General features: G+C 37.5%; 6 protein-coding genes and 2 long non-coding RNA genes across 22 annotated transcripts; 4 read left to right on the forward strand and 4 right to left on the reverse strand.

The window, feature by feature from the left end:
* Window positions 1-37389: 37389 nt before the first annotated feature.
* LOC134546368 (polyisoprenoid diphosphate/phosphate phosphohydrolase PLPP6) lies at window positions 37390-88878 on the reverse strand. 5 transcript variants are annotated; one of them, XM_063389165.1, is made up of 4 exons: window positions 88719-88878; window positions 77551-77691; window positions 67006-67105; window positions 37390-41400 (listed from the first exon to the last, which is right to left on the reverse strand). In XM_063389165.1, the coding sequence occupies exons 2-4, from the start codon at window positions 77686-77688 to the stop codon at window positions 41000-41002; spliced, it is 639 nt and encodes a 212-aa protein (XP_063245235.1). In that variant the 5' UTR covers window positions 77689-77691; window positions 88719-88878; the 3' UTR covers window positions 37390-40999. The 5 variants fall into 5 exon arrangements, with proteins under 5 accessions (XP_063245235.1, XP_063215479.1, XP_063215480.1 ...); XM_063359409.1 differs by lacking the exon at window positions 88719-88878 and adding an exon at window positions 88399-88707; XM_063359410.1 differs by lacking the exon at window positions 88719-88878 and adding an exon at window positions 88364-88707.
* LOC134527074 (uncharacterized) lies at window positions 46158-47722 on the forward strand. The gene is made up of 2 exons (XR_010074068.1): window positions 46158-46863; window positions 47597-47722. It is a non-coding gene; the product is annotated as an uncharacterized LOC134527074 (long non-coding RNA).
* A 53341-nt stretch (window positions 88879-142219) lies between the features above and the next one.
* On the forward strand, window positions 142220-444531 carry LOC134527076 (trehalase-like). Of its 6 annotated transcripts, XM_063359412.1 has the most exons (9): window positions 142261-142405; window positions 228778-229086; window positions 274598-274735; window positions 389157-389304; window positions 410806-411585; window positions 413066-413199; window positions 436827-437110; window positions 438386-438655; window positions 443962-444531. In XM_063359412.1, exons 4-9 carry the CDS (start codon window positions 389222-389224, stop codon window positions 444160-444162), a joined length of 1752 nt encoding a protein of 583 aa, XP_063215482.1. In that variant the 5' UTR covers window positions 142261-142405; window positions 228778-229086; window positions 274598-274735; window positions 389157-389221; the 3' UTR covers window positions 444163-444531. The 6 variants fall into 6 exon arrangements, with proteins under 6 accessions (XP_063215485.1, XP_063215482.1, XP_063215486.1 ...); XM_063359415.1 differs by lacking the exon at window positions 228778-229086 and having other exon boundaries at window positions 142220-142405; XM_063359416.1 differs by lacking the exons at window positions 228778-229086; window positions 389157-389304.
* Window positions 444532-452264: 7733 nt separating this feature from the next.
* LOC134527075 (piezo-type mechanosensitive ion channel component-like) lies at window positions 452265-704638 on the reverse strand. Its single transcript, XM_063359411.1, has 42 exons — window positions 704554-704638; window positions 698075-698161; window positions 682845-682937; window positions 681485-681604; window positions 676953-677165; window positions 671729-671978; window positions 664015-664171; window positions 656324-656390; window positions 640246-640448; window positions 639294-639566; window positions 637852-637933; window positions 632971-633158; window positions 606658-606806; window positions 605116-605274; window positions 600405-600550; window positions 597384-597526; window positions 596522-596698; window positions 594712-594826; window positions 594422-594624; window positions 590707-590908; window positions 582742-582837; window positions 580492-580657; window positions 575304-575656; window positions 562864-563014; window positions 562441-562604; window positions 554563-554669; window positions 547439-547513; window positions 543784-543841; window positions 541971-542116; window positions 539133-539221; window positions 535921-536182; window positions 535417-535580; window positions 529669-529740; window positions 519985-520111; window positions 514654-514868; window positions 501461-501619; window positions 497281-497655; window positions 491037-491221; window positions 488130-488375; window positions 480543-480771; window positions 464696-464816; window positions 452265-452600 (listed from the first exon to the last, which is right to left on the reverse strand). Exons 2-42 carry the CDS (start codon window positions 698130-698132, stop codon window positions 452439-452441), a joined length of 6720 nt encoding a protein of 2239 aa, XP_063215481.1. The 5' UTR covers window positions 698133-698161; window positions 704554-704638; the 3' UTR covers window positions 452265-452438.
* On the reverse strand, window positions 704512-746487 carry LOC134538668 (B9 domain-containing protein 1). Its single transcript, XM_063380127.1, has 6 exons — window positions 746431-746487; window positions 745885-746097; window positions 726137-726239; window positions 718728-718836; window positions 711856-711974; window positions 704512-704740 (listed from the first exon to the last, which is right to left on the reverse strand). The coding sequence occupies exons 1-6, from the start codon at window positions 746485-746487 to the stop codon at window positions 704640-704642; spliced, it is 702 nt and encodes a 233-aa protein (XP_063236197.1). The 3' UTR covers window positions 704512-704639.
* Window positions 746488-746506: 19 nt separating this feature from the next.
* LOC134527077 (zinc finger protein 26-like) lies at window positions 746507-871147 on the forward strand. 4 transcript variants are annotated; one of them, XM_063359418.1, is made up of 16 exons: window positions 746507-746696; window positions 751041-751154; window positions 768226-768413; window positions 789465-789578; window positions 791683-791894; window positions 792769-793105; window positions 795128-795391; window positions 804379-804534; window positions 807879-807977; window positions 815516-815590; window positions 817773-817898; window positions 818418-818617; window positions 819303-819564; window positions 848301-848427; window positions 851942-852090; window positions 852906-871147. In XM_063359418.1, the coding sequence occupies exons 1-16, from the start codon at window positions 746666-746668 to the stop codon at window positions 853236-853238; spliced, it is 2787 nt and encodes a 928-aa protein (XP_063215488.1). In that variant the 5' UTR covers window positions 746507-746665; the 3' UTR covers window positions 853239-871147. The 4 variants fall into 4 exon arrangements, with proteins under 4 accessions (XP_063215488.1, XP_063215490.1, XP_063215489.1 ...); XM_063359420.1 differs by having other exon boundaries at window positions 746516-746696; window positions 819306-819564; XM_063359419.1 differs by having other exon boundaries at window positions 746516-746696; window positions 815519-815590.
* Window positions 871148-873714: 2567 nt separating this feature from the next.
* Window positions 873715-874893, reverse strand: LOC134527080 (uncharacterized). The gene is made up of 2 exons (XR_010074069.1): window positions 874739-874893; window positions 873715-874067 (listed from the first exon to the last, which is right to left on the reverse strand). It is a non-coding gene; the product is annotated as an uncharacterized LOC134527080 (long non-coding RNA).
* On the forward strand, window positions 873882-1011222 carry LOC134527079 (endothelin-converting enzyme 2-like). Of its 3 annotated transcripts, none has more exons than XM_063359423.1 (18): window positions 873882-873988; window positions 884755-885016; window positions 911709-913104; window positions 918283-918456; window positions 918967-919092; window positions 919325-919433; window positions 920541-920727; window positions 924037-924159; window positions 930428-930520; window positions 947134-947252; window positions 963251-963623; window positions 973916-974022; window positions 974748-974812; window positions 978906-979028; window positions 1004309-1004451; window positions 1007608-1007775; window positions 1009553-1009629; window positions 1010758-1011222. In XM_063359423.1, exons 2-18 carry the CDS (start codon window positions 884861-884863, stop codon window positions 1010882-1010884), a joined length of 3666 nt encoding a protein of 1221 aa, XP_063215493.1. In that variant the 5' UTR covers window positions 873882-873988; window positions 884755-884860; the 3' UTR covers window positions 1010885-1011222. The 3 variants fall into 3 exon arrangements, with proteins under 3 accessions (XP_063215493.1, XP_063215495.1, XP_063215494.1); XM_063359425.1 differs by lacking the exon at window positions 978906-979028 and adding an exon at window positions 979075-979194; XM_063359424.1 differs by having other exon boundaries at window positions 873974-874057.
* Window positions 1011223-1153433: the final 142211 nt, after the last annotated feature.

Genomic DNA, 1153433 nt, shown 5'->3' on the forward strand with positions numbered 1-1153433 from the left:
CTGGACGACGAGGACGAGGAGGCCTCTACTCCAAACCCGCCCGGCACACCGGAACGGGAGAGGAGGCTGTACCCATCCACGCCGTACCAGGTGCCGAGGGACTACGTCAACAGGCCAGCACCCGGACAATCGACGTGGGACAACCTGGGACCAGGACGCTGGCCCTATCAGCCGCCGCCCCCACAGGCACCACGACGCCGCCCCTCGGCCCGCCTGCCACAGCAGCAGCCGGGGTGGCGAGCACATCAGATCCAGGGCGCTGACCCTATCAGCCGCTGGCCACCACAGGCGCCACGACGCCGCCCCCGGCCAGTCCACCACCGCGGCAGCCGGGGTGGCGTGCACAGCAGGTCCAGAGCGCCGACCCTACCAGCTGCCGACCCACGGGCGCGCACACCTGCTCCAGAACGCGGGGCCTATCAGCTGCAGAGCCGCGAACCGCAACTGGACAGGGCTGCCGGAGTTAGGGGTGCTACCACGTGGCGGGACCATAAGCGGCGCAAGGTCGGGCTTCTCGAGGGGGGGGCGTTTGACGTCGTCCGACCGACGACCATCCCTAAGCCCGACCTGCAACCGCCAGTATACTCTCCCGCTAACAGAACGCACCCCTGGTCGTGGCCCACCCGAGTCGAGCGAGCCACCGAGCCGAACGGCCAAACCAGACATTATTATTATAAAGCACACTAAATCCGAGTGGACTAGAGACGAACCACACCCATTCCCCCTCAAACAATTAATTACGAATTTTGCGACCTTAAAGTCTCTTCCAGACGCAGTCATTTAGTTTTTAACGTAATGAGGTCAAGCTTGGCGCGGCAGGGGCCGACGCGCCACCGGACGCCATGCCAGTTCCGCAGTTCAACTCGACTCGCGGACCGGGACGGACCTACGTCCCACGGAGAGAACACACCCATTGTCTTCATCGCAAGTAACGTCCGGTAAATATAGTCATTTAGCATAAACCAAACCTTTTTCTATTCACCTCTCTGTGCGTGCCCGGTCCGTTTTTTACGGTTCAGGACCTAATCCGACCGCGTAAACGTAAAGACGCCCCGTACCACACCTGGTGCGCAGGGTCGTTCTTCAGCATACGGCACGGGCCGTCTCCTGCAAACCACAGAACTTTCTTAAGGCCACGCGCCTTCGCGCGGACCACAAACCCGCAAGGGAAACTTCGCCAAGTTTAGTGGCGGTGCGTGTACCACCCAGTGGGCACGGCACCCGCGTAGAAACAATCGCTTACGGGACTGGCCGACTCCAGTCACCCACAAACTCTGTGTGCCACGTCAATTGTGCGCGCCTAATTTTCATTGTACTTTGTTAACGTAACTTTGCGCCACGTCATTTGTGCGCGCCTAATTTTCATTAAGTGTACTTTGTCAACATAACTTTGCGCCACGTCATTTGTGCGCGCCTAATTTTCATTAAGTGTACTTTGTCAACGTAACTTTGCGCCACGTCATCTGTGCGCGCCTAATTTTCATTAAGTGTACTTTGTTAACGTAACTTTGCGCCACGTCATTTGTGCGCGCCTAATTTTCATTAAGTGTACTTTGTCAACGTAACTTTGTGCCACGTCATCTGTGCGCGCCTAATTTTCATTAAGTGTACTTTGTTAATGTAACTTTGCGCCACGTCATCTGTGCGCGCCTCTCTTGCATCAAGTGTACTTGGCCTGCATACTGTTACCCGAGAAACCAGTGCCACGAAACATTGAACATGTACCGGCCTGCACCCCGCAACGGACATGTCTGTGCTCAGTAATTGTATGGTGTGACGTCAATCCCTTGAATAAAGGCACGTCGCTACTACGGCAATCCCACGCATTCTTCTTTAACGTAAATTCCCAGGCAAGACCGCCGACGGTTCTAGCGGACCACGCTGGGGCAACGAACCACGAACCCCCATTGGTTAGACACCTAGCTAGCCTGGCGCCCTCCCGGAACATAAAACGTTAGTCAGACCAGCCACCCCGCTAGAACTCGCGCCCGGACTCGAACACGAGACCGCGGACGACGGCAAGTAGTACTATGACAGCTTGACAGGTAGCAGCACATGCAGGAGCACGTGTTTTTAATATGCTGTATATGCGTAGTTTGTTTAATTCTTTATACTGAAACTGTATTAAATGCCAAAACATTGCAGAATATCGTACTCCATTGTAATTAATTCATGGCTTTTTTAAAAAAATATATATTGTCCTCCTTTTTAGTGAAATGTCCTCCTTTTGCGAGATGAATGTCGTCCTTTTTTATTATCAGTGTCTGGTAACCCTAACCTCGTGTCCAATCCAAACAAAATATTATTTTCAGCGGGAGAGCAAACAAAAGACAATCGAAATGAAATAGGGCGCTTTTCCACACACACTCCAAGTACTTGATCTAAGAAAATTTTTGTGCCATGTTGCCAGATCTTCACTGAAAGTGGATGGGAACAAGCTTTCAGCTGGCAGTCATTCGAAAGGCGTTTTTGAATTATGAGAGGTGGAGAGTCTGCCAGATGAATGAGAGTTGGATGCGCTTTCGAAGGTCATTTCTGAATTCGGGCCTTAGCTGTTGATGGTAGGCCTTTAATCCAGGCTAATGTTAATTATTGTACTGATGCCATCGAGTTCTCAAGAATTTCCAGACACTGGACTAATATGTAAGATGAGTCAAACAAGATGACGTCGTACCGACCATGGCCGTTAAGCCCGTGCTCCGCACCGCCGGTACCGTATCCCGTTTTCGGAGAGCGACCCTTGCCCAGCCGGATTGAGTCAGGCGAGCGCCTCGGGCGTGATCCCAATAGACGTAATGAAATTTAAAGGTACGGAACCCCGGAGGCTCGAACCCATAATTCAATTAAGGGAAAAGCCATTAGTACGAAATTACTAACTACCCGACATGTAATAAGTGCGTCGTAGCCACTCCGGGCGAGTACACCACGCACGGAGCAGACAACAAACCGCATTAACAGTCACCGCGGCCACTGGCCTTAATTAAAATGCCCGTGACTATGATCAAGTCAGAATAGGAGAAATCCCTCTAAAACAATTCGCAGTGGGACAATATGTTAGTAAATTTACAGTCGCCAACTTGATGTCACAATTTAAATAATTAAATACATTAAAACCATTGTTAAGCCTTAAGCACCCAATTACCAGGTGCTACATTTTAATTGGGCACCTGGAACATGTTTTAACTGGGTATAGAGTAAATTTAATTAATATAAGTTTTTTGACGCCGACTCACAAAGAAGAGAAAGTTTCTCTTCCTTGCGAGGCGGCCATGTTCGGCAGTCTCCAACCACTCCGCGCCGGGAACAGACGTGTCCGTGGGCAGCAGCCAAGTTTCTTTCATTGATTATTTTTATTCTGTACTAAATCTTTAAATTATAAGACTTTTATTAATTCATCGCTGCCCACGTCGACTCGGCGCGTATTTTTCGGAACCGGGCCTATCCCGACCGTCTTCATCGTGATACCGCGCTGCGTATCGTATCACTCACGTAAGTGTTTCGCCGAACTTAGGAGCCCGCTCATCGAGCCCCCCCCCCCCCCCCCCCCCTGCAATCATTTTCTTTCGGCACTGGCCGTCTCCAGCGGGACATCGACCCACGTCCCGCGAGACTGCCGCGGTAACCATTGTCACGTAGTGTTGTGTTTTTTTTCCTTGTTAACTGTGTAACCGCTAGAAGTCGCCAAGTGTTGGTGAGATTTTTTGTAGCGGGGCTGAACCGCGGAGCGGACTTGTAGAGCGTACCGTGTACCCACATGGACCCCCGGTGAAACTCCCAAATTAAATGTATTCTCGCCAACTCGTATACAATCATTTTCCTTAATCTCCCATCCTCCACACGGCCGAGCGGCCTTCACAACCAAGGTAGAACCATTCAGGTTACATTCAAGCCGTGTACCTGGCGGGGCACGCGGGGGCAGAGTACCCACGACCCAACATCAACGGCCTAGCAGCCCGCTAGCCTGGCGCCCCTCCGGACAACAAGAGCATCGCGACGCCCGTAGTGCCCGTCAGGTACCCCCGGACCTTTCACAAAGGTCGGGTGATGGCAAAGATGACCCACACCGCACCACAGCCAAAGGGGGACTGAGAATCGCATTGTCCAGTCTTCACATATTCGCAGTGACTGGCATGAGATGGGAGTCAAAACCACAGCCAGTTTAATTTTTACAAACAGGTTATTTCTTGCACGTAACTGACACAGTGAAGATTTCATAATACCGATGTAGACTGTTTATTCGTGAAATCAGTTTACTAAATTTGATGCACTGAAACAGTATTCTTTGTGTATTATTATGGCATCTGCCTCTTTTGTACCTGTGAGCATTTGCAGTAGTAGTGAATGGCGTATCACAGTATTTACATTGGTGTGATACCAGTCCATCGCACGTTGAAGTCTCCGAGGTCGCTGGCGAAACTTCAATCGATGGAACCGCACCTGGTGATTTCTCCTATGCAGCTGGTATCACAGATGCCATCAGGATCTGTGCCACCATTGGTGCCGCTGCTATCGAGGTCTACGTTGCCATCGAGATCTCCACTGCTGATGGTAAACTGTCCATCTTGCTTGACATTCGAACAGCAACTAAATTTCAGGTATGGCACTGAAGAGGGAATATCCATACTTCACTGCAGTCGGTGAAGGACTGAGAGCACTGTCATCTGGATATCATATAAATACTCGCAGCGACTGGTATAAAGCTACAATGCTACATGGCTCCAATTGCTTCAAGTGCTCCAACTGATCCAACTGCCCAAGTGCTCCACATGCTCCAGGTGCTCCAACTGCTCCAAGGACTCGAATGCTCTAAATATTGCTCCAATTTTCTAATGCTCCAAGTTCTCCAATGCCCCAATTGTTCCAACAGCTCCAATTGCTGTAAGTTCTCCGATTCTCCATTGTTCCAGGTATTCCAATGTATCGATTGCTGAAATGACCTAATTATATCTCTCCATTTTGTTAGTTTTGATGCCGATATTTACATCTTTAAGTTAGAAGTTGTATTACGAGAACTCAGTCTTAGTTGTGGAAGCGATAAAAGCATTATATATACTATGCAGACAGTTTCTAGTAATGTGTTTTATTTATTCTAATGTGTGCTGTGCGCTAGTCGTAGCTTCTACCATTTCCCCAGAGATGGTGCAGTGTTTCGTTGTGGGAAAAGTAGGCTGTTTATGTAGGCTGTATGTAGCCTATATTTCTTAGATCACCTAGTCTAGCAGCAGTATCAAACGATCGATCAATCTGTTAAGGGCCCTACAGACGATCGGACGGTGTCGACCCGACAGTCGACCTGACCAGATCAGGTATTGCATCCAGATGATCTAATGTGCGCCTGATGTGGTCAGTTGACTATGGTATCTGAATGAGAACACATGTACCATTGGCACCTGTTTTAACCAAGCATCAAAAGCAGTGGGGGATCCAGGATTTTGGTTTGGGAGGGGCTTGACCCAGCTGAGTCTAGGCTTTATCAAGGAAAACACTAAAACAATAGTGAACCCAGATGCTTTTGGGGGGGGGGGGGGCTTGAGCCCCTTAGCCCCCCCTCTGGATCCGCTACTGATCAAAAGGTTGGAATTGTGCTTGCAGCGACATTGACTATTCCGAGGAAGAAAAGGAAAACGTGGGCAAAGAAATGGTTAGTGAATCGAAACAAATTTAGTCATATTTTGTTACTAAATGAACTACATTCGGATGATTACCGGATTTTTCTGAGAATGGACAACGAAAGTTTCAATACATTTGATGCCACACATTAGTGCTCCTCGAATCCGCACAGACCGCTATGGCGCATCGCCGCCTCGCCCCGAGCGTGTGCGATGTGAACGCACCTGGGTGCAGGGTGGTGCAACGCCTCGAACGTAAGCCGCCCTGCCTAATCGACTGTCGCCCGCGCGAAAGTCGACCACGGGGGTACTGTTAGGTGACCTGATTACCTGGACTTTGAAATTAACATCCAGCACTCTAAAAAACAATATTAATTAAGTAATGACTATGCTTAAATATTAATTGTAATTCTGGACTTTAGCGCGATCAGGCGGCGTGCATGGCCCGGGATTACTTTTGCACACGACACGTTTTCGCGGGAGCGAGGCTGGGGAGTCGTGCGGACGTCACAGCCATCGCCAGTTAATCACCGCCCTCCAAGGAGACGAGTCGCGAGTCGCCCGCGGAGCTTCTCGACCTCCGCCCTTGCCATCTCTCCCGGAATTGCGTGAGTTTTCAGCACATCAGAAACGTGTCCTGTAGAGTGCAGCTCCCAGTAAGCGGGTCATGCACGATGCAGCGCATGAATAGCGTGCCTGACAATAAATCACTTTGAATTGAGCCCCGCGTATTTGTTACAACGCCCTTAGTATAGCGTCCCTGGTGGCTAAAACAGCCGGGGGTAACTCTGACGGAACGACCCTTACTGCCTGCCGGCCACGTGGCGACATCACGCCCTGAGCCAAGAGTCTGGGCTACGCACTAGCACGTAGCTATTATTGCTAGTTGGCGCCCAGAAGCAACTCCACACCCTCAACATCACCTTGGCAGAAGGCAGAAGGCGTCAAATGGCGCCCACCTAGTGTGGCAACATAACAACGCCGCAAACGCCATCCGAATCGTAGAAAATCCGGCAGAGTTACGCGTAGGGACAGCACAAAGGGGAGAGAAAGCGCGCGCAGACGTGCAGGCGCCGCGGAACGGGACGCGCCGGGGTATTCAGGCCACACCACCCCCCTCCCGCTCTAAGATCGTTCGCTCACACCCTCCCGCATTCCACGGTTCCACACCCCCCCCCCCCTTACGTTCAGATCGTTCGCTCACACCCTCCCGCCAAACCCCTCGCGAGAGAGTGTACTGCCCCGACCGATCACGCGCCGAGGACAAACGAGCACGCCCGAAGATCACCGAGACGCCAGAGTACGTCACCAGCCGCGGCCGCGTGAACAACCGCTTGGCGCGTGCGTGCGGGCAAGACCGCTCGGTCGTAATTGCAAGGGGGCGCACCCCCGGATCTGCCCGCGCCCGCCACCGACGCTTCATCCCGACGCTCGGGTCGGACAGCCGCGGATCGCGCATGGACAAGAGGCCGGACATAGCCATCACCATGGAGAGCTATTGCGCCGGGTGCGGCAAGCCGCACACCACCAGCCACAGCACCGGTGAGTACCCCCACCTGTACTGCACCTGCGAAACGGTACGCATCAAGATGGAGGGGCAACCCATAACCCAAGCGGGTCCCCTGTGCGCCGCTGTCCACTGTCCCGGTTACCGAGGCGAGATAGCGAGATGCCAGCAGTGCGGAACAATTAAACACCGCGCATGCGCAGACGCGCTGGAATTCGTAAATTTCTGCGACGGACTTTTTCTGTGTGGGGGGTGCGAGCGACGCGCACGAGGGCACCCAGGGGGTCAGCTAGCTACCATGTCCTGCCCCCCCACCGGGCCTATTATCCTCCCGGAGTTCGCGGGCCTCAACCACGAGGATCCGCGCGTGTTTTTGCGAGCCTGCGAGGCGAGGCTCGTGCGGCACCTGATACCGCGGGAAGATAGGGCGGAACGCGTGAGCGCGCAGCTGCGCGGTGAGGCGCGCGAGTGGTGGGCCCAGGTGGGCAGCTACGACGCAGACTGGGAGGACTTCGCCCGCCAGCTGGAGGCGCGCTTCAATGACACCCGAGCCCTGAACACATGTCGGAGTGAGATGTTCAGCCGGTGCCAAGGTGACGGGGAGGCGGTGGAGACATTTGTTTATAACAAGCACAGACTATACCGCCGCCTAACACCGGGGGGTCAAACTAGCGACATACTGCCCTTCATAGTGGAGCTAGTGTCCCCCGAACTTCGCCCATTCTTGCGCGAAGCAGTGACTCGCGGGCTAGATGTTTTTCTCGCACGAGCACGAGCCGTAGAGCATGACCTCCAATCAGCTCGCAGCGCAAAGGGCGTCGCGACGCCCCGGTCAGCCCCGTCCACCAAGGGAACGGCGCGCGCAGAGGACAAACGTGCCCTAGTGCCGTACACGGGCCCGCCGCTGCCGAGGGGCAACTACCGGCCCACCGACCCGTCCCCGATGGGGGAGGGGATGCCCCTACCGGGCCGTCCTCATCATGGCGCGGTAAAGACGCGTCGCGACGACCACCGCGGGGGAACACAGGGCGCCCAGGACATCCGGCCGCCCCGCTGCCGCTACTGCGCGACAGAGCAGTACCACTGGCACACTGTGTACCCGACCCGCGAGGCAGTCTGGCGAACGCGAGGAGGCGAGGTGAAGCTCTCGGGAAACTCCGTCTAGGGGGCGGTGACGCAGCTGGCCACCACCCCCCAATTAACATACCCAGCTCCGCCGAGAGACGCACCCTGGCGCCGCGGAACCACCCAACTGCCACCCTGCCCACCTATCACAGCTGGAGGGGGCCCGCCTCACCTGTTCGCGAAGTTCGCGGCCCGCCCCAGGTCGCCGGCGAGCGATGCCGTCCACCTGGCGTCGGCGCCGCCCCCTCACGCTGCTGCGGGGGCCACTCAGCTGCCGTCTCACCCAGCTGGCGCGGGTTGGGGCGGGACGCCTCACCCGTTCGCGGCCTGCCCCAGGTCGCCGGCGAGCGACGCCGTCCACCTGGAGTCGGCGCCGCCCCCACACGCGGCTGCGGGAGCCACTCAGCTGCCGTCTCACCCAGCTGGCGCGGGTTGGGGCGGGACGCCTCACCCGTTCGCGGCCTGCCCCAGGTCGCCGGCGAGCGACGCCGTCCACCTGGAGTCGGCGCCGCCCCCACACGCGGCTGCGGGAGCCACTCAGCTGCCGTCTCACCCACCTGTCGTGGGTGGGGGCGGCTCGCCTCACCCTTCACGGCCTGCCCCAGGTCGCCGGCGAGCGACGCCGTCCACCTGGAGTCGGCGCCGCCCCCACACGCGGCTGCGGGAGCCACTCAGCTGCCGTCTCACCCACCTGTCGTGGGTGGGGGCGGCTCGCCTCACCCTTCACGGCCTGCCCCAGGTCGCCGGCGAGCGACGCCGTCCATTTGGCGTCTGCGCCGCACCCGCACGCTGTTGCGGGAGCCACTCAGCTGCCGTCTCACCCACCTGGAGCGGGTGGGGGCGGCCCGCCTCACCTGTTCGCGATGTTCGCGTCCAGCCCCAGGTCGCCTGCGAGCGACGCCGTCCACCGTACGTCGGCGCCGCCCCCGAACGCTGCTGCGGGAGCCACTCAGCTGCCGTCTTACCCACCTGGCGTGGGTGGGGGCAACCCACCTCACCCGTTCGCGGCCTGCCCCAGGTCGCCGGTGAGCGTTTCCATCGACTTGGCGTGAGCGCCGCCCCCGCACGCTGCAGCGGAAGCCACTCAGCAGCCGACTCGCCTACCTGGCGCGGGTGGGGGCGGCTCGCCTCTCCCGTTCACGGCCTGCCCCAGGTCGCCGGCGAGCGACGCCGTCCACCTGGCTTCGGCGCCGCACCCGCACGCTGTTGCGGGAGCCACTCAGCTGCCATCTCACCCACCTGGTGCGGGTGGGGGCGGCCCACCTCACCTGTTCGCGATGTTCGCGTCCAGCCCGAGGTCGCCTGCGAGCGACGCCGTCCACCTTATGTCGGCGCCGCCCCCGCACGCTGCTGCGGGAGCCACTCAGCTGCCGTCTCACCCACCTGGCGTGGGTGGGGGCGGTCCACCTCACCCGTTCGCGGGCTGCCCCAGGTCGCCGGTGAGCGTTGCCATCGACCTGGCGTCAACGCCGCCCCCGCACGCTGCTGCGGAAGCCACTCAGCAGCCGACTCGCCCACCTGGCGCGGGTGGGGGCGGCTCGCCTCACCCGTTCACGGCCTGCCCCAGGTCGCCGGCGAGCGACGCCGTCCATTTGGCGTCTGCGCCGCACCCGCACGCTGTTGCGGGAGCCACTCAGCTGCCGTCTCACCCACCTGGTGCGGGTGGGGGCGGCCCGCCTCACCTGTTCGCGATGTTCGCGTCCAGCCCCAGGTCGCCTGCGAGCGACGCCGTCCACCTTACGTCGGCGCCGCCCCCGAACGCTGCTGCGGGAGCCACTCAGCTGCCGTCTTACACACCTGGCGTGGGTGGGGGCGGCCCACCTCACCCGTTCGCGGCCTGCCCCAGGTCGCCGGTGAGCCTTGCCATCGACCTGGCGTCAACGCCGCCCCCGCACGCTGCTGCGGGGGCCACTCAGCAGCCAACTCGCCCACCTGCCGCGGGTGGGGGCGGCTCGCCTCACCCGTTCACGACCTACCCCAGGTCGCCGGCGAGCGACGCCGTCCACCTGGCGTCGGCGCCGCCCCCGCATGCTGCGGCGGGGGCCTCTCAGCAGTCGACTCGCTTACCTGGCGCGGGTGGGAGCAGCTCGCCTCACCCGTTCACGGCCTTCTACAGGTCGCCGGCGAGCGACGCCGTAAACCTGGCGTCGGCGCCGCCCCCGCACGCTGCTGCGGGGGCCACTCAGCTGCCGTCTCACTCACCTGGCGCGGGCGGCCCGCCTCACCTGTTCACGGCCTGCCCCAAGTCGCCGGCGAGCGACGCCGTAAACCTGGCGTCGGCGCTACACCCGAATGCTGCTGCGGGAGCCACTCAGCTGCCATCTCACCCACCTGGCGCGGGTGGGGGCGGCCAGCCTCACCTGTTCGCGATTTCGCGTCCAGCCCCACTTCGCCTGCGAGCGACGCCGTCCACCTTACGTCGGCGCCGCCCCCGCACGCTGCTACGGTAGCCACTCAGCTGACGTCTCACCCACCTGGCGTGGGTGGGGGCGGCCACCTTACCCGTTCTAGATTTTGCGTCCAGCCCCACTTCGCCTGCGAGCGACGCCGTCCACCTGGAGTCGGCGCCGCCCCCGCACGCGGCTGCGGGGGCCTCTCAGTGGCCGTCTCACCCACCTGTCGTGGGTGGGGGCGGCTTGCCTCATCCGTTCACGGCCTGCCCCAGGTCGCCGGCGAGCGTCGCCGTCCACCTGGCGTCAGCGCCGCCCCCGCACGCTGCTGCGGGGTCACTCAGCTGCTGTCTCACCCACCTGGCGCGGGTGGGGGTGGCACACACCACCCGTTCGCCGCCTGCCCCAGGTCGCCGGCGAGCGACGCCGTCCACCTGGAGTCGGCGCCGCCCCCGCACGCGGCTGAGGGGGCCACAGCTGCCGTCTCACGCACCTGTCGTGGGTGGGGGCGGCTCGCCTCATCCGTTCACGGCCTACCCAGGTCGCCGGCGAGCGACGCCGTCTACCTGGCGTCAGTGCCGCCCCCGCACGCTGCTGCGGGGGCCACTCAGCTGCCGTCTCACCCACCTGGCGCGGGTGGGGGCGGCACGCCCCACCCGTTCGCGGCCCACCCAGGTCGCCGGAGAGCGACGCCGTCCACCTGGAGTCGGCGCCGCCCCCCCACGCGGCTGCGGGGTTCACTAAGCTGCCGTCTCACGCACCTGTCGTGGGTGGGGGCGGCTCGCCTCATCCGTTCACAGCCTGCCCCAGGTCGCCGGCGTGCGACGCCGTCCACCTGGCGTCGGCGCCGCCCCCGCACGCTGCTGCGGAGACCACTCAGCCGCCGTTTCACCCACCTAGCGGGTGGGGGCGGCTCGCCTCACCCGTTCACGGCCTGCCCCAGGTCACCGGCGAGCGACGCCGTCCACCTGGCGTCGGCACCGCACCCGCACACTGTTGCGGGTGCCATTCAGCTGCCATATCACCCACCTGGTGCGGGAGGGGGCGGCCCGCCTCACCTGTTCGTGATGTTCGCATCCAGCCCCAGGTCGCCTGCGAGCGACGCCGTCCACCTTATGTCGGCGCCGCCCCCGCACGCTGCTGCGGAAGCCATTCAGCTGCCGTCTTACCCACCTGGCATGGGTGGGGGCGGCTCACCTCCCCCGTTCGCGGCCTGCCCTAGGTCGCCTGTGAGCGTTGCCATCGACCTGGCGTCAGCGCCGCCCCCGCACGCTGCTGCGGGGGCCACTTAGCAGCCGACTCGCCCACCTGGCGAGGGTGGGGGCGGCTCGCCTCACCCGTTCACGGCCTGCCCCAGGTCGCCGGCGAGCGACGCCGTCCACCTGGCGTCGACGCCGCCCCCGCATGCTGCGGCGGGGGCCTCTCAGCAGTCGACTCGCCAACCTGGTGCAGGTGGGGGCGGCTCGCCTCACCCGTTCACGGCCTTTCCCAGGTCGCCGACGAGCGAAGCTGTCCACCTGGCGTCGGTGCCGCCCCCGTACGCTGCTGCGGGAGCCACTCAGCTGCTGTCTAACCACCTGGCGTGGGTGGAGGCGGCCCACCTCATTCGTTCGTGGCCTGCCCCATGTCGCCGGTGAGCGACGCCGTCGACCTGGCGTCAGCGCCGCCCCCGCACGCAGCTGCGGGAGCCACTCAATTGCCGTCTCGCCCACCTGGCGCGGGTGGGCGCGGCCCGCCCCACCCGTTCACGGCCTGCGCCAGGTCGCCGGCGAGCGACGCCGTCCACCTGGCGTCGGCACCGCCCCCGCACGCTGCTGCGGGGGCCACCCAGCTGCAGTCTCACCCACCTGGCGCGGGTGGGGGCGGCTCGCCTCACCCGTTCGCGGCCTTCCCCAGGTCGCCGGCGAGCGACGCCGTCCACCTGGCGTCGGCACCGCCCCCGCACGCTGCTGCGGGGGCCACCCAGCTGCATTCTCACCCACCTGGCGCGGGTGGGGGCGGCTCGCCTCACCCATTCGCGGCCATCCCCAGGTCGCCGGCGAGCGACGCCGTCCACCTGGTGTCGGCGCCGCCCCCGCACGCTGCTGCGGGGGCCACCCAGAAGCCGTCTCACCCACCTGGTGCGGGTGGGGGCGGCCCGCCTTGCCTCGCGGCCTGCCCCATGTCGCCGGAGAGCGACGCTGCCCACCTGGCGATGGCGCCGCCCCCGCACGCTGCTGCAGGGACCACCCAGGGGTGTCGGCCCAGGCTGGGCCGAGTGGGGCCCGAGGCTGTTGCGCTGATCCGCATCCCGGTGGAGCTGAACGGCCAGCCCATCACCGCGCTGGTGGACACAGCGGCCACGCATACCTACGTCGCAGCCCACCTCATCCCTGAGGCGGACCTGGTGCGGGAGGTCGACATCGTCCAGCTGGCCACCACTGGGGCCAGCACGTTTACGACGGGGCGTGCCCAGGTAAGGGTCGGCATAAGGGATTTTGTTAGTAGCACCAGTGCCCTAGTGGTGCACGACCTCCGCGACGACCTGATCCTGGGGCTGCCCTGGTTGGAGCAGGAGGACGTCACAGTCGAGGTCCGGGGGAAGCGGGTTCATGTGGGGACCAGAAACCGATGGACCGTATATGGACTCAACTACAGGACCCTACCACCGCGGGGCGAGCCCCTCCACCTGGTGGACCTCCGCCATGGTGTACCCCCCGTACATGTGCCCATGTTTGATGCGGTCTTGGTGCAGCAGCCTCAGGTGTTTGCCGCTGCGGACCTACTGCGCCGCACCACTATCACAGAACATTGCATACCAACCATACCACACCGGCCCCATTTCGAGAAGCCCTTTGGGTTTGGACCTCGTCAGCGGCTCGCTATCAGGGATCAAATCACAGAGATGTTAGAGGATGGCGTCATCGAGCCAACAGAATCCCCATACAACTGCCGGATCGTCATGGCTAGCAAAAAGGACGGATCTCTCCGTTTTTGCATTCACTTCAAGCCCGTCAACGACATCACCATCCCAGCACCACCACCCCTCATTAACATCACTGAGGCACTCACCAGGCTGGGGGATGCCCGCATATTTTCGTCTCTCGACCTCAAGTCGGGGTACTGGCAAGTCCCAGTACGTCCTGAGGACCGCCCCAAGACAGCATTCACGGCCCCCGATGGGCGGCGCTTCCAGTTCTGTGCGATGCCGTTCGGGCTGGACGCCCCCGCGACGTTCCAGACCATGATGGTCCGCGTCCTGGACGGGTACATCGGCGAGTTTGCCACCGCGTACCTGGACGACGTGATCATCTGGTCACGGACGTGGGAGGACCATGCCCACCATCTCGCGCTGGTCCTCGAACGGCTCGCCACACACGGACTCACGTGCTCGCCGCCCAAGTGTCTCATCGGTGCCGCTGAGCTGGAATTCTTGGGGCATATTGTCAGCGCCGAGGGATGCCGGCCCATTCCCGCCCAGCTCGACCTCATCGACAGCAAACAGGCACCCCGCACCAGGAAGCAGCTCCAGAAACTGATGGGGCTGCTCAACTGGTTGCGGTCGTTCATACCCCATTTCGCCACTATCACCGCACCCATGACCGACCTCCTATCGCCCAAGTCAAAGTTCCGGTGGACGACCGCCGCCGAGCAGGCCCTGACCGCGGTGAAGCAGCGATTCAGAGAGTGCCACACCCTATCGCGCCTGGACCCAGACGAACCCATCTTCGTCCAGACGGACGCCAGCCAAGAGGGCATGGGGGCGGTGCTCTACCAGGAAGGGGGAGACAGGGAGCGGCGAGTGGCCGAGTATGCCAGCGCCAAGTTTGGCCCTGCAGAACGCCGCTATCATGCAAACGAACAGGAGTGCCTTGCGGTGGTGTGGGCCCTAGGGCGCTATCGGCACCACCTCGAGGGGAGGCCGTTCACCCTGCGCACTGATAGCCAGTGTCTTCGGTGGCTGGACTCCGCCCAGGGGCGGAAGTCCAAATTTACCTGCTGGGCGCTCATGCTCCAGGGCTTCGCATTCCGCGTCGAACACGTCCCTGGGCGGGAGAACCAGCTGGCAGACGAGCTGTCCCGTCACCCTGACCCCACTACTGTCTTCCAGGACCCCCAGGGCTGGGAGGAACTCCTGCCACCACCTCACCCACCAGCCAGCGGCACCACGGCACCCGCACCAGCGGCCCTCTACGCCATCCAGCGGGCGAACCCTACCACCCAAGCAGACACACCAGCCACCCTACTCGCCCTAATGGAGCATGTGAGGCAGGCCCAGGTCGACGACCCCGACACGCAGCACGACCTGGCCGCATGTGGGGAAGGGGTTCAGCCCCATCAGCGTTGTCTGGACGGGGTTTTGCAGAATCGGGCCCCAGGTAATATGGACAGCTGGCAGATCCATGTGCCCCCTGCGGCGAGGCAAGGGGTCCTTCAATTTTTTCACGACCATGATCTGGCCGGCCACCCAGGGGCTGAACAGACCCAACATGCACTCCGAAAGCTGTTCCACTGGTCAGGGGTAGCGCGGGATGTCCGCGTGCATGTGCGCAGCTGCCAACAGTGTCAGCAACGCAAGGCGCGCCGTGCGGACGGGGTAGAACAGCAGCACCCCCGACGACCGGAGGAGCCCTTCCATACTGTGGCCCTCGACGTCATGGGGCCCTACCCCCGCACGACCCGGGGAAAGCGCTTCCTCGTTGTGACCACCGACGTGTTCACGCGATGGTCAGAGGCGTTCGCCGTGTCCAACGCACGCGCAGGGACGATAATGGCCCTCCTGGACAGCGAGGTGTTCCCTCGCTATGGGTACCCAAAGACGCTACTAACAGACAACGGTACCCAGTTCACAGGGAGACGTTGGGCGGCAGGTATTTTACCCCACCGACCAGCCTGAGGTCAGGCAGTCCCACCGAGCGTGCAGGGCGCCGACGAGAGGATGCTGCGAGGGCAGCAGCGAAGAGGTACCCATTGCTCCTCCCGGCAAGGGGGAGGGTGGTGACCAGACAGCTCCCGGAGTGGGAGGGGGGAACATTAGTGCCGAGGGACCACGACAGTCCACCCGGGTCCGCCAAAATCCGGGGCACCTCAGGGAGTTCATTTGGCGCCCACTACGACCACCAGTAGACCGGAAACCACACCCCGACGTACCCCGCCTCAGTGTTATGTCTCTGCTTCCCCCGTTCGCCCAAAACACAGCAGCCCCAGGACCAATTCCCCAAGACAGTGTTGGCCTCAGTGCAACGAGGCAATGCGTGTGATCGGGGCGTCGATGACCATAGCGGCCTCAGGAAAAGGGGGGCATTTGATGCCAAACATTAGTGCTCCTCGAATCCGCACAGACCGCTATGGCGCATCGCCGCCTCGCCCCGAGCGTGTGCGACGTGAACGCACCTGGGTGCAGGGTGGTGCAACGCCTCGAACGTAAGCCGCCCTGCCTAATCGACTGTCGCCCGCGCGAAAGTCGACCACGGGGGTACTGTTAGGTGACCTGATTACCTGGACTTTGAAATTAACATCCAGCACTCTAAAAAACAATATTAATTAAGTAACAGACTATGCTTAAATATTAATTGTAATTCTGGACTTTAGCGCGATCAGGCGGCGTGCATGGCCCGGGATTACTTTTGCACACGACACGTTTTCGCGGGAGCGAGGCTGGGGAGTCGTGCGGACGTCACAGCCATCGCCAGTTAATCACCGCCCTCCAAGGAGACGAGTCGCGAGTCGCCCCCGCAGCCTCTCGACCTCCGCCCTTGCCATCTCTCCCGGAATTGCGTGAGTTTTCAGCACATCAGAAACGTGTCCTGTAGAGCGCGGCTCCCAGTAAGCGGGTCATGCACGACGCAGCGCATGTATAGCGTGCCTGACAATAAATCACTTTGAATTGAGCCCCGCGTATTTGTTACAACGCCCTTAGTATAGCGTCCCTGGTGGCTAAAACAGCCAGGGGTAACTCTGACGGAACGACCCTTACTGCCTGCCGGCCACGTGGCGACGTCACGCCCTGAGCCAAGAGTCTCGGCTACGCACTAGCACGTAGCTATTATTGCTAGTTGGCGCCCAGAAGCAACTCCACACCCTCAACATCACCTTGGCAGAAGGCAGAAGGCGTCACATTGTTGGAGTTAGTGAGTCCATTTATAACAAAAGAAGATACCGTCATGCGAGAAGCTGTGACTGCTGAGGAGCGACTGGTTGCAACCTTACGATATTTGGCAACAGTCCGAGATTATGCAGATCTCAAGTACAGCACTGCAATTTCACCTCAGTTATTATCGTAAATCATTCCAGAAACGTGCGAGGTTATCTACAAGGTACTGGAAACGTACATACAGGTAAGAAAACGTTAGCATCAAATAGACATCTTTCATGACTTCTAATACATTACTTCAACAATCTCAGATATAAATTTGTATGTTGTTTTTTTTCTAATTGTTACATTTTACAAATTCTTGAATACCAGCATATCAGCCATGTTATTTGAACTGAACTCACTTTGGCCAGCTGATGGTTGCTGATACATACTTAACCCGTCAGATGCTGGTACAGTTTCCTTCGTTAGCGAACTTGTTGTACTGAGTATTGCTCTGTGTGAACACTGTGGAATACTCGGAAAATGGGATGTATAGGAATGGGATGTGGCAGATGAACAAGGAGATGGTGATGGTACAGGGTGGTTGTTCACTGCGATTGTTGACTGGGTATTGAGTTCACCTAATTTTCCATAAAATATCACATCAGAAATTAACTTTTCCGCAATACAAAATTGCATGTCCGTAATTTCCATCAACTGTAACCCTACTGTGCGGCCATATAACTCAGCTGGTGAATCAACTCTGCAAAGTAAATTTTTGGCACTGTCTATTAACTCCTCCTGTTTCTTCAATACAGTTGTCGCGACGTTTTCAGGCTCGTAGTCGATGTGCTTTTTGTGTTTGTGTTTCAGTTTCCTGCAACAGAAGAAAGGTGGTTGGAAATTGCACTTCAGTTCGAGTCTATGTGGCAGTTTACTCAGTATGTAGGCAGTATGGATGGGAAGCATGTGTTGGTGAAGAAACCACAAGGAAGTGGCTCGCTATTTTACAACTATGCTTTAGAGATCCGCCTCGACTGAGATGTTTCCCCTCCTTATTTACTTACCTCGTTTCCTCTCCTTATTCCCCCTTCCCCTGGTGGCATGGCAACGTTTCCCCTCCGTGCCTGTGCTGTTAGTTCGCCGAGCTGTAAACGTGAAGCTTGAGAGGTATGGGGGTCTTCTTGAGCGAGCAGAGAATGAACCAACATGTGGAGGTAGCAGCAGGGGATCACTTTTGGACTGTGGTCACGAGGACGGCATGCCATGTAAGTTGACTTAATAGATTGCGGCCTTATTCTAAATTTTCGTTTGGCACCGTCCTTCTAAATTTCATTTCGAATTAATGCCTGTCTGGGCTATGTTTCTTCAGTTTTCGGTTAGTCATGCAAAAACCTCCACCCGCTCAGTTGTCCGTTGCCGGAAAGGCTTTCATTTGGACTTAGTTGCTGCGAGATCTTAGAAGCCTGTTACTTTAAATTGTTCAGTGGGAATCGACATGCGCTGTCTAAAGGGGACACTCGTCGCTGATTGGTCCACGTGACCCTCTGACGTCATGTGTCAAGTGGGCGAAGGTCCGAACCTAACTGGTCCGAAGACATTCGTCAATTTGAACTTTTTGTCCCAACCTGTGTACTTAGGACACAGAAAAAGAACAGAACACTCACGATATTTGAATTTCCGGTTCCAGTTTGAAAACATGGTGTTTGTTTTTGTTATTGAAGGAAATGGAAGGTGTTGTTAGTCACTTATAACTTACATAACTTTCATAAGTTTAATCTCAAACTACAAAGCATCAAAACAATAAACAAAAACATTTGGTTTGGCACATTTACTGCGCTCTGGTAACAACTTCAGAAATCAATACATTCGGACATCGGACATCGCAATTGTGGACAGGGCAGTTTTCGGTGAGACAATGTGATGCCACATTCGGATGACACGGACCACGCACAGGTTCGGACTATTGTAGATGGGCTCTCAATGTCGCAAGACTCGCGCTTAGCGTGAATCATTAATGTTTGCATTATTTTTATTATATATTTATGATTTTTATTTCCTGTTATTAATGAGGCCTCATGGTTTAGTAATCATTACTATAATTTCTGCAACTCTTAATTTTTGCTTATTAATCATTTGGGATTGTAATGTCTGCAGCTCTAAATATTTTTTATTAGTCACGTTCGTAATATCCAGGGCTAAGATTTGAATTGTTCATACGATTTGCTTTGTCTGCTGTGCATATGTGCTCTAAGTATGTGCTGCAGCATGTGTTATGATCTGTTATTAGAAAATATAAAGCTATTTGCATGGAACCCTCTTTATTTCTTTACAAGCAACTATGGACTAGCTTGAGTCCCTTTAGGCTCATTACTATCATTGTATGTGAATCAGGAAGGGCGTAAGACCGTGTTTCGTTCTTGTCTTGGCCAGTAATCCCTTCGCTGGTTCAATCTGCGCAACTCTGCTTCGCTAGTTCTGCCTGTTGTTTGTTTTCTGTCTTATGAGTATACCTATCGAGCATGGCGCTGTCGTGGGTCTACACCGTGACGAAGGTCGAGCTCTTACGTTTCCTGGAGAACGCCGGTGTCGCGGCCGACGAACGAGACAACATGCAAGAGCTGCGGCGGAGAGCGGTGCAGTATCTCCGCTCGGAGCTCACTGCTGCGCCGGTGCCGGAAGCCTCATCTTCCCCTGACGTGAGTCCGAACCATAACGCCTTTGGTCAAAAACGTTTTTTCAAGTCTTTGCACTCCCTTCCCATGCTGCCAACCTTGGATCCGGCATCCATTCTTGATTTTATAGTAGCCGCCGGGAAAATGGCGGAGCTTAATTTGGTTTCGGAGATGATTTTATTCGGTCACTATTGACCAAATGTTCTGGGTATTTTTTGAAAATCTTAGCTAAGGTCATTAAATGCAATGGGACGTTCAAAGAATTTTCATGGGCAGTACTTGGGTACGCATTTCCTCCTCGTGTTCGGGAGAAATGCAAGTCGGATTGGGTATTCCGATTTCAGGCTCCTCACGAGTCTTTAGTGGATTTCATTCAGTCAGTTGTTGATTACGCTCGTGTCTTGGAGGTGGGATTGTCTGAGAAGGAACTTGTGGAATTTATTCTCGGAAATGTGTCTCCCGTGACTCGTCAACACTGCATTTTTGCGACCGTCCCTCAGACACTGGACGAGCTTAGATCTTTAGCGAGCGAGGTGGAAAATCGGCTGCTTGCCACACGTGAATACGCGATGCAGTTTCCAGCCGTCACTCCACGCTTGTGTCTGGTAGGCTTGGCGACGCAGCAGTCATGTAGGGCCCGGGCGGCCACGGGCGTGAGCCCGCAGGCCATGGCACACGTTGCGGAAGGCGCGCGGCCTTGGTTACAGGCTGCGGACGCGGGAGGGAGGGAATCCGCTGGTGGAGCGAACACACACCTGGGGGGACGAGGGTCGCGGTGCGCTAATTGCTGTCGCTTTGGACACCAGGCTTGGAAATGCTCGATGCAGAGGGTGCCGGCGGAAAGGCGTTTGTGCTTTCGGTGTAATTCTCCCGGTCATGAGCGAAGGACTTGTCCGGGAAACGCAATCGCTCCGCGCATGTGAATGGTGTGTGTGGAGTGAACTCAACAAAAGGTATAAAAAAGCCATTGTCGATGTGTAGGGTGCAGGTACAGTTGTATGGACTTCAGTTGCTGGCATTGGTTGACACCCGGGCTTCCCGCAGTGTAGTGAGCCAATCATGGTTTGGCGGTGTGTGTGCGGAATTTCCGCACCTTCTCCAGGCGTGTTCCCGTGACTCGCGCTTGCATGTATGTGTAGCCAATGGGGAAGTAGTGGAAGCGAAGGTTTCTGTGAAACTTCATTTGAAAATAGGTAGATTTTCTTGGAATTGTGTGTTCTGGGCAGTGCCTAATCTCACTTCTAAGATTATTTTGGGATTTGATTTCTTGAGCCATGTGCAATGCATGGTGGATGCATCGGAGCTGTGTTTGAGTTTTCGCTTCCCACCCCATGAAAGAGTTCATTTAGTAGTTAACTTTGCGCTCGTCAGTGCTGGTTCTCTGGCTACTGGCAAAATGACAAGGGACGGTAGGGATGACAAGGTTGGCAGTCTGGAACAGAGGTCGTTAGACGGTTTGAGGGCTCTGTATCCTGATGTTTTAACCAAGAAGCTTGGGAAATGTGATATCCTGCCGTATAGATTCCGTGTTAAGGATGACACCCTAGTGAGGGTGCTTCATCATCATCTTTCACGCCCGAAACTTAAAAACATGCGCGGCATTGTTGATCGCATGCTGCGTGAGGGTGTGATTTCGCCCTCAAGTCTGAATTTTGCACTCCCACATTCCTGGTGGCTAAAAGGGAACCTGGCGAATTCCGATTAGTGCATTCTTACATTCAAGTTAATAAACAGATTGCCGTTGACCTATTTCCTATGTCTACCATTGAAAGTGCTCTCCAACATCTGGGGAAGGCTAAATTATTTTCGGTTCTTGACTTGAATTCAAGTTTCCACCAGTGCCTAATCCATCCGGAATGCCGTAAATATTTAGTGTTTTCCACACCTTGGGGCCATTTCGAATACAATAGAGTGCCTCTTGGGGCCTCTTTTGGCTCTCAGGCATTGTCCCGTGTTCTGGACCAGGTATTAGGAGAACTGAAGTTTCAGGGTGTATATACAAAATAAAATTTATAAAATAAATAAGAAGCTAATCCCCCTTAATATTGATGACATCATTGTGTACAGTAACTCCTGGGAAGAACACATGGAACAGGTCTTGGATAGATTTAGGGCTGCGGGGATCACGCTGAACCCAGATAAGGTAACCCTGGGTAAAACTCGGGTGAGATTTCTGGGATATGTGATATTCCAAGGCAAGCTCAGTATGGATCCCGAAAAAATTCGGCCTGTTTTGAACTTTCCCAAACCAAAAAAATGTTAAGGGGGTCCAAAGGTTCATGGGAATGCTACGATATTATGCCCGGTTTATTGAGAACTTTGCGGGGCTGGCAGCTCCCTTGAATAAACTTAAAAGGAAGGGGCAGGCCTTCGAGTGGGTTGAGGAGCATGATGTCGACTTTCAGGAATTGAAGAATAGGTTGGCTACTCCTCCTATTTTGATACTTCCTGACTTTGAGAAGCATTTTGTCCTGCATGTTAATGCCTCCTCTACTGCGCTGGGCACAGTTCTTGGACACTTGGAGAAAGGGAGGATGAGACCCGTGGCTTATGCGAGCCGTGCCTTGACTCGGAGAGGAGATTAGGGGCATACGAGGAGGAGGCTCTTGCCTGCCTCTTCGGTATGGAGAAATTTCACTCATATCTTGATTGTGCAGAATTTGATCTGTATACGGATAATCAAGCACTAACATGGGTGCTTAATCATCCATACCAGTTCTGCACTGACGAGGAATCGGGGACTGCGAACGAACTGTCTGCCTTGCGTGTCATTCCAGAGTCCTTCCTGAATTTGAAGGAGGCTCAGGCATCAGATCCTCTATGAATAGAAATTAGAAACTCAAACAAGGGGAGGAAGTGCCTTATGCTATCTACAAGGAGCTCGTGTGTTACACGGAGAAAAGTGGGAAGGCTCAAAAGGTGTTCGTACCTTCCTCTCTGCAGGCCATGTGCTAAAGTATTTCCATTCTTCAGTATTCAGTGGACATCTGGGTGTGGCGAAAACACTCAAAAAGATAGCGGTGACAAAACCACTACAGATTAAAAAAAAATTAGACTGCAAACATTACTATGACCATAACTGCAAATGTTATCTGTGCGTTAAAGTATTCCTGTAAGATTTATTATGAACTTAATTAACTCAAAATATTTCCTGCTCATAGCTCGACAGATTTTTTGTTTTGTTGCCAACTGCATACCTGTTGTCGATCGTCCTATCAGAGTAAACCCAAGCATTAAATTTTTTTTTAAAAATTCAACCCTCCTTGTGCCCAGACCCCAGGGATTTTGCTTTCTCGGCCCTTCTCTCTCAAAGGATTCACATGCCTAAAACAGAGTATGTGTTTGTTTAACGTATCTCTGAATTCACGCTCCAAATGGAAGCAGTTTTATTTTTTTAGCATGATTAAAAAATTTCTTTTTAGTTTATACATATTTGTAAACAAAATATGTTGATACCAAACACTAGAACATTCTGGAGTTAAATTTAAAATAATTTGTACATCGTTTGTGCGGTACAGCAACAGTCAAAATTTAGTTATTTATTAATGTTAGCAAATATTTGTAACATATATATATACATATATATATATATATTTAGTGAAAACAGTTCTCGTTCACATATATTTTGCGAAGGATAAAGTAAATACGACACTGACGAGAATTTTAACACTATTATATTTGGTACACTCTTGTTTGGTTTTAGCTTTCATACAATTGTTTGCTAAGAGTATGTGACCTCTGAACAGGGATGTACTAACTAGAAGGGGGAAGATGGGACATGCAGTAGTATTAAGAAGCGGGGGTTAAGAAGCATGCCCCCCCCCCCCCCCCCCACCTATTAAAACGGGGGGTGCTATTTGAGTAGTTTTCGGTACCGTACTTAACTTTAAATATTGCAATGGTAAAAATATTAATTTTTAATAAAAAAATTGTTTCAGTGATGAAGTAAGAAATTAATTAGATATTTTAATCAATCCAAGTGCCTTGTCCACGTCCACTCAAAATCATAAATCATGCTCAAAGCTCGACAATACGAAAAAAAAAAAGAAAAAAAAAAGAATAAAAATGGTTGGGTTTCAGCAGAACTGGCCTATTCCTGGAAACAATTAGCTTGACGTGTCCCGGCAGCAGCGTCGGGTGATGGAGTGGCATGAGGTGGGGCGACAGGCCCCACTGGTAGGTTGGCAGCTGCTCCTTGACGCACAGATATTGATCTAACCTGCCCTCTTGCTTAGCATGAGCGAAGATAGGGGAGAAGGGGGTAGTAACAGGAGCCTAGAGCGAAATCCCCGAAGGGCCGCTCCACAGGGGGGAATGGAATCTAGAGCGTAATCCCGAAGGCCGCTCCAGGGGAAGAAGGATGCTAGAGCGTAATCCCGAAGGCCGCTCCAGCAAAGGATTCCAGAGCATAATCCCGAAGGCCGCTCCGGAGGAAGAGGAGAGAGAAAGAGAGAGAGTAGGGAAAGGAGAGGAGAGCAGTAAATAAACACCAATTCAATAATACTGCTATATTTCCCCAGATTTCTCTGGGGTAAGGATCTCTGGCTAGGCACATTTCGACCTAGCTTAAATACAGCTCCTTCAGACATTGGTCACTGACAAAGCGACAATCTTTCCCCAATACAGGAAAACAGGCCATCCTGTGCCCTCCCCAGTAATTCACACACTAGGATATTATTTACTTATAACATATATAGCACTGACACACATTTTATATTATACAGTCATTAATAAATCCATATGCACTGCTATAACCGTTCAAAAGATGCGTGCTGCCATCTATGATATGTAAACGGCACCACTCGTAGCCTATATCCCACGGCTGGTGTAGAGAAGCCTGTTGGGATACGGCTTTCTTGGCGAAGCAGCCATGTTGGTTGCAGAGAGAGGCCGAGGACAAATATAGGACACAACAATTCGCCCCCTCCCTCTGTGGTCTCGGCCTGGATCGTTGCACCTGCCAGAGGTCAGTAACCTGGGCTTCAGTCCCAGGGCTGACCTCCCTACACTGGCCACTGCACTATGCGGAGGCTAGTCGGTAGCGGGCCAGTCTGACCAGCCGGTCCCGTGGTCTGAGGATTCTGGAGGCACAATCTTGTCCCGGTGAGGAGGGACTAGCAGGTTCCTGGGGTTGCGGGGTATTGTTGACAGATCTGTTTTCTGTCTCCATGGCTGCAGGTGAATCTTGTTCTGGGGAATCCATAATCCTCGGTCTTGTAAGGACTCCCTATTCCAGTTGCACCCTGCTTTTAAGGAGGCATCGCTCAACGGCTGTCTCCACGACTGCATGGTTGATTTCCCCTTTGGGGTTCCTCCTTTCTGACGCCATTGAAAACCACTGTCTGAGTTATTTTGGCTCAGCTTGGTTGTGGCCGAGCGTGGGGAAGGAGTTTCTTGGGGTCGCTGGTCTCCTTGCGTCAACACAACCATAGGTTGGTCTCTGTGTTGTTCAGTGCAGATTCCAGGATTAGGGTTAACACCACTTTGATTAGGGGCGTTCGGATCACCCATTCCTTTGGTGCCCCAGTTAAGAGTTCGGCGGGACGTTCGTCCGAAGTGTATAGTTTTATCTTCGAAGTCCAATGTCGCCTGTTGCTGGGTGAGCCAATCTTGGCCCAACAAGAGTTCTTCTCGAAGGTCCTTCGCGACCAGACATGGGATCTCCATCTCCACATCGGCTATGCAGCATTGTACCACAGCATTGCCCAGTAAGGTCATGGTGGATCCCTGGGTGGCAAGCTGGGCCATTTGGGGTTGGGACTTAATAGGGGTCCCTGTTCTCTGCACAATACTCTCGTGCACAAAATTAGTGGTGGCGGCTGAGTCGATAAGAGCCTGAATGGGCTGTGAGTCCACTTGAACCTTGACTCTTGGCAGTTCTTGTTGTGGGTGGTGCTGTATGCACATAAGGCTCGGGGTCGGTCTACTTTCGAGCCGAGCTTGGGAGTTGAGGTTTTCTACCTTCGGTGTAGGGGTAGGGCTCGTTGGCACCACTCTTTCCCTCCAGGGGTCTACTGTGTTGAGGCTGTTCCTTTCAGACTGTTGGCAGCGGAGCACCGGGCAGTCTTGATGAAAGTGCTGTTCAGGACAGTGCCAACACTTAGGCAATCTTTTGTTGGGGGTAGCATATTCCTGTACCGGGGTTGGTGGTGACCACGGTTTGCTGGTTACAGTGCCCCTAGTTTCGAGACAGTCTCGCTGCACGGTAGGGGCTCGAACCATAAGTTCGGATAAATTCTCGGGAGGTGGATGCCGCAGAAATGCCCGAAGGTTGGGCCGCACCAGCTCCAACAAGGTAGGAAGAAATTCATTTGGGTCTCTCCCTGGGTGTAGCCTCTTATAAAGTTTTCTTTTCTGTAGTAAGAAACTTTCGACATCCTCTCCTTCCTTTTGTTTGGTACCATATAATTGGGCAGTAAGATTTGCCAATCTTGATTGGTTTCCAAACTGGTTCAGGAAGCTCCCTGTGAACTCTTCCCAGGTGTCATACAGCCCTTCATGGTTATTCCACCATCTAGAGGCTTCCCCAAGTAGTAATGGACCTATCTGGTCCACCCATTCGGTGGGGTGGATTGCATGTGCCCGTAGGGTTTGCTCCCATTGGTGTACAGCTTGCACAGGGTCCTCATGATCCTGACCTCTAAAGGGCCGAGGTACACTTGCAGATCTTGTACTTGAAGGTAAAGTGGGATTCACTCTACACTGGGCGCAGGTAAACGACATCCCAGCAAGGTCCAGTGGTGTATCTTTCCAGCCTAGACAGGCGAGATGGTAGTCGCGCTGACAGGCCTGGCAGGTGACGAGGACTAGGGCTGTCCCAGGGCAGTTCGGCGCAAAGCAGCGCCGGGGAGCTGGAACTGTTGGCTTCTTCTCTACCAGAAGTTGTCTGCAGGGCTGGCATATGTGGATATACGCCTGTTCAATGACTTGTTCCACGATACCAAGGCATTGTAGGTGAAACTGGGCATTGCAGCATACACAGGGAATGCTGGGTCCATCCGGTACACTGCAGCGGGGTGCTGCACAGGATCCAGAAGACATCCTTCAGTTGGGTTGGGCGCCACCAGGTGTTTTCTGCACTCCTGGAAGTGGGTGTTGCTCTGGCTGTGATGAGAAGCTCTAGCGGTGGTAGGTGGTCCTCAGCCTATCTAGACTGACACAGGCCCCACGTTGGGCGCCAAATTGACGTGTCCCGGCAGCAGCGTCGGGTGATGGAGTGGCATGAGGTGGGGCGACAGGCCCCACTGGTAGGTTGGCAGCTGCTCCTTGACGCACAGATATTGATCTAACCTGCCCTCTTGCTTGGCATGAGCGAAGATAGGGGAGAAGGGGGTAGTAACAGGAGCCTAGAGCGAAATCCCCGAAGGGCCGCTCCACAGGGGGGAATGGAATCTAGAGCGTAATCCCGAAGGCCGCTCCAGGGGAAGAAGGATGCTAGAGCGTAATCCCGAAGGCCGCTCCAGCAAAGGATTCCAGAGCGTAATCCCGAAGGCCGCTCCGGAGGAAGAGGAGAGAGAAAGAGAGAGAGTAGGGAAAGGAGAGGAGAGCAGTAAATAAACACCAATTCAATAATACTGCTATATTTCCCCAGATTTCTCTGGGGTAAGGATCTCTGGCTAGGCACATTCTCAAAGCTCGACAATACGAAAAAAAAAAAAGAAAAAAAAAAGAATAAAAATGGTTGGGTTTCAGCAGAACTGGCCTATTCCTGGAAACAATTAGCTTTAATTTGAAGAGTTACCCAGTCACCACCTGATTATAATTACAGGGTTCCCACCAACTTGTTTCAGTAAATTTCCCTGAGTTTTCCCTCTTTTCCCTGTCCTATAAATTATTTTCCCAGTGCTAAATTAAAAAAATAATGCCATAAACTAATCACAATAAGAACGATTTTACATAATATAAAGGCATACCTATGCTACTAACATAAAGGTATTATCAGCTATTTTATTACCTGCTAAATTGCTGTGAACATTTAGACATACATAGGCCTAATGTTATACCACTTCTGTTGCATAGGGAAAAAAAGTTTAGGTATCTTGCATATTCAATGTACATTCACAAAATATTACAAATATGTACCTACTGGTAATTCTTTAAGCACATTGCATATTTTTCTTAATTTTTTTAATTTTCATCTCTAAATGCTCTTTTTGTTTCTCTATTTCCAGTTTTTTATTTAGCAGCTCTTGAATTTCTACAATCTTGCACTTTTTTCTTCCTTACAATGTCTGTCCAACTTCTTGTCTTCTTCATTTTGACGTTTTTGCTCCAGGGCACCTTTGTACCTTGAAGCTGCTGCTCTGGCATATTTTATCATTTCCTGATCTACTTGAATACAATTTTCACCACCAGCATTACTAACTCCATCCCAAACTCGTCGCAGGCCAATCAAATATTCCTCATGGAGATTATCAACAAGCATATCCTTACTGATGGAGAATCCAGATTCCACAAAAGCATTACAATGTGAGAGAATTAATATAATTTTCACTACAAGCCACATATCTTTAAACTGTTCTTCTCCACTCAACATATCTGCAAAAACAGAGTCCAATCTGTTATTGTGTACATGAAATGATGCAAGTTTGTCAGAATTGATATTAGTAACAAATTTGGTAAACTGAACACTAGCTCTATCAGATTGAAGAGCAGTTAGGTGCTTGGCAGACATAAGAATTTGCAAACATGTATCCATGCTTGTCCTACACTCTTCCTGTTTGTCCAACAATTTTCTAGGGTCCAAACAAGAAGCAGCTTTAACCATTTTGTATTTTATTGGGCTACGTTCAACAAGTTTCTTGGCAATCTGGACCATGCATGTTTTGCATTCTGTTAGGAACCTTTGTTTCTGAAGTTCTTTTACATCAACCACACCTAACTCATGCTTTGCAGCAAATCCAATTTTCAACTTTGAGAGTGGAAGTCCCAGACTTAAATCATCCAAATTAATACTAATAAGCTGATATGCAGTTGCCTTAGCTTTCAAAGTTTTCATCTTAATGAAACGTCCCAGCAACTCTCTTAGCAAGTCCTCCAATTCCTTAAGCAGAAATGGTAACATTGGTTTCAATGTTTGGAACTTCTTTAAAAATGGTTCAAGTGAAGAAGCCATTGTCAGGAAAAAACTCAGCTTAGCTAGCAACAAAGGATCCCTCAAACAATCCTTCACTTTCTGAACAGAATATGTGGCAGGTAATTTACTGGTCTTAAAAAAAAATTTTCAATTGAGGTACAATTTGTATTGCTCTCTCACACACTGGGACATTTTCCAACCACCGGAAATCACAATATTTGATCGGAAGAATACTGCAACTTATAACTTGTCTGAAGTCTGATCGTCGAGCAGGTGAGTCTTTGAACACAGAATATATGGCCCTTAAAACTTGTACAACATCCCACCCGGTCTTTCTAAAACCCATTTGAAAGGCACCATGAACATGGAGACCACAAGATCCTAGGTCTAATATATATGAATCTTCTTCGCACACCTTAGTTTTTGCCTTCAATTTTTTCATGAACCAATTGACATTCGGCCCATCCATGGATACTTGTACAATTTTGGATAATTCCACATCCTTTAGTCCCTGTTGAAACCCTTCTAAGAGATCATTAGCTGTAGAATGGCCTAAAAATGAAGAATTCCAGTACCTGGTCATTACTTCATTTTTGTTGACGTCCCATATACGTACAGCTATTTCCATTTGTTGTACCTTTGATACCCTATTGAAGGATTCATCAAAGCACGCAAAAATGTATTTTGTGGATCTGATTTCATCTGTAAGTTTGTGAAAAAAATATGGGGCAAGTCCATAAGTAACTAAGTATGCAGTCTTGGTACTACTAAACTGCATTTCTTGTGCAATGGAACTATCTGGAAACATTTTAGCAAACAAATTGCTTATTCCTTGTTGGCTATTAAAACTGTCTTTTTCATAATATCTAATGCCCACAAGATTTCTGCCTTTCTGACATTACTGTCTCCCTGAAAATGTATTTTATTTACCATACCTGAAGATGCATCTTTGAGAGCACTGAATGATGATGATCCAGTTAACAATGAACAGGATGCTGGTGTGCTGGATGCTAATTCAGAATTTGGTGCTGTGGAAACACTTGAAATAATTGATCCCTTCGTTTCTTGGTGATTTAAAGGCTTTGTTAAGTATGCCGACATAGATGCAGAAATACTGCTCGCAGTAACCAACTGTTTGTGAAATTTCCCTTCTTGATGGCTCTTCACAGACTGCCTACCCATTCTACTAAAATAAAATACATTTTTACGCAAAATACACTTTGCACTATTGTCATCACCCTCAACACGACGTAGCCACTTTTTCCAGTCAGGAAACAGTGATCCATCTAGCCAAGCAGGATTGAATTTAGACATTGTGAATGTCACACAATTATCCACTCAGACTATCAAGAATAGGCCTAGGCCTAATGTAGAGTAGCAAAACATATTCGATACTGAATCGCTTAGTCTCACAAGTTTCACCATGTTTTCATTGCACAATTAAGGAAACTGTGCTAGCACACATCCGTGAACATAACCTATATTTCTAATGAGAAAATAATAAGAGGACCGCCGTTGATTTCTTCTGAAAAAAAAAAAAAAAAACCCTTCTCACAATTGACTAAAAAATTTCAAATATATTTAACTGCTTCTGTAGAACTCTTTGACTCAGAATAACACAATGTGTAACTATTTTCGCGGTGTTTTTGTTGTGTTTGATAGGCAAAAATCTTGTCATGAAACCATAATACTACCAACTACACCAATTACAGTGATACAAAAACACCACCACAGCTGCAACACTTTTGAAAAAATACATCTAAATAAATGAAAATACGTTCACTAAACAATCTTCAAAAAGTTTCCAGCGTACCGGATACTTCAAAGTTATGACACAAACGGCCAAACGTATACGAATTACGGTGCCGCCATTTTCTACAACTGGCTTGGCGCAGCTCGGCACGGTCCGGGGCCGCCTAGCATGAAATTTGGCACGTCACAGCTGTATGGTGAACCAAACTTTCCCGGGACACGTGGCTTATCTATTACTTTGATTTACATGTACGACCCGCACCCCAACTTTCCGATTTTGTTTTTAAGAAAAAATGTGCTAATGATACCTGTATTAATCAATATATATAAATATATATATAGACACACACACTGTAATTGCCACACAAAAAATTTCCCTGTGTTTTTGACCCATTTCAATTTCCCTGAATTTTCCCTGTTTTCCCGGTCGTTGGGAACCCTGAATTACCACGCTGGTTAAAAACAATAGGTGTAAGATATTTGAAAACTTGGGACCCGTCACGGCGTCACAACCTTATACGTAGCTTCTGCTTGCGACAGGGGTAGGGGAAGGGAAGGAGAATCGGTAGGGCTTGCTTACTCTTTCTTCCCCTCCAGTGCAGTGGCCAGTGATAGCATTAAGACACCCAGGCTTTTAGCTAACCTGCTTTCAGATAAGAAAAAAATGGGGGCTGGGGGGGGGGAGGGGTTTAGAACCCCTAAAAAAACCCTCCCTGGCGACATGTGCCTTGGGCACCACATTTGGGAAGGGGGACGACGATGACGCTAACTTGGCACAGTAATTTTTATTATAGATATGTACTTTAATATAATGTTAGAATTCAACAAATTTTGGAGGGCAGATGAATGTAATTGTTTGTATTAAAACACATACATGTTTAAGTCAAATATTTAAAAAATGGAATTTTTCCGCTTATCATCCAACTTGCGATGGTATGGTGGTACATACCACTGAATTATGGTACAAATACCATCTAGATTGTGTGTCTGGCAACACTGCCATGGGAACCATGGAGGTAACTCCCCACCCGACTTTGGAATGGCATGACAGTTCTCACCACCGCCATGCCCCTGCTGGGTGCCATGAGTCTCAACTCTTCAGCTAATCACAACCCAGGTATGGTAATTCGCCCAGGAATATCTTTTCAAGTTTGTAGCATTTCTGTTCTGTCATTTAAGTCATTTTTTTTCTGTAAAAAAAAAAACAGACTAGTGCAGGATTCAAAAGAAGAGCTACTGAATGAGAAAAAGAAGCTTACCAGTCTTCATCCTAGTTACAATGTTGGTTCAATGTCAAATACATGTAGAAAAACGGTAAATTATTTATTATTTTGAATACATAATGTAACAATGAATGGTTAAATATTACTTACTTATTTCATTTATTGTTACATTCAAGTATTGCACTAGAACTTAACTAGGGCCATATTTAGGTCTAATAATTTTAAATAAACATTTTTAGGGTCCGTAGGCAAACAAAGGACACTTATTGTTTTCTGTGAATGTCGATCAGTCCGTCTGTCAATAATATACCGAAGTAGTTTAAATTCAATGTTCTCTTATCCCATTTTGATGAGACAATTTTTTAATACATTTATTGTACTATTTATCATATTATCCATTGTGGGTATTTCCTAACAACATCCTTGGAGAAGTGATGCATTAACCATTCCTGCTTGTTTTTTTATTCATTTAGCAGACTTTATTTAGAGCGAGCAAGGTTTGCTATTAAAACCCAAAACTACTAGATAGATTCAGCAATTAATTTATAAATTTCAGTTAGGATATAATTTTTTTATGAAAATGGGAAATAGATTTAAATAATTATAACAGAAAAAATATATCTATAGAATAAAAAGGATTCACATTTATTTATCTCTTTAAAAAAAAATGTATAAAAAACCAACTCATATGTTTTTGCTGAACATACTATCTTACCACTATTCATATTTATACATTCATACAAGAAATCTGCTCAAATTTGAAATTTCAAAATGTATGGCAATATCCCACACAGAAATTGCATATCTAGACTTAATGATTTATTAAACATGTAAAATTACTTTGGTTTTTTTTTGTAGATGGCAGCAGTAGCAGTAAGGATTCTGAAGAACATTCAGTTCAAGAGATGTGTAACTGGAACAGAGATTGAGACGGCAAGGAAACAGCAGAAAGAACTTCAAATTCCGGCATGCATCCTTCCCCTTGTTTAGTAACCTGACACTATAAAGCACCTTTCTGCATCCGAAAAAGCTGCAGGCCACTTCCCCAGGTCTTCGAGATCAAAATGAATAGCAGACTCACCCTGGGCGACGTCCTTTGTCAGAAATATAAAATTCAACAAAAATGCCTTTGATTTTCCAACGATAGTCATAAAATGCTGTTCAGATACAGAAAATTTCTGGTGTGAACAAAGGAGTTCATCCTTGAATCAAAGAAGTAAATAGTTTGGCGTATTTTGTGAAATGTGCAGCACACTTCGCTAAACTTAGTTGGTGTGAATTCTGCTCGCTTGTCACTTGAGACAGAATCCTACTTCAGCCAACTTAACTGCCTGTACCAATAGATGGGAGGTTCTAGTAAAACATATTCCCCTAGCTCTTAAACTGCAAAGTAATACCAGAGGGAAGCTGCAATAGTAACATAAAAAGAAGACAGACAGGGACAAACTAGTTATAGAATTGTAAAGTTTTAAGTATTATGCCTTGGATTGAAGCCCTCACATGAAAATGGTTACAACAGCAGATCTGCTGTTAATATATAAGAATGAACTTGAAGACTTGTACCCCAATATACTATATTGAGAATTTTTGTCACAATACCAGTCTCAGTTGCCTCGAATGAAAGGAATTTTTACAAACTCAAGATCATAAAAAAATTACCACAGAAACTTAACAGGAAAACAACGACTAACCAACCTGAGCATCATATTAATAGAGCACAAGTTGGTTTCAAAACTGTCTTTTGAGGACATTGTATAAACGTTTGCAAATAAAAAAAAAAAATAGTTAAGATTTAGTTTTAGCTTTCTGTATGTAAATTAATTTATCTTTGACTTTCTCAATATATTAAGAGATTGTGAAAAATGTCTGAGAATAATATTCAAAAGAAGAACTACTCAAAATGAAAATATGAGTAAACTCTCTTATTCCAAATATTAGCATTATTTATCATAATTAATTATCCTGTTCTACCTGTTGATTCAGCACACACAACCCAATATCATTTGATAAACCTTTCCATTTCATTTGCAGCATTTATGATAAGTGTGAAAGAATATAACACAAATGCTACTGTAAGAATTTTGTCAAATATCTTAGAATTAATTTGGTATCTTATCTTGAAATGAAACTACTGCAAATATGTAAATAAATTTATCTACCACCTAAGTTGAATAAAAAAATATTGGAATAGTAAAATTAATATGAGGTGTTGTGGGGAAGTGTTTTGTTTGTTTGGTTGGTTGGTTTGGAAGAAAAAGGGAAGGGGGCACCAAGATGACTTCTTGCCCCGATTGGAAACTAGTCTAGTTACGTCCCTACCTCCAAAGAAAATATGTGAAAACAAATCAAATAATTTAACAGACCCTAACCAAATACCAACCACGAGCTTCAATGTATAAAATAATAATTTTTCTGAATCCAACACTGCAGTAAAATGATAATTTTTTCTACAAACAGGTGCTTACAGACAGCACATCAATCAAGCACTAGTCGGTAGTTTACAATTTAATTAACTAAATACAGTGGTGTTATTTTATGTTCAGCAAACATTTTGTGTAAAAATTCACCAATTCACATACAATCATATCTTGGTTCTTGTTATAGACCAGGGCTGAAGCCTTGGAAAATGGTAAAAAGTGAAGAAAAAAACAATAGTAGGATGATGCCCATTGGAAAAGGAAGAGAATATAACAAATATGAAAGGAAAAATAATATATGGGCCATCATAGGTCGGGAAGTGGAAGGGGAGCTGGTGAGTTTTTAAGGGTAAAAACGGTTTATCTCGATTTCCAGCAAAACTAAAAGTCCTATGGAAAAACGTTAAATGGCAAAGTTGTGGGTAATAAAAAGATCTACAACTTTTATATTTACACTTTTTTCACATAACCTCAAAATTTAAGTGAAAAATTAAAATAACCAAGTTTTTGGTTTTTTTATTTTTATCTTTTACAAAAAAAATTATTTTCATGAAATTTGGTGAAAACTTACCTTTTTTATGTCCCAAACACAATGTAATTTTTTTATTTAAAATATTTATTTTTTCACCTTATTTTGACTCAATATCGAAAAAGCACCCCAATTTTCAATCGAAAATTCCCCCATCAAAATATCAGCTTTTTTAAATAAGTCAGTGGGCTTTTTGGTGGTTGAAATCTCTACTTTCTGATGGTGTGAAAAAAATATACATTTCTATGGTAAATGTTCTCAGAAAATGCAAAGAAACGAAAAAAAACTCGAATCCGAAAAATGATTATTAATTATTATGTACAATTTTGAGCTATTTATTAAAATTTACACTTTAATTACTCCAAAAACGTAAGGGTAATTATTAGGGTTGTGCGAATGGTTGGTATACCGAACCGAAATCGAAATTTTGCTACTTTCATTTTCGATTTCGGTAAGAATTTCATCTGTCGAAGTTCGTTTTTTGCGAAATAATTCGAGCCAAATGAAAGTTCAATAGCTTACCGAAGTTCGTTTGTTCTAGTTGAAAAAGAACTCACAATTTAATAAAAATGTAATATCTTTATATGATTTGCATATGTTATTACTAATAACGTAATAACATATGAAAATCATATAAAGGCATTAATTAGCAAAAAAGATTTCCGTTAAGATTAATTTACGCGGTGATGAAAAAAACGCACTTTAATGAAAATACGGTAAAATCATTATGTGAACAAACATGGCCGATAAAGTAAACAAAATTCAAACGTGATTACAGTAGGCCTAGGTATCGAAACAAAATCATGCAATATTTGAAAAATTACCTGATTCATTTGCTTTCAAACAGTAGTGTAGGTACTATATTCGTAAAACATACATTCCAGAACTGTTAGTACACTATTTAGTATTTACCGTATACACATAAACAAAGGACGTACCTACTTTTATTCGTGTACGGCCAAACAAAAACATTGTCGTCGGATTTATTAAATTTTACATACTCTGTCCGGCATAATAAATCCTCATAATATACAGCCACTTAGACAAAAAGGTCAACAAGTCACGGCGTGTAATGACCACTCGGAGCAACCATTTGTTATGTTTTGTTTTGACGATGTCTCTTTGCCTGGTCTACAGCTTCCTTAGCTAGCCATGTGTGACAGTGGTGCAAGATGGCGGCCGTTCTGCAGTAGTCACGTGTTTTTTCGTCAGTACCATGCACGTGATTAAAAAAGCCTAATTTTAATTTGAAACAAGTTCATGTAGCTTTAGTGCATCTCTCAACCTTAAACTGGAGTAAAACAAGCATTTTATTGGTTCGTCATCTGTAGAAAATTTCAAATGACATTTGAGGTTATATTGTAACCTGCTAGCATGTCATCAAACATGAGTTTATGAACTTGTCATTTTTAGATACATCAAAAGGCACCAAAATAATTTATGTAATATAATTTTTTACTGAAGAGCAAATTTAGGGAACTTTTTTTCGTTAATTAAAAAATTTTGCTTAAATTTCGTTAAGAATAGATTCATCTCATAGAAAAATTCATTTTCGTTTCACTTTCGCGAAACTTGATAAATTTTCTTTCACTTTCATTTCGTGTGAATGAAGTCACTTTCGCACATCCCTAGTAATTATAAAGTCCGTGAAACATTTCATAAAATCGGTACAGCGAAATGGAAAAGAATAACGTAACAAATTATATACCGCGTGAAAGAACAACACTCAAAATTTTTTGAATGTAGCACCAAAAAGCTATTTTAAAAAACAACCGACAGGGGCGCTAGTGCATGTAGTTGCTGAAAATGGCTGCGAACCAGGCAGAGAAAGCCTTTTGTGTGCTTGAATACGCCCGTAGCGAATCAGTAGTGAGTGTCCAAAGAGCTTTCCGTGGCAAGTTTAACAAAACACCACCAGTATACAATAGCATAATGAAGTGGTACCAGAAATTCGAGTAAGACGGCTGTTTGTGCAACGCAAAACGGTCGGGTCGGCCAGGCGTGTCACAACAGAAAGTGGATTGTGTACGGGACGTGATGGTGCGGAGTCCCAAGAAGTCAACTTATCGGGCTAGTGCAGAATTGAACATCCCTCAGCCAACAGTGTGGAAAATTCTTCGTAAGCGATTAAGAGTGAAGCCGTACAAATTGCAGCTTCTGCAAGCCATCAGCCACAATGACAAATTGCTCCGACTGCAGTTCTGCATTGCCATGCAGAACCGTCTTGAAGACGATGACTATGCAAGCAAATTAATCTTCAGTGACGAAGCCACTTTTCATCTCTCAGGAAGAGACAACCGACACAACACACGCATATGGGGGACAGAGAATCCACATGCAACTCTCGAACATGTCCGAGACTCGCCAAAAGTTAACGTGTTCTGTGCCATGTCAAACAAGACAGTTTATGGCCCCTTCTTCTTCGCTGAGAGAACTGTCACTGGTATCACCTACCTCGACATGCTGCAATTGTGGCTTATGCCACAACTTGAAGCTGATAGCAGGGACTTCATCTTCCAAGAAGATGGTGCTCCACATCATTACCACAATGTGGTACGAGATTATCTGAATGAGACGTTGCCACATCGCTGGATGGGCCGTGGGGCGGCCGCTGACCAAGTGCTACTCCCGTGGCCACCACGATCACCGGACTTGACACCTTGCGATTTTTTCTTGTGGGAATACATCAAGGATAGTGTTTATGTTCCACCTCTACCACAGAACCTTGACGAATTGAGACACTGCATCGTAGCAGCTGCTCTTACCATCACTCCTGATATTCTGGGTCAGGTATGGGCAGAATTGGACTATCGATTAGATGTGTGTTGTGTGACACAAGGTGGACACATAGAACATTTATAACTAGTGGGGGAAAAAAAAAAAAAAAACTTTCAGAGTTTTTCTTTTACGTGGTATATAATTTGTTACCTAATTCTTAGCCATTTCACTGTACCGATTTTTTGAAATATTTCACGGAATTTATAATTATCCTGTATATTATTCAAGCAAATAATCTAAGAGGAGACTACAATTTCACAACTATACAATAGCTTTATTTGACCATGAAACTTACATAATAAAAATATGGAAGCTATGTACTAAACCACCTCATAATTTAGTAAATTTATATAAAGGCACTGTACTCTAGAACACACAAACACAACAAAAGTGCATCCATGAGAAAGTGAAAAATGTTGAAACTCTCTTAATAATTGTCTAACTAAAGCTGATTTAAAATCATTACATTTGTTCCTGAAAACAAAGGTAATTCGTAATGTGAGACCAGCACAGTAGGCCTACATAAATTTACCTAGACAAAAACTAACAAAAAGTTAAAGCCCTATCTTTGGTTCTGGGATTTACATACAAATCCTTCTCAGCTTGAAAATTATCTGAAGGCAATCATCATTCAAACTGATATATCTCCTTGAAATTCATTGTACAAAAAATCAATGGAAACAAAAAAATTAAACTCTCCAGTTGGTAAGGAAAAAAAATTAATTAACACTAAAGACAGAAAAAATCTTAAAATAGTTTTAACTTTTTAGTGATATATTAGTCTTGATCACAGCACAAAAAAGTCAATTAGTATTCAAGAATTCAACATTAGAAGCCCAATATAATGCAGCTATTAGAGCATGTAGATATTTACAACTTATCCACATATAAGTGAATGACTTGCATAAATCTTAAGTTGTCAATATAGTTGGTTCTTAAAAAACCCACATAGAATTTTTTTTTTTTTTTTTTAAAGAATTTTAGGTTTTATAAGAACTGGTGCTTAGTTCTTGTTGTAATTTTTACTTGAGTTTAAATTACTGTATTAAAGCTATGGCACATCAATACAAAAAACTCACTAAGGATGGCACTACATTTACTAAAAATAAAAATCAGCATAAAAATGGTGACATCTCTGTGGATAAATGAGGAGCTTTCGTGCAAAACTTGACATGTCAGTCACCAATAAAAATGTATGTTTCACATGTTTTGGGACCCTTTTTCTGAGGCGAAGAACACTACCATCTTACGATGATATAAAACCCAACATACCCAAGCCAATTACAAGTGTAAAGTATGTTTTTTTTTGTGAAAATCTCAATATGTCCCACTTATCGGATACATAACTTAAAGAACATGCTCTAAATGAAGTTGTGGTAGGCCATATTTGATTTACTCTTTCGTAGGAAGATTATATTATGACATGTAAGGAAATACATAGGAAGTCTAAAAGATACATAGTCACTACAAAATAACAAAATCCAGTCAAATATACCTGCCACGAGATGCGAACATAAACTAATTGCACAAAATGTATAACAATTCAGTTTAAAAACCACTCCAAAAAAAAAAAAAAGCTATGTGCTATGTTCCTCCGAAACATATTTTGCAATGACTTCAACATTGACTTCAGATCCCCACCGTCAGATGTATGCACTTGCTGCTTATGATTACAAAATGATATACTTAATGCAAAGATCCCCAAAAGAAACAGGCTTTGATAATTGGAAAAAGAATTCACAAACTATGGTATAATGCATTTTATAGTTTTGACACTGTGTTTTGATATGCAGCAAGTACAATCTCTGCTAGAAACACCTATTCAAAGAAGCATTCTTTGCACGCCAGGGGTTCAATGTTTTGTATGTTGTTGGATGGATTCAAAAAATCCAACTTTTTATACGTGGACGGAAGATTTGGCTAGATGTGGGGCAAGAGAAGTAGAATCAGCAGTGTTAAATAATTTGACCAGTCCTAATTTGTAAGGGATTGAAACTGTTTGCTTATTTTGTGATGGATGTGGAGCACAAAATTGAAATTCCCATGTTGTACACACATTAATGTATTGGCTTAAAAATTTAGCACCAGTGAATGTGAAGGGCATACTATTAGTGTTTCCAGTTTGGAGCCACAGCTTTCTGCCAGCCAATAGGGTGTTTGACAGAGTTGAAAAATTCTTCAGAAGATAAGCTTTGATTTTTTCTAAAGAGGAGTACCACCAACTATATTCAGAAGTAGGTGAGGGTTAAGGATTTTGGGAAGCTCTATGATATTAAACAATTGTTTGATGTTTATAAGAAACTATCTGGCATCAGCGAGATGATGAGAATTTAAATTAGAAAATTTCATACCAATGACAACTTACTGTGCAAAGTGAAAAGTCAAACTTATAAAATTGACTTGAACGAAACATACATATCACTGTTGAAAGAGGGAAAAGGGATGGTACTAAGTTACATATAAATCCTTTATGTAATCACATAAAACCAGAAGCAAAGAATATCACTTCCCTGCTAACGAAAAATTCAGGGTCAACTGGCCATCACAGGAAAAACTTATTTTTTTACAAAATGTTCCTTAAAACTGCTCCTCCAGTTGATACTTGTGATAATGATGTCACTGACATAGGTTTACATGTGTAATTTATAATGTAGTGGTTTATGATTTCATTTATCTGTTCGAATAAACATTGTGGTTGGTGCTGAACAAAACATGTTGAGTCAACTTCCAGCATGCCACCATAAGTAGGTAGTAGATTTAGTCATATTTTGTACGTCACATCAGCAGAAAGATGTGGCTTCAGTCGGTAAGGGACAAGGCATGCAAATCAGGTTTTATGAAGTGAGCCTCATGCCAGCTTGGACATGCTACAATGCTATTCAAATATAATGCTGCATTTTGTTTTTTAACTGCACATTTACAATCACACACATTCAGTAATTTATAGTTTCATATTGGTTTTACTAACAGAAAAAACTACTTCTATTAATACTACATTAACAAATGTTTTATCCCATTTTTGGAAATTTTCATTGATTCACCTGGTTTTTAAAATCTTACACTTGTAATGACACCTGATATACATGCAATTACTATCATCAGTTGTGTTACTAAAGCAGAGGTGGAAAAATAAACAAAAACAGGCACTACCTTTTCAGTGTAGTTGAAACCATCTTTGGGGGCTTTACCAGTGCTGAATACACTTATTCTTAACCATACAGAATTTTCAAAGTGGAAAATTGAGATGAAATGCTTCGTGTTATTATACTGAGGCTATATTATATTAGGCTTTTAGTGTAATTATTTACAGAGTGACTAACAAACTCGTGATCAAAAAAATTCCACTTTTCCCTGACTTAAACAGATTAGGAAAAAAATTATCTCCGACCACTAAAAATTAATTAATCACCAATAATATTCAAAAAGCCAAATTCAAAATCACGACTCGTAGGCATACCACACTTCACTACTGCAACAGCCCACTACAAATTATTTTATTGCACTACTATTAAAAGTGCTAAAGTCGATGCGTGTGGTCGAAGTGTTGATATAATTATAAGCAAAAAAGAAACGAGAAAAAAACTTTTTGCAACACTTCGATACGGGTTGGAAAACACAAAGATGAGTAGGGGAAATGGTTCAAATCAAAATAAGACTCTACTATAAATTAATTTTTTTTCAGTAATATCATTAAAAAAAATTCCTGATTACCTACCTAAGAAATGTTCTGATTTTCCCTGTTGCTGAAAATACTCTGGATTTTCCCAGCTTTACCTGTTGTTAGCCACCCTGATTTATCAGTCTATTAGAATGTTAAACAAAATACTGGCAATAAATACTCAGTACTTGTATTATACAATGCCTTAAACATGGTAACTGCCACCATCTAATTTTTCGTCCGACAGCCAGGATATGAGCCACGCCGACACCTCGTGCGACAGCCAGAGCCAGCCGACGAACATGCCCTCGAGGATGCCCAGGCCGATGCCCGCGCCCACGTCCAGCAGGTGATGCCTACGCAGCAAGACGCGCGTCAGACACACGCAGGTCGCCCACGCCAGCACCGGCATGGCCACCCACACCGGCACGGGCCACAGCTGCAAGAGGAAGTAGGCGACGAACGCGGCCCTAGAGGCGTGGCCCGACGGGAAGGAAAACTTGTCCGGACCCATCGTCGCAAACATGTCCCCGCGATTGGCCGCGGGCCGACGGCGCCTCGTCACTGCCTTTATGACGGCGACGAGGGCAATGTCCAGCCACAAACCTAGAGCCACAAGTCACAGTCTTAACTCTACTTGTGCTTTATCCCAGCAATGAGGGCACTGTCCAGTCACAAACCTAGAGCCACAAGTCACAGTCTTAACTCTACTTGTGCTTTATCCCAGCAATGAGGGCACTGTCCAGTCACAAACCTAGAGCCACAAGTCACAGTCTTAACTCTACTTGTGCTTTATCCCAGCAATGAGGCAACTGTCCAGTCACAAACCTAGAGCCACAAGTCACAGTCTTAACTCTACTTGTGCTTTATCCCAGCAATGAGGCAACTGTCCAGTCACAAACCTAGAGCCACAAGTCACAGTCTTAACTCTTCTTGTGCTTTATCCCAGCAATGAAGACAATTTCCAGCACCAAACCTAGAGCCACAAGTAACTTGTGCTTTATCCCAACAATAAGGGAATTGTCCAGTCGCAAACCTAGTCACAAGTCATAATCTTACCTAGAGTCAGAAGTCACATTCTTGTGGTTAAACTAGATACATTAGTAAAGTACAAAAGTAAAATTATATTATACTCTGTTCAAGCTACATTATATATATATATATATATATATATATATATATATATATATATAGAGAGAGAGAGAGAGAGAGAGAGAGAGCCAGGTTAGCATGGAGTTAATCAAAGTCTGTATGGGCAGTATTTCTAGTTGTTTACTACCCATGTACAAAACTCACTGAGAGTTTATGAGATTATGAGATTAATGAATTGTAGCAGACAATTAAGTTACCAAAATAAGACACAGTAATTCTAAAGGAGAGCTACTTTTCTGACAAAAATTATAATCAAAATTCCAAAATGCTTCTTTTTTTACTTCCCAAAATGTTTTCCAAGTATTATCTACTGTAGGGCCGCGACGTCTTGGCGTGTCGTTTTGCGGGGAAGCGGGGAAGAGTAAATGAGAGGGGAAGCATCTGCGCGCGCACATCAGCCGCTATGCGGTTCATAGCAAAAACATCAGGCGCCACACTCTCAGTCTGAAGTGAACTATAGAGCCCGACGCAGGACATTCAAGATACAATAAAGTAATACATTGTGGGGAAAGGGGAATTATAAGTAGTGTAATCCAGTGTTGTGATGAAGAAGCTGCCAACAAATGTTTGCTAGTACCTCTTGCAAAAGCAACCCAAAGAGCTGCGTGATACACAGGTATAAGCCAAAGATCAGTTTCGCGCATCCGAAAACACAACAGAGAGACGCCAAATAAAAAAAAAACAACACCAGGCAAAAAAAAAGTATTTATAACTTTAAATAATAATACATACATTATAAATTTTCCAACACATTCCCCATGATTTCACCCGCGGTTTGTTTGTTTTGCACTTGGCAATCTTCCAGACTTTCTGCACAGCTTGTTAGAATATTTGTTAGCTACAAGTGCAGCCGATATTGCTACACATTATATTACATATTATATAACATTATATTACATACATTATACATACATATACATTATATATTTTATGATATATATGATTTTAGGATATAAATACAGTACACTCCCTATTTAACGCGGTTGTCGGGGGACATAACTTTTACCCGCGTTGTTGCATAACCGCGATGTTTCGATGTGACCAAGGTCAAAAGGCATAAAACACCGCCTGTGTTCTAATAGGTCGGCAAGCACGCACAGTATAGACGGCCCGCCTTTGTGCGGACTTTGCATCCGCAGTTTTCACTAAACGCGGGTGAAAAAATAAAAATAATAAATTTTAAAGATAAATATTAAATGTTGAATTTTTTATTTTTTATTTTTCCGCATGCCGCGCACAGTTTGTCGCACGGCCTACGAGCGCGCCACACGCCGCCATACACACGTGCGGGCGTGCGGCACACAAGCTGCTGCCAGTCTCGTGGTGTCAGCCACAGTATCTGCTTCGTCTGAGTGTCCGTAACAAAGTAAGTGAAGTGTGTGCGGTTACACACGATTCTGTGGTCAAAATCTTCTAAATAGAAAGGCCATAGTAATACTTCAAACCGAATATGAATCGCAAAGTACCAAGTTTGATTGACAAAATAAAAAGTATGCAGCAGATACGTGAAAAACGATTCTAGCATTCGTACAATATAAAATAAAGAATCGTCTATCGTGTAAAGTGGTTAAACTTTGTTATCCATGCTTACAGTAAATTATAAATGGTCACATGTGGGATACAAAAATTGTGCCAAAATAATTTTAGCGCAATCAGTGGCGCCGTATTAAAAAGTCTGTTAAACGTTGTCTTTACTTATTCCATCAAACGCTGTGTCGAGTTGCTGAGTGTGTGTGGCTCGGATCGGCAAGTGTTATATTCCCCAGCCTCTGGTTAAAGGTCGGGAGACCGCTACACTTAAACATATCCGGGACTTGTTTACTACCTCACGGCAAAAGTGGTACAGTATGGTTCACGTAAGTATTGGACCACTGGGAATTCCTCGGCAAAGATTAAAAATACGCTAGCTGATTTACTTTACTATTTAATGTTAAAACATTATACCAAAGTAAAAAGATGAACGTGTATATTACAACGAATAATATTACGTCTGTAGGTTCAAGTTGTAACAAAACATTTATATGTCTCCGCTTGTCAACACACGTGACCACGAGAAGAGTGCAGACGGAAATGAGTGAACTACTCAAGGTCACTAGACTTCCCCCCTTTCGGCTTAATCGCCCCTCTCAACACTGGCGCTTATATTGCACTCCTCCCGTCTACCCGGGTGTCTTGGTCGCATATTCTCGGCTCGCCTCTCCCCTCCCAGCGCTTGCCGTCAACCAAACCTATCCAAAATCAATCCCCAGCCGAGTCACGCTGGATAATGTCGCTGGACGGTGGGCTTTATCGGGTCCCCTGTCCGATGCTTTATTTGTGGGTTAAAAAAATGTTAAGAACTAGTGTTTCAGAAAATAACACTGGGCTGGATTGGACCATAATTTGAAAACACTACAAGATAGAGGAATAATGTACGGAGATATCTTATTTAGAATTTCACTGCGGACATTTTCTACGCCTAGGCTTTTTTCTGCCCGATGCTTAGTTTGTGAGTTACAACGCAAAATTATCTTAATCGGCTGTCAACCATTTATTCCATTATTATTACAGTAGAACCTCGTTAATCCGTGACGCGCTAATTCGGGAATCGGATAATCCGGGACGATTTAAAAGTGCAGAAAAAAAAAGAGAAGTAAAAATTGTCAGCGCTTAAAATTCACGTCACGCGGGCCGGCGGCCGGCAAACACTGCAAGCCTTCGCATGGGCCGCCAAACTCTGCAACGCTGTTTGTACCGACCCTTTGTGTCGTCCCCCTTTCAGCTGTCACATTTGTCACTCTTTAAACTTGAGGGGGATGTCCTGACTTCTGCTTCCCGTCTCCCTTTGTTTGTTTCCACCCGCCAACGCACGGCAGGCGCCTGGCGAGTGACGTGTCTGGCTGGCATTCGGCTGGACGAAGTGGGATGAAGGGGGGAGGGGGGGGGGGGGGCTACCCAAAATTTATGTGTGCAAGTTCAGCACGATCTTATCTTTCTCTCTTCGGCTGTTGTAAATGACCGTGAACTAATAGCTAAGCAGTGCCGTATTTTTTTAAGCCGTGACTAATTCGAAGACGGCCCTTACCGTGAACGGATATCCGGGTTTATTACTTTTTTTTTTTACAGGATTTTAATTATCCGGGCATCGGCGTGTCCCAATTAACACGAATAATGGAGATTTTACTATTTTTTATCCATCTGCTGCCAAGGCGCAGTAAGCCTCGGTAGATGTTACGTCACATGACCTTGGCCTTAACCCAGCTGCACGCCGGTGTCTGAGAAGCTTGACAAGACCTTCCGGGCTTTTAATCGCTAGTCCGTGAAATTCGGTAATCCGTGATTATCTCGGTCCCGACCATCACGAATTAACGAGGTTCTACTGTGTTGTTATTATTATTATTATTATTATTCATATCTGATTGGGGGACATGGTTTGACCCGCGATATACCCGATTCCGCGATCTATCGGGGCGCGGTATACCGGGAGTTTACTGTATATTAATGTATATTATATTAAATATATTATTTATTTACAATTTATATGTATATATTTACATATATATCACTTCTTTATTTGACCGTGAAACAGCCTCTCATGTTTAATTATTCATTTCAGGCCAAAAAAAACTGGGTAACGTTTTTTGTCAGTAGATGACTTTGATAGAAGTGATCAGAGACACTATCCACGAATTTTATGCAGTAAAAAAAGTGGTTCCCACAACAAGGAAACTACTATGGGTCAATGTTTTATAAAATACCCGAGGATGGTTTGTTAGAAATATGGTTTTCGGCCCCCTCGAAAAGACTAAAATGGTTCTTTCAGAGTGCTGTTATGGAAAAAATACCAACCCGAGTGCATAAAAGTGGTAAGGTACTTGACGTGCGTAAAAGTGTCATGTCGATCGTCTTCACGTTCCAGCCAAACCAAATGGAAAAGAAAGCATCAGCGAGGGAGTTACCTGCAAGTCTTAATTAATTGTGTTTCCTACAGCAACCCACAATTACATATTTAGTTCTTAACTTTAAAGTATTGTATAGCTATGTTTAACTATGTTTAACTAAGCTGCCCAGTCGAGCAAATAGTGCAATACCTTTAAATAATAATTTTACCGTGAAGCATTATCACATCTTTGTATCATTAAGATCTGCGCTGTGTTGCACCGTACGTGAGATTGTTCTCGACCAATGTTTTCGGAACGGCATGAAGACTTCCAGGCCGTTGCTATCAGCGGAGCAGGCAAGGCGGGACGTGTCGATTACAAGGTCGCTGAGCTCTAGGGAGTCGACCCGTCAAGACGTCGTGGCCCTACAGTAAGAGGGCATTGTGATACTATAAGTAGTTTAACAGTAAGTGATCATTTTAAAGAGTGGTTATGTTAGGTACATTAAAAAAGAGTAAAATTGTGAGACTGGTTGGGTAGTGGTTAGGTTCATTAAAAAATACTTAACAGTGTGGACGGTTGTTTATGTTAGGTTTCTTACATTAGATTTACTTTTAAAGTGTGTTAAGTGTTTGTTAGCTTCATTAAAAAAAACAATAAAATAGTAAGGATGTAACGTGTGTACCTGCGTACACATGCAAAGGTTAGTGCCCCTGACTTGTCAATGAATACCACCCGCGCAACAGCGAGCGCGCGGCCGTTCAGACGCCGCGGCAGGAGGTCGGCCGTCGTCGGACGAGTTCGTGCGCCGTCGGCTGCGCGCGGATCTGGATGGAAACGGAAGTTGGGCTGGCTTCCTCCGAATAGACGAGACTGTTCTTCCCGCTCGTCAGGGAAGTCAGCGCGTATAAAGGGCATGCGCCAAGTCAACTGAGGAGCAGAACAACTGGGACATCAACGGGCAGGCTGCCACGCTGCTCCGACACCGCTCGCCGGCCTACACCGTCAAACTACCACGGAGTTGCTGCCGCCAGAGGACCAAGAAGAATTCGACTGGGTGAGACAGCTTCAAGTTGTAAACTGGAATTTAGACAGTTAAGATAAAGTGCCGCTGTATTTGGCATAAAATTCTTGAGAGTGGTTATTAACTAAATTCGAAGGTCCAACGACAAGGGCAAGAGGGCACCCGATAGCAACTTCCGTGAGGGCCGAGCGAGCTGGTGTAGTGACACTATTACGACCCGATCACGACACTTAAAAACTATATGGACTTTAATACTCCACATCCTGTAATGAAGAATCGTAGCCATAACGATCCGAAGATAGTACTTACGGCATGACTATTAGCGGATACAAGGGACGGCGCGCACGATAAGAATTACGTGTTACGGAAGCAACGTGTAGGGGGGTTCACGTGGTAGCGGTGGAATAGAAACATAAAACTGATTGTATAGACATAGTCTCGTGCTATGTTACGTTGTATTAATGTGAGTGTTGTTAATCTTAACCAAGGGTTGTGTGCTATAAGGTTAAAGAAATAAATGTAACCACCTGTAAAGTACAATGTACATGGACTAAGGACCTGGAGTTAATGATAAGAGAATTAGTCATTAAGGTTATGAATGTTCGTGGTGACTAACACTTTGTATTTTTCAAGCCTCTGCAGGTTAGATTGACGGCGTACTGGTCGTAGGCTGTGATGAGCTCACGCCTCGACAGAATTAAGGCTATTGTATTTACATGTTTCATAATTATTTACAGAGTGTTAATTCGTCTGTCTTGTGTTGTAGTGGGATCATGTATCAGCCGTTCGACATCACAAGGACCCGGCTTATTTACGACACATGTCAGTTTGAGATTCAATGAAATACGTGTTTGTGTTATTGGGCTTGTTAATAAATTATCCTTGGAATGAATTCTTGGCAGCTAATTTACGAACCACACGCAAACGTTCTTTTTCCTCGTTAGGGTTTTCCTTTGTTTATAGTAAAACCCGTGACAAGGATGTTTAATTATATTAAGTTAGCTACATTATATTAGTAATTCCTAACCATTTGCTCAAACAATATTTCAGGATTTTTAATGTAGCTAACCTAACTTAAATGATCTTCTTCACAATATCACAGTATTTGTAATATGTAACCTAGCCTCCCCACTTGTATCACAACACGCTCTTAAGGTTCGTATCTATACGCGTGAGAATTCGGTATGTGTCCGGATAACCTTGAACGGAGCGCCCTGGAGGCGGAGTTTGTAGCTGGGGGCGTCACCGTTCTTGGCTCGCCGCGTATCTACAGTGGGTAGGGAGGGGATGACGGCGCGTTACCCCCCCTCTCTCGCAGACAGTCGGCTGCACGCTGCAGGCGCCGTGGAGGAAGGAGGGCTGGTCTCCACCGTCAGTTCTGAGAATGTACCTGTGTTTGGCTTTCGTCCCAGCACATTCATATGCTACTACGTAGGCTATGCACATTAGACCTAGCCCAGGAATATAGGCAAATGACTATAATCTATGGCAAATTTGTCGAAAGCTTAACTTTTGCACAGCTGTACAATTTAATTTGTCTAACAACATATCAAAACTTTACCGTTTAAAACTGAGTATGTAATGTCAAAAACGTGCAATGAAGACATTGTTGAAATTTGTACGCAGTGTACTGAAAAATTATTTCTTGCTCACACAATTTCTGTCACAGAAATTGAACAACAATAATAATACAAACTGAAAACTTCATGCTAAGGACGTATACATGAATTGACCGTAATTTTTATCTAACGCTACTCTGTAAAGCGATAAATTCCTGAAATTAAAGTTTTTTGTTATGGTTACTGGAAATTAAATATTATTTGAAAATATTCGTACGTCCTTGCAAAATACATGCTATAGACACACTTCTAAGGGCCGGTTTCACCAACTTAGTTTAAGCAAATTAATCTCGATTAGTTTCAATATAAACGCGTTTTGTCGATTCTGCGTTTCACCACATGCGTAATCTCGATTTTCCAGAGTAAAGCGAGATTTTATATTAACTGGCCATGTTCATCCAGTTTGCGCAGCTAATCTCGCTTAACGTATGTAAACAAATGGCTCCAGCAGCTTACAATGTTATATTTGAAGAAGATTCGGATGGAGATGATTTTATTCCCTTGCGTCGACCTCGTACAATTCGCGAAAGGAGTAATTATTTTGAAATCTATGATGAAGTGGACTTCAGAACCCATTTCCGTCTGTCGAAACAGTCTGCACATAGACTGATCTAACAAAACTGTCTTCTCATTTGGCGAAAGATTTCGACTTCTTTGTCGCTTTTCTTTAATTACAGCTGAAAATGCACCATTGCCAATCATGTTTATATGCGATATGACAGTTTCCACGGTATTACTATTTTTTTTTTTTTTTTTTTTGGGTTGATGCGACCACCATAAATTACGCTGCATCTACAAGAGGAAAAACAAATACATATTCGGGTATCTCCGACAGATATTCGGGTATATTCGCTAGGAAATGGGTGTTTTTATGTGGAAGGCATTTATAAATCGAGTTTTAGAAATCTCGATTAATTTAAACTTGTGTAACGATGGTGAAACACACGTCGGAATTAAACTTACGATTATTCTTCATCTAGTTTTGTAAATCTCGTTTTGTAACAAAATCAAACCTGCTTGGTGAAACCGGCCCTAAAACTGTTTTTGAGATTTCCCTCTGCTTTACCTTTGTGTGACATGTAGCTGACCTTGTATTATATTAAAAATATTCATGTTTCTTATTTATAACGACAGAATTCATTTTATCATCGGAAAACGTCAGGTACTTCAGTTTTCCTTCGTTCGTGGTTTCTCTTAGATCCTTTTCGTATGCTGATGCTGGGCACTTTATTTCCACTATTGTATGACTTCCAATGAGGCCATCAGGTGCAGCACCGATGAAGGGGTGATTTTATTCTGCTTCAATTAACTAAAACTATTATGTGGAAACAGAAACAATCGGTGAATATTCACTAATTCATTTGTGAAATATTGACACTTTTAAACGAAATCTGTTAATATTCACTGTTTTAACATATATTATTTTCACAGATTCAAATTGTTGAAACTGCTTCATCCATCTTTGTGAATTAGTGAACTTTCAATAATTCAGATTTAGAGTGTATGCTGTCAAAATCATACTGGCGCAAAATTAGAACTGTCAAAAATTAGCTTTTTTTTGAAACTGATACAGAGGTAATACACATATTTTTGGATGTCTGTGTTCTGGCCGTCACATCTATATCCATGCTGATAAATTGAAACTGAGATAGACACAATTGGATATTTAGGTATGTTAACTTATACGAATAGATTACAATACGAAGAATAAAAACGGATATAGAACAAATGTTAGGCCTATATTTACTTAGCTACCTACTGAAAGTGAGGGAGGGTAAAAATGTCACAGTGCAAGTATGAAACGTGCTCAGGAGGAAAGACAAATAAAAAAGAAAGCAAGTTAATGATATGATTATCTGTGCCCCTGCGAAACTTACTTATTACGAGAGGTTACTTTTGCCTGTGCATACTCAGTCAAGTAAGATATATATAATTTAATTTGTATATGTAATTTGGTAAATTAGGAAGTTATTTTTTAATTTTATTAAATAGTTTCAGATATCCTAAATCTGTTACAAATAACCAAGGTAAAAAAAGATTTAGTTTATGATGAATTAATATTTTGGGATTTTTGTAAATTTCTGAGTTTTCTGCAATTACGTATTTTGCAGAAACTTGCTATTGTATGCCTTAATTAATTTTTATGTGTATATATTAATATATATTTATTTGTACGGTAGAATTACGCTAATCCGGACGCCGCTAGTCCGGACATCCGGTTAATCCAGACGAATCTTTAAAAAACGTTTTGTGACACAGAAAAATGAGAAATTACAATTCTAAGAGAGGGTCCGCTTGCCCTCAGTCGCCTGAAGTCTTATATACATATGTACTTTATGATGAATAAACGTTAGTTTCATCAATAATATATATATATATATATATTCCTTTTGGCTATAAAGCTTGTTTTTGAAACATTTTAAAGTGGTTTTCGTTTCATCCGTACATTCGGTGATCCAGACAGGGTCCGGTTCTGACAAGTCCGTATTAGCGAGACTCTACTGTATATACTAATATTTTTTTGTTATGGAAGTTGTATTACCTGCGATTAATCTGAGACTACATAGTTTTAAAACGTGGACACACGTTGATTTTTTTTTAATTTCAGAACAGAGCAGATTTGTTATCAGAACTAGAATTATATCATAGGTTATGAGCATGTTATAGATAACATCAATATTATGAAATACTTAATTTTTAATTATGTCCTGAAGTTTTTGACGAGTTACAAAAACACGTTTTAATGGATTTCTGGCATGCTGCAAACTTTAAGGTTTTGGTTACATCAGATTTCGGTAAACGTTTTAGGTGTACTAACGGTCCTGAGTAACAGAGAAGGTATATTACAAGTATTTACCAGTGATAATTCCTGTTGTATACAAAATAAAATAGCCGAACAAAAACATTGCATTTTTTTAGTGACTGAAATTAATTGCAGTAGGTTATTGCAAAACCACATTCTAACACAAATTATGTAGGAAGACGGTACCTATGCACAGAAGCTTATATTTTTGCAACTTCAGTTTTTATTTGGTTTGAGAAATACTTTATAATGTGTTTGAAAACAAATAAGAAAAAAAGGTTGGTAATGATATGTAATGTGCCAAGTTCAGCAGGCTGTGGTGGAATTCTACCATGCCATCACACGGGGAATAATCATTGAGAGAAAAATGTTTACAATAATTAATGGCAATCCTAAACAGAACAAACATGAGACGTAATATTTTCATCCTAAAATATCACGAGGAACATTTTCATAAGGCCTTGTTTTAAAAAATTCATAGGCCTACGTATCTACATAGTTCTCTTATTGTTGCTGATAATAACTATCACATCGCCACGAGCACTGTTCCATTAACTGCTCCTGTGCTGACCAAATAATTAGCCAAAACATTGAAATTGTTATTGCAACTACGGTAAAAGGATTATTTTATATGGTAGTTAATTTTTTAGATTCCCCATTTTTGCTTTTGAATAGCTATGGTAGGCCGAGAAGATGTTTAACAGATAATTATGTCCCATGGCCTCTTTAAATACTCATCCACATGTAAATAGTAGGTCTTACATACTCTACACGGTTGATGATCGAGGAGTTACACACCAGTTTCCATATTTTTTTCCCCTTATAAATTATCGTCATTTAAAACGCAACAAGTCAGTACAAAGATGTAGGCACGCAAAGTAAAACAACAAAAGGGTAATTTGGTGTTAATAAGTCAGCAATTATTAGGCCTGCAACTGCATAAAACTTCCACTTTATGTTTATACAGTAATTACATCGTCACTATTTCTGAAACTGTGTGACACAATAATTCCAATAAACAATACCTCATCTTTAATATGAGATGCAGACAAAGTTTTAGAATACACATTGTACTACTTATCACACAATATTACAATATGTTCGCAATAACAACACTAAATGTCTGCATAGTTACAGCACTATCACACATACATTGGCATACTATTGATAAATTACAATATTAACTTAGCCTCCTAATGCTAACGCTTTGTAACAGATTATTTTGCGTTCGGTTTCTCTCTTATCACAACACTTGAATACATGGTTATTTATTCATATTCGTAGGCCTATTCATATAGCAAATGTAGCCAAATTGAAGAATCATTTCTTTCTGGCCTGCATATTCAAGGAACATGATTCTTTTTCTCTGAGCGTTAATTTAACTTTAATGATTTGTTTGAAGTTAAATTCAGAGTAGTTTTAATTATATGCATACGCTTTTGCAGAGATATTATGCTGACTTATTGTGCCAACATATAATGCATACAGAATGTCCTGAAACGGCAGTATAATAAAGCACACCACGATATTCCTGGACAAAATTGGAGACGAAAATGTTAGTGGCAAAATGTTGTACGGCAACATTTTTCGCATGCAAAGTGACAGCACATCATGCCGGTTATTCCTCTCTTACGCTCAACAAATATAATACAACTACCGTTCTAGCGAATGATAATTTTTGGACTGACCATAATTTGAACCCGCGTACTCAGTTAGTATGAAACCTATTGAGCGCAAGAGGCGACTATCCGCATGCTGTGTTGCCACATTGTATGAAAAAAAAAAAATTGGTTGTCTGTAAAGTGGGTTTACGGATGATAGTTTAACGTGACGTCATAACAAAATATTGATGAAATGATTGATCCAGAAGAAAATGAAATATCATATTCGGCCTGAGACTGAGCCGTAATAGGTTTTTGCAACCAAACCATTTAGGCATTAAAAATATTATATCCTTTGAGGAAGAATTTTTTTCAAAATATGTCTATCTTTTGTATGATAAATTCTACCTCTGCATACTTTTATGAATAAAATTGAATCATTTTTATTGAATTATCACTATTTTGTATGGATACAAAGAAGGAGTGAAATGAAATCTACAATTTAATTAATAAATTTACTTTTATTTCTGAGACGCACTTAGGTCCCTCCCTAACCCGGACCCCTCCCAAACACACTTAGTTTTTAGTTAGGTTAGGAAAAAAATAATAAACAGGACACATCCGTAGTGGGACAATTTTTCGTGCGTGCAGCCAGCGTTCATCGATTTATTAGACGTTGTCACGTCAAAAATGTTGTCATTTTGCCCACCATTCACGTGCGGTGTGCTAAATTTACGGCCGTTTCAGGACATCCTGTACATAGTCTATAGTTTCTATATAGTCTATATATATTATTAATTCACACAAAATATAGCCTAGCCTACTCATTTATGAACATGTCATCATACAATTGATAGTTATAGCCACCTAATACTATAATCCAGTTTAGAATACTAATTAATGCATCACAGGATTTGCATCAAAATGCAAAATTAAAACACTAAGTGATATATTTGAAGGAAGGATAAATTACTCTTGTTACATGACATCGGTGAACAACATTCAAAATCCAACAATATTGATTAATAAACATTTACTCCTTAGAAACACAGTTCTGCTAAGGCAGTTGTTTGTGATCCACAAATAATGTACATAATATTATAAACTTAATCAGGTAAAATGACTTATATGTCAGTCTACTACTTTTCCTATGCGCAGCATGTTCTTGGAGTCCAGCAGACTGTTACGGACTTGTTTGCATAATTTATTTCTTGTTGAAAAATGGGTCCCTAATCTCCATAGTTCATGTATGTCTGGGGTCGACAAGTTCTGGGAGCAAACATTCTTCATAGAACTTGACCAATTTAGGTTCCATTTCATTCTTCCAGAATATATCGTCTCTTTCTATTCTTATAATAACCATTTCTTGTTCTTTGATGTCCATATACCGAAAAGGCATACATTTTGATCTGTTATGTGGAGCTGTCCTTGTATTTGGTAATAATATTCGTTACATTTTTTCAGTTGTAATTCGTTTCCAACAAGTGACAGATATTTTATTTTCCCTTCGGCAACTGATTCCGCAACGTTTCTACCAGCTGCTGAAGAAGGAAATTTAATTTCTACAAGCCCATCTTGTCCTTCTAGGGCGTCAGGTGTTGCTCCTAAAAAGATTCGTCTCAAGCCGAACGCTCCGCGCCCTCGCTTGCACGCTCGGCTCAGGCGGAACGTGACAATGAGTCATGCCTTTTCGTGCGTGCAGCCGGCGTTCATCGATTTATAAGACGTTATCACGTCAAAAACATGTAAGCCAATTTTTATTTTTTATTTTTAGGTTCAAAAGATAAGTTATATCAATATTTAAACCCAGTTTAGCACAGTTTAGTTAGTTATTCGGAGATAAAAGCATATTTTATTTATAAAAATTGGTTTGCGTTATAAAAAAAGGAACCTATGTCTTGACAATGCCCGTCTGTAACATCAAGTGTATCCCTAAAGTTACTCTTCTTTTTATGAGTGGGTACATTTATTTTCTTCACAAATTCAATACGTGAATTCATACCTTTCAGTGTTTCAACTGTGCTTTTATTTTAACTTTTTTTTTTTAACAGATTCCCGATGAAGAAGTTTTGACAAATTAAATGGGTGAAAAAATCAGTCAATCTCTGAATGTTCAATGGTTCCGATTTGGAGTGTAGCATCAAATAATTTTTTTAATAATACAGGTACTCACATACATGTAACAGTTTAGAAGTAAATGCCATACCTTGCTTTCCTTTCGAAAAGATATAGCTGCTGTTTCATCTACTGTATTTGAGCTGATATCAGTGCAATTTTCGTCTATTACTTCGTTGTCAGTAACACGTGCGGACCAGTACAAAGCGCCTTCCTCTGTCTCCAGTAGCTGCAGGGGTGACTGAAGTAACGCGAAGGATTTAGGAGACGTCATGTACACACATTAAATAGTGATCTGAACATGGAAATTTATTTCAGATTAAAAGGTTTGAGTAAAAACCAGTTTTAAGTTGATTTAACCAGTTAGAATGTCTAACATATGATGTAAAAAGTATTTGAAGAAGATACATGCTGAATTGTTTGTTTAAAACAGACAAAATTATTTTTAAAAATTTAAACAATATCAAACCTTACTTTCCATGCGACAGATTTTGTAAAATTTCGATTACAGCCAAAGTTGCTATTTGTTGCGAAAATAAAAATGCTGTAACTTCATTCAGTTCATAGGTGTCAAAGTTGCACGGTTTTTTTATTGGGAAAATTACTGATGATCAGATGAAAACCAAAAATAACAAAGGCGAAAAACAGCACCTCTATACAGTGTTAACTTATAGTTTATCAACTATTTTGAATTTCATTGCATATTAGATTTAAAGAAAGTTAAATTAAAAATGAACCTCGGTTTTTATTGTTCGCTCAACTCACCATTCAAGGCATAGTATATATCATTTAATGTCTGCATGCTATTGCTCCACATTTATAATAGTATTCATAAGTGAAATTAAATGTACTCTACAATTATTATGTACAGTTCAATTTGGTTGTTCATAATACGGGAAAATCTAATTACCTAGGTAGGTACTTGCTGATTTTGAATCGATTTTTTGTTTCTCGAATGTCTAAATAAACCCGAAGTTTAAACTTTCATTAAAAAATTTATAGTTGAACGAGTATTGGAGAATACATTTTTTTTAACAGGAAACTTGTTATCCGTTTTTTGTGCCTGTATTTCGTTCTTCGTATAACTTGTTCCTGGTCGTGAACCTAGCTGAATTTCTTCGTGCTCCTCAGTCAAACATTTTTCTGCATTCTGCCAAATATCCTCTGTTACTGTAAGATTTTCTGATATTTTTTTGCACTTCCTGTGCAGAGAAATATTATTTTTCACGTAACAAACCTATAATTACCATATATTACAAATTACATTTTTATTCAGACGTAGACGTACACACTAACCTTTGCTTTTGATATGCAATAAAAACAGTTGCTTTTCGTTTTCTTCGGTGTGCACTCAAATTCAATTGGCCCCATTTCCCCTTCCTTTTATCAGATTTCTGTTTCATAGTCGTTCTTCTACTTACATTCAAGGAACACCAATGCGAACTACTTGTATAACAGCAAGCATTTCAAAATTACTATTTTTTCGAGCTAAACCATAACCATTAGTCGGACACATCACGTCAATGGAATACATTCGCTCTAGCATAGGCAGACAGAAGCCTTGAGCACTGAAGATACCGGGGGTTTCCCGGAAAGCCATGCGCTACCCCCTTCCACCCTTCCCCCTGCCAGGCTCACAAACTCACTTCCCCTACAGCGGCTTCAGGCTTCCCCCACCAACCTTCTCCCGCACAGGCAGCACAAAGCAGGCCCTAGCAGCACGAAAAATGTCCATCTGCGATTAAGAATTTCTAAACTATTGTCGCGGTAACCATATACTTTTAATATACCATTTTATTCGCAATAATGCGAACTTTAGTCCTATAGTTTTACTTTTGTAAAAATACTAATAAGTTACTCGTAAGTTGAAGTTATTGTTTCTTACTTTTATTATTTTTTATATATTTTAAAAAGAACATATACACAATTTTAAAACTGTAGGTGGAATTTTATAAGTATCTTCTTGTGGCATAAAATTATTGAACTCTGTGTCTTGCATGGTTTACGAAAAAAGCTTTAGAAAAAAAAGATATGTTCTTCGAGTTATTATGGGGCGTAGATACAGCCCTTAAAGAATGATTGTAAAACACACCAGAAAGTAAAAATATGCTATTTGGAGTTTTTACTTAATATATTTTTTTTTTTTTTTTACAGAAAAGTGGCTCTCCTTTATAATTACCTAAGCTGCGCGATGGAATAAGCCTCACACACATGATATTTAGACCATAACCAAAAATTTTTGATTAGAATAAGCCTCACACCAAACTTATATATTGACCTTAGAACTCTATTTCAACTTTATTTTAATTTATTATTCCGGACTTACATAGGCATTAAGTTATAAAATGCCTTAAGGGGATTGGTGCAGGACAAAAAACAGTCATTCGTCAGAATTTGTTGGAAATGAGCTTAAGTGTTTCATAAATGCTTGTTTATTACTACTGTAAGGCCAGCCAGCACGTATATAAGCTAGCGGGTTAGATTTAGCAAGTTAGTGGCGAGTGAGCTTCTGTGAGGGGAGGTTGTCGAAGGTTGCAGCTCTGAGGCCTGCCATCTAGCGGGATTCTTTCGAAGGTCTTCCACAATATCGCCTTTCTCTCTCTCTCCCTCTCTCTCCAACACGGACGGAAAGCGAACCGCGATAACCAGCTCTTATCTTCGCTTCCCATCTCGCCCTATCCTTCATTCTCGGATCAGGTAGCCGCCCTTCCCCGTGTAGACTTTCGTGTTACTCCAGATTTTTGTACTCTGGTAGAGTTGACTGTGCTTAATAACATACCGAAAGTTTACCGCTGTAGACCTTGTGCGTTATAACCGAAAATTTGCATTTAAGTCCTAGGTGACAGCAAATTAAATATATTAAAATGCTACCCATTTATACAGTTTTTAATTTTGACTGTCCGTAAACTTACCAAAATAATCCAGAAACTGTAATTCACCCATTAATGTAAGAAAAAATTCAATTTTTAATATTTAAGATTAATTCACGACATATTTTTTTAATCTTTGCCACCCAGATAAAAATACGATTTACACCGATTTGAAGAGCCCAATGCGATAAAATGTCTAAATAAATGTTTATATTTATACTTTTAGCTTTAAGATAGTATATTTATGAAGAGTCTAGCATAATTAGCTGCCTCATTAAAGCTGCCCGAGCGTTGCAGTGTACTGCGGCCGTACTGATCTTTCACGGCCGGCGTGCTTTGAAACACGCTGCGTACTGCGACACTCAATAAACTTTGTCTTATTTAAGGATTACTTAAAATATATTTAAAGCATATGATAGGGTGTATTCATTTTACATCTATTGAGATATACATATTCTTTTTTCTTATATGAATGATTTTTGAGACAATAAAATTAACAATAGCTAAACAATTTCTGCTTGGAACTTGTAAATAAAAATTCTAGAGGACCTCTAGTTTCATATATGTGTGTTCGTATTTGTTACAAAAATTTTATTATTAAAAATTATTTTAATACCAAAAAATATAATTATTTTTTATTTCTAATACATTATATTATTTTCGATCAGAACTATGCAAAATTTTAATGTAGCCTATATTATAAAAAATATATATTTAATTGTATACAATTAGTTTACTACATAACAATTGAAGAAAACGATACACCATAAATTTACTTATTGAGTTTTGTCACTTTTATAACATAATTCGTATGATAATATTATTTTTTCCAGAAAATAAATAAAACATAAGTTGTGTTGTAAAATGTATTGATAGAATTACATATTTAGTATTTTTTTCTAAGTTAATTTATTGGAGTGCTGCGCCTAGCTAACTTCGTTAAATTGCTAGTGGCAAAGAGCGGTGGTGGATGTTTTTGCAAGAGTTTGACCGTATTTTATGACCCTAGCTGTGAGAGGGTGTTCGTCCCAGAAATCTTAACGGTCAAGGAAAAAAGCCTTTCTCTGTAGTCACGTACGGGTCTGCTACTCGCGCAATATCGTCAGTTTATCACAACTTTCTAGGAAGTTCTATTGTTGTGATTTATTTATAATTTAGAAATTAAAGAGTCGATCATACTAACATTTTTACCTAAGCAAATCGCATCCTGGAAGATTTTTATCTACGTTTGCAGAAAAAATCACTTGTAGTTAGGAAACGTTTATTCTTTCAGAGTAAAATTCAGTCTGGAATTACCATACATTAAAAACCTTAGTTTTCTGGAGCAAAAAACGTCCCAGCACAAGCGACTTTAACACTGCTGCACACACACTACGCAGCTTGAAATACATCAGTGGTCAGACTATTGTACCAGACACTCAAAATATACACATTTAAACCTTGGGAAAAAAAAGCAGACAATATTTATGAAGTAATTTTGACGCTACGCTCAACATATTTATGTAACATGTAGTGAAATTTCTATAAAAAAAAATATTTTTTTTCTTACCTTTTATGATTAAAATTACCAATTTAATAATAGGACGTTTCAACTTTGAGGTGTTTATCACAATTACCATGTAAGACATCATTTTATATTACTTTGGTACCATAATGAGAACCGACTTAAAAAAGTATTAAAGTTATTACATTTACGAAACATTTTTGTGGATCATTGTAGAAATTATCATTAAGGACTCAACTTCTCATTATTGGTGTGATCACAAGGTTTCATCGGTAAACTTATGACGTGTTACTAAGAAATGTTCATTCTACTAGTGTACAAAATTTTTGCTTTGGGATAATTTTCCATGTATTAAATTTTTTTGTTTCTTAACAGCGAAATTCGTCCCAACCCGAGCCTACTTCCACAAACTCGCAGTAGTATACACTACGCGGTTCGGATCGCTTTAGTGGTCAGACTAATTGTATGAGACACTTAAAAAATATACCAATTTAAAGATGAATAAATATGCAACAACGTTTACTTCAAGCGATTTCCACGTTGGGCTCTTTAAGTTTATGTAAGATGTATTTATATTTCCTTAAAATTGAATGAAACTGAATTCGTTAACTTTAATGATTTAAATGGTCTATTTTATAGAAACATGTTTAAACTTTGTGCTTTTTATCACTATCCTCAGATAGGGCAATGTTTCTAGATTATTTTGGGTTCCATACTGACTGTCTACTCCATAAACTGCATTTGCAATATCCATTATTGTGGATCGTTGCAAAAAATTGTCATTTTGGATTTAACTGCTCGTTTTTGGTGTGACGCACAAGGTTTGCGTGTTACTAAGAAATGTTCATTCTACCACTGTACAAATTTTCGGCTTTGGAATAATTTTCCATGTATTAAAAACCTTTGTTTCTTCACAGCGAAATTCGTCCCGACCCGAGCCTACTTTGGCAACCACGCAGTAGTATACACTACGCGGCTCGGATCGCTTTAGTGGTCAGACACATTGTACCAGGCTCTCAACAAATAAACTAATTTAAAATTTAAGAACTAAATCGTGATCGTAAAATGGCCGCCATGGTGATTTGCGATTTATGGAGAAATAACAGCAGTTAAAATCTTATGTAGTTTCCAAGAGACATTATTACATCACCAATCATCTAAAGTAACAGGTTTACAAAATTTCAACATATTCAGTAACTAGTCAATTTTTTCATATGTGTTAGTATTAACAATCTGGACCATATCTAGTCGGTGAGGTCTGTATTGTTACAGACTATCTGCATTCTGGTATTTGGATTTTGAAGCTACTTAATGATTCTCTTTCAATGTCTATTAAAATATACCTAATGCTAATTGCAGGAATATTTCTACTCGATTTCAAAATTATAATTCCTGAACATTTGTAGCGGACACATTTCAATGTAACACATACCGTAAACCGGGGTAAATTTGGGACACTTTTTCCAGTTTTTTACTACTCCTGTTAGCTGACATTAATATAGATTGATGAAGCTATGATATTATAAGTATTTAACCTTCCTCTTACAAAATATTGTCATAATTTTATTCTAGGACCAAAAATATTCTAATAAACAGCCTACATTGTTGTCCCAATCTTACCCCATTAATTGGGGTAAGATTGGGACAATACACTTTTTCGCTTACCTATAAACACTAGTAAAAATAATTTTGTCCCAATGTTACACTTAAGTTTCTTATTTCAGACATGAAGCTTGGTATTGAAATCATATTACAAAAGGTTTTAGCACATTAAATTGTAAATTAAAGTAATATTTACAAAATAATTAGTAAAAATAAGCGTAACAAATAGTTTACAATATATTCTTATATCATATTAGGAAAGTTCTTTGACTTTAAAAATTTCCAGTCGGCTTATTTGTACAGGTTGGTAATTTTTTGGACTATTTCATCCTTTGAATAGAAAACTTTGTCGGGCTTTGCTGGCCATTTACAGTTTAAGGCAGACTTCTTAATAGCTGATACAAGTATATCATCATTTTTAAATTCGACAATACGCCCCGGGTACAGTTCGTCTTCGTACCTCACCAAAATGTAGTCTCTCACCGCCAGGTTCTCAAGAAAACTTTAAGGTTGTAGGCTTGGCATTAATGGAGCACATTGCTCTTCCAAGTCACTGAAAGTTACGCTGTCTTCAGAGTCTCTTAGCGAAAACTTAGCATAACCATCATCACTGCTGCTCTCAGTGCTGCTCTCTCTTCTTCGTTTTTTCTGGTGTGGTACATGCAGTAGTGCTTCCGCACATTTGGAAGTAGATGGTTGGGGATCAGGTGCAGATTGGTGATGTTCAGATGGTGGTAACGAAACAGCTTTAAGTTCTTCTGCTGAAACACTTTTTCCTGGAAGAACATTCAGCTTCTTCTTTCTCAGGATTTTGCGGACTTTGGTAGTTTCTTCCTGTTTTTTGTAATTTTTTCTAGGAAGCTCTTCCAGACAAGGGAAGAAATAGATGAATCTAGGCTCCCTGAAGGCAATCTTTTTAGAACCACCTGTCTGTCAATAGGATAAATTCCTGACTTGCGGAATCCGGAAATCATGTTTTCTGGACCTGTAACCAAGCCATCGAAGAGGTTTTTCAAAAGTGTTGGAAATTGATCCTTCGGTACAGATGTACACCGACTTCCAGCTGCAGTTTTCTTCCAATTTTTTAGTACCTTTCGCCAGGCAACTTTCATTTGTCGAAAGTAAGCCACGTCCAGTGGCTGTAGGAGGTGGGGTAGCATTTGGAGGAAGTGCTATGAATTTTATGTTGTTTGTTTCACACAGCCTTATAACCTCCATATTGATGTGGGAGCTACGATTATCACCGATGATAGCTTTTGGTCCTTCCTGGTGGACCATTAAAGATGTAAACCAGTCTTCAAAAGCATGCCCATCAAACCAACCAGATTTAGTTATATTGTATCGAGTACCCGAGGGTCTGTTTTCAGTCCAAGTTGTCCAAATCTTCTCCGCCTTATAGTTTACATAAGGTGGTGCTACATCCCCTGCTGCATTTCCACAAACAATTATAGATGTGCACGCTTTAGACAAATTATTTATCCTCTCAGGCAGGGGCGCAACAACAGGGGGAGGCAAGGGTATTTGCCCCCCCCCCCCCCCCTTCTGAAACCTTGAAGTGGGGGCAAACGGGGGCAAAGAAAGTGCTGTGTAATCAATTTTTAGATAATAAAACTGCTTAAATAGTACAATTTTCCACCTTGAAATACAAATTTTCCCGGGGGATCGATGATTCTTTATAAAAAGTTATATTGCCCCCTCCTTTGGAAATTTAATTGTTGCACCCCTGCTCTCAGGGTACTTAATTCCCCTCTTCGTGATGATTTTTCTGGTTCCAGAATTGTCTACAAAGATTTGTTTCGTCGTAATTCCAAATATTCACTTTTGGAATTCCTATCAGCTCCTTTTACAAATTATCAAAAAACTTATTCACAACCTTTTCTTCTGTTGCTGCTCTAGAGTAAGAAATTTTTTTGCTGTTCTCTGAGTTAATATTGCTTTGTGCCGTCGCATGAACCCTTCCGCCCAATCATTTCCTGGTAAATTGTTTTAAAATCGTAGCTCCTTTCTTCCACAGCGGTCCAGGTAGGACTTGACAACACATCGAAGGTCAAACATATCCACAGGAAATCCATAGTTAGACACGGCTACAATGTGACTTACAAATTGCAACTACTCTTCATTTGTGAAAACAGGAGCTCGGTCGACAGCTTTAAATTGGTTTTCCTGGTTTTTTAGGTGCAAAGTGTTTTTTGGAATACCATATTTTGTTGAAGCTTTGCGAATCGACAATGTTTTGTTCCGTACAGCTTGCAAGGCTTCATTCAAGTTTTCCTCTGTGTAATTTTTATATGGCCGTGTACCAAGAACATGTTTGGGATTTATTGGCATGGTTGGTCGCTTTATTCTGAAAAATATGAAGAAAAAATGCAGTAAAACATATCACGCCAACTTTTGGGCAACTTTGGGACAGTCCCAAAGTTACCCCACCAAGTGATGAAAATTTACTATTTTGAGGTTATAAAATAAAATGCAAGTATCAAAAACATTAGCATCACATTAAATGGATGTCAAGGCTTGTACTTCTTCAAATAAATACCTGTCTTTCGTGAAGTATTTGCCGTTTTTAAAGTGCGTACAAAAGTTTACACAAAAACAAAAATATATACAACATGTGGTTGAAACCAAATCCACTGCCTCTATCCCACCAGTGCAACTACAGCTTCAAATAAATGCCATGAGATAGTAGCACATACCAGCGAATATAGAAGCGGTGATTGCGTACCACTTCTAAATACATGGCCTTGACAGGAAATCCTAAAGCCAGAAATTACTCACTGTCCCAAATTTACACCCCCAGTCCCAAAGTTACCCCGGTTTACGGTACTGATTTTCGAGTTGTGTTGAGGTTTCACATGCCACTTCGTGTACTCCTGCTCTGGTAACAATTACTCATCACAACCGGTGCTGTCTGTACGAGCGTCTTCACAAGTTATCCTGAAATATGTTCTTAAATATTAATTCAAGTGAATTCTTAAAATCCTAAACACCTTATCTTAAGTGTCGTAAATGAATAGTTATATTTTGTAAATCCATAATAATATAGGAGCCAACATGGCGCGAAGCGATGGACGCGATACGAATAATATTTTTTTTACCAACCACTACATCAGTAAATATTTGTGGTTTCCATTCGCTATGAATTCAAGCATGTAACATTTGTACTGCTTCTTCAATTCGGCCACAGTTAAATGGGAGGCTCTGAATCACTGAAAACTCCTCAACAAAATCAACGATGAATCACAGGCATTACAACAAACAGTTGTCACAAGTCAAGTAGCCAATGAGCAGGTGACATTTTTCGAGTCCGTAGAGGATTGTTGAGACTATCGTACAGGTCACTGGCAACGCGCCCTTACGCGCATGGTTAATACCCGCATGAGTAGAGTGTAAAGGCGTAAGCATGAGACACATCTAGGTCCTCATCTAACCGCGCACACTTAGATTTAACTCAGGATAGGGTGAAAAATGTTTACTAATTTTGCAGTCCTAACAGTCACCAACGAAACGCCAGCAAAATAAATAAATAAGGCCACGAATATTGTTCGTGAATGAAGGCGAAGCTGATACTTTGGAAACGTTACCAGCAGATATTAAATAATGTTTAACTATTATTTACGTAGCTTACTTCTTAAAACTGCATTCATGTAAACTGATTTTGTGTGAGACAATGTTGAGTGTTTTCTGCTACACTTATTTTTCTGAAAAAAAGTCTGTTGTGGCTTAATAAACTTGTTAACATTGATGCCTGTCATAAAAAAAATTCAAACGTAATTATACGGATACATGTTGAGTATAGTTTATGAATGGTTCACGCATTGCTAAAAAAAAAGCATGATTACAATTTTACACATCTTTTTGTTGTCGCATCGCGTCCATCGCGTTGTACATACGCAACTCTGAAAAATAAATGTATGTTAAAAAAGCTATAATAAAATAATCTCTTATCTTTCTTTATTCTTTTTTCTAAGCGCTCTAATGGCTTTCGATAGTTTTGTTCTTTTGTGTACTCTGCTTGGTGGAGGCTTCTTCGGCATTTTATTCCTGAATAAATCTCACGTTTACAACAAAAAACATCTAGCTAAATCACTGTGCTAAATAATAACAGAGAATAACCATTCAATTATACGCCGAGCTAGACCAAACACGTTCTCTTAACTACTGAAAATAAATACGTTGACCTTCATATCAGTTTCGCGCGAAATCCCGTCTCCCCTTCGTAAACAGGAGACAGCTGTGGCTGGGTGGGAACGAGAGAAAACACTGGCTGCAAACAGTTGGGGAAACTGTCGCAAGGTGTCACTACTGTCCAGCGCGCTCCATAATTTCTCGTATCCGAGCTTGCACGCTGCTCAAACTTCTACAGCTACATTTTTACTTTAGGTCCGACTGCAATAAGCTAAAGACTAAAATAAAGTCAATCATTCAGCCGACAGATATGTTGGCGTTTGAATTACAAATGAAAACGCGAATGTTATTAAATTCGCAAATGAATATCACGCAATTTCGTAGCAGCTCATTTATTATTATTCAAATTGTAAATACGTTAAATTAATAATGATTACAGATAAAATAATGGTCACAGTCATATCTCCCGTGTCTGAAAATGTATCTGCGAAAGTTTTACCACTGAATTCTTTATAGTTTATTAATAAAGCTTGAATTTAAAAAATTCCCGAAAATCAGCAATAACTTAATTAAAATAAAAATTAAAAAAATAAATTTTACACCAGAATGGTTCAAATCTTCTCTAGCAGCTGAATCATTAACAAATATATTGTTTTTTGTAATACGATGCTGGTGCACCAATCCCCTTAAAGGTTTTCTTAAAAAATAATATAGCATTTTCGGTACGTTGTAAACGTCTACAAGTTATTTTTTTCAGCACTATATTCTTCCCACAAGAATAATATTAAATGATTTAATAATTATATTAAAATTCTTAAAGTAAATTGTAAATAATTGTATCTACAGATATTAGGCAATAAAGGCAATAAATATTTTATTTATGGATTAACTGTGAATGATATCTTTACCCTTAAGTGAGTAAAAATGGTCATGAATGAAAGATAAGTTCCCTGCCGACCAAGGATGTTTTGTTTACTGCAGTAAAGTGACATTAAATTTTTTGCCACAATCTTAATTTTTCCCTCCAGACACGTATAGGTCAATTTTCTTCCCATAGCATGATTTCCCATTTCCTCATCATTTTTGGTCATTTTTGTGGTTTTCAGCCGGCATAAATAATCGCAACCACAAACCTTCGGTAATCACTGTGAGTTTTTCACAAAAATATGCACTTTCAAACCACATGCAAGATGTCTGTAGTCCATTAAGATTACTAAGATTAACCAACATTGGAGCTTGAAAGAACTTGGGATAGGCAGCATTGTCAAGTTTTGAATAAGACACGCACTATGCACACACGTCTTTAAGAAATATTCAGTGTGGATTATTCGGGAAATACAGTAATATGCAAAAACAATTTTGAAAATGATATAGCTAACTCACATTTTTATAACGAATGGCCATTGAACAAATTATTACAATGCAGAATCAAGGTTATCTCAAAATATTCCTTGGCCCATAAAATAAATCGATGACTTTTCCAGGTGTTCCCTGACTTGTTTCAAAATCCCTGCCTTTTCCAATTTTCCCCGGTCTTTGGCCACCCTGAAATGGTACCTAATGTAAACATACATACATACATACATACATATGTATAAAACATGGCATTAGGAATTAAACAATATGCAGTGATGTAATTGAAGTCACATTTTTACCTTACCATCGCCATATTGTCTGATGATATTTAGTAAGTATGAATTAAAATCACCGTTCCTGAACACAATCACTTCCCTAAAATTCAGTCATTTAACATTGTTTTCACATTGAAAACATTACACTTTAGCCAATATTTTGGGGGTTCAACCAACATGGCATAAGACAGGCATTAACTTCACCTGGTTACCACATAATCATGCATATGCTGGCCACCCCTTGTATTTAAATACTTGTTGAAACTTGTGTATTAGATGTTACCAATACCATTTGTACAACTCACCAATAAAGAAGTTCACCTGCATTTGATATAACCGAGGGTTATCGAACCACCAGATGAAGACCATCCACAGGCACAGCCAAGGAATGCCATGGCAGGTAATCTAAACACAAAAGGCATTCATGCTGAAATTCAATACAGAAACCACCATCTACAGAACACTGCATTTCAAATATTACAAAAATGAGTTTGTGAGTGTAATCTGAAACAATTAAATTATTTTATATGTCCTTCAAATTATATTTCATGCTTAGATATGTTTAAAATCTATAAATTTTTTCATTAATTTACAGCTGGATTTGCTTCGTGTCGAAGGTGAAGATATCACCAACATTTCGGTTGATGTTACAGTTGCCATCATCAGGGAACAGTTACCTACTGCTAAAGTTATCTACTGGCTTTAGTACAATCTATATTAGAATATGCTTAGGTTATCTGGAACAACCACAATAAAAATTATAATGACCAACTTGAAAACATACAAAACATATTTTTAATATTATTGAACAAAAAATATTCTAAAACCAAATTTAGTGTCTCTTGTAGAATGTAGAAAACATTTAGATTCTCTTTGTGTTCATACCTGCTACAATTATAAACTCAACTGGAAATATTTCTAGAAAAAACGATCTCTGAGACCTCAATTTAATAGTGGTCTAAATGATATCAATAATAGATTAATATCTAATATTAACAATCTTGATAAAATTATGCTTTTTTTTTTGTTAAATTAGTCAATTTATTACTAAAAAAACATGTAGTACCATTATTAACAATTCTATAAACAAACATACTTTATCCTCCCTTACATAGATACATAATTATTTTTGACATGAGTTATAATTTTTAGTTTTATATAATTTTTAATTTCACATGTAGCCCTAGCATATTTGCATTTATGTGTGTTCGTCTGGTCTTGTTCTTGTAGTATCTTGTTTTGTCTTGTAGTAAATGTCCTGTCTGGAGTGGTCACTGCAAGCTTGTGATTGGTGCCTGCTTGTGGTACGGGGCCTGCCTGCGGGTGGAGCTTTCCTTGCATGTAGTGCCTGCATACTGGGCTTTTCCTGCAGGTAGTGCCTGCCTCTGGGCTTTTCCTGCATGTGGTGCCTGCATGTGGTGCCTGCATGCTGGGCTTTTCCTGCAGGTGGTGCCTGCATACTGGGCTTTTCCTGCAGGTGGTGCCTGCATACTGGGCTTTTCCTGCATGTGGTGCCTGCATACTGGGCTTTTCCTGCAGGTGGTGCCTGCATGCTGGGCTTTTCCTGCAGGTGGTGCCTGCATGCTGGGCTTTTCCTGCAGGTGGTGCCTGCATGCTGGGCTTTTCCTGCATGTGGTGCCTGCATGCTGGGCTTTTCCTGCATGTGGTGCCTGCATACTGGGCTTTTCCTGCATGTGGTGCCTGCATGCTGGGCTTTACCTGCATGTGGTGCCTGCATGCTGGGCTTTTCCTGCAGGTGGTGCCTGCATGCTGGGCTTTTCCCGCAGGTGGTGCCTGTATGCTGGACTTTTCCTGCATGTGGTGCCTGCATGCTGGGCTTTTCCTGCAGGTGGTACCTGCCTCTGGGCGGTGCGTGTGTGCCTGCTTTGTCATTTGTGTAATTGTTTCTATTATTCTATAGTTTCTTGATTGTTTTATGTCATGCCCACCTCAAAAGTGACACAACTGTTGGTGGGCATGCCACAAATTTATAAATAAATAATTTTATAAAATCACTAAATCTTGCATGACCATGGTTGTTTTACTGTAATATATCTTAAAATATAGTTAATACAATTAATATTTCTCAGGGATAAGATACATACTTGAAAATAGTTTTATTCGAAAGAATTTTATGTTGCTCTGTCATATAGAGGTTTAAAGCAAAGGGACCTCCAATTGGAATTTCTAACCATTTGGGTACCAATTTGGTGCTCACAAATCTGAGTCTCATATTGGTGCTAGAATCAAACCCATACATATCCCCACTTCTTTAGTGATCACTACAAAGAGGACACTACTTCAAAATAACCCGTCGTGGTTTCATTTGCAGGAATATAATTCTGAAGTTCTAATTCTTTTTTACTGCAATATACTTACAAATGTACTTCTATTGATCCAGGAGAGGAGGGGGGGGGGGATAGATTATTTTTAGTAGAGTTTGTCTGCAGAGTATCAATATAAGATTGTAGTGTCCACTGTAACAGTCTCTAGGCAATTAAAAGATATTTTTCGCTACACAATTACTGCTGTTACCACTGGCCACGTCTCCCCACCTGCTGATCTATGAAAACATAAAAATTTGAGGCTTATGATTAGGGTGAGAGGATGGAAGAGAAAATTTAGAAAGTGGTGTCTGGCTGTCCTTGCTCACTGGTTTAGACCCATTGATTTGGGCTAATTTGATATATTGCCTGACTCTTAAGAAATAAACCGGTTTTTAAAGTCTTCCACACAGGTGAATTTCTTATTCAAAATTGAAATCAAATAGCCCAACTGGCCAAATGGCTTGAAACTAAAGAGTTAGGGCAACCTTACAACCTCATTAGAATTTTTCCTTCAACCCTCTCTCCCCAGTTATAAACCCCAAATTTTTATGCTATCTCACATCAGCAGATGCCCAATGTGGACAGTGCTAAGAGCATAACTAGAATATTGGAAAGAGGAAAAAAACTGAAAGGATTTTTTGTTTTTCAAATTTTATACCCATCAATTTGCCCAACTTGATCTGTATCACATTATGATTTTAGGTAAACCAAGGAATAGAAATAAACTAAGTTTGGAAGATAAATATAAAATTATTTATTTATTTATTTCATTTAGCCTTTGATTATGGTAGGTATAACAAGGCTATGAAACAAGTCATTTGTACATGAATCAGTGTAATATTTACAGTTTACATATAGCCTACAAAAGCATACACACTAAATTCAAAGTGAGATGTTGAGAAACTGAAACACGTAAACATTTTCAAAAAAAAAATATGTACATACCTTTAGCAGATAACAAATTTAAGATTTTTTTACATATAGTTTGAACAGATTAAAAATATTATTTTTAGTACATCAATACCTCACTTAGCATGAGTTATGCATTCCTAAAAATGTTCCTGTTATTCAAAATTGCATATTCAGCAGCATTAGTCTCCATTAGAGGAAGGTTAATTGTATTAATGTGTTTCAAAATGTGTAGGGAAATATTCTTTACGTAATATCAATGCATAGAATAATACTCAATGATAAATACATAACACCATTAATTCGCATACATATCACCACTTAGTTCACACCTATCCTGTAAGGCCGTGATTTTTTTTTATTACATTATTTTTTGACGTGACAACGTCTAATAAATCGATGAACGCTAGCTGCACGCACAAAAAATTGTCCCACTACGGATGTGTCCTGTTTACGCATGCGTGGCATCTCTCTGGTATGTTGCGGACGGTACAGAGAACTCGGCCGGCACGTGGCGGCGTACTGCTCAGGTTTCACCCCGCCATGCTGCAGGGATAGGCAGGTCGCGCCGGTTGGATCACGCCTGCGCATGTTGCCATACACGGCTTGGGGCAGACGACAACATAGCGGGGTTCGAGGTTATTGTTGTGCACCGCGCCACGGGAGTATATTCGCATGGAAATGGCGTTCTTACAAGTATGTATTATTTTAATTACTAGTGTAAATCAGTATATTTAAACAGTGTTGTATGAGTATTGTTTTAGCTGTGTAACTAAATATTTATTGCTAATATGATACTTTTCACACTTTAGTTTGAGTTTGACATTGGTAATAATTTGTCATGAGTTATTATTTCATCAAATAAATTACACACCGTATTATAGTTATGAGCCCACGAGCTTGTAAATACTTCGAGTCCAACAGAGAATATGCTAGTTAAAAGAAATTCAAACAAATATTGTGCGTGGAATGTTATTAATTTATAACATCTGAAACAAATGTTACTAATATGGCCTCGTGGCTGTGCGATTAGCAATGCTGACTACCAATCGATAGGTTGACAGATCAAATCCTGGCAGCTGAAATTTTTTTTTGTACTTGTAAAAATAATTACGGTGCGCACGATACTTCAAAAGTAATACAGTAGAACTTGGATAATTCGAACCTCAAGGGACCAGTCAAAAACTTCGAATTATCCAAAAATTCGAATTAAGGAAGTTCGTAATATAAATAGGGCCAAAACAATAAAAAATCATATTTTCTATTAAAACTCTTTATTGGTTGACATTTTTTGAATAAATACATCGATTAATGCCTAAACGATACATACATATTAAAATGACCTTAAAACTATTGAACTGAAACATAAAAACAACCTATTGTTTTTGAAAAAAGATGATATTTTGGCCTGTTTTCTCGAATTAAGGCTCTCGGCCATTACAAAAGATTCTAACTTATTCAAAGAGATGAAGTATGAATCACTTACATTAATTCGGCTCTCAAAAAAACGTCTAAGTTCTTTTATGTGATTCATGGCGTCAGCTGCACTCGGCACCGGTTCTTCTTCTACTCCAGCGATCTCTTCTTCCGAACCTTCCCCGTCATCGTCTTGCTTCTCACTGCCGAGCACCTCTGCGATGATTTCGGTGTCAGCGACGTCACCGCACACCGCAACATCTTCATCGACATTGAGAAAGTCTTCGTACGAGATGGTCGGGTCGGCTCCCACATTCTCCCAGCCGTCGACTGCTGCTGGAATGGCTTCCGCTTCAGTGGCTTCCACAGTTTCGTCCTCGGTTTTAACAAAACCTGCCTTTTTAAAACAGTTTTTGATTGTTTCTGGCTTCACTCTGTCCCACGCTTGCTTACACATTCTGGAAGCTTGCAGAATATCGAGCTTTATTTTCAGGGCGTTTCCATCTCCGGACAGTATGTTTTCTACCAGCAAGGTTCTGTAGAAATGTTTCAAATTTTTTATAATCCCTTGGTCCATTGGCTGGACAACAGATGTCATATTGGCTGGGAAAAAAACCACTTTAACACATTTCAACACTGGTATGGTGTTATGCGCAGTACAGTTGTCGATGAAGAGGACCACCTGACGCTTTTCTTTAATAAACTTCTTGTCCAACTTTATTAGCCACTTTGAAAACAGGTCGCCTGTCATCCAAGCGTTTGAGCTGTTAACGTAATCCACCGGTTTCGACTTGACATTCTTAAAACAACGGGAATTAGCCGATTTTCCAATCATCAACAAGGGCAGCTTTTCTGAGCCGTCCATGTTTGCTCCGACTAAAAGCGTCACTCTTTCTTTGCTTAGTTTTCCACCATGACATTTTTCGCTTTTAAATGCCAATGTTTTGTCCGGTGTGCATTTAAAAAAAAGGCCAGTCTCATCAACATTGAAAATATTGTTTGGGTCTCTATCTTGGATCATCTCTTCTAAATCTCGCTTCCACTGGCCGGCTTCTTGCTGGTTCACTGCCCCACTTTCGCCACAGACTGCTTTGAACGTAATTTTATTACGTTCTTTGAAACCATCCAGCCATCCAGTGCTAGCTTTGAAATTTTGTTTGCCCAATTCTTTAGCGAATTGCTCGGCCTTTACCCTTATTAGGGGACCACTCAACGGAATTTTTTTGTCTCTGGCTTGCTTGAACCACTTAAGAACACAATTGTCGACGTCTGGGTTATCTGGTTCTCGTAGTCGTTTTCGGTCTTTATCAAATTCCTCTGCACTGCTGAGAATTTTATCTCTATTCTTCAAGAAAGTGGATAGAGTGTTGGGTGGAATCCCAAAGTCCTTCGCGATTTCCAATTTCTTTTTTACGCCTTTGTCCACTTCCCTAATCGCCGCTACTTTTTCAGCTAGAGTCAAAGTTTTATAAGCACGGGATTTTGTAGACGAGGTCGACGCCATGGTTGCTACTCTCACAGTTCACTCACTAAACGTCACTGTACGTAAAAACTACACGTAATCACACATCAAAAGACAATTTTAAATAAGCTACAGTACACTGTATGTTACAAAACAGACGATACACAGAACGATGCACAGTTGTACAGTACGGAGTGGAGAGGGGTGAGTGTGGGGAGGGGTGACCTTGGAGACACTACTGCTGCGTGTTGTTGCTACGCGCAGGCGGTCGGCACTCGGCACAAGTGTGCGGGAGGGGAAGGGTGAGTCATCACACTACAAGCTACCGCGCATTTGGTCAAACGCTTAACTTTTGCCGAGTATTGTTTGTAAAACGTATTTCCCGATATATTTACAATTTTTTGAGCCGTAGTTTATAATTTATTCACTAAATTAGACGCACCAAAAATTCGAATTATCCAAAATAAAATTCGAATTATCCACGATTTTTAGCATTGTTTAGATACAAAATGCTAGGGACCAAGAGGAAAATTCGAATTAAAGAAGATTTCGAATTAAAGAAGTTCGAATTATCCAGGTTCCACTGTAAATATAATCGAATTAATGAATGCAAATAAAAGTAAGTTTATTAATTAAATTGTAGATTTCATTTCACTCCTTCTTTGTATCCATACAAAATAGTGATAATTCAATAAAAAATGATTCAATTTTATTCATAAAAGTATGCAGAGGTAGATTTCATCATACAAAAGATAGAAAAATTTAAAAAAAATTTCTTCCTCAAAGAATATAATATTTTTAATGCCTAAATGGTTTGGTTGCAAAAACCTATTACGGCCCAGTCTTAGGCCGAATATGATATTTCATTTTCTTCTGGATCAGTAATTTCATCAATGTTTTGTTATGACGTTGGTACGTTAAACTATCGTCCGTAAACCGACTTTACTGACAACCAATTTTTTAACAACCTTTTCAATGTGAAAAATCTATTCATTTCTGTTCTGGTATCTAATGTCAAATATATTCCTGCTAGTACAACCAACAACATCAGACTTGACTTATATAAACATTTGATAGAGTCCTTATTTACGACATGTACGATTGTGTGCACAGATAACTTGCTTAAAACTGTAGAGTTTCATCCATGAAAGTGTGAGTTTAACCCAAACAAATGAGAAGTAGCTGCATAAGTAAACTATGTCTCCGATTAAGTGATACCAGCAAAACACACAGAAAACTGTCAAACTCATCAGTGATTGAAAGTATTAGTCACGTTATCAGTAATTGGGTGCCATTACAGACCCTTGAAAATATTTAATATGAACAAAATTACTTTACACAGAAGTAAATGAAGTTTCACATTATTTGTTCAGTAAACAACTCAGCTTTATGATTTTCTGTCTCAATCTACACATAACTTAACATTATTGAACGCAAAATAAAATTTAGTTATAAAATACTTATTTCAAAATATGGGATTATGTACTAGTTAAAATAGCTAACATTCACATGCTATACTATTGTATTACTGCAACTGATGAGACAGTTACCAATACAAGAGTTTTGAAATCTTTACATTAAATATCAGTTAAGAGTCTAAAAAATCATCTACTTCAAACACTTAAATATCAACATTTAAAAAATTAAACTTATTAGTAAAGTTGATAAAGACGTTATTTAGTAATAATGTTACAAGAAAAGTTACCTCTGGTGCTCTATGAGGAATTAAAACAGAAGTTAAAATGATACTTCAATTTAATGTTAACTAATGAACTTATATCACTCCTCAAAATCATATACAACACATTATAATCCTACTGACATTGTTCGGGGCTGCGCCCTTTTGAGCCCGATGTGCCACCACCTCCCCCCTTACACGCTGCAAGCCCCCTCCTTCCACCACCACCCTCTACGACCGCCCGCCGGTGTGTGTGTGTATGTGTGTGTGTGTGCGTCTGTCGGCCCGTGCCCACCGATGTGACGTCAGTGCTCCGCTCCCGAAAGTTGCCGAGCGAGGACGAACGGGCTGTGAGTCGCGAGCGCTGCTAGAGGAAGGAGCTTCATGCACCTGTTGTCATTCTCGGAGGTTTTCAGTGATACAGGGGGAAACGGGCTTCGCCACATACGAACTACGTCACGGCCCTGAGAACAGAGTAGCCGGGTCCATATGCCCAATATACATGTGGTGGCGCCCTAGGATTCGACAAACTCTTCAACCCCCATTGCGGTAGCACTACACAAATAGCAATATAACAAAATGTACTTTATTTACATACGACATTTACAATCGAAGTTCATAGTATTTCCTACATTAGGAAACGATAGTTTTCGTCTACCTTTGATGACAGTGATATGGGTCCTTCTCCACACCACTACGGTGATGGTACTGGAATCCGCCGAAGTTTCGAAACAGAGTATGATGACTCTCGGAGTGCTGAAATCCTTCTATAGCAGTGGTAGACCACTCCGGCTCGGAAACTCTGTTTTGAGGTTGTCCACTATTCACCGTGTCCACTATTCACCGAAGTAACACTGTCCTCCAACTGTTCAATAGTCATTGTCAGTAGTTAAATCTTATAGCAAATCCGTAACAGCTGGGTTTCGATGAGGTCCATGTTAATCTTGATAATTAAAATATCAAACGAAACCAGTAAAGTCATATGTTTGTGCAAATATAGTTCATGTAACTGGTTTCCACTTCCAATGCAGTTAATGGTGAACACTCACCATGGTTCTGATTAACGTCAGTTAAAATAGTTCACTTATTGTGACTCGAAGTTAATTTCCCCACATATATTCTTGCACATACACAAAATAAATATATATTCCAGAAACACACAATGCTTAGTTATAATTTCTGTCATTTCATAGACAGCCTCTTAGTAGTCAGGGGTGCCCACAAGGGGGGGGTACCGACGCAAACTGCGTCATTAAAATTTCAGGGGGGGGGGATGGTTAAAAGACGAGAAAAATGTATATATTATTTACATAATTATAGCTTATAATGTGAAAATACATTTCTGGTGCTTTGATAATTGAAAGGGATCTTGTAAATCAAATTGGCAACCCCGCACTTTCCTCAACAAAAGCAGTTTAGTATCTGTCGGTTCAGGATGGAAATATTACCTGATATGACCAAAATTATTATTAGAAAATCAGTTTTAATTAATGCAAAATGTGATAAAATATAATACTAAAAAAGTATAATATTATAAAATCATTGAGTAAATCATTGAGAAAATGGCATAAAAAATTTCGGGGGGGGGGGGGGGCCATCATTAGGTTAGGGGGGGGGGGGTGAGTCATAGTGTTTGGAAGGGGGGGGGGGGGGGCACCTCTGTAGTAGTTCAATTGAATGTATTAATAGTGAAGCTCATTCCAAGAGAAAATATTTCAGCTTATGTCAAATGATAAAGCAAGACCTGTTCTAAATGACAATATTTCAGTCCATCATCTTTTTTTCAAGCTAATAAATTACGTACTAACATAACAATGCTCATACAGGAATACATTACACTACCAAGAATTATCATTTTGCAAAGACAAAATGGCTTATGAGTAAAGTCATTAAATCCTATGGTTATAGTTTAAAAAATATAAATTTATAATTTTTTTGTGTAGATATTTCTCCATAAAACTAAAATCTGACCAACATAACTATGGTCTTCATGACATTCTGCTCACCGTAATAATTTTAGTTTTGTCTTAAATACTTGAACACGATACATTACACTCTCACTTTGAAGCCATGATTCCAATATGATTTCAACCGCAGGTGCTTGCACACATACAGTTACCGGCAGATGAATGGGCAGATGTGTTTGTGCGTGCATGTTCCCTGCCACTGACTAGACTGAAGTTCATCACGGCCCAGTGTGTAGCCAGGCGACAAAGGTACCGCCTGGCAACATACGTGCGGACATAAAAATATTTGGTCCTTTACACCCAATAGCCGCAACTGAACTTGCCATAGCTGATGTTTGTACAACAGCGATAGCATAATCAGACTTGCGCACATATCTCTTCCCCTCGTATAGTAATGGTATGCCACTGTATCTGATGTTTACAGAGTTGATGCAGACTACGTGGCATCATGCCCGACTTTTTTTTTGCCTGTGGAAATTTCGTGCCAACTGAAATTTACAGACGTGCTATTTGAGACTGGGGCAGTAAAATTACATTGTGATAAATTAATTTGCACAATTTGAAGACATGCTAAGTCAGGGATTGGTGTGTAGGTACACACATCTATTACAAATTTCTGCTAGTTTAAAACTAACAGAATTTAAATATGTAGAATGAATTAAAAACAAGTATATTATTACACTGTACTTATATGCTAGGGAAATGAGCAGGACTTAATATTTTGATATTGCCCCTGTACACAAAGTAAACTACACAAAGTAAACCTAAAATATTCCCTTACCATCTTTACTATGTACCAATAATATTATTGATTTATTTTGACTAGTACAAATGACCAGCCATTTTAAATAATTATTAAAAACATAGACATATTGGTTTATTTTTCAAACTACAAACTTAGATGAAATAAGACACATCTACTGAAAATATAATTACCCTGGTCATAATAATAATAATAATAAAAATAACCCACACCCATAATATAATGTCATTTAAAGAAGGCATTTGAAAATAAAGCTCTAGCAGGTCTATTAGTAAAAACTTGTACTACATACCAAAATAAATATTGGTTTTACACAACACACACTCACCTCCAAGATTTTGTAATGAACCCGTAAAGAATGGAGTGGAAGGAAATTATTAGATAAGTTGCAGAACTTTTCAGTCAAATATGCATCAGCATTTAACAGCTGCTGTAATGGTACAGGAATATTGCGTCTACTTCTCATGTTCTGTAAACAAAGTGAATATCAGAGTAGGTTAAAACACTGATACAAAACATAGGGCCTATCTTTTAGAAATCTATAATCTATAATAGTGACTAAACACAAAAACATTTTCAAAATGATTTTTAAAGGATCAATACATATATTTTATGTTTCCCTGAGGTGAATTTTCAAAATTCTTTTTGATGGTTTAGTAATTTAAAGTATTTTACCTCTTACAAGCCAGTTACGAGGGTTATTTTTTTTTCAACCTCCGATCGGCTGTAATAAAAAAACGGGAATGAATTGGGAAATTATTTTAATGTCAAAAGAAACGTACATCTTTACTCTATTTTTCCACATAATCACCGTGCAGATTGAGGCATTTGTCGTACCGATGCACCAGCTTTCCAATACCCTCTGCATAAAATGATGCCTCCTGCCTATTCAGCCACGTTTTAACAGTGCTCTGCAGTTCATCATTGGTGTTGAAGCATCGTCCTCCAAGCCACTTTTTCAACGTGGGGAAAAGGTGATAGTCACTTGGTACCAAATCCGGACTGTAAGGAGGGTGATCAAACACAACTGAGGTGTGAGTTGGCCGCTCCACATGGTTGGTGGAAGGGGGTAAACACTACAAGACGTGTCGATTCGTGTACGAGCGATTAGGGTATCGATTAATGGGCATGCCATGGAGAAATGAAACTGTAATCACACTGCAGGGCACTGTCAAAACGTGGCTGAATAGGCAGGAGGCATCATTTTATGCAGAGGGTATTGGAAAGCTGGTGCCTCAATCTGCACGGTGATTATGTGGAAAAATAGAGTAAAGATGTACGTTTCTTTTGACATTAAAATAATTTCCCAATTCATTCCCTTTTTTTATTACAGCAGATCGGAGGTTGAAAAAAAAAACCTCGTATTAGAGTTTAGGCTAGCTGTAGCCCTTAGTGATTAACCTATAGTGTCTAGGTACAGTGATATTCACCCATTATGCTACTTTTCAAGCTATAAACATTGAAAATATTATGAATTTAAAAGACTACTTTTTTGTGTTCACAAATTTTCAATAATCAACTAATTAGGCCTATGCAATTTTCAAGACAACAGAACATTTTTGCAGTGTCCCACAAATCAGATGTGATTAGTAGATGGCCTGTACTTCATCCACTTGAGGCTAGGTGAATAGATTCCCTGTGGTTTACCCATTAGATTCTAGCCTAGTGATTCACCCGTTAGACTAGGTTAGCAGTGGTTCCCCGAGGTTCACTCACCAAGGGGAAAGATAAGTCAGGTGTTACACATAGAGATGAGCTTACACATTCATAACCATAATGAAAAGACTATTAAGCTAATTTAGTTATTATAAGTAGAAAGAGCATTGTAATAGGCCTACTGTTTCAAAAATTATCAGGAATTAAAATGTCAAAAAGGTTTTAGAATGCTTTAGAAAATCATTTCATTGTTTTCCTTTGAGGCACTGTGATACAAGAAGTTTTTAACCTGTAGGTAATATGTTTTTATTTTCAGTTGAATTTTTTATGTTAACATACCTGCACTCTGTACATGCAGAAATTTGGGTCAATTCTCCCAACATCTGTGGACATTTCCAAATAGTTCCAAAAGCATTTTTATTCGAATTTGAGATGTTTTAGAATTCATACAATAATCATTTCTATTTCATACCTATTTAAATTATTTAAAGGATTTGCTACATCATTTTTACTAAACTTCTCAAATATTCTGAATCTTTAAATGTAAAGCAAGACTTCCATGTTTATATGTTGAATAATGTTACAAAGTCACGACATTGTTTCTGAAAGTAGAATATGTAATGGTACCTACAATTTAAAGGTGCATCACATATTTCCCCAACAAATTTTAATGTGTGCACGAGTCTCATGCTCACTATTCATTATTCCGGAAAGTCAGATTTTGTGTTTTGTTTAAAATAATATTTGAGTGAATCTTATGTGGAGGTTAAGTTTCTTTGTTATGAGGAGGTTACCGCAAGAGGTTAGAATTTTCCACGAAGGCTAATTTTTCCCACAGTGGCAAAGCTTTACGACAGTGGCAAAGTTTTAAAAGATCTAAATGAAAATAACGGTGATTATACAGCAAGGGCCAAGACAGTTTTCCACCATATTTAGGCAAAATTAGGATGTAAAAAAAATAGGTTGGAAAACAGTCTTGGCCTCAGCTGTAACGTACTGACATTAAACATCACTGTATTTTAGAAAACAGCCTCAGCTATGCTGTACCCCTGGATCTCTGGAGAATCAAAGGATCAAGTTGCAGCTAGTATCAAGTAAACAGTACGACGGTGACAACAAACAGTCCAATCTCTAGTGGAAAACAATCAGGTTACGCTAAAATAGCACAAAATTAATTTACGTCACTGTAGAAAGCATAGGCGATTAAACTAATATCTCGTTGAAAACAGTCTTGGCTACGGTAACAAAATATACAGCACAATATGGTGATAGCTGTATTCTGGCTACGGTACCTCATAAAACCTATGAACTGTAATTTCTCAGAAACCATTAAGAATTTTGATATACTATTTTCAGGGTAAATAGAGGAACATCTGTAGTTTAAAAAAATAAACTATAATTTTATTATGGAAAATCCACTTTATTAGAAATTTACTCTATCTGTGATTTCATTTATATGTCTACAATTTAAATATTCAAATGTTTATGATTCTTAAAAAAAAAGGTCTGCAGGGTAAGTTCTAGAACGCGATACCGGCAATTGAAGAATCTTAATACGGCGAGGAGGGGGGAGGTAGGGGAATTTAATATTATCATAGGAGTAGGCGAATGAGAGAAAATAATTTAGGTTTTTTTTCATAAGTTGGAATCAGTGTAGTTCATGTATTGGTATCAATGTAAGAGAGGAAAGTGATGTTTGATTGTTTTCGAAGTTTGTGAGAGAAATAGAACAGCAGGCAACAAACTATTGAAAATTGTTTAAAAACAATGGTAAATTTAAATTGAAAAAGAAATGTTATTAAGGTAAGTTAAATACAAGCAAAGATGTATGTAGTCTCATGTGTATGCATTGGTGTGGATGAAATGTAAATAATTTAATGTGTATAACGTAATGTAAATAGTGTGTTATTGAAAATTGAAAATCGTAAGCAAGACAATTGGAAAGGGTGAGGGGGCGGGGGGTTAGGAGGAGATCAAGATGGCAATAGTAATACTATTTGGTGATACTGATACTCAAATTGTTAAATATGTGAAAAATTTTCACTTGGTATTGTTAAGTAGAGTAAATTTCAACCCGTATATTCTATTTGGTGATACCAGTAATGAAAAGTTTAAATGTGTATAAAAAGCAGAAACATTTTTCTTAGTATTGTAAAGTAGAGTCGAGTCCCACCCGGTGTATTCTATTTGGTGATACCGGTATTTAAATGTGTGAAAAATATATAAAAATCTTTTCTTGGTATCGTGCAACAGAGAACAGTCCCACCCGAGCCGATCAATTTCACGATACCCGTATTTAGTTGGTAAAAAATCCTCAATTTCAAGGAAATGTGTTATTAGTATCGTAATATAGAAATGAGCCAGTATGAGTGGGAAGAGGGGGAGGGAGAGAGATTATATTCCAGTTAACGATACCGGAAAACATACAATGATCCCCGCCCAAAAACCTTATATTCCCACACATCCCGAGGAAAAGTAGGAGTGATAATGACGTAAGTGAAGCCATCTTGGAGAAGTCATGAAAAATGGTATGTTATTGCATTCTAGAATATTTCAGGTCAGCTACATTAATAAAATGTATATTATAATTAATACAGCTAACCTAATGTAACCTTTGTAAGGTATTTTGATTGTAGCTAACCTAACCAATCATTTACACAAATTTATACTATTTTTAATGTAGCTAACAATTAAAATGGTACACCACAGGTAAACTACTCACAAATATAGAAATGCCATTTCACAGAGTGATCATAAAATAAATAGCGTAGAAAAATTAATTTTCAGATTTTTATTTGCTAATTTTAGGATGCACCTCTTTGCTAGATAATTATCAGATAATACTCTTATGACACAGCTTTTCCATGAAGTTATAATAAAATTATGAAAATACTTATTTTCAAACACTGAGCCATTCCACCTCAATTCAGGCAGTTAGCAAGATAATGTGTCAGGTCACCATCTCAGATTTGCTTTAAAAAATTACAGCAGTTACAACCAGTGCAGACAAGAAGTATGCCAAAAGGATTTTGTCCCAAAAAATTTTTTCCCCATGTTATAGCCTTTTGAAGTTGGTTCAAAATCAAAAAAGGTGGAAAAAGGGGTGTTTTTTAAATGAGCGGCATTTCAAAACTATTTTACTGATTTTGTTGATTTTTTTTTATTTTGTACCTATTATAGTGAACTACAGAGTGGAATAGTTCCAATGAGCCCAACGACAATATCTTCAAGGGGGGGAAACTAAAAAATTTGGCAAAAAATTTAGATTTTTTTGGATTTTCAAAAAAAAATTTTTATGTGGAATAATCAATTTTCATAAAAAGTAATTCTGGTAATATGTAGACCTATTACAGTAGTTTTACAGGAAAAATTGTTTTTAATTCTATGATGCATGGAATTATTAAAATTTAACTTTAAAATTTTCAAAATTTGACAAAAGTGCCATTTTTGATTGAAAATTACTGAAAAACCCCATATTTTAAAAATCTGAAAATTTGTAACTTTGTAGTCCTCACCTTTATTAATAGCATGCACTTTGTTGGATAGTGTTTTTTTGCCTGTAAACATTTCTAGAATTTTTTGAAAATGTAATGTCATTACCTTTTGTATGTTGTGCATGCTCAATTAATAAATGTTTTGTTGGTATCTAAACAGTATGTGATAATTTGTAACTGGTTTTGTATGAGGGGAAACCTTGGGAAATATGAAGGGGGAGTCCCTATCTGAATATTCCCAGGCGCTTGCTGTAAGGGGAATCCCTGGTAGCTTGAGGGAAATCCCTGGTGACCATAGGGGGAATCAACTACAAGACTACAAGGGAATTCCCAAACTTTTGCTGTTACAGTTGTGTTGTGTGTGTTCATGGGTGATGTTCAGCTAGTGAACTAAATCATGTCTGACTTTCATAGTACGGAGAGAATTAAATGTGTGGACTACATTAAAAGGCACAAAAAAAGTGTGTATAAAAGTAAATGTGTGAGGATGTGTAAGGTGAATGATTTAGCAGATGATATTCAAAAGATTGTGGGTGTATCTGTTTCAGTAAATAAAAATGATATTTTGTGTAGCAACTGTGTTACTTTTTATAAAAAGAAATTTCTGGAACTTGCTGAAGATGCAGAAGAAACATCCACATCAGAGAATTTTATTCCGGAGGATGAACTAGTAAGTGTTTTAAATAGCAGTCTCATTAAAACATTAAATGTAGAAGTATCACCATTGAAATCCCCTTCAGAGGTGAGATTGGATAGGAGAGAAGGTTATGCGAGGAAAAAGAAGATAAAATTAGTTGATGAGTTAAAAACTTCTGCTGTGAACAAATTACAAGACATATATCACATGCATCTTTCAAGTGAGTCTGATGATGAAATGCCTGTGTGTGTCAATTGTAGTCTATGGTTTTCGAATATTGACTCAGCTCTTCATACTTGTAACTACAATGGAAAAGTACAGCTACTAACATTGGTACCACAAACATTTAGTAAAACTGTATTGAAGGAAAAATTACCTTCAGTGTCAAAGTACCTCATTGATAAATGTCGCACAGTTATAAAAAATAAGGGAATTTATGCTCAACCTGACCCCTATAGTGGACATCCTTTACCTACACAGGTACAAGATCTAGCATTATCATATTACCTAGAAGATAGTAAAGACTGTTCAAGGGAAAGTCCAAACAAAAAAGATGTTATTTGCATTAAGGATGGTAATGGCGAGAAAGTAAAAAAGGTTAAAAGATTCATGACAAGGTCCATCAAAGAGGCATACAAAGCATTCAAAAAAGATAATCCTCTTATAGAAATTAGTCTTTCAAAGTTTTATGCCTTACGACCAAGATGGGTGAAAATTCAGCCAGAACAGACTGTGTGTTCTTGTATTTACTGCAGTAACATGCAACTTATCTGTGTAGCTCTTCGAAATGTAACAAATAACCAAATTGATGAAGACTATCTTCTACTGAAGTGTTTGTGTGACGAAACAAGGAATGAAGATTGCTGGCTCGAGGAGTGTGGTGACTGTCCTGGCACAGAAACATTAACTGTTGAAAACTTTGGCTTGGATGAAGGGGAAGAAGTTACATTTGCAATTTGGGAACATGGTGACCTCATAAAAAAAACTGTATCTGTAAATAATTTTCTGGAACATGTAAGGCATTGGGTTAAAAAAGCTATTCCTCACAGTTACATTAGGAAAATACAAAGGGAAGGAATAGCTGAAGCAAGAAGTTCTGTCCAACAAAATAATGCTCTTGTTTTACATTTTGATTTTGCTGAGAACTGGTCAGTTGTATTGCCTGATGAAATCCAAACTTACCACTGGCAAACTGATCAGCTTTCACTGTTTACCTGTGTTGCATACTTTGGTGCGGAAATAAGAAGTTTTGTTATAGTATCTGATGATATAGCTCACGACTCTGCTCACGTTCTCTGTGCTTTAGAGGTTATAAAACTGGAAATTTCAAAATTTTGTCAGTTAGAACTTTTGAGTTCAATAGTGTACATTACAGATGGGGCAGCTGGACATTTCAAAAATAGGTTTCAGCTGTATGAACTATGTAAAAATACTCAAACTGTTGAAAAAAAATGGATTTTTTCTGCTACAGGGCATGGCAAAAGTGCATGTGATGCAATAGGTGGTTTGTGTAAACACTTTGCAACTAAGTTCAATCTTCGGGCAGAGTGTGTTAATGCCATTAGAGATTCTGCTTCATTTGTTGCTGAAGTAGGTAACCTTGTACCAAAGATAACTCTATTGGCTCTTGAAAGTAAAACAATTCAAACGTATAGGTCATCTAAGGAAAAAGAATGGGCTACTGTAAAACCAGTTGTTGGAATACAATCTAAACATTACTGGCTGATTAAAAATGAGACATACATGGGACGCACAATTAAAGATAAAATAGAAATAGTTGTACAATCTAACCAGATTAAAACACATTATTCAATAAATGATTTCCAAGTAGGCCAGTTCGTTGCTTGTGTATACGATCAGAATTGGTGGATGGGACAGATCACTGGTATATCTAAAGAGTTGAACGACATGACAGTGTCTTTTATGCATCCCCATGGTCCAGCTAAAGGGTTTCAGTGGCCACAGGAATCTGGAAAGAAGAAGGATGAATGTCCGGTGCCACTACAAAATGTTTTGTTAGCAGTAAGCAAACCTACTCCACTTGGACAATCAGCAAGACTCCACACTTTCGACAAAGCTGAGTTGATGAAGATCCAGCAGATCTACTGTCTTTAATCAGCCAAATAATATTTTAGGAAGTTTGTCAATATATGTTACATATAGTTGAGGAAGGGTAAGCAGTCTACATATAATTAATTATAGGTACATATTGTTGGTTTCAATTTTACTTTGAAATTTTGGTTTTCATGCAAGTTAAAGAGTATGCATATGTATTATATGTGTGTATATGTATTGTGCATATTATGTTAATGTGATAATGTATACACAGACTCTCCTTTTGTAATTCCCAAGGTTTCCCCAATTTACAAATTACATCTCACTTTTTGGAAACTAACAAAACATTTGTTAGTTGAGTGTGCAGACCTTAGAAAATGTAAGAAAATTACATTTTCAAAAAATTCTAGAAATGTTTACAGGCAAAAACACACTATCCAACAAAGTGCATGCTATTAATAAAGGTGAGGACTACAAAGTTACAAATTTTCAGATTTTTAAAATATGGGGTTTTTCAGTAATTTTCAATCAAAAATGGCACTTTTGTCAAATTTTGAAAATTTTAAAGTTAAATTTTAATAATTCCATGCATCATAGAATTAAAAACAATTTTTCCTGTAAAACTACTGTAATAGGTCCACATATTACCAGAATTACTTTTTATGAAAATTGATTATTCCACATAAAAAATTTTTTTTGAAAATTCAAAAAAATTCAAATTTTTTGCCAAATTCTTTAGTTTCCCCCCCTTAAAGATATTGTCGTTGGGCTCATTGGAACTATTCCACTCTGTAGTTCACTATAATAGGTACAAAATAAAAAAAAATCAACAAAATCAGTATAATAGTTTTGAAATGCCGCTCATTTAAAAAACACCCCTTTTTCCACCTTTTTTGATTTCGAACCAATTTCAAAAGGCTATAACATGGGGAAAAAATTTTTTGGGACAAAATCCTTTTGGCATACTTCTTGTCTGCACTGGTGGTAACTGCTGTAATTTTTTAAAGCAAATCCGAGATGGTGACCTGACACGCTCCTGCCTGAATTGAAATGGAATGGCTCCACTATGGATGTTCCTGTATTTACCCTGAATTCCTACTGGTTTCTGAGAAATCACAGTTTATAACTTACCTTACAATGTGTTTGCATCGACACGGTCGCCGCCATTTTTTGCTTTCTCATGTTGGTCTCTGTATGTGATTTGGAGAACTTGAGTTGAGTCATGAGAATGGTCAATTACGTAAAGGTTAGCTACATTAAAAATACTGGTAAATCTGTATTGTACGGATTAGCGCCAAAAAAAATCGTACAAATATGAAATAAATTTCATTATATGCTCTTTTATGTCCTCTTTTCAAAACCGCCTGCGGAGATTAAAAATTCCAATTACTTTTGGAGATATCGCCGTTCTTATTTTGCAATACAAGCCCTATGTAATCATTCAACAGGCGCCATTTTATATTTTGCCGTGTGTGCGTGAATGCATAAATAACAGAAATTTTCCATTAGGTAAGGTTAGTTACATGATAAATACTTCAAAATAAACGGAAATTAAAAATAATATCAATTAATGTTACTTGTATAGTTTTAAGTATTTATAATGTAACTGACCTGACCTAACTAAACGGGACAAAGGTAGATTAGGTCAGGTCAGCTACAGTATAAATACTTTGAAACTGAACGGACATTAAAAATAATAAAAATTAATTTTAATGGTTGTTTAGTTTTAAAGTATTTATAATGTAGCTGACCTGACCTAACAAACCGGGAAAAAGGATGAACAGTAGGAACTCACGTAATTTTCTTTTTACGTGATGTAGTCGTTCAACTACGTCGCGAAAAAAAAAAAAATCATACTTGTAAACAAGCAACAATGGGAACGCGGGAAGCCTACGATTCACTCATCCTTCTGGACATACCCGAATACTCACGTTGGCAAGCCTTCTTTCAACAGACGAGAGGCGAACGCCCGATCGTGCATCTTCGGTTTTTTTTTTTTTTGTTTATTGTAAATAAATATGCAACTCATGAAAACTAATGGTCAATTAGGTATTGTTAGCTATATTATAAATACTTGAAAACATTGTGGATGGTTGATTTGGTTAGGATAGCTACATTAAAAATACTGTGAAATCATGTTAACGGTTTCCTAGCGCTGGATAGCTACATATTAAAAAGTTATTTGCTAAGCAACCATAAAATGATTTTACAGTTTTTTTAATGTAGCTATACTTACCTAATATAACCAACCATCCACAGTGTTTTAAAGTATTTTTAATTACTTCTTGCTAATTTTAAGAAAAGAAGTCTTGCCAACGTGAGTATTCGGGTATGTCCAGAAGGATGTGTGAATCGTAGGCTTCCCGCTGAACTCCGCATCAGTGCACATCACGAAAATTAAAAAATTCCATATCTCCTAAAGTATTTGGAATTTCTGATCTCCGCCGGGTTTAATGAAAAGAGGAAGTTAAAGAGCACAGAATAAAGGTATTTTCGGATTTTTTAAAAACATTTTTAAAAAAATCGCCAAAAAATGAATATTAAAAAATTCGATATCTCCAAAAGTAATTGGAATTTTTAATCTCCGCAGGCGGTTCTGAAAAGATGACGTAAGATAGCATATAATGAAAGTTATTTCATATTTTTACGATTTTTTTGGCGCTAATCCGTACAATACAGATTTACCAAAATACTTAAAAACATTGTGGATAGTTTGTTAGGTTAGTATAACAACATTAAAATTACTGCAAAATATTTTTAATGGCTGCTAAGGAATTACCAATTTAAGATGTAGCTATCCTGACCTAACCATCCATTTGCATGATTTCACAGTACTTTTTTATGTAGCTATTCTAATCCAATAAATTTTTATGTAACTATACTAATCCAACCAACCGTCCACAAAGTTTTCAAGTAATTTTAATGTAGCTAACCTAATGCAATAGACCTTCAAAATTTAACTAAGTTCTCCAAATCATCTTCACACCAGACCCACATGGGAAAGGAAAAAAATGGCAGTGGCTGTGTCAATGCACACGTATTGTAATGTAATTCATTAATGGTGATATTTCAGTAACCCGTAATATATAAACGCTGTTTTCAGGATAAATATGAGAACATCTCTACAGTCCGAAAAAAAAGTATTTTTAGAATCTTATTATTACTTCACGAAAAAGCCGTGCTATTCGACTATTACTAATTATCATTAAAATTTTGGTTAGCTAAATCAATAAAAGGTATTAAATAAATATTTATGTGATATATAAATTACACTGAACATAACCATAATTATTATTTGCCTTTTTTTCCACATGATTGTTTTCTGTTGATTTACCTCCAGAAACTTCGACACACCATAAATATGCTGTTATAAACGTTCACGCTATTTTTAAAAATTTTAAATGTAGGTAACATGACCCAACCGAACATTCTACAATATCACAGCATTTGTAATATATAAATATTATTGTTGCGTGGTAACGTTTGACTTTCGTGGTTTATAAACCACCATATTTTTTTTATTTTTTGCGTTGCATGTCGCATCCTTGTTTACGCCGCATGCATAAGAAAGATGCAACAGGAGTAACAGGACTAAGGTTATAGTCACACGATTCCACTTAAATGTAACAATGATAGAAAATACTATCCCCTTACATAAAATTTGTTTTGTTATTCTGTCTTGCACTTTAAACTACAGTAATAATTTAAATTGCAATAAGCATTTCGTTTCCTTTTCCAACACCCGAAACTTTTAACTTTCCTCAGTGCTGATCATAAACATTAAATACACAAAGCAACAAAGCAAGACAGAGAGGAGAGACCAATGTTGCCAGCCTTTTGAAACATATTTATGCTACAACTCAGAAAAAAATATGCCATTTTGAGAAAAATTATGCTACATTTAACCTATTTTCTTTTAAGTTATTTATTGAGGTAGAAAAACATTGCTTTTACGATGCAAAATATTAAAGCTGTAAAAATTTGCTTAAAACTTAATATTGTACATACAATATTATAATATGCATTATTATAAATTAATATCGATTTGCTTTTTAGTCCCAGCTGTTTTAATACTGGTCCTGGAATACAAAGATGTCTTCGTCATGCGGCCAACCATGCTTTTGGTTGGAGTGAAGCCTGTACAGCATCCAGACATCTTCACTGTTTGTTTTGCTAGAAGTGTTCCATTGATCGTGGAAGTAATCATCATTTCCCTACAAACGATACTGCTTTCAAGACGTCGCTGAAAGATAGCAGTGTGTGTGGCTGTGTAATCAGAGATTCCGTCCGTGCATGTACCACCGAAACTGTGTTATCTACTGTATTTAGTTACATTTGTAGCTTTTGAACTCAATTCTTTACAGTTCATGTTTTTCCTGAAATAAAGAAATTATGCTACTTTTGCGTAGCATAACTGGCTTCATATGCTACATGCTACAGCAACACCAAATTCTGCTACATGTAGCATAACTATGCTACGGTTGGCAACACTGGGAGAGACTACAATGCAAGCTAGAGACTATAGGGCTGGTATTTATAGTCGCATCTTGAGCAATGTCTTGAGACCGTCTTGACGAAAACGGTCTTGTTTCTCAATGCAGCGATTTCAATCTCCATGTTTCATAGTCCGCGAACAAGACGAGCTTTTGAAGACTGCATGCTCAAGAAAAGCTTGTTTGCCGTACTTACGGCTTGACGAAGCACTTACTTGAGACAACGGAAAAGACACGAGCATACACGAACTTTGCCGATTGAACTGTTTTCGTTAAATATTCTGGTACTATTCACACCAAGCACTGAAACCCCAGAATTCGAGGCTATTTATAGTAACAAGATTTAGTGAGTATATATCACTACATTCGAAGTGCGTTTGTACGTTGATGTGAGGAATTCGTTTATTGTTTTAATACTCTTGAATCACACATGGAAAAATTGATGTTTTGCGACCACAAATATGCACACCTTCTAGTACATCTCAACTTGTGTCACTTGAGATGAATGAAATTAAGAACTTTATAGACTTTTGTCTTTCCTGTGTAAGTTTAAGATTAAGAAATTATGTATCTAATGATTTAATATGACGTCGTCCGGCCGGAGGCCGATTCAAGTCCGACTTGCAACCGCCCGCCAGTAAACCCACCTCTTTCTGGAACAGACTCTTGTCTGAAAGACATTGTACATGTCTCCGACCTGGTGCTTCTATGGAATGTTAGTTCAGCCAGCGCCCATAGATGGCAACTATAATTTATACACATACAGACTAAACAATGATGTGTCTTGGCCTCTATTAAACTGTGGCACCAATTAGCATTCATGTGAAATATATTAATGTTGTAAAGTATTTGTTAAATTAGGGAAGTGTGCCGAGATCTTATGGGTAACTGTATTTTGCCACTGTATGTCACTGACCATTGTACCAGACTGGGGGATATATTACTCCAGTAATGTTGACCTGGCGAGATCCTTACCCCTACCCCAGAGAAATCTGGGGAAATACAGTAGGAATACTGGATTGGTGTTTTTTTTACTGCTCTCCTCTCTCTCTCCCTCTCTCCTCTTCCTCTGGAGTGGCCTTCCTCCCCTGGAGTGGCCTTCGGGATTATGCTCTAGGCTCCTGTTCTCCCCCCCCCCCTCTCCGGTATCTTCGCTCATGCCCAGCAAGAGGGCAGGGCAATCACCAGCTGGACAAGAAGGAACTCTTTGGTAGCACCTGAACCTGCTACACCTCAGGGGTTTTCAACCCTGGGACACGACAGTACTGGATAACTAGCTCTACGAAACCCCCCTCTTAAATTCAATCACAGCCGAAGGCCTAGTGGGCTACGCCGGGGCAGAAAGTATCCACGCCCAAAACCATTGGTTGGCGACTGTGCTAGCCTGGCGCCCACCGGAACATACCCACACACCACCACTTCCCACTAGGCCCCGCCCAGGTCTCGAAGCCAAGATCGCGGGTGACGGCAAATAATACCCTTTTAAAAATAATAAAATTAAGTTAGCATCTTCAGAACTGTAAATACTGAATTACTACTTGTTTAAAAGCTACTTGTCTTTACAGAATTATCAAAAAATATTTCAGGTAATGAAAAACTTTTTTTTTTTTTTTGAGAAAATGTCACTCTGCTTCAGCTTCAGGATAAGGTACAGTAAATGTTAGTTTAATAAAAATATCAGATTTAACTACACAGTAAAAGAAAATTTTTAATTAAAGTAATAAAAATGTATGTTTAGAATTATAACAATTAGTTTGAACGAATCTGATAAGGGTACATAGAAAGGAACGTAAAATTTTGTAAAACTCTTTATAAAGTGTTTGTTTGTTCATCAATAATATAAGACATTAATTTCCTCATATAATAGGTTAATTTTTCTCGTCCAAGTTACTTGTGATTCTATAATTTAATCGTATTAAAAGTAAAAGCCTACTGCGTATGAAATAACCAAATCAATAAACTGAGCTATGTATTTAAATATATTATAACAATTAGATTTTAAAAAATTAATCTAATAAAATTTTTCTTAAAGCTATATTTGCATTTTTCATTAACTGTAACTATAAAGTAAATACTGTCAGTGCCAGGATATGAACCTCATTCGTATTGTTTCCTATTTTCGTAGACTTGGAACCCAACTCCCTAACCATTACACTACCAAGCCTCTAACGAAAATTTGTGGAAAATTATTTTATATCAGCAGTGTAATGCCACTTTTTCTTAAATTATTTTTAATGTATTTTGGGTGTCACGAATGTACAATTAAATTTTCTGATTGTGATATGTACCATCAACCATCATTAAACGCATCATTTTCCACATCCATTGTCCTCGTTCTGTGATAGATATGTAAATAAACGTGTCTGTTTAGTACTTGAAAATGTAACCACTGGTCACAAACAAACACTAAACTTATTTAAAATACATATAAAATTGCTTCAGCACTTCAGACAGGAGTTATTTAAGTTTAAAAATACGAGGTTCACGGGAATCCGCCATTTTCTACATTGCGATCAGAACAAGCAATTGCTTGAGACATGTCTGCAGTGGTCTTGGCAAAAACGATCTTATTCGTGTTCTTAAGCATGGTCTCAGCGACTATGAAACATGCTTCTACGATGGTGTTCTCAAGCAACGACTATGAGACTGCCGTCGTCCGGGGCCTCAGGCTCGAGTCCCGGTGCGGTTCCTAGCGGGAGTGGCTGTTGCAAATGTAATGAGTCCGGGTGGGCGCCAGACTAGCTCTGGTGCTAGTCGGTAGTTGGGTCGTGTGGTCGATTGCCCTGCGTGGCCCACTAGGACCGTCGGCGGTGTTGCGTGGGTTTGAGGGTTTCCCTACTCGGCGGTGGTTGGGAATAGCAGGTTTAAAGAAGCATACGCTGAAGTGAGGTAATAAATGACGTGCGTCATTTATTCAGTCGACAGTGGCTCTGGTGTAACGTTGCTGGTTACACGCCACGTCGTACAATAGGTGACGTTACAAGATACAAATTACACAATTACACGCAACTGAGTCTGAGAGTTACTGAATTACCGTAGCACAAGTTTACAAAGGGGATGTTACATGAGGTTGCGTTGCACAAGTTTACGAATGTTACGTTACACGAGGTTGCGTTGCACAAGTTTACAAAAGAAAAGTTACACGAGGTTGCGTTGCACAAGTTTACAACGAAATGTTACACGAGGTTGCGTTGCACAAGTTTACAAAGAAAATGTTACACGAGGGTGCGTTGCACAAGGTTACAAAGAAATGTTACAAAGTCACTAATTATTGCGTATTATCGTGTCCCTAGACGTTTCTGAGCCTGGCTGCTCAACGAGGGATGAGGGTGATTGGAGGCGGCCAATCCCGTAAATCTGCGTATTGAGGCGGTGCTCGCGTCCACGGCAGTGGAGCGCGGACCGCAGCTAAATTCGCTCAAGAGTTCCCTTACGGGGAGTGTCAGCGCCGGAGCGACTGAGATTAACAAAAGTTCTGTCCTCGGGAGTCGGCCCGTACCGGATAATGCACCTGCCCCGCGGACCAAGTGTGGTGCAGGGGGGGGGGGGTGTGATATTTATGCGGCCGGATTAGGTCCTGGACCGAAAAGCTGGACCGGGTACACACAGAGAGATTATTAAAAAGGTTTTGAAGAATGACTATAGTTACCAGAAGTGAACTCGGCGTGGACAAAGGATGATGTCTCTCTGTGGGACGTGCGTCCGCCCCGGTCCACGAGTCGCGCTGTACTGGCGTCATGTCATGGCATCCGGCCGAGGCTCGGTGGCCCTCGCGCCAGGGTTGACCTCATTACGTTAATTTCTGATCTGATAAGTTAATAAGAGAATTTAATGATGTTAAATTCTTATATAAATTATAAAGGCTGAATTAAGGTCATTTGTCCCTTCTATGAATTGAAAGTTATTATATTTAAGAATTATTGTGTTTGAATTTTTTACGTCACACCAGCGACTGTTCGTTTCTTGTCAGATTGTTCTGGTGTGGTTAATGATGCAACACAAGGTTTGAATAATAATGTCATAAGGTCTGATTGATTGATTCAGGCAGAAGGCCGCCAGGGGAACACTCACACGCGTATTTATGTAGTTGCACACGTGAGTGCCCGGGCACTCCTACGTCGCACTTCTGTCAATCGACTTTAAATTACTACGTAATATAGTTTAATAATTAGTGTTTGTTTTTATACGTGGTTGATTGAAGTGACGGTCTGTTTATTTGGGGGAGGCCGGGTTCTACCTTAGTTGTTGGTGGCTCGCCTGACTCGGGTGGGCCATGGCTAGGGGCGCGTTCCGTTAGCGGGGTGAATGCTGGCGGTTGCAGGTCGGGCTTTAGGGTGGCCTTCGGTCGGACGACGTCAAACGCCCCCCCCCCTCGAGAAGTTCGACCTTGCGCCGCTAGTGACCCCGCTACGTGGGGGCGCCCCCAGCTTCGGCAGCAGCTCCAGCCAGGTGGTGCTCGCGGCGGCCGCAGCTGGTAGGGCCTGCGTACTGGATCCAGGTCGTCCCACGTCGAACAGCCGGGTGTTGGCTCGTCGGCGTGGTCCGGCAGCTGATAGGGCCCGCGCTCTGGACCTGGTGCGTCCCGCGTCGAGTGCCCGAGGTAGTCCGGCAGCTGGTAGGGCCCGCGCTCTGGACCTGGTGCGTCCCGCGTCGTGAGTCCAGGTGGTGGGACGTGGGCGGGGGCCCGTGGCGCCTTCCCCCGTACGTAGTCGTCCAGGTACCTGGGTGGCCGGCGGTTCCTCGGGGGGAGGTTCCCTGGTGCGTCTCCTGGGCCCGGGGGCTCCTGGGGCGATGTGGCGGCGTCTGGCAGTAGGTCGTCCGGGGCTGAACGCGGCGTAGTGTGGTACGGACGTCTCTCCCGTTCTGGGATGCCAGGCGGCCCCAGGTCGGTGGTCTCGTCGTCTGGCTCCGTCACCACGGGAATGGTCTCAGCCTCGTCGTCCTCTGTCGGGGTGCTGAGGGGGTCCGGAAGCTCGGTGATCGAGAGTGTCTCGACGCCGTCCTCTGGCGGTCTCGGTGTAGTCGTGGGATCGTCAGTGTCCGGAGGCCACTCGATGAGGGGTCCTTGGGGCTCGTCTTCGCGGGTAGGTGTCCCGCTAGGATCGTCGGCTACCTCTGGTGCCGGTGTGGCCGTCGTGTCCTCGTACACGAGCGTCCGTGGTCGGCTCTGACCAGTTGGGCTTCGTGCCAGGGTGGTCTCGGCGGGCGTGTCCCCATCAGGCGCTCCCTCGGTGTCCGGTGTGGGTGCTACCTCCTCGTCGGGGGGGTTTCTCCCCAGGTAGGTGGGCCAGCCGCAGATCGTCGCGGTGCACCTTCCTGTTCCGTCTCCCGCCGGTGCGTACTAGGAAAGTGGTCCTCCCGAGCCGTCGGCGTACGGGGTGGGGGCCGCTCCACCTTGGGGCGAGTCCAGCGCAATAGTTGCGGGGCGCGTTGGAGAGGGGGTGCACGCAGACAAACACCTGGTCGCCTACCCGCACCGCAGGCGGGGGGTGTTCGGTCGTGGGTGTTATTTCCTGTGCGTATCGCCTCTGACGTTGTCGAGCCTCGTCGTGTTCGGCGGTGCGCCGCCGATCGCGGTCGGCTGTGTCTTCCGCCGGGTGGGGTGGTCCATGTGTGGTCTATTCCCCTGGCAGTGGCAGGTTGTGCCCCTGCACCATCTCTGCCGGTGTGCGGCCGGTGGCGGCGTTGGTGCGTCTCCGGACGCTGAACAGTGCGTCTGGCACGTGGGTATCCCACTGAGTGTGGTCCGCCCCCAGTCGTATGCGCAGTTGTGCCTTCAGCTCCTGGTTCCGTCGTTCGGTGGGGTTTGCCCTCGGGTGGTAGGCTGGCGTCGAGTGGTGTTCGACCTCGTGGTCGGTGCACCAGGCCTTCCACTGACGGCCCAGGAACTGGCTGGCGTTGTCTGTTAATATGGACTGGGGGTAGCCCCAACGTGACATAAACTCGTTGGTCAGGATGTGAAGAAGAGTGGTGGTCCTGATGTTGCTGCACGGGTACGCTTCGGTCCACCGCGTGAACAAGTCCGTCACGACAAGCAGGAAGCGTTTCCCGCGAGGCGTGCGGGGGTAGGGGCCCATCACGTCCAGTGCAATGGTCTGGAAGGCGGTGGTGGGCTCCCTGGGCCGTTGTTGCTCCTCCCCGTCCCGTCGGCGTGCCTTTCGTCTCTGGCAGACATCGCACTCGCGTACGTACTCACGGACGTCGTGGGTCAGACCTGGCCAGTGGTAGTGTCGGCCCACTTCGCGGCGGGTCTGGTCCGTCCCGGGGTGCCCCGCGAGGTCGTGGTCGTGGTGGAACCGCAATGTGGCCTCTCGCGCCTCCGTGGGGACGTAGGTTCGCCAGTCGCCGTGGTTGCCTGGGGTCCGAGTTATGACTACGCCGTCCTGCACACGCCAGGTACCGTGCTCGGCCGCTGGGATCTGTCGACGTCGGCGGTCGGCGTCGGCTGACGTCTCCTGGGCCTGGCATACGCGCCGATACAGGTCGGCGGCGGTGTTGGGCGGTCCTTCCTCGTCCTGGGCGTCGGCCGTGAGGCGGCTACATGTAGTGTCACCGTGTTCGGGTGGGTTTGGCGTGACTGGGGGTAGCATGGCGTCCCAGTCGTCGTCGTCCCGCAGTTCGGTGTTCTGGTCGGGTTCTCGTGATAACAGGTCGGGCAGCTGATTTTCGGTGCCGGGGACATGCTCTACCTCAAAATCAAACGATTGGAGAAACAAGGCCCACCGAATCAGTTTGCCCTTCCTGCCCTGCATTGTGTGTAGCCACGTCAGGCATCGGTTATCTGTCCGAAGTGTAAAGGTCTTTCCCTCGAGGTGTGGCCGGTACTTTTTCATGGCCCAGACTACGGCTAGGCACTCCTGCTCGTTGCTGTGATATCGGCGCTCTGCCGAGCCGAGCTTTGCGCTAGCGTAGTCTGTGACCTCACGCTCGCCGTCCGGGCCTACGTGGTATAGTACCGCGCCCACCCCGAGGTTACTCGCGTCCGTCTGCAGGTAGAGGTGACGTTCTGGGTTTACACGCGTGAGCGTGTGACACTGTGTGAAGGCGAGTTTGACCTCTTCGAATGCGCGCTGGGCGTGGTCGTTCCACCGGTAACGTGCCTGGGGTGACAGGAGGTCCGTCAGGGGGGCTATTGTCCTCGAGAAGTTAGGGACGTAGCACCGGAGCCAGTTGATCAGGCCGATGAAGCGCTGTAATTGTTTCCGCGTTCGCGGTACCTCGGCTTCCGCGATCTTCGTGAGGTGGCTCGCTTGCGGCCGGTTACCCGCGGCGCTCACGACATGCCCCAGAAACTCGACTTCCTGCGTCCCGATGTGGCACTTGTGGTGCGCGACGGTCAAGTGGTGGGTAGCGAGGCGTTCTAGGACCAGTGTAAGGTGTCGGATGTGTTCCTCCCAGGTGTCCGAGAATACGATTACGTCGTCGAGGTACGCTAGTGCGAAGCGATCGACGTAGCCCTCAAGTACACGCGTCATCATCCCCTGGAACGTCGCAGAGGCGCATTTCAGTCCGAATGGCATCGCTCGAAATTGGAATTTGCGGCCGTCGGGGATGGTGAACGCGGTCTTCTCGCGGTCTTCGGTCCGGATGGGAACCTGCCAGTACCCTGATTTAAGGTCGAGGGTACTGAACACCGTTGCTCGTCCTAGTCCTGCTACCGCGTTCTCCACGCTGATCTGGGGTGGCGGGGTGCTAACTGTGATAGTGTTCAGTGGCCGGAAGTCTACGCAGAACCGCAGTGATCCGTCCTTCTTCGGCGCGAGTACTATGCAGGCGTTGTAGCGACTATTCGACGGTTCAATAACACCATCCCGGAGCATCTCCGCGACCTGTTCCCGTATGGCACGTTGCTCCCGGAAACCGTATCCTCTGGGGGGCTCGTACACCGGGTTGTTGTGGGTGGTCGGGATGTGGTGCTCGGTGACCGTGGTTCGTCTGAGGGGGTCGGACACTGTGAATATTTCCTGTCGCTCTGCTAGTACCTGGTCTACGGCGGCGCAGTACTCGGGTGGGACGTCGTGACGTACCTGGTGAAGTGTGACGGTTTCATGAGCCCGTGTATGTAGGGACCCGACGGCATAGACTACCAGCCGCTCTTGCATGCCGATGTGTACCCGAGTGGCCTTGGTCTCGATTACAGCGTCCTGCTCCGCTAGCCAGGGCTGCCCCAGGACTATCTCCTCGCGGAGGTCCTCGACGACGAGGGCGGTCACGGTGGTGGTGTAGCCCCTTATCCTAACCTGGAGTGTCGCTCGCCCTACGGTCAGGCCTGGTCGGGTGTTCGTGGCTAATTGCAATTCCTTCTGTTGAGGTTGGAGTTTCCCGGGCGGTACCAGGTGGGGGGCTACGAATACGTGACTCGCCCCTGTGTCGACTAGAGCAGCCGCGGCTCGCCCGTCAACCTCTACAGGGATGCGCAGGAGGCTGTCCCGCGGGTGGGTCAGCTGGTACAGTTGGGGGGGGTCTTTCCCTTCCCGTGTCAACCGGGAGCGGTGTACCTAATGCTCCGCCCCCGGGTTGGTGTTTCCCGGCGGTTTGTTCGCGCGAGGAAGTGGTAATGGGCAATCCTTGTGCCAGTGGCGTGTACCGTCTGGGCAACCTCGCTGGCACAGTGGTAGTCCCTGGACGTCCTGTGTTGCCGACCTGGTGGGTGTGGCGTTGGTTTGGGGCGTGTTTTCGATGGCTCGTCGTCGGGTCGGTGGCTGGTTGTCAGCCCCCCCCTGTGGTGAGGCTTGGCTGAGGCGTCCCCGACTCGTGTTCGGTGTGCCCCGTTGCCAGAGGTCGCGCAGGTTTTGTTCGATGGCCGCTGCTTGTTGCACGTATTCCTCTACCGACTCTGGGCGACAACAACGCATGAAAGGCTGGAGGCCGGTGTGGAGTAACGCTGTGACAGTGCGTAGCGCTGTCGTGGGTCGAGCGTGCGGGTTGACGCGCGCGAAGAGACGTAGTTTCCGTGCTACGAATTGTTCGGCCGTCTCGCCGTCCTTCTGCCGCTCGCCATAGAACTGTGAGGTGCAGTCGACTAATGCCTGTTCAGTGTCGAATCGGCGGGTTAGTGCGCCGGCGAACTCCGTCCATGGCATGCCGAACCGTCCCCATATGTCCCACCATTCGTGGGCTGTGCCTCGCAGTTGTCCGCTGGCCTGTCCCGACCACTCGTCTACTGGTATACCTGCTCGGGTCAATCGCAATTCACAGTTTTCTACGAAAGTCCGTGGGTCCTCATGTGTGAGGCCACCGAATTCAGGTAGTGTGAACTTGCCCTGATAACCTTGGGGGCGGTTGTACGTAACGAGGTTTGGGTCGGCGGGTGGCGTTGGCTGTTGCGCATGGTGTTCCTCTTTCGCGGCGTGTGTGCATGTCGTGCAGGTGGTCGGGCGGGTGCTCACCACGGTGGTGTTAGTTACTGTTTCCGTCTTTACGGTTGGTGCTTGGTTCTTCCCCGGGAACTGTCAGTCCCACGGCTGTACCCATGAGTGGTCGTGTGGGTCCTGACTGTGGGGGGTGCATTGGCAGGTCATGTACCATGGTCTCGATCCCGTCAGTAGAATTGTCCCCCTGGGCAGCAAGCACTGGGCGCATACAACGTCCGAGTTCCGGGTTTGCATGTTGCGCTAGTTATGGTGCGTGTTTAGCGGTGTTGGTCTGTGCTTCTCGCTCGCGGCTCTGTGCGCGCGGCGCAGGCTTGCGCGCGGGGTCGCGCTCGCCGGCTGGGCAGGTGCCCGGACAGCCGCACAAAACGGAGGCCGAGAATGGCCGCGGCGGAGGTGGTGCGCAGATCGTCGTGCGCAGCGGCGGCCGAGAGCGCCCGGACAGCCGCACAAAGCGGAGGTCGAGAACTGTCCGCGTTGGGGACGGGGTACGGATGAGCGTGCGAGGCAACGGGCGAGGGCGCCCGGACACTCGCACAAAGCGGAGGCCGATGATGGCCGCTGCGGAGAGGGGGGTCGGGCTGTGACGTAGGCTTCTGCGTCGTGGCTGGCGCTGGAATGCCGAGTGGGGTGGGGGGTGGTTGAAGCCACTTTGTCCGCTTGCTTCGTCGCGCCGGCCTGTCTTGACCCTAATTACTTTTGACTGTGCAAAATGGCCGTCCCGTGTCCGTGCTGTGGCTTGGCGTGGCCGGGAAAAAAATTTATGATTTAATAATGGCTCAAAATTTCCGTTTTTTCGTGAAAGTTCTTGCAATTTTGTGTGGGGAAAATCTTGATTTTTCTATCTTCGCCCCACGCAGCGGGCGCCAAATGCCGTCGTCCGGGGCCTCGGGCTCGAGTCCCGGTGCGGTTCCTAGCGGGAGTGGCTGTTGCAAATGTAATGAGTCCGGGTGGGCGCCAGACTAGCTCTGGTGCTAGTCGGTAGTTGGGTCGTGGGGTCGATTGCCCTGCGTGGCCCACTAGGACCATCGGCGGTGTTGCGTGGGTTTGAGGGTTTCCCTACTCGGCGGTGGTTGGGAATAGCAGGTTTAAAGAAGCGTACGCTGAAGTGAGGTAATAAATGACGTGCGTCATTTATTCAGTCGACAGTGGCTCTGGTGTAACGTTGCTGGTTACACGCCACGTCGTACAATAGGTGACGTTACAAGATACAAATTACACAATTACACGCAACTGAGTCTGAGAGTTACTGAATTACCGTAGCACAAGTTTACAAAGGGGTTGTTACACGAGGTTGCGTTGCACAAGTTTACGAATGTTACGTTACACGAGGTTGCGTTGCACAAGTTTACAAAAGAAAAGTTACACGAGGTTGCGTTGCACAAGTTTACAACGAAATGTTACACGAGGTTGCGTTGCACAAGTTTACAAAGAAAATGTTACACGAGGGTGCGTTGCACAAGGTTACAAAGAAATGTTACAAAGTCACTAATTATTGCGTATTATCGTGTCCCTAGACGTTTCTGAGCCTGGCTGCTCAACGAGGGATGAGGGTGATTGGAGGCGGCCAATCCCGTAAATCTGCATATTGAGGCGGTGCTCGCGTCCACGGCAGTGGAGCGCGGACCGCAGCTAAATTCGCTCAAGAGTTCCCTTACGGGGAGTGTCAGCGCCGGAGCGACTGAGATTAACAAAAGTTCTGTCCTCGGGAGTCGGCCCGTACCGGATAATGCACCTGCCCCGCGGACCAAGTGTGGTGCAGGGGGGGGGGGTGTGATATTTATGCGGCCGGATTAGGTCCTTTACCGAAAAGCTGGACCGGGTACACACAGAGAGATTATTAAAAAGGTTTTGAAGAATGACTATAGTTACCAGAAGTGAACTCGGCGTGGACAAAGGATGATGTCTCTCCGTGGGACGTGCGTCCGCCCCGGTCCACGAGTCGCGCTGTACTGGCGTCATGTCATGGCGTCCGGCCGAGGCTCGGTGGCCCTCGCGCCAGGGTTGACCTCATTACGTTAATTTCTGATCTGATAAGTTAATAAGAGAATTTAATGATGTTAAATTCTTATATAAATTATAAAGGCTGAATTAAGGTCATTTGTCCCTTCTATGAATTGAAAGTTATTATATTTAAGAATTATTGTGTTTGAATTTTTTACGTCACACCAGCGACTGTTCGTTTCTTGTCAGATTGTTCTGGTGTGGTTAATGACGCAACACAAGGTTTGAATAATTATGTCATAAGGTCTGATTGATTGATTCAGGCAGAAGGCCGCCAGGGGAACACTCACACGCGTATTTATGTAGTTGCACACGTGAGTGCCCGGGCACTCCTACGTCGCACTTCTGTCAATCGACTTTAAATTACTACGTAATATAGTTTAATAATTAGTGTTTGTTTTTATACGTGGTTGATTGAAGTGACGGTCTGTTTATTTGGGGGAGGCCGGGTTCTACCTTAGTTGTTGGTGGCTCGCCTGACTCGGGTGGGCCATGGCTAGGGGCGCGTTCCGTTAGCGGGGTGAATACTGGCGGTTGCAGGTCGGGCTTTAGGGTGGCCTTCGGTCGGACGACGTCAAGACAGGAGAATGCCCTCTCAGAAATAAGAAATATGGGACTATCATAAGATGGTCTTCATCAAGATTGTCTTGTTTGCGATCACGTGAGATCATCTCAAGCAACCTCTATGGCACAAAAATGTTAAATAAGAATGCATATAAGAATTTCTTGACGATTGGAATTGTTCAAGACGCGAATATAAATACCACTCTAGGTAAGTAAACGAGGAGGTAGGCCATTCCGGGCTCGCGCTCTTTATTTACTCCCGTCCACCTCACGCCGTGACGTCACATGGAGGACACGAGGCTTGCCGCTCTAGTGACCATAAAAAATAATACATATTTCACAGCATTTTGATTTTATTGCTGGTTATGACTTCTGGTCAGTGGCGTGGCCATTATTATGTTGTGAATGGTTTTCCGTAATGTTTTATAAAACAATTAACGTTATTTAATTTAATATCTGTCATCGTTTTAGTGTGCTTGTGTATTTATCCATGTATGTTTTGCAGCATTTTCGAACATGCTCGGCATGCTTTTAATGTAGTTTATAAATTTGGTGTGAGTTTCAGGTAATGTTTCCTGAACTTTTAACAGTATTTCCGAGAATAAATAATTTACTGCCTTTCCAGAAGGGATTTATTATTTCCATCAAATTACTCATGAGGCTGTACGAGGACATGATACAACACAATGCAACGTACATTATCACCTCTACATTAAATCAAAATTGTCTGAAATATTTATTTTTAAGCGTACATAGCTTTGGCAAACTCTGTGCCTTTTGAAGAGAGAAATAGAATTCGCCTATTAATTCAAACAGGAAACACAAGTGATGTATCTCTACCCAGGAAATGTCAGTAAGAAAAAAAAATATGTATTGGACATTTTGAACAGAGTGATTTAGTCAAAAAAGGCGCATTCATAAAGTTCATAACGAACGAAATTTACATTAGTGTTGTGGTAATTGGAAAATATGCCGAGTGACAGTAAAGGCGATCCTGAAGCAGAATTATGAAACTGAAATTGTGCAGCTTTGGTGGACGAAAATACTTATTGCCTTTCAAAAAAATGTTTTTATGTAGATGCTACACTAGATGCTGTTAAATATGTATCTGGATACATAGCATTCATTAGCCGATCTATCGACCAATCTTTAGGATTAACGAGTGAAAATTGTGTAATGAATGTGACCAATACACCCCGAGTTGGCTTTCAATAATATCAAGAGGAGGACTCATGATACATTTACCCGAGTGGTTGGATAAATTAAAGCATTTCAAAGTCGTGATCGCTGCAGTTCATGACTCAAACATAATATAAAAAATGACAATTTCTGCCAGAGAGATTTCCTGAAGAGAACAGAAAGATTTTTCACTTGTATGTGAAAATAAGAACATTAATATGAATTCAACATTTTAAACAATAACAAGAGAATAGAAGCCATGAAAAAACATACAGCGAAAAATAACAGCTTGACACCACTCCCGCTGCCTGTCTAAGTTTTTTAAGTGATTATTAATGTTGAAAGTGATCTCAGGGGTTTTAACGGGGGTTCGGCCTCGTGGCTGCAGGCAGGAACGCGTCGCGGTTCGAAACCTACCCGGGCTGTTCAGGCCACCCAGGACGCCTTATAAAAACCTGGTAAACGAATTGACACGACACTGCACTTTATTCAGAACCGATACACTTATTGGTCCAGGTACTGGCCGCGTCTGTTGTCTGACCGCTGCGACACGCATATCTTTAAGCATGAACGGTGCGCGCGACCAGGATAGGTTGCAAAGTGGTATATACGGACTGATACAGTGACCGACTGTCAACGTGAAAGATGCGGCGGATAGTCGCGGAGTTACTGTGCTGCAACAACTTATGCAGACATTTACGTTAACATGGAGAATTACACATATGTTCCAAAGTTATTTGCACTCTAACCTGTGGCAAAATATTAAAGTCCCGAAAAGTACTTACACCCGGTAAGCTGGAGGCATACATGTTACAGTCACATTCTAATTGGAAATTACTCGGTTAGATTGCTTATTACAAGTTACACATTTATAGACGATGAAAATTAAGAGGCGAAAGTTAGCGAGTAAGAACTCGACACACGTTGCTAAGAGTCTTCGATGATAACAATTAAGTGGCGGTGAAGCCGAAACTGCGTAACTCAATTATGCTGTCCTTAATCTCTGGACACGAAATTACATAGAAAATGTAAAGTTCCCTGTTGGGATAAAATTAATTAGTTACGAGTCGCACGAAATATCGTGCGACTGGGTGGGGTCGGCGCAGAGCTGGTAAAAGGATTTTAAATCTTACACTATTGCTGATATGTGGATGTAGCGCGAAAGTTGATGGCTCTGCGTTCGCAGAGCGTCCGACCCCTGCGAGCTCCCGACGGTAACTCCACTTGAGACCGCTCTGCGGCCTCGCGCCTAAACGAGTGGAGCGCGGGAAAACAGATCCGGCCATTTTTGGGCTTAAAAGACATGTTAACAAATATATGATTATAAAACAATTAGACATAATTTCCCTTGGACTAGTTATCTTTTAATTGTTATTATTTAGTTTTTTTTTTTAAAGAATAATTGCATATTTAATTTGGCGCATTGCCACACCCGGCCGGGCGCTTTCGTCGCTTTGGTATTCGTCGCGGCGCACTTTTATACACTCGGCGGACATCACGCTCGTGTGTGTTTGATGCACTTAAGAGTAAGTGTTGTTGTGACATAACGGCCTGTGCGATTCAGAGGGAGCACCGGCGGTCGGCGTCAAGCTTATGGTCATCATCATCATCTGTGCCTAAAGATTACATTGACGTCGTCCGACCGAAGGCCACCCTAAAGCCCGACCTGCAACTGCCATTATCCGACCCCGCTAACGGAACGCGCCCCTAGCCATGGCCCACCGCGGAACAAAGGTAGAATCAACGCCCATGACCTAATCCACCGGACAACACAATTCCAGTACATTGTAAATTCAACACACATTAATGATCACATCACTTTTAATTAACAACCCCTTGCAAAAGAAGTGCGACGTAGGAGTGCCCGGGTCACTCACGTGTGGTTATTTATTAATACATTTGTGAGTGCTCCCCTTGCGGCCTTCAGCCTAATTGAAATAAAGTAGTGTGTAACTTAATTATAACCGCCCCAAATTTTTATGTATCATTCGCCACTGGAGCAGTCATCAAGCGACGAACAGTCTCCAGTGTGACTCACATTATTCAAACTTAATTAATGTAAACTTGTTAAATCCAATTTCCAAAACGTATCTATGTATTAGGTTAATTGTTATTATTTTGACGTCCTTCTGCTTTTGGTCCCTGGTTCCCCGTTTGCGTAATTGCCCTGTCTTGCCCGTGCAGCTCTCGTCGGTGAGGTGTGGGTTCAGGCCAACGTGGCCGGGACCGGGAAATACGGGACCTGGAGGGACTTTTAGGTGAGAAGGAAGAATGGTAGGCAGCTCCAAGGATAACTCGGTGTTGTCCGTTCCACGAGCCCCTTTTATTGTCGCATAGAGAGCCTGCCGCAGCCTGGCGGACACGTCGTGGAATGAGCGCCCTCCCCGCTACGACCCGGACTCCCGGAAGAAAGTCTTGTCATTTTAATACGTCCCGACACAAACTGGGAAGATAATCCCGTAACTATCGTCCCGGCAACGATTGTTCTGTAATGATGCACAGCGCGTGCGCGGTCCATCACGTAAGAGATTCGTACTGACTGAGAAGTTCGGCGGTCCGTAGATGCGCGTACATGGCCTATGACGTTCGGCTGGTGACGTTCCGGAAAAACTCGTAAAACTCGATATGGCCAGCGATACAACGAATGCAGCTCAGCTGCAGAGACGACCCATGATGTTTCACTGTCGGCGGACTACGAGATGAGAAAACGCGCCTCACGAGCAGTGCGGAGCGGCGTGCACGTCTGCTCTCTATCGCGCCCAGAACACCACTGCGCTCTCCCGCCCGCCAGCGGACCAAGGCCTGCGGGCCGCGGGGGAGGGGAGGGGAGAAATCGGCCGGCGTGGGAGAGGCCTGCCCCGCGATGCGCCAGGCTGCGATTACATTACTAGCACGGCATAAGCACTTGAGAAAAATCACAGAATTATTAACACAACTTGGCGAGTAATTAATTAAAAAGCGAATTTACACATGAATTAATTAGTAGCGATTACATGACAAGCGAAGTATTTACACAGTGTTTCAGACGTGAGAGTTTTGTTACGTTACAAAATATACACAAGTGTTGGGGCTCATGACCATTTAAAAATACATAAAAAGCATAATTATTTATAACACAAAAAGAAGCCCACTGGCATGCTAGGGCGCACGTGGGTGCGTCCCTGACCGTAGCACTTCACAGATGGTGCACTGGGGGGACAAAACTTCCTTAGGACCACGTCGGTGGACAGGTACGGCCTCTGCATCTGGGAGGGTACGACGATTGTCGTCAATTTAATGTGTGAATTTAGAGCCACTTCCAATCTTTTATTAATATAATAATTTACGAATAATGGAACTTTAGAAACCTTGGCGCGAGAGAACGTGGAGCCCTCCCCTCGCACCAGGGCCAGACGCCAGTATGTACTAAGCGACTCGCGGACCGGGATGGACGTGCGTTCCACGGGGAGCCTTCAACCATTGTCTGCACCGATTTTTTTCCTGGTAATTATAGTCACTCTCCAAAACCTTTTTGTAATTAACTCCCCGTGTGCGCCCTGTCCTTTTACGGTGTAGGGCCTATCCCAGCCGCTTTAACGTAAACTCCTCGCACCACGCTTTACATGGGGCAGTGCAGCATATGGTGCGGGCCGACTCCCGCCATCACAGACATTTGGTTAATTGCCGAAGTGCACAGGCACCGGCCACATCTAGTTAAAGACTTTTAACTAATTTCATAGCGAGATGCGGTCCACACAGGTGGGCCCGAGCGTCGCCGTTCGCAATTTACAGGATAGGTTGACTCCAATCAAACTCTCCCCCTCAACCTCGACTGGCGTGAGGGCTTAATATTAGTGACTGCGCGTCAGAGTGCCCAGTGGAAACATAGTGTAATTTGTGTAGGAAAAAATAGTGTAACTGTAACTGCAAGTGTAACTGCCAACTTCAATTAAACGTCCACTCCGCACACTCCGTGCGCGACGTGTATACGACAGTGCAAACCAGACTCGTGTATGTTATTTGTGAATCTCCCCAATCCAGTTAGGGATCAGCGTGCTATGTTGTGTAGGGCCAGTAGTGCATCAGTAACCAGGGATCCCTAACACCACGACCACCGCCGCCATTCCTAGTGGGCCACGCAGGGGCTTTCGTACTCACCGACCCACCTCGCGGTTAACCACCGAGTTAGCCTGGCGTCCTCCCGGATATGTTTTTCCGTAAAGACTCAGCCTTCCCGCTAGGAACTACGCCGGGTCTCGAACACGAGAACCCGGGCGACGGCAACACCAACTGGAGCTTCAGATATGCCTGTATGAGAAAGGTAATGAAATGTCATGCCATTGTCATCTTTCGTCATCTCACCTCTGTAGCATGTTTAAAGTGACACATTAATGTTTTGTCTTAAAATGTAAATGAATGATGGCTGTACTGACGTCGTACTGACCGGAGGCCATTAAGCCCGGTCTCGACCCACCAGTATTGGCTCCCGCTGGTGGAACGCACCCCTCGCAAACTCAACCCGGGTCAAACACGGAGTAGATATGCAAGTACTCACAGTGTATAAATTTTGTCATGGAACTGTACCTGACGCAAACAACCGATAATAATTCACGGAGTAAGCTCATCAAGCCATCCCCTTAAATTAACACGTGATAAGAAATGTGCGTCATAGAGCAAGAGTGTTAGCCCCCTCCGGGCACAGTATTTAATGAACACCCTTTATTCTCATCGCGGCCTAGAGCCTTAATTTAAGTAAGAAACAAAGTGCTAAAGCAATATCCAGAACAAACCCAAAAACATAAACATAACCAGTAGTTTTTACCAACCAGTCAGTAGTCTTTAAGTTGACTCATATTTTTAAATAATATTTGTTCAATTTTTTAAACTAAAGCTTTAATCAATATTTCATAATACTGACACGAACCCCGCTATCTCCGTGTGAATTTAGTAGTATTATGTTCTGTCCGGAATCTCGGGGTAGGTTCGGCCTTGTGGCGGGAGGCAGAGGTTCGATACAGCAGGGCCCCCCGAGCTGTTTAAGCCACTCGGGACGCCTGATAAGTCCAAGAAAATGTGATAGTGCTGCTATCTGTAGAATATTTGGCATAGCAAATGTATCCATGGTTGCCAGATGTCCACTAGAATGCATTGTAATCAGTTTCTAACATTGTGCAGAGAAAAGCATGGTTTGTGTTTGGACATACTCTAGAATACGGTATGCGAGTTAGGTTACGGTTGTATTCCGACAAGGTAGTGCTTATTCGCTACCTTAACCGAATGGCTTGGAATACCGCCCTAGGTGTTGAATATGCTACACCTGTGCCCTAACCATATTCCTAGAGCGACGACCAAGCGAAGCTGAGACAGGCTGGAAAAAGCCAAGCTGGTTCATTCATCAACATCTCGCGGCTGCGCTTACTTCCGCGAGGTGAGAGGCATACTGATACAGGCCTCTAAGCTGGGAGCGAGGGAAGGTGGTCCTTCCTACCTTTCTGCACCTGCCACTCGCTGCCTGGGTCATACAGCCGCGAGCCATGACATTCAGTATAGGGCACACATAGCATTTGACATGGAGGAATTGTGCCAGGACTTTTTCAATCCATGTGTGACCAATCAAGCGTCTAACGAACATGTCGCCGAGTATGGTACCTGATCACGGCACGTCAAAGCCGAATGGCGGGAAGACATTGTGAGGGATGGGGCCAATGCATTGTCTCCATCGGCATGATGCCGAGGACAGTAAAGTAAAACCACATACTACCATCAGTGTGGCACCATAAAACATTGCATCATTGCACACGAGTATGTGAACTTTCGGGATGAACTTTTTATGTGTATAGAATTGGAAGATCGTGCTGGGGCACTTTCTGTAACAGTGCTGCTGGCTCCCTGCGCCGCGAGCGGGTCTATAGCTCTTCCAGAGTTTGCAGGCAAACACATGAAGACCTGTGCGCATTCACACAAATGTGTAGTGACAAGTTAGGACACTACTTTGTCCTAATAGATGAGTGGATGGAGCACATCATTAGACAGCTGCAGGGCAGCACTCGAACCTGGTGGACCCAGATGGGCGAGTACTACCTGGAATGGGGCAAGTTTGCCTGCTGACTCGAAGCAAGTTTCAATGGCATGAGTTTACGCGCGTGAAGCCAACGTTACTTGTTCTGCTGAGCCTAGAACAATGGAGACATTGTGGAAGCATTCATTCACAAAAAAGATCTGGCTTCACAGATGTCTTGCCACGGATGGTCCAGTGAGGGAAGTACTACCGACCATCATAGAGTTCCTGACTCTGGAGCTGTGCCCGTTTATATGTGGGGCCGCCGGTAGGGGTGTGGATGAGTTTTTGGTTGTTGCACGAGATGTGGAGCAGGACCTGTGGGCCGAATGCCAACCATGCAGTTGCCGAGCAAACGACAAGCGACCACGTCCACAACACCTATGCATCTTGAGGCCACATGGCAGTCGTCCCGTATGTCCACCCCCCTCACTGCGAGAAAGGCTGACCTCAGCAGGCTCGTCATGGGGAAGAGGCGCTGCACAACAGGGCCCACCTGGCCGATCTTGGTGCTAGTCATGCCAGGAGGAACATCGCAACGAGTCGCAGAGGATGCGCGACTAGCGTTTACCACACTGTCGATACTGTGTGACCGAAGAACATGACTAGCATGCTACATGTTCGACCTGGTCTGCACTGTGGACTATGTCCAGGGAGGAGGCTGTGTCATTGGAAAATGCCCAGTAGGGAATGACAACACAGCTGGCCACCACTTTCTGCCCTCCTGTCCAGCCCAACCATGTGGCGCATCATTCCGACCACCTGCAGGCCGCGCAGACTGACCACATAACCACGCACCACCATGACCAATGTCGCTGGCAAGCAGCACCAAGCATTTGGCACTGTTGGTTGCACCACCCCCAGCTGTGGACCCCGAGGATGCATTACCTCGACTGAGACGCCTGGGGCCCGAGGCTGGCAAACTGCTCTGGATTCCTATTGAGTTGAATGGGTGATGCTTGGAGGCCTTAGTCTACACTGCAGCGAGATATAAATACATCGTGGCTAACCTCATCGCCGAGGAAGAGATGACAATGGAGGCAGGTATATGCAGCTGACCACCAGAGGAATAACACACCCACGACTAGGTGTGTCCAGGTAAATATTGCCATCAGAGACAATGTTAGTTTTACAGAAGCCCATGCTGTGCGAGATCTCTGGGACGAACTGATCTTCGTGGTGCCCTGGCTCACACAGATAGATGCAGCAATTAAAGTCCGCATGGGACGTATGCACATTGGTATTTGTGGGTGCTAAACAGTGTGTGGGCTCAATCGCCATATCCCACATTCCACATACCACTTGAGACATAATTGAATTAACTGACATCCGCCATGATGTCCCCTAAGAGTATGCTACCCTCATAGAAGAGCCCTGAAATATCACCCAGAGGTGATATGTTTCGTGTGCTAGCCTTTAACTAACTGTGAACATAACTATAAGCACCCCAACTTCATCCTAGAAGGTCCATCATTATTATAGGAAAGTATGTCCGGGCACAGGCGCCAGGCGTTGGTGTGTGGTGAGGCAAATGACTGACCGACCGCTGATGTCACGGCGGCCATCTTGGACTCAAATAATCCTCAAATTCCTCAAAAATGACTCAAAAAGACTTAAAAATTCTCATTTTAAGGAAAACATTTTCGTTTTCCTCCTCAAAAATTCAAAAATTAGGATTTAGAAAAACCAGAAATACATACTTTTTTGCCTTAGAAACAACACAAAATCCTAAAAGAGGTTTAAGCATCCATGTCTACATCTTCTGATAAGCCTCTGACGTCATCTAGGATTATGTCGTCACTGTTGCAATTTCCGTTACATCCGCCATCTTGAAAATATTTATTATCCGATTATTATAAAAAAATAAAAAATTATAAAACAATTAATTAATTAAAATTTAATAAAATATTATTTGAAAACCACCATTGCACATATCATTATGGTCGACATCTTGGATTCTATAAATGTTGCATGTTTCATTACGTCCGCCCTCTTGGTTGAGTATGTTGTCTTCGTTACACTTTTCGTTACGCCCACCATATTGGATTCTATAAATGTTGCATGTTTCGTTACGGTCGCCAATTTGGAAAACGGTAATTTTTATGCTAAAAATTTGGAAAAACATTTAATATTTATAAAAAAAATATTAAACACATTTTAATATAATAGTATTCAAAAACGCACCTAGGACTTGAAGTCCTTGGTTCGAATCTAGTAAGAGCAAAAATAAAAAAAATGTCGTTAGATCCTTCTTCCATGGAAGCCACCTGTCGACTGGTATCATACCACCAATACCAAGGTATATATCAGCTGGTATGACATCACGTCGGCCATTTGGTTTTCGTCTGCTGGAGGCCACAATCTTGTTTTCAGCTACTAGAGTGTGCCGCCATCATATTAATTTTTAATTTACCTGCAAAAGTGCAGCAATCATTTATTATTTTGAGGTACCTGCCATCTTGAAATTTGGATGCTATCATGAAATGGTGTAATTATTTAGCTAAAAATTCGGGAAAAATTCCCAAATTCATAAAAAAAAAAAAAAAAATTTCAATAAATTTACCGATTGATTCCTGTCCTTGGTTGGATTCCTGGGCGATGTAAAGAATTTAATTTAATGTAAAAATACCAAAAAAGTGACAGGTTCAAGAAATAAACACCACAAGTTCTTTTACAAACGTAATATTTATTATGTAATTTCTATTCTACTACAGGATAACTTGCGAAAACCAGCAATCTTATAAACATTTAGGCCTGCATAGGCTTGAAATGACTAATTCTTAGCTCCAACTGGTTTATACAAGACAGAGACCAGCCAGAACCTTTATTGACATAGACCTCCTCTTCCTGGCAGAGTTTCTGGATACAGTGTTTAAAATTCTGCTTCACATCGTCAGAACTGTATATTACTGCAGCCGATGTCTTGAATGCACACTTCTTCACTTTTTCATCGAACGGATATGGCTTTCAATATATACAGTCCAACCAGAAGTTATATTTTAAAGGACAGTTTGTTGCTACGTCATCAGTAAGCTGATTGATTATGTCCTGTCTGATATCATCAAGAAAAGTACAAATGTCTTTCAACTCACTTAACGTATTTAGATAATAGTAGTCTTTCAATGTTCCACGAAATACAGACTGAGCCAAGTAGACGCCATTATCATTCACCTGTAATGTACAGAATACAGTCTTGGGTTTAGTTTCATGTCCAGACAACATAACAATCGGTTGATGCACATCCGTTTTTTTTTGCTTCTGAGCTCACGAGTCTCCAATCTAAACCGAGGAGTCGAAATTTCTGCAGGTAGTTCAACAGTAGGCACACGGACTTCACCTTTACAGATTTTCGCATGTCGACGCAAATTATCAATTTGAGTAAACCATTCATGGCACTCATCACAGCGAAACTTCAGGCAGGAAGGATTCTTCTTACATTTACTCCTCTCATGTCTCCGTACATCATGTGCAAATGCAAATGTCATATCGCAATAGCCACAAGGATGCCTATTTGATGAAGACGAACCCGAACCAGATGTCGATGTTACTGCAGTTGTAACATTTCCAGGCATACTCTATTGCACATCAATAATTCGCTGCTGTATAGAAACCTTTACTTTCTGCCATGCAACAGGTCCTTTGCATGTCTCCAAGTGTTGCTGCAAATAAGCATTTCTTGTAAATTGCTTGCGACACCTTTCACAGCCAAACATTTTTCGATAAAGGTTTTTAGTACATTCTCTCTTCTCGTGCCGTCGAACATTGCTGTTGTTTGAGATAATCTTGTCGCAATAACGGCATCGACGTTCGTTAGTTGTTGACGATTCACCATACGTTGAAGTCTCCATCGAGGGCGAAACAGCGTTCGTCGAGGTTTCCTGTGCAGCCAGTTCTGAAGTCATTAAGCTCTATTCTGTCGGTGGTACCACGACTGTTGAAGTCTCCTCCAGTGTTGGCTTCGTCGTTGCCAACGGGATCTGCTCCATCTTAGTCGTCGCAGATGTCAGGGTTCTCTTAGATGATGGTACAACCTCCATTGAGTTCGACGTTAAAGATGGTAAAGATGCCATCGAGTTCTCAAGAAAAGGTAATTACGCGACTTATGCACCAGATGAAACAAACTATGTGATCCTTACACCGTCGACGACAGTAACAAACTGAGTGACCTGCTGTCTAGGACTCGCTTATATACCCGCAACCGAAGGAACAATGTACTAGTCAAATCAAGATCCATGTACTATAATACACGAATCAAAACATCATCGAAAAGGAAGCACATTTGGAAGCACAATCACAAAAAGGCAGCACATTTGGAAGCACAATCAATTAAAACGAAGCACATTTGGAAGCACAACCATCGAAAAAGAATCACATATGGAAGCAAAATCACAAAAAGGAAGCATATTTGGAAGCACAATCACAAAAAGGAAGCACATTTAGAAGCACAATTATCGAAAATGAAGCACATTTGGAAGCACAGTCACAAAAAGGAAGCACATTTGGAAGCACAATCACAAAAAGGAAGCACATTTCGAAACACAATCAACGAAAGGAAGCACAATCGGAAGCACTTCAACAAAAAGTATACACATCTAACGAAAAGGATGTACATTTTCACGGATATTAATTAAAATAATTAATTAAAATAAAAAAATAAAATAATAAATTTTACACCAGAATGGTTCAAGTCTTCTCTAGCAGCTGAATCATTAACAAATATATTGTTTTTTTTTTTAATACGATGCTGGTGCACCAATCCCTTTAAGTAATCGCGAGGCTACTTGACACTGACTGTCTTGGACTCCATTCGGCTGCGAGAGTAGGTTGCGTTCGTTAATTTTACGTTAGGATACAATGTCTCCATCAGTCATTGGCTACAACAGTGTTTTGGCTCCAACAATCAACGACTTCAAGAATTCGAATCCAACTACTTATGCTATTGGACTTCAAGGCTATGAGGCTTCGAAGATACATGGCTCCAACTGCTCCAAAAGCATTATGTTAGAAGATTACAAGCCTACTTGATTACGAAGCTACAAGTGTACGAGGCTCCAAGGCATCATGGCTATGTGACTACGAGCCCGAGCCATGAGGTTACGTGATCGCAAGGCTATAGGACTACGAAGCATCCAGAATGCAAGTTTCCTTGATCGCGAGGCTACTGGACTATGAAGCATCCAGAATGCAAGGTTAAGGGGATTGGTGCAGGACAAAAAACAGTCATTCGTCAGAATTTGTTGGAAATGAGCTTAAGTGTTTTATAAATGCTTGTTTATTACTACTGTACGGCCAGCCAGCACGTATATAAGCTAGCGGGTGAGATTTGGCAAGTTAGTGGCGAGAGAGCTTCCGTGAGGGGAGGTTGTTGAAGATTGCAGCTCTGAGGCCTGCCATCTAGCGGGAATCTTTCGAAGGTCTTCCACAATATCGCCTTTCTCTCTCTCTCTCTCTCTCTCTCTCTCTCTCCAACACGGACACCCAACCAGCTCTTATCACCCTATCCTTCATTCTCGGATCAGGTAGCCGCCCTTCCCTGCGTAGACTTTCGTGTTACTGAAAAATTAGTCCAAAGCTGAATTTTTGTACTGTGGTAGAGTTGACTATGCTTAATAACATACTGAAAGTTTACCGCTGTAGACCTTGTGCGTTATCACCGAAAATTTGCATTAAGTCCTAGGTGACAGCAACTTGCAACAGTCCATTAAAATGCTACCCATTTATACAGTTTTTAATTTTGACTGTCCGTAAACTTACCAAAATAATCTAGAAACTGTAATACACCCATTAATGTTAGAAACAATTTAAATTTTTAATATTTAAGATATGATATAAAGCGATTAATTCACGACATATATTTTTTTTATCTTTGCCACCCAGATAAAAATACGATTTACACCGATTTGAAGAGCCCAATGCGAAAAAATGTCTAAATAAATGTTTTTAATTATACTTTTAGCTTTAAGATAGTATATTTATAAAGAGTCTAGCGTAATTAGTTGTCTCATTAAAGCTGCCCGAGCGTTGCAGTGTACTGCGGCCGTACTGATCTTTCACGGCCGGCGGGCTTTGAAACACGCTGCGTACTGCGACACTCAATAAACTTGGTCTTATTTAGGGATTACTTAAAATATATTTAATGCATATGATAGGGTGTATTCATGTTACATCTATTGAGGTATACATATTCTTTTATCTTATATGAATGATTTTTGATACAATAAAATTAACAATCAACAATTTCTGCTTGGAACTTGTAAATCAAAATTCTAGAGGACCTCTGGTTTTATATATGTGTGTTCGTATTTTGTTACAAAAATTTTATTATTAAAAATTATTTGAATACCAAAAAATATAATTATTTTTTATTTCTAATACATTAAGTATATTATTTTACATAAGAACTGTGCAAAATTTTAATGTAGCCTATATTATAAAATATATATATTTAATTGTATACAATTAGTTTACTACATAACAATTGAAGAAAACGATACACCATAAATTTACTTATTGAGTTTTGTCCTTTTTATAACATAATTCGTATGATAATATTATTTTTTTTCCAGAAAATAAATAAAACATAAGTTGTGTTGTAAAATGTATTGATAGAATTACATATTTAGTATTTTTTTTTCTAAGTTAATTCATTGGAGTGCTGCGCCTAGCTTACTTCGTTGAATTGCTAGTGGCAAAGAGCGGTGGTGGATGTTTTTGCAAGTGTTTGACCGTATTTTATGACCCTAGCTGTGAGAGGGTGTTCGTCCCAGAAATGCTAATGGTCAAGGAAAATAGCCTTTCTCTGTAGTCACGTACGGGTCTGCTACTCGCGTAATATCGTCAGTTTATCACAACTTTCCGGGAAGTTCTATTGTTGTTATTTATTTATAATTTAGAAATTAAAGAGTCGATCATACTAATATTTTTACCTAAGCAAATCGCATCCTGGAAGATTTTTATCTAAGTACGTTTGCAGCAAAAATCACTTGCAGTTAGGAAACTTTTATTCTTTCAGAGTAAAATTCAGTCTGGAATTACCATACATTAAAAACCTTAGTTTTCTGGAGCAAAAAACGTCCCAGCACGAACGACCTTAACACTGCTGCACACACACTACGCAGCTTGAAATACATCAGTGGTCAGACTATTGTACCAGACACTCAAAATATACACATTTAAACCTTACAAAAAAAAACACAGACAATATTTATGAAGTGATTTTGACGCTACGCTAAACATATTTATGTAACATGTAGTCAAATTTCTATAAAAAAAATATATTTCTTACCTTTTATGATTAAAATTACCAATTTAATAATAGGACGTTTAAACTTTGAGGTGTTTATCACAGTTACCATGTAGGACATTCTTTTATATTACTTTGGTGACATAATTATAACCGGCTTAAAAAAGTATTAAAGTTATTAAATTTACGAAACATTTTTGTGGATCATTGTAGAAATTATCATTAAGGACTCAACTGCTCATTATTGGTGTGATCACAAGGTTTCATCGGTAAACTTTTGACGTGTTACTAAGAAATGTTCATTCTACTACTGTACAAAATTTTTGCTTTGGGATGATTTTCCATGTATTAAAAATTTTTGTTTCTTAACAGCGAAATTCGTCCCGACCCGAGCCTACTTCGACAACCTCGCAGTAGTATACACTACGCGGCTCGGATCGCTTTAGTGGTCAGACTAATTGTATGAGACACTTAAAAAATATACCAATTTAAAGATGAATAAATATGCAACAACGTTTACTTTAAGCGATTTCCACGTTGGGCTCTTTAATTTTATGTAATATGTATTTATATTTCCTTAAAATTGAATGAAAGTGAATTCGTTAACTTTAATGATTTAAAAGATATATTTTATAGAAACATGTTTAAACTTTGTGCTTTTTATCACTATCCTCAGATGGGGCAATGTTTCTAGATTATTTTGGGTTCCATACTGATGGTCTACTCCATAAACTGCATTTGCAATATCCATTATTGTGGATCGTTGAAAAAAATTGTCATTTTGGACTTAACTGCTCGTTTTTGGTGAGACGCACAAGGTTTGCGGCAGTACTTAAACTTTTGACGTGTTACTAAGAAATTTTCATTCTACTACTATACAAATTTTCGGCTTTGGGATAATTTTCCATGTATTAAAAACCTTTGTTTCTTCACAGCAAAATTCGTCCCGACCCGAGCCTACTTCGGCAACCTCGCAGTAGTATACACTACGCGGCTCGGATCACTTTAGTGGTCAGACACATTGTACCAGGCTCTCAACAAATAAACTAATCTAAAATTTAAGAACTAAATCGTGTTCGTAAAATGGCCGCCATGGTGATTTGCGAATTTATGGAGAAATAAAAGCAGTTAAAATCTTATGTAGTTTCCAAGAGACATTATTACATCACCAATCATATAAAATAACAGGTTTACAAAATTTTCAACATATTCAGTAACTAGTCAGTTTTTTCAAATGTGTTAGTATTAACAATCTGGACCATATCTAGTCGGTGAGGTCTGTATTGTTACAGACTATCTGTATTCTGGTATTTGGATTTTGAAGCTACTTAATGATTCGCTTTCAATGTGTATTAAAATATACCTAATGCTAATTGCAGGAATATTTCTACTCGATTTCAAAATTATAATTCCTGAACATTTGTAGCGGACACATTTCAATGTAACACTTATTGATTTTCGAGTTATGTTGAAGTTTCACATGTCACTTCGTGTACACGAGATGGCCCCTGCTCTGTTAACAATGTGTCATCACAACCGGTGCCGTCTGTACGAGCGTCTTCACAAGTTATCCTGTAATATGTTCTTAAATAATAATTCAAGTCAATTCTTAAAATCCTACACACCTTATCTTAAGTGTCGTAAATGAATCGTTATATTTTGTAAATCCATATAATATAGGAGCCAACATGGCGCGAAGCGATGGACGCGATACGAATAATATATTTTTTTTTTTTACCAACCACTACATCAGTAAATATTTGTGGTTTCCATTCGCTATGAATTCAAGCATGTAACATGTGTACTGCTTCTTCAATTCAGCCACAGTTAAATGGGAGGCTCTGAATCACTGAAAACTCCTCAACCAAATCAACGATGAATCACAGGCATTACAACAAACAGTTGTCACAAGTCAAGTAGCCAATGAGCAGGTGACATTTTTCGAGTCCGTAGAGGATTGTTGAGACTATCCTACAGGTCAATGGCAACGCGCCCTTACGCGCATGGTTAATACCCAGCATGAGTAGAGTGTAAAGGCGTAAGCCTGAGACACATCTAGGTCCTCATCTAACCGCGCACACTTAGATTTAACTGAGGATAGGGTGAAAAATATTTACTAATTTTGCAGTCCTAACAGTCACCAACGAATAGCCAGCAAAATACATAAATAAGCTCACGAATATTGTTCGAGAATGAAGGCGAAGCTGATACTTTGGAAACGTTACCAGCAGATATTAAATAATGTTTAACTATTATTTACGTTGCTTTCTTCTTAAAACTGCATTCATGTAAACTGATTTTGTGTGAGACTATGTTGAGTGTTTTCTGCTACACTTAGTTTTCTGAAAAAAGTCTATTGTGGCTTAATAAACTTGTTAACATTGATGCCTGTCATAAAAAAAAAATCAAACGTAATTATACGGATACATGTTGAGTATAGTTCATGAATGGTTCACGCATTGCTGAAAAAAAAAAACATGTTTACAATTTTACACATCTTTTTGTTGTCGCATCGCGTCCATCGCGTTGTACATACGCAACTCTGAAAAATAAATATATGGTAAAAAAAGCTATAATAAAATAATCTCTTATCTTTTTTATTCTTTTTTCGAAGCGCTCTAATGGCTTTCGATAGTTTTGTTATTTTGTGTACTCTGCTTGGTGGAGGTTTCTTCTGCATTTTATTCCTGAATAAATCTTACGCTTGCAACAAAAACATCTAGCTAAATCACTGTGCTAAATAATAACAGAGAATAACCATTCAATTATACGCCGAGCTAAACCAAACACGTTCTCTTATCTACTGAAATTGAGTACGTTGACCTTCATATCCAGTGGCGTAGCGTGCCATCTCGGCGCCTGGGGCGGGAAACCCATTTTGCCGCCCCCATTCTATAGGTGCTTCATTAAAATTAAATTTCACATGCAATGAGGTACCTTTTATTGAAGTTAAAATAGGATGAGCGGTTTTACAAGCGGATTCTACGGGCCTTATGAGCAGCAAAGTCAGAAATAACTTTGTCAAAATCAATATTAGCAGCCAATTCTTGTTCAATCGACAATATAGTCAAGTTTGATAGTCTATCGGAGTTATGTTCTTATATATTTTTAACGCCTTTTTGGTAATTATATTTAATTTTCGGAGCTCCGAAGTATATGATCAAATTATAATTTTTCGGGGGAATTGTTAAAGTATTTTTTTTAGTATTATTATATAGCTATTTTTTATAAGTAGTAATAGGGTATGTATTATATGATGGATGCACCGATTTGTGATGAAACGATTTTATGATATATATATATATATTAAATGTTGTCATATAAATTTTGTGTCTTTTTAACTTGCTGCCTCCTCTCACTGTTCGCAACCTTATTAGTATTTTTTAAGCCTGCTATTAGTTTGGGTTTTAATTTTTTTTTTGGGTTTACCTGCGCTCGCGGTACGGGGCAATATATGAGTTTTACTGTGTCCCGGTTTGCGGAAGTTGTTTGGTTTGCCCTGGGTTAAGGTCAAACTTTACAGTACAATGCGTAGTACTAAATTCAATGAGTGCGAAAGAGAGGCATCGACACGGGCCGACGCGTGAAACAAAATATTTTGTATATGAGTAATGAACATAATAAGGAGTGCCGCTCAACTCGGCTCGCGCGCGCCGGGCGGCGCGGCGTGATGCGATGTTGCCGTTCGTATGTAAACAAACAAACGTTATAAAGAGCTCTGTCAGTGATTTCACAGTTTTTCTTTTAAATAAATATTAAAAAATAGTTGGTGCGCAAAATTCTAGATAAAAATGGAACATTATAGTGTGTCTGACACATGTAATGAATGAATCATAGATCAGATCTCAACCCGCTTCACCGGCGACCCGCCCCCGCGGGTTGCCGCCCGGGGCGGGCCGCCCCCTCCGCCCCACCCACGCTACGCCACTGTTCATATCAGTTTCCCGCGAAATCCCGTCTCCTCTTCGTAAACAGCCGACAGCTGTGGCAGAGTGGGAACGAGCTGCAAAAAGTTTGGAAAACTGTCGCAAGGTGTCACTACGGTCCAGCGCGCTCCATAATTCCTCGTATCCGAGCTTGCACGCGACTCAAATTTCTACAGCTACGTTTTTACTTTAGGTCCGACTGCAATAAGCTAAAGACTAAAATAAAGTCAATCATTCAGCCGACATATATGTAGGCGTTTGAATTACAAATGAAAACGCGAATGTTATTAAATTCGCAAATGAATATCACGCAATTTCGTAGCAGCTCAGTTATTAAAATTCAAATTGTAAATACGTTAAATTAATAATGATTACAGATAAAATAATGGTCACAGTCATATCTCCCGTGTCTGTAAATTTATCTGGGAAAGTTTTACCACTGAATTCTTTATAGTTTTTTTAATAAAGCTTGAATTTAAAAAAATTCCTGAAAATCAGCAATAACTTAATTAAAATAAAAAAATAAAATAATAAATTTTACACCAGAATGGTTCAAATCTTCTCTAGCAGCTGAATCATTAACAAATATATTGTTTTTTTTTTAATACGATGCTGGTGTACCAATCCCCTTAAGTAATCGCGAGGCTACTTGACACTGACTGTCTTGGACTCCATTCGGCTGCGAGAGTTAATTTATCTCATGCAAAGAAACTTGTTGCAAGTAGTCCCAATTCTTGTCAACAGATGACGCAACGTGTTGCTTGAAGGTTAATATTTAGTTCTCTTATGTGGTATGCGGGATGCTCACTAACGATCTCAAAAGAAGGATGGCTTCGCTAGACACCAAGGAGAAGGAAGTTCGTCCTTCCTGTTAGTGTTTCTCAGATGTCTCAGAGCTTATTATTTGACTGAGTAATGGACTTTTATATTTTGAATTCCACTTGGTAAATATATTGCAAGTGAGTAGTATGTAAATCGGGCTCCGGGCACAGGGTCCAGGGTGAGGATTGAAGATTGTTTACATTGTGATGTCACGGCGGCCATCTTGGATGAGTGTGACATTGACCTTTGACCTTGACCTTGAATTTGGCCTTCAAAATTTGTCAATATTTGCCAAAATTTGTCAAAATTTGCCAAAATTTTTCAAAATTTACCCAAAATTCCTCAAAATTCGCCAAAATTTCAATTTTTTGGAAAGAATTCCACCAAAAAATCTCAAACAAATACCACGATTCAAAAATTAGGATTTCGAAAAACCTCAAATTCGTTTTGCCTTAGAAAGAACTCAAAATCCATTTAGAGGCTTAAGCATCCCTGTCTACAGCCTCCGATAAGCCTCTGATGTCATTATGGATTATGTCATCATGGATTATGTCATAATGGTATATGACGTCACTGTTGCAATTTCCGTTACGGTCGCCATTTTTAAATTCTTTATTTATTATCAGATATAAATGATTTTTTTTTAAAATTGAAAAAAATTCAATAAATAAAATTTTAATAACTTTTTTTATAAAACAAACATTTACAGCACAGAGCTCGGAGTCCTCGGTTCGAACCCGGTGAGAGCAAAAGAAATAAAAATGATGTCCGAACCTCCTTCACGGTGGCTGCTGGCAGACTGACTCCCTCCACTATTTTCATAGCATATATATTATAAGGTAGTATTATGTCATGTCCGCCATCTTGAAAATCCATAATTTTGATGCTAGAGATTCGGGAAAAAATCCAAAATTCATTGAATAAATTGGTAATAAATGTACTGATTGATACGATCGAATCCCGTCCTTGGTTCAATCCTTGGGCAATGCAAAAAATCTAAATTTTATGTAAAAAATATCAATTTCAATAAATCATGTTCAAAATTCTAAAAGAAGCATAGTTTCAAAATCAACCATCATCTTATAAGCCATTACGACCACCATCTATGAAATATTTTTTTATTGACCTATAAATTCAGGAAAAATTCCAAAATTCACCGAAAAAATCACACAATACTTTACATATTGAATCGATACTTGGTTCGATCTCTGAACGAAGCTATAATTAAATTTAATTAAATTACCAGAAAAGTGTCAGGTTCGAGGAATTAAACACCGCAAGTTCTTTTACAAACATAATATTTATATTATATTTTCTATTCTACTACAAGATCACTTGCGAAAGATATCAATCTTATAAACATTTAGCCTTGCATAGGCGTAAAAAGACTAATACTTAGCTCCAATCGATTTATACTAGACAGAGACCAACCAGAACCTTTGCTTACATAGTCCTCCTCTTCTTGACAGAGTTTCTGGATACTGTGTTTAACAGTTTGCTTCACATCGTTAGAACTGTAAATTCCTGCAGCCGATGACTTGAATGCACACTTCTTCATTTTGTTATCCAACGGATATGGCTTTACATATATACAGTACAAACACAAGTTATATTTCAAAGGTCCGTTTGCTGCTACATCATCAGTAAGCTGATTGATTATGTTCTGTCTGATATCGTCAAGAAAATTACAAATGTCTTTCGACTCACTAAGCGTATTTAGATAATAGTAGTCTTTCAATGTTCCACGAAATGTAGACTGCGCCAAGTAGAAACCATTATCATTCACCTGTAGAGCTCCGATCACAGTCTTAGGTTTAGTTCCATGTCCAGATGCCATAGCAATCGGTTGCTGCGCATCAATTTTTTTGCTTGTACGCTTTCGAGACTCCAATCTAAAGCGAGGAGTCGTAATTTCTGCAGGTAGTTCAGCAGTAGGCGCACGGACTTCACCTTTACAGTTTTTCGCATGTTGACGCAAATTATCAATTTGAGTAAACCATTCATGACACTCATCACAGCGAAACTTCATGCGAGAAGGATTATTCGTACATTTACTCCTTTCATGTCTCCGTACTTCATGAGCAAATGCAAATGTCATATCGCATTAGCTGCAAGGATACCGCGGTGATGAAGACGAGCCTTTCAGACTCGATCCAGATACTGATGTTGCTGCAGTTGTACCATTTCCAGGCATATTCTATTGCACATCAATAATTCGCTGCTGTATAGAAACCTTTACTTTCTGCCATGCAACAGGTCCTTTGCATGTCTCCAAGTGTTGCTGCAAATAAGCATTTCTTGTAAATTGCTTGCGACACCTTTCACAGCCAAACATTTTTCGATAAAGGTTTTTAGTACATTCTCTCTTCTCGTGCCGTCGAACATTGCTGTTGTTTGAGATAATCTTGTCGCAATAACGGCATCGACGTTCGTTAGTTGTTGACGATTCACCACACATTGAAGTCTCCATCGAGGGCGAAACAGCGTTCGTCGAGGTTTCCTGTGCAGCCAGTTCTGAAGTCATTAAGCTCTATTCTGTCGGTGGTACCACGACTGTTGAAGTCTCCTCCAGTGTTGGCTTCGTCGTTGCCAACGGGATCTGCTCCATCTTAGTCGTCGCAGACGTCAGGGTTCTCTTAGATGATGGTACAACCTCCATTGAGTTCGACGTTAAAGATGGTAAAGATGCCATCGAGTTCTCAAGAAAAGGTAATTACGCGACTTATGCACCAGATGAAACAAACTATGTGATCCTTACACCGTCGACGACAGTAACAAACTGAGTGACCTGCTGTCTAGGACTCGCTTATATACCCGCAACCGAAGGAACAATGTACTAGTCAAATCAAGATCCATTTACTATAAAACTAGAGTTAAAACAACATAACAAATAGAAGCCCATTCAACGAAAAAGGCAGCAAATTTTGGAAAAACCATCATCAAAAAGGCAGCTCATTTGGAAGCACAATCATCAAAAAGGCAGCACATTTAGAAGCACAATCATCAAAAAGGCAGCACATTTTGGAAACACAATCAAAAAGGCAGCACATTTGGAAGCGCCATCAACAAAAAGCAGCACATTTTGGAAGCACTTTCATAAACAAGGCAGCACAATTTGGAAGCACCATCAACAAAACGGCAGCACATTTTGGAAGCACCATCATAAAAAGGCAGCTCATTTTGGAATAACCATCATCAAAAGGCAGCACATTTCGGAAGCACAATCAAAAAGGCAGCACATTTTGTAAGCACCATCAACAAAAAGGTAGCACATTTTGGAAGCACCATCATCAAAAAGGCAGCACATTTCGGAAGCACAATCATAATGACAGCACATTTTGGAAGCTCCATCAACAAAAAGGCTGCACATTTTAAAGCTCAATCATTAAAAAGGAAGCACATTTTGGACGCACTGTCAATCTAAAGGAAACACCTTCTACAAAACGAAAGCTTATTTAACGAAAAGGAGGTACATTCTCACGTACATTCAACTCGGTAGGATGTGATCGTCAATGTTAAGTTAGGATATGTCTCCATCAGTCTATGAATCCATCAGTTTTTAGTTCCATAAGTCAATGGCTCCAATAGTCATTAGCTCCATCAGTCATTGACTCCAACAGTCTTTTGGCTCAAAAAGTCATTGGCTACAACAGTCATTTGCTCCAATTGCCTTTTGCTTCAAAAGCTCCAATGATATTTGGCTAGAATGCTACGAGTCTAAGAGACTATGAGGCTACAAGGCTACGAGTCTTCAAGTTTTCGAAATTGCGTGGCTACAGAGCTGCGAAGCTTCTAGAACACAAGTTTACGAGACTGCGAGGATACAGGACTACAAGTCTACATGAGTACTTGACTACGAAGCTAAAAGTATACTTGGCTCCAATTGCGACATGTCTTCGGCTGAATTTTCTCTTTGGCTCCAACTGCTCCAGCAGCATTATGTTATAACATTACAAGGCTACTTGGTTACGTAGCTACAAGTCTACGAGGCTCCAAGGCATTATGACTACGCGACTACGAGTCATGTGGTTACGAGACTATGAGATTGCAAGTCTACATGGTTATGTGATCGCGAGGCTACAAGATTACGAAGCTTCCAGAACACAAGGTTACGTGATTACGAGGCTACAGGACTACAAAGCTTTTCCGAACACAAGGTTACGTGATTTCAAGACTACTTGGTTACGTAGCTACAAGTCTACGAGGTTCCAAGGCATCATGACTACGAAGCTTCCAGAACACAAGGTTACGAGACTGCGAGGTTACAGGACTACGAAGCTTCCAGGACACGAGGTTACGTGGCTACGAGATTACATGACTGTAACTGACTACAATAGCACCATTCAGTGGTGAGAGTTAATTTATCTCATGCAAAATAACCTGTTTAAAGTAGTGTCGATTATTGTCAACAGATGACACCACATGATGCTTACAGCTAAATATTATTTAGCTCTTTTGTGTGGGATGCGGGATGCTCACTAACGATCGCAAAATAATGATGGCTTCGCTAAGCACCAAGGAGAAGGAAGTTCGCCTTGCTTATTAGTGATTCTCAGATGTCTCAGAGCTTATTATTATATATGACTGAGTAATGGTATTTTCGTTAGAATTCTACCTGATAAAAATATTACACGTGTCAATTTATTAGCAGATTTTGACTAATTAAATGTAACTCTGAATAAAATTACATGACTCATTAAGTAAAAATTCATTCATGCAGAGATATATTCCTCACAAATAATCAGGAGCACTCGGAGAAAACCATCAGATGTCTAGCTAGGAATAATCAGAAGCACTTGGAGAAAACCATCAAAATATCAACAAGAATAATCAGGAGCACACGCAGAAAACCACCCTAAATTTGACAAGAAAATCAGAAGCACACGGAGAAAGCACCACACGTTTTCTTTGATATAAAATTACAAAAAAAGTAATTTAACAATAAAAATAAATTAATAAAAAATTTAAAATAAAAACAAAAAAATACATAAAATTCTGGCTTGTACTAGAACTCTATCTTTGCTCCACAATGAGAAGTTTACAAGCTAGCAGAACGTCATATACCTACCATTATGACATAATCCATGATGACATAATCCATGATGACATCAGAGGCTTATCGGAGGCTGTAGACATGGATGCTTAAGCCTCTATATGGATTTTAAGTTCTTTCTAAGGCAAAAGACTTTTGAGTTTTATCGTAATCCTAATTTTTGCATTGTGGAATTTTTTTTTAGTTTTTTTGCCTTTTTTCCCCAAAAAATGGAATTTTGAGGAAGTTTGGGTAAATTTTGGAAAATTTTGGAAAATGTTGACAAGTTTTGATGTTCAAATTCAAGGTCAAGGTCAAAGGTTAAGGTCACACCCATCCAAGATGGCCGCTGTGACGTCACAATGTAAACAATCTTCAATCCTCACCCTGGACCCTGTGCCCGGAGCCCCATTTACATACTACTCAAGTGCTGCTTTAATAGCGTAAGTTCACTTATTAAATGTAACTCGAAATAAAATGTCATGTCTCACTAGGTTAAGAATCCTTCATCTGTGTATGCTAGTAGATGACACATGGTGCGTAAAGTCAAGCTTCCAGCTCTTGTATGCGGTGAGCTACATTTGGGGACAGCACCTTGTAAAAGGATGTGTTTGAATTAAAACCAGTGAACCATAAAAATTATATTATTCATAAGTTAACAGGATCCTGAGGGGCCGACACCTCGGGGAATCTTTGTCTAGCCATTCACCCACTGCATCTGGCCATGTGGCCATGGACCTTCCCTTAAACTTATCGTGCACTAGCGCACGCTTGTAATCGCTAGTTGGCGCAGATTCATACTAGCTCCAACAGAGGCAGCCGAGGTACCGACAGAAGGTTACGGATTAGAACATTCAAGTTTTTTTTCCTCTTCATTTTATACCTACCTAACAACCTGGTTGAAATAAAAATAATTAGCAAGCTGCAATAACATGAAAATTTAGAGTTGAAATTTTTTCAAGGGGAGGGTCTGAGTCGGGCTTAAACTGTGTGTGTAGAAGCAGGTATGTACCCATTTAAACATCCTAAAATATCTCGCTTGAGTGGGCCCTAGGAAGCGGGAAAAAGCTCTTTAGAGATTTTTCATTTGAATTTTAGGGATATTTTTTCAATTATTTTCAATTCGATGGCATGATGCAGTGGTCGAATGCAAGGACTGGCCATTTGCCGGCTTGGTTTCTGTACCCACTGGTATGATTTTTTTTTTAAATTTTGATTTTTTTTATTCCTTACAATATTAAACTATTAATAATTATAAATATTATATATTTAAACAGTTAAATAACCATCAAAATTAATATATTAAAGGTTACTGTAATTTAGATATTTAATTTATTTATACAGGCATTAAAAAAATATATATTGTTGCGATTTTAATAATAATCGTTGAGTGGGAAGGACTAGGTTCGTGTAGGGATAGCCCAATAATTTTTATGGCACAGTTTTATTGAATGTTAATATTTACAACACTAATAAATAATTTTACTTAACATGCCTACTAATCAATTTCTTGCACCCAGTATCTCAATTCATTACACACCGCACACCTCGCTGGGCCGCACCCCTCACGTAACTCTCGCCTCAGCACTCCTCGTGGACCTCCGTCGCCGAACTCTCGTCGCACTCCGTCGCCTTCGCACTTCCCTCGCCGAGGAGCTCAATCCAACTAGCCGAGCAACTACTCCGGCGCCGCCGTCGCACTTCCCTTCGCCGAGCCACTCTCGCGGAGGCCTGCGTCCAGGCTTATATAGACAATGGCGCCCTTCTAGAAGTAACGAGCGTGGCTGGGGCCAGTCGCGTCATCCTGTGGCCCACCCGACACCCGAAGCGTCGAGAAAGGCATCGGCAGCTCACGTTATGGTCCGCGGAAATCCCACAGGCTGTCCGGCGCCGGGCAGGGCGTAGTCGTAGTCACGTAGACTCGTAGTCGCGTAGTCATGGTGAGATTGTGTGTGTCAATTACGTGTATTGCGTGTACAATGCGTGAACATTGCGTGTGTAATGCGTAAACATTGCGTTTTGGAGTTGGACAAATGGAGCTTGGAGCTCTTGGATCACTTGTAGCTGATGGGCTATTGGGGCATTGGAGTCAAATGTAGATGGAGCTGTTGGAGCTTTGGAGCTTTGGAGCTGTTGGAGTATTGGAGCTTTGGAGCTTTGGAGATTTTGAGCTGTTGGAACATTGGAGCATTTGGTGCTGTTGGAGCTTTGGAGCTGATGGAGCTATGGAGCTCTTGGAGCCTAGCATATATTGGCAAAATCGAATTCATGAGACGAGAACTTATCACACCGCATCGAATTTTTTCGATCACATTTGCTTATAATTTAAATGTTGTATTGACTCGTGTATTATAGTAAATGGTTCTTGATTTGACTATAAGATTATTCCGTCGGTTTCATGCATATAAGCGTGTCCTCAGACGGCGGGGCTTTCAGTTTGTTACTGTCGTCGACGGTGTAAGGATCACCTAGTTTGTCTCATCTGGTGCATAAGTCGCGTAATTACCTGTTCTTGTGAACTCGATGGCATCTTTACCGTCTTTAATGCCGAATTCGAGGGAGTTTGTACAATAGACTACGGGAACCCTAACTTCAACGTCGTCGATGATGGAGCAGACCCCGTTGGCGACGACGACGTTAACACTAGAGGAGACTTCAACAGCCGTGGTACCACCTGCAGAAGAGAGCTTAATGACTTCAGTGCTGGCTGCACAGGAAACCTCGATAAACGTTGTTTCGCCTTCGACGGAGACTTCAATGGCTGGTGATTCGACAACAAATAACGAGCAACGATGTCGTTACTGCTACAAGATTTTCTCAAACAGCAATGCTCGTCGACACGAGAAGAGATAATGTGCTAAGAACCTTCCTCGCTAAATGTTTGGCTGTGAGAAATGTCATATGTTGTTTGCCCGAAAAGATAATATAAAAACGCATATGAAGACATGCAAAGCTGTACGGCAGAAGGTACGGGTTACGCTGCAACAGCGATGCATTGATGTTCATAAGAGTATGTCGGGAATCGGCACAACTGCAGCAATGTCAGTATCTGGATTGGGTCTGAAAGGCTCATCTTCATCACCGCGGTATCCTTGCAGCTACTGCGATATGTCGTTCGCATTTTCCCATGTAGCACGAATACATGATCGGAGTAAATGCAAGAAGAATCCTTCTCGTATAAAGTTTCGCTGCGATGAGTGTCATGTTTGATTTACATGTATTGACAGTTTGCAACGACATGCGAAAAATTTTAAAGGTGAAGTCCGTGTGCCTACTGTTGAACTACCTGTAGAAATTTCGACTCCTCGCTTTAGATTGGAGTCAAGTGAACGTACAAGCAAAAAAAAACAAAAAAAAAACATATGTGCAGCAACCGATTGCTATAACGTCTGGACATGAAACTAAACCCGGCGCATTACAGGTGATTGATAATGGATCTACTTGGCTCAGTCTTCATTTCGTGGAACATTGAAAGACTACTATTATCTAAATATGTTCGGTGAGTCGAAGCACATTTGTACTTTTCTTGACGATATCAGGCAGAACATAATCAATCAGCTTACTGATGACGTAGCAACAAACGGACCTTTAAAATATAACTTGTGGTTGGACTGTACATATGGAAAGCCATATCCGTTGGATGACAAAGTGAAAAAGTGTGCAAGACATCGGCTGCAGTCTTTTACAGTTCTGAAGACGTGAAGCAAACTGTTAAACATGGTGTCCAGAAACTCTGTCAAGAAGAGGAAGACTATGTCGGTAAACGATATGGCTGGTCTCCGTCTAGTAAAAACCGATTGGAGCTATCAATTAGTAATTTCACGCCGATGCAGGACAAAATGTTTATTATATTGTGAACTTTCACAAGTGTACCTGTAGTTGAATAGAAATTATGTAATAAAACGTATTTTACAAAGAACTTGTGTTTAATTTCTCGAACCTGTCATTTTTGTGGTATTTTTAATTTAAGTTATGTTTGCTTCATCCAGGGATCGAACCAACGACCTTAATCAATCTAATTAATCAGTTATTTAATAAGTTATTTTTGATGAATTTTTAACTTTTTCCCGAATTTATAGATCAATTATTATGAATTTTCATGATAGCGGTCATAATGTCTTTTATGATGATGTTCGGCTTGGAAACTATGCATATTTTATGTATGACCACCTTTTTTATTGAAACTGATAATTTTTTTTACATAAAATTAAAAAGTATAGCTTCGCCCAGGTATCTAACCAAGGACAGGAACTGATCGAATCAATAAGTAAATTGATTACCAATTTATTTATTGAATTTTGGAATATTTCCCGAATTTATACCTAAGTAATTACATAATTCCAAGATGTCACCCAAATTTAAAGATGGCGCCCAAATTTCAAGCTGGCGGGCGCCTCAGTAACAATAAATGATTACTGCACTCTAGTGGGTAAGAATTAAACTAACATGTCAGCAGTGCACTCTAGTAGACGAAAACAATATGGCGGACATTACATCATACTAGCTGGTGATATATATACATATATATACCTTGGTATTGGTGGTGGGAGTTCAGTCTGCAGGCGGCTTCCGTGGAGGAAAGAACTTTTTTTTGTCCTTCTCCGGGATCGAACCAAAGACCTAAGTCCACGTTTTGAATAATGTTTTATTAAATTTGTATTAATTAATTTTTTTTATAATTTTTAAAATTTTTCTCGATTTTATAGCATTAAAATTACCGTTTTTCAAGATGGTGGCTATAGCAAAAAGTGCAACATTCTAAATCTAATATGGTGGATGTAACATAAAATGTAACGAAGACATCATAGTCATCCAAGATAGCAGGTATAACGAAACATTCAAAATTTCTAGAATTCAAAATGGTGGGTGTAAAGATATGTGCAACGATGTTTTTAAATATTTTTATTAAAATTTAATTTATTTATTTTTATGAATTTTAATTTTTTTCATTAAAATCGGATAATAAATAAAGATTTCAAGATGTCTGATGTAACAAAAATGGCAATGGTGACATAATTCAAAAAAGCTGCCATTGCATCCTTATTTTCAAGTTCACGACCTTGGTGGCTTAGAGCAGCTAGCTCTTAGAAATTTTAAGCGACTTTTAGGAATTTGTATTCGTTCTAAAGCAAAAAGTTTTTTTGAGGTTTTTCGAATTCCTGATTTTTGAATTATCAAATTATTTGAAAATTTTTGGCTGGAATTTTTTAAAAAAAAACTGGACATTTTAGCGAATTTTAATGAATTTTTTGGCAAATTTGGACAAATTTGGGCATTTTTTTTGGCAAATCTTGAAGGTCAAAGGTCAAAGTCAAGTTCTTCAAATATGGCCGCCGTGACGTCAGAATCCAAGATTGTGGTCGGCTCCAGGCTCCCCACCCAGTACCCAGTCCTCGGACATACATTTACATACTACTGGTTAGGGAAGGTGTAACTATTATTATTTTTTTAAAATTATGAGAATGGTCGATTGGGTTAGGTATTTTACTTAAAAATACTTTAAATTTTGTAGATCGTTGATAAGATTAGGTAAGCTACATCAAAACTAGTTAAAAAGAGAGTGATATGGTACTGCCCTTGGAAGTAAGCAAAGCCCGGGTCCCAGTATGGTCCGAAGCTGTTGGAGCGCACCATGTGACGTCACGGCCAGCCGCTGCTACTGTTGTGTTTAAAGATGTTGCTTTAAAACTTTAACCAGCAAAATGTACAACATTCTATATTTCAGTTTAATATATTTATTCTTTTGTAGCCACCCAGATACAGACTGGCAGCATCTAAGATTTAAATAGTGATATTGTTGACGTGAATTCAAATCTCAAGAGCCCAAGCCTCACCCTTGTAACCCTTGCGCTAGTCATGTGCGACCCAACAGCAGGGTCAGACCTAGTCTCACTGAGTTCTCATTTCTGTCTACCCTTAACTGATTAGTTATTTAAATATTGTTTTTAACCCATTTCTTAATTCTGGAGCTCTACGCTGTCTCTCTGTGTGCTTTTTGGAGTGGTGGACATAACTCCCTCCTTAGTTCTTCGCCTCGCACCATAGGGCATGCGAAAATGCACAATGCTTACAAGACCGACCAACATGGTGAGTGTTATCAAATAATTAACAAGCACGAACACATGCCGGCCACAATGTTTATGACTAGTAGCAAGTGCCAACATAACCATCCAAATTACAGTTTTATCTAAGAGCGAGGAGGTTTCTACAGTTGTACTTGTAAGTACATGTGGGTACTGCATTAAAGCTGGACATAACTACTACCTGACATATGAGTACTGTCTAACCCAGATCATTATACTGTACCATCGAGTGTCTACAGAGTGTATAGTCTTGCTAAGGACATACCCACGAGCCTGCAATATGTGGGTCATGCATGGGTGATATCCCTTCGGTGAGAAAAAGGTAGGATAAAATCGGACAGTAATAATGTAATGGCTGAAGCAATAGGGAGAATTATTGCTGCTCATCAAATGACGATGCCATGAAGTCATCCCTTCAACCCTTACTCATAATGACATATATGCTGATAACATGTTCACGAATCCCAGACATCTTAATTTTCATGCCATGCTGCTTCTCCTCCTCCACACATTCGCCAAATTCCATCTTCCCCTCTCGATGCTAATCTTCCCCCTTCTTTGTGCCATCATGCGGTATGGAGCACAGAGACCTCTTCCTCCACCAGGCTCAAGCTTCAGTGATCATCAGGTCAGTAAGTAGCAATCGGGCAGGCGGGTGAGAATGCAAATGGAGAGGCAGTGTGCGGCCGATGTGTTTGTATACAATGATCCAATGTGCCAGAGCTGTCACCTGTGTGATGTGTCACTTTCCATGAAGGATGGACTTGGCCAAGGGCAAACTTATGTGATAGGACACATGTGTTTGTGCAGTTTGTGCACTACAGGGGAATTGTGGAGGAGAGCCAAAAGTGACAAAGGAAGTATTGATATGATAATTTGGAGTGGTGAAGAGTAAGGCAAAGTGGCCCACGACACAAAATGTAACCGAACAAAACAGAATGGACTTCCCGAACATTACGAGTGGTGTGGGCCTATGGGAGAGGAAGTGTGAGTTGTGTGTATATATATATATATTTTGGACAACTACATGAACTGGGCTGCTGTATCGAAACCCACCATCACCGAACCTCATGAACAGTAACTGCCTCCAACAAGTGACATGTAAGTAATATATGTGGTGCAGGTTTCAGCCAGAACAGGATGTCTGGTGCTACCCGAGTTCCTTGGATTCGTACATTAGGACCCTTGAGAGTTAATGAAGTGGTGCGAAGCATATCTGACTCAGTAAGCAGTGTTAAATAAGGAATGGGCACAACGCACGAGCAACATGTTGCGTGGAAAGGTGTGAGGTGGTGGATTCTGTGGGGGAAGCACAATATGCAGTTGGTTGAGTTCACACAATAGCTCATACAATGCTTTGCCGACGACCAAGCTACCCTAATCTGCGAGGCCAGGTTCTACAACGAGGTGTAGTGAGACAACGAGATGGTTGAAAAGTCAGTGGTGGGTAAGCTACAGTTGTATTGACACATTACCCCTGGCGAACACACAGAGAGCACTCTACCAGATGGATGGTACTGGTGCGAGAAGAGCTGCAGCCCTTCTTGAGATCCTACTTTGCGGGCACATTGGAGGAGTATGTGCGGCAGGTGGTCGCGACAGAACGAAACTTGCATCACCTGTTATGGAGGCACACACAGATGGCCGCAGGCAGAATAGAGAGATGCAGCAGACCCAGGTATGGGCCCTGCCCTCTCCAGAGACACTAACTGACCCACCACAGTAGATGAGGATCAACAGTGCAGCAACGGCAAGCTGTCCCAGATTGCCGATGCATGCAAGACATACTAATGGAGGATTGCCAACTGCAGTAACAGGGATGTAGCTGAGACAGTTCGCCACTTCGGACGACCATCTCCTGCACATACCAGTCCACCTGGATGGACATCCAACTGCCACCCTCGTTGACAGAGGGCGAACCTTCTGTTCGTGGTCCAGCACCTGGTGTCAACCGCGGACATCAAGCTATGCATGACTGATCACAAACACCAGTAAGGGAACAGCCATCAGTGACCCTGAGGTGGAAGTGAGTGTTCGGGATATAGTATCCCACACATCTTCTGTTGTAGTGGAATGCCTGAGGGAGGAATTAGTTCTAGGGGGCCATGGGTGATACCACATAACTGATACTGGAGAGACGGGAGATGCATCTCCGGTCGGAAATGTCACACCGACCTGGGTGAAGTAGAATTTCTGGCCATATTGTGGACACATGCGTTAACTGTCCATACAACTGAAAAAGATCGCGGATGCAGAACCGCCCAACAAACAGAAACAACTACAAAAATTTATGGGACTGGCGAAATGGCTTCTAAATCCATACCTGATTTCTCAATGATAACCATGCCTCTGACAGACTTGCTGTCGCCGCAACAGATATACAGGAGGATTTGGAAGCACTGAAAATATTTTTCGCCCACTGTCACCCTTTGTCGCGCATTGATCCCGAATGAATTCTCTATGTGCAGATGAACGTGAACACCGAGGTAGTGGAAGCAGTGCTCTGCCAAGTGGGCTACGACGGGAGCCGCCTAATCATAGATTATGCCAAATCAAAATTTGTATAAGCATAAAATAACTATCATAGTAACAAGTAAGAATTCCTGGCATTAAACTGGGCATTAAAGAAGAGCTATAACACATTGGGTGCTGACCATTCGTGCTACGAAATTACTTGTAGGGTCTAATGTGGTTGCACACTCTCCAGGGGCGCAAGAGTAAGCTAGTCAGGTGGGCCCTGTTTCTTCAATCGTTTGACTTAATGGTTGAGTATGTCCTGAGTGTGGAGAATCAGTTTCCCGTTGCCCTTTCTCGAGAACTGGACGAAAACACAGACTTGTGAATGACGACGAGTGAGAGGAAATTGTGCGAATGAGCTGAGCACACCATCATACTCAACCAGCGGATCACACCTTCAGACTTCTCACAGAGGGCATGGACGACTACTCGCCCCCGAGGACCTCGTCGAATTTAAATAGGTATTAAAGACAAATAGGCATTGCTCCTGAAGTAACCAATCTTTCTCTATATCATGTGTGAAAACCTGTCCATCTCTTCCTCTCCGCACATGTAGTTTCTTAACTCTCTTATTAAACCTCATCACACAACTGTACAAGTCTGCCCAATCTCCCTTTGTCCCTTCCTATAGTAGTCTCTCCATTACACCTTTTTAGACACATTGTTTTCTTCAGCAGTTTCCTTCCCAGATCATTTACTTCCTCTTTCTCCAGTTTACTTTATTCCTTCTCTAAAAAAAACCCATTAGACATGGTGTTGTATCTCCTTAGAGGCCTAGAAGCCCAATCCCCATACCGTAAAAATCTGCCACCCCAACTAGCTGAACACATCTGCAAATCATTCGCGTGAGTAAATTGTGCCCTAAGTGGTAATTAAGTGTTTTCCCATGTCTTATTTATTTACCATGTGTCAAAGTGCCTAAAATCTGTGAACATATAGTACTAAGCGAATGAAAAAATAACAACAAAAGGAAAAAAATTAACTACTTGAAACATTATTTTAAATATTTTAATACAGTAGAACTTGGATAATTCGAACCTCAAGGGACCAGTCAAAAACTTCGAATTATCCAAAAATTCGAATTAAGGAAGTTCGTAATATAAATAGGGCCAAAACAATAAAAAATCATATTTTCTATTAAAACTCTTTATTGGTTGACATTTTTTGAATAAATACATCGATTAATGCCTAAACGATACATACATATTAAAATGACCTTAAAACTATTGAACTGAAACATAAAAACAACCTATTGTTTTTGAAAAAAGATGATATTTTGGCCTGTTTTCTCGAATTAAGGCTCTCGGCCATTACAAAAGATTCTAACTTATTCAAAGAGATGAAGTATGAATCACTTACATTAATTCGGCTCTCAAAAAAACGTCTAAGTTCTTTTATGTGATTCATGGCGTCAGCTGCACTCGGCACCGGTTCTTCTTCTACTCCAGCGATCTCTTCTTCCGAACCTTCCCCGTCATCGTCTTGCTTCTCACTGCCGAGCACCTCTGCGATGATTTCGGTGTCAGCGACGTCACCGCACACCGCAACATCTTCATCGACATTGAGAAAGTCTTCGTACGAGATGGTCGGGTCGGCTCCCACATTCTCCCAGCCGTCGACTGCTGCTGGAATGGCTTCCGCTTCAGTGGCTTCCACAGTTTCGTCCTCGGTTTTAACAAAACCTGCCTTTTTAAAACAGTTTTTGATTGTTTCTGGCTTCACTCTGTCCCACGCTTGCTTACACATTCTGGAAGCTTGCAGAATATCGAGCTTTATTTTCAGGGCGTTTCCATCTCCGGACAGTATGTTTTCTACCAGCAAGGTTCTGTAGAAATGTTTCAAATTTTTTATAATCCCTTGGTCCATTGGCTGGACAACAGATGTCATATTGGCTGGGAAAAAAACCACTTTAACACATTTCAACACTGGTATGGTGTTATGCGCAGTACAGTTGTCGATGAAGAGGACCACCTGACGCTTTTCTTTAATAAACTTCTTGTCCAACTTTATTAGCCACTTTGAAAACAGGTCGCCTGTCATCCAAGCGTTTGAGCTGTTAACGTAATCCACCGGTTTCGACTTGACATTCTTAAAACAACGGGAATTAGCCGATTTTCCAATCATCAACAAGGGCAGCTTTTCTGAGCCGTCCATGTTTGCTCCGACTAAAAGCGTCACTCTTTCTTTGCTTAGTTTTCCACCATGACATTTTTCGCTTTTAAATGCCAATGTTTTGTCCGGTGTGCATTTAAAAAAAAGGCCAGTCTCATCAACATTGAAAATATTGTTTGGGTCTCTATCTTGGATCATCTCTTCTAAATCTCGCTTCCACTGGCCGGCTTCTTGCTGGTTCACTGCCCCACTTTCGCCACAGACTGCTTTGAACGTAATTTTATTACGTTCTTTGAAACCATCCAGCCATCCAGTGCTAGCTTTGAAATTTTGTTTGCCCAATTCTTTAGCGAATTGCTCGGCCTTTACCCTTATTAGGGGACCACTCAACGGAATTTTTTTGTCTCTGGCTTGCTTGAACCACTTAAGAACACAATTGTCGACGTCTGGGTTATCTGGTTCTCGTAGTCGTTTTCGGTCTTTATCAAATTCCTCTGCACTGCTGAGAATTTTATCTCTATTCTTCAAGAAAGTGGATAGAGTGTTGGGTGGAATCCCAAAGTCCTTCGCGATTTCCAATTTCTTTTTTACGCCTTTGTCCACTTCCCTAATCGCCGCTACTTTTTCAGCTAGAGTCAAAGTTTTATAAGCACGGGATTTTGTAGACGAGGTCGACGCCATGGTTGCTACTCTCACAGTTCACTCACTAAACGTCACTGTACGTAAAAACTACACGTAATCACACATCAAAAGACAATTTTAAATAAGCTACAGTACACTGTATGTTACAAAACAGACGATACACAGAACGATGCACAGTTGTACAGTACGGAGTGGAGAGGGGTGAGTGTGGGGAGGGGTGACCTTGGAGACACTACTGCTGCGTGTTGTTGCTACGCGCAGGCGGTCGGCACTCGGCACAAGTGTGCGGGAGGGGAAGGGTGAGTCATCACACTACAAGCTACCGCGCATTTGGTCAAACGCTTAACTTTTGCCGAGTATTGTTTGTAAAACGTATTTCCCGATATATTTACAATTTTTTGAGCCGTAGTTTATAATTTATTCACTAAATTAGACGCACCAAAAATTCGAATTATCCAAAATAAAATTCGAATTATCCACGATTTTTAGCATTGTTTAGATACAAAATGCTAGGGACCAAGAGGAAAATTCGAATTAAAGAAGATTTCGAATTAAAGAAGTTCGAATTATCCAGGTTCCACTGTATTAATAAAATGTAGTAACTTTAGCAAATTTCTAAAGTTACTACATTTTATGTAGGGAATTGTGCCATTTAACATTGGACATGTAATAAATATAAAGTAAATATAGTTTACGCTTTCTTTTTCAAATTCAGTTTTGGTGCGAGGGCGGCATTGCCTCAATCGTTTTGCCATAACTACTGGCAGTCTAAGTCAGGTCACGACCCTGAGCGGACATACTGTCTTGGGAGCCTACATTTTTGAAGTTCACCGATCGTCATGCTGTTGATTATTATTCGTATTTAAACCTTTCTTTTTAATAACCCTATGTAACCCCGGGCCATTCACGATGCAGGGCTTAGCCCGACTGATTAAATTCCACTCCAACATGGGACAGCACCGCGGAGTCTTAATTTACGGCACTGGCCGACTCCAAGACGGAGAAGCTTCATTTAATCATAAACACAGAGCCATGACTTCGGACATCCAAGTCCAGCCCTCTAATTAAATTCATGAATATATGGAAATGGCCGAAACAAGAAACATAATCACTTTAAAGAGACTGCTGCTAGCACCTGCATGCTTAAATATAATTAACAACTGCATATTAAGTGTCCAATGTGTCCACGTATAATGCCATAGTAGAAGTGCGCCTGTTGTAATAAGTAACATGTCTTTCAAATTAGAGTGTGATTTTTCAAAGTCTTCCCATGTTAGTGTCACATAGAAATCAGTCGCCTTCACTGATTAGGGATAGTGCTTCAGTGTAACAGCCAGATTCGAGCCAGTTAGCTTCTTCAGCCATGTGTCTAGCACACCACACTGGGGCTGACAACCCACGATATCTCTTGGTTAGATGCCATGAACTAGCCTGGTACCCTCTACTTACTTTTCGTCTTAAAGGCATGCCAGTAAAGAACTAGGCTCACCCCGAGTCCATGTTGCCGGGTGATGGCATTCACTTGTGTGTAGCTATCAACCCATCACCATCATGATGGTACCTAATTTCCTCACACTCCTTGATGGCACACACTTTTCTTTCCTCTTCTATATATTACCTGTATATATCCACTAAGGCCATCCATTTTTCTTTCCAATTTTTTTCCAACCCCTTTATCTATTTCCATCTATCATACCTTGCCACTAAGTATTCTTCTGCTTATAGTTTATATTACTTCTCGAAAATTGTTACAAGCTTTTCATGCTTTTCTGACGGCAACCTTTCCATTATTAGCTTCACAACTGGGATGCTGTGGTCACCAGTACCCCTCATAACATCAAACCTTAACACTGCCTCTACTAGTCTCACCAGCATCTATATACCACTCATGTTCTTCCACCTGTTCCTCCAGCCTGTAAGTCCTTTCCTCAAGAATAACATCACCCCTACTCCATTCTCATGCCTGTCCCTCCTAAGTATATCATAATTTGCTTTATTTAGTTCGCAATTACTAACTCCCTCATTCACCCACTTTAAAACTACAAAATTCCATGCACTTCGGGTATATCATCAGTGGCCGTGAGCACTAAGGTATCATTCTCGCGTGGCGAGGGTCATGCATTCAATCCCAACCCATCAGCAGAACTCTTATTTGTGAGCTCAGTATCCGGGTGGTTCGGAGTCCACTATTCCCTTGGAGGTCTCATCGGCTTGAGCCTTTGTGCATAACCTTGTGACATAAAACCACATCAAACTAAAAATATGAGTCTTTCATTACTCGCCAGTGATGTGTAAACATCTAACCTCGGTAACGAGCAGAATTAATGTGTAGTCTATCATGTTGCAAATACACTTATAATACGAAACTCGGACAAAAAATTTAACATAGAATTATTATAATGCCGAGCGTGATAAATATACAAATAATTTTGTTTTAAACTACATTTCTGAACGCAAATCACACATAATTTTTCGCACCCGTCATTAAAATTCACTGCCGGAGCAGCTATATCGACTATTGAATCATTCGATTTGCAGAGCGAAAGGTATGTAAGAAAGAGCCCCCTAAAAGCAAAAAATATTGAAAAAAAAAAAATAACACCGACTTTAGACATATTTTCGACAAGGAATTATATTAAAACACTATCCATCTTGTTAAATTCATTTCCCATCGGCTCTGTGAACTTTGGTTCGCCCCATCCACCACAGATGGCAGCACCGTGGTAACATATTTCCGTTCCATGCGACTTGCGTTCCATTCACGAATTACTCCGAACAAATGCCGTATGCAGAGCGCTAAAATGTTTACACATTAAAACATACACTTTCAAGACCACCATAAAGTTGCCAAGTTTATGTAGCACATAGAGGCGTTAATAACAGAAACAGGTGACGAATATACATTGCTCTTCAAACTGTTCCCAGAGTTAGATCTGTTTTTTTGGCAATGTATTAAATTTCTATGTGACAAACATTTATGACTATACTGAGTGATTTTTTTATTTATTTAGTTTTTAGTTTTTGATGCAGATGGGACACCGCCACTAATATCACTTATTTATAACACTGCTGACTACATTTAGCTGCTTAGAGCACTGACTGTTCCTAAATGGTTTGCCATTGATCATCACACAGATAGCATGGCCAAATGAAAGTAGTCAAGTTATTTACCACTTCATCGGCTCAACTAGACGCCGGAATCTGGAAATACAACACCATGGCACATGTTTACTCATTCACAGAGCCAGACCCACCTTATACGTGGGATAATTATTTTCTTGCAAAAACAGACGAAAAATCATCATTATTACTATTAGAAAACGACCACAGTCCACTCTTTCCGATCCTTCTTCATCTGTGTTCGTCACTCCTGAAGCACAAGAGGATGGTTCCATTGACAGTCAGTTGGTCGTACTGCGGTAACAGAGTATGGGAGGCGAAAGTGTAACCCCAGGGTTTCTTACTGCCCGCGTTGCCTAGGATAAAGAAAACTTCCATATGTCCCAAAAAAAAAGTAAAATTATTTTTACCACAGAAAACATTATGCCACAAATAAGCAACCAGCAGCACTGACTTTAAACTTGGATAGATACAACACTGTAACCGAATTTTTACTATGGGTACAGCTCTTAAATGGCACATGCAAAAAAAAACAATGGATATTGATTTATATTCCTGAGAATTACATCGGTTAAATAGGTTATATGTTGAAATTTTTTTCATACAAACATTAAATACTAAGTTCGCAAGACCTATGGTCGCTCTATCGTCCTAACCCCGGTTGGTAATGGACACCACGAGTTAGCAATATTTGTTTTTAAAACTCTATGTAAATTATTATTGTAGTATTTAAAAGCTACAGGCTTTTTTATCAAAAGAAAAGCACTGTCATATGTAATACTCATCAATGGTCTGGAGCAACATTACATTATTTGTCGGACATCAAATGATGTGGACATGGACTGTTATTTCAAGTATCCTATGTAGACCACAAGAAGGCATGCGAAATATTTTCAAATGAAGGGTTGCCGATCTGCTGTTGTTAGAGCCAGGGCCCAAGAAACCTCTGTGAGTGTTTGATTGTCTCAAATTTGTGGATTCTCGTAAGTAGTATCACTGGTATACTGCACTGTTTTGTCAACGGTGTTTGCAAACAAGATGAGTGATTGCCAGTGTTCGTTAACAAACACCACGCGATGCTGTGCAAGTAAAATTTAGAAAATTGACACAACTGGTAATACTTTCGAGAACTGTCGAACTCGAGACAAGTTACTCAGACTATAGCTGCTCAACAGGCTTCAGCGCCGGCCTTCTATCCTCTCGCTCACTTCAACCTACATTTGACATTTATACTAGCAACGCGTGACTGTACATGTATATTCTTTACTGCGATTTTCTCAACTTGAGATCTGATGCAAAAGGCGAGACCGAATAACTATGTATCCTGGAAAAAAAAAATCCAAAAAGAATATCTGTGAAGATGGTTTTTTTGGGTAAATTATTTCTAAAGCTTCTTATGAACACTACTCAAATATAAAAATAGAAAATTTACCTAAAATATTACATCCATCCAAGAAAACTTAAAATGTGTTAAAATATGTCAGTTATTTTCCGCTAAGGTTGGGAATTTAAAATTACATAAATAAGAAATCAAATTAAACATTCTTTATTCACAACTTACAGAACAAATAAATTAATTTGTTTGGTCATTTACTTTTTAGTTAAACGTGTCTTGGACTGCGAGGTCATTTTATATGCACTCGCATCTTACAATTAAATAAAAAGCAGGGATATCTTAGCAAGGAACCGGTTAAAGTCTCGGCTGGAGTTCGCAATAAAGTAATAAATAGGACAGATTAGGCCAGTGTTAGATCAGTGGAAATTATTAGAATTATTTTGGAAAAAAAGGAGGGGGGGATGAGGGGACTCCGATGAAGAGGTGCTAGTGTTAAAGTTAATAAATTACGCCATTTAAGTTTTATTAGTTGAATGTTCTTCATTGTATTCCTCCGTCGTGAATGTATTCCATCACATTCCACTTGTGCCTAGCAGCGGCAGCGGTCGTGCGCCGGTGGAGGGGCTGCCCGCGAGCAGCGGACTTCCTGCGCCTGATCGATAAGCGCTGACGTCACGCCCGGCGCGGGGTGGACCTCTTGTTGTCGACTTGTTGCTCGCCGCGCGATTGAAGCTCTACGACGGGGTGACGTCATCCCGGGGCAGGGGCACTTGACCAGCATCAGCGGCTCGGCGGCCCCTCTCGCGCCAGTCGTAGTGCCGCCCAAGAACCAGCATGAGGCATGTCGGCATTACGATCAGGTATTACACTTTCTTCTGCTCTATAACATCTTTGCTGAGGGGGCTGCGATTTTCGAGCGTTACGAAAATTCCGATCCCACGAGGGGAATAGTTAGGTACGTGGTGGGGGAACCGGTAGAGCAGGAGAGTGCGTCAGTGGGACGCCACACCAACGTATGCACTTGCGGTTGAATGAAGAAACGGCCAAAAAAAAAAGGGAGGGGGGTGATACGTAGCGGAGCATGCTATAAGCTAGTTGTAACGGCCAGATGGGGAGCCGGCAGGGGAGAGGTAGAAATCACGCAGCAGTGATGCTACAAAATTCTTGTAGCGCTGCTTGTGTTTGTCTACTCCTCAGTTTTCGTAACGGCTAAGGATTGACGATACCATATTTCTTTTATTTTTAAAAGTATCTACAATTTATTTATTTGCGTAGAAAAGAGTTACTGATTTGGCAAATTAACTTATTACCCCAACTACCAGATCAGTTACAACAGTTGATGCTGTAGGAATTTAGAACGTGTTAAATCCCAAACATTTGTGTCATATTTTAGTTATCATAAACCAATTGTCACAATGTTAGACACTGATTATTCTGCGGATAGTGATTCATAAAAAATGAGAAATTAATTACCATAATTAATTCTCGTTTTTTCTTCAAATGCAATACCGAATACCTTATAAAATATATTTGAAAGCATTAACTTTTAATTGTTTTTTTTTTAATTTGAGATCATACACGCATCCTTAATCTTTTATCTCTTCTTCAATAAAAATATACTAATACCTAATTTATCTATATACCTAATAAACAAGTAGTTTCACTTTTGGCGCGCGTGAAATCCACTCACACACCTTTTTTTAAGTGAAACTTATTTACAGCTCATCAGAACGTAACCAAAAGTGCAAAGCTCAGGAATGGGGCGATCGATTGAGAAGGTATACGGGAGGAGGAATAGCAAATAAAATAGAGAATCAGACAACTCCAAGACTCTTTGCAGGGTTTTTCTTGACGCAATGTTTGTTCCAATTACGAACCTCCAGAGTGAACCTCCACTGTGCACTTTATTCTTTTTTTTTTTTCAAATGAATTTTTGAAATTTTTTTTCTATCCTTCAAGTGGATTCTTGAACCAGTAAAGTTTCCTTCTAACGCGCTTGGCGGATACGCACCCATTTGTTTTAAATATGTTACAGGTATGGTTTGTTTTATAGGGTATACTTCGCACAAAGCTGGCGCGCGTTCGATTCCCACCGGGGTCGAACCCATGAATTTTTCGCTAGTGGGAAACGTGGCGGACGTTGCCCCAATCAGATTGCTCCCACGTATTCATGCTTTATACTCATATCATCGGCTCTCATTGTCTCTAATAACGTTAATTCATTCATACACGTCACAGGTTATGCTTAGAGACTTGAGGCGACGGAACCTCCAAGATTTTATAGGACTCCAAACTACTTCGACACCGGCCCACTGCTCATAAATCTAAGTAATGTCATGGAGTTGGGATCGAACCCACAACCCTTGCTTCATGAGCGAGACGCCTTAGCGGACACGGTCAACATCGAGACAGCCTTAGTTAGGGCCTGGAAAATGTTTGCAGGCTCAGTTACTTCTAGGATGACCCTAACAATTCTACGCATACTCGGGTGAATTCCACTTCCACTTGCTAAACGTTTAAACCGCGTTGTCCGTGGTTCAATATTTCTTTGAGTGATGTTTTCTTATTAGCTTAGAATCCTCAAGATAAATTGTAGGAATATAGTATGATCAGTACAAAAATATCAGTGTTAAAATTTTAGACCGTCGTGAGATTTATCGGCGAATGATTCCTGTCTCTGATCATAAATTAAAAAAAACACATTCAGGAAATTCGAAGAAAAAATCGGACAACATTAAGCACTGAACTTCCCCAGAGTTGTTTTGGAGTGATTTCGGAAACTATGGAAATCACAAATGATGATTGAATTGGGATTCAAACCCTGTCTCTGAAATGCGAGTCCATTTAGTATTTTTAGTCAGTGTTTTGAGCGAAGTACTTAACGGTATTCAGTTCTGAAACAATCAGTCTCTTAGATCATGTGGTTGCACTTGCTTTTTATGGATATTCGTGTGAAATATTACTTTGTGATTCGTAAACAGGTTTGGACGGAATTCGGATGTAATCTAATTAAAATACTTAGTTTTTTAAGCGAAATTAATAATAGCACTGCTGCACTGGGGATTTTTTCAAATCAAATTAAGCAGGCGTAACACATGCATTTTAGATACGAGTGTTAGTGCACAAGAGTATTCTTTGAAGGACACTAACCAATCACAAAATAAACTACCTTATTGGCGAATTGGTCTCAGCTCATTGGACAGGACCTTCTCGACTTCCTTCAATTCTTTCCTTAATCTGCTTCTGACTTAAGTGATTGTATCAGTTGACTGACATTGGCTATTTTTAGTTTATTTCGGGGGCTCCTGGCCCAGGGGTAGGGGCTAGGTGTAGGTGGCGATATCTGCTGCCTTGGAACCTCCTTCACCGATGACGAAACGGTGGCCATATTAGATAACCTTGACCTTGACCTCAGTCGCCATATTGTTACACTTTTCGTTTCCGTTGCCATCTTGGATTCTGGTACGTTGCAATTTTTGTTACGGTCGCCAACTTGAATTCATCCATCCTGACAACAAGCACCCCAATCCCCGAACGTTAAGTTCGCCATCTTGAATTCTAATGTCACGTCCGCCATCTTGGATCTGATATCACATTAAACTTTTTGATCCTGACAGGAAGTTCGCCATCTTGTTGTCGTTTGCTTGAGGCCGCAATTTTGGATGACCTCACGACCACCCACTTGCTTTTGTTCTGCTGGAGTTCGTTTGAAGTAAGAACTTAGTTGCTTATGCCACTCGTCGTAGAACTTACTTTCTTTAAAACTAAATAAGTGCTCTTACTACTCAAGTTGACTAACTTCACTTTCTATGGAATAAAACTATTTCTATTTTCTTAAAATAGCTCTTCACACGTATTCCAATATCTTAAATTAGTTTTTTATTTAATTCAAAATCTCAAGAAATAGTGTCAATAATTTTTCAAAATATCAGGTTACTGATCAAAAGGAAACTGTTTGCAATGAGAAGTTTAGACTGTTTAGACTGGATGTCATAGAAAACTTGATAAGTAAACACTAAGCTCAAATGAAACTACTATTGGACTTTTAATTCAAAGATTCGATTAAGACCAATAGTAAATTGTAGTTTGGCTATATATTCTCCAAAACAATGAAAACTAGAAATCAGCATACGCAATTCCCAGTTCATTCAAATATAACTTAGTTTGAAAAACTCAACGATCAATTAAACAATCTGTGATCACATACACTTGCCAACAGTGTCACGAAGAAACTAGCATTCGAATTCGGATTAATAATTAAATCAGTTGGCTTCGTGTTTTTAAGTTAACTAAAGAACCAAAACTTTAACCAGTTATGTGTGATAGTGTTCAAATTACAGCAAGCTGGCAATCTTCGTTTGAGACCAGCGCGGCGAAACGTCACTATACCTCACCCCCTCCCCACTTCGACACCTGTTTACTAGCTCCTCAGTGACGTGTATGTTTATTCTAGGGTCATAGTTCGGTTCCCCTCTTGTGAGCTGCGCATGTGCCTAGGCGCTGGCGCAGGGTATTTAAGTATGAGAACGCGAAAGAATAGTCCTATTCTTTAGATTTCACTGACTTAACTTCGTTGGTTTAGGCGACGGGTGTAGGAGCAATTTATATGGCTTGGTAAGTGTTTGTTTGTTTGACACTGTGAAACGAGCGGTGGCCCCGTATTTAACGTAAATGTAAATTCATCTGTTAAAAATTAAAATTTGTCTGCTTTACTTTTCGTCCGCCACCTTGTGCAAATTATTTTGAGATTTAGTGACGGATGTTGTCCGTTTTAAAATCTATTTCTTTTAGGATGACTTGTCTTCAATGCCGCCATATAAATTCGTTTCCTCTCCCGTGCGCCGTATAATAGCACTAATCGCTAATTGAAATCTGTAATTGTAAATTCACTATGGTTGTAGTTCCCTTTAACTGTTGGGTTTTGTTTTACGATACATTAACCTGCGGAACAAATGTTTACGGCAAGGTATTTGATGCAAGCACTGTCTCTCACTTGATTGCACGCGATGAGGCTCGCTAACCCTGTTAGGCAAATCACGTGTTTTGCATTGACATGTTTGTGTGTTTTCCCTGAGGCGTACTAAGTTTAATTTATGCCCATTTAATTTTTTTGTTAACTGGTGAATTGACTTTTTAGTGACGCTACTGGGTATCCTGTGCTGCTGATTGTGATATCATAACCAAGATGGTATATGTGACATTAGAATTAAAGATGGCGACAATAACGAAAAATGCAACGTTCGGGGATTGGGGTGCTCGTTTTCAGGATGGATGAATTTAAGGTGGCGGCCGTAATAAAAATTGCAATGTTCCACAATCCAAGATGGTGACCGAAACGAAAAAGGTTCCTTTTAGTCATCTAACATACTTTTGGTTTCTGTACATCCTATCCAACATCCACTAGGATAGACTCCACAGACCCTTGGAAACTTGGGCCAGTAGTCATCTGTTCACTAGCTTCCGACTTGAGAGAAATATCAAACCAGGCAGCCTGTGATTGAATACTTGTTTTAATGAGGGGGTCTCATTGGCCCATAGTACTTCAGATAAATTGAAGGCCAATAACATGAACAGTAAAAAAGAAAAAATATATGATTTTTAGCCTATCACAATATGAAACCGCGAATTTTTCCGATGAGATACTTGTACACCTTGGAAAGAGACAACTTAAAACGCCTATCCCATGTCCACAAATGGTACTATACAACTTGAGCCTGAATCCAACCGTAAAACTTTGATTACAGGTTCATCTCGAAAATAATATGCTGTAAATGTATTTACGAACTTCCCAACACTGGTGTATGCTTTCGAAGTTGGAGATGAACAACTGATTTATCTCAAATAATAGAGAAGTTATTTCGTATGGAACAATAAGTGTCTGAACGATATTTCTGCCACAAAATGTTTTCGTTAAAATAATTGGGGGGAAGGGGGAGGGATGCCCATTTTCCCCACAAACTTTTGAGACGTATTATTTTCCCCAATTAATTTAATGCAATAAATTTACTACAGTGACAAGTTATGAGTTGATTGAAGTTATGAGGTGATTGAAGAACTTGGTTTTGTTAAAAACTATCTATACGCTTAATTTTACATCTTAAATACTTTATCTCTTATTTGCAATAAACTAGTTTATTAAGCTCCATATTCAAAGGCGTATGCCTGATAAGCTCTTTAGAACATAAGTCGTAGCATGTTTTCAACTTACTTTTTGGGCGATGAACCTACAACTGAAATTGAATGGTCGAATTCCGACGCATCCCATAATAATAAATTTTCATACTGAAGTTCTAATTTATATTTATTATTTTGCGTGCGCATTTTTTTTAACAGGGGAGGTTGAGATCGACGGCACACCTTATGACTTGTGCTTTGTCTAAATATATTTTTTCTTTAATATTTTCACTTCAAGGGCTACTAGTTTTGGCATGTTGTATTTTCAATTAATTAATTTATTTTTTTCTTATATTTATTGGACTCTGCTTATGTGCTTCTCAAAAATATTATCAGAAATTACTATAAGCACTCAGAGAACATCAGCTGAAGTCTAGCCAGGAATAACCAGGAGCACACTGAGAAACCATCAAAATATTGGCAGGAATAATCAGGAGCATACGGTGAAAAATAACACACGTTTTCATAAATAAAGATCAGTGAATTACAAAAAAAAAAAAATCACAAAAATTCTGGTTTATACTAGAACTCTAGCTGGCAGAAACTGTTTTTGTAATTTTTAAATTTTAAATCTTTAAAATTTTTTTTTGTAATTCACTGATTTTGATTCAGGAAAACGTGCATTAGTCTCCGTGTGTTCCTGATTATTCCTGCCAATATTTTAATGGTTTTCTCCGTGTGCTACTGGTTATTCCTGGCGAGAACTCAGCTGAAGTTCTCAATGTGCTTCTAGTTATTTTTGCGAAATCAATCACTTCCTGAAAAAAAAAACTTGATGTGACATGCAATTTTATTTAGAGTTACATTTAATTAGTGAATTTATGTTACTAATTAAGCACTCACAATATTTTTATCAGGTGGAATTCAAACATAAAAAAGCATTACTCAGTCAAATAATATGCCTTAAGATGGGTGAGAACCACTATCATGTAAGACGAACTTCCTTTTCTTGGTGTCTAGCGAAGCCCTCCTTCTCTTGTGATCATGAGTGTTGCATCCCGCATTCCACATGAAAGAGCGACTGCCTGTTCAACACAGCATGTGGCGCCAATTGTTGCAAGATTCGGAACTATTTGCATTAATCTCGCTGTTGATTGGAGCTACTGTAACCAGTTGGAGACTTGAAGACTCATAACCTTGTAGCCAAATGTCGTTGGAGCTGTTAGAGCCAAATATAGTTGGAGACTTGACTATTTGTAGACTTGTAGCCTCGTAGACCCGTAGCATTGTGACCTTGTAGCCTCGTAGACTTGCAGCTTCGTAGCCACGTAGCCTTGTAGCTTCGTAGTCAAAATTCGCTGGAGCTATTGGAGCATTGGAGCACTTGAGGTTTCGTAGCCAAGTAGGTTTGCAGCCTCGTAGCCAAGTAGCATTGTACCCATGCAGCCATGTAGCCAGTTAATGTATTTCAAACTTTTAGACTCGCGGTCTTGCAGTCTTGTAATCTTGTAGAATTATAGCTTCGTAGTTAAGTAGCCTTATAGCCAACAGCCCTGTAGTGTTGTAGCTAAATGTCGTTGAAGCAGTTGGTGCCAAACACAGTTGAAGCTAAAGACGGTTGGAGCAGTTGGAGCCTACCGTATATTGGTGATCGTATCCTTCTGATAGGATCGCATCCTTCTGACTTGAATATTTGTGTAATTGTACGCCCTTTCGTTAAATGCGCTAAGTCAAGTCTGTAGAATCGTATCCCTGTGATGGGATCGTATCACACCAAGTTGAATTTTCGACCAAATGTGGTTCCTCTTTGTCAAATGCTTGTCGTGTGTGTTTAATGCGTGTTAGTTGCGTTTCCTGTGTATGTACTGTGTGTCCATTGCGTGTGCATTGCATGTCCAGTGTATTTAATGTGTGTCCATTGCATGTACTGTGTGTACATTGCGTGTCAATTGCGTGTACTGTGTGTTCATTGCGTGTCCAGTGCGTGTATTGTGTGGCCATTGCATGTTCAGTGTTTGTACTGTGTGTCCATTGCGGGTCCAATGTGTGTACTGTGTGTACTGTGTGTACATTGCGTGTCCAGTTTGTGTAATGTTTGTCCATTGTGTGTCCAGTGTGGGTACTGTGTGTATATTGCATGTACAGTGTGTCTATTGTGTGTCCATTGTGTGTCCTGTGTGTGTATTACTTGTCCTGTGTGTGTATTGCGTGTCCATTTTTTTTGTCAAATGTGCATTCTTTTTTTAATGTGCCTCCTTTTTAACGAATATGCATCCTAATGTGCTTCCTCTTTTTGGGTGTTGCTTTGACTCGCGAATTAATGTAAATAGATCGTGTTTTGACTTGCATGTTATTGTGTCCCAGCCGACAGGTCCCTCAGTCCTCCTCTGACAGCTGTGTAGTGCAAATTGGCTCTCTCTTGAGTACGTTACCTGATATTTAGTTGATGTTCCAATGTCGAGATCGATGGAAGTTGTACCATCGACGAAGCAGAATTGATGGGAGCGGCGACAATGGCGATGCAGTTCTCATTGGCATTGACAACGACAACTACGCAGACCTTGATGGATTGTGTACCATCTACATCGGGGATCCTGATGGCAGTGACTTCGACGTCAACGCAGATTCCGATGGCATCGTCGACGACATCCACGGAGAACTCGATGGAAGAAGTATCATCGTCACCAACAACATTAAAGGAGACTTCAACAGATGTGGTTCTATCAGCAGAAGAGACTTTAATTTCTGCAGTGCTGGCTGCAGAGGAAACCTCGATGAATGACGTTTCGCCGGGGATGGAGACTTCAATGGTACAGTACAAATAGCATCAACGATGACCATTGAAGGTGCATCGGCTTCTTCCCAGCATCGATGTCGTTACTGTGACAAGATTATCTCGAACAACAGTAATGCTCATTGACCCCAGAAGAGAGAATGTGCTAATAATCCACGTCGTACAAAATTTAACTGTGAGAAATTTCGCAAGGATTTTGCAAGAAATGATATTTTAAAAATACATGCCATAAGCTGCAAACAAAATGCTTTTCCCATCAAACGGTCGAGGCTGTCATTGCAGAAGACCCGTGTTTGTGGTGCATTGCGGAGTAATGATGCATCGAGAAATACATACATACAATAGATATCCATCGCACATTTATGTTCTCTTGAGGTGCAGAAACCATGAAAAAAGAGAATTTGCGAAGAACCCATAACGCTTGGCGTTTTGCTGTGACGAGTGTCATGCATGGTTTACTTGTATTGACAATCTAAGACGACATGCGAAAAACTGCAGAAGTGAAGTTCTTTCACTTGCTGTGAACCAGATAGTGCTGCAGTCTGCTCCGCAAGTTAAGGTTGAGACTCGTACGCGCAATGCCTCTAACAGTAAAACCGATCCTCAGAAAGAAACTTCGGTATCAACTCAACATGCAAAACAACGTACGACTGTTCACGGTTCATTCAGACCGAATAAAAATTAATTCTACCTGGGTAATTCAGCATTCCGTGGAATGTGTAAAGACTTTTATTACCTGAACAGCTCTCATGAACCAAGATATTTTTATACCATCCTAACTGATGCCAAGAAGGATATTGTTAATAAACTTGATGAAGTATTGGAACACGATCGGTCACTGAACCATTTCAAGACGAGACTTACAAAAGAGCATCCAAGACAATGAATACTGCTCTTTACCCTTTCACACGACGTAGAATAATCTGCAAATTATGGTTTTGAAAAAATCTGTCGCGAAGAGGAAGAATATCAGGGAAAATGTACTGGATGGACACTTAGTCATATGGATCGATTGCAACTGACAACAATTAGACTCTTCTCATTGCAAAAATAACATTTATTATTTGCTCGTACCTGTGAACTTGTAGTTAATTAGAATTTATGTAATAACTTCTATGTAAAAAAAGGTGTATTTTATTTCTTGAGCCTGTCAATTTTTTTAGTAAATTGATGAGATATTTAATTAAATTTTATATTGATCAAGGATTGAACCAAGGACACATATCGTTCGAATTAATAATTATTTTTTAACTAATTATTTTATGCATTTTTCTAATTTTTCCTGAATTCCTAGGTTAATAATTACGAATTTCAAAAAAGGTGGTCTAGATTTCCAATATGGCAGAAGGCACAATAATAAATAATATTACACTAAAGCAGGTAAAAATTAAACTAATATGACGACTGCTTTCTCTAGCAGACGAAAACAATATGGTCGCCTCGAGGTCATAAGATTTTCGTAATATCTGCCTTGGTATTAGTATTGGGAGGTCAGACTGCCGGTGGCTTCCATTGTTCCATTTTGTTAGGATTTGTCGCCATTTTTTAATCGAATCATCTCGCCATGTTTGAAAGCAGTATTTTTTGTAACTTTTATTATCAAAATTTAGTTATATATTTTTATTAATTTTGAAAAATATCCCAATTTTGAAGCAAAAAAATTACGGATTTTCAAGAAGGCAGCCGTAACGAAAAGTGCAAAGTTATAGAATCCAAGATGGCGGGTTTGAAATAAGCAAGGAATGTTTCTTATTTTAATTTAATTGAAATTAAGAATTTTTAAATATTTTATTAATAAATTTCATGTTTTTTCTCGCCGGTAATCGAACCGAGGACCGCAATCGATTAAGTAACGTAATATTTGAAGTTATTTAAATTATTATATATTTTGAAATTTTTGCAGATTTCTTTTGTCGAAAAGTAAAGATTTCATGTTTTTGGTTAAGGTCAAGCTGATGGGCATTATGAGGAATTTCGCCTCTCTCCGAGGAATTTTATCCCTCTCTGAGGAAAATTGTATCTCTCCGAGGAATTTTTACCTCTCCAGATTTTTATAAAGAATAAACTGGAAATTTTCACACAAAACAGGAATTTTCCTCTTGAAAAAGGGATATTTATAGTAATTTTGAGTAATTTTGAGGGAATTTGACACCAAAATGGCCGCTGTGACGTCATAGGTCGGTCATTGACCCCACCTCACTTCTCACCCAGAACCCATGCGTCGGAGCCCTCAATATATACTACTACTCACTCTCATATTTTTTCATAGCGCACCTAAAAAGTATAACTTCAAAAAGATATGCAAAACGAGCTGGTAGTGGTGCAAGAAGACATGTGGAGTGAACTAGGGGCTGCTCAAGAAGAAATGAAGAATAATATTGACAAACCAGAATTAAGTTCTAAGGAGAGGTAAAATGTTTGAAGCAAAATATTGCCAAATATGAAGAATTGATGGCACAACAGCTAGCTCAGACTGAGCAGACCACCAAAGAGCTAGTAGCAGCTTTAATTGAAGAGTGCCGACGAATGACTAAGGAAGCTACAGCTGCTACAAACCGAAAGAGTGTCTCCGTGGAGGTCAGGTTGGAAGGCTCTACTAATGACCATCCCGAATTAAAATAACCCACTTTAATGGCCAGTAGTCGTTGGTAATATACAGGTGACAGTTCGAGGCAGCTGAGAAAGTGAATGGTCGGAGCGAGGAAATGAAGGCTGCAGTACTCGTCTTGGCCCTGCAAATATCTTCACTCCAGCTGCTGCAGATCATACCTGTTCTGGACCAGAAGGATTATGCTGTATTAGAAGAAGCTCTTGAGCTTAGGTTTGGCGACCGATACTTGGGTGAGGTTGTTCATAACTGCTTTGAAGACATGCCAACACCAAACCTCAAAAACCCTTCTGGAGTTCGAGTCTGACATCGAGAGGCTTTTTCATGTTGCCTACCCTGAGGCTCCTGCAGAATTCCGACAGCATCTAGATGCTAGTTAATTTATTGATGGTCTCAGGGATGTAAAGGTCCACCACAAAAAGAGTTGCGATTCCCTGGTTCATGCCCTAGAGAAGGAATCGGCGCACAATGCATCCAGGAAAACCAACATCAAGAAAAGAATAACAGGATTAGAACCATACCAAGAGGGAAACATTAATGACACCATCAATGAAGAAGATAACATCAGGGCTCTGAAGAAGCTGCTGAATAGTACTATCGTCTCCCAGTTCCGGAGGACAGGTGGTAGCCCACAGTGCTTTGCCTGCCAAGAATTAGGTCATATTCAGCAGGACCATTGCTCGACACACCAGAAAACCCCAAAGCAAGAGGAGCAACAGGGAAATGAGCAGTAGCTGGTGTGGTGGGCGCAAGCCAAATTTCGGAAAGCAATAGTCCCTAGGGTATTCCCTATATCTTAACTCCATAGAAGAAATGACGGTCTGTTACTAATAGGATGGGTCAAAAGCAGACAATGCTTACTTACCAGTGACACTGGAACATCAGCATCTATAGTTCGTACAGATATCGTTAATAAGGAACAGCTGAGGACACCACTCCCATACACACTGAAAACAGCAACTAGAGACACAAAACGTGTGCATGAACAGCTGGATTGGAAGATAAAGATGGGGTCTTACACATATTTGTGGACTTTTTTGTTGTTGATATTACTGATGAAGTTATCTTGGGAATAGACATCTTGAATCGATATGGAATTGTTCTTAACACGGCAGGTTAAGCATTTAGAATCAGAGGGGAAGAGGTAGCATTGTTTACTCCCAATTAATTATAATCGTCCATAGTGTAGTTAGTAGTCGATGAAACAGTTTTAATTCTGGTCAACCATGAACAGATAATATCAGCCTAAATACACAGATACCCTAGGAAACATGACCTACATCATCGAGCCAGATATGGCAATAGGCCTGGAGGGATGTCTGAACGCCTGCAGCTTTACCAAGGTTGAGATGATTGTGCCAGTAAGGATGGCCTCCTTGATTAAAAACTGAAGATTTGAAGCAGGGCGAACCAATAGTTGACTGTGAACCAGTCGTTTGGGTAACCCAGAGAGAAGTTGCTCCACTTTACGATCGCACTCTACCACCACTGAGCCCTGAACTAGGGCAATTATTAAAGCGATTTTAGGATAGCCTTGTCCCTGAAGAAGTAGAAGAATTCACTATTAAAATTATGTAATGTCCTTGTAAATTTGAAAGATTGATAAAACTTGTGTTACATGGTTTTACTTGGAAAACGTGCCATATGTACTTGGATGACATTATTGTGGTTGGAAATACAGTGAAGGCGAATCTACAAAATCTCCATTAATTTTTAATAGGCTTCGACATTCACAACTCGAGTTAAACCCTAAAAAGTGCTTCTTGTTCCAGCACGAAGTAAAATTTCTAGGTCATGTGGCATTGCAGGATGGAGTCCGAACAGAATCTGAAAAGATCCAGTTTGTCAAGGAGTGGCCTCAGCATAAAAATTATAAATAAACGTAAAGTGTAAATATTTTGTAATAAAAAACTGTTTTTAATTAATTGGGTTATCCTTTCTGGAATCGTTATTCCACTCGCAACATTAGTTTTGTCTTTCGGTACCAAATTACAAGAAATATTTTGGAAAAATAGTTTACAAAGAATTGGTTGAAAAAAAGGCGCAAACATTTTTTTCAATTATGATTAAGTTGGAAACAATTAAGACAAAATTGTATTGAAATTTATGTTGCTACTGAAATCTGCATTTAGTTTGTTAGGCCTATGCATACTAGAGACTATATTTTTCTTGCCATATCATTTTAAAAGTGCATGATCATCGACTGAAGTCCACTAGCCCTAGAGGGAAAAAAATATTTGACAAGAAAAAAATAAATGAAACTATACTTAAATATTACTCACTTTACCATGAAATACATTTACCATAGTTTTTGCATGCTTTGACTTTAAAATATCTCACTACACAACTCTGAATTGCATGTTTATGTGCAAAGGTAAAAGTGAATAAACCTATAGGATTAACTACGCACGGTTTTGCACAGAAGTTAAAAATGAGGAAACCTTTAAGATAAATCCGGGATCCGAAACATAGGGCTGCCGACTGAGTGCCTACTTGTTTAAGGGACGCTGAGAGGATGGATCTGTTAGCCGGACATCGCGAAATGAGTGTGACGTGTCAGAGATAAAGACATTCAATACCTTAAATGAGGAAAAGTAATTCATGCCATTAAACTTTAGCAAAATTATTTAATTGAATTTTTAAGGGTGACTTTCCAGAGATAAAGGCTTTCAATATCCTTACTGAGGAAAAAAAACTCATACCATTTAAATTAAAGCATAATTATTAAGTTGTATCTTTAAGAGTAAAATACTTTAAAGTTTGAGTTTATATTTTACCTTGTTATCAAATCATACAGGAATAATTTTCACCAATAAAAACTAATGAATTTCATTTTGTTTAGGTACGAAATTATCTTAAATATGTCATTTAAGTTTCACCACGAATGTTAGTCTACTATCTCAGCTTACAAATATTATTTATCTTCCAATTTTGTCGACATAAATTATTTAAATCTGTAAAATATATACAAACATCTTGGAATATTTACTATTTTAGAGGGTAAAGGAATGCATAAAGAAGTTGGTTATCGCTCGCCGAACACCACGGTTGTTTCAGGAGAGCAATTTGTCTCAAATTTTATAGCGAGATCAATTTGAAAATTTCTCTTGCAAGGATAAGTCATGGTTACCACACACCATTTTATCACAAATAAAATCGAATTTGAAACTTGAATCGGGTTGAACATAGGGTGATATATTGTCAGCGAGTTAAAGCAAAATGGATAGCGCTACATGACAGTGTGCTGGACATAGGGAAATAACACACAATTGCTGTTTGTATGTCTATGTCCTATGATTTTCTGTTTACCCATGGCGATCGGTTGAACGGTTTAGAAGTTTAGCGCCTTCTAGCAGCGAGTTACAAAAAAAATGGATAGCATAGAAACCTTCTCCATAAAAAAACACTTCAATGAGCCAACCTTCATGGCATTCGGTCAAACGGCGTCGGAATTTATTAACATCCTATTATATATATATATATACATATACATATATATATATTTCTATTTTTTTTTCAATCGTTGTTGGTTAAACTGACTCAGAGAAATTTTGTGAACTGTGTTCAGGTTTGTGTACGCCACATATTATCGAATATGTTTATAAAGATTATTTTTGGGTGTTATTAACGGTGACAATTATTCTCAGGTAAACAGTAGTGGTTCAGTAATTAACACTTTATAACACGGACACGACAAACAAGCGTGCTACGCGGTTTTAATATAGGACAAAACAGGACGAGTGCTATCAGTGAAACGTTAAAACAATACACGGTACTTTCAGGTTCGGGGTTAAGCGATAGCTCGTAAGATCTAGTTCTTTAACATTTAAGGTGGGCATTGTGATAACGAATTCTTCACAAACGTTCCTTTCATTCATTAAAATATGCAGGATTATTTTATTTGAAAAGCCACTGCGAGGTAGCGTTGAGATCATTAAGTGAGCATGCATGTATTAATAGTCACACACACAAACAACACACACCAACACACATAAACAACACACACAAAAACACAAACAACACACAGAACAACAAACACCACACAAAACACAACACAGAACACAAAACACCCTAGCCACACAACATAGCACACACAATCAACATACACACAAACAATTAACACAAAACACACACAAAAAAACTCACACAACACACACCACACAACACATTAAACAGAAAACATAACACACACAAAACACAACACACAGCGCACACACCACACAACACACTACACACACAAATAAAAAAAACAATAATTTAAAATACAAAAAAAAAAAAAAATTTGCAAACATTTTTGGCCCTTGCTAGAACTCTATTCTTGATGAACAAAGGATAAGTTCACCAGCTGGCAACAACTGTGTTTATATTTTTTTATTTTAAAAATTTTTGTATTTTGTATTTTTCATTATTTATTTTGTGATTCACTGATCTTGATTTAAGAAAATATGAGTTAGTTTTCTTTGTTTGCTTCTGATTGTTCAATATTTTGTTGGTTTTCTCCAAGTGCTCCTGATTATTTCTGCTAATATTTTGTTGGTTTCTCCAAGTTATTCTAGTCATTCATGGTGACGCTTCTATCGTTTTTCTCCGTGTGCTCCTGGTTATTCCTGGCAAGACTTTTGCTGATGTTCTCCGAGTGCTTCTAGTTATTTCTGAGAAATCGGTCTCTGCATGAAACATTTTTTAATTAATGAGACATGCAATCTTATTCTGAGTTTATTTAATTAGTGAATTCCTCTTACTAAATCAACACCTACAATAATTTTATCAGGTGAAATTAAAACAAAAAATAATCTTTACTCGGTGAAATAATATGCCTTAAGACGGGTGCGAATCACTGTCATGCTAGACGAACTTCCTTCTCCTTGGTGTTTCTCGAAGCCATCATTCTCTTGCGATCGTGAGTGAGCATCCCACATTCCACATAAAAACAGAGACTGTCCGTACAACACAGTATGTGGCGCCAACTGTTGCAAGAATCGAGACTACTTGCAACAAGTTATTTGCGTTCAGAAAAATTACTCTCGCTGCTATATGTAGCTATTGTAGCCAATTGCAGCCTTGTAGACTCGTAGTCTCATTCTTTGTTGCCATGTAGACTCGTTGCCTTGTTACCTCGAAGCCACGTTGCTTTGTAGACTCGTAACCTTGTAACCTTGTAGCCAGTTGGAACCTTGTAGACTCGTAGCTTCGTAGCCTCGTAGTCTCGTAGCTAGTTGGAGCATCGTAGACTCGTAGTCTCATAGTCCTGTTGCCTCATAGCCATGTAGCTTTGTAGTCTCGTAGCTTCGTAGCTTCGAAGTCTTGTAGTATGTAGCTTCGTAGTCAAATGACCTTTTAACCAAATGTTGCTTGAGCATTTACGCCTGTGACAGCTGGAGCCGATGACTTTTGGAGCCAATGACTTTTGGATCGAAAGACTGTTGGAGCCAATGACTGTTGGAGCCAAACACTTTTGGAGCCGATGACTTTGGGAGCCAAAGAATGTTGGAGTCAATGACTTTTGGATCCAATGACTTTGGGAGCCAAGACTGTTGGAGGCATTGTATCATACCGAATCTTGCGACCGATCGCATCCCTGTAACGAGAACGTATCCGTGCGACGATATCGTATCCCTGTGACCAGATCGTATCGCTGTGGCGAGAACGTATCCCTGTGGCGAGAACGTATCCCAGCGACGAGATTTTATCACTGCGACGAGAAAAAAAGTATAGGTTGGTTCCTCCGGGCACAGGCTTTAAGGCTGTGGAGCTGTGTGTACGCCCACCATCTTGGATTCTGACGTCACTGCGGCCATCTTGGATGACTGTGAATTTGACATTTGACCTTCAAAATTTGCAAAATTGGTCAAAATTTGCCGAAATTTGCCCAAAAATCGCCAAAAATCGCCAAAATTTCCATTTTTTTGGGAAAATAATTCCGCCAAAAATTAACAAAAGTTTGAAAAAAAAAAAAAAAAAATTCTTTAGAGGGAAAAATTCCCGTTTCGAGGGAAAATGTACCGTTTTTAGTCCTTAAAAATACCAGCGGCTAGAAATGTCCTTATAGAGGCTTAAGCATCCATGTCTACAGCCTCCGATAAGCCTCTGATGTCATCATGGAATATGTCATCATGGAATATGACGTCACCGTTGCAATTTCCGTTATGTCCGCCATCTTGAAAATCTTTATTTATTATCCGATTTTAATGAAACAAATTTAAAATTTATAAAAAAATAATTAATAAAATTTTAAGAAAACATATTTAATAAACATACACCTACGACATGAAACTCGGAGTCCTTGGTTCGAACCAGATGAGGGCAAAAAAATTGGCGACAGATCCTTTCTTCATGGTGGCTGCAGGCATACAGTCAAGGTATATATATATCGTCAGCTAATATGACGTAATGTCCACCATCTTGAAAATCCGTAATTTTAATTCTAGAAAATAGGGAAAAAATTTAAAATTAATAAAAAATTAATTAAATAAATTTTAATAACAATCTTTAAAAACTCCGTTGCACTTTTCGTTAAAGCCACCGTCTTGGAAAACCGTAATTTTTGAGGTAGAAATTTGGAAAAAATTTGAAAAATTATAATAAAATTTTAATAATCACATTTTAATAAAATACTATTTAAAAACGCAGTTACACCCTGAAGTCCTTGGTTCAAACAAGGTAATGAAAAAAAAAAGTGTCAATAGATCCTTCTTCCATGGAAGCCACATGTCGACTCACCTTCCACCGCCAATACCAAGGTATAAATTATCAGCTGGTATGATGTCACGTCAGCCATATTGTTTTCGTCTGCTGGAGACCACCATCTGGTTTTCGGCTCCTAATGTGCACTATCGTCATATTAGTAAATATTTAACCCGCTAGAGTGCAGCAATAATTTTTTTACTGTGGCACCCGCCATCTTGACATTTGGGCGCATTCTTGGAAATTCGTAATTATTTAGCTAGAAATTCGGGAAACAGTTCAAAATTCATCAAAAAAAACTTATTAATTTACTGATATTTCGATCATTTCCAGTCCTTGGTTCGATCCCTGGGCCAAACAAAAAAAAATAATGTAAAAATAGCACAATAGTGACAGGTTCGAGAAATAAAACACCACAGTTCTTTTACAAACGTAATATTTATTACTTAATTTCTATTCTACTACAGGAACACTTACGAAAGCCAGCAATATATAAACATTTAGGCCTGCATAGGCGTGAAATGACTAATTCTTAGCTCCAACTGGGTTTATACAAGACAGAGACCAGACAGAACTTTTACTGACATAGTTCTCGTCTTCCTGACAGAGTTTCTGGATACCGTGTTTAACATTCTGCTTCGCATCGTCAAAACTGTAAATTACTGCAGCCGATTTGTATACGGCTTTCCATATATACAGTCCAACCACAAGTTATATTTTGAAGGACTGTTTGTTGCTACGACATCAGTAAGCTGATTGATTATGACCTGTCTGATATCATCAAGAAAATTACAAATGTCTTTCGACTCAACGTATTTAGATAATAGTAGTCTTTTAATGTTCCTCAAAATGCAGACTGCGCCAAGTAGAAGCCATTATCATTCACCTGTAATGTACCAAACACAGTATTGGGTTTAGTTTCATGTCCAGACAACATAACAATCGGTTGCTGCACATCTGTTTTTTTTGCTTCTACACTCACGAGTCTCCAATCTAAACCGAGGAGTCGAAATTTCTGCAGGTAGTTCAACAGTAGGCACACGGACTTCACCTTTACAGTTTTTCGCATGTCGACGGAAATTATCAATTCGAGTAAACCATTCATAACACTCATAACAGCGAAACTTCTTCGTACATTTACTCCTCTCATGTCTCCGTACATTATGTGCAAATGCAAACGTCATATCGCAGTAGCCACAAGGATGCCTAGTTGATGAACCCGAACCCGAACCAGATGTCGATGTAACTGCATTTGTACCATTTCCAGACATACTCTTATGCACATCAACCATTCGCTGTTGTACCGAAACCTTTACTTTCTGCCGCGCAACAGGACGACCTTTGCATGTCTCCAAGTGTTGCTGCAAATTAGCATTTCTTGTTAATTGCTTGCGACACATTTTACAGCCAAAAATAATTCAATAAAGGTTCTTAAGTACATTCTCTTTACTCGTGCCTTCGAACATTGCTGTTGTTTGAGAAAATCTTGTCGCAGTAACGGCATCGATGTTCGTTAGATGTTGACGAATCACTATCCATTGAAGTCTACATAGAGGGCGAAACAGCATTCGTCGAGGTTTCCTGTGCAGCCAGTACTGAAGTCATTAAGCTCTCTTCTGTAGGTGGTACCAAGACTGTTGAAGTCTCCTCCAGTGTTGGCTTCGTCGTTGCCAACGGGATCTGCTCCATCTCAGTCGTCGCAGACGCCAGGGATCCCGTAGAAGATTGTACAACCTCCATCGAGTTCAACGTTAAAGACGGTAAATATGCCATCGAGTTCTCAAGAACAGGTAATTACGCGACTTATGCACCAGATGAAACAAACTAGCTGATCCTTACACCGTCGACGACAGTAACAAACTGAGTGACCTGATGTCTAGGACTCGCTTATATATACCCGCAACCGAAGGAACAATATACTAGTCAAATCAAGATCCATATACTATAATACACAAGTCAAAACATATTCGGAATTGAAGCTTATTCAACGAAAAAGGATGTACAATCGGAAGCACATTCGACAAAGAGGAAGCACAATCACAAAAAGGAAGCACATTTGGAAGCACAATCACAAAAAGGAAGCACATTTGGAAGCACAATCACAAAAAGGAAGCACAATCGGAAGCGCATTCAACAAAAAGGAAGCACATTTAACGAAAAGGACGCACATTTTCACTAACATGCAACTCAGTAGGTTGCGTTCGTTAATTTTACGTTAGGATACAATGCATCCATCAGTAATTTGCTCCAACTGTCTTAGGCTCCAACAATCAATGACGTCAAAACTATTTGATTCCAGATAGTCTTAAGCCTAGAGTTATTTGTCTACAAGACTAGGAGGCTACGAAGCTACGAGACTACATGTCTACATGAGTACTTGACTACGAAGCTGCAAGTAAACAGGACTCCAACTACCCTTTGCTTCAACAGCTCCAATGATATTTGACTAGAATGCTACGAGTATACGAGGCTATGAGGCTACAAGGCTACGAGTCTACAAGGCTCTAGCTGTTTACGAGTTATACATGGCTGCGAGACTGCATGGCTACGAAACTACATGGCTATGAAGCTACAAGGATACAAGTCTACTGGGCTCCAAATGATTGCGAGGCTACATGGTTACGAGGCCGCATTGCTACAAAGCTTCAATTTTACGAGTCTGCAAGGCTCCTCCAACTGTCTACGAGTCTACAATGCTCCAACTGCTCCAGCAGCGTTATGTTATAAGATTACAAGGCTACTTAGTTACGTAGCTACAAGTCTACGAGGCTACTTGGTTACGTAGCTACAAGTCTACGAGGCTCCAAGGCATCATGACTACACGACTACGAGCCATGAGGTTACGAGACTACGTGACTACGAGTCTACAATGATACAGGACTACGAAGCTTCCAGAACACAAGGTTACGTGATTACGAGGCTACAGGACTACAAAGCTTCTAGAACACAAGTTTACGTGATTTCAAAGCTACTTGGTTACGTAGCTACAAGTATACGAGGCTCCAAGGCATCATGACTACGAAGCTTCCAGAACACAAGGTTACGAGACTGCGAGGCTACAGGACTACGAAGCTTCCAGGACACGAGGCTATGTGGCTACGAGACTACATGGCTCTAACTGACTACAATAGCACCATTCAGTGGTGAGAGTTAATTTATCTCATGCAAAATAACCTGTTTAAAGTATTGTCGATTATTGTCAACAGATGACACCACATGTTGCTTACAGGTAAATATTATTTAGTTCTTTTATGTGGGATGCGGGATGGTCACTACGATCGCAAAAGAAGGATGGCTTCGCTAGACACTAAGGAGAAGGAAGTTCGTCTTGCATGTTAGTGCTTCACAGATGTCTCATGGTATGTTATTTGACTGAGTAATGGTTGTTTATTTTTTGAATTCCACCTGGTAAAAAAAATTGCAAGTGCTGATTTAGTAGCAGAAATTCACTAATTAAATTTAACTCCAAATAAAATGTCATGACTCATTAGGTAAAAAATCCTTCATGCAGAGAGCGGTTTCTCAGAATAGACAGAAGACGGCTTTACGCCCAGCACACGTGGAAGCGGCTCTACGGAGCAAGGTATTGCTGCACTGTTGCAAATTACAGTAAATCGACTGATTTTTAAACCAAGAACTGACCGCAAATAAACGAAGAGTTCTCTGTAATGTCAGGTAACTGTTTCTTCCGAGTTCTGTGTTCTGTTGTGAACAAGGCAAACACACACACGGAAGGAAAAAAAAAGAAGGATTTGGTTGTAGACTCAAGGAGTTTTCGAATGTTTTTATTAATATAATGATATTATTGTTTCATTCATGTTCAGAATTTGTAACCAGCGCTTTTCGTAAATTGTTCGTGAAAACTTCTAATAGTGTGGACTCCCACTAACTTAGAAGACTCGATTCATAACTATGCTACTTAAATATTTATCTTTATCTTCAGCAGAATGGTTTTTGTAGCTCCATAATAAGTATACAGGTTTAATCTAAACTACACATTATGATTCTCTGGGAACGTATGTAAAACAAGTAGAGGAAGCGGAAATGTCAATGAAAACAATTTTTTTTTATCTCCAGAGCCGTTAAAGTACAATTCTATACACTGTATCCCTGTTATATGTAATGCAATACAAGCGAACGTGTACACGCCACAAAACACACCATATAGCCTACATATACGTAGTGGGAGAACAATAGTGTGATGGCTGTAGCATGTATTCACGCTCATAGTGAATATTACTAGCATCTATAAATAGACATGCATCGGTACATTTTTCACTGTTTCTATGTTATGAATTCCGGCATCGTTAGTTCTGCGTTCTGAAGATATAGCCGTTATACTTCACTGTGGACGTTATGTGCATGTAAAAAATAACATGATCATGGTATTTTCTCAAAGACACTTCAACCCAAGGAGGCTGTATTGGAAGGGGAAAATGCTGCACATACGAAGATAACTTTAAGTAGGTAATTTTAATTTCATCCATCCATACAGTAATTTACATTTCGTCACGTAAGCTACGTAGTTATGTGTTTCCAAGCCAATTGTAATCTCGGAGTTGCCGCCTCGTCGAGCCTTTATTTCGCGCATAAACATGAGATGTAAAATTATTTTTGCTTTTTATTTTCCTTTATGCACTCAGCTTCTAAGACGTGATTGCAGCTCGCAAAATTGCATTATAGTTGCAGGTATTCCGACGTTTCGAGGTGATTGCAAAATAAGGTGTAAAAACGTGCTCTAAATCTACGATTTCGCAGGTATGCGTTTGGTATGCAGATTACAGCATCGTTATTGGAGGTAATTGCACAGCTGGGTTACTGATTGATTACGAAGGGAGATTACACTACATGCGTCCGTGAGATTACATGTCTTGACCGCGCATATACTATTTGTGTCTGCTTGTCCGCTGACTTCTCCAGTGTATCTTTTGGTTGTGAGTGGGTTTGTGGGTAGGCGAAGGTAAACTAAAGATTTTAAGTATAGACCAAGAAAATTTGCGATTTAAATATTCTTAACGTGGAAAATAAAATACTTTTACCTTTACGTTATTTGAATGATTCTTGCAGTGGAAATTATCGATTAAAAAAACTATGGACACACGCCATTGCTGGTTTTCAATGTGTGTTATTGAGAAGCAAAAAAAAAAGGCCGACGTCAAATGTTAAATTAATAGACAGCACATATAATTTCGTAGAAGGAATTAGTTAGAAAAAATATCACGGCACAGACAAACACAGTGGGCTGACAACGACGAGACAGTTGTAAAAGGAACAGAAAAAAACAGACACACAACAACCTTGGACAACACAGCGACAAACAGTCGAACCCAGCGATGACACTAAACCGATATTCTGGACAAAACGACGACGGCACAGATGAACACGGTTGACTTCATAAGTTTTCAGAGCTGACATCTGTTCCCGTCATCAAGCTCAAACCTTTGTAATTCTTCTAAAAATTGGGGCAGTGTAAACTGCGCAGTAAATTCCCGTTGACTATATAAAAACTATGGTATATCTGAAGAAGCAACATTATAGTCTCAGAAATATAACACGGACTTGCAGTATACAATTTGTAATGTAAAACAATTGCAAGAATCATTCAAAGAACATATACATTTTATAAGTCTTAAAGACATGTGTTAGAAAATGTACAATGGTAGTATATAAATGTTCCTCCGAGCTCAGATTCTAGGTGAGGAGAATGAGGAGCCGACCGCCACCTTGAATAAAGACGTCAAGGCGACCATCTTGGATGATCTTGACCTTTGACCTTTACCATTGACCTCAGACGCCATCTTCTATTCTACCCCTTTGAAATCGAACGTCCCACTCCCTGAACGTTACAATTTTCGGTACGGCTCCCATATTGACATTGAGCGCCCCGATCCCCGAATTTTGCATTTTAAGAAGCGGTCGCCATCTTGAAGTCTGATGTCACATCCGCCATTTGTAACTGACATCACAGGCACTGTTTTCGATTCTGATTACACAGCCGCCATCTTGTTGTCGTTTTCTGAAGGTCGCCATCTTGGATGAATTTACGACCGCCCTCTTGGTTTTTTAGGTTCTACCGGAGGCCACTATCTAGGATACCGACTTTTTAGTTTCTGCTGTTTGTTCCTAGACAGCACCAGCAAGGCTCTGTCTCATGCATGTAAGGTCGATGTTCCATTACCTGCAAATGTTGTTGCAGTTCTTATAGACATATCAAATGTAATATTTTTATACACAATACATTTGAACATAGGTGATTCGAACCATGGTAGCTCGGACTTCTGGGTTGGAAAACATACACCTTTGACCGCACGGCCATCAATACATTTACCAGACCGAGAATTAAATAAGGTATATAAAAAATACCATCATTTGGACTGGTATTTTGTTTTTAGTTTACAGGAATTATAGCATCTCCTGATAGACGGCGTTACCGCCATATTTATTTTCAATACTTGCTACTATGAGCAATAGTCAACACACATCTGATAGAGAGCGCTGCAGCGATCTTGTTTTCATTAATCGATACAAGGAACGCTATTGTCACGTAGTGCACGTGTCATATGCTACGGTGCGCTGCCGTCATATTGATTTAATTTTTACCCGCTAGAGTGCAGTACTATTTACTACCGTGGTGTCCGCCACCTTGTTGGCCATCTTGGCCGCCATATTAAAAATAAGTTATTATTAAGCTAGAAATTCGTAAAAAATTCCAAACAGATACAAAAAATCACCCATTAATTATATGATTGATTTAATTGATTCCTATCCTCAGTTAGATCCATGGACGGTGCAAAAAAGGCAATTTAAGGTAAAAAAAAAAACACTTAATAAACATGTTGAAAAACTTAAAAGACGTTTCTATTCATAATCTCTTTCCTACAGTAAGCCGATGACCTTTTGACTGCCATATTATAAATGTGTTCTTATTGACCTAGAATATAAAAAAGAACATTTAAAAATTATCAAAAATATCAGTTATTAAAATAATGATTGATTCGATGGAATCCTGTCCTTGCTCGATGCAAAAAATTATAATTTTTAGGTAAAAATATGTATTTATTATAATTTAATATTGAAGTGACAGGTTTAAAAACAACAAAATGTCAAATAAAAAATTACATCATTTCTACAAGAACAAATACAAGAACATTACAAGTGTTTCTCGATTCCTTCAGTATTCTTAGAAGTCAAAGCGAGTCCTTTACATGTGTTTTCATGTCAGTACCACATGACAGTCTATTAACCAGGCACGTCCAGCCAGCAAAAAGAAACGTCCAGTTAGATGACCAGACTCGACCAGCCGCTTGTTGAGGTTAACACAACCAGTTGGTAGCCAGCCACATCCAGTAGCCAAGATGTCTTATTTACGATATTAGCATACATTTAAAACAGATTACGTAAGACGTCAAACGTATAAACCAGGCGTCTACGATCCAAGAGGCCCATCATGACCAGACTACAGGCTTGACGATGCACAATAAACGAAAAGGACGAACATGCTCCAACTGCCAGTTGGAGCCATGAATCTTCGAAGCCTCGTAGCCTTGTTTTGTGTCTTACAATAATTTTATCATTTGAAATTAAAAATGAATAAAACCATTAATCATTCAAATAATATGTCCTGAAACATCTGAGAAGCACTAACATGCAAGGCGAACTTCCTTCTCCTTGTTGTCTAGCGAAGCCTTCCTTCTTTTGCGATCGTTAGTGAGCATCCCGCATCCCACATAAAATAAAAAATATTTACCTGCAAGCAAAATGTGGCGTCATCTGTTGTTGAAAAGCAGAACTACTTACAACAAGTTGCTTTGCATAAGATAATTAACTCTAGCTGATGAAATATTTAAAAAAATTATATTTAAATAATATTTTCCAATTGGAAAACTGTCAGTTTGCATCTAACATGAGTCACAGAAGCTACCATGGATCATGGTTTGTTATCTGCAGCTGAATCGGAAGGAAGCCGCTGTAGTTACTGTAGCAAGGATTTTGTCATGAGAAGAATGATTGTGTTAAAAACCCACTACGCAAAATGTTAAGCTGTAACCGGTGTAGCAGGTTGTTAACACGAATTGACAGCTTAAAAAGACATGGTAGAACATGTAAAGCCAAGCCCACTTACGGCATAGAGGACATCGATAAAGACACTACACAAAGGAAGAGTGTGCTGGTTGATGTAAATAATTTTCCTTGTCCTGAGCATGATGGTATTAGCTCACCCGATCGTGACGAATAACATAAATTAAGGATGCTGATGGCTTCGGGAAGACTGAAACTAATGGAAGTATCAACACCGTGAAAAGTGAGAATACATTCAAGCCTATATTCAGTAGATCCTCCATACTTTGTAAAAATGATAGACTCCTAAAAAGGAAGCATGAAGACTATGAAAACACTTCGACATCAACGATATCGAATTCTTACGGTAATCTGGGTGAAGACGATGCCTTCTACGGTGATTGCTACAGTGACTCTGAAGCAGGTGACGTGATCGAAGACTGTGTTGAAGCACCTAAAGAAGGCAAAATCGAAGACTGTGATGGTGTCCTGAGACCAAAACGAAGGATACGACGTAATAAATTATATTATCCTGATCAAGCTTGTGATTATCACTGGCTCGATGATGAAAGTGACCTTGTGATTGGTGTTAAAACGGAAGATACCAGAAATCATAATATTTATTATAAACGTGCAAGGAAGACGAACGTAGCAGAAGAGATTGATTACACATCATGGAAAGATCCAAATATATTGGTGGACCGGCTAAGACTTCTACATGTCTCTCTTTGTGCAGGAAACTATTCGTGCATCAAATAAATATCCTTCCTACTCAAAGAACTGAAGGAGGCTGGCTACATACAATAATGACTTGTTTTACCTGTATTTGTATAATGTTGAGAAATAAAATAAATAATTTAAATTACAAAAATTTAATATTCATTTAGTGTATTCTGATTTCCAACAAAGCCTGTGTTTCCGCTACTGTGTGTGTTCATTCCGTTTCTTGTGTGTACTGTGTGTTCATTCGGTTTCCTGTGTGAACTGGTGTACTGTGTGCTCATTCCGTTTCCTGTGTGTACTGTGTGTTCATTACGTTTCCTGTGTGTACTGTGTGTTCATTACGTTTCCTGGGTGTACTGTGTGTACTCTTTTTTCATTCCATTTCCTGTGTGTACTGTGTGTTCATTCCGTTTCCTGTGTGTACTGTGTGTTCATGGTCTATATGTATGACATTGTTCATGACCTGGTCTCGTGGTTCGAAGACGCTTGGTGTATATGTACGGATGGTTTTGTACATGAACATTTTAAAGGTTATTCTAAGTATCAAAAACTAGACTTTCATCTTAGGCTTATCGACAACATATTTAATTCGTTGGTCAAGTATATTGTCTTGAGTTGTTTTTCGTAGAGTGAATGGTTAATAAACTCCGCGAAAGGTAATGGTAACCAGAATATAAAATTTATTTAATATTTAGTTACACTTGTAACTTGTCAAGAATAAAACCAAGGACAGCAATCCATCGATTCAATATGTAAATTAATGAGTTTTTTTCGGTGAATTTTGGAATTTTTCCCAAATTTATAGGTCAATAAATACATATTTTCAAGATGGCGGCCATAATGGCTTTCTGGAGGCTGGTAGTATAGATATTTAAGCCTCTTTTAGGTTTTTGAACATGATTTATTAAAGTTAATATTTTTTGAATAAAATTAAATTTTTTTGTATCGAGCCGGGATCAGACCAAGTTTCGAACCAATCATTACTTTAATGAGTGAATGTTTTGATGAATTTTGGATTTTTTTTCCCGAATCTCTACCTAAATAATTACACGATTCCAAGATGACGTCCAAATTTCTGGATGGCAAGCACCTCAGTAATAATAAATGATTACTGCACTCTAGCGGGTTAGAATAAACTAGCATGATGGTAATGCACTCTATAAGACGAGTACACACGCGATGGTGTCCTCCAGCAGACGAAAACATGATGGTGGCAATGTCCTCTAGCAAGTGGTAGCTCCTGGCAGCATGTACTGAACACACAATGTCGGATCCAAGATGGTCGTCAAGGTCTAAGTCAAATTTGAAGGTCACTGTCAAATTTCAAGGTCAAGGTCAAATTTAAAGGTCAAGGTCAAAGTTAAATGCCAACAGTCGAGGTCAAAGGTATGGTGAACAGAAAATTATACTAACATGGCGTCAACACACTCTAGCAGACGAAAACAAGATGGTGGCCTCCACCGGACGAAGACAAGACGAAGACGTGACGTCATACCAGTTGACAATATATACCTTAGTATTGGTGGTGAGAGGTTGTGTAGGTGGCTTCCGTGGAGGAAGGATCTGTCGTTTTTTTATTTTTTGCTCTTACCGGTTTCGAACCAAGGACGGGAATCGATCCAATCCAAAAGTATTCTAATAAGTTAATTTTTTGATGGATTTTGAACTTTTATTTCATTAAAATCGGATATAAATAAAAAATTCAAGATGGCACCCAAATGACATGATGGTGGGTGCCTCTGTAATAATTTATTATGGCTGCACTCTAGCGGGTAAAAATTACACTAACATGGCATCAGTGTACCCTAGGAGCCGAAAACTAGATGTTGGCCTCCAGCAGATGAAAACAAGATGGCGGACATGACATCATACCTTTGGTATTGGTGGGTCAGTCAGCCGGTGGCTACCATGGAAGAAGGATCTATCGACTTGATGTAAGTTTTTGGACATACGCCATTGCTAAGAACTTTATTCTGTTGAAGAAAAACTAATAAATAAAATAAATAAATAAAAATAAAAATACTCAAAAAAAGATACAAAAAACACACAAAATTAAGCAAACAATTGCTGTTGTCAACAAGGATATGAACACCACAAAATATTCCGAAACAGGAATATGGTCAGCAAACAAAGAAAAAACAAAGAAAAATGTACTAAGAGAACGAAAAAATCCCCACAAATGATGACAACACAAAAATATTGAAACCCAAAATAATTCAGCACAACAGTTGAAGCGAGACAAAAAAACATGACAAAACGAAAAAACAAACAAATACAATAGTTTTACCTAAACAGAAACAAGCGACGTTTCGGGAACTGCTATCTGCTCCCGTCCTCAGGCAGAGACGCACATGGTACGGAAACACAGGTGCGACTGAGAAGGGGCTGCCGCCGTTTCCTCATATGCTCGGCCGGGAGCGTGTGACAGCGATACCGGGAACTATTACGTTCCCATAACTCGCTATGTGGTCGCCAATATAAATAGTGCAACCCCGTCACTTTGATCGAATCATTGGAAACGTCGGCGGGGCGCGATGTGTGTGATTTTAAGATTAAAGGTGGCTCACGGTCCAGAAGAAGTAAAATAGCTGTCGCATGTTGCTTGGCTCTATTTTTAATAGTGTAGGTGTCAGGCGGGGGGAGGTCACCCTTTCCCCTCAGTTAGTTGGCTAACTGATGCATGAGAGTGTCGTGATGTCTGTATTTAGAGGCGTGTGGAGTGTGCGCAAAAATGGCCTAATTAATTTCGTTGTGTGAGTGTAGTGTATAGCTCCAAGGCCGCACATACCCGGCTGACCAAGCAGGCATATCATCGTGTAAGTTTACCGATGTGTAGGAGAAATTACATAGATTAGTAAACACCTGGCCACCTTAAGGACCGAACTATTGCGTTCCAGTATAGTTCGGTCAAAGTTAGGCTAAACCAGTATTGCTGTAGTTAGCCCCCAGGCTGTTGTCGTCTAAACCTGAAAAATAGAGAGTGAAATTAGTAAATGAATGTCATCCTATTCTATTATTGTTCGAGCAGAGAGATGCCCTCGTCCAGTTTTTTTTTTTTTTTTTTGTCGCAATTCAAAAACCCATGCCTTCCGAAACGCGGCCGGCACTGGAGGTGAAGCCTGCCAGGCGGGTCTCGCCCTTCAGGCATACGGAGTCAGCCCTAACACACAGGCAGTGGACCGCTGCATGGGTCAAAACCTACACCTGCATGCTTCGGACTATTTCGAATTAGCAAGAAAATGAAAGTTACATTAATGAATTAATTAATAATGGCTGGGGAAAACAACTAGCAAGGACTAGTGGAGGAGGTGGGGGAAGGAAAGATTTGGTAATTAAAGGAATTTAGGCCGGCGGTCGAGTTGTCGCTGGTTTATAATTAAAGCCCCGCTGGGTCAAAGGTAGTGTTGACGCAATAAAATAGAGCCCCGCTGGGCCAAAAGTAGTGTTGACGCAATATTTACGAGTCCTGGGCATGTCAATCATTGGCTAGTCCAATGTTGATTATTTGCACCGCAGGACGTAGACAGGCACATCGGGGCCAGAGAGAAACGTCTGCTATGTTTGCTAAGTTGCCCTGCGTACATGGGATGTGTGGATTCTAGTATAACCTGGCTTAGGCAAGTCGCGGTTTTTTAAACTGTCGCTGTGCAGCTGGGTCGTAGTCCGGAAGTGAATTCATATAAGTATTGGCATGTTCAGGGAGCTGGCCATAAAAAGACCTGTTTTGCCGTTTTATATATTCCTCTACATATTCTACTTTGAGTAGCTGGTGTACTTCTAGTGTGCTGGTGTACCAGCCGCAATCTGCAATGGCTCTAAGAAATTTATTTTGAGTGACCTGTACTTTATCGATATGGCATTTTGCTGCATAGCCCCAGATTTCGCAAGCATATAATAATTGAGGGCGAACTATTTGTAAATACAGCTGTAATTTTTTCTTTCTAGGAAATTGGGGGGCCTTAAACATTGAGTATAGGCTGCGCAAAGTGCCTCGCGCAAACTGTGTCACCTTAGTGGTGTGAACTTTCCAGGTGAGCCTGGTATCTAGAGTTAAACCTAAATATCTAGCCGATTTAACAAATGGTATGGCTTGATTAAAAATTTTTAATTCGCGGTCGGGGGCGGTGTATTTTTTAGTTAAAATTAAAGTTGTGGACTTGGCTCCATTTATTTTAATGCGCCAGCGAGTGTACCATTGTTCGAGTGAGGTAAGCTGCCTCTGAACTTTGGTCAAAGCAAACTTCAAATTCGGGGATTGATATATTATTGCAGTGTCGTCTGCATATAATTGCACGTGGGCATGTTCCCGCGGGATGTCGGCTGTGTAAACATTATAGAAAAAGGGTGAGAGTGGGGACCCCTGCGGCACACCTGCTGTCAGCTCCCGAGTGGATGATTTCGCCCCCTCTATTGATACAAAAAATTTTCGACGCCATAAATAGTGGGCCACCAGATGAATATACGTGTCTGGAAAGTTAAATGTAATTAATTTTTGAATTAAGCCAGGTATCCAAACTTTGTCGAAAGCTTTTTCCGCGTCTAGCATCGTTGCGACAGTAAATTTCGCTCGTGAGTTAAAACCGTCAGTGGCCTCTTCAATGAGCTTAATTAGGGGGTGAGAGGTAGAGTGGCCCCTTCTAAAACCAAATTGGTTATCTGGAATGACTTCGTGTTCGTCCGAATGGTGTTGAAGTCGTTTGAGTAAAATTTTTTCGAAAATTTTACTCATGCTATTTAGGAGGCTAATAGGTCGCCTGTTTTGTGGTAGTGACGCATTTTTTCCCGGTTTCGGAATGGTGATAACTTTAGCTAGTTTCCATGACGCTGGGTAGGATTTAAGAATAAAAATAGCATTTATTATTTTAAGAAAGTATTGTATAGCCTGAAATGATAATTTCTTTAAAGTATCAAAATTTATTCCGTCAGGTCCGCCTGCTTTATTTTTTGGTCGCGAGTGAATAGCTTCTAAGAGCTCTTTAATTGTTACGAGTTCCGGCTCGGCTTGTGGAACGATTTGTAAATAGTTATTAACAGCTACTGTCGTGGTCCTAGTAAACTGAGGCTCGTTTATGTCCTCGTTTGGTGAAAATTGTTTTTCAAAAATGTCTGCTATAGCATTTGCTTTATCTATCGCGTCATATTTAATGCCCGCGTTTGTAACAATGGCCGGTGTGGAGATACATTTATTTTTCCCTCGTAAATTGCGTGTGAGCCGCCACATTTGCCGAGGTTGAGTTGCGCACTCTGTTATTAAGTTTCCGTATTTTTCTATTTTTAAATCTTTAAGTTTTCGCGAGACTTGAGCTTTAAGGCGATTGTATTCAGTCCTAGCTTGCGGTGTTCTCGTTCGTTGATAAGTGTTGCGCGCCTGACGTTTTAAAACGATTAGCATGTCTACATCTGGGTAATTTATTCGCGTAAATTCTCTTTTATTCACGATTTTCGTGTGTTTTTTGCGCACGTCTGTAATTGTGTCGGTGAAAAGTTTTACGTGAGTTTCGAGCTCATCTGCTGTGTCTATCGCTGGAGTTTCTGTAAATGTTAATTCCAGGTCTTCGCGAAATTTGTCCCAGTCGGGGATACCAAAAGTGCGGCTAAATATCGCTGCGCAAAATTGAGCATTAAAAGTTAATTGAATAAGTACCGGAAAATGGTCTGAGTCAAGCTCATCTAATTTTTCAGAAATAACCTGCGCACCTGGTATGTTTGTAAGAGCTATATCTAATATGTCAGGCATGCCGCCATTCGTTGGATAGCAAGTTGGCGAGCCAGGAGCAAAAATTTCGTAATTATTTGCTGCCGAATGATCTAATAATTTTCTGCCTGCTGGGTTAGTATTTTTGCATCCCCAGTCTTCGTTTTTGCTGTTTAAATCGCCTGCGATGAAAAAGTGTTGCTGTGGATTAATTAATTTATTTAAATCCCTAGAAAGTAGTGGCTTATCTGGGGGTTTATATACTGCCGACATGCAGACATGCGCATTTTTATTACGAATATTTATGCTGGTGGCCTCTAGGTGCTCTAAGCCAGTTATTTCTATCGGATGGTGATGAATCCCGTGTTTAATTAATATGGCTGTGCCGCCCCCACGAGTGGCGCGGTCAGTGCGGTAAGTGGTGTAACCACAAATATTAAATCGATGATGCGGTGATAGGTGAGTCTCGGTAATGAATGCCACATCAATCCCATATATTACAAGGCACTGTTCCAACTCGTACGACCGAAGGCGGAGACCACATGCATTAAAGTTTAGGAGTTGTAGTGTTTTCCCCATGTTTACTGCCATTTACTGGAGCACTGTCGCGAGTGCTTCCAATAGAATGGTTTGGCGGTATTTAATGCTCTCGGTGGAGCGGATGCGTGCGTAATACGGTTCGAGTGCCTTCACTAAATTCCAATAATCGCACATGCGCAAGATCTCTGCGAGTTCCGCGAGGCTAGTGATATTATTATTTGGCTGTGCTTCTGGCGCGGTTTCTGTTCTATGTTGCTGGCTCTTCTCGACGCGAGCCTGCACGATTTCCGTTGCCGTGCGCCGCGGTGCGCTTACGCCTGACGTAGCTGCCGCGTATGACGTGGAAGCTACTGCCTGTGTTTGATTTATGCCCGGTTGGCTGGCCTGCTCGCTGGGCCGTGCGTTTCGCGGACTGCGCTCTGTTGTTGTTGTTGTTGCCCGGTGCACGTGTTCCCTGGTTGGCGCGGGGGGAGGGGGGAAACTTTCCCGCGTCGGTGCGGCCGGCTGTGCTCGCGAGGCTGTGCGCGCAGCTTTCTGTGCTGCCTGTTCCGCGGCGGCCTGTCTCCGCGACTCTACGATCTTCAAAAACGCGGGGCACTGTCGCCAGGCCGCGGTGTGGCCTGTCTCTTTACAGTTCGAGCACACCTTTGGTGCCTCCTCTGGGACTGGGCATTCGCTGCGGGGATGCGAACCCGCGCACCTGATGCATTTAGGTACTTCTGAACAGTTTCCGGTGGTGTGTCCGAAGGAACTACACCTCTTACAGAGCGGGACGTCTTCCGCGCGAGTCGTGTACCGCTCAATCTTTATACCACTTGTGTAGTATAGTTGTTTGACAGCGTAGATGTCGTGCGCGCTAGGTGCCACGCACACCACGAATGACGGTGTTGGCTCGAAAAACTCTTGCCCTGAGTTGCGGTCTGTTAGCCGCCGACTGAGCTGTTTGATGAAATTTACTTTAAACCCGAGCGCGGTGAGCTCCTCAGAAATCGCATCAACCGGCGTGAATTTACTCAAATTCTTTATCACTACTTTTTCCCCTCGCTCGCTGGGCTGGGAGAAAGTGTGGAAAGGCACATCGTTTGCCTTAAACCAAGCGGTCGCTTTGTCTTGGTCCAATTTGCCATCAAAAGTTATGCGCACTTCTTGACGCTTCGTCAGCGTCATTCGGTTTTTGATGCCGAGTCGCGCGAAGGCAGGGCCCAAGCTGCCGATTGCCTGACTGTTGCGGATTACGAATGGTACGCGTTTGTAGCGCGGAGCCTCGTCAGTCGGTGTCCGTTGTTGCGGTGTCGGTACCGCTTGTGACGCATCGCTATTACGCCTGCGTTGTCTACGCTCAACAGTGGTGAAGCCACTGTTGTCGTCCTCGTTTGTGGTGGGCTGGAGCCCTGACGGTTTTTTAGACTGAACAGAGTGTTCAGTCTCTGAGTCGCTGCCCTCATGCGTGCGCTTCGTCGCGGTGCCGACCTCCATCTCCTCGTCGCTACTACTCATCGCAAGTAGGTGCCCCGCCTTGAAAAAAGCAGGGCACACAACAGGCGTATCGTCCGACCTAACTAGCGTGGTATTCCTATCTGTTCGCCGCGTCCTAGCTACCTATCGAACCTAGCACCTTACGCACTGGCCACTGACCTGAGCTTCCTTTTTAGGAACGCCAGGCTAGGCAAAGAGAGAGGCTGACCCTTCTCCGACCAGCACGCGGTAAAGGGGCTGGAAAATGAGGGTATTTATCAGAGAAAGGGCTACATCTTGCTCAGCCAATGACAGACGAGCTGTCTCCCCATTGGCTGTGCACCATGTAGTTAAAGCGGATTGGTTATAGTGGGTTGAGTATTGGCTATTGTTTTGTGCTGCAGGGATGTTTCTCTCTTTATCAAAGGGATCCACATATTTTTTAATTCAATGCTCTGTTGGCTGAAAATATTTTTATTGCTAATAATGAAGGCTGATTCTTTGATTTTCCTTTTTATTTTATCGGATTCCTGTATGAGTGGTGTGGAGTCTTCCCAGAGAATTTTGTGGCTATTTTCCCATGTATGTTCAGCAAGTCTGGATTTTAGGGTTTCACCCTTCTTGCAGTTGTTTTTGTGTTCTTTGATTCGGGTGGATAGAGCTCTGCCGGTTTCACCTATGTATATGTGGCCACATTCACAGGGGATTTGATACACACAGTTGTGAGTTTGTAATTTTTCTGTGGCTGGTTTCACCTTGGTAACAATACTTTTAATAGTAGATTTAGAACGGAATGCTGTTTGAAGTCCATATTTATTTCCTAGGCGTCTTATTTTTTCTGAAAGCCCTTGAACATATGGAATAACTAGGGTTCCTGCAGGTTTCTCAGTTTCTGTGGATTTGAGTGTTTTGTTGGATTTCAAATGCTGTTTGATGGTGTTGACAGGGTAACCATTGGCTATGAGTTCTTTTTTTATATGATTGTGTTCAACCGCAATAGATTTCTCATCAGAACAAATAATCTCAGCTCGGTTGGTTAGTGTGTGAATTATGCCAGTTTTTGTTGTTTTGGGATGGTTGGATGCAAAATTAAGGTATTGGCCTGTGTGCGTAGGTTTCCTGTATACTTTTGTTTCCAGGCTGTTGTTTTTTCTGCTGACTAGTACATCCAGGAAAGGAATGCTACCTTTGGTTTCTTTTTCATATGTGAATTTTATTGATGGCCTCAGAGAGTTGAGGTGGTTCACAAATTCCTCCAAAGTTTCAGGTCCATGTTGCCAGACAGTGAAGGTATCATCCACATAACGGAGCCAGATTTTTGGAGGGCTATTACTTTTGCTAAGTGCTTCTTGCTCAAAGTTTTCCATAAATATATTGGCCATAAATGGTGAAAGAGAAGAGCCCATTGCCATGCCATCGGTCTGTTTGTAGAAAATATCCTTGAACTGGAAATATGTTGTGGTGACACAGAGGGTAATCATTTCCATGATGGATGGGATTGGTATTATAGTTCTGTCCTTTAGGGTTGGATCAGCTTCCAATTTCGCCTTGACAATGCTGAGTGTTTCGGCTACTGGCACATTAGTGAAGAGGCTTTGGACATCAAAACTCACCAGGGTATCATTGTTTTCTATTTTCAGTGTTTTGACTATAGAAATAAAATGATTAGAATCTTTGACAAATGTATCTGTCTGTCCTGCTAGTGGCTCAACAATTTTCAGGAGATATTTTGATAGTTTCTGGCATGGGGAATTACAACAACTGATGATCGGGCGCAGAGGCATGTCGGGTTTATGAATCTTTGGAAGACCGTAAATGTGGGGTGCTTTACTGCTGTGTGGTGTCAGTTCTGATCTAGTTTTTTCTGGGATGTGATTCTGATGTTTTTTTTAGAGTTTGGTACACTTTTCTTTCAATGCTGGCTGTGGGGTCTTTTACCAGTTTTGTATATTGATCTGTGGTGATCAAATCAGTAATTTTTTGCTCATAGTCTGGTTTGTCAAGTATGACTGTAGCACGACCCTTTTAAAGATAACAAGGATCTATCGACATTTTTTTATTTTAATCAACATTTTTAATTTTGCTCTTACCGGGTTCGAATCGAGGACTTTGAGGCATAAGTGTGTTTTTAAATACTATTTTATTAATATGTGATTATTATGTTTTATTATAATTTTTGCAATTTTTCCAAATTTCTAGCATAAAAATGATGGAATTCTAATATGGCATCCGTAACGAAAAGTGCAACGGTGTTTTTTTAAAGATATTTTATTAAAATTTAGTTAATAAATATTTTTTATTATTTATAAAAAAATTCCCGATTTTTTAGCATTAAAATTACGGATTATCAAGACGGCGGACATGATGCCATACTAACTGATGATATATTTACCTTGCCATAAGTGGTGGGAGGTCAGTCTGCCAGCGGCTTCCATGTAGGAAGGATCGATCGTCATTTTTATTTTGTCCTCATCGGGATCGAACCAAGGACTCCGAGCGCCATGTCTTAGGTTTTTTTAAAAATATTTTTATTATTTTTTATTAGTTGCATTTTTTTATAAATGATTAATTTTTTCATTAAAATCGTATAATAAATAAAAAAATTTCAACATGGCGGCCGTAACGGAAATTGCAACGGTTACGTCATACTCCTAGATGACGTCAGCGGCTTATAGCGGCTATCTCTTAGGACTTTTAAGCAGCTTTTAGGATTACGAGTTCTTTCTAAGGCGAAATACTTTTGATTTTTTTTTAAAACGTAATTTTTTATTTTTTGTGGAAGAAAACGAGAAATTTTTCCTTAAAACGGGAAATTTGAGTCATTTTGAGTCATTTTGGAGGAATTTTGAGGAATGTTTGAGTCCAAGATGGCCACCGTGATGTCAGTTTGGTCGGTCATTGTCCGGTTCCACGCTCCACACCCTGAACCCTGCGCCAGATAATTCTTTTGTATACTATTTCTGAAGTCTATCGTTTTAACACCGGCCTCAAAGTCACTATCGTCATCGTCCCAATTACCCTCACAAGCTTGATCAGTATAATTTATTTTAACATGCTGTTTCCAAGGTTATGGTCTCAGCACTTAATTACAGTCTTCAGGTTGTTTTCTATTGTTCACAATTTTATGGTGGCGATTAGAATTTGGTGTAATATATTTTAATTTGCCATGAAGATGCTATTTTCTTAGTTAGTTTTCAGTTTTAAATCATATGCGAGCTCTGGGATAGCTTTGTTAACATTAGCATTTTCACATTCTTCGTGATCATTATATTAGTATAATATTTTTCCATCATTCCACTTCTTTGGTATTTAAGACCCATCAACACTATCTTAATTCAGTTTAGTTGTACAGATATTACGATGTTTATTCAAGAAATCTCTTCAACCAAAGAATTTCTGACACTGACTGCAACTAAATGGTTTTTGGCAAGGACCCAAATTACACTCGGGCCTAGCTTGACGTTTAGGCTTTTTTTTTTTCAATATATAATCCTTGCTACAGTATCTACCGCGGTGTACTTTCGATAAACTTACAGGCATCGAAAAGGGATTGATATTAGCTTCTGTGATCAATACCAGACGCATACTGAGAGTTTTAAATTGGAACAAATTACTTAAATATAATTTTGGTTATTTCGCCACCGAGAGTTAATTTATGTTATGCAACAGAACTTGATGAAAGTAGTCCCGATTCTTTCCAACAGATGTCGCCAAGTATTGTGGTGAGATAAATATTATTTATCTTTTATGTGGGATGCAGGATGCTCACTCACAATCGCAAGAGAAAGAGGGCTTCGCTAGACCTCAAGGGGAAGGGAAATCTTCTTGCATGATAGTGTTTCTCATTTTTTTAAGACAAAGTAATAATCTGAGTAATGAATCAATTTTGTTTGAATTTCATCTGAAAAAAAAATATTGTAAGTGCTGATTCGTTAACAGAAATTCACTAATTAAATGAAACTCTGAATAAAATTGCATATCTAATCTTGAAGATAAAAATACATACAGCGATTTTTTCTTAGAAATAAAATGAAGCACACGGAGAGCACCAGTAGTATTCTTGCCAGGAATAACTAGGAAGACAATATGGTGGCCGTACCGAAAATTGTAACTTTCGGGGAGTGGGACTTTCGATTTCAAGATGGCGGAACTCATATTGCGGCAGATGTAAAATGTCAAGGTCAAGGATTGAAGTCGAAGGTCACAGCCAAAGGTCAAGGTCAAAGGTCAATGTCATCCAAGATGGCCGCCTTGACTGCATTATTCAAGCTGTCATTCGGCTCCTCACGCTCCTTAATCTGGAACCTACGCTCGGAGGAACATTTATATACTACTTACAATGTTTTACATTTAGCACTACATAATATATTTTGGTGACTATTTAAAAATGATTTTTCTTGCAAAACGTAAAAAAATTGGTTAACAATGTATGATTGGTCAAATTTTAATACAGATGACTTTGAGCCAATGAGGGCATATTTAACTAAAAAGATATATCTATCCTGCGAGCAGCCAATGAAAAATGACGTTCGCCTTACTGTGTAGAGGCCTGTAGTGTCTTCTTGGAGGTTAAATAATCCTTTTCAGTCCCTAGTATAAAATTGCAAGTTTGTTTACAGGGCCAGAAACGGGACATTTTGTATTGTAGAGACCCAAGAGCAATTTCAGTGATAAGGGCGACGTTAACAGTTTCACCAGGTGCTCCATGAACTCTACACGCAAAACTCTTGGACATTACAAAGGTTGGAAATTTTTTTACAGCTAAAAATTACATTGGCGAATAATATTTGCTATGAATTTACGAGTGAAAAAACGACAGACAATACGTATCATCAACTTTGATAATTAAATAGGGGTGGCCACCCTTTTTTCGCATGTAATTTTACAACCTACTTTTAACAAATACATAAGAAAATCGACTGACCTTCTTCCCAAAATACTCTTAGGTAAGCCGTTTTCGTGTAGTGAGAACATAAGTGTCAGATGATAAATTTCATTGCCTGATGCGTAGGTTACACGCCTACTAGCATTTTAGGAAACATTATGTTTATTACTAAGGGAAAATTACTTCTGAGTGAGTTAAGTTGACGATGGTTTTGGGGTCTAGGGACCATGGAACGAAAAACTAGGTAAAACCTCTTTCGGAAGTCACGTAACGACAGCACTAGATAGCCTCTTTTCGAGATAGTACACCTAAAATTCAAAACCATTGAAATTTAAAAAAAGGCCAATTTTTAAGATAAAAAATGTGAGTGAGTCTTTCAGTCCTCGCCAGAGATGTGTAAACATCTAATCTCGGTAATGAACAAATTCATGTGTTCTCATGTTGCAAATAGACTTATACGAAACTCGAACACGAAATTTAACGTAGGAATATTAAAAATAATTCCGATGAATATACGAAAATAGTGTTTTAAATTGCATTTCTTGATGCGAATCACGCTTGGTTTCCGCACCCACATCTAGATTTCGCTGCCAGAGCAGCTATGTCGACTGTCGAAATCATTCCATTTGAAGACCGAAATGTTAAAATATATAATGAAACGGCTCCGATAAAAGCGAATAGGACTTGAAAAAGTACTAAACCCCGATATTGTACCTACCTGCTCTTCTAAAAGGAATTTTTATCAAAATACTCTCCATCTTGTTAAAATTCACTAAACAGTTAATACTACAACGTTTCCCTTTGTGCAATTTGGTTCACGCCATCCGCCACAGATGGCAGCACTGTGGTTACACATTTTCGTTCCATCAGACTTCCGTTACATTCATGAAATTACTCCTACCAAATGTCGTATACCGAGAGCTAAGATTTTGCACATCAAAATCCTTTATATATATATATATATATATATATATATATATAGATATAGATATAGATAGATGTGAGCTAGTAGGTTTTCGACAATTCCGTTGCCTAGTAGCGAGTGCAGTCATGCTCGGACTCACGCAATCCTGGGTCCAGAAGGGGATGAGAAAAGGTGGTGGTGGGGAGGGGGGGGGAGAAGGGAGAGAAGATGGAGAGCCAAACGCCGCGGTCACACGTCACTTCCCGCGCGCGTGCGGCGGCCGAATGCCGCACGCGCAATGAGCGCGTGACGGGAATACTCGCCGACGGCGGTAAAGGTCAGTCTTCCCGCGTGGCGGCCTTCGGGCGGGACCTAAAGGCCAGGAGTCCCTGCCACTGAATCCCAAGGGGGAGACATATGAACCGAAATACGCCGTATTTATGCCATAACAGAACAATTCTCCGACGTTTATTACTAAACATTTGCCTTCGTTAAGGCGTAGATCACACGTTAAGAGATTTTCAAAGAAAATGCCATAGCCTCTGTTGATAGTATTATTACCGCTGTACGTTATTTAAATGATTCATACAATCAGATATTTTGGTTTAATACAACCTTTTTGGAGATACACCATTGCAGTTTTGCACTGTTTGTCATGGAAATAATTCAAGAATGCTAAATAAGGAATAAAAATGAAAACTTAAACTATCAGAGAACAAGCCTATATCAGCTGATGTTGAATTGGTCCACTTGACGATGAAACGAAACAGGTATTATGACTGTTTGTGTCTGATGACCAGAACAGATGCCAGTTCCTGAAACGTCGCAAATATTTTGTCATAGGAATTCTACTGTGTTCTTCGGTGCTGTCATCGTTGTGTTGTTCATAATACCTGTTTAATTTAGTCGATTTTTTCGTGTGTTTTCTGCTTTTTCCATGTGTGTTGTCTGTCTGCATTTACTGTTATTGTTGAACTGTCTCATCATTGTTAGCCCACTGTGTTCTCCTGTACTGTTAATTCTTTCATGAATAAATTCCTTCCAGGGAATTCTTGTGCTGTCTGGTATTTAAAGTTTGAATGTGTTCATTTGCACTGTCGTAATTCTGTTGTTCATAATACCTGTTTAGTTGGGTCCATCTAAAAAATCAAGTTAAATCATTATCGCTGTAGTTTATTCCCAAAAATGAATTGAATACTAAACACTTAATACATCACTGGGTAATCTATTTGTTGCAGCAGGTCCCGTTAACTTATAGTTAATCATATAATACCATTTAAGGAAGCTAAATTTTGTAAATCAAATGATAGAAAACTTTTGTATTGAAACCAAGATGTGGTCGTTCAGTTTCGAACTCTCCTTCTTAAGACTTGGATCTACCCAACTCGTTGATTTTTTCTCTTTCTTCTTTATTCGTTTTACAAATAACAAATAAAATTTAGCATATGTCCGGTGAAAAAATTAGCTACAGAAAACAATAATTATTTATATAGCGGCATTCGTAGAAATGGTCCTAGAAAAAAAAACTGACGAAAAATGCAGAAACAGAAGGAGTGAGGAATCGTTACTTGAAACTGCCACCAGATGCGATGCGATCGGGACACCCATGTCTCGTTGCAACTGGACTTCCGGAATGAACGTAGCACGTCCCGTGTCGTCCACAGCGCTTCAATGCGATTCAGTTTAGTTTTTGGACACAGTTGCTATTATATTATATTGTTTATTGTTCCCGCTCTACACCTTCATTTCCAGGCAGGTGAATTCTTACAATAAAAAAAAGATTAAAATTTATACAAACGTTTCCTTGAAGTGAATATTGAAGTATATACTGATTAATGGTCATAAGACATTTAAAACAAAAATTCAGAACACATTCTGAAAATACGCACAACTAAGCAAAAAGTAAGTGAATAATATTTGTTATACTCGAGTTTTTACATCTGTGGATAAAATGGTTGACTGTATAATCCCTCCTAGAGTAATATTATCGGACGTGGCCACTATTTTCGTAAGCACAGAGTTTTACTAGAGTAGTATCATAATCAATTCAAAATTAACAATAAAAAAAGATCAGTTTGTCCGAATACTTCCCAGTGAGCAGATATCGCTATATTTAAGCCGCCTGATGATTATGCAACACGCATTACACGCTATATTTTTCTTGTGGAGATGAATGAAGGGAGCATAAAAGGAATGCGACGGCAAAGTGAAAATGTATCATTGTGTACTTGTGTTGAATAGTTTCAGTGAAGAATTACAAACATTACAGCAGTGCACTTCTTTCATTTATTAACAAGAACTGTTATACACAGGCACAACACCTTGCGACATTGACTGTCACACATGATAGGCATCGCTCGTATGATGTGTGCAGTGTCTTGTATCCACTCGACTAGATCCTGAAAGGCACCTTGTGACATATTCTCTACAAATTTAAGTTTTCTCTACACAAAAAAAATAAAGGTTTGTCTTATCGAGTCATGGTACCTCCTCCACTGATCCAGCGAGCAGGTGTGTTGCAGGTGTGGTGACAAATATTGAAGTAAACATCTCACAAACAAAATTGGGCATTTTGGTTGAGAAATAATTGCACATTTATGTAAGAAATATAACGCAAATAAATTATTGCCAACCTCAAGACACCACACATTTGTGTTTAAATGTTACCACTTCACTGGTAATGAGGGTAGTAAGTGTATTTAAATCGACCCAGAAGTGCTTGTTTCAAACTTTCAATAGAAATGAACACGTGAAACGTGAAAAAGGTTCATTTGTGTTGCTCTGATCCTACACTATGGCGCCGCCTTTTTGTAAAAACCACTGCCGCGTGTGTTGCTCACCACTTACCAGGCGTTGAAACTAAGCGTCTGACTTTTATTTGCGTACGCATTAAAAAAAAATCTTCACTGAGACGACTTTATTTTTAGTTACGACATATTTGTTTGTAGATTTCCACAAAAATGTATTACAGGTTTGTGTTTTAATATATACGCGAATAAAGTGTAACCAACGCCCATTTTATTTCTGAGGGGGAACGAAATCGTCAAATATACATGCTTTCACCGGTGTAACATTTCAGTCATAAGACATATTATTTGCCGAGCTGTTACTTAGCTCAAAGCAGAGGAGTTTTAAAAAACTGAATATTAGGGACAAATTACTACCTAAATGATCACTTTGGGGGAAAACAGTTGTATTGTACTTACTTGTCAATATAAGTTTATCAATCCTTAAAAATTAAAAAAAAAAACGCTTTTTTGTAAGATATCCAGCATAGTGTCGACTTATTTAATATAGTATATAGTTTACTCTCATAAGATGCAATGATTTAGCCGCGATTGAGTTTCATTCAATATTTATAAAAGTCCTCGAACTGAAAAAGGACAATCTGAATGTCGTATTTTGTGAACACTTCCAGACGTTCATTGTATTTAACTGACCTGCGGCACAACTATACTTCTTTGCATTTATGAGGGTGGGCGTAAGATCTGATTTATAAACTGCATAAGACACTCAAAAACACAAGAAACGCAAGAAGCTAAACGTTAAATAACGACCTTTTTATAATACCCGTGTACATTAAATTACGCAAGACGCAAATGCGCAACAAAAGCGTCAGACAACTTTCAACGTCTTGCGTTCTGACTTGCTTTTCCGCCTTCTATGTTTAAAGCAAAGAGGGGGAGAATGGGGGTGGGGAATTATTATGACATCCCAAAAATTATCGACAAATTTGAAAGAAAACAGCGGGAAGAGTGGTTCTAGCCCACATTCACCTGATATGAAATTCTGCGTACGCTTCTGGTGATGCTATGCATGTCTTTTGAAAACTTTTGTAAGCAGGTGTAATGTGTATAGTGTAACCCTTCTTCCTCCTCAATTGGAAGAGGGGTTGCGTCCCCGACTCACTCTGGGCGCGAAGGGAAAAAATAAATATTAAAACCAGGCATAAAAAGCTAAACAATATAAATTCCCCACACCACTGCCCAGGGGTCAGGCCAAAAAATTTAAAGGATATATTAGCAGAGTAACCATTAAACAAACAAGAGGCAAGACTTTGGACATATGTTATTAAAAAATAGAAATTTGCAAAAATAATTTTTACTATACATAACCATACAAGCTTAGTTACAAAAGCTGACGTTAATAATGACAGCATCTTATCCCCATTTGCGATACTAACAATAACCTTTAAAAAATCGTAAAAATATAAATACTGATAACAACAAGTATAAACATATATAAGGGCGTGAGGCGTGGCCACTATAAAATATCAAAATTTACTGACTGCCCTAATACCAAAAATCAAACAAGACAATCAATACAAATATATAAAAAATTCTACAAAAATAATACTGAAGTACAAACAAATTATTTAAATAAAGTTCTTAAACTCTCAATCAACGGTTTAGTCTTTCTTCAGATGTTCGTTGCTAAAGACTTGCCAAAAAAACAAAGTTAATATCCTAGGCGTGCGCTGGCTTCCTGACCTTCCTCACCAACTCCAGAGTCTAATGCCACGCCGGGCCATAGGTACGAATTCACAAAGGCGTGAACGGTGACCAAAAAAAAAATTATCTTATTTTTAAGGGAAATGTAGCAAAAACTCTTCACGTAACATAACCATGTTACCACAGAAGTATTTATCATCAGCTTCAAACAAAGTCTTACTTCTTTATTAACTTGCCAATGATTTTATTAAAACGTAGAATGACCGCACCAACCAACATCAGGCTGCGCATGTAGTCCAATACCGATCGCATACATTTAATAATACTGCACAAGCTGATATATTAGCTAAATGCCAACTTTACGTATGCAAATTCCGATGACAAAGTCTCAAAAACAAATTGCAAAATGTTCGTTTCTTCCAAACTTATACTTTTATTACAACTACAGGCAAACGGGCGACCTTATTAAAAAATCCCACACTGGAACAACGTGTGAAACAAATGGGCCTCTTCACCAAACAGGCTAATAAAAGTTCCGTCCAAATAAAATTTAGTATGGGAAAATACACAGTTCACTAGGTTTGCCAAAAACCAGTGCAGCACCACGAGGGTAAAAATCAAAATCGCGGCCTCTCTTTACCTTGATTTCTTCTGTACCACAGGGCAATCCATTTGCCCTGTCACCCATCGTGGAGCCTCCAACCCAATACTCTTCGTCGCCCGTTGCCGTCCGGCATACCAGTCCCGCGCCGTCACATGGCTCTGTCCTCGACGGTCGCTCGGCACACTCTCCCTCGCCGGCCCAGCTGATTTTTTCTTCCCGGCAAGCCGAATGTCTGACGTCATCAGCCAACCGCCGGGCGCTCACCAAGTGGTATTTACGTGAAACACAATCGATATTCTTAAACTCATAATCGATAGCTACCAAACGGCGTATAACTAATTAACAGAAACAAATATAATTAAAAAAATTTACAGATAAATTAACATTTATTAAAAAAGCGTAAAAATACGTGAAATAAAAAACCATATAAAACTAGAGACCAGAAACAAAAATAAATTACAAGTAAAAATGTGGCCCTGCCGGCCACAACCTCCGCCTTGAACAAAAAAAAAATTTAAACAGCAACCTTAAAAAACTAAAACGTCAAAAAAAAACCTTGGACTTGGAGACAAAGTATTCTCAAAAACTTCTAATCCAACAAACCAGCCCAAACTCAAACAAACAAACCTGCAACAAGGAAAACTTGCCTCCAAAGCCTCAGTCAAAATTTCAACGCTCAAAAAAAAAAAAACAAGAGAAGGATTTTCCAACAAGTAACGGAAAAGACAAACTAAACTCACAAACCGAACAAACGGGATCTAAGTATGCCAAAACAAACAAACAAGCTCCAAAGTCAAATCCGAAACGTATTAGACAAAACCTTCTCTCTCAAAATTATCAATAACTAAAGGTTGCAAACTAAAGCAAAGAACTATAAAAACTATAACCTCACAGGAAAAAAATCAAAACCATCACTGGAAATCTAAAAGACCACTAAAATTCCTGGTGCTGATCCTGCTCCCGCAGCTTGCAAATTAGCGTAAACCTGTTCTTTGGGAAGTTTATAAATCCAAGAAACTGCCATTATTAAAAAAATCAAAAAAGTCAGCAAAATCGCAAAAGTCCAAAGTCTCTGCCTAGCAGAGTGGCGCAGGTTGTAACCCTTCTTCCTCCTCAATTGGAAGAGGGGTTGCGTCCCCGACTCACTCTGGGCGCGAAGGGAAAAAATAAATATTAAAACCAGGCATAAAAAGCTAAACAATATAAATTCCCCACACCACTGCCCAGGGGTCAGGCCAAAAAATTTAAAGGATATATTAGCAGAGTAACCATTAAACAAACAAGAGGCAAGACTTTGGACATATGTTATTAAAAAATAGAAATTTGCAAAAATAATTTTTACTATACATAACCATACAAGCTTAGTTACAAAAGCTGACGTTAATAATGACAGCATCTTATCCCCATTTGCGATACTAACAATAACCTTTAAAAAATCGTAAAAATATAAATACTGATAACAACAAGTATAAACATATATAAGGGCGTGAGGCGTGGCCACTATAAAATATCAAAATTTACTGACTGCCCTAATACCAAAAATCAAACAAGACAATCAATACAAATATATAAAAAATTCTACAAAAATAATACTGAAGTACAAACAAATTATTTAAATAAAGTTCTTAAACTCTCAATCAACGGTTTAGTCTTTCTTCAGATGTTCGTTGCTAAAGACTTGCCAAAAAAACAAAGTTAATATCCTAGGCGTGCGCTGGCTTCCTGACCTTCCTCACCAACTCCAGAGTCTAATGCCACGCCGGGCCATAGGTACGAATTCACAAAGGCGTGAACGGTGACCAAAAAAAAAATTATCTTATTTTTAAGGGAAATGTAGCAAAAACTCTTCACGTAACATAACCATGTTACCACAGAAGTATTTATCATCAGCTTCAAACAAAGTCTTACTTCTTTATTAACTTGCCAATGATTTTATTAAAACGTAGAATGACCGCACCAACCAACATCAGGCTGCGCATGTAGTCCAATACCGATCGCATACATTTAATAATACTGCACAAGCTGATATATTAGCTAAATGCCAACTTTACGTATGCAAATTCCGATGACAAAGTCTCAAAAACAAATTGCAAAATGTTCGTTTCTTCCAAACTTATACTTTTATTACAACTACAGGCAAACGGGCGACCTTATTAAAAAATCCCACACTGGAACAACGTGTGAAACAAATGGGCCTCTTCACCAAACAGGCTAATAAAAGTTCCGTCCAAATAAAATTTAGTATGGGAAAATACACAGTTCACTAGGTTTGCCAAAAACCAGTGCAGCACCACGAGGGTAAAAATCAAAATCGCGGCCTCTCTTTACCTTGATTTCTTCTGTACCACAGGGCAATCCATTTGCCCTGTCACCCATCGTGGAGCCTCCAACCCAATACTCTTCGTCGCCCGTTGCCGTCCGGCATACCAGTCCCGCGCCGTCACATGGCTCTGTCCTCGACGGTCGCTCGGCACACTCTCCCTCGCCGGCCCAGCTGATTTTTTCTTCCCGGCAAGCCGAATGTCTGACGTCATCAGCCAACCGCCGGGCGCTCACCAAGTGGTATTTACGTGAAACACAATCGATATTCTTAAACTCATAATCGATAGCTACCAAACGGCGTATAACTAATTAACAGAAACAAATATAATTAAAAAAATTTACAGATAAATTAACATTTATTAAAAAAGCGTAAAAATACGTGAAATAAAAAACCATATAAAACTAGAGACCAGAAACAAAAATAAATTACAAGTAAAAATGTGGCCCTGCCGGCCACAATAGAAAGCTACGATTTTGACGTGACAACGTCTAATAAATCGATGAACGCCGGCTGCACGCACGAAAAAGTGTCCCGTAACGTATATTGTCCCACTACGATGTGTCCCGTTACGCTCATTGTACGCTTGCGCCGCATCTATCTATCTTCCACTCGATTTGACTTTTCAATCATGTTTTCGTCGTTTGAATTATTAATATTATGTAATTTAACGATCGTCCACCGATTTTCAGCACTATCGGTTCGGTTATTTAAAAGTAATGTTGAATTTTCAAATTCGTTTTTGTACGAACAATGGCGTTTTACAGTTACACATACTAATTCAAATTAAACCCGGGATCTTTTGCACAATGTTTTAAAAAATATTGTAACACATTATAAATAAGTTTGGTGTATTTGGGATCCGTGTTAGTTATAAAATCGTATTATAAAAACAAAATAATATTATTTCCCTACGGTGCTGCAAACCGGACGCCCCTACGGACGCAAACCGAACGAATCGTGCTATCTATCAGCTTCCACGGCAACCAGGCACTCGTTAATACATATTTTCCAGGCATTCGTTAATACATATTTTCCTTTGTTTATCATGAGGGGCGTTATTATTAATGAATTATAAATAAAATTTCGTGCCCGGAGCCACAATTGCATATCATTTTGAGCACTGGAAGACATTAAAACGTAAAATATTCTCGACGAATTTTAATCTCGGCCCCAGCGCACCACGAGCGTCTGGGGTGGAGATTAAAGCCGAAATTCTTTCTTAAACTTACTAATACTTATTTTACTAACTGCAAGGGCATTTTTATTAAATTCTACGTTTAATTTCTCGACGAACAAACTTCGTAGTTAAATGTGTAATTGCGAAAAAGCGTAAAACATTCTCGACGATCTTGAAGTTAAATAGCAAACATGTATAAAAGTTATAGTTAAAATAATCTGTTCGTTAAAGTAATAAACATATTTGATTTAATGGGTACAAATAAAAGTAAATTTATCAATTAAATTCTAAATTTCATTTCACTTCTTCTTTGTATCCATACAAAATAGTGATAATTCAATAAAAATTATTCAATTTTATTCATAAAAAGTATGCAATCATTTCATCAATGTTTTGTTATGTTTTGTTAAACTATCGTCCGTAAACCGACTTTACAGACAACCAATTTTTTGACGTGACAAAGTCTAATAAATCGATGAACGCCGGCTGCACGCACGAAAAAGTGTCCCGTTACGCACATTGTTCCGTTACGCTGTGTCCCGTTACGCTCATTGTACGCTTGCGCCGCACTGACAGAAGTGAAAATTTAAAACTATGTTTATAAATGTGTAATATGAAATAATTTTTGCGTCAAATGTACGTAAGAAAATGAATCTGATTACTAGTATAATTTCAAGTATTTATTATTTTATTATTAAAAAAAGTAGCATCTGTCGGCGAGTGCAGTAATAATAGGTTATGTTAAATATTTGATTACAATTAATTTATATGAAAACTTGTTCATAATTATATTTAAAAGAAAAGTTAATGTGGTTTTAATTGCTTATTACAACCACAATGTCGGCAATAAAGGTTAATTGTTCTTGCATTTTTAAAATCTGATTACTAGTATAATTTCAAGTATTTAATCTTTATTATAAAAAAAAGTAGCATCTGTCGGCGAGTGCAGTAATAATAGGTTTAATGTTACAATTGACTAAAAAATTATGGTGATTCATATAATTGATGATAGATATTTGATTACAGTTTATTTATATGCAAACTTGTTCATAATTATATTTAAACTTTATAGCTAAACACCAGTTTTTAAAATTAATTACGTCATCTGTAAGTGAACTGTTTCGTCGACTGTTTATAAAGTGAAGTGAAAAGTTAATGTGGTTTTCATTGTTAATTACAACAATTTCGGCAATAAAGGTTAATTATTCTTGCATTTTAAAAATCTGATTACTAGTATAATTTTAAGTATCTATTCTTTTATTATTAAAATAAAAATGGTTCAATTTTATTCATAAAATTATGCAATCATTTCATCAATGTTATGTTATGACTTTGTCACGTTAAACTATCGTCCGTAAACCGACTTTACCAACAACCAATTTTTTTTTATTCAATCGTTTATATCTTATACTTATGGTGAATCATGTTTAACTTTTGTGCTAATTATTTTTTACTTATTAATTTTTTTCATAGTGAATGCATGTAATGTGTTTAAAACAAATTACATTAATTTCACAATTTTTTGAAGAAAATTATTTTCTAAAAAATCCTGGTTGAAGAACATTTTTGAGTAGTATCTATTGGCCAGTGCTGGCATTGGAGCTGGAGCGAGGTGTGAGTTGGGATCAATGACCGACCATTTGGACGGCATGGCGGCCATATTGGATGACATTAACCTTCAAAATTCCACAAAAAGACTCAAAATTCCAATAAATTTCCTTATTATGAGGGAAACATTCCCGTTTTTAAAAGCAAATTTCCAATTTTTTCCTTTCAAAAAATAAAAAATTCGAAATTTTGAATGTTTAAATATAACCCAAATTCCTAAAAATAGCTTAAGACAGTAGTGTACAATAGCCGGTCCAAGCGCAAGCATTCGCAGGAGGTGCCGGGAGGTTCCAGGAGGTGCCAAGATTCAGTCTGTGGATCGTGACATCACGGCGGCCATTTTTGACTAAAAAACCTCAAAATGACTCAAAATTCCTAAAACATTTCCCGATTTCGCGGAAAAAATTCCCGTCTTTAGGGAAAATTTCCCGTTTTAGTATTCAAAAATAACAACGATTTCGAAATTCCTAAAACTGGCTCAAATTTCTTAACTAGCCGCTCTAAGCCGCACCTTTTCAATTAGGATGCAATGACCGCCATATTGTATTAAGATGTAACTGTTTCAATTTTCGTTACGGCCATCATCTTGAAAATCTGTAATTTTTATGCTAGAAAATCGGAAAAAATTTAAAATTTATAAAAAATTTAATATTAAAATAATTGAATAAAATATTATTTAAAACAGGCACTTACGTCCTTGGTTTGTACCCGGTGAGGACAAAAATAAAAAATGACAACAGATCCTAAGTTCATGTAAGCCACAGGCAGACTGACCTCCCACCACTAATACCAGGGTATATACATCGTCAGCTAGTATGAGGCCACGTCCGCCATCTAGTTTTCGTCTGCTTGAGTCCATCATCTTGTTTTCGTGTAATAGAATGCGCTACCATCATGTTAGTTTAATTTTTACCTGCTAGAGTTCAGTAATCATTTATCATTACTGTGGCATCGCCATCTTGAAATTTGGATGCCATCTTGGAAATTCGTAATTATTTAGCTATAATTTCGGGAAAAATTCCAAAATTCATTAAATTAATTTGAAATTAATATACTGCTTGATTCGATTAGTTCATGTCTTTGGTTCGATCCTTGATCAATGCAAAAATATAAGTTCAGTTAAAAGCATATTAATTTAATTAAAGTTATCATAAAGTTTACAGTTTCGAGAAATAAAGCATCACAAATTCAAATAAAAAATTATTACATAAATTCTACAAATACAAACAGGTAAATTACTAACGTTTCTCGATTACCACAGTCTTCTTAGAAGGCGAAGCGAGTCCTTTGCATGCCTTGACGTATGTTTTAGAGTTAGTTATGTATAACAGTTTTTTAACCAGGCATGTATATTCATTAGCCAGGCACGTAATTGACAACGAGCTGGCAGAATCGGTTTTGTAATTTCTTAAATTTTTTTTTTGTGATTTTCTTATATTAAAGAAAACGTGCGTTAGTTTTCTCTGTGTGCTCCTGGTTATTTCTGACAATATATTTATGGTTTTTTTCCATGTGCTTCTGATAATTCCTGTGGTTTCTCCACGTGCTTCTGGTTATTTCTAAGAAATCGAACTCTGAATGAAAAATCTTTTACTTAAGAGTCACGTAATTTATATTTTGAGTAACATTTAAAATTTGGATTTTCTGCTATCACTAAAAATATTTTTATCAGGTGTAATTCAAACAAAATACAATAATTTATCATTCAAATAATATGCTTTGAGACAGCTGAGAAGCACTATCATGAATGACGAACTTCCTTCTCGTTGGTGACTAGCGAAGCTTCCTTGCAATCGTAAGTGAGCATCCTGCATCCCACATAAAAGAAATAAATATTTTGACCTCAACACAATACGAGACGACATCTGTTGACAAGAATCGGTACTATTTGTAACAAGTTCTTTTGCATGAGATAAATTAACTCTCGCCACTGAATGGAGCCAAAGACATTTAAGATACATGTAGTCTCGTAGACTTGTAGCCTCTTAGACTTGTAGCTATATGGTCTCGTGGTCTCGTAGACTTGAAGCCTCGTAGCCAGTTTAAGCCATGTAGTCTCGTAGCTTCTTTACCGCCTAGTCCCCCTAGTCTATTAGCTAAATAGCAGCTAGGCCTAAGACATTTTGGAGCTAAATACTTTTGGCGCCATTGACTGTTGGAGCCAAAATTGTTGGAGCCAATTTCTGTTGGAGCCAATGACCGTTGGATCCAATTACATTTGGTGTCAATAACGGTTGGATCCAAATGACTGATGGAGCCAATAACTGTTGGAGTCAAAAGACTGTTGGTGCCAATGACCGTTGGAGGTAATACATTTTGTACCTAATGACTGTTGGAGATAATGAATTTTGTAGGGATTATATCCTAACGTGAAACTGGTGATCGCATCCTTTTAAGTTGGATGTTTGTGAAAATGCACATCATTTTCGTTAAACGTGCTTTATTTTTTGTTGAATTTACGTTCAAAATGTGCGTAATTTTTGTCGATGGTGCTTCCTTTTTGTCGAATGTGCTTCTTTTTTTCGAATATGTTTCTGGCCAAGTTCGATCAAAAAATACACATGAAATCAGTTGGAGCTGAATGTATATGGAGCAGTTGGATCATTTAGAGCAATTGGAGCACTTGTACCAATTTGAGCAGTTGGAGCAATTGGAGCAGATGGTGCAGAAATTGGTTCATTTGCCTTGAAGACTGTAGAAAACGAGAAATTATAGTAATTTCCTTGATTTTGTAGTTGTATAAATTATGTAATAAAATTTTTGTTGATACTTTATTGTTTTATTTCTCGAACCTGTCGTTTTTGGTAACTTTAATTAAATTATCTCTTTTGCATCAAGTAAGGATCTAATCAATCATTTCTTTATGGAATTTTCCCCAAATTTCTAGCTTAATAATTAAAATTTTCAATATGGCGGCCAAGACGGTTAAAAAGTTGAGGAATGCCAGGTTAATAAATATTACTGCACTCTATTGGCCAGAAATTAAAATTATATGGCCACAGCACCATATAGCAGACGAAAATGAGAAGGCAACCTCCACCAGACATCAACAAGATGGAGGATCCAATATGGATGCAATGTCGTCTTACTGAATGACGTAATATATACATTGGCATTAGTAGTGGGAGGTCAGTCTGCCGGTGGATTCCGTGGAGGAAGGATCTGTCACCATTTTTATTTTGTCCTCATCGGTTTCGAACCGAAGACTCTGCGTTGGAATTTTTTTATTAAGATTTAATCAAAATAAATTTTTTATTAATAAATTTTCCCCATTAAAATCTGTTCAAAATTACGGATTTTCAAGATGGCGGTTGGTTACCAAAATTGCGGGGGTTCGTTTCATTAAAATTTTATTAATTAAATATATTTATAATTCTGATTTTCTAGCATAAAAATACTATTTCAAGATGGCTTTCGTAACGAAAAATGCAACGTTCTAGAATACAATATTACGGCCATAATGAAGAGTGCAACGATGATGTCATACACATCGAAGATGGTGACTGTAACGAATAGTGCAGGATTCTAGAATCTAAGATGGTGGACGTAACGAAAAGATTCACTATCTAGAATTAAATATGGCGGCCGTAACTAAAAGTGGAACGTTTGAAGTAAACAATTTATTTTATATTTTTTAGAATTTTTTTCGTATTTTTTGATAAAAAATTAAAGAATTTCTTGTTTCCGGTCAAGGTCAAGACCTCGGTGGATTAGGGAGGCTTGCTTGTAGGAGTCTTAATCGTTCTGAGGAAATTTGAGTTCTTTTTAAAGGCAAAAGTGTTTTGAGTCATTCCGAATTTCAAATTGTTTAAGCTTTGGGGAGAAAAAACGGTAATCTGTTTCCTAAAAACGGGAAAATTTCCCTCTAAATAGGGAAAATTCTAGGAATTATGAGTCATTTTTTAAGAATTTTGAAAGTCAAGGTCATCCAAGATACGTCAGACCGATCGGTCATTGACCCCACATCACACCTTGCTCCAGCTCTAGTGCCACTATCGGCCAATACATACTACCTTTTTTTGCTTCAGATTTACAGTTTTAAATTGTAGGTGGGTGAAATATTATGACTCTCATTCCTTTTAAACTAACGTAGAATTCTTGTGTTTGTTGCTTGTTGCATTATTACACCCTAGCATTTTTTTTTTTTTTTTTGCGATTCCTATAAACATGTGTTCCCAAGGAACACCGCGTTACGTTCGTCACTTTTCTTCTGACATGTGAGTTAGTAGCCTTGAGCCAGGAGCGATCATTAAAATGTGGACGACTAAAGACGTGTTAAAATAAAATCAAAGGAAAATATAAGAGGGTTCTTTATAGTGGGCTACGTCAAAAAAAAACAGAACTGGTTCCTGACTTAGCTCATGGCCACCAACTTTTTTCCTTAATTTTTTTTCTAAACAGATATACTTAACCATCGAAGGTCATTAGCAGCGGAAACGTTAAACACGAATCAGTCATACCAGGGAGGAACTAGACCTTGGCCTCTGTAGTGAGAGGGATAATCAGCAGTGATGGGCGGAGCGATTTTTTTTTACCGAATCCTTTCATTTGAATCAGTTCCAAATAATGATTCGTTCACAAGATTAGTTCTTTTCGTTCTTCTACGGTATGTGGCTCTTATCAAGAATCATAACTCTTTACCCTTTGGAGTATTAGATACGTTTTTACGCTGGCTGTTTATCGTAATATGCTCGGCTTGGATAGCTGAAATTACAAACGTCTAGCTGTATACTGTTACTGATGACAATTTTAATATTCTAATTTTTTTTAATAAATAGCCCTGTCAAATAAACTTTTTTCACGTATAATTTTTCTTTTGATGAATTTATAAAAACCTAGTTTTAGGACCGCTCTAAAAAGCCAATACAAGCAATGTGAAGTAATTAACCCAAATATAGTAAATGTGGTGCATTTTTATTGTTACTTTCTTTATTACTTACAGTTCGCATGGTTTGTTAATTTTTTTATTTCTAAAGTTCGTGTTTGAGTATGTGAAAAATAAATTTTAAACGGGTACACGTCGTTTGTCCTAAAATCGTTTGTCCTAAAGCGTTTATCCTAATTTCGTTTGTCCTAAAGTCGTTTGTCCTAAAGTCGTTTGTCCTAATGTCGTTTGTCCCAAAGTCGTTTGTCCTAAAACTCAGAGTAAAATATTTTGAAGCTGTTCCGTCGTTTGTCATAAAATTCGTTTGTCCTAAAGTCGTTTGTCCTAAAGTCGTTTGTCCTAACGTCGTTTGTCCTCATTTTTAGGACAAACGAAATTAGGATAAACGCTTTAGGACAAACGATTTTAGGACAAACGCCGCACCCCCTTTTAAACTACTACTTAACCGTTGACATTGTCAAGTGTGGATACTTTTCATTTAACCTTATTTAATTTTATCATGTATCGTTTGCTCTTGTGCATACGCACGCTCACGCAGTGATTACTGATTACTCTGACTCCCGACCTCATGATTCATTTCACGAACGAATCCAAGGATCGAATCAGACTGGCCGTGTGGCCTGTTCTCATCTCGTTCTTTCACCGTTTCGTTCTTCTGACTTGTGTTCAGCTTTCAAGGAATCGACTCTTAAAGAACATGTTCTTTACATCGCGAACCAATCACATGATTTCGTTCGCGATGTAAAGAATTTGTTCGCTCAAATATTAGTTCGTTTTGAACACGAACGACACATCACTGGTGATCAGTGACCACGACGGAACACTAACATGTGACTCATGATTCCAATGTATGAGCACCAAGTTTGTACGTAAGTGGTTGGAAGCTCACTGTTATAATGGATGTTACCTCACTTTAAGTAACTTACCAGTGTTTTTCTGCAAAACTGAATATATTTCTTTGCTTTGACCATTCTTCTTTCTGGCATCAGTTTTTTTTTTTTTTAAACAAGGACCTGATTTTGTAAGATTTTCTTTTTCGTGTGGTTATTTACCAATTAACTTTGTTGGGTGTTTTGTACACTTAAAATAAAATATTTAGCCACACTGTAATAAAGAACTTTGGTTATTTACTTCTGCGAAGAAATATTACCACACAAATAAGGGACTGAAAGAGGAAAAAGACCGAAGTAATTTTGCCACTCCAGATTGGATAAGTATAAGTATGTTTTAGCTGGTCCGAAAAAAAGAGTTCGCCAGAAAGTGCTGGTGGTGTCAGCCACCATCTTGGATTGTAACATCACAGAGGCTATGTTAGATGGCCTTGACCGTGAACTTCGAACTTGACCCCGGACGCCATTTTGGATAACCTTAATCCCGGCCGTCATTCTGGATTCCATCATTTCGTTTTCTAGAACTTTGCGCCATTTTGAAATTCGCTATATTTTATTCTAGAACTTACAGACATTTTGATTTTGCCAACTTGTTGTCTAGAACTTTACTCCATTTTTAATTATGATGTCACGTCCACCATATTGAAAATCCGTATTTATTATAAAAGGTAAGAGTAATTTAATATGTGTAATAATTTCTCCATGGTGACTAGCAGCATTTTGAGCTCCACTACTAATGCCAATAAATATATTATTTCCGCCATTATGACGTTATAGCGCCCATTATGGAACTATCATATTGTTTTAGTCTTCTAGAGTGTGCTGCCACCATATTGGTTTATTAATTACCTGCTAGAGCGCACTAAAATCAATCACCAAACAGTCAACTGTTTTATCGTATGCCATCTTATTTTTGCGAAATAAATCGTGACGCTGGAAATTCCATTTGGCCGTTTAGCATGAAGGAATCGACTGTGACCGACTGTTGATCGAAACTGTTGGAAATGAAAAAAATTAAAAGAGAAATATATAAAGATTTGGTTGTACTCGGAACTCTTTGGGGTATCGTGGACGCTTCAAGCTTGCTTCCACGGTTCCAGTTGGTTCGTGTTTATTACCTAAAAGCTTGTAAAAAATTCCAAAAATACTGAAAAAATACAAAACTAATATATATTTATTGGTTAAATCGATTACTGTCCTTCTTTCAATCCTAGGCAGTACAGAGTAAATTAAATTGACTCGTTAAAAATGTATAGGCCTATGTGATATTAAAAATTAAAACAACACATTTTGACAAATTATATTCATCCTACTAATATTATAAACGCGAAAGTTTGTAAGTATGGCTGGATGGATGGATGGATGTTTGTTACTCTTTCAAGTATAAACTACTGAATGGATTTGAATGAAATTTGGCCTACAGCTAGCTTATAAACTGGATTAACACATAGACCCCATATTAATAAGAAATTCCATCCCTAAGGGAGTGAAAAAGTGATAATTTCATTTTATAACAGAACAAATCATAGGTCATAGACATACAAATAGTGAGTGAGTGTCATTTCTCTATGTCTGACACACGATCATACACATAGTAAGGTCTGTCAAATTCATATTTTTCTCCTTGGTGAGACCAGTCCGCTTAGTGGAGCTCGCAGCGGCTAGCAAAATAAAGGCACTAATAACAGTTTTGTTCTTAACTTCGTAAATATATAGAGTTGCCTTGAATTTTAAACGCACCATCGTTTGATGCGTTTGTCATGTCTTTAATTTTCGTTTGTTTGTGCCGTATGAGTTCCTATACCATTCATCCGATTGCGATGCAATTTTGGTGATTTGTTATGCGCATGCCCATTAAGGTTACTGAGACGGTATAACTATTTTTCAATAGTTGGAGCACGAAACGTGTCAAAAAATGTGTTTATTTAATTTTATATAGCGGCACTTCGTCTGTTTTTGTTGTATAAGTGCGCACGCATGACACAATTTATTTAAATATAAAAGAGAGACAGAGATAGAGTGATATATATATATATAAATATATATATAGTGAGATAGAGACAGAGAGATAAGTTGAGATGGAGCGAGATATAGAGAATGAAATGGGTTAGATAAAGAGATATACCTATTGATGTATAGAGCTATATAAAGACTTATATATATAAGATATAGAGATAGTTGGAAGTTAATATGTAGATATAAAGATATAAATAGAGATAGAGAGATACTTAGATGTATTTATATGTAGATAGAGATAAATAAATATAGAGAGATGGATAGATGATTTGTATATGTGGAACTACTTCAAACAATCAAACATATTTCAAAAGAAAACTGAATGAGGCATTTCAATGCAGGCCGAGCATTAGCTAGATAATGGATTCTTTTCAATATTAGTAATCTCTTATTTTTCAGCTTTTTTCTATATTGCTTTATAAAGTATAAATTACATACAGACCAGGTAAATAACTATAAACTGGCAGAAAAACGTCTGTCGGGATCTGAAAGTGATATAAATTAATTTTCACACTTGACATTCTAATTAAGAAGACAATTACCAACTACATCTGATTTCGAAAAAGGTCCCCTTCACCCTGTGTTCAGCCCGGGCAACGCCGGGTATTGCAGCTAGTTATTTAATACATTCTCTACTTCAAGTACATACAAGCAAGTTATTAAAGTTTCTACTGTTTCTCAATTTCAGCATCTGCTACCCACGAATTAAAGCAAAGCAGGAAGCCCCAGCACTTGACGTAGGTTAGTCCATTTATTCATTTAAGATTTTTCTCCACCTAATACTTGTCTGAAAACATCGTAGGCTGAATCCCTTCGGCACAGAAGCCAGCGCGAATAGGCACATAGACCAAATCTTCGAGGTAGTAGGTCAAAGGCTCCGATTAGAAAACGTGGGTCACATGGAAAAGTTCAGGACTCCAATTCGCAGTGAAACCTTTTCGAAGACGCCATTCTGCTTGGAGATCCGCACAATGCCACCGACGATAGCTTATCCTTTCGTGGAGCTTTCATCTTCGTTTTGGGGAACATGGTCCGAAGCGGGTGAACATACTTCACGTTTTTAGGCTTCATTTTCGTTGTAGAATGAACAGCGTAATTGTATTAGCTTATTAGTTTTGGAAATATATCCAGCCACTTTTAAGTTCTGTTAGCCGTGAACTGATGCCACATCTTTGTACACAAAGTCCTGTTAAACCTCTCAACAACGGGAGATTTAACAATGTTTGATGTCATGATTCTTTATCAAAGCCTTGACGGTCACATTGTAGAGTTCTTTGCCGCGATCTGATTACAGGTGTGACGGTAAGTGCCGGAGGCGGTGTCTGACATGGCCTTGGTTACGTCAGCAGCATTCTTTGATTTAACAGGTCTGGTCCGAGCAAACTTGCTGTACGCATCGATGACAGTCAACATGTTCTTGAAGCCTTTATTCATTCGGGCATATGGTAGCTTCTCAACAAGATCCGCCTGGAATTAATCATCAAGTCACCACGCACTACGACTTTGCGCGAAGATATTGCTATCTTGCAGGAACGTGAAGTTCGCGTGCGATTCCGACTCGAATCATATTATGTACCCCGCTTCACTCAGTTCTTCGAGTATGGAGACTTTCTCGTTGGTATGCGAATAGTTTCCTGCACTAAGCCAAGCAAGCAGCAGTCTCAAACGAGCGAACAATTCAATCGGGTCATCTCATTTAACAAGTTCTGATCACGTTCTAGCTTTTTTAAACTTTCACTATGAGCTGCTAGTTCACTGAAGAAACTAGCGAGAATGTAGTATTATTATTAATGATATTCGGCCTTATATATGCCACTTTATGTATTGTTATCACAGAAATGTGCATAAGTAAGCTTTTTCAGTTTTTTTGTGTTCTTGTAAAACAACTGAGAATAGCCTTTAGGTTCACTGCGAGAAAGCAATTCATACAGACCTGTAATCCCATGTGTTTTGTAATCTACACATAGGTTATTTTAAGGTGAATAGATTATTTATTTAGCACCAATGAATAATTCATTATATTTTCTGTACTCTCCATAAGTTATTTTATTATTCTGGCTCGTAAAAGATCTCAGGTATGGCCGAAGCTTTTTTAGTAACTTAGTATCCACGCAGGGCCGGCGCGTCCATATAGGCGAACTAGGCAACCGCCTAGGGCGCCAAGTAGCTGGGGGCGGCGCAGCACGACACATAACAGCTAATATAATATGTTTAACGATTATTGAAACTAGATGAAAATGGATTTTTGTAACAGTTTGGAATGTTTATATTGACATAAGTAATTATTTAAAGTCCACAGTGACCTGTTTATATTTGTAATAAGTAAAAAAGTAAAAAAAAAACACAAGCCTACTTACATTTGATTGTTGACAAAATCTTAGGCTTACGTGATGTATTTTGAGGCAAGGAAAAAATTTTTGGGGTGTCCGATCATGGGGGGGAAGGGGGAGGGGGGGCAATTAAGGTTTTTCGCCTAGGGCGCCAATTTACCTTGCACCTGTCCTGTGTCCACGTTTCCGTATTTTTTTATTGTTCATAATATTGGTACTTATAAATTCCTCTTCTTATCAAGCTAGTTCATATTTCCTCTTCATCAACTTTTGTTTTCATGGTGATGAACGGTTCCTCCTTATTTTTAAGTTTGTTAAGACCACTGTCAACGGGCAACTTTCTATATTTTGCCTTGGCGTGTCTCGTCCGCTTTGTGAAGCTCGCGGCGGCCTGCGAACTATCGGCGCTAGTAGTAGAGGGACCCATCATTAACATTGTGTTAAATGGGAGTTTCGAATAAATAAAAGTAAATTTTGAATACTAAGTTTTTCAGTATTTTATTAAGTAAGTGGTAGGTATAGTTGTTGAACGCATGGTCTGTTAATCTGCCAGGTTGGGTTCGTTACCAACTCTAACCAATTTTTCCATTTTCATTTTCTTTTATTTATGTTAAATAATTAATTACAGAAATTACCTATATTTAGACAGTTTACTTACACAGTTGGTTGAGGTTATAAACAAAATAAACATATACGAGAATTATTGCAAGTAATTATCTACTCTGGTTTTTATTTATAATCAGAAGTGACATTAATTTGTTTCCATTTTTTAATAAAATAATATGTTTTTATGACAAATCGCTGCATAAACGTAGCCAGACGCTGTTCAAAACTGTACAGACTGTTATAAACTGTAGGAAAAAAATGTATAGGCTAGTAATTGCCGACTATGGGGGATTTGAAGCTCCTGCCAGGCCCAAGGCACGAAAGAGATAAAGAAAAAGGATTAAATGGGGATATAACAACAACAAAACGTTTCTATTAAAGGACAAAACTTTAAATCACAAACCACGCTCGACAGTTAATACAATGCTAAAATGTATCATTTAAAACCTCTCCTATTTTAATATATTAATGAACTAAATTGAAGAAAACTTGACTAAATTAAATATATTCATTTAAAATATATACATTTAACTGTTTAAATATAGTTTATTTATGTAATTGTTTAATATGGTGAGAAATAAAAAAGAATAGTAAAAAAATTGATTCCTGAGCATTCAAATTAAAAGCCAATTCAATTCAATTACATATATTTTTATTGACATGTGTATACACTTTACAAGTTTTGTTTTTGATCACAGAGACATTACAGCACTCAGTGCTCTTTTTCCCCATTTTACGTATAATATAAATTCATTTTTCTTTTTGCAATAATTAAAACATAGTTTAAATAAAAGGAAAATTTCAAAAACCTTTTGTTTTATTTATGTAAGCCATTAGGCTATATGTATCTTGGGACGTTTTTTGGTTCCTGTACATCTGAAAATATGATTCATTATTTACAAACAGAGTTACACTAATACATATTACACTATTACAGTTTGTTGTTTCTTCTCTATTTACGCTGATGGCATTGTGGTGGGCGTCCATTAATATACACTAGAGTGGCACTATGGTTGGTATCCATCGTGGAACTGTTTGGCTGCCCAGTCAGGGTGGCCTGCTACCAGGGTGGTAATCAGTTATGAGTTGGTGTGGGTGTGGTCTGGTAATGGTGTGTTTACCGATGTATGAGTGCAGACGGGTGTTTGCTGCTTTTCTAAAAAAAATTGTCTGTGTATTGTGTGACAAGTGATCTGCGTGACTGCGTGTCTGCTAGGGCATGTAGGTGTATGTTTGTTACGTATTTGTGTTTCCCGAGTGTTGATCTGAGTAGATCTGAGTATATTTACTATTTATTTGGTAGAAGCGGGTGTCAGGTATATGGACCAAAATTACTGATACGTACAATAAGACAGGTACAATGTACGCCTTGAAGAGGCGCACTCCGTCCTCGGCTGGAAGGGGGCTGTGGGGGCGGAGAATGGTGGATAAAGAGTTAAAAGCGCGGTAGGCCCGGGCAGTAGCAGACGAGAAGTGCGGTGAGAAGTGCAGTGTGCAATCCAGTAACACACCGAGGTATTTCACTGAGTCGCGCTACTTGGTCACCGCGCCTCCCACAAGCAGTTCTGTTGGCAGATGAAAGCGTCGTCTGGTGGAAAAATGGCCTCTGTTTTGGTGGGGTTAGGGAGGATGCCCCAGGACATAAAATAATTGTTAACTATGTTGATGGCCGCGATCAGTCTGGCTTTAATTTGGATGGGGTCATGATGGCGTACCATCAGCGCGTATCGTCCGCGTACATTACTATCGTGCATTCTGGGGACTTAGGAATATCATATGTGTATAGGGAGGGTAAGAGAGGTGAGAGCGTAGACCATTGTGGGACTCCTGCCGTGATGTCTCTAGGAGATGAGGTGGACCCTTCCACCTGCACGTGGAATGTGCGGGCTTCCAAGAAAGAATGGAGGATGGAACGAAGAGACGGTTTAATCCCAGAGAGGCTAGCTTGAGCATTATGGCTTGATGATGGACTGTATCGAATGCACGACTCAGGTCTAGCAACACCATGCCGGTTTGGATCCGTTGGGTGAAATTGAAGGTGATTTGGTCGGTGACGTGAGCTAGTGCGTGCTGCGTTGAAGGTAGATGCCTGAAGCCAAACTGGAATTCCGGCAGCGATATTAGTCGAGTATATTAAAAGACGATGCGTCTAACCTCTACACCGCGCCACTAACTAGCTTAAACTGTGGAAATGTGTTGTTTTATATTATAATTTCGAATATTTAAAGAAATTTTTTTTATTAGTTTTCTAGAGCCCGCACAGGCGAGATACTTTTAACATTTAAGATATACTTTCTTATGGGAGATCCCAGTTTTTTGAGTTCCGCATTCTCAACACTCCAACTTTTAATTGACAATTGCGGCGAAGTTACAAGATAATGCTATGCATTAAACCGCTAAAAAGCTCCCAAATACATTTTAAAAACCTAAACTTTACCCAACGTTTAAAATGAAACAGAGTTTTAAAAAATATTTCAACTTTTATACTAAACTCTCATTTAACATGATGGGCTCCACTACTACTAGCGCCGTTAGTTCGCAGGCCACCGCGAGCTTCACTAAGCGAACAGAGAATAAAGGTAAGTTGCCAGACCTGTCATTATGATCGTGGTCAAGACGAAAAGTGATTGGTTTAAATATCTATCCATTTATATTCTATGTCACAGACTGGTTCTACTAGCAAGTAAATAATTTTGCACGGCCAGACTGTATTTCTCGATGTAGGTCTCTGGCCAAGTTCTAAATTGAACTGGTTGAAAATAGGTCTAATGACTTCCTTTACTTTTTATTCGTTCACAGTAATTTTATAACTTCCTTCCATACTTGAAGTACTCATATTTATGCAGTGTTTAATAGCAAGATAGGTTTTCGTTTTGAAGTAAGATAGGGATGCATTCAGGCAGTGGCGTAGCGTGCCATCTCGGCGCCTGGGGCGGGAGACCCATTTGCCGCCCCCATTCTATAGGTGCTTAATTAAAATTAAATTTCACATGCAATGAGGTACCTTTTATTGAAGTTAAAATAGGATGAGCGATTTTACAAGCGGATTCTACGGGCCTTATGAGCAGCGAAGTCAGAAATAACTTTGTCAAAATCAATATTAGCATCCAATTCTTGTTCAATCGACAATATAGCCAAGTTTGATAGTCTAGCGGAGCTCATAGTAGATCTGAGGTAATTTTTTATTAGCTCCAACTAAACGAAACTATAATTTGTGGATTTTTGGGATTTAAATTAACGGACTAATAAAACTGAAACTGGGATTTTACGTTCAGTGTGTTTCACCCAATCCCTGTTAGACCTAGAAGAAAAAAGGCGTCGACCGTTAGAAAATGACTTAACTTAGAAGGGCTTGTAAACCCATAATTTGTAATTTGCTAAATTTTTGGTAAATTTATTTGCATGTTAAGGTGTGTCAATTTTTTGCTAGATTTCGCCTATGCTAATTGGTATTTACAGCGGTGATACGCCCGGTGCGTATCTATATTTGTATTTGTATTTGTATTAATATGTTCTTATATATTTTTAATGCCTTTTTGGTAATTATATTTAATTTTCGGAGCTCCGAAGTATATGATCAAATTATAATTTTTTGGGGGAATTGTTAAAGTATTTTTTTAGTATTATTATATAGCTATTTTTATAAGTAGTAATAGGGTATGTATTTTATGATGGATGCGCCGATTTGTGATGAAACGATTTTATGATATATATATTTATTAAATGTTGTCATACAAATTTTGCGTCTTTTTAACTTGCTGCCTCCTCTCACTGTTCGCAACCTTATTAGTATTTTTTAAGCCTGCTATTAGTTTGGGTTTTAATATTTTTTTGGGTTTACCTGCGCTCGCGGTACGGGGCAATATAGGAGTTTTACTGTGTCCCGGTTTGCGGAAGTTGTTTGGTTTGCCCTGGGTTAAGGTCAAACTTTACAGTACAATGCGCAGTACTAAATTCAATGAGTGCGAAAGAGAGGCATCGACACGGGCCGACGCGTGAAACAAAAGATTTTGTATGAGTAATGAACATAATAAGGAGTGCCGCTCAACTCGGCTCGCGCGCGCCGGGCGGCGCGGCGTGATGCGATGTTGCCGTTCGTATGTAAACAAACAAACGTTATAAAGAGCTCTGTCAGTGATTTCGCAGTTTTTATTTTAAATAAATATTAAAAAATAGTTGGTGCGCAAAATTTTAGATAAAAATGGAACATTATAGTGTGTCTGACACATGTCATGAATGAATCATAGATCAGATCTCAACCCGCTTCACCGGCGACCCGCCCCCGCGAACTGCCGCCCGGGGCGGGCCGCCCCCTCCGCCCCACCCACGCTACGCCACTGCATTCAGGCTACCTTTGAAATGTATTCTATCGTCACGTCTCTGTGCAGTCGATACTTCGATCATGTTGCGAATTAGAGAATCCGAGGCATCTAAGCGCTGATCAATGGTAACAGGTACACTAGTAATTCGTTTTCCACTGTTTCTACTTTTTGGCCAAGAAGCGAAATGAATTTGCGAATTTCTTTGTCGTGAGCCTTGAGATCAGAAGACAGTTAGTTTTCAATACTGGAAGCATGACTGCTATGGCCGAATCCCGTCCCATGAAACAGAATTTCAGTACTTTTTGATGAAATTTTGCACACTCGATATTCAAAATAAGACGAAATGTCTACTAGAAAAAATAAATACCTCCAAGCTTCATCCATCATAAGTTAAAATTTCTTAAATAAAATATAACATTTATTTATTAGAATTACTCTCTCTCAAATAAGTCTCTTTACACTACATTAAGCTGGGGAAATACCGGGTACTTCATATTAGAGGTATATACAATAATCAACTCTACATCCATTGGGAACATATTTTTGTTAATTATTTTTGTAACTATGAATTTCAGAATTGTTTTGTGTAGAATAATAATAAAAAAGTAGCAATTCTAGCGGACATACAGAAGTACACGCACATTAAAATTTATTTTATATTTATGATTTTTCGAATTTTTATATTTTGACGTGACAACGTCTAATAAATCGATGAACGCTGGCTGCACGCACGAAATTGTCCCACTACGGATGTCCCACTACGGATGTCCCACTACGGATGTATTTTTTTTCCTAGCCTAAGTTAATTCTAAGTGTGTAGGGGAGGGTCCTGGTTAGGGGAGGACCTAGGTGTGTCTCACGCCGAAGCCTATACACTCTACCATGCGGGTTTTGAACCATGCAGGACAAGGGCGCGTGCAATCGTGTGCGTGTTGGGGTTTACTGGCCAGCCATGGCTGCAATTGGCGCCATGAAAGTAATAAATATATTTGAATTAATAAATGCAAATAAAAGTAAATTTATTAATTAAATTGTACATTTCATTTCATTCCTTATTTGTATACATACAAAATAGTGATAATTCAATAAAATTGATTCCATTTTATTCATAAAAGTATGCAGAGGTAGATTTTATCATACAAAAGATAGAAAATATTAAAAAAAAATCTTCCTCAATGAATATAATATTTTTAATGCCTAAATGGTTTGGTTGCAAAAACCTATTACGGCTCAGTCTCAGGCCGAATATGATATTTCCTTTTCTTCTGGATCAATCATTTCATCAATGGTTCGTTATGGCGTTGTCACGTTAAACTATCGTCCGTAAACCGACTTTACAGACAACCAAATTTTTTTAAAAAGAAATTTAATACGAATAAACAGTAAAACATAAATAAATGAAAAATAAAAAGTTCATAATATTCCAATAATGTAAAAAAAAACAATTAAAGTAATTGTTTTCATTTTGTAGTACCAATTTATTTTTCCTTTAGAAGTCATTAATTATTAGATACCTTCACTGTTAATGGTAAGACGGCCGTGCTTGATTTAAGCCTCAAAGCGCGAAAGGGAACTTTCACCGTGCATGTAAAAGCTTTACGTTCAAAGTACCTACGTCTTGTCCGTCTGAAAGTTGTATAGTTACCTGAATTCACTTGTTTTAATATATTGGTTTATTTGCAGTACAGGTTTGCGTAGTTTGATAGTTGCAGAAGGGCATAAGACAGGTGGTGATGATGCAACTGATCAGGCATAGACGTATCAAAAAGTGGACAGTGTTGTGAGGTTTTGTTGAGTAAAGAAGCCTACCAGCCTATAAAAAGCCACGGAAACCTCACAAACTCCCCCATAGCAGAGAAGTCTGATTGGAACTCTACTCGTGGGTTGATAGAGACTGGAGGTCCCATGTTATATAGTGTCTGGCAATGATTTTAGGTTGACTTAAAATTACGACTTCAGGAAAATTTCTACGTAGTTTTTCGTTCCATGGTCCCTATACCTCAAACATGATTAGCTCAAGTCTTTTTGCATAAAAAATGTTGGGAAAATACTGGGAATAGATTTAATGGATGACAAGGAAAATTCGTCCGAGAACGTAACACTTCAGAGTTACAGGCGTGAACTGTAGCGCACAATTTTGATTTTTGGTGCCCTCAGGGGACTAATCCACTGGCTGAGCAGACGCGCGATCGCAGCTCAGATGCGGTCAAACGCTCCGCAGATAGCAGGAGGCGAACCGGGTGCAGACGTGATATGAAACTCCCAGTTTCAGGCAGTCGCTGGTCATGTCGTACAGTGACCAAGATGGCGGACGTGACGTCATTCTAGCTGTTATAATATATTCTCTGGCATTAGTGCTAGGTGGAGGAAGGATCCGTCGCCATTTTTTGCCCTCACCAGGTTCGAACCAAGGACGCCGAACTCCATGACACATGTGCGGTTTGATTAAAATTTTTATCGCGCTTGTATTTAAATAATTTTTATTTTAAAAAATTTCTTAATTTTTTATCCTAACAATTACAGATTTTCAAGATGGCGGCCACAACGGAAATTGCAATGCTTACATCACAATTCAAAAGGGTAGAAAGGAGTTTTTCACAAATTGTTTTAAAAATTTTAAATTTTTTGCGATTTTATAACCAATTAATAATTGATTATAGATGGCAGACATAACGAAAATTGCAACGGTGACATTTTAATCAAATTTGAGGTATTAAAGATGGCCTCCGGGGTCAAGGTCATACAATGTGGCCACCGTAACGTCATAATCAAAGTTTTAGACCGTAACGAAAAATGTAACAGTAATGTCATAATTCAAGATGGCCGCCGTCCATAATCCACATTCCTACTCCTTCGCTAGGAGCCCCATTTATATACTACTGACGATACACTTCTGTTGTGAATGAATAATTGGCAAATACGCACTGCTCCTTCTGAAATTCCTCTCGCCTTTACGCACACCATTAAAATATCGGCTATTTTGCGATCGGAAAGTCTGCTGTGTTGTTTCTGTTTGTTAAATCTGTAATCGCGTCACCGTACTGTCTTACAGTCAAAACACTGAGGTAACCACCCAAAGCCAAACGTGTAGAAGTACCTACACCAACCGCCCACTATGCTGGTCACCAAATAGCGGGTTGCTATTTTTTTCAGCCAATGCCTATTGCACCCGAAATTCAAATAAGTGAACTTCTGTTCGCGCCTGTAACTTTTTAAGGTTATGAATTCATGTATATGTTCCTTATCAAAAATTGCTTGTTACTGCCACCCATTAATTTTTTCACAGCTATTTCCGAATATATTATGTATATTTTTTATGGACACGATAAATATTTGATTTTCGACTAATGAATTAAATAAAGCAGCGGATAATCTCAGTTCTTGATTGGGTAAATTGGATCAAAAGGTAGAAATGGTAAAGGTTTTTTTTAAAAAGACTGAAAAATCACTATAACTATCTTAATATGAAAAATATTACATCCGTTGAAGTTATTATATTATAAAAGTAGTAAACAAAATATTTGTTTGAAATTTTTTCATACGTGTAGTCATTAGATCATGGGGTAGTAGAAAAACATATGGTTTGAAGGACATGTAACATTCGTAACTTCCTTAGTAGCCGCAGTATCAACACTGTAAAAAAGTTATTGCAAAACTTTTAAATACTGTCTAATACTTTAGCTGAAAAAATTTTTGATACGACTAACCCTTATTCCAAGGCATGGTTCATTTATTGGATTAGAATATATTTGGCCTTTTTTGTTCTAACGTAAGTAAATTTGACCTTCCAAATCTACCTGCGCTTTTAAGCCGACCCGAATATAAGTTTTTTTTTTGCAGGGGTAGGTTTTTTTTTTTTTTTTTTTTGTGACAGGTTTTCGTTGTGTCCACTTTACTACGATTTTCGGACAAGGACTCCATTTGATACGCCATAAAATACGAAGTGTCTTTCGAGAGGAAAGAAAATAAACGAAAAAAACGTTATTTTTTCATGAAGCATCTTTAAATATAATAAAGCTATTCCGTACGGAAAAAGAAAATAGCAAAAGTCAAAGCAATGCTCGGAAATGCAATTCGGGGATCTGCAGGATAGACTCCACGATCCTCTGCATACTGGGGCAAACGTCGCTTGCGAGGCGTCTCTGCTGGGTGACATTTGATTCGGTACTTCTTCGGTTGAGTGTATCTAACTGGCTCAGAGTCCTCCACATTAACAACGAACCAATAAATATCAGAAGCAGCACCAAGGTATTGTTATTTGAATTTTACCATATCACGATATAAATCCGCGAATTTTTCCCGTCTCTAAAATATGAGCATTTCTTTCAGTACCACTTTTCGTGTCAGCACTTAAACGGATCAACTTGACGACATGGGCTAAATAAAATAAATGTCAAGGTCGTAGTTGACAGAACGAGCACACGAAGCATCGCCCGAAGACAAATGTGAGTGTGAAATCTTCGGAGCGGAAATTGAGGGCAGTTATCTCGACTCGCTGACTGGCCACTTGTGGCCCGACAGCCAACCACGGGTCGGTGCGACGCCCGGCTGACATCGCGGTTAGGAAGCGTGGACGTTCAACTGAATAACAAACAGTATGTATGAACACATTAGTAGGGTCTGGAAAAATTCGCGGTTCCAATGACTTCCAGGAGAGACTCCACAATCCCTCTCATACTCGGGCAAATTCCATCTGCTCATTGGCTACAGACTCGTGGCACCTATCAACTTGGATGCCTGGAATTCCTTACTTCTTTGGTTAGAGATTTTTTTCATTGGCTCAGAGTCTTTCGGAATCAAAGTGATCCTATCACAGGAGAAATATGAAGGGACATTAGTTTGCATTGTAGCATATTGTGAAATGAATTCGCGAATTTTTTCAGTCTCTACACATTAGTGAATACTAGGCACACCTGCATTTCGCGAATATATGTAATGTCAAGGTAGTTCACTAAACCCAGTAGCTTTTTTCTTAAAGTTTTGGCAAATTATGGGCGTGTACCAGTACGGTACCCATATTCTCATCATTGGTCCGTCAAGTGCGAGGAAACACCTCTCACCGACCACAGCCAATAAATAAAAGATAAAACTACAGTGTTTTGTAAAAAAAACCACAAAATGTATTCGCGAAATACAGGTGTACCTAGGTATTACTGGGGACTGAAACAATTCGCGGGTTCAATGACCTCTAGGATGGACTCCATAGTACTTACGTACACTCGGGTAGATGTAACCTTCTCTTTTCTGCTGTCTTGTGAGACGTTCCAACGTAGCAACCTGGGATTCGATACAGCATTGGTTGAGTGATTTCTCATTGGCCCAGAGTCCTCCGCGTGACTTGTGAGCCAATGGCAGAAGCAGCACTGAGGTAAAACTATTTGAATTTTAGCCTATCGCGAAATGAATCCACGAATTTTTCCGGTGTCTAGTGATTACATATGAATTACTACAATCTAGTGTTATGAACAACGTTTCAGTAAAATAAAACGAGGAGTAAACAACGTAAATTGGGACTAGGCCCCGCCATTGTACCGCGTTTTCAAATTGTTTGCTAAAATTTTAACATTTAAGTTGTTCATCCAAATTGTTGGCATGCCAGGGCACACGAAAATCTTCCTCACACCTTCATTTAGTTAGACATTCATCAACATATCCCTGACCGCAAAGAAAAAACAACTGATTATCTCTCGTGGGCAATTTAAACTGCCGTATTAATTACGCAAGTCCACGAAAGCCTGTGTTCGTTGATAACACTACTTACAGTTAAATTTACTGCGCGAAATTGATTGAGATTCCTTTGGCTTCGTTTTCAGGACACGATGGTTTGCAATCTTTCATGATGTGTTTTCATCAAAAATGTGACAAAAAATGTATCCAATACAGCGGATTAACATCAAATAAAATATTTTTGAACTAGATTCTCTATCAAATGAAACTGCGTGTGTAAAACCGAGGGACGTATAACAGTGATATAACATTTCAGTTTATGTTATCAATGTTTAACTGTTTAAATTTCTTACATTCTTCAGAGGACCCAGAATTTATTCAAAGCAATCATCCTGCAACAGTTCTAAACAAACCCAAAAGGAATTTCAATCACCTGGATCAATTTTGCTTGGTAAATCTAACTGTTAGGGAGTGTTATTGTCAATCATGACAGGCTGGTATTTTATGTGTGTGTGTGTGTGTGTGTGTATATATATATATATATATATATGTATATAATGTATTGGTTTTGGCTAACTGTATAAATATTTCCATTAATATACAACATATTAAACAATTATATTAATAAAATATATCTTTACAAAATACCACTTTTATTATACTAGCACATTTTATACAGTTTACTGTCCTTCATTTACAAGCGATTAAAAAGTAGTAAAATTTCTTTAAGATTGTTTTATAATTATAATTAGAGAGAGTAAAAGGGTTCAAAGAAACCGACAGTCCTTAATTAATAATTGCGTATGCTCACCCCTTAATAGGATTTATTTCTCAACAACCAACACGTAGCATTAGTTTCATGTCATGTGGCTGGATAACCAGGAGGATTGGCTCAACTGCTATCCAACTGCAATATAAATATACATCTAACTATTGACTTGTTAGTTGGCGTGTGAAACCAAGGACGGGCACTTGTCACCGGACAACATGACGAGAAACTTTTCCTCGTGTCAGATGAATAGTATCCGTGAGGTGACTTGAAACCAAACCAGCCTCGAGGCAGACTCAAGGTCATTCGATGATAATGAGTTTTCAAAGAGCAGACATAAAAGCATAAAGACGCCAACTTAGATTCATAAGACTTTAAGATAGCACAATTTACTTAATGCTCATTATTAATAAATGTTCACAGTAATATTTTTTTTAGATTCTTAAAGTACGAGTGTAACATCCATAATAGTTTTACACTTGATGTCAATGATATCACAGGGAAAACTATGTTTGTAACCAATCATTGTCAACTTCAGACATCCCATAAATTATATAATATGCCTCAACAAGATAAAAATTATAACTAACTACAAATAATTGTTATGTATAAAACATATTATAATCTATATTAATATTATAAAGCTGAAGAGTTTGTTTGTTTGAACGCGCTAATCTCAGGAACCACTGGTCCGATTTGAAAAATTCTTTCAGTGTTGGATAGTAAATTTATCGAGGAAGGCTATAGGCTATATTATATTATCAGTAACATTAGGGATCCTTACTAAAAGTCCAATTTAGAATCAAATGCGTTGGAGGGAGTTAGATACAACATGCAGTACACGTACAAAGTGTGTGTTGACAATGCCGCAGGCACTATTGCCTATTAACATTGTTGCCACACACTAGATGCCTTATCATTCTTAATTTTCCCATACAAGTAAAAAACACCCGTGTGATATTAACAACGAAGCAATCAGTACCCTCATAAGAGTTCAATTAGTATTTAAATACTTTTTATCACTTTAAATCGCAAACCTAAACTATTTTTTCCTCTCTCTGTATTTAATTTGTTTTTTTATTGCCCTTTTTTTCAAGTATATATATTTTACAGATTTGAAACTTCACATTAATGTTCCTTATGTTACGCAGGATGACATTTTCCGAAAATTAGATCCCATGGGTGGATAAAACCAGGCAACAGTGGGTACTTTGTCTGCATGATAACAGGATTTGGCATTGTTCATGCCTTCTGCGTCTCCATGGCAACGGGCATTGCGCGGCAGTGGCGTACCCACAAGGAGGGGCATGTATAATGAGCGGCGCAAGAGTGATCTGCCTGTAGACTACCGTAGCGATGTACGGGTACATCAGTTGTACGTTGCGTGCACGAGTCGGGAAAACATCGGTGGTATTCATTTTCTCTCCGGTACATTATACAGCATTGTAATAAATTTTCACTGAATTTTTTTAAATTTACCATTGCTGTAAATGGGAGATGTGGCTTAATTTTTTGCCATTAGTATATCTGTGCGAAGCCGGGTCGGGCAGCTAGTATATTATATGTTTCGTTTTCTCGCATCCCCCCTCCCCCCAGATAATTTACAGCATTTATAATATGGCGGACTAATTCATATGACGGCAGTCTGAAATTAAAAAAAAAATGTTGTCTGTGACTTCATGAAATTCAAAATCGCTGCCGGACCCAGGTATTTATAGCCCGAAACCTCTGTTCCGGACATAGGTATACTAACTTATACAAACTACTCTTGGTTTACTACATTACAAATATATTTCTGTGCAAAACGTTGCTTCACTTAAAATTTCAATTATTTTAATGTCTGCATGTATCTGTATCCTATCCTACTAATATATAAATGCAAAAGTTAATATTTTTGTAAGTTGGGATATTTGTAAATTTATGCTTAGTTTGTTACATTCTCCTTTAACATATTCAGTGATGAATGTTTCATTATAAAGCTCATTTAAGTGCGAAATTTCGTAACATGGTAAAATTAATTTGTAGTTTTTATATGTTTATTGTTTATTCCTTATCGTCTACTTTAGCTTTGGGGATAAAATTTCATATGATAAAAGTAAATACTTTTTTTTTAACATCTTATTGGTGGAAATTCACAAATAGCCTATGTGTAAACTATAAGTTAATCCAGTATATGTGCTGTTTTTTCTTCTAAAATTAGAGCAAAATCCATTAAACAGTTTTATGTGCGGTTATTGCATTAATTAACAAATAGAAAACCAAAAGAAATTGTTTTTTCGGTCTTTGTATAACTTATTATCACCAAATCTACCATTTAAAATAATTATATTTAATGTACATGCAAATATACATTAAAGATTTATTATAATTATAGATATCTTTAAAGATTCAATAAACATTCCGTTTACTATATTATTTAGTTACTATTTCATCAAAAATATTTTAAACAATCTAGTTCATTGCTAGCCTACCACTTTATGGTAATAATACTGCGTGTATAAGCTATTTTCGTATACTTATACGTAGCTAATAGTGCATCAGTACGCTTTGCGATGAAATGTAAATTTAACTCATGAATGTTGCGTTCCATAGCTATTTATTTACTTTATAATATTTGCTATTAAAAATAAAACACATTTTTGAGGCGTTCAATAATATGTATTCAGTCCTATTTTCCAAACATCAGTAAAAGCCAACGATTTCTCAAAGGAAAATTAAAGATATAACTTTAAGTAGCCAATAACATGCCAGCTTATGTTTCAACGCTTAAGTTTAAATTGTTTGGTGTTTATAATTTTCCTAAAAAAATATGAATTTATGATTCTGACTGGTGATAACGCAGAACTTACATAGGCTACAACAAAAGTATTAAAGATAATGAAAATAACACACCACTAATGCCTTTAATATGACCTGAGATTCATATCAATGCCGGACGACTCAAAAATTCATAGACAACTTAAAGGGCAGGAAAGGCATAAAGAAACAAGTCATTTTGACGAAAGAACACGCGGTCGCAAACGCAAAGGATGATAGCGCGCGAGGTGGAACTTGTAGGATTATTTGAGCTGCTGTCACGAGGTGGTAGAGACGCCGAACATTTGCGGGGAAGTGAAAGGAAAATGGACTGCGTAGCGCAGCGTTTGTCTCGACAACGCTACCTGAAGCGACGGTTGCCCAACCGTCAGACTTTCGCACTTGCGACCCCATGTCCTGTTGTGCAAACAACTTTTACTATACTCTTGTTTTAATCTTTAAGCTTGTCTAAGGACTTTGAATCACTGTACACAAAATGTTTCAAAACTCGTGGTAAACACGTTCGGGAGCGAGGAATAACTACACAAGCACAAATCACCATACAATAGGCCTATATACTCAACAAGATGAGAAATAAGACAGAAGAGAAAAGGGTTGGGACACATATGAGTTCAAAGAAAAAAATATATACATGTATATATTTCCAAAAGCTTCCAAGTACACGTATCCACAACACATCACAACTGCTGCTCAAAAATTACGGCAGCCAAAAGCGACGCAGGCTTCATACATTTCGAAATAGTGACCTTTACTTGGCTGTCGCTTGTAGAGGGGGGGGGGGGGGGGGGGGAGGGGCCTAGGTTGATAGGTGATATATTCTTCCCTTCCGAAGCTGGGAAAGAATTTTTAAAATAGTGTGAAGACAGTTAGTTGTTTTGGGTGAGAAATTTCAACCGTGTGAGAAGCTTACGGCTACTTCTGTAGCACGACGTGTCAGTGTGTTGGTGTCAATAGTAATGCAAGAATATTTTTTAATACACATGGTACAATTTTAGATTTTTTTAATCACTTACCCCCCCCCCCCCTCCCCAGAGTAAAAGTGATCGAGTCTTTCAGTCTCGCCAATGATGTGTGAACATTTAACCTCAGTAACGTCAAAATTAATGGATTCTTGTGTGGTTCATGTTGCAAATCTTATCCCTACTAATATTATAAATGTGAACGTAAGTTTGTTTGTTACGCTTTCACGCGAAAACTACTTAACCGATCATCATGAAACTTTGTACACATTTTCTTGGAGGTATTAGAAGTAACATAGGATACTTTTTATTGACAAAAAATTAATATTTTTTTCCCTACTACCTAATATTATGAATGTTAATGTTAATTTGTTTGTTACGCTTTCACGCGAAAACTACTTAACCGATCATCATGAAACTTTGTACACATTTTCTTAGAGGTATTAGAAGTAACATAGGATACTTTTTATTGAAAAAACAACAATATATTTCCCAAAAAAATTTATATTTGTATGTACGATCGTCTGACTGCGAGTTTGAGTAATTTGAATGACATTTAACGCCATCTGGTGATTCAATAAGTAAATTAAATAATTCGCTAATTTAATAATATAATACCGGCGGTCAATTTACTATTCAATTTTATTTTTCCGTCACCGCCAAGCAATACTTAAACTTTTTAAATTTTTGAGGTTAGGTGTCTATTTGCTTCGGTGATTGTTGTTTGGACATTGATGCTGAAGGTTATATTCTACTTTCAAGAGAATTTTGTAATTTAGTGAAAATGATGTGGATCTAATTACTGAATTTTTTTTAACTTTTTAAAAATGTTAGGATTAAAAATTATTTTTTGACGTGACAACGTCTAATAAATCGATGAACGCCGGCTGCACTCACAAAATGTGTCCCGTAACGCACATTGACCCACTACGATGTGTCCCGTTACGCTCATTGTACGCTTGCGCCGCATCTCTCGTCCACTCGATTGTAACAACCATCGATTTGACTTGTCAATCATGTTTTCGTTTTTTGAATCTATAGAAATATTATAAAGCTGAAGAGTTTGTTTGTTTGTTTGTTTGAACGCCCTAATCTCAGGAACCACTGGTCCGATTTGAAAAATTGTTTCAGTGTTGGATAGTAAATTTATCGAGGAAGGCTGTAGGCTATATTATATTATCAATAACATTAGGGATCCTTACTAAAAGTCCAATTTAGAATCAAATGCGTTGGAGAGGGTTAGATACAACATGCAGTACTACACGTACGAAGTGTGTGTTGACAATGCCGCAGGCGCTAGAAGTTTATTTCCTATTGCCTATTAACATTGTTGCCACGCACTAGATGCCTTATCATTCTTAATTTCCCCATACAAGTAAAAAACACCCGTGTGATATTAACCACGAAAATACCCTCATAAGAGTAGCACAATTAGTATTTAAATAGTACTTTTTATCACTTTAAATCGCAAACCAAAACAATTGTTTTTTTTCCTCTATCTGTGTTTAATTTGTTTTTTATTGCCCTTTTTTCAAGTTTATATATTTTACAAACTTGAAACTTCACAGTAATGTTCCTTATGTTACGCAGGATGACATTTTCCGAAAATTAGATCCCATGGGTGGTTAAAACCAGGCAACAGTGGGTACTTTGTCTGCATGATAACAGGATTTTGCATTGTTCATGCCTTCTGCGTCTCCATGGCAACGGGCATCGCGCGGCAGTGGCGTACCCACAAGGAGGGGCATGTATAATGAGCGGCGCAAGAGTGATCTGCCTGCAGACTGCCGTAGCGAAGTACGGGTACATCAGTTGTACGTTGCGTGCACGAGTCGGGAAACCATCGGTGCTATTCATTTTCTCTCGGGTACATTATACAGCATTGTAATACATTTTCACTGAATTTTTTTATTTACCATTACTGTAAATGGGAGATGTGGCTTAATTTTTTTCCATTAGTATAGCCGTGCGAAGCCGTGTCGGGCAGCTAGTTATTAATATTATGTAATTTAACGATCGTCCACCGATTTTCAGAACAATCGGTACGGTTATTTAAAAGTAATGTTGAATTTTCAAATACGTTTTTTGTACGTACAATGGTGTTTTACAGTTACACATACCTAATAATTCAAATTACACCCGGGATTTTTTGCACAATGTTTTAAAAAATATTTTAACACATTATAAATAAGTTTGGTGTATTTGGGAAGCGTATTTGTTATAAAATCGTTTTAAAAAAACGAAATAATATTATTGCCCTACGGTGCTGTCATCTACTGTGACGGACGCGAACCGAACGAATCGCGCTATCTATCGATTTCCGCGGCAACCAGGCACTCGTTAATACATATATTTTCCTTTGTTTATCGCGAGGGCCGTTATTATTAATGTATTATAAATAAAATTTTGTGCCCGGGGCCACAATTGCATATCATTTTGAGCACTGGAAGACATAAAAACGTAAAATATTCTCGACGAATTTTAATTTCGGCCCCAGCGCACCACGAGCATCTGGGTCGGAGATTAAAGCCAAAATTCTTTCTTTTACTTACTAATACTTATTTGCAAGGGCATTGTTATTAAATTCTACGTTTAATTTCACGACGAACAAACTCTGTCGTTAAATGTGTAATTGCGAAAAGGCGTAAAACATTCTCGACGATCTTGAAGTTAATATAAACATGGTGGTCGCCTAGCAGCCGACAATATATTTTAAATTTCCCACCTGGCACTATAAGAAATAAACATGGCGAAATAAATACTTTTTTTCACAACACAAAACAAAATTTTTATAATCATATATACAATATCTGATATTATTATTTTCAAGATGGCCTCGTGGCCGAGCAGTGAGCATCGCTGGGGATCGAATCCCCGCCGCCGCGATACCTTCCATTTTTGTACTTGTAAAAATAAATACAGCCCGCGCGACACTAGAAAAGTAATAAAATTATTTGAATTAATGAGTGCAAATAAAAGTAAATTTATCAATTAAATTGTAAATTTCATTTCACTCCTTCTTTGTATCCATACAAAATAGTGATAATTGAATAAAAATGATTCAATTTTATTCATAAATGTATGCAGAGGTAGATTTTATCATACAAAAGATAGAAAAAATAAAAAAATTACTTCCTCAAAGAATAACATATTTTTAATGGCTAAATTGTTTGCTTGCAAAAACCTATTACGGCTCAGTCTCAGGCCGAATTAGATATTTCATTTTCTTCTGGATCAATCATTTCATCAATGTTTTGTTATGACGTTGTCACGTTAAACTATCATCCGTAAACCGACTTTACAGACAACTAATTTATATTTTTCATTTTTGAGGATTAAAACAGGTAATTTTCTCTCATAACGGGAATTTTCCCCTCGAAATAAGGATTTTTTTTTTTTTTTTTTTTTTTTAAGATTTTTGGGCGGATTTTTTTAATTTTTAAATTGTACGTTTTGACGGTTTTGGGGGCAAATTTTGAGTCATTTTTAGGTAAAGGTCCAAGATGGCGGCCGTGACGTTACAATCCATAAACTGAATCCCTGCAATGGCACCTCCAGCCTGAAGCCTGGGCAAGGGGCCCCATTTATATACTACAAGTGTGTGTCATTGTCTACATTGCATGTCCATGTGTGTATTGTGTTTTTAGTGTGTGTATTGTGTGTACGTTTATTTTTGTTTATTGTGTATCGTTTCGTTAAAATTTCGTATTTAAGATTGTAGACAGAATTGAATATTTATTTACTCAAAACCTCTTGGTCTTAAATATTTTTTTGTAGGGATTTTTAGTTCTTTAGTAAGCATTAAAACGTGCTGTGTTAGAGTTTTGCTTGTAAATGATTTTATTAATACTGTAAGCTTCACATTTCTAAGACTTTGTCTTATCTGCTTGAAATATGTTATATTTGTTTAAAATATATAACAAGTATCGACAAAGAAGGCCTCTTGGTCTGAAGATACTTGGTGTATACATCTAACATTGTACGTTACCTGGCTTCTTGATTGGAGACACATAACCTATATGCTTGTAGTTAGAACTCTTTTTCTAAAGGGCATCGAGTACAGCCTCCATTGCAGGTGCAGGGATATAGAGTAACATATTTATTCAGCCCTTAGGTGACCTTGTTTGCAGTGAGAATAATTAATATAAAAAATATTAAAAGCATAAATTAATTTTTTTATGGATCATGGATAGAACCAAGGACATGAATAAAGCAAATAAACCAGTACATCAATGAGTGATTTATTCTATAAATTTTAGAATTTTTCTCATATTTATAGTTAAATAATTACGAATTTCCACGATTGCAGCCCAGACAGGCGACAATATGGCAGGCACCTTGGTTATAAATTTTATTGCACTCTAGCGGGTAAAAATTAAACCAATGTGGTGGTGGCGCACTCCGGCAGACGATGTGTGTACTACATGAAACTAGTGCTCTCTGCATCAAGTATTGAAAAAAATATGGTGGCAGTACTGTCTAGAAAACGGCGTGTGTACTACGTGACAGTTGAGCTTCTGGTAGCAAGTTCTAAAAATAGATATAGCTGCCTCCAGCTGATGAGTACAATATGGCGGCTATGATATCATAATCCAAGATGGTGGCCTCAGCAGACAAAACAAAATGGTGGTTTTTGTGTCAAAAGCCGAGATGTTGGCTTCTGGCAGACACAAACATGACTGAGGCTCCAGCAGGTGACGTTGTACTATGTTACATAGCGCTCCTAGTAGCAAAGACTAAAAATGGAGTTAGCACCTCCAGCAGACATAAACAAGGTGGTGAATCCAAGATGGCGGACGTGACATCGATTGGCTGGCGATATATCTACCGTGGCCTTAGTGGTGAAAGTTCAGTCTGTCGGTGGCTTCCATATTGGAAGGTTTTGACACCATATTTTTCTCTCACCGATTTCGAATGAGGAATCCATGAATAAGTGCGTTTTTGAATTAAAATTTTGTTAAATTATAATTAAAAAAATTTTAATTCAATTTTTTTCTGAATTTTTTGGTAAATTTATTGATTTTCAATATGGTGAAATTGATATTATAATTTAAGTTTGGCTGAATCATATTTTATTATAATTTTATTAATAATATTTTATTAATTAAAAAAAATCATTATGGCGAAATTCATAATGGCACCAGCACTCTCTAGCGTAAGATGTGTGTACTACATGACAGTGGCGCTCCTGGTATCGATTATTGAGAAAAAATGGTGGTTCTGTCTTGAACAGGTATTGCTATTATTTATTCTAATTAAAAAAATAATGAGTCTGACAATGTGCGTGGTATATTTTATATAACTTATTTAATTCTCAGTCTAATTAATGTCTCGATGACCGTGCGGATAAAGGCATATGTTTTCCAACCCTGAGGTCAGAGGTTCCATGGTTCGAATAACAGTGCTTCCAAAGTATTTTGCAAAATAAATAAATTTAATATGTTGTTAAGGACCATAACAGCTCTGTTAGGTAATGGAACATCGACTTTATGTACATGAAACAGCGATGCTGGCGCTCTCCAGGAACAAACACCAAAAACAAAGATAATGAAATAAAAAATGGCAGGCTTCAGAAGTCCAGAAAAAACTGAATGTATAGCCATGACGTCGTCCAATACGGCAGCATGCAGCAGACTAAAACAAGACGGCGTTCATGATATCAGAATATAAAAAACGTTTTGTGATGTTGGATCCAAGATGGCGGGTGTGGCATTAGAATTCAAGATGGTGGCAGTAACGAAAAGTGCAACTATGGTGAATTTCACTTTCAAGATAGTGTGTGTAATTACAAGTAAAATTTTAGTGATTGGGGCGCTCGATTTCAAGATGTTGGAATCTAAGATGGCGGCTCGGTCAAGGTCAAAGGCTGAGGTCATTGGCATCCAAGATGGCAACTGTGATGTAACAATTTAAGATGGCGGACAGCCTCGACACAGATAACCCAAGGCTAGAAAATACTATTTTAATCTACTGCCTATTTTTATTTCTAGCAAATTATTTTGCTGGTCTACTACTTCCTAACCAAGTTTTTGCATGTATCTTGTAATGCATGCAGGCCGTTGGTTTTGTTTGCCTAATATAACTGCTACACTCTAGCAATTAACTCATTACCACAAACGATCACTTTCTGCTCCACATATCTTCGTATTTCCTGGAAGTCTTTACACACCGAATGCATCTCAGTTACATTTTCCTCTCATGTTCATTCATGCTATCCGTCAAGCCGTTTAGGTCTGTTTTCATTGCTGCAATGCATTAGTTTTTTATTGTTATCTTTTTTTCCGCAGATATGCAATTCAGTCTTTACAACTCTCATTTCCTGTTGACTGGCATCTGTTTAAATTTACGCTATTTTGATTTGTATCTATTTTGGAAATTAAGTTACTTTTTTTCCACATGTATTATGGAATTTAGGATTTTTGATTCGCATCTATTTTTTTTTATTAATAATTGCATTCTTATTTTACATTTTCTCCATATTTTGTTGGAGTAACACACTAATCCTTTCGGGTGCTCATCACTTGATGGAGTACCCGTCGGTACCGCAGGTGGTATCCTGAGTACAGAACTAGGTCTAGCCTATTACTGCTCGCCGCTCCGGGTCCATCAATTATTCACTGGTTTTATGTGGTGATTCTTGACTACACGCTACCGTGTTTATTTCGTCATTCAGATTCAGCTGATATCGTTTCACTGTCGGATGACTCTGGGTCGCATGAGCAGTCATTGCCCATATCTACCCTTCCTCGCCAAATGAATTGTTGCTTGCCCTTGCTATTCAGTTTGCATGAGCACACTGAAAGTATTGTTGATCACGTAACTCAACTTAACATGGCACGTAGTATACGTTTCCTCAGGCCACCACATTGTTGGCGCCACTTCGTGTAGATACACTTTTATTACTTACTAGTACTATATAATGACTACATAACATTGTAACACTCTAACTACATTTACATCATACAACACACAACAATAAATTTATATTAAAAAAATTATCACGTAAAAACATAAATTTGTTGAAATTTTTTTCTTAAATTTGCTGACTATTCTATCTATATATATAAAAATGAAACCCGTTTTCCTTGGTCACGGCATCACGCGTGAACGGCTGGACCGATTTCACTATTTTTTTTTGTTGTGTTTGCTATGGTCAGGAGAAGGTTCTTATGAAAGAAAAAATTAAGAAAATTGTGCGGAAAATTAGAAAATTTAAGAATAATGAATTCCTATTTCCCTTGGTCACGCCATCACGCGTAAATGACTGAAACGATTTCACTAATTCTTTTTTTGTTGTGTTTGTTATTGTCACGAGAAGGTTCTTATGAAAGAAAAAATTTAACGGAAAATTAGAAAATTTAAGAATACTGAACCACCATATATAAAATTATTTCCAAACTAACCCAACACTTTGTACAATATAAATATTTTTAAAGTAACCTTATGACATTCAGCTTTAAGCGTTTACAGTTTCCAGTGCGGCTTGCATTTGCAATGTCAATAAATAAATCGCAAGGGCAGTCGCTAAGTGTATGTGGCATCAACCTAGAAAATCCATGTTTTTCACATGGCCAATTATATGTCGCCTTTTCCCGTGTCGGAAAACCATCAACATTATTTATTTACGCGCCAGAACATAAAACTAAAAATATAGTTTATCAAAAAGCATTAGAGTAGAGAGAAGCAGTGAGGGGTACAGAGACTATTAGTTGATTTATAGAGCGCGCGTGGTATTGAGCTCATTGTTTACTTAAAAATGCCAAGTTGTTCAATAGCAATTTGTAAAAACATTAGTGGAATTATTGAATCCTATGGAATAAACCCTATTTTGACAATATATATTTTGTTTTTTATTTAATTAAATTAGTAAGGTCCTTTTCAGTTATAGTGATACCAGGGAATTATGGATTCATTTTTATATGGAGGATATTATAGATTCCAGTTCAAATTGAATAGGTACTTATACCTAAGATAGGTCAGCTATACAAAATAAAGTAGTGCATCATTGCTACGCTAAGGCGGTACGAAGTTCGCCGGGTCAGCTAGTTAAAAATAATTATGCTGGACAAATTATTAACAATGGTTATTGTGATCTCTTTTAATGCATGTATATATAAACACTAGCTGCAATACCCGGCGTTGCCCGGGCTGAACACAGGGTGTAGTTAGTAATTGTCTTCTTAATTTGAATGTCAAGTGTGAAAATTAATTTATATCACTTTCAGATCCCGACAGACGTTGTTCTGTCAGTTTATAGTTATTTACCTGGTCTGTATGTAATTTAGACTTTATAAAGCAATATAGAAAAAAGCTGAAAATACTAATATTGAAAAGATTCCAATATCTGGCTAATGCTCGGCCTGCATTGAAATGCCTCTTTCAGTTTTGTTTTGTAATATGTAGAAAGTAGTTCCACATATACAAATCATCTATCAATTTCTCTATATATTTATCTCCATCTACATCTATATGCATCTATGTATCTCTCTATCTCTATTTATCTCTTTATATCTACTTCCCACTATCTCTATATATTCGATATATAAGTCTCTATATAGCTCTATACATCTATAGGTATATCTCTGTATCTAACCCATTTCATTCTCTATACCTCGCTCTATCTCAACTTATCTCTCCGTCTCTATCTCACAATATATATATATATATATATATATATAAAACTCTATCTCTGTCTCTCTTTTATATTTAAATAAATTGTGTCATGCGTGCGCACTTATACAACAAAAACAGACGAAGTGCCGCTATATAAAATTAAATAAACACATTTTTTGACACGATTCGTGCTCCAACTATTGAACATAGTTATACCGTCTCAGTAACCTTCATGGGCATGCGCGTAACAAATCACCAAAATTTCATCGCAATCGGATTAATGGTATAGGAACGCATACGGCACAAACAAACGAAAATTAAAGACATAACAAACGCATCAAACGATTGTGCCTTTAAAATTCAAGGCAACTCTATCTATTGACGAAGTTAAGAACAAAACTGTTATTAGTGCCTTTATTTTGCTAGCCGCTGCGAGCTCCACTAAGCGGACTGGTCTCACCAAGGAGAAAAATATGAATTTGCCAGACCTTACTATGTGTATGATCGTGTGTCAGACATAGAGAAATGACACTCACTCACTATTTGTATGTCTATGACCTATGATTTGTTCTGTTATAAAATGAAATTATCACTTTTTCACTCCCTTAGGGATGGAATTTCATATTAATATGGGGTCTATGTATTAATCCAGTTTATAAACTAGCTGTAGGCCAAATTTCATTCAAATCCATTTAGTAGTTTATACGTGAAAGAGTAACAAACATCCATCCATCCATACTTTCACATTACACATTCATACTACACATTCAGTCAGTGCGCGTTACAGAGAAAGATATATCAATATTACAACCTGAATGCGAATACATAACAATTATTGTAAATCTAGTGTCTGGACTTTACAAAGTTCTCAAATTTGACGGTTTCAGCTGCAAAATAATATGTTACAATAATAATTCCAAAAAACGTTACACTGAGTTAAAATTACAGGCGTAATCCAAAGAGAACTTAAAACTAGGAGTAAGTATACATGTTTCAGCAACACAACACAGTCATTCAAGCCTGTTGTAATGGTAAATAAAATTGGTGATAATAAAATTTAATAATTTACATTTTTCAATATGCTAATGTACAACATTAATAAAAATTAAAAAAATTAAATACATAATTTTAACAAAGGAGTTAAACCTACTTATATAATAAAATATGTTTCAGCTATTAAATTGTTTACCTTCTCGTGATAATCATTACATTTACACTGATTTTTATTGTTGACAATTAATGAGGCTAGTTGTATAATACAATCATTATTTTATTCCAACATTGACAATAAAATCTCACTACATAATATCCCAAAACTGATAACAAAACCCATTAGCAAGAGACAGAACGAAGTCGACACATGGCCAAAACCCAGTGGTTTTAATACTGATCTCTTCGTGGTAAGAGAAATGCTTTCGGCAGATCGCAGATCGTCCGCATACCATTTTATAAAGAAGCCACCTTCAACTAGACGTTCCAAATTACTATCTAACATCTTTTTTAAAGGTGACATTTCTGGGAATTGGTATATTTCCCTACAATTGAAAGGACATTCGGACATAATATGTAACAAGTTATATCCGTCTGACTTGAATTCATCTGAATACAAATACAATTTGACGATTCTGTCAGAATAGAACACAGAGCAATTTCTATGACGAGATACTTGCAACAAAGCTTCAGTACTGTTTGATATATGTTTACCAAAGAAAGCAAGCTTTTGTACGAGTGGATCATCCCAATCCATCATTGCACTAATGTCAGACTCGCCAATGCTGTCTATGGTCTCATAAAATATTGTAAGTCCCAACTTGGAAAATTCGTCCAAAGAGTCTATATCAGTGTAGAAGTGTGGTGTGGTTAAGTACCCTGCTAATCCACTGGTGTAAGCACTGGTTATTATCAAGCTAAATATCAAAGAACAACTGACAATAATTCTGTACTGCCACTTAAAAACTGACAACACAGTTCCACCACCTAAAAATATTCTAATTAGCTCTATGATTATTGTGGTGCCTGATAAAGATACATCACTCACTTTCACTAACTTCCAAACGACAAAAAGAACAGGATAAGTGAATAGATACAGAAACCAAGTATTCTTTTCGAATGGGAGAATTACGTTTAAATATTGCGGTATACGCAGTGCCTTGGGTAAAGTGATACCTATACATGACTGTCCATGGCCATACGTCGAAGAAAGTTGATTAAAAATGTGTTTGATATTCAATGAGCCATATATGTCTACAGATTGGTCTCCTATGCATGACATGTCGTTACATACTCTAAGTGTGCCATTAATTTTCGTTATAATTGTCTTGACAGGTTTTTCTTCATAGTTTAACAGAAGCCTCTTTTTTATATCACTGGATTTCCAATCATTTTTTGATGAATTTACAAAAACTAATATTTCGTACCCGTTAATGTCCACAAGTTTATTTCGAATTGGTTGTTCCTTAGATAAATCAACATCCAAAGTTCGCCCTAAACCATTTTCAGCAAATGGATCAAAAGTTACAACTTTTGTTTGGTCTATTTTGTTATTCTTATTGCTATGTGGTAAGATATATTTTTCAGAGTTGAATATAAACACAACATTTAGAATGTGAAAATAATTCCAAGTATTAGAAACTTCGACCTCGCTCAACATAGAACATCCGGTAGTTATGATGACAATAAAACAAGCTTCAGGATTCCACATCGATGACAACTTCACTGCATGCATGTGTTCCCAGAATCTGCTGTCCAATCCGGAGGCGAACCACAATATTACCTGGCTGATCGCAATCCTCCCAGAGAATATTAGTTGTTGGCCGCCGAAGACCTGTTGCCACTTGTGCGCCCCAGCGTGCAGCACCATCGTGGTCGCCCGGCTGGAAGTATGCACGCGAGCGACCAAGCTGTTAGCGAGTTGGCTGCTCCACTCATCTTGGATGATGGCAACCACCCTTGTGCTGCGTGGGCAGATACGACCCACGGCAACGGCAGATGTTTCCAATAGTTGGTCGCGCGTACCTATACTTCCTACACTTATCGTTTGCACGGTACTGCCTACGCACATTAGAATAATTAGTCCCAACAAGCAGTAGTCACCAGTGTATTTCTTCATGCTTGTTGTCACTCTAAGTCTGTAACTTTGATTGAAATATATTTTTATATTAAGTGAAATATTCTAGATTGTGAAAAGGAGCTGCTATATTTATAATGTCACTGTTAACAACAGGCTGTTTATAGGCTCTGTGCTTGTTAGTAGGCGAGTTCACACTACGTACTACGTAGTGGCTTTGGTCGCAAGTTTGGTTAAAGCTATCAAAGTCGAAGATCGTTTTTCAACAAATACATGAACAAACAGGGTGCCACTATACGGTTGCGTGAATGTTCATTCTGTGGCAAGCTTAAAATTACATGACTTGCACGGATATTATGACACACAGCGTACAAACAAATATAGCCACTACAAACTTGTGTTGAAACTCATTCGATATAATCAAAATGTTACGAAAGAAAATAATGTGTAATTACACATAAAGTTGTTAGCGACACCTAAAATAAACTTTTTTTTTTCAAAAACAAAGGTTTTACTGTCATAAAATAATTTTATGAGCGCAAACGTAATTTTAGACTTTGCGAATACAAAGTTTGCGGTTTTCAGTGTAAAATTCACGCACGACTTCGTGAAAAACCTCTTACATTTAAGGGTTTCAATGGTACTTTTCCTACGTCTGCAGTAGCGTATAACTGTGACACACATTAAAAAACCAGATAATTAATAATAGGCGCGAAAGTAGATGTGTAGAAAAACATAAGTGCATTTATGTGTTACAGAAAATTTTTAGCTATGTTTACTTGACACTGGGATATTTGACTGAGCCGGTGGCACTACGGTAAAACGTTTGAATCGCATCCGGGAGAACGCGTACTGATTTAGGTGTTTCGTGATTACCTAAAACAACTCCAAGCAAAAGCTAGGATGGTTCTTAACAATAAACAATGGTAGTTTTCTTTAATGAGTTTCCTTGAATAGTATAGTTATTTTCAATCTCGTATGACTTTTGTCAATAAAACGATAAAAAAAAGTCATTTACAATTACATTAGTTTCATTCCAGTGGATGTCATTGTAATGAGAACATTGTACCAATTTACAGCCACGAAAAATTTTGTTTCCGTTTGCACTTACATTTTCGTATTTATTGCACTAATGGGAATTTTTTTAACTTCGTCAACAAGAATAAAAATTATTTCGTATAGGCTATGAGTAAGTCATGTAGTTACACAAGTTGGTTAAGCCAATTTTTGACGTGACAACGTCTAATAAATCGATGAACGCCGGCTGCACGCACGAAAAAGGATGACTCATTGTCACGTTACGCTCATTGTCCAGTTACGCTCATTGTACGCTTGCGCCGCATCGATCTCTCTTCCACTCGATTGGAACAACCATCGATTTGACTTTTTCGAGGCACATTAAACTTGAAACACTCCCATTCGTTTCCTACTTTTCCTATCATCGTTCTATCCTTAACAGAATAACCCGTCTCACTTCTCACCCCGTAAACAGCACGGAGTAGGGATGAGACCGAAGCCGGTTTCCTGTTTCTCTCACACAATAAGCCTTCTCTCACTCCCTCCACAGTTTTCGGCCATTATTAATGTTTATGCATCAAGCGTAGTAGTAACGTTTACAATTATAATTTTTCTATCTCAGTGTAACTCTGATATTAACTATATTCTCAAGTAAATTTATTATTAATTTGCTGGACTATAATTATTTATTCATAATTTGTTAATAATTAATAAAATTACTAATTTTGAGTGTAGTTCGCACCATTAGTTAATTAAGTGATTTACATAACCTTAAAAGTACTCAACACGTGTCACGAGCTCCCGCCAACAATGGCTTTTGTGTTGTAAGTATAAATTATTCTTTTTATTTATATCGGAAATATATTGTTGGAAATGATCAAAAATAAATTCGGTGAAAGTTATATTTTTATTATAATTAGGTGATTTTTTTAAATTCATTTATAAAGCTGTAACTTCCACAGAATTTTTTTTTCACCATTTTTAACAATATATTTTCGATATAATTAAGAAAAAATAACATTTTTCCCTTTCGTAAAAAAGTCTAATATTTACATGTATATGTATATGAATGTGTGTACAAACAAAGATTAAATATTTATATCGAAAATGTTGTTGGAAATGGTCAAAAATAAATTCGGTGAAAGTTAGATTTTTGTTACAATTGGGCAATTTCTTTTATTCATTTATAAGAGCTGTAATTTCCACAGAATTTTTTTTTCACCATTTCTAACAATATATTTTCGATATAATTAAGAAAAATAACATTTTTCCCTTTCGTAAAACAGTCTAATATTTACATGTATATGTATATCTATGTGTGTACAATCAAAGATTTAATACATTATTAGATACTATAATGTTTTTCATCCTTAAGTAATTCAATTAGTTTTATTTATGTGTGTTTTGTACAGTGAACAATGCCAACAAAACGCAAAGGGGCTAATTTGAGCCGTAATACAAGTAGATCTAGATGCATGCGAAATAGAAGAGATCAAAGAACCGAAGAAGAAATCCAGCAACAAAATACTGATGCGCGTGTGAGCATGGCGCAATTGCGTCAAGAACAATCAGAAGATACTCTAGCTGAACGCAATGAAGTAAGAACAACGACAATCACGCCGTTTCACAGTCAATAGACGCAGAACAAATGACCAACAACGCCAACAGGTACATCGAGCATTTACATCTGATTCATTCCTGCGTCTAGCATTCCAGTATGAGCCCGATATTGAATATTATGCTCATTCAAAAGTGTTAATTGGTGCTATGGACAAGGAATGCCCGCATTGTCATGATCTGAAATTCAAAAATGAGCCAGCCGGGATGTGTTGTGCGTCAGGAAAGGTGTAACTACCTGAAATTGAAACACCACCTGAACCATTGAACGGTTTACTTATCGGCACGGATCCAGATTCTATCGTGTTCCTGAAGTCAATTCAATTTCAAATGACATCGTTTGGAGCAACAGAAATAGTTCGAAATACTAATGCAAATGGTCAACAATACAATTTTACATTCAAAATCAGAGGCCAAGTTTATCATAAAATGGGCTCATTGCTTCCAATGCCAAACGAACAACATACATTTTTACAGATCTACTTTATGGGTGGTGAGGATTCCGGAAGCGCACTTGCCAATCGCGTGAATGCACGTTGTGAATACAATAACCTCGATTCATTTTTTCCCAGACGCATCGTCAGCGAGCTGGACGCTCTATTGAATGAGCACAACGAATTGTTGAAAATATTCAAATCACACATGCACAAATTACAAAGCGATGATCACGCTATTGTCATTAATCCTGATAAAACACCAGCTGGAGAGCACATTCGTATATTCAATGCACCTGTTGTTGACGACGTTGCTGGAATCAAGGTTGGCGATCGTACAGGTGCAAGAGAAATTGTGATTCGTAGAAGAAATAATAATCTTCAGTTCATTGCTGATACACACCGTTCATATGACGCTCTCCAGTATCCGCTAATGTTCTGGAAGGGACAAGACGGATATTACATAAATATTAAACAACGAGATCCCGTATCAGGTACTTTATTCATTATTAATTTAATCATTACTCATTTAACTAAACAATAAATTATGAAATATGATTAATTTATATTAATATTTATGAATATATTATTACAGGAGCCGAAACAAACAAGAACGTTAGCTGCAAGGATTATTATGCGTATCGATTGATGATTAGACGCGGCCTGGACAACGTCATTCTACGATGTTGTGAGATTTGTCAACAATTCATGGTTGACATGTACGCGAAGATAGAGGGTGAACGACTACGATACTTACGATATAATCAACTCAAGCTGCGTGCGGAAGAGTAAATTCACTTGCGAGACGCTATTGTCAAACACCCCGACGCCGCCAAAATTGGTATCTCTGTCATTCTACCATCATCGTACGTAGGTAGTCCACGTCATACCCAAGAATATATACAGGATGCTCTAACTTCTGTGCGCGAATGTGGACGACCGTGTTTATTTATCACGTTCACATGTAATCCAAAATGGCCAGAGATTACATCTTTGCTATTGCCTGGCCAAAATGCAATACATCGTCATGACATTACAGCACGTGTGATGTTCAGACAAAAGTTGAAGTCTTTAATGAGTTTCATTACTAAATTACATGTATTCGGTCCCACACGTTTCTGGCTGTATTTGGTTGAGTGGCAAAAGCAAGGATTGAGTGGGCAAAAGCAAGGATTACCTCATGCACACATTTCGGTTTGGTTAATCGACAACATCCGTCCTGAAGAAATCGATAATATAATTTCTGCTGAAATTCCAGATCCGTCAACTGACCAATTACTGTTTGATATAGTTACAGCTAACATGATTCATGGGCCATGCAGTTCTCTTAATCGTTCATCGCCTTGCATGGCAGATGGGAAATGTACCAAAAATTTCCCTATATATTTTACTAACGATACGATTACAAATGTCGACGGATATCCAATATATCGTCTAAGAAATCCCGATAATGGTGGACGATCATTAATTAAAAACATCAGCAACACTGACATTGACATTGACAATCGTTGGGTGGTGCCATATTCGCTTCTGCTGAGCAAGACATACAATGCTCATGTTAATGTTGAGTTCTGCAGTTCTGTGAAGAGCATCAAATACATTTGAAAGTATGTCCATAAAGGCAGTGATATGACTGTGTTTAGAGTGGAAAATGCCAATGTGAATGCTCCTCCAGTGAATAAAAACGATGAAATAACGCTCTACCAAATTGGTCGGTACATCAGCTCCAATGAAGCTGCTTGGCGTATCTTTGGTTTTTCTATTCATGAACGAGATCCAGCAGTTGTTCAGTTAGCCGTCCATCTTGAAAATGGTCAGCGTGTATTTTTCACGACCGAGACAGCGATTGATCGTGCTATAAATCCACCAAAAACTAAACTCACTGAATTTTTTTTAATTGTGTAATCGTGAGGATGATTTTGGTGTCTATGCACGAACATTACTCTATTCACAAGTACCATGATATTTCACATGGGCTCAAAAAAAATTGGATGCCCCGCAAGCAAGGCTCACTAGTTGATGCATGTCTCAATTTATTTCAATCAAACACCTTGGGGCGAGTATTTACAGTCAATCTAAGGCAGACTGAGTGCTTTTATCTTCGACTGTTGTTAGTTAATGTTACTGGCCCATTGTCATTTCTAGATATACGTAAAGTTAATGGGCAACAGTATCCAACGTATAAAGATGCATGCCTTGCACTTGGCTTGCTGGAAGACGACAACCAGTGGGAATGTATGCTTGCTGAAGCAGGATTAAACTGTACAGCAATACAAATTCGTCTAATATTCGTTTTAGTGTTGACTACATGTTTCCCAACCCGAGCAGAGATATTGTGGGATAATCACAAAGATTCAATGACTGATGATATATTGCATCAACATCGTACGCGGTGCAACGATCAAACGATAACATTCAGCGACAATATGTACAATGAAGCATTGATTTCTATTGAGGATCTTTGCATTATCATTGCCAACTTACCACTCAGTCATTTCGGTATGAATTCGCCAAATCAAACTGCATCTGATTTAATGAACACTGAAATGAATCGTGAACTGCAGCACAACACTGTAGAAATGGCGGTGATTGTTACTCGCAATGTCCCACTAATGAATGAGGAACAAAGAACCATTGACGACCGCATTATGCTCGCAGTTTCAGCAGGACAAGGTGGATTATTCTTTTTGGATGCACCAGGTGGAACTGGCAAAACATTACTTATTTCGATAATTCTCGCCGAAATACGATCAAATTATGGCATCGCATTGGCCGTTGCATCATCGGGCATTGCGGCAACTTTATTGGATGGAGGCAGAACAGCTCATTCAGTATTTAAGCTGCCACTAAAAATTCAAAATAACCCTGACTCATTGTGCAACATAAAAAAAAAACAATCGTAAATGGCTACAGTGCTGAAACAGTGTAAAATTATCATCTGGGATGAATGTACTATGGTACACAAACATTCGCTTGAGGCGTTGAACAGGACATTGAAAGATATTAAAAACAACGACAAACTATTTGGCGACACTCTGTTAGTCCTTTCAGGTGATTTCAGACAAACACTTCCCGTCATTACACGTTCAACATACGCTGATGAGATCAACGCTTGCTTAAAATCATCACCATTGTGGCATAATGTTGAATAACTACAGCTGAAAGTAAATATGCGCGTTCAAATGCTTCAAGATCCATCCGCTGAAACATTCGCAAAACAACTCTTAGATATCGGCGATGGAAAAGTTACTATAGATTAAACTGGTTGCGTAAAATTACCGACCGATTTCTGCACAATTATTGATTCGCAAGATGCTCTCATTGAATAAATATTTCCTGATGTACACACACGGTACATAAATCATGAGTGGCTTGCAGAAAGAGCAATTTTAGCGGGGAAAAATGTGGACTTTGACGATTTAAATCTAAAGATACAACAGTTGTTGCCAGGTAACTTGGTATCATACAAATCTATTGATACAGTTTGCGATACCAATGAAGCTGTAAATTTTCCAACAGAGTTTTTGAACTCACTGGATTTGCCAGGCATGCCACCGCATAATTTACAATGGAAGGTTGGGTCTCCGATTATTTTACTTCGTAATTTGAACCCACCACGGCTGTGCAACGGTAGGTACACGATTAGTCATTAAATAATTAATGAAAAACCTTATCGAAGCCATAATTTTAAATGACAATTTCCGAGGTGAAAATATATTAATATCACGAATCCCTATTATACCTACAGATGTGCCAATTCAATTTAAACGTATTCAGTTTCCGATTAGATTGGCATTTGCAATGACTATCAATAAGTCCCAAGGCCAAACTATGTCTTTTTGTGGCTTAGATTTGAGCACACCATGTTTTTCTCACGGACAATTATACGTGGCGTGCTCTCGAGTGGGTAAACCATCCAGTTTGTTTGTGTTAGCTAAAGATGGGCTAACAAAAAATATTGTTCACGCTATAGCACCATCGTAATTAATTAATGATATAAATAATTTTAAATAATAAATTAAAATGAATTATAAAAATTAATATTTTGTGTTATGTTATTTTTATATTCCCTCATCGTTCACAGCGCTCAAGGCCTCTTTCACCACATCCTCATATACCAAATACTTACACACTTACAATAAGTTAGTTTTTTTTTCTACGCTAGAAATTCCCTAGAAATAATTTATATGGCAAAACAACGTTTGCCGGGTCAGCTAGTAAACTTATAATATGAAACTCGGACACGAATTTTTACGTAGAATTCTTTAAAATAATACCGAGCATGATAAATAAAAGGCTCAGTAAAATATTTGCTATTCAAGTACATACCAAAATTTCTAGACGCGAATCATACACTTTCTGCGCCAGCCACTAGAATTCGCTGCATGAATCGTAAACGTTGCTTACCACTATCACCACAGACGGCAGCACGAAACAAACGAAAATTTTAAACTATTATAAATGGCTCCGATAAAAGCGAAAAAGACTTTAAAAATCTTAAACCCCGGCTTTGGACCTGATTTTCGACAGGGGATTTTATGAAAATAATATACATCTTTTTAAAATATATCAAACCGTTAATATTTTTAAGTTTCTTCCCTCCTTGGAAGTTATTCTTCTATGGCATTACTAAAATATTAACCTGAAACATTTTAAAACACAAATTATACAACTAAGTATATGTTTATACATTTGGTTTTGCTTAAACTACTGATATAAGTCAGTAAATAATTACTGCAAACAAACATCAGCCTTATTGAGCTGATTGAACATTATTATATCATAATGTCTTTTAAAATGTCAAAAATTTCTGTGACGAGTTTCGAACCAAGTCCCTTGAGTTTAACAAGTCCATGCTCTACTTCAGTTCTACCGAGCCCATTGACATATTGCACGGAGAATGTGTTTTAATCAGTGTAATGCCAATTCTCTTAGATAGTTTAAAATTTAAGATTAGGTACTTCTTACTATGGCTATTTTAGTTTACCAGATATATTCCGGGATAGTTTCGCTATCATGAAGTTTCATTTGGCACACCAATACGTTTGGTATGTACCCTAAAGTGATTATATGCGTGTTTATTATGATACACGTGGGTCCACCATCTTCCTGCCACATTTCCGTTCATCGAATTCGTTTCATTTTCACGAAATTACTCCTACCAAATGCCGTACATCGAGAGCTAAGATGTTTACGCATACAACAATTCGAGTATCCGCCACGGAACGCCGCGCAAGGGCGGAAACACCAGGCATGTCCCGTGTGGTGCTCAAGCATCTGAATCGACAGGGTTATGTTGCATTGCACTGTAACCCGGTTGAGGGTCGTATGTCCGCAGAGGGAAAGTTGGGGCATGAGAGATCGGGCGAGCGCTCTGGATGAGCGCCCTCTAGCGCCTCGCGGTCGAGTTCCCAGAGGCATGTGCTTGGCTGCAGTTTTAAAACATTCACGAAATTTGTACACTTTCCAGCCTTTACACAGTTCGTGTAATATTTTGTAAATTTTTTTTACCCACCGTTGTTGCCATTAAAACAATTTTTTTTTATAAATTTAAATTATCGTTTTACTAGTCTAAAATTAATGAAATTTTACAAGTTTTAGAAATGAAGAACTTTAATACATTTTATTACGTGAAAAAATATGTAGCCTAGTCATTAAATTTTCTGATATCTTAGTGTTAGACACATTTTTAAGTTACCTGGATATTTTTTTAAGAAAAATATAATAAAGAAAATACAATGCATAAAAATTTGGAAAAAATTTAAAAAGTCTGCTTTAATTTTGCTCGAATTGTAGTTTCATATATATATATATATATATATATATATATATATATATATACACACACACAAAATGAACCAGTGAGACCAGATTTGATGCGTTTTCATGAGTCATAAATAAACTAACGAATACTGAAACCACGATCACAATGGCTTTGTTTAGTTGAAATACATTTATTTTACAATTTTAAAAAAAGTTAACGCAATAAGAAATTTAATAAAAATTAATTAAATTTATTAAAAAGCTTTATTAATTTTCCTCTAATATGTTTTAGTTCCTATTTAAAAAACACACTAAAAGATAATTTAAAAAAGTTTTTGTACATATACATTAAACTTCTATATCTATCTTCTATACTATTATAAACCTGCATCTGTCTGTTTGTTTGAGCATCACGCAAAAAATACCGAACCGAATTTAATGAAACATTTTGTGTTTAAACCTTAATTTTTTACTTAAAAACTGTTATATATTTTATCTCACTACGATGACGGGAGCTGGAGACATTACATAAAAAACATTTTTTTTTGCAGAGATAATTCCTATCCTTCTCCTTGGCGAGACCCGTCCGCTTAGTGAATCTTGTGGCGGCTAGCGAACTAACGGCGGTAGTATCAGTTTAGTTTTAAATTTTCTCAAAAGATGGCGTTGCGTGTAATTATAAACGCGTTATCGCTTTGTGCGTCTGCAACGTCTTTGTTTGTTCGAACATCACGCATAAACTACTGAATTTTTATGAAACCTTTTGGGTTTAAAAGCTTTAATTAGACTTAAAAACTTGTTCATATTTTATCTCTCTAGAACACGATAGCAGATTGAAAAAAATGAAAGAGTAGGTTGTGTTGAAACAAACATGGCGTCAAAGATATTTAAAGTTTTAGCTTCTATAAAAAATTACGAACGAGGCGATATCTTTATAACACACTTTTATTAGCTTCACTTGTAACTATGTAATTAAATCTTGAAAGACGATTTTAACCTACTTATAATTGTCGTATCGATTTGAAACGTTGCAAGTATACGAGTATGTAATCAGGATGACAACACAATAATTTTATGACTATAAAATGAAGAGAGGATGAAAGGGTCATGGGGCAAAAAACCACTACTTTCTATGTGCAATAACCATGCTTTTTGTGTATCCACAGGAGGTGGGGCATGGTGGTAAATTCGCCGGTGGTCTAATGCTCCTCCCCTACCCATGGAATAGAGGTCAACACACAAAATTTTGAAATTTTCAAAACCAGATTATCTTTCGATTTGGAGTGTTTCAGATCCAGACCGGGGCACGGTGTAAAATGTGCCTGGGGTTCGATTCCCCCACGCCCTCGCCCTGAGGGGAGGTCATGTGCCACCGACTTGTCGAAAGTCCGGAAAATTGGGGTACGTTGATTTTGACGTGCTCGGGCACCATCTGACCCCCGGGTGTGGCCACAGTAAAAGGGGGGGGGGGGGGGGCAGGAGTCTTGGGGGTCAATTGCCCTGGAAATTTTCGGGACTCCGAAAACTGGTTTTGCGAGGCACTTAGAGGTGTATTATGAAGTCGGACGTCGGTAGAACCACCTCACCTACCCCCCCCCCCCCCCACCCCCTCGGTGGAATCGGTCCTGACCCTTTTCAACGAAATGTTAATTTTGTCAACAAAAATTGCTTTTTTCTGGTTCACTCTTCAAGTCTAACATGTGCTTTCGTTCAATGGCATACACAAAATGATTTTCGGCAATTGTGTTGTGTTGACCGTTGATATACCATGTGTTTGCGTCACACGCTGTGTCTAACATGTGCTATGTGGTGTATTTTGGGCCTCTAAGAGAATTGTGAGCCCACCCACTATGAAGGTCTAATCCTTTTGTTTTAGAACCGAAGACATATAATAATTTCATGAGTATTAGTTGTACGATTGCGGGGGGAAGAGGGATCAATTGCAAAAAAAAAAAACTACTTTCGAGCTATGGACAGTGGCTATGCTTCTTGATTATCTATGAGGCCAGGGCATGGTGGGAAATTTACCCGAAGTCGATTGATCCCCCCCCCCCCCCCTCAGGAGGTAGGGAAAGGGGGGAAGGGAAATGTCAAAAAATTTCGAAAATTTCAAAAATAATTTCTCTTTCGATTTTTAATGTTTCCGAGCATTTCAGGAACCTACCCCCCTCCCCCGTCAGGGGAGAGGTCATTTTCCCCCGATTTTTTTAAAGTGCGGAAAATTGAATTACATTGATTTCAACGTGCTTCCGAGGCCTTCGGGTACCATCGGACCCCCTCGCGGGGTGTGGGTCAATTTCCCCAGAAATTTTCGGGACATTTAAAATTGATTTTGTTGTGTATTTCGAATTTATTTATAAAAAATTAGTTCAATGTGAACTAAAAATTAAACAAATAAAATTATATTTTAAAACTAAACAACACACATTCATTGTTTCATGAACAAAAAAGAAAAAAAAAATTTAATTTTAAATAATTTGTTAAATATTTATAGAATGAACTGTGACTCTGTATAACGTATTTTTATATGCTTAAAATGAGAATCACGTAACAAACAAAATAATTAATTTTAATGAAATAAAAGCGTTCATTTTCATAATGAGTCTGTTCTAAATAATAGCCATTAACGGTAGAAAATTTAAACAACTTGTATCAAGCATCTCACGCCTTTTTTATTAAAATTAATTGTTTTGTTTATTACTTGATTCTTATTTTAAGCTTATTAAATAAATTACGTTACACAGATTCATAGTGCACTATGTCGCTATTGAACAAATTACTTAAAAGATTATTATTATTTACTTTTTAGTTCATGAAACAACGAAAGCGTGTTTTTTTTAAAATATAATTTCATTCTATTTTTCAAAATACAAGTTGCACTTTAATAGATATCTCTTTAGTTTTTCACTAAGTTAGTAGCAATGGTTTTTACGGTACAGATCACTTAGAACTGAATCGTGAAAACTTTGCAAACAATTTACTATGTGACTACGAGATTTATTTCATGTTGACCATTGGCTCTCGATTGCTTTCATTTCAGCTGCCTTCAATTGGTTATTGTTGTAAGGTAAGACACGATTTTAAAATACAGCAAATAGATTATATATATATATGTGTAAGCGAGTGTGTTCCAGTACTCGCCAGTGATGTGTAGACATCTAACCTCAGTAACGAGCGGATGCATGTGTTCTCGTGTTGAAAATAAGTTGGTTTAATAATAAAAATCTACTTTCCGAAGCAAGTCAAGCGGAAGGTAATAAACCAAGGGCGAATAATGCAGAACTGAGAAAGACTTACCTTCAAAAGAGGGAGAAAAGTTAGTCAGCTTTGGTTTGTAAAAAAAAATCGTATAAACGAATCTAATCAAGTGGGAGGGTGAATTTATTTTTGGGAAATTTGATTTATTAGAACTTAGTATAGCTATTAATTTACTCACACGTACGATAAGAAAATTGATACCAGTATTATACATTTCAAATTAAGATGCGATTGTTTCAAAAATCTTCAAATAATGTTGGTGTCTGTAATGAATTGAAACAAGGGGGAAGTTTAATTTTAATCATTCTGGGCATATAATTAAATTTAATGAAAATGGAAATGAAAGAGACGAAAAAATATAAATTTAAGTTAAATAAATACGCGCGTGTTTCACAAATTTAATAATAGGCTATCTCAGAAAATAAAAACAAAAAAAAAAGTGATAAGTGTTATTTCATCAAGGTATACGAGAGTTATAAAATCGGAATATTTAAATTATATTAAAAAATTAATCAATATTACTTTTTACAACAGTAAGAGGCGCGGTGGTCGAGTGGTAAAAACATTCACACTCCTCCCCCGCCCCGCCTAACCGACCAGGGTTCGATTCCCTCATGCATTCTCCCTCAGATAGGTCAGCCGGCTCCTGCGAGTGTCAGCCCTATTCCATTCATTCAGACCCTGCCCCAGGCGGGACAATATATGTCGATTCTCAAGGTATTTTTTACAAAATTACAAATTTCAACCTTATATAGGTTTGCTATGAATGGAATCTTAAATATTGATACGAACGTGAGTAGGGCAGCGGCGGGCGCAGGTTTGGAGCTGGCTGGCGGCCCAGCACAGCCACTGACGTCACGTGGCCGCCGCAACGTGAGACGTGCCGCGCGCGCCTGGTGGATTACAAGGGTCACCGCTTCCCCTCCCTCCTTCCCGTCACTTCCCGCGCGACGCTCGGCCTCGGCGTCGATAACCGGACACCTGGCAGCTGCTGGTAGTTCCACGGGCCACCATGCGAGCTGCCGACGCCTTTCTCGATAATTCTGACGTCGAGTCGGCGCGGAATGACGCGACTGGCCACAGCCACGCTCGCGACTCCTATAAGTGGCGCCTGGGCCTATATAAGTCCGAGAGATCAGTTCCGGTGCGATAGTCTGGGTGATAGTGCCGCGGGTGCGGCGGAGTTCCGGGGCGAGTGTCTGAGCCAGAGTTCCGGGGCGAGAGAGTCTGCGTGATAGTGTCGCGGGTGCGGCGGAGTTCCTCGGTGAGAGGGTTCAGTTCCGGGGCGATAGTCTGTACGATAGTGCTGCGAGTTCGGCGAAGAATGCCGCGGGTTCGGCGGTTTTTTCGGGGCGATAGTTGGGTGGTGAGAGTGCCGCGGGTGCGGCGAGAGTCCTGAGCACGTCCTGAGCGAAGTTCCGAGCGAAGCGTCGAGTGGTACTTCGCCGAAGGGAAGTGCGACGGCGGTGGAGTGCGGCGGCGGAGTCCCGCGACGGAGACCCACGAGGGGTGCTGCGGTGAGAGTTGCGCCAGAGGTGCGGCCCAGCGAGGTGTGCGGTGTGTAAGAACCGAGTGACTGGAGAATTAACATTTTTTTTAATACTGTAATTGATTATAAGGAATTTTTAGAAGATTATTTGTAAGTGATGTAAATATTGGCAATCAATAAATCTGTGTAGTAAAATCTTTAAAAGGGCTATCCATTCACGAACCCAGTAATTTTCCTACGACGATTATTATTTATTGTTTTTAATAATTCGTAACAATATATATGGTAGTGTGCTTTTTTTAGTTAAAAGTATTGTTATTATTCATAAAAATTTCTGACAGTGGTGCAATATCAGCAGTATCCTAAAGTTGCAACGTGCGAAGCCGTGGATTATAAGATAGTATAATAAAATGTACCAAAACTCTACTTTTCTGAAACCTATAAATGTTTATAACTTGCAAACTAACAAACTGTTTTTTTCAAAATTTAAATGTATGAAAATGAGTGTTTGTGACTACAATGGTAAAAAAAAAAAACATTGTAGAAGATGCAGCAAATGTTTAAGGATAGGAAATTATTTGAACAAATTTCGTATTGGTCATAAACTTTTGACGGATATTGTAGATGCGTTTCATCATCCCCTAACTTATAAAACAGGAATCTGAAGAAGAAAAACAGCCTGTATATTTCCTTTGAATGGTTGTTGCAAAGGGGAATGCTGATTTACGAATTTTGTTTGGACATAAGCCATTGCTTGTTACACTGTATGCCATAATAAACCTCAATAACGGACAAAAAATTATGAATTTGCCAACACACACTATCAACGTTGGGTTCGTTGGTTTGTCGCTGTGTTGGCCAAGGTATTTTTTTGTTTTTATTTACTGTTCTTGTTGCTAGTGTCTCGTCACTGTCAGCCCGCTGTCAAAGGCTTATTTTTTTCCCTGAGTATTCATCTTTTTTTTTGTTCTGGAATTTTATTTTGACACAATGAAAAACAGCAGTGGAATATGTAAAAAAAAATCTTAAATCAGCCGGTATATTGTAATTGATATGAAAGGTACCCAACAACATGGGCGTCCATGGGGGGGGGGGGGAGGGTTAAGGGGGCCCGGGCCCCCTGGAATTAAGAAGTCCCTCACTGAGCTATACTGTGAAACGGGTTTGATGTCAAAACTATGCTTTATGGAAACAGTATGGGTATTTTCATAGTTTGCTGTTTATTGCATGCATAAAAGCCAAATCAAGGGCAGTATACAGCATACAAGCACCCTGTCAAAGATGACGTGTCAGCCCACGCGCAAAACTCTCGGGTCACGCGGGCCCCCTTGCGAATCTTACAGATTTGCGCCACTGCCCGAGACTGTAGCCAGGAGGGGGTCCAAAAGAACCTTTTCGTTCTATTTTTTTGAAATGTTAGGATTGAAGTTCACACTAAAATCTCACGGACTAGTAGACTTTTAGAACTCCAACGTTCACACATATGTATTTTAGTAATGTTTTTGCTTGAGTAAAGAAAACTGAATATTTTGTAAGTTTGTTTTTATTAAATTGGTTCTTTAGTCAATTGTTGGATGATTTCGTTAAAAATATATATATTAATGTTACTAAATACACGAATCACAAAATACAAGTTTGTACGAAAGACATGCTTGCTTTAAACTGTGTACAAACTACAAGTCTACTTGTAAACGCCATTCCTGCCGCTTCTGTGTATGAGGCTATAATTGGGAGGAAATGCATTGTTGTAGCCCACTGCGGATTGCAATAATGCTTCTAGAGCAAGCTCTCTGTAGCCTCGTGCGGCCAGGCTGCTAAGGGACCAGCGGGCTGCCGGCGCGAGAGAACGGCGAACTGACCATGTCCACCAGTCCAGGCAGCAGGTTCAGCTGTCTGTCCCCGGGCGCAAGCAGGTGTGGTGCGGACAGGTAGTAACCGGTTACGAAACACACCTGACGAACGACCAACAAAAAACCCGGCAATTTTTTTTCCCTTGTACCCCGCGGCGTGTGAAGTGACTGCTTGCACAAACGCTCCGGACTCCATGAGAACGAAACTTTTGAACGAAAGCAGCAGCGTTCTTTCAAACGAAGCTCGCTCAGTACTCTCAAACATCTACGCACATCGATGGATACGCCCTAAATGATCTGCAACCTCAAGGACAAGCTGTCGGTTAAATCATTGAACTCACTCGGTGAGTGAAGTGTGTAAAGTATAGAAAACCCAGTGGTCACACTCGTGAACTTCGCCTGTAAATATCATAAATAAACCCAAGAACTATAAAGAAATTGGGAAAAAATAATTTTTTTTTTTATATTTTGTGGTGCGTACAACGTGAATCTATGAACAAAAAAAATCTTCTGTACTTTCAGAAAAGTTTCCTTTGGTAACCAGTTGCCACGAAATAGTTTGGGTACCACAAAATATATATTGTAACTTTGTACACCATATGGCTAGGGTTATTTTTCCATACATGAAATTCGCTTTTTGAGATAATACAGATTATTAATAATGTTCGCAGGCATTTGCGGCCATTGTCTGAAGTAGCTTCACGTCGGTGAATTATTCGCGAAGGACACGGCTACAATCCAGAAGCCAAGCTACTTTAATACTGATTATTTACGAAAATGGGCGCATAATTTTATATTTTATTTGATATTTTATTCAAGCATAATTTTTTATAACCATGGAAAAGATAATAGAATATTCAACAATTTGACTTTATTTTGTTGTATCATGCGTAGTATGTGCGTAGTTAATACTTGAAAGCTATTAAGAGAATAGTTTTCAAATAACTTAACTATTAGAGGTATAGGGACAACACAAAGTTTAAATTCCCGGGTAAGAATCCGATCCCAATATTTCTGCGAACACAATTTTGTAGATAAACAGTTGTTTTCATGTACTTGTACAAATGTACAAATATCTGTAATTCTACATTAATATTTATCTTCCATTCACAAAAAAAGAATTCCAGTGAGAGACTTTCAATCCGAGGACGCGTGTGAGGTCGTCGGGTTGTTTTGAGGTTCTCGGAGCCCCGCTTGTCCTCGGACCCTGTGTGCACACACCTTCACACGCGCGCCCAAACTTTCTCACATGCTCTACAACTACGAGCAACTGTGCAGTATAATTACATCTACACGCCACGCTACCAGCCAGTGGTCAATGAATCGACTGCCACAGGCAAACATACGCGCCGGACATACAGCACGGTTTGAAACTGCTCACACAGGGACTCGGACCCGCACTCCCCGAATCTCATTCATTTGATTCCCAACCCGCTTCTGACAAGTCAAACTCTCTATAACGCACATAGCGATAAAAAAAAAATCTCATAAACCCCTGCTGTTTTTTTCGGTCTCCCCAATGGAATACCTAAATTTCTTGTGTTATTTAAAAGGATGCAGTATCCTAAAATAGTTTTCTTCTAATATTTATTATTTTTGAGCACGATTTTAAAAATAACAATATAGGCTTTTTTTATTTGTTTATTAAATAATTGTTATTAACTTGAAGGAAAATGTTTACACGTGTTTTGGCATCTATGTACTCAAAGAATGCAACTGCGTGGACTATTGTTTTGGAATAACCGTTCGTATGAAGTCTACTTAAACAAAGAGTTTAAAAATGAAAGCTAAAAACGAACGATTAATTCAAAATTGTATATACCGCCAAATCATGCTTTCAGTACATGCTAGGACTAACCTAAAAATTTTCAATTATGTTCATAGTAAAACATTAAATATGTACATACGCGTTTACTAGAAAAAAAATCCTTTTAAAACAATTGAATATGTTTACACTATGAATTTATTGAAAATAATTTGCAAAACCATTAAATATTATAAGAAAAATAAGGAAGGGTACCACCGCCTTGACTGCGCCATGGCTGGGACTCCGTCGCTGGGTCCGTGGTTCGGTGCCCACCCGGCCGACGAAACACCCCCGCTGGGGGTGTCTGCATGAGCGCTGTGAGCATTCCGCTTCTGCAGTCTGACCCAGACCACACACCTCCATGACAGCTGCATGCTAGTGTTTCCAACAGTCAAGTCTCTAACTCACGGAAATCATATCATTACATCTATACAAATAAAAATTTATATTTTCCTTCGTTAAAAATCTCATATCTTTGAAAGTTCTCCATCGATTGCTTTTAAATTTGGACACAACACTGCATTGGAATACGCGCGTGTTTTTTTATGTACCTATGCTGCGACAGGTAAAAAGATTGATCAAATATAGATAAGTTAAACTATATATATAAATTAAATTTTAAATGATCTGTTTTGTAAACATAAATATATAGTTAGGAAAATATAGACACAGAGATATAGATATAGAGAGGTATAGATAGATAAAGGGAATAATATAGAGAAATATAGAGAGAGCGAGGGATGTATAATATATATAGATGTAGATACATATAGAACATAGATAAATAGAGATATAGTGACATGGATAGTTATGGATATATATATATATATATATATAGAAAAAGAGAAAGTGCAGATAATTTTTTGTAATTTGTTTGAAGTAGGTACACATATACAAAACATCTCTCTCCCTCTCTCTATCACTTTATATACCTATGTCCGTTACAAAAAATTCTCTGCACTTTCTCTTTTTCTTTTTCATTTAACCAGACTGAGCCATTGCAACGCGTGGCGGGAAAGCTATTATAGTAGTAGTTTGTAATAGGGGCTCCTGCGCCAGGGTTCAGGGTTGAGGTGCTGGTGCCGGGTCAATGACCGATTTCTCTACGTTACAGTGGCCATCTTGGATGGTTGTGACCTTGACCTTTGACCTTGACCTTGACATTTGACCTTCAAAATGTGGCAAAATTCTCCAAAATTTGGCAAAAATTGCCCAAAATTCCTCAAATATCGGCAAAATGTCCATTTTTTTGAAAAAAAAATTCCGCCAAAAATTCTCAAAAAATTCCACAATTCAAAAATTATGATTTCGAAAATCCTCAAAAGTCGTTTTACCTTAGAAACCACGAAAATTCCTAAAAGAGGCTTAAGCATCCTTGTCCACATGTCTTCGCAAGATCTATTAACTGCTGCACGTCCGTGGTTCTGTGCCTGCACCTCAAAGGTAGTGATCAGAATAAATAGCCAGGGACGGATCTGTTTTACATGGCAGTGAAGCTGCCATGGGCCCCAATGGACCTGGAATATTTACGATATTCAGGCGCGGCACGGTTCTGGCGAACCCACAGCTACGCACAGTGGTTGAGGAGACCCATCTCAACATGCTACGCCACTGCAGGCCACCAGCCGCCGAATACCCCAGGACACCACCAGTGCAAGCCCCCCCACTGTGGGCCTGGTAAATACCGACACGGCCCGTACCTTTCACATCACTGGGACTCCTCGGTCACCCAGATGCTCGTGATCCAGCCGAGGATTACCCAACCTCTGCTAGCTTTGCAGGCTAGTGCCCGAGCATTAAAGTAGCTCACGACTGCCACTCGTCATTGGGGCGGGGACCCCTCCAAGTGTGCTCCAAGCGATCGGAGCACCACTGCCACCACGAGTCCATCTCCATAATCTGATCCAGGGCCGTTTAAGGAAACCTCAGCGGGGATCTGTATCATCAAAGGATCAGTCCCATGGTACCCTTCACTTTCAGGTATAGTGCGTTCCCGGCACTACCTCCAGTCCCAGCGACCGCCGCCCTCGGCCGCATAGATATCCTCGGTTACTCACCTCAGACTCTCCCCCGCCACCGGGTTACAGCCCCATAAGAAAAGGCCCGGGTTGCGCCCGACCACGGCGACCCTCAGGACTCTTAGCAGTCCTTCGCTATTCCATGCACACCATTTGGTTCATCACATTGAGCCAGGTGTCTTGAGACACCACCTAGGGTTTGGGGGTCCAAACCCCCCGATAGCTTTTCGGCAGGTCAGGGTGCAGCCACCCCTCCACAGCCTACTAGCCTACTAGAATTCCCGTTTCGACTTACCGAGGAAGTCAGAGGACCGGACAGTCCCGGCAGAGCCCTATTTGTATATCAACACTGGCGCCGCGTGAAGGCTATGGGTTGCCGTAAGCAGGAGAGGCTATATATTCGCGTCACTTGCCCGTTTCGGTAACCTGGCGAGAGCATCACTCAGATACTAGAGCCGGCTACAGCTCCGACACGTCGTAGGTCAGCAATCATTCCCCGAGCGGACCCAGGCACCTTGGCCAGCATCCTTGTCTACAGCCTCCGATAAGCCTCTGACGTCATCTAGGATTATGACCGCCATCTTGGATTATGTCGTCACCGTTGCAATTTCCTTTACGTCCGCCATCTTTAACTTTTTTATTTATTATCCGATTTTAATGAAAAAAAATTAAAATTTATAAAAAAAATTCATTTAATGAAATTTTAATAAAAAATATTAAAAAACATACATCTACTACACGGAGCTCGGAGTCCTCGGTTCGAACCTGGTGAGGTCAAAAAAAAATTAAAAATGGTGACAGGCTCCATTCCCCGTGGTGGGTGCAGGCTGACTGGCCCCCACCACTTTGTTAATAGCATATATATCATCCGGCAGTATGACGTCATGTCCGCCATCTTGTCTTCGATGCTGGCAGCCATCATCATTGTATCGTCGGCGAGAGTGCGCTGACGCCATGTTAGTTTAATTCTTATCCGCTAGAGTGCAGTAATCATTTATTACTGTGACATTCTCCATCTTGTCATTTGGCCGCCATCTTGAAAATCAGTAATTATTTAGCTAGAAATTCGTAAAAAGTTCAAAAATTCATTATATAAATTGGCAATAAATACACTGATTGATTCGATCGATTCCCGTCCTTGGTTCGATCCCGTGTGATGCAAAACATTTAATTGTATGGAAAAAATAATAATTTCAATAAACAATGTTCAAAATACATTAAACAAATGGTCAATAAATGTAATGATTGATTAGATCGAATAAGGTCCTTGGTTCGATCCCTGGCCGATACAAAACAACTTTAATTTTAAAAAAATACCACAAAAGCGACAGGTGTGAGAAATAAAAACACCGCAATTCTTTTTAAAAAAAATTTTATTACATAAATTCTACACTACTACAAGTAAAAAAAAAACACAGACAAATTACTAAAGTCTTGTGGATTTCTCTATTCAAACAGTCTTCTTATTGTACGGACTAAGCCTTTTACATGACTTTAAATGTCTATCCGATCCATTCATCACCACAGCCAGAGACGGACTGAAGTTCATATCACCAGGGTCCCACTTATATATTCTCATTTGCTGGTACAACACATGAGTCAAAACAATAACCATGCTCATTATACTTCTCGGAGCATTTTTTATAATAAAGATGTAAGCTATCAAGACGTGAAATTAGTTTATTGCACTTATTGCACTGAAATTGTATTCTTTTAACATTATTAGAACAACTGCTTCTTTCATGTCTGCGAGCATTTGAGGTGATAGTAAATGATGCGTCACAGTATTTGCACTGACGCAATGTACGCTCTTCATTAGTTGAAGTATCCATTGCTGATGATGAAACTTCGGATGATGGTGGTATCACATCTGTTGAAATCTCCTCCAATGTTGACATCGTCGTTGCCAACGGGATCTGCACCATATCCGTCGTAGCTGTCGTCAAGGTTCCCGTAGACGATGGTACAACCTCCGAGTTCGACGTTAAAGTCGGTAAAGATGCCATCGTGTTCGCAAGAACAGGTAATTACGCGATTTATGCACCAGATTAAACAAACTAGGTGATCCTTACACCGCAGACATCAGTAACAAACTGAGCGTCCTGCTGTCTAGGACTCTCTTATATACATGCACCGTATGGAATAATACGCTAGTCAAATCAAACACCATTTACAATAATACTAGAGTCAAAACAACTTTAAAAATAGAAGGACCATCAACGAAAAGGCAGCACATTCGGAAGCACCGACAACGAAAAGGCAGCACATTTGGAAGCACCGACAACGAAAAGGAAGCACAATTGGAAGCACCACAATCAAAAAGGCAGCACCATTAACAAAAAGGAAGCACATTTGGAAGCACCATCAACATAAAGGGAGCACATTTGGAAGCACCATTAACAAAAAGGAAGCACATTTGGAAGCACCACTGTCGCTTTTGTGGTATTTTTTAAAATTAAAGTTGTTTTGTATCGGCCAGGGATCGAACCAAGGATCTTATTCGATCTAATCAATCATTACATTTATTGACAATTTGTTAAATGTATTTTGATCATTGTTTATTGAAATTATTATTTTTTTCCCATACAATTAAATGTTTTGCATCATCCAGGGATCGAACCAAGAACGGGAATCGATCGAATCAATCAGTGTATTTATTGCCAATTTATTTAATGAATTTTGGAACTTTTTCTGAATTTCTAGCTAAATAATTACGTATTTTCAAGATGGCGGCCAAATGACAAGATGGTGGGTGTCACAGTAATAAATGATTACTGTACTCTAGCGGACAAGAATTAAACTAACATTGCGTCAGCGCACTCTCGCCGACGATACAATGATGATGGCTTCCAGCATCGAAGACAAGATGGCGGACATGACGTCATACTGCCGGATGATATATATGCTATTAACAAAGTGGTGGGGGCCAGTCAGCCTGCACCCACCACGGGGGAAGGAGCCTGTCGCCATTTTTAATTTTTTTTTGACAACCAGGTTCGAACCGAGGACTCCGAGCTCCGTGTCGTAAATGTATGTTTTTTTAATATTTTTTATTAAAATTTCATTAAATGAATTTTTTTATAAATTTTTAATTTTTTTTCATCAAAATCGGATAATAAAAAAAGTTAAAGATGGCGGACGTAACGGAAATTGCACGGTGACGACATAATCCAAGATGGCGGTCGTAATCCTAGATGACGTCAGAGGCTTATCGGAGGCTGTAGACAAGGATGCTTAAGCCTCTTTTAGGAATTTTCGTGGTTTCTAAGGTAAAACGACTTTTGAGGATTTTCGAAATCCTAATTTTTGAATTGTGGAATTTTTTGAGAATTTTTGGCGGAATTGTTTTCCAAAAAAATTGAAATTTTGCCGATTTTTGAGGAATTTTGGGCAATTTTTGCCAAATTTTGGAGAATTTTGCCACATTTTGAAGGTGAAATGTCAAGGTCAAAGGTCAAAGGTTAAGATTACAACCATCCAAGATGGCCGCCGTAACGTCAGAGCAATCGGTCACTGACCCGGCACCAGCACCTCAACACTGAACCCTGGCGCAGGAGCCCCTATTACATACTACTTATTATATTATAATATAATAAAAACTCAAATGTTTATCCCTGTGTAGCAAAAAAAATTGGTTGTATGTAAAGTCGGTTTACGGACGATAGTTTAACGTGACTACATCATAACAAAACATTGATGATATGATTGCATACATTTATGAAAAAAATTGAATTATTTTTATTTTAATAATAAAAGAATAAATATTTTAATTATACTAGTAACCTAATCCGTTTTTTAAAATGCAAGAATAATTAGGTACTTTATTGCCGAAATTGTTGTTGTAATAAGAAATGAAAACCACATTAACTTTTCACTTCACTTTATAAAGAGTCGACGAAACAGTTCACGTGTAGATGACTTGTAATTAATTTTCAAAACTGGCGTTTAGCTATAAAGTTTAAATATAATTATGAACAAGTTTTCATATAAATAAATGTAATCAAATATCTATCACCAATTATATGAATCCCCAAAATTTTTTAGTCAATTGTAACATAACCTATTATTACTGTACTCGCCGACAGATGCTACTTTTTTTAATAATAAAAGAATAAATACTTGAAATTATACTAGTAATCATATTTTTAAAATTCAAGAATAATTAACCTTTATTCCCGAAATTGTTTTTGTAATAAGCAATGAAAACCACATTAACTTTTCGTTTAAATATAATTATGAACAAATTTTCATATAAATAAACTGTAATCAAATATCTAACATAACCTATTATTACTGCATTCGCCGACAGATGCTACTTTTTTTAATAATAAAAGAATAAATACTTGAAATTATAATAGTAATCAGATTTTAAAATGCAAGAATAATTAACAGTTATTGCCGAAATTGTTGTAATAAGCAATCAAAACCACAGATTAAAATTCGTCGAGAATATTTTACGCTTTTATGTCTTCCAGTGCCCAAAATGATATGCAAATGTGGCCCCGGGTACGAAATTTTATTTATAATTCATTAATAATAACGTTCATCGCGATAAACAAAGGAAAACATGTATTAACGAATGCCTGGTTCCCACAGCAGCTGATAGAGAGCACGATTCGTTCGGTTCGCGTCCGTCACCGTAGATAGCAGCATCGTAAGGGAATAATATTTTTTCGTTTTTATAATACGATTTTATATCAAATACGCATCCCAAATACACCAAACTTATTTATAATGTGTTACAATATTTTTTAAAACATTGTGCAAAATATCCCGGGTGTAATTTGAATTATTATGTGTAACTGTAAAACACCATTGTTCGTTATAAACTTATTTGAAAATTCAGCATTACTTTTAAATAACCGTTCCGATTGTGCTGAAAATCGGTGGACGATCGTTAAATTATATAATATTAATAATTAAAACGACGAAAACATGATTGAAAAGTCAAATCGTTTGTTGTTCCAATCGAGTGGAAAAGAGATGCGGCACATGCGTACAATGAGCGTAACGGGACACATCCGTAGTAGGACAATGTGCGTAATGGTACACTTTTTCGTGCGTACAGCCGGCGTTCATAGATTTATTAGACGTCACGTCAAAAAGCAGTTAATTCATACAGTTTGGAGACTTTGTCATGTCTGCTTGAAAGATGACATATTTGTTTGAAATATGTAACAGGTATCGCCAAAGAAGAATTCGTGGTTCGGATACGCTTGGTCTATAGGTACGCCTGACATTTGACACGGCCTAGCCTCGTGGTTCGTAGATGCTTGGTCAATATGTTTGTCGTTGGACATGACTTGTTTGTAAGGTATACCTAAGCGCAGAAAAATAATTTCGCTTGGTTCGGATACACTTAGCCTTCATGCCTGACATTGTACATGACTTGTTTGAAAGGCATGCCGACTGCAGCAGCGCTGACGGTGACAGAGATCCCGATGGCAGCGAGTTTGACATCTAAAGAGATCTCAATTGAAAGTGTACCATCATAACCGACAGCACTAGAGGAGACTTTAAAGTGTGTAGTCGCATCAGCAGCAACTGATTGTGTTCCATTACCTAACTGTGTGACAGCACCAAACACTGGAAAATTTGCGGTTATGTAATACACGATTGTAATATAACCCTAAACTTGTCAAATATGTGTGCAACAGGTGTTGTGCTAGTTTATACGCTACAGAAAATTAAAAAGGCACATCACATATGCTGTCGGACTGAGTAGTAAAGATGAGCCGGTCTTGGGAATAGTTCCGGTTCAAGGAGCTGGAGCCGATCTCCGCCATCTTGGATTGTAACGTCACGGTGGAAATTTTTGGTGTCAACTTTCCGCAATATTTCTCAAAAATAACTCAAAATTTCTAGAAATTTCCCTTTTTGAGGGAAAAATTCCCCATTTTAGGGGAAATTTCCCATTTTATTACTCAAAAAATATAAAATAAGAAATTATAAATACGTTAGAAAAAATTAAAATTCCTCGTAGCATCTTGAATTCCCCGTTGTCTAGCCGCCATAAGTCATGCATGACTTTCACCCTGGCTGTAAACTTGAAAATCCTCAACTTTTGACCAAAAAGAAATATAAAGAAATTGTTTACTTCAAACGTTTGGTAATTGAATCCATCTCAGTCCTTGATTATATTCACGGCGAGGGTAAACATGTAATTTATGTAAAAAAATTAACAATTCTTCATTACAATCAACATAAAATTTTAAAAATCATGCTTACATCACATCCGACATAATTGATTCTAGAAAATTTGCATTTTTCGTTACGGTTGCCATCTTGAAAATCCGTAATTTTTAAGCTAGAAAATCAGGAAAAAAATTAAATAAAAAATCATCAATAAATTAAATTAAAAAGAACTTAAACCATTTTAAATATGACCACAATTTTTGAAATTCTATAATTTTTAACTAGAATTTCAGAAAAAAAATTAAAATTATTAAAAATTATTAATTACGATTTTATTAATTTGACAGGTGATCAATTATCTTGACCATTGACCTTGACACTTGATCTTGGTATTGAAAATTGATGTTGAACTATAACCTTGAACTTGACATTTGACATTGAACAATATATTTGACGACCATTACCTTGACGTCAGACGCCATCCTAAATTTAAACATCTGCTCCAATAAAATTTGGCTAAATACGACAGTAGTATGTGAATGACGGTCCGAGATCAGGCCTCAGGCGGTGGAGCCGAGAGCCGGCTCCGCCATCTTGGATTTGTGACGTCACGGCGGCAAAAATTCCTCAAAATTCCTCAAAAATGACTCAAAATGACTCAAAATTTCCCGTTTTAAGAAAAAATTTCCCATTTTCGAGGGAAAAATTCCCGTTTCGAGGGAAAATTTCCCGTTTTAGTCCTTAAAAATCCCAGCGGCTAGAAATGTCCTGATAGAGGCTTAAGCATCCTTAACTCAAGCCTCAGTTAAGCCTCTATCAGGATGTGACCTTGACCTTTGACTTTGACCCCGACGGCCATCTTGGATCCACCATCTTGGATGACGTCATTTCGTTTTCTCGAACATTCCGTCATTGTGTTATCGGCCATTTTGAATTATGACGTCACCGTTGCAATTTCCGTTACGGCCGCCATCTTTAAATTTATTATCCGATTTTAATGAAAAAATTTTAAAATTATAAAAAAAATTAAATAATAAAATTTTTAATAAAATATTTAAAAAACAAACATTTACAACACGGAGCTCGGAGTCCTCGGTTCAAACCCGACGAGTGCATTAAATAAAAATGGCGACCGATCCTTCCCCCGCGGTGACTGCAGGCATACTGACTCCCTCCACTTTTTTTTTCAAAGCATATATATATCGTCATCTAGTATGACGTCATGTCCGCCATCTTGTCCTCGTCTGCTGGAAGCCATCATCAGTGTATCGTCGACGAGAGTGCGCTGACGCCATGTTAGTTTAATTCTTATCAGCTAGAGTGCAGTAATCATTTATTATTGCTGTGACACCCGAAATATTGTCATTTGGCCGCCATCTTGAAAATCCATAATTATTTAGCTAGAAATTCGGGAAAAATTCCAAAATTCATTAAATAAATTTGTAATCTATATACTGATCGATTAGGTCGACTAAGGTCCTTGGTACGATCTAGGACGATGCAAAAAAAATTAAATATAACATCAATTTAACATAATAGTAACAGGTTCGAGGAATTAAACACCACAAGTTCTTTTACAAACATAATATTTATTACATAATTTATATTCTACTACAGGATCATTTGCGAAAGCCAGCAATCTTATAATCATTTAGTTCCGCAGCGGTGTGAAATGACTAATTCTTAGCTCCAATCGGTTTATACTAGACAGAGTCCAGCCAGAACCTTTACAGACATAGTCCACCTCTTCTTGACAGAGTTTCTGGATACCGTTTTTAACAGTTTGCTTCACGTCGTTAGAACTGTAAATTACTGCAGCCGATGTCTTGAATGCACACTTCTTCACTTTGTCATCGAACGGATATGGCTTTCCATATATACAGTCCAACCACAAGTTATATTTCGAAGGTCCGTTTGTTGCTACATCATCAGTAAGCTGATTGATTATGTACTCTCTGATATCATCAAGAAAATTACAAATGTCTTTCGACTCACCTAACGTATTTAAATAATAGTAGTCCTTCAATGTTCCACGAAATGCAGACTGCGCCAAGTAGAAGCCATTATCGTTCACTTGTAATGCGCCGAACACAGTCTTAGGTTTATTTTCCTGTTCAGACGTCATACCAATCGGTTGCTGCACATCGGTTTTCTTGCTTGTACGCTCACGAGCCTTCAACCTAAACCGAGGAGTCGAAATTTCTGCAGGTAGTTCAGCAGTAGGCACACGGACTTCACCTTTACAGTTTTTCGCATGCCATCGAAAATTATCAATTCGAGTAAACCATTCATGACACTCATCACATCGAAACTTCATGCGAGATGGATTCTTCGTGCATTTGCTCCGCTCATGTCTTCGTGCATCATGAGCAAATGCGAACGACGTATCACAGTAGCTGCAAGGATACCGTGGTGATGAAGACGAACCTTTCAGACCCGATCCAGATACTGACGTTGCCGCAGTTGCACCATCTCCAGGCATACTCTTATGAACATCAATGCATCGTTGTTGCGCTGAAACCTTTACTTTCTACCGAACAGAAGGACCTTTGCATGCCTTCATGTGCTTTTTCATATTATCTTTTCTGGCAAACTGCTTATGACATTTCTCACAATCAAACATTTTACGATATAGGTTCTTGGCACATTCTCTATTCTCATGTCGTCGAGCATTGCTGTTGTTTGAGAAAATCTTGTCGCAGTAACAGCACCGATGTTCGTTAGTTGTTGTCGATTCGGCATCCATTGAAGTCTCCATTGATGAAGAACCAGCGTTCGTCGAGTTTCCCTGTGCAGCCAGCACTAGTAGCATTAAAGTCTCTTCTGCTGGCGGTACCACGTCTGTTGAAGTCTCCTCCAGTGTTGACATCGACGTTGCCAACGGAATCTGCTCCACCATCGTCGACGCTGATGTCATGGTTCCCGCAGTCGATGGTACAACCTCCATTGAGTTCGTCGTTAAAGTCGGTAAAGATGCCATCGAGTTCGCAAGAACAGGTAATTACGTGATTAATGCACCAGATGAAACAAACTAGGTGATCCTTACACCGACGACGTCAGTAACAAACTGAGCGTCCTGTTGTCTAGGACTCGCTTATATACATGCACCGTATGGAATAATACGCTAGTCAAATCAAGAACCATTTACAATAATACTAGAGTCAAAACAACATTAAAAATAGAAGAACCATCAACGAAAATACAGCACATTTGGAAGCACCGACAACGAAACGGCAGTACATTTGGAAGCACCGACAACGAAACGGCAGCACATTTGGAAGCACCGACAACGAAAAGGCAGCACATTTGGAAGCACCGACAACGAAAAGGCAGCACATTTTGGACGCACCGACAACGAAAAGGCAGCACATTTGGAAGCACCGACAACGAAAAGGCAGCACATTTGGAAGCACCGACTACGAAAAGGCAGCACAGTTGAAAGCACCGACAACGAAAAGGCAGCACATTTGGAAGCACCGACAACGAAAAGGCAGCACATTTGGCAGCACCGACTACGAAAAGGCAGCACATTTGGAAGCACCGACAACGAAAAGGCAGCACATTTGGAAGCACCGACAACGAAAAGGCAGCACATTTGGAAGCTCCGACAACGAAAAGGCAGCACATTTGGAAGCACCGACAACGAAACGGCAGCACATTTGGAAGCACCGACAACGAAAAGGCAGCACATTTGGAAGCACCGACAACGAAAAGGCAGCACATTTGGAAGCACCGACAACGAAAAGGCAGCACATTTTGGACGCACCGACAACGAAAAGGCAGCACATTTGGAAGCACCGACAACGAAAAGGCAGCACATTTTGGACGCACCGACAACAAAAAGGCAGCACATTTGGAAGCACCGACAACGAAAAGGCAGCACATTTGGAAGCACCGACTACGAAAAGGCAGCACATTTGGAAGCACCGACAACGAAAAGGCAGCACATTTGGAAGCACCGACAACGAAAAGGCAGCACATTTGGCAGTACCGACTACGAAAGAAAACACATTTGGCAGCACCGACAACGAAAAGGCAGCACATTTGGAAGCACCGACAACGAAAAGGCAGCACATTTGGAAGCACCGACAACGAAAAGGCAGCACATTTGGAAGCACCGACAACGAAAAGGCAGCACATTTGGAAGCACCATCATCGAAAAGGCAGCACATTTGGAAGCTCCATCAACAAAAAAAGGCTAAAAGGAAGCACAAGTTACGAGATCTAAGTCTTAGTTAGAAATCAGAATACAAAAATAAAAACATTAAATTCTTATAATTTAAATTATTTATTTTATTGCTTTACATTATACAAATGCAAGTAAAAAAAGCCTTTATTGTATGTAGCCAGCATTCCTCAGTTCCTTGAGTATGAAGGATATTCCTTTGATGCACGAATAGTTTCCTGCACAAAGCGAACCATGTAGAAGTCTTAGCCGGTCAACCAATATGTTTTGATCTTTCCATGAAGTGTAATCATTCTCTTCTACCACCATCTTCCTTGCACCTTTATAATAAATATTATGATCTCTGGTGTCTTCCGTTTTACCACCAACCTCAGGGTAACTTTTATGTTTGAGATGGTGATCATCACAAGCTTGATCAGATTTATTTAATATATCACGTCGTTTCCATCGTTTCGGTCTCAGGACACCGCCACATTCTTCGATCTTGGCAGCTTTAGGTGCTTCATCATAGTCTATGTCTTTGTCAACAGCCTCAGAGTCACTGTAACAATCACCGTAGAAGGAATCGTCTTCACCCAATTTACCGTAATAATTCGATGTTGATGATGTTGAAGTGTCTTCATCGTCTTCATGCTTCCTTTTTAGGAGTCCATCATTTTTACAAAGTAGGAAAGATCTACTTGAATTCGGCTGGAATATATTCTCACTTTTCACGTTAAGGATTCTTCCATTGTCTTCATTCTTCCGTAAATCATCAACCTTCTTCAATTTAAGTTCTTTGTCGAGATCGGAAGAGCCAGGAAAATTATTGTCGTAATGCAGATCACTCTTTCTTAGGCTAGTAGATTCATCGTTGTCCTCTAGCTTGTACGCAGGCTTGGCGCTACAAGTTCTACCATGTCGTTTGAGGCTCTCTCTCCGCGTAAACGACTTGCTCCATCGAACACAACTTATCATATTGCGCAGTGGATTTTTAACACAGTCATTCTTCTCGTGTTGTCTTTTATTCTTTCTCAAGATAAACTCTTTACTGCAAAACTTACACCTATGTTCTTTCGATACAGCGTCAGATCCCAAATCGGAATTCATATTAGTTACTGAGACTAATGCCAGATACCAATTGAGTGTTTTAAATTAGATTCAATACTTAAATAGAAATTTTTTCATATTTCATCAGCGAGAATTAATATATCTCATGCAAAAGTACTTTATGCATGTAGTTCTGCTTTTCAACAACAGATGTCGCCACATGTTGCTTGCAGGTAAATAATATTTAGTTCTTTTATGCGGGATGCGGGATGCTCACTAACGATCGCAAAAGAAGGATGGCTTCGCTAGACTCCAAGGAAAAGGAAGTTCGTCTTGCATGTTGGTGCTCCACAGATGTCTCATGGCGTAATATTAATTTGACTGAGTAATGATATTTGTTAATTCCACCTGATAAAAATATTGCAAGTTTTGATTTAGTAGCAGAAATTATCGAATTAAATGTAACTCCAAATAAAATGACATGTCTCATTAGACCAAAAAAAATCCATGCAGAGAGCGGTTTCTCAGAATAGTCAGAAACACTTGAAGAAACCACAGGAATGATTGCAAGAACACGGGAAAAACCATCAAAATATTGTCAAGAATAATCAGGAGCACACTGAGAAAACCACCATAATATGAACAATAATAATCGGAAGCACACGGAGAAAACCATCATAATATTGACCAGATTAATCGGAAGCACACAGAGAAAACCACCACATGTTTTCTTTGATATCATAAAATTACAAGAAAAAATATTTAAATATAAAAATAAATTAATAAAAAAATAAAAAAATAAAAAAAAATGCATAAACAGTTTCTGCTAGCTTGTAAACTTATCATTGTTGAGCAAAGATAGAGTTCTTGTACAAGCCAGAAATTTATGCATTTTTTTTATTTTTTTTTATTTTTTTATTAATTTATTTTAATATTTAAATATTTTTTCTTGTAATTTTATGATATCAAAGAAAACATGTGGTGGTTTTCTCGAGGCTACATAGCAAAAGGTTACGAGACTACAGGGCTACAAGCTTCTTGGCTACGATAGTAAAAGTCTATGAAACTACAAGTCTGCGAGGCTACAAGGCTACATAATAACAAAGGCTACGAGACTACCAGCTTACAGCATTACAAGACCATGAAGATCAATGTCTACAAGACTACAAGGCTCCGAGTCTACGAGAATACAAGGATACAGGACTACAAGACTACGAAGCTACGGGGATACGAGTCAACAAGGTTGCAATAGCTACAATAGCTCAATTCAGCAGCGAGAGTTAATTTATCTTAGGCAAATAACTTGTTTCAAGTAGTCTCGATTCATACCACAGTTGGGGCCACATGCTGTGTTGTACAGGCAGTCGCTGTTTAATGTGGGATGCGGAATGCACCACCAATAGCAAGAGGACTTCGCTAGACACCAAGGAGAAGGTTCGGAGACTCTTAACTTATGCGCATCATTTTTATATGTGAACTGTTTAAAGTGTTCACTGAGTATCGAAGAAAAAAATTTCTTGGCTGATGACTGGATGTTTTTTACCACCTGCTGGATGTGCCGGGTTACCAACTGGATGTGGCTGGCCACCTACTGGACATGCATTCCTGATCACTGAATAGACGTGTCTAGCTTACATTAAGACGTGGCTGGTCACAGACTGGATGTGTCTGACCACCAACTTGCTGTGTCTAGCCAACAAGTGGACGTGCCTGGTCGTTGACTGGACACGGCCAGCTGATAATTTCACATGTCGGCCACAAATTGAATTACCTGGCCGTCGATTACTTGTCTGGCTACTGAATAGAAATGCCTCGTTACCAACCGGATGCGTATTGCCACCTACTGGACATGCCTGGTCACAAACCGAATGTTCCTGGCCTCCAATTTCATACCTGGCCACTGATTGGAGGTGTCTCGCATACATCTGGATGTGCCTGGTCAATCGACTGTCATGTAGAACTGCCCTGGAAACACGTCAAGGCTTGCAAAGGTCTCGCTTCGCCTTCTAAGAAGACTGTATATATCGATTAAGGCTTGAAATTTCCCTCTTTTTGTACTTGTAGAAATGACATTATAAATTTTATTTGTAATTTTGTTGTTTTATTTCTTTAACCTTAAAAGTTTTTAGTAATTTTGATTAAGTAAATATTTTTGCATCCGTAAAGGATCGAAATAGTGTGCTCGAATCAATTACTAAATTCATGAGTAATTTTCTTGATGCTTTTTGGAATCATCCCCGAATTTCTAAGTGATGATTACAGATTTTCAAGACAGCAGTCAAATTTCAGTTGGCGATGCGTCCTGGCAATAAATTATTCCTGAACTCTAGCGGGAAAAATTTAAACGAATATGACGGCAGTGCCATCTATAATACAAAAAACAATATGGCAGCAGTGATTTCCAGCAGACAGAAATGATATGGCTACCATGATGTCATTCTGGCTGACATAATATCTAACTTGGCATTAGTGACTGGAGGAGGTCAGTCTGCCGCTGGCTTCGTGGAAGAAGAACCTGTCGCCATTTTCAATCGATTGACCTTGCCGTGTTTCGAACCAACACCTTTTTATATTTTTTTTATCAAAATTCAGTGAAATATTATTATTTTATGAATTTTAAAATTTTCCCGATTTTCTAGCATAAAAATTGCTGATTTTCAAGATGGCAGCCATAGCAAAAATTGCTACATTAGGGGATTGTAGTTCGTGGTTCCAAGATAATGAAATTCAGGATAGCGTGTGACGTCAGAGTTGAAGGTCAAAGTCATGGTCAAGGTCAAATATACTGGTCAATGTCAAAGTTCAAGGTTATAGTTCAACATGAATTGTCAAGGTCAAGTTCATAGGTCAAGTTCAATTGTCAAGTTCAATGGTCAAGATCATTGGTCACCTTTCAAATTAATAAAATCGTAATTAACAATTTTTTATTAATTTTAATACTATTTTCTGAATTTCTAGATTAAAAAATAACGATATTCAAAATGGCGGTCATATTTCAAAATGGTGTAAGTTCTTTTATTTTAATTTATTAATATTTTTTTATTAAATTTTTTCTTTATTTTCTAGCTTAAAATTACGGATTTTCAAAATGGTGACCGTTAGGAAAAATCCAACGTTTGTAGAATCCACGATGTCAGGTGTGACACAAGCAATATATTATATTTATATTTTATTGAAATTGTAATTAAGATTTTTTAAATTTTTTATGCATAAATTAAGTATTTACTCTCGCCGGGAATCGAAACGAGAACTGAGATGGATTCGATATCTGAAAATTTGAAGTAAACAGTTTTTTTTTTCACATTTTTTGGAAATTTTTTTCTGAATATTTTGTTTAAAATTAAATAATTTCAAATTTACTTTCAGGGTCAAGGTCATGACCTCGGAGGCTTAGGAATACTAGTCGACGGGAAATTTAAGCAGCTACGAGGAATTTTCATTTTTTTTCTAATGCAAAACTCTTTTGAGGCATTCCGAAACACGAATTTTTGAATTTTTGAGAAACAAAATAGGAAATTTTTCCTTATTAAAATAGGGAAATTTCTATGAATTTTGTGGAATTTTGAGACTTTTTGAGGAATTTCAAGGAAATTTGAAACAAAAAATGGCAGCCGTGACATCACAAATCAAGATGGCGGACACCGGCTCCAGCTTCTCGAACCGGAACCAGTCCCCGTACCGGCTTAGCTATACTACTGGACTGGTTGCGCATTCATCAGGATAAAATTCTATCTTCTGCGCTAAGAGGTTTGTGCACATGCTCAGTGCAAGGCATCGTGAAATATATCACTGTCATTTTAATGAAACTGAGAACTATATGCTATTTTTAAAAAAATGTAGCAAACAACTGACATGTGGAAAAGCTCTGAAATTACATGCCAAGACACGTAACGTACTCGCTTCACACTCAAGGAAGACTGTAAAAATCGAAAAACGCTCGCCATTTTGCTAGTTTTTGTACTTGCAGAATTTATGTAATAAACTTTTTGTTCGTGAAAATGTTTTGTTTTATTTCGTGAACCTGCTACTTTAATGGTAAATTGATGTGCTATTAAATAAAATAAACATGTTTTACCTGTAATTAACTTTTTGCATCGAAGAAGGAGCTAACCAAGGACTAAAATCGATTGAATGAATCATTACATTAAGATTTTTTGATAATTTTTGGAATTTTTCCCAAAATCTTATTTTAATAATTACTAATTTTTATGATGTTTGCCGCCAAAGTGGCATCAACATCTTACTGTAGGCTGGCATATTAAGAGTTAAAACTATTTTTTTCCCGAATTATCAAAATATTTAATTAAATAATTGTTTTTACCTAAAATTAACTTTTTTTGCAATGCCCAGCGATTGACCAAACGTGGAAATGGATTTGATCAATCAGTACATTAATAGATGATTTTTGATGATTTTTTAAAAATTTTCAAAATTTTTATGTTAATAATTACATATTTTAAAGATGGCAGCAAAGATTGCCGACAATATGGCGGATGTAATGGTAATCAATACTACTGCACGCTAGCAGGTTAAAATTAAACCAAGATGATTGTAGCGCCCTCTAGCAGATGTGTGTAGTACTACGTGACACTATTGCTCCTACTCTTGAGAATTGAAAACAAGATTGCGGCAGCGCTCTCTAGCAGACGATGTGTGTACTACGTGACGCTATCGCACCTAGTAGAAAGTATTAAAAAATAACGATAGCTTCAATATCCTCTCGCCGGTTATGCTATTATTCCTTCAAAGTAAAAAAAAAATCACAAGTCAAAATATGTGAGTTACTCTTTATATACCTGATTTAATTCTCAGTATGGTAAATGTTTCCATAGCCGTGTGGTCAAGGACGTTTGGTTTCCAACACAGAGATTTGAGCTGTCATGGTTCTAATCACCTCGCTTCCCATGCATTTTTATAAACAATTAATATGTTGATAAGGGTCATCAAAACATTGGTAGGTAATTGAATGTTGACCTTACATGAGGCAGAGCGATGTTAGCACTATCTAGTAACAAACAGCAGAGACAAAGATGACAGTATCCAAGATGTCAGCCTCCAGCAGAACAACAAAAAAAGATGGGGGCAGAGACATCATCCAGCAGACGAAAACAAGAATGTGGACGTAATGTCAGAATCGAAAAAAAGTGTCTGTGATGTCATATCCAATATGGTGGTCGTGATGTTAGAATTCAATGTGGCGGAATGTTCTATCATAACGAAAATTGCAACGTTAAAGAATGGGGCACTTGATATCAAGATGGCGAAAACCAAAATTTTGACTGAATTTAAAGTTCAAGGTCAAAGGCTATGGTCAAAATGGTGACCATAACAAAAAGTGCAACTGCGCCTTTTTAATGAAAGATGGCCGTCGAGACCTCACAATCCAAGATGGCGGGGAACACACGGCTCCCGAACCGTGAACCAGTAGCCGGAGGAACTACCTATTATGAACTATCACAACAACCCATACTTTTAGGGTGAACTTATTTAAAATCATGGGCAGAAATATGAATTTTTAGAAGGTCAACAACTAAGGATTCAGCCTCAGTGGTGTATTTGTTAGTGAGGCGGGATGATACGTGCGACGCTCGCTGGTAAAGCTAGTACAAGTGCTTTGCTGTGGCCTGGCGCGCAGTCTTCTCGCCGTGCATAGGGCTGCTATGAGATTTAAGCGGTGACCTTTACATTATATGGTGGGAAAATTAAGAATCTGTTCCGAATGTTTAATGGCTAAAAATTTATTTGAAAACACGCGTCCAGGTGATTTTTAATCTTCTGAAAATACAGTTTAAAAACGAAATACTGAACCAGAATTACTTATTAGACCTATTATTCTTAAATGATTTTCGCAAACACATACCACTCGGATATCACGAGAAGTTTTCAAATGGCACGGTTGGTTTTCTGAAGATGACACAGTCGTATGTGTGTCCTGGTAGAAGGTGATCTAAACTTGAACCGATTGCGGAACTGTTTCGGAAGTGGTATGTCTCTGAGGCGGGCACGTCCGCAAGATGCCTGTAAATAAAAGTGACACAGTTGTTTTCGTGGAGGGGTTGGTGAAGGGAGGGGGGAGAACAACCTGTCTCTAGTGCGTAGTCACGTACGCCCTTCCAACGCGCCAGACGACCGGACCTAGCGCGCGCTGGAGAGGAAGTTGCGGTGTGGTTTATCCCCCGTTACAAGAAGCTGCGGGTGAAAGCGCTCCCGAGGTGAAAGTACGTTTCCTGACCGCATCCCTGTTCGGCACCCGGGTCTCCGAACCACTTTGCGGGCCCTGGGCTATTTGCTTTTATGGTGACCCTCCCCTAGAAAATTTGAATAATTAACTTTTTAAAACCAAATTTTAAGCCAACTTGGAACATAAGTTTCGACTATGGTTTTGCTAATGAAAAATATATTCAAATTATTTTCTAATATGAAATATTGAATTGAAATTCGTATTGACCAGTAGGTACTTTTATTCATATGCTAGTAAAATTGTAATGTTCCTGTTCCCATTTATGTCCATATTTTTTACAGAACACTGGACAAACAAATAAAATGAAAAGCACCGGCGCGGCGTCTGGCCGACTCCGACTAGAAGGTGCTGGGTTCGCTATCTCAAGTAAGACATGGACGTGTGTGACAATTGTATTGTGAAGTGAAACTTCACAGCCAGCAGGGTAAATCGAGGCGATGACTCAGACCGTAACGATAAGTGCAACGCTCAGAAGTGGATCGCTCGTCCTTGAATAGGGGAAGGGGAAACGATACTGGAATCACAGTAGTGCGACGGTAGCGCAGCGAAGATTTATAACCAATTACTTTCGACACAAATATGATGTCAGTGCGATGAAAATGGCGGCCACGAAAGATTTCCCGATTATTATTATTTTTTACATCATATCGTAACTGAAATGCGTGTCAGAATTTTATTTTTTCGAAAGATGTTTGAACTAGTGCATTGATAATTATTTTAATACTCTTGTGTTTTTTAAGGGTTGATTTACTAAATATGTCTGTGAAATATTCCAAATGTGTTAACGCACAGTGTTTTTTTTACAGTTGAATGTTAAATTTTTATCAAACTAATTTCTCTCAATCATATCTATTAAAAATAGCCTGCCAGCATTGAAGGCTGCCGTATGGTTGGTGCGTATGTAAACAGCAAGAAACAAAGATTTAATACACAATAGTTTATTTGTGGTGGTTGCGCGGGTAAAAGCCGTGTATTAACAACAACGTGGATATATTTTTGTTGCGTCCACATCTTCGCATCGCGCCGTTGTGCTGCTTCACGCGATCTTCGTATAATTTCAACAACTAGAAGTTTATTTGTTAACAAACTGACATGCTGATATTTACAACATCTGATTTTAAGAATTATTATTTACTATACATTTTGATGGCATGTACAGAAAACAGGAAACTGTTTCTAATGAATATTTAGTCTATTTTAATGAGTATAAAGTGGAAAAAATCAAATATATTGCAAAATTCCAGATGAATCATGTGAAAACAAAAGTGCAGACAGAAACAAACCAGTTCCAGCAGGAGCATATGCAATATTTCATTTCGGGGGAGGTAGGATAGAACTTGTTTGCCTGTTATTTGCAGTCAGACAACTGCAAGTCTCTTGCAGGTTTTTATTCGCCATGTTTGTCACGATTGTGAATCTCCATTGTGTGCGTTATTGTTTAGTTGCAGGGGCGGCTCCAGGCCCGAGCTGGGATTTTTATTTTCATTACAGTCGCACCTGCTGAGTAAATCGTTTGTGATTAAATTGTAAACACCGTTTTATTATTCAACATGAAAGTTATTTGTTTAAAATGTAATATCATGAATCAAAATTCCTAAAGATAAATTATCAAAACTATCCTCAAAATTTAAGTTCAAGACTCGTGAAAAATAAGTCGTATGTAAAAAGGATTTGCCTTACACGAGAACATAAAAACTGATTATTTCCTTATGTTTTATTAGTATTATATTCATGCTTTTTTTCCTCTGCTATTTTTATGATAACTTTCATATTACTTAACATTTAAAGCATTTAATAAATTTATAAAAAAAATTCAATAATTACAACTTTTTGCAGTTTTAAATTGAAACTTAATTTGACATACGACGTTTTTGCATATTAAAATAAGACTCTTTGCAATAAATGTGGGAGCCACAATTTAACATACATGTTGCATTTAGGCATACATATTTTTTGCACTTGAGTTAAAAGGAAATTTATAGACTTAAGAACTTTATAAACAACAATTTTACTAAGAAAAATTCATTAAATATAATTTTTGTAGAAAGTTAAAATGTATAGTAAAAATTTTACATTTTATCATTTAAAATATATTGTATTAAATTCTAAAATTGGACTATGCCTTTATGCTGGTAAATAGTTATTTAAACATCAATTTTTTTTTTGTTCATCCAGCATTCATATTTTGAATCAAAGTAATCAAATATTAGTATTTTATCTCAACTTCTACTAAAAAAAACTATAATAAAACTAAACAAAAATAATTTAAACAATTTTTTTTTATTCAAACAAGAGAATATAAATTTTGAAAATTTCACAATACTTCATAAATTATTAAAAAAAACATTCTTTTAAAACTTTATTTTTAAAATTCCCAGTGGAAGGACCTCCAGTTCGTTGTGGGATATTGTCTCTTGGAAAGGCCCCTCCTTCTACACATGGGGTGACCACGTCTGCATGGCAAGTGTGTGAAGCAGGTTTCTTCCTTCCGCTAACTGTTGCGCCATGTTGATAAGAGGCTCAAAAACTTTGGCTTAAGTGTAGTGTTTGTGTTGTGGAAACAGTTTTAAATGACTTTTTTTTTTTTTTAGGGAAGTGACTGTTTTTAATGATGGAGATTCTAATTAATGGTTACTAACCATCATCAGACGTAGTCAAGCACCATTTCCGCAATGTTTAAGGCGGAACGGTTTAGCGATGGCGAGGTTAAAAAGTACCTTCAACCATTGAATATACATCATAATATAATATAAATTTTTCATATGGATTTATGACGTCTATAAGTAATATTTATATTGAATGCTATTACTAAGGCATTGAAGAAACAGATTTGAAAAACATTTTGGTGATTACTCCATGCTCTCTTCGGTCAACGCCAAATAATTTCAGTCGGTGTTGTACCGAGTGGACTATTAAACCTATCTACAGCTGTGCTCTTTTCCCTCAAGTAAACCAGTCGGAGCGAGTGAACAATGTGCTTAAGAGTACACTTTCTATCGTTCGTAGCAGACGCTATGGGCATCTGGGTTGGTGAACTTGAATTCATCACTGCATTATGCGATGGAGTCCCCCCCCCCCCCCCTCAACCAACCACGTCACTACCTTATCGTGCCCCACCTCCTGTTGAATGCATGGGGATTTCCCCTGGACTCTTTTCTCGAAGGAGACTCCCTGGACGCTGTACTTGATGAGGTATCTTGTAATTTGGAAAAAGCCAGAAAGTCTGTGGCGGAGCATTACAATGTGTCCACGAGAGATCATGAGTACACCGTCAACAAGCTAGTTATTGCAGGAACTTGGTTTTGCCCTTCTTAATTGACCAGGTACGTAATAGTTAAGCTCATTCTATCCGTAATGCGGCTCCTTCAAGATAGAAAAAAAAATTAGGGCTAAATTATGTTCTCTTAGAAAAATTAGGATGACCTGGTAAATTTAGGAAGGCACATGTGACACAACTGAAGAAGTTTTATTTGTAATTGCCATATTTTGTGATAGAGCTGTTTTTTCGATGCTTGTTCCCTGATGTTTCTCAGTTGTCCGTACTTCCACTTCCTTCCCTTTCCGACTCCATGCGCCCGCGGACCTGAAGAGCTCCAGTCGTCGTTGCTGCTTCACCGCTTCGTGGGAGAGTTCGTGTCTGGTGCACTTGCTACTTACTGATCTGCCCATCTGACACTCTGTTTTATTTGAGTCGTGGGTAGCTGAGCCCATATCGTCCTGCAACCTGTAGACCTGCTGCTGTTCGAGTGACGCCCGCCGGCGCCGTGGGCAGGGCTCGCCATCAAAGTTGCCTGGTTGTCGCTCCTTCTGCTGCATGGCTGCGAGTTTTCGTCTGGCGTGAAACAGCTACAACCATACCATAAGCTTCCAATTGACTGCTTGTCCATCTCAGCCTTATTTGCTTCTTTACCACGCTGGTTCATTACAAAACCTTGTACCAATCGACGATCTGCCTTCCGTCATATTGAATTATGATGTCACATCCATCACATTGAATTATGACATCACAGTCACTTTTTATATTCTGATGTCAACGAATCCATCTTCTTTTGTTCAGCTTGAGATTGCCATCTTGGTTGATCTAATATCCGCCATCTTTAGATCTGCTATTTTTTCCTAGAGAGCGCCAGTATCTCTTTGTGTCATGCATGTAAAGTCAACGTTTTATTACCTACCAGTGTTGTTTTAACTCTTATCCTTACTAATATTATAAATGCGAAAGTAACTCTGTCTGTCTGTCTGTCTGTCTGTTTGTTACCTTTTCCCGGCTGAACGGCTGAACGGATCGTAATGAAATTTGGCAAGGAGATAGATTATATCCTGGGGATGGACATAGGCTATCTTTTGTCCAAAAAAAGTAAATTTTAAACGGGTTAGAAAAATATATCTTAATTTTAAGTAATGTGTGTCATAGATATACAAATTGTTAGTGTCATTCCTCTATGTCTGCCGAGCAATAGCTTTCAAGCCATTACGTTACGTTTTGCTATTGTACGGAACTAAGTAGAGAGTAAGAAAAAAATAAAGATCTTGACAGTTTTTAGTGTCGCCATATTTGTTTCAATTTTCAATACCGTTTTTGTATATTACAATTTAAATTGCAGAAATAAATCATGTTTCATAGACACATAAATAGTGAGTGTGTGTCATTTCTCTATGTCCACGAGATCTCGCCGCGTCAATTTTCTCCTTGGGGCGAACCCGTCCGCTTAGTTAAATAAACAGCTTTTATCGTTGAATGATTTCATGATTTATTTCATGAAAATCTGCTCTCATAAAAAAGTTAGTTTTATAGACATTCAATAGGTCTCTCTCTCTCTCTCTCTCTGAAGATCAATCTATGAATCGTTACAAATTTATTTCCTTTATTTTTTTTAGTTTGATTTGATACAATATGATTTCACTAAAAATCAATTTCTACCCCTTCCTATTTTCATTTCCACATTACGAAGTTTCACTTCTTCCGCGCGGAGGGACTCCACGCAATATTTTTGCATGCAATTAAAAATTATTTTTTAATGATGCCAAAGAAGTATAACTTCTCATGCGCATACCTAAGTACACGCAACCATTTTTATTTTATTTAATTTCTTCTATATATACTTATATGTTTTCTTCCTACCTAGGGCACTCATAATTCTTTTAAATTTCACGTGTATGTTTTCAATGTCATTCGAGTTGTACAATTTTTTTTTTGTCTAATTGGTCATTATTTATAATTTGTTTCATTTTGGAAACATACGTATTTTAGGTATTATGACAAATAAAAAAAATTAGTTTCACTAACATTCTTAGGTTTTTATTGTGTGGATAGTTTCAAGTTTAATATTATGTAGGTACATAAATTCTTAATCTTATAAATTTCTTCGAAATTTATTCATAGGTTTGTAGGGCCTATTTTCTATTTGTCAATATTTTTATTTTTTTTACAGTACCTACTTATTTTCAAGGAGTTTGGTTTAGTGTTTATAATTTATTTGCTAAGCGTCAAGAGTCTTAGGGCTGCTCTGAGACCGAAGACCAGAAATATTTATCAATTATGTAATATATTGTTGAAAAATTTGAATTTTACTATTTCAGGAAAGTAGATTTTTTTTATTAATTAGAATAGTTATGTGTAATTGCCATCTTCCTTTATTTCATATTAAACATTATGTTTGGTTGAGTGTGATATAATTGTATTAATGTATGTGTTAATTTCATTTAATTTCTTATACTTACTTCTATTAAATTTCAGGCGGATGTTAACATTGTCATTCCAGTTGTATACATTTTTTTGTCAAATTAGTTGTTATTTATACTTTTGTTTTATTTTGGACTTTTTTTTTACTTCAAAGATTTGTGGTGTGTACAGGAAGTGATATCTCTATTAATTTCTATACTCCTTTGGATAAGCGGAATATTGCCACCACAGTTTTACATATTATAAACAAATCCTACAAATGTTTTAAACATTATGACAAAAATAGTTTCACAAACATCCTTAGTTTTTTTTGTGTGTGTTAGTTTGAAGTTTAATATTATGTATGTACGTAAATTCTTAAACAAACAGTTATTTATTAATTTATTTAGATAATTATTCATAGGTAGGTAATAAGCTTTCTATTTGTCAATATTGTTATTATGGTAGATAGGAGTACAGTAAATGCCTACATTCTTATATTCCTTTACATCTCTTTCGATTTGGAGTGTTTCCGAGCCATTCGGGGTCCTCAACATCACCCCCCCCCCCCCCCAACAGGTGGTTAAAGCCCCAAAATTTCGAAAGTTTAAAATTTTTCTAAATCTATCTCTTTCGATTGTAAGTGTTTTCGAGCCATTCAGGGTCCTCGAACGCCCCGCCCCCCTCTGGGAAAAAAGCCCCAAAATTTCGACAATTTCAGGAATTTCAAATATCTATTCTTTCGAGATGGAGTGTTCCAAACCATTCGAGGTCCTGAACATCCACTTTCCGCAAAAGTGAAAGCCCCAAAATTTCGAAATATAAGAATATATATAATTGGATGTTGGCATGCATGACGTCGATAAACTCTTACACCGTTTGACCGATCGCCATGAAAGTTGGCACATCGAAGTGTTTTTATCATGGAGAAGGTTTTTATGCTAACCATTTTTTTTGTAACTCGCCGCTAGATGGTGCTGTAGCGCATCAACTTCTAAACCTTTCAACCGATCGCCATGGGTAAACAGATAACCATAGGTCACAGATACACAAACAGTAATTATGTTTCATTTCTTAATGTCCACTACACTGGACATATCGCTATCCATTTTGCTGTAACTCGCGGACAATATATCACCCGGTGTTCAACCAGGGCAAAGCCGGGTACTGCAGCTAGTCGACATATAAAATTTAATTTTTTATACAAAATACATTGTAAGCGAGGGGTTTCTAACCATGAAAGGTCAGAACTCTGGGTTGGAAAACATGTGCCTTTGATCACACGGCCATCGAGAAATATACCAGACAGAGAATTAAATAACCCATATACAAAAAAAACACAAATATTCGGACATTTATTTTTAAAATTTGAATGAATAATAGCAACACCTGTTTAAGACCAAGCTGCCATCTTTGATTTCAATACGTGCTACTAGAAGCGCTAGTGCACACATCTTCTGCTAGAGGGTGCTACCACCATCTTGTTTTCAAATACTCAATACTAGGAACGCCAGTATCACATAGTACACATAACACCTGCTAGAGTGTGCTGCCACCATATTGGTTTAATTTTTACCTGCTAGAGTGCAGTAGTGTTAATTGCCATGGCATCCACCATCTTGTCAACCATCTTGCCTGACATCTTGCAATTCTGTACCTAATTATTAACATATAAATTCGGGAAAAATTCCAAAAAACAAAAAAAAAATGTTAATTTACTGATTGATGCTATCGATTGTGACCCTTCCTAGTCAGTGGAAAAATTAAATTGTATGTAAAAAAATATTTATTTAAATATCACACCAATTTATCACAAAAGTGACTGGTTTGAGAAATAAAACACATTTTTTACAAACAAAATACGTATTTATTACATAATTTCTAGTCTACTATAAGTACAAAAAACAAGCAAATCATGTTTGGCGTGAATATATTGGTTTAAAAACACTTTAGACATTGTCATTTATTATTGTTTGTCGTGCTGTTAATAAACAGCATATACACACAATGCTATATTTTGCTGTTGCATTGCGTACCACGCGTCGCGCACGTCACTTTATTGTGACTCTTACGAGCAGCAGAAACTATTAAGAGGCGATATTTCTCTCACGGCTTTAGCCACATTACAAGACTGACAACTTATCAGGTCACTGGAATATTGAGAAAGAGAAAAAAATGCGAGCAGCTGTATGTGCATTTATGTGTTTACGTGTGTGGGCGTGTCTCACTCTTCACAGTCTCGCCTTTAATCACGTCAGTTTATCGAAATACCATTCCCCAACGCTTTGTCTATGATAATATGCGGTAGGCGCGGTTTATTTATCAGGAATTTATTTACTGAAACAGACTGTGGACTATAAATACTATACGTTTTCGTTTAATTTGAGCAGTATAGACCGCCCATCCTCACCGTATGCGTATCTTAACTAATTAATGACTACAAATTCATTCGGAAAAAAATATTTGTGAACGAATTTAATGTAGCCTTAAGTAATTTTTGGAGGCTACTACTAAGGACGTGATCAAATCACTCGACTCTCACATAACCAATTTAGACTGTTTGCATCATCAACTTATTCATTTGTGATTAACATGTCACCGAAATTTATCGGTCGGATTTCGAATCATTCTGTATATAATAACAGTTTGTGGAACGGTGAACATTTTGAAACCTAATTTTAGTTTTTTTTTAGTCAATAATACGTGAATACTTGTTCTATTATGTTTGGTGACTGAAATTTACATCTACGATACTAAAACCTTTAGTTAGTAACCTTTTCAAATGTGTATGTCTTGTATGCAATAATAATTTTAAGAATTTGGTTACAGATGATCAGTTTTCTCTGGAAACTTCATAGAACATATATATATATATATATATATATATATATATATATATATATATATGTCATTGTCCTTACAAGCTGCTTTCACATAAAGTACGTTATCTGATTGGTTGATTATGAGCATACTTATTTTCAGGTCCAGAACCGCTACATCTCTTCAGGGGATTGCCGTATCTTGAAGAAATATTTGAGCCACGAACTATAGCTTTACAGACGATCACACCTGCGCTTATCCTGAAAGTACAGGAATTCTTCTGACGCTCATTTAACATTGGTGAGTAAGATATAGTTTATGGTTAACGTTGTGGGATATAATGTAAGTTTTTGGAGGAAGGTGTCATTTAAATAATTATTTAGTTCTGTACCTATATGCAAACAAAATGACTTCCGAACAAAAACTTTGGTAGTAGTGTATAAATGGGCATCCGAGAACAGGGTCCAGGGTGAGGATTGTGGATTGTCGACGCCATCTTGGATTGTGACGTCACGGAGGCCATCTTAAATGAACTTCACCTCGACATTAGATATTGACCCCCACAGCAATTTTGGATCCGCTATCTTGGATTCCGCCATTTTGTTTTAAAACCATTTATAATTCTAGAAACTTCCGCCATCATGGAATCGAATGCCACTCTCTCTAACATTACACTTTTCGTTCCGGCCACCATCTTGATAACTTTAATTTTTAAGCTAGAAATTCGGAAAATTTTAAAAATTATAAAAAATTTAAATAATACCATTTTAATAAAAATAACTGCTGAATTTTTGACATTTATATACTATCTTTAAAAACATTATTTTTAAGCTATAAATTAAAAAAAAAGTTTATAATTTAATAAAAAGATACTGGTTTCGTAACTTGGCCTAGATCAATTGATTAATAATTCTAACAGATCCTTCCTCTAGGGAAGCCACTGGCTGACTGACCTCCCACCACTAATTCTAATGTAGATATTTCATCGACTAGTTTTATGTCATGTCGGCCCTGTTTTTTCGTCTCCTGGAGGCAGCCATCTTAGATCCGACATCTTGTTTTCGTCGGCCAGAGTGCACAACCAATATATTAGTTTAAATTTACCCACTAAAATTCAGCAGTGTTAATTTCTATGGCATCCACCATTTTTAAAACTGACTGCCATCTCGAAAATATTTAATTATTGACCTTGAAATCCGGAAAATAAATCCCAAAGATCATCAAACTAATTACTTGTTAAAATAATTATTGATTTAATCAATTCCCATCCTTGGTTCCATCCTTCACTGATGCCAAAAGAAGATTTCAATAAAAATTATAAAAAAAAGAAAGAGTTTCGAGGAATAAAAACAACAAAATTACAACAAAAAATATTTCATAATTTATTTTCTACTATTAGAATAAAAACAATCACAAAAATTTTAATTAATAATGTTACGAAACGTAAGCAGGACAGCGGCGTGCAAGTGCACAGATGGCTGGCGGCCCCGCATGGCCACTGACGTCACGTGGCCGCCGCAACGTGAGACGTGCCGCGCGCGTGTGGTAGATTACAAGGGTCACAGCTTCGCCCCCTCCTTCCTACCGCTCCCCGCGCGGCGCCGTTAACCGGACACCTGACACCTGGCAACTGGGGAGTTCCACGCGCGAGCTGCCGACGCGACGCCTTTCTCGAGAATTCTGACGTCGGGTCGGCGCGGAATGATGCGACAAGTCACAGCCACGCTCGGCACTTCTAGAAGTGGCGCCTGGCTCATAAGCCCGGGACGCCGGCCTCCGAGTTGAGTTGGGAGTTCTTTCCGAGACGAGTGTCTGGGCGATAGTGTCGCGGGTGCGGCGGTGTTCCTGGGCGAGGAGTTTCTCGGCGATAGTTGGTTGGCGAGAGTGCTGTGGGTGCGGCGAGAGTCCCGAGCGAAGTTCCGAGCGAAGCATCGAGCGGAGCCTCGGCGAAGGAAAGTGCGACGGCGGCGGCGGCGGATTCTGGCGACGGAGTGACGCGACGGAGGTCCATGAGGAGTTCTGCGGCGAGAGGTGCGCCAGACGTGCGGCCAGCGAGGTGTGCGGTGTGTAAAAACCCGAGTGACTGTGGAGTAAACATTTTTAAGTGTAATTGATTATTAGGCATTTTTAGAAGATTATTTGTTAGTGATGTTAATATTGGCAGTCAATATAACTGTGTAGTAAAATCTTTAATTGGGCTATCCATTTACGAACCCTGTAGTTTTCCAACGACAATTTATTATTTTTATTTTAATAAATCGTAACATTTTGGTGTCAGAAGTGGGATAGCCCTAATTAAATAATTTGTAAATAGTTAATAGTGAATTTAAAAAAAATTAAATTAGAGATTAGATTTTCGGTATTAAAATTAGTGTAAGTGTTTAGTAGGGGTTTTAGGTTGGCTCGTGGGGGAAATTGCATTGTCGTCATAAGACATTAGTGTTAGGCTTGTAGTATATGTGGGAAAGAAAGATGGCTGCCGACTAGCATAAGAATTTAATGGAATTCCTGTCTGAAATGAGGGACAAAATGAGGAATGAAATGAAGAGTAACAGGGAATAAATGAAGAATGAAATGAAGGGTAACAATGAAGAACTGAAGAGTAGCCAGGAAAAAATTTAAAATAGGCTGGACGAGGTGAATAGTAGACAGGAAGAAATGAAGATTGAAATGAAGAGTGGCCAGGAAGAAATTAAGAATAAAATTGATAACTGCCAAGAGGAGATGAAGAATTCTATGAAGAAAGAGATAGAGGACATCAACATAAACAAAATAAAAATAAAAAAAGAAGATCGATGAAACCAGCAACCAGTTGGAAGGCAAAATACAGATTTTGGAGCAACATGTAGCACAACAGCTGGCCCAACTCGAGCACACCACATAACAGCGAATGGCGCAGCAGTTAGTTCAAATCGAGCAGGTCACTGAACAGCGAGTATCAGCAGTAACCCAAGAGTGGCGTCGGATGTCAAGGAAGCTACATCTACGACGAAACGGAGTAGTTATTCTGGAGACATGAAGGTGGAGGCGCAACTGGTCTCCCGAAATTCAAGCCACCCTCTTTTGATGGACAGTCGTCATGGGCTGTCTACAGGCGACAGTTTGAGGCAGCTGCTGAAGTAAATGGGTGGGTCGATGAAGAAAAGGCGACGACACTCGTCTTGGCCCTGCAAGGATCTCCACTAGAGCTGCTGCAGACCATGCCAGTTACAGATCAGAAAGAACATGGAGTTTTAGTAGAGGCTCTTGAGCTGAGGTATGGCGACCGACACATGGGTGAGGGGTATAGAACAGCCCTGAAGACACGTCAACAGAGATCTTCGGAAACCCTCCAAGAGTTTAAAGCCTACATCGAGCGACTCGTGTACCTCGCTTACACAAAAGCATCAACAGAGTTCCGCCAGCAGCTAGCCACTAGTGCTTTTATAGACGGGCTTAGAGATGAGGAGGTTCAGCAAACTCTTCCTTTGGCCCGACACAAGAAGAGCTGCGAGGCCTTGGTTCATGCCCTGGAAATCGAGACAGTAAGCAGTGCCTCAAGAAACACAAACATCAGGACAAGGAGAGCTGGACTGGAGTCCTACAATGCAGCAAATGCTGGAAACACCACTAATGAAGTAGATATTCTAAAGGCATTGAAGAAGCTGCTGAATGATACTCCAGGTAACCAGATCAAAATATCAGGAGGACGCGCGCGGTGCTTCGTCTGCAGTGAACCAGGGCACATCAAGTGGGACTGTCCGGCACGCAGGAAGACAACCCAACAGGAAGAAAAACAAGAATATCAACAGGGAAACGAGTAATAGCTGGTATTAGGGGGCGCATGCCAGCTCTACAGGAAATGGTAGCCCCTAGGGGTTTTCCTGTATCTGTATTTCGTAGAGGCCATTACAGTTTGTTGCTCAATGGATGGATCAATGGCAGACAGTGTTTACGTACTGTTGACACAGGGGCATCGGAAACTATTATTCGCACAGACATTGTAAATAGAGAAAAACTGAAGAGATCACCCATTCCATATAGACTCAAAACAGCAACCGGAGACACCTCACCTGTGCATGGACAGCTGTATCTGAAGTTAAGGATTGGAACTTGGATATTATCACAGACCTTTCTTGTTTCTGATATCACCGATGAAGTAATTTTCGGAGTAGACATCATGAATCGATACGAATTCGTTATTGATATGAAAGGACAGGTACTGTGTATTAAAAATGAAGAGGTGGCTTTGTTTACTCCCGACCAATTATAAGTTCCTGTAATGCAAGTGGTAGTTAGCGAAACTGTTTCAATTCCAGCAAATCATGAGCAGATAATAGCAGCTAGGATTATGGGAGACCCTAGGGGCAACATGAGCTACGTGGTAGAGCCAGATATGAAGTTAGGTTTGAAGACACTCCTAGTCACTCAAAGCATTGCAAGATTCGGCGTGGTTGTACCAGTCAGGGTGGCCAACCTCGACTTTCGAACAAGGGTCCTTAAACCAGGGGACCCAATAGCTAGCTGCGAACCAGTCTCTTGGATAGGCCAATGTGAGTCTTCCTCACTTGTTAGACATGATGCGCAAACACTGAACCCGAATCTAGAGCAACTATTTAAACGATGCCAAAATTATCTGACAGATGGGGAAATAGAAGAAGTAGCAGCTTTTCTGGTAAACAACCAGGATGTATTTTCCTCAGGGGATACTGACCTTGGGAGAACAAGCCTGGTCCATCATCGCATTAACACAGGTGATGCAGAGCCGATCCGACAGGCACCACGACGACTGCCTGTAGTAAAACAGGAAGAAGCTCAGAATTTGATCGCGGATATGATGGAAGGTGGTGTAATAGAACCATCAGCATGTCCTTGGGTTTCTCGAGTTATTTATGTGGCAAAGAAGGATGGCCAACCTAGGTTTTGTATGGACTACCGGAAGCTGAATGGCATCACCAAAAAGGACAGCTACCCCCTCCCACATATCGATGACACACTTGATACACTCTATGGCACCAGATGGTTCTCTATATTGGACCTGAAGAGTGGTTACTGGCAAGTGGAGCTACACCCAGAGGATAAGGAGAAGACTGCTTTTACGACAGGTAGTGGTCTGTTCCAGTTCACTGTGATACCATTCGGGTTATGTAAAGCTCCTGCAACTTTTGAGCGATTGATGGAGCTTGTCCTCTATGGCTTGACTTGGAAAACATGCCAGCATGCAAGACTGCATTTCAAGACCTCAAGAAATCCCTGTTTACTAGCCCCATACTTGCCTACCCCTATCTACATGGAGAGTATATCCTCGACACAGATGCAAGCGGAGATGGTTTGGGTGCCGTCCTGTCCCAGGTTCAGGATGGAAATGAACGAGTAATAGCATCTATACAGCAAAGTTTTGTCTAAGCTTGAACGCAAATATTTCGTCACATGACGAGAACTCTTGGCTGTAATGAAGTCTTTGCAACATTTACACAAATATTTATATGGGAGAAAATTTATTTTACTTACTGATCATGCCGCACTTAAGTGGCTACTACAGTTCAAGAATCCAGAGGGACAACTTGGTAGGTGGATTGAACAGATGATTGATTGAAGATTGAATATGTTTGTCGGATAGAACACAGGAAAGGCCAAATTCACAGCAATGCTGATGCCCTCTCCCGAAGGCCTTGAAAGGTAGACTGTAACCATTGCAACAGGGGAAAGAAAAATGAGGGAATCGAATATATTCGGCGAACAACGATAATTAACGGGGAATAAAAATGGTATTGTGCCAGATTGCAGGCAGCACAGCAGCAAGATCCTGACCTGGAACCTATCATAAGCTGGCTAGAGAGTGGTACTGGACGTCCAAATAGGCATGAGATCTCCAGTGAACGAAGGGTGGTGAAAGCTTACTGGGCACAGTGGGATTCCTTGAGAATTGTGGATGGGCTACTAATGAGGTCATGGGAGAGTCCGAATGGAAAAGTAGTTACCATGCAACTACTCCTTACAAAGAGTCTAGTGGCAGAGGTGTTGAAGGAAATTCATGATGGTACCTCTGGTAGTCATCTAGGGGTGAACAAAACTCTAGCCAAGACCCGTCAATGCTACTATTGGTTGGGGTGTCACCAGGATGTGGAGGCTTGGTGTAAACAATGCGAAGTATACTCGGCTAAAAAGGGACCACCGGAGTCATGGGAAAATTAGGGCATACAACATAGGAGCCCTCTTTGAGAGGATAGCCATCGACATTGCTGGACCATTTCCCATGACTAAAAATGGTAACTGGTATATTCTGGTAGCAATATATTACTTTAGCAAGAGGCCAAAGGCTTATGCACTTACTAATCAAGAAGCCTCCACTGTTGCGGATGCAAAAGTCAACAACTTCATTTGCAGATTTGGGTTACCAATGAAGCTCCACTCAGACCAAGGCTGTAATTTCGAGTCGACAATATTTCAGGATGTGTGTCGGTTACTGGGAATAAATAAAACCAGGTCTACAGCCCTACATCCTCAGTCCTATGGCAGGGTGGAGAGGTTAACAGAACTCTTGAGGAACACCTTGCCAAAGTTGTGGCCAAGCATCAACAGTATTGGGATCAACACATCCAGTTGTTCCTAATAGCATATAGATCTTCCATCCATGACTCCACTGGGCAGACCCCTGCGAGTATTGCGTTTGGACACGAGTTGAGGCTGCCCTGTGATGTCAAGTTCGGTCGTCCGCGCAAGGAGCCGACCAGCACCACTGAATATGTAAATAATCTAGAGGAGCGAATGTTACTTCTACATGAGAAGGCCCGCAAGAATCTTCGATTAGCGACGAATCGAACGAAGACTAAGTATGACCTGAAAGCCAATTCATCCGGATTCCAGAAGGGTGATTTGGTGTAGTTGTTTAACCCACATCGAAGAAAGGGAATGTGCCCTAAACTTCAAGCATCATGGGAAGGCCCCTATGAAGTCTTAAAGCACCTAAATGATGTGTTTTACAGGATCCAGAAAAGATAGAGGGGATGTATGAAACTTGTACATTGGATCGCTTAAAGGAATATGCTGGAAGGGATGCGTTACCTGTTCGGGAAGAACATGTTTAAGGAGGGGGCAATGTTACGAAACGTAAGCAGGGCCGCGGCGCGCAGGTGCAGAGATGGCTGGTGGCCCCGCATGGCCACTGACGTCACGTGGTCGCCGCAATGCGAGTTGTGCCGCATGCGTCTGGTAGATTACAAGGGTCGCACCTTCCCCCCCTCATTGCTATCGCTCCTTGCGCGGCGCCGTTAACCGGACACCTGACACCTGGTTACTGGGGAGTTCCACGCGCCGCCATGCGAGCTGCCGACGCCTTTCTAGAGATATCTGGCGTCGGGTCGGCGCGGAATGACGCAACTGGCCCCAGCAGTGCTCAGCACTTCTAGAAGTGGCGCCTGGCCCTATATAAGCCCGGGACGCCTGCCTCCGAGTTGAGTTGGGAGTTCAGTTCCGGGGCGAGTGTCTGGGCGATAGTGCCGCGGGTGCGGCGAGAGTCCCGAGCGAAGTTCCAAGCGAAGCGTCTAGTTGTTCCTCGGCGAGGGAAGTGCGGCGGCGATGGTGGAGTGTGGTGACGGAGTTCCGCGACGGAGGTCCACGATAAGTGCTGCGGCGAGAGTTGCGCTTGAGGTGCGGCCAGCGAGGTGTGCGGTGTGTAAAAACCGAGTGACTGTGGAGTAAACATTTTTATGTGCTATTTATTATTAGGCATTTTTAGAATATTATTTGTTAGTGATGTGAATATTGGCAAACAATAAAACTGTGTACTGAAATCTTTAATTGGGCTATCCATTTATGAACCCAGTACTTTTCCCACGACGATTGATTATTTTTTTTTAAAAATAAATCATAACAATACTTAGACTATTCAATAAAATTCTTTTAACATTTATTTCCACATTTCATTTTGTGCAGTTCAAGAGTCTGTATAAGTGTAAGCCCCGATTTTCGAGGTTATACGAAATACTTAAAGCATATCTTACACACAAAAATTTTGCGTTGATATTTTGTAACCTGAAGTCTCACAAGTCGGGGATAAGTTTTTTTATGTAACAGTAGTTTGCATCCTTGCTTCTATTTGTCACAAGCAATAAAAATAAATTATATTTTCTTGTTTTATTACACGAATAAGTCACACCTTATTATTTTTATTTAGTACATATACATTAACTGACACTTCAAGATTGTTTTTCTCAAAAATTTTTAATCTTATTTAATGATGGTGAATACTCCAGACCACTGAAGTCTTACTTACCCCCCAAAGTATAATAACTCTTGTCAACACGATTTTCGTGACTGCCCTCGACAAACCATGCTAAAATATTCCTTTTAAAAAACTGATAAATTAGATTCCGACAGTTAACTATTGCTCTTTTGTTGACGATCGACTCAGGCAAAGCAATAAATGACGATGCCTAATGGTATTGATGCATCTAGCACATATTTGTATTCCTGTGCACATCTTCTGGTGACAACCCAGACTGTAACAATGTGAAAATACCTTATCGCATTGTTCACACTTATATATCTTCAGAGACAATGTCGGATAATTATAAGATGTCTTTTCATGTTCTTCAAGTTCATATTACAAAACATCTTGCAGAAGAAAGAAACGAAATTTGCCGACATGAACTCAAGATAATAACTCAGTAAATATTGAACATATACATATTGGTATGTAACGATCTGGACTAGGATTTGCTGTCAGTCAATCAAATCAAATATTAAGGATATAACGCTGTTTTTGTGAACGGAAAAGTATAGATTTGTAATAAGTATAATAAGACATTGTTGGAAGGCATTAAGCAAGTATCGTTGTATATTGTTGATGTTTAGGTTCAAATGCCAGTGTGAATTTAAATATTAAATTAATCAACAGAGATTTGTTACATCGCCTAATGGGACTTTCACTAGTGTAGCCACCTAAAAATGTATGTGAAACATGTTTAAGTGGAAAACAATCTCAAAGTAAGTGTACGCATTTACTTCAGGAGTAGAAACCGAACGGAATTGTGAAAGTCATAAGTTCTGATGTTCTTGGACCTCTGAATCCAACAACGTACGTCAGTTATCGCTATTGCATAAGTTTTACTGACCATTACTCACATTTTATTTATGTATACTTAATGTATATTTATGTATACTTAATCCGGAATAAATATTAGGTGAATGAGAATTCAAAGAGTATGAAGCAGTAGCTAGTAGTAAATTTAATTGCAAGATATTACGTCTTAGAGTCGACCAAATTGCTGAATATTCATCGAAAGATTTTCAAGCATTTTGCAGAGATAAAGGTAAAAAAAATAGAGAATAATGTTGCTAGAACACCTTTGCAGAACGGAGTTAGTGAACGTATGAACCGAACAATTATGAATATGGCAAGGTGTTTGTTGATGGATTCCGGATTATAAAAAAATATGTGGGGTGAGGCAGTGTATTACACTGTATACACGATTAATAGTTTATCAAAATCAGCCCTCACATACAATAAAGTGCCAGCGGAAATATGATTTGGTTATAAGTTCGATTTTGAAAAAAAAAATGAGAGTTTTTGGAAGTACAGCATATGCTATGATTCCGATATAAGACAGAAGTAGCAAATTAGACTCAAGGATAAAAACATTAATAATAATAGGGTACATGCTAAATTTTTATCGGTTGTGGTATCCAAATTCCACAACAAAGGTAAAAGCGAGAAGTGTGATATTCGATGAAACCCTCATGAATTATTCTTATTAGACAGTATTATAGTTTGGAATCTTAGTCAGAAGAAGAAAAAAACATAGACGAAGAAAAATATGAGAAAAAAGGTGATGTGCAAGACAAAAAAAAGTTAAAATCGAAATCATTTTGATACAATGCTGGTTCACATGTTTTAAATTTTGGTTTGAATATTTCAAAGGAAAATAGTTTGTTATTATACATTAGAAGATTATTTTGGATTCATGTTCAAAGAAAGTGAACTCAGTGACCGAAGAATCCTGGATAGTTTGGAACCAGTTTCCTTTGTAAATCGAAGGTGAACATTTTCAACAGTGAATAAGGAAATGATGATTTTTTTCGTCCTTAAACCCCCCCCCCCCCCCCCCTTTTTTTCCCCTACCCTTTTCAGCAATGATTGGTTGTATCAGAATTGTTCCAGATAACAGTTTTGAATAATATTTATAAGGTTAGCAACAATTTGAACGTATTTTACAATATGCATGCTGACGCAGTTAAATCCTTGCTTTTTAGACCCCTTGCATTAATGGTTGGTCGTCCTATCAGAAACTATTTCAGACGTAAGTTTTAGATAACAATATTTAGAAGGTTTACAAACAATTCAGATTATTATTGATGTAAATAAAAATAAAGTGTCTCTTTTTTAGGGTTTGAAAGTCTTTGTTGTCTGAATTAAGATTTTTGTCTTTGTCCCTCCCCCCCAAATACCTTTTTATAAAATGGATCATGGAATTTTAATGGTATTATTACATATTAGTTTAAGGTGTAGATGTCACGCTGTACAAGCATTTCGTCCGTCTCAAGTTTTATTGCAAATTTAGCTGTAAAAGTTTATCTTTTCTTTAACGTTTTCTGCTATTGATTTTATATATTTATATACTCAGGATTAAAACTTTTTGCCTGCTTCATAGTTGCTTACTAACAGTTAATTTTCCCACTGTCAGGAACATACAAAAAACATCACACATGGTGCACGAGGTCGGATTTTAACCCGTGGTTAATTCGTACAGCAGCAACAGAAACAACTATAGTCTGTCATCCTGCAACTTGACTCCACTCTGACAGCTCTAGGAAGTAATACAAATGGTCTACGTATCCTTCTAATACTGCCGTTCTGTCAACTGTGTTTGTAAACAATTTATTACGGTTGTCACTGTTCGTAAACAAGCATCTGTGTGTTACTTCACAGGTGACATACTACTTTTGAGAATTTGTCAAATTTGATGAGTTTCGTGACACAGATTTCAGGCTTTTTCTCACACACCATTTTGAGATTTTTATCATAATTACTCTCCAATAATATCATTTAAGGGCTTTTTCTGAAACTTTCAATCGATACTTCCCTGCATTTGTTGTTCCTTTACAAATATTTTCAACATATAAGTCACTAAGTATCAAAAAAGCCACGTAAGTGTTCGAAGTTATTATCACTTTCTCGATTTTTTTTACACATACTAGGCTAGGCACACACAGAATGAGCCATAACATGACTTGACGCGACATTTTGTCTGGTGGCAGTTGAGTTCCGTGTATTTGCATAAAAGCAATGCACGCGGAATCAGACGCGGCACGACGACTCAAAACTGTCGCGATCAGACACGAGGCGACAACATCGCATGGCTGCTCCAACTTCGTAACGGGCAGACTGATGGCTGCAGTGTTCTGCGCATGCGCGAGTGTAAACATTTTTTCAACAAAGGCATGCTTTAGTGCGCATGGTAGTGTGTTTATATCTGACTAATTAAAAACTGCTTTTCATTGTTAGTTTAATTTGAGCAAATATTCACTTGTAAAATATTTAAGTTGATTTTTTCTCGTTATGGAGCTCGATGCAGATCGATTAGTATGTTTATTTCAGGAAAGATATATTTCATAGAATCCATCATTGAAAGAGTATCACGACAACTATTTGATTTCGAGAATAAGGGAAGAAATAACGCAATGGAAATACGGTGTTGTCGCGCGGCATCGAGTGGTGTCGCATAGCGTCTGGTCTGATTCAGTGTGCGCTGTTGAATATAGTTCTGTGACTGCAAATAAATTCAAGGGAGGTATTTTGTTGAAATTTACAACTTTGCAAACAACTGTAAAGACGTGGAAATGAATAAATTAACATGGCGTGCAATTTGCCACTTTCACCGGAGTAGGGGGACGGACTGGTGTGTGGGGGGTGGTGTTGGGGGGGGGGGGGGGAGGCAGCGCAGCCACCCGTTGCAGACCTTGAGGCCTCGCGGCTGGTGCTCGCGCGGTGCTGCCGGAAGGGAGGGAGAGACAGGGCGAGGGGGAGGGGGGCGGTGGTCTGGCCCGCGAGATAGCTCTGACTCCAGTCAGGCCGCGGCCGTCCGAGCGACGCGAGGCGGGGGCAGTTCCGCGCCAGAGACTCCCTCTTGAGGTAGGCATTCCCGCCCTCGTGCGCACCAGCGGTCTGCGCGTCCTCCTGCCTAGAGAGATGTGTATCTGTTAGTGAGGTGCGCAGTCTTCTCCAAGTGCGTATTCTAGCAATAGTTGTAATGCAAGTCCCTTGAGTGCTTTCAATTATCTCCACCGAGCGTTTCGTGTCTAAAAATTATTACGAAAAAGCTTTTTAGCTATATTCACCCTCCTAAAACTACCATTTGTAAATAAAATACGGTAACATAAATACTCATCAGTCCCCAGCGTATTCTTAAATGCTTTCGTAAACAGACACCACTTTATATATCTTGAGCAGCTTTCAACCGCGTGGTTTTATGTGAAGCTCTGCGCAGCGCATGTGGGCTCGGGTATGCGGGGGTCTTAATGCGGTTGTCAGTGCTCGCAAACAAACACCATGTCTGGCTTTGCTAGTGGCGTTTGGGAACTGGCACCACCTGGTACTGCTTTGGAGCTGTCAAATCTGAGATCAAGTTACACGACGTTGACTATAGCTGAAGGTTCGATGGGCCGGGGTACACGCATGACATCCCGAGATGTTCAGTCAACTTACATTGCATCAGCACAACACTTCGGTCTATCTCACGCTTACATTGCAGTACAGAGTAAATGGCGGCCCCTGTTGCAGATTGATACTACCTGCTTGTTAACATTAAAAATCTTATTTTGTATACTTTCTTTAATTGCAATAAATTTAAATTATTTAAATTTTGGTGTTAGTTGAATTTTAAGACTATAAATTAGTGTCTTGGCAGTATATTAATGGTTGTAGTCATACTGCAAAAAAGTTATGCAATGCTAAACACCAATATTATTTCACAGGAGAAACCATTTGTAGCTGTCAGTCACTCTTAATAACAAGGAATTCCATTAAATTATGTGCTATGCTCAAAAGAGAAAAAAATAATCTTCAGTGATATTTAAAAAAAATGTTGAAAAAAAATAGTTGTATACAAGATAACGTTTCTCATTTACCAGTCCTTAGAAATAAATAATGAATATTATCAAATTTTGCTCTTGATTAAATACATCAGCAAAAGGTATTTTCAAAATTCTTATCAAACAATACAATGTTTCAGATACATAAAAAAAAAAAATTCATTACATTACAAAGTTGTGCCTAAAAGGTTTTTGCTCGTCTGGTGTATATCTGGGAACAGAACACACAAAAACAAGATGACAGCGCTAATAGCAGAAATCATGCATTGGAAAGGGAAAATAAATGTGTTTTGAAAAGCACACTGCAATCTAAGGATGGAACGCACTATAGCAAGACTGATTTGACAGGGTGTTGCGCGAGGCCGCGCACACAGCCTTGACGCTGGAGGCAGAGCAGCGCTGCGGCGCGATGCGAAGAGCGCGACGCGACTGTGAAATGTCGCGTTATTGTTAAAGTGCGGGTTTTACCCGCACGCCAACCAAAAATAAACTATTTTGAATAAAATGATTTTACCTGTTACATAACGCACAAAACATGTTGTCAGCCACAAATGCTTGCAGGGTTTTTAATATAAATGTTTAATTCAAATGTAACATTCATTTGAAAAAAAATCACTACACGTAAACTCATTTCATACATGTCGCGGATAAATGCCAAAATTAATAATAGAATCACCTAGGCACCAGTTTGAACAACTTTCGAAAACAAAAATTCTGGCACGCTCTTCAGTACGCCGCGCCCGCGACGCGATGGAAATAGAAACTATTTCTGATCGGAAAATCTGTCGTGTATGACAAGTTTGTTCGCGCTAACGCCATAGATGTGACTAAAGATTGGTCAGAAATGTTTGCGTCGTTGCTGTTGCGCTATTGTGATTGCAGCACTGGGCGGTGAGACCTCCGAGTACGTAGTGGGCCCCGAACCAGCAAGACAGCAATTCGGTGCTGATGACTCTTGAGTCATGCCAGTAGTTTGGGACCGAACCCACAGGACTGTAAAATGCTGGATGAATGAGTTAAACAACAGTTGGATTAAAACCCACTCTTGAACATACAATAGTATAATCGTATAAAAATAAAGGAAGTGTATGACTTATCAAAATACCTATTACGCTATCGTATCAGATTTGACTTGGTTTACAATTTCTGTCCCGTGATTTTTTTGACGTTTCTTCAACAGATATTTCTCAGTTAGAGACAAATTTTTAAAATTCATTTAAATATTTTTTTACGTAAGTTTTAAATTATTTTAAAAACTTAACGGACAGCTGCAGTCTTAAAACTCGGCATGATTATCCACGTTGATGAGATTTATAATTTAGTTCCTTTGATTTTTTTTTACTTTTAGTGTAAATTACAGCTAAGAATGGTGTAAGAAACTTAGAATAAATGCAAATTTTTACACTTTTTAAAATTAATTGATATGCTTGAATAGCAGCTGTAACCATATCATTTACTTTCTAATAGCATTATAGTGTGAATATGCCCACAAAATTGCATTACTCTGGCTGTTATACATACGTGAAATATATATATACATATATACATATATAGGTATTTAAAATTAATATAATACATTAATTAAAATATTAAAAATATATATTTCCCACTTAATGGACAACTACACTCTCTAAATTTGTAAACCAAATTGAAGATTTTGGTCATATGACAATTTGTCGTTTCTTCTTCAGTTGTACCTTATAAAGATAGGTTATTACTTTCAGTGTACATATAGTCCTTTATATTTTTTACATATTTATTGGGCAGCTCGATTAATGATGGATGTGCCAGTATACTTGCCAAATATGATTACTCTAGTTGTACATTAAGTAAGTAATTTTTTTTATTTATTTTTTGTTTAAGAACATATCTATAGCTATATTAAACCCCACGTAAGATTTTAAGGCCTAAGTTGTTTTGGGGCAATATTTGGGGACAAAATCTCGAATGGCATTTTAAGCTCCTGAAGACACAGAACAATATAAATTTGGGAGTAAAACCCTCAATGAGTAGTTTCGAGACGAAACACGTAAAAATGGAAATGGAATACACCCTCAAAGAGCGATGGTTGGAAAAATTGGGGGAAAAAACTTAATTAGAGAAATTTCTGGATCAAACCTCCCCAAAAACAGCGAAAATAGCCCCCAGTGAGTGGGATTTTGGAAGCGAAGGGTGTATATAAATATAAAATCATACGAATGTGTGTTTTAATCAACATAATTATTATAACATATTTATTATTGTGTCTAAATACATAATTGCTTGAAAAGCCTTAGATCGGCTAACTAAACAATTTTCCATTGAGAAAACGGGTTCATCAGCTGAGTTTAGCTTCAGAGACTATGCACTCGACATAAAAAATGCTTAAGACAGCTGTCAGCTAGTACAATTAATTTTGCACTACTGCACAAAACAAATCTCTCTACTATTACAAAATATTCTTTTGGGAATCAGTTGCCAGAAATCTTTTGTAAAACTACAAGAAATATATTATAAATTTTGTACAACACATGACTATGGTTATTTTTGCACATACGAAATACGTTTTTCGAGTTAATATTGAGTATTTGGTACGAAAATTGGCATATTATTTTATACATTAATTGATGTTTAATTCAAGCAAAACCTTTTTTAAACAATGGAATATATAACTGAATATTCAACATCAGTGGCGTAGCTAAGGTGACTGGCACCCCTGGCCAGGATTTAAAATGGCGCCCCCTCTTGGATTAAAGAGAGAAGGGGGGAGGGTTCAGTAATGCGAACCCCCCCCCCCCCTGTTCCGTCGCCACCGGCGGGGGACATCCCTGCCACCTGCTTGCCACGCCACTGTTCAACAATCTGACTCTATTTTGCTTTACCTTGCTTATTAATATGCGCAGCTATTACTGGAAATATATTTAGGGAACGGTTTACAAATAACTTTAACCATTGGAGGGACTGGGATAACACAAAGCATAATTGCTCGGGTAAGAATCCGAACCCAGCATTACTGCGAACACGTGTGAATGTTCAAATTCACAGTGTGAAGTCAAGAAATGCAATGAGACCAGTGAGTCACGTGTCCTAATGCGTGAAGTACTAAACACACGAGCCGGCTCCCAGTCTTGCATTATGCAACACGAAGCTAGCCGATGGTCTCGCTTCTCAGCTGACGGGAGCCTGTAGCGGGTGTCAGGTCGCGCACATTCCGCTACTGTGCGGTGACGTAGGATAAAATAATAATTAAATACGCCGTGCTTTGACTTGGGCTTCAGCATTGCATTTGCAGCTTGAAAGATGCCTGGAGCTGTATTCTCTTACTCTGCTAAGCTTTTTTTTTTTTTTTTTTAATAATTGTGTAAAATTATGCAGCAATATATATTATTTTGCACGATATAGGTATGCCATCTTTAATGGCTATGTTTGATCAAATTAATATGTTTTATTCTCTATAAAATTAAAATTAAATAAGTGACAAAAAAAATATCAGCATAGGCTACCTCGTTAAGCATATAATATATTATTTAAAAAAATTGTAATTTTTGGTTGTAAAGTCTAAAAACTTTCCAATGAAAACACAACGAAATAGTACTTTTTAAAGTGCTACTGTGTTGTAACCATCTTCACGAAACACTTTTAAATGAGATATTATAGAGACAAAAGTTAATACCAAATATTTATTCACATTGGATTAATGTATAAAGTGTTTTAAAACTAACCACAACAGTAGCATCAGCAATAACAGTCTAAGACAATGAAAATAACTGTGTCACTGCACGCGACCTTGGATAGCTACTTTTATTTTCGGCTACATCTGAACAGACGGCGCGGTTTGACACTAAGACGTGTTTGCAATTGAAATCCGCGTGGTTTTCAAACTTATTGCTCCCTCTGAATCGAGTTGTTTACGTGCATTCGTGGAACGTGTCCCGACCGACATGTGTATGCGTACATAACGAGTTTCTCCTCTGCGACCGCTTCTCACCGTGCTGATTCAAGCTCGCCTTGTTCAGAACACGGCACTTCCATGAAAACTTCTGTTCGACTCGTTTTTAACTTCCACCACGTTGTAACGTTTACGGATCTTCAAGGTTAACTTTTCTCTTCATTTCAAGAATATAGTTTATGCTGAATTTTTATAAACGTTTCATCATTATGTATGAAATAAACATATTTGTATATAAGATTTACACCACGATAAACTGATTTCATTTTGATAATCATTTTACATTATAAACTATCTCGATTAATTTTTACAACGTAACTGTTATCGAAAAACTAACAAATACCAAATTGTATGAACAAGTAACCCGTTACATAAAATTCTTCTATCTTTCGGAAAAGGTTTTGTTTTAGATATATTTCAAAAAGTAAGTTTATATATAAAACAATATTTTTTTTCCATACAATAATTTATCTTTATGAATAACCATCTGTATTTTTATACGATAACGTTAAGTTGAACCATATGTGGTAAATAAGTTATAGGACGAATTCGAATTTGAATCCACTGAGCGAAAATTTCTAGTTCCGGGTTAGTCTATTCTGCACGAAGCTCAGTTCTAACTCAGAATATGCCTGTACAGTATGATCATGCGTTGGACAGGATAAAATCTGTGTCGTGTAACTTGGCTCAAATCTGGCAGTTCTCAAAAGTAGTACCAGAGTAGTATATAAAAGGGGCTGCGAGCCCACGGTTTCAAGAGAGGAGATGAGGAGCCGGGAGCCGACCGCCATCTTGAATTGTGACGTCACAGCGGCCACCATGGATGATTTCAAAATTGACAAAAAATTGCACAAATGGAATTAAATTCCTCAAAATTTGCCTAAAATTCTACAAAATCCGCCAAAATTCCCAGTTTTCAAAGAAAAAATTCTCTTTTGGGGGTAAAATTTACCGTTTTACTTCTCAAAAATGCCAGTGGGTTGTCAAGTCAGCAAAGAGGCTTTAAGTCCGCATCTACAAGCCGCCAAAAACCGCCAAGGTTTTGACCTCGACCATTGGGACTTTATGGCCGCCATTTTTCATTTTTACGTAACCGTTACAATTTTCTTTACGACCGTCATATTGAAAATCCGTATTTTATATGCTAGAAAACTTGGAAAATTTTTAAATTTAATAAAATATTATTAAAAAATACAAATAAAAAAGTTCTGATATATTTTTATTATGACGTCACGTCAGACATCTAAGAAATTCGTAATTATTTAGCTAGAATATCAGGAAAATTATAAAATTTATAAAATAAATTAATTCAATACAAGTTAAATAAAATTTTATTTGAAAAACGCACTTACATCAGGGAGCTCGGTGTCCTCGTTTAAAACCAGGCGAGGGCAAAAATAAGCGACAGATTCTTCCTCCACGGAAGCCACTGAAGACTGACATTCCACCACTAATGCCAAGGTGTGTGTGTGTGTATATATATATAAATCAAAAGATAGTATGACGTCACATCAGCCATCTTGTTTTCGTCTGGTGGAATACGCCATATTGGGTCCGACATATTGTTTTCGTATGCTATAGGGTGCTACCGCCATGTTAGTTTAATTTTTACCCGCTAGACTGCAATAATCATTTATTGCCAGAGCACTTGCCATCTTGTCAGACATTTTGGCTGCCATCCTGTAAATCTGTATTTAGTAAGCTAAATTCGGGGAAAATTCCAAAATTGATCAAAAAAAATCAGGAAGTAATTGATTGATTCCATCGATTATAGTGCTTGGTTAGATCCTTGATCGATCCAAGAAATGTGTATTCTAAGAAAAAAACATTTATTCAATTTAAAATGGTGAAAAATCCTCAAAGAGGCTTAGATTACTCATCTACCAGCCTCTAGTAAGCCGATGATGACATATATTAGCCGACATCTTGTAAATGCATAATAATTAACCTAGAACCGGGAACTATTCCAAATGTCATCAAAAGATTAATCATTTAAATAATAATTGACTCGATATATTTCCATCCATTTTTTTTATTCTCTGTAAGTTATAAGAGTAAGTAGAGCTAAAAATAAAATTTATATTCTGTTTCCGTTTAAATTTCGTGGAGTTTATTAATTATTCTCTCTACAAAAAAACGACTCTATACAAGATATCTGACCGACGAAATAAATACGTTGTCGCTGTGCCTACCATGGAAGTCTATTTTTTTCGATACGTGGAATACCTTCCAACCAGGTCTTGTACAAAGTAAGGTGTATAGACCTTTCGTCACCAAACCACTAGGCCAGCCATGTCCTGACTACAGACTTATCGATGCTCATTCTAAAAAGAAAGCACATTCTTAAAAAAGAATGCGAGTAGGTAAATATAGTAGGTCCTGGGGCAGGGGAGGGGGGAGGGGGATCCGGGGATCCGGCGGCAATCTTTGATTACTTCATTTCCGGCGGTCATCTTGGATTACGTCACTTCCGGCGGCCATCTTGGATTACGTCACTTCCGGCACCCATCTTGGATGACGTCACTTCCGGCAACCATTTTGTTTTTATCCGCCATTTTGTTTTCTAGAACATTCCGCCATTTTGAGTTTCGTCCACCATCTTAAAAATCTTTATTTATTATCCGATTTTAATGGAAAAAAATTTAAAATTTATAAAAAAATTAAATAATCAAAATTTTAAAATAAAATTAAAAAAATGTTATTTAATAAAATTTTAATTAAAAACCTACGCATCGAACACCCCACTCCTCTAAATTACAAATACATCATCTAGCACCCCCACCCCTCTGTTACAATAACATCGTCATCGAACACCCCACTCATTCCTGTTACAATTTTTCGTTACATCCACCATCTTGGAAAATCATAATTATTAACTTAGAAAATCAGGAAAAAATATATACACCATCGTTGTCTGCTGGAGGCAGCCATCTTATTTAGTGGAGACTGCCATCTTGATTTCATATGATGGGTGTCATCATCGGTTGTAGGTTTATAAAGTATGTTAGTGTATGTAAGGTCGAGTTACAATTCTCTACCAACATTGTTATGAACCTTATAGACCAAAATCCACAGAATCCACAAAATCCACAAAATCCACAGTCATTTTGCTGTTTTAACCGACATTTTTTCTTAAAGTCTTATCACTTATAGGTTTTAACTAAAATATATGTTATCAATACTATCGTTGTGGATGCGTTAGTTAAAGTAATGATAATTTAAAAAAACCTTTATTACTCCATCTTAGCGGACGAGAAATTTTTCCGAGTCCTAACTCACAAGTAATATTCTCTTCTCATGTTTGCGTACTCGGGTTTTAAAAGCTGCATGGAAGCAGATATTTTAATGTTTGTGTATAATTGCATTTCACCATTCTGTAAGACATTTATAAGTATCAGTACCTCGTGGGATATTGGTTCTATATTAAAAATAATAAACAATATGTAGGTAAAATTGTATTTACTAAATTAAGAACATATTTTACACATCAAAAATTGGGCAAAAACAGAAACAACACATAAAAAAACGGAAACTTTACAACAAAAATGAAAACTATACATCAAAAACATAATCTATATAACAAAAATGAAAACTGTACAGCAAAAACATAAACTGTACAACAAAATGAAAACTATAAAACGAAAAAAAACAACAGAAAAACTATAAAATTAATGGAAACAACAACCAAACTATTTACAGAAAAAAAATTATTCATCGCATCCAACATATCCGTGGGGGACCGTGCGGATACCATCTTCGCAGATCAACCGTTTGTCGTCCTCCCACGTTATGGCCAGCTTATTGCTGTACTCAGTATAGAGTATGTGCTGACGGGAGCGAATTGCTCTAACGCCTGCCCTCATTGTGCGGTGGTCTTGCAGGGCATCCAGGTAGTCATCGAATGTTATGTGGTTTTTGACCACACATCGCTGGATGCCCTTGGCCTTTTTCTCGCTCTTACCACCACACCTGTAGGCGTAGAGTTTGGCCCGTAGGCTTACAAACTCCTCCATCACTTCTCCCCCACATTCATCTTTGAATTTACCGACAGCTTTCTTGTTGATGGGGGAGAAGCATGGGTGGTCGGAAGGGTAGCAGCTGGTGTCGAATTTAGCCATCAGTGTAGGGTTGGCTTTGAGGTCTGAGTAAAAGTCTGTTGTCTGGATCTCATACACAAAACTGTCTGTATCCATATACATCATGTGAATATTGTCATGGTAACGGGGTTTCATGGTATTGTAGTGGAAGTCGTACATGAGAGTCTTTGAAAGATCTAGTACGGCCAGTCCGGCATAGATCGGCTTGTCGAAAATGATGGTCTCGTGATTAAGGTGGACTAGAGACAAATTCGGTTCGTACATTGTACGGTCCTTGAAGGATGGACGACAAACCAACTTCTTGAACCTCTTCTCAGAGCACACCAACTCCATTTTGAGCCTCCGCCTTTTATTTTCCATCAGTTTACCAAATGTCGAGTTCACAGCGAGCTTAAAGAACTCCTTCTCGAACTCGTTGGCTGCTGCTTTCCGCTTGTTGGTATTCAGCCGAATATAGGGCTCCAACCATGCCGACTGCTCAAACTGTAGGACTCGGTGTATCTTAGTCACTCTCAACCCATAAGATACTGCTTGCTGTAGGTTTTTGTAGTGGACAATGTAGTGCTCTTTATTTTCAAGTGTTGTCATCAGCTTTGATTGATTTGAGCCGGGCGGACACTGATTTACGGGGAGAAATGGCAGGTCTTTATGACTTTCGTGGAGCTCGGGAGGGTACTCCACATCACACTCAATAATGTAGCCTGTAGGAGAATCATCTGGAACAGACACGACATCAATTGATGTGTCTGCCCATTGGAAATGTCGAATTGGAAGCGGCAGAGACATCGCCCACCCGTACAAGTTATTTGCATCAATGTACTCCAGGAATGTGGATGGCTTGGATGCATCATATGTCTCAGGTATGTAGGAGTTATTGGCTACGCAATGACGTTTAATGCTTTGCGCTACTCCCCCCCTAATACCAGCCTCCACAAACATGTACATATCATAATCGGTAAGAAGCTCTAGCTGTACACCTGTAGTTCGAAGCATTGCATCGAAAGCGAACCCTGGACAAGAAATATAGTGAGACGGATCTAGGCTGTATGTCTCCAAACAGATGGAACGGAAATTCTCGAATACATCCGCCAAAATCAGAACATCCGTCTTTAGGTACAAGTCAGCGTACTCCCCCAAAGTAGCACACTGAAACTTGTCCCAGACTTTCACTGCATGAGCGTACTCCATCTCTGAAATCATGGAATCAGTCAGACTATTGTAGAAATCGCCGATAGGCGGAAGACTAGTATCATCTAGTCGAGCAAAAGAATCCACAAAATCATACGGGAAGACACCCTTGCGGGTAACCAACTCCAACTCATCAGGCGCGAAAAACTCAGCAGTACTGACAAACTTGTCTGCCGGCAAGAACTCAGCGAGCGAAGCAAGACCCCGACTCATGAAACGGAACGTATCGACAAACTGAATGCTGAACTTATCATACAACTTCTTGGAAAAAGTTATCAGCTTCTCCTCTGAATTCGGGATTATGAAGATGTCTTTACTGTCGTACCCCAACTTCCTGATAATGAAGTTCTGGTCGTACGTCAGGTTGTGGAAGAACACAATCAACTTTTTTGGTCTGCGCCTGAGAAGGTTGCAGTCATTACATGCAGGCCCCAGATATTCACCGGTAAAGTGATTGTGATCACGAACTTTCTTTGCAGTTCCTCCGAACTTTCCTGCACAGTAGCAACACACTCTTGCTTGCAGAAAAGCAGTGTTCTGTGCATGTGTGAGTGGAGTCATAGGAACAGATGTAGAAAATATTTTTTGTACATCATGACCAATCTCCACAATGCGTGAGATGAACTTATCCTCTGCGTCACAACCACGATACAATTCAGGCTCTGATGGAAGTGCTGAAGTGAGGTGTACAGGAATGATGGTGTTATCAGCTTTCACATAAATGCAGTAGCTGTATGCTTTATGCTTTTGATACCGCAGCGTGTATGCTTCATCAGGATTCGGGTGGCATGTATGGATTTTCTCCAGAATAGCTTCAAAGTCGCAATATACCACGATGGGCATCTTATCAGCATGGTGGAAGTTTTTGAACTGCAGAACAGGTGGCTGCCCATTTTGATCGGGGAATGGCATTTCCATTCGAACAGCAGCATGCTGTTTGCAGAGCTCACTGTGTTTTTCCAAACACTGAAGACCAGTGAGCCCACTAACCCTATCCTGATCATCATAATGCTTGAAGCATCTTTTGCAGACATGAATTCGTTGCTCGTGTGTAGTGATTTGGGACCGAACCAGGGCAGAAAAATTTTTAATGTATGTGAAATGGGACGAATCGTCATTAACCAAGAGCAGAAGATCGAAATGAAGTTCTTTTTCTTCAGGAGCGACTCGTGCAGGTACAACATTCAGATTCTCGTCGATGCTGTAAATGTTGATGGAGACTCCAGGGTTCTGCTTTTCGAACAGCGGTATTTGCCTGATTGGAGTAGGAAACTCTATGTTCGTGAAGTTGAATTTCTCTTCCAAGTCATGGTATCGCTGGTTGACACGCTCAGGATTCCACCCTTCCACGTACTTCACAAGAATAGACCACTTAAAACACATGTGGTCTTCGAGGTTTTGTGGATTTATCACCGCATGTCTTGACTCGATGGTGGTAGGCAGTGAGATGTAGGAGCTGGCACGGAGTGGATCGAGCTTGTTTATGCGAAGTTGAAGTCGCTTAACGGCCGACAAAGTCCATCCGGACCCTTTTCCCATGTAGTCTTCCTCCTCCTTGCAGATCTTAGAGATGGACCCAGTAACTGCTTCCTCCACCTCATGAACTGTGTAGAGGGGCACATTAACGGTTTTGAACGCTCTCTTGTCTTCGCTAACATCCACAGGTTTTTCGTAATCACACTCAAGCACGATGTTGAATTTGAGTGGACCGTTCTCCTCTATCTCCTCTACAAGTTGGCTCATTATTTTTGCCTCGATGGAGTTCAGGTACGAGCAGATATCCTTGGCAGTACTTGATGTGTTTTCTGCCACGTACGTCTTCAAGTTGCCCTTGAAACCCACTTCGGCGGTGATGAAACCGTGGGCATTGGCCAAACCAGCCCCGGTCACCACCTTTGTTCGGCTGGTCAAAGGCTTGGGCGCAACTGCAGGCTTAACTGCTAATATCCTCTGCTTCTTTGTCGGAGGTGGAGCAGGCCCCTTGCATACCTTCATGTGGGCTTTTAACTTATCAGCCCTGGCGAACTCCTTAGCGCAGTTCTCGCAGGAATGCACTATGCGGTTTGCGTTAAGACCGCAAGCCGACTTCTCATGTCGTCTAGCAAAATCAGCACGGGCGAAGGCCTTGTAGCAGAAGCTACACCGCATTCCAGATGTAGCGACAGCTCCAGTGCATGATGCAAGGTGCTGCTGCATCTTATCGCTGCGTGCGACCATCTTTCCACATAGGTGGCACTGCTGGTGGTCACGATGCTGGTTCTCAGCACACTGACGCTCGTGCCGGTAGCGGTTGTTGCCTGCCGTGAATGTAGCAGAGCAGAAACGGCATTTCTGAATGGTAGATGTCATCATCACGACAATCGGTAGACTGGTCAAACGTACGGAACACGCAACGGTAGCTCGACGCACGGAGAACTATAACAAAAGAATTAAGAATACAATGTAGCTAGATGTTAACACGAAAAAGTTGCAAACATAACCTCAAAACTCTAGCCCTCAAGCTTACTAACCTAAACTGATAGCAATGTAACTAAATAAAAAAGTTACAAACATAACCTCAAAACTCTAGCCCTCAAGCTTACTAACCTTAACTGATAGTAATGTTACTAAATAAAAAAAGTTGCAAACATAACCTCAAAACTCTAGCCCTCAAGCTTACTAACCTAAACTACTAGCAATGTTACTAAATTAAAAAGTTGCAAACATAACCTCAAAGCTACTCCTTCATGTACAATCCTAAAAATGGTAGGATATTTAAAGTACTGATAAAAATTAAAGCTGAAAAATATTCAATGTTAACTAAGAATAATTGATTACATAACCTCAAAAATACTCTAATGCACATCCCAAAAATGCTAGAATATTTAAAGTACTGATAAAAGTTTAAACTGAAAAATTTCTGGTTACCTGCATATAAGTGCACAGAGAAAAAACAAGCTAGCTGATAACCTAAAAAAAGCTGAGAAACACGCAATGTTAACGAAACATGTAACATACCTCAGAAAACGATGAAGTGTAGCTGTAGAACACGAAGTAGCGTTGGCGGTAGAAATCGTGGTAGCAGAGAAACTCATACACGAACTTGCTCACTCAAACTCTAAGAACACACTGAAGCTCCGACAGCTAATCCTGTCCTTTTATAGCCTCGGACCTGATTGTTCTTGGAAAAACCATTAGGAACAGAGTATTTCTGTTGTATCCGCCAATAGGAATGTAGTACATGGAAGTACCATTGTCTTCGGAAAACCCGGCATGACTCATGTGCATGTCGTAGCAGGTCTGTGAGGGGTGGGGGTAGAAATGTAACCTGACAGCCAAACATGGGAAACCACTCTCGGGTAAAACCACTAATGACCTAGGTGATTAGAGATTAGGGCGCGAGGCACTGCCTGCATCGTGACTCATCACTCAGGAATGTCGTCTCGCAGTGCCGAGGGGACCCAAACAATAGACTTGACCATGCATGTTATAAAAGGTACATTAGTCCGCGACTTTGTGGCACCATGAGGCGCTCAGGAATGTCTGAGCCTGCCACAAACAGCTCGTCAAAGTGTCATCACGAAGCAATCTAGCTGCAGTCATGACGTGCGTGCTACAACAGGCCCGTTAGTCACCGACTTCGTGGCGCCAAGCTGACACTCGGGTAGACAGGTAGCTAAATGATAATACTATTAATGCAAGGAAATAAAAAAAAATTGGATATGTTTAATAAATTTATTTGAAAGTAAGAACACATTACAAAACTAAAACATAAAAAATTTATTCTACATTTATTATGACCAACATTCGTTTAAAAATTAATAGCATTTCATTGCGAACACTCTGTTGAATATCCACAGTATGACACATTTTGCGGATGTTCCAGGAACCAATCCTTTTCACAACCATTTAAGGAGACATTCCTTAAGCTCTCTTTTCATTGGTCAAATAAAACATCTCCCTCTCTTCCCCTTTTACAATGATGCTGCTTCAACATCACGCTAAAATTCTGTAAGACCAAAAAAAATTACTTTGCTTAAACCTTACGGTAGAAATTTCATCCTAGGATGCTGTTACTGCATCTAGAAATTAAAAATTATATTATCTCATACAGGTTTTATTTACATGTTAGACTTAACCATCCTACCACACACATGCACACACTTACACACACATGCGTGCGCATGCGTGCACTGAGATGAAATACATACCTGCCCACATAAGCTACTTTAATTTACAAAGGCAACATATTAAAACACATAATATTTAAATTTTGTGTAGATTGGATGGTACCAGAAACCATACTGCAAAACGAGTGGACAACACTCCAGTCTTTACTAGGATTGGGCTGACAGATTGCCTATGGAACGTCCTTGTTGCCTTCAACGACTCAGAATTAATACTTTTATCCATCAAAAAACAACAACAGTTTAACTAAGCAAAAATACACCCCACATCCCTCAAAAAATTGTTATTACACAATACATTATTTACATTGCAGGAGACCGTGCATACGAAGTGCGCAGCTTCAGGTTAGAAATATTGATTAAAATAACTGCTAAAGATGCTAATTTGTTTATGAAAAAATTGGACATGAAATACAGACACTTGGCTATTTACACACACATACATACATACATACACCCTGCATTGCTTCAGAAGGAAGTACGATATTTTGAAAACTACTCAAGACTTACATCTGTGTATGAAAAGGAGCTAAAAAGTAAAATTTTTTCAAAGTTAATTTTAGAGATGAAACATCATGTGCAAGTCCTTGCATGCGAGAACATTTTATTACGCAATTATCTTCATTTTTCCCAAACCATAGGTCTGATGTCTGGATACCACACAAATCTCATACTTAACATATGCACTATGAGATGACTGCACGCCAGTCCAAGCCCCCTGCGCTTAGAGACGAAACTGCACTAGAAGCGCTAGCAAGCATTGCAATTATCTCGCTTCACTTATGCAGATTCACCTCTGACTAGGTGGACCTCCTGAAACAGTAAACATAGTCCAGTGAAACACATTAAAATAATGCATTTCAAAATAATTGAATAATATAAAACACTACCTACATATTTCTAGAAAATCACCACGCAACTGACAGCCCTTTCAATCACAATTCTGCGAATGCTATCACAGAATGCTATATTTAGAAAGAAAGGATCATTCATTCCTTCATTATGGAACACAGTAATACATCAAATGAAGAAAAACAAAAAAGGCACACACTTCGTTCTTAGACTCGTGCTGCCCCCTTGACAGAAAGAAAAGATTTTACACATAAAATAGTATATATTACTTTTCCAGCGATGAAGCTGTACTAATATCACCTTGACAAGCTTAGATGATCTAGGGAGAGACAAAGTAAATATATTAACAAAAAAAGTCGACTATAAAACAGTTACAAACAAAATAAATAATATACCTTCGATTACATATTTTGCTCAATGTAATAAATGAGAGAACACAAACATTTGCTTAAATCACTATTTATCAATTTTAAACTTTCGTGTACATCAGGAAAAAATATATAGTATCAGTCATTATTAGTTGTAATGTAAAAAATGCAAAACAGTTTCTTGGTGGGATGTGGAATGCTCACTCACGATCGAAAAAAGGAGGGGCTTCGCTGTAACTCAAGGGGAGAGGGAAACCATCTTCAAAGTTGACGTTTCTCATATATTTGGATATATAGTAATCAAGCAAGTTATAACATTTGGGGGTATAATCTCCGTCTGATTAAAGTTTATTTGCTAACATGAATTCACAAATTAAACGAATCTCTGAGTACATTTGCTTATCTTTTATAGAAAAAGATGCACAGATTGATTGTTTTATCATGAATAACCAGGAGCACACTAAAAAAAAACCAGGAGCACACATTAAAAAAAAACCAACTAAATTCTCGCCAATAATAACCAACAGCACACGAACAATAGAAAAAAAAAGATTTGTCAGTAATAACATGCAGCATGCGGAGAAAATCACCAAAATATTGTCAAGAATAACCATCAACACATGTAGAATACCAATAAAGACCTGACATGAAAAAGGCTGAAATGCACGGAGAAAATCATCAAATTCTTGTCAGATAAAAAAAACAGAAGCACATGAAAAAAAAAGCACATGTAGAAATCTATCGAAATTTCATGTGAAAAAATACGAGCACTCAGAAAAAACCATCAGGGAGAAGATGTTTAAAAACATCATGAATTATAAATTTTTATTTAAAAAGTTCAAATTAAATCCTGCTAGATCTCTTTGCTTAAGCAACTTGAGAGTTCTGGCACAAGTCAGCTTGTGAACTCTTTGCTTAAGCAACATGAGAGTTCTAGCAGGATTTAATTTGAACTTTTTAAATAAAAATTGATAATTCATGATATTTTTAAACATCTTCTCCCTGATGGTTTTTTCTGAGTGCTCGTATTTTTTCACATGAAATTTCGATAGATTTCTACATGTGCTTTTTTTTTCATGTGCTTCTGCTTTTTTTATCTGACAAGAATTTGATGATTTTCTCCGTGCATTTCAGCCTTTTTCATGTCAGGTCTTTATTGGTATTCTACATGTGTTGATGGTTATTCTTGACAATATTTTGGTGATTTTCTCCGCATGCTGCATGTTATTACTGACAAATCTTTTTTTTTCTATTGTTCGTGTGCTGTTGGTTATTATTGGCGAGAATTTCGTTGGTTTTTTTTAAGTGTGCTCCTGGTTTTTTTAGTGTGCTCCTGGTTATTCATGATAAAACAATCAATCTGTGCATCTTTTTCTATAAAAGATAAGCAAATGTACTCAGAGATTCGTTTAATTTGTGAATTCATGTTAGCAAATAAACTTTAATCAGACGGAGATTATACCCCCAAATGTTATTACTTGCTTGATTACTATATATCCAAATATATGAGAAACGGCAACTTTGAAGATGGTTTCCCTCTCCCCTTGAGTTACAGCGAAGCCCCTCCTTTTTTCGATCGTGAGTGAGCATTCCACATCCCACCAAGAAACTGTTTTGCATTTTTTACATTACAACTAATAATGACTGATACTATATATTTTTTCCTGATGTACACGAAAGTTTAAAATTGATAAATAGTGATTTAAGCAAATGTTTGTGTTCTCTCATTTATTACATTGAGCAAAATATGTAATCGAAGGTATATTATTTATTTTGTTTGTAACTGTTTTATAGTTGACTTTTTTTGTTAATATATTTACTTTGTCTCTCCCTAGATCATCTAAGCTTGTCAAGGTGATATTAGTACAGCTTCATCGCTGGAAAAGTAATATATACTATTTTATGTGTAAAATCTTTTCTTTCTGTCAAGGGGGCAGCACGAGTCTAAGAACGAAGTGTGTGCCTTTTTTGTTTTTCTTCATTTGATGTATTACTGTGTTCCATAATGAAGGAATGAATGATCCTTTCTTTCTAAATATAGCATTCTGTGATAGCATTCGCAGAATTGTGATTGAAAGGGCTGTCAGTTGCGTGGTGATTTTCTAGAAATATGTAGGTAGTGTTTTATATTATTCAATTATTTTGAAATGCATTATTTTAATGTGTTTCACTGGACTATGTTTACTGTTTCAGGAGGTCCACCTAGTCAGAGGTGAATCTGCATAAGTGAAGCGAGATAATTGCAATGCTTGCTAGCGCTTCTAGTGCAGTTTCGTCTCTAAGCGCAGGGGGCTTGGACTGGCGTGCAGTCATCTCATAGTGCATATGTTAAGTATGAGATTTGTGTGGTATCCAGACATCAGACCTATGGTTTGGGAAAAATGAAGATAATTGCGTAATAAAATGTTCTCGCATGCAAGGACTTGCACATGATGTTTCATCTCTAAAATTAACTTTGAAAAAATTTTACTTTTTAGCTCCTTTTCATACACAGATGTAAGTCTTGAGTAGTTTTCAAAATATCGTACTTCCTTCTGAAGCAATGCAGGGTGTATGTATGTATGTATGTGTGTGTAAATAGCCAAGTGTCTGTATTTCATGTCCAATTTTTTCATAAACAAATTAGCATCTTTAGCAGTTATTTTAATCAATATTTCTAACCTGAAGCTGCGCACTTCGTATGCACGGTCTCCTGCAATGTAAATAATGTATTGTGTAATAACAATTTTTTGAGGGATGTGGGGTGTATTTTTGCTTAGTTAAACTGTTGTTGTTTTTTGATGGATAAAAGTATTAATTCTGAGTCGTTGAAGGCAACAAGGACGTTCCATAGGCAATCTGTCAGCCCAATCCTAGTAAAGACTGGAGTGTTGTCCACTCGTTTTGCAGTATGGTTTCTGGTACCATCCAATCTACACAAAATTTAAATATTATGTGTTTTAATATGTTGCCTTTGTAAATTAAAGTAGCTTATGTGGGCAGGTATGTATTTCATCTCAGTGCACGCATGCGCACGCATGTGTGTGTAAGTGTGTGCATGTGTGTGGTAGGATGGTTAAGTCTAACATGTAAATAAAACCTGTATGAGATAATATAATTTTTAATTTCTAGATGCAGTAACAGCATCCTAGGATGAAATTTCTACCGTAAGGTTTAAGCAAAGTAATTTTTTTTGGTCTTACAGAATTTTAGCGTGATGTTGAAGCAGCATCATTGTAAAAGGGGAAGAGAGGGAGATGTTTTATTTGACCAATGAAAAGAGAGCTTAAGGAATGTCTCCTTAAATGGTTGTGAAAAGGATTGGTTCCTGGAACATCCGCAAAATGTGTCATACTGTGGATATTCAACAGAGTGTTCGCAATGAAATGCTATTAATTTTTAAACGAATGTTGGTCATAATAAATGTAGAATAAATTTTTTATGTTTTAGTTTTGTAATGTGTTCTTACTTTCAAATAAATTTATTAAACATATCCAATTTTTTTTTATTTCCTTGCATTAATAGTATTATCATTTAGCTACCTGTCTACCCGAGTGTCAGCTTGGCGCCACGAAGTCGGTGACTAACGGGCCTGTTGTAGCACGCACGTCATGACTGCAGCTAGATTGCTTCGTGATGACACTTTGACGAGCTGTTTGTGGCAGGCTCAGACATTCCTGAGCGCCTCATGGTGCCACAAAGTCGCGGACTAATGTACCTTTTATAACATGCATGGTCAAGTCTATTGTTTGGGTCCCCTCGGCACTGCGAGACGACATTCCTGAGTGATGAGTCACGATGCAGGCAGTGCCTCGCGCCCTAATCTCTAATCACCTAGGTCATTAGTGGTTTTACCCGAGAGTGGTTTCCCATGTTTGGCTGTCAGGTTACATTTCTACCCCCACCCCTCACAGACCTGCTACGACATGCACATGAGTCATGCCGGGTTTTCCGAAGACAATGGTACTTCCATGTACTACATTCCTATTGGCGGATACAACAGAAATACTCTGTTCCTAATGGTTTTTCCAAGAACAATCAGGTCCGAGGCTATAAAAGGACAGGATTAGCTGTCGGAGCTTCAGTGTGTTCTTAGAGTTTGAGTGAGCAAGTTCGTGTATGAGTTTCTCTGCTACCACGATTTCTACCGCCAACGCTACTTCGTGTTCTACAGCTACACTTCATCGTTTTCTGAGGTATGTTACATGTTTCGTTAACATTGCGTGTTTCTCAGCTTTTTTTAGGTTATCAGCTAGCTTGTTTTTTCTCTGTGCACTTATATGCAGGTAACCAGAAATTTTTCAGTTTAAACTTTTATCAGTACTTTAAATATTCTAGCATTTTTGGGATGTGCATTAGAGTATTTTTGAGGTTATGTAATCAATTATTCTTAGTTAACATTGAATATTTTTCAGCTTTAATTTTTATCAGTACTTTAAATATCCTACCATTTTTAGGATTGTACATGAAGGAGTAGCTTTGAGGTTATGTTTGCAACTTTTTAATTTAGTAACATTGCTAGTAGTTTAGGTTAGTAAGCTTGAGGGCTAGAGTTTTGAGGTTATGTTTGCAACTTTTTTTATTTAGTAACATTACTATCAGTTAAGGTTAGTAAGCTTGAGGGCTAGAGTTTTGAGGTTATGTTTGTAACTTTTTTATTTAGTTACATTGCTATCAGTTTAGGTTAGTAAGCTTGAGGGCTAGAGTTTTGAGGTTATGTTTGCAACTTTTTCGTGTTAACATCTAGCTACATTGTATTCTTAATTCTTTTGTTATAGTTCTCCGTGCGTCGAGCTACCGTTGCGTGTTCCGTACGTTTGACCAGTCTACCGATTGTCGTGATGATGACATCTACCATTCAGAAATGCCGTTTCTGCTCTGCTACATTCACGGCAGGCAACAACCGCTACCGGCACGAGCGTCAGTGTGCTGAGAACCAGCATCGTGACCACCAGCAGTGCCACCTATGTGGAAAGATGGTCGCACGCAGCGATAAGATGCAGCAGCACCTTGCATCATGCACTGGAGCTGTCGCTACATCTGGAATGCGGTGTAGCTTCTGCTACAAGGCCTTCGCCCGTGCTGATTTTGCTAGACGACATGAGAAGTCGGCTTGCGGTCTTAACGCAAACCGCATAGTGCATTCCTGCGAGAACTGCGCTAAGGAGTTCGCCAGGGCTGATAAGTTAAAAGCCCACATGAAGGTATGCAAGGGGCCTGCTCCACCTCCGACAAAGAAGCAGAGGATATTAGCAGTTAAGCCTGCAGTTGCGCCCAAGCCTTTGACCAGCCGAACAAAGGTGGTGACCGGGGCTGGTTTGGCCAATGCCCACGGTTTCATCACCGCCGAAGTGGGTTTCAAGGGCAACTTGAAGACGTACGTGGCAGAAAACACATCAAGTACTGCCAAGGATATCTGCTCGTACCTGAACTCCATCGAGGCAAAAATAATGAGCCAACTTGTAGAGGAGATAGAGGAGAACGGTCCACTCAAATTCAACATCGTGCTTGAGTGTGATTACGAAAAACCTGTGGATGTTAGCGAAGACAAGAGAGCGTTCAAAACCGTTAATGTGCCCCTCTACACAGTTCATGAGGTGGAGGAAGCAGTTACTGGGTCCATCTCTAAGATCTGCAAGGAGGAGGAAGACTACATGGGAAAAGGGTCCGGATGGACTTTGTCGGCCGTTAAGCGACTTCAACTTCGCATAAACAAGCTCGATCCACTCCGTGCCAGCTCCTACATCTCACTGCCTACCACCATCGAGTCAAGACATGCGGTGATAAATCCACAAAACCTCGAAGACCACATGTGTTTTAAGTGGTCTATTCTTGTGAAGTACGTGGAAGGGTGGAATCCTGAGCGTGTCAACCAGCGATACCATGACTTGGAAGAGAAATTCAACTTCACGAACATAGAGTTTCCTACTCCAATCAGGCAAATACCGCTGTTCGAAAAGCAGAACCCTGGAGTCTCCATCAACATTTACAGCATCGACGAGAATCTGAATGTTGTACCTGCACGAGTCGCTCCTGAAGAAAAAGAACTTCATTTCGATCTTCTGCTCTTGGTTAATGACGATTCGTCCCATTTCACATACATTAAAAATTTTTCTGCCCTGGTTCGGTCCCAAATCACTACACACGAGCAACGAATTCATGTCTGCAAAAGATGCTTCAAGCATTATGATGATCAGGATAGGGTTAGTGGGCTCACTGGTCTTCAGTGTTTGGAAAAACACAGTGAGCTCTGCAAACAGCATGCTGCTGTTCGAATGGAAATGCCATTCCCCGATCAAAATGGGCAGCCACCTGTTCTGCAGTTCAAAAACTTCCACCATGCTGATAAGATGCCCATCGTGGTATATTGCGACTTTGAAGCTATTCTGGAGAAAATCCATACATGCCACCCGAATCCTGATGAAGCATACACGCTGCGGTATCAAAAGCATAAAGCATACAGCTACTGCATTTATGTGAAAGCTGATAACACCATCATTCCTGTACACCTCACTTCAGCACTTCCATCAGAGCCTGAATTGTATCGCGGTTGTGACGCAGAGGATAAGTTCATCTCACGCATTGTGGAGATTGGTCATGATGTACAAAAAATATTTTCTACATCTGTTCCTATGACTCCACTCACACATGCACAGAACACTGCTTTTCTGCAAGCAAGAGTGTGTTGCTACTGTGCAGGAAAGTTCGGAGGAACTGCAAAGAAAGTTCGTGATCACAATCACTTTACCGGTGAATATCTGGGGCCTGCATGTAATGACTGCAACCTTCTCAGGCGCAGACCAAAAAAGTTGATTGTGTTCTTCCACAACCTGACGTACGACCAGAACTTCATTATCAGGAAGTTGGGGTACGACAGTAAAGACATCTTCATAATCCCGAATTCAGAGGAGAAGCTGATAACTTTTTCCAAGAAGTTGTATGATAAGTTCAGCATTCAGTTTGTCGATACGTTCCGTTTCATGAGTCGGGGTCTTGCTTCGCTCGCTGAGTTCTTGCCGGCAGACAAGTTTGTCAGTACTGCTGAGTTTTTCGCGCCTGATGAGTTGGAGTTGGTTACCCGCAAGGGTGTCTTCCCGTATGATTTTGTGGATTCTTTTGCTCGACTAGATGATACTAGTCTTCCGCCTATCGGCGATTTCTACAATAGTCTGACTGATTCCATGATTTCAGAGATGGAGTACGCTCATGCAGTGAAAGTCTGGGACAAGTTTCAGTGTGCTACTTTGGGGGAGTACGCTGACTTGTACCTAAAGACGGATGTTCTGATTTTGGCGGATGTATTCGAGAATTTCCGTTCCATCTGTTTGGAGACATACAGCCTAGATCCGTCTCACTATATTTCTTGTCCAGGGTTCGCTTTCGATGCAATGCTTCGAACTACAGGTGTACAGCTAGAGCTTCTTACCGATTATGATATGTACATGTTTGTGGAGGCTGGTATTAGGGGGGGAGTAGCGCAAAGCATTAAACGTCATTGCGTAGCCAATAACTCCTACATACCTGAGACATATGATGCATCCAAGCCATCCACATTCCTGGAGTACATTGATGCAAATAACTTGTACGGGTGGGCGATGTCTCTGCCGCTTCCAATTCGACATTTCCAATGGGCAGACACATCAATTGATGTCGTGTCTGTTCCAGATGATTCTCCTACAGGCTACATTATTGAGTGTGATGTGGAGTACCCTCCCGAGCTCCACGAAAGTCATAAAGACCTGCCATTTCTCCCCGTAAATCAGTGTCCGCCCGGCTCAAATCAATCAAAGCTGATGACAACACTTGAAAATAAAGAGCACTACATTGTCCACTACAAAAACCTACAGCAAGCAGTATCTTATGGGTTGAGAGTGACTAAGATACACCGAGTCCTACAGTTTGAGCAGTCGGCATGGTTGGAGCCCTATATTCGGCTGAATACCAACAAGCGGAAAGCAGCAGCCAACGAGTTCGAGAAGGAGTTCTTTAAGCTCGCTGTGAACTCGACATTTGGTAAACTGATGGAAAATAAAAGGCGGAGGCTCAAAATGGAGTTGGTGTGCTCTGAGAAGAGGTTCAAGAAGTTGGTTTGTCGTCCATCCTTCAAGGACCGTACAATGTACGAACCGAATTTGTCTCTAGTCCACCTTAATCACGAGACCATCATTTTCGACAAGCCGATCTATGCCGGACTGGCCGTACTAGATCTTTCAAAGACTCTCATGTACGACTTCCACTACAATACCATGAAACCCCGTTACCATGACAATATTCACATGATGTATATGGATACAGACAGTTTTGTGTATGAGATCCAGACAACAGACTTTTACTCAGACCTCAAAGCCAACCCTACACTGATGGCTAAATTCGACACCAGCTGCTACCCTTCCGACCACCCATGCTTCTCCCCCATCAACAAGAAAGCTGTCGGTAAATTCAAAGATGAATGTGGGGGAGAAGTGATGGAGGAGTTTGTAAGCCTACGGGCCAAACTCTACGCCTACAGGTGTGGTGGTAAGAGCGAGAAAAAGGCCAAGGGCATCCAGCGATGTGTGGTCAAAAACCACATAACATTCGATGACTACCTGGATGCCCTGCAAGACCACCGCACAATGAGGGCAGGCGTTAGAGCAATTCGCTCCCGTCAGCACATACTCTATACTGAGTACAGCAATAAGCTGGCCATAACGTGGGAGGACGACAAACGGTTGATCTGCGAAGATGGTATCCGCACGGTCCCCCACGGATATGTTGGATGCGATGAATAATTTTTTTTCTGTAAATAGTTTGGTTGTTGTTTCCATTAATTTTATAGTTTTTCTGTTGTTTTTTTTCGTTTTATAGTTTTCATTTTGTTGTACAGTTTATGTTTTTGCTGTACAGTTTTCATTTTTGTTATATAGATTATGTTTTTGATGTATAGTTTTCATTTTTGTTGTAAAGTTTCCGTTTTTTTATGTGTTGTTTCTGTTTTTGCCCAATTTTTGATGTGTAAAATATGTTCTTAATTTAGTAAATACAATTTTACCTACATATTGTTTATTATTTTTAATATAGAACCAATATCCCACGAGGTACTGATACTTATAAATGTCTTACAGAATGGTGAAATGCAATTATACACAAACATTAAAATATCTGCTTCCATGCAGCTTTTAAAACACGAGTACGCAAACATGAGAAGAGAATATTACTTGTGAGTTAGGACTCGGAAAAATTTCTCGTCCGCTAAGATGGAGTAATAAAGGTTTTTTTAAATTATCATTACTTTAACTAACGCATCCACAACGATAGTATTGATAACATATATTTTAGTTAAAACCTATAAGTGATAAGACTTTAAGAAAAAATGTCGGTTAAAACAGCAAAATGACTGTGGATTTTGTGGATTTTGTGGATTCTGTGGATTTTGGTCTATAAGGTTCATAACAATGTTGGTAGAGAATTGTAACTCGACCTTACATACACTAACATACTTTATAAACCTACAACCGATGATGACACCCATCATATGAAATCAAGATGGCAGTCTCCACTAAATAAGATGGCTGCCTCCAGCAGACAACGATGGTGTATATATTTTTTCCTGATTTTCTAAGTTAATAATTATGATTTTCCAAGATGGTGGATGTAACGAAAAATTGTAACAGGAATGAGTGGGGTGTTCGATGACGATGTTATTGTAACAGAGGGGTGGGGGTGCTAGATGATGTATTTGTAATTTAGAGGAGTGGGGTGTTCGATGCGTAGGTTTTTAATTAAAATTTTATTAAATAACATTTTTTTAATTTTATTTTAAAATTTTGATTATTTAATTTTTTTATAAATTTTAAATTTTTTTCCATTAAAATCGGATAATAAATAAAGATTTTTAAGATGGTGGACGAAACTCAAAATGGCGGAATGTTCTAGAAAACAAAATGGCGGATAAAAACAAAATGGTTGCCGGAAGTGACGTCATCCAAGATGGGTGCCGGAAGTGACGTAATCCAAGATGGCCGCCGGAAGTGACGTAATCCAAGATGACCGCCGGAAATGAAGTAATCAAAGATTGCCGCCGGATCCCCGGATCCCCCTCCCCCCTCCCCTGCCCCAGGACCTACTATATTTACCTACTAATGCGTATTCATCAAAAAGGAAGCACATTCGAAAAACACACGAACGGAAATTCAACTTGGTAGGAAACGATCTCATCGCCGGGATACTATCTCATCAGAGGGATACGATCTCATCATAGGAATCCGATCTGTCCAGGATACGTTAGGATACGAGCGGTGGGATACAGTAGGAAACTATCGGCAGATGCGACTGGTAGGATACGATAGGATACTACGAAAACTCAGTCTTAGATAGAAATCAGATTACAAGAAATAAAACAAATTTTGAAAACTAAATTATTTATTTATTTTAAATATTATACACATGGAAGTAAAACAAGTGATTATTGTATGTAGCCAGCTTTCCTTAGTTTTGGAGGAAACTTAATCGATGTACGAGTAGTATCCTCCACGAACCGATGCCACCAACAGTCGAAAACCGCCAGTCACATGAAGGCAAGGGCGGCTCCAGTGCCAAGAATACGCAGGGCCTCGCTACAAACAGACCCCGCGCTGGGCCTTATTTGATTTTCCTTGTTTGTTAAGTTTATTTTATACATACTGTAAAGATATATAGATATTAATGGAAAGAGGAAGACTTTAATGGTTGTTACCATGTAATATAACGTGCTGGTCAATACCTTACGATTTTACATGAGAAAAATGTTCTTAGAATTTATTGTCTCATGCAATTATTGCGACAAAACCAGAATTTCATCGTTAGCATTTATAAAACCAACCCGACTACAACTGAACAGGAAAGAATATCAACAATTCTTAACATAAATTAGAAGAGGCATAGTCGAAATTTAAGTTGCAGGTTGGCTTTATAAAGTTGTTTTGAAGGGGTTGTTCTTCAGACTCCCGAGGAAAGCTCCGGAGCCCACTGTTCCATGCCCTCCGGACCAATGGCTGAGGTTCCTCTCCAGAATATTTGGGCCCTGCAAGGGCCCCGCTACGTCTAGGGCCGCTAATCAATGGAGGTGTTTACGAACAATGTTGACAGAACAACGGTGGCAGGAAGATACGTAGACCATTGGTAGATACTACTGTCTAATCAAATACAAGTTACACTACACAGACTATGTTAATGCGGCTTTATACTGCAGGGCTAACTATACCTGGATTTTCGCTTCACGGTCAAGTTCGAGACTTCCGGATTCCATGATATGATGCTCCGTACCACCTACTCAGTGCTCATAACTAATAAATTTAGTCGGTGGTTAGATGCGAATGATTAATGCTTGTTACTTCAAATAGATTAGAGTTTCACACTTTATTTATGCACAAATATGTAACAAGAAGAGTCATGGTACAAGTTTTGTTTAGTAAAATATATTGTGGATTCATATTAGTTCGGTACTTTCATAGAAGTTTTGAAGTGTAGATAATTATACTGTAATGAAGGCGAAAAAGTAAATTTCGAAAATGTTAAGTAATTTAATTTTGTATCAGAAGCATATCTTAAAGGACTAATTTCGGGTTTTACGCCTTTCTGCTTCTCAGGTCCATGTGTGTGCATAGGTCCTAAATGAGTTGTGAGGCTGTGATAAAAACGTATATTATATCGCTTGCCTGGGATTTTAATTTGGAAGGACAGTGTCAATATTGGATGCCTAGTTTATAACCATCAAAAGTTTTAAGTTAATTTCCTACATCATAGATTACACAAGCAAGTTTATTAAAAAAACTATTAGAATTATAAAAAAAAAGTTTTATTCATAAATGCTGTAGAGTATTGGCGCGTTACTGACTTTTAAGCCGGGCGATTTTGACGTAATTCCCCTGATATGGAAGTTTATCACAGTTTTCTTATCAGGTAGATAATAACACACAACTGCTCCAGTGTAACGCAACCACATACTTGTATAAACAGCTTGGGTAAGTCCTCTGTATTTTTTTCCTTCAAATTATGCATATGTATAGTTTTTTTTAATGTCCAGTACACATGTTATGATTTTCTGTTAACTTACAAGGGTTAATTTTCTGTGATTCAATGGTATCTTTTATAAATATAAATTTATTTAATTGAAAATCATTCCTAATGTAACTGTACTATGGACCAAGAAGTTATTAAATTATAAATAATTAAGAAAATAATACTTTATTACGTACTATAATTATAAATCGATTGTCGCGTAGGCCTATTTGCTGTAATAGTTTGGGAGCTTGGCTAAAATTAAATCTATCCACGTTCTGATTGTTAGCATACGTGGGTTCAATGTTCTTATTATTTAAACTTCTCTCACATCACCATCTAAGCACTGACATTTTCCTTTGTTTTCACGGTGTATAGGTACTCTTTGATTGATACGTATACGGATACGAAACACAAAATGCTAGTAAACCTCATTAAAATATCCACTGCCGTACGATACATATAGGCACATGTATTTATCAGGTATTATGATATAAATTCTACAGTATCTTAAAAGTAACTCCACTGTTGTTAAGTATAGTTTTTTCTTTAGAAGTGTTGTTAGATAATCAGAACTACAGTTTTTGTATCGATTCCTTTAATTAGGAGTCGAATGAATTTCCTTCTGTATCTGTAACTTTCAGTACAGAACATGCCAATTTTAACTAAAAATAGTAAAATTGACGCAAAATTATTTTTTAAGTCGTGTGCGATCATCCATTGTAGCCTTCAGAGAAATTAATGTAAAGTAAATTAAGTAAAAAAGGCATTCCCTTGCTCAAATAGGAAGATTTCGACTGTTATAGATTTGGAAATAGCTATATATAAAATAAACCAAATTAATTTTGTGAACGTCTGTGAAACAATTTAATATTTACAATGTATTATAGTTTATTTTGTTATGTAGGCTACAGTATTTAATCCAATGATAGTAAAAATGCCGCAAAAATATCATAACATGATTTTTGGTTATATATTCACCGTGGAAAATGTTTAACAAAATACTATTTAACATTAATAAATACGTGTGTCATTGTTTACATTAGGTGATTTTAAATATCGAGGTTATAAAATCTTAAGCCAATGATACGGCCATGCACATAGTAAACAAATCACTCTGCCTCTAATCGTAAGTTGTGTGTGTAACAACTTTTGCCCTGTACTTTACAAGATGGCAAATGTTTCAAGAAAACGATCTCCCACCGTAATTTTATCAAATAATATATTGCGTGGCGATTATTTAAAAAAAATTCATGGTGAGTCAAAGTTCCTCAAATGGTCTCATGCATTTTATGTATGTCGTCTTTAAAAAAAACACCTAACAAAATTTATTTTGCATATAAATATAACTTAATTCCTTTCTTAAAAAAAGAGTAAGCGAGACTTTCAGTACGAGCAAATTCATGTGTTTTCATGTTGCAATTACACTTACCTATAATACGAAACTCGGACATGAAATTTAACTTAGAATTCTTTAAAATCATGCCGATAGTGATATATATGTATATACACACACACATACACGCAAATTGTTTTTTCAACTACATTTCTGGACGCGAACCACACGTAGTTTCGCACCCGCCGCAAGAATTCATTGCTGGAGCAGCTACGTCGACTATCGAATCATTCGATTTGCAGAACGAAAGGTTTAACCAAATAATGAAACGGCTCCGATAAAAGCGGAAAAGACTTTAAAAAACACTAAATCCCGGCATTGGCCTGATTTTTACAAGGAATGATATTAAAATACCGCCCATCTTGTTAAGAATTTCTTAGGCAATTAATACTGTAACGTTTCCCTTTGTATTTGTGAACTTTTGTTCGCACCATCCGCCACGTATGGCAGCGCTGTGGTTGTTACACATTTCCGTTCCATGTGATTACCGTTGCATTCACGAAATTACTCCCACAAAATGCAGTATACCTATAGCTAAGATGTTACACATAGAAATAAAAAATATATAACTCAGTTAGAACCAACTGCTTGGAGCAGGCTACAGACACTACATTGAATTGATAAGTTGTACAACTGGTCTTGCACTGGTTGTTTTTTTAATTTCCTTTTACTCGTTCCCTCGACGCGACGTGCTGAGTTTTCCTCCTCAGTACGCTTTCTCTCTCGCGGCTCACTGCTCGCCGGATGTTTGGTCCGCGAAGACCATGGACCAGTGACGAGGCAGACTGTGCACGCCAGCTGCGCAGTTGAGAGTGTATGTCCCGTTCCGGGTCAATATTCTATACTTGCGTTCCACGCGGTTCAACTTGCCGACTTTTTTATTGGCTGAACTTTAAAACATTACAAACACACACCTACACACATACACGCACACACACACACCAACACATACACACACACACACATATATATATATACATATATATATAACGTTTTGAATAATTAGCTGGCAAATTTGCATTTTTTAAAACTTTTTGTGCAGTATAGGAATATAAAACTGGAACTATTTTATATTTAAAGTCCATTTACTGGCTGATAAGCGATATGATTTATTTTCTTTCCGAATAAAAATATTTAATTCTACCTGGTCTTTTAAAATCTACAAAACAGTTATACTTTTAAAAGGTAAAATACTATTGAAGGAATTTTTTTGAAAGAATTTCAAACCATACCATGAAGTAGCCACCAGCATTGCCTTTAAACTAAAATAGTTTAAATTATTTATTCCATTTGGTTCTCCTTGTCTATACTGCAAAATAATGTTAAAAATTAAACTTAAACTAAGTATATATGCAAAGAGTATGTAATTTTTTTTATTATTTGAAGTTCGGCCACCAGTAAGTCTGCAAGTTTAATAGTGTTAAACGTTAAAATATAATAATGACTTTTTTACGGTATATACACCCTTAACACACTGCGGGCTCGACATCGAGTGGTGGATGAATTTGGCACGTCGCGTCGTCGAGATGGTAGGGTTTCTCGGTGCACTCCCGTTTCCCCCCACTCATACATCTCGTCGTTCCTCGATCATCATCGTCATCTCATGTAGTCTCAGGAGAACCATCCAAGTTCTCTGAAACCTGATAATTTAGGTCAACGCCTGTCCTATGATTGTAAACGAAAATTTCAATTTTTTTTTGTAATCAATCTCTGAAATAGAGAGACATGCCGAAGCGCTGTCGTAGGTTAGCTTTCCAGCCGGAGAAGAAAATTAAAAAAATAAATAAATGAGTAAAATAAATGTGAAAGAGTCATCCAGTACTCAACAGACTTTTATAAAACATCCCTCGGTAATGAGCCAATTCTTATGTTCTCATGTTGCAAACACACTTATAGGCTAACACGAAAATTGGATACGAATTCTTTCAAATAATGCCGAACGTGATAAATATACACAAATTATGTTCTGAACGCGAATCACACGTAGTTTCCGCACCCGCCGCTAGAATTAACAGCCGGAGCAGCTACGTCGACTATTGAATCATTCGATTTGCAGAGCGAAAGGTTAAACTATATAATGAAACGGCTCAGACAAAAGAGAAACAAATACTTGAAAAATATTAAACCCCGGTTTTGGACCTGATTTTCGACAGCGAATTTCATTGAAACACTGCCCATCTTGTTAAAATTCATGAAACCTATATAGTTTCCGTTTGGTTTTGTGAACTTTGGTTCTCTTCATCCGCCACAGGTGGCAGCACCGTGGTTACACATTTCCGTTCCATGCGACTTCCGTTCCATTCACGAAATTACTCCTGCCAAATGCCGTATACCGAGAGCTGAGATGTTACACATAAATTAAAAAAAACATCTTGGCTTGTTCGAATGATGGTGTAGTTTATTCAGGGTCAACTGAGCAATTTTATTGAAAGGTGCCTGCGCAAGTCGTATTCCGTTATGTTGAAAGCTCGCAGTATCCGCAACCAACCTTGAGCGTCATGTTCATGTGTTTTGGAGTTTAGACCTTCCGTGCGCTGTCACAGGACGCGAACTGTTGGCGGAGAAAGTTTAGATTATATATATTTTTTTAAATATTTCTTTATACTTTTATGGTAGTGTTTATTGTTTAAAACTGGCTTCGTTAGAAAAAGAGTAATATTGAAACTGTTAATGTTAAGCCATCGCTAAATTTTTTCTCACCTGTTATCGTAATTAAAAGTAATTATTCAACTTTCTCTCTTTGTTTTTATTTCACACATGAAATTTTCTTTCAATGTCTCTTAGTCTGTATCAATGAGAGAAAAAAACCTGTTACAAAATTCAGCCATCCAAGGTAAGGCTTAAATTGAAGCATTTAAAGAATAATATTATATACGAATTAATACAAAACTATCTAAGATGGAGCGCGAAGATAATTTTTTAATTCTTATATATATTAAAATATGAAGCCACTGCTTGCAATACAAAATATATTACAAATTATTGTGGCTCGACAGGGTAGGCTGCAAGAAACTGCAGTAAATTTACGGACTTGTGAACGCAGAATTTAACTCAAATAAACGAAGCCTTCTCCGTAATTTAAAATAACTGATTCTTCGTAGAAACCAAGTGGTATTTCGACATTATAGTTGCACGTTCCAAATGAAGGTGGACAAAAGAAACGTGTTCTTAGTGTAGACTTAAACAGTTTTTGAATGATTTGTTAATATACCAAGAATATTCTTTTGGATTCGTGTTCACAGTAAGTTAACTCAGTGTCCGTAAATTTACGATCCCCGGATAACTTGTAACCAGCTTTCTTCGTAAATTGAAGGTGAAAATTATAAATAGTGTAACGGCACTCGTGAAATAATGAGTAGGACCAGCAGTGTGTTAAAACGATGTAGCATTGCGTATGTTTTGTGGTTGGATGGGTTTATTTCAGGTGCATATCTACTGTCCGCACATCAATCACAGCCAGCGTCCTGAATGGCCCGGCCTAAATAAGACAGTGGCTTCTCTTGCAGACGGCCGCCAATCACAAGGCAACAATGGCTAGCGTGTGCATAACTTATTGCAGTCTAGTGAACGATCTGATTTTTTTCGCGAAAAAAAAAATATCTACATGCGCCTAGAATGTTTTTTTTTTTTCTCCAGGCAGATACAGACTTCAGCCACTTGGTAAAATTCAGATTGTTACAAGATACAAACATTTGGGAAATTATAGCAAATGCCATGCCCTGCCAAAACATTTTGACGAAATAACGCAACATCGAGAGTATCGCACAATATCGAGAGAAAAATTCCGCGTTGCACGTTGGATGTGAAACCACAGCCTTGACGAACTCGCAGATCTGTGGCTCTAGCAGACACTGGCGTCGTTCGAAACACTAGTGCTGAAATACACTTACACTCAGGAGTTTTTTTTTTTGTGTGAATGGAACAGAAATATTAATGTAAAATTAAAGACATTTGTAAATTTGTACAATTACATTAAACTAGTGTTCGCAATAATACTGACTTTGGATTCTTACCCGGGAATTTATGCTCTTTTTTGTCCTAGTACCTCAACTAGCCAAAAAAAGCTATTTGTAAACCGTTCCTTAAATAGCTTTCCAGTATTAACTGCCCACATTAATAAGCACAATAAAACAAAATAAAGTCAATTTAATATTTTATTATCTTTTCAATGGCTTGAAAAAATTTTTGCTCCAATGAAACATCAACCAAAATAGTAGATTAAGCTCCAATTTTCGTAAGAAATACTCAGTATTCTCTCGAAAAATGTATTTCATGTGTGAAAAAATAGCCATAGCCGAGTGTTGTACAAATTAAAAATATCTCTCTTGTAGTATAAGAAACTATATCTTGGCAACAGGTTTCCAAATGAATCTTTTGTGAAAGTCCAGAAAATTGTTTTCTTGTAGCGACTGTAGCATACAGCGACACCGGGGGGGTCGGATGAGCAGTCGCCCGCCCCAGCGCTTGGCTGGAGTGGTCTCGGGAAACTACGGGAAACCATCGATCAGGATATCAGGCCCGAGATTTCCACCCCGGTCCTCTGAAATGCTAGTAAAATGTCCAACTTATTAATTTTGTTTTAATGCTTCCCGATAAATTTGTTAACCAACAAGGCAACAATATTTTTGATGATATATTTGACTTGTTGGCATTTATTTTGACGAGTGACATATTTTTGACAGTGTTTAGACATTACAAGTTAACGCCCATGCATTTTTTGGTTTTCTTTCTTTTGTAATAGTTAGAAGTACGAAAATATCCCGCTTTCATTAAGTCGCAAGTTAGAATGCACTCTCGCACTGTGTTCATGATTAGACAGCAGTTATTTGGACACGCCTCCCTACCACCGTGAGCCAATGATGCCCAGATAGAGAAGTAGCGAATCAGGTAACAAGAATATAAATGTTATCCCTCAGAAATCAACCAATGGGAAAGCAAGCATAGGTTAAGCACACCTATTACTTTGAATTCTAACCTAAGGCCAGACGAATACGCAAAATTTCCGGGTCTCTAGTTATAGTTAGAGAACTTTTTTCAGCTTCAGTGATTGGACTACAGTTTGTCTGAAGGACTCAGAATCAATGAATAACCCTCAAAGAAAGAATGATCGAATCAGAAGCATCCCAGTTAACAGGTGTAACAATTCATTAGTAGAGACTGGAAAAATATACGGATTCATTTCACGAAATGCTACAATGAAAACTCATGTACCTTCATATTGCTCCTGCGATTGGCTCACAGTGATTCTGAAGGACTGACCCAATGAAAATTCTCTAACCAAAGAAGTGTCGGATTTCAAGCATCCCAGTTGACAGGTGTCACGAGTCTGTAGCCAATGAGCAGGTGACATTTTCCCGAGAATGCAGGGGATTGTGGAGTTTATGCTAGAAGTCACTGATAGCGCGAATATTTCCATCCCTAGTCATTAGCATATAAGCAAGTGTAATTTCCCAGAATACATAAATAATCGTGAATTTTATCCAAGAGATCATTGAAACTGCGAATTTTTCCAGTACATAGTTATAGTGTATTAAAACACGGCAAAGAATCACTAGTGGGGAAACTTTTCTTTTTTAAATGATGTTCGTCCTTTTGTTATTGTTTGATATTACTTGGCACCATGGACTCTTCTATGCCATGAGAGAGGTTGAGTTCTGTAAATCATGATTCCATCCGTTGTGAGCTAAAAGCGCCCTCGCCCGGGACTCGAAGAACCTGCGCGCGTCCAGCCTGCCTCGCTTACACGAGACGTCGTCTGCAGACCTTTACCCAGTTGGCAACGACACAACTGGTGGCTCGACGGGATTCGAATCGAGGCCGCCTGGTTGGGTGAAGCCATTTATATTTTATCAGCTCATGGTCTGCGCCATGTTGGTTGGACGCCAAAAACAACGGCTGCTTGTATGGTGTTTGCATTGTGTAAGTGACTGCATTTCATGAAAGTTACTTATCTTAAGGGGCTCACCTATTCAGGGGTGCATCTGTGTTATTGAGGTGGGTTGATAAGTGCGACGGTCGCTGGTGTTTCTAGCACGGTATCATCTTTAAGCGCAAGGTTTTGAACTTTCACGCAGTCTTCTCTTTGTACATAGGACAACTATGAAACCTGAGAGGTAACCATAACATTATTTGGTGGAGAAATGAAGATAAAGGTGAAATGCAATGCCCTTGGGTGCTTTCAAGAATCTTTACCGGGCGTTCCATTATTCTAAAAACACCCGTGTTAGCTATTTTCACTCTCCTAAAGACTGAATTTAAAAAAAAGGTGCGGAAATATAACTACTCATCCGCCCTCAGCAAATTCTTAAATACTTTTCGTAAACAGACGCCACTTGGATATCTTGAACAGTTTTCAATCGCGTGGTTTCTTCTGAAGCTCTCCACACCGTATGTATGCCCAGGTAAGCGAGCTCAACGTTGCAGATTATAATTCATACTTACCAACAACCATCATCAGACGTGGTCAAGGATCATTTCCGCTATTTTTTGGGCATGGAAATATGGCAATGACGAGGTAAAAAAAAATGGACAAAATACGTCACAGCATGCTGCCTCCTGACAATAAATTTCTAGCTCTATGTTGGGAATATTAGACGTCAAGATCTAGGCGATTACGTAACCAACGGATCGCTAATAATAACCGTCTCCGAAAGAAAAAAATCGATGATTGAACGTACCGTGTTATTTGGAACGTAATTAGGAAAGTTTTTTTGTCAAGTGGCCCAATGATTGTTGAGGCGAGACAGCAAACTGCCGATTATTTCATACTCGACCCAGGGAGCCACTCTGAATTAGAGCAGAACGAGCCTGCTCAATGAGAACTGGATTACATCCAATAAGACCGCAGGCTACACAACAAAATTTTTGCTAACACCACATTCATTTAGAGCACTCACTCAAATAAAAAAAAAGTAGAATAATATCGTGAAATAATTACGGTGCGTTACTGAGATAAAATAAAATAAATTATTGGTAATAAAATTAGTCAAGTTGGCAGGGTTGAAGCTTTAAGGTGTAATGTTTGGACTGATAGCCAATGAAATTGACCACTTTTTTTAATGAGAATAAAAATTTACATATCTTTTTTTTTATGTTTAAATGTTTCACGTTTCCGCTGCATGAGTATGAACGATTATGTTAATTTCTACGTAATAAAAATACAACTTTAACAGGGTTAAAAAAAAATGTTATTCAAACACTAACAAACTACTTGAAATAACTGAGCGTTAATTCACTAATTGGTATATGTTATTTTGAGCAACATTTATATTTATTCCCAAGCATATTCCGACTAAACAGAGTTGGTAATACTCGCTATTTTCGTGGTAAATGAGTTTTTATGCATAAAACAGATAAGACGTAATCGGTAGGAATCCCTTTCTAGCAACCTGAAAGTCCCTAACTATCCGGTTGTGGGTTTTCTCGTAGTCCTGAAATATTTTAATCATGCACACAGTATTCTGGTAAATGGTAACTGTCAGTGACATTCAAAATATTCTTTGAACTGAAAGACGGGCGGAGTACATAATTGTTTATATATTTGAATAATGTTTAAGGCCGGTGAGATTTTTAATAGTATATTATTGACATTGCTATAGCAAACATTTTTATGATGTTAAATATTACCAGATAATCACTACCAAAATCTGCATTTATTTATGTCAAAAAATCGCGCAATGTTTTTCTTGATGTTAAATGTGTTTTTAAAGTGGTGTTTCTTTGTATATTTTAATATAAAAGTGAATATGGGGGATGAATGAGGGGCGAGAGGCATACTTGGCCCCTTGAAGTTTACTATCGGCCGGGGGGTGGGCTGCCCACTTTGTCGGCCCGGCCCTGGTATTGGTGAAGCTAACGGGCATCATGTGTTGTGTTCATTTTATTTCGTTTAGTATTTGTATTTATTTGAGCCATCGTGTAAATACACAGATATTAATTTATATATTTTTTAAATTAATAAACACACAAATTACTCTATCCCCCCTCCCCAACTCAACGCTCTAGGTTGACCTTCTGTAAAAAATAATTCAAATCATTTCAAAAGTATTTAAAATCAAAAGATTAGTGTATACTTTCAACGAATTCAGTACGAGATACGTCCAAAAAGCATTAATTTAAATATTAAAAAAAAACATTTACATACCATGCAAAATAATATATTTAGCTCACATTCAAACAGCGTGATATCGTGATTAGATAACTGCGTAAACAGTACCAAACAATGTCATCCCTACATACATAGAAACAGATTCAGTAACTGGATTTATGAATAAAATCTAAGTAAAATTTTTTTCACAATTTTGTTTGGTCTAGAATAAAAAATGTTTTCCATGAAATACAAAACAATATTAAACAATACTAGTGCGATCTTACATACCAAATGCATACACCGAACCGTCAGTTTAATTATTATGGAGCGTTTTATAATTGCATAAACAAGACAATAAGTAATAATGTGTACAAATGTAGAAATAAATTGGTCAGTTTTATGCTAGCCTAATCCTATCGTCTCATTACTTTCAGTGTTTTTCAGTAATTTGTACAACTAAGTCATTCATAATCTCAGCTAAATTTGAAAAATAAAAATAATCAAATAATCCTTCCTAATATAATAATGAATGAACGTGTTAAACGCCTGGTAACCACTCAGTTATGTTGGCAACATATCAGGAAGTTTAGTTTTAAGATTTATGATGTTTTATATAAGAAGCGAAGTAAACCTGTTCCTTGCGCAAATTAAAAAAAAAAATGTGATTTGGCGTGGCAGCATCAATTTAAACTAATTTTTAACATTGTATAAACTAGTATAAACATATAACTTTTTGCTTCAAAACTCTGGCCAACAAGTTAAGAGTAAATAAATTCCATTATTGAAATAAATGAAAAAGGGATTGCTTAACTTCATACAAAACATTCCCTTACGGCTCAGCCTACAGGCGTAGGTAGATTTCGAAGTACCTATCCTTCAGGAAACATTTTGATAACTTCTATAAACTCCTGGAACATTTTAAGAACTTAAATGTAGCCTACATTATATCGTATATGTTCGCCAATATTAAAAAATATCGATTTAACATTTATTAAGTGATTTTGTGATGAATTTTGGAATTTTTCCCGAATTTCTAGCTAAATAATTACGAATTTCCAACAATTTTCGACAAGATGACGGGCACCTTGGCAATAAATACTAAAGCACTCCAGTGGCCAAAAATTAAACCAATATTGCGGCAGTGCACTCGGACAGACGACGTCGCACTAGCTCTCCTGGTAGCAAGTACTAAAAATAAAGATGGCTGTCTCCAGCAGACGAAAACAAGATGGCGGGCGTGACATCGTACTAGCTTCCGTAATATATATTGGTATTAGTGGTAGGCGGTCAGTCTGTCGGTGATCTCTGTGGAGGAAGAATCTGTCGCCATTTTGATTGTGTCCTCACTGGGTTAGTACTTAGGACTCTTTGAAGTAAGTGGGTCTAATAAATTAAAAGTATTAAAATAATTTTTTATCAAATTAAAAATTATTTCCTAATTTTTTGGATAATAATTACTGATATTCAAGATGGCGGACATCACTTCATAATTTCAAAATGAAGGAATATTTTTATTATATAATTATTTTATAAATTTAAAATTTTTTCTGATACGAATTACAGAATTTTCAAGATGGCGGTCGTATCGATAATTGCAACGATGACATCTTCAATTCTAAATGGTCCAGTTGAAAAGATGGTGTCCATGACCTCTGCGGCTTAGTGCGGCTAGTTGATGGGGAATTTAAGCCACTTTGGGGAATTTTAGTTTTTTTAAAGGCAAAATTATTTGTAGGTTTTTCGTATTCCTATTTTTTTGAATTTTTTTACTGCAACCCCCCCCCCCCTCATAAAATATAGTGTTTGAATTTTCTTTCTTTTAAAATTTTTTAGCGGAATGTTTTCTTAATAAAAATGTAAATTTGTGCGAATTGTGTCAAATGTTTTTAAATTTTGTGTCAATTCTTAAAGAATTTTTGCAAATTTTGGAGGTCAAGGTCAAACGTCAAGGCTATCCCAGATGGCCGTCGAGATGTCATCAGAGATGTACGTTCTAAGGCAGCAAACACCGCCACCAACACTACCTACACCCAGAACCCTGTTTCAGGCAATACGTTTATAAACTACTTTTGTTATTTTTAGTCTTGATTTTCTTTTTTTTCCCGTCCATTTTACTGCTTCTTCTCGTCTCGCTACTCATCTAGGATAAAATTTTTACTAGTCGTGAAACCAATTGTTCTGATTCTCTTGTTTCGCATTGTGTCCCGTTGGTTATTATTTTATTTTGCCATTTCAATTCTAGTTCGGTTAGTAAATCTAAATTATTATTTGATTATTTTTCGTTTCATGGTCCATAGACCCGAAAACCATCGTCAATTAAAAATATATACATGTACACATAAATTTTATGGACGCAATAAGTGTCGTTATTTCTCAAAAATCACTTCCAAACTGATACATAAATTTTAGTAGTGGAAAATATCGGTCGATTTCGTTAATGGGCAATATCCGACTAAAAGGGGTATAAATGGGAATGGTTTTTTGAAAAACAGAAAAATCGCTGTAACTCCAATAGTATGGAATCTACCACACTTGTTTAATTGTATTATAACTGGTAGGAGTAATAGCAATATCTTTTGTCTGAAAAGGTTTTTGATACGACCAACCATAACTGCAAGGGGTTGGAAAAAAAAAGGTTGGAGGACAAACAAAATCATAATCCCCTTCATAGGGACAAAATCGAATTCGTGCAAGATTTGTATTAATCTTATAATTTTTATCTAAACTTTTTGTCTAAAAACCATTTTTGATAAGACGAACCATTGATGCAGGGGGTTGAAAAAATAAAGAAGTAGAATTTTTAAAATTCATAATTTACTTACTATGCACACTGTTAAATTCGTCCTGTTTTATTGAAAAACCTTGAATTATTATCTACAACTTTCGTCTGAAATAAATTTTTATACGAACAACAATTACTGCAAGGAGTAGAATAAACAAGGGTTGGAGGACAAAAAAAATCCATAATTTACCTTCGCAGACACAACGTGAATTCGTACAAAGTATGTATTAATATTATAATGTTTATCTAAAACGTTTGTCTCAATTTTTGATAAGACATACCATATTGCTAGGGTATTTAAAAAGAAGCGAAAATTAATAAAAATAATCATAAAATCCGTTTCGTTTACACCATTAAATCCATTTATTTTTATTGTAAAATGTAAAATATTATCTACAACATTCGTCTGAAATTATTTTTTATTTGATCAACCATTTCTGCAAGGGGTGGAAATAACAAGGTTTGAAAGTAAAAAAAAAATAATCATTACTTTTTAAAATAATAGATGTACTATCATATCCGTAATAATTTATTGTATGAATCCTAGACTTCATCTAAAACTTTGTCTGAAACAGTTTTTGACGAAACGATATAGGTATTACCTTAAAAACATGGGTTGAAAATTTAAAAAAATTCTAAACTATCATAGTATCAATTTCGTTTGAATTTAGTTACACCATCTTAATGTTATCTTAAACCTAGAAGGAAAGAACAATTTCCTACGACCACGTTATTAGTGCAAGGGATGAAAAAATAGTGTTTGACGGTAAAAAAATTAAATAATTATTTTAGTTGGCATATATGAAATTCGTTCTAAGCTATTCAATGCTACATTCTAAACTATTCAATGCTGGATGGATTGAGTTTAAAAATTCGTGATATTTTCGCTGCATGGAAAAATCGCAAATATTTAATCGCTCATTTTGTAATTTTGGAAAACATAAATATGTTATGTACATTAAGTTCTTAAAATGTTTCAGAAGTTTATAGAAGTTTCCAAAATATTTCCTGAATAAATAGGTAATTCTAAATGTACCTACGCCTTTAGGCTGTGCCGAAAGAGATTTGTTAATGTTGTTTTGACTCCCATATTAATTTTGTGTTTTGACCCGCATATTATTCAAGTGGACGTGGTGTATAAACGAGTCCAAGGCGACAGGACCTTCATTCCATCTCTGACCGTGGTTAAGTGCAACAGTGCATTTGGAGCATTAGAGCACTTGAAGAATTAGATTACTTGAAGAATTAGAGCACTTGGAGCATTGATGCAGTGGCGCATTGGAGCACTGGAGCAGTTAAAGCATTGGAGCAATTGAAGCTTTGATGCCAAAGTCAGTTGGAGTCAATGTAGGCATTGTATCCTGTTTCATCTTGCGACCGATCGTATCCTACTGATAAGATCGTATCCTACCAAGTTGAATTTTCGTACAAATGTATATCCCTTTCGTTAAATTGCTTCAATAATTTTTTATGTGTTTTTTTTTTTTAATGTGCTTCCTTTTTGACGAATATGCTTTCGTTTTAGAATGTGCTTCCTCCTTGACGACTAATGAGAATCGATGTCCGTACTCAGGACATGATTGGCTTAGTGACGACTGGTCTATAACATGACCTGTTTAAAATTTTGGTCGCGTATCGACGAATAATATCCCTTGGTTCGGAGACGCTAGTCCTATGCGCATGCTTTTATGCATGAACTGTTCAAAATTTTCGCCGAGTATCGACGAAAAATACCTCTTTGCTACTGACTGTATGTGTCTGACCACCTACTGGATGCGTCTGGCTACCAACTGGATGTGGCTGGCCTCCTACTGGATCGTCCGGCTACCAACTGGATGTGTCTGACCACCTACTGGATGCGTCTGGCTACCAACTGGATGTGTCTGACCACCTACTGGATGCGTCTGGCTACCAACTGGATGTGTCTGACCACCTACTGGATGCGTCTGGCTACCAACTGGATGTGTCTGACCACCTACTGGATGCGTCTGGCTACCAACTGGATGTGGCTGGCCTCCTACATGCTGGACATGCGTTCCTGACCACTGAATATATGTGCCTGGCCACCAACTGGACGTGATAGTCTTTCCAACAGACTGACCATGCGTGTCTGGCCAACCGACTGATGTGCATGTTCACCAACTTGACATGAATAGCTTACATCAAGAATGATTAGTCACAGACGTGGATGTGTTTGGCAACTGACTGGGAGTGTCTAGCCAACAACTACTGGATGTGTCTGGCCACCAACTGGTCGTGTTAGCCTGTCCACAAACTGGATGTGTTTGGCAACTGACGAGGTGTCTAGCCAACAACTGTAAGTGTCTGGTCGCTGACTGGACATGCCTGGCCAACCGACTGATGTGCATGGCCACTGACTAGAGGTGTCTAGCATACATCTGGATGAGCCTGGTTAATCGACTGTCATGTAGAACTGCCCTGAAAACACAAGGCATTTAAAGGTTTCGCTTCGCCTTCTAAGAAGACTGTAGAAAACGCGAAATGCTTGTAAAATGCTTGTTTTTTTTGTACTTGTAGAAATTACATAATAAATTATATGTAAATTTTTCGTTTTAATTCTTGAACCTGTCACTTCAATGCTAATTCTAATTAAATTAACATTTTTTTTTGCTTCCGTCAAGTTCGAACCAGAACATGAATAGATAGAATAAATTAGTACATCACTGAAGTTTTTTTTGACGATTTTTGGCATTTTTTTTTTTTTTCGAATTTCGAGGTAAAATAGTACGAATTTCCAAGATGGCGTTCAATATGTCATCATTGGATTACTGGAACGTTGGCAGACTAGGAACCTAAGATGATTTTTGGATTTTTCGCCATATTTTATTGAATACATATTTTTTAACAAAAATTACTTTTTTTGCATGTCCAGGGATCGAACCGAGGACGGATATCCATCGAATGAATCATCATTTAAGAAAGTGATTTTTTGATGAATTTTGGAATTTTACCCGAATTTCTAGCTTATTAAAAACAGTAGCGCCCTCTAGCAGACGAAAAAAATATGTCGAGTCCAAGATGGTGGCCTCCAGCAGACGAAAACAAGATGGAGGACGTGAGTCATACTTACTGAAGCAATATATTCCTTGGAATTTACGGTGGGAGGCCTACGGGAGGAAGGATCCTTTGTCATTTTTATTTTGCCCTCACCGGGTTCAAACCGAGGATTCCGAGCTCCGTGACGTAAATGCGTTTTTTAATTAAAATTTTATTATAAATGTTTTTAAATAATTTTTATTAAATTAAAATTTCCTCGAATTTCTAGCTAAATAATTACGAATTTTCCAGATGGCGGAAGTAAAGTCAACCAAGATGGCTGCCGAGATCAAGATCATGGCCTCAGTGGCATAGGATGGCTTGCTTTTAGTAGTCTTAAGCCGCTCGCTTTTTAGGAATATTTTTTTTTCTAAGGTAAAAATCTTTTGAGGCATTTAGAATTTTGATTTTTGAATTTTTGGAAATGAAAACGAAAAAATTTCCCTCGAAACGGGAAATTTTCCATCGGAATAGGGAAATGTCTATTTTTCTTAATTCTGAGATTTTTGGCGGAATTTGTTTCCTAAAACAGGACATTTAGGCGAATTTTAAGGAATTTTTTGCAAATTTTAAGGTTAAGGAAAAAGTCAAGTCAAAGGTCAAGGTCAAGATAATCCAAGATTTCTGCCGTGACAACTCAATCCAAAATGGCGGACCGACACCAACTACTTCACTTCTACTCCTGTCCTCAGGAATACTTATATACACTAAATAAGGGCATGCAACAAAAAAAATCCCTTTGTTCACAGCCTACAGGCGTAGGTAGATATCGAAGTACCTGTTTCTTCTGGAAATATTTTGGAAAAATATAATCCTGGAACATTTTAAGAACATAATGTACATAACATCTGATATGTACGTCAATATTAAAAAAAAGATCGATTAAACATTTTCTCATACTCCATGCAGCGAAAATATTTTGAATGTTTTTAACTGAATGCATTCAGCATTGACTGTCTTAACGAAATTCATTGTATGCCTACTAAGATAGTAATGCATTTATTTTTGATTTTCAAACACTATTTTTCATCCCTTACACAAATAGGTACGTGATCGTATAGAAATTTTTTGGGCTATAGGTTTTAGGTAATATTAAGGTTATATTAATAAATTCCAACGAATTTGATACTAACAAAGTTTGAATTTTTTAATTTACAGCCTTTTTTACGGTAATAGTATTTTTCATAAAAAAAATTTTCAGCCAAAGGTTTTAGATACAGTGTTGGAGTTTTACAATAAATTATAATGGATTTGATAGTATAACAAATAAAAAAAGTAATGACAATTGGTGTTTCTACTCTTTTTATTTCCACCCCTCGCAATAATGATTTTTTTATAATATTTACTATGGACAAAAGTTTTCAACAATATTTAAAAAGTTAAACAAAAATAAACATTATTTCGATAGAGTACATGGTAGGGAAGTTTTATTTATTTTCTTATTTCAATCCAGGTTTGTTCGACTCTTTGTGGTAATGGTTTGTACTATCAACATTGTTTCAGAAAAAGGTTTTAGGTAAAAATTATAATAATTACAATAAATTTGAACGTATTTGATAGTGTCTACAAAGGGAGTTACGATTTCCCCCCCCCCCCCCCCCCCTTCATTTTTTTCAACTCCTTGCAGCAATGGTTCTTCTAAGCAAAAAATGTTTCAGAACAAAGTTTTAGATAAAAATTATAATATTTACAAACTATTTGAACGAATTCGATGGTATGTGACTACGAAGGAATTTATGATTTTTTTTGTCATTCAACCCCTGTTTATTCCACCCCTTGCGGTAATGGTTGGACGTATAACAAATTATTTCAGACGGATATTGTAGATAATATTTTAAGGTTTTACAATAAAATATAGTGGATTTAATGGTGTACATAGTACGGAAGTAATGAATTTTTCTACCTTTTTATTTTTTCAACACCTGCAACATTGGTTCGTCTTATCGAAAATTGTTTCAGACAAAAATTTTAGATAAAAATTATTAATTTTACAAAAAATCCGAACGGATTTGATGGTGTTCTTACTAAGGGAGTTATGAATTTTATTTTTTATTCCACCCTTTATTTTTTCAACCCCTTGCAGCAATGGTTCATCTAATCAAAAATTGTTTCAGACAAATGTTTTTGATAAAAAATATAAAATTTATGCATAATTTGTACGAATTCGATGTTGTGCCTACAAAGGGAGTTATAATTTTTTTGTCCTCAAACCGTTGTATTTTCAAACTCTTGTTCGTATCAGAAACGTTTTCAACCAAAGATTTTGGTTTAACTTCTACGAGTTAGATATAATACGTTCAAACGTATGTGATATTTAACATATTATGGGAGTTACGCAGCGATTTTCTCTTTTTGAAAAAACCTTCCCCATTGCTCATTAACGAGCTCGACCAAGATTTTACACTACTAGATTTTATGTATCAATTTGGAAGTTATTTGTGATAAATTGCGACACTTATCGTGTCCACAGTGGTGTGTATGTCTATATATATCTACATATATAAAAATAAATAGGAATCTACGGACCATGAAAAGATAAACTATACAAAAATTTCCGAAAGTCGCACCATGTTAACGGCTACAATAGGTAGTATTTCTTTGAAATCTACCTAAAAGAAACATTTTGGCTGTAAAATTATTAAAATAATATAAGAAAATCCCTTCAGTAACTAAATCTTAGAACATGTATTACAATTTAAGGTTAATTTTAACTTATTAAAACATTATATATTTCAATTGGAAAGAAAATCATTGAAATAAATTTCGTTCTAAGATTTTTTATAATATAGATTTTCTTATGTGATTTCAATAATTGTACAGCCAATAATGTTTCCCTGTAAATTGGTTCCGGAAGCTCTATTGCATTTATTATTTGGCACCAAAACTTTCTCACCAGTTGCTTACTAAATGTTGGTTTTCGAGCTGTTAAATGTCACGCAAGCAATTTTAATAACGAACCCTTGCGCGAATTATACAGCTATTAGATAACATTTAGTTAACATCTGTTAAGGAAAATTGAGGCCAAGAATAAAAATCATAAGAGCTATCGTGATGAATTGACAGTGAATACCTTTAAATAGTGGGGAAAACAAGAGAATGAAATAATAAACGTGGTGTCGTGAGACCTTGATCCTTACTTAGCGCGTTGGTTAAAGATGGCAAGTGATGACGTGTATCTAACCACATGCCGCCCCCCCCCCCCCCCCACACACGCCCACCCAACCACACACATTCCAGCTGCAGGAAATTTACATAACCGGCATTCGCACTTGCAGAGCCGCGTTAAGCAAGAAGTCGGCGGTCCGTCAATCACGTCAACACGAAGGTCGCGCGCGTAAAGACAAACCCTCCGGGGAAAAAAGAAACGCAATCCTATCAGATCAACACCAGGCGTTTCAGCTGTGGGAACATGTCTCGTTTGCCGACTGCTGTCCTGGAGTGTCACGTGTTTTATTCATTAGTAAAATCATATGGCATTTACTTCCGTGGTAACTTTAAGTGAAAGTAAATAACAGTTTGACATTTAGTGCTTAGAGGGCTTTTATTTTGACATTTTTGATAATTTGTAGTGTTCCGAAACTTAAGATCATACACAATTTTTTTTTTTTTTTTTGTAAATTGAACAGAAATATTCATTGAAAATTACAGATATTTGTAAATTTGTACGATCACATGAAAACAACTGTATCACTACAAAATAGTGTTCGCAGTAATTCTGGGTTAAAATTCTTACCCAGGATTTATGCGTTGTGTTTTCCCAGTATCTCCATTTGTTAAAGTTATTTGCAAACCTTTTCTTGAATGGCTTTTCAGTATTAGCTGCGCACATTAATAAGCATAATAAAACAAAATAAAGTCATATTATTGTATGTTTGATTATCTTTTCCGTGGTTAAAAAAGGTATGCTTGAATGAAACATCAATTAAAATATAAAATTTCTTAAGAAATACTCAGTATTATTTAGAAAAACGTACTTCATGTATGTAAAAATAACCATAGACATGTGTAGTACAAAGTTACGAAATATTTCTTGGCAACTGGTTTCCAAAGGAATGTTTTGTAAAAGTGCAGAAAATTTAAACTGTTGTTACGAAATCATCTCTGTAATTTCCGAATGTGATTTAGGGAAACCGGAGAAAACTAAAATCAAGATAGTTGGACCGTAAAATTAAGGGCCCCGCCTGATCATGGGTATATTTGTGTAAGTGTGGAGGTATGATAAGTGCGAAGCTCGCTGGTGCTTCTAGTACGGTTACGCCTCTAATCGCATAGCAGTGAACTGGCGTGCAGTCTTTTCGTCGTACATGGGGCAGCTACGAGATTCCAGCGGTAACCTGAATGTTATATGGATGAAAAACGAAGATAAATGTGTAATGCAAGTTCCTTGAGTGTTTTCAACAATTTCTGCCAGGTGTTTCACGCGTAAACATTATGAAAATACACGTATACTCTTCAAAATATACAGTTTCAAATTAAAATACGGGAAAAGAATAACTCATCTACTCTCGTGTATTAATAAAAATTATTTTAGTAAAAGGCTACAACTTTGATATCTTGAGCAGTTTCTAGATTGAGTGAAACACTGAACACTGTATACGTGTCCAGATAGGCGGCTCTAGCTGGACTAATCCTAACTTTTTATTGTTTAGCATCATTGCTAGTGGTTTAAGGTGTTTCCGATTGTGCATATATCTATGGTGAGTAATTTACCCTTTTATGGAACGCAAGCATATAGTTTCTCAGATGTAACTCGAAAGTCAGTGTTTATATTTGCACGAATTGTAAGAAAATGATACGCTGACTCCAACCTGTGGTTTATCACGACTTCGACTTCAGCATATCCAACGAAAAAGTGTACTTCTCTGACTGGTAATTTTATTAACGGTTTTTTTTCTGTCCTCCGCGACGTAAATTAATTCAGCATTACAGTACACCACAGGCCCGTGTGCCGAATACATCCCACAGGATACGCACCCCATCTGTTGATCCAGGTGATTTTACAGAAGTATTGGGTGCATCTGAAATGGAATGCAAACGTGAGTTGTGGAAACTGGGGTTTCTGGCCTCGCACGCCCTAATAGTCGCGGACGGCAGACGGTCACATAACCTAGCGCGGGTAAACATCTAACGAAAAACTATTTTCTGTACTTTAGCAAAAACATTCCTTTAGAAGCCAGGTGCCAATAAATAGTTTGTAATACCACAAGAAAGATATTAAAATTTGCATATATGAAATAAGTTTTTCAAGATAATACTGTGTATTTCTTACGGAAATTGGCGCATGATTTTATATTTTATTTGATATTTCAGTCTAGAATATTTTTTTTTTCAAACTGTAAAAAATAATGGAATATTCGACAATTTGGCTTTATTTTGTTTTATCATGCTTATCACAAATAACTTTATCTTGGAGGTATTGGGACAACACAAAACATAAATGCCTGGGTAAGAATCCGAACCCAGTATTACTGCGAACACTGGGTTGTTTTCATGAAAGTGTTCAAATTAACAATTATATTGAATTTTACATAAATATTTTTGTTCCATTTACAAAAAAAAAATACAGCGAATGAAAAAATATATATTTCATAACTCCTGATAAAAATACGGATACAAATTTAAATAGCATAGTATTTTTTTGAAAATAATAGTAAAGGATTTTTAATCCGGTATATTCAGGACCACGGCCATTTCGCAGTATTAACAAACGCCAATCTAGTTTTAACAGAAATACAAAAAATATTAGTGTAGAGTAGGCCTACAGTGATATCAAAACAAGTTGTAATAAACTGTTCTAGAGAAAGAAAAAATACACATGAGCGTGAATGGATAAGAAAGTCCTTCATATCACATTGTTTCAAGGTCAACAAACGCCCGAACACGCCCGAAGAAACTCGAAAGTGTGCAGCTAGATCGGTACGGAATTACAGAATGTGCAGCGACCGAGAATGCCGGATTAAATATACCGTCTTTGGTTTATTTCATGGAGTAATTTGTGTGAAATGAAAACTCAATGAACGTCTCACATGAATCTGTCAAAAAAAAAAAAAAAGCACATTCCAATTTTAGACTTTCATAAAGAAATAAATGCCGAAAATGATGTTTTCTCAAAAAAAAAAAAAAACGTATTTTAAATGTAACAAACCTAACATAAGCAACTGTTTCAAACGGTAAAATACTGGAAAAATTATTGAAATATTGCATTGTAATTTTTACAGGAGCATTTATATAAAATAAGAGAAACTCAAGGTACAATGTTATATAACTTATTAAATTTTAATTTTTTTTCAGAACAACTGCTCTAGAAAATTACCCAAACAAAAAATACCTTACTCGCTCATTGGATAGACTACAGCTAGTTGCGAACGCGCCGTGCCACCACGGTATATCTTCAGACGGTCTGGATAGAGTGTAAATTTCCAGTGTAACTGTGACCGTCGATAAGGGTTCCACATCAGTCTGTTGTTTTCCCATTGACACACACCCGCTATGACTAGCGTGCTGTTGCAAAAGTCCCCGCTGCCTTATCGGTAATCCATGGCTAGCGAGATACCCAACCCATGCGTCACGCAGCAAACAAGACGCGACCATAAGATACGTGTGGGTATGTGAGTGTGTATGTATACATACAATTCTGTGTGTCAATGGCGTTTTATGCGTTCCAGTTTATTGCTTTAAATTTCCGTTAAGGTATTTGACACACTGTCAAACTTTCACGTCCATCACCTTCCAATATGTGTTTGGAGGGTTAAAACGTCACCAGCGCATCCATGTTTGTTTGAAGTTGGGTGGCATGAGATGTCATAAAATATTTTGCATTGATAATTTATTTAAAAATATTTTTCATGTTGGACGGAATCATCCGATCAGAATCGTGCCCAGCAAAATAAAAAATAAAACTCGTTCCTATCACAACGAATCTTTAAAATGGCGAAGAACACGGAGCCGACCGCTATATTGGATTGTGACGTCACAACTGCCATTTTGGTGTCAAATATCATCAATATTCCTCAAAATTTAGTTGTATTTTCTTAAACCTGGCGTTTTTTGATAATTTAAATTCATTTATATTTTATTTCATCAAGCAAGAATCGAACTAAAGACAGAAATCAATCGAATCAATAATTATTAAAGCAATTATTTTTTTATAACGATTTTTGGAAATTTTTCCGTATTTCTAGCTTAATATTTATAGAATTTCGAGCCGGCGCCCAAATGACAATATGGCGGTTGCCACAGTAATAAATGATTTATGCACTATAGCGATTAAACTTTAAACTAATATGGCGACCGTGCACTCTAACAGACAAAAACAATATGTCGGATACGAGAATGCGGCCTCCAGCAGGCGAAAACAACATGGCTGTCATGACATTATACTGAATAATGTAATAGCTCCCTTGCAATAACGGTGGGAGGTTAATCTGCCTGTGGCTTGTGTCGAGGAAGGTTCCATCGTCATTTTTAATCAATCGCCCTCGCCGGTTTCGAAATGAGGCCACTATGACGCAAGTACGTTTATATCAAAAAAATTAACTAAACGATTTTTTTAATTAATTTTAATTTTCTCCCGTTTAGATTGGATACTAATTACGGATTTTATAGATGGCGGCCGTAACGAAAATTAAACAATGTTTTCATACACACACAAGATGGCGACCATGACGAAAAGTGCATCGTTCTAGAATCCAAGACAAAATATTACCACAAGATCTCACAGGGCATAGAGCGTCCACACAAAGCAAATATTGCTATCAACGAAATATCATTTTCAATCCAGCCGAGTACAAGCGACCAAACAATGTCTCTGGACACTCAAAAATAAACTAAGTCATCTTACGTCAACGACATAAGCAATTATAAACACTCATGTAAACTTAGCGTCGGAGTTGTACAGATTAAAATAGTTATTCGAGAGGCTGATAGCACTAATTCTAACGTTACGTAACGTAAACTTGTTACGTCCCTTACGTATCATCGTAAGAACTTGTAAACGGCTACCAATTTCCATCAACATTAAAGTGGTTATTTTCGTCGACCCCTCGCCACTCCATCTCAACATAATCGTTACCAGACAACTCACAAAAGTCTGCTAAGTCCATACCTCACTTGTTCAGTCAATAACGTCGGAGATTTCTTAAGAAAAAATCGAAGTCCCAGATTCAGCACAGAATTTATCACCCGAGCCTGCGAATATTTTCTAAGTCAGACTTCTGGCTCGGCGAAATGTAATTATCTCCCACCTCCCAACTGGAATGCAGTGACGCCGACATGCCAGTAGTGACAGGCCCTGGTGCCCCCTGAGCAGCAGTGTTCCCGTCGGGCGCTGGGAGGCCTCCTCTGCTGCCCGACAGCTCGCTCGGAACCTCCAGGAAGAAACTTCTCCGACCTGCGAGAGGAAAGTCGTAAAAACACCATTTCCGAGTCACGCGAGACGATGGTTACACAAGTAGCATTTGTTATCTTCACCAAGGCTTTTTTCTAAAATGAACATTTTTTTTTTTAGTGAAACTTTTTTGCAATGAGAAGACTGAAATATTAAGGGGGGGGGGGGGGGATAGGTACGTAGCGCCACATGCTATATGCTAGTTGTAACGGCTGGAAGGGGAGATGGCAGTGGAGAGGTAGAAACGGGGCAGCAGTGATGCTACGGAATTCTCGTAACGCTGCTTGTGTTTGTCTACACCTCAGTTTTCGTAACATCTAACGATTGACGTTACCATTTTTACTTTTTTTTAATTAAAGTATCTAAAATTTATTTATTATTTATTCGCGTGGAAAAAAGTTATTATTTTGTGCAATTAACTTGATAAGTATCATTAATTTTTATTGGAAAGGTTTGATTGAAAAGTTAAAAACGACGTATAGTGTTAAGAGTTTTGCTTTATAAGTGTATTTTTTATGTGAACACTGTGATTCAAAATATCAAAAGTACTTATAGACTTGTGAAATAGACTTTATAAGTTAAATTTAGGTTCGAGTGGGGTGTTTTTTTGTTCTTTCATTTTATTCAGCTGGAGATAGTGATTTAACTTATTACCTAAAATAATTTAAAAAAAAACAGAGGCAGATAAGAGATATTATCAGAGGCAACGTGGGAATAAGCCGCCAAAAGAGGCGCTAAAAAGTGCCAGCGGTGGATGCGAGAATACAAGATGCAGAAGAAAGTTTTTTTTTTTAATTTATCATCATAACAGCTTTCCTACTATTCTCAATTAATCTCTTTTTCAATAAAAAATAATTTATCTCTATCTATATATAAAAATCAAAATAATTCACTTCTGTCGCGTGTGGATTCCACGCAAACATTTTTTTTTTTTGCTGCCTGGTGGGTGGCCTACCACTCAGGGATGATGCTCTCACGAAACGCTTTATACAACACCAAAGATGCGTACATAAATTAGAGGGGAACGACAGGGAAGGCCAGGAGGCACAACAAACTGTATTTTTAAAAGAGCGATAATGGTTAAGACGCATGTTGTCAGAATAATTTCTATGCACGAAACTTCCGGTACAGATTCTTGAAATCACTCAAGTGACTTGCATTAGGTACACCTTCATTTCCACTAACCCCTATGGTTACCACTCAGATCTCATAGTAGCCCTATGCACGACGAGAAGACTGCGCGCCAGTTCAGAGCCTTGCACTTAATGGCGATACCACGCTAAAAAAACACCAGCGAGCATCGCACTTATCACCCCGCCTCACTAACACAAGTACACCATTGATAGGCGGGTTCCTTAAAGTTGTGCGACATGTTGATATGTCGGTGTCAACATCAACATTAACATGATGATATCTATTATTTGGGAATTTGGTTAGATAGTTTACATTTTATATTCATAACAAATAACTAAAATCAACGATGGTTAAGCAATAAAATCTTTTGAGCGGAGCTTCGCACCGGGGTTTCGCACTGGGGTTTCGCACCGATATATCGAGGTCGACATATCGAAGGCGACATTTCGGAGGCTTAACTGCTAGACCATCATGTCAAAGCGAGATAGATAAGTCAAGGTCAACTTTATTTCTAGCCCGACGTTTGACACCAAGTTTCGGATGTCTCACAGCGCTACTTTGGGTGGTTTTTATTTCCTGTGCCGGGTGCACTTTATTGTTTCGGAGAAGCCTACGTGTAATTGCAGCCCCGACTCTCGTTACTCTCGTTACTCTCGTTAAAAGAGTCAGCTGGTGTTTCCTCCTCAGTCGAGACTGCGCCTCTGACCTTGGGACACAATTCTGCGGTGGACGTCCCGTCCACTGTTTAGGGCCGGGCTTATAAACTACGCAAGGAAACCAACCACGTAACCACGGAACAAACGAAAAAAAAAATCACGGCATTTTATAAAGCCCGAAAGTCAAGACATCACCCTACAACTTAAAATTAAAAAAAAAAAAAAACATCCCGGGCTTCTTTTGATTGTTCACGTTTATCACGAAAATATACGAATTGGTAAATAAAATGATTTAAAAACTTTATTTTCTTTCACTGTACCGGAGGTTGAACAGGTGAAAACGTGACTATATAGTAATAAAAAAACATTGTGGTTTTCATTGTACATAACGTCTGCATCTTTAAAAATAGTTTTCGGAACAACTTCCCTTCAAATATAGATGGCGTATACGCAAGCATAAACGCAAGAATTCGTAATTTTGCCGATGCTTGCGTTGGGTTTTTGCATCTTGCGTTTCTAACGTAATTTATAAACCCGGCCTAAGTGCCTCCCGGCTGTTTCCTTCCTCCCAGAAGTGTTCCGTGGAGCTCCAATACCGTACAACACAGTGGAGGAAAGAGATGTTTGTCTCTTTCCATTTTACATCCATTCACCGGAATAGAATTTTCGAAATAGTGTCCAACTGCATGTTAGAAGTGATGCGAACAGTCATGGGGGTTGCCTGAAACAATTAAATGAGAGGCTAAGTTACAATTGACGGATGAAATGAAAGTGCTGTAGCATTGTCTTCCCATTGGAGGGACGAAAATTTATCCCCCAACACTTAACACAGTCATGTGGTTACAAACAAAATATATTTAAAGAAAACTGATTGTACGTAAGCTACCAGAAACAAGAAATAGCCTACTTATACGCAACCTATGGGATCACAACAAATTTCAGGACTGCAAAGGTAGTAACCACGTATTTACAAAGGTGCACGAGTCTTCTCATAATGTGGCAGCCCAATGCTTCTTCCGCATTTACAAAAAGTCATCACTAGACTGCTGAATGTTCTGAATGCATTGGAATCGATCAAGATGTCCAGGGCCATGCTTATTCCGCGGAAATATTGCGAGACTAGCTTAGAGCTCAAGCATTGTAACATTAGGTGTGTTTCGTTATTGTATGGGAATCTCTCAGATACATGCCTACTGTCGGCATTTGTACCATAGCGATTTTACGCGAAAGCAATCGCGTCCTGAATGGCACGGCAACAAAGGGCAACGGCTTCTCTTGCAGACGACCACTAGTCAAAAGGGAACAATTGCTAGCGCAGGCATGCCTTAAGGTCGGCCCTCACGCGATGCTTTGGGCAACGTTCTACCTGCGCAGTTCAGATTGTTGCAGGCAAGACGTAGAGTGTGGACAGGATAACTGCGCATCTTGTGAAAAGACGGAACACGGAGTTGAAAGACTGAGCAAGATAGTGCAAACCTCAGATAACTGCGCGGGCAAGACGACACGTCCCGCAAATGAGTTATTGCGTGCGTTCTAGATTTGGTTCAAGGGTAACCCAGATAAACAATATTCTTTTTAAATATGTTGAACATGGCTAACCTTTACCAGTGCGGTACCTCGTTTGTGGCAATTAAAAAAAAAATAGTTTCATGGAAACCGAATGATTTAGTAGTCGAAGTAGCAGTTCCGGTAGCAAATTCTAGCGGCGGGTGTGGAAACAACATGTGGTTCCTGTATAGAAATGTAGTTAAAAACTCCATTTGCCCATATTTATCACGCTCGTTATTATTTTAAAGGATTCGACGATAAATTTCGTGTCCGAGTTTCGTATTTTAAGTACTGGTAGAGAAATACAGGAAGTTAGATCGCGCAGCAAATACCTTCAACCAATTCTTGCGCAGAAAACCGTCGATATCTGCACATGTTTATTTGTGGACAGATTCACATTAATTACAAGACCTTGTAGCTCCTGTCAGTAGCAAGAACCTCAACGTTGATATCAGCCTCTCATGGGCTGACATTGACTCTCTCATGCCGGCAACTTTGCCGTGCTATTTTAGTAGCCAATAACTGTAGTAAATGCGTGTTTGTACCGACATCCATACGCAAGTCATTGCGCCAATCTTCAGACTCAACCTTGTAATTCTCGACGTAACTTTACTTGGGAAAATTGGTTGCACTTCACCCGGCAGTGCATGCATCATCTTAAACATTGTTTCATGACATGTAAAGAATTTTGTTGAGTTTTAATAAAACTGATTGCAAAAACTGACCAAATTAACAGCTCCTCCACGACTGTCTCGTACTAATTGCTGATTGTATGTGGACGCTCTGCAGATAGATCGTTGCTCAAAGAGTTGCATGCGAACCGGCCTTTACTGCAGCCTAATGAGCGTTTAGATTTTTCCGCAGAAATGCCTTCAAATATTTCGAATCTGAAAATGATTTTCGTTACTTTTCAGGTTCAACGGATGATAACGATGATTTCTGATGAGTAGTATACAAATGGGCATACTGGTCCAGGATATAAGTGTAAAGTGCCGAGGTGCCGTCCGCCATCTTGGATTGTGACGTCACGGAGGCCATATTTGATGACATTGACCTTGACGGTTGACATAGGCTTTCGAAAATTGCCAAAATATTTCTAAATGACTAAAATTATCCCAAAATTCGTTAAAAATTCGTTAAAAAAACCATTCCACAAAAATCTCAAAATTCAAAATTTCCATTTTCGAAGGAAAAACATATAAAAAAATCAAAATTTGAAATTTGAAATGCCTCAAAATACTTTCCTCCTTTAAAACAACGAATATTCCCTATTGAAGCTTAAATTCCCCATGCTCAAGCCTTCAATAAGCCTTTGGAAGGGAGCTTTGACATTAACCTTAACCTCAATCACCAACGATACGATTTTCGTTACGGACGCCATATTGACAATCTGTAAATGGTAAACTAACAAATGGAGAATTTTCTAAAATTTTATAAAAATTGTTTAGATATATTAATAAAAATTATTCCTTCATCTTGCAATTTGTCCGCCATTTTGAAAATCCGGAAATTTTAAACTATAAAAGTGGGAAAAAATTTAAAATATAAATAATTCATGTAACAAAATTTAAATAAAAAAACATTATGGAGTTCTTCGGTTGAAACTGACCTCCCACCACTAATGTCAAAACAGGTTTTTCAGCCAGTAGAGGTCATGACCAACATCTTGTTTTCGTCTGCTTAAGGCCGCAATCTTGGATTGACATTATGTTTTCGTATGCTAGAGGGCACTGCCTCCATATTAGTTTAAGATTTGCCCACTAGAGTGCAGTAATTATTTATTAACAGACAATCAATGGATGCAATAGCCGCCATCTTGTCGGCTATCTTGGCCACCATCTTCAAAGTCTGTAATTATTGACTAGAAATCTCGGAAAAATTTAAAAGTCACCAAAAAATCGCTTATTAATAAAATTTTTGATTTAATGGATTCCTGTCCTGTGTTTGACCCTGGACACTGCAAAATAGATAATTTTAGGTACAAAATACTTATTAAAAATTATAATGAAAACTTTTAAAAACACCTTAGATTACTAGTCTACCAGCTTCCAGTAAGATTCCCATGTCATAAGTGCCACCATCTTGGAAATTTGTAATAATCAAACTGGAAATTCGGAAATAATTCCAAAAATCAACAAACAAAAACACCTATTAAAATAATGATTGATTCAATTAATTCCTGTTCACGGTATGGTACCAAGCAGTACAGAGTTAATTAAATATATTAATTATATATTAAACAGTCTATGGTGCGGGATACAATAACTAAAAAACACCAATATCACATGAAACAGCAGGTCAGAAGAGAAAAAAGTTAGCACACACTAAATGCCAGTCACTCATGTGGTAAGGACCATGTAATCGATCCCACCTACAAACTTTGTATTTTTTTCTTGCCTTACATAGAAAAATAAATTCCAATACGTGTGAAGTTAAAAGTATTCACTTACGACTAATCAAAGTACCTAAATTCAAGCAAGATGACCACAAAATTTTTAATTATATTCACGAGGCTGGACGAAATCGAGCGAGACCCATCTGCGGGGAGAGATTCGCAAGCTAGTAAAAGCATCAAGTGACCATCGAGCTATTCGTTTGAGGCACGCAGACCGTCGCTTCCCGGCCACCATGCCAATAGTAAAAACATGGTTGAAATCATATCACAGTACATGAAAAGTACTTGGAATCGCTTCAATGTACGAAAAACGGAACGAGGGTAAAACACTAGCCTACCTAAGTAACATTTATGCAACAAAATATTTTGTAAAGCATGCACCAGAGTCGAACCCAGGTTATATGTCACAAAAAAGAAATTGTCACAAATAATAAGAAACAACAAATATTCATACAGACCAAGCGTCTCCGAACCAAAAGGTATTTTTCGTTGATACTCGGTGAACATTTTAAACAGATCATTTACAATGTCAGTCATATAGACCAAGTTTATACGAAACAAGAATCTTATTTTTTTCGATACTTGGCATTCCTTTTAAATAAGTAATGACTTTTTTCAAGCGGACAAGAGTCTTCGAATTATCAGACCAATTTTTATGGATCTAATCTAATACAAGATCAAGAGGTACTGGATATAAAATCTTCAGTCCTGACTACAGCGTTTGACTACGCACATTTAACGAAAATGACGCAAATTTTGTCAAACACATTAATCTCATTAAGGGTGCGATATCTTCACATTGATACGATCTCGCCACAGGGATATGATTTCTCCATAGGGATACGATCTCGTCACAGGGATACGATCTCGTCTTAAGGATACGATCACACCACAGAGATACAATTTCATCAGAGGAATACGACCTCATCACAAGGATACGATCTCGTCACGGGATAAGATCTCGTCACAGGAATACGATCTCGCCACAGGGAAAGAATATCGCCATACGGATACGATCTCACCAGAGGAATACGAGGGCTACTATGAGAAATTAGTCTTAGTTATAAATCAGATTATGATAAATAAAACAATTTTTTGAAATCTAAATAAGCAGGTTTTTTTTCTTCAATTTTATATACATGCAGATAAAACGATAGCTCCAAGACGTCACAATCCAAGATTGGGGACGGCACCTCGTCACTTTACTACTATACCCTTCGCAATTCTGCCCATTTGTATACTAGTTTGATATGTAACATCTTAGCTCACGGTATATGATAATTGGTGGGAGTAATTTCGTGAATGCAACGGAAACAGGGAACCGATGTGTAACAACCATGGTGCTGCTATCTGTGGTATATGGCACAAACCAAAGTTCACAAGGTCAATTAAAAACTTAAAATTAACTGTTTAATGAATTTTAACAAGACTGGCAGTATTTAAATAAAGTTTCTTGCTGAAAATCAGGTCCAAAGCCGGGTTTTAGTATTTTTTCAAGTCTTTTTAAATTTTATCAGACCCATTTCATCATATAGTTTAAAATTTCGTTCTAGAAATGGAATGATTCGATAGTCGACGTAGCTGCTCCGGCAGCGAATTCTAGTGGCGGGTGCGGATTCGCGTCGAGAAATGTATTTGAAAACACAATTTGCGTATATTTATTACGCTCGGCAAATTTTCAAAGAATACTACTTTAAATCTTGTGTTAGAGTTTCGTATTATACGTGCATTTGAAACATGAGAACACATGACTTTGTTCGTTACCGAGGTTAGATATACACATCTCTGGCAAGTACTGAAAGAACCTCTCACAATATTTTTTTTACTGATATAAACAGGGGAATTCTTGCAATATCGTTATCAAATAGAGACGAAAAAAATTTCGTGAAGAGCAGTGCTTGGGTTGTGATAACATTCTGATGGAAACCTAGAAGGCAAATACACACTCTTTCCTCGCGAAGAGATTTTGTAGAGTGAGCAGAGCAGCAACTACGGGATCACGCGAGAAGCCGGTCTCGAATGCGCAGTCGAATGCTTGCCGGCTTACGGTGTGAGAGGTTGTCGGTTCGAGTCCCTGGTAAGGCATGGGTGTGAATATGGAATCGTCTAAATGCGTATCGAAAATACCACCAAGACATGAAACTATCCGATTTAATAAATGAATGTCATTAAAAAGAAATAATGGCGAGGAAAATTACCAAAGAACTAAACTAAAAAAAATTGGCGTGAAGATATAATTTACTTAATCCAGGTTTTTGTTTTGCTTCCCCCGAAATCACTCCACGTGAACGCTGGTATGGTTGCCATGCCCTATTCCTTCCCCAATTTCCCTGACATGTAGAATAATCTCCCATCTGTAGAGACCGGAAAAATTCGCGGGTTCAATGACCTCCAGGATAGACTCTACTACACTCTACACACTCGGGCAAATGCCACATATTCATTGGCTGCTGACTTGTGAGTCGTCTCGACCGAGTGTCTGTGATTCGACACTTCTTTGAGCGAGGGTCTCTAATTGGCCCTCATTACTCCAGATTAACAGTGAACCAGTGGTAGAAGCAGCGCTAAGGTATAATTATTTGAATTGTAGCATATCACGAAATGAATCCGCGAATTTTGCAGGTCTCTACCCATCTGTAATGAGTGACTCAAAGCAATAAATACAACTCTGCATTCGTCCTGTAAAGAGAGTAGAATGGAGGGATGTAAAAAAAAAAGCAGGCTTGTGATCACGATAAAATAATGTGTTACTACAACCTTGTCAAATATATATTTTTTTTTCTGACAGTAAAATAACGCTGAAGTTTCCTTTGAGTGGTTTACTTGTGCCAGAAAATATCTTACTGCCGTTTATAACGTTGTTTTGTCAAAGTTTTTATCTGTCAACACTAAAATATTATGTAAAGAGATGCAAACATGCCTGCGGGTTGCATAAAAGATTTAAATACAGATGAAATAAAAATGATGTAGCATTATCTTCTCGTGAAAGGGACTAACATGCATTCTCCAGCATTTAACGCAATCCTGCAGTTACAAAAAAAAAAAAAAGCAATATTTGCATAGAATTTCTGAAGGCATCTGTCCCAAAGAAATCAATAGTCTAAGCGCCTGTGTTAGTACGTAAATGCCTTGCCTTGCATTCATAACATTTACCGTGATCCCGTAGGTTGTGTGTAAACAGGATTTTTCTTTTCTCTGGTTGCTTACGTAGATTTATTATTCTTTGAATAGTAATTATAGCTTTCGGATATTTCGAATCATTGAATTCCTATGTGTAACACAAAATTCAATTGCTGCGTTTTGTAATTTGTAATTTGAAATCATTAATATGAATTATTATATTATTGTATATATTGTAACGCTGTATGAATCCTGTTTTCATGCGCTTACAATGTAACATTTTCAATGCTGTTTGCTACCCGTTCCTCCTAGCATTGCTGCCGAGTCCGTGCCGCATGGTGACATAGCGTTATATTTTGACAAGGCCAATAATAGTTTCAGCATTTTTAATTGATGACGTAGTGAGTCGTGGCTTAGTTTGCCACGTTTTGGTTACGTATATATTTTTTAATACCATTCAAGTTTTTGGCCTCCACTTGCAAATATATATCTACCAACCACTGTTGTGTCAATTTTCCAGGGCTAATGATAGGATTCAATAGATCGCGAATAGAGTTAGGGCAGATTTATATTGTAGCATCCTAACGTTGTTGCGAGCTCTGTTCAATTGAGCAACTTCATATGAATCGCACTGGCAATATGGTGGCCATCCTGGTGTATATTGACTTGAAACCACAGCAAGGAAAATTATTGAATGACCAGAGACAATTAACACGCAATGTAGTTTTTCAAGAGGTCCTTCATTAAAAAAATTGTCAAATATGTTTTATCATTTTATATTATATATATCAGAAATAATTTTCATTTGCACAATATATTAAAACAAATTCAATTTTTAGTAAAACTTTCGTGTATATTAAATTCAAGTGTTGGTTGTATTCATACTTTTTCAAAGGGCGCCTTAGGCACCTTACAACTAACCAGTGGTATATATTGTACGAATGCTGCAAGTAGACATAAAGTTAGCACTCACTCACAAGCTTGCTTTTGTGGGTGTAGTATTTAATTCCCGTAAAAAAATTTGGTTGTGTAAATTATGTAAAAAAAAGAATATTATAATGTTTATAGCCTATTAGCTTGTATACCCGCTTCGCTACGGAGGTCTACGGGCAGAACATTGCTCAAGCATGCATTCTCAAGCATTGTAAAATCCGTTGCCATGGCTACCTAGAAGGCATCTGAAATGCAAAAGCCCGTCATTATGAATACAAATAATGATGTAATTTATGCATTAACCAATACGACTCGCGCGGCACCTATTGTACGTTGACGGTACTATGACAGAAACTTTCGCCAAAGTGTCAACAACTGTACAAAGTTTCAACTCAATTGAATAAACGATGTGCAAACGCATAGAAGACGAACACACAATCGAACACACAAATATTATTTTTTTTAAATTTAATATGCATACAAATAAAAAGGATTGGAGGTAATCTTTCTCAGAAAAGTCTATTAAAACCACTATCACATGATTGTTTACGTGTATACAAAGGAATTTGTAAGGTACAGATTTATATCATGTAAATGTTGCATAGGCATGTCGACACACAAATAAAATAATTTATAAGTTAGCGTTTCACGATTTAAGTAAAAAAAAAAAAAAATAGGTGTTGTTGCCCATACATAATTTCAGATCACACTGAGTGGCTGAAGTGACCACGCAAAAGGTTCCCACCAGAACCTCCCTCCCAGCCGTTGAAGTCTCCGCGCAGGCCGCCTGGTGACAGTCCTCGTGCTGTGGTCGAGGCGAGGTTCGCCAAGGAACCTCGCGCGCGCTTCCTTGGCCCACATCGACACCCGTCGTCAGAGCGCGACACCGCGGGTGCAATTGTCGCCACTCTCGACCCGGCGGTACTTTCATTCTGTAGCTTAAGGTCGCCGTCTGCCCGGGCACACACGCGGTGTTGCAGAGCTTCAGGAAAAAAAAAATAATATTTCAAAACGATTCAAGATATCCGAGTGGGGTCTGTTTACGAAAATCATTTTATAATTCGCTGAGGGCCAAAAATTAATTATGATTTCTGATTAAGTTTTTAAACCGTATTTTTAGAAGAGTTAATGGCTAAAAAGGCGTGTATTAATAGTAATTTTTACGCATAAAACAACCGGTACAGTTTCTTGAAAGCACTTAAGGTACTTGCATTACGCATTTACCTTCATTTCTATGCCATATAATGTTACGATCACCGCTCAAAGTTCACAGTTGTCCTGTGAACGACGAGAAGACTGCACGTCAGTCCAGAGTCTCACGCTTAGAAGTGACACCGCGCTAGAAGCACCAGCGAGCGTCGCGCTTATCATCCCGCCTCACTAACGCACACTCAGCATAGGTTGCTGGTTGTTGGTTACGGTTGCGCGCAAGGTTCACCACCATCACGTTTGCGAACCACGAAATATCGAGTTCCTCCGCTCTGTTCGTTTGGGATCTAGCTTCTGCGACTTCTGCAACCAGATGTTAACTTGACGTTCTTGCTACTGTGGCGTTGTTAGCGCCGCCACATTACCTATTGGTGTTGTCCGCCGCCGGGGCAAATGAGCCAGCGCTACGCGCTGATGTGCTAGTTTCTTCGACTGCCGCTTGAGAGCAGCACTTCCCGGCGTTGCAATACACAGTTAATATAGATATTATTTATTTTATCAAACCAAAAAAAAATAGGAGTGAATTTACACTGCTGATACATAGATTTAACTGGTCGTGCTTTGTGTTTTACATTGAAATTAGGTGCTAATGATAACATGCGACATTTTTTAAATTTTCGGAACGATGTTTGAGACTGTAAGGTGATTTTAGAAGTATTTTTTTATGCTGATAGTAGTATACAAATTGACATCCGGGCACTGGCGCTGGCGTGAGGTGTCTGTGCTAGTCCGCAATCTTGGATTTGTGACGTCACGGCGGCCATCTTGGATGACCTTTACATTTGACCTTGAACTTTGACCTTCAAAATTTGCCAAAATTTCCCAAAATTTGCCAAAATTTCCAAATTTTTTTGGAAAAGAATTCCACCACAAATTCTCAAAAAATTCGACGATTCGAAAATTAGGATTTCGAAAAACCTCAAAAGTAATTTTGCCTTAGAAAGAACACGTATTCCATATTGAGGCTAAAGCATCCATGTCTACAGCCTCCGATAAACCTCTGACGTCATCATGGATCATGACGTCACCGTTGCAATTTCCGTTACGGCCGCCGTCTGGAAAATCCTTATTTAATATCTGATTTTATTGAAAAAATTTTAAAATTTATAAAAAACATTATTTTATTAAATTTTAATAAAATATTACTTACAAACCACCGTTGCACATATCTTTACGGTCGCCATTATGGATTCTATAAATTTTGCATGCTTCGTTACGGTCGCCATCTTGGATTCTATAAATGTTACATGTTTCGTTATGCCCGCCATCTTGGTTGAGTATGTTGTCATTGTTACACTTTTTGTTACGCCCACCATATTGTATTCTATAAATGTTGCATGTTTCTTTACGGCCGCCATCTTTATAATCCGTAATGTTAATCCAGGAAATTCCGAAAAAATTCCAAAAAATATATTTTTAAAATGGCTTACTTCAAATGTTTAGTTACTTAAACGATTTCGGTCCTCGGTTCGATTCCCAGCGAGAGGAAACCAGTAATTTATTAATATATTTAAAAATATTCTCTATAAAAAGTAATAAAAACGTCTTACGCCATACCCGACGTTTTGAATTGTCACCACTGTATCAATTATCGTTACGGACGCCATCTTGAAAATATTGATTTATTATATAATCCTTGCCGATGCAAAAAAAAATAATTTTATGTAAAAATACCACAAAAGTGACAGGTTCGAGAAATAAAACACAGCAAGTTCTTTTACAAACGTAAAATGTATTACATAATTTCTATTCTACTACAGGAACACTTGCGAAAGCCAGCAATCTTATAAACATTTAGCCCTGCATAGGCGTGAAATGACTAATTCTTAGCTCCAATCGGTTTATACTAGACAGAGACCAACCAGAACCTTTACAGACATCGTCCTCCTCTTCTTGACAGAATTTCTGGATACCATTTTTAACAGTTTGCTTCACATCGTCAGAACTGTAAATTACTGCAGCCGATGTCTTGAATGCACACTTCTTCACTTTGTCATCGAACGGATATGGCTTTCCATATATACAGTCCAACCACAAGTTATGTTTCAAAGGTCCGTTTGTTGCTACGTCATCAGTAAGCTGATTGATTATGTTCTGTCTGATATCATCAAGAAAAGTACAAATGTCCTTCGACTCACTTAATGTATTTAGATAATAGTAGTCTTTCAATGTTACACGAAATGCGGACTGCGCCAAGTATAAGCCATTATCATTCACCTGCAATGCACCGAACACAATCTTAGGTTTAATTCCATGTCCAGACTACATATCTCAGTAGCAGCAAGGATATTGCGTTAGTGAAGATGATCCTTTGAGACCCGCTCCAGATACTGACGTTACCGCAGGTGTACCATTTCCAGGCATACTCTTATGAATATTAATGCATCGTTGTTGCAGCGAAACGCGTACCTTCTGCCGTACAGCACGACCTTAGCATGTCTTCATGTGTGTTTACATATTATCTTTTCTGGCAAACTGCTTATGACATTTCTCACAGCCAAACATTTTGCGAGGTGAATTCTTAGCACATTCTTTCTTCTCTTGTCGTCGAGTATTGCTGATGTTTGAGAAAATCTTGTCGCAGTAAAGGCATCAATGTTAGTTAGTTGTTGACGAACCACCATCCACTGAAGTCTCCATCGAGGGCGAAACAGCGTTCGTCGAGGTTTCCTGTCCAGCCAGCACCGAAGTCATTAAGCTCTCTTCTGCTGGTGGTACCACGACTGTTGAAGTCTCCTCCAGTGTTGGCGTCGTCGTTGCCAACGGGATCTGCTCCATCAACGTCGTCGCTGACGTCAGGGTTCCCGTAGTCGATGGTACAACCTCCATCTAGTTCGCCGTTAAAGACATTAAATATGCCATCGAGTTCGCAAGAACAGGTAATTACGTGACTTATGCACCAGATGAAACAAACTAGTTGATCCTTACACCATCGACGACAGTAACAAACTGAGCAACCTGCTGTCTAGGACTCGCTTATATACATGCACCCGATGGAATAATATGCTAGTCAAATCAAGAACCATTTACTATAATACACGAGCCAAAACAACATTAAAAAGAGAAGCCAATATGAACGAAAAAATTCGATGCGGTATGTTACGTTCTCGTCTCATGAATTCGATCTCACCAATGTACGCAAGGCTCAAAGAGCTCCAATTCCATCAGCCATCAGCCATCAGATCCATCTACATTTGGATCCAATGCTCCAAATGCCCAACAGCTCCAAAGCTCCAACAGCTCCAAAGCTCCAACAGCTTCATCAGCTCCATCAGCTCCAAAGCGCCAAAGCTCCAACAGCTCCAAATTCTCCAAAGACTCCAACAGTCATTTGCTCGAACTGTCCTTGACTCCATCAATCAATGACGTCAAAAGTATTTGACTCCAAATAGTCTTAGGCCTAGCGCTATTTGTCTACAAGACTAGAAGGCTACGAAGATACGAGACTATAGGACTGCTTGTCTACATGAGTACCTGTAGGTACTTGACTACGAAGTTACAAGTCTACAAGACTCCAATTGCTGCATCTGTTTTTGGCTGAATTTTCTCTTTGGCTCCAACTGCTCCAACAGCATTATGTTATAAGATTACAAGACTACTTGGTTACGTAGCTACAAGTATACGCGGCTCCAAGGCATCATGACTACGTGACTACGAGTCTACAATGTTACGAAACTGCGAGTCTACAGGACTACGAAGCTTTCAGAACACAAGGTTACGAGACTGCGTGGCTACAGGACTACGAAGCTTCCAGGAGACAAGGCTACGTGGCTACGAGACTACTTGGCTCTAACTGTCTTGGACTCCATTCAGCTGCGAGAGTTAATTTATCTCATGCAAAGAGACTTGTTGTAAGTCGTCCCAATTCTTTTGAACAGATGACGCCACCTGTTGCTTAAAGGTAAATATTATTTAATTTTTTTATGTAGGATGCAGGATGCTCACTAACGATCGCAAAAGAAGGATGGCTTCGCTAGACACCAAGGAGAAGGAAGTTTGTCCTTCATGTTAGTGCTTCTCAGATGTCTCAGAGCTTATTATTTGACTGAGTAATGGGTGTTTATTTTACAATTCCATCTGGTAAAAATATTGCAAGTGCTGATTTAGATGCAGAAATTCACTAATTAAATGTAACTTAAGTTGGTTTTCACCAATTTTCTCTCTTGTAACGTAATATTTTCAAATGATTTCACTTTTAATAATTCAGTTACAATATTGTCATAATTATTTGTAACTATATTAATTATAAACGAAGTATTTAGGAAGTTACGAGCTATGTCCGTCATCATCTTTACATCCCACCTTCCTTGTTATCTCTTTTCCATGTCTTTTATGTCTTGGTGAAAACGTTCTCCTTGTTCTTCACTGACATTAACGAGCTTTGCAGGGAAAAAATCAATATGTGAATGTAAGAAGTGAGGTTTTACACTCATGTTGCATCCTAATTTCATGAAATCCTTCAACATTTCTTTAACCATTCTTTTGTACTCTGGATATTTTTGTTACCTAAAACGTTGGCCACAACTTCTTTAAAATAAATCCAGGCTTTTTTTCTACGGGATTCATTGTATTTTCGAACATACTGTCTTTCATTAATTTTCTGATCTGTGGTCCCAAAAAGACCCCTTCTTTTAGTTTCGCATAAGATATTTTCGGAGATTATGTTACCAAATACTGGAAGCAGGCACCTTCTTTTGGAAGTGCTTTAGTGAACTGCTTCATTAATCCGAGTTTAATGTGAACAGGAGGTAATAGTACCTTACTTTGTTGAACAAGTCCTACATTTATTATGTTCTGTGAACCTGGTTGCAGGGTTTTTCCTTTAGGCCAGTCTGTCTGCTTCCAGTGTTTGCCTTTGGCTCTGCTGTCCCATTTACAAATAAAACGCGGCATTTTTGTGTAGCCAGATTGTAGACCAAGTACCATACCAAAAACTCTCAAATCACCACAAATTGTCCTAGAGTGTTTTTCATAGTTCACGCATTTTAGCAGAACTTTGAGATTTTCATATGTTTCCTTTTCGCAATGGATAATGAACCAAATAAATTTCCATTATGTAAAATTACACCTTTAAGACTAGTCTACTTTTGGAAGAGTCTAAAAAATAACCTCCACTCACTTGGATGGTAAGTGACGTTAAAGAAATTCAATAAACCCTCAAGATCATAACGATAAACCAGATAGGTAGTCTTATTATTTAAAGAATTTTATTAATTCCTTCTCTCGAGTCCTATACCAAGAGAACGAAACTCTAGGTAGTAGGAGATTATTTGGCTCTCAATCTTGATCCAAGCAATTGAGCAGCACCCTTTCTCAAATTTAAGTCACTATTTAAATCGTTAAGTTCATTTTGAGTAGGCCTAAATAATTTTGGCGCAGAATTTTCTTCGGGCTTGTTATCATCAGCATTATCACATTCATTTTCTGAACTGCTCTCCTGTAGCACATTTTCGAGAATGGGAGGTGGAACTGGGATAGGAAGAGATTCACAATGCATAACTGGTAGTATGGCCGAAGGAATGTTTGGATATTGTATGTCCTTAGTTTTTGCGTTATGACCTTGAACTTTAACCATACAGAAATAACAGTCGTTAATATGATTTTGTGGCTCCCTCCAAACCATTGGAATTACAAAGGGCACTGATTTTTTGCACCATTTTTCCACAGTTTCAGTCCCTCGACACATGTACGACATAACTTGTGCGGTGCCCAGTTTTTTCTTGTTCACCATGCTTTATGCCGAAGTAAGCACAACAGATATTTCTCACAAATATACTGATCTCTTGTCTTTGCTTAGCAGTTACATAACTACCACAAAAATAACAGAACATGTTTGGGTTATTTAAACACTTACGGAAACTCATTTCTCAAACATAACCTCACACTACAGCATGTAAACAATGAATTACTGTTTCCCTCCTAAAGCCAGCTGGGTGTAACAAGTGTTGCCAACTATTCCCTCTTACCAAAATAAAATTCCTCCTTCGCAATGAAAATTCCCTTTGTAAAATTTACGTTTAAATAAAAAAATTAGTTTAGTCAATTTGTAAACTGTACGTGATAGGAAAAAACGGATTGGAGATCTGTAATCAGCGCAAACTAATACTTCAGGAACACCTAAGATCAGATAATCATAGAAAATCATGTTGCATTGTGTAATTGAGAGTTTGTTTAAAATTAAAGTAATCTCAGGCTGCATGAGTTCTGCGCAATTTGCTTAAAAAGATATTAGAAAATTTAAGAAAACTAAAAGACTACCTTTATTATAAACTTTTTTAATGTAACCTTAACCCCAGCGTTTTATACTCTTCCCTAAGCACGTTTGAAATAACTGTCAGTTGTTCAGACAGATCGCACATCGCCAATATCGTTTACAAAGATCGCATAATTCTAGCATAGCGTTATATTCTCTTTGCGTTAGTTATTTGTATCGGTCGGAATCAAGGACTTCATCAAGGAAATCCATGGTCGGCATTATAAACGAATTATAACCCTTACCCAGTTTCCTGGTCGGAATGATATTTTTGACGAGGTAAAATTAAACCATTTCACTTTGATTTTGCATATTGTTAATGAATTATGGTTTTCATTTCTTAGTGCACACTGCACAGTCGATTGAATCGGAAAATTTATGGAGTTTTAAGTTTGTTCGTTTATAATTTTCATTTGAAATTTTTATATTAAAAATGCTAAGAAGTACAAGTACAAACATAGGTCGCAGAACTCGCAATGCTGCAAGTCAAAGATATTTAAGAGCAAGTCAAACTGATGAGCAACGCGAAGCGCGAAATGAAGTTGAACGGAATCGATATCAAGAACATAGAAATGTTGCATTTGATCCACATCGAGCTGCATTAAATTATAACGTGGCAATCGATTACAGTTCACAGAAAATCGTTCTTATAGTACCTATGAATGTTTTGTTATCACATTGCAAGACATTGAAGTTTAAAAATGAAGCCCCTGGATTGTGTTGCGCCAGCGGCCAGGTCAAAGTAATGCCATTGGAAGCGTCACCAGACCCACTACATTCGCTGGTTTCTGGAAATGGGCCAGATTCCAAACATTTTTTGACTCATATCCAGCAATTGATTTCAAATTACCTCATTTGATGCAACAAAAATTATTCGAGATAATTTTATGCCCACTTTCAAGATTCAGGGTCAAATATATCATCAAACAGGTTGAGCAGTTATAGAGATAATAAAAAATTACAAACATATACAATATCAAAATATACAACAATGGAAATAATTATCATTAGTAAAGAATTCCAGTTTGAATTGAATGACAGGACAACGTCTGTCGGGTCAGCTAGTATTTAATAAATTATTGTAGAATAATGGACTAATTTTTGATGAGTTGTTTTTATTTATACCCACGTTTAAGCATATTTTACTTGCATGTATTTCAATTGGTTGGGGGATTATCTAATGACAGTATTAAGTTCAGAAAATATTGTGGCACTGAGGAGGGCGCAATCCTGTTTCCTCTGCTTCAGGAGCCATGTACATGTATCCCCCACCCCTGAGCATAGTTGTTTACACGAATGAGCAAATAAAATTATTTTGTAAATACGCCAATCTGTCAGATCTTTTCTTTGGTGCTTGGGGCAATTTGTTAACAGATCTATGTAAGAAGCATATAACTAACTTCACTTATTTCCCCAGTAGCTTTTACCATTCTCTTTCATCTCGTAGATAGTCCCTTTTGTTGGCTTGAAGCGAGGCAAGGGAGTGGTTTCACTACAAGAAGTGGTCCTAAAATTACTAAGGGTTGGTTTCATTACTATTGTTCATAGATTAAATATAAATCCATGGACATACGCCATTGCTGGTTTACACTGGTTGTCATAAAAAAAAGCCAAGAATGGATCACAAATAAGGCTATACAAACACACGGAGAAAATGAGTCAATATGAGCTAATGTCACATGTTAACTACTGCCTCAACAAGACAGAGAATTTCGTAAAAGAAATTTAGTTAGAAAAAAATTATATCAGACAAAAACGGCGACGAGACAGTTGTAACAAGAACAGTAAGTAGAAAAAAAATCTGGGACAACACAGCGACGTACCGACGAACCCAACGATGCCCATGAAACTATTTTTTGATTCAATAGTCCCACTGCAAGCATCATTAAAAAAACGAACCACCTTAAAGAGATGACAAGAGGGCAAAAATAGAAAATATATTTAAAAAAAGTATTAGTGGATGAGAATTACAAATTTGTATACCGAGTTTATATGGATATGTAGTTCACAAACAATTGTGTGATAATTATAATACTTAGGGAGGGAATAATAAACTAATAAATTCTAATGAAAAAAATATAATGTGGTTACATATTTAAACATATTTTTGTCTTATATATGTATAATGTTAAAATTTGAGGAGAGCAAATATTTTTATATCTTAACTTTTTTTTTTTTTTTTTTTTTAGCACTAATGCGTTAGAATGGGAATATGTACATTCACTGTGCAGTTTACACCCACGACGCATTTCTCTCGACTTGTTGGATACTGATGTTGCAGGGTGACAAGCATGAGTTCTGATAGTCCTTGGCTGGATCTGTTTTTCTACCGCGACCCCTCTTTTGTACATACATTATGCCATTCTTATGAAATAACTAAGTACGAAATTTGGTAAGAATCAGCCAATTGTCTGCAAATATTTTACGTTGCCCTTTATGAGAGTGTGTGGATGTGTGTTTCCAGCTTCTGGTCGGTCGTGAGCATAGACTTTTGTGGTTGTTTTCGTGAAGAGTCTCCGTTACTACACTGTTGAAAATTGTCTTCTTTAGTTTACCGAAGAACATTGGTTACACGTAATCTAGGTATCTTCGTCAATTTACTTATATTTTTGTACACTTCATGATACATAGTTAACTTACTTGGTATATTAACTCATAAGAATCGTATTGGAGTGTTAAGAAAAACCTCCAAGCACTTGTCAAGTCTATAAAAAACATTTAAAAAAACTCTCTTCTTGAGCATACGTGCATGTTTGTCCAGTTGAAAACGGAACATAGAACTTAGTAGTACATATCCGGCGTAGTTTATACAAATAACTATCAGCTACGAACATGGATGGCTCTAGAGCACTTTTCATTTTGATTATCCTTGTTTGTTTCTTTTACCGTAAAAAAATACATGGAAATTTATGTGTAAAGTGCTAGTCAATATCCTTTCGATTTCAATTGATTTTTCATGATTTTGTGTTAAAAAATCTTTCAAGGGGTGGACTTTAGATTTCAAGTTGGCTTAAAAATGTTGTTTTTAAGAGTATTTTTACAAATCTTCTGGGGAAAGGCCCTGAACCCCACTTTTCTCTGGTAGCTTTTTCAAATCTCGCTGGAAAGGCTCTTCTCCAAAACATCCGGACCCCGCCAAAAGTAAATAACCCAGGGCCCCACAAAGTCTATGGCTTCGCTTGTTTGAGAGTCAATGTTCGTTGAAAAGTCCATACACTCACCGTAATCTCTGGCAGTGTGGAGAAAGTACCTGGGAACATCCCACGGGATTGCAGTATCAAACGTGACCTTGGAATGTAGGTCCGCGGACTTCCCGCCCGCCCCACTTTTCTCAATTTCTCCCGGGGTCCCTCCCGGCGTCTTATCAGCTGTCCTGGAGATAAGGGCAACAGGTCAGCTGTAAATGTTCATGTCGAGACGACTTGCGGCGTTGCCAAGGTCGCGGTGGACTGTTCCCAGCGCGTCTCAATCTCAGATGGCAGAACTAATCAAAGATTATCCACCTACGGAACTAATCTAGAACCGTGCGCTGTTGCCAGCTTGCAACCGCGTGGCTGCGTTTTATGAGTAAAATTATTCGCTTTTATGGTCTGTCTCACGATTCGATTGCAGTGCAGAGAAAATGGTCAACACTGTTGCCAGATTGATACTTCCCGAGTTTTATAAAATAAAAGTCCTATTATGTATACCATCGTTAATCATAATAAGTTTTAACATATATGTTTAATCATAATAATTCTTAATTTTTCTAAGACCATTAAATAGTGTCTACTGGCAGTATTATTATAGCTGCAGTCAAACTAACAGAAAAAAATTTATTATTAAATGCTAAACACCAATCATTTATTTCAGGAGAAAATATTTTTATAAGTCAGTCACTATTAATAACATGGAATTCTATGAAAGTATGTGCAAAGCTGAAAAAAGCCAAACTCCTTAAAATATAATAAACAAAATATTAACAAAAACGGTTGAGACCAAGACAGCGTCTTTCAATCACATCTCCTTAGAAATAAAAAAAGGAATCTATCAGATGATGCTCTTGATGAAATACGACAGCAAACATATTTTCACGTTTCTCATTCCAAAATTTTACCTTACATAACGTTTTATGATACATTAAAAATAATTTTTATTACATTTTAGTTTTGTCTGAACGTTTGCGCTCCAGGGCATGCACCTGGAAACATCACACAGAAACGAGGACAGCCCTAATGGCAGAGATTATTGCATTGGAAAGAAAAAGTAAGTGCCCATTTGAATGTGCACTGCAATCTAAATATGAGATGCTCTATGCCGTCTGTCGTTTCGTTCAAGTTTATAGTTATATTAATCGAGAAGTGCGATGAAAGGAGAGAAAATAATGGCCGTGGAATCCGTTGGAAGGTGATGATGAAAATGAAACATTTGTCACACATTCGTAGATTTTTTAAATATAAAACACAGGACAGCTAGCAGCTTAAAATTTTTGTTACATTTTTATCTACAACTTTGACCGAAATATATTTTGTAAACTTACTAACTACCCCGTGGTTTTCAAAACCCACTTGAGAGGGGAAAGTGCGAAGCCCCCATCGTGCGAAGCGAGTGTAATATTATGTCTACACATGCATTAGCAGTACAAATGTACATACCTGGAAAATAAATGTCACCAAGAATGATTATATTAAAAATACTTAGACTATTAATATGAACCTATAACTAAAATCCATTTAATGCATTCGAAAAAGAAATAAAACGCATAAAATACACAATTTTAAGTTCCTTTCATAGCAAATAATGTTTCGCTCCAAAAATATTAAATTCTTATTTTTCTTAATATGGCGCAAGTAAACAATATTTTACGATAAGATTAGGCTTCTGAGTCTTCAATCCAGTACACACTCACGAATCATTCACGTGTTCGTCCCTCTCTTTGGCAAGACAGCTCACCATTCAAACCGTCGACTGATAAGTTTATCGCTTACGTGTCGCATCATTGGTGGACGGCTCAATAATACGAGGAGAAGAAACTTATGCAGGCTTTTAAAAGTTATTGTGCCATTAATATATCCCGAAAAATTGAGAAATTCGTGACCTCAAGTAGCAAAACAGCTTCCCCAGGCTACAAAAACAAATAGTGAGAGTTTTATTCTTGCGAGGAGGCTGGGACTGAAGAGGGTTCTGGGGCAAACCTCTGGCATTATCCATAATTCATGAGCATCTAGTTGGTGACAAATTGTTCCAGGCTCAGACCAGTTGCTAATGCGGACAGCACAGTGCGTCGTGGAACTGACACTGTCATCACTGCCCGTGGCGAGCCCCTTGGTCCGCCTGCCTGTCCAGGGGCTCGCGTGTTGCCGCCCATTACCTCTTGTTCTGTGTCTGTGTGTACGTTTTTGATGTGTTTGGGTGTAAATGATTCTGGAGTCTGTGGTAGGAGGTGGATGTTTGGCCTTTCGGCTGTGGTGGAGTGCTGGTGTCTGGTTGCGTGGAGCGGGGGGTGATGCGCACACGAGGTCCGCCAGGGCCCCCGCTGAGCGCCTGGGTGTTGTCTTGTAGTCAGGCTGGCCGCCGGGGTCCACCTAGGGCCCTCTAGGCAGAGGAGCAGCTGAGGAGGGGGCTAGGCCGGAGGCAGTCCCCGACTCGTGCCGAGCCCGAGCCGAAGCAGCCCCCGGCCCGACTCACGCTCATGCGGCGCATGTCTGGGACACCCCTATGTTCCCTCCGTTTTGGCAGCGCGGCCGGCCCGGTTTTGTAGCGGGGCGCCCTCGCCTAGGCTGCTGGTGCCTGGTATGCGTCCTCGGTCGATTAGTGCGTGTGAGGCACGCCAAGTGTGGTACAGGAACATTCATGGGGTGACCAGCTCCTCGGGTCTTCCCCTGGTCGCTCTGTTTGCCGGGCCTCTCCCGGGCCTCCTCTGGGCTCCTGTCTGTCGTGTCGAGTCGCGTGGTTGTCTGTCGGGCGCCATCTGCTGTTCCGCCAGGGTCAGGCAGGCGTGGATTGTTCCAGGCGCCATTATATTATTGAAAGTACCCTAATCGTGAGCTTTCCCGTGTAGAACAAATTCAACGTGAAACTACTTACGATGTCCACAGAAACTCTCAACAGCTAAGAATGTTTTAAGACAATCCCGCGAAATGATTCCATAGTTTATTTACTTTGGAATGAACGATGCATTTGGCTTGAAGTTTCTTTGGAATCGAGGTCATGAGAGTGTGGGGCGATGAGATGCTAATGGAGTATTGTCGGAATGAATGGAATACGGAAAAGGGAATACCGCGAGACAGAGGCGGGGCCCCACGTCGGCCATTTTATTTTTGAAGTTATACTTCTTTAGACGTTTTTTTTTAAATGAGAGTGAATTTTTACGATGCGCGCGCGCCATGCAACAAAAATTTCAAACAAATAAAAATGACATATTTGCTTTTAAATCCTATACCTACTTCAGTGATTGATATTGTATACTGGTCCATATTATTAAAAACATTTATTTAGTGCGGACATTAGTGGTAGGAATTGTGTTTATAAACTTTTTCAAAGGTGTTTATATAAGTGAGGTTATGATCCTGAATGTGTAATTTACTTTATTTATAAATTACTTTATTATTTAATAAATAAATAAAACAATCATTCAGCATATTTATTGATTTTCATTATTAATTTAATTCATCTCAATTTTTCTTAAAGCAAATAATTAACTTTATACACATGTTTATATTAATATTGAATAATGAGTATTTACTCAAAATTTTAATTTTATTGTATATTGAATCTTAATCAACCGCTTTTAAAAAATCATTCCAGTCCTTTTTATTAGTTTTTCCTATTAATTATTTGTATGCAAAATTAAAGTTAGTTTTTCACTACGCAAAGAAAGTATAACTTCTAACGCGTGTAGGCCTACATAAGTACATGGGCCCATTTTTTATTATTCTTGTTTGTCTAGTTTTCAGTGAAAATAAGTAAAGTAATGGGAAAACAGAAAAATTAAATTTTATTAGCATGTAATTGAAATTAAGTTTTAAATTGAAATTTAAATTGAGTTTTAATAATTTCATATAGTAAATAGGCCCTACCTTCAAATATTTCAATGCCTCATATTATGACTTGTTTTCACCTGAAATTAATCTTTAGAAACAATAAAACTAACATGAGTAGGCCCATAATTTTTCTAGAAAGAACACCAAAATTTTTAAAGATAAATTAGAAAAAGTAATGGTAGAATTTTTAATTTCAACCGGCTAAAAATAATTGTTTTCGAGAGTTTATTAAAAAAATGTTTCGGCTTGTCATTAAGGGGCTTTTCTCTACCCCCAGGCCTCCGGCGAGTTCCTTCTCCACAATGGTAGGACCCTGAAAACGTAAATGGCCCAGGGCCCACAAAGTCTAGGCCACCTCTGACCCGAGATAACTAGAGATCGGAAAAATTCACGTTTTCAATGACCTCTAGGAAAGACTCCACAATCCCTTGTACCTATACTCGGGAAACTGTTACATCCTGCCGACTGGTCAGACGTCTCAACTGGTTAGTCTTTGATTCGGCAATTCTTTAATTGAGGGTTTTTTATTGGCCAATATAAACTCCGTGCCGTTAGCAGAAGCAGTTTATGAGGTATACATATTTGAATTTTATCATATTACGAAATTAAATTGCTAATTTTTCATGTCCCTAGTGATAGATTAACACGGCTGCACCTGGAAAAGACAGCCATGTTTCCACACTTGCAAAAAAAACCCATCTGAATTCGACCTCGTCGGCAATAGAACCCAGACCGCCCAGAACTCTGTGAGCGTCCGCGTGTTGGCGGCCGCCATTAGCGTCCGCGGGGCCGGGGCGGCGCCGTCAGTGGTCGGCCGGGCGCTGTCCAGGTCCCGCGATGATGCGCGTGGCGCGCGCCGCGAGCTCCCGCGCGGGTCGGCCGGCGGTCCCCAGCAGGGCCCCTCCGCCCGTCGTGCCTCGCGCCGTCCAGCCCAGCGCGTGAGTGCAGCTACTCCTGCCTGCCTTAGCGCTGCTTCTGCATGCCACAGCTGTGAGCATAGATCCTGCCCGGGGAGGGCCACCTGGACTTCTTACTGAGGGCAAAATCGTGGCTGTGAAAAGTCTTTGATAAACGTAAACGTCAAAACTATGTGTTAAGGAACACTTTCTGTATATTTTAAAGTGCTTATTGCCTGCATTTGGGCCAAACTATTGGCAGTGTACGACACACGAGCACCGTATCTAGAGATGAGTAGTGTCAATTAAAACCCACGTGCAACTTATACAGAGTACTTGCGAGTACTACAGATTTGCGTCCCTGGACTTGGTTAAGCGTCTTGTGATACTCGTAAGATGAGGTTTTTTCTTTGAATCAACCACAGTTCAGTGGAGAGGGGTATGTAGCAGTGATGCTGGGATGGTAGTCTCAGCCTCTCATTGTAGCCCCTCCTCAAATACCTTCAAGTTGCGATGAAATGGCGTATCCGTTTCCTCACGGATCCAGGGAGCCTGTGTTGGGGGATTCAGCCCTTAATTGGAGTACATGCCAGTAACTCCACACTTTAACCACTGCAGATTTCCTGGCCAAGAACTGTTAATCTGGAGGACTCTGGGCCAAATAGGGACCCTCAATCAATGAAGTATCAAACAAACGTGACCCAGCAGAGACGCCTCGCAATTCAGCAGCCAATGAACAAGTGAAGTTTGCCTGAGCATGCAGAGTATCGTGAAATCTATCCTGGAGGTAATTGAACCCGCGAATTTTTCCAGTCTGCATGAAGTCGTTTTGCGCCCAGCTGATAGTCTGCGCCATTCTTGAGGTACACTCGAAACATTGCCTGATATGTAAAGACCGGGAAAATTCGAGATTTCAAATACCTATAGAATAGACTCCATGATCCTCTATGCACTCGGGCAAATTACATGTGCTCATTGGCTACCAACTTGTGGCGCCTGTTAACTTGGTTACTCGTGATTCGATACTTATTTTGTTGAAGGTTTTTCATTGGCCCAGAGTAGGTACTTCAGATAAACTGTGACACAATTATTGAAGCAGAAAAAAAGGCAAACGTATTGGATTCTAGCGTATCGCGAAATGAATCCGTGAATTTTTCAGGTCTCTGCTGATAAGTAATGTTTGCATAGTGAAAAAAATTTCAAAGGACTGCATTTTATGACAATAACTGTTTTAAACGACGGGAGTTCTAACTCACATTAACCATCGTCAATCAGGCCAGCACACTTATTGCTAGAAAGTTCCTAACTCCGTGTCCAGAACAGCTGTCGCACGATGCGCACGAGCGTGGTAACGGAACACTAGTTTCTAGTAGAATGAGTGGCGGGCTCATGGCCGAGGTGTGTTGCGGTAGGCCCTCGAGGGCGGTGAACGCGCCAATTAGCGCGCCGCACGTGACCGGCGACGTGCCGCGGAGTGAGAGGGGGCAAACCTACGATTCATTGAACCTGAGTCAGACGCCCGACGCGTTCCTTCAATCTACTTTCTTTGGGCTGTGTAAAAGTAAAACATAGATTAAGTGTGTTACATAAATAAAATTCTCGCAGAAATTCGTTCTGTATTCTTATTTTTCACGATTGAAAGTCTCTATAATTTGTCACGTTATTACTATATTGAAAGTTTAGTTAGGTTACATCATTTACATAATAATGACAATCGTTGTGCGGTGAATGAACAGAAAGATCAGGATATTTGATTATGATAAATAGTACTAATATGAGGAATAACATATTTTACTGAAGTTGTTATCTTGAGAATTATAATTAGATATTTTATACAATCTCTTAATCTATTGGCTAATTGTGAGAAACATTAATTTAAACACAGAAAACTTGATCTAAAACTTAATTTTACGGGTTATTTTGGCTGCAAATGTTTTTACAATGCCCTCCAAAGACACCTTTGAAACTAACTCCTGTACTATTAAGATAATGCTCATGTTGGTTAGTCGTTGCTGACCTGTTTAGTTTCTAAGGTTATTTTTTTATGATTTTTAGTGTGTTAAAACTCCTTTCATTAGAGGGGACTGAGACTGGTATTGTGAAAAAAATTCTGAATGCTGTCGTTATGTTCGGGTACGCGTCTTCAAGCCCATTCTTATATATTAATGTCAGAAGATCTGCTGGTGTATCTGTTTTCATTTTAGGGCTTAAATCCAAGGAGTGATACTTAAAACTTCTATCGCCAGCTCGTCCCTGTCCAAGACTTCTTTATATGTGGTAGCTAAATCAAGTGCCTGTTTCTTCAATTCTTCTCCATTTAGTGTTATAAAGAGATCTTCATTGAGGAAACCAAATAAACTATTCATGTTTTGAATAGCTTGAAACCTTTGCCTAAGTACACTCAGAATCCGATTTGTATAATCAACTGTCTGCAAGTTTTTTTTCTGAGAATTCATAACTTTCATCTTCACCCTTTTCATCAACCATCCGCTTCTTCTTTCTCCCCATATTTCTTTAAAATGAGATTCTAGGTTAAGCTTTTCTGCTATTTCTTTCGCTTATCTTATTGCATTAGTGGAATCATTTAACCTTTCTGATTCTAATTCTGATATCAGACGGTTAACGTGTTTTTCCTATAAATCGATAGTGATGTCCTCTCTTTGGAATAATTTTATTGGCAATATCATGGCACAAAATACGCCAAACTATTTACTGCTTTGATTTGAGATTGAACTCCTTTGTACACACCAGCCATGTTTGAACCGTTATCATACGACTTCCCTCTGTAATTCTTAATATCTAATCTATAATTTTTGATTTTTTCTCAAATATCTTCTGAAAGAGCCAATCCATTTTTCCACCTAACTATTATAAAATCAACCAAACTTTCCGCTATCTCAGGGCCATTTTCGGTGATCTTCACATAACGAAGAACTTCAGACATTTGTTCAAATTGGCTTAAATTGGGCGTGCAGTCAAACATAATGGAAAAATATTTATAAGCTTTGATGTCATTAAATATATATTTTTCCAGCAATAATTTCTAAAAAATAATTTTAATATAAGGAGAAAAGTATCTGACTTGGCCCTTTTTATGGTGAAAAATGTGCTCTCTTAGTTGGGGATGATAATGAGATACCAGCTCTATTGTGTTTAAAAACTTGCCACATCTAGGGTCACCAAAGTCTAGGGATTCATCATAACATCGATTATTACATACAAGACTCCCCTCCAGTGTGTTACCTCCTGTGCTATTTGATCCTGCAGCTCTTTATCAATACCAGAGCATTTATTTAAGGATAATTCCAATGTTTTCCACGAACAAAAACACTTTTTGTGGTTAATTGAATTTTCATGCTCAGGAATCCTTTCACTCAACTTTTTTCACTGAGTGAAACCTTCTTCCTTGGATAAAACAGATTTTTTTTTGGTTCAGAGAACATTTAGGAAAAAACTTTTGCATGTTATACAATACAAAGCATTTTTTGATTGACTGTATGTTAGCCATATTCGGTGTACCTTTAGGCACAAGGCAAAGTTTTGGTGAACTAGTCTTTGGTTAAAGTGCTTCCATCTCTTGAGGTTTTACTTAAATCAGGCTCTATCTTCCCTTTGTTTGGTAACATGACCCTATAAAGCACCTTTCTGCATCCGAAAAGGTTGTAGGCCACTTCCCCAGGTCTCTGAAATCAAAATGAATTGCAAACTCACCCTGGACGACGTCCTTTGTTGAAACTGTAAAATAAAATAAAAACGCCTGCGGTGTTCCAACGATAGTCGTAAAATGCTGCTCAGATACCGTGCATGGTTGGAACTCATAGATGACTTGCGTTGCTGGAATTGGAAGTTCTTTCTGCTATTTCCTTGCCGTCTCAATCTCTGTTCCACTTACACATACCTCTTGAACTGAATGTTCTTCAGAATCCTTACTGCTACTGCTGCCATCTATAACACAAACCAAAGTAATGAGACATGTTTAATCAATGAGTAAGTCTAGGTATGCGATTTATGTGTAGGCTAATACTAAACTATTTTGAAATTCGAATTTGAGCGAATATTTTGCGCGTCTGTATATTAGAATAGTGTTAATTGAGCGAAACTGCTGATAATAGGTAGTGTGTTCGGCGGAAAAATAAAATTTGTTGTTTTTCAAACGAATGGGAATTACTGTCTTCTTTTTCCTAGATATATAAATGTGAATCATTTTATGTAAATAGCCGTTACCATGGTACGACTTCCGGAGAATTTTTATATAGTTTTTTGTTTTATGGTCCATAGACCCCAAAACCATCGTCAACTCAAAAGTTTATATATATATATATATATATATATATATATATATATATATATATATATACATACACATATCAAATTTTTGTTGACACGATAACAGCCGTAATTTTTCACAAATAACTTCCGAACTGATACATAAAATATAAACATAGAAAATCTCGGTCGAGTTCGTTAATGGGCAATATCCCACCAAAGGGGTAGAAATGGAGAAGGGTTTTTTAAAAATAGAAAAAAATTGCTATAACTCCCATAATATGATGGATATCTTTGAACTCGTAGGAGTAATACCAAAAACGTTTGTCCAAAAACATTTTTGGTATGAACAACCATAGCTGCAAGGGGTGAAAAAAACAGGGTTAGAGAACAAAAAAAAAAAAAAAAAACCTAACTTTTTCGTAAGCACACCATCGAAAAAGTTCAAAGTGTATATGTAAATATTTTAATTTTTATCTAAAACCTTTGTCTGAGAAACAACTTTTCTGCAAGGAGTTGAAAAAAAGAAGGGTGGAAAAAAATCATAAAATCCGTACCTGGTACAATATTAAATCCGTTCCTTTTTATCGTCAAACTTAAAAATATTATTTGCAACATTCGTCCTAAATGATTTTTTATATGACCAACCATTACTGCAAGGAGTGGAAAATAATAGGGGTTGAAAGATAAATAAAAATTCATAACTCCCATAATATGCACACTATTAAATTTTTTCTAGCTTATTGTAACACCTTCAATTATTATCTACAACTTTTGTCTGAAGTAATTTTTTTTTTGCGATTTACTATGACTGCAAGGGGTGGAATAAACAGGGGCTGAATGGCAAAAAAAAAAATGCATAACTCCCTTAGTAGGCACACTATCAAATCCGTTCTAATTGTTTGTAATTTTTATATAAAACATTTGTATGAAATAATTGTTGATAATACAAACCATTATTGAAAGGAATTGTAAAAATGTAGGGTTGGAATCAAAAAAATTAATAAAACTCCCCTATTATACTGTATACACTATCGAACCCATTATTATTATTTTTAATTTCTAAATATTGTCCAAAACTATTGTTAAAATAAATTTTTATCCAGATAACCATTTATTGCAATAGGTGGAAATAACATGGTAAGAGTAAAAAAACATTACTTTTTAAAATAGAAATACTATCAAGTCCGTTATAATTTATTGTATAAATATTAAACTTTAGCTGAAAATGTTTTTGATGAAACGAATAACTAGCGTAAAAACAGGGGTTAAAATTTTTAAAAAAAATTTAAAACTTACTTATATCAAATTTGTTCGAAAAAATTTAAGCCATCTTAATATTATCTTAAACCTTCGTGCAAAGCAAATTTTTATACGACGAAGTTATTAGGGCAAGGGATGAAAATATTGTTTGAAGGTAAAAAAAAAATACCTTAGTTGGCATATAATATAAAATTAGTTCTAAGCTATTAAATGCTGGATACATTGAGTTATAAATATTCATCATATTTTCGCTGTATGGAAAATGAGCAAATATTTAATCGATCATTTTGTAATATTGGAGAACCTAAATATGTTATGTACATTAAGTACTTAAATATGTTCCAGAAGTTTATAGAAATTTCCAAAATATTTCTAGAATAAATAGGTACTTAGAAATCTACCTACTCCTATAAGCTGTAGTTTGTAGTTCTATTTGATCCAATTTCCATAAAAATATTTTTATATATTGGCAACTAAACCGGTATTTTAAGATTATTGCTATATCTATCCAGTATTTCTGAGTTTTATTAGTAAAACTTACTCTCTCTAAATCATTGATTAAAAATATAATCAGTAAATATTAAATAAAAACTTCTCCGATGATGTAATTATGAAATACCCACAAACCGATAATACGATAAATAGTACAATAATTATTTTATACACAGAAATGCCAATTTTAATACTACATATTTGCTTAACAGAGCGTTTAATTAAACATGTATTACCTACAGATGGACAGACAGTCACGCGCATCAAAGTATTGTTATGATTTATTAAAATGAAATAAATAATTCGTCGTTGGAAAACTACTGGGTTCGTAAATGGATAGCCCAATTAAAGATTTTATTATCAACAGTTATATTGAATTCCAAAATTTACGTCTCTAACAAATAATCTTCTAAAAATGCCTAATAATCAATTACACTTAAAAATGTTTATTCCCCAGTCACTTGTTCTTACACACCGCACACCTCGCTGGGCCGCACCTCTGGCGCAACTCTCGCCACAGCACCCCTCGTGGACCTCCGTCGCGGGACTTCGCCGTCGCCGTCGCACTTCCCTTCGCCGAGGTCCGCTTGATGCTTCGATCGGTACTTCGCTCGGGACTCTCGCTGCACTCGCGGCACTCTCGCGCAGACTCTCTCGCCCCGGAACTCCGCCGCACACGCGGCACTATCGCCCCGGAAACTCCGCCGCGGAAAAACTCCCGACTCCTCATTGACTGACTCAGAGGCCGGCGTCCTGGGCTTGTATAGGCCCAGGCGCCCTTCTATAATTCACGAGCGCGGCTGGGGTCACTCGCGTCATTCCGTGCCGACCCGACGCGAGAAATCTGTAGACACGCGTCGGCAGCTGTCAGGTGTCAGTTACGTCGCTGAGATAAAGCGTCGCGCGGGGAGCATTGGGAAGGAGGGAGGAGAAACAGCGACCCTTGTAATCTACCAGACGCCCGCGGCACGTCTCACGTTGCGGCGGCCACGTGATGTCAGCCAGCTCTGCACCTGCGCGACGCAGCCCTGCTTACGTTCGTAACAGTATTAATGTACTTTGGTTGCCTATGAACTTAAAACTGTAAAATTAAGTATTAGACCTAAACGTAGCCCTATCTAATTTCTAGCACAATACTTTTCAATTACAACAAATGATATAAGAATTTAACATTTAATATCGTTGTTACATTAGTTTTTCAAATTAGTTAATAAAATACCTTCTTCATTCACGTCTTTGACATTAAGCCAATATGATATCAACGATTAAGACTGGCGAGCATCGTTTTCTCGTTGGTTAGCTCTTCTTTTGAATTCTGCACCAGACGGTTTTTTTTCGACATGTTTTGTGAGTAAAAACGATCCTCAAATACAATTGAATTGAAACAGTTGACGAGATTGTATAATTGCAAATAGCAAAAGTGCCTTACTGACAGAACAGAAATGCTAAAACCATGAAAAGATATTCCCTGGCGAATGACCCCACTGGGTTGTTGTGATCAGCTGAAGATAGTTCAGACTCATGGCACCTGGCCGGGGCGGGGCGGGTGTGAGAACTGTCGAGACTTTCCAAAGTCGGGTGGGGATTTCCCTCCGTGGTTCCCACAGGGCAACGACAGTGTTGCCAGGCGTACAATCTAGAAGGTATTTTTACAATAATTCATGGTATGTACTAGTACTACCGTTCCATCGCAAGTTAGATGGTATGCAAAAAAAATAATCTTCTAATACAAATAATCCAGTTTATCTTCCCTTCAATTTGTTTTTGTTTTTTATAGTAAAAATTACTTTGCCAGTTTTAGCGCCCCCCCCCCCTCCCCCCACAAAATGCGGCGCCCGGGGCACAAGCCCTGTCTGTCCCCCCCCCCCCCCCATCACCCACCCAATTTAAGTTTTCTCCCTGGGTAGAGGGTCGTGAGCGAAGTGACAGTTCCTTTTCTTTTCGCGACTATGTGATCGCTCCATAGTAGTTTCCTAACCATGTGCAGGCCTAGATATTTAACAGCATTTTTGTGAGGAACTTGTTCATTGAGTAGTGTTAATCGTGTCCAACAGTATGATAAACAGGGTGTCGTAATCGGGAAGCCTGAGATTCTCAGCAGTCCATTCGAGGCCCGAACAGTCCAGGAGTTCACCAAAGTTCGCCGCTCGCTCGTGTAACTTCGGTGAAAAAATATTACCGATACACTTAATTTTTAGTTAGGTTATAAAAAAAATTAAAACGCGCGAGAAAGATGACGAGATCATCTTTCGTAGACATTAGTGACGGAGAAATGAGAGGATTTTCAAGCTATATAATTTTTTTTTTTTTAATTGGATGGTTGATTATGTTAGATTAACTACAATACAAATACTGTGAAATCGTGTAACGGTTGGTTAGGTTAGCTTAGCTACATTACAAATACTATAAAACGGGTAACGTTAAGTTAGCTACATATTAAACTGGTAATTCCTAACCAACCATTAAAATTATTTTGCTATTTTACTCTTTCAAAGTAATTTTAATTTAGCTATCCACACCAAACCAACCATTCACTCTTTAATTTTTTTTTTAATGTAGCTAACCAAACCTAACTAACCGTCCAAAATATTAAAATCCCTTTCGGCACAGCCTACAGGCGTAGGTAGATTTCTAAGAATCTATTTATTCTGGAAATATTTTAAAAACTTCTGGAAATTTTTAAGAACCTAATGTGCATAACATTGTGTTCTTCAATATTACAAAATTATTGATTAAATATTTGCTTATTTTTCAGACAGCGAAAATATTACGAATATTTTTAATTCAGTGTATCCAGCATTGACTAACTTGAGAACCAGATGCGAAGCGTCCGTGGCAGCTCTGGAAGCGACACTTCCCTTTCGTTACCAGGGCACAACAATAAAAATATTTCTAGTTTTACATAAGTTGGAAAATGTAATCAGCAAAAATAATTTCGGCAGTGTAAATACGTGTCACACTTAACGCACGCGCATGGACTAGTGTCTCTATCTAGGAAGAATAAACGGAACTACGAACTAAACTTGCGGAGCGGAGCGCGGAGGTGCCTTTGGCCAGGAAGCGACTTCGCTCGCAGCTTACAGTTGTGCAATAACCGTGTAAAAACCGCGTGTAAAATCTGAAGGAAAAAACAGTATACATATATTTTAATGTAGACTAATGAACATTGAGTGCCTTAAAATGTACTTAAAAGTGTTATTTTGTTGTTAAAGTGAACAGTGGTGCTCAATAAATAAACCGTAAACTTTTCCTTTAATAATATACGTGAAATGCTAGGGTAGCGTGGTGGTTCTATAACGCAGGCGGGAAGCGGCTGTGAAGAACGCTTCCACGCCAGAATAATGGCAAGCAATGAGAGTTCTCAACATCGATTTTCGGGTAATGCTGTTTCGTTGGATTTAGAGGAATCGTGCGCCTGTAATTGTACCTGTATTATAGAAAAACTAATAAACAGTAGTGCCTTAAGATTAGTAGTACAAAAAAATTAAATAAATCTCAGTGGCTGGCCTGTACCTCCTTTAGCTCTGGAGACAAAAATAAAAGCATTCACTTGGCATTTTAGTCTACGCACTTACGACCATACGAACATATCCCCTGGATATGAGGCTGCAAGAAACTGACGAGAGTTTTTTTGTTTGCCGTGCTTACTTTTTTTCAGAAGAAAAATCACTCTGGACTATTTCCGGTTTTTGCGATTTATATAATATTCAGAAAACAGAAAAACTTCACAAATTGCCCCACAGTGACAATATGTGTTTGAAAGAGCTCAAACAGTTCTGTAAAACACGTATTGAATTTGCGGTTAGCAGTCGTTATCGGCTAAGCATTGAGATCCATAATGAGAAAGTACCTACGGAAAAAACAGACGGATCGTGAGCTATCTTATAAGAGCAAATTGCTTTTTGACTAAACAAGAACGGGCGTTTCGTGGTCATGAGTCTACTTTGTCACTTAACAAAGGCAAAAAAATATATAGAATTTCTTAATGAATTGGCTGAATATGCTAATGAACTCAAAATTCACCTTCAAAACTCAATAGTTTTCACAGAAATGATTAATTATTAAAAAAAAAAAAGAATATTTCTACCGACCGTATAGTCAATGTTCAGTTACGAAAACTACTTAAAAGGCACAATTTTTTACCTTGAAATCCAAATTACCCCCACCCCACCCTCCGCCAAGATCATCATTATTGTGGTGAACGGTAGATATAGTTGCTTCCCCTCATGTAAACCTCACGCCTCGCCAAAGCTTAGAACGAATTTCTTATTACATGCCAACTAAGGTAATTATTAAATTTTTTTGACCTACAAACATGATTTTCATCCCTTACACTAATAACGTGGTCGTATACAAATTGGCTTTGCGCCAAGATTAAAGATAATATTAAGATGGTTTAAAATAAATTCAAACTAATTTGATAGGTACTAAGAAAAGTTTTTTTAAATATTTTTAAACCATGTTTTTACGATGGTAATTAGTTTAATGAAAAACTGTTTCAGCCAAAGTTTTAAATGAAGTTTAGTATTCATACAATAAATTATAACATATGATAGTATATCTATAAAAAATAATGATTATTTTTTTTTTTTTTACTTTCAAACCTTGTTATTTCCACCGCTTGCAGTAATGGTTGGATAAACAAAAATGTATTTCAACAATAGTTTTAGTCAATAATAAGACAGTTTAAAAAAAGAATGGATTTGATAGTTTACCGGTACGGAAGTTTTATTAATTTTCTCATTACAAACCCAGTTTATTTCAACCCCTTGCAAAATATCATCAAAAATTGTTTCAGACAAAAGGTTTGGAGAAATATTATAATATTTACAAACAATTCGAACGTATTTTATTGTGTGCCTACTAAGGGTTTAAGAATTTTTTGTTATTCAACCCCTGTTTATTCCACCCCTTGCAGTCATGGTAGGTCGTAAAAAATTACTTCAGAAAAAAGTCGTAGATAATAATTTAAGATTTTAAATTAAATTAAAAATGAATTAGAAAGTGTACATGGTATGAAAATTATTATATTTTTTTAAATTCTAACCTTGTTTTTTAACCCCCTGCAGCAATGGCTTATCTTATCAAAATTTGTTTCAGAAAAATGTTTTAGATAAAAATTATAATATTTACAAACAATCGGAACGAATTCGATCGTGTCCTTACTAAGGGAGTTAATTTTTGTTTGTCACTTCCAACCCTAGTTCTTTCCACCCCTTGCAGTTATAATTGGGCGTATAAGACATTATTTCAGGAGAAGATTTTAGGTGATATTTATATGGTTTACAAGATTCGAACGGATTTAATAGTGGTCATATAAAGGGAGTTATAAATTATTTTGTCTTTCAACCCCCGTTATTTCCCACTCTTTGCAGCAATGGTTGGTCATATAAAAAATATTTTCGGACGAAAATTGCACATAATATTTTTAGGTTTTTACGATAAAAGGAATTTATTTAATAGTATGTACGGTTTATTTAATAGTATGTACGGTTTTTATGATTTTTTTTAATTTTCTCCCATTTTTAAATCCCTTGCAGCAATGATTTCTCTTATCAAAAATTGTGTCATATAAAAGTTTTAGATAAAAATTATAATATTTACAAACAATCCAAAAGGATATGGTAGTGTGCCTACTAAGGGAGTTATGATTTTTTTTTAAATTCCCCCCCTCAATTTTTAAACCCCTTGCAGCAATGGTTCGTCTAATCAAAAGTTGTTTCAGACAGTAGTTTTAGATAAAAATTATGAAATTTACAAAATATCCGAACGACTTTGATGTTGTGCCTACGAAGGAAGTTAAGATTTTTTTTTGTCCTCCAACTCCTTGTTTAATCTACCCCTTGTTGTAATGGTTGGTAGTATAAAAAATTATTTCAGACGAACGTTGTAGATATTAATTTACGTTTTTACAATGAAACAGAACGGAATTTACAGTGTACATGGTATGGAAATTATGAATATTTTAAATTTTACCCCTTTATTTTTTAAACCTCCTGCAGCTAAAGTCTTTGTTTCAGACAATGTTTTAGATAAAAATTGTAAGATTAATACATCATTTTTACAAATTTTGATTTTGTACTTACGAAGGGAGTTAAGATTTTTTTGTCCTCCAACCCTTGTTGTTTCCACCCTTTGCATTAATGGTAGGTCTTATCAAAAACTTATCCAGACAAAATATTTTGGTATTACTTTTACGAATTCTAATACGTTCAAACGGATGTGATAATTTCTATATTATGGGATTTACAGCGAATTTTCTGATCTTAAAAAACCTTCCCTTTTCTACTCATTACCGAACTTCAAGAGATTTTCTATTACTAGGTTTTATGTGTCAGCTTGGAAGTGATTTGTGAAAAATTGCGACAGTTATCGCTTCCACAAAATTGTGACCGTTGACGATTGTTTTGGGATCAATGGACCATGAAATGAAAAAACTGTATAAACATTTTCCGAATGTTGCACCACGGTAACGGCTACGATAGTTTGTATTTCTTCTTAATCTACCTAAAAGGCCAATGTTTAAATTAGTCATCCTAACCTAACCAACCATTCTGACTATATCACAGATTTTGAATTTTTATACCAAACCTTAAAAATGTAAAATACTAATATTTTGGAATTTTTATTTTTAATTTTTTTAAATGGTGCTTTTATTCTCAACTAAAATGTTTTAGCTAATTAGAATGAAACTTCTAACCAAATATCTTATAAGTGGAATTTAAAATTCAAATTCTCGATGTGTTGATTTTAGATAAACAGAGAGAGAGAGAGAGAGAGAGAGAGAGAGAGAGAGAGAAAGGGGGGAACCGAACAAGCACGAACGTGACATCGGAATGGACTGGAGTGAATCTTAGGTTTCCCGCCGTAATCAGAGTTATCTAAAGCCTGCCCAGTGCCGCTGAAGAGTAGTTTCCAGACGGGGCAGGTTTTTTTTTGGAAAGTTGCCAAACGCGCACACGGACGACCGTTGCAGATACGAGGGTGTTTACTGTAACGGACGTCTGATAACTGTCATTTCCTCCTTCAGGTAATCAAGTGCGTGCACGGGACGAAATATAACTATGGCAAATAATTAATTATGGTTACAGTTAACAGTTAACCGTGAAACTTCGGGACTAGATATTGGTACGAGGCTTCGCACAGAAAGGATAAAGTTGTATTAGCAGAGCAAGCTTTCTTTTACGAAATATTGTAAAAAAAACTAAGTAATATATAAGTTAATGTTAAGTTGAACTATTTTTTTTCTTATATAATCTACATGATGAGACAGATAATTACAGATACCCTATTAATATCCGAAAATTATGTTCACTTGCGATGTGTAGGGGAGAAATATTTCAATGTACCTGTAGGTATATAATATTTCGTGCGCGCTACGGGCTTGATTGCACAGCAATCCCGATGCAACAAAGTTATTTTATTATTATGTGTAACGGTTTATACGCCATCTTAAAAAATAGAATTTCATGATGAAATATTCACTGTTAAATATTAAAGCTCAAAATTGGTTAAGGTGGGTTTGTAAGAAGTATTTTCAAATTGATTAGTGTTATAGTATATGTTTTAAATTTTTCTCTTTAATTTTTTTAAATGTGTCTATTGAATTGCAACTTTTAGCTTGAAAATTACAAGATAGCTCTGCGTTCGTAATGTTTTGTAGAGAACCAGCAAAATGTTAAAAATCTTTGACGTCATGTTTGTTACAATACAATTTTTCTTGCAAATAAATCATAGGTATTTTCAAAGTTTCAATTATATTTTGGTATGACTATTCAAGTTTACAAAATGTGTTATAGGATAGTTTCACTACCATAAAGTTTACAATACGCTTAATTCAACCCCTGATGTTCACTAAAGTTACGGGTGCAAATTGCCACATGTGGGTACGCCATCTTGATGACTTCGGCTCATAGCTATCGCAGTTTCAGCAAAAATTCGTATTGAACTTTCAACCTGATAAATTTGTGTTGTGTGATTTGCACTTATTTAATTTCATTTCGTTGTGTAATGAGCACTTATTACATTTCATTTAATTGTGTAATGGGCGCTTATTTCATGGTATAAGTATATTTTCAAAACATAGGTGATGAAAATTCCGGTCTAGGGGGAAATGTCATAAGTTCAGAGTTGAGGCATTTACTAGCGATGCGTTCGGTAATCCTGTTGTTCGGATAGCCCAGAGAAATCACTAGTACAATCTTGTTAACCGAATTGTAGTTAGATTTTAAAAAGAGGAAAAAAACTTACCGTTTTTTTTCCTACAATTTTTTTTTTACATTTATCACTCTTGGCATGATTTTTAAGATTTCTCCTTTAAACTTTGTCTCAGAGTTTCGTATTATAAATGTATTTGCAACATTAGAACACTTTAATTTGCTTGTTACGGAGGTTGGATGTTTACACATCAATAGCGAGTACATCTAACCTCGGGAAAGAAAAAATTCATGTGTTCTGATGTTGCAAATACACTTATAATACGAAACTGGGACACGAAATTTAGGGGAGAAATATTTAAAATAATGCCAAGCGTAATAAATATACGCAAATTGTGTTCTCAATTACATTTCTTGACGCTAATCACACGTAGTTTCGCACCCGCCGCTAGAATTCGCTGCCGAAGCAGCTAAGTCGACTATGTCATTTGCAGACCGAAATTTTAAAATTTACTGAAACGGCTCTGATCAAAAAATACTTTAAAAATGTACTAGACGCCAGCTTTAGACCTGATTTTCGGCAAGAAGTTTTATTGAAATACTTTCTATCTGGTTAAAATTCACTAAACAGTTTGTTACCGGTGATTTATCTCACGGTAACATTTTCTGTATAATTGTAAGAAATATGAAGTCTTCTGTATCATTTACTGGAAGTGACCCGTGACCCGATAACGAAGATCCGTGTCTCGTAAACGAAGACCTGAGACCTGGAACCCAGTCGTTCAGCGCGAGACCCTAGTCGAATAGATTGGAAGGGACACGGTTCAGTGAAGCGTGTCCCGTGACCTGTGAACGGGGTCATCCTAACCACGTGACTCCCGTCTATTTCAAGGCATATGCCGGGACTCGGTCCCGGGATACGAAACCAATGACCCGTGATTCGGGTCAGCAAATGTTCCTGCCGAGACCATCGGCGAACAGTCCAGAAGAGAACTGGAAAACTGAACGGTGATCCGAAAGTTTGAATCGGATCTTTAAGCAGCTCTTTTCGGCTAGGTATATAAAGGGGCCCGTCGGAGCACTTAATTCCTGGACAAGACGACATGAGCTCCACCGAAGTGACCGCAGCCGTGCCCGCCGCCGCCCGGCTATGACGTCACGCTGCTCGAGGAGGCAGCCACACCAGGAGGGACGCTGGGTAGTGCTGCGGTAAGGCACTGCGCTCTCACACGCAGTAAACAGTGAGAAGTACTGGTGATTGGTTTTAGTGGGGAGAAGTGTTGATGTTTATTACCGCTAGCAGTTATTGAGAGGCGGGGTGTCAGTGGCGAAGGCTGACATCACCTGAAGTGTAATATACGAGCGGGACGTGACGGTCAACAAGGACGCCTGGGCTGCAGCCACTCTGTGGTCGGAGCGAGCCCAGGTCCAGCACGTGAAGGTCGCGCGGTCGAGCAGCTGAACTGTCCGTGCCATCGCCGCGGCTCACGTCGCGGCATCGCAGCTGTGTGAAGACGGAGCGGACGTTTCCGGACTACAGCATCCTGGTGTCGGAGGCCGGCACACGAAACTTGGAGCAGTCGCAGTCACCACTCATCGTGTGAAGCACATCGCGCAGCGAATGGAGGCCGCCTTCAGCAGCGGCGCGTGTGGACGACCTGCTGAGCTAATGATGTGACTTAATGTCCTCAGAACGGGACGGGATTCACTCCCAAGTGGGAACTTGTTTACCCCGAGTGGGTTTACACTTTAGTTAGTAAAGTACTTGAACCAATGGACTTTGGCCTTTAATTTTATTGTTTATTTGGTGTGTGTAATTAAAGTAAATTTAAGACGTTTTAGGAATCTGCTATAAATATAAGCAGGCGTAGTGCGAATATTTAGTAGTGGTTTTTTGTGCCCTTTGAATATGGAACATGTATATAGTAGGTGAGTTCAGTAGTAAACATAAACTTAATAATCTTAAAGAACATTTCAATTAAAAATAATTTGTTTATAAATTTAAACAAGTGCGCTGATTAGCTATATGTGGCTTTTTCTCTTTCTCTTTTGGGTCCGCCTAGTTTGAAGGCTGCTTTTATTAAAGTTTGATGTCACTGATTTTTGTAGTACAATTGTCTGTTCACAGCTTTGGTCTGGGGCTATTTTAGAGGAGCTAAACGAATGTTGTCAGCCTATCAAGAGCTCAAATTACCACATTTATCCAATTGTTCACTTGATGAGCCCCATGTAATTTATTGTTAATAAATGCTGTTGTTACTGTCAAAGCACTACCCTCGCTAGTAATTTTTGAAAATTGTTGGAGGAACCCCCAGTATTCCCAAGTTATCCTATAAAGTTTCCCTTTGGCTTTGTGAACTTTAGTTCGCGCCATCCACCATAGATAACAGCACAGTCTGTTACATTTTTCCGTTCCTTTACTTCCGTCGCATTCACGAAATTACTCCAACCAAAATGCCGTACACAGAGAGCTAATATGTTACACATAAAAAAAATTAAAATAACTTATATTTTAAGAAATGGCACAAAGTTTTGATGTGGCACCCTTTAATTTTGAACGGTACGCGCATGAGTCACTAGACCCATGAGGCGGATGTACGTTAAGAATAATGCAAGCAAGCGCTTCTAAGAAAGGCGGACCAGCTGTTGAGGGCTGGACTGCCAGCAGTTGGTCGGGAGGAGGACGGAAGGAGGTTGCTGAAGGAGGGGAGGAGGAAGGAAGGAAGGAGAGACGCGGCGCCGACCTTCGCGCGTGGTTGGCATGCATCCTCGTCCTCACGGCTTTTCTCTGCAGGCGACCGTGAAATGCGCTCCTTCCTCGTGGTCCGAAGCGGCGTCCTTCCTTAGTGCCTTTCATTGTTTCTAATCAAAATATACCGTGTCCAAAACTCTCAATTCTTTCTTCTTTTACCGACAGTATTTTAACATAAACCCTTAACTGTATTACTCGTATGCCACGATGGAAGATTTAGTACAGACTCAGATAAACGTTTTGAACAAAAACGCTACCCAAGCCTGGATTCGATACTTCATTTCTTACGTTTAATAAAAAATACAATTTTTGATGATATTATTATTAATTTATTTTTATAATGACATCACATAGACATATCACGTTTTGGCCATTCTAACGAACAACTTTATCACTAGTACCACCACCAATTTGTAACCAGTTTGGCTAAAATTTCCACGTAATCTTTGCGCATGACCAGAAACCAAAACATTGATGAAGACTTCAAGCTAAATGAACGAATGAATGAATTTAGTTTTAACGTCTCGTTTGCATAAAGGTAATTAGAAACGACAAACTGCTGAAACTTGCACATAATCTCATACCAGCAGCCATGAGAGCTGATAAGGAGGCGTCCAACGTTATGTAACCGCTGAGTTACTTTTCTTTAAAAGCATGTATTTTACATCTACGATTGCTACTTTGGGAAAAATACAGGTTTAATTCACGAGGTTTTACCGCCAGTCATAGGGCATATTCCTTTCATCTTCTGGAGTAAAATACGTCATATGAATGTGGATCCTATTCCCAATATCCACACATAAATTCCAATCGTTAGAAAAATGACATACAGTATAAAAAAAACATTCAGTCAGAGATGAAAACAGTGAAGTTTTATCAAATTGTATTGTTTACATCTGAGCATCTAAAATGCGTGAACAAGCTTACAAAATTTGCTCAGAAATGTTTTCGTCTACTGACATACACGTTAAACCGCACGCATTGCTCTACGTCCCTGCACATTTGTCTTTAATTCCCGTGGCGGCGTGCATGACACGGGTTCTGCACGTGTTTGTGCAGTCCTTTGGGAAATAAAGTCCTTCATACATCCCTATACGTCGGACTGTTCACTGTACGTCATTCATTTCAATTATTATAATTACTCGGTGAAAACTATGAATAGGACGCAAGTTTATTTGAAAGTAGCTAATGCCCGGTATGCGTTGCAATGCCTCAGTCAATTTTTTTTTGTTATTTGTTTGAAATAGGTACATACATACAAAGTTTTTCTCTATCTCTCTAATTCTCTATATCTCTATATGTATAGTACCTCTATATATCTATACCTTTATTTCTCTATGTACCTACATATGCATCTACCTCTCTATATCTATATTCACTCTCTATATCTCTATGTCTATATCTCCAAATATATCTCTATCTCTCTATACATATCTTTATATGCCACTATAGCTGTAAAATATTAAAAATCTATGTTTTTACCTATATATATTTTTACCTGTCACAGGTATGGCATAGGTACCTATCTAAAAACACTCTCCTATTCGAATGCAACGTTGTGTCAAAATTTCGAAGCATACGGTGTTACATCTCGGAGATTTAAGATTTTGAACGAACGATAATGTAGTATATAGTTATATCATTTTTAGAGCTTTTTGGCACCAAATTATAAAAAGAATAAGCACTGCGAGTGGCGGTAACTCGTCGTGAATAATCCTGAATAGAATGTGTTTATATATATATATATGTTTGCTACACTTATATATAAATATATATATGTTTGCTATACTCACCACACAAGTGCGATTGATATTATGGTTTCCCTCCCTTTCCTACTTTGAAGACACAGTTTCGATCCATGAATCGTCATTGTAAATATTCTCGCACGTTACAAACATGGTGGACGCTGCCAATCAACGATCTTTCTCGGAGTCTGTCTTGCGCCTTTATAACCTTTAAAAGGATATCTGGAACCCAGGAACGTCCGAAGGTCTCTAGGGAAGGAAGGAAGGAAGGAAGGAAGGAGAGGGGTGTTGAGAATAACGATGAGCTATCTTCTGTAGTCTACACCAGAGATTAGGAAAATATACAGATGGAGCATAAGGTCCGATTATAGTCGAGGGGGGTGAAGCCAAAAGGGAAGGGGGATTTCAGAGTACTACAGGTACCAATATGGCAGCCGTTTGTTTATAAATGTATCAGCAAAATTGCTCTTGTTTTCTTGATAAATATGAATTATTTAAAGAAGCACAGTGTATACATTTGTTCTACTGTTTTAAAATATTAAGTTATGTAGTTGGTGACGTTTTGCGACTTGATTGCTTTATAAAGACTGTGGTTTTCATGCGTTTGGTTGCATGTTGCGCTGTTGCGTCCTTGCGTGGTTTTTAAACCCATCCCTAAACCTACCCAAATTCTTGTTATATTGAGGTGCCGCAAAGTCATGCATTTAATCTTCGAAATATGTTCTGTACCTTTACGAAAAATGCCGCCGAAATGTTCAACTATTTCGACAGTTTCATCCCTGTTTCTGTTTCATTCATATAATAGCTGAAAGACAGCAAATCTTTACAAAATCTCTAACCCCCTTTAACTTATATACGTATCATTCATAAAAGTCGATAACGTCTGTACTTTAATCAAAATACCTTCGATGGTGTTTCAATCTGGCCCGTAATGTGGAATACGAAGCGTCATTAGTTTATTATTATTCAAAACCCAATCTACAAATTAATCTTTGCTCTGTATGTTTATTCATTTGAATGAGGTATTAGAGTCCAGGCTTCGGAAAATACTTAGTTACAACGTAATGATAGACGCTGCTTAATTAAAACTCTTGATGATTTAGAAGTCAGTGTTTAGTTTACGTGAAAGTTGTGTGGTGAGTTGCTCAGTCAACTTCAGAAACTGGCCGTGCCTTATCATCTTTCCCTAAGAAATTTATTTTTATACAAGAGTGCAACAAAAAAATAGTGTAATTTTTCATATTTGGATATGGATATGTTAAAAATATTTTAATAGTAAAAAAAATTACATGTGTATTTTATTGTGAGTAATGGTAAATAATTTATTGTACCCTTTCTTATTCATGTCCAGTATACATACTTTCACTGCATGCACAAATTAACACTTGCGATGGTGGATAGGATTTCTCGGGGAACTCTCGTTTTCCCTCGACACAGCATTCCGTCACTGCTCCATTCCATAGATGACCGTCACGGGTGGGCTGCAACTCAGCACTCCTGTCTATTCCGCGGGTGTTTGTATCACCCAGCCACCCAGATAACACTACGCTCAGCTGGTAAATATGAAATCAGGGTAAAATTACGTTATTCACAATTTCCTTTGACAGACTGGCCATTCGTTTTGAGGAAGTGTGACGTTACTGTAAATGTACGTGTTTTCCAGCCAGGGAATTCGGAACTGTTGTTGCATTCCAAAGAAACGAAATCCACTCGTAAACTGTGCTGGAAATTTTAAGAACATATATTGTGTGTCAGTTATTGTTAACATGAAGTATTGTTTTTGAACTCCAGACAATATTATGGAAGGAAGAATTTTATTCGTGCTGCACATAAATTATACTACTTGTGAACACATTGTGGAGAAGCCAAATAAGTATTAATAAGGAAATATTTGATTACACATTTAATGGCTGTTTCCTGTCAGCTCATAAGGTTTCCTTTCAAATATTTGTGGCTAACAAATAATTTATTGAATTGTAAGCCGTTAATACCTTTGTCACATTCACGTGCAGGACTGTATTAGAATACACTGACCAGAATGCTATTTGCGCAGCTCCGCGACCAATGTGAGCAGTTAAAAATGTTATGGTTTATTCAGAGTTTAAGAGTACATGGTTACGAATGTTGACGAGTTTGATTAGGCGTTGGAGCAAACAAATGTTTTGAGATTGGAGCACACAGTCGATGGCAGTCCTATTGACTACACATTAATTTGAACTTATATACAGAAATTATTTTGGGGTTTAAAGTATAAAAATAATGCATTTAGCTATGAAGTGAGCTTTGTGTGGGCCAATTTTTGACGTCGTTACTCATGACTATGTCGTTAAGATCACATTTTCGTTAAAATGCGACCAGATGTTGTAACAGCGTTTGGTGTTAAAAACTTATCCATTCTCCATTCATTTGAGACCAAACTTAACAAGGCTCTTGTTGGGTATTTTGCATTTGAATCGTCCCTTGCTGAAAGGGCATAATTAATTATATATACACAGTAAGTTTCTTTGTAAATGGAATAGAAATATTCATGTAAAATTACAGAAATTTGTAAATTCGTAATTTACATGAAACCAACTGTATTAATACAAAATAGTGTATGCAGTAATACTGGGTTCGGATTCTTACGCAGGCATTTATGCTTTGTGTTGTCCCAGTGCCTGCAAAATCTTTCCAGTATTAACTGCGCACATTAATAAGCATAATTAAGCAAAATAAAGTATCTTTACTAAATATTCGATTATTTTTACCAGGTGTTGAAAAAATGTTTGAATAAAACATCAATTATTAAAATATAAAATTATGCCACAATTTTCGTAATAAATATTCCGTATTATCTCGAAAAAGTATTTAATATATGCAAAAATAATCATAGCCATGTGTTGTAAAAATTTACAGTATCTTTTTTGTAGTATAACAAACTATTTCTTGGCAACTTGTTTACAAAGGCATTTTTTGTAAAAGTGCTGAAAATTTTTTCTGTGTAGAGAAAATACTTAAATCTTACGTTTTAATAACACTTAATAAAAAAATAAATTTATACTTACATGGCAATTTCAACTCAATCGTACCAGATTATTGATTATTGATTTTCCACCTTCAGTAATAACATGAAAATAACCATTCTTTTCTCGCATATAATTATACATACACATACAATTTATATATATAAATTCATGCACACCTTAGAAGTTATAGCTGAACAACTGGTAGTATATCCATAATAATAAAAAACTGAGTTTATCTGTCGTTCGTGTAGCGCGGAGACAGTAAGGCTTAGATCACAGTGAAATTTGGTACATAATGATTTCCTCCTAATTTGATTTAGTTTTTGTTTAATTTAATTTTTTAGAAATTGCCAAACCCTCACTATTCTGTATGAAGACTGTTAACAAATAAAGTAGAGCCAGATAACTCTAAAACACTTCGCATATTTTTTCATCATGTTTGATACAATAGTTAGAATTTATTTGCAGTATATTTCATCCCTTCCCTTACTGCAGTCGTATGAGACGGTTGATATTACAGTTTCGATCCAAATTCAGTATAAAGTAATTCGCGTTTTGAAACATTCCTCTGTGGTATTTTGGCGTTAATCTGTGATACCAAAAAGAGAGAGTTTGTCTATACAACGAGCAGTGTAAGAGTTCTGCCTGTAGACTTCCGTAGCGAAGCACATGTACATCAGCTAATTACATGAATACAACATTAAAAATGGCACAATAATCTTCTGGATAGTGTAAAGTTGAAAAAAGGCACATATGTTACTACCCATAACCTCATAATACAAACTCTAGAAATGCTAACGTCAAATTTTTAACGAGAGAAAACTGTAACGCCTACCAGGTTTGCAACACGCACGAAACCTTGTATGCTAGAGTAGCTACAAATTAGGGGCATTGATTCTCAAGTGAAGTAAACGTCTAAAAAGGTATTTTGAATAAAACATTTCATTAAATAATACAATTAATTTGACATGGGGATTAATAATTCTCTTTTTAAAACCATACTTTACTTCTGCGTTACAAAGATTTATGGGGAATAAAGGTGTTACCTAGTATTATTTCAATGAAATCATATGAGACAGCGACAAGTTTTGCAGTGGTTGTAAAACTTTGTTCATTTAAAAAGTTTTCAGACACTAAGTTTGCCATCTTAAACACTTTTCTATATTATTTGCAGTGAGCAAAGTGTACAGTCCCAACTTAAAAGACGTATATCAGCCTTGATAAGCACTTTTACACTACAAATCGTAAAAATGTTTTCAACATATTTATTTTTTATTCTCAGTTGAATTCAATCTCATTCGTATATATTCTAATTGTACACACATATACTTGTAATCAATGTTTAATGTGTGTCTATTGAACTAGTTCGACTGTTCATTACCACAAAAATCAGGGAAAATGGAACGTCAACACAACTATTTTTACGTAAAATATCGAGAGAAGAGAGAATGAGCGCGCCAAAGGGCTCACTAGCACGGATACAACCCTGAATAAACTCCAGGCCCACTGTAATGTTCACGGTCCCGTCGTCTCTAAGCAAAACCAGTAAAGGACAACCCCCCCTTCCCCATTCCCAGATTTACTTCTCCGGAGGTCTCGTCGTCTTGCCAGCGACCGCGAGGAAAGAATGCTTTACGCCGTTGAAGGTCAGTGGAGTTAGAACGCGAAACCTACCAGATGAGACCTTGGCCAGGTGGTCCCGTTATTGACATGGTTTTATTTATATAAAAAACAGCTGCCTAAACGTTTATGGTTTTTTTTTAAACTAGTTATTTATAATCAATTAAACAATTTTTGTGCAAAGTTTGGTGTCTTTGTTTGTAGAAAAAATTTTTGCATCACTACTAAATAGAGGCTCTGGAATTTGACCTTTTCTGTACTTTCTGGAACAAAATGGCCCCAGATTTACAATTTCCCAATATAGTTAAACAGAAAAAAAAACATGCAAGCGAGGTTTCAGAACTCGCCAGAAGTGTGTAACATCTAATTTCGATACCGAGAATATTCATATGTCCTCATGTTGCAGATACACATAAAATACAAAACTTGGACTCGAAATATAACGTAGAGTTCATTTAAATAATGCCAACCGTGATAAATATACTAAAATTGAGTTTTAAATTCAATACGTTGACGCGAATTACACGCAGTTTCCGCACTCGTCTCTAGATTCGCTGCCGGAGAAACTAGTTGACTATTGAATTATTTGATTAGCAGACCGAAATTTTAAACTATATAATGCAACGGCTCCGATAAAAGCGGGAAAGAATTGAAAAAAAAAATAATAAACCCCGGCTTTGATCCTGATTTTTTACCAGGAATTTTATTAAAATCTACCCATCTTGTTACAATTCACCAAACAGTTAATACTATAAAGTTTCCCTTTGGTTTGAGAACTTTGGATCTCGCCATTGCCTTAGATTGCAGCACCGTGGTTACACATTCCTGTTCCAAACGCCTTCCGTTCCATTCACGAAATTACTCCTACGAAATGTCGTATACCAAGAGCTAAGATGTTACACGTAAAAAATAATACAAAATTCAATTAATTCTCCAACAAGTTTCAAATACCTTCTCTATGGCTGTACATTGTACGTTCATAGTTTTGCCTAAACATGGTATCTAATCCGGTGGGGAAAAAAAGCTACAGGCCGGAAAGAAAGTAGGTGAGTGGCTCGATTAGTGCCGGATTATAGAATGCGCCAAACTGTAGATCACTGACTATAATAGATTTTACTCGTGCAAAAAACCTTTGTCATGTCTACAGTAGTATAAATTCGACCGTAGTGTTTTTACAAAAAAAATCAAGGACATGCGTTATACGTCATACGTTTAGAATGGTTGTCACAGAATAACCTCAATAATAGGCAACAAAGATTAATACATAAACACTCAACGTACAAGTAAATTTCGGTTTAAGTCTAATTCCAGACCTGCACAGATAGTTCTAGAAACAATTTAGTCGGCAAAATTATAACACAATGGGCGGTCAGCGACGAGACACTGTACGTACAATAAACAACAAACATGAAGTACAATACTTGGATGACATGCCAACGTACATACGAATCCAACCACAACATTTAACAGACAGTATGGAGAACACCACGACGACAGGACGGATGAACACCGCAGGCTTTCTACGCAAACACTGTTGCAACGTTTCGGGAACTGACTGCTGCTCCCATCATCAGGCACAAACGGACTGACAGATTGTGTTTGTGTACGTAGCTGCAAAGAGTCGTCCAAAGAACGACCAGCGCTTGTCTCGCTCGGATCGGGGGTTGCACAAAAATAATATCACTAAACAAACCCGAGTATGCTGATGAAGCTAGGCCAGAAAAGGTTAACACTGAATAATCTAGCAACCTTAAACAATGTTTTAGTATTTAATTGTTTGATTTAAAAAAAATTGTACTAAGTTTCGAAACGAAAACAATTAGTATTTGGAAATATTTTAACACACAATATTTTTTCGCTTTGAGTTTCAACTCCATGACCTAACCCAATCCGCCATTTTTTACCTTAGACGAGTGGAGACTGAATATATTTAAATTTACTTTAAGAATAGTGTTGTAAGCAGTACGTAAACCGGGAATGACCGGGAATGAGTGAATACATAGCTTATAGGGCTCTCGCGATCAGTGGTCACCGAGAATTGAGACGCCACACGGAACTTAGAATAGCAAACACGCACAATCTTCCGATGATCGTCATTTTACGATTGGGAACTCCTTTCCGAGTATTTTAGGCTGGTATTCCAAGACACATCAGTACCCTAACCGTATTCCTAGTGCACAAAACAGCTCCCAAACCCTTACATGGGACACGGCCAGTGCCTTATTTTTAGGGAACTGATTTTGGGGTCACATCCGTTGCCGATCTGTTGCCCGATTTTCACGCATGCTCAGAGCTCACTTTTACGTTGATTTCGTCCAGATGGCAGACCCGTGTCGAGCGCCGTTAACTGTATGTGTTCAATTCTGTGAATATCGCGGAACCTACCAAGCGTATTGGTGTGCCAAATGAATCTTAATGATAGCGAAACTATCCTGGAATACATTTTGTACACTTTAATGGCCATAACAAGAAAAAATCGTTACTTACATAGTACTTCAAGAAAATATTAAAATAACACTATTTAATTCGTAAAACGCTGCTGCTATCTCTGGATTTTTGCAGTAACAATAATTGTATCAATGGTTCCAAAAATTCGCTAGAATGTGTTGGAACCAGTTTCTAGCTTCGGGATTCAGTTTGGACTTGTTCATGAAGTTAGGTTACGGTCGTATCCCAACAGTGCTGTAGTTATTCGCTACCTCACCAGAACGTCTTGGAATACCGCCCTAATAGCCTCGCCGCGCCGCGCCGGGGCGACGACCTCAACCCTCTCGGGTCTGCGGTCGAGAGGGGGAGGGGTGCACGGGAGGGGGCGGCCCTGACCAGGTCCGCAAGGGCGCCCCCTCCCTCACGACGTGCTGTGTCCTCCCTCCCCGCAGCCGCAGCGGTATATCAGCGCGCCCCGCCCGCCGGCGACGACGACTTCGACCCGGCGGCCCTCGTCATGACCGGCGCGAGCTGCCTCTGCCTCTGCCTCCTGCCGCTGCTGGCGTGCTCCGCGCTGGAGGCGCCGCCCCCGTGCGACAGGTGAGTACTAGCTCCTACAGGAGGCAGTGCTGAGCTCTTCTGTGCGACCAACAGGTTTGTTTATGTCCCAAATACGTTAAAAATTATTTCAAGGTTCTATTGCTAGTTTGTCTTTAATGTTTATATTATTGTAAATTCTGCCCGCGCTTTTGTATGGAAGCTTAATATATAAATGTATTTTTGAAGTTATACTTCTTTAGGCGCTTTATGAAAAAAAAAAAAATGATGAGAGTGAAATTTTAAGATGGGCGCGCATCACTGTAACACAAAATTAACAGGTTGAAGCTGCCAGCTAAATCGCTCATTAAGTCTCGAAAAAAAGCTACCAACAAAATAGAAATAGAACCTCTATTAGTCGCGCATGTTGGCACGCTCGTCGCCTCTGATCGCTGTTTTCATATTTATAATATTTATCCACGTGTTTCTAGTTTCTACATTCACAACACGTGTTTTAGTTTCATACAGGTGCGAATTATATATGTGCTAGTAAATTATATTCAGTAGTGATTTTAATTGAATATTTTGATTAATATTATTTACTATTCGTAAATATTAGTAAAAAAATTGTGCTTATATACTTTTCCAAGTGCTCCAATATAATTGAGGTTAACGATCCGTATGTATTATTTATTGATATAAATTTAAATATAATTATTACTAAATAGTATTAAATTATTAATGTTAAATATTTATTATTGGTTATATAATACTTACAAAATAAAGAAATAAATTTAATAAAATTTTTAATAAAAAATTTTTGTAAAAATTAAAATCGAACATCAAATTAAAATATCAATTTTTAATATTTATTATTAAATTGAATTAAAGAATAAATATTTATAAAAATAAATGAACACATTTAATGAAAACTTTTTGATAAAAATTAAAAGTGAATATTAAATTAAGAAAATACAAAATATTTAAAAAATGAATAAAATTAAATTAAATTTTTAAATTTATAATTAAATTTATTTATTTTCTTTTAAAATATTAAATAATCAATAATAAATGTTTAAAATTAAGAATATTTTAATATTTAGTACAAATTATGTCATATATATTTATTATTCTCAAAATTTTATTTATTTAATTTTTTCAAATTTAAACTGAACTTTATTGACTGTATTGACTATCTTTTTCCGGCCCTTTTATTATTTTATTGTAATTAATTATTTGCATGCAATTAAAAACTATTTTTTAATGATGCCAAAGAAGTATAACTTCTCACGCGCGTACATAAGTACACGCACCCATTTTTTAAAAAATTAAATTAGTATTTCGTAACTATGAAATGCGATTTCCCTGGTTGCGACTTGTTACCATTCCGTGCTAGCGGCAGACGGATAGTGACATGGTCCTGGAGATCCGTCTCCGTGTCCGTGCCGTACCTAGAGACACATGCGGTGTGAAGAGCTCCAGGAAAAACTACGCGATTTGAGAACTACTCAAGATATGCGATTGGGGTCTGTTTGCGAAAAGCATTTAAGAATTCGCTGGAGGATGATTAGTAGTTTGGTTTCCGTATTAAGTTTCTACACTGTTAAAATGGCTAAAAGGCGTGTTTTCCGAGTTATTTTTTAGTCATGAAACAACCGGTACAAATTATTGAAAGCACCTTTATCTTCATTTATCGGCCGTGTAATGTCATGGTTACCGCTCATATATGGTAGTTGCCCTGTGCACGACGAGAAGACTGCGCGCCAGTCCAGAGGCGACACCGCGCTAGAAGCACCCGCCGCGCTTATCGTCCCGCCTCACTGTCACAGATACGCCCCTGACGACAATGACTCGCGTATAACCGCCTCACAGCCTCTACGCGCCAGGCGCAGAACTGGCGTGCTGTCTTCGCGTCGGTAATGCGCCTCTATGGGACTTTAACCGGCGAACCTATTATTTGAAGCTGGAATAAAGATAAAAGCTCCTTCACCATTTATAATACTGTGTGTAGAATTTTTCATACCTAAAACGTCCGTGAAAACGTCCGTGAAAACTCCAGCTTTTTCCGCTATCCATCAAATACACGTTAAAGAGGAAACTATGAAATAAACACCTGTACAAACAAACGCAATGGCACTTAAATGCTATTCGTAATGAGACACTGTTAAAAATACTTTAAGTAGTTTGTAAATGGCGCGTTAACAACCAGGTATCTCTAAGCCGTTTAGTGTTCCAGCCAGGCGCCCCGTAAGGGTCGATCCCGCTCGCCATGTTTTTATTTCATTTTATCGTTATTACTATTATGTAAGATATTTCTGAATTTTTTTTTTTTGATGTTCTGTTACCAAAATTTTTAACTGTTGATAATACCTTTATTTAGCACATATTTTTGTGGCGTGCTACTATTTCAATGAAATAATTTCGCTACAGCGAAAAAATTCGCAGTGGTTTTAGAACTACATTCACGCTCAGTGTTCTTAATAATTACTTTATTATTCACAGTAAAAATGTTGTTCAGTCCCAAATTATTGAAAATAGAAAAAATATTCATAGGTAAAATACGGATGAATATATATCTAGAATTACAATTATATTAAATAAAAAGAAATTTAATAATATTTATATACATTTTGAGGATGTGGCCATATGGCAACCATTGGAAAACAGAATTTCCTTTATATTTATATTTATATTTGCATTCACAAGAGAGGTTTAAAATTTGTGTTGCCATATGGTATCAATGGGAATGAAAGGGTAGACGTATACCAGCCTTGGAAAGCACTTCTGACCATGTCGTATCGAGGTTTTTCAACTTATTGTGTCGTGATGAATCTGCAGCCGAAGTTAGTCAGTCGAATTCAGACTCACCCTGATTATATTATTGCGAACTATTAGTCCTAATAATTGACATGACAGAGCGTAAATAATTTTCCATTTTAATGTTAATTAGGTTGTTATAGTGTAGTATTAATCAAATCCAGTTTGTAACCACCAGGAGAATGTAACCTGTTTATTTCACGCTGGCGATTGCATATGACGTAATAGTTACACTAGGTCATGAGTCTTGTAGAGTCATCCATGAAAATTAATTATAAATACTTACTTAAAGCTGTGGCTAGTAATTAAAAAAAAAGGACGGGGTATGACACTAATACCGCTTGAAAACCGTCTTATGGTACATCTGATGGTACAGCTGATGGTATGGCTGAAGTGTCGTGTTCGCATTGTGTAAACAGTTTTAAATGACTGTATTTTGTGTAAGTAACTCTGTTTTTTTAACGACGGAGATTTTAATTTATACTTTCTAACCATTGATAAGACGTGGTCAATAACAATTCGCGCAATGTTTTGATCGTGACAATATGGCGATGGCGGGTTTCAAAACGTGACTTCAACTACGTCACGGCACGGCATCTGCTGACAGTTCCTGGCTGTATGGTTCCGACGAGGTGGCCCTCAGCCGACGTGCGACCGCGCGCTGCTCGTCAGAACATCGACCCGCGCACAAGGGCTGGTTGTGTGGTTTCAGGGAGCAGGGGGCGCAACTGAACAGGCGCAACATGAAAGTAAAAAAAAACTGTGCGATTTTAAATGTCAATATTCAAAATTAATTAAAAAATATAAAGATAACATATAAATGTCTTTAACGTAATAACGTAAATAATAATAAAAAAAATCCCTTTCGACACAGCCTACAGGCGTAGGTATATTTCGAAGTAACTATTGTTCTTCTGGAAATGTTTTGGAAACTTCTATAAATTCCTGCAATATTTTAAGAACTTAATGTACAAAACTATATATATATATATATATATATATATATATATATATATATATTCGCCAATATTCAAAGAAGATCGATTTAACATTTTCTCATATTCCATGCAGCGAAAATATTTGGAATGTTTTTAACTTTATACATTTAACATTGAATGTCTTAACGAATTTCTTATTATGCTTTCTTAGCTAGTTATGCAGTTATTTTTGTCATCCAAACACTATTTTTCATCCCTGCAATAATACATGGTCGTATAAAATTTTTTTGGACAAAGGTTAAAGGTAATATTAAGATCGTTATTAATACATTCAGACGATTTTGATACCAAGGAAGTTTTATATATATACTAGCTGCCCGACCCGGCTTCGCACGGCTATACTAATGGAAAAAGAATTATGCCACATCTCCCATTTACAGTAATGGTAAATAATAAAAAATTCCGTGAAAATTTATTACAATGCTGTATAATGTACCGATGGTTTCCCGACTCGTGCACGCAACAAAAAACTGATGTACCCGTACTTCGCTACGGCAGTCTACAGGCAGATCACTCTTGCGCCGCTCATAATACATGCCCCTCGTTGTGGGTACGCCACTGCCGCGCGATGCCTGTTGCCATGGAGATGCAGAAGGCATGAACAATGCAAAATACTGTTCTCATGCAGACAAAGTACCCACTGTTGCCTGGTTTTAACCACCTATGCTATGGGATCTAATTTTCGGAAAATGTCATCCTGCGTAACATAAGGAACATTACTGTGAAGTTTCAAGTCTGTAAAATATATATACTTGAAAAAAAAGGGCCATTTTTGATATTTAAAGTACTTGCAAAATTTCAACGGTGATGAGGACTGCACTAACAATGAAATAGCCGTTGCCATAGAGACGAATGAAGCATCAACAAAGCAACAGCCGTTGCCATGGTGATTTCCTACCAAAAACTGGAAATAAAAAAAAAATTTAGGGGTGGACTACCCCTAACATTTAGGGGGATGAAAAATAGATGTTGGCCGATTCTCATAGATACCGGATAAGCACAAAAAATTTCATCAAAATCGGTCAAGCCGTTTCGGAGGAGTATGGCAACGAAAACTGTGACACGAGAATTTTATATATTAGATATATATATATATACACATTCACACACACACATATACACACATAATTTCAAACCTAGTTTTTACTGTAATAGTTCGTTTCATCAAAAATCGTTTGAGCCAAAAGATTCAGATAAAATTTAGAAGTTACAGAATAAATTATAATGGATTTGATTGTATGTCTATTAAAAAAAAAATGTTTTTTTTTGTCTTTCTACCCTTGTTATTTCCACACCTTGCAGTAATGATTTTTTACATAAAATTTACGTTAGCTAAAAATTGTCAACCGTATTAAAAAAGTTAAATTAAAATAAACATTAATTCGATAGAAAAAAGGTAGGGAAGTCTTATTTATTTTCTTATTTCATGCCCAGTTTTTTTTCAACCCCTTGCAGTTATGGTTTGTAATATCAAAAAAATTTTAAACAAAAGATTTTAGTAAAAATTATAATATTTATGAAAAAAATTTTACGGATGTTTTTTCAATTCTAATCCCTCATTTTTTCAACCCATTCAAGCAATAGTTCGTCTAATCAAAAATTGTTTCAGGCAAAAGTTTTAGATAAAAATTATAATATTTACAAACAATTTGTACCAATTTGATGGTGTGAATACGAAGGGAGTTATGAATTTTTTTTCCCCTCCAACCCTTGTTTATTCTACCCCTTGCAGTAATGATTGGTCGTATAAAAATTTATTTCGGACGAAAGTTGATAATAATTAGGGGTTTTACAATAAAACAGAACGGATTCAATAGTGTACGTGGTACGTAAATGATGATTTTTTAAAAATATTATTCCTTAATATATTTAACCCTCTGGTCTCATCAAAAGTTGTTTCAGACAAACGTTTTAGAAAAAAATTATAAGATTACAAATAATTTGAACGGATTGATAGTGTGCCTACTAAGGCAGTGATTTTTTTTTAAATTCAACACCTTATTTTTTCAACCCCTTGCAGAAATGGTTAGTCTAATCAGAAATTGTTTCAGACAGATGTTTTAGTATAAGTTAAGAATAATACATAATTCATACGAATTATATGTTGTGCCTACAAAGGGAGTTATGATTTTTTTTTGTCTCCAACCCTTCTGTTTTTAAACCCCTTGCAGTTATGGTTGGACGTAACAAAAACTTTTTCAGGTAAAAGAATTTGGTATTACTCCTACGAGTTATAGCTTTTTCAAACGTATGTGATATTTTCCATACTATGGGAGTTACAGCGATTTTTCTGTTTTTCATAGAACCTTCCCCATTTATACCTCTTTGGTCGGATATTGCCCATTATCGAACTCGACCGAGATTTTCCATATTTATATTTTATGTACCAGTTTGGAAATGATTTATGAAAAATTGCTGCAGTTATTGTGTCCACAAAATTGTGATATTATATATATATATATATAACTTTTGAGTTGACGATGGATTTAGGTTTTATGGACCATGAAACGAAATACTATAGACATTTTTCCGAAAGTCGCACTATGGTAACGGCTACAGTAGGTAGTATTTCTTTGAAATCTACCTAAAAGTAATTGTGCATACATTATTTGTTCAGAATGTATGGAATGCCCTATTAACGGAGTATTGGAAAATTTGTTGACAGTGTTAAATTATCTTGGTAGCAATGGAATATGCATGGCTGTCATGTGCACCTGTGAAGACGTATGCAGGGTGTATTTTTTGCAATTGAAACTGATTTTATGATTTCGACACTCATACTTTGCAGCAATGCAGTTTTTCAGTTCGGAAACATAGTATAAAGCACTTTAACATTGGGTTTTGGTAGTTCAGTATTGGAAAATAGTGAAATCTGAAACATTTATATTGAATATTCCGAGCAACAATCGACCAAAAAATAAAAAATAAAAATAAAAAATTAAGGTAGCCAACATTTTCTTTGGAAAGTTAACGACTTTAGGTTTTTATGTTGCCGATAAATACCGCACAGTTCGCTGCTTTCCAAAGAAAATAAGAGCGTTGCCTTGTGGTAGGGAGTGTTCTCCTCGGCGAGGCGAGCTGGATGGCGTCTGTCGGCGCCGCTCTGGCGCGGCCCAGGCGGGCGAACAGCCCGGTGCCACAGCTGGTACGCAAGGCTCACTGACCCTCGTTCAGCCGCCATATCGTGCATCCTCGCCTTGTTTTGGTTATTTGTAGGTTAGGTTCGGTCTGTTACCTGAAAATTATTCTCATAGCCATTCGTTTTCTAATTTTTTTTGGAGAGTTTAGTTTTCTCAAGTCAAGGTGACCGTACATAAAATAAAACATTGGCTATGCTATTTCATTGCTATAAATCATACGTAAAATCTTTTTTAAAGAAATTAAATTCTCGGAAATATTAGTTCATTTTTTTATACGGAAAGGAGTGTTTTTGGTAAGGTTAGGTTAGAAACATTTAAAGTGCTCATTAAACAATGGAAATGCATGAAATCTCGCAAACCGGAGTTCCTTCTTTATTTCGTCGCGTCAGTGGGAGCGGCGAACTTCGGATATGTTCGTGACTGATCGCGGGTCAATGATTCTTAGGCTTTCTATGCTCCGCGCGTTTTTGTAAAAGCATAGGCGTGCGCAGGAATGGCGTCGGGAGAGGAAATTTAGATGGAAAAAAATTGTGGGGGGGGGGGGGGGGCAGCTGTACTCATTATCTCATGAGTTATGACGTAAGGGGAAAATAAACTGCCTATTTCATAACTTCTTCCTAACTAGTCTGTTGCATTTTGAAACGTCAGATACTTTCTGGAACTACCCCGACACGTCGTTGTGTATTAAAAGCTCCAGACAATTCTACAAATATAAAAAAAGATTGCAAAAGTTTTCCGAGTAGTGCATGATTACAATAAAACCATTTTTAAGGCTTGTGCTCTTCTCAAATTTATCATTATGCCTTTTTTTTTTTAAGTGATTTCTAAACCAGATGTTTTCACCACGGTCTCTAGGCTCCAAAACAGCATTTTTATTTGTATAAACTGTCTCGTCTTTCGAGTTTGAATATGTCACAGTGGTCGCTTAACAGTGGGTTCACACCAAAATTCGTAAGTAGTAATGGGTCCATACCAATTTTCTCGAATCCGAATCTAGAATTTGAATCCCAAAGAGTACTTCGAGTATAGTAGTTCGAGTGTACCTCGAATCCGAATCTAGGTCTGAATGGTCCAAAATATAATAATGCACAAGAAATGAAAAATATTAACTGTGGTGTTGAAAAATGTTTTATTCATGAACTAATATTTAGAATAAAAGCATATTGATATTGTATTTACATTATTACATATTAAAGGTACATTATATTGGGGAATGGTATAATGATAGTTATGAAGAACAAATTCACGTAGTAAACTTCAGAGTTTATCAGTGTTAATTTTCTTATTTTCTTCTATTCCTCTAAAGGGCCGTTTAGACGAGCAACAGAAATTGGCCAATATTCGGCAATTTCTTGCCCCACATGGCCAGCAATATTGTCCGTCAACATGTTTCCCGACAATACTTGCCACCAATGTTGCCAGGAACTTTTCCGGCAATGTTGAAGCAATACGAGTTGATGGGCAATATGCATTTAGACGGTCAAGTAAGTTCAGTGTGTTGCCGGAACTCGCCGACGTTGTATGTCATGGAAGTTGAAGTCGCGGCTGCCGCGTTCATAGTAATACATATAATTATTCTAAAACGACGTGCAAGAAGAAATAGAACATTATGGATGAGAGCTTATCTAGAAAGACGAAATCAAAGCAGCACGAATTTGTGTAATGAATTAAAACTTGACTCTTATTTATTTCAGAATTTTACACGTATGTCTAAAAGTGATTTTGAAGAGTTGTTAAACTTAATTGGACCAAAAATCGAGAGAAAGGACAGCACAATGAGAACAGCAATCCCTATAGCTACAAAGTTAGCTATAACCTTACGATTTCTAGCTACCGGTGACAGTTTTAAAAGCTTAATGTATTTGTTTAGAGTGTCTACAGCTACAATTTCTATAATGATACCAGAAGTCTGCAGAGCATTGTGTGAAGGTTTACAGCAGTACATGCAAGTAAGTATTTACAAATATAACAAATGTATTAAATTTATTTTTTTACACACAAAAGAAAATGTATTAGGAAAAAAATTCACAAAATTAAGGACCAATCTAGCGATTGTTGCACTAGCTGGCTAGGTAAACTTCACAAAGTACAGTACTGCCATCTTCTTCAGTTGTTTCTGTAACATATTGCGGCACAGGTGTAGGTGTGCTTGAAGCAGGTGGATGAGCAGGTGGTTCTGGCGATGGAACATACTGTGACGATTGCGAATAAACAGTGGTACCGCTTCTAAGTGAGGAAATTTCGTTATGCACTGAAGATTGGGATGAGCCTGCTTCTTGTTGAAACTCTGTACCGGTATAATGCCCCATATCAGCTTCAAATAATAGCTGAGATATTTTGAACTGCACTTGGTTCGCCACATAAGTACTGTATGTACTCAATTTATAGGCGACATGGTTCCCAAAGTGTGTGAATTGGTTTCTTGACTTGTTCACCCCATCCTGAAGAAGACTGTATGCCTCTTCCAACTGCTTCTCTTCTCGTTCCTTCTGCATTTTTCTTTTTTTTTTCTGTGGGAAAACTTCTGTACTGCATTCATTAGAAAGTGATGGGGAATGACCTACCTCTTCATTATTCTCTCCGTCGGAATCCTGAAATATACATATATTATCTTAAATCATATGTACCGCAAATCAACAAAACAATCTGAAGCAACATAACTACCACATATAACTTCAAACCTTCCCGAAAGGAAGAGGGTGGGGTTTTTCCCTCTTAATTCCTCTTACTTGCAAGGATAGTGCAATATATAAATAAATAAATACGAATAAAATTGTGTGGAAAAAACACACGTTTTTTGACTCTGAGTATAATTAAAGTAAAACTGCAATGATGTACTGGTAAAAAAAATGATACACTTAGGTACGTTTTGTGCGTCTATTAACAGCACAGGTTGGGTAAAATGTATTTACTCAACAAAGTGATATATTAATGCATGTGTTTGTACTTTGAATTTTAGTTAATTTAATGTTTCTTATTTTCAGGTACCAAATTCAAAAGAAAAATGGTTGCAAGTGGAAAGGGATTTTTATAGCAGATGGAATTTTCCTCATTGCTTGGCTGCAATAGATGGAAAGCATATCGCCATACAGTGTCCATCCAACAGCGGAAGTAAATATTTCAACTATAAAATATATTTCAGTGTTGTCTTATTTGCTGCTGTGGATGCTCAATACAGATTTTTATACGCACATGTTGGATGCCAGGGATCTATATCTGATGGTGGCGTTTTTCGTAACACGTCATTCGGAAAAGCTTTACTCAGTGGGACATTGAATATTCCCACTCCAGAAGCATTGCCAGGAAGAGTTGAACCATCGCCTTATGTAGTCGTGGCTGATGATGCTTTTCCGCTCACTGAAAATATTTTGAAACCATATTCAACAGAGTTAGGAAAAGGTTCTCCGAGACGAGTGTTCAACTACAGGTTGTCACGAGCTCGTAGAATCGTTGAAAATGTATTTGGTTTATTAGCCACAGTTTTTCGCATATTTAGGTCTGTTGTGAACTTTAAAACAGAAACAGTGCAAGATGTAGTGTTAGCCTGTGCCTATTTACATAACTTTCTACGGAGGAATCCTCAAGCAAGAGCACTGTATTCGCCACCGGGCACATTTGACACAGAAGACACGAACACTGGAGAAATAATGTCAGGTTCATGGAGAAACGAATTTACAACTGCAATGAGGGATTTGCCACGATTACCAAGAAGGGCCCAAAAAAGTTCAGAACAAGTCAGGGAAGAATTCAAAGAATTTTTCATGACTCCACTTGGAAAAGTGTCGTGGCAGGACAAACATTTGTGAGATGTGCCAGTATTTGAATGTGTTAAAAAATAGTTTTGTATAGTAACAAGTGTTAGTGGGTTTCAATTTATGTGTGGAGGTAAAATTCAGTATCGCATATATTGATCCCTTGATCCTGATGGCATGAACCTGTATTTTTTTTTGTTGTACATGATGCTTGCTGTTTTAATTTAGTACATAGAAAGATCTTGAACATAATGAAAACTTGTGTTATAACAATTAATAATAATCGTAAGTTGAATGCAAGATATGTTTTTATTTTTATTAAAATTAAAATTGTAATTCTTTGTCATGTCACAAGTTTTTATTTGTGCAGGATCTTTCGACTTACACAATTATAACAGCAAGCATCATATATCACATGATCAATATTTATAGGATTATGCCATTAGGAGCGAGGGATAAACTTGGATACGCGATACAGAACAATTACAATTGTTGTCTCATTTTTTGGCCAAAATATTGTTTTTATAAAAAACACAAATGTGTAAACAATTTCTTTGATAATAAAATGTATAGGCCCCTATGGGAAAAATAAATATATAAGCCTATACTAGCTGTTCAGAAATATAAAATGGGTCTTACCTCATCTTCTACAGAGAAGCTTTCTTTACCCGCATCTGGAATATTACTGCTTAAAATAAAGATCATATGTTTGAAGAGGAACCACGAACTGTCTTCGTCAGCAGCACCACTGCCACTTTTGTTTTTCGTTTGCAGCTTTTTTTTCTCGCTTTTCGCGTAAGTGCGCAAACTTTTAAATTTTGACTGCGCTACTTCCCCCGAAACATCAAATTGTTTGCCAATGTCAGCCCAAACATCTTTTTTTAAATTCCTGTCACGGTACTTTGCATGTGATATTTCCCATAGTTCAGGATGTAGCTGAACTTCGTTAGCGAAATGAATCAATCGCTCTTGACTCCACGACATACTCGGAAAATACGGAAAGCTGCAATGCACACACTCGACTCAAAAACGCTGGACAGACTGGCAATATTGCCGTGTGTCCCATCCGCCGTGGGACACTCGGCAACCCTCGGCAATGTGTGGCCCGCGCCGAAAGTTGCCGGAAATATTGACCAAGAAAATGGCAATTGTGGTCGTATTGTCGGCAACATTGCCGAGAGTTGCCGAGTATTGCCGGCAACTGTATTGCCGCCACACATTGCCGGGAAAAAATTGCTCGTCTAAACGGGCCTTAATAATATTTGTCTTCGAATCTTTTTCCTCGAATATCGAATCCTTTGAATACTAAGTATTTGATTTGTCCATCCCTACTCATAAACCAAGTGAACTTACCAGACATCGGCCGCAATGCATCTTTGTCACAGCGCCACAAAATTACACGATTACCCGCTTAAAACCTCGTGTAGTCGAGCCGTCGACGGAAACAACTTCACGTCAGTGAAGTGTCTTGCGCGTAAGGGCGACGAGGCGTCTACAGCTCCAGCCAGGTTCACCTTAGACGCCTGGGGTTCGTTTGAGTCAGACGGAACCTGTCAAAACATTTTGTACGTGGAAAAAAAGATATAGATATATATATATATATATATATATATATATATATATATATATATATATATATATATATATATATATATATGTATGTATCGGTATTCAGCATTCCTTCGAGGATCGTGGTAAAACTTAATATAAGAAATGGAGTTGTAACACAATAGAGATCGGTCAGTGACTTTGAGCAACCGGTACTAGGAAAGCGCGTCCATAGGCCCGTTCTGCATCGCCACGTAAACGGAGACGGTTCTCCCGGGACATCTCACTACCGCGTCTGCCACTTCCACAATGCACGGAAACGTAACAAATGACAACAAATGAGATTGGATTTCACGGTTACGAAAAATTAATTTAATTAAAAACAAATTTAAGTTCCAAAATAAATTACACTGTCAGAATTTATTTTTATAATATAAATAAACCCAAAAGTAATGTAGGACACTATTTATATGCTTATACTTGAAACTATTTTTAACGAAATCAAATTCAAAATTTTAACAGACATGGCTACCACCGCAGAACAACACTCGGCTTCTATTAATAAACGGAAGAGCTGAGCATCGCCGAGCCAATCCGCACGGGTCCGTGCCATTGTAGACACTCCGATCCGTGAGTCCGTCTCCGTTCACGTGATCCTTCTGCGCTTCCGTGTCCTTAGTCTCGTGGCATTCTTCCAGCATGGCGTGCTACAATACTCGGCCTTTGGAACATGTTCTACCAAATACAAAGAAAAAAATAGGTTTCGTGTAGTTTAGGCCATCACATGTGTCCACTGCTCGTGCTGAAATTGTCTAATGACGGGCGCACCTCCCTAGGTCTCACGTGCCGAGTTGGTTATTTCATTCTCTTGTCAAGGGATTAGAACAAAAATTACTTCTTATTTCAGTCTCGTATGAGTTGTTGGTCACTAATTTAATTACCAGATATTTACTAGCTGTAAAAAGGTCAAGCAAGCTATCATAATCATGAAAATTTGCACGCCATTTTTACCGCTATTAGATAACATTTAGTTAATAGCTGTTGAGAAAATATGGAGACGTAACTTAAAATGAAAGAGAGCTATCTAGGGAAATTTTCGGAGAAAGCCCTCAAATAAGAGCAGCGACAAGAAAACGAAAGAAAAAAAAGTGACGTGTGAGACCAAGCCTTTAATGCAGTCCAATTGTATCAGCCTGCAGACCAAAGGCGATTTGACCGAAATGTTATAATGACTTTCGGACATGTTCATGTAGCCAGCTCACTCTTACCAGAGCTAAAACTAAAACATTAATTATTTTTCTAGCGAAATAAATGTCGGGGTTTCGGTCGAATGTCTGCTACTGTGGGGTCAAATCACTTTCCGGTTGAACGACTTTGGGCCAAATGACCGTCGGCCTACTGCCTGTCGGTGTAGGTACTGCCGCGGTCCTCGCAGACTCCGGTGGCTCACGCAACTAGGAGCGCACGCAGGATTCTCATCCCTGATGAGGGGGGGGGGGGGAGAGGGATAGAACCACTTGCCCGCTGTTTGCTTTCAAGTTGTTTCCCTTTGTTGGCGGGAGGCGCGCTGCCCGCAGCCCACGCCCAGCCGTGCGGACTCTCGGGCAGGAAGTCGCGCGGACTGGGGACAGCAGCGGCCAGCTCCTGGCTTGTCTCGCCAGCGACAGCATCATGCGCGCACTGCATTTGTTTTTGTTTTGTTTTTGTAAATGGAACATAAATATTCATTTAAAATTACAGAAAACAACTGTATCGCTACAATACTGGGTTCAGATTCTTCCCCGGGCATTCATATTTTGTGTTGTCCCATTACCTCCCGTAGTTAAAGTTATTTGTAGACCGTTCCCTGAATAGCTTACTAGTATTATCTGCGCACATAACAATCATGATATAATCAAATAAAGTCGAATTATTTAATCAACTATTATCTTTTCCATGGATTAAAAATTAATACTTGAATGAAACATTAAATAAAATGTAAAATTATGCGACAAATTTCGTAAGACATACTCAGTATGCAAAAATAATCGTAGCCACGTGTTGTGCAAAGTTAAAGTATCTTTCTTGTAGAGCTACAAATAATTTTTTTGCAAACTGGTACAAACAATATTTTTCTGTGTATAAAACCAAAATAAGTCTATTCAGGCCTTCTCAATAGCGGCCCGCGGCCCGATCCGGCCCGCAGACGAATTCATGCTGGCCCGTCATGAAAATGTTAAAGTGGCACAATAGTACAAAGAAAATTACTTACTGAATCGCCTCGTTTATTTACTAGGGTACATTAACCGTCCTGTGTGATTTCAAATAATTGACTCTTCGTAGAAGCTACGCCGTATATAAACTTCAGATTTGTTATATTTCGATATAAACAAAGTAGAATACACACGTGGACAAAATAAGTTTAACTTAATGTTTTTGGAGGGTCTGGAAATTTTGCTGGTTCAATGACCTCCAGGATAGACTTCACGACCCTCTGCTAGCTCAAACAAACATAACTTGTTAATTGGCTGCTGGGTCTCTACTGGGTAACATTTGATTCGATACTTCTTTGATTGAGGATCTCCAATTGGCCCAGAGTCCTCCAGATTGACAATGAACCAAAAACAGAAGCAGCACTTAAGTATAGTTATTTGTATTTTAGTATATCACGATATGAATCTACGAATTTTTCCGGTGGCTATGTATTTGCATTCAATAAGTGTTTAATAAATTATTGTCATTTATTAACAAGAAAGCATTACGAACACACCCTTGTAAACTGTGCGGCCCGGATTAAAATTTAATTGGGAAGGCCTGTTATGCTATCATATCTGTGGTCCACGGCTCCGAAAAGCTTCAAGCTTTTGGTCAGACAATTTTAAATTTGGCTCAACGACTTAAACCGTTATCTATACAGAGAGGAAAAAATCGCGGATTCATTTCGCGTTATGCTGGAATCCAAACGCTCGTACCTTCATATTGCTTCTTTGATTGGAGGGGGAAGAGAGATCATACGTAAAGTTCCCCGCCGTGCGAAATTACAGGTATAGTTCCAGGCAGAAATTGAACCCTGATCGCTTAGTTCAAGTGTGATCTGCATGGCTCTCCACAACACTCGCTGCGTTCTTGTGCCCCAGCCATTTTGATTTGAGCGTTGAGTCCAAAGTAGTGTTTCCGGTAGTTCCGTGAATTTTTTAGTTTCTTTTCTATCGGTTGACGGTAAAGGTTTCGTGTTAATGGACGAATAGTGGGAAATAAATAATAGGTACTATTACAGCCCGGTAAATGCTGTATTTAACTGATTATTAGATTAAAACAGCGCTAATCCGTTACGAATACCTGCACTTCATAACACGTTCTTTTTTGATCGTCAATTTGAGATGCTAAAACCTATACATTGTAATTTTTTTCTTTTGTAAATGGAACATAAATATTAATGTAAAAACAGATATTTGTACATTTACATGAAAACAACTGTATCACTAAAAACAATTGTGTTCGCATTAATACTGTGTCCGGATTTTACTGTGTCCGTGTATTATGCTTCCATGGTTTTTAAAAAAAATTTCTTGATTGAAACATAAATTAAAGTATAAAATGATGAGCCAATTTTCGTAAGAAATACTCAGTATTATCTCGATAAACGTATTTCATATATGAAAAAATAACCTTAGCCATGTGTTGTACAAAGTTACAATAATTTCTTGAATACTTACTATTTCTTGGCACTGGTTTCCAGAGGAAACGCTTGTAAATGTGCAGAAATATTTTTTTCATTGTAGTTCTCTGCCCTGCAGAGTTACGTGGTGATCTTTATAATAAAACATATCTGTTTAGCGACTAAATCCTGTGCTCCGGAAATTTTTAAAGAGACTGAAAATACTTAAAAGGAGATTCAGGCATGAAGTGAGTTTCGAAATAAAAAATAAAACCTGCCTAAGAAACATATTCTCATGTCCACGAAGCAAGAAAGTCCATATTTGATAGTAATGCTATTTTGCAACTAACAGAAACGTTTCATGATTGTTTATCAACTTAAATGATTAAAAATTTGACGGATTTTTTTTTTTAAATTCTTGAAAGTTTCTTACCAATAGTAACTGAGAATTCTTGATAACACACCACAAAAAAAAAATGGTCAGATGAGCGACAGTTCCCCCCCCCCCCCCCCCCCCCCCCGGGGAAGAATTTCGTGTTAAGAGTGACTGTTTTTTTCATATACACCTGCAACATAAAATTTTCGATTAACGAATATTTATTGTTTTATTTTGAATTTTTGTTTAGGCATTCGCATTAAATTACCCAAGAAAAAATAGAGCACATATCAGATTGCAGCATATGTAGCCCACGTATAACACACCGGGTCATGATCGCGACTGAATAGTTGAGTACGCCGCGCTGAGGTTGTGACCGCCATTTCTGTCAGCCGTCCCATTCCTGCGCAGTGCTACGTAGTCAGTGTTCCGTTTCCTCGCACGAGCGCCGCAACTAACTGGCACAAGATTTTTTGTTATTTTTCCTATGCACGCGATACACTACTGGTAGTCTAGAAGCTAGTCCAGTATCTGCATGGTTGTTACGTGGTCGCTTGCTTCGCCCGCCATCTTAATCTGTGTCTTTCAGAGTGCGTTTGCTGTTCAGCTTGCTGTCAGTGTAGTGTGTAGTCCAATAGTATATGTTTTAGTGTCTTTGCTAGTTTATGTTTTGAATTGTTATTCTTGCATTCTAGTTAAGAAATTGTATTATCTTTATTAACACACAATATATAATCACTAAATTACCATTGAGTTGGTCCACGAATGACAGAAATATTTATCAAAAAACTAGTTTTGATGTCTAATGAGACGTCTGTTGTTCTCGAGGTAAAGAGATGTTACCACGACCGCAACAAAACAAGCGCACTTGTTTACCAAGCCAACGGACCTCAAGCGGATGATGTAAGGATGTCTCTCTGTGCGTATAGAGCATTGATGAACTGCATTAACTTGGTTCATAGGAAATATACGAAGACATTTATCGAATTAAATACCAGTAAAAAAAAACCGAGTAGGATATGTCCTTTCCATGTCTTGTTATGTTTATATCAGACAGTTTTTTGAGACATCACATTATTATTATGTTGATTCATAATGTCGGGGCTAGAAATTGCAAGTTAGACGTATGAACTTGATGAGTTTTAAGAATTAATCACAGAAAAAAGGTGTTTAAAAATGTAATATTTACTTCCCATCGAAATACCTTGTAAACTATAAGTCAATGAAACAATGAAAAATTGAAGGTAATCCTGCCTGGGTTTTCTGCAGCAGTTTCAGATCTGTGTTACATTGCAGACGTGCGAGAGTTCTCTGTTAAAGTGTGCGCTAAGGCACCGCGCCTTTTTCGCGACGCAGGTAGTTGCCTCGAGTGGAACTTCAAAATGGCTCAAAGTTGAGAACATTGAATCAGTTAATTATTTGTTCGGAGCTTATCTCGGATTTTTTTGTCACTTTATGAATTTCTGTACATAACCTTCGACGTAAAACCCTACTTTATTTTACCATATATTTATTATGTTTTCATAGTGATTTCCAGAAATATCGCGTCTTAAGGTGTTCAAAATATTTTACTGAAGTCAATTGAAAAAATTTTTATTTTTAACATAGCGAATACTACGTTGCATTATCCTACAAATACTACGAGCTACAGAACAGTATCTAAAAAAAAAAATATAATTTAAAGCTGGCAGATGCTCTGAAGAAAAAAATAATTGTGAAATTAGTGGAAAGCTTACAATATTATTGGAAAATAAGTACTTACATTGCTGAAATCAAAAGTCGGAGGAAGAAAGAGCAATGGTAAAAAAAAGTTAAAGAGTACGCTACTGGTATCTGTGTCAAAAATTGTCCACAAAGAATTCAACCACACAACTTTAAGCGCTTGTCGGCAATATTGCAAAACTTAACCGTTTTATACTTTTTTTAAATTCCAAGTATTTTCGTACTCAAAAATAATTTGAGACAACTGCCATTAATCCTGAGTTATTATTTGGAATTTGCTCCGTAGAGTAAAAACCGCGGTAGAATGCGCAGTAACACATTATGGGCTCTACACTCAAAGGTTTGCTTGCCACTATATGAACTTGAAAACAATGGTCATGGCACACGCCGTTGATTTTGAATTAATACAATCTTGTCAAAAACTGTGCGTCAATGTTCGAACTTAATTACAGAAATATTCAATGCTGCGCGTGTCAGGGACGCAAATCTGTAAGATTCACAAGATTGTGTGTGTGAGGGGGGGGGGGGGGGGGGTGAGGCCCGAGAGTTGTGCACGTGAGGTTAACCGACACGTCATCTTTGAATACGGAGCTTGTACCTATGTTGTACACTGGCCATATTTTGGACTGCATGCATGCAGTAAGCAGAAAACTTTAAAATAAACATAAAGTTTTCCATAACACATAGTTTTGACATGAAACACGTATCAGTCACGCTTTTGCAAGCGCAGGCAGGGCCCCCTTAGTGAGGGGCATCTTAATTCCAGGGCCTGCTTCCACCCCCCCCCCCCCCCCCAACCAGGATCTATCACTATGACGCTTGTCACATTGTATTCTTCGGGGCTCAATACATATTTATGTTATAATAATCAGTTTATTAGTGATATCGACGTTTGGTGGTTATTAATACCTAAATAGTAAAATGTTACAAAATAGTTTTGTTCTTTCAACAAAATATATGACGGTGTGAACACATACAAAACATTTTGCGGTGGTGTCGAAACAGTTTTTCAATGTTAAGTCTGGGAAGGGACGAAAATAATATTCCACGTCATCAATCTAACGGGGTCGCGGTGGTTGCGTAATCAGGTGGTTCGCATTCCACAAGGAGATCCTGCTTCCATCCGAGATCAGATCAAACCCGGAACTTTTTCGTTTGTGGTAAATGTGGCCTGATGTTGTCAGCTGATGGGTTTTCTCGAGGTACTCCCGTCAAGTACTAATTCGTACGTTCGTCATTAGTGTAACCGCTATAGTTTCACGTGTTATATTCGCTCCAAGTTACACCAAAACGTTTCTGTGCTATTAGTAGGACCATGTACTTTTCATGAAAAGATTTCGAGACATGCTATTAGCATAGTATCGTCTGTGTTTTGTGTTTATGTTGAATTCCTCTCAGACACATGTAAACTGTAAGCTTACGAATTACAACAATTTCGTAAGCAAATGCGTCCTATGACCTGACCGAATAAGGCAATGGCTTGTCTTGCAGATGGACGCCAATTGCAAGGAAGAAACCGCTGGCACGGGTTTTTTTTGTTATAGTCTAATGAGCGTCCAGATATTATTTTCACTAAAATCACATGCCCCCAGTTATTAGTAGATATACGGAATTTCGCGCACCAAATTTTTTTCGCAAGCTAGAGTTCAAACCTTCATACTCTCGTACTGTGTTCATGATTGGACCGCAGTTATCTACACACGCCCCCTCTGCTACCGTTACCCAACGATTTCCAGTTAGGAGAGAGATGAGCAAATCAGGTCGTGTCAATTAACACGGATAAAAAATTTTCTCGCTAAGAAATCAACCAATGAGAAAGCAAACATTGGTGCAGAATGGTAGGGGAAGCATAGGCATTCTGGATCAACAAAGGATATGTCATCCCCTCCCCATCACCACTGTTAGTCATAAATCATTTGTTCTATTATTCTCTCCCTTCCCCCTCCTGAGACCACGCCCCCTTTCCCCGCCCCTTCATTCCACCTCTCCTATTGAATTTTCTGTTATGATTTATTGGTGTAAGTAACAGGTGTACTCCTCTCCTGCATGGTTCATAACCTGCATGCTTAGAGTGTATAGGCTTCGGCCTGAGACGCACTTAGAGTCTTCCCTACCCAGACCCCTCCCAAATACACTTATAAATTAGGTTAGGAAAAAAAAAACCTGTACTCCATACACCTCCCCCCTTCCCCCTCTTCCTTCCTACCCCTCCCTCAACACCGTTATCCTTCTTCCCATCTTTCCCACAAATTATTATTATTTAATTTTTCAAAGAAACATTCGGTATAGATTCTTGAAGACACTTAAGGGCATTGCATTTATATGTGATGCTTACCACTGAAAATTCATAGTTCTCCTATGCATAATGAGAAGACTACACGTCATTTCAGAGCTTTGGGCTTAGAGGCGATACTGTGCTAGAAGCACCAACATTAGTCACACTTAGCATCATATCACACTAACACAGATACACCCTTGATTAGGAGGGAACCCCTTAAACTGTAAATTTAGGGGAGTAAAATACTTAAAAATAATTATGTCATATGAAAACATTGTATATTTTTCGAAAACCACCACACAAGCAGAGAGACGATGCTGCGAGTGCAAACACGAGGCTAGATGGAAGGAGGGAGGGGAAATGGCTTCTCTCAATAGGTAGGAGAGTTATGCATCACCTCGTTTTTTTTGGAGCATATAATACAGGCAAATGGCAGTTTCATATTGCAAAAAAAAAAAAAAAATCCAGTAGTCGGTTTTATTATCGTTCCTTATGGTATTGGGGTGCTGAATATGATTATGGAAGTATCCAACAAAATTTCTTGGTGCGTTTTGAGATATTCGCAAAAACAGCGAAATTTTCGCACGTTTGTTTTCGTTTATCGCTTATAATTTCTACATTATATGTGGTAGCGAAGAAACTCACCATATCGCTTTTGAAGTAGACTAAAGTTTCCACAATTGAACTCAACCACTGCATTGTAAGTCCTATAGTTCCCAAGTTAAATTTTAATTTTTGGGCCAAATGTTTTATTCAAACAGTGGAAAACATACTGATCCTACGAGGAAAATTGTTAGGAGTGAAGTTGTAGCAAATATATTTAACTTTAATTTAAGCACAGAACGATACTTGAAGACCCAAAGATAACATAAACTTAAAACCCACTAATGGATTTTTTTTTTGCAATGAGAGGCAATTTTTTGACACCGTTTGCTTGAGTTCATAAGCCATGGCTGGTTACACTATGTTATAGATAAACCCAAATAAAACAAAAAAATAATAATACGCAAACACTAAAAAAAGAAGCCAAAATCAGCCTACATCTAAACATTTTAAATCAATCTTCCGCACTGCCAGAATCATTCAAAGAATGTATATATATATAATGTATCCATTATATATATATATAATGTATCCATTATATATATATATAATGTATCCATTATATATATTTTTTAATTTGATGTTGATACATTCTCCAAGGAAGAATCTAAACTTTATATTAGTTGGTAGTAAGAAATTTATTCTCATTGTATTGCAGAATGTTTTTGTTATCTGATGGATTTTTTGTTCCAGTCAAATATACTGCTATGGAGACCTTCTACACACAGTACAGATGGCTGAAATATTCAAAGACAGCAAAACTTTTGTTGACATGAGCCTGAGATATAACACTTCTGAAACTCTTGCAATGTTCCAAAAGTTCATGGACGAGAACGGACCCGACCCGACGAAGCAACAAACAAAAGTGTTCGTGGACAGCACCTTCGTGGCCAACGACGAACTCGTGTACTCGGAGCCGGAGGACTGGAAGGAGAACCCGAAGTTCTTGGAGAGGATACGCGACGGCAACTTCAGGCAATGGGCTTTCGAACTGAACGCCTTGTGGAAGAACCTGTCCCGGAGAATCTCCGACGACGTGAAGGTCAATCCGCACAGACACTCCATTCTTTACGTCCCGAACGCCTTTATCATTCCCGGGGGCAGGTTCAGGGAGTTCTACTACTGGGACACGTACTGGATCGCGAACGGCCTGCTGCTGAGCGAGATGAATCGCACGGTGAAGGGCATCATCGGCAACATGCTGCACCTGGTGGACGAGTACGGCTTCGTCCCCAACGGCGGCCGCAAGTACTACCTGGAGCGGTCGCAACCCCCCATGCTGATACCCATGATGGGGAAGTACCTGGCGGCGACCAGCGACACCACCTTCCTCAGGGAGAGCTTCAAGCTGCTCGAGAAGGAGTACTACTTCTGGATCAACAACAGGACCGTGGACGTCGAGAAGAACGGCAAGACGTACAGGATGGCGCGCTACCACGTGTTCTCGTCGGGACCGCGGCCCGAGTCGTACAGGTCAGTGAGGTCACGCCACGATAAAACTCATTTCTGAATCATGCAAGCTCTTTCTTGACCTTTAAATCAACACATTTTGCAATCACGCAACGACAGTCATGTATTAAATTTTATATCTTGGTTGAAAAAAAAAAAACAACCAATTTACGATAAGGAATCGCTATGTAAAATAATTGTGTCAAATCATGCGTCAGTGACTCAAGTGGAAAATTTTTCTCGCAATGCTTTGAGAAAATGCTGTTACTGATTGCAGAACTGCTTCCAAATTACGGTGGATGATTCACCATAGCAATTTTAACAAATTAATTTAATATTTATTTATTGCATGAAAATTAATTTCTTATCCTGTTTACAAAATTTCAACCAGGCTTTTGTTAAAAAAAAAAAAAAAAAACTTTATAGCAATTTAGGTGTACAATAACCTCATTGTAAGCGTAAGGAAAGGAAAGGGTAAGGAAAGGCTCCTCCGAAAATTCTTTAGAAAGATGAAGTTTGAAAACGCATTTTTAAGTCCAACTGAGGACCCTTAGGGATCGTCCATTAATCACGTGAGGCTCGAAAGGGAGGGGGGGGGGGGAGGGGGTCGAGAAAAATCACGAAATATCACAAGGGGGGAGGGGGTGTAGAGAGATATCACGTGTATTTATTTTTCGTGCAATTTCTACTAAACCGAAAAGCGACGCGTGACCTTGACTCGCCGTAGCCAGGCAACAATATCCCCGCCCGCCACAACATGAACCACCCGGCTCGGCGTGCCAGTCGCCAGTAAGACTGTGATTTTGGCGCCGAATACATGCGTATATCACATATAAGCCTTTCCTTTATTATTTTTATGCCAGTGAGAATAAACCTGCAACCTTAATGTGTGTCTGGACATTTTTATCACTGTGCTTAATTTTCCAGAATTAAATTAGATCATACCTATATTTAAAGATAATATTCTGAAATTTATAAAAATATTTCGTACCAAAAAAATACACGTGATTAATTGGGGGGGGGGGGGGGGGGGTTAGTCTGAAACCTCACCACAAATCACTAGGGGGGAGCGGGGGTTAAAAATTTTCTAAGAAAACATCACGTGATTAATGGACGACCCCTTAAGTGTTTCTTTTTATAAGCTGAAACTCTTAGATAAAATTGGCCAATTATGAGAGATAGATTCTTACACTAGCACTGTTTATGATTATGTCCCAATACGTGTTTGTAGGGCCATAATTAAGTAATTTTAAGCTGGTTAATAAGTAGCATTATTATTGAAAATAATCTGGCTCTAGGGAAAACAGAAAAATGAGCGGAGAAGGTAATGAATGACCTCAACCTTTCCATTCCCTGACAAAGCATTAGGTAAAAACTACATCTCGGGAGTACACAAAATTACATACAGGATTACATAAAATCATTATATTGCAATGAAGAATTTAGTATTTTAATAACTGTGTACGATACATTTGAAGTATGTGCAAATTGTTTTGTTTTTCAGAGAGGATTTCATGACGACCCAGCATCTGAAGAACGAAGTAGATAAAACAACGCTGTACATGAACCTCAAGTCTGGCGCCGAGGCGGGTTGGGATTTCTCCAGTCGCTGGTTCATCAATAATGGAACAGATGAAGGTAGTCGAATTTATTTACGGAAAAAATAGTGAGCGAGTCTTTCAGTACTCGCCAGAGATGTGTAACGAGAAAATTCGCGTGTTATCATGATGCAAATACACTTATAATACGAAATTTAACGTAGAATTCTTCAAAATAATGCCGAGCGTGATAAATATACACAAATTGTGTTTTCAACTACATTTCTTGACGCTATTCACACGTAGTTTCCGCACCCGTCGCATCTACATAGACAATTAAATCATTTGATTAGCAGACTGAAACTTTAAACTATATAATAAAACGGCACCAATAAAAGCGAAAAAGGCTTGAAAATAAACTGGACCTAATTTTCGACAAGTAATTTTATTAAAATACTGCCCATCTTGTTAAATTTAACTAAAAAATTAATGCTGTAAAGTTTCCCTTTGACTCTGTGAACTTTGGTTCTCGTCTCATCTGCCACATATGGTAGCACCATGGTTACACATTTATGTTCCATGTGACTTCCGTTCCATTTACGGAATTGCTCCTACCAAATGCCGTATACCGAGAGATAAAATGTTATACACCATTAATAATGTTATGCCTATGTCAAATTAATATACCTATTAAAACTATAAAATATTTTTTGTTAAAATCTTACCCTAGATTTTAGCAATCAAAGTGAAGCAAAATGTAGTTTGTTAGTTAAAGATGACAAGATTATTTTTGTGGAATTACAATGGTTTGCAAACGATGAACTATAGGAACAATATCAAATGTAACGGATATTTCCACAGAGATTATGGTTAATGTAATGAGGAACTAGTTTTAACATACTGTTTTAAAGTGTAGCTTATATGGGTTCATGGAAACAATATTTGTCACATAAATGAGAGTTTGAGTTTTTAATAATCGTACTCTCACCAAGTTGAACTTTATAAAATTTTTTCACAATATTTTTCTCTAACTATATTTGATTAACATAAAAAAATAGTTATTCTGAAAAGCTTTTGAGTGTTTCCCAATCTCTAAACAGTTATTGCGATAAACAAAAGCAATGCAAAATTGAAATATCACTTCATTATTAACATAATGTTACAATTTTACATGTTAAACAAGAGTGAAAACGACCCATTTTATAAATGAAGAGAAATGGTGTCGCCAACCATGTTTTTCACAGGTGTAACACCAATGTTAATTAAAACATTTTTTGCAGATTTGTTGCTTGGTTGCAAGTAGTTTCTGATACTTCTTTTAAATGATGATATGAATGATGAGTTTTAAGAGCGCACAACCCTTTAGTAATCACTGTACGTGGTCGATATATTTCCTCATATTTTCACGTAAATAAATCACCTGTCGGCCGTTGTCGGTGTTGTTTGGAAACATGTTACATGAAAATGCATATTTTTGTATATGTTAAAGTTACGGAAACTAAGATACCGCAGCCTCCCCCCCCCCCCCCCCCCCCCCACCAGCGCACACACACACAAAATAATTCTTCCAGCCCTCCAACAGAAATGACTAAGGCTCTATAATGTTCCTTTAACTTCAAATACAAATTATTCTTGTTCTGATCGACTGATCCTTAGGCCAAAAGCATCAGTGCAAAAGCATCAGTGAACAACTTACGTAATTATCGGATTTACATGGACAAGCGGGCTTTTCATTGGCTAACGTCATGTGGCACGATCTTCGCAAGAATCAAACTTTAGGTTAAAAAATTAATAATAGAACAATGTATTGTTAAAGTAAATTATTCTTATCTAAACACCGTAATTAACAGGTAAAAAATACTTTCCTAAAAATTGTTTTAAAAAATTTATTATAACAAGCGTCCAACTACATACTAATTAGGTATAACATTCTATGCATGCTTACTCAGAATCTCTTCTTCTTGACATAGTTCAAAACCTAATTTATAATGTTCCCGTGATTTTGTATTACAACCCAATTTTCTGTCTAAAATTGTTCTAAAAATAAACTGCATATATTTTTAGACAAAAAAGCTATTTATTTATATCTACTATTCAAAAAAACAAAACAATGTTTGTATGTGTACTAAGGGCGTATATATGGGTGGCCCAGGCCACTCCCCTCCCCCCCCTTTTTTTCCCCCGAAATAACAAAAAATTAAAATAATAAGTACACCTGCCCCTCGAACTAACGCTGTTCGATTTACGCGGTTTTGAATTAACGACACCAATCAATTACGGCATGATTTGAACTTTGCCTTTTTTTTTGCGTGAATTTTTATTTCTGAGCGCGCACAATGGCAACGTCTGTAGCATTAAATAAAGTGCAACGAATTAATAATGTTACGAATCAACAAACAATATTTTGTACTTTTCTCAATAACTATTCATTTTCTTCATTGCGTTTTTATTTCCGACGACCCTCGAGTGTTCAGACAACGTTTGTTTATATTACGCCATTCCGCATATCAGCTATGGAGAGAAAAGGCACAAGCTTTCAGGGCTAGTTTAAGTTGCGCGTACTAGGATGCGCTAGTGGCATCATGGCAGACACGCATTTAGTAGGTAAACAGAGTCGGGGAATTACGTTTTCTCTGCTTGTCTGACAAGCTATTTTGTCTGTTGCTTTGTTTATTGAGTTAGTGAGCTTTTTAAATAGTTGTGTAGTGTGCCGTAAATTAGAGATTTAGGCACGTTTATTTAAAATTTTGTAATCTGAAATATTTTGGAAATATTATTATTTTTTTTTCTCTCATCTTATTTTCTTTACGGCCAGGCCCTCAGCCTCTGTTCTCAGAGGCGAGCTGATTTTCTTTCCCAGCCTCATGCTAGGCTAGCATTCTGGCTAATATTTCTCCCGCCTCCAGGCACGTCGGGGCCGGTAACTTTATTTCTTCGCGTGACTAACTTGTGCTAAGAGCAGCTTGTGAAGCAGTGCTGAGCCCTGCTAACTCTGTCACGAATTGGTATAAGGTTCACTAGCAGCAAGACACGACAGGAGGATCCCGTGGGCCTTGTGTCCCACAGACCATGCGTTTTTTGAAGCCACCCCCCGCCTGCTCACCCACCCTCTCTTCTCAGAAGTGGCTAGGAGCGACGACCGCTCGAGTGCGTTAACCGAAGTCAAGGCCATCTCAGGCTTGACAGCCGCAGTTACGATTCTGCACCTTAACGACACCTAGCGACGGCTGTGGTAACTAATGCCACTTGTGAGGCGTCGGCAGCGCCGACACTACCGCGCTCGCGCGGAGGTAAAGACAACCTCTCTCCCTTCCTTATGTCTCAGGCCGCTAGGTGGCACCACTGGTTACTCCATTAACCCCCTAGCTTGACACTCTCGTCGGTCACTAGTCGATTTATTAGTACTTCCTCTCGCCACCAAAAGATAGCGCCTCAGTCGCGCAGTCACTCCAGTAAGATCTAATTTTTTTATGCCGGACACCTTCGGGTGGACTCGGTAATTTTCGGCTCAGAGCCTAACCCCCCTCCCATTCTCTAGAGACGCCCTCTCCTGAGCGCCAGGACCAACACCCTGTTTTGGTAAGTCTTGACGTCATCCCCCCCTTTTATTTTCCTTCTATTGGCCTTTTGCGCCATTTAAGCATACTGTCTGGAAACAGGTCTAATTCTTTGGAATTTGGACTTCTGTTTCAGACAGGGTTCCAAGTTTGGGGCAACCAAAATCCTCTGCCAGAACCTCTGGAGTCGGTTCCTGCGCAGAATCCAACATAATTAGGCCTACTACCTTGATCACCGTCTACCTACAGCCCCGGGTGATACCCGCATAATTCTATCTTTTTATTCACGAACCCAAGATTAGTGTAACCCAGTTAAGACAGCGGACAGTAAAAGGCAGTTCGAGGAGAAGAAATTTATATTATGTTTTGGAAGGACTATATGTACAATCTTTAAAGTTAACAATGTTAATTTCATTCTTGTTTTTAAATATTTTAATTTTTGTTATACATTCAGGGCCGGCCCTATCGTAAATAACGTTAAGGAATATCATATAATAAGTGTAATTGTGAGTTATGTAAATAAGATCACTTATTAATGAAAAACAGTCTTTACTAAGGAAAATTTAATCTATAAAAAAAAAGAACAATGATTAATAAAATAAGGAAGTCTATAGACGTAACAGTTGTTTTTATTTATTTAATATATAATAACGATCCTTTTACTCCCAAGTATTTGTAGGGAGTCCCTAAATTTTCTTTGTTTACTCCTAGTGTCGCCTCTGTTGTTGACTTTTATAGTTATTAATTGAGGGCCTCAGTAATCAAAGCTTCCAAATCTTTTAACCTTATTATTTAATTATTCTTTAGACACTTGGGGTATTACAAAATGGTAGCAGAGCATGGTTACGTCTATAGGCATACCTAATTTGAAAGCTCATACCTAAAATTAAAATTAAAAAAAAATTGAATAAAAAAATTTTTTTTTATATTTTTTTGTCACTTAGAATCTTTTTGTAGTAAGTAATTTGTGAACTGTCCGCTGATACACGTAGTAGCTAAATTGACCCTTGAATCTTAAAATTATCATAAGTTTTGTGTGTTTACATTTGAGCGCGCACTGTGAGCAGCTGGCTGGCTGCCCGCCCACGCAACTCGGGCCGCGCGCGTGGCTTATCAACAGAGACATGTCCGCTGGACAAGATACTCCCTCCCCCCCACACACCCCTAGTTAAAGGCGCTGCGCGCCAAGGTCAGTCCTGCCGGCTGACGTGACGTTCCTTGTAGGTACCCTGTTGTGCAAGCTAACCTGACAGCTTGTTACACCCGAGTACTCTGTTCATTTCCCGACGCGGGTAGTAATAATAATAAATAAATTATGAAGGCACATACTTCCCACGCAATAAAGCAATTGTTTTAATCATAAGCTAGATTTAAGTGTATACCTAAGTTTAGAGTTTAAGAGATAATTTTAAGAGGGTATTGTTTTGTTTTGTGTAATACTATGAATCCGGACAGGATGATTACTCCGGAGCTATTACTAGTAGATGAATTAAGTTACGAGTTGCAGTTGCGTAATTTACCAACTACTGGAAATGCGCAAGAGCTGCGAAAAAGGCTTCGAGCCGCAGTACGTGATAAGTTACCTACCTCAGTACATAATCTAAATTTAGAAATACTCGAGGAATTCAACATAGCTTGCTCCAAATTTTACGACATAGCTGCTTTCGTAAGTTATTCAGATGTGGAAGAGAATTTTCCCAATGTAAAGCGACACATTATGCGATTAGAGCATGTCACCAGACGACTGGAAAATCTTGTGGTACTTTCCGCAGATGTGCTCAATGGTGTTTATCGAACAGAGCTAGATCGTTGTCTGCAACAGACAAACGCCTTCCAAATTAAATTGAAAGCTAGGGCAGCCCAATTAGAAACTCAACAGGACCTCCGGGCTAACATTGTCCAGGCAGAAAACCTAGGAATGGAAACACTAGGAAATGTAGAGAGTGAAAGTCTGGAATTTCCTCAGGAAATAAGGCAACCCGACACACAAGTATCTTTGTGTCAAACAAGGCAGGTTCCGCCCATTTCATCAACATCAACATCTCAATCACTCATCACGGTTTCAACCCCTCCCATTCCAACAGCCACCATTCAAATTCCCTCAGGCATGCATGCTTCTACAGCTCCCATCACCAGTGTCACATTTTCCGGTAACTTGCCTGCAAATCCACATCCTTTAACACAACAAAATTTGTGTTTCCCATTCGCCACAAACCAGCCATATTTTAATCCATATTCCCAGTTTCATTCTTTATTGACATCCGGGCAAGGAACTCCAATCCCTACCATCCCCACCGCGCAAATGGCACATCCTTCATCCCCACCTCCGCCATCAACGCAGAATCAACCAGAAACAACATTACCAGTTACGCCAAGGGCGGCTGAGTATAGCTGTTATGGGAAAATTGCCCATCCAGTCGAGAGATTACTTGTTGGTTTTCCAGAAACAAGTGGTCTTGACCCAGATAAATTAATCGAATTTATAAGGCACTTACTTAAAATCAGACAGAAAGGGGGCATTCCTGACAAACAGTTGTTGGAGATAGTTTTTCCCTACACCCAACCACCACTGAGTGAAAGAACGAGTCAAGCAATAGAAAATAGTTACTCTTTTGACAAATACCACGAAGAAATTTTGAATTTTTTTATACCTGCCAGACTTTTGACAAATTACCGTTTGGAATGGTACAACAGGCTACAGCGAAGTAATGAAGCATTGCCGCACTATGTAGCATCAATCAGAGAAGCCGCGGCGGTTCTCAGATTGGGCGTATCAGAGAGCGAAATAGTTAGTTGCATAGTAGACGGACTAAATCAGGCAGAGCGCTCACGCGCTGTTTTCCAGGCTAGGCCACGGAGTTTTGTAGAACTAGATCAACTCTGTATACAGGCCATGAGTTACGAATATGCAGACACTCAGAGAAACAGGTCAGCGAAGTCCGTGGATAAGCATAATTCTCAGGCAGAAACTGCAAATAGTTTTCCATACACGAAACAACAAAATAGCCACCCACAACAGAAAACAAACTACTACAGAAATAATAAGTATGGTTCAAACAAGAACATACAACAACAAACACCTTTCTGTAATTATTGCAAGCAAACAGGACATTACATTGAGCAATGTAACCACAAAAATTTCAAACCAAATTTCAACAAGGCAAAAAACGCGTAAGGCGGTGGCCAGGCAAATTTCTACCTGGTCCACCTAAAACTTCATCCGAGAGGAATTTTTCAGTGCATAATGTGCATACTAACGAATCACAACAACAAAACAAAAATCAAAAAAGGCATAACACAGGAAAACAAAAACACAAGAAAAATAAACGAAAGAAATACACAGAAAAAGACAGAAAACACAAACAGAAGATTATAACACAGCAAATTAATCATAAAGAAAATTCTGAGAAATTCACAAGAATTTGCAAAACATGTGTTAGCCTGACTAACAAGGGAAAACGTAAGTGTCACAACATTTTCGGTCACGTCCGAACTGTATTACCATACACTAAAGCAATGTTTGGCAGAGATCAAATTATTGGTCTGATAGATACAGGAGCTACTCGTAGTTTTATTTCAGGCGATTTGTTTAGGGAATTACAGAAGAACAAGCAGGTTCTGAAAACAGAAGTCACGGATGTGCGCTGTTTTACTACAGCGGACGAACCAATTAGTATATCCAAAGTGGCTATAGTAAAAATCAGGATAGAATTATTCACTTGGAATTTCCCTTTTCTTGTGGCAGAAAACTTAGCCACGCAGCTTATTCTAGGCTCCGACTTCATCGCTAAAACAGGTATTTTGATTGATCTACAAGCAGGAAGTTTTGTATTTAAATTTAATAAAAATCTTGTCATATCATTCGTGGAACCTGAAAATAAAAGGTCAGGACAAGTTACTAATGTTTCTACCAACACTGATGAGAGAAATTCTTTGTCCCTGGATCATCTCGAGCCCAGTAAACAAGTTGCTATTCGAGATTTGTGTAATGAATTTTCAGATGTGCTAACTAAGAAATTAGGTCGAACTAACCTAATTGAATATCAAATTGAATTGACTGATACCACGCCAGTCAAAAGTCATCCTTATCAACTTTTAGGTCCTAAAATGGAAATTATGAGAAAACACGTACAGAAAATGTTAGATAATAAGGTAATAGAACCTTCTAATTCTCCTTTCAGTTCACCTGCATTTCTAGTACCCAAGGGCACGGACCAACGTTTCGTCACTGATTATCGAAAACTGAACAAACAGATTAAAATACCGCAAACACCCCTCCCAGATTTGAACTCAGCCTTTCATTGGTTTAGTAAGGCCAGGTATTTCAGTGTGTTCGATCTCAATTCGGCGTACCATCAGATCCCACTCACGCAAGACTCAAAACCTATTACCGCATTTTGCGTACCTTGGAATCTTTACCAGTATAATGTGGTACCTTTTGGCTTGGCCACAGGTGCTCAAGTACTCACACGACTTCTTGAACAAGTAGTAGGAGATTTTAAATTTAAATTTGTTTACAATTATTTGGATGATCTTGTAATTTATTCAGAAAGTTTTGAGGAACACATCCAGCATCTGACTCTTGTCCTTGAAAGACTGCGCAAGGCAGGCCTCACTGTAAATACAAAAAAGGTAAAATTTGCTGCTTCCGAAATATCTTTTCTTGGACATTTGGTATCACACAAAGGTGTTACAATTGATCCAGAACGAACACAGGCGATCAGGGAATTCAAACCACCTAAAGACACAAAGGGCATAGCTCGTTTTATTGGCATGGCTAATTTTTATGCCAAATACATACCAAATTTCGCCGAGCATGCGGCACCTTTAAATGCATTACGTAAGAAAAATACACAATATATTTGGGGTCCTGAACAAGACAAGGCATTTAATTTCTTGAAAGAAGCTATAGCGAATCCACCTGTTCTGCGCATGGCAGATTTTAGTAAACCCTTTATTTTACAAACAGACGCCTCAAGTGTTGCTATAGGGGCGGTATTGTCTCAGGAAATAGATGGCGCCAGGCAACCCATTGCCTTCGCCTCACGTACATTAACTTTTCAGGAAAGGAAAGCATCTTCAGTGTATGAATTGGAATGTTTAGCAGTAGTTTTTGGTATTGATAAATTCCGACAGTTTCTGGAACATAGGGAATTTCTATTGGAAACTGATAATCAGGCACTCGCCTGGCTGTTAGCTCACCCTAAACAATTAGGAAAACTTGGAAGGTGGATCACCAAAATTTCTTCTCTCAAATTTAATATTCAACATATTCGCGGTACTCAAAACATTGTGGCTGACACACTTTCTCGAATGTTCGAGAACCCCTCCGAAACAATATCTCAGGAGGAACCTCAGATTTCGTGTCAGGCACTCCTAACCGATTTCCCCTTAGCTTTTCAGGACATACAAACACATCAACAAGCCGACCCATATTTGGCAAAAATAATTGAACTAGTTAAAGCGGGTACAGCTCCGAAATTTTATAAGTTAGCTAAAGGTCTCCTACAAAAACGTACACAACAGTCAAGGCACTTTAAAATTGTTCTTCCACAAAATCTGCGTGATATGATTTTCACATATTACCATAGTTCACCTCTCGGTGCCCATTTAGGCATTTATAAAACCATTCAAGGTATCCGACGCCATTTTATTTGGGAAGGAATGCACCGGGACATTACACAGCGAGTTAAGTTATGTAAGCTATGTGCACTAAGTAAACCTGCACAAAATACACAGTACGGTTTTCTTGCCTCAGAAGTAGCCGAAAGACCTATGCAAAAACTTTTTATTGATTTTGTAGGGCCATTTCCTCGATCCAAATCCGGACACTCTATGCTTCTTGTGGGCATAGATGCCTTTTCGAAATTAGTTTGGCTTATTCCACTCCGTAAGGCTACAGCTGACACCACTGTGCGTGCATTACAAAATCACATTTTTAAAACTTCAGGATTACCGAACATAATTGTATCCGACAACGGAACACAGTTTACATCCAGAACTTTCAAGAACATGTGTTTCTCGCATGGTATACAGCATGTGACAACATCGCCATACTACCCTAAACCCTCGCACGCGGAGAGATTTAATATAAATCTTTGTTCGGCGCTCATAGCGTTCCACGCGAATGCGCAGGAAAGATGGGACAGTAATTTGGTGTGGTTACAGATGGCATTTAATTATGCCCGACATGAAGGACACAAATCCACCCCATTTGAGATTATGTTTACTTATAAGCCCAACACACCCCTTTCCAATCTTTGGTCTCTCGAAGACCTACTACCGGATGATCCCAAGGACATCACGGAGATTTGGAGAAAGGCGCGTAGGAATTTAAATTTGGCTCACCAAACAAGTCAGAGAAGGTACAATAAGTACCGCTCCCCTAACCCCTACAGGGTAGGTGACACGGTAATGTGCAAAGCACACCCGCAGAGTAAGGCCATCGATAAGCGATCGGCCAAGTTATCGTATCGCTGGACTGGACCATTACAGATCCAACGGTTTCTAACCCCAGTGACTGTGAGTCTAGCCGACCCCAGTTCCGGAGAGTATGTGACACGAGCGCACATCTCCCACCTTAAGAAAGCGCATCCGAATTTAAAATAGGAGCGATTACTTTCTCTAAGCCTTGGCATGCCAGATATATATATATTTAAGACTCAATAAGGAGTTTAACTGAAGAATACAAAACCTAGGTAGTAACATTAAGTAACAATAAAAATCCATGGTACTAGTTTGTAAGAAAACTTAATATAAGGTGTTAGTTTAAGTGGCCACTTAAGTTAATAATTTAATTTAAGTTAATGAATTTAATCATGTTAGTCATTAAGAATGTGCACATTAGTTCATAAGAGTGTTTAATATTTTTTTTGTGTTTTAGCATGTAAGTAGTAGGATACAGGCGAACCTGGTACCTCGTCCTACTGAAGTTTTTGGTTTCTTGTTTTTGCTTTCCCCTAAGCTCCGCTTTAACGCGGGGGAGTATGTGCCGTAAATTAGAGATTTAGGCACGTTTATTTAAAATTTTGTAATCTGAAATATTTTGGAAATATTTTTTTTTTTTCTCTCATCTTATTTTCTTTACGGCCAGGCCCTCAGCCTCTGTTCTCAGAGGCGAGCTGATTTTCTTTCCCAGCCTCATGCTAGGCTAGCATTCTGGCTAATATTTCTCCCGCCTCCAGGCACGTCGGGGCCGGTAACTTTATTTCTTCGCGTGACTAACTTTTGCTAAGAGCAGCTTGTGAAGCAGTGCTGAGCCCTGCTAACTCTGTCACGAATCGGTATAAGGTTCACTAGCAGCAAGACACGACAGGAGGATCCCGTGGGCCTTGTGTCCCACAGACCATGCGTTTTTTGAAGCCACCCCCCGCCTGCTCACCCACCCTCTCTTCTCAGAAGTGGCTAGGAGCGACGACCGCTCGAGTGCGTTAACCGAAGTCAAGGCCATCTCAGGCTTGACAGCCGCAGTTACGATTCTGCACCTTAACGACACCTAGCGACGGCTGTGGTAACTAATGCCACTTGTGAGGCGTCGGCAGCGCCGACACTACCGCGCTCGCGCGGAGGTAAAGACAACCTCTCTCCCTTCCTTATGTCTCAGGCCGCTAGGTGGCACCACTGGTTACTCCATTAACCCCCTAGCTTGACACTCTCGTCGGTCACTAGTCGATTTATTAGTACTTCCTCTCGCCACCAAAAGATAGCGCCTCAGTCGCGCAGTCACTCCAGTAAGATCTAATTTTTTTATGCCGGACACCTTCGGGTGGACTCGGTAATTTTCGGCTCAGAGCCTAACCCCCCTCCCATTCTCTAGAGACGCCCTCTCCTGAGCGCCAGGACCAACACCCTGTTTTGGTAAGTCTTGACGTCATCCCCCCCTTTTATTTTCCTTCTATTGGCCTTTTGCGCCATTTAAGCATACTGTCTGGAAACAGGTCTAATTCTTTGGAATTTGGACTTCTGTTTCAGACAGGGTTCCAAGTTTGGGGCAACCAAAATCCTCTGCCAGAACCTCTGGAGTCGGTTCCTGCGCAGAATCCAACATAATTAGGCCTACTACCTTGATCACCGTCTACCTACAGCCCCGGGTGATACCCGCATAATTCTATCTTTTTATTCACGAACCCAAGATTAGTGTAACCCAGTTAAGACAGCGGACAGTAAAAGGCAGTTCGAGGAGAAGAAATTTATATTATGTTTTGGAAGGACTATATGTACAATCTTTAAAGTTAACAATGTTAATTTCATTCTTGTTTTTAAATATTTTAATTTTTGTTATACATTCAGGGCCGGCCCTATCGTAAATAACGTTAAGGAATATCATATAATAAGTGTAATTGTGAGTTATGTAAATAAGATCACTTATCAATGAAAAACAGTCTTTACTAAGGAAAATTTAATCTATAAAAAAAAAGAACAATGATTAATAAAATAAGGAAGTCTATAGACGTAACAGTTGTTTTTATTTATTTAATATATAATAACGATCCTTTTACTCCCAAGTATTTGTAGGGAGTCCCTAAATTTTCTTTGTTTACTCCTAGTGTCGCCTCTGTTGTTGACTTTTATAGTTATTAATTGAGGGCCTCAGTAATCAAAGCTTCCAAATCTTTTAACCTTATTATTTAATTATTCTTTAGACACTTGGGGTATTACAGTAGCTGCGATCATCTGCATTTTGCTGTTATGGAATCTTAATTTGTTTATTAAGTCAAATGCATTCATAATGCATAGACAAGCCTTTCTTCAAAACCTTTTTACAAAGAAACAGAGTGTAAGTAGTGACAGTGTTAGTGACAGTTCTGAAGTTTACTGTGCCAGTAATAATGTTTCTTTTGGTGTGGCAAATCCTGTACCGTTGATTCAGACCCAGTTGCAGGGGAATTCAGCCAAGTAAGAAAACATATCTATGATATTGGAAACTATTGTCAAAGCAATTCCGTTCGCTCGTGAACAAATGAAGAAAAAATTTCGCTTGTAGAAAATTTTTGGAAACCTCAACCTGTATACAAATTTCCTTCTACTTCTAGTAGTTCCAGTTCAAAACATACTCGATCTTTTCAAATGAAATGGCTAGAAGAATTTGATTAGTTAGCTTATTAAAAAAAAATATGGATAGTTTTTAAATATTGCGTGATATTTTCTGACTCCAAAAGTGTAGGAAAAGGAGATCACCAAGTAACAGGGGCAATAGTAACAAAGACCTTTAGTAATTTGAAAAAAACCAAGGAAATATTTCGTAAACATGAAAATTGTGCCTAGGACGTATCAGGAAACATAGTTTTGATTTCTGAAAACAGAAAAACCATTGTTACAAAAAAAGACTGAAGTGTTATCAATAAAGTCAATGCTAAAAGAAGATTGGATACAGAAAAGAAAAACAGAAAAAGACTGATCCTTATAATACAAACTATAAGATTTTGCGGAAGGCAGCAAATAGCAGTAAGTCGTCGTGATTAGGAGAGCCAGAAAAAAAAATAACGGTAATTTTCGATTACTGCTGAGATACAGAGCTAACAGTGGAGATAATGACCTTAAAGACCAATATTGATGAACAGTGGTGGGAGAAGCATGTACACAAGTTATTTTATTCAAAACGAGCTCATTAACACATTTGGTCATTTAATCCAATCTCAATTTTGACAAAAATGTTATGAAGTCTATTTTTTATTCCGTTTTAGCAGATGAAACGCACTGACATTAGTCAAATAGAAACAGTGTTCTCTTTGTGTACGGTAAGTTTAAGACCAATCATACAAAATTAGAGATTTCCTAACTTTTTCCCCGTTTATGACATTACTGGCGCAGACTTAGCTAGCACAGTGTTAGAGACCTTGTCAAAGTTTAGGGATTGACTTAGAGAAAATGAGAGGTCAAGGATACGATGGGGCTGCCACGATGAGAGAGCAATTCAGACGGTACAAGCGTCTATCAAAGAGAAACTACTACGAGCCTTGTACACACATTGTTCTTCACATAGTCTAAATTTTGTTTGTCGGATGCAAGTAGCATTCCTTCTTAAGAAATTGTATGGGCGTCTCTGCGGATTCTTCCAAATGTCAGCTAAAAGAACTGAAATACTGAAATCAACGGTATCTGACTGCTGTCCTGAACAGAAAAAAAACTTTTCTCTACGTGAAACACGATGGGTGGAAAGGCACGACTCGGGGCATTTATTTAAAGATATTTTAGAACCAATCCTTCTCTCTTTTTTGAAAATAGAAGAACAAGTGACTCAGCACCTAAGGCACATGCTGCAAGTAGTTCTATCATTCAATTTCAATTTCTCGTCAATCTTTTTCTTTTGATCCTGTCAACCAACCATAACTTATCTGAGGAAAAAAAAACTTTATCAAGCCATAGCAAATGTTAAAAGTGTCTTAGATTGCTGTAGAAACAAAGGGTAAATGTTAATGATAACTTGAAAATCCTCTATGCTCAAGTAAAGGAATTTGCTGCAAAACTCGGCATTAAAGAAGAGATTCCAAGAGTTTGTCGCTTCAAACAGCCCGCAACAATCTTTACAACACATCCTTCCAGAATTTTGTACCAAAACAGATTTAGGTTCACTGAAAGATGCTTTAAATTTCTACGAAGAAGATTTGTCACATAAAGAGGTCGCGCAAAGTGAGTTTATATTGTGGAACGAAAAGTGAAGTCAGGAAAAATCTGAAAATCTTCCCAAAACAGCCATTAGTTGTCTAGAAAAAGGTGACAAGACTTTCTTCTCTTGTTTCTCTTTAAACTAATCACAGTTCTGCCTGTTTCTGTCGTAACCGTGGGAAAGAAGCTTCTCAAGTTTAAAAAGATTGAATACTTACTTAAGAAATACTACATCGGAAAGTAGGTTTGATGGACTAGCAGTGCTTTCGATCCATAGAGACATTAAAATAAGCGATGAAGAAGTTCTTGACAAGCTTGCTAGTGTACGAAGAAGAAATCTGGACTTAGTTTTGTAAACTTTACATAAAAAGGCAAAATTCTTTTTTAAATTTATTCATTTAATGACACTGTGTTTATGTTCAAAAATAATAAACCAACATTCTTTTCCGTTGTACAAAATTTACATTTAAAAAAATCATTGTTAAAAACGTTTACACATAAAGTTAGTAAAAAAGTAAGGTGAGTGAAGAAAATATCAACGCGAATACAATTAAATTGTTAAATACGTACGTTTTATTAAACAACGCGCTAATATATACCTAATAAAGCATTAGTTCAATTATAAAAATTAACTGAAAACTTAAAGAAATAATAGTAATACCTAACTAATATATTGTTTAGTCTCAAAACTTTGCTATAACCCCATGAAAACCATCCATAATCATAAAATTATAGTCACTTAAAAAACAACAAAATAAAAAAGCACTAATAACGGTAAGCTTGGTCATAATAACGCCCCCCCCCCCCCCCCCCACCCCATTTTATAACCTATATTCGCCACTGATGTGTACTAACTTTTACAAGATAATCAAGAAAAATAAATAAGCTTAAATAAAATATGGTTCATAAATATCTCTCCTCCCTTAACAAGTATACATAGGATAGGAATACCTTAGGGCAAGTCAGAAGTCAGAACATCGTGATAACTAACAAACACGCACGTCCTCTGTTTTGTTTACATCACGATGAAACCAGTGCATCGTAGCTGTCCCCTTACGTACCCTATGCACCAATATGTGAAATGTGCGCCTGGGCTAGAATGTCTATGGGAGGCGTAGTTGCTCATTACAAGGGTGTATTCGCAATTAATAATTTTTTTTTTAGTTTGAAACAAGTGAACGAATATTTCTAAATAAATTTATAAGTTATAATTATATATATTTTTTCTATGAAATGCAAACATTTTAAAACATTGTTAGGATATTTAAAAATATATAAACGACTTGAACTATTAATAAATGCATGGAATTAAATAAAAAAAACATTAAATGCTTTTACTTGCAGAATAAACATGATCGTGGGTTTTATGTCGTATAGGCTACCTACGGTAAAAAGCGATGAAATCATCTTATATGAGTATTTGTTTATACAGAAACGGAAATTTATATATATTTTTTCCGTGCAAATGTCCAACAATGGTAACAACTACAGGCCAGCCTTCCATATTCCTAGCTTTCAGACACACTTTTGGAAGTTCTCTTCTTGAAGAAGCTTTTAATGTGTGTACTAATCAGGTAAAGGAACAACGGTTCGCGCATTTGTGTTCCACTTTGATGCAAGTAACGGAACACGGCCAAGGACAAAGGCATGCGAGATGAAAGGAAGGCTGGCGCCAAGTGGAGCGAGAGGAACGAGTGAGATGTGACGAGTGGAGCGAAGTCGCGGTGAAAAAAATGACAGGGCGGGACGGAAGTTGCCACTCACGCTCCTCAAATAAGAGCCAGGGAAATTTCCGCCCGAAGCCGGGGACCTCTAGCTAGTGGCTAACGACTTAACCAACCGCGTGTTCTTTATCTAAACGAACCTCTAACGACCTTGGTAATTTACACTAGGTTTATTATTATTATTATTATAACTTAACATCATTGAAATAAGCGAAAGGAAGGGGTTCGAAAACACTCCCGGACCACATAATGGGATGTTTCCTTACTATATGCAGTGGTCCGATTTTTAAGATGGGTTCACAACTAAAAAACTTAAGAACTATAAAATTAACCTGTACGCCGACCGCACACGGTTAAGTAATACTGCGAATTTCCAGTTTATGATTGATTTAGTGGTTGTTGATTCCAGCCAATGAAAACGGGCCAGAAGGCAGCCATGTTTTGTAAGTTGAATTTGAGGTATCGTCTGCATTTTGAGAGCATTTTGGTTAAGAATCATTGCTTAATTCATAGTGAAATTGGTTATGTACCTACTGGAAACACCAGACATTGAATCCAAAACTTGAATATTAGCTTGTAACCTAGAATTAGTATACAAAACAGAATCATAAATATTTATTTTTAATATAAATACTGTTTCATGTAATGTTATCTATTCCAAGTTAACATCAAATGGCTGTATAGTAAAAAAAACAACTCAATTTTAAATACATTTTTATAGACTCGTACAATAGCCAAAAATAACCAGAAAAACATCAAAACAATAATTTTCTAAATCATAAAAAAAAAAAATCAGAGCTTTTTTTAAATACACCGTGCAACTTTCTTCCAATAATCTTTTCGTTTCTTGAAATTATGACAATTATTCCTTATTGTCTTCTCCATTCATACTATCTAATAACCTGATTTCCCCGAGAAAATATTATTTCGCAGTCTACTGTGCTGTGATTGGTTCTTCCCACAATTCTTAATAAAAAGTATAAAAAAACAATTTCGTTGTAAGTAAAACTTTGCAATTAAATAATTATTTCAATAATCTATTTGGCAGCTAAAACAAAATATTCAGTAATTCATTTAAGTGATAAAACTTAACAAGTCTCGTATAATTCCGTGTCGTAGTTAATGGGAAACGAAGTAAAATCGATTAAGTTAAACTTTTTAATATCAGTCCTTTCCTTATTTATGTCAAATTACTTATTTTGAGTCTTTTCTCAATAAGTTTCTGCGTTGCTTGATGTGCAATATCATCGCGGATAATGGCAAAACATATCAGTGTACAGCTAATGTATCTTAACAGACCTTAAGTCATTTTACCAAGTATTCGTGTATATTTATTCAATTTCTCGTCGAAAATCAAGTAGTATTATCTTATGTTTCGTGTTTTTCCCATGTTGCATTTGCTGCGAACCGAGTAAAAACCGATTGTTTTTTTTTTTTTTGGGGGGGGGGGGGGGGGGCACAGCTGCTGCGATGTGTTTATTCGGAAGTGACTTGATACAATTTTCTTTAACTGCGCTTCTCGTTACGCATTTATGGCGTCATTGACTAGTTCAGGACTTGCCAGTGACGTTTAAACATATAACCTCGGTAACGAGCAAATTTTCATGTTACAAATAAACTTATAATACGAAACTCGGAAACACGATACACAAACACACACATACACATATACACTCACGCAAACTGTGTTTTCAATTACATTTCTTGACGCGAATCATATATAGTTTCCGCGTCCGCCACTAGAATTCGCTGCCGGAGCTGCTACTCTACTACAGGTTGGGAAGATCAATGTTGTAAGTTTGGCACAATAAATCGTTTCGCCGCTAGATAGCATTGGTGTTCGACTAACGGAACACATTCATTTGTTTTAATGCAATCAACATTTACCAAGTTATTAACATTCTATTAATAATAAGATAGTCATGGGGACTGCCGACAGAAGTGAAAACTTAAAACTTTGGAATATCTGTGTTCTATTTTCGATTTTTTAAATAATTTTAGTCTGAATAATTAAAATTTCATAATTTATAAATTGAAATTATTGACATTAGTCTGGTTTCCCTCGAGTGGATTTTACATACCGATGATGGTAATAATTCTCAATTGTATCGATTAAACCAGGCGTGGAATAATAATAATAATAATAATAATAGTAATAATATTTTTAAATGCCTAGCAATTTAGGTTCGAATCCAACTCGGATCCTTTTAATTATATTAAAAAAAAATACACAAATAAAAAAGGATTTGAGTATTTTATCATGATGATTATTTATATCATAATTATTATTAAATTATAAATATATAATAAAATAAGTCAATGTAACTCAAATACAAAAAAAAATAATAGAAAAATAATTTAGTGTGACTTAAATACAAAAAATAATGGACGAAAAATCGCAACACTCGGGATCTGAAACTAGTACCTAACGCACGTCAGACTTATGCGCTACGTATTGTAAACAATTAAGTACTTTTAAATTAAGAAAATTAAAATTCTTGAATTATAATTTAATGGGCGAGGGCTTCAGAAGATTTCATATTTCTCAGCTCTCTAGATATGCCTTCAGTATGATGTCAGCATGATATCATTTATCCTTACATCATTTTAAATTCACAACAGATGTCAGTGGCATGTCAAAATTACATAAAAATTCATTACCTAGCTATGAATTACCAGTGATGTCAGACCTAGGTCATGCGTTCAATTTAACTTCACTTACTGCTACTACAGCATGTCGGTAACGCGAACTCACAAGATTTTACCCATCCAAAAAGAGTCCAACACGCACATGATACAGTCGAGTATATACAATGTATTAGTGTATACATGCATATACATGTATACAGGCCACTGTGCATCGCCAGTCTGGCACAACAAGTCTTTAGCACGTCGGTGACGCGAACCCATAAGTTTTCTCCCTACCAAAAATTGCTCAATGCGGCTAAAGAAGTTTTCACTTCAATAAAGATTTTAATTTCCAAATAATATAGAAATTAAAGATGTTGAAATAGCAAAACACGTATCTTTGAAACACTTGATTTTAATGCAACCAATGATAGGTAGGTAATATTTAACTATATGCTTATTTAAATTACTACGAATAAGAGAAAATTAAACTTATACTATTAAAAGTCAACATTTCAATGAAACAACCTGATATATTCCAACACCATCTAGAATTCAATTGGTTAGAGTTATTACTTCGGCTAGAAAATCAAAGTAATCACTATCATGATATGATAGTTTCCAACTTAGATGCAAAATCGAACAGGTTTTACAATATTTCATTTATTCTTTAAAACAAAAATAAATGCAAGATATTTCAACAAATAAATTACCAGCCAAGCAGAAGCAAAGACAGTCTAAAAGTTAATCCCATTTACCTCTGGGTATGTTGTAAACTTGAACACAAGGAATATAGAAAGTTATTTGCAAGAAATATTCACAAATTTAAATTGAAGTTTCTACTGACATCAACCAGTTGCACTCGAGATACTTATTTACAAAACATATACATATAATCATATATATATATACCATTTTTGGAGGATATTGTACGTACTATTGGAAGTTCGTCCTTGAGAATCAAATTAATTGCTTGGGTCGATAGTTCACCATAGTCTTTTCATTGGTGTCTGCTGCTTGTAAGTATCAGCACTCGTAGTTTGTAATATTGTTGGTATCGATGAACCATTTTTATTCCCGAAGACTTGATAATCACTGATGGGAGTCTTTTGTATAAATCCAGTTGACAATGAAGGAACTGTAGTTGAAGCACAAATATGAAGTACACTAGTACTCACATACACCTTTATCATCATAATTTTTCTTTTTCAAGATATGACACTTTTAAACAGTTATTCCAAATACTCAATCTTCAAGAGAATGTTTCAATCCAAATATTCTATAGTAAAGGCAACAACTATTACCATTCAAAATCTTGATGTTTTCAATACAATTATCTGAAATAATGTAACTTCAAACAACAAAGTGTCACTACATAAAAAATGTAGAAAAATATAGAGATTCTTTTCAGTTTTAAATGGAATAATTTTAACAATCATTCATTTAAAATTATTACAACATACGGGAACTAATTAGAAACACATCTGTCACATTTGCAGGCTTACTAAAGACTGAATGTTCCTAAAATTTCGTTCAGTGAAACGATCTTCTGCAGCAGATCAGTTGACCAATCAGAATACTTGTTATAAATTTTGCATGATTATGCAATTACATAAAATAAATGATTTACACTCGCGATAACACATAAAATATCTATCCTATTACAAATTCATACCCTGTAAGCTATTATTTTTTCCTTTAGAGAGTTAATAACATTTTAAATCAAAGAATATATAAAAAAAAACAAAGATACCAGATGCTACTATGAAGTTGAAAAATAATGTAATGAAATATAAATTGTCACTGAGATATCAATCTGAAATGTAAGAAATAATCTGGAATAAAAGATTAATATATCTGTGCGTTGTCTGCATTCTACTCCTGTAGTTACGTCATTGTGTATATGCAGTATAGATGTGGTCTGTCACAAACTAGGAGTTCACTTATTCAGTCTGAATTTGTTTTATTTTTATTAAGTGTTGAATAAAGTGGATTGAAACTTCTCTGAAAGCTGACATGCACTATAATATGAGTACCTCCTGAAAGATTTTTTTAAAAAATGTTTAGGAAAATGAAATCACGGGGGAAAAAAACTATCAAGGTATCCTATTCTCAAATTGGATATAATGTCAAATCCAAATTTATACATAAAGTTTCCAAAAGCTTAAATAGGCACTACCTAACTTAAATATTTATTATGACTATCAGATATTGTCATTGAAAATTCCTTCAACTTCAACCCTGAATCTAATTACACACACACACACACACACCCATATACATATATATACACACATATCTATACTAATATTATAAAGCTTGACACGAGGGGGAAGGGGGGGGGGGTCGATCTGTCGGCTTTACGGTGGATTCTTAGTGGGCGCCACCTCGTGGTACAGCAGGTGGACCCGGTGAGACTCCTAACTCAGGGCGTGACGTCGCCCATGTGAGACGTGATATCCCCCCTTGAAAGTATCTAGCACTAATTCCTGCCCGCTCTCAGCGTCGGGCACGCTTTTCCCTACGAAGTGGGCTCTCAGGCGTCCCACACGCCGTCACTCTCCACGTGGTCACACAGATTGAAAATAAAAGAATAATACGTTAAATTCATACACCTGATTTATTCCGCTACTCCAGCTCACACACGTACACGGTTGAAGCTATGCAAAACGCCCGCGGCACGAATCGGTTTATAGGTGATGAGCCACCACGTGGTCACATATTGAATTACGTAGTACAAAGAAAAAAGACCGAGACTGGCCGTAAATTAATTAATAAAGCAGTCCCCCGACCGAGAGCTGCTCCGAGGACTAAAAGAAAGCGATTGAGATGAAATTAAAGTTAACAGAATTACTTGGCAGAGAATACAAGCGGTGAGGTCCCCGGAGTGCTGATGCGTCTGCTCTCGGTCGTTGATGGCGGAAGACTGGGCTGAGATCATGGCTCGCTCGACTAACATGGCGTCCTCCCGCCGAAACAATTGCCGTTAAAAGATATTAGCGAATTCGTGCCACGGGAAACTAAATTAACATAAGAAAGCGTTGAAAATTATGTAACAATTTTTGAATGAATTGAAAAGATTGTACAAATTATAATTATTAAGATTGAAACGTAATTATTGTCTGGCTTCGGGTTTCCTCGGGAATGTCCGGAAACGCTATGATATTTTAATACATAAGTTAAAAAATAAAAGTACATAAAACCCTCCCGGCCGATCTGCCGTCACGTTGCACTTAGGGAATATAAAAACAAACAACACAATTACATATACTTATGTTTTTAGGGGTGCGGCGCACTGGCTCGACAGCGCCCTCTTGCCGGGCGAGCACACACGCACGCACACGTACGCACGCACACGTACGCACGCACACGTACGCACGGGTAGGCGGGAGGTTTGAATGGAGGGTGGATGGTGTTTGGGCGGTGGCATATAGGACTTACAGGGGGCCGTAGGCCCGGACGATGTCAAGCTGAAGAGTTTGTTTGTTTGTTTGTTTGAACATGCTAATCTCAGGAACCACTGGTCCGATTTGAAAAATTCTTTCAGTGTTGGATAGTACATTTATCGAGGAAGGCTATAGGCTATATTATATTATCAATAACATTAGGGATCCTTACTTAAAGTCCAATTTAAACTCAAATGCGTTGGAGGGGGTTAGATACAACATGCAGTACATGTACGAAGTGTGTGTTGACAATGCCGCAGGCGCTAGAAGTTTATTTCCTATTGCCTATTAACATTGTTGCCACGCACTAGATGCTTTATCATTCTTAATTTTCCCATACAAGTAAAAAACACCCATGTGATATTAACAACGAAACAATCAGTACTCTCATAAGAGTTCAATTAGTTTTTAAATACTTTTTATCACTTTAAATCGCAAACCTAAACTATTGTTTTTTTTCCCTCTTGTGTTTAATTGATTTTTTTTACTAAAATTATTTCTATTATTTTTAATTAAATTTCATTTTTCGGACCATCAATAATTTTCCTCTCCCATTACAATTCTGACAAGGACTTGTGTGTGTGTGTGTGTGTATATATATATATTATATATATATATATAAATAAAAGCAAAATACCACTCACTGACTCACTCATCACGATATCTCTAAAACTATACACCCGATTGACTTGAAATTTAGCATAGTTACTCATTTTGTAATGTAGACGCTCACTAAGAAAGGATTCTGCGGAAATCCGATCCCAAGGGGAGATTCGGGGGCGTAATATATCAAAATGTCCAGTTTTTGGTAGGAAATCACCATGGCAACGGCTGTTGCTTTGTTGATGCTTCATTCGTCTCTATGGCAACAACTATTTCATTGTTAGTGCAGTCATCATCGTTGAAATTTTGCGGGTACTTTAAATATCAAAAATTGCCCTTTTTTTCAAGTATATATATTTTACAGACTTGAAACTTCACAGTAATGTTCCTTATGTTACGCAGGATGACATTTTCCGAAAATTAGATCCCATGAGTGGTTAAAACCAGGCAACAGTGGGTACTTTGTCTGCATGAGAACAGGATTTTGCATTGTTCATGCCTTCAGCGTCTCCATGGCAACGGGCATCGCGCGGCAGTGGCGTACCCACAAGGAGGGGCATGTATAATGAGCTGCGCAAGAGTGATCTGCCTGTAGACTGCCGTAGCGAAGTACGGGTACATCAGTTGTACGTTGCGAGCACGAGTCGGGAAACCATCGGTGCTATTCATTTTCTCTCCTGTACATTATACAGCATTGTAATAAATTTTCACTGAATTTTTTTTACCATTACTGTAAATGGGAGATGTGGCTTAATTTTTTTCCATTAGTATAGCTGTGCGAAGCCGGGTCGGGCAGCTAGTATACATATATACACACACACATATAAAATAAGAAAAATATCAGAACAGAACAAGAATAAAATTACACTTTAACCCCCTTACAAAAATTTTCTTGCCTTAATAAATTTACAATATTTTGAACTTGACCTAAATAAAATTACAAAATTTACCCTTATAAAAGGTTTAAGTTTCCAAGTACCTTAAGAAACTTCTTAACAGGGTTTTACATATAAGATCTCTTTCACTAAGCTACATTCATCATAATAATACATTTAAAATATGACTATGCAAATCATTTGTAATTTAATTATTCAAATAATATTAAAATGTTTAGTACATAGCTATAAAATTTTATGTATGATTATTTATTGATTTTTTTTTCAGGCACTATTAAAAACCTTGATGTAATGAACATCATCCCAGTGGACTTAAATGCATTCCTCTACAAAAATGCTCTCTTGCTGTCTGAATTCTCTTGGATCCTGGGAAATGTTGAGCAAAGTCTACTTTACATGCATGAGGCAAAACTCTGGCAGGAAGCCGTGACAGATGTCCTTTGGAATGACGACGCAGGAGTGTGGCTCGATTATGACTTGAAAAACAACATCAGCAGGAACTACTTCTACCCATCAAACGTTGCACCTTTGTGGACGAAATGTTACAGTCAAGTAAGTTTTAATAATTAAATTTTAAAAAAATGTCAAATTATTGCATCTGTTTACACCACAAATATCATCAGCATAATTGAATAAGCTATGTAACTGAAAGTATGTCTATTTACTTCTCTCTGGAATTATCTATTTCACTGATGGCCAATTTCACTCTTTTCAAAGACCAGATTTTATTTTTGAAACTAATCCCAGTGCTTGTCAGATTTGAATTAATATAAAATTCCATAAAGCAAATTTTAATGTTGTATGTCTGTAGAATAACCAATAAAGACAATACGTGGAATGTTGTGTACAAAAGAAAAATAATTCTCTTTAAAAAAAAAGTGTAGAGTTTTAACACAGAAAACTTAAAACAAAAAAAAATATAGATAACAAAATTATAATTATATTTTTCAGTATTTCTGCGAGAATATCATGATTTGTGAACGCTGTCTGCTGAAAACTTATTCTACATACATGCAAACAAAGATGGCTTATAAACAACAGTAAATGTGATAATATTTATTTCTTGGAAGATTCGTTAAGCGAGCTCCCAGTAGATCATTACTGGTCTATTTAATCAAAATAATTATAAGATGTTATTGCCTCAATACAAATGAATTATAATTTTTAACTCCACCGGAAAGTTGATTTTCAGCTTTGGAAGGGGAAAGTCAAAAGCTCTCAGTGAATTGTGAACCAATCATAAAACATTGTTTCCACTGCGTGGAAAGTGTCCTTACAAAGTTTCGGAGACCATCAGTGGCTAGGCCCCGATTTACAAATGGGCCAACCGGGTATTTGCCCAGAGCACCAGTTTTTTAAAGGCGGGAGAATTTAAGTTGCAAAAAAATAGAGGGACAGGAAAAATAATTCTGGTAATATTTGATTTTCAAAAAACATTTCAAGGGGAAATTTTAGTTTATACTAACTAATACAGTAAACATAAAAATATTAGGCCTTAAACCAAATACTTAAGAAATAGATTTAAAACTCAATAAAAAAAAACAGTATACTATAACTCATGTTTTATTACGGTAGTTTTAACAGCAGTATAAAAACTGCCACAACCATTTAGTAAATTTAAATAAGAAAAATAACAGTCTATGTCTTTGAATAATGTGTTGTTTTAAAACTGATGATAAATAAGAGTAAAAGAATTTGTAAAATTTTATGACGTTTGGGGGAACTGTAAATGGAAAAGGGAGGGGGGGCTAAAGATTATCTGCCCAGAATGCTAGCTGACTAGCAGTGGTGTAAACATGGCGTGACTCTCTTTGTTCTGGCCCTCAGGAAGATAAGGTAGCAGTCTCGAAGAAGGTGCTGGCGTACCTGGCAGCGCAGAATATCACCCAGTACGCGGGCGGCGTGCCCGCCTCACTGGCGCTGACGGGTGAGCAGTGGGACTTCCCCAATGCCTGGCCGCCCCTGCAGATGCTCATTATCCAGGGGCTAGCTGCCACCGAGGTCAAGGAGTCCCAGCAGCTGGCGGAGCAGCTGGCCAGGAACTGGATCAGGGCCAACTACAAGGGGTACTCGCAGTCGGGTGACATGTTCGAGAAGGTGAGTTGGGGGTTCGACGGCCCAATTCCCTGTAACCCTCCCCACACATACGGTGTGCAGAGCTTCATAAAAACCCACAGAATTTTAAAACTACTAAAGATATCAGGGTGGGGTCTGTTTAGTAAAAGCCTTTAAGGATACACTGAGGGAAGTCGAGTAGTTCTGTTTCCCTATTTAATTTTAAACTGTAATTATGTATGTAATGATGTAATTATGTGAAATTGGCTAAAACACATTTTCAGAGTAATTTTTAGGCATGGAGCACAGATTCTTGGAAGCATTCAAGGTACTCGCAATACACCTTTATCTTCATTTCTCCACCATATATTGTAACGGTCACTACTTTTATCACATATTTGCCCTATGCACAACAGAAGATGGCACACCAGTTCATAGAAGATACGTGTTAGAAGCACCAGAGAGCATCACACTTATCATCCGCCTCACTAACACAAAGACATCCCTGACTTGGCAAGCCCCTTAAACTTGTTGCAAGCATGAACCAAGCTTTAATCAAGCTTATCAGTGTCTAACAGTCCAGCTTGCTACAAACTTGTTACGGCAAGCTTAACTGGAACCAGCACAAGCTTGACTCAAGCTTTCACCATCTTACATCAAGCTTAAATTAAGGTTTCCATGGCAAGTTTACTTGGCTAGCACCAGTGGCGTAGCGTGCCATCTCGGCGCCTGGGGCGGGAGACCTATTTTGCCGCCCCCATTCTATAGGTGCTTAGTTAAAATTAAATTTCACATGCAATGAGGTACCTTATATTGAAGTTAAAATAGGATGAGCGGTTTTACAAGCGGATTCTACGGTTCTTATGAGCAGCGAAGTCAGAAATAACTTTGTCAAAATCAATATTAACAGCCAATTCTTGTTCAATTGACAATATAGACAAGTTTGATAGTCTAGCGGAGCTCATAGTAGATGTGAGGTAATTTTTTATTAGTTTCAACTTCGATAAACTTCTTTCACAACTTGCAACACTAATCGCCAAAGTCAAATATATACGAATCAAGATGACTATATTTGGAACCGAAATTCCAAGATTCAGTTTTTGAATGAACTGGAGGAGCTCCAGTGGTCCTTTACCACTTATATCTTCCTCTGATTCAGAACAGGCAACAACAACAAACTGCTGAAGACGCTTCCGCTCCATCTGAAACTCGTCCTTGTCGATGTCTTCTAATACATGGGAAAGATCCCCGAACTTGCTGTCCAAAAGTTTCGCTGGCATCAAAAATCCGAACTTGTCCGATATTTCTTGAATTTGCTGGAATAGAGTCGTTATTTCTTGAATGATCTTGTCGAATGATGCGATAATCTCTCGACGGATTTCCTGTTCGTGAGACAAAGCTGCATCTTCAGAAGATTCATCGCCATGCATGCGTTTTTTCCTGCGAATTCTTCTCGTTTTGAGTTAGATTCCGAGTTTTTCGCAGAGAGTCTTAGCAGAGTCAATTGCTTCTTGCACGAAACGGTCTCTACTTTCCACTAAGAGGGTTTTCAAAGCGCAGAGTTTCTGAGCACACTTATCCACACTTAGTCCTCGTTGCTGCAGGTAAATCTGTGCGTCATCTACTTCAGGTAGCACTGCAGCCCAAAAGCCAAGAAAAGTTAGGAAGTTAAATGACTGCATGGCTGTCAGGAGAAGACTGGCTCCCGATCTTGTTTCGGAAGTTTGAGATGAATCTGTTAATTGTTCTAGTACCTCAAGAACTACCTCAAACTTATTTTTAAGCATCTTGACAGCTACATGTCTAGCGCTCCAGCGTGTTTCAGTGACTCTTTTTACTGCTTGACCTGTGACGGCATCCAAAGCGTTCCATCGAACAGTTGATGCGGAAAAGAAGGCAAACAGCTTCTCCAGAGTTCCAAAAAACGTCACGGAATCCACTGATTCAGAAGCAGCGTGTACCCCAGCCAAGTTTAGTGAGTGGTTTGTGCATGCAACGAATATAGCTTTCGGATTCAGTGCTTTAATCCGGGCTTGAACTCCATTGTGGATCCCTGACATTGTGGCAGCATTGTCATAAGACTGTCCTCTCAGATTCTGTATGTCCAGTCCGTCTGATGTTATCTTCGCGATAAAATCGTTGCTGAGATCTTCTGCATTTTTTTCCTTTTGGTTCGAAGAAGTCAATGAAAGATTCTACCACGGCGACTTTTTCTCCTTCGATATGTACGTATCGCAGAACTTGGCTCATTTGGTCATTGTGGGAGATGTCTGGTGTACTGTCGAAGATTACGCAATAATATTTAGCTTCTTGAATACGACGGATGATGGTGGATCGAACTTGCTGTCCCAGTAAGTTTATAAATTCATTCTGGGTTTCTGGAGATAGATACGAAACTGAGACTCTTGCTCCCAGCTTTATCTTTGTCAGGTGTTCCATTAGAAGAGGGTCGTATTTAGCTAGGAGGTGCACTAACTCCAGAAAGTTCCCGCGATTGCCACTATCATCTCCTCGAATGTCTTCTCGATGTCCTCTGAAGGCCAGATTCTGTTTGGCTAAGAACTGGATAATATTCAGCAACCTGTACAGTACATCCCTCCACTTCTTCTCCTCACTTTCGAAAACTTCTTGTTGTTTCTGATCGATGGTTGCTGTACAGTTCAGGCGAACTTCCAACTCCTTCCATTTCAAGAAGCTCTGTTCATGGCCCAGGCTATTTTCATGGTCTCCTATTCTTGTATTTAGCTTCCACCATTTGTTGAATCCTTCATCAGATGTGAAGTTAGAGCCGGAATCGCCAAACAGCTTGCAAGAAAAACAATACAAGGATTGCCCCTTTGACCCCTGGTGCGAAACTATAATTTGTGGATTTTTGGGATTTAAATTAACGGACTAATAAAACTGAAACTGGGATTTTACGTTCAGCGTGTTTCACCCAATCCCTGCCAGACCTAGAAGAAAAAAGGTGTCGACCGTTAGAAAATGACTTAACTGAGAAGGGCTTGTAAACCCATAATTTGTAATTAACTAATTTTTTGGTATATTTATTTGCATGTTAAGGTGTGTCAATTTTTTGCTAGATTTCGCCTATGTTAATTGGTATTTACAGCGGTGATACGCCCGGTGCGTATCTATATTTGTATTTGTATTTGTATTTGTATTAATATGTTCTTATATATTTTTAATGCCTTTTTGGTAATTATATTTAATTTTCGGAGCTCCGAAGTATATGATCAAATTATAATTTTTTGGGGGAATTGTTAAAGTATTTTTTTAGTATTATTATATAGCTATTTTTTTATAAGTATAGTAATAGGGCATGTATTTTATGATGGATGCGCCTATTTGTGATGAAACGATTTTATGATATATATATATATATTTATTAAATGTTGTCATATAAATTTTGCGTCTTTTTAACTTGCTGCCTCCTCTCACTGTTCGCAACCTTATTAGTATTTTTTAAGCCTGCTATTAGTTTGGGTTTTAATATTTCTTTTGGGTTTACCTGCGCTCGCGGTACGGGGCAATATAGGAGTTTTACTGTGTCCCGGTTTGCGGAAGTTGTTTGGTTTGCCCTGGGTTAAGGTCAAACTTTACAGTACAATGCATAGTACTAAATTCAATGAGTGCGAAAGAGAGACATCGACACGGGCCGACGCGTGAAACAAAAGATTTTGTATGAGTAATTAACATAATAAGGAGTGCGGCTCAACTCGGCTCGCGCGCGCCGGGCGGCGCGGCGTGATGCGATGTTGCCGTTCGTATGTAAACAAACAAACGTTATAAAGAGCTCTGTCAGTGATTTCGCAGTTTTAATAAATATTAAAAAATAGTTGGTGCGCAAAATTTTAGATAAAAATGGAACATTATAGTGTGTCTGACACATGTAATGAATGAATCATAGATCAGATCTCAACCAGCTTCACCGGCGACCCGCCCCCGCGGGCTGCCGCCCGGGGCGGGCCGCCCCCTCCGCCCCACCCACGCTACGCCACTGGCTAGCACCATTCACTCTGTGTCAATGATTATCAAAGTTAAGCTTGCAGCAAGCTTGATATGTCAAGCTTACACAACAAGTCTAATTAGAGTCACTATGAAACCTCTCTGCAAGCCAATTTATATGGAGGTTAAGGTTTATTTGGTTTCCATTGGTGTGACCAGGGACGATGAGGGATGATATGATAATATAGCATTGACAGAATGGACAGACAGGGGAAGCGGAAGCACGTACTCCAAGAAAGAAAACCCACTGGCTCGTGAAAATGTCTGCCATGTTTCTCACTTGCAAAAAAACTTGGCTGGGCCCTGCCGGGAATAAAACTCAGATCACCTTGGTGGGAGGCAAGTGATCTGACCATTAAATATTATTTTGTTATCAATTCTGCTAAAACACCATGAAAATATTTTATTTTTATGTTTAAAAATGCCATACTTTTGGAAAAGGGGGGAGGAGGAGGAGGTCAGAAATGTGTCTTGCTGTTGGATACTTGACAAAAATGCTATATCAGCTAATCCCCTCGTAGATACGTAATATTTCAGACATCTGCTCCAAGAGAAATTGTACAAGATACGTAACTGTGAAACGCTTAGAGCAACTGACTGCTTGTTCATAAAAGATTTATTAAAAAAAAAAAAAATTAAAAAAATTAATACCTAAATGAAATCAACTCACAGGGAACCAAATATTAAATTTTCTCAGACTTACATATCACATGCATGGACGTATGCCTTTAAAAAATGCACATGGAGTGACGTGTAGCATTGGCAGGTTATTCGAGTTGCATTCCTGATGACCCGGGTCCCAATCCTGGTCTCCCCATTCCAGATTTTGATTTTCCATTGTTTTTTGAAAGGCAGCAATATCTGTGGCTCAATGGACACAAGTCACTTTACGAGGCGGTCTAGGCCTATATGCATGCAATAAGCTTAAAACTTTATAGTGTTCAAAAAGTTTCTCATAAAACATAGTTTTGGTGTAATCATTACGTACGTTCATCATCCCTGTTTCACAGGCACGATTGCTTTCACACAGTGAGAGGCTTTAAAGTTCCACGGGAGGAAGAGCCTCAGGATACTCTGGATCTACGCCTATGACTCCAGGAAAATACCAGAACAGTGTCATACTAAAGGCCTTCTTCAACAGTTTTGAACTGTGTTGTTCTGTGTTTCTGGCCTAATGGCCCCATGTTTACAAAACTTAAAAATTAATAAATAATTTAATGTGATTAGTTAAACTTATTTATTGCAATTACAAATGCACTTAGTTCTTTATGATGCTACATAGCATCTTGTTTAGTACTTATACCTGTATGAGTTGTGCTGACGTACAGATTCTGTTGTTCCAGTACGACTCTCTGATACCTGGTCGCTATGGCTCTGGAGGAGAGTACATAGTACAATCTGGTTTTGGATGGACCAACGGCGCAGTACTCGAACTGCTCAATATGTATGGGCCTACTGTGCTATCTTCGGACAAACCAACACAAAGAATACGGCCTTCACAGTCGAGTAACACCAGGCTAAAGGGATCGTCAGTGACAACTTGACGCTTGGAGTTGGCTACTTGGTAATGTGAACACACAGGTTGAAATATGCGTCCTTTCAAGAGGAGAAGAGTAAAGCTTACCTAGTTTAATGTATTTATATTAAATTATAACTAAAGTTGGCTGGTACTCTAAAACTGATTGTAAATTATTTTTTTGAGAACAAATAGCAAAGAATAAAATCAAGGGATTGCCTACAATATCAACCCATAAATAAAATATTTTCAATGTTGTATAAAATAGGTAAACAAGGATTAACATGTACATTATACATCACTAACTTTAAAGTACAAATGTCATAACTGTTTTAAACAGACATTTATAGGCTGATCCTAGTTGAGAATGAAATAATAAAATTAAATGCCTTGGAAATGATAAATTTTGATTTCCCCCCCCCCCCCCCACACCAAAATGGAAGTCAATACACTGCATGTGTTGATGTATGTTACATAATTGAAACACGGGAGCTCAGGCACACTTCTTTAATTCACCATTATCGATCTTACACTGTCTCCTCTCGTACACTCCCAGGTGTACCAACCATCATGTTCTACATTACTACATCTCCCTCCTTATACAAACACAAATACAAAACTACTTAAAACTAAAGATGACAATAACTCTTATTTCTGAACATAGTCCTTAAGGTAGTGAAGTGTTTTCTGGATCCTCTTTGGATGGCAATCTGGTACACTTTGATTGTCTTCTGTCTCAAACCCTCTGAAGCCCTCTTCAATCGGACCCTTGAGTCTCTCAGTTTGAGTGGGCTTTTCTGTGAACACCATTCTGCGTTCAGCAGACCAGTAACGTTTTTTGTTGGTGAGAGTCACATCCTTGTTTCCACTTGTTGGCTCTTCTCGGTTCTGTTCTCGTGTGACTGTGGACTTCTTCAAATAATAGGTGTTCCTTCTCTTGAGCCTCCCATGTTCATCCTTGATCATCCATGACCTCGGGCTTCCACCCTCTGCGACGATTCGGGCAGGTCTCCAGACACCTTTGTCCAAATAAACCACATTGTCATCTTTATGAAATGCGACATGCCTGTGTTTAGCATTTTTATCATAATAACCTTTGTTTTGCCTGTCCTTTTGTTCTTGAATGTTACTGAATTTTTGTACGATACTGGGTTGCAACAGAGTGTCACAAATGGGTAACTTGATTTTAGTTCTCCTGCTAAACAGAAGTTGGGCAGGACTGTAGGGCGATCCCAACACCGGGGTGTTACAAAATTCCAGCAACATATCGTGGATGTCAAGCTGTTGGTCTTTACATTTTTTTAGCATGTTCTTGCAGAGCCTTACTGCTCGTTCGGCTAACCCATTGCTTCTGGGATAGTATGGGCTTGATGTTTGGATAACAAAGCCATAACTGTCACTGAATTGTTTCATGTGTGTAGAATCAAAGGGCATGTTGTCTGCAATCATTATGCTTGGTATTCCATGTGTGGAAAAGACAGTTTTCAGCACTCGTATAATGTTGGCTGCATCCTTGGATTGCAACGGAAGCAGTTCAATCCATTTGGATTTGTAATCACACAGAACTAAGTATGATTGTGAGTCCAACTCAAGGATGCCGCATGCTACCTTGTGAAAGGGCAGCGTCTGGGGTTCTTGTAGTATCATCGGTTCCTTAGGATTTTTTGTGCTGAATTTTTCACACAAGCTACATCCTGCTACAAAATTCTCTATGTCCGTGTCCATGCCTGTCCAATAACATAAGGTTTTTGCCCTGGCTTTGGTTTTTGCCATACCAAAATGAGATTGATGGACATTATTTAACACCTGTTTTTTGAGGGCTACAGGGACAATGATTCTTTCACCCAGAAATACCAACCCATCTTCAACTACAATCTCGTGTCTGAATTTGAAATAGAATCTTGCCAGTTCAGGTACCTTGGTTTTGGAATTAGGCCACCCGTTATGAAACAGTGTGGACAACATACTGAGTAATCCATCGTTATTTGTTTCTTGTTGAAACAGAGCCTTTTTGTCATTTGACATGTTGACTGAGTGTACTACATCTCCCAGGGACACATCTACATCATCAATTGCTGCTTTGGAGCATGCCCTACTGAGAGCATCTGCGACATGCATTTTCGAGCCTGGCACATATACTAGCTTGACTTTGTACAACCCTAGTTTAAGCTTTATGCTCTGCAGTCTTCTCGATGGAATTGTGTGGATTTCTTTCTGCATGATTGATATTAACGGTTGATGATCTGTCTGTATTACCACTTCGCGCCCGTAAATATACTGATGGAATTTCTTGCAGGCAAAGAGAATGGCAAGAAATTCCTTATCAATCTGGCCGTAACTAACTTCAGTGGGCGAGAGCCATTTTGATGCATAACAGACCGGCCTGCCGTCCTGTAGAAGAACACAGCCTATACCTTCCTTGCTGCTGTCGGTCTGAATCACAATGTATTTTGTGTCGTCATATGTCTGTAGGAAGGGTTCAGATGTTAATATTTTCTTTAGCTTATTAAGACATGTACCATGTATGCTGGGGTCCCACACAAACTCACTATTATTTCGCAACAGACTTCTCAGTGGGCCAGTGACTTCCGTGAAGTGGGGAATGAAGTCCCTCAGATAGTTTATAAGACCTAAGAAACGCTGGAGGTCTGATTTACATGTTGGGATATCATAATTGACAATTGCTGAAATTTTTTCACTGTCTGGGATAACGGCACTGCCAGTGAAGGTGTGTCCCACATATTTAACTTGAGCAACCTTGTGTTGGAACTTGTGTACATTGAACTTTACATTGCATCTCCGCGCTCTGTCCAGCACTTCAATGAGTATTTTATCGTGAGCATCCTCATTTTCTGCATAAATGAGCAGATCATCGACATAGATCATGACCCCTTGTATGTCTCCAAATATTTCTGTGTTGTATTTTTGAAATACTTCTGACGATATGTTAAACCCGAATGGCAACCTTTTGAAGTAATAGCAGCCAAATACTGTTGAAAATGTGCAGTATGTTGAACTCTGTTTGTCTAGAGGTACATGCCAGAATGAATCCTTCAGATCCAACACACTAAAGTATTTGGAGTTGCCTAGCTTAGAAATTATATCTTTCACTGTGGGTATTTCAAAATATTCCTTCACAATGGCTTTATTTAAATCCTGGGGATCTAGGCAGAGTCGCAGGGAACCATATGGTTTCTTGACGATTGCCAGCCTGTTCACCCACTCAGTGGGTGTGCTACATTTTGTAATTACGTCTAAATGAGATAATCTATCTAGCTCGGCTTGTAATTTGGCTCTGATTGTAAGGGGAAGTCTGTTTGGTGGATTTGAAACAGGTACAGAATTCTCTTTCAACTTTATGGTATAATCACGTGCAAACTTACCGACGCCAGAGAAAACATTTTCATATGCTGTCACAATGCTTTCTTTGGATTTGAGATGTACCTCACTGACCACATTTTATTGTAGAATGCCGAACCGTTCACAGGTACTGATTCCCAAAATTGCCACAGAGTTTTCATCCACTATGACAAATGTTTCTTCTGAACTGATGGTGCCCCGACGCAAGTTCAATTCACAGCTACCTACCACTTTAATCGTAGAGTTGTTGTAGGCTGCCAGGGATATGTTCTCATGTCGTAACTTCACTGTGGTTCCTGCACAAGACAACTGGGAAAATATCTTGAGGGGCAGGATGTTGACACATGCCCCTGAGTCCAGTTTAAATGTGACAGAGACATTGTCAACAAGGAATGTTTCAGTCCAACACTTTACCTGAGCACTGTTGCATGCAGGGTTTTTTGTGACGTGATCACAGTAATAATCTTCAAAATCGAAGCTATGTCCAGGATCTGTTGTTTGTTTAACCTCAGTTACTGGTTGTGATTTTGTTTCTCGTGAACGAGTATTACGACACACTTTCGCAAAATGGTTCATTACACCGCAGAGCATGATTTCCCTCGTGCTGGGCATTTTGAAAAGTCTCTAGGGTGACAATAACCACACCACTTGCACTCGATGTCCACTGCCAGTCGTTGTATGGTTGGGTTTCTACTAGGACGTGGAAACTTGCTTGGCTTATATTTGGTTTCATCAACAGTGATGTTATCTGGCATCCCTTGGTTTGAGTTCATCACCTGGCTTGCCTGAGCAGCAGTTATTTCAGCAGTCCGAAATGTTGAATTGTGTCTTCTAAACTGACATCCCCTCTTTTGCAAATTTTTTCTTGTGTTGGTTTATCTTGGGTGCCAAAGACAATCCGATCACGTAACATTTCGTCAGCATTCGTGAATTCACAGTCTCGCAACATGATTTTTAAGTCAGTTAAAAAGCCATCAAAGTTTTCACCCTTGCTTTGATTGCGGTTATGAAACATGAATCGCGCGTGTAGGATGTTCTTTTTTGGGTTGCAGTAGGTGTGGAATTTGCCGAGAACAATAGCTAACGTCTTGTTTTTGTTCTCTTCATCGGTGAACCTGAGTGTATTGTAAACATCCAGGGCTTTCTCGCCAATAATATTAAAAAATATCGCAATCTTACGCAATCCTTGCGAAACGAGATCAGACGCCTCCAGATAAATTTCAAATGCTTGTCGAAATTTTTTCCAGTTCTCACTGATGTTCCCACGTAGTGACAATTTCTCAGGAACATTGAACGTGCTTGCTGCCGCTATGTTTTGTTTCTGTCTTGATACGAGTCAGCTGCGCGGGTCGTTTCTTCGTTACTCAGGGACGATATCTGGCACAAATGAAATGTTCCCATACATCACGACAGTAGTTTCGAACCCTGTGTTTCACGTAGTTCTCTTCGTACCGACTGCGCCATGTGTTGATGTATGTTACATAATTGAAACACGGGAGCTCAGGCACACTTCTTTAATTCACCATTACCGATCTTACACTGTCTCCTCTCGTACACTCCCAGGTGTACCAACCATCATGTTCTACATTACCACACTGCATAACACCTAAATGCAAAGCAAACTACAAAATGCAGCAAAATACAACTCAGTTACCTCATTTTGTCTATTAAAATAGAGAAATCATTTCATAAAACTTATGTTTAGACTTTTATTTGAAAACCTCAAATATTATGTACTAAGTAAAAAACATTATTTAGTTTGTAGGTATGTTTTTCAAAGTAAAAAAAAAAAAAAGCAGTCTATAGCTTATATCATACAAATACTTCTCAAGACCAACTTAAAAAGAAGTAGAATGTTTTGTTTTTGGGTTTTTTAACATTGTATACTGATAATATGGTTCATATTATTAGTATCAAAATAATAAGACAATGAAAAAATTAAAAAAAAAAAATTGAAAATATTAAGGAACCAGAAATAAACATAAATCACACAAGTTAGTTAAATGCAACAAGTAGGTACATTGTGCAAACGAGAGCTGACGGGCCAAAACATGGCTTAAGGAAAATGAAACAAAACTCACTCAAGAAAAATTAAACAAACAAGAACAATTTAAATTAAGAGTCAAAGAATAATTATAAAAGTACTAAACAAAACTTTAACTAAATAAAAAAATACTAATTTACATTACACTTAACTATTATGTTTTGTCACCATCTCGATAACCAACAACCATGAAAACAGAACAGGTACTTTACACAGCTGTTATTAGACCCACGTAACTATCGCAGCTGAACCCTAATGAAGCCATTTAAACAAAGAGCTGACAATAATGAAGGGGAGGCAGAGCTCACAAGCTGAATGAATAAATCTGTAATCAATACGCTCAGCAGACAATTTATGACGAAAAGTCTATGGTAGGACTGACGTGTTATCACCGGTTCCCCTTAAATTATTTTGTAACTCTTAAAGAAAAACAGTGAAAATTCTTATATCCGGCATTCTGTGGTTTGGTACATTTTGTAATCCAACAGCAAATGAGCTGCTTGAGTCAGATTATTTCACATGGATTCCGACTGTTGAAATTATTTACCAGGTTATATTACTGCGCTGCTGACGTTTTATTCCGCCCGAGTTAATTGTTACTGTCAGTTTTCATTTCAGAACAGTGTTTCCTACTTTTTAGCCCAGTTACATTTCTTATAAAAACTTTTTACATTTGGAATTCCAGTTGAAACTAAATTACGTTCAATAATCCGGCACGACCATAGTCCCCTACATGCTGGATTAAAAACCTTTCACTGTACTTAGTATTAATAATTTTATATGTTTCAGTTTTCAAACTGTATGTTTTGGAGAGTATTCAGAACAATTTTTAGATAAAAACTCCTGGTAGTAGGTACATATTCTTGAAAGCACCACACATACTTGCACTACACCTCCATTTCCATTTTTACGCCTTTAAATGTAAGGTCCACCAAAAAGGTCTTATGGTTGCCCTGTAACAAATTAAAAATCTGCACACAATTTCATAACCTTGTGCAAGCATTACTCTTGCCATACTAGCTCACTAAAATAAATCATTAACTAGGTGGAAACCACAAGAGATTATTTTATATTCTGTTATGTTTTCAGTGTACCACAAATAGAAATAATAATTCTGAAATTTTATTACTCTTATTACAGAAGACTGCATTGCCATCCATCATTGTTCAAATACCAGATTAAAAATTAGGTTAGTCTTCAGCCTAACAGAGTAATTGCATGTAATGTATGTAATGTAATTGTATGTAATGCTCGCAGCCCATCTTACCTCAATGGGCAGGTTTAATCAGAGATAACCCCCGTATTCTATGCTACTGCTGTCAGTAGTATATTCTTATTTCATACTAGTTGATGTACCCGTGCTTTGTCATGGCACAGCTCACAGCACCACCTTCAATGTTACGAGGGGGGGGGGGGGGGGGAATTCCCATTACCATGGATACAAATAAAGCTCGAATAGTAATTAAAAAAAAACTGATGCAATGGCCATTTCTGTGGAGATGCAGACAGTGTCAAAAATGCGAAAGCCCACTGCTATGAATACAAATAAAGCTTCAACAATGCAATAGAGAAATTTATATATATGCTACGGGTAATGGCAGATGAAGTAAACTTAGTTTTACTCAGGTTAACTTAGCATTATACAAGGTTGTAGGGTAAAGACCTAATAATCACCAAAATAAATTTTAATCTGGCGATTACCTGTGTACATCTAGGTTCACCCAATGTTGGCTACGTAATGTTAGGTGTTGTGTCATTTTTGAGCACGTTAGGTTAGGTTGGTTAGTTAAGGTATCAATGTAACTAAAGTTATCAAACAAATTTTTATTTTTCTAACATTACCCAGTCAGGTTTGGGTAGACCTAAGTGTACATGGGTAAATGCTGAATTATAAATTTATTTCAGTGATTATTCTAACTTTACCAAATAAACTTGGATAATGTTAAGTTAACCTGGGTAAACCTAGGTTTTCTTCTTCTAGCATTACCTGTAACATATACATATATAATCGATTACCTGACACGACTTGCGCGCCATCTATTGAACGTTGATGGTACTATAACTTTTGTGATAGTGCCAACAAGTGTACAAATTTCCAACTCAATCAGATGAACGATGCACGAACGCATACAAAACTAAAACACAAACATAAATTTTTACATATAAGAAGATAAATGATAATTTAGGACTCAACCCCTTCCCTCTGTTCCACCACAAAATTTGTGCTTCCAGCATACAAATAATGACACTAGTTTTATTCCTGGATAAAAAGAAATAACTTATTGTCAATACAATATACAAAACACATATAGAAAGGTCATTATCCGGTACTCTATGGTTTGGCACACTGTAATCCTGCAGAAACTGAGCAGCTCAAGTTAAGATTGTTTTCAGGTGGATTTTGGCTGTTGACTTAGGCTGCCAGGTCGCATTACCATTTTGTTGGCATTTTTAGTTCACTCAGAGTTTAGCCTTACAGTCGTTTTTCATTTCAGAAGTGTTTCCTGTTTTTTAGAAGGTCACATTTCACATTTCATGGGTACATTTCCGTGATGATTTTTTTGATCAAGACTAACGATCATCTTTTTTTATTTTTTTGAAGGAACTTATTATGATTGCTTCAAATACCTTTATACTGTATATTAATATTTCTTTGGTATTCCCATTGAAACTATTGATGATCGTTAATCCAGAAAAATTAACCATCTGGTTAATAATTTGGATTATAGGTCTTTCACTGCATTTATATTTTCATCTATACAAAAATATGTATCCAGTCATTCAGATTTTTCCAACAACTTACTTGTAAAATTTACATCTGTTTATTACACTTATATACATAATAATATAAAAAAAGGCAAGGAACCACAGGAACTTATTTTTTTGTCAAGACTGGCACTCTACGTTGCACTCGTCGCATCACTGCCGTCCTCCGACTGAGGAGGCTGCATCCACTTGATGAACGTCTCGGGCGAGCGGAACAGGAACAGCACCTGTGAGAACAGGTACTCCTCGAGGTTCAGATCACTGTACTCCCGCGCCAGGTACACGTTCAGGCAGAGCTGCAATCACAAGCCAAGCACAATAGTACAGGGTACCGTGTTTCCTTCCATCCTGTAGTCTGTCTCATGCTTGAATTGCAGTACAGAGTAAATAGTGACCTCCGTTGCCAGACTGATACTGCTAGGCTTGTTAAAACTATTTTTTTTGTATAACATCTTTAATTGTTATAAGTTTTAATATTCTTAATTTTAATATTTGTTGATTTTTTTAAGATCATAATTTAGTCTGTATTGACACTATAATTACAGTTTTAGTCATTCTAAAAAAAAAAGTCTAAACAACACCAAATATTATTTCACAGGAAAAACTATTTGTAGCAGACAATCACTATTAATAACAAGGCATGCCAATCAATTATATGCTGTGCTCAAACTCAGCCAAAAGCTGTATTATTAAAAAAATTAAAAAAAAAAACTTTCAATTATGACTCCTTACAAATAAAAATTGAATATTATGAGATGATGCTCTCAATGAAATTCAACAGCAAAATGTATGTCTGAAAATCTCATTCCAAAATTTACCTTACAGAATACAATGTTCCAGATACATTACATTACAAAATTTTACTTAAACTTTTGTGTTCTATGGTGCATATGTGGTAACAGAGCACTGAAAAAAGGACAGAGCTAATGACAAAAATTGTGCATTACATACTGTAAACTACGGATGAGACGTGCTATAGACATAGCATTTTACATTTTCAAATATTATCTATAGCTCAACATAGTTAAAAGATTTATTTTTAAGTCAATATTATTTGGCTAACTGCACCTACTCAGAAATATCTGGATGTTACATACAGTGTTACAAATTAATAATTAATTGCAGTCCAAAGAAAGAAAAAATAGAAACATGGTCACTGTCATGGGAGCAAGTGGGAACTGCAATGTGCAGAGGTTGGCAAGGACCGGAAGTGGGGAAGTGGTTGTTGTTGTTGTTGTAATGCAGTATGGCAGAGAATGGTGAGAAAGAGAGAATAAAGGAATCTTACAATCATAATGAAGCTGTTATTATAAAATACTATAACATGGCGCAGTCGGTAAATTAACATCATCATGGACACGTTGGTGAAGCCTATCAAGAAGCTTCGACGTGACGGGGATGTTGCCAGCAACTGGCTACAATGGAAAAAGAAATTCAAATACTACCACGAGGCAATCGGCGGGGAGAATCTTTCGGCAAACAGACAAATAGCTCTTTTGATCAATTCCATGGGCTATGATGCTGACGATATTTATGAAAGTTTTCAATTTGTCGACCGTGAAGTACGTGATTTACCTACAGTGCTAACTAAGTTCGATACTTATTTTCTACCTAGACGTAACCTCACGTTTGAGCGTCATGTTTTCTTTACGTGCTCGCAACAAGAAGGCCAGTCATTTGATGGTTATGTTGCGGAGTTGCGGAAGAAATCTGCAACTTGTGAGTTTGGCCCAATGCAAGATGATCTCATAAAGGACCGTATTGTGTGCGGCATTCAGGATAACAATTTGCGTCAGCGTCTACTGAAAGAACACAACCTCACACTGGTTCAAGCAATTGATGCGGGCAGAACTACAGAAGTGACAACGAAGCGCCTTGCGAAGTTTCAAGATGAGCCAGCAGCAGTACAAGAAGTCACGCTTCATCGGAAAACGTCATATACACTCCAGCGTGGTAAGAAGGATGATTCAGCACGTCAAAATGCTAACAACGATCAGTGGCGATTTCAGTGCGACCGGTGTGGTAAAAAACATGAGCGTCGGGCATGTCCAGCTTATGGTGTAAAGTGTGATTCATGCGGCGGCAATAATCACTTTGCTAGGATGTGCCGCTCGAAGAAAAAGGTGAGGGAAGTGCTTCGTGTAAGTTCTGCATCATCCTCATCATCATCGGAAGACGATATAATTGTTGCTGAGGTTAAGTGTACAAAACCGGTATCCTCTACATCTTCAACACGTAAGTCAGTGGATTGTGTGTTGAGTCTGTATCCCATGCCAGATCTGAATCGGAATGGACAGCAAAGGTGGAGGTAACGAATAACCATTTCATTAACTTCAAGTTGGACACTGGTGCCCAGACCAATTTAATTCTGCAGGACATGTTCGAACGGTTGAGAATTAGTCATAAACATTTGCTTTCCTCAAATGTGAGATTGGTTAACTATCTAGGAGATAAGATACCTTTTCATGGCAGGTGTTATCTGAAGTGTACCTATAATGGTAGGGTTAGGGTGTTGGAATTTTATGTGGTTGAAAAAAAAACATACATCTCCCATTCTAGGATTATCAGCATGTGTTATGTTAGACTTGGTACGGAAAGTTGATTCTGTTGAAGCAAAAGCTAAGGATTCAGGGCTCACAGACCTAGTTGCTAACTATCCTCAGTGTTTTCGAGGCATAGGAGTACTACCTGGAGCTTACAAGATGGTGCTAAAAAGTGATGCAACACCTGTCATCCATGCACCTCGTAAGTTCCAGTAGCACTGAGAGAACCCCTAAAGATAGAATTGGATAGATTAGTCAAGGAAAATATTGTTTCTAAAGTCGATGGGCCCACAGAATGGGTCAATTCTCTTGTTATTGTGCACAAACGTGACAATAGTATTTGAATTTGTTTGGACCCACAGGATTTGAACAAGGTTTTGATGAGGGAACATTTCCCTTTACCAACGCTGGAGCAGGTTACATCCCAGATGGCAGGCGCAAGGTTTTTTAGTGTTCTGGATGCCTCACAGGGATTTTGGCAAGTGCAGCTGAGTCAGGACAGCACAGACTACTGCACTTTTAATACACCATGGGGCAGGTACAAATTTTTGCGCATGCCTTATGGTATATGTTCTGCTCCAGAGGTCTTTCATCGCAGGTTTGGGGAAGTCTTTGAAGGGCTGCCTGGGGTACTCACATATGTCGACGATATTATATGTTGGGGCAGTACGGAACAGGAGCACCATCAGAGACTTACTGCACTGATGGAAAGAGCAGCCAAATGTGGGGTAAAGTTCAACAGCAATAAATGTAAAATAGGGGTAAAACAGGTTCATTACATGGGACATGTGCTTACAGAGAAAGGTATTGCTCCTGATCATAACAAAATATCAGCTGTTAAAAACATTGATATCCCATCCTGCAGTAAAGATGTGGAACGATTTCTAGGAATGGTAACCTACCTTTCAAAATTTGTTCCCAATCTTTCCGAAGTCACAGCTCCTCTCAGGGTTCTGTTAAAAAAGGACGTGCAGTGGCATTGGGAACAGGAACAGGTTGTCGCTTTTGAAAAACTCAAAGAGTTGTTGTGCAACAGTCCTGTTTTAGCATATTATGATGTTAGTAAGCCAGTTATATTGTCAGTTGATGCATCTCAAAGTGGGTTGGGTGCAGTTTTACTTCAGGAGGGTCATCCCATTGCATATGCATCTAAGTCTCTTACTGTCACTGAAAGATGATATGCTCAAATAGAAAAAGAAATGCTTGCAATAGTTTTCGGAGCAGAGCATTTCCATCACTATATTTATAACAGGCAGGTCACTGTTGAAACAGATCATAAGCCACTGGTAACCATTTTTAAGAAACATTTGGTAGACTGTCCTGCTAGGTTACAAAGAATGCGACTTCGATTGCAACGGTATACCTTAAATGTTGAGTACAAACCAGGTTTACAGATGTTCATACCAGATACCTTATCTTGTGCATGTCAAACTTGTCCAAGCTCGACAGTACGCACAGACTTTGAGCAAGATGTAGAGTTACAAGTTTGCTCTGTGGTTGTGTCTACCAAGATAACAGATGCCAAGTTGTTAGAAATACAGGAGCATACTGGTAAAGACGCTGAACTTCAGACTTTGTCTCGCATCATATCTGAGGGCTGGCCTAGTAGGTATCATCAGGTGCCCCCAGACCTGAAAAAGTTCTGGATGTACAAAGAAGATCTCAGCTGTGCTTATGGTCTTGTTTTAAAAGGCAATGCTATCGTTATTCCAAAGTGTATGAGACAAGAGCTCCTTCATTGTATTCATGCAGCTCATCAAGGTACAGAGAAATGCATACAGCGGGCACGGGGTACTGTTTTCTGGCCGGGTATGACATCCGAGATTGTCCATCTCGTGACCAATTGTGATGTGTGCAATAAATACCAAAAATCTAAGCGGAAGCAGCCACTTCTTCCTCACCCAGTGCCTGATCATCCATGGCAAAAAGTAGGAATTGATGTCTTTTTTTTACATGATAAGCCATATTTGCTGGTAGTGGATTACTATTCTAAATGGGTCGAGCTGAAAAAACTTCGGAGACAAACCAGTAGCTGTATTATCAAATATTTGAAAACCCTGTTTGCGAGATTTGGTATTCCAGCAGTGGTCATGTCCGATGGTGGCAGTAATTTCACCTCTGGAGAATTTCAAACGTTTGCTAGGGACTGGAACTTCCAACATGTCACTTCTAGTCCCCATTACCCACAATCTAATGGCATGTCAGAGCGCTACATCCAAACTATGAAAAAAACCCTTAAGAAGGCCACAGAGGTTAAGAAGGATTTCGAGTTGGTTCTTCTAGAGATTCGTAACACTCCAACTGCAAGTGGGTTTTCTCCAGCTCAGTTGCTGATGGGGAGGCGGCTTAGGTCAATCATTCCGGTTGTACCAGCTCTCTTGAACCCCTTGCTACCTGATCACACTGCTGTTCGTAAGGCTTTAATTGATAATCAGACACAACAGAAACATTACTATGATAGACAGGCAAGTAGCCAAGAAGACAAACCAATGTCAGGTGCTGTTAGAGTACAAACATCCAAAGGGTGGGTACAGGGTGCCACAATTATCAGACCAGCTGATCGTCCAAGATCATACGTGGTCAAAATGCCCATTGGTAAAATTGTGGAGCGGTCAGCAAATGTGCTGCGCCCCGATAGGTCCAATGGTCAGCAAGGTGTGTTAAATGACGATTCAGATATAGGATATCTTGAGGAAAAAAAGTCACAGGTTACTAACCCCACTAGCCATGATAACAATGACTCTAGCGTGACTGAGAATTTGTTCACAGATGGTTTTCGAGGTTTTACCAAACAGGAGTGTCAGGGGAATGTGAGGGTTGACAATGCGGCTACAATAGAAAAGGGAGACAGCTTAGGGAGCAACATGCTTACCAGTGAGAATGAACCCATACTAAAAACAAGATATGGCAGATCCATTAGACCATCCAAGTGGTATAGCAGTGCTGATTTTGTGCAATGTTAATTGGTAATTCTGTTTTGTTTTGATAATGAAACAGTTACTGTTGTATAAATACTTGACTATGCAAAATAACAGAAATTGTAACTTGTATTTTAATTAAGTGATATTGTTTGGACATTGTCAACAAGTGATGCAGTGTATTTTATTGTTAATGAAAAAAGGAGATGTCATGGGAGCAAGTGGGAACTGCAATGTGCAGAGGTTGGCAAGGACCGGAAGTGGGGAAGTGGTTGTTGTTGTTGTTGTTGTAATGTAGTATGGCAGAGAATGGTGAGAAAGAGAGAATAAAGGAATCTTACAATCATAATGAAGCTGTTATTATAAAATACTATAACAGTCACCACACTCATTAAACATGAAGCAGCTATAAAACCAAATATTCAATAAATGATAAACTAAACAATAAAGTGCACAATTAAATACTAAGAATCATACTAATACTATTGGAAATTTATAAAGATTTTCACAATTCCTATTGAAATTAATTTCATTTCTAAGGGTATAGGTCCATTCCAGGCCATTATTTTATTTTTACGTTTAACACTGTTAAACTTGTATATTTTTTTAGTGGCCGAACTTCAACAAAATGAAAAAAAATCTATATATAGTGCATACTTTTTGCATACTTAATTGGCAAAGTTGATATTTTAAAATTTTTGTGCAATATGGATAAGGAAAACCAAATAGAATTAAAAACTGAAAAAATTTTGGTTTAAAGGCAATGTTAATGGCAACTGCATGGTATGGTTTAAAATTCTTTTAGAAAAATTAATTCAATTTTAGTTAGCCTTTTAAAATCATAACAATTATGATTATTTTAAAAGGCCAGGTAAAATTAAACAATTTTTTTCTGAAAGAAACCAAACCATATCACAAAGTAGCCAGTCAAATTGACTATAAACCTTTTAGGTAATTTATTCCATTTCATTCTCCTAATCTATACTGCACAAAAACATTAAAAATGCAACTTTGCCAGCTAGTTATGAAAAAGACCTGCAATACATCTCTCTCTCTCTCTCTCTCTCTCTCTCTCTATATATATATATATATATATATATATATATATATATATATATATATATATATATATATATATTGTAGTAGACTGGTAAGAAATAATAAAACAATTCCTTTACATCAACATCAGCCTTTATTCACCTCCATCTTACATATCACACCGCTGCCAACCTTGCACTCGTTGCCATACCCACCTAGCACTCCTCACATCTCCCTTTTTCAATAGCATAACATACACATTCTACGCTGTTCCTGTTGCAGTAAGGAACATACAAATTGACAGTAACTAAAGCAACATACAAATTCCACATTTTTCCTTTTACATTAAAAATACATATAAAATTTAAAATACATTACAAACAATGACAATATTATTGGGAGCCAAAATAAACTTAGGCCCTTCTAGTTTATCTTACTTGGAAACATACTCTGCACAATTATATTTTTTGGATGGTTTCAGTAACCTCCCAAACCTCGATCTACATTCAGCACTAACACAATCTGCATCAGATACATTTGCTGCTGGGTTCACAGAATCTTGCATGTCTACTGATGTGGGGTTTGTGTGTAGTGTGTCCTGGGTACTACTCCTACAGTCATCTTCTGTGAATCCTCGAAAGCCCTCGAATTTTGTATGATTGTGACCACCTATGTTGGGTGTAGCATCCTCTCCAAGTTCTGGACTAGCCCCCCTATTACTGGTACTGATATTCCCACCACCTATCATTGACATGTCCTTGTATTTAACCGGCACATCCGCTATACAATCATCTTGGCGAAGTACCCTAGAAGAACGTTCTAAAATGTTACCATTGGGCATTTTCACCACATACGAACGTGGGCGAGTAGCTGGCCCTACTATCACAGCACCTTTCACCCAACCGTTAGAAGTCTGTACCCTCACTGCTCCAGACAATGGTTCCGCTTCCGCGTGACATGCTCTCCTATCATAGAATGCCTTTTGTTCCTTCTGCCGTACAAGAAGAGTGTCACGAACAACCTGATGGTTTGGAAGCAAAGGATCAAGTAACTTAGGGACAACGGGAATACATCCTCTAAGTCTACGCCCCATGAGCAATTGAGCAGGTGAGTACTCTCTTATGACCGGAGTGTTGCGTAACTCAAGGAGGACCATGTCCATGTCTTTCTGATCTTTGATCGCTTTCTTGAGCAATTTTTTGACTGTCTGAATATGCTGTTCGGCCATGCCGTTCGACTGAGGGTAATGGGGGCTAGATGTGTGGTGATTAAAATTCCACTCGCGAGCAAATTGGTCAAACTGCGATGAAGTGAAATTACTACCCCCATCAGACATAACTACTACTGGGATGCCTAACCTTGCAAAAATGGCTTTTAAGCACTGAATAACACATTTGCTTGTTTGGTTTTTGAGCCGTTCAAGCTCCACCCATTTAGTGTAGTAATCTACGAGAAGTAAGTATGGCCGATCATGAAGAAAAAATATATCAATGCCTACCTTCTGCCAAGGTCTGTCTGGAACTGGGTGCGGAAGAAGTGGATATCGACGTTTCGAGTTCTGGAACTCCCTGCAAGTCTCGCAAGTATCAACAAATTGCTTGATATCTGAAGCCATCCCTGGCCAAAATACCGTACCACGTGCTCTTTGAGTACACTTTTCCGAGCCCTGATGAGCTCCATGAATGGAACCAAGAATTTCCAACCTTAACGATTTAGGGACCACTATAGCATTACCCTTGAGAACTAAACCATAGGCACAGCTAATGTCTTCTCTGTATGTCCAGTACGGTTTCAGTTCGGGAGATACATCCTCAAGCCTTTCAGGCCACCCTTCACTAACCACTGTACGCAAACTTCGCAGGACGTCGTCCCGATCAGTTGATTGCTGCAATGCTAGCAATTTGGCATCCGATATTCTGGAATTAACTACCAAAGAACATACCTGCAACTCCATTTCCTTTACCAGGTCCGTAAACCCACGAGGTTTAGCGCTAGTCTGGCATGCACGTGAGAGTGTGTCAGGAATGTACATCTGTGAGCCTGGTTTATAAATAACGGTAAGTGAAAATCGCTGCAGCCGCAGCCGCAGTCTCTGCAACCTAGCTGGGCAATCTACCAAATTCTTTTTGAAGATAGTTACCAATGGCTTGTGGTCGGTTTCCACCGTTACTTGTTTATTGTAAATGTACTGGTAAAAATGCTCAACCCCAAACACAATGGCCAACATTTCTTTCTCTATTTGTGCATACCTTCGCTCTGTCTCCGTAAGTGCTTTAGAAGCATAGGCAATCGGATGACCCTCTTGTAGTAGCACTGCACCTAAACCCGCTTGGGACGCATCGACAGAAAGGGTAGCTGGTTTACTCACATCGTAATATTTAAGCACAGGGCTCTCACACAACAGGTCTTTCAACCTCTCAAAAGCTACCTTTTGCTCGTGCTCCCAATGCCAGTCAACATCTCTCTTCAAAAGAACCCTGAGTGGAGCTGTAGCCTCTGAAAGGTTGGGACAAAATCTTGACAAATATGTGACAACACCCAAAAATCTCTCAACATCTTTTTTGCAGGCTGGAACATCTATATTTTGAATGGCATCTACTTTGGTACCATCAGGTTTGACACCATGTGCAGTGAAAATGTGTCCTAAATAACGTACCTCCTGAACACCAACAACACATTTACGTTTATTAAACCTAACATTATTTACAACAGCTCTCTCCATCACAGCTTTAAGCCTCAGATCATGCTCCTGTTTGGAACTTCCCCAACAGATAATGTCATCAATATAGGTAAGCACTCCTGGTAAGCCCTCAAATACTTCACTGAATTTACGATGAAAAACTTCAGGAGCTGCACATATGCCATAGGGTAGCCTCAAAAACTTATAACGCCCCCATGGAGTGTTAAAAGTGCAGTAGTCAGTGCTGCTATCGTGCAGTTTAATTTGCCAAAATCCTTGTGCCGCATCTAGGACAGTGAAATAACTAGCACCTGCCATTTGAGATGTAATTTGCTCAAACGTGGGTAGTGGAAAGTGCTCCCTCATTAATGCATTATTAAGATCTTGTGGATCTAGGCAAATTCTTATGCTACCATCTCGTTTGTGTACCATTACAAGAGAGTTTACCCATTCTGTGGGCTCGACCACTTTAGCGATTATTCTTTCCTTCACCAACCTATTCAACTCCTCCTTCAATGGTTCCCTGAGGGCAGCTGCAACTTTACGAGGAGCATGAATCTTTGGCTTTGCACCCTCCTTAAGAACCATCTTATAGCTACCAGGCAACTCCCCAATTCCAGTGAAGCACTTAGGATACTGGGTGACTAAATCTGCAAGCTTAGGACTTGTGGTACTGGATTGCACACAATCAACCTTGCGTATCAGGTCCAGCAACACACATGCTGCAAGTCCAAGAATGGGTGAACTGTTATTTTCAACAACATAGAATTCGAGAACTCTAGTTCTCCCATTGTATGAACATTTCAGGTAACACTTACCCAAGAAGGGTATTTTCTCTCCCAAGTAATTAACGAGCTTAACACTAGAACTTAACAGGTTCTTATGGCTAATATTAAGTTTCTCAAACATCTTCCTAGTTATGAGGTTGGCTTGAGCTCCAGTATCTAACTTAAATTTGATGAAATGAGAATTTGTTACCTCAATTTTTGCAGTCCACTCAGATATAGTGCTTGTGTGAGAGATAGTATGAACACACAAATTCTCCTGCCGACAACTTGTTGAATTTGATGCTGGAGTGTCATGAAGTTCCTTCAATTTTACCTCCGCCACCACCATTTCATCCTCGGAGGAACTAGACGTCGCACAGGAAAATTCCTTTGTCACTTCCCTGACTTTCTTCTGAGAGCGGCACCTTTTCGCAAAATGATTTTTTCCACTACACTTTCGACACACCGCTCCATATGCAGGACACTTACAACGTTCATGCTTCCTGCCACACCTGTCACAATCAAAGCGCCAAGACTCATTCTCCTTTGTTTCATGACTATTTGAGTCACTGGTGCTCTGCCGAGGAACGTGATGATTATTGCTGTACCGACGCAACTTGTGGCATGACACTTCTTGAACTGAAACCGCTTCTTCTTGAAATTTCTCTAGTCGTTTTTCGGTCACTTCAGCAGTTCGGCAGGTATCCGTGGCTTGCGCCAGCGTGAGGTTATGTTCCCTCAACAGTCGCTGTCGTACGGCATTGTCTCTGATACCACACACGATGCGATCTTTGATGAGATCCTCTTTCATAGTACCAAATTCGCAAGTTTCTGACTTCTTCCTCAATTCGGTCAGATACATATCAAAAGTTTGACCCTCTTTTTGAGAGCATGTGAAAAACACATGCCTCTCGTAAGTAAGGTTACGTCGCGGGAGAAAATACGAATCAAACTTATTTAGCACAGCTGCCAATGTCCGTTCTTCGTTTTCGCCAAAAACAAAACCTTCATAGATATCTTCGGCGTCGTGGCCCATCAAGTTCACCAAAATGGCTATTTGTCGCGGCACCGGGAAACTATTACCGCCGACCGCCTCGTGGTAGTACTTGAACTTTTTTCGCCATTGCAACCAATTACTGGCTACATCGCCATCTCGCTGCAGTTTCTTGATAGGTTTAATTAGAGAATCCATTTTGACCTAAGTTTTTACCGACTGCGCCATGTAGACTGGTAAGAAATAATAAAACAATTCCTTTACATCAACATCAGCCTTTATTCACCTCCATCTTACATATCACACCGCTGCCAACCTTGCACTCGTTGCCATACCCACCTAGCACTCCTCACATATATATATATATAAAAATAAAATTTGGTGAATGTTTAGTCACTCAAAGAGTCCACCGTGTGGAATGTGAATAAAAAAATAATGAGCTGGAACGAGACATACACCCTTCAAGAGAAAACTTTAGTACCTCTCCAGCACAGAGTAGCTACTCTGAAGCTTGCCCGAGGATGAGGAGCAGGGCCCTCCATGTTCCCCCCTCCCCCTTCTCAGCAATCGAGCAACCCACTCTGAGCACTGTCCTTTTTGTTACAATGTCGTGACTTACCCACCAGCTGTAAAGCAGTTTCAGCTCAAAAACCAGGAAAGTTAATTGAGACGTTATGGCAAAATATTTAATATATGACTAAAAATAAATATATATATCAGGAAAAAAATCAATGAAATAAAAAAATAATAGTTTCATCAAATACATAATACAAATTATGGACATTACATAAATTGTGATTTATGGTGCCAAAAGTCTCGATAGCTCATATTTTACAAATAAAAAGCTATTTTTATTTTTACATAAAGAGGGACTGGAACAATTCGCAGGTTCGATGAGCAGGATAGACTACACAGCCCTCTGTATACTCTGGCAAATAACGTCATTTCATTGACTGCTGACTCAAGTTGTATCAATTGGTTTATCTGTGACTCCATACTTCTTCAGTTGAGGGTTTCTCATTGGCCCAGGGCCTTCCAGTTGAACAGTGAGGAGCCAATAGGAAAAGCTACTTAAAGGTATTTGAATTTTAACCTATTGCAAAATGAATCTGCTAATTTTTCCAGTCTCTATACATAAACTATAATACAATCACATAACAATGTTATATATACACATAATATATCATTTTCTATATGCTATTATTTCTTAAAATTTAAGTAATATAAAATATAATACTTCAAAAATGTCACATTAGTTCAACTGTATTTTGAGAATGACTGTGACTGTGTATTTTCACAGTAGCACCAATGCAAGGAACTGATTTATGAATCAACTACAAAAATCTGAATTAACGAGAAAAAAAGGTCATTAATGGTTTTACTCAGTTAATTTTATATTTTAGAGGCAACCTTAAGTCAAGAAAAAATTTAAATAACATTTTGGTTGTTACCTGTAGCAGAGGTTGCACGTATGGAATCTCTTGGAACATTATATTGTTGACTGGAACGAACGCTATGGACCTGATGAAGAGGCCGATCACGTACACAAACGTGAAGTACAATGCAATGATCCTAGAGGGGAAAAAAAAAACACATAGTTATGTAATGATGACCCATCATTTGGAATGGAAATTCTCTTTTGTTTAAATGCTAAACCAGCTATCTTGAACCCATGGTCTGTGCGCCACACTCGGCCCAACCAGGGCGAAGCGGAGAAGGAGGGGGGAATATATCCCCCCTCCGAAATCCTAAAAAAAATCTATCATTTCCACCAACAAAACAAAAAACAAAAGAAATTGAAAGAAAAATAGCAGGCACACACACACACACACAAAAAGGAAATTCTGCCTACGCTTCTGCTTACGACCTATTTCATGTTTGGACATGTATTTTAAAATTATGTTGAGACACAATTTATATTCAGCAGGAATGTGTAATTTTTTTTTAAAGCTTAAGTTACTCCTAAACTCAAATATTTTATTTACTAGTTAAATTCTTTACTTAGATTCCGGTGTCACCGATCATCATACATTAGAATCTAATGTAAACTTACAGATTGGTAGAAGTGCATTTTCAACATTAATAGTGCACTGTAATGTAATATAAGGTGCGATGGAAAAAAAAAAAAACACACAAACACAACGTAAAGTGAATATAACTTACAAGTTCCAAGCATACTATAAAGGCAGTATGTAAAGATCCATTTAGATTTAGGAATTTAACTTATACCATTATACAATAATGCAGAAATTAATATCATTTAAAGAGCTTTTTATCATCTATCAGGAGCATTTGCAAAATTTCATTTCGGTGAGAAGAGAATGGGAGGGGAAATAAAACACTTTTGCCCACTGTTTCTACATATGCCAGTAGACACAATGGGAGATTATTTTAGTTTAGAAATAACTTATCAAACTTAACCTCATCAGTCCAAAGGCAGGTTGAGATACTTCCTAATCCTTCAGGGAACCAAAACCACTCTCCCTCTGCCACAGAGTGGTCTCAACTCTGAACCTGTTTTGGGGCAGGGACAGCCTCAATGATTTTGGATGGGCCGTGAACCACTTGAATACAAACTATGCCTATGTCATACTAGTGAGCAGTATAGAGATTAATCAATTTCTAGCGCTCTAGCAATAGGAAAAAAAAAAGCTTTAAACCAATTAAAGTCAATGAGAGTGGCCACACTGGTGCAAAGGATCGCCCACAATAGAGCGATGATGTGTGTCACTGCTAAGGAACCAAATATTTTTTTTTTGTCTAGGACTGCATGTGCATGATGACTGAAAAAGAATTGTTGATTAGCGCTATTCAGTGTTTTTGGAAGACACTTTTCTTGTGATCTGATCATTATTCCTTTGTAAAACCAAATCAAAAATGTCCTTAACGACATTCTCACGTATTCAAAAAATTTTTCGGGATCTCTTTAGATAGGGATATAGATTGTGAAATTCTCCATACATTTGTCTCATGCTGTTGATAGGGTGGACACCAAATAGATCCAGTTCTTAACAATAAGTAGCGATCCCAAAACCTGGTCAATAAAACTGTTCTCCAGCTGTGTAAAAAAGGGATTATAGTTGTGCGAAAAAAGTATGAAAGCCATAATTTTAATAAGAAAATGAAAGGAACTTCACGAACACATTAATACAAATAAAATTATTATTGACCAGAGAAAATGCTCAGAAATTAAAAAGTATTTAAGTTTAATATCACTCCGTTATTAATGTGACATCGTTGAAGGCTGTGCCCACCTCCCACCTTACCTCATAACTTCCCAGCTCTACCTATGTGTGCTTATACGTGCATGAGACGTGTCTGAATAGAGCGCCACAAACTACCACAAGAGGGTGCCATAGAATCAGTGACTCGCACCGCTTAAAAATAGTCAAGATTGTTGTAAACAATTTTTTTATTCCCTAAGAGCCCGTGTATTTTCAGAAACTGTAAACATTGCAGTGGTTCATGTTACTTAAATAACAACTTTGCAGCAATGTACCGTAATCGCTCGCGTAATGTCCGCAGTAATTTGACCACATTTTTGGCCCAAAAAAATGGGGTGCGGACATTATGCGAGGAAAAATACAAAAATACAAAATTTTGTGTTCTATTCAAGTCGTGCGTCTTTGTTCTAATGAGGAAGGGCGGGGGAGGCAGCGAAGCGGCAGGAGGAAGAGAGAGGCAACGACTCCGCAGGGGGGGGAGGCAGTGCTATTACAGGGGGGAGAGAGGCAGAGGCAGCGCTGTAACAGGAGGGGAGAGAGGCAGAGGCGTGGCTTAACCTCCCTCCTGCCAGCTAGCCAGCCAACCAGACAAAGGAGTGTTAGAATCCTTGACCCACTTCCCTTCCTCCTTCACTTCCCCTCTTCATCTCGGACAACACTCCACATCAACACAGCGGCAGCGCGCGAGACCAGCTTTCTTTATCTTTATGTCGTTTGAGATGAGAACGGACACTTACAAAATCACCTCCCGCCGCTCACAATACATGGCTTGTTGTTTGATGCATTCCAAGCTGCCCTGCCCTCAGATAAACCCAGAAAAACACGTTTTTAAATTTTTCTCAAAAATGTTTACAAAACAAGGAGGGGGGGGGGGGGGGCTTATACGCGGGCGGGGCCTTTGACCGTGCTTTGTTCAGTTCAAGGAATTTCCCCACCCTTTCGAACAGGAGAGAAAGGACAGCTCAAGGTCACGGCTTTGTTTACAGAGCCGTCAACTTTCCATTCATACTGCGTCCTTTAGGGGTGGCCAAAGTTGTGTTGCCCGCCGTAGACGACTGGTGCGGACATTATGCGAATTTTTAATTTTTTCTTTTAAGGATATATAAATAAAGGATGCGGACATTATGCGAGGGCGGACATTACGCGAGTGAATACGGTACCTAACTTGCCGAAGGCCATTTATATATTTGTAAAGTATGAGCTGTAATCTTAATATGTAATTCAGTATTTTTTCGGGAGGCTGAAATAACTATGGTATAATTTTAGAAGTATTATTTAGTTTCTTTATAAATACTTTGTTCCAATTTGTAATTTTTTGCCGACCTAACAGCAACTACACTGCTTCCTGCTGCCATAACACCCTGACCAAAGCCCAGTCTCTCTCAACCGTCGCCCGGGGTCGGACGCAGCTAGTGCACCTTGAGGACTTCATCGCTGGAAAACCTGATCATTCAACATTCGTACTCATAATTACATAATACTTAAACCTTTTCTCTCTATCCTTAAGGCCTACTCCAGCTGGTAGACTGCTAAACCTAATTATTTAAGCTTTAATGAGCATTTGGAACGTAATGACGAGAGATTGCTTTGAGGCCAGGTCACATGGTGTTGTGGTCAACAACTAAACCAGTTGGATCACCCTAGGCATTTTTTACCGCTTAATAAATAAAGACTTGTGCAATTTTTTTCTTTCTAATGTAACTTGATGTGCATGAAAACACTTCTACCAGATCATGAGTATTCTGTGTGTACGCCCACGTGTATGTCTATACATAGAACCAGGCATGTGGAATGCATTAAGAGCCCACTTAGGTCTAGGGTGTAACACATTAACAGCGTGTCCGATGCTCAGAGCAGATCAGGTCAGTGAGGTTTAAGGAGGTAAGAGTAGGGCATTCGAGTTTCAGCTACACACGAGCGATATCATGGCCCTGATAGAGTCTCCGCCGGGTCCGTATGCCGATCAAACATATAGTGGCACCCAGTTAACTTCTATCCATGTATCCAGTGGGATGTGAAAGGCCCTACGACATCAAATGGACTCTTGCTAATTCACTTTTTTGAACACAGACAAAAAAATGTAAATGTTATCATTTCACAGACATTAAGATGCTTTTTTAAGACAACTCCTGCTTTAAGATTGCAATCAACCAAGAAACACTGTTTCAAATAAAGTATTAATGACCTTGGCTTAAGTTGAAAACCCACGTATATTAATTTTTTGAGATCTATACAACAAATTACCTATATTATTTAACATATAATAACACTCGTTATTTAATAATATATCTCCTACAAAATGGTACATTCTTCGCACAATTTTTGTGTTTGACCGAAACATAATTAAAATTAGTTGATTTCAAAAAATAAATTATGATTTTGTTTATTTAAAGAATTTTGAGCTCCACCATTTTCTTTATTTCTAACAGTAAGTACTCGTTGTCGTCATCAGCTTACAGCAAGAAGCGACGCCTAATCAATGCCATTCTGCAGACTGACAATAGAAATACTGTAGTTGTATGCTCTCGTCGCTCAGTGTTGCCACTCTACCACCTACCACACACCAAGCAATCGGCGCTCGCGAATAGCTAACTCGCCAGTCTGATTGAGACCTTAGATGTCATGATTCATGAGTCATGTCGGAAACAGCGCATACAGTCAATGAGGACCTCCACGTGAACTCAGATGGACATTTGACTCGATGGTCATAAATAACTAGTCATCCTTGAGATGGTGTGGACAGGGGTGACAAGGCAACTAAAAAAACTTAAAAATCTAACGGGCCTACTATCAGCTGCAAAACCAGTAATAAAATGTTTTTATCTGTATGGTTGTTTTCAGCATCAACAACAAACAAAACCCCCTTTTTCCTTATTTCATGTGTTTTCTTTTGTTTCCTGATTAAATAATATTAGCCTACAAGTAACCCAGAATTATAACAGAGAAATTACAGTTCTCATTTATATAACTCGAAAAGTATTAATTGCAATGATTAAGAAGTAAAATAATAATAATATGATATCATCTTTGATAAAATTTTATTAAACAGTCGATTAGTACCACCGTGGTGGGCCATGGGTTGGCTATCACCTGAGTAAAAAGTCAATAGGAATTCATGCTGTCAGATTCCAGTGGGCTCTGAACTTCTGAACCACTCTGTACTAAGGGCTTGCATACAGACACTCATGCCAGAGACAACACAGAGCAGGGCTATTCACAAGGCGGTCCGTGAGCCACATACGAACCCCCAATCACCTAGGACTGACCCGCGGTCTACATACATAATTAATGTTTCAATAATTTTAGTTATCTGGTATAGATATGGAAACATGGCACATAAATGCGAAGGCGAGTCTGTGTTTTGATCATGAACAATGCTGGTATTGAATGAATGAATGAATTAGGGTTTAACATTTCGTCCACACTGAGGTCATTACAGACAATGAGGGGATGATGAGATGAGAACTGAAGCAGTCATGGTATTAATGGGCAGGTAAAACAAGAGGACCTCAAGGAAACTCTGCAATATCCACCAAGTTTCCAAATGGCGAAAAATCCGGTTTTGTTCCCACCTGGAATTGAATCTGGATCACTTTGGTGTGGAGGCGAGTGATTTGACAACTCATCCCCTATGGCTTCAATGATTGTGTTAGTCGTCAACAGTTTCGTTTCCTCAAGAGTGCGAGGGAGATAATATTTTCTCGCGCGCGGTCAGTTGAAGTGGTTATGTTTTCCTCGTAGGATAGCGTTGCATTCGGCCAGAAGAGCGTACGGCGCGGCACCATGTGGAAATCCCACGAACTAGTAGGAAAACGGAATGCCACCTGGTAAGGGGGGGGGGGGGGGCGGTAGTGGGGTGAGTTAGAACAAATGAAGGACGGCTGATAGGGTGGGATGAGTCAGCTGAAGCAGTCGAGGCAACGGCTTTGTGATGTGTTGAGAAGCACAAGACGACACTGGACTATCACGCCCGTTTCATACAAACCAGACAGAGCGGATAGATCTTTTTTTTCGTTTAAAGGAACGCCGATTTTATGCTAAACTGTTTCGGCGTCCATTTTATAACCTTTACGCTTCGTGGATGTTAATGTGCGATACAACACCACTTCGTTTAAATAAAAACCGTTCAACAGTTCTGGTACATAAAATATTACAAAGTAAAATTATCACTCATGTTTATATTACATTTTACTGCAAGCGAAAAAAAAAAAGAACTTCAATACAAGTCTATACTACATACCTAATAGTTTAGTATTGTCATCTGTCTGACAACTGCAGAACGAAACTTCTTATTTATACCTTTTTTAATACACTTGACGTTTCTGACTCGTGTTTTGTAACAAATATACCGTTGATTTGTAGAGAATAAAACACAACATAATTTGTTAATAGTTTGAGAAGATAACAGCATATTCAATTCTGAAAAATTGGCGATCTCGGCACTTTCCGCATTACAAAATATCGGCTTGACCTCAACTTTTTCTGCTCTTATCGCGCGAGGTGGCGTTAATACCAATGGCGCGTCCTGATAGGCTGGAACAGTTTTCCGCTCTGTCTGGCCGGCGTCCCGGCACCCGAATTAATAGGTAGGTACTGGCTCAGGCAACTGAAGCTGAATTACTCCAGGAAATATTATCCTAATCAGTTTGCTAGTTTACTATTTTCTAAATGAAAATTTGTTGTTTCTCCAAATTTCGTTTCGAAGTTACAAAAAAACGTGAAGTCCGTGTAGTCTACGTTTTTGATTTTAAGAAAAGTCAAACAAGAATTTATCTTTTTTTCCCCGCAATGGACCTAGATAATAGTTTATATATTTTCTGTAAATCCAAATGTCCATACTTTAATTTTAACTTTAAGTTAACTTTTATAAATGTATGTTGTGTATAATTAAGTATACCTTTTTTTATTGATCAACATATTTGCTCCGTAACCAATTAAGTGAACTTAAAAGTCAATGTTACTGGCATTACAGTATATTACACATTAATTATTATTATTATTATTATTGCAATCACAACTGGTAATCATAATTTAAACAGAACTACTATAATCTATTTCATTGTACGAATTTTGACGTTTAGCTTGTGAGAAAGGTCTCTGTGAAAAGGATTGCAAAGATCTTATTTTACCAGAAAACTATTGGACTGCCAGAAACTTTTTAAAAAGTGAACGTCAAAGTTCGGACAACATGGACTTTATCTCAATGGAAGTTATTTCTGAATACAAAATATTACCATATCGGTTTTTCGAAATTGAATTATTACAGTTCACTATATTATCATTGTGTTAGGTATGTTGAAATTGAGCCAACTTCTCGTTACAGAAAGGAAACGTATGTCTCTTCTCATATAACGTAGAACATGGTCGTGGTAACTACCCACCTATATACTACCTCTGAAGGTACAATTACTAAACTCGCATTCGCGGTGGCCTGGGTTTCAATCCTTTTTCAGAGAGTCTTGTTATATTTTAAGTAGTGTATCTATATTGCGGCAAATATTAGAATAAATTATATGTGTCGTTAAGACCCATGACCGTCTATGGTGGAAGGCTGCGGCCTAAGGTGTGGTCGTGGTAACTACCCACCTATATACTACCTCTGAAGGTACAATTACTAAACTCGCATTCGCGGTGGCCTGGGTTTCAATCCTTTTTCAGAGAGTCTTGTTATATTTTAAGTAGTGTATCTATATTGCGGCAAATATTAGAATAAATTATATGTGTCGTTAAGACCCATGACCGTCTATGGTGGAAGGCTGCGGCCTAAGGTGTGGGAGGGCTTGCTGCCTGTCGCTCAGTGGCTGTTCTGTAATTGAAGCTACCGTATATCTAAATATGATACAGAGACTATAACAGCTAATGAGCGACAGCTATTAACCCTAGCACACCGCGGCCTTCCAATAAAGATGCCCACGAAATAGCCCATCGAAAATTAATATTGAAAGTTGTAATTAATTTGAGTGAAAAATTATGTTTTACTTAATATTTTTTTTTCGTTCATGTTACGTAGCGTTTTCTTTCCATAGGCTAGTCATAGATTCACTAACGTAACCAAAGTAAGTTTACTCTTGGTTATTGAGCACAATATATATATATATGTATGTATATATATATATATAGAATACATATATATATGTATATATATATAGAATACATATAAAGTTTACATATATACACAACGTGTATCTAAAACATGTACAAACTTCGGCAGGCTGTTTCTGGAAAGAATACAAGACGAAAGCCTAATAACCACTTTACTCATAAATCGAGTTACGAACCTCCGAAAATGGAATTTTCCATATCTTGAAATTAACATCATCAGTAAGTAAATTGTGGCATATGATTTTTTTAGAAAGGAAACTTTACACCTTGCAAACGTGCTTTGTAATGCCTGCCCCGGTTTTTATTTAATAATTATTAGCTTTTCAGGTGGTAAAATGTGCTAAAACAGAAATGCAGTTATATTCATTGAAGGATGTTCATTACAACCTACGTATCTAGTGGTGAAAAATTTGCGTTCTACAAAATCATCAGACGCAGTGCAAGTTATTCAAGAATAAGAAAATTTGATTTTTGGGGGTTCAAAACTCCGAATCCATTGACGAGAAAAGTATGGTACACAGGTTTACGTCTTGTATTTTTGCCAGGAATATTCTTTCAGAATTTGTCAGTATGTTTTAGATACCCGTTGTATATAGAATACATTAGAAAGTTTACATATATCTATTTATATGGAATACAGTAGAAAGTTTACACATATAATATATATAATACATTACTAACTTTAAAAATGTATATAGAATACTTTAGAAAGATGACATTCCGTGTTCGGCCCTTGCAAGAATCGAAGTTTTACAAATCGCATCCATAAAATAATAAGTAATGTGTGTAGAAAATATAAAAGATTATGGAGTACCTATATTTTAAGAAAATTATATGAAATGAATTTACAGTAGGATAGGTCCATGGGCGTATATAAGGGGGGGGGGGGGATTTTTGGCTCATTTGGGTATGTAGTAAAGTTCAAGGTCACATAGTCGTGTATGTATTAATAAAAAGTCACGAAAATGAAATATTGTCAGTAACATTAAATTTGGGGGAAATACAATATTTCAAAAATGTTACGTGTTATGGGGTCAAAGGGTCAGGGTCTCTTGGCGTAGTGCAGAATGTCTGTAATGGTGTAGGTGAAGAACCTTTATTGACTCAGTTTGCATGAGTCATTTTAGGCAGTCTCGGATTTTCGCCAAAAGAGCCCAAAATCCTCCATGTTGGTTAGCTAAGTATTAGTAACGGTTCTTAAATTTCATTAAGATTTTTGGGGTATCAAATTGCTTCGAAGCTGTAGGTTCCAACAAGTCTTTGAGCGATAAAATACATAAACTTTCAAGTTATTTTCCACCAATAAGTTTTTTTTAAATTTACTATATAAAGTACGTCAAAATTTATTTTGAAATAAAGCATAGCCTTAGTAGAAAACCACATATGATACCACAAATTAACGATTAATAATTGTTAAAGATGGAATAGTACCTTAGTAGCCATTGCAATTTGTTTTCTATTCATCTGTCCATGCGTATTTATGAAATTTTTAGACACGTGAGATTTTTTACAATGTTCTCCAGTCGCGGTGAAAATTACGATTATTGTAATGTACTCGCACAAAACAGAACAAGAGCACATAAAAGCTTCACCACCAAAAGTAGTACACATAAAATAATTGAAGCTATAGCAGCTCGTCAGATTCGTTTACCGTGCCCAAAAGTTTGAAATACTCCTCACTTACAAATAAGTGTAACTATGTTACACCACGTACTGATACAAACATTTCGGGACCAATAACATTTTACGATGTAATTATAATATTCTATTAAACTGTACTCCTCCCCCGTGTATCCGGCATCCAGTTATCCGGAACTACAGTTGAGGAAAACATCTGCTGGCCCGTACAACCTCACAACACGACGATGCCCTCCTCCCTTTCCTTTTTCCCCTCCGTCAAACCCATAACACCCATTTACTTGCCTTTTATGGTAGATGCGGTAGTTGCTTACAGCGTTACACCTTATCTTTCAGGTCGCACGTTGACCTCGGCCGGCCGCTAGTGCTAGATAGTGAACTGGCAATGCAGTTGTGCCGTATATATTTTGGATGTTTAGTATTTGTTTATACTGTGTTATGTGATGTCAGCAACAATTAATTAACATTAATGTGTGTCCAGATGTAGCAATATAAAATATGTAATGACCAAAAAGAGTCCTGGATAGCCGTTTTTAAATCCTCTGAAATCATGTTTTTAATAGACGCGATATATAATTGCTATGCTACGCTTATTTGATAAGTTTCCATTCACGTGTGACATTTCAAGAGTAGTACAGTTAGAGCACCCCTCAACAATAAGTCCCACAAGCGGAACTCCCGATATCCAGAACTAATTTTCCAAAAAAATTAAAACATTACAAAACACCTCCAAAACATTTACGCACTGGAACGAGGTGTTTTTGCTTTTGCCTGACTGTACATGTAGGCGCGCGTGCGCACGTCTGTCAAAGAGCTAATAATAGCCTGTCTTTCCCGCGCATTGCGTAAATACACCGCTGGTTTTCGCGTAGGACGTGAATTACTATAAAGATATTTATCCTATAAGTAGTTTTATTGATTCACTATGTCAAGTAAACGGAAAATTCCGGCCGGCCCGAGAGTATGTACACCGACTCCCACTATACACGCTGACACACGTGATAGCGAGTAACATTTACGTCCAATGTGTGATGCTTTCAGTTTGTAGACAATAATTTAGTGTGCAAATATGTATTATGTAAATATTTATACTTTAATATATGGTTAAACAGTCTACTTTTATCTGTATTTTCTATCTCTGTGTTTTTAAACAAGATGCTTGAAGTGTTATGTAAAATGTAAACTGTGCGTGGCAGTAACTATACACTCTCCAGGAAGTGTGAATCACTAGCACGTCAACACAGAAGTAACACAACACTGCAGCTGTAGTCCTACTACCTCCCCCGAACCCTCTTCATCATCCTCTTCGCTCACGCACGCCCCCACCCACCCACAGAGATAAGAAATACCCGCTTGCCAGCTTGCTAGAATGAAGGTTATTGAACCAGCCCGGAGTTTTACGACCCGGTACGTTTTGAAAACAGTACTTGTAGATCTACATATTTTTTATTGTATGGTTTTATAACTGTGGAAAATATTTACAGTAGAACTTTGGCTATACATATAAGTTAATACGTGCAGCCTCCCTTCCGCAACTCCCCTTACCCGGAATTTTCCCATAACCGGAATAGACCTCCCCCCAATGATTCCGGTTGAGGAGTGCTCTACTGTATTGTTCGAAATTTCGAACTCGAACCGAACTTTGAAATAGTTCGGTTCAAGTTCGTGTCAATAAATTTGGGTTCGAGTTCGTTTTTTGTGACAACACTAGAACTTGTTAGTTTCCACATTTTAATAATACTAGAACCACGATTTTACGTATGCTCACGGCAAGGGCGCCCATATGGCAGTTTGTAAGGGGGGGGGGGGGGGGGGGGGCAGACTATATGATAGATTGTAAGGGGGGGGGAGGCAGACCTTCAAAAATTGACAAAAAGTGTCAAAAATTACAATTTGCCAAAAATCCTCAAAAACCCATACATTTTTTCCTCTTCCTGAAAGCTGGGGGAGGGGGCCACGGCCCTACCCTGCCCATGGGTATGGGCGCCCTTGGCTCCCGGTTCCAAGGATGGCATTCGTAAAATCGCTGCCTTTGTAAAATCGGGGCTGGCCCATTTGCCCCCCCCCCCCCCCCCCCCCCCCCCCCACCACCCCTTTTCGACCCATTTTATTTCTTTAACTTTTCGAACTAAATATATTTGGTAGTACTTGTGTGTATTTTGTCGTTATAAACAACATATCATTAAATATTAATGACTATTACTGCAACGAGGGGGGGAAAAAACCTCCGGCCGCAGCACATAGAGTAAGTAAAGGGAGAGGCGCCACTCCCATAGTAATGATCGTTTGCTTAAATTTGTAAACAAAACCCTTGCGATCATACCATTTCTTTGCAACTTGACAACAAAAAAATAACAGCCAGATACAACCTGAGAAAGGTTTAGTGTGTGATAGTTGGCACCTATGTAGTCGCCATATTTTATATTGTTTCGATAAAGGCTACTGATATTGTAAAATTGCTTTATGTTAGTCCCTATAATGGGACATTAAACTATTTCCGCAATAGAAAAAAAAATTTGATTCAAAGTGGATTCGAACCCTCAAACGTTAGTTTAGAGCTATGAAGCCTTTACCCACATGACCACCAATTTATCTAGAGTAAAGTTCAACAAGTGTATTTACTTATATAATATTTTTCTGCACTAGTAAAGCCCAAATTAATTATACAGCAAGATTGAAACTGATGATCGTTTAGTAATGAATTTTATTTTTATTTATTATATTTATATTCCATTCCATTATTATTTTTTTTTAATTTTCAACTTCAAAAACTACAGTAGCAGCCCTAAGCAGGTAATATGGAGAACGACAGGCCAACGTGCTCTAATTTTTGTTTTCAGCAAAATGCCACGCAGCATCTAGTTTTCAGTGACATTCTAAATTATATACTTTTACTTGGATATGTAATAAACTAAAGAGATCAAATATTGTAATTTTTTTTTTCCGATGTTGGTGAAACATGGTATGATCTCATTTTTAAGGATTCAGTTTGTCCTATCTACTGTCACCAGCGTGTGAACGTGGAATGCGCACTGGCTTCGCCAGCCCGGCGCCGCCCGCCCTTTACCGCGCTATCTTCCCACGCTGCGGCCGGTCTCGGATGCTACAGTCTCTGCGCTGCTGTTATTTGAAATATTCAGATAAATAGAAAGTTTTATACACTCGTTTTAAAGATTTTGGAATCAAAAACAAACTAATATCATCAATTTAAAAATAAGTTACCTAACTTTTATTTTTCCGCCTTGCAGAAAGAAGCAGGTTTCCTTTGTCACTATTCTTTTCAAAACGCGTCTTATTGCCACCAATTGCAGCGTTTCCCACCTATTTCAATTTAAAAATGTGGCTTTGTGGTAGCGCGATACAACAAAACAAGTAGTGACGATCTCCGACATGTGCGACATCTGTTATGTGTTACTGCAATGAACCTCTGCGTGCGGAGTGCCCGACATCTGTGTGTTGACGCGTGAACTACGATGTGTAAAATTCGTTCTTCGTATACCGATTACAAAGGTTACGGCGGAACAGATTTTTCAGCTGGTATTGCTTCTAAATGCATCCTGCTGTTTCTAACTCATGCACACATATGTGTTGTATAATATTATTATTTTGTTTCCCATTTCCAATCAAATTATACTAGCATTCGTCTACTAAACTTCGCCGTTTTTAGGAATAATTAGATAATAAAATAAGACGCATACCGAAATTTCGAGTAATAACATTTTAAGATCCATCCTTACTCTGTAAATAATATCAAAATCCAATTTATGTCATGGTATTTACAGAATCTGCTCCACCGCAAACGTCGATTTTGCTGCTCGGAACCACATGTATCGCGCACTCTTAAGACTTTGCATCACTAAAACTACTTCATTTCTCGAACTGACCTTAAGTCATTGTATTTTATTTTTTACTTCAAGTACACCAGTAATTTTACATATCTAAGCTACAATTACTTAACCATACGTGTGGTACAGCCAGCAATAATTTTTTTCCAAATGGCCTGATGAATAGCGGTCTGAGAGAATACCAAAATTTTTATTTTCAACTGAATAATTAATTATTGGACTAGACATTATAAACAAATACCTTTCTTACTATTTGTTACCAATAGATAGCCTATGGATGTTTCGATTTATTAGCTGTCACAGCTGTTCATAACATCACACCATGCATGAACCCTCACTTATTATGTAACTAGCTGCCCGACCCGGCTTCGCACGGCTATACAAATGGAAAAAAATTAAGCCACATCTCCCATTTACAGTAATGGTAAATAAAAAAAATTCAGTGAAAATTTATTACAATGCTGTATAATGTACCGGAGAGAAAATGAATAGCACCGATGGTTTCCCGACTCGTGCACGCAACGTACAACTGATGTACCCGTACTTCGCTACGGCAGTCTACAGACAGATCACTCTTGCGCCGCTCATTATACATGCCCCTCCTTGTGGGTAAGCCACTGCCGCACGAAGCCCATTGCCATGGAGATGCTGAAGGCATGAACAATGCAAAATCCTGTTCTCATGCAGACAAAGTACCCACTGTTGCCTGGTTTTAACCACTCATGGGATCTAATTTTTGGAAAATGTAGTCCTGCGTAACATAAGGAACATTACTGTGAAGTTTCAAGTCTGTAAAATATATATACGGTACTTGAAAAAAAGGGGCAATTTTTGATATTTAAAGTACCCGCAAAATTTCAACGGAGATGAGGACTGCACTAACAATGAAATAGTCATTGCCATAGAGACGAATAAAGCATCAACAAAGCAACAGCCATTGCCATGGTGATTTCCTACCAAAAACTGGACATTTTGATATATTACGCCCCTGAAACTCCCCTTGGGATCGGATTTCCGCAGAATCCGTTCTTAGTGAGCGTCTACATCACAATTTGAGTAACTATGCTAAATTTCAAGTCAATCGGGTGTATAGTTTTAGAGATATCGTGATGAGTGAGTCAGTGAGTGGTATTTTGCTTTTATATAAATACAAGATATAGATATAGATATATAGATATAGATACAAGTCCTTGTCAGAATTGTAACGGGAGAGGAAAATTATTGATGGTCCGAAAAATGAAAATTAATTAAAAATAATTCTAGTAAAAGAAAAAAAAACAAGAGAGGAAAAAAAAAAAACAATAGTTTAGGTTTGCGATTTAAAGTGATAAAAAGTATTTAAATACTAATTGAACTCTTATGAGGGTACTGATTGCTTCGTTGTTAATATCACACGGGTGTTTTTTACTTGTATGGGAAAATTAAGAATGATAAGGCATCTAGTGCCTGGCAACAATGTTAATAGGCAATATAATTCTAGCGCCTGCGGCATTGTCAACACACACTTCGTACGTGTACTGCATGTTGTATCTAACCCCCTCCAACGCATTTGATTCTAAATTGGACTTTTAGTAAGGATCCCTAATGTTATTGATAATATAATATAGCCTATAGCCTTCCTCCATAAATGTACTATCCAACACTGAAAGAATTTTTCAAATCGGACCAGTGGTTCCTGAGATTAGCGCGTTCAAACAAACAAACAAACAAACAAACTCTTCAGCTTTATAATAATAGTATAGATTTATTCATTTATTGACATATTTACAGTACCTCATGTCAACATTCTCTATATGAAAGTGATATAATTGCGGCAGTAAATAATATCTGATATTAAGATCACTAACAACTTTCAGGCATGTTACAAAATAAGTACAACACAAAGTATCAAAGTTTCATGTTAGAGTTAAAAAATAAAATAAATAAATAAACATGACACATAATGCGAAGTGAAACATGCTACTCTTGCTAAATGAATAATTGCATGTTTAAATTTTTTTCAAATAAAAAAGACAGATTTGAATTAAATATTGTAAATTCAATAAATGTAAATTAATAAGCAGCAAGTTTGTACCAAAATGTAGATACAAAATAGTATAAAATTTTTTAATTTTTAATATTTTTTTTGATTTTTTTGATTTTGCAAATGTTATTGGTAACTCATTTTTACAAAACAGCATTGGAACAATTTTCAAACACACAATTACTTACCAATTTATTTTTATTATACCGAATAGTAAAAATGCTTACTAAAAATTAATCATTATATTGTAAAAGTGGAATATAAATAATACACCCAAAATACTTAAATAGGGTAGCCACTCTATCGGCAGAACAAAATTCCAGGTTTTTTCCAGGATTTGTAAGGTTTTGTAAGAAATTTCATAAAATGATACAATGTTAATAAAACTATAAACGATGTTGGTTGCATCATAGTTGAAACAGTATTGCTATGATGAAAGTGAACGTCCTGAACACGCTGAGCTCACCCTTGTCCCGAGACGAGCCTGGTGAGAGTGAGCGGCATCATCCTCTCGTTGAAGGTGTAGAGGTAGTTGTTCTGGCAGTGGGGCTGGAAGTGCGGCAGCTCTCCCAGGAGGGCCGGGCTCGGGGCGTCGCAGTCCTGCTCCAGCATCTCCCACCAGTCCTGCCTCGTCAGGTTGTCCATGTACAGCTGCAGGTTCACGTCGCGGAACGCGTCCTCCCTGTTGCCGGAGGCTGTGGGCGACCCACCCGGCCGTCACGGGCATGGCTCTGAGCCGGTGTGAGGGAACACCGATAACTCCGTACAACACCATAAATACCAACAAGATTATATGATGAATTGTGATGAAACAGAAATAACACCGCAAAGTATGAACACATAACACACAAATACAAGTTAATACACCATTTAGCACTGAATACAACTAAAAACATGAACTCAATCAAGCAATTTGACAAAAACTCAAACCAAAAAAATGGTATCTTTTAATTTATGTAAATTCATTGAATTCAGTTATTTAGCATCACTTTTATACTTAAATATATAAAATAAATGATTGGAAAAAATTATTATCATGCTGTTGTTCTTGCATCTCTTATTATTTACATATTTGAGAATCACGTTGGTACATTGATCAAAGACAAAAAAAAAAAAGCCAATATATTTTTATTTTTCTGAGTAGTTATTTTAAAAACATGTATTACATTATTTTATTGTATAAGTGCATCAAATGACAGTTAAAAGAGACTATTTTGGTTAAAAAGTGTTAAATATGTATATATTTAAATAATACACTATTTTTATGATTAAACACAAAGTATAAAATAAAAACAAAAACACTGAAATCTCCTGTTTTAAAAACAAAATTGACCTTTAAATAAAACCATGAAATCTTGTCCCTAATTATAATCCGTCTGCCCGCTGCATATCTGTTGTTGACCCTGCTGGGAACACCGAGAGCTCTGGCAGGAGGTAACCTGACCACTGGACCAACAGTCCCCCCTGGAGCAAGGACATACCAACTTACCCTCAGCCATCTTTCCATGAACACAGTGTCGACAGTGAGCGAGACCTTGACTTTCATGTGAAGTCTGCTGCTCCCTGGATGGGAGACGGACCTGATATTATATTTCCCGCTCACACTCTGGAGTGAACCACGTTGAGTCGAGGTGGGTACACAGCAGTGATGTGACGTATTTGACAAGGAACCGGGTTGAAACCACCGAGACTTGATTCTGCGTTGCCTTCACGGGCGGTATGTAAATTCATAACTACGCTACCATGGCCTTCCAGTTCACTAATTATATGTGCCCATACTGACATATGCATCAGAAAAATAAGTAATAATGGAAAAGAGGAAGGGAAAGATTAGAAATAAAAGTACATACAACAGAAATGAAATATCTGACAAAGACAGATAAAGACAGAATAAACAAGCAAATACAAGATTATATGTAGTTATTATTAGGCCAATTTTGTTTTGAAACAGGAAATTTTGTGTTTTTGATTTAATTTTTTAAGAATTCAGTTTATTCATAAAGATGGCATATTATTCAAACAAAAATTTTACTTAAATGTACATATAATGATTCTTATTCGAATCGGAACAATGAAACTAAATAGGTAAGCATTTGTGTGTGAAAAATGTACCAACTCGTAATGTAAAACAAGTTATGTACTAATAACAAAAGCAAGATAAAAAAATAAACAAAAAGAATCGAATCTATTTAACTTATACATTTTTTCTATAAAATTTATACTAATTTACATTAATTGAATTTTATATTAAAAGTTTAAATTTTTGTGATTTGAGTAAAGTTTTTATTAAAATGCTGATTAATTTCATGATTACAGTTATATTTTGGTGCTTTAAGGTATATGGTATATCAAATTAAGTTTTGGTGTTACATGGTGTACTTGCATGCTTTTTGACGGTATTTCGATGTTATCGCAATTCATCATAATTATAATCTAGTCCCTATACTTATATAGGTATGCCACAAATTTTATTTGACATATACATAAACAGAATATGAACAGAATATAGCCAATACATTAATATTCTCAATAGAATTTCTACTTACATAGAAAGTTAATACAGTATGTAGTATTTCAACCAATGTTATTATTTAATGTTGCTTTAAATTTTGACAATGGCTGCTTAATAAAAAGTTTAATAAATACAGGAAGTAAAAGTTTCATAATTCTTAAGAATGGTTTCCAAAAAACATGTGTAAAAATCATGTTAACATGGAGAAACTATCAAAAGAAAATCTATAATTATAAAAACCCGGATACAACAGCTTTTGTTATTTTTATAGCTGAACATTTTGATCCCTAGGAATAATGAGATTGGTAAATTTCAGAATAAGTATTTTTGGAATGCTTCATTTCATACAAAATCCAGTGAAAGTTATTTCTAAGAATAAAGAAAAGAGTTAGTCATGTTCAACAAAACATCTTCTCAGTAATTTTGGATTTTGTATTGTCTGCAGTGGAATCTCACCATTAAAAGATAAGTATCAACATTAATACTATTTTATCACAGGTCAAAACCAAATATTATTCTCAGTATGAATAAATTTTCATTTGCCAATTCCATCAACACTTGCCCACAACAGACACTAATGTGCAAGTGCTACCAGAGAATTTAAAACTTTTGTCACTGTCACTTTAAACCATTTTTTTTTTTTTTTCAGACTGTATAGGAAATTTACAACTAATTTTAGCACTATTTGAAATTAATTTATTTGTAATGTATGATTTTTCTGTATCCGTAGTGGTGTCATGTTAACATGGAGATGTTCTATGGCTATTTAGTAGCTAATTCAAGAGGCCTCATTTAAAAATGTAATTAAAAATGTGATAATATAGGTACTAAAACAGATTCTTTAAAACTTTGATGCTTTTGAGATAAAAAGAAAATATTTTGCAAGTTTAAATGGTACTGCAGTAACTTTTTCCAAAACAAAATTTTATTTTACAATGTTATAAAAGCTATGTTGCATTGTTTGGTAACAGTTATAGATATTTGATTTAGAAGTTTTAAATGGTCAAACAACAGTAATTTATGTATGGTAGGACCTCAATCAGCAACACCCCTTGATCTTGGAACTCCAGATAAGCTGAATTGAGTTTAAGACACAAATAAATAGGAAAATAATAAATGAAAGTAGCCTTGCATTACAAATCAGAAAAAGAAGGCAAATATGCAATTTAGAACTTAAGAATACATTTTGTGTAAGAATAAGAGTCATTTACAATAAGTATATTTTATAATATTGATTTTACACAAATTCACAAGTAAAACCAGAATTTTGAAGTTATACTTCTTGAGCACAAGAAGGGTAAACATGTAGTAAGCAATGGAAAAGTAATAAAGTGTGCTGTACCCATGAGCTGAAGTCGTCCAGATAGCAGACAGCATGTGGCGGCATAAACCTGTATATATTGGCCAATGTGAACATGGGGGGAACACCAAGTGTATAATTATACTAAATAAAACTTCAATGATAGCAAAACTTTCCTGAAAAATATTGTATGAACCATAATAATAATAATAATAATAATAATAATAATAATAATAATAATAATAATAATAAATAATTGTAACTTAAAAAATACGTTATAATCCTGGGATTACAATATTGATAAGCCAATTTTCTCCACAACTTTTACTATGTCTCTTTAGCTCAGTTGTAAAAATTCATGGTATCAAATCATAGATTAGTATTGCGTCACTGAACAATACTTTTTTTAAATTCTTTTATACAAAAATAGGTATAACCTCTAATGTGCATACATAAGTACATGCACCCTTTTTTTGTCATTTGCCATCAGCTTAAGTCCAAATTGATTAAACACAAGACATTATTTAGTCTAAATAATATTCACTAACTTTTCACAGCGAGTCCCTGCCTTTCCCTTGACAAACCCCGAGACAGTTAGCCAGATGTAAGTTGTCGCCTCTGTATTAGCAAATATCCCATGAAATGCTAGCTAGTAAGGAATTTTGAAACACTAGACACTGCAGGATTCCCACGCTCTTACTTCAGCTAATTTCCCTGAATTTTACCTCTTTGTCCAGTCCCATATCTAATATTTATTTCTAATATCCAAGTCTAATATTTTTTTCCAGCCTCATCAATCAATCTAAAAATAATAAAAATAATACAATACTTATTGCTATCAATACAGATTCTGACAACATACATAACATACAAAATTACCTATAAAATGTTTTCTGTACAATAGACAGTTTGTACTGCTCCTATTTGGATCAAAACCAAGTACTAAACACTGCCAGTCTGTAAAAGTTAGTGAATAAAATAGTGTTTCATCAAATTTTTAAATCATAAATCATAAATCATAAATTATTTATTGTGATCAGACTTGACGTCGGCCGGGGCTTCGCCCTGAGCCTGGACAGGCTCCGCTCCCTTCCTCACTTTTCCCTCCCGGCATTTCACCGCGAACGTGTGTTTGTTTTGAATTGCGCGCCAGGACCTCCCTCATGAGGGCGCTGTAGAAGCAGTGCGACGGCCCCTAATTATGTACCTAATTAATTATTGTAACCTTTTATTTTTAGCCCCAGTATTTTTATGTTCAAGCCAACGTGCTCTTTTACTTAATTTAATAATATATTCTAGTTTTACAGACGTTGCGTGGACGAATCCGCACGGACCGGAACTTGACCTCAGTTATGATTCTTTTAAGTCTCACGTTAAATAATTACAGAAGTGTTAATGGTTTTTTAATTAAGAGTACTGTGTTTTGTAATTAAATGATGTGTTTTGTAATTATCTTCACTTTCGCGGAGGCACGGGATCATTAATTAACGTAACGGTTTTTGTACGGCGGAAGTGCGCCATTGCGAGGGTAGCGTCGCCAGTTCCTCTTCAACAGCCATCGAGAGTAGACGCGTCAGCACCCCGGGGGCCACAATCTTTGTGCATCTGATCAAGTATTTCTGTTTTATAATTTATTCCTAAATAATTTCAATCTCTAGCCCTCGGGACCGCTCTCGGTCGGTGGGACGTTTAATTAAATATTTATATAACTCATTACGAGCTTCTTTGTCGCAGTCCACAGGAGACTCATAGCGCATGGCCACATGATTGGTCCAGGCTTTACCTAAGCTGATCCGTGCCCAGGCCTTTTACTGTTTTAATGGAGAACGTGAAGGGAGGCGTGAGCTATGTTATTAAACCTCAATTTTAACTGAGTCATGAGTTATATTTTACGTACGAGAATCCAACCTTTGTACGAGTGTGGCGTGCCCGACGCCTAGAGCGGGCCAGGTTTGGTGTAGATCGACATAAGCGAATCAATAGGGCTGGTAACTCGTCCCACATGGGTCACGTCACGCCCTGAGAGAGAGGATCGGCCGGGGTCCACGTGCCCTTCCACGTGGTGGCGCCCATATAAACATCTTTCCCCGTGAAGCAGTGGAGAAGATAGCCCTCAGACTGAAGACTATAAATATTTGAATCAACTTCCAATTAGTGATTGTGATCAGACTGAAGAGTATAAATATTTGATTCAGCTTCCATTTTGAGACAAAATGTCATGGTTTTATTTTTAAGTTAATTTTGTAAAACAGGATATATCTGTGTTGTTTTTATTGTCATACACTATCTTTAATCATAAAAAAGCATAATATTAACAAATATGACACAAAAATATTTCTTAAATATAATTTTTCTAAACAGTCTCTTTTCGACTGACATCTTATAATTCATATAATAAAATCATTATGTAGTTATAAGTATGTCAAGAAAAAAAAAACCAATCAGAAAAATAAAATTAATTAGCAAATTTTTGTGTGTTTGAAAATTGTGCTAACGTCATTAATGTAAAAAGATTTAGCACACTATGAAGAGAGGCAAGATCAAACAATGTAACAGTAATTTTTTCCAATACATTTAGCTAATACATTTTGATACAAAATTTGTGCTAAATAAATAATGTTCAATGAATTTACCATAATAATAGATATAATTTTTGTAATTAAAGTTAAGTTTTATCAAATTTCTGAATAATTTCATTTTTTTTAGTTACATTTCTGTGCTAAATGGTGAATTAACTTGCATTTCAGTGTTGGGGGTGTTATTATGGTTTTATCACAATCCACCATATAATCTTGTCCGTAGTGATGGATGATCCAGATAGAAACTGTTAACGATCCAATTACAATATTTTTTTCAACACATCTATTTGAACCTTTCTTTTGTAAATAATCACAGTGCAAGTCTCCAGAAATTCAACATGGGTAAGTAATTAGTCGGTATCATAAAATATTTATCAAAATAATTTTTAAGTAGATGAAAAAAATGAAAGGTTTCATTACACAACATTTGTGCATAACACAATACACACTACACACATTATGGCTTTTTCTAATTAATGAACACAAAATTTATGTGTAGCCACACGTCATTGCTAACTGAACAAACACTGCACTGTGCATGCCAGTTGTTTAAAATATGGCATGGGACCATTCACTAAAATTTTCTGCATTGTTGTTAGTCCAATAATTATAGCTGTTGGAATTAATTTTGAATGCTGGTGCCAAAATTATGCATTTATGGATATTTTATAAACCAGCTCAAAACCCTACAATGATTTTTCTCATAAACACAACTATAAGTGTGGTACCGCACAATGATATTACTTAACTTTCAAGTGGATATAGAGTAACCAAAAGTTTGTGATTACAAATTCAAAAGACCTAAATGATATAAAAATTGAAGTAATAGATGCCTGTGGAACTATAAACACGTAAATAGAAAATATTGCTGAAACCAGAATTGATGACTTTTTCTTACATAATGTGTATCATTTTGTCAAGTATCAGTTGGAAACAATGACATCGGAAATCCAGAACACTGGGAATATTGGCCAATAATGATAAAAATATTACATCCGTATATCGCTACTTCAAATTAATACACAATTGTTAGTATTTTGTTTAGTTATTAACTTAATATTTATTATGTTTAGTTATTAACAGCAGATGAATTTTTTTATGATTAAAATACATTCTTTTTAAGACATTAAGATACTTACTACATAGTACCATACATTACTGATACTGTTTTGAATTTACTAGGGATAGGCCAGTCAAATCATCAAATCCTTAGTAATTCGAAGGATCTGATATTAGAGGAAAAATATTCAAATAAAAAAATTAGAGAAATTAAAGCAAATTCAAAAGCAAATTCAAATTCAAATTCTGAAGTTTAGAAGGTAATTTTTTTTTCCTTATAACCTATCCTATTACCATTCCCAAAGATATAGTATTTTTAACTTGTAAGATATAAATAATATTACAATATGTATTTATTACGAAAACTTATTTTGTTAAAAAAACATTTAAAGGGTTGAATGTTTTAACACCATTGTTATTATCTATAATTTAATGTAAATTATTTTATTGTTAACCATTGAGACCTAGATTTTGATTCGAGGTACTCTTTGGGATTTGAATTAAATATTTGGATCATAGAACATTGGGATCAAACCCATCGCTAGTGCTTATACATTGAAATTTTTTCCTATGTTTTGCAGGTTTTCCTGGAACTGGACTCACCGCCGGGTATCAGGTAGGGGATGGGTTTGGCGGTGTCCTGGTTTGTGACTTCCAGGAACTTGGGCAACATCTTGGGCATGGTGAACCCCTTGCTGCTGTTGTACCGCAGCACATCGGAGAGCACCGCCCTCTCGGGGCTGTCCCCGGACAAGGTCCACTTCCGGTAGCCCGAGCTCATACCCGTGTGGGAGCTGTCCTTGCTCGGGCGGAACACTCGCCACGTCAGGGTGAAGGTTATCGGCTCCGCTGCGCAAGTGTCGCACAGACAACAACCACACCTCAGACTCTATTGCCACCCCCTGCGGTCAACATTTGACTGACTGACAGACGATGCCACAGCGGTGCCATCACCATCATTGATGAACGGATCAAGAATGGCTTTGGGTTTAACATCTCGTGGACACTAAGCTGATTAGAGACTATGATGGGTGATTACTGATTACATACTAAGAGAATTGCGCACATCCAGTAAAATAGTGTCCTAACTCAAAAAAAATGCCAATTTTGACTCATGACATAAAAAAAAAATTAAGCGAAAAGGTCCTCCTCCAGAGTAAAATACTGCTGTATATCTGTTTGGTGTTAGAAAAAATTGTAACGCAAATACATAACTTTTATATCATATAGAAATTTGTATCTCAAAGCCAGTAAAATAATTACCTTTAAAATGACAGATTGTGAGTGCGATTGACAAAATGAGTACGTAGGGAAAAACGGGAGTGCCCCCAAAAAACCACATTGGTTCTCTGATATGTACATCACATTTCCCGCCTGCGAAATATCCGCCTTTGATCCAACCGGGCATCAGATCCAAACCATCTTGGTGGGAGGCCTGTGACCTCAACTCGACCACTGTGGCCACTTACCCCCAGAGGCAGTTCCAGGAAGACTTCTCAGGAGGGGCTTTGGTACAAAAGAAAAATGCAGTTGCAAATCAGAAAGATTGGCTTTGGAATATTCACAAAATTTATGTTCTCAAATACTGAACTTTGGTACCTGCATACAAATTTTAATGGCAAAAAGTTTAATAACTGATTTTAAATTTACAAAATCAAGGTTCAAAATGATTTCCTCGTAAAGAGCCCAAGTGTTTAGATTGCAAGTAGATAAGCAAGGTTGTATTACTTCCATGCTCACGTTCCATATGAAGGTGCAATTTCTGAAAAAAATCCAACCGTGTTTTATACGCTATGTCATATTTGATACTAGCAACTATGGCATATCATTAAAGACAAGATTTTATGTTTTTATTTTAAGTCCAATTATGTTATTAAATCAGAGGATTTTGATATTATTGTTTTTATTTTTATGAAAGCTATTTTGTAATACTTTACCAAAATAGAGGTAAAATTTATATGCTGTATTTTAACAGTCAAATAATTTTTAATAAATAGGCCTAAAACAGTTAAATTCAGACAATAAAAATAAATTAGTGAGCATTTATTGTTTAAAACTTATTCAATAACATATGCACAATAAAACAAGTTAAATTAATTTTTCTGATCCATGCACTTTGGTACAATTTTTTTCAGGAAATGACATCCTTGAATTTCAAACATTAAAAGATTTTTTTTTTTTAATGATTTGAATTAAGTTTTGGTTAAATGCTACTAAATTCAATGATATAAATTGCTTTTTGGTGCTGTATGGTGTAGTAATTTGTATTTCAGTGTTATGACGTGTTCTGACCTGCTTTTCAGTGTTATCTCGGTTTTATCACAATTCACAACATAATATTTTCCCTACATATATCATAACATACAACAAATCATAAACATTAGTTTAGCAATATGTATCTACTCCAACTGAGCATAGTGAAAGATCTTTAATCCAGAATCCCATGGTTTGGTATACTCTGTAATCCTGCACCAATCAAGCCGCTTGTGTTTGGATTTTTTTCAGGTGGGTTCCGGGATTCAATGGTAACTTCCAAGTCATATTACTGCATTCCCGGTGTTTTTAGTTCACTTACAGTTTAGCTTTACTGCTGGTTTTCATGTCAGTAAAGTGTGTCTGGTTTTCCAGTGGGTTGCATTTTGACATTTGGTATTATTAAACATATAGTGACTTTTAATAACCTGGAAAAATCGGCAAACCATAGGGAAAAGATTATATGGTGAAATGCAATAAAACCGAAATAACACAGCAAAAAATGTTAACAATAAACATAACATTTAGCACCAAAATGTAACTAAAAACATGAAATTTATCGGCCATTCATAGGGAAAAGATTATACGGTAGATTGCAATAAAACCGAAATAACACCACAAAACATGTTAACAATACACATAACATTTAGCACCAAAATGTAACTAAAAAAATGAAATCAATCAGCAATTTGACAAAACTCAATTCAATCACAAAAATGTTATCTTTTATTATTGTAAATCCATTGAATGTAATTATTTAGCAGCACTTTTATTCCAAAATGTATAAACTAAATGATTGGAAAAAATTAATACCACGTTGTTTGTTCTTGCATCTTTTATTACTCACATATTATACATTAATCAAGTTGTCTCATTGTTCAAACACTAAAAAATATGCCAATTTATTTTTATTTATCTGAGTAGTATTTTAAACATGCTTATTACAATTTATTTTATTGTAGAAATGCATCACATGTCAGTCAAAATGAGACTATTTTAGTAAAATAAATGTTAAAATTTTTTTTTCTTAGTTGATAACACCTTTGTTTTTGAATAAACACAATGTATAAAAATAAAAACAATAACACCAAAATCTCCTGTTTTAAAAACTAAATTGATCTAAAAATAAAAAAATAAAACCATAAATGCAGTGGATCTAAATGTACTGAATTTAGATATTTCACTGTAAAAAATAGAAAAAAAAATAGACGAGTGACTTTCAGATAAGCTTGGTCTTATGAATGTAAAATTATTTACTTGTATTCATCACTGCTCTCTCGAAGATTTGCTTGTCCACTGGCGTTGCTTCCCACACTGAACTGGAGTTGGCGTCTAGATATATCACCGACACATCTGTGTACTCGTAGTTCTTGAGGAACAAGCTCGCTCTCCTGTCCTGCTGGTACAGGCGAGTCATATTCTTCCACATCTTGGGTGTCAACCTGAACAACCACATCTACTTCTGAATGACAACACTTAAGGGCATATAACAATCTATAACATGTCATGTTTTATGCATGCATTCATACATGGTTATTTATATCTGTAGGATAATTAGATGTATTTAAATTTAAATTTTATAATTTTATCTGTGGTCACAGAAACACTTATTCATTTTTCACCTACAGCTTTTGACCAGAAAATAAAAATTATAATTTTCAGACGATCTTAGAAAACATCTCATGTTGCGTTGTTTAGTTTCTTTCAATTAAAATCATGATATTTATTCCTGTAGGATAGTTGGAAGCATTTAATTTATAATTCGATAACACTATCTGCACTTACAAAAAACAATTTATTTTGGTGGTTTACACTTTGTCCTAGAATTTCTGAATTCACATTTTTTGCAACTTACTTTCCTTTATATGGAACACTATCAAAGATAGCAGTCTGAAACTTGATAAATATTTTATTTTACAGTGATTTATTTAAGTAGAATACGTAATAGAACAGTTTTGTGTATAATTGAAATCAGAATATTTTATGTACAAAATATATTGTGTAAAAATGTTGTTAGAAAAAAATAAATAATTATTTTTATTCCTTTTTTATGTAAAGTCAATAGGAATATTAATACTACAAAAGTTATATAAATTTAACAATCATGTCTTAATTGGCATTAAACTTGCATGAACAGAAACTAGACTTATTTAACATTGGCAGCATAGCTATAATATTTAATTAAACTGTAGTCAGGAATTATGACACTATAAAAACCTAACATGTCATACCAGTAAAAAACCATGGTACTCCATTATTACTATTAAAAATAAAAAAAAAAGCGCTCTCATTAATTTCAAGTCTGTGAGATCAGATAGAACATTCATTCTAAAATTTCAAATGTTTCTCAATTTTTACTGTTATATGTATGCCCCTACCAATCCTCTTTAGAGACATGCTTTCTTACCATGGTCAAGGTTCATATGCTAGTGTATAAAAAATTGGAGGACTGAGAGTGAGCCAAAAAAAAAAGCTATCATCTTTATCAGCTTCTCAACATTCAAATGATATCCTCCTAAAGAGCCAAAGTTTTTAGATTGCATGTAGATAAGCAAGGTTGTACTACTTCCATGACCAAGATAAAGTGACCTAAAGTACCATATGAAGTTGCATTTTCTGAAAATCCAGCCGTGTTCTATATGCTGTGTCATCTTTTATGCCTGCAACTACGGCATATCATAACATACAACATATCATTAACATTAGTAAATAAATGTTCAGATATCTACACCTGATTACACAATAGATCTACATAAAGTCAGAACAAATTCAGGACATGTAGGTATGCTCCCGCTATGTTGATCCGAGATCATCAGAGCGAAATGATCAGTTTGATCAATTTGTCTCAATGTAAACAAAGATTTTCGTTCAACGCTTGAGAGACAGTGTTGAAAACCTAAATTTTTTTTGTTTAAATACTTAGTTTACGAAACAAGAGCATGCCAGACTCTAATGGTGTATTAATATTCGCATATGAAAATCTATTTAGGGCGGTATTCCAAGACGTTTGGATAGGGTAGCGATTAAGCACTGCCTTGTTGGGATACAACCATAATCTAACTCGAGGGCCGAGTTCCAGAATGCATCCCAGTAAGGAAACAAATCAGTAAACATTTAAATAAATGCTGCCCTGTGTGGGACTATAATCAGGTTTTTATGCATTAAAGCGGATGTTTTGCAACCATCGATACAATTGTTAGGGCAAAAATACTAGAGATAGCAGCACCATCGCACAAATCTAGAACCGCCTTTCTAATTTTCTCAAGTACTTATTAAGTTGCGATTATTTCTTCTTATGATCATTAAAGTGTTCAAAATGTATTTTATCTCCTTCACTCGTCATCTGAGCTAACGGAGACTACTCCCACACCCGACTCGGGTTTAGCATCTCTTAAGCACAAAATCACAACAGAAAATTTAATTAAAATGTGCAATGTTTACGACTCTAAAACCTCTCTCTAGGGTGCATGCAAAAATCAAATAAACCGTTCTGGGATTTAAAAAATATGCAACATCCTTACTATTAAATTTGAAGGTAGGATTTTGCAGTAGCATTTAAAAAATATTTATGGAACATTTTTACAATTTTATTTTCTTACTGATCTCTTTCTCACAAATTCTAAACTCATTTACAACGGTTCTTTCTCGAGTCATAAAAATTGACTGTAAACAGGGTATTGTTAAAAATATACTTATTACAAAAAAATTACTAAAAAAAGTTTATAACAAACTCAATAAAAACAATACTCTGACCAGCTAGTTTGCCATATTACCTGATATTTCTTTACGTGACCAGAATTACAATTCTTGGCCATGCTTCCAGACTCAATTAAAAATAATACGTTAACAGCCAATAAATACAATAAGTATACTGATAAATATTTTACAGTTAAGATAGCCATTTACTAAACAAAACAGGAGCGCCCAAATTTATTTATGCGAGATGTCTTGTGCAAACTACACTTACACATTCTTATGAAAAATTAGTTAAAATAAAAATTACAGTATTCCTCAACAGTCCACGCTCTGAGGAAAAGTCTCTCGTTCAATGCGCTCACTGAAATTTAATGGGGGCGCCTCGCTATTTGCTTCGCAACCTCACTGTTGGTTGCCGAAGCAAACCAGTCTTTTGTAGTCATGCTCTTAACCATTTATAATCAGTCAATAAACTTCTTATGTGCATGTATTACTCTGTTAATGGCAGCTTTTTTTTTGATAGGGTAGCTATTGAAAGCATATTTAGTAACTGTCAAATATGTGGTTCGTCTGTTAATTCCACATCACTAAGTTCGGGATCCCAAAATTCTTTTCAATAAAAAAATAAATGTCCATGGCTACTTACTTGTTTCTGTCCTTTCCGCCTCTTACCTTAGCAGCAGCACAGCTCTGTCCCTCTCATGTATTCCAATGTAAGCCCGATTAATGTAAGAGCGGAAGATGCAAGTAATGACGTAATAGTCACAGACGGAAAATTTAACACCATTGTATCATTTCCAATGTTGGCTAGTTACTTGCAGTGTCCCTGCGTATCCACGTAAGGCTAATGTAATGAAGGTTTTATTATACCAGCACCGTTTCCTGACCCGGCACTCGAAACATGTCTGTAAGACACGGAGCTGCGGCATGCGACATGTTCGTTCAGTGACCCGCCGCAACTGCTGTCCAGTCCAAAAGGAAAATACTAAAGATAACTTCATAAAAACTATGACAAACCCTTTAGAATAATTTAAATTTTAAACTTGAATCAGGTGACACAACATTCTCAAAGCTTCTGCAAGTCATGGCCTTCGGTTGAGGCTAAAGGACAACCAGAAAACTAAAGAGTAAATAAAAAATCTATTATTAAAAATTTGAACATACAGCTAAAAACACGAAGCCATTTGCAACCAAATAAATAAATTTAAAAAAGGGGGTTGTCTGTAAAGTCGGTTTAAGGACAATAATTTTACGTGATAATGTGAGTGGAAGAGAGATAGATGCATCACAAGCCGAACGCTTAAGCCGATCGTGCCTCTCTATTGCTTGTTCCGCGCTCTCGCTTGCACGCTCGGCTCAGGCGGAACGTGACAATGAGTCATGCTTTTTTGTGCGTGCAGCCAGCATTCATTGATTTATAAGACGTTATCACGTCAAAAAAATTATAATCAAGAAAGGCTACGACCGACGAGATGAACACAACATGCTACTCCACAGACCGCAAAACTCCTCCCTCGACGAGGAACGGAGCAGAACTGGCGCGTCGACCGAAGACAGCCCCACTCGAAAAGTCCCCGAACGTTATGCTCCATGACAGAAGATAAATAAATAAATGAATGGATGGGTCTAATGACTGGTAGACATTGAGGTCAATAGAGACGACAAGGGACGACAAGGGACGACAAGATGAGAATGGAGCACTGTGACACTCTGGAGGTCACGTCCCCCTACTCTGAAGGACCTGCTCCTCTCCTGCCATGGACCTTCATTGTCAGTGACTGGCCAAAGCTTGCTTGTTGGCTTCCCTCCAGGCATGTGCAAAGCGCCTGTCCAGCCGGCTCGGTTCCCGGAGAATTGCTTGCCGGAGGGGATGTACAGACTTAGTTAAGTATTTGTTTTATGTTAATCATTTAAGTATTGTAACCAGCTTGTTTATTTAGCAGTGTTAGTGATTATCTTGTGTCATAGGCATAGATCCCATGGGAGGAAGCAGCTCCCTCCCCCCAGAATTAAGCAGTCCCTCACTGAGGGGGCTGAATGCACTTGAAAAATCATGATAAATGTAAAAATAAAAACTATTTTTTTTTATGGAAAATTTCTGAAAATTAAAAGGTCCTGCTTATTGCATGTATATAGGCCAAAATATGGGCAGTATACAACATACAAACACCCTATCCAGAGATGACTTGTGTCAGTTATGCCTAACTCTCAGGCCACGCAGAAATTTCCGTGGGCCTCCCTAGTAATTCCTAAAGATTTGCGCTTCTGCCCTGTGTATATACGCTGTCTCCGCGTGCAGAAGGAATCATTGGAAGCTGTAAATTTACTAAGCTTGCTTGTATAAAGCTAAATTTAACATTGCTTTGTAATAGGAGTGAGTGGAGTGGAAGATTGTATCTGTATTTCAAAAATATATTTTGTTCGCTGCTCGAGGGCACTCCATAACCACTCGATGCTGTGGCAAGCAACGAAACACACATTGCAGAGGATCAGGGTCTGAATGAAAAATGGGGGTACCTGTCAATCTTAGAGGCTCCAGTGTGTTAAGAACGTGAAAATTAAACTGTATTTGATAGCCAAAGAAGCTGAATTGCACATGTGCTTCCAGCTTAGCTTCCACAGTCATATTATGCCTGCTGAACCTTACATCAAATTATTTATTTTTTCTAAATAATTTGTACGTTATGTAGATATTTATATGCAAACTACAGCAAGGAATAGCAGGGAAGAAATAATATAACTGCTATTACGAAGGTATGAAAATACTGAAATAAATTGGTTACTTAATTACTGTTGATTCATTGTTTACGTCAGAATAAATGGAAGGAGGGAACGGGTCCATTCCAAGAGAACCCACAAGCTCACGACAACGACCGCCAAGTTATCCAATTGCAGAAAATCTAAGAAACTGAATCAGACTCACCTTGGTGAGAGGCAAATGATCACACCACTCAACCATCGTAGCCCCCAAAAGACAATAATCAGTTTATATCACATCATCGACTGAGTGAAGCAAAACGAGGTCTGCGTAACAACTAGCGCGATCTGTTTTCTTTTTTTGTTTGTAAGTGACTTTATCTGATAATAACTTCCAAACACTGATAGGATTTCCATATAATTTTGTAGGTAGTCAGGTATGGCCAATATAATTTTTAAGTTCGTGTACGAGCAAAAATGGTTGGGTTTTAAAAATTAATTTTATAAATACACATGTAGCATTCAAAATCAAACACATTACTTTAATTTATGGCTTAAAATCCAAATAGGACAGTGTCCATAGAATTCATAATACTGCATGCTTCAAAATTAATTAAAGAATATAAAATGCAACTATTAATTAAAAGTAACTGAATTAATCCTTTACTTCTGTAAGAATGCATTATTTGCATTTATTATTAACATTTTTGCACAATTATCTACATTTCGTATTAATTAACTGTTAGGTTGTCAAATACATTTCAAATACTTATTAGTAATTAGACTGTCACTATTTTAATTCAAACTTTTTCCCTGGTTTCTTTATTGGTTTACTTTTATCTAACATATGTAACTTTGTAAGGACTAACATCAACGTATCTACATTTATAGCTTTCCTCGGAATTGTTTTCTGATTTAATTTGTGAACAGAGTTAGTAGGTGGCACTATTTTGCTTGAAACTGTTTCCTTGGTTTGTTCTGAAGATATGTAAAAAGGTACTAACATCTTCCAGTACTTACCTACACTAAAACCGGAACATCGGGAGGAGTCAGTTCGGGGCGAACTACTAGTTAGAACATGAGCTGGAACTGTCACGACACAACTCACTTGTAAATCTGCGTGTTCTGTGAGTGGGCCTCGTAGAGCGATGCGTAGCCCGTGGCATCCACCTGCATGGTCATGCTGTACGGAGGGTTGGGGTTGCCGACCGCCATGCCGATCGCGAAGATGATCAGCGGGAACCAGATGATGGTGAAGATGATGGCCAGGATGAGGCCGCCCAACCACCACTTGTAGCGCGACCGGACCTTGGTGCCTGATGGGTACCCATACCGCTGCTCCATGACCGAGTAGCACTGCAGCTCGAACACGTGGTTGTAGATGCTCTCCATCGTCAGGAAGTTATAGAGGGTCATAGAGGTCGTCGTGAACATCCAGTCCATTACACCCCTGATCTCGAACAGGAATGGCACATTTATGTACCTGTGAACACGAGACATCATCAATTACTAGGGGCATGTTATTTGTGTACCTGGGAACATGATACATCATCAATAATTACTAGTGGCAAGTATTTATGTACGATCTCGAACCCGCACCTTCAGGCCTTTGTATCCTTGGAATCTACTGGGTGAAAAAAAGTAAACTGTCCAACGAATGGTTATTCAAATATTACCATGTTATGAGTGAGACGACGATAAAGAAAAACAATCTCGACGATTCGCTACTGCAGAATTAACGTGGTATCATTTATGTTGCTGGACCCGAGTATAAGAAATGGTTGAGCATGTTTTGCGACGAAGCTGCTGCAATTGTAGACATGCAGGCCGAATATGGCTGTCCTTCCCTGCACAAACTTAGTGCAATGTATGGAGAGCAACCTCTCGTTTGCGACAAGATTGAACGAGTATGTGCCTGGCGCAACTCGCGGCTAATGCCGAAATGGTTCTCCGAGAGTGAGTAGACTTGTCTGAGCGTGCATATAAATATAAAGGCGTGCAATGTTCATGCCTTCAGTTGTCGTCCGACCTGCAAGAAGATGTTTTCGTTCCATCCTGCCAACGTGTACTTGAGCGCAAGACCAAGCTTTAGCAGTGTCGAGTACAGCTACTGGGATGCAGGATATCTATGCACATATACAGAAATCTGCAATGAAGGCGCTCAAAATTGGCAGTTTTGATACTTTCCTCTGTCCTACAAACCGATTCAGCAGATGCTAGATTGCTGTGAACATGGAAAATGTGCCATCGATCACATGAGACCGCATACGATGCTTCCAGCCAGTATCGAAGAACTAAGAAGAACTATACAGGTAGAAAAACTGCGATGCATCAACGCAGACACTCAAATGACATACGTCTCGTCGTCGCTCTGTCAGTGATCCTGTCTCAAAAAGCAATGAGGCAAAGCCCAGTAGCAGCTGTGGTCACAGACATCGTTGTCCATGTCTCACCAAAGTTGTCATTGCTGAGAGTATTGCCGAAGATCATTAGACAAATACCTCTGTTCCTGTGCTTAAGACCAGCGAACCAATTGGAACCGGAGTCGATGAGGCAGTAACCAGAGTCAACGAAGCAGTCCATGCAGTTTTAAAGATTGTGCTTATGAAAATGTTAAATGCACTTAAGGCCCACCATAAACAATGCAGATCCCGATGGCAACAACGCCATCGGTAGCGGAGCCAATGTCGAAGAGATGACAGAGGAAGGTCTAATATCATCATCGGGGACCCTGATGGCAGCAAAGTCGATGGCGACGCAGATCTGACGATAGTGATGTCGGCAACTAAGCAGAACTGGCTGGAATGTGTACCATCGCCATCGAAAATGCTAGAAGAGACTTTAATTGATGCAGTGCTGTCAACAGAGCAGACATCAGAGTTTTTCAGGGCTGAAGTTTCGCCAGTGCTGTCAACAACCTCTGAGACTTCAATGAGCATCAGATGTTCATGGCATGTTTGACGTGCCAGTGCAGTTGCTGGGGAACATATTTCACTACAACTTCAAGTGACTGTCTGCATGAATAAAGCAGATTTTCAAATAATTTACAAATAATGATAAACAATTTGGATGACGAGATCATTTGAAAATACATGTTTTAACCTGAAGTACGTTGTCTCGGGAGACATATAAGTGTGATCAATGTGATAAGGTAGTTTCACACTGTAATAGTTTGAGTAATCACAAGAAGATTTGTACATGAATACAAACAAGTGATAAAATGCCTCAATACTGTCAGAAATCATCATTTACTCCTTTACTTAAATCGATCATCAATAAAAGAGCAGTAGTCAATTGCCAGAACTTGAACTATCAGTTTTATCAGTTTTGTTTTATATTGGCTATATTTGTCAGGGGAAGTCATAAAAACCGTGTTGATAAGAGGTATTATGTTTAGAAGAATAAGAATGATCTCAGTGGTCTGGACTATCCACCACAACTTTGGAAATCAGTCCTTACAGCTGCAGTGTCTTGAACTGCACAAAATGAAATGTGACGAGAAACACTAAAGACTTAAGAAATTTTTGTTGTTTTTGTACTTGTAGTAGTACAATTTACTTTGTAAATTTTTGTTTGTTGAAGATGTGTTTGTGTTATTTCTTGAACCTATCACTTTTATGGTAAAATGAGTTTATATTTAATTAAATCAATATTTTAAACCCAAAATTCACTATATTTTTTGCATCGACCACAGATCAAAACAAGGACTAAAATCGACCGCATCAATCGTTACATTAATGGGTAATTAAAAAAATATATACATATTTTTGGAATTTTTCCTGAATGTTTAGGTTCATTACAGATTTTCAAAATGGCGGCCAAGATGTAAAGATGTCCGACTGGCTGAAAAGATGTCGGACATTAAAATAGTTGACTATATGGTAAAAAATACACCACTGCACTCTATAGGATACACAATAAACTATTATGGAAGCAGCAAAATCTAGCTGACAAAAAACAAAATTGTGGATCCAATATAGTCACATGACAACTTACTAGATGGCATAATATATTCCTTGATATTAGTGGTGGGGGTCAGTATTCTTGAGGACAAAAATGAGAAGGGGCCAGTATTAAATTTTAATTCAATGGTCTTGCTGGGTTTGAACTGTGGACTCCATAACGTAAGTGCGGTTTTAAGTTAAAATTTCATTAAAATACTATAAAAATTTAAATAATTTTTATAAATTAATTTTTTCCAATTTTTTCAGACAATAATTATCAATATTCAATATGGTGGATGTGATAGTTCAAAATGGCGGAGAGTTCTAGAAAAGAAAATGGCTGAATTTAAAATGGTGAAAAGTCCTAGAAAACAAAATGGTGGACTTTATATCATATTTCCAAATGGCTGATACACCATATTTCGAAATGGTGGAATCAAATATGGTGGAATATTCTAGAAAATAAAATGGCTGACGTTATGCCTTTTTACTATTTTACTTTTGATTGTTTACTTTTGTGTGTTGAAAATTTTTGAAAATGAACATAAAATGAAAGCAAGGAATAGGAACAAATTTACAGGAAAAGCACTGAAATAAAAGTAATGATAAGATAATGAAATATTAGTGAAACCGAAAATTAAGTGCAGATATTTTCCACGAAATCTGAAGTTCAATAGGATGCAATAAGGTTAGCAAGCACCAGCGGTTTCTTCCTAGTAATTGGCAATCATCTGCAAGAGAAGCCACTGCCCTATTTGGCCAGGACATTAATGGTGTGCTAGCCTCCGTACTGAATAGCTGTGATTTGTTTGCAGACAGAGGGCGCGTACCTGAAAGAAATCCATCTAATCACGAAACACAGGTAAGTATCATATTTTCTTAAAAAATCTTTTTACAGAGTACTTCTACAAATCATTTTGCTATAAATATCACAACTTAATCAAAGTGCACTGACATAACTTCCCTCGCACTGGTGCCCGCAGAATGCACAGGACTCTGTGTGTGCCTGGGAGGCCATAAACCCACCACACTCACATCAGTTGCAGCCACCCTCTTCTGCCTCAAGGATGGGTGAGGTGCCTAACGCCCTTCCCTCCCCACTCGTGCTTACGCTTTCACGCTCCTCACGGCCAGGAGGAATGAAAATCAATGAGTGACCGGGAGCCGGCTCCAGAATGTAACCATTGACGGAAAATCCCTCATTATTTCACAAATAAAACTGTAGTACATCACACAGTGGCAAATTAAAAAAAAATTCCAAAATGGTGGGGATTAAAATTACCTTAATACTTAAATATTTTAAGAAAGGTTAAAAATAAATTATAAAATTACAGTTCAACTTACGCTTTGAACAAAGCATAGTTGGTCAGGCTGTAGCCCCCACAAATGACATTGCCAGAAATTGTAAGTGGGCTCCCACAGCGTATCTGATATGCAGAGAACAAAAAATATGTGGCAATCACCATGTAGAAAATTTGTGGGTATACTGAATAGTTGAATGGCCTGCAACAAAAACACAAAATGAATAATTAACAATAATAGTGTTCAAATATATTATTTTAAAATTAAAAAAATTCCCAACTTATAAGGTTTGATTATCGTAATAGTTGATACTGTTTTAATGTTTGCAATAGTCATTACATTAGTGCATTTCACTTGTTATGTCAATAGCAAATTATGGCTATTAAAAAATCATACAAAAATGAATAATGCTATATGTGCACAAAAATAATAAATAGCAATTTCAGAAGAATAAATAGGTAATTAATAATTAGGCCTGTGCGAAGCTAAGACTAAGCAAATCATAAATCGAAGCTTTCTATAACATAGTCAAGAAAATTGTGAACGCCCATGTCATTAGAAGCTCATTGTCTGAAGTTTCACACCGAGCAACAAGCGAGATAATGTAACCAAGCAGCCCAATTGGTAAGTAAACGTAAACAAAGTCAAATTGCAATGGTTGGTTGGTGAGTGGTCAGTTTCAATTTTGGAATCATTGTGATTTTTCTATGGACTAATCAGTACAACTCAACTTTGATTATATTTAATTTTGCTAAGCAGAATTGGGCATTGGATAGCATTAGTGATTGCAACACTGTGACTTCATTTCATAAAAAAATTCCACAAAACTACTAAAACATGGAAAAAATGTTTTTTGTTTCTTATATGAAGTCAGGTGCATTCATTTAAATATTGTACTTATAACATGAAGAAGAACGTTGCATTATCGCGAGATGCGTAATTTTTAAATGTTGGTTACAAACATTGAAAAACTTAAACTTCAGTTTCCTGCCTTAGATGAAACGGACCACATTGAATGAGATGCTGGGTGAAGTTGTGTTTGAGACTGTAGCTCAGTGGCCTCAGCTCAATGCAGAGGTGTTTATATTCTGTAGATCAGTCATTGCTAGGTCGTAAGTGGAGCGCACACATTTTTTTAAACTTTAGCGACAGGTTAAAAATGTTGGCCCTGTGATTGTAAGTACATATTCAAACATACGTTTAACATATTATTACATACTAGCTGCAGTACCCGGCTTTGCCCGGGCTGAACACCGGGTGATATATTGTCCGCGAGTTACAGCAAAATGGATAGCGATATGTCCAGTGTGTTGGACATTAAGAAATGGCACATAATTACTGTTTGTGTATCTGTGACCTATGATTTTCTGTTTACCCATGGCGATCGGTTGAAAGGTTTAGAAGTTGATGCGCTACAGCGCCATCTAGCGGCGAGTTACAAAAAAAAAAGGATGATAAAAACACTTCGATGAGCCAACTTTCATGGCGATCGGTCAAACGGTGTAAGAGTTTATCGACGTCATACATACCAAAAACCAATTAGTATATATATTCTTATATTTCGAAATTTTGAGGCTTTCACTTTTGCGAAAAGTGGATGTTCAGGACCTCGAATGGTTTGGAACACTCCATCTCGAAAGAAATGATATTTGAAATTCCTGAAATTGTCGAAATTCTGGGGCTTTGTCCCCAGAGGGGGAGGGGTGATTTTGAGGACCCTGAATGGCTGGGAAACAATAAAAATCGAAAGAATCATATTTGAAATTTTTAAAATTTTGGAGTTTTGACCCATGTGAAGGGACCCCGACACTCCAAATCGAAAAAGAATAGGTTTTTGGAAACTTTGGGGATTTTTTTAATTATTGGGTCTTTGACTCCTTGTGGGGGGAGGGTAGTTTGAGGACCCCGAATGGCTCGGAAACACTCCAAATAGTAAAAAAAGTATTCTTAAATTTAAGAAATTTTTCGAAATTTTGGGGTTTTGCATTCCCCCAATCCCCTTACCAAAAATTTGTTGGAGAACACGTCTTTGGGTAAACGTTTCGTCATCCCCCGGACACTATAGTTAGTAATGAATTAATTTTAATACAATTTCCTCCAATTTTTTGAAATTTTGTGGCTTTCACTTTTGAGAAAAGGGAGGGGGGTGGAGGTTCCGGACTTCGAATGGTTCGGAACACTCCATCTCGAAAGAAATGATATTTGAAAATCATGAAATTTTCGAGATTTTGGGGCTTTGTCCCCAGAGGGGGAGGGGTTATTTTGAGGACCCTGAATGGCAGGGAAACACTAAAAATCGAAAGAGAATGATTTTTGAAATTTTCTAAATTTTGGGGCTTTGAACCTGAGAAATGGGGTGGGGGGGGGGGGGTGATGTTGAAGACCCCGAATGGCTCGTAAACACTCCAAACCGAAAGAGAATAGGTTTTCGAAAGTTTGGGAAATTTTTTTATTATTGGGTCTTTGACTCCTTATGGGGGGAGGTTTGAAGACCCCGAATGGCTCGGAAACACTCCAAATAATAAAAAAGTACTTAAATTTAAGAAATTTTTGAAATTTTCGTAATTTTGGAGTTTTGGACTTCCCCCCCCCCCCCCCCCTTCCCAAAATTGGGTGCGAAGTCGACTTTAGGTAAAAGTTCCACCATGCCCCGGACACTTTAGTTCGTAATGACTTAATTTTAATACAATTTTCTCCAATTTTTTGAAATTTTGTGGCTTTCACTTTTGTGAAAATGGAGGGGGGGGGGGGGGTGGAGGTTCAGGACCTCGAATGTTTCGGAACACTCCATCTCGAAAGAATAGATATTTGAAATTCCTAAAATTATCGAAATTTTGGGGCTTTTTCCCAGAGGGGGGCGGGGGGTTCTAGGACCCTGAATGGCTCGAAAACGCTTAAAATCGAAAGAGAGGGAGATTTTATAAAAATTTTAAAATTTCGAATTTTTGGGGCTTTAACCACCTGGGGGGGGGGGGGGGAGGGGGAGGGGGTGATTTTGAGGACCCCGAATGGCTCGGAAACACTCCAAATCGAAAGAGATATAAAGGAAAACTTATTACCTACCTATGAATAATTTTCTAAATAAATTAATAAATAACTCTATGTTTAAGAATTTACGTACATACATAATATTAAACTTCAAACTATACACACGAAAAAAGACTAAGGATGTTTGTGAAACTATTTTTTATTTGTCATAATGTTTAAAACATTTGTAGGATTTGTTGATATGTAAAACTGTGGTGGCCATATTCCGCTTATCCAAAGGAGTATAGAAATTAATAGAGATATCACTCCCTGTACACACCACAAATCTTTGAATTAAGTAAAAAAAACATAGTCCAAAATGAAACAAAAAGTATAAATAACAACTAATTTGTCAAAAACATTTATTCAACTGGAATGACAATGTTAACATCCACCTGAAATTTAATAGAAGTAGGTAGGTAAGAATATATATATATATATAAGAAAATAAATGAAATTAAAACATACATAAATAAAATTATCTCACACTCAACCAAACATAATGTTTAATATGAAATAAAGGAAGATGGCAATTACACGTAACTATTCTAATTACACAGTAGAACCCCTATTTAACAAAGTGCTATGGTTTCCGAAAATGTTTACTCTAAATCGATGTTTCGTTAAATCCAATTTACCGATTTCCAATGACCCCCGCACTCATAATCGCGTCCCTACGTTTCCATATATCGTAGAAAGGGTCGACGCCGATATCTTGTGCTGCCGTGCTATCTCAGACCTGTCAACTTTCCATCTTCAACGTTTTTGATCTCGCTCGTACGGCCCCCGGTTCGTACGTACACCTCGGTCGTACGTACAGATTTTCAGAAACCGTGAAAAATGAGGCAAAAAATTAAAAAAAAAAAGTTTTAAACTATGAAAAGTGTAAGAAATACGTTAAAGTTTATTAAAATACAGCCGCAACCTGCAGCGTTTATAACAAATATGAGCTACATACATATTGCGACACAGTAATTAATTTAAAAAAAAAATGGCCGCAAATTGATGAAAATTTACCGTCAAAAGAGCACCGTACACGGAGAAAGGTCATTGTACTCGATCAGCTGCTGTTACGGCGCAGCGTAGCAGCCGGCTGGCACTCTTTGTTCGCTGAGCTGCGCATCTTGATGTCTTGATACCAATGATTAATTTACAATCCCCAGAAAGAAATGGTTAGTTAAAAAATATGTGTCAACTGTGTAATACTTCTTAAATTATAAAATACGTATAAAACAGTTACAAGACTCCGCTCATTTTATTTTGTGAAGATTATGTCTCATACGTACCAGTATGTCCTTAAAGTGCGACGTAATATTCTGCTGTGTGTAGCGTGATACCCATTGCTATGCTTCTTTTACACGCCTAGGCTTAAATTAATACATGTTTAGAAATAAAAGAAACTTTATAAAATATATATATTTTGCGATTTAATATGCTCACTGCCAACTATAAACGTTACGTTTTTTACGATGTTTTTAGGCCTACTAGCTAATCTTATCTACATTAAAAAGAAGAACCCACAGTATTTTTTTTTATTTGAGCAAATATGTTACGTGTTAATTATTATTTTATTGATATAAAATATCAAAAATGTAAAAATGGGGCGTACGACACTGCCTTTGTAAGCTGTATAAATTTGACCTAAACATAGTGTTGAGTCTTTTTACATTTTTGTTTGATTAGCTCAAGTGTTGTTTCTGCATGAATATATCATTTCGATTGAAAATACATCAGCATAATAAACATACATGTAAAAAACCTTACTTGTTTGCCAAAGGCACGTGTAAGTGACCTTACAGACACAGCAACGGCAATTCATTTCCCGCGGAAGCGGAGGGAAAAATGTTGTAGGGGGGAGGGGGGGAGTAGCCATAAATGGACGTAATATGGCCTCACTTGTTCGTACGTACAACTCGGTCGTACGGACAAATTTTGGAGAACCGTGTGTGTACATAGAAACGAGGTTTACCTGTATTTCAAAGTTCTGCTGAAGCGTGTATGAAGTACGCTTTTTCCCACTCATACTGTTATAATTTCACAATCAAAGCTGAAAAAACATAAACGAGTCATCAAAAAAAAACGTAACAAAGCCGATATCCAAAAACAGTAAATAAAGTCATATACCAATAAAAAAGCTAAGCAGGTCGTCGACAGACAGTGTCGTCAATTCCAATCGCAATCTGTAGTCAAAATCCAAGAAGAAACGCAAAAAATCGAAGTCCGAACAGCACTTATAAAGAATGTATTCCAAAAACTAAACACCGCGCACAAAGCTACTGAGAATAATGATCACATTTCACATAACAGGGAAGGGCCAAGGGCGTATTGGTGTGACGTGGTCACAAGTTGAAAAAACCTGGAGGATGGAAAGGGAATATTTGGAAACGTGTGATTATTGGCTAGGACTGTTACTATGCGGGCGTGATTGGAAGATAACGTGGGGAGTCAAGCCAGGCATAGGGAAGGGGGAGGGGGATGCGGACAAAGAAACCCTTCATGACGTCATGTGTCGCGGACAGTCTATATATATAGGCGCGCGCAATGACACGCACGTACACAATTCAGTTACAGCACCCAGAGTTTTTAATCAATTTTAACAATTTTTTTTTATTATTTCGTGTTAGGACAGATAATGCAAAAGCACATATTAATATATAGTACCTCCATTCTATTACTTACACCACAGAGTGTATTTTTTAATAAGTTTCCATTACAATTTACTTTAATTTTTTGGAAATCTATATTATTAATTTAATAAATTGGTGCTTTTTGATGGTTCCTGAAAACCTTTACGTTAAATCGCTGTTTTCGTTAAATCTGTGTTCGCAAAATCGGGGTTCTACTGTAATAAAAAAAAATTGACCTACCTGAAATAGTAAAATTCAAATTTTTCAACAATATATTACATAATTGATAAATATTTCTGGTCTTTGGTCTCAGTAGCCCTAAGACTCTTGACACTCAGCAGGTAAATTATAAACTCTAAACCAAACTCCTTGCAAATAAGTTATAAGTAGGTACTGTAAAAAAAATAATTTAAATTGTAATATACAAAAACGGTATTGAAAATTGAAACAAATATGGCGACACTACAAACTGTCAAGATATTTATTTTTTTCTTACTCTCTACTTAGTTCCTTACAATAGCAAAACGTAACGTAATGGCTTGAAAGCTATTGCTCGGCAGACATAGAGGAATGACACTAACAGTTTGTATATCTATGACACACGTTACATAAAATTAAGATATATTTTTTTAACCCGTTTAAAATTTATTTTTTTTAGACAAAAGATAGCCTATGTCCATCCCCAGGATATAATCTATCTCCTTGCCAAATTTCATTACGATCTGTTCAGCCGTTCAGTCGGGAAAAGGTAACAAACAGACAGACAGACAGACAGACAGACAGACAGAGTTACTTTCGCATTTATAATATTAGTAAGGATTTATATGATAGTACAGTCCACAGCCTATCTTGAGCTCACCTCCACTAAAAATATTTCTTAATCACGGCATATGATAGAGAGGTGAAGTTCAAAACTTATTTTATTTTGTATTCTGTTTTATGGAACTTTAACTGTTAGTTGTTAACACCATTACAATCAAATTATATATCAGTTATATTATCTTGCCAGTGTCAATTTATTAGGGATAAGTTTGTAAAGTGCCTACTTAGATCCATTAGGTTAATTAATTCATTATTTTGGAAATAGTAGTACTAGTACTTTACTTATTTTATGTTATGTCAATAGCAGATTATGGCTATTAATAAATCATACAAAATTTAATAATCGTATATGTACATTTACTTAAGTGAATAAATAAATTCATTGTAATAAAATCAAAGATTGAAGAGATTGTTCTAATAATTTAAGTTATTTTCCATTTAAAGTTTTTTCTTTCTTTTTTTTCCTCCTCTCTCTCTCTTTTAGCTAGGTCAGCCAAGGACAACTTTGAAACTAACGTAACTAAAATATCAGAAATGTTTACCAAGTTCTTGGTTTACAGAATTTTTAATTTGTAGGTTTGGTGTTTTATTTTTATGTTTAAGTAATAAGTAATACTATTGGTGTTTATATAGCTCACATTCTAGAGTAATATATGGGAAAAAAGAAAAGTTACCAAAGAAAAGTCCATGGTCTTATATATATTATAGTAAAAATTCATTTTTATTGTCTCTAGAGTTTTCATTAAAAATATGGACCGACAACCCTCAAAACAAATCCTGGGTACGCCTATGTTTTATATTTGATTTTACTCACCATGAAATACGCTATTCGTTTTATATTAAGCTTCGGTTGCGATGCATCGCGTCTGATGTGAGCTAAGAGTTTGTTCCGAAATTTTAAAACATGGAAGACTAAGATAAGCTCATGAAAATTTTAAGTTTTTTTTCTGTGTTATTTATTTTTTGCACAAATAAAGTTGTTTACTTAAAAAAAAAAAAGATAGGTATGCTTTAATGAAAGCTCATATTAATATTATGCATAGTTAGTTTATAAATAAAATTCCAAAATATGGTTTTATATATATATATATATACTAGCTGACCCGACGAACTTTGTTCCGCCTAGAGGCAATAAATGAGCAAATTTAGGATTTTATTAAATTAAATTTTTTATTAAGATAATAAATATAAATAAAAAATCAAGTATTTTAATGATTCTTTATTGGCCATGTATTTTGTTGCATGGGTTGCACTCTTCATTGAAGCACCTTGTGATAGATGACATTTTTTGTTTTATTATCAGGCGCAAGAACAAATAACGCAGATGGTCTTCCGAACAGTGAACATGCCACATATAATTGACCATGGGAAAAACTTGGATTTTCTAGATTCAGACCACAAACTTTCAAGGATTGGCCTTGTGATTTGTTAATGGTCATGGCGAATGCAAGGCGGATCGGAAATTGAAGTCGTTTAAACTCAAACAGCATATCGGTTGGGATCATCGGAATCCTCGGAATGAGAACTTCCTCACCTTCGAATTTTCCTTTGAGTATCGTCGCGTAAATCACATTTTTCATCAATTTGCTTACCACCAAACGCGTTCAGTTGCACAGTTTTGGTTGGTTTATGTTTCAAAGCATGATTACTACGGAGCCAACCTTAAGTCATAAATTGTGCGGTGGTAAGCCAGGCACATCCAAGGAGTTAAAAAATTCAATTGGATATTTGGTGGCTTCATCTTCATTTGTTACACAGTCAATAGATTTGAATGAATGCAGTGTACCAATGATCTCATTCTGAATTATGTAGTTTAAGTCATCTACATCTTTATTCTTAGCTGCCAAAATTGCTCGCTCACTCAACCATTCATTATTTTTGTGGTTAGTAATGATGTTTGGGAATACTTTGTTGATAAATTCGTCTTTCGATGAGACAAAGTTACATAAATTCGGAGGAAATGAAATCAATCTGCTCAATTTGTAGCGATTTGAACTGTGCGCGCCGCATCGGCTTCCGGCACTCCGCTCCCCTGCTCCTTCTCCCTCCTTTCTCCCCCTCCCTAGTGTTTCTATGTCTACTCGTTCACCCCCTCCTCTCATTGATTGGCGCATGCGCGCGCTGCGGCGCCATGTTATAAAAGCTGTGTTTGTTGGTCAGGAGGCCTCTTTCTTCCTTGATTTTTGTCAGGCTCGGTTGTCAGCGGTTGTAGTCTACGAGCATGTAGTCGTTTAGGTCAACTTAAACCTACGTGTGTGTGCGACCTCAGGGGAAACATGTAAGTGGGAATTGAGTTATGTGTGAGGCGGTGGCCCTTGCTTTAATGTAGTCATATATTTGTAATTTGTTTGTCTAAATTCCCTTTCGGCCGCCACCTGGAAAATTATAAGTTTGGATTAATGTTTTAACGTGACTTAACGTAATTTAATTTGGAAACTTAGTTTTGTTTTTTTTGGTGATTTTCTTCCCCTGAGTCATCGTCGCATCTGTTTTGATCTTTTATTTAATTATGTAAATCTTTAAATGTAACTGCGCCTTGCAGTAGCTTTGTCATCGTAACGCTTTTAACTGCACTTTGCAGTAGTTTGAAAAATGTAAAATGTTTGATTTGTAATACTAGACACTGCTCTTACTTCACGTCATCTGCGTTGTTTAATGGGATCGTTACACAGTGTAGCCGGCTTACCATTGAAGCCTGTTTTGTCCTATATCATTGTTCTTTGATTATTGTATTTAAACTTTGCCTAAAATTGTATCGACTTAACAACATCAGTAATTTATTGTTTTGATTTAATTGTTTGAATAAAAATGTCTGTGTACCTGAAACCTTTTACCTTGCTTACCCAACTGCTCCAAACACGTAATCCGCAGTCCTAGCCAGGCTCTGGTCTTCCTTCAATCCCTAATAGGCCCCTACCTATTTCAAATTCATCGATAGGTACTCGACCATTACCGATAGTCAGCAATTGCTCAGAGAAATCTTCAGCAGATGTATCGTTCAGCAATGCAACTCTCATGTTTGTTGTCAGCTGAAGTTTCTTCACATAGCGCCATAGATTCGATGATTTGAGGCAAGCGTTTATTTCGTCGGCAGCAGTTGATCTTTGAATTACTGGCAGTGTTTGACGGAAATTGCCAGACAGTAAAATCATTGCGCCTCCAAAACATATCGAGTCATTGCGTAGATCTTTCAATGTTCGGTTAAGTGCACATCAACCGGTCAACTTTAAAATTTTACATTGTCAAATTTTAAACCATACTTAACCATAGACAACATTACGTCGAGCTGTCAGTTGTGTTTTGTTAATTGTAAAATTTTCAACCATACTTAACCATAGACAAAATTACGTTTAGCTGTCAGTTGCGTTTTGTTATTCCATGTCAGTTGCATTTTGCTATACCATTTTTAACAATTGAACGGCTAGACTGATGTTTTGACTGATAAATTTTTCGTTTTGCTTTCAGTTGCGTTTTGTTATACCACTTTTTTTACACGCTTTATATTAGCTTCACCTGTATGTTTTTAACCGATTCCTTTGGGTGCGATTTTGACCCACTTTAAACGGCCAGATTTCATTCAAACTTTGCAGATTTATCGAGGACCGATGACAAAACACTAATTTGATAAGATTATTCCATTATTAAATTTGCCAAATAAGATTTTCGCCAATTTATATAATTTCACAATATTTAGTAAGCTGTTTTTATATTGTGCCAAAGACAAACTGAAAGAAAAGAGTTCGCACATTGTAAAGAAAACCATTTTGCTCATGTGCGAACTCTTTTCTTTCAGTTTGTCTTTGGCGCGATATAAACAAAGCCTACTAAATATTGTCACATTTAATTAAATGAAAAGTGACATTTAATTAAATGAAAAGTGAGAGTGTGTTATGATTATTGTGAACAATATACTTACTTGATTTTATATTTTTTAGTTTGGTTTTCTATATAAAGCGTTTTTTAGTTTTTTTAAATTATTATTTATTTTTTTCCCCCGGGAACAGGATAAAAAGTATCCCATGTCCGTCTCCTGGTTCTAAGCTAACTCCCTACCAATTTTCAGCCAAATCGGTTAAGAAGTTCTTGAGTTATAAATAGTGTAACTAACACGACTTTCTTTTATATATATATATATATATATATATATATATATATATATATTATCGTCGGCCGGGGCTACGCCCTCCCTAAGCCCGATGTGCCTCACGCCGTCGCCACCCCTCTCCACCCACCACCACCACCCTCTATTTCAAACCTCCCGCCCCGTGTGCAGGTGTGTGTGCGTGTGAGCTTTGGCCCTGCAAGAGGCAGCAGCTTCAGTACCACGTTCCCGTAAAAACTTAATTAAAATAATAAGTAAATTTTAATTTTTTTAAATTCCTAAGTGTTTATGTTTTAAGTTTTAGTTAGTAAGGACGGTGCAGCGTCCCAGGTGGGCAACCCTGGAACTACCCGCAACTACTTTTTTTGAACTTTAACCAATAAATTAAAAAATAAGTTAAGTTTGGTATGATAAATCACTGTGGTCAGTTTTTGCTTAATGTTTAAGAGGGTTTTTCATGTTAATATGTTACCAGGTGGATACCTGGTAACATAACGGGAACTTTACGCTTCCCGGCGGCCATGATGCCCTGGCCTCGTCAGTCAGCTTCCGTTCGCCGCCCGGGGTAGAAGGCCTGCGCGCGCCTTGTCGACTTCAATATTTTAGTTTCACTGATCTATTAACATCCGTCGCTCCGTAATTATTTCTTAAACCTTTTTCTTTTCCTCGAGGTCCACCCCGGGAGGATGGCTCTTTAACGTAATTATTTAAATCCAGTTGGATATTGTATTTCTTAATACGTAACGAACTTTCGAGGCCAGGCCACGAGGTGACCTGGTCTGCCTTTAAGCCGGGGTAATACTCCTGTTGCCATGTTATTTCAGTGTATCAGTGAATAGCTCTTTTCATGTAATTTTGTTTCTTTGTGCCGCTCGACATCAATAAAGAGCTTTCCCTAGACTTCTGTGAGTTTCACTGAGCAGCCGTGTGAGTCCCGAGGTGTGTGGGACGCCTTAAGAGCTCACTAGTGCTACTACGCCAAGGGGGAGTCGAGCCTAGTCCCCACACGGGTCACGTCTCGGCCCGAGCGAGGAGTCTACGGCCGGTTCCACGTGCCTCTACACGTGGTGGCGCCCAAGTTACGCAATTTCAATCTATCTGATAAACCCCCGTAACGACAATATATATGGTCCAATTGGTTTATCACGTAAACAGTTCTAGCATTGTAAATGTTAGAATATTTTTTTTTGTATGGCAATCCAGAATTTTATAAAATAAGTGTTATACACCCTGGCTCAGAACAATATTCAAAATTTTATTTAAATTCACGAATTTTTGAAACATTCAATTTGATTTCCACTTTGCATGAACACTAATATTTGCACAAACACTAATATTTGCACAGGCCTACTAAATTTATGAATTCAGCTTTGGGCTGCTTGTTCACATTTTTCAGGGTTGTTTGGAGAGGGTTTGGACCAGTCCCTGAGCCATTACAACTATAAAATAAATTCATTCTCAAAATTTTAAGGGGCAAGAAACTAAGAAAACTTACAACTTGTAAAATAAAAGAATGATGAAATACCAATGTGGGAAAAATTTTTTTTTTCACATCAGTAGGGACAAGATTATGTGGTGTATTGCATCACAACCAAAATACCACTGCAAAGCATCTCAGTATAACATATAAAAGTTAATACACCATTTAGCACTGAAATGTAATCAGAAACATTAAAAAAATCAGATATTTGAAAAAAAATGTAACTAAAATTTGCTACCGCAGTGGGGGTTGAAGTGTTTGTCAAATCCTAGGGCGCCACCACATGTATAATGGGCATGTGGACCCGGCTACTCTGTTCTCAGGGCCGTGACGTAGTTCGTATGTGGCGAGAACCGTTTCCCCCTGTATCACTGAAAACCTCCGAGAACGACGACAGGTGCATGAAGCTCCTTCCTCTAGCAGCGCTCGCGACTCACAGCCCGTTCGTCCTCGCTCGGCAACTTTCGGGAGCGCAGCACTGACGTCACATGGGTGCGCGCGGGCCAACAGACGCACGTACACACACACACACACACACACACCGGCGGGCGGTCGTAGAGGGTGGTGGTGGAAGGAGAGGGCTCGCAGCATGTAAGGGGGGAGGTGGTGGCACATCGGGCTCAGAAGGGCGTAGCCCAGCATGATGTCAAATTACAAACATTGCATCAGTGATTTTGGTATTAATTGCATATAATTTATTTAGCATAAATTTTGTACCAAAATGTATGACTTAAATAAATTGTAAAAAAATTAAGATTATTTTGCCTGATCTTGCATCTCTTATTAGTAACACATTTTTACGTTGACGTATGGCTCATTATTAAAACACACAAAAAAAATTTTTTTTAGTAGATATATTCCAGACACGCTTATTACTAATTATTTTATTGTATAAGTTCATCATGTGTCAGTCAATATGAGACTATTGTGGTGAAATAAGTATTAGGGAATATTTTAGTTTCATATTTATTGAATAGTACACTATTTTTATTAATAAAGACAATGTATAGAAATAAAAACTTTAACAGAAAAATCTCCTGTTTTAAAAAGTACCTAAATTGACCTCAAAATAAAACCATAAAAATCTTGTCCTTAATCATCAGATATAAAAATGAAGAAAGTAGCAAAGCACCAAAAGAAATGTGTGTACAGGTGCTTGAAGGCACGGTGGGCTCACCGCTGCGACACTGCCGGCAGAACGAAGAACAGCCAGAAGTGCGTCAACACCACCTGGATGAAGTGCATGATGATCCTGGCGCGGCGAGCTCTCTGCAGGTAGATGCATCTGTCGATGATGATGCAGAAGAACTGTATCAGAAGCAGCACTAGGAGCGGCATTGGTATCCTGTTATGTTCAAATATTAATATTACGCTGCCCCCTGGTTCGTCCATCTGAAATCATGAGCAGGCATTCACATTGACACAAATGGTGACTACTCCTTACATTATTAATAACTCCTTTATAAATAATTAATAATTAATACTCCTTTACTAATAACAAGCTAATGCCCAGCATGCATTGATATGCCTCTTTCATTTTTTTTGCAAATTGTTTGAAGTAGGTACACATATATAAAGAATCTCCCTCTAGCTCTCTATATACAAAATTCACTATATTTTCTTTCTCTCTCTCTCTCTCTCTCTCTCCTCTCTTCCCCCCCCCCTTCTCTCTCTCTATATATATATATATAAAATCTTGCTATATCTCTCTATGTATCTGTATCTCAATCTATCACCCTATCTTTCTCTCTCTATCTCTCTATCTCTCTATACTTCTCTATACCTCTATCTCTCTTTCTGTATCTTCCTATCTATATCTTTACCTTTGCAAAACAGACGAACACACAAACATTCATTTATATAAATATATATGTTATCTAAATTTTTATCTATCTTTTTACTTGTCATAGGTGTCATATGATTATAAAAAAAACACATGCGTATTTAAATGCAATGTTGTGTCAAAATTTCAAAGCAATCTGTGAAGAACTTTCGGAGATTTAAGATTTTCATTGAAACAAACATATACATTTTTATTTATATAGACTGATTGTGTTGCAAGAGCATTTGGTTGGTAATGCACAGCTCTCAGCCAAAAGGCCTTACTGCCATATGACCTTCATTGGCATATGAAATGGATACGTCACTTCATTAAAACGATTTGCTAACCAGTTTGTTGTGAACCAGGGCTACGCCCTCCCTAAGCCCGATATGCCCCGCCCTGCCAGGCTCCCCTCTCTACCATCATCATCCTCTATTCAAACTTCCCACCAAAAAGTGTGTGCGTTCCTGTGTTTATTTACCCCGCAAGAGGCGAGTACAGTCTGTGCCACGCACCCCTAATACAATATTTTAATTAAGGTAATTTGTAATTTTACTTTATTTTACTACCTCGAGTATCCTGTTTTCTTTCAGTTTAAATAATGACGGAGCAGCACAATAAGCATACACTTTCTGAATGCACCCTTGCGTGGGCAGTTTATTTTTGAATTCAATAAATACTAGTAAAAGTATATGCTGTTAAAACTTAATAATTAATTGTAATTTATCATTCCGTGCTAAAGAGGTTCTATTGTGTTGTTTCTTCACATAATTATAAAAGGCCTAATGGTAATAAAACTCTGCTTCCTGACGCCATGGCACCCAAGCAGCATCCCGGCAGCTACCTGGGATAGGTCGCAACTTATGCACCGCGTCCACTTCCATTGTTTTGTTCCAACTGATCTCTTAACATCCACAGTCGTTAACACCATTTTAAACATCTTTCTGTATCTTTGAGGTGCATCCCAGATGGTAGACTGTTTAATTAATAATTTATGTCCTAGAGCATCCTTCAAATCGAACGACGTGACAACTTCTAGGCCAGGCCACGCCACGCAGAGTTCTGGTCTGCCCCTAAGCTGGGTGAATTGCCATTAGTATATTTCGCAGCTTAATATGTAAAATTCTCTGTAACAATTGTGTTTACTCGTGTAAGACTTGACCAGAATAAAACCCTGCACAGGGATCAGGGTGTGTGGGATGCCCTAACAGCTCATCGACGACTATCATTTGGTAGTGCAGCCACTCAGAGCGGGCTGGTAGGGTAGATTTCAGCGAAGTATATGAGATTAGAGCCTAGTACCCACACGGGCCACATCATGACCCAAAGACAGAGTCGCGAGCCGGGTACACGTGCCCACCCACGTGGTGGCGCCCATGTCCACAATCCATAACGCACCTAATTAATCATGCAAATTCCCCACGACATCAAGTTAGTTGGTTCAGCATTATGTGGTGCTCACCTACAGACACAATTTCACCCTAGGACCCTCAGTCACTAAGACAGTCCATACTCATTACTTGCCCAGGGCACGTGCACATGCGCACGTATGTATGTATGTATGTATATATATATTCACACACACACACACACACACACACACTGTGCACATACTGTCACAGTTCAGAATTTTCCAGTACCATCTTAATCAAATTTGAGTGTGGCTTGGTTTGGACTCTGAGTGGGTGTTGCAGCCACCATGGCCTAACTCGGTAGCGCACACGGGCGATCGTTGTGCTAACACACTGTTTTCCGTTGTGTGGCGTACCACAGCTGTGGACCTGGCATAGCTCGTGCTGACGTTTTCGAGATGCCCTGCGGTGATAGTGGTGCGGGTTACACCTGTGTGTCGCTTGCAACCCGAATTCGGGTTATGAAATTTGGGTAGGGCGAGGCTGAAACATTCTGGAACGTGGGACAGAAGTTTTTTAAGTGAACGTGAGTGGATGAATGGTGCTCGCTATAGGGTAAGGTTATGCTCCTTGGAGGAAATAAGTTGGTTAGTCAGGCTACGAGTTAGAAATATTTAGCAAAGGCATGAGAGGCCTGAATTTAACAGTACAATTCCTGGCAAGGGAAATTCTTTTTCTTCATGAAAATCATTGTATCTAATAAGTAATTATAAATAAGTTTTATTTATTAATTATTTTTAAGGAAAGTATCTTAATGGTTAGGATAGAGTTTGGCAAAGCTCTCTCTATTGTATTGCCTTTGACTACTTACATAAGTCATAACTTGAGGTTAATTATAAATCATGCTAACATTGAATTTTAATCTGTAAAAATTGAATTTAAAGTTTACCATTGTTATAATATAAATAGAATGTTTTTGAATAAATGCTAAAAATTTTTATTTAATTTCAGTCCCTAGTGTTGTTATGGAGACTACGTCTCCATATGTATTGTTTTCATGTGACGTGCGCTTGAGCGTGCGGAGAACGCAACCCGCCCTGCAGAGAGCAAACGGTCGCAAGTCGCGGTGCGGGAAAGCCTTGACAATCTTCGGAGCTGCCCCGCTCTTCGGTTCCACGAGTCTCGGAAAGCTTCTGGCTAACTGGTAGAAGCTTTCCTAAGACCATAAATAGGGCCGCCATCGGACTAGCCCAAGAGAGACGAAATGTGAACGACATCTGGGAAGGAGGAGACTTGACTGAAGACGACACAGTCAAAGCTGCTACACTACCAAACCACTTGCTGCCATAACTCTCGTTGGAAACATAACCAAATGGACTAAAAAAGTTTTGGTGAGTCCCTCAAGTGTGTATTAACCGCTGAAGTAGAGATAAAACATTGTGGTAGAGTGTATTGTAGCAATCTTCAAGATGAAGTCGTACAAATAATGTGGGACCTGTACTGTGGCTTGGAGGAACTATGTACATATATGCATTAATAGTGAGGGACCAAAGTTAAGATGGTAGGCAGGCAATCGTGTGATGACGGCGTAAAGCGACGGGAATGATGTTGACCGGACTGGAACTTTGTTTAACTTGCAACATCTAGAGATATGAATCGAGACGGTTTTCGTCTTTACGTCAGCCAATGGAAACTGTACTGCGAATGAGTGAGAGGTGCAGTGCAGACATTCTGGAGTAGCAACTGTGGTACATTGGCAAGTGTGACGAAAGTAGACTCATGAATACCTGGCAGCTTTTTGTATCCAGGTAACGACCAGCTTGGAAAATAACTGCAAGGCATAACGAACTTTGCCAGTCAAGTCTTTGTTGTCATCTTTGAGCCTCTCATTACAGTGAACAGGCCAAGGGTGAGTGTAACGACGAGTTGTACTAGACGGGATGTAAGAAGAGGAGTGGATCCAGTACAGTCTGCAGGTTCCTGGTGCTGTGCCTTTCAGCATAACTATGAGTTCCTGTCTGAGAGCTGTTCCTCCGACATGCGAGACATGCGAGTACAAAAACAATTTTATTTTTAGGGGAGGGAGCCACAGATCCATACTCTGCCCCGGGCCACAAAATGTCTGTGGGTGCCCCTGGAAAATAATATAAACAAATAATACGTATTAATATATATTTGTTTAAAGCACAATTAGTATAATTCAGTAATCTGTTATTAAAAAAAAATGGCTTTTCAGTTATGAGATTTGAACGACATTTCTTGAGCTTACAAACTGCTCACTATATACCACTGGGCTACCTAGCCTGATGAGTGTTAGCAAGGAGAATATGTATTATTATGATTGTAACGTGTTTTCTTACGTATTTTAAAAGTTGGAATTACTTTTTACTGTGACTATTTTAGTTCACCATTATAAAGTTTCAGATGGCTCAGTGGGAAAGTGACTATATACAGGTTTATGTTGCTACACATGGGTCCGCCATCTTTGAGATACATTTCCGCTCATCGACTTGTTCCATTTTCACGAAATTACTCCTACTAAATGCCGTAAACTGAGAGCTAAGATGTTACATATCGAAAACTAAACGAAAGTCAGCAAAAGGTTGCTTGAAATAAAAGTTTCTTGACTTCCAACTCTGTTACTGTTTATTTCAGGACTTTTTCATGACCTTTAGACAGCATGTATACCAAGATAGGAAGTGTGGCTCAAGCTATCTGGGCCTTTGTGTACATTGTTTCACATCAATTGGTTTCCTGTGAGGGTTTTTCTAATTCACAGCAGGGTAAAAGCATTAGAAAAAATCTTTTCAGAGTCAATTTGAACATTTATGAACCTTTTGATAATAACAAGCAACTCCGACTAAAATTGCATGTTAATTAAGAGCTTGATTCAAAACATGCCCTTATCATCATAAATACCAGCACTATTTAATGAACTTACAATTATTATTGCATTAAAACAAAACCCTCTTTAGTTGTGCTTAGCATTTTCTCTAAAAGCGGTACTCCCATCAGCACGATGAATTATGTTGTAACAACAAAAGTGTTACCAAGATAAATAAATTACTACTGCACCAAAATTATTTAATGTACTGTGCTTGAAAATAAAAATAAAACAATTTATTATTATTATTATTATTATTATTATTATTATTATTATTATTAATGTACACTGGCAGCTACTGCAATTTTATTAACAATCCAAACATAGTCATGTATATTTTTTAGACATTGTAAAGTTGAAGCTGAAAAGGTAAGAATGTTTTATTTGTAAATAAACAACTGAACATGATATTTCTGCACAAAGAACTGCCAACTTTGACAATATTCTCACCCCAAAAGAAACAAATCCAATCAGCAGAACGACGAAATTGATGAAGCTGCAGAAGAACATGTACGTGTAGACATCAGTGGGAACCACCAGACTGTGCATCATCTCACTCTCCATAACCCTGAACTGGCTGCAAGAGAAAAACATTAATGATTTGATCAGGCCATGTTTCAAATTAGATCTCAAGAAGAAAAAAATTAGGATACTTACCCACTAGAGAGGGATTTCAGTAACATTTAGGAATTTAAATTATCATCAATTATTGTTAATGGAATCCAATTCACACGTAAATATGATTTGATATGCTTTAACGGAGGCTTGATATGACGGAACATCTAAGATTACAGTACACTCTGTTGAGCGTGACACATGTTAGCAATCATTGCTACAGAGGAACCCTCACAGGTAAGGAACAACTAGACTAAGTACCTGAATTTTGTAGCTTCAATGATGATGATGATGGATGATTGATTGTTGATGATGATTGATTGCTAGATGGTGGATGATGATTGTTGATGATTTATTGATGAATGGTGAATGTTAATATATGATGGATTTACGGATGATTGGATGGATGGTTGATGATTATTGATGATGATGGGTGGATGATGATGGATGGTTAATGTTGTAGATGATGGTGGATGGATAATGATGATAGTATGACACCCTTTTTACTAAATTTTTTTTATTATTATTTAATATAAAACTTGAATACGTACTGGAAAAACCATACCTATTATCATAAAATCAGAGGTTGAGAGACGTTTACAATTCTACCTTAAACTTGATTTGTTTCCTTTTGAAACTACTTGTCGTTATACTATCAGGTTGATATAATTCAGGGTTTCACCCCAAAGCCCAATATGCCACCACTCCTCAACCTCCTCTATCACCATGGCAATTTTAACCAACCATCCAGCTATGTGTGAGTGCCACATATGTATAGAGTGTCATGAGTGCTATGAACTACCACAAGAGGATGCCTTCGAGTCAGTGCCTTGTTCCATTAAGAAGTAATAAAAAATAATGTAAATCTTTGTATTTTATTCCCCAAGGCCACATGTTGTTTCAGGGACCTTTAAACACTTTACATTTTTGTATTTTAAGTTACAATTTTGCCGAAGGTCAATATATTTTAAATAGTGTATGCTGTATTACATTTTTTTGCATTTGATACAACAATATTATAATTTTAGAAGAATATCCTGTTTTAGCATAAGTATGTTGACGGCACAATTCGGGTACATCCTAACGGTTTATTCAGCTTGGCACCAAAGCAATGTCGACCCACCTCGGTGACCATCGCTCTCCCTGGTCACTCATCACTGCCACTCAAGGTAAGATGCTCCGGCACTCCGGGGACTTCAACTATGCTCAGTCACTGATCCTCATCAATCTGTTTATTAAGATTTCTCAATCGTTTTAGTTTACACCTGAGCTTACCTCGGGGGCTCAACTGCTTCACTAATATAGTAGTAATCCACTCACAGGAGTTATGAAACTAACGCAAAACTAGACTCCGACCACGAGATGGCTGGACATTACTTAAATTGATTATATCTCTAGGCGTTTTAACAGTTAAACTTCATTGGTAATTAGTGTATGAGGGCAAGGTGATGCCTGGACGTGTATTAAAGTTCTGATATAAAATTTATTGTGTTTTCATCTATGACTGTCTTAATGTGCCTCCTACTGTAGGCTGGCGTGTGGGACGCTAGAAGAGCCCACTTAGTTCACTAGTTTAGCATGCTCGACGCTGAGAGCGGCCAGGGTTCAGGTGGTTGTGGTATGCACGTTAAGGGGATACAAGTAAATGCTTCCACATGGGTCACTCACACCCAGAGAACTAGAGTCTCAGTGCCACTAAGTATGGTGGTGCCCACTAACTGGTCACTTAATAACTGATGACTTCCCCAGTCACATTATGGTTTAAATAAATAACACAAGTTTGAGATTATTTTCTCTACTGAACAAACATTTGAAGTTTCAAGATATATACAGTATAAATGCTGGATTATATAAGTATAGAATAATTACAAATTCTTGAAAATGGGACCCATTAAATGTGAATTTAAGTTTAATTTAAGTTTTAATTTTTATCTATTTGCTTCATCAATTAAAAATATTGATTACTTTCAGTGCTCACAGTTATTATTAAAAAAAAATATATACTATATTTCCTTAGCTGCGGATCATCATGATGCCTGGGGTTACAGCGTGGATGGCATTGCGACTTATTTCGGGGCTCGATAGAAGTTAATCTGGAGAAGTACACAGGAAATTTTAGATGGAATTCACCAAACCATTCTCAATATGTGGGCTTGGATTATGTCTTCTAGGCATAGGAAGCAGACTTAGATGCAGCACAAAAACACACAAAGTGGCTATGTTGGTGCGGAGCACAACACACGCGCACACAATGCGATGAAAATAAACAAGCCGACCAGTAACCACTTAATTAGAAGGATGACTAAAGTCTTTTGGGAAAGATTCCCGAATCTATGTGACTACACTGTAGTCAAGCCAATTGTTCCATTAATCACAAAAAACACAAACAACAGACGAACACTGGTACGTCGATTGGTCGCGGCAGAGGAAGAAACAGCAGTCATGGTGGTGAATGGGCACGCTAGGGATGCAGACCAATGATAGGTCCTTCCGCTGGAGGGCGAAAGCAGTCCAGAATATAGTGCAGTTCAAAATATACAGTTTTAAGGCAAGAGGGAGGTGGAGAAGATTGGGAGAACGAGAAAATTAGATGAAAAGTGGAGACTTGTGCCTAAGAAGGGATGCTGCAGAATTGCAAAAATGTACTAAGAAAAGGAAGGTGCGGAAAAAAAAAATGGTGCGGGCAGATGCCAACTGAGTTTGCAATAAGTAGGCAGGAAGGTGGCATAATGTTGTGGCCTGGTAGGACAGGAGGTCCCAATGCAGCACACCGATAATAGGAGAAACAAGGTTAAGGATGACAAACGATGGTGGCCTAATGAAGAAGATAACTTTCGAAAGACTTGAAATAATAAAAGTGAAGTACCCCAAAATTAAAATTACCAATAAAATAAATTATAAGTTAAGTTAAATTCTGTGAAAAAAAAAACAATTTTTTTTAAAAGTGCCATAAAATTACTGAAAGGTGGCATAGTAGGTGATGACTTAAATGATAATTGTTGATTATGATGAATTTATGATTATGATTGTGTATTATTTGATTGATGAAAAAATTTAAGATATCTAAAACACCAACTGGTTTATTCTTGTTGTATTTCATCAATAACAACTTCATTTTTGTTTCTAAAATCCAGAGTATAATATATTACTTGTGTACAAATGACACTTCCAAACTAACTGATGATGAGTGATGATGATAATTGATGAAAATGATGATGGGAATGTATGATGGTGGATGATTGATGACAATAAATGGATTATAAATGATAATTTATGGAAGATGGATGATAACTGATGATTTATAAATGATAATTGTTGATTGATGATTATATTAATGGATATGATGGATGATTATGATGGATAAATAATGTATGTTGATGATTATGGATTATAGTGATGATAATAAGACAGAGAAAGGAAAGTAAGTTAATAATGTTGTATAAAAAATCATTTAAAAACTGTTACATTCTGCCACATGTCCATTGCCGATTTGCACACTAGTCTGCCATTATGCTTCTCCAATCCACCTTACAGTTACCAACATCAAAGATATAACTATTTCTCTGGCAACATAATCATCCCCTACTGTACCCAACAAAAAATCATATTTTGCTGCTCTAATCAAAGTTTGGTTTGCTCTGAGAAAAAATTCCTTGGCTAGTATAAAACCATAAATGTTAATGAGTATGGTTTTGTAATTTTTCATCACCGAAGTGATTTTTCGCTTGAAGAAATATTTCCTTCTCAGGCTCCCAGCTGGGCAGGCAATGGTAAACCATCATAGAATCACTCTACCATGGGTGGCTCCCGGCTAGGGCAAGCCGGGCAACTGCCCAGCGTCCCGCGCCGCCCTGTTATACCAATACACATGTAGTATCAAAATTTCTTAAGAATAATTAGCAAAACCATTATCAAATTTTAGGTTCCAGGATGACTTCAAAAGATTGTTTTAAAGAATTTATTTTTCAAATTTTATGAGGTAGTGACCCCCTGAACCCTCTCATTTTCTCTGGGGACTATTCCATACCCACCAGGTCCTGCAGTATGGCCACTCTCCAAAACATCACAGCCCTGGAGAAAATAAATGGCCCAAGGTCCTGCAAAGTCTAGAGTTCCACACTGCATCGTAACATGAGACTTTTAGTTGCATTGGGCAGTGGCGTCTCGTCAGGGCAAGCAAGGCAAGCATGCCCAGGCAGTTTCCAGATATTGTATTTTTTAAATAAATATTTTATTCAGAATAGTATTTTACTTTGACTCGTGCAGTTAGGTGTATGTATTTTTTACACTATCTTCTTGGGACCAAATACTGTGCGCTACAAGAAAAAAACTCGTTGACACACAAAACATGCTGTTTTAGAAGCGCTGCTAGGTTTAGAAGCGCTGGTAGGACCGCTTTCAGCAGGAAGGCTGCCGCAGTAGTTTCCTTTCGGAAGGGGGGTGCATGGTACAAAGGTTCGAGGAGGAGATTGGCTGTAAAAATGCGTGGTAGAAGCTACGAAGGTAACGCTTTCTTGCCGAACTGAAACGCACATGGCCGAAGCAGATGGTGGAATTCTTCCGCCGACTGCTTCTGCTATGTCCGCTACAGTTCGGCACGGCAGGTGGCGAGGTGGCGTTTCAGGAATGATTGACGTGCCAGTTTCTTGGTACACGTACCAGTTAACAGAGTTTCTGACCACGTATGAAGATAATTTCTTTTGTGTTGGTACGAAAAATACCAAGATTTAATTTTTACTATTCTAGTACATTTTTATGAGGTTGTTCTCTTTATTTTAAGTACTTGCATTGCCATGTGTTTTCTGTTTATATATTTTGTACCAGATATCGATGATACTACACTCCCACTTACTATATAAATAATGTAGAGTAGGTATTTTATTATCAGAATAACGTAAGTCAAACATTATTATTTTTCAAAAATAATTTATAATTTAAAAAAAATGTAAATTTTTCTACCTGTGGAATAATTAATGTTCAGTTAAGAAAACTACTTAAATAGCACCCTTTTGTACCTTGAAATACATATTTTCAGGCCCCCCCCGCATGTTTTTTGGGTGAACGGAGTTGTTGCTTCCCCTCATGTAAAACTCACGCCTCGCCACTGGCGTTGGGGCTTCCACATCCACAGTGCCGCGCTCATAACCGAGTGATCTGCCGTGAACATGAAATAATTTGACTACTTGGTAATGATCCAGGAGAAACTACTGTGACACGTGCATTATTATATTAACAGGTGTTGACATACGAAAGAACACCCTCAAGTGACAGGCAGTTTAACTCAAGCAGTAAGCTGGATTTTTATCCGCATTTCAGTCACTTTCACACAGCAAATGGCATGTCGTACACTTCTGAACAAAATGGTTTTTTGACTATGTACACTTATTTGTTTCTAATTTCCCTACAGTGCTTTGCTATGACAAGCAAGGAATTACCACAAATATTTAATAGATTTGCTCACTCTTCAAGAAAAAGTCAAAACTTTAATAGGTATATCTTAAACAAAATTTGTTGACTCAACATGGTGGCCACTAACAGTAACCAAAAATATTCCCTGATTTTTCCCTGATTTCCCTGATTAAAAATTCAAAATTTCCCTGATATTAACAATTACAAAAAAAAAAAAAAAATACTTTTGATGAAATATAATAATATTATAGAAAGAGATTACTCACATTTTAGCACCCTGCTGTATTTTCTTCATTATATACACACGGAAGTTCGTTAAATAACATAATACATTTTAAATATGTCACTTTACATTAGAGCATCCCTTTCAATGACCTGCTGTCTGTGTTTTGTTTTATGTCTCTTCACAAATAACAAATAAAAATTAATTAAATACATACTAGCATATCTTGTTACAAATTGCAGCAATTTCAAATTCACACTACAGTTTTCATTTATGATAATGAAGCTCTTTCAGCTGGTGTTTTCAGTTCCTCATCTATCAGTTCTACTTCTTTTCTTGCTTCATCAATTATTCTTTGTTTCTTGGCAGCAAGCTCTTTTGCAGATATTGCTGCCCTCTTCTTTGCCATTTCGCTTTTGTTCTTCGATTCATAATCCTTCTTTTGTTGAGCCATAGCTTCCTTATACCGTGCATGTGAATTAGGGATCGTCCATTAATCACGTGAGGCTCGAAAGGGGGGGGGGGAGGGGGGGTGTGTCGGGAAAAATCACGAAATATCACAAGGGGGGAGGGGGTGTAGAGAGATATCACGTGTATTTATTTTTTCGCGCGATTTCTACTAAACCGAAAAGGGACGCGTGACCTTGACTCGCCGTAGCCAGGCAACAATATCCCCGCCCGCCGCAACATGAACCACCCGGCTCGGCTTGCCAGTCTCCAGTAAGACTGTGATTTTGGCGCCGAATACATGCGTATATCACATATAAGACTTTCCTTTATTATTTTTATGCCAGTGAGAATAAACCTGCAACCTTAATGTGTGTCTGGACATTTTTATCACTGTGCTTAATTTTCCAGAATTAAATTAGATTATACCTATATTTAAAGATAATATTCTGAAATTTTTAAAAATATTTTGTACCAAAAAAATACACGTGATTTATTGGGGGGGGGGGGGGGGGGGGGGGGGTAGTCTGAAACCTCACCACAAATCACTAGGGGGGAGGGGGGGTTAAAAATTTGCTAAAAAAACATCACGTGATTAATGGACGACCCCTTACGAGCAGCGTGTATAATGTCCTTGGAAATATTGGACACGAAACTGTCTAAGCCACCAGATGCAACAATTCCATAATACACTTGCTGTTGAGCTACTAGGGACTCCTCTTTAAGATTCTCTATTAAACACTCACGGTTAATGGAGAAACCTCGTTCTATGTTAGTGTTTCCATGAAATAAAATTAATATAAGTTTTACAAAAGACAAAAGTTCCGTGGAATCCTGCACCAAGAGTAACTGTTTCATCCAGAAGCTGTCAAGTCTATCATCTTTCATAGAAAAATTTTTTGATGCAGCCTGAACATCATCTTTTTCACACAGTGACCTGAACTGACAATCAATTTTGTCTGCCTTGAGACCACATATGTATCAGTTTTTCGTCAACAAGTATGTTTAGTGTCTGTTTAAGACGCCTTATTTGCAAAGCTGGCCGTGCTATAACAGCGGGATCCAAACAGGAAATACCTTCAGTAATGGAATGGGGTATTTCAGTGGCAAGCGCTCAAACATTTTTTCTCACAACTTATGATAACTGTTCTTACATTAATTTTTGAAGTGTAACATTTCTAGTTGTGAAATATTCTTAGTCTTTTGTAGGGCATTCCTTTTACCATAACCTATGTCAGTATATTTAGCACTCAAGAACACATTCTTATCCAACAGATCAACAGAAGTAGCTTTGGTAGAAGACTTGAGCACATCTTTCTTCACAAATTTCGACATGATTCCGAGAACCAATGAATTTAGTGATTCATATAGTAATGGAGCCATGGGTGCATCTGATTGAAAGTCAATCAAAAATGGCTCTATGGTTGCAGCAAGTGAATGGAAAAAAAGTCAATTTCACTAGCAATAATTTGTCCTTCAATGCTTCAGACACAACTGTAAATCTACTGCACTGAGGAGATTTCATTTTGGAAATCTCATCAACATATTTTCCAATACTAGAAAATATTTCTACTGCCCTTTCTGCCACTTTTGTATTTTCTACCCAGCGCACTGGGCAGAACTTCAATGGAAACAAAGTGTATCCTGTCAGTGAAGTATAATCACTTCTTCGTGCTGGAAAATTTTTAAACAAAAAAATATAACGCCCTAAAAAATTCCACAATTTTCCATCCTGTGGTTTTTATTGCAGTTTTTAAGGCACCATGTAGAGTATGCAGCCCACAACTTCCTATGTCCAAAATCGAAGCTTCTCCAGGACCCTTCACTAGTGTCTCTTTTAAATCCCTTAAGAGCTTAACATTCACATTAGGCCCGTCATTGAAAACTGAATTATCTTATTCATCTCGATTCCAACTAATACTGTGGTAAGAGCCTTCAACAGATCTCCTGATGTACTATGCCCTAGAAACACAGAAGAAAAGTATCTTGTGATCACACAGCTATTTTGCTCATCCCAAATCCTAATAACCACATCCATTTGACCCTTCTGAGCGACTTTATTTAGAGACTCGTCAAATCCAACTACTATATGTGAGGCACTAGAACATATGTTTACTAGATTATGATGAAAGTATGGTGCCAAACCGAATATTAATAGGTACGAAATTTTCGTCCTATGTAACTGTATTTTACTTGCTATGTGAGAGTCTGGGAACATTATCTTAAATGACACATTTTTTATGGCACTGCGCAAAGAGTTGTGCGACATAACTGTTGAGGCACACCAAATAATTTCGGCCCGAGTGGTGTCGTCATTTAAAAGAAATCGATTCAAGTCACGTAACTCTTTGGTTGTTTCATGCATAATGTGAACTTGTGCAGGATTACTTACAGTTTCTTCAACTATAGATGTCGAAGGCGTGCTAATGTCAGAAACTTCACTTGTTTGTAACGATTTGTTCTGAATGAAAAAAACCTTCAGCAAAATACCATTTGAAAGTGCTGCTACCGCCGCTTGAAGTTTTTTCCCCTTCATATGGCTTCTAACTGCTGTTTTTTTCCTTATTGCTCAAAGAAAAGACACTTTTACAGACACTGCAATGTGCCGAAAACGGGTTTCCACGATCTTCTTGAAGCCATTCCTTAAATTGACCATCGAGCAGCCATTCTCGTGAAAATGAACACTTTGTATATGAGATCATTTTAATCCAAATTAAAAGTGATTATTGGATTCGCAAAATTAAAGACCACGGAAAGACACTCATTACAGTTATGCAAATAGTACTAGCTTTGTTACAAAATGCCTATGGCACCGAGGCAGCATGGCACCAAGTAGACCCTCGATTCTGGAATCAAAACAAAGCACTAACGGCGTTTTTCACTTGAAATTGGCAGTGATGAACACAGAACATCTTCTGGCAAACGCCATTCTCACGTTCGTTAATGAAAGACAACGAAAACTGGCTGCGATATATCGGTCAAAACTGGAAAACATTATCAATATAGCGATGAGTGACGGCAGCTACAGCTAGCACTGCTCGGCATGGTCCGGGCAGCGTAGCAATAATTGTCACATTTCGGCGCGGCGTTGGCTTGATGCTACTCGGCACGGCACTTAAGAAAAGAAATTACACACGTTTAAAGGGCCACTGCCAAAACACGCACGGGAATATACACGACACAAAAAATTCCCGGTTATTAAAAAAATTCCCTGACATTTACCTGATAATTCCCGATCAACAAGATTTCCCTGATAAATCCCGGTTTTCCCTGTTTTTCCGGTGAGTGGCCACCCTGCTCAAAATATTCCAGTTTCACAGTTTATTTAAAAAAATTATTACATAAATATTTGAATGAACTTACCTTGCTTCTAATAATTCTTTTTGTATCATTCATTTATAAGAATGCTATAAAATACTTTTTTTCCCCCTCCAACTTACCTTTTGTGAGATTGGTTCGAAGATGGTACATCATGATGTTTTTCCCACAGTCCCATAGACTTCTGGATCAACCTGCAAGTTTCATAATTTACACACACAGCCAGTAAATCCACAGATCTAGACTACCTAATTTAATTGTTCACTGGCTGCAAACATAGATCCAGAGGGGTGTGTCGGGGAAGGGGGGGAACCCCTCCCAAGCACGAACTGTATTATTTAGTTTTATTTTTGAGGGTATATTAATGTCTAATTAAATATTTGAATTCATGAGTTCAACTTTTCTTTCATCAAAATTTGTAAAAAACTATTAAAGTACAGTATTTTAGACCAAAAATATGTAAATACTACTAATTAGTTGAAAGATGCCTAAGGCGCCCGTTGAAAAATGACGAATATAACAAACACTTGAATTAAATAGACACAAAATATTTTATAGAAATCCAACATAATTTAATATTGTGCAAATGAAAATTATTTCGTGCATATATGTAATAATAAAAAATTTTTGCCAAAGAATTGTTTTTAATGAAGATCACCTTGACAAACTACAATGCCTGTTAATTGCCTCTGGTCATTCAATAACCTTCCTCATGTGGATTTGATTAAACTTACACTAGGATGGCAACCATATTGGCAGTGCGATTCATACGAAAGTGCAGAACTGAAGCATGCTACAATTCAAATGTTTTCCTTAAACATCTATTCACGATCACTTTAATCCTATCATTAGGATAGAAAATTGACACAACAGTGGTTGGTAGATTAATATTTGCAAGTGGAGGCCAACAACTTGAATTATGTATATTAAGCATACACACACACACATGCAGCCAATATGTGGTGAAATAAGTCATGGCTCACTACTTTATCACTGAAAAATGCTGAAACTATCGGCCTCGTAAAATATGATGCTATGCTCTCATGCACATTATATTTGTGCCATGAACTCAGCAGCAATGCTAAGAGGAACAGGTTAGTGTGTCATTTTCATTCCATTGGCTTTTTTCTTTGTTGTTTATGCATTTGTGTTTACTTGGTATATTTTAGTTTTCCTTGTATTTGTTAATAATAACAACCTTGAGTTGGCAATTTAATATAACTTATTTATGTTTGTATTTTATTTTACTTTTTATCTTGCACCTTTTGTTTACCTAGGGTTGGTAATAGCACTAACTGGTGCTAAAATATTTAATTTTTTTTCTTCAATTTTAACTAGTTTGTAAGGTTGTAACTTTTTATATCAGTCTTTTTTGTAATTTTTTAATTATTTTTTATTTTTGTTTTAATTATCTGTGTGGGGCGCAGAGTTCTGTTTGTTCCATTATTCCACGGATGAGGTTTCATTTTTACAAGTTTTCTTGGTCTGACGTGCGACACTGGCGCTCGAGTGCAGAGATGGCAAGGAGACTGCAGTAAGGAGGCAACAAGCATGTGCCGGAGTGTATGCTTTGGCTCTGCGCACGAGTCCGTGCGGGGCGAGTGAAACTTTTGTGGGTGTGCTTTATCATCCACAGCATATGCCTATAAACTTATTGGAGCTAAGGCGCGTTTATGACTTTGCATCTGTACGATAGTTCTTCGTGTTAGTGTATCTGCTATTCACTGGGTGACATGAGTATTTTTCTTTGGTCTGCATGTTATGCAGTCAGTGTGGGCCAAGTTGACTTTGCCCTTGCTCTACTCGCACGCATGCAACTCAAATATGTTTAAGTGTTAGGGCGTAAGAAGAAGATAGGTTACACAACAGTTTGTAAGTATGCTCTATGCGATGCTAAAAACACTGGACTACAAGTAAGTGGATTATAATTTTAAAACTTTGCTACGCCTTCTCGTACCGGCAGTGTGTCTGAATTGACTATTTGAATGCTTCCTGAGTGAAGTCACATCACTGTATCTGAACGCTTTCTACTTGAATCATATAACCTTTACAGCATAGCACACCCCCATTGGCAGACTAAGGATTGTGTGTGAATGTCACAACTGTTTTAAAGGAGAATTATTTTTTAAAATTTACTTTTGCTGGCCAGCTTGATAAAATTATGAGTTAACTCTGCATAAGCACTTTGGATTTAAATTTGTAATTTTGTGTGTCTGCCCCCCAGGACTTATAATACGAAAATTATAAACTTTATATATTTAATTTTGTAATTTTGCAAAGTTTAAAGCCTTTAGCTATTTGCTTCTATATTAAGGGCCCTTTTTTTGATATGGATCACAAGCATGATCATTTTGCACTTCTCTCACTTTGGACTAAGCTAAAATAACTTTTAAACTTTGTTATATTTTACATGTAATTATTTTTTGATTATCCAAGTGCCATACACATTGCCATGTTCGTATTTTAGTTGGCGCGCGCTTGCGTATGGTATAATAAATTTAATGAATTTAAATATTTGTTGGTTTGCAATTTTTTTTTTTTTTTATTTCTCACTGCTATTAGCGTAACCTTAATTTGGATTTCTCTGCTATTCACTTTTGCCCACTGCCAACATTTAGTCGAAGACGTACTGTTTTCTTTTTATGAAGTAACGGCCTAGTCGGGAGGCCGAGACGAGGGCAGCTTACTGTGTGGAACAGTAGCGGGAGTTTTTTACCCTCATTAGCAAAGAGCAATGAAAATGTTACACTGTAAGCGCATGAAAACAGAATTCATACAGTGTTACAGAGTCAGTCAGTGAGTCAGTGATGAGTGTATTTATATTATTTATTCCAAGTCCAATCTCTAACATGCAACCTTTCTTTGTACGATAGCCCCTCCAGAAACATCCACCTGGAGCTGCCCCTGGCTGGCTGTGGAAATATCAAACACAATAGTTTAGCAATTCTAAATGAGTAACTGCAGAAAGACCATATTTGTCACCACTAAACCTGTGTAGCTTGAAAGTATGTTCAGGTAACGTGGGCTAATGTGAGTTCAAATTAAATGTTTGAACAGTAATGACGAAGCTTAAGGATCTGTCTCACATGCCATTTTGATTTATTGGTTTTTGTCAATTTTTTTAAGGGCTATATCTAATATTTTAACCTGATACCTATCTTGCATTTGATAATCTGCCACAAATATTTTCAACACATCTTTAATTGCAATATCTGTTGATAAAAAAATGCAAAGCAGGCAACCATTTAGAATTTTTTAAAAAGAAGCCCTTAAATAAAAGTAATGATGAAAAAACTATAAATCAACATAGCATGTAAGACCAAGCCTTAAGAAAGAAAGAAACTCTAAGGCTTAGTTGTAATTATGTAACAATTTTAATTAATTAATTCCTAAAGATGTTTCACTCAGGGGCATACACATGGAAGAAGATGATGGGGAGAGCGATATATATTTCCCTTCCCCAAAAATTTTATCATTTTCAGCAAAAAAGGAAATAATTTGAAAGCAAACAGAAGGCAAAGTGGTTCAATTCCCCCCCCCCCCCCCTTCTCCGCCATCCCACAATGAAATTCTGTATACGCTTCTGGTTTTGCTTTATTAGCATTTTACTGTTAGTTATTTTGTTTAATAACACATTTTGTCACCGGAAATATACAAGTTATCTGAAATTGGTTAAATGTGAGGTAGGTATGTTAATAAATCCAAACTTTTTAGTTCACTAATGGTGTTTTGGACACTCAATAGAAGTTTATTTTCTGTTTTTTCACTGCTGGTTAATGCATACCACTTAGTTGCTCTGTTTAATTTCTTCATAAAAATTTGGAATTAGTAAAACACTAAACAAACCACTTGGTGAGTGAAAGAATGAATGTAACATTTATTTATATTGCGGTCATGAGAGACGATAAAGGAAAATGAGGGTTGATAAGCAGGACAAAGCATTTGCGGAACAAATAGGTGGGGAAACGGGAGTACCCAGAGAAAACCCATTGGCTCATTGCAACATCCGTCATGGTTCCCCACTTGCGAGAAATCTGGATATGACCCCAAAGGAAAAACATACACGGATCACCTTGGTGAGACCACTCTAAGACCGTGGCACCCGGCAGGAGTGATATTATGAAAACACAGAAGAGAGTGGAATAGGAGATCACAGTGGCACAGTAAAGGAAGAAAAGATAAATGACAAGGAGACCTACTAGCCATGGGCTGAGACCGCGGTGGAAAATGACTGCGATGATGAGATGTAACTACACAAATTTTACGACTGCACTACTAATGAATGACTTCGTGTTAATCTTCCAGTTTCAGGCTCCACAAAATGATATATTTCCAATACACACTTAAAACAGACAATTATTAGTGACATGAAATTTAACTTAAACATTACATTTAAAGTACAAGGATGCAAAACAAAAATTATTCCGGGTACATGTTTATTGCTTTTGAGGGAGGGGAAGAGTTTTAAACAAAATTTCAGCCCCAGGTGAAGGCAAGCCTAGATCCGTCCATGTTTGGATGGGGGCTTATGCAATGAAGGGGGAGGGAGAAGGGGGAAGAAGATTAATTTCTTCCCCTTCCCCCTTAAATATATCTATCAAACTTTATCATTCCCATTAACAAAAGGAAAGTATTTAAAAAAAATTGGTTGTCTGTAAAGTCGGTTTACGGACGATAGTTTAACGTGACAACGTCATAACAAAACATTGATGAAATGATTGATCCAGAAGAAAAGGAAATATCATATTCGGCCTGAGACTGAGCCGTAATAGGTTTTTGCAACCAAACCATTTAGGCATTAAAAATATTATATTCTTTGAGGAAGAATTTTTTTTTTTAAATTTTTATATATTTTGTATGATAAAATCTACCTCTGCATACTTTTATGAATAAAATTGAATCATTTTTATTGAATTATCACTATTTTGTATGGATACAAAGGAGTGAAATGAAATGTACAATTTAATTAATAAATTTACTTTTATTTGCATTCATTATTCAAATATATTTATTACTTTTGAAATGTTACGTGCACCGTATTTATTTTTACAAGTTCAAAAAAAAATTATGCACCTGCCGGGATTCGAACCGACAACCTTACGATTAGAACTTCTGTCAATTCAATTTAATTCAAAAAGCTTTTTATTATGTCTTTTTCATACATTAGCACATTAGAAGTTGGAGCCGCTGACCGCTCAGCCACGAGGCCATATATGATAATTAGTAGTTTCAGATGTTATATATTATCTACTATATAAAAATTTTGTTTGAATTATTATGTGTAACTGTAAAACACCAATGTTGGTTCAAAACGTATTTGGATATTCAACATTACTTTTAAATAACTGTACCGATTGTGCTGAAAATCGGTGGACAATCGTTAAATTACATAATATTAATAATTCAAACGATGAAAATATTATTGAAAAGTCAAATCGATGGTCGTTCCAATCGAGTGGAAGAGAGATGCCACGCATGTGTAGGCCCTACAATGAGCATGAAGAGAGATGCCACGCATGCGTACAATGAGCAAATAGGACACATCCGTAGTGGGACATCCGTAGGGGACACTTTTTTGTGCGTGCAGCCGGTGTTCATCGATTTATTAGACGTTGTCACGTCAATAAAACAGCAGGCAGAGTGGTTCTAACTCTCCCCTCCCCACAGCCTCTGAAATGAAATTCTGCGTATGCTCTTGAACCTGGGTTTTATTTGGGTTTGAATACCTGTGGACTTGGGACACATATTTATAAAAAGACAACTTGGCTGAAATTGCAGAGAGCTGTGAGTGATCTTGTTCCATCACTCCCGAACATGCCAGGCCTGCCCCTCGGGTCAGTATGTCGAACCCGCCCACGGCCATGACCCACCTGTGGAAATACACGGTCAGGAGCAGGACCAGCTCGTACGTGACGTAATTCATGGAGCGCTCCATCCCTATGATGCCAGCAAGTTCGAACGGGTGGTCGTTTTCCAACGGTGGTTCCAGAGGGATGAATCTGAACTGGAAAATGCACTTGACGACTATCATCGCCTGGAAACACACGATAGCATCTCATTACTGCCTACAAACAATCGCCGTTGTAGCATCTACTGTTGTCGACGAGATGATCATCTCAAGTGAAATAAATTTCAAAAACTCACGGGTGTGTGGATGGCACACGCATTAGAAATTAAATTTAACAGATAAAGGTTACTAATATATAAGACCGTGTGCAAGTATGAAGTTTGTGAGTGCACAAGCATATGATTGAGCAAGTATGTAAGTGTACAGATGTATAGTGTGCAAATGTGCACAAGTAAGCCATTATGCAAACATGCCACCAAGCACTCCACTCCCGAGTCCCCTCTCACCTCTCCAAGGGCGCACGCACCTTGGTGTAGGCCAGCAGCACAACCCAGAAGTTGCGGGTGGGGCGCGGGGTGAAGAACACGCCCCACACGAACACCATGAGGGGCAGCGGCAGCGACATGAGCGATGCCGACCTGATCTGCACCAGGCAGATGATGAAGAAGCAGGCGAGCTGCGAGTGCGACACCATCACATAGAACATTGACGACAGCAGCAGCACCATGGTCGACTGGCTCTCGTCCAGCTGGATGTGGGCCTTGAAGTCCTTCTCGTCCACGGGGTTCCTGGCCGAGGGGCGAGCGGAACATTCAACGTGTGTCTATTCTGCTGGAGACTACCAGAAGCAGTGGGAAAGGAGATGGTAGACAAGAGAGAGTATGTCTTCATGTCATGTATTCATCTATGGACAAGCAATGGCAGTTGCATGCTTTATTCCAGTAAATTATTATGTGTGAGACAAGAAAAAATTTTTTTTATAACCATTTAAGGTTAATAAGTTTATTAACCAGCATCTTTCATGTCCCGTCTGCACATGTATTAGGATATGTGCTTTCGGGAGTGTAAAACTTTATTAACCAGGCTGGTAGAACTCAGCATTACTCACCACCAATATTCCTTTACTATTTTGTTCATTTATTTACCTGGGGTTATTAAAATCCTTGCTTTTATGTTGTTAGGCTAATGAGGCTAAACATTAATTTAATGTCACAATTTAACTAGTCACATGTATTTATGCAATACTCAGGATTCAAACCCAGAACCCCTCAGATGTAAGCACTTTAGCCAACAGTGCTATGGAGCTGAGCTACTTCTAAATATAATCTGTAGCAGATGAAAAATAACTTTAAAGTAGAACCTTGTTGAGTCAGATCAGTTGGGACAAGAGATGATACGGAATAAGGAAAATCGGGGCTAGAAAGTAGTTACAGAAAATGTATTTTATGTCAAACAAAACACTTTTGACATATGTCAGCAGGACTCATCATGTCAACCTGTATAGTCTTACCAAACAAATGCTTGCTTATATCATAATTACAGCTCAGAAACAATTGTGTACACCAATCAAAGCAATAATTCTAGCTGAAATTATTGCATAAAATAAAATTTTTATGTTTTAAAATGTTTATGTGTATGTTTTTTTTTTACTTGTCTTGACTATATTATTAATTTTGATTATTTTTCTCTCTTCAAAATCAACTGGAGTTACCTGGAGATCTGAGTTAAAAGGGGCCGAATGAATGAGTATACACTGATGTGGTCCCTTTGAACCAGGCTTTGACTAAGCGAATCAATCAAAGCTCTTTATAATGTTTGATTTGGCTTTGCCAGGAAATTTGCTACTCGTTTAATTTAAGCTTCAAAGGTGATGCAAAGCTTTGCATCTGATGTGAAGCTTTAAAAAAATTGGAATTCTAAGATTCACTGCTCCTTAGTTATAAAACAAGATTAACATACTTAAGTGAAGATGTGGTTGGGCTGGTATGATCAACTACATTAAATAGAAAAACTCCTACCTACATTATTGATTTTTACCTTTTCCAGCAATTTATGCAGTGTTTTAAGGTACATTTTACTTTAAATTTAAATCAATTCTAAACATTCCCTAAACTACACTTCACGTAAAACCTTTTATTAGGTTTCCAGACATTCAAGATCAATACCATTTTTGGATACATGTCAGGCAGTAAGTCAGATTTGTAACAGCATGTAAATTTTAAAAACCAATTCTTTAGATACCACCTCAAATGTATTATTTTACTTCCTTCTTTCTTTTAGAGTGCTAATCAATAGTATTAATGTATTGGGCTAATGTGATAATGTTCTTTGTGCTGTATGTACCTACCTAAAAATATGTTTCACCATGTATTTTTGTATTTTTTTATTATTTATATTAATAATGGTATAGCAGTTTGTTTTAAAATAATGTTAATACAAATGTTATAACTGATTTGATGATATTTTAAGTACTTGATGTTACATTTGAAAATGCCTAAGTAGGCATTTGTTGATCACAACATAGTGCAGTTTTGGGATTGAAAAAAAAAAAAAAATATATTTTTTATGGTACAATAATATTTAATTTTTTGTGTGTTATATATTTTTTACATGAATAAAGTTACAGTTACTTAAATATATATATATATATATGTGGTACTCAGGTCTGCTTTTATGAATGCAAAAAATTAATATAAAGATGGTGGTTTTATAATTTTATTGGTGTTAAATAAAGGTCCCAATTGGTTAATCACTTAAACATTTCAAACATAACAAATGTTAACATATTATTTTTGAAATTCAATCCAGTATTTTATAAATAAGTTTAATACAGCCTTGCTGAGAAAAATATTCACGATTCAATTCGACTTCACAAATATTTTAAAAATTGGTTTTGGAATTTACTTTGCATTAAAAAACAGGCCTATGTTTGAACAATACCTACAATGGAGATAAGTTAATAAATTAAAATTTTCCTCAAACAGCACTGTTCTAGTATTGGTACTAATTTTATTTAATCACTATTTGCATTCAAGGATTTTTTTCCAAGTGATTTTCACGTATGTATACATCCCCATTTCCTTCTTATTTAAAAGCTGTTTGGTAACACATCTAAAACAGTTGAAATAAAATAAAATTAAAATAAACTAAAAATTATTTTTGAAAACCTACATACCAGTTTAAATTGATTCTAATATTAGTAACAGCATAAAGATTTTGCATTACACATGCCACTTAAGAAACAACAAACACGTCTAAAGAGGGTAATATTACTATGGTTCGATTTGAAATAAATTTGAAGAGAATATAAACAAACTGTTGAAGTTTGTAATCATATACTGAAAGGAGAGAGTATTGCAAAATAAAAATATCTGCAACTGTATCAATAAGAGCAAAAATTTTTTATTTTGGTGTTTCAGTACCAATGCTGGAAAAAAAAAAAAAAAAAAAAAAAAAAGGTAGTTATTAGAACTACTCTTAAAAATTTTTGTCATGGTTTAAAACTGATGAGGTACCTTTCAAACACATAAACTAATCTCTCTTACTTCTACAGTCAGACAAAAAATATGTTCAAAAGTAGCAGTAAAAAATTAAGTACCCGGATGACGAACTGACATTATAGGACTTCCAGTTAAGACGTCAAAATAAATACATAAGATTTACTATCAATAAACGTACAGAACATAAACATACTGAAAACTGAATCATAAGTACAATTTCTGTTCAAAACATACTTACTCTACAACCCTCAAGTAATCTTCGACTGGCTTTGCTGGTTTCCACAGACCATTTTTATCATGAGTCCCAGCTAAGAAATGATGGTTTGCCTAGAAATACAAACAACTAAGTTGTCATCATAGTCCTTAAATGTCAGGAGGGAGTGAAAACAATTGACAAATAATTAAATAGTGGCCAATTAAACACTTAACTTCAATGCTAAGTAAGTGCATAAACATGAATAGTACAAATAATGGATACTAAAAATTAATTGTTACTATTAACTTATAGGGAGAGGCAATATTATATGATAAAGAGCGATGAAACCTAAATAACATTGAAATTAAGACAATACACCGACAAACACCAAAAGGTAGTAAAGACACGGCATAACACTGAAATGCAATGAAATTAATCTCAATTACCTTATTATAGCTATTAAAATATACAATTCATTTCATAAATCTTAGGTTTAGGTATTTATTTAAAAACCTAAATTGTTTTGTACGATTTAGTTTCTATCTAAGGCTTTTTTTCGAAGTAAAGTAAATAAAAGCGGTCTATAGACGATACCGTACATTCATGGGTAAAGACCTATAGAGAAATATCACAATAAAAAGTACATGTATAACAATTTCGGGCTTTTAACATTGCATATATTTTTTATTTTGTATTTTAGTTGCAGATTTTTGTTTAACTTACTCCCATCAATATACGTAGTAGTATTGTTTAATGTATACATTTAGAGTAACTTACTATGACTTGTTGAAGCTGTTGATTAATGTAATTGTGCTTGACATGTACTTATTATTACATGTGTTTTAATTTTTGACAATAATAAAGACATAATCCACTATTTTTAATGACCAAATTTTCTTTTTGGTAACACCATAAATTCTTGGCTCTACTTATAGGAATTAAAATATCTGCTTTGACATGCAACACTCAAAATCAGCTTAAGAAAGTTTGGAGGCTTGGTCAGAAATGGCTAGACTTGCAGGTAAGCCTGTGCGAATATTCGAATTTTCGAATATCAAAACGAATAGTTTATTATTCGTATTCGATTTGATTTTGAATACTAACTCTTCGAAAAAACGAATATTCAGTCATTTACGAAAAAGGCTGAGCGGAATCACTGAAACCAGGAAACATTTCGGGATCACGGAGGTTTCTCTCGTTGGGCGGGGGCAAAAGTTCCGCGGGATTTTCGTAATGTTTTAGAGTTATGTATGTGGAGTTATTCCACTACATCTGACCACGTAAAGCCCGCTTGAACACAGTAATTCGGAGCGATAACTAACGTATTTTATGTAGAAGAATGTCATCAGGTCGTTTAAAATAGATTTGAACTGTCAGCATACTGATAAAGATAAATACGTGTCTGTAAAATCCACACAACCGGGACGTTATAGGTGACAGTTTTCAGATTAAAGGGTGAAACATGGTTGGTCGGCACTGTAATTTCGTTCCGAACGTGACGGCGAAGAGAAAGAAAATTGTACAGACCATGTGGAAAACATCTGGCCGCATACTCACAGCAAAGACTCCAAAAGCCTAACATGCTACGTCAATGTTTTTCAATAGGATAATACACAGTAAACGACCGGATGCAGGCGGCAACCCCCCCCCCCCCTCTTTATTCCCTTACCAACCTTCCCAAATTCCTCGCGTAGTGACAGCTCAGGCAATTATCCTGTCCCGCACGTCAAAAAAAAAAAAAACTCTTGCCAAGAACTTACTTAAAAGCTTGCAATCACGTTACACGGTGTACCAAGATTGTGAAGTAAATGTGTTTTCTATGATGGTAGATCCACGGTTCAAAGATTCACTAATTGAGGATGAAAATTAAAAAAAAAATATGGGTTGAAAATTTGTGTAGGGAGGTATGTAAGCTGTGTAAGCTGAACACAGTAGCTGAAACTATAACTGAGACAAGTGAGGCTACAAGTGAAATGCCTATTAAGAAGTCATCTCTGTGGGCCTACGTGAAACCTTCAACAGCAGCTCAGTCTACGCTTGCAAGCTACGAAGAAACTATCCAAGGAGAAGTAAACAAATATCTGGCAGCACCATTAATCTCAAAGAATGAAAATCCTTTCAGTTTCTGGTCAGAGAAGGGGCGCACTTGTTACCGAAACATTGCTGTGGTAGCAAGAAAGTACTTGCCTATACCTGCCACACAAGTGTGCAGTGAGAGACTTTTCTCAACAGCTGGCAACATTGTGACGTGTAGAAGAGAGAGTCTACTCCCCGAAAATGTAGAGCAGCTTGTGTTTCTCCACAAAAATTTAAATTAGCTAATATGTAGTGATGTGACAAGACTCTTTTTAATACGAACTAATTATAAAATTGGAGAACCTTAAAATTTTAAGTACTGTCAGTTTTTTGATTCTACATACATTGTATCAGTAAATATGTACCTGTTATCATATTGTAATGTGATGTGATATAACATGTTTTATGGGATTTCAATTCTCAATACAATTATTCGAACTCAATATTCGTATTCGAGAATAATTTGGTATTCGTATTCGAATTCAATTCGAACTAAAAAACTGATATTCGCACAGGCTTACTTGCAGGTTTTAGCCGCATCAAATTCAAAGAAATGGTTCTGACCTTTTGATCGATGTTGCAGTCTGCTGTACGCCACTGCTACACTGAAGATGGCGACTTCAACTTCGACCGAAACGTAATCGGACATTACTTCTAACTTTATGCAGCTAAAAACTACAAGCTGAGCCAATCCAAAATAATGTTTTTCCCATACAGGGCAGAAAAACATCTAATTTTTTAAAGCTCTGTACAAAAAAAGAAATGAGGAAAATGTTTTTTTAGGACAAACTATGTCTTTCTTGCCTTCAGAGTATTCTTTGTCCACTCCAGCATGCGTGAAACATACAGGTAATCTCTGGAAGCCCTGTACAAGGCAATAGTCAGGGACACCATCAATCCTTCGAACAACGCCCAAAAAAACTTCATATACTCCCACAAGCTAAAGCCTTCTGCAAACAGAAACGAAACAAAATCAGTTAGTTCACTTAACTGTTCAAAAGAAAAGTAAAAACAAAATTTTTTTTCATGGGAAGTCGAGTCAAAATATTCTAATTTCAAAGAACCAAGAATTTTCATGCTGAGCTGAGTAGTAGAAAATACATTGGTATTTTGGTGTTATGTTGTCATTTTGTCAGCTTTGCTTCTTAACTTTTTTTTTATATGAAAAACAGAATAAGGTTCAGCTCAGTAGTAAACATTTTGATTTATTTATAGAAATTTATAAATAAGTAATATGATAAAAATTATGTACTATTTAAATACATCTAAATACATTCATCGCTTTACATTAAGTTTATTGTATATTAGGCCTGCAAAATTAACTTGATAAATTATGCCTTAAGAATTAGTTGGATTTAAAATTGATCTCTGAACTCTGAAGATGACTGCTGCAATGCAGAGAGAAACGCCAGAACAATTTACAACTTCAATGTAGCTCAACTCTAAAGCCACAATAGTTCATTAGACAATGGCTGCGAAATCCTGCTAAATACTTTAGTGTAGATTAACTGAACATAGTGTTTCACTGAGTCAAGAAGTCACTAATAGGGACACAATTATATGATGAATTGCAACAAAACTGAAATAATACCGCATATTAGGCCTGTGCGAAGCTTCAGCTAAGTAAATCAACCAAATATATTTTTTATATTTGATTTGATTTCACCGAGAAATTTGATAATCCTTTTATTTGAAGTTTCGGTTGTGATGCAAAGCTTCACGTCTGATGTCAATATTTAGTTTTTTTAATTGGTTTATATGCTCTTTGCTTTAATAAAATTGGTTACAAAAAAATGAAAGAAGACTCCATTTTCTTTTATGAATGCTCAATATTAATATTAAATGAAAGAAGAATCCATTTTCTTTTATGAATGCTCAATATTAATATTAAACATGGTTATTTTATAATTTTGTTAAAGATGTTATATATAGGGCCCAATTGGTTAATCACATAATCACTTCAAACATTACAAATGTTTAATGATAACTTTTTTATTTCAAACCTGTATTTTATAAAATAAGTGTAATACAGCTTCACAGAGAACAAGATTCACAATTATTGATTCAACTTCGTGAATATTTCAAACATTTGATTTGATATTCGCTTCACATCAAAAACTAGTATTTGCACAGGTCTACCGCAAAGCACATCAATACACCATATAACACAGCAATGCAAGTACATACAACATTTAGCATCAAAATGTAACTAAAAACATGAAATGCATTTCTTATTTGTAACACATTTTTACATGAATGATTTTGCCACATTTTTCTAACACACAAAAATTTTCTGATTAATTTTTATTTTTCTGAGTAGTTCTGTTCATAGACCAGCTTATTACCTATGATTGTATTGTACTGAATTGCAATATTGCAACATGTGACAGTCAAAATTAGACTATTTTGAAAAAAATAACTATTAAGAAATATTAGTTTCATATTTTTGAATAACACACTATTCCTATTAATAAAGACATGCATAAAAAAATAAAAACACCAAAATCTGTTTTAAAAACAAAATTGACACAAAAATAATACCACAAACTATGTATGCTAGTTATGAAGGAAAAAGGGGGGGGGGGGGGGGGGGGGGGGACATGAGAATAAAACTTGCCAGATTCCTCAGGAGTTTCCTCCGGTGTTTCTTCGGGCTCCCGGGTACCAACTTCTGTCTGAAAAAACACAAGACAGTGTGAAATGCTAGCTGCAAACAAGACTGACTGTACAGCAGTATACACGTTGTTACGGGCAGGGTGAGCTAGTTTCAATTCCTGCCAGGCTGGACATTAGAAGCATAATGTTTTTACCCTCATATGAAATCCATTATCAAGAGGTAGAAAACCATTTTTAATATCACAAAATACCTCAAGAAAATTATGTTAAATAGATAGTTAATGCACAAAAAATAATTTTGCTGGTTAGAGTAATTCTTATTGATAAGCCTATATTGTCCAGGATTGTCTCTGGTACACATATCTAACCCAAATAATGTCTATCTGAAATTTTTAGCCCTATCATTTAATTTGATCAATAATTACCTTTACTTTATAAGCTCAAAGTAAGACACTAAAAAACACCTTTTTACTTTAAATGTGAAATGATAATTATGAAAAACAAATCCAAAACATTTTTACACATAAAATTTTATCATGTGGCCTGAAATTCGCAAATTGTATTGTGCATGTGTTGTTTGCTGGCAAGTAGGAAACAAAATAAAATTAAGATACCTGTGTTTAACCATTATTTGCAAACTATCAGTCTTTATTAAGGAGTTATTAAGGATTATTAGTGAAATTTAAGGACTTTTAAAGGCTCTTATCCAATAAAAAAAATTAGGGAATTCTTAAGGATATTAATGAGGCGTACGAAAGCTGAAGCACCCAAGGGTGATGATAAATATTTGCAAAGGTAAACTCTACAGGTGTTGATGTGCTGGTAGCCAAAATGCATTACATGTAGGGCTATTCCGATACCCAATAATCCTGATATTCACCGATATTCAGCTCTTGGCAAATACCAAGGTATTGATAGGCACAAGTATTGAAGGTGTTGGATAAAATATAATCAGAACTCTGATCTTTTTTAAATACTTACAGTGTTTATTTGTCATAGTTTCAGTAATATTTTTATCTTTTGTCAATTATTTTTCCTTAATTTGTAAAGGAAAATAATAAAAATTATTAACATAGAAACTGTTTAAAAACAAGTAAATAAAAATTAAGATGTTTGCATAATAAAAAAAAATTCTCAATTTTGAATAAACTTGCTTGGAACTTGGGTACAAAAAATTTACTTTCCCAAACTTACTAAACAAAAAATATGTTTAAATTATATAATCATATAGTACAGCAATTGTAAATGTTTATTGTAGTATAAGGTATTTGTGTGGTATCGAGAGACCTGTAATTGTATCAGGGTATCAGAACAGTTCTAATTACATGTAAGAATGAAATGTCTTTCCGGAATCAGCATCAACAAACTGTATGCGGACAAAATGTCTTGTTGACACCAGGGTGGTCATTGATGGTGTCAGGTGGTGAAGAGAAAGAGAAACATTGATGGAATGCATGAACGGGGCAATAGGACTACTTCAAGGAAAACTCACCATCACTTTGACACGTTTGCCACGTTTTACACTTGCAAAAATTTTCTGGTTCGACTCTTGGTGAGAAGCAAGTGATTTGACCACTCAACCACCATGTCTCTTCCAAAACTACGAAGGACGCTCCGAAAGTAAGTTTCGTAATTTTTTCAAAAGAGCAGATGGTACACCAGGTGAAAAAAACAAACAATTGCCATATATCCACACCCATTGCTGGTTTAACGATGGAAATAGTATCAGCGGAGGAGGAATGATGCATGCACAGAGCGCCGAAGAAGAGAGAGTAACAGCAGACCAGCATGCCCAAGGTTATTTGAGTACAATTTACGATGGCAGACAGACGTGTACTGACAATGGAAGTGCGTGCTGTTATCCGGTATGAATGGGCACGTGTGACTAGTGTGCCCGTCATCCATGAACGCCTACAGACTGTGTATGGTGAAGAGGTCATGTCTCGTCAAAGGGTTGGTTGCTGGTGTTGCATGTTCAGTGAAGGAAGGTAGTGTGTGGAGGATGAAGGTCGAAGTGGGCGTCCCTCCATATCCATGAATGAAAACAACATTGCTAGGTACAGGACATGATATTAGCGGACAGGTGCATATTGGTGTCAGACTTGGCGTCCATACTGCATATTGTTAGTGCTCAAGTCCGTCACATGCTTCATGATGTGTTGGGTTACCAAAAAGTGACTACAAGATGGGTGCCCAGAAATCTACCCCGGATCACGAGAGTGCAAGAATGGGAATCAGCCTCAATCACTTGATGTGGTACGCGCGATGGGGAAATGAGTTCCTGTTCAGAATCATCACAGGCGATGAGACAGGGGTGCACTAATTAAACCCAGAAACCAATGCCGTCTAAATGACGTGGAAGCATCCCAGTTCACCAGTTAGGAAAACAATCAAAGTGTCACCCAACGCAGTAAAGGTTATGGCTACAGTGTTCTGGAACATGAAAGGTGTGATTATACTTGATTTACTCCATCAAGGGACCATCAATGCGGCAAGCTACTGTGACACCCTCGTCAAACTCAGGTTCACCTTTTGACAAAAGAGATCAGGGCTCTTGAGTGAAGCTGTTGTTATCTTGGATGACAATGCAACACCAAACCCAGCAAGGCTCACGCAAGATCATATTCTTCTCTTCGAATAGGTGAGATTGGATCACTCGGCCTGGAGCCCTGATCTTGCCGCATCGGACTTTCACCTATTCCCTGCATTGAAAGCAACACTCTGGAGACGTCACTTCCAAAACAATGCTGAGGTGGAGCAAGCTGTGCATCAATTCCTTGCATCCCAGGGCACAGAGTTTTGTCGGAGTGGTTACTTCAAACTGATTGCATGCTACGACAAATGTCTCAATGTCGCTGGTGACATGGTCGAAAAATAATGCAAGGTATATAGTTCAAGATGTCATGATGTATGTATTTTTGGAATTAAAGTTTCAGTGTGAAGAATAAATTATAAAACTTACTTTCGGAACGTCCTTGTAGTAACTCACCATCCTAGTTTTGAGTCTGAAAGGCATAACTTATAAAATGGAGTTTTGCTTTCCTGCAAAAACTGTTGTTAATGGTTTTGTGTGAGTTTGGGTTGGTACAGAAATGACATAACTGGCAATTTGGGCACTGCAACTTAGGTTCATTTACAGATGTAATGGGTTCAGGTCCTGGCGCCTGGGAAATATGAATGAAGTAGATAACCAGTAGGTTTTGAAAGATTTCTCACCACTGACATTACCCATTCACAATTCACAGATACCTCAAGGAATGATGAATGAGTAATGAACAAGTGCAACATCTCGTCGACTGTGAAGTCAACAGAGATGGTAAACACACAGCTACATAAACCACAGATTTTTGAAAAGAAAACTGACCATGATCCATAAAACGAAAACACCAGCCTTTTTCTGGAGTGATTTGGGAAAACCATGGAAAAACAAAATCATGGTGGCAAGACCAGGATTCAAACCTGTGCCCTCTAGAGTGCAAATAAGTGCTTTACCATTGCACAAACTTGTTCTATCCAAGTTGTTTTAGTTTGGAAGAACCTTCACCACTCATCTATAAATACATAAATAAATAAATTAATACATAAATAAAAATTAAAAGCAAAGATGCAAAGAGAAGCACATGAAACCACAGCTACAAATATAGGCAGCCACTTACAAACTTCCTTGTTTGACGTATGTCGCCCACTACAGCCTCTTTCCCCATGCCTGTCTTGAAAGCAGTTGTCAATACCTGGTTGAGAAAATTTTTTTTCAAAGTTAGCATTTTCTGTATGTGCTTCACAAAACTGCAGTGTTTTGAACAATTGCACTGATGCATTGACAGTGAACTTATTTATAGGACTGTGCCAATAAAATCCTCCAATCCTCAAAAACCACCAAATCATTAATTTTAGAAAGATCTGATATTCAAAGGAAAATATTTGAAGTGAAATTCAGAAATTTGAGTTAAAAGTATTATATTATTTTACTTTACAGAAAATATCAAAGAAATGATTGTGTTTGCTACTAATATAGTGCCCTGATTTGTAACCAATAAAAAAATACTTATTATCCGAACATATAAACACGCAGTTATTATTTTTAAAATAAAAAATTAATATCCTGAATGTATTTCAAATTTGAGCAAAAGTGGATAAGACCAATTACTGGAGAGCTGATGAATTCATGATTGTGATAACCTGAAAAAAAAAAAAAGTGATTTTTGATGCTGAAAGTTAAAGAGTAATTTTACAAATTTTTTAATCTTTTACATGAATTCATACAAAAATATGCACCCACTTTTCACAACTTTCTTGACAAAAGTATCTTGAAAAACAGGTCATCGCAGAAAAAAAAGAATAAAACTTATTGCAAAATTAACTATGAACCAAAAAGGTCTCTACAAAATGTTTAGTATATTTAACAGATTTAATATGCCCTGCTGTGCCGCTGTTATATACTTCTTCCTGAACACTGTCAGTAATAGGAAGAGCTTAGTTGAATAACTATACACACTGCCTCTAGGCTGCATCAGTTATGCTATTTTTGACTGCCTTATGAACCAGCACAGATGTGAAAGATGAGTCAAGATAACACTTTGAAATGTGTGGGAGAATGTATTTTTTTTCCAACAAGGTTGCCCTCTCCCCCTCTTTATTCTTAGGCCCAGGCAACCATTCTTTACTTTTACTTTTACTTTTCTCATGCTTTATTTCTGAAAACTTGCATTTCTGCAGACACACTAATTTTTTCCATCCACACCTACCGCTTCATGTTTTAAAGTAAGCCATGTAAATCACCCATACTGATGAAGTGGCACCAGAAAAGCTCTCGGAAATACAGCTAAATAAACCATAAATAGTGTTGAATACACTGTATTTTGATGACTATATTTAACATAGACAGGATATTTCTGCATGTTAAGTTTTATATGCAGAAACATGATAAATTTACGAACTAGAATTTATGTGAATTTAGGGACCTCAAAAAAATTGCGATCACGAAAAACTAGAAAAATAATGTGATTTGTATGTTTTGAAGTCAAATGTGATTTTCTAATTTTTTTGTCATTTTCACGAATTTTGCGTTTCTTGCTGTGCTCGTGTATTGTACCTCTTCTCCACAACATCGAGAACCATAACCGTATCGTCACATGCCAGGCCAATGACTGGAAGAGTTTTGTTGAAAATCTAGACACACCGCATCTAAACTGCATTTATTATGCCTGTTTTGACTGCTGTTGTTTTCTTTATAATCTTTGAAATACATATCTCTTAAGGGTGGATGAGCTTAGTTGAAAAACCACACTCTTAGAGGATTCAATCCCGGGATCCTAAATCTCGGGATTCCGGAATCCCGGTCATATTCCAGTCCTGAAAACTTCTAGATTAAATCTGACAAATTCCGAGGTTTTCAGGATTAACAAATATTTTAACAATTGTTATAAAAATATTGCATACAATGAAACGCACACATTTAACCTGTTATATTGTCGGCTATCTTGTTTTGCCAGGTGATTTGATTAGTAAGTCTGCATTTTCACCGACGATCAGACGGTTATGTTGTGCTTCACTACTTGTGAAAAGATGTAAAAAAGTCATGATATATCATATAAGTTGTATTTATTATTATATTAGTAGTTAATTAGTGGACATTAATTATTTAGGATTGTTAGACAGTAATATAATATGTGTGAATGAAGGTTATAAACAGATATTAATTTCTGCAGTTCTGAGAGGTTATGCTGTAGACTTTAAGCTTTTTATTATTTTTAGGTCCATGAAGAAGAAGTAAACAAAGTCACTATCCAAAGAAAGTTTTTATGTTAAACATAAAAAATATGGAGATGTTTCATCACTGTGGAGTCACATCTTAGTTGCCAAAGAGGGTAATACAGTGCAATGTAAGAATTGACCAGCTATACAGAAAACCTTAGGAGGATCCACCAAAGGATTACATACTCATCTATATTCAAAAAATTCCATTACAGTAGATCTTACAAAGGCATCTCCGTCAACTGGCCAAAGTGGTGAAGAACCGCCCTTGAAAGGAAAAAGCAGTTCAGTTGCAAACTATTTTGTAAAACTGATACTCTCGACTATGTTTTAGCCCAAATGACTGCTCTAGATGGCTTCCCTTATAAAGTATTTGTAACTTCGAAAGTTTTATGAGGATTGTTATTATCAAAAGGTTACTCAAATTTACTTCAATATGCTTCAACAATCCGCAATCGTGTTGTCAGTTAGAGTCACAAAAAATGAAGAAAAACTATTCTGTTTGAGTTTTGATAAATGGATATCCAATTTTAATAAAAGATATATGACAATAAATGTTCATTCAGATAAAAATATTGGAATTTAAGACTCATTTGTATTGACGAATCATTGACACCCGAGACTTGTGTTCGTATCTTAAAAGAGCGCCTTTCTGAATTCGACATCTCACTAGACACCCATATTGTGGCAATGGTAACTGATGGTCGAAATGTTATGCTACAGGTTGGAAAACATGTCAATGTTGAGCACCAAGTTTGTTTTGCACACTGCATTCACTTAGCTGTCTGAGATTTATTATATATAAAAATACGTGAACACTGCTCCAAATGAACCCATCAAAACTGATGTAGATGATGATGAAGATCTGGAATTAGGATTAGTTATTGAATCAGGTGATTTCCGGGATTTGATGAATGACCGGAATATTAAAGACTTAATTAAAAAAGTTAGTCAAATTGCTTTTATTGTTAAAAAGTCATCCTTGAAGAATATATACTAAAAAAAAAAAATAATGTAAAAAGGAGGGGGGAGAGAGACAGAGAGAGAGACAGAGAGAGAGAGAGACAGAGAGAGAGAGAGAGAGAGAGAGAATGCTAATGGAGCCATCACAGGATCCTTTTCCCTTCCTAAACCTCTTTGGTCTCGCTGTGAAGGCAGTCCCTCTTCTCATCCGTCTACATAAGCCACTTCCGTCTATCCCTGCACTCTTTACTATTGTTTATACATTTGCTTTCTGAACGCCTAATATACTGCAGCAGCCAAATTATTTTTTAATAACCGCCTGCTTGTATAGATTAACAGTGTGGATAACAATGTTATTAACATTTCTAGTCTTAAATGTTAATTCATTCACATAAAAATTGTCAAAAAATGTGGTTAGTGAAAGGCAACAAGCTAATGAGTTTAAAATGACGGTGATTAGATACGCATCCATGCGGTTACACTAATGAGTAAATACTACAACTGCTGTGTTACGTTTGAAGAAATTAAATCATAATTTCCGTTGTAAAGCACATAAAAAGTGATGAACATGTGAACACCAGGAAAAAATACTGAAATGGTAATGATTAATTATATTAAACAATGACCTTCCACACCAGTATTCAGGACTTTAAATAAGTGCTTTAACTCAAAGAAAATCATCCTTAATAAGTCAGAGGATGTTATTTCACTAATAAAAACTATTCCTGAACTCCATCATTTCAGGATTTTCAAGGTCTACAAATCTCTTATAGAAGATGTGCAAGAGATTGGCAACAGAAAAGCACATATACATATATGTTTAAAGTGCTGCCTTCTCAGAGTATAAATTAAAATCAGTTTGGAATAACAGTCCTGCGTGCTGTTTGTAGACCTTTAAACAATGTTGACACTGAATGGTCACTTAGTCACTACAACTTAGTTGTCACAGACAGAAGGCAGAGCCTGAAAGAAAGCAGTGATGAAGAGATCAGTATGCTGTCTTTTGATTACAAAATTCAACACTATTTAGTTTTAAACTTTATTTTTAATTTTGAATGTAGTAAGATAAAACAATTTGAAAATAGAATTTATGTTATGTTATAGTTGAATTTTTTAAAATTAAATGCTCTCAAAAGTGCACATAAAAATAAAATAACATTGCTTTTTATTGAGAATTTTGCGAAAAATAAACACAGGTTTTAAGAAGAAAAAAAGGGGGTTGTCTGTAAAATCGGTTTACGGACGATAATTTTACGTGATAACGTCATAACAAAACATTGATTAAAAACTGCATATTTTAAATTTTTTTAAATATTAATTACATTTTTTAAAATTTAATTTAAATAATTTGTTTAAATATAATAACGAACAATTAGTTAAAAAGCCCGCCTTAACCTGTTTGATATTATAGAAGATTTTCTCACACGGTGGTTGGCCGGTTCTTGCACGCTTGGCTCAGGTGGAACATGACAATTTTTCGTGTGTGCAGCCGGCGTTCATCGATTTATAAGACATTATCAGGTCAAAAATATTCTTTAAGAATGAATCATTTCTTTTTTAGGTCTCTACCTATTACTGATTATTTATAAAAACAAAATTGGTTTTAGAAAGAACATAATGTCATAGGAAAATCTAAAATTATAGCTGCTTCAACCTTAAATGTTTCCCATATAAAAAAAACTTAAAAAAAAAAAAACTTAAGAGGAACATAAAAGTCATAGATATTACTTAATAAAGTAAACTAATTAAAGTTTATAATTATAGTTTTGATACATCTAACCGCGGTCATTAAGATAGGTCTGGCAACTTCCTATTCTTTTGCCTTGACGTGTCTCGTCAGCTTAGTGAAGCTCGCAGCAGCCTGCGAACTAACGGTGCTAGTAGTAGTGGAGCCCATCATTAACATTGTGTTAAATGGGAGTTTTGTGTATATTTGATATTATTCCTAATTAAGTCTTTATTTTTGAAATGTTTTCCCAGATAACTATATTTTTGTTCGTTTGGGTGCTTGGTAAATGCCTAATCTGTAACAATGCCATAAAAGTTTTGTTAGTTACGTTGAAGTGGTGAGAGCGAATGGCTTGCTATTTTATGTCTGTTTTACAATGGCACAGAAACGGAGACAGAGATGGATTTCTCGGAAAATTTCACTAATGTCTCTCTTACGCTTTCAAAATGCATGAAAACGTAAAAATAGCCACCAATGAGAATGCATTTCAAGGTTAAAAAATATTAATAAAAAAATATGTTATGCTTCAAGACCATAGCATGGGGAGAATTAAAATTTATAATAAAAATAAACTACAAAAACAAAATAGAACACTAGAAATGCTTGTAATTGAAACAATTTTTAATGTATTTAGAAAATAATCTTTTAAGATTTTAAAGTAGATTTTAATTTTTAACGGATATTTTTTCACTAACTGACAAGTCAGTGGCATGGTGCAGTGGTCAAACACATGGCCTGGCAACCTAACGGCTCACGTTCCATACCCACTGGTACCATCTGTTTTTTTTTGCAATATTAAACTATTATTTACAAAAATTAAATATTTATTAAACTATTATTTACAGAAATTAAATATTTTTAAACAGTTAAATGTAAATATTTAATATAATATATTCAATGTAGTAAAGTTTACTGTAATTTAGTTAATTAATATAATTAAACAGGAATTGTTTTCAATGATACATTTCTGAATTTTATTTATTGTAGAGCGTGGTTTGCGATTTTAACTTTTGTCATTCAATAGCATTGTTTTTTTGTTGTTATAATCCCATTTGATCCTATTTCTTTATTCTCTTTCGTGCGCTCGGAGCACATGGCTCTGGCCACGGTCATATAGATTCAAATATATATAAATACCATATTTAATAGTTTTCATATTGTGAGAAAAAAAATTAATATTAAAAATATGGTACTAGTGGGATTCAAACCCCAGTCCACTGATTACCAGGCCATGTGCTTGACCACTGAACCACACTGCGCACTTGAAAAACTGTTAAAATAAATATCTGTCAAACACTATTTTAAAATATTTAAAAAGCTTTTTCTCGCTTCCTAAAGCACACTCAGGCGCGATATATTAGGATGTTGACCTGGTTCTACTAACACATTTCTAACCAAATTGGTGAGCGTTGACTTGGAACCTTCTTTTGTTAGATTACCAACTAAAAATCACATTTCAAAGAATGGCACTTGGTTGAAGATAAAAATGTATAGCACATGAATATTCTTGATTAAAATACGCACTTAACTTTTAAAACATGCTTTTTTATGGGAGATTCCAGTTTGTTTAGGATCCGCATTATCAACATTCCAACTTTTAACTGTTAATTGTGGCAAAATTACAAGTTATAGCTATGCATATAACCTTTACAAAGCTCCAAAATAAATCAAAAGTCCTAAACTGTAGATGACATTTAAAACTAAACAAATTTTTTAAAAACTCAAAACTCCCATTTAAAACAATGTTAATAATGGGTTCCACTACTACTAGTGCTGTTAGTTGCCAGACCTACCTCAATGACCATTAACTGCACTGCCTGGCTGAGCTCCATCCCACCTACTTTCCATGTAAAATGACGTAGGTTACAAGTGGAGGACCAATAAATAACTACATTAGAATTAATATAGCATATATTAAATATTTTTAACTGATATAGGAGTAAAATGTGTTAGAAAATGTTTTAAACAGGAATCATAAAATAATTTTGTCCATAATTTCAGTAAATAAGTTAGGCATTTTTGACAATTTTTGGTTAACATAAATATCATCTCAGACAAGTGGCCTGCCCGATGGTATGTACTACATACCTTGTGCACCGGTTCTTGCACAAATAACTGATGACACAATCAATCCCATTACGTTTAAGTGGGAATAGCTCAGACTGTTGATGGTGTAATATTGAATACTTAAAATATGCAAAAATTTAACTTTTATGTTAAGACAAATAAAAAATGTTGAGTTGTTTGGAATTAATTGGTACTAATGGGGCTCTCTCACATTTTTAAAACAATACTTATTCAAACAGAGACAAAAGTTTCAGGCAGTGCACTAACATCTTCAGCTGTTGGTTTCGAAAGTATTGTCTCTTCACTGGTTTCTTCTTGTTCTAGCATATCTTCTTCAGGGGTCGTAAACATGTAGTAGTTACCTTGACGTATTACTGAGGACACACCACAGACGATGATAATTATTGTTATAGACAGCACACACACTACTAACAAAATTACGTCTTACTGTGAACCCACATGAGTTGAGATTTTAAAAACAACACATAATTGAATCATTGTACTCTGTATTAAGACAGAGATAAACAATAACAGAAAATTACCAAGCCTTTACATGCCGATAGAAAAACATCCCTTATTTAACAGATTAATACAAAATAAAAACTATAACATTTCAAAAAGTCTTTACCTATTAAATTTTTTTATAGATATTTAACCTTTTTTAACTTCTATTAAACTAAACTTTTGAATCAACTATGATGATATCAAGAAATCATCAACATTCATCGTGCATCTCCGTAAATGCATGTACATTGCAAGTTTCAAATACCAGAAATCACATACATTTAATTTGTGATAAAACTAATATATAAAGCACCATCTGTAAAAATGTACAGGATTACATCAGTGTTGGGTGTTTGGGATTTAATTGCTTTTATTGGGGCGCTAGAGCTGTTGGGACAGTCCACTGAAGTGTACAGGTAATATTGTTTTTAGAAATTTTTCTCATACAAGCCTGACATTCTATCCACTTCATTATTGCACCTACACTCTACAGGTAACAATGAAGTTACATTTTTTTGAATAATATTAAATATAATTATTTCATCCACTAAAGAACCACTTTTTCCTTACATTATAAGCAGAGCAAAGATTTTAGTTTTATAGTTTAAAAAATATTACACATATTTTTTATCCATTTACTTTTAAAATGTTATTTTTATTTATTTATTTTAAGTTTGTAATATTATATTGTGAATAAATGTATAAAATTACTCAGTTTGTGATATACATAATATACATATTATGTTTAAAAACAAAACCCTACACCATTAAAACTAATAATTTATGTAATTTGTTAGCACTGAACCCATATGAAAAAAATTACAATACATTCATTGAGTGGCTCTAATTTTTTTCTGCTACTGACATGTTTCAATTTTGAATTTTTCCTTTTGTTAAGCATATTATTACTACAATACTATTAATATAAATTTAAAAAATCAACATGCTACATTAGAAGCCCAATTTCCTTAGGCATCTCCTCATGATGCATTAGATATTAACTTCTTTAGTTTACTTAAATGTTAATCAAGTTTTTACCAAAACATTTTTATGTATAGTACATAAATGTTTAAGTTTTCTAAATAAATGGCTAGATTAAAAGTTTAAAAATTTAATTTACATTTTAATGTAAAGAATTGGATAATTCAAGTGAATATTTTTGAAATTTGTGTTTAGCCATACATTTAGGTGTTACATTTTGTTCACGCCTTAGTTATGTTTTTTTTATAATGTTGGTGTCTTTTTTTTTTGGTACAGACTATCGTGTGGCATGTTGGTCAGTTGAAAACATGGCCGCGTGTGTGTGCATGTGTAGACGTTGGTAACCGGATTTTCGTGAACAATTATCTAATTGTATTAACATTTTTTGGTCCTCCGGCACGGATATGTTACGTTTCGTGTTTGCGATCGGGAAATCAAACAATTCGTCGCCGCATTCGTCCGTGTTATTTACAAAAAAATCACATTTAACGGGACGTAATGTTGAACCATTGTGTGTGTAAATTAAAAAAATATAAATAAAAAATAGAATTTGCGAGTGACCTACTACATGAAACATAAAGCTTCTTATTCTTGGTAATATCTTTTTTTTTTAGAGAACTATAAAACATTCACGTTTAAAGTGCTACAACTAAACAACCAATATGGCGACCACAAGCAACAACAAGCAGTATTTAATGTTCAACCATGTGATGGCGAAGGTAAACGAAGCGAGTGGATTATATGATGCAGCGATTCAAGATGACACGAAGTGGGATGATTTCATGCTGATTTACGAAGAAATCGCTGAAGTTAAAACGGAACTGTTTTCAAATTATTTAATATTGTGTGCTAGTCCTCCCGAAGGGACATCAGTTGATGCGTTAAAACAACAATTTACCTTGTATGAGGCTGTATTTCGGTAACTTCGCAAGGCCTATCAATGTCTTCAAACGAAAGCAACGGTAAATAGTACAGCTCCAAACATGTGCAACGGCCACATAACTACTCCAGCTACATTGCCGAGTATCCCACTACCTACCTTCGCGGGCGACCGGGTAGAGTGGCCAACATTTGCAGAATTATTTGTGTCCATTATTACCCAGACACCAGGTCTTAGCCCAATACAAAAGTTACACTATCTGTTGGGCTGTCTCAGGGGTGAACCTCGTGACATGGTCAGTGGTCTTAGTTTTACTAATGAAACTTTTGACACAGCATGGACCTTGTTGGACAAAAGGTATCGAAGTGTGCGCATCGTTGCCACCACTTATGTGCAACGTTTGTTACATTTGCCCACTGTTCACTCAAGTTCGCCCGAGTCATTGTTAAAATTTGTTAGTGCAGTTAATGAGTCATTAAATGCTCTGAGTGACCACAAGTTTCCAGTAAGCCAGTGGAGTTTTCTCTTGTTAAATATTTTGTTGGAAAAGTTGGATACTTCTACTAGACAATCCTTTGAAATGACCTTGGACAAGGACATACCTACCCATAAAGAACTGTTGAGGTTCCTTGAAAAGAAAGCCCAAGCTAAAGTCAACGTCAACCTAGTCACAACATCTCACTCCCAACCTGGGTTCTCCAAGTCTCAACCTTTGAATTTCAAATCCCGTACAGGCAATACAAGTGGGTACAAGAGTGTCAACACTCCACGTTCAACGTTAGTGTCTGTGAACTCGCCACTAACAGTGAAATGCTTATTTTGTGATGGTTCTCACTGGATTCAGATGTGTCGCACATTTTTGTCAAAATCTGTTGCAAAGAGAGTGGAATGGGTGAAAACAAATACCCTCTGTTTCAATTGTTTGAGACCACATCACAGCAGTAGCAGGTGCAATTCCAAGTATTCATTTCAGCAGTTTCAGCGTAAGCATCATACACTACTTCACTTTCCAGAAAAACCTTCAGAAACGACACAGTGTGACGAACCTACCGCATCAGAATCTAATGTGCAGGTATCAATGTGTGCAGCAGAAGTAAGTCCACCTACTACCAGTCCGGTAGCAACCACAATACTCCATAAAACTGCTATCGTGCATGTACGTGATGCATCTGGTAACTTTCAGCCTGTGCGAGTATTATTAGATGGAACTTCGCAGACCTCTTTCATCACTGAGTCATGTTTCAAGCGCTTGGGTCTCCCACGACAGCAGTCATCAGTATCAGTGTCTGGAGTTGGTAAATCTCATGTTCCGAACAATAAGGGTCTAACAGTGTGTGAAATCAAGCCAGTAGGTCAAGATGACGTATTGTTTATTATTGACGCAATCATCCTAACCAACATTACCCATGCACATCCATTGGTACCCATTTACACTACACAGTTAAATCATTTGCAAGGACTCACACTTGCAGATCCAGGGTTTGCAGTACCAGGACCTATTGACATGTTGCTGGCAGCTGATCTCGTGGCGGAAGTGATGACTGGATCTCGCCTACCAGGTAACCCTAGTGCTTTTCATTCCTTGTTTGGATGGGTCATCACTGGGCGTGCTGGTTGCGAGAGCAGTTCTACTGAGTTGTCATTCTGTCTTGTAAGAACTGACTCATCTCTGGATGCAACTCTTAAACAATTTTGGGAAATTGAAGAAGTTCCTAACAAGTGCCCTATCTCTGCAGAAGACTTGATATGTGAAGATATTTTTCGTCTGCATACTCGAACTACAGATGGCCGCTACATGCTCAGACTCCCCTTTCGCAATCCGCTAATACCATTAGGGGAGTCTCAGAGACATGCCTTGACTCGCCTAAAAAAAGTTGAATCAAAACTACAAAAGGACCTAGACCTGCAAGATCAATATAGATCCTTCATGAAAGATTATGTTGAACTTGGACACATGACTTGTATGTCATCAAATCATGATAATAACAATTTGGTGACCCCGAAGTATGTAATTCCTCATCATGCTGTGATAAAAGAAGCTAGTACCACAACAAAGGTTTAAGTTTTGTTTGATGCATCTGCCAAATCCATCGGAGGTAATTTGCTCAATGATGCTCTCCTGTCAGGCCCTAAGTTGCAAAAGGATATCCTTGATGTTATTCTGGGATTTAGGCTATTCCCTATTGTTCTGACCACTGATATCGTAACAATGTATAGGCAGATTTTAATCCACCCTGACGACAGACCGTACCAGTGTATTTTATGGCGGTCAACTCCTAGTGACCCACCTCAGATCTATCAACTGAACACTGTTACATATGGTGTGACATCATCTCCTTACCAGGTACTCCGTGTGTTACAACAGTTGGCAGCAGATGAAGGTAACGACTTTCCATTGGCAGCTAAGGTTATTGTTCATGATACTTACATTGATGATATTGTAACTGGTGCATCAACACTTCAAGAAGCAATTCAGTTGAAAGAAGAATTGGTTTCCTTACTGAAGAAAGGGGGGTTTAACTTGCACAAGTGGGCTTCTAATCATCCATCCCTATTAACTGAAGTTTCAGACTTGCCTGATTCCACCAGCAGAAGTTTCAGTGATGGAGTATGTCCCTCCGTGAAGATATTGGGTCTTCAGTGGTGTCCCAAGACAGAGTCCTTCAGCTACAATGTCACTATGGCTACAAAACATGGACCTCCTACAAAGTGAAACATGTTATAAGCTATTGCTCGCATCTATGACCCGGCTGGCTGGTTGGCCCCTGTCATAATCCTAGCCAAGGTGACATTGCAGCAATTGTGGACAGTTGGGTTATCATGGGATGACCCAGTCCCGGCCGATATAGCAGAACGATGGCAGCGATACATGTCCAACCTGTCATGTGTTGCCCAAGTTAATATTTCTCATTGTCTGCAGGTCAGTTCTGCATCCAACATTCAACTTCATGGATTCTGTGATGCTTCCTTAACTGCCTATGCTGCTGTCATTTATGTTCGCTGCATTGGACCTGATAACACAGTTACTGTTCATTTGCTGGTTGCTAAAACAAAGGTTGCACCACTCAAGACAGTGTCCATTCCAAGACTGGAACTGTGTGCCGCTCTACTACTGTCTCGCTTGTGGAAGTATGTTCACAAGCTCTACCAAAAGTCGCTTGGTACATGTTCTATGTTTGCTTGGTCTGACTCCACCGTTGTGTTGAACTGGCTCCGCACGCCCCCATACAAATTGAAAACATTTGTGGCTAATAGAGTTTCTGAAATTGAAGGAGTGATTTCTCCAAACACATGGTTCCATGTCTCATCCGACAACAATCCTGCCGATCTCGCTTCAAGGGGAGTCAGTCCACAAGCCTTGGTAACCAACCAACTGTGGTTTTCTGGCCCAGCTTGGTTGACAGAACCACAAGCTGACTGGCCAACAAAAGCACCCATGGTCAGTGTTGAAGATACAACAGAGCTTAAGAAAATCCAACTGGCGTGTTTGATGGTGCAGCAAGTACCAGAGGATCCAGCTATACCACTGAAGAAGTATTCCTCACTGTCACGATTGAAACGAGTCACAGTCTGGGTGTTGAGAGCTAAACTTGGTTGGCTACATAAGCCTGTATGTACTGGCTCACTGACAAATGTAGAACTTCAGGAAGCTCTCCTATTTTGGGTCAGACACATTCAAAAGGTCCACTTTCAGAATGATCTTGACAGGGTTGGTAAGGGTGTGCCATGCTCTAAACCTCTTCAACCTCTAGCACCATTTTTTGATTCCCAGGGTGTGTTCAGGGTGGGCGGCCGGTTACATAATGCTCCTGTCTCGTTAAAGGCTAAGCACCCTATCCTGTTACCTAGAAAATGCCATTTATCCACCTTGATTGTAGATCATTACCACTCCACCTATTTACATCCAGGCCCCTTAACGACACACAGCTTGATCCTACGGGAGTTTTGGATATTGGGAGCTGGAAACTTGGTCCGACAGCGACTTCATCAGTGCATTTCATGTTTCAAGGTTCGGCCCACTGCAACACAACCAATTATGAACACCTTGCCATCTTCTTGTCTTTCCAACATCCGTGCATTTCTCCACATGGGCACTGATTTTGGCAGACCCTTCCTAGCCAAGCCTATGCGACTGTGCAAAAGCCAAGCTTACAAGACGTACTTATGTCTTTTTGTCTGCATGTCAACTCGAGCAGTACATATGGAATTGGTAACCGATCTGACTGCTGGCGCCTTCCTAGCCGCATTCAAACGATTTACTGCACTACGAGGATTGCCCTCACATGTCTACAGTGACAACAGTACCAATTTTGTTGCTGCTCATCGTCATATTCAGGATTCCTACCGCCAGCTGTTCCAGGCTGAAAGGGATCCTCATGTTCAGGCCTATATGGCAGCCAATAACATCGAATGGCATTTCAACCCCCCTCTCAGTCCCAACTTTGGTGGGCTATGGGAAGCTGGCATCAAGTCTGTGAAACAGCACCTGAAGCGAGTGGTAGGTGAGACAACTCTTACTTTCGAAGAATTAGCCTCCCTGTTTGCTCAGATTTCAGCTGTATTAAACTCCAGACCCCTATGTCCCCTGTCTATTGATCCTGGAGAACTTGATGTCTTGACTCCAGGACACTTTTTAACGGGAGCACCGCTCGTTAGTGTTCCAGAAGCAAACTTAACGGACTGTTCACTCTCTCGACTCAATCGCTGGGAGCTGATCACTCAGTATTACCAAGATATTTGGAAACGATGGCGATACGAGTACCTCCATACACTCCATCAACGGTTGAAGTGGAATGTTCCCACTGTTAACATCAAGGAAGGGCAGATGGTTATTATTAAAGAACGTCCAGGTAAGGATGGCGTCGTCAGAGTTGTTACAGTAAAAACAACCCACGGAGACTTGGTTCGACCTGTGTCAAAGCTCTGTCCCCTACCAAGCAAGCCTTGAAGACTTCTACCGCCATCCCTGGATAACTTTAGCTATTAGAACAAAAATAATTTTGTTGGTGGGCAGAATGTTCACGCCTTAGTTATGTTTTTTATAATGTTGGTGACTCTTTTTTTTTTTGGTACAGACTATCGTGTGGCATGTTGGTCAGTTGAAAACATGGCCGTGCGTGTGTAGACGTTGGTAACTGGATTTTCGTGAACAATTATCTAATTGTATTAACACATTTTATTGCTCTTCACCACATAATTTGCCTCTAATTATGTTGTGAAGGATTAGCAATGAGTTAACATGGTGAAAGTTAGCATGGAAACCAGTTTCGTGTGTAGAAGTGACTGGTCTGCCTGGTATGTTCATGTACCTATGGAGTAATGAGGAGCTCAAAAAAAAAACTACTTGTACACTTGTGCTGGTATTGACAACAGTATTTAGTACAGCTATTGACTTATATATCCTTCAAAAAGTAGAAAAAGAAAAAAAATAAGTGCCTTGCCAACCAATACATTATAAAGCAACTATTGTTTCATTACTATAAATTCATCACTCATATAAATAATACTTAAGGAACAAACTCTATCTCACAAAGTAGCACTAGTTCATTAAATAAGTCACTGGTTATGGATGATAAAGTAAGTATATTTCAGTCGAGAATGACACAAACCACATCATCTTTTGAGGTTACATATACAACTGTTTTATTTTGTAGTTTTGTACATATACTTATGCAAGCGTGCACCTAGTGGTTACAAGCCAAACTTGTCAGACTGTTTACTATGTATCTTGACAATGGATTCCACCCAAAGTGCAAGAATATATAATGATAAAAGCTTACCTCCATAGTGCCAGGGAGATTTCTGGTATTTCGGACCTTGAATTTTCTTTTGTCTCTGGATAAGTCGTTCCATGTTCCTTTGTACTCTTTCGTAATATTCATCTTCTTTCCTCAACCTATCCTCTGCTTTTTTCTCATGATATTTCTCATACAAGTAGGCTCCTCTAGAAAAAATTAAATTCATGCTATCATCAGTACTTTCTATATATTGTTTTAATGTTAATTATTTATCACCTCTGGTCCATACAGCTAATGAACAGAAAAAAACTTCCTAGAGTGTAATAAAATATATTTAGTATACAATAATTTATTTGAAAGAATTTTTTTTTGAAAAACCAATTGCAACATAGTAACAAAACGTTTTGATCACCATCAGATTTATGTGAACGTACTACATCGACGCATAGAAATAAAGCTACTTACCGATCAGAGAGTGCTATCATGACCTTGATTTCATTAACGAGGTGGAGAAAATAACCGCTGATGAAAAAGCGTCGGGTGAAAATGAGCGCAGAGAAACACAGCATGTCCCACCAGAGTCCAGCAAAAGTATCTGGAAGAGGGCACTCACTGACTGAAAACAACACAAAAAGCTCGAGACAATCACACATATACACATGTGGACTAATTTAGTGCTTCACTTTTAAAAGTGAAGTATAATTCATGTATGCTGCATACATTTCATTTCAACACTCCTTTTTTTAATTGTTGCAGATACCACATGAAGCAACATGTTTCTGGAACAAATGTTTCTGCAAAGTGCTCATGTTGTTTGAAAATACTAAACAAGAATGTATTAGAGAAAAAATAGAAATTTGTTTTAATTATTTCAATATTTCAACCCATGACATAAAAAAAATTATGGTTTGTATGGAAAGAAAAAATGGATAATAAAGTAAATCATCGATATTCCATACCTGTTGTTTTTGAAGCCATTGCATTCTAAATTGGATAGAAATATAATATTTAGTTAATAGTAGTACAGTGAAACCTCGTTAATATTATCCCGCTTATTACGAACGACTCGTTAATATTACCTATTACTATTTCCCCGTGAAATATGCCCATTAAACACAATGAAGATTTGTTTGGTTAATACGAAATTCTCGTTATTATGTATAGTGAACAATAACAATTCCCTTCCGTATAAACAAACAGTCATGTTTACCGTTTAATACGAACCAAAGATTACCACAAAGATACGGCCCCGCCTGAGTGTCCGAAGTGTGTTTTTAACTCTTATGTTTTCAAAATCACTCGTTCGTGTGTTCAATATTTTCAGAAATCACTCGCGTTTGTACAATATTCGATATATCGAACTTCACGTGGGATTGTATTTACGTTCGATTTTGTACTTCCTTTGTATACCTGAATCTGTGCCGGACCAATAAAATCAAAATATATATTACGCCTAACCCGTTTAATATTTGTGTACGTTGTAATGAAAGTTTAAGTGAATTATCTCGTGAGAATTTTATTAAACTTTAGAATTTGTACGTACACACATTAAAATGGAGGCAAAACGTAAACGCAAGGAAATTGCATTGAAGACGAAAATTAAGATAATAAATTCAGTTCGTCAGGGTGAAAAAACGAAAACAGAACTTTCTGAAGAGTTTGGTATATCAAAATCAACCTTAAGTACAATTCTAAAGCAAGCAGATAAAATAGAAGAAGCGGTCAGGAAAGGTAGTAATCAAACTAAGAAAAGGATGCGCGTCGGTAAACATTCCGAATTAGAGGCCAAACTGCTGGAGTGGTTTCATCAGATGCGCGCCGCCAGAGTTCCAATTTCCGGGCCTATTATCCAAGAAAAGGCTGATCAGCTGGCACTGCGACTCAGAATTGATGATTTCCATTGCAGCAACGGATGGCTTCAACGCTTCAAAGATAGGCATAATTTGGCCACAAAAACCATTTGTGGCGAATCTGCAGCTGTCGACCAAACAGCAACGAGTGACTGGCTTCAGTCAGTACAGACCATCGTAAGTAAATTTGCACCACATGATGTGTTTAATATGGATGAAACAGGGCTTTTTTACAATCTGTTGCCCAATAAAACTCTAACCGTAAAAGGTGAAAACTGCCATGGCGGTAAACACAGTAAAGTTCGTCTTACAGTTTTACTATGTTGTAATCAAGATGGCAGTACTAAACTTCGACCCTTGGTTATTGGCAAGTCTGCCAAGCCAATATGTTTCAAAGATGTTGCAGCAAAAAACCTGCCAGTAGATTACGAGGCAAACAGTAAGGCTTGGGTCACCACAAAAATTTTGCAGTTGTGGTCGTTAAAATTGGACAGGAAAATGGCGACTCTAAATCGCAAAATTTTGTTATTGTTGGACAACTATGCTACACATACTGCTCATGGTATGAAGTTGGAAAACATTACCTTACTCTTCTTGCTACCAAATACAACAAGTGTGACACAACCACTCGACCAAGGTATAATACAGTGCTTCAAACGAAACTACAGACAGCGCTTGGTGAAATACCTTATCAGGCAGTGTGAAAAAGGAAAGACTGAGCTTCCTAGATGGTCAGTTTTGGATGCTATCCGCAGTATAGCCATGTCGTGGGACAGCATCAGCCAAAAGACAATTGTGCATTGCTTTGCAAAAAGTGGTTTTGGCCAGCAAACTGTTGAAGAACCTGACTGTGATCAACCTTTAGAGGATTGGCAAGAGTTAAAAGAACATGTGCAAGTTGATAATGACTTCAATGAGTTTGTTCATATTGATGACAGTATGTACACCAGTGCAAGATTAACTGCAGAAGATCTTGTTGGTTCACGAGGATTACAGGAAACACCAAGGGCTGATGCTGTACAGTCACTTTGTGAGGGTGGTACAAGTCAGGATAATGATGGTGATGACGACAATGGTGAGGTAGTGCATAAACTTCCAAGCAAAAGTGACACAATCAGTGCTTTGCGTACACTGGAAAATGTACTTGCTGCAAGTGATGTGCCAATTGACTTGATTGCAGGATTTGAGAAGATATGTTCTGCTGTAAATGATATTTACAGAGATAAGTGTGTCCAGAAAAAAATTAATAATTTTTTTAAACCTATGTAAATATATCTTGCATACTTTGCATAAGAATTGCTATACACTCAACAGCAATTAACTGTACGGTAAATATTAATCATTTTTGTCAAAACTTTGGAAACATATTAAATAAGAATACATACATATGTATATGTATACTAATTATCAGTCTGTTATAGTGTATTTTATTAAAACTATTAAAATTGCTTCTAAGTTCATTTTGTTAGTGTGCATGTCAATATCTGTCTTCTATTACAATAATAATATACCACATTTTTAGTGCTCTGACATGTAGGAATTCAATATTTCTTATCGAGTTCTTATTCTACCTATTAGCTCAAGAACCTCATTAATATGAACCTCGTTATTACGAACTGAAATATTTTACTCCCCTTCAGGTTTGTATTAATGAGGTTTCACTGTATATAATAGCCGGACCAAACCCAGGAGTAGGAGTGTGGTACTGGTGCCGATGTCTGCCATCTTGGATTGTGACATCATGGCGTATATCTTGGACACAAAATTCCCCCAAATTCCTCAAAAACGACTCAAAATTCTTAGACATTTCCCTAACTCAAAGAAAAAAACTTCCGTTTTATTCCTCAAAAATTCAAAAATTCGAAGTTCGAAACATTTTAAAAGACTTTTGCCTTAGAAAGAACCGAAATTCCTAAAAACAGCTTAAGAGTCATAAGAGAAAGATACACTAAGCTGCTGAGGTCATGGTGCTTTAATTTTTGCTCCAAAAATTTAGAACCAATTAGAAAAATTCATAAAAAAATTTTTGTACTAAATATGAATTTTATGTAAAAAATACCTATTCAATAAATATGACAAAAATTCCTAAAAACAGCTTAAATTACTCTATTACTAGCCTCTAGTAAGATGATGATAACATATTGATCATAATCTTAATAAATTCATAATGATTACCTACACTTTGGGAAAAAATTCCAAAAATAATAATAAAAAAAATTCACTCATTAATTTTATGATTGAATCAATGGATAACTGTTCTTGCTTCAATCTGTAAATGATGCAAACAAGTTTATTTAATTAAAATTATAAAAAAAAATACATGTTCAAGAAATAAAACAAAATTACAAACAAAAAATTTATTACATAAATCCTACACTACTACAGGAACACTTGCTACAGTTAGTAATCTAATAAACAATTTGTTCTGCATTGGCTTGAATTGACTAATTCTCAGCTCCAAATGGTATACTGAAGACAGAAATTAGCCAAATCGTTTTCCTATATAGTCCTTTTCTTCCCGACGGAGTTTCTTGATACTGTGTTCAACAGATTGCTTCACACTGTCGGAATTGTAAATGGGAGTATTCACTGTCTTGAATGAGCACTTCTTCACTTGGTCGTTGAACGGATATGGTTGACCATACATGCAGTCCAGCCACAAGTTATATTTTAAAGGCCTGTACGTTAATTCTTCATCAGTAAGCTGATTCATAACTTTCTGCTTGATATTGTCAAGAAAAGTACAAATGTCTTTACCTCCAACTGTTTTTGGCTCCAACTGTCTTTAGCTCCAACTGTATTTTGGCTCCAACTGTCTTTGGCTCCAACTAGGGTTACCAGACGTCGGGCAAAAGGAGGACATGTCCTCCTTTTTATGTATTTTTTTACGTCCGGCCAGATTTTCCTTAATGCTCCAAAATGTCCGGCTTTTTTTATAAAGTGAGATAATTCCTGCAGTTACACTCTGAGTAAAGCGCACCGCGGTAATGCACTGTCCGCAGAGTCACCCCACTAGTAAGTAGTTCTATAACAGCTTGACAGGTAGCAGCACATGCAGAAGCACGTGTGGTGTGTTGCAAGTTTATTGTAAACAATTATAGATAGCAGGAGGATGAACTATGAACGGCCAGCTCAACGCGTACACGCAGGACACAGTGCATGCTTAGTTTGTGTTGAATCAATGAATGCTGTGGTGTAACAACCACAAGTCCACAAGTCGTTTCTGCGTTTGTAAAAGCCACATAATTTTCTAATTGTTTATGCATTAATGCGGCGCTAACTTGTAGTAGTGTGAAACAATGTCTAAAAGAAAGTGTAAATTTTGAGACACTTTAAAAACTAAATTCCCAAATTTTGTTTGTGGAAGAACTGAACATGAAGCTAAGTGTGTGTTGTGCGACTGTTACGTTTCGGTAGCGAATAAAGGTTCTACAGACTTGGAATGCCACGTGAGAAGTGAGAAACACAGGAAAATTGACCGCAGCTCTTCATCAACTACAACAGTAAGTTCTTGTTTTGTAAATGAAGTAAACAGTAATGTAAACGCCGCAGAAGGAGCATTGGCGTTTCACACCATTAAGCACCACCATTCTTTTAAGTCAATGGTTTGTACGTCTAGCCTGAACAGAAATATTTTTGGAGACTCGAAAACTGCAAAAAATATATATTGGGCTAGAACTAAAGCCAAAGCAATTATTCGAAAAGTCATTGCGCCTCATGCAATCGACATTGTTGTTGAGACATTGGGAAGTATTTCATGTTTTGGTGTCGCTACAGACGCCAGCAACCATGGATCAATGAAGATATTTCCCATTCTTATTCAATATTTTGACTGAAAAGAAGGCGGGACAAAAACTAAGGTAATTGAAATACAAGCCCTAGAAAACGAACAGTCAGATACTATTACAAATTTTATTTTGATGACCTTGCCTCAAAATGTGTTGTGTATTCTGGAGACAAAAGACAATGCAAACGTTAACTTTGGTGGGCTTAACAGAAAAGAGAGACGAAATGTGTATTAATTTCTAAAAATCAGGCTTGGTAGAGACATCGTAGGAGTTGGTTGCCCAGCACATATTTTGCATAATACGTTACAGCATGGTATTGACTTGCTTAAATATGATATTGAATCAATAGTCATGAAAATTTCAATTATTTTTCCGTGTAAACAGTTTGCACAGAACCTCTCAAGGAATTCTGCGACTCAGTTGATCTAAATTATCAACAACTGTTATCGCACAGTAAAACTCGTTGGTCAAGTCTTTTCCCAGCTATTGAACGAATACTTAAATTATTTCCAGCATTGAAATCCTACTTTCTTAGTCAACCACAGCCACCACACATAATCAAGAAATTTTTTGAAGATGAATTTTCAGAAATTTACTTGTGGTTTCTGCACTCTCTTATGTCTGTTTTCGATTAAAAAATACAGGCTATTGAAAAGGAAAGAAATTGTATTTTGGAAGTTATGAACCATCTGGAGGCAACACTTCATTGCCTCAAAGAAAGGCACTGTCAAACCATTGTTCCTTTGAAAGTGAGAGAACTGATTAATAATTGCAAACAAGCCGGATTGTGTACGGAAGAACACTGTTCTGATTTTTTAGGTGAATGTCAGATTCTGTATGAAGCATGCATAAACTATTTAGAAAAAATGGACAACAATTTTAGAAGAATATTAGTGTTTCAAGTGGATGTACTTGAAATACAGACGAAATATTGAATTCAACGATTTGTTACCAAGCATTACATATTTGAAGAACAAGGATATTGCTGTAGATGATGTCAGACTTTTTGCTCAGTACTATAATTTGACAGCATTCCTCAAGGAACAAGATGAAAGTTTCTTTGATGGGAGTTTGGATGTGATATGGAAAACATTTTTTAGTGAATGCGCTAATTCAGACCAATTTTTAGAACTTTTAAAAATATGTGAATTTTTTTTCTCTATACCAGGACACAATGCGTCGGTTAAAAGAATTATTTCCATGATAAGCAGTCAGTGGACAAAGGAGAGAAACCAACTTCTACCAGAAACTGTCAAATCCATCACCACAGTAGTTTACAACTTCAAAGAAACAACCTGCCAAAACTTTTACTCATATCTGCTTAAGAACCCTAAAATCTTAAACAAAATTAGTTCATCTGAAAAATATTAAATGCATATGTCTGCTAATTATGTAAATATTAAGCTTATTGGTGTTCCTGCAACAAAATATAACATTCATTTGTTATACACAAGAAGATGTTATTTTGTGTGGTATATGTAATATGTTGCGTTTTGGATATAGCATGTTTATACTGGGTTATTTACTTTTTGAACATGTGTTTTTTTTGTATAGGATTGATGTACTTGGTTATTCAAATAATCCATTGTATTCAAAATAGTAATCACATAAAAAACGTGTTTTTAATATGCTGTATATGCGTAGTTAGTTTTATTCTTTATATTAAAACTGTATGAAATGCCAAAACATTGTAAAATATCGTACTCCATTGTAATTAATTAATGGTTGTTTTAAAAAATATATTGTCCTCCTTTTTAGTGAAATGTCCTCCTTTTGCGAGATGAATTTCCTCCTTTTTTATTATCAGCATCTGGTAACCCTAGTTCCAACTGTCTTTTGGCCCCAAAATACATTAGCAGATTAGCTACAACAGTCTGTGGCAAACAAAAGTCAATGACTCCAAAAGTCATTGCCTCCAACAGTCTTTGGATCCATCTTTGACACCAACAGCTACAAATTCTACAAATGTTCCAACACTCTAATTGCTCCAAGAGCTCCAATGCTCTAATTCCTCCATTTGCCCAACAGTTACAATGCTCCAATTCCTCCATTTGGCCAACAGCTCCAAGTGCTCCAAAGCTCCAAATGTTTCAAGTGCTCTTAATTGCTCTAAGTGCACCCTTTACATTTGTTCCCGTGTGCTCATGATTATTCATGGTGAGACTTCTGCTGAGTGTTTCTGGTTATTCCTGAGAAAACAATCCCTGCATGCATGTAATTTTTTTCATTTTGAGATATGAAATTTTATTCAGAGTTTCTTTTACTTAATGAATTCCTGTTAACAAATCAGCACTTACAATATATTTTTTATATTTTGTGGAATTCACAAACGAGATTCATTACCAGATGATTGCTTTGTCTTAAAACTGAGAAACACTATCATACAAGATGAACTTCCTTCTCCTTGATGCCCTCTTTCACTTGTGATTGAGAGAGAGCATCCTGCATACCACATAAAAAAAATAGAATAATACTAGCTGCAGTACCCGGCATTTCCCGGGCTAAACACATGGAGCTTTATTGTCTGCGAGTTAAAGCAAACTGGATAGTGCTATATGACAGTGTGTTCGACATAGAGAAATATCACACAATTACTGTTTGTATGTTTATGACCTATGATTTTTTGTTTACCGATGGCGATAGGTTATTTATTTATTATTAATTATAAATTATTAAGACCATTAATTGAAATAAAAACTATCCTATCTCTCAAGTTGGAAAAAATTACACATAATACATAAATGCTAATTTTCATCAAAATTGGTTGACTTGGTGAAGAGTTCACTGCAAACAAACATCAGGACACTGGATTTATATATATTAAGATTTACCACTACGCAACATGTAGCACCATCTGATGTTGAAAAGCAGAACTACTTGCAACAAGTTTCTTGTACGAGCTAAATAACTCGCTGATGAAAAATTAGCAAAAATTCTATTTAAATAAATATTCCAATTTAAAACTCTCAGTTCGCATCTGGCATTAGTCATAGAAGCTGACATGTATCCTGGTTCTTTGCCTGTACCTCTATCAAAAATACATTGTTGTACTAGATACTGAGGCAAGGAGTTTACCTTGAGAAAAAATGCTAAATGTTATGAGAGAAGCGAGAGTATTTTGGGTCCTTGCCAAAAACCATTTAGTTGCAGTCAGTGTCTGAAATCTTTTGGTTGAATATATTTCTTGAATAAACATTGCAAGACTTGTACAACTAAGCTGACTAAAGATAACAAGGACTGGTCTACAACACCAAGGAAGTAGAATGAAGGAAAACTATTAGACGACTATCTATAATGATTACAAAGAATGTCAAAATGCTAATGCTAAAAATACTATCCTATATCTAGATAATAATTTAAAGTTTTAAACTAACAAAGAAAGTATCACCTTCAAGGAAAATGAAAAGATACCGTATATACTCGTGTATAGCGCGCCCTTTTTTCCCCTCAAGTAAAGGAAAAAAATAAGGATGCGCACTATACACGGGGGAAAAAAAAGTGAGGCGGGGAGGAGGAGTGGAAGTCGTTAACTGCCCGGTGACGGTTGACGTTTCTGGCCAGCCCCCACACATACGCACAAGCAACAAGGCCTCTCTTTCACACACACACACACACACACACACACACAACCTGGTCTCTCGCGCACACACAAGCTCACAGCACACACACACGTGCGCGCGCAAGCTCGCACATCATGGTCTCTTGTTTATTTTTAGACCTCCCCCCTCTACAGAAACCCAGCGCAGAAGCTAGTAAAAAGAGAGAGAGAGAGAGAATGTTGTCACCAGTTCCCCGCCCACTTCCTCCGGTGAGTCATCTAGTCCTCCGTGCCAGCTTAGCAACGTAGCGTGGCACGCTTCATTTTGCGTGTCCCTAAAAATGTGTTATCAGTTGAAATATCTGTGTAGAAGCTTCGAGACAGGAGTGGTGGTGTTTAGTCCTGTCAACTGTCAAGGTTACTTGATGGTCATAGTCCCGTTCCTGCCTGCCTCCCTCCCTCCCTTTCTCGTACCAGTTGTGACGATACAGCGCTTCATTATCTTCCATCTACACAGCAGAGTTAAAGTATTTTCCTGACGCATCACCACACATCAATTTAAAAAATCATTTGTTTCATAAGTAATTATGTAACAGGTACCACAAAATGTTAGTTAGTAAAATTTATTTATGGGAAAAAAATTTTTAGTTTTTTTTTCTTTGGAATTTGTTGCAAAAATCGTGGTATGCACTATACACGAGGGCGCGCTATACACGAGTAAATACGGTATTTACACCACATTTTAGTTGACTCCATGAAAATTCGTACAACGAAGAATGACCTGAAGCTGACAAGATCAAAGACTGCGATGAAACATCTAAAGCTGACATGACTGAAGACTATGATGACACATCCAAGGCTGACATGATCAAAGACTGTCATGACGTACAGGAAGCTTACAAGATTGAAGATTGTGATGAAGTGTTGAGACCAAAATGTTAGAAAAGTGTTAAAATAAATTATTTTGAACAAACTTGTGATGATCACTGGATCAATGATGAAAGAAACCTTGGAGGCTGGTTTAAAATGGAAGACTACAGTGACCTTAATAATATTTATTATATATGCAAGAAAGATGATAGCAGCAGAAGAGATTGATTACGCATCATGGGAAGAACATAACATATTGGTTGACAGGTTAAGATTTCTACAGGCTTTGCTTTGTGGAGGAAACTATTAGCACATTAAAGAAGCATCCTTCATAATCAAAAAACTTAGGGAATCTGGCTACATACAGTAATGACTTGTATTACTTGCATGAGTATAAAATTGGAAAAAAAAATTCAAGGTGGCGGGTGTGACGTAGGGAATTTATTATTAATATATATTTTAATTTTTTTAATTTTTTATAAAAAAATTACATGTTTACTCTCGGGGGAATGGAACCGAGGACCGAAATTGATTAAGTAACTAAATATTTGTACGAAGAAATTTTTAAAATATACTTTTAGAATTGTTTTGAAATTTTTTGGGAAAAAATTAAATATTTCATGGTTATGGTCAAGGTTAAGGTCGTGACCTCGGCGGGTTAGGGTGGCTTGCTCTTATGACTCCAAAGCCGTTTTTAGTAATTTTGGTTCTTTCTAAGGAACAAGTATTTTGAGGTTTTTTGAATTCGGAATTTTTGAATTTTTGAGGAATAAATCGAGTTACCGTATATACTCGTGTATAGCGCGCCCTTTTTTCCTCTCAAGTAAAGGAAAAAAACAAGGATGCGCGCTATACACGGAAAAAAAAAAGGTTAGTAGGGGGAGGCGGGGAGGAGGAGTGGTGGTCGTTAACTGCCGGGTGATGGCTGACGTTTCTGGCCAGCCCCCACACACACACACGCACAAGCGAGGAGGCCTCTGTTGCACACACACACACACACACACACACTTGCGCGCGCAAGCTCGCACATCATGGTCTCTTGTTTACTTTTAGACCTCACCCCTCTACAGAAAGCCAGCGCAACAGCTAGTAAAAAAAGAGAGAGAGAGAGAGAGAGAATGTTGTTGTCACCAGTCCCCAGCCCACTTCCTTCGCTCCCTCGTCCCAGCAGCTAACCGTGAGTCATCTAGTCCTCCGGGCCAGCTTAGCAACGGTGACGGGAGTGGTGGTGTTTAGTCCTGTCAACTGTCAAGGTTACTTGATGGTCATAGTCCCGTTCCTGCCTGCCTCCCTCCCGTCCTCGTACCAGTTGTGACCATAAAGCACTTCATTATCTTCCGTCCACACAGCAGAGTTTAGCTTGCTCGTGTCGTTTCAGATGGTACAGTATGCCACAAAAGTTTCGCTTTCAGGTGGAAGAGTATTTAATTTAAGTATTTTCCTGACACATCACCACACATCAATTTAAATAATCATTTGTTTCATAAGTAATTACTTAACAGGTACCACAAAATGCTAGTAAAATTTATTTATGGGAAAAAAAATTTAATTTTTTTTCTTTGGAATTTGTTGTAAAAATCGTGGTGCGCGCAATACACAAGGGCGCGCTATACACGAGTAAATACGGTATTTTCCCTATAAATGAAATATTTTCCCTAAAAATAGAGAAAAAAAATCTAGGAATTTTGAGTTATTATTTATTTATTTTTTTTTAAATTTTGTGTCCAAGATGTCTACGGTGATGTCACAATCAAAGATGGCAGACATCGGCAACGCCACCACACTCCTACTCCTGGGCCCGGTGCAGCTATTATATACTACTCATAATCCACAAATTTACTAGCTCTATTAAACTAGATACACATGAGTAATTTATTTGCAAAAATTTTAAGCCAATATCAGTGTTTTGTGTGGTAAAAAAAAACACACACAAAAAAAATTCAAATTAGTCTATCTTGTCTGTAATGTAAACCTTGTCAGTAAAGTACTGATACAACACTACACTGATCTGATGGTTCAATACCTAATTAAATAAGATACATGCATCATTAACACTTTTGAGGCTAGCAAATTGATTTGACCATCTCATCCATAAATTAAAACCAAGGAAAGTAGCTGCCCTTAAAGCAAACAAGTGCTGACTGACCGGCTAAAACACTGCGGTCTTAAGGCATGCAAAAATTGTCCCGGAAGTGTTAAAATCATTTTCATCTATTGCCCTAGGGACAAGATTATATGGTTTTATTTCTATGATAATTTTGTTTTTTAAACAGGAGATTCTGGTGTTATTGTTTTTATTTTGATATATTCTACTTAGTCATTAAGCAAAGGTATTATTCAACAAAAATAAAATATTTATAAATTCTTATTTTACCAAAATAGTCTCATTTTGGTTGACAACTGATGCACTTATGCAATAAAATTATTAGTAATAATCATGTCTGGTAAAAAACTACTGAAGAAAATAAAAATAAATCAGAAATTTTTGTATGTATGAAACATGTGCCATCATAAATGTAAAAATGTGTTACTAACGTAGGACATGCAACATCAAAGAATATAAGATAAAATATTTTTCCCAATCTATTTAGGTCACACAGTTTGGTTCAAAATTCATGCTAAATATATTTTCAATATATTTTCCATGATAAATAAATTAAATTTTGGTAATTTGAACTAATTTTTGTAAAAGGTTGATTGATTTCATGGTTTGATTACATTTCGGTGCTAGTACGTGGTGTATTGACTTGCACTTCGGTATTATATGTTGTATTCACATGCTTTGCAATGTTAGTATGGTTTTATCGCCATTCACCATACAATCTGGTCCCCCCTACCTATGGACGGAACCGTGCTGACCTGACTGCTCAGAGTGGGAGTCGTGAGTGTAGCAGCTGATGCCCAGCAGCTCAATGGCCCAGCACGCTGTCTCCATGAGGTTCCTCACAAACATGCAGCCCACGATCTGCAGGACCATCTTCAACATCATGACAGCCAGGTTGTAGCCCAGCAGGCACGTGTTCCACTGCCACATGATCGAGCGGGTGGGCAGCAGGTACAGCTTCTCGCCGTGCCACAGGTAGAAGAACGTCAGGCCCAGGTAGCCAAAGGAGAATATGTTGACGCGGTTCACGGCGGTGAAGAACACCGCGGTCAGGCTCAGCCACAGGAAGGCCTGGGAGGCGATCCGCTTCAGGGAGTCCAGCCACGACCTGCAGGAGATGCGATCCCACATTCTCACCGATCGAGCTGCTCACGTTCAAATTTTTCCAATAGATTTATGTTTTCTAGCAGGTTACACATCATGTTTACACAACTGTGTACATACAGCATACAGCCATAGAGAATCTTATCATAACATGTTTTGAATATCATTACAAGTACTGAATATTAATTTTTTTTTGTAAAGTAGACTTTTGATATGTCAGGAATTCCCAATGGTTCGGCACCAGTCAGTAATGTATGAACTTAAGCCAACTCAGCAAACTTAAGCTAGCAAACTATAAGTTTTAGATAAGGTTAAAAATACTTTTACAGCATGCACTTAAGTGGTAGTTGGCCCAGGATTAGTCAGTAGCGTTTGGCGCAGTTCGGGGTCACTTGCAAGTGATCGACGCTTATTGAATTACTTCAGCAGGACTCGGCAGTCAGAAATAGCAAATTTAGTATTTGCCTGCATTTATGTTGAAATTTTGATAATTATCTTCCTGCTAAAAAATATTTATGTCAAACACCATCCTACAGAATTATTTTCTCTACAATTTAGCGTTTAGCGATCACAGGATATACCGCCCATTAATCTAGCATTTTCAGTAATCCACACCTGCACCAAATTGGAAGTCTGCGGTATTCCTGTTGACACCATATTAACGTTCGATGATCCGGCAAAATCGCTAATCCGGCAAGAACATATTCGCATAGACATAAATCTGGAAGGAGTGTTAGGGGGGAGGGGGGGACAGGGAGGCCCGGGTCCTCCTCAAATTCAAAAATTCCTCACTGTGGAGGCTCACTTGCAGTTGTTAAATCATTACTGTGAAACAGGAATGATAAAACATAATTCCTCAGGCCCTTCCCCTGGGAATCTTACAGATTTTTGCCCCTGCATGTGCCAAACATGCCAGATAAAAAAGCTTTTACAGTAGCACTCTTCATCATCAAGAATCTTATTTCTTTATCCTCAAAATTTTTCCCCTACCCCTACTCACAACTATAATGATTATAACTAAGGTACTTCAGGGTTCCCACATTCTTATTTCAGCCAATTTTTTACCTAGTATTACTTTCACTGTCTCATTTGTAGAGGCACGATTATATGGTAATGCGTGATAAAACGAAATAACACCGAAAACCGCTTGAAAACACGAAATAAAACGAAATTGTGCAAAATACGTCATATGTCACGAAATTTTGTCTATCCTGATTATTTACGTTTTTTTTTTTTTTTTTTCCATTCTGTAAGGACAATTCACTATCTTCAGCACAATCAAATATTTCTGACAGTAACTAACAGCCATATATATTATATGCGAAGGTGATTCATTATATATTTTAAAATGAAGTCTCGGAATTAACGTAATATTTTCTTTAAACGGTAATCTTGTGTACCATAATAATTTAAGATGTTGATAACTATGATACAATGGCCGCCGTTCATTTTCTGTTAATACAAAAATAACAAACGTCCAAAATATGTTTTTCAAAGATTACGTTTTTAATCATTAAAATATTACACACTAAAGAGCATTGCTTTTACTGTTTATTTAAAATAAAGGACATAGGGTACGAAAATAAAATTAACCCTGCTTAACGTAACGATTGTAAATAATAAATAGTACATGTTTATGTCGGTATTAATTTTCACGTGCGTATGTTGGTATTCGGTATGCGTTTGTATTCGCATCTATTCTCCATTGTTTTGATCTTTCCAGCACGGCAAGTTTTTGCGTATTAAGAGGTTAAATTCTTCCTATGTGATTAAAAATTTTTGATAATGCCTAAAACGAAGGTTTCTGCCAGTGACCGATCGAAAGAATTTTCTAGCGAAGGATTTTATTTCAGTGATAAAATTTTAATGTGCGAATTCTGTAACTGCAAGCTAGACTACGAGAGATGCGATACGCTTGTGAAACATGTCGCGAGTGAGAAACATAAGCATTTGAGACAAAACTCATCTGTTAAACGACATCCTTGTCTAAGAGTCTTTAATGCCATTAATTTGCTGTTCAACCCAAGAAATGTGAGTAGGGTTAGCATAGAAGATGCAAACCTACAGAAGACTCTGCATAATTTGCCTTGTGTTTCCTATCTTCCCATTGATACATTCATACATGGCTATGTTGCTTTCAAAAAAATAATTGAGGATGAACTTTCATTGCCAGAAACAAGTCAAATTGATTTTGCAAAGGTACTTTTCTCCCTTAAAGGGGACTACAGTGAATTTGCTCAAGCCAGTTTAAGGGCAATCTGGTTCCCAACATCAAATATTGATGCAGAATGTTCATTTTCTAGGTACTCACTGGTAGTTAGTGACAGAAGACAACGTCTCACTCCAGAAAATGCGGAAAATTTAACTATGATAGCATTTCAATAAAACCGTCTTAATAGTAACTTTGGAAGTGCTTAATTGTGTACCTAATTTTGTAGTGTATGTGATTGTAATTAAGTCGTGAAATTTTTAGTAGTTATTTAAAAGTTTGAATTTATGAATTTGCAAATGAACTTAATTGTAATTATATCATGAGGTTTTAGTGTTTATTAATATTTGGTTTAATAAATTTGCATGTCGTACAGAAAAGCAAGAAAATTTTGCCGTGGGTATTTTGAGCAAAAAAATAAAACCATATAACACCGAAATCTTTATTTCTTTACACCGAAATTTGTCTTAAAATAACACCACAAAATCTTGACTCTACTCATTTGTCTATCAGTAAAATTTTACACATTTTAATGAAAACACATTTGAACAAACCTATCACCTAGAATTTTAATGTAAAATATTTTCTTGGACAATGTTCATTTTTAAATGTTATCATTTTCAATACTACATTACCATCACTGCAGATCTCGAAATATAAATGTTTAGTAATACTTTGAAACGACACATTGTTGTGATTCGGTGGAATACTACCAATAAATATTTGACTTCTTCAAATTAATACATTATGGTTTCTATCCTTTATGTTTAATTAATGTTACTAAAAACAGATACGGATGATTAATGGCACACAAATATACAACAAATATGTACAGGTTTTATTATATAAATATGCCTACTAAAAATTATGAAAAATAAAGAATACTAATTTTAATCAATATAGTTATTTTCCCTACATTTTTCACGTTTTAAAGACATACTTTCAAATCATTGAGTTTTCCACATTTTTTCTGACAGTGGGAACTGTGGCTCAGAAGTGAGTCAAAGCTTACTTGGGGGCCGAAGTCAATACCAGACCACTCACCTTCAGCACTACGACCAGGGTTAAGTCCCAGCACGTGGGAAATATTACAGACATAGCGATCGGCTGGTAGGTTCTCTCAGGCATGCCATGTTCCCCCGTCCCAGCATTCCGTCACCACTTCGTCGCAGATGTCTCCGTGCTCTCAGTTCGAAAGTATGCCGTGCAGTGGCATCAAGAACACCCTCCACATGCTTATGTTGATATAGTTACAACTTACGACAAGATCTCCACAAATTTTTTCATAGTAAAAATCAATACTTCTTATTTTATCCACATAATTTTAACTATTAAAAGTAATTATTTTCCATAGACAGCTACACACTTTTTCCAAACCCTCCAAATTTTCTCAATTTGCCTGAACTCTCTGAAAGATTTCACCATCTTCTCCCAGATGCTTTTAACGTTTACCTAGTTTGCTATTTAAATTAAAGCAACAAATTTTAATAATGCTTAAAATTTCCAAACCCTACAAAGATAAAATTTTGAATACCAAGAGACACACTTTAATTTACCGTGTTTTATCACAGAATCGTCGCACGCGCGTAATCGTCGCAACCATATTTTAGGCTGTCAAAATTGGGATAAAAAAACTTCTCGCGTAAACGTTGCATGATGTTTGGTCCCGCTAGTAGATGCCGAATGCTTTGTGTAGGTATCTTTTCCGTATAAAACAATGTATTTTAAAGTATAAATCTAATATTTATTCGGTCATTACCACTTACTTAATAAATTAACGGAAAAATATGATGTTGTTTGGCGTGTAAAATTTCTTATAAAGACGTTTTTAAAAAAAGTTATTTCCTTTATCTGATCGTCTGCGTCGCCGCGGTGAGGTGTAATCTAAAATTTAATTTCGGCCATTACCACTTATTTATTTAATAAACGGAAATACAAAGTTGTCTGACGTGTAAATTTTCTTTTAAAGACTTTTTAAACGGTATTTCCTTCATCTGATTGTCTGCGTTACCGTGGCATACCGCTTATAAAAATGTAGCCAGCGCATCATTCATGTTTGGTTATGTTGCTTCCCGTATAGAGCGCACGCACGTAGTCGAATATCAATATCTCGCCGATTGGATGCAACGCGCGCTCTCTGTCAGGTGCCGAGTTAACTACATTTGATAGCCCGCATTCTTTTGTGGCAAGTGTGTACTACGACACATTAGTTCACGTCAGATTCTAGTGGCTTGCGTTCGCGTTAGAGTTTTTAATGTTGAAGAAAGGTTTTTGTTTAAGGAATTATTAATATAGATTGTTTGGCGTGCTCTTGTATACTCCGCCTTTTTTTAAATAAACGTACTTTCCATGAACGGGTTTTTTTTTTATGAATAACTTTACCTAACAAAAATTTTTTTTCCGCACAATGGTCGCACCCCTACTTTACAAACTTGATTTTAGAATAAAATCTGCGACGATTATGCGAGAAAACACGGTACATGAATATCGAACTTTGACTGAGGAAGACCTCATCCCGTTAAACACCCATGAAAGTGCTTATAAAAATATTAACATAATATTTAAGTAATAACTGTTTGCAACAAAATGAAATGTGAAGTAATGAGCATTAAAAAACCTACAATGCATACCCTGATATAGGAAAGAAGTCAGGGATCGGGTTGATGTAGTTTGGATCGCCCAGTTTATCTCTGATGTCCTTGTTGCTGCCACCATCACACGGCTTTGTGTTTTCTTCTGCCTCAATCCAGAACACATAACGCTGATGGCACGCTGATATAAGCACCACAATATCACCTGCACAAACCCACTTCATCACTCAAGTAAATGCTAGTTATGTATTAATATATGTTCTACAGTCTATAATTCTCTACGTATATCTATCAGGGTTCCCACACCCTTACGTCAGCCAATTTCCCTGAATTTTCATGGTTTTTTACCTTTCTCATCAGTAAGATAAGATACAGTAAGATACATTACGTACAATACACATTCCTGTCAAAATACAGTTCAACAAACATACATGATGAATATTATCAACTATAACATTATTTTCCTGTACAATACGTATATATTTTGCACTTTTAACATTTACATCACCATTAGGGAACAAAAACTCTGTCTCACTGAAAAAGACAGCTGATGTTTGTGTAATCGAACTATGAAATGCTACATTATTGATTTATATCAGGCAAAATCTGTAGATATTAGATTGTGCTTCAAATTAATACATTATTAATGTAGGTAATAATCAGATACAGATTACAAACAGCATATACTACATAGTTAGAGACAAGATAAGATAGTTTTATTTTTTAGCTGATTTCCTTTGTAAAAAGGAGATTTTGGTGTTTATGTTTTTATTATTTTTAAATTCTGTTGATTCATAAATGTAGCATATTATTAAACAAATATGAAACATTATTTTACTTATTATATGTATAGCACTTTTACAATATAATAATCTTAAATAAGTATGTTTAACTACTCACAATAATAAAAATAAATTTTCAAGTATTTGCATGTTTAAAATATGTACCAATGAGATACTACTAACAGTTGCAAAAAAAAAAGTTCCACTCAATTTACTAGCTAAATTTTGGTTCAAAATTCCTGTTAAATAAATTACATTAAGTAATTAATTGAATTTATTATATTAAAAAATTAGATTTTGTGACTCAAGTAAAAATTTTGATTAATAATGCTGATAATTTTATATTTTAGTAGCATTTGAGTGCTAAATGGTATATTTACTTGCATTTTGGTGCTATAATGTGTATTGAGACACTTTTCATGGTATTTCAGTTTTATCGCAATTCATCATAAAATCTAGTCCCTATATATGGTATGGAACACAACTAATAATGCCTTCTTAAAGTTTTACAACACATTCTGAGGCTATTTAATCTTCACTCGCCTGAACTGAAGTTTGTATATTGGCAAACTATGCCAACTTTATCAAAGAAATGTTTTGTGCATTTTCATTGGTAGGCTGGAAAGAATTTAGTTCATACAATCAATTGTTAAATGATGAGCAAATGGTTGATGCAGTTACTGCCTGATGTGCTGATGTGGTCGCTGCTAGGGCTATTTTTAATACTAATTAAAAAAACTGGTACTAAAATCTAAATGAAACAAGTTTGAAAATGTGAATAAGTTTTGTTAAATAAACTTTTCTGTAAAATTTAAAGAAATCCTGAAGGAAAAACATTTTTAACAAAGCATTAAACTGAAACTATAACAATTTAAAGAACTTAAAGTATGGGTATTTTATGTGGGAAGTGATTGTGCCAGTAAAAAAAGGAGCATTTCTCATTCTAGTGGACACATGCTGGCAATAATGTCAAAATCTGAAATCATTGTTATGAAGTGCTAATTCAATCAGTTCAATTTGAAGTTACAAATGATTTCATTCAGTGTTCAAAACACAATGTTGGAACACAGGAAATAAAGAAAGAAAGAAAGAGAAAAAAAAATTAAATTTAAAACGGTGTAACTGAGCATAAAAAAAAACACTATTTCATGTGATACCCAGAGAAAAACTGTTTCGAAAATAATAAAAATTAAAATATATAGTGACTACAATTGTGTAAATCCAATAGATTAGGAATGCTTTGTTGTTGTTAATGAGACATACTTTAAGTTTGCAACACTGGTGCACCACACTAAATGACATACTTCAAGTTAGGTGGGTGATGTGATGTGAATATGAAGATTAACTTAAGATTCCAGTTTTTAAGAGCTATTTTACAGATGGCATGAAGGAATAAATGATATTTAGCACAAACAACATTTCAGGATTACGAAGAATACAACAAGAGAATTCTGACTGAAAAATAATTCTACTGGAACATAATAAAAATAATAATAGCAGTACTTACACATTAACAAGTATGACTTAGGAGGTACCGAAACATCTGCTAGGTGAAACCATTCTTGAATGATGTTAAATATGTGGGATTCAGACCATGGGTAAACTAAACAAAAAATAAACATAAATATAGATGTAAGTATTAATGATGCTAATTAAGACATGCAAACTTTAGATTATATGTTTGATCAAATAATGTATTAGATTTCTACTAGCAGTACATACAAGTGCTAGCACAAAATGTGGAATGATTGTTACCAATATTTTAAATGCAAGAAATTAATTATTAATAACTACTATCTCACCCCAAACATTCAATTTCTAATTTTGTTTTCTTTCATAAATATTTAAAATAATTAATTGAAATTAGAACATATTTTACAGCTTGGACAAATTTAAAAACCAATAATTAATAAAAATATATATTTATTGTATTTGTCATAATTATTTTTTTTATAAATGTCTACAAATACTCTGTGAACAAGTGTCAGGACTTTTTCAGGACAGTTTAATAAAGTTTTCTTACAACTGTTCCAAATTACAGAGTATTATTTACAAGTTAAGAAAAATATAACAAAATATGAAATAAATCTATTATTCCCAGGTCCATGATTTTTGTGATAAAAAGTTTAAATCTTTTCAGAGATGATTTCCATATGATTCAAGTGGATCTCTGCTGGATAATTAGGATGTTTAAAACACTTGCAAAGGTGGTGTGGTCACCTGCAGTGTCAATGGGAAAAAAAACACGGTGCCACTTTTCGAAGCTTTACCCCTTACCACGTTAGGACGTGGTAAGAATAGCACTTCACCTGTGCACAATTTGCCATTGTGGAACAGCAAAACGAAGCAGTAACTTACAAACGAAACAGTCTCCAATGATTTGTATTTAATGTGTGACTGTAAGAAAAATTGAGAGTTAAAAAACAAGACTGTGATTTTCAGCACTGTTACTGTTCCGTGACAACGGGAACGAAAACTTCCAACAAAATTAGTCGATAAAATTGAAGCAGCGCCTAGCACCGACATGTGCTTAGGCGACCATCGTGAGTAGACTGTCTTTTGTTTTCTTCAGTGTCTGGAGCACAGCTATGAGAAAGTCTTCCGCAACGAAGCACACACAGCCAGAAAAATAGCCTATATACTTAGATATGTCCAAGCTCAAACAACAACAAATGTCAAGATATACACAATATAAAGTTACTGAACATCCCGCCCACCTTGAAATAACAATTTCAACAGTCTTGGGGTAAGGGGCACAGCTTCGTTATAGGTCGGTTAATCAGTCCTTGGAGCGTACGAAGTTGGGCTACACGGACCACTCCATCAGACCCTGGAAAGGTTTTCACAACTCGTCCAAGTCTCCAGCAACGTGGAGGCAAGTTGGGGTCTTGAACCAGAACAAGTGTGTCTGGTTGCACATTTACTCCAGCCTGAGTCCACTTTCCCCACACCTGCAGCTGATGCAAATATTCCCTTTGTCATCGCTGTCAGAAACATTGGTGGGCTTGCTGCAAAAGACTCCATCTTGACAGGCGATTCATAGGCACCGAGGTCACATCCTCCTCGGGTAGGATTTGGGAAGGGCCCAAAGTGAGGAAGTGACTTGGTGTCAGTGCTGTCAGATCACTTGGGTCAGTTGACAGTGGTGTCAGTGGCCGTGAATTCAATATTGCCTCGATTTGGGTGAGGACTGTATAGAACTCCTCATATGTCAGTAATTGGCTGCCAATCATCTTACTCAAATGAGCCTTGACGGACTTCACTCCGGCCTCCCATAGTCCTCCAAAATGAGGTGCACCTGGTGGATTGAAATGCCAGGTGATTCCATGGTTGCCCAAGTCATGAATGATGGCAGCGTTGGTGGTCTTATCCTCAAGGAATGATTGCAAAGCTTTCAACTGATGGTTGGCACCAACAAAGTTGGTTCCACAGTCACTGAAGATGTCTGAGCAAGAGCCACGTCTGGCCACAAATCTACGAAATGCAGCTAGAAAAGCATCTGTAGATAAATCAGACACCAATTCAAGGTGTAGCGCCTTGGTGGTAAAACAAACAAATAAACAAATATATGCATAATATGTTCGCGGCTTTCGGGCCCGAGCCATTGTGATGGTAAATGGCCCAGCATAGTCAACTCCAGTTTTCAGGAATGGTTTGGCCTGTGTTATTCGTTCAGCAGGCAGGTTACCCATATTAGGGACTACTGGACTTGGCCTGACGCGAAAGCAGATCATACACTTGCGCAGTTGTTGCCTAATGGCATCCTTGCCATTCACAACCCAAAAGTCTTGTTGCAGGACAGCAAGCAAATGTTGAGGGCCTGGGTGCAGCAAGTCCTTATGTAGCTGATCGATGATCAGTTCCGTCAAGCGACACCTTTTCGGAAGCATGATTGGATGTTTTTGGTTATATGGCAAGCACGAGGCCTGGAGTCTACCACCTACTCTGAGGATTCCATTGGAATCTACGAAGGGGTTTAATTTCTTCAAGGAACTAGGGCATTGTTCCCTTTTCACAGAAACGAGTTCACTTGCGAACTCGACAGCCTGGGTCCTTCTAACCCACACCTTGAGTGCGGCTTGGAGCTCACTCACCTGAAGAGCACCACTCCTTTTCTCCTTGTCAGAACTGCGAATTTTGATAAACCGCAAACAGTAGGCGGTTATCTGTTTGATTTTCGTGAGGGATGAAAATCGATGAAGTAGCGACAAATCTCCCACTGTAAGTGTGCCGTCAAAGGGTTCAGCAGGCTGACTTCACTGTTCCATGAGCATTTCTGCATTCGTGGGAGGCGACGCCCAGTTGAGGCGTGGCCATGTGGTTTGTTCTTAATGCAGCCATGGTGGGCCTGTCCACCACAACACATGGTTGACCAGTTGGGAGGGCAAGAGACCTCTGGAGGCGCAGTCAGCAGGATTATCTGCCGAAGGAACATGGTGCCACAACTCGGGTGAAGTGTTTGTTTGGTTTTCTCTCACACGATTTGCCATAAACAATTTCCATCGATGAGATGATGAACGTATCCAAGATAGAGTAACAGTTGAATCTGTCCAAGCAAAAATGTTCTTCAAATTGAAAAATGAAAAAACATCCAAAATATAACGCAAAAGTTTTGAGAGTAACACCGCTCCACAAAGTTCGAGACGAGGTAAGGTAACCCTTTTGGTTGGCGCTACCTTGGACCGACCCATCAGCAGATGCACTTGCGCTGGACCCTCACGTGGTACCTCTATCAGATATACTACAGCAGCATATCCTAACTCTGAACTGTCAGAGAAACCATGAAGTTCGAGCAATGTGTCTCGTGCACTCACAAGAGGTCCCCTGGGTATGGTAACTTCCTCCAACAACGACAGCTCCTCCTTGAAACAGATCCACTTCCCTTCTAACCTGACAGGCAGGTTGTCATCCCAATCCACACCCTCTAACCACATCTCTTGTATCATTGACTTTGCTAATAACAACAGAGGCGAGAGCCAACCTAATGGGTCAAATATTCTTGCCACATCGGACAGAATGCCCCTCTTAGTGCAACTGCTGTTCCTAGAGTGTACATGGTACGAAAAATGGTCTAACCTAGCATTCCAGTGAAGACCCAGTACCTTCAAACTTGACTGCCCATCAGCATCAAACAAATGAGTGATAGGTTGTTGTAGTTGAGATGGTGGCAATTGGGCAAGAAACTCTGGACTGTGCAAACTTGTGGAGGTTGAAGCCACCGGACTTGAGAAGACCCACCAGTTCTTATTGCAATTGTACGGCCTCCTGTAGTGTATCTGCGCCTGACACGACGTCATCCACGTATGTTTCGGCAACAAGAACACCGGCCGCACGAGGGTACTTCGATTTCTCATCTTCTGCCAGTTGGTGAAGTGTTCGAATGGCAAGGAACGGTGTCGCAGACACACCGTATGTTACAGTCTTCAGCCGATATTCCTGGATTGGGTCCTGTAAGTTGAAACGCCAAAGGATTCTGTGATAGTCCTGGTGCTTTGGATCCAGCAAAATTTGTCTGTACATTTGCTGAACGTCAGCGGTGAATGCAATCTTGTGGAGTCGCAAACGAAGAATCAGATTACTTATGTCACACTGTAACTTCTTTCCTGATAGCAACATGTCATTTAGGGACAATCCAGATGAAGTTTTTGCCGAAGCATCAAAAACAACCCAAAGTTTTGTGGTGGTGCTGTCAGGTTTCAGTACACAGTGATGAGGTATGTAATGACCCAGACTTACATTGTGTTCTGCTTCATCCACTAGTTCCATGTGGCCTTCTGTAATGTAATTCCTCATGAAGTTTTGATACTGAACATTGAGCTCTGGCTGCCGATAAAGTCTCTGTTCTAAGTTCCGCAACCGCCTAAGTGCTAGAGATTTAGACTCTCCCAGTTCTGAGGCCGTAGTTCTGAATGGTAAAGTTACTGTATAGCGACCACCAGACCCTCTTTCGTGAGTAGTTTGGAAAATGTCTTCACACTGAATTTCGTCTGGGGTTTCAGGAATCACATGAGGAATTTCTTCCAGTTCCCAAAACTTCTTCATGGTCTCTTCCAGTGGCACCAGTGAAACCTGAAGACAAGTCGATAATCCAGACACTAGAGACTCTGACTTCGATTCGATTTTTCCCATGACCAACCACCCAAAAATGGAATCCAATGCTGTTGGCGAGCCAGGGATGCCTTCAACACGACCATCAGATAACAGAAGAGGGAAAAGCTCGGCTCCCAGTAGCATCTCAATTGTACCAGGTATTCCAAACTCGGGGTCTGCCTTTTTAAGATTTGAGAGATGGTTCCACTGCCCAGAAGTGATATAGGCATTAGGCAACTTTTCACTTATTTTGTTCAAAACCAGTGTGTCAATGGTGAACGATTGAGCATCATCACCAACAGGTTGCAGTTGACAAGAGGCAGTTCCTTTCATGGATGTAACAGACACACCTGAGAGGCCCTGAATCAGCTGTGAACATTTGCGTCGAGGTAAACCTAACCTCTGAAGACACTGGCTTGTGATAAAGTTCGCTTGACTACCAGAGTCCAGGAGCACTCTACAATTTTGAATGTTGCCACTAATATCCCTAGCACCCACAATTGCTGTTGCCAATAGCACAAATGATGAAGGACCAGTACTGGTCAAAGTTGTGGTGGACAGTTGCTCATTACTGTCATCAGTCAAGGGTACCTCCGTGATTTGTTCATGATTGGTGTCTAAGGTGTGGCTGGATGGTATGGAATCGTCAAAATGTAGCAATGTATAATGGCGTGATCCACAGGTTCTGCAGTTGGTCTTAGAATAGCAGTCTTTTGCCTTATGCAACTGCAGAAGGCAAATTATGTAAACCTTCAGCTGTTTGGCTAATTCAAATCGCTGTGTCGGGGAGGTTTCCACAAATTTGGAACATTGAGATAATGAGTGAGAGACCTCACACAGCATACATTGTTGAGACTTATTTGCTCCTGAATGACCCAGAAATGACTGTGTAGAAGGACGACCATAAGACCTCCAAGACGTAGCATGAGTTTGTTGTTGGCTTGGTTTTTGACCAGCGTTCAGCCTTTGACCACTCCCTAAGGATTCCAGCACCCGTTGTCGACCTTCCAAAAATACAATAAATTGTTCCACTGTTGGTATGTGGGTTGGATCTGTGATGCTCAGCTCCCAGTCTCGTCTCAGGTTTGCATCCAATTTCCTCTCCAATAAATATACTAGCAACGGGTCCCACGTATTCACCGAGATGCTCAACACCTTGAGGGCAGCAACGTTTTCTTGGACAGCTTACAATAACTGCAGTAATATGGAAGAATTCCCTGTGGCAGATGGTGCACTAACCAGTGCCGCAATATGGCGATTAACAATCAATCTCTTATTATTATATCGCCGTTGAAGGAGCTTCCACGCAACATCAAAGTTCTCCTCTGTAAGTGGGAGAGACTGTACTAGAGACAAGGGCACTGCCTCCAAAAACAATTTTAAATAGGACAGTCGCTCCACATTGGTGAGTTGCTTCTGCTTAGCAACTAATGTCTCAAATAAGTTGGAGAAGTTTTGCCATGACTTTATCTCACCACTGAAAGATGGTAGTTTGATGGCTGGAAGATGCACTTTTGGGGAATCCTGAGCAATGGTTGATGAAACATGTGTTGAGCTGGGTAGGGTTAGTTTGGTGAAAGAATCAGAAATTGATCTTATTTTATAGTACAAATCATCGAAGGTATCCAACCTTTTATTGTGCGCCTCTTCATCAAAGTCGGCGATTTGTCCTGAACTGGTAGCAATTATAAGATGATCCTCCTCAAAACCCTTTCGTATCTGGTCCAGGTCCCTGCAGGTGGCTTCCAGTAACCTGTGCTGAGATGGGTCAGCTGAAGCCTTCTCTGCGAGAGTTGACGCTCTCTGCAAACGATTTTCCGCTCGCATCAATCTGAAGTGGACAGCTGTCAAATCTGCCATTTTATATTTTCTTGATGTCAGCGTTCCAACCTAGAAGCCCGCAAACCAACAACAACTTCTTTCTCTCGCGGCGCGGGTCCTTTAACGCTGTCCGCACTGTGCCGCGTGACCCGTTCGTCGCGAACGGACCGATTCGTTCCCTCGCATCCCCAAAAAAAGGTAATCGTGACCCTAATGGTTCAAACAGGTGACTAAGTCTCGAGACCCGTTCACATGACGTCACCAGGAACAAAGGATCACTGCATCTGACCAAGACAAAGGCGCGCCCGACAAAGTAACCTTTATTGTTCCGCTTTTTCACGTATCAAGAATTGTTTATCACAAATGTCCGTAACGCTGCTGTGGACTGTTAACAGCACGCAGTACGTTTCTGTACCAAAGTTTTCTTCCACAAACCGAGATGCACACGCATGTGCCGCGGACGTTTATGGCTTCTAAACACAACTGTAACCGAACCGACCCGCCGTAATTATCACGAAATGCGTGACCGATCCGGCCCGGAGAACCAAAATGTTCTGTGACAACGGGAACAAAAATTCCAACAAAATTAGTCAATAAAATTTGAAGCAGCGCCTAGCACCGACGTGTGCTTAGGCGACCATCTTGAGGACTGTCTTTTGTTTTCTTCAGTGTTTGGAACACATCTATGAGAAAGTCTTCCGCAACGCAGCACACACAGCCAGAAAAATAGCCTATATACTTAGATATGTCCAAGCTCAAACAACAACAAATGTCAAGATTTACACAATATAAAGTTACCGAACAGTTACAGTTTATTATGGGTACTTTTTCATGACTTTCAAGACAAGTCCTTGAGTTTTTCTAGATTTTGTAACTTAGTGACCGGTAGAAACACTGACATATCTAGCATCCACACTCTGCTCTCACACATCTGTCAAATGGCGAGAACACTTGAGAAGTGTTGTGAGATGAAGTACCTAACACTAATAAGTTTTACACACATGGGCCGCGGTAGGTTATACATGGTAAGCAAGTCTTTGGGGTGACGCTTGGAGCCCCGCGCCTAATCATCGTGCTGCCAGGTCAATGACTGCAGAAACAATGATCCTGGGCATGTCTCAAGTTGATAAATACGGAGAATGGGCATATAGAAGAGGTCTTTGTCTTCGTCCTCGCCTTGGTTGCGACAGCAAGTGGGACGCCGGAGAAGCTGGACCAGGATGGCGACTAGGAGCTGCCCAAGAAGATGCTACAGGAGGGAGACGTGCAAGTCGTTGGTCCATACATCGTATCTCATAGAGGTTAAGCCGTGGTTCAGATAGGAAGTAGTTATAATAGATATCAATGTCGTTGAAGCTCCCCTTGCACCTTAGAGTTTGACTATATTGTATGGAATTGGTTATATGAAACTGTTGTAAATGTTAAAAAGTTAATTTTTATATAAAACTTTTAGTTCCAAGTTGTTGACTCTTTAATCATCTCTCTGTAGCATTTATAAAATATAGGTATAAAGTAACATCAGTTTAGTTGAAAGAAGAACACAGCAACACGCACGACCCACCGATGCACGAGCTGTACGGCAGCCCGATCGCCATCAGGTACTGGAAGGAAATGATGAGAGCCACGAAGACGACGAAAGCTGTCCACACCCTGGCCAGCACACGCCTCGGGAGGTACACCATGATGCACAGCCACAGCCCGTACACAACCGCGTATACGTCCAGCCGCACCGCCATTAGCCACACTATCGTCACCAGGCAGAACTGGGGACAAGCAAACAAGGAGCAAACTTCATTTCACCTGCACTTGGCTGGTTTTTGAACTCAAACTGCTTTAGAGCCAGCTTTTTAATGCTTGGGTTTACTCTGACTAGATGATGACATCATTGGGTCTCCTCTTAAAGATTTTACATATATACATTGGAAGAGAGTGCTGGCACAATATAATTAAATTCCTTTATCTACGTAATGAAACTCTAACATTAACTGACTGACAGACAATGCACAGCTTAAACTAAAGGATGTAGAAGCATTAAATTTTGCACAGGAGTTCCTGATATAAAGTAGATGAGCACTAAGAAAGAATTTTTAATAATTTAACCCCTAATAAGGTTTAATAGGGGATGAAAGTTTGGAAAATCCCATCGGGCACACAGCTAGTATATATTTTTGGGGGGAGCTCAGGTGTGCCATTAAATTCTGATCAACTAATACAAATGTTGTTTATTTTGGTGGATCATTGACTAAGTGGCTTAGCTAATATCTTTAATAACACTTTATTATTATTTTATAGCAAGAGTTTGCTCGCTAGTTATTAATGTTTAAGGTTTGGTTGAATGCAAATCAAAAATTAAAATCGTTTTCTTCCAGTTTGTTCTCTTATTTTAAAACTAATGGTCGCAAATTTCAAAGTTTAAAAATGAATTGGAAAACAAAAATTGCAGTTACAAGAACATTTGAGTAATAATTATACAAAAAATACTAATAAAATATTAAACCTGAATTCTTTGTCTATTAAAAAAAATGGGTGCATGTACTGATGTACGCATGTTAGAATTTACACCTACTTGGCATAATAAAAAAAATTACTTTAATTTTGTATGCAAATAATTAATGTAAATAAAATAATAAAAGGACTAAAATGATAACATATATACAGTTGGTAAAGTAAAAATTCTATAATATTAAAAAAAATAATTAAATACTCAGTATTTAGAATTAATAGAAACATGTGTATAAAATTAATTATTTAATTAATTAAAAAAATTGAGATGAATTTTTTATTATTAATGAAAATCAATAAATCTGTAGAATATTTATTCTAATTTCAAATTTAATGTATGCTGCATTTTTATCACCCTGTCAATTTTTGTTGCATGCTGTGCACACATCTTATATATATATATATATATATATATATATATATATATATATATATATATATATATATATATATATATATAAACTGATCAGTTGTAGAATTTACATTAATATAACCAAAAAGCAAAAATAAAATAAAAAATATTATTTGCTATGTTAACAACAAAACAATTTACGTCAATTACTGGATTAAGTTCCAAAGATATGCTAATTTATATCTACACTAGGGTGAGGAAATTTACGTTTTTATAGAGGTTTAGCTGCCCTACGCCGGCAGTTTGCTTAGTCTGTCCATGACAGGTCATAAGTTTGACCGAGGAATATTTGGCAGCCAGTCCATCCTGAGAGACAGATTTAGCACTAAGACTTGGCCAGAATACTGACCAGTAACTCTGGACCCACTGTGCCAAAATAATAATGTGAACAGTGATAAAGGGGTAAGAAAGACCCAAGTGAAGCAAAAATGTGCACTAGTAGGCACACCTTATAGGGGAAAGACTGATGGATCTCACTTACTGCTGTGGTGGGTAGAATTCGGCAGTTAAGATATCATTATGGTGGCAAAGGTCTCCGAAAAATATGTCCAAACAAAGGAGGAAAAGTTGCTAAACACTACATAATGAAACTTAAGAAAAAAATTACTTTGAAACTAAATTCCTTTGTGTGGTAGATACATCTTGTACACGATGTTTACTGAGCACTTTGCCAACGAGACACCACAAGTTAGATGGAACTGAGCCAGGTAACATCATCGAACAAACTGCTGTGGAAGGGTAGGAAGCAGACGAATTTAAAGGCCACACAGGGGCAGAAAATTATTGTGTAAGTAGTAATTGTTCCGATGCCCAGAAGATAGGGCGTGCAGTGCAGAATAGAAAAAAATAGGCAGCTAAATTTAGTTGTCATAAAGGCTGAGAGAGGGCATAGGTAGCGAGAAAGAGGGCTCACGCTGGGATCAACTAGTACAAAAATTGGCCAACAGACAGTGCAGGGTTCACGTGCAAGCGGTGGGCGTTGCGGGACCAGAGCCTCATGAAGTAAAATGAGAAGGGGGGAGGAGGGTAAAGTGCCTATACCAGTCTGTGAAGTTTCACTTCAACAAACATGGCGGCCATGCACCTGTAAATTATTTCTTCAAGGCTCGGTCACATGTACCAAGGCAGTTGTACAATTTTCTTGTGATCACTATTACATAAGGTCATTTGTGTAAATTATTCATGACAGCTCCTTTGCATTTGTAGTTTGATCGCAAATTGTCACACATATTGAATAAACAATATTTTCCATCTATAAAATGCCATGAAAGTGATTGTCGTTATGGAAACATTTGAGCAATTTTTTACCGTTATAACAACACACTCAGTAAATATCAAGTAACAAATTTTTCAAGATAAATACATAAAATGCAAAAGAGATATTGTGATAAATTTACAGAAGTATCGCTCAAATAATAGTAATGACATTAAAATGTGTGACAAAGCCCTAAAACTACTAATTGTATGTACATACCTTATATTATGTAACAGAAACAATCCTGACATAAAAATAATCTCTTATTTGTTAAACTTGTTCACATTTTGGCATTCAGTAAAATCTTAAATATTTTCTATATAATGAGTATTAAAACAAAAAATTCGAGCATTTCGGAAAATAAAACAATTCTCGCATTACAGGCCAAGTAAAAACAAATAATGCTCTTTCTTAGGTGCTATGCCACAACATTGAAGCCTGCAAAACACCATGGCACAGTGATTTCATGATGGTCTACCACAGACTTCTGCAGTACAGAAGTTGGTAAACAGACTACACAACACCCAATCTTGAACTCAGGAAGAAAATTTTCCACAATTGAAAAAATTCTCGATCTGGCTGGGAATCGAACCCAGGCCACCTATCAGCAGTCCTGACCACTAAAACAAAATGAAAAAAAAAATGGTCCTTGTTTTGATCTTGCAATTTATACCAATAAATAAATTTTACAGGACAATTTTGGTATGTTTTCAAACACACAATTGCTTGTTGATTTATTTTTATTGTCCTAAGTAGTAGAATCCTATATGTGTTTATTACAAATTATTATATTGTAAAAGTACTACATACATGTATTAGTCTAACTTTCATTTTTTTGATGAAATAAGTATCATGAAACATTTAAGTGTCATATTTGTTGAAAAATATGCTATCTTTGTTACCTAAACATCTTTTAATAACAAATAAAAACAATAATACCGAAATCTCCTGATTTGAAAACAAAATTAGCCAACAAATAAAATCATGAAATCTTGTCTCAACCTATAACACATTGGATTTTAAAGCCTACTCCTAAGTTCTATGCAAGCAGTTTTAATGCATGAATTTTTACCTCGACAAGATCATAAACTATAAACTTAGTTGTACCTCGACGCCAAACTTGTAGAACCCGTAGTTCACCAAGAATTTGAGGAAGTGCGGGAGGCTTTTATCCGCGTTCAAGCGATAAATCTTGGGGAACATGACGGTTGGAGCCTTGACCTTCTGTCCGGTGGCCGCTTGCTCCACGGTGAGCACGAAGGCCATGCGATGCCTGGCACACGCCCGGAGCAAGAAAGCAGCAATGAGCCCTGTGAACAAGATGTGGCTGCTGAAATCTGGGGAAGCTCTCCGCTCAGGCTGAAAAACATGGCAGAGTGAGCGTACCCAGTCCTCACCGGCATAAAAGTAGAAGAGGTCCAAGAAAGATATATGCTCATCCACCTTGTACAGGCCAAGCCACTCTGCATTGTTGAGGTACACCCCAGGAAACATGTTGTAGCCATCTGAATCCTGAATACAATAAAAAATATCATCAGTTTTATAAATTAATGTTTAAAATTAAATTTTTTTAAATATGATGGCATAATCTACCAAGCAAAATGATGTCTCCGTAACAAATAGACCGGTCTGTGTTTGTATGCATTTATATATGTCCATCGATAACTTTCCAAGCATTGAATGGATTTTCATAAAATTTGATAGGTATACAGGTATGACAAATGGAATTTTTAAGCTTGTGTATGTATAAGTAAATTTTATTTATTTATTTAATAAATAAACACGTAGCATTCAAACTAAAATAAATTATTTTAATTCTGGTTAGGAATCCAAAGATGACATAGTCCTTTGAGATTATTTACTGCAGGCCTCAAAGTGAACTAAAAAAAATAGCAAGCAATTAAATGAAATTGAATATATATATATATATATATATATATATATATATATATATATATATATATATATATATATATATATATATATATATATAAAATATACTTATATATTATATACTTTGAGGCATGCAGTAAATAATCTCAAAGGACTATGTCATCTTTGGATTCCTAACCAGAATTAAAATAATTTCTTTTAGTTTGAATGCTACGTGTTTATTTATTAAATAAATAAATAAAATTTACTTATACATACACAAGCTTAAAAATTCCATTTGTCATACCTGTATACCTATCAAATTTTATGAAAATCCATTCAATGCTTGTAAAGTTATTGATGGACATATAAAAATGCATACAAATTTTTTCGGACTTATTCTGGTTTTCTAGCGGGATACATATCCGGTTTGAAAAATATTACAAGTGAGTACATACAGTGTATAACCATAGATAAGATTATTACAAGTAGTTTCAAACGGTCAATAATCTAGAAAATTCTCAAATCCAGTTCACAGACATGGTCCTGAACAAACCAAACAAAAAAATTATAATGTACATAAAATTGTTAAATGTTTTTAAAACATCTAATACTAACAATTATGAATTTATACAATGGAACCTCTTCATATAGTACCTTGCTTTTAAGCAGTGGCTTCCTAACTTATTTAGCTGATGCCCTATTTTGAGATGTGTCAAGTCCATACAACTAATTATAACTTTTAGACATTGTTGATCAGGAAGAATGTAAATAGACTAGTTCATAACAAGGAAAACATATGTTACAAAGCAGATGAATAAATATCGTTAAATTGTTTTCTAGGATTCATTATATTGATTTTTTAGCACAATATTAACACAAATCAATCCCAAGTAATAGAAAATAGTGGTATTGCAATCAAATATTTTATTCATTTTAAATGACACTGTACACCAAAAACACGATAAAATATAAAATATGCCACAAAGGTACAAAGAACATTAATTTTTCTATATTAACTTAAAAATTAACAACTTTAGGAGATTCTCAAATCATCCCACACTACCCCAGGGAAGAGACGTGTCCACCAGTCAATTTTTAAAGTAGAGCCTTCCTTACAATATGTTTGACATACATTTAACAGGAACATCCCCCCCCCCCCCCCCAACATTACTTCTATTGTGAGTACCAAAAATAAGTTGTTTTCTTTATCATGTATATTCACTGTTATTCACTGTAACAAAACTTTAGAACTACAATGAGATAGAATCTCTTTTGTCAAGAGTTTTACCAACAAAATATGCTCAGCCTGCCTGGCTAGAGAGAGCTATTTACCAAGCAGTAGACATTGTAAAGCGAGTGGTTGAAGAAGTCGACCAGGTAGATCATCCTGGCCATCATGAAGAGGGAGACTCCGATCGACACGAAGCAGATAGCTGGCCCGTGGAAGCGACGGCCAAGCAAGAGCGCCATCATTACCGCTACGAGGAACAGGAAATGGGATGGGCACACCTGCGACATAACATTAAAGCTGCTGAGTGTTCAAGCTCGATAACAACATCAAACCCATTCACACATACAGAAATTTCCATCAATAAATTATTAATTATTTAGGGATAAAAATTTTTTCCAACTGCAAAATTCATTAAGAATTTTAAGTAAACTAAATAAATACTTAACACCAATACTCCACTCTACACATTTTTGAAAGCAAAATAAAGTTGTCAGAGCAGTGCTGGAAAACAAGTTAAAATGTCTATCTATATTATACATAACTATTTAATAACTGTATTGAATTCCTATACAGTTGTTGCTGACAGAGAAAATTATTTGGTTTTGCAAAAACCAAATTGCTTTGTTTAAGCATACAACTGACCCAAAAATAAACTAACTTTTTTATTTTATCTCAAATTATGTGGGGAAGAAAAGCTGTTTGAGCTAAAACTTCTGTGTCATTACAAACATGTTTTTATTAAATGATTATCTACAGTACATAAATTCATAGGAAAGACTTGTAAAATAATTTTTCTTCACAACCTATTAAATAAAATAAGGAATCTTAAGGTCTATCTGGTTTAAAATTTGGTCTTCAAAGAAAACAATCCATAAAAATAATATTTTTTTACATTGTGGGCTTACTGTAAAACATTTGACTTACATTACTTAAATGTACACATGCCTCTTCAACCATACTTACATCATATATGCATGTAGCACCAATTAACAAGAGAGAAATTTTTCCTAGGTAAAGATACGCAAATCTCCAAAACAATTCTTTCCATATTGGCCAGTAATGCTGAAGAGTCTTCATGCATCCATACAACCAAGCCTTGAAGGTTCCTACAACAAAACAGAACATAAGTTACCGCATCAAAGACAAAAATTGTTTTAAATGTAGTATTAAATAGCATTACTTCTGCTCTAAAAACAGATCTTAAAACTTACAAATCTAAACCAGCTGCTCAATAAGAGGTACAATCTCAAATTACAATGTAAAAAAAAGTCTGATGAAAAGCTCAGAAAGATAAAATTTATCAGCAAAAATATTTATTTTTGTATATATTGGGGTCATCAAAGATGATGAGGAGTAGTGAAATGTGAATGGAGTAATGACAAAATGAAAGGTTGGAGAAAGGAGAGTACCCAGAAAAAAATTTCACTGGTTGACTGCACCATCCGTCATGTTTGCTCAACTGGTGAGAAACACTGATCTGGCCCCGTGTGGAACAAAAACCGGATTCTTGACCTGGTGTACGAGTTTCAGGACTTTTTCAAGATCTTCTTACAACTTTTTATAACACATAAATTATAAATATGAGTTATGAATTTAAATTTAATAAAAAATTATTTGAATGGTTCTTGTAATAGGGAAGACAGATATAAAATTTTTTTGGACTAATGCCATTGCTGGTTACACTGTAAGTCTTAAGAAACTTCAATAACGGACAAAATGAGATGAATTTGCAAACACACAGAAAAGTAAAAATTAGCCAACGTTTTTAATTACTGACATCTGCTAATTTTGGCTTTATTTTTGTGTGTTTGCATATATATTTGCATGTCCATTTTTGAGGTTTCTTATGAGAAAGTGTAATCATTAACGAATTATGTAAAAAAAAAAAGAATAAATAAATTAATAAAATGAAATACAAAACAGATAAACTATTCTCAGCAGTGGCGTAGCCAGGATTTGTGTATGAGGGGTGTTAAGAAGAATGCGCCCCCTCCGTATTAAAATGGGAAGGGGGGGGGGGTGGTCCTCCCCCGTGAAAATTTGGATTTTAAGGTGTAAAATAGTGCTATTTTAGCAGTTTTCTGTTCTTAAATTTAAATATTGTAATGGTAAAAATGTTATTAATTTTAATATGAAATTTGTTTGAGTGATGAATAAGAAATTAATTAAAGATTTGGTGCTAATAGGGGGGTTTGAACCCCTAAAACCACCCCCCCCCCCCCCACCCCGGCTTCGCCCCTGATTCTCAGCAATGTGCCAATTTTTATGCTGGAAACCTAAAAACTTTTCAGAAATAATTTCCATGTGGTTTAAGTGGACCGGCTACAACTATTTTTACAGAATGTGCCACCATAAACTGAAGCAAGATGTCAGACAAACCAAATGCAAGTAAGCACTAGAATGGAAATTTCATAGTTTTGTGATTTCCAGAAAGTTAAGGCCTACTGCTTATGGCAGGACTCTTCCATGATCGGTCCTTCAGTTTTGATAATTTCCCATGTCTTTCAGATCTTTTGTGATGTAATTAACTCTAGGACAAATATGAAGCTGTATGAAATAACTGACAAATTCACAGTAATGAGTTAATCCATCTATTAAATAACTTAAAATTTACACTTAAACAATAAATTAACATTAAAACACATATTTAACATTAAGTTCTATTCAAAAGATCTTTCTTCTAATTTAAATGTGATATCCTTGGATTCTTTTTGACGATAAGTATTATTTATAGCACACATTGTAAGCTGAACTGGATTTTACTAAAATTATTGTCTCATACATGCCGCCAACACATATCCAGCTACATGCACAAGATTTGTCATACAAAATGCTGATGGACACACAATATTTCTGACGTGTCATCAAATGTCTCTGTTTCCGTAATAAATAAACCAATACCACTCTGTAATATCGCAAATGGATGTATGTATCAGAAAAAAATACGTAAAATCTGTAATACTAAGCAGCACTGTAGTTGTCCTCCATTACACAATGCCTGTTAGAGGCCTCGCCTAGAGACACAGGTCTGCCAGTTCCAGCCAGCCTAGAGAACAGATGATGTGCATAAGGGTGTAGTGGCAGTGGTGGGACGATTGAGATTGTGATGTGATAACTTATCGACTCACTGCAACATCAGTCGTGAGGTTACCTTCCAAAACCTGCAAGTATGGATTCACTAACTCATGGCCACCACAGTACACCAAACTGAAAATATCTTTAATCTGGCATGTTCGGGTCCAAGGCCACCTCGGATTATCCCAATTTTCTTGAATCCAAATATTGAATTTAAATCCCAGAGAGTACCTCGAATATGCCCGTCGAATCCGTATCTAAGTATCAAGGATCAAAAATAAAATGATGCACAAGAAATTAAAATGTTAGCAATGATGTTGAAACATTCAACCCTTCAAATGTTTGTTTTACAAACTAGTTTCCAGAAAAAAAAATTATATATAAATATATATATAAAGTAATTTCATTTACCTAATAGCATGTTAAAACACAAAATCGTGGGGAATGGTAACATTATAGGTATGAAGAAAAAAATTAACCTAGTAACGTTCAGAGGTTATCAGAGATGATTTTTTTAATTTACTTTATTTCCTGCAGTATTTTTCTTCAAATCTTTTACCTAGAATATTGAATCCTTCAAATACTAAGGATTTGATGGTATTTGAGGATTTGATTGGCCCATCCCTAATATATTACCAGAGAAAGAAAGCCTGTACAACAGTATTTAAAACAAGCTGTAATAATATGCTTCATACAAAACCAACATAAAAAAGAATGAGTGCATGAACTAAAATGTCGGGGTGCAGTATTACGACCTGGGGCCAAAGTCAAATGCTGGAATCCACCCACAAATGTAAGAACATAAGTGGCTGGACTGGTGCCAAAGTACAGAACGTGCCAAAACATAGGAGGCTGGAATAAAGACTTTTCACTGTACTTCACAAACTGTGAGTAACATTATCTTGGTACCTTCGCGTGGCCCGGCGTGTGTCTTCTTCGGGAACATAGAGTCCTCTGCACCTCCTCCTCGCCAGTTTATGTTATTGGCCTGGACCTCCGGTGATTCCAGTTTTGAAAATTTGGCAGCATTCTGCCTTAAATCATCTCTGACAGCCCTGCAAAAGTTTCACATAAATTGCAAAATGTTAAATTACTGAATGATATTAATGAAGAACTGGTCCTCCCAAGCAGTAAAGCTCTTAAGTTAGGAAAATCTTAAATGCTCTTTGATTTCTGCCATATTTTACCATTTATGGCCATGCTAAAAAGCTATTGTGTGCACTTGTTTTATCTTCTTAGTTATCATAAAAGTCTGCCCGATTGGTGAAATGATTAATATGTTGTAACCATCTTATCTAAAAACACCAGACCAACCTCCACATATTCAGCAAATGTTTTATGATATACTATGTTGCAGTTAAGCTATGATGGGAAAATTCACTAGTTTAAAAATATTAAATGTTATAAATGAAGTGTGTGTGGTATACAACAGATGTAAAGATTATTTTAAATCATCACTTTAAATAATCATTATTTTCACAGAAAATGTAAACATGGCATAGTACCTTTACTTATGAAGTAAACAATGTGAAGAACACTATATTTTGATATTACTTGTTTTGTGAACTATTTATTTATTATCTCAATGTGATTCTGAGATTGGCTTAAGTTAATTTGAATGTATAATTAATCTTCAACACGGTCTTTCATATATCTACATTAAAAGTGATACAATAAAGATACCAATTGAAAGGTTGAATAATGAATTATTGTTGGTAACAACTCAACATGTATTCAAAAAGGCAACTGATAAATATGATTATTTTATTGAGAACTCTAATTTCCTGGAATGAATTGGGTTATTTTAAGGGATGGACAAATAACCAACCTTATGTGAAAGCCTTCTACATTAAAATTTTCTACAAGTTTCAAGCATTATAACTTCAACACAAACATGCTAATATTAAGTAGTAAATTTGCACTTTTGTTGCTCCTAACACATCTTCAAAATAATAAACCAATCATCAGTGGTGGATCCAGGATTTTGGTTTGGGGGGGGCTTGATCCAGCTGAGGCTAGGCTTTATCAAGGCAAACACTAAAACAATAGTGGACCCAGATGCTTTTGGAGGGGGCTTGAGCCCCTTAGCCCCCCCTCTGGATCCGCTACTGCCAATCATAGAAGATAAAAAGGGGGTTGTCCGTAAAGTCGGTTAACGGACAATAATTTTACGTAATATAGTCATAAGAAAACATTGATGAAAAATCGCATACTTTTTAATTTTCAAATATTATTTACAGTTTTTGCAAATTTAATTTTAATAATTTGTTTAAATATAATCACGAACAATTAGTTATAGAAATAAATTGAAATCAAATCAATGTCAATAAATTGTTAATTTAAAGTGACGAAATTGGACAAATAAATCGTATTTTATAAATTGCTGCTTTTAAAAAGCCCGCCTTAACCTGTTTGATATTATAGAAGATTTTCTCGCACGGTGGTTGGCCGGTTCTTGCACGCTCTGCTCAGGCGGAACGTGACACTGAGTCATGCCTTTTCGTGCGTGCAGCCGGCGTTCATCGATTTATAAGACCTTATCATGTCAAAAACTGAAATGATTGTGGGTAAGGTTTTTGGCATACACTGATCGCCAACATTACTACTGAGCAACACGGCAACAGTGAATCAGTCTTGTATTGGAGAGGACCGAGTTAAAAACCAAGTCTAGCCGTGCTAGTTTAGTTTTTTATCATTTCCCAAAACCACTTCAGTCAGCTGCTAGAATGGCTCCTTAAAAAAGGCCAAAGCCAAGATACGGTATTGAAAAAAGCAAATTTTGTCATTATGAATAGTGGATTTTGTCTTAATCCACAGGCAGATAAGTTCAAGAGTCCCTCTTCCACTCAGAAAAGTAAAAGTTGCATTCAATAAAAATACTTCCGAAGTAAATTTTGGGGTATTTATCTACGATGGATGTACAGTAAAGCCATGATTATCCACAGAATTGGTGCCAAGGACATTGCATATACTGAAAATCCAGAACAACCAGAAAAAAAAAATGACTAAAAATGAGGTGCAAATACGAAAAAAATATTTCAGCATAAAAGTTATGTTTTATTGTACAAAAACATATTATGTAAAACTTTTAAAATATGTACTATACAGCAGACACCTTTGCTCTACGTCTAAAAACTTAAAATTATAAACAGTAATCAAAAAATAATACTATATACTGTACTGTTAACAAAAAGTGTTTGCCATGATAAACCTATCAGTAATTTTCTATTTGCAAACTGTAGGACCTACTGTATTTTCCTTGTTGGCTTGGATTAAAATTGAATTTTTCGTGGCTCGTAATTAAAAAAAAGTTTTCGAGGCACTCGTGGATAATTGTGGCATTACTGTATAAATAATAATAACTTAGTCTCAATCTAATATCTAGACTTGTTTATGTATTAATACATTGGATACTAAGTCTCGTTCCCTGATTTTATTTTGGAGGGGGTATTCAGGCTTCTGGTGCCCCTCCCAGAAATCAATCCTGTATCTGCCGTTGTCTTATTCGTCATTAAAAATTAAAATACAATAAGTACACATCAAGCACAATTACATTTATCAACTGTTTTAACAATTTGTGATGAGACACTTAAACAATACTACATTTATATTGATTAGAGTAGTTTTGTTATTTTTGTTTTTAAATATTGAGAATAAATATATTAAAAAACTCAAACATCAAAACAAGAACTGGGTGTTATAAGAACTACTAAACCTACACAATTTTTTAAGCGGTGAGTAAAATAAATTTGTTTGATTGTATGGTTTAATAAATTTCTGGTGCCAACATATATTCAAATTTAAATTTTACTATTTATCACAGTCTTATTATTTCACTGCTATTATTAATAAAAATCAAAATATCACTAAGTGTGTGATAATTATCTGTAGGCCTTTAACCATTTCTAAAGGGTTTCAGCTATAGACTGCTTCTATCTATACTAAGATTATAAAGCTGAAGAGTTTGTTTGTTTGTTTGAACGCGCTAATCTCAGGAACCACTGGTCCGATTTGAAAAATTCTTTCAGTGTTGGATAGTACATTTATTGAGGAAGGCTATAGGCTATATTATATTATCAATGACATTAGGGATCCTTACTAAAAGTCCAATTTAGAATCAAATGCATTGGAGGGGGTTAGATACAACATGTAGTACACGTACGAAGTGTGTGTTGACAATGCCGCAGGTGCTAGAAGTTTATTTCCTATTGCCTATTAACATTGTTTCCACGCACTAGATGCCTTATCATTCTTAATTTTCCCATACAAGTAAAAAACACCCGTGTGATATCAACAACGAAGCAATCAGTACCCTCATAAGAGTTCAATTAGTATTTAAATACTTTTCATCACTTTAAATCGCAAACCTAAACTATTGTTTTTTTTCCCTCTCTCTGTGTTTAATTTGTTTTTTTATTGCCCTTTTTTTTAAGTATATATATTTTACAGACTTGAAACTTCCCAGTAATGTTACTTATGTTACGCAGGATGACATTTTCCGAAAATTAGATCCCATGGGTGGTTAAAACCAGGCAACAGTGGGTACTTTGTCTGCATGAGAACAGGATTTTGCATTGTTGATGCCTTCTGCGTCTCCATGGCAACGGGCATCGCGCGGCAGTGGCGTACCCACAAGGAGGGGCATGAATAATGAGTGGCGTAAGAGTGATCTGCCTGTAGACTGCCGTAGCGAAGTACGGGTACATCAGTTGTACGTTGCGTGCACGAGTCGGGAAACCATTGGTGCTATTCATTTTTTCTCGGGTACATTATACAGCATTGTAATAAATTTTCACTGAATTTTTTTTATTTACCATTACTGTAAATGAGAGATGTGGCTTAATTTGTTTCCATTAGTATAGCCATGCGAAGCCGGGTCGGGCAGCTAGTTTACTATACTTTGAAAAAGCCATACATAGAAACTATATAAATATGTTTTTACTTAGCAAAGTTTAAATACAAGCCTACACTAAAGATTCATTAAATAAATTGTAAATTTTAATAGAAAAAATATACAATTGAGATAAATTTTGCTGCATAATGTGTTTTGATTTGCATTTCAGTGTTATGAGATGTACTGACTGCCACTTAGATGTTTGGTGGTGAATTGACTTCAATTCCACTGTTATTTATGTATTATTACTATTCATCATATGATCTTGCCTCTACTGCGATTCCTTCCCCCTCATGCCTGACCCATGGCATTGGTTGTTACCCTCTCAAATGACATTCAGTTCAATGAAAAACGAGGTGTAACCATGATATTTTGCAAGTGAGAAACTTTGCAGGCGTTGTCATGAGCTAGTGTTTTTTTGTCTCTGCGTTCCTTCATTTCCACAACCAATTTATTTTTCCCCTGATTTATTTACATGCCTTTGATGAAGTCAAAATGTTAAAATTCAATTACATAATTAGGTTATCTTGTTTCATCAAAATAATTCATTCATTCAATGCATCATTTTCATGATCTCACTATCGATAACAAGTAAAGCTTATTTTAAAATAAGTAAATAAAATGAAACAACAGTATAATTATTTTATCTGATAGACTGAAAGGTTCACGAGCCACTGGCAGCGGGTATTGCAGCGCTCTCGCAGGCTCGCAGACTACGAGGGTCACCTGGGCACTCTGAGGGCGCTGGGGCTCGTGATGGCGAGGAAGCGGTCGTGGTACAAGTGCAGGTAGATCACGGTCGCGGCAATGAACAGGACCATGGGCAGCAAGTGCACAAACAGTTCGTGCCCGGACGAGTACTGCCTCAGGCCGATGTCCCTTTGGCTGCGCGACAGACGAGACAGTGCTCGTCACCACACCAAACAACATCCCAAATTGAGCAGTGCAATAATGATCACTTGTTTACATGCAGTTGCCTGAAAGCTTGAATGTCACAGAGAGAAACGATGGGGAAAGGGGATACAGATCCAAACGTTTTTGATAGCGACCGTGAACCAAACTTTTAATATCTTTGTAATGCTTCTATAGTTATGTTCCTGGCTTCCAAAATCGGGCTGCAACCTTTAGGACTGCCCGTGCGATCCTAAAATGAGTTGCAACTTGTAAAGGAGCATGTTATCAGAGGGATAAAATAAATAATGATAGTGAGCTAAGAATAAAAATTTAATGTTACCAAGTTAAAAGTCAGTTACATTAACACAAATATTTAGTTCTTGAAAAAAAAAAAAAGAGAACAATTATATAAACTATTTATGCTAATGAAAACAATTTAAATTGTATAATGTAATGTTGTAAAAGTAAATTTAAATCACCAAAGCCCTTAAAAAAAGTTGATAAATTCTTCACCAAAAGGTGTCACCAGAAGGTATGTATTTTTATTTTTACAATATTAAGGTCAGTAGTGCTGAATGCTGAAGTTAACAATGACTCAAGCATCGTCAGATATTAATTTACTTTGTATCTATAACTGAACATGCTACTCGACTGGATTATTTTGTTATGTGACAATGAAAATAAAGGTGAAAACTTATCTATACTTAAGATTCTTAAATTAATGTTTTTTACCTAAATATGATTGCAACTACCACTACTACAGTCAATTATAATCTAAAAGTAAATGGAAACCAAATTAATAAAACAAAAAAAGGGAGTATGACACCATTAAAAAAATGTGATTTTAAAATAAACATAATTAATATCAAATAATCTGTTTTTAAAGGAAGCCAATGAAAAAATGTGTTGCAACAACTGTGTATCATATTTAGATTACAATAATGTGTTTATTAATTTAAGTAGTTCTTTTATATTTTCAGAGCTTGATGCATGGGTGTATCCAAATCAAAATTGGTGGAGGGGGTGGATTTTTCAGAATTCAATACTAAAGAATAACAAAAGTCTTAACAACATTTACTAACATTTTTATAAAGAATAGTTTATGAGGATTAGTTACAAAATTTTCTACTTGCTCCTGCTTTTGTTCTGTTTAGTTTAGTTTGCCACTTTTTAAAAGATAAAAAAAGGGGGGGGGGGGAAAGGAACTGCCCTCCCTTGCCCCTCTCTAGATATGCCCTTGGCTTGGTCTATGAACAAAAGTTTCCTTAAAATAAAAGTATCAAAACTGCATAACTGATTACTATAAGTAACTATCAGTAATTATATTTAGATACAAAAACAAAAAACACATTAAATTTGCTCAAATTTACTTACATGTGAGGTGGTACCCCTAGGTGTTTCTCCCAGAAGTCTGGAAAGGAGTCAAACTGGAAAGTGTATATGAGGATAAGCACTAGCAGTGAGTACAGCCCAATCAGCAGCCACGTCACATACAACATTCGCCGCCAAAATCGATAAAAGAGCTGCAAGAGAACCCAATCACAAAAAAATACATAGGCCAATGTATTTAATAGCTAGACAGAAGTACACATTTAGTAATTATAAAATGCTATGAAAATACTCTAGAATGAATGAATTATGCTAATGAATATAGAATTTGTCTCTGAGAATTTTATAAAAGTTGATAACCCAGTATTGCTTCACAAAACAAAACTGGGACACAATTTAACAAGCTGCAATAGAGAGTTGTTTTAAACATATCTTCAAAGGTGGGTTAATACCTCATTGACAGTGAGGTCATTACAGATGGTGAGAAGGAGCGGAAACAACAAATTTCTGTGGGTCTGTGTCACTGTCGCCGAACTCAAGTCACCAAAACTTCGTCGCTGAACTCTCACTGCACTTGCGGCACTCACCGTCTTGGGACTCTTCGCAGGACTAACGTGGCACCTGTCACTGAAATCCGTCGCAAAACTCTGTCGGTGAACTCCGTCGCCCAGTCAAACTCCACGTCGCGCCACTCTCAGGGGGGTCTCTCACCCTCTTCACTGCTGTCGCACTTCCCTTCGCTCGAAATCTGCTTGGAACTGTCGTGGCTTAAGTTCCTAGAGGCGTCCTACTTGAAGGGATGCGAGGGGCTAATTACGAGCCGCGTCATCCCGGGTCGACCCAATGCTCGAACAGTCGAGAAGGGTTGATGTAACGAGTTGCGTCATCCCAAGCCGACCTGACGCCCAAACAGTTGAGAAGGGCGTTGTTAGCTCACACGACGGCCCGTGGAATCCCCAAGGCTGCTCAGCGATAGCTAATGGTGCCGAGGCAGGACCATGCGCGGGGTGCAGAGGGGGGAGGGGGGGTAGCGACGACTCTTGTAATTCGGCCAGGTAGGCGTGGCATATCTTACGTCAGTGGCGGCTACGTGATACGCGCATGACGCCTGTAGCCTGGCGTACGCCGTGGTCTGATCTCTCGTGTTTATACCAATAGTTTACCAATCCCATACCTGATTATTTTTTATGTTTTTGGGTTTAAAAAATATTCTGTCAGTAAATGGATTGAATAAACTAGTGTAAGAAAATTTCTTGTGTGTTGAGCTTACGACATATTGAACCCTCTATTTTTAACATTTTGATGTTTCAATTAAAACTCTAAATGAATATTTTATTTAACTGCACTTATGTCTGGTAAATACCAACATCAGATAATAGTTGACCACCAGTATATGCAATCATTCCTGTGTTTAGTATGTTTAGATCACTATGATACTCAATTCTTATTACAAATAAATTTCATAAGCTCAACACAACATAAGAAATAAAACCTTCAAAATACGCCAACAAAAAAAGCCTTCTTACTAAAAACAGCAAGCTTCCTTGAAATTTATAAGTAAATGTGCTTCTCAAACAGGCAGCTTTTTTCAAACAAGTAAAACCATTCTTGATTGGCGAATCATTCTATTGTCACTAAAAATTTGAGTTCTAATCATTTAATATACTCGTGAACTTATAAATTTAACCAGTTAGTGCATATTTGCACCCTATTTTTCTGTTCTTTAGTTTTATTAGTAAATATGAAAAATATATATATATACATATACAGGATGTACCATACCAAAATTCATGTTACAACGCTTGAGGGTAGAAAGCTTTTATTATTTGGAACCATTTTTGCCAATAAACATGTTGCCTCAATGCGTAGTTAAGCCGCCCACCACGTAGATCAGCCCTGCGCACATTCACGGGCCGTCCCAACGTCACCTGCGCCTCTCCCCCCGTAGCCCCAGAAAGTCAGCGTAGGCAACCCGTTGTAGAGTGTTATGTTGTGGATGTGCGGGCGTTCGAGTAGAGAAATAACCTTTTTAATCGTGGCACAGATTTTAATTTCACTCTGAAATCAATCACAGCTTCGGCTTTGTTTCACAACATTGAAATTGTTGCATACGTTTTAACAATGTGACAGCCTAAAGCAACGGCTCAAAAACACGCCCACCTTGAGCGACACAGAGGTGTAACTGCGAATCATGTTTTCACGGATACGCTGGAGCATGAGTGGAGTCGACCTTATGATTTTGAACGCTTCAATGATTCGCTGTGTAAGCTCTTCTACCGTTTCTACAGGCGTAGCGTGGATAAGCCCTTTTACGTAACCCCACAGAAATAAATCTAACAGGGTTAGGTCCAGTGACCATGGCGGCCATGCGACAGGGCCCGCTCTTCCATATATCGGTTTGGAAATGTTTGGTTTAAATACTCTCACACTTGCAGGGAAAATGAGGTGGTGCCCTGTCATGTTGGTACCACATCACACGTCGGACATGCAATGGAACCTCTTCAAGAAGACCTGGTAGTTCGTTTTGAAGGAAGTGGAGGTATCCGGCGCCGGTAAGTCGTGGCGGAAGAATAAAAGGCCCGATGAGTACACCGTCAACAATACCGGCCCACACATTAACTGAAAAACGTTCCTGGCGAGCTGTGACACACGTTGCATGCGGATTGACATCATTCCAAACATGACTGTTGTGCGAATTGAGAATAGCGTCTTGAGTGAATTTGGCTTCATCGCTGAAATAAACCGCTAACTCGGGGTTCCTCAATACTCTTCGAATGTACCAACGAGAAAAGGTCATGCGAAGAGGATAGTCCGCCGGACCCATGTGTTGCACTTTTTGAAGGTGGTACGGGTACAAGAGTTGCTCATGAAGAACTCGCCAAACAGCCATTTTGTCTGCGTTCATATCAGAACCTTCTGCCCTTGTGTTTGTATCCGGACTCTCCTCAAATCTCTGAAGTACATCTTCTTCAAAACTGGGAGTACGAACCCTGCGTGGAGCACCAGCATTTGGTCTTGTGACGGCATATGTACCAGTATCACGTTTTCGCTGAGTAAGTCTTGCAAACATGGTGTGAGCTGGAATCCTACGACCCGGATATCGTTCTTCGTACAGACGACGGGCGACTCGTCCATTTTTTCTAGCTTCCCCGTAAACAAGCAGTATGTCCGTGTACTCACTAAACGTGTACTCCATTGAGCTCCACTAAAACATCGCCCATTTCAGAACCACAGCGAATGAAATGACACCACGAGTTTGCTGCTATGACAGAACAGTCAACAACAGACCACCAGTGATATCAAAACACACTGCGACAATGCGATGTCACGCTGCGCAGTGCTATGGCACGGCACGAACGGAAGAAAAGAGGTCAGGGCGCCACCAACGGAAGTAAAAAGGGGCGGGGGTCAGCATTCAACATCGTACAGTCCTCTGGAGCGCTGCCCGGCATCGCAAACACGTAATTCACCACAGCATCGTCTGTCTCGCACAAAGGCCAACGGGTTGCCTACGCTGACTCTTTTTGTGGCTACAGGGGCTTAACTACGCGTTTCCGGCAACATGTTTATTGGCAAAAATGGTTGCAAATAATAAGAGCTTTCTACCCTCAAGCGTTGTAACATGAATTTTGATACACTCTGTATAGAAATGTCTAGAAGCAGTACCCGGCGTTGCCCGGGCTGAACACAGGGTGAAGGGGACCTTTTTCAAAATCAGATGTAGTTAGTAATTGTCTTCTTAATTTGAATTTCAAGTGTGCAAAATAATTTATATCACTTTCAGATCCCAACAGACGTTCTGCCAGTGTATAGTTATTTACCTGTATATATATATAAAATTTGGTGGTCTGTATGTAATATAGAAAAAAGCTGAAAAATAAGAGATTACTAATATTGAAAAGATTCTCTTATCTAGCTAATGCTCGGCATACATTGCAATGCCTCATTCAGTTTTGTTTTGTAATATGTTTGAAGTAGTTACACACATACAAATCATCTATCCATCTCTCTAAATATATATTTTTATTTCTATCTACATTTATATATATCTATGTATCCCTCTATCTCTATTTGTCTCTTTTTTATCTACATATATACAAAATATATCTCCCACTATCATTATCTCTTCTATATAATTCTATGCATCTATATATGGGAGCATTCAAGTATTACGTAATGCAATTATTTGATATTTTTGACCCCCTCTCCCCCCATGTAACACACCGTAACGTTTTTCTGTAACCCCCTCCCCCCTAATAAAACGTTATGTAACCCTAAGTGACCATTTTTACCTAAAAGTCACAATTATGTGGCGTAACGTACCGGAATAAGTCACTAAAATACCTTTGTTATTGTTTTAATCGCATTAAAGTTATTTATTTACATTCTAATGTCTTGTTTTTAAAAGCAATAGCTTTCTAATGTTTTTTTTTGTCCTAATAAATTTTTACTACTCAATCATACATTTAATTATGTCGTTTTCCTGACTTGGCTATGTTCTTACACACTTTTTGCTTTATCCGCCATTGTTCTTCTTATGCATTCTCCTATATTAGCATTTTACTAATAAAGCTATTAAAATCAAATAGCAAATTTTATTTCTAATAATTATTTTTACCTTTGGCAATGCAATTACAAACATAAATCTAACTGCAATAAAATATATTTGTCAAAATATAATCGTATTTAAGAATACGATCAAACGAAAACATAAAACATTAAAAAAAAAATTAGCCATAATTAAAATAAGTAGATTGTAAAAAAAAACAATTCAATTGGAGTTTTACTGCTCCTCTGTCCATGGGTTAGCCATCCACTCAGATTCTTTCATTACTGGCATCCGGAGAGCAGACGAAGAGGGTTCCGGAATTGTTAACCCGCTTGCATCAACTTCGTCTTCGTCCAGCCAATTGGCATCCTCAGACGATGTTTCACAGCGACGCACAATGCAGAGAAGCTCATTTGCCCTTCTTGCAGCAAGTCGCTGTGGCCGTACTCGACTTTCACGTAGGTCTTGGGCAGTCTTGCCATGCATGAAACGATTGTGCATTTGCACACTCTTGTAGGATGTAAAATAAATCCCACAGGTTGAACATACTCGATTCTTTAGGTCGGATTGTACTGATTGGCAAAAGAAATCGTAAGGCATCTGCTAAACCCTTCTAGAGGCGGCGACAGATCAACAGACAACCTCACAAGAAGTGGCGAAAACTTGCATGATCCTTTGTCTATCTGACTAGGTACCACGAGCTTGTTTGCGGTTTGAAGGATTGGGCAGGGTGGCGGCAGGAAATTTTCTGGAAAGACAGATTTTAATGCACTCCTCAAGTGGGAACAGCAGGATTCATCCGCACATTTAATAACTTGCAAGAAATATTGTGATTCACGGACGTGAGCGCTATACCACGTCATATTAGGTTCTGCTGGATCCTGCAAGCTATCTTCAGGGTTTCTATACTCTGCCGAAACATAGTAGTTGTCAATTTTCATACAGTCGGTCGAGTGCTTGGAGTACATAAACGAAAAGGGTTGGCATCTTGGGAGAACAAAATACAAACAATTCAATTGGGAATCCCTGGTAAAAAATAAACCAAAAGGGTTGCCAACTTGGGAGATTCGTTTTAGCCTACACTTCCGCGACCTATGGCCGCTTTTCCCACAATAGCCACATAATTCACATTTCCGCCGTTGTTTACTACATTTGTTACGAAAATGTCCAAATTCTCCACAATAATAACAAATCACCTCTTTATTTTTATTTTTACTGTTATTCTTAATATTCCCGTCCCCCATAGATCCCTTTGAACGCCGCCAACAAAACGGTACCAAATGCCCTTTTTTCATACAAAAGACACATTCTTTTTTACTGCTCTACCCATCTCTGTAATGATTATTGCCTTTAATCACTTCAACCTCATTTTTAATCCCCCCCATACAAACCATAGGATCAGGAACCGACTTGGAGTAAGGATCATCACCTGTCACTCTCGCATACTCTTCCTGTACAAATTTTATATTATCGACTTCTACAGCCCATTCATATAATTCTTCTAAATTCCGTGGCCTCTTAATAAAAGAACATTCTCTCTTTATATCCGGACGCATGTTTTCAATAATCATATCAATGATTTCCACTTCAGAAAATTCTACCCCAAACAATTTTATATGTTGTAACACATCCAACATAAACACCGCCACCTTCTCGTCCGGTTTCTGAAAACGTCCAACCCGTTTGTGTGTTAACCCCAACCTGACCCACTTAGGACATAAATTCCGCCATAATAACTCTTTCACCTTTTCCCAACATAACTTATCTTTTACGCCACGAGTAATAATATGACGCGCTAACCCATAGCTTTTACCAATTACACTCCACAACAACTGCGAATCACTATCAAAAATATAACTTTCTTGCACCCGATCCACTTCCCAGAAACCTAATTAATTCATCAATCGTATTTTCTTTCAACAACGGAAACTTATCTAAGTCTTTACCAAAAGAATCACACACAATCCGACCAGCCAAATCCTCCGCGGGGGGTTCTACAGCACATCCCGATACCAACATATCTCGCTCCTTTTTTAAATTATACTCCGCCCATAGCAATTCTAAAAAAGGTACATCATCATCAGATGTTACATTTAATCCTGCTTCCCGTAAACATACTACCAAAACTTCGCGTTCCAAACTTGAATCCAAAGGTTTATTTGAGGTAGCCATTATTCTTGAAAACGTAATTCTCGCTATCACTGCAAAAACCAATAACAAGACTGCCGTAGCAGAGTGGCGCACTTGTGGCCAACTCCCCTTATACCGGGGTAGCTGCACACGTCCGCACTTACCATGCCAGTCCCGTGTTCGCGTCACCACTGACATACTGATACTGAGAATGTAAAGAAATTAAGTTTAACAGACGCGCATCGACTGGTCTAACATTTGGCAAGTGCGCAAAAAAAAATATTAGCATACTAAATTTACCGACAGTCCTGGAAACTCTATCGTGATAGGTATAATAATGAATTACAAAATCAAAGATGCTCAAACTTAAATACTGTAAAATGGCAAAGGGACTTAAAAGGTAAATTCTGGGTATCATTTAAATTGGTATAATTACGTTCACAGTGTAACAACTTAAGTTTACAGACCCGCTTGCAGTATAATTAATTCTAATCCAAAGTCCCAAAAGGTCTATTACGGTGGAGGGGGGGGGGGGGGGGGGAGGAACCGAAATGATGACGTTTAGTCTATATAATCCAACCACTAAATCCCGTCGCCGCACACTGTTTTCAATACACATCTTCTGTAAATCCTACCAGCTGGGAAAATAAAGTATTAAAATCCAGTTCTCACACTTGCTTTGTACTGAAGCATACCTCTGAAGCCAGTGACTGCCGGGGTCGGGTGTAAACCCCACTCACTTTTTGCGCCTCTTGCATCGCACTGCTTCTGTGGCCCGTGCACTAGGCCCACACTATCGCGCTCTCGTATACCACCACTTATTTCGCTTCGCCAAACGTGTCATGGCATTACCATCATATTGCCGTTAATTCTGGCTCACGTAATGTAACACAACTTGCCCATGGCTGGGACGCGATTCCTCTATCCATGAGTAGTTCCGCGGCCGGCGGTCAAACACACACTCCCCTCGCAAACAGCTAACAGCTGCCTCCCTTTGTCACGTCAGCTGACGTCACCCCCCTCCTCTACTACCACCCCTTACTCCGCTAGATCGTTCTGGTTACTTCTTGTAGGTCCCACTACAGAGTAAGAGTACTTAATGTAAAATAAACCAAGTATACTATTAAAAAGTTACAATAAATAAATATTAAAATACAGCATTAAATAATATAAGGACATAAATAGTGTTATAAAAAATTAAATCATCTAAGAATAAACTTTACACAAAATAAAAATAATAATAATATCCAAGACGACTGAAGCCGCCACAAGTGGCCTCAACCACCCCGACAAAAAAAAAAATTACTTCCTTGAGCCCTTTAACTATCAGGTCTGCGACACGTAAAGCCACCCAAAGAAACACCTACAAGAGAAGAAAGAAACGCGAAAAGACTAAGAAAGAAAACTAGAAAAAACTCGTAAACAGTAAGTAGACTCGAAAGCACAAAGAAAGGGCAAAAGGCACGACCTACAGCTAAAGTCTCAAAATGGTTTTACATCACCCAAAAAACTAAATTGAAATTTAAAAGAGAAAAATACTAAATAAATTGATTATTACATAATAAGAACTTACAGTTTATAAAATCTGGAATTACATTAAATGCTTTAAAGCTATGATCCTAAAGGCTACTTACTTCCAAAAAATCCGTTCGGAAAACAAACCCTTTTAAACAAGTGCTGTAGCAATCCAAAAAATCTTTTCAAAAATATACGTATATAAAATGGCTAATGCAAAAATAAATGCAAAAGGCAAAATGTATCCTAAAAAATCACATACTAAAAATCTAAAATTCTAAAACACCAAAAAAGAATAACAATTAACTTATTAAACCAAACATTACAATATAGATCTTTTAACAATTGAAGACACACCCAAACTCAATTAACTGCTTTTAGATGGCTAATGTGTGCCTTCTTTACTCTTAAGGCGATTGGTGCATGGAAAATATTACGACAAAACTAATTTAACTGTACATATTTATTTTTGATGCTTCTTTTTAAGACATAATATACGTAGGATATTTTTAATAAACTTTTTTTTACTGAGTTATGTCATTTTAAATGCATTTATTTTTATTCCAAGCCAGAATTATTTAGAAAACACATAATTATGTTAAACTTAAGTATAGTTCAAGAAACGAGTGTAAGAATAGGTTACTGCACCTATAAAAGTAAGAAAAAAAAATTTTCATCGTCAAAATTACAGTTTAATATTGATCACTGCTGGACTACTTCAGGAGCGATTTAAAGAATAAATTTAAATGAAAAATGAAAACATAATTGGCAGAACACTTTTGAGTTATGTATATATTTTCATATCCTTTTGTTTTTGATACAATCCGACTCAAAACACGCCCTCTGGAGTGACAGTTCTAGTGCTGCGTGTAAAACTCTCGCCGCCGGGAAGAATGTCCCCGCGACGTGGCGCTGAGGGCGGCGCTTGTCGGAACCAGGTAGTCCGGCGGAGCTCCGGCCGGCTGGCCGCAGCCTGCGGGTGGGGAGGGGGAAGAATGGGGTGTAGAGGGATGACGAGAGAGGAGGCCGAAGAAACGAAGGGTCTGTCAAGGTCACGCTCATGGAGCTAATATACAGTAATACATCTGGAGAGGACAAGGGAAGGCCAGCAGAGGATGCGAGGTGAAGCCGGGTATCGGCGTTTTGTTCCCTGCTTCCTACGCTGGAAGAAAACGAAAAAGAGCCAAACATGCCTCGCGCGGCCGAAAAATCCTCCAAACTAAACTCGCAACAGCTCCGAAACTATCAAAACAATCAAACTGAAAATTTTACTGGAGTATCTGTAAACATTTTTCCCCACATCGCTTTAATATTTTTTTCGAAACATGAATGCTTTCATTTTTTAAAATTAAATACATATTTACTGCCAAAAAATTTTGTGAACACGCAGAGTAAATTACAACATCGAGGAAAAATTTTTGTTTGCAATTATAAGTGGGGGACACCAGCGTATGAAATAAGGAAGAAGCCTCAAATTTTATTTATATACCCCTTTTGACGCTTTCAACCCCATACTTTTATTTTTACAGAGAGTTGAAGAGGGAATAATGTTTCAGTGGGTAACACTACCGACATATGTCTTCGGAACGCACTTCTTTTTGTTATTATACGACTCAAAATTTATAATTTTATACACAACGTTTATAAAAACGAATTCTTACTTACCTCATTTAATCTATTACAAACCTCTTGTAATATACGTGTATTAGTAGAAGAACCAACGTAACATGCAAACCTTAGGTAAACACTGGTAGAGAATTGTTTGGAATAACTGTAATGCTATGTATATACTGACAATGTAAGAAACTTTCAATTTTATTAATTGTTTGCATAAGAATTAATAATTTAAAAAAAATCATAGAATAGGCCTTTATAGACTGAAAACCTTTCACATAGTTTCAAGTCGCTTACATAAAAGTTTTTTAATATATATAATCACCAAATATTGTTGAATATATTTAACATGTTTATACATGTTACAACACACATATAATAACAAACCTATATAGTAGATAAAAAGACAAACGCCAAATTTTAGCATTTTGTATTTCTTTTCTCTGTGTGAATAAAATAACAGTTCTTAACGGAGTTGCTAATAGTGTACTATATTTCTAAACATATTACGAAAACCCCTGTCATCGTCACCATAACAATGATAAATTTGCAAAATAATTAAGGCACATCTTTTAATGCTACGAAGCACACTCTTAAGAGAAATGTTTTAAACTTATGTTGGGATGTAACTAATATCTTAAAAGCATTGTGAAACCGTTACTTTGAGGGAAACCTTAATATACCAAACACCATACCATCCTTTAATCGAGTACGATTTTCATTTCTTAAAACCCATTTGTCTTCAAAATGCACTGTACTGTGTTAGTAATAAATCAGTCTTAAAATCTGTTAATTATTTTGTCTTCCTATTTCGTATTCTAATTGAGATAAATATCAGATAAGCATGTGTTACTTGTATCACGACATCAAGGTATTATTTATCAGTAATTACTATTTCATTTTATTTTTTGTTAACTAATGTGCATAGGGCAGTGCACTAGACATCACTACCTGTGTGTAGTGTTGCGTTACACTTTTTAACGCATTAGAGTTTACATAAAATGATAAATCCAAAATTTCGTTTAAAAGTATAAATATCAGCGATCAATTTAATTAATGTCCAGTATAACTCAGTCAGTAAAACATTCGGAAATATGTATAGGACCTGTTAACCTAAATATTTGTTAACAGTTAAACTGAACTAAGATGTGTTAGAGTGGTTTTCTCTCTCTCCGTATATTAGAGGTATGGGACATCAAAATACGCATCTGTCGCCCATTTACTTTAAATACAGAATTATAAACTACATATTGTGAAAACATTCTGCAGCAGTTTTTGCTAAACGGAAAAACACGGATGAGAAGACAGACGAAATGTGTTTGGTAAGTGATTTTTCGTCAAATAAAATGGAACAGGACAGTGCTTATCAGAATGAAATTACAGACCTACTTTTGTGCAAGGAAATGTATTTTACAAAGACATTTCAAGAGAAATCACCCTTAAATGAAATAGATCTTGCTAACATGGAAGAAATAGACTTAGATTTAGAGGCCAGGTCCCTTTCAAGTGACGAAATTTCTCTTGAAGGGCTGAAATATGTTTCTGGCTATATAGCTCACCGTTTCAGAAATAAATATCCTGACCTTGGCACTACGGATTTCAATTCGGAGGACGATAGCTGGATACATGTACAATCAAAGGGTAACTTAAAATGTCCCACTAATGAATTTTTTGAATTAATAAAGATCGCTGAAATGTGTTTTGATAATATTCATGGCAACAATTTGTGCAAAAAAGAGGGGATTTTTGAATCACTGACTGAAATTCTTTGCGGAAATACTGAAAATAAATATCCAGAAGAAGTTATATACTGTTTTGTCAGGACAAGAACGTATATGCGTATCAAGTATTTGAACATGAAATATTTTAACGAACAAGACCAAAAACGCAAAGAAAGAAATAAGATGAAGAAAACTACCCTCTAAGATTTTTCAGTGTGATACTTTCCACTTTCCTTCACCATAATATGTATGTTCATAATTTATTTACGATGTTTTTTAATTACTATATTTAAGAAAAGCATTTATTGTGAATATCGCAGCAATTATGTAGGGCTTAAGGTATTTATTGTATTCCAAATATTGAGTATGTCATTTTTATTGCCTTTATTAAAAATAATATATATGTTAACAATGTAACAAAATTGCGATATTTTTGTATTGCTATTGCAATTTCGTTTCTTGTAAACATTATTGTAGACTTTTTCATATTGAAATTAAATTTGCTATAGGGTTGTTTGTATTTTAATTTTACAGTTATAAATTTTTTATATGTTGTTTACTGTTTACAAACATTTGAAAAATATTTCCTTAACCATATTTCCATTTCCATGGCAATAGTCTTGTTAGCTTTTCGGGTAACTCTTCTACATGGATGATAAGATGGTGCGACATCTAAAACATATCACACTACCTTTACATAACTATAAAACTAAGAGGTGTTTTCTTTACATAATATTAAAGCACAATTTTTCCTTGTGGTGTAGGTGATTTAGAATTTCCATTTATCTAGAAAAATGGGCTTTCAGAATGTTTTTTAACACACAGTGTTTCGGAAGGTTTTTGAAGAAAAAAATTGACTACCCGTTTTATTTTTTTGCAGCTGAATTCGGGCACGTGCATGAAATATAATTAATTCGTAGGAAGCGCAATGGTTTAAAGTATTGATGTTGAAGATTTGAAAAGATTTATTGAAATAGTGTGAGAGAACGAGCGAGTTTAGTGAGAAGATGTGCGCTCTCAGCCACATAACGTGCGCAGTTGTGAACAAATAAATAATCCATTCCGCCTCCCCATGGCGAAGGATGAGTGAAAGAGAAACCTGCTAAACCTTCCCCTCCTCCGGGCACGATAGAACCTTATCGGCTGTGTGTTAGAGGGAGAGGGAGATAAAACCTTCGATGTTCTGTTAATTCCTCCTAGATGGCAGGCCGCAGAGCGACCGCCAGCGATACCCTTCCCGTTTGAAGGCCATCTCGCCACTGACGAGCTGGAACTAAGCTCCTGACCTCCCTACATAGTAACAGTCACCCACATAGGCATCTAGACTCTTTAATGATCATATGATAAAAAATTCATTGTTTTCGGGCCTGTGACCGTTTTTTACCGTGCACCAATCGCCTTAAGGACTCGCCTACTTTCTGTAACAAGGCCGTCACTGGTCCCAAAAATTTGATTATCCAATAAGGCCCACCAAAGGCAAATTCCAACTTGGCAGTACGGAATTTACTTTTATCACTCAAATGATGTTCACGACACCACACCTCCTCCCCCACCGCGAAAGGATTTGGAGTCCGACCTTGATTATACTGTGAGCAAATTTTCTTTCTAGCCTTTTCTAAATTCATCGCTACATCTGTCCATACCTCTTCCAAACGTCTAGGGCTATGAATACTCAAAGTTTCCGGGTGTATTCCCCATACATTTAACAGAGGATGACTTAAATCTCTCCCTAAAAACACCTCCGCGGGTGTATGCTGGGTGGTGTCGTGCTTATTCAAATTAAAGACCATGTTCAAAAATTGCAGATTTTCATCCCATCTCCGATGCTCCTTTTGACTAAAAATAGTCAAAGCAATCTTAATATTTTTGTTTACTCTTTCCACCTGATTCGGATTGGGGTAATAAGGGCTCGTAGTGAAGTGTTTGATACCCCAACTAAAGCACATTAGCTCAAAAACCTGGCTCGTAAAATAGGTAGCATTATCAGTGACTAAACTTTCAGGCGCACCAAACAAACCCCATACTCTCTCAATTAAAGCACTGACTACACGGCCACTAGAAGTACCACCTAAAGGTAAAAAAAAAACAAAACTTACTAAACCCATCAACCAAGTTCATCAAGTATACATTCCCTTTTAACGACCTGGGTAAAGGCCCAAAGATATCCAGAAAGACACGTTCCCACGGACGTTCAACCCTTTCCACCGCATATCCCAATTTTAGTGGAACGTGGCTGTTTTGCGGCCTGACAGACCCGACAACCTTTGACATACTTCTCCACATCTTCCTTCATATCGGGCCAATATAAGGACTCAGAAATCTTCACTAAGGTTTTCTGTATTCCCCCATGTCCTCCTACCACAGAATCATGATAATACCGTAGAACTAAATTTACTACTGATTGGGGCACGAAGGCCCTTCTCTTACCATCTTTCACATAATACAACAATCCCTTAAAAAAAACAAAATTCTTATACCGTGATTCTAATATTCCTTTTGTAATTTTCTTTACTTCCCCATCCTCCTCTTGCCACTTGCGTAAGTCTACAAAACTTTCTGGAAATTGCCCCAATACATTGCAACATTCATCATCTACTACCCCTTCTTCCTCATCCTCATCCCCTTTCTGAATAGGCTCATTCGATTCCTCCTCTTGCAGTCCTTCGGCCTCATACATACGAGATAAGGCATCGGCGACAGGATTCTCGTTTCCTTTAATGTGCTTAATCTTAAACCTGAATCTTGTTAACCGCATTACCCATCAACCTATTTTTCCTAGCTGGCGAGGATGGGTAAACAACCATGTGATAGCTTGATTGTCGGTACACAGATCAAATTCGTCATGCTCAATAAAATTTTCAAAACGCTCCAGGGCGTAAATGCATGCCAATGCCTCTTTCTCGTATACACTATATTTCTGCTCGTGTTTATTGAGCGTGCGGCTTATATACATCACAGGTTGTAATCCTTTCTCTCCTTCTTGTAAAAGCACCCCCCCCCCACCCCCCCCCCCCCCCTAAGGCAAGGCTCGAAGCGTCTACCTGTACTACAAATCTTTTGCTAAAATCGGGCAATGTCAAAACCGGAGGATTAGAGATAGCTCTTTTTAACTCTCTGAAGGCGTGATCCTGCTCTTTACCCCATTCAAATACAACTCCTTTCTTTTTTAGGTGATTTAGAGGACTGCTTAATTCAGCAAAATGGGGGATGAAACGACTGAAAAACCCAATCATTCCAAGAAACCTCATCACCCCCTTTATATTTTTAGGTGGGGGAAATTTCACAATTGGGGCTATTTTTTGGGGGTCCATCTCCATTTTTCCATCTCCTGCGATAAAACCTAGAAAGTGTATTTTCCTTTGCGCCCAACAAATTTTTTCGGGGTTCAAGGTGAAACCTGCTTCCCTTAGTTTACCAAGTATGACACGCAAATGTTCCAGGTGTTCATCAAGGGAATTTGAATATATGCATATATCATCTAAAAAGCTAATGGCAAACTTGTATTGTACATTCTGAAGTAGTTTCCCCAATATTCTAGATAAGCATTGCGCCCCAAAATTCAACCCAAAAAGGACCCTCTACCACTCATAGTGCCCCCATGAGGTTACGAAACCTGTGTACTTTTGACTAGCGGGTTGCAGCAAACATTGATGAAAGGCGGCATTCAAATCTAGAATGGTAAAATATTTGGCTTGGCTTAAATATTGAAAAATAACCTCAATTTTAGGCATGGGGAAAGGATCTACCCGGATCTTTTGGTTCAACATTCTATAGTCAAGAACTAAACGATATTCGCCAGGTGTTTTCTTTTTCACTAAAAAGGTGGGAGAAGCATAGGCGGAGTTAGATTCGGTTATGATATCTTGATTAAGCAAGTCCTTAATTATAGCCCTAAAGGCTTGCATTTTAGGTGGGGCGCATTGGTAAGGGGCACACTTTACTGGGACTTCATCAGTGAATTTAATTTCATAAGGCTCCATAACACACTTTCCTACTTTCTTGGTAATAACGTCCTGAAACTCATTAATAATTCCCTGAATTTTCTCAATTTCTTTTTCACTAAGCCTTTCTCTCGCCCCTTCAATTCCACCACAAATCACCTTTCTTTTCCCCAAGGGTTTCACTAAACCTACTTTAAACCGGGGCACAAAACCAAAACACAACTGTTGTTTCTTACAATCGATTACAGTTCGGGTGTCGCTTTAAAAATCCAAACCTAAAATCATCTTACAAATAAGGTCGGGGATTACATAAAATTCACGATCCCACAAAAATTTCTGAATTTTTATATGTAATTTAACCCTCCTATTACTTTCTCGCACTTTCCCATCAGCTAGCTGAATGGTTATCCCCTCTTCAATAAGGTCACTTCCCTTTTTAACTTTTTTTGTTTTGTTTACAATGCTATTAAAACTCCCAACTTATGAAACTCTTACTCGCTCCCGTATCGACTAAGGCCTTTATCGACTCTGGGCCCACTTAAACAGAGGCATAGAAATTGTTAGATTCCCGCATGATCATTACTCTATGCTTATCTTTAAATATAAAACGATTATCCTGCCGTTTTAGCCTACACTTCCGCGACCTATGGCCGCTTTTCCCACAATAGCCACATAATTCACATTTCCGCCGTTGTTTACTACATTCTTTACGAAAATGTCCAAATTCTCCACAATAACAAATCACCTCTTTATTTTTATTGTTACTGTTATTCTTAATATCCCCTTCCCCAATAGATCCCTTTGAACGCCGCCAACAAAACGGTACCAAATGCCCTTTTTTCATACAAAAGACACATTCTTTTTTACTGCTCACCCCATCTCTGTAATGATTATTGCCTTTAATCACTTCAACCTCATTTTTAATCCCCCCCATACAAACCACAGGATCAGGAACCGACTTGGAGTAAGGATCATCACCTGTCACTCTCGCATACTCTTCCTGTATAAATTTTATATTATCGACTTCTACAGCCCATTCATATAATTCTTCTAAATTCCGTGGCCTCTTAATAAAAGAACATTCTCTCTTTATATCCGGACGCATGTTTTCAATAATCATATCAATGATTTCCACTTCAGAAAATTCTACCCCAAACAATTTTATATGTTGTAACACATCCAACATAAACACAGCCACCTTCTCGTCCGGTTTCTGAAAACGACCAACCCGTTTGTGTGTTAACCCCAACCTGACCCGCTTAGGACATAAATTCCGCCATAATAACTCTTTCACCTTTTCCCAACATAACTTATCTTTTACGCCACGAGTAATAATATGACGCGCTAACCCATAGCTTTTACCAATTACACTCCTCAACAACTGCGAATCACTATCAAAAATATAACATTCTTGCACCCGATCCACTTCCCAGCAAAACCTAATTAATTCATCAATCGTATTTTCTTTCAACAACGGAAACTTATCTAAGTCTTTACCAAAAGAATCACACACAATCCGACCAGCCAAATCCTCCGCGGGGGGTTCTACAGCACATCCCGATACCAACATATCTCGCTCCTTTTTTAAATTATACTCCGCCCATAGCAATTCTAAAAAAGGTACATCATCATCAGATGTTACATTTAATCCCGCTTCCCGTAAACATACTACCAAAACTTCGCGTTCCAAACTTGAATCCAAAGGTTTATTTGAGGTAGCCATTATTCTTGAAAACGTAATTCTCGCTATCACTGCAAAAACCAATAACAAGACTGCCGTAGCAGAGTGGCGCACTTGTGGCCAACTCTCCTTATACCGGGGTAGCTGCACACGTCCGCACTTACCACGCCAGTCCCGTGTTCGCGTCACCACTGACATACTGATACTGAGAATGTAAAGAAATTAAGTTTAACAGACGCGCATCGACTGGTCTAACATTTGGCAAGTGCGCAAAAAAAAATATTAGCATACTAAATTTACCGACAGTCCTGGAAACTCTATCGTGATAGGTATAATAATGAATTACAAAATCAAAGATGCTCAAACTTAAATACTGTAAAATGGCAAAGGGACTTAAAAGGTAAATTCTAGGTATCATTTAAATTGGTATAATTACGTTCACAGTGTAACAACTTAAGTTTACAGACCCTCTTGCAGTATAATTAATTCTAATCCAAAGTCCCAAAAGGTCTATTCCGTGGAGGGGGGGGGGGAGGAACCGAAATGATGACGTTGTTTAGGCTATATAATCCAACCACTAAAACCCGTCGCCGCACACTGTTTTCAATACACATCTTCTGTAAATCCTACCAGCTGGGAAAATAAAGTATTAAAATCCAGTTCTCACACTTACTTTGTACTGAAGCATACCTCTGAAGCCGGTGACTGCTGGGGTCGGGTGTAAACCCCACTCACTTTTTGCGCCTCTTGCATCGCACTGCTTCTGTGGCCCGTGCACTAGGCCCACACTATCGCGCTCTCGTATACCACCACTTATTTCGCTTCGCCAAACGTGTCATGGCATTACCGTCATATTGCCGTTAATTCTGGCTCACGTAATGTAACACAACTTGCCCATGGCTGGGACGCGATTCCTCTATCCACGAGTAGTTCCGCGGCCGGCGGTCAAACACACACTCCCCTCGCAAACAGCTGGCAGCTGCCTCCCCTTGTCACGTCAGCTGACGTCACCCCCCTCCTCTACTACCACCCCTCACTCCGCTAGATCGTTCTGGTTACTTCTTGTAGGTCCCACTACAGAGTAAGAGTACTTAACGTAAAATAAACCAAGTATACTATTAAAAAGTTACAATAAATAAATATTAAAATACACCATTAAATAATATAAGGACATAAATAGTGTTATAAAAAATTAAATCATCTAAGAATAAACTTTACACAAAATAAAAATAATAATAATATCCAAGACGACTGATGCCGCCACAAGTGGCCTCAATACAAATCTTTAAGACATAAAATGTAAAATATCCATTCTTAGTTGCCACCTTAGTAGTCGGATCCTCTAACCGCTGGCCCACACCATCTTGGTGGTTCTCCAAGTAACGTTACAGGAAATATCAGTTGTACCTCGTTTTGATAGGTTATTATTTGAGAACAATTCAGGGTTGGGGTTTCTCCTTTATAGGGTAGATTGCGATTGGGAAGTACCGGTACTTTATTCTCGCAAAAGGGATAACAAAATCAGGGACCTGAAGTTTGCACCCTCTCCTTGCATGTAGTATAACTTAAATATTTGTAGTGCAAGTACGTATTCTCCTGTGTTAATAGTCATCTATACCAGTCAGAAGAATACATCTAGGTTAGTAGAGAGAGGAAAATAGAGGGAAAGGGGAAAGGAATAATCATGTCTCTGGTTGGAAGGAATAACTGTTTGTTAACTGGCTAGAAATTCATTGATATCTCTTCCTATTGCTAGGCTGTTTGTACAACTTAGGGTCGGTTTTATGACCCCCGGCTAAAGTTCCGGCTAAAATTTAACCGCAGGCTAGCTCTTATTTCGGTTTTATGACTCCCTGTTAACGTCTACCTTCCAGTTAAATTTCCGGCTAACCTAGCGGGTGGATGAACCGGCCGCTTGCTGCTTAACCGGAGGCTAAGAAACAGAAAATAAAATGGCGATGTATCAGGCGAGGTTAGTTGTTGATAGTGATGATGACTATTTGAGGAATTCTATTCAATATTTGCAGGATGCGATGGAATAATTTATTACTAAATATAAAATGCTTCGCAGTATTCGTCAAAGTTTTATTAAAAATTACATGACATGAAAGTGTAGTCACGCTTTTCTATTTTCGTCGAGTCGTGTGTTATTATTTGAATTTAATTGATCACAAAGTACATAAACGTATGCAATGTATATAAACTTAAATGTTCCTGCTAAAGAATATGTGTAAATAAGTGAATTTTAAAATTGCAAAACGAGGGTTATTATTACCTATAAAATGTGTGTTTTCGTGGAAGTTGTATATGTGAATTTTTATTCGTAATACAGTGGACATATGCCGGGAATGAAATGCACTTCATACGACTTCAGACGTGGTTATAATTCAATGAATACAATTTAATGTGAAAATAAATGTTACCTAATTATCCCTTACCTATCTTACAAACCTTTAGGTACTTATTATCTACCTGGCATGCAAGTGCAAAACGAAAACAGCACTGGAATTATTCTGTTTCCCGTATCCAAGTTTATCCCTTGATCCTGTCGGCATGACCCTTTATATGTTGGTCTTGTTTTACATTAGACTTGCTGTTTTAATTTAGAATGTTGAAAAATCCTGTACATAACTCAAAATACCTAACATATCACGATACAAACAAATTATGTCAGGTCTTGTAAAAATGTATTTATTTCGTATACATTTTACAATCATAATTATTTCCCCAGTGAATATGTCTAGGATCTCTCGACCTACTAAATTAAAACAGCAAGCATCCTATACCACAAACTAATTCCATCAGGATCGGATTAATTTGGATACGTGATACGAAACTATTAGTACAAAAATGAAACGTACACCAGTGAATTGAAAATCGACAATTATTTTCCCAAAACAGGGTCTATATTATTTGATTATGAAATAAATTTATGAAAGAAATAAGTGTTCTCTAGCAAAAATGTCATCCGTATTTATTTGTTTGTATAGAATTACTTCGTTAGTTTTGGCTTAATATATAACCTAACAAAATCATGAGTTTCAATACAAGAGTAAAGTTGAAAACACACGGTTTTGAATCGTAAATTGTAATTTTATGGTTTAATACAAAGCAGGTTTGACGTCGAAGAAGTTTTTGGTTAATTTAATTATATCTGTTGCAAGATAAAGTTCGCGGCATATTTCTTTACTGCAGCTGTAAACATTACGAATCACAATACAAACAAACAGCTGACAAACATTCTACCAGAAAAAAAAACTGTCTTGCAACAAATGTTACCAAATTCTGGTTAATTTAATTACCAACACACCCATTATTACACCACACGCATCGTCAGGTTCCGGTTAGCCAACCGCAGGCTAAGTATGGGTCATAATACACCCCTCGTTCGTTAACCGGAGGCTAGCCTAACCTGAAGGCTAGCTAACCTGAGGATTTAGCCGGAGGTCATAATATCGGCCCTTACTCTATTAAATGAGGAAATATAATTTTTAAAAAAAATCAAACTATGTCTCACAATTGTAGAAACATCATGCTTTTTATTTTTTTGATTTAAGAATAGGAAAATAGCACAAAGTAAACGCATAGACATCATTTTCTTTTTATCTTCAATGTATGCATGCAAAAAGGTGGCAAGGTTTTTTGGCCCATTTGTGACACTAAGCAGCTCCTTTTTTTTTGTCAGTTGCCTTAGCCATCACATAAATATTTCCGCCACAGTTACAACTCTATGGGGAGAGAGGGAAGGCTGCCAGGCTGGCATCGGCTGTGTATTATCCAGCCTGAAAACATGTCAGAGCATATTAAGAAATGAGAATTCTTGTTTATAACATTTGCAGCCTATTTTTTCCATTTGTATTTTTTTCTTCCCCTCATTTTGAATGAAACCAAAATTGGACAGGCTTTGCTTACAAATGGAGCCTGGACGCCATATTTATAATCTCTCACATATTGAGTCAACCAAAGAGGAAATGAAATATATTCACTAAACATAATACTAATAACTAATTTCACAACAATCTGGATTGAGGAGGCCTGAAACGGTCAAATTTGTAACAGTATTGTAGAAGTGTTTTACAAACACTTATTTATCTGTATTAGAGTGATGACCATTATAATATATTGATTATCTCCCTGTAAAACGAAAACATTTTTGCTGATAGTGCAGGTGTAACTCATGACTTCCGGACAAAAGTTTTTGTTTTTTAAAGAAGTGAAGGTAAGTCCTAAAGGGGAGGAGGGTCAGGAGTGAGCATTGTTACCTTCCTCCTATCTCCCCCCCCCCTCCTTTCTACCCCCAGCATCCGAGGAATAAAGTAGGGCAGGAACCAGTCAGAGAAGTACTGACACCACCAGTATCGTATTGCTTACATGCAAGTTTCCTGAGATGTAGTCTGAACACTCCCCTTGTTATAAAAGCAGGTTCGAAATTATGAACCCCATAACACATAACATTGCATTTATTTAACCAATAGCCGATATCAGAAAAAGTAGCGATAATACAGATAACCGATACCACTTATCGTATATAGGGCCATCACTCTGTCTGAAGGTGTGTTTGTGTGTGTGTGCAGAGGAAGATGTTGAAGGAACAGGAGTACACAGAGAACATCCAACGGCTACTACGTTGTCTGCTACTTTTACCACTTACCAAATTCGAAACCTACCCCGCTGAGAATCACTTCATCAACGCACTGAGAATTTTAAACTAGAAATCTGTGCCTGGCATGAATATCACGTTGTTCCTTTTCTTAGGGTCAGTCCACATGCCACATTAGGTTATTGATATGGTGTTATAAAATAATCACTTTCATCATTAGAAATGGTGGATTTAATTTTTATTGTCTTAAAAAAGTAAAACACAAATAATAATGAATTCAATCAAATGTTGATTAACTGCTTCAATAATCAGTGGTAAGACACTTAAAACGTGTTCATAAAACAATACTTAGAACAAGATTTTATGGTTTCATATTTTGGAAAATTTCAGAGTTTATTATTTTCTATGTTTTGCATATAAGCTTAATCCAGCAACTTCATGCACCGTATGACCATGGGGATGGCTAAACATGACTGCCCCCCTTTTGCCACTCTAAATCATCCTTACATCTACCCATGTTGACGTACACTGTCCGCTTGAAATATCAATGTCTCACTGAACACTACTGCCTTAATGCTCACGTAGAGGCAGTGCACGTGCAGTTAAGCAAAGGACTCATGCACTGCACCACCTGTACATGCTTAACGATTCATCTGTAGGTGCACACTATGGTGACTAATTTTTTGTCTAGTGATTTATAACAGTATAGTGTATAAATAAATGTATTTTGTCTACAATTTTGTTCAGTTTTATTGGTATTTACTATATAATCTTGCCTCTTGTTATTGTATTTAGAAGTCATTTTAATTATTAATTTTTTAAAAACTTTTTATGATGAAATTAAGATATATTTTTTTCTCTTATATTTAACTTGTTCATAATAAAGCTTCACTCTGAAGGAATTTCACAGTACCGTTTGATTCAAATTTTGGTGCTAAACATGTGTTACAAGCTATCTGCTGTTTGCTACAAAATGTCGCACAAGTATTCTAAAGTAAAATTTTTGTTTTAATATTGTGCTGTCACTCACTAAAAGTTAATTTTCTTGTTCTAACAATTGAACTCATATAAGTCCCATTTTCATAATATTACTTCATCTAAATCTGCAAAAAGCAAATCACCAAAACTCCATCGTGGGTGATGCCGAACCTGAAGGCAATAGTACAGCATTGGCTTACAGCTAAGGTGCTGAAATGAAGCTGATAAAGAGAGATAAAGTGGAGGAGTATTTATTTATGAACAGAACAAAGACCTATCAAGATGTCAATTATACTATTTTTTAAGGTTTTTATAATACTATATTTGTCATTATTATCGAATTATGAATCGAATACCACAATAATCACGAATATTGAATATATTTTTTTACTATATTTTAACATACAGTGTATATTTTTTTACAGTTCACACAGTAGTCCAAGAAAACTTATCCAAAGCACAATAAAATAAAAAAGAGAGGAATATAGTACATGGAAACATAACAAAGAGGTGTAAAATGTAGGAAAATTAAAAAAAAAAATGGCATACCGTACAATCTTAAGTTTAAAAATAGTTTTTTTTTATATATCCAATTATATATAAAATAGAGTATTATTCAAAATTTTTAATCATAATCAACATATTGTTAAAAATAAAAACATGTGTAAACAACATTGAAAAAATAAATAAATCTAAATTTCTAAATAAATCATCTTAACTTCATAAAAGATAAATTTTTTTCAATAGGTAACATTTTCCAATTTTTTTTTGTAACTGAGTCCCACATGGTGAACAGATATCTATTGGCAACCAATTATAAATACCCTATTCACCCGAAAATAATTGTGCCACAAATTAGAAACTTTCTTTGGCACTTTTAATGTTTTTATTTTTTGTAATTTTGACCATTATGTTGAGGCTAATATTTAAATTTTTTTTTTTTTTTTCCATTTCTGTATCAATGGGGCCCCTTACTTTTAAACTTTAGACAGTCAGTACGACCGCAGTGGCCAGACGCACCACTCCGTCTCAAGAACAGTTCCCCTCGCTTGCAAATTCCGGCATGTATTTCCTCCCGTCCAGAGCACCAGCAGCATGCTCCTGCAATGGAGCACACCTGGCAGCACAGCCTATGCATAGGCACTGCAAGTTTCGTCAGGCGTGCGGATACCTTTACGTGCCGCCAGAGCATAGCATGTCAGTCAGCGCCAGCACTTACCCCGCACCCCTGCCTTCACTGTTCTTTTGGGAACTCAGGGCTGAGCAATGACCGACTCTGTCCCCAGCTCCCCCTCCCGTGCACCCGGCACACCGCCACCTATAGTAATAAATTGAAGCCTTAATTAACGCCTCTCCTTCTCACCAGGGAGCGCCATCTCCCACACCCTCGTCCCCCAGGCGGTGTGCTTTACTGCCTTGTCTCTGCGCGCTACCTACTGGCACTGTTGTCAACCACATGTTGGCGCTGCCTCTGCCAACCAGCGCCACCGTCCACTTTGGTTGTCACTTTTCTTCCCCTACTCCACGTAGCTCCACCCCTGTTGTTTTAGATTTTTCTGGAGACCCCGCAGCCCCTACTTTAAATAGGAGTGACAACAACACCTGGGCAGTCCATGTGTAACCTTCATCTCAGACCCCAACAGTCTTCGGAGACACTCCAGCTATCAAGTCCGCCACCGGGCGCTTCGAATCGGAAAGAAACAACTACCTAGGATGTAGTCCTGTTATCAAAGGATTGTATTCCCATCCTTCTTAACTTTCGACTTCAAGATGTAGTGTGTTAGTTCTGGTTGGCTGTGTTTCAGTTCCCTGCATCTGCTGCTATTTCTGCCCCCTCCATGAAGTAGTCCACCCAGTGTGGGGTCCCAGTGTCGCCCACCTGTTTCGACACCCAACATTCACAGCTCTCTCATGCCTCAACTCTGCTCCTGCAGGATGAACCCACCTACATGCCCAGTGTGCCTGCAGGCACATAAGTTGAAAACAGAAATGGGAAAATTTATTTTCTTTATAAAACAACCAACCTATAATTCCATTATGTCAGACTTCAGTTTAGACTAAAAAAAAAAAATTGCAAAATAAGTGATGATCATCTACTAAGGGTCAACTATACCTTTATTAATTTTGGTTTAATGGTTATATCTATATGCTTAAATTACCACAAAAATATGGTTATTGTATATCTTAATATAATATCAACACGGCCAGTGGTTTTTTTGTTTGTTCTTTAATGACTTATTTTTACCAATTTTTGTTAACAGAAACAAGTATTTCATTTGTTCTCTATGATAATGTAAAAGTTACAGAGTTTTTATCTTTCATCCTGTGTTTTGTAATGCTTATATGGTAATGCTGTTGGTATGGCATGTTACAAATCAAATAAATAAATAAATAAATAAATAAAGGTACACGTGAGTCACTTGCCTCCATAAAGAGTTTCTATTAAATTAGTAATTTTAGCAAACAAATCTTTCTGACTTTGTATTTGTTTACTTTGTCTACGATCCACCTATTACATTCAACTAATGTTGTGAATGTTATAACTAAATTTGTTGTGACCCTTCTGTGTTTTGCCTCTGAGCTGTATTTGCCTAGTATGTTTCAAGATTTTCCTACCCCTTTAATCACATAGTAATTAACATAGGAACACCGAGGTATGTCATTATACGACTCTGAATATAATGCAACCCCAAACTTTTTGATTATGAGTTTATGAAAAATACTTCATGGATTGGAAATCACAAGATATGTACATAGCACTTGAAAATCATTTAAATTATTGAAGTTATTCCATATTTACTAAAGTCTTCCTGGTGCTACTTTCCTCAGTAGAGTGATTTGCATGGTTTCTAGAAAAAACTAAGCCACAATTAGAAAAAAAAAAATGTATTTTATGACTGTAATTCAAAAGCGCTGTTCAGAAAGCAAAGAATGTGGTGATATACGGGAGGTGGCAAGAGGAGGGGAGGGGTGCCTTCCCCAGCAGCCACAGGGAATAAGAGAAGCAGAAAGAACCCAGTGACAAACTCCGTTCGCACTCTTTCCTTCATCCTGCATCTCTCATCTGTCATGCCTGTGCAGAGGTTCAGGAAGCCCCGGAGTAGAGTGGCAGAAGCAATTAAGTTTTTTTTGAACTAAGTGGAGGTTCAGGAGGCAGTAATTAACGGCGGTCTAAAGTGGCATAAGTGACACATTTAAGAGGCAGAGCCTGTAGTTTTACAACTAAGCTGTTCCCAATGAGAGGATATGAGTGTGAGATAATAATGTATGCGAGCCCCACTTCTAGTTTCAACAGTTTTGGTAAAAACATAGATTTATATTCAGATAAATATCACACACACACAAACATACCCACACTCACATGCACACACACTCATACACACACACATACATACACTCACTCACACTCACTCACCTACTCACACTCTCTCACTCACTCACACACACACACACACACACACAAAATTTAAAGTCGAATCTAATTAAAAATTATTAATGAATACTGAATAAAAAACTATTCACTAATATCAAAATATTTTTCAAGTGTTCGCAGAGTTAGAATATTTTTGTATATTTTTAATTGCAAGCATTGGAAATTCACCAAGCAAAGATTTTCTGAATAAACTCACCTGGAAGCTCAAAATGTAGATGAGAAAGAACGACATGTAGATCAAGCGCTTGATGGTCATCTGCGTTCCACGAAAGCCCATCATGAACCACAGCACTCCAGTGAACCAGATCCAGTATTTGGCCATCCTGTTCACAACCAGCTCACCCACGAGCTGAACTAGTTTGTTACGACTCTCCAACAAACTTCCTGGTAGGAATAAGACAATAATCATCAATTACTCTGCAGATTAACACAGTGTTAATGGTGTTAAATGATTCACCTTAGAAATAAAAACATACACATATATGAATTTTATCTCCTAGTGTAAAGTATCCCAAACATAGTAACTTGAATGCAAATAATATTCAGCTCTAAATAATAACTTAAATAAATACTATGATTCAATAACCAAATGCGTTAACCAAAACACTACTTAAAATTTAAATCTAAAATGATATAATTACTGGTTAACAACAACATAATGCACAATCAATTAGAGCAAAACTCAGTTAAAAAGTGTTGTAAGGTACTTTGAAATTTAAACTTATTAAAGGGGGAAAACTGTATAAATTTATAGATTATGCTAAATATTTTAAACATATTATTCATGCAGGAAATTTTCTTAAGAGGAATTTTCCTAAGATGGTATTACTGTAACCATTTCTTCTATTCTTAAGTGACTAGGAAACACACTTAGTCTCAGATTGGCCTAGGATACCATAGGAGTTTGCAGTCCCCTTAAAAGATCACTTGAACTGAGGCAGTACAAGAAAGCATTAACTAACTGCATGTTTCTGTACTTACATGGTGGAAATGAGAGTACCTACCCAATGAACACCAATAAGCCAATTCAAGATACACCACATTTTCTCACAATGAAAATATTTGGGTTTGACCAGGCTGTGGATCATGTTCAGAAATGTAGTGTTTTGTGATGAAAGACACATTCATATTATCTATGAATGTTTCAGATATTAATATTTTTTTGCAAGTACAGTTTTATCTTATTGATGACTGCAAAATAGTAATCCCACAATGTGTATAATGGATGTACCTATGTAAGTGCAGACAGAACATTAATGTTGATTTGTAATTTCAGTTATAACTATGTTTCCAAAATTTTTAACTATAGACGATGAATAGAAAATATAACAAGTGGCCGGGGAACTAATTCACATGGATATTCATTTAAAACTACTGGCAATGGGGAAGCCGAATGGAAATGAAGTATTTGGGAGGAATTATGAAGTAGACTTGTGTAGTTCGCGAACGAACTAGTTCGGAAGAGCGTTCCCACAGACGAACTACGCGAACTAGTTCCCAGATCCCTCGCTTCTTAGTTCATTAGTTCGTTCTTTTTCCTATCTCCTTCTTTTAGTTCTGTGCACATGATCTGACTCTTATCAAAAGTCGTCACTCGTTCTCCCTTTCGAGTATTAATTACGGCTTTGTCGCTGGTCTTTTTGGCTGGCTATCGTTATCTGCTCGGGTCGGATAGCTGAAATTTCAGACGTCTAATGGATACTGACTTTACAAAAGTTGACTCTTGATCGCTGCAAATGTTTACTGCAATGAAACATTTTCAGATAGCTTTATACTCGTGTCCGAGCACGGTAACTTCGCGGTGGGGAAACCGTGGTGTATACTGAGAACAAGTCAGACATAATTACATTAGGTAGTTATATCAGTGTTTACAAAATGATTTCAATATTCATAAAATAATTTTGAAAGCTGATAACAACTTTAATATTAAAATTTTGACTTATATAAAACTATTGTTAAATAAACTTATTCTTGACGTGACGTCTAATAAATCGATGAACGCCGGCTGCACGCACGAAAAAGTGTCCCGTTGCGCACATTGTCACGTGACGCTGTGTCCCGTTACGCTCATTGTACGCTTGCGCCGCATCTATCTCTCTTCCACTCGATTGGAACAACCATCGATTGGACTTTTTCGAGGCACATTAAACTTGAAACACTCCCATTCGTTTCCTACTTTTCTTATCACCGTCCTATCCTTAACAGAATAACACAGATTGGAAGAAGTTAAATAGCAAACATGTATAAAATTTATAGTTAAAATAATCTCTTAGTTAAAGTAATAAACATATTTGAATTAATGAGTGCAAATAAAAGTAAATTTATCAATTAAATTGTAGATTTTATTTTACTCCTTATTTGTATAAATACAAAAAAATGATAATTCAATAACAATGATTAAATTTTATTCATAAAAGTATTCTATCATTTCATCAATGTTTTGTTATGACGTAACGTTAAACTGTCATCCGTAAACCGACTTTACAGACAAACAATTTTTTGTTGATTATTTCTAAAACTTAAAAAAAATTAAAATTTGTATTTTTATAGGCATAAAACGGTACTTTATTCACTAAAATAAACACATTTCATAAACAATATTTCTTAAACTAGCTAATAAATAAATTATTTTAGAAATTAAAATTTTTCGATTATAGTGTACCTTAAGTGTTGTTGAACTTGCTAAATTTAGTGGATTATATATAGGTCCTAATGAACACACACATTCTTAAGCAATATTAGCATACAATCTTGCTTATGAGTTTTTATTAGTTTTTCTATGTCTAATTGTAAGGTAACAAATTAGAAGAGTAATTGGTCTTTTTTCTTAATAATTTACGTAATTTTGTAGCCAGTACATAATAACACATTTTTTGTTGATTATTTCTTAAAAAAATAAAATTTGTATATTTATAAAACGGTATTTTATTCACTAAAATAAACGCATTTCATAAATAATATTTCTTAAACTAGCTTTAAAATAAATCCTTTTATAAATTAATAATTTTTCGATTATAGTGTATTTTAAGTGAAGAATTAAAACAGAACTGTTATATACGCCATTTTACCCAATTATGTAAATTATTGTTTTATTTACTCATTTCATGTATAATAACCCAAAAAAGGATAATAATCTAGGCGTTCACAACACTGATCATTATAAAAAATAACTATTATAACATACAAAGAAGATTGCCTGCAGTAGCGGTAGCAAAGCGAACGAACTATCTGTGACCTGTCTTTTTTGAATTCGAGATGGGAGTGGACGAACTAAAAGAGCGACCTAGTTCGCCAAGGAGCTGCGAACTAAAAGGAGCGCTCCCGGTCGCGAACTATTATGCGCAAGTCTATTATGAAGTGACCCGGAAGCAGTGGAGAACAGGTTCTAAGCTCACTCACACTTGAACTGAACAGTTTGGATGGCAATCTGATGTAAAATAAGTATGATTTATGTGTAGTTTTTATTGCAAAGTTGTAATATTTTATTTATAACCAATACATGAAATATTTATTGGTTTTACAAAACCATATTAAAATTTATGTCTATTTAAAAAAAAATTCCCACTCATGATTTTCAAATGTGATATTCGTATTCAAATATATTTGATATCTGTATTTTAATTCAATCCAAACTAAAAATCTTATACCCGCACACGTCTAGTGATAGCCGATAGGTAGGTACAAGATTATATAGTGAATCGCAAAATAACACTGAAAAGCAAGTCATAACATCATATTGCACTGAAATTCAAGTTAAATCATAGAATTAAGCAGCATTTAACCAAAACATTATTCAAATCATAAAAAAAAATTTTTTTAATGTTTCTAATCAAGGAGCTGTACTTATTTCCGGACAAAAGTTGTACCAAAGTGTATTGATCAGGAAAAATAATTTAATTTGCTTTACTGTGCATTTCTTATTGAATCAATTTCAAACCATGAATGCTCGCTAATTTATTTTTATTATTCTGAATGTATCTGTTTTAGATGTAATCAACCCAAATTATTTTACATGAAATTGCAGCACATAAATTTTACCACTATTTTGGTGGAGTAAGTATTAAAAAACAGCTTTTATAAAAATAAAAACAATGACATCAATTCATGTATTTTAAAATAAAATTGGACTAAAAATAAAACAATAAAATTTTGTCTCTACCGATAGGGCACTACAGGTCACAAGGAGTTTTGCACATTGAACTACATCAGATGCCTGTGAACATTTTTAGTTCTTAGATTCATTCATACAGGTGGTCAAGTGTATTCTGTCTCTCCCGTGTTGATATTGCCTCTGGTTCTTGAAAGAAAACCTCTTGCAGCTTCTTATATCTCATTCTTTGAGAATAGCAGATAGCTGTAAGATCTAAGTTCCCAGAGTCCTTTGTACGGACTGTACTGTCGAAAGGAAACACAACACTTAGATCTCAGGTTAACTGGACCAAATCTCTTACACTGTACTATTCAACCATTGCTAAGGCCCTGTCATACAATGGAAGATTCCATGAAATTTTATGTGCAAGGAAATATTTGGACTGCGGTGCAGACCCCTGAACGGTCCAGTGAAAGTCTCTGTGGAAGGTTTGGTTTGTGAGCCAATCAGATGGTAGCAGTAGGGCACTCCTAGTGATCCAAGTGGTAGTTATATTTTATACGAACTGTCCAGTTAAAGTGGGAAATAAGCTGTCATGGCTTCATGAATTAAATAAGGAGTGTATCAGTTTTAAACAAAAAAAACACAATAAAATCATCCACAGTAGTGCTTTGACAGATATCACAAAATATGTGCATGAAGTGCATTCCGAGATCACACTTTCGTTAAGGAAAAAATTTATCTCAGAAAGTAGGATATATTTTAGCATTTGTTTACATCCTTGCCTCTCACACAATTAGCTTTACCTACCCAGTCACAGTCTACACATGATAGCTTCTTCCAAAGAAACGTCCACCACAGCTAGCATCAAAGGTTTCGTAAAATATTTTATAGCAGCCTGTATGAAAGAATCCATCGGATGATACATGCTTTATCAACTAAAACTAGCTACATACTACATACAGGAACAAACAAACTTTTTCTGACCTCTGCGTTCGTAATTACGACGTACTTCTCGTTCTCCTGTGAACTGCTTCAAGACAATCCAGAAGCTGAATGTGTACAAGCACTGCCAAAAAGATGGACAATTTCAAACAAACAAGGAAATAGAAGTGTCATTATGTATTCATAAACATTTCCACTAAATACAAATATCCATTCACAGTTAAAATTTATCTCAAGAAGCTGATGCAGAATACGAAAATAACATTCTATGTTTTCACATTTACAGAAGAATTTTTTTTTGGTGCATTTACGTAAAATCAAAAAAAAAATACAGCCTAATCAGTTGGAACACAAATTTGATTTGTATAAAAAAATCAGAAATATTTTAAAAAAATACACATGTTATGCAGCCATACATAACTTGGATTATGTAATAGATTAATTATTTATTGTATGGCCGATACTTGAACCATGCATTGCAAATAAATTCAATTAATCTATGAAAGTACAACCACAAAAGAGTACATTTAATGACAGGCATTTGTGAGGCCTATGTTATATGTGATACAGAAGAAGAAAAACAGGGGCAAAAAAGATTTAAAAGCAGTAAAATACATCATTTAAATAATGCAGTATACATTAATCTCATTGCGACGAGTTTAAGGAATTTAAAACATCCCCAGTTGTCATCTGCAAATAGTATAGCATAAAGGTTGGTCATGTACACACCAAATTCATATATGTATTAACTCTCTTACGGTACTCTTTTATATGCAATTTTGAATTACAATGATATTCATTAGTGCCTGTCATTAATCTAATTAATATAATAATTTTTACAGTTCCTCGTAAAAAAATGCTTTCCTGTTTAATAAGTTAAATAATAATTTTGTCCTTTTATTTAAAGCCTAAACACAAACTATTGGTTTAACCCTTTTATGAAGTTTGCCTAGATAACAAATATGGTAAAAACTCGCTAATCTGTACTAAATGGGAACGGATCCTGTCCAAATCACTGAAAGCCCATATTAAATGGAATTTACCATAAAATGCACACAATACAATTTCAAGACAAGCAAAACTATAAAAATCAATATTTCATAAATACAACAGTTTTAGTTTTAATACTACTTGTATACATATGCCCAAGTTTTTAACCTAAGAAAATTAGTAATTAGTGCATTTTTTTCAAAATCCCATCCAGATTAAACTAATGTCTGTATGTGCAAGGTCTGAATTAGCAAGAGACTACTGTATAACTTTTTTTTTTTTTTTTTTTTTAAATAATTCATAATAAAGGGTAACCACACATTTTCAATGCAATATTAATTTATTTCAGTGGCGGATATGAGGTGTTATCCAAAAAAATAACAAAGTCGGGACCGTGTGAGGTGGTGCAACGGTGACCGCCCAGCGAATTCTTAAACGGCTCCCTACAACTGGCCATGGCCGAATCCGAACCACGACGCACGACAAGACGTAACCTTGATCAGGATGTGGGAGATGGGGAAGTGCTTGAGCCTCTTGAAGCCCATCTGCACCAGGTTGAACTGGCTGGCGGGGTTCTCGGGGAGCTCCCCCTCCGTCAGGTCGAGGCTGTAGGCGTAGTGCAGGCCCAGCAGCAGGTGGGCGTACCCGACGAGCAGCGGCGACGAGCGCAGGATGTTGAAGTGCTGGTTGGGCGGCAGGATCCACGCCAGGCACACCCACACCAGCAGCACGAACGACACCCAGCTGTGGTGGGTGATGCTCCACGCCTGCACCCAGTGCAACTTCAACAACATTTCAACAACAATTCATTTCCTTGCTATAGTCAATAGAGGTTAAAATTCTAGTTTGTTACTGAGAGATGAAAATGCCTGGTGTTAGCCAGTATATATCAACTTTAAATGTGTGAAATAGTGTGCTGGCATGTGCTGGAGTAGCAATTTTGCAGGATTATCAAAAGAAAAACTACCTTTAATGCCAACACCAAAAAAAAATTAGTATACAGTACAATGGTATTTAATACCAGTTGTAATAATTTCTCTATAGAAAGAAATTATACAACTGAGTGTTCCTGTTTAAAATGTCTGATAATTGTTATGGATAAGATATGCAGGAAAAACTATACTGAAATGAAAACTGACCGTAATGATAAACTCTGGGAAAACTAAAATGCTGGCAGTGCAGTAATGCAACTTGGTAGCCAAGTTCAACAGCTGGAATCCACTTGAAATATCTCAATGTGAGCGGTTCTATTGGTGTGCAGAACTTGCCGAACACAGAATTCCCCATTAAAGACTTTTCATGTTTACTGTGAAAATTCATATGTATATTCATTTTTTAATCTGTATGGTGGGTTAAAATATAATAAACATTTATTGTGTATGAATAGGAAGCTACTATATATATGGCAAACTCAATTGTGATACCTCTTCCGCAAACGTGTCTTACCATCATTGAAAAACTCGCTGCTACGTATGAGTTCTCCATGACCAGCTGTGTCACCGCTTGCACCACTTCAGTGAAGTAGACGGTCCGAAACAGTCCGCTACTCTCCGCCGGTGGCCTCCTGCTCTGTCGTGGTTCTCCATGTTCCAACATTTGCTCGACATTTTCGAAGGCTATTGACCCAACTGTGCTGCGCCTTCGTTTCTCTGCAGAATCAACATTCAAGACCAGTAAGAACATCACAATACTGTGGCAGTCAGATGTACAGCCACGAGCCCAACGACAGGTCAAGATGATCATGTGAGTCATCACTAAACAAAAAACTACAATGAAAGTATTACCATTAAAAATATCTAAACATCTTTATAAATCTATTCTTAGAATGCCTATGTGTACATTGATGACTATACCCAACTTAATGCTCAGCAAGGTACATACCCCGTTATTTGTGCATGGATGATACAGTTAGTGTAGTGATACATCACTGTAATTCACACAAATGTTATCAAAGTGCACATAATTAACACTTGCATACATGCAGGGGAAAACAAACACACACACACATACAATTTAAGACCCATACACAAACTTGACCCTCCAAACTTCTATATAATATTACCACCAGACAAACCTATGTAATATTAATTGTATGTGTATGCACAAAAATATAATTATGTTATTTTATTTTGTTTTACTTAGAATAATATTGACTTATTTAAAACCACTCAACACTCATATACAAGAAAAACTCAGAGGGAAAAAATAATGTTTAGTTAAAATTCAGAGCAATATTAAACAAAGGTAATCAAATTACAAAGTTAAGACTCACTTGTCAAATAAACACATAGTAGTTAGCAAAGAAAATAGGTAATGGGTAAATAAACCGTACATATTATTCTACAAGTATGCAGAGAGTTTGAAATTATTTGTTTTCAATAAATATACTATTAAAACATTCACAAAGGTTTCGAAAACTCATTTGGGATTTGGGAAAAATCTGGTTGTATGACAACCTCACACAAACAAAAACATTTTTAACTATTGTAAGAATTAATTTCAAACCATCTGTGCTGTGCCTGACACCTGCTCAGCCCATTCAACACAAATGAAACACGGATGCATGCAGTCTGGCAATACATACCTTCATGTTTGGCTACACTCTTGCACAAGAAGGATGTCCAATGCAGCCACAGGCTCATAAATGTGGGAGTGTTCAGTCACAAGTGTCTGACTGACGAAAGCCAGAAGGAGAAGGTAAAGTAGTTAAAAACCTCATACAGTCATGAAGAGAGAGACTTAAGGCAGTTAGGTAACTCCAAGATTAAAGGACTTGGAACCACCTGGATACTGAAGAGAACTTATTAGTTGTTACTAGTATTGTGCTAATCTTGTTACTAGTATTGTGCTAATATTAGTTTAACAGCAATTCAAATTAAATTCATATATAAATATAAAAATATTATTTCATACAAAATATTTAATTTGAATAGTATTAAGAGGATTTTTTATGTAAAATTTTTTAAGAACAGTTCAAAAGTCATATTTTAACAAAAACTCATGCAAAAGCAGTAATTTCAAGTAAATAGTAATTAATAACAATAAAAATAGTATTCTATAGAATTTTTAGCGATTTATTTACAGTGGTTGATAAAGGCTAATTATTTGCTTATCTTCTGTTGTAGATTTTCCTGCTGTCTGAACTTTAAGAAACAGTGTTGTTAACTGTGCCCATAGTGAAATAAATTTTGGCATATTATAAGTCCCATTAAAATATTTTGACATATTTATAGTTTACAATATTGAATTAATCTCAATGTCAATAGTTACGCCAAGTTATATGCAACAACTTCCAAAATTTTGAATAAATTTGGATATTCATTATTTCAAAGTGCAAGTATTTGAAAAAAAAAAAATAGAATATATGTGTTATGTATATCTATAAATAGTATATATAAAAGTCACTATCCATTCCTGTCTGTTTGTTTGCTTACTACTTCTAAATTTCACAATAGATTTTGATACATTTTTCATTATCATTTAAAAAATTTCTTCCAGAAGGTTTATGCATATAAAAAATTTCATATTAAATTTAAAGATAGTAGAGAGATCTCAATGTTTTGTAATCAAGCCATAAAATGAGTGTTTTAGGGTGCTTACATGACACACCCTGACTTATATATGACTGATACATCAAATTAATTTTCTGCATTAATACCACTGCATCTATCATTTCAATTTAAACAACTTCATTTTCCAGTAAACCTGTCTTTTTGATAACAATAAATAAATAGTGGGATCAAAAATTCAATTTTGCAGAAATAAATTTGAACGTGCTTTTCACATGGAGCTATATGTAGCCCTTTCGTGTGGGACTTTTAAATAAAATCTGTTTGTGTTGTCTCATAAGAAAAAACCTGTCAACATTGTTTACAAAGAAGTCCTATAGTTATGGGCAGTATGTATTAGTACCTATGTAAATAATTTTTGAAAATACCGGACACTTATGAGAACTTGATACTATAATCAACATAATTTCAGGTCTGGTATGTCTACTACCACTAATCTTCTTACCTTTCATAATCCTGTATATAATATAGTTACTAATAGGGGTCAGGCCGATGCCTGTTACTTCAACTTAGCTAAAGCCTTTGATAATGTAAATCATTCCTTACTTCTTATTAAATTATCCCATTTAGGTTTTTGTGGAAACTATATCAATTGGTTCTCAAGTTACCTTTCCAAAATAAGTTTTTTTGCATCGATCAACAAACATAGATCTTCTCAGTATAATGCATGTTCTGGTGTTCCCCAGGGAGGTACTCTTTCACCTCTTCTCTTTAATAAATTTATTAACGACATTACACAAGTACTTTGTTACTCTACTGGCATTCTTTTTGCTGATGACCTAAAAATCTATAAAATTATTTATTCCTTAGAGGATTGTGAATTATTACAAGAAGATATTATTAAAGTCAATAATTGGTGTCTAAGAAACTTGGCCAAACTCAACAAAGATAAAACCAAGGTCATATCTTTCACTAGGAAATACCATCCAATTAAATATTCATACAAATTAGCGAATTCTATTATCTCTCAAGCCCACTACACAAAGGATATCGGTATCATTCTTGATTCAAAATTATATTTCCATAAACATGTAGATTACATATATTCTTATGCATGAAGAACTCTAGTGCTTATAAAATTAATTACTTCTTATGCAACCAACTCAGACTCACTTATCTCTCTTTACATAACACTTATAAGATCAAAATTAGAATATGGTTCTGTTATCTGGAATGGCATCAACTTAACGGATACTGAAAAAATTGAAAGTATTCAAAATTAAGTTATAGATTTAATTATTACGAGTAACCTCCCACACCCCACTTGGACACCCCTGGTAGACCGTAGGGCCTATCATGATGCCCTTTTTGTTCATAATTGTTACATTCATAAATTCAGATGTCCTTATTTTCTTGACAATACTGCCTTAAGAATTCCTCAATTAAATTCCCGCTTACGCTCTACTCTGTGTACTCTTCATACTCATAATGATATTATTTATAGACTTATAATAACTACAATAATCTATATTTGAATTCCAACAGTGTTTAATTATAAATTCTGATTTATGTCTGTACTATCTATATTATACTTCCTTCAATTGTTCTCTTAACATTTAATAATTTGATTTTACCTATATGTTTTATGTGTTATGTGTTATGGTTCTTTTACCTTTGTTAGTGTTTTGTCTGTTTTGTTATTATCATTGCTAGTGTGTGGTACTCTTGCTCTCGTTTGCTGGCCATCTGTAGATGTTTTCCTCCTATGGTACCGACGGAAGTGGGAGTCCATACACTGGTAGTGATAACTGTGTTCCTGTTATTGCATGTAGTGCCCACCACTAAAGTCTACGACTGTTGGTGGGCATGTGACAAATTTCAAATAAATAAAAATAAATAAAATAAAAATAAGTACTTGCTTATTAAAATCTAAATAATGCCACTAGTAGAGACAATATTATAGAGTTAAATTTTTTGGCTAATTTCATTTTTATTATCCATATTATTAAACAAATCTGACTCTTAAATGGTTCATTATACTTATTTCACCAAAACTGTGTCATTTTGTCTGATGTATGATATACGTTTGCAATAATTACACTATAATGATTTGTAATAAGCTTGTCTAACTACTCGCAACAATAATAAAAAAAAGAGAGCATGTAACTCTGTACATATGATAGAAACGAAACAACTTTGAGGTCATTATTGGACACTGTGATTTTTTAGAATGGAAAAAAAAAAAATTGGAAAACAAGGTTTTAACACACTACACACATCCCTAAATTTACTCTGAAGGGTTGGTTACTTAATTCCTACTAATTTGTGAAAAATAACAGTTGAAAGCTTACAATACCTGAGTTTTCATACTGCCACCGCCATTCATTGTTTACCCACAATCGTGTATCTCTTTGTTTAACACAACTGTAGCAAACTATGGAGATTTAAAAATATGTTAATTCTTCCATTTCATATATTGAAGTTTATCCCTGGATCTTGAAGGCTTGATCCTGATGGCATGATACTATTGTCCTGATCCTGTGCTGTTTGAATTCAGTATGTCAAAAGATCCTGATGGTATGATCCTGTGGTACATAATGCTTGCTGTTTTAATTCTGATCATCGGAAGATCCTGTACATAAAAAAAATGACATATAATAATGTATTACAACTGTTGAATAAAAATTATTTTTTTTTTCAACTTACAATCATAATTCTTTCTTCCCATGTACTGAAATAAAACAGCAAGCATCATGTACCACAGGATCAAGCCAACATGATCATGCCATCAGGATATTCCGATATACTGGACAAAAACAGCAAACATCAAATACCACAGGATCAAGCCAACAGGATCATGCGATCAGGATATTTCAATGTACTGAATTGAAACAGCAAGAATCATGTACCACAAGATTAGGCCAACAGGATCATGCCATCAGGATCAAGCCTTCAGGGTCCAGGGATGAACTGGGATACTCGAAACATCAGCCAAAACAAACACAGAATATACGACGGCTGTAATCAGAGAATTGCTTGGAAAGACTGCTAAATTCAATGTGTCAGCTACTTCAGTGCACAGCACGTATTCCTCACAGAAAATGAACAACATTAACAATTATATTCAAATTTATCCTCTCATCAGACTCATCTGTTACAATGTGAATCAAAATCGTACTACTATAAATGCATGTAACAAAACAAAGATTTCGTAATACAATTACTTATTCTAATAAAACAACAATCATGAAATACAGGCATTTAAAATTTCTTGCAACTAATACAGTCATTATTTAAACAAATTTCTATTTTTACAACAACAATTACATTCACTAAAGTTCTCAAAAAAAAAAAAAAAAGAATTAAAAATGAATGTCGGCGATTGCGTGAATACATAGGTATTGTAATGTAAGCTGTAAACTGTTTTTTTTTTTTTTCACAAACCAATAGGAATTAAGAAAACTGCCTTTCAGTGTTAATTCAGGAACGTCTCAAGTATATGGAAAACTTACACTTCTATTTTATGCAGGTAAACAATGAATGGTGGCAGCAGCGTAAAAGCATTGGTATTGTATTGTTCAAAACCATGTTTACTGATTTTTTTCTTTCCATTCTGGCTACATAGATATACTGCAATGCATTCACAAGCATTTGAATTGTTCTGCTGTCGAATGAATGAAAAATGACATGTCCGCCGCTCCACGACACCTAAATGAAATGGCCCGGACCTACCTCATGGTAATTCTTTACATTACAACCATATAGCCACAAAGTGAAAATAAAAACAATTAATATTCCACGCATGGGATTTGTATAAATTTTTTTAACTAGCATATTCTTAGCCGGATTTAACATATTTACATGCTCATTGGCTCATAATTATAATACAGTGTGTGATTTAGTTCATCAATAATAATTTGTGACAAATAATTAGCCTGTCAAACTAAAGCGTGAAAATCATTATACCAGCAAAAAATATTGATTAACACAGCTAAAACAATACTAAGATAACACTGTTTAACAATACTGATTTACAAAATTAATAATAATAATAATTAAAAGAACAACATTATCTAGCGAGTATGGCCTGTGCCGCAGCGCACAATAAGCTCAAACACCATGGTGACTCCCTTACTAGATGCTAACAAGCAATACAGGTGGCGTCAGGCACAGGCGGGTCACTACTGCCGTGACCCACCTATCCCTGCAGCATGCCAGGGTTCAACCTTAGCTGCACACCACCTGAAGGGAAACACTGAAGGGAATGAGACCCAATGAGTTCTCTGCACCGTCTGTAACCTTTTAGCGCCTGAAATTGTTGCTTTAAAATTTGGCCTTGAAATTTTACTCCCATCGTGCCCAAAAAGTTTCACTTCAATAAATTAGAAAACATTTTTATGTTATTGTAATCTATTTAGTGGGCCTAAATACATTTTGGTACAAACTTCATGCTAAATAACTTACATTCTTTGAATTTTGTAAAACAGAATATTTATCGTAGTAAATATCATTCAACAAACAAAAGCTTTTCACTAATTATTTTCCATGTGCCCCTGGGTCATTTCGCAGTGCAGGGCCTAACCTGACCGCTGCAAACTTCACCTCGCCACGTGACCACGCTGCGAGTTAAATAACGTATGGAATTGGTCACTCCAAGGAAATGTTTTAATTTATAAGCTGCGCATACAAGTGCCGGCCTCAGAAAAGACCCAGTGCACGGCTCGTGCAGCTGGTTTGAGTCACGGTTACAAATCAACTTATAGGATTGGCCATATTCAACCACAAGTGACTAGCCTAAAATAACAATTTGTCGGTCTAGGCCATATATATAAAAAGTGCGATGACGTGGAATAAAACCATGTGTGTTTGAAGAAGTTATACTATAATTTACCAGTGTTCAGCTAAGCATAGTCAGGGATCAGCATGCTGTGCTTCTATGAGGTAGTCAGATTATTAGCCTTTGAGCCTAGTGACGTGCTGGAGCTGTAGACCCACGAAACCGCGAATTGGTCGGATTCAGAGCTAGGCTGACGCTCGCCTGGATAAATTCAGCAATCCAGAACCAGTAGTATAACTAGGCCCACCCCGTGTTTTTACAACCAAACCACGGGTGATGGCATATTTATTGTATACTTGATGAGGCCAAATCAGTTTCATCATCAGACAAATCTTAAATCACAATTACATTCTCAAAGACATCTACAGATTTCTGCCCGGTTAAGAAAAAATTTGAAAAGGCATATATTTAGTATATACATTTTTAAAACAATATTTCTGATGCAAGCCCAATTGCTCCCAACTCTCAAACATTTTTAAGAAACAAAAGAGATGAGTAGGCTAAAACAAAGCTGTCCAAACTCCAAGGAGAAATTGTGAAGTGGATGATGAGCCTAAATTCAACTAGCAGATAATTATTGATGCTGTGCGCTAGTTCAAAGTAGAGTCTTTCTCAGGGCGTGAAGCTGTCATGTGGCAAGTGAGGCAGTAGCTTAGCAGACAAGGGACTTCGGGGTATCGGCCCCCTGAGATGCCGCTAGCACTTACGGAAATGAAAGTTGGAAGTATCGGTAATAGCTGCTTCAATGTCAATACCTGGTTGTTGCGCATCGCGGGGAATGCGGTCGGTGGAAGGCAACATCATCTTAATGCCACTGCAGACTCTTAAAATGCATGTGTTACGGACTTCAGTGATATTGAAGGTGTGGATACCGATAACTGCTGACTGCATGTGGGTACAAGTTACAATAAGGCAATTTTAATGGTGTGCGGGTACAGGTTACACTACACGTCTTGGTGCATGTACAAGTTACAGCAAAGCACATGACTGTGTAGAGTTACAAGTAATACTACAGCATGTGACTAAATGCGGTTACAAATTCACTATATCATCTGAATGCGTACAACCAGATGCTGAGCTATGGGATATGCTGTCTAGGTGGGTTGGTTAACACAATAAAAGTACTTGGCCCTTAATTAATTTTGTAGTTCATTGAGGTGCCAGTTTTTCTGCACTTGTGGACCTGTGAGGGCAAAATGGCAATGACCGATCAACAACAGTCCATTATTAATCCTATGCTAGAAGTCAATCCTCATTAATGTTTTTTTTGTACTTGGGCTGTTTTTGTTATATTTATGCACAATTTTGTTTAGACTACCTATGTTTATATTTCTGCTATGTAATGTCAACATACGTTAAAATATTCACACTTCCAGGTACCAGGCAAGAAATTAATTATTAAAAACAAACAAACTAATAGCTACAGTTACTAAAATAACTATAGCTACGTATTAGTTGTTTGTATCAATTATGCAAAATAAGTTATTGGTACCCACACATAGTGTGATTTATTGAAGTTTCATTTAAATATAGTAATAATTTAGAGGCATGACTTTTAGTGATTTGAACGATTACTATAGTAATAATTTTTTGCAGTGTATAGAATTAAGTAGCTTATATGCTAAATTTGCCAAACTCATTGTCTGCAATTTGTGTTAAGAATAATTTTGAAAGAGTGGAATGAAAGAATTATTCCGAGTATTATTCCAACTGGCAAAAAGTAATTCTTTACTACAAGGTACAAATGTTACATTTCCATAGCTGTTTGAAAATATTTTATTCCCTTTCAATCCATGGGAGCATTATTAAAGTTTCTGCTACGTATGTATGCGTGTGTGTGTATATATATACATATATATATACGTACATATATATATTGTTACGAATTACTAAAATGAAATAATTTGTCATGGAAAAAACTACTGGGTTTGTAAAGGATAGCCCTTTTAAAGATTTTACTACATAGTTTTATTGGTTGCCAATATTTACATCGCTAACAAATAATCTTCTAAAAATGCCTAATGGCAATTACACTTAAAATTATTGTTTATATTCCCCAGTCACTCGGTTTTAACACACCGCACACCTCGCTGGGCCGCACCTCTGGCGCAACTCTCGCCACAGCACCCCTCGTGGACCTCTGTCGCGGGAATACATCGCCGCACTCCGCCGTCGCCGTCACACTTCTCTTCGCCGAGGATCCGCTCACCACTTTGCTCGGAACTTCGCTCTGGACTCTCGCCACACTCGCGACACTATCACACAGTTTCTCTCGCCATGGAACTCCGCCGCACCCGCGACACTATCGCCCGGACTATCGCACCGGAACTTAACTCTCCACCCTGGAACCTTTGTCCAGGGACTTCGCCGCTCCACCGCGCCCGCGGCACTATGCCCCGGGAACTCCGCCACGGGAAATTTCCACTCCCAACTCAGGCTCTCGGAGGTCAGCGTCCTGAGCTTAAATAGGCCCAGGCGCCACTTCTAGAATTCACGAGCGCGGCAGGGGCCAGTCGCATCATTCCACGTCGACCCGACGCGAGAATTATCGATACGCGTCGGTAGCTCGCCGAACTTCTCAGCTGCGAGATGTCAGATAACGCCGCAAAGGCAGAGCGTCGCTAGGGGAGCGGTGGGAAGGAGGGGGGAAGCAACGACCCTTGTAATATACCAGGCGTGTGTGGCACGTCTCACGTTGTGGTGGCCACGTGACATCAGTGGCCGTGCAGAGCCGCCAGCCAGCTCCCAACCTACACTCGCCGCGGCCCTGCTCACATTCGTAACATTATATATATAGTGTTTAGGTTGGATGGCAGCACTTTTGTTAACAAAGGGATTTTGTTTTTGTGTGAAGTGAAATCAGATTGATGAACTGGACAAAGTATGGAAACAAATTAAAAATATATATTTTCCCTTACACATTCTTTAGTTCAAATAAAGATAGTGGTATCAACGAATGTGACTAAAGTAACAATCACTTCTTACGATTGGCATGTTCTGTCCCAGTACAATAAATATAATCACAAAAGTAATGACTAGAAAATTCATGGCCATCCATGTTTGTGGTTATATTGGATACTGTAAGTTAATTTATCTTGTGTACTTAATTGGCTACATGGGTGAGCATCATTTAGTACTTGTAACATAAAAATTCCATCAGTAACAGTGCTGAAGAGCTTTGTTACTCATCAAGTTTACATTTCTTGTTCAATTAGTAACCTAGGAAAACTAACTCTCTAGTTGTTGCATGAGTGTATAATTTACCTGTTTAGCAATAATTCAGAAATGCTACATGCCTGTAGATATCTCAAATTGGAGGGGGGACGGGTGCAAATTTATACAGTATACTAAAAAAAAACAATAGTGGAGAGAGCTATGAAGACCACGGAAATTGTGAGGTTAAACATGCCAAATTGTAGAGGTATGAAAAACAAACTATGGTAGAAAACAGTCTGGGCCCTGGCTAAACTGCACTAACATCTAAGTCCCTATCTTTTAGAAACCAGTCTCTACTATACTATATTTCTAATGATCTCTAGAGAACCAAAGAATTAAACTGCAGTGAGTATCACATGCATACAATGGCGACGACAACAGGATTAGGACAATGACACATGGAAAATGAAAATGGCTATGCTACAAAAAGATTAACCCACAAAAGAACCCTGAAAAATTTCCTTCCTGAGCATGCCACAACCATTAACCACACCAACAAATGAACAAAGTACATTTAAGCAACATTCTGCCAGACATTTATCTTTAATCAACCCCTGTGTTTTCAACACATGGTTACAAGTTCCAGGCAGTGAACCTCAAGCAAACATGGGGTCTTCAACACGAAAACAGAAGAGTGCCAGAAAGAGCCAAGCAATCTTTCAGGTCATCGACACCACACCATTAGAGTGCCAATCAATTACCTTCAACTAAGTTATTCTGATCTAGAACACAAGGTCACTAGAGTGCCAGGCATTTTATTCAAGCCACCTTTCATGATGTCAACAAGATGCCATTAGGTGCCAGACAATTACCTTCATGCGACCTTCCGTTTTATCAACACAAGGCCACTAAGGTGCCAGACAATTACCTTCATGCAACCTTCTGTTTTATCAACACAATGTCACTAAGGTGTCACCTTTAATCAATCCCCAGATTTTAACACGAGGCCACTATTTCCAGGCAGAAAATTCCCAGTGAACCCGGGGTTTTCGACACCATGACATTAGAGTGCCAGAAAGATTCAAGCAACCTTTCAAGTCATCAACCCGACACCATTTGAGTGCCAATCAATTACCTTCAAGCAACATTCTGGTACAACAGCACATGGCCACTAGAGTGACAGACAATTACATTCATGAAACATCCTGGAAAATCAACACAGGCCACTACAGTGTCAGACAGTTGGATTCAAGCAACCTTTAATTTTGTCGACAGGATGCTACTATATTTCCAGCTGGTGACCTTCAAACAACCTTAAAGTCGTGACATAAGCCACTAGAAAGTCTGCTTTTATATTGAAGAAACCCCCTAGCAACTTGACATGAGAACACGAAGGTGCCAGTACACGACATTCAAGAAACCCCTTTGGAAGTCTACACAAGGCCACTAGTGCATGCCAGACAGTTAAGTTTAATCAACCCCCCGGGTTTTCTACACGAGGTCAATAGTTCCAGGCAGTGACCTTCATGATAATGGGGTCTTTGACAGGACAGTAGAGTGCCAAACAGTTAGAGACAAGCAATCAGGTTGTCGATATCACACCACTAAAGTGCCAATCAATTAAATTTAAGAAACCGTCTGGTACAACAACATAAGGCCACTAAAGTGCCAAACAGATCCCGGCCGCATTTAAGTTTGTAATTAAGTCAGCTTTGTGCAAGATATTGACCCAGCTAATCACCATATATACAAAAATCATTATATATATATATTCATTCATTCATAAATTGCCTAATCAAATCATAATACCAGCAGAGAGGCGCAGTTTGTGATACCTCGTCTCTCCTCGACCAAGGTAGAATAATAGTGTCAACTGGCTGGTTTCGCATAAACCACAATTAAAAAAATTTATAGTTATTTTTAAAATAGTATCACCAAAAATACCAGCTCTAGATGACACCAAACTCCAAAAGCAGATGAAAGAAACTAGATATTTAGAAGTTCTGAATGGACTAACACAAACACAAGTTTACTTAACACTTTTTCTTATTATTTATTTTGTACCAAAGTTACATAAAAATTTGGTACAAATTTTCCAACAATGTTGAGTTAGCTTTTTTACATCTGACAAATTTCCCTTACATCTTTTTACCAAAATTAGCAAATCCTATTAAAGAATAATATATTAATAAATAATTTATATAAAAGCATATAGGTATAAAATATGATTTATCAAAGAATTAACTATCGCTTTTCGGTGACCAAGCATTTTTAACTGTAAAATAAAATAGTATACAAAAATGTACGATACATAAAAAATATAAACCATTTAACAAAAGTTAAAAGTCCTACCTAGGGAGTCACCTATGACAACGTGACGACAATAAGGAAATTCATGATTTAACCACATGCAAAAACTTCTCTTGTTAACCTAATTTATAAGTTTAACATCAAGTTTCTTAAATTTTTTATCGCTGTGTTTTAAACAAAATGTAATCCAAGTCATAGACATTGCGGTAACCAGTTTACCTGCATGCTAAAACTGCTGTCGTTGATTAAGCAGACGATGTTAACCGATGCATGCACAATTTACATTTAAAAAATTAAAAACAGTACTTACAGGTTCTCCGACAATATCTTGAACACAAAACACTATCAGTATTATATTGCCAATGTCATGGCTTCAAACTAAATTACATTTATAAACCTGCGCAGAAAGGCCGAGGTACGAGCTTCAGGCCATCATATTGTTACGAACGCAAGCAAGGCCGGGACACATGCAGGTGCAGAGCTGGCTGGCGACTGCCGCAACATGATATGATCCGCGCGCGCCTGGAAGATAACAAGGATTGTCGTTTTCCCCCTCCTTCCCACCACTCCCTCGCGGCGCCCTGCCTTTGACACGTAACTGAAACCTGACAGCTGTGAAGTTACGCGAGCCGCCGACACGTGTTTCGAGAGATTTCTGCCGTCAGGTCGGCGCGGAATGACGCAACTGGCCCCGGCCGCACTCGCGAGTTCTGGAAATTGCGGCTGATAGATAAAACAAGGACGGCGGCCTCGAGTGAGTTCAGTAGAGTTCAGAGAGAGAGAGTTCAGGCGGGAGCCTTCCCGCGGCGGAGTTTCCGGGGCGATAGTGCCGCGGGTGCGGCAGAGGGGCGAAGTCCTTGGACAAAGGTTCCAGGGCAGGGAGTCAGTGGAGTTCAGAGTGAAGTCGGGAGTTTTCCCGCGGCGGAGTTTCCGGGCGATAGAGGGGCGAAGTCCTTGGACGAAGGTTCCAGGGCTAAGAGTTCAGTTCGCAGCGATAGCGTCGCGGGCGCGGCGGAGTTCCGAGCGAAGTTCCGAGCGAGGCGTCGAGTGGTATCTCGGCGAAGGGGAAGTGCCACGGCGGCAGAGTGCTGCGACGGAGTCCTGCAACGGAGGACCACGAGGGGTGCTGCGCGGCGAGAGTTGTGCCAGAGGTGCGGCCCAGCGAGGTGTATGGATTGTGAGAAACGAGTGAATGGAGGAAACAATATTACAATTGATTAATTGGCATTTTTAGATTATTAGCTAGTAATGTAAATAGTGGCAATAAATAAAACTGTGTGATAAAAATCTTTAATTGGGCTATCCTTTACGAACCCGCGGTAAATCGTAACAATATTATATTCCACTTGTGTTAACACCACCTGGGCGTGTCCCAAAGCGGCCGACACGCTTCGCAAGCCCTCTGTAGAATGCCCCAGTGCTCACACCTGCGATGAGCAAAGCTTTGTGCATGCACACTCGCCAATCTTCAGTGCAGCAGAGCACTTTTTGCACTCAGTCATAACTACACCACAACTTATCTTTCTTGCATGTACACACTATCAGTAGTGCCAACTGTTTTTCTTCCCAACTAACAAGAATAGCATTTCCGCAACTCCCAGATAACAATTTTCTTAATGTCTTTAAATACCCTTGAATTGTTTACCATATATAAAAGAAAAATTAATCTTAAACCCTAAATAACTTTAACCTCCTAAATTAATAATAAATAAAATTTAAAAGAACTTAAATAATTAACAAATAATTTGAAAAGAAAAAAATAACAGAAAGGTATTTTTACAAAATTTTCAAACTGCAAGAAATACAAAAATTTATATATAAAAATATTAAATTTACCTTTACATAAAAAGAACAACCAGCAATAACTAGTGCACTGGCCACACAGGCCACTAGAATGCCAGGCAGTGACATTTAAGCAACCCCCCAGGTGGTTGATAAGAGGCCACTAGAGTGCCAGGCAGAACTCTTCAAGAAACCCCCCAGGTGTTGTAGTGTTATGAATGTGTTATATTGGTAATGTTTTCTTAAGGTTTCATGATTAATTTATACTCCTGTTTCTTCTATTAGTCATACACATTTAATGTATTTTCTTCGTGCTTCAATATTAATTTATTGTTATTAATTTCGGTTAGGTTTTACATAAAGTTGAATGTAGTTTTTTATTATTATTTTTTTTCTGTATTTGTTTTGCCAGTTAAAATTAATGTATGTATTAGTTAAATTTTTCCTACATATTAAAGCATCTTCTTGTTAGTGAGACTGTAACAATTATAGAAGGTTTAAAAAAAAAAAAAAAAAAAGAAAGACACTGGCAAGAGACATGGGCACGACACTCTTGCCAGTAAGTTATTTTTCATGTCTCAAGTAAGTGCATTGTTGGGAAAACTCAGTACATAGGCGCATAACTGCACAGCAGTGGTGTAGAAGGTTTGCTGGGCGTTGTTTCGCCAACCAATCATAACAAACCATGCGGTGGTGTGATGTGTCTTTCCACACTTTCACAAAACAATATTAGTAGCATATTATTCCCTATATAAGGTCATGTACCTGATTCTGCATTTTGATTGGTTGGTTAAACCATGGGGTTATTTCCCTCTTTTTTTACCTTTATAAGGAAGGGCAGCTTTGTTGTTCAATCAGTTGTCACTTGATTTTCACTACGTGCATCACATTGTTGGCAACTTGCCGAAATATTATGTGAAAAGTTATGGGATAATTTCACGCCTACTGTTTTAGGCCAGGCCGAGATTTAATTTTTTTTAAATCATGGTTTGAATTTTATACTCGAAATTTTACTCCAGGTGTCAGCATCGGCCCAGGGGGACCATCGTCATAAACACACACACCCCTCCCCAAACAAACTTGTTTCAAGGATAATTCTGCAGGTTATTGTATATAAATAAAAATTTTAACTAAGGGACTTTAATACGTATATTTTTTTTGAGTAATCGAACGACAAGCCACTGCGAATGAGGGTGAAAAAATCCTCTGGAAATAAGTAAGTGTTGATTATAATAAAACAAAAGACTACGTATTCATAATTTATTTTATTTAAAAATTCTAGAATAAACTGCTCTATTAAAAGAATAATGTATTACAACTTTTGTGGAAAAGACTAACTTCTCAAATAATCTTAAGTCATCTTATATAAACAACATAAACTTTTAAAGTAATTAAAGTGTGTTGTGGGCCTGGAATTTTACAACTCAATATATTAAAAGATTATGGTTTTGTAAACCGAGGTCATGGTTTGATTAAAAATTGCTGATTAATTTCACAAATTTGATGCATGTCAGTGGTTTATGGTGTATTAACTTACATTACTGGTATTATATGGTTTATTGACATGCTTTTTGGTGTTACGTATTTTGGTTTTATCGCAATGTACCATATAATATTGTCCGTACACAGCTGGATTGTGTGTGCATATGCATGTGCGTGTGCGTTTGTTTGTACAGTCGTTACTCAAACCTAAATTTGGACATAAATCATTGCCACCTGCCTTGTGGCATCAATGCAAGGCTCAGTCAAGGATGACCACAGAATACACACACACCCCACACAGAAATGGGACAATGGAATGGTCAAGATGATGAAAAATGGCCGGTGAATGGTTTTCGGGAGCTAAGATACCATGACAGCCATGCATACTTGAGCGTGAGGCAATGTCATCCATACTCACAGGCCAGCAAAGTAATAATGCTCCACTCACCTTCCTCCATGTTTATCATTAGACTTCCTATTGCTTGAGCCTGCTGTACTGGCTTCCTTTTTTGTGGCTGAAACAAAACAAATACAAATATATAAACAAATATAAATACTGAATACCCATCTCAACGTAATCCAACATTCACTAGTACAAGCATAATAAAAGCTTCCAAAGTTATTTATTTAATTTATTAGAAAGTTTTATCTTGCATAAATATTTTCCATTAGACTTACTGATCTGCGTAGAATTATTTATATTCAAAAATGGCAGTTAAAATAATTCTCATGAGGTAAGTTATTGCCAAAATACAAGTAGCAATTGCATTTAAATTTGTATTTACTCAACAACGTACATGTTTACTGAAAGCAAGCAAACAGTGAAATGGTTCTCGGCCATCAGGAAACTACAGAAAAAAAAAGATAAAACATACAGGTAACAGCAAAGATTAAAAGAAAATTTGGAGAACAGAGTGAGGGAGAAAGGCGAAATTTGAGCAAAGAGGATTTAATAACTAATAAAGATGGACGAGTTTTAATCAAATGACCTGTCCATTGCCAGAACCAAAATAGCCACAGTATAATGTACTGGACTTTAAATGAGCTTACAAATAGGTTGTGAGGAACTAATATTTACTGAGTCATTATTCTGACAAAATGTAAAACAAACCTCTTTGCAACATTTCATCTTGAGTCTTTCAGGCTTATCTTAACCATTTCTATTTCAACCTTTTTATATATATAAAAAAAACACACACACACACAACCTGAAATAACTTGTAATTCTACACAAACACAACCACAACATTGTCAAGTTAGCGGCAAATCAAGGAATGTTCTTTGACTTAACGTCTTACTGAACATGAAACATTAAATATTGTTGATCACTGAAGTATGCTCATTTTCACTTATTAAACCCATTTGAAAATTTTTTGGTTTGAAAGTAACATATTCAGGGCCATCGAGAGAAACTGAGGGACCGGGGGAAAATAATTTTGTTGGGAGTTCTCCACATTATTTAATGTACAATTATTCAAAAAAACAATCTTAAGCTCGGTCTCAGTAATGAGAAATTGGCTTTGCGGCACTTTGGTCGTTGAGGGGTGGAAAGATGAGCAGTATTCACAACACAATGCCTTACACCCTCTCTATACCAGTGAGGGAGGTAGGTTTCCCTTTGCCCATTGGTTTCCCCTCATCCCTCGCCCATGCATGGAACCGGTATTTATGGACTGTACCCCTCCCCCTCTCCCTTCCTGTAAGTTGTTATCTCACAGGCGACCGGGAGGGAAAATCCTTCTGTCTGGCCTAGGCTCAGTAGCCTCGCATTTCAGACATGTGATCTGTCACTGCCACTATCGGTAACACACCGCGCCAGTCAGAAGGTGTCGTCTGCGTGTCATCTGCTTGATATTAGTTTGTATCGACCTAGTAACACAGGATTCTGCCCTGGTTTTATAGCTGGTTTGTTTTTATATCTCAGAGCTATGGATAAGTATATCAGTATAAATAGTTAACAATAACATATAAAGAAAAAAATATAGAAATTCATCTTATTTTCAGTAATTATGGTGTTTATAAGAGCTTGTTTGGCTAGCCTTGCGCTGCATTCCTACTACAGACATTACAATCTGTAAGTACGAGGTTTACCCTGACCACTGCCAAACAGCAAATCGGCTGGTATAATGACAGTAATATCAGATCAGAGTACAAAATATTATGCCATGTTAAATTAAAAAATAAATAATTTAATTTGATTGAGTTGCTTCAACTTACACAAACAGAAATATTCTGAAAAGGGTAACACATGGTCATCACTCATGTTGTTACACATAAACAAACTGCATTTTTTGAAAACACTGTAGCATTGTCATGTAATTTTCAGAACACGTGAAATTCTGCCATTAAAAAGACTTTAAATTACTTACACAAAATTTGCGTTGTAAGGTTTACAGGTAAGTCAATGAAAAATTTGGGTTTTGAATATGTTTGTATGTCTAATTTAAGTTTTTATTTTTATTTTATTTGATTGAATACCTCCGTTACACTGACTTTCTTGAATTCTGCTTTACATTGACTTATAATGTTCGACTTAAAATAACAATGAAGTAAGTTCATTGTTACTGCTATGAGTAGTACAGCCAAAGATATATCAAAATTTTCTACACATGTCAATTCTGTTTGAGAAACAGTTTAGAAAAACAAAATCCCTAGTCAATAAAAATGTTACGGTACGGTTCTAGACATGTAGGGGCTTAATAACACAATGGTACACTATATTCAAACAAATTCATAACAATATATTTACAAAACAAATTCGTAAAACACACAAGCATAGTACGGTTATGATCAACGTTCATATCTCTCTCTCTCTGTGTGTGTGTGTGTATGAAAATAAAAAAATTACTTGTAAATTACAATAAATCAAAATATCTATAACATTAAATAAACATTAAAACATTAAAAGTTATGATTAATTTTGTTAATGTTTTCATATACATAAATGTTTTGTGTTTTTTTTTAAAGTGGTTTTTTTCATGTTATATATAATTTTAAATAATAAAAAAAATTGTTATATATGTACATTTAGTATCAGTCTATAAACCAAAATTTTGTGTCAAACTAAATACAGTATATATTTCAGTATTGTTTTGGCATGCACAAAAAATTACAAACAATTATAAGCTAAAGACAGATAACTTAGCAATAATAATATATCATAATTAGTATTCCGTTAATTTGTGACAGACATATATAAAACTTTTAACAGAAGTTTATAACATTATCAATAGTTTTATAATTTTTACACTATTATGCGAATATATCAATGCTGATATGGTCAGCGCCATTTCTGTAGCGCGATTTTTCAGTCAGTCTGAGCCTTTAGAATGTAATCCGGATTTATGATTGGCATTGACCTTGGGTGCCTCGGATCAATTACTCTGGGAGTAGACAGTTCAAGTAAAATGTTTTTAACTTTTTTTCCTTAACATTGCTCCAAAAAGCATCGTCTCGTTCAATACGTACCACCAATATTCCTTTCTTTGTCCAGATTGTGAAAAGGCTGTAACAACCCAGATTACAGCCTTCCCCATGCAATCGAGTAATAAATTTTTGTTATAAATTTTTTGTCATATTTCGGGTTAGATGTAAAGTTTTTTCTTTTTGGATGTTATTGTGAACGTAATTCTCCGGGTTTATTGTTTTTATTTTTAAAATGCATAAGTTTATTTTTGGAGTAATTTTTTTTGCTGGCTTCTTTGTGTGGGAAGGCATGCTGACAAATTCTCTTGTTCTTTCCACGACTGAGGCTTTTTTTCACATGCTAGGCGTTTGAGTCACTGTCACGGGAGTGTGAGACAGACAAAATTGCAGTGTCGTGGGAACAGAAATCTTTTTTAACTTAAAATAAAACTAAGTGTGTTGGGGAGGGTTCTGGGTTAGGGAGGGAGACTAAGTGCGTCTCAGGCCGAAGCCCATACACTCTAATCATGCAGGGTATTAGCCATGCAGGAGGGGTAGCATGCATCATGTGCTAGGAGGGGGATTGGCCAGCCATGGCAGTGATTGGTGCCATGACTAACTCCCCTCACTGACTATACTAGACTAAAACTAGGTAAGTTGAGCCCAGGTAAAACCTGCATAGACACAGGGAAAACCATGGGCTCTGACATGCGGGATGCAAAATTTCATGCATTAATATCAAGCAGGAGGCTTACGGGAAAACAGAAGGATGGATCTGGAAGAAGAGTTGGACAGAGTAGAAAAGAGTCTACCATGCGGGGGGGTTGGGGGCTTGGACATTGCTGTCCGCATTGGTTGGGATGGCACTGGTTGTTTTGGGGGCGACTTTAGTCGTTTCCCGCCGGGCTGCCAGCCAGCCCACTTAAATTATGAAGAAAGAAAATTATTTAGTTAAATTATTTAAGCTGTTATTCAAAATCTCATGCGTTTCAGATCACAGCCGGCACTGGAGGTGAGGCCTGCCAGGCGAGCCATGCCAACAGACATGAGGGTCAGTACTAACACGACAGGCAGAGAACCCGAGGGGGTCAATTCATACACCTGCGTGCTTCGCACTATTTTGAATCTTGCACTATGGTTTGTTTATGGCGATTGTGTGTGTAGTTCGGGGGGTAGGGGAGGAGTTTCGCATGTTTAACATGAAATTTTTAGTGTGATAACTGCTAAATACTAAATCTATTTATGACGAACTGCCAGCAATACAAGTGTATGTGTGAGAAGTAAGCATTTCGTGGAAGATTCTGTTGCCATGCGCCGTAATTGGCTGAGAACTACATAAACGAACCCAGGACACTGCCAGCACAAAGGGAAAGAAGGCTGTAAAGTTGGTCATTGTCCAAGCACCAGGCCGAGCAGGCTGTGGTTAGGCGATGGGTCAGTGTTTTCTCCTTTCTGGAAGCTCAGTTTAATTTTTTTTGTGTGTGTTTTGTAAGGAATATATTGTATGAATAAAAAAAAAAAAACAGGTAAAACATTGAACATTATGTATAAATTACTTCGTGACCTGCTATTAACCTGTATGTTCATTCATCGCCTTAATTTTCAGCTAGATGGATGTGGTGACTAGTAACAAGACAATACCTCGTTCTGGTAATGTAAAGCTGACCTTGGAATTGATAGTAATAATTGCTTTTTTTGTTAACTTTGAAAACTTTCTTGAATTCAATTATACACTGCAATTTATTCACTGCTATAGATTCTTCAGGTTTAATGTCAGCAATAGATGAAGGACACTTAACTTCGACAATGGTATCGTTTCCTACTATGCCATCAGGAGTAGCGCCGATGAATGAAAATATATTTGTAAATGAATAACCCACATTCTGTAATTTTGATATTCTGGTTTCTTTCAAGATCTCTTACTACATCTTGCTCATGTACCTGACCTATCGCATTGCTGGCACAGTAACATTATTACTGTAAATGATTGTTTTAACGAGATTCTCGCATCCTGTAGTTGATTTTCTCTTGCAGATGGTTCCGAAATGAAAACCTGTTAACAGTTTTATTCTCTGTTCTATCCATTCACCACTGTGTCGCTGCATAACCGTAAGACATTCCAGTGATTTTCTCTCTTCATTGGTCTTTTCCAAGCTCTTAAGGAACTCTAACTTCTCTTTCTCGTAGTCTTCAGCATACATATCTGGCCTTTGGGCATTTGATCGATAATCATGATCATTTTTCCCTTTTTTTCTTATTTTAGTAAATAGAGAACGCGATACTTTAGGGTTAGTGTCTCGTGTTTTCTTTGAAAATCTCAGCTTTTCTTTTCATTTTCAGTTGGGCTGTCTTGCAGAATATGCCAGGACTTCTACCAAGTATGCTTTTATGAAGGGCATAATGTGCCACACCTATGTTATATTGCACAATTGCTGCTGTACATCTAACTTTATAACTATTGGAGAGTGAAAAATTGATCCTTTTCCTGCCAACAAATTTGGAAACTATTCTGTTGTACTGCTCAACAGCATTAATGTCTACATCTTGCAAGAGGATAGAGGTATTGCGACTTAGATATCTGGCAGCCACTTCAAGTTTTTCCATCAGGCCATATTTATTTGGTTCAGGAACTAGATCAATCTCATTTGGTTTATATTCGCTTGTGCAAAAATAGTTGCGTTCCTTACATAATGTGTGTTCTCCAAACACATGTTGAGGTCTATTTAAAATAGTATGTTTCCTCACTTGATCTACTTTTTAGTTCCATTGGATTGCAAATCTTCATTAGACCTTCAAGTTTTAATGCGCAGTATACATACCTATTTCTTGTGCAATCTTCTTGTATTACCTCAGGTACACAGAGGTCCAGCACAGGTGAAGATATTCCGTTGCTGGTACAACATGGGTCACCAAATGTCAACCTGGAACATTTAACTTAATATTGAGGTTTTAGTTATTTATTTATTTATCTTCTGTAACAGGATGTATTATAACAAACTGATGTGTCATAGCACTTACCTTCTTCTCTTTACCTAGTCCAGTAAATTTTGAGATGCCCTGCATTTTTTCCGTTTTGCAGACAGTTTCAAATGATTTTTCCCCTTAGTTGAAAATCAGCTATGCACTCTATTTTTGGATGTTACCGACTTGGAAACATTCATTATGAGATACTCTGTTGAACATAGAATGAAACTCACTGGTACTTTGTATAGAAAGAAACTCGGTGGTGCTTTGTTGAGCTAAACAGCGCCCATTCCCACGCAGACGAAGCTAAAACAATAAAACAAATAACTGGAACACAGGAAAGACGACATCCGACCCACCACTTCAAGCATCTTCGTGTATTGTTGGAAGCAAAAAAAGAAGGTTGCATGTGAGTTGTGGCCACAGTGGGTGGTACCCCACCCCCTACCCCCCTTGGGAAAGTCCAAGCTCTCGCTCTGCCGGAGCGTGGAGGGGAAGGATACTGCAGGTGGTGGGGGAATAGATCTTAGGGTCGCGCATTCTTGAGGCAAACGTTGGAACTAAATATAAATATTTGACAGACTGTTTATAAGCAAACTATCTATTGAATGTACACAAATGCATATATATATATATATTCAATATCGAACTAAATTTTTCTATAGCTGTATTTTAAAATACATACAACCATTTTTTTATAATTAAAAAAATTAACAAAATAATGTTTTTTTAAACTTATGAAGAACAGTTAAGATGCTACTTTTATAATGCAGCCAATGTCAACAATGTCTCCTTGCTGTAGATAATTTATTTGATGCTTTCTGATGTTTCTAAGCTGTGCTAAGAGTGCAGCAAAATGAACACTTTTTCCTATTGTATATCTGCTATGAGACCGAACCTTAATAATAAACATTACCATGGTCATAACCACAAAAGTGATTTGTGCATATCACATAACTTATAAGGTTTCCAATGGATTTTGTTACCAACAGACTTGTAATTTTTCCCCTACTATCAGGGTGAACACTTTGCATTGTAACAATATTTCAAAACTCATTGCTGTGTAAGACAAGGAACATCTATCAGTAATAACATTCCCACAATAAAAGATGCGTAAAATGAATGCAGTATATAGTTTATGCTAAATCTTGATTTTACAAAATAAAAAAATAATGAATCCTCACTACTTTACAGTAATGAACTAACTCATCCATTTGGTAGTTTAAAAACTAAATAGGTTTTAAAAAGCTAAACAAAGTTTCAGGATTTATATTTATTTTGAGTACTTGACAAAAGGATTACCTTCTTATTACATTAGCTACATAAACTGTTTGTGTGAGATTTATTACATGAAACGCTGATACAAACAATATTTCAAACGCGTCATTAAGTTTCTCTGTTTCCGTAATAAATAAATAACATTCCATGATTCTGTAACTCAACGTATAAATCAGTGATAATAATGGAAAAGTCATAATGCTTGGCAGCACTGCAATGCTGAACCGGGGTTCCCTCATGTCATGGTCCAGGGGAGATTAGCCACCCCACTCCCTTCTTTACCCACTGCCCATCCCACGCGACGGTCCTGTACATTCAAATGATCGATTGATGCAAGCATACAAGTCACTATACCCACAACAATGTTGAATTTATATCCAGCAGAGGGATACCGAAAGTAGATTTTAAGCAGTGCTTCCAAAAATGTTCAAATAAAGGCGAACCAACTTCATGCATCACATGTGGACCCCTGCAAATGTCAGAGATACTCACCCTCGAGTCCAGCATGAAGCAGGATACAACAGAAAGTACGTAGAAAGTAACCATATGGATGACAGGGCATGCGTAATAATCCCAGTCAGTTTGAACAAAAATATCTTCCTGTATGTTGGAACAGTTCGATGTCATCAGTACCGTCAAACCAAACAGGCTGCAAAACAAGAAAGTAAAAATTTTTCACATTAGTTTAGAGGAACACATAAATGTCTCAAGGACAGTTAGACAGTTATAGGTGATTTCCTTTTTAATATTTCCTTCTTTTTTCTGAGGAACTTGGTGACAAAAACCAAATATTCCCTAATTTAAAAATATTTAAAAAAATTTCAAATAAAATTAATATAAAAAATACTAAAGATAAATCTTATATACATTTTTTTTCTTTGTAAATTGGTGGGAATAAATTTAATGGGTGGTAGTAAATGCAAAATCAAGTAATTTTTGTTAACAAAAATATGTCCAGAATTGCAACCCTGCACAGCTACAGAGGCTGTAACGTTGCAAGAACCCTGCCCTCCTAGCTAAATAATTTTCTTTTAAACTTCTTTTCTGTATATGTAAGTATTAATAAGTCAATGTTTTTTGAGTGATGTATATGTTATGAAACAGTAGAATCAGACGTTATGAATATTAATATATGTTATTTGCACGTGCTGTGTGTTTTAAGAAGGTATTTTGTATTTTATTAGACATTTTTAATCATTACTATTTTTTATGTAATTATTCACAAATGAGCCGTTGACTAGATTTTTGCCTGTTTAGGCCTACTTTTTCAGGTTTTTCTCAATAAGTTGAATTTTGTCAAGTAATTTGTGTTGTGATTGCTGTTCTTAAATTTAATTAACGTGTTGCATAATGCTAGAACAAGGGACTGTGTCTGGTGTGATGGTTAGAATGAGAGGCATGTAAGTGTGAGTGAGAAAGAAACAGTGCTTCCCCACCAACCGAGATAAAGACGGGAATTCCCCCACTGCCTGGGAAATGTGTGATAACTGCTGTCTCATGGTGTGGGAGAGAGAACGAGAATGGGAGTCCCCGATTTTGATGTGAAATTGAAAAGAGACAGATCAAGGGAAGCCCCGAGTTATGTGTGTACAGGGTTTTTTCATGTATTGTAATTTGTTCTGTGATTGGTTTGTATCTGTAAGTGTGAATGAAGCATGCGTGTGATTGGTCGGTGAGGTCATGTGACTTATCCTCCCTGCGTGGAGGAGACGGTAGCAAGACTCCACCAGTCGTCCGTCGAACGCCGCACAAGTAGGTCGCGTTCAGTGTCTTCTCGCAAATTATGTAGAAGTTATTGAAGAGATAATTTAACGTTGGTGGTCAGAGCCATGCCGAGTATTATATTAACCTAATTTTCTTGTTATTTCGTTCGGGCAGTATTTAGAAATTTTGATCACCTTCGTCGGCGTTATGGCTCGTGGCGAAATTCGTTTTCGCTGGGTGCGGCCCTGTTCGAGGTCGCACTATCTTCGTGTACTTACAGTAAGATTTTACTGAAGGACTAAATCTACGTTATTTTTCATTAATCTTCATCGCCCGATCTGTGAGCATTCTCGACAGGCGAACGTACGAATGAAACGAGTGAATGAAGAATTGAAAAGGGTTTGGATTCGTCTGTACATTCTATTTGAAAAAAAAATAAAAACAAAATTACAATCGGCATTGAACATCTTTTTATTTTGTATGTAACGAATCGTTATATTTGGCGCCCAACGAGGGGCTTGAATTTGGTCACGACCCTGAGATTAAGATGAACATTTCGGCAGCGAAGAAGAAAATATAAACATTCTTATATCAATTGGTGACTACGATAACCTCGAAGGACAAAAAATTTACGACTAATATTGAACAGTTTAGAAGAAACGGCGAAGTGTATCCAGAACTGTCGGCGCAGCTGAGCGGCGAATGCATTTTCTCCCCACAGCGAGAGACGAAGGGCTGTTTCAATGAGTGAAGTGTTCCAGAGAAACGGCGGAAAGCGGTACATCGCGGGACAGAGCTACCCAAGGCACCATGGGACTTCAGGCCTGTCTCAACGCGGGACTTCAGGAACTCATTGCCAGACATCGAGATTGTCACTTCGCGGGACATCGCAGGATTAATCGCCGAAAATAGCAAGTCGGAAAATGGAACTTAATTAATTGTTTGCATTGTTTTTCTTTTGTGTTGAGCATTCAACTAAGATTTGTGTTGAAATTTTTGTAATTTGTATATTTCATTATGACGATTAGTAGCCCAGTTAAGGTTATGGGGGGGTCAGACCAAATCATGCTGTTACTGAATATTATGTGAAGAAATGCTTTATATTGTGAGAATTTCAGTATTTTTTTTTATATTATGGTTCATGATACTTGGAAATGTAAGTGAATAATGTGAACAAATGAAAATGCAGTTTTGATACAGAAATAAGTTTGTGTATATTTGGTGTAAATATTATGAGGTTGTGTATTATTTTAATAAGAATGTTTGAATATGTTTAGTGATACTGTAGTGTATTATAAAAAGTTTGGAAGTTTCTCATACTTAAGTGAATGTTTTTTTTAGAGTTGTATTTGTTGCCACACTGGAAAGTTTACTAGGAATTTCTGTGTTGTAGGAAGTTGATGCATTGGTTTAGAAGTTATAGTTCATGGGTTATCAGTGCTGAGCAGACTAGTTATAATTTTGAAATAAGTGTTATCCAGTGCCTGAAGTTATAGAGGTAGTGTGAAGATACTTAGAATTTTAGAGGTTGTTTTTTGATGGAATTTAGGGAAATTTGTTGTCAACAATTTTGAAGTGATAGTGTTGTCAATTTTTTGTTAGTGCAGATATGAGGAGTGGAGATTTTGGTTGATTTGTGGGTTAAAGTGGTTGTTTCATGGGATTTGAGGAGTTTGTCATGAGCAACAGAGAATTATGATAACAGCGGTTTTTAAGGGATTTTAAAGGAGATAATTTGTTTTGAGGTTATTTGTTGTCGTCGTCGAGGTTTCTGCCGAGGTGTAAGTTTTTGAAGAAGTTGAAGTTTTTGTGTTTATCGTCGTCGTTAAGGTGGTCATGGAGACGTAATTCCTGAAGTTTTTATATTTATCGTCGTCGAGGTAGTCATGGAGACGTAATTCCTGGAGTTGAAGTTTTTTCGTCGTCGTTGAGGTAGTTATGGAGGTTATTGCAGCTGGTGTCGAGGTTTCCATGGTTGTAAACGTAAGTTGTTCAGAGTTTGTTTGTTGTTATTGAAGATTCTTCATTGACCAGGGGGTGTCTGCTTGAAGCTTGTAGAGAGACCAGTTTCAAAGTAACTTGTATAATGCACTGACGAGAGGGAGATGACCATTTGTTAAGAGTTGTTGACACTTTGTAGTAAGAGATATGTTTTCAAATTTTGGCTTTTTAACAAAGGAATTGATGTTATTGCAGTTTTTGAGTAACAGTTTTTTGAATTTCTATATAAACAAGAAACGACTGGATGCATTTATTTCTCAGGATGTTTTTGTATTCATTTTGTACAGATTAGTTTTTCACTTTTGTAACTTTTCAATTAAATATAGTGTTAATTTAATTGAAAAGTTGGGGGGGTAATGTAACGTTGCAAGAACCCTGCCCTCCTAGCTAAATAATTTTCTTTTAAACTTCTTTTCTGTATATGTAAGTATTAATAAGTCAATGTTTTTTGAGTGATGTATATGTTATGAAACAGTAGAATCAGACGTTATGAATATTAATATATGCTATTTGCACGTGCTATGTTTTTTAAGAAGGTATTTTGTATTTTATTAGACATTTTTAATCATTACTATTTTTTATGTAATTATTCACAAATGAGCCGTTGACTAGATTTTTGCCTGTTTAGGCCTACTTTTTCAGGTTTTTCTCAATAAGTTGAATTTTGTCAAGTAATTTGTGTTGTGATTGCTGTTCTTAAATTTAATTAACGTGTTGCATAATGCTAGAACAAGGGACTGTGTCTGGTGTGATGGTTAGAATGAGAGGCATGTAAGTGTGAGAGAAAGAAACAGTGCTTCCCCACCAACCGAGATAAAGACGGGAATTCCCCCACTGCCTGGGAAATGTGTGATAACTGCTGTCTCACGGTGTGGGAGAGAGAACGAGAATGGGAGTCCCCGATTTTGATGTGAAATTGAAAAGAGACAGATCAAGGGAAGCCCCGAGTTATGTGTGTACAGGGTTTTTTCATGTATTGTAATTTGTTCTGTGATTGGTTTGTATCTGTAAGTGTGAATGAAGCATGCGTGTGATTGGTCGGTGAGGTCATGTGACTTATCCTCCCTGCGTGGAGGAGACGGTAGCAAGACTCCACCAGTCGTCCGTCGAACGCCGCACAAGTAGGTCGCGTTCGGTGGCTTCTCGCAAATTATGTAGAAGTTATTGAAGAGATAATTTAACGTTGGTGGTCAGAGCCATGCCGATTATTAAATTAACCTAATTTTCTTGTTATTTCGTTCGGGCAGTATTTAGAAATTTTGATCACCTTCGTCGGCGTTATGGCTCGTGGCGAAATTCGTTTTCGCTGGGTGCGGCCCTGTTCGAGGTCGCACTATCTTCGTGTACTTACAGTAAGATTTTACTGAAGGACTTAATATACGTTATTTTTCGTTAATCTTCATCGCCTGAGCTGTGAGCATTCTCGACAGGCGAACGTACGAATGAAACGAGTGAATGAAGAATTGAAAAGGGTTTGGATTCGTCTGTGCATTCTATTTGAAAAAAAAAAATAAAAACAAAATTACAATCGGCGTTGAACATCTTTTTATTTTGTATGTAACGAATCGTTATAAGGCAAACAGGTTTATACTCTGCATGCAAATAGGGGCTACCCCAAAGGCTGAGAGGACGTGTGTTTGCAGCGTCGTGATGGTTAAATGCTTCGCACGAAGCAGGGTAATGAGCGGAGTGCCCACATTTAGTGTTAGCCATACGCAGTTGTAAAAAAACAGTCTGATGTACAGCACAGTGGTTGTGGTAAGTTTAGATGTTTGGCTTTGGACGATTAGCACAACATTGATTGTTTAGTGAGCACAGTGCTGTGATTACACATTTGACAAACAACAATAGCATAGCAGACTTTATGTTTGCACGGATGGCAGACATATACTTAGTGTGCGGGAAGCCAAAAGGAATTGCAGCAGGAGCAGTGCACATTTCCCAAAAATGCTTTCCCAAGAGGAGTGTACTGAATATAAAGATTTTCAGATGGCTTAACCAGTGACTGCTTGAAACTGGGAGTTTCATACCACGAAGGGTTATGTATACCTACCTGCTTATGGCTAATTTTAAAGGTATGTACTCTGCTCATCACCCTGTTTTTCATGGACCATTATCACAGCACTGTGAACATATGTCCTCTTAACCACTGGAGTAGCTCCTTGTTATGTGCAAAATTCAATACTGTATACACCTATAACATTGCAAGGTTGCATTTCTGGACATATGTTCCTTTACAAAAAATGCTTGGTTTAATATTCACTGTTACCAATTAAATGTCTGCCCAACAATTTCTGAACATGTTATATATACAAACAATTTATTACATTTTTTGGAAACAAATATGCCAAATTGTTTGGTCTTATTAATAATAACAAGTTCGTAGTAATTTTGTCTGATAATATCTCACCATGGAAGAACAAGTAGATTGGGCCTTTGTTTTTCATAAGTTGCCGGGTGTGACTGACTTGTGTCTGAGGGTTACTGTTACCTCCACCACCATCATTCCACCACTGTTTTCACTCCCAACTCATCCACTTCACATCCTGGCAGCAAAATGATAGGTCCGTATGGGCAGTTTTATCCACTGAGCATCAGCCTACTTTTAAATCATTTGTGTTGATTCTGTCTCAGGGAAGACAGAGAGCAGGAAAGGAAAAGTAGACAGATTTTCAACTAGCAAGTGTTTACTGGAAGTACTATTTTGCAGTGAGCAATTCGCTCGTATTCCTTTACTTCCACGTTTTACGGTTTCATTTCATGTCATTTTCAGTAAGGGCCGTATGACTGACAAATATCCAGCTCATGTTAACTGTGAGTCTTGTCAACAGCATAATCATTAGTAACAGAAAAAAAAAACACGCTAAAAGTCTGGAATTTTTGGTGAATCAGACGTGGCCATGATAAGGCACTGTACAGCAGAGTGGCATGGTGGTGAGGCACTGGGCTTATGTTACAGAGCACTGAGGTTTAAATCTGGTCCAACCATCCCCATTGTGGTTTCCTGAAATTATTCCAGGCAAATGTTGGTATGGGCATGCATTTTTCGAAATCAAATCTGATAGCTCATTAGACTGCAATTAATGATTGTTTGTTTCCTTATGTTTGATAGTTGTCTACAAGAGAATCCATTTCCCTGCGAGGGTTGTCTGAAAAATTTCCAACCTCAAGATGAAGATGGCAGCACTCAACAAAAATTTGGAAATGTGTTTGTTCATGCTTTGAAATGTACTCTGAAATTTCAGCCATTTTGGAAATAAATTTGTTTTTTTAACAACAGTTTGCATGAGTCGATGCACATGTTTTTGTGAAAATGTAAAATTGAGCCGCTAGCTGTCATTGAATATTTGTTTTCGAAAGGCAATACGCCTACACAAATTAAAAACGAGTTGGACGCTGTGTACTGGGATCTGCATCATCATTTGACACAGTTTTATTTTGGGCAGCTGAATTTAATCATGGGCGTACCAGCTTGGGTGACGATGAATGTTTGCGACACCAAATACTGTGAAGGGGGAATCAGCTCTAAAAAAGGCAACGACTGTTCCTTTGGCCAGAAAAGTGGTGGTGACTGTTTTCTAGGATAGTCATGGAATTGTCTTAATCATCTTAGAAAAAGGAAAAAAAACATGGCAGTAGCAAACTATGTTTCATTACTTGAACAGTTGAAGGCAGAAATGGCAGAAATTGCAGAAAAAGGTCACATTTGAAGAAGCAAAAAGTTCTGTTTCACCAAGACAATGCACCAGCTCACACCTCAGAGAATGACATGGAAAAAATCTACGAATTGCGGTTTGAAATGATTGCCCACCCTCCTTACTAATCAGATCTATATCCAATTGATGGTTTTGTTCCTTAGGCTAAAAGTTGCACTTGGAGGACAGAGATTTGTGTTGAATGAGGAGGCATTCACCTTCGTAAACAACTATTTTGCAGACACTCAGGCAAACGATTGTTAAAAAACAACTGTGTATCCAAAATGGCTGAAATTTCAGAGACTATATTCCAAATCATGCACAAAGACATTCCCCAATTTTTTTTTTGACGAGAACTGCAATCTTCGTGATAATGTCGGAAACTTTTCAAACAACCCTCGTATTTAGCCAGGCCATTAAGGACACATTTGCTCCCGCACTGGATGGCTATGATTGGCGTGCTGACATTAGACATACACCTGAAATAAACCCAGCCAACCTTCAAACACAGGCAATGCTAGAAAGTTTCAACACAGAGCTGGTATGAAAATCTTTTTGCGAAAAATTCATGGCGCTAGCTATGACCCGTTCCTATCCCCCAGTATCTCTTGTTTGTATTGCTGTGTGTAACCATCTATAATGACCTCATCATCGAAAATATGTAAAGCCTCAATGTAAAAAAAAGTTACAAGCAACTGTTTCAGCTTTTACATGGAGTGATTTTAGTACACTGAAATCAGGTTGGCTGGACAGGGATTTGAAACCAGAGTCCTCCGGAATGCTAGTCCAGCATCGTGCGCACCCACCGGAAGTAGAAGTTCCTGGGGTCGCCGACAGCATCCTGGACATACTGCCACTGCACCACACACGCGCAGCCCACGTGCAGCGCCATGATGAGCGCGACTGAGCGAAGGAAGACGGCGAACACCGTGCCCAGCGGCTGGTTACACGCCCACCAGTTCATGGCCCCGAGGAAGACGAGCAGGTAGACAGCCCCGGGCACTGAGGGCCTGATGGCAGCCGCGGTCATCAACAGCAGCAGTGACAGGTACTTCCCTGCGAGGCCCAGCCAACCGTCCGTCCGTTCACCACGACTACTATGCTTCCAAAATCAAGTTCGTACCAAAATTCTAAATTTAAAATATCACTTTTATTTAGTCCCGAACCGAGACCTCATTAAGTTCTGTTTTTAATGGCTTTGTACATTTTAGCCCCATAACTAATAACTAATATTTACGTACTGACAAAATAATAGAAAACGTAAATAATAAATTGTGCAATTTTTTTCAAAGTTAACGCAACTAATACATTCTTACAGAAATAGTAGATATACTTCAGTTACATTTAACTGTTTGTTATTTACCTTAGTTAACTTTGAGGCATGCAGTATCATTATCTATATGGACACCATCCTCTTTGGATTCCAGTCAAATATTAAAGTAATGCATTTGATTATGAAAGCTACATGTGTCTTTATTACATTATTGCTGGTACAACAATGTTAAAAATTTAATTTGCCATAATTGCCTATCTACCAAATTTCATAAGAATCCAATCAACAGTTTGTAAGTTATCATCAGACCAAGTCATATACATACATACATACATACTTTTTTTATAGAGGAGGGAAAATCTTTCAGACGCCTTGATACATGATGGTCGGTGGTGTGGGATTTCCACCCACTAAAAACCCTCCTCTCTACTTTCCCCGTAAGTATTGTAGGGGAGACTGAGCCGGAACCACGTTAGCATTACTTCAACCCAGTCCATGTTACGTCAAAGGGCGTCCGCTCCCATTTCACTGGTCTCTCTCTCAGATTTTTTTTTCTTTGAGAATGTACCACACGTAGGCAGCGATTTAATTCCAGTTATCTTCTCTTTGTATTATAAAGATCACTAGGCTCGCATATTGTTGCTTCGATGTTAGCTCTGTGGTTCCTCCATCGTTCGCACTCGAAAAACGTGTACTCAGCGTCATCAGTTTTGTCCGAACAGTACTTGCACATCGGAGTGCTGTGTAGGCCCAATTTGTGTAGGTATGCGTTGAATGAGCCATGGCCTGTCAACAGTTGAGTCAGGAAGAAATCCATCTCACCGTGATTTCGGTCGATCCAGGTTTTGATGTTCGGGATCAGGCGAGCTGTCCATTTGCCTTTGTCACAGGTCTTCCATCTGTCTTCTCATTCTTCCAGCGTTTCCGCCTTCACTTTTTCTCTGGCTTCCTTTGAGTTTTCGCCGGTAGCTTTGATGTCATAGAGTTTCGCCCTCTCGAATGCTAATAGGTCGATGGGCGCAACCCCTGCTATAACTAGTATGACAGCTTCGGAGACAGTGCGATAGGCGCAAGTCACCCTGAGGGCTCCACACCGTTGTACTGCTGCTATCTTCTGCCGATAGGTCTTCTGCTTGAGAATATCTGCCCATACTTTTGCTCCATACAGTAGGACTGAGTGAACTATGTACTTCGAGAAGAACTCTTCTCTTTTTAGTTCGTAGGCCCATTGTGTTGGTCATGATTCTTGATGGGCTAAATACCGTTTTGCTAACTTTGGTGCATGAACTTTCAAGGTGGTCTCGAAAAAAATAGCTTTTCATCTATCACCACCCCCAGGTTCTTGTTAATGTCAGTGTTGTATTGCTAATGTCCACGTTGAATGGTTTTGGGAACCATTTCTGGCATGTTATCACAACCATCTCTGTTTTACATTTAGCTAGTTTCAGACAGTGTTCCTCAATCCAGGCCTCGACGGCATCAATGGTCGACCGGACCAGTAGTTCAGCATCCTCAACGCTGTCAGCCACTACTATGGCCGCGACATTGTCAGCTAAACCCGTTAGCTGTACTTGCTTCGATAGGGGAATCTCCAGTAATTCATCATAATCTGCATTCCATAGGTCAGGCCAGCTGTCATCTGATAATCCTGTGTGCCTTATGTGGTTTTCACGATTAGCGTTCTTGCGTCGAGATAACCGTCGACTATGGCCAAGTTCTCCTTTTTGATCTTGAACAGGTGCTCCAGTGTGTCCAAGATAGATATACATACATACATACATACATACATACATACATACATACACTAGAATCCCGTTATAGCGAGGTGTCACGGTTCCGGGTTTGATCCTCGCTATAACCGTGTCCTCGCTATAACCGAATTGGACAAATTTTGGCCCCCTAAAACTAAAAAATAACCGAAAATAGCATAAAAATTGTGTTTAAACCTGTATAATTGGAAAATAACAGGTTATATTAACAAAATCTTAATTTCTGTGAGCAGATGTGTGAATTCTCTTTAAAACGATACCCCATAAGTACGGATGTGATCACCGATTGCGTCAAAATAACCAGAATACCCTACCACGCCACGTAAGTACAGCATCTCAGCCCGCGGCCGACACAGCATTGTCCTGCTATCTATTGTCGACGCGGGCTGTCTGCTGGCGGCCATGTTGGTTCGGGATGTTGCTAAACAGGTGGTGCTAGTGTAGCGCGACGATTTAATTCCTTACAAAAAAGCAGGAGTGCGGCTGCGGCAACGCACGTACGCTTCAAACGAAATAGTCGCTGGAAAACTATACTTTTTTCATTTAAAGAAACCTGTCAACATTTTTAGAAAATAAATTTGGGATTAAACTCAAACCATCACCACCCCTTTCCCGGACAGATACCCCAACAACTGACCGAAAAAAAAGTTACAAGAAAACTGTCCCAGCGATTCGGAAATAAATACGGTAGTGCTACTAGAGGTGTAAAAGTAACGAAAAAATGTGTTCCTGTGTGTATTCGTTACTATAACAATTAGTACTCGTTACTATCGTTACGTTACTCGTTACTTCTGATACCGCATAACATGCTATGTTATGTTGCAGCAACGAATCCAGTCGTCTTGCGTAAGCGTACCGTACTTATGATGTCGCGTAAATAATAATAAATAGAATATAAACAATTAACAATATTTGATAATTAATAGTTTTTGTTAACCAAGAAACAATTAAATCTCATTAGAGCGGCTTTTTAATATTATCTCTTTTAAGATGATAACCAAAAAAACGTGAAAATACGCGATTATAAAAACAAAAACTTTAATATTTCTAATTTGTAAAAACTACTTTCTTACGTTGTTTCTGTTTCAATCTCAAACTTTGTCTACACACGGCACAGATAACTAACGGAAGTTTGATAAAAGAAAGAAAGGATGGGATTCTATTTTTAAAGCCACGCACTTAGGTGGCGACTGCAAGGCTGAAGAATGTGACAGGCGTCAACGGCAAGATGTCTAGTGGCGAGCGAAAGGGGTGGAGATAAAGCAGCAAATAACAAAAGCGCGCTTCAAGCGATCACGCCGTAAATTCCTCAAAAATACCTCGTTATAGCCGTGTTCTCGCTATTACCGTGCTCGCTATAACGAGATTCTACTGTACATACATACATACATACATACATACATACATCACACAGACATACATACACACACACACACACATACATACACACATACATACATAACATACATTCATACATATACGTATATACATACATACAAACACTGATTGCAGACCTTCTGCTCCCTCATCAAAACAGTTAAATCAAATGACTCCAGAACAGCAGGAATTTACACATAAAATTGAGCAGTTACAAGAGAAGGAACAGCAAATACAGGATAAAATAGAAGTAGTATCCCAGGAGTTGGCTCACAAATCAGGCAAGATGTTATGAGTTATTATGGAGACCTCGCTTAGCTCAGAACAAAAATTAATAATTTATTGATCATGTTTGATTCCATTTCAAATTCTTACACTTTGAAATAAAGAATAATCAAATAATTTCAAAATGGAATGAAGCTAAGAAGCTTGCAGGCTTTCACAGCCATTGTTCATTTAACGCTGTTGGCTTTCGACGTTTGAGCCGTGTCAAAGTGGTAGATTGTACCAACATTAGACTCTACACTGCTGCGGGCATCTTAAGGATCTTAATCTTGTAGATGCTTGTTGCAATGTGTAGCGAACCGTCGGTACAATCCATCATTTTGATGTAGTAAAGTTGTTGCATATCACCTCACGTAACTATTAAAAATGGGGTTAAGGAATTGTTGCAAATATTAATGTCAACACATCTAGTTTTAATATGTTGATGAGCTGCACATAACTAGCCATATTTTATTTCAAGACGTGTACAATGAACAGTAGTAATGTTTATGTTTAGATGGCCACAGAATCTGCAGTCTGGAAATTTTTTGATCACTCGAAAACAAGTATAGAACCATTATCAACCACTGCATTAATAAATTTCTAAAATTTTGAAGAACAGAAAAAAACTTTTTATGAAGTTGAATTTGTGTTTGAATAAGATTAAAACTTAAAATATTGATATTCACACAGGCTTATTGAAAATACTATGTCAAATATAATCCTTTAAATATTCCACTTAGGCTTCAAAACAACCCTTTTGAATATTTAAGAAGTTAATAAGTTACCAATTTGTGTTGTGTGTGTACCATCATGTGTGTTCCGGAGGTGTAAAATATATTCTGAGTAAAATGTACAAATTATGTGTGCGGTGTGTTTAAGATGGTCCTTCCTGCTTGGGCTGAAGAAATGAAAAGGGATGTCAAAATTTTTTTCTGTGATTTATGACTAAGTAATTTCTAGATCATAGTATATGTATTATTTCTTACTTATATGTATTAAGAATTCTAATAAAAATGAAAACTGTGACTCACAATTTGACTTAATTTCAAAATAGTTTGGCAATATTCTCTTCAACTTAGTTTAGGAAATAAATTTTCAGCTTCCCCCCCCCACCCCCCCCCCCTTTTCCATCCTACCAAAAACTCTCCAAAAATTGCAGTGGATTTCAAACTATTGGGTATAGTCTCGGTGCTGGTGAAGTGAGACATGCCATGGGTCAGGTAGTGAGACTGAATTCATAACCCTCGACACATACAAGCAAGACACCTCAGCAATCTTGAGTACCAAAAACTTACAATATTTAATGATGACATCATATGCACTCTTATTTGACTATACACATACCAACAAACAAAAGAAAGTTTTTGTAGCGTTCGGATGTTTTTTTTTTCGAGCAACCGAGCTCTGGAAGAATGATTACATGCAAGATTATGTAGACAACCACAGAGCACACGAGGGCCACCATATCTGGTGCCACGAGACGAATAGCAGTGATTACTTTAACCTCATTCAACTTCAGGAATCCCATGTGACGGAAAACTGTCTCCAGCATTTCGCCTGCAAAAAAAAAATTCCTGTTAGCCGACTGTCTCAATAATTATTATTTTTTCAACAGGAAACTTTAAAAAATAGTTAAATCATTCTAATGACATATACCAATAGCCAATTTCACAAAACAATAAGTACTCAGGTTTTGAAAAAAAAAAAAAAAACAAAACAAAAGGGCACGTAGAGTACATGTGTGACAAAAGTGAAACTTCTTGCTTAATAGGAATAGAAAGATATAAATTATTAGTATCTTTGTATTGAACAAAATATAATAACTGAAAATAGTAAGAATGTGCACATGATCTCAAATAAAAAAAATAAAAAAAAACATAACACCAATTAAAAATAAACCTATCCCTCACTTAGCACGGCTTCAGATTGTGCAAATTCATTTAGCGCCATTTTAATTTTACTGCCCCAGTCTCAAATAACACATCTGTAAACTTCAGTTAGCACAAAATCTCAGCAGGCAAAAAAAAAAAGTCGAGCACGGGCCATGAAGTCTGTTTCAACTTCTGTGAACATGTGCTGTGGGATATATTTAGCAAAACAGGGGGGGCGAGAATCGCGCGCAGGTCTGTCTACGCTATCGGCTGTTGTAAAAAACATCAGCCGTGGAAAGTTAAATTGCGGCTATGGAGTGTAGAGGACCAAACGTTTTTTACGTCCGTGCGTATGCCACCGTGCTATAACGTTGTCGCCTGGCCACAGACCGGGCTGAGAACTCAGTCTAGCCAGTGGCAGGTAATTCACTCAAAAAAAAATGCAACATCTGCCCATTTAGATGCCGGTAACTGTACGTGCTTGATCACTCATACTGCACAGTGTTCAAGTATTTGAGACAAAACTAGAAGTATTACGGCACGCAGATTGTCATGAAGGTCAAGCTTATGTTGGTCGCACTTTAGTTTTAAGCAAGTCAACTGTGCGCACAATCGTACAAAATAAGGACTCTTATCAAAAGTTTATATAAGTCTGATGCTGTTGTTTATACTAGCAGGAATATATTTGACATTAGATACCGAAACAGAAATGAACAGATGATTCATGTGGAAAAGGTTGTTAAATGAATGTTGCAATGAAAAAAAATTGGCTTGACAGGATTGGTGTGAACCAGGTGGTGATAGCGAATAAGCTCTTTAATTTTTGAAAAATTAAATTATAATTATTCCGACAATAATATAGCCTTGCTATTTATGGAAAGAAATGCTTCAGAATACTACACGATTTCGAATAACACAAACATTTTTAGGAACAAATTAGTCGTGCTAAGTGAGGGATAGGTGTACTGATTTACACAAGTAATTCAATAATAATATATACATGAAAGAACAATATTTTCTACTGAATATGGCCCGTGGCATGATGTACAAAAATAAGCTCAAACCCTGTTGTGTTGCCCTCTGCCCAAATACTCCCTAAAGTTATCGCGTGGCGTCAAGTGCAGGCGGGTCCCTACCGCCGTGACTAGCCTATGCCTACAGCATTGTATGGTTAAGCCTGAGCCACACACTACCACGTGGAGCTCGCTCAAGGCTGCTCCACTGATCACCGACCGGACCAATGGCTCCAGAATGGGGATAGCTCGACATGCCACTCCCAAGAAACAACCGCACGTATGCAAGTGCGCAAGACCACGAGGGCAGAATGCTCTAATGTGTGAGTGGGAAAGTGCGCAAGATGGCAAGAGTGCAATAGTAAAAGTGTGCGAGTTTGCAAGAGAAGTGTGTGCAAAAATGTGTAAGTGTGCAAAAAGGGTAAAAAGTGTAAAACAGAGTGCAAGTATGCAAAAGTGTGTCCAAGTGTGTGTCAATGTGTGCAAAATTGTGCAAAAATATATAGAAGAAAGTGTGCAAAAGTGTGTGCAAATTTTGTGCCATGCCATCTCCTCAGCTGGTTCCCCCACCAGGTACCTAACTATTTCCCTCCTCTCCTGGTTCCCCCACCACATACCTAGTTATTTCCCATCATGTGATGGAATTTTCGTTAACCTCAAAAATTGTTAACCCTTTAACAAATAAGTTTAACTTAAAAATATTTGTCAAGTATAAATGTACTTGGACTTGTCTGCAACAAGTGACCAACAACAAATGTAGCTTATACAAGTTGTCTACAAATAGATTGTGAATCAATTTCAACACTTTTTGAGTACCTTTAAATTCTCAAAACTTTTTTATACCAAAGGCTCATATATATATATATATATATATATATATATATATATATATATATATATATATATATATATATATATATATATATATATATATAAAATAAACTGAATTGAATACATTATAAAATAATATTCACAGGAAAATTACTATTTTTTTGTTAGAAAGTTAACCCTTTCCTGCCTAGAAATGTAAAAAAATTGAATTTTGTAATTTTTATTTCATTTTTATATTTAAGTAGGCATAAAAGGAGGCCATAATTTTTTTCAAATTTTTTTATTTATATTTAATATTTTTTTTTAATGAATGACTTTTAAGTCCTGACAGGCATTTATCATATGTCCAGCTCAACAAACAAAAAAAAGGGCGCTCCAGACTGGTGCAGTGCTGCCGTTTTAGTGCTGCAACCTCTTGGCTGTCAATCGAACTTCTTCGACAACTGGCAGAGCGGAGCTATACAGGGACCCAGAGGTCCCGACAGTCAGCATGTGGTTTCAAACATGCACACACTATTTCTATGGGGCTTCAAACATTGTGGGACTCACAAGTACTGCCAGGCAGGAAAGGGCTAAAACCTTTTCACAGATAATTTTCCCAAAATTTAAGTGAACAGTATGAAACCATTTTTATATTTAATGTGAGACTATTAACTGATGTGAGACATAAAAAAAAAGCAATATCCAGCCACAGATTGCTGGATATTGGAAGTTTCGTGAATTCCAAATTTCAGCACTATTACTGTTTTCTTCATTACTTCCTTCATTATAAGTCCTTCAGTTTAGGCACCTTTTTATGGCTTTTCTGACTTCTTTACATCTTGTTGTATACAGTTATCGGTAGGGATGGGCCAATCAAATCCTTAACAACCATCAAATCCTTAGTATTTAAAGGATTCTATATTCGAGGAAAAAGAGTTGAAGGAAAATATTAAAGGAACTAAAGTAAATTAAAATATTCAATACTGATAACCTCTGAAATTTAATTGTCAATGTTTTACTTCATACTTATCTTGTTACCATTCCCCAGGATATTGTACTTTCAACATGCAATTAAATACATAAAATATATATTGATTCTTGAAACAAAATTTGCGAAATAACCATTTAAAGGGTAAAATGTTTGAAAAGCATAGTTAATATTTTTCATTTATTGTACAATATTTTAATTTTGACCTTTGAGACCTAGATTCGGATTCAAGGGGTATATTCGAGGTATTCTGGAATTCAAATTTGAGATTCGGATTCGAGAAAATTAGGTATTAGAGAGAAAACACTATAATATTTTTTATATTGCAACTGTTATTATTAACTAATTTTTACATTATGACATTGTTACATTTTTCAAGTGCACATATATATGCTGATTTATTGTATTGTTTCAAGTAGTTTGTCATTTTGATTACAAATTATTATAATGTAAAAAGCATCATGTATCAGTCGAAATGACACTGTTTTGGCAAAGTAAGTAATATCGAACAAATAAGTGTCATATTTGTTGAAAAAAGTGCTAACTTTATGAATAAACAGATTTATAAGAAATAAAAACAATAACACTAAAACTCCTGTTTTAAAAACTAAACTGGCCTACAAATAAAACCATACAATCTTGTCTCGATCTATAATTTGTTATTTTTTTAAATGCTGAGGGGATTAATGAGATAAACAAATTTATGCCGGATTTTTAAAATATTTGCATTTCCGAAACTTAAACAACAAAGAAAAGGGAATGTAACCATAATTTACTGTCAAGGGTAGCTCAAAAGCTGGAAAATCGCTCAGGCCCTTCGCCGTTTTTTTTATTACAGACCCACCTATAATGTGAAATGTAGTACCGAAAATTCAATTTATAATGTAAACATAATTTATTGATATTTATGGTTCTTACTATTATTATGTTAATGATTTTAAGATTAAAAAAACCATTGTCAAAATTAAAGTTTCTGGTTGGCTTAAATATGTTGTTTTAAAAAGTAAATTAACCAAATTTTCTAGGGAACGGCTCAAGAAACTCACTTTCCTATAGGGGCTATTCCATATTCTGCAGATCCCTCTGTTTGGTTCCTTTCCAGAATATTAGGGCCCTGCAAAGTCTAGAGCCGTCATTGTTAACCATAATTTACCAAATCTAAAAAAAAGTAACGTTAACTATCTCACTTACAATCTGGAAGTATATGTCCGTATGGAGGCATCGTTACGAGCACGATGTGGAAGGCGATGTGACCGCAAACCATAAGTAAACTGACTGCGATGACCACGTACAAGAAGACATCAGTTGGACCTGCAACGTAACACCGCGCACACAGTTCTGAGAGTTTACCTTCTTCCGTGTGTTCCAGTGAAGCTAGTTGGTTTTTTTGAAAAACTAAATTCTTAAAGTAATAAGCACTACCATCATAAACATTTCGATCTAGCGGCATCAAAGTTTAGGAAAAGAAACTACAGAAATAATATTATGTAGACTTTGTCCCTATTTTGGAAGTATGGAATATAATTTAGGGCGCGGTTACACGGGACCCTGAACTACTTCAGGTGAACATGTTTAAGTAAACACGTTTACAAACGCGAAAGTGTACGGTTACACGGTAGTTGCTGAAAAGTGTGTTTAGCTCTAAAACCGATTGTCTACTGTCAACGAATGACTGTGTTGTTGATCTCTATTTTGTAATTGTATCCAGAAAACGCGGGATTTTATCACTTGTTTATACAGCATTATCAGCAGAAATGGAATGTTTTTTCATATTGCTCAATATTTTTTTTTGTTTTTACAAATCGGGAATTCAAACAACATGCACAGTAAAATTTTAAAACTTATTTATTATTATTTTTTGAGCGAGAGTACCTATCTCAGTTTTAAGAAAATTAAGGTCAGTATCAATTAAAAAATATATATATAATTATCTGTTGATTTTTTTTTGTTGCATTCGGTAAAATATTACTCGAACTTGTGCCAGAAACACTTTCCATCTTGAATTTCTGCAAAAGACTGTTTATATTCCAAACAGCCAATCAGAGGCTAATGTAGAAGATATGTCGATCTGAACTACTTTGCCAACCTGTTTAAGTTAAATGGGAAATGGCCTCGAACGAAACATGTTCAGACTGTGTGTAACCGCACTCAACAGCTGAACATGTTCACCTGAAGTAGTTCAGACTCCCGTGTAACCGCGCCCTTAGTTCAGTTCATTTTCTACACAAAATTATTCATAATATCTTCAATTTTTTTTTCATACATCTTCTATCTTATGCCTTGCCATAAAATATAACAGCATGCAATATTTATACAACTAATCGGCTTGACAGTTTATTGTATAATCAAGGCAATGAAAATACACACATATATATATTTTTTTCATTTTAAGCTTCTGTAACTTTAAAATACAAAAAAAAAAATTTAAATTCAATTTTGAAGGAAAAAAATTAATCATTACATTTTTAGCACTAATATCCAAAATGACACAAACTGAAGACATGAATAAAATCATACTTCAACAACATCAATATATTCTCCTAATACAAACCTGTTCTTGTAAGTGTAGGAAGTCTTATAAATGGAGATATAGTAAGCAGCAGAAGATATACAATGGACATGACATTCCGTCTAAAATAGACACCTGTGAAAATATAATCATGTACATGCAATCAGCAGAATCATATTTACTTATAGCAAGTGGGTTTGCTAAAAAAAATAAATAGTAAAAATTAAATAAATCAATAAATAAATTACTTCCTTCTCCTTCAAACATCTGCAAAAAGCTTTTAAAGCTGCCCCAAAAATTACAAAAATAAGCCTACTAATGTTTCTGAGGCCCAAGTAGCTAGACTCCTTCCTCTCACCAAGATTAGGCAGATTCAAATATCAACAAAATCAAATGTGGATCAAATAGTTAAATGGTTTACAGCAATATCTGGACCACCAAAAAAATACAAATCTTTCGGATTCATATGATGACTACACCACAAATGTGAAATCTTCCTAATGGTATAGTTTATTTATTGAAATGGTGCCCATACCATTTGAATTAGTTGTATGTAAAAATTTTTACAAGATTTAAAATATGTGCATAGTGTTGCTATAAAAAAAGTTATGTCTTGAAGTAGTCCCATTCTTGCAGAACTACCCCAAAAAAGGTTCCTATGATGAAATTGCTATTGTAGAAATCCCACAGAGTATTTCAAGGGATCATTTTTATTGCAGAAACAATTTTCAAAGAGGAACCAACCAATCTTTTTTGTGTAGACACTGTGTCGCGGGTTTTACTAAGGACACAGGAAAACCTTAACAAGGAGGAAAAAGGGACGTTTGCGGGTGGTTATGAAATTAGTTGCTAAGTTAAATTCGATCCAATAACAATTTATTGACAAACTTAATGACACCAAAAGGAATTGCATTGATTCTCAAACTGACATAACACTTATACAAGTCGGGTTCTCGTTGAGACGAACTGCTGTGGCAAGTTCCCACTAGAACACAAAACGCACGAATTAACGCTACGTGCTCGATTCCTGAACAATTAAAACAAACAAAACAATACCCTTAATTGTGGCGAGCCGTCCGCTCGTCACAGCTAACGATCAAAACGCCGTCAATTTCAACTGCTAAGGCTATACCATTTACAAAGTTACAAGGACCATACCTAATCTTAATATTACTGAATGTTACACCTAACACAAATACAGATAGTTACAGCCAGAGGTTACAATTATATACACGCAACTAGTCGTGTAACGCTGTCAAAGTTTATAGGTTGATTTTAGTTACTCTTCCCCCGGTACCATGTGAAATTCTCTCCGCATTCTCGTAGCGTAAGTCCGTTATCTTGTTCACTGTCTCTTGTGGCTACGATTCTTCGTTACCGGCGGTAGAGTTAGAGTCTAAACTGTGTAGCGATCTGATCGCGATAGTGTCCTGATAGTGTCGTGATTGTGTCAATACTTCCGCTCGCTCGGCCCTCACTGAAGTTTGCTAATCCATGCCCTCTTGGCCTTGTGGCCGGACCTTCGTTTTTATTTAATGTTCTTACTGAAAGATTTTATGCCTAATCCAGCGACGCTTCCACAAGAACTGTCCATATCCTGGGTTACCACTCGGAGAGGTCTCACCCAGTCGATGTCTTGTCGGTCCTCAGGCGGCAGCAACTCCACGGCGATTGACGGTGTAGGCCGGCGAGCGGTGTCGGAGCAGCGAAGCAGCCTGCTCAGCTGGATGTCCCAGTTGTTCTGCATATTGATAGTCTGGGCGCAAGCCCTTTTATACTCGCAGGCTTCCCTGACGAGCTGGAAGAAGAATAGTCTCGTCTATTCGGGGGAAGCCCGCCCAGCTCACTGTGTTGCTGGTGGTATGCCGTGAAAGGTCAGGGGTACAATACTTCGCAAGTGTACACAGGTACACACGTTACAACTGTTAATGCAGAAATCACAGTAACAGAGAATTCTAATTACTGCATACATTATATCTACAGAACTTTTTATAAAATTACGTTAGTGAAGAAATCTCACTGATAGAGATTTTTATGAGGACATAAATTTTAAAAAAGTTACCTATGAAGACATGGTTAATGGAAAAATCAACAGAGATTCAAAGAGAACATTGTTAACGCATAAATCCTACAGATACTGCTAATTCAGAACAAATCCTCCCCCTCCCTTCAAAGATATGTCTATGAAGACGCTGTTAATGCCGAAATTCCACCAACAGAGCTTTATATAACACATTGTTAATGCAGAAATTTCATCCACAGAGCTTCTATGAGGAAATGGTTTATGCAGAATGTGAAGAAGGCACTTGCAACAACAGAGACAAAGAAGAATTAATAACAGCAGTGACTGCAAGGACAGGTAGTTATGTTGTAACTCTGGAGTGTAAAGAAATATTATATTACTACACAATCTGATTTTATTGACAATAGTACATACTCTTTTTTGTTGTTATGATATCTACTACATGTAATATAAATTTTTTTTAGCATAACAATTATAAATAAAAAATTTTTTGTATATTAACCGGTATTTTATATATTTATCACTTTTACATATTTAGTATAGTCTTTACTAAATTATTCAGACTTAAGAACAACTATATTTTAATTTATAAAATAATCAAAAGCACTTACCAACAGAAAATTTCTTGACATTGTAAAATAATGTTTTGAACCAAATCGTAATCAAAAGAACTTTGGTAAACATTTACAGCAGCACATTATTTAAAAACTAGAGTTTTGGTAGTATTGTTAATATTAGGCCTACTAGTCAACTATCTACAATGCCTGCTCACGAAAGCATTAATTATCTATCAGATATGTGCACTGTATTCATGTATAACTTCAACGAAGTGCGAGTAAAGATGAGCGATAGCTATCTTACCTTCCAAGGCTAAAAACTGTCATGAGTTTCAAACTAAAACAAATAAAATTTTTACATATTTTTCAGTTGTAATGCATATGGCTGTACACTTGTGCTCTAGCATGGACAAAATCAAAATATAGTTTGTCTAATACATTTAAACACAGTTAAACATTATCATTGCTGTTGTATCATAGATTATGCTGTTTCCATGAGTAAAATAAATTGACGATATATACCCGAAAGGTCATACGGTTGAAAACTGAAATAACACCAAAAGGCATGTCAATTTGCTGCATAACACTGAAATGCAAGTTAATACACCATACAGCACCAAAATGCAACTAATATCAAAAAATTAATCACAATATTTAATCAAAATTAACTTAAAACACAAAAAAGTAATCTTAAAATAGTGTTTTAAATTCAATGAATGTAATTGATTTAGCATGAAGTTTGTACGGAAATGTAAGTACTAAATGAATTGGAAAATTTCTTACCGTTTTGATCTTGCAACTTATTATTAGTAACTCAAATTTTTGTGTTTTTAATAGTTAGAAGAGCTTATTACAAATTATTATATTGTAAAAGTGCATCATGTATCAGTCAAAATGAAAACGATTGGTGAAATAATTATCAGTTGTGGCCCAGTGACAGTTCCGGCCAAGTGAAAGTTGCGACAGTGTGTTCAGGCTAATGGACGTGTTTCAGGTGCACTCCCCAGTCTTGATAATTTTGAAGTGATTACGTTATTTAACTACCTTGTTAATGCACAGCATTAATATAATTAATTCATCAGTACTTGATCAATTTGATTTTGCGGGTTTTAGTTTAACCCGTAGTGATGTATCTATAATACATCCAGGACAAGACGTTAGCGAGAAGATTTTTCGGTCTGCAACGAAAAAAACAACTTTAAAATCTCTGGTAACTCAGGATCAACTGTCGAAAGATACCCTCAATTTTGAAATAACCAAGTAGGAATATGTGGATATGGAAGATTTATTCAAAATCATGAAGACAGTATGTGAAAAGGTTGATGAGTTTAAGAATGAGAACCTCATCCGCATAACCATACACATGGACTCTGGAGCGCAAACAGCGGAAATAAGGCAAGAATTGATTCATATCAAAGAAAAACTATATTCCAACAGAGATCATGAAACTTCATATAGGCAAGCCTTCAATAAGCCTTTCGTCACCAAGCTAGTGGACAGTGCTGATTCTCAGAGTGACTCCAGTAACAGCAGTCCACCTCATGACCTACTTTCCAGTATGTGTGATTCGTACAGCACCAAGAGTACTAAATAAAACAACAAACATGTAGACAGTGATGGCTTCACCTTTGTGCAACACGAGTGCAAATACAAATCTACTGGTCACCCTGAAATGAAACATGAAACTGAAAAGAAGAAAACACCTAGGTAAGTGTGTATCAGAAATATATCCACTCTAAAAATGATACTTAAACCTATACATAAAAAACCAAGGCACTCTTTGTAACTGGATTTGATCCAGCTGTGCAAGAGCAAGAAATCGTCTCACTAATATTATAAATGTGAAAGTTTGGATGGATGTTTGCTACTCAATCACGCCAGAACGGCTGAACGGATCTGGATGAAATTTGGCCTACAGCAAGCTCATAACCTGGATTAACGCATAGACCACATATTAATATGAAATTCCATCCCTAAGGGAGTGAAAAAGTGATAATTTCATTTTATAACAGAAAAAATCATAGGTCATTGACATACAATTAGTGAGTGAGTGTCATTTCTCTATGTCTGCCACATGATCATACACATAGTAAGGTCTGGCAAATTCATATTTTTCTCCTGGGTGAGACCAGCCCGCTTAGTGGAGCTCGCAGCGGCTAGAAAAATAGAGGCGCTAATAACAGTCAGAGTTGCCTTGAATTTTAAACGCCCATCGATTGATGTGTTTGTCATGTCTTTCATTTTAGTTTGTTTGTGCCGTATGCATTCCTATACCATTCATCCGATTGCAATGAAAGTTTGGTGAGTTGTTATGGGCATGCTCGTAAAGGTTTCTGAGACGGTATAACTATTATGTAATAGTTGGAATACGCCGATTCAAAAAATGTGTTTATTTCATATTATATAGCGGCACTTCGTCTGTGTTTGTTGTATAAGTGCGCACGCATGACACAATTTATTTAAATATAAAATAGAGACAGAGATAGCGTGATATATATATATATGTATAATTATATATATATATATAGAGAGAGAGAGAGAGATAGAGAGATAGAGAGAGACAGAGTCATAAGTTGAGATAGAGCAAGGTATATAGAGAATGAAATGGGTTAGATAAAGAGATAGTGGGAGGTATATATATGTATATATGTATAAATAAAGAGATAATAGAGATAGAGATCTACATAGATATATATAGATGTAGATAGAGATAAATATATATTTAGAGGAATGGATAGATGATTTGTATGTGTGTAACTACTTCAAACATATTACAAAACAAAACTGAATGAGGCATTGCAATGCATGCCTAGCATTAGATAGATAATGGAATCTTTTTAATATTAGTAATGCTATTTTTCATCTTTTTTCTATAGTGCTTTATACAGTCTATATTACATACAGACCACCATTGGCAGAACGTCTGTCAGGATCTGAAAGTGAATTAAATTATTTAGCACACTTGACATTCAAATTAAGACGACAATTACTAACTACATCTGATTTCGAAAAAGGTCAATGATCCTAATGTGGTTTCGAATTTTGCATAGTATTTCTCTAGTGTGTCTAATCCTCCCATAACTACCTCACTCATGTCTTCCGAAACTATATCCGTGTACGGGAGTACGTGCCAGTATTAAACGTATTAATTCTAATTGTCTCCTTGTATTTTTTGCACCGACCACGTGGTAACCTATACCTCGTGAGCAGACGTGTGGGACGCCTGGAGAGCCCACTATTATGTGTTACATCATAAGAGTGCCCGACGTTGAGAGCGGGTCAGGTCTGAGTGTACTACGGGAGTTAACTGAGGGTCCAGTCTTGCCTCACACGGGCGACGTCACGCCCTGAGACGGATGATAGCCGGGTCCATGTGCCCTTCCACGTGGTGGCGCCCATTACCAAACAACACCGTAGCAACCCTCTCGAAACCCGAACCCCGAAAATTTGTTACATTACCATCAGTGGCGTACAGTTTATCATCATAATGGTCGTTCAAAATTTGAATAACTGACTAATATCAGTTGGAAATGTATAAATATGAGAATTGATAAACATGTTTAGCATTTGAAAAATTATATTTTTAGTAATCTCTTTAGGTATATTAAGATTTTGAAAGAATCTATTTTGTTGATGTATAATGCTGCACAAAAACATACATAATAGTGACTGTATTTAACTTAAATAAAACCATCATATGAATAAAGTACATACAATGATTTTATGCTGATATAATGAATGATAAAATTTATTTTTAGCAGTTAGCACATGTGTAGAGTAACCATTGTTAACTGTAGCTGTATTTTTGGAGGAAAATAAAAGTTGAATATTCCAGACCATTTATAAAGTTTCAGATTTTTTAAGGAAACTAAACAGTATTTTTGATGGTTATACAAAGAGAAATTCCTAATGTTTGTATTATTGTAACAAATCAATTATGTTCAAATTATCACGTTGAATAGATAAACAGTTATGTTTCAAATAGTGTACATTAAGAACATTTATGATATTTCTAGCCTTTAAATATTCTAACGGTGTTCTGTTCACCGATCATTTTAAAATATGTAGAAAAATTACTTCTCAAAAGATTGTTTACTGCTTCACTCTGATATTCATGCAATTAATAACAGGTGCAATATAATTTTGTTATACTTGATAAAGAAAAAAACCAAAATAACAAGCTTAACAAGAAAATATCTTCCTATTAAACATGATTATATTTTGGACAACATTCTAATCCCAAAATCCTCCTCTTGAAAAAAACCTTGGTATTATGCTAGATTCCAAATTATTTTTTCATCAACATGTAGACTCCACAATCTATAGTTCCTGTAGAATGCTCACCCTAATAAAATACATCACTTCTTATGCCACCACTGTTGATACCATTCTATAACTAATTAGATTTAAACTAGAATATTGTTCAGTAATTTGAAATAGTATTATTATATATTGTTATGAACATGACATTAGCCGGGACACGTGCAGGTGCAGAGCTGGCTGGTGACTGCCGCAATATGATATTTGCCGTGCGCGCCTGGAAGATAACAAGGATTGTCGCTTTCCCCCCTCCTTCCCACCACTCCCCGCGCGGCGCCCTGCCTTTGACACGTAACTGACACCGGACAGCTGGGAGTTACGCGAGCTGCTGACACTTGTTTTGAGAGATTTCTACCGTCGTGTCGGTGCGGAATGACGCGACTGGCCCCGGCTGCTCTCATGAGTTCTGGAATTGCGCCGGGGCCTATATATATATGCCCGAGGACGCCGGCCGGGGTGAGTCAGTGGAGTTCAGGGAGAGAGTTCAGGCAGCAGCCTTCCCGCGGCGGAGCTTCCAGGGCAGGGAGTGAGTACGTTCAGTGGAGTCGGGAGTTTTTCCGCGGCGGAGTTTCCGGGCAATAGTGTCGCGGGCGCGGCGGAGTCCCGAGCGAAGTTGCGAGCAAGGCATTGAGCAGATCCTCAGTGGCGGCGGAGTGCTGCAGCGAGAGTTGCGCCAGAGGTGCGGCCCAGCGAGGTGTGGGATTGTGAGAAACGAGTGCCTGGAGGAAGCAACATTTTTTTTTAAGTACAATTGATTAATTGGCATTTTTAGATTATTAGCTAGTAATGTAAATAGTGGCAATAAATAAAACTGTGTGTGATAAAAATCTTTAATTGGACTATCATTTACGAACCCGCAGTGAATCGTAACAATATGATAGTCTTAAAATGGAAAACATTCAAAATAAATCAATCAAACTTATATTCAAAAATGCTTTCTCCAACCTAATTTAGCTTCTCTCTGATCTGAAAATTTACAGAGATTTACTCTTTGTGAAAAAATTATATAGTTCTAAAATTAATTGGCACTATATCTTAGAAAACAATGGCTTAAGAGTTCCTCAATTCCATAGCCGTTTGACCTCAACTTTATGTACCCTGAAAAGAACAAACAATATTTTATTTAGACTCATAACAAACTATAACTGCCTTGGTATCCTTTAAAATAAAAAAAATTAATCTATATAGCAATTATCTTTAAATCAATTATAATAACATTAAAATTGACATTAGCACTTAATGATATTTATCTTGTTAATTTTTTTGGATGTAGTACATCTTTACTAGTACCTATCTATTTTTTTCACGTGTAATGTTCATATATTCTGTTTCGTGATTTAAATTATTTTTTCTCATTTAACTAATACGTAGCAGAGTTTTGTTGTGCCTTTGTGTTTTTTTTTGTATTTGTTTTTTTTTTTTGTTTGTTTTTGTCAACAGTTTCTGCATGTGCATAGTGACTGCCAATATATGCTGCCCATCTGCTGGTGGTGCCTACCTACATCCAGTCCCTGCATAATCTGTTTGTGCATGTAATTGTTTTTTGTGTGCACATCACAAAAGCCTCTTGGCTTTTAGTGTGCATGTCACAATTTATAAATAAAAAATAAAAAAAGAGCACATGTAACTCAGTACATGTGATATACGTGAAATTACTTTGCAAATTAAAATCTCAACACGTAAGTATATCGTAAGGAGTGAAACTGCACAGAGTGAGAAACAGAGAACGAAGACGATTTTATAAATAAACATGAATTAACAAAATTATAACTCACTTCAAAATAACTGCTCAGGATATCAATAATTATTGGTCAATAAATTATGATTAACTGATTATAAATATCACTCACTGTTTAAAACACACCCACTATAAAGCAAAACTGTGCATGTAACTGTTTCTTCAAACAAATTTGCCATTCGGGCCATGCCAAATCTCTGAACAAAATTAGAAATTCATAACAGGTACCACTATCCATATGGGAAACGCAGGGACTGTCTCAACAGTGCTGTATACACTGCTGTTTGAACAAGGAGGAATGCAAGTGTGCTGATAGCAAATATAAAATTCAAGGCACTCACAGCTAACTGTATAGGATACCTATATCTATTTTCTGAAACAAGTACATGCACATACTCTCTCTTATTCTTTCGTTCATCTAATACTCTTGGTTATAATTTTTTTTTGAGCAAGGGACAAATCATTGTACAAAGAGGAGAGCTAAAATAAGCCCAGCAACGTATATAGCATAGTGCTCTCTCTATATCTCTTTGGCAAAGAATCTATTCTCAGTCCTTTTTGTACCAGAAACGTTTCACAACAATGGTTCACGAAAACATTGCATTAAAATTTGGCACTGAAACTTATCTATCATTGCACCTAAAGAAGTTTCACTTTTAAAATATATAAATAAAGGCTATGCAAATAGAATTGACATATGCATTAAGCTTACTCTGGCTAAATAGGTACCTACATAGTTTTGTTACTAATAAAACCTTTTGTTGTGTGTCCTCCACTGTCGCTGGACATTTTAAGTGATCATTTGAATACAGAGTAGGTTTGCATAGGATTTCTCTGTCCATGATAAAAATTATTATCAGAAGAAGATATGTGGCAATGAGGCTTATAGACCAACCATCGTTCTGACTGTTTTCTATACTGTTGGCAGAATGTGTTCGCATAGGAGATTCAGGGCCTGATTTAGACCAGACATAAGGGCAAATAATCAAAAAAATATTCCATTTGGATAAATAATTTGACACTAGATTCAACATTTTTGTTACTAATACGTACACCAAGTGGAACTCATTCACATATAAATTAGCTAGAAAAAGTAACATATATGAAGCTAAGATGATTTTTCGAGAAAATTAAATTTGTTTTATGCTACATTATTCATGATATTTTATTTTTATGTACATAATACTGTATCATAAAATTTTTTTTATATCTTAAATCTGACTTGTTTAAAAAACATTGCCAGTTTTTTTTAAAAATATTTTCTTTCATTTTACACCTCTCTATTTTATATATATATATATATATATATATATATATATATATATATATATATATATACATACATACACACACACACACACACACACACACATATACACACACACACACACACATATACACATATGAGGGGTTCACAACCATAGTGGACCAAGTCCATATTTTTCTCATTTGGAGATAGTTCATGTACAAGTATATAAAAACCATGTTATATTCACTGCCATAATGATCCAAGTTCACAGTGCATTTTCCGCCCGACAGATAGCATCAGTAGCAACAATTGGAGAAAACTACTCCGCGTTGCCTTCACAGCCATAGAGAACCAAGTCCATGTAACTTTATAGCCTTTTCTCTATGATTGCAACAGTGGAAGAAAAGTGTGTATTATAATATTAAAATGAGTACTAGCTGTTGTGAGTCATCTGGTGAAGAATATGTTCCAGATACATCACAAGAATTATCTGATAACATTATGAGTGGTAAGTTATAGTTAAACTAATAATTGTTATAAATAATATTGCATGTATAGTTGTAAAAGCAAACTGGATGCAGCACATGTTTACATTACACCAAGGGTGTTTTCGAAGTGGCTTGAAGTATGTACATATCCATACTCAGTACACAGTTTTAAAAGCTGACAAGTATTTACGAAATGTAATTCAAATGTAATGTAAGCAGGTTTTGACAAATAATTTTTACTTTCCCAGGTAATAAGTTAAAATCATTCCATTACATTGGTGAATAGGAGGTAACGTGTTTTGAAATACAAATCATCTGTTATTGTTTTCCGCAAAACTCATAGCTGTATCCGAATACCTATTGATGCGTCCAGTAAATTCACGTCCTTACATCCCTAAACAAATGCACCCACAGTTGAAAGGCTGCATTTTAAAGGATGTACAGTATCCAAATATTTATACCGCTAGCGCTACCTGTCTTCTAGTTAATGCACTAATACAGACGAGCGTTTATATCGATTCTTTCGAAGGTGAACCAATAAAACCAAAACGTGCATAACCTTGAAATTTTTTAAAATAAATTGTGATGTGATAAAATGGTTGCTTAGAATGGATATTTTCGTTCGGTTGTTCCTATAAATCTAGTAAATAAACTTCCTTAGTGAATTATGTAAATATATAGTTATAGTATAAGTATTTAAAAATATATACTAGGTATGCTTTTACATGTCACACGTTTATTTTGCAGTTGAAAATCTATTTTAACAAACTCATCTCGTACCACCTGTGCTCTCTTCAAAGGTTATGTATGTGCAATATTTCAAAGCTAAAGGATGTAGGGACGTATCAGTGGATGCGAGAGTCACATCCCTTAAAAATCTCGAAATATGGACGCATGAGAGGATGCATCGACATCCCTTGCGAGAATACGGACACAGCAACAAAATGACAGCGTCCATTACGATGCACTATTTGTGGATCCCTTAGCTAAGGGAGCTATTCGGATACAGTTCATGTGCAATTAATATTATTGTAATTTTTGCTTTGTGTTAAAAAAATTTTCCTTGTTGGTTTCTGTTGATTAATTTATATGCAAAAAATAATTAAAATGGTTTACTATATTAAATTACAAAATAAATGCACAGTATTAGGAAAAGCCTAAAGGCTGAAAAATAATGGAAATATTTCCATTTCAAATGACAAAATATACATCTAACTTAATGTATTTATTTCAGATACATCTGGAGAACAAGATGTACAGACTGCAAATGGAAGTACTAAACAGAATGAGAATGAAATTATTGACCATGGCAGAGGACGGAAGAGGAAACGCGATGAAACAAGGTGGAAAAAGAATATCAGAAAGATGTCTCGAAATAGTGGTAAAGAATACTTGTCATCAAATTCAGGCAATCTTGTGAAAGGTAAGAGCTTCATACGCAATTTAGATTGCCAATGTCCCCGTCGATATTCTGAGAAACTTACCACTGATCAGCGTAAAAAAGTTTTTGACAGTTTCTGGAAACTTGGAGATTATTCAGTACAAAATGCATTAATTCGTGGTTTGGTGCACAGGAAAAAAGTACATAGGCCGAGACGACGTGACGGTACTGGGGCGGCGAAAAATTACACGTATGAGTATACACTCAGAGTGAATGATGGAATTAATATTAGAATATGCAAAAAATATTTTCTTGGTACTCTTCAACTAAGTTGGGGGCGTGTTTATAGATGTTTGATTAATGATGATGTATCAGCCATTGTAGATACCCGTGGCCGGCATACTCCAGGAAACAAAATTGACATTACTGATGTTCTAGAACATATCAATTCATTTCCTGCATACCAAAGCCATTATTCCCGCAAAGATAATCCCGAGAGAAAGTATCTTCATCCTGATCTTTCTATTCACAAAATGTATGAAATGTATGCAGAAGAACGCAGAGAACAAAATAAAATTCCGGTGAAAGAGAAATTTTATTATAAAATATTTTCCACAAAATTCAATTTACATTTCAAGCTGCCAAATACAGATTCATGTCGTTTATGCAATGAAATTAGCATGAAGTTGTCAACAGAAAACGAAGAAAATGCTAGAAAAGTTCTGGAGACACAAAAGGAACTCCATCTCCGAAGAGCAGAGCAGGTTAGAACAGAAATGAAAAGTGATAAAGAGAAAGCTTCAGATGAGAGATATTGCTGTACATTTGACTTACAGAAAGCACTTCCTTTTCCTAAGCTGTCAACATCAGTAGCTTACTATAAACGAAATCCTATGTTTATAATTTTGGAATACACTCCTTTAACAATACTGTCGGTTACATGCATCTGTGGTACGAGACTGAGGGTGGTAGAGGCTCCCAAGATATTTCTAGCATTATCGCACGACATCTTAAAGAGAATGCTCACACTCACAATGAAATTGTTTTATATTCTGATTCTTGCAGCGGCCAAAATCGAAGTATAAAAATGGCTCTTACACTTCTCAAACTAGTCAACAGCACAGATGTAGCAGCACAGACTATTGATCACAAGTTCATGGTCTCTGGTCATTCCTTTCTTCCTAATGATGCAGAGTTTGGGGTGATTGAAACAGCGAGCCGCAAGAGAAATCATATTTATAGTCCAGGAGACTGGAAGGAAATTATTTGTCATGCAAAGAAAAAAAAATCCTAAATTTATAGTCACTGATGATAAACATTCAGACTTCATTTCTACAAAGGCATTAGAAGAAGCCACCACAAACAGGAAAAAAGACACCGATGGAACTGCATTTAGTTGGCTCAACATTCGGTGGATACGTGTTGAGAGAGGCTGTCCCTTCATTTTGAAGTTCAAGGAAACCCTCAATGAAGATCTGACTTTCCGAAAAATCAATTTGGAAAAGCAATGCCGTGGGCGTAAATTGCTGTCTCTGTCGTCTGTCAATCAAGAACCTTTGTACACGGCCAGAAGACATGTCAGCATGGCCAAAAAGTAGGACATAATGGATCTACTACCTTACATTCCACCAATCTATCATGTGTTCTTCAAGAATGTTCCAGTGGAAACCAACACTCGGCATCAGTGTATTCATTCGGGTAAAGAAGAAGATGACAATATTATTTATATTGATTAAATAACACTTGTGCATAGTGTAATATGGCATACCATTATTTTTGGATGGTTAGAAAAGAAAAAGTTCATCAATGTATATTATAATTTCTGTTTCTGTGATGTGTATTCGATAATGTTAATAGCCAAGGTGAACCAAGTCCATTTAAAAAAAAAAAAATTGATAATATAAATAAAACTAATTTCTTGTCTTATCTCCTGATACATGACAATGCAATGTCACAATGTTAATATTATATTGCCATGTATTTTTTGCATTAATAGGTGCACAAGAATTAATTATGGATGAAAAACTTTAATGCTTGATTACACAAATTACTACCAGAAGGACTTGGTCTACTGTGGTTGTGAACCCCTCATATATATAGACACACACGCACACACACCCCTTTTCATTATATTGTATTTTGGATCAATTTTTTGTGGAATCCTGTGAAGCGTGGAAAAAAAATACAGTTTCACTGTATTTTCAAATATGATAAGAAAAATATTTGATACTCTTAAATAATTTGATAATCAAATAAAAAAAAGAAACAGGATTTGCAGAATCATATCAGACATGATAAATAAGATCACAATAAAATTAAGACACATAAAGAACTCCACATGTAATTTGTTTTTGACATTTTGAAAGTACTGAAAAATTTTTAATATAAATTTACCATAAAAACCAAACCAAATCAAAATTTGCAACTAATTTTCCAATATAATAAAATTGTTAAGTATTTTGGCTACATTCAAGCCAGTTCAAGGGGTTGTTAAATTTCACTGTTCTTTCATTAATATTGAAGTGAGTGATTTCCGTTTTCAGTAAAACCAAATACACTTTAATGAAAATATGGACGGACAGCTTTATGTCAATAGCATTGAAGCGAGTGAGACAAGGTACAGAGGTGGCATCTAGCGGCGCGGTGTGAACAACAACAGCGGAATTCAAATGACAGTGTTACTGAAGTGTTAAAATATTAATCAGACTTGGTTTTAAACTGTAATTTGTTTTGAAATACCATTAGTGCTCATTGCTAAATAATAACAGTGACCTAAAAATATGAGATGAATAATTTGTATGACTGCAATGATAAAATATTTATTTAAAACTCATATATTAAATGAACCTATGTAGTTAACATTGGCTATGTTATTTTGTCTTACTGAATGAACCTTTTGTAATGATGTTACATCACACACTTTTAAAAGTTAATACGTGCAATATGAGAAATTATTCAAAACTATTTCAATGCTTGCAACAAAAGCATTCTCTCTGGTTTAACATTCTTCATTTAATTTTTTTCTTAGACATGTCGACAGAACTGTTCTCATGTGGCACGGTTTGATGAACAATTTGTTTGCAATAAATAGCATATGTGTAAATAATCGGGAATATAGCAATGCACATATAGAAGTAAACAGCATGAGAAGCCATTTCAGGACAAAGAGAATGATGCAAAGCACGATAACGAGATGGAATTAACGAGTGTGACTTGAGACCAACAGGTCTAATCTCATTATTTTAATTGTCACTATGATTTAAATAATTTAATTTGTATGCAGACAAACATATTTATAGATGGTTTGTGGTGGGTGATACATTCCTTAGGAATACTAATATTTAGATGCATTTACACTTTTCGCATAATTTTTTGAACACACTAACCACTATCACTATTACAAACTATATATTATGAATATTGTTTGCTACCTAAAAAAATGTTTTCCTATAGAGCTTTTCTTTAGACGTTTGAAAACATTAAAAGGAAAAAGGTGCAAAGAACTAAATTACTTACCAACTCCCAAAGTTAATGGCAAAAGAACTCTCAACAACACAAATGCTAGTTTCCCCATTGTTTAAAACTTCTGTCTGGATCGTAAAACTGCAGAAAAGAAAAAAAATTACAAACAAGTAAATTCTAATCTTGAATAGTTATAAAGGGTAGCAAAAATATTACATTAACAGACATTAACACTTACGGTGATGACATTAAGTGAATATTTTGTCAATTAATAGGTTATATGGAAATACCTCTTAAAGTAACACCATAATGTACAATTATTATTAAATACAAAATAATATTCTATAACACTAAAATTTTCAAAAATATTTATCACACATTACTAAACTCATACTACAGTATACATTAGCTTTAAGCAAAAAAAAAAGCTTAGTAAAAAATTAATTTCAACAACAGTATGAAATGAAAAGTACACATTCTAGAAAATAAAAATTATTTCCAAAGACATCGCAGTTAAAACTTCACAAAATTTCAATTAGTTACATGAAACAATTGCATATCAGCTACCTAGGCCTGACCATGGAGGTAAGAAGTATTTGGACATGTTTATATTCTTTGGCGTGCTTCACCCATGGAATACATTTTGTGGCAATTACTGTTGTTGCATGGGGCTCCCTCCTTGCTCTATGGATGCTACTACCTACGTTTAATAGTTACCTGGTAACAGAAATGTTAATTTACAGTAGTTTATTATTGTTTCAAACTTTTTTATGCTCTATTCACTTATAACTACTTGGGGTTTACACACTTTCACTTCAATTCTTTTCTTTGAGTTTTCCCTGTATCATGAGTCTAGCTGAAAAAATAACTGATATGCATACTAAAAAAATTACTTCACAACACATTTCGACAAACATAAAAGCAGTGAAAAATTTATTATTTGCACTATCATTTAGATCAATACAACTAACCAACACTGCCAGTATATACCTAACAACTACATTTGTTTAATAAAATTTTGAAATGACTAGGCCTTCATAAATATTATTCTGCTTCAAATTAAAACACAATATACACAGTAATGTTTGTATCCCATGAACTAAATTAATTCTAGTGAAAATTGGACACAAGATTACCAAAAGGAAATTAAATTATGAATAAAATACATTCAGTAAATACATTAAGATACTGCATTCAAGACACTTTTTCAATTCCTTGAGTTTTTCCTATTTTTCAGATTTTCCCTGTCTGCAGAACCCTGCTAAACAACCACTGCTCAATTTTAACCCAAGGAAAAATGTGTGCCTGTCAGCATACAATTTGTAAAAAAAACCAAAATGGCTTTGTTTACATTGGTGGAATTTGGCAGACGTGTTGAAAAATAGTAAGCCAATACTTTACTCATGCACGGAAGACAAGACTCAATCTAAATCATTTCAATAGTTTATAGTTAGAAGCAAGAGTGCACATCTGTAGAATTAACAAGGAGGGGGATGGGGGGAATTCACAGGGGATTTTGCACGTGGATTTAATTGACCAATATATTACAAATTATTTTATGGTAAAAGTACACCATATCAATATTAACACTATTTCGGTGGAGTAAGCTTTACAAATAAGCTTTTATAGAAATGAAAACACTAACACCAAAAACTTCTGTTTTAAAAACAAAACTGTACTAAATATAAAACCATTATTTTTTACTATAATTGCTTACACCAAAAGAAAGGGTTGCATTATAATCTCCAACATTGTATATCTTGTCACTGGAAGAAAGTGAATTAACAATAATGGCAACAGCTTCGTTGAAAAACTACATACTCTGCTTGAAACTGCACATATGCCACTTTAGTCCTGTCTTGTTTATTGCTTCCTGGAGCCCTATGTTTTAGTTTTTAATAGCACACGAGTTGAAAGTCACGCAGTATTATCTCGAAAGAAGCACAATTTTATTATGCTGGAATCATTCGAGACAGGTCGTGTGCGCTAAAGCATTTGTAATTGAAGTGACTGGACTGCACACTTCAGATTGGCCATTTTGCATGTGGAATTGTGAAAAATGCTGCTAAATAGAGCTGTTTCTAATAAAAAAAACAATGCCATAAATTGATGTCGGAATTATTTAAAGAAGACAATTTGTAAAATTACACAGGTCAACAAAAAAATATTTGTAAAAACTTTTTAAACAAATACATTTAAATATTACATATTTTTAGGTGCTGACACCGTATCTGGTTATCAGTTTTTTTTTGTATCACCCACAGTTCTCTCAGAATATGACATGGATTATATTTTAAAATGGGGAAAATTGTATGAATAAAAAATAATAACATGAATCATAAACTGTATTTTTATTTAAATTATTAAGCTAGAATTTTTATTTACCATAAAATTCACTACTTCAGTACAGATATTTTACATTCTTATTTTTTGTATTTTCTTTCCCTTTTGACTGTAAAGCTTCATATATAGCTTTATCTCTGATGTGATGCATTTTGTTGTTCTCGATGAAGTGACCAACGGTAATCACCCAACATGATATTCCACTGTTCCTGGTACCGTTTTTCCATCACCTTTATGTCCTGATGGAACCGTTTCCCCTGCTCTTACTCACATCATCAAAGTTTTCAGAAAAACAAATCAGATGGTTGTGCGAGAAGTGAACTTTAAGTCTTATCAAACGTCCCAGATTTTTGAACTATATAAGCTCATAGTTTGGGTTTTTCACATTGCCAAAAAACTTAAGTCACAACTTGCTTAAATGATATTCAAGCCTCCTTTTCCTTTCTAGGCACCTTTGCTTCAAAGTTGGAATTGAACATCATTTTACAAATATCCGGCACAACATAAACCCTTTCTTTCAGTTTGGTTTCTGATAAATGGGGAAATCTTTCACACAAATATTTAAAACATTCACCATATTTAGGCAAGGCTTTTATAGATTGCTTAATTAACTCAAAATTGATGTGTGGAGGTGGTAAAAGAATAATTTTTGGATCTTCTAAAGTTTTATGAAAATGTTCTCGCCAGGTGTTTTGTGGACCAATGTCAATCCCTTGCTCTGCTGTCCCTCTCACATATAAAACATAGAAACATTGTAAATCCCTTTTGTTGACCAAGGATCATCAAACAACTTTCAAATCTCCACATAACATCATCATAAAATCAAGTCAACAGTTTCGTGTCCTTCCTAAGGACTGAATGAGCAGACAGTGAAGCATAAGTATTTCCATTGTGTAAAAAAAATGCTTTCAAACTAGTTTTTGATGAGTCTATAAAAAGTCTCCAATCTTCCTTTTTGTACTCAATACCAAAATCATTCATAAGACTACCAATATCATGGCGATGAACCAAATCATCTTCCTGCTTGAAAAACTGAGCAAACTGTTGATGTTTGTATATAATGTTCCAGAAGCCAATAAAAAATTTTCTTTCAGCATAGAACCAAGCAATTATGTTTTTTTTCCTTAGTCAAACCCAAATCTCTCACTAAATCTTTTAACTCAGCTTTTGTAAACAACAGTGGTTCTAAATTTTCTGCAGGACATTGAAACTCATCACCCGGTCCACTTTCATCAGACTCAGTTTCAATCGACTGTAAAATGTCATCAATATACTGAGGTGCCTCAGGGACAAGAAGTGACTGTCCATGTCCTACCTACTGAATAGCTGAAGGAAGGTTCTGTTAAACAATTACTCTCTTATTTTTGGAGTTATACCCAGAAACATCAACTCTGCAAAAATAACAATCTTTTGAATTACCTCTTTTTTTGCTCTCTCCATACCATGAGTACTGCAAATCTAAAAGTTTTTTTTTATATAGATCATTTCCTAATATCCTCGACACAAACATAAAATACCTTATAAGAGCCCAAAATTTTTCTTGATTACCTATTTTTACATCAAAATATGCAATGTATACATTTTTTTACAAAACCAGTAATGTTTCTTTGATGTTTTTGACCTAAAAACTAACCACGTATATAACAAAAAGTGTTAGGACAATTTTTACACCCACGGTTAGCCATACTTAGAGCACATGGGCCAAACACTGAAAACAGCTGTCCCATTTTCCAGAACTGCCAAGCTAATAACATTTGATTTTAATGCATGTTTCAATGTAATAAAATGCACAAATATTATATGAAAAATTAACTTTTCATATTTTTAATATAAAAATATGACAAATTGGTGGGTATATGACTTATTTTTTTTGTAATTTTCGGACTTAGCACATCCAAAACCATAATAATTAGGTAAAATTGTTGTAAAGTGTTTTTATTGTTGGCCTGTGTTATTTATCTTGAGTAATAATTCTGCTAGGAATGTAGCTACGTTCTGAGATCTACGATATGTTCATTGCATTTGTATTCTTGGCCTCAACTTATTCTGTCGTTTGACGAACATGTTAATTTAAATATTATAATCATTATATTTCACACTATACTCTATACCCTACATTTGTTGTCTTATATCTTATACCCTACATTCATAATAATCTTTCTCTCGTATGCTGAATACAATCTAACTTGTAGGCCTACTTCTGGTGATAGAGAGAGCTGTTTTAAATAAATAGATAGAACTAGCATAAATATATTATGTCAGCATTATTTAAAGATAACAAATTGCTGAACAATTCAGCTTGAGTAATAATTCTACTTAATTTTTTTTTAAGTAAGTTCTGAGATCTACGGTATGCATTTATATACTTGTGGCCTAAACTTATTCTGTTGTGTGATGAACATGTTATATTAATATCATAGTTATTACATTTCACCATGTATGGTATATACAGTAATATTCTTTCATTTGTATACTAAATAAAATGTGATTAATTTCTTAGAATAGTATTATTCTTGATTACTCCGTACAGCAGCATTGCGATACTGTAGTAATTTTATTCTGGAACATGTATACATATTTTACTCTTATAAGGAGAAATTAGTTATATTTGAAGTGGTCAACGTAGATTATAATAGATCAGGTACAGAAATGAATACTGCGAGCACCATGCCTTCAAAATGCCATGCAGTGAACTTATTTAAAAATTGTATTTTTATTTCTATGTAACTTTACAAAGAACTATCAGCTATTTTATCTGGACTGATTGATGTATTTATTTGTACTCTTATTGGTTAGACTTTTCACATTTGTTTAGGCTAGTCCAGCTAAGTCAGCTGAGAGCCATGTCCTTATAAATCCACTAAGTGAACTTATTATTTAGTATTTTCATAGCTACTTAATTATACAAGATAAATAATTTTTTTTGGTACAATACATAATGATGCTTGACTGTAACTGTTGATTGCATTTTGAAGCTGATTCCCATTATTTTAAAATCGGAATATAGAACAGTTGTAAAAAAATGTAACATACAACAGACTCACAGCATTAATTTACATACTTGACTTAACCTGCAAAGGATAAACTGCAAGGAGCACAGAAGCACTTAAAAGCTTCCTATATGTTGAAAACAATTGGCCTCAAAAACTTAATAAGTGGAAATTTTTTAAAATGATTTAGCTGCAGCATTATGTATAAATAATTATAGTCAGTGTGTTTGTAAATGAAAAAAAGGATTGGTGGTAGAAAAATTGCATACAACATGCATGCGGCAACAAGCGAGAAATAAAAGACGCTCGCCTTGCTGTGGAAAAAATTAACCACAACATGAAAACCAAATTTCTTTGTTGCACACGGGCTGCATGCGACATCTGTCTCTAAGATAAGAAATGATATCGTGTACAGCAAATTTTCGTTCGAGCACAGCAACTCTTCCGAGAATGGTCTCGTGTGCAAGTTCACCATTATAGTCAAACTCGCGTACAACTGGAAGCCGAGTGTTTCAAACATTGGGCCCCTGGAACTAGGTGATGTAGAGTTCGACCTTTCTCTCCTCTTTCCCTCCATCTCCCTCCTCATTCACCATCCCACTCCATCTCCCTCCTCATCCACCATCCCAAAGGAAACTGCCAATCAGCACAATATTTGTTCACGGAACATAGTATTTTTCCTAGATTCGCAATTGAAAAGTTTGAGGCTAAATTATATTTGAGTAGCATTATTTTGAGGTGAATACAGTACCAGCCAAGGTGGGTGAGTGGTCAAAACTTCCCCCTTACCAAGGCTATCTAGCTTTGATTCGTGTTGGAAGAACCCAGAATTTTCACAGATGGAAAATGTGGTAGACATTTCCGTGAGCCTATGAGTTTTCTTGAAGTATTCCTATCTCCCCTGTTTTCTCTAAGTATTCCCATCTCCCCCATGCATTCATTCTGTGAATACTTCATTTTCATCTGATCATCCCTATCATCTCTAATGACTTTGATGTCGATGAGATGGTAAACAATAATAATTAATTCCTGCTTTCTTTTATTAGGCAGCCAACCCTCTCTTTACACCACTGTATAAATGCTTGCAATGAGAAAAATTACCACAATATCTGTAAAATATTTTAAGGAAGGTAATTTTCAGAAAGTCAAAAATAAATGTACAGATAATTCTTTTATTATCACAATATATAAATAACTTACAAATCGTATCACAAAAAAAAAATTCAGCACTAATCAGGTTATCCAAAAAACAGTTACAGTGTTGTATGCTGTAGCGACAAAAATCTTCAAGCAGTTTTGTTGACAAAGTCATAACCCATGTGCGACATATTTCGAACGACGACGTTGAAGTTAACTTCCACAGATCCATGTGATCGAACACGTGTCACTGTACATAAAAAAAACACATACTTGTAATAAAAATTGAGAGCAATTTTATGAACATGTCTTCAATCAATGATAAAAACACATTTCATTTTAGAGCAAATGTTATACGTAATTTATTGTTATGTAATTTAGACACATCACACAAGTAAACTAAACATTACCTGTTATGTATGTATCACTGAACGCTAAGAAATTCTGATCCATTATGACAGGATGTGAGAGAGGGATATGAAAGCTGCTTCTAATCAAGTGATATATGACAGTCAATCCACAAATATGTTAAATGCCTTTATGTATTTTCACATCCCTGATGGTGGATGTCTATTGAGGAAAAATCTATTTACGTATCTCATAATGTCATAATCTACTTCTAGCACTCAGTATACATTTACACAAGTTCTAAATTTAAACAAGTTCTAAAGTTAAGTTTCTGCAGGGATTCAAATAAAAACTTTCTTCTAAATTTAAAACCCAAACCAGTAAAAAACCTTTCTTTTAAGTACCTCCTTTGGGCTACAATCATCCTCATTTACCTGGACATGACCTCTTTTTATAACCTTTATAAATTTTTGGAAGACATTTCTATTAAAATATGAAATATCTCTATTTTTTAGTAGTAGTGAGAGAAAGAAATTTATTTTATTTTATTTTAATTCTTTTTGTATTTTTAAGCTTTTGCTGGAAAAAAAAAGCTATTCAGTTATATTTTTCAATACCTCTTTCCTTGGGTGAAACCTCCTATTCATTGACCCTGAAAACAAGGTTGGTTATGTAAGGTCAGTTATACAAATAATATGTAAAATTGTTGAGAAAGTATTCAAATACAAAAAAAAATTGTTTCTTCTAAATTAATTTATTTTTCCAGAATTGTTTTTTAGGGCTCTTAATATTTTTGCTGTATAATAAATTTAATATAAAACCATGAAATAACTGTACACCTATCCCTCACTTAGCACGGCTTCAGATTGTGCGAATTCATTTAGCGCCATTTTAATTTTACTGCCCCAGTCTCAAATAGCACGTCTGTAAACTTCAGTTAGCATGAAATCTCGGCAGGCAAAAAAAAAAAGTCGAGCACGACACCACGAAGTGTGTTTTAACTTCTGTGAACATGTGCTGTGGGATATATTTAGCCATACAAGGGGGGGGAAGAGAATCGCGCGCAGGTCTGTCTACGCTATTGGCTGTTGTACAAACATCGGCTGTGGCAAGTTAAATTGCGGCTATGGAGTGTAAAAGACCAAATGTTTTTTTTGTCCGCCCGTATGCCGCCTTGCCGTACCGTTGTCGCCTGGCCACAAACCGGGCTGTGAACTCAGTCTCGCCAGTGGCAGGAAATTCACTCAAAAAAATGCAACGTCTGCCCATTCAGCTGCCAGTAACTGTACATGCTTGATCACTCATAATTAGGGGCCTGTTCTTTTCGCGATCGCGATTAAACGACGATAAACGCGAAATCACCGTAAAATACAGTTTTTACGTGAAACCACCATAACACATCATTTTTACACGAAATTTAGTATTAAAACGCAAAATCGCAGTGTTTTTATTCGAAATTTAAATACTGGGTAAAAGACTTGCTTGTCACTGGTAAACAAACACCGCAACATGGCCGCCACTGAACATTAGTCATAAATGCACTAAAGAAAACAAAAGCTTACACATGCTCACGTTATAATGTTAAACCCAAAAGTATACTGTAAAAATACGCAAAACTACGGCGTTTATTTTCCTTTACGTCAGCTTGGAACAGCGAAACCGGATAAATACAAAAGCATGCAGATGATTGGGCGAATGGTGGCGAACGGTGTTTGGAACAGCCTTACGTGAGTGGCCATACCACCTCAGCCGGGGGCGCTGGCATACAGTTGGAACAGTGTCGTAGTATCAAGCAGATTATCGGGCGAACTGTAATATCTCGCAAGTTGGCTTTTTTTTGTGTATATGTTGACATTTTTATGGTGAAAAGTTTTACAAAATGTTAAAATTCCTTTCATTACATGAAAGAGCACAGGAATTCAAAAGTGATAGTTTCTTCGTTTTTGATGAACGAAACCAAATAATGATGTGTATGTATTGTGACAGTCGCGTTGATTGGCATCGCAAAGACACATGCAAAAAGCATGTACATGGCGACTCTCACAAAAAAAAGAAAGAATATCATCTCAAAAACAATACTACTCCTAAACAGCTGAGCATTGTCAGCTCAATTGATAAAGGTCAGACATTAAAACAAAATAAACAGGAATTTATTGTTGATTTCACCAACATGTAGCTGGAAATCAATATTCTAATTGAAAAGGCAGATAACAAGTGCCTGCAAAACTGGCTTCATAAATATGTTCCAGGTATGATTCAATTTTGCACTTACAAATAATGCTATGTCAATTGGTTTGATAATTTTGATGTTAGGACTAGTATATTTTCAAAAATATAAATTAGGTTGTTGTTTTTAAAATTATATGAAGGGATGATGTCAAGACATGTTTACTTAGAGTTACATATTTATGTCAACAATGTCCATATTCAGTACTTTAATTTCAGGTTCAGGTGACATACTATCTGCCCAAGTTTTAAGAGAAACTTATGTACCAAAAATCAGTGAGGAGCTCTCGCTACAGGTAAAGCAAGCTGTAGCAAATCAGAAGATAGTCATTATGAGTGATGAAACAACAAACAGAATGGGGTGTTGTATGTTCAATGTATTGATACGTATTCTTGCGGACATTGGTACACAGCGTATATTTGTAGGAGCAGTTAAAGAATTAGAAAATGCAAATGAAACGGAGTGTTCACGAGCAATTTTGTCTGTAGTGGCACAGTAAGAAATTATGCTGTAGCTGTTGTTAGTGACTCTGCCCGCTACATGACTAAGTGCATGGACTCGTTACGGGTAATATTCTCAGATGGTATGGTTCATGTTCAGTGCTGAGCACACAAACTTAATATAATTGCTAGTTTGTGGAGCACATCACTGCCCGAATTGAATATGTGTGTCTAAAGGCATTCAAAAAAAACACAGATACACATCATTCCTTAAGAATAAGTATCCAGGTGGTGAAAAGAAAGCTATACTCTTCCCATTACCAGTAATGATGTGGCGGAACTCATGGTTCCATTTGGTTGAGTACATTGCACAGTACCTTGAAGACTTGATTAGTTCTTCAAGCAGATACAGTGGTGAGGCGTGAGGTTTACATGAGGGGAAGCAACAACTCCATTCACCCCAAAACACAGCCGGGGGGAAGGGGGGGGGGGGTCCAGGGGTCCTCCCTCGGGAAAATATGGATTTCAAGGTACAAAAGGGTGCTATTTAAGTAGTTTTCTTAACTGAACATTGACTATTTCACAGGTAGAAAGATTGACATTTTTTGTTTAAATTATAAATTATTTTTGAAAAAATAATAATGTTTGACTTACATTATTCTGATAATAAAATACCTACTCTACATTATTTAAATACTAAGTGGGAGTGTAGTATCATCGATAACTTGTGCAAAATATATAAACAGACAACACATGGCAAAGTAAGTACTTAAAATAAAGAGAACAACCTCATAAAAATTTACTAGAATAGTAAAAATTAAATCTGGGTATTTTTCATACCAACACAAAAGAAATGATCTTCATACGTGATCAGAAACTCTGTTAACTGATACGTGTACCAATAAAATGGTACGTCAATCATTCCATTCCTGGAACGCCACCTCGCCACCTGCAGTGCCCAACTGTAGCGGACATAGCCGAAGCAGTCGGCGGAAGAATTCCACCGTCTGCTTCGGCCATGTTCACTTCAGTTCGGCAAGAAACCGTTACCTTCGTAGCTTCTACCATGTATTTTTACAGCCAATCCCCTCCTCGAACCTTTGTACCATGCAAACCCCCTTCTGAAAGGAAACTACTGCGGCAGCCTTCTTGCTGAAAACGGTCCTACCAGCGCTTCTAAACCTAGCAACGCTTCTAAAACAGCATGTGTTGTGTGTCAGCGAGTTATTTTCTTATAGCGCACAGCACACAGTATTGGGTCCCAAGAAGATAGTGTAAAAAATACATTCACCTAACTGCATGAGCCAAAGTAAAATACTATTCTGAATAAAATATTTTATTTAAAAAATACAATGTCTGGAAACTGCCTGGGCAAGCACTGCTTGCCTTGCTTGCCCTGACGAGACGCCACTGAGCAGATAGATGATGGTGGTAGTGCTGCAGAATACTTCAGTAACATGAGTATCACCATGCGTGACACTGTGATATGCTTTGCACAGTTCCTCGTAGAACACTGCTCCACACTTACTGAGAAAATTGTGGAACTTGAAGGATCCCATTATTTGCTCAGTTACAAATTGTACTCAATATTAGCCGACTTGGAGAACAACTTTTTGCTGGTTAGCAGAGGTATATTCAGGAAATAAACCTCTGCTGCAATTGATAAACTCCCAACACAAGTTAAACAGTGTGCTGTGAAGGAAGACCTCAAGAGCTTAGGCTTGAAGTGTCTTACAAAACTTCAAAGTCTGAAGGACAAAGATACAGCAAAATGATTTTTCAGTGCCATCGACAAATTGTTTGGTATTCAAAACATTCCCACTAACACTGTCAATGAAAAGATGTTCGCATGCACACAGCATATCCCACTGATGAACACACTAACTCAAACAGAATTTCTGCAAGGTTATCTTTCATTTCAGCAGCAAGTTGCTGTAATTTTGGCAGAAGGGCATACCATTGATGTCCTGAAAGTTTTGCAAGGTCTTCGTGAGCGACATCCAACATTTGTGACACAAGCAGTTTCAGTGCTGTGGATTCCTGCATCAAATGTGGACAGTGAGCGGGCATTCTCTGCGTATGGACACATTTTTAGTGATTTGCGGACTGGTTTAAAAGCCAGCAATGTTGAATTGATGCTTGCCAAGTACTTTGGCACAAACATTTAAAGCGTTGCTGTTTTTAACAGAAACATGGAATATTTTTATGTGAAATTGAAAATACATATTTTAATTTCTTTGTTGTGAATTATGTGAAGAATATTTGTCATTCACAAGACTTTTAATTAATATGTAAAGAACTTTCCACAATGTCAAAATCAAAAGTTTGTCATATAAATATATGTAATTTTACTGTTTAGGGTGTTCAGTAATGAGTAGGTTCAAGTAAAATTATTTAACTTAAATAATTTCAGATATATTTACAGTAACACACAATTTTTTTTTTCAAGTTTATAGCACCACTTTTGTGTTTTTAAGTGAATTTTAGCACCGATTTTGTGTTTTTAAGTGAATTTTAACACCGCTTTTGCTAATTTTTAATGACAAAATCTGAAAAATTTATTTACCACTTTCAAGGGGCCCTACTCATAATGCCAAAAGTTCATATAAATCTGATGCTGTTGGTTGTACTAGCGGGAATATATTTGACATTAGATGCTGGAACAGAAATGAACAGATGATTCACGTGGAAAAGGTTGTTAAATGAATGCTGCAATGAAAAAAATTGGCTTGACAGGAATGGTGTGAACCAGGTGGTGATACACAAATAAGCACTTTAATTTTTGAAAAATTAAATTATAATTATCCCGACAGTAATATCGGTTTCACTGTCAGTAAAGGATGGTTTGGAAAAGTACGCGACGTGAGTTGAAGGTCACGCCCAGGCGGGCAAGTCAGCCAGCCGACTGACGATAAAGTACATAACCACGTTTCTCCTATTACATAGCGTCGGACTTGTCATACAAAGTGCGATGAGGCATATAAAGATAAATGGTGTGATATATTTATAGCTGAGTATTATTCAACGTATTTATATTACGTAAAGTATATTCCTGCACAATTAAGGAATACATTAAATAAATTAGCCTTGCTATTTATGGAAACTAATGCTTCAGAATATGAATTTTAGTATAACACGAGCATCTTTAGGAACGAATTAGTCGTGCTAAGTGAGGGATAGGTGTATATTGGGTCTTTCCATTTTCTTTTCCTGTCACTTAGTTGTAAAAGACCTCTTTTTTATGTTACTCCTCTGGTAACCCTATACATACGGAGTTAAGAACTGCCAGGAGACGGCATGCTGTGACTTATTTGAAGTCACTTTTTAACCTCACCATCGCCACATGGTTCTGCCTAAAACAATGCAGAATTGGTGCTTGATAACTTGTGCTGGTGGTTAGTAAGTATGAATTAGAATCTCCATCCTTAAAAACTGCCTCTTTCATAAAAAAAAAGTTGGTTTAAATTGTTTCCACAAACACTTCAGCCAATGTTTTGGGCGTCTAACCAATATGGCACAACAATTAACTGAATAAAAAAAGGCTTCACACACTTACCATGTAATCATGCAGATGTGGACACCTACTGCCTACATGTACCAGTTAATACCGTAAAACAGGATGGGGCAAAAGTTGCGTATCAATTTTGAAGGTCTATTAAAAAAAATGGAGCAACTTACAGGAATGAGGTTTATTTTATTGGAATCAGTATACATCCCCATTTTTTAAAATCAAATTCAGGAGATCAAATCAAACAGGTGGTGGCAATAGCAACGATGCATTGATGAAGGCAAATTTTGACCTCTTTGACCACTTTTCAGCATATTTCGAGGGATATTGTGGTGATTTCCTCCCAAATTCACATCTTCATTTCTTCCAAGGTATGAGGATGATGTCTGAAAACCTTTTCTTGAAGTACATAACCCCACACAAAGCAGTCACAAACATTTCAAATCCAGTGAGCACTTCGGCGACCCTACATTACCCTTCATAGAGACGAAGCACGCAGGAAACATCTGTTCTTGGAAGAACTGGAGATGCGAATTCGGGAGGAAATCACAACTACACTCCTTGAAATGTGCCAAAAAGTGGTCGAAGAGTTCCGAAATTGCTTTCATCAATGCATCGCTGCTGATGGTCACCATTTTACTGGTGTGATCTTCCGAACTCAATAAAAAACTGGGGATGTTCACTGATTTCACTAAAATAAACTTAATTTCTGTGAGTTACGCCTTTTTTTAATAGCCCTTTCAAACTGATACACACTTTTTGCTCTATTCTGTATATCACACAATTCTTCCAATCTGAAACTATAAGTACAAATTTGAATGGTATATTTTTTTCACTGTTACCTTGCCTTCCTTCGCCTCGCGCCAGAACACGGGAGTCAATGTACTCAGGCCTGCGACCTGTCAGCCAACAAGTTAGCTTCTGGAGAAGTGACGATGTCTCTGGCACAAACATGGGCAGTCTGCAAAGAAATAAAGAGCGCAGCAGAAGTAAATACCAAAACCTTTTTGCTTCAAATGAAACTAGCTACAAAAGTACACATAAAAATAAAAATGAAATTTTTTTTTATTAATTTCATCAATATAAATTTACAACCTGGCATTAACTTAAAATGATATTAGGGAATCATCAAAACTTAAAATTAGGCTGGTCAGACTAGTCATTTGGTTCAAGAACCATTGAACATCTGAAGGAAAAAAAAAAAATAACGATCATACTTATGTGGGATATGATATAAAAACTTAAAAATTTAATGATCAAAAATAAGGAGAAAAATTTGGTTTATGACTAATATTTCATATCATTTCTATGTTGTCCCTGTACGGGAATGGCATACATGTCAATGAATGTGGTTTTCTTTGTTGGAAAGCAACACACTACTTTAGAACAGGACAGAATATGGTTCAGAGATTAATTATTTAATGATGTATGGGAGAGTGGGGACACGCTAGAAAGAGTGGTGTACAAAAGCAGGAGGGAAAACTCTAGAAAAGTTCTGATAACACACTGCTAGTAAGAACTATAGATGAGTGGAATAACTTAGAGTGTATGTTAGCAAGGAACGTGAGACAGTTCATGAGGTGGATACAAGGAATGTTGGTATGTCTACTTGCCACAGGGCATGAGTCCAACAAGAGCAGCATAAAATAATGATTATAATAGTTATTATTTCATTTATTTTTTTTATGTAGTATTAAAGTTTAATGAATTTTAACAAGATGAGCAAAATTTTAATAAAATTCCTTGTCGAAAACCGGTCCAAAGCCGGGGTTTAGTATTTTTTCAAATCTTTTTAATTTTACCAGAGCAGTTTCATTATATAGTTTAAAATTTCAGTCAACTCATCAACAATTCAATCATCAATGTAGCTGCTCAGTCGTGAATGTTAGTGGCAAGTGCAGAAATTATGTGTGATTCGAGCCCAGAAATGTAGTTGAAAACACAATTTTCGTATATTTATGTCCATCTGAATTATTTTAAAGAATTATACATTAAGTTTCATGTCTGAGTTTCATATTAGAAGTGTATTTGCAACATGAATTAGCCTGTTACCAAGGTAAGATGTTACACATCTCTGGTGAGTACTGAAAGACTCGGCACACATATGTTTTATATTCTGATTATTTCTTTACAATTTGACTGCTTGTCAACAGTTGAGGCCTTTAAGAGGCAGGTAATTAACAAATGAAACATAAACAACAATAAAAATACATATTTCATAAATAAAAATTACAAATGAATAAAATGGCTAATTTCATTTTGATGATGGTAATTCCTGGAGAAAGATAATTTTTGCATAAATGTATACATGCACAATGAGAAGATTTTCCCTACAAGGAAAGTAAGTCTAGGTCTAAATCTCCTAACTCTTAATAGCATACGTATAATCAGATCTTAACTTTTTGTCTTAGAATCTGAAAGTTAATCCACATCTAAGAAATATGCTACAGCCATTCCACCTCAATTCAGGCAGTTAGTAAGAAAATGTGTTAGGTCACCATCACAGATTTGCTTTAAAAATTACAGCAGTTATAACTGGTGGAGATAAGAAGTGTGCTGAAAGGATTTAGCCCCAAAAAATCTTTTATAGCCTTTGAAGTTGGTTCAACATCAATAAAAGGTGGAAAAAAAGCCCGTTTTACAAATGAGCGGCATTTCAAAACTATTAAATGGATTCCATTGATTTTTGTTTTTTATTTTGTAGCTATTATATTGAACTACAGAGTGGTATAGTTCCAATCAGCCCCATGACAATATCTTTAAAGGGAGGAAACTCAAAAATTTGACAAACTTTTTAATTTTTTTTTGAATTTTCAAACACATGGAATAATCAATTTTCATAAAAAGTAATTCTGGCATTATGTAGACCTATTACAGTAGTTTTACAGAAAAAATTGCTTTTAATTCTATGATGCATCAAATTATTAACATTTAACTTTAAATTTTGCCAAATTTGACAAAAGTGCCATTTTTGATTGACAATTACTCAAAAACCCCATTTCTTAAAAATATGAAAATTGGTCAGTTGGTAGTCCTAACCTTTATTAATAGCATGCACTTTGTTGGATAGTGTGTTTTTGCCTGTAACGGTATCTAAAAAAAATTTTAAATGTAATTTTATTACATTTTCTAAGGTCTGCACACTAATTAACAAATATGTTTTGTTGGTCTCTAAATATGAGATGTAATTTGTAAATTGGGTAAACCTTGGGAATAACAAAAGGAGAGTCTGTGTATACATTATGACATTAATATAATATGTACATATAATAGATATACAAACATATAATACATATGCTGCACTGTAACTCACATGAAAACCTTAAGTTAAGTAAAATTGAAACCAATATCTAATTAATTAAATGTAGACTCCTTACCCTTCCTCATCTATATGTAACATATATTGGCCAACTACCTAAAATATTTTTTGGTGTATTAAAGACAGATCTGCTGGATCTTCATCAACTCAGCTTTGTTGAAAGTGTGGAGTCTTGCTGATTGTCCAAGTGGGGTAGGATTGCTTACTGCTAACAAAACGTTTTGTAGTGGCCCCGACATTCATCCTTCTTTCCAGGTTCCTGTGGCCACTGAAACCTTTTAGCTGGATCATAGGGATGCATAAAAGACACAGTGATGTCATTTAACTCTTTAGATATACCAGTGACCTGTCCCATCCACCAATTCTGATCGTAAACACAAGCAACGAACCAGCCTACTTGGAAATCATTTATTGAATAATATATTTTAACCTGGTTAGATATTTAATTGTGCTTCCCATGAATGTCTAATTTTTAATCAGCCAATAATGATTTGATTGTAATCCAACAACTGGTTTTACAATAGCACATTCTTTTTCCTTACATGACCTACACGTTTGGATTGTTTTACTTTCAAGAGCCAAAAGAGTTATCTTTGGTACAAGATTACCTACTTCAGCCACAAATGAAGCATAATCTCTAATAGCATTAACACACACTGCCCGAAGATTGAACTTAGTTTTTAAGTGCTTACACAAACCGCCTATTGCATCACATGCACATTTTCATGCCCTGTACCAGAAAAAATCAATTTTTTTTTCAATAGTTTGAGTATTTTTTACATAGTTCATATAGTTGAAACCTATTTTTGAAATGTCCAGCCGCCCAATCTGTAATGTACACTATTGAACTCAAAAGTTCTAACTGGCAAAGTTTTTAAATTTTGAGTTTTATAATCTCTAAAGCACAGAGAACGTGAGCAGAGTCGTGAGCTGTATCATCAGATACTACAACGAAACTTTTTATTTCCGGACCAAAGAATGCAACACAGGTAAACAGTGAAAGCTGATCAGTTTGCCAGTGGCAAGTTTGGATTTCATCAGGCAATACAACCAACTAGTTCTTAGCAAAATGAAAATGTTAAACAAGATCACGTTATTTTGTTGGACAGAACTTCTTGCTTCAGCTATTCCTTCCCTTTGTATTTTCCTAATGTAACTGTGAGGCTTAGCTTTCTTAACTCAATGCCTTACATGTTCCAGAAAATTATTTACAGATAGTTTTTTTTTATAAGGTCACCATGTTTCCAAATCACAAATGTAACTTCTTTACCTTCATCCAAGACAAAATTTTCAACAGTTAATGTTTCTGTGCCGCGACAGTCACCACACTCCTCGAGCCAGCAATCTTTATTCCTTGTTTCATTACACAAACACTTCAGTATAATATTTTCTTCCTCAATTTTGTTATTTGTTATATTTCAAAGAGCTACATAGAATAGTTGCAAGTTACTGCAGTAAATACAAGAACACATAGTCTGTTCTTGCTGAATTTTCACCCACCTTGGCTATAAGGCATAAAACTTTAAAAGACCCATTTTTATAAAAGGGTTATCTTTTTTGAATGCTTCGTATGCATCTTTGATTGACCTTGTCATGAATCATTTAACCTTCTTACTTTCTCACCATTACCATCTTTAATGCAAATAACATATTTTTTGTTTGGACTTTTCCTTGAACAGTCTTTACTATCTTCTAGGTAATATGATAATGCTAGGGCTTGTACCTGTTTAGGTAAAGGATGTCCATTCGAGGGGTCAGGTTGAGCATGAATTCCCTTATTTTTTATATCTGTTCAGCATTTAAAATGAGGTACTTCGACACTGTAGGTAATTTATCCTTCAATTCAGTTTTACTAAATGTTTGTGGTACCATTGCTAGTAGCTGCACTTTTCCATTGTAGTTACAAGTACAAAGAGCTGAGTCAATATTAGAAAACCATAGACTACTTCAACTTCAGACTCACTTGAAACATGCACGTTTTATATGTCTTGTAATTGTTTACAGCTAGTTTTTAACTCATTTAATAATTATATCTTCTTTTTTCTCGCATAACCTTCTCTCCTATCCAATCTCACCTCTGAACGGGATTTCAATGGTGATACTCCTACATCTAATGTTTTGATGAGACTGCTATTTAAAACACTAACAAGTTCATCCTCCGGAATAAAATTCTATGATGTGGGTATTCCTTCTACAGGTTCTTCAGCAAGTTCCATAAATTTCATTCAGTAAAAAGTAACACAGTTACTACACAATATCATTTCTATTTACTGAGACAGATACACCCACAAACCTTTAAATATGATCAGCTAAATCATTCACCTTGCACATCCTCACACATTTACTTTTATACACACTTTTTTTTGTGCCTTTTAATGTAGTCCACACATTTAATTCTCTCAGTACTATGAAAGTCATACATGATTTAGTTCACTAGCTGAACATCACCCTTCAACACAAATAGCACAACTGTAACAGCAAAAGTTTGGGAATTCCCTTGTAATCCTGTAGGTGATTCCCCTTGTGGTCACCAGGGAATTCCCTTGAAGCTACCAGGGATTCCCCTTATAGCACCCGGGAATATTCAGATAGGGACTTTATATTTCCTAAGGTTTTTCCCAATTTCAGAACCAGTTACGAATTATTTCTCATATTTAGAGACCAACAAAACATATTTGTTAATTTAGCTTACCTACAGTCCTTAGAAAATGCAATAAATTTACATTTTCAAAAAATTCTAGAAATAGTTACAGGCAAAACACACTATCCAAGAAGTGCATGATATTAACAAAGGTTAGGACTACAAACTGACAAATTTTCAGATTTTTAAGAAATGGGGTCTATCAAAAATTGCACTTTTGTCAAATTTTAAGTTAAATGTTAATAATTACATGCATCATAGAAATAAAAACAATTTTTTCTGTAAAACTACTGGAATAGGTCTACATATTGCCAGAACTCCTTTTTATGAACATTTATTATTCAATGAAAAAAATTTTTTTTAAATCCAAAAAAATTAAAAATGTTTGTCAAATTTTTGAGTTTTCCCCCCTTAAAGATATTGTCATGAGGTTCATTGGAAATATATCACTCTGTAGTTCAATATAATAGCTACAAAGTAAAAAGAAATCAATGGAATTCGTTAAATAATTGAAATGCTGCTCATTTTTAAAACGTGCTTTTCTCCAACTTTTTTGATTTTGAACCAAATTCAAACTTCTTTGGGGCAAAATCCTGTTAGCACACTTCTTGTCTCCACTGGTTGTAGTTGCTGTAATTTTTTAAAGCAAATCCGAGATGGTGACCTAACACGCTCCTGCCTGAATTGAAATGGAATGGCTCGCTATAGCAAAATAATTTTAATTTAGCATACAAACAGTATTTTTGCTCCTAATAAATATATTTATTTAAGTATTTTTACTGTTCTAAAAACCCTTAAAAACCAGAAACAGGCTAGTTTATTAAATAATAATGGAATTTAACCCAGCAATATCAAACTATTCTATATACTAGCTGAAGTAATCACTGTTGCCTAATTAAACACATTGTGAAGAGGCTTCTTATAGTGAAATAAAGATTTACAAATACGACACTCGAACAGCCATTGCCACGGAGACGAAGAAAGTATCAACATTAAAAATTTTGTTGAAAGACGTGGAATTTTAGATTTTCGATGCCCCTGCAAACCAACCCCCCCCCCCCACCCCCCCCTCATATATGAAATGATTTTTGGAAAACCCTGTTCTCTGTTAAGGTCCATGTAATATATATAAGGAACATTCCTGCCCAGTTTCCAGTCTCTAGGACATATAGGTACTTGAAAAATAGGAATATTGATCTTTTTGCACCTGTAAATAAATCCTCCTAGGGAGCTGATTTTTGTAAAACCTGTTCTTAGCAGATGCCTGTAATAGCAAAAGAAATATACGTGTCTAATTTAATGTCTGTAGGTCTTATAGTTATAGAGAACTTGTGATGAGTGAGTCAGTGAGTCGTATTTCGCTTATGTATATAGAAGATTTATAGTAAAATACTGTACATATAAATTTTACATTCAACTTCACAAAACACAAAAAAAAAAAAAAAATTTGAGATGACATGCAATTAACTATTTAAAAAAAATGATAAAACATTAAATTACTAAACTTTCAGTTAAAAAATCTTACCAAATTCTTATTAAACTCAATAAGTTTGGTATGAATACACTTTTGGTGACAAGTTAATAACTTTTAGCACTAAAATTTCCCGCAACTATACTTTTGAATTTATAGAAAATCATACCTTCAAAATATAAAATGATTTGTTCATATACGGAGATAATGCTTTAAGCAAAACTCTAAGCAAACTAGTAACCAAACTATGTATGTGCATAAATAAAAAAAAAGTAAAACTTACATTTTCTTATGCTGTCCTGGTGAAATCGGAACATGGCACAATCCGTAACCTCTTACCACATCATTGCCAAAAACATCCAAACCATAAACACTCACAATAAGCTGCGGCCCTGTAATCAGAAACAATAACTGGCAACCACTCAAATACATACAATAAATTCACTAGATATTAAACAATTTTGTCAAATATTTATTATTTCATTTTTTATATTTTGGATTAGTTCATGACAGTTAATGTCTGTGGAAGATTATATGCAAAGCAGTTTATTAAGACACTTTCACAGGGTCACTAAAGAGTTGGTACTAAAAATATTCAGTAATAACAAAACTGAACTATACAAGCTTGTGAACACTCAGAGATTTTACTCGTGTACTAAATACTAAGTGTTCAAGCATAGGTCTGTTGCGGTTCCATATTTTGCATCTAATTCAACACGCAGAAAAGAGCTACAAGCAATTATTTATCTAAGCGTTTCTTCAGAAGAACTATGTTGAACTGTTGGAACAGTTTTCATTTTGGTAAGAAGGGTTTAATTCGTTATTGAATGCTGCTGTAGTAATACTTTATGGAAATTATAAATTGTAAAAAGGGAATAATACTTTTTGACTACATTTTCAATAAATCCAACCAAGTTTTTAAAACTACTTAAGCTAGAAAATAATATTATAAATAAAGTAACAAATTAATGAAGTTAATGTTTATAGGTCTGGTTTGTAAGGTAAAAAGTTTTTTTTATTATGGTAAATTAATTATAATTAATGACTGATTATAATTAATGACTAATAATAATCCCTCCATTACATGCTACACGCCTAATCCAATTAGCAGTGGTGGCTCTCTACCACCGCCCTTCTCTCTATCTCTCTCGTGTTCGGCACATTCCCAGAGCCCCATCTGCATGAAGTGGAGTAACTAGGATGCCATTTTTCTCTGAGTGTTAAGTAATAAGACAGGAATTCTGATGACAGACTTTCAGGGTGGGGCTGAGAGGTATGTAAACAAGGAGGTTGATCTGTGAGAGCAAAGAATTGAAGAGGATGAGTGACCGGGCGACAAGTGACGGCTTCGTGTGCGAAGATTGGATCATCGGAGACCAGAGCATCTGATATGGTGTTCTGTGTGCGGCGGACGAGTGAGTAGTGCGAGGCAGTATGCTGGGACAAAGATTTGCGGTAAGAGATGAACAGGTGAGAGAGCCACTTTCAAGCTGAGCTCCAGTGGGGAGAGTAAACAGTGGACTTGCAAAAGTGCACAATTATTTGTTTTAATTTAAATAATATGTAATGTAAATATTAGGTAATAAATAAAACTGCAATTAATTAATTGGGATATCCTTTCCAGACTTGTTTTCTCACTTGTAGCAATATATTAGCCATTTTAAAGTAGAAACAGAAAACCATCTTCTAGTGGAATGTTCTATTTATAAATAGACATCAATGTATTGAGACATTGAACTCTTGCACTCTATATTATCATTACTATTATTATATATATTGATTGATTGACCTTCTTTATGTAATGCCCTGTGGCAACACTGTTCAAGTTGGTCACTATGCAATTGTTTTGTTATTTTGTTTTTTCGTTTTCGTTTTTTTTCTTACTCACTGGTAGAATAATCATCAATGGTGTACGGTGACAAAACGTTGGTTACTGAAAGAATAAAGTGTCTGTGTAATTACGAAATGTTTACAATGTGTATCAGTAATGCGTGATACAAAGCGATAACCCAGTCCATTCCTTAAAACTCAACAGGTTATGGGCCCAGGATCGCAGGACTGTTTTTATCGACTTTATTTTTTCGTTGCGCGTGTGTTAACCCGTTTCAAGTTCTTGATCCATTAGTCGGTCGAAGTTTTTCGAAATGGATCTGAAGGCAAACATTGGCAATCTCGAAGGAAAGAACAACTGGGCTACATGGAAGTACAAGGTACTTATCCTACTCAGAAGTATTTCCGGGGGTGAGGACGTTGTCATCGGCAAGTTGACCAAGCCTGTCCCACCCGATCCAATGGCTTCTGCTCAACAGGTAACGGGTCATGATACCAAATTAGACTACTACCAAAATGCAGACACGAAAGCTTTATTGATTCTGACAAGTAACATGACAGAAGAAACTTTAACGCAAGTAATGAGGTACAACACTTTAAAGGAAGTCTGGCAAGAGTTACATAGATTATATGAAGGTGTCACTGAAGATAAAGCTTTCTGTCTATGTATGCAATTTATTACGTACAAGTCAGATTCCAATGACGACATGGCTAGTCACCTGTGAAAGATTAAAAATATTTGGAATAACCTTAACAAACAGTTGTCGAAAAGTATGGAAATTAAAACTCTGCCAGATATGTTGCTCATTTGTAAGGTTCTGGAGACTCTGCCCCCTGAGTATTTCCCTTTCAAATCCAGCTGGCTTCTAATGCCTAAAAGTGAAAGGATGGTTGAGAATTTAACCAGTCAGCTCTGTACCCACGAAAGAGAATTAGCAATCAAAGGCTCTCAGGCCAAATGTTTAGACTCACAAGAGGCACTTGCATTCAAACTTAATCTCAAGTCCAAAGTAACCTGTTACTACTGCCATAAAGGTCACGTTATTAAGAATTGCATAAAATGGAAAAGGGATGGTAGGCCACCTAAAAGTAAATCTCAAGACCTTTCTGACAGTAACATGGTGTTATATGCTACCAACAATGAAGTATTTTCCGCCAACTGTGATAATGAAAATTGGTTTGTAGATAATGGCACCACAAACCATGTTTGCAACAACAAGTCTCTTTTAGGTCCGTTAAAGAATTCAGTTCTCCCCATAAGGTGACAACAGCAAATGGCATTAGTGTGCCAGCCATCGGTACAGGCGATATTGTTGTCCACACCTACATTGATGGTACACAGAAAGAATTAACATTTTCTAATGTTTGGTACGTGCCAGAAATGAGCAAAAATCTATTTTCTGTCTTGTCTGCTCAGGACAAAAACCCTGGCAGCAAGTTCGTCTCCACAGCTGAGAAATTATGTTTCCAAGTCAATAATAAGAACATCTTGACAGGCTCCCGAATGTGGAATGGACTGTATCAACTGCATCTATCCAGTGCTAATCATGTAAACTCTATCCAGCGACGAAGGTCTTTTACAGCTCTATTATGAACACTTAGCACATCAAAATAAGAAGCATGTCAAGGCATTCATCGAACGAGAACTGGGCAAAACAGTCAAGATAGATTCTGAAGTTTGCGAAAGCTGTGTTTATGGCAAAGCACACAGACTCAAATTTGGCAGAAGGAAAAGAGCCACAGCACCCGGTGAAATCATCCACTCCGATGTATGCGGCCCATTCGAACCATCATGTTCAGGTTCCCGTTATAATGTATTATTCAAAGATGATTTCACGAGATTTCGATTCATATATTTCATAAAGGAAAAATCTGAGGTCTATGAAAAATTCCTCCTAGCGCTGAAAGAAAGTGAACGTGCTGGTCACAAGGCACAGTCATTTCTCCGTGATAATGGCGGAGAATTTGACAACTCCAAAATGAAGAGATTATTAGATGACCAAGGTATCCAACAGATTCTCACGATGCCCTACTGCAGCGAGATGAACGGATACATAGAAAGAGACAACCGAGTGGTCGTGGAAGCTGCTCGAGCTATGTTACACGCTCATAACAACCTACCTCAAGCATTGTGGGCTGAATTGATCAATACAGATGTCTACATTCTAAATAGAACTGGTCCAACCACCATAGAAGACAAGACTCCATTTGAACTTTGGTTTGGGAAGAAAGAAAGCCGCAAGCACCTTAAGGTAATAGGAAGCGAATGCTACGCTCATATACCAAAACAAAGAAGGGGAAAACTGGACAAAAAAGCCATCAAAGGTATCCTAGTCGGATACGACTTCTGCAGATACAGAATATGGAACAACGGAAGACGGATTATAAGATCCAGAGACGTAGTCTTCAACGAAAAACCATTGACAACAAAAATGGCAATTTCCCTTCCCAACAAGTGTGACGAATCTCAGTCACAAGAGGGTCAAGAAAAGGAAATCGAATCAGAGGACGAAGAACAGTTCAATAGCCAAGATACTCCCAAAAAATCTCAAGGGAAACCAAGTGATCTGGAAGATTTCCTAGGATTCAGCAACCCAGAGACTGTCAAAAACCAGAAGATGGCACTGAGAGATAGGGACAAAATACGACCCCCCGAGCGATACGAAGAATAAGTTTCATTCATTAAGACAGAGAATCCAGACACCCCAGGTACTTACCAGGAAGCAATAAATTCGAAAAACTCAGAGAATTGGCGACAAGCTATTGACACAGAGATGAAGGCATTGACAGAAAACGAAACATGGACGCTTCAGAGCTTACCCAAAGACAAGAAGGCACTGGCTTGCAAGTGGACATACAAGAGCAAGGAAAATCCAGACGGAAACATTGAAAAATACAAGGCCAGATTAGTCGTCAAAGGATTCTCACAAGAGAAACGGGTAGATTACAATGAAATATTTAGTCCTGTCGCAAAGATGAGTACTATAAGAATTATCCTAAGCGTCGCAGCAAGCAAGAAGATGTCACTCGCCCAATTCGATGTGTCCACTGCCTTTCATTCAGCAACCCGAAGGATACAATGACGGCACAAATATAGTCTGCAGACTCAAAAAGAGCTTGTACGGACTGAAACAAGCAGCACGATGTTGGCACAAGAGATTAGTTGATTTTCTGAAAGCCCTAGATTTCACTCCTTGTAGCACTGACCCCTGTCTATTTGCAAGAAAAATAGGTGAAGATCAACTCATCCTAGCACTGTACGTTGATGATGGGCTCATTGCATCAACCAGCAAAAGGGAGTTGGACAATTTTTTGGAAGCACTGAAATCTGAGTTCAAGGTCAGCCATAAGAAGCTGTCCTACTCCCTCGGACTGGAAGTAACCCATCAAGACGATGGTACAATCAAAGTAGACCAAAGGAACTACACTAGGAAGATTTTGAAGAGATTCTGCATGGAAAACTGTAGGAGCGTGTCGACACCCATTGTAAGTAATCCACAAGGGAATTCTGAATCAGGGAGAGAAATAGAAAATTACCCATATCGTCAAGCAGTAGGCGCACTGATGTACCTAATGGTAGCAACAAGACCGGACATCGCGTTCGCTGCAGGCGTTGCCTCGCGTGCACTGGAAAAACCAACTGCTGAAGACATAGTTCGTGTCAAAATAATATTCCGATACCTGAAAGGAACTAAGGAACTTGGAATCGTATACCAATCAGGAAAGGACCCAAGTTTCCTCGAATGCTACAGTGATGCGGATCTTGGTGGAGACCCCAGCACCGGACGGTCCACATCAGGGATAATATCCAAGTATGCTAGAGGAGCAATTTCATGGTGCAGTCAGAGACAGACCAGCATTGCAATATCCACTACTGAGGCAGAGCTCGTGGCCGCTAGCGAGGCTGCAAGGGAATTGGTCTGGCTGAGAGGACTCCTAACAGAGCTCGGCAGCCTTCGTGAGACTCTGAACCTCTACGTCGATGATGAATCTGCTATCAAACTTGCCAAGAACCCGGAGATGCACCGACGAACAAAACACATACGGATCCGGCACTTTTTTGTCAGAGAAGTCGTACAGGAAGGACTAATAGACATTAAACCAATATCAACGGACAGCCAATTAGCGGACATGCTAACAAAACCACTTCAAAGACCAAAGCTATCAAACCACATGGATGGAATTGGACTAAAGTGATGACGACTAAAGTGCACTCTTCAATGAGGGAGAGTATTGAGACAATTAACTCTTGCAATCTATATTATCATTACTATTATTATATATATCGATTGATTGACCTTCTTTATGTTATGCCCTGTGGCAACACTGTTCAAGTTGGTCACTGTGCAATTTTTTGTTATTTTGTTTTTTCGTTTTCGTTTTTTTTTCTTACTCACTGGTAGAATAATCATCAATGGTGTAAGGTGACAAGACTTTGGTTACTGAATGAATAAAGTGTCTGTGCAATTACGAAATGTTTACAATGCGTATCTTATCAGTATTGCGCGATACAAAGCGATAACCCAGTCCATTCCTTAAAACTGAACACAATGTACACATTTTGCAACAAGGATAATTTTACAAAGTTAGGACATCCTGCTCCTTCCCCTTCCAAAAAAGTTGATTATGGAAACAGTTTAAAGTGAACAGTAAATTGTAAAAGTAGTCGGCACAAATTATTAATTATGGACAGATTCAATGATAATGGAATGTTAAATAATTTTTTATTGCATCATGTGAGGCATGTGATGTTATGTATTGGTTGCTGGCAAGGTTATTCTGACATGCAAGAACATGACTAATGAAAATATGAAAAATCTTCACATCTCCTACACGAGGCAGGGTTGGCATGGATGGGAATGATGCTTGGTGGAGCCAGCTGCCCCGCTCGAGGGACAGACTTTTCTTTTCTAGCCAGCCCATGGAATGCATGTTGTGAGATGAGTTGAGATGCAACAGAGCTGGAGACATAATGCAGGAGGTCTGGGAAGGGGGAGGAGGGGAGGTCTGGAGCACCCAGAAAAAAAAAAAACCAACAGCAGCGTACAGGATGATGAGATGAGCGAGGAACATTGATGGAATGAATGCATGAGAGAAAAGGAAGTACCCTGAGAAATCCCATCGTCTTACTGCAAAGTTCATCATTCCTCCCACTTGCAAAAAATCCTGGTTCGAACCCCGTTCACCTTGGTTGGAGGTGATTGAACTGACCACTCAACCACTGTGTTCCCCCTGAGAACTGAACACAGGTTGCTTTGGTGGGAGACAAGTGATGCGCACTACATCACCATAACTCTTCGTGATTAATTTGATTCAGAAACATCAAAGTGTAGTTTTTTGTGTAACATGGCATACATACATTGAATTTATTACCTGCCTGGGTAGCTCAAAACAGCTATGCATCCATTTCAATGCCAAAACAGCAAGGGCTGGATATTTTTTAATCACCCAGTGTTGTTGAAGACAGTGAATGCATCCATATTTGATCTGCTGGAAAGGTAAAAACCCTGATCAAGTCCTCATGTAATGCTAGAAAATAAGCCATCATAAACCGGTACTAACAAAGACAGTATTAAATAGGGAATATTTGGGATTTCCTACTTATAATTTGGCAAAAGGCCATGACAAAAGAATTTTCAAAGTAGTTAAACTGTCTTCACCAGGTGAATAAGTCAAAATCTGGGCTTTATTGGAGGGAAAACTTGATACCTGTAGCAATTTAATCATGGGGAGCAAGGTGCTAAGAATTAAGTCATCACTATTCTGTTGAAGCATAAAGTTTATAATTGTTTTAAAATAATAAAATAAAAAAATAAATAAAAATAATGCCATGAAAAAATTTAAAAAACAAAATACACTTACATCCATGCGGGTTTGTACTCTTAAAAGTGATTTCCAAAGGAAAATTCCATGCAAATTTCTGCTGGTATCCTTTTGCAATCTGTGAAACACCTTCTTCTATCCCCTGAAACAAAAAAAAATTCAGAAATTATTCACACAATTAATTTTATTGAATTTTTTTCTTAAAGGAAAAAAAATAAAACATTCTTTACCTAATGGTCTTGGTGTTCATTTGTATTAACAGGTAACAGCCTGGTTCCTGCCACATTTATATTAGTTTGATTGGGCTATGTATTTTCGAACATTTGTCTTTTTTCTCTTTAGGACTACTTAAAAAAAACTACAGATGATATCTGAAGGCAACCTTGATGATTTTCAGAAAAATGCATTATGTAATTTATTTTATGGTTATGTCAAAATAAAAAGCAATTTCATCAACTACTATCAAATTATGGGCAATCCCATGCATAAGTCTACCATAAATGAAAAAAATATATATCTGATTTTAATAGTAACAATACTTTAATATAGTGGCAACATTATGTTATTTTTAAGTTTTTATAATGACAGCAATTTTTGATATTTGTTTACTGGCAACACTGTCATTTACGAAATGGAGTCGAGAGCTCAGCTGATAGTGGTTTTTGTGGTGGAGTTTTGATTAAATTTTCACGGTAAGTCTTTTGAATTATTGTTATATTTTATTATATACTGACTGTTCAAATGATGAGATATCAATAAAGAATGCGTTATTCATGTTAATTTTATTTTTTTAAGAGATATTAGGTTTGCGCAGAGAGAGAAGCTGAAAGCTAAAGAATTATTTGAAGATAATAGCAGGGTCAATGTGCAAGATCGATGTACATTGAATATATATAATGTATAGAAGTCGTGAGGGGATACGATTTATTCTGCCAATTTTTGGATCCCAAACTGAAGTAGTTGCAAGCTCCCCCGCTAGACGGGTCTTTTTTCAAAAAGAAGGTACTGTGGTTCCCAACTCCCACGCAATAGCGCTATAGCATCGCTTGTCTCAAGGTCGTGCACTGTATTCTTTCTCTCTTTCATTCGTTTGGATTTTGTTTCCGTTACAGAGTGGAGGGGCAGTTCCTGGATAGGCGTGTGGTTAGTTTTATTCTCATCAAAATAATGCACTAACATTCAAAACAAAAACAGATTGTCTTTAAAGAACCGAAAGGTAAAAATTAATTCCTTATAGTTACACACTTCTTTAAAAACATCCAACCTAAGCAAGTTATTCATTGGTACATGATTCGAGATGGTGTGAAAATATTTTGTATTTTAATAAAAATTGGTGCATTTTATAAAATTAAAATACATATTTTTATGAAATGAATTAAAGTTCCTGAATGAATGAACTTTCTGTGAATTCAACCAAATGTCCGTTATTCACAGCAATAAACTATAAAATACCAAATACAGATAGTTACATTGCTGGTCTGTGTTTATCTGTGCATGGAAATGATAAGCAATATTGTCATAATAATTTTAGAAAACTATTATAACACAAGAAAAACTCATTTTTAGCTGAGGAAAAAAATTGTGTGTTAATCAAATAATGAAGCAGAAAACATTTATGTACATATGATTTAAGTTTGCATACCTGCAGTGAACGTTATTTGCAGTAATAAATTGATATTTTACTACCACAGCTAGATCCATAAAATGTTTATATGAAATTTCAAACATATTTACTACCTATGATTTACTGTTGTAATGTTTATAAATTCTTCTCATCATGAACATTATAAAACACAATGAATTAAATTCATTCATATGTGTGGGATGTTATATAAAATCAGTGGGATATTATATAAAAACACTATAAACTAATCATTATAGTACTATTTTATTACCTTTATGAGTTGCAATTACTGAGGGGCCTAGATTTTGAGTCATGTTGATATGTACAAATCCTTGCAAAAGTTTTCTCTGTATTATAAAACTGTTTAAATGATATTTACAAACATGAAAAATGTCATTGTCATTAACATATAATCAACCTATCATATTGGGTAACGTTTTTGACAGGTGCTTCAACGAAACTGGAGACTTTGGCAGGCCAATATTCCGAAACAATAAACTAAAAACAAATATACTGTTACGATTTACAGCGGGTTCGTAAAGGATAGCCCAATTAAAGATTTTTATCACACACACATTTTTATTTATTACCACTAATTGTCACTTACAAATAATATTCTAAATTGGCAAATAATTAATTACACTTAAAGAAATGTCAATTCACCAGTCACTCGTTCCGCACACCTCGCTGGGCCGCACCTCTGGCGCAACTCTCGCCGCAGCACCCCTCGTGGGTCTCCGCCGCGGGACTCCGTCGCCGCACTCCGCCGCCATCACACCCTTCGCCGAGATACCACTGAACGCCTCGCTCGGAACTTCACTCGGGACTCCGCCACGCCTGCGACTCTATCGCCCCGAAACTGAGCCGCGGGAAAACTCCCGACTCCACTGAACTCTCTCACTCCCTGTCCTGAAACCTTCGTCCAAGGACTTCCCCACTCTGCCGCAACCGCGGCACTATCGCCTGGAAACTCCGCCGCGGAAGAACTCCCGAATTCGCTCACCCGCTCAGCCTGACTCCTGACGTCCTCGGACCTATATACAGGGCTTGTAACAGGTTAAAAGCTTTAAAAAAGTGGAAAAAGGGACATTCTGATTAAAAAAAGTGACTTTTAGTGACTTGAGCAGATTTAGTATTTTAAAAATATATAATACTCCCTGAAACAAAAGTTTGTTAAAAAAAAAATATAAAGGAGAAAGATCCACCCCAACCACCCCATATCTTTCTTCATTCTATTTTAAATTATTGTTTTTATTTATAACAAATGTAATAGTGAACACAGATAACAAATACAACAGTTCTAGGTTTTACAATTCTAACACAAAGTATAACAAAATATTAACTAAACAATTTATCAAAATTTAGTAAAACAGGCCACTGAAAAGTGTCTTTTGAAAGTATTTGTTTGAGACAATGTTCTACAAAAAATCAAAATAAATTTTTTTTTTATTTCCAAAGAATTTTCTACACTTTTAACAGTCTGTCTTCGCCTGTCAGCTTCTTCTTGCACTTTGGTAACAGAATTTTATTCAGCTAAACGTTTTTTAAGATGCTTCCATTTATTTTCAACCTGGTATGATTGTGAAACCATCAATATCTTCAATTTTATCAACAATTTCATGCCAAATCTTGCGATTTGGCTTTTCGGCTGACATAAAATCAGATTCATGGTTTTTGTACTGAAAATATTTGTTGGAGCTAATGTTTCACAAAAAAATCAGAAATTAATTTTGATTTCTTTCTTTCTACAGATTTTTCTACACATTTAACTGTGTGTCTTTGCTTATCAGCTTCTTCTTGCACTTTGGTAACTCCTTCTATCATAGCTTGTGCTAAAGCAGCTTCCTTCAGATTCTTGTTCCTTAATGCCTTCTTCAATCTTTCATTAGCTTCAGTTAGCAGTTTTGAAGCATTGTCAAGAGTATCATCTTGTTCTTTTCGCATTTTTACAAGTGCTTCTTCATCTTTGGCGATAGATTTTCTCTTCACATCTAGCTTCTTCCTTTTTTCTTCTGCGGCTATCCTTCTTTCTTCATCATTATGTTTCTTCTTTTCTTCTTCTTCTTCCTGTCTACGTTTTTCTTCCAAGTAAGCATGGTAACTCTTATATGCTACACGTCCCATGTTAAGAAGTTCATTGCTTATGGGAATCAAGTATGGCTTGTTGTCATATGTTGACAAAGTGCTTTTGACAGTCATCAGAGCATTCAATGTTCTTTCTGACATTTTAGCCCTGGCAGGTGTTAGGGCTCTACATGAAGATGAGAAGCTCCTTTCAGCATCTGCATTTCCATGTGACAATGAGTGTGCAGCTTTTACCACTTTTGTCACAGTTGGATATTTAGGGCTGCCATTGATGTCTCGTTTTTCCATAAACTGTAGCCAGTACAAATCAATACGCTTATTCTGTGACCCCTCCTCATCACGTTCAAGTTGCAGCAATTTCCACTCATCCAACAATACGTCTGTAGGCACCTCCCATGGCATTACTCGAGCAACTTCAACAATGCTGTGGCAGCTGTCTGTAGAAACTCTCTCATTTGGATGGAAACAGGCAAAACTCTTGAGCAATGGGGAGGACAGAGAAGACTTATTAATTAGATGTTTGACACTTTCAGTGTAATGCTTTTGAGCTAAGAAACAAAAAACTGTCCGAACTTTTTCTGTTACAGCCTGCAAAATTTTAGAGATTTCGTCACTAAACACCATTTCAGTCACAGGAAGTAAATGCTCTGAGCTAAGCAAACCCTCGTAGTTTTCAGGTTTAAATGTTCTGAGGGAATCTTGTTTGCATATTCTGCCAAGCAAAGTTCTTACTAGAGAATTCAGACTGTGACTCAACAGGTGTACTAGAGGCTCTTCCTTTTGGAAAAATTATGTCACCTGGCTAAAAACAGCAGCACTAGAAATTACGAACATGACTTCAGCTTTTACTGCAGGTTTCTTCAGTAGCCTTACAACCTTTTTGTAGCTTGGTTTTGTTAGTAAATCAGCTTTCTTTTTTGGGATGAAGTCAAGAAAATATTGTATCACAGCATCCCACTGTTCAAGCAATCTATCAGCTGCTGCTTGCAAAGTGAGCCACCTGCTACAGACATGTTTAATGAAATGATGTGATGGAATTTTCAAACTTGCTTGAACATTGCAGTAACTATCCCAGCGAGCCGGCCAGCCATGGAAAAAATGGTAAATTGCAAAAACAAGATCAGAGACATCATCTCCAAGTTGTTCGAGCCCTTTTGAAAATGCATTATGAACAATGTGGATATTACATGTTCCAACATCTATCAAAGGTTTTCTTCTACACAATAGAAGCTGATTATTTATGAGGCGGGCTACTGCTTTGTTGACATTTGGTCCATCTGAACCAAGCATAAGAAGGTTGGATAATGGAAGAATGGCACTGGTCATGGCATCACATATCTTGTCTGTTAAGATTGTAGTAGTGGCTGTAGTGATGTAAAAAGTTCCTAAGTGCTGGCAAACAATTCATTTATGCTTCTTTGACCAATATCTAACACCAGTTTGCAATTCCTTTACTCCAGCAGCATTGGTAGTTTCATCGTAATACACAGTGAAAAAAGATCCCTCCATTTCTTGTATCTGAATCTTCTTAAAATATGGTGCCAACGCATTAGTTACGAGGTAGTGAGCTTTGTTGTTACCAAGAGAAAAGTCTTGTGGTACGGAGTCACCAAACATGATTTGAAATGTTTCTCGCAGTCCAATACAGGATGAAAATGAATAATCACTTGCTACACACTTCATACACCATATGAGTTCAGCAGCTGTAGTTCTGTCACAAGAATTGTACAACAGAATTGATGAACAAGGTGGAGATGATACAGGAGGTGACAATGTTGGCTTAGAGCACTGTTTGTCAGAAACACTGCAAGAACTAGCTTGGGGCAGAAGATGGAGTTGATTTGAGGCTAACTGTGTTTCAATCGCTTGCTTGTGTTTTACAATACCTGCATGCTGGGTAACTGCTTGAAATCCTTTGTTAATATTAATAGTCTTTTGACAAATCATACAAAACAGTTCAGCATCATTTTCTTTTCGTCCCCATTGTCTCACTTTATAACCTTGACTATCGTCTCTTTCTAACCATGTTTCATGAAATTTACACTTCCCCATGCTTCACACTAAACTGCAACACAAGAGTAATAAAACAAACATAAATAACAACTTCTCTGTTAAAAAATGCTAAAAAGAGACCGTTCAATTTTTAGCAAATAGCCACAGATATGCACTGTAATAATTAAAAGTACTATGAAAAAAAAAAATGGAAACAAACACTTAGAATTAGAATACACATAAAATCCAATACTTAAAATATCTGAAACTAACACATAAACTAACCCAAAACACTGAAAACAAATCAAAATATTTGAAGATATTACACATAAGAGAAAACATGCAACAGTCAATGGTACTGAAATATTCTGAGATCCTATGATAATCTCCTGCAAGAAAATGCTACAACAAGCTGGGTGAAAACAGCTTGGAGCATGAAAAGTGCCCCTTCACAATATGTTCATTGGGACATGATTCAGTTTAACACTCGAATGCTAGTAGTTTTATTTAATTTTAATGTAAATATTATCACAATTTATGTACAATGATGATGTTTTTGTGAAAAATAGTGACAAAAAGTGACCAAATTTGAAAAAAGTGACAAAAAGTGACCAACCACAAAAAAAGTTAAAAAAAAGTTTAAAAAGTGACTTGTTACAAGCCCTGTATATATAGGCCCCAGCGAAATTCCAGAACTCACGAGAGTGGCCGAGGCCTGTCGCGTCATCGCGAGCCGTCCCGACGGCAGAAATCTCTCGAAAACACGTGTCGGCGGCTCGCGCAACTCCCAGCTGTCCAGCGTCAGTTACGTGTCAAAGGCAGGGCGCCGTACGGGGAGTGTGGAGGGCTGGAGGGAGATAAAGCAGCGACCCAGGTGCGCACGGCACATCTAATGTTACGGCGTGCACCTGCGCGTGACGCGGCCTTGCTAACGTTCGTAACAATATATTTGTGTAGTACAAGACTAGCTAATCACATATACATATATTTTTTTTTTAGTTTATAATAAAAATTTAGCTTTCAAAGTCTTATATTACGTTTATACAATTATTGTAAGTAATAGTCCCTTTTAGTGAAATGATTTAAATGATGCCTAGTAATTTTGAGTGAACATTTAAAGTAAAAATCTTGTCAGTGTAATTTTTTTTTCTATTTATTAGAGCTGTCTTTTCATTATATTATATGCACAATAACAAAGAAATTTCAATATCAATTAACTTAAAAAAAAATATATCACAAATTTTCAAGGTCAGAGAAAACAAAGTATAAAAAAAATTTCACTGATAAATTCACTATAAATATTTGTGTGTAAAACTCTTTCATAACGTACAGAAGTAGGTACGTAACTTATTACTTCCGTACAAGACTCTGCTTTGCCACATTCGTAACAATTTAAAACATGCACACTGCTATCTAGTGACATTTAATTAAACAATTTTATTTAATATCATATCTTAATTAATCGTTAAGTTAAAACCTTTAAAAGATATAAGTATACAACATGCTCTCAACTGAATATGTTTACACGTTTTGTGATTACAAAGCTTGTAAATCTATAGAGTACTGTTAAATTGATATAACACACGTGACACTTTGTGCAAATTAAATTTTAAAAATTGACTAAGTAGACAAAACAGAAAACTATTTAAAATTTAAAGCATGTGAAGAAAACAAGAATGAAATGTAAAACAATTTTCTGAATTCAAATAAAATGTTCTTTAGCCAAAATAATAGCATAACACTATAAGAAAACATTACTAAATTTATTTTGTGGTACAGTCAACCTGTTTATTAAACTTTGAGGAAATAAAAAAAAACTTTACCAATATTTGTGATCATGAATTGAAGAACGATGCATAGTTTTCTCACCTTAAACTATTGCTTTCAAGAACGTTTGCAATAATCTTAGACATGAGGTAAATTGAATTTAACTGTTGTCTAAAGGGTTAAACTTGTCGTGACAGAGTTGAAATACATAATATTTGGTGTTAAATCTTCTTTAGTTTGAAATTTTTTTTATGCTGCTTTTTCGTTTGGTGACAGGTTCTTGGCTGGAGATACACTACCTGTTGTAATATATGACATCGCACTAAGGTCCGCAATAAAAAATTATTTGTAGTTACGACACTTGTCACACCATGTTTGAAGATAGCAACAGTATCTTCTTTTATAAAATTCTTCATCAATTAGGTGACATTTAATTAAACAATTTACAAAAAAAATTCAAGCTGATAGCTCCTGTTTTGGGTGAGAATGCTGGACGTTACAGTTCAATGGCTTTATTTGGTGTTCGGTGGTTGACATTTTTCTTTGCAGATGTAGTTCATATAATATTTAAAGGCTTTCCTCTTTAGACTTACCTTTGTATTTTCCATTAACACACTTTCACAAGTTGTGCAATGGCATTTTTCAAACACATTTTATTTGTTTACCTAGCTAAAAAGTACACTACTGAATCTTACAGTGTTCCACCGAAATTACAAGTGGTTAGATATCTTCCCGAAACTAGTAAGCGAATACAATTACACGGTGCATTCTATCACGAAAATGAACCGGAAAGACGTGAAGGATGATCACTTGCTTCAAACAGTGTTTCCCAACACAAAGAAGAATGAAAGATCCATGAAAACCTAAAACTAACATAGGTGACATTGTGCGAATTTTCAAGCAAAAAGGCATCTTCGAGAAAGGTTTCACTACGAATTGGAGTCCCAAATATTTCTGTGTAACTCACGTTCATGAATCGGAGCCTTGGACCTACTACCTCGAAGATTTGGACCACAAGCCTATTCGTGACGACTTCTATGCCGAAGAGATTCAGTCTATGATATATCTTGATATGTACTTGGTGGAGAAGATTCTCAAACGGAGAAGTGGACTATCCTACGTCAAGTGGTGGGGCTTACCACCTAGCTTTAATTTGTGGGTAGCAGATGCAGAAATCGAGAAACGCTAGTGATTGATTTTTATTTTTGTAGTAGACTAGAATTTGTGTAAAAAATTTAATTTCTATTTTGTTGGTTTATTCTCGAACATGTCAGTTTTCTGGAAATTTTAATTATGTTATCTTTATTGTATTGATCAAGGATCGAACCAAACTCTGTTATCGTTTGAATGAATCAGAAAATTAAGAAGTGATTTTTTGATGAATTTTTGAATTTTTTCCGGTATTTATAGTTTAATAATTACAGAATTTCAAGATGGCGGCCACGACGGCTGAAAAGTTGGTGGCAAAAACGGCCGACAAAATTGTGTTTGTTAATGTAATAAAACATACTGCACTACATAGGGTAATATTGAAAGTAATATGACGCCAACACTCTGTTAGGAGATGCTATTATTCCTTCAAATTATAAAATTTACAAATCCGAATGTGTATGTTCTTTTTTAATACCTGTTTGATTCTCTGTCTGGTAAATGTCTCGATGACTGTGCGGTCAAAGGCGTATGTTTTGCAATACAGAGGTTCGAACTGGCATGGTCCGAATTACTTCGGTTCCAATGTATTTTGTATAAAAAAATTAAGTTAAATATATCGATAAGTACCACAATAATATTAACACGTAATGGAACATTGACCTTAAGTGCATGAGACAGTGTGATACTAGCACTCTCTAGGAACAAATAACAGAAACAAAATGTCGGTATCCAAGATGGCTGCCTCCAGCAGACAACAAGATGGCGCCCATGTCGTCATAATCGAAAAAAGTGGCTGTGATGTCAGATCCAAGATGGCAGGCGTGATATTAGAATTCAATATTCTGACCGTAGCAAAAAGTGCAACGTTCGGGGTGTGGGACGTTCAATTTCAAGATGGCAGAATTCAAGATGGCGACCGAGGTCAGGGTCAAGGTCCAAGGTTAAGGTCAAAGGTAAAGGTAAAGATCATTCAAGATGGCCATCGTGACATCAGGGTGGTCGATCATTAAAACCATCCACATCATCCAAAAAATGGAACCTGTTTCTGGATGAACATTTATAAACTACTTTTGAGCAACAATTCTTTTTTACGATGCTTCACCGTAAGTCATATTTTCCATAGTGTATAATCAGTATTTGGCAGTGTGGTAGGCTCATTAGTCCTACCATTACTACTAAGTGATGCTGCTACTTCCTTGATGCTAAGATATTTCGGAGTCCTTCAGACAATTTTACCTTTGGGAGAGCTAAGTTTGTGTGTGGCATTGTCACATTCAGAAATCTTGGCTGTTTCTTGATTTTCAATGTGTTCCTTTGTACTAGTATTGTGCATATTCGGAATTAAAAAATAGTTCAAACAGTTCTCTGGTATTATTTTGGAATAACCGTATTAAAATGATCAGCACACAGTACATAATGTATTAATGAACTAATTAGAAGTTCCAAAAGCTTGTCGTTTCCAATCCTCAAAATCCATCTGAGACATTTGAAACGAGAAAACATTTTTCTTAAAATGTAATCTGTTTGTACCACATACAACTTTCCATTTTTATTTTTATACACAAACGACAATGTTGCCTTGCGACATGATTTGGTAGTAAAATTAAATATCAACTTTATTTCCAAAAATTTTAGATTGAGTACTGCATTAAAAACATATTTGTTCATACTAAGGTATTTTTATATGTAAAGTAAAATCATCTTGTTATTAGGTAATCTTTTTTGAACATTAACTATTGTAAAATACTCCATTGTCAAACTTAAACAAACAACTGATACACATGCATTCACTGACATGTAAAGAGAGATTTACAAATCAGTGACTCGTTCGAAAATGTAAGTGTTGTTTTAGCAAGTGTGAAATGAGTAAAAACATGATCTTGTGAAAGGCAAAGAAATAATCTACCGTCAAATGTTAGAACTAAATTAATTTACCAGAAACATTTGTTGAAAGCTTTTAAACTATCAACAGTTCTAATAAAGGAAGTATTTAATACCTCATGTTTAGTACCTACTGTTTAGAATCTCAATGTAAGTTTTATGTCTTCCGTTTTAATTTTTCTTAGATTCATAGTTTAATATTTTTGAATATAAAGAAAATTTTTTTATGAATACAGGTAAAATTAAACAGTATTCAATGTAATTTAAACTGTTAAATCTACTTTGATTTAAAAAAAATAATACCTACTGTGGTGGTTATTTAGGCTAGTTTTTCCACTAGTGAAACAATAACTTAAAGCAAGACTGACTGTAGGACCGATACAATGTTTGTAGGAGCTAATTTTCACGTTAATCGGGTACAAAATCCCTCCACTCAAAGATCTCAGTGGCTGGCTTCTCTTGGGGTTTCAGCGTTCTCAAGGCAGAGGTAAGGAAAGCTTCTCTCTAAGGTCGCCTAACGGTGCTGATAAGCGCTGCTGGGTTATTTGAATTAGCTGGGTGTAGGAGGGGCGGAGAAGGGTAGCACATGACCGGGCTGGTTAACATAGTACGGCAGAAGACCGCTAGAAACGTGCACTGCCGTTACCCAGCGATTGAAGCGATCGCTGCAACGGAGCTTGCTACTGCAATAATTCTTCTGCGAAATTGACTAGAAAATTTAATCTGGGCTCGCGACTTCTATACATTATATATATTCAATGATTACACAAAATAGCACAAGATAAGGTGACTACAATGGGCACTTTAGCGGTTTCAATGAGAATACAAGAAAAAGATAATTATTTTACGTTACATGTTGTCAGACATTGTACCTACACAGGGATTATAGGAAATAATTTTTTACAATCCCAACAATCAATCGTCAATTACCAGTAAAAGAAACTTGTGCTACCTAAACTAGGGATAGAGTATAATATGTCAAGCAATGTGTCAGGCCATTCTAAATTGATACCATTACCTGACAAAATTAATATTCCTTCCAGATGTGAATTAATAATAGCAGCTCGTACTAATGACACAGGAGAAGGAGTAGTAAGAAAAAGGGAATTGAAAAAAAAAAGTATTTTTGGCCAACGGTCTAACGGTAGCTCGGAATGGGGTTTGTGTGTGTATTGTATTGAACACCACCGACTGTGAGGTTTTCTGCCTACTCCTACGTAACCCTAGAAACTGTAGACACAGTAAAACAAGAAGAAAAAGGAGTAGAACAATATAATCAGATTAAAAAATTGTGATCATTGCTACGAGTAGATCATGCAAATGACGAAGAAAAGATAGAAATTGAAAATTGCTGTCTCCAGTATTCTGACATATTTCATTTGCCAGAAGATAAACTAACGTGCTGTCCTAAAGTTGAACACACTATCCCAACTATAGATGGCACAGATCCCATAAATGGTCGCCCTTATCGTATACCATAGGCTCATAAAGATGAAGTATACAGGCAGGAGCTAGAGATGATTAAGGATGGAATCATAGTACCCTGCTGAAGCCTCTAGAACACACCTATTTTAGTCGTACCAAAGAAACATAATGCATCGGGAAAACGATAATGGAGAGTAATGGTGGATATTTGTTCCTTGAACGCCTTAACCATAGCCAATGCATTTTCCATCCCATATTACAGAAATTCTTGACCAATTAGGGCAGGCAAAGTACATCAGAACCCTCGATCTAGTGAGTGAATAACTGCAGGTATGGGTACCAATGCACCCAGAGGACCAGGCTAAGACTGCTTTTAGCACCCTGCATAACCACTATGAGTTTACTGGCATGACTTTTGGATTGAAAGAGGCACCTGCCACATTTCAACCTCTCATGAATACAGTATTAGCAAGTTTGCAGGGTATTTAATGTATGGTCTATTTAGACGACATTGTAATATATGGTTGAACATTAGCTTAACACATGGAAAGGCTAAGGGAAGTATTTAACAGATTGAGAGAGCATAACTAAAATTCCAGCCAGATGAATAAGAATTTTTGCAAAAGGAGGTAGCCTACTAGGGCCATATAGTACCTAACTCAGGAAGGAGTAATTAAAACCGGATCCAGAAAAGATAAATGCAGTACAGCAGTTCCCTAGACCAGACAAAAAAAAAGTTGAAATCATTTTTGGGATGAAACATCTTACAAGTGCTCTTCAAGCGAATGGTTATTCAAAGTCATAAATCAGGAAAGCCATAAACCACTTCAACAGAAAAAGAACATCTTCCTAATAAAGCCTTCATTCCTTATGTCAAAGGAATTTCTGACCAAGTGGCAAGAATTCTTAGGAAGCATGTAATTCATACAGTTCTCAAACCCATAAACAAGATTGAGGGGTCTCTGACATCGGTGAAAGGCAAAACCCCTGCCAAAAACCTAGCTGGTGTGCACAAGATTCCATGTTCCTGAGGCAAGGTATAAATAGGACAAACTGGCAGATGAATAATCACAAGGGTTAAAGAACACATCAGTGACTACAAACATCAAAACCTACGATCAGCTATAGCAGAACACGCCATGGAAACCAGACACAGCATTTATTTCGACCAATTCCACACCATATCCAACATCTGACAATACAAGAAAAGATACATTTGAGAATCAATATAAATATTAAAACACCCAGCAAACATTAATAGAAAAGATGGCTACAAAGTAAGCAAAATATGGAACCCACTCATTAGAGATCCTCTAAACATAGTGACGTCGACCCAAATGTCTCCCCTGCTCATAAAGTACCTACGTTATGCTGCGCCAACCCCTGATCCTCCCCTGCCCCGTGCAGTGATTATGTGTTATAAGGAACATACTTTTATATTTAATAATGTGTCATGTATATTATTTTTATGTATTATATTTTTCCGTAAAATTTTGTAATTATTATTATACGTGCTTCTAAAATATTATGTGATATATTTTACGTTGCTGTCACCGGGCGACGAAGCCGAGGCCAACACCCGGAATCTCTCCGAGCGCTGCACGTGTCACGGAGTGGGGGGAGGACGGGCGGAGAGGCAGACGCGGCAGGAGGGGGAGTTGGCACCTGGCGGCTGGACGAGGCAGTCGCACGGTGAGACGCAGAGCCAAGAGCACCGACGGGTGAGATCGTGTCAAGGGGATTTGAGGCTTCACGACCACGCGGGTTATGCGGCTTATCATTTTTTGTAAATAGTTAAATTGTATATAAGGGTTTTTCTTGTTTCCGTGAAATCAGACATTGCACGTATCGGCGGACACGGGCGTGCCGCAACGAGACGGTCTCCACGTCTCCGGCGCTGGCCTTCAGACTGACTATGTTTTTTCGCTATCATTCAGGAGGGACATAATAAGTTCATCATACGTTCGTACCGCAACACCACGGGGCAGCCCGCACTTGGCGCCTGCCCACCGAAACACGTGCAGCCGAGCTTCACTCCGCGGAGAGGACAGGTGTTGTGTCGCGAGCAGCCCATGTAAAGGGACTGTGTGAAAGACTAAGTAAAATGTTGTATCACAAACTGACGAACTTTCATTGTAGTACGGGTAGTGATAATTTCCCCCTGCCACAAGGCCTGAACCCCGACCCGAGAATAGGACATAACCAGCTTAATCATGGGTGGTGATATCCGTGACTACGACAATAGCTCCATAGCCAATATCAGACAGATCACCCCTGATTGGCAAAACAGCCCAGCCAACCAGAAGAAAGGAAGGCTCTGATTGGCCCACAGCGTCAGCCAATTAGGAAGCACCTTCCCCTCAGGCGAGAGTATATAAAGGCAGGACAACTGGTAAGAACCTAAGTAGGTAACTACTCCCTGATGATGGCGACTGCAATGTTGAACGAAACGTCGGTAATTATTTGCAAAGGACACGGCTACAACCAAGAAAGCCAGGCTACTAAAGTAGATATCTCAACCTAATCATATGAACACTAATTTTTAAGTATTTTAAATGTCGCTAACCTAACAAACATATCCACACTATTTAAAAGTATTTTAATGTAGTTAACCTAACCAACCAATTAACATACTATAAAATGGGCAATTACAGAAGTATCACAACACCGTCTTATATAACGATTGGAAAACATGTCAGGAAGAAAAAATTAATTTTGGTATTTTTAAAGTAATCATTTTAATTTATAAAGAGAAAAAATGAATATATACTTCTAAACCAGTCTCTACAGAAAGTATAAGGAAAAAATATTTGTATAGGCCTACAGTAAAAACACAATTATTGTCAGAGGAGTGCAGGAACAACATGTACCTCAGAAAATTATCAAAGTGAAGGTGACCCAACTTATTATTGTAGGGAAATCCTAAAACTGGGTATGAAGAGGGGAAATGAGATAGTTTTTGACAGATTAAAAGAAATTGGAAAACAGCTTAATAGAGAAATAAAGGTAGCAAAGGAAAGCTTTTTCAGAGACTTGGAGTAGGGAACCAAAGGGAACTGGCAGAAGTTGTATGGGTTTGTCACGAATACAAAGGGCACAGGGGCTGGGGTACCGATTCTTAGGAATCAGGAGGAGGAGATTGGGGTGGGATCCAAGGAGAAGGCTGACATGTTGGCAAAGCAACCTCTCGGTATTTGAGGGAACCCAATTGCTAACACACGCACACAAGTAAATGGGCAAATTTGACAGCACTGCATGTAGGGAACCATTAATTATGCTATTAAAAAAGAGACTCAACTGCTACCTACTGCTAAAAAAAGGGAAGGGAAACCAGTGGGAAGGGACAAAGGAAAAGCAAGGCACAGAGGAATGTGAGGAACAGCTGAGGTTAAGGAAAGAAAAAATCAAGAAAATAGTGAAAAGACTAGATAGTAAGAAAGCTATAGGCAAAGGATGGTATAGGGAATGGGCTAGTAAAACTTGGGGGAGAAGCAGTGATATAGTACCTGGTAATTATCGGAAGTTGCGACATTTTAGATCGAAAAGAAAAATCTGAAAACATGGTTTTCACACACTACACACGGCCCTAAATTTACCCTGAAGGAATGGTTTCTTTATTTATAATTTAGTTTGTTAAAAATAATAGTTTATAGCTTGCATTACTACACCAGTATCGGATGTTGCAGCTTCGGGGAAAAAGAAGTAAATAAAAACTGAAAAATATGTTTTCCAGAAGTAAATAAAAACTGAAAAATATGTTTTTCAAGTACTGGAGACGTTCCTAATGTAACCTGATTAATTCCTACTGGTTCGTGAAAAATAACATTTTAAAGCTTATATATTATAATACCTGTGTTTTCACAATGGCGCCACTATTCATTGTTTACCCGCAGTTGTGCATACCTTTGTTTAGGACAACTGTAGCCAACTATGGAGAATTAAAAATTTGCTAAATCTTCCATTTCATAGATTGAAGTTTATCCCTAGATCCTGAAGGCTTTATCCTGATGGCATGATCATGTTGGCTTGATCCTGTGGTACATGACGCTTGCTGTTTTAATTCAGAACATTGGACGATCCAGTACATAAAAAAAATATTGTTATTTTATAATGAATTATGATTGTAATCAAATTAATTTTTTTTTCAACCTAAAATCATAATTTTTTTCATTTTGCAATGTCTTTATGTGCAGGATCTTCCAACATACTGAACTAAAACAGCAAGCATCATGTACCACAGGATCAAGTCAACAGGATCATGCCATCAGGATCTTTCGAGGTACTGAACTAAAACAGAAATCATGTACACAGGATCAAGCCTTCACGACCCAGGATAAATTTGTATACATGGAACACCAGCCATAACAAACACAAAATATATGATGACTGCAATAAAATAATTCCCTCGAAACACTGCCAAATTTAATGTGTCAGCTACTTCAGTGCACAGCACGTATTCCACACAGAAAATGAACGACATTAACAATTCAATTCAAAGTTTAGGCTCCCATTAGACTTGTTCATTGCAAGGTAACTCAAAATAGTACTTTCTTTAAATGCATTGTAACAAAACAAACATTTTGTAAATAAATTACATACTTATTCTAATACAACAATAAATGTGAAATACAAGCATTAAAAATTCTTTACAATTTATTGCAATACTGTCATTATATAAACAAATTTCATTATTACAACACCACCTACATTGACTGTTCTCTAAAAAATTAAAAAAAAACACATGGGTGAACAAAAAACAATAAATGTCAGTGATTGCATGAATAGATATACATGAATACATAGGTATTATAATGTAAGCTGTAAACTGTTATTTTTTTTTTCTCAAACCAGTGGGAATTAAGAAACCTTCCTTGCAGGGTTAATTCAAGAATGTGTGTAGTATTTGGAAAACATATATTCCTATTTACTGTGGGTAAATAATAAATAGCAGCAGCAGAATAAAAGCACATGTATTGTAATGAAAGATAAATTTTAATTTTTTCATAAACTAGCAGCAAATATGAAACCATTCTTTAGGAGTAAATTTAGATTCGTGTGCAGTGTGTGAAAACCCTGTTTTCCTAATTTTTTTTCTTTCCATTCGAAAAAGGGGACATTCGATGATTACCGAGTACTTGGGGGTTTTATTCAGCAGGTCTCTAGAGGAAGGTTAATTGCCCCAGGAGTGGAAGGAGGCAATGGTCATACCTATATATAAAACGTGGGGCAATAAAGGACCCAGAAGCTGTAGGCGAGTTAGTATCACATTGATGGTAGGTAAGATCATGGAAAGGATAGTTCATGGTTTTCAAAAAGGATACTCTTTTGAAAAACAGTTGGCGGGCCTGTGGGAGGAGTTGAAGGGAGTAGACAAAGGACAGCAAATCAAAGCCTGCTTCATTGATTTTCAGAAGGCCTTCGACAAGGTGCCTCAAGAGACGTTGATGAAGAAGATGGAGGGGGTCGTAAGGGACAGAAAGGTGGTGTAGTGGATTGGCGATTTCCTAAGAAACAGGAAACAGAGGGTACGTGTGGAGAACGAGATGTCTGAGTAATGAAATGTCACGTCAGGAGTGCCACAGGGTGAATGACTTAAAGGAGGAAATAAAAAGGCACCTGAGACACTTTGCAGATGACTGTGTTGTGTATGGGTATGCTGAGGAAGGAGGGTTGCAGTTGGATTGAAATAGACTGGAAGAGTGGGTGGAGAAGAATGGAATGAGGATAAATGTGGGAAAAATTAAAGTGGTCAAGTTCACAAGGAAAAAGAATGTTAAGAGGGACTACGACTGGAGAAGAGTTTTTATAGGTGAGGACTCCAGCTATAAATACCTAGGGGGAGTGCTGCAAGGAAATCTGGAGTGGGGGGAACAAGTGAAGAATGTAGTCAAGAAAAGCAGTCTGGGCATGCTGGGAAGAGTACTGGAGAAAGTAGATTATCAAAAGGCCTTCACAACAATGGTTCACCCAATGCTGGAGTATGCAGCAGCAGTATGGAACCCTTATACAGCAGTGCTTGAGAGGGAACGGGAGGGGGTGCAGAGGAGAGCAGCTAGGCGGGTGAAGGGTAAGTGGAGGAAAATTGATAGTGATGAGGTAAATATTTACTTGGGCGGTATTTCCGAAAAAAAATGTTAAAAATCCGAAAATACCTTTATTTTATGCTCTTCAACTTCCTCTTGTCATTAAAAGTGGCGGATGTAAGAAATTGCAAATACTTTAGGAGATATCGAATTTTTAAATTTCATCATATGTAGTTGAGCGGTATTTTCAAAAAAAAATGTTAAAAATCCGAAAATACCTTTATCATATGCTCTTCAACTTCCTCTTTTCATTAAAAGCGGCGGAGATAAGAAATTCCAAATACTTTAGGAGATATAAAAATTTTTAATTTTGCAATACAAGACCTGTGGAACCATTCGAGCGGCGCCATTTTTGTTATTTTGCCGTGTGTTCGTGAATACGTGAATCGTGAATGCGTAATTAATAAAATGGTTGATTATGTCAGGTCAGTTACATTATTAATACTTTCAAACTAAGCCGACATTAAAAATTATTTTGTGAATTAATTTTAATGGCTTTTTAGTTTTAAAATATTTATAATGTAACTGACCTGACCAAACAAACCCGGACAGAGGGTGAACAGTAAACTAAAATGGTCGATTAGGTCAGGTCAGTTACATTATAAATACTTTCAAACTAAGGTGATATTAAAAATAATGTGAATTAATTTTAATTATTCTTTAGTTTTAAATTATTTATAATGTAACTGACCTTACCTAACAAACCCATAACAAAGGATGTACAGTAACAACTCATGTAAATTTTTTTGTTACTTATTACTTGCGCAACAATATCAAAATAACAAATAATACTTTAAAATTAGAAATGTTAAAAACTCACCTAAGTTGGAGGCGGTAATTAAACACCGTTTTAAACAATAATTGAACTAAATAATCACGTATTAGTTCATTTGAATTCTGGCCTATCACGAACAATCACGTGACATCATTATCCAATAAAAAAATAGATACTCGTACGTAAAGAAACAATAGTGCACGCACGCCACAGGAATGCGCTGGTTTTGTGCTGAAATTAAAAAATTCAATATCTCCTAAAGTATTTGGAATTTCTAATCTCCGCTGCTTTTAATGAAAAGAGGAAGTTGAAGAGCATATAATAAAGGTATTTTCGGATTTTTTAAATTTTTTTTCGCAAATACCGCTCAACTACATATGAAGAAATTTAAAAATTTGATATCTCCTAAAGTATTTGGAATTTCTTACCTCCGCCACTTTTAATGACAAGAGGAAGTTGAAGAGCATTAAATAAAGGTATTTTCGGATTTTTAACATTTTTTTTTCGGAAATACCGCCCAAGTAAATATTTACCGAAAACTGAGCATATAGTTTAACACAGATGATGAAGGAAATTGGGCGGGAGAGTCAAAAGGATAGAAGGCAGAAGGAGAGGTTGGTTAGGATGTACCAAGTGCTGAGCGGAATGGGAGATTGGGATGAGCTGGGGAGACGAGTTGCGATGGGGAAGCCTAGAGGTAGGAGGGAGAACACCAAGGTCTTTAGGGAAAAAAGAAATACGCAAAGGGGTGAAATTCTATGGTTGTAAGAACAATAGGGGATTGGAATGTGTTAGAGGAGGAGTGTCTATTGGCTAGTATGTAGCATAGTAGTGTAGCTCAGTTCAGGAGAATGCGAGGGAAGTAGGGGTAATGCTTGCCACAGAGTTTTTACCCATTCGCAGCAATAACTAATAATAATCGTATTATGTTTAACGTTTATTTTCAATTTAAAAAATCTAGATAAGTATAATACAAAAAATTCTTTTAAAAGTTATAACTTACAGATGTAACAACCCAATCCGGGCCAAACGTGAAGCAGTATTTACAGTAAATATCATTAATGCCATAAAAGTTTCCACTTTCAATCTGCCCAAACACTGAAACTAAGAAAACACTACTACTTGACATTTTTAAAAATGAAAACAAAACACACCATATACCGCAATAAGAATAACAACAAACATAGAAGGCAGCATACCATGAGTACACTACTCGCTTATATTGCGCAAAATTATTTTTGTATCACAGGAATATCAAACACATGTAATGGCGAAATGTAGTTCAGTTAAATCTATTATCAATACTGGTTTTAAAAATCTTTGACAGTTAAAGAATAATTTTAAATTAAATATACGCCTTATCCACGTTTTTGTTCAGTTGGCTTTTCATATTTACCCATTAAATATTCAAATTAATTTCTACCTAATTACAAGTATAGAAAAGTTTTATCAGTGTAAATTAGTTGTTTTTTTCATTTTTAAAACAAACAATATTTAACGAACATTTTCTTGTTACCACAAACATGTATTTGTGAAAATATAAGTTTACTTCTTCTTTACATTTAGATATCAAAGTTTCAAAATCTTTAGACGATGACAGCATCATATTGGCAGCATCACTTTTCACGGTAATAATGGCGGGCTAGAGTTTGCATACCTGTTGATAAATGTAAATAGCATCCTTGTTTTTTTTGAAATAGAGATGAATTGATTATTATTGGATTTATTGTACAAAAGTAGCTCTAATTTGATTTATTGCTGAAAATATTGTCGGTTTTGCTATTATGTCCCAGCTATTATTTAGTTCTTATAATGGTACGTATGAATATCTCAATGGTATATTTTCACTTAATTATATATTTTGTTTTATTTTCTTTGAAAATACGACAAGTCGTTAATGATAACCTTAATTTTATGACAGGAAAGTGGTTAGCAGTCAATAACTGAATAATTTTTCAAACATTTAAGTAAATTTTTGTAGCCAATGGTAACTTCTGAAAGCACAGTTTGACTGCTGGTAATGTGCTGTGCTGCTACTACCGGTGTCTTTATGGCGCGGGAGTAGTTTACAACGAAATATTTATGTCACCAACGTTGCGGCGCTGACGTCATTACTACCCCTATATTCTTACGGGTCTAGTGCAAGAATATGGGGTTTTTGAGCAGAAACCATCCACATGCTTGTTTTGCTAAAAAAAAAAAATTTCTTTATGAAACTTACTTTTGTGTATTGCGTTTTATACTACAGCCATACCCTATTTTAGTAGGCCTATATATCATGCTACTGAAGATATAGTACCTACCCACTGTATTGTACAATCCTGCCCAGTTTAGTATAGTTTGTGATACCATTTTTTGATTTAATTATTTAATTTCTATTATGATATTAATGTGTTTGGTATTGTAAAGTATACTATGGTATGTTCCAGTATACATCACAATACTATTTTCTATACTAAAAGCCCACCCAGTTTAGAATATTTGGTAAAATTCTAATGTTTCTGCTTTTCCATAAATATAAAAATAGAATTGAGAAAATACGTTTTTCACACATTAAACACGTTCCCCTATTTACCCTGTAAACCGCATTTCTTACCATTAATGTCTCACATTTTATATCCTATGCAGTGAAGCAGCTGTTGCCATGTGCTTTAATTGTGTTGCCGATCATGTGGTTTATCTTACATAAGAACGTGTATATTTTTGATTTGGATATTGTAATGCAATGTAACGTAAATAAAAACTTTAAAAAAAAATCACTTCATTCCCTATTGTGCATCCAAACCCAAGTTTTAACCCTTGACAGGGTTATTTTTAGTAGTTTAAAGTTGCAAAGCACCAACTTGTAACTTGCAATAGTATGTAACCTGACATATGGAAGGAATTACTACTTTTTATACATGCAATGTCAATTCATTTTATATCAGGTTACGCGCCATTTTACAAAGTCGGCGATTTGCGCCTCCATAGTGCTAAAAGATACCTGTCAAGGGTTGACGCTTGAGTTTGGATGCACACTAAGGAATCATGTAATTTTTTTAAAATTATTATTTACATTCCATTGCATCATAACATCCAAATGCATAATATACAAGTTTTTACATAATGGAAAACTACAGGATCAATAACGCAATTAAAGCACAACATGGTGACGGTCACTTCACTGCATATGCTATCTATTGTAACCTACAAAACAGTAATTTCTCAGAAACCAGTAGTAGTTTATTATCACTGTTTATAGGTAGGCCTACAGTAAATAGAGGAACCTTGTTAGTGTTTAAAAAAGGTGTTTCGAAAATATTATTATTTTATTTTCGTAAAAGCCATGACACGAGAAAATTACCGTATATTTTGTGATACCACGTTTATAAACATGAACCTATTATTTTTTTATTATGATTTAAACCTTTTCGGTATAAAGTGTGTAGGTACTTAAGCTCTACCTATTCTAGTATTGAACACAATATCAAAGTTATAGTTATTTCCATACCCTAATGTCATTTCCTCAAGAAACATCTTGTGATGAACAAGCATGTAAATCACACCCATCAAAAACACCCTTTTCCCACACTTTTACCGTAAGGGGGTACAGGTCGTAATTACTTCAGTACTGCCTTGTTGGTGATTTCATCATTATCCCTACTATACCTTGAGGTAAAAACTTATAAAAAATTAACAATTTTATTTATTTGACCCACTTTCACCAAACCTTTTGCTTTGTTATTACTTCGAGTGTCATCTTCCCCAAGGAAGAGACTTTTCACATTAACAAAAAAATTTAATGCTTACAAACAAAAAAAAATCCATATTTTCTCCTAAAACAAAATGTTACTCCTCTCACAAAACACAGCAAACAAATTCACACTATTCACACTAAATAGTACTACACAAAAATTAAAATAATTGTTAAAATGCATAAATATAGATTAAGCAATTGGTTTAGTAGGTACTTGCCAGTGATGTGTAAACTTTAACCTTGGTAACGGGCCAATTCATGTGTTATATTGCCAATAAGCTTATAATACAAACTTGGAAATTAAATTTAATGTAGAATTCTTTAAAATAATGCAGTGTGTGATAAATATATCGATAAATAAAATATTTGCTTTTCAAGTACCAAAATTTCTGGACGAACACATGTACTTTCTCCACCCGCTGCTAGGATTCACTATCTGAATCATAAATGTTGCTTGTAACCATCATGTGCAGACAGCAGTATGAAATAGACTGAAATTATTATTAGAAAAAGCTCTGATAAAAGCAATGAAGTCTTAAAATATCTTAAACTCCTGCTTTGGACCTAATTTTTGACAAGGAATTTTATTAAAATACTGCCATGTAGTTAAAATTCATTAAACATTTAATACTCTAAAGTAACCACTCAGATTATAAGTTATATGGCATTATTAAAATATTAACCTAAAACATTTTAAAACTCAAAAGTTTAAGTATACATTTGTACATTTGTTTATGCATAATCAACTGAAATCAGTCTGTAAATACTTCCTACAAACAAAACTTAACCTTATTGAGCTGATTCAACTTTATTTATAATACCAATATTGTATTATTATATTCTTCAAGAAATACAAAAAAAAAAGTATTTCCAGTGACAGGGTTTGAACCACGTCAGAAATTACCGTTTGAGTTTCTCAACCGCTCGCTCTGCCGCTGCACTACTTTGACTATTATAACTTTTGAAAGAGATTACGTATTATCAACAGTGTAATGCCAGTTTTCTTACCTATTTTAAAACTTGTGATTACTTTTTACTATGACTATTTTAGTTTACCAAATATATTCCAAGGTAGTTTCACTGTCATAAAGTTTCATGTGGTACCCCAATACGTGTGGTATGTTTATGAAAGTGTATATGTATTTATTTTGCTACACATGGGTCCGCCATCTTAACAACTTCAGCACCATTGTTTCACATTTCCGTTCATTCGACTTAAATTCCATTCACAAAATTACTCCTACCAAATACCGTATACTGAGAGCTAATATGTGGACAATAAAAAAAAACTTACCTCGCCTGAGTATATGACTTAAATTTACTATCAATATTACTCTGTACATATATTATTTTTACGCCAAAAATATTAGCCTTTCCTGCATTTATTTCACTCAGACACACAAACACTTCGTTCACTTCTCTTTTATCACTTCTACTATCACAACCACACATTCATTCTTCACACCATACCATTAAATTAATTCACTATAAAGAAACAAAACATAAACTTTTGTTTCTCTCGTGACTGCTGCACTCATCAACACTCATGTAAATAAATTCCTTTCTTGCTACTAAATATTTAAACACTTAATATTAACATGTGGGGTCCTTTTAATTTAATTAAAGAAAATGTTTTACTGCATATAAATGCCACCTTCTAGCTTATCTACAGGTATGCTAATTAACAAAAAAAGCATGGGGTACATGTGTTAGTAACCTAGTAAGTATAGTTTCTGTTGTACTGAGAAGATATTTGGAGTTGGTGATTGTAGCAAATTCTTTATTTTAATGTTATGTTATTTTTAGAGTAAAATACGATTTTTTAAGTATTTGTTTATTTCAGTTATTACTTGCATTATATATTTTTATTTTTTACGAGCATTCACAGAGATACGAAATGGACAAGTAATTTTATTATAATATAATTTTACAATGACAACAAATAAAATTTTTCTTTTTTTTCTTTTAATTCATAAATATGCTACTGCTAGTGTAGTGAGTGTAGCTCGTCTACTATCTTCAGTGGTAAGAAAAATAGGATATTTACTAATTATGATACAAATCTTCAACACAACATAAAGAAAGGTAAAATGATTTTTTTTTATTATTATTAAAAACAGATCTTTGCGTGAGTCACACTTGTAGTAAGTACGAGGAAGCTTATCGTATTGGTAGTCTACTGAGTAAGAGGGTACTTTATGTTGCAGTGTTAAGTTAAACAATTGGCATACAAAGTCTTATTTGAATATTTTATTGTGAATATAAAGGATTCATTTTTCTGCTATAATTTTGGACTTTTATTTAAAATACTAGTACTGATTAATGTGCTATATTTGTCAGTTATTTTCTTTTTATTAAGAAAAACTAAAAAAAAATGTATAAGAACAGAAAATATCAACCTTCCTATTTTTTTTTTTTTGTAGGTTTGGAAAATGGAGATGAAGACGATGTTTTTCAGTGTGGAAAATGCAAGAAACAGTTTTCAGTTATTTCTCAGTTCATTGCCCACAAACAAGAACATATTGGTGACTCTACAGGTTGGATCAGTATTTATTAAATTTATTTCTAGTTTAAAACCATTCCATGTAAGCAAAATACATAATCATACACCTATCCCTCACTTAGCACGTCTTCAGATTGCCCGTATTTATTTAGTGCGATTTTAATTTTACTGCCCCAGTCTTGAATAGCACGTCTGTAAATTTCAGTTAGCACAAAATCTCGGCAGGCAAAAAAAAGTTGAGCACGACACCACAAATTCTGTTTCAACTTCGTAAACAACAGACGTGCCGTGGGATACAGTTAGCCAAACAAGGGGGGAAGATATGCGCGCGCAGGTCTGTCTACGCTATCGGCTGTTGTACAAACATCAGCTATGGCAAGTTAAATTGCGGCTATGGAGTGTAAAGGACCAAATGTTTTTACGTCCGCGCATATGCCGCCATGCCTGGCCACAAACAGGGCCGTGAACTTAGTCTAGCCAGTGGCAGGGAATTCACTCAAACAAAAGCAACGTCTGCCCATTCAACTGCCGGTAACTGTACATGCTTGATCACTCATAATGCATCGTGTTCAATTATTTGAGACAAAACTAGAAGTATTACGGCGCGCAGATTGTCATGAAGGCCACGCTTATGTTGGTCGCACTTTAGTTTTAAGCAAGTCAACTGTGCGCACAATCGTACAAAATTAGGACTCTTACCAAAACTTTATATAAGTCTGATGCTGTTGGTTGTACTAGCAGGAATATATTTGACATTAGATACTGGAACAGAAATGAACAGATGATTCATGTGGAAAAGGTTGTTAGATGAATGTTGCAATGAAATAAAAATTGGCTTGACAGTATTGGTGTGAACCAGGTGGTGATACACGAATAAGCATTTTAATTTTTGAAAAATTAAATTATAATTATCCCGACAGTAATATCGGTTTCACTGTCAGTAAAGGATGGTTTGGAAAAGTACGCGACGTGAGTTGAAGGTCACGCCCAGGCGGGCAAGTCAGCCAGCCGACTGACGATAAAGTACATAACCATGTATCTCCCATTACGTACTGTCGTATTTGTCATACAAAGTGCGATGAGAGGCATATAAAGATAAATGGTGTGACTTATTTATAGTTGATTGTTATTCAACGCATTTATATTAAGTAAAGAGTATTCCTGCACAATTTTGGAACACATTAAATAAATTATTAGCCATGCTATTTATGGAAACTAATGCTTCAGAATACGCGATTTCGAATATCATAAGCATTTTTAAGAACAAATTAGTCGTGCTAAGTGAGTGATAGGAGTATGTGCAAATTAAGTTATGAGGTACTTTTATAAACAAAATGTGTTGATACAGGCTGATTGGTAAGACTTTTGAGTTATATTTTATTAACTTTTAAATATGTTTATTACGTACTTGGTAACTTGAAGTCTTTCTATAAAAAATTTTCCTTGGAGTTATACTTTCACAGACACACTTGAATTTTATCAACCTATTTTTAATTTAAACAAAACATTTTTTCATGAGACAAACTATTTAGGTACCGTGAAAACAGGGGTTGAAAAAAAATTTAAAACTTCCTATCAAATACATTCAAATTTATTTTTAACCATCTTCATATTATTTTAAACATTGGTCCAAAGCAAATTTTTGTGTGACCACTTATTAGTGAAAGGTATGAAAAATAGTGTTTGAAGGTCAAAAATGCATAAATACCTTTATAAACATAATATGAAATTTATTCTTTGTTATTCAGTGCTGGATGTATTGAGTTAAAATCTTTTAAAACAGTTTTGTGGCATGGAATATAAAAAAAATTTAGTCAATCAATAAGGAATATTGGAGAATGAATAGGATGTTATATAAATTTAGTTCTAAAAATATTCCAGAAGTTTATAGAAGTTTCCAGAAAATTTCTAGAAGCAATAAGTACTTGAAAATCTACCTAAGCTTGTAGGCTGTGCCGATAGGGATGGATTTCTTTACTCCATTTGTCATACTGACCAAACTGTGGTTCAGTGCTTACGAAGAAAGTTGAATGACATAAATTTATATTACAGCTGCATTGAAGAATTTTGTTTTGCTGTAGGCCTATGGTATATATTTTTGTTACTTGAAGATTTAATGATTATTGAATACATATTTTACTTTAAAGATTTAGCATTCTGAAAATGTTCGGTTATATTTGTTTCAGATGACAATTGTTTGTTATTAAGTAAATGTTTTTAAAATGTATCTAATTTTTATTTTATACCAAACATCCTAAAACTGAAATGTAAACAATTTCATTATCACATCCCTAAATGTTAAAACGTTATTAACAAATGCGTGGTTGTTAAATTATTTATATTCCGAATATTCCAACTACTGACTTCAATCTGGGATCTTGCCTGTTTGCCAGTATTGTAATTTTGACACCCGTGTGACTAAAAAACTGCCTGCGCCACTGATGCAGAAGTGCTGTTAATTTAGTAACCGGTTAAAATTAAAAAAATATATATATAAATTAATGAAAATTTCAATTGTTAAATGTGTTTGGTATCGAAACTTTGTATATTAAAATACTCATTCACAACACGGCTGTACTGGTGGCACCATAGAGGTTTTCAAGTAGTTTTGTGAATAACCGACAAATAATCACATTGAAATCAATGGTCTATGTATAGTAGTGTTCAGACATGTATTTCTAAGTCAATAATTCCGAAAGAATTATTTTTACGCATGCAATCACATTTGTCTGTGTGACATATACACAATACCTTACAGTTTTAACACGTTACTATTGACCTCTAAAATAAGTATGTTGCAATATTGCACCATGTGTGTAATTTGCACACCAACTATGGCAAACTGAACCAAAGAAGCAAAGATCGATTCGGACGCGTGACGAGGTGGCTGTCCCAGTCATCTCAAGGCCAGCAGTACTGGAGCTGGAGGAGGGAGGGTACTAAGAGCAGGGACAGGGAGAAGGAGAAGAGAAGAGGGTGGCGAGTAACAGTATACTTCCTAAAGTTGCCATCCATCTCTGAGCAAAAACGATATGCTATATAAACCATAGTCGGTTTACGCTGCAGCAAAACAGCGCCCTTAAATGATGTAACCTTGTTGGTAATGGGAAAACAGAAAATGTTCGGTTAAAATATGTGGTTTTATTTTCCCAAAAAATTTTCTCACTCATATATCTAATCCCCACCAACAAAAGGTAATTCTTTTAAAGAAAACATAGCGCAAAATGCAAAATGTTTCTTTCCCCCCCCCCAAATCTCATGAAATTTTGTTTACGCTCCTGGCCGCTGTGATCTGGGTTAAACTCCTCCTGACAAAGTCAAACCCATATTTTTCACACGTGAAAAACATTGCAGACATTCTTCTGGGGTGTTTCTCTTTGAAAGTTTAGTGACAGTTTGTGCCACTCAGCTGTATGATTAAGAGGGGTGGAGTTTTCAATAACTATTAGCAGTTCATGTTAATCTTTTACTTTGCATTCTGTGAACATGCCTATCAAGTGGGTTGTAACAACTCACAATCATGCCCGACTAAGATGACGATTGTTCCTTGCACAAACATAAACCACTTCAAAAATATCCAGACAATTGTTTCAAGTAGTAAGTAGTGGGGTGTAAAATTCGGTTAATGACTGTTAATTAACTTTAACCTGTTCACAATACTTACCAAATAAACTCGTCCAAAATGAATTGCCACTTTTATTATTGATGACAAAATTGTTACATATTGCCGATCCGCCGAGACGACATGACCTCTCGGCCGAGCCCTCATACGACTGACGACAAAGCCCTTAGGAAAAATCAGTTTCTGGGGACTTCTCCTCTACTTTATTACACCTTTGGTCTCTTTTTAATTTATCACAGAATTCTGGGATTGTCCAGTCAGATATTCCTACGGTCTGGGCTGTCTATCTCCCCCTTACCGGATGCGATAAACTATTATCTTTCGGCAATGCAGTGTCGCAGCACATATGTCATTCCTTATACTCAATACTCACTGTCTTAAAACCACTATAAAACACATATATTACATTATAATAAAGGAACTTTTAAATGCAATAAAATATTTAAATATTCACACTTACATAAATAATAACCAAGCTAGCAAAATGAAAGCCAATAAAATTATAGTAAAGGCTTTTTCTAAATAAAATAATAAAATATAAAAATTAATACAAGAATATTATAAATAATAAAATGTAAGTATGAAAAACTAGGTTAATACCTTAAAGGTTATATAATCAGCTGATCTACTGTAATACTGAGAACCATAATATTTATTCTTTTAACAAATACTTGTAAAAGTTGGGGAGGGCGGGGTCTTGCAACATTACAGTGTGCAGAGGTTATCCAAGAAGGATTTAAAATCTAACTTGCTAGAGGCAAACTGAGTAGTTGAGAATGTTGACATGGATACCTTACAAAAACGTTTAGTTGCCTATTTAAAGTGCAATGTTGATGGACCTGAGCAACAAGGCAAAGTAAACCACAGTGTGGGGTGTGGTGAATTAAAAATACCTTTACATGTATGAACTTTTCAGAGCGTCCCTGTGCCGAAGTCCTTTCTATCTCGAGCCCTGTGAATTTTATCATATCAGTGGATAGGATTAAAAGCAGTCTGTTGTTGAGTTCAGATGTCAATTTTATCCAAGGATTTATATCTAGAGGTTCTGGCATGGCTTTGGAAGAATTATTGGAAGGTTTAGGTAATGGAGAGGTTTGATTTGCCATAAAGCAGTGGCTTTGGATTGTGCTGTGCCCAGTGCGTGAAAAGGAAGATTGGTTAATTAATTTTGTAAAACTTTTAGAAAGCCACTAAACGCATGGTCCAATATCCAGAATCTGGGGAAATCAGCCAACGCATTAGGATTTGAGTACACCGACCAGCAATTCATTGTGTTAGAGTTAGAAAACCTGGCTCCACCCATGAGCCAACAATGTGCTTTTTCTGCAAATGCCTACAAATAGGGACAAATTGAGTGTCTGGGCCATTCAAGTAGACAATCTTATGTGTACTTGTCAACAAAACATTGCCCAAGATAGTATTGAGTCAGCTCGTTGTGTTCAGGTGGTTAGTAAGGAAGGTTTTGGAGCGGCAGAACCCAAGGTTGGCAACGGGCAAGTTACTTGCTATGATTGTGGAAAAATTGGATACACCTCCATAATGTTGGAGTCAAGGTTCGGATAGCTACAAGTGCTATAATTGTGGGGGAAAAAGGCACATTACCAAGGTTTTTATATCTGCCTCCTGGGGTGATTGCCATCCCGCTGAAGTAAGCGGCGAAGTTGCAGGAGTACAACAAGTAGCAGTGATAAAGTACAGAAGTGCTGACAGGAAAAGAGTAGATTTTGGGTGTAGGTTCAGATTGGAGATAACCCTTTACAAGCGATGGTGGATACCGGAGCGAGCAATTGCTTTGTTAGTCAAAGCTTCGTGAGCCAGTTAGTGAAGCAGACACCAGAGTTGAAGAAAGGATTAAAGTAGGAGAAGGTTTACCTCTGCAAGTCGCTAACGTTAACAGTATTAGGGTCAATGTTAGCATTTTGTTACACTTCAAAATATGGAAGTTTTCCTGGACCAGGAAATTCTGATTGCTCCCTGAACTGCAATGCAAAATGGTGTTAGGGCTCAACTTCCTGGAGGAGACACAAACTTTGATAAACTGACCAGGCACAAGCTGATTTTCAATTTTGTCAAGGATATCACTGTCCCATTAGTTAGGAAAAAGAATGTATAACCCAACCCAGGGTGTGCCCAGGCATTGAAGCCCAAAGAAAAAGCTTGACCATGGATGAAGAAAGTAGGTTACTAGTGTTATTAGGAATTTCAAGGACGTCGTCATCAAGCGGTTGGGAGGTGTGATCTTCTTCCCTAAAACATTGAGTTTACCAAGAAAGAGCCGGTCAAGTGCTCCCCTTATCAATGTTCTCCTCTGAAGATTTTTTGCATTCAAGGAGATCATTAGGGATATAGAAAAGCAGAGAGTAATAAAGCGCACACTTTCACCATACACATAGCTAAGAAAAAGGTCCCTAGGTATTTTAGACTGGTATTTGACTTCATTTGTTAAATTGTAAAGGGAAAGTCGACCCTATCCCATTGCCAAACATTGAGGTGCTTTTTCAGTATCTCTGTCAAGCAAAGTATTTTACTGTCCTAGACTTTAATCTAGCATTCCACCAATGTACGGTGGACGAGAGCAGTAAGAGCTACATCGGTTTCGTTACATTGTGAAAGGGTTCCCTTTGGTGTAAATTTTAGTGGGCAGTGCCTGTCTCACATCTCTAACTCACTTTTAAGGAATATCAATTCCAATTTGTTGTTTCATTCTTGGATGATATACTGATACTTTCCGACACGTTTGACGACCACTTACAGCACATCTGACATCTTGAGAAGTTTAGAGGTGTGGGGTTGATCATCAATGTGGCCAAAATTGTGTGGGCCAGCAGTCATATCAAGTTCCTGGGCTTTCAGCTGTCCGATGGTAAAATTTTCACAAACCCAGAAACAATCGCTCCGATTGTAACCTTTCCAGAGCCGAAGAACCTGAAAGGAGTCATGCGTTTTTTGGGGATGCTTGGCTTCTTTGCTAAGTTCATCTTTAAATACGATGAATATAGCGCTCCCCTGAACCAGCTTAAGAAGTAGTACTGTGTGTGTTTAGTGAGACAACAAGCAGCTTTTTCAGATTTGAACTGGGCAATTTCCCATCCTCCTGTTCTTGGGCTTCCAAATTTCAATGAAAGGTTCATTGTTAAAGTGGATGCTAGTAGTTCAACTTTTGGAACAGTACTACTGCAGGGGAGTGAGTGAAATCACCAGCCAATTGCTTACACCAGCTGAATCTGGAAGGAGCATAAGCAAGCCTGTAGCGCCTATGAAAAATAATCTTTTAGATCTTGCCTGCATCTTTGGAATTGAGAGGTTTGCCTGTTATCTATAGCAGGCGGAGTTTGATCTGCTCACAGATAACCAGGACCTTGCCTGTTTGTTCTCCCACCACAGGCAACTGGGTAAATTAGTTTGCTGGATCATGCACCTCACCCAGTTTTGCTTCATATAAAATAAGTATTTGTATGTACTTTATTTTGTTTGATAGATTTCCAAATCCACTAAATTCAAGTCATAATGTGTTTGGATGTTATAAACTATAAAGCTAATGCAATTAAGTGTTGACTCTAGAATATCTTATGCAAAAATCAACTACATAAAACATACTTACAATCTAATAAAATGTTAAGAATAAATTGTGGGTGCTTCATATAAGATTTCATTTAATACCAAGAACCTCATAAGATCTCTTCAAATTCGATGTTATATTTTGTTAAATCTTTAAAGCGAAGATCATCATATGCAGTACGATACAACATTAAATTCCCGCATGAATTTGGTTCTACGGACTGTTAAGACAGCGATGTAATTGTTTGCATGATCAATCTGTTTCACACATAAAAATCTCAACTCAAATTTGAACAAAATAACAAATAGCATCAGATCAAACAAGAGCAAATAACTTAAGGTTTATTGCTCTGTTAGCCGTGTACTAGTTTGGTGGATAAAGCTGGACTATTAGTGCATACAAGTTACTATGGGGCCAGACAAACTAGGCAACTTGTAGATTAAATCGATAAATGTAGAGTATAAAAGCTAAATTTTCTAAGTGCCAAAAGTATGTTTTTGAATAAAAGGCTAAAATATGAATATTAATGAAGATAATGTGAAAAGCATTTATATTTAATAATGGCAATGTTACATAACATGTGTAAAAGTGCATGGCAACAAATTATTTACTTCAATTGAACACAAAACCTTAAGAAAAAATTACAAACATGGCACATTTGGAAATGATCTAAGTGCCAATAAAAGTGTAGTCCTAAATGCACTATGTCCAGAGGGACGTCAAAAGTTAGGCACTTATCATTTTTCGGTAAAACTGCCGGTTTTCTTCGTCGATAAATTCCAACATTGCACGAAGATCTTTCTTTTTTTTAATCAGTCAATGGATTAACACTAGGTAACCCCTCAATTTGTGCTGACACAATGTCACCCACAGTGATTCCTTTCTTCAGCACTCTGCATGTCTCCCATTCCAACATGTCACTGAAGCTGTTCCTCTTGTACATTACTAAACCAGGATTGTCTTTGGTCACTTTAAGGCACGAAACTTGAGTAATGCCTAGCTTTGAGGAATCAACATAGCTTTGATGAAGCTTTATCGAAGTTAAAAAACCTGTCTGTCATATCCAGTACCTGGAACGGTCTGGAAGGTCTCGCTGAAGTTATAACACTTTTAACATGTTCAACAGTCTGCATTTGGCAACGTTTTGCACGCTTCTCAATGATAGCAAAGTCACTATCCGAGGAAGAGAAACTGTGGCTAGAAAGGAGGAACTTGTGTTCAATGCTGTTGAAAAAACCTGAAGCAACGAGAAAAATGTACACATAAAGCAGCATTCTGTTTTTGATCTGCCCTGCGCAGTTGTCACTCAAAATGCAAAGATGCCGTTTATATGATGCAAGTAGTCCGAAATTTATAGCTTGCAACAGATACAATGCCATCTGGTTCCCACCTCGGCCAGATTGTCCTTCGTGCCACACACACATTATTGCATCTGAAGTATCAGTTATGTGAATTCCGAAGTTGTAGCAGAATAGTTGGCGACTATAGTACATGCTGGTGTGTGTCAGCTTCGGGAGTGGAAAAATCTTTTGCAAATCCATTGTGATTGTGCATGTATCACTGTCTGGTAAAGCGCTGCGTGTGCTATCATCTGTCATAGTCTTGAAAGCCTGTTCTGCTTTCCTGTGATGTAGTTCGAGATCGATTTTGGCCTGGTGTACTTCAGCGGTGTCCCTATTCTTTGTTTTCATGTGAAGTAAATCACAGTATTTACACGTGTCCACTCGAGGTCTTTTGAAAGACAAGTTGGGAAAATCTCTCAAAAAACACTCCAATAAAACTTGTAATTCACACTACTGTCGGTGTTTTACTTTAAAGGCTTCATAGAGCCTATTTACATTCAGCTCAGGGTTCAAGTACTGTTTTTCTGATTTCTTGCTGTTGTAATGTCTTTCGTCTCTTGGGAAACTGTTAACATGGGTTTTAACCATCTCCCTGTCACGAACTGTGTACTTGAACGTTTTAACGCCGCCACGTTTATCTTTGAAGACAGTATTACCTTCTTTCTTTTTCTTAACAAGTGTAGTAATTTTCTGTGGACTGACTGCAAATATTTCCATGAAAGTGTTCTTATATACCTGCTTATGATCTCCACTTCCATCAGGAACTGTAAAGGTAACTGTACACTGCCTTCTGCTTTCCGAGGGATCACCGTGACTGCCATGACGACGTCTCTGCACAGGAACATTGTGGATGAGTCCGAAAAGGTAGCTTCCTTGTTCGTTATGCTTCAAATTATGGAATTATTCGGACAGTTTTATCTTCATGTGCTTTAGCTCCTTACAGCTGTACTTGCATTTACAATTCACCTGAAACAAACAAATAGAAATAATTATTGCAGTATCAAAACAATGTGTTTTCCAAATAAATTTGATTGACCCAAAATGGATTAGGTTCACAGTAGTTGTTTTTACGTTAAAAAATTAGTCTTGTTTGGGTTGTCTCAAATGACTGAAAATTAATTTTAAGACTGGTAACATAATGAATAAATCATGTGATAAAATCCCTGAATGTTACCACTAGACTAGTTTTTTAGTTAAACATGCTTACTAACTAATGAAAATAAAAACAGACACGTAAATTAACATTGAATACTAACCTCATTTGTTGGCATTCGTTTCGATTTTTTCCCTTTACAGCACTTTTTTCTAGCGCATGATGTCCATCCACACATTTGCCTGTTTTCTGCGCATGTGCACCTGTATGACTTCCTTTCATCACCACTTAAAGCAGGCGATTTATTAATGTCTGAAAATCATTTTCATCCTCCATTCTAAGCGTTCATACACGTCACATACAAAGAAAATGGTGTGTCTACGTTCTCCCAGCTTGTGGCACTTAGATCGATTAGCGCTGCAAGGGCCCGCGGACATACAGGTTGTGCCATCTGTTGTCGCTCGTAAAAACTATTTGAAACACGACTGGCACTTACATCCAATGGCAGTACATTGGCGCGGGCACGTAGATTATTTTGCTGTACGAAACTTCATTTCGTATATTTTGGCACTTAGATCAATTAGCTTTACCACTCTGCAAATATTAAAATTAAATCAGTAACTACCAAATCCACAAAGAGTTTCTTAAACTTAAAATTATTACAAGTCAATACTTTTCATTGATTGACTTAAAACAACAGTGTTAGTGTGTATTAGGGAACTAAGAAGCGGAAATTGTGAAGGGTCTTAAAATTTATTGAAGTTATAATTTAATAAGAAAATTTACTTTGGTTTACGGTAAAGAGGGACATCTAGGAGCAAACAGTCACTTGGAACTAACCAACGTCAAAGTGACGATGTAGTAGTTTTTATGTATCCTGGTAGACTGGACAGTCTGTGGCCAACCTCCTATCTTCATCCTGGGAATAACTCGTAGTAAGTATGTAGGATGATCTCAAAACCGTAACCTCGAACACAGGACTCTTGAAGTCCGGTCAGGAACTGCTGGTCCTCCTTTCCTTGTTCTGGATTACATAGCTGGCATTTCCCTTAGTTGGCATTCTGGATAATTCTTGTCTCCTTCCTGTTTGTCATTGATTCTTCTTCTCTCGAAATTCAATATAAGTCGTTTTTCTGACATTGTAAATATCGCCTTTTTTAGTCGTCACTATCAGTCTTCTTCTAGTAAATTATCAGTCTCTAGTGAGTTTCTTTACTTCTGGGCACTGGATCTTCAAACGTAGGACAACAGTTGTCTTATGTGGTATTCCGAAGTGGGTTTGAAATCAGTAGATGATGATTACTTCTTAATTCCTTAAAGTGTCAAAATTCTTATATTTTAGAAATGAAGGTGATGCTCGTCTTCAACAACACGTAAAATGCAACTATTCCTGATGGAGCTTGCAGTTCATGTTCCAAACGGAAAACGAATTGTTTGTTGCTAAAGTGAATCTCTTATGTTATTTTTTTTTTTTATAATTTAGACTTAAAAACTGTAATTTGAGTGAATCGATTCTATGTAATTAATGTGACGCAACCATTCACAGTTTGGCTTACTAATTCAAAACAATTACCTAATCTTATTTAAAATGATAATACACCGAAATTCAGAATATTTAGTTAATATAAATACCTGTGCAAGTTCTTTAGCTGCTATTCCTATTCACTGCCCATCCAACAAAACATGAAATATATACTAAAACTGCAAAAATACGCCAGTAGACATTCAGTAAAATACTTGCTGATTGGTTGGTTACAATATAATTGAATTTATAGGCAAAGATTTCATCCAAAGGAAAAAAAAGCCAAGCAAGAAAAACTTACACTTATAATACAACTGTAATGAATGTTCGAAATGTCTTTGTCAAAAATTAATTCTTATTCTTTGCTACGAAGGCTATACTTCTACCTTCATATTCAAAACTGTACATTTCCCAGGCAGTGAGAATTGCGTTGCAGACACGTTTTCGCGCATGTTTGATCCAAGGGAATTTGAGGTGGCAAAAGTGAGTCAGCAGGAAGTTTGCAGTGCGATTCAATCCATTCCAGAGTTGTTTAAGAGCATTACCAAATGTCAACAGGAAGACCCTGAAGGGGTGGCGATCCATGAACAGGTTGAGGCTGATAGCTGTAAAAATTTCACTGTTTTCAAGGACTTAATCTACTATGTGAACAAATGGGAAGAGATTTGTGTGGTTTCCCTAGGCCATAAGAGCCATGGTCCTCTTGTTACTCTCATGATACGCCAGTGGACGGTCACATGGGTCAGCTGAAAACCGAGCAGAAGATCCGGAAAAAATTCTGCTGGCTGGGTATGCACCTAGAAATTAAGGAGTATGTTACTAAATGGTTGTACCCTGTCCAAATGCCAGAGAGGATTTGGCAGAAAGTTTACATCAATGTTTTGGTCCTCTCCCTCGCTCAAGTAAGGGACACAACTGTCTTTTGAATCTTGTTAATGGCTTTTCCAAGTTTGTGTTAATGTCCTTAGAGACATGAAGGCTTCCTCAATTAGTGGAAAGTTGGAAATTGAGATGTGGAAGATCTTCGGTAGCTCCAAACAAATGATTTCAGACAATGCGACGTACTTCACCTCCAAAAACATGGCCGGCAGGTGTTTTAAGTGAGGGGTGAAGAAGGTGCACATGAGTCCATACTATCCATGCCATAATCTCGTGAAAAGTATCAATAAATCCTTTCAAAGTGGCATTCAACATCTTTCATCACCATAAGGAGAGGTCATGGGACATAGGAGTTGTCAGCCTTGAATGTGACTTTGAACTCTGTCCCCGATGGTGCGACGGGTAAGTCACCCATCTTGGTTCTGTTTGGAAGGGAGCTTCCACATACGCTGTTGAGCATTTGGGGGATATCTCCATCGTGCTTTGAGAATTCCGGTAAGAAGTTGAATCAGGTCTGGACAGAGGTGCATCAATCTCTGGAAAAGTCTAATAAGATCATGAGCAAAATATACAATAAGAACCACATTGAGTGCAGCATCGCTGTTGGGGACTTAGTGTTCTGTAGAAAGGCAACCCTAAGCAAGAAAATAGATTTTATGTCCAGTAAACTGAGCTTGGTGTATTAGAGTTCTTTTAAGGTGCAATCCTTCCTGACCCCCATAACGATGAATCTGGTAGATCCTGAGAAGAGTCATCTGGTGAAGAAGGCTCATCTGTCAAAAATCAAGAAGTTCACTCTTCTGAAGATAAAATTTTTGGGTTGGTCCCCTCCTTGGTAAGGAGAGCTTCTTATCATATGGTTTCTTCAGTGTTTAATGTATCTTTTGGGTGGTTTCTCTTTTGTTGGGTGGGGACTTTTTATTTTATTTTGTATTTTGGGATCATCTATGTATGTCAATGTTTGTAATGTTTTTCAGTGAAGGCATACACGAAAATAGTTTTGTTTTGTGAGGTTTGTAGTCATGAGTCGGCAAGGAGAGAACCAGTTGAGAGTTGCTCTGAATTCTTTGATCAAGCAGCAGAGGCGAGGAATGTTGCGGTCAAATAAAATTGTGTAAATTTGCAAAGTTGTTGAAAAATCAGTGACTGTATTTATGGTGATACGAACGCCTACGTCCATCAGAGATTATCTGTAATACATACAAATAGTAGATAGAAGTTCTGCCATGTGATATGTGTTTTGATAATCATAACTGTGGTAAATTGATACAGTATAAAGCTGTATTTCAATGCATGATAAAGACAAGAGTCGCCATGGTACAAGATGTTTGGTGGGTGTCGGTACTTAGTGTGTGGAATAGGGATCCCACATTCGCCTTCAACCACAAGGATTTCTGCCTGGTTATTGTGGTTATTAGCAATACCAGGGCGATTTTCCTATGAGGTTTCGGCTGACAACATTCTGTGATTAAATTGCAGTCGCTGCTGCAAAACAATAAGTCCTGGTAGGGATGGGTCGAATCCTATTTTTGGCCGAATCCGAATATCGAATCCGAATCCATAAAAAAAAATTATTAAAAAATTATTTTAAAAAAAATTTCATTGAAATTGTTGTTTTCTAGTACAAATGAACCTAAAACACTGAGATTATTCCATTAAAAAGACATAAAACAAATACAAAGAACTTACTTGATGAAATATGGTCATGCGGTGCTAGTTAATATGACCTAAAAAATTAAAAAAAAAAATCCTACTTTAACACTACTCATGAGTTAATTTAAGGGTAAATATGTAGTTGAGCGGTATTTGCGGAAAAAAAATGTTAAAAACCCGAAAATAATTTTATTATATGCTCTTTCACCTCCTCTTTTCATTAAACCCGGCGGAGATAAGAAATTCCTAATACTTTAGGAGATATCGCCGTTCTTATTTTGCATACAAGACCTGTGTTTATCATTCGACCGTCGCCATTTTTTTATTTTGCCATGTGTTCGTGAATGGCTTATTAATAATTAAAATGGTCGATTAGGTCAGGTCAGTTACATTATAAATACTTTAGAACTAAACAACCATTAATATTAATTCACATTATTTTTAATGTCCGCTTAGTTTGAAAGTATTTATAATGTAGCTGACCTGACCCAATCGAGCATTTTAATTATTAATTAGGCATTCACGAACACACTGCAAAATAAAAAATTGGCATCGGTCGAATGATAAACACAGGTCTTGTATGCAAAATAAGAATGGCGATATCTCCTAAAGTATTTGGAATTTCTTATCTCCGCCGGGTTAAATGAAAAGAGGAAGTGAAAGAGCATATAATATAAGTATTTTCGGATTTTTAACATATTTTTTCGCAAATACCGCTTAACTACATATTTACCCTTAGTAGGCCTACTACAGGTAAAATATGTAACGATCAATTCCGCTATTTACGTTTTTTCCCCTCGTAACATAACCCCAAATCGCGACAATTAACAGTCACCACCACAGATCATATCGCAAACACGGGAAAAAGTTTTGGTTCTGCCATTTTTCTCATTAAGATATACGCTACTTTTCTCCAGGATGTCAATAAAGTTATTTTCCCATATCAAACGTTTTATGTATTTTACAAGTTGAAATTTTATTATTATTTTGAATACTACCACTTACTGATTTAATGTGGAAATTTTTTTAAAGATATTTTCAAACGTGTTGAATTATGTCGTTGCATCTTACCATCATTCACGTTTGGTTACGTTGATTCCCGTATAGAGTGCGCGCACGTAGTTGGCTATCGATAAATCGCCGATGATTGAATGCCCCGCGTGCGCTCTATTAAGTACTGAGTAAACTACCTATTTTTTCGTTATGTACTACGAAGATAATTATACGTTAATTCCGTCTTTCGTCCGAGTTCCGTTTTTCTGTTTTAATTTGAACGAAATGTGTTTTTAATTATAAAATGTTCGACTATCATCCCTTAAAACACTTACTTCACGTTTTTCCCGCATTGCTGGCGCCGGCCCTGACCTTGACACAGTTGTCTCGCCGCGCCGCATTATTTCAAAACATTCTTCGAGCGGCAAAGATGTAGGTTTGCGGTTATACTGTGATCCCCACTTTCAGTTTTGGATATTTTGATCAAAATCATCGTATTATATTCTGGTAAATACGGTTATATCTACGGACATATTTCTCTTGTTCTTGGCTCAATGTTTACTAATGTGTGTGGTTTTCGCCAATAGGTTACTTGAATCCTCGCAGATTCGACGAATCCTGGATTCGACTCGCCCATCCCTAAGTCCTGGTGTTATAGGTTTATGAAACGTGTTGATGTTTGAATTCCATTGTAACTAATTGATTGAATATAGTCAGAATCTTTAACTATTTATTGAGGAGAACAATATTATTCTGAGTTTCAAAGTTTGAGAGAAATAAAATATATATAAATAACCGTGTTTTCTCGCATAATCGTCGCACTTTTTATTCTAAAATCAAGTTTGTAATGTAGGGGTGCGACGATTATGCGGAAAAAAAATTTTTCTTAGATAAAGTTATTCATAAAAACAAAACCAATTCATGGAAAGTACGTTTATTTAAAACGTGAAGTATAAAAGAGCACGCCAAACAATTTAAATTAATAAGTCATGCAACATAAACCTTTCAACTTCAAATAGAAAAATAAAATCTGTGATCCAAATCCAAGCAGAACGAACGCGTAACTATCGCCGTACACACCACGAAAGAGTACGGGCTATCAGATGTAGTTAACTCGGCACTCGACAGAGAGCGCGAGCTGCATGCACTCAGCGAGATAACGATATTGGGCTACGTGTGCACGCTCTATACGGGAAGCAACATAACCAAACATTAATTATTGCAATGAGCCCTGGCTACATTTTTGTAAGCGGTACACCGCGGCAACGCAGACGAAAATATGTACGTAATAACAACGTTTAAAAACGTTTTTAAAAGAAAATTTACACATCAGACAACTACGTATTTCCATTAATTAAATAAGTAAGAGGTAATGTCCGAATAAATATAAGATTTCTATTTTAAAATACATAGTTTTATACGGAAAAAATAACCACACTAAGCGCTCAGAATCTAATAGCGGAACCAAAAACATCATGCGATGTTTACGCGAGAGGTTTTTTTTTTTTATCCAAATTTTGACACCCAAAAATATGGGTGCGGCAATTACGTGAGTGCGACGATTATGCGATAAAAGAGGGTATATTAAATCTCTTGGGGTGATTTGTACTGTGTTGGTTATAAAATTCTAAAGAGATATTTAATAATTCTATTCTAGAAATTCAGGTTATAGTGTAGACTGTAGAGACTTATCAATCATATTTTACCTAAGTATATATATATTTTTTTTTTTCCTTTAGATAATATATTGTATTTGGAGGAATATTTTTAGTTGAAAGTGTCGTAAGTAGAGCAAGTTAAGGGTGCTGCATTTAAGGTTGGTCATTTGTTTGAATTGGTTTCAATGCCTCACCTGAGTGAGTGATTGTAACTTTTTGGAATTTAATATAGTGCAGTGCTGCATAGGGGATTAATTCATAAGGGTAAGTGTATCCTGTAAGGGATGTGTTTGGTAACATGGTTGTGTTGTGCCTGAGAAAAGTGCCATGTGTCTGCCCTTGTGGATTGAAACCCACTATATCGCCCTTACTTTATTGATGAAATGTTGAGAGAAGGAACTGTTGTTTCATCCCAAAGGAGACTTTGTTTGTTAACACTTTTTGCTTGCTGAAAGACCTAATATGTTACATATTGATTTTGTTATTGTTTTTTCCTTGTATGCTTTTGATGTTTGGATTAAACTTACCCCTGCTTGACTCTAGTCTGTTTTCCTTAAGTTACTGCCTTTTGCTTTCCCCTTTTGTTGTATCTTGAGAAGATTGGCAGGGGTTATGACATTCTTATTATCATATTTATTTGTAAAGAATGTAAATGATATATTTCATTCGTTAGATTTCTTTTATAAATTTTTAAAATATTGGATAACATTAAAAGTTTATTATTATTTTTTTTATGATTTGGCATACTACTTTCTTGCTTATCTTCTACTGCATGATGTGCAGGCCATAAAAAAGCCAACAAACATGGCGACTGCAGTGCGACACAGTTGCAGTTGGAAGATGCTTCAGACGGAGAACACATACAGTTGCAGGACCCTTCAGAGCTGGGGCAGCAGGTCATTCTCAACGACTCTGACATCCTCTCCTTCAACATTGACCAAAATGCGCTCATCACTTCCACTTCATCACAGGTTTGTCTTCCTTGAGACGTTTTTTGGTTAAATGAACATATTTTTGCTTATCCAGTTCGATGGTGTCTTGCATATTGTAGTCCCCAATAATTTCAGTTTTTTTTCTTTTTGTAATGCAAGAAATTCTTGGCTATGGTTTTTTTTTTTTCAAAGTGATCAAGAAAGATTCTTAGAACGATGTGTTAACACTGTGTTAAAACTGAAAACATAGTTAACTACTGTACAAAACTTTTAGAACATTGTCTTGTTACTGTTCTTGCAGAAAGAATCATTGTTTTAAAATTGATAGTTAGGCTCTGGCATTCCAAGACACAAAAATAAGGTTTTATTTGTTGAATATGCTACATTTGTACCCTAACCATTTCCTAGTGCATGATAGAACACGGCCAGTCCCTTATATTTAGGGAATGGATTTTTGGTGTCCTATGTTGCCTATTTGTTGCCCAAATTCAGCGCTTGCCCAGAGCTCACATTTTCGTTAAATTCTTCCAGATGGTAGACCCGTGTCTGGTGCCATTAACTCGTCTATAGTCACTTTTTTTTAATCATTGGGGGGGACCTACCATGCATGTTGGTCTGCCAAATTAGACTTTATAATAGCGAAAGTATCCTGGAATAAATTTTTTTCACATTACGTAATGGCCATAACAATAAATAATCTAATTTTAAAAGTACTTGAAAATATTAGAAAGGATTTTTTTTTTTGGTGCGATTGTGCTGCTATGTGTATTTTTGCCGTAACAATTGCATCCATTGTTACAAAACGTCCACTAGAATGCGTTGAAACCAGTTTATAGCCTTGGGCATGGCACCATTTATTAAAACGGTTGCCAATAAGCTATGGTCATATCCCAACAAGGCAGTGCTTATTCAATATCTTACCTGAACGTCTTGGAATACCGACCTTAATGTAAAATGGGTAAAATAAGTAATGAGTCAATTCAGAACCTAGTCCACCAATTCTAATTACATAGTGCAATTCGTGGTTTTACTAAACAGTATTTATAAGTTGCTTGGATTGGAACTTAACTTTATAAAAAATTATGAAATAAAGTGAAGTTGGTACTGTCCCAAATGTAAATTGGCTCGGATATGTCAATTTATTGTTTTTCAAGTCTAAATTTGGGAAAATTTAGTAGATTTAAAAAAAAATTTACTTACAAACAATCTGATATATTCTTGGGATTCTGCTGGTCACGTTACTAGGAACAGAATTATAGGTATGGTTATTTGAGATAAAACTGAAATAACACATCAAAGCATGTCTGTAACACCAAAAAGCAAATTAATACACAAATTAGCACCAAAATGTAACAAAAATCATAAATCTATCAGCAAATTGACAAAACTTGACTGAAATTACAACTATTTCATCTTTTATTATGGTAAATTCATTGAAAGTAATTTATTTAGCATGAATTTTGTGCTAAAATATATCAACTAAATGGGTTATAAAAAAAAGTTACTATATTATTTGAACTTGCATATTATTTGATCTTGCATTTCACTGAATGAAATTTTTTAACTTGAAACAAGGCGGTAAAAAATAAACAACTGCAGTTACTATTATTATCACCACCACCGCAGCTCACACTCTTCACTGCTGGCTGTACTCTCTTCTCTGCTGGCAACTTATTCCCGGCTAACAAACAACTTACAAATCATCAATTTGTAGGTTATAAATGTGTTTTTTTATAAAAAAAGAATTTTGTACCATTGTAAAATTTTAGAAATTTTCTGACATGGAGGATATACTAGAACAGTTTGTATGGTACCCTATACTAAATATATATATATTTTTGTTTCTTGTAATTACTGAACTGCCTGCATGTAAAATGAGTGTGAATTTATGGAGAAAGTTCCGACGTATTTTCAGGGAAATACAGTAATCTCAAAAGCAAAATCCAAATTAGTTTTTGTCAATAACAAAAACTTTCTAAAATTTTAAGATTTTTTTTTAACCTATACTAACATAGAACATCAAAAAAACATTTCTATCTCACAAAAATTATTTTGTGCTATTTTTCATTTCACTTTCACTATGTTTCATATACTGTGTGTGTGTGTGTGTGTGTGTGTGTGTGTGTGTGTGTGTGTGTGTGTGTGTGTGTGTGTGTGTGTGTGTGTGTGTGTGTGTGTGTGGACTTAGGATATCATCCGAGGACTTGCGCATGATATTTCAGCGTGGATCCGAGGACCTTTGGCGATCCGAGGACCTCCCCCAGGTCCTCGGATTAAAAGACCTCGGATTCACGCTGTTCTGTCAACCTAGTGTGTGAAAACATGATTTTTAAATTTTTTTTTTGAGGTCCTCGGATAGACCGTAGAGAATCAAGTATGTAGTGTGTGTGTGTTACCACCACGTCGCGCTAGTATCGTTGTCACTTACACTCCTTTACACACGGTGTGTATCCCCTGTTTCTCAACGCTCCAAACGAGGACATTTCCCTCGAGTTTACACACATCTAATACACATCTCCATAGTGTCTAACGCTGGTTGCGAGGACGTGGTGGACGTCTCTCATTTCACACATTACGAAGCCACAGACGCATGATCCGAGGACCTTAACTGGGTGCCATTTCAGGCGTATACATGTAAGCTGTGCTACATGAACAATTAATTCTTTATTACGCGTTACTTTACAGCCTTTATCTTACATTCAAATCATAAACTTCTTAGTAGGAATATGTATTATTAGAAATAGGCCCTATGTATTTTTAATTTTATTTGGAAGTCATAATTACCCTAATCCTTCGAACATGAACATTAAAACATAAAAATAATATTTTTAAAAAACCGAACGGACCTAAAAAAACACAACAAAATACTATAGGTATTAGAAATCGAAAAATAAATAATTACAATTATAATATTTTATTAAAATTATAGGTAATATGTTTGGATACGAATTTTCACATTGTAATTGTATAAACAATAAAATTATATAAACAATACAATAAATTTCAGTGTGACAGTTCTTGTCCAAACATAATTATTACCTATATATTTAATAAAATATTATAATTGGTAGGTGCTACCTACTAATCGGTTTAAAGTCGGTGCCAAACCAAATATTTATATATATGTATATATATGTATATATATGTATATTTATATATGTATATATATAAATATATATATAAATATATATAAATATATATAAATATATATATAAATATATATATATATATATATATATATATATATATATATATATATATATATATATATATATATATATGTACCCATGTGAAATGCGGACCTATAACTTCAAACACACAAAGGCATTTACACTGTAATCAGAAGACCTTGCATTTTCTGGTGTTAAACGAAGAACTTGTAAGTATAGTGTGTTAGATGATATAAATGTACCCATATGAAAAGAGTACCTATGGCTTCAAACACACGTTGGTATTTAAACTGCAATCAGAAGACCTTGCATATTCTGGTGTTAAACGAGGACTTGTAGGCACAGTGTGTTAATATGATATAAATATACCCATATGAAGTGCGGACCTATGGCTTCAAACACACGTTGGTATTTACACTGCAATCGGAGGACCTTGCATATTCTGGTGTTAAACGAGGACTTGTAGGCACAGTGTGTTAATATGATATAAATATACCCATATGAAGTGCGGACCTATAGCTTCACACACACGTTGGTATTTACACTGCTATCAGAGGGCCTTGCATTTTCTGGTGGTAAACGAGGACTTGTACGTTGTACGAACAGTGATTTTATATGTTATACATATGTATATATATATATGTGTGTGTACGTATATATACACCCAAATGGTGTGTGGACGTTTTAAGCTTGTTCAATTTAGCCTACTGGATGCGGTTAAACATAAAAGTTGCAACCATTTGAATACAAGAGCTGAAATTTGCGTTTTCCTGGAATGTATAAAACGCTGTTTTACAAACGAATTTTGCCTTCTTAGTTGTTATTTCAGATTCGTGTAGTGCAGTCCATACACGAATATTTTCGGACATTCACTGCAACCGTCTATACACGTTTACTTTATCGCCGATGTCAGTAAGTAAAAAGTCAGGGGCATCAAATAAAGTCTATTTTTATGCTTCTGAACGCTTTGACTTAACCAATGTTTTTTAATACTTCTGGAAATTTGCTTCCTCCCCCCCTCCTCCATCATACTGCTCATCCATAGAAAATAAATAAAAATAATTTACGTAACCTACGTTGTTTCATTAAACAAATATATTTTTTGGGAAAAAAGTTTATTATTGAACAACATATTTCTTAAGATTAACTTACCGCCCCGAAAATATTTTACTGTGTGTTTCATTACGTTCATGGGAATTTGATTATAAATATGTATTTTTACGAGAAAACGTACAACACTACTTGCAATAGTTTTATAATGATGACAAATTATAATTTTTATGAAACTTGCAAATGGTATTTCAGTGAATATTGTTGCTATCGTTTCTCACAGTGATGTTCAAACGCAGTCTGTTTTATCACGGCTCGGGAACACCGTAAGGATCACAAAGTATTCTTCCGCCTTAGCGTTGTGTCACAAGTGGCCATACGTAGCGAAAACACAATATGGCCGCCTTTGAGATAATAAATGTATATGTAAGGATAAATAAACAGTTATTCAGATATTCTTGAGAAATTCTCACTTTCACGCCTTGGTAAAATAAACAGAATAACTTTGACATAGACAACGCTGTGTAGTTCTGCAAAATTACACCTATAGATACTTGTGTTTGCGTATCATAATAATATGAACTCAAATATATAACTAAGTAACTTCCATGAACGTTTGTAGGACTTGAACTAAACACATTTTTGCCGGCCTCTTTACGTATTTTATAGCAAAAGACCATTCGGGAGATGGTTTGTGACGTACTTGACGTAAGTTAGATGAGATCAGTTTTTAAAACGTTCCCATTTTATGTACCCGGCATCAAGTGGTGAAGTGATTGATATCAACAATTGTATTAACTTTGGTTTTAACAGAACAGCACGTGTATTAAAGTAGGTTATTTATTTTGAGATATGTAGTATTTAATCACATAAAGTAACTCTTTAAAGGAGATAATAATTAATGGCTTTATGGTTATTTCAACTGTCAATAATGACACCGCATGGCTAACATCATCACTGCTTTCAGACTGTGGCCGGGTCCAGAAAACATGGATGCCAATCCTAAAATATAATGTTTAACAGCTCCCGCACTAGACGGCCAAGTTGCCGTGGCCAGTTCGCCGCGACCTGAGAGTGCGTGGCAACTACTGAGAGAGCACACACTTGTCCGCGGCGGCCAGGCTCAGGCGTGTCGCTACGACTTGAAGGTGGATGCAGACCATGTCATTTGTGTGATTAGTCGCCTAGTGTGCGGGAGCTGTAAGGATGAATGACGAGAATATAAAAACAAATAACTTACCCGTGCGAATAAAACATTTTATCTTGATCAGACATCGAATGGTAATATAATAATGGGGTAGTATGTAAATGCAAGTATTTATTAATGCAAAGTATTGAAAATATAGTACCAACAGATTTTGGCCGTATCGAATATTTATTTTTACACTTCTTACAGTTAAAATCTTCTTCAATAACAATGTTAGAAGTTATAATGTGATAATCGTTTACTTTTTGGCTGTATGTGCCTGATACAAACATAAATAGGCCTACCATTGAATATACGAACTCGTGAAAAAACCATGTGGTAAAGAGGTTCTGGGAAATATAAACCTGCCCTTTAAAGCGTCTGACCTTGTGATTTATTAATGGTCATTGTTATGCCTACTTTTCTTGGGAATTATTTCCTCATCATTTGTAAATACATTCCTCATCATTTGGAAATACAAAGTTGTATAATAAATTGTGAGTATAATGCGGAGTCTATGAGCAAAGTTGCTGTGTAAATGCAAATCATACATTTTGATGAAGTACAATGGGAGATTTAGCGTAACGGCAAAGAAACACCTATGAGAAATAATATATAGCCTAACAGCAGACAGAATATCAGTGTTATTGGGGTTTAGATAAATATAAAGTAACATTGCAAACTCTATATAAATAAGTAATGAAAAAAAAAAATAAATAAGTTATGTTACAAATTAAGTTATAAAAGTATGTGGAACTAACTTCGGTTAATTCGCTTCAACAGCTGTCATGCATGTAAGATTATTTATATAGCTATGGCAATCTCAAAAATGGCGTACACTTGTGACCAAAATAAGGCTTTTATAAACATGTTTTTATAATAATTTAATTCAAAACATTAATTTTTGTAAATTGTCTATATACGTTATTAAATCATTAATTTTGAAGTTGTAAGGAAGGTATGGCGAACTGACCAAAAACATCTTTGAGAAACTATCTATCTATCTATCTATCTATCTATCTATCTATCTATCTTATCTATCTACCTATCTATCTATATATATAATCTGGGCGACTAGATCTTTTCATTATGGAGACCTGGATTTCCTGAAATAATAGAGTGTATTGTTATTTTTAGTCGAATTTTTTTAAAATAAAATAATGGCTTGTGAAACCCTAGAAAAAAATACAATCTATGAAATAAACATAACTGTAAAATTATTGAAATCATAAAAGAAAAAGCAATATAATTACTAAATATTTTAACAAAATAATAATTTTAAATTATTTTCACATTAATTTAAAAATTGAAAACGAAAATAGTTATGAATTTCTTTCTTTTATTTGGTTATTGTAGAGGTTTCACTTGACTGATTTTTATAACTTTACAATCAATTTTTTTTCCATATAATTTTATTTTAAAGCCCATTTTTTATGAAGAAAGTTAAAAATTTTAAAACTAAATATTGTCTTTTTTTACTTTCTCTGTACTTCAGGTCACCATAATGAAAATATTTAGACGACATAACAAACCCCGTTGTATTCTTTGAGGTCGCTCAAATTCTATTTTTGTATTTATATTTTCGTGAGTCATGCACGTTGCTACTTTTCCTATCCTCTTAAGAAGATTTCGAAGTCGCATGGTTGAATCATTCGAATCCAGACCGGCTGCCGGACAGGTATCCATATGCAAAATAAATCTTCGCACCGTTATCACCATTGTGATTTAAAAAAACTGAGAGTTTAAAGAGCTTTGTAGAGGAATGGCGTAAATATTTTTTTTATATTTAAAAATGAAGAATTTCCAAATAGTATAGGTTCCAGACTAGTCATTTAATCAACTTAACAGTCAAAACACAGAATAAACACAGCAAGCACATTTCTAATGGAGACATAGAGAGCCAGAGGCTCCAGCACGCGTCTGGGCGCAGTCTCAGCAGGAGGAGAGGAGGCGTAGGCAGGCTGCGTTGCTAACTCCTTCCTGGAAGGTTACCAACCCTTTCGCAAGGTCATCCTCTCACGTCTTCTTCTAACGCGTTGCGCGCGTGGTGCAAAACTAACACTTTCCGAATAACATGCATGTTTGAGAAATGTGTTTCACTTACACATTTAAATTTTCTGCTGTAGTTCTTAGGAATGTATTTTAAAATTATTATTTACCTCTCTTTAAGTTATTTTATTAATAATAATTGTTTAGAAACAAATTTTAATTCATAACATGATAATGGAATGTTGTCTATAAATTACTTATTTGTTATTATAATCGCTCTTGTTTATAGCCAGCAAAGGCACACGAAATATACCAATCGTAAATAATGTAAGAAACTTATCTACTTAAAAGCCATTAAAAAATTTAAACCACTAAACCTATTTGTTGTTGAAATTTATGTTTTTAACTTCTCACTAGATAATGTTGTGGTACACGGACATGTTAATACGGTTAACTGTTGGAAACAAAACTTGCATAACCTTTTGGTTTTCTAAAACTAGCCCCTAACAAATAATTTTATAATGAATAGTATTTATTACACTCGCGCTATAAAAAATTGGACTAAAACGTGTACTAGAAAATAAGTATATTACTAAAATAAATACAGTGCATTTAAATAACTTAGCAACTGTATTGATCTGTTAAGTTGCGTTGACATATTCACCCCCGCTTATCATAAAATTATTTACTTTAATTTAGTAATACTAACTTTAGGTATGTTTTATAACACTTTTATAGTAATATTTAAAAACGCGCTTTTAATTACTCGCATTTGTTTTATAGTTAAACTGTTAAAAAATCAGATTCGAAATACAAGAGGTACGCACAATGTACCATTCGTTACTTAACCACAGTGATTTTAATTAGGAAGGCCGGTATTTCTGTTAATTTCCACTTCGCATAAACGAAGGAAACGAGTAATTTAACCGACTGTTCCCTATAGATTTGATCATTTACAAAGGTAAGTAAAATAATATACAGGACCAAGGAAAATTTTGGAAGTAAAAAATAAAATTTTCAAAGAGAAGATAAATCAAGGATCATGATTGTGAAACGAAAGAAAATATTTATTACATGTGTTGATATTATCTATAATAGGTAATATTTTCCTAAGCCATATTAATTATTTTTATTTTTTATTTGTAATGTATGACTGTTATTATATTCTTCTTTATATGTAGGAAGCTGAGATACCATGGAGAAAATCTCATTTAGTAACCAACCTATGTAAGTGTTTTATTGTTGGAGACTATTGCTGGTGTATTCAAGGAAATTTTGCTTCATTGACATAAGTACGTCTATTAATAGAGAAAGGATTTAAGATCATGGATATATGTGCCGTTAGTGGAATGAAGAAGAACTTATGATATCCAGTATGAGTAAGAATTCAAAAAAACTTCGGCTGAAGGTTTATCACGAAAAAATAACCCATAAATGTACAACTGATGGTTATTAGTGCTTTCCAAATATGATATACGCCTTTAAGTTGGAGATGAACAAATCGTTTATTGCAAATAATAGATCAAGTATTAAGGATAAATGCGTTTATTGTCTGCATAAAGTTTAATTTCAAAAATTCTGCAGTCATAACAAAACTCGTCGCTGTCAACAGGACGTATTCATAAAGGTATCTTCATAACTAAATGCTGGTCTCTTATTACAGATGCCAGGTTAATTTATGTTACAAATTTCTGTAGAGATTTTTGTCATTTTTAATTTAAAGTAGAATCCCGGCGGACTCGCAGAAAAACTAATCTAATTTCTCCGACTAAGCACCTGGGGATTGGTCATTAAATGTAAAGATCAAGGCTTGCTGCGTCCTACAGCGCAAATCAAGTGCACAGCCGAAGAGTTCGTGGCGCTTCTGCCGCGTGCCGTATCTAATTGCTGTTGGTTCGGCTGGTCGCACAGTCAGGAGCGAAGTAAAACCACGGCTAGACTATGTGTGCCTATCTTGCTACTGGGTAGGTAGCTGGTGACAGCTTACAAACCTCTCCACTCCCCTCCCCCAACCAACACAATAAACTTATATTTCAGAAAAACAACAGGACCCGTCTTAACTCCACTACCTGTGATCTTGAAGCCAAGCCGAGCCCGGCCTGCGTATGTTGATGACTTCATTTTTACGACATTTCTCTACTATAAATGCTATTTCTGTAGATTTTATCTTTAGAACTCTCTTGCATTTGTAGTTCTCCTACAACAAAATGAATGTAGACAGTTGCGAAACTGCTAATAATTAACACTTACGCAACATTTTACGCCCGTTATATTACACTTTATAAATATCAGTTACACATATCTGTGACAGAACACACGCAAAATAAATATTATATTCAATTAGCAGTACTACCATTCAATGGTACTACCTATTAACCAATACTTATTGAGAGAAAATGAAAAATAAGCAAGGGGGGGGGATGGGGAAGAATTAATATAGCGTGTAAGCCTGAGCCTGGCGATAGTGGGCTTTGAATCACTTGTGTGACTTGTGTGCCGACTCGGTGCTGTGAGGAGTGAAGTCTCTCTTGGGGGATCGGCTCGAGCATCGCAAGCCAGAACATCACCAGTGACTTGTGCAATCTGTGGTGTGTTCACCATGGAATGCAGTTGTTTTGATCCGCGGGAGGAAAAGAAGGGTGGGCATGAGAGCGACAGATTGTTTTTCTGGAAGTCCCTCGTGAAAGCCGCGTAGTGCTTGCTGTATGTAATAAATAGCGACAAAAGTTTTATTATCTTTTTAAAATATAGTTTCCTCAAGGGTTGATCAAACACGAGAGAGCCCCAAGTAAACCCACCGAGCGTCGGCTACATTCACCACATTTCTTAGTTAGGAAAATTAATAATTTTTATCCAGTCCGTGCTTCATCAAACAAAAATTTTTTTTAATACTAAAACCTGTGAAATGAAATGCAAGTACACGGGTTGGACGAATGTTAACTTTAATTTTATACTAGGTCTATAATGTACACGGACGCAAATGAATAATTTTGCTGTAATACATTGTGAGTGGGAATCGCAAACACATATTTTACCCCGTTGAAGGAAAGCCCTAGATCCGTCCTGGGCATGGGTTGGATTCCTCGTCAATAGAGTGGGATTTTGTATTATGCCTCTGTTTAAATAGGTTGGGATGAATTATGGATTATAGCTATTAATTTGTAAGGGATTGTGTGTAATCTTTGAAGCACAAAAATCAAACTTTCTTTTTCAAGTTTTTCACATAAATTTCACGACGTTATGTGACAGTGTCACATGAAAACGCTCTTATCTTTGTGTTAATATATATGAAAGTTTGCAAGTCATCTAAAAATATAATATAAGTTACATTTTAAGAATTTTTCATTATTTAAAATTTTTTTAGCGACTCTGATTTTTATGAACTTCGTAAGTAACTGTCACCAAAACTACGTAGCACACGCGTTATATGTAGGTATTTAGTTAAATTTGTAAATAAAATAAATATTATTTATGAGTTTTTATTTTACGTAACAATAAAAAATAAATAAACAAATGAAAATTGTAAACTATTCATACTGTGCAGTTTAAATTGGTTGAAATAAAATGAACAAAATATTCTTGGTGTTATAAATTACTTCCAAAATCTGTTACAATAAATTGAAAGAATTCCAATACTATTCATGTTACTGTGGACGAAGTGTGCGTATGTGTGTTATGTATGTAGTGTTATGTAGTGTGTTATGTTTTGTATGTACAGACGGTTGGAAAAAGCTAAATTATTAGTCATGCAATAGACCTTTTGTAATATTTGAAGTTTAAGAATATACTTAACAAAATTATGAAACATGTAGCTATTCTATGAAAAGGCTCCATTGCTTAGCATATTATTATTTTTTCCATGTTACAATGGTAGTGTTATTCTGCAGCTGTCACTAAAATAGTTTTATTTTTATATGATAATTTAGTCCTAGTTTCAAATCTAAGTAAATTATCTGATGATAATTTATTTATTATTTAGACTTATTATGTTATTGTTACTGGAAAATTGTTGGATATGTTTATTATTAGATTATTTTTAAACATGACTTGGTTAAAACGTCAAACAGAATTTTTCACAGCGTGTGAATTTTACAACCAGTAACAAGTTGACTTTTATCCAAACAAATGTTTTTCATGTACAATCTTCAGGTCATAGAAAATAGGAATGAGATAAGCTCATAATAATAAAACAACACTTATTTATTTTAAAGCAGACGGAAAGCTAGTTTTGTTAAGTTAACTATCGACTGACTTCAGTCAAAAATGAAACTAAGGCCGGCTACATTTTTATCTCACGCGTAGGTATAAATTTTGTGTGACCTATTTCTCAAAGGGGCTGAAATTATTTGTAATGGATTGTTTCAAACCCATTTTGAACTTTTTAATTGGCAAATATTTTTTTCTAAAGATAGCTATGAACTGTATTATCGAGCGAGCCTGCTTTTTCAGTCTAAATGCCATGTATTTAATTATTAGATGCAAGCTTGGTTATGTAGCTGTGGCAGTAGGCCCTAATATATACTTAGCACTGGAAATTAGAACTTCTATGGCAATAAAGGTTAATGAAAATTTTAAATAAATACTATCCTTGCATTTACTGTAAACTAAAGAAGCTTATCTAAGATGAGTAGTATCATTAAAAATGATTATTAATTTCAAAATTTTATTCTCTATGATAACTAAGAAATAATATCATATACCTGAAACTGATTTTAAACTTCACGTTTAAAGTGTTTAAGAAGGCGTTGGTGATGCTTAGGTATTTAACCATTTTTGTCAAAAAAATAATTTATATCGGCATGAAGGTTGGAAAATCTAAAGCGAAAGGTTTTAAGTTTTTTAAAAATAATTCGTTAAATAAAGGTAGAACAAAAAAAAGTGTCCTGGAGCACAAGTCAGAATCGCAGAAAGTCTCCATCTAACACCGTGTGGGCCGCGCCAAGGAACTGCCCCGGCGCGGCGGAGTAACGGGAACATGGTTGGAAGTCGTGACGTCACGGGGAAACCCAGGGGGTCGTCACAAGATAGGTCTCACGATGTGCTTATTTAACACTAACGATTCGTCTGTACTAATATGAAAATGCCATTCCCATTCAGAGTTAAATTATATATATATTACACCCAAGAAAATAAAGTTTACTATTCAAGCTTTAAGGAAACCATTTAACAAATGGTTTTAAATTAAAAAAAAGTAAATCAACAAATGTTACACGGTCAGGGTGAAGTCCTTGTATTTTTTTTAATCGAGCTCAAGAAAATATCGTTTTATTTGGCAAACGTCTGGCTTATGAATTAAATAAAAAATAAACAGGATGCATAGATGTTAAATAATGGGAATTGCATCAAATATAAATGAGCAGCGTTACCTCGACAAAAGTTTGTATTTCAATACAGACATGTATATTAATATTTTTGTGCCCATGTGTATATTAATGTAACAATCGAGTGTTTGAAGGCACTAATTTTAAATTCCTATTTGCATTTTTACGATATTTATAACAACTTCTATCAATAATGTATTTCAATATATGGGAATTTATGTAAATTAATGAAGTTATTTTAGAACCCAAAGATGTTAATGGAGTGTGAATCAAGTATTTTATAATCTAAACACATTTAATCTGTAATAAAACATTAAACAAAGACTTAACTTTTTTGACATGAATATCAAGACAAGGAAATACAACGTAAGACTTTTTTATTTAAACGTATATGTGTATTAAAATACCAAATCCTGTACTGGATGAATTCCGAAGAAAACCTAGAATTTAATATATTTTGGGTCAAAATTAAATCATTTGGTTTTATGCTGTGTTAGTAGCGTCAGAATCATTTATAGCCGATAGTAGCAGAGGGAGGAGGGGGGGGGGGACAGAAATCATGTTTATTCTAAGGGTGAAATCTCTGTCTACTTTTATATTCCTTGGGCTGGTTTTTAGCAACATGCGGTCAGACAACACGTGCCTTCCTGCTAAATTACTGTTGTTTTGGAAATCTTTGAGTTTTTATAGAAGCTTTAGTAAAATAATTATTTTACCGTTAGCAGCTGCTCTCTTGAGAGATTTTGTGTTTTCAATTGCTATCGTGTCAACAAGAGAGCGCTTTACAGTTCTCTCGTTGGATGAAACAAAAGGTGATGCTAGAATGTGTTACAATCAAAAGGAAGACAAAGCAAGTAATAGGCACAATTACAAACTCCGGATTTGAAAATTTAAAGAGAATGGAAAAATCTGGGTTTCAAGTCTGCTGTTGTGTTAGGGGATGATTACGTCAAAGATAGTGGAAAAACCGTAAAAATTTATCCACAGTAACCTTAACACTTTAGCAGACAAACATCGTGTGATTAGAAAAAAGTGTACCTAAAACATACATAATGTTTTTGAAAGTATATATATTTACACCAATTTAGATATTCGTGGCGGAGTGAAAGAGTGTGTTAGGTCATGGCTTAGTAACTTAAACCAATCACGTTTTGTAAGTTGAAATCTATCTTAATTCAATATTTATTTGTTTCCAACTTACACAGATTTAATTTTTATTCTAACATTTACAGACTAAACATATTTTTTAAGTAAAACCTAATTATTTAATAGTCACCCTCGGGACCGGTCCTATGACGGATAATTTAATAGACGGACAATAGAAATTCAATTTCAAACGTGAACAGTTACATTTAAATATAAGTAAATAAGTAGTACGAGATTTTAAATTATTTGGGGAAAAAAGTAAGCCATTTTTAATGAGATAACATTTATAGTAGTTTTATTTACCAATTTAGTATAACATAGTTTAATGTGCAATGTTGTACAATGTGTACATATGTACGGACTTTGGAGAATTTCTTTATGTTAAATTGTTTACATCCTAATAAAAAGAAGTCATTTTCTTCTTTTTATTTGCAGCTCGAGCTTTATTCAAGCAATGTTCTGTTTTTTTTTTTTACGGAAACAGCATGAATAACGTTTCATAAAAAATCGCATACAAGTAGTGACGGATAACAGAGATAGTTGGTTAAAGTAGTTTTACTTATTTAGAATTGTTAAATTTTAACCTTGCCTTGTTTTATAAACATACCTACATAAATATTTTTAGTGATATAATTTTCGTACTTAATATTCAATTAATATTTTAAAAACATACATTATTAAATATTATTTGTTATTTTTAAATGTACTAAAAATAAGGGCCGAGTTGGCATCCATTTGGTTAGGATTCCACTCTAATAATTATGTTGCAATTCCTGCTGTCATCAACACTATAATAAGATAACCGTGCAACGAAAGTATTATTTAAGGGAATTTTCTTGATAATGTATAGCCTGCTAATTTAAATTATGCACGTCTTTTTACGTATAAATATTTTGTATAGTTATTTTTTTGTAATATCAATAAATTATTAGATATAACTTTAAGCGAAGATATGGGAATTGGTTTTGCACAAGTTCTCGTAGTCAATATCATGTAAGTAACGATAATAAAAACTGGATAGGGTAGATTTTTTTATGAAAATTAGTTCTCACAAAGTGAATTTGTGTCATCGAAACCAAACTTGCGCCCATATGCAAATGCAAGTTATTGCGTTCTTACATATGTACATGATATTATCTACTTAAGTCTTTAACATGCAGTTTTAAAACGATAATCGCAAAAGGTAGGTATCGCAATTAAATTTTAATGCACTTTTACAGACAACTGTTAAGTCATTTCTGTAGACATATATCAAAAATATAATAAAATATCATCTCTAGTTACCTGTACTATGAAAAATACCCTATTCCAGTTCTACTATCAGTTTTTCTTTCATTCGATGCCATTTTCTGTGACTATAAATAAATGCTGGTTTTAAGAATTGACCATTCTGTCGGGAAAATAGAATTTGAGTTGTGAATTAACACTTTTACAAGTTGGGGTTTTCGAGGTAGTTTGTTTTATATTTGTTGAGCTTTACTCAGAGTCATCCATTTCGGTACCTGGGTAAGTAAATAAATACAAAAGTGTTTGAAAAAACATTTGTGATTTTAATGCGTAGATGTGCGTTTCTTTATGAATCTATAAATACGAACAAACATATTATTTATTTATCGCTATCATGTTTTCACGCGTCGTATGTCATGTTCATTCTACCTCTTCATTATAGATGTATTAAAACAAGGGAAAAAAAATTAATTATCATTGCGAGTAAACAGTATTTTAGTAACAGTTAATCTTTTTTCCCTTTCTAATTTCTCTTACTTTCCAAGCTCACATACAAGATATCTCTTCTGTTGTTGGTGTGTGTATTGATACCAGTTTCAGGCAACGTTGGAAAAATTGCAAGTGAGCTATCCCACACACAGCTACTGCGCTAATTTGGCAACGTTGCACTTGGTTAAGAATGGGTTGAGAGTACCTCATTACCTCCCTCCCTGCCTGCCTGCCTCCCTCCCACTCTCCCAACCTCCCACCCTCCTTCACCCCTTCCACCGTCCTACTCCAACGCTTGAAATGTTTACGCTGTTTCAACACTTCGATTGGACATAAACACGTTTCAAGGAAACTAAATATATATTGTCTCACCTGATATACATTTTTCCTGACTAGCCACGAAAAATGCTACTTTCATTACGGGTTCTTGGAAGTAAGAACTTAAAATTTGTTTGTGGTAGGCAGTTTTCACTGATAAACTGAGCGCTTCATGTAAATATTTTTACAGAAATGACATCACAAAATACGTAATTTACCTATATTTACATCATAGGTATTTCAGTATTTAGGATCGGCACTTTTTTTTTTTTTTCACTTTTCCGGTGCCGAAAGTTTGCCCGATTTGTACCTTATCTTTTGTTGTAATGCAATATGATAAAATATTTTTTTATCTGTATATAAATAAATAACATTTATACACAATGTTCCACTCACTTCTCCCCAACCCACACAATGTGACAAGCCACCTGAACTAATGCCCCTTTGCCCAACCTCCTTAAATATATCCGGCTATGATATGCAAAACATTTAAACTAACGTTCTCCAACCCCATCTTCATTACTTATTTAAAACAGCGGCATGCTAATCAAATAAGAACACATAAGGGCATACATGGTGATAATCACATAGTTTTTATAAAACTTTATTATTGTTTTTAACACTTTCAAGTTGATATTCTTTATATGTTTCGAATATTTCATTTGTACATTTCACTCCCATAGAATTATACAACTTTCATGAAGTACTATAAAAACATAAAAACCATTATCGGAATGTATCTCGTCCTTAAAAGTTTTCGATCAAAGCAGAAACAAAAGTTATTCGAAGAATAACCTTAGCCTAAACTTACTGTACAGGTGCATTAAAGATGTATAAATACAAAAATTTTCTACTGTATAATCAGTTTCGTAAGTGTTCTCTATATTTAAACATATGAACATATATCTTTCTTTTCAAGACTGAACAGTGTCCAGTTGGTATTGAAGAAATTGACGTATCTATCTATCAATCTCCAGTTTCATCTACATGATAACAGAACTTTTAAAGTGTTGTCTGTGATTTGTTAGTATTTTGTAGGAGAATAGATTATTCTATGGAGTAAATTTAAAAATCGCAGACCATAATTTTTCATTTAGGAGATTCAAATGGAAAATGCACAAAAAACCATAACATTCTCAATTAAAAAAATAAAGGTTCAACCTTTTGAAGCAAGAGAAATTTCTAAATTAATAAAATTATGGCGACAAAAATACAATTTGGTATGTGATTATTATAAAAATCTCACATGTAAAAATTTAATTTATGTATGCTGATGACGAGGACTTTGTTTATAAGTACATTTTATTGCAATATTTATTTGGTATTTTTAGAAATTGGTACATTAGGAATCTAGGTATTTCAAAATAGAAAGGTTAGGGGAATGTATGAGTTTTTGTGGTAAGTTGGCGCACATTGGAAGGCCAAGTTTGGAAATAAATATCTGTTCACTGAGATGATTAGGACCAGGTAACGTTTTATGATTTTTCTCTACTTCGCATTGAAAGAAAAAAAAAACTGTCGAAAAACTGAAGTGTGAAAAAATATAATAGGCTTCCTGCCGACTTCTGACCTTTAGAATTTGGTTCAATATTTCAATTTAATACTTTTTAATTTTTTTGTGATACTTGTTTATCTAATTTATGTTTACGTGACGTCATACATGTGTTCAAATAGCCCCTTGAGAAGCTGTTAGTTTTCGAAATTTTCGGACGCACAATTAAAGTAGGAGGTACTGGGTCATCGGTCCCTCCCAATATTTGAAGCTGGACCCGCCACTGAGTGACGAATAAGTTGTCAGCACTGGAGAGAAGACACACGTGTTGAGGTGATTTTGTGTAGAGTCGCACGTTTCCACGAACTGCAAGTTGCGATGGAGCATGTTGACGAGCGGGCAGGGTGGAGTGAGGATGGAGGGGCGGAGGGGGACGGGAGTGGCGCCAGAAACACAAAAACACCACCACCCTGGAAAATGTGTAAAGGTCCTTAGATTGAGTGGTACAATACACAGTCCTCGGTTAAGTATTTAGTTTAAACCGGTGTGTAAATTTAACCAAATGGTCGTCTTATTAAACATATAATAGTATATCAAACTGTGTAAAGGTCCTTAGATTGAGTGGTACAATACACAGTCCTTGGTTTAGTATTGAGTTTAAACTGATGTACAAATATAACCATGCAGTCCTCTTATTAAACATGGAACAGCATATAAACTTTGTAAAAGTCCTTATATTGAGTGATAAATGACAAAATACTCGGTAAAATACTGAGTTTTTACTGGTGTGTAAATATAACCACGCGGTCCTCTTATTAAACATGGAACAGTATATCAAACTGTGTAAAGGTCCTTAGATTGAGTGGTACAATACACAGTCCTTGGTTTAGTATTGAGTTTAAACTGATGTGCAAATATAACCATGCGGTCCTCTTATTAAAAATGGAACAGCATATAAACTTTGTAAAGGTCCTTATATTGAGTGATAAAAGACAAAATACTCGGTAAAATACTGAGTTTTTACTGGTGTGTAAATATAACCACGCGGTCCTCTTATTAAACATGGAACAGTATATCAAACTGTGTAAAGGTCCTTAGATTGAGTGGTACAATACACAGTCCTTGGTTTAGTATTGAGTTTAAACTGATGTGTAAATATAACCACGCGGTCCTCTTATTAATCATGGAACAGTATATCAAACTGTGTAAAGGTTCTTAGATTGAGTGGTACATACACAGTCCTCGGTTAAGTATTGAGTTTAAACTGGTGTGTAAATGACCACGCGGTACTCTTATTTAACATGAAATAGTATATATCAAACTGTGTAACAGTCCTTAGATTGATTGGTGCAGTACACAGTCTTCGGTTAAGAATTGATTTTAAGCTGGTGTGTAAATATAACCATGCGGTCTAAATATTAAACATGAAACAATATTCTAAACTATTTAATGTCCATTGTTTTTCGTAGAATATAGTTCTTATTTAAAGTTCGTAATTCAGTTTTTTCGTGAAACTAATAACATTCGTTTGGACAAGAATTTCGGAAAGTTTTATTCTCTTACCAAAAACTAATTATACCTTAATTTTTTTAATTTTTATAAAATGTAACTGAATACATTTTTGTAATTGTATCACACTTATTATTGGTTGCAATGTTGTATAAACATTTCGTTGAGAATTTATTTGTTGGTTTTTAAATATTTTATATGTTGAGATTTCTATGTTAATATGTATGAAAATTAAATTTTTCCTTTAATACGATAAGTAGGATATAGTTCTGACTTCTTATTCTTAAATCACTAGTTTTATCTAGTTTATTATTTAGGTTGGTTGAAACCTTCGTTCAATACCAGCAGAATTGATGTCTTCAAATAAAACATTAATTTATTTTATATCGGAATTGGAACATATAGAACTGAAAAACGGGGTTCTACGGGTTCGCTTACAAATATTGAATTGTAATTCATAGTTCAAAATCTGAATTAATAGAAAAATTAATCATCATAACAATTTTTTCGTGAATAACATTTAAATAAATGAAGTTTTTGGAGCGAAATTTATGTTTTAATTCAGTTAAAAAATATATATTTTTTTGTATGTTTACACAAATTCGGATAAGTAATTTTATCAAAAAAAAACTTTTACGGAAATTATAACATATAGGTATTTAGTAACGATGAAGCGAAGTCAAATGTAAATGGAGCAGCAGCGGGATTATAGAGGGAAGAAAACGGAAGAACCCCGAGAAACGACTCAGTATCAACTTATCAAGGACCACTGGTTCGACTACACGACTACCAGGAACCCTGTCTTGTTGAAACATTTATACTGATTTTGCTAGTCCTGCAGTTAACTGTAAAACTTTACAGTCCTCGGATAAAGCGCCAGACACACTTTGTGTGAAGGTCCTCAGTCTGACAGGTCCTCTGATATGCTTGCTAAAGTAATAGTCCTCGGAAGCTACGTTAGTGTTTGTGTATTCCCGTCCTCTATTTAAGGGTAAAAAATGGGGTCCTCGAATAGGGGCCTAAACGTGTGTGTGTGTGTGTGTGTGTGTGTGTGTTTGTGTGTGTGTGTGTGTGTGTGTGTGTGTGTGTGTGTGTGTGTGTGTGTGTGTGTGTGTGTGTGTGTGTGTGTGTGTGTGTGTATATATATAATATTTGCTTTGAAAAACAATGTGCAGTAATGGTTACTGCATAGTGACTCTTGATTTGAGTTAAATTTCATAAATAATTTTGTGAATCCTGTTACATTCCAGGTTTGGCCTGGCATTAGAACCCGGGATAATAACAAATTACATTTAAAACACTTGAAAAAATTATAAGTTACATCTTTAACTTAATTTTTAGCGAGCTGCCGCGGCCGCATGTTGCGATGATCGAGCAACAACCAACTGACGACTGACTGCACCTCACAACTACCTCACCCTGACAAAGCCAAAACAAAGGAAGGCAACCCCATGGGCCAACTAAACAATCACAACACAGAGTGTTTCTCTCTAAAAGTCTGGAAAGTCACATCACACCACCTCAAGGCTCGCTCTAACCGGCTGGTGAGACTACGCCCAGCGAAAGTTCCAGTTCATGCTTCCACGTGCTGGGTTTTTCCAACAACGAACTAACTTCATAAGTGAAAAATAACCTGCTGGCGACTGTGTGGCGCGCCCGTGTCTTCCTTTCTTTTAAAACCTTCTACAATGTTCTCAAATGTTTCATACAGTCTTACTACCCAGAATATGCCTTAAAATTTCGACAAAACATGATTATTACACCTGTTAGTTGTAATTGATAAAGAAGTAAACAAACAACCATTAAACACTACATTCAGCTTTATACAAATATAACCCAAATTAATAATATTCACTTTCAAAACACAAACTAAATACTTGCAAATACGTATGCATAATAAAAGAACCATTAATAAAAATAATAAAATATAAAAAAATCATAAAACAGTCTTAGTCAAGTATTATTGGTAGTATGGGGCAGGAATTCTGCAATGTTACACACTTCATACAATTTCATAAGAGTTTTTATTTTATAAAAGATTTTCATTTTGTTTTTATGAAGAATCAATTTATATTACTATTTAATATTTGTTTCACTAAAGATTAGCATTCATCAATCATGCAACCCTAATTATTGTGTCGTATTATCTTCGTGAAGTATTGGTCTCTCCAAGTAAATTGTTGTGTGTTTCAGATCCTGACAGACATCGACTCTGATGTGACATATATAACTCCAAATTTACAGCAAACTTCTGACAGTTGTGTTAACAACATAGCAATGGCACAACCGATAATATTTACTTCCCCAGTGAGTATTTATTTGTACCTGTTGCTATTCATGCATTCATTGATTTTTATAACAAATTGAAAGAATGCTGGTTTCAAAAATATATATACATATATATTTTTTTTGTGCCTGTTGAGATAAAAATAAATTAGCCGCTAGCGCAGGGATGCCACCAAGAATGGTTATAAATCCCTGTATTAGACCATAAAAAATCCTGTAAGAAGAAAATTTCTGTAAACAGGTTTTTCATTTGCGCCAACATTTTTTTTTACAGCTAAGACACAGGAGAAAACAAAGTATTATAAGCATATTTCTTCAAAAACCAACTTTTCCTTCATTCCAGTTGTATAGGCCTACTTTAAAATAATAATAATGAATGTAGATAAAAAACTGATAAGTTTACATGTAAAGATTTAAGTACCAGTATGAGGTTCTCACAAAAATCACTTTAAAAATATACACACAGACTATGACATATTTGCAGGCATTTCTTGCATGAACACTCCAACTGCTTCACTTCTTCAGGTTCCTAGCTTTTATTCTCAGCTCATCAGTGGGTTTGAATGCTAGCCCCAAATTTTTGGTCCTGTTGTGGCAGTGCAACAATGCATTCAGCATTGGCATTTCTAAACAACAGCGACCGTTTTACCGGGTTTCAGCCACTTTAATTCTACTTCCCACTCACGTTTATATCGTTTATATAGCGTTCGATCTAGAGATGCCTTGCGTTTTCTTTCCATTCCTTTCAATTACAATCTCCACAAAGATGCAAGCCAAATTTTTTGTACGTAACAATTACTTTAAAATTAACAACAAACTGTAAACACTCCGTCAATCCATCATAGAAATCGTGATTGCATGGTATAACAACACAGACTGTAAAAACACCGTCACAGATATCACTTCGCACAAATATTACTGGGCGTGTTCCGTTACACGCACGAACACACCATCGCGCAGAAGAGAGAAACAGAACACGGTGTCTAAAACAACTGTCATAGATATTACGAAGCACAGTAAACTTTCATCCGTGAAATAAAAAAATGCTTCCAGACATAAAAGCTTGGGTAGAGCGTGAATTGTTATCTTAGAAAAACTGAAATGACGTAGCACAGTGAAGTGTCTCTTGATGACATGTTATCTATGAAGTGGAGCGGGAGCAGTAAGTAAATATTTATGTTTGTGCATTCGTCAATTCAAATATCCGTGATTCGAAGTGCTTATCTGTTAATCGGTGTAACTCAAATATCCGAGAAAACGGATGAAATCCGTAAAAACTGCAACCCTGCGCTAGCGATTTCATAAAATTCTGGTGTTTCAATTTTCCATTTTGTAATGTTCTATAATACAATTTTATCAGTGAAAAGATTTTGTTTTGTGCTAGTCTTGGGCCCAACAGAAATAGATAATCAAAATGATGGAATTATAAATAAACAATGTCTTTTTTTAAGGGACTAGCATACTTGCATTAAGAAACGTGCAGAGCTTAAGGTGTACACCTAGCCAGCAATGTACCGGTAATCTTTTTAGTGAGGTGGGATGATAAGAGCTATGCTCGCTGATGCTTCTAGCACAGTATCGCCTCTAAGCGCAAGGCTCTTGTGCATAGGACAATTATGATATTTCAGCGGTAACTTCATGTTGTATGCTGGAGAAATGAAGATAAACGTGTAGTGCAAGTTCCTTTTGTTTCAAGAAACTTCACTGGGATTTTCATACATAAATATTATTCTGAAAACACACGTCATAGCCCTTTTAACTTTCTTAAATGTATTGTTCATCACTTTCTTTACTGCTTCTTAAAATCTGTTATCCGAAATCATTACAAATGGTATTTTTGAAGTTTTTTCAAATAAAATTAGTGTAGTTCCTAGATCATTTAATGGTCTAAATTGCCATTGTTAATATTTAAAGTATTGTGTTTTGTATTGATGAACCATGTGTTTTGAAAATTAAATGTTGTGAATCAGAAAAAATTTTCCTTTGTTTTTTACTGTTGTCAATGTCTTGAAGAACCTGTAATACGTGATTTATATTAATGGTTACATTTATGTAGATGATCTTGTAGATCATTATTTTTGTTAACATCTTGATGCTAACAAACTTTTATTATTTTTATCTCTAGTTGCAGTCAAATTCATTTTTGATGACTAACACCAGTAATAATAAGTCATCTACAGCAAAATTGAAATCAAGAAAGGCAAAAGTAAATGATTCTTTCGATGTTCTTGAAGAGACATCATTGTTTGCTAATGCATTGAAGGGCTGTAGGTTAATATTACCAAAACTGGATGGAAATGTAGTGTTTAACACTACAGCTGTTGATAGTTTACAAAGGTATGTATGGTGGAATAGTACTTAATGTGTTTTGTTAAAAGTAATGCTATGTAGCAACAAAGTAAATTAATGCCTGGTAAATTTATGTATATACACTGTATGTTAATTTTTTACTATACTTGAAAAAGTTATGAAGAAATACTTCTTAGGAATCACTTTTAGTGAAATATTCTTTTTCTATTGCCTATTTATTTTCCCATTGGGAATCATGCCCTGGCACATTAGAGACAAACACAACTGAATATAAATGTGTTCGTACACAGTAAAAAATTTTTTTAGAATTTCTTGTAAATTGTAATTGATGTATTCCAAGATATTAGAATTTGTGTGTTGCTGGCCCACATGAAATTTGAAAGTGGTGAATGACTAAATGATTTATGGTTTAATGACCTGTCAACATAGACACATGACAGCTCTAGAATAAGTGTATATTATACAAAATAATGTTAATAATATCTGTACAGAGGGAAGGATAAATATGTTACAGTATTGTGACATAATGTAGGGTGTTTTTTTTTTTTTATGTTTTTGGTACTCGTTTAAATTTATTGTTTTCTGGCATTAATTTTCTAAGAAAATAGTACGGTAGTATGAATAGTTAGTATCCTTTTTTCATTAATTGTTTTCCAGGAAACCGGCAGATAAACATAAGCTTTCAGATTATGTGTGACGAAAGATAGACTTCAAACACAAGGAACATGTATGTGATTATCAGATTGTTTGATTTTTTTTTAGATGGTATTAGCTGGGTAAATGTAAAGGTAAAATACCTTAATGCCATATCAAAATACTAAACAAGAATGATTATATTAAAATTCAAGTGTGTAATATTTATGTTAACAAATATTGAATGCTAAAATTAAGTTTGTTACAGGCAAGTGACGTACGGAACAATTTGTAACGATGATAACAACATATTGTCTGGCAAGATTTTATTCACAGAATCAAATTGTGATAAACTGTCCGGCAAGATTTTATACACAGAATCAAATTGTGATAAACTGTCCGACAATATTTTATACACAGAATCAAATTGTGATAAACTGTCCGGCAAGATTTTATACACAGAATCAAATTGTGATAAATTGTCTGGCAAGATTTTATACACAGGAACAAATTGTGATAAATTGTCTGGCAAGATTTTATACACGCAAGCAAATGCAGATAACTCACCTGTGTTTGATTTGGATGTTCAAAAAACTTCTGGAAAGGTATTCAAAATCACTCAATACATTTAATAAATTTCAGTTATTTTATGACTATTTGTTGCAGTTCTGCCATGGCTACCATCGTAGGATTCCACACACCTAGAATTTGGGGAGGTCATTATCACTTTTCAAAACTGAGTTAAGAGTGTTCTTTCTATGGTGTCAAGGTCAGGTCTTAGTGCAAAACCTACATTATATTGTCGTAGTCCTGGTCGGGCAGTCTCTTCCATGTAATTTATGAGTAGTTTTCTCTAAACTCAACAGAATTGAATGCTGCGACTGTCGTCTGATACTTTATGGTTAGTTTTATAGTAGTTATTTTTCAGTTTACTGATACGTAGAAAATTTCATTTGCAAGGACAAAAAAACCAAACAATTAATATATTATATTGCAACACGTTACATTAATTTATTTATCAGTGACAGTAATGAATAAAATATTCTGGTTTTGATTTTGTTAACAAACTAAATTTGCATCATGTTAATGTAAAGAGGGAGTTAATATTCGACATAAGATGAACCTGATTTTAAGGGAAGTATTAATGCACATAAACATCCGGTAAAACTAATTTGAAAATACTAAAATTTTAAGAATATTTGGAGTTGATTCAGATACTGTTTCAGAGATAAGAAATAGAATTGTCGTTGCTGCAGCTTAGTGGGAGTCATCTTCCATTATCCTCATCTTGTGAAGTACTTATTGTATATCAGAAGAGATTAATGATAATTATCTTAAACTAAATTTTAATTGTCTTGGTTTATGTTGGTAGGTTTCGGTTGACACTATAGTTGCAATGATCTGGGTTAGAGTTGTGTATGTAACTCATCTTCTAGACTGCTAATTTATTGTTTTTTCTAAGTATTAACAAAAAAAAACTCTTTGAAAAAAATATAAGCAGTTTTTGTGTAAGTGTATTCTTGAATGCTCTTCGACAGCAGCAGCACAATTAAACTTTCTAATGGTCAGTGACACTTGAGAGAATTTGATTTTAAATAAAGTATAATCTAGAAATTTTTTTTTTCAACACCACCCATAAATGATATTTGGTTCGATATATATTGCCTGCACCCATGTTCTGCCATAAACCAAACTGTCAATCAGGGAAAAAGTGCTGTATTTTTAAATTCTTGTAAGTGTCCCTGAGTATTTAAAGATTGGTTACCCCCTATGTATACCATTGTAGATTCCTTCCCAAACAAATAAAAATTTAAAAAATAACCTTTGTTTAAGTATTTTTAGATTCTTTGTTAGATATTTATCATTTATAAAGCTGCCAGAGAGAGTTGGACATAGAGTTGTGTATAGGAAAATTTTCAGAGAAAAATATTTTTTAGCTTGGAAAATTTTCTGGAAAAAAAGTTAACCATTTATTTTTCCAGAAAATTTTCTCTTTTACCTATTACCAACATAGATTTAAATAATTTAAAATAAGTTGATATACATCATACAATAATTTATTTTCTGCAGATAGGTAGTTACTGTTTAAAAATACAATTTTTTGTTTCTATCAGTTGGTAGCATGGGTCCTACCCAACCCTCAAATGTTATGTTAGCCATTAGGTGGTAAAGGAAAGAAAAAAAATGTTTTATTTGGTTCTGTCAGTATAAAAAAATTTGTTAAAATTTATTGGTTTGAGTGTTGGCTGATTGTAAAGTTTTGCAAAATGTTTTCCAGGAAACTGTCGTAGAGTTCAGCTAATCTGGACCCCGCTCGTCTGGACATCTAGTTAGTCCGGACAGTAATTATTAAAAAAAAAAGGCTTTATTTACTATACTGGGCAATCAACACATTTTCAAGTTTGATCACAAATGTACAGTAGTATTAAAACTAAAATAAAGCTATAGGAACAGGGGAGGGTTGGGAAATAGTTTACCCATCCAAAACTTGTATTGTGTGCATTAAAAAGCTAATTCTCTTTAATCTGGACTTCCAGTGCTCTGGATAGGATGTGGGCCCATCTAGTCCGGATTAGCGGGACTCTACTGTAATATCTGCAGTTGTACACATAGTGTTTTGTTTCCAGGATGAGATGTGCCTGACAGAGTACGGCAACTGCGAAGCACCATTGTCTAGCGTTGGCAACTGCTCGGACGCCGAGGTTAAGTACTCGGTCGCCGTGAGCCTCACAAGCGACGCGGGGAACATGGTGACAGTACAGGGCGAGCCTTCCATCATCTTGTCCATCGGTGGGGCAGAGACTGGGGTGGCTTCGAGTCCGGAGGAGGGGCAGGATGATGCCCCTGCCGCGAGCAGCGGCGAAGATGTAGCGTCATCCAAGAAGAGCGAGGTGCGGTTTGCTCTTGTGCAAGCCTGTGATGGGCGATACACATAAAAACAGATATCAATCCAATTGCCGATAAAAATTTTTACAGATCTCTATAAACCAATGCAAAACGGAATCATTACTTTTTTTGTATATAATCACCGTGAAAGTCCCCAGAAATTAAATATTTGGATGTAATAAGTCAGTACCTTAATAAAAATCTATAGGTATTAAAAGGAATTTTGGTAGATGAAATAAAAAGTATTTTATTGCATAAAATTTGTCAAAGAAATGTACACACTATGCCATTGGCTAATTATAATTAGCAAACACAACATTTATGTAAAGCCTTAAATTATAGAAAAATTTGAATAAAAAATGCCTAATTAACTAAATACAGGTAAATAGATGTGTGATACTTGAACAAATTAAATTTTCTTCATGTATTTCAGTTTCTTAAGTATCGTTGGAAACAATTACATCTGAATCTCCGAAAAGTGAGAATATTAGCCAATACATATACTAAAATAATTAATACTTTGATACATAACTGCAACTCATAATACTAACAAAGACAACAGGGTGTTCATGTTCTGAAAAGTCAGGGAAATTCTGGGAAAGGACAGGGAAGTTGGAATTGGTCAGGGAATACATTTTAAATCCTGGAAAATTCATAGAAATTCTTTGATAGTAATTTGAAAGGAAAATATCAGGCTCCAGTCTGTTATCACCCAGACTGTGAAAGCATTTTTTTTATATGGAATTTTAATGCGTAGCCATATACACTATAAAATGGCATATGCAAGTTTCTGTTTTCACTAGTGGAGTCTGGATTTTCGTTATTTAAAAAAAAATGCAAATTAGGAAAATTATTTTTAAAAACAATTAGTCAGGGAAATTTGTAGTTTTGGTCATGGGAAGTCAGGGAAACTTGTGGACAGTCTGGATAAATTCGGCCTATTCTAACTTTTTAATTAGTAGTTGAATTTTTTCTATAAAGTATAGTGTATAGTGTTTGTCAATCTGCCTGTGATTTACATTGTGCAAAACAGTAAACATTGTGATTTCTCTATTGGTACATGTTTTCATCATATACTTTTTAATACATCTGAAAATTATATGATTGAAGTTCTTCTTTTTCTTCTTCTAGTAATTGATAATAATCTGGTATTTGAATTAAAAATTTTTGGGAATTTTCTCAGCCCCAGAAAAAGGTTCTTCAAAATTCAAGTTGATCACATAAAGATTTATGATCGCGGGTTGACCAGCCTGATGGCTGTTTTGAATCCATAGCTATCACTGCGAGGAGTCCATGGACAACTGAGGTGGACTGGGCGACACGAATCTGCAGTGGCATACCATTACCCTCAGCAATGTGGTTGTTTGTGTGTGTATGTATGCTTGTTTCTTTGTGTGTATTGCCAAGGGTGTATTTATGGGGGTAGTACGAGGGATGAGTGCCCTTCCCATCCCAAATGAAACAAGCAAAAACTGTATTCCAATGATTGCATCTACCTATTTGTTCAAAATTTAATATAAATAACAAAATGTATAATTATGAAAGGAACTAAATTGGTAAATTTTAGAATAACTTACGATATCATCTTATATATTAATAGAATAAGAACTCAAATGCATTTATCTCTTGTTAGCAAAAACCTCGCAGTTAATCCATATAAATTTGGTATCATTATATAGATATTTTTTTTATTACTGAAAAAAAATGAATTAAAATAGTTCATTATTGAATTATTATTTTTATTTAATTTCTATACAGTAAAACCTGTTTGTTGCGACCCCATTTATTGCGACCACCTCTCTATTACAACCTGATTTTGAGGAACGGTGAAAAAATTGCCGAAAATCCGAAGAAAATCGGACAGAAAATAAGTTTCTTGTGGTGAGTAGCGTGTTACTGCGTTTCTCTTGCCGAGTGCTGTTTTGCCGTAGCAGCGCATATCTAAAAATATATACCACTTCCTGTCGACTGCTGTCAGCGCTTAACAACCCCCATTCCACGTCCCTTTGCCGGCAGGGTGCAGATAAAGGTTTTTGTGGCAACGTGTTTACGTTTAGCTTTTTGCGAGTGTCTAGTGTGGTACGCAGTTAAGGCAAAGCTACCTGCTGAATTTTTCTTGATTTTGATTACTATCGGTTGACAATGTTTGCTCTGTTTTTGAAGTCCGATTTGGTCTATTTTCTGGCTTGAATTTGTAAACTATTGTTGATGACTTATGCAGGTTTTTTTTCTTGCGATTTTGTGTATTATGACTTAATAAATAAAATACCATTAAATATTAATTACTATTAATACAATGCCGTACCGTGCGCTGCGGCCGATCTCGGATGCTGCTTATACTTGTTAACAATCACGTTATCTGCTTCATTTTAACGAGAGTAAAAATATATTAAAACTGTCAGCAAATTGATAAAAGCTTCAAAACAGGGCACAACACTGGCCCGCCAGTTGTTTTCATTCAAAACGTGGCTAAAGAACTTGCATGGATCAGGCTGAAAACATCCGGCAATACGTGTAGGTTATAAGGAATCTTGTTATGAATTGAGATGTTATGTTTTTCGAGTAGATATACACAGCGACCGACTGGATGCACGCCTGCCTCGACTCGTTTTAACTGCCGCAGTGATGTTTATTTTGACAGCTCAAGCAATTATCTTTTCCCGTGGGTTGACAGAAAAAGGTCTCTTCACCCAGCATAAAAAAAAGGCTACACCACTTATTCCCCACGCAGGAAACTCACTGGCTGCCGTCAGTCTCCCCCGCATTTATCTTTCATCTAACATTCCACGTCTCGCCTCTCGCGCGAGCAATAACGAAGCCACCACGCATTTGGCCGTTTTATGCTTTGTTGGATGACAGCAGCTTGATTTTATTCGGTATATTCCTTTTCATAGGACCCTTGCTATTAAAATTTATTTATATTTAAGTTTGAAACCTTGTAAATTTCTTGCTAGAGATGACTGAACTACTTGGTGTGAAAAGTGACATATTTTGACATACTTTTTTTTGGGCGTGTTTGCTGGGGAGGGAAGGGTCGGAAAATATTTACAACGACCTTACCCCTCCCTCACCGCTTTAGTACCCCATTCATAATAGCCCAATTTTACGGGAGAAGGGAGGGTGAAATGAGCATTTTCTCACTGAAGGTTTTTCAAAGGGGAGCGAAGTTGGGGTGTTATAAGGGAGGACACTAGATGGTTTGTGTGACTGGGAGGGATGAGCTAGCCTTGAAAAATGTTACCGTGGGGAGGGAGGGGTGAGCTTATGTGTCATGAAGCCGCTGCCGCCAGCCAGCCGGGCGAGCTTCGTTTGCGCCCACTCGCGTTGCAGAACCTACAGCTGCCAATTAAAGCCGACACAAAAATACGCTGTGTGTTCAAATTAACAGATTTTAATGCTCTTTAATTTAGTTTTTTTTTTTTTTTTTAAATTTTTTTATGATTTTCACATTTTGGTCAAAATGTCCAATTTTTTGACGGTTCTCGAGAATGTATTCGTAAAATCACTGCATCGTTAAATCCGGGGTTCGTGACATCGGGGTTCTAGTGTATTTAACTACGGCAAGCAGAAAACGTACATGTAAACTAACCAGTAAAAATAACCCGTCTTTTGACATATTTTCTTTAGAGGTGGCCTGTAGGGCGACGGACTTGTTATGAAGGTTGAAGTGGGTTTAAAGCAAAGGAGTCTAGCATTGTGAGTGACAGCATCCTGCCATTGTACGGCTGGTTTCTTAGCGAGTAGCGGTTGGGGGAGGGGGGGGGGGGGTTGAAATCAACTGAAAATTTAGGAAAACATCTATAGCCCAGGAAATGAAAGGAAAAAATGTATAAATGTCGGGAAAAATTAGAGACAAGCTGAACTTTTGGCAGGTGTTAGGACCCAAAAAGAGGTGTATTTTCCCAAAAGTCCCCACCCCTCCCCTCTGTGCTTCCCCCTCTATCCAACCTTAAACATCCGATTTGCAAGCATTTGGATTACCCTTCATATCTCCGTTGTTATTTATCGCAGTCAAATTTTCTATATATCGTTTTATTCCTTATACTATTATCTACAATAAAGTTATATATAGTTTTGTTCTAAGATTAGAAGTTAACTAGATATTAGCTGACGAATGTCAATTTTTACAATTTTATGTTAAGAATATTTAAGTTTAAAATTTTAATTTGGGACAATTTCACGAAACACTTAAGATAAAAAGTGTAGAATGATTCTTTAGCTTTCCAACGGTATTAATTTTTCATATTTTGGATGACGATAACATGAAGTAGAGGGCCGTAAGTAAACCAAGAACTCAGCTCTCGCAACCCGGACTTAAAAGCAATCTGCCGCACCCTATTCAAGCTCGCTCCGCTGGCCTTAAACGTTACTTGTAATTCTTCCTAATTATTCTAAATAAATTATATATACAATTTTAGTTCAGAATACAAAAACAAAGTTGGTTTAATTTTTATATTATTTTTGCCAGTTTTGGTTTGGGGGGGCTTCAACCCTAACCCACATATGATCGTTCAATTATCCACCACCTATGGACCCGCCGTGTCCCGGACTGGCAACAACCGGCAGCTGTGAACTAAAATACATGACTGCTTATTCACAGTATGTGATAAAGAGCAATGAGTATCATCCACAGCATCACGGACCACCCACCCACTTCAAGCTGTTGTGACATTTACTGAATTATTCACTTCTTTATGTGCATTTTTCATTTCCAAACTTTGCTATTATTTACACATCATGCTATTTAATTTATATAGACAATTTATACTTACAACAAAAGTACTTCAATGTATTTTACAAACAGATCTATTCATAACTTTTTCGACTCAACGCCTACATACATAATTATACATCATCAATTGCATCATCATCTTCATCTATGGCTGTTGCATTGTTACACGAAAGACCATTGCAGTGTTCACACATAGCTGAGCAATGTAAACCTGTCTTTCGACATCCACAATAGTTCCCACATGCAGATTTACATGAACATGACACTATGTGCAACAGATCGTTTGGTGCAAAAGGCTTAGATGTGGTAATTGGCTTAAGTACGTTTCTCTCGCCTCCAGCTTCTCTTACACACTAATCCAAATTAATAAATGGAAGAGCCATGACATATGTTGAGTCACATTTTCCCCTTCTGCTGTTAATGAGGTTCATGAAACCATTCCATCCTGGTTGGACATTCATTCCAGAAAGCCAAATAGAGTTTAGAGGAAACATGGTTGCTACTGTGAAGTCTGAAATTTTCAGCTCAGCTTTTAATTCGTTGTAGTCTTTCACAGTAATGCTACTAAGTCCGTTGTGGGCTTTTTTCTTTGGGTAAGATCGTATCCTAATGCATTCTGGATTAAATGTTCCAGAAGATTTCCTTGCAACCTTTACTTGAGTTTCAACACTAGAATCTGGGGTAATAGTTTGGATCCCGCCCATTGCATGAAACGTGTTCACGCCATCCAGTGTTTGAACACTGACATCAGCATTATCAAAATCATGCTGTATGAAAGCATCTTCATTGACATTTAGTGATCCTGAATTTATGAGAGCATTAATGTACATGGAAGCTTCATAATAGGATGCACAAATACCCATAGAAGATAGTATGTTGATAAGATGCTTAGATCCATATAAACGATGTAGTTTCAGAGCTAAGCCAATGTGAAGTGGTAACAAAAATGATCTGGGTCTTACAGCTGATATAATAGCATGATTTATGACTACCCATTTTCTGTCTACCATTTCAAACTCTGAAACGTATTTCTTTTTCGTAACTGTTTGTGTGAAAGCTGCTAAGGTATTGTATTAAATGTTCTCCTCCACATGTAATGTCATTGGTACCTGGATATGTTTCATGATCATATGTCTTCTTTTGAATATCTTCTTTAATGATGTCAGCTGTAGCCAATACAATCCTAAGTTTTTCCGTTTCTAGGTTCCTATCTCTTTCTTTGTACCAGGTCTCAATAATTTTATGGATAGTGTCAGACAAATACACAATGTTCTTTCTACCTGAAACATTAGATATCATAATGCATTCTTTAAAGTGTTCTAGAAAAAGATTTTTCAGGTGTTTGTCGGAATATGTATCTTTTTTTTTGCCCTGAAATGCATGCCATTATATCTTGCAACTCTTGAATTTAATATTGGCATTCATCGCTTTGTTCGATGTAACTGCACAACATTAAAAAAGATGCTTTATCCGTCATCGGTCTGCCTACAAATCCTTCACTTGGGTTTGTCTTTGAAAAAGTGTCATGCCCGTTTTTATGGTATCTTGCTTCTGGGGCTACAAGGTCACTTACATTTAAAATGCGTGCTTTCACTTGATCTCCCCATTCATCTCTGTAACAAACTATCTTTAATTTCTAATGTTGCTACCATACGAACTTTTTTCCTACGATACAAAGCAATCTTAGAATCGACAATTGCCTCTTCCCCACCAAAAATGCAATTTTTTTTGTAGTCAAAATTATTTCCTACACTTCGCAAAACAGGCGATAATGTTGAAGGAATACATACAGCAGGACTTAGTGATGATGTAGTTGCAGCTTTAATACTTGATGGTCTCACATAGTTTTGCCTACACGATTTGTGTACTCGAACACTTGATTTCCTTTCAAGTTCTTGTGGAGCCAATCCTTTCGTAGAATGCTAGCTTCTGTTATTGTTTTCAACCCTTTTGTAACAACAACAGTATCTCCTTCCGTATCTTTAACGCATAGAATACTAAGTAAACTTAAATGTTCCATTTCAATTTTGGTTAGTATGAATTCTTGTTATAACATGGTAGGTAGATTCAATCCTGAAACATACGAAGATGTAATTACTCATCACTTAGAAAGTTGTTGATTTACAATTATCGAATAGTAAAAAGATACCATAGACTGACAAATGCGCATTTTAATAGTATACTTATTTACTTAAAATATAAGTTTGGTATTCTGAAGAACCATAAAAACATTACGATAAATAGTCACGATGTTGAATTGAATCAGTTTATAATAACATTTTCAAAAAGATTTTACTACAAATCTCACACAAATATGTAAAAATATTTAAGTTATATGATTTATTAATTTCCTGAACTTCAAACACAGTGTATTGACACACACATAAATAGGCCTAACGCTGTTTGATATTTGTGTTGCAATAGAAATTACATTTACATTACACAAATTTACAAAGTAAGAAAACTGCAATAAAGCCGACATATAGTCTTCTGTGTAAAAATATTTTATAATATGTCCTGGTGGATCTTAAGACGTGAAGCATCTACAATCGATGCTAATATGCGAATGAAGCAGGGCCGGAGTGCTAGGGTGGGGGATAGCACAAGGCTCCGAAGAAGGGGGAAAAAAATCGACAGCCGACCATGCAGTGGTACAAATAAAAAAAAAAAGGAGTGGTCCTATCCGGGAACCAAACCCAAATCGTCTTGGTAGGAGAACAGCACTATAACCACTGAATAGCAACAGCCCACGGGAAGAAGTGGTTTTTTATTATTACAATAATACTTAGATTTTGTTATTGAAAACATTCTTACCTTCTTAGATTTGCAAGAAGCAGTTGCAAAATTTCTTTAGTTATCAAAAATTAACACCGTACACTCTAGTACTTCACGTTATTATGTGACGTAGAGTAAGCGGAAGTTTTAGAAAATCACGCACATACACGCTAGAACGTTACCGCACACTTCAAATCCACTCCAAGAACTAGTCTCTGGAAGACGGGCTACTCAAGGCAGTAAACATGTCTTAATAAATTTATGGTCGGGGGTGGTTAGGGACATTTCTATGACACAACACGCCAGCTCCCTCGCTCTTGATAGTAAGCCTGCTGTTTAGCCTCCTGACGCCACCCACTGCAGCACGCACCAAGGGTAGAACAAAATGCAGCGCCTTCCTCGCATAATCTAGTGTTATACACATGTTATCGTCATCCAAAATAAGAAAAATTAATACCGTTGGAAAGCTAAAGAAACATTCTACACTTTTTATCTTAAGAGTTTCGTGAATTTGTCCCAAATTAAATTTTAAACTTAAATATTCGTAACAAACTTAACATAAAATTGTAAAAATTGTCATTCCTCAGCTAATATCTAGTTAACTGCTAATCTTAGAACAAAACTATATATAACTTTATTGTAGATAATAGTATAACAAATAAAACGATATATAGAAAATTTGACTGTGATAAATAACAACGGAGATATGAAGGGTAATCCAAATGCTTGCAAATCGGATGTTTAAGGGTGGGTAGGGGGGGAAGCACAGTGGGGAGGGGTGGGGACTTTTGGGAAAATATACCTCTAGTTAGGTCCTAACACTTGCGAAAATATCAGCTTGTCTCTAATTTTTCCCGACATAAAACCTTCTTTTCCTGGGCTACTATTACGACCCCCCTCTATTACGACCCTATTCCTGGGAACCGTGAGGGGTCGTTTCAGAGAGGTTTGACTGTATTATATTTAAATATTTTTTTTTGTTTTTCTGTTTGATTTTTGCGCAAAAACTACTGTACCAATTTAGATGAAACTTTTTGTGTTTTTAAGCTTATGATTAGACTTAAAAACTGGTATATATTTAATATCACTACGATGTCGGAAGCTAGAGACATAACAATAAAAAACATTTTTTCACAATCAAGTGCAACCAATATAAGGTAAGCTCCCATTTCTACCAACATCCACTTCTACCAATGATTCTATATACCACTTACATAATCTAATGTATTTATTCTGTCACAATCAATAACTATTTTATGAATGATGATAATTTTTTTATTACATGATGTAATAATAAAGAGAGAAATCGCTGTGCAATTTTTTTCACGGTGATACAAACTATTTGGTTGGTAGTTTGATTAATGCCTGTAATAATAATAATTGTGTACGTCTCCCTGGATAGGTCGTGAATATGCCACTGTGTATTGTTATACTAATTTCGTATGTACATATATATATATATATAAGTGTGTGTATTTTTTTTAGTTGAAATGTGATGTCTGCAACAAAGGATTCAAGAAGAATTTTGACCTGAAGCAACATCTCAGAAGTCATACTGGTGAGAAACCTTTCCAGTGTGTTGTGTGTGGGCGTGCATTTTCCCAGAAGTCGAACGTGAAGAAGCACATGTCCACTCACAAGGTACAGTTGGCTTTGTACACTGAAACAACTTAGAAATGAAAAATCTGGTTATTTTGGGTACTTAGATAATGTTCTTGGTGGTTTTGTTCAGTATTATAATGATTACCGTGATTTATCGCATAATCGTTGCACATTTTATACTAAAATAAAGTTTTAAAAGTAGAGGTACAACGTTTATGCAGAAAATTTTTTTAGTTAAAGTTATTCATAAAAACAAAACCCATTCATGGAAAGTACGTTTATTTAAAAGTGGAATATATAAAAGCACGCCGAACAATTTAAATTAATAATTCATTAAACAAAAACCTTTCTTGAACTTTAAATAGAAAAACAAAATGTGAATGCGAGCCTGAACTAACGCATAACTATAGTTGTAGTACACACCGACCACGAAAGAGTGCGGGCCAACAAATGTAGTTAACTTGGCATTCCACAGAGAGTGCGCGTTGTATGCAATCGGCGAGATATCAGTATCGATATTCGACTATGTGCGCGCGCTCTATACGGGAAGCAACATAACCAAACACGAATGATGCCAACTAGCGCTGGCTACATTTTTATAAGCGGTACACCGCAGCGATGCAATGAACAGATAAAGGTTATAACGTTTAAAAAGTCTTTAAAAGAAAATTTACACATCATACAACTTTGTATTTCCGTTTAATAAGTAAGTAAGTGGTAATGTCCAAATAAATATTTTTTTTTAACTTTAAAAAACATTGTTTAATACGGAAAAGATACTTACACAAAAGCGCTCGGAATCTAATAGTGGGACCAAAAACATCATGTGACGTAAATGCGTGAGGTTTTTTTATCCAGGGTATTGTTGCAATCCTAATTCTGTTTTTGTGGTTACTTGGTTGGGTTTTGCAAAGCTTCGGTAAGTCAAAGTCAAATCAAAAACTAGTTTACTTCGACTTCGTCTTCAGGAAAATTAAAAAACTTTGAATACATCTGCATTGTTTGGGGTCATAAATATCATCCCTGGTGTCGGTTAACTGGGATGTTTACCGGGAAGACTGTTAAAAATGGTTCAGAACTGTCAGCATGTTTCTCAGGTGGATAACCAACAGTGCCGGTGGCATGTTCATCCTCAATGTTTATCTTTTGACAGCGTAGGCAATTATTTCTTCTGATTAGTCAACAACAAGAAGGATAGAACAAAGTTAAAACACTCATCTGCGCTTTTTACACGAACATCCAGGCATTGGGAAAAAAACTCCCAAAACCTTTAATGCATTCTGTTTAAGATGAAATAAGACATTTTGTGCAAGTGTTCAGTGAACAGGAGAGACTTTGGTAGCTGGATGTTCTTATAAAATTAACAAAATAAATATGTCTCGTGACAATATTGACAATATTCTGTTATAACAAAATGGTACTATTGATTTCTCTGGACTAGCTGAACAACAGGAATACCAAATGTGTCACATGTATATGCCTCCACGCTGAACCTGTGACATTTTCCCCTAGCCAGGAATTATATTTGCTTGCATTTTTGAGGTTATACTTATGTAAGCATGTTGAGGGTGAAATTTTATTATGCACCAGAAATGTAATGAAATAAGTGCGCATTACTCAACTGCAATTTAATAGGTTGAAAGTCTAATGCACATGCATGCAGAAAATGCTATAGCCGCGAACCAAAGTTGTCATGTTGGCGGACTCACGTGTGGCAACATGCACCCCTGCATGTTTTGCTAACATCGGGAGTTGTACTAATTATATTGGTGTGCTAAAGTAAATGATATGGTTGTGAAACTAACTGGAATACATTTTGTGCATTTGAATAACCATAAGAAAATATGATAGCAACTTTAAAATACCTATAATTTATTAACCAGGAAAATTGTGTTGGTATGATCATGGCATCAGAGATATTTAACATTTTTTTGGTTCTCTAAAGCATTACGAATGGGGTGTTAACTTTTAGGTATTTTTCACACTAAAAGTTGCAGTCCAATAGATCACCACTTTAGACTTAATTTTCTAAAAGGAATTCTATTAAAATACTACCCATATTGTTAAAATTAATCAAACGGTTAGCACTATAAAGTATCTGCACACTTTGAAAGTTGTACCTCTATGACATTACTAAAATATTAACCTGTAACATTTTAAAACACTTATTATAAGTATATGTTTGTAAATTTTGTTTTTGCTCAAACGACTGAAATAATTTTGTAAATACATCCTACAAACAAACCTTAACCTTATTGTGCTGATTTAACAATATTATTATGTAATATTATTATATTATAATGTTATTAAATAAAGTTAAAAGAAAAGCCCAGTACTGAGATTTGAACCTGGTCCCTTCAAGTTAACAAGTGCACGTTTTAACGTTAAGCTATCGGGACAATTTGAGTTTAGGGAGTGTAATGTCCTTTTTTTAATGTATTTTGAAACTTTCTTTTACTTTATACTTTAACTATTTTACTTTACCATATATATTCCAGGGTAGTTTATCCATCTGAAATTTCATATGGCACACCTATACATATGGTATGTACCCTAATGTTTATGAAAGTGACTATATACGGGTTTATGTTACTACATGTGGTTCTGCCATCTTTGCCCAACATTTCTGTTCATTGTCTTCCGTTCCATTTTCACGAAATTACTCCTACCAAATCCTGTATACCGATAACCAAGATGTTTACGCATTAAAATCATTATGGCCTTCTATGCACATAATACCTGCATCTTAAGTTTTTTGGAACACTTCTTTTTAAATATGGCTGTCGAAAATGCAAGAAGTTGGAAGTTGACAGATGCTTGCACTGCATTTTTGCATCTTGCATAGTTTATAAATGGGTATGTGAAAATGTTGATATAAAACTTTGTGCATCTTGTGTTTCTTGAATGCTTACATTTCTTTCGTAGTTTATAAACCCTGTCTTAGGCCATATTCAGTTAATTTTCACAAATTCGCTTTCACACAAAAACTGCACTGCGTAGATTGAAGAACATGGCAGTAGGAAAAAAGTGTGAAAAAGTTATGGCAAGTTTGTTTTTCTATGTTTTTAACAAAAAACACTCAGAAACACAAACCTACAAACTTCTTCACAATTTTCTTATAATAATCTCCTCTTTGCAATGCAGTGAAGTAATTTTTTTTTGTAAGTAATCAGAAAAATGGTTTAATTGTGACAAATAGTATTCAACTTGTAGAACCCTATCCCGGCACACTGCTCGGTCTTCAAGTTGGCAGGATCATTTAAGGAGCAGTTAAAAGTTTTATTTGAAATAAACTATGTAAATTAATGCATAACAACTATGTCGCAAGGATATAGTTTACCTTGTACATATGTATGATACATATTGGTGTTTGCAATTTGCAGGTGTGGCCACGTGGTGTGCCGCGGACATTGCCAGAAAATCCTTTGGGAATAGCTTCAGAGAACAGCAGTGACAAGCAAGAAATAAATAGTGATGACCAAGTGAGTGTTGCAGTCGTAAATATAACTGATTTTAAGTATAAATGATGGAAAATAGCATTTATAAACATACTTCATAGCATTTATTTTTATTTATTTTTATGTACAGTGGATTCACAATTATCTGGGGTAATAACTGGCGAGGGATCCATGGATAACTGAAAAACATAAAGCAAAGTAAAAAAAACTGAAATTATTTTTATCCCGACTATCTAGACAAACACTGTAACAGACACCCCTCGAAGTAACGCCCTAATTCATTCCAGTAAAACAGAGCGCTAATCAAAACAAAACTAAGTCACATGCGTTTTTTCAATAAGACAGTATTTTAATTAAAATCATTGTTTTTCTAATCAGGTAAGTGTGCTTTCTGACTAAAATTTTAATAAAGAAACTACTCCCATTAAAGATATTATATAGTACTATATACGTATGTCTAAATGCATTAGGCATACATTAAAATAAATATTAATAACATTTTGAAATTAAACCACCCAAAATTAAATTTAATAATTTACGTTCTGCATTGTTTATATAATAAGGCCTGGGCATAACATTCCTATTTAGGTGCTACCAACATTTCTGAGTTACAAAATATATGAGAGATATATTTCAGTTGTAATAAGATTTAAAGAAGCATAAACTTAATTTTTGTTATTATTAAAAATATTATCAAACCTGTTAAAGTAATCCCTGACACTGTTATGTATTAGATGTGTTTCTGCCATGATTTGCAACTAGCATATGTTAGTAGCTGTGAGGTAAACTAGCCATTAAGGGGCCCGCCTCGTCAGGGGTGTAAGTGTGTAGGTGAGGCGGGATGATAAGCGCGACGATCGTTGGTGCTTCTAGCACGGTATCGCCTCTAAGCGCAAGGCTCTGAACTGCCGCGCAGTTGTCTCGTCGTCACAGGATAACTCTGAAATTTGAGCGGTGACTGTAACATTATATGGCCGAGATATGATGATAAAGGCATAATGCAAGTCCCTTAAGTGCTTTCAAGAATCTATACTGGTTGTTTTACGCCTAAAAATCACTCTGAAAACATGCGTTTTAGTCATTTAAACTATTCTAAAACTACAGTTTAAAAACTTAATCTGGAATCAAAAGTACTTTTCGGCCCTCAGCGAACTCTAAAATGCTTTTCGTAAACAGACCCCACTCGGATATCTTGAGTAGTTTTCAAATTGCGTTGTTTTTCCTGAAGCTCTGCACACCGTATGTGTGTCCGGGTAGGCGGAGCCCTTAAAGCTTCTGTCTTTTCTCTCCAGAGCTGCTGCTGACATGGGAGATGGCAGAATATAAATGTTGGCTAAAACTTAGGCATCATTGGAAAAAATATACAATGAAGGAAACTAATAGCTATTGTCTATTGAATGAGCAAACTATTGTTTAATGTTTCATCACATTATTAATTCATTGCATTACTAATTCATTGCATTGTATTTAATGCTACATAAGTGTCATTGCCATTGTGTGGGCACAGAAATAAAAAGTCATAAATTTTTTTTGTCAAAATATGGCATGGTTAACCCGCAAACCGGATAACCCACACCCGGATAATCGGGAGTCTACTGTATACATGTTTTTCACTTCTATAGTATTATTAACATTTATAAATTTTTTTGGCGCAAGATGTGTTGTTGTTTTGATAGGTTTTAACGCCCCTCGTGCCTCAAAATAAAATTATTTTATTTTAATAAAAAGTCCTTGGAAACTGCTGGGAAAAATACAAAGAAAATTAAAGTTAATTACCAGAGGGGGCACGAGGCGGTGCACAAGACAAAATTTACACTCCCTGCACATTAGTAACTTGGGGAGTTCGTGGATCGATAAAATGAAGAAGGTATTTGATAAATAAATACACTACATCGATAGCTTGGTCTATAGGTTTTCCTGGTTTATTATTAAGAGATTTTGTTTTCGCATTATTTCAACATGACAATAAAGATCTTAGTAAGTAACAAGTTAAGGGGGCGTCCTGGGGTTATTTAAAACAATACACATTACACCTTAACAAACAAATGATTACATTAACAACATTTCAAGTATAGCACCACAATTTGATTCTCCCAACGATTACATATATATGAGTTTCCTTGATTTTACATGTCCCTGAAGATTACTTTCTTAAAGCACTGCTCGCTGGTATCTTTTTAATTAATTTAGTTCCTTCTCTGCAAGTGGAATATATATATATAGCTCATATCACCCGGGTCTTCCCAGGATGACGTCGGACCGAGAGGAAAACTCTTCTAAAGGGGGAAATCAGCTGCAGGTCCCGAAGATCATGCGGGGAGCAATTTCTCTCCCCGGAAAATTTGACCCTGTCTGAAACACAGCCCAAATTCAAAACGAATTAGACCTGCGTCCAGACAGTCATATACAGTCGGCGCGAAAGACCAACAAACGGGAATTTGGGCAAGAAAAAAAGGCTGGATTACTCACCAAACAGGGTGTGAAATCAGGGCTCGCGAGGTGTCTCGCGCCGACATCACGATGGCGCGTACCGAGAATTCACGGATGCACGGAAGAAACTAAAATTTTTAGGAAAGTAAAAAAAAAAAAATAAAAAAAATTTGACTAATCATGACTTCTTCTAAATACTACATCTGACTGGCTACTGTACCACTGGGATCACATCCCTAAAGCAAGCTGACTACATTCTTGTGCACACGAATTCGCCGTTGCCGCGAAAATCCTCCTAGCACAGAGGACGCCGAGAAGACGTGGTCAGTAGCCGAGCTCGGAGAACTAAGTGCCGGCGATGGCGGTCAAAGCTTCTAATTAAATCGGGTGCTCAGCCCTAAGAAAAAAAGGGGGGGAAGGTTCGGCTCAGAGCCGAAAACATGTGTAGGTGCCCGAGGTCTCGTGACAACAACACGACATGCGCGCTCTCTACCGGCGGTAACAGGAAGCTACAAAGAATCAACTTCAACAGGCCGCGAGAAGGAAGCATAGGGCTTAAGGGCGCCGCGGCGCTGCTCTCTAGCGGCGTAAAGGGGAACTAACTGAGGCGGTGAGCTGACTGGCCACTAGGTGTCACGAGGGTGAGCTCTGCACGCTGGCGACCAGGCCTGCGGTTACTTTTTTCGCCGCTAGATGTCGGGGACGTCTCTGTCGGACCAGGGAGAAGGTCCTTGAATTAGGCCATCGTCCTGTTAGGTCATTGCTCCTAGCTTGATTTCTCAGAACTAATGTGAGGTGGAGAGAGAGGAAGGGGGGACAGAAAACGCCACTAGCTTGAGAACGTCGGTCCACTGGAGACTGCTTCGTGACGAGACTTGCTATCCTCAGCAGCCCTCTAAGAAGAAGCAGCTCGCAGGCCAGAAGCTGCTCTATGCGATTTTGGTCATGAAGAGAAATAATATTACAAACTCGGGACGTGACTGCAGGCGAGAGAAATTTCAACTGGGCTGACCATGTCCACATTAGACAGAAAAATATCAGATTGGCCCCCTGGGAAGGGGCTTCGGTCCACTGGCACAAAGTTTAAATACGTGGCGTACACCGGCCTAACAAAAAGTAAATCACCCCATTAACAACCAAATAAATTAAAAAAATAAGAAATCCCAAAAAAATTTAAAATTATAGAAAAATTAAAAAAAGGTTACGAAATGCCTAATTTCCGGCACAAGGTTTATTAAATGTTTTTCCCCCCAGTTAATAAGTTCAAAAATTTTTTTAGTATTATAAATGGAGCAAATATAACACACACAAAAAAAATGATACATTTAAATGGAAGTGCCCTTGCATTCGCCTTAACTAATACTGATTTGGTTCAGACCATTATGTTATATGAAGACATTAAAACATTAACCTGAATTAATGTTTATTCTACTACAAATAAGGAAGAAAATGGTTTTTCTCATGGTTTAGTTTGGCTCAGGGGACATATCACTATTTGTTTCAGATTGACAAGCTGTCTAGGTGAACTTAAATTTTGAAACCCTGTCGTCCTTTTGAATGGAACTGTCTTGTCATTAGAAAGTAGTTTCTTCGAAATTTTGGTTAACCGAATAATAAATCAACTAAACTTAAGTTTAAATTCTTTTTAATTTAGCAAGAAATTTCTCTCATTAATCCTTGTCTATCATTTGAGTGTAATAATTTGGAACTTAATTTTTAATGATTTAATGCCCAGAAAATTTTTCAAGGTGTTACTGGTTATTTTTACGTAAAAGTAACAGATTTTTGTCATAGCCAGGCATGGTTTGGACTAGGGCTGGGCCGATGCCGATTCCGATTCTTAAGTATCGGCTGATTTCAGAGTATCGGCTTTGGCAGCATGTGTAAAATATTTGCCTATACTTCGCGCCAATACCTCAGTTCTTAAACTGTGTTATATTGTTTTGTTAGAAAAAAATCACTAAGGAATAGTATTTCATGCAACTGGTATTTTTGTAAGTCAAAACTAATTTAATAATTGTACTTATGCAGTATGTAAGTATATATGTATTATCTGTATAAAATTGACTTGACTTGTTCTATATCCCGGAGCCCTTAACTCCATATCGGATCCACTGAACAAAAACTGAATAATTAAATTTAAAAAAATTCATTGCCAACTGTAGAGCAAAGACAGCCTCACGTTACGTTTACCAGTGCTCGCGATAAAGTAAATTGCACTCGCGATCACGTTTATAGCACTCGCAATCATAGAAACATTTGCTGAAGAACGTCTGAGTAGTTTTCTACATGTTATTTATATATCTATGGCTTTGCTGATGTTATGTTGTTGTGTTTGTTCACAATTTAGTATTTACGTTAGCTTGAATTGTTAAAATCTAAACCCAAAGTGATATTTTAAAGATTTTTCTGAGTGTGATGATATGGTTGGGTAGAGAAGTGATGTTTGGAAATTCTTCACTCTTCAATCAAATGAATATACCAAGGCTACATGCACTTTCTGCCATGTAAAAATATCACGAGGTGGGGTTAAGTCAAGAGGATTCACCACATCAAACATGAAAAAACACTTGGACTCAATTCATAGCAGGGAAATGAAAATTATGACTTTAAAGGAAACAAAGCAACCACCTTCGCCTGAATATTTTCAGACTCCAGAACCAGAACCTAGCAGCAGTGGAATCCAAAAAATTAATGTTATTAGTGAAAATGAACTTTTTCTTGGCAGTGATTCTTCTGTACTTTCTGATACTGGAAATAAATGTGCTAGTTTTTTAATCTCACCACCACTATCCACAACAATACCAATTTACAGCCAGTTTAAAAATAAGTTCCATAAAATCAGTGACATGTTTGAGGAAAAAATGCCTTTATCAACTTGCAGTTCAAAGCATATAAAAATCACCGAGTTGATCGGCAGAATGATTTGCAGTGAAATGCTTCCCTTTAGTATTGTAGAAAGTGAGGGGTTTCGTGACCTAATATCATACCTAGAACCCAGGTATAAAATACCATGCAGAAAAACTTTCTCAAGAACTGTAATTCCCGACCTGTACGAACAAGTACAGAATAAAGTGAAGGCTAACTTTACAAGTGTGGAGCACAATAGTTTGACATCAGATTTGTGGTCTACTCACACACGTGAAGCTTTTATTTCATTGACTGCCCATTTTATTGATACCAGTTTTGTGTACCAGACATTCTGCTTAGAAGTTATGCCATTTTCACTTGCAAAACATACTGCAGGCAGTATTGCAACAATGCTAAATGAAGCTTTTGAACAGTGTGACATAAATGGCAAAGTTCATGTTGTTGTCACAGACAATGCAATTGACCTGGTAAATGGTGTTGCTCAGGGAAGTTGTAGTCACATTCCCTGCACTGCTCATACACGACAGCTAGTTATTAAAGAAACGTTGATGAACCAGAGAAATGTGTCCGATGCCTGTGCAAAAGCCAGGCAAATTGTTACACATTTCAAACACTCAATCAGTGCATCAAAACTGCTGAAAAATTTCCAGAGAAACCATAACGAGCCCACCCATCGTCTGATTCAAGATGAACCAGGTCGTTGGAACAGCACCTATCTTATGCTGGAGCGATTGATTGAGCAGCGGCGTGCAATTACATGGCTTATCCCTGAACTAAATTTACACACTGAGTTTACATCTAGTGAATAGTCTCGTTTGGAACAAGCACTGAGCACTTTCAAGTGTTTTTGTATGGCTACTCTTAATATCAGCAATGAAAATGTGACAATTGCAGAAGTCATCCCAACAGTAAATGGTATCAAGTCAGAACTAACCTGTCTGACAGAACAGAATTCAGGGCTGAAGGGGATTCAAAAAGACATGATTAATTCAATGTACACTCGTTTCAAAAGCATTGAAACAAACAGTAAGTTCGCCATTGCAACACTTTTAGACCCCAGGTTCAAAAAAAATGTATTTACAGTAGCTGATGCATGTGCTGCTGCAACTCATGACTTGATAGCAGAGATCAGAGGATATGAATGTCAACCACCCTTAAGCACTCCATGTACTGTATCTATAGTTGAACATGAATCCAAAAAATTGAAAGGTATGCATTCAATATATACTCCAGTATAATAAATAAAACCAAAACACCAGCAGCAACAACTTACCTGTGTCCAGAAACTGAGGTTGAAATGTATTTGGCAGAGCCACTTGTACCAATAAATTCAGACCCTTTACAATATTGGAAGACATCACCACATTCTAGGTTATGCAAAGCTGCACAGAAATATTTGTCTTCACCAGCTGGTTCTGTGGCATCAGAGCGACTTTTTAGTGCTGCTGGCTTAATCTTTACCAAGAAACGAAGTACGTTAATCCCGAGAAACTACGACAGCTAGTGTTTCTGAATAAAAACATCAGTGTCTTGAAACCTGGCAAGTGATAGTAGTGCTTGAAGTGTATGCAACACATTTTTTTTTTTACCTAGCCTAATATGAAGCATTCAGAACGGTTTACATTGTAATTATTTTTACATATTTATAACATTTAAAATATAAGGATTTTATTTTTAATATTTTTATTCCCTTGTGAACAAAATTGGGCAATACTTAAACATGTGGGCTGAAAAAAAAAGTATTTGTGTGTGTTGATGCATGTTAGTAAGTGTTTTGACCGTTTGATGGTACTCTGTCATTATAATATGAAACTAAAAAAATACAAACATTTCCTTGGTTAGTATCGGCAGTATCGGCCCATAACAATCGCTATGGGTGGAATCGGTGAAAAGTGGTATCGGCCCAGCCCTAGTTTGGACTGTTACAAGGTTAACAATTTTTGTATATAATAATAATAATGTATACACACCCAGTTTATTTATACATATTAATGGGTCTGATGTAACTAGCCTTAGTCAATAAAAACCTCAATATGGCTATTATAGATCTTTAGGTATTCATATTCACCACATTAATCATCAATTGCTTCTGCATGAAAGCCATGTATAAGCTATGTGTTGTTAAAAAACAATTCAACGAATTAAATTTAAAGAAAAAAGCTATGTTTTCACAGGTCTATAAAAAAGTAAACATTTGTGTTTAGCCTAGTGTGCATGTTACTTCCTGTTAGTAATGAGTTGGTGTTGCCTCCGGTGTGCAGCAGACGTTGCCAAAGAGGTCTTCGAGAACTTCTGAGAACAGCTCTGACAGACAAGAGCCAACCAGTGATGATCAGGTGAGTGTTGCACTGTTGGAAGGTAAGTCATGTGCCTTGTGTATACTTGCCTGCTTCAGGTAGTCCCTAGTATGCAGAGTTTGTTATGTAGTTCAATCACATTTTCCCTAGTTCAATTTTTTTCTTTGCACGTTAATCAAACACAAATATTTAACCAGAAAATATTAAAGATGACCAGATAAGCATACTGAAAACCCTAGTATATATTTAAATATATTATGAAATTAGAAACTGCAGTTTAAAAATATATTAAGCTTAAAGCTAATAAACAGTAAACATTTACCATGAAATATTCTCTCTGCAATAAATTGCAGTATTAAGCTAAAAGCTAATAAACAATAAAAACATTAACCATCATCATTTTTCATTACCTATTTGATTTATTTAATACTAGCTGCAGTACCCTGTGTTGCCCAGGCTGAACACAGGATGAAGGGGACTTTTTTGGAATTCAGATGTAGACAATAATTGTCTTCTTAATTGGAATGTCAAGTGTGCAATATAATTTCTATCATGGGCAAAACCCGGCAGACGTACTGCCATTGTATAGTTTTTTACCTCTATATATTTACAAATGGATGGTCTGTATGTAATCTAAACTATATAAAGCACTATAGAAAATGTGGAAAAATGAATGATTACTCTGATTGAAAAGATTCCAGTATCTAGCTAATACTCAGTATGTGTTGCAATGCCTCATTCAATTTTGTTTTGTAATTTGTTTAAAGTAGGTACGTATACAAAGCATCTCTCTATCTCTCTAAATATATATATATATATATATCTAGACCTCTCTTTATCTCTATCTACATATATATATCTACGTATATATCTCTTATCTCTACATAAATACATTTATATCTTCTACTATCTCTATCCCTCTCCCCTATATACAGATCTGTACTTCTATATATGCCTCTATATATCTCTTTATATCTATATATCTCTTTATCTAACTCCATTTCATTCTCTATACCTCGCTCTATCTCTCTGTCTCTCTATCTCACTCTCTTATTTATATTTTATTTTATTTAATGGTGCTATGCGTGCATGCATAAACTGATAACAGACAAACTGCCGCTATATAATATTAAATAAACAACATTTGTTGAAACGACTCTCGGACTACCTTTTGTTTATATCACACACAAACTGAAATGTCGCTGTTTGTATTTTATTCAATTCAGTTCTGTGAATTATCGCTGTTTCTATTTAATTCATTTCAATTCTGTAATGTGTGTTCACTTATACACCGAAAACACACGAATTGCCGCTAAACTATATAAAATAAACACGTTTATTTAAACGATTCATGGGCCACCTATTGTAAAATAGTTGTACTAACTCAAACTTTGCAGGCATGCGCGTAACTTGCCAAAATTTCATTGCAATTGGATGATTGGTATAGGAATGCATGTAGAACAAACGAACAAAAATTCAAGAAGTGATGGACGCCCCAAATGATAGCATATTTTAATTTCAAGGCAACGATATCTATTGACAAAGTTCAAAACTGAACTTTTATTAACGACGTTAGTGCTAGCCGCCACAAGTATCACTAAGCGGATGCGTCTCACCAAGGGGAAGGATATGAAGTGGCCAGTCCTAACTATATGTATGACCGTGTGGCGGACATAGAGAAATGACACACACACACAGTGTTTGTATGACTATGACCTATAATTTTCTGTTAAAAAATGAACTTAACCCTTTTTTCACTTTATTAGGAACAGAAATTCTTAGTAATATGTGGCCTGTGTGTTAAGCCAGGTTATGAGCTAGTTGTATGCCAATCCTCATCCAAATACGTTCAGCGGTTCGGGCGTCAAGGAATAACAAACATGCACAAACATTCGCTTCTATAATATTAGTAGGATCGTATAAGTTGCCAATGGCAATAATATTATTGATATTCTGTTCTTACTTCATCCACAAATGATGTTTCATTACTTTTAATGAAATAATACTATTTTACAGATCTGTTCATAAGAAAATAAACCTTATGAAAAATTTAGTTGCTTATTGTGGAATGGGGTATGTTAATTTTATCCATTGTAAAATTATATTTGCTGTAGGTATGTGTACATGGAATTTACTGTTTTAAATTGGTACTTTTTAGAAATGAGTGATATTTACTAGATTGATTTTTAATTATGTTTAACTGTAAATTATTTATTTACAGAATTTAGATACCACTGGAAAAGGCAAGGCATTTGTAGATAAATCGTATATGTGCCAGTATTGTTCCACTGTATTTTCTACATATTTTGCCTTAAAAACCCATTTAAAAGAACATTCAGATGAAAAAGTAAGTGTTTTTTGGTTTTGTATTTATTATTTTTGACAATTTTTTAAAATAATTTTCAAGCTCTTTAATGTTCCATCAGTTCATAAATTGGACTTTGTTTATGCAGGAGAACTGTTTTATTAAATGCTTAAATGTTTAAAGTATCTACTGAGTATTTTTACAACATTTTGCTTTAGATATGTGTTTGTAATACTAACAGATAAATAAAAGGTTTTCATGCAATAAAATCAGTTGAAAAGATGTTACTGTGTAAGAAGTTTTGCAGCTTAAAAGTTACCATATATTCTTTTGAATTTCACCATATGTATATGTATTTTATATGTATGTGTTGTACACTTTATCATACTTAATATATTTTATCTACTTCAACAAAAAATATAATGCAACACTATCTTTTAAATTATAAACTTAAAAAAAACACAGGATTTGTGCTAGATCTTGATTAAGTCTTCACCATACTGTTAAAAGTATTTTTAGTGACATGTTTTTGGATTAATTTTTTTGTCATTAATGTTTCAGGTATATAAATGCATACAGAAAAACTGTAACAAAATGTTCAATGATTTGGAATCGTTTGTCTGTCACACTGAGGAACACACCGCAGAAGTGCAGTACCGTTGTCACGTGTGTTCTAAAACTTTCAAAACGTTAGATGAAGTCGGCATTCATCAATATGTTCACAATTCACACAAACGGACTGAAAAACGAGCAAGTTCCAAGTAAGTGCTCAGGTGAAAATATTTTGAAGTGATGCATTGTGTTGCTGAATTGTGTTTATTAGACTGGCGAATCTATGGCAATTGGTTCTGCCATAAAAGAGAACTTGAAAACTTAACACCTTACGCTGCACTGACTTGTCTGTATCTTTCGAGGCCCTTTGCGGGGCCTGCTCTGACTTCGTGAAAAGGAATAGTACACTGGCTAGAATCTATTCTATCTGTTAGCCAAAGAGAGAGGTACTGATGGTACCTAATGTCGAGGACCAGCACTTGGTCTCATTTGTTTCCAGACACCTTGTGTGACTCGGCTGGCTTGTGGCGAAGCAGCATCCGAGACCCTGTCCGCCCTCAAGTGGAGGACAGGTAGAATGTCTCACTTCAGGGAGAGCATCCCATCCTACTTGTTTGTTTAAATGGAGCAAGGTGGCAGGCACAGTGGTTAGACACCGGGCTAGCATCCCGGAGGACCCAGGTTTGAAACCCAGTCTGACCACCCTGATTTTGGCATTCCATGGATTCTCAAAACCTCTCCAGGCAAATTCTGGATGGTTCTTCATAATAGGCTATGGCCTTTTTTCTTCCCCGGTATCTCTTGTCTGTGTTGTAAGTTGTAGTACCGTCTCGATGACCTTGATGCCGATTAGCCAAACATAAAAAAAAATAAAAGTGTAAACTGTCCATTCAGCAGGTACCATCGTTGCATGAAGTGCAAGAGCAAGTTCTCGACTCCGGAAGCACTAGACTACCACGTGGCGACGTGCAGCCATAGTTTCCCCTGCCCGTACTGCGAGAAGGTGTTCCTGTGCGAGCGGAACCTCCGGCGACACTTGCAGACGCACGGCTCCGGCACGTACAAGTGCGACAAGTGCGGCAAGGAGTTCCGCACCGAGAGCTACTACAACTCCCACCAGCTGGTCCACACCGGAGAGAAGCCTTTCAAGTGCCAGGTGAGACTCACATTTCTGCATGTACGCAGGTTTTCATTTGCCCACAGTTTGCTTTCAAATTCTTTCCATTTGTTGGTGGGAATGATAGCTTTTATAGAATTTTGGGAAGAGGTGGAATTATCCCTCTCCCCTCTTTTCTACCTATGCCCCTGCACAATTCAATTAAGTGTTACAGATATCTGATTTAGATGCCCGGGTGTGGAACTGTGTAGTGTTATATTTATTATGAGAATAGAAATTTAATTAAATGTCTGGAAGATAATTTATTTTAACATTTGGTAAAATAAATGTCCTGAATCTTATTCTTAGGTTTTTAAATATTAAGTGGTTTGTAAATGTGTGTAATTTATTTCGGTTATTTAATACTGAATACAACAGGGTGTTGATTTTTTGTAGTCCAATATTTGGTCTAAACGTTTCTTTGTTTTTACGGGGATTTTATTGTATCATAAATTTGGTTACTAAGACTGTCTCGAAGTTGGCAGCACTGTATACACATTGAGGATAAAATATTGGCATCTGGTAAGAAACATGAAACATAAAAAATAAAAATTTCACTTTTATAAATATTTGATATATATCATAGGCAGTAAATTACTTACTAATACTAAATTGAACAAACATCTTTAGGATTATGAGAATACTGCTATTCTTTCATGAAACAAAAATGAAACAATTTGTGAGAGAACTACCATGTTTTATCGCATAATCGTCGCACGCGCGTAATCGTCACAACCATATTTTAGGCTGTCAAAATTGGGATAAAAAACTTCTCGTGTAAACGTCGCATGATGTTTTTGGTCCCGCTAGTAGATGCCGAGCGCTTTGTGTAGGTATCTTTTCCGTATAAAACAATGTATTTTAAAGTAGAAATCTAATATTTATTCGGTCATTACCACTTACTTAATAAATTAACGGAAAAATACGAAGTTGTTTGACGTGTAAATTTTCTTATAAACACGTTTTTAAACGTTATTTCCTTTATCTGATCGTCTGCGTCGCCGCGGTGTAGGTATAATCTAAAATTTAATTTCGGTCATTACCACTTATTTATTTAATTAACGGAAATACAAAGTTATCTGACGTGTAAATTTTCTTTTAAAGACGTTTTTAAACAGTATTTCCTTTATCTTATTGTCTGCGTTACCGCGGCGTACCGCTTATAAAAATGTAGCCAGCGTATCATTCATGTTTGGTTATGTTGCTTCCCGTATAGAGTGCGCGCACGTAGTCGAATATCGATATCTCGCCGATTGGATGCAACGCGCGCTCTCTGTCTGGTGCCGAGTTAACTACATTTGATAGCCCGTATTCTTTTGTGGCAAGTGTGTACTACGACACATTAGTTCACGTCACATTCAAGTGTCTTGCGTTCGCGTTTGAGTTTTGGTTTTTCTATTTAAAGTTGAAGAATGGTTTTTGTTTAAGGAATTATTAGTATAGATTGTTTGGCGTGCTCTTGTATACTCCACCTTTATTTAAATAAACGTACTTTCCATGAACGGGTTTTGTTTTTATGAATAACTTTACCTAACAAAAGTTCTTTTTACGCATAATCATCGCACCCCTACTTTTCAAACTTGATTTTAGAATAAAATGTGTGACGATTATACGAGAAAACACGTGCATATTTTACTTTTATAAATGTTTGATATATATCATAGGCAGTAAATTATTTACTAATACTAAATTTAATAAACATCTTTAGGGTTATGAGAATACTGCTATTTTTTCATGAAACAAAAATGAAACAATTCGTGAGAGAACTATCATGTAATATAAATGAAAACTAAAATTATTTATTAAAGTTTACTTCTAAATGAAAATTCTTTTCAGGATTGTGAGAAGTCATTTATACTTGTGGAATATATATATATATATATATATATATATATATATATATATATATATATATATATATATATATATATATATTCATATTCATATTCATATGTTCAGTAGTTGCGACGTTTCGGGAACTGACATCTGTTCCCGCCCAACTTCTGTGTTCGTTAGTGCTGTCATCGTTGTGTTGTTCATAGAATTTTTTATTTTCATCGTTGTGTTTATGTGTTTGCTGCGTTGTCCATTTTTTCTGTCTGCTTGCATCCAAGCTGTCTCACTGTATGTCCACTGTGTTCGTCTGTTTAATATATTATTTTTCTTGACTAAGTTCCTTTCACGGAATTCTTGTGCTGTCTAGTTTTTTTGAGGTTAAATATTTGGTCTGTAATGTTTTTCGTTGTACTATTGTCCATATTTATTTTTATTTTCCTTGCTGGTTCAGACTGTGTTCGAATACATCCGACTCAGTCTTGTTTTTCTTTGGAAACTATTTTTTCTGTTTTTAATATTTTATTTATTTGGTTTTTGGAGGTTGTTACATGACTAACAGTTCTAAACAGAAATGACGTATGTCCAAAATAATTCACTAAATCATGGTTGTTATAGTAGTATTACAACCAGGCACTATGAGACACTCACATCCACGCTTATTGCACGCTTATTGTATATTGTAATATTTATGCTATTGTAAAAAGGTTTTTTATTTTCTACATTTTATGCTAATAATTCTGTTAAATATTTTTGTTTTGGTGCTTACTGTTCATTTGTTCTGGGGTATGTTTAGTTAGCAATGTAAAGATTAAAGTGTTTTGTGGTTCGAATCTTCATAGAGACGCGGTTTCTTTAAAGTTAACTAGGGTCTATTTTCTTTAAAATTCCATTAACGTATTTCTAGTAAATAACCAGATGTATAAAAAAAGTTTTATTTCTATTTTTTTGTAACTTATATTGTTGTAGTGTTATTTGAAAGCAGTGTACTTTGCCAGTGTTCAGGCCATATGCACTTATTTCAGATGAAAACCAAGATAATTTTTTTTCCAAATAAATGACAAACTGTCGTTGAAATTAATAGTGTAGTTTGGATGATTATATAAAACAATAGAGACTTAATTAACAAGTGCATTACAACTATGCCATAATAACAACTTTCGTGGCATCACGTGTGTGGTATTAATTTTACGAAAATACAGCAGTACGCATTCAGAAATGTTAATAAATTAAACTAAAATAATACTAAAATAGTTGCAGCAAAGTCTTAGCATCGCTAACGAAGTGCCTATTTAGTTACAAGCAGTTTTCTGGGCACAGGAGTTGTACATTTAATTTTAAGTACTTATTTATGAAACGGCTATGCAAGTAATTATTAGGCCTGTTTGACCGTGACACACAAATGTATACGTATCACGAAAAGGGAAACGTAAGATACTAAGTTCGTTCTACATTCACACGTAAGTGTACACATATTCGCATCCGCATCCGCAAGCGTAAGAGAGATGCAGAAATGGGCAATGCCGAACTCTTGTGCATGCGTCCTTCCATGCAGCTAATAGCAATGCACTATTTTATCACTACGTATACCATGTACATGTCCATTTTATTCTTGTTTTTGAATAGTCATGTTAGGGTCCGCGCCTCCCACCAAAGCGATCTGGGTTCAATCCCAGCGGGGCAGAAGCCCGGAATTTCGCATGTAGGAATCGTTCCGATGTCGTGGTTGGCGGGGTTTCTCAGGGATCTCCCGTTTTCCACCGTCCCGCTCATTCAAGCGCTTCACCATTGCAGGGCTTCATTGCTTATCATACCTTAGGGCACGCAGATGCCTACAGGCGCCCAGTAACAAGTCTGCACTCGGTACAATACCCTACTCTCAGGTACCTTCCCCATAGAATATTTATGTATTTGCTAGTTGTTTCCGCTTTATTATTTAAGACGTCATTTCTTCTGTCTGGAATATCAAAAAAGTCTAGTTTGGTGTACACCTCTCTTTCAGGAATACCATTTTTGAACGGCCAAAAAAGGCTGGGTAACGACGATGGTCAATAAACAAACAGAAGTATATTGGTGGCACACTTTTAACGAATGGAAATATTTAGTTTTAGAGCTAGATTAAGCGCGAAATTCCAACAAGTAATGCCTTCGGCATGTCGGTTAATCTACATACATCGTGACTTTAAAACCGGTGGATGTAGCAATGATTTTATGAAATCTAGGTTGTTTACCTTGTTTGTTATGTGCTAATTCACACAATTTTATGTTTTGATACAGTGTGATATATAAAACTTATTTCTTCAAAACCGAAAGTGACATTTCAGTACATTGATAAATTTACCGTGAAATACAGACAAGCTAATTGTTTAAGTTTTATCAAAACAAAACTGAATGTGTTGTGTATAAAGCATTCCGAGATATACAAATTACAGTAAGTGATTATTCATAAATTAGCGTACGTGTGGTACAATATTTGACATATATTTTTTTAAGTGCCCAGACGCGCGAGAGTAACAAGCACCCAATCAGTTACTTGAATATGAGATGCAGTGATATGCAATACAACCAGTCACGAAATCTATTCGCGAAATTCAGGCGTCTCTAATTATAAGCCGTTTGACTAGTTAAATGCATCAAACAGAAGTCGTCATGCACAATACAACGTAAACTAAACATAAAAACCGATGCATGTTTAAAATTTCACGTTTGGGCTTGTTTACAATGATGTTGCGTGACGTCAGTATTTTTTACGCTTATTGGCGCAAGTATTGTTATGTTTCTGTAAAATCCGTACACTGTAGAACGAGCTGACGGAGTACCGTAAATGGTCGTCTTGCATTTACGAGATGTGTTTCAGTTTGATTACTTTTCCGTGTCATTACATAACGGGCCTTAATGATAACAAGGTGTACTGCCACTGGCCATGAAGGCGTACTGAGAGTAGCGAGGCAGATGTGTGAGATAAACCAAATTGTATGTGAACAAGGAAAAATACGGTAATGTTAATAAAAATTAATGTTAAAGAATTCAATATGATTACTAATTACATCTTTGAACATAGAAGCTGTTGATGCAAGTTTCTTTTGGCTGGCACAAGGAACTTGAACGACAGCACTGATATACTCTGCACTTCCATGGTTCAGTGGTCAGAAAAATGCAGGTAACAATGCACTGCCCCCTTTCCTGATCTTGAAGAGCGGCTTAGCGCGGTCTCGCCAGTCCCCACTACGAGCAGGTAGTACCTGGTTCAGAGAATTTCCCGCTGCTCAATCCTTAGCAGCAGTCTTCAGCACTCTTCAGCACGTATTATTTTTAAACGACTGCGTGTAAAATTTCAAAAACAACGCGATATTGGACTTTCAACAAACCTTCAATTAGAGTTTCCAGGCAGTGCACAGACATATGTTAGGTATCAAACGATGCAGTATTCTTTCTACTGTATGTAGTTTAACTTCCATTTTGATTCGTCGAATACAAACTTAGGTGGAAATAGTTTCACAAACGTCTGCACTCGCTACGTGTGAAAAATTGGTAATATTAGCTGATCATCGTTTGGCTTTCCCAGATATAGCTCTGACATATTTTAGCCTTAACAAATATCCATGGTGCTTTGTCTCTTTAAGGGCTTCACCCTATCTCTCTACAATATGTTAGTAACGTGTAAAAGGCGATTTCATAAAAGACTGCACTTCTACATCATACAGAGATTTATAATTTAATAATTTTTTGGTAGAATTATTGCACCTATTAAAAAGAAATTTTATTTTAGTATACAACTATGTTACATGCATATATAGTTAACGCGTCAGACGAGACTTTTTAAAATTCTGTATAAAACTGCTTTAAATTATTAAAACTTAAGGTTTAATATCTCAATTAAAATGTTATGAAAAATTTTGAAACTACGTACAGACAACAACAGTAGCTAAATAAAACTTTTGACAAAATTTCATTCCAATCTGCAAAAAAAAAAATTAAGTAACGCTCACTCTTAAATCCCTTGTCATTATGTGTATTAGTTATGTATTTGTAAAGTGTTGAATTTGTCTTTATATGTTTGGTTTTATGTCCTGTGCATGTGTACTCGTATAACCACACAAAACATTATTTTTGAGAGTAAAACTTATAATTTAATGAATATGTACTTCCTTTTAATTCAATTGCATGAAAAACCTTCATCACATTTGTTTTTTGTAATATATTTATATCATATAGATAAGGAGCATAACTATATATATATAGTCGCGAGGGAAAAAGGGGGGGGGGGGGGGGGGGAAAGAGTCGTAACTCTTGAGACACTCGCTTGACAAAAAGGTATTAATCACAATTCCTCTTAACTCAATAAAATACTTTAATGTACCTAGGATCAAAGTGAATAGGTTCGTCATCCCGTACAGGATGTCTGGTGAGAGCTGAACTAAAGGAGAATTTGAAAAATAACTTTATACTAAATTAAAATGATTTTATTTTTAAAGTCAAATAATCAAAATCAGTCTTAACGAACATTTTCATATCGGGATTACAATTTACAACCACAATCTCTTCAGTACTTACTTAACTACTGAAAGACCATACAAGAGAGAGAGAGAACTTCACTAAGCTTTTCCCTAATCCTTCCGAATACATCATAATTTATAATTAAAATTAAGACAAAGATAATTCAATACTCACATTTTCCAATAAGCATTTCTTGATAGATTACTTTAAAACCTAACGTAAGTGCCTCTCCTGCCCTTAAAACCTGAACGAACATTACATTTAAAAATTATGACTAACACCTCGTGACCCCTGACAAGAGACATAGCCTCCGCCAGAGTGAGCTTGAAGACGATTACATTATAAAATACCTTAAATTACATTACGAACTAAACGACTCGTTACCACAGACGACGGCCATAGCCTCCGCCTGAGTGAGCCCCGAGCTACCACTCACTTGCGCTTAAATTCACGCGCACCGCCGCGCCTAGCATAACAACCGCTCGTTATTGAAGCCAAATTTACTAAACAACTCACTAGGACATCTGGGAAGGCTACGCCCCTCTACCACGACGTGCAGGCCACACCGCGCGGCTTGTTACGACAGCGCGTCCCAGTGACTGCGGACCGTGACCGCGCCAGCGAGCGGCCGAACAAACAACAAACAAAAATCTGCAAGCCCACAGTGCGCAGCGCCGGCCCCGTGCCCCATTTACATGGTCACGCCACTTGCGCTGACGAGTGAACAGAGCAGCCAGCCCAGAGTCCCGTCAGTACAGTCCCTAAATTTGATTTCAAAAACCATGCAAAATTTCAAACCGCAACATAACCACCCCTCACAGAGCTCGAGCCCCATCGAGCTACCTCAAAACTAAAAATTGTATTTTTCCATATATAAATATAAATTCCTCCTTTCACAAAAATAATAATTTTCTTAGTTCCTTACTTTCTGAACATACATCTAGATTCCGCATAAGATCAATTAAAACATCAAGTTTTCATTAAAATAAAAATGTAAAACTTTTATCTAGATACTTCTCATAGGTACATTCAGAGGCTCGAGTTCTCAATACTTAAAGAAATTGTTTTGTTAGTGAAGCTCTCCTTTACAAATTAAATTAATGTATTAGTTTCTCAGTATTCGTTAAACAATGTTAAAATTCTTGATAATAATTTTTTTTTCAGTTTCAGTTCATCACAATACTTCCTTCTTTCTTCAAAAAAAATTAAGTGTTCTTACAAAATTATCAGTGTTTCAAATTAATTAAACTCTTATCTCGTAAAGGTTGGTGCAACTCCTCGAAGGCAGTGTTGTCGAGAAGAGTAGCTCCCTGGGCTGGCCATCAACAAACACCACTCAACTCCAACAGCTACTGGACTGGCTTCCAGGGCAGCTCACATCTTCTCCCCACATCTGCTTGGGAGTTGAGCCATCCTCATCACGAACAGATTACAATTCTGAAACATCATCAACAGGCATTACCAACACGCCTTACAAATACAGAACTAACAATTAAACTGCAATCGATGATTAAGGATGCAAACACACAAAAAATAAAATTAATTCATTCATTTTAAATTCAACTGCTAACATAAAGTATCCCACCTTTAGCATAATCTAATCAGGAAAATAATTTCATAGGAAAAACTTAAGGAAGGGAAACATGACCTCCAATGATTTTCCCTAACTCTTGAATCTTGACATTCTCTATACATTAAATAGTCGCCACAAAGTTTCTAGGTTGAAGGTCACATCACATGACCCACCCATAACCTCTTCTATTCTTCTTTTCTTCTGGGGCAACCACAATGCACACCAATCTCTCTCCATGGTGCCGAACCAGCTATCCCATGAGAGTAAACCACAAAGTCAATAGAAGCTCAGAGGGAAACACCACTCTCTGGCATCTCGAGCAATAAAACCGTTTTATCTTCTTCTTCTTCTTCGAGAAAACATCTGATTAATCTTGCTACTATTCTTCCAAACAATAATTAAGAGTTCATCAAGTTATCTTCATGAAAACACAGTCTAACTAATAATAATTCTTCATTTTATTCTTTTATTCATCCTTTTAGACGTAATAGAAGGCCATGTTATGGAGGTTATAGGGAAAAAGAGTGGCCAATTCCCACCCCATTATCCACATAGACCATTACTAACTAAATTTTAAAAAAATTTTTTCAAAGAAATTAAAGAAAAAACCATTTTTATTCATAAAACTTTTAAATTATAGCTACCTTTTCTTCAGAACCTCAAAAACAAATCAAAAATTCTAACTGAAACTGTGATTTACTGCATCCTTGTTCCATCCGATCAGTTTGTTTATAACCTTTCTTGTAAAGTATAAAATTTTCAAACATTACTAATTCAAAAAATTTAAATTCTGGTGTCCTTTGAGTTAAAATTAAATTTACTATTTCTTTGATTGAAATAATTTAAGTTTTCAGAACCCTTTCATTGAATCTAATCCACAACACTTAAAATCAACTCAAAAACAAATCTTAAAACCCAGTAAGATCAGCTTACCTACCTATCAGTACTGTGAACTCGAAATGTTCGTACACATTTATACTAAGCTATTATCTTTAAATTCCAAACTAAACAAGGAAAATAATTCCTAATCCCTGTGTAAATAAAGAAAATTAACTTTAAAATTAAACTTTGAAAGTAACCACAACATGTCACTAGTTCCATTTACATTATAACTTACAAAGTTCTATAAAGAATGTTTATAACAAAAAAACTCTTTTGCTGTCTTCCATAAAAAAAAAATTTACATGACCTTATTAATCTTCACTTGTAAGTCCATGGCTGCTAACTTTCTCTTCTCTTGAATCTGCAGTCTTGGTTCTTGTTTCAGTAATCTTGCATATTGTCTCTCGAACTCTTGAAATCTTGTAAACTGTACTGCTGCTCAGCTCGTCTTAAGGGATCTGTAACATTTTTAAATACATGTTAATTTAAGTTACATAATTTCTATGTTATCTTTGGTCCTAAACAAAATTGTGTTATTAGTACACATTACCCTGAAACAACATTATTATTTATTGTTTATTACTTTAAAAAAATTTCTTTACCATACAACTCTCTTTTTTTTCATTAGGCCTGCTTATTTTCCTTCTTCTCAATTAAATTCTGCTTCAAATATTAATCCTAACTAAAGACCTACCATCTATTTATTATTCACTAGCTGCAGTACCCGGCTTTGCCCGGGCTGAACACCGGGTGATATATTGTCCGCGAGTTACAGCAAAATGGATAGCGATATGTCCAGTGTGTTGGACATTAAGAAATGATACATAATTACTGTTTGTGTATCTGTGACCTATGATTTTCTGTTTACCCATGGCGATCGGTTGAAAGGTTTAGAAGTTGATGCGCTACAGCGCCATCTAGCGGCGAGTTACAAAAAAAATGGATAGCATAAAAACCTTCTTCATGATAATAAATATAGTTTAAAAAACTAAAAAACATGCTTTTAAAGAATATCAAACTAAAAAGTTAAAAATAAATATAGTTAAAAAAACTAAAGAAACATGCTTTTAAAGATTATCAAACTAAAAAGTAAAAAATAATTTTAAAATTAAATTTATGACAATAGTATATAAGCAATACTAGTATAAATGAGAAAAAAGCTTGAGGCGCTTTGTGCCATATTTTTTGAATATTAAGCGCCCCATGCTTTTTTCTCATTTATACTAGTATTGCTTATATACTATTGTCATAAATTTAATTTTAAAATTATTTTTTACTTTTTAGTTTGATAATCTTTAAAAGCATGTTTCTTTAGTTTTTTTAACTATATTTATTTTTAACTTTTTAGTTTGATATTCTTTAAAAGCATGTTTTTTAGTTTTTTAAACTATATTTATTTTTAACTTTTTAGTTTGATATTCTTTAAAAGCATGTTTTTTTAGTTTTTTAAACTATATTTATGTATAATTATCATAGGGAAATGAGTTACCGACACTACCTATTACCATCTGAGATAACTATTTGGAGTTGCAACGTCACAAAGAAATGGTAAAGTCTCTACGAATCATTTGCAGTTAGATGTATGGATATAATATTAGAATTTACCGGGGGAAAAAAAACATTTTTTTTTTCGGCGTGGCCGGGAGTAGAACCCACAATCTTTGAATCCAAAAGCTGACATCACAGAAGTCGCGCGCCTTAGACCGCTCGGCTAACGAACGTAATGAAATGGGTGGGACATTTTACTGTGATGAGTCACTCACTCTTAGTCGAAAGAGTTACAGACGGACAGACAGAGTTACAGACGGACAGACAAACATGCAGGTGAAGCTAATATAAAGCATGTAAAAACACTTCCATGTGCCAACTTTCATGGCGATCGGTCAAACGGTGTAAGAGTTTATCGACGTCATACATACCAAAATCCAATTATATATATTCTTATATTTCGAAATTTTCGGGCTTTCACTTTTGCGGAAAGTGGATGTTCAGGACCTCGAATGGTTTGGAACACTCCATCTCGAAAGAAATGATATTTGAAATTCCTGAAATTTTCGAAATTTTGGGGCTTTGTCCCCAGAGGGGGAGGGGTGATTTTGAGGACCCTGAATGGCTGGGAAACAATAAAAATCGAAAGAATGATATTTGAAATTTTTTAAATTTTGGGTCTTTGACCCCTGTGATGGGGGGGGGGGGGGGGGGGGGTTGTAATGTTGAGGACCCCAAATGGCTCATAAACACTCCAAATCGAAAAAGTATATAGGTTTTTGGAAATTTTGGGAAATTTTTTAATTATTGGGTCTTTGACTCCTTGTGGGGGGAGGGTAGTTTGAGGACCCCGAATGGCTCGGAAACACTCCAAATAGTAAAAAAGTATTCTTAAATTTAAGAAATTTTTTCGAAATTTTGGGGTTTTGCATTCCCCCAATCCCCTTACCACAAATTTGTTGGAGAACACGTCTTTGGGTAAACGTTCCGCCATCCCCCGGACGCTTTAGTTAGTAATGACTTAATTTTAATACAATTTCCTCCAATTTTTCGAAATTTTGTGGTTTTCACTTTTGAGAAAAAGGAGGGGGGGGGGGGGGTGTGGAGGTTCAGGACCTCGAATGGTACGGAACACTCCATCTCGAAAGAAATTATATTTGAAATTCCTGAAATTTTCGAGATTTTGGGGCTTTGTCCCCAGAGGGGGAGGGGTGATTTTGAAGACCCTGAATAGCAGGGAAACACTAAAAATCGAAAGAGAATAATTTTTGAAATGTTCTAAATTTTGCTGCTATGACCCCTGACTCAGAATGGCTTGTAAACACTCCAAACCAAAAAAGTATATAGGTTTTTCGAAACTTTGGGAAATTTTTTTATTATTGGGTCTTTGACTCCTTGTGGGGGGAAGGTAGTTTGAGGACCCCGAATGGCTCGGAAACACTCCAAATAGTAAAAAAGTATACTTAAATTTAAGAAATTTTTGAAATTTTTCGTAATTTTGGGGTTTTGCACTCCTCCCCCCCCCCCCCTCCCTCTAAATTGGGTGCGAAGTCGACTTAAGGTAAAAGTTCCACCATGCCCCGGACACTTTAGTTCGTAGACTTAATTTTAATACAATTTCCTCCAATTTTTCGAAATTTTGTGGCTTTCACTTTTGAGGAAGGAGGGGGGTGGAGGTTCAGGACCTCGAATGTTTCGGAACACTCCATCTCGAAAGAATAGATATTTGAAATTCTTTAAATTATCTAAATTTTGGGGCTTTTTCCCAGAGGGGGGCGGGGGGTTCGAGGACCCTGAATGGCTCGAAAACGTTTAAAATCGAAAGAGGTAGATTATTAAAAAAAATTTAATTTTCGAAATTTTGGGGCTTTAACCACCTGGGGGGGAGGGGTTATGTTGAGGACCCCGAATGGCTCGGAAACACTCCAAATCGAAAGAGATATTAAGGAAAACTTATTACCTACCTATGAATAATTTTCTAAATAAATTAATAAATAACTCTATGTATAAGAATTTACATACATACATAATATTAAACTTCAAACTATACACACCAAAAAAAGCTAAGGATGTTTGTGAAACTATTTTTTATTTGTCATAATGTTTAAATCATTTGTAGGATTTGTTTGTATGTAAAACTGTGGTGGCCATATTCCGCTTATCCAAAGGAGTATAGAAATTAATAGAGATATCACTCCCTGTACACACCACAAATCTTTGAATTAAGTAAAAAAAAACATAGTCCAAAATGAAACAAAAAGTATAAATAACAACTAATTTGTCAAAAAATTTATACAACTGGAATGACAATGTTAACATCCACCTGAAATTTAATAGAAGTAGGTAGGTAAGAATATATATATGTGTATATATATGTGTGTATATACACACACACACATATATATATATTATATATATAATATATATATATATATTATATATATATATATATATATATAAAGAATATAAAGGAAATTAAAACATACATTAATAAAATTATCTCACACTCAACCAAACATAATGTTTAATATGAAATAAAGGAAGATGGCAATTACGCGTAACTATTCTAATTAATAAAAAAAAATCAACTTTCCTGAAATAGTAAAATACTAATTTTTCAAAAATATATTACATAATTGATAAATATTTCTGGTCTTCGGTCTCAGTAGCCCTCAGACTCTTGATGCTCAGCAGATAAATTATAAATACTAAACCAAACTCCTTGCAAATAAGTTATAAGTAGGTAGGTACTGTAAAAAAAATTACAATATTGACAAATAGAAAATATTAGTAGGCCCTACCAACCTATGAATAAATTTCGAAGAAATTTATAAGTTTAAGAATTTATGTACCTACATAATATTAAACTTGAAACTATCCACACAATAAAAACCTAAGAATGTTAGTGAAACTAATTTTTTTATTTGTCATAATACTTAAAATACGTATGTTTCCAAAATGAAACAAAGTATAAATAATGACCAATTTGACAAAAAAAAATTGTACAACTCGAAAGACATTGAAAACATACACTTGAATTTTAAAAGAATTATGAGTGCCCTAGGTAGGGAGAAAAAATATATATAGAAGAAATTAAATTCAAAAAATGGGTGCGTGTACTTAGGTACGCGCATGAGAAGTTATACTTCTTTGGCATCATTAAAAAATAGTTTTTAATTGCATGCAAAAATATTGCGTGGAATCCCTCCGCGTGGAAGAAGTGAAACTTTGTAATGTGGAAATTAAAATAGGAAGGGGTAGAAATTGATTTTTAGTGAAATTATATTGTATCAAATCAAACTAAAAAAATAAAGGAAATAAATTTGTAATGATTCATAGATTGATCTTCAGAGAGAGAGAGAGAGAGAATGTCTATAATACTTACTTTTTGACGTGACAACATCTAATAAATAGATGAACGCCGGCTGCAAGCACGAAAAAGTGTCCCACTATGGATGTCCCACTACGGATGTGTCCTATTTGCCATTGTACGCATGCGTGGCATCTCTTTTCATGCTCATTGTAGGGCCACGCATCTCTTCCACTCGATTGGAACGACCATCGATTTGACTTTTCAATCATATTTTCGTCGTTTGAATTATTAATATTATGTAATTTAACGATCATCCACCGATTTTCAGCACAATCGGTACAGTTATTTAAAAGTAATGTTGAATATTCAAATACGTTTGGAACCAACAATGGTGTTTTACAGTTACACATAATAATTAAAGGGATCTTTTGCACAATGTTTTAAAAAATATTGTAACACATTATAAATAAGTTTGGTGTATTTGGGATGCGTATTTGTTATAAAATCGAGTTATAAAAACGAAATAATATTATTCCCCTACCGTGAACAAAATTTTTAAAAATGTATATATAATATCTGAAACTATTAAATATCGAATATGGCCTCGTGGCTGAATGATCAGCGGCGCTATCTTTCTAATTGTAAGGTTGTCGGTTCGAATCCCGGCAGGTGCGAAATTTTTTTTGTACTTGTAAAAATAAATACGGCGCACGTAACATTTCAAAAGTAATAAATATATTTGAATAATGAATGCAAATAAAAGTAAATTTATTAATTAAATTGTACATTTCATTTCACTCCTTTGTATCCATACAAAATAGTGATAATTCAATAAAATTGATTCAATTTTATTCATAAAAGTATGCAGAGGTAGATTTTATCATACAAAAGATAAAAAAATTTAAAAAAAAATATTCTTCCTCAAAGAATATAATATTTGTAATGCCTAAATGGTTTGGTTGCAAAAACCTATTACGGCTCAGTCTCAGGCCGAATATGATACTTCCTTTTCTTCTGGATCAATCATTTCATCAATGTTTTGTTATGACGTCACGTTAAACTATCGTCCGTAAACCGACTTTACAGACAACCAATTTTTTTTTTATGAGAGCAGATTTTCATGAAATAAATCATGAAATCATTCAACGATAAAAGCTGTTTATTTAATTAAGCGGACGGGTTCGCCCCAAGGAGAAAATTGACGCGGCGAGACCTCGTGGACATAGAGAAATGACACACACTCACTATTTATGTTTCTATGAAACATGAATTTTTTCTGCAATTTAAATTGTAATATACAAAAACGGTATTGAAAATTGAAACAAATATGGCGACACTACAAACTGTCAAGATCTTTATTTTTTTCTTACTCTCTACTTAGTTCCTTACAATAGCAAAACGTAACGTAATGGCTTGAAAGCTATTGCTCGGCAGACATAGAGGAATGACACTAACAGTTTGTATATCTATGACACACATTACATAAAATTAAGATATATTTTTTTAACCCATTTAACTAAAATTTATTTTTTTAGACAAAAGATAGCCTATGTCCATCCCCAGGATATAATCTATCTCCTTGCCAAATTTCATTACGATCCGTCCAGCCGTTCAGCCGGAAAAGGTAACAAACAAACAGACATACAGACAGAGTTACTTTCGCATTTATAATATTGTCGCAAGGACCCTCGGTCTACGTCAAGATCTACAAGAAGTCACTCAAAATAAACATAATAAAATAACATCTTAAGATTTCAAAATAAACATGATAGGGGAGGGGGGGGGGTGGTAGCAATATAGCTGGTACAGGGATTGTCTAACCTCCTTAGGACAGGGGGTGTAGGGTGTTGACTGAAAGAAAAAAAAATATTATTTATCCCACATCGTTTCAGGTTTTATTTCCGGTATACTATGACCAACACAAAAGTAAATAATTAACTAATTAAATAAATAAATAAAGTCAATAATGTCAAAATACTCTGGTAACAAACAAAAAAAATAAATAAATAAACAATAATTCATCCTCTTCTTAGAACGAGTATTACTTTTTTAAAATAACATGATTATTCTTAACGCACACCGCGACCCATCCTTAAGCTAAAATTAACGAAAGAAATTTTACATTACTGGATACCACAAACTGCCTGCAATCCTGGAAAGAATCAAAACGTTAAGTCATCCTAACACAAATTTTAAAATACGCCCACAGATGTTACAAGAGGTGAAGGAAAATTACGAGTTCGCCATTACTTACAAACACCTTCGAACGGTAGCACGCAGCTAGCCGCCAGGCCGGGGCTCCGACAGACCTCCAGCACCTCACCGAGAAGAACCACCCCGGGCGCACCCAGGGTGGCCCCTTTTATTAAATTCACTTCACATCGTCATCACGTTGAGAACACTCCACGCGAAAACAAAAATCCCGGCCGCGATTTCACAAACACAACGCCATTCCGCCAACCGACGCTATCTCCCCCCTCCACCGGTCATGCCAGACTCGCACTTCTGCCACCTGGTAGCGACACAAACACCAGCGCGTCAGGCCTGCGCGAGAAACAGCAACGCAGCTAAACCAACCAGGGCGGCCAACACTCCCGGAGATTCCAGGACAGGATGACGCAACCGCCCGCGCAGCTGGCCAGGCTCTCGGGCGGCGAATCACGCCACCGTCCCAGAAAAACAGAGAGCGCTAGCAATCTACCGCGCCAGGAAAACAAGTCAATGCTCGAGTGTCGCAAACAAGTGTCAGGAACTCACGCGGGCTCACAAAGCACTACATGCGCAAAGCCAAATTAAAAAAAACTCTACACGTAAAATTTTACCGCGTGACATCACATCGGACGACGAGGGCTTGTGCCCCACAAGCCAAGAACCACAACTTTAAATTTACAAACAAAGGATTGAAAGAAAATTTTACAATGTTAACTATTAAGATTACAAAAGAAGCCTGAGAGGCACGAGCCAATTCCGAAAAGTCATAGCAAGACCGGCCAGAGGAGAATCGATAACACAACAAACAGAGCTAAACTTAAAGACGGGTTCGAGGTATCCAAAAATTGATCCGATTGCTTACATCATAAAATTACAATTTCATATCTCCAATTATGAGTGTACATAGTTGTATTGAGCTAAATAAAGTAATCTTGAGGTACAAGCACATTTAAGCCTAACTTGACTGGCCTACAGCCGAGAGAGGCGGAGTATGGTGACAGAACAGCTCGAAGGGGCGGCGGGAACCATGATCCCGGAGGACGATCTGCAGCTCGTCCCCAAGTCCAGGGCTCCACCATTTGGAGTAGCCCCCCTCAGCTCCAGCCATCTCTGCTGCATGTTGCCAGCAGTGCCATCCGTCAATACTGTGAAACTTTCATACCCAGCATCAGATTCATCAACAAAATAAACAATAACATCAAAAAAATAATCTTAGGTGATTCAGAAACTCAAATTTACATAGGGGTAGCAACATACTTCAACAATAGAAAATGACATACTCAATAATTTAACCTTTCATTAATGTCATTTAACAACAGTGTCTCACATAGGCAAATCTCAAACAAGGTAGGTATGGGAATCCAAAAACGCCTAACCGTTGATGAACCCAGGTGCCTGTTTACCCCGCAGATTCAATAATTAGAATACACAACTTATAACCTACAAATAAAGGTTAACCTGAGCAAAACAAGAAATTTGCAACAAAATATCCTTCCCCTTTTTAGAGGACTGAGGGCAAAAGAGGATATGCTTCTAGGTAGGAACCAGAAGGTAGTTCAAAAGTTTCAAAGGTTAGTTGAAGTCCAAAATCTTCACAGAGTCATAATGGCAGCAACCCGCTGCGGGATAGAATGTTCACCAAAATCACTAGTACAGGAATGTAGCACTGGCTTCTCAACGTAGCAATGCCATGATAGCGGCGAACCCCACTGCGACCAAGCAGTCTCGTCTCTTCTCTTCTAGAAACTGAGAGTCCACACATACATGTCGCAATCAACTGGGGTCATTCGACGAATGCACTTCCACAGGAGTCACACACAGCCCACAACAATTCCTGGAAGGGATAACAGTTACTTTTTCCCACCACCAGGTACAGGCTGTATAGTCCCAGATCCTCGGTAATGAGGATGGACACGATGATTGATGCTATAACAGTTCATCTTCTACACTAGCACCACATGTCGAGTTTAAAGTTGGTCCTGGCTCTCCGAGTCCATGAAAATCTGGTTCAAACGCACAGTACATGACACTGGAAGGAGTATGGAAGAAAGGTAAGGAGATAAAGAACTCTTTCTTGGCTTAACCTCCAATCCAGCATAACCTATCAAAATATCAGACACCTAGGGTCATCTCTGGTTAACAAACAAAATCTAAATCTTTATAATCAATACACCAATGTGCCCAAATAATTAGTCGTAACTTACTTTGTTTTAAAAACATGGCTAATTCTTCATTAAACAACAAATACCATTTTGAAATAATTACAAACCGCGATAACAGTAAACAATTAGGATGAGTCCATCAATCAAAGAAAATTTACCTCATGGTTCGATAAGTGTGATGTTTACAAGAAATTCATCACCAGTGTTACTGGACAATTTGGCCTTTATTACATTTTCATTGCGTAATCGTTCTCGTAAGTCCATAGCCTCTCCACTCGTGGATGCCTCAACAGGCGTGACTGGGGACGATATCTTCAAATTTTTCTGTGCACTTCGTTTAAGTTGAATACACTTCCAGATAAGAAAAGCCAACATACCAATTACAATTCCCAATATAAAAACCATAACAGTAAGTTCAGCATTTAACATAGTGGTCTCATCCAGTGCAGCTACACGTGGGAACGTTCCAATACCCACAAGGTATGGATTTCTAATAATAAGCAAAAATAGGGTACCCCCTATCACAAATAATGCAATACTCTGAACATGTCTGACCATGAAACTCAATACTTCAACCGGTTTATTCAAAGAAATGGGGTCCAATCTAGTGAACCGAGAAACCGTGAAATTCAAATGAGGAATGGCAGAGGGCCAGTCCTCATCTAAACAATCCTCCAACGAGGGGAAAACTGTGTGGCTGGAAGCAGTCCGTGGAAAAATCTTTAATTTCTTTAACCTGGTCCAGGCTGCTGGGATCACATGAAGTAGTTGAAACTTAGACTTAGCTCTATAGTCACAAGGGTACAATTCATTAATTTTCAATTCACTATTCAAATACAATCGACAGTCACACGGAACTTCTATGTCCACAGCACCTGGTCGTTCTTCATCATCTATAAACAAAGTTTGGTTAGGATTCTTGGCACACTGTAACTCCACCTTGCCCCTAAGGTGAGTCAAAAAATAGCGTTCCGGCCCAGCCTGCGTGATCATGAGGTGAGTTCCGGAACGGCATTGAAAAGTACAAAGTTCTGCAAGTCTTTCAATTGTAACCCCCTGAAACAAAGCTTTGGGGCACAATTCACTTCCCATGGTGTCTCCTGAAAATCTAGGCACAAAACACAAATTCTCCTCCAAAGGCCGGCAGTCCAACAAATTACGTCCTTGGATCGTCACTAGGTGGTTACCATCCACCGCTAAAAAGTTTGGTTCATGTTCGAGGTGACATGTATTATTCTTCCAATGAAAAGGTATACCAACAAACTGAAACAACTTCCAATTAGAGCTATAGCGTACAATAGGGATTTTAACTGACACATACAGACTTTCTTTAAATGCATTACATCTACAAATAGGCAAATGGAAATAAGCCTGAACTTGGGTACTACTAATTGCTAATTTATAACCATCTTTAACAAGGATAGTTTCCAAATCCTGCAATTTTTTCTGTAAAAGTGCCGGCGTAATCAAAACAGAAGGAATCTTATGTGAGCGGCATTGATCCAAAACTTCAATACGAGTTAGAGTGTGAGCTTGCTTAGCTAACTGAGCCGCTAATAATAATTGTAACTGAAAAGAGTGACCTATTTCTTTTACCATCCCGGAAAAACGAACTGTCATTGCTTCTCTAAAAGTTCTCAGGTAATCAGTAAGGTTAGTGAATTTCGTTTGAACTCTTTTCAAAACACTCGTCATGGCTTCATTAACAACACTAATAGAATTACTCAAATTGGCAAGCGCCACATGGTCATCTATGATTTGTGCTTCCATCTGATCAATATGCAGAGAAATCTGTTGCTGATTTAGAAATAAACTTTCTACTTGACTGGTCACTGCCACATCACAACACCATCTTACAAAATCGCCAATAAAAGATAAGCCTCGCTTTTCTCTATTAACCACACTGTCATACTCCAAATTCTCACCAGCTGCATCATTTAGTTTATTCAACAGCATATCAGAATAAAACATAACCTGTTTTATTTCCCGGAAAACTGAACACCAGTCAGAGGATGCATTAGAGGGGCAAGAACTCAAAAGTGTTATACCTTCATGAATTTCTGATAATTGTAATGGCCAGGGGGCCTTAAAATTTAAAGGTACCGATGAGGTATACAACATCACCTTTGGTAGAGGTTCGAAATGGGCACCAGCGATGACCCCCACTGTCTCAGGTTGGAACGGCGAATGAGGCGCGTCATCCCCTCGAGACAGCACCAGCATACCCATCAGTAGCCACCAGCAAGTTGTCTTCATTATGAGGGCCCGAGTGGCTTTGAGGGTACCTGAAACACTCTTACGGGCGACTTAAAAAAAACAAATCTTAAATTGCCAAGTCACTATTAAACAAAATTACCCAGGACCGAAATGAAATGTATCACAGGTTACAATACACAACAAACGAACACCAAAAACAAATACTTGATGGCCTTACAAAGAATCTAGGCACAATACAAACAGGGCTCACAATTGACATCACCATAAAACAAAAATAAATAAATAAAAAAACTCAGGCAGCAAAGAATGGTTTCATTCTTTCCACATTAGTTACCTCATAGCTAACTTTACCACGTTGACACCTTTTTAACCGATACAGATTATCAGATATTTTTTTCTCAACAACAAAAGGACCAAACCAGGGATGCAACAACTTCTCCGAAAGCCCCTTTTTCCGGATCGGAGTAAACACTAGCACTTCCTGCCCCACCTTATAACTCACCGCTCGTCTTCGTTTGTCGTACCTGCATTGGTCTACACCATCTGGCTTAGGATTGTTATAGCAAAACACATCATTAAGCAAAGAAACATTTTTGGTCCATCTACGTAATTTTGTCTTAGGTCCTGAAGGCATTAACCTGGGGTCAGACTGTTGCTTCTTAGTCAAATCAATATCTTACACAACAAAAACAGGTAATTCTAATGTTTTCTCTTTGCCCCTAAGGGTTCTACTACTAACTTTCTCTGCTAAATCATTACCTGCAAAACACACTGAAATTCGTTGATGCATCCTAGCCTCGTTGTGTGAATGCTCTTTTATCCTGACACAACCTAACCTCAAAGTAGGTTCTGATTCAATTTTGTTTACTTTAGGAGGATCATCTTGGGTTCCTGATTTCTGAACTTGGTTATCACCAGGGGGTGCATTAATCTTATCATGTTTTCTGTGTCTGTCCTTAGCCTCCCTCACCTCTGCTCCTTGTACTGGAATGCCCGCAGTGGGATGGTTTATTGTAAATAAAGTATTTCTGTTTCCCTTACATGAAATTACTGCCTCAAACTTAGTAAGAAAATCACATCCTAAAATAAGACCACGGATTGGTGTCTCTACCAGTCCTACTGGGTGATGATAAAAAAATTGGCCTAATTTAAAACCCAGCATAACCATGTGATTCAAGTGGTGGGTTTGCGCAGACACCCCTGCTACAACTCTGTGTTCTGCTGGTTTCCAAAAACGTTTAGGAATTAACCTACTATCCACTAAAGATACAGCAGCGCCGCTATCTATAAAAACGGGGATCTCTGTCCCAAAAATCTTAGTTTTTAGACTGAACACCCCATCGCACTTAAAAAGGGACATTGTGTTTTTACAGAATGCATTCCTAGTCTGTGCATAACTTTTCCTGCCTAGTTTCCCTGTTTTCTGCATATTTGGCTGTGAGCGACAGTTCCACTGAATGTGTCCAGGCTTGTTGCAATTAAAACAGATGGGTCTGCCATCAGCTGTCCTCTGAGGTCTAGCAAAGGTTCTAGAACCGGGCCCTTGGGTTGTGTCTCTAGGTGTACTGTTGTGTTTCTGTTGGTTAGGTTGTTGGAAGTGTTTATTAGACTTATTTCTATTTTCTCCACTAGGTCTGAAGTTTTGGGTGGGTGTAGAATGGAATCTCAGAGCTTCCATTTCTCCGCGCAACTGTTTTAACTGTTTCCCAAACTCCATTAGGCTATTTTCTATTTTTGAATCCATTGTGTCTGCCTCCCTGATATTTCGAACAGGCACTTGTTCTGGTTTTACAGCCCCACTTCCCTTTAACCTATCATGACTCTTCGCATAGTATAGACCTGCCTCGATGTTTCTTAAATTTCCTAGTAACTGGTCTACTGTGTTGTTAGGAAACAGCATAACTTTCTCCACAATATCCGGTCGTAAGCCTCTTAATAAATATCTCACTTTATTGGCTTCTGGCATTTTGGGGTCAAGCCGATTACAAAGGTGAAGAATGTCGTAAATAAAAGATTCAAATGGTTCCTCCCCACCCTGTACTCTTGATTGAAGTCTTATTTCCAGGTCTTCTACCTGACCTACACGAACAAAAGCAGCCTTTAAAGCAGTGGCTAATTCATCAAAAGTTTTCAAATTTTCCAATGTTGACTCATAACTGTCATACCAGCGGCTAGCTGGTCCCCTGAGAAATGTGGGTAAATACGCAATACATTTTTGGTCATTCCAGCCATTGACCTTGGCTGCTCTCCTAAACTGTTTTATAAACTCATCGACATCTTCTATTTGTCTCCCCCAAAAATAGCTAGGTTCCACAAAAAATTTTCCTGCCTCCATTGTGTCGTGGTGGTCTCCTCTAGGTGCTGAGTTTAACAAATGCAATTTTTCTTGTATCTTTACCAGGGGCTCCTCATCTGAACTACTATTTCCACAAATATCAGGTATCCCTGTCTTGTCGTCAGTACATAGGCTAACAGTGTATTGATAAGACATGCCCAAACATAAAAAAAAAAATAAACAGAATACTCAGTGTGTGGACATACTTAAACTAAAAAAAAAATAATCATGCTCCTGATAAACATTCAGCCTCCTACCTAACCTGGCTTAAAAAAAAAATCTTAAATCAACTGCTTATAATTACACACACACAATACCAAAAGCAAAACCAATTGAAATACTAAAGTGCAATGTTTAAAAAAAAATTACTTAAATTAATGAAAATTTAAAATGCTTAACTCTATAACAAGACCATTTCATTTTACACTTATTCAGAGAACATGTAAGTAGGCATTCTGTCTCCACTCCTCTAATTAAAACCTGAAAATGGAAGGTATGCAAATTAAAACTCCTGAATATGTTGTTCCTTGCTGATAAACATAAACACTTATCTCAAACACTGGCTGAAAAAAAATAAAATGATTACCATTACAGAATAGGCCATTACTAAAACCAAATTTAAAAAAAATAAATTAATAATAATCACTCATGCTTAAAACATTAATAAATAACCTGGCTGTACCTTCTCGTGACCCCTGAAACAGATATGGTTAAAACCAAACATCACCATTACACCAAACAAATTTAAAAAAATAACACACACCCTACAATTAGACATACCCGGCGCCTCCACCATTTTGTCGCAAGGACCCTCGGTCTCCGTCAAGATCTACAAGAAGTCACTCAAAATAAACATAATAAAATAACATCTTAAGATTTCAAAATAAACATGGTGGGGAGGGGGGGGGGGGTGGTAGCAGTAGAGCTGGTACAGGGATTGTCTAACCTCCTTAGGACAGGGGGTGTAGGGTGTTGACTGAAAGAAAAAAAAATATTATTTATCCCACATCGTTTCAGGTTTTATTTCCGGTATACTATGACCAACACAAAAGTAAATAATTAACTAATTAAATAAATAAATAAAGTCAATAATGTCAAAATACTCTGGTAACAAAAAAAAAAAAAAATAAATAAACAATAATTCATCCTCTTCTTAGAACGAGTATTACTTTTTTAAAATAACATGATTATTCTTAACGCACACCGCGACCCATCCTTAAACTAAAATTAACGAAAGAAATTTTACATTACTGGATACCACAAACTGCCTGCAATCCTGGAAAGAATCAAAACGTTAAGTCATCCTAACACAAATTTTAAAATACGCCCACAGATGTTACAAGAGGTGAAGGAAAATTACGAGTTCGCCATTACTTACAAACACCTTCGAACGGTAGCACGCAGCTACCCGCCAGGCCGGGGCTCCGACAGACCTCCAGCACCTCACCGAGAAGAACCACCCCGGGCGCACCCAGGGTGGCCCCTTTTATTAAATTCACTTCACATCGTCATCACGTCGAGAACACTCCACGCGAAAACAAAAATCCCGGCCGCGATTTCACAAACACAACGCCATTCCGCCAACCAACGCTATCTCCCCCCTCCACCGGTCATGCCAGACTCGCACTTCTGCCACCTGGTAGCGACACAAACACCAGCGCGTCAGGCCTGCGCGAGAAACAGCAACGCAGCTAAACCAACCAGGGCGGCCAACACTCCCGGAGATTCCAGGACAGGATGACGCAACCGCCCGCGCAGCTGGCCAGGCTCTCGGGCGGCGAATCACGCCACCGTCCCAGAAAAACAGAGAGCGCTAGCAATCTACCGCGCCAGGAAAACAAGTCAATGCTCGAGTGTCGCAAACAAGTGTCAGGAACTCACGCGGGCTCACAAAGCACTACATGCGCAAAGCCAAATTAAAAAAAACTCTACACGTAAAATTTTACCGCGTGACAATATTAGTAAGGATTACCTTATTTATGTTACCATAAGATTCACATAAATTTCTATTACTTCCTATCAAAGACATTCTTTCTCAAAAAAATTTCTTATGACTCTTAATTTAACAAAAGAAACAAACTTTTACACTAGACTTAACTTATTATTCATTCTTAGTTACTTAATTTCTATATGGAAACTTTAGTACTTACTAAAAAAAAATTACCTATTTCTCTCTACCTCTTAATCTCTTTCCCTTTTAAAATGATTCTTTCCTTCTTAAAAACCCTATTCTTTTTTCACTGAATTAGACATCTCATAACAATAAAAAATCTGCCTATACTCTTCTTATGGGTGTCCAACCCACCAACAAAATTTCTCAAATTTCCTTATATGTACTTAAATATGCAATGCAAATCACCTCTATGGTGCCTGTACCCTTTAGGCCTACCACCTTCTCACATCATGACAACTCTTATTCCTCGAGGTCGGTCTTCACTGTCCCAAATCAAATTTCTTCAAAAAAAATTAAAAACAAATTTATTAATTTAAGAAAATCAAAAATTAATATTGAATTTACTATGGAGCCTGGAAATCTAAATATCCCACAGCAGCTAACATGACTAAATCCCATGGTTTACATAACCTGTGCCCAAAAAAAAAATTTAAGCATACCAGGCTTTCCCCTGCACTGGTTTTACAGCATCACACAATATTTAGGGCCCCTGATCTGCCATCAGTCACAAGGAGTTTTCCCATAACCCCTCTCTACTCAAGCGCCTACCGCATTCCTCTCAAATGGCTTTCGGTTTTACAGCATTCTTTTGGGATCCAACCATCAAGTTAGGGCTAATAGAACACTAATCTTCCATAATTCCAAACTAATGTAAATCAATTAAACCTCTAATTTCTTAAAATCCAAACAAAAATTATTCAAACTTGCAGAAGAAATTTCCAAAAAAAAAATTTCATAACGTTATCTTCAAACAATAAAAATAAAAATAAATAGATTACTCTGTTTTCTCCTTAATAACTGTAAACTGTCAACAAATATCAGGTCATACATTTAACTAGGCTTACTGACTCTTAACACAAAATCTCATTCTTCCTAATTAATAGACAACCGATATCCTTAAGATCTCACTGTATCTCTCACACAGTTAAACTCCACTGGCTGAATATCTCAATAAATACCTAAACAATTACTTATCTAAACTCTTAAAGAAACTCCTCCCCAATTATTCAACTTTATTCCACTTTATTACCTTAAAACACCTTACTCAAAAAAAATTCAATTAGCTCCCTTCCATTATCATTTATTAACAGAAAAAAAACTTTCTCATAAATTAATTAATTTATTAAAATTCAATTTGACACTTAGGCAGGTACACTAGCTCTCTTCAGCACTGTTTCACATTTCCCTTCTTCCTAACTGAATCCAATTTCTTACTTAACCCAGGGAATTTACCCCTAGAACAACAAAAACAATAATTTCACTGTAGTGCCTATCGGCTATAGGCCCACTACACAGGGGTTTCTATCCCCACCAACAAAATTTATTGAAATGGTACCTTATCCCATACAGGATAACCACTTCGGTACTACACTGGGGATCTCCTGCCCCATGCTACTAACAACTCAGAGTTCTCCCGGCCGTTAATCCCGTAGCCAGCCCATCTCCTATGGGTCTGCTCTACAATTCTCTCGTCCCAAATCTCCCAGGGACACAACACCTCAACTTGTCCCAGCTCAGCTCCACTGACTGGACAATAACTGAAACCCTCTCATTAGGGTCCCTCACCCTAAAGAAAACATTAATTTTGTCTCTCTGTTCCCTTGGAGTAAATTCCCTCTACACACAAATAAACAATCCTCCCACTTTTCTCAATGCTTAACCTTTTTATAGTGTACCTCCTTAATAACTGTTTACATGTCCCAAAAATTATTTTTAAAACAGAGGTAGAATTTAACTAACAAAAACATAAACAACTTACAACGTAACACTTCTAGCCTAGACATCATACCCTTCTTAAAATAAATTACTTACATACTGAAAGTTCCTCTTCTCCTAAAACCCACTTAAATTTAAATTATTAAACAATAATCTATTTTCTTATCGTTAAGTTACCGTACAGCTGATCAAAACAAGGTCACGGCCTGTCCACGTCTGTGTATGAGCCCGTGACGTCACCGAATTCCGTCAGGTCTGCCAACCATCCCTTGTTGGTTCTTCCGTTCTCCGCTAGGTTGCAGCACCTCCCTGTCACGTGTTTACTCTGCAGCCGTGTCCACGGACGTGTCTTTCTGAAACAACTCTCAATATTTTTCTTATTAAAACACAACATCACTATAAATTCTATAACTCTCTTTTAAATAAACTCTCATTTTCTCTCAATTCCTTTTTAACGTTTATCTTTCCCCTTGACTGATTTAATTCGTACGTCTCGTATCTTACACGCACGAAAACAAAACAAACTTCCCTTGAAAATAAATCCTATTTACGAAAAAAACTTTATTTTAAAATTATAACTCTCTTAACCTACAATCTTAAAATTATCTTGAATTAAATTAAACCACTTGCATTAATTTATTAAGCATTTAAATTATAACTTAAATCGATCCTTACAGCTACGCTTTTAAAATGCCAATCTTAATTTACGAACCGTAAATTTAACTTTATAACCACCTACATCCCGTTGATATTACTTCAACATGGTCGTAATCACCCTATAGACTCTTTAAAATAAATAACTTCTGTATCCTGCTCCGATTCTTATTCCTAACAAATGCATTCTCCTCACGTAATAATCCCCGATAAATCTTCAATAAACTCAACGACTTAAAACAACTTATCACGTAAAACTTTATCCTTGCAAGTATCCTCACTGTAAATAAACATCTGTTACTTAAAAAAATATCTCAAATGTTTCCTCCACATAGAATAAAATCCGTAACCTTGAAGTAAACACTTGTTAACCTTCTATCAGAAACTGAAACTAACTTAATAATAAACATAAAAATCTCCCTCTCTCTCCAGAAATAGAACCTATCCGGCGAACTCCACCAAATGTCGCGGGGGGGGGGGGGGGGGGGGGTGAAGAGTCGTAACTCTTGAGAGACTCGCTTGACGAAAGGCATTAGTCACAATTCCTCTTAACTCAATAAAATACTTTAATGTGCCTAGGATCAAAGTGAATAGGTTCGTCATCCCGTACAGGATGTCTGGTGAGAGCTGAACTAAAGGAGAATTTGAAAAATAACTTAATACTAAATTAAAATGATTTTATTTTTAAAGTCAAATAATCAAAATCAGTCATAACGAATATTTTCATATCGGGATTACAATTTACAACCACAATCTCTTCAGTACTTACTTAACTACTGAAAGACCATACAAGAGAGAGAGAGAACTTCACTAAGCTTTTCCCTAATCCTTCCGAATACATCATAATTTATAATTAAAATTAAGACAAAGATAATTTAATACTCACATTTTCCAATAAGCATTTCTTGATCAATTACTTTAAAACCTAACATAAGTGCCTCTCCTGCCCTTAAAACCCGAACGAACATTACATTTCAAAACTATGACTCGATAACGCCTCGTGACCCCTGACGAGAGACATAGCCTCCGCCAGAGTGAGCTTGAAGACGATACATTATAAACTATTTTAAATTAAATTACGAACTAAATGACTCGTTAGCACAGACGACGGCCATAACCTCCGCCTGAGTGAGCCCCGAGCTACCACTCAATTGCGCTTAAATTCACGCGCACCGTCACACCTAGCATAACAACCGCTCGTTATTGAAGCCAAATTTACTAAACAACTCACTAGGACATCTGGGAAGGCTACCCCCCTCTACCCCGACGTGCAGGCCACACCGCGCGGCTTGTTAGTACAGCGCGTCCCAGTGACTGCGGCCCGTGACCGCGCCAGCGAGCGGGCCGAACAAACAACAAACAAAAATCTGCAAGCCCGCAGCGCGCAGCGCCGGCCCCGTGCCCCAATTACATGGTCACGCCACTTGAGCTGACGAGTGAACAGAGCAGCCAGCCCAGAGTCCCGTCAGTAGTCCCTAAATTTGATTTCAACAACCCTGAAAAATTTCAAACTGCGACTATATATATATATATGTGTGTGTGTGTGTGTGTGTGTGTGTGTGTGTGTGTGTGTGTATGTATGTTTGTATATGTGTGTGTGCGTGTGTGTGTGTGTGTGTATATAAATCTTGCAATTTTGTTTTAATGTTTTAGTTAATCTTCGTTTCTCTTTATTTTTGAAGCACTGTCCTTCTGCGTTCGTTCGGAAAGACAAACTCATGCGTCATAGCCTCATCCATGAAAGCACAAAGAAGTTCAAATGTCCATTCCGTACCTACCTTGGTTGTATGAGAGAATTTCACAGGCAAGGTAGGTAAAATAATTTATAGTACTAGAATTAATTCATATTTTTTTGTAAAGACTCACAAGTATTTTTAGAACTACAGTAAAACACAGACAATGTATATTAATAATTCTATAACTTATTGAAGAATAGTTTTATGAGATTATCTGAAATAAATTTATTGGAGGCAATATTAGGTATTAGTGATAAAAATAAAATACATATTATACAAATGTAAGTAAGTCCATACACAGTGTAATAACAAAATGCAAGGCAAAACATGAAATGCAACACAATTAACCTTTTATTACATAATTTATTTCTATTTTAGTGTAATATTTCATTAATAAACATTGGTGCTTCAGTTTTAAACTTAAAAAATTATGTATTTTCTACAAAAAAAATTAGTTTTCTTAGATTATTTATTTAAAATTTAATGGAAAAGTGAAGAAAATAAATAGTTTTATGAAAAAACTTAGCAGTTAAAAATCAATAAAATCAATCTGTATATCCTGTTTTATTGCATAATTATTGTCGCATGTGCATAATTTTCACACCAATATTTTAGGGCGTCCAAATTTGCGTAAAAAAACCTCTCGTATAAAAATTGCATAATGTTTTTGGTCCCGTTATTATATTCCAAGCGCTTTGTGTATATATTCTTTCCGTAAGAAACAATGTATTTTAAAGTAGAAATCTAATATTTATTCGGACAATACCATTTACTTATTTAATTAACAGAAAGATGTCGTTGTCTGTTGGGTAAATTTTCTTTTAAAGACTTTTTTAAACGTTATATCGTTTTTCTGTTCATCTGCGTCGCTGCGGTGTACCGCTTAAAAAATGTAGTCAAATATAGATATCTCGCTGATTGCATGTAACACGCGCTCTGTGTGGAGTGCCGAGTTATCTATATTTGATGGGCCCCACTCTTTTGTGGTAAGTGTGTACTATGACGATAGTTAGGCGTTAGTTCAGGCTCGCATTCGTGTCACAGATTATGTTTTTCTATTTAAAGTTGAAGAAAGGTTTTTGTTTCATGACTTATTAATTATAATTGTTTGGCATGCTTTTGTATACTCTACTTTTTAAATAATTGTACCTTCCGTGAATGGGTTTTGTCTTTATGAATAACTTACCTAACAAAAAAAAATTGTTCTCATAAAAGTCACGCCCTTACTTTTCAAACTTGATTTTAGTATAAAATGTGCAACGATTATGTGATAAAACACGGTATTTAAGGTACCATACCAGAAAGTAAAATTTAAATTTTAAACTGAATCACCTCCAGAAAGAATCATAAACTAGGCAGTCAGTCAAATTTTCCCCCCACCCCACCCGGCTTAAATTATTATAGTTTTTTTGTACATATAAAAAGCCTAACTAAGCTTTGGAGGTGAGATGGGAGGCCAGAACCTGGCATGGACTGGGGTATACGTGAATGGAGCAGATCAGGTATGCAAGGTAAATGGTTTCAGGTACACAGACATTTTATTCGAATTCAAATCAAAACATTACTTTAACATTACTGATAATGTTAAGTGAAAACAATTTAGGCAAGGCTAAATACATAAATTGGGTACATTGATTTCGACAAAACGTGCTTGTTAACATCAATAAGTTTCGAAGGTAAGCCGGCTACACCGTAAGCGATCCAAACAACGGACCATCAAAAGGGGACAATGCGCAGTTGACTCGAAGCAAAAGCATTGCCAAGTATGAAGTTAAATTCACATCAATAAGATTTACAAAACTACTGCAAAGTGCAGGTACAATTAAAGAAAGAATTTACATTATTACTTAATAGACAAATACGTGCGACGACGTCTCAGGAGGAGACAGTTACAAGCAAAAACGGAATCGAAGATGAAGTTAATTTAACGCAAAAATCCAAACATGTTTTTCTTGGTGGCGGCCGAAAAGGAATTTATACAGAACAAATTCAAGAATAAATGACTCTACATTAGGAATGGGCCACCGCCTCACTGACAACTCAAACCAACTTACATTTTTCCCTTGAGATCGCACACGCACGTTGTTCAAACAGAACCTAACAGACTACATGCTAGTAGAGGTACAACAGATCAGCTACCGCTGACAACCGAGCCTGACTAAACAAACCAGCAGAAGAAGGCTCCCCACATGGTTGCAGCTCAATTTATAAGATCGCGCTGCAGCGTGCGCATGTGCCTATCAAGGGGGGGGGGGGGGGGGGGGGGAACGAATAAAAATTGAACAAGCACTAGGAGGGGGAAAAGGAGGGAGGAGGAGGAGGGGAGCGGAGTGCCGGAGGCCCGCGGCGGCGCGCGCAGTTCAAAAGTAGCGCTACACATATAATGCTATGTGTAATACAATTTGATGCATTTTATATATGTATGCATGATACTGGTGACTATGACATCATTCATCAAAATAAAAGAAAACAAAAAGTTATTTAAAAATATTTAAAAACTACAAAACTGGTTGAAATATAAAACCATAAAAACTTGGTTATAGACATTGCATGAAAAAAAAAAAAAAATGTTTAGTTTTCCATCTTCTTTTATGTTTAACTTTCTTTGGAATTAAGGAACTTTATACACTGATTTTGAATCTTTTAACGCCTGTTTATACTGGACATTTATAACATGCAACATCTGTCTTGACTCTTTTACAATACTAATATGAATATGTTTAGGATTAAATTATCCTATAAGATACAAGTGTATCTTGATATATATTGCATATCTTTCTTGTCTAAGTGGTGTAAATGCTTACCAACCTTAGACCTATTGTTCAAGAGAAAACTTGAACTCTTGTGATATGTGTGAAGACTTTTTACCATCAAGTGTAAAAGCTTCTTGATATTGAGTCTCTGACAGTTATTCAGCAATATCTCAGATACTTATTGCATGCATGTTGGTGTCAATTGTAAAAATATAATCTTGGCATTAATATGTTTTTGTATTTAAGATATTTACAGCTTTAGTTACAATGTTTGAGCAATTAAAATTGTAGCTCAAATTATTAGTTTTTTTTTGAGATTATGACAATATAAAATTATGATTAAGTTTATTTAGTACAGCTTTAGTACATAGGACCTAAAATTAAAGAGCTTTTGTTTTTAAATGACTCATGTTTCATTTTGATTTTTGTCTGGCTGTTATTTTAAACATTGAGGGTGGTTTTAAATGAGCGTTGCTAGGATAATATTATCTTGTATAACTAACAATGGGTCAACCTCAGTGATGTCATCTGTATTGCTGACTTATAATCATGCAATTGTGCTGGGCCTCAAATCTCATCTCCCACTAAGCTTCTGTTTTTATTTGGTAATATTAATATCCTCCAAACAAAACAAAATGTATTTGAAACATAGAAGAATTTAAATTAATCCCAATTTTTTTTTTTATGTTGAGCCCTTACTATTTTTTTTTTTGTGCATTTGAGTATCTTGGACTGATTACTATACAAACTCATGGATATTTTTATTTTTACTGAATTAGTTAAGTTTTATGTACGTGCTGCTTTTTTGAACTAGGACTTGTATTGTGCTTGCAGACAAGTTAAAGCTGCATCTACTGACACACAGTGCTAGGAATTACTGCCGAAAGTGCAAGAAAGCATTCTCGTCGAAGATGTCATTGATGCAGCATCAAGATCGTCTGCAGCACTGGCCAAAACCACACACATGTTTGATCTGCGGGGAGGTAAGGACATCCTAATGTGATGCAAGTATTCTTCTAGCACACAGTGAAATATTGTACATTAGTTATGCTACACAAAATAATTCATTGTACAACATTTTTATGTATAAAATAAAGTTAATTATCAGAGTGTATACTGGTCAAAATAGTTACGAAAAAGTAACGTCTGTAGAGGACTAGTCACAAATGTCTCAAGGAAGCCATGAAATAAACAGTTGCTTTTTCTGGAAGTAATAATCTTTAATTTCTAGTAGCCTTTAGCTAATTTGCATTTTGTTTATGTATAACTTCAGTTTTTAGTTGCATGATGCACACTCAAATCATGTGGAAATTATCTCTGGAAAGGTTTTAGCTTTTTCCTATTCCTGAAAATAGTACATAGTGTTATTTTTTATAGTATTTATGTAACAATGATCCTTTGCTATAAAAGTTTGTAAAAAAATTTGTCAAAAGATGCTGGAAAAGTCCTTAAATTGGTTCACCAGACTTTTGTCAACATTCTGTATATATTAGTTCAAAGATTTTGTTATTCATATTATTATGTAGTGTTTTTAATTGAGTAATATTTTACTTCCATATTCTCTCTGGAATGTTTTAATTTATCACTTTGCAAGGCAATGCACCATTTTTATAAATATTTTGCATTTATTGAACTCCTCTTTAAAAACATATCTTACATTATCAGTGAGCCTTGAGTAGAATCAAAATCTTGCACTTTGTTTTATTACGAACCATTTCTTTTCATAATAAGGCTACGTTATTTCACACTCAACAGACGACCGTGTATTGGACAGTGACATGCATGTGATTGTTTGCAGGGCTTCTCGTCCAGCTCGTCGCTGCACTCTCACAAGTGTCCCGTGTCGGGCAAGCTCAGGGGTGGTCGCTTGCAGGGCAGGGGGCGGAGAAAGCCGCGAGAGAAGCGGACGCAGCGGACGAAGCAGAGGCTGCGAGCGAACGCTGGCTTGGGCGATGACTGCGAGCCCGAGGACGACGGGTCGAGTGAAAATGTGCCTACCATCGAGATCATTGTGTTCCCAATGGACACCGGTGACTCGCTACAGAACCAAGAACTGGTAAACGTAGTGTTCCCAGTGGAGGAGCATGCAAAAGATGATCCGTTGGCCTATCGAAGAAAAAGAAACAATTAGGATTTATTTATTTCTTTACTTTAAATGCTGTGTGAAGTAACTATGTTATGTGCAGAATTATATTTTTTTGTGTGTATAATTTATGTCTTACATTTTTCATTATACTCACTGATGTAAAAATAGCTCTAAGCTGCAAGTATTTGAGGCTAAATAATCAAGGAATAACTTGTGAATTGGCTCCAAAAACATAGTAAGCATATTTGGCCAGTTTTAAACAGGATATGCTGATTCTAAACCTTACAATATACAAATATGAAATGACATCTCTGCAATTGCAGAGTGTGTGGATAGGGTTGGGAGAACTTGGGAAAGTTCAGACTTACAGTAAGTAACATAGACTTCAGTAACATACCACATTCCACATAGATGTTTAGTTTGTTTCCTTACTGTATCAAACCTAGATTTTTGGCATTTGGAAAACTTTGCGTTGAGCTTGTGGGTTTTTTTCAGGGTACAGTCAAACCTCTATCTATCGTTTTTCAGGGGACCAACAAAAAAATTCAGTAGATGCGGACATTCAATAGATGTGGACTTCACTCTTAAGAATTTTTAAAAAATAATATTTAACCTCAAAATTAGTGTCAGAAATATGTCAGTTACTTGTCATTAAAGTAAAATCAGTTGAAAAATAAATAAAAATAGAAGTATTTTACTTAATTCAATTTACACTTGCAAAAAAAATCATAAGCACAATAAATCTACATGGAAATTAAAGTCGTTTTCAATATCCTGAAGTCTGAAATATGTTTACTCATGTCATCAAATGTAGAGCTGTCCTGAAGAAGCCGATTTTGCCAATATTTAATTGAATCGGCATTTCTGCCGACTTCCGATACGCTTGTTAATTTTCGGCCGATATTACTGAAAAACGAGAGAGACTGCCATAACCTAAAAATCCACGAGTACCCTTTTCAGTTTTCGTAGTAGTACTGCATTATTTCCGATCACATTATTTCTTCGCAACATGTGCCAAACGTACATATAAAAATTTAACATCCTTTTTTTCAATAATGTTCTTTAATTTTAATATGTCATAAATAAATACATCACTGTCACGGTAAATAGACATCTCGGTTGTTACGGTAACTGTAGTGCAAATGTGGTAGCTTTCGTGCTTCTGTAGTAATTATGGTATCGATAAAGAATCTTTAGTTCTTTTTATGGTAATTATCTTAGGATAACAATTGGGTTTGTACTGTAGTTATGGTACATCATCCATTTTTCTTCGTACGTTGTTGTTCATTTGCCTTTTCTTCATATTTACGTGATCCATTACTTGGCTGCAGATTTAAGGTGATATTTACTACTGTATACTATCATTACTGTTTTTATGACGGTTTCTTTCTAAGAAATGGTTATTTCTGCAAAATCTTTATGGTTAAACGATCATCTATTATAATTTATAGTGACGGGACCACATATTTTGAACGATCAATGCGGACAAAACGATAATTCGAACATCGGTACAAGCGGACTTTTTTAACTTTAGTTGTATGGCAATTTTGCCAGGACCGTAGAAAGTATACGATAAACACGGACAATCGATACATGCGAGTTCGATAGATAGAGGTTCGACTGTACTCCCATTTTCCCCACCAGAGCATACCTTTGCTGTTCCATCTTGCAGTTTCAGCCCATATCCATGTTTAATTGACTTCAATCAATGTCAACATAATGTTAAACACTAATTTTAATTGATTACTTCTTTCATTAATTTATATATTCACTCATATTGAAGTTAGTTCATAGCCTCTACCAATTAATTGGTTATGCTGATTGGTGCATATTTAAAAGTTACATAGAAGAGGAAATATGATTTGTTCAAAACTACACCTAATCAGTGCAGGTGCAGGACATTTAGAGCTATTTCTGTGTATTCTGTATTTGATAATTGATTTGTTTGTATTAAATAATGAATTATTTTGTGAGCTTTGAAAAGCTTTAGTGATACCATTTTTAATCTTATTAATTGCAAAAGAAAATTTGTAAAAGTTCAAATGTGATTTTTTTTTGTATTTGCTCTTCCATTTGCATAAATAAATTTTTGTAATTTATATTATAATTTTGTAAGAAAAATTTGTGTAAAAAGTTAAAGGCTGTGCAGTCATTTGAAGTCATTGCTAGAGATAAGATTATATGGTTTTTATTTTAGTCCAATTTCATTTTTAAAACAGAACATTTATGTGTATTTTTATTTTTATAAATACTGTTTTTTAATACTTACTTCACTAAAATAAGGTATTTGTATGCTGCCTTATGATGATTAAATAATTTGTAATAAATGGTTCTAAACCATTTAATTCAGAACAATAAATTAAATTGTGAGCATCTGTGGTTTATAGTGAGAGTAAGAGATACACATTAAAAAAAAATTAGTTTTTTCTTATCTTTGCACTTTGGTCCAATTTTTGTCCTCAAATAATGATATTCCTTGAATTTCAAACATTAAAAGATTACCTTTTTATGATTTTAATCAAGTTTTCTTTAAATGCTGCTTAATTCCATGATACAACTTATATTTGGCTCTGTTATGTGTATTAACTTGCATATCCAGTGTATTGACGTGCTTTTTGGTGTTACTTAAGTTTTATCGCAATTTACCATATAATCTTGTCTCTAGTCATTGTTAATTCAAAGTGTGTTACTATATTGTAAATTAGTAAGTTTTTTTTTAATAATGTAAAGAACATAAGCAACTTTTAATTGTAATAAAATCACATCACAAAATATGTGCACAATGCTATTGTAAACACTGCTTAAAGTAAAGTAATTTTAAGAAATTAGAATTTATTGCTGAATGTTTATGATGATACATTAATGTTAAAAATATCTTAAAACATATGATTCATTAATGTTCAAAATATCTGGAAACAGGTAGGGAAGAGTTAGGTTTACAGTTTTATTTTTCTTTTAATAAATTTTTCACTCCATAAAACCAAGGTATACTATTTTTTTTACATGTTTGCCTAATGCACAGTGATCATAGATTTTTAGTATATAATTAAAAAGTTATGAAGCAATTATTTCTTAATTATTAAGTTCTTGTGTTTTGACAGGTGACTGGTTGTTGCTCAGTGTTGCTTTCTGTATAAAACCTCATCACTCAAAGGATATATTTTACATATGTAATGTATGGTTGAGACATTTGTTAATGTTGTTATATAAACATGCTTAAAAATTTTTTTTTTTTACTAAATTACAAACAAACTACATATTTAAAAGAAAATTAAAACATCTTTTTGGATATTTATTAGTTAACTACATTTTATAAAACAATAGCTAATTTTTTTATCATTAATTTATTACCATAAATTTAATTCAAATGATTTCTAAATAATAATATTACAGTAAATTCTCTTTAGTACGTACCCCTCCTTTACGTACTATTCTGTATAAAGTATTAACACGTCGGTCCCTTGAAAGGCAATGATAATTCATAGGGATTATTATCATATAACGTACAATTTTCCTTGGCGCGAATCATTATTACTCGGTAATACGTACAATTTTTATTCGTGTGAACAAAAAAAGTTTATGTAATATTTCTCTATGTAGTATTTCTACGTAGAATAATTGCATTCACTCGTTTTACTTCGCTATACGCCATATTACGTTGCTTACATTGCTTTACAAGCGTGTTTATTGATGAACATGGCTAAAAAAAACAATATCGTCAGTGCAGGAAACAGCGCGCGGCTAAATTTCATTTTAGCGCGAAACATTACTCAACTTACGTATTTACGTGTTAACTGACTGCCAAATCAAATTTATCAACATCAAACGAAGACACGGGGCCAAATTTTAAATATTGTTGAATGTACTATATTATGCATATTATCGTTGTTGAATAAGCAAATGGTTACGGCAGCGATAAAGTGTTTTATTACTCGTACCTACTGGCTACACTGCAGCCTGTGACCGAGCGTCTCGAGGTTGGCTATGCTGCATCTTGTAGCTAATCTAAACAGTGTTTTGTTCGCGACGTAACGTAACCTAAACGGTAATGACGTATAAACGGAATATACCCTGAAATTGTAATTAAATTCCACTTGCACATTGAAAGAACTCGCGCTTTCTATTATATATTGTTAGTTTTGTTAAATATATACTAGATAAAATGGCAAGTGAAACTTTCCGCCGCAACTAAAGATTTGTAGGTCACACTATGAGTACAGGTACTAAAAAACGTGTCGGTATTAGTATTGCAACAAAACTCGAGATTCTAAAAGCGGTTGACAACTGCAAGAAGAAGTGTGATGTGGCAAAACAATTTAATATCGCGCCCACAACTCTGTCTACAATAATCAAAGACAGAGCTAAGATAGAAGAGAATGCAGCAAAATTGCACCACAAGAGGCAACGGTACAGTAAATGTGTGGATAGTGACCTCGACAAAAATCTTTTTGATTGGGTTGTTCAGGCACGATCCAATAATATACCAATTTCTGGCACAATACTGCAAGAGAAAGCACGCATGGAGGCATTAAGGCTTGGAATGGATAATTTCCAAGCCTCAAGTGGGTGGCTTACTCGATTTAAAGCAAGGTGGAATCTAAGTACACTTAAAATATGTGGCGAAGAAGCAACAGTTGATACCACAGTGACAGAAAATTGGAAAACGAATTTACATTCTCTCACAGCAGGTTATGCTGATAAGGACATTTTCAATGCCGACGAAGCTGGCTTTTTTTATAATCTCTTGCCAGACAGTACTTTAAGCCACAAAGGTGAAACCTGCCATGGAGGGAAACGCAGTAAGGAAAGATACACTGTACTTTTCTGCACTAACTCTGATGGCTCTGAAAAATTGAAGCTTTTAGTTATTGGTAAATATGCAAAACCTAGATGTTTTAAGAACATTAAAAAAACACCTTGCACCTATAAAAACAATAAAAATTCATGGATGACTGCTGTGTTGTTTAAGGAGTGGTTACAAATTTTGGATGCCAGAATGGGAGCATACAACAGGAAGATTTTGTTGTTTCTGGACTCTTGCAGTGCACACAAAGTTGGTGTCGAGTTACAGAATGTAAAGATAGTTTTTTTTCCACCTAACTGCACAAGCAAATTACAGCCTTTAGACCAGGGTGTAATTTCTCAAGTAAAACGCTTGTACAGGAGGCAACTAGTGCAGTTTCTATGTTGGCAGATGGAACACCAGAAAGATGTTTCAAAATTGAAGTGGAACATTTTAAATTCCATGGAAAGACTTTGTTTGGTGTGGGACAAAATCCCTCCTGTTTCAATTGCAAAATGCTTCAAGAGGGCAGGTTTCAGCACTGACAACTCTACAGATGCATCTCTGGAAGCTGATGTCCAGTGCCAAGAAGAAGATATACTTGAATGGTCTAAAGTCACAGTAAATCTGCAGGTGCAAGAAGCAACATTTGCTGACTATGTTGAAGTAGACACAGCTCTGGAGACTTGCCAAGAACACAACGACAACATTTCTGCTCCTGCTGGTAGTACTGAAGACCTGCTGGAGGATGATGCGGAACAGGAGATAAAACGTCCTACAAAGCAAGAGGCAACCAATGCTCTGGATGTTCTCCACAGAATGTTTTTGACATCTGAAGTGCCAGAAGCAAACATGGAACTTTTCAGGAAAGTTGAGTGTGTGGTAATGAAAGATATTTCACAGCGAAAAGTCCAATCTACCATTCTGAATTTCATGCAAACATTGTAGGTCTAACTAAGTGTACATTGTAAAGTTGAACATAGTTTTTATTATTAGTACATACTTATTTTGTTAGTTTTATTTACCGGTAACTTATGTCAGTGCCCAAATTTTTGTAATTAATGTTTTCAAAGTGGAGAAAATATGGAAGATATGGAAATAATACTGTATTGTAGGGCCTATGAAATGAACATTTAAAAACATCTCTGATGCACTGTATGAATGGCTATTACTTCCACTGCAAAAAGAGGTAAGCCTACTATGTATGTATATTTAAGGTTACCTATGTATTTAAATTATATTAACTATGTTTTACTAATATTTTGCATTACTTTATTTTTTTAAGTAAGTAAATCACGTTATTGATAAAAACAAGGTGTGTAAGACCACATACATACGTTTTAATTAGAAAATGAAAAAAAAAAAACTGTAAACATGTGCGAGTAGCGACATTTTTTTGGTTTAGGGTAACTCCTCTATAAAGTACTCCTCTATAAAGTAGTATCATATTTTTAGTCCCCTAAAGTACTTTATAAAGGGAATTTACTGTATAATGTTAATTAAAAAAATAATTTTGGTCACAAAGAAAACAAAATACTAATATTTTTCATCAATGCTACGTAATGATATAATCATGAAAATATTCTCTTAAAAGAATCCTTCTTAAGTTCCTTTCGTTTATCTGGTTTTCATCCATCCATTTTTTTTAAAGCCACTTGATTTTTGAGAGTTAAAAACACATGTATAGAATTTCATTTTACATTAACTTTCATCAAGTAAGTTCTCAGTTACTTAACATAATTAGTCCCATTGAAAAAAATATGGTCATAATTGACAATAGATGTACGATCTGGTCCACCTTCACTTGATGAAGCTCTGATACATTCTGTCAGATTGTCTTTCACTGTTCTCCATCTCTTTACTTATAATTAGGGACAAGATTGTATGGGGGATTGCAATAAAACCTTAAACACAAAAAAGCATGTCAATACATTATGTGACACCAAAGTGCAAGTAATACACCATAAAGCACCAAAATGCAAATCACAAAATTTTTTAGCAATTTTGATCAAAACTTAAATCACAAAAATGTTTCCTTTTAAGATATGTTTTAATTAAGTGAAAATAATTTATTTAGCTTCAAGTGCGTAACAAACTGTATGTACTAACCACAAATATAATAATTCTTGATTAATTTTTATTTTTTGAGCAGTTAGATATGATTATTACATGTTATATTTGTTGAATAATATCCTATCTTAATGATTAACAGAATTCATAAATAATAAAAACAATAACACAAAAATTTTCTGTTTTCAAGATGAAATTGGCGTCAAAATAAAACCATAAAATCTTGATTCTACTTTTAATGTATAACAGTCAAAGCTACTGTTACTGATCAGTTCTGGGGGAAATGATACTGTTATCATTTCAACGCTTTCTTTTGTACCAACTATCCTCTATCACCTCTACTTATAGATAAGTACTTGCAGTAGATAATATTACACACAAACAGTAAGAAAAAAAACAGTCACTGCATTTTGCTTTCCATAGGACAGTGTCTTAATGTGAAGGAGTTAATTGTGATTAGGGTATGCAGTGTGTGCGTACTTGAATGCAAGTACATTTTCTGTGGTGTCAATGTGCTGTTAGGCGCAACATATTTCTCGGTATTTTACCTGTAGTGGTGCTTGCCTTACGCTCTGGGAATCTGACTGCCAGATAGTGTGCAGGCTATACAATGTAATTAAAACCACAATGGGTAGTACAAAACCAAACACAGAATATGTATTTTATCATAAAATAAAGACAAGCACTGTAGGCACAAAATAACTCTTGACACACAAAAAATTTCAACAAAAAATTACACAATATGACAACTATAATAGCTAAGAAATAAATAATATAAATAATGTAAGATAAAATCTTTTGTAGAATTATAATGGTCCACTGACTGTTCAATTAAAACATATTTTATTAAAATCTCAAGAAATTTACAGTAGACACAGAGAGTTAAATATACTCGAGTGATTCAACAATGTACATGGCAAGTATATTGAAACAAATGTATACTCTGTGTTCAATGTTTTCAGAATTATATTTGAATTGTACTTGTCAGTTCAAAATTTCAAGTTAAATACTCAGACCTCTTGTGGAGATGAGTACTAACAAGCCACTTTTCAAAACCATGATTCACACAATTAAATTGTAGGGATTTTTTTTTTAAAATAGTGTCTTTCAAATCCAGGGACCTTAATTCAACATAATTTTATCCCTTAAATCACCTGGTGTAGATGAAGTTGGATGGGGTGGGTAATGGTGCACTTTCTATTGCACAGTATGGCGTCGCTAACACAAAATTTCAGTTGTATCACAAAAACTATTTATTCTCCCAATAATATTTAATGTTTACTTTGATGCACTGGGGCTTACTGTGAATTCACTCAAGTTAACACTCAATGCCGTGTTAAAACATAATTTTTGGGGGATATCCTGGAGCTAGAGCCAGACTCCTGGTCCAACCATGCCCATTGGAACACTCCTCGATTTGAATTGTTCAAACAGCCACACTGTGTTGATGCTTTCATACTGTCAAATGCAATGAACAACCAAAATTAAAAAATTGAACAAAACACAAATAAATGTTGGCATTCAAAAAATAATGTGCATTCTGAATAACATAACTTCTATTTAAATGAATGATAAATATGTGTAACAATCTATTTCAAGCATTTTTTGCAGTAGTACATTGTTTAAAGTAAATTAATTAATTAAAATATGTATGCTAGGACCTAGTTGTAAGTTAGCATACAGTAATGTGGTTTGGTTTATTACATTGTGATAACTAGAAAATTGTTTGTAATGAAGCATTGTAACCAAACACCACTCACCAAAGCATAGAAGGAGACTAAAATTTTTCCGCTGGGTAAGCGAAACATTTAAACAGAGCATAGACAAATGTGATTTGTGTTTATGCAGGTGTGTGTGTGTGTGTGTGTGTGCATGCATGCGCATGCGCATGTGCATGTGCATGTGTGCCTGAAAATACTGCTTTCCTATCTTTTTAACATTTATTAATTTCTCACATTTATTTGTATAAAAAATTAAATTTTTGTATTGTGAGAATGGTTTTGTTAGCTAACAACATGAATAGCTGGTCTTGTTTCATGTTGACAATAATAATGTTTGTTCCTGCATTTTCAAGTACAAATGTTTTTTATTCATGTTTGTTTTTTCATAATGCATTATAAAAGCTGACCTACATGATTGTTATTCAGTGCAGTACATTACAGATGATCTGGTCATTTTGGAATATACTGCTAATTGTTGGAGATGATGGAAAATAATATTTATAAATGTACTTTTTAGCATTTATTCTGGATTCTATAGTGTTTATTACAATTTATTTTTCAAGATTTTGAGCATTTTAAACGCATCATTGGTAGGGGTGAGTGAATAGTGGAATTTGGGGTTTCAGTATTTTCAAATAAAATAGTACATACATATTTGGAATCTAATGGGAATAATTTCAAAGTCAAATAGAATTCATATTTTGCTTTGGTGTATTACAGAATGCCATTAGTAAAAAAATTATGTTTTAAAATGCACAGACATGGAACGTATATGGGGGGGCAGAGGTTCTCTCCCCCCCCCCCATCCCCCCCAATCCTGAAATTAAGAAACCCTTCCTCAAGGGGACCCGTTTACACTTGCAGAATCGTGACTGTGAAACGTTAATAAACATAAACATCAAAAATATGTTTTATGGAAAACATTCTGTACATTTTAAAGTTTTGTGCTTATTATATGCATAGAGGCAAAATATGGGCAGTGTACAACATACGTGCACTGTATCCAGAGATGACTTGTGTCGATTAAAACACATGCCCCCCTTGCAAATCTTTTAGATTTGCATCCCTGTTCACATATAAAGTTTCCAGATACCAAGACTAAATTAATTTATACAGCAAGATGTGCTGTCCTTGAGACTTACCGTATATACTCGTGTATAGCGCGCCCATTTTTCCCCTCAAGTAAAGGAAAAAAATAAGGATGCGCGCTATACACGGGAAAAAAAAATTTTGGGGGGGGGGGGGAGGCGGGGAGGAGTGGAAGTCGTTAACTGCCGGTGACGGGTGACGTTTCTGGCCAGCCCCCACACATACGCACAAGCAACAAGGCCTCTGTTTCACACACACACACACACACACGCACACGCGCGCGCGCAAGCTCGCACATCATGGTCTCTTGTTTATTTTTAGACCTCCCCCCTTTACAGAAAGCCAGCTCAGAAGCTAGTAAAAAGAGAGAGAGAGAAAGAGAGAATGTTGTCAACAGTCCCCCCCCCCCCCCCGGCAACTTCTTCGCTTCCTCCATTCCTCACCGGTGAGTCATCAAGTTCTCCGCGCCAGCTTAGCAACGTAGCGCGGCACGCCTCCCTCCCTTCCTTCCTTCCACGTACCAGTTGTGACGATATAGCGCTTTATTATCTTCCGTTTAGACAGCAGAGTTTATGTATTTTCCTGACGCATCACCACACATCAATTTAAATAATCAGGTACCACAAAATGTTAGTAAAATTTATTTATGGGGGAAAAAAATTTTCAATTTTTTTTTCTTTGGAATTAGTTGCAAAAATCGTGGTGCGCGCTATACACGAGGGCGCGCTATACACGAGTAAATACGGTAATTTGGAAGGAACTAGACACCAGTGTGTCCATTTATTTTTAAAAAGGTTTTTTAAGAAATTCTTGATAGCATAACTGAACTATAATACCGTATTTACTCGCATATAGGTCGCCATTGCATATAGGTTGCACCCATAATTTGAGGTCTTGAATTTGGTATTTAAGATTCCCCCCATATAGGTCGCACCGGTAATTCATTACACATACGCATTGCACCACAGTAAAAAAAAAAAATTAAAAAAAGGGCCGCAAATTGATAGAAATTTACTGTCAATAGCGCACAGTGCGCGGAGAAAGGTCATTGTACTCGATTAGCAGTTGTTACGGCACGGCGTAGCCGCCCGCTGGCTCTCTCTGTTCTCTGAGCTGCACATGCGCAGTATAACTCACTCAACGCTCCGCCCAGACTCGTGACCTTCCATCAGCAGACAGCCAATAGATGCGAGCTTAGCGGAAAAAATTATAAGCTCTACCTCCCGTGTACCAGTATTGTCCAGTTCTAATACCAGTTTATTGGTATACACACCAGTTTTCTCGCTTACGTGACATTTTCAAGTTTACGTTCATCTTGATGTATTGATACCAATTAATTAATTACAATCCCCAGAAATAAATTGTTAGTTTAAAAAATATGCGTCAACTGTACAATATTTCCGAAATGATAAAATACGTTTAAAACAGTTACCAAGACTCCGCTCATTTTATCTTGTGAGTTTGTCTCGTACCAGTATTTCGGCTAAGTTGTGACATAAAAACGTATCAGAACTTAACAATCAGCCACGATTATACATTCGTGAGTTTACGTTTTTCCCTCGTGCATTTTAGATTGTCTCCTGCTATAATTACTCCAACTTTTACATGCCTAGGCTTAAATTATTACATGTTTAGAAATAAAAGCAACTTTTCATGTTATAAAATATGTATATTTTGCGATTTAAAATGTTCATTGCAGACTATAAACGTTACGTTTTTCACGATGTTTTTAGGCCTAAGTACTAGCTAATCTTATCTACTCTTAAAGTACCCACGGTATTTTCTGGTTGTTTATAATTGTTACGTGACGTAAATAGCGGGATGGATTTGATTTTTGAGACGTAATTCGTGTGAAAGTATTGTATTGGACTAAATGGGAACTAAACGGGACCTGAAGAATTTAGTGCAAATAACGGGAAAACGTAAATAACGGTACGTAACGTAAATAAGGGGTTTCAATGTATGTGTACATGGTAAATAAATTTGCCTATACCTATATAAACTTCTTTTTCGCATTTTAAAGCAAAATATTGCAAAAAAAAATCCTCAAAAATTTAAAAAAAAAATTTCTTCACATATATGTCGCACTTCATTTTTTCCCCATCAAATCTGGTAAAACTGCCACGACCTGTATGCGAGTAAATCCGGTAATTAGCTAAACAAAATTGTAAAGTTTAAAATTAACGGCAAACCATTTATCTCAGTTTTTTTTTATATCAAGTTATACTTAATATCAATTGTGAATTGGAATAAGAAAAAATAAAATATTAACATGGCAAATAATATTCAATTATAAAAAAATTTTCAAAAAATGTGTAAAGTATAATTTAAAATAAGCTACACCTGTGAAGTTTTCTGAACATAAGTGGTACATTTTACACTCTGCCATTTGGTTTGCCACGTTTCAAACCCTGATAACTTGACTCTACAGCACTTCGCCCGGTATCCATTTATGGCATTGAACTTCGATTAACTACATTTAAAAAATAAAAATCCCTTTTTTAAAATTTTTAATGAACATTGATTTAGCCTATTCACTCCCCAGGACAATAGGACTACACGCATAGATAAAAATTACGTCCGAATCCATGTACCATGGCAGTTTTTCGTTCCTTTTTTTCTGTAATCAATGAAACTGTAAAATAACTGTGGTTCATTCAGCATTTTTTATGTGGTAGCAAACCATGTACAAATTTTCATCGTAAAGATAGCACTAATAATTAAAGACTTTATTATGGTTGCTCTGTTCAGTTACCAAAGTACCAAATGATTAAACAAAACAAATAGTGTGAAAACAGGAAATTAATTGCATTGTACCCTCAAACATGGTGACTGACAAAAATCTATAATTAAAGCAAATACATAGATGCTTATAATTGAATTAAATGTTTGTAGTATTTATTTTAAAGTTGTACAAATTATAACAAACTGTCAGAAAAAATACGGTATGTGTTGATATTCCTAATATCATTCTGTATACAGTAAAACTCGCTTAAGACGTTCCCGCATAATCATTTTTCCTGTTTATAACATGAAAATAATTATTTCCTTGATCACTTCCATATATCCCTATGTTAATTTTTCCTATTCAAAACGTTTGCATTTATATATGCTTCCCGCATATAACGTTTATCATTTCAGGAATTAAATTATGTTATAAAGTTTATCTGTACACTTTTAAACTTTATTTATAGTTAAACCTTTAGATAATTGTTTCGAAACACTAACAAACATGACCGTTAAGTTCTTTGCCGCATGCAGCACGCGTTTACGATACACTTTTTGGCCAATCATCTGCTTGCATTCGTATCCTTTGTGAGGCTGTTCCATCTGTACACCATTTCCCTCATTCGAGGGACACAACTGGTTCAGCAATATAAGGATAAGGAGCTAATTCAGTTTCATTGTTTGTTGAGCGCTGTGGTAAAATTTTATATGGTGGACGTAATAATGAACGTTTTAGTTTACTCATCTTGCTATGATTTCCATTTTAGGCCGGATTTACCTGTAAATTGTATAGAATTTTTCTTAAAACGTGTGTTGAAAAATCATGGAACAAGGCTTATTCAAACCTTGGCAATGCACAGGTTCCTTCAAGCTCCAAGGTTGTTTGATCTGCTCAAACTTAAAGGAATGACGGACATCTTGCATGTTGGTTGTGCTTTGAGATTTTGTTTTTCCGTAAGAAGACGTTGCATTGATTGCCAAAGTTTTATGGTATTGATCATCTATGACTGCTGGAAAAAAAAAACCTAAAATGATTTTAAAAAAAGCTCAGGATATAAAAACTCATGCCTTGGGTAGAAAATATGTCACTGAAAATCGTATACGCAATTGGAGGGGCGGGGGGAAATTGGTTTTGAGTGATGTTGTTATTTCAATAAAAAGTTTATTTAAAAGGTGAGAATTTGTAGTGTGTGCTTGCTCAGCAATTTTCATTATATTTTATTTATAATCTTTGTAACATGGCATTGATTTCCGTCGTCCGTGACCAATATGTTTATGGCTTCACTGATGTAAACAAAACAGCTGCGATCGGTAGCCATTAATTTGTTTTTTTCCTGGTCTGTCAAGGTAAACATGTTATTCGGATTTAATCCATAAATAAAATATTTATTACACGGTGTGTTTAGATACATGTACTATATATGACAGAAATGTACTGAAAATATTTATAAATTTTGTATTACCATTGAAGCAAAATTAAAGAATGCTGCCAAAACATAACCACAGAGGTTAACACCAGTACCAAGAATGCTAACTGTGCTGAAGTTAGCTCTATCCGCAGGATCTATTTACCGCCCGGTGCTTGGGAAAACATACTACGTGATTCCACGAAACTAAGGCAAATTCTGTCACAGTTTTTTATTTTTTTTACATCAAAATGTGCAATGATGCTGACAAATCTAAGGAAACCTAAGGACCTTCCTACAGGTGTCTACTACCATTATAAAATAAAATTCAAGAGTCAACCACCACACAGTTAGCATCAGTCTCTCCGAGAGCCTCCAATGTGTGGTTTCAAAGTAATGTCTGTCAAACATTAATTTTTCCCCATTCACTTTGGCCATTGGTAATGATAGAGCTAATACATAAGGGTCTTCCTACAGGTGTCTGCTACCAATAAATAATAAAATTAGAGAGAGAAACACTGTACAGGTTGCACCAGGGCCTCTGAGGATCTCCAATGTGTGGTTTTCATGGTAACTTCAAAGGTAATTCAATATTTTGAATAATTACTAAATTAATTTTAACCAAAAACAAATATTTGTGGTAATGGAATCCCCACAAATGGCCAAATTTTAAAAGAGAAAGCTGAACAAACAGCGCATAACCTAAGTTTGTCATTTTAATGACTTTTTTTTATGTAGCAACTGATCTGTTCTATTTCCCTTGTAAGAAGTTTTCCCTGTTAAGAATTTTTTATCATCCAGTCCCTTGAAAAACGTCTTAACAGGGTTTTACTGTAATTTGGAGATTGTATCATGTTTATTCACTACCGTCAAGCTAATGCGGATTTGTTGATTTTATAAATACTGTTAATTTTTAATCTCTGATTAAACGTTTTAAACATGCATTGCCGTTCACGTTAATATGAATTATAATGATAGATTAGAAACAACGGCATAAAAAGTAGGTGAAAAGCTAATCATTTGTAACCATGAGAAACTAAACAGATGTACATGTAAATATTCACAATTTTAATTTTTGATATTCGACCTTCGAATGCAATTAATTTGTTTAATTGCTATTAGCAACTGCTGGATTTACGAATATTCACACACCTCTAGTTGCTGTTTTAGTATGTTTCTCAGACTTTTTTTTCCCAGTTAATGCATTCAAGCTATTAAAGTATTTTAAATGTAGCTTTGCAGGTAATAAAATACTTTATATGTCTGTAATCACAGTAATTTATTAGAAGAACTGAAAAACTCCACTTTGTATTAATAATTTCCACATTTGTATTAATTGCTGGTGTGAATTAACAGAGTTTGCATTCAGCCTTGATACATGAGCCCTAATTCACCTTCTTTAACCAACCACCCAAACCTAAATCATTGAATAGGTATTGTTTCGAACACAAATTTAATGTCACATATACGGTTACAAATTTATGAATGTGAATCGTTGAACTTTTTAGCATGGTGCCAAACTTACATTTGTATTCCAAACATTTAGAATTAACCTTAACCTGAATCCACTCATGTTTTCAGTAGAAATGTAAACAACATAAATATATGACATGTTAGGTTTTGTGAGACTTTGTACACGCTACACAAAACATACAGTTTGAATCAGTGATGATGCTATGTCTTTCAACCTCATCTTCCCCCTAGCAATCGTTATACTGCTCACAGAAGAGAGCATAGAGTAACTATTGGTCTATTGCCATGGCTTCCAAATAAAAAAAATTGGTCTGGTCGTGAAAAAGTGTGAAAATTTTCCTGGGTAGTGATTTGGAATTTATTTGTCGAAGAGTTTATAGCATTTAATGTGGCTATTTATTTATTTCAAACAATGTTTCCATCATCTCTACTGATAGTCAATATATTCTGTCAATCTGCACAAAATCGATCTTGCTCATAACCAGTTTTACATCTGTTTCAACTGACAATATAAGTATTAGAGGGATGTAGCCAGTTGCACAATACTGGAATATATCTCCCATACCCTTCCCTTGCACTTAACATACTTAGTTGTTTTAATTTGTGTGGTTTGCCCTACAGTATAGACTATGGTGTACAAAAAATTTTTTGTCTGAGAGTGCCAAAATAAAAACAATTGCTGTAAAAACCATCAAGTTATTTTACAAATAATTTTCAGCTGCCAATACACAAAAAATATTCCCCGTGAAATGATGGTGTATTTTAGGACAAGTAATTTTTTTATTACTAAGCCATCTTGTTTGAAAGAAAACATGTAGCAGAAATTTAAAAGTATTCAAATTGGGTAGAATTGCTAGAGATAAGATTATATGGTTTTTATTTTAGTCCAATTTCATTTTTAAAACAGAACATTTATGTGTATTTTTATTTTTATAAATACTGTTTTTTGATACTTACTTCACTAAAATAAGGTATTTGTATGCTGCCTTATGATGATTAAATAATTTTTAATAAATGGTTCTAAACCATTTAATTCAGAACAATAAATTAAATTTGTGAGCATTTGTGGTTTAAAGTGATAGAGTAAGAGATACACATTAAAAAAAATATATATATATAGAAGATTCATAGATTACTTTCCATGTCTTGCTTCTTTGAATACTGTGCATGCTATCTTAAGTATAAATTTCCTTGTTTTAATTTTTTTTCCAGGTCTCTTGAAGTGTAAAATAGGGGTTAGATTGAAAATTTAAATATTCTTCTCTGTTAATATTAATTGCTATCCACAAGGTGACAAAAAGTCTAAATAAATTCTGCAAAAAATTATTTGAATACTAACCTTTTAAACTCCTATGTCGTGCCATTTTCAACATCTTTAATTACCTGTTCCTGTTGCACAGAACAGTGTCACATGACTCAAGAGATTGGAGAGCCAGACTGAACAAAGTGTTGGCACAGGTTTAAAGATGGCTAACATTGCATGTCATAGGAGTCTAAGGGGATAATTAATACAGTTGGTGGCTACAGAAACAATTGGTAATCAAGATGAAATATGTAATGAAGCAGTAGTGAAATGTGTGTTGGTTAAGTGATTGAAATGTGTACAGAAAGGGCAAGTATTTCAGTTGTTTTTGGGTACGTATTTACGTGTTAGTTTCTGACAGTTTATGTAAAAATACTATTTTTTTTATTTATAAATACAGCATAGTCTGACTTATTTGTATTAATCAGGGGTAGGCTAGCAAACTTTTATAAATTCTTGAATGAAAACATTTTTCAAGAAGTACTTATGATTAACTATTGTGGAAACCTAACAAAGTATGTATAAATCATGTGAGAGAATTGCAGTTTCTAAGATTGAAAATGTATTTTTAAATGCCAAAATAAATGACAGTAAACTGTATCAAATATTAAAACTTATTGCAGTTATATTGATATAAACTAGTTGGCACTAGTTAATTTGCAAAACCATTAATAAGTATTTAAATATTTTTTTTTTTTTTTCCATCATAAATCATGTATAAAACTGGGATATATTTTTTGTCAGGAATATTGTTTGCCCAGATGAAAATAGTTCAACTGAATTTTGTAATTTTTTTGATACTTTTGCTTATTTTTTTTCATTTAAAATATACACTGTAATGGTTTGAAGAATGAACTTATGTAATGAGTGAGGATTGTAATTTTGAAATATCCTGTTTTAATGGTTTTGGTTTTTCCAGCTCATAGCCATTCTTTTCAGTGGCCACATTTTTTTTTTTTTTTTTTTTTTGCAAATGCTCTATGATTCTAGCTAAAAAAAACAAACTAATATGATAAATGTAATTTTTGGCACTAAAATTTGTGTTTACCTATGTTTATACTGTATACACAGTGTGTATTTTATGTATTATAATATCTGCTTAAAGTTTCCTTTTTTTTTTTTTTTGTTAAAATAGTAAGTTTATATTGTACAGAATACAAAAAATGCTAATCTGTAATTTATACCATGTTTTTATTCTCGAATCATTTCATTATGTAGTAATATTTACATAAATTGAAAATATTTTTTTATTTGTGTAACATTAATTAAATACAATGAAATGAATTCATACCGTGTGTGCTGTATAGTGTGTGTAAATTTATTTATATGTTTTGTTTGGAATTTATGCGATTTTGTAATTAAAATTAATTGTTGACTGATAATTTTGTATTTGGTTATTTGTAAACTTTAAACTGCAAGTGAATGTCATTATTTACTGGCCTCTGTTAGCAAAAGAAAAAGGGTGGGTTATTGTGTTTGTGTGAACAGCTCAAAACCTTTAATAATGACGACGAACTTGAAAATTAGACTATGTTATTCATGAGACAGTGTGTTATGTGAGGTGGCCTTAAATAGTTTTTTTAGAATGGACAACATTAAATAAAAATTAAAAAGTGTTAATGCAAGATTTTGTGTACTATGTTTCTATGCACAGAGGATAATAAAGATTGCGTGACCAACAATATTGCAAGTGACTCTAGACAGGTTGTCCACATTCTGAAAGTTCAGGGAGAATGAGAGAAAAGTTATGGAAGTTGGAATTGGTCAAGGAATGTATTGAAATCCTGGAAAAGTAATGGATATTGCCCAGTGATTATAATTTGAAGGGAAAATGTCACGCTTCAGTCTGCCATCAACCAAACTGTGCAAACCATTTTTTTTTATGTTTTAGTGCAGATTAATATACCATATAATGGTGTATGCAAAGTTCTGTTAAATAAAAAAGTAAGTAAAAAATGTAGAGAAAACAAGGCCTGCTGTGGGAATTTTGGAGTCTGAATTGCTTTATTTCTTTCAGAAAATAGCAAAATAGGTAAATCATTTTTAAAAATTAGTCAGTGAAGTTAAAAATTCTGCTGCTAGAACACTTTGATACCATACTAATGTTGTGCTTTTAAATTTAGTTATTCAGGGGTTCAACCTGAATCCCTGACCCTTGTCAACATGGCTACCATCGACTCCTTTACAATGTATTTTGAGGTACAATATATGGAATAGCTTTTTTGTTATGAAACTTGGGAACTAAATTGTCACCTTCATACAAGATGTGAAGCTACTTGGCTTGGGCTGTGAATTAGCATTATCTTACTTATCTCAATGCCATATAAAAAATTTTGGAAAGGATTTTATGATGAAAATTATATGAGTAAAATCAGTTCAAAAAAATCATTTTCCTACTTTACTTTACTTTCCTACTCCATTATATTTGAACTTGGTGCAATACCAGTGTAAGTAGTCATATAATATGACTTTTCATGTAAAATGATTAGCTATGCTTTAAGCTCTTTATATCAGCATAATTTTTGTGTCTTACATACTCAGTCAAATATGGTAAGATGATTTAAACTTACATTATTTTTAAATAAAATATGTGTGTGCGAAGTTTCAGAACATCAAGTCAAACAGAAAATTTTATTGATAATAATAAGATATAAAAAATTCTAACCATTCAACTTGTGAGAAACTTTCAATTTTTTTCATATTTGTTGAAATGCTGTAATTTAAATGAAATATCCAATATAATAGGTACCTGTAATTGTTTGTATGTATGTATCTAAAGTAGCAAACTTATTTGAAAACACAATTCTACCTTGTAGGTCACTTTGTTCAGAAAAAGCATACACACATTTGCTCTAGTAATGAATTAGTAGTTCAAAACATTATTTATCTGAATGCATTAATATAAAAAAATATACCTACCTCCCATGTGGGTCCTGTCATTCAAAATTCATTCTGAAGTCCATAGAAGCAATTGCAACAAGAGCCATATTTGCAAATGTGGGGGTTTTGCTTACTAACAAAATTTTGTCATTCAAATGGAATTAGGTTCAGCGAACAATAAGACTTTTATAGCCTCCCTTAATTGGTGAAAACCAGACTTCAATGCATTAAGTTAAATATTAATAATTTTCATTTGCAGTGATTGATATTGGTGACATCAGTTATGGATGTGGAAGCTTCGTTAAGGAAAAATTTATTCATAATTTTATCCCAGAAATGTTAGTGTTCAGAAGGATGATAATGACAAGGTTTCTTTAGCCCCTCCAGGCCTCCCTTATGCGACCTGCTGCAGGGGAGACATCTACTAACTGTTTATTTCATTAATGTTTAATCAGAAGTAATCTCCACATGATTGTTTGCTTCACACATACAACTGTACTACGCAGTTGATTGGGCACAACTGTTATGACTGTTGAATAACTGTTACTGCACTGTGAACGGGATTTTTGAAAGCTTGATAAGGGTGAATTCCGTTGGATGTTGGAAGAAAACACAAGGCTTGTCTGGTGATTAATGCCATTTGAGAATGTACTATGCAATCTCCAATCTTTCAAATATCCTGCACGCAGTGAAATTTTTAAATTTAAGGCTAGGGCCTACACGCCATGTTAATCTTTTTTTCTTTTTTTTTCGTTTTTCATCATTACTGTTACTTTTTAAGGGGTATTGATTAAATTGTAACTCTGTACGTCTCTTGCATTCGTTCTACCACAAATATTTTCAACCTATATTCAGTTGGTGTAATATTGTGGTTGTAAAAAGTCGGGCAGGTGACAATTACAAAGACTTGCACAATCTTTTATACCCATGGTATTACAATAATTGAAAAAGTGTTGCAAATGTTTGAGACAGAACCGCAAATGCAAGGGAGGTATCGAGTTAAATTTTTATAAATACGCCCTTAAATAAAAGTAATGAAAGAAAATTGAATAAAATCAACGCAAGCATGTGAAAGCATGCCTTAAAATTTTTATTTTTTATTTGGGTCGGGAGAGAGGTATCAGGTCGGACCAGTGCGCTCGGCAACCGCTGCTAGGAAGGGCTTATCTTCAGGACCTGGAGTAATTTTTCTTCCCGCCCCGGCGCAACTTCCCGCGCGCCGGCGGACGGGCGGCCGCAGAGATTAGATTGCGGCGTGGTCAGCCGCCGCTGCGGCGTCCCCGGCCGGCGAACACCGAGCCCAGTGGTTCTGCCGCACGTGAGAGGGCGACTCGATCTGTCAGGTAGGTTTCCTCAGTGGCGGCCCGGGACTGCGGGGCTGTGGGCTGTGCATGGAGGGAGATGCGGGTCCGGTGGGTAGCCCTAGGAAAATATGAAAAATTAGAACTTTAAAACAACATTTTTAAATAGCCAGTCGTAAAATTAAATTACCTAGATGATATGTAACTTATCTTAAGAAGGTTTGATATGATTTTCCTGATAAATTACATTAACGATCAAACTCTGGTAAAGTTACGTCATATAAGGGAATATAAATTTTGGAAATTGTTCTAATATGAAATCATGTAAACTCAATTTAAATCCAAATGTATTGACGAACACTTAACATTTAATTATTTCTTTTTTCCCAATTATGTCCATAAACTTTATATAAAAATAGTTTTTCAAAAAAGGTGAATGAAAGGGCCGGTGTGAGGTCCCTCTAGACGCGAGGCCCTGCAGCCGCATATGGGTTTCCAGATCCGTTACTTTCAAGAGCGTATGCCGCTGTTAATTTCAAATCATTTACACAGGTTGATGAGAAAGAATAAAAAAGATAGTATCCGAGAGGGGGTGCGGCACATGCGCAAAGCCCTGGTTGCCCGCAGCGGGTGGCTTGGCGCTCCTCTCGTCTGGAGCTGGTCATACTTCGCGTCAGGGCCATTACGTTACCGTAGCCTTAATGTAAAATGACCTACGCATATAGCACAACTTGTAATGTTTCTAATGAATTATATTAGTAATAGACTAAAAAAAGTTTTTTTGAAACTCACCTAAACCCCCCTCATTTTTGCGCCCCGCCTTTTATAGGCCCTCTTAATACTTCTCTACGGCCCAGCCTCGCGCCTTGGGGAATTGCTCGCGGTGACTCGGAATCAGGCTCGACAGATCTCGCAGGATGTCGGAAAAGCTCGGAAATCCAAAGGCTTGGTAATCGTCGGTTGACTAGCCTCGGTTCGGCTCAGGTGATGCCACGGACCTGCAGCCCTTTGTAGATTGTGCAGCGAGGGAGTTGAGTTTTAAAAGCGTAGTGAGGTTTTGCATTTATCTCATTGGCTTCAGTATTACGTATTTTAACCTCTGACTTCCTTCACTGCCACCATCCTCCACACACTCTTGAGTTTCACCACTTTGCTCTTCAACAGTAACAAACCACTGCGGCACACGCTACTTCCTCGTCACTGTCCTGTTCCAAATTTGAAAAAGAAACAAGTATAAACTGAAGAAGAACGCGTGGAAATGGCACACATACGAGAAGTGATGCACTCGAGATTCGCCAAGCCACGCGTCGTGGTCAGGAGTGTATCTGTGTCGGCGAGGTGAGCTGACACGCGCGACGCTCGCTGGTGCTTCTAGCGCGGTGTCTTCTCGTCGGGCACAGGGCAACTATGAGATTTGATCAATAACGGTAACACTATATGGCGAAGAAATGAAGATATAGGTGTAATACAAATCTTTTACGTGCTTTCAATAATCTGTACCGGGTGTTGCATGCCTAAAAGCTACTCTGAAAACACGCGTTTTAGCCATTTTAACCCATTTAAGAATAATATTTAAAATCCAGAAACAGAAATCCCTACATGTCCTCGGCGTATTCTTAAATGATTTTTTTTTTTTTTTTTTTTTTTTTTTTTTTTTTTTTAACGGACCCTACTCGGATGTCTTAAGCAGTTTCGCTGAAGTTCTGCACACTGTGTGTATGTGTTCCATCGATGTCCAGGATCCAGGTCATTCGATAAAAAGAGAGGCGATGAGAAAAGAATGGAGCATTGACGGAATGAATGGGTGAGGAAAACGGTAGCACCCCAGGAAAAAAAAAACATTATACAGGATCATGGCAAACGTCAGCCATGTTTCCCACGTGAAAATCGTCTTTAATGGGAGACGAGTGATTTTTATCTGACCACTTAACCACCGTAATCTTAAACCTTCCCCCCCTTCATCGCTTTCCGGCAGAAAATGGTTATAATGATACTGGCAGTAGTAACACATGCCATGCATGCATTTCTGCGTAAAGTCACTTTTTGATGTGTAAATTACCTCTTGGTATACGGCATCGCATTTGGTAGGAGTAATTTCGTGAATGGTACGGAAATTGATGGAAATTAAATACCTAACCACTGTCCTGCAATCCGTGACGGTTGGCGCGAACCTAAGTTCTTAAAGCAAAAATGTAACTTTGTGGTATCAACTGTTTCATGAATTTTAACAAGATGGGCAGTATTTTAATGAAATTCTTTGTCGAAAATATATCCAAAGCCCGCGTTTAGCATTTTTTCAAGTCTTTTTCGCTTTTATCAGAGCCGTTTCATTATATAATTTAACCTATCGCTCTGCAAATCAAACTATTCAATAGCTGCTCCGGAAACGAAGTCAGGAGAGTACTGAAAGACTCGCTCACATTTTTTTTGACCAGATGATGGTCTGCGCCATGTTTGCGGGACACCCGAAACTTCGGGCGAAGTGTTGTCTATATACGGCGAAAAAAAAGATTCAAAAAATGTACTTTACGGAAGCGTATGTGTTTAACGAAGGATATTCTAATTCATGATTACTAACCATCCATCATCAGGCGTAGTCGAGCACCATTTCCGCGGTGTTTTTGGTGTTCAACGTAGCGTTAGTGGGCGTTACAGCATGCCCTCTCCTGACCACCCGACTCCATGGTAGAACACGATTTCAAATAGCTTAGCTGTTTGTAGATAGAAGATGTGACCACCGAGACCGCTGTAGTCAATCACAAGGACGTAACCCTCCTTTCAAAGATTTAATTTAAAAAAAATAAAGTAGTGAAGACACGCTAAAAAAAATTACAGCAACTTAGCTACATTAAGATACAGAGATTTTTAAGTGGAAGAATAATTGTAATCCTTATAGTGATATACAATAAATGCATTTCCTCCCTCATCCAGCCCAACATGCCTCAATACACAGAAGCAGCAGGAATTGTGTTTCAAGAAGTCTATATTCAATGCCGGTTTACACACATGTTACTGTAAGCATGTCTTTCATACACATTGACATGTGTGTTTCATATATTAAATAAAATTAATATATTTGTATATAACTTGTATTAACGAAAGCTTTAAATAATTAACTTAAGAAAAAAGTATCAAAATCAATTAAATAAAAACAGAAATTTTAAACGAAGTTTTCTTTTCTCAAGAGAAATCTTTACTTAAATTTCTGTGTGTAAACTTTGGACTAATAAAAGTTTACTGTTGCCTGAGATTTTAGTGTCACAATTTTCTTTAAAACTCAGTTGAAAAGAAAATGTACTTATTAAAAAATTTAATGGTTGTACTGGATCCCCTTTTTCACAAAATTCTGGCTACGGACTTAGCAACCAGCGGTTCTTGGAGCGAGGAGGCACAGTCTGGATCAGTAGCGAATACAGGAATTTATTTCGGGGCGGTATTTGAAAAATAAATAACACAAGGAATTTTGTATTAAAAAAGTGCAGATCGAAGGATTTAGCCAGTTAATTATCATTCTTAACATTCATCGTTCACTGCCTTTGTGGTTTGTGATTTCAGGTGTTGTACATTTCAGCTTTCATCACCCAAAATACAGGATGTCCATAGAAGAATGTCCCAGTTTCAATGGTATATTATAACAGTTTTATTTAGACTGTTTCTAACAAATCATACATCAAATTGAAGGTAAACTAACCGTTTTTTTTTTACTAATGCTCAATATGTGCACCATTAGTTATACGGCATACATACAACCGAAGTGTAATTTTTCCTACACTTTGGTTTTCACGTCCGGAGTAATGGAAGCAATTGCCTCTTGCAAATAATTAGGTAACGGTGGAAGGTAGATACGATATTTTATAAAGCCATACAGGAAAAAGATTCTCATGGCGTTATGTCAGGTGAAAGTGGAGGCCAGCGAAAAAGAGCTTTGTCGTCTTTACCATTACGACCAATCCCACGGTCAGGAACTTCGACGTTCAACTACTCTCGTTCAAAAAGATTCCAATGGGAAGGGCTCCATCCTGTTGCCAAATAAATTTTACAGGTTCACTCTCTACTTATTGGGGAATGAGCCATTCTTTCGCGCTGCAAGCGAGGAAACAACAAAGCAGTATTCACGCATGTACTTATTTAAAACTGTTTGAGTTATTACTTTTACAAAGCTTACAGTTGATACTATTAAATTTTATAACTGGAACATTCATTTACGGACAAACTGTATCATACGGTCGTCTCTGAGGGGGGTGGACGACCAGAGGCTGTTTTGTATGAAATTATCTTCTAGTTAAATGGTGAGTTTTAAATTACCTGTGATGTTTGTACCTATAGGTCATTCAGACGTTTTGTTCAATAACACTGCGGTTCTTAAATCTCATATCCAAGCGATTTAATTTTTTGGAGTAAATACTAATACAATACGTACATAAACACGACATAAATAGCAAACTATATACATAGATATATAGTTCGGCCCCACTATTCGCAAATCTTGTGATAAGTCTTGACGCGGAAACCAGTGCGTTACACTATTAGTCCATCCGCCTCACAGCGGCGTCGTGAGGGAGAGGGAGATACAGGCGCTGGCCCTGTGTCTCTATCCACTACCGGCTAACTTCTTCCAAGAAGGCATCGAGAAGCTTGTGTTACGATATGACAAATGCCTCGATAGTTTTTGCGATTATGTAGAAAAAAAAAGTAATACACTGCTGAAAGTTTGGTAGTAAAATTATAATGGTATGAGAATATGTCTCTTTATATAGCACATCGGAGGTTGAAAAACAAAACAGCCCTCATATATCACTGAGAGAGACAAAAAGTGGATTGTTGGCAGCACAATTTTTGGGGAAATATTTTGCAGGCCGGATGAAGTCACGTTGTAAATCGCTTGGCTGGATTCGTGGCGTTGACGGAAGAAACAGTGTCGGACGGACGGTGGCGCCGGGCTATTGTAACTCTGCCTATAACCACCTTATTAGAGGCCACTTTTAATTTATTTCTGATGTATTTAAAATCCATTATGAACAACATTGCTGTCATAGATTATTCTTAAGAGTTATAACGTACAAAAATAAATGAATTTACAGAAACATCAAAATTGTAAAATAAAACATGTTTTCACCGCCATCGCACCTCCCATAGGACCGCCCTTGGCGCTGCAGTCTCCAGTTGCTGACGAGCCAGGGAGCACGCGTATGGAACAACTAACTTTCAGAATTTGCTTCCAAGAAACTAAGGTAATGATGGGCTTAGAACCCACGAACTAGGGAGTAGTGAGTGCGCATCTTACCACTGGTCGACTCAGGCCCCTGGCTTCGAAGCATTTTACCTCACTTCAAAAACAATCAAGCCGCGTAAGGTTCGGCGACCACAGTAGACATTCATTGAGATGGAGATGGGAGGTGAGCACGCCCCATTACAGCCACGCCATTGGGTTGAAATGAAATGTGACATTGTGGACATTCCAGTTGTGCAGTGCATTCACTCTACAGCTCTATAGCACACACAATGGAACGAGCGTTAATAAGCAGCCTAGTTTGAATTGTGGCCAGGAAATCGCGTTAGGCCCTAGTGACGAGAATTCAGCCAACATGGTGTTAAACAAACAACTAGAAACCGAGAAAATTCTCGGATTTTTTTTTTCTCGTGGTGGTGGGCATAAAATCAAATTCTTTCACATTTGTGCTGCTTCTGCTTACAGATTATCGGAATGACTCTGGGCAGAATTAGTATTTTTCTTGAAAAGTTTTGGAGCTTCGCAATTGGTTGAGTTTCTTTCAGGCAGATAAATGGTTTCTGTCGGCAAAAAACCAGCAACTCTCTTGGCGAGAGCATTTTAAGGAGATCAACATATTCGTATTGTGACTGTACCTTATTACGTAGTGTGTGAACATCACCTCCCGCAACTTCATGTAAGTTTTTGGACATACGCCATTGCTAAGAACTTTTTCTGTAGAAGAAAAACTAAAAAATAAAAAAATAAATAAATAAATAGACAAAAAGACAAAAAAAATTACTCAACCGCCGCCGCCGATCCATCATATTGCCATCCGGGGCAGTTAGTGAGTGCGAGACCAGAAACCGAAGTTTCTATAACTCGTTTAGTGCATTGTAAATCAGGTGCACCCCACACTTTTGTAAAATCACTTGGATCAACGGGCGGGGCGCGTGTCTTGTTGGATAAGTTTGGCACACGGGCCTGTGTGTGCGCTGGTAGGTTGTGTAATGCTATATAAATTACGTGTACCTAATTTGGCGGGGGAGAGAAGCTCCCCACCAGCTAGATCGGCTAACTGGCGTGATGTAGTGTCATGTTGGTGTGTATTAGAGGCTTGATAGTGTGCTGTATTTGCAAGTGAACTAATTAAACTCGGGTGTAGCGTGTACTGTAAAGCTGTGCGAGCCGCTCCTCCAAACCCCTGGGAACACAGAACATGCATGGGTAGTTAGCCCATATGTGCATGTAATAGGTAGTCCTGGCCGACACTCGCACAGGCATATCATCGTGTGGTCGTGTTGGTGAACGAAAAAAGAAAATACATAGGTTAGTACTCTACTGGCCGCCTTAGGTACCGAACTATTGCGTTCCAATATAGTTCGGTCAAAGTTAGGCTGAGTCAGTATTGTTGTAGCTAGCCCCCTGGCTGTTGTCTTCTACACCTGAAAAATAGAAAGTGAAATTAATAAATGAAGGTCGTCCTATTCTATTAGTGTTCGAGCAGAGAGATGCCCTCGGCAGGTTCTTTTTATAAATTTTTGAATATTTTTATTTATTTTTATTTTATGTATTTTTTATTATTTTATTTCTTTTTGTAATTAAATCTAAATTAAAAACTACTATACAAGCCCCCAGAGCCCTGCCCTGACAGGCATGCATGCCTCTCGGCCCGGATCCCCAGCGAGGGCTGGGGCAGCTCCCTCTACCAGTTCACCTGCATGATTCTGCCTTGACAAGGTGCTACGACGTGTATGTGGATTGTCGCGCATATTGTAGTGGTGTGACTGTAAAATATTACGTACCCCGGGGAAGGGAAAAGAAATATTTATTAGGTGGTGATAGATTTACGGAACTAGCTTTGTTAATTCAAAATCCCATGTCTTCCGAAACGCGGCCGGCACTGGAGGTGAAGCCTGCCAGGCGGGTCTTGCCCTTCAGGCATAGGGAGTCAGCCCTAACAACACAGGCAGTGAACCCGAGGGGGTTGTATATACACCTGCGTGCTTCGGACCATTTTGAATTGTATAGGCCGTGTAAACTTTAAACTTTAAACTGTAGGCTCCGCGCGGTGTGAACACGCCCGGAGCTGGAGTGTGACTGCCCTGGGGACAGACGGCGAAATAGTTTTGTTTGGCGAACTCGGCGGCCCGACCAATCAGCGTGCTCCGTGGCCCGCGATTGGTTGTTCCCCGCAGGCCGCCGCACGAGGTGTTCGGAATGCTATTTTATGTAATTTTTAAGTTATTGGAGATTTTTTAAAAACTGAATCTATGTCGCTTTCGGTTTTAATATTTATTGTTTTAATTTAAACGAGGTTTTTTATGTTTACGTTGCTCGGACGGGTCGTAAATCGCTATTGAATTTACCAGTGCGTTTTCGTGCTGTGGTAAATCTAGGTACATTTTATTGTTATTTTTTGATATTATTTCGCGGATGTACGGAATTTTAAAGTGCGTTATGTATAGTTTCGTTGCTCGTAAATCTATTGCAATCTAATATGGCCCTTAGGAAATTATTCTGTTTAACTTGTAGTCGATTTATATGGTGATTTGTAGCATAGCCCCAGACCTCTCATCCATATAGCAACTGTGGGCGTACAATTTGAGTGTAAAGTTGGAGTTGTTTTCTGCGTGGTAAATTAGGCGCTTTTAACTTTGGGTACAGGCTTCTTAAGGATCTTATTGCAATGTTTGTTGCTCGAGCGATGTGTTTTCCCCATAGTAGTGTTCTGTCTAGCGTGAGTCCTAGATATTTTGCCTGTGTAACATTAGGCATGGGTTGATGAAAAATTTCTAGCTCCCTGTCTTGTCTGCCTCTACGTTTTGAAATTACAAGCGTGGTTGATTTTGCTGCATTTATTTTTATTCGCCACCGAGTGTAAAATTGCTCAAGTGCTGTCAGCTGTCGTTGGACGCATACCATGGCATATTTTAAGTTTCCAGATTGTTTAATTATGGCTGTATCGTCCGCATACATCTGTACGTAGGCGTTTGCGTGCGGTATGTCGGCTGTGTAAATATTATAGAAGAAAGGAGAGAGTGGGGAGCCCTGCGGCACCCCAGCTGTAAGTTCGCGAGTAGTCGATTTAGCCCCGTCCAGAGCAACATAAAAGTTACGACGCCATAGATAGTGGGCCACCAGGTATATATATGTGTCGGGAAAATTGAAGTTTATTAATTTTTGAATAAGGCCTGGAATCCAGACTTTGTCGAATGCTTTTTCTGCGTCGAGCATTGTCATTACTGTGTAGGCTTTAGATGGGTTATTGAATCCGTCGGTAGCATCTTCAACTATTTTTATTAAGGGGTGGATTGTTGAGTGACCTTTCCTGAAACCAAACTGAATGTCTGGAATCACGTTGTGTTCCTCTGCGTGTGTTTGAAGGTGCGAGAGTAAGGCTTTTTCAAAAATTTTACTCATGCTGTTTAGGAGACTTATAGGGCGCCTGTTTTCTGGAATGGCTGGGTTTTTCCCTGGTTTAAGTATTGTGATTATTTTTGCTAGTTTCCAGGAATCGGGGTAAGTTTTGTGTGTTAGTATTGCATTGAATATCGCCAGTAAATATTCTAGTGCCTCGAGAGGGAGTTTTTTAAGTGTTTCGTAATTTATTGCGTCCGTGCCGCCTGATTTGTTGTGTTTTTGTTTCGTTTCAGCCGTTGTGCTGATTTTTTTGGGGGGCTCAATATTTCTGTGTCATCATTTGTGGTGTTTTTTTTCGTTCTCTTACTACATTTTTCTTTGTTTTTCTTTGTTTGTTGACCATATTCCTGTTACGGAATATTTTGTGGTTATTATATCCTTGTTGACAACAGCTATTTTTTGCTTAATTTTGCGTTTTTTTTGTCTTTTTTGGTTATATTTATTTCTTTATTTTTTATTTTTTATTTTTTCTTCAACAGAAAACGTTCTTAGCAATGGCGTATGTCCAAAAACTTACATTAAGTCATGCACTCCCATTGCACATATCTTTCAAAGATACCTCCCGCAACGTTATGAGCGCCTGATACAAAGTGTCTTCGAGCAGTCGTGTGGGGCTCGGAAACCGCTTTACTTACGACTGGTCCACCCACCGGCGCTGGCTTGGCCAGGGGAGGGGGGTGGTGGTGTAAATAATGTTTGTGGAGCTGCATTGAGTGCTGGGTAGAGAGAGAAGTCGTGGTCCTGAAGTGTAAACGACCTTGCAAACTGGAGGTCAGTAACAAACACTTTCAGCATTTTAAGGCTGATTTTATGTTATTGATTAGAAGTCCACGCCAAGAAAAACACATGTTTACTTCAAAGGCAAGCGATGTAGTCTTATAAAGCTACAAAAAATTGATTTAAATTAGATTATATGCTAAAATAGTGTGATTTTAACATTTACATACGACAATACCTCTACGCTAAAACTGTTGATTTTCCTGTTCTATCGAGAATTAAAAAAAGAACATCATCGTATTTTGAATCACTGTAGAAAATTAATAGGCTGTTATTTAAAAAAAAAAAGAATATTCACTTTTGTCGCTGAAGTTAATTGATTGGTAACTAAGATATTGGAAATCCTGGATCAACACAATCTACTAAAATAATAAAGTTTGGTGTCTGAATGTTTGTTACATAATAGGGCTACATATTCTTTCCAGAAAATTATTGAAATTTTACCTGTCTGTGCCCATCCTAAAACATTTGATTTAGTGATGAAATTTTTTTGATACTAAGATAGTATAATTCTGTTTTTAGTATTGATATACCCTTGTATTTGAAATCCCGCAGGCCTGTCATACAGACGTAACATACTCATGACTTACAATTAATTTTCTCTCTAGATCATCCATAGTTAAAAAAAATTGAACTGCGTGTTTTGAGAAATATGAATTTACAAGGTCACGCGTTCATGCTTTAAGGGGCCCGCAGAGTCAGAGGTGTATTTGTGTTAGTGAGGCGGGATGATAAGTGCGATGTTGATGGTGTTTTTAGTGCGGATTCGCCTCTAAGCGCAAGGCCCTGAGCTAGCGCGCATTATTCTCGTTGTGCACATGGCGACTATAAAAATTTTATTGGTAACGAAACCATTAAGTACAGGAGAAATGAAGACGAAGGTGTATAGCAAGTGGTTTCAAGAATCTGTACCGGGTATTACATGGGTAAAAATTATTCCGAAAACACGTCTTTTTTTCACTCTCTTAAAAATACAGTTTAAAAAACGAAATAAGGAAACAAAACTATGTATCAGTTCTCAGCGTATTTCTTAAAAGCTTTTCGTAAACAGTCTCCAATCTGATATCTTGAACAGTTTTCAAATAGAATTTTTGTACTGAAGTTCTGCACACCGCATGTGTGCCTCAGTAGGTGAGGTCCTCAAAGCGACAAGACCTTCATGATTATAGTTGTCTACGAATAACCAGTGATGTCGGGGTCTTGGTTTAGAACGCACGACCCTCGCCACAAAGGACCCTATACATAGCCGTGTAATAATGTGTTTCACGCTGACGATTATCGACATCCAAATTCTAATCACTTCAAAACAATGAAATCCTACCTGCTAATCAAGGCTGGTAAAATAAAGATTACTGCTAATGTTTCACCTGGGAATTATTATTTTATTTTTCATTTTCAGGTGGGTCGATAGTTGGTGCAGTCAGGGTTTTAAAAAATAATAAATGAATCAAAGCAACAACTAACTGCGAAAAGAACCCGCTGCACGGAACGCCAGACCAGACAAGATGGCGGCCAAGGGCGAATACACAGTGCAGCCGCCATCGCCACCCGCCAAGGACCACTCCATGCGCATGTGCGTCATGACACTGCTGGTGTTCTTCTTCATCTGCATAGTTCTGCTCCTCATTCCTCTGCTGCTGAAGAATCACTCTCAGTCGAAGGTAAGACACCAGGGGTATGTGCCCCCTTTCCCAGAAATCCTAAAAATATAGCATACCCATCAAAAATAGGAAAGAACTAGAAAGAAAAAAAATGTGTGCGTGGAACTTCTTGTTTATTAGTTATAGATAGAGATAAATCACTAATATTTTTTTAATATAAGAAGAGATAATAATTGAGAATAGTAAGGACGCGGGTATGATCTCAAATGAAATAACTCTTTTCCACAAGAATAAATAAATTGTAGCTCCTTTGAATAAAACATGTACTGAATTTTTTTTGTACATTTAAAATAAACTTTGATTTCAAATAATTCTTAAACTTGAAGCTTGCCGATAATTAGGTAGTTTATGCAGCTTAACTAATTGTACAAATGGACGTGTGTAGTCTGAGGTTGATATCTGGCATGTGAAAGTGACAACATGGTATACGAATAGGACCTAGCTCAATGCTACTTCGTTGAGCCACAGTTACCCACAGCTACACTCCGATCGAGAAATATTGAACTTAACATATTTACAATCTCTTGGGCTCGTAACTATAATACGGTGTGTTATTTAATTAATCAAGTAATAATTAGTGACAAATAATTACCTATGTCAAACTAAAGAGTGAAAAACATACTATCATAAATATTTAGTTACACAGCTAAAATAATACTCACATAACACTGTTTAGCAATATTAATTTACTCCAGAAAATAAATTAACGATACATTCATTAAAGAACTATGTTTGCTTTAAAATGTGGCCCGTGAAACGGTGCAAAACAATAAGCTCAAACCCCGTTGCGTTGCCCTCTGCCCAAATACTCCCTGAAGTCGGGTCAGGCGCAGGCGGGTCCCGACCGCCGTGACCCGCCTATCCCTGCAGCATGGCGGGGTTCACTGAGCCGCACGCTGCCACGTGGAGCCCGCTCAAGGCTGCTCCAGCGATCACCACCCGCGCCAACGGCCCCGGAGTGGGGATAACGCGACGTCCACCACCAATAAATAACCACGCACATGAAAGTGCGCAAGTGCGCGAGAGCGTAAGAGCGCAAGTATGCTGCGTCTTTTATACTTTTTCCTGCCGTCTTATCTATCGGTTCCCCCTTCGGGTATCCTAGCTATTTCCCCTCATGCGATCGTAATTTTCGAAACGCTCGAAAATTGTTGCACCTACAGCAAATAAGTTTCACTTCAAAAAGCAGGCAAAGAGATTATATTCCACCTCCGTCCCCCGGCTCATCGAATGGAATTATGTGCACGCTCCTGGACTCCTGGACACTATTCCAGTGAAGGGCAAACCTTTTGGAGTCGGGACGCATTTGCAATCCTACAAATAATTGTAGGTGTACACGTATACAATATGTTACGGTGATTAATTAAAATATTACAGATAAATATTATGCGATGATTAAATAATTAAAATGACCTTTAAACAAACATTACAGAGCGTTTACAGCGCTGAAATAAACTAAATCACTGCTCGAGCAAAATCTGTTGAGTCTTTGAAATAACCGCAAATAAAGATGTGTTCACAAAAAGAGCAACACATCAATTATAAAATGGTCTAGGGCACAAAAGTGCGCACTGGTGCACACTTCGAGAACCATTGCTCTATAGTAACTCAGAGGTAGGATGGATAAAAAATCTCCAAAATAAAATTTACAGTAGGATTACATGTTATTGATTAACCTCCAGATTATTTTATGTAATTTATCAATACATAATTTGTATTACAACTTCATAGTTTCTGGAATGTGTTACTAACTTATCACATTGTTTTGTAAATACACTATTTTCTGGAAATAAATATAACAGTTTTATTCCTAAAAACATATACTGATAAAATCGCGTTGCCATTAAAACGAATTATAAACTTGCATAAACCAAACAAGTTAAAAACCATTTTAAAATCAAATAACAATAAGATGATATAGCGGACATGCCACAAGGGTGACTCATCGGGAGGGGCAGGTATTTTCCACAAAATGATCTGAGCGCTCATTAGACAGGACAAGTCATGGTCGCGCCAGTGTTTTCATTCTTGTTATAGCGGCCGTTTGAAACAGAAGCCATTGCCTTATTTAGCCAGGCCAATCAGGACGCGTTTGCTTTCGATGAGAGTTGCTCTGTTTTTTATGCCGGCGGTAGACATCTGCCTGTAAGAAACTCAACCACTCAGGAAACTAGAAACAGCTAGTCTCTAAAACGTTTTGTCCAACGTCCTTCAGATTAACTGTAAGTAGAAGCAGCTCAAATGTTAAAGAATTTGATTTTATGGCCACCACCACGAAAAAAAAATCCCGAGAATTTTCTCGGTCTCTGGTTGATTGTTTACCATAATGTTGGCTGAATTCTCGTCACTAGGGCCTAACGCGATTTCCTGGCCACAGTTCAATCTAGGCTAGGGTGTTAGGCCCAAAATTATTTATAGCATATTTTTTTGTCTTTATGTTGGCCTCATGCATACATGTTTCTGTGCAAAACCGATTTTCGCTATAACTTATAGTTTTCTCATAGCTGGCACTCAAAGTTAAAATTTATGACATTTCATGTAGACATTATTTCAGTAGCCGATCAACGTAATTTATTAATTTTTGGTAATTTAGGAGTTCATTATCCATACTATTGAGTGCTATATTTTAAATTTTTTAAAAATAATAAGTTATTCGTGTGCTTGAGTCAGAAAATAAGAAAATTTAAATTTTTTTCTAGATCTAAAAATATTTGTTTAAAACATATAAAAATACAATTACGAAATACATATCTGAATACTCCATCTAAAATAACAAAAAATGTGACTTTCACTGTATCAAAGTTGTGAGCCTCTACGAGAGAAATGTATCCCCTGGAATTTCAAAATATATTGAATGCAACCCGCCACTCTAGTGGTGCCGCACTGTCTGGCTCGTCTTTCCCTCCTCCCGGAAAGAGCACGCGGACTTGGCCCGGCGTTGCCGAGTACCTGACCCGTCTGTGACAATCCTCTCTACCTGCTTCTAGACCAGCGGGCCTTTCCCCACGGCAGTTTAAACAAGTTGTCAAGTGTCGTGGTCAGTGGTTTAATGCTCGCGGTTTAATATGTTGTATGTATTAGAGTAATGAAATGAATTTAACTTCTATACAATAGTTATTTTTGCTGTTGCGATGACACCGTAAATATTAAATACGGCAGACGTTATCTCAAAAGTAAAATGATTAAACGTTCCAAAGCAATGAGGAAATACAGAGCTGAAATTGCCACGTCACAGACCACAGTCTCACTACACGGCACTGAGGCCCTACCAAAATGTCAGGATTAATATATAATATTTAATAATGGTATAATGCCAGATAATTAACTAAAATGATTTTAATTTGTAAAAGTGCAAATATAAAACACATTAATAAATCCTTTGCCTCTCATATAGTTATAGACGTAACGTTAATCTGAATCACAATCGAACATGAACATATTTGACGTAAGTTATTTTCACGGGAATCTGATAATGTTGCTGGTTTATCCGTTATCAAGGATTTGTAAAATAGGACAAAATGTAACTATTCACAGTAAATGCGTGACCAGTTGAGAACACTGTTTGAAGTTTAAAAAAAAAAAGTAAATAAAATAAACTTTTAGCCCATCGTTCAATCGTAATTACGCCCCATGTTATTTCAACAATACATTGCGGCTATACAGTCAGGCTATAATTTATTTTAGGTTATTAACATTTCTCCAACTTGATTATAGTTGCCGAAAAAAGCTGGCGCGGTGCCATGGTAATGCGCTCCACTTGCATTCGTATGAACCTAAGGTTTATTTCATGGTGTTAATTTTTCCTCTTAAGGCGTGGTTCACGTCTGAAAAATCATCACTCTTTCAAATTTTAATTCTACTGTTACAGGACGATAGTGGTGGCCGAAGTGGTGTTCCTAGCCACTCCGCTAGCACCGGTGCGAAGTTAACACCCCCACTTTTGAAAACCACACCTTTCTATATGTCAATCGTTAGATCATAGTTATATCAGTTTTGATCAACAAAAAGTTTCGTTAGATCAAATCAGTTATTTGGCCAAATAACCATGTTAAAAAAAGTGCGAAGTTAGCACCCCCCCTTTTGGAAATCGGGGAAGGAACAAGAAAATTTAAACTTTCCTTATGTCGATCGTTAGATCATCGTTAGATCAGTTTTGATCAACCAAAAGTTTTATTTTATCAATTGTAGTATTTTGATAATAATGATGTTTAAAAAAGTGCGAAGTCAGCACCCCCACTTTGAAAATCGGGGAAGGAAATGGAAGATTAACACTTTTTTTATATAAATCGTTAGATCACCGTTAGATCAGTTTTGATCAACCAAAAGTTGCGTTTGATCAAACATATTTTACCAAATAATCATGTTTAAAAAAGTGCATAGTTAGCACCCCCACCTTTAAAAATTAGAACTTTCTTTATTCCATTTGTAAGATAATCGTTAGATCAGTTTTGATCTAACAAAATTTTCGTTAGATCAAACTTATTTTGTAAAATAAAATTGTTTAAAAAAGTGAAAAAATGTGAAAAAAGAGGATAATTGAACTTTCTTTATGCCAATCGTTAGATCATCATCCTCCAAGTATTACCCGTTGTAGGTAACAGAAATTTAAGAAATAAAGCACGTGACTGATTTCTTCTGTTTTATAGTATTAGGTTCCTTACCTTGTTTATTAATAAAAAAAATATTTTTTCTATGGGTCACCAGACACCTGTATTTTCCGCATTTTGTTCCATGAGTAAAGTGACATGAGTTAGTCTGGGATTAAATAATCTGGTCGGTATCGTATGTATCACGTACGTCTTCCACCCCTATACAGTACATGTTAGGTACATATTTTCTCTTATGTATGGACTGTGAAAAGTAATAATAACGTAAAATATATTATTTCAATTTAATTTTCAGTGATGCAGATGAATTTGTTCTTATACCAGTTTCTCCCACTATCAGTGCTATTCAGACTACAGATGAAGACGACGATGTCAATTAATAATGGGAATAGGGTGGATTTGAGATAAACGAACTGGATAATCCACCTCTCACCGTTGAATATCATCCATATCCGTTGCAACTCAGCGAAGTGGTCCCTAGACGACGCATTATGAATCCATCATTTTTGCTCCCGCAGGTGGAGTCCATATCGAAACACCTTTCAGTATGTACAACAGGTCGAATGAAAATACAGAATGAGATTCGTACAGGGCTTCTCTGTATGTGGGCGTATGAATGTGAAAAATGTGGCGCTGAAGAAAATGTCACAACAGATGAAAATTTGTACTCAATTGTGAAATTAACACTGCGTTAGTATGGGTAGCTGTGGCCACTGGAATAGGTCACTTACAATTAGAGGAGCTGATGGTAGTTCTGAATGTACCCATAATGACGTCAAAAGTGTTTATAAAAGAAGCGAAGAGAATGTAAAAGGTGAAATAAAATTATATTTTATAATAATTTATGGTGATGATATGTGAATAATTTGTTTATGTGTGTGTGTATATATATAATGTGTTTCCGTGATTCCTATAATATATTCTCTCAGTTGCAACATACCATTGATTGTTCTCATAAATCAACCACAGAACAGTAGGAATAAGAAAAATCAAACGACTTAAAATCCGTAACATGAAGACTTGACAAATATATCAGTATGCTTAGTATGTATACGCTTATCAGTTTTTCGAACATAAACTTGAAGATTTGATGAAACGAAAATAATACTCTTTAAAGGAAGTTTACTAACTAAACAACTAGAGACCTGTCAACTTTGTAGATTCCTTTACTGACATAGGTGTTTTGTGGCTGTGATCGCTACAGCGTCATGTCCACGTTGCGGGGTGCCGTGGTACGTGAGTTTGATCCCAGCCCATGGCATGGCTCAAGTATAATATGAACACCGAGTAGAGACCCATGCAGATTAGAACCTAAAGCAATTAAGAGGTCCCATCGCTTTTAGCTTTTCTGTGAAAAACTGTGCGATGTCAACCTCTCCCTCTCGCTACCCCTCATTTAAGGCAGCTACGCTTCTAAGAATTTTATAACTTTTGTATTTGGTAAGTTGATAATTTAAAACCACGTACAGGATTATGAACTAATATTAAACTCAGGAAACGAATGTAAAGTCTAATGTTCAAGTGACTGAAACCGGGAATTTTAGCAGGAGCGTTTAAATAACATAGATTTTCCCTTTGAAACTGAGTATATTTTTGGGCAAACTGTAACAAAAATTATATAACTTATATATTTTAACTGAAATCCGCTGCATTGGCATCGATTTACAGCACACTCAAATGACATGTAATGTTTCGTGTAAACATGATTAAAAAATCATCACTTCGACATATGAGGCGTTAAGAATACAAGTGGTGTAGGTCCAAAAAAAAATAAAAAAATCTGTATTTTTGTTGAATATGGGTGCTAGGAAGCTATTTTTTCAGAGGATTTATTAAACAAGTCTATATTTGAATTGCTGTGCCTCTAGATGACAATACTTTACACAAAATGTCAGCAGAATTGATTATGTTCATAATATTTTTTGACCAATTTACATCAATATAGTTTTTATGGGCTTACACCTGAGATTTATTTTAATACCATAAAAAAATCTGTAACTGCGCTATCCTTTTACGAACCCGGTAAATCGTAACGATATTAAGCTAAATACACGCATTCTTCCACAAAATAATTTGTCGGAATACTTATGAAGTTCCAAAAAATTAATTTACTTGAACTGTTACTCTGACAATCTGAAACGATTTGTTTTATGTGTCTTATAATTATTGTTGGCATGATTTTTTCTCACTAAATAAACACTTCAGTTATGTTAAAAAAAAATTGTTGGGGCGATATATTTCTATGTCCATTGTGCGCCTTAGGTTGCCGAAAATTGCCAAATGGAATCTCGTACAAAAAACCTCTATCTTGACATAATTAACAACAGCTGACCTGTGTTTTGTAGTTAATTGTTTGTTAAAAATTAGCAGGGGCATGCATATGGTACATGTAGTACAATTGGTACATATGGTACATGTCTGTTGCAATACCAATCACAGTAATCTAGTGCGGAAGCAAACTTGTCCTCAGTAGCTCGGTCTTCTCTTGCAGACGGCCGCCAATTACGAGGAAGAAACCGCTGGAGCAGGTTTACCTTGTACCTGTCTGATCGGCGTTCCAAATATTTTGCGTAAAATGCTTGCCCTAATAATGAGTTTAAAAACTGGTTTTATGCCCTGAGTAAATAATATTTTAGATTTTTAATTTGACATTGATGTGGTTTTAATACCGGCCAGACGTGACCCCTGCAATTGCCCAATATAGATTTTAAAAATGTGTGTGTACGAGACCCCGTACATTTATGGTTTTGTTGTGGGGTAATGTGAAATTAATTTTCACATCCATAAAGATTTATTTCAAAACCTGTAAACTCAATGCTGGAGACTTACTAATAAAATAATTCATGTGCAAGCAGTGTTTGATATGAAGCTTTTTATTTCTAGATACGATACGAGAAAATTGCTTAGGGTAAATGTTATTTCAAAACTTATTTCCCGAAACGATTTAAATCCTTGCATGGAAACAAATAGGGAAAAATTTCAAGCCATTTTAATCTATAAGTCAACGACGAAAAACTTACATTTTTCATTTCTGGAATTTTGTCTATTCTTTACGAAACTGGCGATTCTTCACATAACCATAACATGACAATACATAGTACAAAAATATTATCGGAGTGACTATTTACACGCAGAACAATTACATTCATTTTTGGTCACCCAACGAAGTTTAGAGGTTTTAATGACACACAACATGCAATTGATGGTGAACCACATTAAAACAATATATGTTTGGGATATCACACATAATTTGGTTAGAGATTAATTCTGGTGATAGTGAAAGTTCATTCTATCCTCTAGGCTATTGATGAGATTACAAGTATTAAAATAAGTCCCGGAGGCTATTCTTTGTCTATGAATTTCACAACAAAAATTATTTTATGGAATTAAAATACAGTTTGCAACAAATGCAAGATCTCTTTTTCAGCATATTATATTTCTATGTTGGCGCTAATAGCGACTTATACGCCATTAAATCTGCCTTTTACCAAAAAATATAATATTAAGTATAAAATTAACATTGGTAGTCAAATACGAAAATAAGCGTACTATCTTTAGTTACCACCTCAAAGAATAAGCATCGCTTGTTTTTGCAGAAACTACGCATTATAAACTACGAGTGTAGTGAGTCATCATAATTTTTGGTTTTGCTATTGGTTTTAGGTGTTTTGGCTATAGATTATGGCCCTCAGAATCGGTAAAATAAATTTGTAAACTAGAAAATACTTTAAGAACTAAAAATCGTTGTTGCATGTTTCTTTCCTACAAATATGTGCAAAAGTACATAGAATATCCATAACTTATTTGGACTAAAGAAAACACAATGTAACAAGAGTTTTTTGTCACCACAAAATATTTTCTTAGTGTATAATTCTGTGTATTTTGTGGTGGCTACTTAGTAATAACTTTAAAATTGTGTGTTATGGATTAGCTAAACACTTTTTAAAAACCTTGCTTGGGCACTATCTTCTTTATCTTGTTTTCTATCATTGTGCTAAACGACGAAACGTACGTTGTACTTGACATAGTGATTATGTTCATACATCACGGAGAAATGTGAAAATGTAACAAACTTCAAAATGCTGCCAACATACTAATTACTACTCTAGTTCACCAATTATAGAAGCCGGCAACTAAAACATTACACCTTTTACCAGACGTTAATGCACTGAACTATACTTTTGCGCTTTCACTGCCAACTAAGTCGGATGTTTACTATAAAATATTACATTATAATAGTTATAATATATAATAATTATAATATTACAGTTTTGGCAGAAATGTTTTCAAGGGTGAATTTTATAAAGTGTTCAGTTAAGCGTAAATGTACGGTATGCCATCACAAAAAAAAAAAACATCACTTCCCTGTAACTATTTCTGTTAAAATTTATTTTAAACTAATATTTTTAGCATGTGCATATGATTTATATATATATTAATCAAAACATATAACAACTTTCAGATGTTCAATTATGTACAGAAACATTATTTCTGAAATAAATATTATTTGAAAATTCCTGCTGTGCGTCTGTATTCCTACTATAGTCATTTCCAAGAACTATGGTATCTCAATAAAACATTTTAAAATTTTGTTTGATCAAAAACAGGCTAATTTTTTGAATAGTATTCTGTTAGGTAAAACCAAATCATTATCTTTAAATATCTCACCAAAAGCAATTTAGTAAATTAATGCGTCTTTGCTACAATGCTACTATATTTGATTTCTGGGCGATTTGTCCCTAATTTGAATTCTTTGAAATGTTGTGCCTTTCCGAAAAAAAAAATATTAGAGAGTAACACCATTTTCTTATTTACGTTTTAACACTCTTCCACGAGTGTTGTGGTTCACACTGAAAGCCAGAGTCTGGCAGGTCTAGAAGTGAAAAGTAAGTTAGGTATCTGAAGTCTTCGAACAACAGAAAGTCAGGAATGAATGACCTCACTTCCAAGAATGTCTCTACCTGCTAGCATTTTAGTTTGGCAACATGGCAGCCCGCCCCCTTTCTGTCACGGGACTTGGGAGATTATATTACCCGGGAATGCCCAAACCTAATAGAAAGAGAGGTCCCACGCGCGAGAGAGACGGAGATACGAGCGCTCCTTGCTACTTGAACAGTACCACTAGCGCAGACATGCGGATTTCTCCAACAGTCCAGCGAACTCCGCGCCGTTAATAAGGGTGTTAGGCCCAAAATTATTTATAGCATATTATTTTGTCTTTGTTGGCCTCATGCATAAATGTTTCTGTGCAAAACCGATTTTCGCTATAACTTATAGTTTTCTCGTAGCTGGCACTCAAAGTTAAAATATATGACATTTCTTGTAGACATTATTTCAGTAGCCGATCAACGTACTTGATTAATTTTTGGTAATTTAGGAGTTAATTATGCATACTATTGAGTGCTATATTTTAAATTTTTTAAAAATCATAAGTTAGTTCCATTGTGTGTGCTATAGAGCTGTAGAGTGAATGCACTGCACAACTGGAATGTCCACAATGTCACATTTCATTTCAACCCAATGGCGTGGCTTTAATGGGGCGTGTTTACCTCCCATCTCCATCTTAATGAATGTCTACTGTGGTCGCCGAACCTTACGCGGCTTGATTGTTTTTGAAGTGAGGTAAAATGCTTCGAAGCCAGGGGCCTCAGTCGAGCAGTGGTAAGATGCGCACTCACTACTCCCCAGTTCGTGGGTTCTAAGCCCATCATTACCGTAGTTTCTTGGAAGCAAATTCTGAAAGTTAGTTGTTCCATACGCGTGCTCCCTGGCTCGTCAGCAACTGGAGACTGCAGCGCCAAGAGCGGTCCTATGGGAGGTGCGATGGCGGTGAAAACATGTTTTATTTTACAATTTTGATGATTCTGTAATGCAATTGTTTTTATACTTTAGTACTCTTAAGAATAATCTATAACTGCAATGTTGTTCATAATGGATTTTGAATAAGTCAGAAATGCTTTAATATGGTCTTTCAGTTTTTTTTTTTTAATTTCAGACTCAACAATAATTCCACACAAAAAAAAATATTATCAGCTCTTCTCAGAGCTCGAAGCTAAGTGCGCTACTATCACTCATCTATCAGACAAATTTATCAAAGCAAAAGGAATTAGCACATTTAATAATAACAATATATTTGTATGCTATATGTATATATGAAAGAACTATTTAAATCAGGTGACGATGCAACATCAATATAATATTACGAACGTGGGAGCCAAGTGTATGACGCGCTGTTGTATATTCCTTAGCGGCCTGGTAATTACGCGGGGCTACTGAGGAAACCGCGTGGAGTGAATAAGCACCGCTGTTCTGGTTGCTTCGAGCATCGGGTCGTCCCGCGATGTCGCGACACGTCACAACTACTTGTCAGTTACAGAAAGACGGCCAACGGGTATAACAGCGGTGACCCCGGACTACGCGGGTGTTCCGAAAGGCGAGTTAGGTGAAGTGCGAGTTCTGCGAGTGGCGCAGGCGCGGAGCGACAGGACCATGCGCATGTGACTCGAGTGGTGCGAGACTGTGTGGACATGCGCCAAGTAAGGGGTGAACCACTATTAAGCCTAGATCCAGAGAGAAATGTGAACTGTGGACTTAACAGATACTTAGTGATTTGTGAACAGACTTTAAGTATGGTGATTTAATTAGTAGTAAATGTATAAAACTAATTGGGCTACTTTTATGAACCCGTTTTTCACACTCGTAACATTTGGTGTCAGAAGTCGGATAGCCCTAATTAAAAGATTGAGGATGAATTTACAGTGAATTAAAAAATTATAATAAAATTTAAAAATATATTTTAGATTTTCGAGGATGGAATCAGTATTCGGAACTTAGTTTTTAGTGTATTTGTAGTAAAGTTAGTGTTCGTTTTGAGTAGAAGGTTAGGTTAGCTCAAAGGTGAAATTATAGTGTAAGGACAGTAGTGGTAGTGACAAATTAACAGTGTATGTGGACAATGAAGATAGCTTCCAACGAACTTTAAAGCAATGGCTTTCTTGGCCGGAATAATAATAAAATGGAGAGGAACCAGGATATGATGAAGAATGAACTGAAAATAACCAGGAGAAAATGGAGAGTAGGCTGAATGAAATGAATTGTGGCCAAAATGAAATGAATTGTGGCCAGAATGAAATGAAGATAGCCCAGGAAGACTTGAAAAAAGAAATGAAGAGCGCAATAAGAAAAAGCCAAGAAAAGATTAATAATGCCTTGAAGAAATGAATAAGAGCTAAAAGGAAATGTAACAAGCACAAGAAGATATGCGGAACGAGTTGGTGGCAGCGAAAAAAGACATGCGGAGGTAGCTGGTGGCTGCTCAAGAGGAAATTAAAAGAGGTTGGAAGAATTCATTATTCAACTCGCTAGTAGCATTAAAGGTTAGCGTAAACACTACTCTTTGGATGATGATAACACGCTATTTATCAAAACTACGAATTTGAAGATCTTTTACCCACGAGAAGAAACTACAACACTTGTGGGCATATGTTTAAAATTTTATTTTTGAGTTTCAAAATATGAAATAAAAAATCATCAAATGGCCAACTTTGAGTCATTTTTGTGCGGTTTGGGAGAATGAAAGAAAGAAAGAAAGATTACAGACAGAAAGATAATTTTACTATGGAGAAATTGGTGTAATAAAAACCTATAGTCATCGCTTTAAATTTTGAGATTTCTTATCCGCCGTTTATGAAAATTTTGGTATATTTCCAACCGTCTCGTGCTGCAGCTCGACGGAGCCAGCCGAGACCCAGGGCGGAAGAGAGTGGTGGGGGAACTCGGGCTCGGAGGGGAGGCAGACTGCTTGTGCGTGTGTGCGTGCGTGGAGAGGAAGATAACTGCCACGTAAACGATACCCTTGTGACTGAAAGGACTTCTCACTTCCTATCCACAGCAGGGAGTTACGAGGTTTGCTAACTAGACCGACGATATTCTTTAAATATATTCGTTTGACCCCAAAACGTTGTGTTTCTTTAAAATGCAAATATCTTAAAGCTTACAACAATAGAAAATTTATAATGAAATAAAGTACTTAAAATGTTCAAACAACACATTGAAGAACTACAAATGGAAGAAAAACCAAGTGAACAGAAGAAAACGAGACGTCGCTTGAAGCTCAGTGAACCACGCAAGTAAAGGAGAGCAACTGCTTTAATCGCGTATAGTAAAAATAGGCCAGCTTCATAAAATTACTCGTATTTGTTAGTCAGAAACGTATAAAATAATTTTGCATTAAAAAATGTCCATTTTTAATTATTTTTTTCGTGACTACTGTAGCCAAGTGGTGCAGTTTTTCTTGTTCGCTCCGATTACGAGTTTGATTCCCCCTCAGGGCAGTGGGATTTGTAACTTCTACTTCAAGACTAACCAGGTTTAGACTCGTGTGTAAGTTATGTTAATTTATTTGTAAACCATACCCTGGAAAAAATTCCAGTATGAAACTAAGTACACATTGCTGTTTTTTAAATTAAATAATTCTTTATGTATAGAAAACTGCAGAGACTGGAGAAAGTAGTTGCTGCAGCATCAACAGCCATTGTAAATACGGCTGCTAATTCAGAGCCTGAAGAGATCTGCATAAGTAGTACACTAACCATCAATTACAGCTATGGAAATGAGTGATTTTTAATTATATTTTAATACTACTGTTTATTTCAAATACCAATATTTAAACAATCGAGCTGGATGGCTACTTGTTAGGTAAAATTTAAAACCTACGTACTGCAGCACCCCTATTAGGTCAGCGTACCAAGTCAGCCAAGGAATAATGTACTGAAAAACAAATAATCTCATTAGTTACCTACTTGTTTAAAACTTGCGAAATTCGTATGAACCAGATAAATTAATTACCACATTTAAAGTTTATGGTGATATTGTCCTCATTTGGTAAGGAATTCGTTAGTTTATTTAGGAAAATAATGGTTGTATTTCGCAGAAATACTAAGTATGTGAGCTTGCAGAAACTAAATAAATATATTATAAATAGATACCGGAAAAATTCGCGGATTCATTTCGCGATATGCTAGAATAAAAATAATTGTATTTTTATGCAACTTCTGCCATTGGTTCGCTGTTAACCTGGAGGAATGTGGGCCAATTATAGACCCTCAGTCAAAGCAGTATCGAATCACGAGTCTCCCAGTTGAGAAGCCTCACAAGTCAGCACCCAATGAACAGGTGACGTTTGCCCGAGTGTGCACATGATCATGGAGTCTAGCCTGGAGGTCATTTAACCCGCGAATTTTTCCAGTCCCTACTTATAAAACCGTTAACAATATGTGAAAATAGCATTTGTTGCATAGGTAGTATGGATTTAAAAATTTATTTATAGCATTATTGTTTTTATTTATTTCATTTTATACATAAGTTGATTTTTATTTGGGTAGTGATTAGAGAAAACCCGAGGAAAGTTCTTATGCACAACAGACGCAAGGAATTGGCGAATACCAACTAACAGAACTTCAAACGACAAGCTGTCTGCTTTCTTCACGTGCAAAAATTTTAATGATGATTTTGGACAAAACATTTTATCAAATTGTCACTCTGCCGAACAAACTGACAATATTAGGTTAGAATTTATTATTTTTAACCAGGCCATATTGCAATGTGAACGTTTGCGATTTTTATACCAGTGTAAAAACTGATTATTTCTAACTGAAGTTTAATATTTATGGAACGTACAAAAAAAAAGAGACGAATGATTGTTCGGTGAAAAAAAAAGACGTGGTGAAAGATTCATTTTTAGAATTCCAATTGGTATCCACTTCAGAACACAATATCAGCCACGGGAATTAAGCAGCAGAAGAAACTCCTAAAATTAGGTAAAATATCCACTCCAGTGTAGAACAAAGTCTAAACTTATGTGAGCAAAAAAAAACTTTACTGAGATCTGGATGTTAAACTAAGCCAGTGTATTCTATCTTACTTATAGGTACTCTATTGTAGATAAACTTCTAATTTTTTTAAAGATGTTTGACTAATGTTTTTACACTGAGCTGAATGCCGTAAATTAATACGTGAAGCATACAACTTTCCGTTTGATACTAGACCAGCTAGCAAAAAAAAACCAAAAATTGTTTTGATGATTTGTATAGAAAATTCAGCAATAGCAGTGGTGTATTTAGAGGTGTAGATGGAGATTTTCTTTTCCAGACAAAAAAGTTGCGCTCATGAAATATCAATGCAGCCATCTTTTGGAACTTTTTTGGCAGCCTAAATAACGCACCAAATAATGTGCTTAGGTTAAAAATTAATTTCAGCTGTACACAGCACTGACGCCTTGAGAACAACAGTCAGTACACACTGAGTTCTTCCACACCACCCGAACTCCTTGGATCATATGTGAACTCATGTGGACTTTAACGTGACTAAATAAGCCTGAAGTCTGAATCCACCTGTTCTCCGCTTTTGCAACAGCTAAAAAGTCTCTGTAAATAGCTCGGAACGGGATCCCAAATCATTTGTGTTCAAATATTCATCATACTGTCCAAAATATAAGTCGTTTTATAAAATAGTAAGATGCTGTATCCGTAAATTAAATTGTGAAACTAAATACGATCTGAGACCTAGAATACAAAGATCACAATGTGTCGGTGCATAAACCATTTTCTTCTCGAAGTTAAATTGTTCGTTAGAGAATGGGGAAGTGAGTTTGACTTGCACGTTTTCCTTAGGAAGTAGTTTCAACATTAAAAATTTGTTTTTAATTTAGATATTTCAAATTCAAAGGATTCTTTTGCAATTTATATATATATATATATATATATAAATATATATATATATAAATATATATATATATATATATATATATATATATATATATATATATATATCTGTGTACGAGTATTAATGCTTAGTTTGCGATGTTTTTATTTCTAATGTTAGAATACAATCTATTAGTAAGGAGTGATTTTCGTCGCGGTATGGAACATTTTTGTATATGTAAGCGGGACTGTACGTGGAAAACCTTTCATCGCCTAAATGTTATTTCGAAAATAAAAACGTAAACGATATTTTTGTGATTTATGATTGGAAAATCCTAGCTACTTTGTCGATTTATGGTATGTGCATGATTCGCATCTAGAAATGTTGGTATGTACTTGAAAAAGAATATGTTATTTTTCATTATGTTTATTACGCTCGGCATTATTTTAAAGAATTATACTTTAAATTTTGTGTCCGAGTTTCGTATTATAGGTTTATTGGCAGCATGAACAACATGAGAACACATGAATGAGCTATTTACCGAAGTTAGATCTAAACACATCACTGACGAGTACTAAAAGACTTGTACACTTTTTTAAAATTTTATTTTCATGCTTATAAATATAAAAATTTGCTTGAATGTGTGAACACTGTTTTCTCACTTTTTTAAAAGATTTAGAAGAAATACTACCTGTTGTAGCCGTTACCATGGTGCGACTTCCGGAATTTTTTTTATAGTGTTTCGTTTCATAGTCCATACTCCAAAATCATCGTCAACTCAGTAGTTTATGTGTGTGTGTATATATGCATATATATAAATTTTTCAAATTAATGTTAAATCTCTTAATTATGTAGAATGTGAATTAAAAACGTTAAAAAGGAATTAAAGTTGTTTGCAATTAAATTGATGGATATAGTCTGGAGCGCAGAACTTATTTCCTTTTCCAAGTAAACAAACAATGTTTGGAAGCGAGGAAGGAAAAACGAGAATTTGCTCCTGTTGGTGCATGTAGCGATAGGCAGAGTAACCTGCCTTGTTCGCAGATAACTCGGGTACGAGCTGTAACTGGACTCCAGCAGACACACAATGACAAGAGAACCTTTCCCTCCAACCCTCCCTGGCCGTCACCCCAACTACTTTGAAAGATAACATATTTCGCTCCGTCCATCTACTAGCTGCAGCACGTGGCCAGTAGCCCAGCGCGCTAAAAACGTTTACTAGGGAGGCCCCTTAAAGCAGAATCTAGCCGAACACGAAGCACTAGTGTCATAACAGCTAGCTCAGCTAGAGCAGGCCACCGAACAGCGAGTAGCAGCTGTAACTGAAGAATGCCGACGAATGATCATGGAAGCTACAGCTGCTACGAAACTGGGGAATTATTCCGAGGAAGTGAAGGTAGAAGTTGCTGCAAAAGGCCATTCAATTTTGTAGCCACCCACCTTCGATGACTAATCGTTAAGGGCTGTATACAGGCATCATTTCGAGGTAGCTTCTGAGGTGAATGGCTGGGGCGAGGAAGAGAAGGCTATAGCACTGGTCCTGACCCTGCGAGATTCTTCGCTCGAGCTGCTGCAGACCATTCCAGTTCCAGACCATAAAGACTATGGAGAACTGGTAGAAGCCCTTGAGCTGAGGTATGGTGACCGACACATGGACGAGGTGTATAGAAAAGCCCTGAAGACATGTCAACAGCTATCTTCAGAAACACTCCAGGAATTCAAATCTGACATTGAATGGGACGTGCACCTCGCCTACCCAGAAGTACCAACGGAGTTCCGCCAGAAGCTAGCCACCAGTGCGTTTATAGACAGACTCAGAAATGCGGAGGTTCAGCAAACTCTTCGTTTGGCCCGGCACAAGAAGAGCTGCGAGGCCTTGGTCCCTCGCCTTGGAAAACGAGGCAGCACACAGTGCCTCAAGAAAGACAAGAATCAGGACAAGGAGAGCTGTACTGGAGCCCTACAATACAGAAAATGTCAGATACACCACTAATGAAAGAGATATAATCAGGTATATGAAGAAGTTACGGAATGACACACCGGTACCCAGATCAGAAGAGTAGGAGGACATCCACGGTGCTTCGTCTGCAAATAACTAGGTCACATCCAGTGGGATTGCCCGACAGGCAGGAAGAACAACAGGGAAACAAGCAGTAGCTGGTGTAAGGGAATGCATGCCAGTTCTATGGGAAATGGTATCCCCTATGGTTTTTTATGTATCCTTATTTCGTTGAGGCCACCACAGTTTGTTGCTTAGTTGATGGATCAATGGAGGACAGTATTGACTTACTGTTGACACAAAAAACATCGGAATCTATAGTTCGCACAGACATTGTAAATAAGGAAAAGCTGAAAACAACACCCATCCCATAAAGACTCAAAACAGCCACCAGAGTCACTTAACCTTCTCATATAACTTGCCTTCCTTGTTGCTGATATTACCGATTAGGCAATTCTAGGACAGGTACTGTGTGAACGAGGGTATGAGGTGGCTTTATTTGTTTACCCTTGACCAATTGGAAGTTTCTGAATTGCAAGTAGCAGTTAGCGAGTCTGTTTCTATTCCAGCAAACCATGTGCAGATAATAGCAGCTAGGATAATGGCAGACTCTAGGGGAAACATGAACTGTCTGATTGAACCAGTTATGACATTAGGATTGGAGAAGCTCCTGGTCTCTTGCAAAGGTTGGCGAAATTGTATCAGTGTCAGGATGGCCAACTTGGATTCGTGAACAAGGGTTCTGAACTAGAGGGTTGGCCAGTGTGAGTCTGCTTCACCTATTAGACATACCGAGCATACCTAAATATTGAACAGACATTAAGGCGATGCTAAATTAACCTCACAGATGAAAAAATAGAAAACGTTACTGCTTTTCTAGCATGCAACCAGGATGTATTTTCCCTTGGGGATACTGACCTTGGGAGAAAAAGCCTGGTCTACCATCGCATCAACATAGGTGATGCAGAATAAATCCGACAAGCACCATGGTAGCTGCCTTTAGGAAAACAGTAAGAAGCAGAGTAGTTTATTGCAGGTATTATGAGGGGTGGTGAAATAGAACATCAGCGAGCCCTTGGGTTTCTCCATTCATTTTGGTAGTGAAGAAGCATGGCCAACTGAGGTCCAGTGTGGACTAATGGAAGCTTACTGACATCACCAAAAAGGACAGCTAACCCCTCCTACGTATCAATGACACACTTGATACACTCTCTGGCACCATATGGTTCTTTACACTGGACCTGAAGAATGGTTCCCGGCAAGTGGAGCTGCACCCGAGGATAAAGAGATACTGCTTTCTCAGTAGGGAGTGGTCTGTTCCAGTTCACTGGGTTACCATTCGGGTTATGTAATGCTCCTGCAACTTTTGAGAGATTTATGGAGCTTGTCCTGCATGGCTTGACTTGGACAATATGCCTAGTATATCTGGAAGACATTATTGTAGTAGGTAATACAGTGAAGGAACATTTGCAAAATCTCCAGGATTATTCTACAGGCTTCGCCATGCACAACTTAAGTCCTAAGAAGTGCTTCTTGTTCCAGCATGAGATAACATTCCTGGGCATATTGTATGACAGGATGAAGTGCGAACCGATCCTGAGAAGATCCTTTTTGTTAAGGAGTGGGCTGAACCTAACAATAAGAATGAATTAAGGAGTTTCTTGGGACTCTGTACTTACTATAAGCTGTTTGTGCCTGGTTTCACGAAAACGCAAAACCACTGCACCAGCTGACCAAGGACAAGAGACAATTCATATGGACTTAAGCATGTGAGACTGCCCTTCAAGGCCTCAAATAATCCCTGTGTACTAGCTCCATATTTGCCTATTTCCTTCACTATGGAAGCAGAGATGGGTTGGGTGTTATACTTTCCCAGGTTCAAGATGGAAATGAACGAGAAATAGCATACTACGGTAAAGTTTTGTCCAAGCCTGAGCACAACTATTGTTTCACACGACGAGAACTATTGGCTGTAGTGAAGTCTCTGCAATATTTCCACAAATATTTATATGGGAGAAAATTCCTTTTATGCATGACCATGCTACACTTAAGTGGCTACTACTGTTTAAGAATCCATAGGGATAACTTGTTAGGTGGATTGAAAAGATACAGCCATATGATTGTCAGAAGGAACACAGGAAAGGCCGAATTCACAGCAATGCCGATGCCCTCTTCCAAAGACCTTGCAAGATTGGCTGTAACCATTGCAAAAGGGCAAAAAAAATGAGAGAACCGAAGATATTTTCTGAACAACCATATCTAACTGTGAAGATAAATTTTAAATGACAGATTTGATGCAGCACAGCAACAATATCCTGACCTGGGACCATTATAAACTGGCTAGAGAATGCTACTGGATATCCAAGATGGCTTGAGATATCCAGTGACCGAAGAGCTGTGAAAGCTTACTGGGCACAGTGGGACTCCTTAAGGATGGGGAATGGGCTGCTAATGAGGGCCTGGGAGAGTTAAAATGTAAAGTAATTACCATGCAAATACTCCTTCCAAAGAGTCTAGTAGCAGATGTGTTGAAGGAAACCCATGATGGTACCTCTGGCGGTCACCTAGGGGTGAAAAAATCTGTAGCCAAAATCCATCAATGCTATTATAGGTTGAACTGTCGCCAGGATGTGGAGGCTAGGTGTATTCATAGAAAATGCGCAGTATTACCGGCTATAACAGGGCCACAATACCAGAGTCGCGGGAAAATGAGGGCCTATAATGTGGGAGCTTCCTTTGAGAGGATATCCATCGACATTGCTGGACCACTCCCCAAGACTAAAGGTGGTGACCGGTATATTCGGGTAGCAATGGATTACATCAGTAAGTGGCCACAGGCTTTTGCACTTCCTAATCAAGGAGCCACTACCATTGCAGATGCACTAGTCAACAATTTTATTTGTAGGTTTCGGGTACTAATGGAGCTCCACTCTGACATAGGTCGTCATTTTGTGTCGACAGTATTTCTGTAGGTGTGTTGGTTGCTGGAAATAAATAAAACCAGGACTACAGCCCTACAACCTCAGTCCGATCGCATGGTGAAGAGATTCAACCGAACTCTCGAGGAAATCACGACCAAGGTTGTGGCCGATCATCAACAGGATTGGGATCAACATATCCAGTTATTACTGATGGCATATAGGGCTGCCATCCATGATCCCATTGGGCAGACCTCTGCGGGTGTTGTGTTTGGACAGGTGTTGAGGTTGCCCTGTGACGTCAAGTTCGGTCGTCCTCGCCAAGAGCCGACCAGCAACACTGACTGTATCAATCATCTGGAGGCGCATACGGCACTCATACAAGCTCGTAAGAACCTCCGACTAGCGACAAACCTAATGAAGATGAGGTATGATCTGAAAGCTAGCTTGATTGGTTATCAGGAAGGTGATTTGGTGTGGTTGTTCAACCCGCAGTGAAGGAAGGGCAGGTGTTTTAAGCTTCAAGTAGCATGGGAAGTCCCATATAAAATGTTGAAATGGCTAAATAATGTAGTCTGCCACATACAGAGGTGAAAGAGGGGACGAATGAAAGTGGTACATTAGGACCGATTAAGAGTATATGCTAGAAGAGATGTGTTACCTGTTCGGGATAAACATATTTAAAAAGGGGTCAGTGTTAGGAACGTGAGAGTCAAGGGCGTGACGCGCGCCAGGTACCTAGGCACCCTGGTGGGTCAGTACCGCCGTTCTGGATTCTTCGAGTGTCGGGTTGGCCCAGGATGTCGCGACACGTCACAACCACTCCAGTCAGCGGCGACGTCGGCCTCTACGAGTGTTCCAAAAGGTGATTTTAGTGAAGTACGATTTCGGCGAGCGGCACAGGCGCGGAGCGACGGGACCGTGTGAGTGTGACCGAGTGGCGCGAGGCTGTGTGTGGACAGGTGCGAGGTAAGGGACGAACCATTGTTGAGCCTAGCTTCAGTGAGGAGTGTGGATTGTGGACTGGACAGATCCTAAGTGATTTGTGAGCAGACATTGTGTGGTGATGTAAATTGTAATTTAAATATTAGTAGCAAATAAGACTGTATAAAACTAATTACGCTAACCTTACAAACCCTTTTCCCCACTCGTAACTATCCTTACTAATATTATAAATGCGAAAGTAACTCTGTCTGTCTGTCTGTCTGTCTGTCTGTTTGTCTGTTTGTTTGTTACCTTTTCCCGGCTGAACGGCTGGACGGATCGTAATGAAATTTGGCAAGGAGATAGATTTTATATCCTGAGGATGGACATAGGATATATTTTGTCTAAAAAAATAATCTTTAAATGGGTTAAAAAAAATATCTTAATTTTATGTAATGTGTGTCATAGATATACAAACTGTTAGTGTCATTCCTCTATGTCTGCCGAGCAATAGCTTTCAAGCCATTACGTTACGTTTTGCTATTTTAAGGAACTAAGTAGAGAGTAAGAAAAAAATAAAGATCTTGACAGTTTGTAGTGTCGCCATATTTGTTTCAATTTTCAATACCGTTTTTTTTTAAATTGCAGAAAAAAATCATGTTTCATAGACACATAATTAGTGAGTGTGTGTCATTTCTCTATGTCCACGAGGTCTCGCCGCGTCAATTTTCTCCTTGGGGCGAACTCGTCCGCTTAGTTAAATAAACAGCTTTTATCGTTGAATGATTTCATGATTTATTTCATGAAAATCTGCTCTCATAAGAAAGTTAGTTTTATAGACATTCAATAGGTGTCGCTCTCTCTCTGAAGATCAATCTATGAATCGTTACAAATTTATTTCCTTTATTTTTTTAGTTTGATTTGATACAATATGATTTCACTAAAAATCAATTTCTACCCATTCCTATTTTCATTTCCACATTACGAAGTTTCACTTATTCCGCGCGGAGGGACTCCACGCAATATTTTTGCATGCAATTAAAAACTATTTTTTAATGATGCCAAAGAAGTATAACTTCTCATGCGCGTACCCTAAGTACACGCACCCATTTTATATTTAATTTCTTCTATATATATTTTTTCTCCCTACCTAGGGCACTCACAATTCTTTTAAATTTCACGTGTATGATTTCAATGTCATTCGAGTTGTACAATTTTTTTTTGTCAAATTGGTCATTATTTATACTTTGTTTCATTTAGGAAACATACGTATTTTAGGTATTATGACAAATAAAAAAAATTAGTTTCACTAACATTCTTAGGTTTTTATTGTGTTGATAGTTTCAAGTTTAATATTATGTAGGTACATAAATTCTTAAACTTATAAATTTCTTCGAAATTTATTCATAGGTTGGTAGGGCCTACTAATATTTTCTATTTGTCAATATTGTTATTTTTGACGTGACAACGTCTAATAAATCGATGAACGCCGGCTGCACGCACGAAAAAGTGTCCCACTACGGATGTCCCACTACGTATGTGCCCTGTATGCTCATTGTACGCATGCGTGGCATCTCTCTTCATGCTCATTGTACGCATGCGCGGCATATCTCTTCCACTCGATTGGAACAACCATCGATTTGACTTTTCAATCATATTTTCGTCGTTTGAATTATTAATATTATGTAATTTAACGATCGTCCACCGATTTTCAGCACAATTGGTACGGTTATTTAAAATTAATGTTGAATATTTAAATACCTACGTTTTGAACCAACAATGGAGTTTTACAGTTACACATAATAATTCAAATTACACCCGGGATCTTTTGCACAATGTTTTAAAAAATATTGTAACACATTATAAATAAGTTTGGTGTATTTGGGATGCGTATTTGTTATCAAATCTGGTTATAAAAACGAAATAATAATATTCCTCTACCCTGAAAGAAGTTTATATATATATAACATTTGAAACAATTCACTCTCATGTATGGCCTCGTGGTCTTGCGGTCAGCGATGCAAACTTTTAATTCCAAGGATGTTGGTTCGAATCCTGGCTGATGTAATAATTTTTTTTTGTAATTCTAAAAATAAATACGGCGCACGCAACATTTCAATAGTAATAAATATATTTGAATTAATGAATGAATGAATGCAACTAAAAGTAAATTTATTAACTAAATTGGACATTTCATTTCACTCCATTGTATCCATACAAAATAGTGATAATTCAATAAATATAATTCAAATTAAAAAAAAAATTCTTTCTCAAAGAATATAATATTTTTAATGCCTAAATGGTTTGGTTGCAGAAGCCTATTACGGCTCAGTCTCAAGCCGAATATGATATTTCCTTTTCTTCTGGATCAATCATTTCATCAATGGTTTGTTATGACGTTGTCACGTTAAACTATCGTCCGTAAACCGACTTTACAGACAACAAATTTTTTTTACAGTACCTACTTATTTGCAAGGAGTTTGGTTTAGTGTTTATAATTTATCTGCTGAGCGTCAAGAGTCTTAGGGCTGCTGAGACCGAAGACCAGAAATATTTATCAATTATGTAATATATTGTTGAAAAATTTGAATTTTACTATTTTAGGAAAGTTGATTTTTTTTATTAATTAGAATAGTTACGTTTAATTGCCATCTTCCTTTATTTCATATTAAACATTATGTTTGGTTGAGTGTGAGACAATTTTATTTATGTATGTTTTAATTTCATTTAATTTCTTATATATATATTCTTACCTACCTACTTCTATTAAATTTCAGGCGGATGTTAACATTGTCATTCCAGTTGTATAAATTTTTTTGTCAAATTAGTTGTTATTTATACTTTTTGTTTCATTTTGGACTATGTTTTTTTTTTTTTTTTTACTTAATTCAAAGATTTGTGGTGTGTACAGGGAGTGATATCTCTATTAATTTCTATACTCCTTTGGATAAGCGGAATATTGCCACCACAGTTTTACATATAAACAAATCCTACAAATGTTTTAAACATTATGACAAATAAAAATAAGTTTCACAAACATCCTTAGTTTTTTTTTTGGTGTATATAGTTTGAAGTTTAATATTATGTATGTACATAAATTCTTAAACATACAGTTATTTATTAATTTATTTAGATAATTATTCAAAGGTAGGTAATAAGCTTTCTATTTGTCAATATTGTTATTATGGTAGATAGGAGTATACAGTAAATGCCTACATTCTTAAATTCCTTTATATCTCTTTCGATTTGGAGTGTTTCCGAGCCATTCGGGGTCCTCAACAACACCCCCCCCCCCCCCCCCCAGGTGCTTAAAGCACAAAATTTCGAAAGTTTAAAAATTTTTTTTTAAAAATCTCTTTCGATTTTAAGTGTTTTCTAGCCATTCAGGGTCCTCGAACCCCACGCCCCCCTCTGGGAACAAAGCCCCAAAATTTCGACAATTTCAGGAATTTCAAATATCTATTCTTTCGAGATGGAGTGTTCCAAACCATTCGAGGTCCTGAACATCCACTTTCCGCAAAAGTGAAAGCCCCAAAATTTCGAAATATAAGAATATATATAATTGGATGTTGGCATGTATGACGTCGATAAACTCTTACACCGTTTGACCGATCGCCATGAAAGTTGGCACATCGAAGTGTTTTTATCATGGAGAAGGTTTATATGCTATCCATTTTTTTATAACTTGCCGCTAGATGGCGCTGTAGCGCATCAACTTCTAAACCTTTCAACCAATCGCCATGGGTAAACAGAAAACCATAGGTCACAGATACACAAACAGTAATTATGTGTCATTTTTTAATGTCCACCACACTGGACATATCGCTATCCATTTTGCTGTAACCCGCGGACAATATATCACCCGGTGTTCAGCCCGGGCAAAGCCGGGTACTGCAGCTAGTAAATATATAATATCGTGTTCGTTGTTTTCATTACAAATATATATTTTTATTTCGGGAATAGTTAAATTTTTCATACTTGACCTTCAAACCAAGAGAAATATCACAATCACTACATAGTTTTGATGCGTTTTTTTTAATAGATAGAGTGATTGAAGCGGAAGGTTTATATGTATAATACATGCTTAATATAGTAGAGAAACACTGATAATTTTAGAGGTTTCTAATGTGATGTCGTAAATAAAAACATTTTTTTTTGCGTTTACATTGCAAACGCTGGCTGAACGCTACGAGATAGATCAAAATAATGTACTACAGTATTGTAGACCTTAAAAAGGACTACAAAAAAAGTCCACGATTGTATATCTATCTATTAGGGATAACCCACGATAGCCAAGCGATTTTAAGTAATACAGCATTAATCCTTATCCAATTAAGCACCTTAAATAGATTGTGAATTTAATATAGATCAATATGGCCTTTTACATCATGCAATTTAAATAAATATTTTCGAAGATATTGCAGATTTAAATTGCAGGGACATGGTAGTTGCGGCGGTACGGTATATAAAGACATTCTGTAGTATATTTAGTATCAGCATTGCACCCGTGCGAAGCCGGGGTGGGTCGCTAGTTGACTATTAATAATACACACTGGTTACGTGAGATTAAATAAAACTTCAAATTTTAGAGCAAAATTTTGGTTCTTGAAATTTCGTTCACTTTATGTTTAAAACAAAAAAAATAGAACATTACTATCTACATCTCCAGACGATCCGTTTGAACAAACGTAGTATATTGCGAACCCTCAATCTTTATACTAACCCTCAAAATTAAACCCTTTATATATAAAAAATGTGTGTTTGGTTACTTGTTTTCTATTTAAATAAACTATAGGCTACAGTTTTCTTCAAGATCGGTAAAAATTTGCACAATTTACTTTGTGCCAAAATAAAAATAATACTGTCTACCTGAGGTTTTAAAAAAAGTCTACTAAATAAATCCTCTTCACTCTGCGCGAAGCCCGGCACTTCAGGTACCTAGTTAATTAATAAGTTTTAATTACCAGTTGCGATAGAGCGGGTGCATTTCGCCAACGAGTCTTCTACTGCCGGGGTTGAGACCAGAGGAGGTACAATGACAACATATATAGCTAATGTTCTTTGTCAGGAAAACTTAAAATTCCGCCATATTCAGCGGATTTCGTACCTGGAAGATACGAGTCGTAAAGTTTTCCATGTTCAGTGCATTTATTCCGTCAGTGTCACTTTACACATGTGGAGGATTTATTTGCACTGAATGTTTTATATAACTTTAAAGTTTAAAGTTTTTTTGATGATACTTATGCAGTTTCTAATGTAAAATTCGTCTTTTTCCAAATATTTATCGCAAACCCTATATTTAATATTTGGTAAGAGGTGTTTGAGGTTTTAGTTTTGCATGTGTTTTATTTAAAAATATATATCTAAGAAATGATTTATTCTTAAAACCAGAATAGTTTAAAGAATTATTTAGTTTTAAATAATTCCAAATGCACTTAACACTAAAAGCCAGAAAACATCCTACTAAACAAAAAAAATTGATATTTTGAAGAAAAAAACGCTAGTTTTGTAGAAATTAATAAGTATTTATTTTTACTTTTCAGGGAGCTGATGATGTCACCGCATCTCAACTAGATGGGACCGTGAATAATCATCCAACGGTTCCTCCAGTGACAGAAGAACCACATAAAACAGCCACCTCGCGAATAACACATATTTTGAAAACATTCACAATGCCGGCAAAACTTTCAACACTAATATCAACTTCTGCCGAGACTGAGCCTCGAATGATCTCCCTTCAGACACAACCAACTGTAAAGAATTTTGGCCCAGCTTTACAAACTGTATCAGTTGCAATTACATATTCAGCAACAAACAGTCAAATAACTCTACATTCTTCTCCTACAATAGCTGGTCCTACTGTGCCCTTACATGTTTTATTACAAACACAGGCAAAATCGACGTATTTGAGCTCATCCAAAAAAACACCTTCTCTAGAGCACATACCTACAACACCCAGCAGTACCCCTAATCTACTGTCAACATCTGTAGTAAATGACCAAACTTTGCCTAAGGATGTCTTGTCTCAAACACATGCCGATACAAAAGATAATAGTTCATTTTCACTAACGGCCTCTGTCGTCTATACATCTACCACGCCGAGCAGGCCCACGATAAGTAAGAACCCCACAAGCACTGCTCAGACCACGCTCCAGGGCACATTCTCTAAAACACAGACAGCAGAGATGAGCTCGTATGAACAAACACCCTCTGTTGCGGTCAAACCTTCAACGTCTAAAAGTCCAAGTCTAAACTCGTCTTTTACGATGACTGATCACACTACGTCTCAAGGTACACCTTCACAAACAAAGGAAACAGAGTTGAGCTCGTACAAACAATCACCTCCAATTACGTTTACACCTCCAAAACATAGCAGTCCACAAGTTATTCATTCGTCCTCTACAATGACTGGTCTGACTATGCCTCAAAATATTTCTTCTAAGCCACATGAAAATGCAAACGATTCGAACCTAGTGAAACAATTATCCACTGTTGCTCACGCATCTCCAACACCAAGCAGCTCAACGACATTAAGTACGCCTTCTGCAGTGACTGTCCCGATTGTGGCCCACAAAATCGGATCACACAAGAAAGAAAATATAACCGATTCGAGCTCAACTTCACAAACGCCTTATGCTGCTAATTCATCTTCAACACCAAGCAGCCCAACGACATTAAGTACGCCTTCTGCAGTGACTGTCCCGATTGTGGCCCACAAAATCGGGTCTCACAAGAAGGAAAATACAACCGATTCGAGCTCAACTTCACAAACGCCTTTTGCTGCTAAATCATCTTCAACACCGAGCACTCTATTGACACAGAATACTTCTTTTACAACGACTTCCCAAACTAAGCTTCAGGGTATGTTTTCCCAAACACAGGCAACAACGTTTTCCAGCTCCCCTTCAGGAATTGTGTCTTCGCCTTCAAGTACCTTAGGTTCGTTAACAATGTTTACATTGTTTCTTATTATAATATGTTTTTGCTGTTGTTGATAGCGGCTCGAGAAGAACTTGGGAAGAAAAAAAGTGGGATTAGTGCTGGTAACTGAAAGAGTAAGTCCCAGTCGTCAAAATTGTGTATAAAGATTTTTGATTTTTTTTTTTAGCAGCACGGCTCAGGTTCGCTCCCATTCCGCTATTCTTCACATAATTTGTTACCGATTTCTTAAACACACTTAATAACTCCAAGAGTGAATTCCATGTGTTATCAACCTGCAGACATTATTTTCTTTACTATTCTATTTTAATATGTATATATATATCACCCTTTTACAACCATGTCCTTTGTTTTCAGTGGAAGATACCCTAACATTTGCTGAATTAATTGACACAGTAGGTTTTATTTACATCTAAGTTTTTTTTGTGTCTAGTCACCATAAAATAATTGGGTTCAATCAGCCCCGTACAATGACTTTTAAGTGCTTAAAAGATTTAAAAATATTTTCTTGAAATGTTATTTAAAATACGACTAGTAGTATACAAATGTTCCCCGAGGACTGGCTTCCAAATGTGGATAGTGGATTGTCGACGCCATCTTGGATCATGAATTCACGGCAGATATTTTTGATGTAAATTTACTGAAAATTCCTCAAAAATGACTCAAAATTAGCCTAAATTCTTAGCAATTTATCTTTTCGAGAGTAAAATTCCCGTTGTGAGGGAAAATGTCCATTTTATTCATCAAAAATTCAAAAATTCGGATTTTGAAAAACCTTAAAAACTTTTGCCTTAGAATGAATCAAAATTCCTAAAAACGGCTTAAGAGTCCTGAGAGCAAGCCAACCTAAGCTACTGAGGTCACGCCCTTGAACATGACTGTAAAATTAAAATTCTTAAATTTTTTACAAAAAAAAAAAATACAACATTTGCCTACCTTAAATATTAATTTATTTGATCAATTTTGGTCCTTGGTTCGGTTCCCCGTGAGAGTAGACATGTAATTAATTAATAAAAAAATTAAAATTTTGAAATTACAATTTTAAAAAAATAATAAAAATATCTTACATCAAAACTGTCTATCTTCAATTACGAAGTAACCGTTGCTATTATCGTTACGCCCGACATCTTGAAAATCTGTATTTTATGTGATAGAAAATCGGGAAAATTTTAAATTTATAATAAATAGTTTAAAAATGTTTAATAAATAAAACTCCGCCATCTAGGATTATTTCTTCACGACCGCCATTTTGAAAATTCTTAATTATTACCAGATTTAATGTGAAAAGATTGAAAATTAATAAAAAGAAATAAATAAAATTCTAATAAAATATTATTTAGAAAACGAACTTTATATTACGGAGTTCATTGTTCAAACCCGATGAAGACAAAATAATAAAAAAAGACAGATCCTTCCTCCCCGGAAGTCACCGACACACTGACCACCCACAACTAATATATATATATATATATATCGCCAGCTAGTATGAAATCATGGCCGCCATCTTGTTTTAGTATGCTGGAGCCTGTCTTCTTATTTTCGTCTGCTGCAATGCACGAACGCCATGTTGGTTCAATTTTTACCCGCTAGGGTGCAGTAATAATTTATTTGATAATGTGATGCCTGCCATATTGACATTTCAGCACCATCTTGGAAATTCGTAATTATTTAGCTACAAATTCGGGAAAAACTCCAAAATTAATCACAAAAATCAATCATTAATTATTTCTTCGATTTGAACGATAAAAAAGTGTTTGGATCGATCCTTGCTCGATATAAAAAAAATATTTATTCTAGGTAAAAAAAACTCTTAATTAATCAAATATTGTGAAAAGTCCTAAAGGAGGCTGAAAATCCTATACTACCAGCCTATAGTAAGCCGATGATGGCATATTTTGCCCAACATTTTGAAAATTCGTAATAATTAACATAGAAATTCGAGAAAATTTCCAAAAATTATAAAATAAACTTATTAATTTACTGATTGAATCAATTTGTTATTGTACTTGCTTCAACCCTTGATAAATGAAAAAAATTTAATTATAATGACCAAAACATTACATTCTTAGGAAATAAAACAGCAAAATTACAAACAAAAATTTATTTTATAGTTTTGACTCTACTGCAGGAAAACTTGCTAAAGTTAGCCATCTTATAAACATGTTGTTCTGCATCGGTTTGAAATGACTAAATCGTAGCTCTTATTGGTTTACTGAAGACAGAGACCAGCCAGATCCTTTGCCTACATAGTCTTTGTCTTCCCGACAGAGTTTCTCGATACCATGTTTAACAGACGGCTTCTAATCGTCTGAATTGTTAATGGGAGTATTCACCGTCTTGAATGCACACTTTTTCACTTTGTCCTTGAAACTAAAAAATTAAGAATTTCTAAGATGGCGCCCAAATGTAAAGATGGCAGACGTCACATTAATAAACGATTACTGCACCCTAGCGGGTAAAAATTAAACTAACATGGTGTTAGCACACTCTAGCAGACGAAAACAAGATGGCGTTTTGCAGAACACGAAAACAAGACGGCCTCCAGCATACTAAAACAAGATGTCGGCCATGACATCATACAAGCTGGCGATAGATTATATACCTTTCGCATTAGTTGTGAGTGGTCTGTCTGTCGGTGGCTTCCGTGGAAAAAGGATCGGTCGACATTTTTTGTAAATTTTGAAATCGGTTTCGAACCGAGGACACGGTGATGTGCGTTTTTTAAATAATATTTTATTAGAATTTTTTCATTCGTTTTTTATAAATTTTAAATCATTTAAATCTGATATTAATAACGGATTTTCAATATTTCGGTCGTGATAACATAATCCAAGAAGGTGGAGTGTTTTTTATTAAATGTTATTTAACTATTTTTTTTAAAAATTAACATTTTTTTGGCACTAAAAATACTGATATTCAAGTTGGCGGGTTTAACGATATTTGCAACGATTACATCATAATTAAAGATATCAATATTGACGTAAGAAAATTGTAATTAATTTTTTAAAAATTGTAATTTATTATTCTTTTAGTTTTTTATTAATGAATTACATGTTTACATTCGCCGGGAATCGAACCAAGGACCAAAATTTATTAAATAAATGATCATTTAAGGTAGGAAATATTTTTAAATATATTTTTTGAATATTTTCGGAATTTTTTGGTAAAAAATTTAAGAATTTGAATTTTACGGTCAAGGTGGTTTAGGGTGGCTTACTCTAAGGTCTCTTAAGCCGTTTTTGGGGATTTTGGTAAGTTCTTAGGCAAAAGATTTTGAAGTTTTTGAATTTTTGAGGAATAATAGGGTAATTTTCCCTCAAAATGGAATATTTCCCTCGAAATAGGAAAATTTCTAGGAATTGTGGCTAATTTTTAGTAATTTTTTAAGGAATTTTGAGGAAAGTTACACCAAAAATGGCCATCGTGATGTCATATGTAATCCAAGATGGCGTCGACATTCCACAATCCAAAGCCGGAAACCAGTCCTCCGGAGAACATTTGTATACTACTACGATATAATTTCAAATAAATACAAACAAATTGGATTTCCTTAAAGCAATTACATGAACAAGTACTAGTCAAATCAAATATCTCGGGAATGTACACTCACTCGTTATTCATGATGAAAATGACGTATAGCCAGTCCTAATAAGTATAATGAGCAAATGACTTTAACAATGGGATACGTAATACCAATTGAAATGTATTTAATGTTGATATAATTGCAAATATGTTTAGAGAATAGTTTCACAGACTTTCATGAAACACGACACCCTTAACCATACATTTCTGAAATAGGCGGCACATTTAATATATATTTTTACACGATTTTTTACACATCGTAAAGTTTTATTCTTAACTAGCCGATATACCCGCAATTCGCTTCAAGAGTGCACAGGCAAAACCCTTTCGCACCATTCACTATACATGTCCCTCCTCGTGTGTACGCCATTGCCACGTATCGAATGAAAAAAAAAAAAATAAAACACTGCAATGCCAGTGCCCTAGATATGCAGAAGGCATCAACAATGTTAAAGCCCATGGACATGGAGACGAAGAAAACATCAACAATGTAATGGCGAAATTTACATCGAAAAGAATGAAATCCTGCTTCAAGAGGTGGGTTTTCTCTAAACCTCACTTAGACAGTCACCTTCCACGTGTTTCTAAGGTCAAAATTGCAGAGTTTCAACTCAATTCTGTCATGTCAGTACACTCATACACCGAAAACACGAACTGCCTCTAAATTTTATGAAATACACACATTTGTTAAAGCGACTCTCGCGCCACTTGTTATAAAATGGTTGTACTCATGTTGTACTGATTCAGAAACCTTTGCGGGCGTGCACACAACTCACCAAAGTTTCATTGCAATAGGATGAATGGTATAGGAATGCACACGGGACAAATAAACAAACAAACATTCATTGTTACATATATATATATAAAGATTCTTCAGAAATTTTAATTTTTTGTATTAATATCTTCAGAAATTTATAAAAGTAATAAACCACTATTATTTTACAGCATATGTATGCTTTTATTTATTTTTAACATGTAATATTTTTTTTAGGTATTATGAATTTAGTTTTATTTAATTAAAATATTGCGTCACACCCTCAAAAATATGATACAATAATGCCACGCCAAAAGAGTTAAGACACCTTGGTTTATAAATTATGTTTTATTTAGTTACAGCTTTAAAGGGAGGGGTTCACTCCAGGCCCCATTGTGATCCAGGCCCAGTCCGTTTTTTTTGTGTTGTGTTGTTCCGAGTCAGAGAGTGCACAGATTATTCGCGTTTATTCAGACAAGTTGTGTTGTACGAGTGCGCACAAGTTCATGCAAGGTGTGATGTCCTAGTGAGCACAAATATTAGCCTTTATTCGGACAAGGTGTGTTGTACGAGTGCACACAGACCGTTACCCTTGTTCAGACAAGGTGTGCTGTCCGAGAATGCCCAGATCTTTTGTGCCTTTATTTTGACAAGGTATGTTGTCTGTGTGCGCACAGATTTTTTTTTTTTTCCTTTTTTCAGTCAAGGTGTGATGTCCTAGTAAGCACAGTTATGGGCCTTTATTCGGACAAGGTGTGTTGTACGAGTGCACACAGATCGCACAGACGAGGTGTGGTGTCTGTCTGGACAAGGCGTGTAGTGCGAGCGGCCCCCCTGTGCAGGCGAGGTGTGCGGCTCGGGAGAGTGCAAGAACCTCGCCTCGCGGCTGCTGGTGCTGATGAACCACGCCGCGGAGAAGTGCGACGACTACTACGAGTACGCCTGCGGCGGACTGCGCGAGAACGAGCGCCTCCTGGAGGACGACCTCGAGGCCCTCGCCATGGACAGAATAACTGGTCAGTTCCTGGCTGTGGGTTGGGACACCAGATCGTTTTTTTGCTGCACGCGTATTTTGCCACCGTACTTCAGGGTGTCCGCGTACAGAGCAATTCCGGAAAACAGGGGAACTCAATGAGTTAAAATAGTCACCTCGACGACCTAATAATAACCGTAAAAATAGCAACAAAAAAATTTATGAAACTGCAGATTTTATTTAAAATATAGTTCCAGTTGTTCCTCTTTTGTATCAAAATTGGCCAGTAAATTTAACATGTATTTAAGTGTAGTTAAAAACCAATTTCTTATCATAATTAATTAAATGTAATAGAAATAAAACAAATGTATACTTTCTGTAGCACCTTCTGACATCCGCTGCTTCAGTCCCGTCTAAACACTTCTTTGTTATAGGACAGTATGAGGAGGAAATTTTTATCAAATAAATGTTGTGTCCTAAATTAAATAGATATTGTAAAAACTCTATATTTCCTCAACTAGGACCTACATATCTTTTTTCTTCTTTTTTACAGAACAACTGCATCAGTTGGAAAATGGTGTAACCAATGATACTAAAGAAACCTATCCATTCTACAAGTACTACCTAAGTTGCATCAATTATTATGAAGATTTCAATGAAAAGAAGAGACTGGAAAAAGGTAAACAGGCAAACCACACAGAGGGTTACGTTTTATTGCTCAGATTCGTAAATTTGGTTTCGTGCTACTCTAAATTACGTACCTGAGGATAAAGGCAATTTTATACATGGAAAAGGGTGTTGCCTCGTGAAACAAATATTCCTACACGGTAGAAAATTTCACAAAACTGGTTTGAAACTAAGACTCTGCGAGTGTTCTACTAAACATGCTCACTACTGTTCTTTCGTTACAGCCAAATCATTTATGGATAGCATAACCCGTTTCTACAGGCATGAAGAATGGAAAACGACTGATTCAAAAGTGCTTACTGAGATTATCTACAACCTTACAACCCATCATAGGTTTGTATTTATAATTTCTAGACCTACCATTTTTGGGGGAAATTTTTGCAAAATACATTGTAAAAATAAGTTATTAATTTTTGCATGTATTTTATTCATACCAGTACCTCAGTTTATGTTTGATTATATTAGGAGATATGATTTTTTATCATATAACCACATTTATTCCTTTTTTATTTATTTAAGGGAGGAATTTCGTAGTAACATATAGCCTAGCGTTAAAGTTAGCAAATACTTTTCTAACAAATCTGTTGATTGGTTTTAATATAACTTCAAAACAAACATACAAACAGAAAAAAGCAAATATAAACAGACAAACTTACAATAGACAAAAAGGCCAACAGAAAAACTGAAAAATAAAAAAATATATTTTTTAAGTTTTTCATACTATAAATCACCGTTGGCCATTATTTTATTATGATTTCGTGCAATATATACAATTTTTACCTCGAAAACTGTTATTTTATATATAAAAGTGTGATCTGCATGACGCTTAATATTATCACAAGCATATTTATTATAAATATATATATTTTTTTGCGATGGCTAAATGATGTGTTTAATCTCTGTCCCAAAAGCCAGTAGTCGTCAAACTTATTTTGCCAGTATTTGAGGTACTAAAATTTTTACACAATTTACACAGAACATTTTTTTCTGAACTTTTACAAAATATACCTTTGGAAACCAGTTCCCAAGAAGCAGTTTGATATAATACAAGAAAATTATTGTAAATTTGTACGATAGATGGCTATGGTTATTTTTCCATATATGAAACACCATTTTCGAGATAATATTGTTGTTTTTTTTTCTTAAAAAAATTGACGCATTATCTTATATTTTAGTTGACGTTTCATTCAAGCATTATTTTTTTTTAAACCACGGAAAGGAATATTCAGTAATAAGACTTTGTGCAAATTAATGCGCGAAGTTAATACTGGAGAAGCTATTCAAGGAATGGTTAAAAAAATAACTATATCTATCGGAGGTACTGGAACGCAAAGCATAAATGCCCGGGTAAGAACCCGAGCACTATTTTGTAGTGATAGTTGTTTTCACGTAAACACGGTATGACGTGGACGCGTGGCTCACCTGGGAGAATGCTTGCAGCACGCCGCTGTTCGACGTGCTGCTGGACGTGGACACTGCTGACACCTCGCGGTTCGGCCTGAAGCTGACGGCCGCCGCGGCGCCCCTCGTGTTCGCGAGCCTCGAGGCCCGCTGCTCGCCCGCGGCGGCCAGCGACTCTGACCTGCTGGATCTGCGCCGGGTGTACGCGGAGCACAGGCGCTGCCTGGTGAGCGCCGCCGCCCACTGCCAACACTCACCAACAACAACAACAACAACCTCATCACTCCAACTAAACATTCAGAACAGCTTGTTTCACCTTGTTTGCAACGGAACACGTGATTAGGAGGTCGGAATCCGGAGGTTTTATCCTACGAACATCCAGTTATCTGAGGTAACGAAGAACTCTTCGTTCAGTTGAAGTTAAAATTCTTCGTTGAAATTTTCGTAAATTAACTGTAATTTATAACAGTGTAACGACGTGCAGAGCTTCAGAGGAAACGAAGCGATTTCTGTTTCCGTGTTTCGTTTTTAAACTGTATTTTCAGGAGAGTGAAAGGGGCTTAAAAAAATCGTGTATCCGATTATTTTTTAACCAATAAACGACCGGTACAGATTCTTGAAAGCACTTTAAGACCTTGTAGTAGACCTGTATCTTCCTTTCTCCGCCATATAATGCTATAGTCACCGCTCAAACATCATAGTTGCTCGCATGCACGACCGGTTCAGAGGCGACACCGCGCTAGAAACACCAGCGAGCGTCGCACTTATCATCCCGCCACACTAACGAGATTACACTCCTGTTAAGGCGGTTCTGTGAACCTGTTTCTACAAAGCAAGCACTCCACTTCGCCCAGGGTTTTGGGTGAGCTCCACACACATGGCTCGCTGCGTCAGCTGCGCAACAAGCGGCTTCACGCAGCGCCCGCGCGGTAAAGCGTGGCATCTCAACGCCTCGCTGGCAGCGAAGTCATTTGAGGTTCCGCATTACACGAACCACGTTTATCTTTAGGGATGTACACACACAGAAACAATTTTTCCGTACTTGCTGCCCCCGGGTAGGGGAAACAAGGGAGTTAATTGGAGTGACAGAAGAAAACTGTGTTGTGAGAGTAGCCAAATTTATTAACACGAAAAAAGAACGCAATAGAACAGTAAACATGTTATTGTAATACACTCAGCTTGTCTGTAAATGGGATTATTCTTTCTTGGACTTTTCACACTTGAATATGACTTCTGACTGCCAACACAAAAATAGTACGTATGTCAACGATTCGTATTAGACATATCATGACAGCATATTTAACGGTTACAAAGAATATAAACATCTGAAGTTTTTTAGCTCACTTTCCTCTAAGCAGCAATAACGAATCACTAAGTACATAAAATAAATATGTAATATATAAGAAAAATTACAAAAAAATATTAAGTCTTGGTTTTCCTAAAATATGATTATGTTTTAACAGTCTTAAGTTCAAAGCCGTCTTATGGCTTATAAAAAAATGTACGTGTAAATGACCCCTCGTGTTACCGGGTCCAATACGGCCGGCCACTCGCCTCAACACTCGCTGGGTCGTCCAGTCCCGGGCGTCGCTCGCCGAGTCGCCACTGCAGGTTGCGCTCCGGCCATCCAGCGCCCCGCTTCCCTTGCGACGCCGTGGATGGACTTCATTGGTGCGCTGTTGTCCCGGAGCATGTAGTTCCCTTGACGACTGCGGAGAGAGTTGCGGACAGGCAACGAATCCCCTGAGCTGGGCTGTTGTGCTGTCCACCCCTGGCACAACCACTCTAGTGTCTCGTAACTTCAAAGTGCACACTCCTATACGATGTGCGTGTGAATACTGATAAACTCCAGCCTAAATCAGTAGTCTCTCACTGCCTTTTCTTTGCCTGCCTCTGTCTGACTACACTGCCATCTTCATGCACGTGCCCGTATTGTACCCCACTGTTATTGTCCGACTCTGTCTCGGACACGCGAATACAAAGTACCCTCCTAAACAACTTTTCCAACGAGTCTCTTGGTTGCCACACAGGCGACACTCCACTCGTTGTTGAATACCTTTGGCACTTAGTCGCTGACTACCTCGCTGCGCTCCGGCTTTACTCCTCTGTGAATTGGGCTAAGTCGACTGACGTCGAAAAATGACTTAGTCTAGCTTACCCTTCGTGGAGGCTTGGGACTTCGGTGTTTAAGCGCCGAGGTCGGGGGTTTATATACCCCTCGGGTCGCCTTCCCCTATGTTCTCCGACCAACCAGAGCCTCGTGGTCACTCATACTTCGCTCTGGACGGTCGGAGGGAAAGGAGGTCATGTGATCAGTCACGGTACATCTCCTCAGTCACGTGGTTACCCCTTCCACTGCGCGGCTCTGGCTGGGGCGCGAGCGCACTGAGTGCCTGTTGGGTTGTACACCCGCTACACAGGGCTAAAGCGCGGGTGGCATGCACTTCAGGCGCAAGTGTCACTTCATGTGTGATCACTACGTTGGGGTACGTTTAGCTACCATCCCATACTTTTACAAAAAAAAAAAATATTCACGTGGAAACAAGTTTCCAAGAAATAGGTTTTAATACTACAAGAAATATGACTTGATGTAAGCTTCTGAATATACGCCATTGCTAAAGCATGCTTTAGCAATGGCGTATGTCCAAAAGCTTACATCAAGTCATGCACTCCCATTGCACAAATCTTTCAAAGATAATACAAGAAATATATTGTACAGTTATGCAACGCATTGCTGTGGTTATATTTTACATATATAAAATACGTTTCACGAGATAATACTGAGCATCTCGTACGGAAATTGGTGCATAATTTTATATTTGAACAAACCCAGTATTTCTGCGAACACTATTCTATAGTGCTAGTTATACAGATGTTTTTAATCTAAAAATGTCTGTAATTGTACATGGATATTTCTGTTCCATTTTTTAAAAAAAAGAATACAGTGTACCAGCCTTTGACTGAAATAATTTAGGGACCCACTGAATAACCTACATCCTGCTGGTCGAACATTTGTGTGCATTTTATAGTTTTGCCTTGTTATATTTTTGATGAGAAATTATTTTCTGGTGACTATTTGCATTTAAATATTTCGCATTTCAAAATTTTATTTGATATTTACGATATTATTTGTAAATAGTAAATAATCTCTACCGAAATAAAAATACTTACCCAATCGAAGTGGTTTTCCATTTTCTTTGTAAAAAAAAATAGGTTTTTACTAAATAAAAATAATAAAATATATCTTTCTTATGGAGAGCTGGATATAATGTGTGTTTTTTACGTAAAATTGCTTCAGATGAACTTAATTTTTTCATACAGTATAAGTGAGACTAACTATTAATATTTTTCTGAATATCATAAATTAAAATGGAAAATAGTAAATATGTACAGTTTATCTATATACCTATACTGTACAATCCTTAATTTAATATTTTCACTTATAGTAAGTTCAAGACCACTTCATTTTCATTGAAATGTTTAAAAGTTAACAGTTACCTAGAAAAACAGTCACATATAAATTATTTTGTTACAGGAGGAACAACAAAAATATTACTATGATGAGGTGACAGAGGCTGTGACAGAACTGGGTGTCGAGACTGCACAGGTGGAAGAACTCGTTAACGACACCAGAAAAATTAGAACATTGTGGTCAAAGGTAAAGTTTTGAATAAGTTTTATTATTGTTTTAGAATAAGTTTAATTATTCAAGCTCACAAACAACAGTGGGTATTTTTTCTTAACGAAAGTAACTTTTTGAAAATGTTATCATCTAATATTAAAAGAATTGATGTGGTATAGCTTAACTGAGTATCTGTTATTATTTTATTTTCTGTGTAATTTCTTTAATCAACACAATACGAATGTAATTGAATGCATTCATAATACCAAAAAATTGAACATTTAACATAAATACAAGTATGTGTAATAATAAATATAGGTACGTAGACGATACGGGTAAGTGATGGAAAATAATACCTAATATGAGCACTTTTGAATTTTTGCTGTTTTATTTCAGTCAAAAATACTTTAAAATATGGAAAAACTTGCACAATTGGATTTCAGATGGAACAGGTAAAAGGCAGGGAAGGTTTGAAGTTTAATTTTGTTGACTAGTTGATAGGAATTACTGTCAGACGTGGATTAAAACATGTTCATATTGCATAGAATGCATCATAGGTTTATAGTTGGAAATTGTGGAATTTTTCATAGGAATAAATGTATGACGTGGATTAAAACATGTTCAGATTAAATGAAATGATCAATAGGTAAAATAAATACAACTAATGAATCATTGTTGCACAGTTTTATCTAAAAATGGACAGATAACAAGAATCAGTCTAAATAATTATTTGTCCATGGTATCCATTTGTAGTCAAACTCACTTCATACATACCTACTAAATGAAAATCAGGGGTTACAAATAGCATGAACAATAAAATTCGGTCCGAATTATCGAACGGACTTTATATCTTCATAAACCACATAGTAAAGTCAGGAGGCGCACAAAGGTGAAATGATTGCACTTATATTTAAAAAAGTTATTCATATAAGACATATTTAATTTTTTTCTAAACCAATATTTTTTCCAAACAATATCAATGGTCTGCTTTCCTTTGGGTAGAAATTAATAAGATTTTAAAACTAACTATATCATATTTAATAAGTGTTGCTTAAACGAACAATAAGTTATTAAAAAAAACCTACCATCCAAAAACTGTTACTGTTTAGAAACATTATTTTATCTGGATTAAAATTATTTTTACACATGTTTAGCATAATCTGGAATTTGAACAATATTATCAGAATTTCAAAATATTCATAGGAGATCAATATATTTAAGGGGTAGTTTATATTACAAAATGATAAACAAAATTAATAAAAATAAAATCATACGAGTTAAAAATATTTTTTTATTTGAATTAGTTTTTAATTTTTAGTTCTTATAAATGTTTTTAATATATATTTAAAAGATTTAAATACCATAGGTAGTTTTGTTAAAAAAATATGTTATTTATCCTTTGGAATTTGGAATTTACTGCAGACTTTTATTTAAAATATTTGTAATTAGATCCAAGAATTGTAATAATTAAATTACTATATTAGTCAAAATGTTTTACTCAAGTTGATCAACGACTAAAAAAATAATATGACTGAAAATGATCAATTAAAAAACAAAAACTGTAATGTTTTCTTAAAATTATATCTAAATGTTAACGATTATCTTTGTAAAAAATATAAAACAAAATATATTTTTGTAATATAATTGTTTGATGTAATGTTTTTATTGATGGTATCGTAGGTCATGTTTAACTATAACTTTTATCTACCAATATTTTCCACATTTATTTGTTGTAAGAACAAACTTAAATGTGAATAAATAATCAATTACAATAGCTTCAGATTTTTACCATAGCAGAGACATATATTATTTAAATCTTTATTCCAATATACTATTGAGATATTTCAGTTTGTTTGTAGGAAGCACGGTTTTCTTTTTAACGTGTGTTACGAACATTCTACAATGCAATTTACATACTACGTAGGCAGGTACATAAGATGTTAATTGGTTTGTTATTTTGGTTTTAGAAATAAAACGTGTTATAATAGTCGTAGTCGCGCGTGTAATGTTTCACCTTTTACAAACTTATACATGAAAAATAGCTAGTATGTAAAAACTTAAATTAGAGTAAATTTAAAGCTCCAAAAAACCAAACAAATATAGTTTAAAAATTGCAATGGGTGTTGACATCGAAGCTTTGTTTACGTATTATATCCTATAATAGCGATTAAACCGCGGGTCCACTCGCTCAATCTCAGGGTTTTGCTAATATCTTATCACTGTAAGAAAGTACATGTTTAATTCCAAATATTTTTACTAAAGAAATAGACTCAATAAATCGTCAGGCGTATGCAGGATATCATTCATAACAAGAGGTTTAAGATTGATATTTTCTAAAGAGGTTATGGGAAAGCCTTTTTTTTTTTAATTTTTAGTATAGAGTAAGTGTCTTATTTTATTTCCCGTTTTAGTATGTTCGAGGATATATTTTACCTGACGAAATCACACCTTTTTTTTTCATTTCATGATAAATTTCATGTTAAACCCAATTTAAAAAAAGGGAAACTCGCAACTGTTTTATTTTAACTATTATTATGCCATTGTATACAATTCAATTTTCATGTAATTTGGTTGTGTTTAAAATAGTTAAATAATTTCCCCTTATTAAATTACCTACATTATTTTAAGATTTTTAAACAATAGCATTTATATTTAAAATGTATATTATAGGTATTATATTTATTTTCGAACGTATTAGTTATTCTTAGTTATGCTTAGTATTACTCAAACAAAATTCCCAAACTTTTCATACTTCTCCTTTTTTCTCACATCTATGACTATGTGAAAATTCGGAACTACAGATTAAGTACATATGGCAATATCCGTTCACCAAATAAAACCAAATTTATCTTATTATTATTATTAACTTTAGATGTGAAATCAAAAAAATATTTATAATAACTTAAATTTATATTGAATCAAAATTTATCCTGCCAATACTTATGTAGTTGGTTATTAACTTTTTTAATTAAAAAACATATTAACCCCCGTTAATCTTAAGATGTGATATTTCAAAGAAAGTTTAGATAAGGGAATGTAGTTTAAGGTTATAATTATTAATATCTTAAATAAATTTTGATTTGAACAGAAAATGTTGTTTTTTAATGTTAAACCATGTTTACAATCCAAGTTGTAAAAATGAGTAAAAAGATTTGCATGTTTATAAATAATACAATTACTTACATCCCGCTTGATTAGCTTTAGGGATATGACTATTTTAATAAAACAAAATTGACCACCTTTTCTCTCTTTTGATGTTGAATCTATAAAAATGGAATAATATAATGTACGTTATTCTTGCTCATTTTCTTACCTCAAGCTTAATTTTCTTGGATTTATTAAATTGTATACTATTAAAACAAATGCACCCCTGTTTCACTGTCTTTGTAGTCGAATTACTAAAATAGGTAAATTCACCCTACGAAATTAGTAATTTAAGTTATTAATTCTCATTTTCTTACATCCAACTTAACTTTCAATGGAGATATGTTTATTTTATACGAAAAATAACGACATTTCACCCCCTTAACGTTCGAATTCCGGAAAAATGAAAAAAAAAAATACGATTTCTGACTCTTATCTTTAAATCTAGTAGATTCGGAAGTATGCATTTGTTTTCTTAACTTACACTTATTACACTTCCTAAGGTCTAACAAAATGAATTGTTTATTTTTTATTATTTTTTCCAAATAATTTATGTCGTAAAGTTAGTCTCGAATATACGATTTATTAAAATAAATCAATATGGACCTTATTCATAAGTTTGGAAACTTTTAAAATTTTGTTTGATTGTTTTGATATGTTTATTTTTAGTACGCAATATTATTCCTTATGCTTGGTTAGCTTCGGAGATATAATTAAGTATTTAAAAACTATTTTTACTCCTTTTTTTCACCTCTCAGGGGTTTAAATTTGCGAAAAAAATTTAATTTTTCGTTGGTTGTTATTATGTGTTTTTTATTGGTATTCAATAACTTTTCTCTGGCTTCATTAGCTTCAGAAATATAATTAAGTTTTTTAAAACCATTCTTCTGTATCCAAATAACTGGTAATGGATTTTTATTCTTTTTAAAAAAAATAATAGTATGTAATGTTTCCTTTACTAAATCGGAAAACGATAATGTTCTTTAAGCATTAAAACATATCATTTTTTGCGTGGTTTTATACAACGATAAGAGCTGCCGAAGTTGTACGAACAGCGGCGAACTTCAGTTAACTTCGGTACAGTCGGGTGTGGCTCTCATCACTGTGAACTGTACAGTTTTCTCTACATCTTGTTATACTTTACAAAATATCAATTTGTTCATAGATAAACAATTTTTACAGTAATTTGTTTTTATCATTATTACAATAGAAGGCTAACACTTTAGTGGGTGGTATGAAGATTGCAAATATTAAAGACTTGAGAGTTTTTACCGTTCACGAAAAACATTACCTCTTTAAAAAATTTTGTTCGAATAACCAACTTTTTGCGTATACATATACAACTATAGACACGATTCTCTTGCGAGTTAATCTTCGGTAGTGTTAGTGCCGTGGATTTATTGAGCACATGTTCATATGTCTTACATTGTAATTATAAATTTATGTGTAAAAGTAAGTAATAACTTAAAGAATCTCCCTAAAAAGACCTCATTTATATATATATATATATAATTATGTACTTAATTGTATCTAAGTTACTTGCAATCTAGTGGTCTTTAGAGAAACTTGCTTAAACCATGTAATTTCGGGAAAACCAATAGTAAAAAAAGTATTTGTTTTTCTCTTAGTAAAACAAATCTCGCTGTTATAAAATTTATTGTAGTACTATTGAATACAATTGGTGATATAAGTCCCTAAGTGATAAGGGTTGTTCATTGTAGTTAATAGGCTAGTGTTGCTGCCCGAGAAGACATTGTAGTCGCCTCGTCAATCTGGTGGCACAGTTGTGCGGTGAGCAGGAAAAGTAATCATCCATTCATAATTCCATCAATTAAATTTTTCTTTCACGATTACATTTTCTATTTGCTTGTATGGCCGTGGAGGAAACAGAACATGGTACAACCTGCCCGCTTTCTCCTTGGAATGTCTGAGGCCGTGTTAACTGGTTTTGAATGTGATGCTTTACCTTTTTGGGATATATTTTATACCTCGCCGTGGTACCCGTCGTTGAAGGCTAGTATTTCACTTCATCGCAAAGCACTCTGATGCTCTCATCTCTGTAAATATCTATATAACAAAGAAAATAACTGACAAACACAGTATATTCATCATATCGTGGTACTAAAAATAAAATAAAAATATTTGCCTAATTTAACATAAAAATAAACTAATAAGTAATTACTACTAATTACTATAATAAGTAATAATTACTTTAATAAAATTTTGTACTAATTAATAAGGTAAGCAATGTTTATTAAACTTTAAATAAATCCAGTGGGTTACGTTTATAAACTAATTAACTTTCATTGCCCTTACGCTCGCATTTGCAGCCCATATCTCACTAAGATCTATTTCTAAATTGACTTAAGCTGATATTCCATATGGAACTATGGTTTTTAAGGAATTATGATGGCTACAAATTAATAGCTTATAAAACTAAATAAACCCCTTTTTCACTGCCTTAAGAATGGAATTTAATAATTACATGTAGCCTATTTCTTAATATAGTACATGAGCTAGCTAGCTATGTTTAAGATTTTATCCCAATCAGTTTAATTTTTAAGACGGTATTGAGGAAAAAACATCCAAACTGTCTCATTTATATACTAGTAAGAATTAGGATATTTGTAGGTATGAGCCGTTTCATTATATAGTTTAATATTTCGGTCTGCTTATCAAATGATTCGACAGTAGATTTAGCTGCTATGGCTACGAATTCTAGCGGTGGGTGTGGAAACTACACATGATTAGCGTCAAGTAATATAGTTGAAAAAACAATGCATATATATATATACACGTATAACAAATATAAAAAAACAAAATATCATCAAATACGTTAAGAAATGTTCAAGGGATTCCGGAACAAACAGACAAAAATACGAAAATAAATATTTTTTACTTTAAAATAATTTTAATATCAGTTTAGAATATTTTTTAATTAAATACAATTCACAAAGTTTTTACCTTAAACAGTTTTTTATTACTATAGATTAACGGTAAAGGAATTTTGTGAGAAATAAACAAAACTATAGGCTTATAGGTACAAATTTAACTCTGAGTAGTTGTATAAATTGTTAATTAATTACAAAAATGAAAACTTTAACTGTTTGATATAAGGTTGAATCATAACTTATAATATAATTAATTTTTTTTTTCACAGCATATGGTTAGCCCTACCGTCTCTCAGTATGAACAGCTATCAAGAAAGTTCGAAATCAAGACTGTCAACGAATTAAAAGCAGAAATAAGTTTGGTGAGTCTCAATTTTATATTTTTTTCTCTAAATGTAATAAATAGTCTTTAGATATATAGAGATATTTTTAATGTTTGATGTGATCATTTTTATTTATTTATTTTAGGAATGTTGATAGGAGTAACTGTGATAAAAACGCTAAATGTAAAGGCCTATATTTGGATACTGTACTTTTCTTCTCCATATGTTCACTGCAAAGCAATGGTTATATTACAAACTGTAATGATATTTAGAATTCCATTTAAAATGACGTGTAGTTAATTAGTGTTTTATTTCTAAAAATTTCTTGCTCGCTAAATGGGTCCCTGAAATAAAAGTGTACATGATGAATAGTACCTACTGCTTGGAGATATAGACGACGCAGAATATCAACTTGTAAGAAAAATAATTCAATTCAGTGACGTCAGGAGTGACATGGGTTAACTGTTGATGGCTCTCTCATTACTATTTTCAAGAAGTTAAAAAAAATATTTATATTTGAGAAATACGACACCTGTTCAGTGATACTTTCTTTGTTTGACTTATATATGATACATTTTCACAAAATATTAATTTGTAATAAGCATGTCAAATAAAACAGCAAGTATATATGTGTTTGAAATATGTACTTACGTTGTTATGTAATAATTCTTTCCTAATAACAGTTGCAATATTAAAAAACACTAATTTTACCAATATATTTAGTACATACATTTTGGTACTAACTTAAGCTAAATAATTTGCACTCATTGAAAGGAATATATTAAAAGATTATGTTTTATAATCTTAGTTGAGTATTGATAATTATGCTAGTTAAAGTCATTTTCGTTGAATTTCTGTTCTTTATGGAGTATTAACTTGCATTCCGGCGTTATATGGTATATTAGCGACCCTCATATCATTTTTTATTGTTAATGTTTAATAATCTAAAAAAATCTCATTTTGTATTAATTTGTGTTGAAAATATGACACATAAATTTAAAAAAATACAAATCTGTTCATCCGATTGCTACCAAACTTCACAGGATCAACCGCTGGGCTAATCTGAAGATTGCCTGAAAATTTCATTAAAATCGGTCCAGCCGTTTTGGAGTTCATAGGGAACATTCATACACACATCGATACATATATATATATATATATATATATATATATATTGACATAACTTTCAGTGTTACTTATATTTGATAGCATTTCGCCATATGATATTGTCCCTAGCATTTGGCAACCGTGCTGCATAGGCCCCTTGGCCACGCACACGCACCACTCGGTCGCGCTACTGAGTGTCCCCATTCGGTGGCCCGCGTGAAGCGCCACAGAGGAAATGGTTTGGTCATAGACTCCGAAGGAAGCTCTTCACATCATTATTGAATGCACGCAATCACATCGGAATGGTTGCTTCGCGTACAGTTCCACCCACATGAAGATATAATATGGTGGGAAAAATCTTTTACGTGAGAATAAAACATTCAATTACCGACTTATGCGAGTAAGAATGTTCTTTTTGCATTTTTACGAATAAATAGCGTATCCTCCACAGGCCGCTGAATGTAACCGTGCGGAATTCTGAAACCATCATAAAGGCGGTTGCATAGCCTACTACACAACTTTGTAATACAGAGGAATGACATAGACTTTAACATCATTCTGAATGTTGTGGGACAAGACGGAGATAAAACAGTAGTGAAAACAGGTGGGTCACGATCAGACTTAATGATCAGTGAAAAGTTTGCAGAAGGATCTGTGCGATCGAATGAGCGATTGAAATTTATTTTAAACACACAATCTTAGTTTCATCGTTGTGTTCTGAATCTTTTATTACTGAAACTGTGCCATTTTTCTGTATGCTGAGCGCTAACTTTAGTAGCAAATAGGCCTACAAGGCGTTCTTTTATATCGACTTAAGAGTCAACATGTGTGGCAAAACATTATGGTGCAAATTCTTGTACAAATGTCTTTGTTTTATGTTTCAACAAAATTCGTAATAAGCATTTTATCATCTAATAACAATTTCTATCCTTTCAAAAAGTTGATTTTTTATTTTTGAATGTAATTTTTTTATCATTTTACTTTAAAATACACATACAGGAATTTGTATACACCTGCTTTGTTCTTTCTTGTAGCATTCATGTCAACAATATCTGGGACGAACATTGTTCACATCTTACAATATTTGGGACGAACATTGTTCACATCTTCCACCCTGAACTTCCCTCGCAAAATTGTATTGACGTAGGCATCAGATCTTGAACCCAAAATTGATGGGTTTGATTGTATTCCAATGATAAAACGGTGTGAACCACAGAACCTACTGTAGAACAATCCGCGCGTGTCGAGTATCTGAGCCAGTGCTGCCAATGCAATAAATTGTTCACTTTTACCTATACTCCTAAAAAAAAAAAAAAAAAAAAAAGCGCTAGGCAAAATAAAAAAAAGGAGCAGCGAAATTAAAATTTTCTGCCATTATAACTTTATTATCGCTTAATGCAAACAAAGGAGTGAAAAATTAACTGTACACTTTATTAGGAAAAAATGTACTGATTTTGACAGTCCTTTAAGTGGCATTTCTGATTTGGCAGCTGAATATACTTATTAAATAAACAAAACAAACAATTATACATGCAGCATTAGCCTAGCCAACCACGTAAGATTGTTTATGGTTATAGTAGAAACTTTGTCCTTTATTTCTTATTTAAAAAATGTTATTTCTTGTGTTACAAAAATTCCCTCATTTTACCCGAAACCAGAGAGTGCTCGCAGTTTTTCCCTCATTGTTTTAAAATACCCGAAATTCGGGGAATTTCCCGCGAATTGGCAACACTGATCTGAGCCGCCACCGGAAGTGGCGCCACCGAGACTTGTCGATACGCCACAGGCGCGCCACCGTCGCCCGTGTGGAAGTGTCCCCGCGCGAACAATGGCAGCTCCAGAACGTGTCCCGTTCCAGGTCGTTATTTCATATTTACGTTCCACTCGGTTAAATATACTGCATTTTTTAGTGGCTGAACTTTCACAAAAAAAAATATATTTATAGCATACTTTTTGCATAATTAGCTGGAAAAGTAGCATTTTTTACATTTTTGTGCAGTATGGATAAGGAGAATGAATTATATAGAATTTAGAACTGGAACTTATAGGTTTAAAATTGATTTTACTGGCTGCCACGTGATATGATTTAATTTCTTTCAGAATAAATTATTTTGTTTTACTTGGCCTTTTGAAATCATCAGAATTTATTTTTATTTAAAAGGTCGAGTAAATTCAAATAAATTTTCTTCAATACTTTTAAACCAAAAAACGCAGTAGCCATCAGCATTGCCTTTAAACCCAGTTATTTATTCTATTTGTTTATCCTTATTCATACTGCAAAAAATGTTAAAAATTAAACTTTGCATCTAATTATGTAAAACGTATATGCACTTTATATATTTTGCATTTTGTTTTAGTTCAGCCACTCAAAAATTCTACAAGTTTAACCAAGTTAAACGTAAAATAAACTAATGACCGTGAACGTAACATACATCTTAGGGGTACTTCCTAGCGCACCACCCGGTGACGCTACGCCCGAGTGGATGTGTGCAAGGGCCCTAACGGCCATCACTAGAAGTTTGAAAGGATCTTGTATGCAATAATGACGTTAAACAAAGACATTTACAACATTTCAGCAAAGGAAATATTTTTAAACTTTATAATAACAAAAACAAAATTGATATACATACACAGGGGAAAGGGCCTTGGAAAAGGTTTGGGGAGGGGGGGGGGGGTGTTTTAGTTTTCTCGTTTTGACTTCAGTTATTAACATGGCTAATATTGCACACACCCACACCCTTAATTATTATTCCCAAAGATGAAAGTTTTATTACTTAATAGCATAACTAAATATTCTAATTGAGAAGAGAATAATAGATATTAGGTGATCATCAAATGAAAACATAAAGGTCACATTGTGAATGAAATAAATTTATGCATGTAAATGTACTGTAACGTTTTTGTATGTTAAGAATATTGTAACCATATTTTTCAACGCCTTTAAGATGTTAGAGTTTGACTTTAGAGTTCTGACAAAGCTTGCATATGTAACCCAGAGATGTCAATACTAGTATGCAAAGCTGTATTGGAATTCAAAACTTGCTAAGGTTTAATAAATACAAACGAAAAGAACATAGTATCTGTTACAGTTTATCGCCAACAATATTTTTATGGATTTTTATTATTTCATAGTCTTTTAGTACTATCTATTTTACATTTTACAATATATCATTGACATGTAAGTACAAATTTAATCCATGAATTGGTTTTAAGGAACACCTAATTCCATAAATTCCTGTTTATGACACAATAATGTTTTTGGTAAGATTTCTGGGCTCCAAGACATATCGTTGTAGCAATAACTGATTGTTGCATTTTTAAACATATTTACGCGTTAAATGAACATTACAGGCTCAGTTACCTTTCATGTTATTTGTACATCATCTATGTACAGATATTTTTGTTTAAAAGTATATATTGTATTAATGTTTAGAATATTAAAATTCTTTTGTATAATTTTTCACAATTTTTCGTTGATAGCGAGATGTAATTACGGACAGAATTGCAGTTACAAAATACAGGAAAAATTGATGAAAGAAACGGCCATGACCTATTTTAGGAAATATTCCTGTAGTAGTATATGAATGGCGGAACTAGATCTGGCGCTGGCGCGTGGTGCCGGTGCCGGTGTCCGCCATCTTGGATTGTGACGTCACGGCGGCCATCTTGGATGGTTGTGACCTTGACCTTTGACCTTGACCTTGAATTTGATCCTCAAAATCCGCCAAAATTGGGCAAAATTTGCCCAAAATTCCTCAAAAATCGCCAAAATTTCCATTTCTGTGGAAAAAAGTTCCGCCAAAAAATTTCAAAAAATTCCACAAATTAAAAATTTCTCTTTTCGAGGGAAAAATTTCCCGTTTCGAGGGAAAAATTCCCGTTTTTAGTCCTTAAAAATCCCAGCGGCTGAAAATTCCTAAAACTGGCTTAAGCATCCTTAACTCAAGCCTCAGTTAAGCCATTTCTAGGAATAAGGATACCATGACCGCCATCTTGGATTATGTCGCCACCGTTGCAATTTCCGTTACGCCCGCCATCTTTAAAATCTTCATTTACTATCCGATTTTAATGAATTTTTTTTAAAATTTATAAAAAAATTCAATTAATAAAATTTTAATAAAAAATATTTAAAAAACATACGTTAACGACACGGAGCTCGGAGTCCTCGGTTCGAACCTGGTGAGGGCGAAAAAAAATAAAAATGACGACAGATCCTTCCACCACGGAAGTCACCTACAGACTAACCTACCACCACCAATAACAAGGTCAACTAGTATGATGTCATGTCCGCCATCTTGTCTTCGTCTGCTGGTAGCCATCATCATCATTGTATCGTCGACGAGAGTGCGCTGACACCATGCTAGTTTAGTTCGTATCCGCTAGAGTGCAGTAATCATTTATTATTACTGTGACACCCGCCATCTTGAAATATGGCCGCCATCTTGAAAATCCGTAATTATTTAGCTAGAAATTCGGGAAAAATTCCAAAATTCATTAAATAAATCACTCATTAACTTACATATTGATTCGATCCGCTCCAGTCCTTGGTTCGATCCCTGAATGATGCAAAACATTTAATTTTATATAAAAAATAATAATTTCAATAAACCATGTTCAAAATTCTTAAAGAGACTTTAAATCCTCTACTACCATCATCCTATCAGACACCAAGACCACCATATTGGAAATTCGTAATTGTAATGCTAGAAATTCGGGAAAAATTCCAAAATTCATTAAATAAATTTGTAATCTATATACTGATTGATTAGGTCGACTAAGGTCCTTGGTACGATCTAGGACGATGCAAAAAAAAGGAAATATAACATCAATTTAACATAATAGTAACAGGTACGAAAATAAAAACACTGCAAGTACTTTTACAAACATAATATTTATTACATAATTTCTATTTTACTACAGGATCACCTGCGAAGGTTAGCAATCTTACAAACATTTAGGTCCGCATAGGCGTGAAATGACTAATTCTTAGCTCCAATCGGTTTATACAAGACAGAGTCCAGCCAGATCCTTTACAGACATAGTCCTCCTCTTCTTGACAGAGTTTCTGGATACCTTGTTTAACAGTTTGCTTGATATCGTTAGAACTGTAAATTACTGCAGCCGATGTCTTGAATGCACACTTCTTCACTTTGTCATCGAACGGATAAGGCTTTCCATATATACAGTCCAACCACAAGTTATATTTCAAAGGTCCGTTTGTTGCTACGTCATCAGTAAGCTGATTGATTATGTCCTGTCTGATATCATCAAGAAAATTACAAATGTCCTTTGACTCACTTAACGTACTTGGATAATAGTAGTCTTTCAATGTTCCACGAAATGCAGACTGCGCCAAGTAGAAGCCATTATCGTTCACTTGTAATGCTCCGATCACAGTCTTATGTTTATTTTCATGTTCAGATGCCACAGCAATCGGTTGCTGCACATCAGTTTTTTTACTTGTACGCTCACGAGTCACCAATCTAAACTCAGGAGTCGTAATTGCTGCAGGTAGTTCAGCAGTAGGCGCACTGACTTCACCTTTACAGTTTATCGAATGTTGGCGCAAATTATCAATTCGAGTAAACCATTTATGACACTCGTCACAGCGAAACTTCATGCGAGAAGGATTCTTCGTACATTTACTCCTCTCATGTCTCCGTACATCATGTGCAAATGCAAACGTCATGTCGCAGTAGCCACAAGGATGCCTAGTTGAAGACAAACCCGAACCAGATGTCGCTGTTACTGCAACTGAATCATTTCCAGGCATACTCTTATGCACATCAATGCATCGCTGTTGTATAGAAACCTTTACTTTCTGCCGCACTGCAGGTCCTTTACATGTCTCCAAGTGATGCTTCAAATTAGCATTTCTAGTAAATTGCTTGCGACACTTAATACAACCAAACATTTTACGATAAGGGTTCTTGGCACATTCTCTCTTCTCGTGTCGACGAGCATTGCTGATGTTTGAGAAAATCTTGTCACAGTAACGACATCGATGTTCGTTAGTTGACGATTCGCCATCCATTGAAGTCTCCATCGAGGGCGAAACAGCGTTCGTCGAGGTTTCCTGTACAGTCAGCACTACCGGCATTAAAGTCTCTTCTGCTGGTGGTATCACATCTGTTGAAATCCCCTCCAATGTTGACGTCATCGTTACCAACGGGATCTGCTCCTTCTCCGTCGTAGCTGTCGATAAGGTTCCCGTAGTCGATGGTACAACCTCCGAGTTCAACGTTAAAGACGGTAAAGATGCCATCGAGTTCGCAAGAACAGGTAATTACGCGATTTATGCACCAGATTAAACAATCTAGGTGATCCTTACACCGCCGTCGTCAGAAACAAACTGAGCGTCCTGCTGTCTAGGACTCGCTTATATACATGCACCGGATGGAATAATACGCTAGTCAAATCAAGAACAATTTATTATAATACTAGAGTCAAAACAACATTAAAAAAATAGAAGCACCATCAAAATAAAAGGAAGCACACTTGGAAGCACCGTTAACGAAAAGGCAGCACATTTGGAAGCACCGACAACGAAAAAGGCAGCACCATCATCGAAAAGGTCGCACATTTGTCATTGGCTCCAATATTCATTGGCTCCAATATTCATTGGCTCCAATATTCATTGGCTCCAATATTCATCGGTTCCATCAGTCTATTGATTCTATCAGTCTAGTGACTCCAACAGTCATTGACACCAACGGCCTTTTTCTTCATCAGCTCCAATGATATTTGGCTAGAATGCTACGAGTCTAAGAGACCATGAGACTACAATTCTACGAGTGTACAAGACTCCTCCAACTACCTTCAAGTGTATAAAGCTCCAAATGCTCCAACAGCTCCAACACGCAATGTACGCGCAATACATGCAATTTACACGCAATAAATGTAATGATTACACAGTACACACACACACACACAGGAAACGGAACGTACACACAGTACACACAGGAAACGGAACGTACACACAGTACACACAGGAAATGGAACGTACACACAGTACACACACAGGGAACGGAATGTACACACAGTACACACAGGAAATGGAACGTACACACAGTACACACACGGAACGGAACGTACACACAGTACACACAGGAAACGGAACGTACACACAGTACACACAGGGAACGGAACGTACACACAGTACACACAGGAAACGGAACGTACACACAGTACACACAGGAAACGGAACGTACACACAGTACACACAGGAAACGGAACGAACACGTAATATTCACGCAATTGACACACAGTACACGCAGAGTACACGCAATTTACGCAAAGTACACCCAATGTACGCAATGTACGCAATATATATGTAATGTACACACAATGACTACGCTTCGTTCGCGCAGGACAAGCATTTAATGAAAACGAAGCACGTTTGGACGGAAATTCTATAAAACGAAAGCTCATTTAACGAAAAGGAGGCGCATTCTCTCGTTCATTCAACTTGGTAGGATACGATCTTCAATGATAAGTTAGGATATAATCTCTCCAACAGTCTATGAATCCATCAGTTTATATTTCCATTAGCCATCGACTCCAACAGTCATTGACTCCAACAGTCATTGGCTCCAACAGTCATTGCCTCCAACAGACATTGTCTCCAACGGCCTTTTGGTTCATCAGCTCCAATGATATTTGGTTAGAATGCTACGACTCTAAGAGACTATGAGACTACAATTCTACGAGTGTACAAGACTCCTCCAACTACCTTCAAGCGTACAAAGCTCCAACTACTTCAGCAGCATTATGTTATAATAGTACAAGGCTACTTGACTACGAAGCTACAAGTCTACATGGCTCCAATTGCGGCATCTGTCTTCGTCTGAATTTTCTCTTTGACTCCAACTCCGCCCGCCAGCATCTCTTCGATCTGCACCTCGATTATGTTATAATAGTACAAGGCTACTTGACTACGAAGCTACAAGTCTACATGGCTCCAATTACGGCATCTGTCTTCGGCTGAATTTTCTCTTTGGCTCCAACTGCTACAGCAGCATTATGTTATAATAGTACAAGGCTACTTGACTACGAAGCTACACATCTACAAGGCTCCAATTATCACATCTGTCTTCGTCAGCATTTTCTCTTTTGCTCCCACTGCTCCAACAGCATTATGTTATATGATTCCATGGATACTTTGTTACATAGCTACAGGTCTACGAGGTTCCAATGCATCATGTTTACGAAGCTTCCAGAACACAGGGTTACGAGACTGCGAGGCTACAGGACTACGAAGCTTCCAGGACACGAGGCTACATGGCTACGAGACTACATGACTCTAACTGATTACAATAGCACCACTCAGTGGTGAGAGTTAGGTTATCTCATGCAAAAGTACTTTATGCATGTAGTTCTGCTTTTCAACAACAGATGTCGCCACATGTTGCTTGCAGGTAAATAATATTTAGTTCTTTTATGCGGGATGCGGGATGCTCACTAACGATCGCAAAAGAAGGATGGCTTCGCTAGACTCCAAGGAAAAGGAAGTTCGTCTTACATGTTGGTGCTCCACAGATGTCTCATGGCGTAATATTAATTTGACTGAGTAATGATATTTGTCAATTCCACCTGATAAAAATATTGCAAGTTTTGATTTAGTAGCAGAAATTATCGAATTAAATGTAACTCCAATTAAAATGACATGTCTCAATAGACAAAAAAAAATCCATGCAGAGAGTGGTTCCTCAGAATAGTCAGAAACACTTGAAGAAACCACAGGAATGATTGCAAGAACACGGGAAAAACCATCAAATTATTGACATTAATAATCAGGAGCACACGGAGAAAACCATCATAATATTGGCAAGAATAATCAGGAGCACACGGAAAAAACCATCATAATATTGACCAGATTAATCAGAAGTACTCGGAGAAAACCACCACATGTTTTCCTTGATATCATAAAATTACAGGAAAAAAATATTTAAAAAAAATAAAAATAAATTAATAAAAAAATTAAAAAAATAAAAAAAATGCATAAATTTCTGGCTTGTACAAGAACTCTATCTTTGCTCAACAATGATAAGTTTACAAGCTAGCAGAAACTGTTTATGCATTTTTTTTATTTTTTTATTAATTTATTTTTATTTTTTTTAAATATTTTTTTCCTGTAATTTTATGATATCAAGGAAAACATGTGGTGGTTTTCTCCGAGTACTTCTGATTAATCTGGTCAATATTATGATGGTTTTCTCCGTGTGCTCCTGATTATTCTTGCCAATATTATGATGGTTTTCTCCGTGTGCTCCTGATTATTAATGTCAATAATTTGATGGTTTTTCCCGTGTTCTTGCAATCATTCCTGTGGTTTCTTCAAGTGTTTCTGACTATTCTGAGGAACCACTCTCTGCATGGATTTTTTTTTGTCTATTGAGACATGTCATTTTAATTGGAGTTACATTTAATTCGATAATTTCTGCTACTAAATCAAAACTTGCAATATTTTTATCAGGTGGAATTGAAAAAATATCATTACTCAGTCAAATTAATATTACGCCATGAGACATCTGTGGAGCACCAACATGTAAGACGAACTTCCTTTTCCTTGGAGTCTAGCGAAGCCATCCTTCTTTTGCGATCGTTAGTGAGCATACCGCATCCCGCATAAAAGAACTAAATATTATTTACCTGCAAGCAACATGTGGCGACATCTGTTGTTGAAAAGCAGAACTACATGCATAAAGTACTTTTGCATGAGATAACCTAACTCTCACCACTGAGTGGTGCTATTGTAATCAGTTAGAGTCATGTAGTCTCGTAGCCATGTAGCCTCGTGTCCTGGAAGCTTCGTAGTCCTGTAGCCTCGCAGTCTCGTAACCCTGTGTTCTGGAAGCTTCGTAAACATGATGCATTGGAACCTCGTAGACCTGTAGCTATGTAACAAAGTATCCATGGAATCATATAACATAATGCTGTTGGAGCAGTGGGAGCAAAAGAGAAAATGCTGACGAAGACAGATGTGATAATTGGAGCCTTGTAGATGTGTAGCTTCGTAGTCAAGTAGCCTTGTACTATTATAACATAATGCTGCTGTAGCAGTTGGAGCCAAAGAGAAAATTCAGCCGAAGACAGATGCCGTAATTGGAGCCATGTAGACTTGTAGCTTCGTAGTCAAGTAGCCTTGTACTATTATAACATAATCGAGGTGCAGATCGAAGAGATGCTGGCGGGCGGAGTTGGAGTCAAAGAGAAAATTCAGACGAAGACAGATGCCGCAATTGGAGCCATGTAGACTTGTAGCTTCGTAGTCAAGTAGCCTTGTACTATTATAACATAATGCTGCTGAAGTAGTTGGAGCTTTGTACGCTTGAAGGTAGTTGGAGGAGTCTTGTACACTCGTAGAATTGTAGTCTCATAGTCTCTTAGAGTCGTAGCATTCTAACCAAATATCATTGGAGCTGATGAACCAAAAGGCCGTTGGAGACAATGTCTGTTGGAGGCAATGACTGTTGGAGCCAATGACTGTTGGAGTCAATGACTGTTGGAGTCGATGGCTAATGGAAATATAAACTGATGGATTCATAGACTGTTGGAGAGATTATATCCTAACTTATCATTGAAGATCGTATCCTACCAAGTTGAATGAACGAGAGAATGCGCCTCCTTTTCGTTAAATGAGCTTTCGTTTTATAGAATTTCCGTCCAAACGTGCTTCGTTTTCATTAAATGCTTGTCCTGCGCGAACGAAGCGTAGTCATTGTGTGTACATTACATATATATTGCGTACATTGCGTACATTGGGTGTACTTTGCGTAAATTGCGTGTACTCTGCGTGTACTGTGTGTCAATTGCGTGAATATTACGTGTTCGTTCCGTTTCCTGTGTGTACTGTGTGTACGTTCCGTTTCCTATGTGTACTGTGTGTACGTTCCGTTTCCTGTGTGTACTGTGTGTACGTTCCGTTCCCTGTGTGTACTGTGTGTACGTTCCGTTTCCTGTGTGTACTGTGTGTACGTTCCGTTCCCTGTGTGTGTACTGTGTGTACGTTCCATTTCCTGTGTGTACTGTGTGTACGTTACGTTTCCTGTGTGTACTGTGTGTACGTTCCGTTTCCTGTGTGTGTGTGTGTACTGTGTAATCATTACATTTATTGCGTGTAAATTGCATGTATTGCGCGTACATTGCGTGTTGGAGCTGTTGGAGCATTTGGAGCTTTATACACTTGAAGGTAGTTGGAGGAGTCTTGTACACTCGTAGAATTGTAGTCTCATGGTCTCTTAGACTCGTAGCATTCTAGCCAAATATCATTGGAGCTGATGAAGAAAAAGGCCGTTGGTGTCAATGACTGTTGGAGTCACTAGACTGATAGAATCAATAGACTGATGGAACCGATGAATATTGGAGCCAATGAATATTGGAGCCAATGAATATTGGAGCCAATGAATATTGGAGCCAATGACAAATGTGCGACCTTTTCGATGATGGTGCTGCCTTTTTCGTTGTCGGTGCTTCCAAATGTGCTGCCTTTTCGTTAACGGTGCTTCCAAGTGTGCTTCCTTTTTTTTTGATGGTGCTTCTATTTTTTTAATGTTGTTTTGACTCTAGTATTATAATAAATTGTTCTTGATTTGACTAGCGTATTATTCCATCCGGTGCATGTATATAAGCGAGTCCTAGACAGCAGGACGCTCAGTTTGTTTCTGACGACGGCGGTGTAAGGATCACCTAGATTGTTTAATCTGGTGCATAAATCGCGTAATTACCTGTTCTTGCGAACTCGATGGCATCTTTACCGTCTTTAACGTTGAACTCGGAGGTTGTACCATCGACTACGGGAACCTTATCGACAGCTACGACGGAGAAGGAGCAGATCCCGTTGGTAACGATGACGTCAACATTGGAGGGGATTTCAACAGATGTGATACCACCAGCAGAAGAGACTTTAATGCCGGTAGTGCTGACTGTACAGGAAACCTCGACGAACGCTGTTTCGCCCTCGATGGAGACTTCAATGGATGGCGAATCGTCAACTAACGAACATCGATGTCGTTACTGTGACAAGATTTTCTCAAACATCAGCAATGCTCGTCGACACGAGAAGAGAGAATGTGCCAAGAACCCTTATCGTAAAATGTTTGGTTGTATTAAGTGTCGCAAGCAATTTACAAGAAATGCTAATTTGAAGCATCACTTGGAGACATGTAAAGGACCTGCAGTGCGGCAGAAAGTAAAGGTTTCTATACAACAGCGATGCATTGATGTGCATAAGAGTATGCCTGGAAATGATTCAGTTGCAGTAACAGCGACATCTGGTTCGGGTTTGTCTTCAACTAGGCATCCTTGTGGCTACTGCGACATGACGTTTGCATTTGCACATGATGTACGGAGACATGAGAGGAGTAAATGTACGAAGAATCCTTCTCGCATGAAGTTTCGCTGTGACGAGTGTCATAAATGGTTTACTCGAATTGATAATTTGCGCCAACATTCGATAAACTGTAAAGGTGAAGTCAGTGCGCCTACTGCTGAACTACCTGCAGCAATTACGACTCCTGAGTTTAGATTGGTGACTCGTGAGCGTACAAGTAAAAAAACTGATGTGCAGCAACCGATTGCTGTGGCATCTGAACATGAAAATAAACATAAGACTGTGATCGGAGCATTACAAGTGAACGATAATGGCTTCTACTTGGCGCAGTCTGCATTTCGTGGAACATTGAAAGACTACTATTATCCAAGTACGTTAAGTGAGTCAAAGGACATTTGTAATTTTCTTGATGATATCAGACAGGACATAATCAATCAGCTTACTGATGACGTAGCAACAAACGGACCTTTGAAATATAACTTGTGGTTGGACTGTATATATGGAAAGCCTTATCCGTTCGATGACAAAGTGAAGAAGTGTGCATTCAAGACATCGGCTGCAGTAATTTACAGTTCTAACGATATCAAGCAAACTGTTAAACAAGGTATCCAGAAACTCTGTCAAGAAGAGGAGGACTATGTCTGTAAAGGATCTGGCTGGACTCTGTCTTGTATAAACCGATTGGAGCTAAGAATTAGTCATTTCACGCCTATGCGGACCTAAATGTTTGTAAGATTGCTAACCTTCGCAGGTGATCCTGTAGTAAAATAGAAATTATGTAATAAATATTATGTTTGTAAAAGTACTTGCAGTGTTTTTATTTTCGTACCTGTTACTATTATGATAAATTGATTTTATATTTCCTTTTTTTTGCATCGTCCTAGATCGTACCAAGGACCTTAGTCGACCTAATCAATCAGTATATAGATTACAAATTTATTTAATGAATTTTGGAATTTTTCCCGAATTTCTAGCATTACAATTACGAATTTCCAATATGGTGGTCTTGGTGTCTGATAGGATGATGGTAGTAGAGGATTTAAAGTCTCTTTAAGAATTTTGAACATGGTTTATTGAAATTATTATTTTTTATATAAAATTAAATGTTTTGCATCATTCAGGGATCGAACCAAGGACTGGAGCGGATCGAATCAATATGTAAGTTAATGAGTGATTTATTTAATGAATTTTGGAATTTTTCCCGAATTTCTAGCTAAATAATTACGGATTTTCAAGATGGCGGCCATATTTCAAGATGGCGGGTGTCACAGTAATAATAAATGATTACTGCACTCTAGCGGATACGAACTAAACTAGCATGGTGTCAGCGCACTCTCGTCGACGATACAATGATGATGATGGCTACCAGCAGACGAAGACAAGATGGCGGACATGACATCATACTAGTTGACCTTGTTATTGGTGGTGGTAGGTTAGTCTGTAGGTGACTTCCGTGGTGGAAGGATCTGTCGTCATTTTTATTTTTTTTCGCCCTCACCAGGTTCGAACCGAGGACTCCGAGCTCCGTGTCGTTAACGTATGTTTTTTAAATATTTTTTATTAAAATTTTATTAATTGAATTTTTTTATAAATTTTAAAAAAAAATTCATTAAAATCGGATAGTAAATGAAGATTTTAAAGATGGCGGGCGTAACGGAAATTGCAACGGTGGCGACATAATCCAAGATGGCGGTCATGGTATCCTTATTCCTAGAAATGGCTTAACTGAGGCTTGAGTTAAGGATGCTTAAGCCAGTTTTAGGAATTTTCAGCCGCTGGGATTTTTAAGGACTAAAAACGGGAATTTTTCCCTCGAAACGGGAAATTTTTCCCTCGAAAAGAGAAATTTTTAATTTGTGGAATTTTTTGAAATTTTTTGGCGGAACTTTTTTCCACAGAAATGGAAATTTTGGCGATTTTTGAGGAATTTTGGGCAAATTTTGCCCAATTTTGGCGGATTTTGAGGATCAAATTCAAGGTCAAGGTCAAAGGTCAAGGTCACAACCATCCAAGATGGCCGCCGTGACGTCACAATCCAAGATGGCGGACACCGGCACCGGCACCACGCGCCAGCGCCAGATCTAGTTCCGCCATTCATATACTACTTCCTGTATTTCCCTGGAGTGATCTCGGATAGTCACGGAAAACGAAAGGATGGACGGATTGGATTTCCAACCTGCATCCTTATCTTGCCATTAAGCAACTTTCTTTTCTTTCAAAAATAACCTTGCTGGTGCCATTGTATATATATAATTATATATATATATATATTCAATGCTGGTACGTAATGAAATGAGGTATTGTCTGTCAGTGACACATTTGACCATATTCAAATATTACAAAGTTATACCAACGCCTTGCCCGGGACTCGAACCTACAACTACCCACACCGTAAGCCGGCGTGGATCCGACTGTACTACGAAGGTCAATGTCCGTAAATGGGGACGCCCCACAACGCCGAACGTACAATAACGCCGAAAACCATAACGCCGAATGCCAAATTGACTACAACGCCGACAGCTAGAAAACTGCTGTGTACCACAACGCCGAATTACAACACCGAAATACTTAACGCCGAAAAATGTCATTGCAGGACTGCCACAAAGGTTAGGTTAGGTAAGGTTAGGTTAGGCTAGGTTAGGCTAGCCTAGGTTAGGTAAGGTACACGAATTCATTCATTCAGTTGTTGTTCATTTTGCTCCTGTGCCCCCTCCCCCCCATTACCCTGCAGCAACATTTTTCGGCGTTACTGTATTACGTTCGGCGTTGTGGTAACGACCCTCCGTAAATTTAAACTTAGCCTGCGCAAAAGTAGCCTACAACACATCGTTACAGACAGGAAAATATTCGCGGATTTATTTCACGATAGGCTCGAATCCAAACTCGTTTACCTTCATACTGCTTCAGTGATTGGACTCCATTTCACCTGAATGATTCCAAGCGAATGGAAAACAGACAACCCTTAACGAAAATAATATCGAATCATAACAATTCCATTTAACAGGTTTCACGAGTCAGTAGCCAATGAGCAGGGGTGATTGGCTCGAGTACATAGAGGATGGTGGAGTCTATCCTAGAGGACATAGTCAATTGAATTTATGTATGTTATTAATTTCTCGTGGTAAATATATTTAATAGATATTTAACATATTTTTTACAGTGCTAACACGCTTGCTTAATTTACCAAAACCTTTCACTTCTGTTATTTTTTCAGATTGACTGGGAACTCCTTTTCAGTTTGCTGCTAAACTCGACCATTGATGGAAATACACGTGTTCAAGTGTATTTTTATGAAAATTTAAAAAATTTCTTTACCAGTGAACCGGACATGAGGTAAACGATTCTAATCTTTACTTAATATTTGCAATTTTCGCTAGCTTTAATAGTATGGCAACTTTTCACAAAAAAAAAGTGTTTTGTCGGCAATAGGTACTTTAGCAATAAAAAAATCACTGAAACTAATTTTTCACTTCATGATACCAGAAACGTTTTGTATAAACTATATGTATTTGAAGAGGGCGGGTGGGTAAATCCGCATCAAAATTTGTTTCAATTTTAATCGAAAATGTTTGGAGTGTTGAGTGTTCTCAATATACCAAAGAAATACATAGCATAGGTACAAGCAAGCAGGGGGTGACCAGGTCTGCATTATAACAGGGTGAATAGGTGAATACGTATTAATTGTTCAGCTAATTGTTAAACCTAATTGGTTCAACGCCCAAAACATTGACTGAAGTGTTGTGTTTGCATTGTGGAAACCATTAAAATGAGTTTTTAATTAAAGTGACTGTTTAATTTTGTGTGTTAGAGATTCTGTGGGTGAGATCAAAGACCGACCGAAATCTGACACCACGGCGGCCATCTTGGTTTAAAATTTTATAAAAATTTCCGAAAATTGACTCAAAATTCTTTAAAATTTACCAATTTCGGGGGATTAATTCTCGTTTCCAGGGCAAATTTCCCGTTTTATTACCGAAATATAAAAAAAAAATCGTAAAGCTTCAAAATATATTTGCCTTAAAAAAAGTAAATTCCTAAGAGTGGCTTATATTCCTCATCAACAAGCCTCCTTAAGCCACCGAGGTCACGACCTTGACCTTGTCCGTAACCTTGATATCCCAGAATGTATGACCAAACTTTTTGAAAAAAATTTTTTTTACTTCAAATGTGTAATTATTGAATCCATTTCAGTCCTCGTTCGATTCCCTGCAAAGAGTAAACATGAAATTTGCTAATAAAAAATCACAATTTAAATAAAATTCGAATAAAGAATTATTCTAATGTCTCAACTGCCCTCTTGGATGATAAATTTTCCGTCATTTGAAGAGTGACGTAACGTCCAGCATCTTGAATATCAGATATTTTCTTCCAAAAAAATTAGGAAAACTTTGTAATTATTTTAAAAATTCATTTAACAAAATATTAATAAAAATAATCACAAGATGGAGTCCTCGGTTCAAAACAGGTGAAGTCATTTGATTTAAAATATTGATGGCTCCTACCTCCACGGAAGCCACCGACAAACCGACCTCGCACCACTAATGCCAAGACAGATATTTAGTCAGCCAGTAGCCTATAACGTCATTACAGACATCTTTTTTTCATCTGCTAGAGAGCGCTGCCGCGATATTCTTGAATCTGACATGCTTTTTTCATATGCTAGAATGCACTGTTGCCATATTAGTTTAATTTTTACAGGTTAGAGTGCAGTAATTATTTATTGTCGGGGCACCCGGCACCTTGGCAGACGGTTTGGCAGCCATTTACAAAACCCGTAATTAGTAACCTATAAATTCAGGAAGAATTCCAAAAATCATAATAATAGTTAATTAAAATAATGATTTATTCAATCGATTTCTGACTTTAGTTCAATCCTTGATCAATACAAAAATGTAATTTTATGTAAAAAAAAATTATTTATTTTAATCTAAAATTTGACGTGACTGATTCAAGAAATAAAAAAAATTCTTGATAATTTCTACTCTACTAAAAGTACCATAAACAAGCAAAATTATTAGCGTTTTCCGATTTCTGTGGTCTTCTTAGAAAGCGAAGAAAGTCTTTTGCATGCCTTAACATGTGTTTTCAGGGCAGTTCTACATTGCAGTCGATTAACCAGCCACGTCAAATTAGTAGTCACACACAACCAAATTTTGGCCCACGCTTGTCCTGTTTGTGTCCAGACACGTCTACTCAGTGGCCATGAACACATGATCAGTAGGTGGCCAGCCATACATAGTTAAACTATGATAGTTTGTAGCCAGGCGCATCCAGTATGTGGTTAGAGACACTTCCAGTCAGTAGCCAAGAGGTATTTATAATCGATACTCCGAGTAAATTTCAAACAGTTCACGTACAAAGTCATGCGCTTAGGCCAAACGTCTCCGAACCAAAAGATATAGGTATTTCAACGATACTCGACCAACAAATTAACAAGTTTATGTTCAATGTCAGGCGTATAGGCCAGGCGTCTCCGAAACACGAAGCCAATCATGTCTTGACTACATACTTGAAAATTCACAATCAACGAAAAAGAACGAACGTGCTCCAAATGCTTCAAGTGCTTTCCAAAGCTCTAATGCTCCAAGTTCTCCAACAGTTCCAATGCTGTAATGGATCCAGGCGCTTCGATGCTTCAAGTTCTCCAAAGCTTCAAGTGGTACAAGTGCTCAAGATGCACTAAATATATAATGGCTACAATTTAATGTTACAGACAAGTTCAAGGTCACGACCTCGGTGGCTTAAGGCTGTTTGTTGATGAGGTATATAAGCAGCTTTTAGGAATTTTCGTTTTTTAAGGCAAGTATATTTTGGGGCTTTACGAATTTAGATTAGAGACACTTTTCAGGAATTTTGAGAAAATGTGACACCAAGATGGCCGCCGTGGTGTCAGAGAGGTCAGTCGGTCATTGACCCCACCTCACACTTCGTCATAAGACTCAGCGCTCGGAGCCCCTTTTATATAATACTACGGAGAATCTAACTGAAGATACGTCATCTCAAAAATCGAACTCTGGTTCTCGGAGATGATACTCCAGTGTCTTACCACTGCAGCATTTCGGTCCGTCAATGTATCTGCTTATTTCTGATGATTCTTGAGATAGCTGCAGTTCGCGGACGTACCGGAGTGAATCAACAATATGACAGTCGCAAAACGTCCTCGGTCCCTGATGACATTTTGTGGCTTTTGGCGATGTTTATTAGACCAGTCTTCCAAGACACAAAAATAAGTGTTAGGTGTTGAATATGCTACATCTGTACTTTAAATGTATTCCTAGTGCACGATAGCACACGGCCAGTCCCTTAATTTTACATAACGGATTTTTGTGTCCTATCCGTTGCCTATTTGTTGTCCAAATTCTGCACATGCGCAGATATCACTATTTCGTTGATTTGGTCCAGATGGTGGGTCCGCGTCTGTCGCCATTAACTCATAAATAGTAATTTTTGTTATCATTATGGGTCGTACCAAGCGTGTTGGTGTGCCAAATTAAAGTTTATGATAGCGAAAATATCCTGGAATACACTTTGTACACTTTAATGGTTATAACACGAAATAATCTAAACTTTAAAATTACTTTAAAAATTATAAATGTGGATCGAAATTTGTGCGAAGGTGCTGGTATCTCTAGTATTTTTTGCAGTAACAATTGTTTCTATGGTTGCAAAACGTCCGCTAGAATGCGTTGAAACCCGTTTCTAGTCTCGTGCAGGGCACAGTTTATTAAAACTTTTGCCGATTTGGTTCCTTACTGGGATTCGCTTTGGACACATTTAGAATACGGCTTGCGAGTTAGTTTACGGTTGTAAGTGATCCCAACCAGGCAGTGCTTATACACTGCCTTAACTGAACGTCTTGGAATACCGCACTAGGTGACGATTGCGCGACTTGAATAACTTTAGCTTATCTGCAGAACAAGAATAATGCCTACTATCGTTTACCGAACAACAACGTTGTTTTGTTTACGTAGGATCCCATGGAGCACAAATTGTTTTAGATAGTATATTTAAGAAGGAAGTAACTAAACCTTTAGTGGAACGTTGAACAATTTCTTCAACATTACGAATATGTATCGGAAACTGTTGTTGTAAATAATGGAACTCTTCATTTAGGTTTGGATTAGTTCGTTAAGGAAAATTAGCTCCAACTTGCAGTGTTTTCACGTTTAGCTTCTTAAAGTAGGATATAAAAAATTCGAAGTTTTGGACATCAGACTATGACGTGTTCGAGCTGCCAGATCAGTCGTCTCCCACAAAGGTGATCCAGATTCAAGTCCCATTGAGTTGTAACTAGGGACGTAGAGAAATTAGGAGTCCGGGGCAAATAGTTTCGTTGGGTTCCCTTCCCTATAATTATTGACTAATTTTTCAAGCCCCAAAGTTTTAAAATAGTTTTAAAAGTCTAAACATAATCGTGACCACTACTTTAATTATTGTATAACGCGTCTGTTATAATTAAACTCGTTATATTGAGTAGTATAGGAATGACGGTCCTGCGTCCGGCTTCTGGCTGTGGATTGATGATTGTCGGTCCGCCATCTTGGATTGTGACGTCACGGCGGCCATTTTTGACTCAAAATCCCTCAAAATTCCTCAAAATTGACTCAAAATGACTCAAAATTTCCCGTTTTCGAGGGAAAATTTCCCGTTTTCGAGGGAAAAATTCCCGTTTCGAGGGAAAATTAGGATTTCGAAAAACCACAAAAGTCGTTTTGCATTAAAAACCACGAAATTCCTAAAACTGGCTTAAGCATCCTTAACTCAAGCCAGCGTTAAGCCATTTATAGGATTATGACGTCACCGTTGCTATTTTCGTTACGCCCGATATCTTGAAAATCCGCAATTTTTATGCTAGAAAATCGGGAAAATTTTTAAAAATCATTAAAAAAATTATTTGATCGAATTAAAAAAATATTAAAAACCACTGTTGCAGTTATCGTTACGGTCGCCATCTTGGATTATATAAATGTTACATATTTCGTTACACCCGCCATCTTGGTTGAGTAACATGTCATTCTTACACTTTACGTTACGACCACCATATTGGATCCTATTAATGTTGAAATTATCGATATGGTCGCCATCTTGAAATTTAGTCGCCATCTTGAAATTTAGACGGCATCTTGGAAATCCCTAATTTTTATGTTAGAAAATCGGGAAAAATTCCAAAATTCATCAAAAAAATTAACTTTTTAGAATTCTGATTGATTATATCGATTCCCGTCCTTGTTTCGAAACCGATGAGGGCAAAAAAAATATCACATCAGATCCTTCCTCCACAGAAGCCACCTACAGACTGACCTACCACCACCAATAACAGGGTATTTACCATCAGCTGGTATGACGTCATGTCCGCCATCTTGTGTTTGTCCGCTGGAGGCCGCCATCTTGTTTTCGTCTGCTAGAGTGTGCTGACGACATGTTAGTATAATGTTCTGTTCACCATAACTTTGACTTTGACCTTGAACTTTGACCTTGACCTTGAAATTTGGCCTTGACCTTAAACTTGACCTTGACCTTAAACTTTGTCTTTGACCTTGAAATTTGGTCTTGACCTTGAACTTTGACCCTGACCTTAAACTTTGACCTTGACCTTTAAATTTGACCTTGACCTTGAAATTTGACCTTGACCTTGAAATTTGACCTTGATTTTAAACTTTGACCTTGACCTTGAACTTTGACCTTGACCTTGAAATTTGTCTTTGTCCTTGTCGACCATCATGGATCCGTCATTTTATGTTTAGTACATGCTAGCGGTCATTGCCATCATCATGTTTTCGTCTGCTGCTGGACACCATCTTGTGTGTACTTGTATTATAGAGTACATTTCCATCATGATAGTTTTATTCTAACCTGTTACAGTGCAGTAATTATTTATTATTACCGAGGTGCCCGCCATCTTGAAATTTGGCCGCCATCTTGAAATCATGTAATTATTTAGCTAGAAATGCGGGGAAAATACCAAAAGTCTCCGACGAAATCAATTACTAATTTTCATATTGAATCGATGGATCCCTGTCCACGGTTCGATTCTTGACCAGTGACAGTTGTAACTAATTATGAAATAAATTTTAGATTCTGTTTTCCATTACCTTTCACGGAGTTTATTAATCATTCACTCTACGAAAAACAACTCAAGTCAATATACCTGACCAACGAATTAATACAGTGACGATTAGCCTATTATAAAAGTCTAATTTTTCAATAATCTGAATAACATATAGGCTGTTCATGTACAAAGCCATACATATAGATCAATTGTATTCAAACCATGAGACCGAGTCACGTCATTATCAGACGTATAGGCTAGTCATTTCAGGTCCGCATGAACTTCGTCGTTAGCTAATTATATTCAATTAATCCCTCGTGACATTTTTTATACTTACTAAAGGACCAAGTGACCTTGAAAAATATTTTAGTAACACCAAGAGGTTTTTAAACTAGTAAATATTCAATCACTACATTTTGTACTACGCACAATCAAAAAAAAGGAAGCACCATCATCGAAAAGGCAGCACCATCAATGAAAAGCCAGCACATTTGGAAGCACCGACAACGAAAAGGAAGCACCATCAACGAAAAGGCAGCACCGCCAACGAAAAGGAAGCACATTTGGAAGCACCGACAACGAAAAGGCAGCACCGGCATCGAAAAGGAAGCACATTTGGAAGCACCGACAACGAAAAGGCAGCACCGGCATCGAAAAGGAAGCACATTTGGAAGCACCGACAACGAAAAGGCAGCACCGGCATCGAAAAGGAAGCACATTTGGAAGCACCGACAACGAAAAGGAAGCACCGGCATCGAAAAGGAAGCACATTTGGAAGCACCGACAACGAAAAGGCAGCACCGGCAACGAAAAGGAAGCACATTTGGAAGCACCGACAACGAAAAGGCAGCACCGGCATCGAAAAGGAAGCACATTTGGAAGCACCGACAACGAAAAGGAAGCACCGCCAACGAAAAGGCAGCACATTTGGAAACACCGACAACGAAAAGGCAGCACCGGCATCGAAAAGGAAGCACATTTGGAAGCACCGACAACGAAAAGGCAGCACCGGCATCGAAAAGGAAGCACATTTGGAAGCACCGACAACGAAAAGGCAGCACCGGCATCGAAAAGGAAGCACATTTGGAAGCACCGACAACGAAAAGGCAGCACCGACATCGAAAAGGAAGCACATTTGGAAGCACCGACAACGAAAAGGCAGCACGGGCATCGAAAAGGAAGCACATTTGGAAGCACCGACAACGAAAAGGCAGCACCGTCATCGAAAAGGAAGCACATTTGGAAGCACCGACAACGACAAGGCAGCACCGGCATCGAAAAGGAAGCACATTTGGAAGCACCGACAACGAAAAGGTAGCACCGCCTACGAAAAGGCAGCACATTTGGAAGCACCGACAACGAAAAGGCAGCACCGGCATCGAAATAGGTACCACATTTGGAAGCACCGACAACGAACAGGCAGCACATTTGGAAGCACCGACAACGAAAAGGCAGCACCGTCATCGAAAAGGCAGCGCATTTGAAAGCAGCGTCAACGAAAAGGCAGCACATTTGAAAGCACCGTCAACGAAAAGGCAGCTCATTTGGAAGCACCGTCAACGAAAAGGTAGCACATTTTGGAAGCACCGTCATCGAAAAGGCAGCACCATCAATGTAAAGCCAGCAGATCTTGAAGCACCGACAAAGAAAAGTCAACACCGTTAACGAACAGGCAGCACATTTGGAAGCACCGTCAACGAAAAGGAAGCACCATCATCGAAAAGGCCGCACCATCAACGAAAAGGAAGCACATTTGGAAGCACAAGTTACGAGAACTTAATCTTAGTTAGAAATCTGAATACAAGAAAAAAAAACATTAAATTTTTATAATTGCAATTATTTATTTCTTTACATTATACAAATACAAGTAAAACAAGCCATTATTGTATGTAGCCAGCTTTCCTCAGTTCTTTGAGTATGAATGATATTTCTTTGATGCACGAATAGTTTCCTGCACAAAGCGAGTCATGTAGAAGTCTTAGCCGGTCAACCAATATGTTTGGATCGTTCCATGAAGTGTAATCAGTCTCTTCTACCACCATCTTACTTGTTTGATTATTATAAATATTATTTTCTCTGCTGTCTTCCGTTTTAACACCATCCTCTGGGTAACTTTCATTATCGAGACAATGATCATCACAAGCTTGATCCAATTTATTTAATATATCACGATGTTTCCATCGTTTCAGTCTCAGGTCACCACCACAGTCTTCAATCTTGCCTGCTTTAGTTGCTTCATCACAGTCTATACCTTTGTCAACAGCCTCAGAGTCGCTGTAGCAATCACCGTAGAAGGCATCATCTTCACTCAGATTGCCGTAAGAATTCGATGCCGATGATGTAGAAGTGTCTTCATCGTCTTCATGCTTCCTTTTTAGGAGTCCATCATTTTTACAGAGTAGGAAAGATCTACTTGAATTCGGCTGGAATGTATTCTCACTTTTCACGTTAAGGATTCTTCCATTGTCTTCATTCTTCCATAAATCATCTTCATCCTTCAATTTAAGTTTTTTTTTGTCGAGATCGGAAGAGCCGCGAACATAATCTCTCCCAAGACAAGGAAAATTATTGTCGTAATGCAAATCACTCTTCCTTAGCCTAGTAGAGCCATCGTTGTCCTCGAGCTTGTACGCAGGCTTGACGTTACAAGTTCTGTCATGTCTTTTTAAGCTCTCTCTCCGCGTAAACGACTTGCTACATCTAACACAACTTATTATATTACGTAGTGGATTTTTAACACAGTCATTCTTCTCGTGTTGTCTTCCATTCTTTCTCAAGATAAATTCTTTGCTGCAAAACTTACACCTGTGTCCTTTCAATACAGCAACAGTCACCGAATCAGGATTCATATTAGTTACTGAGACTATTGTCAGATGCAAACTGAGTGAATTAAATTAGATACATTACTTAAATAGAATTTTCTAAATATTTCAACAGCAAGAATTAAGTTACCTCATACAAAAGAAATTGTTTCATGTGGTTTCGATTATTAGCATGAGATGTTGCCACGTGTTGTGTTGAGTCATAATTTATATAGTTCTTTTATGTGGTATGCGGGATGCTCACTAACGTTCGCAAAACAAGGATGGCTTCGCTAGACATCAAGGAGAAGGAAGTTTATCTTTCATGTTAATGCTTCTCAGCTGTCTCAAAGCTTATTATTTGTCTGAGTAAAGTTATTTTTTTTAAATCCACCTGATAAAAATATTGTATGTTCTGATTTATTGACAGAATTTCACTGATTAAATGTAACTCTGAATAAAATTGACATGACTCAGTAAGTAAAAAATTCTTCATGCAGAGATAGATCTCTCACAAATAATCAGGAGCACTCGGTGAAAACCATCGGATGTCTAGCCAGGAATAATCAGAAACACTTGGAGAAAGCCATCAATTTAATATCAAGATTAATCAGAAGCACTCGGAGAAATCCATCAGATGTCTAGTTAGGTATAATCAGAAGCACACGGAGTAAACCACCATAATATTGTCAAAAATAATCGAAAGCTCACGGAGAATACCACCATAATATTGTCAAGAATAATCAGGAGCACACGGAGAAAACCACCATAATATCAACAATAATAATTAAAAGCACACGGAGAAAACCACCATAATATTGACAAGAATAATCGGAAGCACACGGAGAAAACCACCACAAGTTTTCTTTGATATCATAAAAATACAGAAAAAAATATTTAATAAATAACATAAAAAAATTAATAAAAAAATTTAATTGACAAAATAAAATACAAAAATACATAAACAGATTCTGCTAGCTTGTGAACTTCTCATTGTTGAGCAAAGACATAGTTCTAATACAAACCAGAATTTTATGTATTTTTGTATTTTATTTTGTCATTTAAATTTTTTTATTAATTTTTTTATGTTATTTATGAAATATTTTTTTCTGTATTTTTATGATATCAAAGAAAACTTGTGGTGGTTTTCTCCGTGTGCTTCCGATTATTCTTGTCAATATTATGGTGGTTTTCTCCGTGTGCTTCTGATTATTATTGTTAATATTATGGTGGTTTTCTCCGTGTGCTCCTGATTATTCTTGACAATATTATGGTGGTATTCTCCGTGAGCTTTCGATTATTTTTGACAATATTATGGTGGTTTACTCCGTGTGCTTCTGATTATACCTAACTAGACATCTGATGGATTTCTCCGAGTGCTTCTGATTAATCTTGATATTAAATTGATGGCTTTCTCCAAGTGTTTCTGATTATTCCTGGCTAGACATCTGATGGTTTTCACCGAGTGCTCCTGATTATTTGTGAGAGATCTATCTCTGCATGAAGAATTTTTTACTTACTGAGTCATGTCAATTTTATTCAGAGTTACATTTAATCAGTGAAATTCTGTCAATAAATCAGAACATACAATATTTTTATCAGGTGGATTTAAAAAAAATAACTTTACTCAGACAAATAATAAGCTTTGAGACAGCTGAGAAGCATTAACATGAAAGATAAACTTCCTTCTCCTTGATGTCTAGCGAAGCCATCCTTGTTTTGCGAACGTTAGTGAGCATCCCGCATACCACATAAAAGAACTAGATAAATTATGACTCAACACAACACGTGGCAACATCTCATGCTAATAATCGAAACCACATGAAACAATTTCTTTTGTATGAGGTAACTTAATTCTTGCTGTTGAAATATTTAGAAAATTCTATTTAAGTAATGTATCTAATTTAATTCACTCAGTTTGCATCTGACAATAGTCTCAGTAACTAATATGAATCCTGATTCGGTGACTGTTGCTGTATTGAAAGGACACAGGTGTAAGTTTTGCAGCAAAGAATTTATCTTGAGAAAGAATGGAAGACAACACGAGAAGAATGACTGTGTTAAAAATCCACTACGTAATATAATAAGTTGTGTTAGATGTAGCAAGTCGTTTACGCGGAGAGAGAGCTTAAAAAGACATGACAGAACTTGTAACGTCAAGCCTGCGTACAAGCTCGAGGACAACGATGGCTCTACTAGGCTAAGGAAGAGTGATTTGCATTACGACAATAATTTTCCTTGTCTTGGGAGAGATTATGTTCGCGGCTCTTCCGATCTCGACAAAAAAAAACTTAAATTGAAGGATGAAGATGATTTATGGAAGAATGAAGACAATGGAAGAATCCTTAACGTGAAAAGTGAGAATACATTCCAGCCGAATTCAAGTAGATCTTTCCTACTCTGTAAAAATGATGGACTCCTAAAAAGGAAGCATGAAGACGATGAAGACACTTCTACATCATCGGCATCGAATTCTTACGGCAATCTGAGTGAAGATGATGCCTTCTACGGTGATTGCTACAGCGACTCTGAGGCTGTTGACAAAGGTATAGACTGTGATGAAGCAACTAAAGCAGGCAAGATTGAAGACTGTGGTGGTGACCTGAGACTGAAACGATGGAAACATCGTGATATATTAAATAAATTGGATCAAGCTTGTGATGATCATTGTCTCGATAATGAAAGTTACCCAGAGGATGGTGTTAAAACGGAAGACAGCAGAGAAAATAATATTTATAATAATCAAACAAGTAAGATGGTGGTAGAAGAGACTGATTACACTTCATGGAACGATCCAAACATATTGGTTGACCGGCTAAGACTTCTACATGACTCGCTTTGTGCAGGAAACTATTCGTGCATCAAAGAAATATCATTCATACTCAAAGAACTGAGGAAAGCTGGCTACATACAATAATGGCTTGTTTTACTTGTATTTGTATAATGTAAAGAAATAAATAATTGCAATTATAAAAATTTAATGTTTTTTTTTTCTTGTATTCAGATTTCTAACTAAGATTAAGTTCTCGTAACTTGTGCTTCCAAATGTGCTTCCTTTTCGTTGATGGTGCGGCCTTTTCGATGATGGTGCTTCCTTTTCGTTGACGGTGCTTCCAAATGTGCTGCCTGTTCGTTAACGGTGCTGACTTTTCGTTGTCGGTGCTTCAAGATGTGCTGGCTTTACATTGATGGTGCTGCCTTTTCGATGAAGGTGCTTCCAAAATGTGCTACCTTTTCGTTGACGGTGCTTCCAAATGAGCTGCCTTTTCGTTGACGGTGCTTTCAAATGTGCTGCCTTTTCGTTGACGCTGCTTTCAAATGCGCTGCCTTTTCAATGACGGTGCTGCCTTTTCGTTGTCGGTGCTTCCAAATGTGCTTCCTGTTCGTTGTCGGTGCTTCCAAATGTGGTACCTTTTTCGATGCCGGTGCTGCCTTTTCGTTGTCGGTGCTTCCAAATGTGCTGCCTTTTCGTAGGCGGTGCTACCTTTTCGTTGTCGGTGCTTCCAAATGTGCTTCCTTTTCGATGCCGGTGCTGCCTTGTCGTTGTCGGTGCTTCCAAATGTGCTTCCTTTTCGATGCCGGTGCTGCCTTTTCGTTGTCGGTGCTTCCAAATGTGCTTCCTTTTCGATGCCCGTGCTGCCTTTTCGTTGTCGGTGCTTCCAAATGTGCTTCCTTTTCGATGCCGGTGCTGCCTTTTCGTTGTCGGTGCTTCCAAATGTGCTTCCTTTTCGATGCCGGTGCTGCCTTTTCGTTGTCGGTGCTTCCAAACGTGCTTACTTTTCGATGCCGGTGCTGCCTTTTCGTTGTCGGTGCTTCCAAATGTGCTTCCTTTTCGATGCCGGTGCTGCCTTTTCGTTGTCGGTGCTTCCAAATGTGCTGCCTTTTCGTTGGCGGTGCTTCCTTTTCGTTGTCGGTGCTTCCAAATGTGCTTCCTTTTCGATGCAGGTGCTGCCTTTTCGTTGTCGGAGCTTCCAAATGTGCTTCCTTTTTGTTGCCGGTGCTGCCTTTTCGTTGTCGGTGCTTCCAAATGTGCTTCCTTTTCGATGCCGGTGCTTCCTTTTCGTTGTCGGTGCTTCCAAATGTGCTTCCTTTTCGATGCCGGTGCTGCCTTTTCGTTGTTGGTGCTTCCAAATGTTCTTCCTTTTCGATGCCGGTGCTGCCTTTTCGTTGTCGGTGCTTCCAAATGTGCTTCCTTTTCGATGCCGGTGCTGCCTTTTCGTTGTCGGTGCTTCCAAATGTGCTTCCTTTTCGTTGGCGGTGCTGCCTTTTCGTTGATGGTGCTTCCTTTTCGTTGTCGGTGCTTCCAAATGTGCTGGCTTTTCATTGATGGTGCTGCCTTTTCGATGATGGTGCTTCCTTTTTTTTTATATTGTGCGTAGTACAAAATGTAGTGATTGAATATTTACTAGTTTAAAAACCTCTTGGTGTTACTAAAATATTTTTCAAGGTCACTTGGTCCTTTAGTAAGTATAAAAAATGTCACGAGGGATTAATTGAATATAATTAGCTAACGACGAAGTTCATGCGGACCTGAAATGACTAGCCTATACGTCTGATAATGACGTGACTCGGTCTCATGGACTGAAGACAATTGATCTATATGTATGGCTTTGTACATGAACAGCTTATATGTTATTCAGATTATTGAAAAATTAGACTTTCATAATAGGCTAATCGTCACTGTATTAATTCGTTGGTCAGGTATATTGACTTGAGTTGTTTTTCGTAGAGTGAATGCTTAATAAACTCCGTGAAAGGTAAGGGAAAACAGAATCTAAAATTTATTTCATAATTAGTTACAACTGTCACTGGTCAAGAATCGAACCGTGGACAGGGATCCATCGATTCAATATGAAAATTAATAATTGATTTCCTCGGAGACTTTTGGTATTCCCCGCATTCTAGCTAAATAATTACATGATTTCAAGATGGCGGCCAAATTTCAAGATGGCGGGCACCTCGGTAATAATAAATGATTACTGCACTGTAACAGGTTAGAATAAAACTATCATGATGGAAATGTACTCTATAATACAAGTACACACAAGATGGTGTCCAGCAGCAGACAAAAACATGATGATGGCAATGACCGCTAGCATGTACTAAACATAAAATGACGGATCCATGATGGTCGACAAGGACCAAGACAAATTTCAAGGTCAAGGTCAAATTTCAAGGTCAAGGTCAAATTTCAAGGTTAAGGTCAAATTTCAATGTCAAGGTCAAAGTTCAAGGTCAAGGTCAAATTTCAAGGTCAAGGTCAAAGTTCAAGGTGAAGGTCAAAGTTTAAGGTCAAGGTCAAAGTTCAAGGTCAAGACCAAATTTCAAGGTCAAAGTCAAAGTTTAAGGTCAAGGTCAAAGTTCAAGGTCAAGGCCAAAATTCAAGGTCAAGGTCAAAGTTCAAGGTCAAAGTCAAAGTTATGGTGAACAGAACATTATACTAACATGTCGTCAGCACACTCTAGCAGACGAAAACAAGATGGCGGCCTCCAGCGGACAAAGACAAGATGGCGGACATGACGTCATACCAGCTGATGGTAAATACCCTTTTATTGGTGGTGGTAGGTCAGTCTGTAGGTGGCTTCTGTGGAGGAAGGATCTGATGTGATATTTTTTTTCCCCTCATCGGTTTAGAAACAAGGACGGGAATCGATATAATCAATCAGAATTCTAAAAAGTTAATTTTTTTGATGAATTTTGGAATTTTTCCCGATTTTCTAACATAAAAATTAGGGATTTCCAAGATGCCATCTAAATTTCAAGATGGCGACTAAATTTCAAGATGGCGACCATATCGATAATTGCAACATTAATAGGATCCAATATGGTGGTCGTAACGTAAAGTGTAAGAATGACATGTTACTCAACCAAGATGGCGGGTGTAACGAAATATGTAACATTTATATAATCCAAGATGGCGACCGTAACGATAACTGCAACAGTGGTTTTTAATATTTTTTTAATTCGATCAAATAATTTTTTTAATGATTTTTAAAATTTTTCCCGATTTTCTAACATAAAAATTGCGGATTTTCAAGATATCGGGCGTAACGAAAATAGCAACGGTGACGTCATAATCCTATAAATGGCTTAACGCTGGCTTGAGTTAAGGATGCTTAAGCCAGTTTTAGGAATTTCGTGGTTTTTAATGCAAAACGACTTTTGTGGTTTTTCGAAATCCTAATTTTCCCTCGAAACGGGAATTTTTCCCTCGAAAACGGGAAATTTTCCCTCGAAAACGGGAAATTTTGAGTCATTTTGAGTCAATTTTGAGGAATTTTGAGGAATTTTGAGTCAAAAATGGCCGCCGTGACGTCACAATCCAAGATGGCGGACCGACAATCATCAATCCATAGCCAGAAGCCGGACGCAGGACCGTCATTCCTATACTACTATTTTGTATTATTATCAGGGTAGCATCATGCATTAAAAAAATCAGTAAAATCAATCGTTAGCGGCAGTTGGTTTTTCACGAAACAATATGATTTCTAATTAGAATGCAATACAAAATGACGGAACCAGCAATTTCTGCCTTATGATTGGCAGCCGTCTGCAACAAATGTCATTGCCTCATTTGGCCAGGCTATTTAGAAAGAGTTTGCTTCCGCGCAGAATTGCTGTGATTTGTATACCGATAGTGGCCGTGTCCATTAAAGAAACTTAACCAATGTTGAAGCACCGTCTTTAATACGGTATTTTAACAGACAACTTCCTCTGTCAATCGGGGAAGGGGGGGATGGTGAATTTTCCCTATCTCTCGATGGCCTTGTGATTGATAGGAGACCGGAACAATTCGTCGATTCTTATCATGACATGTTAAATTTCAAATAAAAAGACCTTATTGCTGCTTTTCATATTGGTTCATTATTAATCTGAATGACTCTCGGCCAATTAGAGGCCTCCAATCAAAGAATAAATATCTACATGTACCCCGTAGAGATGCATCACAAGGCAGCAGCTAATGTACAAGTTATGTTTGCCTGAGCTGGCAGAGGATCATGGAGGTCAATTAATGGAGGTCAAGGTCAATTAACCCACTATTTTGTGCATTCTCTAGTGCTTGATCGACTAGCTATTGAATAAAGGAGTGTTTGGTGAGAAAGTGCGGTTGTTGGTAGCGTGCACAGAAAAAATATTTCTTTGGAAACCAGTTGCCAAGAAATAGTTTGTAATACTACAATAAATATATTGTAGATTTGTACAACACATGGCTATGTTTATTTTTGCATATATGACATACTTTTTCGAAATATTATAACTATTTTTCTTTAAATAATGATAATTTTTGAAACCGTGGGTAAGATAATAAAATATTAAACAATTTGACTTTATTTATTGTAGCATGCTTATTTACGTGCGCAGTTAATAACGGAAAGCTATTCAGGGAACGGTTTACAAAACTGTAACTACTGGAGGTACTGGGACATGCATGCATGCATGCATGCCGAGCCCAGTGTTACTAGCGAGACGGTGGGTTCCAGCGTGGCCCTGCACAACGCCCTGGTGGGCTCGCTCGCGCGGGACATCCACGCCAGCCTCGTGAGGCCGGCGGGCGCGCCGCAGGACCGCGGCGGCCACTGCCTGCGGCTCGCCGGCTCGCTGCTCGAGGAGTTCTCCTCGGCGCTCTACCTGCTCTCCTTCCCCGAGCAGCAGCTGCAGGACCTGGCCGCGGAGCTGCGCGAGCTGTTCCTGCTGCTGAGGGCCACCCTGCGCGAGCGCGCCGGCGCCTCCACGGTCCTGGGGGACGCCTCCAAGGCGGCCGTGGCCCGCAAGCTAGACGCCATGCGGCTCGTCGTTCCCGAGGCGCGCACCAGCCCCGACTTCCTGCGCCGCCGGCTGGAAGGAGTCGGCGTGGTGAGCCTGCGTCCCGCCGCCCCGACACCTCGAGCAGAGACCGCGGCCCCTTCACTGTATGCTATAGCTGGGGTGATTGACCAACCGACCTCTGACGTCACGGCCGCCATCTTGGATTACCTTGACTTTGACCTAGAATTTCGCCAAATTGTCATTGAGCACCCAATTCCCCAACATTGCAATTCTCGTTATGTTCACCATCTTGAATTCTAATAAAATGACCGTCATCTTGGATCTGATGTCTCAGCCACTTTTTTTTATATTCTGACATCACAGCCGCCATCTTGTTGTTGCCTGCTGGAGACCACCATCTTGGATTTCGTCAAGACTGCCAATTTTTTCTGTTCTTCTGGAGGGCGTTATTTTGGATTCCGTCAACTTTGTTTCTGCTGTTTATTTCTAGAGAGCGCCAGCATCGCTCTGTCTCATGCACATAAGGTCGATGTCCCATTACCTGTTTTTGTTGTTGTGGTCTTATCGACAAAATAATTTTATTTTTATAAAATACTTCGGAATCCCTGTGATTATAAACATGAAATCTCGGACATCTGTATATAAAACATACGCCATGGTCCAAATGCCCATAGATACATTTACCAGACTGAGATTTAAATAAGGTACATACAAAAATAACACACATTCGGACTTCTAATTTTATTAATTTGAAGGGATAGTAGATATCATCACCTGTTCGAGACCAAGCTACCAAACTTACTTTTTTCAATACTTGCTACAAGGAGCGCTAGTTAACACACATCGCCTGCTAGAGGACGTCGCCACCATCTTGTTTTCAGTCATCTATACCAGGAGCGCTAACGTACACAACTTCTGCCAGAGTGCGTTGCCGCCATATTAGTTGACGTTTTGTCCACTAGAGTGCAGGAATTATTTATTACTGGGGCGTCCGCATCTTTTCGATCGTCTTGGCACCATGTGGAAGTTCTCTAATTTTTAAACTAGAAATTCGGAAAACATTACAAAAATCTTCAAAAAATTCAATCATTAAAATAATCATTCAGTCGATTACAGTTTTTGGTTCGATCCTTGCTTGATGCAATAAAAGATAATTTAATTAAAATTACTAAAAAAATTTAAATATTCGAGAAATAATATAAAAAAGCAAAAAAAAAATACATAATTTCTACAAGTACAAAAAAAACTACCAAATTATTAGCATTACTTGATTTCTGCATCTGCTACCACGAATAAAAGCGTGGTGGGAAGCCCCACCACTTGATGTATGATCAACCATTTCTTCGTTTGAGAATCTTCTCCACCAGTATGCATCTTAGGTTGAATCTCTTCGGCATAGAAGCCGCTGCGAATAGGCTTTTGGTCCAAATCTTCGAGGTAGAAGGTCCTAGGCTCCGATTCGCGAACATGTGTACCACATAAAAGTCCTGGACTCCAATTTGCAGTGAAAACTTTCTCTAAGATGTCTTTCTGCCTAGAGATCCACACAATATCACCGAAGTTAGTTTTACACTTTCGTAGATCTTTCTTCTTTGTGTTGAAATACACTATTGGAAGCAGGCGATCGTCTTTCACGTCTTTAGGCTTAATTTTCTTGGTTGAATGAACCGTGGAATTGTATTCGCTTATTAGTTTTGGCAAGATATTCATATCCATTAGCCGTGAACTGTGGCCACATCTTAGTACGTAAAATTCTGTTAAACAATTTGACAACAGAGGCTTTGACATTATTAAATATAGAGTAGTGTTAGATACCAAACTTCTTTATCAAACCCTTGAAGGTCTCATTGTAAAATGTTTTGCCGAAATCCGTTTGCAGGTGCGACGTTACACGTCATGGCCTGGGTTAAGTCGATTGAATACTTTGATTTTACAGGTCTGGCCCAGGCAAAATTGTTTCCATATCGATGGCCGTCAACTGCACTTGAAACCTTTATTTATTCGGGAAAATGGTATCGTCTCAACAAGATCCACCTGAAATAAATCATCAAGTCCACGCACTACGACTTTGCGGCGAAGGTATTTTCATCATGCAGAAACTTGGATTTCGCGAGCGATTCCAGTTCAACTCATTGTATACAGCCGGCTTCCCTAAGATCTTCGAGTATGAAGACTATTTTGTTGATGTGTGAATAGTTCCCTGCACTAAGAGAAGCATGCAGAAGTCTTAACCTGTCAACAATTCGTTTGGGTCGTCCCAATACACATAGTCAAATCTGACTTCTTAATAGCTTTTTTAAACCCTCACCATGTACTGCTAGTTCACTGAAGAGATTGGTGAGAATGTAGATTTTTTCATGATTTTCGTCTTTATATGTATGCCACTTTCTGGTTTGTTAACGCGAAAATGCGTATGAGTTAATTCTAGAAGTTTCTTTTTCTCTTGCAAATCTTCGTGAGAATAGCCTTTAGGTTGCCTGTGAAACAGCAATTCGTACAGACCTGGAGTCATAAGAGGGCTGGGTTAAAAAACCAAAAGGGGGAAAAATCCTTTTTGCAGTTCAGACCTGGAGTCCCATGTGTTTTGTACTCTTCTACATATAAGATATTTCCTGGTAAAAAGTATATTTCTTTAGCACCGAGGAACCACTTAATATGTTTTATATACATTCCGTTGGTCATGTTGTTATTCCGACTCGTAAAATATTTCAAGTATGGCCGGAACATTGCATTAACTTGGTGTAAACGTTTCCGTACTTTCTTCTTGTGCATAGACTGTACTTGTAAAGCCCTCTTTTTCTGGAGATGGTTTATATTTCCTCTTCTTTGTAGTACGCATCTCGTCATCAACTTCTGTCTTCACACTGATGGTTGGTTCTTCCGTATTTTTAAGTTCGTCGAGACGACCAGTGATGGTTTAAACATCTCTTCATTTTGCATTTCACGTGCAAGTCTGGCTCTTCTAGCAAGTAGATATTTTTCACAAATAGACTGTATAGCACGATGAAGGTCACTGGTCAATGACAAGATGGCGAAATTCAAGGTCAATGGTCAAGGTCAAATATCAAAGTCAAAGGTCAAGGTCAAGTTCAAGTTCATCCAAGACTGTGATGTCACAACCAAAGATGGCCACCATGACGTCAGAGATCGATCGGCCATTGACCCCATATTCAATCTTCGCCATAGCTAAAATAACCTGAGCCCCTTTTATCTACTACTGCTATAATTAGTAATAACAGAAAAAATGCGTGGTTTCAATTTGCGATAGGCTAAAATATAAACATTTATACCAAAGTGATTGTTTTGTAGTTGGCACACAGTTTATCTGGAAGACTCTGGGCCAATGAGAGACTCAGGGCCAAAGATGTATCGAATCACGGACAACCCAGTCTAGACATCTCTCGAGTCAGCAACCAATGTGCAGATAATATTCACACATTTATGAATTATTTCAGTCTCTAAACACGGAGTACACTGTTAAAATTTTCACCTTCAATTTACGATGTACGCTGATTACAAATTATCCAGGGATCTTTGTAAATTTATGGTTATCTTGGTATATGTACGGACACTAAATCCACTTTCTTTTAATATTCTTGGTGTATTAACAAACAATTAAAAATCTGGTTAAATCTGCAGTAAGAACATTCTTTTTTTGTCCACGTGTATGTTTGACTTTGTTTTAGAACGAAACATAAAACTCGGGAGTCGAAATACGGGGTACTTTCTACAAATATTCAGTTACTTGAAATTACGAAGAACTCTTCGTTTATTTGAGTTAAATTCTTTGTTGAAAATTTTGTAAATTTTCTGTAACTTCTAACAGTGTAGATGTATTGAATTTTTCCTCGAGGATAAGAAATGAACGCCCATTAGACTGCAAAAGAGTATGCCCACGCCAGCAGTTTCTTAATTGTGAGTTGCCCTTTTAGGCCGAGCCATTCAGGACGCATTTGCTTTCGCGCTGAATCGATGTGATTCAAGTACCTGTGCCTGAAAGAAACTAAATCAATCACGAAACAATGTTTTTCTACATAGATGGACACAGATTTAGAATCTTTTCGTGAAAAAAAAAGTGTGCTTCTGAGTAAAGACCCGAAAATATCACGAATTATTTTGGCAACAGGCGAAAATTATATCAATCAACGTGTGATTTTCCGTTTGCTGATTTCTAAGTGGAAGCCTTTTTTTTCTCTTTAATAGACACTACCTGATTCCTTTACTTCTCTCCTATCTGGGCTTTTATAGTTGGCTCACAGTCGTTAAGAGGCGTGTCCAAACAACATGATCATGAAAACAGTGAAATAGTATGATGATTTTCATTATAGCTTGCGACCAAAAAATCAGTGAAATGTCCGTTACTCTAATCCTGAGGAGCCCCGGAACTCACTCGTGTAGTGGCCACTTGCACCATTCTGCCCATGGTCCAAGAATGATCTCACGATCATTCCTTTAAACGTTACGCCAACATATTCTGGGACTAAACTGTTAAAAAATTTTACCTTAAATTTGCGAAGAACGCTGCTTACAAATTATCTGGCGATCTTCGCAAATTTACCGTTATCTTTGTAAATTTACAGGTAAAAAGTTTATTTACTATGAAATTTAATGTGAAACTATAATATTGGAATACTGGCACAATAAATCAATAAAAAAACATATATAAGACTCGTGCAAATAAAACTCTCTTAATTTGTCTACGTGTGTGTACTCTAAAACCCGAAATTGGAAATCTAAACACGATGTAGTTTCTACGAAGAGCCAGTTATCTTAAATAACAATGTACTTTTATTTAATTTTAGGTGAATTATTCGTGGAAAAGTCAGTAAATTTTCTGTAATTTCTATCAATGTACCAGATCATCGCTCGAGTAAATCGAAGTACATACATTTTAAATCTGCGGCAACAAACGGCAACAGTGTCGAAAAAAATGTTTGATACATTTATATTTGTGGGATGGAACGGTATCAAGTCACTGCAGTCGGTTATGACACGGCGAGCATGTGATTAGTGTGGTTGCCACCACGCGGCTGCCTCATCTTAGCTGAGTTTTTAAAACGACTGAAAAACACTTATTGGTATTTGGAAGTTATCACAAACCGATACACTCTTAAATATTAACTTTTTTGTTAAAGCAAGCGTCTATTTAATATATACATTTATTTTCATCAAATAAAAATCAATTATTAAAAAATTAAAATAAAATAACGAGCATTAAAATAATTAAAATAAATATTCTTTTATGTGGTAAGAGGACGTAAAGCAAAAATATAAACCTTTTTTTATGAATATTCTTATGAATTTTGTAAATTTTCTCAAATATTAATGCCTCATTAAAATATTAACCTAAAGTCTATAAATATTGTCAAATCGCCAGGACTGTCGGTTAATCTCGAAGCTCCGATTCATATTTTCGTAAAGCTCGAAACAGAATGTTACAACACAATATATGGTCGAACAATGATCAAACGAGTTCACGAAAAATTAACACGCTTAAAGGTTAATTGTGCAACTGGTCATGAGAAAAGAATGTTGGCGGTTTGAGTTTGTAATACTAAATATTAACTTCATGGCTTCTCGGTAGAGCCCTCGTCTTTGTAAATGATGATGTGAAACTTCTTCTTACCTTCTTGGTCTAAGCCATATTTTTGTAAATGATAATGTGCAAATACATTTTGGTTTAGTCGTCTATACCACATAATTGTAAATGATTACATTTAACATAATCTTAAAATATTGTTTGAGGTCTCTTACTTGTAAATGATGATGTGCAACTTCATCTTGGATTATTGGTTGTCCCTGTTCTTGTAAATGATAAAGTGCAAGATCATTTAGGCTTCTTGGTCCAAGCCATGTCCCTGTAAATGATAATATGTAAATTCATCTTGACTTCTTGGTCCAAGCCACATCCTTGTAAATGATGATGTGGAAATTCATCCTTGGCTTCTTGGTTGTATCTCGTCCATGTAAATGATGATTTGAAGCTACATTTAGGCTTCTTGGTCTAAGCCACATCCCTGTAAATAATGATTTGAAACTTCATTTTAAATTCTAGTTAAGATCACATAGTGAAAATAATTATGAGTAACTTCAAGTTGGCTTCTTGGTTAAAACCTCCTTTTTATTAATGATTATGTGGAACTTCATCTTGTCATGTTAGTATAAGCCAAGTACTTGTAAAAAAAATGTGTAATTTCATCTTGGCATATTGTATGAGGATTTTGTCTTATAAATGATGATGTTGATTTTCATTTTGGCTTCTTGGTATAAACCATGTACTTTTAAATGATGATGTGTATTTCATCTTGGCATCTTCGTTAAGGCTACATCTTTGTCAATTATGATGTCCAATTTCCAATTTGTTTATTTAATAAGGCCATGTCCCTGTAAATGGTGATGTGGAACTACAAATAAAAATCTAATATAAAAATGTAATAAAAAATAATGTAACTTCAAATTAGCTTTTGTAGTTTAGGCTTTGTCCCTGTAAACTACATCTTGACCTCTTGCGCTAAGCCACATCCTTGTAAAAGATTATGTGTAACTTCATCTTAGCATCGTGGTTGAGGCTATGTTTTTTTAAATTATAATGTGCAACTTCATCTAGGGTTATTGGTATAAGCACCATCCTTGTAAATGATTATATGCAACTTCCCTTGTTAATGTGATTGAGGCTTCGTCCTCATAAATAATGATGGGAAAATTCATGTAGGCTTCATGGCATAAACCATGTTTTAGTAAACTATGTTGGAACATTTTTTAGCTTCTTGGTTGAGGCCACTTCCTTGTAAATGATAATGTGCAATTTCATCATGGCTTCTTGGTTAGGAACTCATCAATGAAAATATTGCTGTGCAACTTAAACTTGGCTTTTTTTGTTAAGGCCTCATTCTTGTAAATGAGATCAGCAACTATATCTTGACATCTTGGTCTAATCACATACTTGTAAAAGATGATGTGTAACTTCATCTTGGAATATTGTTTGAGACCTCATCGTAAATGATGATGTGCAGCTTAATTTTAGCTTCTTGACCTAACCCACACTTTTTAAAATGATGATGTGCATCTTCAATTTGGTTTCTTGTTCTACACCACGTCATTGTAAATGATGTTTTGTACTTTCATCTAGGCTTCTTGGTTAAGCCCTTGTCCTTGTTAAATGATAATTTGCAACTTTATTTTGCCTTCTTGGTTAAGGCCACACCATGATAATTAATGAAGTGCAACTTAAACTGGGCTCTTTTTTGAGGTCTTATTTTTGTAAATGATGATGTGCAACTTTTTATTAGCTTCCTGGTCTAATCTACATACTTGTAAATGATGTGCAACTTTATCTTTGCAACATGATTGAGACTTCATCATCATAAATGAATATGGACATATTCAACTTGGGTTTTTGGTTGTGGCCTCAAACTTGTAAATGTTAATGTGCTACTTTAACGTAGCTTTTAGGTTGAGGGATCGTTCCTGTCAATAATGATATGCAAATTCAACTTTGCTTCTTGGGTGAGGCCTCGTCCCTGTAAATGATGATGTGTAACTTTGACTTGGGTTTTCGTTTGAGGTCTAATTCTTGTAGAGGATGATATTTAACCTCATTGTGGCTTCTTGGTCTAAACAAAAACTTGTATATTATATTGGCTTTTGTTTTATGCCACATCGTTGAAAAGTGTGATGTGAAACTTCATTTTTTTTTGGTATAGGGCACGTCCTTCTAAATAATGATGAGCAACTTCATTTGGCTTTTTGGTCGATGCCATGTCCTTGTAAATGATGAAATGCTACTTTATCTTGGCTTCTTGTTCTAAGCGACATTCTTGTAAATGTGACATGCAATTTTGCCTTGGCTTCTTGGTCCAAGCCATGTCCTTGTTTATGATATAATTCAAATTCATTTTGGCTTCTTGGTTTGAGCCACTTTTTAAAATTGATGTGTAACTTATACTTCGCTTCTCAGTTTGTGGTACATCCTTGTAAATGATTATGTGTAATTTCTTCATGGTTTTTGGTTTAGGCATTTTCTTTTTTAAATGTTACTATTCCACATCATCTTGGATTCTTTGTTGAGGCCACCTTTTTAATGACTATGTGCAACTTCATCTGGGCTCTTTGGTCAAGGCCACATCCAATTATACGTTTATGATCCCGACATTTCGGCATGCTTTTTTTAGTGGTTGCTGTTGAATTTGCTTGACTTAGGCCATTTACTTCAACAACGTTCCTTAATTTTGGAGATTGTCCTTACATATATGCCCAGGGAAATCGGGAAAATTTGAAAATTAACTCTTTTTAGCAATTGAATTAAGTAAACCGTAAACTAAAATTTTAATGGTGGTTTTGCTGATTTATGTATAAGTTTATAAATTAAGAAAAAAATAAATATCACTTTAGCATTTTTAATCCTAATAAATTTAATTAACGATATATAACAAACTAGCGACTAAAACGTGGCTTCATTCACGCAATCTCAGAGTATTTATATATTGTTACCATTGAAAGAAAAGTTTTGTGTTAATTCCAAACTTTTTATTAATTAAACACAATAAATTATGAAAAAAATAAAGATTTTATTTCATAAAAACATTTAAGAATGATTTTTTAAAAGTGGTTATGCGTATGTCTTTTTAAGTTTTATTACAGATTAAGTGTCTGAATTTAAAACTTCTGTTTTAGAGAGTTCGAGGATATATTTTACCTTGATTAAATCACACTTAGGTAAGCCTACCTACTTTTCATTTCATGAGGCAGAAATTAAAAAAACACGCACCTATTTCAGTTTAACAAAGTTTATGCCATCAATTATACCATAATACTTTCTTTACCTAAGCAATGCTTAGATTAATTAAATAATTTCACCTTATTAGAAATACCTTACATTATTTAATGATATTTGATACAATCGCACGTTTATTTGAAATGTGGAGTACAGAATGATGTCAAACTTCTTATTCATGGTTGAGTTTGATTTGGTTAGTATTAATTAAAATAAATCTCCAATATTTTTACCCCTCTTATTTCCCAAATGGATTCTAATGTAAAAATTAAAAACTAAGATATGGCAATATCCGTTAGCCAAACAAAAATCAAACTCGCACCATTATTTTCTTTCTATCGCCGATGTGAATTACAAAATAATTTAAATAATTTAAATTGTGTTTTAATATATTTTGCCAACTCTTATTAAATGGATAGATACCATAACTAAAGGGTGATATTTTAGAGAACAGTGAATAAGAGATAATAGCTTAAGGTATGTTTATATATCATTTAAAACATCTTAAATAAAATTAGTTAAGAAAATATTATTTTTAATATTAAACATATTTACAATAGTTCATTTTTTAAACAGTAGTTCTTTAATAAGTTGTTTAACTGAGTTGGTAGATTTTGCATTAGTACCTGAAAATCATTTATTACACTTAATTAATTTAGTATAAACCGATTATTGCGCGGAATTAAATTCGGAGATGTACAGTAATAAGTAAACTTAAAATAAATCTACCCATTTATTTAAAGCTTTCGGGATTGAATTTTGCAAAATATGAACATTGTGATTAGTAGTTTGTATACGTTAACTATTGGTACCTAATATCTTTTCTGATGCTTGATTAGTTTCAGAGATATAATTAATTATATTTAAACCATATTTACTCATTTCTCATCCCCTTAGGGTTGACATTGTGTTATTATATATAGCCTTATTTTAAAGTAATCAAAATACATGTCTAATAAAAAAATTCTTCAAAACCCGTCACGTAGTTTTTGATTGATGCCCAACAAACATACAAACAAACAAAAATAAAAAAAACTATATATTTGAGTTCTCAAAAATGTAATCAGCAATTTACCATAGTTTTTACATAATTTCGTTCAATATACAGACTGTTTGCCTCGAGCAGTTTTGTTATCAGTATAGATGGCTGGTGTGTCAGTGAGAGAAGGGCCGGCGCTGGCGATACTAGTGGAAGGGCCATGAGCGATTGCGCGGCTCTAGAGTCGCCCATGTGCTTCTTGCTTCGTGGCAGCTATGTCCAAGAACGCCTCAACCCTCAACTCAGAAGCCTAGAAGTAGTTTGTGACTCTGGTAACAAAAACCTACGTTCTCGATACCAAATATAATTTGAATGTTTCAGAGGTGAAATACGCAACTAACTCAAAGCTGCAGAATGAATATTTCTACTTAAACCTCTATGTTCCCTAGCCCCTCATTAAATAATGGTGTATACTGACAATACCCGTGCGCCTATGTACCAATGAAATGTCTGCAGTCTATCCTGAAATATCATTGTCTTTCTGACACAAAACTTTCGTTTAATGATATTTGACGATAATAAATAAATTTTAATAATGATATTACTCATTTTGTACTTATTTAACAGGTTATTGATGAAAAAGACTTCTTCAACAACACAATAGCACTTCTCAAGAGATATCGCAGTCTACTGTATTCAGAATATGACAAGAACCCCAGTGAATTTGAACAAATGTAAGTTAAATTTAAGTGTTGACGAAGTCATAAATAGAAAGTGATGTTCTACATTATTACTTGAATAGTTATTTGTAAGACACAAGGAATTACCTTATTAACTGATAAAGAGGAAATGGAAACGGTTTTTCATAGTTAACATGTTAATACTGTGACTTAATTATTGTCTCACGTGTAGTGTGTTTTAATATGAAAAGATGATGTATATATGGAGGCTTGATTGCATGGTGATGCTCAGTGTTTAGGGCAGTAACCAGTGAACTGAAACGAAGCCAGATTGACTGCTACTAGTTCAGAATTACTTGATAATTGCTTGTTTCCCTCAAACTGCATTAGCAAGCATTCAGTTGTCTTAAATATAGGGCTGTGTTTTGCATGCTTTTAAAATGCCATTAAATGATTATGCTAGTTTTCTCAAGTTGTAATTATTTGAAGAGGTGTAGTCCACTTAACTGGAAGGATGTGCATACTGAGTTTTTTTTTAATAAAATATACTACGTGGTTATAGTTAACATTTTTGTGTATTTTTCACCAAGTTGTTACATCAAGCATAGTATTTGCAAACTATAATACTTTCCATTAACTTTACTACAGACCGCATAAATTCATACGGTTTGTTAATTAATGATTTGGCGTATATATTACACGTATCCACAAGACAGTAATGTTTTCATTATGTAAGTTTATTTTATGTATTGATTACACAATGGAATGTGCTCTTTCAGATGGACGCATTTTGTTTTACCATACCAATCAGAAGGAGTCTCCATTTATGGTTTGAACACCGTAGGTAAGTTGTTTTCTACCCTCGCTGCTGTATGCAGTGTACGGAGGAGTTGAGTTGTACAATTTCATGATTTTATTTATTACTATTTTAAGTGATAGCCAACAGACACTGTCCAAAACAGGTTGGCACTATACAACTACAAAAACCTTTTTACAGAAACAGGCATAATGGCAGAGGGGAAATGCGTACAAATAAAAATTTTCAAATTTTATATACTATTTAGTAGCAATTTCAAATTGTTAGATCTAGGTAATGTCAAGCCACCATCGAATATTATCGATAAAATATTCATGAAAATTATTATTTTAAAATACTGTGAAAAACAAATAATGCGTTACATTTTCTTAGCCACCGTTTCAACGAATAAATCTCTCAACAAAATTTGTAAGTTTTTATAACGGGATCGAAATATGTACTACAATTATTAGTCCAATAAACATACCGACTTAACATATTATAATATATAGGTGATGTGAGTATCTCGTCTCTATAACAGTAGGCTGTAACTTTCAGGGATGCAGTCATGTATTAAACAATAAAATTGAATAAATTATGCATCTAAGGCTGAACGAATGAATTGATTTTAGAGAACGAGTATTATATATCTACATGTTATATCTCGCTATAGTTAAACTCTTAATTATTTGTATAGAATCTTTGAAAATTTTATTCTTGAAAACCAGTAATAATTCAACTGATTTTGACACCTTGAAGCTGTGAAGAAGCTTATTATTATTTTTAAATTAAATTACGTAGATATTACTTAAATGCACCCGTTTAGTATCTGACCATGGTGATGAAAAGAAATACAAACACATGTAGGGCTACAAAGCACTATAGCTCCATCATGTCATAGATGTGTTACAGTGTTTTCGAAGCTAAGTATCACTTGGTGAGTGCTTGATCTTCCATGGATGTAAATAGTTGTAAACATAGGTATAATGCCGTTTTTCTTGTGTTATCTCCGAAGCTCAGGCAGTATGCGTATGCAACTATAGCAATTTCTTAGTTACATTTTATAAATTCGCTGCTATATTTATTAAAATTTAATGTGTTGAGAATTTATCATACCAAAAGTTAAGAGGAAAAAGCAGTGGCGTTTGTCGCAGCCGTTTCTTTTTCTTACAGAAAGCAGAACCTGATCATTCAACCGATATTTAGAATATATACAACATACATATTTGTATTTATATAGGACAACAATTGTATGCTTTGTTAAGTTAAGTTAATAAAATAAAAGGCGAAAGAGTTTTTTTATATTATTTTTGAGTTTCACCTTTAATTTCTTATGTTTGGCTCGTCTTCCGGCATTCATTAATTTTTTTTTTGGATCCAAAACTTTCAATAACGGGTGATAATATTTGTGAAATAAACTTCCAAGCCACAGAAACAGTCGAATACGCAAACTCGCGTGTTTTGTTACGCAAATGTCAAGTAGTGTCCAGCGCTTTGTCTCTCAACCAGCCGCACCGCACGAGACATTCGCTTCTTCTCGCTTCCAGCATAAATAATTATGGCTAGTTTCACATTTAATTCATAAAAATAAATATGCTCCTCACTGAGTTCCTGACTGACTCACTGACTGACTCTGTAACGCTCTATGAATTCTGTTTTCATGCGCTTACAGTGTAACATTTTCATTTATCTTTGTTCCTCTTAGCATTGCTTCCGAGTCCGTGGCACAAAGATAATATGCATTGGGACATAGCGTCATATTTTGACGACGCGATGGTTTCAGCATTTTAAATTAATGAAATAGTGAGTCGTGGCTTAGTTTGCTACGTTTTGGCAGCGCATATATTTTTAATATCATTCAAGTTGTTGGCCTTCATTTGTAAATATGAATCTACCAACCACTGTGGTGTCAATTTCCAACGCTAATGATAGGATTAAAGTGATCGCGAATAGGTGTTAAGGCACATTTTAATTAAATCGTGCTAATTTTGTTGGAATTATATTTAATTGGGCACCTTCATACAAATCGCACTGTCAATATGGTTGCCATCCTGATGTATAGTAAATAAAATCCAGAGTAATGAAGATTTTTGAATGACCAGAGACAATTAACATTCAATAGTATAGTTTTTCAAGAGGTATTTCATTAAAAACCATTTTTTGTAATGAATTATTTTTATAATTATATATATAATTTCATTTGCACGATATCAAGTTAAATTTTAAATAAATGTTTTTGTATATTAAATTTTAGTTTTTCTTATATTATTAAGTTATCAACTGGCTCATTAGGCTGACAGCTTATCTTTCTACTAGGATAGGGGGGAATGGACTAAGGAAATGTATCTGTGAAAAGGGACTGCAAAATGACAGATTATTTCAATTACATTAATTATTATTTATGCGGTTTTCATTTAATAAGGCAAAAATCCTACTTAAGGTACACAATACATAATACTGATGGTAATACAATAACAATAAATTATGCTGTCTGTGAATATTAATACATAAAGTTGGTATACAGACTCCAGAAAATACGTTAGCCTTAAACAATATTTAACCCAATTTAAACAAATTTAGGTACAGTATATACGAGCCATGAACAACGCAAGTAACAGCGGTATGGTCCCTATACGGACCATCAAAAGGGCCGTTGTGTCCACACATGGCAGAAGCCACGAATACAGAAAATTACATTGAATCTGAAGGCAAAGAAAATACGTGAACCACAAAATAATACGCGCGAGAAAGTTTACATGCTGTTATAAGTTTTACAACGTCGACGTCTCGGGGGAGAACAAATTTTCTAGGTGGCGACCGAAAGAGAATTTAAACAAAACAGCCAAAACGTTCAAGTTACATTAAAGCAAGGGCCACCGCCTCACTCACAAGAAAGAATACACTTACATGCTTTCCCCCCCCCTCCCGAGGACGCTCTCACACGTCGTTAAAAAAAGAAGACTAGCTGACTACATGCTCGTGACTGACAGAAGAAGCTAATGAAGCTGGAGAAGTAGGATCGACAAGACCGAATAAAACCATGACAGCTGCTTATATTAAATCGGCGCGGCACAGCGCGCATGCGCCAACCCCAGGAGGGGCGGTGAGGAGAAGCAATACACAACACTAGGTGGTGAAAGGAGGGAGGGGAAGATGCGCCGACGCCCGCGGCGAAGCGCGAAGTTTTAAGGCAGCGGACCTGACCACTGCAAGGCACCTTAAAACTACGTGTATACTTTTTGTAAACATTTATTGTGTTGATTTGTTTTTTTGGAGACGTCCAACTTTATTTTACAATTTGCGAAGTGAAGATCTGAAAGCTCGGTATTACACCCTATATATATATATATATATATATATATATATATATATATATATATTACAATTTCTAGTTACTATTATTACATAAGATACCTTCCTGTAAATTAAACACTTTATAAATCTTGCATTTTTGTTTTGTCACTAATAATTTAAACGGATGTTCAGCAAGCGTTATATATTGGGTGTAAAAATTCACGCAATTTTTCGTGATTACCGTCACTTGCGTGGTCTTTAAAAAGTTAGAAATTTTTTTTTGATACTATATGGTGAAAATCACCATGTAACCCAACAATCAATGCAAACGAGTTACAATTACAGAAGTAGCCTTCAGGGCAAAGTAATGCCATCCGTGTTGGTTCTCACAAGACTACAAATGGCAAAGGAAGACACAGGGATAAAGGTAAAAGAGAAAGTTGTATAAAGAGGTAGAGAGAGAGACGAAGATGGATGGAAAGAGTGGTAGAGGGAAAGAGACATATAGGTAGAGAAAAATCGAGGTAAAAAAGAGCTGTAGAGAAGAAGAGAGAGGTAGAGAAAGACAGGTAGTGAGAGATAGGGGTTAATAGAAATGAGGGTAGGGAGGAATAGGGTTAGAGAGGGATAGGGATGGAGAGTGTTGCTTGAGAGTTGCAGAAGTCGTGGTAGGCACACACTGTAGTTCAGGGGCGCGTGTACGTGTAGCTGTATAAACGTGAGCACTAGAAGGTTCTGGTGACGAGACCGCCAAGTACCTGCTAGGTTGAGAGGTCGTAGAAGTGTTGGACCTCCACCGCAGACAGAGCCAATGTGCACTTGTTTGTTTCTGTGGCGCCGCATGCAGCGGTGCCGCTCGGCGTCGCGGCCCGCCTCCGAGACTTCCACCTGCGCGGGCCGCAGTACATGAGGTACGCCCTCCTAGGCGCCGCCATGGGGCGACTGTTCACCCGCCACTTCGCCGCCGCCGGTGAGTCATGTCACGCCCTTAGCCCTTCTGTTCTCCTCTTGCACAGTCGTCCCGCTGGGCATGATGGCGGAGCCCTTCTACCACGCCTCCTACCCCGCGCACAGGCTGCTGGCGGGCGTCGGCGTGGTGCTGGCGCACGAGATCTCGCACCACTTTGACTGCACAGGTACCCGCTGCCTCGCACCACCGGCACCACTCCCAGCTACTCTCCTCGCACCACTTTGACTGCACAGGTACCCGCTGTCTCGCACCACCGGCACCACTCCCGGCTACTCTCCTTGCACCACTTTGACTGCACAGGTACCCGCTGCCTCGCACCACCGGCTACACTCCCAGCTACTCTCCTCGCACCACTTTGACTGCACAGGTACCCGCTGCCTCGCACCACCGGCACCACTCCCAGCTACTCTCCTCGCACCACTTTGACTGCACAGGTATCCGCTGCCTCGGACCACCGGCTACACTCCCAGCTACTCTCCTTGCACCACATTGACTGCACAGGTACCCGCTGCCTCGCACCACCGGCACTTCTCCCGGATACTCTCCTCGCACCACTTTAACTGCACAGGTATCCTCTGCCTCGGACCACCGGCTACACTCCCAGATACTCTCCTTGCACCACTTTGACTGCACAGGTACCCGCTGCCTCGCACCACCGGCTACACTCCCAGCTACTCTCCTTGCACCACATTGACTGCACAGGTACCCGCTGCCTCGCACCACCGGCACCTCTCCCGGCTACTCTCCTCGCACCACTTTGACTGATCCTCTGCCTCGGACCACCGGCTACACTCCCAGATACTCTCCTTGCACCACTTTGACTGCACAGGTACCCGCTGCCTCGCACCACCGGCTACACTCCCAGCTACTCTCCTTGCACCACATTGACTGCACAGGTACCCGCTGCCTCGCACCACCGGCACCTCTCCCGGCTACTCTCCTCGCACCACTTTAACTGCACAGGTATCCTCTGCCTCGGACCACCGGCTACACTCCCAGATACTCTCCTTGCACCACTTTGACTGCACAGGTACCCGCTGCCTCGCACCACCGGCTACACTCCCAGCTACTCTCCTCGCACCACTTTGACTGCACAGGTACCCGCTGCCTCGGACCACCGGCTACACTCCCAGCTACTCTCCTTGCACCACTTTGACTGCACAGGTACCCGCTGCCTCGCACCACCGGCTACACTCCCAGCTACTCTCCTCGCACCACTTTGACTGCACAGGTACCCGCTGCCTCGCACCACCGGCTACACTCCCAGCTACTCTCCTCGCACCACTTTGACTGCACAGGTACCCGCTTCCTCGGACCACCGGCTACACTCCCAGCTACTCTCCTCGCACCACTTTGACTGCACAGGTACCCGCTGCCTCGGACCACCGGCACCACTCCCGGCTACTCTCCTCGCACCACTTTGACTGCACAGGTACCCGCTGTCTTGCACCACCGGCACCACTCCCGGCTACTCTCCTCGCACCACTTTGACTGCACAGGTACCCGCTGCCTCGCACCACCGGCTACACTCCCAGCTACTCTCCTCGCACCACTTTGACTGCACAGGTACCCGCTGCCTCGCACCACCGGCACCACTCCCGGCTACTCTCCTCGCACCACTTTGACTGCACAGGTACCCGCTGCCTCGCACCAATGGCTACACTCCCAGCTACTCTCCTCGCACCACTTTGACTGCACAGGTACCCGCTGCCTCGGACCACCAGCTACACTCCCAGCTACTCTCCTTGCACCATTTTGACTGCACAGGTACCCGCTGCCTCGCACCACCGGCTACACTCCCGGCTACTCTCCTCGCACCACTTTGACTGCACAGGTACCCGCTGCCTCGCACCACCGGCTACACTCCCGGCTACTCTCCTCGCACCACTTTGACTGCACAGGTACCCGCTGCCTCGGACCACCGGCACCACTCCCGGCTACTCTCAACGCACCACTTTGACTGCACAGGTACCCGCTGCCTCGGACCACCGGCTACACTCCCAGCTATTCTCCTCGCACCACTTTGACTGCACAGGTACCCGCTGCCTCGGACCACCAGCTACACTCCCAGCTACTCTCCTTGCACCACTTTGACTGCACAGGTACCCGCTGCCTCGCACCACCGGCTACACTCCCGGCTACTCTCCTCGCACCACTTTGACTGCACAGGTACCCGCTGCCTCGCACCACCGGCTACACTCCCGGCTACTCTCCTCGCACCACTTTGACTGCACAGGTACCCGCTGTCTCGCACCACCGGCACCACTCCTGGCTACTCTCCTCGCACCACATTGACTGCACAGGTATCCTCTGCCTCGCACCACCGGCTACACTCCCAGCTACTCTCCTTGCACCACTTTGACTGCACAGGTACCCGCTGCCTCGCACCACCGGCTACACTCCCAGCTACTCTCCTTGCACCACTTTGACTGCACAGGTACCCGCTGTCTCGCACCACCGGCACCACTCCCGGCTACTCTCCTTGCACCATATTGATTGCTCAGGTACCCGCTGTCTCGCAACACCGGCACCACTCCCGGCTACTGTCCTTGCAACATATTGATTGCTCAGGTACCCGCTGTCTCGCAACACCGGCACCACTACCGGCTACTCTCCTTGCACCACTTTGACTGCACAAATACCCGCTGCCTCGCACCACTGGTACCACTCCCGGGAACTCTTCTCGTACACGCGCTGACATCGTGTACCTGTCTATAGATAAGTGCGATGCTCGCCGGTGCTTCTAGTCTGGTGTCGTCTTTAAGGCCCGGTACACAATGACACGGAAACGGAGAACAGTTTTTCAACAATATCATGCAGATGGATTTGCTCGGCACTGCTGTACTCTTCCGTAGGACCAATAGAAGCCGAGCACTTGGCTGTGTTTTTAACCTCGTTTGTTTATGTTCTAAATTTCGATTAAATTGTTTCAAGTTCAAGAATATCCAATGTTCCATCATCAGTAGTGTGTAATAGCCGGAACTAGATCAGGCCTCAGGCGGTGGAGCCGGGAGCCGGTGTCCGCCATCTTGGATTGTGACGTCACGGCGGCCATCTTGGATTGTGACTTCATGGCGGCCATCTTGGATAAGCATAATGGGACACAGCGTAACGGGAAAAATCGTAACGGGACAAAACGTAACGGGACAAGTAGATCACGGCGGCCATTTTGGATCCGCCATCTTGGATCTGTCATTTTGGATGACGTCATTGTGTGTATTCTCGAACATTCCGACGTTGTGTTTTCCGCCATTTTGAATGATGACGTCACCGTTGCAATTTTTGTTACGGTCGCCATCTTGAAAATCGGACGCCATCTTGAAAATCTTTAATTATTATCCGATTTTAATGAAAAAAATTCCAAAATTCATCAAAAAATTATCGTATTTAAATTCTGTTTGATTATATCGATTCCCGTCCTTGGTTAGATTCCCGGCGAGAGTAAACATCAGATCCTTCCTCCATGAAAGCTACCTAGACTGATCTACCACCACCAGTACCAAGGTATATATCATCAACTGGTATGACATCATGTCCACCATTTGTCTTCATCCGCTGGAGACCACCATCTTGTTTTCGTCTGCTAGAGTGTGCCGATACCATGTAGTATAATTATCTGGTCACAATACTTTTGTCCTCAACTGTTGACATTGAACATTGACCTTGGCCTTTGACCTTGACCTTGAAATTTGACCTTGACCTTGACCTTGAAATTTGACCTTGACCTTGAACTTTGACCTTGACCTTCAAATTTGACCCTGACCTTGAAATTTGACCTTGACCTTGACCTTAAAATTTGACCTTGACCTTGAAATTTGACCTTGACCTTGAAATTTGACTTTGTCCTTGTCGACCATCATGGATCCGACATTTTATGTTCAGTACATGCTACCAGGAGCTACCACCTGCTGGAGTACTCCATCTTGTGTGTGTACTTGTATTATAGAGTACATTTTTACAGTGCAGTAATCATTTATTACGGAGGTGCCCCCCGCCATCTTGAAATTCGGACGCCATCTTGAAATCATGTAATAATGTAGCTAGAAAAGCGGGAAAAAATCCAAAATTCATCAAATAAATCACTCATTAATATACATATTGATTCGGTCAGTTGCTGTCCCTGGTTCGATACTTGATCGATGCAATAATGTTTAATTTCATGTAAAAAATAATAATTTCAATAAACCATGTTCAACATTCGTAAAGAGACTTTAAAACCTCTACTACCATCATCCTATAAGCCATCAAGACCACCATATTGAAAATTCGTAATTATATAGCTAGAGATCCGGGAAAAAGTTCAGAAATCATTAAATAAATTTCCGATCAATATACTGATTAATTAGATCGACTAAGGTCCTTGGTAAGATCTGGGATGATGCAAAAAAAATTAAATATAACATCAATTTAACATAATAGTAACAGGTTCGAGGAATTAAACACTGCAAGTTCTTTTACAAACATAATATTTATTACATAATTTCTATTCTACTACAGGATCACTTACGAAAGCCAGCAATCTTATAATCACTTAGTTCCGCAGCGGTGTGAAATGACTAATTCTTAGCTCCAATCGGTTTATACTAGACAAGAGTCCAGCCAGAACCTTTACAGACATAGTCCACCTCTTCTTGACAGAGTTTCTGGATACCGTTTTTAACAGTTTGCTTCACATCGTTAGAACTGTAAATTACTGCAGCCGATGTCTTGAATGCACACTTCTTCACTTTGTCATCGAACGGATATGGCTTTCCATATATACAGTCCAACCACAAGTTATATTTCAAAGGTCCGTTTGTTGCTACATCATCAGTAAGCTGATTGATTATCTTTTGTCTGATATCGTCAAGAAAATTACAAATGTCCTTCGACTCACCGAACGTATTTAGATAATAGTAGTCTTTCAACGTTCCACGAAATGCAGCCTGCGCCAAGTAGAAGCCATTATCGTTCACTTGTAATGCTCCGAACACAGTCTTAGGTTTAGTTCCATGTTCAGACGTCATAACAATCGGTTGCTGGGCATCTGATTTTTTGGTTGTATGCTTTCGTGTCTACAATCTAAAGCGAGGTGTCGAAATGTCGGCAGGTAGTTCAGCAGTAGGAGCACAGACTCCACCTTTACAAATTTTCGCATGATGTCGAAAACTGTCAATTCGAGTAAACCATTTAAGGCACTCATCACATCGAAACTTCATGCGAGAAGGATTCTTCGTGCATTTGCTCCGCTCATGTCTTCGTGCATTATGGGAAAATGCGAACGACGTATCACAGTAGCTGCAAGGATACCGTGGTGATGAAGACGAACCTTTCAGACCCGATCCAGATACTGACGTTGCCGCAGTTGCACCATCTCCAGGCATACTCTTATGAACATCAATGCATCGTTGTTGCGCCGAAACCTTTACTTTCTGCCGAACAGCAGGACCTTTGCATGCCTTCATGTGCGTTTTCATATTATCTTTTCTGGCAAACTGCTTATGACATTTCTCACAAACAAACATTTTACGATATAGGTTCTTGGCACATTCTCTATTCTCATGTCGTCGAGCATTGCTGTTGTTTGAGAAAATCTTGTCGCAGTAACAGCACCGATGTTCGTTAGTTGTTGTCGATTCGGCATCCATTGAAGTCTCCATTGATGGCGAACCAGCGTTCGCCGAGATTCCCTGTGCAGCCAGCACTAGCGGCATTAAAGTCTCTTCTGCTGGCGGTACCACGTCTGTTGAAGTCTCCTCCAGTGTTGACATCGACGTTGCCAACGGGATCTGCTCCACCATCGTCGACGCTGACGTCATGGTTCCCGCTGTCGATGGTACAAACTCCATCGAGTTCGTCGTTAAGTCGGTAAAGATGCCATCGAGTTCGCAAGAACAGGTAATTACGTGATTAATTCACCAGAAGAAACAAACTAGGTGATCCTTACACCGACGACGTCAGTAACAAACTAAGCGTCCTGTTGTCTAGGACTCGTTTATATACATGCACCGTATGGAATAATACGCTAGTCAAATCAAGAACCATTTACAATAATACTAGAGTCAAAACAACATTAAAAATAGAAGGGCCATCAACGAAAAGGCAGCACATTTGGAAGCACCGACAACGAAAAGGCAGCACATTTGGAAGCACCGACAACGTAAAGGCAGCACATTTGGAAGCACCGACAACGAAAAGGCAGCACATTTGGAAGCACCGACAACGAAAAGGCAGCACATTTGGAAGCACCGACAACGAAAAGGCAGCACATTTGGAAACACCGACAACGAAAAGGCAGCACATTTGGAAGCACCGACAACGTAAAGGCAGCACATTTGGAAGCACCAACAACGAAAAGGCAGCACATTTGGAAGCACCGACAACGAAAAGGCAGCACATTTGGAAGCACCGACAAAGAAAAGGCAGCACCGCCAACGAAAAGGAAGCACATTTGGAAGCACCGACAAAGAAAAGGCAGCACCGTCAACGAAAAGGAAGCACATTTGGAAGCACCGACAACGAAAAGGCAGCACATTTGGAAGCACCGACAACGAAAAGGTAGCACATTTGGAAGCACCGACCAAGAAAAGGCAGCACCGCCAACGAAAAGGAAGCACATTTGGAAGCACCGACAAAGAAAAGGCAGCACCGCCAACGAAAAGGAAGCACATTTGGAAGCACCGACAACGAAAAGGCAGCACCGCCAAAGAAAAGACAGCACATTTGGAAGCACCGACAACGAAAAGGCAGCACCGCCAACGAAAAGGCAGCACATTTGGAAGCACCGACAACGAAAAGGCAGCACCGACAACGAAAAGGCAGCACCGCCAACGAAAAGGAAGCACATTTGGAAGCACCGACAAAGAAAAGGCAGCACCGCCAACGAAAAGGAAGCACATTTGGAAGCACCGACAAAGAAAAAGCAGCACCGCCAACGAAAAGGAAGCACATTTGGAAGCACCGACAACGAAAAGGCAGCACCATCGACGAAAAGGAAGCACATTAATTTGTCATTGACTCCAATATTCATTGGCTCCAATATTCATTGGCTTCAATATTCATTGGCTCCAATATTCATTGACTCCTATATCCATGAGCTCCAATATCAATTGGCTCGAATTGCTCCAAAAGGTTACATCAGCCTTTTGGCTCCAACAGTCTTTTGGCTCCGATAGTCATTGGCTCCAATAGTCATTGGCTACAATATTCGTTGGCTCCAATAATCATTGACTGCAATATTCATTTGTTCCAATATTCATTGGCTCCAATATTCATTGGCTCCATCAGTCATTGACAACTACAGTCTTTTTTCCCAAAAGTCTTTTGGCTCCAAATATATTAGGCTAGAATTCTTTGAGTCTAAGGGACTATGAGACCACATGGCTACGAGTCTAAAATGATCTAGCTGGTTACGAGTTATACATGGCTTGCGAGGCTACAGAGCTACGAAGTTTTTAGTACACAGGTTTACATGACTGCGAGGATACAGGACTACAAGATTGCAAGAGTACTTGACTACGAAGGTACTCGTCTACATGACTCCAGTTACCGCATCTGTCTTCGATGTAATTTTCTCTTTTGCTACATCTACACCATCAGCATTATGTTATAAGATTACAAAGCTACTTGCTTACGTAGCTTCAAGTCTACGAGGCTCCAATACATCATGACTACGAGACTACGAGCCATGAGGTTACGAGACTATGCGATTCACGGTCCGCCATCTTGGATTGCGACGTCACGGCTGCCATCTTGGATGGGTGTGATTTTGACCTTTGACCGAAACCGCAGGAATGATCGCAAGCACACGGATTAACCATCATAATATTGGCAAGAATAATCAGGAGCACACGGAGAAAAACGACACATGTTTTCTTTGATATCATAAAAATAAAAATAAATTAATAAAAAAATTTAAAATAAAAACAAAAAATAAATAAAATTTTGGCTTGTACTAGAACTCTATCTTTGCTCAACAATGATAAGTTTACAAGCTAGCAGAATCTGTTTATTTATTTTTTGTTTTTATTTTAAATTTTTTATTAATTTATTTTTATTTTTAAATATTTTTTTTCTGTAATTTTATGAAATCAAAGAAAACATGTGTCGTTTTTCTCCGTGTGCTCCTGATTATTCTTGCCAATATTATGATGGTTAATCCGTGTGCTTGCGATCATTCCTGCGGTTTCGGTCAAAGGTCAAAATCACACCCATCCAAGATGGCAGCCGTGACGTCGCAATCCAAGATGGCGGACCGTGAATTGCATAGTCTCGTAACCTTATGGCTCGTAGTCTCGTAGTCATGATGTATTGGAGCCTCGTAGACTTGAAGCTACGTAAGCAAGTAGCTTTGTAATCTTATAACATAATGCTGATGGTGAAGATGTAGCAAAAGAGAAAATTACATCGAAGACAGATGCGGTAACTGGAGTCATGTAGACGAGTACCTTCGTAGTCAAGTACTCTTGCAGACTTGTAGTCCTGTATCCTCGCAGTCATGTAAACCTGTGTACTAGAATCTTCGTAGCTCTGTAGCCTCGCAAGCCATGTATAACTCGTAATCAGCTAGATCATTTTAGACTCGTAGCCATGTGGTCTCATAGTCTCTTAGACTCGAAGAATTCTAGCCTAATATATTTGGAGCCAAAAGACTGTAGTTGTCAATGACTGATGGAGCCAATGAATATTGGAGCCAATGAATATTGGAACCAATGAATATTGCAGTCAATGATTATTGATGCCAATGAATATTGTAGCCAATGACTATTGGAGCCAATGACTATCGCAGCCAAAAAACTGTTGGAGCCAAAAGGCTGATGGAACATTTGGAGCAATTCGAGCCAATTGATATTGGAGCTCATGGATATTGGAGTCAATGAATATTGGAGCCAATGAATATTGAAGCCAATGAATATCGGATCCAATGAATATTGGAGTCAATGACAAATTAATGTGCTTCCTTTTCGTCGATAGTGCTGCCTTTTCGTTGTCGGTGCTTCCAAATGTGCTTCCTTTTCGTTGGCGGTGCTGCTTTTTCTTTGTCGGTGCTTCCAAATGTGCTTCCTTTTCGTTGGCGGTGCTGCCTTTTCTTTGTCGGTGCTTCCAAATGTGCTTCCTTTTCGTTGGCGGTGCGGCCTTTTCGTTGATGGTGCTTCCTTTTCGTTGTCGGTACTTCCAAATGTGCTGCCTTTTCGTTGGTGGTGCTGCCTTTTCGTTGTCGGTGCTTCCAAATGTGCTGTCTTTTCTTTGGCGGTGCTGCCTTTTCGTTGTCGGTGCTTCCAAATGTGCTTCCTTTTCGTTGGCGGTGCTGCCTTTTCTTTGTCGGTGCTTCCAAATGTGCTTCCTTTTCGTTGGCGGTGCTGCCTTTTCTTTGTCGGTGCTTCCAAATGTGCTACCTTTTCGTTGTCGGTGCTTCCAAATGTGCTGCCTTTTCGTTGTCGGTGCTTCCAAATGTGCTTCCTTTTCGTTGGCGGTGCTGCCTTTTCTTTGTCGGTGCTTCCAAATGTGCTTCCTTTTCGTTGGCGGTGCTGCCTTTTCTTTGTCGGTGCTTCCAAATGTGCTGCCTTTTCGTTGTCGGTGCTTCCAAATGTGCTGCCTTTACGTTGTCGGTGCTTCCAAATGTGATGCCTTTTCGTTGTCGGTGCTTCCAAATGTGCTGCCTTTTCGTTGTCGGTGCTTCCAAATGTGCTGCCTTTTCGTTGTCGGTGCTTCCAAATGTGCTGCCTTTTCGTTGTCGGTGCTTCCAAATGTGCTGCCTTTTCGTTGTCGGTGCTTCCAAATGTGCTGCCTTTTCGTTGTCGGTGCTTCCAAATGTGCTGCCTTTACGTTGTCGGTGCTTCCAAATGTGCTGCCTTTTCGTTGTCGGTGCTTCCAAATGTGCTGCCTTTTCGTTGATGGCCCTTCTATTTTTAATGTTGTTTTGACTCTAGTATTATTGTAAATGGTTCTTAATTTGACTAGAGTATTATTCCTTACGGTGCATGTATATTAGAGAGTCCTAGACAACAGGACGCTCAGTTTGTTACTGACGTCGTCGGTGTAAGGATCACCTAGTTTGTTTCTTCTGGTGAATTAATCACGTAATTACCTGTTCTTGCGAACTCGATGGCATCTTTACTGACTTAACGACGAACTCGATGGAGGTTGTACCATCGACTGCGGGAACCATGACGTCAGCGTCGACGATGGTGGAGCAGATCCCGTTGGCAACGTCGATGTCAACACTGGAGGAGACTTCAACAGACGTGGTACCGCCAGCAGAAGAGACTTTAATGCCGCTAGTGCTGGCTGCACAGGGAAACTCGGCGAACGCTGGTTCGCCATCAATGGAGTCTTCAATGCCGCTAGTGCTGGCTGCACAGGGAAACTCGGCGAACGCTGGTTCGCCATCAATGGAGACTTCAATGGATGCCGAATCGACAACAACTAACGAACATCGGTGCTGTTACTGCGACAAGATTTTCTCAAACAACAGCAATGCTCGACGACATGAGAATAGAGAATGTGCCAAGAACCTATATCGTAAAATGTTTGTTTGTGAGAAATGTCATAAGCAGTTTGCCAGAAAAGATAATATGAAAACGCACATGAAGGCATGCAAAGGTCCTGCTGTTCGGCAGAAAGTAAAGGTTTCGGCGCAACAACGATGCATTGATGTTCATAAGAGTATGCCTGGAGATGGTGCAACTGCGGCAACGTCAGTATCTGGATCGGGTCTGAAAGGTTCGTCTTCATCACCACGGTATCCTTGCAGCTACTGTGATACGTCGTTCGCATTTTCCCATAATGCACGAAGACATGAGCGGAGCAAATGCACGAAGAATCCTTCTCGCATGAAGTTTCGATGTGATGAGTGCCTTAAATGGTTTACTCGAATTGACAGTTTTCGACATCATGCGAAAATTTGTAAAGGTGGAGTCTGTGCTCCTACTGCTGAACTACCTGCCGACATTTCGACACCTCGCTTTAGATTGTAGACACGAAAGCATACAACCAAAAAATCAGATGCCCAGCAACCGATTGTTATGACGTCTGAACATGGAACTAAACCTAAGACTGTGTTCGGAGCATTACAAGTGAACGATAATGGCTTCTACTTGGCGCAGGCTGCATTTCGTGGAACGTTGAAAGACTACTATTATCTAAATACGTTCGGTGAGTCGAAGGACATTTGTAATTTTCTTGACGATATCAGACAAAAGATAATCAATCAGCTTACTGATGATGTAGCAACAAACGGACCTTTGAAATATAACTTGTGGTTGGACTGTATATATGGAAAGCCATATCCGTTCGATGACAAAGTGAAGAAGTGTGCATTCAAGACATCGGCTGCAGTAATTTACAGTTCTAACGATGTGAAGCAAACTGTTAAAAACGGTATCCAGAAACTCTGTCAAGAAGAGGTGGACTATGTCTGTAAAGGTTCTGGCTGGACTCTTGTCTAGTATAAACCGATTGGAGCTAAGAATTAGTCATTTCACACCGCTGCGGAACTAAGTGATTATAAGATTGCTGGCTTTCATAAGTGATCCTGTAGTAGAATAGAAATTATGTAATAAATATTATGTTTGTAAAAGAACTTGCAGTGTTTAATTCCTCGAACCTGTTACTATTATGTTAAATTGATGTTATATTTAATTTTTTTTGCATCATCCCAGATCGTACCAAGGACCTTAGTCGATCTAATTAATCAGTATATTGATCGGAAATTTATTTAATGATTTCTGAACTTTTTCCCGGATCTCTAGCTATATAATTACGAATTTTCAATATGGTGGTCTTGATGGCTTATAGGATGATGGTAGTAGAGGTTTTAAAGTCTCTTTACGAATGTTGAACATGGTTTATTGAAATTATTATTTTTTACATGAAATTAAACATTATTGCATCGATCAAGTATCGAACCAGGGACAGCAACTGACCGAATCAATATGTATATAAATGAGTGATTTATTTGATAAATTTTGGATTTTTTCCCGCTTTTCTAGCTACATTATTACATGATTTCAAGATGGCGTCCGAATTTCAAGATGGCGGGGGGCACCTCCGTAATAAATGATTACTGCACTGTAAAAATGTACTCTATAATACAAGTACACACACAAGATGGAGTACTCCAGCAGGTGGTAGCTCCTGGTAGCATGTACTGAACATAAAATGTCGGATCCATGATGGTCGACAAGGACAAAGTCAAATTTCAAGGTCAAGGTCAAATTTCAAGGTCAAGGTCAAATTTTAAGGTCAAGGTCAATGTCAAATTTCAAGGTCAGGGTCAAATTTGAAGGTCAAGGTCAAAGTTCAAGGTCAAGGTCAAATTTCAAGGTCAAGGTCAAGGTCACATTTCAAGGTCAGGGTCAAATTTTAAGGTCAAGGTCGAAGTTCAAGGTCAAATTTCAAGGTCAAGGTCAGATTTCAAGGTCAAGGTCAAAGGCCAAGGTCAATGTTCAATGTCAACAGTTGAGGACAAAAGTATTGTGACCAGATAATTATACTACATGGTATCGGCACACTCTAGCAGACGAAAACAAGATGGTGGTCTCCAGCGGATGAAGACAAGATGGTGGACATGATGTCATACCAGTTGATGATATATACCTTGGTACTGGTGGTGGTAGATCAGTCTAGGTAGCTTTCATGGAGGAAGGATCTGATGTTTACTCTCGCCGGGAATCTAACCAAGGACGGGAATCGATATAACCAAACAGAATTCAAATACGATAATTTTTTGATGAATTTTGGAATTTTTTTTATTAAAATCGGATAATAAATAATGATTTTCAAGATGGCGTCCAAATTTCAAGATGGCGGACATGACGTCATACTACCTGATGGTATATATGCTTTGAAAAAAAAAGTGGTAGGAGTCAGTCTGCCTGCATCCACCATTGAGGAAGGAGCCTGTCGCCATTTTTAGTTTTTTTTTGCACTCACCGGGTTCGAACCGAGGACGGTGATCGATATAATCAATCAGAATTCAAATGAGTTAATTTTTTGATGAATTTTGGAATTTTTTTCATTAAAATCGGATAATAATTAAAGATTTTCAAGATGGCGTCCAAATTTCAAGATGGCGACCGTAACAATAATTGCAACGGTGACTTCATCATTCAAAATGGCGGAAAACACAACGTCGGAATGTTCGAGAACACACACAATGACGTCATCCAAAATGACATATCCAAGATGGCGGATCCAAAATGGCCGCCGTGATCTACTTGTCCCGTTACGTTATGTCCCGTTACGCTGTGTCCCATTACGCTGTGTCCCGTTACGCTTATCCAAGATGGCCGCCGTGACGTCACAATCCAAGATGGCCGCCGTGACGTCACAATCCAAGATGGCGGACACCGGCTCCCGGCTCCACCGCCTGAGGCCTGATCCAGTTCCGGCTATTACACACTACTATCATCACTTATCATTTCTTTTGATTAATATTGTTTATTTTGCTGGTGCAATGGTTTCGTATATGTTTTATGTAAATTAAATTAATATATCGGAATCCTGTAATGTAATATCATTGCTTGTCATTTGTCACTTTTTCGCGAGTTATGGAAGCAGCAGAAGGGATAGTGAAAATTTTCGGGAGATCAGTATCCGTTTCCGTGTCATTGAAGAACGGGTCTTAGCGCAATGCTCTCAACTAGCGCACTGTCTTCTCGTCGTGCTGTAGCTCTGGAAGTGCGTGTTGTGCGAGAAAATTATCTTCAACAATCACTAGCCTATACTCAAAACACCAATAACGTAAAACATTCAAGACGAAACTGCATGCAGATTATTTAGTCTAACCAGCAACCAATAATACATATGTGAGGAAAAAAGCATAATAAAATATATAATTAAGGTTTTAGGATAAAATACCTTATATAGGGATTGCAATTCAGCAACACAATTTATTGCAAAGTTTGTGTAATTGGGAATGACTAAAAACCAAATGTACTCATAGTTAATAATTTATATTTAATAGATAAAACTTGAATTGGATAAATTACTATACTGAAAATGTTGTTTGATAAATTTTTATATTATGCCTGCATTATTTTAAGGGTTTGATAATATACGGGAAACTAGGTTGGGCACATCTCATACGCAATTTTGAATTCGTAGTTTTTGAATACTTTTATCACAGTAATAGCTCAAAATATAAGTAAAACGCACTACAAAAATACATTATAGACAACTGAACATTCAGAAATGTCAATAAAATAATAAATAAACAGTTTCCATAACATCTGGACTATGTTTCGGCACAGTGCTTCGGGCGACTATGAGATCTGAGCAGTAAACATATAACATTATATGGCGGATAAATTAAGATAAAGGGATAATGCCAGTTCCTTGAGTGCTTTAAAGAATCTCCGCCAGGACCAAAATATTATTCTGGACACAAACGTTTTAGCCATTTTCACTCTCCTTAAAAACATTAGGCCTATTATGAAAAATAATTACGGAAACATAAATACTCATCCGCCCTCAGGGTATTCTTAATTTATATTCACCATTCCGAAAGATTTGCCAGTTTTTAATCATGTGGTTTCTTCTGAAGCTCTGCACACCATGTGTTTGCCCAGGTAGGTGGGGCCCTTAAGAGATCCCACATCCGCCACTGTTACAGTTCACGGTGAATTTACAGACTCTTCAACGAGGTTACTCCTCAAATAACCTAAGGGTTCTTTGTAGTTCTTAATAACTGGTTCTTACCAACAAACTTCAGACAAGTTCTGTTGTGTTCTGTGTTTAAAAAAAACATGGCAAACAAGCATGTGGAAGGGTTTATATAGTACCTACCTATATGTACGAAGGGGCAGCTTTCTGTGTGGGGGCTTCAAAAGGATAACAGACCCGCTCAGAGATTATATACACACATACATAAAAATGAATGTCCTATAACTCAACTTGAGGCCAAAGAATTACGTTTCTGAAACAAAAAAACCATTGCAGTTTTTGAGTTACAGGTTTTTTTTTCTAAAATGTTAAAATCCCCATTTTGCGACAAATTATAAAATACTGTACCTGCAACTTTGACTATTCATTCTATGATAACTCAGTAAATTATTTGAAAATATGGTTCATTTAAACTCATAACTGGCTAAGTTATCTTAGTACAATATTTTACAGTAGGAATAGTCCAAGCTACTCGATTAAAATCTTTTGCCGCAAAGTCTTGCAAAGGACTTTTTTCCCCGACAGTAAAGCATGTTAGATTCTAATTTGAACTGTTATTATAAATAGTATAGGTATTAATGTTTGTGTAAGAAAAATATTTGGTCACAGTTTCTTATAATTTGGTGCACGGTAGGGATATAAAAACTTCGGAAAAAAATATCAATAACTAAAATACTACGATACTTTTCTTAATTTCTTTTGTTAAGAACGTTAACTAATTGTTCTATCAATAGTGGCATGCAAATTTCGAGAGAAGATTTCGAGACTAGATGAAAGTTAAAGAACTGTAGCATCGTCTGTGTTTCGTGATTGGTGAGTTTCTCCCAGGTACATATCGAGTGTAACAACACCAATCACAGTGATTCAGTGCTGAAGCAAACGCGTCCTGAGTGGCTCGGTCAAACAAGGCAACGACTTCTCTCGCAGACGGCTGCCAATTACAAGGAAAAAAACCACAGGTGCGGGTATTGTTGCAGTATAGCATGCATTCAGATCTTTTCGCGAAAAATGCCTGTCCCTACCTATTAACTATTCTCGGATTGACATTAAGTTCTGGGACTTTCTGTACATATATTTATAAGCTCTTCACCAAACGTTCTCACCCTCACATTAGTAATGCAACAAAAACGGAATCTAATTAATAACACCAAAACGTTTACTCATGAACTAAACCCTGAATGCACGAGACCTGTTTGTAAGAACGCAGCACTGCTGCTGCACGACAAACGTTGGTATGAATTACGTTTGTAATCTTACGCTCGACTGCGGGTTGTGTGTGCGTTAAACGTCGTAGCACAACTATTACAAGTCTAAAAGATGATCGTTTGTCTTAACTGCGGATGAAAGAACGGTTAACAACATGGGGGACGTATTTTAGTAAGAGATTGTCCATTGATGTTGAACACACAAACTTGCCTTCGGCAGAGCCATCAAAATGGCGCTCAAAAAAAAAGGGGGGGGGGGGGCTGAGTTTCCTGGATCTCAGGTACCAGAAGATGCACAGTTTCAGCTTTGAGATTTTCTTAATGCTTGGGTTTACCCTGATTAATACAAAAATTGCGACTTTTGTTAATATAATTAATGGGGAAAACATTACAAGTGATGAGATATGAACATATCAAGTTTACAGTTGCGGTAACAGTAACGTTTCCAGGTTTAGATTAATATTTTTTAAACGTAGGGTTTCAAAAACTCTCCTATCAGCTTATCGTTATCACTAGAATTTTTTATTGGGTTTTACGTCTTGTCGAAAGGTATGCTATTAGAGACTGTAACATACAGCGTTACGGAGCAGGGATATCTGGGCAGAAGCCAACTGTGGCCTAGAGTACGGTCATATAGTTAGGCCTGTAAACTTACCTTCATTCTCCGTTCGCTCATTGAAGCTCGCGGAGGCCTGCGAACTAAAGCGCTATTAGTAGTGGAACCCATTATAAACACTGTCTAAATCGGGAGTTCCGTATAAGGGTAGAAATTTTTTAAAAGTCTGTTGAGCTTTAAACTTCGGTTAAAGTTTAGGATTTTTAATTTATTTGGGAGTTCTTTAAGGGTTAAATGTATGGCAATAACTTGTAACCTAGCCGCAAGTTGTGGAACCTAAAAACAAACTTGGGTCTCCCATAAAAAAGAATGTTTGAAAAGTTAATTGCATATTTAATTAAAATAATATTAGTTTGCTATACATTTTCATCCTCAAGCAAATATCATTATTTCAAAAGTTTTTTTTAATCCAGTAATTCTTTTTCATCTAAGTCATATTTCAAAAATCGATATTTATATTCTTTATATATATTCTTTCTATGTATAATTTTTGTTTTAACTTACCATTTTTTCTTTTAAGCCGTAACCTTAATTACAGCCAGGCGCAATACAAGAGCGAGGCATGCTCTCTCGCCCCTTCAACTAAACTAACAAACATGGTAACGTTTTAATTCACTGGTACAGATTAGGCATTTACCAAGCACCCAAACGAATAAAAACATAGTCATATTGGAAAAAAATAAAAAAATGTGACGGAATTAGAAATAATATCATATTATATATGTAACTACCATCCAACACAATACTAATCGCAGGCCCGCCTACTACTAGCGCCTTTAGTTCACAGGCCGCAGCGAGCTTCACTAAGCTGACGAGACACACCAAGGCAAAGGACAGGAAGTTGCCAGACCTATCTATGTGACCGTAGTCTATAGTGAGGGACCATCCCAGCGCTTAGTTGGAGTGGTTTCAGAAAACCGTAGGAAAACATAGATCAGGATATCAGGACCGAGATTTAAAACCCGGTCCTTTGAAATGCGAGTCCAGTGCCTTACCACTACACCACACTCACTCCAATACTGCAATACTAGATTCTTCTCAAGGCCCCTGCGCCGCCTCATTTCCTCTTTATTTTCCCTGTTCGTCCGGTGTTCTGTTAAAAATATGGTCGTAAATGGGGAAAGAAATATATATCGTTATTGGCGTGTAGTTTGAATTGCTGGCCAAAAATTATTTCAATTAATGGTTTCGTATTAGAAAAACTTAAAAAGATTTTATTGCCTGATATAAATACGCGAATTCACAGGAATTTGATCGTAAGAATTAATGAAACTAATCTAAAGGAAACTTATGAATATGAGGAAAATGTTAAAAATGTATTAAGATAAATGAGCAAAACCTTAGTCGAGGTTCAAGTTCCAGATTCGTTTTTAAAAAAAAAATTTTGTTTGAAAGAGTTGATTTTTAATATTTTCTGTTGGTGGGACCGGGGGAGAGGGGGTTATTCCATACGCCCCGTTCCCTGCTGTAAGGCTTCTATTCAAAATATTGTGCCCTCGTAGAATTGCATGGCCCATGGTCCCGAAAAGTCTAGGACCGCCATTGGGAGTAGAGTACAAGTGCAGACAACCATTCTCGTGAAGCACACTTCCAAATCAATAGTCATATAAAATTTTTTACAAACAAAACCACATAATTATTTATATTTTTATCTCATAATATTCACGAGCACAGGAGTTCTGATGCAAATGAAGAATACGATACAGGAGAGGAAACACCTCTCTTCGACAATCGCTACACACCAAACTCGTAAACCACATGCCATTGTAGGCGCTTTCATAAAGTGTCATTCTACCTCCCACAGGGTAAAAGAAAAAATCCATTTCCTTCTTTCTTTGTGACACCACTCTGAGTAGGTAAGTACTTCGCCTGAACTTCGCATCGCACTCACTAGCGTTGCCATTCGCCAACTGCTTGTTTTGCTTTTACGCACCCGGCTATGTGTGAGACTGCTTTTATGCGCAGTAGGCTATTTATAACCAATATCTTCTCATTTCGCTGCAATGCGTGCTGTTTTTCTTGTGACAGGCAAGAGAAATCAGCTTTAAAAAATATCGTTTTAAGGGTTCACTGAATTTTCGGTTGACATTGCAGTCGTTATCCTTAGCGTAACAGATTCTCACTGAGTTTGTGTGTGTGTGCATTGTGACCAGAAACAAAAGTTTATAGAACTCACTTTGTGCACATTATTTCATATTCACATTATAAACTTTTGTAGAATCACTTGGATCAGTGGGTGGTGTGCATGGCTTGGGGGATAAATTTGGCACACGGGCTTGTGTGTACGCTTTTGTGTAGGCTAAATTACGTTTTGGTGTACGATTTGGGACGGGGGGAGGGGGGGGGGGGGTGCACGAGCTCCCCACTATTAAATTGACTAACCGGCTTGATGCAGTGTCGTGTTTATAAACACTAGAAGCATGGAAGTGGCTAGTTGTTGAACCTGGGTGTGGCGTGTAGCGTATTACTGTACGAGCCGCTCTTAATAAACCTTCAATAACGAATTTGTAGGTTCTCTTGCCTTTCAGCACTCTCGCCTGAGAGGCCTCATTGGACCACAGCTGCAGCCAACTCGGAATCAGGAATTTCTTAAGTAGAGAGTATTTAAAGGTAAAATAACTTCCATGAATATGGTGACTACAATGTCGACCGAAACGTTGGTGAGCCAGCCTTCAACGCGGCTAACTCCCACAAACCAAGCAATTTCTGACAATGGCCGAAAAATCCGGCCGGTCTTTCTTCTTGTTGACTAAATTGTTTTTTGTAACAAGTATTACCAAAAAAAATTATAATTAAAATCGGCATTGCCAATTCAAGATCATTTTAAGAAGTTTTATCATGCGATTCTTCAAAGGTAATAATAATTTAGTTCTTTATGTTAAATAACGCCTTTAAGATAAATGTTTCCGCGCAGTGTTTCAATGATATACAGAACTCACTTGGCGTAAGTGATGGGCATACTGTATTGGTAAATATGAATACAAATGTATTCTCAAAAATTATTTTCTATGACTAAAAATTTTATATATTTGCAGATGTGAATACGAATACGGTTGTAATCATATTTTTGTATGAATATTCTTATTCGTATATTAAAAATGCGAATACATGAATAAAATATTAAAATTCGTGTATCCGTATTCACGTATTCGTATTTGTATATCAGCGAATACGAGAATTCATCACCTTCATTAATATTTAAACGGTTTTCTAGAGCTCTAGACAACCATTTTTGGTACTTCCCAGCATCCTGGAGGAAAACGTATTGCTTCACATTCCACCGGTCCACCATTTCCCTAAAATATACCTTTTAAGAGTTAAAAACAAATATAATAATTCAAAAATTTAAAATATATACTTTTACCCCTTTGAAAATAGTACATTGAACTCATATGTGACATAACAATGTGTAGCATAAACAGAACTATTTCTACCCAAGTTTAATTGAATCAGTTTCTTCAAAAGTGTATAAAACTGTAATTAAACACCCTCATAATTTTAAAAGCGAAAGACAACCAATTCCCCAGTTTAACTTTGACTAATTGAATACCAGAATGAAATTATATAATTATTAAAATATAAAATAAAATATAAAACAAAAAAATATATAATGCAAGTTTGTTTGGAAATAACTGTAATCCAATAAAAGAGGGTATTTACTTCTAATTGTAAAACTGTGTTATTAAAATCACTTGCATGAAAACTGAAGGAATAATGCAAACATGTATCTTATAGATTTTTTGTATGAATTCTATAATTCACACACTTAACTATTGGATCCAAAATTTTTTAGGATATACTTTAAAACAGGTTTTCTTAAAGTTCAACCGTAGTTGGCAGTTTTTTTTTTGTTTTTTGTTTTTTTAGCAGTGTAACATATTCAAGGTCCATCAGTTTGGTTATCTTGTTATCTTTTAAAAGCAAAACAAAATGGCACGTTTAAAAGATTTTAAAAATTACTCCATCTTAACTTAATGTAACTGAATGACGTAAAAATGCACTTTCCCTTGGTGTGCACATGTTAGTTATGAGCATTCTTCCTACCTAGATGTTCTGTTCAGTGCGATGATAAGCATTCAGGAAGTGAATTCACACACGTATGAGGCCTTTTTTTCCTCAACCTCCGATGGGCTATAAAAAAAAAACAATTTTATATAACATAATAATTTTACCACTAAAAGTACAGCAGGATCTGACTTATTTTTCTTCATAATTGCCAAAACCATCGAAGCATTTGTAATATCGTAACACAAGCTTCTCGATGACTTCTTCGAAGTTAGCCGCCAGTGAATAGTGACACAGGGCCAGCGCCTGTATCTCCTTCACCCTCACGACGCCGCTGTGAGGCGGATGGACTAATATTTCGCCAAACTTGCAATAATTCTTGACGCAGTAGCCAGTTTAATTGTTTTTTTCTTTTCCAAAGTTTAATATAATGCATAACTATTATGTGTTTGTATGTATGACTCAATTCAAATTGAGTCAGTGTCTTTAAAAATTAATTAATTTGGTTTATGCTAATATAGTAGTATGGTTTGGTATGTCCGGGCACAGGCTTCAGGCTGTGGTACTGGTGCCGGTGTCCGCCATATTGGATTGTGAAGTCACGGCGGCCATCTTGGATGAGCGTAACGGGACACAGCGTAACGGGACAAGTAGTACCGTGACTTGGCCTTGACCCCGGCGGCTATCGTGGATCCGCCATCTTAGATCCGCCATCTTGAAATCGAACGCCCCACTCATTAAGATGAAATTTTCGTATGTCACCATATTGATTTTTTCCTGTTCTGCTGGAGGCCGCCATCTTGGATACCGTCGACTTTGTTTCTGCTGTTTTTTCCTAGAGAGCGCCAGCGTGGCTCTTGATTTTTTTATGTTCTACTGGAGACCGCCATCTTGGATACCGTCGAGTTTTTTTCTGCTTTATGTTCATAGAGAGCGCCAGCGTCGCTCTGTCGCATCACATAAGGATGATGTTCCATTACCTACCATAGTTATTATGGTCCTTATCGACATATCAAATTTAATTTTTTTATGAAAAATATATCGGAAGCGCTGTGATTCGAACCATCGCAGCTATGATCTCTAGGTTGGAAAACATACGCCTTTAACCGCTCGGCCATCAAGACATTTACCAGACTGAAAATTAAATAAGGTAGGTATATATAAAAATAAAATGCATTTTCGGACTTGTGATTTTTTTTTAAATTTTACGTTCGAGACAGAACCACCATCTTGTATTAAGATGTAACTGTTGTAATTATCGTTACGGCCGCCATCTTGAAAATCCGTAATTTTAATGCTACAGATTCGAGGAAAATTCCCAATTTCATCAAAAAATTTACTTATTAGAATACTGATTAATTAAATCGATTCTCGTCCTTGGTTCGAAACCGGTAAGAGCAAAAAAAATAAAAAACATCAGATCCTTTCTCCAAGGAATCCGCACGCAGACAAACTCCCCCCACCACCAATAACAAGTTATATATCGTCAACTAGTATGAAGCCTGTGCCCGGACATACCAAACCATACTATTGCTACATATTATTATGTCACATGTGTGTGTAATTTATTTTGCCATAAATATGACAGTATATTATGATTTTAGTTGCTTGAAATATTTAGTATATTTTTAACTATTTAAAGGCATAACGTAGGGAGAGAATGGAATGGTAGGTATTCGTATTAATACCTGGAAATAGAATATATACGTATTCACAGAAAATATTTTTTACGTATACATTCCTATGTGTATTTAAGAATTCAAATATGCCCATCACTGCTTGGCGTTTTATTGTGATTTTAAAACTACGAATATTTACTATTTGGCAGTCACAACCCTATTTCCAGCTTTATATGACAAGAATTAGAATTAACTGAATAAAACGGTTGATAACTTAAAAATAAACCTGTGTTTCTCTTCGTAATTTATTCAAAGTGGCGAAGCAAAATGAAAAATATAGAACTGGATAGTAGTTGCAACATTCCTAACCTGACACTTTTCCTTATATAAACACAATGACAATGAAATTCTGTAGTTTTGTGTTCTGCAGTTGGATAAAGGAAACTAGAGTGCTGCTAGCTATATGGCTATAACTGCATTACATTATTGATATTTTCATTAGAATAAGTAAAATTGTAAACAAATATGTTTCGCTTCACCTGATAATGAACAAATTTATTTTATTCCACAAGTTTAGGGGCAAGTATTTTTCGCGAATAAATGTAACCTCTCGTTGGAATGCAAGAAGGTATGCATGCACTAGTAATATCGTTGTTCGCGACAGTCTGCAACAGAAAACATTGCCTTATTTGGCCGCGTTGGATTCCGCACTGAATGGCTGCGATTCGTGTGCTGACATTAGACATGCATCAGATACCTAACCAGTCACGAATTTAACATACAGCTGATCTCGAAATCTTTTAGCGAAATATACATGTCCCTTCACAAGCTAAAGAAAATACGATGTACTGTGTATAATAAAATAACTGTTTGTAGTGAGACTGTATTTTTTGCAGTAATTTTTTCGTATTGATAGGAAAGGATGGTGTTGTATCAGGCCTCAAGATTATATATATTTATTATTTTCCTACATGTTTCACCGGACGTTTGGTATTATTGAGAATAAGGTTGCTGATCTGAGAGTAGGAAGAGGTATTCAGAAACATATCTTTGTAAGTAAGATATATATATATATATATATATATATATATATATAGATATATATATAGATATATATATATACAAATACACGTTGATGCAATAATATCAACACCAAACATGTTTTTTTAATTAACCTATAAAAATATCATTATTTACCACAGCAAATGGTTTGTTATGACAGAGAAAAAAATATTCTACAGAGTTACTATGCTCCAAACCAAATATTTATTTTTAAGAATATTTTAACAGTTGAGTGAAAAACTTATTACGATCTAATGGACGAAAAAATAAGTAAGCTTGCATTGTAATGAAAATAACGAAACAACCTTCTTTGGTGACAAAGATATCTATTATTGCGATAAAGCTTTAATTAAAAGACAAAATTTTACAAATAAAATTAAATATTAATACCCTACTTAGGTTATAAAAACGAAGCAAAATTTATTATAAATTAATATACGTTTCTTAAGTGTTATATGTAAATTGGTATATTTTCAACCAAAAAGGCAGTTTTTTTCATGCATGATATATGTAAAATCACTTCCTTAATGAAAAAAAAAAATAATACGCAATGAAATATTTTGTTCAATTTATATAAAGCCAATATTAAAAAAATGATAATAACCATTAATCCTGAGATTTCTGATAGTAAATTTTCTTGAATAAATTTTTGGAATATAAGTTTGAGGTCATAGTAATTTGTTTGCAACAAAAAGCTTCGCTTTATAGTAATTGTAGCTTACTTAATTACTGAGAAAGTTTCGCACCATTGCAATGAACTTGCATAATTTTATTGTGAATATATCGCAGCAACGTATTCCTGGCAGTGTCACACATTCCAAATAAATATTTTTTGTATCGTAAAAGCATTTGTCGTGGCAAAGAATAATATTTTATCCTGTGATCAATGCGCATGATGATGAAGGATACCGAGGCCGATTCCCCGGCAGCTGAGAAAGACGCTTTGCTGCCCAACAAGCATATTCAAAATACTTTAAATATAGTATTGGCTCTAACCAACGCTTTGCACAAATGTAGCTGCCTCTGATGAAACCAACATTGCATGAGTGTCAGAACAAAGAAGAATCAGTGCGTACGAAGAGAGAATACTACGCAAAGGTACGGAGATATTGTGTAATTTTTACTGTTCGAGTCATTAATCAGAATAATTTGTAAACAATTTACAGTCCCAACCTACTATTTCAAGAGCAAAGTTATCACCAGTTAAATGGAAACGATTTATACGCGAGGCCACTCTTATTTATAAATGTAAAAATACATGTTGTATGCACTATCTAATAAGACTTCCTGATTGGATGAATGAACATATTAAGGAGCCTGGGACGGATCTAGCATTTGTGCATGGGTTTAACATCCAGGATATTCGTGAAGTTTACCAAGTTAAAACTATGTGTCGGCCCTGGATATTCACTCCAAGTAGTGTTTTGTATCAAAACACCAGCGAGAACTTCTAACCTGTTCTGAACGCAATCAGATACGATTATCACTACTTATGTATGCCATTTTTACTCTAAGTCACATTTTAAGAATTCTTTCGAGAAATTAATACGCTAGTGTATTTTATTATACAACAAGAATTATCAGCGTGGGGTACTGTAGCTATCCCGCAATGAAATAAAATATTTTATTATATAACTTGAAAATCCACTTAAATCCTTTGTTAAACAATGTATTTTGAACAATATATGGCATGAACATATTTATAAATGACACTAGCCTGTTTAAATAATTTTATGAAAATAAAGTGAACTTAAAAATGTTTTTAATGCATAAAAAATTATTTGGCTGCCAAGAACAATATCTTTACGAAGTGATTTCTGATTGACTCGGGTTCAAACAGTCTAAATTAGTTTTGTCGTCATTGGAAGCAATCCGTGTGAGAATATAAATAATATTTTATTCAAAATTATTATAAATTAAAACATAAAATTCAAATCTCTAACAACACTCCTTTCATATAAATCCGCAAAAAAATTACAAGAGCATTTTAAATATACGTATTACAAGCACAAACGCCTGCATCTCATTTGAAATCTCAGTTTTCTGCATTTGAAACCAGTGCCTCACTCGGTATTTCTAAAGGTATTTAAGCCATGAACACGAATGTGAACATGTTCTTGTCTGTTCAAGGTGTGAAGTACGATGAGCACGGGCGGTATGACGCAGAGAATCCTCTCATAAGCGTGGATGAGTTTGCGATATGGAATGAGACCTATCTTGTGGAACCATCTGTGATGTGGGCTCTACCTGACGGACGCAACGTCACAGTTATGGTAAGAATGTGCATAAAATTAAAAAAAAATAATAATTTTCTGAAGTAACGTTTGTATTTATTGCAAAAAAATTATCACTCTTTGTGATCTTAATGTTATTTTTGCTTTACTGTGAAAAAATAATAATTGCTACAATGGGTGTGAGGAAATAACAGCGAAAATAATTTAGGAATGTCCCTAAAACAATGGTAGATCCAACATAGAATTTTTTTACGCGAAAAGAGGAAAAATGGGGGGAGAATGTCTATGGAAACGGATGATCGGTACGTCACAGTATAATAGAGAGTCAAAATTTGAAACAAAATAAAAAATAGCCATTTCAATATTTATTTTAACCCATGTCTTACTTTCAAAAAAGTCATAGTAAAATAGTAGTTATAACTTAATATTTAGAATACTTAAATTAAAGAAAAATACACATAGTAAAGTGGCACTAAACATAATCATTTTTAAAAAAAACCTAATTGAACCGATTGCGAGGGTCAGGTGTAGGTTAAATTTTTAATTTTAATTTTTTTTTGTTCTGAGTGTTCTAGGGTGTGTCTAGGGGGAAGGAAGGGGGCGATTGCCCCGTCGCTGCTTCCACAGGACCACCATTGCTTTAAAGTCTCTATCTATGCTTTTCAATGAATCAAATACAGCACATCGTTCAAGTTAGCGAGAGGTTTTAAACCTGTGCCATTTTGTTTTGTTTCCCCTTAGAAATAATCTGCAGAGTAGTTCGGTTCGGTTACATATCGTCAATTCAAAACTGTAAAACTGTTTTCACTGCATCAATGAAATTTGTTACGGTAATTAATTTAGTCATACACTTTAAATGAGCCAAAATTGGACTGATTAAATCCTGTAGAGAAAATAAATAACAAAAGCTTCAAACTATTCTTCATTCGGTGTATTCAAATTATATTGTTCTGATTATTCAATATTTTAAGAATAAATATATATGCAAATATTCTGTGACTATAGGATTTTAATTTTTGTGATTTTCCCATCTGGGGATAACAATTAAAAACAAAAAAAACCTTGGGGAGGAACTTGACGCAAGGAGTAGAAAAAATAAGTTTTAATAATGAATACTTGCATGTATATTTACAAATGGTAGACACCGTGTACACAATGGGCCCGATAATTGCGAGTCACAGGAACAAAAAAAGAGCGTTGTCGCTATTGTGTATGTTAAACGTTGTTGTTCGCGTCGCATCACAGTACTTAATCGGTCTCTCTCTACCAATTTAAGTACGTGTAGTCCAGAAATCGTCCACATTGCACGTAGTTCTGTTGTAGGGCCCACACTCTTATCTTTTTTGTAGTTGAAAAAAAATGTTCATGTAAATTTACAGATATTTGTAAATTTGTACATTTACACGAAAACAACTGTCTCACTACAAAATAAAGTAAGCAGTAATACTGGGTTTCGATTCTTACCCGGTCAATTATGCTTTGTGTTTCCCCAGAACCTACAAATAGTTAAAGTTACTTGTAAACCGTTCCCTGAATAGCTTTTCAGTATTAACCGCGCACAAAATAAGCATGATACAACAAAATAAATGCCAATTATTGAATATCAGATTATCCTTTCCATGGTTTAAAACAATTATGATTGAATGAAACATCAATTAAAATATAAAACTTTGAGAAAATTTTCGTTGTTGTTCGTGTTGTTCGTGTTGTAAAAAGTAACAATATCATTCTTGTAGTATTAAAAAATAATTCTTGGCAACTATTTTCCAAAGGAATATTTTATAAAAGTACGGAAAATATTTTCGGTACAGGATTGCAGATATTTGGCGAAAAAATAAGTGTAACCTAACATAATATATAATGCTCTTGTAGTGACATTTTATAGGAAATGTTCTTATCCGATACTAGTGTAACAAAAATTCAAATTCTAGAGCCCTGTGACATTTGCGTTATTTCATGTACCAGGATATACTCCAGCACGTGTACACAAACAAGTCAACGTCGTCTGTTCAATGGCGGTTGTCTGGATAACATATGTTTGGGTTACATACAGAAAATATATATTTTTTTTTTGTATTTTTAAAAAGATTCCTTTAGGAAACAAGTTGCCAAAGTAATAGTTTGTAAAAGGTACTACAAGATAAACCATTGTAAATTTTTACAAAACAATGATATGATTATTGCGTTTTCATATACGAAATACGTATTTGGAAATAATACTGAATACTTCTTGCCACGGTTACGAAAATTGGCACAAAATATTAAATATTGATTGATATTTTACACAAGCAAACAAATTTTAAACAATGTAAGATGTAACGGAATACTTAACAATTGGACTTAATTTTGTTTTTTTATGCTTATTGATGAGCGCAGTTAATACTGTAAAAATTTTCAGGGAACGGCTTACAAATAATTTTAACTATTGGAGGTACTGAACACAATCAATAAATAAACCATAAACCAAAACAAAATATAAATCCGCACCCAAAATTACTGCGAACATTTTTTTGTAATGGTCGTTTTTATGTAAATGTAAATATTTACAAATATCTGTAATGTTACACAAATATTTCAGTTCCTTTTCAAATTTTTTTTACAATATATGGATGAAAGTATTTTCTTATTGGTTGCTTGGATTTTTGGGCGTGTCAAATTATCCATGGCTAAAAAAATGACCTTCACACGAATAATAGTTTACATTATTGCTTATCATAAAAAAAATTACGCAGATCTCACTTTCCGACAGTTGATTGTGTGTGTGTTTTTTATTTTTTTTTTTACTTTTTGCTTACAGCAAAAACACTAGAGATTTATACCAGAGAGCTCTATACTAAAAACACAATACAGAGTATGAAAAATAACTTAGCGGAAAGAGGTGTGACTGTATATATATATTTATAGATAAATTGTTACATTTTATTTTATGTGATTTTATTTCGATCATAATTATCTTATTTTTAAGAAATTTGAAGCACTGTAAGTTTTTCCCCCCATAAATTTGTATAATGATTTGAAATGGTTTTTTAAGAGAAAATAAATGTCGTTTCGTTGTCATAATGTTGGTAACACGTGCATCAGATACGTTGTGCACACTGAGGACTGACGTGACCACAACAACTTCTGGTTCTCGCACAAACATGTTTGGAGCTGTCCGGCGTCAGTCTCCAGAGCGCTTGCTTGCCGGTGTTCCAGCTGGACGACGACTTGAGGAACCTGTGGCTGGACGAGCTGATAGCCGACCAGAGCGGGCTGAAGCTGGCGCTGGAGACGTACAGGCGGCTGAACCTCTCCGAGTCGGACCAGGTCCTGCCCTGGCTGGGCATGGACGCCACGGAGCTGTTCTTCCTGTCGGCGGCGCAGGTGCTGGGCATCAGCGGGGTTTCAGTGCGCATTTGTGCACACTTCCCCCCTTGAATCAGTGAACTCCTGCAGTTGATTGTAGATCACTGCTCTTTCTCATTCATTCTCCCTTATTAAGCATGGATTCATATTAAGACATATTATCATATCACTAATTTATATAATTTATTCACTTGGATGGTGTAGAAAGTACAAGTAAATACGAACCTGTTTACTCATTAATTGGAGAGACGGAAATTCAAAGGTTCCGTTTAGCGTTAGTTAAATAACGGGAACTTGTATCTATATTTTTTAAAAAGTTTTGCATCGTGTCAAAGTTTTTCAGACCAATTACCGACTTACAGAAAATAAACTTTCTTTGAATGATTCTTGCAATGGAAAAGACTGATTTAAACAAATTTTATGGACATAACATATTGCTGGTTTGGGATATGTGTATAAAAATGTCTTAAATCAAATATTTAACGGTCGAACCACATTTTGGCCATTAAAGATTCAATTGTCTTCTATCGAACGTGTGACCTTAGCTCAAGAAAACATATCAGCATCAAGTCTAGCCTAAAGAAGGTCATTTCTAAGCCTCTATTCACTACACAAAACTTTTATTCATCAACTTGTTCGTGTTTTATTTCTCATCGGAGATAAATACTTCTTATTATTTTAAAATTGTATTTTACTAGCCCATTCTACTAGTGCACTGTATCTAAGCAAATCAATCCAACCTCTAACATTGCATTCACGAATTGAATAACGTCCTGTGGGAGAAATGCACGTTTTCTTTGAAAAAACCCGTATAGTAAGTTGAGCAGAAATCTTTTATGTCAAATTAATGCTTACGCAAATAAATATTTGAGTGTTTAAGTTTACAAAATTCACGTGCAATAAAGCAGGGCGTAAATTTGTGTGCGTTATATAAGTAATCCTTACTAATGAGGTCCGTTAACATGTGGTAAAGCCATGTGCTTAAATATAACTATTTCAATTGAAATATTTACAACAATTGCGTAATTTATACAAGAATGTAATCTTTTTACTGTTAGCTTTTAAGAGACTTCTAACTTCAGGACAATAGTTTTGGTTCATTATTTAATTTTTTAATAATGCTCCTCAAAAGTGGTTAAACCTCTGGTAAAATGTTTTAAGATAGAAACGGAACATGGTAATTGCCATTCACTTTTTTCTCGTGTCACAAAATAAGTATTTATAGTTTAAAATTTCTAGTTTGATCTCTGTAAAATTGCGCGCATTCCATATTATTATGCATATCGCTGATGAGAGTTTTGATGCGAAAGTTATTTAAACTCCCTTAGGGTTATTTACTCTGCTTAGTAAGCAGCTTCATGTTACGCGTTGATAAATAAGTAGTTTTGGATTATAGTAACGCAGCAGCTCTAAGAAAAACTAACAAATTACATTCATAATGATGTAATGAAATTACTCTGAACAAATGCATGAAAAATATTAGTATTGATGTTTTGGCGGTTAAACTATGTACTGATATTTTGAAACTGGATATAAACTAAAGAAACTCATACTAGAAACTATACTAAAGTTAAATTTATAAATAAACTCGTTCTAATTTTTAAAAATGTTAAAACTTCTATGATTAGTCTCATTTAAATCATGTCTGACAGGATTTAGTACTATGTAAATATATTATATGCAACGGTATTCAAATTATTTAAAAATACTTTTAGTAGAAAATATTGTAAGCAGAACTTTCAAACTTGATACAAAACCTTTTAAATATTTTTTTTCTCTGATTTTTTTTTTTTAGGTGTTCTGTACGAAAGCAACTATTCTCGACAGCGCCGTTGAGTTGTTTGAAAACGAACATCTACCATCTCATGCAAGGTAAGAATTCTTTTTTCTTCTTCAAAAAAATGAAACCAACAAAATAGTCGCCAAGCATCAACTGGTGTTCACTCAGATAATAATATATCAAACGTATGGCAGAGGTAGTAAAATGATAATGTGTCGTTTGCTGCTAAGTTACATAAGATGACCCTTAAATTAGATTTTATTTAATTCTTTATGGCATGAATTGGAATGTCCTTAGTTGTAGAAAAGTGACACTATTGAACAGTAGATTTTTATTAAAAAAAAGTCACATACATAATATTACAAAATTATTAAATCTTCTGACGTTTCCTACCAAGTATTTTTTTGGTAAGGAGTCTGATGACTTCAGCCGTAGCTTTTATGATAGCTAATTTGAAGGCTGAGTCAAATCCAGATTTTAAAATCATTCGAAACATACATTCGGTAGGCAACATTAGTGGTGAATTAAAAAAATCTGTACAAAACATAATAAAAATAGCATATTTTTGTAAAATATTGTAGTAGAACAAACGCACGTTATATACACGGTAAAGTTCAATAATATAAATTTTCCGTAGAGCCACTTGTTATATCAGTCTGAATCTTTCAGCATTACAACACTTCGGTACCATCCTATCAATGCATGCAAATATAAGAAACATGTTAAAGGAGAACAAAATACTGCTGAAAAACTCATAGAAATAAGCGGGTTTCTTTAGTAGAAAATTTTGGCAAATTCTAAAATGCTAAACTAATTGGAATTTAGAAGACGACAGCCATTAAACTGGACGAACAATGTCCAGGAGTGTTTTCGTAGAATTATGGGAAACTGAAGCCAGGTTGGTGAACCTGGGAGAGAAAACAGGATGTCCCAAAATGCGAGCCCTGTGTCTTGCCATCTGGTCGTTTTCAGCTTATTGTATTTGTCTGTGCTGTCTTGTTTTTTCTGACTAAAAATTCCTTCCTCCGAAATTTTATGTTGTTCAGACATGCAACATTTGACTTCAACTGTTCTCCGTGGGCATGTGTATTTCACTTTGTTGACCAGTCCTACTGTTTTATATGACAACCAGTGAAAACCAGCAAATGGATTATGTCCAAAATATTGCGTTAAATCTGTTTCTCATCGCAAAAAACATTGAAAGAACATTTTTTTTCCAGAGTCAATTTCTTCATATCCAACTCCTACGATTTTGAAGACAAGACGTGTTCGCGGGGAACCAAAATGAATCCAAACTTCAGCGTCAAAGCCGTCCCTTTCCCGGAGGAACAAAAAAATGAACAGTGAGCTGAGACAGCGGGGTAACAAGATAATGTGAACTAGGACTCACAGGATGCAAGAAATGCCCTCTTTCCCCTATCGCTGCCTTCAAGGTTCAGTCATGAGGAAAATTCACTAGATTAAAGAATTAATATATTTTGCTTGCACAGAAAGTTGACATTGTTCTGAAGATATATCTATCATTCAACTGATTTGCTTGTGATTGTGGTAGTCACGAGTAAATACTGAGAGATATTTGAACAGTGTCTACTGAGAAACAATTCTGAACAGTAATTATGAAATGTTGTTGTTGTACATATAATTTTGTAGTCACAGTCATTTTTAATAAAACTTAATGAACCCTGTCTAATTTTTTAATCTAATTTGGCTTTGCAAAAATAATTTTTTTGAGTAACGTATGTGATATTGCAAAAAATTTTGAAATATTTTTTAAATATAAATATTAGTACTGTAGTAGTTAAATGTTTTTAGAAGGTAATGAGTAGCTGTGTAAAATATTTTGTAATATAACTTGAAAATTTGTACAGAATATTAGAAGTAAGTATTTTTAGAAGATATGTTATTATTTACGAACAGTTGCATTCATCATGTATATAAATATAATTTAACTATTCAATTTGGAAACAAATGAAACATTTTTATTCAACATTTTGTTGTACTTTTTATCACTTTGTTAATGTTTAGGCTTTGCGGGAGGAGTTTTCCAAAAATTTAATTAAAATTTTTGTGTGGAGATAGTTGGCTAAACTGAGCTTCTACCCAGAATCATCCTGATTGGCCGAACCACCAAAAAATCATGGCCGGCCGCAGGGAGAAACCACTGCTCGGCTGTGAATGGCCCTATATAAATACTGTGGTAGGACACCCAGACTTAATTTATTCCTCGCACTTGAAGATGGCTAAAACATGGCAAGCCGAAACGTCAGGCTCTTTATTGTTCTTTGGGCGTAGTCTCTACTCAAAGTACATAATTATATGTAAGAACTATGGTAATATATTGTCAAATATTTTTATCGTGTTTGGGAAGGTTAAGTTCAAAACAATTATTTAAAAAAATACTTCAAAGGAGGTGTCTGCTTAACGATACAGAACATCCTAAAAATAACACTATATAAAATAAAATTATTTGTGTGAAATATTTGTACATTGAAATAAATTATTAAAAATTGGAAACACATATTTATATGATTTAAAACTTAAAACATATTTTTTCTTTTTTTTTCTTTTGATCTATTTGTTTGTGTGCCTGTCTGTTCCTTCCGGCATCAGTTAAAACATAGGTAACTAATTTCGATGAAATATTTTATTAGTACCGCCTTCTGATAACTCAAAAACTAAACTGTGCATATTTGTATAATTCAACTACTAAAGGAATGAAGAAAGTAAATTTAAATTTAAATAATTAATCACATATTCGGATTTAATCAAGCAAAAAAAATAAATATTGATATAGTGGTTCATGCAGAAAATATTTCGCGCACAGAATTATGGTTATTTGCGGAAAATATTTTTCGCCAAGATGTTTCGCAATAACTTTTACTGTTATGATTAGAAATTTATTTTACAGGATTTATCACGGACTTTTTATACATATTACAGCATGTATATGTACAGCATGGCTAAGATACTTGCAGAAGAATTTTTTTATCGCATACTTGAATTAATAAAAAAATAATATTATTAGAAGTAAATAAAAAGAATAAAATTTTCTTGCGCTAATTCACCATCCATAATAATGAATGTTTAAACATGCACATTATATAAATAAGTATTGATTTAAATTACAGAATAAATGTTTATTTACATTTATCAATATCAATAAAAATGTAAATGTTCGTTCGTTCGTTCAAAACCTTAATTCTCAGAAAGTTCTTCACCGATTGCTTTGAAATTTTGGTACATCGTGACAGGTAAAAATATATATAACATATAGATGGATAAAAACATAGATTTTTAATATATTCATTGCTATATAGTGACATATACAGAGATACGGAGAGATTTATATATATAGGTATAATCAGGAGATATAGAGAGTGAGATATAGATATACGGATTTAGAGGGAGATATATATATATAGATATAGAGGGATGTATATATATATATAGTTAAAGAGACATAGAGAGGTAATTATTTATACGTGCATAGAGATATAGAGTGTACAGAGATATAAAGAATTATAGAGAAATGAGAGAGATGCTTTATATATGTGTACCTACTTCAAACAAATTACAAAATATAATGATTGTGGGGCATTGAAAAGCATGCCGAGCATAAGCTAGTGCATATTAAATGTATTACTCTCTCATTTTAAAGCTGTAAGTTGATTGAAAAGGTTTGTTTTAAATATAAATGACACATTTTCTTACATTCCGGAACACCACACACATCCATGCCCGTCTACAAACCCAGAACCCCTCACTCCGACCACCTGCGCCATGGCTAGAAGCGAGCTACTGCAAACATTTATGCTCACTCGGCTTTGTGGAGATCAGACGAAACGCGCAGACTTGGATGGTTATCTCAGAAGGATGCATATATTATGAATTTCGCGTACAATCGGAGTTAGAATTCGTGAACCATCGCTACGCCTTCTCTGACATTACTTCTGAGCGTCAGTAAATACTTGGGCTGCTTTGAACACGGCTGGAGTATTCACTGCACGCCATTTCGTGTGGGTAGTTCATTCACAGACTTTGCTGTAAATACTTCCCAGCTATGTTCCACATTTTGTCTCTTACTTCGCCCTGCTCGTGCTATTTCAACACTATCTGCTGGATTATAACTTTCCAAGTTGTTTCGTCTGCTTTCATGTCATTCTTCGGTGCAGGACTGGAAAATAAAATGCAAAGAATAAACACAATGTGCATTTGTAAATATAAAGGGACTTCCAAGCAATAAAACGAAAGCATTTCGAATAAATAATGTGACAGCTTCACCCCTTCGCAGATGCTGTATCTCAGCTCTACTTAGATTCCACAAGTGATAAGAGAATGCACTTTGTGTCAAAAAGTTTGAAAAATAACTTGATAGGATATTGTCAAAAAACCATTGGTGTTTTGTGATCGTCGAAGGAAAAAATTTCACAGTATTTATTCAATGGTAAAATCTTCCCATTTTGAACAAAATTTAAGATTTTTTTAATGCACTGTAGTTTTACAACAGACACACCTCATATATATATATATATATATATATATATATATATATATATATATATTTCACGGTGTTCAAAAATGCTTATCTTTTGTGGTATGGCCATATTTGAAATACAGAACACAATATAAAGCTAATAAATTAATTGCTTCACTACATCTAAATTATATATCACACAATTAATTAATTAATCTGCTTAATTTATACACACAAATACTAAAAAAAAATTGTCATTTTTACTGGTCTTCAAGCTGCTTCAGAGTTCAGGGTGGCTTTATAATAAATACAAGGGTTTATAAACAAATTACAATTCTGAAAATACTAAATATCACTAAAATAAAGAAATTATATCTTCAGATACTATACTATCTTTAAGCATATTAAATCACTTTTACAATCTTAATAATTTTTGTAAATGTAACAGAAATATGCGTGTAAAATTATAGATGTTTGTAAATTTGTACAGTTACATGAAAGCAACTGTATTACTACAAAATAGTGTTCGCTGTTGTACTGGGTCCAGATTATTACCCGGGAATTTATAATTTGTGTTGTCCGAGTATCTCAAATAGTTAAAGTTATTTGTAAACCTTCCCTGAATAGCTTTCCAGTATTAAATGTGCATATAATAAGCATGATACAACAAAATATGGCTGAGTGGTTGAATATTTGATTATATTTTCCAAGGTTTAAAAAATACGGGTTGAATGAAAAATAAACTAAAATATAAAAATGTGTGCCAATTTTTGTAAGAAATACTCAGTATTATCTCGAGAAACGTACTTCATACATGCAAAAATAACCATAGCCATGGGTTTTACAAAGTTACAATATCTTCCTTAGAGTATTAGAAAAAATTTTTGGTAGTAACTATTATTCAAAGGAATCTTTTATATCAGTACAAAAATGTTTTTCTGTTTACCTATCCAAAAAAAATTACAGGAGGGAAGAAAAACGGAGCTTTTAACTCCAACTTTACTACGGTTGTAATCATATCAGGTCTTTGTAAGTCTGTAAGGTTTAATATAAATTTGAGGAATTAAATAATAAGGCAAGGAAAACGCGCACTTATGACAGCTTTCTGTAAAATAATTACATAAACATTTTATACTAAGAATAAAAAACAAAATACATAACCAACATTAATTAAGACAGGATTTACGAGAGCTATCAATTCACTTTTTTGACATTGGAGTTGAGAAGCTATAGCTAGAATTTAGTTCAGTACATAGTACACTGACATTTTGTTGCGAAGCTTGGAGAAGACATGCCAAGCAAAATTCTGCATATCTGAATGAAATTAAATTTAAAGAAAAAAAACTGAAGAAAAAATATAGACTTAAGAGGTTAGAATATCAGGCCCACGATGTATTGTTTAGTAGCTAATAAATTATGACATAATTTGTTATTTAAGACACAATACTGAGCGAATTTTAGAGGCTAAGGCTCACTCCTAAACGCAAATGTTGATTTTTTCGTTTCTCCGGTGTTACTTTATGTAGGTAAGAGCAATTTATAAAATTTTAAACACGATATCTCACTTGGATTTTTTATTTTTTTTAAACGAATATTTACTTAGTGTAATATCATGGATGTAAAAAAGGCGCGCATGTCTTCTAGTTATCATATACGTGCGCGACGTTGAAATCGTTGAAAGTGTCACCCACCGGGGATGAGTGGCAGTCTGCCTTGGGATTCCGAGACAAGCGGCCGTGTGTACATGCGAGTGTTCAATATACGTGAGCACCTTTCGTGACGCGCGGCTATAGACTGTTTCAGCTTGGCTCTGCATGCGAAAAACTACATATATAACAAACGTTGCCATATAATCCTGTTAATATGAATGTGCATACACCTACAAAAAGTGTTAACACGCTTTGTGTGAATTGTCGCATGAAGCTTCTAGCCATGTATTTACACAACTGGATGGACGAGGCACATCACAAACAGAAAAACTAACTGGTAACTTTCCGGATGGACGGTCGCCAACGATGCGAGTAATGTATTAAAATATTTCCGGCAGCGTAGGATTAAGGTGCCTGGTGTCGACTGCCATCTTGGAATGTGATGTCACGGCGGCCATCTTGGATAACCTTCACCTTTGACATTGACGTTGACCCCGGCTGCAATCTAGGAGGACGTCACATCCGCCAGCTTTGATTATGCCATTTTAAATTAAGATGTCGAAACCGCCATCTTTTCTAGAAATTTCAACCATTTTGGATTTTAGGACATTCCACCATTTTGAATTATGATGTAACTGTTGCAATTTTTGTTTCCACCGTTATTTTGGATAGGCCCTATCCATAATTTTACCCATAAAAATGGGAAACATTTTAAAATGAATAAAAGATTATAAAATAAAACATTGATAAAAATGTTTAGCCATTTTTATTTCCGCTATTTTAAATTTTGTTGTGACCATTGATATTTATTTACTGCCCCCACCTTGAAAACCTTAATTATTGCAAAAAAATTGAAAAAGTTAAAAAATAAAATAATATATTTAAATACAATTTTTACAAAATTATAACTAAACAATGCATTTACATCATGGATCTCAAAGTCCTTGCTTCGAACCAAGTGAGGGAAAAAAAAAAATGGTGACGGATCCTTCCTCCATGGAGGCCACCGACCAACTGACCTCCCACCATCTATATTGAGGAATATATTAAATCAGCCAGTATGAAATCATAGCCATTTTGTTTTCGTCTGCTAAAGAGCACTGCTGAAATATTAGTTTAATTTTTACCCGCTATTGTACAGTTGTATTTATGTACCTTGAATCCACCATTTTGTCGGCCATTTTGAAATTCTTTTATTATTTAGCTAGAAATTCGGGAATAATTTCAAAAACTCATCAATAATCACCTATTAATGTAAGGATAGATTAAGTCATTTTCTGTCCTCAGTTGATTATTGGTCGATATAAAAAATAATTTTAGGTTAAAATATTTATTTGATTAAGTATCACATCAATTTAATATTTTACTATAGTATTTATTACCGGACCGTTTGATCTGCCATTTTGAAATTCTCTAATTATTAACCTAGAAATTCAGAACAATTCCCAAAAATAATTTAAACATTTTCAAATTAATTTACTGATTTATTCGATGGATTCCTGTCTTTACTTAGATCCTTGGTCAATGCAAAAAATACTAATTTTAATAAATATCACTTCAATTTAACATAAAAGTATCATGTTAAAATATCATAAATTATTTTACAAACAAAAAATTATATTATTTCTACTCTACTACAAGAACAAAACAAACACATCTCTAGCATTTCTCGACTTCTACAGTCTTCTTAGAGTACGAAGCAAGTCCTTTACATTACTTGACATTTATTTCCAGGGCAGTTCCATATGACAACTGATTACCACATTTTCCACACAGCAGAGATTTCTCAGTTTCATAAAAGGACAGTGATATATTTCATGATGCCTTGCATGATTTATGCATAAAAATGTCTTGCCACAGAATATGCAGTTTGGTTATGATGAATGCGCAACCAACCCTTCACAATTCCTGATATGTCTTTTTAATCTTCCGTAGTATATAAACTGACAACAACACCTGATGCACTCATATTTAATGCGTTCAGAGTCATTATAAAAGTATTGTATTACATAATCCTGAATTTTCAAGTTTTTGATGTCACAGTATGTACATATAGATGATGGAACACCGTTAGTTGCAGTATGCTTTATCGATGCCACTGGTTCTGTTAACATTCATCGACCTACTGTTGAAGACACTGCACATGTTAAAATCTCCGAGGTAGTTGGCAACACTGGAGAAACTTCAACCATGGTCTGCACTGTTGATGGTAGACCTTCTATCCATGTTGATGTTAATGATGGTAAATATACAATCGAGTTTACAAGAATTGGTAGTTAAGTTATTTATAAACGAGACTAGTCAAACAAGACGATCTGCGCCACAGCCAGTCCAGTCCAATCCTCGCTTATATACTCGCGGCGCCTGGCGTGAGATGCGAATCAAAACAGCAGCCAGTTTAATTCTGGCAACAGGTTCTTGCTTGCATTCAAATGACTAAGAGCAGATTTCATAATTTCTATTTAGACTATCTAGTCGTGAAATTAACTTACTACATTTGATACACTGAAACAGTATTGTTTGTTCATTATTCAGGCATCTGTATTTTTCAAGCCTGCGAGCGTTTGAAGTGGTAGTGAATGACGTACCACAGTAATTGCACTGACGCGATGAAAGTCCGATTGAAGTCTCCAATGTTGCTGGCGAAACTTCAGTCGATGGAAAATAACCTGCTGATTTCTCCTCTACATTTGGTATCACAGATGGCATCGGGATCTGCGTCGCCGTCGGCCTCGCTGCCATCGAGGTCTCCGCTGCTGATGGTAAATTGTCTATCAAGCTCGACATTGAAAACAACTACTAAAATTCAGGTGACGTATTAAGAGAGTATATTCGCACTGCACTGCAGTCAAGAGGACTGAGGGCATCACATAAATGCTCACAACAACTGGTATAAGGCATGAATGGTTACAAGGGTTCAAGTGCTACAAGTGTTCCAGCTGTTCAAAGTGCTCCACTCGCTCCAAGTGCTCCAAATTCTCCAACTGCTCCAAGTGCATTTTGCTCCAATTGTTACAATTGCTTCAAATGCTCCAAATGCTCCAAGAGCTCCAAATGCTACAAGTACATTTTGCTTGCACTTACCCCAATTGCTGGAATTACTTTATTATTAATCTCCAATTTGTTAGTCATTTGTGTCGATTTTTACATATTTAAGTTATAAGTTGTAAAACGAGAACCCAGTATTAGTTAGAAATCAAATTTAGTAAAATAATTCATTTTTGTATGTAGCCAGCTTCCCTCAATTATTTCAGTATGGAGGCTACTTCATTCATGTGAGAATAGTTTCCTGCCCTAAGCTAAGCTAGCAGCAGTGTCAGATGGTCGACCAATATGTTTGGATCTTCCCACGTCGTGTAATCAGTCTCTTTTGCTTCTGTAATCTTCCTCGTGTGTTCATTATTAATATTTTTAGAATCCTGAAATTTTCCTTTTTAACTCCAGCTTTTATGTTACTATCGTCATCGTTCCAGTGATCAACACAAGCTTCATCAAAATAATTTATTTTAACTCATCGATAAAAACGTTTTGGTCTCTGTGTTTCGATCTTGTGAGATTCAGGCCGTTCTCTGATATTTACAATTTCATGGAGGCGACTATAATTTTGTGTAAATATATTTTCATTTTCTATGAAGATGCTACCTTCGTCGTTATTTTTTAATTTTAAATCAATAGCGAGTACTGAGATATTATTGTTAGCATTAGCATTTCACATCCTTGTGATCATTATAGTTATCGTCTAATATTTTGCTTTCATTTCATTTACTTGATGTTGTAGACCCGTCCTTTTTATCTTTAATCAGATTAGTTGTACAAGTCTTGCGATGTTTATTCAAGAAGTATCTTCGACCGAAGGTTTTCGAACACTGACTGCAACTGAACGGATATTTCAAGGACTCTATATACACTCGGTCCTCTTATGACGTTTAGCATTTTTTTTTCTCAAAGTAAACTCCTTGCTGCAGTATCTATAGTGGTGTCCTTTCGATAATGCTACAGGTATTGAACCGTGATCCAAATTAGCTTCTGCGACTGATACCAGATTCAAACTGAGACTTTTAAATTGTAACAATTACTTGAATAGAACTGTTAATATTTCTTCAGCGGGATTTAATTTATCTCATTCAAGAAACTTGTTGCATGTAGTTCATATTACTGCTAACAGATGGTGCCACATGTTGTGTTGAGGTAAATGTTATTATTTTTACATGCTTTATATTAGCTTCACCTGTATGTTTGTCTGTCCGTCTGTAACTCTGTCTGTCCGTCTGTAACTCTTTCGACTAAGAGTGAGTGACTCATCACTGTAAAATGTCCCACCCATTTCATTACGTTCGTTAGCCGAGCGGTCTAAGGCGCGCGACTTCTGTGACGTCAGCTTTCGGATTCAGCGATCGTGGGTTTTACTCCCGGCCACGCCGAAAAAAAAATGTTTTTTTTTTTTCCCCCGGTAAATTCTAATATTATATCCATACATCTAACTGCAAATGATTCGTAGAGACTTTACCATTTCTTTGTGACGTTGCAACTCCAAATAGTTATCTCAGATGGTAATAGGTAGTGTCGGTTACTCATTTCCCTATGATAATTATACATAAATATAGTTTAAAAAACTAAAAAAACATGCTTTTAAAGAATATCAAACTAAAAAGTTAAAAATAAATATAGTTTAAAAAACTAAAAAACATGCTTTTAAAGAATATCAAACTAAAAAGTTAAAAATAAATATAGTTTAAAAAACTAAAGAAACATGCTTTTAAAGATTATCAAACTAAAAAGTAAAAAATAATTTTAAAATTAAATTTATGACAATAGTATATAAGCAATACTAGTATAAATGAGAAAAAAGCATGGGGCGCTTGATATTCAAAAAATATGGCACAAAGCGCCTCAAGCTTTTTTCTCATTTATACTAGTATTGCTTATATACTATTGTCATAAATTTAATTTTAAAATTATTTTTTACTTTTTAGTTTGATAATCTTTAAAAGCATGTTTCTTTAGTTTTTTAAACTATATTTATTTTATGTGGGATGCGGATGCTCTCTTACGATCGCACGATAAGAAAGGCTTCATTAGACGTCAAAGGGAATAAAAATCGTCATGCGTGATTGTGTTTTTCAGCTATTTCAAGTCACAGTAATCGACTTAGTATTGTATATTATATATCATTTGAATTTCACATGATAAAAAAAATAATACGTGCTTATTTGGTAACAGGAGTTCCTAAAGTAAACGAAACTCTGAATACAATTGCATGTCTCATTTCAAGGAAAAAATGCTAACAGCGGTTATTTTCTCATAAACAAAATGAAGCACACGGAGAGCACCAGCAGTTTTCGTGCCAGAAATTACCCGGAGCACAGGGAGAACACCAACAGCGTCTTGACAGGTGTAATCAGGAGCACTTGAAGAAAACTCACAGAAGTCTTGAAAATCCAGCTTAGTGAATGTTACATTTAGACCATTAATATATATAGCATACCTTTCATAATAATATACCATCACAACACCGCAAGCAGCACAATCGCATCCCCGGATCCTCGCATCGACATCTAGCCAAGAGGCACACCATAAACAGGATATCATCACCCATCATAAACAAAACAGGCATCTAACACCAGTGCCGTTGGAGGAGGTCAGCCATTATCATCACATAGTGATTATGTACATACCTTGTAAATTTGGAACGGGCTGCTCGTTTCGGGCGGCACAAAAATAAATATGTTCTGTGTCAAATTAACGTTTTATATTTATTTATTTTGACAAAATATTTGTTGTAAACCAACGTACATTTCATTCTTTGTTTCAGATAAATTTGATAGTTATATTTGCAAATCGTAAATCAATGTTGCACCGTGGTAGAATGAAAGTATATATATTTATATAACTGTGTGCGTGCGTGTGTGTGTGTATAAGCGAAATACCACTCGCTGACTCACTGAAATATAACGAATTCTTCGGAACTATAAGACCTCCATAGGCTAAGAAAGGATTTTATGAAAATATTTTTCCAAGAAGAGTTGCGGGGCGTTAGTAAAATTTCACGTTTTTTATCAATAAGTTCTAAAATTTTTAAATTTTACGCTTTCTTTGTCTCCGTGGCAACGGCTATTGCATTATTATATTTGAAAATCTTTGACTAAGAGAAGTCTCTTCACGGTGTGGTAAGCACGGGCAACACTGGGTTCTTCAGTTTGTGTTTGTGTGTATTTGCTAAGTATTGGAGAACTTATAAATAATTTGTTATTTATTGCATTGTAAACCTTTTTTCGAGATGTAAAGTCCTTTAAATGGTTAGTTTAATGTTTTTATAAATCATACAAAGTTATAAGATTTTGAGCGAATCAAAGTTACATTCATTTTTCTAATGCCAGTCTGTGATCTATGCCTTCCTAACCCAACTTCCTTGGCAGAATATCTTGTAACGTCTTTGATTCGTGGTTCAATTTGGTACGATGGCGTTAATATTTTACATAGTACATGTTAACTGATAATTAAACAAAACTTACACAAATGAGTTAACCTAAAGAGAGTAACCAAGAAAATAAAAACAAACTTACGAATAAAATACAAAACAAACAAAAATATACTAGCAAGAAACAAAAAATAATAAACAAAAATATAAGATGTTAAAAGTTGTTTAACTAAGCCTATGAGATATTAAAAAAGAAAAAAAAATGAATTATTGAAGATTATATTCATATAAAAAGTTTACAATTTACATAATACTAAATTTAACTACAGTAAAAATTTATCTCATCCTTTCTCCCTTCCAAGAATGCGAGCGAAAAATATATATCCTGAAGACAAAATGCGGCGTGCGGATGTATTCCGCCTCAATAACAAATATCCCGAATACATACTGCAGGAGCGGCGGCGCACTCATTAATATGCATAAATTGACAGAGAGACCGGCCGACAGGGGCCATTGAATTTTAATGTATTTGCTCGGCAGAATGGAAGCAGGGAGTCGCCACCGCAGTCTGGTCTGTGCCCAACCAAAGAGGGTGGGTTGCGATGGAGGGTGCACAAGGTTGTTAGGCATTCAAACGAATCTCAAGAAGAGAAGGGTAGAATTTCTCGTAACGTCACTTATTGGATATGATCATTCCGAAACCTGTATCTTTCGAAAGGATTTAATCCCTTTCTCTCTAATTCATCAGTTTCTTTACCTTCTCCCCTTTAACTTCAGTTACATATTGTTTATTCAAATTTTCGACGTCGCAAAGCGTACGAAATATCTTCTTAAGATATTCCATGGTATGCCTGGACAATTTTCACGGCACCTTACCATAAAGCTGAGTTCACAATAAAAAAAACATAAGTGAGTGCATAGCAGACCTACACACGTGTACAAACGACCTGTGCGAAATCGGTTCACAATTGAAATATTACTGTTAATTTCAGCCAATGAAATTTCGCGATGTATTCGACATTTGTTGATAGTGATATTATATAAAAGTATTAAAAACTAAATAAATATCCTACATAATCTGACTGTGCGAACCCAATTGTTCAAAATATTAATTATTTTGGGTTATGTAAAATTATTAGTTTATCATTCTAACCACGGTATTTTTTATTATTTATTTGAATATATAGATAGAGACTTTTTATAAGTAAGAAAAAAAAAATATTTTTAAAGTTGGAATTACATACACCTGAGCATTATAATATCTCGACAATTTCTTGCACGATATTATTGATAAACATAAACAGTTCTCTAGTCCGGCCAAAATGGTATCCTTCTACGTTAGTAGAATAAAATGTTCCTTCTGGCGCAGAAGTAGGAGTGTGGAGCGTAAAGCAGGTCAATGAACGACCATGCTGATGTCCGAGCGGCAGTTTGGATCGGGAATTTTGTTTTTCCACCATTTTGAATTCAGCAATTTTGTTTTCTGCATTTGAACTCCATAGTCCTTAGTAATGTAAGTTTCATTATGGCCACCATCTTGAAAAACGGAATTTATTTTCCGATTTTATCAGGAACAATTCTAAAGATTATAAAAAATATCTAATTAATAAAATCGTTCCGCCATATCAATTTGCCAGCATCTTTAATTACAGAATGTTGTGCTTTTTGTTATTACCACCATATTGGATAGGCATTATGTCATCGTTGCACTTTTCGTTACGGTAGGCCATCTTGGATTCTAGAACATAATTTTTGCTATGGCAATCATCTTAGAAATTTGTATTTTTTAATCTAGAAATTCGCGAAAAATTTAAAATTAATAAAAAATCATTTTTTAAAATTCTTTTAACAAAATGTACTTGCGTCATAGGGGCTTCGGTATGAATGCGACGAGGTAATTCGATTAAAACTGGAGACGGATCCTTCCTCCACGAAAGCCACCGGTAGACTGACCTCCCACCACTAATGCCAAGGCAAATATTACGCCAGACAGCATGACATCACGGCAGCCATCTTGGGCCCGCCACCTTGTTGATATCTGGAAGGTCATAACCTCATTTTAGTCTGCTAGAGGATGCAGTGAACATATTAGTTTTTTTCTTGCCTGATAAAGTGCAGTAATATTTATTATTGTAGCGTGTGCCATTGTGTCAGCCTTCTTGGCCGCCATATTGAAATTCTGTATTTTTAAACTATAAATTCGGAAAAAATTTCAAAAATCATAAAAAAATTACTCAATTATTAAGTGATTGATTCGATCACCTTGGTTCAATCCTTGCTTTATGCAATGAAAGATAATTTAAATTAAATTACAAAAAAACAGATTTGAGGAAAAACAACAAAATTACAATTTAAAATATATTGCAGAAATACTACAAGGACAAAAACAGGATAAATACAAGCTTTTCTAGATGTCTACAGTCTTTTTAGGAGGAAAAGCGAGACCTTATAATATCATGATATGTGTTTTCAGAGCAGTTATACACGGCAGTTGATTAACCAGCCACGTCCAGTCGGTGGCCAGGTACATCCAATAGAAGCTACAGCCACGTCTTGCTTGTTGTTTAGGAACGTCAGATAGGTCGGCCAAACACATACTTCTAGTAAGTTAGTCAGGCTAACACCTAAAGTTGGTGTCGGTGCACAGACACATACAGGATAATTATAAAGTCCATGAAACATTTCATAAAATCGGTACAGTGAAATGGAAAAGAATAACGTAACAAATTATACACTGCATGCAAGAACAACTCTAAAAGTTTTTTTTCAATGTAGCGCCAAAAAGCTATTTTAAAAAACAACCGTCAAGAGCGCTAGTGCATGTAGTTGCTGAAAATGGCTGTGAATCAGGCAGAGAAAGCCTTTTGTGTGCTTGAATACGCCAGTAGCGAATCGGTAGTGGGTGTCCAAAGAGCTTTCCGTGGCAAGTTTAACAAAACACCACCTGTTTACAATAGCATAATGAAGTGGTACAATAAATTCGAGGAAGACAGCTGTTTGTGCGACGCATAACGGTCGGGTCGGCCAGGCGTGTCACAACAGACAGTGAATTGTGTACGCGAAGTGATGGTGCGGAGTACCAAGAAGTAAACTTATCAGGCTAGTGCAGAATTGAACATCCCTCAGCCAACAGTGTGGAAAATTCTTCGTAAGCGATTAAGAGTGAAGCCGTACAAATTGCAGCTTCTGCAAGCCATCAGCCACGATGACAAATTGCTCCGACTGCAGTTCTGCATTGCCATGCAGAACCGTCTTGAAGACGATGACATTGAAAGCAAATTAATCTTCAGTGACGAAGCCACTTTTCATCTCTCAGGAAGAGTCAACCGACACAACACACGCCAGAATCCACATGCAACTCTCGAACACGTCCGAGATTCGCCAAAAGTTAACGTTTTCTGTGCCATGTCAAACAAGACAGTTTATGGCCCCTTATTCTTCGCTTAGAGAACTGTCACTGGTATCACCTACCTCGACATGCTGCAATTGTGGCTTATGCCACAACTTGAAGCTGATATCAGGGAGAGACTTCATCTTCCAAGAAGATGGTGCTCCACTTCATTACCACAATGTGGTACGAGATTATCTGAATGAGACGTTGCCACATCGCTGGATGGGCCGTGGGGTGGCCGCTGACCAAGTGCTACTCCCGTGGCCACCACGATCACCGGACTTGACACCTTGCGATTTTTTCTTGTGGGGATACATCAAGGATAGTGTTTATGTTCCACCTCTACCACAGAACCTTGACGAATTGAGACACCGCATCGTAGCATCTGCTCTTACCATCACTCCTGATATTCTAGGTCGGGTATGGGCAGAATTGGACTATCGATTAGATGTGTGTCGTGTGACGCAAGGTGGACACAAATAATATTTATAACTAGTGAAAAAAATACACACACTGGACACGCATTTGACAAAAAGTTTAACGGAAAGGGTACACATGTGTATAAAAACTCTACGTTTTAGGAAACGATCTCATAGGAGGGATACGATCTCATCACGGGGATACTATCTCGCAACAGGGATACGATATCATGAGTACATTTAACGACAAGATTGTACATCTTCACTAACATTCAACTTAGAAGAATGCGATTGTCAATTATTACGGTAGGCTACAATGCCTCCAACTGTCTTCGTTTCCAAATGGTATTGTCTCCAAAAGTATTTGGCATCATCAGTCTTTGACTCCAAAAGTATTTGGCTTCAACAATCTTTCGCTCAAAAAATCATTGACTCCAAAAGTCATTGACTCCAATAGTCATCGCCTCCTGCTGTCTTAGACCTAACTGCGTTTGGCTACAAGGCAACTTGGCTACGAAGCTACAAGATTATATGACTATGTGACTACGTGACTACAAGACAGCAAGGCTACAAGGCTCCAAGGCTACGAAACTACGAGACTACAGGATTACCAGACTACAAAACTACGAGGCTACGAGGATACGAGTCTACAAGGATGTAACTGATTACAATAGCTCCACCTAGTAGCGAGAGTTAATTCATCTCATGTCAATAGCTTAATTCAAGTAGTCCCGATTCTTGCAACAGTTGGCTCTATATGCTGCGTTGCACAGGTACACAGTCGCTGTTTCATGTGGGATGTGGGAAGCTCGCTCACGATCGCAAGAGGAGGGCGTCGCTAGACACCAATGAGAAGGAAGTTCATCTTGCATGATAGTGATTTTCAGCCATCTTATGGCATATTATTTGACTGAGTAATTATTTTTTTGTTTGATTTCCACCTGATAAAATTATTGTATCTGCGGATTTAGTAACAGAAATTCACTTTATTAAATGTAACTCAAAATAAAATTGCATGTCTCACTAAGTAAAAAAATTTTCATGCAGAGATTTCGTTCACAGAAATAACCAGGGCACTCGGAGAACTTAAACATAAGTCTCGCCAGGAGCAAACAGGAGCACAAAGGGAAACAAACAAAAGCGTCGCCATTAATGGCAATGAGAACATGGCGAAACCAACCAAATATTGGCTGGAATAATCAGGAGCAAGAGAGAAAACTAATGCACGTTTTCCTAAATCAATATCAACAAATCACAAAACAATAAAAAAAAAAATTATCAAAAGAATTAAAAATACAGAAAATTTTGGCCTGTGCTAGAACTCCATCTTTGATGAACAAAGGATAAGTTTACAAGCTGACAAAAAATATTTTGCTATTTTTTTGTAGTTTTGTTTTTATTTTTGTATTTTTTTGTGATTGACAGATATTGACTTACAAACGTGCGTTAGTTTTCTCCGTGTGCTCCTGATAACGACTACCAATGTTCTTATGGGTTTATCCGTATGTTACTGGTTATTTGTGCCAATATTTTGATGGTATATCCAAATTATTCTATTCATTAATGGCGATGCTGTAGGCTTTCTCTGTGTGCTCCTGGTTATTTTGGAGAAATCTATCTCTGCATAAAAAAATTTTACTTAATGAGACATGCAATTTGATTCTGTGTTACATTTAAAAAATGTATTTATGTTACTTAATCAGCAATTACAATTATTATATCAGGAGGAAATCAAACAAAAAAATCATTACTCATTCAAATAATATGCCTTAAGATGGCTGAAAATAACTATTATGCATGACTAATTTCCTTCTCCTTGGTATATAGCAAAGCCCTACTTCTCTTGCGATCTTGAGTGAGCATCACGTATCCCAAATAAAAGAGCAAGTGTTTGTAAAGCATGTCAATGAAGAGAGTCATTTCTTAGAAGATTCATTTGATTTAAAACAGTTGAGAAACATTGACATGTGAGAGGTATTTCCTTCCCTTTGATGTCTAGCGAAAACCTCCTTCTCTTGAGATCTTGAGTGAGTATCCCACATTCCACATTAAACAGCGACTGCCTGTTCATCACAGCATGTGGCGCCAACTGTTGCAAGAATCGGGACTACTCGCAACAAGTTATTTGCATGAGATGAATTAACGCTCGCTGCTGAATGGAGCTATTAGATTCATTTATAGCCCTGCAGACTTGTAGCCTCGTAGCATGGTAGACTTGTAGCCTCGTAGCCTTGAAGCCTCGTAATCTCGTAGCTCTGAAGCCTTGTTGTGTCGTAGTATTGTATTCTTGTAACCTCATAGTCTCTTAGCCTCGTAGTCGCGTAGCCTCGTATTCTTATAGTCTTGTAGCTTCGCAGCAAAGTCGCCATATAGGCAAATGTTTTTGGAGCAGTAAGGCCTAAAACAGCAGCAGCCGATACCTTTTGGAGTCGATGACATTTGGAGCAAAGATTGTTGGTGTCAAAGATTTTTTAGATAATGATTTTTGGAACCAACGACAGTTATAGCCAACGACTGTGGGAGCAAGGAAATTTTGGAGTCGATGACTTTTGGAGCCCAGGCGCGTATCGGCAGGGGGGGGGGGGGGGGGCACCCAGGCGACTGCCCGGCCATAACATTTCATGGCCGGGCAAAGTGATGGTTTTGCCCGGCCATTGCATCAGATGAACAAGAGGCATTGTCTTCATTGCAATGATAAGTGGTTTTGTGGGATTTTCTAGTCTGTGCGTTACTTTATTCTTAAAATAAATTAAGACATTCCGATAAGTGTACAGGCACAATAAATACGGCAACTGTTCTTGTTTTCTTCTAAATATTCACGTTTCACAGTGCTGATAACGGAAATATTATTGTGGGATATAAAACCAGTAAATGTTTCCGCTCGTTGCAGTAGCTTACGCTCAGTTTTTGTCTACCCTTGTCTACTTGACCTTCACACCCTTGCATTCACCCCGCCTTGTTTCTACCTAACGGTAACGACCTGACGTGCAGAGCGCTTTTCACATGTCATCATTCAAAAGCTGTACGTCTTGCTTTTAAGTCCAAGAAACTTTGTGAGCTGTACTACAGAACGGTTTAAAATAAACTTATTTATCTGTAGTATCATGAGTGAGTAGTGCGGTATGGCAGTGATGAAAAAACATTTAGGGTTTATGGAGAAAATTTATAACAGTATTTTAATTTTTGCGGCGTACAATGACTCAGAAAAGCATCAACTTTTTCTTCAACAACCGTTCTGCACAGTCCTGCAGTTCATCACAACCACCGCCTTAAAAGCAGTGCACATTAGGTTGTGATGCCTGTGAAGACAAAGATCCTAAAGAACAGTTGGATTCCTTTAACTCAGGTATTACTTTTGAGCAGTTTAGACTGAGACGAATTTTTATATGATCCCCAAAACCAAATATAATATACCTATTTAACATTAAAGTTTAGTATGTCGTTACATTATTTTTTTCCGCTCGTCGCTCGTGATTATTCCATCGAGTAATAAAAAAAAATACTTTGAATCTACAAATCATTGACAAGAATTTATCAAGCAGATTTGCAGTTATTTTTAAGCATATTCACTCGCATATTCTGTGGGGTTCGCATTTTAAACTTATTCTTAAGAGGAGTCTGACAGTAAAAAAAAATTAATACGTATATTGACTTTTTAAATTTTTAATACCAAAATAAAATTTCAACTTTCCTGAATAAAATGATATGAGTGTTACTGCGAAAAGCTTTCTTCCATCTTTTTGTTGAACTGCATTTTTCGAAAAATTAATTTTTGTGACTTTTTAAATTTTAAATGCTAAAAAAAATATTTTGACCTTTATGAATACAATGTAAATACTTTCTAGTACTCCTTTCAATAAAAAACATAACGAATAGTAAATTTTCAAAATTTTGGAGCCTTAATTCAGATTAGGTTGATGTATAGACCTTTCCTTGTAACTATAGCTATAGATAGTTGGCAAAATATATTATCTCACGCTACAAATATTAATCTTCAACTACCGTCATGTAATAATAATGCAATTAGTCAAACATATTTTTAATTATAAATACATCTTTGCCTTTTCTACAGCTCTAGATAACTTGATGATACCTGGAGACTAAATTTGAAGGTGCTTGTAATTTATGTACTTTTGCAGTGGGAAAATTCAACAAATTGCCTTTAAAATGAATTCTACGAGGCGAAAACTGAAAAGTGAACACGGTTTTGTGAAGCCGAGCCTTAAGTAAATTTGTTATAAAAAAAGTTAAAATTTATGCTAGTAGTACATTCTATTTTTATGTACGAAAGATTCTTAAATAGCACCATTTTGCTGCTTACAATTTTTTTTCTACCACTTATAATAATACTCTCCTTTGTCCCCCCATTAAATATTTGCTTCCTACGCGCCTGTTGGAGCCAAAGAATGTTGGAGCCAAAGACCGTGGGCGCCAAAGACTTTTGGAGCCGATGATTTTTGGAGCCAAAGGCTGTTGGAGCCAATGACTTTTGGAGCCAAAGATTGTTGCAGCCAAAGACTTTTGGTAACAAAACAATTAGAGTCAAAGACATTTGGAGGCATTGTAGCCTATCGTAAATTGACGATCGCAACCCACTGAGTTGAATGTTCGTGAAATGTACATCCTTTTAAATGTACGTATTTGAACCTGTATTAACGTATCATGCTAAAGAGATCGTATCCCTGTGGCGAGATCGTATCACTGTGACAAGATCGTATCCCTGTGACATTATCATTTCCCTGTGCAAGATCACATCTATGCGATGAGATCGCATCGCTCCAATGATATCGTTTCCTTAAAAGTTGCATTTTCGTACAAATGTGTGTCCTTTTCGTTAAATGTGATTCCTTTTGGTCAAATGCTTGTCCAGTGTGAATATTGTATGTTCATTGCGTGACCTCTATGTGTATTGCGTGTTGGGTTTTTGTGGGTTTTTGCGTCTCCAGTGTGTACTGTGTGTTCATTGCGTGTCCTGTGTGTGTAATGAATGTCCTGTGTGTACTATGTGTCTATTGTGTGTCCTGTATATATACTGTGTGTCCATTGTGTGTCCTGTATGTACACTGTGTGTCATGTGAGCTGTGAGTCCATTGCTTGTCCTGTATGTACTGTGTGTTCGTTGCGTGTCCATTTCATTTCCTGTGTGTGTTCTGTATGTTAATTGAGTGTCCTGTGCGCCCTTTTATGTGTAGATGGATTCTAATTTGTGCTTCATTTTCACTGATTGTGCTTTCTATTGTGGTCTTTTGTTTGATTGTGATTCCCTATTTTTATTTTCATCGACAAGACTGTAGTCAGGCCATGATTTACCTTGTGGTTCGTAGAAGACTGGTCTAAACTTATGACAATGAACATTACCTGTTAAAAATGTTCGTTGAGTATCGTCGAAAAATACCTCGTAGTAAGAAGACGCTTGGACTATAGTATGATTTTATACGTGAACTGTTTGAAATGTAAGCCGAGTATCAACGAAAAATACCCCTTGGGTACTGACTGGGTGCATTTAAAACCTTACAGGATGAATCTGGTTACTAACTGGATGTGGCTGGACACCTACTGGACATGCAATCCAGGCCACTGGATAGACACGTGTCTGGCTACTGACTGGACGTACCTTGCCATCAACTTGATGTGTAAGCCTGACCAACTGTGTGTCTGGCCAATCTATCTGACGTTCCTAGACAACAAAATGGATGTGACTGCCCACCTACTGGATGTACCTAGTCACCAACTAGATTTACCTAGCTACCAACTTGATGTGGCTGGTTTTTCGACTGTGGTGTAGAACTGTCCTGAAAACACATGTCAAGGAATGCAAATAACTCACTTCGCCTTCTAAGACTGTAGACATAGAGAAACGTTTGTATTTTGCTTGTCTGTTTGTACTTGTTGAATTGCTGTAATACATTTTTTTATTTGTAATTTTATTGTTATTACTCGATATTGTCAGTTTTGATAATTTTAATTAAATTATCTTTTATTGCATCAAGCAATGATCTAACCAAGGTGATCGAATCAATCAATAAATATATGAGTGATTTTTCAATGATTTTTGGAATTTTTTTCCGAATTTCTAACTTAATAATGCAGAATTTAAAGATCGCGGCAAAGACGGCTGACAAGATAGTGGACACCACGATAATAAATACTAGTGCACTCTATCGGGAAAAAATTAAACTAATATGGCCACAGCAACCTCCAGCATTTGAAAATGAGTTGGTGACCACCACCAGATTTCAACAAGATGGTGGACTCAAGATGGTTGCTTTGACATCATAATGACTGGCATAATGTCTTTCTTTCGATTAGTGGTGGGTGGTCAGTCTGCCGGTGGCTTCCGTGGATGATGGATCTGTCACCATTTTTAATCCATTGACCTCTTCATATTTGAATCGAGGACTCCATGATGCAAGTACATTTTGCTATTAAGATTTAAAAATTTTTCCCGAATTTCTGTCTTAAAAATACAGATTTCCATGATGATGGGCCTAGCAAAAATTGCAATGTTCTAGAATCTAAGATGGCGATCGTAATTAAAAGTGCAACGATGATGTAATACCTGTTCAAGATGGCGGTCATAACGAAAAGCACAACATTCTAGAATCCAAGATGATGGCAAACTAAAATGGAAGAATGATTTAATTAATTAGATTTTTTATAATCTTTAAAATGTTTCCCATCAAAATCGGATAAAAATAAAAATACAGTTTTTCAAGATCGCAGCCGTAAAGAAACTTGCAATGCTAATGTGTGAGGAATTGGATGGCGGAAGAAAATGGCCACCGGGGTCAAGGAAAAGGTCAAAGGTTAAAGTCAAGGTCATCCAAGATGGCCGCCGTGATGTCAGGTCGGTTGATCATTAAACTACTCCACGCTCCACACTCCTACTCCCGCACCGGGAGGAACATTTATGTACTACTTAATGACTTCTTTCAAAAATCATTTAATATATTGGGGTTTTGTATCTTCATCGACCACTGAAGTTATAATAGACGGATTACACGTTATACACATCAATTATACTGAATTGGTCATGAGTCGCAGCATATTGACTTTAAGACCAAAGAAGAACAGAAAATTGTATTACCGGAAGGGTATTCGAACTTATTCCATTCTTGAGGATTTTTCTACGACATACAGAGTAAATCATTAATGGCGTATGTCCGTTGAAATAGTTCTGAATTGATATCCCCCAATGCTAGAATCGTTGAAAGAACGTGTTTGAATTCATGTCTTCTGGAATGCGAGTTTAGCGACTGACCACATCGCTGCCTCGCTTATTCACCATCTGTGATTTTGCTGCTGTCTCAGGCTCTGGCGAGCCAGCTGTCAGTGACAAAGATGTGAAGAACGTAACGGATTGAGCTGAACATATCATCCACATGGAAATCACTAGACGACGAAATACTGATTGATAGGGATATGACTAGAGATCCGAAAAATTCGCGGATTCACCTCGCGATAGGCTACAATTCAAATAGTTATACCTGCGTGCAGCCTCGGCTATTGGCTCACAACTCATCTGGAGTACTCTGGGCCAGTAAGAAACACTCAACCAAAGGTGTATCGAATCACAGCCTGCTACGTTGACACATCTCACAAGACAGCAGCCAATTAGCGGGTGACATTTGCCCGAGTATACGTAGAACTTTGCAGTCCATCCTGGACATGTTCATAGACATGAAAATTTCGTGGGTTCAGTGACCTCCAGGATAGACTCCACGATCCTCCGCATGCTCGGGCAAACGTCGCCCGTTCATTGGCTGCTGACTTGTGAGTCGTTTCACCTGAGTAACTTATGGTATGGTTCGATACTTCGTTGATTGGGGGCTTATACTTGGTCCTGAGTCTTGCAGATTAAAAGTGAACAAATAGCAGAATTAGCACTAAAGTGTAATTATTTGAATTTCAGCATTTCATGAAGTCAATCTGTGAATTGTTCCGGTCTCTACTAATAAAGCAGTAACGGAAGGAAACGGACGGGTAAAACGGGAATATAACAAAGAACTCAGTGTCCCAACAACAACGTCCGCCACGTTTCCCCACCTGCGAAACAACCATGAGAGGAATGCAAACTACGAACTCAGTCCAGCAGTCTGAACTATTTTTTTTAAAGAACGACAGTTCTTACGAGGGTAAGAGACTGGGGGTGTTTCTGCACCCCTGCTGGGCACGCGCCCCTTGAAGGGCGACTGATATGCCGTCGTTATGGGCCGCGGCCAATAAGACATGCCCGCTGGATGCCCCTCCCTTCCTTTCCCCGCGGCGTATGGGGTCTATATTAGCATTGTTTCGTGTGGAATATGGGGGGAGCGAGCACCTTGCTGCCAGTCACACTCTCCTGCCTCCTCTCCTCCTCTCCTAGCTCTACCTGACACAAGTGCCTTTTTTACATACGCCCTCGCGAGGACTTAAACAGTCGCTACAACGCCACTCAGTCCGCCATGTGTAGAGACCCGAAAATTTCGCAGATTCTTCTGGCCACAATGTAGAATAAAAAAAATATATAAATTTCAATTTCTTTGATGATTGGCCAGCGATTATTTCGACATTCCCCTCTCCGACTGTGAGTTAACTACCAGCTGGTATTAGAGTGACCGAATCACGTCGACTCGCTGGAAAGAAGAAGAGGTTTCACAGCAATCAATAAGCCATTAGAAAACCACGTGTGCTTAAAGAACACAAATTAATATCACGAAAAATAATATTAAAATTATAACTCCGGCTCAAAGTCAAAGCCTCGCTGTCAACACACAATTTTATTACCGATACATATTATCCTCGAGTTACGTTCTCTGTGTTGATTACCACATTGGTCATGCGGTTCCGAAAAGTCCGTATCGCCTCTGGGTTGTGGTGGGGCCGTCGAAGCAGCCGAAGACTCGCGCTGGCAGCACGGGTTGTCCCTGCTCGCGACGACCTCCGGGATCGAGCAGCTCGCTGGTGTCCACACTGCAGCTGGACGGCGCCTGCTCGCTCGGGGCTGCTGACCAGCTAGGTGCCTGGAACCGTCGTCGTCCCTCGGCTTGGCCGCGCCTCCCTCGACGCCGCGACTGTAGTGTTTGCCCGTAACTCGTGGTACCTCGTCACTACGAGTTCCACAACCTGTCGTTACTCGTTCACTCGTTCGTCTCTGCTGGTGTTATGTCAACATCGGTTCCTTTCCAAGTCCAGCAATGTCTGTCTGTCGCCACATGACCGACACCTTCGTCATTGCCAACTGCACCAACTGCTTCTTGTCCACTTAGTCCAATCATCTCTTTCTCACTTATGTCGACGGCAACTATCACTTACTCGTAGGGACGCGAGTAAAAGTCTATCGCCCATACGTGTTCTTGGGTACTTACGTAAGCCATACATTTACGCTCCGTAACATACCGTTCGGCAACTATCTTGAATACTGACTTAAAAAAGACTTATGCATAACTATGCTTAGACATGGATAGGCATGGGTAGCTTTATTAATAAATTACATGTTTACTCTCACCGGGAATCGAACCGAGGACCGGAATTTATTGAGTAACTAAACATTTGATATTTTTGATATATTATATATTTTGGTAATTTTATCAGACGTTTTTGGTCAAAAATTAAATATTTCAAGTTTACAGTCAAGGTACATTTCATGACCTCGGCGGGTTAGGAAGGCTTACATTTAGGAGTCTTAAGCAACTTTTAGAAATGTAAATTTTTTCTAAGGCAAATACATTTTGAGGCATTTCGAATTTTTTAATTTTTAAGGAAAAAACGGGAAATTTTCCCTCAAAACTGGAATTTTCCCTTCAAAATCGGGAAATTTCTAGGAATATTGAAAAAATTTATTTTTTTAATTTTGAAGGTCTAGGTCATCCAAAATGGCCGCCATGGCGTCACAATCCAAGATGGCAGACATCAAGGTCCGACTCCTCACTTCTACTCCTTTCCCCAGACCGGCTATCCTATACTTCTTATGTTAGGATATTCTCGTAATGGTAATCATATTCTTTGCATGTTTATCAATTACACTGGTAAACAAGGTGTAAGTAACACAGATCCGAATAGCATTTTTACTATGTGTTTACCTTCTTGATAACGAAATAGTTAATAAAATATAGCCATCACGTCCCATTTTTATGTTAACAACATATCGTACCATCATATTTTACCATAATATCACATTATTTCTCTATTTGAAGCTCGACAGTTGGCAACACTGCAGAAGAGGGAGGGGGGCAGTTTGATGTATTTGTTTTCTTCTGTCACTGTCAATGAAGTGCTGCAACTGTGAAGTGAGGTTATGTGTGTTTTCATTTAAAGTTTTGTGCGAAAATGACATCAAAGCAGCGAAGACTTTGTATAAATTCACCAGATAAGTTTTGTTATATTTGTGGACGTTATGTATTAAAATCTCAAGGTAGGCATATGAATGAAGATGAAAAAAAAGCATTTTTTTTTGTATTTTGGATGCAAAATAGGAGACCAAGATAAACAATGGGCGCCACGTAGTAGTTGTGTGAGCTGTCACGTAACACTTATTCAGTGGATGAAGGGTAACCGAAGCAGTATGCCATTTTCTGTACCTATGGTTTGGCGTGAACCAACTAACCACATTAATGACTGCTACTTTTGCCTTACTAATACTGAAGGTTATTCAAAGAAGAAGAAGAACATTGACTATCCGACTGTACCTTCAGCCATTAAACCTGTTCCTCATGGTGAAGGCCTACCAGTTCCAACTCCACCTTTGAACTGGGAAGATTTGGTAATTCCAGAACTAAATGACAATGAAGACTTACATTCGGAAACTGAAGAGTTGTTGGAAAATACCATTGATCCTACATATGTTCCTCCGTCTAGTGAGCCTCACCTTATCAAGCAAAATGAACTAAATGATTTGGCCAGTGACTTAGGCTTATCAAAGCAGCAGTCTGAACTACTAGGTTTAAGATTACAAGAGTGAAATCTTTTAGCAAAAGGCACAACCATAAAGTCCTTTAGAAAGAGAAATGCTAACTTCTCTGTATTTTTCAAAATTGAGGGGCCTATGTGTGTATGTTTCGACATTGTGGGGTTAATGAATGAACTTGGACTAACTCATGTTTTTACAGAGTGGCGACTTTTTATTGACTTCTCTAAGTCTAGCCTCAAGGCTGTTTTACTCCACAATGGAAATTAAAAGCCGTCAATTCCAGTTGCTTACTCTGTTTCAATGAAGGAGACTTATGACAACTTGGGTGCAGCTCTAAGGGCAATCAAGTATGAAGATTTTAAGTGGCAAATTTGTGGTGACTTGAAAGTGATAGCTATATTAATGGGACTTCAGGGTGGCTTTACAAAGTATTGTTGTTTTTTGTGCTTATGGGACAGCAGGGACCACAAACAGCACTTTGTTAAACAATCATGGCCGCCAAGAATATCTTATACTCCAGGGGAACAAAAAGTGTTAAACGATCCTTTGGTTCACCCTAAAACCGTGCTACTTCCTCCTCTGCTCATTAAGTTGGGTCTTATGAAGAACTTTGTAAAAGGCATGGACAGAGAGGGACCCGGTTTTAAGTACTTGTCGGAACTTTTCGCAAAACTTAGTGAAGCGAAAATAAAAGGTGTTTTCACTGGACCTGACATCAGGAAGATCATATGTGATGCTGAATTTGAAAAAAAAAGCTAAACAAAAAAGAATTGGCAGCTTGGAATGCATTTGTGAAGGTGGTAAAAGGATTTCTTGGCAACAACAGAGAATATAACTACAAGAGTTTAGTTCTTAACCTTTTGAAAATATACAGAGCTATGGGTTGCCGAATGTCCCTTAAAATTAACTTCCTTCACTCGCATATCAACTTTTCCCCGGAGAATCTTTGAGCTATAAGTGATGAACAACGTGAGAGATTCCACCAGGATATAGCAACTATTGAAACGAGATACCAAGGCCGCTGGGATCCTGCAATGCTTGGAGATTACTGTTCGGTTTTGAAGAAGGAAGATGCCACTCCACATAAAAGAAAAAAATGAAAAAACATGAACAAACTGTATATATGTATATATTTCAAAGACGCTCATAGGTAAAATAATGTGTTTAAGTTGTTTGAAAGAGAAAAAAATTAATGTGTACAATTACAATACAAATTTTTGTTTTTATAATAAGTCTGTGGCGTTATTCTTCCTATATTTACCACTCTATTGCCAGTGTCACTATAACATAAAAACCAGACGTGGTAGATGCTTTTCAGTGTCATTTTTGGATTCATCAGGTAAAAGTACATAGGAATAAGTAAAAAGTATTCATGTTACATAAAAAAATATTTTTTTTTGTAGACTAGTGTTATTTAAAGATCTCTGAAATCTTCCGTTTTATCAACAGCCTCAAAGTCACTGTCGTCATCGTACCAGTGATTATCATAATCTGGATCAGATAAATTTAGCTTAGCATATCGTTTCCATCGTTTTGGCCTCAGTGCATCATCATTGGTAGTTTAAAATTCTTCTATTTTGTTCTCATTTTATGTAAGGCTGTTGCTGCTGCTATGGTTTCCAGTAATATTATATAATCCTTCAGCTTGAGTAACAGAAAATCAATCAAAGAATTCTGTAAGAAAATCAAATCCTTCATGACTCATCTTAGAATACTTGTCATCATTTTCTGCTTGTAGTACTGTATCTTGGTGTCATTTATTCGATGCTGGAATCTAATTACATTTCAATGCAGGCGACGCAGATGTCCAAGGGTGATGAGTTTTGCCAATTCCTCATACATTCGGCCCAAACACAGACTTTATTTCAATAGACGAAAAAAAAGTGTACCTTCGCAGGTTTTGATGTTTTTTTTTTAATTTATTACTATGCCCCATAAGTTTTCACAGCCTTTCGGTCACTGGAGATCTCATGACATATTGGACTTCTAGTACCGTTCTCTAGCTAGTTTATAATGGGTACCAAGTCATGATCTTGCGACTGCATTGCTTTCAAGCTGGCGTTATTCCAGTTATCTTCCCTGTTATCATTATTCGCCGAACATATTCGATTCCCTCATTTTTGTCCGCCTTATTGCAATGGTTGCTGTCTACCTTGCAAGGTCTTCGGGAGAGGGAATTGGCATTGCTGTGAATTCTGCCTATCCTGTGTTCTATCCGGCAATCATACTGCTGCATGTCGGCCAGTCCCACTGAATGGGTCATAGTTCATCACAGACGAAGCACCGTGGACGTCCGTTTGTTATTCTGTTCTGGTAACTGGAGTATTATTCAGCAGCTTCTTCAATACTCTGATAATATTTACTTCATTGGTGGGGTTTCTGGCATTTGCTTCATTGTAAGGTACCAGTCCAGCTCTCCTTGTCCTGATACTTGGGTTTCTCGAGGCACTGCGTGCTGCGACGTTTTCCAGGGCATGGACCAAGGCCTCACAGCTGCTCTTTTGCCGGGAAAAACGAAGAGTTTGCTGACCTCCGCATCTCTGAGTCCATTTGTAAACGCATTGGTGACTAGCTGCTGGCGGAACTCTGTTGGTGCTTCTGGAGAGGCGAGGTGCACGAGCCTCTCGATGTTGGCTTCGAATTCGTGAAGGGTTTCAGAAGATTGCTCTTGATGTGTCTTCAGGGCTGTTCTATACACCTCGCCCATGTGTCGGTCGCCATACCTCAGCTCAAGGGCTTCTACTAATAATCCATAACCTTTCTGGTCTTGAACTGGTATTGTCTGTAGTAGTTCTAGTAGAGATCCTCACAGAGCCAAGACAAGTGGCATAGCCTTTTTCCCCTCGCCCCAACGATTTACTTCTGCAGCTGCCTCGAACTGTTTTCTGTACACTGTCCACGAAGACTGACCATCGAAAGTGGGTGGCTTGAATTTTGTGTGGCCGCTGGAAATGCCCTCCACATCCTCGGAGTTACTCTTCCGGTTTGCAGGAGCTGTAGCTTCCTTAATAATCCAACGGCACTCCTCGGTCACAGATTATACACACTGTTTGGTTGTCTGTTCAAGTTTAATTAACTGTTGTTCATGTCGGGCAAGTTTCTGTTCTTGTTGTGTTAAGTGCTGCTCCAAACACTGCACTTTGCCTTCCAAGTGAATGCTGGTTTCATTGATCTTCTTCATTTCTTCTTGGTTCTTCTTGATGTCCTCTATTTCGGTCTTCATAGCATTCTTCTCCTATTCTTGGCAGATCTTTATTTCATTCTTTATTTCTTTTCTGCTATTATCAATTTTATTCTTCATCTCTTCTTGGGCATTCTTCATTTCCCCTTGGTTACTTTCGACTTTATTATTAATTTCCTTCTAACCCTTCGTCATTTCCTATATGTTATTATTCATTTCGGCCAAGAAAGCCATTATGTTTTTAAGTTGGTCGGCCGCCACCTTTCGTGTCAATATACACTACCAGCCTATTACTACTGTCCTATGAACTACACTGTAATTTCTCCTACGAGCTAACCTAAACCTCTGCTAAAAACCAACACTAACTTTACTTCTAATACAACACTGAAAACTACAGTTAATAAACTAAGTTAATTTACGAATAACTAAATCTGTAATAATGTTAACTTTTTTAATTTTAGTAAAAAAACTGTACACTTAATCTATTAATTAGGGCTATCCCACTTGTGACACCAAAATGTTACGAGTATAATGTGGGGAGAAAAATAGGTACTTAAGGTATTGTCTAATTAATTGGTTCGATTTTATTTATTATTAACGTCTACACCATAAATTTAATTAATACCACTCAAGATCTCTGTCCTCAACAATTAGTCTTATACTGAACATTGAAACATTAACACATTCCACTGGAGCTCTTCTGTCCGCTTCCATCGCACACTCACACACGCCGCGCCGCAGTACAGTCCCCAACTATCGCTCATCGCACCCGACGGGCTCGCCGGGCCTTCACTCGCAGGTTTCGTCTCCCGATAGGTCCGGTTCGCTCAGCAAGGGCCACGTGCCCACGTCACCCCTCGCTGATCACTCCCCGAGGGAAGGCCTCTCTCCGCTGAACCACTCTTCGCTCTTCTCTCGGAAATATCGCGGATTTTTTGCGGAGGACGATGTTGCTGCTTTTATACTTGTATACTCTTGGCAGACTTTCTGGAACCAACTTGGTGTTGGGGAAGGGGGGGGGGAGAGGAGGTTTCAAAGTATCGCGTCACCTTGGGCCGACACGACGCCCGAAAATTCCATAAAGAAGATGTTTATTCATGCCACTCCGCACGGCGGATTCGGTAAACCGCAGAATTCCCAGGCCACTAAAAGGATCATTGACAATGGCCTGAGGCGGGATGGGTTTCTTTGAGCGGAAGGGGGGAGGTGGTAGCGAGAACCTTGTAATCTGGTCAGGCACGCATGGCATGCCTTGCGTCAGTAGATGGCGAGTGACGTCAGTGGCCGTGCGGGGTCTGCGTTCGTAATTATATATTTAAGCGTGAACCAGCTATAGTTTCAAAACGTTGGGTCCGTATACATTTTTATTCAGCGATATCTAAAGAAAACGATAATAAATTTAAATACATATGAACAAACGAAATGGTCAAATAAATTTCGGACAGTTTTCAGTAGTTAAAAATTTTACGTTACTTACAAAAACATTACAAATTATTTTTTACTTTTCAGAAAAATAACTCATATTTCAAATTGTGACAGAGTTCACATTCAGGTATAGAGAAAGCGGTACTTTACATATATTACTTAGAGAAAAATAATCATTTTCAGGCAGAATATTTCACTTTTGCAATATAAATTCTATACGGTTTACCATGTTTTATTGATAGCGACAATTGCAGTTAATAGAAATGAGAAACACGTATTTTAGAATAAAAATGCTCCTTATTAGTAGCATTGGTAAGATAAAGTGTCTTAAAAATTAAAAGTAAAATATTATGTACATTTTATTCTGAGCCGACAGCCATTTAATAACCCAACTTTACTATTCATGTATAAATTTGCTGAGGATTCCGAGCTCAAAGGGTGACGGGATTAAGACAATACGACTTTAAACCTGGCAACCGTTTCGACAGAGTGACTGTACCGCAACACGTAGTTGTGCCACACTCTCCGCAATACAGTGACTTGCGAAGTAACTTTGGCCGGAAGACTCTACAAGAGTGAAGAAGAAATTTTTCTCGCGACGGATACACGGAAATTGCGAAAAGAACTGTAAAGGAGCAGCGGAGAAAATTAAAATTAAAAAAATAAACCCTGCAGTTCTCGGCAGCCCAGTAAGAGCAAGCGCAAATGACAGTAACCTAATCTTCTTTCCTTCCAGTTAAGTCGCACCATAAAAATTTACCCCGCCCCTCTGTGATAACAGTTACATTTCTTTTAAAGAGGGCGTTGGAAATAATGACGCGCTCTTAACCTCCGCTTCCCCTCGTGACTATTAAATGAATTTTTTTAAACCATATATATAAATCTCAACGTATTTTCAGAAATAAAGTTCAACAAATTTGTGTTTGGAAGCAAATAATTACATACTATTGATAATGGTGAACTCTTGCACTTTAAGATACTAAACATGTTGTGTTACTGAAAATTTTCAAATGTGCAAACAATAAATAATAAATGAAAACTATTTAAATTACTACTATTTGGGAAAATTTGTATTTGAAAGTAATGTTTATCTCGTTGGATAAACCAAAGTAATGTATTAAAATTTAAGTTTACTCTTGTTACACGTGACATTAATTTGCTACTATATAAATCTGGTTTTAAAACAGAATAAATTTTGATTGAGTAGCATGTCATGTAGGAATGTAATAACATACACGGAAAATACAAATTCTAATGCAAATTTGTAGTATGGAAACAAACATAAAATAAATGCAATTGTTATATTTGGTTTGTCATGTTAACTATTAAAAAAAAAAACGTTTCAGAAAAATAATGGTCCAACAAATGTAATTACCAACCTACCTATCCCCACCTCGTCGGCCCAAAAAGGCATAACAATAAATCATTCTATAATATATATTATATAATTGTCGTATTAATGACAATTGAAAATTTTAGAATTAAATAATAGCATTATGTTTTATAAATATAGCAGAATGAACAATTGAAGGAGATGCAGACTTAAAAAAAGATTCGCTTGTACTCGAAGGGCTCGTGCATCCGGCCACACACGCGGTGTGGAGAGCTTCACAAGACACCACGCGATTTGAAGACTGCTCAGAACATCCTTGTGGTGTCTCTTTACGAAAATAATATTAGAATACGCTGAGGGCGGATGTGTAGATTTGTTTCCGTATTTAGTTTCCGAATAGTATCTTCAGGAGAGAGAAATTGCTAAAACGAGTATTTTCAGAATAACTTTTAGACATGAAACATCCGGTATGGATGCTTCAAAGCACCTGAGGGACTTGCATTATTAATTTATCTTCATTTCTCGGCCATAGTTGTCCTATGCACGGTGCAGAGACTGCGCTCCTGTCCACAGAAGTGTGCTTAGAAGCGATAATACGCTAGATGCACCAGCGAGCGTCGCACTTATCCTGCCTCACTAGCATAGATACGCGCATGACTAGGCTGGCCCCTCAAGTACGCGCGATTAAAGTTATATTTCTGTTTAATTTTAAATACTAAACCATTAAAAATACTTACAAATACTTAACTTCAAATATTAATATATATAAATAATTATACAATTTATGTCAACGGAAAATATTTTACAGAACTACACACACAGTCTTTGCCGATTTTTTATCTGACCCATAGGTAATAAGTAATTAATTAAAATAGTTAACCAATGATGAGCGCGCTCTAAGAGAATGAAAAAGAGTAAGGGGACTGTGTTTACCGGGAGAGAGAGAGAGAGAGAGAGAGAGAGAGAGAGAGAGAGAGAGAGAAGCGCGAGGTACTACTGCTTGCTGTCTCTCACGGCGCGCCAAGAGTATAAGGGGGCAAGCAGCAGTAAGCTAGCATGTGTGTGTGTGTTTGCGTATACAGAAGAGTGACAGCAATAATGAAATTGCTCGAACTAATGTTAAAAACAATTGACATTAACTTAGGCACTCACACACACGCGCGCACACACACACATGCTCGCTTACTGCTGCTTGCCCCCTTATACTCTTGGCGCGCCGTGAGAGACAGTAAGCAGTAGTATCTCGCTCTTCTCTCTCTCTCTCTCTCTCTCTCTCTCTGTCTCTCTCTCCCCCGGTAAACACAGTCCCACCACTCTTCTTCTTTCTCTTAGAGAGCGCTCATCATTGGTTAACTATTTTAATTAATTACTTATTACCTATGGGTCAGATAAAAAATCGGCAAAGACTTCCGGTCTCAGAAATGTATTTTCTATCTGATAAAAAAAATCGTGCGGTCTTTCACGGACACCCTATATAATAGAAATAACTGGCGTTGCGCGGGCCTTACCTAGTGAGAAATGGCTTTGTTTTTTGAACGCACAAAAATTATTTTTCAAATTAAAATTTGTTAAAAACTTATGGGTGGTTAATTATTTTTTTTACTTCAGATGTTGACAGTAAATTTTCCTTTATTTTTAACGTCAACTGTGCAAAATTTCATCAAGAATAATCGATATTTCCTTAGCAAGGGGAGGGGGGAGTTAGATGAGAGTAATTTTTCGAAATCTTATGTAGATAGTGGCCTTCCTCTTGTTTTGAAAGTCAAGTGTGCCAAAATTTCATGAAGCTCGAAGAAATCTGTAGATTTGTATAAAACAGACAAACAAACAAAAATTTTGCTATTATATATACACAAACATATAATATATGCACATAAATTTAAAACACTACATTAATTGTGTCTATATTTATTTTTATTATAACTTAAATATAAAGGCTGTATTGCTACCTAATACGAAATAACGAAACCAACGGCTGAACGGTGTACTAAAAGTTATCTTAACATTTAGTTAAATTAATATCATTGAATAATATAATTTTCCGTAAAGTTTTTGTATTTATAATTAAATTATCGGTTATTCAAGAGTTTAAAAAAAATCCCCAACGGCGGGATTTGATCCTTATTTGATATTAATCAATTAACAAAAAAAAAATTGAAACAGCATTGGTTTCAATGTTGGTTATATAAATAAGTATATATGTGTACATAATGTGTGTATATTATGTGTATATAATACAATGACAACGACACATTATGTTCCCAGTGGGCACTCATATGTTTTACCCACTCCCGACGATACTTAAATCCAATCTTATGTTTCGGCTACTGGCACCACTGACCTACCTATACACATTGTTAAATCAGTTAAATTCAAAGTGACAAGGCTCGAATGCTATTTTTATAACGTATTTTTTAAGTTGTGATTATTTCTTCACATGATTAATAATGTTTCCAAAATTTATTGACACTAAACTTTATTTTTGTAAATAGACAAAACAAATTAATATAAAATTACAGATATTTGTAAATTTGTAAAATTACTTGAAAACAAATGTCTCTTTACAAAATAGAGTTCACAGAAATACTGGGTTCGGTTTCTTACCTGAGCATTTGTGCTTTGTGTTGTCCCAGTACCTCTAATAGGTAATGTTATGTAAACCGTTCCCTAAATAACTTTCCAGTATTAACTGAGACCATTAATAAGCATAAATAAAACATTCATGACCAATTATTGAGTATTCAATAATCTTTTCAATGCTTTAAAAAATTCTTGAATGGAACATTAATTAAACTACTAAATTATGCGTCAATTTTCGTAAGAAAATTATCTCGAAAAACGTATTTGATGGATACATAAATAACCATACCCATGCGTTGTATAAATTTACAATATATTTCTTGTAGTATTACAAAATATTTCTTGGCATCTGGTTTTCAAAGGAATCTTTCGTAAAAGTAGAGTTTATATTTTTTCTGTGCAGCAAAGTTTTGTTACCATGTGGAATAATTTTGCACGCCCACACGCTTGTAGCATCCCTCGATATTCACGTAAGCGAATATATAACGGTTAATGCCGCTACATGAGGTCGGCTGTCTGAACGTCTTTAGCTCGCAGGCGCATGCGCATTATAGACTTCACTATGTAAACCTCTGTTCTTGGTGCGCACGCAGATAGACGTATTTCCGATGCATATCTAATTTTTCACTCTCAACGCGCCTAAAAAAAATAACTTAAAAAAATCAACTTATTTCGTATTTCAAACGTTGGTATGGTTTGAAGTTGTTCAGAATCACTGAAACAATACGAAATATCACAGTGTCCCTCGGAGGCCGCGAAACGAACCTTTCCAAGAAACACCAGTGCGCGATCAGTTCGTCCGTGTTCCCAACCGATATACCTACGCAGAAAAAAAAGTTTCTCTTCTTCAACTTCAGGAGCTCCAAAACTCTCGTGTAAGATTTATTTTCAACCTTAAATCAGGAGACCATCTAACTCAGTACTATCAGCAGTTTTGATAGTTCAAACTCACACAAAGACAAAATATTCACACACTTATCCTTACTTATAATGCACTGCAGACGGGATACCCTCGCTATCTGTCTGTCAATTTACATCACCTACACAGCTACCATAGCCATGAGACACGATACACAAACCACTCTGTGCTGGCAATTCCCGCACATTCAGCCAAATGTTTATCAGGATCTCCTGCAGCCGCGAGCAGCAGCTCTGGAACGAACTGGACCAGGCCACAAGGCTATCTAATAACCCAGCAACCTGCAAGCACAGGCTGAAGAAACTTCTCTGGAACACCTGCCCAGCATGATCACTCCGCGGCTTACCTACTGCTTGAATCTGTGTTTGTGTGAGTTTATGGTAAGTATTAATTTAATACTATCTCGTATTCTCCCTCATCGGTAACTAATGAGTAATGACTTATAAACTTTATTTACAATTCAGCAGGTGTGTATGCCAATTTCGAGTTATATTTGGATTGGTTTTCTGTTTATCTTTCATATGTATGTTTAGTTAATATTCAAGTATTCTTATATAAATAATTGTTTTGATATGCTAGTTTTTTATATAAATTATTATGTTGATATGCTTTATAATTTTGTTTTGAATATACAATAAAAATGTAAATAAATGTAAATTTTTAATTAGTTAAGTGTAAAAAATGCGTATCGCCTTAACTTCGTCACTAATAATGTTGATAAATAAATAAACAAAATATAATCCTTTGAAAACCATTGGAAAACAAATATTTTGTTATACTTAAGAAATAGGTATATTGTAACACATGGATATAGTTGTTTTGGCGTATATGAATTACGGTTCTGGAGATAATACTGAGTATTTCTTACGAAAATTAGTGCGTAATTTTATACTTTACTGAATTTTTCAGTTAAGTATAGTTTTTTAAACCACGGAAAAATAATCGAATAAGCAATCATTGATTTATTCAATCATTCAATTTATTAATGTACGCAGCTGATTCTGGAAAGCATTTAGGGACAACACAAAGCATAAATTCCCAGGTAATAATCTGAACACTGTTTTGTAGTGATACAGTTTTTATTTCGTGTTAAGCTACAAATTTACAAATATCTGTAATTTTGCATAAATATTTCTGTTTCATTTATATATATATATATATATATATATATATATATATATATATATATATATATATATATATAATTCCAGTGTATCCCACCGCGTCGTGCGTCACTCTACTTTCTCGTGCACAAACCTCTGTTCCCGCTCTGCCCTTGTTAGTGGCCTCTATCGCCCAGCCATTCGCCACAAAACGTCCCTTTCCGTGTTTCGTCAGATTGCAGTCGTCTTCAAACTCCCCCTGAAACCACCCTTCCTTTTCCCGAAACAAGGAAACCGAGCTATCGGGACGCGGGGGAAATAAAGAGGGATGAAATGAAAGAAAGGGACGCCTGCCCTACTGAAGCGATCTCGGTAGCGCAATCAAACGGGAACAACCCATCGCGCCACATTCGTGTGCTAATAAGGGCACTGCATGGAGCATCCCAGGGGGGTCGCGCGCTCCTAACTCACTGACACGACCTACTGTAGGCTTTCGCTATGCGAACACGGACCTTTAATTACCCACAGACAGAGGTCAGGAAACTGTGAGGTGGCATCTGGTGAATCAGGTCACATCCACAAATATTGTATAATAAAATCAATAGAATAGGTTTCCACGAAACTAATTTTTAAGACTGCAAGATTATTTGGTTTCAAATTTTTAAATAAAATGTTGACATTTAAATTTTAACACTAAGTTGACATGGGAGTAGAACTTGTTGTATAACAACTCCCAAGAAAACCACACACTACCTTCTCGCAACTTTCAAAATTAGGATAAATTCCTAGCTATCGCAGTAATCCTGTGATGTGGGAATTGCATCAGTAGTAATTATGGAGCACCTCCAACTTAAACGATAACAGAGTAAATCAGAAAATAATCTGCTTACATGCGTGCAATGAGAGTTTGCTTTAAAGCTGGTTGGGATTGTAATATCTACGAAAAATTTCTACAGTTCACAATTTTTTTTCCGAAGTGATTGATTAAAAAAAAACTGTTTACGCACTGAACAATAAACTGAAACCAAATTGTAATATAATGTTTAAAATTGAATCGATAGTCCTTATACCTATCTAAAATCACACACTCGCATTTAGACTGACACAGTAGTTAGCATTTAAATCTCATAGTTCTCTTTGGTGCGTGTACTGTATTGTGCAGCCACTGATGACTGCTACAGCAGACTAAAAATACACTCTGCCTCAGAACGATACACACTATGAGCCAAGGAGTGAAGAGTGAAGAATTTTCAGGAGATAACATGCTGTGACGTAATTTAAGTCTTTTACTGAGTCATCTCCGTCATATTGCCACATCTAAAACACTACGGAAATGGTGCTCAACCTTGAATGCAGTTTGTTACTAAATGTGAACTAAAATTTCTGGCGATGGAATTGTCACTGTCATCAAATGCATTCCTATAAAGATGTTTCCATATCACGCAGGACTTATCGAGTAAAACGTTCCGCGTTTGTCGTAGAAAGGGACTAAACTTTGCATGGGAAACTTACAACGGTGTTGCCCTAGACAACCACATAGCCGATAATTGAGAAGTTTAATGAGTCTTGCCTGGGTCTGGTAACGAACTGTTTACAATTGACTCGTCACACAGGTGTGGAGCCACAGTACGAATTATTAGGAAAAAAATAATTTCTACTTTTTCAAACAAGCTAAAATAATGTAAAACAAGGTCTTATTCTATGTATATAGTTACATCCATCGAGTCATCTTGACATCGAGTTGATGCGATCGCGCTTCTAAAGACAGAAAATATCGATAATAATAAAAGTGTGTTCTAAGGAGGTAGTAAAACACGAGCGTACGTATAATTTCTTTTCGCCGGGGAGGGATGGGAATAGAATCATTTTGCCTGCTGTTAGCGTTAAAATTCTGTCCTTTTATTAGTGGGAAAGATAAGTAAGATTTTTCAGGATATCGGGGAGGGGGATATATATCTCTTCCAAATCCAACCCCTCCTTGCGTTCCCCCCTGGTAATTGTTAAGACTCAACGGTAACTCGGGCAATATTGGGATTTTAGATTTTCTCCCCTCTGTTGAGACTTGGTAGAATGCTTGACGCCCCAAAGGCAATGTAACGTATGACGAACACCCGATATTTCACACAAAGTAATATCAATTCAATATTTTTGAAGATATGAAATAATAAAAAAAATTAAGTTTAATGGTCGCGGGTATAAGGTTATGATTTAGTTAACCAACTCATTGTCAGAACTCTCAACACCGTAATGAAAAATTTAAGTTTACAACTGTGGCAACAATGCGGAAATGTGTATTTGTTGTTTTATGCTTTTGCAACCTGGATGATGTGAGCGAGGTTTGTGTGATTATATGAAATATATTAAAGATATAATTCCACGCAAGTATGATGTGTTGTTTATTATAGAGGTAGTTCATTAGTAAAAATCATAGACTCGTGCCCTGAGTTTGCGTGTATAGTCTGTCTCATGTAAAATGTTTTCAAAATTTTCATTTACCAACTGATGTTACTTGAAAAGCAACACATGAAGTTTGTTTAATAATACTGGCCACCACGTGAAGTTATTACAAACACTGTTTTCAGAACAGCAGTGGCCAAAGTATACGTAAACTATCGGTACCTACTACTTTTGTTAACTGTAAAATTTGAGATTTGTTACATGTCACAGATTATACTATCAGTGACGACTGGTTTGTGACATTGCAGAAGTGCTAATGTTTACACATAACTGTTGGAACTGATTTTTATTATTTTTCACTTAATGCCAGGACTATAGTTTGCAGTTATGTTGGACGGTATTGTAAGCGCCCGTGCTGTTTATTGCTACTGTTAGTTTGGGGAGTAACACAACGTCCCTGACAGCACATGGTCTGTATTTTATCAAGAGCTCTTCGTCGTTGTTTCCACATATTATACGAATCCTTGGTCTGGTTAGAGTTGGTTCACACTTTACTGTACGTTTATTACAAAAAAGTTTTTTTGTGTTAAAACATTAAAGTGGTTTACTTACACATAAATCGGAATGTCTGCCGTAAGTTTATTGTGAACCAGACTATCGTTTGGAGTAATAAAAACATACTTAATTACTAAGTTTAAAGTATTTGAGTAATTTTTGCAAACTATTTGGACTTATAAATAATTACAGGTGACACAACGATTAGTAATCACCTTTTTTTCAAGCGCTCAAAAGGAATTTAAACAATTTAACATAAACGTTCGCCAAAGGTTTTCGAGTTACTCGGGATTACCACCACCACCATCATAATCACAAATAATATTAATAATAATAAATTGAAAAGAAATTCAAATCTCGTGTCCAATCCTAGGACTGTAAACTATTTGCAGAAAATCAATGTTTGTGGATTCACATATTTCACAAAAAAATCATAGTAAAGAAACTTTTTAAAGATACACGCATGAATTTAACCATCTTCAGAAAGCAAAATTTTGTTTTTCATTTTCAGTGTCGTAGCACCTACAAAGCTATGTGTGTGTGTGTGTGTGTATGTATATATATATATATATATATATATATATATATATATATATATACTAGCTGTAATATCCGGCGTTGCCCGGGCTGAACACAGGGTGTAGTTAGTAATTATTGTCTTCTTAATTTGAATGTCAAGTGTGAAAATTAATTTATATCACTTTCAGATCCCGACAGACGTTGTTCTGCCAGTTTATAGTTATTTACTTGGTCTGTATGTAATTTAGAATTTATATAGCAATATAGAAAAAAGATGAAAATTAAGAGATTACTAATATTGAATATATTCCATTATCTAGCTAATTCTCGGCCTGCATTGCAATGCCTCATTCAGTTTTGTTTTGTAATATGTTTGAAGTAGTTCCATATAAAAATCATATATCTATCTCTCTATATATTTATCTCTATCTACATCTATATACATATATGTATCCCTCTATTTCTATTTATCTCTTTATATCTACATATATACTTTCCACTATCTCTATATCTTATATATATATAAGTCTCTATATAGCTCTATTCATCTATAGGTATATCGCTTTATCTAACCCATTTCATTCTCTATACCTCGCTCTATCTCGCTTATCTCTCCGTCTCTATTTCACTCTATATATATCACTCTATCTCTGTCTCTCTTTTATATTTAAATAAATTGTGTCATGCGTGCGCACTTATACAACAAAAACAGACGAAGTTCCGCTATATAAAATGAAATAAACACAATTTTTAACACGATTAGAGCTCCAACTATTGAAAAATTGTTATACCGTCTCAGTAATCTTCATGGGCATGCGCATAATAAATCACCAAAATTTCATCGCAATCGGATGAATGGTATATGAACGCATACGGCACAAACAAACGAAAATTAAAGACATTACAAACACATAAAACGATGGTGCGTTTAAAATTCAAAGGCAACTAACTCTATCTATTGACGAAGTTAAGAACAAAACTGTTATTAGCGCCTTTATTTTGCAAGCCGCTGCGAGCTCCACTAAGTGGACTGGTCTCACCAAGGAGAAAAATATTAATTTGCCAGACCTTACTATGTGTATGCTCGTGTGTCAGACATAGAGAAATGACACTTACTCACTATTTGTATGTCTATGACCTATGATTTTTTTCTGTGAAAAAAAATGAAATTATCACCTTTTCATTCCCTTAGGGATGGAATTTCATATTAATATGGGGTCTATGTGTTAATTCAGGTTTTAAGCTAGCTGTAGGCCAAATTTCATTCAAATCCATTCAGTAGTTTTTACGTGAAAGAGTAACAAACATCCATCCATCCATACTTACAAACTTTTGCGTTTATAATATTAGTATGATATATATTACTAATCGGGATGACCGTCGCGTTCACCGTTTACGTCACGCTGACGTCACTGATGCCTGTAACGTGATCGGTTGGGAAAATATATTCGCGTCCATCGCACCACGCCCCATCGCGCTATTGCCAGTCCAGCTTCACTAGAGACCGCAAGATGTCGTGGATTGATTTCGCGTTATGCTAGAATCCAAACACATGTGCCTTCATATTGCTTCTGTGATTGGCTCACAGTTTATCTTAGGGACTTACAGCCGATTAAAACGCCTTCAACCAAAGAAGTCCCTAATCGCAAGCATTCCAGTTGAGTCAGTTGCCAAAGAACAGGCAGCATTTGTGCTAGCATATAGGGTATTGTGGAGTCTATCGTCGGATTCATTGAAACTGAATTTTCTAGTCCCGAAAGACCCGACACAATATCAGTCTGAACTGTCAGTTTGGACTTATCAGTCGGAACTGAACAGATGGAATTGCCGTGTGTGAGTAAGGTCGGTGGTTTGATCAGTCGGAACTGATGGACTGACGAACTGACGGCTTTTAATCAAACCGGACTGTGGGCTCGAGAACCTTCAATCCGAAATGCTGTGTGTGGGAGCAGCGTTTAGCCAGTCCAAACTGGCAGTCCAATCGGTCCATCAGCTGAGTGTCTTGCTAGACATCATTGCTTATACTTTTTGGTTACTTTGCTATTTTTTTTTTCTTTTTCGAACTAAAAGTGCAGCGGCAGTTGCAACATCCAAAGTTTCTTCCATATTCTACAGTTAAACATCAGCAGCAACTCAACACTGATGAGTGCGGGGAGGCTTCAGCACCTGGACTGGACGTGTGTGGGCGCCCTCAGCATTCTGCCGCTCGTCGTTCCGCTTGCCTCGGGTCGCGCTGGCGATGGTCCAAGAGCGCAGATTGGTCGAGGATCGCGGCGACGCGACGGGACCACGGGGGGAGGTGCGTGTCGGACAGAGGCCGGACGGTTGATAAGGAAGGGAGGGGTGGCAGGTGCCTGCGCGGAGGAGGGAGGGTTTACACACTAGTGGGGACGAGTGGTGCAGATGCCCAGATAGGTCACGGTAGCCCACCCTCCTCCGGCGACAGAGTCCTCCACATCTTTTACATACATACGCCCGCCGGGCCTCGCGGAAACAGGGCGTTGAATGGGGTGGCGGCTAGCGAAGGGGGAGTGTGAAGGACAGTTGTGGAGGCCCAGACGCAACAGAACAAACCGGAAAAAAATATTTTACAGTTCTCCGACTACTACATAATATTATCATAATACGTTTCTGTAAAGTCAAAATGATTTTGTAGTCTGTACGAAACCAATTACTGCAGCTTTTCTCATCTTTAGATCGCGGTATGCACTTTAATAGGCGTTTGCTTTTTTTCCTTTAAAACGCATGATTTCTTACATTATTTCTGTCTTTGCTTGCCGTATATACGCCATAGAGCACAAAAGTTGTAGACACAACTTTGATATGCAATGGAAATTGTTTAAAAATATATTTACAAATTTATTTTTTGTATAGTAAAATTTGTTATGAGAATTTTGCAAATAAACTTTCCTTTTTTATTTCATAAAGAGAATCATGCGATATCATATTGTTTTATAACTAAGGCGATGTAATTAAAATATGCCATATTTTTTCAAATTGATTTTTGGGAACCAGATTTCTATATCAATTAATATTTAAAAAAATACACTGTTCTGCCATATAAACGTGAGAGAGACTATAGCGAGAGCAATATTCACTGTTACAATAAGCCCCTTTGATATCACCACAAAATATTTGGTAGGGTGTATATTGGCAAATAATTTTTTTGTCAAATATAACGTTTCTCAAATCTGACAGTTCTGGAAAGTAGTAACAATGATCTTTACATCCTTCTGCCACTGTTGTACTATCAAAAGTGATTTGTTTGTTAGTGTTCAAAAAAACATCACGTGATGCTTTGCATGTGAATTTTGGAGAATTGGTACCACTGATACAACATTACACAGACTTTATTTTTTGTTGGTGGACCAAAAATGTTTGTTGGGCTATAAGCACTGGGCTGGGAACTGTCAGGAGACGTAGTTTAAGTCGCTGTTTTACTTCACCATCGCCATATTGTTCCACCCAGAATATTATAGTGGTTACTAACTATGAATTAGAATATCATCTGTTAAACAGTCACTTTCATAAAATACAGTCATTTAAAACTGTTTCCACAATGAAAATACTACGCTTCAGCCGATGTTCTGGGCGTCCAACCACATGGCGCAGACCATGAGGTGATGAAATGTTGGGTTCACCTGTTTACCGTGTAACATGCAGACGTGCCCCCCTTTTATAATTGGTTACAAGGACCACCTGGTTTTCATGCGGCACGAATACAACCATTGCATAGTTACAGAGAAATTATCTAACAATAACATTAAATCTGTGTGGATTTTCTTTTCAATAATATCTTGTTCACCTGAAACATGAAAGAAAAGGAACACCGTTTCAATTTTTTCTATTTAATTTTCGAAACTCTTGAATGGAAGACTTTAACCATTTTGGGTTAACGCATTCTAAGTAATTTTGAAACTTCAATTAAAAAATCGAATGGAATGTAATTAAGTCTCGATTCCGCCCACCATGTTGATTTTTATAGTAGCTGAATACTAAAAAAAAATAAAAAGATTTATAAAAAGCCATTACAGCGTCAGTTTAGTAAACGCTACCCAGAATTAGAATCGTAGAAAATAAACCAATATGAAACTAGTCAGGCAAGTTGTCTTACTTAAAAAATGGCAATTTAAAAGTAGCATTTCTGTGGTAACAAAATTTACTACAGAACACAAAATGCACAGCTTACATAATAGAAAATGCAAAGTAATTGTCCTAAATAAACATATAACGACATGAAATAGCAATAACTCAAGAAGCCGAACTTTAAGGTCCCCCGTCTACCCGGGAACTCACTTTGTGTGCAGAGATTTAGAGAAGTAAGTACTAAGCGATTTGAAAACTCCTCTAGATATCCGAGTGGCGTTTAAATGCGTATAAAGCACAAAGAATTCGCCGAGGGAAAATTAGTATTACTGTGGCCGTATTTCGTTTTTAAACTGTATTATGAGTAAGTGAAAACTGTTAAAATGTGTGTTTTCATAATAATAATATTTATGCATGAAACACCCGGTACAGATTATTGAAAGCCCTCAAGAGACTTGCATTACAACTTTGTCTTCATTTCTCCGCCATATGATGTCATGGCCACCTCTTAAATCTCATAGATTTTCTATGCACGTCGAGAAGGCAGCGCGCCAGTCCAGAACATTGCGCTTAGAGGCGATACCGCGCTAGAAGCATCAGCGAGCGTCGCACTACCATCCCGCCTCAGTATCGCAGATACACCCCTGACTAGGCGTCCTCTCAAGGCTGGCGTGTTATCGACGTCGAAGCAACTAGAGACGCAAAAGAGCGTATCGTTGATACGGAACAGTGACTGATTGTTCATCTATTTGAGGAAGGGAGGGGGTGTTGGATCACCCCGAGAAAATCCACGTGACCACTACACTAGCTTCCACTTTCCGCATTTGGCGAAAGATACAAATTCCTCTTCTGCCGAGATTTGAACTCGAAACCGTGATTTTAACCCGAATTCGTTTTGGTGGTAGGACCAGCAGTATGGTTACTACCTATTGAGAGGGTCTGGTTTTCTCTCTTACACAATCCAGAAAGAGCAAAGATTGTTAGGGACAAAATAAATTCTCGTTATTATTATTTGCTGACAGGAAAACTCTTATTCATTTGACTGTAACTTATCTTTGAATAATGGCGGGAACTGAGACGCTCCGAAAGATTGTTAGTTAATTAAATGCAAAGACCCAAATAGTGTGCAACCAAGACAGAAGGTAATATGTAAAGACCTACGAAATTCCACACACTTGTTCAAAAACCCGTAAATGCCATTTGCGCACTGGCTTCTGCAACATTTTATCTTCTGTCGGGACTGCACTTTGATTGATAATATATTATTATAATTTTTTTTCGCTGTATTTCTAGACTTGTCAGTAGTATAGGAATGACGGAACTGGCACATGGCGCTGGCGCGTGGTGCCGGTGCCGGTGTCCGCCATATTGGATTGTGACGTCACGGCGGCCATCTTGGATGGTTGTGACCTTGACCTTGAATTTGATCCTCAAAACGGGTCAAAATTTGCCAAAATTGGGCAAAATTTTCCCAAAATTCCTCAAAATTCCCATTTACGTGGGAAAAAATTTTAAAAAATAAAATAAATAAATACATAACAACAATTCTGCTAGCTTGTGAACTTCTCATTGTTGAGCAAAGATATAGTTCTAGTACAAGCCAGAATTTTATGTATTTATTTATTTTATTTTTTAAAATTTTTATTAATTTATTTTTATTTTTTGTTATTTTTTCCTGAAATTTTATGATATCAAAGAAAACTTGTGGCGGTTTTCTCCGTGTGCTTCCAATTATTCTTGTCAATATTATGGCGGTTTTCTCCGTGTGCTCCCGTTTATTCTTGACAGTATTATGGTGGATTTTTCCGTGTGTGCTTCTGATTATTCTTGACAATATTTTGATGGTTTTCTCTGGGTGCTTCTGATTATTCCTGACTAGACATCTGATGGTTTTCTCCGAGTGCTTCTGGTTACTGATGAGGAATTTATCTCTGCATGAAGGATTTTTTTACTTAATGAAGCATGTCATTTTTTATTCAAGGTTGCTAATAATTAGTGAACTTCTGCTACTTAATCATCACTTGTAATATTTTTATCAGGTGAAAATTAAAATAAAAATATAATTACTCAGTCAAATAATCTCTGAGAAATCTAAGAAGCACTAACAGGATGGACGTACTTCCTTCTCCTTGGAGTCTAGCGAAGCCATCGTTCTATTGCGATCGTTAGTGAGCATCCCGCATCCCGCATAAAAGAACTAAATATTATTTACCTGCAAGTAACATGTGGCGACATCTGTTGTTGAAAAGCAGAACTACTTGCAACAAGTACCTTTGAATGAGATAAATTAATTCTCGCTGATGAAATAATAAAAAAATTCTATTTAAGTAATATATCTAATTTAAAACTCTTAGTTTGCATCTGGCATTAGTCTCAGTAACTAATATGAATCCTGAAACGGGATTTGTTGCTGTATCGAAACGTCATCACTGTAGATACTGTAGCAAGGTGTTTACCTTGAGAAAGAATAATGCTAAACGACATGAGAGAAGCGAGTGTAATTTGGGTCCTTGTCAAAAACCATTTCATTGCAGTCAGTGTCAGAAATCCTTTGGTAGAAGATATTACTTGGATAGACATTACAAGACCTGTACAATTAAGATGAATAAAGATAACGAAGACTGGGCTACAACATCGCGGAAGAGGAACGAAGGCGAAAAAGCTAATGCTAAAATTACTGATCTAGATCAAGATAATAATTTAAAATTTAAAACAAACGAAGGAAGTTGTAACCACATTAGAAATGAAAATATATTTACTCCAATATCTAGTAGTCTCCATGAAAATGAGAAAGATGGAGAACCATCTGAAGCTTACAAGGTCGAAGACTTTGATGAATCATCTGAAGCGGGCATGATTGAAGATTGTGGTGACACATCTAAGGCTGACATGATTGAGTACTGTACTGAAGCACCTAAAGCAGGCAAGATCGAAGACTGTGATGGCGGTCTGAGACCAAAACGATGGAAACGACGTAATAAAATAAATTATCCTGATCAAGTTTGTGGTGCTGACATGATTGAAGACTGTGGTGACACATCAGAAGCTGGCGTGAACGAAGACTGTGCTGACACATCTAAGGCTGACATGATTGAGTACTGTGCTGAAGCACCAAACGCATGCAAGAGCGAAGACTGTGATGGTGGTTTGAGACCAAAACGATGGAAACGTCGTAATAAAATAAATTATCCTGATCAAGCTTGTGATAATCACTGACACGATGAGGAAAGTAACCCTGAGGTTGGTGTTAAAACGGAAGACACCAGATATCATAATATTTATAATAAACATGCAAGGATGATGAACGCAGCAGAAGAGATTGATTATACATCATGGGAAGATCCTAACATATTGGTTGACAGGCTACGACTACTACATGGATCGCTTTGTGCAGGAAACTATTCGAACATTACAGAAATATCCTTCATACTCAAAGAACTGAGGGAAGCTGGCTACATACAATAATGGCTTAAATTAAATGTATGTGTATAAACTTGAAGATAAATTAATATATTTTATTTCCAAATGGTATCTACCATTTATCGAAATCTGATTTCTAAATAAAACTTATAACTTAAAGGTGCACAATACGTTACCACTGCCAGTCAAAATGTATACTAATAAAGACATGTTAGTAATCATGCCAAGTTCGATAAGAAAAGTAATTGGAATCAGTTGGAACCAATTGAAGATGGAGCTCTTGGAACAATTGGAGCCTTTTGAAGCATTTGGAGCCTTTTGGAGCTGTTGGAGCCATTTGGAGCATTTGGAGCCATTTGGAGCATTTGGAGCCTTTTGGAGCATTTGTAGCTGTCAAGCATTTGGAGCTGCTGGAGACATTTGGAGCTGTCAAGCATTTGGAGGCCGTTTGGAGCATTTGGAGCCATTTGGAGCTGTGTTAAGCATTTGGAGGCTGTTGGAGCCATTTCGAGGCCGTTTGGAGCATTTGGAGCTATTTGGAGCTGTGTTAAGCATTTGGAGCATTTGGAGCCATTTGGAGCATTTGGAGCCTTTTGGAGCATTTGTAGCTGTCAAGCATTTGGAGCTGCTGGAGACATTTGGAGCTGTCAAGCATTTGGAGGCCGTTTGGAGCATTTGGAGCCATTTGGAGCTGTGTTAAGCATTTGGAGGCTGTTGGAGCCATTTGGAGGCCGTTTGGAGCATTTGGAGCTATTTGGAGCTGTGTTAAGCATTTGGAGGATGTTGGAGCATTTGGAGCCTTTTGAAGCATTTGGAGCATTTGGAGCCGTTTGGAGCATTTGGAGCCATTTGGAGCTGTCAAGCATTTGAAGGCTGTCAAGCATTTGGAGGCCGTTTGGAGCATTTGGAGCCATTTGGAGCTGTGTTAAGCATTTGGAGGCTATTGGAGCGTTTGGAGCTTTTTTTTGGAGCTGTTGGAGCATTTGGAGCCTTTTGAAGCATTTGGAGCTGTCAAGCATTTGGAGCTGCTGGAGACATTTGGAGCATTTGGAGCCGTTTGGAGCATTTGGAGCCATTTGGAGCTGTGTTAAGCATTTGGAGGCTGTTGGAGCTGTGGGAGCCATTTGGAGCTAATAAGTAGTCGTTGCACGTCTATGCAGGGCTAAATGTTTATAAGATTGTTGGCTTTCGCAAGTGATTCTGTAGTAGGATAGAAATTGTGTAATAAATATTATGTTTGTAAAAGACTTTGAGGTGTTTTATTTCTCGAACCTTACACTTTTCTGGTACTTTTTTAAAATTAAAGTTGTTTTGTATCGGCCAGGGATCGAACCAAGGACCTTAGTCGATCTAATCAATCGGTATATAGATTACAAATTTATTTAATGAATTTTGAACTTTTTCCCGAATCTCTAGCATTACAATTACGAATTTCCAATATGGTGGTCTTGATGTCTGATAGGATGATGGTAGTAGAGGATTTAAAGTCTCTTTAAGAATTTTAAACATGGTTTATTGAAATTATTATTTTTTATATAAAATTAAATGTTTTGCATCATTCAGGGATCGAACCAAGGACTGGAGCGGATCGAATCAATATGTAAGTTAATGAGTGATTTTGTTTATGAATTTTGGATTTTTTCCCGCTTTTATAGCTACATTATTACATGATTTCAAGATGGCGGCCGAATTTCAAGATGGCGGGGGGGGCACCTCGGTAATAAATGATTACTGCACTGTAGCGGGTTAGAATAAAATTATCCAGATGGAAATGTACTCTATAATACAAGTACACACAAGATGGAGTACTTCAGCAGGTGGTAGCTCCTGGTAGCATGTACTGAACATAAAATGTCGAATCCATGATGGTCGACAAGGACAAAGTCAAATTTCAAGGACAAAGTCAAATTTCAAGGTCAAAGTCAAATTTCAAGGTCAAGGTAAAATTTCAAGGTCAAGGTCAAATTTCAAGGTCAAGGTCAAAGTTCAAGTTCAAGGTCAAAGTTCAAGGTCAAGGTCAAATTTCAAGGTCAAGGTCAAAGTTCAAGGTCAAGGTCAAATTTCAAGGTCAATGTTCAATGTCAACAGTTGAGGACAAAAGTATCGTGAACAGATAATTATACTACATGGTATCGGCACACTCTATCAGACGAAAACAAGATGGTGGTCTCCAGCGGATGAAGCCAAGATGGCGGACATGATGTCATACCAGTTGATGATATATACCTTGGTACTGGTGGTGGTAGATCAGTCTAGGTAGCTTTCATGGAGGAAGGATCGACCGTTTACTCTCGCCGGGAATCGAACCAAGGACGTACATTGATATAATCAAACAGAATTCAAATACGTTAATTTTTTGATGAATTTTGGAATTTTTTTCATTAAAATCGGATAATAAATAAAGATTTTCAAGATGGCGTCCAAATTTCAAGATGGCGTACATGACGTCATACTATGTGACGATATATATGCTTTAAGAAAAGTGGTGGGAGTCAGTCTGCCTGCAGCCACCATTAAGGAAGGAGCCTGTCGCCATTTTTAATTTTTTTTTGCACTCGTCGGGTTCGAACCGAGGACTCCGAACTCCGTGTCGTAAAAGTATATTTTTTATAAGTATTTTATTAAAATTTTATTATTTTAATTTTTTTATAATTTTTAAAAAAAATTTCCTTAAAATCGGATAATAAATAAAGATTTTCAAGATGGCGGACGTAACGGAAACTGCAACGGTGACGACATAATCCAATATGGCGGTCATAATCCTAGATGACGTAAGAGGCTTATCGGAGGCTGTAAACAAGGATGCTTAAGCCTCTTTTAGGAATTTGGGTTCTTTCTAAGACAAAATGACTTTTGAGGATTTTCGAAATCCTAATTTTTGAATTGAGGAATTTTTTGAGAATATTTGCGGAATTTTTTCCCACGTAAATGGGAATTTTGAGGAATTTTGGGCAAATTTTGCCCAATTTTGGCAAATTTTGACCCGTTTTGAGGATCAAATTCAAGGTCAAGGTCACAACCATCCAAGATGGCCGCCGTGACGTCACAATCCAATATGGCGGACACCGGCACCGGCACCACGCGCCAGCGCCATGTGCCAGTTCCGTCATTCCTATACTACTCTTGTCAAACTACTAACTATCGAATGAAAATGTAAATTAAATGTATAACGCTATCTACTCTATCTTGTCTCTGATTAAATGACGCGATTTTTACAGCTATCAAGCAATATTGTAATGTGCACTAGTAAACAATGAATTAACGACACCGAAAAATGACTATCCCTACTAATATTATAAACGCGAAAGTGTGTGTGCTTGTTTGTCCTTCATTCACGCAGCAACGGAGCAAGGGATCTACTGAATTTTTGCTTCTATATAGTTTAGGGGTAGACGGACATAGACTACCTATGAAATTACTTCCCTAACAAAGTGAAAAGTGCTTATCTTAAGTTATAAAATATAAAAACATAGGAGTTAAGTAGTATGTATTGGCCAGTACTGGCAGTGGAGCTGGAGCGAGGTGTGATGTGGAGTCAATAACAGACGGCCCTGACATCACAGCGGCCATCTCGGATGACTTTGACCTTTAAATTTTCTCAAAATTACTCAAAATTCTTCAAAATTACTAGAAATTTCCCTAGTTTTGAATGGAAAAATTCTCGTTTTGAGGGAAAAAAGCACATTTGTTACACAAAAATTAAAAAATTCGAAATTCACAATGTTTCAAAAGACTTTTGCTTTTGAAAGAACCAAAATTCATAAAAATGGCTTAAGAAACCTAAAAGTCAACCACCCAGAGCCGTTGAGGACATGACCTAGACCTTGACAATAAAATGGAAAGTCTTTAATTTGTAACCAAAAAATTCAAAATAATATAATAAGTATTGTTTAAATAAAAAGTTGCAATTTTTATTACACCAGCCATCTTGGATACTAGGACGTTAAACTTTTCGTTACGCTCGCCATCTTGGATTCTAGAACGCCGCACATTTCGTTACGGTCGCCATCTTCGAACTGTATGACGTCATCGTTGCACCTTTAAGAGAATATAATGATGTTTAAATAAGACACACTACGTGATTTTTAACAACATTTTAAGAAAAGTTTTGAAATGTTTCTCTCAATACAACATACATTTCATCACTGTATACCATTTAAAAAAGATGACAGAATTTTTCTTTTTAAGTCTTAAAAATTTGCTGAATACAAAAAATATTAAAATGTAATATACTTTAATTTTAACAAACCTAAAAATCAATAAAAAAATTGTTTAACTCAAGCAAATCTTTATTCTGCTAACTACACTGAAAGAGATTTCTGTTTGAGCAACAGAAACAGGAAAAACCCAGAAAATGCCCAATACAATACACACAATCGAAAATACATTAGCAATATTGAGTTCTTTAATTTGTTGAACAATTCTAGAGACTGCAGAGTAAATTTAGAAATGATAACTTGTAATTCTTGAGAACAACTAGGAAATCAGAAAGAATTATTTGCCTCTTTACTTATTTTAATCAGCGATAGATGACACAAAACAAATATATATTTGTTTTTTTGTTTGTCTCGTATGCGTTCCTAAACCATTCATCCGATTTCGATGAAACTTTGCACACTTGACCTCTGTAACACGAGGAAGATCGCTGTCTAAGTGATATTTCAATAAATTCATTCATTAAAGCAGATTTTTAAAATTATATTTGACCTATTTCATTGTTAAAGCATCGTTCATCCGATCTCCATGAAATTTCGCACACTTGACCTTTAAACCCGAGGAGAGTTACTGTTTAGGTAAAATAACTTACAATTAGTGGCGCAAGAGTCGTATCCATGAATTTGTTAGTCTAGGATTGGGTGTCTGTTCTGAAGTTGAAGTCAATTGGTTAGAAAATGGATAGCAAAAACACGTTTGCACAAAGTCGTTGTCTATTGTTCACATTTAACCTTCCGGTGTTTGTTTGTGTCTGGGTGAATGTTCGTTTGTTTGTTTGTCCCTTATGCGTTCCTATACCATTTATCCGATTCCGATGAAACTTTGGTGAGTTGTTATGCGCATGACTGTGAAGATTTCTGACTTAGTACAACCATGTTACAGTGGGTGGTGATAGAATAGTTTCAACAAATGTGTGTATATTATATAGTATAGCGGCAGTTAGTGTGTTTTCGTTGTATAACTGCGCATGACAGATTTAAATTGAATTAAAATAAACGATATTTTGAGAGAGAAATAGAGTGATAAGTAGATAGAGAGATATAAAGATAGATAGAGAGCAAGATATAGAGAGCTAGAGGGAGATAGATAGAGGTATAGAAAATGAGATAGAGAGATAAAGATATAAATATATTCATAGGGAGATATATATATAGCAAGAGGTATATATAGATGTAAATAGTGAATTATAAAGATATAAAGATTTATAGATTTAGGTGTTATTGAGGGATAGAGAGACAGAGAATTAGATATGTATAGGGAAACTTAATATATTTGTACATTCTTCAAACAAATAATAAAAAAGGAATTACGCATTGCAACGCATGCCAAGCATTAGCTAGAGCTAAATAAAATTTCTTACCTTTGTTAGCCTTTTCTTATATTTAATGCTTTACTTTCCGCTTTTAACCACCTGATTTATGTCCGTATTTCATAATTTCCCCGAAATATTTAGCACGTTACATTTTATGAGACTTAAATTTTTAAATAAAATTATAAAATAAAAAATGGCACGTTTCGATGAGCTAAACCACTCTGCTGTCATATTTAACTCCGGACGAAATTTAACTCTATGTATATGTGTCATGTAAAAAATAATTTTTTAAGCTACCCTATTTATTATCTGCGTGTTCAGCGATACACACCACTATTTCTTGGTTGGGATTTCGGATCTTTGTACTTACAGTTGATTAAACTAATATTTAAAGCAAACTGGAAATATTTGGATTTAAAAAAACAAACATGTAACACATGTAACATATTTTAGCATTAGGAATCAGCCAAAAATATCCTCAAATATTCGAATTCCACCAAAGCCTTACTATTAAAAAGATTCGATATTAAAGAAAAAATTTGAAAAAAAAATTAAAGGCAATAAAGTAGGTTAAAAATTCAACACTGATAAAATCTGAAGTTTACTAGGTATATTTTTTCTTCGTACCTATCCTGTTCCCATTCCCTAATATATTGTAATTTTAAGGTGTAATTATATAAATAAAATTATAATTTATATTGATTCTGGAAATTTATTTTATGAATAAAACATTTTAATGACCACAGTTTTCATAATCATAGTTAATATTTTTAATTTCTTGCAAATTATTATATTTTTGACGCTTGAGACCTAGATTCGGATTAAAGGGATATTCGAATTACTTTTTGGGATTTTAATTCGAGTAAATTGGGATTTGATCCGTCAGAAGTTTGCAGTGATCTTCTAACTTACGGTTGAAAATAACTGTTTAAAGCGGCAATCTGTGAGATGGGCGCTTCTGGGCCGTGTAGCGGGACCGACTATCGGGGGAGACTCGTGAGTCTGAAGAGCAGGGATGCCTACCTCTTGGGGTCGTCACGACGCCGCCGTCAGGTCCTGCGAGGACGCGGATGGTTGGGTGGGGGGGGGGAATTTGCATCCCCGAGTGAGTTAAAAAGCCGCGGGTATTAGCGGAGGGGTAGCCGAGGCCAGGGGAACGAGAGATAAGATGAACCGCTATGGTAATTAACTTCGCACCCACACCGCTTACTCTACATACGAAAAAAGAAAAAAAGAGTGTTGTGGGGGGGAAGGGACAGATTCCCAGATTACGCGGGGCGCTTGAGCCGTCAGCGAAGACATCCACCCAGGGAAAACCAAGTGATTTATTAAGACGCGGGTTTCGGTCTATTTGCGCTACAGAAGCTGCGCAGCATCGGGGTTCGATATTCCGATATCCCCCTTTTCAGCTGGAGCAATGACGTTACACTTCCTTTTAATCGTTAGTTTCGTGGATCTGATAACAACGGGGAGAAGGGGGTTACTCGTAAAGTCTGCATCACACTGAGTGTCAGCTTATCAGAAATCATGTAAAAAATAGGTGAGTAGTATAAAAAAGGGACTCCGAGGCCAGACTTCAGTCTGAGGAGCCAAGGAACCAACCACCATATTGGACGTTTGACGTCACGGCCGCCATATTGGAACACCTTGATCTGGATCTCTAAAGGTAACCTTCAAATTTTCAAATAAATGCCCAAAATTACCCAAATTTCGTGTAGATGTCCCAAATTCGCCAAAATGACCCAAATTAAAAATTATATATTTTTGAGGGAAAACATCCTTTTAGAGTATTATTTCCCTAAATTTTCCCTTAAAAAATTCTGATGCTTTATTTTCCTAACTGAGGCTTAATTTTCCTCTCCGATGCTAAAATCCCTTAAAATGGCCAAAACTTTAACCTCTGGGTCATGACCTTGACCCATTCACCATCTTGGATTCCGCCAATTTTAATTATGACATCATAACCACCATATTGAATTCTACCATTTTGTTTTATAGAACCTTACATCACAATGGATTTTGCCATTTTGAATCATAACATCACATCCGCCATCGTGAAAATCCATAATTACCCGAAAAATTTCGGAAAAAATTTAAAATTTATGAAAACTATTTTAATACAACTGAAATAAATTTTTAATAAAAAACGAACTTTCATCACGGTGTTCGGAAACCTCGGTTCGAATACAGTAAGAGCAAAAAGAAAATGGTGTCGGGTCCTTCCTCTACAGTATTGTATTATTTTGAGTTTCTTTTAGTTTTTGTGTAAATTTAAGTAATTAATTCTGAAAAAGTAATTTTATTTTGTTTCTACTTCAGATTAGATAGAATCCAGAATATCACATTATTGTTAAAACTCTCGTAACAATTATTTTGGTCATGTGTGTGTTGAGTTAACATTTTCTCTCCAGAAACATAGTATTACTCCACTCATTAAGAAAGCATATCACCACTATTTTGGGATGCAATTAGGAGATCTTGGAAAAGTCCTGGGCACTGCATACAATCTGCAATACATGTGCTGTGAACCTGTGTGGATGGTTAAACAATAACAATATAATGAAAAATTATATCCCTGCAATTACTTTATTGCTGTGCACCAGAATCATTGGCAAGCTTATTTTCAGAACAATGTGCTAACAGCTTTTAATTTTCAAAGATATCTTTTAGTAATTAAAATATCAGACAACCTATAAAAATTAAGGAGCATAATCCAGCTGGAAAACTTACAAGAAACCCAAATAAAGCTATAAAAACAAACTACAATAATTATTTACAAATAAGCCTTTATAAAAATAAATTATATATATTACACTACACAATTATACAAATTCTTAAAGTAATTTATCCTAGAATATCGTTTATAAAATCACAAGATATATGTACACAATCAGGAACCTGCCTAACATTCTACTGTCATGTCTCATCAAAATATGAAAGGTAAAATTAATTTACAGTTATTATGAGACAGGTTCCAATACTCGCTAAAGTCGTAAAAATGAAAGGCCAAACGAGATAGCACCACTCATCATCAGCGGCTACAGTAACTAGCGACGCTTGCCTTGCGATCCGCGGCTCGGCGGACGAGTTGCAGAGGCTGGTTTGTGGCGGACGACCTCCACCCGATGCTACTCGCTCCTCCGGTAAGGTACGCAACGAGTGGGTAGCGAACTGATGGATCCTCCGCAAACTCGCTGGGGACTCACTCGACTGGCTGTAAGGAAGTTTAACTAAAAAAAAAAATACATTTTTCCAAACTTGATAATAATTACTTGACTTTTACTGCACCTTTAGCACCAATGAAATAATAACCTTTCACTTTAAAAATTAGTTCCTGAAGGGCTGAAGATAAATTTTTTGTTGTAAGCCTGACCTGTGTTTTCTTTGTTGTGCCGTGTTGAATTGTGCCGTGCTGAATTGTGCCCACATGTACTGTCACCCTGCTGTGTTTTATGTTGTTTTCAATTGTGTATCTTCATCATCGTGCTGGTATATAAGAAAGCTTTATACTGCCTTGAAATTTTGACTTAACATCAACATTTAAAACGATCGTAGGCACTTATCAATAAAAATGTAACCACAACTTTCAGTGCAATAATAACAACACCTGCACATAGACTTCAAATTCTCACCAACACATAAAACCACACATAAAGGGAAAACAACTTCTACAAATTTACAAAGACATAAACTAAACAATACTGCTTAAAACCAATATATTCCTTACCAACATAAAAAAAGAAAATTACTTCTGACGATTACAACGACAGTTAAAATTAATTGTTAGCATTGATTTAAAGATCATCATAACAGAAAAGGCTTTACTTAAAGACATATTCAAAGCTCAAAATGTGATTATCGCACAAATGTTTAAACTGATTATAATCGATGTTAACTTTATACTACACACATGAATTGTGCAAAATTCACAAGACTCTGATAGTGAATTGACAAACAAATATGAGTAAATATTATTTCCATGAAATTGGAGGTCTTAATGAAGACGTAAGAACTTTATTTCTAGAAGTTATGCAATATATACAAGTTATAGATGTGCATACCTGTTTTAAACAACCATTCAAGACGAGTTAACGCACTTAACATTTTTTTTCCAGTGTTCGTATTGCCATAAACTATAACTATATAAATATAAGCAACACTTTTAATAATCTGCTAAAAGCATGAACCCTGGTGAGTATACACAGAAACAAAACCGCCACACAGCTCTATTTACACATTACTAGGGATGGAGACGAATGTGTATGAGGGTTGGAGGATGTTGTTTGTATTTCTACAATGTTTGCATGCTAACTTGATAACTCAAGTTTTGACGAAACCTTTTCACTTTTTTTTTTTTTAACTAGCCCACTTCATTACGTTTTTTGAAGTTATACTTATTTAGGCGCGTTATGAAAAAATGATGAGAGTGAAATTTTAAGATGCGCGCGCATCACTGTAACACAAAATTAACAGGTAGAAGCTGCCCGCTAAAGCGCTCATTAAGTCTCGAAAAAAAGCTACCAACAAAATAGAAATATAACCTCTATTAGTCGCGCATGTTGGCACGCTCGTCGCCTATGATCACTGTTTTCATATTTATAATATTTATCCACATGTTTCTAGTTTCTACATTCACAACACGTGTTTTAGTTTCATACAAGTGCGAATTATATATGTGCTAATAAATTAAATTCAGTAGTGATTTAAATTGAATATTTTAATTAATGTTATTTACTATTTGTAAATATTAGTAAAAAAAATCGTGCCTTTATACTTTTTCAATGCTCCAATAAAATTGAGGTTAACTATCCGTAGCCTATGTATTATTTATTGATATAAATTAAAATATTATTATTTAATATAATAAATACTAAATATTATAAAATTATTAATGTTAAATATTTTTATTGGTTATTTAATATTTACAAAATAAAGAAATAAATTTAATAAAACATTAAATAAAAAATTGTGATTAAAATTAAAATCGAACATCAAATTAAAATATTGATATTTAATATTTTTATTACATTGAATAAATAATAAATATTTATAAAAATAAATGAACAAATTGAATGAAAACTTTTTGATAAAAATGAAAAGTGAATATTAAATTAAGAAAATAATAAATATTTATAAAAATGAATAAACGCAAATTAAATTTTTGAATTTATTATTAAATTTATTTATTTTCTTTTAAAATATTAAATAATCAATAATAAATATTTAAAATTAAGAATCTTACAATATTTAGTACCAATTATGTCATATAAATTTATTATACTCTAAATTTTATTTATTTAGTTTTTCAAAATTTAAACTGAACTTTATTGAACGTGTTGACTTTTTTCAGCCCTTTTATTATTTTATTTTAATTAATTATTTGCATGCAATCAACTATTTTTTAATGATCCCAAAGAAGTATAACTTCTCACGCGCGTACATAAGTACACGCACCCATTTTTTATTCTAGCGTAAAGTCTTGACGACAGCGATGTCACCTCGTTCAACGCTATAGCATTCCTCATGACTTAGAGAAGTGAGCTTCAACGAGCTTAAACCACTATCTTTTCCTATACTTGTTATATTTTTATTCAAACATACTTTGTTTTTGCTTTTGGTTTTTGGGACATTTATAAATTTACATTTACTATAAAGTACAAGCCCACAATTATAAATTTAAACACTGGAGACTGATAATGAAAGATATCTCTTAGAGTCTTGAAGTGATGGATCTACTTGTAACATAAACTAAATTCAACAATTCAACGATGGATTCAAAAGCTATTAATTAATAAAAAATAAATATGGATATCGCTTTGGTTTTTACTGAGGCGTGTATTGTGTGAAGCACTGTTTCCAATCTCTTCTTTTTTCCTCGTACGGCAGAAAATCGCTTTTCCATTTATCCGGGAAGGCATTTTACTGCCTTGCCCTAAAAGGGCCCGCTGTTAAGCAAGGATTAGCTATGTCACACAGACATAATTGATTGATGATTAACACTGTTAAAGTTAAAACCCATATTGCCATAAAATCCTAAATAAAAATCAATTGTGTAGAAAAGTTATAAAACTGAGGAATATTTGTTGTGTAACTTTCGATATTATCACGCAGGCTTTACTTGAAAGTTTAGCACAAACGAGTAAACCCGATTTTAAGCTCGTTTTAGAGAAAGCTTAAATTTAATATTGATAAATCTACGGCAATTATAATTATTCGCCGTGATTTTATAATTACGCCTATTAAATAGGTTTATTTGTTTCTTGCTATAATTAATCGTTTAGAAAGTGACTCCAATAAATTTGACGAATAACTATGATGTCATACCCACACCGCATGTTTGAACATTTCTGTAAACAAAAAGAAATAAAATTTATAACTTCTGTATTTAGTGGTAATGAAAACTTGCAGCGTTTAACTTAAGTTGCTACCACAGTTGAATCTGTTATTTTGAAAAGATCATAGATCCACATTTTCCATAATTTCACTTTATTACAAAAATGAATTATTTTAACAGTGGTGCTCTTAGCCTGTGAAAGAGACATTTCTCCGTGCCTCCTATATGCGATATGATGGAGGGCCATATCTCATTATACATGGCTTCTTCCAAATACTTTGCATTTTAACTACGTCTGTATTATTCCTCAAAGAAATTTCTTGGACTCACTTTTTAGCGAATTTTACCGCAGTCAAGAAGTACGACTACTCAGGAACAATGCTGCTAAACACTTGTTGCACGCACGTACCTGGTAGCTGGTACCCAATAAGGTTTCACCGCACGTGGTCTCCCACGATTGATGGACACAGGTGTGGCTAAAGACCGGAAATATTCGCAGATTCATAACGTGATATGCTAAAGTTCAAATAACGATACCTTATTGCTGCTTGTGCTATTGGTTAGTTGTTAATATGGAGGAACCTGGTCCAATTAAACACCCTCAATTAAGGAAGTATAAAATCAAATGTTACCCAGTAGAGATGCCTCACAAGTCAGCAGCCAATGAACTGCGACGAATGCGTGTCCTTCGTCAATTTCCGGACATCGTCGGTGTCAGAGTCGTGTTCCTACCACCTACCCTCGTTCACCGTTTGCCCATCCTACCCTCTCCAGTATTCCCGTTGACCACCCCTCCTTTCTTTTTGAGGGATTGTTTTCTTGTTGCAGAGGCGTCCTTCGCCCACCTTATATAACGTTAAGATAGCATACTTCTTCCGATTTTTCCTCTTCAGGACCTAAACGAGCATGTTGTCACGACCGTTCCCGGGGTCGATCATGGGCGAGGTCTTGCTTCGAGTTCGCGACTTGATATTTCTTAATGGCATTATAGACCCGTGTTAGCTATTTTGAAAGTTTTTTTAAAGTTCTGTTTCGCCGCCACGTTCAAAATTATTTGTATATTGTAACGGGTTCTTTCACTTTAGACTTAATTGGTTCTTGCACCCATGATCGGCGCTCAGCTAGTACATATTCACGTTCAATCGTTTTAAGTCAGGTTAGAAGCTTACATAAAGTTATTGTACTCACCACACCAGTATTACTTGATTGAGACGTTATAGGCTTCCTGATAGCTTTTGTTCGTTGTCCAAGTTTAAATAAACACGTAGTTGCATACACTTATATTTATTTTCTTTTATTGCCTATAGTGTTGTGTAATTATCTGCATAGAGTAATTTTTTTCCTTGTAATTGATCTGTGCGTTCTATACGCAATGAAAACGTATTTGATATTTTCGAGGCAAACTATTTTTTATCCCTCATTTACCTGTAATATAAGAATTAAATTTTTAAATGTTAGATACACTATACCCATGATACATTCTTCCTTAATAACGTTCTTCTTGTATATTGAATTGTAAGCTCGTGAAGTATATCTCCCATAGTATATACTGATATTTGTGGATTAAAAAGAACTGTTCATGAATATTTTCCTTTCACTGAAACATTTCAAATATTAAAGGGTACAAGTGACAATTACAGTCTATCTTCTACCTCAAGGTGATTCTTTGTTTAATCTCTATCGTTTGTATAATATCTCCGTCGCATGCGCTGGAGCATCCTTTGACGGGGATAAGTAATTGTACGCTTCAGTACAAGTGAAGTTTGCCCGAGCATGCACAGGATCATGAAGTCTATCCTGGAGGTCATTGAACCCACGAATTTTTCCAGTCCCTAGGTATATCCTACCCAGCCACGAAGAACTATAGTATGACAACACAGTTGAACCGCAACGAGGCATGACTACTCCTACAACATGCCCGGCTCCCTAAAAACCTAAGACCATCCACTCAGTACGTGGTCTGGTGAGGTCCTACCCTCAACCCTTGCATTCTGTAGATAATACCATCGGAGGGTATCGTCCACCCTCACCCCCCCCCCCCCCCAAGGCTGCTCCGCCAATCAGATGCCACTCCAGCAAGCAGGGCTAATCAGTACGTCATTGATACGCGCGAGTTCCTAAGGCCGTGCGGGCCTGTCGGGCAGAATCCGACGGGAGAAGGCGCGCCACCCACGTGGCGAGGGAAACGGACACGCTCTGAGGCGGCGGTGTAGGCCGTGTCGAGAGGCCGAGCCCACCCGTCCCTGGATAATGAGTGCAGCGGTGAACCTGCTAGCTCCCTCGTGCGGGAGTCTGATCTCCGCACGGTCTCTGTAACCCCTGCGACAGAGCGAGGTGGCGTACTGGAAACACACTTGACTCCAACTACGGGTTCAAATCATGGTCCGACTATCCTGATTTAAGTTACCTGTGGTTCTCCTGAAACCGCTCCAGACAAATCCTAAGAACATTTCTTGCAAAAAGTTATATTTTTTTACTTTTACAAAAGATTACTTTGGAAACCAGTTGACAAAAAAAGTTAGTAATACTACAAGGAAAATTAATTTTTAATTTGCAAAACATTTTAATACGGTTATTTTTCCACGAATGAAATACATTTTTGGAAACAATACTGAATATTTTTTGACGCGCTTACAAAAATTGTTAAATGTTGGTTGATGATTAATATATTCTTAATTTTATTTAAACAATGAGAAAGATAATGAAATATTAAACATTGGCATTTATTTTTTACCATGATTATTTATGTGCACCGTTAATACTGGAAAGCTATTCAGGAAACGGTTTACAATTAATTTTAACTAATGTAGGTACATGTAGGTACTGTAGTCGCAAGAACTCGTTAGGGCTGCTGGCGCGGGGGTGAGGAAACCCTTCAGCGAGGGGAGGCTGCGGTAGAAGAGAAAGTTGGCCCCGCCTACAAGCTGCGCTAGGAGCCATTTAAAACACATTGACCTTCGTCTGCGCTGCAGTAGTGACGGGACTGTGAACAATGCCAAGTAAGGCGCGGCCGAAGAGATTTAAGAAAGTTATTCATAGCAAGGAAACAGAAATAATGAGTGTTGTTGAAGCTTGTAATGAAGAATCACGAAATAAATGTTTGCTTGTTCCTTTGAACAAAGCTACTCACAGAGCTGTTAAGTACACGGGAGTGAGCAGGGCGTCTATTGAAAGAATTAGAAGAGACATTAGAGAGAGACCAGATGAACCACAAACGACTCCTGGAAAACAAAGGTAAGTACGCAATGTTAAATACAATACCTCTGAGATATGTTTCTGTTTATCATTCGCTGTATTTTGCGTGGTTCTGAACAAATTGAAAGGTAAGACTGTGATTGTTTACATCATTTTTTGCAAGAACACTTTAAATATTACAAAAATAAGACATAAAATTGCATTTTAATACAATAATAAACACAGCTATACATATTAACCCCTTCATCGTAAATTCTTTTCAATTTTGTCATTACATGTCGAAAAACAATTTGAAAAGGTATGTCTGACGGTTGTAAAACAACTCAATGTAAAATTTATAGTTTTAATACTAGTTTAAATAAACGATAGAACGCATTTCAAAGTCGAACTGCCTAATAATTTAATTCGCATTTTATCTAAGCAGATTTGCTCATAAATTATATTAATATGTATTATTTTATTTGATTCTTTATTTGCCTTCTTTGTATTAGTCTTGTATTTTTTAATACTGATAAAACTGTAAAGTATGCTCCACCGCCTACAATGCATTTTGCTCATTCGTATGCTTTGTTTGCGTCAAGGATAAATTGAAGAAAACACGAGCGTTGGCCAGTCGCCATTTACACACCATACCGTCAATTTTATAAGACAAGGAAAAGTAGGTTAAGGTTGATGTGGCTGTTGCTGCGTTAACCGGACAAATTTGTTGTGGTTAATGTCATGTTTTGTTTCCGAAATACCGATAATCGATAGTAAAGACTTTCCGCATTATTGAAAGAATAACAGGAACACATTAATAACAGAAAGACCATGTGGTGAAGTATGTTACGTTCAGCTACCAACTACTTTATAATAGTAGACGCACTGTAAAAAAAAATTTATGTGTGCAAATACGAAATTAGTAGTATTTAATTATGAGACTTTGCCTACAGATAGTAACTTTAATTATCTCAAACAGTATATTAAGTATTTAAATTCTACCAATGACATCCCTTGGTAATGCACTTTAGTAATTTAAATTAATTTTAGATACATTTAGCCAACTGTGTAGTTTTTGCTATATTTTTTATGTTGATGTTTATTATGCTTTAAACACTTTCAGAAATGAAAATGAAAAGTAAATGCACTTAAAAATTATTTTAGTTTGGTTTTATTGACACCTACGAAATAAAATTTTATTGTTATGTATCACACTAGTAGAACGACAGTAAACTATCAACTAACTTATATGTTGTTGATTATATACGTCTCTTCTAATTCGCTTTATTTTATGGGGGGATTTAATACAAAACGTATAATAATTCTCCATTTTTCAGGTCGCTTTTGCATCAGCTGTACTCGTAAACTAAAAATGATACCCGTTCGATTCATGATTGTGTGAATTAAATAATGTATATTTTAATAACCATGCAAGTGTGTTTGTTATGTAGATAGCGGGAAGACACATAAACAATATGAAGAGGCCGGAATAATTCGCGGGTTCACTGACCTGAAGGCTAGCTTCCAAGAATAGTTGTGTACTCATGTAGACTACACTGCTCAGTGGCTGGTCGCTGATAAAGTGATAGCAAACATTTGTGACCTGCATTTAGTTTTGTCTTTATCGTTGCCTCAACGCTCTGCACGAGGAGTCAAACAGGATAAGAGCCTATCACGAAGGTGGCACTAATTTGTAATTATTTGAATTCTAGCTTGTTCGGGAAAGAAAACGTGAATTTTTCAGGTCTCTACCAATGCACAAAATAATAAACTAAAATAATTAATAACTTTGTCATCAGTTTTTTGCAAAGCCTTTTTGTTCTTGCATTTACTTACAAAACTATGTATTAAGTTGTCATTTTCAGTACACTACAGCAAGTATTTACATTGTATTTCTTTTTTTCTCAGGCCAAAAGACGCAAAGAAAATTGAAGTTGATAGCTTTGACAGACGCGTGATAAGGGACACCATAAAAGAGTTTTACGTAGTCAAGTAAATTGTACCAACAGTAGGTAAACTTATGCCAGTTCTGAGAGAAACAATTGGCTGGAAGTGGAGTCAGTCATCTCTTCGTAGACTCCTCAAAGATATGGGGTTTGTGTGGAAACGGTCGCAAAAAAAAGTGTGTGTTTCTCATTGAAAGGGCCGATATAGTTGATTAGCGTTCTAAGTATTTGAAGGCAATGAAACAACTAAGAAGAGAAGGGAGACACATATTTTATATTGACAAGATTTTCCTTTTAAGAAGTGTTGGCAGAAGAAAGGAGATGTTGAAGGTTTAGTGGACAGTGGAAATGCAGGAAACATGCTCATTGGCTGTAATTCGTGCGTGCTGAAAGCCGGCGAGTAGATGAAGGAACCCAAACAAAGTCAATTAATCTAGACACATAGAAGATGCTACAGAGTTCTAACGCCCAAGCAGCCTCGGCTTCGCTTCTGAACTGTCGCAATCCTAAAACAAGAGACCAGACCCCCCGCATACGAAGTACACACGTCGGACGCAGGCGATGCTGAATTCTTCTCAGCAAAAGGCCAACCAGCACCTAAGTCGATAGTAGCTTGTGTTGTGTTTCCCAACTGAAGAGGTTGCGCAACGAAGCGCCATATTATAATTTTCCTATTCTGTACGCGGTATATCCCAGGCCGTTCATCGGATTCTACATGGCCCATTCTTTTGCCCGAATTAAATTCCATAATTTTTTTACTAAATGCCATATGTATATTCTGCGCTATAATTGATCTTTTAGCTCTGATTTTGCTCAAATGTGACAGAACATTTGGGGTTAATTCGAACAGATACGCGAAGTATTTTTAAAATTGAAATCATTACATTAATAAGTCATGATCGGTGTGTTGATGCCCATTGGTAGTGTAGTACATAAAATTTCATGGCACGTACACTTAGTAAGCTTTAGAAACAGAATTATCTCTAGGGGCAATTAAATGAAAGGTAACTGAATACGTTAACCGATGTTTTTATTCGTTTAGTATTACAAATAACACCACCAAAAATAAGCACATAACAAATAACGTATAAACTATATGACAGCATAAAATAATATTTACGCTGAGACATCGGCCAACAATACACGTCTGCGTTTTACTTTTTAGTGTCCTAGGTGGTTAAATTTAATTCAATCATAGTACAATTTTTTGTTTGAAAATTTGAATTTTTAAGATTTTTCATTTGCGTGAAATTGCATGAAAAAGTTGTTGATTCTCAGTGACAAAGATGATAACATCTATCTCAGCATTTGTGTAAAGTAAAAAAAAAAATACCTAGATGCCTTAAACTACATTTTTATAAATTTTAAATTTTGAATTTCGTGTCTATACCACGATTTCATAACACAAAGAAATTGACATTAGCTTTGAAATCAAATAATGAAATATTTTCAGAGAGCAGAAACTAGTTGGGAGAAGGGACGATAAGAAAATATTGTGTCAGTCTTCATTCTGTCCTTACAGCCAGGTCCACCAATGGTCATGCAGATGTACTAAAATAACTTGTTGATTGCTCCACATTACACGACCAGCGACTATACTTGGCGATGAGAATCTTCTTCTGTCTGCGCCGCCCACCCCTCTTGCACCCCTGCTCCCCTCCCCCCGGCCAACATCCATCACCCCCAACTCGTCAAGTTAACAAATCTGCAAGAGAGCTGCTGAGGATAATTGCGGGAATCGCGCCGGTGAACACCGATTGTAACGTATTTATCTTTCACTCAAATCCTCCAAATTTTTATACTTTGTGAAACCCGTTTGCTTTTTATCACATCACGTCTGCACTTTTTCTTTCTGCTCTTCTGGCTTTTAATAATACGTTAAGATAAAACGGAAGTCTCCACATTGTTTTCAAATAGTGATGGATCAAATACCCATTTTCTCGAATCCGAATATCTCTGTGTTTGGACTCCCACATTTTAAATTTTTTTTTAACTTGGAGGTACAACATACCTCGCCCAAAACTGTACGATTATCGGTTCGCCCCTAATTACGAGTCTGGGCCCGCCACTCCTAGCAAGGTGTGTGTGTTTATGTGTGTGTCTGCAGTTGCGACATGGTGGACCCGGGCACATGATTTCAGTGCACACTTTAAGTTTCTTAAATGAATGTTATTCGCGAGTTGTAAAACGCACGCACGGCCTTTGGTTAAGAAGCTGGCGTTTCTTTTTACAACTAAAATATTACATATAAATATTTAAAGTGGCCAACAGCACGCGCAGAAGGGCTGCCGTGTTAAATTTGCAGAACAAGCCTTTGATTAATTGTAATCCCAAGAAACTTGAATAGCCAAACTATATTGACAGACCTACCCTTAAGGGGGTAGTGTGCCAAATTATTTTGATTATATTATTTAGTGTGTTTGCTCACGATTCTTAACATAACCATATTTGATTGTTTTTCTACTAAAAAGGCCGTATTTAATGGTTTTTTTACACGCTTTATATTAGCTTCACCTGTATGTTTGTTTGTTATGTTTGTAACCGACTTTTTTGCACTCGATTTTGACCCACTTTAAACGGACAGCGTGGGGTGCTTTTTAAGATATCATTAAAATGATAATCCTTCTACTCATATCTGTCAATAAAATAATTATAATTATTGACACCATGCACCCCACGCTTTTTTTACAATAAAATACATTTTTTTATTTTACACTATTTTAAATTCAAATTTATTAAAATTTATTTTCTATTTTTTAGTTGGATTTTCTATAAAAGCGTGTTTTATAGTTTTTAAAACTATTATTTATATGAACTGAAAATAAAAAGGCTTATGTCAGTCGTAATGTTACAGTATTGGATTAACCATTCGTATATAGCCTTCGTCTTGTAAAACTTTATTTTAGTATATAATTAGTTAAATAAATAATATTTAATATTACCCAAAATTATATAAATTTGCGTTTTTCAATTTTTTTGGAAAACTAAATGTTATTTCTTCTTAAATGATATTCTACACTGTAAGAAATTACAGTAAATTTACGGACTTTTCAATGAAGAACGCACCTCAATACTGTACCCCCTTAATGTTCGGTACTCATGTGGCAATGTGTTGGATCTCAACATCCCGGCATGACTCAGATGTACGAGGGGTGTTTTTTAAAGTAAATAACGTTTTGAAATTCGGTCGGTGCAGCGCTGCGGTCAACGTACCTATACCTGATGGTAAGTCACAGACGCCATTACGTTTGTTTGTGAGTATTTTTAATGCCTCCGCCGATTGAAATTCCATCGACTGTGAAAAACGCGCTATGATTAGTTTCCTTAGAGCTAAACGCGCGTAAGCGGCTGAAATTCATTGTCAGATCAGTGAAGTGGAAAACATTACGGCCGATGGAATGGTGTGAAAATGGGTTGGATATTTTAAAGATGGCCGCACGAATGTTCATGATGAGGAAAAATGTGGACGGTCTTCTGTTATTACTGAAAATGTGGTGCATAAAGTTGACAAAAGTGAAAGAGACTTTTTACGATATCGTCGTTATCTGACGTGCTGCAGTGGTAGTTAAATCAAGCGGCAGACTTATATGAGGATGAGATTCAAAAGCTGGTTGTATGGTACAGTAAGTGCCTTAATATTGGGGAAAATTATGTAGAAAAGTAGACTTAAGTACAGGCTTTCATATAAAAACAAAATTGTTAATAAAGTTCTATGTTTTTATTTTTTATTTCAAAACGGTTCCCACTTTTTAAAAAAAAACATGCCTCATATAAGCCCAGAGTTGGTATCCAAGTGGTCGGGAGACCACAATAATAACGGAGGTTCCTTCACTTCAAACCTTTGTGCATAATTGACAGATAGGGCCATGAATTTTTGACGAAAAAATCTGAGCGCTCATTAGACAGCAAAAAGGTGTGCCCACGCCAGGAGTTTTTTCCTTATGTTTGGTGACCTGCTGCAAGAGAAGCAGTTGTCTTATTTGACGAGATCATTCAGGACGTGTTTGCCTCCACGCTGAATGGCTGTGATTCGTGTTCACACAGTGAACCCGTACTTGACAGAAACTCAACCAAACACGAAATACAGAAAATGCTACAGTATTTTAACTCTCAGCTAGACTCAAAATATTTTAGTGAAAAATACACCTCTATACCGACAGACGTTAAAAAAAGGGGACGTGGCTTACACAAAAAAGAAAACTGCAAAAATCGCGTTATTTTCTGCTACCACGGAATAATTCGCATTATCTGACACACAGCGTCGCATGCCAAACATTGTAAACCCTCTTCCCTGGTTCTTCATTGTCGTTACTGACGAGGCACTTGCTTATTTGTCAATTTGTGATTTCTTTCTATACCGTTAGAAATTATCGTAAATATACGGACTTTTCAAGGAAGACTGCACATAAAATAAACTAATTGTTCTTATTAGTTCCAGATAACTTGATTTTTGTAGAAATGAACCCTTGTATCGATATCTACACGTGTTTCGTTGTAAACAAGGTAAACACACACGTGGAAGAAAAAAGAAGGCTTTAGCTGTACACTTAACAAGTTTTTGAATGTTTTGTTAAAAAATAGTAATTTTCTTATTGTTTACTCATGTTCAAACTCAACACTCAAAAAGTTACGAAGATAATCGCATGTTTACGAAGAGCCATGTCACCAGCTTCTTTGTAAATTCAAGATTGAAATTGAACATCTTAGCTCTCGGTATATGGCATTTTGTAAGAGAGATTTCGTGACTGGAACGGAAGTCATATATGAAACGGAAATGTGTAACCACGGTGCTACCATCTGTCGTGGATGGCGAAACCAAAGTTAACAAAGCCAAGAGTAAACTTTATAGTATTCACTGTTTAATGAATGTTAACAAGACAGGCAGTATTTTTATAAGATTCCTTGCCTGCAAATGGAGTGTTTCGGCAGTTGACGTAACTGCTCCGGTAGCGAATTATAGCGGCGGATACTTGTGATTCGCATCAAGAAAAGTAGTTGAAAACACAATTTACGTAGATTTATTACGCTCAGAATTATTTTAAAGAATTCTTTGTTAAGTTTTGTGTTCGAGTTTCACATTAATAAGTGTATTTGCAACATGAGTATAAATCAATTTTTTTAACTGTGTAGTCCTTCAGGGAGGATCAAATAACACGTGATCTTACGATAGGAAATGTTAAAAATGTACAGAGATTGGCATACTTGTTTATCCGGTGATAATATCGCGAACATCGCAGGTCTCCATCGCGAAGCAACGGGACAACATTTCGCGGGTTGTGCGCGTCAGTGCTTCTCGTGCGAGCAGCGGGACGCGGCCAGGAAGACATTCGCCACTTCCCCTCGGGCCTCGCGGCGCCAAACTGCCCGCTAACGAGCCCAGTTCATCCTGTGCGGGGAGGGTTCTGGCGAGCAGGGAGAGGCCGCAGCAGCAATCAGGGAGAGTTGCGGCCTTGGACAAGTCCCGCAGGACCGGCGCGGGTCTGCCGCGGCGCGCGAACATCGGCCACTACAGCGAGATGAAGCCCCCGGACATTCCGAGCCACAGTCGAGTCGACCGCAGCTATCGGCACTAACGTCAAGTTGACCCACACACATTCGATATTCCAAACATATTACGAACTATGGTTTGTGACCTACAAATTCGCATTATTATTTGAAGAGAGGCCAATATTATGACCTGGAAAGTTTTTTTCGGGTTCAAAGACCACCAGATCAGGCTCTACGATTCTCTTCCTGCTTGTACAAATGTCACCTGTTCATTGGTTGCTCAGTTGTGAAGCGTTCTCATTTGGGTAACTTATGATTAAATGCTTCTTTGATTCAGGGTCTTTCATTGGAAAAGGGTCCTCAATATTTACAGTGAACCAATAGCAGAAGCAGCACATCTTTGAATTTTGGCATATCTCGAAATGAACCCGCGAATTTTTCCGGTCTATTGAACGGCGTTTTCCCTGGGCCAACAAAGGTTTGACGCTCCTCAAAGGACAATACTCCAACAATAAAATACCTATTATCGTGATCCAAACAGTAAACAATGCGGACAGAAGGTAAAATGAGACAGTGGCTAATGAGCAAACGACGTTGACTTGTTTGTGTACATGTGTACGGAGTCTATCCTGGTACCAGAAATTAACTCGAATTTAATTTTTTCTAATTACGGCCTAACGTCTCAACTAAGTCGAGATCAAAAGAGACGACGAAGAGCGATGAGATGAGCACGAAGCGTTTAGTAATAAATAATCAGGAGGAAACCAGAGGTTCCGGAAGAAACCCCATGGGTTAACGGAAGCGTCCGCCAAGTTTCACCACTTGTCAAAAAAAAATACGTCTGCGACTTCTTTGGGAATCGATCTAGTATCACCTGGGTTAGAGGCAAGTGACCTGAACACTTAGAAAGAAAATACCTCTTTTAATTTAATTCACATTGACAGTTTTGACAGTTTGGACAGTGTCATCGACTGTCTAATTTTTTCCCAATTTAAACGATTCAAATTGACCCCCATACCTTACATGAATATCGAAACCCAGAGCCTTAATCGCACCAAAAGCCGGGGTTAACCCGATTGCGCTGCGTAAGTAGGCTCCTTCAGCTACTTCTGTCAGAAAAAAACGTACCCTCATATAAAAAAAATCGTTCTCCCAATCCGAAACAATCATTTGTTGTTAATATAGAAATAATATTTATTTTTAATTAAATAACGGTCACCAACTAAATGCATAATAACTGCGAATTATATCAAATACGTTGCTGTGTTTAAATAGGCGTTGAAAGCAGAGCATCAGCGGCAAAAACAGAACCAAATATATGTCAAAGATTCCACGCGTGAAAGAGGTGGCCAAAGTGTTTTTTTTTCCTAACCTAACTAACACTAAGTGTTTTGGGAGGGTCTGGGTTAGGAAGGAATCTAGGAGCGTCTCAGGCCGAAGTCTAAACGCCTAGTCATGCTGGGATTAGCCACGCAGGGAAGGGTCGCATGTATTGTGTGCTAGGAGGGGATTGACCAGCCATGGCAGCGATTGAGCCATGACTAACTCCCCTCACTCTTAGCTCTAGTCTAAAAACTAGACAAGTTGGGCCCAGGTAAAATCTGCATAGACACAGGGAAAACCCTGGTCACTATCATGAGCGGAGCAATTTTGCACGCATTAAGTGTAGGAGAATGCAGGAGGCAAAGGATGGTCTGGATGAAGAGTTGTACAGAGTAGAAAGAGTCAGGGGTTGGGCACTTAGACTCGTGGTCAGCTTTATATTTTCATCCAGGTGTGGATTTATAAACCAGGGACGCAGGCGCCCCTGGTGGTGAGGGCCACACCGGCCACACTCACTGCCTCCAGCCGGCACCTCGAACTAAACAAGAAGGAAGATTAACAACTTACAAGCTATATTTGAACAAGAAACATGTTTCACTGTGTATACGCACTGCAGAGGCTGGGCGTACAAGACTTAAATATTCTATAAATAATAACTTAGAGTAACTTATGAATATTAATTTTTATTTTTTGTTTTTATTGTTTTATTTTCTTTCTGGTTTTGTATATTTTGTATTTTTTTTTTGTTCTTAAGCTATTAGTTGATAATATGCTATCCTAAAATTCTTAAGATATAAAACTTAAATGTAGTGATATAACTGCCAGAATATTAGGTTATAGGCGAAGGAAAACTGTATCTGTATTACATATTGGTTTCGAAACTTGCATTTTAAAATCCCATGCCGTTCAGAAACACAACCGGCAATGGAGGTGAGGACTGCCAGGCGGGCTGTGCCCATAGGATATGAGAGTAGCCCTAAAACAACATCAGAGAACCCCCCGGGGACCGACCATACACACTGCCTGCTTCGGGCCATTTTTAGTTAGCAGGATAAATCATTAAGACGCGATTATTAATCTGCTCGCAGGTTTAGTGCACCGCGCTGTGATTGGCTGGCTCGGCCAGCTCGGCCAATCACTGTGCGTCTATACGAAGGTCTGTGTGCCAAGATAGAGATAGGTATTTTATATTTACGGTGCAAGTCTGGATCATGTTTCCCAAGAGAAGAAATAAGAAGATTTCTTCTAAATGCATATTTATCATAAAATTTCTGAGCAGTTCTTATGTAGGTAATAATCCTTCAGAAGTTAGACTTTGAGCTCTCTTGACGGGGTAAAGGGTTGCGAGCGTAGTGAAAGCGGTTTTTCTTTTCGTGTCTATGTGATTGCGCCATAGTAATTTCCTATCCACGTGAATTCCTAGATATTAAACAACATTTTTGTGAGGAATTCGTTCATTGAATAGTGTCAGTTGTGGCCAGTCATTGAGTGGTGGAAGATGTTAACGCGTAAATACTATAGCTTCTGATTTAGTATGATCTACCTTAATTCGCCAATTTGTGCACCACTGTTATATTGAATTTAAAGCGGTCTGCTGCGAGTTCTGAAATACAAGATCTGCTAAACAATACCGTATCATCCACGTAGCAGCCAAGCTGGACTGATATGTGTGTGGGTTTAGTCATATCATGGATATAAATTAATAGAGCCAGTGGCCCTAAAATGCTGCCTTGTGGGACTCCTGCTTGAATTATTTTTAAATCAGATTATGCCCCCTCTGTCGTGAACCTGCACAATCGATATTCTACATACGAGGCCAGTAAATTAACATAGTCAGGGAAGCCAGTTTGATATAATTTATAAATTATGCCGGCATGAAATACTCCACCAAAGGTTTTTTCTATGTCCAAAAACGCTGCGAGATTGTAGCTGTTATGACCAAACGAATTTATTATCTTTTCTGTCATACGGATCAGTTGATGCGTTGCTTAATGCGTGCTGCGAAAACCAAATTGTTCGTTTGGGAGTATATTATTTTCTTTGATGTAAGTATTTAGTCGCTGCAGAATTATGTACTTTGCTACTTTCGACACTATAATAATGGGTCCGTAATTTTGGGGAAATTTTTTTTTTTTCTCATTTAGGCCTATGGGAAACTATCACATTCGCTTCCTTCCCCGACGATGTAAAATACTGTAATTTAAGCATGTCATTTGTTAATTTCGCTAGGTATTCTATAATTTAGTCAGGCAGTTTCTTGAGGACTACTGTCTGTATGCCATCGTTTCCCGGTTCCTTACGTGGATTCATACGTTTGATAGCCTGAGTCACTTCCTGTAACTGAGTTACGTGAGGTTCCGAAGTTAAAGACTGATTAAGTTTAGTTATAAGGTCTCTATATATTCCGGCATTAAATGGCGGATCACAGGGTTAGAGATTAGGTTAAAAGTATAATTCGGGATTATTTGCGAATGTTTGTGACTTTTATATCGGTTTAAAAGCGAGGCCAGTATGGGTTTGCAGTGGAGGTATTCTATCTATCTTACGAAGAAACCGCTTTGTCATAAACCAAAGTGGATGCAGGTGCCGGCTCAGTAGGAATCAGTCGGAAATGACAGAAATTGGCCGAACCGACTTCGCAGATTATCGTGGTCCCAGGACGTTAGTTACACCTTAATAAAAAAAAGTTGCATTACTATTAATAATGTGTAAATTACATAAGTTGCATTTTTATAAAAAAATAGATTTGTTCTTATTTATCTATATTTTTAATTTTTTGTATTTAAATTGTGTTCTTTTTGTCTGTAAGAATCAGACTACCAATTAAGAGCACATATAAAAAATATATATTATAGTATATATTTTCTTTCGTATTTTAAGTTAAAGCTATTTTCTTAGTTTAGTCTTTTTTTCAAGTGATCTCTTCATTGTTCTTCTATTTAATGTTTATTTTTATTTTTAAATTTTATATATGTATTTATTATATTTGTGGTTAAGTGCAAGTCAAGACTGTGCCCACTCCTTAGCTTAACCACGTGTAAAAATAAGAAAAATTAATAAAAATAAATCAAGCTCATAAACGTACCGAGCGAAGAAGTTCCAATGATTCCGTGTACTTTGCTGGCATCGTGTCATTCTGGTAGCCTAAATCGACTAATTATTTTATTTCCCCTATGGCAGCCGCGCCACGACTTCTGACCCTCTCCATTGTCGCCGAGGGCTAATCCCTGCTCCCCCTGAGCTATCGCCTCTCGTCCCTATAAATACCCTTTATCTCTCACTAACTCGTCCCTTAAGATCGCCTCTCCTCGAGGCAAGTTGCCCGAGAGTTTGTCTGGAGCTGCGCGCAAACAACCCTAATTGAGCGTTATCACCCGCCGGTCTCTCCCGTGCTCTTTCTTTGATGTGTTCAGTCGTGTGCGTGTAGGTGTGCGAGACAGATGTATGTGCGAGCGCGTCTGGCAATCCTCTAGATGAGAACTTAGCTGTGATGAACTGTTGTTCAACCGTAAAAAAAAAGTAAGCTAGTCTTTCAGTCCTCGCAAGAGATGTGTAACATCTAACCTCGGTAAAGAGCAAATTCATGTGTTCTTATGTTGGAAATACACTTCCAGTCGGTGGCTAAGCACGTCTTTTCAGTGGCCAGACACACATGTCCAGTCGGTTGGCCAGACTAACACATCAAGTTGGTGGCAAGTTACATCAAGTCGGCGGTAAGGTAAATCCAGTCGGTTGGTCAGGTAAACACATCCAATTGGTGGCAAAGTCAACCCAGTCGGTGACCACGCACATCAGTCAGTTCGCCACATACGCACGAACAGGTGGTTGGAAAGGTTATCACGACCAATAGGTTGTCTAGGAACGTCAGATAGGTTGAACAGACACGCACGTCCAGCCGATTATTCAGGCTTACACCTAGACGAGGTGGCAAGATACGCCCAATCAGTGACTACGGACCTCTATTCAGTGGCCAGACACACACGTATTTCGGTTGGAAAAGCTATCACGTCCAGTTGGTTGTCTAGGAACGTCAGATCGGTTGGTCAAACACACGCGTAGTTTTGAACGATATTTAAACTCAGTAGGATACGATCTCACCACAGGGATACGATCTAGTTACAGGGATACAATTTAATCAGTATAATACGATAATATAGGTATGACTACGGACATTTTACAAAAATATGAACATTCAGGAACATTCAACTCAATCGGATGCGATCGGCAATGCCTGCAAGTCTTTTGTTCCAAAGGTCATTGGCTCCTAAAGTCATCGACTCTAAAATATTTTAGGCTCTTTGGCTCCATTAGTCTTTGGGACCAAAATTAATTGGGTCCAAAAGTCTTCAGCTCAAAATTTTTTTGGCTCCAATAGTCTTTGATTCCAACAGTCTTTAACTCTAAAAGACTTTTGCTCCAATTGTCTTTGACTCCAAAATCATTAGCTCCAACATTTGTTTCCTCCAAACGTTTTGGCTCTAACAGAATTTTACTCCAAAAATCAAGAAGTCATCGGCTCCAGTTGTCTTAGGCATAACTGCTCCAGCAACATTTGGATCCAAGGTGACTTGGCTACAAACTACAAGACAAGTCTACGAGGATACGAGACTGTGAGATTACATGACTACGAGACTTCGAGACAACAGGACTATGAGATTACGAGTCTTTGAGTTTACAACTAGCTACGAGACTACAATGCTACTAAGCTACGAGACAATGAGGCTTAATGGCAACAGGGTACGTGACTTCAGGGCTACAGGCGTTTTGGCTAAGAAGCTGTAGGACTGCAACTGGCTTCAATAGATCCATTCAGCAGGGAGAGTTAATTTATCTCCTACAAATAACTTGTTGCGAGTAGTCCCGATTCTTGCAAAAGTTGGCGCCACATGCTGTGTTGTACAGGCAGTCACTGTTTAATGTGGGATGCGTGTTGCTTGCTTACGATCGCAAGAGAAGGAGGGCTTCGCTAACCATCAAGGAGAAGGAAACACATTTCGCATGTAAATGTTTCTCAGCTTTCTTACATCATAGTAATCGTCTAAGTAATGAATCTCTTTCTTTGACATGTTGTACAGGCACTTACCCTTTCATGTGGGGTGCGGGATCACCATAGAAGGGGGCTTTACTAGACAACAAGGAGAAGGATTTCGTCCTGCATGATAGTGATTCTCACCTGTCTAAAGGCATATTATTTGAGCGAGCATGTTTAGTTTGTTTGAATTTCACCTGATAAAGGCTTTAGTGAGAAAATTTTTATAATTAAATGTTATTCAGAATAAAACTTAAAGTATCACAAAGTAAAAAATTTTCTATGCACAAGTAAAAAGGTTTAAACTGATTTGCCTGAATATATAAACAGCGCAAATAAAACTGTGGTTTACTAGTCGTCGTGCGCCGTTTATTTAGGTGAGAGATAAAAAAATAATGTCGCGGAAGTAGTAGTTCAAATTGTCGCCGCGATGAAAGCAGGCTTGGCAAAGCCTGATGAATGTGAAACTAATCCACTTAGGGCCCAGTGCGGCGGCGCTCTAATTAATAGCGTCTTGGCGACAGATTATTATGCATGCCTCGCCGAGATAACCCTTGCCCTCGGAGGAGGCGAGGAAGGAGCGAAGGAGGCGAAGAAGGAGCGGAGAGAAGTGAGGTCGCCGGAGGGAGCGTCGAAGACAAACAGCCGCTGTCTCAGTCGCCTCGTGAAACCAAGGACTCTTCGTCTCGGAGAGCATTCCGGATCGCAAGGATTTTTTTAAGCTAAATAAGTGCACAGAAAAAATTTTCTATTCTTTTTTAAAAAAAATTCTTTGGCCAAGAAATAGTTTGTAATACTACAAGAGTGATAACTTATTGTAAATTTTTACAACACATGCCTATGGTTTTTTTCATATATGAAAAACGTTTTTCGAGTTAATACTGAGTATTTCTTACGAAAATTGGCATATAATTTTAACTTCCGATTGAAGTTTCATTCAATCATTATCTTCCTAAAGTACGTAAAGGATAATTCAATATTCAACAAATATTTTTTAAAAATATGCTTATTATGTGCGAAGTTGATACTGGAAAGCTATTCAAGTAAATATTTACCAAATAACTTTCATTATTGGACGTACTGGGACAACACAAAGCATAAATTCCCGGTTAAGAATCCAAGCTCAGTTTTACTGCGAACACTTTTTTTGTAATGAAGAGTTGTTTTCAAGTAAATGTAAAAAAATTTTGAACTTATGTTAGTTTACGTGATTACAAATCCATCATTTACAAACATAAATACAGTGTGGCCTCATTATAACATAGAAAAAATATATTTTAAATATTTTTGCGATACTCTTATATGTATAGCTACGAATATTCTCGCGGATTGGGTATAAAAGTTGACTTAAAGCACATGCATATCAGATTAACGTTTATTATTGGACTTACTTTCTCTCGGAACTCTCTTGACGACCATGAGCCAGTCATGAACAAGGAGAACAAGCGGTAGCCCAACCATGCGCAACTCGCCAAATGGTGTGACTGTGTCATCGACCAATGAGCGCTTCAAAGCGGCTTGAATATGTAAAGGCAAGTTGAATCTTCCAGAGTGAAATGAATCCTCGGCTGAATTGATATGTAGGGAAAAACATGATTGTGTACACAGAAATTAAAAATGTTCGCAATGGTAAGCGTTCATGTCATATACTTGGTTACACTTGCAGAGAAGCGCTTGACGCAGGCAATGTTTGTATCTGAATTTTGTTTACATATATGTATATGTTTACATTGTAAATATACATTAAGGCCATGTTTGTGTCTTATAAGCAATACATAGAGACTGGAAAATTTGCTTATTCATTTCGTGATGGGCTAGAATCCAAAAACTCGTTTACCTCTTTGCTGCCTCGGTGATTGGACCACAATTTACCTTAAGAGCTCCAAACTAACGAAAAACTTTCAACAAAAGAAGTATCGAATGACAAGCGAACTGGATAGTAAGTCTCACAAGTTAGTAGCCAATGAGCACATGGCATTGACACCGCAAATTTGTACAGTCCCTATATACATAGTCATGATGATCCGGTGATTTTTTTCCCATGATCCAAGGCAATATGGCTCAGAATTATTGCGTAATGAAGAAATCTCAGGCGGATATTCCTGGCTGGCTGACAGGGATATCATCATCGCGATGACGGGCCTCACGGATCGAGTTCTCTTTTGTGGTCTCGATCCCGGGCCGCGGAACACCACCCATTTCCTCTGTTAGTGGGTTTAACTATTCGGTTTGGCTGGGTACAGGTACATGTGGTGGGGGTGTTGGGGACCGTGTGGCCTCTTTTGAGGAGGGTGGGGAGTACCGTGTGCATTTGTGGCTTACGAGGTGGGAGATGTGTGATGAGGTGATGCGATGTGGTTTGGGTGATTTGTGGTGATGGCGTGTTGATGAGATGTGAGGCCAACACTAGACGCAGTCCTGCCCAGCACGGGCGATTTGGGGAGGTTCAACTTGTGCACAAATAAGTTCATGTCTGATGTCTATTGTCTGCTTTCTACTTCCAGCAAGATCGTACGTGATTACATCATTCAAGTTCTGTACGTTTTTTGTTTCTGGCCTTTTAGTGAGAACGCAGTTCAAGGTTATAATGGTATTTATTCCAGTCTCTCTTTAAATACTTAATAAAAAGAATTTAGACGGTGTCTATCAATTGCTTTAAAATATATTTTAAATTAAAGAAAAAGATAATATAACAATATTTACCACCTAACGCTAGCCTGCGCAGCAAAGCTGGATGTAAATCACTGCTGTGTCGGTTATAGAACACTACACATTGATTTATTTAACGGCAAATACATTAAATGAAAACGACCATTACAAAAGTAACTACGAACAGTCGTTACAATCAAGTCATCAAACATATTGCATCTTTAACGTTAAGTGAAGTACACGAAATAATTATTTTATTTAAATTTGATAATAATAAATTAATCTGTTAAATTTTCTTTGCATAAATATCAACAAAATAAATTATTTAATAATGTCCTCATATAAGGAATAACAAACCAAATTCCATTAAAATTTTGATTCTGTATTTTAATAGGCAATGCAACTGTCTATAATAATATCTAATTTTTTTTATCGAGGTAACCATTCCACTATATTTTTGAAATGGTTGTGGTAGATGAAACTATAACATTAAAACAAAATAAAAAATATATTTTCTTTATTATTTTTTTAAACATTATTTTTTTTATTTTACAATTTACGCATTGCAATTATTAGATTTAAAAAACAACAGAATTATCTAAACAATGGTACACATGCAAATTTGAAGTTTACGAAAATGATATTCCTCACTTTGCATGCAAATGAAACTATCATCTTAATGAGAATAAAGCTAGAAGCTGAGCTGTAATAAAATGGGTTTAAGACGGTAAATATTATGTTACGGTTGAAAGTGTGGACATTGTGAATTTTAAAGTTAATTCACGTGAGGAATGCAAATAATTTTAATAACGAAGTTTGCAAATCTTTTTCCACGAAATCACCACAAAAATGGAAGGCTATTTCTAAGTAGTTATGAGTACAGACATGCTAAATTCGCGTTATTATTTGGAGATAGGCTGAAATGCATCACATTGCGCTCTTTAACTGCGTTCTCATTGGACCATAGGTAGTTCTGACACGCCCTGAAGAACAAGAAACTAATAGCAATATTACAAAATTAAATTTATCTACATAGAAAAAAATTGTTCTGTAATTCTACAAAAGAATCCTTTGGGAACTAGTTGCCAATAAATAGTTTGTAATACTACAATAAAGATATTGAAACTTTCTACAACAGATGACTATGGCTATTTTTCATAAATGAAATACGTTTTTCGAGAAAAAACTTAGTATTTCTCGAAATTTGGTGCATAATTTTATATTTTACTTATAAATATTTAATTCAATCATAATTTTTTTAACAATGGACAAGATGACAAAATATTTAATAACTGGACATTCTTTTTTTTTCATGCTTATTAATGTGCGCAGGGAATAGTGATGGTTTGCAATTAACTTTAACTACTGGAGATACTGGGACAACACAAAGCATAAATGCCCGGGGTAAAAATCCGAGCCCAGTATTATTGTTCAAACTATTTTGTAGTGATACAGTTGTTTTCATGTAAATGTACAAATTTACAAACATCTGTAATTTTATATCAATTTTTCTGTTACATTTACAAAAACAATCACAGTCTAAATGCACGCAGTCCAGCCGGAAGGGTAACATGTCTTAGCAGCCAATGATGTATACATGTATACACATGTGTGGAGATCCTGATACCAGGAAACAACGACAGTGTTGCAGGTCGAACCGGCGCGCGCCACTGGCCTCCGGCAGCCAGCAAATAGCCAGGCAGTCACGTGGCTTATTCCCCTTTCCCTGTCGCAAACACGAGGTCAACCACCGCAAGAAACAACTAGTTATTAGGTCGAACAGAACTGTCGATGTCAGCAGGAATGGTTGAGTCCGACGAAGATGGCTGCGTACACTGTAAATGATACATATACTCCTGTGTAATAAGGAACTACACATTTTTCCGTGATGAAAAGTACTCTATGTCCTATGTACCAAATTTCATGAAAATTCGTTCTGCAGTTAAGGAGATGAGTGGTAACAAATATACACACAAACTTTTGCATTTATAATATTAGTAGGATAAAAAAATTATATATTTTTTTGGAATCGAGCCACTTTCCAGTTTTTATGACAGTAACAGTTAGCAATCCATAATTATCGTACATTATATCACTATCATTCAAAATATTACACTAGAATAATAAATTTTGACATCCTGAGTCACATAGCCTAGTTTGCATTCAGAAATGTCTAAAATTATTAGATTCTTTAAAAGTGATTTTAAGTGTTGGTGGTTGAAGCGAAGATTGATCAGAACGCAGATAAAAACTCTATTTTTAATAACCATGCGATACCATACTTCTGTACGTAAAAAGGTCTGGATTATATTGTAGGAACTCCTATTTGTACGGTCAGTCCATCATTGTTCCAATTTCTGGCGGATTTATACGTGTATAATATTGTGTGGGGGGGTTTTCATTGGGTTTGTACTAAAAATATACCTGTGTGAATGGCCAGTTATCATGACACCTACATATTAATTTACACAACATCCATATGACCACCGTGTGTGCGTTTGTTATGGGTGAGATGTTTCGTCTTCAACAGTAAGGCCATACACAACAATTGATTGGTAGTCTTGAGAAGGCTGGAGGTGTTACAGCTTCAAAGGAATCAATATACGGACATAGTTTAATATAGTTGTGTGTGGCTAAATAAGTGACTGCCTTTTATGTAGCAAACATTTTGGTACAATCGACTAAAATGCATTGCGGTAGATCTAACAGCACAGCTGTCCTAGGATGCGAAATATATAAGGCGTTTCTCATGGATATTTAAATATATCTTCTTAATTGTAAGAATAATTTAAAGAACGTATCATTCGTATAGTCAAAAAATTTTAATGCATTTCTTCTGGATTATACCCAGAATGTTTTGTAACTTATTTGTTAAGAACTACTTCCATTTATGCATATAAATCATCTCATTTAATTGCGAATATTTACTTTAAACCTAAATTGCTACAGACTTAGGCAACTTTTATTTATATTTATTTGCCTGTGAAAAAATAATCTTCAGTAACCTGAAAAATTCATTTCACTTGTACACGAACATTCATGTATTTTGTTCGTTAGCTTATACCATGTTTTACCTTCCATTTGGATTGCGTGCGTTTGGGTCATACAAATTCTGGTATTCCAATATTCTAGCTTGTCTCCAAATAATAGCGTGAATGTGGCCGGTTTCTAAGCTATTGGCTCGAAAATATGTTCGGACCATTTTTGTGTCAAAACTTTGTAGCATTGTCTGTGTTTCGCGGTTGGCTGGGTTTATTTCAGGTGCATGTATACTGTCGGCACACCAAGTGCGTGGGCAAACACGTCCTGAATGGCCCGGTCTAACATGGCAATGACTGCTCCACAAGGGAACAATCGCTACCGCAGGCATGCCTTACAGCAGTCTAATGAGCGACCGGATATTTTTTTCCGCCTCTAACTGTATGTATTTTTTTTTGTTTCCGAAAATCGAACCGATCAAACCCGGAACGACGCCACAACTGAAAACACATCGAGTCTGGCGCGCCGAACATGTCTCTGCCGGTTCGTATCAGGGAGTGTCCGCGCGGGGAGCGAGCGGTGGGTCTTTTTTTCGGTCTTCCTTTGTCTGTTGATCGAAGACGACGGGAGATGGCCTGCCGCCCTGTCATGTACCCCTCGCTCCTCCAGCCAGACCCCGTCACACACACACACGTTCTTCCTTGCCAAATGCAATACGATAAAACCCGGGCAGAAATGTGACAGTAGCTCGCAGGGAGAGAAGAGTCGCGTCCATCGATAAAACCGAACGGAGAAGGCCTTCCCCCCTCCCCGCCCGGCCACGTCTGAATGGCGGGTGCGGGTGCTCGTAGATTGATGAGGGGAGGGGAGAGGCGACGAAGGCGGAGGGAAACCCGCCAATCGGGCGATAAAGTCAGGAACTATTTAGGGCTTTAGGACTGCTTCTCCCGCGGGGCCGCAGCGGATAGCAGCGCACACGACATGGCAAGGAATAGTTTTGGAAGCGGGAGGGGGTGGGGGTGGAAAAGAGAGGAGCGCTATAACATACCGGTTTCCAACCTTCGATTTCTGTAGCCCGTAACGACAATTACCTCAGTAAAAAAAACTCATCGCCCGTCTTTTATTCGCGTGGTTCCACTCGGAAGTTTCCACTGGTTTCTCGTTCGCTGGAAACAGTAGAAACGACCCCCTAACCACTATCCAAACTGTTGGCCTGGATTAACCTCAAGACTACACACCATTGTAATAAATTGCAGTAAAAATATTTTATACTTTCCACGTTCTTTGGCATCCAGTGTTTATTCTTTTAATTTTAAATTAACCTCACTTTGAAAACAAGGTCGTTAGAAAGAAGACATAGATTAAGAATTGGAGTGATTAAAAATATATCGGCCCTTACCTACAGTAGGGAACCACGTGTATATTTTGAGTGATTTCGGGAAAGGGGGAAAAACTGAAATGAGAATAAAAGGACCCTGTGTTTGAGCCCTCTCAGTACTCTGGTATCCTGCTGCCCCGTTATATTATTGTAATCTTAAATAACAACATCGATATATTTTTTTAAAAATATTGGAGAATGTACAAATGTATGCCGTATATTAGTGTTTGTACTTGAATGTTCGCGACTACAATACTTAGCTGTTTAGGCAAACCATTAGTTTCATAAGTTCCGTACAAATGTGTTATACAATTTACATGGTTTCAGTTATATATTTACTATAAAATATTCTGGAACCTAACTTAAAAACAATTTTTTTGGAAAATTATATTTGTCTTTAACATTGCCAAAGCTTCATCGAGTATACGCCCTGAAAACAAGCCACTAGTATGAATCAGTTTTAGTTAAAGGAGACACAAACTGAAACTAATCCGTGGACTTATAATAAAAAATATGCATTTAGTGAATTTAGTTTTAAACGATTGTGTCTCCTGAGTGTCTAAAGATGACGATGAAACGTGCAATTTCCAAATCACGCGACTTCTTAGCCAACTATGACCCACAGTAAAGATCTTCGGAGTAGACTGACGTGATAGATAAATTATTTTGATAGAAATTTGTTCGTTTGTAAGCTATTTGATATGTACACCTTTAAATATTATTAGCCGACAACTGCCTCTGTTTTCTCTTAATAAAGACGTAACTAGCAAGAATACTATACTTAAAGGAGCTATAAGAATTTTTTAGAATAGTTTCTAAGGCAATGATAAAATGGTATTTTACAAGAAAAAATGTATGTGAACTCGCGTTCAGAAGTGCATGTGAAATAAGAATTCAACCAAAATCTGATATAGTTGAATGTTTTCCAAAGTTTTAAGATATTAGTAACAAACAGATTATTTAATGGAGGGAGTTTTATAGAAAATACAAAACAAAAAATACTTGTTTACAAAACGCAAATATTGTTTGGCGTTTAAAGAAGCAAGAGTTAAAAAAAAAAAATATTGAAATGTTCCGCTTATTGGTACAAAAACACGTTCAGCGGCTTCTGAAGCCCATAACAAATCTTGTTTTTGTTTCCTAAAGTCGTGGCTATCCCGCGCAAGGACGAGAGGCGGATGTTTTATCGCAGGTACGCATGAACTCGTGTATCTGGTTCACGCCTAAATGGGCACTTCTAGAAGAGTTCCCTAAGATCTACTTTTAGTACCCTTCCTCCACTCGTATAATAGCATTTTTTATGAGTAGAGTGACCAGCTGAGCATGATGCGTCCATCAAAGCGAAATATTTGAATTTTTAGAACTATCAAAAAAGTATCACTATCACGCTAATTCTAGACTGTTAAATGCGCAACGATTTCGATACAAAAAATGGCAATAACATACAACATTAAACCAATATTACCAAAATCATTGATGTATCAATGTCAGGAAAGTGACAAAAAAATTATTTCAATTCTATTACTTTTGTTATAAAGATGTTTCACTTCTTCCAGGCGAAGCTCAGTCTATCAGGTGTCTTTACTCCAATCAATCTACACATTACAAAAAAAAAACAACTATTTAATCAGGTTTATGAGACGATAAATGACAGGACTGACGTCCTTTATATTCTGTCCATCTTACTCGGTGTAAGGTGGTTTGTTAACACGCCATTATAACTTACAGTTTACAGGCAACGGGTTTGATTTCGGATCGGTTAATATTAGTAGCATTGAGACTAGCCTGAATGCACAGTGGATCCGTATTTGTTGATGACGCTTGATGTCTGTGCCGAGAGGACTTCCCCTTTCCAGGGAGTCGACAGTCACGAGAGGTGCTTCGTCCCACGCGGACGTGTCGCCGCCTCGCGGGAGAATAATAAAGCTGTTTTAAGACACTTCTCCTCCTCAGCAGCAGCCTTCGCCTTACCACCCCTCCTCTGGGCGCCCTGCGGCCAGCAGCAGTAAACGAGTCCCATTTCTGTCCCCTCCCGCGATTCCCGGTAGCGACTCCCGCAGGACCTCCGGGACAATTTGTCGCGAGGTCATTAAGTTAGCGGGGGGGGGGGGGGGGGGGGTGGCTCGATGATCCCGTCCCCCGGGGGTCGTCTCCGGGAACTCCTGCTCTAAATGTAATCCAATCACGGGGCGACACTGGAAGCCCGACACAACAGTCTCGGGGCACAAAAAAAGGTCCGGTGAGGGTGGGACCTCCCCTTTCCCCTTCATTCACCCCATTTCATTAGCTGTGGGCGCCGCGCGGAGCGCTCGTGTCGCGGCGCATGCTCCGAATAAAGGTCGAAGATTTTCGGATGTTCGCATATGGTGTTGGGTAAAACTCTCTCAATGGTAATAAAATCGATTTACAGGAGACTTACAACGCACCTAAAACCTGAGAAGAAATTTTTTAACCTTATCTACAATAATTATAGTACATGAAATGGTGGAATTTTTATATATATTCTTATATCCACCGTGAATTTTGTGACTTGTAAAACTATTTCATTTAAGTAATTGGGGTAGTAACATTCCACAAAAATATGTTGAAAATAAAAGTGTTAGCCAAAATATTTCAATGAAATAATTTTGCTGCAGCAAAAAAAAAAAAGTCGTTATAGTTGAGAAAATTCATTCAGTTAAACAAAATTTAGACGCTGAGAGTTCTATGATAAATACTTTCTCTATAATTTACGATACAAATGAACATCTTCAAAGACGTATACAGGTAATAAAAGCCTTGGAGTCTTGGGAAGCAGTTAAGACAATAAATCGCATGGATATTTTAATATTGTTTTGTCATGATGAAACTGCAGCAGAAGCTTGTTGGTATAATTTAGACTCGCCCCGTATAACGGCTGGGTAATAGGACTTATTGGTCCGACGACCGCAGATTGAACCACAGCATTTGAGCCCCTTGGAGTTCCGGGATCCTTGTGCATGCTGCCAGCAAAGTAGTCGTGTCAAGCTGGTTGCATAGCTTGCCCCTTCCTTTGCGAACATGAAATTCAAAATCAAGGTAGAAACGATCGGTATTTCAACGGAAGAAGAGCTTACAAAACTGAGTCTTTAACTTTATTTCGTCACTCTTCAACAAGCTACTGTGGTTTTTGAGTAATTTTTAAAGAATTCACAAGTATTATCGTAATCTTAAGGTGACGAGATCTCTAAGATTTAATATTGTTCAATCACTTAGTGTCAGAACCTCAGTACTTATAGGTATGATTCAGAACCAGCGTATTTGCAACATGAGTGATACTACGCCTTAGTTCTCGACACTATCGGAATCTTTGAATTCACGAGGTAATTAAGACGATTCAATTTTCGTTCAAATATAATACAGCATAATAATTAATAAAAAATGCATTTCTTGCACAGATCTTTAATGTGTGTTCAAATAGCGAGGGATTTATCTCCGAGGCATTAAAACAAGTAGAGATTTTCACGCAGAACCAGTAGTTGTACTAAAATTGGCTTAAAATATGTTCCGCGGATGTTTTGTTGCCAGTAAATCTCAAGTAAGTTTCGCGTCGACAAAGTGCGGTAAAACTGAGAACGTGTTTGGTAAATTTCATCTACGCTCACATTAATACGAGTTTAATAACATGAGAACTAGCTCACGTAAAACAGTATAAAAACCAAAAATTAAATAAACTTGTTTTTATGAAAATTCATGATTACTTGAGTACTTGATACATTTTATACTCAACAACTGTTATGCAACCTATACGTGTATGGACACACAAGTGGTGAGACAGAAGGGAAAAAAAAATTTAAAACATAAAATTCTTGTTTCTATAAATTTTTCCAAAATTTAAATACGTTCAATTAAAATTAAAATAATAATTGTAATGCCTGAAGTTAAAATATCCACTATAGTTCTACAAATAGATTCCAATGTGAAGTCATTTTGTTTAGTATTAACTAAATAAACTTATTTTTTAAATTTTCCACAATTGTAATAGACACTAAGGAATGGCCTTTGAAAATTATTTTATGAATGAGGTCAATCATGAAGAAGGTACCACATGCTCACAAATTAACAATCAGAGTTGATTAACGAATTCTGCGATGACACTTTACTATGATGAATAACCAGTGCCAATAAAGTCTGTATCGTTCATGTAGCATTATTTACTTCATATCCCCGATTCAGCTACCATTGGGACGAAACGCCTTTTTTTTTTGTTGACGACGTGAGCGAGAGTGATTTTTGTTCGCCGCATCCCCGCTGGGCCGGGGGTGGGGAGGGGTAAGGTAGTGCTGAGGAGGTGGAGGGGGCCCGCCCGACGCGTGTTTAAGTTGCAGTTTACGAGCCTCGCCGCCGGAGCATAACAATGAGCCGAGGAGCGCCTCCCAGCGACAATAGCAGGAGAGCTCGCGGCGCGCCGCCACGATGATGCTCTTTTGTTTGCCGCGATTGCGTCACGGCAGCGCTCCCCCCCCCCTCCAGCACCACCAGATACACTCCCCTGTCCACCCACCACCATCCCGCTGCAGCCCGTGTCTGCGGCCTCCACTGCCGGGAGGAAAATAAAGGAAACCAAATATGATAACACCTCGCGCTAGTTTACGCTTTCGACGGAACGTGAAATACATACACACATAAAAATAATTTTCAATAAACACCTCACAAAAATTAAATACCTTTTAATTGGTCGAAAAATTATTTTTTTAAAAACAATTTAGTAACGACAGTTGTGTAATTAAAATAATTATAATTAATTTTACCACGGTTTAAACATCTTACTATGCCTATACTGACCCAATATTTTGTATTACCTATAAAGTAATCTTTTTCTTTGCCTGTTTATTCATATTATTTGTGTATAATACACACATTGTAAGAGTCCTTACGAGAAATACTTATTAAATTTAATTCCTGACATTTTGTAATGTAAACACTCATTTTATTTTTCATGATGGAAAAAAAAATTGTTAAAGGTAAACTTACCTACTGTTATTTTTCCAACGGCGACAATCAGTTAAAATTGCAGGCTTGACTCATGAATTCGTCTAGCTTATGTTAAAAAACTAAATTTTCACTTCTCAGCTAAACAAGCAAAATAACACAGCATTATCAATCATTCTTGCCTTATAGCAGACAATGAAAGGGTGCTTGAAAGGCTATGACCACTGACACAGGAAATATACATAACAATACATATATAGGCTTATATATTTCCACTTTAGATAAGCATGCCAGAATGTTTTTATTTGTAAATAAGAATGTCTTCATTGCTTTACTACTAAAATATGTTTGAATATGATCATTTGCAGATGTTAAAATGTTACAATATAAACATTGTCTTTAAATTAGTACTAGCAAAGCCACTGGTGATTAGCTAGAATATAAAATAAATAGACAAAATAACTAAACATATTATGTTTTATGTTACATTTTTTCTTTCATATATAAATTTTTATCTTATCACAATATTTTTGTACAATATTTGAGTAATTTATTGCCTTAATAACTAATTTTGCCAAGTATAGGTCAATGTTTAATTTCTATAAATATATATAAATAAACTAGAAACAAAATATCGTATGAATTGACACTTGCAGGGTTTGTAATTGAATATATTTTTTGAAGTTATACTTCTTTAGCCACGTTATGAAAAAATGATGAGAGTGGACTTTTACTAGTGCGCGCACCATGCAAAGAAATTTTCACAGGATAAAAAAGGGCTACATACAAAAATAGAACCTATAAATGTGCTTTTAAATTTCATACATTAGTTTTTAATATTGAATACTGCTCCATATCAAAAAAAAACTATATGTATATAAATTTATTGTGAATATTAGTGATAAAAATTGTGGTTAGAAACCTTTTCATGTGTATTAATGTTAGTTTATGTTCCCTTTTTTTACAACTTATTTTCATAAAAATTATAAATTATTGCAATATTTTGATAATTAATTAAAATTAATAAATTATAATGAACATATAGGTAGCATATTTACTGATATTCATTATTAATTAAAATATATCTAGACAGTTTATTAAATAAAATAGTTGGTTTCATACAAGGAGTTATATTAATATATTTAATACTGAGTAATAATTAAATATTTATTTAATCTATACGTTACTAACCATATTTATAATATCAACCTAGTCCTTTATTATTTCACTTCTATTAATAATTAGTTAGTTTTTAGTTTTTTATCACCCCAAGTAAGTATAACTTCTAACGCGCGTACATAAGTACACGTACACATATTTTTACCTCTTCCTCGTGACTAAGGATTTTTTTTTCCAGATCCAAGAGAACTGTACTGTTGTCAATAGCTGATGGTGTTGGTCTGCGGTGAAGAGAGCCCTTGTGTATCTGTGTCCGTGTCTGTTCAGGGAGTCTCGCGACACCCCAGGGGGGGGGGGGGGGTGTGAGGCGCGGGTGATCAACTGCAGGTCCGGGGTCGGGCGGGCGGTCTGATTTACTAACTAAACAACTGCACTCCCTCTTTCCCCTTTCTCCGCGTCAAGGTCACCACCCCCTCCTAGACGGTCTCCAGGGGGAGGGAGGAGAACCACACACAATGTGAAAGATGGAACGCGCGTCGAGATGGTGAACATGAGGACTAAGGGGGGGGGGGGGGGGAGGTCGTTGGAAAGGATGGGAAAAAATAGACGGAAGAATAAGACGAAGTGGCCGGGAGGAGCGGAGTTAAGATGTCGACCCGGTGGCTTGGGTAATGAACTGTGTTGGAGCGCGCAGGGGGAGATCGCGACAACCCGACCCCACTCCCACCTCTTCCCCGACACAACAACACAAGCTCCTTCCGAGCAACTCTTACCACTGCGACGTCCCACTGCGCCTGGTTAAAGTCCGATTCACCGATACACTGCGGTAGTTCCACTTGCTTCATTATACATTTATCTATAAAGCTATATTTATGATACTCCAAGAACTCAATTTCAAATCAGAAAACAATTAATTAGACAAATTTGAAAAATAATAATTATAAAGTGTCATTATTTCTTAATAAAGTTTTTAAAATCCCCACCCAGCACCTAATTATAAGATAATGTTGCCACAACGTTTTGTTACGCAATCTAGAATAATCAGGTGACGGTGCACCGCGTACAGAGTAATCTTAAAAAGTGTATACTATGCTTGCTATGCCATAGAGGACACACGCCACAACAAAGCACAATTCCATAATCCATACAGGCTACGGAAATTATTTTAATTGTAAATTCAATATTCATCTTTGGGGGGTTGCCCTTCCGAATTTAATTGTAGGAGGGCTACTACATAGCTGCAATACAATCTAGCCCATGGACACTTCCTAATGAGAATGACCTCCTTTCGTTCCCCCTCCCATTTTCCTGTGTCGAGTTCCAATTACGTATGAAACTTCCGGTCTTAAATAATGAATATTATCCTTATACTAACTATCTATTGTAATAATTAAACTGTTAGAGTTCAAAAAACTGCACATTGGATTAAATTTTTGAAAATAAAAACCTGTTGAAATGGTTACTAACATTATTTACATCTTAAGGTTCAGTTTTTTTAATATTTTCTGTTTGTTTGTTCTGGCATTATTCAAAAATAACTTGACGGATTTTGAAGAAATGTATTTTATTATAAAGGTCATGGCAAACTAAATATAATTATATATATTTAAACAATTCCACTACTTAGGCGGTTAAAAAGGAGAATTAATCGTTTTAAGGTAATCAATTAAATCTACGAAGCTAATCAAACTTAATAAACTATACCATAAACATACTATAAACATACCATAACATCTACGGTACTTTAACCATTTAACGTAATTTAACCCCTAAAAGGGTAAAAAAAAAGGGGGTAAAAAAGTCTTTTCAATAATTTTATATATCCGAGTCTTATCAAGCATAAGAAAATATATTGGATATCAATAATAAACATACAAATATTACCAACTAAAGTTTACAATTTTGCAAAATTCAACCCCTAATGAATAAAAAAGGTGTAAATGTGATCTTCAGGTAGTTAATGATATCTCCGATTCTAATTAAGAATAAGAAAATATATAGGCCTACCAAGAATATAAACCAAGAATAAGCATACGAAAGCTACCAACCAAAAATTTGCCATTTAGCAAAATTTAACCCCTTAGGGGTGAAAAAGAGGTTAATTTAGTTTCAAGATACATAATTATACATCCAAAGCTAATAAAAAAATGTAAAAAAAAGATACTAGTTACCAATAATAAATATACGAAACTAACAACACATTCTTAAAATTTTGATGAATTCTACTCCTAAGAATTGAAAACGAAATAAATACTGTTTGAGTAAAAATAATTAAATCTCCGAAGTTAATCATGCTTAGAACAAATGTATGGTACATATAATTTATAAAAGTACGAAAACTACTAACAACGATTGTACCATTTTGGAAAATTTTATCGCTAAGGTTCATAAAAAAGGTTAACATGGTTTTAAAATTTATTTTATATATGAATATCATCAAGCAGAATAATAAATTTTGGGTAACATCGATAAATATAATAACCACAATATTAACATTTTGAGAAACGCAGACCCTAAATGGTGTAAAAGGGGTAAGTATGGTTGCAATACAAAAAAATTAACATTTCCAAATTAATTAAAACTAGATTGAAGAAATTAAGAAAAAAAAAACTCGTATGTTGAGTTTGGTATTATATTTAATTAATTTTAGAAATGTATTCTTTAGAAGGGTGAAAAAGGGGTAAGATAGGTTTTATTTTAAGAAATCTTATCTCAGAAACTAATTAAATACTTTAAGTATTTTTACGGAAATCAAACTTTGAGGGGATCAAAAATGGGTAGGTTTCGTTTCATCATAACAATCATATCTGCAGACCAAATGAATCTGGACATACGAAACTGAGTATGAAGAACTTAGAATTAATTATGTAGAGCAAATTTACCTTTTTTCTAAATTCAACCGCAACGGGGTAAATTAACTTTAATAGTAATAAATAATCTAGTCAGTCAAATTAAGCAGGATGTAAGAAACTGAGCAAGAAAACGTTCAATTTTTGATTTTATACTATGTTTTTTTTAAGTAGGCTAGTATATAATTGTATTTCCGGCAACTGTAACCGTAGCGTGGAGACGGTGCCAATGGTCGCCATCTTGGATTGTGACATCACAGCAGCTAATTTGGATGACCTTGACCTTTGATTTTACCTTAAAATGTACCCAAATTTGCCAAAAAATAATTGGTATTTTCCAAAATTTGACATAAATTTGCCAAAATTCGCCCAAATATCCCGTTTGTAGGAAAAAATTTCACCAAAATCCTACAAAAAAAAAACTAAAAGTAAAAAAATTTTAAAGTCCATTTTCAAGGGAAAAAAGCAGAAAAAACTAAAAAAAATTGAAATTTTAGATGTCTCAAAATACTTATGTCTTTGAAACAACGAAAACTCCTCAAAGAAGCTTAAATTTCTCATCTACAAGCCTCTAATAAACCTCTGAGAACATTTCAACTCGACCATCAGGATGTCATGGCCGCCATTTTGAATTTTGACGTCATAATTGCTATTTTCGTTACGGCGGCCAGCTTAAAAATATTATTACTTAGGAAAAAATTGGAAATTTTTAAAATTAATGAAATATTTCGTTTTTAATACATTTATAGTAAAAAAACGTTCGAACATTTTGAAACTATGACGTTACCACATGCATCTTAAAAATTCGTAATTATTATCCAAAATAATTGGAAAAAAAATTTATTTTTATAAACATGTATATAAAATTTTAATTAGAAAACGCACATACAGCATGGAGTTCTCGTTCGAACTAGGCGAAAGCGAAAAAAAAATGGAATAGGAACCTTCCTCCATGGAAGTCACTGACAGCCTGACCTCCCACCACTAATGCCAAGATAGATATATCGCCAGCTAGTATGACGTCACGTCCGCCATTTTATTTTCGTCTGCTGGATGGCGCCATCTTGGGTTATGACATTACAGCAGCCATCTTGTTTGCGTCTTCTGGATGCCGCCATCTTGGATTATCACATTATAGTCGCCATATTATTTTCATCAGCTGGAGGTAGTCATCTTTATTTTCAGAACTTGCTACCAGAAGGGCTGGTGTGTCATATCGTCTGCAAGAAGGGGTCTCCGCCATATAGATTCAATTTTTACCCGCTAGAGTGCTGATCACCAGACTGTCAAGGCTTTTGCCATCTTATCAGTTAGTTTTGCGGCCATGTTGAAAATCCGTATTTATGAAGCTTTCAATTCGGGAAAATTCAAATATTCATCAAAAATATCACATATATTTACTGATTGATTCGGTTGATTTCTTTCCTTTGTTCGATCCTTATTTGATACAAGAAAAATTATTTTAGGTAAAAACACTCGATAAATAAAACATAACAATTCCTAAACGCAGCTTAAAATCTTTATCCACCAGCTACCTTCTGGTCGGCAATCTTGGCCTCCATCTATTTAGCTAGAAATTCGGGTAAAGTTACAAAATTCGTCAAATAATAGTTTTTTTTTAATAGTAATTGGTTCGATTACTTCAGTGCTTAGTTGATCCTTAGCGAATATAAAAATTAATTATAAATGACATTAAATTACCAAAAAAGACCCGTTCGAGAATAAAAATCTACACATAAATATGTATCATGTTAGTTCTACATGTACAAAAAACAAGCAAATTACAGGCGTTTCTCAACTTCTACAGTGTTCTTAGAAGGTGAAGTGAGTATTTTGCATGCCTTGACATGTGTTTTAGGGTAGCTTGACATGACAGTCGTTCAACCAGGCACGTCCAGTTGGTAGTTAGGCACTTCCAGGTTGTGCTCAGGCTAACACAACAAGTTAGTGGTTAGGTACATACAATCAGTGGCCAGGCACGTTTCGATGTAAGCTATTCATGTCAAGTGATTGACCATGCACATCAGTTTGTTGGCCAGGCACGTACGTCTAGTCGATTTATCAGGCTAACACTGCCAGTTGGTGGTAATAGAGGCCCAGTAGGTGGCCAGGCACATCTATTCAGTCGCCAGGAACGCACGTCCAGTAGCTGGCAAGGCGCATCCATTTTGTGGTCAGATCAGACTAACACGACCAGTTGGTGGTCAGACACATCCAGTCGGTGGCCTGGCACGTCCAGTCGATGTCCAGCCACGTCTGATAGGCTGAACAGACACATCTAGCAGGTTAGGCAGACACAACTAGTAGATTAGTCAGACATGTAGATTTGGTGGTCCGGCGCACATACAGTCAATAGCCAGGAATTATAATTTCTTTGATACTTGGCGAAAATTTTAAACAGCACTAGTACAATGTTAGGCATATAGACCAGGCATCTCCAAACCACGACGCCAATCATGACCTGATTACAAACTTGACGATGAATCATCAAATAAAAGGACACCCACTTATCAAAAAGAATACAAAATGGGACACACTCTTATCAAAAAGGATGGACACTGGACACACATTTGATATAAAGAACTCACACTGGACACATATTCGTCAAAAGGACACACACTGGGAACGCACTCGTCCAAAAGGACACACACTGGATACCCAATGGACACACTCGTAAAAAAGTACAAACACTGGTCACACACTCTTCAAAAATGACACGCACTGGACACAACTCGTCAAAAAGGACACACACTGGGGACACACTCGTTAAAAAGGACATACACACTGAACACATACTAGACACACAATGGACACATACTTGTTAAAAGACACACACTAGAAACATACTGAACACACTCGTAAATAAAAGACACACAAATCGACACATACATACTTGTCAAAAATAAAGCACACTTGAAAGCACACTCAAAAAGGAAGTACATCTGTTAGCACATTCACAAAAAAGAAGCACATTTATACAAACATTAAACTCAGTAGGATACGTTTCATCAGAGGGATACGATCTCATTAGAGTGATACGGTCCCATCAGTAGGATCTGATACTATAGTCTTGTCTACGCGCATTTAACGTAAATAACGCATATTTACACGAACATACAACTCAGTAGGATACGATCGTCAATTTACGGTAGGCGTAAACTACTCCAACTGTCGTTGACTCCAACAGTCTTTGACTCCAACTTCTCCAACGACATTTGACTACATGGCTACAAGGCTACGAGTCTACAAGGCTCCAACATTACCACGACACTAAGAGACTACGTGGCTACATGACTGCAAAGCTACAAGACTACTAGTCTAGGAGACTTTGAGGCTACGAGGCAACATGACTACAACACTACGAGGATACCAGACTACTTGGCTACATGGTCTAGAGGCTACTTTGTAACATGGCTACGAGGTTACTTGGCTGCAAGCCTACAAGGCTACATGGCTAACAGACTGCGAGGCTATACAACTACGAAGCTACAGGTATACGAGACTAATTGACTACATGTCTACAAGGCTACAAGTCTACAAGGCTCCAAGGCACCAATTGAGTACAATAGCTTCATTCATCAATAAGAGTTAATTTATCTCATGCAAAAAAAAACTTTTTTCAAGTAGTTACGATTTTTGCCAACAGTTGTCGCCAAATGCTCTGTTGTACAGACAGTCGTATTTTCATGTAGTATGCGGGATTCTCACTCACGATCGCAAGAGGAGGTCTTCGCTAAATCTAAAGACGAAGGGAAATCGTCGTGCATGATAGTGTTTCTTAGCTGTCTCAAGGCATAATAATCGAATATATCGACTTTATTCTATATCGTATATCTTAGTCGTGTATGCAACTAGAAAGAACGTAAAGCAATGGTAAGTTCTATGGTTAAAATTGAATTTTTACGAAAAGTAGACGTAGTGTCTAATGTATCCGAGATATAGATATATTTCGTTAGTTTCAGTTACTCCATTTCAAGAGAGACGCTAAACTGCAGAATTACTGAAAAATGATGCAAAATAAGTTCTGTACATTTTCTGATACGGCTGTATTATTTGGTATTAATTTACTTACTATGATTTTGCCTTGAAGAACTTCTGCAAACCTAAGCACTGTGATTTGCTACTCACTTTTTAAAGATACAATCACAGGGTTATAGCTTGAATGTGTTCATATAGGTGAGCGCATCACGACGAAAAAAACTGCGCTCCTGCTCGATGCCTTGCTCTTAGAGGCGACCGAGGAGTCGGTGCGCGTGTTGGTTTCGCCTTGGCACTTCCTTGGACATGTCCAAAAAAAATAACACAAATATATTTAGTTAGGCGGGCACTTTAATGTAAACAATCATGGAGACATCGCGCTCCTGTACTGAGGGCGAGTAGTTCGACTCCAGCTTCAAGCATGACTGAACACTATTTTTCACAGCAACGGCACGGAAACACTATTTTTCCAGGAAATGAAACACATAAGTTAGTTTAATTTTGAGTGCTAGTAGTTTATTTTATGTCTACGGGCGTTTTTTTTTACTTCACACAAATAATTAAAAAAATATCTTATTGAAAACTGGATGTATTAAAATACAAAACCAAATATATTTGTAATATAAAACAAAATTTAAAAATTTATACAAACTAAAAAATTCTGGTGTATATTCATATGTATTAGCCAAACAAAAAACAACATACATTGTTATTGTAAAGGTTACAAAAATTATCATGTAAAATTACATGTAAATTTTCACATTTATTTTAAAACCACTGTATCACTATAAAATAGTGTTCTAAGTAATATTGGGTTCGAATTTTTACCCAGCCATTTATGTTATGTGTTGTCCCAGTAGCTCCAGTAGTTAAAGTTATATGTAAATAGTTCTCTGAATACCTTTTCTGTATTAACTGCGCATATTAATAAGCATAATGAACAAAATAAATTCAAATTATTGAATGTTAAATTTTCTTTTCCATCAATAAAATTACGGCTTGAATGAAACATCAATTAAAATATAAAATTTGTGCAAATTCCCGTATAAAATGCTTATTATTATCTCTATAAACGTATTTCATATATGCAAAAATAACCATAGCCACGTGTTGTAATAATGTACAATATTATTTTTGTAGTATTACAAACTATTTCTAGGCAACTTGTTTTCAAAGGAATCTTTTTTAAAAGTATATAATTTTTTTGTGTGTGTAGTGGATGCAGTCTATACTCACAACATAGAATAAATTACGTGTTTCATATATGATAATAACGTGGCTCTCATCAAAATGGTTTAGAAGTACTTCGCTGTGAAACAGACACGTGACGTATCCCAGGAGGTGATCCCGCATGTCTTCGAGCCGTGCAGGTGAAATGTTGCCTGCTTGCCGGGGGGGGGGGGGGGCACACACCCGGGGTGAAGGCGTCTCATCTCGCCGGGGTGTAATCGAGTGAGGCGACGCGTCATGCAAGGGGAGGGGAGGGGGTCTGATAGTGCGCCCAGAGGGGAGGGGGTGAAGGAGAGACGCCCCCTTCTTCACCATCGCCCCCGGAGGGAACCTTTGCCAGCGGTTAGGCCGTTCTAATGACGTTAATAGCTCCGCCATTAGCGGCGTGTGCTCTCCTACGGGAGAAAGTTCTCTCTTGCGACTATCCGTCCGGGCGGTTGATGGGGAGGGGAAGAGAGAGACGTCCCTCAGCAACACAAGCAGTTAACAAGGAATAGGACACGCTTTTATAGACCTAGACGGCAAGTTAATAGACCTCCGAGCAGTCTCGCTATCAGACCGCAATAACGGGCTGGTTATGTACAGTAGTTATCTGAACGTTTTTGCCAAGGCAAATATATATATAAAAAAAAAAATCTGTTCCGAAAAAAAATTTGATCTTGTCTTTCAGTAATCTCCAGTGATGTGTAAACATTTAACCTCAGTAACGAACAAATTAATTTTTTTCATGTCTCGCATACACTTATAACAGGAAACTCTGACACGAAATTTGTACGTAGAATTCTTTAAAATAACGCCAAGCGTGATAAATATACGAAAATTGTGTTTTCAAACCCATTTATTAACGCTTATCACACGTTATTTCCGCACCCGCCGCTATAATTCGCTGCCGCAGCAGCTACGTTGACTATCGAATCATTCGATTTGTCAGAGCGAAATCTGAAACTATCTAATGAAACGGCCCCTATTAAGGAAAAAAAATATATAAATAATTAAACTCCTGCATTGGACACAATCATGAAAATAAATTTTATTAAAATACTGCCTTTTTTGTTAAAATTCAATAAATAGTTAATACTACATAGAAAGTTTCTCTTGTCTCTATGAATTTGAGTTAGCGCCATCCGCCACAGATGGCAGCGCCGTTCCACGCAAATTCCGTTCCATTCATGAAATTGATCCAAATAATTCCCGTATATCGAGAGCTAAGATGTTTATATAGCAAAAATATGTTACTTAAAGAAAGCAATTTGCATAGTCCTGCGAAATTTGTGTTATTTTCTGGCACCATGATGGACGCTGTATACTGTCTATTAGTTGCTTCTGCATTTTACCTTTCAGTGTAATGGCATGCAAATGGATCATTTGAATTTTCAAATCCGAATGCTGTTGTAGCCAGATGTAACCTAAATACAGTTGAAGCAGTTGTATCCAAAATTTCGTTGGAACCATGTGCAGTTTGAGCCACGTGCTTTAGAGCTATTATAGTAAGATGGAGCTGTATCCAATCGTATTCTACCAGCCACGTCCTGCCGAATGTTTCATACTGTATCCTGACGATCATATTATACTGGTAGGATCATATCCTACAGTATCCTGTCGATCGTATCCTCCTGTTGGATCGTAACCTACCATATCCTATCGATCGTATCCTACCAATGGGTTAGTATCATACTGATGGGATAGTATCCTATCGAGTTGAATGTTTGTTAAATGTGCTTCTTTTTATCGAATGTATCAGTGCGTGTCCTTTTTGATGAATGTGTGTCCAGTGTGTGTCCTTTTTGACAAATGTGTATCCAGTGTGTCCCTTTTGCCGAATGTGTGTCCATTGTGGGTACAATTTGTCAGTTTTTGTGTTAATTGTGTGTCCACTGAGTGTCCCTTCTGTCACGTTTGTGTGTCCAGTGTGTGTCAGTTCTGTCAGTGTGTTCATTGTGTGCCCAGTGTGAGCCTATTGTGTGTCCAGTGTGTGCTTTACATTTTGAGTGTGTACTTTGCGTGATCATTGTGTATGTCATTTAACTAAATGAAGTTCCCTTTTTTATGTGATTCCAAATTTTACTTCCATTTTATAATGATGTTTTGACTCTTTTATTAATGTTAAGGGTTCTTTTTTTGACTTGCATATTATTCCAGTGACTATAAGTATATAATTAAGGACTAAACGACGCTACTCTCAGTTTGTTACTGGCTACGATGGTGTGAGGATCACCTAGTTTGATTCGTCTGATATATTATTTCTGTAACTGGTTATTCTTGAGAACTCGATTGTATCATAACCATATTTAACGCTGAACTCGATGGAAGTTGTACCACTGTCGGCGGGAACCCTGATGTAGCGATGATGACGTTGACACAGATCCCGTTGGCATCGTCAACGACAACTATGCATAACTCGATGGAATGTGCATCATAAACGTCGACAACACTAGAGGAGACTTCAACATGCATGATTTTCACCGGCAGAAGAGATTTTAATTGATGAAGTGCTGGCTGCAGAGGAAACTTCGATGAATAACGTTTCGTCAGCAAAGAAGACTTCATTGGCTTGTGATTCGTCAACAACTATCGAGCATCGATTTTGTTACTGCAACGAGATTTTTTCTAACAACAGTAATGCTTACTGACATGTGACGAGAAAATGTGTTAATAATCTTTCTTGCAAATTTATTAGCTTTAAAATGTGTCGCAAGTAATTTACAAGAAATGAAAATATTAAAAGACATCTGAAAACATGCAAACGTCCTGCTGTGCGGCAGAAAGTAAATGTTTCACTACAACAACACATGATTGATTCGCTTAAGAGTACAGCGGGAATTGGTACTACATCAGTTATTCACCATCTGGTTAGGGCCTGAAAGATTCGTCTTCATCAACTAGGCATCCTTGTAGCGACTGCGATAGGTCGTTCGCATTTTCTCATGAAGCACGAAGACACGAGAGGAGTAAATGTATGAAGAATCCTTATCGTATGAAGTTTTGTTGCGATTAGTGCCATGTTCGGTTTACACGTATTGATAATTTCCGACGACATGCGAAAAACTGTAAAGGTGAAGATCGTGTACCTACTGTTGAACTACCGGCAGAAATTTCGACTCTTCGCTTTAGATTGGAGACTGGTTTGCGTACAAGCAAAAAAATATGTTCAGCAACCAAATGCGATGAGGCCTGGACATAAATATAAACCTTAAACTGTGTTTGGTGCATTACAATTAAATTATAACGGATTCCACTTGGTGAAATCTGCATTTAGTGGAATGTTGAAAGACTAATTGTATCTACATACATTTAGTGAGTGAGAAACACGTGTGAATTTCTTGATGATATTAAGCATAACATAATCAATCAGCTTACAGATAAAGTAGCAACGCACGGATCTTTAAAACATAATTTGTGGCTAGGCTGTTTTTATGGCAAACCATAACCGTTCGAGGTCAAAATGAAGAAGTGCGCATTCAAGACAGTGAATACTCCCGTTTATTATTCCGACGATGTGACGCAGTCTGTTAAACACAGTATCGATAAACTCTGTCGAGAAGAAAAATACTATATAGGAAAAGTATCTGGCTGGTCTCTGTTTCGGTAAACCGTTTGGAGCTGTGAATTAGTCCGTTCAATCCAATGCAGAAATAAATATTTATTAGATATCTAACTTTAGCAAATTGTTTTGTAGTAGTGTAGAATTTATGTAATGGATTTATTTTTTAAATTTTCATGTTTTATTTCTTGGACCTGTCAATTTTATAGTAAATCGAAAAAAAAAATGTATATATATTTTTTGCATTGAACAAGGATTGAAGCAAGGACTGTAATCCATCGAATAAATCAGTGCATGAATTAATATTTTTGTAATGAATTTTAGGATTTTTACCGAATTTCTTTGTTAATAATAAGAGATTTTCAATATGCCAGTCAATGTGTCACCATTGGCTGGAGGTTGGTAGTAGAGTAATTTAAGCTTATTTTAGGACTTTCCTCCAAATATATTGAAATTATTATTTTTAATGTATAATTAAAGCTTTTGCATCTATGAAATATCGAACTAAGGATAGGAATCGATCGAATCAAATAGTATATTTATTGCCGATTTTTTTAAATGAACTTAATAATAATAGGATTTACAAGATGGCGACCAAGTCAAGATGCGGATGCCACAACGATCTGGTAAATGTCACTACAGAGCCTAAAAATTAAATTAATATGTGGAAGCGCTCTCTAGCAGCTGACGATGTGTGTAATACATGACACCATCGCTCCTGGTATCGAGTATTGAAAACAAGATGGCGTTAGCACTCTCTAGCAGACGATGTGTGTATTACGTGACACTAACGCTCCTGGTAGCAAGTACTGAAAATAAAGAAGGCTGCCTCTAGCAGACGAAAACAATATGGTGACTCAGATGTCATAATCCAAAAATGGTGACCTCCAACAGATGTAAACTATATGGTTGCTGTGACATCACAATCAAAGGTGATGACATCCAGAAAATAAAAACAAGATGGCTTCGGTGATGTCATAATACCACATGGCGGTCTCCAGCAGACGAAAACAAGATGATGGAAATGACGTCATACCAGTTGCCATTATATATACATTGGTGTTATTGGTGGAAGGTTAGTCTGCCGATGGCCTCCGTGGAGGAAATATCCATCGCCATATTTATTTTTTCTTCAACGGGTTCGAACCGAGGACTCCGAGTTCCATGACGTAATTGAGATTATTAGTTGAAATTTATTAAAAATTGTATTTAAATAATTCTTTTATTAAATTCTATTTTTCCCAAATTAATTGGATAATAATTACGATATTTTAAGACGGCTGACGTGATGTTATAATTTCAAAATGGCGGAATTTTTATTAAAAAATTTTAATATAATTTTTTATAAATTTTAAAATTCTTCCCAATTTTTTCCGAAAATAATTACAGATTTTTTGATGGCGACCGTAACGATAGTTGCAACGGTGACGTCATAATACAAAATGGTGACTATGACGTCCTATTGTTCTAGGTGAAATTTCCTCAGAGGTTTATTGGAGGCTTGTAGATGAGGAATTTAAGCCTCTTTGAGGATATTGCAAGCTACTAGCAGGCAATTTTCTCTGAAAACGGTGTTTTTTATCGTCAAAATAGAAATATTTTATTTTTATGATTTTTGAGATTTTTTGGTGGACTTTTTATCTTAAAAACTGAAAATCATGGCGAATTTTAGAGAAGTTTTTGAAAGTTTGGTAAATTTAGATTCCTTTTTTTGGCAGATTTTGGCCAATTTTTGAAGATCAAGGTTAAAAGTCAAGGTCATCCAAGATATATGCCATGACGTCACAGTCCAAGATGGCGGACAGCGACACCAAGACCACACTCCGACTACAGCCACCGCACATACATTTATATACTACTTGCAGTTTTACATGTTTTTTTTACGAATTTGTTACCCTATCTTGCATTTACAATTGTTTATAGTACAGTATAATTTTTATAGTTACAAACAGTAAAATTATACGTTAATTAAATAAATAGTGTATAGATTTAATACTAAGCATAGCCTATTAAACTTGTGGTGGTTTTGCGTATCGCAACGAGAGAAGATACTTCCTACTGAAGTGACTGTCACCAGTGCTACGTACATGTCTGGCGGGTGTCCAACCTCACAGGCGCACAACTTAAAGATACGCGAGGAGCAACGCCGGAGCGCGAGATGGTCGGCGACCAAGTGCCAAGGGTAACCAACAACGAGTAGAGTGTCGACTGAGTGGTGACAGGGAGTCTCGTTGTTGAAGATGTGGAGGAGGGCACTTGGTAATAGCGAGTACGAGATAGAGTTGGACAAGACCATACGTTTATAAACACTCGTATTTTTAAGGATAAAGTTAGTCGCGGAACTACAGAGTATTTACGAGTGGGGAATGTTATGGGCAAGTGTATGTACGTGACTTCATTTAAACAGTGTGGCCAGACATAGGCAGGCATACCAAGGCAGTGTGTGACAATTCCCGACTTAGAGTTTTGTACACCAGATTTAACCCTTACATCGCGTAGGAGTGTTAACTCGGTCCAAAGCCCATGCAGGAGCAAGTTATTGTTTGGAAGTTACGATTCACAGGTGTGAGTGTGACAGGTGTGGACATCGCGACAGTCCGGCCAAGGGGGTTCGTGGCCTGCCCTTCACACCTCTCTTCGCGCTCGTCAAGGGAACTTCAGGTTCCGAGACAACAGCGCACCAATGAAGTCCATCCACGGCGTCGCAAGGGAAGCGGGGCGCTGGATGGCCGGAGCGCAACCTGCAGTGGCGACTCGGCGAGCGACGCCCGGGACTGGACGACCCAGCGAGTGTTGAGGCGAGTGGCCGGCCGTATTGGACCCGGTAACACGAGGGGTCATTTACACGTAAATATTCTTGTTAGCCACAAGGCAGGCTGATCTTAAGATTTTTAACGTAAAATATTTGTAAGATAACTTGTGCATAATCACAACCATATTATTCTCTTGTAATTTTTCCTTTGTTAATAGTTCTGTATTATTAAATTTGATTATAATCAAAAGTTCCTAATTAACATAAATACATTGTGACTCTCTCTTGTTTATTGATTTCATAGAGTAAAGTGAGCAAAGTAACTTGAAATAATTCGAAGTCTTTTTTTAAAATTGTAATAATTTATTTTGCTGACATTTTATGTATGATTGTAATTGCTAAAATATGCCTTATTTTTGCGTTGGCAGCCAGCTGGAGTATTCAAGCGGGTCAAATTGAAAGACCAAACATTAATGCCTTCGAGACAACTTGAGCGTGTCGTATTAACATGTTTATTGTTTATAGTTTATTATTTCATGTTAATAAATCGTGTTACTCTCACAACACAGTTTCCTTGTGTCGCCCTAGCTAAATACCTTGTTTCCCCTAACCGAAGGCAACAATCTTTTATTTGGTAATCACCTGTACTGAAAATGTATACAACGGTTCATGTAAACATTAACCATTGGAATGGGAAAATGTTTTTCTCTAGATTTCAGGATGCTTATGAAGGGCATTAGTATGATCTGTGTGTTCTTTAAAATATTATTATCCCTGGTACTTCTGCCAACATTTTGATTTTGATAATTTTTTATCTTCTTTGACTACCGGGAAAGCGCGTAGAAAAATCTTACGACCATTTTCTCGCTTTTAAGTGAGAGCCTGTATAATATCCACCTGTTATGCCTCAAGTTTGTGTATCTGACTTTGGAAACCGCTTCCTGACTTGACCGAAAACATAGTTGTGCCTGTTAAGCCTGGAGGCAGACTACTCATATGACACATGTCAAAAAACAGCAAATAAAACACATTATTGACCATGCAGTGTAGGAATTGAAGCCACCAGACATGCAAAAAGTTGGTACGCTATAGGCAATTGTTTTAAGTCTCCGAGTATTGAAATACCGGGCATTCTTCCCATAACATGGTTAAATCAATTAGAAATTACAGTAAATTTCAAGAATTTTCAACGAATTATTCACCTGAAATAAATTAATTGTTCTTTGTATTTCCAGATATCGGCGTTTTCTTTGAAACTACACTGGATAGCGACTTCCTATTTCTGAGTTTAGTTATAAACAAGATACACATGCATTAGGAATAAGAAGATTGGTTTTGCTATTGTTAAAAATTTTAGCCTTCAAGTTACGAAGAACGCTGGTTAAAATTTATCCCGGGATCTTCGTAAATGTACGGTGCCTGAGTACAGTTATTTCAAACATGAATCCAAACGAATCTTCTCATGGTATATTAACAAAACATTCAAAAACTGTGGACGTCTACAGTAAGAAAACTTTTCTTTTGTCCACGGACGTGTTTACTTTTGTTTGGAAATAAAGAAACATTTCGAAAGTTGAAATACGGCGTAGTTTCTACGAAGATCCAGTTATTTTAAATATGAAAAATCATTAAAATTACTGTCAATTCTGGCAATATACTTGACAACACAGTAAAAAAATTGGTTCTTTTCACAAGGAAAATCCTTGGAAACCCTGTTTCCAACGATATGACTTGTAAAACTAGGCAGAGCTTTGTACAATTGCATAAAGTACAAAGCCTTGCCTTGCAATATTAAAAGTGATATCTTTGGAAACAGGATTTCTAAGGACTATCCTTGTAAAAGTACAAAAGATTTTTAGAGTGAAGGTGTTTGAAGGTTTTGTTAATACTCTTGGATGATACTTGTAATTTCGTGTAGAAGAGATCCGTAAATTTACGGACAACCCTGGATAATTTATAACCAATTGTTTTCGTAAATTTAAGGATAACATTTTTAACAGTGTACGGACAAAGACTAGTTTCGTCTTTCCAGTTACATAAACTCCCAAAATAGGTTAAATTTTCATGCTCAAAAGCCCAAAACTTCTCCAATAAAAAGTTGGAGTTTAGTCCGTTCGTCTACGTCCAAAATTATTGCTCCTAAATCCTTCCACGAAGCAGACAGCGCTTATGTTAACGGACAGACCTCATTTGAAATCTTAGAGCAATAAGAAAAACACTGTAAAAAACCTCGTAAATTAACTTACACAATGGTTTAGTAATTTTTAATTTTTGATGTGTTATTTTGAAGAAAAAAATACTATAGGATTTGGTGTATGTTACTCAAATGTTTTTAGAAAACTAGTGCGACTGGTGTACGATAACAACAGTTTTCGTTCAGATTTTGTTATTTATTTTTGTCAAATTAATTGTTATATTTTAAGATTTTATTATTCTAATGTCTGAATTATATTATATTGTTGAATAAGTGTCTATAAGCTACAGCCACGAACAATATAAACTCTGATTTATAATTTCGTCAAAAATTGGACATTTTACAGCACTTAGTTTGCAATCTATCATGAACTGTATTTATTTCAAATTGTTTTATGTTATTTGGTATTTAACTGTAGTTTATTTTTAGTTTATTTATTTTCCTCTCTTACCTGTATCTTGCTGCGTACATGTGTACGAAGGCCTCCTATTATGTTTTTACAGCAGCCAATCAGCAATCTGATTTTTAAAGCTAACAATAAGACTTTTGTACAACAGGGAGAAATTGCAGAATAGAAGAAAGAAATGTCTGAGGCGTCCTTTGTAAGGCTTAGCCCGATGCCGATGTGTAGAAATTTTTATATTATTTAACATATTTATTACATGTGGTGATAAGAAATAGTGCATCAGAGTCTACACGATACCGGGGCGTGCCGTGAGTAAACGTGGCAGGAAATATCTAAGTTGTACTTAATTATTTCCATAATTAGAGGGAATCCTAAACCATCGACATTATAGCCACGCTTATATTAGTAATGCTACCTAACGATTCAGTAACTTTGTTGGAAATTTTGTTTGAATTTCGAGCTGTGCTACATGTCAAGATAATAATAATTAATTCCATTATAGCATTTGCTAATTAACATTTTTCGAGGACATAATTAGGCTGGAATAATAGACCAGTGGTCTGCGTGTCAAGCTATCATTGCTCTTACTGAATTATCTAACCGTGGTACATTTTAAGAGTTCATTTGTGATACAACTGCATAAAACTAAAGTATTAAACATTTAAAACTGAGTTAATCGTTTCCGGACCTATTTTCATTTGAATGCAAGCAACAAACTTTTGAATAATCTATCTCAACATAAATCCCGTCAGTTTGATCCAGTTATACATCACCAGGTCTGCCCTAATCACACCAAATAATATCTTTAGTTTTTTTTTTATTTTAACTTCCGTCAATACTAAGTCAATTGCATCTATGAGTGTGTTCTTGTGTATATTTAGTATTAGTGCATTGTAAGGGTATATGTATGTGTAATTGCAGTGTTAATACTATACTAAATGTGTTTTATGTCCTGTGCCCCAAACCATTAATATATTTTTATTGCAGCTTCACATATTTACCTTATACATTTCCACAACATTCATACATTATACAATATTCTTAGATTTTCTCACTTTTATTTGTGTTTATTTCAAACTTTGTGTCAGTTGCATCCATCTTCTGGAACTTATCTCCTGGGTATCTTAATATTATCACAATACGACACCATCAGTAAGTCTGTATTGTGTAACCCCAGCCTCCAGCAATCTCAAAAACCAAGATCGCTACCGGGGTCTACAAAAAACCTTCCACACACACCGCCACAGGGAAGCAAAGGAAAATAATAAAAATCTTATATGTACCCTTCCCCTGTCTTGTGTGTATGGGATTCGAAAAATATTCTATTAGCAACAAATTGAAGTGGGATCGATGGGACGTCACATATAAAGCAAACAGACGTACGGAGTATTAATTTAATGTAATACTGTTACTGCGAGTGATGACGCCGTACAATTATAATAATAATATACATTTAGCGCCGACATGAAAAATTAATAAGTGATACAGGGAATATAATCGCAACAACACCATGCGCATGGATTTACCAAAAAAAAAGGAATATTATTATGATATATTATTATAAAAGTTCAAAAAGTCTGTATGGCCATTTTCACCGAACGGTATTTTCCACATCGTTTTTTGCACCAAAGTATCGAGCTATATCGAGCACGCTTCAGAAGTAGTTTTAAGTTCTTGAGGGTATTAATCACATTAGCGCCAGGCGTTAAACGCACTCACGATCGTTTCAATCAAGTTATCAATCAAGTCAAATTGCAATTTTATTTTTCCACCTTCCGTGCAGGTGAACCATCACCAGAAAATAAATAAGGGTCTCTAGTCTTACTTTCAGAGTCGCAGCAAGTCCGCCGCTGCCGTTGGACTTGACCACCCCGGGGCACCAGCGATGTCCATCGCCTCGCGTTTCTCCACCGCGGCCCGGCCGTCGAAACCTCCACGCTCGTTCAGCGCAGGCACTCGTCCCTTGCGGTCCGTCCACACCGGCGTCACATCGAGCAGTCCCACTTCCTCGCGGTCTTCACACGGAGTATTCCACTCGGAAATCTTCGGCTCGGCCCGAACATTACCGAAGGCGTGCAGTATAGTGTACCAACTTAACACTCGCTAGCTCGATAGTGCAAATTCATAAAAGTTCAAGTAATTAATTTTACCAATTAAATTACCAAAAAGTAAATAAAAGTAATTAAATATAACAAGAAATTGAATAAATATAAAACAATTAAATATAGTGACCAGCAAGTAATCACACACGGTCGAGGCAGTTACCAACATGGTAACAATTGATACAAAAGAAGATAAAGGCGCCAAATTATAATAATAACAGTAACATAGTTTCCAAAGAGCATAACAGTACAGAAGACAAGTGAAACAGCAACGTGTAGTACTGTACATACACAAGCTGTGTTACCTCTACACTGGCTTCTGAAAAATTAACGAATGGTCATATTTTATTACAATAACTTACGTGTTAAATTACACATTTGGACATATTGATGAAATAACCTTTAACTCAAGAGTTAATTTCATCAGTGTCTTGTATTTTGTCAGTATCATGTATTATGAGGTACATACATAAGAGTACATAATTGTAAAAGTACAAAATAATTGTTAGAGTAAATCTGCTACTACCGAGGAACTGCTAAAAATATAAATTATTTGGGAATTCATACTGACAAAATCCCATTTAATTATATTAGGTAATGAAAATGGTATTCTCATTATTTAAATTTTTGTTTGTGTGTCCACGATGGTCAAGTGGTAGAGACGGTAGACTAGCAACCTACAAGTCGTTAGTTCTATACGCATTTCATTCACTCAGATTGTGAAATGTTTTTACTTAAGCAATTAAAGGTGAAGAAACTCTGTCAAGAAAAGGAAGACTATGTCAGTAAATGATCTGGCTGGTCTATGTCTAGTATAAACCAACTAGAGCTTAGAATTAGTCATTTCACGCCGATGCAGAACTAAATATTTATTATATTGTTAACTTTTGCAAGTGTGTCTGTAGTAGAATAGAAATTATAAAATCAAATTATGGTTGTAAAATAACTTGTGGTGTTTTATTTTTCAAAATTGTCATTTTTTATTTAAATTTTTGATCAAGTATCGGAACAAGTATCAATTAAATCAGTAAATTAATGAGAGATTGTTTTATGGTTTTTGGAATTTTTCCCGAATTCCTATGCCAATAAATACAAATTTCAAGATGGTTGACAGAACGACTTGCTAAAGGCTGGTTTATGTTAAAAACTTAGTCTACTTTTAGGATTTTTAAAATATTTATTAATACTGATATTTTTTACATAAAATTAATTATTTTTTGCATCACCCAAGGATCGAACTAAGGACAGGAAACGATCGAATTAATCAGTAAATTCACAGCAGATTTTTTTAATGTATGTTGGAATTTTTCCCGAATTCTAGGTAAATAAATACATATTTCTAAAATGGTGTCCAAATTTCAGTAATAATAATTGAATACCGAACTATAGCAGACAATAACTAAATTAACATGGTGGTAGCGCACTCTAGCAAACGAAAACATGACAGTGGCCTCCAGCAGACGAAAACCAGATGGCGGACATGACGTCATACTAGCTGTCGATATACACCTTGGCATTAGTGGTGGGAGGTCAGTCTGCTGGCGGCATCCATAGAGGAATTACCTGATGTCTTTTTTTTATTTCTGCTCTCGCCGGGTACGAACCTAGAACGTAAGTGCATGTTTTAATTAATGTTTAATTAAATTTTGATAAATAATTCTTTTATAAATTTTATAAATTTTTTCATGAAAATCGGATAATAAATAAAGATTTTCAAGGTGGTGGCCGTAACGGAAATTGCAACGGTGACGTCATAATCCAATATGGCGGTCATGGTATCCTAACTCCTAGAAATGGCTTATCGGAGGCTGTAGAAATGGATGCTTAAGCCGTTTTTAGGAATTTCGAAGCCATTGGAATTTTTAAGAACTAAAACGTGAAATTTTCTCTCGAAATGGAAATCAGGAATTTATTATTTTTCATATTTTTTTTTAGATTTTTTGGTGGATTATTTTTCTAAATCTAGATATTTTGGAGGATTTTGGCGAATTTTGGCATATTTAAAAGGTCAAGGTCATGGTCAAGGTCAAAGGTCAAGGTCATCCAAGATGGCCGCCATGTCGTCGTAATCCAATATGGTGGTCACCACCTCTGCACCTCACCTTGAACCCTGTATCTGGAGCCCCATTTACATACTACTATTCAGTGTTATCTCAAAACATATATAATATATGTAAAAACTAACATAGCCATCTGGTGTGTAAAGATACGATATTTTTTTGTAGTATTACAAACTATTTATTAGTACCTGGTTTCATTGAATAATTTGTATAAATACATACTTTTTTTTCTGTGTACATTCTTCATTAAAATTTCTTTTAAATTTACTGTTATTTCTAACAGTGTAGAACGTTAGGCTGCTGTCGGTTAGTAACAAGAGAGTATCCTAAATGAAGAAGAACGCAAGGAAAGGAAAACTCGAGGAAGGAGTTGGAATGAGATAGCGAAGTATACTCTCTTTCCAATGGGTGCCTTACCCTTGTCATGTATAAATCAGCTCACACCCTCTGCCGAGAAAGGCTATCATATCACTCAAATATGTCTGACAACATCAAGTGAAACAACCCTCTCTTTTATGTGATGGAATATTGAAAAAAAAGGGAAAAAATAATAAAGAAAGGATCGCGAGGAGGTAGTGAACAAGGGAGAAAAAAAAGATGTTTCGAGAGGCTAAAGTTCTCTTTGATAGAATCTGCCGTCACTTTAGGAGCTATCAGCAATGCATCTCACAACGTACGTGCCCGATAGAAGGCTCAGGCCATACGCCTTCATGTTTCATGCCTTGGTTCGAAACCGCATAGTGTCAGATTTGAAATACGATTGATCATGGTACCAATTTTAGTATTTCTAAAGAAACTCAACATAATTTTTTTATAAAAAGAGTACATGTTTTAAAGATATAATAGAATTGGACAGAAAATTTTATCCGAGTTTATATATTCAAACATATTTGTACTTGAAAAAAGTCCACAAACGTTTCTGTTAGAATATTTTATTTTCTACAGACGCATACGTTTCGGAAATATTTTTCAGCCGCTCCGAAATTACCATCAAAACGAGTAACTCCTCGGTAATTTAATGAAACTCATCATCGGACAAAACATTTGGGATATTTATAATTTTTTGGTTTCCAGGAACGTGTCTTTAAGAAACCTCTGCAATTTAATAAACGTTGTGAGTATGGATTAATGAGCCAAGTCCAAGTATGACGCAGATACCTTACCGTTCTACCCTTGACAACTAAATCTTTATTCTTATTCCTGCTTTATACAATCAATTTTTCATCTCCAGTCTCTGACTACCTGTACAATCCCTTCCCTCTACTGTTCTTTAATTTAAAGTCAACCAGCTGTTAAACCCTTGATCTATGTGCTAATAACAAATTCTTCTATTCGTTAAACATGGCCATAAATTTGTCCTGTATTAGTAGAATCAATTATGTCCTCATTTACTGGTTGTTATGGTCCAAATTTGTCAGTATTTATTTTTTTTAAATAACATTAACAAAGCTTTAATTCTCTTTTTTCGTGAATACCAATGATTCGTGATCTATTACTACATTTCACACGACATTCTAAAATTATAGTTAAATTAACCGTTAGTTTATGCAGGAAAAAACTATTTTATATTTTGATATCTGCTCTTTATATAATCTTTACTTTGGCCAAGGCGAATTATCTTACCGTCGAAAGAAAAATATCTGCTACCACTTACTTTTATTTGATTTTTTATAGATTTTTTTCTTTTGTCCTGGAAACTTTAGAAGGCTTGTTTAAGGTAGTTTGTCCCGTTCATGGTCATTATTTTGAAATATTTTGAGGATTTAGAAATGTTAATTAAAAATTAAATTATTTTGTTATATAAATTAGAACGTTAACATGAAATATCCAGTAAAATTGCATTTGAATATAAAAACAGTTTAAATACCGTTCAGTTCTGTAGTATGTGTAATTCTTCACATATATACCACAAAAACTTAAAAATATAATTTTGGTGGCTAATTATACGAAAAGTAGGCTATTTATGTATTTTTTTTTGTGAATGTCAACCCACTTAAAATGTCAAAATTAACATAATTTAAAAGTATGCCTCTACACATTCCTTTCCTTTAATATTGTATTAATTAAAAAATAATTAGGGACAAAATGTATACTTATTTTACTCTTTTCTATATCTGGGCGTGGATTTTATTGTCTTTGACTATTAACACGGCTTTCTGGGTTGTGAAAAGTAAGTGAATAATTATGTGGCGGCAGTGATTGTAATTATGTTTAGTCTACTGTTTAGATGGATATATTACCTATGACATTGATATCTTGAATATAAGCACAAAATAACTTTTAAAATAAAATTTTTAACAAAAATTCAATAACATACAATAACAGGCTGAGAGACATCATTGATTTCATGTGAAAAATATTAAAAAAAACACAATAGAAAATAATTTAATTATTTTACTTCAATTTCATATTCAAATACAATTATTGCAGTTACAATACTATACGTGACCCCTTAGGTTAGTTTTTTGGAAACTAGAATGTAAAAAAAAAATTAATGTACAAAATTCCAAGATGAGGGACTATGTAAACAACTTAATGCACAAAACGGCAATCCCTTTATCCAGAGAGGCCACCCAAATAAAAAAATTTCAATAAGAAAATAGTTATTGCCGAAGGAATCAATTTTACAGATTGTTTGTACAATAATGTTGCGAGACTGCTAGAGACGAGGTCCGGCCAGCGAGACCAGCGCGCAGGCCTGGTGGATTCTTAGATAAAGCCTGCCTCCTCCTGGAGAGGGTGCGACACAGGTACAACACGTCCCTCCCCTTAGAACAAGGAACTACCATTGCGGGCCACTTTCTGACAAACCACACCTCTTTCCCCCGAGGCCGGCTGCCAGCTACATGGAGATTTCTGCAGGTCCCCAGAGCACCGTCGGTCGAAGTGACGTAACTAGGACGCAATTATTTTCGCATCTTGGATTAACAAGTCAGGGGAGTTTGATGACACGACACTTCGACGGTCATCCCATAGCGGGACTTGACATGTATTAAAGGCAAGACTGACCTGTGAGCTGCAGTGCAGGGAGTAACTTGGCGAGCGATAGCGGACGACGAGCGACGGGCTCCGTGTGCGAAGATCGGGGCGTCTGGGACGAGTCGCGGTGTGGCCGACGAGTGAGTAGGCGTGTGGTAAGAGACAAGCAGTCATGATAGCCACTGTGGAGTTGAGCTGCAGTGGAATGTTTAATAGTTGACCTTTTTATACTAAGGTCCGTTTTGTTGAAGTACAACAAGATTGTTATAATTTAAGAAAAATGGTAAATACTAGTTGATAAATAATTTATAATCACTTAATTTGGGCTCTCCTTTCCGGACCGGTATCCCCAAAGGCAAAACAAAAATGGTTTGAAAGTCCCATATAACTGATACTGCAACACATAGAACAGACATACAAAGTGAGTCACAATTCAACCGACAAACTTCAGCTGCAGGTTCCTTGCGTAAAAATAAGTTGAAATCATGATACGACTTATATGTCTTAAGTTTTTCCCAAGGATAGTAAACGCATTTAGAGGTAGATTCTAACACCTACATTATTACATATAACAGCTTCATTATGTATGATGGTACACTGAGAGTCTGTAAATCGTTTAGGTGAACAAATTTCTACAGCTACCGCAAGACTTGTCTCTGTCGTAAAATGATTCATTTTAAATAACGGTGGTAAGAGGGGGAACACCTTTTTATTTTATACACATTTTTCAGACGAATGGTTACCGTCAATCATTCAAAAGAATCATTTTATGAAATTAACAAGTTTAACTATAGTCGTAGAACATTTTTCAGGTAAACATTATCCGGACTATCAGTGTTCCACCTTAAATACTTTCTTCATTATTTTCAATAAAAAGCATTGTTCAGCTCCAATTTGAAAGACGTAACCAGCCTTGGAAAGTATTATAGACTATAAGTCGTACATGTGGTTTCAACTTATTTTAGGTAGTTTTCGAAGAAGCGCTGCTATCGTAGTCATTACCATGGCATGACTTCCAGAAAACCTTGAGGTAGTTTTTTGTTTAATGTTATATTCAACTAAAAACCATCATCTTAAAAGTTAATATATATATATTTTTTTATGGAAATGGTAGCTACCATAAATTTGCACAAACCCCTTCCCAAACTGATACAAAAAACAAAGAGATGGAAAATTTTGGGAGAGTTGGTTAATAGGCAATATCCGACCAAACAGGTATAGAACTGGAGAAGGTTTTAATATGACAAATATTGCTTCTGTATGAAGTTATTATAATTATCTTGTTAGAGTAATACCAAAAACATCAGTGATTATAAAAATTTGGATACAACCATTACTGCAAGGAGTGGAATAAAAAGTGATTGGAGGACAAAAAAATTTTCAACTCCCTTATTAAGCACAGTATGGAATTCATTTTAAGTTTCCAGTGCTTGATGCATTGAATTAAAAACATTCGAAACATATATGATGCATGTTTTATCGATCATTTTGGAATATTGGAGAACATATAAGATGTTACGTACATTTTACACATTTTATTCTCAAAATGTTCGAGATGTTTCTATAATGTTCCATAAATTACCAGAACGTTCCAGAAGAAATGGGTACTTAGGTCTACCTTAGTCTGTAGGCTGTCCTGAAAGAGATTTTTTTTACAATGTGCTATGGACGTATATATTTTGTCGGTAGTAGTGCAGTTTACTAACTGCAATATTGTAAACATATCGCTAGGGACAGGAAAATATTAATTTCGTGACTGGCTAAAAATTCAAATACACATACCTTTGTGCTGCTTCTGCCATTTGATCACAGTTTGTATGAAGGACTATGGGCCAATGAGAAACGCTCAACCTAAGAATTGTCGAATCACAGGCTACCCGTTCCAGGCGTCACACAATCGGTCAACCAATAAGCACGTGGAGTTTTTCCAAATGTGTAGAGGACTGTGAATTATATCGTGGAGATGATTGAAACCGCGAGATTTTCCTGTTCCTACTTACCGCAGAGCAGTTACTTCCTCTGATCTTTCTCGTTCATGCGCTGTAAATTTTTTGTTGTAAAACAAACAGATATATTCATGTAAAATTACATATATTTGTAAATTAATACATTTATACGAAACCAACTGTATCACAACAATATAGTGTTCGCAGTAATACTGAGTTCGGATTCTTACCCGGGCATGTATGCTTTGTGTTGTCCCATTACCTCCAAAAGTTACAGTTATTTTTATAATCGTTCCCTGAATAGCTTTCAGTTTTAACTGCACACAATAATGAGCATAAAAAAACCCTTTAAATTCTAGTTATTGAATTTTTTTTCCATGGTTAAAAAATACACTCACATTAAACATAAATTTAAATATAAAATTATGCACCAATTTTCTTAAGAAATGCTAAGTATTTCATAGATGTAAAAATAACCATAGAAGTGGTGAACAAAGTTAAAATATATTTATTGTAGTATTACTATTTCTTGGCAACTAGATTCCAAAGTAGTCTTTTGTAAAAGTCCATAACTTTTTCCTGTGTGTCTCAAGGGCGGGATAATCACAACTGTCCCCTGCCAAGTCTCCTCGGGCTCAGTTGACCAGAAGGTCGGCCCTGATGAGAGGGGGAGGGGAGGCGGGTGTATTGGCATTCTGGGTTCGCGACACCCGCAATTTGGCCCGCCCCCCGCCGGCGAGAGAAGAGGACAGACGTCATTACCGCGACGCGACGGGAATCCCCGAGCTCAATCACCGCCTGCCAGGGGCTCGGGACGGGACCCTACACCAGGGCCGGAACTAGACCAGTTTCCACGCGGCCCGGAGTTCTACTTCTTTAGGCGCGTCGTGAAGAAAAAGAAGAGAGAGTGAATTTTTACTATGTGCGTGCACAATCAACGAAATTTTCACAGTTTAATAATAATTACTAAATACAAAAAAGAAACCAAAAATTGAAAATTATATATGTGTTTTAAATCTTATACTTTAGTTATTGATATTGAAAATTGGTACATATCATTAAAAAAACATGTATTTATTGACAATAAATAATAGTTTTTTTAATTACGGTATATGAAACAATTTATTATTTTTAGTTATTAATTAAATAATAATGTAGTAATTTATAATTAAAATAAACTATGCATACAGGCACATAATCTCACTAATACAAATACACTTGAAAATGTAGTTGAAAAAGTTTTTAACACAATTTTTATCACTAATATTCACAATAAATTATTGTGAGGCATATAAAGATAAATGGTGTGACATATTTGTAGTTGAGTGTTATTCAACGCATTTATATTACGTAAAGTATATTATCCTACACAATTTTGGAACACATTAAATAAATTAGCTTTTCTATTTAAGGAAACTAATGCTTCAGAATACGCGATTTCGAACAACACGAGCATTTTTAGGAACGAATTAGTCGTGCTAAGTGAAGGATAGGTGTATTGGAACGCAGTCTATTTACTGATCGTCTTGTATTTTTCGAGAATGTTAGGTTATAAGGAATATTTATTTTTGACGTGAATACGTCTTTAAAATGGCTTCCATTGTGTGGGAGGCAATTAAAAAAAACAATTGATAACAAAATCGGGGATAGAGTTTGGTGTTGCAACTACATATCTATCATCTCCCTCCAAAATTTAATTACACCACAAGACAGTTAAAGGATCAAATAATTTGTTACGCTTAGTGAGGACTGTGACGCATCGCGCGTGGTGGAGAGGGAAGCGTTGCCATTTTGAGGTCATTATGCTGCATTTCGAGATTTCCATTTAGTATAACTTTTGACTTGGAGAAGCTACGACGTTGGTTTGAGTTTCAATCGTCAGCTCTCGTCTTAATCCATCGATTGCCTATATAAAACATTAGTGTAAAATCGTTACAGTGAATATATACCTATGGTGTTAAAATAAAAATTAGCGTATTTTACATTTTGTATAGAAAATATTACCTGTTACGTACACATATTCACGTACAACACACGGCCGTGTCCATGACACAGCCACATCCTATTTTTTGTTTGTATTTTATTTTGTTTCTTTTTTATATAAAAGCAACTGAAGAATTTAAAGTCATTTGCCAGCGCTCAGTATAAAGAGTTTTTCCTTTTCCCAAATTTGGCTGGTATAGTAATCAAGTTCAAACATTAGGCCTTTACTGTGTGAACTGACGAAACAACACAATATCGGCTAGAGGCCTTTATGAAAATAATATGTTTCCTTAACATGTAAGTGTTACATTAAAAATTTATTTATGATTTGTACTTAGTATTTAAGAACATTAAAATTTAACAAGAAATTAGAAAGATTATTATTCTAGAGGCTGAATTAGAGAGACTTTAATAAAATTAAAATCCCTTGCAGCACAGCATACAGGCGAAGGAAGAATTCGAAGAACCTATTTAATCTGGAAATATTTTGTAATTTTCTATAAACTTCTGGAACATTTTAAAAACTTTATGTATATAAGACATTTATATTCTAAAATATTACAAAACTAACGATTAAACATTTTCCCATTTTCTATACAGCGAAAATATTACAAATATTTCTAACTCAATGTATCCAGCATTCAATAGTTTACAACGCATTACTGAGTAGTTTAGAACATTATATGCCAACTAAGGTAAAGGTAGGGGGTGGTTCATCTGTAGGTCACCTAAAACCTCTTCTGGGTCCATTGGAACATGGGAGGGAGTCATTTTTTGAAGAAAATAAGGTTAAACGAGTCTAAATTGCCACAGAACAAAAGAAAATATCGTTTAAAAATTTTTGAGATTGAAATAATTTTTAAATTTTGAAAAATTAGGTTTTGGGAAACTATTTTGTCTACAGAGACGGTTCATTCTCAAATTGTAGCACATTTAGTCAACTTTGAAATTTATGGCGTGGTTTATCATCGAGAACTAATCATTCAGGGTTAAAATCGCCAAAAACTGAAGAAAGGTAGAAGAATTTATTGAATTTTGACAATTTTGCGTTTGGTGCTCGAGGCCGAAAACTTGGATTATTCATGCGGACAACAACACAAACAATTTAGCAAAAAACCAGAACCACCGGATCTAAAGCAATGTCTAATGTATATGGTTACTGGACCACATATTAACTTTCAACGGACGGGTGGAATCATAATCTCAAAAATGTCTTTAATGTATTCTCGTTATTTTAAAATGATTTTTAGTTTTTTTTTATTTGTTGAGCCACTTCAGTATTATGTATTTAAGTTACCTATGATCACGTTTTAAGCTTGATATTCAAAACAAAAATTGCCTGACACACAAAAGTAATTAGTAGTGCACACTAATATTTTAGAACTTACCGCACATGAAAGTATGATTGGTAAACTTTTACAAGAGAGATTTTCTCAGAAACTTAACCCTTAATAGTATGTTGGCATATTTCGTGACTCTCGGACGGATGGCGGACGGGCGGTCGACGGACAGAGGCTACGGATAATGGTGAGTCCCAGTTAGTTTGTGTAAAGGCTTGTGGTGCAACAAGACGATGGGCAGTCGCCGAGGCGGACGAGGCGTCGCACCGCCGGCGCCGGAGGATCGCCGCGCCCGGCCCGGGTCAGAGGCGGCGCCGCGGGCCACTCACGTTTGGGAGAGGGGCTTCATTAAAGAACCCCCTGCCCCCTTCTTGGTCTTTCTTAAATCCCCCAGAGCAAATGGGGGGTGGATACAGGAAATATTTCAAAAAACTATCTCTTTTATATACAAGTTTTCTAGCCAATTATGAACTTAAGTATTTAACGATGGGCTTGCTAATTTATTAATATGTCAAAAGTACAAAAAATGGGTACGTGTACGTATGTGCACGTGTTAAAATTTACACTTACCTGGCGTAGTGAAAACCTAACTTTAATTTTGCATGCAAATAATTTATAGAAATAAATTAATAAAATGACTCAGTATTCAATAATAATATAAACATGTGTCTGAAATTTATTATTAATTTAGTCAAATAACCGAGAAATTTTTTAAATAGTAATGAAAATAATTAATATTGAATGTTCATTGAAAAATTTGATTTATATTATTTATTAAATAATAATGTAGTAATTTATATTATAAATAAATTATACAAACGGGAATATAACATATATTACATAAAAACACTCGAATAATTTTAAACACAAATTATATCACTAATATTCACGATAAATAATGTTCTTTAATGATCTGGAGAAGTACCTATTCCATATCAATCATTAAAGTATAAGTATGAGATAAAAGAAAAATAAATTTTTATTTCACACTGTGAAAATTTCGTTGCGTTGTGCGCGCGCATCGTAAAAATTAATTCTTGTAGTTTTTTTTTTTCGTAACGCGCCTAAAGAAGTACTATAACTTCAATTTAAAACAATAAAGATGAATTGAACGTTATTAAAATCCAAATGAATGTTGTTTACGTAATGTAATGAATAGGACGGACCTCGGAGATGCCAGATGCACTGGTGCAGCGCGGGCCCCGCTTGTTGTGACGCGCGGCGACGGCAGGCTTATCAGATGCCGCGCGGGGCGCCACAGGAGCCCGGGAGGGGGGGGGGGAGACGTAAGGAATTGCCGCCGGCAGCGACGCCGGGGAATGAATTGTCACATCGCCGAAGGAGACCCCGAGGGGGGCTAGGTCTTCTCTCTCTCTCCCCCGGACGAGAACACTTGCTCGGAGAGATGAATGATGCATTTCCTGCCACCCCTCCCCTCACATCTTCTCCGCGAGGGCCAAAGCGAGATATATTTTATCGATGGCTATCTCTGCCCCACGCCACTAAACCATGAAATACGCGGCTCTCTTGTTCCCTCGCGACTCCTCGCGAAGCCCGAGACGCGGCGCAAGGACTGCGTGTTGCTTCGCTCCGAGCCCAACGCCGAGGCTGAATCGCTAATGAAGCCGGGTGGTCTTCCTTGCCATGCGCACCGGTCAGCTGGTTTCAAACCAGGCGTTTGAGTCAAATCAGTAGAGACCGGGAAAATTCGCGGATTCTTATCGCGATAGGCCAGAATCCAAACACTCTTATCACTGTGCTGCTTCAGTGATTGGACCACAGCACTTTAAAATAGTAAAGTGCGACATATCACACGCTCGCGCCTTCAATACTTCATTCAAACGTAAAATTTTAGGGAATTTCGCCAAACTCATAAAAAGGATAACGCCCTTGGATTCCTCACTAACAGTCGACGCTGTTTTCCGATGGCGTCACACTTCATCATGTCTATCCAGGTTATCTCTTTGAGCGAACAACCTGCAACACCTATCACAGCATATCATTTTGCGTGATGGGTCCCTTTCACACTTACTCTTTTCATGTCTTGGAGTATATATATTTTATAAAAGCACTTGTCACAGTACAGGCAATGATAATTTAACATCGGTGAGGATGTGTTTGTCATAACATTGTTCTCTACAATATTCTATTAATTCTTTATTTTTTTCCATGTTGATACAATGACTTTGAGCCAATGGAAAACTTTCAACAATCGAGTAACAAGCATGCTAGTTAACACGCATCACGAATTAATAGACAATGAGCAAATACAATTGGCCCGAGTACATAGATGGTCGTGAAGTCTATGCTAGAGGTCATTGAAACCACAATATTTTTCCAGTCCCTACAAATGAGTCTCTGTGAATCCCTGAATAATCATGAGCGACACGCAACATTCACGTTATTGTCTGGTACAAGGTGAACTCCACACCATTGTACATATAGCTATAAGTCGGTGTCTATTTTCCATTGGATGCATTTTTATCGTCTGGCCAGATTGCGTGTGTTTGGGTAATTTGACGTTTGTAATGTCATTATTTTCATGTCCTTCGGAGCGCACAGTGGGGCCAAATCGCAAAAAGCTGGCAAAAACCTCAAATTAACTTGTATTCGAGCAGAAATTGTAATGCAAGGGTTTTCAAGCCCGCTGGTTACGAATAACAAAAAATAATTACTGTAAACAAAATAGCGGATCCAATATGGTGGACAAAAGTGGAAAAATATCAAAATTAGATAGCAAAATGTTTTGGGGCGGGGGATTTAGATGTGGTTTGAAAACTCGAAGTGCTTATGATTAGTACGCAACTCAACATTTCAAATACTTAAAAAAAAATCAAATTTATTAACAAATTATACAAAATAATTTTCGACAAATCCATCTTTTTTTGGAACTTTTGGTTTTGTTTGTCACTTCAAATGTTATATAAAATTATCTATATTAATATTCTTAATTACATAGAATAAAATGAATTTCTTTACAAACAAAAACTTTTCTAATTGAAATCTTCATCAGAGTCAACATCCGAGTCCGCAACAACATCCCAGTCGGGATACAAGGTAGGGCCAATTTCAGTTTTATTGTCAGTGGTTAATGCAGGAGAGAGTAGTAAGTTTATAGCTTCCTGGCATAAACTCTTTAATTTATTCTGTGGTAATTTTCTGATACTGGAAATGTACGGATCGGATGTAATCATGGGTATACTAAAAATATCTTTGATGGTTTTTGTTCTGGAAGACTTTCGTGAGAAGTCTTCACGATACCTTTTAATATCTTTCTTACGAGCTTCTTGAGCATCTTCAGATAACTGGCCAATTGGCAACAATGCGTGAGCGATTATAATTGGACCATGAATTAATACTTTATGAACTTAAGTTGGCATATAATACCAAGAGTATAGTTCAACAAATTTTCTTGCTGTTTCCAATGCATTTACTTGAAACTTATCACAATCTATATCATAGCCACTCGAAATAACTTGCAGAATCACATGAAAACGTTTGATTAAGTTTGCGTCCAACCCTGTTATCGAAGCAGACACAGCCGAGTTTTCAAAAAAACGCCGCACTGTATTCCCATTATTTGTACTTCCGTATCCTGGCTTTGGACGATCAACTGTTAATCCTAACCTTTCACGAAATTATTTTTGAAGGACTCTCTTGCAGTTTTCAGTCATCTGCTTCTCTTCCACACTGCGAATTTGCCACTTTTTAATGCCAAGTCTGTAGGACAAATGCAAACAGCATTCAAAGAAACGTATCTAAGCATGTAATGTCGACAATACAAACTTTATGTCGGCTTCATCAACCTTTTTTTTTAGAATAGCATCAATTTCATTAAAATTTTTGCTTGTAGCTCCACACAGATAGCAAAGTTGCGCAGATTTCGTAGATGTCACTGCATTGCACACTTTAGTATCGATCATTGTGAATGCCATATTGTACATAATCATAATTTATTTTTCATCGATTACAGTTTCGAAAGGCACAAGTTTCTTTATCTGTTCTTCGAAGTGTTTTACTTCATCCACTGTCATCTCTCTGTCTTCGTGCAAAAACTGAAGTCTTAGTGGTATACAAAATCGTGTAGACGAAGGCCTTGGATTCTTCCAAACTTCTATTTTTGCCTTAGATTAGAATCAACAGAAATAAGTTGTAATGTCACAACTGAAGTAAATAACACATTTGAATCTGATTTGCCGCCATCCTAAAATGTCTGCTTATATTCACTTTGTCCAGAACTTCCATCGCAACCCCAGTTGCACATTAAGTTCATACTGCTTAGGTACATTTTCTTAAGCCAAAATTCTAATTATGTCACTTTGGAGAAATGAAATGCGCTCAATAGTATGGTCCAATAATGCTTGTAAATTTACTTCTGCACTACTTTCTGTAATAACAACAGCCGTTGGAAGTGTAAAACACCTCTTTTTTGCTTCCACTATTTTCTTATAGGGAGGATATAGATTACAATGATTGTCTATGCTCACAGATCTTATTCCTTGATATTATCCAGAGGATAATTTATATTCAACCAAAGGGAAAGTGCTGCATTATCAGATAAAGTATTTTCTGTTTTTGATAGATAATATTCTCGATACTTGGAAGCTTTCGATGGAGTTGACAATGCTATATCTTTCAAAACTTTAGAAGCTTCTAATTGTCCTGTAGAGCGTAAGCTAATTTGAGCAGCATAAGACAACTCGTTCGAGCTCAACTGTGTATGAATTTTTTCGGTCTTCCTTCGTTTTGATATTTCACTGCAGAAGATAAACTCCGTAGAAGGACGACCGCCGATATTAGTAGGTGAACTCCGACAAGTACCAGGCAAAGTAAAGAATATAGGCGCATCAAGCCATTCCTTGTTTTTCTGGAAAAAAATATCTCCTTGGTTCTACTGGCCTTTTGCCACATTTCCCTCATTTTATGAAACAGCGCTGAAAAGGATGCTTTCTCAACTTCACGTACATGTATCGAGAGTCCAGTGTTTTCAGAAATTTTTCCTTTCAAGTAATCTATTATATTAGTTAATCCATCTTTTAAATGCTTTTCAACTATTACAAAAACTTATTTCCTTGTTAATTGTATGTTTGTGTCATCAGATCCTGTAAAAGAATAAAAATAAATATATTCTGTAAATATTGTCTAGTCCTTTTCTCGTAAACTAACTAGTTCAAGAATCACAAGCAAAAATTGTTAAACATGTTCTGGTGTGTTTTTCAAAACACTTAAATAAAGTAATGAATGAAATAAATCTTTTAAAAGAATTTTATCAAAAATTAAATGGCTTATTTACTTACATTAAATGACAATTGTTGCTTATTTAGTTGAAAAGTGGACAAGCTCATTAAATATTACCTTGTGAGCAATTACGTTTTTTTTAAATGAAAAATTCACATTTAATTTATAAGACTTTGGATTATTCATATTATAAATTATGACTTGTTCTTACATTATGTTTATATTATGGAAATAACTAGTAATAGAAAGACGATTACATTAAGATGAGTTATAGTTGTAAGCCTGCATTGTTGGAAATATAGGTTATGGATGTAACCTTACATTGTTCGAAACATAAATTAAGAAAGTATTATTTTTATAGTTTGCAATATAATCCCAGTCATGCATTATTTTTAATTAACAAATAAACACCGAAAAAAACCTCTCTTTCTTACATAACAAAGCCAAACGCATGACTAATCGGAAAATTTTGGAGGTTATGTGAATTTGTGATACAATTCTAAAAATTCACGCATGTGAAGGATAATACATAACATTTAAGTAGGCAGCTAAAATGCAGCTAATTGTTGTGAATTTTGTAAGGTGATAGATTGATCTAACGGCATGAACTTATATGTTCCTGTTATATGGTGTTTTTTATGCCAATTTTTATCTTATAGAAACTACAAATTGTAAAACTTTTCATAGTTTTGCTAAGGGCTTTGAATTAATAGTTCTTTCAGGAAAAATAAATTTTAATTTTGTAATGCCATAATAATAAAAATCTACATACCTCCAGGAATCTCTTCCATGTAACAGAATAAAAAATGATCACTTTACTTTCACGTGATTGAATTTCTGAGAAACTTTTTTTTTGTTGCAGTAATGCTCACTCGATAATTTTCCACGATGGCTGACTTTGAACTGAAAAATAAAAGGTAGATGCAAAGCCAAGAACTTCCACTTTCGCAGATAGACACCCAATATATTCCACTACCAACTCCGCCAGTCCAAATTTCTCTAGCGTAGATTTCCAATTTTGAGGTTTTGAGTAGTATATAATAGCCGGAAATGCGCCAGGCTTCAGGCTGTGGTGCCTGTGGTGCCGACCGCCATCTTGGATTGTGACGTCACGGCGGCCATCTTGGATGAGTGCAACGGGACATAGCGTAACGGGACATAACGTAACGGGACAAGTAGATCACGGCGGCCATTTTGGAACCGCCATCTTGGATCCGCCATCTTGGATCCGCCATTTTGGATGACGTCATTGTGTTCTCGAAAATTCCGGCATTGTGTTTTCCGCCATTTTGAATGATGACGTCACCGTTGCAATTTCCGTTAAGGTAGCCATCTTTAACTTTTTTATTTATTATCCGATTTTAATGAAATTTTTTTTAAAAATTATAAAAAAAATTAAATAATAAAATTTTAATAAAAAATATTTAAAAAACAAACATTTACGACACGGAGTTCGGTGTCCTCGGTTCGAACCCGACGAGTGCAAAAAAAAATTAAAAATGACGACCGATCCTTCCCTCGTGGTGGGTGCTGGCAGACTGACTCCCACCACTTTTTTTCAAAGCATATATAACATCATCTAGTATGACGTCATGACCGCCATATTGTCTGCGATGCTGGAAGATATCATCATTGTATCGTCGACTAGAGTGCACCGACGCCATGTTAGTTTAATTCTTACCCGCTAGAGTGCAGTAATCATTTATTATTGCTGTGACACCCACCATCTTGTCATTTGGCCGCCATCTTGGAATCGAGTAATTATTTAGCTAGAAATTCGGGAAAAATTCCAAAATTCATTAAATAAATTTGTAATCTATATACAGATTGATTAGATCGAATAAGGTCCTTGGTTCGATCCCTGGCCGATACAAAACAACTTTAATTTTAAAAAATACCACAAAAGCGACAGGTTTGAGAAAATAAAAACACCGCAAGTTCTTTTAAAAACTTTTATTACACAAATTCAGTACACTACTACAAGTACAAAAAATACACAGACAAATTACTAAAGCCTTGTGGATTTCTCGACGTCTGCATCTGCCACCCACGAATTGAAGCGAGGTGGAAAGCCCCACCACTTGACGTAGGACAGTCCATTTCTGCGTTTTATAATCTTCTCCACCAAGTACGTATCGGGATACAACGTAGGCTGAATCTCTTCGGCATAGAAGCCGCCATGGATAGGTTTGTGGTCCAAATCTTCGAGGTAGTAGGTCCTAGGCTCCGATTCACGAACATGTGTCACACGGAAAAGTTCGGGACTCCAGTTCGCAGTGAAACCTTTCTCGAAGATACCTTTCTGCTTGGAGATTCGCACAATGTCGCCGACGTTAGCTTTACGCTTTCGTGGATCATTCTTCTTCGTGTTGGGAAAAACTGTTTGAAGCAGGCGATTATCCTTTACGTCCTTTGGCTTCATTTTCGTGGTAGAATGCACAGTGGAATTATACTCGCTTATTAGTTTCGGCAAGATGTCAAGCCACTTGTAATTTCCGTTAGCCGTGAACTGCCGCCACATCTTGGAACGCAAAGTTCTGTTAAACCTTTCGACAACGGAGGCTTTGACATTACTAAATGTAGAGTAGTGTTTGATGTCATACTTCTTCATCAAAGCCTTGAAGGTCGCATTGTAGAATTCTTTCCCGAGGTCCGTTTGCAGGTGCGACGGTACACGTCCATCACGCAAAATATTGTTCATGGCCTTGGCTACGTCAGTTGCAGTCTTTTATTTGACAGGTCTAGCCCAAGCGAACTTGCTATAAACATCGATGACTGTCAACATGTACTTGAAACCTTTATTCAATTGGGAATACGGTATCATCTCAACAAGGTCCGCCTGGAATAAATCATCAATTCCACGAACTATGACTTTGCGACGAAGGTATTTCCGTCTAGCAGGAGCATGAAGTTCGCGAGCGATTCCGGTTCGACTCATTGTATGTAGCCGGCTTCCTTCAGTTCTTCAAGTATGGAGACTATTTCGTTGATGTGCGAATAGTTTCCTACACTAAGCGATGCATGTAGAATTGAATCAGGAATTTGCAAAAGGTACCAAGTCCACTTTTTGAGCAAATTCATATTATACGAGATTCCGAATCTCCAAAGTGTATATATACTTATATCTATATATCTATATATCTATGCATATATCTATACTTTCAATTGATCCATTACTGATAACCTGTTTTATTACCATGTCGACAATCATATGTTTTCTGTTGTTTCCCAACAATCTACTTACTTGGAATTGGTACCTTTTGCAAATTCCTGATTCAATTCTAAGGCGATCAACTAATTCATTAGGGTCGTCCCAATATACATAGTCAAATGTCTGACCACTTTCTAGCTTTTTTAAACCTTCGCCATGTATTGTTAGTTCACTGAAGAGATTAGCGAGAATGTCGATTTTTTCATGATCTATGTCTTTATATACACCACTATCTGGATCGTTATCGCGAAAATGTGCATTGGTTAGCTCTAGCAGTTTTTGTACTCTTATAAGTCGTTGTGAGAATATCCTTTAGGCTCCCTGCGAAACAGCAATTCGTACAGACCCGGAGTCCCGCGCGTTTTGAACTCTGCTACGCGCACGATATTTCCTGGTAGAAAGTCTATTTCTTTAGCACCGAGAAACCATTTATTATGTTTTCTGTACACTCCGTAGGTCGTGTCATTATTCCGGCTCGTAAACGATATCAGGTATGGTCGGACCATTGCATTAACTTGATGTCCCTTTTTCGGTATTTTTTTCTTGTGCATGGACTCTGTACTTGTTAAGTCCTCTTCTTCTCGATCTGGTTCATACTTTCTCTTCTTTACAGTCGGCATTTCATCTTCAACTTCTGTCTTCACAATGAAGGCTGGTTCTTCCTTGTTTTTAAGTTCGTCGAGGCGACTAGTGATTGGTTTAAATATCTCCTCATTTTCCATCTCACGTGCAAGTCTGGTTCGTCTAGCAAGTAAATATTTTTCGCGAACAGACTGTATAGCTCGATGAAGGTCACTGGCCAGGTCCGACATTGTACTGGCTGAAAACTTATTGCAAGACCTCCTTTTATACTTTTCTATTCGTTCGCAGAAACTTCTTTCTTGTGTTTGGTCAAATCTGAATTTGTTGACGATTGAGATAGTGATGCTTTCAGACTACTTTGAAAAGTCCTCAGATCGTCCCGTCTTTGTGCATTCGAAACTTCGATCATGTCGCGAATGCGAGAATCCGAAGCTTCCACGCGCTGGTCTATGGCTACGAGGTACTCAAGTAATTCCTTTTTCACCCCGTCTATTTTTTGAGCCAGTAGCGAAATGTATTTGCGGATAACGTCGTCATGAGACTTGAGAGCAGTACGTAAGTCTCGACTGCTACGACCGAATTTCCAAATGCTATGACTCATGTTTGGTGATAAACTGATCGAAACCTCGTCTGTACCTGCCCTTATATAGAGGCCAGTCTTTGACTATAACTAGGAATCCGTGTTCTTCTTTCCAACACAAGGAGCACATGTCTTTGAATTCCTGGAATGTCATGTCGGTGTTTACGTGATCATCATAAGCGTGGCGTAAATTAAGTTCGTCCATGCGAAACAAAACTATGACATTTGCGTTGTCTCGTAGGAGATGTTTTGGAATACGACTGTACGTCTGACACAGGTAAACGCAGTCTACCTTGGCGTGTCTGCCCATGGAAAAGTACTCTTGTATTATGCCTTGTTTCTCGCACATTACATCGTCGAAAACCAACACGGAATTGGCTTTTGCTTCGCTTGGAGGTACAACATCGGTATTATCGCTAAACGGAAAATACTCCAGACCATCCACGGATCGTAGAACAGTTGCTAGGCGCTGGTACTTTGGCTGTTGCAACGACTTGGAATACAAGTAAACGTTCTCGAACCGAAGACCATTTGGTTCCTCCAGTAAACTCAGTAAAACACACGTTTTACCGCAGTTGGATGGACCCGCCATTATGCAACGTACGACAGAAGGCAACAGTAAGCCATGTCGTGATTCACGCGCACTAAATACATCGTCTTGCGTAATGCGCACGGGCAAACACACGTCTTGCTTGACGACCTGCATTGTACTAAAGTAATTGTATAAAATCAAACACATTTATACTTTCTGGTCAGTTGTGCGTAATGACTCGAAGAGGTAAGAACAAAAAACACATCAGCGCGGGACTCGTGAACTCTCTGATAAACAATCTACCATTCGAGCTACACATTCCCGGCTACAGATTTTGCGGCCCCGGCACGAAACTAGCGAAAAGATTAGCTCGCAGTGACGTGGGCATTAATTCTCTGGACGAACAGTGCAAGCAGCACGATATCGCATATTCATTAAGCAAGGATCTGGAATCCAGGCACCGGGCCGACGAGACATTGGCACAGGAAGCCGAAGATATAAGTAAATCGTCGAACGCGGGACTAGGAGAGAAAATCGCAGCGTGGGGCGTATCTAAGATCATGAAGGCAAAGACGAAATTAGGACTGGGTGCTCGTCGAACCAGCTACATCAAGTCAAAGACTAACTCACGCAAGACCAAGAAGCGCAAGATCGGTGCAGGCGTGCAAAAAGCCAAGCAAAAACTACAGACTCTCGACAAGAAGATTATAGGAGGATTTCTTCCTTTGCTTTTGCCTGCATTGGGTGCTCTCGGAGGCCTTATCGGTGCAACGAGCGGTATAGTGCGGGCAGTCAACACTTCGAAGAATGAGCGCAAGCAGTTAAAAGAAGCACAGCGACACAATGCCAGCATGGAAGCCATTTCCATCGGTAAAAAAAACGGCGCAGGACTGTACTTGCATCCTCACAAGACAGGACGAGGCATGAGAAAGAAACGTGTAAAGAGAAAATCCTAAGTTCCCTACCGAAACGACCGCTCACCAACGTAGATTTAATAAAGTACGCACGCAAACTGAAAATACCAAATTTCCGCGACGTGTTTATGCGAGACACTTTGCCCAGCAAGCGTAAGACACGTGAGTGCGCCATAATTAATTTAGACACGTCGGCGGGTCGCGGCACGCACTGGGTGGCGTACATAAAGTCTGGAAAAAAAGCTACTTACTACGACAGTTTTGGAAATTTACGCCCTCCGCCCGAACTGCGACAGTACCTGGGCCGGTCCACTACGTTGTTTTACAATTACGAAACGGAACAGAAGCCTAATCAAACAAACTGCGGACACTTGTGTCTTCGCTTTTTAGCAAACAAAAATTAGCTGACAAATAAAAATTGCTACTTAAAGGTTGTGCAGTGATGTTAATTTATTAGTCATGTCGATAACACTTACCCTGACAGGTACGCATCTGAGCTGCGGGCGGTTCATTTCCCGCCTCTGGATTTAGACGGAGAATGGAGCATCGGACTCGTAGATTTTCAAACGTATAATGCCATACCTAATATCGACGAAGAAAATTGCAAGATCTGCTTCCTGAAAAGTGATGGGACCGCTCATGAAATACGGTTACCTGTTGGCTCTTACGAAATTGACGACATTGCAAATTACATCAGGGATATGTTACCACAGGATGTAGACTTTCAACTGCGTGGAAATCCAAACACTCAAAAAAGCATTCTAACATGCAGTGAAAATGTCGACTTTACGAAACCTGGCACCATAGGTACCATGCTCGGATTCGAATCAAAGGTTTATGATACAGGAAGAACGTACGAATCTACACGCGCAGTAAACATTTTGCCTGTGAATGTCATAAGAATAAACTGTAATTTGGCAAGTGGAACGTATCTCAACGGAAGACTAAGCAACATGCTGCACGAGTTTTCGCCGATGGTCCCGCCAGGATATAAACTGGTCGAAGTACCGCAAAGTATCATTTACGTTCCAGTCGTCGTGAAGTGCGCACACGAAGTCGTCGTCCGAATCGTTGACCAGCGTGGACGATTGGTGAATTTTCAAGACGAAGAAATTACATTACGTCTGCACTTGAAGCGATGGGCATAAAGTTCGTAACACCGAACAGTTATAAAAGAAATCGTATTGGCGTGAACAAGAACAGTTCTCTACCAGACATCGGTGCATTAACACCTGACAACATAAAGTATCTTCTCAGTATTGGACAAGTGCCGAATAAATATGGAAGACGAAATCCTCAACGTGGAAGATCCAGTCATTTTTGATGACAGCATTACGAAAATGGAATTGCACGAGTACCAGCCTTTCCTGCTCGGACCGTACGCACTACCATCGGAAGTACGCATTGCAGTACAGCACCAAGATATTTGTACTTTACCTTCGCAGTCATTTCTACGTATAAGAGCCACGCTTACAAAAGCGGATGGTACGCATCCGACAACGACGTCAATATCCTGCAATGGTATTCTTCACCTAATCGAGCGCATTACTTATGTACTCAATGGTGTCGAGGTAGACCAGACGAGAGATGTAGGCATAACATCTGCTATGAAAAATTACCTTTCGCTCACGCCAAATGAACTGTCTGCTGCAAAGATGGCCGGTTGGGCTCTCGAGGATGAATATAAGCTTCCGGTTTATGCCGAAGGGAAGTTCGAAGTTTGTGTTCCTCTGTCCATGCTTCTTGGATTCGCTGAGGACTACAAGCATATAATCATTAATTCGAAACAAGAGCTCGTACTGCTTCTAGCCAACACGCACATTAATGAAATTGTCGTCGCTGCAGAAAACCCTCAAGATGTCTCGCTAACACTACAGTCTATCGAGTGGATGCTGCCCCACATCCAAGTGAGCACCGTTGAACGAGTCAAGATGTTGAATAACATAGAAAATGGCAAGAATTTCGATGTGCCATTCCGATCCTGGAGCCTGGAAACTTATCCTGGCTTGCCTCATAGTCAGCGTATCAATTGGATAGTAAAGTCCAGCTTCGCTACGGAAAAACCAAGATACATCATCGTCGGGCTTCAGACCGGAAGACAGCTCAATGCAGGAGTAAGTCGCTCCGTATTCGATAACTGTCAAATACGTAATGTAAAAATATTTTTAAACAGCGAAAGTTATCCGTACGTTGACATGAACATGGACTTTGAAAGTGGAAGATTCCTTCTAGCATATCAAATGTATGCCAAGTTTCAGCAAGCTTACTATGGGCGGAGACAGTCACCGATACTGAGTCCCGACAGTTTCAAGAACAAGGCACCGTTAATGGTGTTTGACGTTTCCAAACAGGATGATCGAATAAATTCAAACATCATCGACTGTAGGATCGAGATAACGACTAGCGGAAATATTCCACCAAACACCTATGCTTTTTGTCTGATACGTCACGATCGGCTTGCTTCGTACAATTGTCGAGACAAACTTGTGAAAATTCTGACATAAATACTGTTTCGTTTTCGATAATAATTTAGTTACGACCGAGCATTGCTAGCGACAAGATGTACTGCAACCTGCAAGGTTACCAGAGTCAAAATGGATTCGTGCTCAAGGAAATTAGCGTCACCTCTGGAGACAAGACTCGAACCCGCAGTTTCCGACCTCCGTATCCGTGGAAACTACTAGACGAAAAAAGTAAACGGTCGAACGAATGGCTATGTAAATATTATCACGGACTAGAGTGGGACGAAGGAAAAATTCCGTACCACGAAGTGAAAAACACTATTGGAGATTTACTAGTTCAAAACGAAATAATCTACGTTGCCGGACCCGAACAGAAGAAATGGCTACGAGAACTGTGCGACGTTGGAGCAGCTGAAATCGTAGATATACAGACCGACTACGGCTGTCCTTCCCTGCGCCAGCTTAGTGCAATATACGACATGCAGCCATGTGACAAGTTTGAACGTGTCTCTGCCTGTACAAACTCGCAGCTAATGCAGAAATGGCACACACAATGTTAGTAGGAGCCTGCATATATAAATGGCGTACATACGTACGTGCCTTCAGTTGACGTTCGACCTGCAAGAAGATGTTTACATTTCATCCTGCTAACGTGTACGTGAGCGCAAGACCTAGCTTCAGCAGTGTCGAGTACAGCTACTGGGATTCCGGATATCTACGTACATATACAGAAACCTGTGATGGAGGTGCTCAGCATTGGCGGTTTGCGCACTTTCCTGTGTCCTACGAACCGACTCAGCAGCTGGTAGCTTGTTGCGAACCTGGAAACTGTGCCGTCTATCACATGAGACCACACACAATCCTTCCTGCTAGCATCGTTGAGGTAGTCGCCTCGTCTGCATGTGCAACACCAAACATGAGCGTGTTGCAACCTGTTGCGACCTGTGATGCTTCTACGCAGACGCCCAAACGGTGTGTGTCTCGTCGTCGCAGTTCAGGCAGTGAATCTGTCCCAACTAGCACTGAGCCAAAGCCCAGGCGTAGACGTGGTCACGGACGTCATCGACCATGTCTTGTCGGAGTTGTCAACGTCACAGAAGATGACCAGCTGGAAACCTGTGTTCCTGATCCTGTGGCCTGCGAACCAGTTGGAACCGGAGTCAACGAACCAGTTGGAACCGGAGTCAACGAACCAGTTGGGACCGGAGTCGACGTGTCAGTTCGTGCGGCATTAAAGACTTTGCTTGTGAAAATGTTTGATTCCTTAACCTAATATGTATTTGTGTAATTTTTATAAATAAATGTGTAAAACTTGAACTCGTATGCTTTTTATTTCTACAATTTTTAGGTACCTAATAGGAAAAAAAAATAATTTTAAATACAGACATTATTTTGACTCATGAGGTATACCAGTAGACCACGGGTATATAAGCGAGGTTCAGACGACTGGACCCGCAGTTCACCTCTGGTCGCGGTGCAGTACGGACGTGCTCTCTCCATTAAGTTTCGTGAGATTTAGTTATGTCGACCGGAATAGAATGTTTACCGACAGCAGCGGGGACCTCGATGACAGCAACGATGATGGAGTCGGAGATCCCGATACCGACTGCAGAGGAGACCACGACAGCGGTGGAGATCCCGATACCAACTGCAGAGGAGACAACGATACGTGCTGTTCCATCATCAGCTGAAGTTTCACCATCTGCATTCCAGACTTCAATTCATGAAGAGCGTGCATCGCATCAATGCAAATATTGTGACGCATCATTTACTAGAACTTCAAATGCGCGCAGACATGAAAGAAGCGGTTGTTCTAATAATGTTCAAAGAATACAATTTCAGTGCAATAAGTGCAGTAAACTAATTTCACGTCTCGATAGCTTACATCGTCATTATAAAAAATGCTCCGAGACCTATAATGAACATGGTTATTGATTTGACTCATGTGTTGTACCGGCTAATGAGACTATATAAGTGATATGAACTTCAGTCCGTCTCTGGCTGCGGTGATGAACGGATCGGATAGACATTTAAAGTCATGTAAAAGGCTTAGTCCGTACAATAAGAAGACTGTTTGAATCGAGGAATCCAAAAGGCTTTAGTAATATTTCAGTGTTTTTTTGTACTTGCAGTAGTGTATTGAATTTATGTAATAAATTTTTTTTAAAAGAACTTGTGGTGTTTTTATTTTCTCAAACCTAACACTTTTTTAGTATTTTTTTTAATTAAAGTTGTTTTGTATCGGCCAGGGATCGAACCAAGGACCTTAATCGATCCAATCAATCATTATATGGATTACAAATTTATTTAATGAATTTTGAACATGGTTTATTGAAATTATTATTTTTTACATAAAATTAAACAATATTGCATCGTTCGGGTATCGAACCGAGAACAGGAGCGGATCTAATCGATATGTAAGTTAATGAGTGATTTATTTAATGAATTTTGGAACTTTTCCCGAATTTCTAGCTAAATAATTACGGATTTTCAAGATGGCGGCCAAATTTTAAGATGGCGGGTGTCACAGTAATAAATGATTACTGCACTCTAGCGGATAAGAACTAAACTAACATGGCGTCAGCGCACTCTCGCCGACGATACATTGATGATGGCTTCCAGCATCAAAGACAAGATGGCGGACATGACGTCATACTAGATGACGATATATATGCTTTGAAAAAAAGTGGTGGGAGTCAGTCTGCTAGCACCCACCACGGGGGAAGGAGCCTGTCGCCATTTTTAATTTTTTTTGCCCTCACCGGGTTCGAACGGAGGACTCCGAACTCCGTGTCGGTAATGTTTGTTTTTTATAAATGTTTTATTAAAATTTTATTATTTAATTTTTTTTATAATTTTTAAAAAATATTTTATTAAAATCGGATAGTAAATAAAAAAGTTAAAGATGGCGGCCGTAACGAAAAATGCATCGGTGACGACATAATCCAAGATGGCGGTCATGGTATCCTTATTCCTAGAAATGGCTTATAAGCGGCTATCTCTTAGGAGTTTTAAGCCAGTTTTAGGAATTAGGGTTCTTTCTAGGGCAAAACGACTTTTGAGGATTTTCGAAATCCTGATTTTCGAATTGAGGAATTTTTTGCGAATTTTTGGCGGAACTTTTTTCCACAGAAATGGAAATTTTGGCGATTTTTGAGGAATTTTGGGCAAATTTTGCCCAATTTTGGAGGATTTTGGCGATTTTTGAGGATCAAATTCAAGGTCAAGGTCAAAGGTCAAGGTCACAACCATCCAAGATGGTCGCCGTGACGTCACAATCCAAGATGGCGGTCGGCACCACAGGCACCACAGCCTGAAGCCTGGCGCAGTTCCGGCTATTATATACTACTGTTTTGGCCACCTTTTCAGGGTTTGGCGCCACTATGGAGTGTGACTAGACCACCTATGATCTAATAAGAAAGCGTTCCATGATCTCTTCAGTTAATCATGTTGATTATTATAATTATAACTTATTTGATAAATCGCAGTGTACTAGCGAGTTCTTACGTATATAAATATTCATTTTTCTTTACACGATGAACTTGTGAATATTTGCAATAAAATAAGCAGATTTATAACTGTCTCAGACCAGAACATTTTTTCAATAGTAGGGTATTTATCAATTATCAGTTAAATAAAGATTGTTAGTTAGAAAGCATCACGCCTTAGAGAAAATGAAGCAAGAAACCTGAAAACATTCAAACTTAAGGAAGTTATGCATGTTTGTCTTAATCTGGTTCATGTTATAAGTAACTTTCTTAACCCTGTGGGTAAAATCACATGAAGGTAGTAGGAGGGATGAAAATTATTATCAGATTAAAAAATTATGAAAAATGGCATAAGGTAATTGGATCGTCAGTGTTAGAGTGAATACATACACGGTGATCATAACTTGAATCGTGCCTGGAAGATTGATACATAACCACCGGCTCTAGTTGCACTGGGAATAATGGCCAAATAAAGAACAAAAGAACTGCTAGGTTAATAAAACAAAAATCAATTTCCTGTACCAGCAATAGGATGGTCTCTATATAGAATAAGTATATAAAAACATCTTTCATAAAATGTTCGTGTGTTCGAAGGAACAGTTGTATTTTACCAACAACCTCTTGCATTTGTTGTTCTGCCACAAATATTTTCAACGGATGTTCACTTAAAGTAGGGTGAAAAAAAGGCGCGCACGTCTTCGTGATTGTCATCACTTGCGCGACTTCTTACATCCATGATATTACACTATGTGAATATCTATTGAAAATATTTGTGGCAGAACAACAAATGAAAGGTAAGTTAAGAGATAATATTTATTTTTTAAAGGCTCTCTATTAACGACAAAAATACGAAAAATAAACCAACACGGCGTGTGGAGCGAGCCTTAAAGAATGGTCCACAGGCTACCAACAAACATCGATACAAATGACCAAGAATGTTTTTTTTAGCAAAAAAATTTTTTGATCGCTAATTGAAAATTGAACTGCAATAAGATATGCCCGCGCCAGCGGTTAGTTCCTGGAATTTGGTTGTCGTCTGCAAGAGAAGCCATTGCCCTTTTTTTTTTTTGCCAGACCATTCAGGACGCGTTTGCTTCCAGCTCAGACATTTTCTGTGATTCGTGCACTGACAATAAGACATGCAACTTAAGGAAAGGCAACTAATCACGTAACACAGAAGATACTAAGGTGATATAACTCAAGAAATCGCTTCGTGAAAAATACATGACCCCGCAAATGATTCGAAAATTTGGACATTTTCATCTCATCTCATTTGTCGATGCCAGAGCGAATAAAAGAAAATATATGAGGTCGAGAATTATTTAACATATCCAAACATTAGCAGTGTAAAAAAATGAACTACTCTTTGAAGAGAGGGGTGGGGATATATATGCCACAATACATAGTCTTCCCATAAATCTTGTAGCACCCACTTTGAAAGTGCATGACGCGTTTGGTTTAAGTGAAGAATAATCCTGTATGTTCTCTACATCTACTGAGTCTTATCTGGGTTGAGCAGCCACACACCAGCGTAGCCAGGGAGCGAGGTGTCAATGATTGTAAGCAGGGACTCGCATCCCCGGAGACCCGAGATAAAATCCCGTACTGATTCAGGTTTTCGCATGATCGCTAGAAATAACTGAAAAAAATTCAGATAATGCTCCTCCCCATAGGCCATATAAATTTATTTCGTTTTCTCCATGAATTTTTAGTTAATGCTATAATTACAATAGCGTGATAGGTTCGACAGGACGGCTATGAAACGACAGAAATAAAATAGCGTTATTGTGAACATGCAGGTTTTACTAAAGCGATGAACAAAAGCAAACTACCTAATATTACATACCATTAAACGTACTCAACACATTTGACAGCCATCAATGAATAAATGAATGCATGTTTATGCAACTGACACTCGGAAAAAAATTACACAAAAAAAATTTATTTAACAAATCCTTTTATAAAAAATAGGTTTATTACCAAATAAAATAACCTGTGCACCAGTCTCCCCATTTAAGCTGTTTTGCCCCCGCAACGCGATGGAAATAAGAAATCTCTCTCCTATTGGAAAGTCTGTCGCACCTAAAAAAATTTTTTGCTGCGCTTTGACGTCACAAATGTATCGAACGTGATTGGCGAGGAAATATTTCGGTCAGCATCGGGATCGTAGAGCTATTGTTGTTCATTCGTTAGAGTTGACGTCTCTGGGATCACATAGCTGTCGACGAGACGTGAAACGAGGTATGAACATTTAAATAAAATGCGTTAACCGCCTCTGCGTGATCCACTCTCGAGAAGCGGATGGTCGGGCAGGGTGGGCGAGGCTGGCACCCGCATGCCCCTGGGGATCGATTACTGCGCACCCTCGGACTGCTATTTGTACGCTATTAGCTTTGTCTCCCCGCAACGATCAACGCCAACCACCCCTCCCTCCTGCTCCCTCTCCCACAGAGACAAGGGGTTGCGAGGAGGTCCCTCCCTTTATGTCCTGTTCCGTCTTCTTCGCGTTGAACAACCGCAACCATTTTCACAAATAAAAATGAAACTGCATTTTTTTTTTTACGTATTTTCATGCATTCCATGCAGGTACTTTCTCGATTGTTCAAGTATAAATACCTTAGGTACTTTATATTGGCAAGCGTGTTTAACTTCGGACGGGAAAAAAACACCGTCACTTTACAGTGTGTAAGTATTCACATTCAGTGCAAAATTGAGGTCAATGGAAGTTAGTTACATTCTTTGGAAGGTATTTGTTTGAAAACTTTTTTTTCTCTCGAAGCAATGAAAACAACCTAAAATTTATATATGTAAAGGGCTTGGTTTAACAATAAATTGGTTTATTTTTATCATGCATGTACACAAGGAAATATTTTGAAACATTAGTGGCTAAATGCAACCCTCTTGTTCATCGTTGCCTATAATGACATTACCTATACGTTACCTTTACGTTAACTTTACGTTACCTATAATGACTTTGCAAAAAATACAAAATTATGAAATACAGTATTTTTATCATTTAGTTCTATTATTAATGGCGATAAATATTAGTTATTAAATATTGTACTTGGTAGAAAAATATAATATAAAACAAATGTTGTTTCTCAAAATTTATCTGAATTTGTAAACTTATGACATATTTAAAATAATTGCTAATACACATGGACTAGTTAAACATTGTAAATAAAATAAACAAAAAATTAGTAACTTAGGTTAACTTGATGAACTTAGATTGGTTACAGATGAGTTAAGAAGGGTTTTTATAAAATAAAAGTATTTTCTATTATTTTTTTTAATTAGCTTTAAGGTAGCTTCTTCTTCTTATTTGAATACTAATAGTTTTCTCCGAATTTCCCTCAGAGACACCATGATTCGGGTTACTTCTCAGGTTTTGTCCGCTCCTGTTTGCTTTCTTACTATGTATTGTGTTTAGTATTGATCTCTTATCACCTATATTTTCAAGGACCTCTGCATACGTCACTTTATCTGCCCTCTGATTTTACTATTCATTTCCAGAAAAGTTTTTCTAATTTTTGTAAGTATTGTCAGCTTTTTTCATTTATTGTCATTGTTTATAATCCATACAAATAAAATCCCCAAATATAGTTTTTTATCAATTTCTTTCCAAAAAAAAATTAAATCTATGGTTAACTGAGATCTGATGAAACTGTATATTAAAAAATAAATAATAAACTAATTATACTATTTAAATGAAGCTGATTTTATTATATCCATGAAGTAAACTATAAAATATTAGAAAAGTTGAAAATATTTTTAACTTTAGCTCAGTTAGATTTAAATAAATTAGCGAAGCAAAGTTTCTGGAACAGCTAGAGCGATCGGCGTTTGTATAAATGTATGTAAGTTTATATTTCACAGAGTCAGACGAAATTATTCGGACAGTTAAATGGATTTTTATGGAATTTGGTAGGTAGGCAAGTAAGGTTTATTCAATTTTTTAATTCCTCTATGGGCAAAAACGGTCGAAGGTTTTTTTAAATGCATCTTTCACAATCAAACGCATTACTTTAATTTCTGGTTTGGAATTCAAAGATGACATAATTCATACATAGCATGATAATGCATGCTCCAAAGTGAAAATGAAGTTACAAGCTATTAAAATTAAATGACGCAATTTTCTGGTTTGTAATCCAAACAAGATAGTATCTGGTCAAATAGCAACGTACTTACACTTGTAGGTTTCCTCTGAATTTTTTCTGATTTAATTTGAAGATATTTGTAACTAAGTTGGTAGGAATATTCTTCAAAAATTTTTATTTTAAATAATTAGGTACTGGCTTTAGTCATTACTTACCTGTACTAAAAACCTAAAATCTAAATGTTTCAGTTCAGGGCGAACTACAAGTCTTATTTAAAAATATATAAAATAACGTTTATACATATTTATATGATTATTTAAGTTATTTAGGATTTGCGATTGTTCGCGGGAATATTTGAGTGTTTGATATACGTCAACAGACTTTGTTTATGTCTGCAAACTGTATCGCCTCACTGGTTCTGTACGAAGGAAGAAGCTTGAGAGGCTTCATAATTGGTCAATGAGGTCGCAGCTGTCACGTACGGGAAGTTTTTGATTGGTCGGAAAATAACTGCGGCCTGTCAGAAAGATTTCTTCCAAACAAAGTAGTAAGAACAAGTAACAATTTTTTTGGACCGGAAGCATTTTTAAGTTAAATCATTACACAGAAAACAAATTTTGTACATTAACATAAGATTATTTTGGAAACCATTTGCCAATAAATATTTTGTAATACTACATGAAAGATATTGTAGCTTTGTACAACACAACTATGTGGTTATTATTGCATATATTAAATACGTTTTTGGATATAATACTTAATATTTCTTTCGAAAATTGGTGCATGATTTCATATTTTAAATTAATGATTCATTGAATGCATAATTTTTAAACCATGGAAAATATAATCGAATATTCTACAATTTGACTTCATTTTGTTGTATCATGTTTATTAAGTGCACAGTTAAAACTCAAATGACTTTCAGGGAACGGTTTATAAATAACTTTAACTATTGGAGGTATTGAAACAAAACAAAGCATAAATACCCGGCTTTCATGTACATGTTCAAAATTAACAAATATTTGTAATTTTACACGAATGTTGCTGTTACATTCACAAATAAAAATTACAGTAAATTTTTGACTTATTATGTAACAAAAATGAATTTAATCCTCATATTAAGCGAGACGCTAGGTAGTTGAAAAGATACATAATTTTTCACGATATGCAAGTTAAAACAAATCTCATGCTTTACAAGAGTCGGAAAGGATTTAAATTGGAATTCAAAGTTTTTTCATAAATATGTTGTTACATGTATGTAAAAGCTGTCATATGTAACTTTCTTTTTTCTCCGTATGTCTTGTTGTTAGATAGCCCCTGGTGGGAAACCAACCGCCTTACTTCGATACTTGTAAAGTTGCCTGCAGTTATGTTTTGAGGAGTAATCAACTCCGACTTGTTTTCCGCGTTACCACACGTGACCAGACGTAAATAACACGGCACAATGAAAGATTGTTCTGGTCGGTTCTCGCCAACGGAGTTTGTTGACCCCGAGTGAGTGTACAGAATATTCCGCTCTCGACGCCCGAGAGTGACCGCACCAGAGCTGCCTCGACTACCACCCCAATAGAAGAGACAGTAGTCGACACGTGCGGAGGTAGCCTCGATGCATCTCTTGGGAACGGACTCGTCCCACGATCGGAAGAAGCAGCCCGACGACTTGAAAGAAGTTAACTTGCTGAATGAGTAGTCAACTTGCTTAGCGACTAAAATACTGAAAACTCGCGCCTCGGTATCCGAGAGTACTCGGTGTGTACATAGATTGGCCGGGTATGTCTATAACTACTCGCCGACGACTGTAGGTCGAGCAAGTAAGGTGGAAGCGAGTTGGACATAGTGCAAGATGGGTATAAGTAACACACTGGGAGCATTATTGAAAGGGGCTGGCTGGTCAAAAAAAAATGGGGTGGGTGTACGTGTGCGTAGGAGACTGACATCGCTCGCATGCGACTGCTAGCTATTCCTGGGTTATTCCGAAGGGAATCTTCGTGATGGTGACAGTAAACATGGAGACGGCCAGAACTATAACTGAGTGCAAGGCGACAGGAGTAGCCGTGGTTCCTCCAGACATCCTCGGCGAGGGGCAGAGTCCCTGAGGGGCGCGGCCTGAGGCCCGGCCAGCAGTGCGTGTGCGGCACCGCGGGGCAGGTGGCAGTCTTTCGGCAGGCGAGCTTCGCATCCACCCCGGGAGCTCGTCTACTTCAAGGCGAGCAAGTCCGCTGGCTGTTGAGGGTTCCGCTTCGGGCCGAATAGTCCTTCGTAAGGATTTAAATAAGGAATAGAACTTTCAAATGATTGGCGCTGTAGTCAGAACTATTGATGTTAGCTTCATTATTTAGATTTAGTTGTTTTGTAATATAATTTTCTTAAAGTTCTTTTTATCAGGGGCTCACAATATTACACAGTAATTTTTTATATGACGCGATATCCCTTAAAAATTTGGTTATTTTTCAGAATGTTTGTAAAAATATACCGACCATATTTTTACCTTCAATGTAGAGGAAAATAGTTGCTAGATTCTGAGACAATACTTAATTTCTAGTCTTTGGTAGATATTTTTAACTACATGATGTATGATGTTAGTTACGAGTACCAATTGTATTTATTTGTTGACAAGTCATTAGCTGCTAGTGAGTTACTTTTTGTTGTGAAGAATCATTCAATTTTGTAAATGTGAATAAGAGAACATGTGGAATGATGAAATATTACTAAATTTGTTATGTTTGGTATTATTGAGGATGAATCCTGTTACTTAGTTCATACACGACCTTCCTGCTGCC

The sequence above is a fragment of the Bacillus rossius genome, chromosome 1, assembly GCF_032445375.1.
Source record: "Bacillus rossius redtenbacheri isolate Brsri chromosome 1, Brsri_v3, whole genome shotgun sequence".
Classification (NCBI taxonomy): domain Eukaryota; kingdom Metazoa; phylum Arthropoda; class Insecta; order Phasmatodea; family Bacillidae; genus Bacillus; species Bacillus rossius.

What these genes read in the sequence shown, in the direction of transcription:
- LOC134527076 (XM_063359415.1), top strand. Translation starts at nt 389,222, where the DNA reads ATGACCGGCGCGAGCTGCCTCTGCCTCTGCCTCCTGCCGCTGCTGGCG. An exon ending in GCGCCGCCCCCGTGCGACAG is followed by an intron (nt 389,305 to 410,805) that starts GTGAGTACTAGC and finishes TTTTTGTTCCAG; the next exon opens with TCAAATATACTGCTATGGAG. An exon ending in CGGGTGACATGTTCGAGAAG is followed by an intron (nt 438,656 to 443,961) that starts GTGAGTTGGGGG and finishes CTGTTGTTCCAG; the next exon opens with TACGACTCTCTGATACCTGG.
- LOC134546368 (XM_063389164.1), bottom strand. Translation starts at nt 86,288, where the DNA reads ATGACTCAACTCAAGTTCTCCAAATCACATACAGAGACCAACATGAGA. An exon ending in TTCATTACAAAATCTTGGAG is followed by an intron (nt 67,106 to 77,550) that starts GTGAGTGTGTGT and finishes TTTTGTGTTTAG; the next exon opens with ATTACCTGCCATGGCATTCC. An exon ending in GCAGGTGAACTTCTTTATTG is followed by an intron (nt 41,401 to 67,005) that starts GTGAGTTGTACA and finishes TTGTGGCTCTAG; the next exon opens with GTTTGTGGCTGGACATTGCC.
- LOC134527075 (XM_063359411.1), bottom strand. Translation starts at nt 698,132, where the DNA reads ATGGGGAAACTAGCATTTGTGTTGTTGAGAGTTCTTTTGCCATTAACT. An exon ending in TAAGTCATACTTGTTAATGT is followed by an intron (nt 580,658 to 582,741) that starts GTAAGTACTGCT and finishes GGGTTTGTGCAG; the next exon opens with GTGATATTGTGGTGCTTATA. An exon ending in TCGAACCAATCTCACAAAAG is followed by an intron (nt 520,112 to 529,668) that starts GTAAGTTGGAGG and finishes TTTCTCTTGCAG; the next exon opens with CCAGTTCAGGGTTATGGAGA.
- LOC134527077 (XM_063359418.1), top strand. Translation starts at nt 746,666, where the DNA reads ATGTCCCAGCTATTATTTAGTTCTTATAATG. An exon ending in TCACTTCCACTTCATCACAG is followed by an intron (nt 768,414 to 789,464) that starts GTTTGTCTTCCT and finishes TGTGTGTTTCAG; the next exon opens with ATCCTGACAGACATCGACTC. An exon ending in CGATAATATTTACTTCCCCA is followed by an intron (nt 789,579 to 791,682) that starts GTGAGTATTTAT and finishes TTTTATCTCTAG; the next exon opens with TTGCAGTCAAATTCATTTTT.
- LOC134527079 (XM_063359423.1), top strand. Translation starts at nt 884,861, where the DNA reads ATGGCGGCCAAGGGCGAATACACAGTGCAGCCGCCATCGCCACCCGCC. An exon ending in AAAGAAGAGACTGGAAAAAG is followed by an intron (nt 919,093 to 919,324) that starts GTAAACAGGCAA and finishes CTTTCGTTACAG; the next exon opens with CCAAATCATTTATGGATAGC. An exon ending in CCGCCACTTCGCCGCCGCCG is followed by an intron (nt 979,029 to 1,004,308) that starts GTGAGTCATGTC and finishes TGTCTGTTCAAG; the next exon opens with GTGTGAAGTACGATGAGCAC.
- LOC134538668 (XM_063380127.1), bottom strand. Translation starts at nt 746,487, where the DNA reads ATGATGCTGTCATCGTCTAAAGATTTTGAAACTTTGATATCTAAATGT. An exon ending in CGGATTGGGTTGTTACATCT is followed by an intron (nt 726,240 to 745,884) that starts GTAAGTTATAAC and finishes TTTTTGTTTCAG; the next exon opens with GGGATAGAAGAAGGTGTTTC. An exon ending in GAGTACAAACCCGCATGGAT is followed by an intron (nt 718,837 to 726,136) that starts GTAAGTGTATTT and finishes TTCTGATTACAG; the next exon opens with GGCCGCAGCTTATTGTGAGT.